This window comes from Pleurodeles waltl, chromosome 3_1 (genome assembly GCF_031143425.1).
Source record: "Pleurodeles waltl isolate 20211129_DDA chromosome 3_1, aPleWal1.hap1.20221129, whole genome shotgun sequence".
In the NCBI taxonomy this organism is placed as follows: Eukaryota; Metazoa; Chordata; class Amphibia; order Caudata; family Salamandridae; genus Pleurodeles; species Pleurodeles waltl.
In genome coordinates this window covers 1,114,115,386-1,115,268,818 of record NC_090440.1, presented here as the reverse complement: position 1 = coordinate 1,115,268,818, position 1,153,433 = coordinate 1,114,115,386, and the positions used below count along the sequence as shown (strand labels likewise).

Sequence of the window (1,153,433 nt, the reverse complement as noted above, 5' to 3'; positions counted from 1 at the left end):
GGGTTTGGCAATATTTAATGAGCCACTATTGAGGATGCGCCAATGTTTGTTGATGATCTTGCTTACTTGATTGGAGGCTATGTTAAATGTTGTGATACATATTGGTCTTTCCTCCTTCTCTTTTTGAGGAGGGTGTACAGAAGGGCTTCTCTGTTGTTATTTTGAACTCACTTCTTGACTCGGTTGATTATTCTTGGGTGATATTTCCTAGCCTCCAGTTTAGATGCTAGACTTTGAGCTTGTTTTTTGCAATCGAACATCTCTGAGCAATTCCTTCTCAATCTGAGGAATTGTCCAAACGGAAGGATCTCTCTCAAGTGTAGGGGGTGAGCACTATCAAACAGAAGTAAACAGTTTTTGGCTGTTGGTTTTCATAGGTGGTTGTTTTAAGAGCACCATTGGTGGCTATAATGTTTAATTGCAGGAAGACCAAATGTTCCTTGCTCATTGTGTGAGTGAAATTCAAGGACTTTTCCTGTCTGTTTAACCACTCTAAAAATGTCACCACTTGTGTCTCATTCCCTGTCCTGATAACCAATATGTCATAAATGTATTGTTTCCACTATACTATGTTGTCTCTGTATGGATTAGTAGGGTTTAGGATTCACTTTTTCTCTAGATGATGGACAAAGAGACCGGCCAGGCTCGGAGCGAAGGTGCTTCCCATGCTAGTCCCATGTTTCTGAAGGTACACATTTTTCTCAAACTTCTGTGGGCCCCTGGACCAGGATTCACCAAATAGAACAACTCCACCTAGCTTGGGTAGCTTGGGTGCAGAGGTGTCCCTGGCTATCCTTGGTGGTGAATGGGAGCTGAGGTTGCTGGTTTTATCACTGAGACAGTGTGGATGAGGAAGCAGATGCAAAAACTTGAACAACCAAGCCACAGGTGATGTTGGATGAAGGTGTTGCAGTGTGCCCTCAAGTTGCAGCATCGAGTAAAGGTGGTGATGACCAGTCTGACCACCAAGGGCCAGATGTATGAATCTGGCCCATTGCGATTCGGTAATTGCGATTTTTAAGAAATCGCAATTACCGACTAGCAAAGGGCCATGTATCACATTTGCGATTCGGTAATTGCGATTTCTTAAAAATCGCAAATGCAATTACCGAATCGCAAATTGTGATACTGGCCCCATTTGCAGCTATGGGCCTGTTGGCCCATAGCTGCAAATTTTTTGCATGTCCTAAATTGCGATTTCTGAAACAGAAATCGCAATTTGGGAAATGCAAAAGGCCAGGGTGCTGGGGGCCTAAGGCCCCCTCTCCTGCACCCCCAATTTTTTTTTTTTACCATGTAAAGTACACACATGACAAAAGGGCATGTGTACTTTACATGTTAAATTTAAAAATGCATTTTTAAATTTTGCACCAGGTTACCACCTGGTTGCAGACAATGGTATTTTGCATGTGCAAAATACCATTCTGCGAAAAATTGCAATTTGCGATTTTTTGCAGAATTGCCTTGCGATCTGGATTTTGCGTATCGCAAATTGCGATTTGCAAAATCCAGGTCGCGACGCAGAAAATCGCAATCTTTGCGATTTTCATTTTGTGGTCTGCGAATGCCTTTGATGCATTGCAGACCACGATTTTGCACTCGCAAACGGCCGATTTCGCAGTTTGCGAGTGCAAAATCATTTGATACTTCTGGCCCCAAGTCTTGGCAGTGGTAAGATGGGGGAGAAGCTATCCCCTGGCAGTCCGGCAGAAAACAGTATCTGGCTGAAATTTGGAGAAGAGCTGGACCACAATTCCGACAATGCACCAGACCACCTACCTTTGGACAATTGCTCAGAGGGCCGGATGACCAGCACTTCTTCGGATCCCATATGTGCTTTTAACCTGTTGTGGGCAGAGGACTAGTGCCACTAGTCTAAGAGAAACTGAATATAGGTACACTGTTCCAAATGATAATATATATAGACAGGATAAACCCGTAGTCTCAGGAGCGAGGACCCTCAAGCATCCATTGGATGACTGGCATCATCATCGGGAATTGCTCCTCACTAGGCTGGCGCTGCAACGCCTAGTGGGCACCCCGAAGTGGGGGCTCTCAGCCAACTTTTGAGACAGTGACTAAAAGAGTTCAACTATGAAGAATAAAGGTGCTATAAGTCACCATCAACAACAGAAAAAGAGGTCTAAAATTGGTTATTCATCCGTTAAACTCCATCATTTAATCAGTCTAAACTCCAAGGATGAAGACCAAGGTTAAAAACATAGTTATGAAAGTGCATAGGAGGATTATGCTCCAAAAGCCTTTCAAAAAGTGTAAGAAAAAAGTAGAGTATTCTAAATACTAAAAAGAACCTCTATAATATGGTCGACATGTTTCGCGTCTGTTGGTCCAGCCGGATCCATTGACGCTTCATCAGGACCTACAAAACTAAATAGCAAACCTCTTTGAAGTAAGTATCTTTGGTAAAGATACAGTAACACCGGCCACTTACTTAAGATGACTGGTACTACAGGTACCCACCCCCTATTTGAGAACAGGTACCATGGGTAGGGCGTCTCGGGGACTCAAGTAGACAAATTTGTGTTACTGGTCCTGAAATGGGACCTACCCTCGGAGACCGCCGCCCGGGAGACCGGGCGGCGGTCTCCGAGGGTAGGTCCGGGCGACCGGGCGGCGGTCTCCGAGGGTAGGTCCCATTTCAGGACCAGTAACACAAATTTGTCTACTTGATTCCCTGAGACGCCCTACCCATGGTACCTGTTCTCAAATAGGGGGTGGGTACCTGTAGTACCAGTCATCTTAAGTAAGTGGCCGGTGTTACTGTATCTTTACCAACGATACTTACTTCAAAGAGGTTTGCTATTTAGTTTTGTAGGTCCTGATGAAGCGTCAATGGATCCGGCTGGACCAACAGACGCGAAACATGTCGACCATATTATAGAGGTTCTTTTTAGTATTTAGAATACTCTACTTTTTTCTTACACTTTTTGAAAGGCTTTTGGAGCATAATCCTCCTATGCACTTTCATAACTATGTTTTTAACCTTGGTCTTCATCCTTGGAGTTTAGACTGATTAAATGATGGAGTTTAACGGATGAATAACCAATTTTAGACCTCTTTTTCTGTTGTTGATGGTGACTTATAGCACCTTTATTCTGCATAGTTGAACTCTTTTAGTCACTGTCTCAAAAGTTGGCTGAGAGCCCCCACTTCGGGGTGCCCACTAGGCGTTGCAGCGCCAGCCTAGTGAGGAGCAATTCCCGATGATGATGCCAGTCATCCAATGGATGCTTGAGGGTCCTCGCTCCTGAGACTACGGGTTTATCCTGTCTATATATATTATCATTTGGAACAGTGTACCTATATTCAGTTACTATTGTTGGGAGACTGTACACTGGACCATCAATACTCCCGGTCCTCTTCCTTGTTGTTAACACTAGTCTAAGAGAGCCTGATCTTGCACAAAGGCTTCCATCTTACTGGGGAAAATCAGTCTTTGGTCAAAGAGGAGCTGCAGTTGAGCAGTTTCAGGAAGGTTGCCACAGGTTAAAATATCACATCTTCTGTTAGTGCAGGCTCCTGTTGTCATCAATGCAGGCCTTCTCTTTCTTTCTTTGCAAGTTGTTGCAGATCTGAGTTTCTGGTACCAGTGAAGCCCCTTAAATCCTAGATTGGGGGTGTGTGTTAGGGATGGGGGTGCAAATTGCCAATGGGCTACTACTTCCAGAGGCTAATCCACTCCTGAGGTGACAACATATAGCAAGTTGTGACACCTTTTCTGACTGCCTACCCTAGAGGTTTGGCCAACCTTTTGGAAGTGCACTCCTCCTGTCTATATAATGTTCACATTTGATGCCAAACATGACCCATTTCAGCAGTACCATAATGGAGCTAGTGACCTTAGATTTCCCACAGTGCCAGCCCTTGTTATCCGATGGAATGTCATTCACCTATAGTATCCTTTAATGGAAAAGGCCACTATAGGAACATATAACCTTGTACTTCTATGTCCACACCTTTAATCCAATGCACCCTGCCTTTTAGGCTCAGGAGGCCTTCCTTCGGAATGACAAATATCTATTTAACACAGTGCTTTTGGCTGTGCCACACATGCGTGGGCACAGTTGAGTTTGAGCAGTTTGCACTGCTCCTGCAGTCTGAAATGGCAGGTCAGTGGACAGTAGTTTACTTGGGTCATTCAGGGTGGCACAAACAGTGCGTCAGACTCTGGTGACCCCTTTAAAACCCTTGCCCTGGGTACCACTGGTACTATATGCTAAAGACTCATAAGAGGGTTAAAGTGCTTGCCAATTGTGGGTGCCAATTTACATATACCAATTTAGGGAGACAGCACTAGTACTGGATCCTGGTTATCAGGTTCCAGTGCACCTTCAGAGTCCTAAACCAGCAGTTAGTACTCTAAATTGGGGCAAAAAGTGGGAGGAAACCTGTTTTCCTACACTTATCCACTGCAGGGTTTATCACTGGGGTGCTGAAGAGAGGCTCAGCCTGGTCCTAATTAGCAGTCTTTTTATGTGTTTTTGACAATAATTTTATTTTTTAATTTTTATTAGCAAAAGCTTCCAGTTTTTGAATGAGGTAGGCCAATTTTGCACTTTGTTACACCAAGATTTTTTTTAGCGCTTAACGTTAAACAGGTATGGTTTGTCTATGGAGCAGATTAGCTTTTTGAGGTGGTGCCTTTGGCCATGACTACAACTTTTGCTTTTTTTCACACAATGTTTTGGCATATCTCGCCCTCTTTGGTTTGGAAGCTGGTGAGTATTTGCTTTAATAAGGGGGTCAGGCATTATTACTTGAACTAACGTGGACTCTCTGCCTGATACATGTAAAATGTGAGGGATGGGACTTTGACAGGTGTAAGGCTCTTACAACAATGTTTAAAACATATTTTACTTTTTTTGTTACAAAAGATGGGATCTAAAATTACCCTTTGTACCTTCTTTGAATAGTGTGTTTTTTATGTAATTGTTTACCTGACTATTGATTTTTTTAATTAAAGGATTGTATTTTTGGTGTCATGTTGATTTTCTTTTGCAGTGAGCACAGCTATGTCTCCAGATTTTCAAACAGTAACTTTACAATCACTGACTATTTGAAACAGTCAAATCTTTTATAGTTTTGAAACTTTTAAAATGCACTTAGATTTTGTCTTTCTGATGGCTGTAAACATCTCTTTAATTTTTGCAGATAACTCATTTTTTAATAGCAGATAAGAGTTACTATGATAAAGTGTTGACTAAATATTGGCTGCAAGCGTAAAGAGCACTGGGCTATTTAACACCTCAGCTAGAACCTCTGGATAGCAATGTGACTAATCATGAACCTGCAGAATAATCTAGGGACTTAGGTGTTGCTAAAGAAGTCAATTGTGTATTTTCGCCCTCAACCATAATAGTTGGTGAATCTCCAACAACAATGCTTGAGCTGTTAAACATTTTGCAGAAACATCTCCATAATCTTAGGGGTTAGATAGGAAATAGGCAAGGGGTCTACTTAAACTTCATGCTTTAATCCAAAAGTCAGAATACTGGGGGTGTAGGCATCATCTTGTGGGGAATTCTCCAGAGGTTGTATTGGTGAGGTGTGTAGTCTTTATACAGTTACAGGCTATGGACAGTCTCCTTAGTTCCTGTTGCTTTGGAGCACTGTGCTTCAATAAATGGTTTGATACTGCTATGCGGGTCTGAGTATGCCTTGCAAAGATGTTGCGTGCCAATTATTTTTTACATTTTATAATTTCCAGACTTCTTGACTAAATGCTGGATTACTGTTGCACAGCCATTTTGCTGTTCAGGAATATTTGAAGAGGGTTTTCAGATTAATGCTCCTGATTCAACGAACTCTTCAGAAGCTATGAACGAAACCAAAAGAAAACAATATGTAATTGTTGCATAAGTACTTGAATAGCTCTAATAGTGCAATAAAACAACAATTTTTAAAATGCATACTTTTCAGACAACTGTTCAAATGGGAATAATTCCTACTAAAGAAGATGAAGAAATGTTAAAAATTGCTGCTTTTTCAAACACTTACTCTGAAAAAATATGTGCTGTAAAGTGTTGCGATGTAAGTTACTTTTTGATGCCCCCCTGCTTCTAACTGTTCCATTTTCTCCATTTTCCTTTTCTTGACAACAGAGACCTCACAATTGCTATCATGTTTTTCTCCAATGTCATTTGCGGACGTGCTGAGATATTTTTCAGCGTAATTGTAATCTTTCAGAGCAATATTCACTGAAACTAAAAGGTTTTACTTTAGTACCTGTAAAGCAGTTCCTTATCCACTACTTTTTTGCCTCTGATACATTTTCCTAATGCACAACCTAGCAAGAAACTGTAAAATACAGAGGCATGTTATCTGTAGTGGCAGAAAATTTTAAAATGTTATTTTTGAAAAGCTGACTGAGTGACATAGGATGTCAGAACTTTGGCAGACTTTCAAAGTTAAACCCTAATGTATTTGGTATACTACAATTAAAACAATGCAGTTTGTCTTTATCTATATTGATACATAAACAAAGGAATAATGATCACATTAACGAAAACAAATTCCTTATTACAACATCTAAAGCAAAACTTAAAGTGATGAATCTGTTTTCTTCAGCCTAGAATTAAAAGCCTGTAGACCCATTACCTGGAGTATTTATTAGCATTCATATATTATTTACAAACATCCTTACCCTTTCTGATAAAATTCACAAACAGAACAACCATAGCATTGTTGCCTGTTTTATGTACTGAAATGTCACATTAAGCTACAAGTTCCTTCTTTAAAATACAATATAGTTCTAATGGCACATGATAGTTTCTCATACAAAATGTACATTAATATACAGTTTAACCTTCTGCATGAGAGTACAGTTCACAGTCAAGTAACATCTGCAATTACATAGAGTACATGTAAACCACACACAATGCTAAATATATTATAAAACAATACTACTGCTACAACACATTGCATAGATCTAGAATATACTTATTAATGATGTGCTGTGGTGAAGTCCAGTCTGAATTCTCTGTCTTGTCACTCTGCTGTGCTGGACTATTTTCCCAGGGTTGCCATAAATTCCAAATGCCTTATATAATGTTCTGCGGAGCGTGTGCTTTGGGAAGTATATGTTTAAGATGCATCTTATCTTACAATAACAGGAGACAGGACGGGTCTTATCTTGAAAAAAACACAGAGGCCACTTAAATGTTCAGAATATGATTTTGTGTTTATCTAAAGCTAATTGGTTTTATTATTTCAGGCTATTTTTGATGCTTTGAAAACAGACTATAAGATTAGGAGTCAGCATTTCCTTAATCTAAACTGAAAGAGAAAGCAGTTTTACTCTTTTCAGCCCTTTTCATGAGGCCTTAAAAAGCAACCGTTTTTGTTATGACCAGGAGTTGTTATTTCCAGGATTATCTAAACATGTGCTAGAAGTAGATGTCCTGTTTTGAGGCAAGCTTAAGAGGCCTCTGTTTTCAGCTGAACCACAAGTCAGTATTTCGTGTCCTTTACCAAAGCAAAAGTCGAAGACATTTTCAGCTGTTTTCATGAGGCCTTAAAATTAGAACCACGAGTCAGCATCTTCTATGTTGAAAAGTTACTGCATTATTTCGTTTTTGTGAGAAATGAACAAATCCAAGGAAGATTCAAGTCCAAAAAACAGAAGGCCGTATTCCTTATTTTGAAATGTTACTGCCTTTTCTCATTTTTGTAAGCAATGAGGTCATCCAAAATAGACTCAAGTCCAATAAAAGTAAAAGCCATGTGCTTATTTTTGAGTTTTGCACAGTTTAGAAAATGCCCTGAACTTTTTTTTCTATTTTTTGCACATTTTGAAAGGGACTTAGGGCCATATGTACGAACACTTTTTCCCATAGACACAGAATGGGTAAAAACCTTTGCTACATCTGGCCCTTATTTCCTATGTACGAAAACAAATTGCACTTGTTCTGCTTCCTGTAGAGTTCAAGAAAAACCCAGAATGTATTTCTATGTATGAAGACTTTTTGTACTTTGTCTTATGTTACATGTATTGCTTCAGAAAGCATCATGGGAGGCTTATTCACGTCACTATGGAAAGAATTTGTTTACAGCGCTGTGCTACCCAGACAGATGCAGACTCACACCCGCATGCACCCTTACAATTATATGCACAAAGAAAAATTCAGTAACACACAAATATACATAAATGTCTACATTGATGCACAAACACACACACACACATATATGCAAAAGCACACAGATATGTGCACACAAAAACACATAAATATGGGCAGGCACAAAACTCCCCCTCCTATTTATGCTCACACACAAATGAAATAAGCACATGAATGCCTGCATGTACACACACACGCATTAAAAAATATTGCTTCATAGTCACATTTCTCCCATTCTAGAAAGGTAATTGGTCACAGTTGCTAAATAGTCCTTTTCATAATACAGGTTGTGCCCAGTTCATAAAGAAATGATCACACTCTTTTATAAAAACAAACATATTGGGGCTGTTTGCGCATCAGACCTTAATAAGTAAATTTACAAGGGGACGCGAATAGGTTGATGAACCTTTTGACTCGTATTAGGAAGTTCTTACCATAGCTCCAGTACATAAATCAATAATCAATACACAATAATCAACAATCATTAGTATTCAATTAAAATCAATAATCAATAGAGTCAATAAATATCACGCACCATGACTTTTCAGCCATGAATAACCACACCTTTAGTAAAAGTTTAGTAAGTTTATTTCCCTTATATTAACAACACTAAAGTCATGTAGGTTAATCTCAAAATCAAAAGAAACACATATATGAACAATACTGGTTATCCAAAGCGGCGGAAGAAACTCAATTTATTCAAAGCTTGAATCATGACACATTCTAGAGTTACAGTGCAGATCAATAGCAGAGTCAGCTGCGACTAAGTTATAACATACATAGAAATCAGCAAAATAACTTGTCAATCATTAATCCCTGTAATTCGTCAGTCAATTTGAGTACCCTTAACTAACGTCAGATTAGCATCAGCATGTTGGGCTTCATGCAAAACAATTTAGAACACATATCTAGAAAAACATCTAGCTACAGATCTGTCAAAACAGCGCAGTTGGTACTTAGAAAGAAAAGGCATAAAAAGCATAGCAGTCACATTTTGTCATATCTACCTATCCACAGTATGGGTCAGCAAGCAGAATCAGTCTTCGTTCTCAGGTCAACAGTTGATCAGCAAAGCATCAGGCTCTCAGTCAGAAAGTATAAGCCCAATGACAGAATAATTCTCGAATCTCTTCTAAAGTCTCTGCTTCGCTCCAAATCACAGTAATTCTCTCTCCTCTAGTCTCTAGTCTGCCTCATGTCTGAGTAATTCTCCTCTGTTGCGTTGTTATATCAAAGTCACCTAAACTATCCCCTAATTTCCTATTGATCAGTTAATCGTACGTTTACACTTTACCCAATAATATCTCTACACCAAATCTATGAATTCTAATATTTCGCTCTTCACATGAAGTTGATTGGTTCAATCTATGATGTCTTCATCATTCGACTCTTCGGGTAGCAATATTGTTGCATCTTCATTTCCAGTCAGTGTCTTCATTGTTCTCGTCCTGGGAAAGTACATCTCACACACATTACACACACTGTATGTTGTTACGCTAGCGGTACATCATCTCCTTGCAGCCGGTTCTTACGAAAAGCTTCTGTTCAGCACTTTTAACAAGACAATGGACATTTCACAGTTTAATTCACTCTGTCAGCATTTTTATTAACTGCCAAGAAATACAGCTTCTGCATGAGGCAGGACTAGGCCAAGACACTCGCTATGTTCAGGCCTACATTTAATAAAACTGAAGAATACTTCATGACCCTTAATATGACATATTACTACATTAGTCTAGTACATTTTCAATATTTCTTAAGTATTAATCATTAATTAGTACATTTCGTGAACACTAGTGGCCATTCTTCGAGGTCACATTTTCAAATGCATGTATATTTTTCTATGGTATTCATTTTCTACATAAACTCATTATTCAAAATATGTAACACTCATTAATAATTTCTAATTATAGATCCTGTGCTAGCAGGGGCATGCATGACCAGTGTAGCTTTGCCTATTTGAATCCTTCTGTTGAAAACCACTAGTTCCCTATAATTCCTACACATGACATGGTGGGATGGGATTAGAAGGTGGACTTGGAGGGGTGAGGTGGTGTGGTGTGGTGGGGTTCTGAATATTGTGAGCTTTTGGGATCCTGAGGCTGGTGGGCACCACTTATTTTCCTTTCCAAGCATTACATTGCAGGTTGATGTTAAAGAGTGATTTAGGTAATTTTGGAATCCTGATGTTCACCAGCTAAGTCACTTATTGCACATTGAATGATGGAGGGTAATGTTAACTCAAGCCTCATAGAAAGTGTAATTTCTGGGGCTGGACTTTGAGGACAGGAGCCATGGGTGATGTCAGCTGGACTTCTGGGACAGAGATCATGGGTGATCACACTTTCTCATCACGTGGAGCAGAAGTGACATCACTACTGGGGTAGTTGGGGATGGCACAGAGGAAACATAATTTCTGGCTCAGGGGCCATTCATGACTTTATTTCCGGGGTGGAACATCTGGAGTAGGGGTTGCAGGTGACATCAATTCCTAGATACCTGGGACAAAAGTGACATCACTTCAGGAAAGGAAGTCCGAGCATAGCCCCGTGTCATATTATGCAAGCCAAATCTACTTTTGAGTTTGGTGAATGGCATCCCACTTAACTATATGTGTCCCATCATAAACACCTTTCTACAACCTGAAGGTGGTGAGTCAGTTAACATGAGTCACTATATAATAGTTAAATGACACATGGAAAATCTACAGAAACACATCTGAAAAAAAAAATATTCTCAGGCAATGCAAGATTAAATAAATGATGTGGAATGTGAACTGGGACTGCATCACTGACTTGAATTACCTTAAGATTTTCACAGCTATAATTGAGAAATCAGTTAGTGTTTTGCCAGTATCATTAAGGACAAGCATATAGGGCCCAGTAGTGACCCATTTCAAAGTCAGGGTTTAATTATTGCCCGGTCTGAAACACAGCAAGCGTGGTCCCATTTAAAGCCCTGACCCAACCAGTGAGTCTGGAAAAACACTTGCAGTTTGTCATGGACCACAATGACACTATGCCAATAATTCACCAACCAATAATCTGACACTAGCCAGAGGAAAATCTGACACTAGTGGATGGCGATATGGGACCTGCTAAAGGAAGACACAGACATACTCAGAGGAATGAGCAGACCTCATATGTCCACTAATACATTCAGACAGTGTACACAAACCCTAACAAGCTCTCTCTTTCTTCTTTCTTTGACATGGAGTCACTGATGTGGACAACACTGAAACAAAAGGCCCCTAAATAGAATTTCAGAACACCCAAACCACCATAAGGAATCTTCAAAAGTTAAAGCTCACAAGCAGGCCAAAGTCTTTGCACCAAAACACTTGACACCAAGAGGCCATGCACATGATGACTGTTTTGCTGGGTTATCCAGTGTGGAAAGCCAGATGGCATCAGTATCTTTCAAAGAAAGAGGGTTGAACTGTTGCTTCACATAAAAACACAGCCAGTTATACATATCAGTCAACGCTGTCTGCTACTGAGGAAACTTGTAGCCCAAATATAATACTTTCTGGGAGGGGTGTGATCTTTATAAATATTTAGGCTGGGTGTAATCAGTCAAAGTATCTGAAATGGTGGATGAAATCATCATTTTACCTCTTGTCCATACATCCACTTACATGTTGTGGTCATCTGCACCAAAGGAATGCGCTCACTGAATGTTTCAAGCTGTGACTAACTTTTCATTTAGCCATTCTGACCAATATATTGTCTACTTTGGTTTCATTATTACTTTAAGGGCCACTGTGTGTGGAACCCAAAAACAGAAGCTCTGGGGCAGATACTGCTAAGTGGATCAGATGGCCCTACATTGCACCAATGTAGTTTAAGTTCAGAGCAACATTTGCTGTGCCTGGGAGTTGGTGCAAAAGTTGTCCTTATCAATCAGGACCTATGTCATTATTACAAGGATTCGCTGCAACACCTGTCGGTTCCCAGTTGAACTGCACACGTCTAAAATATAAGTAATGTTGCCCTAGATTTAAATATAGTTTTAGATTAACCGATTAAAGCAGGGGTGTAACATAGGTCAATGCAGTCTCTGTGGTGCAGTTCAGCCACCATTATGCGGGGGCATCGAACTCTGTAAAAAGTCTGCGTATATTGAAGAGATGGTAGAGATTCAAAGTCAGGGCTGGATTATGCTTCTCTAACTCTACTGACATTTTTTGAGCAGCCAATTAAAATAGTGAAAACATAAAACACCATTTACCATAAATCCCTCAACCATTCAAGGTACATCACTCTTCATATTAGAGCCAACCCAAAGTGACTCCTCCTCTTTCTTTACTGCAGCAGCCAAAGCCTGTCTCGATAGTCTGATGTGTTATCACCATATAACTGTGTTTTCTGCTTTATATACATGTTCATTTTGCCTTATTTTGTTTTACTAGTGTACTTTGACAGCATTTTGCGTTTTGCATTGTGTTCTCCATGATCCAGCACACCTTTCCTCCCACAGCTCGCTGGCCCGGCTGCATTCTGTTTTCTATCCTGCCCCCATGTGGCCTCTAGTAATTTAAGAGTGCTGCACAGAGCCTGCACATAACTTGTGGGATGCCAAGCCTCAAGCTCTGTCTTATTATGTCCTGGTCTTGCTGATCTGTAGAGTCTAGTCTGCATTTCACCACTGTACACCACGTTCCTGGTAGTGGAGGAATATTTGTATGATTATAATTTTCCCTCTGGGGCCTCATTGCCTGGCCTACTTACCAAGCACAGACACTGCTAATTGCATAATTGTTTGGAAACCACATGGTCCTTGCTGTGGAAGAGGTGCTGACCTCAAACGAATGAGCTGCTTAATTGGGGACCTTGTTTCCCCTCCTTGATTATACTTGGTGGAAACCCCCTTTTCTTACCCCTATATTGCATGGGGTGTGTCTGAGCTCCTCTCTCTGCTATTGATCAGTCTGGCTCTGCCCAAGACCAATATGAGGCCTATTCTACAAAGGAGTACAATTTTGGGAAGAACTAGCTGAGCCCTTTACCTCTCCATCCAACAATCAGTTAACAAGAGGCCCTCTCCCTAGCGCTGGAACCCTTCACCCACCAACTGTGACTTATTGCTGAATGAGTCCCTATCCTCCCTGCCCAGGGTCCTGGCAAGGAACCCCACAAGCTGCAAGAGGGCAAGTGACGCTACTCTGACACCTTTGCCTGACTTATTCATGATGGACCATATTTACAGCACCCTCTCTGGGTATGAGCATCTTTTAACCTCTTCGGCTCCCTTCTCTGACCAGCCGGACAACTTTCCCCCTTCTGACCCATTGGTCCACCCTTTCTTTCTCCAGCACTGCTCCTCCAAGAAACAATGGACTGTTTTGAACCCCCCCAAACCCACCCACGCCATGACCCTTCTCAGCAAACCTACTAGCCTTTGACCCTGACAAGATCATCCACCCCAGGTCCAATCACTGGACCCCTCAACCAAAGGTAGCTGAGTACATGGAAAGCAGGCTGCGCAAAGGTTTCGACAAGGGTGTGTGGACATGGCTACGCAAAGAATACCCCCATCCTACCCTTGAAGGCAAGGTAGCCAAAACCCCTGAGGTGGATGCAAATATGAACATGTTTCTCAAATAATTCTTAAAGAACATGAAGACGAGCATTGACAGGGCCTGGCAGTTGTGTCAAGACCATTTGCTTCTAAGAAAATGCACAAAGGATGAGAAGACGGGCAATGACAGTGCCTGGCTGTCATCCCAGACCGTTTGTTAGACATTATTGGGCCCTTGGCTAAAATACTGGACCTAGCAGAGGATGCCAAAATATCTGGCATTCCCATTGGCCCGAAGGTCCCTGCAGGTTGGGCTCAATGTGCCATTTGCCAGGTCTGCAAACGCCTCCACCAAATGCAAGAAATCCATTCTGATGCACATCGACCCAAAATTATGAAAGTTGGCCTCTGCTGAGGCTGGACCCATGGCTAATGGACTGTTGTTTGTTGACCAGATTATAAAAGACCTGGATACATTTGTCAACACCTTCACCAACACCTTCACCATCCCAGTCATTGAATCAATAAATTTAAAAAAAGTTTGCCACATGGACCTTTTTGCTGGGGCCAGACGTTATTGGGGTCAAACGCCTGCCGATGCCTTCATCCAAGCTCTCCTTCGAAGCTTCTATGAGTAATGCCAAACCTCTGGGCAGGACCCATACAAAGGCTCCTTCTTTCTTTCCCACACAGTTTTACAGAACTAAACACAGCAGAAGCAGAGCCATGCTGACACCTACAGTGGATCCTAACTTTCCCTCATAGGTGAGATTGATTTCTATTGTGAAATTTTGGGGTCTTCAAATAGCTTTGATGATGGCTCAATTATTGTTGCTGGCCCAGATGTTCAGGATGACAAACAAGAGTCCAGGAACCTCTGTTATAAAACAACAGTCTCGCTGATACAGATCACAGGAACTGTGTGAGTCTTGGCCGCCTCAATTCAGGCCGTCTTTCAAGGTCATCTTTGTAGGAGGCTGGCCTGGCTTATAGTGGGAACCTGATGGTACTTACACCTTGTGCCAGGTCCAGGTATCCCTTATTAGTAGATTAATAGTGTCCTAGCAGCTTAGGCTGATAGAGGTAGCTGTAGCAGAGCAGCTTCGGCTGAACTAGGAGACATGCAAAGCTCCTACTATACCACTTATATCATATAGCACTATATCATAAGAAACACAATACTCAGCGTTACTAAAAATAAAGGTACTTTATTTTAGTGACAATGTGCCAAAAATATCTCAGAAGATATACTCGCTTAGGGGGTAAGTAAAATACACAAAATATATACACAAACCAAAATCAGGTAAGTAAACAGTTAGGAAAATAGTGCAAACACTGTAGCATACAATAGGATGCAATAGGCCTAGGGGCCACACAAACCATATACTAAGAAAGTGGAATGCAAACCACTTATGGACCCCTGGTGGCCTAGTGTAGTGTGTAGAGGGTCACTGGGAGTGTAAGAAAACACTAATGGTTTCCAAGATACCCCACCCCAAGACCCTGAACAGTAGGAGTAAAGTGATGCTACTTCCCCAGAAACACACTAAAGTTGTGATAGGTGATTCTGCAAAGATCACAACAGACTACAAAGCACTGAAGACGGATTCCTGGTGCCGAAGACCTGTAAAGGAAGGGGACCAAGTCCAAGAGTCGTGAAAGTGTCCAGGTGAGGCAGGAGCCCACTAAACCCCAGATGAAGGTGCAAAATGGATGCACAGAAACTCTGGTGAATTCTTGCAAGTTGTTATCTGAGGAAAAGCCCACAGGAGAGACCCTAAATAGCCCTCAGAGGAGGATTGGCCACCTAGTGAGGTAAGCACCTATCAGAAGGGGTCTCTGATGTCACATGCTGGCACTGACCACTCAGAGGCCTACATTGTGCCAGCACACCTCTGGATTCAAGATGACAGAGGTCTGGGACACAGTGGCGGAGCTCTGGGCACCACCCCTGAGGTGGTGATGGACAGGGGAGTGGTCACTCCCCTTTCCTTTGTCCAGTTTCACAGCAGAGCAGGGGCTGGGGGTTCCCTGAACCGGTGTAGACTGGGTTATGCAAGGAGGGCACCATCTGTGCCCATCAAAGCATTTCCAGAGGCTGGGAGAGGCTACTCCTCCCCAGCCCTTAACACCTATTTCCAAAGGGAGAGGGTGTAACACCCTCTCTCAGAGGACAGGGTGGAGCCCCCGGGGATGCATGGGTTTGGCACCCCAATACCAAATTTGCCATGGGGGGAGAGTTCCATGATCTTAGACGTGTTACATGGCCATATTTGGAGTAACCAGTGTGAAGCTACATATAGGCATTGACCTATATGTAGTGCACGTGTGTAATGGGATCACCGCACTCACAAAGTCTGGGGAAATTGCCCTGAACTATGTGGGGGCACCTTGGCTAGTGCCAGGTTGCCCTCACACTTAGTAACTTTGCACCTAACCTTCACCAAGTGAGGGTCAGACATATAGGTGTCTTATAAGTTACTTAAATGCAGTGTAAAATGGCTGTGAAATAACGTGGATGTTATTTCACTCAGGCTGCAGTGGCAGTCCTGTGTAAGATTTGTTTGAGCTCTCTATTGGTGGCAAAAGAAATGCTGCAGCCCATTGGGATCTCCTGGAACCCCAATATCCTGGGTACCTAGGTACCATATACTAGGGAATTATAAGGGTGTTCCAGTGTGCCAATTAGAATTGGTGAAAATGGTCACTAGCATATAGGGACAATTTTAAAGGTAGAGAGAGCATAAGCACTGAGGTTCTGATTAGCAGAGCCTCAGTGACACAGTTAGTCACTACACAGGGACACACATTCAGGCCACATACTATGAGCACTGGGGTCCTGGCTAGCAGGATCCCAGTGAGACAGGCAAAAACAAACTTACATACATGTGAAAAATGGGGGTAACATGGCAGGCAAGATTCCTGCAATATTCTCTACCTCACTCTTCAATGTCTAAAAATTCATCACCTCTGGAAGGATTTGTCCTAATCAGACCTTATTCCCCTGACCCAGAAGACCAGGGACGAGATGAAATGGTGAAGTCTTACATGGAACTGCAGAACGATCTTTGGATCCTAGCTGGATGTCATCATCAAATTCATGTGAGCAGATGAGGCTGGGGAGCTCATTATGGGTCAGTCTCCATGAGGAGGCTATTGGTTAGAGGAGAAACTTCTCTAAATAACTATCTGGAACTGTGGGCAGGGTCTTTTGCCATCAGAACTCTATCCTCTCAGAACTCCTCCTGTTTCACCCTCCTGCAAATGTGCACTTCAACAAACTGGCTGTAAGAAAACTGGACTCTTTGCACATGCCCCCTCACTCCCTCCCCCATTTTAACTACTAGATGCTGGTTGTCGACTCTGACAGTGTATGGCAACCTGCTAACCAGGGTCCAATGCCAGTGTTCTTTCCCTAATTTGGTGAATAGTAATTGGTGCCCCCAAGAGGTGTTGAGGGATGGCTGACAGGTACCCAGGTGGCACTCTAGAGGGTACCCACCTGATTGCCCCAAATACTTTGTGCTCTGGGTGTGCAGCCTGCACTTTTCATGTGCCTGCTGCCACAAAGACAGAGTTCTGACCTCCTGCCAGGTAGTGTGGGAACTCCCAGGAGTTAGAAACAAAGGATGAGGCAGGAAGAAGGTCACACCTTAAGCCCCCCACCTGGGCTAGTGAATAGGCACTTCAGGGTGGCAAGCTTCATAGTCTTCACTGCCCCTGATAGCCATCTGAGCTGTCCCCCACAGGAGGAAACAACCCTTCCCCTGCTCCCAGGCACATTTGTTCATAGTCAGGCGGGAAATTAAAAATGCATGACAGTGCACACTCCCAGCAGGCTCACCACACCTCTAGGGTGAGCAGCCCATTCTGTGCACTAAATTGTGATTTGTGTCATCTTAGAAGTGGCAGAATAGAAGATTCTGTGTAGCAATAGGTGACCCACCCCACCAGATGTGGTCATCTCAGGGGTGGATTAGTTGTAGGATTTAGCTGTCCATTGGCCACTAGCCTCTACACCCTTAACTCCCACCCTGACACAAGAACCTCAGATCTAATTGACAACTTGAGGAAGGACCAAGTGGAGCACTAACATCCCACTGCAACAAAGCAAAAGAAGGATATTTTGACCCTGATGCAACAGACTGGTAACTACATGAACAAACCCTGTCCTTGGCTAAAACGCAGCACTACTGACCAGAGCAACTCCTGTGGGCGCAAGAAGCATCCTTAGTCTCCTCAGGACTAGTGGATTAGTCCCCTGCAAACTCACAGGATTCAAAGATTCACCAGTCATCAGGCACTCTTTGAGATCGTCCAAATCCAGGTGGTCACGTGTCTTCTGGGAATTGTAGTCTCACCTTCCCTGAAGTTTCAGGCTGCTCTTCACTTCCCTGTACGCTGTGAAGTTCCTAAAGATTTTCTGTACTTTTACTGTTGCCAAGGCTTGTTGGATGCCAGCCTGGTAACTGACTGTGGCACTGCAACTACAGGGTACATCATGCAGCCTGCATCCCACATTGTCAACTCAGCTCCACCTGAGTTTTTGCATCTTGTTTATTGCATTGTCATGCAAGCAGTAAAATCAGAACCAGCGCGAATCCCACACAGCACCATGGACAGCTAGGACAACTCTGACCATGGCCCAGGTAAAACTGAACTGACTGTTGTGGCCTGGTCCTAGGACCCACACAACCTTAACCCTGCAAGGGTTCCTTATAACCCGACCTCTAGGTGGTCTTTTGTCACTAGTGTTTTTTCTCTATTGACTTCAATGCAACATTTAAGTGCCATTTTTGCTGTGATTTAAATTGCTTCAAAAATCGAGAACTCGGGTTATAGTTATGTAATTCTGCTCATTTTAGGGTCTAAATTAAGATAAAAATAAGCTCTATTTTGGTCAATTGGTGTTGGATTTCTTTTGAGTTGTGTCAATTACTTATTGTCCATGTTGGTACTCTGAAAAGCTTAACACTTGTTCCTATAAGTAAAGCCTGGCTGCTCTTTACCACACTACCAGGAATAAACTAAGGATTTATTAGTGTGAATCCAAGGAGCATCTTTGGGATATTGTGAGAGCATTACATGGTGAGGACTATCCCCCACACCACAGAATACTCCATTTTCTAACACTGGGGGGCACCCAGTCTTCCATGTTGGGAGAAATTGCTAAGGACATTTGGCTCTTTTGCCTACAGAGGAAGATTTCATTAATCACGGAACAACTTCCTGGTAACTCCAGTGAGATTGTTGACTGGAACTAAAGGTTCTTGAGGGATGCCAGCAATTGAAACTTCATCCTCCTTAGTTTCAGTGGCTCCAAAGTCTTTGGGATCCTTATCAGGTTGATCTCCTTGCATTGCAGCTCAACGGTCAACATTCACCATTTTTCCAACAGATGCTTTCTTGCAAGATTGGAGTTGAGGCCTAATATACAGCTTTTCCCTCTTTCTAATGATTCCTAGAGTATGGCTCGGGTGAGATCTCTGGGAGCAAACCTGGTCCTTTTAACCCCTCTCTGAAGAATTCAGTCCAGGTTCCTGACTCTGATGGATCTCTCATGAGATTTTCCAGTCCAACTTCTATCTTTCCCAGAACTTCTGATGGACCCGACAGGGGGCCTTCATCCTCTAGCTCTACAGGATTCACTCTATCTCATAATGTGGCATCTTTCAGTTATCACTGGCAATAGTCAGGCCTTCTGCAACAAGCTGAGTTCTTTGTCACCCAATCCTGGTGTGCGAATAATCACAAACGATACGCATCTGTGTGCTTATGATGGGTCAGTTGGTGTAATTCACAACTTCATGGTCCCGTGGCGCAGACTTACCAAATGTAATGCATTTTCTCTGACCCTTAGTCGCAGATGGGCTGGCTTAAAGAATGGTTAACAATGTTCGCTCTGTCATTGGCGCAGGTCATCTTCCTCTTGAAGGCAAGCCTAAAGGTGATCTCCCTTTCGTGTGGCATTACCCATTTTGAAACCCCGTCTTCCTTGCTACTGTCATCTGTAGGATGTTGAAGTGGTGCTTAAATTTATTCATATATGGCTGGAAAATTCTGCCTTGTTCTGTAAACAATTGTCAGTGAAGGTGACTCTGCCTCTCTGCCTCATTTCTTGCTGCAGAGTTTTAGATGTGAGGGCTGTTGACGGTGCAGGTAGAGTTTTTTCTCCGGAAGGTGTTTCTTTCCAAATTACCAGGCTTAAGAAAACTTCATCCAGGTGCATTTCATAGCTCAGTTGTTTGTGATTCACTATGTTAAAGCATATGAATTGGTTACTGAGCATTTTAGGCATGATCCTAGAGGACAGTTGTTGGATGCACTACAAAAGCCTCTTGATCCAGTGGCTTCCGTCACCTTACAAGCTGGGTTAGATGGTTGTTGGTTGAAGATGGAGTCAATGTGAGTGTGTTTAGGGCTGACTCTCAGGGGTGCCGTGGCTTTTAAATCTTTTGCTTTGGGTTCTCGTCTACAGGACATCATGTGAGCTGCAAACTGATCTTCAGAATCCACATTCAAGCATTTCTGTTATGAACTGATAAGAAATGTTGTTTCTGTGGTGATGGATGAGCTTGGAACACGCACAATCTAAGCCTCTGGTCCTGACATAGAATGAAAAAGTTTCAAGCATTTGTGTCATGAATTTTCAATTCTATAAAGGACATGGAGGCAAGGATTATCCCACCCTTATGGTTATAATTGCAATATGTGGCATTGGCTTGATTTCTGTATTATGTTTGTGACCTACCTATGAGAGTTTAAGTGTGTTTATATAGCAGACGTACCTTCTTACTATGTCATGCTGGTTCAGAGCAGAAATATAGCGGAGTGACTTCCAGGCTGAGATCCTAGTTTGTGGTTCCATGATTGGCAGTGTCACTTACAAGTTGTTGCAATGGTGCTACCACCCTATTCAGCATCTGTTGGTTTCAGGTTCCTGTTCCTGTATAGTTGTTGGCCAAGATAGATGTGTTATTTGAGTTTTTGTATTTATTTTATTTGAGAGTTTTCTATAGCGCTGGCAAGACGGAGAGGGTATCAGAGCGCTTTACAACAGTATAGATAATAAACACATGAAAAACTTTAAAGACCGGTTATACAGAAGGGTTTTCATGAACAAAGGGATAGCGATCCGGCAGTGGTGGGGTGGGGGGTGAGAGAATCTTTTTGGCGTGGAGGTTGGTTTAGGAGGTATTCTTTAAGCAACTTCTTGAAAATCTGATGGGAAGGGTTAGATCTGATGTGGATAGGTTGGAGTTCTATATTCTCGGCGCGTTGTGAGAGAAGGAGTATGACAGAGTTTTTTGCTTGTTGGATTTTGGCAGAAGGAAGAGGAAGGAGTTTGTGCTTTTTAGAGATCTTGTTTGACCAGCTTTCAAGAGTTTATTGGCGAGGTATTCTGGTTTCCCAGTGTGAAGGGCTTTGTGTGTTAGGCAGGCAGTGCGGAATGAGGAACGGGCCTCAATCAGGAGCCTAAAAAATAATAATTGTGGCACCCGTTGTTCTAAAGTAAAATTAATTAGAATAAAAAATCAAATTATTTCAAATATACATGATTCTTCGAATATATCAAAACAAGCACTAGCTATAATCTATAATTATTTAATATTTACATCTTAGTAAATTCTTAGTTTGAATTTCCTATTGTTTACGTCATCCAATTAAACAATCAATCCTTAATATATTTCGCAAGTCCCAATTATATCAGTCCATATAATTCCTAGTGCGCTTCATACACTGAGGTTGTTATATTAGTTTCCAAAGTCCATTTAATTCAAAACTGATGTTCCTATGAAATTTATTTTCACCTCCGATTTGAATAAGAATCCACATTGGAATCAAAAATTGTCCAAGTTCCTTGAAACAACCTCTCAGCCAACACGTGTTTCGTCATTTGACTTCCTCAGGGCTGATATATAGTTGCTCCTTATAGTATAATAATCTGGAACCCAAGAGTCATCCCAAACACATTATTTAAACTCTATTTGACTTGAATAAATTTATATATGGATGAATCAATAGCTAGTACCAGCATAAAAACCTATAACCAAGAGTGATTCAAAATGGTGAATAAGTGTCAATATCCAAATCAGACCCCAACTCATTTAGGTTTTAATTTAATTTAAACAGACCACCACAGAGTGGCTGCCTCAACATGCATACCCAACCATAGTGTCACCAGAGTACAAGAGAAAAAGTGTGCAACCCTGTATAAAAAAGTTAATTTAAGAACCAAAGAAAAAGACGTTATCCTTATATAAACATACCCTTATTTGTCACAAAATAAATAGACAATACGTCTTCCTATATAAGCCAATGGTCACCCCAAGAAAAACTCCAATGATAAATATATATATAATAATAAAATACCTTCCAACTTGCCACCAGTATATGCACATTAAGTGTATCAACCAGTTGACTCCCCTGTCATCTGGAAAGTTCTATAGGTCATCTTTCATTTGCCTCGTACATAATTCCAAAAGGAGTAGCCTGTGTGAAAAAGGACATGTACAAATCTTCATTCGCTTTCCACATATTACCGTTCCCCTGATAGTACTACAAGTCTACTCCAATAAACTTGTCAAGTTATATAACCTCCTGCCAGATCTCACCATAAAAACGACCTGTGAATAATTCGTAATACCGAACACATTAGACTCCCCACAGTTGAAATTATCCTAATTATCCGTACCTCTTCTCCAATCTCCAACCGGTTGCCCCAGGGAACGTGGCCTGCCTGCCGACCTCCCCGTAATTCTTCTCCTCGAGTGTCTGTATCTACGACCGCATAGACGCCGTGACACGCATAGAGCAGCTCGTCTAATTTCAAACTATCCCCTACTTAAACGCTGTTTACGGCGTGTTCATAGACCCCTATTACAAGGGTTCTTCCATCAATAACATCAAGGAAGGACTACTTCCCTTCCACATTGATCAACACAAAAGTAGGACTGCTGCTACACACTCATGTAATTTCAACCAAAACCTTGATAAGTTATTAAGACTCAATACAAAGGAAAAGGCCAATAAATATCGATATTGATCACAATATATATCTATAACGCAACCCATATTATTTAATAAATAAACTCATTTATTTCTGTCTGTTTATTTTGTATGTGACAACTAATGGTAGTTAGTAGAGTTAGTATGAAAAAAGGAAGTAAATTATTCAAGAATCCAACACCGGGAAAAAATCATATTTAATTGAATAACACTAAATATGAAAAATAAAAAATATATAAACTATATATTAGAGACATTTTATGAAAATAAAAATAATAATAAAAATAAAAATAAAATCAAAGAGTAAGTGAAAGCAGAGAAAGAAGGAGAAATGTTATAACGAACTCATCCCACATACCTTCAACAAAATCAATCGGGAGCCATTTAAGGCTCTTCAGGGCTGGGGAGATGTGGTCATATTTTTTATTTCCCATCATCAGTCTGGCAGCTGCATGAAGAGTGGACCTCAAAGGGGCAAGTTAGGATTTGGCCGTGCCGGTAAGGATGGAGATCCCATAGTCTAGTCTTGAGTGTACCAGTGCTTGTGTGGCCTGTTTGAGATCATCCTGGGGAATGAAGGATTTGATTTTGTGAAGAAGTTTAAGGCTGAGGAAAGCATTGTTAGCGTTCTTCTTGATGTGGTCCTGCATAGTCAAGTTGGAGTCCAAAGAGATTCCCAGAGATTTGACAGTGCTTGACAGGCTGAGGGTACATTTGAGAGCGTCACTGGATTTTAGCCATTCTTGCAACTGAGGGAGCTGGTTTGATTTCGAAAGGAGGAGTATTTCCATCTTATCTTGGTTTAGTTTGAGATGGTTATGAGAAAGCCAACAGCTGGCTTCTTTAAGGGTGTTGCTCAGACGCTGGATATCTTCTAAAGAGGATATTTCAATACAAAGTTGTGTGTCATCAGCATAGAGATGGAAGGGTATTTTGGCTCGAGCAAGAATTGTGGTAAGAGGGTCCATGTAGATGTTAAAGAGAGAGGGAGAGAGGACAGATCCTTGGGGGACTCCTCTGGTAATTAATGAGGTGGGTGAGGTTGAGTTGAGATGTTTTAATTGTTGTGTTCGGTTTTGTAAGAAGGAGGAAAATGTCAACATCAGGGCAGTGCGTACTCTACGGGTGTCTAAAAAGCAAAAACTCAGCCTTTATGCAAGAGCACAATTCATGCATTGGGTTTATATGCAGTATGTTAACCTTTTGCATTGCAGACTTTAACCTTGAAAAACACTATTAATGATGTTTGCAATAACTGTTCTTTTGCAAGGTATTGCTGCAGACTTACTGAGTGTGTTAGGGTGTGGTCCCTTTCTAGGGCCTTCCAGAAGCTTTCTCTGCAGCATGACTGGGTGTGGTTGTGGGCTGGGCCAGAATCTATATAAGGGAGCTAGCCCAGCTCCACGTGCTCACTATTCAGAGATCCCGGTGCAGAGCAGCAGCATTTTCCTGAGCTCCTGTTCCGGAGGCCTACCTTGGCGTTACAGGCCTGCCCCGCATTCTTTTGGTGATCCTTGAACAGGGTGGTAAGACGGAGGTCGGGCTGGGCCCCCGAACCCGTTCTAAGAGACTCTTGAGTTTTGGGGCCTACTCGTAAAACTTTCTGAGTACACAAATCATTGCTCTGATTCAGATTTTGGTGTTCGGATCGGCAAAGGCTTGCACGATCATTTCATGACATTTGCATATTCTTGTTGAGATCGGCAGTGTGCGCGATTCATTCACGCATTTAAACCTTGATGTTCAGATCGCTTCCAGAGTGCCCGATTATTTCATGGTATTTACATATACTTGTTTGAATCGGCAGTGTGCGCGATTCATTTCCTGCATTTAAATCTAGGTGTTCAGATCGCTTACAGTGTGCGCAATCATTTCATGGCATTTGCATGTACTTGTTGGAATCGGCAGTGTGCTTGATTCATTTCCTGCATTTAAACCTTGATGTTTAGATCGCTTACAGTGTGCGCGATCATTTCATGGCAAATAAAACTTTTGATGTGTAGTGTTTCTTGAAGTGCACACGATTATCCTGAGCCTTTTTAATTTTCTGCAAAGGTGTTAAATTCAAGATGTTACATTCTATGTGCATGTTACGTCCTTAGTACAATTCCTATTGTTTTCCAAAAAAAAATCAGATTACCTTTTGTCTTCATGTAAAGAGGCAATGTTTTTGTTATGAAAACATAATTCTAGAAGGTTCTTATATTCCTAGACAGTATGTGACATTTCATGAAAAGTTCATATGAAACATTGTATTAACCATTCTTGATTTCTTACCAGGTACCCAGACATCTTGAGGTCTAGTTATAGTCCTTTCTTAAGTTATCCATGGTTACAGTATGACAATGCTTAGAAAGATAGTCTGGTGAAAATCAATGTGATAATATCTTGATATTGTGTTGTTTAACCTCTTGCTTCCTGAAGGTCTCCTTCCCAGCTGTTCCCATCCTAATCCTCTTTTCCCCCACTTGGACTCTCTCAGGCTCTGTGATATTTCTATCAGAGTTTTGGTGCTGTCTAGTGGTGGACATGGTGAGAGTGTACGCAGGCCCCGAGGATCTAGTCTCCCTGACAGATTACCAGCGGAGGACTGTACCTTCAATCCCGAATCTCTTCTGGAGAGAGTTCAGGAGGAGTTTGTGGTCGACAGTGTTGAAGGGCGCTGTTAGGTCAAGGAGATTCAGAAGGCAGGGTCGGTCAGAGTCAAGGGAGTTGTGGAGGTCATCTACTGTTTTGAGTATGGCAGAGTCTGTACTACAACCTTTATGGAAGCCTGATTGTAGAGGGTTGAGGAGGCTGTTGTTATCAATGTGGTGAGTTAGTTGTTGGAGAACACATTTCTCTAGAGTTTTGGCAAGGAAGGGAAGGTTAGAGACTGGTCTGTAGTTATGGAGGTTGTTGGGGTCGGCTCCTGGTTTCTTTAGAATCAGTGTGATTTGGCCTGGTTTTAGGCAGTCAGGAATCACACTGGTTTGAAGGGAGCTGTTGATGATCATAGTCCATGTCGGGGGAGGGACTGGTGGAGTTTTTTTGCCAGGGAAGAAGGGAGAGGGTTGGCAAGGTGGTAGGAGGCTTTGGAGGTGGAAATAAGTTTGGAGATGTCCGATACCAGGAGGGGTTGGAAGGATCCCCAGATAGCGGGGTCGACAGCTGCATCTAGTTGGGGAGATAGGTTTCAGTTTTGAGAGGCGGGTTGTCGGAGAGGGATGGAACAGGGATAAAATTGTTAGTGGAGGGAGGGGAGGGCTCTTTGCTAGGAGGGGTATCCAGTACTAGGGAAAGCTCAATCTCTGTGATTTTATTGTTGAAGAAATTAGCTAAATTGACACAAGTGTCTGTGGTTGCAGGTAAGGGGTTGAGAGTAGATTTAGTAGTTTGTTGTTTGATGCTGTTGAAGAGCTCCTTAGGGCGGTTTTTGGCTCTGTCTAGAGCATTCCGGAAGAAGAGTTTTTTTTGTTGTATATGTGTTTTTTGTAGCTTCTCCGTACTCTTCTGAGTTGCTCCAGGTGGGTTGAGGAAGGGTCGGATCTCCAGAGCCTTTTGGCTGCTCTCAGTTGTCTTCTTTCTAAATTGAGATCATTGTTGAACCAGGCTCTGGATGGTGTGTTTCTCAACATTTTCCGTTTCAGTGAGGCTAATTGATCGAGTATGGTAGTTATAGTTGAGTTGTAATGGGTGGTTAACTCCGTTGTTGAGCGGTTGCACGAAGGGGGAGGTAGAAGGGAGGTGATTTTTTCTTCCAAAGTAGATAAAGGGATTTGGCTAATGTTCCTTTTCCATTTAAGTGTCTTTTGGGATTGGGTAGTGTGTTGGGGGGTATAGTTGAGATGGAAAAGGATGATGTGATGATCTGATCAGTAGACAGGAAGGATATCATCAATCGAGAGTGAGTCTTTATGTGCTAATATCGCATCTAGTGTAGCACCTTTGATGTAGGTTTGGCCCTTGCAATGTTGGAAAAGGTCGTTGCTGTGAAGAAGGTCATTTGGGGTTTGGATGAGCGCATTGTTCTCGTCATTCCAGCGGAGGTTGAGGTAGCCCAAGATGATGGAGTTGGGGCAGGAGAGGGAGCAATGCGTTATAGGGTCAGCTAGGTGGTCAGCAAAAGGTTGAGTGTTACCAGGGGGTGGTAGAGAAGGTGGAAGGACACTTTGGAATTGTCACTAGTCGTTATGGAGGCATTAAGGTGTTCACAGGAGTTGTAGTTTAATGAGTCTCTTAACTCTATTTCTATGACATTTTTGCGGATGATGGCAATGCCTCCCCCCGGGCAGTCTTTTCTCTCTTTGCTGGAAATTGAGTAGCCGGGAGGGACGAGGATGTCCATGATCAGTTGTGAGAGTTCTGTCAGCCAGGTTTCTGTGACGAAGGCAAAGTCAATGTTATGAGTGAGGATGGCATCAGCAAGATCCGTAGCGTGTTTGACTGCTGATCTGCAGTTTATGAGCATGCAGTTAGTATTCGGATAGATCTTGGGGTCTGGCCTGGAAGAGATTGAGGGGATATTAACGAGGTGAGCGGGGCGACTGGGTGAGGAAGGCTGTATGTGTCGTCTCCCTAGGCCAGTGATGACCTGTATGTTGGATGGGGAATTCGGGATGGGTAGGAGTGGGTTGTTAGAATGAGCGAGTTTATTAGCTCATTGTGAGACAAAGGAGAGATTGTTCTTCTTGGTCTTGAGGTGTTTAGGTGGAAGGGTCTGGAGGGCCAGAAGAGACTCTGTGGGGTGGTCATGTCCAGGGAAAGTGTGTGTGTCTGGGTCGGGGAGGGGTGCATCAGCGGTTTGAGGATTCTCGCTATCATGTTGATGCCCTGTATGATGAGTTCAAGTTGGGATTCAAGATTGGAGAGCCGTTCATTGATTTTTGAGGAGGAGGTGGGTTTGGAGGTGGGGGAGTGGAAGATGAGGTTCCTCTTTGCTGGGGTCTGAAGCAACTGTTTCTGATGGGTTTTAAGATCCCCGGGTAGTAGGTTATAGGAGGCAGTAGTGGAGTGATTGGGATTGGTATCAGGGAGTGGGTTAGAGGTGGTAGGGAAGGTGGGCTGAATATGAGTATCTCTATGATTCATCGAGTCAAGCCTGTTTGTGGGATGATGGAGAAGGGGGTTGGGAGGGTAGACAGTGTTGGGGGAGTCTTGGAGAGGTTCGGGGTGAAAAGGTATTGTGTGAGAGCATGGTTTTAGGGTATGGGGAGTATGGGGCTTGGTCAGGAGGAGAGGGGTTGAAGGGGATGGGTGAGTCAATCAGGATGTGGCTGGAGACTTTGGGAGCGGAGGGGGAGCAGGGGATGGTGCTGGGGGGGTTGTGGGGGTAGAGTGGAGTGCCGAGGGGCTAAGGAGGGATTAAGGGCATGGAAGGACTGACTTTAAAGAAGGGAATATGGATTCAAAAACATGGAGGTTAGTGTCATTAGCTTGAATCATGATGGTTCCATTTCTGAAGATGGAGATGATGACGTTTCCCTGGAACGAGGGAGAGCTGGAAATTGAGAGTTTGCAGCTGTTTGGGATGTTGGTAGTTTTGGAGGGGAGGAGGTGGCTAGTGAGGAGGGTGTTCCATCTAGCAGTGTTGTAATTTAGCAGTGATTAGATTAAGCATTAGCAGAAGACATCTTGTATTTAGTAACGATTGTGAACATTTTGCGGAATCCATTTTGTATTCATGGCAGCCATTTTCTCTGCTACATGCTGCCATGTGCTCACCATGTGCTCTGTCCTACCTTTCTGTTAACTGCTCTTGAAATCTGCCTAGTGACAAGTTATATTTAGCATCTCTTACTTTCGCACATGCTCAGTAAGGTCTGCAGCTGTTAGTCCTTGGAAACTGTTAGCTCCTCCTACCTGTCGACTGTGCATTTTCCACATGACCTTACATATATACAAGTCTTGTTTCCATAATTGTACCATCTCCTTTTAGCCCCTGTGTGGGTATAAAAGGACCATGCTCTCTCAGTTCAGTGTGCTACTTCAGACATTACCCTAGGGTGCTGTTTGAACTGTAGTACCACCTCATGAGGTTAATAAACTTTTGTCTTTTATTCCAGTTTCTGTGCCAACTTCTTCCTACATGGTCTGAGGACTTTGTGCAGAGAAAGGTGAACCCCTTGCACTAGTAGGCCTTGCTGAGGCTTACTTCAACAAATTGGCGCCCGAACAGGGACTCATCGGCGACTCGGATGCCCAACGGATTGGTCGCGACGAAGGATTGGAATCTCGCTGCGGACGATCAATGCCTGAGGAGACCAGAGTCTTGGCAACCACGGCGTTTTTCCCTTCTTTCTGATTTGACCATCCAGGTGGCGCCGGTCCTCGACTGAGATCCTTTTTGTTCATTCGTCATGCAGTGACCATTTGGTCGATTTTAGAACTTGGCAGTCGGAACCTGGACACCCTGTGATTGGTAAGAGCCGTTTTACGGCACTTGCTGTGGGTTTTGATGCCTGTGTTTGGTAATGTAGTTTAGCACTACTTACTGTGGCTCTCGTGATTTGGGTGACTAGTCAATTTGTATTCTTTGGATTTGATATATAAATTGCAATTTATATAGGCAGGTAATGAGGAGAATTTTCTCCAATTTAATTTTGATTTGAACGGCACCTTAAGTGCTACTTTGATTATAATATTGCATATTCTGCACTATTTTTGGCATGCCTGTTTTTAGCGCACTTCGTAGGATGTGTTGCTTTTGTAATGGTACCAATTTGAGATTGGAAGAATCGCAACCGGCACCCCCAGAGGGGACGCCAAATAGAGATATGTATGTTAAACATGGTCTTTCTTCTATAATGTACAGCACATTATGGAATAAATACACCCGCGCGGATCCTGAGTTACGTTGGCCTCTGCATGGGTCATTTGATTTGCGAAAGATTGAGTATGTGGAACAATGTATGTGTAAGCGAAAGTCTAGGCAAGATATGTCTGACTGTGTACGAATGTGGGAGAAAGAAGCGCGTGGACGAGTGAAGCGTGAGCAAGCCTTGCTTGAGAAAGAGCAGCGGAAGAATGTATATGTGAAAGCATTGGAAATGAGAAAGAAAGAAATAAATGACTTAAAGGAGCTAGAAGAGAAAGAACGTAAGCTACAGGTAACTGGCCAATACACTGTTAGGCAACCTCTCTATCCTATCCTTAATAAACCACATGATGATTTATTCTTACTAGATCGCCCTCCACCTCCGTATGTCGTCCCTTCTGCCCCTCATGAGTTACCTAAAGTCTCCAGTTCGGAGCAACAGAAGATGCGGGACAGTCGCTCTATGCTGCCTGCTGACCGTGCGTCTGAGCTTAGATCTATTGCTCGTAAAACAATTTGTAGCGTTGTTTCTGCTTCTGAACTTTTAGACAACATGAAAGGGTGGACGGAAAAGGAGCAGCTATATTTTACTGAGGCATTTGGCTCAGAAGTTATTGAACTATATCGGAAATATTCTGATGAGTTAGAGCCCGATGATGTAGCAGCTGATCATAAGCAAATGCGTGATGGTCTTTTTGTTTTCTCCCAGGTGGCTGATGCAATCAGGCGTTTAATGAAATTACGTATTGTGGCAGTCCGTTTGCAAGAAGAGAAAAGGGCTGCGGACGCAGTTGCACGAGCATCTCAGACCGAAGGGGCGCAAGCTTCCATCTTTGAAACAGATAAGACTATGATAGTTCACGCGAAACCAATGCGGGAGGCCGCGCCTTTGTATGTTCCTCCTAAAGGATTGGGTACAAATGATGATAAAACTTCTGTTGATGCTAAGGGTTATTTTATTTATAATTGGGTGTATACTCCTTGGAATAGGGCAGATGTAATGGCACTTAAAACAGCATTACCTGACCCGCGGAAAAATCCAGCCGCCTTTTATGAGGAAGTTGAGGGAGCAATTAGTTCTTGTACTATGACTTTGGCTGACATTGATTTATTTTTCGGATTGATATTACCGCCAGATATGTGGAGAACTGTTCGTAAAATTGATGATCGTACAGTTTTTGGGGCATCATGGAAAGAAATAGAACAGATGGACGGGGATAGGGAACCTGCGAAAAAGCCATATCAGTCGATTCTAGATCTTCCTGCAGCCATATTAGTTAAGTTGAAAACGATATTCCCCCTAAAAAGATAGATTGGACTGTTTTAGCGTCTTGTAAACAAAAGGCAGATGAATCGGTCTCTGATTTCTTTACACGCTTTGAAGAAGCATTTCATGATTTTAGCGGTCAGTCATTGTCAGATGATACGGGCAGACATTTGTTCGTCGATAAATATGTTGCAAATCTGTTACCAGGAATAGCTAGTCGTCTAAAAGCTAGTGAAAGTTCATGGACTACCTCTACTCCGGTTTCTCTTTTGACTATGGCTCAGTATTATGAACGACAGGAATTAGAAGCAAAAGGTAGCAAGGACAAAAAGATTAAAGAATTAAAGACGAAGGTTATGTTGGCTCAAGCTTATGGTCTGCCTTTTAGAGGTAGTGAGAGAGGTGGACGTGGATCTTATGGTTCTTCTTACACTCATTCGAATTTGTCTGATGATCAGTGTGCGTATTGTAAGAAATTTGGGCACTGGGCTGCAGATTGTCCAGCACTACGTGTTCAGCAGTGTTCACGTGGTCGGGGACAAATGAGAAATCACTCAGGATATTCAGGACCTAGAAGAAGCACAAATGATCATGCTAGGGTTGATGCTAATACACGAGGGCAGGATGGGTTTAACACTTTTGATAGACGGAACCAATACCAGATTTCTGATCATGTGCAGCCTGATTTCCAAGATTCTGCTTATGCATAGGATTGCCTAGGATGGGGTAAGGAATCAGTTGAAGTTCCAGTAGATCAGAGGGGTCCCTATGTTACAGCACATGTTTTGGGTCTTACTGATCAGTTTCTGGTTGATACAGGAGCTACTCGTAGCGCCTTGTCTAAACAATTGATTCCAAGGGCTCCCCTGTCTGGCTTAACCATTACATCGATAGGTTTCGATGGAACACCTTCCCCTAGCCCATTGTCACAACCACTTGCATTCCATGTTGATACATTTACTGCTCCATGTCCATTTTTGCTTTCTCCAAATACACCAGACAATATTGTGGGTCTTGATATGCTCAAGTATTTCAGGGCTACAATACGATGCTCTCCTGAAGGGGTGCGTGTTATTTGAAATGATAATCATCCTGTGATGGAAAGAGTTTGTCTTGTTAAAGAGGATGTTGCATTAGCTTCACTCCCTAGTACTTTGTGGGCTACTTCAGATACTGATGTGGGACAAATGATTATTCCACCGGTACATATTAGTGTCAAGGAGGGAGCTGTATTGCCACGTTTGCCTCAATACAAAATTTCACAGGAGGGCGAAGAAGCACTCACACAAATTGTGCATGATCTTATTGCAGTTGGAGTTGTCGAGGAAGTTCTGTATAATGTTTGTAACAGTCCGATTCTTCCTATTCTGAAAAAGGATACTGATACTAGGATTTACCGATTCATTATTGATTTACGAGAAGTCAATAAGATTGTGATACCACAATATCCTGTGGTATCTGACATCACGACTCTCCTTACTTTGGTTCCCCCGACAGCAACTACGTTCTCTGTGATAGACTTGAAGAATGCTTTCTTTTCGATCCCTATTCATCCTGACAGACGATATTTGGTTGGTTTTACTTTGAATAAACGATCATATAGATTTTGCAGAGTTCCTCAAGACTATACGGAGAGTCCAAGTATTTATAGTCAGGCGTTAAAACGACAACTTGATTCTTTTGTTTTGCCTGAAGGTGTGGCTCTCATACAATATGTTGAGGATATTTTGTTGGCAGCTGATACCCCGGAGCAATGTGAAAAGTGCACTTTGTCCTTACTTTTTTTTCTTGCTTCACACCATCATAAAGTGTCACGAAAGAAATTGCAATATTGTAGACCAAAGGTAACCTATTTAGGTCACCTTTTGTCTAAGGAGGGCCGTGCACTTACATCAGATCGTATTCAAGCAATTGTAGACACATCAGTACCCTCTACTCAGAAAGATATTCGTGCATTCCTTGGTCTTACTTCTTTTTGTATGCAATGGATATTAGGGTTTTCACACATTGCCAAACCTTTGCTAGCACTTTTGACTAAAGATACTCCAATGCCCCTCCCATGGACAGATGAATGTGAGACTGCTTTCCGGCAGCTGCGACAAGCCCTTTGTTCTGCACCAGTGTTAGGTACTCCAGATTACATGAAGCCTTTTGCACTTTACGTACACGAGAAAGATGGATGTGCATTGTCAGTTTTAGTACAGACACATGGCGATAAGCAGCGTCCCTGTGCATATTTTTCAGCAGTACTTGATCCTGTCGCTCGAGCGTTGCCCGGGTGTTTTCGTTCAGTTGCCGCAACAGCTGTCTCAATACGTCAGAGTGAAGGGATAGTTTTGTCACATAAGCTGTTGGTGCTAGTACCCCATGCCGTTGATACTCTTTTAAATCAAACAAAGACACAACATTTAACTAGCACATTTAACTAGTTGACATTGTTGGCTCCTCACATTACACTGAAGAGATGTGCGACACTAAATCCAGCTACTTTGTTGCCATATCCGGTGACTCAGCCTCAGTCACAAGAAACACATGATTGTATATTCCTTACTGAAGAACAGACAAAGGGTCGTGTTGATTTACAAGATACGCACCTTTTAGATGTAGACGGGCAACTGTGGGTTGATGGGTCTTGTTTGAAGTTGCCAGATGGTACGACCTCAGCTGCATATGCAATCACCACAATACACAGGGTAGTGGAGACAGCTCGTATACCACAGAAGTCAGCTCAAGCAGCTGAACTAATAGCTTTGACACGAGCATGTGAGCTTAGTACTGATTTAAGTGTGAACATTTACACAGACAGCCGCTATGCTTTTGGAGTGGCTCATGATTTTGGTTTGCTTTGGAAGGAAAGAGGTTTTCTCACATCCCACGGGATGCAGATAATGCACGGAGAATTAGTGCATAACCTCTAGACTGCATTGACATATCCAAATAAACTAGCTATTGTGAAATGTAGTGCACATAAGAAAGTGACCGATAAGATAGGGCAAGGTAATGCTCTTGCAGACCGTGTAGCACGTGAGACTGCGATGCAGCGAAGTACTACTTCTATGTATGTAGTGAAGTCACAAGCTGAACGTTGGCATAATACTAGACAAGACGTATTAGATATACAGAAATCTGCTTCTGTGAAAGAACGTGAGCAATGGTCTAAAGATGGAGAATTGGATGATGAGGGCTGTTGGCGGAATAAGCAGATGGATAAATGGAAATTGCCTATAGCTTTTGTACAACCTATGATTCAGATGGCACATGGGCTGGCACATGTTGGAGCTTCAACAATAACGAAGTTGCTTACGCAAGTTTGGGAGCATCCAGAAATTTCCAGTACAGCTAAGAGAGTAGTACAGTCTTGTTTGATCTGCTTACAATACAATCCTGGAAAAGGGACACGTACTCCTGCAGGAGGGTTTGCTCCACCAACTGCACCTTTTGAAGTTCTACAAATGGATTATATTCAGCTTGAACGCTGCAACAATTTAAAGTATGTCTTGGTGGTGGTTTGTGCCTTCAGTAAATGGATAGAGGTGTACCCCACAAAGGATAATACTGCCATTACCACAGCGAAGGTGCTTTTGAAAGAATTTTTCCCTAGGTTTGGTGTTTGCAGACTTTTATGGAGTGATAACGGACCTCATTTTGTTGGGGAAGTTATTAAGTATGTCCTGAAAGGATTAGGGATCAAACAGAAGTTCCATGCGGTTTGCCACCCACAATCAGCAGGGTTGGTGGAAAGGTATAATGCTACATTGAAGCTGAAATTAGCGAAGATACAGGCTTTCACATCCTTAACTTGGCCGGGTGCATTACCATTGGCATTATTGTCTATTAGGTCAGTGCCACACTCCCGACTTGGCCTTAGCCCCTATGAAGTAGTATTTGGGAGACCAATTAATATTTGGGGAGTTCCTAAACCAAAATCTGTATATGATGTACCTTGTGTCCTGATGAATGATTATTTGGCACAGTTAACCGACAATTTGGTTTCTATTTATCAACAGGTTCGTGAAGCACTTCCTGACAGATCTACAGGTGAAGGCCATGAACTCCGACCTGGTGACCAGGTGATGATTAAGGGGGTGATTCTGAGTCTGGCGGGCGGCGGAGGCCGCCCGCCAGACTTCCCCCACCAAAATACCACTCCGCGGTCGAAAGACCGCTGAGGTTATTTTGGGATTTGCCCTGGGCTGGCGGGCGACCGCCAAAAGGCCACCCGCCAACCCAGGGCAAATCAACCTTCCCACGAGGACGCCGGCTCAGAATTGAGCCGGCGGAGTGGGAAGGTGCGACGGGTGCAGTGGCACCCGTCGCGTATTTCAGTGTCTGCAAAGCAGACACTGAAATACAAAGTGGGGCCCTCTTACGGGGGCCCCTGCAGTGCCCATGCCATTGGCATGGGCACTGCAGGGGCCCCCAGGGGCCCCGCGGCACCCACTACCGCCATCCTGTTCCTGGCGGGAGACCCGCCAGGAACAGGATGGCGGTAGGGGGTGTCAGAATCCCCATGGCGGCGGAGCACGCTCCGCCGCCATGGGGGATTCACAAGGGCAGCGGAAAACCGGCGGGAGACCGCCGGTTTTCCGCATCTGACCGTGGCCGAACCGCCGCGGTCAGAATGCCCTGCGGGGCACCGCCGGCCTGTCGGCGGTGCTCCCGCCAACCCTGGCCCCGGCGGTCTCTGACCGCCGGGGTCAGAATGACCCCCTAAGTCGTTTGAAAGATCAAGCAGCTTGGAACCAAGGTGGCGAGGCCCAGAACAGGTGCTCCTTGCGACAAGGACAGCAGCTCAAGTGACGAACCGAAAGAATTGGGTCCATAGTACTCACTGCAAGAGAGTGCTACCTACCTTGGTGGAACCTGCTGTGCTGACCGATCATCGAGAGATTTTGACTACGGAGAAAGGCCGTGCTATATCACCTGACGAATCTGCAGAGGTCTTCCCGGACCATACGACTTCTGGAGTGTCGCGATATAATTTGAGACCAAGGAAAGAATCTGAAAATTGTTTTGAAAAGACTGGTTGAGCTACCGCCCTGGATTAGTGAAACGGAGAGCCAATGTGGCAAGGGGGGTGGATCAGCCGTGCATTAGAGTAGTGACACCCGTCTTGGCCCGTGGTGAAGAAATCAGCGGCTGCCCAGGGATAAGAGCTCCAATGATTGTTTTTAATTCATTTCTGAAAGGGTCAATTATCACTGTTGCTAAAATGAATAACAAATTTATCATTAGTATTATGGGGTTTGTTGTTGTTTTGGTGGTTACAGCAACAATCACCTGGTTTATTGAAAAGAAGTCTCCTGCTCGTGAGTTTTTTGTTGCCACTACTCCAGTACCAGAGGATCACTATTACTTTACGCTTCCCTATCAGGAGCAGAAGCACCGTCAATCGTACTTCAATAATACTTTCATTCAGATGTTGCATCATACTCATAATGCTACAAATACTACTAACTGTTGGGTATGTGGAATGATACCTCCGCATCAAAAGAAAGGAGGAACACCTTTCATTCCTCTTCCTTTTTCACACAATGGTTCTTGTCAAGCTTGGTACATGCTTTTGTTTGCATCTGGAAAACGTACAGAGGGCGGACTTCTTTTTCGCCTTAATAAAGTATGCTACCAAGACAAAGATGGGTATCCCCAAGCTAAAGGAACTAAATGGGAATCGAAAGAGTATCAACCGGACAATGTTTCAATACCATATGTCTTCACAAATATACGAGACTCTGACAAGAAAGAACAATTTGTGATTTCTGTTACAAAAACTAGAGCAGATTTATGTATACGAAGCATTGGACGAATTCCAGTAGGGATAAGCGATTGTACCTTGATTTTAACTATTGAGAGTATAAATAATAGCAGTTTTACAGCTTCACATAATACATATTTTGTTTGTGGTAACTATGGATATTACCAACTACCTGTTGGGTGGTCAGGTGTGTGTTATGTATCTTTTCTATTACCCCCTGTGTTTTTGGCTCCTGCATCATATCACCGAGATTTAAAACTGTTCAATGACATCATTAACAATAGATATAAAAGGGAAATAAGTACAAATGAGGTAGACCAAACGGATACTAGCCTGCAACAATATGTTAATTTTAATTTAGGATTGTTCCCCTTTGTAGGTGTTGCGTTAAACAGTAGGAAAATGAGACAATTGACTAGGGTTGTGGAAGCTGTTACCAATCAGGCAGCTCTGGCACTTGGGAATATTACTGAGGAGCTCCAAGTTGCGAGGATTGTAGCGCTCCAAAATCGTATGGTACTAGATGTGATATTAGCTGATCGAGGTGGTGCATGTCGAATCATCTGTAGTAGTTGTTGTGTTTTTATCCCAGATCACTCACCTTCAGTATATGATGCAATATCTAAATTGCATAAAATTGCTGCAGAAATCCATACAGAGACTGGTACTTGGACTTTTTCTGGATGGTTTTGGGCTCTTGTTTCCGCCTGGGGCTGGAAACTACTGACTATCCTGTGTGTAATAATTGCAATATTTTTTACATGCTGTATCTGTATTCAGTGTGGTCCAATGTTCTGCTCCATGTGTATTACTGCTTGTATGCCTACCAAAAGAAATATTACAGAAATGAAGGCACAACATATGTTAGATAAGGAAATAGCTGAAATGATGAGCATAAATATACAGGATGAATATTTAGATTATCCCCGAAAGACGAATGTCTTCAGCTAATGCTGAAAGGGTCGTCTGTTGTAATTTAGCAGTGATTAGATTAAGCATTAGCAGAAGACATCTTGTATTTAGTAACTATTGTGAACATTTTGCGGAATCCATTTTGTATTCATGGCAGCCATTTTCTCTGCTACATGCTGCCATGTGCTCACCATGTGCTCTGTCCTACCTTTCTGTTAACTGCTCTTGAAATCTGCCTAGTGACAAGTTATATTTAGCATCTCTTACTTTCGCACATGCTCAGTAAGGTCTGCAGCTGTTAGTCCTTGGAAACTGTTAGCTCCTCCTACCTGTCGACTGTGCATTTTCCACATGACCTTACATGTATACAAGTCTTGTTTCCATAATTGTACCATCTCCTTTTAGCCCCTTTGTGGGTATAAAAGGACCATGCTCTCTCAGTTCAGTGTGCTACTTCAGACATTACCCTAGGGTGCTGTTTGAACTGTAGTACCACCTCATGAGGTTAATAAACTTTTGTCTTTTATTCCAGTTTCTGTGCCAACTTCTTCCTACATGGTCTGAGGACTTTGTGCAGAGAAAGGTGAACCCCTTGCACTAGTAGGCCTTGCTGAGGCTTACTTCAACAGCAGGGCGTTTGGTGAAGAAGATAAGATCTTTTCTTTTCGGGCCTTTATGGGCATTGTAATAGGTGTCAGCAATAAGTAGCTCCGGGTGTTGCCTGATAAGTTTGCGCTTAAAGTTTTTCAGCGTACTGTAGGAGAGGTGGTTAGGGGGGATATGGAGAAGGAGTTGGGCCCGTGTGTTTTAAGGAAGGAGGAGATGGGTGAGATTGTTGGTCCTAAGGGGATCGACACCATGTGCTAGTGAAAGGCCAGTGCTCGGTATGGGGTTAAAAGGTCGCTAGTGGGGGTGGAAGGTAGAGGTTGGGGCAAGGTTGGGGGACCGGGGTTGGGACTCTAGACAGGGAGTGGGGGGGTCTTCAGTAGAATGTTCATCCTACCTAAGTAAAGATGCTCGAAAAGGGGTTAAGTAGTCCTACAGATTGCGTTGGGTGTAGGTACTAGAGAGATCCAGATTAAAATGCCAGTGCTGAGTGTGAGGTGGACACGGACGATCTCGTGTGAGAGAGTGGGAGGAGGGTGGGAGGGTAACCACTAGTTAAGCATGAATGAATTGTGGAAGGCTTGCATCTAGCAAGAGCTACACTGGCCCCACCGACATTTGTCCAGGGGAGGAAGATGGCCCCGGGGGGAGGAATGGGGGGGGAAGAAAATGGGGGAGGTTGAGGAGAGCGCGCCAACCAGAGGGGAACTAATCTTCCCTACTCTCTAATAGCTCTGAAACACCTCTGCCGGAGGAAACCCCGGGGACATAACCTGAGCAGCCAGTCCTTTTCCGAGTGGGGAGGGCAAACAGAAAAAATGTACAGTGACTGAGGGTGGTCTGAAAGGGTCAGGCAAGTAGGTTTAAAGAAGGGGGCTAGGCCAGATCAAGATCACTCAACAGTAGGGTTGCAATGCATCAGCCATGAGTATTGGGAAAAGAAAGTCAACAGGTCTCAGACAAGAAAAGGGCAGGGTTTATTCCAGTGAAAGTTTACCTGGATGTGGTTCACCGTGAACTGCTTTCCCCCAGAAAGCAGAGATGGTCAAAAGAAGGTCAAAAGAAGGTCCAAACGGGGAAATAAGGCAGAGTCAGCACGATTATCCCGGTAGAAAACGAGGATAAAGCTAACCGGGGGCTCCAGATCCGGGAGTTCGGTCCTTGGTTAGGTGTCAAGGAGGGTAGGATTCCGGCGTTCAGCAAGTGAGGGCTCTGATAGGGAAAGTGAAACCTCCAGCTCGGAGGGAACGGGGCTCTCGGCTCATGGAGTTGGCACCATGAGTCCGAACAAATGGCTGGCCGCTGTGTGTGGGTCAGCCGACAGGAGCTGGGTGAGACCAGGGCAAAATCCCCCAGGCAGGAGCCAGCCAAAAGTAGGCAGGTTCCTAATCCAGGAGAAAGAAGTGGGGCCCTGTCGAGGACCGGCGCAGTGGACCGGAAACCTGAGGGGTGGGTTAGGCAAGGGACCCGACTCCTGGGATCCACCTGAAACCGGCACCGTGAGTCGGAGGAGCCGCCCCAAATTGGACTGGCGCCGCGGCTGGAGCACGAGACGAGGCACCGGGCGAAATCTAGTCGTCTGTAATCTGCCCGGCTCCGGTGGTAGGAGGAGCAGGCAGTCTCAACGGCGGGCAGGTGTCCCGTCCCGAGCTGGAGCCGGAGTCGAGGCTCTGGCAAAGTGGAGACCTGAGCTTGTGGCGGTCTCAAGCAGGCAGAGAATGGCAGCCTGCCGGCGAGACCAGGGACACAGCTGATCCCCAACAATGGAGACCTAGGCCAGTAGCGGTCTCAAGCAGGCAAAGAAGGCAGCCTGCCTGCGAGACCAGAGAAGCGGTCAACCTCGAAGTAGGCAGAGTCCAGAGAAGAGGCTGATCCTCGGCAGAGTCGGCGTGGCGACTGTCGGAGGGGGCGGCAGAGGGAAAAAGACCGGGATTTTCACAAACTGTGATCCCGTCCCTCAGGAGCTCCGCGAGGTACGTCCGTCTTGGAGTTCATGGACAAGCGGCGATAAAGGAAGTTTGTGTTGCAAAGAAAGAGGAGTCATTCTAGGTTAGATCTAATGTAAGGAGTGGTGTACTCTAATTGGGTGAGGGTTTATGTGAAATGTAGTTTTATGTTTTCACTGTTTTAATGGGCTACTGATAAAACATTTCAGTAAAATTAGAGAAGCATAACCCTCACCTTCCTGTCCTTAATAGAACTGACAATTCTTGACGCAAGTGCTTTAAAATATTTCACTTGTTTCACAACATTTTGCAGTAAGATCTTTCATTTTACATTATGCTTTTGTGAAAAAACGGACTGGTAGAGTGCACAATTTGTTCAATAGACCCTTGGCCACAGCATGTGAAGTACCTAATTAAGAAGCAATTTTGCACCTATTATAAAATAATTTTTTACTATGAAAGGGAATTTTGGAGTGACGTTTACATTAATCACCACTGCAAATACACTGTACTAACCCATGCAAAAACTAATTTTTATGCCAATCGGTCGGTGGAAACGTCAGTTTAAAACTGATGCTGCAAAAATGCATTGCAAATTACGCGCTACCATTTCAAAGTTGCTTGGCAGGTGTGTAATCTAGGTAATATGGCCCACCTTCTGCCTGGCATCATGGCTCTAAGTTGTCTAAATTTATATTATCCGGCAGTTTCATTTTACAGTCTTCAGGTGAAACAACGCTCTTTCAGTTCACCAGTGAGACACGGGCTGGAACAATTGGCATTGATTAACCAACTATACAGCTCTTTGGGTGTCAGAAAATTCGCTGTAAAAGAACATTATGCATTGCAGCTTTCTGTTCTATGACTTCCACTTATGTCCGTTCACCCTTCCTAATTATTCCAAATAACTTTAACTCCTTCCGAGTTATTGGCCAGTAAAAAGAAAAGACTTGTTAAACTGATTTTCATGAGATCCGTTTAGGACAGGTAAGACTATAACTCTGTAACTTACTTGATGAGCTACCAAAAGGATGCAAATAAACTTGATGGGCAGTTTCCGACAGTGTAGATAGTGAGATATTTAAATTCAAGATTCATCGAAGTATATACATTTTCACTCTGTTAAGGATCGTGGTTCTGTTTGCAGTTTAAAGTCCAATTTATTCTGAGAAGAAGAATTTGTTGCGAGTTTGACACGCAAGAATGGCACATCACAAAACTGACCATGATTTTGGAACATTCCAAAGTTACAGGTGTAATTCTCCAAATAGGTTCTTGCAGTGAGATTAACCAGCGGTTTTGGTTCTGTACCCCTGTTATATACTGGCTCTTCTCCTTAAAAATCAACTAGGGACTGTGTCCTGACAATGGCAATGCCATCCAAGTTGGCCAGTCTGTGAACTATGTCAAAACACCATAGTCTGCTTGTGGACAGTATCGGTCTGTACAGCATTACTACTGGAGCTGTACTTCTTTGAGGTGTTCCCCACTATCAGCCACCTTGGCAAGAATTAATAAAGAGGTTGTACTCTCCTTGTGCGGGAATATGTATGCGTGACATGCCTTGTGTGTGTCACATGTGCAATAGATAAATATTTCACAATAACATAAGAAAATATGTGTTCTCCGGCACACTAACATACCAACACTCCATTTATACATGGTTCCGCCCCCAAAGCATGATGGAACCCTAGAGACAGTCACAGTTGTGGATGAGGAGAGGATTTTGGTAGCATTTTTAGCAACCCCAGATTAATTTTCTTTGTTCTCTACTCTCTACTGATGAAGGGCTAAACCCAGAAACACATGTCTAGAGATATACAGCAATGTCTGCACCAACTTTGGTGAAAAACTACAGATAACTTTAAAGTAAGCACTAACTGGAACTGCATTTACCAGGATGAAAAGGGGAGAACTGTGCTGGGATGTGGCAGTGTGCTGCCAATCCCCCTTCTTCCTAAAGTTGTGGATGCAGCCTCCGTCAATTATTAATCCTCATGTTCCCCTTTCAAAGAGAGCACTAGATGGGGCAGTGCTAAATGTCCATTCATTCCGGGATTGGCGACATTCAGCCTTTCTCTCTAATACCTTTTTGACAAAGCATACGCTGTTTTAATGGGAGTGTTCTTATAGATAATGCTGATTGACAGAGGCGACTGATCATTAACATCTTTATTTGTTCTCTTTCAAATCCGGATCGCCCATATTTGAACAGATGTTCATTGTAATATTGGATTCGATATTCCAGAAAGAGCTTTAACATCCCTTCTCCACTATGAATCTCCACCCCCTGAGTTCAACAGATACAAAGAACAGTCTCTTCATGAGGGCATTTCAAGACTAAGGGGCAGATTTGTGCAGGGGTGGCTCCTTGGCAATGGCGAAGGAGCATCACCCCCCTGGCTAAGCCAGGAGCCAAACGATAAAATGATATTTCATTATCGTTTTATCGCTCAACTGCTGTCTCAGCCAGCAGCATGTTCAGTAAGGGGAAGGCTGTGCCTCGGGAGGTGGGAGGAGGAGAGAGTGCACCTAAGTGTACATGTGTTTTTGGCTGGCTGTCTTGGGCCAGCCAAACACGCATGCACATTTAGGTTTCTCTAGCCCAGCTGTGTTTAACAGCCAGGCTGGAGATACTGCACAACCCCAGGACTGGTTCTGAGCAGTAGGCCAAGCCGCCCAGACCACTCCTGATGCTGCTTTCACGCTAAGTTTACCATGAAAGCAGCGCCAGAATTGCTGGGGAGCATCTGCTGGTGTCCCAGTGAATGCTGGGACAGAATATCGAGGGAAGGAAGAGGAACAACGCGGCAGGAAGTGGCAGAGACTTCAGCTAAAGGTATTTTTTAATTTTTTATTTGCTCTACCCCTCTTCTTGAGATTTGTGGCCACTGTCACTGGATTTATGACATTTTTGGCACAGGGCAGTGCAGAAAGTCACATTGCTGCGCTGCCCTGTGTCAAAGGGAAAGGGCAGGAATGAGCCATACTTACAGAATACGGCACATTCCTGTCCTTTCCCACTGTGCAGGAGCACCATTCCTTGCACAATGGTGCAAGGAATCCTGTGTTGCATGCTGGATTGTTTTCATGCAGGAAGGGGCACCATCCTGCACAGAAACAATCCTTGGAGGAATATTTCTCTTTTTATTTGTGCTGTAGAATGCAGCACACAACGAAAAGAGGAAGTAACGAGGAGAAATAGAAATATTTCTCCTCGTTACATCTCCCCTGGGCAGGCATAGAATGTTGGTGTATTCCCAGGTTTGCAAGGTTTGGTAAATCTGGGAAGGCATCAAAAACCATGAGAGTTGCATGGCAACACCCACACAACACCCATGGAGCACCTTCCCAGGAAAAAGTAACGCAATGCACCGCTTTGTGATGTGTTACATTACTCCAGATTTATGAAGCCACTCAGGGTAACACAAAATGGCGTTGCATGGCTTCATAATTCTGACTTAGGGCTTGTGTCACTTTTGCAACATTCAACTCCACGTTGTGTGGGTCAAAATTGACTCAGTGGGGCTCATCATTTTGCCCCTCATTGTGCACAGTGATTCTGTGTGTCCCTCACCCCTCCAGCACTGGTCCAGGTCTTATCAGTATTAGACCAAGAACATTGAACACTATAGACACCTGAATGTTTGTGGAGGCCAGAAGCTGTAGAAATGAACAGGTGGTAATATGCAAGGGAATGTGCTGCCAGACTCTGCAATGTTCAAACTGCAAGATGCGTTAATTCTGTTGTGGATCACCTATTTCCATTCAAGATCTCTGGATTGCTCTTTTTTCATGGAGGAAATTGTGAAAAAAAGAAAGCCATTGCTACCAAAAATAGTTGTTCATTCCCCTTCTCTTCCACTTGTTCCGGACAACCTCCTCCAATTAAGTAATTCCAATTTACCCTGCTCTCGTCAACACACTGGCTGTGTAAGAAATTGGGTTGTTGGTTGAGGTGGGTATGGGCCCTTCTCAAGCAACAGCCACAATCCTTGGCAGAATGAACTAAAAGAAATGAACCTGTGCTAACCCTCTGGTAGCTTGGACCAAACGGTTTTATTACAGATTTGGGGTCAAATGCAGTAGTTAATTTGTGCTTGTTGTTTCTGGTGTGGAGCACCAGCGCTTATTTTTTAGGGCTGGCACTTAATTTTCTGCCTCAAGCATTTATTGTGAGCAAAAGACACATATGGGAAAGACGGAGGAAGGGTAAAACAAAAAAGCGTCACAAGGTGCTGGGAGTGGCTGTAAATGTATTAAAGAGGCCCGAGATGGCTTCAGGATTAGGCTGCCTCAGTATTCCGTCTTCGCACATTTAATTGCAGCTGCCGCGTATTTAAGGGGAGGGCTTTGGTCACTGGCATGTTTTTATTTACAAATTAAGCACTGGTCAAATGTATGTAAATGATTCTCAAAACAAGATTATAAGACATAGAATCAACATGGGTTGACCAAAGAGACAGAAAAGATTCAGGAGAACTACCATCAAAAGAACTAAACACTGTACAATGACAATACAAAACATCAAAAGGATGATCTGATAAATTGAAAACAAGCACTAAGGCAATTTAAAAGTCATCTAGGTTCAGCTAATTAGAGCAAGGGGAATCCCTACATATTAGCAAGTCACAAGTTAACATGTGCTGGGCTTAAACACATGAGGACAAAAGGAAAAAGGAAAAGAACAGAAAAGAAATTGGAAAACCACATCTGGAGCAAAAGGTGACTGACCAAAGTTGACGAAAAGTAGGTAAAAAGGTACAACGTCAGCATATCAGAAGCTCGAGAAGGTCAAGCATCTTCTCCTAGGTTGAGGGGGAAAAATTCTAAGTCAGAGCAAAACATGGAGGGTAAGGGTAGAGAGGTCTGTACCTCTCAAAGTCCAAGCAATACCAAATGGAGAAAGCCAGGGCAAGAGGGCAAACAGAGTGATCAATTGGGATCTGGAGATGCTTTTATCAGCTGTATAACATCAATCAGAAGATTAAACTGTCCAATCGAAGTTCATTGCATGACATTCAACTGCAACATAGGGACAAATTCCCATCACCAACAGGGGAAAGGCATCCATCTTAGCTCATCTGTGTGCATTAAAACCAATATATATAGTCGTCAGTTCCGTGCTGAAGGTTACTTTCTCAGGCTCACTATGTGTAAAACAATAGGACATCTATTTCCAAGCTAGCAACTCATGGGAACGAAGTCTGAAAAAAATCACACATTAACCAGAATGACTAATCTTTTTTCTACAGGCTTATGAACAGGGCCTTGCAGGACTCACTTAGACTAAGTGAAGTGAATTAAAATGATACATTCATTTATGCCAACTAACACACATACAACATTCAAAAGTATATATTCATCATTAATGAGCTTTGTCAGAGTTCATATTAGAGTAGATGTAAAACAAAATGACTCTGTTAATACATTTCATTAGGAATAATGAGGAACTGCATTTTCAACATTTACATGTATCATTTAAAACGCTTCTTCAAAATTCATTATTGTTTTAGTAAATACTATTAGAAACATGTGAAATCAAAATGAATGATTATACTTAAAGTTTTAGGGCTATACCACCTCATCTAAAATTGCTATCCTACAGTGAATGTACATTAATATAGGTTTTTACTGCAACACTTACAGTTCATCTATCAGTGTTTTAAATAACAAAATGCAAGGATTGTCACATATAGATGATCGCTGTGATATCATAAGTAGCAATACAATTTCTTCTACATCAAGCCCCCTCTGATGGCAAATCAAACCATCAAATTAGAGTACAATCTTTCTCATCAATGAGACAGATCAGAATCTTTGAGGGAATTCCAGGAAAGATCTTCTGGACCCCTCACTGCTTAATGTCACTGTCCAAACCACTTTACAACTGCTGAAATAACATTCTCTATTGACTCCCAGGCACTTGTTGTCTCTAATTCCTTCAGGTTCTTTTACAGGTCTGTCATATTCAGGATATACTTTCTCAGCTCCTTATGATAGTCTGGAATGTAAGTGCAAAATTGTTGAACATGCAATATTGTACAAACTCCGTCCTCTTTTGCAAGAAGGATGTCTAACACAAGACGATTTTGTAAAGCCATTGATCTTACGGCAACCATTGCTGTCTCTACTAAGAAGAAGGCACGTGGTGTATATGTAAATAGCTTATCTACAATTGTTGACAACTTCCTTATCTTGTATTCTTTCAGGATCACTCCCACAAATAGAATTATGGCATAAAAAATATCTCCTACTATCTATGATAGTATGCTGCACTGGCACCTCTTTAGACTCGGGTATTTTACTTCTCATCCCAAACAGGATGAATGAAATGTTCAACATGGTAACTCTTTGGAAAGCCCACTCCTAGATAGCATGTTCCATACCATCCTTTAGGTAGTTTATAATAAGCATGTTTCCCACAGATTAAATAAACTCCTGGTATGGCAGGATATGTCCAGCTAACATGAATGTCCAAACTGTCTTAAACAAAAGCACATGTCTACATTCACTAGTCCCTACAAATTTTGTGTCAGCCTTTGCTTTAAGTGCTTAATTTCCTGTTAATAAATGAGTTTCTTCTTCTCTACCCCAACTATGTAGCACTACTCCTTTCTCTACTTTAGCTTGCATTGCTCTTCTTGGGCCAGATGTAGCAAACTTTTGCGAGTCACAAATGGCCCGAATCGCAATTTGCGACCCCGCAAAATCGGAAATGGGATGCCAAAGTCCCATTTCCGACTCGCAAAATGCGACGCGAGCCTTTACCGACTCGCAAAATTTGCGACCCGCAAATAGGAAGTCACAATTTGCGAGTCGCAAACCATATGCAATAGCAACTCGCAAATTGCGACTAGTCGCAAAAAGCCCATTTTGCACTTCCAATTTACCACTAACTCAGAGCAGGTGGTAACCATTACCAAAGTATAAAAGGAGACCCAGAAGGCATCTGGGTTACTCAAGATGGTGGAGATATACCTGATAGCAGTGAGGAGGAGAGCCCACGCCGCCCAGCAGAGGAGGAGGAGGAGCCAGAGACAGGAGAAGATATACAGAACAAGGCAGACACTCTTCCAGCAAACTGAGGAGGAAATATATGAGAAATATAGACTTAGCAGCGCAGCTATACTAGATCTAATAGAATTACTCAAACCACAGCTAGAACGCCAGACTGTGCGCGGCTGCGCCATCCCTACGCATGTGCAAGTGCTATGCTCACTGCACCTCTTGGCCTCGGATAGCTATCAGGGGGTCATTGCTGTGGCAGGTGGGGTATCCCAAAGTACACTCTCACGGTTCTTTAGGGTATTCCTAGACGCCTTACTCACACACATGTCCCGATACATATACCTACCCAGGAATGAGGCAGAAATCAACAGCACCAAGTTGGAATTTTACAGGATTGCCAACTTCCCCCATGTCATAGGGTGTGTAGACGGGACACATATACAAATATGCCCCCCTGGAAACCTGGAATATCTGTTCCGCAATAGGAAGTGTACCCACTCACTCAACATACAGGTGGTATGTGACGCCCATTATGTCATCACTGACATGGCTGCCAAATTTCCAGGGAGTACTCATGACTCCTACATTTTTAGGCACAGTGGGATACACCAATGCCTGGAACGTGGGGAGTTTGGAGACGGATACCGCCTAGGTAGAGCTGAATACACCTTGAAGACATGCACACAGGTCAATGTGCAAACCACCCATGCCTTGCTAACATTGTACATTTTGTGCCAAACAGGTGACAGTGCATATGCACTACGTCCATGGATACTAACTCCGTACTTACCACCCAGCAATGATTCAGAGAGGCGATACAACAGTGCACATAAGAGGACCAGGAACATAATCGAACGTACCTTTGGACTGCTGAAAGCAAGGTTCAGATGCCTCCACCGAAGTGGAGGTGCCCTCCAGTATACCCCAATAACAGCTTTCAAAATAGTTGTTGCATGCGCTATCCTGCACAACATTGCCACCAGACGTGGGCTACCTCTCACCCCTGAAGACCCAGATTCTGAGGACGAAGAGCAAGAGCTACCACATCGCCATCATGGGGATAGGAGCATCGCAAATCAAGGCAGACTGAGATGGGAACACATTGCAAACCAATACTTTGGAAGGTACGTGCTCACTTTTACCATACTCACCAATGTCACACACAAAGAGTCCAGGTGTTAAGTGGAAAGAACAAGTGATTTAATAAGTGCAAATAACAAAACTATGTACAATAGGAACAGTTCAGGGGCTTCAATAGTCCACCTGGCATGGGACACATTGACGTCATGTGCCCCAACCCCAGGAATGTGTGGAGCTCAAACCCTACGGCGGGCTTGGCCAGCCTGGCTGGTACTAGGGGGGTCAGCAGTGCCCTGCCTTGTGCTTTCACTGGTGTCACCGGCAGAGACACTGCTGACAGTGGAGCCCTCCTCACTGTCCTGTGGCGTGTCGCCTGTGCCCCTGGCCACCTGCCGTGCCTCCATGAGGACCATAGCATGGCTGAGTCGGCCCAGTCCCCGTGCCACGTCACCAGCAAAGAGGCCCATGTACACCTGGAGGCTGACTGTGTGCCTAGACAGACCTGTTGTGTTCACAGCCAGCCTTACTATTGAGGAGGACATCCTGTCCAGGCGGTGCAGCAGCTGGCGGTCCCTGCGCCGTGCACTCTCAGTCTGCGTTAGCAGTCCTGCCACTAGTTGGCGCATGGAGAGTGCAAGGTCACCCATGTTGGTACTGATCACCTGCAACTCCAAATGTACCAGCTGCATACTTGATTGCGTTCAAAGCGCTGCAATGCCCCACTAATCCTCCTCAATTCTTGTGTTTGCAGGCGCTGACCCCGTAGAAGTGCGGCCTCTGTTGGTGATGTGAAGGCATGCCCTGACTCTGCCTGCCGCTCTGATGTTGATGTTCCACTTCGCCTGTGAAGCGGTGGAGGCCCTGTGTTGTCTCCCGTGGCACTCTGGCTCGTACCTGGTGCAGGCTCACACACCACTACTGCAACAGGTGTTTCCTGAGGGGACATGGTGTCGGTGGTGCAGGTAGCAGTGGTGGCTGGTCCTGTTCCCTCATGTGCCTGCTGGCTGACCAGTGGCCCTTGGCTGCTTGGGATGGTGGGGGTGTCTTGTGGGAGACCTGTGGGACATAGGGAACACACTGTCAGTATCTACTATCTGTTATCAACTTCCTAATAAACTATTGCCTATGAACTGCCTACTTGACTACATTGCCCATAATGCATCATTCTGGTGTTTGCTACTCTGAAATGGAGCTATTTTGGTTGTGCATTCTCCTTTGTACAAGGTGGGTGGGGGTATGGCATTAATGAGGGTACATGCATGTCACATGGTACTCACCGGTTGATGGTCCTGCCTCAGAGGTGTCCAGATCTCCCATCCCGCTTACAGCCTCAGGCTCTAGGGTCTCTTCTACCCTTTCCTCCAGGGGTGTGGGTGGTGGTACTGTCGATGGTCCCCCTCCTGTGCCTCTCATCTCCCTGAGCCGCTCTGCCACCCTCTCCTTGGTCCGGGAGCGCAGGTCGTACCACCTTTTTTTTTACTCTGCCTGCCACTCTGATGTTGATGTTCCACTTCGCCTGTGAAGCGGTGGAGGCCCTGTGTTGTCTCCCGTGGCACTCTGGCTCGTACCTGGTGCAGGCTCACACACCACTACTGCAACAGGTGTTTCCTGAGGGGACATGGTGTCGGTGGTTCAGGTAGCAGTGGTGGCTGGTCCTGTTCCCTTATGTGCCTGCTGGCTGACCAGTGGCCCCTGGCTGCTTGGGATGGTGGGGGTGTCTTGTGGGAGACCTGTGGGACATAGGGAACACACTGTCAGTATCTACTATCTGTTATCAACTTCCTAATAAACTATTGCCTATGAACTGCCTACTTGACTACATTGCCCATAATGCATCATTCTGGTGTTTGCTACTCTGAAATGGAGCTATTTTGGTTGTGCATGCTCCTTTGTACAAGGTAGGTGGAGGTATGGCATTAATGAGGGTACATGCATGTCACATGGTACTCACCGGTTGATGGTCCTGCCTCAGAGGTGTCCAGATCTCCCATCCCGCTTACAGCCTCAGGCTCTAGGGTCTCTTCTACCCTTTCCTCCAGGGGAGTGGGTGGTGGAATTGTCGATGGTCCCCCTCCTGTGCCTCTCATCTCCCGGATCCGCTCTTCCACCCTCTCCTTGGTCCGGGAGCACAGGTCGTACCACCTTTTTTTTTTATTCTTCCACACTCTGGTGGCTGACCCCCAGGGAGTTGACATTGTTCTGGATCTCCTGCCAGAGTCTTCTCTTCTCTGTCTCTGGCACGGTGAGGGCTGACCTGCCAAACAACTGGTCATGGTGCTGACAGCACTCCTCTGTCAGCACCTCCAATTCTTTTTCAGCAAACTTAAGTTTCCTCTTCCTTGGGTTTTCAGCCATGGTTGCAGGAGCTCTGTTTGTTTGCTGTGCTGAAGTAGAAATGGGTGTGGTCCTCCCTCCTCTCAGGTGTATTTGCAAACTTCCTGGCTGTGATGTCATCATCATGTGCCAGGAAGTGTTTTCCAGAGTGTTCTGCAGCACCTGCATTCAATTTTCGGCACAGTCGCAATTTGCGACACCCAATCGCACATTGCGTGTCTGTTTTTTGCGCGGTCGCAAAAAGCGACCTCGCAAATAGCGGACTCGCTATCTGTGGTGCGACTCCGTGTGCGAGTCACAAAGTGTCCTCACATTTTCTACCTGCATTGCAGTTAGCGAGTCGGAAATTGCGAGTCGCAAAGAATCGCAATTTGCGAGTCGCTAATTTTTCCCTACCTACATCTGGCCCCTTCTGTATTCAACTTGTCCTATACACTCCAGAGCACATTTACAAGGAGCTCGCGCCGCAAGTGTGCCATTTTTGTTTTTTGCAGGGGGACACATTCTGTGCTCCAAATTTACAAAGTGACACATTAGGCATAATGCATCACTTTTGGTGTCCCGAGTACCTTTTTTCTTGCACTACCACCATCAGGTAACATTAAAAATATGCAAGGTAGGCATTCCCCCATAAAATGCAATGCAGAACTAATGCATTGATATTTTTGAGTTATTGGGAAAGTGACACATCATTAGCAAATGACGCGTAGAGTGCAAAATGAATCAACATTCTTCTGCATCGGAAACCCAGGCATAAAAATGATGCATTGGCACTGGTACATAAACAGAACATACCCAGGTCACTTTGTCAAGCTCAATTACACCATGGAGCTACTCATACTGCAGCTATGAGCACTGAGAAGATGACGACCACCACCACCACCATGGAGGTAGCGTAGGAGAAGGGAGCATGCCTACTGTCAGAGGGCTACCCTCATTGACCTCAGGGAGGAGACCATCACCTGTTACAGGCACAGGAGGGACCCAGACATCCAGCTCCTGAATCTGATTCCACCAACGCTGCAGGCAACATCCTAGAGGTGCACCAACATTCCTCCGCAGGCCAAGCTGATGGCAGTTTTCCACATGTTGGCGTCTGGCTCATTCCAAACCACCACGGCCAGAGTGGCAGGAATATCACATCCATCATTTTTAGCATTCCTACCCTCCCTCCTGAATGTCATCATAAGCCTCACACCCCAGTACTCATGTTCCCCAACATACAGCAAGAACAACTGTAAAACAAGCAAAGGGTATGTTTCATTGCTGAATTCCCAAATGTGTTGAGGGCAATGGACTGCACTCATGTTGAACTTGTGCCTCCTGCTGCTAAGTCTCACCTGTACCACAATAGGAAGCGCACATCTACCATCAAGGTGAAAGGAATAGTGGACTTTTTGGGGATGTTCATCAAAGTGCTGGCAATTACACTGGGAGTCCTTATGATATCTACATCTTCAGGCACTGTATCATCTATGAGCGCTTCCAGAATGGGAGATATGGGAATGGCCTACTTGTTAGTACGTAGATCTGAAGCACATGACAGACCTCATGACAGTAAAATATGTATGACCAAATAGCCATCTTTGTGTTGGGTGACTGAGACAGTGCAAATGTGGGACTTGTTGGCCTCATACTTGCACCATACAACATTGCACATGTGCAATACAACCGTGCAAGTCACACATTCCAAGACCTGCTAAGACACTGTGCGTATCTCAAAATGGTAGAAATATCCCAACCAATGCAACACTGTGAAAAATGTTGTGTTGCAACATTGTGTGCTTAGAAGGTCCTCCATGTCTGTGGTCTGTGTCTCCACAGGTAACTCCCATGGTCATGAGGCATGTCATTTATCCAATACTTGTGAAAATGAGAAAGTGTCAAATATTGTGCTCTCTACTGGTCATATGTCCCATGGAAAATAACATTAGTCATCATTTACCCTGTTGCCATCCCATCTGTGGTCTATTGTGTTGCTCAAAGATCTACTTTATCAGTCCCAAAAATGGTTCCGACTCTGCAGCAAGGTATACCCTCATGCACAAAGTACACCTCACAGCAAATGCAGCCACACATACACCATCTTGCTAATGTGCCTGCCTTGGTGCCATGCTGGCTACTGTTCGCCAGTATAGCCTGCAAAAGCAGGACACTGCTGCATGTCCTAAAATATGCCCCACACTTCCCTTACTCAGTGAGGCAATTCAGTTTTCATAGTTTACCAGTTGCACTGTACAGTACAAGACTTTTTTATATCTCTCCACCTGTGTTCTTTCAACATAGTGGACACAGTCTACTGCCATGTCTAGACAATTAAGTCCTACATTGACATGCACTCACAAATTTAGCCATGGCAGTAGATAACGAACAATAGTGACAACTACTGTCACATACAAATATGTGTCAATAAATGAGACCACCTCATCTGCACGGGGGAATATTGCCAATCCAGGTACGTAATGGGTGTTAATAGCTAACTGACTCTCCATATCAGTAAAGCTACACCACGTTCATGGCACTGGCACTCACAAGTATCACACAGGCCAGTATACTTGTATGTGCAATACAGATTCAGTCGTACCAAAAATTAAAGGGTGTGTATGCCACAAAATGTCAGTGCCAGTCCCACACTAGGGGTGATGTGTATGGTTCAATCAGGGCACATAGCAGACAGATACTTGAATGTGGGTTCATCAACCATCATGATCATTAACTGATTGTTCATCTCCTTTTTTTCAACTGACCAAGGATATGGTTTCCCACTGTGGGTCATTAACCCATTTGCACATCCCGAGACGGAGGGCCAGTGGAGCTTTAACCATGCACTTAGCAGGACCCGGTCCATAGTTGAATGGACTTTTGGAGTTCTTAAGTCCTGCTTTTGCTGCCTGGACATTTCAGGAGGGAGATTGCTCTACCCACCCCTATGGTATGTAAAAACATCCTTGTGTGCTGCATATAACACTACATATGTGGAGTGTCCCAATGGGACGAGGGAAATGAGGACCGTGAAGGCCCGGGTGGGGATGATGAGAAAGATGAGGACCAGCTCCAAAATATAGCTACAATTGCGGGGACACAGCAGAGAAACAACATAGTCCAGAATTTCATTGCTGATGCATGAGACAAATTGATGGACCCCAATACATGGACTTTATGAAAAAACTGTCCCAAAATGGCGATACATTTATGAACACTATCATTGTGTAAGCTATCCTAATTCATAGTCAACATCAAAATACTCACATCTCAGCAAATAGTGATTGGCCCATAACGTAATAAAGGTATGTTGCAATGTATAACAAACACTGCAGGACAACATCTTGTGAACAAAATAAAATGTGTGCATGTCAACAACCTGTGCCAAATGAATGTCCATTGTGAAGACAGACATCAAACAAGGGGCCAGATTCACAAAGGTAAATTACACCAAAAGTCTACGTTTAGACCTAAAGTCTAACTTTACTTCCAATAAAGTTAGACTTTTGGTCTACGTTTAGACTTTTGGTCTAAACGTAGACCAAAAGCCTAACCTTACTACCAAAAGTCTAAACTTGCACCAAAAGTCTAACTTTCCTAAAAGTAAAGTTAGACTTTAGGTCTAAACTCAGACCTTTGGTCTAAACTTAGGGCGTCATTACAACCCTTGCGGTCAAAGACCACCAGGGCTGTTTTAGAGATTGTACCGCCAACAGGCTGGTGGTACAATCCTGTGGATTATGACTGCAGTGGAAGCGCAGCGGTCGCACCGCCAGTACCGGCGGTTTACTGCCATGGTTGTCACGGCGGTTTACCGCCATGGTTGTCCCAGCGGTTTTAATCCTCCAGGGCAGTGCTGCTTGCAGCGCTGCCCAGGGGATTACGAGTTCCCTTCCCGCCAGCCTGTCCATGGCGGTCTAAAGGCTGGTGGGAAGGGGAGTCGCAGGGCCCCTGGGGGCCCCTGCACTGCCCATGCACTTGGCATGGGAAGTGCAGAGGCCCCAAAGCACAGCCCCAAAGCATAGCCCCACACTGCTTTTCACTGTCTACAGAGCAGACAGTGAAAAGCGTGACGGGTGCAGCTGGACCCATCGCACGGCTGCAACACCGCCGGCTCCATTAAGGAGCCGGCTCCCATGTTGCGGCCGACATCCCCGCTGGGCCGGAGAGTTTCCTCCCGCCAGCCAGCGGGGATGTCAAAATGGGGCCGGTGGGAGTGCGGATGCATTGGCGGGCGCTCAGCGGTACAACCTTGGCGGGCAGCGGGGGCCGCCCGCCAAGTTTGTAATGAGGGCCTTAGACTTTTGGTGTAAGTTTACCTTTGTGATTTGGGCCCTATGAGAGTAATTTGGCACAGTATGGACATTTTGTGAGCATGTGTGCTGGTGCAGTGTACTGACAGTCTGACATCATACGGCAATCCAAAGGGTGTGCAAATGTAAATAGTGTACAATGCCTACGTGTGTGTGTTGTTCACCTTGCCATTTGTACAGCCTCATACTTGTGGAGGGCAGTAGAGTGAACTCATAGTCTGATGACTGTGAACAGAGGCACATAGGGTGTGCATAGGAACACAGTGCAAGTAACCCACACAGTCTACATATGCTACATCAATGTCTGCAGGCACATAGTAAATTCATTGTGATATCTCACATAACACATATAAATGCATAATTCTCAACTGTGCCCGTACAGGATTGGCTACCTTGGACAAATGCTGCCACATTTGCCCCACTAGGCAAAGATGCAACTAGAACCTGCAAGTATGTATGTTACCATGTTGATGTGTTGCACTCAGATACAAACAATGAGCTCACTCCTAAGGTTACATCTCTATGTATTAACACAAAGAGTTGGAAAATAAAACGTTTGCTCCAAAGCAATGATTATATGCACGGTACATTCTGCCAAGGTATCATACACTGAGGCATTCCAGGTCATAGTGGCACAATGTGTCATTAAATGCCCAGCTGACCATCTTGTGTGAATGCATACCTACATCCTAAGTTCAAGAACTCCCTTAATATAGAAACATAGGGGCACATTTACAAGCCCCCAGCACCACGTTTCGTGATGATCCGGTGGCGCTTACCACTGCTCCATATTTGCAAGGAGATGTAACACCACTTTTTGTGGCTTTATATTTCCTTGTAAATATGGGCCTCTCTGACGCGGTTTTCTGCATCAGAGGGGCATGCAATAGGTGTTGCAGTGGGCATTCCACCGCAACACTAATTGCTTTTGACACAGCTCCAGTTTTACGTGAAAATTTAAATCTGTGGCAACACCAAAAACTAATGCCACCCCACGGGTGGCGTTAGAATGGCAAAACGAGGAGGAATGCTTTTATTCCTCCTTGTTTTTTGCTTTTTCTATGTGTACTGTGTTCTGCAGCACACATAGGAGAAGTGAAATGCCATGGATGATTGTTTATATGCAGGAAGGTGTCCCTTCCTGCACATTAACAATCATTCCAAAATGATGCTTTGGTACTTTGCTACATTTTGCAGCACACATAGAAGTGCCAAATCACTATTATAGATTTTTTTATGCGCAGGAAGGCACACCTTCCTGCACATAAACAATCTGTCCCCTCAACACACACATCCTGGGATCATGGTGCAAGGATGCCTACGTTGGCACAGGCAGCTTAATTCGGTGCAGGGGTAAATGCAGGGGTGCGCCATATTCCTGTAAATATGGCACATCCCTGTGTTTCAAAAGTGGTGCAGCGCGGCACTGGTATTTTTGGCACAGCACCACTCTGCACCACTTTGTCATAAATCTGGGCCATAATGTGATGCAGTCAATAGCAAACATATACCTCCTAATAAATCAGGCTTGTTTTGGCTACCCAAACTGGCCTCATGATCACCAACATCTAGGCAAAGAACTGAGGCAAACATTAATGTGCATTGGCACTGTGCACATGCCACACATATCCTTCCAGACCAAAGCCCATTCTGCAGATTTATGTGTACCATGACATGATATGGTGGTTGTTTGTTATCACTCTAAGGTAACTCTTGGTTTGCACACATTAAAACGTGTCATGTATGCCTAGCCACATCCATTACACTTCTAGACCGCCAATCTAGAGGGTTGTGGACAGAGCCCATGCAAAGGGACTAAATACCCCCCATTGATAGTCTGGAGCTGGGGCTGGGTTGGAAGGGGGTTCTGTACACTTCAGAGAAATATTTTCAAGTCATCCCGCATCAAATGCACTTTTTGGTATAAGTACTGGGTCTCTGACCACCTAAAATCAGACCACTTCTGGACCAGGAAGAACCTCTGCTGGAGTAAAGGCTGCTCTGCTGAAGGGATTGCCCCATTGCTGTGACTGACTACTCCTAGGAACTTCTACCCTGCTTTGCTGCACCTCCCTGATTCCTGTTGACCTCTGCCCTGCCAAGAGGGGCTACAGGTTGCACCCAGAGTGACTCCAGGGGCATGCTGGTTTTCCCTCTGTTCTCCATGTGGTCTCAGGGACTTGAAGACCTGTGCCACACCAGACTTTGTCAACCAAGATCAGCCTCTCTTTCTGCAAATCACAGTGCCAGCCCAGCAGCTGTGGGACTAACCAATCTTACCTGCTGCCTCTGGGGACACCCTGCTCTGTGGTAAGAACTGGCATGCATTCCAGCCCTAGCGCCAGCAGTTGGATTTAGAGAGTGCTAGACAGACTTGCGCTTTTAAGCTCCTGCAGAGTGGTGAACCCTCATCTGCCATACCCCGGGAAGACACCCTCTTGTCTGAAAGCCTCCTTGGAAGTGCCACGCTCTTTTGTACCACAACCAAGAGTTTAGCAGATACGGTGGGCTCGGGGTTGAGCTAGTTCAAAGTAACTCCCCTTTTGTTCACACCAGCGGGCCCCTGCACTCTGCACAGCACCACTCTTCATCGCACTTTTGAAAGTGCATCAGAACGTTTGGTTTTGGCTGCTCCCGCGCCTTTTACAACATCTCTCTCCACCACGCTTGAGAGTTTCTAGAGCCTGCGGGTTACCATCTGCACCCCCAAAACCTCAGCAGCATTCTTCCCTGGTGCACTGGGAGAGGGACTTGACTGGGATCACAACACCTGGCTGCTCTTTAGGGTAATATTACTGTAAACCTTCTAACAGAAATGCACCCATCCTTGAAGGCACCTGCTCTGTTTGAACTTGCAAGTGGCTAAGGAGCACTGCATATGAGTGAATAATTTGACATATACTTAATGGATTTTTGTCATACTGATCTTGAGTTATTCAGATGAATAATGGTCTTGATTTACTCAGATAATAATCCACTGTGTGGTGTCTTTTTGTGGTGTTTTCATTGTGATTGCTGTGGGTGTGTTCCACAAATACTTCACACATTTCCTTCTAAGTTAAGCCTGCCTGCTGTGTGCCAAGCTACCAGAGGGTGAGCACAGGTTAATTTAGGTTGTCTATCTGACTTATCCTAAATAGGATTGTGTTCCCTACTTGCAGGGCACATACCTCTGCCAGCTAGAAACCCAATTTCTAACAGAGGCATTTGGTGAAAATGTGACTCATCCACCCAGGAAATTATGCAATGGGTCCACCATGCTGAAAACCAGTGTGAAGTTGCTTTCACTTTCCCTTACAGTCATTTTGTCTGTGCTGGCTGGTGGAGATGTTTGTTGGTTGTTGGAGGGTGTGGTACTGTTTATTGGTCTTTTTGGTGCCTGTGCTGTCCCTATTGTGTCCGAGAATCTGTTTTGTATATTGCATTTGTAATTTGCATTGTTTAGTCCAGTGAATTTTTGGGTGTCTGTCTTTTCAGGGTTTTGTATTGCCTGGGGTAGTTGGGGGTCTTAGATTGTTTTCTTGTTATTTGGAGGGTTTGTTTTTCGGGGAGGGATATGTCTGGGAGGGGAAGATCGTGCAACACGTCTGAGACGGAGGTTAGGAGGTTTTTGTGGCTGATCACTAACTACCTCCCCAACATGATTGCCAGGGGGTCAGGTAATCCAAGGGTACCCAAACCACGACTGGAACACGCGGTCGTTGAAGGTGCTGCATCAAATGCACTAGATTTTCAAGGTGGACTGCACAATGCATCAGCTGACCCATCACTGGGCAGATGTGGTCAGCTGGGAGGCTGACCTCATTGATCACCTCAGAATTGAAGTGGGGAGAGCTGTTGGTAAGTACACATATGCTGTGAGTTCATAGCTCAGTCTCCTTTGCTAATATATGATATTGCTTTAATGACTCTAACGGTCATATATGTTTTATGGTGAGAATTCTTTGCTTCCACCTAACTATGTTGATAAGAAGAAGCATGCCACAGAGGCATTAGCCCACACAGACCACGTAGTGCATGCCTGCCACAGTGGTGCTTGTTGCCCCACTAGCATTGTGGTAGTGTTGTCACCGGGCATTGCAGGTCATTACTGACTTACAAATAGGTGTGCCAATCTCTATGTATGTGACAGGCTGTTTGGGGCACATTTAAACATGTCCCTTACATGTTAGTGTGCATATGTCCTTAAGTTATATTTGTGCCTGTACAGGTAATGGATGGACAATGTCTATTTACTGTACAGCACTGACATGTATTGAGTTCAGTGAAGGCAAGAAACAAGCATGGCAACTGTCTGATGTGTGTAGCATTGTCATGAACATGTATAGACATGAGAAAGGCACAGATAATGTAATACCTTGCAGAGTGTGGTACATCAAATCATTAGGTTCCCAGACCCATGAAAGGCAGGCAGGTGTGTGCACCTGAATCCTGATTAGGCGCATCATAAATTTGAACACTTCAACATGACTTACCCATGTGTATCATTAAGCCATGTCAACTGTGCTTGTACTTCATGTTCAACATGCAGACTTACATGGGCAATTGCTAATTCAATGTACTGTGCTTCCTATGTCCACAGTGCATGTCTTCTACACTCCCAGTGCAATGGACCATGTTATGTCTTGTAGGAGGTCCCAAACGCCCTGCATCTGAGGGAGGCAGATTCAAGGATCTGAATGCTACCAGTAAGAGTGACGTGAATGGTTACTGTGTGTTGTGCAAGGATTGTGTGTGATGTTTAATGGTTGCAATGACATGTTCAAGGGGCATCATAATTGCAATGGAATAATATGTTCCAGACAAATGAAATAGGTCAAAGTTGCATGTGCACTAGATAGTGATTAATGTCAAGGGGAATATATTGACAATCCATGCAGGACCACATGATAGATGGGGTGACAGAGGAACAATTACCAAAATGCCATAGTTTGTTAAAGTATATGTGAGAAGATTTATTTGTGAACATGGCTTGGGATGGTTAAACTTTCAAGTGCATGTCAGATGCACATTGCTATTGTAGTTGTTCACATTGCATTCTATGTACATTTTGTATGGCATGTACAGACAGGATGTGATGATTCACACCTCAGTGAAGACAGAATAGGTAAGGATAGTTGGCCCAGATGTCAGCATTACTGACATGGAAATGCAGTTAAAGGCCTCACTCATGCCATTGTAGTGAATCCTAGTTTGTTGTAATGGGATACAGGAGTTAGCTTAGCCTGTGGCTTGCAGACTTGTGCCCCCATCACCCAGTGACTTTTACCCTACTTAGCTTGCTCTGTTTTAGCACAGTTATTTAATCAATTCTTTTAAGATGGCTGCTTTGTTTTGACTTAGACCCATGTTTTAATTTTCCTTATCAGTGTCACCGCGCAAAAGCATCAAGATCAGGAGACAAATACAAACAAACTGGAGGTGTTCGCTTTAGGTACTTTCCCTCTTCAAGCTTTCGAGGAAATTGTTTATACTAATTACTGTCCCAAGCACGCCTTGTTATCTATTGTTTGGGAACAAATCTACATCAGGGGTCCAAGCAGATCTGTATATTTACTCCTTATTTTATCAGATAGGGAGAGAGATTCTGACCAGATGCCACCGCTGCTATCGATGCAGCACGTTGCCTTGACACTGACCCATTCTTCGTGTTCCTGCGGAGTCTGAGCTGGAGACCTCATTCCAAGGTAACGAGGGCTGGGGCTCTTTTCATGGACATGGCATTGGCAGATTGAGGTTTAACATACCTAGCTCTCTTCTAGATTAGGGGTTGAACCTACATGCTAGGGTTTTAGGACATATCACACACTCCATCTTATTTCATGATATTGCAAGATGGTGGGGGTCTTTATATTAATTACTCTTGTCTTTACTATTCTGGTTCTTGCATTGTTCATTATCTTAATCATTGCAGCCCATGCAACTTATCGCAGATTGCAGTTTTACTAAAATAAACCTTGTTGAAACTTTACTGCATCTTCTTCATTGCCTGTGTGTGATTGAGGCATGTTGTTAATGTGAGAAAGGGGTAATTTCCGTTTAACCACAACGCTTCCTTAGATGTCACGCTTTTGAGTCCATGCGTAAAGGCTGCCACAAATCACCTTTGACTGTTTTGGGTTTTTGGTGAGGTGCTGCTTGTGAGCCGGAAGGGTTGGGATGACAGTTGCGATTTGTTGTAGGATTGGTATAGTCGCCTACAAACATAAGTACTGTCATCCTTAAACCAGCTGTCTTGCCTGGAGCAAGGGTCCAACTACGACACCATCTAATGCTCCATTTTCCATATTGGATACAGAGTCATACCGTTGTGCTGTCTTATTACTAGAATGCCAAGATGTGTTTGATCGAAGGCATGTCTGCACAGCGTTGTCATCTGACAGTCCATTACACAATCCACCTTCTGGTGGTATTACCCATAGTGGTTTGCAACAAAAATGTCACCCAGGGTTACAGTTTGGCTATCATTTCCTAGTTACATTACAAGATACTTATGCATATGATATGTACAGCATGCATGCACACACCCATCACATGGATATGCTGAGAGGTGATGTGCAGGAAGGTGACATTAATTGCTGACCTGTAGGGACAGACACTAGGCTATGTAGAGGAACACGTGATGAGCCAAGGAATGACCCTCCAGGTTTTTACATTAGTCAATATAGGAGATGTATCCAACATCTCTGTTTGATGTGAGTTAGCTAGCCACCCTCCATCCATGTTTCAAATACCTGGGACATAGTAAGTCTATGTAGCAATGTTTGCAGAGTTCTGACCTTGCCATATCAGGTACATAATGTTGAAACACAATACATGTACTTGCCAGACATTGATCATTATCAGTTACTAGGGAAATGTCCATACCATGTGTACACAAAAGCATTTTTCCTAATCATTCTCTGTGTTGACATGGTTATACCTAGAATCAATTGCAATTGCCGATGTTGGCAACACATTTGTGCTTTGGCCTTGTTACATTAGATGAAGTAAATGTTTCTTTAAATGGATGGTTAATGTATACTTCAAGGTTATTTTGGGATTTTTGGGATGCCACATGTGTTGTTTGAAACTAGTTGAAACATTGTGATGATTGACATAGTTCCTAGTTAAGCTCTGTCTGATACATTTTCCTTCCACTCCAACAGACAACATGACACCTGAGCAGTGGAAGAAACACCTCATCTGGATTGAGTATTACCGGCACCTCCGGAACTTGGCAAAGGCATACCGGCGAGTGGCATGAAAATTCATTGAGGAGAGGGCAGCAGGCACTTGGAGACTCACACCACAGGGGCCACCAATCTGTGATTAGTCAGGCACCAGCCAGGGTGTTGCTGCCATCCAGGGAGGTCTATCATTTGCAGTAGCTGGTACATCATCACCCTGCAGGACCACCACAGCCCCAGGCTGAAACCACTGGACATGGTTCTCAATCAGCTGACCATGAAGTTCCTCTTTGATCTGAAGCTCCATGTGGCAAGTCTAGAGCAAGTCTAGAGCACAAAGTGGATACTTTGATCAGTTTGCTGCAAATGCTGCAGCAGCCTGTGGAACGCATAGCAGAGCAAATATAGGCCACAGGGACCCTTTCTGTCCTTTCCCATGTTTTAAGATTTTTTTTTCTTAGACTGTTTTTATAACACTGTTTAGGCATTTTGAGGATCATTAGGACTTCAGCTGTCTCTTTTAAAGACTACCGAAGCCACTGCAGCAAACAGTCCACCAGTGCTGGTGGTCCAAAGACTGCCATATTTTGAATTAGGATAGATTTCCACCTGAATATGTGTGGAAATTCGACCCAGTCGGCCTGGCCGACAGAGGAAGAGAAGCGGTTCCACCACCAGCACCGCCATGTCAACAAGACTCTGCCCGCCATTATTACGATACATAATATGGCATGGCGAAGTCCTGTCGGCGGTGCAGTTCTGGTAGTGGAAAATGACAGGACCCATCCCTCCCGAGTGACCATCTCGCCAGAAAAGGTAAGTTGATCGTCCGAAAGGCGGAGAATGGGGGGTTCATATGTGTGGTCTGGGTGCATGTATGTGTGCGAATGAGTGTGTCTGAGTGTGGGTATGTGTGCGAATGGGGGTGTCTGGGTGCGTGAATCAATGTTGTGTCTGGATGTGTGCATGAATGTGGAGGGGGAGTGCGTATGCATAAATGCGGAGAGGGGAATGCGTGAATGGATGCGTTGTCTGGGTGTGTGCATGAATGTGCATGAATGTGAAGGGGGGAGTGCGTGTGCATGAATGAGTAGAGGGGGAGTGCGTGAATGGATGCGGTGGGCTGTGCATGATTGCGGAAGAGGGGTATGTCAGTGTGAGTGCGAGTGGGGGTGTGTGTATGGTTGTGTGCAGTTGAGTGGGGAGGGTGCCTGCATGTGGGTGGAAGTGGGGGGAGGGTGTTTGCATGTGCGTGGAAGTGGAGGAAGGGTGCGTGCAAGTGTGTAGACGTGGGAGGTGGGCGCCAGCAAAAAGACTGGAGATTCCTGTCGCCGGGTGCGTTACCACCAGGATTTCCGTGGTGCTGTGACCACCACGGAAAGCCTGGCGGTCTGCTGGGTCATTATACCGCCTGCAGTCTTACGGCTGCTGCCTCCGGAGGTGCTCATCTCTGGCCCGGCTGTCTGACTACCCTAGCGGTACTGGCGGTATTGTGGCAGTGTGACTGCAGCCAAACTGCTTATCTCATAAAGCAACGGTCTTCACCACCGGGTCCACGGCGGGGAGACCGCTGCCCCAAGGCTGGCGGTCTAAAGACCGCCAGCCTCGAAATGACCACCATAATGTAGACCTAGGTTAGGTTTAGTGAATTTGAACTTTTACGTGGGGTTGGTTCTTATTTGGGTATATGGGTGGGTAGGTCATCTAGTGGGTGGGTGGTTGATGCTTAGGATATGTGGTTTATTGAAAAAAAAGGAAAAAAGAAAAAATACAATATATCTTGGTTTAGCTTTGTATGTTTAGGTAGTTTATGTATAGGTATAGTTTATGTTGTTATTGTGTGAAGATATGTATTATGGGGTGGGGAGTTGATCTTTAACATGTCTGTTGTGTCATATGTGTGGAGTAGATAAGTTAAGCTAAGGTACCTTTAACACCTACAAGTCAACTTCATGGTTTACTCTGTAGGAGTTATCAAATCTGCTTAGGTTGTGTTAAGTATATGCAGTAGGATTTGTTAGCATTGTTTGTAGACATGTGTGATTAGGTAAAAGACCTATTGAGAGGAACTTGTCAAGGTTTGCATGGAATCATTTAAGGGATCTACAAGCATATTTGAGCGCTGCTAGTGGCACTCTTGCTGTGAATGAATACATAGGTTGAGACAGGCATTCACCCATTGTTGCACTGTGTGTGAAATTCATGCGACATGCATTGGTTGGATGGTGATGTCAAATGAATGTCAATAATCAAGGATATTGTGGGTCACACACTGATGCCAGCCCCTTACATAGTCCCTCTAAAACTATTTTCTTGTCATAGCAGTCTTGTTTGCTGAATGGTACCCGTGGAGGTTGGACACACCTGTACTTCATTCACCCTTACCACTGATTGAAATTCATTGTTGCACTTCATGCATGTGACCTTGGGGGATACTTGCTAGTTCAGAAGCACATAAGGTTCACATATACTTCTGCCCTTGGCCTGCTCTTCTTTTGCCATAGGTCCTTTACACACTTCATTTTGAACATAAGTTGTGTCTTTAGGGGCAACACATCCACTGTGGTCTACTGTGTTCGATGAAAAGAAATACTACATGCTGGTTCTGGTAAGTGATTTTATTCACACGTGACCCAAGGAGCAAGGGGAAAGTGGCAATCCTTGCAACAAAAAACACACCATTGTAAGTGAAACATAGAATGTCCAGACAGAGTCCATGTGAGATCCATTTCATGGGACATATGGAGGAGAGGAGTGTTTCATTGAGGAAGAGGAGTAGCAAATAGCCAATAGGGATCATAAGCCACATCAACAGTGCCCAAATAGGTGAGATCAACAGGTGGGACAGCAAATTGAGGCCAGTACCAGATGGAAAGTACACTGGCATGGTCATCAGCACTGGACAAAAGAGAAACTGCCCATTTGGCACAGAGAAATGCTACCGGGCAGTTTTCAGAGAAAACATCATCCTTCTCTGATGTGTGTGTGCTTCCTGTGAGGGGGATGTTGTTGGTGCCAGAAGTGACAGAGGCCCACACACATCAGGGGCTGAAGATGTGGACCCCCTGGCCAAAGCAGCAATTCTCTGTTCCAAAAACTGAGGCAGTACTGCACTAAGATGGGCCTCCAGGTTTCCTAGCACAGAACCCACATTGTGGTGGTAGGCACCCATTGTTGATTTGTATGTGTTCTGCTTCCGCTTCAGGGACCCCAGGATGTTGCGGATCACCCCCAGCTGGTTGGCGACTCGCTGGTGCCACTTTGGCAGGGCAGTTTTTCATACCTCTGCCTCATGAAACTAGTGATGTCTGCCAGGGACTGTTTCGAGATCACAAGGCAGAGGGTTGGTGTCTTTCATTGCCACTGAGGTGTCCTTATTGGGACTGAGGTACCTACAGACTGACTATAGGATGCCCACCATGATCTCTACCCCCACCAACACCACATCTAACATCTAGTGCTGGACTCCTACAGCACAATATTGTAATTCACTTTTGGGAGTCCTCGAAGTCCAGGACTGGGGGTGAGCTGGCAAGTGGTGTTTACTGGGTAGTGGGTGGATCCGCTGGAGACCCCGCAATGCCGTCAGCCCTTCCCGTAACTGCAGAAGGTGTGTCAAATGAGATCAGGATTTGCCAGAGGGTGTGTTGGTCTAGGGTTGGCAGGTTGGAATCCTCAGCTGATAGTCATCCTGGACAGGCTTCTGGTCTGGAGGTGTATGTACATCCTCTGAAATAAGATAGAGCTGTTTTAATGGTGTGCTATATTAGATGTTGACATGAACAATGTGATTGACACTCAGACTTGCTTCCATTTGACTTTCAGTACAACATTGATACATAGGATGTCTATTACATGGAGATCTTGAGTCCAAGTTGCACTGTAGTAGCCTTTCAGATGGCAGTACATCAGCGTTGGTCATGCAAACACTGTTTGACAAGGCTGACTTTTTGTGTCATGACATATATTGTAACACAGTCCTCACTGGGCCTTCCATTCCTGCACTTATGGTAAGAGGTCAGGTCCACATCTTCCATGGTGAATTAGAATTATTTTTCATGATGACTATACTAAATGTGTTTGGACATATTGACAGCACTACTGTTCACATCACACTCAATCCCCATGGTGCATGCATTTTCTGTGGTCAGTATTCATCCCCTGGCTCCTGTGCAGGTTATGTGTGTCTGATCATGAATTAGGGCCTGATTTAGACTATGGCGGACAGGTTACTCTGTCAAACATGATGGATATCCCATCCTTCATGTGTCAATTGACATAGGATATCATGGGATTGTGATACAACAGATGGGATATCTATCATGTTTATGATGGGGTAACCCCATCCGCCAAACTCTAATTCTGGCCCTTAGATATGGTACTGTCAAATCGCTTTTACACTATACACTATGGCACTTTGCTTTATTATGCATTCATGTGGCCACCAGGTTGATTTCGTAAAACAACTCCTACACACCAACCAACCTTGGTACACTGCAGGAATTTGTGAGGGCATATACTTACAATGTACTTTCTATTTGTGTATACTCATGTGAGTTCATTGCATACACACTTGGCTTAATAGTTATGGACAGTGGGCCCTGTATGCCAACTCTGAGGGGACGGGCCCAGTCACACTAGGAAGGTTGCTAACACTGACAATCACCAGTGTTGATGATTGCCAGAGTTGGGTATCTGCATAGTTTAACACATCGTTAGACTCAGGCCTGCTAACTTGTGCATGTACATGCCTCCTCTGCCATGCCTCATTTGTTGTCAGAGAATCAACTTAATGCCGCACACTGATGGGACCCAGATCATACATAGACTCTCAAGTGCCTAAAACACCAACAATATGTGTGACCACATCCACTGGACTGACATGACTGGCTATTAATGAGGGCTATGGGTCACGCTGTACCTGACATGGTAGTAATGCTGAAATTGGTGACATCTACCTAACCAGGTTTGCAACATAACTGGACACATCCACCGAGTCTTCCAACATTGCTGACTCCTGCCCTTTGTAGTGGTAGACTATTTTTCCAGGTACATTGACAGATACCTGTTTCACTTCCTCCAGCTGCGACATATGTGACATGGTAATACAATTTTGCTTCTGACTCTCTCCTGACACATGCTGCATCTTCACCCAGGACTACATCACATGTAGGATGTTGTACCCAAATGGGATCTTCTTTGTCCTCCCTTCCCAACTACAACACAAGTGTGACACTCTCAGAAAGTATTGGTTAGGCTACCTTGCAGGACACATATTCATTCTGAGCTCCTTGCTATACAGTGTCTCCCCATACAGACAAAGTGGCAGTTCAACCTAATCAGCCAGGGCTTACGATGCACTGCACAACCAGGGGCCCACCGATGCCACACACCATCTTTGGATTCAATGCACATGGTCCTCTGGTAGGCATCACTTGCATTCACCAGACAAAGTCAGATTTAGTACATGGCAAATGTTCTGGTGGGCCCTACTATGGCAGCTGACACCTGTGCGGTCTCAACTCATATGTCAGGACATCTGAGTGCTATGCAGTGTCATGCAAGTTTATATACAGGTGGCTCTTAGCATGTTCCTATGTGTTGTTACTTCACATGCCCTCCACCTGACTCTCCTCAAGTGAGCTGTTTCTCCTCTGACAAGCCCATTCCCTTTCGTAGCTTTACAGTCCAGATATCTGTGATGGGGCCAAGTAAGACAGAGTTGCATCATGGTGCACGATGTCCTGCATTGTCACCGTCAGTTTGGGCAGTGTTCAAGTGTCCATTAATGATGTTTTGTTCCAGTCCATGTTTTTTACTGTGTGTTGAGGGACTTGTAGTTCTGAAGACCATGTTGCACATTTCACTACACATGCCGGTATTCAAAGGTGGACCTGGACTGGTGCTGCACTTCACACATGAAATGGGTAAGCAGGTCTAAGTTGTTCAACATGTAACTGGGCAGTGAACTGACAGTTTAGTGTCATTTATCAGGACATGAGCAAAACTCTGGCTCTTTGCCCTGAACACAGCGCAGTGGGGCACTGGGACATAGCTAGCTGTACTGCACAACATGACCTTTTTCCCACATTGCCCTTTGTTGATAATTACCATGTGACTCGTTATTCCTCGTGTGCAAAACTCTCCTGCCCTGGTACTCCAGCCACCATTTCATCTTTGATGATGGCTGCCACCCACTCCTCCAAGGCATCCAGCTCCTCCTGGGACGCTGGGCTCTCTCCTCTGGTCTGCATTGCCACCTTCAGGTTGTTGGGTCAGTTTCTCCTTCATCCTGCATTTGTAGTCATGCCAGTGTTTCTTTACATCGGTGAGAGTCCTCTTTGCTTGCCTTGAACTGTTTATCTTCTCCACTATGGACTGCCAAATGGCCTCTTTCCTCCCTAGTGCCAATTTAGAGCAGACAAATAGCAAAATAGCAGATGTTGGTGCTTTGTCATCTCAGTGATCAAACTGTCATTCTCCTACTCCTACTCTCTGACGTTATACTTCCTCTTCCTCTGGGAGTCTGTCTAGGCATCCTGGCTGGTGCAGGGGTTGTTGTGCTTGCTTCTGCTCCCTGCTCCATGTCTGCCTTCTGTTTAGTGTACCTTTTTTAACCACAGTGCATCAGTGTTTGTACTGGTTTGATATACTTTGCACTGAAAGTGATCCAAGGTCAAGTTGCGTTACTTTACGTGCCACAAATCAGCTCTGCGTCACTTTTGCTGGAGAAACATCTGATTTCTTTCTCACTGATGGACACAGATGCTCCAATTTGCTTTGATACATTCTTAGTCCTTATGCCATATTGCACCATACTGTAAATAGGACGCAGCCATGGTGTTGGATTCTGTCATACTGAAGCACAAGTTATTTTGACGCATCGCTGCCACAAAGCAGTGTGCACAATTTCCTCCCACAGTGATAGGGCCTGACTCACAAATGTAAACTAAACCGAAAGTCTAAGTTTAGACCAAAAGTGTTAAAGTAGACAAAAAGTCTTAGCAATGCTAGACTTTTGGTTTGGTCTAAGTTTACACTTTTGGTCTATACGTGGACCAAAGATGTAAACTTAGACCAAAAGTCTAACTTTACCATGAGTAGAGATAGATTATTGGTATAAACTTGCACTTTTGGTCTAAACGTACCTTTGTGATTCAAGCCGTCAATGTTTTTTGCTTTGGCAGTACTGCTCAAATGTTTCATGATTGGGAAAATTGAGAAAACAAGATCATAGTTTGAGTGACAATATTGGAAATACTCTTGCTGATACAAAAAAGTCAGCAACAAACTACAAGATATTCCATAAGACAAGGGAATACTGCGATAAGGAATTCCCTCACTAACTGATGAAGGCAATTGGGTGCAGACATAGCAATCTTTAACTTCCAAGGTATTAAAATACTGAAATAATAATTTATATTATACATTTGTAGACAGATCACCCCTGGAACAATCTGCATGTAAACCTTTTTCATTGAACAAGGACTTTCATTTGCTGTAGGGCTTGTAAAAATTAGGGCACTTATGAATTTAACCTTTCCTGCTGCCTTAGGTGGAGGTAAACTCAGTCCAGTAAGCAACAAGGTGATCATTATAACTGCCACAACTAACACTCCCACTCAAACTACTTAAGCAAACTACTGTTGTTCCTGTTTGTCTCCATGAGTTCTCTAATTCCAGGGCAAAGATATCAAAAATACAAAAATACAAAATACAAAAACGTAAAAATGCTAATAGAGGCAACAAAAATATCAACTGTCTCTTACAGTCCTTTTTTATTTGGGAGCAAAGCAAATCACACAAACTTTCTTCAGTAATGTTCAACATTAATTGCAAAAAATCGCTGTGATCTTCTAAAAAGTTCCCCAAGTTTTCTTCCAAATGTTCAAAAAGCCTCTAATTAATCTGAAAATCAAAAATCACCAATCAGCACATCCAGGATATCATGGCCCTCATTACAAGTCTGGCGTTCGGTGTTATAGCGGCGGTAATACCGCCAACAGGGCGGCGGAAAAAAAATGGGATTACGACCGTGGTGGAAACCGCCAACATACACAGCCAGTTTAACACTCCGACCGCCACGGCGGTACAAACAAACACAGTGTACCGCCCACCCTATCACAACACAGCTATCCGCCACCTTTTCCGGGGCGGAACCAACGTGAATAAAAACACGGCGGAAACAGTACACAGAAGGGAAAACACTCACCTCTCCACACCCCATGAGGAACCAGGACGCCATGGAGCCTGAACTGCAGATTCTGCCGGCGATGGTCTTCCTGCTCCTCTTTCAGGAGCTCCAACGACGGCAGCGACGACCACTGTGAGTACTGCACCTACAACACAGGGGAGGAGGGAGGGAAAAGAGAGTGACACAAACACGCAACACCCCCACCCCCACCCTCACCCACAACACCATACACACAAACACATGCTGCAACATTACACATACACCCTCCACCCCCCTTGAATAAAGCAAGGACAAAAGGAAATGATTGAAACTATTGAAATAAAAAAAATCCATCAGTCAAAACTCAAAATCCATTATTTACAATTATGTACACCAACTACACAAGTCTGGATAGTGCACCAATCATTGTCCATGGACCACTGGGCCCAAAATGCATGGGCGAGGCCCACACTAGATACCTGACTGGAAACGGAGAGAACACTGCTGGGGCATCAGATGGAAAATAAACAGGCACTGCTGCACGAGGGGGCTCCATGCCCATTGATGTATCCTGGGGAGTGCAAAGCCACAGTCTCTCAAGTCTCTCCAGTGGGTGGTTTGCCCACTGCTTTATCCTGGGGAGTGCAAAGCCACAGTCTCTCAAGTGGATAACCGTCTCCACTGGAGGGGGCTTTGTGCCCAGAGTGCTTCATCCTGCCAAGGACTGAGGTAGAGGATGTATCACTCCACTGGTTCTGGAGGGAGCTTTGTGCCCAGAGTGCTCCACGTGCATTGTGGCCTCAACAATACACTCCCCTGGGTGTGTGTGCCACAAGATTGCCGAGGTACAGGTAGGTTGATACGCCATGGAGGCAGAGACATACCCCAAACTGCTGCGTCTTCGCATTCCTTATGCAGGCGACAACTGTGATGACAGTGATGCTTCATGGAAGCTGCCCAGGGTCCTGGAACTCACCACCAGCCTCGGACGACTGACCATTGGGAATGGCAGCCATGTCTGCAGTGGTGCCACTGGCTCAGGATGTCGTGGGCGGTGCCTGCAGCTGTGCTTGCTGTGGGCTCTGTGGCAGCGGTGCTTGCGGCAGGCTCTGTGGCAGCGGTGCTTGCGGCGGGCTCTGTGGCGGCGGTGCTGGCTGCGGGCTCTGTGGTGGGGGTGCTGGCTGCGGGGTCTGTGGCAGCGGTGCTGGTGGCGGGCTCTGTGGTGGCGGTGCTGGCTGCGGGGTCTGTGGCAGCGGTGCTGATGGCGGGGTCTGTGGCAGTGGTGCTGGCGGTAGGCTCTGTGGCAGCGGTGCTGGCGGAGGGCTCTGTGGCGGTGCAGGTGGTGGTGCAGGTGGCGCTGCAGGTGGCAGTCTTCTTCGCCGTACAGGTTGGCGTCGACATGGACAAAAGGTGTGACACTGGTCCCTCAGTCGGTGCCACCATGCCCTATCCTGACCTGCCCTTCAGTTTCTGGCCCTTCCCCACCTTTGATGGCGGCGCAGCTGTCTTGCCACTATCCCCTTTCGTTTTCCCTGACCCCTTGGTGGCAGGTGTTTCCGGATTTTCCCTCTGGGATGTGGGCACCTTTTTCACCTTGGCAGGTGGTGGTGGAATGTCCTTGCCCTCGCTACATGGCACACTTGCAGCCTTGATGGTTGGCGCACTCCATGACCCCGCAGTTGCGTGCACCACTGTGCCTGGGGATGTGGTGGCTGAGGTGCTGGGCTGGGACCTGCAAAGCCTGGCCCTAGGGGAAGGACGGAGGGGAGGTGTAGGGAAGAGGTCAATATAAGCCGGGAAAAGTTTTTTAGACACACTGGGATGGGTAGATGGAGGAGGTTTGGGAGTGGAGGTAGAGGTAGAGGTAGTGGTTGTAGGAGGTGTACATCTGCTGAATTTGGGTGAAGGTGCATGGGCTGGAGGCTGTTGTGAGGTGGATGGCTGTTGGGTGGGTGTGTGCCTGCGTTTGTGTACTTTGGGAGGAGGGCTCACAGACACACTGGGAGAGGACGCTGGGGATGTATGAATGGTAGTGGGGGTGGTGAGTGCACATGAGCGGTGTGTGGTGATGGGCGTGCTGGTGATGGAGGTAGTGGCTGAGGATGTAGAGCATGCAGGTGTGAGTGGAGACGAGACAGGGAGGGAGGAGGGAGACATCGAGGAGGTGGGACACAGTGGAGGAAGTGGATGTTGGAATGTGTGCATGGGTATGATGCTTGTGTGAGCGCCTGTGGGATGTGTGGTGCTTATATTTGCCTGAGCCATCCTTGTGTGTTGAGGTGTGTGCATGTTGGTCTGATGGTGTGCTTGGGATAGGCTGAGGTACAGGGGATTGGGTCTGGGTGGAGGAAGCTGGAGGGGGGAGGCTGGACACAGGGACAATGGCTGCCATCAGTGCTGAGGCCAGAGCCTGAAATGCTCTCTGTTGGGCTGCCTGGCCAGAATGAATGCCCTCCAGGTATGCATTTGTTTGTTGCAAATGCCTCTCAACACCGTGGATGGCATTCAGAATGGTAGACTGCCCAACAGTGAGGGATCTCAGGAGGTCAATAGCCTCCTCACTGAGGGCAGCAGGGCTGACTGGGGCAGGGCCTGAGGTGCCTGGGGTGAAGGAGATGCCTACCCTCCTGGGTGAGCGGGCACCGGACACACGCTGAAGGGCTGCTGGGAGGGCGGTGCTGGTAGGTGGGGTGACAGCTGTACCTGTTGATGCTGGGGCACAGAGGGGCCGGCCACCGCAAGGGAGCTCCCATCAGAGGAGGAGTCGCTGTCACTGCTGTCTGCTCCTGTCCCCGCCTTGAAGCTCCCCTCACCCTCCGTCCCACTGGGGCCTTCAGACTCCGTTGTTTCGCCCTCCAGGGCCAAGTGGGATGCAGCTCCCTCCTGCTCCGGTGCCACTGCTCCTCCGCCTGATGATGCTATTGCACACAAGAACAGGGATACCACAAAAAGAGGGGGGAAAACAGAAGAAAGACATGTTCAGTGCATGTAACACCACTACCGTTGGCGGACACAACAGACACAGCAGCCGTTGGCGGACACAACCTGGAAGTCACAGGAGCCTGACTATGTGTAGATGGCACTACCCACTAGTGGGGTTGGGGTGCCACAGAGCCTGCCTCACACGGGACCTTGCCTACAAAGCTTTGCCTGGCCTAGGGGAAACAACTGCCCACATCCCCCGCCCAGACACTTTGTAATGTGCGCAAAGTCAGCAGAATGATAGTGTACTCACCCCCTTGTGGCTGCTGTGATGCCCTCAAGCGCCCATCCAACTCCGGATAGGCCACCGCCAGGATCCGGAACATCAGGGGGGTCATGGTGCGACGGGCACCCCTCCCACATTGGGAGGCCATCCCCAGCTGTCCACCGCCAGTATCTGGTACATCAGGGGGGTTATGGTGCGACGGGCACCCCTCCCACATTGGGAGGCCATCCCCAGCTGGGCCTCCGTTGTCTTCTTGCTCCAGCGGCGAAGGTTCTCCCATGTTTTCCGGCAGTGGGTGCTCCGTCTGTGGTGGACCCCCAGGGTCCGGACATCCTTGGCGAAGGCACGCCAAATATATATATATTTTTTTTCACTTTGGAACAGACTACTGTGACTGCTTTCAGGAGTGCCCTGGTACCTTTTTCTAAAAATTACACCAAATATCCTTCTTCTGGTGGGTGCTGACCTAGAGGAATAGTACAGGGGAAAAGGAAAATCTTTACCCGTCCGGACCGTCATCCTCTTTGGCCCACGTTCCCACCCTTGCCCTGACGCACATACATTCACCATCCTCACATGCAGGCCTCAGTCCCCACCGCCCCTTTCTCTTCCATCCACACCACTCCAAACAGGCATTGCCCATGCAGCATTCTCACAGTGTACTCACCTGTTTGTCTGGAGGACCGTACAGTTGTGTGTACTGGGGGAGGACCCCATCCACTATTTTCTCCAACTCTTCCGAAGTGAAGGCAGGGGCCCTTTCCCCAGACACATGAGCCATCGTCGCTTCCAGACTGAGGTCATAGCAGCACTTGCAGTGTATGTCCTCTTCTGTTGAAGGTCAGGTATCAACTGAGTGAACAGGGAGAATGTTAACCAATGCAGGATTGCGCCGCAGTCTTCGACCGCCTATCGTGACAGTGTACAACGCCAGCGCAGTTACCTCATATCCCCTTGTCCCATCTTACAGGTCAGACAGCTGCCATTTCAGGGGGCCACATGGCATTAATTGTAACTGGGTCACACCAATGTAGGCCTTGCATACACACAGTAACAGGCACATTGCGGATTAATAAATGTGTGCAAATGACATTTTGTGATACCTCAGTGTTGGCTGACTCTCTGCTCGCTGTTCTCATCCATAGGGCACGTCCGCTGGGGCAGGTGATGAGATGGCGGCATCCTCCCGTGTACAGACTGCTGGTGGACCTGTCGACAATGGGAGAGAGAGACACGTAATAGTCACCTACAGACTTGATCGTGCAACAATCCATGAACTGTGGGCCCAGTTGGAGCCCGACCTGATGTCAGCTATCCGCCATCCCACAGGGATACCCCCTCTGGTGCAGGTCCTGTCAGTACTTCATTTCCTGGCAAGTGGTTCCTTTCAAACAACAGTGGCCATTGCCTCAGGGATGTCCCAGCCAATGTTCTCTGAAGTGTTGTCCAGAGTGTTGTCTGCCCTCCTGAAACACATGCACAGCTACATCGTATTCCCTCAGGTGGAGGATTGCCCACAGTGAAAGGGGACTTCTATGCCCTGGAACATATCCCCAACATCATAGGTGCCATTGATGGGACACATGTGGCCTTGGTACCCCCCGCAGGAGTGAACAGGTGTACAGAAACCAGAAGAGCTACCATTTGATGAATGTGCAGATGGTTTGTTTGGCCGACCAGTACATCTCCCATGTGAATGCCAAATTTCCTGGCTCAGTGCATGACGCTTACATTCTGAGGCATAGCAGCATCCCTTATGTGATGGGGCAACTCCAGAGGCACCGTGTGTGGCTAATAAGTGAGGACACGGACCCTATACAGTGTGAATAGTTGTCTGGGGTTGTCCCTACGGGTTAGTGTGTGTCTAACAGTTGTCCCTCGACATTTGCACGTGACTCTGGTTACCCCAACCTGTCATGGCTACTGACCCCAGTGAGAAATCACAGGACAAGGGCAGAGGAATGCTACAATGATGCACATGGGCGAACTAGGAGGGTGATTGAATGGACCTTCGGCCTCCTAAAGGCCAGGTTCCGGTGCCTCCATATGACAGGTGGTTCTCTCTACTACTCATCAAAGAGGGTGTTCCAGATCATCGTGGCCTGCTGTATGCTGCACAACCTGGCTTTGCGACGGCAGGTGCCTTTTCTGCAGGAGGATGGTCCAGCTGGCGGTCTTGTGGCAGCTGTGGAGCCTGTGGACAGTGAAGAAGAGGAGGCAGAAGAAGAGGATATCGACAACCGAAACAACATTATCCAGCAATACTCCCAGTGAGACACAGGTAAGAAGATGTCACTGCCTCACACATCTGATACTATTGTTGGAGCTAGCATAAGTCTGTCATTTTCACTCAGTGTATGGACCCTGACTTGTCACTTTCCATTTCACAGATGTGGGTCCCACTTTGTGCCCTATATTTCCTCCAGCCCTACAGCTCTGTTTCATCGGTATGTGAACAATTAAATTGACATTGCTATATTCCATAGTTATTGCAATTACACATTTGTGAAAGCACAGACTTACTCAAGATTGTTTTGTGATTGAAGTGTGCTTATTTCTGTGCAAATAAGTGGAGGGCGTTGTAAAATGGGCAAGGGTGATGGTGGTGGAATGTCCATGGCAGAGTCCAGTCTATTTGTTTCACAGGTGCATTGTCCAAAGGGACATAGGAAGTGGAGCAAGGGCTGTTGATGGATGGGCAGGGTGACAAAGTGGGACCGAAGGGTGGCATTCAGGGGGGTCTCATTTCCTGGCGGGGGTCTTGGCAATGTTCTCTGTCTTGTTCCTGGATCTCAGGGACCGTTTGCGGGGTGTCTCTCCATCTACAGGGGGTGGGGTACTGGTGTAGTGGTCCTGTGGTGGTGCCTTCTGTCCACTAGCGGTGGAGGTGAAGGGCTGTTCATCATCCAGGCTAGTGTCGGGGGCCCCTTGTTGTGCCACAGTGTCCCTCCTGGTGTTGACAAAGTCTTGCAGCACCCCTGCAATGGTGACCAGGGTGGTGTTAATGGACTTCAGTTCTTCCCTGATCCCCAGATAGTGTTCCTCCTGCAGCCGCTGGGTCTCCTGAAACTTGGCCAGTACCGTTGCCATCGTCTCCTGGGAATGATGGTACGATCCCATGATGTTGGAGAGGGCCTCATGGAGAGTGGGTTCCCTGGGCATGTCCTCCCCGTCGCACAGCAGTCCTCCCAGTTCCCCTGTTTTCCTGTGCCTCTGTCCCCTGAACCGTGTGCCCACTGCCTCTGCCCCCATGTCCCTGATTGTCTTGGGTTGGTGGGTTTGCCTGGGTTCCCTGTAGTTGTGGACACACTGCTGATTGACATGTCCTGGGGACAGAGGGATGGGCCCGCTGGGTGGGTGCTGTGCTGGTGTTTCCTGAGAAGGGAGGCTTTGTGGTGGCTTGGGCCAGTGTCAAGGGAACCGACAGTGCTGAGGTCCCTGATGGGCTGGGCTGGTCATCTTGATCCAGTTGTGCAGAGCTGCTGTCATCACTGTGGGTCTCTTCTGTGGGGGGACTGGATATGTCTGGTACCTCCTGTCCAGTGACGTTGGGTAGGGGTCCTGCAAGGGTGCAAAGGCATGATTATTGCATCTGTGTGTGCCATCGTGTGCAATGGGTGAGTGACCCTGTACTCCAGTGCTTGCATTCTTGTCTAGGTCCTTGTGTGATAATTGGTTTGGGGTCTGTGTGGGTATCTGTAGTGGACATGCTTGGGTGATGGGTGTCCATGCATTGGTGTTACATGCAGGGCTTGGTTTTGGGATGTGTGGGTTGTGTTGGTGGGGTATCTGTGGGTTGTTGGGGTGATGAGTGTGAGGGTAAGGGTGGGAGTATGTGATGGCATACAGGTGGGGTGGGGGGATAAGGTAGTAAAGCTTTGACTTACCAGAGTCCAGTCCTCCTACTCCTGCGAGGCCCTCAGGATGCAGTATTGCCAAGACTTGCTCGTCCCATGTTGTTAGTTGTGGGGGAGGAGGTGGGGGTCCACCGCCAGTCCTCTAAACAGCAGTCTGGTGTCTGGAGACCACGGAATGCACCTTCCCCCGTAGGTCGTTCCACCTCTTCCGGATATCATCCTTAGTTCTTGGATGCTGTCCCACTGCGTTGACCCTGTCGACGATTCTGCGCCATAGCTCCATCTTCCTAGCAATGGAAGTGTGCTGCACCTGTGATCCGAATAGCTGTGGCTCTACCAGGACGATTTCCTCGACCATGACCCTGAGCTCCTCCTCAGAGAACCTGGGGTGTCTTTGAGGTGCCATGATGTGGTGTGGGTGATGTGTGAGGTGGTGTGTGTTGTGATGTGTGAGTGGATGTGTTGTTGCGTGTTGTTTGAGGTGCGTGGATATTGTGTGAGTGATGATGTTGTGTGTCTGTGGATGCTGCTGTTGTTTAAGGTAGTGTATCTCTCTGGCCTGCTTTCAATTTCTGGTAGTAAGGATTTGTGGGTGATGTGAATGTGTGCTTTATATTGGATTAGGTGTGTGGGTGTGGTGTGTGTATGTGTATCAGGTGTGTGTATTTCGAATTGTCCACTGTGGTTGTGTTTTGTAAATGTGTGTGTATTTTGAGCGCGGCGGTGTGTACCGCCAATGGTTTACCGCGGTTGAAAGACCGCCGCGTGGATTCGTGGGTCGTGATAGAGTGGGCGTATTCCTGTTGGCATGATGGAGGAGGTTGTGGTATCACCAGTTTATCACTGGCCTTTGGTGTGGTGGACTTGTGTGGGTGTCTGGATTATGGAAGATTCAGAGCTGTGGGTCGTAATAGCTGTAGCAGAATTCCACCGCTGCAGCGGTGTGTTGCCGGTCTTCTGCACGGCGGTAAGCGGGGTTTACTGCCAGGGTTGTAATGAGGGCCTATGTCTCAGTTCATCAAGTGGCAACAAAATTTCAAAGTTAATTTCTGCCACAGGAACAAATTAAATAATGTTCAACTGGATACATATTGGGAAAACAAAACATTAGAAATTCCTTCTCCCCGTCATGTGCTGAAAAATATGTCCATTGAGGTGCTGCATACTTTAGAAAGGGAACTCTCTTTTTCATTGATCTCTGAGCTACTTGTCAGTCAGCATCACTGTCGCTCTGACCAGATTCTTCAGTTTCTTCTGAAACACTTGGGGGCACTTGCACTACTGGCACAATTTGTTGCTTTGGCAAATTATCTCCAAGTACAACTCTTTTCACTATTGTGTTAGGTCCTTTGCCAGTCTTTTGCTGAGCTTTGCAGAGCCAGGTTTTTCTTTCTCAATCCCTCAGTACCAACTACTGTTGTTGACTCATTCAGTCCCTCCTTACACTGCAATTGTGCTGTATCAGTTACTTGTACATCCCTGACAGCTGGACTAACTTGATCCCTCCGTCTTACTCTCAGGGACCGGTGCTGTAACATCAAGGGTACCTGGAACTTTGCGAGTATGACTTGCATGTACCCAGTTGGGGAGAAAAGCACACTTCACAGCTGTCATAGTCAGTAGCATGACCTGGTGTGGCCCCCTTCCAACACCGTTCTGAGCAGGACTTCCATATATTCCACTTCACCATGACCTAGTTACCTGGACACGAGTCAAGGCAGAGTTCCTGTTATGGCTGGATGGTAGCTTCTCCAACCTGATGAGACACAAAACCAACCATGTCAGCCAGTCCCTTGCAATAATCTTGTGTGGGGAGAAGCCAGTTTTCCTGTCTCGAGTACTGAGCAAACTCATCAAGACAAGAGACAATGGCCCTCATTCTGACCTTGGCGGGCGGCGGAGGCCGCCCGCCAAAGTCCCGCCGTCAGGTTACCGTTCCGCGGTCGAAAGACCGCGGCGGTAATTCTGACTTTCCCGCTGGGCTGGCGGGCGGTCTCCTTCAGACCGCCAGCCAGCCCAGCGGGAAAGAGGCTTCCACGATGAAGCCGGCTCGGAATCGAGCCGGCGGAGTGGAAGCTGTGCGACGGGTGCAGTTGCACCCGTCGCGTATTTCACTGTCTGCGCAGCAGACAGTGAAATACATGTAGGGGCCCTCTTACGGGGGCCCCTGCAATGCCCATGCCAGTGGCATGGGCACTGCAGGGGCCCCCAGGGGCCCCGCGACCCCCCCTACCGCCATCCGGATCTCGGCGGTCCGACCGCCGGGATCTGGATGGCGGTAGGGGGGGTCGGAATCCCCGCGGCGGTGCAGCAAGCTGCGCCGCCGCGGAGGATTCAATGGGGCCGCGGTACACTGGCGGGACCCCGCCAGTGGTGCCGGTCCGACCGCGGCTTTACCGCCGCGGTCGGAATCCCCATTGGAGCACCGCCGGCTTGTCGGCGGTGCTCCCGCGGTCCTCCGCCCTGGCGGTCAAAGACCGCCAGGGTCAGAATGAGGGCCAATGTGTCAAGCCATTTCACAGAGGAAGAGGCCGACGTTTTCGCCGATTTGGATTTCAGAGTTCCATTACCTTGCTCCACCACTGTAGAAGATTCAGGCCTGTAACTGCTATGTAGACTTTGCTCAACTTGTAATGCCGAACATTGTTTCAAAACTTCACTTTTGAAGTGTGTCCTTCAGTTTGACCCTAGAGACGTCTGGAAGCCAAACCTAGGTATAAACTCCCCTAAGTATCAGCTTTGCTAATGTACAACTGTCATTTCTCTTGATCGGATAAGCCTCGACCCAACAACAGAAAATGAAAACAAAGACCAAAATGTATCTCAGTCCACTGCACACAGGAAGCTCAAGAAAATCAAGCTGCATCCTGTTGAAAGATTACCCTGATCTGTCTATGTGACTCAATGAACTGCTGCATGTTTGCCTACATCCATCTGCTGACATGTAACACATCTATGGCTTAGGGCCTCTGCCATCAATCTAAATCTGGGGTTAAACCATGTCTGTTTGAACGCCCTACCCATAACATCACTACCAACATAAGCCGGACCATGACAACACCTAGCCATTGGTGGTAACAAACTATTAGGCATCACAACTCTTCCATTACTTGAAATCCAAACATCATCTTCATCGTTTTTGACACAACCTACTCTTACCCAACTCTGTCATTTTTCTTCTGACACTTCTTTCTGCATCCTCTTAACTTGCTCCCAGGTATCTGTTTTGACTTGTCTCATCATTTGACTCATTAGAGCACTCACCATTAAAGGCTGTATAGTTCAGGGCACAATATCTTGCCACCTTATTGGCATAGGTGTTGTCAAGAGTTACATAATCAGTGGCTTTGCTGTGTGCAGAGCACTTCACAACCGCAATTTGGACAGGGAACTGTAATGTATTCAAACGATTATACACTTTATCTCCATTTCTTATGGGTGATCCACAAATGGTCATAAACTCTTTCTGGCACCACAACTGTCCGAAGTCATGAACGACACCAAAGCCATATTGACTATCAGTGAAAATAGTCACCTTCAGCTTTTTAGAAACACAGTATGCTCTTGCAAGAGGAACTAATTCAGCTACATGGGCAGGAAAGACTCCTTGAAGCCAGGAGGCTTTAACTACACTTGAAACTGTGCAGACTGCATAACCAGCTCTCTGAGTGCCATCAATGAATCTTAAACAGGAGCCATCAACAAACATCACATACTCATTTTCGGGTTAAAGAATGTCTTGAGTATCTGGTCTTGATTTAGTGCATAGTTCAGTGGCATTTAGACTGTCATGCTCAATTTAATCAGTACAGTTGTTTACATTTTCCTCATTTACAGGCAAGGGCAAAGGATTAGCTTGATTCAAAGTATTACTGCATTTAAGTGAAACTTTCTGGGAGGTATAAGATGAACACTAGTGATATGTTGGGTTTTGGTTTGGTGTTGATTAACAAAATCTCCACAGAGAAAAAACATTCAAAGGATGACCCTAACAATGCTTTATCACTATTCAAGGATGATCCTAGCAGCAGCAATGGCTTTAGGGCAACTGGGCAAAGCATAAACTACAGGATCAAGAGTGGGAGAAACATATGCCACACGTCTGTTGGTATTTCCCTTCATTTGAGTCAAAACTGAGAGAGTGCTTCCTTCCCTCTCACAGCAGTACAAAGTAAAACATTTATTGTAATCATGCATTCCCAGAGATTTTCTCTTACCTCTGTAAAGGCATGTTTGTAGTTGTCATTCAATAGAGCCAGACCAGACACTTTTTTGTGTGTCAGCCTCAATAAAGGCTTGACCAAAAAGGAAACATTTGGAATCCACTGATGAGAGTAGCCAACCATTCCCAAGAACCATTGCAAAGAACATGACTTCTTTCTGATTCTTTGAGGGATTCATTTTCAGAATTGCTGAGATTCTTTTGTGCAATACCTTTCTTGCACTTTCTTCAGTGTGGTGACCTAAGTACAAGACTTCTTTCTTAAAGTACTGCAATTTAGTTGGGGAAACCTAATGTCCATTCTCAGCTAAATGGCTTAACAAGACAATTTTATCTCTCCTACTAGCTTCTTGAGCATTTGATGCCCCTAGTAGGTCATCAATATACTGAAATAAAACTGAATGATAGGGAATGTTAAGGGACTTCAGATTCTTTTTCAAGATCTGGTTAAATTGGAAGGGGTCTCAGTATATCCTTGTGGGACTTTGCACCATGCCAAAGCACAACTGCCAAATAGAAACCTGAAGATAAACTGGCTCTTCTCATGCAATGGTGTGGAGAAGAATGCTTGGCACAAGTCAATCTCTGCTTCACATGGAATTTAAAATGAAATAACCGTTGGATTCAATACCCCGGGACAACATGGAACGACTGTCTCATTCACCTTTCTAAGGTCCTGGACTAATCAGTATTTTGCATTGGGCTTCCACAGTAATACAATAGGGGAATTGCATAGACTTTCAAATATCTCTCTTAGAATTCACTCTTCTATCAATGAATCGATAATTGGGGTCATTCCTGCAATTGCTTCAGGTGTCATGTTATATGGAAGACTTCTTGGGTACACAGCATTAGGTTTCACAGTTATCTTGACAGGCTCAACTCTTTTAATGAGTCTTATCTCTTTCACTGAAAAGTTACAAACATCAGGGGGCACAGTATCTTTTAAATCTTCGGGTAAATTGTTAGAGGTCAACATTGAGGTCAATGTGACACTCAGGGTTTGATTCACAATTTTAAATGCTGCATCTTCATCATTTGTGTGGATGTCAACACCACATGATGTACAGCTGATGGAACAATTCAACTTGCATAGCAAGTCGCGTCCAAGCAGACTTACAGGACTCGAATCACATACCACAAAATGACGCTCTTCTTCAAAGGAGCCTATTTTTATGGGGACAGATTCTTTTACTGGGTTGAACAATTGCTTTTTTCCAACTCCAATACCCTGAATTATCTTCCCTGAAAGTGGCAGGTTTGCTACTTCTGTTCTTGCAGTAGAACATGTAACACCTGTGTTTACTAGAATTGACACATGCTGACCATCTACATCACCATCCATATATGGACCATGCTGATCCACATCTAAGAAAGCACCTATCATGTGTACTTTTTCTTTTTTGGGACATCTTAATTGAAAAATGTCTGAAAAATCATCATCACTTAGATCAATTAAAGGAAACTGTGCTGCAAACTTATTCACATCTACATTTGTAACCTGATTTAAATTTTGTCTGGAAATATTTGTCTTTTGTTGGGACATTGGGGCTTCTGGAACTTGCATCTGCTGTCTCTGGGACACATTTGAATTTTGCATTTGGGGTCTCTGAACTCTCTGCATTTGAACCTGATTATTACCTTGCACTCACATGACTCCATTGCTCCATACTTTCTTATTTGCACCATTTAGGGGGCACTCCATTCTTCTCTGGTTCTACTGGCCACAACCATGACATGCTTTGTTAATTTCAAAGTTAACACAACCACAACTCTATTCTGATCTGAAGGAACACCGTGTCCTCTACCCTTAGGCTGAAAATGATTACTTCTCTGTTGTTGTACTCATTGCATACCAACAGTACTCCCTTCAAACTATTGATTGTGACTAGCTTTTTGTTCAGCTTTTAGCTGCATCACCATCAGCTTCTCCTTCAGCTTTTTCTGCTTTAATTCCAATTAATCGCTACAGTATTTTGCATATGGCAGGATCTGATTCATTGGTTTGTTCTGCCAACAAATCAAATGCTGCTGAATTATGTCTTGGCTTCAATCTCTATACAACTCTAAACACAAAATTACCTTTATCTTTGGCCTCTATGGTCTTAGTACCACTGAAATGCTTGAAAATCTTCAACAATCTCTCATATTAGGAATGTATAGATTACTTCTTGAGTTGTCCTGTCAATCCTCAGCCAAACAGGGTCTTTAGGGGACACAAGGTTTTAAAAAAATAAAAAAATAAATCTGAAACTTTTTCATCACCTCTTCAGGCAGCATATTTGTAACTGGCTCTCTTGGAGGTTCAACGTCAGGCCAATTGATAGCAACCTTACACTCAGTCCATCAATCACTTGGAACCACAATGTCAAACAATGTATTCAGATCTTCCCACAGGCATTTTGAAAGTTTCACAAATCATTCTGTCTGCTTATACAATTCCACTGTTTTCTCTCTCAATTTCAGGTAATCATTTGTGAAGGACAAAATATCACTCCTAGCCCAAGGTACAGGAACCTATCATCCGCCAGGAATTTCTCTCATGGGAAGCATCTTTACATTTTTCTCACACTGAACTACTCCTGTCAAAGGCAAATCTTTCTTGTTTTCTTCTGATTTATTTTCTTTGCCCGTCTTCCTTACCACTTGTCTAAAGCTCCCCCCTTCTGAATGTAACAAATGAATTCTCTAATATGCGATCTCATTCCAGGAGGTGTCAAGTTCAATACATTATATATCTGGGCTAATTCAGCTAGTCTGTCATAGGCTTGCCCTGCATGTTTTGTAATGTTTTTGTACGCAAACCTCAATTTGTCTTCAGTGCAGATATCTAATTGAGCTGAGTCTAATGTTCTCTTCTCATTCAATGTTAATTTTAATCTGGGCACATCCAATGGTCTATACTCTCTGGGGTGTGTTCTGTTCTTACACTGCAACTTGTTCCTCCTGTTGCACCTGTTGGACTCAAATTACTCAGCCAATCATTTATTTGCTGAGCAGTAAAATGTTGCAAACATATTGGAATATTCGACAATGCTTCTGTTCTTGAAGGACCTGCAATTGCTTGATCTGGAGTATTTGCAGTAGACATCTTCTGGAGTGTTAAAGGGCAACCTCCTATTCAGGGTAATCCATCCAATGTTCAAGGTCTGTTCTGGTCTGTGAGCAAAATAGGATGAGGGGCTCTGAGGAAAACTAGCATCTTGAGTAAAACCTGTCTAACTTGTCAATAAAGTCAGATCTGAAACACGTGTAGGTGTTAATGGTCTTGGAAGACATTTAACGTGTGTTGATTATTCACAGTCATGCCTGGAGCATACAAAGGTACAACTGGACCTATTGTCATTGGAAATGTCAATGCATCTGGGTTCATTTAATTCATTGGATTCTGTAGAACTGCCATTCCTACACTCTGTCCTGCCAAAGTAGTACGTAAACCATGCCCTGTCTGATTCAGGGTAAAATTCTGCGCAGGCTGAAGTGAAATGAACCTCTACACATACTGCTTCGAGTTAAAATTCCGTGCTGGCTGATTCATGTTAGAACTCTGCACTGACTGATTTGTGGTAATGCCCTAAAGTGGTTGATATTGTATTAGGAGTCTGTCCTACTGAACTCACATTTGGATCTGGCACTGTTTGATTAGGGATCTGTTCAACTGGTGCAGTAGGTACATGAAAGGACACATTTCTTGCTGCTTTACTTGTCACTCCTATGTGCTCAGAACTGTATAGAGGCGAACAACTTAACAATAATTGATTTATAAAATCATCAACCAAATCAATCTCTTAAGTTTCAGCTTTCTTCTTGTTGTGTGTTGACTGTTCTGATTTTTCTGTCTTTTTCTTACTCCTTAGTGTTTTCTCTGTCAACACTAGTAATAGCTTGAAACAACCTAACTCCTTCAATGATGTCTACTCTCCAAGCTCTTTTGCTGACTATCCCATCTTGCATATGAAACTATCCTTATTGCTTTTTTCCTTCAATTCTTGTACTGATCTTGCTGTTTCTGATGAGCCATATGTTCCCAAATGTTAAGCGCTTCAAATTGTGCGGGTCTTGGAGGTGGTTGTATCTTACAAAGTACTCGCGTAAGATTTTCAATACTTCATAAATTGAATGTTGCATAGCAAGGAAATGCTAATGTATCTTCTTCCTCAGTAATATTATGCCATTGTTCAAGCCACAAACATGCATGAAGACTTTTTCCGGACAAAACATAATTACCTGGAGTACTTTTTTGTGGGGTTCTTTATTCCCTCTCTAACCGGGATGAATACATCCCCTATCAACAGGCGTTTCAATGTTTTAAAGGACTTCATTTTTAATCAAGATCAGCAATTCACAATTTATTTTTCGTTCAAATCAGGAAGTTATCCTGTACCAACAATTCTCTTTCTGATGCTAACAGCCAATAGCAGCACAACACTTTGTGACGTAGTCAACCAATACCAGCACAGCTTCACACTACCCAACCTATACCAGGTGACACACAATGACCTCAATCTTCCTCCTCACACAATAACCTTTCACCCACTCCTAATGCAAAATTTTGCAAGCGAAAACCAGCAACCTGCCTGTTCACTATAGGATATGTAACCAATCACTTCAAAGTAGTACAGTGGTACACTTTCTAACTATGCTTTCACAAATACACAACAAATGAGACTTGACCAGCAGATCTCACTCCGGTTGATACTGTTCCTCCATGTGCACTCCAGATTCACTTAATACCAACCACCCACATTCACTCAAGGAAAACTATTGGCACTGTCAACGACGTCTCATGAAAAACACCTTACTCGGCAGACAATAAATTAACCAAGTGTTTTTTACACTTGTGCATTTTGCCGGGATCTTAGTCCATGGTTGACCGGTGCAAGAGCAACTACAACTTCTTAGCAGAAAGTGCCAAAATCACACAACAACTTTGGAAACTCTACAAAACACTTGACAACATCAGACTTCACCAAAGCAAAAACCCTATTAATATTCACACATCCTCTGCAAATGAACAATGCTGAAATCTCATCAATCTTCGGAACTAACCATGGAACGAAAATGTTTGGGGTGGGCTATTCCCATGGCAAAGATTAGGGATCTCTAACAGTATGCCAAACTACTTCTCCAACCTGTGCCTGATTCTGCGTTTGGTAAAGGTCTTACCTAAATGCCATTCATGGCCTTTTTTAAATAACCTGGAGCTGATATTTTCAGGTGGAACCAATTTATCCCCTTTCATCAACAGTCCATCACCTATCAATCCTTCATCATGAATTTTCCAAAAAGGCTGGCATGTTACAACTTAGGACCCCTTGTTGTATTCACATATGACATAACCAAATTTAAAACTTTGTCTTGATTCAACATTGCTTTCCAGTCATCCCATGATACTGCACACATCTCTTCTAAAGTCATTGAAACAATAAGGCAGCCTTCAGCCACAACCCCACTCTTGTCATCTATATTACCGTCTGCTGCCGCAAGCCTTGACAAATAGTGAGGCCAGACATTCTTGGCCCCTTTGATGTGTTCTATATAAAATACAATTTAGCTGTGATTCTAGAAATTCTAGGGATCTGTTCCAATATTATTTCTCCAGAAAGTAGAGCAACTAATGATTTATGATCAATCATAATCATAAACTTAGTTCCGCAAATGTATGATTTTAACTTTTGTATTACCCACCAACAAGCCAACAGTTCCTTTTCTATTCCTTTTCTATTGTGGAATAATGAGTTTCTGACTATCTTAACACCCACTAAGCACAGCAAATGGTGTTCTCAACCTTGACATCGATTAAGTGAGAAATGCGCCCAACATCAAATTGGATGCATCAACCGTGACTCATCATTTTAACTTCAGGTCAAATGGTCTCAAAACTTTGAACTGGCTAATTGTTTCCTAATCCATTCTAATGACTCATGGCACGCAACATCCCATTTGAAAGTTTCATTTTTCTTCAAAGAATGGTCAAAGGTTTCATATGGGATGCATAATTAGGGATAAAATAAGAGTAACATTTGCACACACCTATGAATAATTTCAGGCCAGTCTTGTCAATCGGAGGATTAGCATTGATGATGGCATTTACTAATCTGGTCTAGGTTCAATGCCATCACCTGAAACCACATGCCACAGATACTCGATTCTGGCCTTTGAGTCTTCAAATTTCACAATTTTGTAGTACAACTCCCTTTTCCACAATACTTGATCTACTATAATATCATATTCCTTCAATGTGTTTGCAAAAATCAACACGCCATCCTGAAAAGCCATTACCCCTTTTATGTCTTAGAGAAGATGAAACATAATTAACTGAAAAATGGATGCTTCAGAAGCCAAAACAAACGGCATCTGGCAGTATTGAAATGTTCAAATAAGTGCAACGAATACTGAAAAATGTCTTGATTCAGGCTCGAAAACTACCTGGTGAAAGGCAGATGCCAGGTCGAGTTTTGAAAACCAACATGCCACTGCCTTCATGGACAGCAGGTCGGAAATCATAGGGAGAGGTGACAGTTGACCTAATGGCACTACTTATGCTCCACAAATCAACACAGACCCTCAATTCACCATTTTTTGAGCCACTACAAGGGGAGAGAACCACAACAATTACTTCATGGGCTTAATTATGCCACTGTCACATAGTTCTATTAGTCCCTTTTCCAAATCTTCCTTTATAGAAAATGGAATACTCTACATCTTGTGATTAGCAGGATTGCATCTTGTATGACTTTACTTTTATATTGGATCCCTTTTATGATCCCAAATTTGCCTGAAAAGAATTACAGACTACAGAAACTTGGGACCACATGTACAAAGCATAAATCGGCCCATTTGCAACTAGAAAAATGCTTTTTGGAATGTACAAAGCCCAAACTGCGATTCGGTAACTTGCTACCAAATCGCAATTTGGGTTTTGCTATTGGGCATAAGGAAGAGGTGCGTTCAGGATGTCTCTTCCTAATACCGAATCTTAAAGGTATGTATGATTGTTTTGTGACAGTGAACACAGTCACAAAACAATCACAGTTAACACCAATTTCAAATTGGTGATAACTCATTTGCAAACGGGAAGGGGTCCCCACGGAACCCATTCCCCCTTGTGAATGGATGCAAAAATATTGTTTCAGAGCAAGCTGTGGTCCCACGGACCATTGCCTACTCTGAAATAATGAAAAGGAAACTTTTCATTTTTAAATGAGTCCCGTTGAAGAAATGGGCTGCATTTTTTTAAAAAAATCTTTATTTGTAAAGCAGTTACAGAGATGGTGGTCTGCTGTCCCCAGCAGACCACCATCCCTGTGAGTGCAACCATTACCAATGGGGTCACAAACTGTGAAATACCGCATGAATATTAATGAGGTATGTCATTTGCGACCCCATTGGGAATCGCAAACAGTGTGCTTGACACTGTTGTACATTTTGTTTTGCGACTTGCAATTTGTGATTCCCAAACGGATTGCAAATTGTGAATCGCAATAGAAACTTTAATACATCTGGCCCTTGGTCTTTTGTGCCAGGTCTCAGGACAGTCCCAAAAGCCGTTAGTGGAACCAACCCAGAACACACAATGGAGATTTTCTTAGTATTAGTGAAAGAAAGTTTTGATTTTCATTAAAGACCCGTAGGCGAGTATTATGCTATTGTTTCTTGCCTTCATTAAAATGGCAGCCAAGAAAAACCCACAACTCTCAGCATACTTAGTAACAGAATTATAGAATGCTGCCATAAAGAGTTAAGAACCAATCATTTCACGATAGCACCATAAATATCTTGACTGGGGGCAACAAGTCCTCTTTTCTTACAGGAGCAGTTCAAGTATCTTGTAACATAGGTAGAGCAATCATGACAATAACAAAGGCCAAACTCAGAGCAAGAAGATTCCTCGTTAGGTTTTCAAACGATGAAATTGTGGGTATTGAAGAATGAAGTCTTTATAATCCATGCTTCCTTTTTTGTGGAGCGAGTTGATAGAAAAAGAAAACAGATTTTATCCAGCCATCAAAGGGAGTAAAATTCCTTTTTAAGCCACATCGATAGTGGTTGAGACTGGCACTATAGAAAAAATATATATGAGTTGGATTAGAAAAACCTATGTGGAGGGATAATACTCCCCTCCGGTCTTTAATAAAATCTTGACATTCATTCACTAAGGCTAAGAAAATTTCCATTTTACTACAAGACGCGGAGGCTCCTATTATGCTAGTTCAAAGCATAGAAACAATACTATTAGCAACATGAGAAACAGTTTGCAGTCGAAATTTCTGAAAGTTGAAACGTTTGACCAATCAGCAGATTTGAGGATGTAATCCAGACCCGCTCCAGCCCAAAAGGCTTTGGATGGCATAGCCTCTCTTGTAGAGTGGCACCAAAAACTAAAGTGACCATATTAACCCATTGTGACCCAATTTACCCAATGGACTAAGGTAGGGGGTGAAACAGGATTATATGGAGATTTAAAGGAATTAAGAAGCTAAGTAACGGATGACTTGTTCAAGTCCTTAATTTTTGCAATATATTCTGTTAAACATGTTCCCACACATAATTTGGGGTGATTAGAGAAAAAAAAGATAAAATACAGACTTTACATTCATTTTTGTTCTTTTATTAACTTGAAAACATGCACCAGAAGGAGAATACTGAATAGATGAAATATCCAGAGCTTTGCCATCAGAAAGATATTTGAAAGAAACTAAACATAAAAGGACAGTCAATTTAGCAGACAAACATTTGAGAGACAAAGAAGAATTTTCAGGTTGATTAAGGAAAAAATAATTATATTTACATCCCACATTGAACTGTACTGGAGGTTTTGAAAATCTTCCTCCCTTTTAAGAGATGACATATCAAAGACCTGAAGTCATCCATGACATCAATGTGAGAGACTGGATGAGGATAAGATTGTGAAGTAAACTTTGAGGATTCTGAAGTAAAGTTGGGAATAATGGAAGCAGAACTGGACAATCTACAGACAATTCTAGAGCTATAGGGAACCAGGGCTGACCCTGCCAGAGTGGAGTGTGTAACAGAACTCTCACTTCTTGACGTAGTTTCTGGGAGGGAAAGGCATAATTCTTCTGATCAGGCCAGTTCTGAAGAAAGGCATCTACTTCTAAATCCTGAGGATCTGGTCTCCAACTGTAACAAGAGAGAAGTTACGTATTTGCAATTCTGGCAACTATTGGCGTAGTTCGTCTTGGTCCTGACAGCTCCTGCTTATCGTTGTCAATGGAAGTTGTGGTATTCAGGACAGCATGGACTTAGGAGTTTAGGAGTTAAACAACAAGTTTACTGAACAATAGGAGCCACCAATAAAGTAGTGTCTACAAAGCTGCATACCCCAACTGACACAGAACCTTCATAACCACTTTGCAGATAACATTCCAAACTCCATTTTCCAATTCACTCAGTCTCCCCTAACATTCTACTATGTGTTCAGGTCACCACAGAAACACTTTGTGATTGTGCGGAGGCAGAGCCTTTGTGATATGCAAGTGTGGTAGATGACAGCTCCTCCCCCCTCATTCTGATAGAAATGGCCCAACCTGCCAACACCTATTCTCCCTTTGTCTCACTGTCATGTGACTCAGAGTGCAGGCTGTAGGGATCAAACGGTTATGGCATGAACATGGCAACTTTCTAAAAGTGTATTTTTCAGAATTGTGACCTAAAATCAAATTTTTGCATCATGGAGGGTTTGGAATCACAATTCTTTAGAGACCAAACTCAACTTTCTTGACTGCTCGCAATTGAAAGTTACTTATTACTTATTAAGTTACTTATCACTTATTAAATGTAGCTAGGTAACCCAATGGTATCCTATAGGTGAGGCAGGCCTGGGAATTGTGAAACCCCATTTAAGGATTTCTCACTACCAGGACATGTAAAAGTTAAAAGTGCATGTCAAACTTTTTAAACACACTGAACACTGCCCTATGGGCTCTTCAGGGCCCACCCTAAGGGTGACATAGGTGTATTAAAACCCATGGGTTAAGCCTGGTAAAAGGTTTATGGTGCCAGGTCAAAATGGCAGCTTACAACTGCACATAGAGGCTGCAATGGCAGGCCTGAGGCATGTTTAAAAGGCTTCTTAAGTGGGTGGCACAATGCGTTCTGCAGGCCCACTAGTAGCATTTGATTTGCAGGCCCTGGGTACATGTAATACTATTTTACTAGGTACATGCAAGTAAACAAAATGCGCCAATTCAATGTACGCCAATTTCACCATGTGTAAAAGAGAGAGCGCAAGCACTTTAGCCCTGGTTAGCAGTGGGAAAGTGCGCAGAGTCTTATGGCTAACAAATTCAGCAAAATTCAGGAGGAGTATGGCAAAAGAATTGGGGGAAAGATGACCCTAAGGCTGAAAGGTCTAATAGGCTGCATGATGCTGCAACCACCACCTTGACCAATGAGGATGACGGGATCCTAGCTGCAATGCATACCTACATCATCTAAGCTTTATAGCAACATTATTCCAGTGATTGGTTCTCCCTCACTCTTAAAAACACCATCTGTGGACACAATGGAACTAGGGAACCATAACCCCAGTATTGGTTTAATTAGAATGCCAACACCATACGGAAAGCTGAACTGTCATGTTTACCACAATTCGTAAATGGCATTTATATGCTGACCACTGCCAATGAGGCTTTCTTTCCATACATGTCTAGGAAATATTTATTCTGGTAGCCTTTCAGATATTCGTCATCTATGTTAATATCAACTCATTCATAATCTTCTAGACATCATTGCCTCTTTTGAATCAATCTGTCAGCATAAACAACACAGAAAAAGGGTGCAAAGTATAAACATTTGAATAATTTAGGCCCTTCCTGAGAGACCAGGTACAGCATTTTAAAATGGGTATATAATTCCCTGAGGATGACACTGTTGCCTGGGAATTCCACAAAGATACTATTTCTCCCATTTCTATGTGATATTTACTATCCCAAACATGACCAGACTCACATACTTTAATACTATTTATTCTATTTATTCTCCAAATCTCAGAACATATTCTGAATGTTGCAGAAGGGGCTGCCAGTAATGTTAATAAAATACATGCAATTTCTGTAAAGTTTTCTGGCCCTGTCATAGCAGTACCTAAGCATGTAAGCGCAAATCAAATAAGAATAGTGACTAGAAGAGCATTTTTCAACTGAGGCAACTCTGATGGACAAGAGCTAGGATATTTGATCAATGAAAAGGGTTCAAAGCCAAACTTGATTATGAAAGTAATCTCAACACCTGCTTTTGAAAGTATCAGCAAAACAACTCAATATGTAATAGTCATCTAGTCAACTAAATTTCCTGAAGGAAAAAAGACTGGGGGCCAAATGTATCAACCCATTGTACATTCACAAGTGGTGTGGATTGCTAAATTTGACCGTTTGCGAATGCAAAATTGCCTTTCCGGATGAATGAAAGGCATTCACAGTCCATATTTTAGGAATAGCTAATTTGGCAATTCCTTAAAATTGTGACACAAAATTATGAATTGCAATTTGCGAGTTGCAAATAGGTAGTTGCAAGAATAATGCATGAACCATTCACAAATTACGAATGGTCGGTAAATGGGATATTGAATGTACAATTTACCACCAACTCAAATCAGGTGGTAACCAGATGCAACCTATAAAAACAGGACCAGAGTGTATCAGCATTTTCCACAATGGCTGCTCTCTACTTCATGGCGAGGAGGATGAGGATCCCAACAGGTTTGCAGAGAAGGAGGAGTAGGCAGGAGCACATTTGCAGAATGCACATTACATTGCTTGACCAGACTGAGTAGGATATCTATGAAAAGTATAGATGAAATTCTGCAATGATTTTAGATTTACTAGCTGAACTATCAGCAACTATTATTTTATTTTTCATCTGCTGGAGCTTGGCTAGGGGGGCGATGCTCCATCACCATAGCGAAGGAGCCACGCCTGCAATAATGCATTGGTGGGTTGCAAAACAAATGTGGCCTGGAGTGGATTTTTTAAATTTTAACTGTGAAATTCTGAATTGGTAATCTTGTTACAAATAACTGTTATATATTTTAATTTGTTCATCTTCCTTTTGCTGCTAGTTGGCATGGCTGTAGTGTCTATGCCTGTGACCCCAACAATGCCTTCTGGATTCAATGTTGCCTCTATCATTTCCTCCAGACGGGTGGATAGTGGCTGGCTGGAAGGTCCTCCGTCAGTTCGTCTTGACTCGGCATGCTTGCTTGCTACTTTCTTTTTGGCCCGTGTCCGTAGACCATAGCAGGACCTTTTGATTTCCTCGACCGAGCGCTGCATGGCATCCACTGTGCTGATCTTTGTATGGATGCCCGTCTATATCTTCCTTTTTTCAAACTCTGGGACATGGAGTGAGCTCTTTCCAAACAGCTTATTATGACTCTTCACACAGTGTTCAATGAGCACCTCCAGTTCCTGCTCATTAAATTTAAGTCTTCTTTTGCGCACTCAGCCTCCTTGCTGTTCTTATCTGAGGCCATGATGTATTTTGGGCACAAAAACACCCCAAACTGGCTCCCAAGTACTCAGCTTCAACAGTCTGCCTCCTCTGCTGGCTCTGGGTCCTGGAAACAGCATGGATTGATACACTTCCTTATTGTGATGTAATCATGCTCCTCCAAAATGCAACATTTGCAATTTACGATTAGCTACTTGCGATTACCTATTTAGGTAATTGCTATTTGGTGATCACAAATCGATTGCGAATCTTAAGGAATCACTAAATCATTCTTGATTCCTATAATACATCTCAAATTGCGATTACCAAATAGCAATTCAGTACTATTCACTATCTGGTAATCACAATTTCCAATTTTGATACATGTAGCCCTAAGGGACATGTTTTTTACCCTTTCATGCAGTGCAGTGCAGCAAGGCATTGCATGAAAGGGAGAGAACAGAAGTGCTCCATATTTACTAACATATGGCGTACTTCTACTCTCTCATAGCACTGGAGTACTTCAAGAAACCTGGTGCCAACATAGGCACCCTTGCAACAGAATTGTGTTTGTGCAAAAATTGTTTTTGTACAAGAAAGGATACCTCTCAGAATGAAATGTAATGCAATGTGACGCAAGCCACTTCATTGTGTTACATTTCTTTACAAAGCTATGCAAATCACCCCTTGTGTGACTTTATCCGTTTCTACTACTATTGTGCAAAAAAAGTGGGATAACACCTTTGCAAAATGTTAGTAAATCTTGCCCTTAACGCCCAGGCTCCTCAAAAACTGTCATATCCTCTCTTTAGGACCACAAATGTTATTAAAAACATCAGCGTCCCCTAGAAATGGACATAGCCGCTGTCAGAGCTTCAGCCAACTACCCCACAGCTTCCCCATATACCTGTTTGCTCTGCCAACCACCTTTTTCTAGGCACACTAATTCTCAACATGTGAGCAGAAAAGACCAACCCTTGCCTCGGACTCTTAAGCAGCAATCCTTCGCATTCGAATCCCTCCCAATTTTCTTCTTGTTTACAAAGACGAATCAATACTCTCCATTTCACCACCCGTTAGATCCAACAACCTATAACTATTACACCTGGCAATGCCAAAAGTTTGCCCAATATGAAATTAAATGAAGATGAAATGAGCAAGCATAGTTGGTCAGTCAGACCATTGCATCCAGAGAATATAATATTATTTTAAAAACATGAATTAATCAGCAAGCTCTTCTTTGGCAGTTGGCATGACATCTCAAACCAAGACACCCGGGATAAGAGCGACACAGAACTTTATAAATACCTAATTAATCAGTTAATAGATCGACCAAAGGCCGATGAGGTATCAAACAGGCATGATACAACAATACATGTTATATAATATTATATAAAAGCCAGCCAACCAAATAATAAATGGGCTTGAATTAATTAATGAGCAGAAATTATGTTCTAAGCCGTAAAGTGACTTCAAAGGGCCTAACTGAGAATAAATCAATGTGGCTCTCAACAAGCCAATTTTGTGCTTTGCCCTCCATTGAGAAGGACAAATTAGCGAGCATCTGGGGTGAAGCCTCAGCTGACTTCGCTGTCAGAAACAGATTCTTTTCCCAGCACAGCGCCATCAGTAAACGAATGGGGCGTACCCTACTAAGGGACTGATTTAAGAGCCCCTAGCACCATACTAATGACTCATTCGCGTAATTTTTTTACGCTAATGTGGCGTTAAATGGACAAAAATGCTATACTATATGTACAGAGTGGCGCAATGCATGCATTGCCCCAATTTGTAACCCTTTGCACTACATTTTACCTGCACCAGGCATAATGTATGCAAAGGGGGCATTCCCACGTTAGGTGGGCTGTTAAAATGACGCAAGGAAATTCAGGAGATTTCCCTGCGCCATTTTTTTCGGCACTTCTAAAATGCGGGCATGCCATTGAATACAATGGGCTCCACTGTACTCTGCAGGAGTAGCTCCAATATTTTGGCGCTACTCCTGCAGAGAACATCGATAGCGTCAAAAATTCTGATGCTATTGCCTCTACCCTGCGCCATGGTGTGCCTTATTTGAAATACAGTGCGCTCATTGTAGTGGCAGGGAGGCACTAGGGGGTGCAAGGAAAGTGGGGCTGCACAGGGTGCAGTGCCACTTTCCTTAAACCAGGACCTTAAAGACTGCCTGGAAAAGCTGGCTGTCCCAGTCAGGGATCCAAAGCTGGACTGGGAAACCAAAGCAGCCCTGGCAATTTTGTCAGACCAGCCCCCGGCGGGGGCAAGGGGTGGGGGGGAAGATAAAGCACTGCTGCTTTTGTTCTATTGTTACTGAGGGACGGTATTGCAGCACTGCTGCAAAATCAGCCCCCAGTAACAAAACCTGACCCCACCGCTGACAAACCGCCCCCTACCCTTCCAGCTTACCAGGAAAATGCCTGATGCCTGCTACGGTCATTCCAGCCCTGCGGAAATCAACCCAAATGACCCACATATACTAGGAGCAATATCCCAGAACATCACTTCAATATGTTTAAAATGTGATAAAAAAAAATGCAAAGGAAACAATTACTATGGGGGAGACTCATTTGTCTCCCCTCTGTCCTCTTCCTGTTCCCAAGCACCCAGCCAATCATGATGCTGCTGTCACCAGCAACAGCAGCTTTGTGATTAGTCTGAGAGGCCTGCTTCGCCGCTCAGACTAGGAATGGGAGCCTGGGCATGTTCTCCACTCGGCTGTGCTGTGTAGCTGGGTAGAGAACATGCAAAGTGCGCATATATTGTTGGCTGGCCCAACCCGGCCGCCCAAACAGACATGTGCGCTTTGTGTGCACATAGCCCTCCTCCCCCACCCTCCTTACAGAGCTGCCCCATTCCGCCCCATCTACCAGGAAAAATGAAATGATAATAACATATTGTTACTATCATTTTCTTTTTCCTTTCCCACAGTCCAGTGGGGCAGCGCTCCACTGTGCTTTAGCGGAGGAGCCGCCCCTGCCAGTTTTAAATACATAGTAATTCCCCCTTCTCACCGTGGAAACAGTATTACCTACCCGCTAGAAGAATTGACTTGGTAGTGTTTCCAAAGTGAGAAACTGCCTGCAGGGAGTACGTGACATTAGAAATAAATTTATTGGTGCTCCTAAGTTGTACAATTAACTTTGTGACTCAGTCAATTAACAAAGCCTCCCACCATGCACTTATAATTTAGCAAGAGTAGCTTAAAATATTATTGTTGCTGTCATTATTTTTATTTTCAGTCCAGGTTACAGCCAAGCACTTTTGGAGAATTAGGTCTAACATTCTTTTGATGCTATTGTGATAGCTGTTGGAAATGGACCTCTGTAGAAACTCACCTCTAAACCTTTTATCTTCCTCCTCCTATTTTTGCTGGAATTTTTCTTGTTGGCCTTAGGACTCTGTGCACTTTACCACTGCTAACCAGTGCTAAAGTGCATGCCCTCACTCCCCTAAAAATAGTTTGATTGGCACACACCTAATTGGCATTTTTATTTTACATGTAAGTCCTTAGTAGAGTGGTATACTATATACCCAGGGCCTGTAAATTAAATGCTACCAGTAGACCTGCAGTACCTATTGTGCCACCCACTTAAGTAGCACTTTAAAATATGTCCCAGACCTGCCTTTGCAGCCTGAAGGCTGTGTCCCAATGTCATGACTTTTTATTTAAAACCCTATTCCAAACCTTAAACTTCCCTTTTATTACATATAACTAACCCTAAGGTAGACCCAAGGCAGCCCACAGGGAAGGGTTCTGTGTAATTAACACGTAGGACATATAGGGCCTGATTCCTAAAGGTAAACTTAGACCAAAGGTCTAAGTTTAGACAAACGTCTGCATTTAGACCTAAAGTCTAACTTTACTACGAGTAAAGTTATACATTTGGTCTAAGTTAGGACTTTGGTGTAAGTGTAGACCAAAAGGCTAAACTTAGACCAAACGTCTAACTTTACTGCAAGTAAGGTTAGACTTTTGGTGTAAGTTTAGACTTTTGGGCTTAACCTACAACAAAAGTCTAGACTTGAACCAAAAGTCTAACTTTAGCTTAATGGCCCCATATTTTTAGTGCAGTCAGCTAGGAACCAGGGCAGCAGAGGCAGGGAATCCTGGAAGTTTAGAGAGCCCATAAGGAAATGTCTCCCAACTTCTAGGAGCAGGGCACCAGGGTATAAAAATAGGGTTCCCAGACCTACTCCTCAGTTCACTACTGGACATGGAGAAGAACTCTCAGAGGACTGCCTGCTGCTATGACCTACTATGCACTCTACCAGACTGCTGCTGTACCTAGAAGGACTGCTTTGTCACCTGGAACCTGCCTTGAATCTTCAGAGGCCAGCCGTGCTGCTGTGAAGCCCTGCATCTTCACCGGCACCCAGTACTTCAGAAGTGTCTCCAAGGGCTAGTTTAGCTAGACTCCTGTTCAGAGCCAAAGACAGGCTCCCACAATCTGGAACCCACACCTATTCCCAGCTTTAGTGAATCTTGAAATCCCAAGTGGTCTCTATCTACTTCTGGATTCTTGGGTGTGTTGCCAAAAGTGTCCAAGTGGCCATTTTCTAAAACTGAGGCCTTGTTATTTTGAACCTTAAACTTAAAAAAAACATAACTCCAGTTCTACTAATTGGATTTTAATGGTTTCGGTTTCAAATAATTTATGAAAATGTACTCTATTTTTCTAAATTAGTTTAGGATATTTATTTTGTTGTATTTGTTTGTTATATTTTCACTTTATTGCTGTTTGTGTACTGCAGAAATACTTAAAACATTGCCTCCAAGTTTAACCTGATTGCTCTTTTGTGCAAGCTATCCAGGGTTCAGCATAGGTTAAATTAGTGACTTTTTGTGGTTCACCCTATAAGTGGTTGTGGCAGTTGCTTGACCAGGACTCATACCTCAGTCAACCAATAACTCAATTTCTCACAATTGCACTTTCTAGATTTCTGTAATCTGTGTAATGTTTGAAAAAACAAAAGGAATATGTTTTCATTGGAAATTATATTTTGCTTTTGCTATTTAAATATTTATAATGGCTCTTATGTCCAAATAATGATGATGATGATGAGAATAATAATAACAATAAAAATAATAATAGTAATATTAATATTAATTGAGTTTAACTGAACTATAAAGGATTATATAATAATAATAATAATAATAATAGCACTATTGTTAACATTATTGTTAGTATTCATAATAATAATAATAATAATAATAATAATAATAATAATAATAATAATAATTGTAATAATGATAATAATAATGATACTAACAGTAACCCTCGGCATATTTACACTTCCTTGTGTGGCTTCATAATGCTCACATCAGTTTTGTGTCTCTCTTCCACCACGTTGCATGGTGCAAGAATAATGCAAACCAGGAAAGGGCACTTGACCACTGCCTTTGGGAAAGAGACATATAAAGAGGGAGACACAAGCACACAGGCAGAGGTATGGTAACATGCTGACAGGTACACCAGGACAAAATACCTCAATCAATAAACTGGAAAATGAAGAGGGAGAAAGAGACTTGTACATAAGGGAAGTGGACATTGAGAAAGAAGACTCAGAGCCATATTAATGGCCTGGTTTGCATCACTTTTGCACAATGCAACATGGTGCAAGAGCAATACAAACTTAAGTGAGATTTATGAAGCAATGCAGGGCCTCCTTGTGTGGCCCTACATGGCTTCATAAATCATGAGTAATGTATTGCAGCCCAAATCAGTGTGTTATATCACTCTGTGCCAGGTAGGCATTTCCATGGGTGTTGCTTGGGTGTATCCACGCAACATCCATAGATTTTGACACATTCACAGATTTACAAAACCTTGTAAACCAGTAAAGGTGCAAAAAAACATGCCTTTCCAGGAGAGGAGTAACAAGGAGAAATATGCTTATTTCTCCTTGTTTGTTCCTCTTTCTATGTGTGCTGCAGAATGCAAGACAAAATATCCCAAGGTTATTTTTGTGCAGGACAGTGTCCCTTCTTGCACAAAAACAATCCAGCATGCAATGTAGGCACCCTTGCAACGTGGTGCAGAATGCCTGCATTGCCATTAGACTGCTAAAAGGGAGCCAGTGCAGGGGGAAAGGACAGGAATGTGCTGTATTGGCTAAATGCAGTGTATTCCTGCTCTTTCCGTCTGACGCAGGGCAGCGTAGCAAGGTGAATTGCTGAGCTGCCCTGCATCAAAAGCCCATACATATGGGCCTCAGAATCTCACAGTGGGACAAGAAGACACAGGCAGGCTCGCAAGCTGACATGAAGGGTTGGATAGAATACCTGGACACCGAGATTGAAAAAAATGATGTAGATACTGACAAGAAGACATAGGGCCTCATTACAAGTTTGGGGGGTGGCAGAGGCCGCCTGCCAACTTCGTTAGGTTGGGAGACCGCCAGTTTGGTCTTCTGCCCAGTGGCCCTATTATGAGTTTTTCCCCTGCCAGCGGGCAGAAACAGAATTTTGGCGGCAGTCCGACTGCCACCGCGAGTCTGGCAGTCCTAGGACCGCCAGACTCATAATGAGGGCGATGGTGACAGCAAAACAGAGGCACAAACACAGGAACAGAAGGTGATAGAGACTCAACCCAAGGGTGATATAGACTTTGAGGCAGGAGGCTTGGGCATTTACAAGGACAAAAAATACAAAAAACAGGCACTGGTGTTGTGTCAGGGAAAGGCAGATAAAGGGACAGGGAGAAATATAAATGGGGACAGGAAAACACCAATAATAGAATGACCCACACCTGGGGACAGGGTGTATTAAATGCAAAAAGAATAAGTGACGGACGGAATGCTGAACAATGTCAAACATTCACCCTCAGTACAGAAATCTGGACCTAAATCCATTGTTTTTTTGCTGCCCATGCCATTCCAGTTTGGACCCAGCCATATGCAAATCAGTCATGACCCTGTTCCCCATGGAAACAGTCCAGCCCGAACTACCAGGCTAGATCTTCCCTGGACTGGAAACAAGCATCCTGGGAGCAGTTTCAGGGTTTCACCCCTCATCAGCCAGACTAGCTCGAATCCAGTGGCATGCGAAGCACGGGATCCACATCTGGGCATACCCTTCCCACTTAGGGCAACAAATGCAAAAAGAATAAGTGACAGACGGAATGCTGAAGAATGTCAAATATTCACCCCCAATACAAAGACCTGGGCCCATATCCATCGTTTTTTTGCTGCCCCTGCCATTCCAGTTTGGACCCAGCCATATGCAAATCAGTCTTGACCCTGTTCCCCATGGGAACAGTCCAGCCCGAACTGCCAGGCCAGGTCTTTCCTGGACTGGAAACAAGCATCCTGGGACCGCTTTCAGGGTTTCACCCCTCATCAGCCAGGCTAGCTTGAATCCAGTGGCATGAGAAGCTCGGGACCCACGTCTGGGCATACCCTTCACACTTAGGGCAACAAATGCAAAAGGAATAAGTGACGGACAGAATGCTGAACAATGTCAAACATTCACCCACAGTACAGAGGTCTGGGCCTAAATCCATCGTTTTTTTGCTGCCCACACCATTCCAGTTTGGACTCAGCCATTTGAAAATCAGTCTTGACCCTGTTTCCCATGGGAACAGTCCAGCCCGAACTGCCAGGCCAGGTCTTCCCTGGACTGGAAACAAGCATCCTGGACCGGTTTCACCCCTCATCAGCCAGGCTAGCTTGAATCCAGTGGCATGGGAAGCACGGGACCCACGCCTGGGCATACCCTTCCTAATTAGGGCAACAAATGCAAAAAGAATAAGCGACGGACGGAATGCTGAACAATGTCAAATATTCACCCCCAATACAGAGATCTGGGCCCAAATCCATCATTTTTTTGCTGCCCATGCCATTCCAGTTTGGACCCAGCCATATGCAAATCAGTCTTGACCATGTTCCCCATGGGAACAGTCCAGCCTGAACTGCCAGACCAGGTCTTCCATGGACTGGAAACAAGCATCCTGGGACCGGTATCGGGGTTTCACCCCTCATCGGCCATGCTAGCTTGAATCCAGTGGCATGGGAAGCACGGGACCCACGTCTGGGCATACCCTTCCCACTTAGGGCAACAAATGCAAAAAGAATAAGTGAAGGACAGAATGCTGAACAATGTCAAACATTCACCCCCAGTAAAGAGATCTGGGCCTAAATACATCGTTTTTTTGCTGCCCATGCCATTCCAGTTTGGACCCAGCCATACGCAAATCAGTATTGACCCTGTTCCCCATGGGAACAGTCCAGCCCGCACTGCCAGGCCAGGTCTTCCCTGAACTGCAAACAACCATCCTGGGACCAGTTTCGGGGTTTCACCCCTCATCAGCCAGACTAGCTTGAATACAGTGGCATGGGAAGCACAGGACCCACGTCTGGGTATACCCTTCCCACTTAGGGCAACAAATGCAAAAAGAATAAGTGACGGATGGAATGCTGAACAATGTCAAACATTCACCCCCAGTACAGAGATCTGGGCCTAAATCCATCGTTTTTTTTGCTCACCATGCCATTCCATTTTGGACCCAGCCATATGCAAATCAGTCTTGACCCTGTTCCCCATGGGAACAGTCCAGGCCGCACTGCCAGACCAGGTCTTCCCTGAACTGGAAACAAGCATCCTGAGACCGGTTTCGGGGTTTCACCCCTCATCAGCCAGGCTAGCTTGAATCCAGTGGCATGGGAAGCACAGGACCCACGTCTGGGCATACCCTTCCCATTTAGGGTGACAAATGCAAAAAGAATAAGTGACGGACAGAATGCTGAACAATGTCAAACATTCACCCACAGTACAGAGATCTGGGCCTAAATCCATTGTTTTTTTGCTGCCCATGCCATTCCAGTTTGGACCCAGCCATACGCAAATCAGTCTTGACCCTGTTCCCCATGGGAACAGTCCAGCCCGCACTGCTAGGCCAGGTCTTCCCTGAACTGGAAACAACCATCCTGGGACCAGTTTCGGGGTTTCACCCCTCATCAGCCAGGCTAGCTTGAATCCAGTGGCATGGGAAGCACGGGACCCAGGATGCTTGTTTCCGGTCCAGGGAGGACCTGGCTTGGCCCCATGCCCTGCACCCTCAGAATGCACACTGTCACTACGCAGACAGTGTGTATTTCGAGGGAACTGCAAGCAACCTCTGTGTGACGACATTGGCCTTGGCTCCATGAGGAACTGAGGCCAATCCTGCTGCATGGGTTCTATTGGCCTGACTGGAGGAAACTTCAGATTTCAGAGGTTTCTGTCGGTCAGCCCAGTGGAAACCTTGTAATCTGCACGGGGGAGACTGCCAGTACCACAGCGGTCTCCTCTCCAGGGGGTTGGTGGCCCAATAGTCGGCCTACCAACCTCATAACGAGTCCCTCAGTCACAAAATATGGACACTGAATTAAGAATATATGAAGAAGGGGACTCATATATTTAAAAAACAAGATAGAGAAACAGCCACTTGAAGACACAGACACTGCCAAAGGAGACTTGAACATTGAGGGCCTCATTCTGGGGCTGGCGGGCGGCGGTAGCCGCCATATGGCCACTCCGCGGTCGAAAGACCGCGGAGGCCATTCTGGCTTTCCCGCTGGGCTGGCGGGCGACCGCCAGAAGGCCGCCCGCCAGCCCAGCGGGAAACCCCCTTCCCACGAGGAAGCCGGCTCCGAATGGAGCCGGCAGAGTGGGAAGGTGCGACGGGTGCAGTTGCACCCGTCGCAAATTTCAGTGTCTGCGAAGCAGACACTGAAATTCTTTGTGGGGCCCTCTTACGGGGGCCCCTGCAGTGCCCATGCCATTGGCATGGGCACTGCAGGGGCCCCCAGGGGCCCCACGACACCCCATACCGCCATCCTGTTCCTGGCGGGCGAACCGCCAGGAACAGGATGGCGGTATGGGGTGTCAGAATCCCCATGGCGGCGCAGCAAGCTGCGCCGCCATGGAGGATTCATGAGGGCAGCGGAAAACCGGCGGGAGACCGCCGGTTTTCCTGTTCTGACCGCGGCCAAACCGCCGCGGTCAGAATGCCCTGCGGGGCACCGCCAGCCTGTTGGCGGTGCTCCCGCCGACCCTGGGGTCAGAATCACCCCCTGAATGTACAAAATATAGATGTAGGGATTGGCACAGAAATGAGACGAAAAAAGAGATCAAAGCTTAAATTCTGAAAGGGAGGGGAACACAGCCTCTAAGACTTAGGGGAGTGGGTAGATGGAGACATAAACACGGCAAGGGAAACAGAGATCAAGGGACCTAGAAATATGGTGCCTGGGACAAAAGCACATGGACATTCAGGCAGGGAAAATGCCACTGGGGAATGGCTACACACCATTGGGAAAGTGAGATATGGACACTGACTGGGAACTAGGATGCTATCTGCAAAACAAGCACTTCAAAGGGAAGACCAATACATAGACAAGTATGTGTGAACAGGCATACAGGGAAATATGGATACTGTCATACTGAGACACAGAAAAATGGGCATGCATAATAGTGGAAGAGGGATACATGAAGTTGGCAGTGCAAGGCTGAGAAAAATACAACTGCAGACTTAGAATTATTATAAAGGAAACATGTAGTTGGGGACGTAGACATGACTACACAGAGACAGAGACTCAGAGACATTAGAACTAACATTAGAATATCGAGACTAGAACCCTGACACTGGGATGTAAAACGAAGAGCTCTGTGACACTTTGACCCTGATAGAAGGGCATGCAATACAGATTCAGAGACAGGGAGACACTGTGGCAGCTCACCTATTAAAGACAAACACTTGAGGAGGGTAGTAAGGCAATCAGAGGGATTGGTATTAAGAATAAGCTGTTTGGCATACCAAGCAACTTGACGACGAGAAAATACTCGGAGTGATTGATTACTTTAAAAAAAAAAAACATTCCATTTTAAATCTCAAGGCTTAGGGGCTTCTGGAAGATTATATAGAGATATATTTGTGAATCTAAATCCTACCCATCACATTTCAAACGTATTCTACCAAAAATAGTCTCAAAAACTTCTTGAAGATTGTTAAAGCCACCACTAACCTACCATCAACTCTCAGAGTATTCGAGCCAGAAAAGTATTGTGAACAATTTAGTCAGGTCTTCCATAACCCAATGAAGGGAATTCAATGGCTTCCAGGAATTCCACACCTAGCCTTATGTCGAAAATTAAGGAATAATTGGTCATGTTCAAGGAGATCTTGCAAACCGAACTTTTAAAGGATGTGGTCGAAGCATGAATACTTTCCATGCTTGAGTACAGGAATGCCCTTCTCTTGGACATTCCTAAAATTCAAATTTGCCATGTTAAAGCTTTCTTTCCTGAAGCAACTCACTGTGTGAAAGGGATATTTGCATGATCACTTCACTCTGGTAATGCAGTATCTAAGCCCTCTCTCTTGATGGGAGATCTGACAAACTTGCTTGTCTAGTGCATACACTTGTAAACTTGGTCACTGTCAATGGCAGGTAAACCATCTGAAGATTGTGGTTGGCACTCATCACAGATCTCAATTCAGACACCCTTTTGTTGGAGGCTGGCCTGGCTTATAGTGGGTACCCTGTGGTACTTACACCCTGTGCCAGGTCCAGTTATCCCTTATTAGTAGAATAGAGGTGTTTCTAGCAGCTTAGGCTGATAGAAGATAGCTATGGCAAAGCAGCTTAGGCTGAACTAGGAGACATGCAAAGGTCCTACCATACCACTTATATCATATGCACAATATCATAAGAGAACACAATACTCAGAGTTGCTAAAAATAAAGGTACTTTATTTGTATGACAATATGCCACAAGTATCTCAGTGAGTACCCTCAGTAAGAAGGTAAGTAATATACACATGTTATATGTACACAGACCAAAACAGGTAAGTAAGAGTCAGAAAAGTAATGCACACAGTGTAGAATTACATTAGATTGCAATAGGCAAGCATAGGTCTAGGGGCAACACAAACCATATACTCCAAAAGTGGAATGCGAATCACGAATGGACCCCAGACCTATGGGAGCTTGTAGAGGGTCACTGGGACTGTAAGAAAACAGTCAGGGTGTCCAAGATACCCCACCCCAAGACCCTGAAAAGTAGGAGTAAAGTACACCTACTACCCCAAAAGGACACAATAGTCGTGATGGGGGATTCTGCAAGAACCACAAACACCAGCAAAGCACTGAAGACGGATTCCTGGACCTGAGGACCTGCAAGGCAAGGGGACAAAGTCCAAGAGTTGCAATAGTGTCCGACGGGGGGGCAGGAGCCCAGGAAACCCCGGATGAAGGTGCAAGGAAGCTGCCTCTGGATGGAAGAAGCTTGGAATTCTGCACTAACGAAGAGGACTAGGAACTTCTCCTTTGGATGGAAGATGTCCCATGTCGCGATGAAGGTTGCAGAAGTGTTCTCACGCAGAAATACCACAAACAAGCCTTGCTAGCTTCAGGGGTTGTGGTAGAGGTTTTTGGGTGCTGCTGGGGACCAGGAAGGACCAGGATGTCACCCTTTGGAGGAGGAGACAGAGGGGGCACTCTGTAACTCAGAGAGCCCCCACAGAAGCAGGCAGTACCCGTAGAAGTAACAGAGCAGGCACTTAGAAGATTTGTGAACCAGAGTCCACGCAGATTCACAAAGGAGGATCCTACGACGTCGGAGGTCAACTCAGAGGGTTGGGCCCTGCAAGACGGAGTGCTGAGGACCCAGGCTAGGCTGTGCACAAAGGAAATCCTGGAAGAGTACACAGGAGCCGGAGCAGCTGCAAATCATGCAGTACACAGGTTTGCAGTCTAGCGTGGGGAGGCAAGGACTTACCTCCACCAAACTTGGACTCAAGGATCACTGGACTGTGGGAGTCACTTGGATAGAGTTCCTGTGTTCCAGCGACCACGCTCGTCAGGATGAGAGGGGACCCAGAGGACTGGTGATGCAGTCTTTTTATGCCTGCGTTAGCAGGGGGAAGATTCCGTCGACCCACGGGAGATTTCTTCTTGGCTTCTAGTGCAAGGTGAAGGCAGATGACCCCAGAGCATGCACCACCAGGAAACAGTCGACAAAGCCGGCAGGATGAGGCGCTACAATGTTGCTGGTAGTCATCTTGCTAGTTTGTTGCGGTTTTGAAGGTGTCCTGGAGCTGTCAGCGGTCGATCCTTGGTAGAAGTTGAAGATGGAAGTGCAGAGGAACTCTGGTGAACTCTTGAATTCGTTATCTGAAGAATACCCCCGAGGAGAGACCCTAAATAGCCAGAAAAGGAGGTTTGGCTACTAAGAAAGGAGGATTGGCTACCAAGAAAGGTAAGAGCCTATCAGAGGGGGTATTTGACGTCACCTGCTGGCACTGGCCACTCAGAGCAGTCCAGTGTGCCCCCAACACCTCTGTTTCCAAGATGGCAGAGGTCCGGGACACACTGGAGGAGCTCTGGGCACCTCCCCTGGGAGGTACTGGTCAGGGGAGTGGTCACTCCCCTTTCCTTTGTCCAGTTTCACGCCAGAGCAGGGCTAGGGGATCCCTGAACCGGTGTAGACTGACTTATGCAGAGATGGGCACCATCTGGGCCCATCAAAGCATTTCCAGAGGCTGGGGGAGGCTACTCCTCCCCAGCCCTTCACACCTATTTTCAAAGGGAGAGGATGTAACACCCTCTCTCAGAGGAAATCTTTGTTCTGGCTTCCTGGGCCAGGGCTGCCTGGACATCAGGAGGGCAGAATCCTGTCTGAGGGGTTGGCAGCAGCAGCAGCTGCAGTAGAAACCCTAGAAAGGCAGTTTGGCAGTACCCGGGTTCTGTGCTAGAGACCCGGGGGATCATGGAATTGTCCCTCCAATACCAGAATGGCATTGGGGTGACAATTCCATGATCTTAGACATGTTACATGGCCATGTTCGGAGTTACCATTGTGACGCTGAACATAGGTAGTAACCTTTGTATAGTGCACGCATGTAATGGTGTGCCCGCACTCACAAAGTTCAGGGAATTTGCCCTGAACGATGTGGGGGCACCTTGGTTAGTGCCAGGGTGCCCAAACACTAAGTAACTTGGCACCCAACCTTCACCAGGTCAAGGTTAGACACATAGGTGACTTATAAGTTACTTATATGCAGTGAAAAATGGCTGTGAAATAACATGGACGTTATTTCACTCAGGCTGCAGTGGTAGGCCTGTGTAAGAATTGTCTGAGCTCCCTATTGGTGGCAAAATAAATGCTGCAGCCCATAGGGATCTCCTGGAACCCCAATACCCTGGGTACCTAAGTACCATATACAAGGGAATTACATGTGTGTACCAGTGTGCCAATGAGAATTGGTAAATTTAGTCACTATCCTACAGTGACAAATTTAGAAAGCAGAGAGCGTAAACACTGAGGTTCTGGTTAGCAGAACCTCAGTGATACAGTTAGGCATCACACAGGGAACACATACAGGGCACATACTATGAGCACTGGGGTCCTGCTTAGCAGGATCTCAATGACACAGGGGCTAAAACATACATACGTACAGTGAAAATGGAGGGTAACATGCCAGGCAAGATGGTACTTTCCTACACCTTGTTCTCTAAATAACTGTTCTAAAAAAATAGTACTTTGAATCACTTCTAATCTACTCCATTGCATTTTTTCTACTTTCAAGACAGCTATATATCTTTACTCCCTAAACACTTTTCCCTTCCTCCCTCCTATAGAGTTTGGCCTTTGCTAAACACTAAGGAATATTGAAATGTTTTATCATAATATACTTGGAATGTGATCATGATAAGTCCAATGTATAAAGGTGCTCTATGCTCTTAGAATGATTATTGTTGGATTGACAACTTACTTTTGGTATATAATTGTTTATGTTTCATTTTAAGTGTTCATTTGCTGTTGAACTTTGGTCTTTGTGTCTGCTTGTCAATACATATTTAATCCTGATCAGTATAGTGTCTGCCCAGCTTCCTTAGAGAACATCTCAGTTCATGTACTCAGGTCATGGGGGAAGCCTCACATTGCCAGGGTGCAGGGTTCTCACAGGATGTGCAGCGAGATAGGTGCAGCACATTATTTCCCTTTTGCAGTAGCCGCTCTCTAGTGCCACAGTCACTGTGTGAACACAGTAACAGAGCGTATTATAAATATTTAAAGTGACCGTTGAATGGGGCAGGCCATGTGCGAATCCATAGAACGAGGGCCCTGGGCATAAAATACAAAATTAGAAGAAATCACAGAGAATAAATATACAAAAATCCACAGTGGACAAGGTTAAAGTACAAATCACAAAAGTTTATTTAAAATTTTAAAATTATTACGGAAGGCAAAAAGACAAATAATTAGTCATTTCCCTTTTTTTTTGCAATTGTAAACAGGTGTAAATTATCATAGGCAATAGAAGCTGAGCACTATTCTATTTACTAGCCAGAAACAAATACTGTCTAGCCCAAGGCAAATAATAAGTTAATGTGCAAACTGTCATTGGGATTGCTCAGTTTTAAAAGCAGGAGAGAATCATGAAACATCTCCATGTACTGAATCAATAAACAAACTAATGTGGAGCCTTTTTTCTAGGAAGAGCCGAGAAGGACCTTGAAACATTCTAAGTACAACATTTTTAAAAAGTACTTCATAAGGACATGCTTGACAGGAGTCCCAGAAAAAATCTTTCATCTCTATAAGTGTAATTAATAGGAAGAGTGAGTCTGCCATAAAAAAAAAAACATGGAAAAGACCTGGTTCACATCCCAAATACAGTGTTATATCCCTTTTCAAATGGAGGAATACATTATAACATCCCACTGAAAAACAGAAAACACATTAAAGAGAAAGCAAATGCTTGTTTAAATCTACATTCATGACCTCTGCTAGCAGTGAAAGTGACCTTGTACAGATACTTTCAAGCTCTGCTTCTTCATCCAGAGACATCAACAACAGAAAATGAAATACATTCTCTGCTGGCAAACTATTTTCCTCCACAGAGGAACTTCCCCTATATCCCCTTTAAAGAATAAGGCCACTCCCGACCTCATCATGAGTACATTTGCAAACATTTTCAGGGTGGAAATCTCATTGAGGATGGTCATACGAATACCTATTAATTAACCTATGAGTTTTTTCTGTTCTCCTATTGTTTGATATACAGCATTCAGGAACACACACAAACCGATCCCTAGCCCGAAATCTGTGACTGTAGAAGTGTAGAAATTCCACCTCAGCGGTAGAATGTCCACATTTACAACTGCCCTTTGATAGATGGAATTTCAGCAACTCTGACAGCTTGAATCAGGATTTGTAAATATAACAATGGAGGTAATAAGCTGTTTCTGCAGGGTGTACTCCTACCCCTTATAGGAAAATTGATTTGTGGATGGGCTGCAGGCACGCCAAAGGCGCATCTAAGGCAAGCCTCTGTGCATTTGACTCGTGCTAGGAGCCAGCTATGCTGTCCAAAGATCTAAAATTATATGTTCCTCACAAGAGCTTCACCTTCTCCAGTCTAAGACTAGCTATAGGTGTAGGTCCCTTGGGAAATTTCATACCTTGCAATTAATGTGCAGCAGGTCTCCCCTGGTCTGACAATGGTGGTGTGAGCCTTCATTTTCGGATATCTTTGAGAAAAAAGGGAGGGGGGAATGTGAAAGTGCAGGTGGCTCGTTTGACTGTGCGGTCAAGCTGAATGTTTTATTTCTAACAGAGTCATGGATGACTGAATCTTCAGTGCCAGATGTTGTGCTTCCCAAATGGGAGGCTACGCTGCACTACACTTAGATAAAGTGGGTCAAAGAGGCTGGGTGTGGCTATCATTTTTAAGAATGATTTCAAATGTGCCACATTTGAGGTGACTGAGCTGCTCTTTGTTTTTTTTGTGTTTTTTTGGCACCAGCTCAAATTTCTCTGGTGTGGCTTTGATTTATTGTCCCCTGGGTTACGCAGGAGAGTTGCCTAACACAGTGGATGATGTTCCTATCTGATACCTTCTCAATTTTCTAATTTTATGGTTCGAGGAGATTTCAACATACAATTAGATAATACAGCAGATTTACAAAGCAGGATGCTATTGTAAAATTTGACATCTTTTAATTTAAAGCAATTTCTTAGTCTCCCCACTCCTTCTTTAATTGTAAGAGTGAATAGAGGGACATTAAAAATCTTGACTGCTCTGATCATTTTATTTTATATTTTACTTGTAGTGTTTGAAATCACTCCACTGGAGATGCTCGAAGAATATGATTTGTTATAGACTTAGTGGTTCCGAGATTGAGTTCTGTTAAGGAACTTCTAAGCCCTGTTTGACTGGGGAGGCACAGAAGGATGCTTCAACAGTTAACTATTGTTTATTGAATATGGCCAAGACACTTGCCTCTGCGAAAAAGCAGAAACCCAACACCCCATCCAGACGATTATTGTCTGCTCCTTCGCTCAATTATGAGCACCGGGAAATGTGTTAAAATTGTAAACAAACTGGAAAGGTGTTGGAGAAGGTTCTATCATACTGATGATAAAGAACTTTATGAAAAGGTCCTGAATAAATACCATGGAATGATTAAGAAAACTCAAGTGGCCATTTTTACTCATCAAATTGTAAGCTTTAATAACTAATCTAAAGTCATTTTTAGGATCGTAAAACAATTTCTTCACCTTGATGCCACTTTATGTGAGAAGCTATGTGATTTCTTCAACGACACGATCGTTGGAATCGTTGTACATCTTAGGTTTGATTCCACTAATATTTATTTGGAAAAGATGTCTGAGATTCCAGCTCGATCTCTGATGAACTACTTTTGAAAGTTTGCTAGTATTTTCCTGAAAGAATTGGAACAGGCTATTCAAGTGTGCACATTTTGCTCACCTGATGACCCGTGTCCCCCATGGATTTTGATTGGTAGAAGGTGTTAAATCTGCTTTTGAACTAATTATTCAACAGTTCAATCCAATCTGCCATTGTATCAACTTGTTCGAAACAGGTTAGACTAATACCACTATTAAAAATCCTTTGGCAGATATAACTGTGCTAAATAATTTTAGGACCATTCTACTGTTACCAGCACTATAGAAGAGTTAAGAGAAACTTATTAATTAGCAATTTTCCAAATATCTAGAACAGGGTCCACTAATGCATCATTCACAGTCATATTTCTGACCACGATTCAGTACTGAATCGGCATTAGGGAAGGTGACATCAATCTGCCTCTGTATCAGGGGAAACAGGCTGCCTTGATACTACTCGATCTATCTGCAGCCTTTGACATAGTCTGCATTCGATCTTTCTCCGCTGACTGGAAGATATCGGAGTCAGAGGTCCTGCTCTGGCGTTGATCGGTTCATTTCTGGCTGATTGTGGCAAATCTGTCTGGATGGCACCATTTGCATCAGACTGTAAAATGATCAGTTTTGGATTCCCTCAAGTTTCTGCCTTCACCCGACCCTTTTTAATGTTTACGTGGCTCCCATGATCTCCTTTGTTGAGACCTTTGGAGTTCATTACTGTCAAATGAAGATGATACATAGCTTCTCCTTCTAAGGAACATAACTCACCTGAGGCGCCTAGGACGTTCAAGAATTGCCTGATGGCTGTCTTTCAGTGGATGCAGGCTACTCATTTACAATGCAACACCAGCAAAACTGAGATCTTGCTGTTTGGCTCACCTCCTCCTACTTAGGATGGGGAGTGCTGGCCAGGATGTGTCACTTCACTTCCCCTTTCCAGGCATGGTAGCATGAAACATAGGATAAATATCAACTGCCAGCTGTCTCTAAGTCCACAGGTGGCGGCTGTGGTTGGATCTTTCTTTGAGCTCTTAAAGGCTGTAAAGAAGTGTTTGTATCTGCTCCCCTTTCAGATTAAAAAAACTGTGATATATGCACTCAGAAGCACATGTCTAGACTATGCTAATTCTCTATACCTGGGTCTCACAGATTATTTGCTGAAAAGGCTACAGAAAGTTAAAAACTGCAGTGGTTGTGATGTTATTAAAATCCTTAAGCAAACTTTTATTCTTACTTATCTTAAGGAGCTATACTGGCTTCCTATTCTGTTCCCTAGTCTGAGAGAATTCTGTTCAAAGTTTTAATCCTGGCCCATTGAACCTTTTAATGTGATGAGCCCTAGATACCTTTCTGCGAGGTTTACTCAATAGCATTCACCTGGAACCCTCCGTCCCTCTGAGGCCAGGTTTCCCTTGTACCCAGAGTTAAGCACAAAAAACAGGGTTGTAATCTATGGTGTGAGGATTTGGTTGAAGGGTCCTTCAGCCCAAGGACCTTCTTTGAGTAGACTGATTGACAATAGTAATAATAATAGCGTACAACTGAATAGAACCGTAAAACTAGTTGAACTAAGAATATTTTACAGAATACTGAAGAATATATTTTAACTCGAGCTACACAGACAAAGAAATGTGAAACCATGTTTTAACTGTGCACAATGCCATGGCCTACCAACATCAACTTAAAAAACTTTGTTAGGCTAAGTACAGTACATGTAGTATTATTTTTGACCCATTCATATTAATTAAGCACATATATTCTGTTAATTTTTCAATTAACTTCTGCATCAGTACGGTTGTCCCAGTGTCACGGCTTAGCCTCACCTGCAAAGGCAGGCTTCCCAGCTTGTCAGGTTCACAGTAGCAAAAGGCCTCCTATTTCGATTAGGCTCACAATGGTGACATGCAGCTATGACCTGCCAGGGTGATCTGTTTCACAGCCACAAATTGAAGTTGCACCCTTCCTGACCGATCAGGGTCACAGTGTCAAGAGTAAGTTGCAGTGTAACAAACCAATTGGGCACACAGCAGTGATGTGCTGTGGCAGCAGCACCATTTCATGGCCTCAGTGGACAAAGGATTCAGACACATCTGTTATGATACAGACTTTAGGGCAGTTCTCAGGTAAGATCTGGACAGAGAAAGGTCACTCCTGGCTGTGCTCTCGGATGCGATTCACTTTTCTGGGTGTTCCACAAACAGGAAAGATACTGATTTTCTTCTCCTTGTAACTCTCTACTACTAAAGGGCAAAGCATACTCCTTCTCTCTCTCAGAAGGCACCAAGCAGATCCTTAGTTCCTCCAGCAGAAATTGCAGACTTTGAGTGATGTCCCTTATCTCTGCAAGATTTGCTGTCAGGCATACACCAGCACTGGTGACTCAGTGATGATGTGCAAAGAAATTCTTTAGTCAGAGGAAGTTGAGACTGGAAGAAAGTGGGGTGGTTCACATCCCACCTTGATACCCACTTTGATGCACAGGGAGTGTAGATCCACTGTTTTAAACTTCAGAACTGAATTGGGATGGTGTCCTTTTCAGGCAGCTCTCCAGACACAGTCATTGTGTAAGGTGATGCTTCTCACAGCACCTGAAGCTTTCTCGAGGAAGGCCCAATGAAGTGTGAGATTCCTGCATCAGCCTTACTAACGCAGTAATCAGGGACAGGTGAAAGGGCAGACCTACTCTAGAAATGTCCTCACCTTGAACAACAGAAGCTGCAGCCAGACTCTTCACTCCTAAGATCCATCAAGTGGTGATGTCAGAAGAACAATTCAGCAAACAGGTCTAAAAAGCTAACTATACACGATTGTACACAGACACAGACGCATACACACACACACATCAATATATATATATTACCTTTAAGCGGTCCCCACTAGGTAGTTATTGTTAGGATCTAGGGGCATATTTATACTTGTTTTGTGCCAAATTTGCATCATTTTTTTGAGCAAATTTGGTGCAAAACTAACTCCATTTTTATACTTTGGGGCTAGACCTGTCTAGCGGCAAATTTATGGAGTTAAAGTCATTTTTTTGGACATGGAAACCTACTTTGCGTCAATGAGATGCAAAGTAGCTGTTCTCGTGCAAAAAATGACTCTATGGCTAAAATCACGCACGGGAGGGAGGAGAAGTCAAAAAATGGTGCAAAGCTTGCTTTGGACCATATTTTAACACAAAGGTCAGGGAATAAGCCCACAGGTGCCCTCCCCAGGCACCAGGGACACCCCCATCCACACCAGAGGGACAGCAGAGGATGGGGGACCCCATTCCAGTAAAGTATAGTTAAGTACAGGTAAGTATTTTCTTTTTTAAAGTGCCATTGGGGGCCTGCAATGGGCCCCCCACATGGCACTGGTTGCTACGGCCATGCCCAGGGAACCCTGGTCCCCTGTGCTGGCCATTGGGGTGGTGGGCATGACTCGGAGCCATGTGGTATGGATGGTTTTGCGTCAGAAAATGACTCTAGGCAGGTTAGAGTCATTTTTTTTTACTCTAACCCACCTAACATCATCTTTTTGGTGCAAAACCCCCTTTTCCATACCGCTACCGCCAGCCCCACCTGATTTACGTCATTTTTTCATGCTAACCTACCCATTGCACCGGCTTGCACAATTCCATAAATATGGTGCCCGGTTGGTGCACAGGTATGGTGCAAGCCGGTGCTAAACATTTTTGTGCAAAACTGGGTTAGTGCAGTTTTGCAACAAAAAGTATAAATCAGGGCCCTAGTTGCTATAGAAAAACATGTTTTACTTGTCTATATCTTTGGTGCCGGTTGACGAATTTTCTGAAAAGTTTCCAAACAAATTTGCTGCTCACTTGAGCTGCTGCCTGAAAAGTTTCGGGGTGATCTGTCAAGCAGGGACCGAGAAAAAAGTTGGGTCTCATAATGCTTTTACCCCATTCATTTTTCCAAAGGGATTTTGAACAGCAATAGGGCCCAAACCACTGGACAGAATTACACCAAATGTGGCAGAAAGGTAGCTGTTGGTACAGAAAGCAACCTTTATTTTAAGGGAGTTGCCCCCCTGAAGCCCTGGGGAACCCACTTCTCCAGGGCTTTAAACCAGTATGATGTGGGGCCACGTTGACCCCTCAGTCCCGGGGACTGTGCCCCCCCACATCATATTGGTTTAAAGACCTTGCCATGCACTGCTAATTGCCCGAACAAATTATGGTACTCATGACATTTTTGATAACATCATTTATCATATCAATGTAATTTTTGACAAAAAACTCTGCATGGCGGGTCTGCGAGTTACAGTTACCTTAGGGCATGAGTAGTAGATACTTGAGATAAGTCTGACACTAACAGGTGAATTTCTATGGTTTGATACATTTAAAATGTGTGCCCAACTATAACAACCCTGTACCATTTATTTTTAAAGTGAATTTAAATGTTTTTTTATTTCTATTTCTTAACTATAACTTCCCTATGACTTTTGTTTTTTCAGTGAAAAAAAATATATATATATCTATATATATATATATATATAGATATATATATATTTTTTTTTTTATCTATTGGTGGTCACCGCTAGGTAGTTATAGTTAGGACCTACTTCCCATAAGAAGAGCGTTTTTTGTTTTGCCTATCACTTTGGCACCGCTTGACGAATCTTTATGAAGTTTTCAAAATGTGTACTGTGCTAAGTTTCGTTTCTGTCTTGAATGTTTTGGGGTGATCTGTCAAGCAGGGGCTGAGGAAAAGGGGGGGTCCCAAAACACTTTTTCCCCATTTATTTTTTTCATAGGACCATAGACATGCCTACAGCCCAAATCGCTGAACGGAATTACACCAAATTTGGCATAAAGTCAGATTCTGTTCCACAGATCACGATTTTTCTGTTTTGGTGTAAATCTTTTCAGTTCAGGACCCACTGTGGGTCGATCTGCTGATCCATGCGCCACAGCAAGAATCTGCTTGCAACCTGGGAGTAATGTTGACGCTACCATTTTTTTGGTTGGTAAACAGTCCCTGGGGCTGAAATGTGGGGGACAGTGGCACACATGAGGTCAAGGTACAGGTTCCGCGGATCCACCCGTTGAGCTCCGCATGGCCCTAGTTAAACTCTGTTGGTGGATCTGTGGAGCTCGTGAAAAGTAAAAAAAAAAATATATATATATATTCTGACAGAGACACTTTCACATCCAGTGTTACACACACAGAGACACTTTTGCACCCATTCTGATATCCAGGTAGACACTGTCACACCCACTCTCACAACTACAGAGATGCTGTTACATCCACTCTCACATCTACACAGACACTCTCACAGTCTCTCTCACACTCAAAGAACTACTCTTATACCCACCCTCACATCCAGGCAGACACTGTCACATTTCCTCTCACATCCAGACAGAGACTCTCATGAATACTCTCACACCAACATAGAAACTCTCACATGTAGTGACAAACCCAGAGACACACTCGGACACTCACTCTCACACCCAGACTTCTATTCTCACACCCAGTCTGACATGCTGACAGAGACTGTCACATCCTATTTCATACCTACAGAGATACTGTTACATCCACTGTCACATCTACACAGACACTCTCACACTCACTCTCACACTCAGTAAGACATTCTCACACCCACCCTCATATGTCGGCAGATACTGTCACACTCCCTCTCACACCCAGACAGAGACTCTCATGCTCACTCTTACATTACCAAAGACAGTGTCAAACACAGAGACACACACTGACACTCACTGTCACACCCAGCTATTCTTACACCCAGTCTGACATGCAAGCGCACACTGTCACACCTACTCTCACACCTAAAGAGATGCTGGTACGTCCACTGTCACATCTATTCAGACACTCTCACACTCACTCTCACACACTAAGAGAAACACTCTCACACCTACCCTCACATCCAGGCAGACACTGTCCCACTCCCTCTCACACCCAGACAGAGACTCTCACAAATACTCTCACACTAACATAGACACTCTCACATGTAGTGTCAAAACCAGACACACACTCTGACACTCACACTCAGACAGTTTCACTCTGAGGGATACTCATAGTCACAGTCTCAGCCAGATAGACACTCTCACAGATATTTACAGACAGAGAGAAACAATCAGTTGTAAAGGGTCTGGGGTAAAACATAGACACTGATACATATACAGGACTTAGGGTAGGAGTTCCCTGGCCACATACATTTATATAAATGTGGCATATTGATGAAAATGTGTTTAGAATGTTTAAAACATTTTTTTTCTTTTATGAAACACACGGATGGATCAGTGGAGCCAATAGACATTTGAAAAAAATAAGTATATAAAAATGTATAATATTTATGGGTAATGGATTGGCTCTGAAAAGAGCCTTTGTGTTTATGATGTGTAGGTCATTACTACACATTCTAGAGGATGCAGTCTCTCAGGTTCTGCAGAAACACCTTGTTGCCTTTCTGTGTTAGGTTAACTCCATAATTTCTGTATACCAAATTGTAAGTTGTTGTGGTATACAGAAACCATGATTTTGTCCCTGAGGAATGCAGAAACAATTTTATTAAAATGTTTCCTGTATTTGTCTATTTGTGGGCAGAATTGAGTTGACCAGTTCCACGTCTGCCTTTGTCAAATGTTTGAAAAAAACAACGCATTGTGTGGGAAGAGTGTCATTAATTTCCCAAATGTATTCTTCATTAGGATTTCCAAACCATTGCTTGTGACTGTACCAAGTTCAATGCAATCACAGTGCACAATCATAAGTCTGGATGTTGGCAATCCTTAACGATATCAACCAAAGGAAGTAACTGATGACACTTTAACCCTCTCTGGCCAATCCAAGTAATATCCACATGAGACAAACCTAGGTCCCTGTCAATAACACTTCTTTTTGCACTCTCTCTGGCCCAAAACACAAAGCTGTGTCCCACAATGAACACTCTGAGCATCTTGGAGGTAATCTAGGGAAGCACATAGGAGAAGGCTGAATGAGATTGGTTTGAAATGAAATTTAGTTAAGATGGAGGGTAGAAGGTACAGTCTGGAAGAACAGATTCAATGGCCTGTTGTAGATATGTTTTTGCGTGAAGGCAGCTAGTGAGGATATGTGAATTGTAAGTGTATGTTGAATTGAAGTAGCTGTGATATGTTAACTGGGAAAGCTTCCTCCACACCTGCTAAAGATGGCTTAAAAGTAAGCATGCTCAAGTCAGAACCTGGTATGAACTTATGAGATGCTGCAGCAGAATGTTGCAGACTGTGTAATCATGGTAACAGAGCTACAGGAGCATGAGGTGGAAGGGAATACAAAAAAGACTAGACTGTACCTTTGTTTTCCAATATGTAGAGGCAACAATTATTTAAAATTAGCATTTAATGTTATGATTTGGTTTTGTGTCATAAAAAAGTGTTTATAAGGATGTGCATTTCTTTATAAGATCAAAAAATATTTTACAAACTTCCTTGTGGATCCACCCGCAAATCTACCGAGCGCCGCAGTGGATCCACGAATACAGCAAAACTCCTACCGTATTGGCTAACTTTTGAGGAGTACTGCAAAGGATTAGCTGTAGAAACCTGTCACAAGTTGTAGAACATTATATTAACATGAAAGGGAGATTGTGATTGGTTTAGCGATTTAGTAACCTTGAAAGCAAAGTTTAATAGGCTGCCATTACTGGTTGCTTGCTTTGAGAGTGGACTTGTTTTTTTATGTGAAAGAAAGTGAGGAGTGGGTTCATAAAATGCTGTAAAAGATAGAAATATTAGATTTGTTATTTATGTAAAGAAATTCAACAAGTAATTCAATGTATAATAAAGGCATTTATCTAACTTGGATAAAGGGTTTCATGATGTTTCAAGTTTCTTTTAGTATGTTAAACTGATCTCTGATGTATGTTGAAGCTACTATGGACAATGCAGTGATGAGTAATTTAATGATTACAAATGTTGTATTGGGTTTTAAAAATGTAATGTTTATGTCTGTAGTGAAATGGGTTTGTAGAAAAGCAGTGTTGAATTAATGCAGTCAGAGATGTAGGGAGAGAAGATAGAGGTTATTTCACTACCAGTTAGACATGGATATGAGTGAAGTATATTACTTGAAATGCTAAGAAAATATTTTCTGAGAACACCTTGAACTGTTTATTTGCTGTACAAAGTGAAGGAGTCAGATATACTGTATGTAGGCTTGGGAGGAGGTTCTGGTGTCTATAGAAGAGAAAAAAAGTGATGTTAAATTTTATTGTCTTAAACCTGAACTTGCTATGTCAAGTTATATATATAGTCTCTGATGTATACTGTTAAGCAGATACAAAATAATACAAATATAAAGGGAGACTGATACTCAGGTAGATACATAAACAACCAGTTGTATATTGATGTGCATATAGAGACTTTAAGTATGTAGGCTTTAATAAGAGATGTATTTGGGATGTTATATGGTGTATGTAATATGTAGTTTTCTATTTTGATAATATATATTATTATTTATATAAATTGTGGTTTAAATATTGTTTAGGCTAATCATTGTGATCTTGGGGACACAGTTTTATTTTTAAGTTCACTTGGTATTAGATTATGGCCCTCATTATGAACCTGATGGACTCATGACTGCCAGGTTTGTGGTGGCAATCGGACTGCCACTAATGTGGTGGTCTGAGCACCATATTACGACTGTGGCAGTTGTGTCGCACTTGGGACACCAGCACAGCCAGGACTAGTTGTCCCAGCAGTCCGACGGTCTGGCAGTCATTACGGTCCTAATCCACAGGAGGAGCACTGCAAGCAGTTCTGCCCTGGGGATTACAACTTCATTCTCTGCCAGCAATTTCATGGCAGTAGCACTGCCATGAAGAGGCTGGCGGGGAACGGGAGCTTCACAGACAGTGAACATTGCGATGGTGCTGGTGCACCCTGCATGCTGCAGCATTGTCCCCAGCTCTATTATGAGCTGGAGACAATGCTGCAGGCTGTTTCCCTTTAGACCAGCGGGTAGAAACTGAGGTTGAGTTCTTGTAATGGGCCCTGCATCCAAAATGGAGGCAACCTCCCCATAGGAATTTCAGTGGACTTGCTTTTCCATCTGCCAAAATCATAAGGAGGTCCTGTGTGCTTATGTAGGTTTATACAGTGTGTTGTGAGAAAACTCATCTTTTAAGTGGGATGGATGTATAGTATAGAATAGAGTGTATTCTTATTAAAAGATAAAACATGTTGTTTTGAGTTTTACTGACTGAGATGAAAGGTTGCAGAGGCCTATACCCAGGTATAAATGCACTCTTTTAAACCATACGGTACTTATACAGCTAATATGAGAAACAAAGAGGCAGTGCCATATCTAGTGAAACAGTGAGAAGGTCACCTGTATAGTCACCAACACACACAGTATCATACCCAGTAATTTAGCAAGGGTCATACTGATAGATTCACTAACAGAATCAGGAACATACTGATGAATACAGTGACACACATAGGCACACACTGATCTGTACACTGACACACCTACGCACGCTGCAATGTATAGATTGACATACCCAGACATGTATTAATCAGTAGAGTGACACACCCCAGTATGTACTGTTGCATGCACCGACATACTCAGGTGCACACTTATGCATTGATTGAGACACCCAGGTACACTGTATTGCATACACTGCAATACCCAGGTGGCAGTGATCCATACACTGGCACATCCAGAGACACACTGATATATACGCTAAGACATTTAGGTATGCTGTAATACATATGGGGGGTGATTCTGACCGCGGCGGACGGCGGTCGCCGCCCGCCAAGCGGTTCCGGCCGAAAGACCGCTCCGCGGTCAAAAGACCGCGGCGGTCATTCTGGCTTTCCCACTGGGCCGGCGGGCGACCGCCGAAAGTCCGCCCGCCAGCCCAGCGGGAAACACCCTTCCCACGAGGACGCCGGCTCAGAATGGAGCCGGCGGAGTGGGAAGGTGCGACGGGTGCAGTTGCACCCGTTGCAAATTTCAGTGCCTGCAAAGCAGACACTGAAATTCTTCGTGGGGCCCCCAGGGGCCCCGCGGCACCCCCTACCGCCATCCTGTTCCTGGCGGGAGAACCGCCAGGAACCGGATGGCGGTAGGGGGTGTCAGAATCCCCATGGCGGCGGAGCGCGCTCCGCCGCCATGGAGGATTCTCAAGGGCAGCGGGAAGTCGGCGGTACACCGCCGACTTTCCGTTTCTGGCCGCGGCTGAACCACCGCGGTCAGAATGCCCAGCGGTGCACCGCCAGCCTGTTGGCGGTGCTACCGCCGACCTCCGCCATGGCGGTAATTACCGACAGGGTCAGAATGACCCCCATGATGAGCACACAGAAATACTATTAGCTACACAGTGACATAACCAGCACACACTGATGTATACAGTGATGTATCCTGACACACTCTCTTATATATACCGAAACACCCAGGAACACAAATATGCATGTACTGACATATCCAGGCACACATTGGTGCATGCACTGACACACCCAGGCTCACACTGATGCATTCACAGAAACATTCAGATGTACACTGATGTATGTACTGAGACACCCAGGTACAGAGAGATGCATAGAGTCACATTCATACACTTAGGAGCACACCGATGCATACTGCACCACACACAGGCACAACCCAATGCATACACTGATACACTTAGGCATATATAGATATATACTGAGACGCTTATGTGCACACTGATATATAGAGGTAGACAGCTAGGTAACACTAATACATACACTGAAATATAGAGGGACATATTGATGCATACACTGAGACAGATAGGTACTCACTAATGGATAGACTGAGAAATCCAGGTATACAGATTTGCACAGACTGACACACCCAGCCACATGCTGATGTACATACTGACCCACCCAGACCTGAATAGTGTCAGACATCTTAAGCGAGATCTATATATACAGTGAGGGAGTAAGCCAGAAGCATATGCATAGAGTGATACATATGGGAGGACATTAATCCATATAGTAAAGCTTTGAAGAAGACAGTAATACATATAGTGACATGAAAAATGTAATACTTCTGAATATTGTGACACAGGAGACACACAGTGTTACATTGACTGGTACATCTAGTAGAAAGTCTTGCATTCACTGATGCACTTATACACAAACTTGGACATAGGCTCTCATTATGACTTCAGTGAGATCACGCTAAGGAAATTCCCTGGCTGGCCTATGTAAGAAATGTTGTTAATGCTTTGGGGCGACCAGACATCTTTAATGCTCCAGAGTGTTTATCCAGAGTGGACAAAAAGTGTGTAAAGGAGAATTTTTTAGAAATGGTAATGGCCAAGAGGGAGGAGATGGAGCTAAGAAAGAAATCAGTAAGGGATTTTATTATGATAAAGATGGGGAAGGACCCTCATCACGCGTTTTCGTTTGGGGGTGATAAGAACTAATCTGTGTTTCCCATTAGGGCAGGTTGATCAGAACACCATAAAACTGAGTTCGTGTGATGGTGTTTCCCTGCAGACCCTAATGCACTTTACTATGTTTTGTGAGCTCTATGCACCTTTTAGGAAATGGTATTTAGTCCTCCTTTTGAGGGACAGGGGTTTTGTGCAATACCGTCCAGCTTTTTTCATTGTTATGTATGACTTTAGAGGTGATGGTGTGGTGAGGGATTGGTTCTTTTCTAAAGGGAGCAAAACCTTGGGGAATAGTGTAAATGTTTAATTATGGTGTAGTGTCTATACAGATTTTTATTGTACACATGGTACCATCAATTTAGAGTTTTAATATGTTGTCATATTTGGGGAGTTGCAAGGTCTAAGAGATTGTTATGTGTTGTGTATTTTTATGTTTTTATGGTTGAGATTTTTTTTTAGCATAATAGAGATTTTAATTTTTGACCTGTCAAATGTGTATAACAAACGAGAAAGAGCCTTATTGTTAAAATTCGGAGTTGGTACTATGGACCTCATTACAACCTTGGCGGTCGCTGTTAAAGCAGCGGTAATACCGCCAACAGGCTGACAGAAAAAAAATGGGATTACGCCCATGGCGGAAACCTCCAACATAGCCACTTTAACACTCCGACCGCCACGGCGGTACAAACAAACAGTGCGGCGGACACCACCAACAGACGGACAATGTACCGCCCACCCTATCATAACACGGCTATCTAACACCTTTTCCGGGGCAGAACCAACGCAAATAAAAACACAGCGGAACAGTACACAGAAGGGAAAACACTCACCTCACCACACCCCACGAGGAACCAGGACTCCATGGAGCCTGCATTGCAGATCCTGCCGGCGATGGTCTTCCTTTTCCTCTATCAGGAGCTCCAACGATGGCTGCGACGACCACGGTGAGTACTGCACCTACAACACAGGGGATGGGGGAGGGAAAAGAGAGTGACACACACATGCAGCACCCCCACCCTCACCCACAACACCATACACACAAATACATGCAGCAACATTACATATACACCCCTCATCCCCCCCTGGAAGAACGCAAGGACAAAAGAAAATGATTGTAACAAGTGTAATCAATAAAAATCCATTAGTCAAAAGTCAAAATCCAGTATATACAAATATGTACACCAACTACACAAGTCAGGATAGTGCACCAATCATTGTCCGTGGACCACTGGGCCCAAAATGCACGGGCGAGGCCCACACTAGATACCCGACTCCAAACGGAGAGAACACAGGAGGGGCATCACTTAGAAAATACACAGGGACCTCGGGGGGAGGGGGGCACCTCAGCCTGATGAATGCACAATGCCATTGCTCCACGAGGGGGCTCCATGCCCATTGATGTATCCTGGGGAGCGCAAAGCCACAGTCTCTCAAGTCTCTCAAGTAGGTAGTTTGCCCACTGATTTATCCTGGGGAGTGCAAAGGCACAGTCTCTCAAGTCTTTTCAGTGGGTGGTTTGCCCACTGCTTTATCCTGGGGAGTGCAAAGCCACAGTCTCTCAAGTCTTTTCAGTGGGTGGTTTGCTCACTGCTTTATCCTGGGGAGTGCAAAGCCACAGTCTCTCAAGTCCTTTCAGTGGGTGGTTTGCCCAATGCTTTATCCTGGGGAGTGCAAAGCCACAGTCTCTCAAGTCTTTTCAGTGGGTGGTTTGCCCACTGCTTCATCCTCGGAAGTGCAAAGCCACAGTCTCTAAAGTGGATACCAGTCTCCACTGGTTCTGGAGGGGGGTTGGTGCCCAGAGGGCTTCATCCTGCCAAGGACTGAGGTAGTGGATGTCATTCTCCACTGGTTCTGGAGGGAGCTTTGTGCCCAGAGTGCTTCATCCTGCCAAGGACTAAGGTAATGGATGTCATTCTCCACTGGTTCTGGAGGGGGCTTGGTGGCCAGAGTGCTTCATCCTGCCAAGGACTGAGGTAGTGGATGCCTTTCTCCACTGGTTCTGGAGGGGGCTTGGTGCCCAGAGTGCTTCATCATGCCAAGGACTGAGGTAGTGGATGTCATTCTCCACTGGTTCTGGAGGGAGCTTTGTGCCCAGAGTGCTTCATCCTGCCAAGGACTGAGGTAGTGGATGTCATTCTCCACTGGTTCTGGAGGGGGCTTGGTGCCCAGAGTGCTTCATCCTGCCAAGGACTGAGGTAGTGGATGCCTTTCTCCACTGGTTTTGGAGGGGGCTTTGTGCCCAGAGTGCTTCATCCTGCCAAGGACTGAGGTAGTGGATGTCATTCTCCACTGGTTCTGGAGGGGGCTTTGTGACCAGAGTGCTTCATCCTGCCAAGGACTGAGGTAGTGGATGTCATTCTCCACTGGTTCTGGAGGGGGCCTGGCACCCAGAGTGCTCCACGTGCAGTGTGGCCGGTACAATTCCCTCACCTGTGTGTGTGTGCCACGAGATTGCCGAGATATAGGTAGCATGATACGCCATGGAGGCAGCGACATACCCCACACTGCTGCGGCTTTGCATTCCATTTGCAGGTGACTACTGTGATAACAGTGATTCTTCATGGAAGCTGCCCAGGGTCCTGGAACTCACCACCAGCCTCGGACGACTGACCACTGTGGATGGTAGCCATGTCTGCGGTGGTGCCGTTGGCTGATGATGTCACGGGGCCACTGGTGGTGCCTGCGACGGTGGCAGTGGCGGCGGTGCTTGCGGCGGTGGCATTCACGGCGGTGCCGGCAGCGGGCTCTGTGGCGGTGGTGCTGGCTGCGGGGTCTGCGGCGGTGCAGGTGGCGGTGTTCTCCGCCGTACAGGTTGGGGTCGACGTGGACAGAAGGTGTGGCACTTGTCCCTCAGTCGGTGTCACCATGCCCTCTCCTGACCTGCCCTTCAGTTTTTGGCCATTCCCCACCTTTGATGGTGGCACAGCTGTCTTGCCACTATCCCCTTTCGTTTTCCCTGACCCCTTGGTGGCAGGTGTTTTCGGCTTCTCCCTCCAGGATGTGGGCACCTTTTTCACCTTGGCAGGTGGTGGAATGTCCTTGCCCTCGCTCCGTGGCACACTGGCAGCCCTGATGGTTGGCGCACTCCATGACCCCGCAGTTGCTGGCACTACTGTGCCTGGGGATGTGGTGGCTGAGGTGCTGGGCTGGGACCTGGAAAGCTGGCCCTAGGGGAAGGACGGGGGTAGGGAGGTGTAGGGAAGAGGTCAATATTAGCCAGGAAAAGTTTTTTAGACACACTGGGACGGGTGGATGGAGGGGATTTGGGAGTGTAGTGGTTGTAAGAAGTGTACGACTGCTGTATTTGGGTGAAGGTGCATGGGCTGGAGGCTGTTGTGAGGTGGATGGCTGTTGGGTGGGTGTGTGCCTGTGTTTGTGTGCTTTGGGAGGAGGGCTCACAGACACACTGGGAGAGGACACTGGGGATGTGTGAATGGTAGTGGGGATAGTGAGTGCACGTGAGCGGTGTGTGGTGATGGGCGTGCTAGTGATGGAGGTAGTGGCTGAGGATGTAGTGCATGCAGGTGTGAGTGGAGATGAGACAGGGATGGAGGAGAGAGATGTGGAGGAGGGGGACACAGTGGATGCAGTGGATGTTGGTATGTGTGCATGGGTATGATGCTAGTGTGAGTGCCTGTGGGATGTGTGGTGCTTATGTTTGCCTGAGCCACTCTTGTGTGTTGATGTGTGTGCATGCTGGTCTGATGGTGTGCTTGGGATAGGTTGAGGTACAGGGGATTGGGTCTGGGTGGAGGAGGATGGAGGGGGGAGGCTGGACACAGGGACAATGGCTGCCATCAGTGCTGAGGCTAGAGCCTGAAATGCTCTCTGTTGGGCTACCTGGGAAGAATGAATGCCCTCCAGGTATGCATTTGTTTGTTGCAAATGCTTCTCAACACCCTGGATGGCATTCTGAATGGTAGACTGCCCAACAGTGAGGGATCTCAGGAGGTCAATAGCCTCCTCACTGAGGGCATCAGGGCTAAATTGGGCAGGGCCTGAGGTGCCTGGGGCGAAGGAGATGCCCACCCTCCTGGGTGAGCGGGCACGGGACACACGCTGCGGGGCTGCTGGGAGGGCGGTGCTGGTAGGGGGGGCGGCTGTACCTGTTGATGCGGGGGGCACAGAGGGGCCCGCCACCGCAAGGGAGCTCCCATCAGAGGAGGAGTTGCTGTCACTGCTGTCTGCTCCTGTCCCCACCGTGGAGCTCCCCTCGCCCTACGTCCCACTGGTGGCTTCAGACTCCGTTGTTTCGCCCTCCAGGGCCAAGTGGGATGCAGCTCCCTCCTGCTCCGGTACCACTGCTCCTCCGCCTGATGATGCTATTGCACACAAGAACAGGGAGACCACAAAAAGGGGGAGAACACAGAAGAAAGACATGTTCAGTGCATGCAACACCACTACCGTTGGCGGACACAACAGACACAGCAGCCCTCTGCACTACTCCATGCACTTTTAGTTCCTATATTTATCACAAGCCCATGGGGTACAAGGCCTAAGCCCGATTGCTGCACATCTGGAGGTCACAGGAGCCTGACTATGTGTAGATAGCACTAACCACTAGTGGGGTTGGGGTGCCACAGAGCCTGCCTCAAAAGGCACCTTGCCTACAAAGCTCGCCCTGGCCTAGGGGAACCCACTGCCCAACTCCCCCAGCCAGACACCATGTAATGCGCGCAACGTCAGCTGAATGACAGTGTACTCACCCCCTTGTGGCTGCTGTGATGCCCTCAAGCGCCCATCCAACTCTGGATTCGCCACTGCCAGGATCCGGAACAGAAGGAGGGTCATGGTGCGACGGGCACCCCTCCCATGTTGGGAGGCCATCAGCAACTGGGCCTCCGCCGTCTTCTTGCTCCAGCGGGGAAGTTCCTCCCATCTTTTCCGGCAGTGGGTGCTCCATCTGTGGTTGACACCCAGGGTCCGGAGGTCCTTAGCGTTGGCACGCCAAATATCCTTCTTCTGGTGGGCACTGACCTAGAGGAATAGTACAGGGGAAAAGGAAAATCTTTACCCGTCTGGACTGTCATCCTCTTTGGCCCATGTTCCCACCCTTGCCCTGACGCACATACACTCACCGTCCGCACATGCAGGCCTCAGTCCCCCCCCTTTTTCTTCCATCCACACCACTCCAAACAGGCATTGCCCATGCAGCATTCTCACAGTGTACTCACCTGTTTGTCTGGAGGACCGTACAGTTGTGTGTACTGGGGGAGGACCCCATCCACTAGTTTCTCCAACTCCTCCGAAGTGAAGGCAGGGGCCCTTTCCCCAGACACATGAGCCATCGTCGCTTCCAGACTGAGGTCACAGCAGCACTTGCAGTGTTGGCCATCTCCTGTTGTAGGTCAGGTATCAAGTGAGTGAACAGAGAGAAAATGGCAGTCACGTCCGCGGCGGTGCGTACCCTCACCGCCGGCGTACATCGTCATTGGCTCTTGGGACCCATAGGGTCCAATGTTAACCAATGCAGGGTTCTGCCGCGGTCTTTGACCGCCTACCACAACGGTGTACAACGCCAGCGCAATTACCTCATATCCCCTTGTCCCACCTTACAGGTCAGGCAGCCCCCATTTCAGGGGGCCACATGGCATTAATTTTAACTGCGTCACACCAATGTGGGCCTTGCATACACACAGTAACAGGCACATTGCGGATTAATAAATGTGTGCAAATGACATTTTGTGATACCTCAGTGTTGGCTGACTCTCTGCTCGCTGTTCTCGTCCATAGGGCACGTCTGCTGGGGCAGGTGATGAGATGGCGGCATCCTCCGGTGTACAGACCGCTGGTGGACCTGTTGACAATGGAAGAGAGACACATATTAGTCCCCTGCAGACTTGATCGTGCAACAATCCATGAACTGTGTACCCAGTTGGAGCCAGACCTGATGTCAGCTATCCGCCATCCCACAGGGATACCCCCTCTGGTGCAGGTCCTGTCAGTCCTCCATTTCCTGGCAAGTGGTTCCTTTCAAACAACAGTGGCATTTGCATCAGGGATGTCCCAGCCAATGTTCTTTAACATGTTGTCCAGAGTGTTGTCTGCCCTGCTGAAACACATGCGCAGCTACATCGTGTTCCCTCAGGTGGAGGATTTGCCCACAGTGAAAGGTGACTTCTATGCCCTGGGACATATCCCCAACATCATAGGTGCCATTGATGGGACACATGTGGCCTTGGTACCCCTCCACAGGAGTGAACAGGGGTACAGAAACCGGAAGAGCTACCATTCGATGAATGTGCAGATGGTGTGTTTCGCTGGCCAGTACATATCCCATGTGAATGCCAAATTTCCTGGCTCAGTGCATGACGCTTACGTTCTGCGGAATAGCAGCATCCCTTATGTGATGGGGCAACTCCAGAGGCATCGTGTGTGGCTAATAGGTGAGGACTAGGACCCTATATAGTATGAATAGTTGTCTGGGTATGGGGTTGTCCCTACGGGTTAGTGTGTGTCTAACAGTTGTCCCTCGACATTTGCAGGTGACTCTGGTTACCCCAACCTGTCATGGCTACTGACCCCAGTGAGAAATCCCACGACAGGTGCAGAGGGATGCTACAATGAGGCACATGGGCGAACTAGGAGGGTGATTGAACAGACCTTCGGCCTCCTGAAGGCCAGGTTCCGGTGCCTCCATATGACAGGTGGTTCTCTCTGCTACTCAGCAAAGAAGGTGTGCCAGATCATCGTGGCCTGCTGTATGTTGCACAACCTCGCTTTGTGACAGCAGGTGCCTTTTCTGCAGGAGGATGGTCCAGCTGGTGGTCTGGTGGCAGCTGTGGAGCCTGTGGACTGTGAAGAAGAGGAGGCAGAAGAAGAGGATATCGACAACAGAAACAACATTATTCAGCAATACTTCCAGTGAGACACAGGTAAGAAAATGTCACTGCCTCACACATCTCATACTATTGTTGGAGCTAGCATAAGTCTGTCATTTGCACTCAGTGTATGGACCCTGACTTGTCACTTTCCATTTAACAGATGTGTGTCCCACTTTGTGCCCTCTGCTATATTTCCTCCAGCCCTACAGCTGTGTTTCATCGGTATGTGAACAATTAAATTGACATAGTTATTGCACTTACACATTTGTGAAAGCACAGACTGACTCCAGATTGTTTTGTGATTGAAGTGTGTTTATTTCTGTGCAAATAAGTGGAGGGAGTTGTAAAATTGGCAGGGGTGATGGTGGAGGAATATCCATGGTAGAGTCCAGTCTATTTGTTTCACAGGTGCATTGTCCAAAGGGGCATAGGAAGTGGAGCAAGGGAAGTTGATGGGTGGACAGGGTGACAAAGTGGGACAGAAGGGTGACATTCAGGGGGGTCTCATTTCCTGGCGGGGTCTTGGCAATGTTCTCTGTCTTGTTCCTGGATCTCAGGGACCGTTTGCGGGGTAGCTCTCCATCTGCTGGGGGTGGGGTGCTGGTGTGTTCCTCTGGCGGTGCCTCCTGTCCACTAGCGGAGGTGGAGGGCTGTTCATCATCCATGCTAGTGTCAGGGGTCCCTTGTTGTGCCACAGTGTCCCTCCTGGTGTTGACAAGGTCTTGCAGCACCCCTGCAATGGTGACCAGGGTGGTGTTAATGGACTTCAGTTCCTCCCTGATCCCCAGATAGTGTTCCTCCTGCAGCCACTGGGTCTCCTGAAACTTGGCCAGTACCATTGCCATCGTCTCCTGGGAATGATGGTACGCTTCCATGATGTTGGAGAGGGCCTTGTGGAGAGTGGGTTCCCTGGGCCTGTCCACCCCCTGTCGCACAGCAGTCCTCCCAGTTCCCCTGTTATCCTGTGCTTCTGTCCCCCGAACCGTGTGCCCACTGCCTCTACCCCCAGGTCCCTGATTGTCTTGGGTTGGTGGGTTTGCCTGGGTTCCCTGTAGTGGTGGACACACTGCTGATTGCTGTGTCCTGCGGACAGAGGGATGGGCCTGCTGGGTGGGTGCTGTGCTGGTGTTTCCTGAGGGGGAGGCTCTTTGGTGGCTTGTGCCAGTGTCCGGGGAATCAACTGTCCCGAGGTCCCTGATGGGCCGGGCTGGTCATCTTGATCCAGTTGTGCAGAGCTGCTGACATCACTGTGGGTCTCTTCTGTGGGGGGCTGGATATGTCTGGTACCTCCTGTCCGGTGATGTTGGATAGGGGTCCTGCAGGGGTGTAAAGGCATGATTATTGCATCTGCATGTGCCATTGTGTGCACTGGGTGAGTGACCCTATACTCCAGTGCTTGCATTCTTGTCTAGGTCCTTGTGTGATAATTGGTTTGGGGTCTGTGTGGGTATCTGTAGTGGACATGCTTGGGTGATGGGTGTCCATGCATTGGTGTTACATGCAGGGCTTGGTTTTGGGATGTGTGGGTTGTGTTGGTGGTATATCTGTCTGTTGTTCGGGTGATGGGTGTGAGGGTAAGAGTGGGAGCATGTGATGGGATGCAGGAGGGATGGGGTGGGGGGATAAGGTAGTAAAGCTTTGACTTACCAGAGTCCTCCTACTCCTGCGAGGCCCTCAGGATGCAGTATTGCCAAGACTTGCTCCTCCCATGTTGTTAGTTGTGGGGGAGGAGGTGGGGGTCCACCGCCAGTCCTCTATACAGCAATCTGGTGTCTAGAGACCACGGAATGCACCTTCCCCCGTAGGTCGTTCCACCTCTTCTGGATGTCATCCCTAGTTCTTGGATGCTGTCCCACTGCGTTGACCCTGTTGACGATTCTGCACCATAGCTCCATCTTCCTAGCAATGGAGGGGTGCTGAACCTGTGATCCGAATAGCTGTGGCTCTACCCGGACGATTTCCTCCACCATGACCCTGAGCTCCTCCTCAGAGAACCTGGGGTGTCGTTGAGGTACCATGATGTGGTGTGGGTGATGTGTGAGGTGGTGTGTGTTGTGATGTGTGAGGGGATGTGTTGTTGTGTGTTGTTTGAAGTGCGTGGATGTTGTGTGAGTGATGATGTTGTGTGTCTGTGGATGCTGCTGTTGTTTAATGTAGTGTATCTCTCTGGCCTCCTTTCAATTTCTGGTAGTAAGGGTTTGTGGGTGATGTGGGTGTGTGCTTTATATTGGATTGGGTGTGTGGGTGTGGTGTGTGTATGTGTATCAGGTGTGTGTATTTCGAATTGTCCAATGTGGTTGTGTTTTGTAAATGTGTGTATTTTGAGCGCGGCAGTGTGTTCCGCCAATGGAAAACTGCAGTTGAAAGACCACCAAGTGGATTCTTGGGTTGTGATAGTGTGTCCGTATTCCTGTTGGCGTGATGGTGTCGGTTTTGTTATCGCCAGTTTATCACTGACCTTTGCTGTGGCTGACTTGTGTGGGTTTCTGGATTATGGCGGATTCCGAGCTGTGGGTTGTAATAGCTGTAGTGGAATTCCGCTGCCGCAGCGGTGTGTTGGCGGTCTTCTGCGCGGTGGTAAGGGGGATTTACCGCCTGGGTTGTAATGAGGGCCAGAGTCTCTGATTACCAACGTAGGTATTATTTATCGCATGTTGTAAGTATTTTGCAATACGAAAGGTGTGATAAGTAAAACCTATTATGAGTTGTGGGAATAAAATGCTGATAATGGTGCTTAACGCACCAAAAACTTCATGGTACATTAAATACCATATGATATACCCCCATTACATTTTGGCAGTTTCAACCTAAGAAAAGTTTATGATTGTTACAGTATTTAATGCATCAGCTAATTATCGTTAGCGTTAAATACCTACCAACTCGTAAATACGACCCAGATGTAAACAGCTGATTATGCATGGGTCGGAATATACTAACCACCTCTTATTCAGGGCCATAATAGGAAAGTAAAAATTCTTGTTCACTGCTTCCTTTCCACTTTGATTAGACACTGTGGCGACAGTGTAACAACAAGAAAGTAGTGAAAAAGTCAATCATTTTTGTCATAAATTACTAGCAAGATGCTCGGCCACTCAAATTCTTGCTACTGACATCTATATGTGAGTTGCAGGTCCTTTATGAATTGTAGGAAATTGTTAACGTTCCAAGCAATTACCAATTCCAGGCGCAGCCCACATTGTAATTATTGTCACGTTGATTCAACATGGCTTGTACAGATCCCAGTTGAATTCCTGTAGAGAAGATATCTGGTATTAGATACTAGTAAATATTGCTAATGTGTAGCCACCTCCTTAGCATGATTGCTCACAATAGAAAAGTGATAATGTTGAGATGTGGAGCTGAATGACAGCTATGTGAGGTGTGTTGTTGTGTTTGACTGCTAGAGAGGGATGAAAAGCTGATTATTGCAGGAAGTTGAACATGCTTGATGTGGAACCTGTTTGCGCATCTGACCGTAATAAGTAAACTTACAAGGGGACACAAATAGGTCGATGAACCTTTTGACTACCAATTATGATGTTCCCACCATAACTCCAGTACATGAAGATCAATAATCAGTAATTAATCAATAACATCAATCATCAACAATAATCAATGACATTAGTAATCAATTGGAGTCAGTAATTGTCACACACCATGACCTTTCAGTCATGAATAACCACGCCTTTAGTAAAAGTTAGAATATTTATTTCCCTATAGTAACAATGTTAATGTCACATAAATTAATCTCAAAATCAAATGATAAACATACAGAAACAACACTGGCTGTCCAAAGTGATGAAAGGAACGCATTCTAATCAAAGCTTGAACTATTACACATTCTAAGGTTACAGTGCAAATCAATAACAAGAACAATTGCACAAACAATATCACAAAATGTTTAATTTAGCAAAGAAAAGACATCAATGTTATTCCCTATGGCAAATTCTCAGTAGTAAGGATTCCTTAACTGACACCAGATTAGCATCAGCATGTTGGGCTTCATGCAAAACAATTTAGTAAACACAAATTTGGAAAACATCTAGCTATGGCTCCATCAAAACAGTGCATCTGGTACCTAGAAAGAAAAAGCAAACATACATAACAAGTCACATTTAGAATGTATATACAGCTCCTCAATTTGGATCGGCAAGCAAAGATAGTCTTCATCAGCAGAACATCAGTTCAGTCAGCAAGGCATCAGGATTCAGCATCAAAGTTCAGAAAATGCAAAGTCTTCAAGCAATAAAGTTAAGCACGTTCCTCATCAAGTCGCAAAAGAAAGTAATGACAATTGCAAAAGGGAAAAGCGCAATGCCTCCTTCTTCTCAGTACAGTCATGTTAAGTTAAATTTCATAAAAACTACTTCCCAAGTCCCTATTGGTCAAGTGATCGCATGTTCACACTTTATTTAATAAAACTAAAACTTCAAATCTATGAATTCTACCACTACTCTGTTCACATGTCTCTGATTGGTTTCTCTTACAATGTTCTCATCATCTGGCTCGTCAGGTAACAATATTGTTGCAGTTTATACTCCAGTCCGTGTCTCCATTGTTCTCCTCCTGAGAAAGTCAGTCTTACACACATTACATTCATAATGTTACATTTAGCAAGAACAGTGTCTTCTAGCAATCGGTTCTATTGAGAAAGACTTTTAGCTACAAGCACATATAGACAGTACAATGGAAAATCACAGTTTAACTCTCTGAACAGCCATTTTGTTAAACGTTACGAAATACAGCTTGACAAGAGGCTGTGCAACTAGGCCAAGACCTCTGCTAAGTTAAACCTACTGTTAATAAAACTATTACATAATGCATAACACTGAATATGTAATATTACTACATTAATCTAACATATACTCAACATTTCATATTAGTAAACCACTAATAAGTATATTTCGTGAACAATGGCGGGCACTCATCGTGATCACATTTTCAAATGCGTGCATTATTTTTCTAACTTATTACATTTTCTGCATTAATCCATTACTCATAGTACAAGAACACTCATTAATAATGTTTATTGAAACACCTGCGCTAGCAAACCCAAACATTTGGGGATCGGTGAGGGCTGCTGTGTGGAATTTGGGGTCCTGAAAAAAACAGGTATAAAACTGTTGTTGATTGTCTGCATGTCTCTATGCTGCTGGCACACAGCTGAAACAAGTTCTACCTAATTTCAGCTTCTTGAATGCTCCATTTTCTTTAAAGTCCTGTACTTACATAACAGACCATTTTTGTTCCTATACGTACAGTTTGAAAAGTACAACCACCTACAAGCTGCTGAAAGAGACTATGGTCCTGGTGACGAGTGAGTTGGTTAATTCTGAACCGTTGTAAAGTCAATACCAAGCAGAATAATGACTTTTGTACAGTTTTAGTCATAACAGCACCACCTGCATAAAACATACTCCTTCTCCCAGTGGGCAGCCGCAACTGCCACTAAACAATACTCTCTTTCCAATGTGGAATGTGGAGTGGAGTGAAGCATGAGAGCTTGCACGAGAGCTTAAATACACAGCACATCTTTCCCCTTTATAACACAAATTTATATTGCGAACACAATAGAAGTTACTATTACAAATGAAATATAACATAGAAGGAATTACACCATGAACCCCAAGTAGGATAACCAACTAAGTCATGGAAAAGAAATGGCATATAGAATAAACCTAAAGAAAAATGAAATTGAACAGTATAATTAGACATCCAGACAGGTTCCCTTCTTATCCTTTCCCTTCATTCAATGACTCTTCACAATTATACAACCCAGGGTTCTCACCCTCCCTTTGCTCAATGTAAACTTCCAAATCTTTCTTTCTTTTCTCTCCTCAACAATGTGAATGAGTGTCACATCCAAAATCATCCACAACATTGGAACGAGTTTTAGAATATACAAATGTTTCTCCCCTTAGAACAGCAAAAGGTTTAAGGTTCCAAACCCTCCCATCACTTAACCTCACAGCATCCTGTAAAACATCCCCAACCTTGGCTTCTTAACCGTAACAGACTTTCCTACCTTAATATTAGTTTCCCCAGCTGTACCTCTTCTACAGTCATAATTGGATTTATAAATGTCGTGAGTGTTTTTTATTCTCTGTCTCACGGTATCCAAATCCATGATCAAAGCATGATTTTCAACCAACCATGAGGGATTCCTTTTAGTCCTAGCTACTTTTCCTCTCATAATTTCAAAAGGAGTGCACCCCATCATTTCATTAAGAGTGGAACAATACATCTATACAATCCTGTGTATTCGTACATCCCACTCATCATTTACTGAATGACCCCCTTGAGCACTCTTATGAAATGCTCAGTCATACCATTCTCACTTGGGTTATACAGGGCCGTAGTGTGATGTTTTATACCTACTCTCTGAAAATAGTTTTTGGCTTTTACTGATCGAAATTGTACACCACTATCTGTGATTACATGAGTAGGGATACCTTTGTCTGTAAAAATACTGTCTAAAAATTGTAGAACAGCTTCTGTGTCTACTTTGTCAACTATTTTAATGGCAGGCCACCTAGAAAAAAACATTAATTGCAGCGATGACATACCGGTCCCATGATGTCCACTGCAATAGTCTCCCATGGATCACTGGGAATACAATGTGTCCCCATGTTAGGCCTTAAAGTTTTCAAAGATTTAGCAGCATTAGTACACTTAGCACAGTTCCTGATCATACAGTCAACAAAAATATCTAAGCCTGGCCACCAAAAACCATTTCTGACAGACTCTTTTTCATTTTTACGGTCCCTCAATGTCCTTCCTGGCACTGCATGGTAACAGATTTTCTTAACTTGACTGGAGGAAGCACCTTATCACTTCTCCATTCACCTTGAATAATTCATTTCTGACTTCCCAGAAACATTTCAACTCTGATCCTCAAAAGCCTTTGACTGCCCATCGATCAATGATGTATTTCAAAACATTCTGTATCACATCAACCTTAATATATTTTTCTTCCCAGGTTTTCTTCTCAATGAAGGGAATTCCTTCATCATGCACCAAAACAATGTGATAGACATTTCTATCACTACATGTGTTTTCCTTAATTTGCAAAGGCATTCTAGATAAAAAATCAACTGACACATTGTCCTTACCAGGCGCAAAGAATATGCTTTTTATGAAATCTTGCAGTCTCATGGACATCCTTGCAATACATGCAGATGCTTTAATCATAGTAGTGAGTAACCTAACTAATGGTTTATGTTTGCTTACTAACTCACACCGCTTGCCCCATACAAAAGCTCTAAAATGCTTTAAGGCCCACATGCAAGCTAAAGTCTCAATAACAGAATACTTTTCCTCCACCACAATAAGAGCCCTAAATGCATAAGCAATGATAGATTAAATTCCTCCTTCCAATTTCTGGGAAAAAACTCCACCAGCCTTTTAGAGCTGGCATCAGTTGTGATGACACTGGTGAAATTGGGTTCAAACCAGACAACTAGGTAGCTTCCGTAATGGTGGATTTAACATCTTCAAATTCTCCTTCACACTCTTTGCACCAGTTAAATGTTCTTTTGTTCTTCAGTGGCTTCCTTATTTGAAATGTTCTACAAGAAATGTTTCTGATATGACTGGCATAGAATTCTGTGAGGCCAAGAAAGGACCTCACATCACCCTTACAAGTGGGTGCAGGTACCAACTATATTGCTTCTACCAGTTCCGGCTTGGGCTTTATGCCATCCACACTCAAAACATGCCCTAAATGCATCACGGATTTTACTGCAAATTTGCATTTGGAACGTTTTACAGCAAAACCCCTTGTGACCAAAATTCTTAATACACATTATAACAATTGATCATATTCAGCTTTGTCTTTCCCATAAATCAAGATGTCGTCCTGAAAACAATGGACATTGGGTTGCATGCCAAATAATGAGTGCATGTCTTTGAAAAAAGGAGACAGCTTACGCCAATTCAAAAGGCATTCTATTATACATTCTATTATACTGGTAGCAGCCCCGAGGAGTGAAAAATGCAGTCTAACTCTTCCAACTCTCCCTTAAAACAATTTGCTGATGGGCTGCTGTAAGGTCTTTAACTGAAGCCAACATTTCTGAGATACAAGGCAATGGAAATCGGCAAACCAAAATATTATTGTTTAGATAACAATACATAAATGGATATTTCCACATGCCCTTCTTGCAATTACAACAAGGGAAACCCATTCAGACAATTCTATTTTGTTTATTATATCTTCAGCCACTAATTTGTACGATTCCTTTTCTACTTCTTTCATGACAGTCATGGAAATATTTCTTGCCTTAAAAACTGTAGGGCCTGCATCATTTGTTAACACAACGTTGTGATCATAATTGTTCAATTTCCCAATCTTGTCAATGGAAACCCTAGGAAATGTTTTAAGCATCACATTGCCTGTACACTCACTATCACTAATGACCATTACTGGTTCGGGCTATTAGAGTCTAGAATCATTTAGATTTTGCTTTGGTCAAACCACTCCAGAACAGAAGATACCTTTCTGGCTATATATATAACTTGCCAACTCACTCTCCCTGTTTTTAAATTAAAATACTAGTTTGCTGAAATCTAACATTTTAATTCTCTCTCCTGAATATCCATCAGGAGAGACAACAGGACTATCCAGTACACTGACTGGTTTCCCAGCAAATTTAGCTTTCCAAACATTCTCATTTATGATAGAATTTGGAGATCCTGAATCAACGTAAATTTGTATATCCACCCCTCTTATGATCATGTCCCACTAAGGTTTCTTCTTGACTACAGCCTTGTCCACATTCAACATTTTGTTTTCACCATCCTTAATATTTAGGATGAATTTGTGATCTTCCTGTGAGTTAAAAGTGCAAGTTTCATCATTACTGGTATCACCAACATCCACACACTTAACTTTTTATTTCTTTCTTTTCCTGCATACTTTAGAGAAATGACCAACTATGCGGCAAATGGAACACTTTTGTTTTAGTGCTGGGCATGACTTACTATTGGCTAAATGTAATGTACTGTTGCCCAAAAAACACTTCAAAACCTCTTTTGACCCTTCTTTTAGTTTCTCCATAAGTTGTTCTTGTTGTTTGTTTTCCAATTTCAGGAACCCACCTTTTTTAGCTTGGGAGCTGTTATGCACCTTACCAATACATTCCTCATGTTTGGTATAAGAATCAGTTTGTACCAGTTTAACACTTCTACCGGACGTTTCCACTTTTCTGACAGTATCTAAAATGTGCTGTATACTAACATCTCCATTTACCCACAATCTCTCTTGTATAGACATATCTTTCACATGCATTACAACTTGATCTTTCATTAGATCCTCTTATAGATACCTAAACGTACAATCCAGAGATAATGTTCTAAGCTACGTAATTATCAATACTCTCATCATTTTCCTGTGTCCTGTGGAAAAATGTGTATCTCACAAAACCAATACAAACCTTAGAGAAACATTCCTGTCAAAATCAGCAATGGCACAGTCAAAAACATTTCAGTCCCCTTTCTACCAGTTTCCTTAGTCATTTGGTCATATGCTTTTAATCCTTCTGAACCCACCCTGCTCATCCACCATTTCAATGTAGTTAAGAAAACGGCTTCCAATTCTGGCCATTTCATACATGGAACACCCTCTCCATGCCAGAAAAATTGTGGAGGAGCCAATGAAAAATTTTAGGCACACATGGTAGAAAGGAGAAGGTTCACCATTATGACTACCAGAGAGAGGGTTTCACCTTAGAAGCAACAACAGAGAGATGCAAGGGACACTCAAGAGCAACCAGTGTAAGTAAGGTGACACATAAAATGTGCCCAAGGGATTAGTTCACTATACCCTAGTGTCCATTCTTCACCCCCCAGGCACTCAATGAATATAAGATGAGAGCAGAAAACTTTCACCTTCGGTTTTGTGTTAATAAACTGTTAATGAAGAAAACTGTAGTTGCCCCCACGGGACTAGTTCACTGTTTAACTTAGTGTCTACTGTTCACCCTTCAAACACTAAAGGGATATTAGAACCAGGGGTGAGCCATACACAATGAAGAAAACATGTGAAAGTGAAGGATAATTACGTTGAAGAAGGTTGGATAGAAATACCTTCGAGAGCTGACTTAACAGTTGCGATATGAGGGGAGCACATGTTGATGCTGGGGATTTTTTTTCTCAATAAACATATACTGAAGCTCCTTAACAGTACATTGTAGACCAATGAAGCTAAATACACCTTTCAATAAAATCCAAGTTGTAGGTACATTATGTGTGAGTGTAGCGTGAAACAACTAGACCAATGAGGATAACTGCAGGTTTCAACTAAATCCAAGATGAAGGCACGTTGTGTACGAGCGTAGCGTGAAACAACTAGCTCAACAACCAGCAAAATAATACGTCTAGAACATAGACTGTACAAGGACGCATGTACTGTGCAGCAGATTAGGTCGTGGAAAAGTTCCTCATGCAGCTGTTGAGAAAGCACATCACGAGGGGCTCCCACTGTTCAAATGCAAAGTTAAAGGGCCCAAATTAAAATTAAGTCCAAAAAGGACAATGAATGTAAAATATCCAGAATTCACGGCCTGGGATGTACAGCTAGACTCTACAGTAGCCCCTGAGTACTTGATCAAGAACTAATTCTTGTAATAGGCCGGAACTGTGAAGGAAGTTCACTAACTGCAAGTCGGGATACTTCCTCGCATGAAGGTTTGTCGGGTGGTGCTGATTCTCGTCGCCTCTTTGTAAAGTCAATACTGTGCAGGTAATACACCGACTACGTAGGTAAGTTATACTTCTTTAATGAGAGCAGGTCATGTAGAATGCTGTCAATTCACCACCAGCAACCGCCTCACCCCATCACATTCTCAAACCCCACATTGCAACTTCACCCATTCTACACCTCGCGCCTACTTTGAGCTGCGCGCTCTATACAACACGTCCCCCTCCTTTACCAAAGAACAAATTAAAAGGAACACAACACAACAAGCATACAGATTTTACCAGCAGGATAGTAAACTAGAGTATGTTTCTCCATAATGCCATTGCTAGATAAGTTTATTTTCCACTTCACTGACATGAATTGTGGTCTGTTGTCACTCAAAATAGATCTAGGTATCCCTTCTCTCAGAACGCACCTGAAACAAACGAAATTAACTCAGCCGAGTAAACATTCTCACATACTTTGTATTACGGCCATTTAGAATAAAGATCCAATAGGAAAATCACATACTTAGAGTCACCAAAAGCATTATCTACCGAATGTGACATAGGACCCAAAATGCTGATAGCTACATCTTCCCATGGACCATCCGGACATTAACTCACACCTAAGGCAGGTCTAAACACCTTCAAGGATTTGTCTGCATTAATACACACCACACAATTCAATACCACTCTTTCAATATCCCCGTCCAAACCTTGCCACCAATACAACATCTTCACTCTTTTTTAGATTTTACAATACCGAGATGGCCCTCATGTGTCAACTCAATAATCTTCTCCCTAAGTACTTCAGGACGTACAATCTTTACCCCTCTAATAATGAAATCATCATCATTGATCATCAATTCATCTCTAAATTCCCACCACTTCATGTAATTCTTGTCCACTTTATTTTTACATGGTGAACCACATCTCACATACTCCATAACCTCAAACAACACATTGTCATTTTTATAAGCATCAATCCATTCTTCCCTTCCTACAACATTATCCTTTCCATAAGTCGTGAATTCTCCATAATCATCCATTATAGCAACATTATATTCATCCCACTCACATTCCCTACTGCCCTGAAAGGGTAGGGGCGATCTGCTTAAATAATCGGCGACTTTATTCATAATGCCTGGAAGATACACCACCTCATAAACATAATCCAACAACTGCAATTACATTTTAGAAATGGGGGGTAGCCTTCATGGCACCTTGTGATGTTAAAACTTTAACCAGTGGTTGATGATCAGTCCTCAACACAAATTTTTAACCCCACAGGTAATGCCTACATTTTTCCATACCCCACGGCAGCCAACATTTCCTTTTTCAATAACTGAGAACCTCTCTTCAGTCCATGATAATGCACGTGAAGCAAAAGCAATTGTGCGTTCTAATCCCCCTTTTGACTCTTGTGTAAGTACTACACCAAGGGCCAGATGTAGCAAACCATTTGCGGCTCGCAAACTGCGAAAATCGCCGTTTGCGAGTCGCAAACGTGGGTTTGCTATGCAGAAATGCATATTGCGAGTCGTTACCGACTCGCAATATGCATTTCCGACTCGCAAATAGGAAGGGGTGTTCCCTTCCTATTTGCGAGTCGCTGTGGGATGCAATACAAGTGGATGGTAACCCACTCGCAAATTGGAAGGGGTCCCCATGGGACCCCTTCCAGTTTGTGACTGGACCCAAAAATATTTTTTCAGGGCAGGGAGTGGTCCAAGGGACCACTCCCTGCCCTGAAAAAATACCGAAACGAAAGGTTTCGTTTTTTTTTTAAGTGCAGCTCGTTTTCCAGTAAGGAAAACGGGCTACACTTAAAAAAAAAAAAACTGCTTTATTGAAAAGCAGGTCACGAACATGGAGGTCTGCTGACGTTAGCAGGCCTCCATGTTAGCGAGTGCCTATACTCGCAATGGGGCCGCAATTTGCGACCCACCACATGAATATTCATAAAGTGGGTCATTGCGACCCCATTGCGAGTCTCAGTCGGTGTCTGAGACACCGTACTGCATAGCAAATTGCGACTTGCAATTTGCGAGTCGGATGGACTCGCAAATTGCAAGTCACAATTTTGCATTTTGCTACATCTGGCCCCAAGATCCTTGTCACTAGCATCTACCTTTAGTATACTCATTTCTTGACTATCAAAACCCTGCAAGGGAATGGTGGAGTACATTTCCTGTTTGATCTGCTCAAAATCCTTATTCAATTTTGCATTCTACTTAAACTCTTGTTTTTCCTTAGCCAGCTGTCTCAATTCATATGTTTTTGACGAAACGTGCTGCACAAATTATGCATAAAATTCTACTAGCCCTAAAAAGGACCTAACTTCTTCTTTAGAATTCAGAGCCAGAGCATCCTTTATAGCAGCCAAAATACTGTCCTTTGGAAGAATACAATGCCTACCTACATAATACCCAAATACATGACTGATTCCTTTGCAAACTTGCATTTATCAAGCTCTGCTGTCAACCCATTTTCAGCAAGCCTCTCCATTACCAGCATTAACTTGGTATCATGCTCCATTCTCTCCTTCCCCATTATGAGTATGTTATCTTGAAAATAAGTGACACCTACAATGTTGCCTAAATTTTAATGCTTGAGCCTTTGGAAAACCGCAGCAGCTGAAGCAAGGCCGAATGGCATACGAACAAACCTATAAGAATCCAAAAGGTGCAATAAAGGATGTCAATTTGTTACTAGATGGATGCAACAGTATATGATGATACGCTGATTTTAAATATACTGTTGAGAACCATTGACATCCGGTAGATTTAGTCAACAACTAGCCAATCTTAAGAAGAGGAAATGTTTCCACCACAATGCTTTTGTTTTAGTTCTCTCCAATCAACAAAGAGCCAAATTTGTCCATTAGCCTTCTTAGCTACAACTAAAGGTGCTAACCATTCGGCCCTTTCAATAGGTTCAATGATGCCCTTATTTTCCAATCTGTCCAATTCGTGCACCACAGCATCTCTCACCTTCAAGGGAATATCCCTTCCTTTGTGACTTACAGGAGTGACACCTTCCTTGACTATAATTTTATGCTTAAACTTAGACACTTTGCCCACTTTACCCGAGAATACCTGGGGAAATTTCTTCAACAACTCAATTTCTAGGATTTTGCCAGGTTCCTCCATAGACAATACCTCTGTGTCACTTCTGGGATTCAATATGATTCCTAATGCTCCTTGATCCTTCCACCTTAATACTGAGGGTCCTCTTTCAGCCACAAAGAGAGCACAAAGTGCTACCCTCCCCTTGAATTCAAACATCAAATTCATAGATCCCACCATTGGAATCTTTTCACCTGTAAATGTATCAGGTTGGATTTTTGAAGGCGATAATTCAACTCTAACTTGTTTAGCAAATTTCTCCTCCCAAATATCTTTGCAAATAATAGTGTAGGGTGATCCCAAATCTGCTAACATTAGTATAGATACTCCCCCTATACTTATATCACATAAAGGTTTCTTGTGGAACCAATTGATGCCCATTACAACATTTTCGATGCTTAAAATGCATTTCCCATTCTCTGATTCAGAGTCTTCCACAGGACACTCTATACCCATGAAAACACACTTAACCATAGAATCACCAACTTTCCTCCTACATACTTTCGCAAAATGTCCTAATACACCACAATATGCACACTTAGATTTAACAGCTGCACAACATTTGTATCTTGCAAAATGTCCTTTGTTGCCCCATCTGTAGCACAAAGTATTCTTTTCTTGCAGAATTTTCCTTATCCCTGGTTTATGCGTAGCTCTCTTAGTATTGACAAATTTCTTCTCCTCCTGTGTTACTTTGCACACTAAATCTTCCTCCTTCCCATTACTCAGGGCAGCCTTGGCACATCATTTTGATAATTCTGCCTTCTATACAATAGCCATCATTTCATTCATGAGAGCATCACCACAAACCCACACTTTTTCTTGCACTCCTGCATTATTTGAATGCATAATGACCTGATCACGAATAAATTCATTATGTAACTAGCCAAATTTGTAAGTTATCGCCAGTTTCCTAAAAGCAGATACATACTCCTCAACAATCTCATCCCTGCCTTGTTTACGTTGGAAGAAATTATACCTGCCCACTGCCGAGCAAACAACAGGTTGATAGTCTGCGTCCAAATCTTCCAAGGTGTGTTTCAAAACATCGGAATCATCGCTGGCTCTAGGTTTCTTTTCCATATGTGTGAAAACTCTTTGTCCCTCCGGACCGAAATTATGCAAAAGGATATGTTTCTTTCTTATACAAGAAATTTCTTCTCCACTCTCCTCTTCAATGGAAGCTATATAATTAAAAAAAATATCCTTCCAATCACCCCATTTCATTTCAGGTTCACGCACTCTAGGAAGGAACGGACCTGGCGGTGTATGCGGAAATACCTGCGCACACATGTTTATAATAACAATTGCACTTCGTATGTTATGAAAACATCCCACTGTAATATTAACAAAAAACACTAAAATTGCACCCACTAGGTGTGCACGTGAATGGAGTGTGCTAGTAACTGAATGATGCAATGTTAATCAAATGGCGCTTAACTTCCGCTGTAATGAAGGGTGTGCACCGGTGTACTCAGTTCCTAGCTAGAAAAGTCAAGGCATGCACATAGGAGTGCACATCACCACTGTAAGGAAAGGTGTGCACCAGTGTACTTGCAAGGTGACAAGAAAGGTCAAAGGATGCATATAGGTGTGCACATCACCGCTGTAAAGAAAGGTGTGCACCAGTGCACTTGCAAGGTGGGCACATGACTGTGCAAATATCCATAACTACTTGCCTAATGAAATCTTCCTTTGATGCTTGTAACTTGAAAGAAAACGCCAGTGCTAAACTTCACTGAAAACTGCAACTCGCGTTTCCTCAGCGTTTTCATGCCAGAACCATGTACAGATTTGACACCCAAAATGGCGGAACTCATGCTTGTATGTCTTACTTCACTAGCGTCACTGGGTGCCCAATGCCTGGCCCTAAAATGGTGGCACACCTCTTAATGACGTCACCACGTCATGTGGTGTTGCTTGTACCCAACAGTCAATGTCTGCTGCCAAACATACAAGGTAGTACAGGGAGTATCCTCGTGTACTCCCAAAATATTGGTGTACGTTCAGAACAACTGACGACTCTCATCGTACACCTCAAAACTGTCAGGAACGCTCCTCGCAGACGCTCACCCATCCAGTGGCTACGCCATGACCTGCTCTCCACATCCGCTGGTGAGATCTTGTCTAACTCCGTTGCTCCACCTTGTCGCCAAATTGTGGAGTTAACACACCGACTATGTAGGTCATGTACTATGCTGTTGATTCACCGCCAGCAACCATCTCACTCCATCACATTCTCGAAAACCACATTCCAACTTCACAAGTCTACACCTCGCGCCTACTTCCAGCCGCGCACCCATACCACAAATAATAAGCAGAATAATTAATTTTGTAGAGTTTTAGTTATAAAAGCACCACCTACATAAACCGTCGTGCTTCTTCCAGTGCACAGCAGCGATTGTCACTAAACAACACTCTCATTTGAACATGGAATGTGGAGTGGAGTGAAGTGCAAGAGCTTGCGCAAGAGCTTAAAGACACAACACTTGTGCATAAACTCTTGTTTAGGCATGTTTCAAAATTACGAGTTTTGTTTTATTTAATACATTTGATTCTGCAGCACACATTGAAGGAAAATGCCTCCATTGATTGTTTTTGTGCAGGAAGAGGTCCGTTCCTGCACAGAAGCAATCATTCCTATAACGTGGACACCCTTGCACCATGGTACAAGGGGCTTGCGTTGGAACATGGCAGCCAATTGTGCACCAGAGAAGTGGAAGAGGACAAGAATGTGCCATATCTCATAGATATGGCACATTCCTACCCTTTTCTTTTGATGCAGAGCAGCACAGCAAGAAGCCTTACGGTGCTGCCCTGCACCAAAATACTGTAAAGGAGCCCCACGGTTCTTAGGCCCATGAGGTAATGGCCCTTAGGCTCATGAAGTAGTGGCCCCCCTCCCTACTTTTCTGACCATAGTACATAGGCTCACAATACTTGTGAGTTAATTCCCCTACGACTTTTCAGAAAACAAGAACTATGTTCGCTGAGTATTCTACTGATCTGTTGTTAAAAGCAAGAACTATGTTCTCACTATTATATGAAGGAGAGAGGAAGAAAACCTTCTATAGAAAGGACGTGTAGAGCTTCAGATAATTTGGTACAATCGTTCTGAGCAACTTGGATCAACAAATGTATACAGGTATGCTTGCTGTTGAACTTAATGGCCATTAGAAAGTTGATAAAAAGAAGTTGGGAGATCTTGTACTTATTATCTTATTTGTTAGCAGATAGCTTCTGAATCACAAACCAACATTTCAGTGGAGAATCTCGCAAGAGGCTTGGAGAGGAAACCCGGTCCTCAAGAGTGTCTTCTCTCTCTCTATCTCTTCCCATTTCCCTTTGCTTTGTGTACAATCACCGGTGTAGTTCCCACCAACTATCACTGAGGGTTGTTCCCAGAAGGAGCGGAGGCAGAGCGGAGGCCCATCTGAACCACCTGGAATTCAGGTGAGTGGCTTCACTGACAGTATTCTGCTATCCTTTTCCAAACTTCAGCAGGTCCCTGGATCTTGTTTTAGGAGAAAATGCCAGACGAGCTGGGGGATGACCCAGACAATTTGGTTAAAGTTGCAGGGAGAGACTGCTTGTGCTAGTCTAATGTTATTAGACGGCCATGTGTGCTATCAAACTTGTTGTGTGTTTTCTTTTACTATGGGACTATTAATACTGGTTTAGGCCTCCTCATCACAGTATATTGCTCATTAGAGCCTGATATTGATCTTGGTGGACAAGTTACTCTGTCACAATGCTGACGGATATCCTATTTGCTGAAATATAAATTCCATTATATCCTATGGGATTCATATTTCGGCGCACAGGATGTCCGCCACCAATGTGATGGAGTAACTCCTCCATCAAGTTCTAACTGACGCCTTAAGTGTCCTACATGACCTTGTGCTTTCATACAGCTGAGGAAAGTCATTCCACTGAAGGTGTGGCAGCTCAGAATGCTCACTTGAATGTTCATATCAATCAGATTAGTAGAGCAGCTACCTGAAGATCAACTCTAACTAAGCACTATTATAAGGTATAATTGTACCATCATTCTGTGACTCAGGCTGGTCAGTGACAGGCATACTGGGATCAGTTTTGGTCCAGCACAGTAGGGGGCAAAATTGCTGTAATTCATATGCAGGAGCGTTGTTTGATGTTGAACTCCCTTTTCAGGTTTGATGGTTTTGGATGCTGTAAGAATGCTGTACTGGTTAAAATGTGCTCCTTCTAGTGGTGGCCCTCCAAAGGTGTGCTGCTGTGGTAAGGACCCACTCTTCCCCTGGAGCAATGGGTCACCTCTCTCCTAGATGTCACCATTGGTGTCTTGTTATCAACTAGTGCATACGTGAATTCAGGGTGAGTGCTGAATGTCTGCAAAATGAACAGTGCATGATTAGACGCTGAGTGGTGCATGAGGGCAGGGTGAGCAGTTTTTGAGGGCAAGATGAACAGTTCATGAGTGTATGTTGAGCGGTGCATTAATGTAGCGAGAGCATTGTGTGTGTGTATAGGGAAAGCAGAATGTTTGTACAGGGTGAGGTGTGTAAGTGCACTGTGTAAGTGCAGAGTGAGTGATGTGAGTGGTCATGAATGCAGGATAAGGGTGTGAGAGCGCTGGGTGAGAGATTTGTGAGTGCAGCATAAATGGAGGTTGGCAGTAGGATGAGCGGTGTCTGAGTGCAAGCTGAGTGCAAAGCAGGCCATGAATGTGTGCAAAGGGAATGGTGTGTATGAAGGGAGAGTGCTGTGACAGGTGTGTGAGTGCAATGTGAGTGGCAAGGGAATGCAAAACTAATAGTGAGTGGGTGTAGGGTAAATTATGAGCAAGAGCAGAGTGGGCCATGGGTGACTGCTGGGTGAAACATGTACCAGTGGTGGGAGAGTGCAGGGTGAGTGGTGTGTGAATGCAGGGTGAGTGGTCTGAGTGCAGGGGAACATGTATATTCATTTAATGTGAAAGGTGTGTGAATCCAGTGAGAACAATGTGAGTGCCAGGTAAAAGGTGCCTAAGCAGTGTGTGAGTGCAGGGAGAATGATGTGAGTGCTATTTGCTAAGGGTGAGTGATGGTTAAAAGGTGTTTAACTACTGGGTGATTGGTGTGTGTTCAGTGAGATAAGTGTGTGTACAAGGTGAACATTGTGTGTACAGTGTGAACAGTAAATATGTAGAGTGAGCAGTGCATGCATGTGCAGGGGTGAGTTGTTGGTGTGTACAAGGCAAGAGGTGTGAGATCAAGGTGAGCGGTTTGAGTTCTTCTGAACAGTGTGGTTGGAGGGTAAGAGGTATGTGAGTGCTGGTTGAGAGATAGGTCAATGTTGTCTGTGTGTAAGTCAGCATTGTATCATGAGTGGTGTCTGTGTAGAATATGCAGTATCTTTGAGCACTGTGATCAGTGTGTGAGTGCTGGGTGAGGGGTATCTGAGCAGATTAAGATATGTCAGTGCAGGATGAGTGACTAGAGTGAGTTGTGGGTGAGTGTGCAGGGATGTCAGATGGAATAGTGAGTGGTGTGTGATTGCTGGGATAGCAGGAAGTGAGTGTGCAATGTAAGTGGTGTGTTAGTATGCAGGAAGAGTAGTATATGAGTAGAATGTGCTTTCTGTGTGCAGAATAAGTGGTGTGTGTACATGGTGAGCAGTGTGTCTGTATTCAGGTAGTGATGAGGATGTGCATGGGATATTGTGGGGAGGTGTAGGAATGGTGTGTGAGAGCTGGGTAAGTGGTTTGTGAGTGCAGGGTTAGTAGATTATGAGTGCAGTGTGATGGTAAGGGAGTGCAGGCTGAATGGATGGTTGGGGTAGGGGAATTATGGGTGGGTGATCGGTAGCAAGTAATGGATGAGAGATATTTGAGTGGTGTGTGATTGCTTGTTGAGTATTATGAGTGCATGAAAGCTGTCTCTGAATTTAGAATGAGTGAATGCAAGATGAAGGTTGTTAGTGTAGGGTGAGCAATGTTTGAGTACAAGGTGATGGTAGCTAAAGAAAAGTGTACAAGGGCAAGACAACAAGATGACAGGTGTTTTATTGCAGGGCGAGTGGTATCTGAGTGCAGAGTGAGTTGTGCCTGCATGCATGGTGGACAGTGTCTGAGAGTAGGAGATAAGGAGTGGAGCTGGCAAAGTGAGAAGTGCATGAGTAGAGGGTAAGTTTACAAGGTGAGCAGATTGTGGGAATAGTGTGAACCGTTCATGTGTGTTTTTAAGCGGTGTGTGAGTGCAGGATGGGTGATGTTAGAATGTGGAAGGTGAGATATGGGAGAGTGAAGATTGAGCGGTCATCATGAAGAGGGTTTTTATGGTTTGTGAGAGGTGTATAAGTAGTAAGTTGTTAAGGATGACTGGTGCTTGTGTGCAGTGTCAGAGCAGAGTGAGTGCAGGGTAAGCAGTGGGTGAGGGCATAGTGTGAGACTGTGAGATCACAAGTGGCATGGTGTGTGACTATAGGGTAAGTGGTGGGTGGATGTAAGGGAATAAGGGCAGGTTGCACAGTTTGAGTGGGTAAGGCAAGAGGAGAGTTGTATGTCTGTGTGACTGCAGAATTGATGGAGTGTCCTTATAAGTGCCAGGTGAAAGTTGTACCCATGTTAATGCAAATTGAGTGACATGCCTTTGTAAGTGCAGGGTACAGCACACTAAAGCCAGACCTATTAGCATTGCCAATACTTGTTAGAGAAATGTTATCCTTCATGATCCATGTATATAGGGTGTATTTATACACATATATCCACCTATGGATATTTGTGTATGCACACATCATATTTAAGTAATGTATAGTTTAGGAATCATCTCTGATTTGCAAAGAACATGTACATCAGATTAAATAGTATAAATGTCATTTTCATCTATGATAGAACAGAAATATTTTTTTCAATATCAAATTAATTAGCCAAACGATAAATATTTAAGTCGTCTAATCATGCACATCATGACTACTTTAGCCAACAAAATATTGTATACGTTCCCCTAAAAAAGTATATCTATTCCGGGTGGACATTGTCTGTGTCCTTTACTCTCTGACAATGTGTGTTTACATTAAATTGTGTGTGATTGCTATCAGGAGTACTGTTAGACCTGACAGCCTTAGGGTGGTCACCCCTAATTTTTTCCTGCCTCCCTCCACTTTTTAGATACTGTTTTAGCTGGTTTTAAGACTCTGCGCACTTTACCATTGCTAACCAGTGGTAAAGTGCTCTCTCCCTTTTAAACATGGTGACATTGGATCCTACCCAATTGGATTATTTAATTTACTTATAAGTCCCTAGTAAAGTGCACTTTATGCTACTAGCAGGCCTGCAGCACTGATTGACCACCCACTTAAGTAGCTCCTTAACCTTGTCTCATGCCTGCCATTGCAAGGCCTGTGTGTGCACTTTTACTACCAATTCGACTTGGCATTTACAAGTTCTTGCCAAGCCTAAAACTCCCCTTTTTCTACATATAAGTCACCCCTAAGGTATTGCCTAGGTAACCCATAGGGTAGGGTGCTGTGTAGGCAAAATGCAGGACATGTACCTATGTAGTTTACCTGTCCTGGTAGTGCAAAACTCCTAAATTTGTTTTTACACTGCTGTGAGGCCTGCTCCCTTCATATGCTAACATTGGGGCTACCCTCATATATTGTTTGAGTGGCAGCTGCTGATCTGAAAGGAGTAGGAAGGTCATATTTAGTATGGCCAGAATGGTGATACAAAATCCTGCTGACTGGTGAAGTTGGATTTAATATTACTATTTTAGAAATGCCACTTTTAGAAAGTGAGCATTTCTCTGCACTTAAATCCTTCGGTGCCTTACAATCCACGTCTGGCTGGGTTTAGTTGACAACTCCCTTGTGCATTCACTCAGACACACCCCAAACACAGGATAGTCACCCTCACTGCATACATCTGCATTTTGAATGGGTCTTCCTGGGCTGGGAGTGTGGAGGGCCTGACACTTACATGTCAAAGGACTGTAGCCTGGCCTCACACAAAGGACTGCCACACCCCCTACTGGGACCCTGGCAGACAGGATTGAACTGAAATGTGACCTTGTGCACTCATAAGCCACTCTTTGAAGTCTCCCCCACTTCAAAGGCACATTTGGGTATTTAAACAGGGCCTCTGCCCCTACCACCTCAGACACTTCTTGGGGTAGAAACTCTACCTCACAGACACTTCCTGGAGAAGAGAACCTGAATCAGAATCTTCATCCTGCCAGGAAAACCTGCCTGGCTGCCCAAAGGACTCACCTGACTGCTTTCTGTGAAGGACTGCTGCCTTGCTGTTGCCCTGCTGCCTTGCTGCTCTCTGGCTATGGTGAAGAAGTGCTTTCCAAGGGCTTGGATAGAGCTTGCCTCCTGTTCCCTGAAGTCTTAGGACCTAAAAGACTTCATCTCTACAAAAAGGACTCCTTGTGCGGCGAAAATCGACACACAGCCTGCCAGAAATGACGCACAGCTTGAACTGCGGTGAAAAATTCACTGCACACCGAACCAGAACAACTCAACAAGAAGATCGACACAGGGCCAGCGTAGTGACCGGAAATTTGACACACGGCCCACTGGATCGACGCACAGCCGTGCTGGAATGGCGCAGCATGACTTTCAGAGAGGAATCGACGTAGCGCCTGCCGTGTGGTAGAAATTTCTATGCTATGCCCACCGGATCTACGCAGCCCCTGTGAATTCGTCCTGTCAGCACCAGAAATCCACGCAACATCCACGAGGCGTCTGAAAACCCAGCAACCCGAAGAGGATCCAGGACCGAACATCGCAAATAGACGCACAGCTGTCCCTGTGTAAAAACTAAACGACTCATCAACGTGTGCGGCCTGAGAAATCAACGCACACCTTCTTTGTTTCCTCCTTTGCGGTTGTTTGCGGAGATTTTGCACACAAACCAGGTACTTTGTGCTTGAAAGAGACATTTATTGCTTTGGAAAGACTAAAGACACTTTATATCACTTTTACAGTGATATCGCAACATATACTTATTGCATTTTAATCGTTTTGACCTGCATCGTATCAGATAAATATTATATATTTTTCTAAACACTGTATAGTGTATTTTTGTGGTGCTATACTGTGTTAGTGCATGATTTATTGCACAAATACTTTACACATTGCCTTCTAACTGCTCAGTGCCAGGCTACCAGAGGGTAGGGACAGGATAATTTGGATTGTGTGTGACTTACCCTGACTAGAGTGAGGGTCTTTGCTTGGACAGGGGGTAATCTGTCTGCCAACCAAAGACCCCATTTCTAAAAAGTACTATATTGAGACCTGAGAAATATACCATTTTATTGCCATCTTAGTATGGTTTCTCAAATGGTTGTAGGATATATAGCTTCTAATGAATCACATGTACATGTATATGCAAGGGTAAAGAACCAATGTACTCCATTTCAGCATCTAAGTACATAGTACATGAAACACAGATAGAAATATGTATGTCTAACTTGCATGTTTAAAGAATTATCTAATGCTCCCTAAACACAGCAAGTACCAAGGACAAAGTGAAATTAACAGAGAAAAGGCAATATGAAATAACACAAACCGTGTAATATTCAGCCTAACAAAACCATTATATTTCACGTGTAAAATATTGGGCTTTCAGTGAAATCTTAAAAGTGTTGGATTAGAACATAAGAGCTATCATTTGCTTATCTGTTGCTGTGTGGTCCAATGGAGTTGGATATACTGGGACAGGACCTCATCAGTTGGAATTTCCAATTCCTTTGGAGTGAAGTTTGATGCCCATTCACCAGTATGTTTCACCATGTCACCAACAGTTCAGGTGGGGCAGCAAACTCAAAGGAGGTCAGAAGTCTACCAAAGCTAGGAAGCAAGTAAGAATCTGTTGGAAAACATGAACGTCACTGAGACACGTACATGTGTCAACAAACGTATTCCAAACCATTGGCCATTTTCAAAGCACTCTGACCAATGGGCGTGATGTACGTTACCAGAGGCAGCATTTAGAAAACTCACAATTTCTGTTTGTCTTCTTGCAGAAGTCAGGCACTAAGGGGCTTATTTACAAACCCCAGTGTGCCACTGGAGCATCACTTTTTAGACGCTCCTGCAGAGCCACTAAAAGACCACATAAAGCCACTCTGCTTGGCTTTCACGGCTTTGTAGATATGGAGGGAGGCAAAGCGCAAGTTGCTGCATTTCTTCACACTGTGATCGGGAGGCTTGCCCTGGGCATCACAGTGAGTATTCCCACAGAACACCCATGGCATTTGACACATTCCCTGATTTACAAGATTTCGTAAACCTGCAAATGTGACCAAAGCCTACGCTTCTCCAGGGAAGGCGTAAGGGAGGTGCAATGACGAGAAATAACTTTATTCTCCTTGTTCTTGTTTTTTCCACTATCTCTGCAGCACACGCAGAAGGAGAAATCACCTTCATTGATTGTTTTTGTTCAGGAAGGTGTCCCTTCCTTCACCAAAGCAATCATGACAACAATGCCGACATCCTTGCACCATAGTGCAAGGGTGCTTGGTTTGGGGCATGCCAGCACATTGTGTGCCAGGGCAGGGGTAAACGACAGGAATGTGCCATGCCTCATAGATATGACACATTCCTGCCCTTTTCTTTTGCCTCAGAGCAGCACAGCAGGATTCCTTGTGGCACGGCCCAGTGCCAAAACCTTGTAAATGATGTCTTCAATATTTAAAGTTGAAGTACTATAAAGCAAAATCCCAACTAAGTAGCAACAAATGAAATTACTATTTTTCTGAAATAAAACACTGTAACATAATTTCACATATATTTCATAGCCATGGACTTTTTATATATGCAATTGTGGCAAGTCGACTGTATACCTATACTTAATGTACAAATTAAACCTCTATTGATGGATCTCAAAAGTTTAATTAAAAAAAGCAAATTTTGTGGAAAAAATTTAAACAAAAATCTTTAAATAATCTGTAGCTTCATGCCACATGTACATTTCCATTTTAAAAATACACATGGAATATGTGAGACTTAGTTGACATACTTTTGGCACTCACAATATAGTGCTAATTAATTTGTTAACAGTCCATTGGGAGAAATGTTTGATGTAGGCTTAACACACATGTAGGTTACAATTGGGTTGACATGTCTGGTCATGAGAGGTAATGCATGTAGGTTATCGTTATGTCTTCTAATGCAGAAATACTACATGTGAATTGTTGTGTTTCTGGTATTGAAAACATTGTCCCTTTATACTTCCATCCACAAGACAACAACCCTCTGAGTTGATGTAGATGCCAATCTAAGATGTTTTGTCCTTTACAAGACCTTGTCACCATGCAAGAGTAAGATATTGTAAAAAAACATGAGAGCTCAACCAACAGCCAACAGAAAATGTATGCCATCAACTTGAACCACAACTTCAGCCACTGAACCAGAATTCATCTTTTGCATCCACTGGATCATTCAAGCACACCATAGGTAATTGCAATGGAATGTTGCAAGCTATGTGTAGTGGAGTGCTATGGGAATATACGAAAGTAATACTGAACCACTGTATTAGCAAGTGATGTGCCTATGTGATGTGTACATCTGTAGTGTCTGTGCACAGCTCCCTGGATCCACCCATGATTTTTTAGTTCTGCGCAATAACAGCATACAACAACAAATGGCACATCTTGGAAATGTGAGGGCGCTGCTTGTTCATAATTTTAATTTTTCAATATATGTGGGAACTCATCAATATAGTTCTGAAAACAATGCAAAATGCCTATAATGTGAAAAATATTTCTAATTTTATGTGTTGTATGAGATTCAGTCTACCCTAGTAGACTATGGTGGTCATTATGACATTGGTGGTAACTGCCACCTACTGCCACAGCAACAGCTGCCAACATACCGTTGCCGTGGCTACCAACCGCCCACCCTCACTTTGACCCTCAACGGAATTCCGCCATAAGGCTGGTTGAATACCGCCGATGGTCATGGCGGCAAACAGCAGTAAGGTGGCGGTGCTGATGATATCAGCGCCACACCAGTAAATCACTGCCTACCGTATCATGAGCAATGATGAGGCCTGGTGGTGTTTTGCTGGCGGACGCTGCTGCTGACAGCAGCGCTGCCTCCCGTCTCCAGCCGGAGGACCCCCTGCAAGCAGGTGAGTTGGGTTCTCTGACAGGAGAGGGGGTGGGGGTGTTGTGTGTGTGGGGGGTGTTGCGTGTGTGGGGGGGTGTCTGTTTATGAATGCGTGCATGCGGGTGTGAGTCACGTTGAATGAGTACGTGAATGCCTGCATTTGTGTGTACGTGTAAGTTGTGTTGTGATTAGGTGTGTGAGACAATGTATGTTGGTGTGTGTTGTGTGTGGGTATGTATGTGTGCATGCGTGGGTGGATGTGGGTATGCGTATGTGTATGAGTGTGTATGTGTGCGTGTGTGGGTGTGTACATGTGCAGGGGGCAGGAGAGGGAGGGGGAGGGTGCGGGATGACTTTGGGGGAGATGAGGGGGTGAGGGAGACCCCTATCAGTGCCAGGGAAAGAATTCCCTTGCACTGATAGTGCCTACCGCCATGGTTTTCGTGGTGGTATGCTTGCCATGAAAACCATGGCGGTAGGTGGGGTCATAATCCCGAGGGTGGGATTGTGACGGCCGCCAGACTGGAGACCAAAGTCTCCAGCCCAGGGGTTGTTACCACCCTGGAGGATGGAGTGGTACATTTGCGGTTTGGTTTGAGCCAAACCACCAATGTCATAATTTGGGAAAAGGTACCGCCATCCTGTTGGCAGTACCTTTACCCAAATTACCGCCGACTGCCAGGGTCGTAATGAGGGCCTATGTCTGTTATCGCCATTGAGAAATCCAACAATGCCAGATTAACCCTGTTTCAGTAAGGCCCATGGTAGAACTCATCATCCTGTGGAGAGAGATTTTCGGATCATGAAAGCAGGATTCTGGTGTCCAGACAAGTCTGGAGAAGCCCTCATTTACTCACCTGAGAAGGTTTGCAAAATCACAGTGCTCTGTTGTATCGTACACAACATTTCCCTGTGGTGAAATATTCCTTTCATCCAAAACGATGACTACAATGAAGATACCCTGGGTGATGTTGAAGCATTTCCAAATGAAAATAACAGTGTTGATTTTAGGGTGTGAGTACAAGTAATAGATATCCTCCCCTGGAATCCATGGGTGATATAGACTGAAATTTAAAGTTGGTAATAACAGACCTTTAGGAAATTGGGTTATTAGTTGTGTGACCTGCACAAGTAATATGTCCACAATTCTCCTTACTGGGAATTAAGCTTTGTATAGTAGTGCTTGACTCTCTCAGGGTAGCTAAGCAGAGCAGTCCAAGGCTTACTCAGTGAAGGAGGTGTGGGATAGTAATCATCGTCCTCTGCCGCACAATAATAAGCTTCAGTAAATAATTGTCCAGTCCATGCTTTTTATTTAGAAAAAGAGAAGTACCTTTATCACCCACACACTACTAAAGACTGCAAAGCCATTTACAAATATATACATTGATGGATGGAAAATATCATTGATGACATGGCATAGAAACCTTTGACCCCACAAAGGGGCCATGAAAACATATAAAGTAAGTCTACTAGTTTGGACAAAGGGTCAAGATCAACAAACCGTTTTAAAGACATCATTTTGTATGTAAATGCAATAATCAATATTGATATTCATGTATAAAGGCAGTTATTACTGTTAATAAAACATATACACTGTGAGCAATAATTATTGTCAACATGTATCTCTTTTACACACTTTCAGGCTACAAAACAATTTAACCATAAATAAAGAGTGCAGCACTCCCAGCTGTAGAACAAAGGTTCCAGCTCGGGGAGTACATACAAAAACTCACTGATAAGATCTTGGAAGGGCCTGAATTCCTTTCCCCCACAGATGTAGGGTCAGGTTCTAGACATTACTACTGTCACTCCTACAGCCTCCACAATACTTTTCTAATTTATTAGTGGGGCCCCTGTCCTCCTGGGACCACCACAAGGCATGAAAAATATGCAAATGATATGCCCCACAGCCCATTATGGGGAGCTCCAATCAGGTTCAAGTAATATAATAGTAGCAACTCTTCTGCTGTGGTGGTAGTGCAGCAGATCTTTTCTTTTCCTTTTCTGATGTGTGGCCTTGCACTGTGTGAGTCTTTTCTCTCTTTTTTTTTTCTGGAGGGGGGTGCCCGGGTTCACCCGGGTACCCCAACTGCTTCTGTTTACCTAGTGGGGCTGGAAGGATCATGAGCTAGCAGATCTCCTCTCAGCTGCCTGCTCTGTGAGGACAGCAAGTGTATGAGGTGGCGGCCCCACTGCTTGCCACAGACATGGTTATGGGGAGCAATGCAGGGCCACCAATATTGGTGGGGCATAACGGCGCTCCTTCTGTACTCTATTGTTGGCCCCTGGGGAGATGGGAGCTAGTGGGGACAAAGGTGAAGATGGGTGGGGCTCTACACACTCCCCCTCTCTGAGAATTGATATAAATAAATCCTACGCCACTGACCCCCAGGCCCTGGCCCACCCCTGGGGTAAGTTCAGAAAAGTGGAAGAACCCCACTCATTTGGCCATCAAAAAGAGGTCCTGGGTCATCATTCTTTAAAATGCCATATCTCATGCTCTATTGGGCCAATTGTGATGGACATGGGCTCATTTTACTCCTGGAGGTGAGCTGTAGATACCAGGGTCTGTTACAGCAGACCTTCTCACCACCTCTAAAGTGGTGTAATTCTCAGGAAGCTTGTTCTCCTGGCTCGCTGCACCATCCTTTCCCCTGGTCTTTGTCTCTGGGGACAGAAGTCCAGAGCTTTCCCCCAACTGGGCCTCAGTGTTTGTGAGGGGACCAGCCTCAATGGACCTTAGGGAAACCCACTGGTCCTGAAGTCAGCTAGGCAGAGCCCTTAGTCCTCTGTAGGAACCAGAGGTTTCTTCCTTCCAGTTGTCCTTGTCAGCACCAGGGTCCAGCAACAAAGCACAGAAAAACACCAGGCAAGAGAGATTCTCTCTCTTGTGCTAGAGTTTGTAAAGGGGAGAGGAATGTTCCAGAAGCCAGGCACACCAAACCTAAGGTGCCATGTCACCTCTTCACCCCAGTACCAACCCTCCAGCACAGCATGCAGGGACAGTTCAAAATGGAGTCATCCAGGAGTCACTAGTCACATCTCCTCTGGGGTCTCTGTTCGGCTGTTCGCTGACATCACTGCCAGGGCCTTCCTCTCTAGGGTCCATATTTAAGACAAGTGGAGCTTCACATTGTGAAGCGCCACTTTTCCTGTGGCACCCTGTGTTCCCTAGTGCCACCATGTGTGTGCCGTATTTAAGATACAGCGCACCATTACAGTATTAGGTACAATAGCATCAACGTTTTTGATGCTATTTTGTTGCTTTGTTCCACTAGCATCAAAAATTCTGACACTAGTGGAGCAAAGTGGAAGGAGGCCCATTGATTCCAAAGGGTGCATCCTTTTAACGCCTGCTTTCAGCAAGCTTTAAAAATGTCACCAAAAATGGTGCAATGAAATCTTGTAGACTTCAGTGCGCTGTTTTTGCGGGCCTCCTTGCACCAGAATGCTCTCTTTGCATATAATATGCATGACTCATGCATAATGTGACACAAAGGGTTGTAAAGTGGCACAATGCATGCATTGTGCCACTTTGTAGATATGGTGCAGATATTTCTGCCACATTAGTGTCAGAAAAATGACACTAATGTGGCATTCGATGGAACAAGGCCATCCTTAAAATTAGGCCCAGATTTTCAAAGAGCAGCCCCCTCCCATGTCGGCTCCAGAGGACTGGGCTATCTCTTTTGTACAGTGAGCTTGTGCAGTCCCATCCCTTGTACAGTGGGACAGCTGACTGATTCAGGTATTTCTACCCCACCCCTTTCCTTCTCAGGAGCTGACTGAAGCACTGTTAATTGATCGATTTGTGTGAGGATCCCTTTGCTTCTTCGACTTTCATGAAATTAAATTAACTTCGCACAACAGTGTGACAAAAGGCCTGTGCTCTGACGTTGAGTCAAGCCTGTAAAATATGATAGTTCAGAATGACTAATAAATTATACAGAATTCTTTTTGGAACTGATGTTCTTGCACAGTGTACATCCCAATTTTATACATCACTGGTCTCGGTAGGCCAAGGGGAAGCAAAACTGCACTCTGTGGCAGTTTTCCTCCTATGTGTATAACAAGTGTCACTACAGACAAGAGAGTAGATCACACTGTCTTTCCCTATTAATCTACACTAACATTATAAGGCTTACCTCAGGTCACTGTCTAATCTTGTAGAGTCCCCACTGCACCAGGCTGTCTGCAGATTACGGGTTGTGCACGTTAGTGGTCTCCCTCACACAGCCGGCACACATGTGCATGTGTACCTGAGTAACCAGCCAAGTGCCTCTTTCCTGTGCTGCATCACAGTGGCCTTATCTTAAAAGACAGACACTGGTGGTAAATACAAGTAGTCCATTTGCCTGTGATTACCGTGAGTGAGACACGTATAGTGAGAAGCACCAACAGTAAAAAGTACACAACTGGGTGATCCAAAAAGCAAAAAATCCAGGCACACTGAATGGGTGAAACCCAATTACAACAAGACCACATACACAATGAAGAATGCCATACTAATAGTTCTGGTGTACAATGTATAAGTAATCCGGCTTTTGCCACTGAGATATTAAGTCTATCATGTATGATTTCTACTAGTAATCCTACAAAGATCACAATAGTTTCATGAATGTGGTAGGAATCATTGGGAACTTCAACTCGATAGATTTGCAAATATATGTGGAACTAGCCCAGGTAGTATGCTTACAAGAGAGGTGGTCTAAGGAGCATCGGAGGTTTTGTTTCAGTAGTCAAATCTGCACCCAGTCAGTGCTGGGTAGAGCAAAAGGTGGCCTTGTAATTTTAGTTTCAACCTTATTTTCTGTTGTCATTTCTAAGCACTTTATAGATTCTCCTTTCCACTAATTTATACTTTTGATAGTAGAGGGCACTCCTGATTTACTGAACATACATTTTTATAATAATATTTTTCATCCCACTCGATCTAAGGTAGTTCTTACTTTGGACAAGGATTGTGGGTGCTGCCTGAATAGTGTTTCTCTGCTTCAACCAGTAACCCAATTTCTAACAATTGGTATCCAAACCAATAAGAGAAATGTTGACCATATATTAAAACAGGTGTCTTGCTGGGGACTAATATGGGGCAGGCCTTTGGGGTTTTGGTGTAAATACAATAATTTAAAGGTAAGAAAGTAAGGGCCTCATTTACAAAAATATGATGCATCTGCACTGATGCGTCTGATTTCTTGTGCTGCCCTGCCCCCCACCAACATCGCCATGGATGCGCAGTATTTATAATACAGAGCTCCATGGTGCACATGGCTCTAAAGTCACGCATTGCTGGACTAGCATCAAAAACATTACGCTGCTACAGCAATGCAAAGGGCGCGTCGAATGTTAAAAATCCCTGCATCACTTTAACCCCTGCTCTGAGCAGGCATTGGAAAATTGATGCTGTGAAGGCACAGAACGATGCAGTGAAATCTTGTATTGTTTCACTTCCCCAGTTCTGCATTTATTTTAATGGAGGAGCATCTACCTTGCATGCATAATATCTGACGTAGGTATAATGTGGCGCAAAGATTTATAAACTGGCACAATGGTCCCACTGCACCAGTCTGTAAATGTGGCACACTGTAGGGGTCTGATTAGCACCACTGCTGTATCAAAAACAAATGATGCAACATTGGTGCTAGAGGCTTGTAAATACGCCCCTCAGTTTATTAGTTGATTATTAGCCTTGCCACAATCAACTTCTGTGCTCTGTATCCATAAGGAGCTGGGAATGTCTCATATTGTTGTTATTATATGTGTGAAACCAGCTGTTTTGGTAGGTAATGTGGTCTAAACCTGATACCTTTTACTAAAAACATCACTAAAGAATGTCTCACCTAGGACCCTGCCTTTGAGATCCCCTGGCTTTATAACATTCAAGCCCTTTTTAAATAAGTTGGACAATTGTGACCTTTTACAAAGCCCGATGGACATAACCCACTACTCAAAAAACAATTCTCAAGTTATTACTATTAAAAGCAGAATCAGGAGAGTGTGTGTTTGGGCAGGAATTTACCATATTTTAAATATCTAGCACCTACTGAATATTCAAAAGGAATCAAACCGTATTAGCTTAATGTTTCAAATTTCCATCATAATTTTTTTTTAATACGGTTTAGACTAGGCTTAGTACAACATATGGTGTCTTTTTCTGAAATTAGACAATGGAAGAAGGAAAAGCTTACTTGCCCCTGAGATGGGACAGCATTACAATCCACAATGCACTTTCTTCTTTTTTAGTTTTAGTTTAGTTTTCTTCAAACACCAAAAAAGCATTTTTTAAACTACTTTTTAAAACTGGAATATTAAAAGTTATAAATCAGAAATGTAACACCTTACTAAATTGAATGAATTATTGGTATGTAACACTGTGGTAAGATATGTATTGCACTCAATGCAAATATTTAACTCACTCGGAGAATACAAATTTTGAATCACTTGACATTTGATATTGATTGTTGTATATGAAAAATAGGTGTACCTCAATGGTGGGGATCAGAACTCTAAATCGTTTGTTTTGTATTGATTATTTTATATGTTTTTTGATATATGCTTTTAATAATGTGTTTTATTGTTCTTTTATGGTTGATTTATTTACAAACCGAACAAACATGAAATTAAATTGGCAGTCATGATGATAAAGGAAATTATTTATGTGAAAATGTCATTGACGACTTTATATCATTAGGGTAAATATTATTTAAAACATGTTTGTTGATGTTACAATCTTAAGCTACAGGTGGCAGACGTCTGCAGTTGCTGTTTTAGATAGAGGTCATGCTCTTGTCAACATGACTTGGGTTCAAATAGTGATGTTTCTTACTGTGATGAGTACATGGCTAAAAATCTTCAAACTGATAATGCCAATGTTTTCAGATTAAAATTACAATATTGTGTGCCAAATATGCTACATTGTGAAAAACACAGTGTACCTAAGTCTTGAAATTAGTTTGCCTATTGTTGGAAATGGCCCTCTCTACAGGGTGCCCTCAAGCTTTTGCAATTCTCCTCCTTTTTTTGCAGAATGTTTGCTTTGGTTTGATTGGCATATACGTGATAAAAATATTTAATTTTCATGTAAGTCGCTTGTACAGTGGTATATCATATACCCAGGGCCTGTAGATTAAATGGTACTAATGGCAATGCAGAACTTATTGTTCCACCCACTTACGTAGCACCTTAAAACTTTTCCCAGGCCTACTATTGCAGCCTGAAGGCAGTGTCCCACTGCCATGTCAATTTGGCATTTAAAACCCTTTGCAAATCCTCAATCTCCCCTTTCATTACACATTTGTCACTCTTAAGGTAGGCCTTAGGTAGCCCTTGGGGCAGGATGCTGTGTTAATAAAAGGTAGGACATGTACCTTTCAGTTTTACATGTCCTAGCAGTGAGAAAGTCCTAAATTAATTTTCTCACTACTGAGAGGCCTACCCCTCCCATAGAGCAACACTGGAGATTCTTTACTAAAATTAATACATTGTAATTCCAAAACCTGAGGTGAAAGTTTGACATGTTTGGCATCTATGAACTTGTAATAATAAACCCTGTTTAATGGGAAAGTCGGATTTATTATTAAAAATTTGAAAATGCCACTTTTAAAAAGTTGGATTCTTCCTGCCCTTAGCTTTCTGTGCCTGTAATCTCCCTTAGGCCACACGACTGGGTCTAACTGACAGTTGGGACGTTGTGAATTCACCCCAGACAGTCACACAATAGGGGTATTAGCAGAACCTGAATGGGCTATTAACTGACTTGATGGGGGGGTGGAGTTGAACACAGCTCCACTTGCATCTGAATAGGCAAGGCTCTACCACCACACAATAGGCTTAACAACTTTGTATTGTCAGTAGAGACATCTAGGAGCCAGGGCAGGGGAGGCAGGACATTCCTGCCTTCAGAGAACCTTTCAGGAAACTTCACCAAACTTCTAGGAGCAGGGCACCAGGGTATAACAATGAGGACCTCAGACCTGCTTCTTAGTTCAACCCTGAACCTGTAGAAGGGCTCTCAGATGACTGCCTGCTGCTGCAACCTACTGTGCACTCTGCTAGACTGCTGCTGTGCCTGAAGGACTGTTTTGCTGCCTGCTTGGAACTTTCAGAGGCCAGCCCTGCTGTGGAGCCCTGCATCACCACCTGTGCCCAGGACTTAAGAAGTGACTCTGAGGGCTAGTTTAGCTGGTCTTCTGTTCAGAGCCACAGGGTGATAACAGGCTCCCACTATCTTAAACCTGGACCAAGCCTAAGTGAGTCTTGCAACCCCAAGAGGTCTCCACCCTATCCTGGACCCTTGGTTGTGGTGCTAAATGTGCCCAGGTGGCCACTTTCTAAAACAGAGGACATGCTATTTTGAACCTCAAACTTTAAAAAAAATCATAATTCCAATTCTACTAATTGGATTTTAATGGTTTTGGTGTCAAATAATGTATTAACATTTTCTCTAGTTTTCTAAAAAAAAATGTGCCAAGCTACCCAGGGTTAAGCACATGGTAAATTAGTGACTTTTTGTGGTTCACCCTGAAAGGGATTACAGCTGTTGCTTGACCAAGGCTCGCACCCCAGTCAACCAACAACCCAAATTCTCACATCTATGAATAGGGTCCTTTTTGTGTGTCCTCTAGTTGAACATCCAATGTCATTTTAGGTATACAAAAGACCAAATAAGTGTGTAAGGTAGCATACTTTTCACATACAAATCTTGTTGTGTTGAAAAGTTTTCTTGATGTCATAGTTTGTTTTCTGTTTGTAACCAAATATTCAGTTAACTGCTACCATTATGTCATTGTTTGTTAGTAGCAATGAGTGATACTCCTGTGTAAGCATATTTAAGTTAAAACCATTTGTATCCACCTACTATGAATTGTCTACATCTACAGTACATAAGAGGAACATCACAGAATAATTGTTTTAACATGTAATAAATTAAGATCTCTTGAATCAACATTCGAGCACATTAAATATTTCTAAATGGTCTATGTGCATGTTGATCTATTGGACTATTCAAGCATAATTATTGACTTAAGACGTTTGATGACTGTCAGCCAGACTTTGAGAGGGCCATTAGATGTTTAATTGTGCAACACATTTTTACAATCCACAAAGGAATATTTAAGAAACCACAAATTACTTGTACAGACTGAAAATAAGAATATTCATAGACACACAGAAATGTGTATTTGAAGTTGGTAAGTGGCTGGCAAAATAAACTGTGTTTTGAGTCAGAAATATGATCTACATTATAGCCAACACAGAATGGCCAATCATGCTCTGTGAGATCTTGAAAGTGAAAGGCTGAATGATTATGAGGAAATATGTAGTTCACTTATACTCCTCGAGTGTGATATTTAATTTTCCCTAAAGGCAGTGTTGCAGCTGTACAAGAGGAAATTACGTGGTAGTGGTTCTGTTGGTATCATCTCTTACTGGCTATGATGATCAGCCCCTCCTCATGGTGACCACAGGCTTAACAGTTGGCGGGTTTCTGGTTATGGCAGTTGGCTACTGTGGTTGTAGGGCCACCTCTCTGTGGAAGGCAGTGATGTCTGGTCCACGGATGCTCTAGATCATCAGAAAGGGTAGTTGTTTCCTATATAGCGCTACATATGTCCCTAAATTCATCCTGTCTGATCCCAGAGAAGGAGCACATCACAGGTGCTCCCTTTCCAGGAGGTCAGTGTGCTCCCTCAGCAACTGCCTGATAGCACCCATAATTATGTTATCTTAGAAGAGCTGTATGATCTGGCTCATCTGCTCTTCGTGCAGGAGGCTGCACTAATGATATTGTGGTCCATAGTTTCCCCAACTTATCGCCATCAGCCGCCTCACTCTGTTGTACTAAAGGGGCTCTGCTTCTATCTACACTCCCCTGTGGCCTTGGACGAGCTGCCATCATCTGACTGAGTCCTGCCTTCCCTGCAATCCTGTATCAGTTCTGCCTGGAAATACAGGAGTCAGGACTGAGGTGCGCCCTGCCAATATGGATGTTGGAGATGGGTGACAGGGAGAAGTGCCTACTAGTGAATATTGCTGAGGGAGAGACAATAATGGGGAAGCAGTAGTAGTGGGCAGAGTGAAACTCATCTTTAGTACCTCCCCAGATACACCAAATGGACCAGGCTGCTCATCATTTACTTAAGGGCCAACAGGTGTAGTGTCCTCAACAAAGGCTTGTGCAGGAGTTGGTACTGTGGTAGGAGTTGCTTCATGAACTTCTGTTGTGGAAGCGGTCCTTCATTATGAAATTACATGATGATTGTTAATACATTTGTGTGTAATAGTATAACATTTAGGCTACATATCTCAGTTGGCCCAATGACTATGCTTACATACAAATTGTAATGTTTGAGCAACACATTGCTATATATATATGTTTTTTATATATAAATATATATAACAGATAGTTGACTATAGCTTTGGTTAGGGCATCAGTGTACAATTATATAACGTGCAACAAAGAGTATCATGTACTTCAATGTTTGCCAATCATCAAAGTTTTCAGTCTGGTATAATCAGTGAAATGCAGTCCTTTCACTTGTGGGCATTACGTTCTCAACCTGATTTTGTAAAGATGATTGTTGCAAAGTGGATTATAAGTAAGGGCAGGTAGATACCTGCACTTAGTATAGGCACCTCACATAAGGTCCAGTCAAGGTCGAAATAAATAAACCCTTGCTCAACCCTTCATAGCATGGCTCACGAGCAGTCAGGATTAACTTAGGAAACAAGTGTGCAACTAAACTGTAAATAAGTAAAACACAATACAGAATAAAAATCCAGCACCAATTTATAAAAATAGGACATATGTTTATCTTTAAAATGACACACAAACAGCAAAATCCAAATTCAGGAAACTAGATATATGAATTTGTAAAGATTAAATGTAAAAATGTGCTTTCTAGTGCCTAAAAGCACCCACAACAGACACCTGGTCATGCTTGACCAGGACAAAGTCAAAGTTTGAAGCCTACTACAATGGAGCTCAAGTCAGATACACTGAGCAGTAGGCCTCAGTCAAAATTTTACTTTCAGACTTACGGCCTGATTTAGAGTTTGGTGGAGTGGGTTACACCCACCCATCGTGTTACGATCCCATTATATCCTATGCTAAACTCTAAATCCAGCCCTTAGTCTTTTCTCTGTAGCTTTTTCTCTTGTCATTGAGCGAGTTCCTGTTCAGCCTGGCTTGCGATGTGACATCATCGGCAACGCCCAGCGCAAGATCCCAGTTAACTCCTGGAAATCTCATCAACGGGAAAAAAATTCAGAGCTTCACCTGGACAAACAGTTGGCTCGCGATTTGACATAGCCAGCTTGACTCTCGGTCACCTTGTGGATATTTTTTACAAAGTTGCTCCAAACTTCTGGATCTTCTTCCAGAAGTCCTTTTTGTGGTCTTGCTGTGTCCATAAACTTGGTCCAAGGTTCCGGAATCTCTGATTTGCTTCTTGAGAGCTGGGACTACAGTTCCCAGAATGCACCGAGTCAGAATCCTCAAAAGTCCACTCGACGCTGGTCAGCTATGCTCTTCTTCCAGGACATGGTGCAAGGGAATCTTGGTAGCTCCTTTGTAACTGTGGCTTATAGGGAGTCCACGCCTGGCCCTTCAGAAGCAAGGCAAAGTCCTTTTTGTGGTGAAGCCCAGAGTGTGCAGCTGCTGCAGTCCTTGCGGGTGCACTCCTGCAGATGCAGACCATGGGTTAAGTAGGGCAGTCCTTCTTCTTCAGTCTTTTTTCCAGTAGGAATCTGAGCAGCTGGGCAGCTCTTCCATATTTATTAATGCTCTGGGGATGGCAACTAGGGGGCAACCCAGACCAATGGGCTCCAGGGTGCCACCCTCTTGGGTGACCGCTTCTGTGAAGTGGGGCAAAAATCAGTCCCAGAAAACCTGTTCTCTAAAAATCCAAGTTGGAGAAAGTCTCTCCTGGGAGGTTATATCTGGTGGATACCACTCACTGGTGTGGCTAAGTTCCTCTAACACACATCTTCCAACCTCTCTAGTAATTCAATTCCAGGGTTCCCATCTGGCTGGAGGTGCAAGAAATGGGGGAGGTCCGGTTTCAGTCCAGTCTTTCCCTCATTTGAAGACCAGTTTGGCCACCCAGCCCCTTTCCTGCTCTGCCATCTGCTACAGGTCCTTCCGTTGTTTCAGCTCAGGCCACTTCTCGCCTCATTAAGGTAGTTTGCCTCAGACTGCTAGAGGCTGATGAATAAGGAAAGGGCACTACAGTTCTAATTTAGGTAACTCTTAGAAACAGTTATAAAACTCTTCCCCTGTAATAGTTATAATAAATCTAATTTTGGAAAGTTGTTGGATTAATTCTATTAACTTGATATCTTACTAGACATATGTAGCTCGAAATTAGACTTTATTATTTTAAAGTAAAGCTTCCAATGTTAGCCTATTGAGTTAATGCACTACAATGGGGAAAAGGAATTTGGCAGTTTTCCCTCACCAGGGCTTATAAACAATATTTTATAATGTTCCTGCTTATATGTGGACTGCACCCAAACCTTTGGGCACCTAGGGCAGACTTTAGGGGCAAATTATATGTTAAAAAGGGTAGTTTAAGACTTTGGAAGAACTTTTAATTCCAAAGTCGAATTTTTAGTTAATTTAATTTGAAAGAAGCCAGCAAGGCAGACCTGCCTTTAAAATGACACCAGACACCACAGCAGCCCTAATTCCACTGGTGTCCATAAACCTACAAGCCGTATCATATACTGGGGACTTACAGGTAGGCTGTCAGAGTCAATATAGTTATGCCTTATTTGCATATACCTTCTTAATCAGAGCACAGGACCTGGTTTGCAGGGCCCAAAGCACAATTAGAGTCTTAAAACAACAGTATCAGTCAAAAACGGGGGTGGGGGCACAAAGTGATGGGGCATCTTCAAAAAGGCCAATTTTCTCACACTGATGCAATAATTTCCTTCATGCAGCAAACTCATTGTAGTTTACAAGCCATGAGACAGAACGTGTACAACAGAGTAGACACCTGTAAATTGTTCTAACTCGTAAACACCCTATAGGCCCACTGGTAGCCACACAGTTTCGGAATATCAAACATTCTGATGGTGACACCACAGAGAAAAGTTACCCAAATTAAAATTGATATATGTTACAGAGTATGCACATGGATTACAGATTCACAGATTTTATTTTATATTTTCAGAGCCCAAGTTCAGATGTTATGAGAGTGAAACATCACATTAATTTATATGCTATTTTTTTAATGCTATTTATTTCAAAGCTCTATGGAGCTTGTAGTAATTGACAGTTAAGGGGGTAGTTGTTGTTGTGTACTGCAACAGTGAATGAACCCATGTATTTTTATTCATAAAATAAATGGTCAGATAACAGTGCATCTGCTGATTGATTACGACGGGGCAGAAACTTGTTTATAGGGCTAATGAAGTGTGTGCCAAATGTAATGCTCCTGGTACACCATTAATACAGGCCATTGAGGCATTCAGGACAAATGCACTGGGTAAATACAAATGACATATTTGTACAAATTGCGTGTGATGTACTTTTACCATATTAAGTGACATAACATACAGACACTGTAGTTTAGAGTAGCAGTGGCAACATTTCCTTTATCCTAAGACCCTACCCATACTAGGTTCTGAGGACAGAATGAAGAAGGTACAACTGAATAGAAGAGTCTTTAAAGAGGTGGGACTACAACAGTTATGTCATGAGTTAAAACATACTTGCACATAAATAGTTATTATTCTGACAATTATGATGTGTAGAAGACATATGAAAAGGGGCTGAGGTGCTTTACGTTATTTTGTGTATCTGAATGTAACATAGCAATACTGTTATTTAGTTTTTTAAACATTACCCATGAACGACACTTTCATGGCAGTTTGGATACATTTCAGAAAAAGGGTTAATTGGTGTAATAACTTAACATTTTAAATATAGTCTGGCCTACACAGGGTGTAAACATTTGATTTACTGTGCATTTTGAGCAAATGTCTATCTTGATTTCATAATATTACATGTTACAAAACATAATTCTAGGTAATTGTTAGAAATGGGGTTTTTGGTTGGCAGTCAGGTTACCCCCGGTCCAAGCAAAAGCCCTCACTCTAGTCAGGGTAAGTCACACACAATCCAAGATTATCCTGTGCCCACCCTCTGGTAGCTTGGCACGAGCAGTTAGGCTTATCTTAGAAGGCAATGTGTAAAGTATTTGTGCAATAAATCATAAAATACCACCATATAGCACCACAAAAATACACCACACAGTGTTTAGAAAAATATATAATATTTATCAGGATAATTGTAGGTCAAAACGAATAAAGTTGCAATGTGAATTTGTAGAGATATCACTGAAAAGTGATATAAAGTGTCTTAAGTCTTTAAAAAGCAAACAAAGTCTCTTTCAAGCACAAAGTACCTGGTTTGGAGTGGAAAGTCTCCTCAGAGGGCCACAGAAGAAGAAATACGTGGGAAAAGGGTGTGTGCGTCGATTTCTCCCCAGCACACACAGACTTGCGTCGTTATTTTTCACGCGGGGAAGTTGTGCGTCATTTTCCGGCGTGCGGACAGTCTCTTTCTGTGGATCGCGGGATTACCAGATGTCCCAGGTCTGTGTGTGGATTCTCCTGCTTGTTTACCGGCTGCACGTCGTTCTGCGGGGCTGTGCGTCGAAGTTTCGCTCTCACGCCAGGCGTCGCGTCGATTTCTCCTCTGGAGGTCGGGCGGCGTTGTCCTTGCGAGGCCGTGCGTCGAAGTTCTGGTTGTCCCGAATGCGTCGCGTCGATCAGTGTCCGTGTGCGGCGTTTTTCTCGCCGTGAAACAAGCTGTGTGTCGAAAATTTCGGCGCACGAAGCATCCAAGTGAAAAAGAGAAGTCTTTTTGGTCCTGAGACTTCAGGGAACAGGAGGCAAGCTCTATCCAAGCCCTTGGAGAGCACTTTTACAGCCAGACAAGAGTTCAGCAAGGCAGCAGGGCAACAGCAAGGCAGCAGTCCTTTGTAGAAAGCAGTCAGGTGAGTCCTTTAGGCAGCCAGGCAGTTCTTCTTGGCAGGATGCAGGTTCTGGTTCAGGTTTCTTCTCCAGCAAGTGTCTGATGAGGTAGGGCAGAGGCCCTGTTTTTTACCCAAATGTGCCTTTGAAGTGGGAGAGACTTCAAAGAGTGGCTAAGAAGTGCACCAGGTCCCCTTTCAGTTCAATCCTGTCTGCCAGGGTCCCAGTAGGGGGTGTGGCAGTCCTTTGTGTGAGAGCAGGCCCTCCACCCTCCCAGCCCAGGAAGACCCATTCAAAATGTAGATGTATGCAAGTGAGGCTGAGTACCCTGTGTTTGGGGGGTGTCTGAGTGAATGCGCAAGGAGCTGTCAACTAAGCCCAGCCAGACGTGGATTGTAAGGCACAGAAAGATTTAAGTGCAAAGAAATGCTCACTTTCTAAAAGTGGTATTTCTAGAATAGTAATATTAAATCCAACTTCACCCGTCAGCAGGATTTTATATTACCATTCTGGCCATACTAAATATGACCTTCCTACTCCTTTCAGATCAGCAGCTACCACTTCAATACTGTATGAGGGGAGCCCCAATGTTAGCATATGAAGGGAGCAGGCCTCACAGTAGTGCAAATACGAATTTAGGAGTTTTACACTACCAGGACATGTAAACTACACAGGTACATGTCCTGCCTTTTACCCACACAGCACCCTGCTCTAGGGGTTACCTAGGGCACACATTAGAGGTGACTTATATGTGGAGAAAGGGGAGGTATAGGCTTGGCAAGTACTTGTAAATGCCAAGTCGAGGTGACAGTGAAACTGCACACACAGGCCTTGCAGTGGTAGGCCTAAGACAAGGAAAAGGGGCTACTTAAGCGGTTGGCACAACCAGTGCTGCAGGCCCACTAGTAGCATTTAATCTACAGGACCTATGCACATAGAGTGCACATTACTAGGGACTTATAAGTAAATTAAACAGTCCAATCAGGTATGATTCAAGGTTACCATGTTTTAAGGGAGAGAGCATATGCACTTTAGCACTGGTTAGCAGTGGTAAAGTGCGCAGAGTCTAAAAGCCAGCAAAAACAGTGTTCAAAAAGTGGAGGGAGGCAGGCAAAAAGTTAGGGGTGACCACCCTAAGGCTGTCAGGTCTAACAGTAATTGCAGAAATATTTTAAATGTAAGTATTTAATTGCTATCTACTTTATTGTGCTTTTAATTACCTGCCTCTACTCCACCTTGCATTCCTGCAAAGGCTGGATCCCATACACCTTTTCCTCCCATTGCAAGAGTGGAAAAAGTTGCATAGACCTGGGAGAACTACTACCAGTCTGCTGGGCAGCTCGGTGTGCTTTGACACAGCATTCACTCTTGAGACTGTTCTGTCCCACATTTGGTTTTTCTGAGTAATAGTTGTAGACTGGACAAGGGATCCAAACAAGTGTGGCACTACCCTAATGATCTCATCCACAATGACTGTCAGTCTGTGTCTGTAAATCTGGGGTTTCTTCTCCCAGCCATGGTCTAAAAATAAAAAGGCAGCTATAACAGGTAAAAAAAACTGAAATATAAGAAGGGTAAATTCAAGGGAAGGTAGCACAAGGAAAACAAAATGATGTGAGCCCAAAACAGATATATGCCTCTTGCTGCTTGTGAGAAATGCAAAGGATCCTAGTGTAGCGTGAGATGTGCTTTATAGAGTGCTCAGGAGATGTGATTACTTAGAGCATAACTTTCAGGTGCGTGACTTGAACATCCATCATTCAGATGCAACACTATACCACATACAAAATGTCCTGCAATGTATTTTCTCCAACAGTGTGCTATGAGCCCAAAACGCTGACTGAGATATATAAATTTGGTGGGTGGATTCCCACCATGCCAACACCAATGAAGTGCTGTCCAACTGCAAGGATTATTTGTTGCACGCATGCTAGTCCCGCTGGATGACGGATCCCCCTACCTACACCATGGATGCTGGTTCTCTTGTTATATCTATAAATTGGACAGTTGGTAGACTGCGAGGCTGGCAGGTGAATTTACACCTCCGATGGATGCGCAAACTGTCAGGCCATATGAGGTCAGGTTCATTTAGTAACTTTTGGCAACTCATGAATAACTAGAACACTGAAACCTCCTGGACTCCTCCTAATCCAGATTCCGAGCAAAAACCAGCACTGAGAAAATCCTAATCGCAGCCACAGATGGCATCAGGGCTCTCCTGGACCGCATCAAAATGGCAGACCTCATTTTCCTTTACTGTCAGCAGCTTTCAACACCATCTCCTATCACATACTGATCAACAACCTACACCACATCGGAATCCAGGAAGACACCCTCAAATGGATCACCTCATACCTCACCGGAAAGACCCAGAGAATCCGTCTCCCGTCATTCACCTCGGAACCCAAGACGATCATCTGCGGCACCCCCCAAAGATCATCCCTCAGTCCCACCCTCTTCAACTCGTACATGACCACCCTGGCCAACACCATTAGATCGCACAAACTCAACACCATCTCCTACAGTGATGACATCCAGCACATCCTCCAGCTGTCAGAAGACCCATCCACCACCAGAATCAACTTCACAGGTGCATGATGAATGTCACAGACTGGATGAAGGACAACTGTCTCAAGCTCAACACAGACATGACAGAAGCCCTCATGTTTGGGTCCAACACCTGAACATGGAACCACGCCTGGTGGCCTGCTGAACTTGGGCCATTCCTAAACCCAACAGACCACTCCGGCTACCTCAGCATCCTCTTTGACAGCAAGCTAGCTATGAAGAAACAGGTAAATGTAGTCTTGTCTATCTGCTTCCATACCCTATGAATGATATGCAAGATTTTCAGGTGGCTCTCAATCAACACCAGAAGGACCATCAAACAGGCCCTCGTCACCAGCAGGATGGACTACAAGAACAAACTCTGCAGGAATCACATCACACCTCCTGAAGAGATTACAGACTCAAAACTCAGCAGCAAGACTTATCCTTTACCTCCGTGGAGAGCCCCGCATCACACCACACCTCAAGAATCTGTACAGGCTTCTAATCTGTAGGAGATACCAGTTCAAAATATTGACCCACGCATACAAAGCCCTGCATAAGGAAGGACCACCATACATCAACAAATGCATGGCCTTTCACCAACCAACTAGACATCTACAATCCGATTCCCTGCTTTTTTCAGACACCCCTCAGATCCACCCAAGCCACAGCGGAGGACACTCCTTCTTACACCTGGCACGTCAAAATTCGGAGCAGCCTTCACCTGCACCTCAGGACTGCCCCATCACTCCGGGAATTTCAGAAATGACTCAAGACCTGGCTGTTCAAATGCACAAATCACTGCAAAGCAGTTAGTTACTCCAATCCCTTTAGACCCTTGCAACTGAATTGCTGCGCTTTATAAATCCCTTTATAAATCTCTGATTGAGATTGATTGAGGGGTTCTCTCTGACTATGCTAGCGTTATTATTCCTTCAGGTAGGCAACTACCCACCCTAAATAATAATCTACTTTCATACACTGTTTGGGTAGATTAATGTCAACCAAGCCATGTAAATCAAGCCATGTTTTTTGGGGATAAAATCTTTGCCTCTTTTAAACTTCATATGTTACGAAGTACAATGAAACGTATTGATTAGAAACCACTATGAACAGTACAATGGGTTGCTTCATTTTCTCTTGAAATTTCCGGGCTTATTTACAAACCCCTGTGCGCCACTGGAATGTCAATTTTTTTATGCTCCTGTGGTGCACACTGCAGCACCACATCTACCATATGTGACTTTTCATGGCCTTGTATATATGGAATGTGGCATGCAGTGCAAGTCGTTGCGCTCCCTCATACTGCGATGACAAAGCGTGCCATGGGCATTATGGTGGGTGTTCCCATGTAACAACCCATGGCAATTGTCACATTCCCTGAATTACAAAATGTGATCAACTGGGAATGTGTCAAAAGCCCTTGCCTCACCAGGGGAGTCATAAGAGAGGTTTTATTTCTCTTAGTTTTTTCCTCATTCTATATGTGCTACAGAATGCAGCACACATAGAAGAAGTAAAACACCTCCATTGGATGTTTTTGTGCAGGAGACATTCCTTTCATTTATCCCTACAACGCGGACACCACTGCACAATGGAGGAAGGGTGCCTGTGTTGGTGCTTGGGAGCCCATTGTATGCCAGGGCAGGGGGAAAGAGCAGGAATGTGCCATATCTCCCAGATACAACACGTTCCTGTCCTTTTCTTTTGATGTTGGCAACCTAGCAGGAATCCTTGAGGCGCAGGCCGGTGTCACAACCTCATAAATTATGTCGTTCCATTTTTTTCTTCCTTTTCTACCTTGGTTGAAGTACTAAAATATTCTAATACATTCTGCATTTCTGCCACTACTTTTTGTAATGCCACACATTGATATAAATGTCTTAAACTAAGGGAAGTTGAGTTTGCGAACAAATCTCGCTTTCCGCAATGGCAGTATGTACTTCTTAGTCCACGGGCACTTTGCTTTCTATCAACAACAGTGTTTCAAAAACAAGAAATAGCTCATCAGCTCCTTAGATTTGTATTTAAATTTAAACTATTCATAATCGGGTTTTATCAACGTGATCCGTCATAAATATAGGAATGATGAAAATCGATCTCAAGTGCGTAGGCTTACAAGAACAAGAATAATTAAATGCATTTACTGTAGAAAAATAGTTAGCTAAATAAAATTTAAAACAGAAAAAATGTATCAGAATTTCACTCAAAAGTATAAAGTTGTGAGATGTGATTCTACTGAATGCTAAGGGCGCTTTGAAACGCCTGTGGTAATCCAAGTCTGGACTGGTGCAATTGGTAAACAGAGCTTCTATAGGGTGCCATGTTTAATGTGTACGGTATTCCCACACTACTCCTTAGAATAAGAGACAATGCAACAATCATGCATGATTTCCGCATTCCGTGGTACGGAACCTCAGAATCGTACATTTTTTCAACTCACAACTACAACCAGGTCTTACCTTGTCAAACACGTGTGGGGAAAAGGGCCGCACTAATGAATGCGCATCTTGGAACTCCTGGCAGCAGATCTCTGTTTGCACCCGAACTGTGATTACCGCAGGTCTTCTGTGTGTCAGGTTAATTTTTAAGAGAATCTGTATTCAAACGGAAAACTCTTGTTAAATGTATAGAATTGCAATGAAAATTTGGCCTGCTGTTAACATTTTGTCATTTGGTTTACTGTTAATAAAATTAAAATTCATCTTAATTTCCCGACTCCCCGGTTGCACCCATGTTAATTGTAGCTTGGCAGCGGTGTTCTGAATGCACTTATCGACCTTTGTGCACTCCATGAATGCTCCATGAAGCTGTACTTAAAATAACATGTGCATGCAGGTACCTTCACGCGGAACGCAGAAGAAGCTTCTCCTTGGGGAGTTCTTCTACTGCTCTCACCACTCCCATTGTGCATCAGGATAAGCATCATTTTCACCCTGCACAAGGGAAATTGAGTCTGGGGACCAGCGATATCCTACATTTAGATATGTGATGTTTCCTCGTTATTAAAAGTTAACAATTCACACGAAACTCCTAATGGTCTCTGCAGGTTAATATTGATTATTTTTTCCCTTTGGAGCAAACACGTATAATTGTTTCGGAGAAGATAGATGTCCTAAAAATGACATTTGTCGACTAGGAAGTTCTGAGAGCCAAATGCTTTTGACTTTCTAGGTGTAATGATGAACAAAGGAAAGATAGTTTAATCCCAGTTTGTTAAAACCTAAATTACCTCAAAATGAGAATCAATTCTGCTATATATGAGACTGAGTCTGGGATGTTTTGTATAGAGTTGGAGAATTTGTTCATTACACATTTTTTAAGACCAGTAGTCACTTTCACTTTAGACAGTGTGACGATTATTTGTTATTATACTGAGGCTGGGATGACAATGCCAAATTTAAGTTAAAAAGTATTATAAATCATGTGTATTTTATTTAAAAAGTAATCGGACACAGTAAACTAAACCTAGAGTTCCCTTTGTATAGTCAGCAAATGTTTTTTTAAATCTTTTTATTGAGACATCCAACCCAATTACAACATGTTCCACTCAAAACACGAATTTCACAGTAACGTACTACTGGCGGATGAAGCAGTCACCTTGCATTCCCCTACATCCCCACCAGCTCGGTGCCCGCATCTTAGACTTCAGTGGCTCATCTCAATTTACCTACACAGCCTTGGAATCCTGTGTCCCATGGTCAAGAGTGCCTGTGTTGCTGGTGACTGTGTGGGCATCTTAGGGAATCTCTCTATATCTCCCTTGCTGTATTTGCAATTGAAGCATATTTTCGATACTCCCCCAAAATAAAGGTCTCCTGTGCCTTCTTGTATGTAACAGATTGCTCCTCTGGATATAAATAACTTAGCCGCCTGCAACTCCCTCTTGCTATCGACGATGGAAATGTGGGAGCCAATAACTTTGAATGGTTTACGCACCCACAGGTCCATGCCCCTGGAGAAGGGTGGCTGCCGCAACAGTCCCATAATTGGGCCATGTGGCACACAAGGAAGGAAAAGTACTCCCCAACATTGAACCCTTCATCAGTAACTCTATCCTTACTGTGTCTCCCGCAGCAGCCGTTTTCACTATTGTCTTCAGATACTCATTTTGACATGAAGACCCTCTCAATACAGAGGTTGTGCACCCCTGCCTTAGCTTAGTTTCACAGCTTTGCCTTATTTAAATTCACAGATGTTTTTATTCATGGTTTAGCAAGACTGATTTAGCAATGGTCTTTTACATATTTTATCAGCTGCTTCATTCTAGGAAGGCAAGGGTTAAACTGCACATTTAATCCACCTTTGCACCACGTATAATCTGTAGTTTTGTTCAAGGTCGTTACATGCATTACATGATATGCTGACTTGTGTTGCCAATCCAGGAGTCAGCGTCTATCTCCAACACACAGCATTACATGAGAACTGTGCTATAAATTGGGCATGGGATATTATTTAAACCTAGGAAGGGTAGAGGGCAATCCAGTCATGATCATCCAAGGATGCGTACTACACGACAGACAGCATTGCTGGTGCTGGCTTCTCTGTAGCCGGATGGAATTGCCACTTACACAACAGGCAAACTTGAAATCTATTCAAGTATGGGGCTGGGCGCAATCCAGGGCTGCCGTCAGGCGGAAGATTACAATCACTATGCTCTCAGATGGAGACATAGGTTTAGGTAGGAATCTGTAGGACATCTAGACCGATGCAACATGGTGTGGTTGTTTATCTTCTTCACTCTGGCCGTGATGTTGGTTACTTTGTTTTGTTTCATCTGCGTAATTATCGCAGCACATGCTTTTCATACTAGAATGGAATTGCTTCAATAAATGTTTTTATAATCTATTTCTCATCTTGTATCTCGTCTTGACATGTGTGAGCACCTAAACGAAAGCTGGAAGCTGGAAGCTTTCACACAGGACATTTGAAAAATAAAAGGGTACACAGGACAGCAGAACAGAGAACAATTGTGAGTGATACAGCTGGACTCACATCAACAATACCAGAAGCAGGTGGACAGAAGCAACAAGGAAAACAAGAGCACGCAGGCTCATGGAAATATGGGGATCCATACCACATCAGAGAATGACATGCTTCAGGAGGGGAATGCCGGGAAGGTAAGCAAAGAGGCTCCAGGCGCATATGGCCCTAAGCACGGAGTGAGGGAAAGCACAGGAGCATCTCGACTGCAGTCTGTGTCAGAAATTTCAGAAGGATCTGAATCAAAACAATCAGAACAAAGGCAAAAAGAGTCTACACAAAGCCAATACCTTCCGACAGCACCACTAGCCTCAGTCTAGATGTCTCAATCGTGGAAGAGATGGTAGAGCTGGCAGAGACTGCTCACAGAGAAGTAATAATACTATGAACACCTGTAATTTAAACATGTCTGTGGGACAGACGGAAGTCATAGAGGTCACAGAGCTCTCCTCATCCACGAACATTGGGGAAACAAGCACAGGATTGGACAGACAAGCTAAAAACAGGATAATTCGGGGGCTCAACCAAAATAAACTTTCCGGTGCCTCCAACACACTGAGGAATGGCCTGTGAGTGGACACCCAGGCTCCAAGCAAGCAAGAAATCATAGTAGATGCAATGATCCTCCAGCCAGGTAATCATCAACATGATATATTTCATGATCCGGCACCTGAGAGGCTGAATCAGAACTGTTCTACCCCCTGGAAAAATCCGGAATGGGGCAATGGCAATCAACTACTGAGCTACCACAAGAGATTGAATGTGATGTTACCCATACAGAAGCAGAAACTAGGGCAGCACCAAGCTTAATATATGCAGAAGACCATTCACCAAAATTTTATTGCAGCAGGCGGGGAAGCACTAACCTTTTCATCTCATCGAGACACAATATGAACCAAGCTGCTTGTTCCCAATTCCACCAAAATGTTGCCTCACACTTAAATACACATGATCAGCACCTCTACGTTCTGGGGGACATGCGAGGGATGAGAGAAGACAAGAGACACTGGATTCGCAGGGCTTGATCCAGATGCCTAGTGATGGTTCTTGAAGAGACAGTCTTTCCTATGATAAATTACACATCAGTCAAATAACTAACATCTCATAACCCATGTTTACCTCACTGTTAAACTATGATGTGCAAGCTAGATGTATCTGTTGGGGTTCTCTTTTTCTGCTTTTGATGGCTCTTCCTCTCTCTAGGAATTTTCGGAAACAATGTGGATTACCTGTAATTAAATAAGAGCCTCAAACCTCCTATACTGTCTATACCTACTCGCACTGTGAACCCAGATAAGTCCCTTGTTACCTCCATTAAGCCTACCTAGATGTTCCTTGACATTCAGTGGATTTCTTGTGTGTTTCACCTTGATGAGATTTCCCAAGATGCTAACTCACTTGACTCAGGGACATTTACCTAGACAACAATAATAAGAACAAAGTCTCAGGGTATTAGATTCCCCAGATAGTCATGGGTTAGTCACTGTACTGTGCCAGTACTGCGAGGAAAGTAATTCAGTGTTTAAATCACACTCAAAGCATATGGTTAATATCAAGGATTACGGTTCACATTCTATTACTATAAAAACATGGTGTTAATCAATAGCATTCAAATTCATGAAAAAGGGGCATGGTCGGGCCACAACAAAAGATGGCCGCCTATCCCGGGAGCTCCGCAACGGAACCAGGGAGGCGGAGGGGCCCCGCGGCCGCTGTAAACGCAACACCATTGACTCCGGAGGCATCCCGAACATGTCGAGCCCCGATCCCTGAAGAGGAGGATCATAGAAAATAGCCGGGAAGCCTGCCGCGTGCCTTGGCAGTAAAGGCCTTGCTGGGGGGCGGAGTCACATCTCTCGAGGCCAGAGTGGATGAGCCCAACAGGGACAGAGACGACGGCGCACGCGCCTCACCATCGAATTGTAGCACTGTGCTACCCACCTGGACGTCGTGCCCCCCCGTACCTCTGTCCGCTGAATCGTATGCCCACTGTCACTGACCCCAGGTCCCTGATTGTCTTGGGTGCGAGGTGTAGCCTGGGGTCCATGTAGTGATGGAAACACTACTGATTGATGTGTCCTGGGGACAGAGGTATGGGCACGCTGGGTGGGTGCTGTGGTGGTGTTTCCTGATGGGGAGGCTCTGTGGTGGTGTGTGACTGGGCCTGGGTAACTGACTGTCCAGAGGTCCCTGATGAGCCAGGTCGGTCATCCAGATGCAGGCGACCAGAGATGCTCTCATCACTGTGGGCCTCTTGTGTTAAAGACTGGATAGTGCTGGCACCTCTTCACCGCTAACATTGGCTGGGGTACCTGTGGGGATGTAAATGCAGTGTTATTGTTTCTGTGTGTGACATATTGTGCATCTGTGGGTTGCCCTGTTTGGTTGTATTTGCCCTGGCAGCTTTCACGTGTGTAAGTTGGTATGTGGTGGGCTAGCTGATTCTCTCTAGTGTGCATGCTTTAGTGATAGGTGTCCATGCAGGTCTGTGAGTGATGTCCATGCATTGGTGTGGCATACAGGGCTTGGCATTAGGATGAGTGAGATGTGATGGTGGCGGGGTGAGGTGGTGGAGTGATGGGAGTGAGGGTAAAGGTGGGGGTATGTGATGGCATGCAGGTAGGGGGGTGATAGTAGTAAAGAGTTGACTTACCAGTGTCCAGTCCACCTGCTACTCCGGCCAGGCCCTCAGGATGCATGAGCCAAGACTTGCTCCTCCCATGTTGTTAGTTGTGGGGGAGGAGGTGGGGGGTCCCAAGTTGGTGTCTTGCTGCAATGAAACGTACCTTCCCCTGTAGGTCGTTCTACCTCTTCCTGACTTCATCCGTAGTTCTTGGGTGTTGTCCCACGGCATTGACCGTGTCCACCATCCTCCGCCATAGCTCCATCTTCCTTGCAATGAATATATGCTTCTCCTGTGCTCCAAATAGCTGTGGCTCTACCCGGATGATTTCCTCCACCATGAATCTTAGCTCCTCCTCTGAGAATCGGGGGTATCTTTGTGGTGCCATGGGTGTTGTGTGAGTTGTGTGGGTGAGGATGTGTAGGGTGATGTGTAGGGGTGTGTGATGTGGGGTGCATGAGTGGTGTATAGGTGCAAGTAGTGTGTGGCTCTAGTTTAGTCTGTGGTCTTGTTGTCTGTCTCGTGCCAATGGTTTGTAGTCGTAAAGGGTTGTGGGTAATGTGGGTGTGTTTTTTATAGTGGTGTTGGTGTGCGGGTGTGGTGTGTGTATGGGTGTCAGGTGTGTGTTGTTTGAATTGTCCAATGTGGTGTTGTTTTATATGTGTATTTTGAGCACAGCGGTATGTACCGCCAATGGTTTACCGCCATTGAATGCTCACCGTGGTGATTCGTGGGTCATAATGTGGTGGGCGTAGTTCTGTTGGCGTAACAGTGTGGGTTTTGATACTGCCAGTTTATCACTGACCTTTGGTGTGGCGGTTTTGTGTGTGTGGCTGGATAGTGACGGATTGGTGTGTGTGTGTCATAATATGGTGAACAGATATCCACGGCGGCAGCAGTATGTTGGCGGCAGTCATCGTGGTGGTAAGTGGGATTTACCGCCAATGTCACAATAAGGGCCAATATTTGCTAAAACTGACCAAGATCCAAGATGCTCAAGATCGTACTAGCTGCACCCTTCATACTGTGGTGAAAACTTTACAGAGCACTCATCTTCTGAAGCAGAACAAGCACACTGACATACGTTAGTACATGGTGAACACAGTCTTCGATGTTAGGTAGAAATTGTCATGCTGACACCATTCTCCCTAATAACTCAAGGCTGCTTACAAAAGTGAGTAGCTACTACACAGAATATTTGTTCTTTGAAAAACAATTTCTGCAGAGCCGGAAAAGTGTTTAGCATAATGAATAAAAGTGAAATGTCACCTGCACACAGAATTACGCTTGAATACAAATTTTTATAACATGTTTAATACCATGTGGTGTTCCATGCATCTTTGCTTGTTGTTTGACCATATGGGCATTTTGTGTAGCCACTCAGTGTGCTTTTGCCCAGACCTGCACATGTTCTTTGTTGTGCATGACTCCATACTTTCTTGTTGTGGCTTGACCATGTTGCTGGCAGTCATTGTGTGTAACCAGTCACTGTGCTTTTGCCATAGGCCTGCATGTGTTCTTCATTGCCCATGCCTCCTTGCTTGCTGGTGTTCTTTGACCATGTTGCCAGTGGTTGTTTTATGTATCCAATCAGTCTAATTTTACCATAAGCCTGCATGGGTTGTTTGTTGTCGAAGCCTCCTTGCTTGCTGTTCATGTTTGACAGCTTGGCCGGAAGCCAGTCAGTGTGCTTTTGCTATAGGCCTCAATGTATTCTTTGTTGTCCATGACTTCTTGCTTCTTGTTGTTTGATCATGTGGCCGGTGGCCATTTTGTGCAGCCAGTCAGTGTGCTTGTGACATATATCTGCATGTGTTCTTTGTTATTCTTGCCTCCTTGCTTGCTATTGAATGACCATGTGGGCGGAATCCATTTTGTGCAGCCAGTCAGTATGCTTTTTCATAAGCCTCCATGTGCCATGCCTGTTTGCTTGTGTTGGTTGCTTTAACAGGTCCAACAGTCATTTTCAGCCAGCCACCTTGTGTAGTAATCCTTTTTTTTCCCCCAATTTCATAGTCATCTTCCTGGGACTTTGATGGAAGAGGGCTATGCCATGTTTTGTTCATTATTTTTTTCCCTGGTTATCAGTTTAATGCATTTTTTTTAATTACATTTTCCCTCCATCCCTTGCCTGCCACAGGTTTTCTTTTCTTAGGCCATGGAATCACATCAGCATCATTTTGTAAGAATTATGTAATTTTCCCTTTCACCCCCTGCCTGTCGTAGGTGTACACTCAGCATTCATTTTTTAAGGACTCCTTTTCCCCTATACCCCCTGCCTGCCATAGGTGCACACCAGCATTCATTTTCTAAGGATTATCCTATTTTGCCTACACCCTCTGTCTGCCATGGGAACACAGCACCATTAATTGTTTAAGGATTATTCCATTTTCCTCTGCCCCCCAATTCCTGTCATAGTTGCAGGCAAACACTCATTTTTTAAGGGTTATGCCATTTACCCCTGCACCCACTGCCTGCCATAGGCACACACCAACATTCATTTTTAGTGTATTATTCCATTTTCCTCTGCACTCCCTTGCCTGCCATATGTGCACACCAGCATTCATTTTGTAAAGGTGATACCATTTTCCCACACCAACTGCCTGCCTTAGTTGTACACAAGGATTAATTTTTTAAGTGTTATTCCATTTTCCCCTGCACCCCTTGCCTGCCATAGGCTCACACCAGCACACATTTGTTAAGGATTATTCCATTTTTCCACACACCCCTGCCTGCCACAGGTGTCTCCCCTTAGATAAAGCAAACAATTACATTTGAATATTGTTATCCTGATTGAAAATGAAATATTATGTTATGATGGTTTGGTTTGACTTTGGAATGGATACAATAACCACACTAAGTTATATTGCCTGGACTATGAATAATTAACTACAAAAAAATGTAATGTTTCAGTAAATGTTTTTCTTGCTTGTTTGCTTTTAGGTGCACAAGAGAATTTACCCACAGAGTACTACCAGACAGAAGCCCAGCACAAATTGACATGACCACAACACGCAGGTCCTTCAGTCTCTTCTGCAAGTGTAGCTAAGAGCCATTGCCAACTGTCAGATCTTGGAGATGGCTCCAAACAATAGTGCTGCCAAGAGAGTGGCCAATGAGGTGAAGAAGAAGATGCAGAATGCTACAACTGGCTTGCCCCCTTCTCCTTTTTCAGACAACTTTGGGTTCCTGCCGCATGATACTCCAGGCAGCAAGTTGGGAGCAGCACTCCTGCATCAAAGACGGCACCACCCCAACTGAAGCCCAAGTCCATGTCTTTCAGTGAGGCAGCTACAGCAATGATGGCAATGAGTAGTGAGTTTGAATTGGATTTTGTCTCAGCCACAAAGTACCCAATTGTTGCAGGAAGTTGAGCAAAGTGGACAGCAGGACCCGCAGCCAGAAATTGTCCTTCCTAAAGGTGAAGCAGAATAGGAGGTTGTGCTTCCTGCTGAGCAAGACGTGGCTCTTCTTGAACCATTGGCTTACTCCATCTACAGCAAGAAAAAGTAAGGGTATTCCAACATGTTCTCCAAGCCCCCACTTCTGATGATCTGACATGGATTGTACCCCAACTGAGTGCAGGACCCACCATGAGATACACGGGAAAAGGAATGTTCCTGAAAGACTTATAATTATGGAAAGGGATGAGCATGAACCAGTGGTTGTCATTATGGCAGTCAGCTCAGAGGACACCGACATTGCTGCTCCTATTCAACCTGCTCCGAGCATGGAGTTCCGAAAAACTCCACACAGATTAGTGGAGTTTTTTCCTCATTCAAGCTCGCCAATGTTAAGTTGGAGAGCACGAGAGAGCAAAATCTTACTCCAGACTACCTCCTAACGAAAGTTCTCAACGCGGCGGTGGCATATGGTTGCTACCGCTCGCGTTGATAAACCTTTCATTAACATTGAGGAAGCTGCCGCTCAAGTATAAAATCTTGAGCTGTGTGTGGTGCCATTCACGCAGATTTTTCAGCTTGGGACAAACACCTGGCGCTAAAAATCAGCACAAACTGAGCAACCTAACACACTCCGCCACTTGCAGAACTCTGCGTAGCACAGCAGAGTTTTTTGGTCACTTCATGGAGTTCCACCATGCAGAACTCCGTGAACTCCATCCTGATTTGTAAAGCCCCCGCTGAGACTTGCATCCACCACTACCTCAGTTGAAGCGTGCCATGCAGCAAGGCAAGCAACATACGCACCTACCTCCAGTTCTTCAGGCATTTGCAGAGGAACACTAAAAAATTGTATCTTCCCCATTTTGGGGCTTCTTTATATTTAGGAAGCAGGATGATAACATAGCAATTTGATTCATTTGCCACTCTAGTGTTCATTGAGGTAAACCTAGTTTACACTATAGTACTGGAGGCCAAACGACCCATATGAAAAACCATTAATCTGGTGGGAGGAGCACTTTAAAAAATATCTGGTGGTACTGGTGGTGATGAGAGAGGGAAAACAGCTCCGATCACGGTAGGCAGTGATAAGAAAAGGGAGACAGCTTTATAGAAAGCAGCCCAGTCCCAAGAAGTTTGACAGCATAACCCACATCAGCAACCTTAAGATGATACAAAACTCGGATAGAGACACCACAGCATACAGTGATTCCTTCAAGACCCACATTGAGTCTAGCACCTTCTGGTTCTCTCTGAATGTTGCCTGTGTCAGTGGGTCCACCAAAGAAAAAAAAAAAAAAAAACTATTCTAGGGGCATGTTTATGCAGGAGGAGCCCTATGAAAGCAACCACCCAATGAAACCTTTGTACAATGGAAAGCTGGCTAAAATGTTAGCACTGGACCTCAGTCCTTTTTCTGTTGTGAAAGGAGTGGGATTTTTAGAATTTGAATGGTTCCCACTCAGTCTTATTTTGCCAGAGTTGCTTTTCCACTGCCTAATCATTATGTGCTACAATTGATTGGATACATTTTGCAGCAGAGTGCTATTCACACTATCCACCTGACAACAGACTTGTCGACCAGTTGTTAAACAACTAATTACATGTGTATCAGTGCACCCAGGATCTCTTTTGCGGGAGATCTGCAACAGCTATCTGGAGGTATCAACACTGAAGAAAAATGTATGGGTGGTTGGGGGCATGCAACAGCAGCAACATTCGCCATGGAGAATTGCCATACAGCTGCAAACATCTTGGAAGACTTTAGTAACAATGTGTTTGAAAGGCTGTAACACAGTCATCTCATAATTAGTTTTTTGGCCACGGACAATGGCAATAATATAGTCAAGCCATGCCAGATAGTTGCTGTTTCATGGTTCTTTGTTTGGCACATTGCATCAACCTGATTGGGCAGGACTTTCTCACAAAAGAAAACATTATTACGATCTTGGTAGTAAAATTCCACGAGATCCACGCTGGCGGTCAATAGAAGACTGCCACCGTGACTACCCCCTCCCCCCCCAGACCCTCCCAGCGGCAATATAATGTTTTCCCAGGTGGCCCGGCAGGGAAAAGGGCTGTAACATTGACAGTGGCTCCAAATGGAGCTGCCGTCAATGTTGGTGTGCGGCGGATGCAACAGCTTCCGTCGTGCAGATCACTGCCCGCAAATCGGGCAGTGACCTGCGCAATGGAGCACTGCATGGGCCCCCAGGGCTGCCCCGGAGCACCCCTGACACCAGCCTTTCTCTGGCGGGGGAACCCGCCAGGGATAGGCTGGTGGCAAAAGGGATCATTATCCAAGGGGCAGCGTTGCTTGCAGCGCTGCCCTGTCAGAAAATGATTCCCTCTACCGTTAGGCTGCCTGTCGGTTGCAGCCTGGTGGTGGGGAGGGCCGCCATAGGCGGCCCTCACTGTGTCCATAATATGGAGGTTCAGACCGCCATGCCGGTGGCTGTCTTTGCCCCCGCCGCCGGCATGGCGGTCTGAACCGACGGGATTCGTAATGACCCCCATTGTCATGAACATACTGGCCACCTCCAGAAGAATCTGCACTCATTTCGGGACTTCTTTTAAAGCCTGGAAGCATTTGAGGATCATTCAGCATGCATACAGTAGGTACCAACACATTGGAAGTCGACCTACTACATGTTTCAGTGTTTGTTTGAGCACCACAGACTGATCACTGATTATGCCCTTCAAAGAAGAGGAGATGCAACTGGGAAAAGGATGACCATGGAGGTAGACAAATGGGGCCTAGTCAAATGCTACTTCTTTTTGAGGTTTTCACATGGGAAGTCAGCAAGGAAGTCAGTAGAATGAGCAAAGCTGTCCAGTTGGTGCATCTGCTACAGGACCCGTTAAAAAACAGGTGTCACAAAGATTCACCTCTGTGATTGAAGAAGCATATGAGTTGGGTGAAAGCTTAATCCTTCGCTTTTCTGTTAATCCAAGGCTGTAAAGAGAGATTGTGTCATCTAAAGAGTACATCTGTGCTACAATACTTGTTCCACAGTTCAAAAAAATACTGCCTACTTTCATTCATTTTTCAGAATCCTATACAAAATGTGGATTGTTTAGCAAGCGAGAGACATGGAAGAAGAATGGGTGGAAGTTAGAGTGCTGGGCAGAAGTTCTGGTGTGCTGCCTTCAACCTCCAGAGAGGTTAGTGGGTAGTGCTGTTGTCTCACAGCAGCCAACACCATCAATAGGAACACCTGCAACAAAAGCAACATAATCTTACCCAACCTTTGCAATGGCTTGATTTCATGTGGCAAGGCTTAAGATAAGTGCAGAGGCAAAGGTAAAAGTGGTTGAGCAAGTGGCAGCACCAATGACCATTCAGAGGATGGTCCAAGATTACCTAGATAACCCAAAAGAGGTCTACGTGGAATAAAACCCAGAAACCTAATCACCTAATCACACATGAGTCATCATAATTGCAGCAGCCTATGCTCCTGCTCTGCCTCTTGATCTATCATGAAGCTTACCTTCTGTCCTTCTCCTTGACTTTACAATATCATCACTGTTTTACAAGGTACAGGTTTTCTCTTCTTGTGCATGAACAGTGAAAGCTCCATAACACTCCTGCTTTCCTTACAGGGCCAGTTCAGCCAGAAACTGAAGATGGATTTTCTGAGAAGAATGCATATGCACCGCCCAATTTGACATTTATGTACACTAGCATTTTTCTTTTTATAAGCATACTTTTCAGAGATGTGTGGGTTTGCCCCTCCATACATTTTATTTTTCAGACCTAGGTGACAGAACAAGTAGCTTGGGTCTCTATGGCTGAAGAACTGTTTGCAATGCATATATGTAAACTGTGTTATACATTTATTTCCTTCTACAACAGATTTAATGTTGATGTGCTGCTTATCACACTAATGAATACTGTTGTTGTGTAGTTTTTGTCTTTGTCGTACCTTCCCTTAACTCCCTGTTCCCATCCTTTCATCAAACCCCTCAGGCTGGGCGATATATTGAGGTGTGACTTATGAATATACACCATAAATGTATTACATACTTGGTGTGACGATGTGAGGAAAGGGACATAACTTACTGCGAGATCGTCGTACTTGATCAATAGCTGGCCTCACTTACCCATCCAGGCATGAAAGGGGTATATAACATCATTCAATTCATCATCATAGTTTAGAGTCAGAACAATGTCTGTTCCAGTGTTCCATGATCGGTAGTAGTACTAGTGTGCTCTATTTAGCCTCATTCACAAAGGTAAATTTGTACTTTTACTGTAAGTTCTCTCTTGGGCTTTGAGTGGACTACCAAAAAAAGTTTACCATTAGAAGTAGTAACCTTATGAGTAGTAACTATCTTTTAAAGTAAGTGGTAGAGGTTACTCACTACTCTCAAATGTACTACTCAAAACGTTACTGATGGAAACAACGCTTGTATTAAACCTACACTGCAAGTGTCAGTAAACTAACACCAAAAGTAAAACATACTTTACATTTCTGAATCAGGCCTTGTGTTGTTTAAATACTTAACCTCCTAAATCCACTCCTGACCTGAAGATTTAGCAAATGTTCAGTTGTAATTGTTTTAATAAATGACATACTAGCTCCCCATTGCTCAGACGTTACTACTGCTAAGTTTGGTAATTTCAGGTCTTTGAGTCATGGTGTTGGTCTGGTCTCAGTAGTTGATAAGTTATGATATTAAATAACCCACTAACTCAGTGCTTTCTTTCAGTCTAGTTGCCTGTGATGGATAATCCTTCTGATTAATCCTAAGGCTGGAGTTCACCTAGGTGGGAATGGGGCTTCACTTGTAATGTGTTCCTTGTTAGCGCTAGTCCGCTACTACTACTACCAGTACCATTAAGAAGAGATCTTCGGAAAACCCCCAGTAAGGTTTTGTAGGGTTGAGCAACTACCACTTCATTTATTCAGGTAACAGAACTGATTGTTTTATGCATATTGTAGGCAATAGGCATGTCCCTCAGTGGTCAATATAGTTACAGAGGGTAGTCATCATCATCATCAAAGAGACTTTATTTCGGCCACATGGACCATAAAAGTGCATAGCAAATACAAAAAAGTAAATAAAAATATATAAGAATAAAATCATTACAATACATTTTGTGTAAAAAGAATAAAAATAAAACCATGAAAACCAGAATACTCCCCATAAGCATTCTCCGGTACATAATGATTTATACTGATGCGTCATGTTAGTGTAGATAACATTTTTGCTCTGAGAATCCGCATCGTTTCAAGAAATTTGGCTACAGCTGTAACCAATGCCAAATGGGTATCTAATCTATGGATTCAAAGAGCAACAAGGGAGCTACGGACTCCCAGCAACCTACAGGCCTGGGTGAGCCATTTCCTGCGAGGGAATGTATAAGCAGGGCAAACAAATAAATCATGAGGCAGATTTTCGTGGGAGCATTACAAGCTGGGCAAGCGGTCTGCCCCTCAGATGACCAACGACTGGTAAATGATCTTAAAGGTAGGGTTTCTACATGAAACTGAAAGTACCACTTCCTGTCTTCTGGAACCAAAATTGTATCCCAAAAAGCCTCATATTTACATATATATCTTTCTGATCAGTAAAATCACGTGGTAATTTGGAAGGAGTTCTCCCCCAGCTCCTCAGAATCTACCGTTCTCCAGGACTGTTTTTTAAGGTAACGTTTCAATGGAAAGTGAGCAATACTCGGAGAAGCCCAAAGCTTACTGAGCCTAAGCATGTGACGTGACTGTTTAATATATCCAAGCCAAGGAATGCTAAGGGAGAGATCAGCTTCCCTTACAGCCTGCAGGGCTACGATGTAGGGGCAAGCTCTGGTGTAGTCCAGAGCCACCTCCAGTACAAAAGAGGGCATAAGCGAGCCTTAAAACCTATGCTCTTAATGCCCAGGTCCTTGTAAAAAGGGAGCAATGGAGTGCTCAAAGTAAGAGAGATGAGCTTTCTTAGGAAGGTATTCTTCAGTAGTTGATATTTCTTGGGCTTTGACATGGCCCCATAGTTCTGTACCATAAACAGCACAGCTCACAGCCTTGGCATCATAGATCTGGAGTACTGGATGAATTGGCTTAGTATAAGACAGGCCAAAATACTTTTTTTAAACCCCCATAGTTTGCTTTTGCTACAATACCTGTTTGCCATGTGTGGCTTCCAAGACATTTTCTCTGAAAGCATTAGGCCAAGATAGCTAAACGAGTTCACCTTCTCAAGTGGAGTACCTCCAAGTGTAACCATTCCTTTATAAGCTATATAGGAATTGAACGCCATCATTTTGGTTTTGGAAGTGTTGATTTCCAATACCTGAGCGGAGCCGAATTCCTCAAAACATGTAAGGGTTTTCCGTAGACCACTCGGAAACTTAGATATCAAAAGGGTGTCATCTGCAAATAGCAAGACCGGAACTTTATGTGTAGCTAGAAATGGTGCATCTGCATGCAAGTTGAGTAAGGAAGAAACAATATCATTAATATATAAGTAGAGTAAAGTTGGAACAAGAACTCCATTTGGTATACTCCCCTCAACACCGCAATTTTATCGGCGAGCTGTCCCTAATCACTCCAACTAACAGATGCATAGTTGTCCTCATGAAGCTGTATTAGCAAGGAAAGAATGTGGGTGGGGATTGCCATCCTAGAAAGAACTTCTCACACTTTTGGTGAGGCATTAAGTTAATTGCTGATTTTAAATCTGACGTACAGATTCCCCTTCCAAATAAAAACTGTCTTCCAGTGTGGAAGCAAAAACCTAAAGGACTGATCCATGGTGGAAATTTTCTTGCGAAAGCCAGCTTGCAATGGGCTAAGGATATCACGCTTCGACATCCATTCCTGAATCTTCCCCAAAAGGCAGTGGCAGAAAACTTTCTGCACACATTACAGTAGGCTCATTGGTCTATAGTTGCAGGGTAGGGCTCTATTGTGAAGTCATAGGTAAATAATGGAAGATGCAAAGGAAAAGCTTTAAGAGGGTTTATTCTGTAACACCTCATCCATAGACAGCTTCTACAACCCGTCAGGCTCCAACTGTATCTTCACCCCCCTGTTTTATATTCCACGTTTTATAAGGATGCATGTGATTCTAAAAGTAGAACCACATGCAGAGAACACCACACATCTCCCTTCTACATTTTAATGCATATAACAGAATATAACAAGTAATTAATTCTGAAAGTCCTGAATAACAAAATACAGAAAAAGACTATAATTTTCCTTTACACCCAATAATTTCAAAACATAAGCCCTCATTACAACCCTGCCAGTCGGTGTTAAAGCGGTGGTAATACCGCCAACAGGCCGGAGGAAAAAAAATTGGAATCACGACCGTGGTGGAAACCGCCAACATAGACAGACACTTTAACACTCCGACCGCCAGGGCGGTACAAACAAATAGCGCAGTGGTCAACAGGCAGGTGGAAGACAATGTACCGCCCACACTATTATGAGAGGCCAATTCACCACCTTTTCCGGGGTGGAACCAACGCAAACAAAACCACGGCGGAATCAGGACTTGGAAGGGAAATCACTCACCTCTCCATACCCCACGAGGAACCAGGACACCATGGAGCCAGAACTCCAAATAATCAATGAGTTGAACGACTGTAATCATGAAAAAAACTGTAGTCAAAACTCGAAATAAAGTATATAAAATTATGTACACCAACTACACAAGTTCGGATAGTGCACCAATATTTGTCCATGGACCACTGAGCCCAAAATGCATGGGCGAGGCCCACACTTGATACCAGACATCAAACGGAGAGAACACTACAGGGGCATCAGATCGAAATGAAACAGGCACCTCAGGGAGAAGGGAGGGGGGCACCTCAGCCGGATGAGCGCACGACGCCACTGCTCCACGAGGGGGCTCCATGCCCACTGCTGTATCCTGGGGAGTGCAAAGCCAAAGTCTCTCAAGTCTCTCCAGTGGGTGGTATGCCCACTGCTTTATCCTGGGGAGTGCAAAGCCACAGTCTCTCAAGTCTCTCCAGTGGGTGGTTTGCCCATTGCTTTATCCTGGGGAGTGCAAAGCCACAATCTCTCAAGTCTTTCAAGTGGGTGGTTTGCCCACTGTTTTATCCTGGGGAGGTCAAAGCCACAGTCTCTCAAGTCTCTCCAGTGTGTGGTTTGCCCACAACTTTATCCTGCGGAGTGCAAAGCCACAGTCTCTCAAGTCTCTTCAGTGGGTGGTTTGCCCACTGCTTCATCCTGGAGAGTGCAAAGCCACAGTCTCTCAAGTGGATAACAGTCTCCACTGGTTCTGGAGGGGGCTTTGTGCCCAGAGTGCTTCATCCTGCCAAGGACAGGGGTAGTGGATGACTTTCTCCATTGGTTCTTGAGGGGGCATAGTGCCCAGAGTACTTAATCCTGCCAAGGACTGAGGTAGTGGATGTGATACTCCACTGGTTCTGGAGGGGGCTTTGTGCCCAGAGTGCTTCATCCTGCCAAGGACATAGGTAGTGGATGCCTTTCTCCGCTGGTTCTGAAGGGGGCTTTGTGCCCAGAGTGCTTCATCCTGCCAAGGACTGAGGTAGTGGATGTGATACGCCACTGGTTCAGGAGGGGGCTTTGTACCCAGAGTGCTTCATCCTGCCAAGGACTGAGGTAGTGGATGATTTTCTCCACTGAAGGTGTTACATCATGGAAGCTGCCCAGGCTCCTGGAACTGACCACCAGGTTCGGTCGACTGACCACTGGGGATGGCAGCCATGTCTGCAGTGGTCCCACTGGCTCAGGATGTCGTGGGACCGCTGGCGGTGCTTGTGGTGGTGCCAGTAGCGGCGGTGCTTGCGGCAACCTCTGTGGCATCGGTGTTGACGGCGGACTCTGTGGCAGCGGTTCTTTCGCCGGCCTCTGTGGCATCGGTGCGGTCGGCGGACTCTGTGGCAGCGGTGCTTGCGGCAGCCTCTGGGGCATTGGTGCTGGCGGCGGGCTCTGTGGCATCGGAGCTGGCGGCGGGCTCTATGGCGGAGGTGCTGGGCTCAGTGGCGGCGATGCTGGTGGCGGGCTCAGTGACTGCGGTGCTGGTGGCGGGCTCAGGGACTTCGGTGCTGGTGGCAGACTCAGGGACAGCGTGCTGGTGGCGGTTCATGTGGCGGTGCAGGTGCAGGTGGCGGTCTTCTCCACCGTACCGGTTGGCGTCGACGTGGACAGAAGGTCTGACACTGGTCCCATAGTCGGTGCCACCATTTCCTCTCCTGACCTGCCCTTGATTTTCTGGCCCTTCCCCACCTTGGATGGTGGCACAGCTGTCTTGCCACTTTCCCCTTTTGTTTTCCCTGAGCCCTTGGTGGCAGGTGTTTTCGCCTTCTCCCTCCAGGATGTGGGCAACTTTTCTACTTTCGCAGGTGGCGGAATGTCCTTGCCCTCGCTCTGTGGCACACTGGCTGCCTTGATGCCTGGCACACTCCAAAAGCCTGCTGTTGCTGGGACCACTGTGCCCGGTGATGTGGTGGCTGAGGTGCTGGGTTGGGACCTGGAAAGCCTGGCCCTAGGGGACGGACGGGGGGGAGGTGTAGGGAAGAGGTCTATGTTAGCCAGGAAACTTTTTTTACACACAATGGGATGGGTAGATGGAGTGGGTTTGGGAGTGGAGGAAGAGGTAGTGTTTGTAGGAGGTGTACGATTGCTGAATTTGGGTGAAGGTGCATGGGCTGGTGGCTGTTGTGAGGTGGATGGCTGTTGGGTTGGTGTGTGCCTGCGTTAGTGTACTTTGGGAGGAGGGCTCACAGACACACTGGTAGTGGACACAGGGGATGTGTGAATGGTAGTGGTGGTGGTGGTGAGTGCATGTGAGCGGTGTGTGGTGATGGGCGTGCTGGTGATGGAGGTAGTGGCTGAAGATGTTGTGCATGCAAATGTGTGTGTAGAGATGAGACAGGGAGGGAGGAGGACGATGTGGAGGAGGGGGACACAGTGGAGGCAGTGGATGTTGGTATGTCTGCATGGGAGTGAGGCTTGCGTGAGAGCCTGTGGGATATGTGGTGCTTATGTTTGCCAGAGCACCCTTGTGTGATGAGGTGTGTGCATGCTGGTCTGATGGTGTGCTTGGGATAGGCTGAGGTACAGGGGATTGGGTCTGGGTGGAGGAAGTTGGAGGGGGGAGGCTTGACACAGGGACAATGGCTGCCATCAGTGCTGAGGCCAGAGCCTGAAATGCTGTCTGTTGGGCTGCCTGGCCAGAATGAATGCCCTCCAGGTATGCATTTGTTTGTTGCAAATGCCTCTCGACACCCTGGATGGCATTCACAATGGAAGATTGCCCAAAAGTGAGGGATCTCAGGAGGTCAATAGCCTCCTCACTGAGGGCAGCAGGGCTGACTGGGGCAGGGCCTGTGGTGCCTGGGGCGAAGGAGATGCCCACCCTCCTGGGTGAGCGGCCACGGGACACACGCTGAGGGGCTGCTGGGAGGGCGGCGCTGGTAGGGGGGCTGGTGGCTGTACCTGTTGATGCAGGGGGCACAGAGGGGCCCACCACTGCAAGGGAGCTCCCATCAGAGGAGGAGTCTCTGTCACTGATGTCACCTCCTGTCCCCGCCGTGGAGCTCCCCTCGCCCTCCATCTCACTGATGGCTTCAGACTCCGTTGTCTCGCCCTCCAGGGTCAAGTGGGATGCAGCTCCCTCCTGCTCCAGTGCCACTGCTACTCCGCCTAATGATGCTATTGCACACTAGAACAGGGAGACCACAAAAAGGGTGGGGAAAAGACAGAAGAAAGATATGTTAAGTGCATGCAATACCCTTACCGTTGACGAACACTACAGACACAGCAGCCCTCTGCACTACGCCATTCACTTAGAGTTCCTAGATTAATCACATGCCCATGGGGTACAAGGCCTTTACCCGATTGCTGCACACATGGAAGTCACAGGAGCCTGACTAGGTGTAGATGGCTCTTACCACTGGTGGGGTTGGGGTGCCACATAGCCTGCCTCACAAAGGGTCCTTGCCTACAAAGCTAGCCCTGGCCTAGGGTAACCCACTGCCCACCTCCCCCACCTAGACACCTCGTAATGTGCGCAGTCAGATGGATGTGATGGTACTCACCCCCTTGTGGCTGCTGTGATGCCCTCAAGCACCCATCCAACTCCAGATACACCACCGGAATGATCCGGAATATCAGGGGGGTCATGGTGTGCCGGGCACCCCCCCCACGTTGGGAGGCCATCCCCACCTCGTCCTCCGCCGTCTTCTTGCTCCAGCGCAAATGTCCTCCCTTCTTTTCCGGCAGTGGGTGCTCCATCTATGGTGGACCCACAGGGTCCGGACGTCCTTGGCGATGGTATGCCAAATATCCTTCTTCTGGTGGCCGCTGACCTAGATGTATAGTACAGGGGAAAAAGAAAAACGTTAACCGTCCGCAACGTCACAGTCATTGGCCCACGTTCCCACCCTTGCCCTGATGCACATACACTCACCGTCTGCACATGCAGGCCTCAGTCCCCACCCCATGTAACTTCCAGCCACACCACTCCAAACAGGCATTGCCCATACAGCATGCTCACAGTGTACTCACCTGTTTGTCTGGAGGACCGTAGAGTAGGGTGTACTGGGGGAGGACCCCATCCACTAACTTCTCCAACTCCTCCGAAGTGAAGGCAGGTGCCCTTTCCCCAGACACATGAGCCATCGTCGCTTCCAGACTGAGGTCACAGCAGCACTTGCAGTGTAGGTCCTCTCCTGTCGAAGGTCAGGTATCAAGTGAGTGAACCGACAGAAAATGGCAGTCACGTCCACGGCGGTGCGTACCGTCACCCCCGGCGTACATCGTCATTGGCTCCTGGGACCCATAGGGTGTGTTAACCAATGCAGGATTGCGCTGTGGTCTTTGACCGCCTACCGCGATGGTGTAGAACGCCAGCGCAGTTACCTCATATCCCCTTGTCCCACCTTACAGGTCAGGCAGCCGCCATTTCAGGGGGACAAATGGCATTAATATTAACTGCGTCACACCTATCTAGGCCTTGCATACACACAGTAACAGGCAGATTGCGGATTTACAAATGTTTGCTAATGACATTTAGTAATACCTCAGTGTTGGCTGACTCTCTGCTCAGTGTTTTCCTCCATAGGGCACGTCAGGTGGTGAGATGGCGCATCCTCCGGTGTACAGACCGCTGGTGGACCTGTCGACAATGGAAGAGAGATATTGCAACAATCCATGAACTGTGTGCCCAGTTGGAGCAAGACCTGATGTCAACAATCCGCCAACCACCAGGAATCCCCCCTTTAGTGCAGGTCCTGTCAGTACTCCATTTCCTGGCAAGTGGGTCTTTTCAAACTACAGTGGCCATTGCATCAGGGATGTCCCAGCCTACGTTCTAAAACATGTTGTCCAGAGTGTTGCCTGCCATGCTTAAACACATGCGCAGCTATATCGTGTTCCCACATGTGGAGGATTTGCCTACAGTGAAAGGTGACTTCTATGCCCTGGGACATATCCCCAACATCATAGGTGCCATTGATGGGACACATGTGGCCTTGGTTCCCCCGCAGGAGTGAACAGGTGTATAGAAACCGGAAGAGTTACCATTCAGTGAATGTGCAGATGGTGTGTTTGGCTGACCAGTACATCTCCCATGTGAATGGCAAGTTTCCAGGATCATTGCATGACGCTTACATTCTGAGGAAAGGCAGCATCCCTTATGTGATGTGGCAACTCCAGAGGCACCGTGTGTGGCTCATAGGTGAGGACAAGGACCCTATACCCTGTGAATAGTTGTGTGGGTCTGGGGTTGTCCTTAAGGGTTAGTGTGTGTCTAACAGTTGTCCCTCAACATTTGCAGGTGACTCTGGGTACCCAAACCTGTCATGGCTACTGACCCCAGTGAGAAATCCCAGGTCAAGGGCAGAGGAACACTACAATGTGGCACATGGGAGAACTAGGAGATTGATCGAAAGGACCTATGGCCTCCTGAAGGCCAGGTTCCGGTGCCTCCATATCACAGGTGGTTCTCTCTACTACTCACCAAAGAAGATGTGCCAGATCATTGTGGCCTTCTGTATGCTGCACAACCTGGCTTTGCGACGACAGGTGCCTTTTCTGCAGGAGGATGGTCCAGATGGAGGTCCTGTGGCAGCTATGGAGCTGTGGACAGTGAAGAAGAGGAGGCAGAAGAAGAGGATATTGACAACAGAAACAACGTTATCTAGCAATACTTCCAGTGAGACACAGGTAAGAAGATGTCACTGCCTCACACCTCTCATACAATTGTTAGACCCATCATATTTCGGTCACTTTCACCCAGTGTATGGACCTTGACTTGTCACTTTGCCTTTCCATTTCACAGATGTGGGTCCCACTGTATGACCTCTGCTATATTACCTCCTAGACTATGTAGGAAAGTACCATCTTGCCTGGCATGTTACCCCCATATTTCACTGTATGTATGTTGTTTTAGGCCTTGTGTCACTGGGATCGTGCCAGGCAAGACCCCAGTGCTCATAGTATGTGCCCTGTACGTGTTCCCTGTGTGGTGCCTAACTGTATCACTGAGGCTCTGCTAACTAGAACCTCAGTGTTTATGCTCTCTCTGCTTTCTAAATTTGTCACTGCAGGCTAGTGACTAAATTTACCAATTCTCATTGGCACACTGGTATACCCATAGCATTCCCTTGTATATGGTACTTAAGTAACCAGGGTATTGGGGTTCCAGGAGATCCCTATGGGCTGCAGCATTTCTTTTGCCACCCATAGGGAGCTCAGACAATTCTTACACAGGCCTGCCACTGCAGCCTGCGTGAAATAACATCCATGTTATCTCACAGCCATTTTACACTGCACATAAGTAACTTATAAGTCACCTATATGTCTAACCTTCACCTGGTGAAGGTTGGGTGCCAAGTTACTTAGTGTGTGGGCACCCTGGCACTAGTCAAGGTGCCCCCACATCGTTCATGGCAAATTCCCCGGACTTTGTGAGTGCGGGGACACCATTACACGTGTGCACTATACATAGGTCACTACCTATGTATAGCGTCACAATGGTAACTCCAAACATGGCCATGTAACATGTCTAAGATCATGGAATTGTCACCCCAGTGACAATTCCATGATCCCCGGGTCTCTAGCACTGAACCCGGGTACTGCCAAACTGCCTTTCTGGGGTTTCTATTGCAGCTGCTGCTGCTGCCAACCCCTCAGACAGGATTCTGCCCTCCTGGGGTCCAGACATCCCTGGCCCAGGAAGGCAGAACAAAGGATTTCCTCTGAGAGAGGGTGTTACACCTTCTCCCTTTGGAAATAGGTGTGAAGGGCTGGGAGGAGTAGCCTCCCTGGGGCTCTGGAAATGCTTTGATGGGCACAGATGGTGCCCATCTCTGCATAAGCCAGTCTACACCGGTTTAGGGATCCCCCAGCCCTGCTCTGGCACGAAACTAGTCAAAGGAAAGGGGAGTGACCACTCCCCTGACCAGTACCTCCCAGGGAGGTGCCCAGAGCTCCTCCAGTGTGTCCCAGACCTCTGCCATCTTGGAAACAGAGGTGTTGGGGGCACACTGGACTGCTCTGAGTGGCCTGTGCCAGCAGGTGACGCCAGAGACCCCCTCTGATAGGCTCTTACCTTTCTTGGTAGCCAATCCTCCTTTCTTTGTAGCCAAACCTCCTTTTCTGGCTATTTAGGGTCTCCCCTCTGGGGAATTCTTCAGATAACGAATGCAAGAGCTCACCAGAGTTCCTCTGCACTTCCCTCTTCGACTTCTGCCAAGGATCGACCGCTGACTGCTCCAGGACACCTGCAAAACCGCAACAAAGTAGCAAGACGACTACCAGCAACATTGTAGCGCCTAATCCTGCCGGCTTTCTCGACTGTTTCCTGCTGGTGCATGCTCTGGGGGTCATCTGCCTTCACCCTGCACTGGAAGCCAAGAAGAAATCTCCTGTGGGTCGACTGAATCTTCCCCCTGCTAACGCAGGCACCAAAAGACTGCATCACTGGTCCTCTGTGTCCCCTCTCATCCTGACGAGTGTGGTCCCTGGAACACAGAAACTCTATCCAAGTGACTCCCACAGTCCAGTGATCCTTCAGTCCAAGTTTGGTGGAGGTAAGTCCTTGCCTCCCCACGTTAGACTGCAGACCTGTGTACTGCGTGATTTGCAGCTGCTCCGGCTTCTGTGCACTCTTCCAGGATTTACTTCATGCACAGCCTAGCCTGGGTCTCCAGCACTCCGTCCTGCAGTGCTCAACACTCTGAGTTGGGCTTTGACGTAGTGGAACCCTCCTTTGTAACTCTGCATGGACTCCGGTTCACAAATCTTCCAAGTGCCTGTTCAGGTTCTTCTGCAGGTGCTGCCTGCTTCTGTGGGGCTTTCTGAGTTGCTGAGTGCCCCCCCTGTCTCCTCCTCCAAGGGGCGACATCCTGGTCCTTCCTGGTCCCCAGCAGCACCCAAAAACCTCTACCACAACCCTTGAAGCTAGCAAGGCTTGTTTGCGGTATTTCTGCGTGGTAACACTTCGGCAACCTTCATTGCGACGTGGGACATCCTCCTTCCAAAGGAGAAGTTCCTAATCCTCTTCGTTGTTGCAGAATTCCAAGCTTCTTCCACCCGGAGGCAGCTTCCTTGCACCTTCATCCGGGGTTTTCTGGGCTCCTGCCCCCCCTGGACACAATCGCGACTCTTGGACTTGGTATCCTTGCCTTGCAGGTCCTCAGGTCCAGGAATCCACCTTCAGTGCCTTGCTGGTGTTTGTTGTTCTTGCAGAATCCCCCTATCACGACTATTGTGTTCTTTTGGGGTAGTAGGTGTACTTTACTCCACTTTTCAGGGTCTTGGGGTGGGGTATCTTAGACACCCTGACTGTTTTCTTACATTCTCAGCGACCCTCTATGAGCTCCCTTAGGTCTGGGGTCCATTCGTGATTCGCATTCCACTTTTGGAGTATATGGTTTGTGTTGCCCTAGACCTATGTCTGCCGATTGCAACCTATTGTAATTCTACACTGTTTGCATTACTTTTCTGACTCTTACTTACCTGTTTTGGGTTTGTGTACATATAACTTGTGTATATTACTTACCTTCTTACTGAGGGTAATCACTGAGATACTTGTGGCATATTGTCATAAAAATAAAGTACCTTTATTTTTAGTAACTCTGTGTATTGTGTTTTCTTATGATATTGTGCATATGATATAAGCGGTATAGTAGGAGCTTCGCATGTTTCCTAGCTCAGCCTAAGTTGCTTTGCCATAGCTACCTTCTATCAGCCTAAGCTGCTAGAAACACCTCTATTCTACTAATAAGTGTTAACTAGACCTGGCACAGGGTGTAATTACCACAGGGTACCTACTATAAGCCAGGCCAGCCTCCTACAGACTAGAGCTGTTTACATCGGTATGTTGACAATACGATCGACATTGCTATATTCCATAGTTATTGCAAATACACATTTGTGAAAATGTGAAATAGTGGAGGGGGTTGTAAAATGGGCAGGGGTGATGGTGGAGGATTGTCCATGGCAGAGTCCAGTCTATTTGTTTCACAGGTACATTGTCCAAAGGGGCATAGGAAGTTGAGCTGGGGCAGTTGATGGATGGGCAGGGTGACGAAGTGGGACAGAAGGATGACATTCAGGGGGGGGTCTCATTTCCTGTCGGGGGTCTTGGCATTGTTCTCTGTCTTTGTCCTGGATCTCAGGGACTGTTTGTGGTGTGGTTTTCCATCTGCAGGGGGTGTGGTGCTGGTGTCGTGGTCCTGTAGTGGTGCCTCCTGTCCACTAGCGCTGGCAGAGGTGGTGGGCTGTTCATCATCCAGGCTAGTGTCAGGGGCCCCTTGTTGTGCCACAGTGTCCATCCTGGTGTTCACAAGGTCCTTCAGCACCCCTACAATGGTGACCAGGGTGGTATTGATGGACTTGAGTTCCTCCCTGATCCCCAGATACTGTTCCTCCTGAAGCCGGTGGGTCTCCTGAAACTAGGCCAGTACCGTTGCTATCGTCTCCTGGTAATGATGGTACGCTCTCATGATGTTGGAGAGGGCCCCTGTCGCACAGCAGTCCTCCCAGTTCCTCTGTTATCCTGTGACTTTATCCCCTAAACCGTGTGCCCACTGCCACTGCCCCCAGGTCCCTGATTTTCTTGGGTTGATGGGTTTGCCTGGCTTCCCTGTAGTGGTGGACACACTGCTGCTTGACGTGTCCTGGGGACAGGGGAATGGGCCTGCTGGGTGGGTGCTGTGCTGGTGTTGCCTGAGGGGGGAGGCACTGTGGTGGCTTGTGCCAGTGTGAGGGGAACCGACTGTCCCGAGGTCCCAGATGGGCCGGGCTGGTCATCTTGATCCCGTTGGAAAGAGCTTCTGTCATCACTGTGGGCCTCTTCTGTGGGGGGAGTGGACATGTCTGGAACCTCCTATCCGGTGACGTTGGGTAGGGGTCTTGCAGGGGTGTAAAGGCATGATTATTGCACCTGTGTGTGCCATTTGGTGCAATAGGTGGGTGACCCTGTACTCCAGTGGTTGCATTCTTGTGTAAGACCTTGTGTGATAATTGGTTTGGGGATCTGTGTGGGTATCTGTAGTGGACATGCTTTGGTGATGGGTGTCCATGCTTTGGTGTTGCATGCAGGGCTTGGTGTTGGGATGTGTGGGTTGTGATAGTGGGACATTTGTGAGGTGTTGGAGTGATGGGGGTGACGGTGAGAGTGGGATATGTGATAGCATGCAGGTAGGGTGGGGGATGTAATAGTTAAGATTTGACTTACCAGAGTCCATTCCTCCTGCTACTCATGCGAGGCCCTCAGGATGTAGTATAGCCAAGACCTGCTCTTCCCATGTTGTTAGTTGTGGGGGAGGAGGTGGGGTCTGCCGCCACTCCTCTGAACTGCAATCTGGTGTCTTGAGACCACGGAACGCACCTTCCCCCGTAGGTCGTTCCACCTCTTCCTGATGTCATCCCTAGTTCTTTGCTGCTGTCCCACTGCCTTGACCCTGTCTACGATTCTGCACCATAGTTCCATCTTCCTAGCTATGGAGGTGTGCTGCACCTGTGATCCGAATGGCTGTTGCTCTACCCGGACGATTTCCTCCACCATGACCCTGAGATCCTCCTCAGAGAACCTGGGGTGTCTTTGCGGTGCCATGGTGTGGTGTGGGTGATGTGTGAGGTGGTGTCGGTTGTGATGTGTGAGGAGATATGTTTGTGTGTGTTGTCTGAGGTGCGTGGATGTTGTGTGAGTGATGGTGTTGTGTGCCTGTGGATGCTAGAGTTGTTGATGGTAGTGTCTCTCTCTGGGCTTCTTTCTCAATTTTTTTCGTAGGGGTTTGTGGGTGTGTGTTTTATATTGTATTGAGTGTGTGGGAGTGGTGTGTGTATGTGTATCAGGTGTGTGTATTTCAATTTGTCCAATGTGGTTGTGTTTTGTAAATGTGTGTGTATTTTGAGCGCGGCGGTGTGTACCGCCAATAGAATACTGCGGTTGAATGACCGCTGCGTGGATTCGTGGGTCGTAATAGCGTGGGCGTATTCCTGTTGACGTGACGGTGTCGGTTTTGTTATCACCAGTTTATCACTGACCTTTGGTGTGGCAGACCTGTGTGGGTGTCTGGATTTTGGCGGATTCCGAGCTGTGGGTCGTAATAGCTGCAGCGGATTTCCGCCACTGCAGCGGTATTTTGGCGGGCTTCTGCACGGTCAGTAAGCAGGATTTACCACCAATGTTGTAATGAGGGCCATAAACTTTAAAATATTCTGGAGTTATTCTTTTCCTGCTACTCCATTCTTCACTCACATCAATACTCTTGTTAAGCTTGAACCTACATTCAGGTCTCATCAATCATTCAACATCAAGGTCTTCACCTCCTCCTAACTCATTTAATTTCTTTCTAACCATCTCTTTCAAAGTTACCACTCTAGTCATATTCCATATCCTACCATCAGCCGTTTTTAAAGCATTTTGAAATAATTTGATAACTTTCAGAGCTTTCGTATATTTTGACCAACTCGCACAACCAAATGGAGCTTTAGGCCCATATTTATACTTTTTGATGCAAAACTGCGCCAATGCAGTTTTGGGTCAAAAATATGACCGCTGACTAATGCCATTTATTTGTGCCGTGCGGGCGTCAAATTTATACTTTGACGCACAGTGGCGCACACCACAGCGTCACGTCATAAAGGAAAACGACGTTAACGCGGAGGAAATGACTGTGAGCTGATTTACGACACCGCAAACCGGATATGTGGTGCTGGTCAAGTAGCTAATGGCAGTAACGTCCCCATGGATCTAAAACACCCAAATTAGAGGGTTCAGGATGACAACGTTAACAATCCCCTGAAACAAGACAAATGTTACAGTCCTGTCAAATGTGAATGTCCATAGTTGCCGCGAACATCAGCAAATGTCAGCAACATTAGGAGATACACAGCACTAATGTCATACCCATGCTGCATATGTCAGGGTCCACCCTGTGCCTGGGTCACAATGCAACATCCCAAATGTCATACTGCTCAGACAACAGCATTGAGGTGGAGGACACACGTAACTGGTCACAGAAATACACCCGCACAGTCAGGAGGAAATAGGACACTGCTATGACTATCATGGCAATCCAATGTACCACACATTCCCCAACATCAGCAGTACACATTACCAATGCTGACTTCCATATTGTGCCATAACAATGCTATACATAGTATATGCTACATTTCAACTACATATAGGTGGATGTGAAAGATCAGAGACTGGGGCAGGTCCAGATCGTTAAGTGTGGTGCTAGTGCCATCAGAGCACCCACAGCCAGTGAAAGGCCTCACCATGAGAATGGACGTAGATGGAGGGTTGTGTAGGACAAGAAGCAATTCACAATTTGGCCAGAACCAACACCTAGAGGATATGATGTTGACAAGTCCACAAACTGACCGCAATACATGTGACATGCAGGTGGGGCATAGGCCTGAGAAAATGCCAATCTGAAAGACAGGAACAATGAACAGGAACCAAGATCACCATGTGAAAATAATCGCAAGGCAGGCATGTCACATTGCAAATGTCACAACACAGACAAACTAATTGTACCGCATTTCATTGCAGAGGACGATGGATCTCCTGCGAATATGCCTGTCCGGGGCTACCCTGATGACATGGATGACGAGCTGACAAACATCAGCTAGCAGACCCTCCAAGAGGTCCTTGAAACCCTCTAGACCCCACCTTGAGTCACAAGGAGAAGCACAGAACTAGCAGCCATCACAGAGGACCCACCCACAACCCCTATTGTACATCATGCCAGCTCCAACACAGCTGAGGACTCAGACAACACTGGCACCAGCTTTGAGAGAACTTTAGTTGGAGTACAGCGGGAGCTGTCCAAGGAGGTGCGGGTGGGGATGCAAACTCTGGCAGCCAGCCGAGAGGGGGTGCATTTGTGCATGATGTCAACTGAAGAACAGGCAGCAGCTATGCAAGGGTGAACAATTTTATTGCACGAAGTAGAAAAAAGGTTGAAGGAAATCAGCACAGCCGTAATACATTTGACCCAACACCTACAACAGCAATCCTGTCAACGCGTGCACAAATGCAACATTGAACCCCTCAGGGCTGACCTAGCTGCCTACCACCGTGATGTGGCTGCTGTTCTTAAGAACCAGCAGATCCTCCTTGCTGCAGTACTGCCCTTAAGACCCCCACAGTTAGCAGCTACCGGGATGTCTGACTCCACGTCTACACACACTGAGATGTGTGTTGCCCCTTCACAACCACCACCACCAGGGGCAGAGGAGGCAACACATACATCAGAAGATGAAGACCAGGAACAGATCACCTTCACACGTAAGAGTACCCGGTAGCACTAGTCCCTGCCACATAGCCACCTATTACCAAGGTCCTGTGCTTTGTAACATGCCAGTCTTGCAACAACTGTATTCAAGCACTGTTCTGCAAGCCACTGTTTATATTGTCAGCCTGCCCTGTGATTGTCTCTCACTAACTCATTGGCAAATCCTGTCCCTCTGCACTGTCTGACACTTCACCCCAGCATGTCCGATGACATGTCCTTTTGCACTTGTGTAGTGTCACAATGGAAGATGTCACTATAATGGACTCACAATCAAGGACAATGTACATATCGCACTACAGCACTTTTCAATAAATAGCACTTACACAACCACTTTGTCTCTGTGTAATGTGACACATCAACCGTGCGGTAGATCAGTGAAGTTTGCCTCCTGTCAATTATTGTAGATTGTCAATACATCTGTCCTGTAATAATGTGGGCTGATACCTATGCACAGTGGCCTGGATTGTACCATCATCTGCCCTTCCTGAGGGCTATTTCTGAGGAAAATAGAAACTATACACCATAATGCTGTGTTGAACAGAATAACGCTTCCTCAAGGGATGTCGTCTAAGCCAGAAAATAGTGCCTTCAATTGTTGCTTCAATGCAAAACTAACGTATGTGACATTTGCCACAAATTTAAGCTAACAGACACCAAACTGCATGAATGGAGGTGTATGAGTTTACATCCAAATAAGTAACCATGCTGAACAGTGTAACAAATGATCTATGTGAGTTATGTACACTATACTACAAGAGTGCATACTACCACTCACTTTGGAAGGATTTCCTTGGACATCAGACTGCAGTCAGACTTAACACAGTGTCCCCAATACGAAATCTGGAAGCACAGTATGTGACATTGAAAACATACGTCATGGAATAACCACACTTTGGGATCCATAGTAACCGTGATTGGTGGTTGCAATGAATGGCCGAATCTTAGCTAAGTTGCTTTGGGGTAGCTGCAAATGTAACAGCTCAGTTGGGATATGGTTGCAGCATAGGACGCAAATTCTAATACAAAAGAGACACTGTTCACTCATGCCAAGGCCCTGATCTACAAGCATTTGACACATGCTGTAAAGGGTTACCTAGATATATATTAAACAGTAAAAACAGAAGTGAAAACCACGTGGAACACCGTACCTAACCTAATCTACTCTAACTACTCATTACCCACAACTGTCCCTAACTAACCTAAGCTAAACTTACCTATCACATTTAACGAAGCGATCTAAACATCAACCCCCCTCCCCCCTTATAAGATGGGACACATGGAGTACAACAGATACCAACCTTAACATATACTATCCTATACTAAACAAACAGCCCATCCTAACCTAACACTAAGCCCCCTAAACCCACTAATTAAAAGAACCAGGAAAGAGGAAGGAGGGGAGTGGTGAATCATGTCCATCTAGATGTCTACAGGTTGGCCCTCCTCAGGGTCTTCTTGATGGAACGCACCCGCCTGTTGACCTCTGCCACCTCCTGCTGCAGTCTGGTCATCTTACGTAGACACGGTCCAAGTTCCTTTGCATCTGAGCAAAGGCAGCAGGGTCAATGGCTGCAGCAGGTGTGGTCTGGGTGCCAGCCGAGGAAGTATGAGCCCGTGTTGTAGCAATGGCTGTAGGCTGCCCTGCAGGTGGTGCTGTGACTGGTCCTGGAGCAGTTGATGGTAGTAGTGATGCTGCTGGTGGTGGCTGTGGTAGACACAGAAGGGCCTCCTTGTGCAAATGCCCTCCAAGCTCCGGAGGCTCGTTCATGGCGACATCTTCGGGCCATGTTGCGGTACCCAGACTCGACATCAAGTATGCAGTGGTATCGCATTGCCCGCTGTTGAAACTCCCTAACCTGGATGGGAGTCATATTTCCAGCTGTTAAGACAAATAGAGAATCAAACATTAGGTACTGCATTGTGTGAAATGGCACAAGAAGTAAATCAGATATTACATCTGATGTACTTGTAACAGCACATATCATAATACAGATTGTTGATTGTCCCTGAGGAAGTACATGGCAAGCAAGCCTACAAAGGTCCTATCACACATAGCACATCCAAACCCTACAAGATGGGTAACAACTGGCATGATTTTGGCAATATAGGTCTGCCAGTTGTCAGCTAAAAATCATGCTGCATATCCTCCACCACTGCCAGGGCAACAAATGTCATTGTACTGGATGGCCACAAGATCTGCGAGTTGTAAATGGACTTGCCAGTATAGAAAGCATGTGCTAATCATGAGTGGGTATCCTAGGTTCAGACAAGTGATTTACTGATTTACATGTCTGTGTACCAAACGTGTATCATCAGTCCTAGGTACACTATTCACAACCCTACGCCTGTGTCTGAGGTGGGGGGGTGGACAATCAACTAATAATTTCTAACAAGAAGCTTAGGAAAGGTGGACATGGGTTTGGCCCAGCACACACACCACAGGTAAGGAGGATCTCCAAATCGGAGCCAGCCAACCCTTGGACAATCCCATCAACACTTATGCTTGGAAATGCAGACTTTTGTCCACATCATTTACTGCCAGTAAGCCATGACTTACAACAAACAGAGAGATGCAAGAACACCTCTGGCCATGATTTGCATGCACACCTAGGCCATTGTACTCAAGTGCCACATACTCGTAGCACCACATGTGGCGCTATATGCTGCTAGGAAGTTTAACATACAGTTCAACATGTTCATTAGTGAATAGGGAAGCAGAAGTCTGTGGGTAAGACTTTGGCATCCCTATTTTTGTAGAATTCGGGTCTGACTGGCTGACTAATTCACTAATCTGGTCCACTGCTACTTTTTCTGAATCAAGTCTTATCCACATGACTCATCCCTATTCACATTGCTGTGCCTACAGGACTGACCGAGAATACCAAAATATGACAATCGGATAAGGATTGGCCAACTCAAAGATGGTGATAAAATGATATTCCACTCATGGAACAAAACAAATTATTGCCAAGTGCATCACACCTTGCTATGTGTCCAACACACAGGAGTCCATCACACATCACCAGCAAACACAACACAAAACAGGTATATGAACACTTACTGGAGATGTCTGGGTCCTCAAATCAAGCCACCTCGCCAACAGTGTAGGGCGCCGGTCCACCTGTAAGGCATGGAAGGGAGAAATGTGCTCAATTTCTGTGCACTATACAATTCAAATGACAAATACTATGTGTGAGATTAAATCAGAAAGTAAAGCCTCTCAAACATGATGATATTGCATCCTACATACCACGGCAAACATGTACAGACCCAGGGACTCCAGTGAGTGATACACACATATCTACACACATGCAGTGGCCCTAACTATCATGTGGTGGCAAACATGCTCCTTCATTAGTGCACAGACAAAGTCATGGAGTGTATTCGTCTCATCATGTGTATCCATGAGAGACATCCAAAGCCAAATTCCGTGAGGACTGCATTACCAGTTAACCAGCCATTGTGACTATGACCAATTTCAGACACACAGGTACAATGTACAGAGGGCCAGGGACAGTTGTTAGCCCTCAATTTGTATCAGTTTCTTCATTTGATGTGGCAGAGCTATGATGAGCTGCACCAACCATAGAGATATGAACCCATATGCATACCTTTTGCCTGCCATCCCTAATTTAAATGTGGAACTACAAACTCCAAATATCAGTCTAAGATGCTAGCTGAGCGCAGCTAGAACTTGTTACGTATGTGTCCAATTCCAGATCAGACATGTATCCGAGAAGAAAGGAGGTGCACAATAAATCCAAATATTTTCAGGATTTCAATGATCGGTTCCTGACACACTCACCGAACACACATGAAACATATGTTTGCGCAACATTGCTATCATCAATTGACGTGAAGCCTGCACTAATTTTCAGTCTCCTGTTTTGTTTATAAAGTTAGTCTAGCTGTTGCATCAACAAATGACGGTAATGTGTCGGACATTTCTATACCTCACAGGCAACTGTGGCCTATATCTATCCATATTTTGCACCAGATTTGTGTTGCTGTTTGACACAAAGGCGGCGCAAACTTACTAAATACAAATGTATTTAGTAAGTTTACAGAGCTCTTGCTTCTAAACAGCTCCCAATTGTGGTGCTAACAAAGTAGAAATATGACCCTGTATGTTTCACTAGCATTCCACATGCTCTACAACATTGCCAGCAGATATTGTAAAAATCTGCAAATGTCACTACAGAGCATTTAAACGTGTACATTAACATGCTTTGTACTCACCAACAGGGCCACCAATCACAATCTCCAGGTGGTCCAGCAGATCTTGCTCCCTGGATACAAGGTCAGCCCAGCGGTGCTTCAGCTTGTGGTCGTTTCGTGGTGTGTTGTATACCCTCTGCAGATGATGCAACACCTTTGCCCACCGGAGCCTCCGTGCCTCAGTGTGATACCCTTGGATCACACGACCACCTGCCTCAATCAGCAGGAGTAGGAAATGGCACACCAGTCAAATGAACCCACCCAGCTCCTCCTCTCCTATCCTGCCAAGACGAGGTCTACCCACCATAATGGTATAAAAAAGAAATAGGGGATAAAGGGGAACAAAGGAGAATAGGGGGAAAGTAGGACAGGAAAAATTCAAAAAACTACAAACACAGCCCAACTATACCAAAACTAACACTACCCACAACAGACTCCCAACACAACAAAGACAATTGTTGAGAACAGAGATGACCACAATAACACTTAGACAGGATAGCACAGACAGTTTTAATACACAAAAAGACAATTAAAAGACCACACTGGAGACAAAATCACTAAATGCACAGAGACAAATCGAGACACAGCCACACAGTCAGGAAATATCACAGACTGCAAAGTGAAAGTGAAAGCACACCCTGTACCTATTCTGTAAACAGGATATCCTATTACATCACTTCCTGCCTAAAATGCAGTTTGTTTTTATTGTCATGCATCAAAATATTATGATGCTTACAGTCTGCGCGTCATTTTTTATTGACGCACAGGAGTAGATTTGACCCTGCATCCATATGTTTCAAAATTGTTTCTAACTTAACCAATTTCCGTGGGTACAGTGTGGAAAATACCGCTCAGGGCCAATGGTTGTTTCAGGGCATTATGCGTCATATTTTGGGCATTATGCGTCATATTTTGGGCATAAGCGTCATTTTTTGACGCGAGTACGCGGCAAAAATTCTTGTATTAACTGGGTTTGGGTCATTTTACAATTTTAATGGTACATTACAGTTGTGACAATACTGAGATAGGCTAATTGCACCCACTTTGGGCATGACGGTGTATGGGCACGTGTGACACATACTACTGCGGACCATGATCCGCTACTTGATGTACAGGATTTTCACTCTTGACTGACGCAATAGATGGCCAAACGAGTGGGCTACATATATGTATTACACAAATTGGGCATGTTTGGCATCAGGAGAGGACAGCAAGATGATGCACATAGGTACATTTACTCAATGCCTATGGGTCAATGTGTGTGCTTTGGCTACTAATATTGTTGTTGACCCACTGTGTGACCATCACAAGATGCATTATAGCAAATATGCTTGTATGCATGTGGAGTCAATGGGCCTCATTCTGACCCTGGCGGTCTATGACCGCCAGGGCGGAGGCCGGCTGAAGCACCGCCAACAGGCTGGCGGTGCTTCAGCCGCGGTCGCCCAGCCGGGTCCGGTGGTTTTCTGCTGGATTTCCCCCGGCTGGGGGAATCCTCCATGGCGGCGCTGCAAGCAGCGCCGCCATGGGGATTCCGACCCCCTTCCCGCCAGCCTGTTTCTGGCGGTTTTCACCGCCAGAAACAGGATGGCGGGAACGGGTGTCGTGGGGCCCCTGGGAGCCCCTGCACTGCCCATGCCACTGACTAACAGGGCCCCAGCAGGATTTTCACTGTCTGCTTTGCAGACAGTGAAAATCGCGACAGGTGCAACTGCACCCGTCGCACCCCTGCAACACCGCCGGCTCCATTCGGAGCCGGCTTCTATGTTGCAGGGCCTTTCCCGCTGGGCCGGTGGGCGCCCTTTTGGCGGTCGCCCGCCGGCCCAGCGGGAAAGTCGAAATGGCCCCCGCGGTCTTTTGACCGCAGAGCGGTCTTTCGACGGGGGTAGTTTGGCGGGCGGCAACCACCGCCCGCCAAACTCAGAATGACCCCCGATGTGTCCAACACCCAGATGCAAGTCAGTGTGGAAATGAGAGAGGACATATGTTAGTCATATATGTAGCAACAACTGCTGTGTGCACTTTCTAGTTTTTGGGTAACAAAGACACCACAAATGACAAAGCATGCACAGGATAGATAGCAGACGGTTGTTCATGCCGTTGTTCCAAAACTTGGCCATCACATGTCCTGGAATGTTGGATACTACTTCTTAGGCACTTGTTTGTGAACCCACCATGAGTCAGGCACGTGTACATACTAAGTGGGTACTGTGTTTGTGACACGGAGAGCCAAAGATAAACCACATTTGTTATGTCACGCCACAGTTGAGGCCATATAACTGAGCCACAACTCTCCTGTGGCAGTGGAGGACCATCAGACCAAGCAACACGTGGCCACATATTTCCAATGATCAAATGCACAGAGGTGTCTGGTTCATGTGTGTGGGCCAATGTTTAGCCTGTATATTTTTAGGTGTCTATGTTGTCACAGTTACGTCCAGGTCTAGTCATGAGTCTGTGGCGGCTATTCCTGTATCTACTAAGTATCCTTCGGAGATCAATGGAAGTAAAGCCAATGAGGAATTGATAACCCACATGGGGATGGTCCTACCCTGTCACTGCAGACGTGGCAACCTTGGTGTGCTGAGTAAGATAATATCTCAGGATTCTTGTACCGGCAGATGTCATCACAACATTTGTACACAGGATGGCCTCTAAAATTCCCACTGCATCTGGGAACATCATAGCCTCTGTGCTGATTATTCTTGCAGCTATTCATGACGCATGGCCCATCAATATGTTGTGAGCAATGTGAATCAGCATGTGGACTGTCAGGGTCCTAACATGTGTGGACATTTCATACACATTATCTGGCGTTGCTGGTTCTGCTGGAGGCACCATAACCAATCCCTGCATACGGCCATGGTACACTGTCAGAATTTGTCACTCATGCATACATGAGACCCAGACAACGGATAGGCCATGATTTAGGTATTTGGAAACAAGTTACCAACAATGGTACAATAAATAAACAGATTATGCAATACAATGTATTTGAGTATGCATTGTAGACCCACCTAACAAAATACCCCAGGAGGAATGTGAGGGTTGGGAAAGCAACTATGATACAAATGTAGCCACAAGGAACCTTTAGGGTAACACACAAACAGGAGCCAGTCAGGCTAACAGAATGCAGGGTCAATCAGGATCCAGACATTTCATAAGGTAAATACTCAATGGTCTGAGTGAGACTGGTCAGAGGAGGAAAAGGACAGTTGAAATGGAAAACTGCATTTGTCCTATGTTATGGAAGGTGACACATTAACCCAAGGGCTGTGTTACACAGTTGAGTTATACAGCAATGCATAATACAATTATCGATAAAATGGCAGCTTCTATGCTGTTCCAAGCATCTGCAAGGGCAGTGCATGTTCAAATGGCTGGTGTGTGCAGCATCAGTCTCTCACAAGTCTTGTAGGTGAGATTCAAGTTCAAATGGCCAACAGTACCTTTCACATGGGAAGCAATCTACAGGTGATAAGAGGGCTTATAGACTACAAGCCAGTGCATTATTTAACCTGATGTCCATGCAGACAGAAGTACAATGACTATGGCATACCATACTAAAGGGGGAAGCACACTGGATTAACATTGTGAGTTTGGGAGTGTGTAGAGGAGGGATTATCTGGGTACACATATTACCATTCCAGGGACCTCTGGAGACGGGTGGGGTGAGGCCGGGAACATGGGTGTATCAGGACTTAGGACATTGTCTGACATGTACATGGGATGTCACGTGCACAATGCTTGTCAAAGCTGTGGCACTTGTGCTATCTATTTGCTGCTTATATGGAATTCTAGTCATACACAGTCCTTGCAAAGATAGGTGATGTAACACTTACTGCTGTCAAGGGTCTGGTCATACATTCCTGTTACTAATGCAATAGCACATCCACTGCCTCATGTATGATGCTTTTTGTTCCATTATTGACTGATGGAGTCTAAGTTGTGTGCCATATGCTGCAATGAACCATGTTGCCAACAAGTATGTGTGAAATAGGTGTGGTCCTCAAATGTGAAATGTACAGGATATGTGTCATTTACAGTGTGTGTGAATGTGACTGTTGAACCTTATGCATCACATTTGCCTTGGAAAGTTCTGTGTCCTGATCGGTATATCAGCAATGATCCATGAGGCTACACTGTTATACTGATAGTTAGAGATAATGTTATGCAAAAATGATTACCCAGACCATGATATGGTGATTATAATAGGTGTTTAATTACATATGTGAAAACAGTGGTGATGGTGAGTTGAGTCAAAAGAAATTGTTGACAATATGTCGGCGCCTATGCAATCCTGCAGCTCTTTTGGTTGGTCCCACTCATGTTGATGGCCAGCATCCTCCTCTTGCTCCTCTTCCGGCATTTGTGGCTCTGGATCTAATAGGGGAATGTTTCTTCGTACACATATGTTGTGCAGGATGGCACAGGTCAAATTGATCTTGCAGACCATCTCCGGTGAGAATAGGAGGCTGCCTCCAGTGATGTTGAGGCACCTGAATCTTGACTTCAGGATGCCAAAGGTCCTCTCGACTATGGTGAATGTCCTCCTATGTGCCTCATTATAAGCACGCTCTGCTGCAGTGCTTGGGTTGGTAAATGGGGTCATAATCCATGGCTGGATCCCATACCCCTTATCAGCTGAAAGAGAAAATGATTGAGAACAGGTTGATGTAGCTTGCCCCATAAATATCACCTTGCATGGCAGTAGTTCTCATGTGTTGTCTCTGGCTTATCTGTGTTTGTGTTATTGTGTTGATTGCTAGGCTTCTAGGATTTACCATCAGCATTGGGTTGTTTCGTTAGCTGAACGAGTGTTTGGCTGCTGACCGGATGTCAGCAGTGTCTTTTGAGAGTTGCAGTACAGTGTGTACTCCCTTGCAATGTGACTTGTGATACAGTTGTGTCCCTGTGTCTTCACTGCGGGTGAAATTATAGTTCCATGCACAGAATCAAATCAACAGTGGTGGTAACACGTTTGCATCTATGTACCCTGGACATCCCATACATTTTGACATATGCAATAGATTAATTTAACCATCAGTGAGACCCTTAGATTTTGCAAGGTGACAATTAGCCAAACTTCTCCGTACCTTGTGATCACTGACGTGTTAACATTTGACTGTACACTAATTTCACATGTGTGACAAGTTCACTGTAGACCTATTTCTCTGCGCTTGCCAAGTTGACTCAGGTTGTTATGTCTACCTCGACTACTGCACATGGTCTAGTTCAGCTGGCTAACTTGGTTATGAGGTTGTCATTTTGAGTTTCAGAATGTCCATATGGCAGTACATCTGTTGTGTGTGTGTTAATTATTTACAATGCGTATGTGTAGGAATGTGCACTTTTCATATTGTTCCATCAAGATGTGTTCTTTGCACAGTCCACTTGCCTCTTGGTAGTGGGCAATGTCAGAGCAGGAGTGATGTGAGGTATTGGAACAGCCTCAATGATTGCACGTGACCTTACCTTTATTGTAGTCATCATAATGCTATGTGTATCATGGTGTTTGACCTGCAGCAACAAACATTCCACACCACTTACACAGTACGTATTGATTTGAAGGGTGTTTGATTGAGTGTTATTGATGTGTTATTGATGTTTAATATTCACAGATGTGATGCCAGTTGGGGCAGTGTTTGTCATTGTGTTGTTTTACATTTTACCTTTGTGTCTGTGGAGTGGCATCAGTTGTTATTTGGAACGGTAACCTAGGTGTGTCTCCCATTGGGTGAGGATATCAAACATGCCTAGCAGTGTCACAACCTCAGTGTGTTCCTGTCCACATGTCGATGTCGTGGTGTATGTGTTGTGTGTCCTAGAGGGTTGCTTTGCAGTGTGTATATAAGTAGCTTTCTGTACTTACCAAGAAGTAGTCCATTTCCATATCGTCCATCCTGGAAGTGTTGATTGATGGTGCAGTGACGGAAGATGAATGAATCATGTACACTCCCAGGATACTTTCCCACGATGTTGGTGATCAATCCCTGGTGATCCACAATGGCCTGCACATTGATGGAGTGTGTGTGCTTCCTGTTGTGGTATAGATGTTCAGTTGCAGCAGGTGGCACAAGGCGTACATGTGTGCAGTCAATGACACCAAGGACGTGTGGGAATCCATTAATGAGGTAAAACCCCTGTTTGGTCTCCTACTGCTTCTGCTGTGTGTTGGGGAAGCAGATGTGGCCGGGTGTGAGTGAGATGATGGCATCCAGTACCTTGGGGAGGGAGGCGGAGAATGATGGCTGTGAGATCCCAGCAACCAGGGCACCAGTGGTTTGAAAGGAGCCACTTGCCAACATGTGTAGTACAGCTAGCAGCTTGGTTTCTGGTGGGGTGGTGTGGGGTGTCTGCAAGCTGGGTGCCAACTGTGGCTCAATGTTGCGCAGCAGCTGCTGAATGGCTTGCCAGTTCAGCCTCTACCTCTGGATGATGTCATGTTCCCTGAGGCCATGAAGGGTTGTCCTGGTGTGGAATATCCTCTCCTGCCTTCTGCGTTGCCTTTGGGGTCCCTGCTGGTGTTGTGGAAGCTGCTGTTGCTGGTCCTGTGCTCTGCGTCTGTGTGCACGCTGGATGAGAAGCACCTCCATGTCTTCCTTTTGGAGCTCTGCTGTTGCTTCTGTGTGTATTCATTAAATACAGGTGTGTTTGCCCCATTTTAATGCCTGCCCTGACCCAGGCGTTAATTTTTTACGCAAATTGGGCTGTGCATCATTTTCCGACTCCACCTCCCGGCTGTGTGGGATTTTTGCGCGGTAGCATATATAAGGCGCACGGCTGTTTGAGTAATTTTTGGGATGGGAACGCCTACCTTGCATGTCATTAACGCAAGGCGGTTTCCCGCATCCAGAAAATGATGCACACAGCAGAATTTTGACATCCGCGGGCGTCAAAGTTTAAATATGGTGCACGGTTTGCACCAAATGTGCATCAAAATTTTTTATGCACATACGGTGCAAACGGAGTATAAATATGCCCCTTAATTTTTACATCACCCACTTTTACTTCTATTTTGGAAGTTTTCTTCCTTTTGTCAAAATCTTGTTTCCTTTTGAGCATTAGTCTTTCTTCCCTCTTCCTCCAGTCAGTCTTAACTACATTAAAAGTTTTTTTTTCTGATCCATCCATCCTGGACACAAATTTGTGTTGGCACTCTTCCTCTAAACAGTTCTAACAGTGACTTACCACTTGTCCTGTGTGGAGAGAGACAGTACACTGTTATCCTTTTTTGAAGTTTTTTTTCCCAATAAAAACAATTTACTCTTGCCACTTATATACTCTCTTTTACACATTTATTGAATCTTTCCACAGCTCCATTAGTTTCAGGGTGATAAACCGCAGATTTTTTGTGTAAAATGCCACAAGCCTCCAAATAGTTCTCTAATTCTCTTGAACAGAACTGTGGTCCGTTATCGGATGAAATACACTTAGGAAAACTTTCTCTCCTGAAAATGCCCTCTATAAATGTTCTCGCACTAAGAGAAGAAATATCTCTTACACTTTTAACTTCCACCCGTCTGGAATATAAATCCATAAACACATTAAGATAAGAAGTGGATTATAGGGACCCACAATATCTATGGCCAACTCATCCCATGATTTGCTTGGTAACTTCCTACAAACCATGGGTACTAGTCGAGTTTTCAATTCCTTGTCACTACACAAACACTGCACACATTCCTGGACTGCCTGTTCCATTTCCAGATCGATCCTTGGCCACCAACAACTGGCCCTCAAATATTCCTTTTTTTTGACAATCCCAAGATGTCCTTCATGAGCTTGTTTTATTATCTTATTCCTTAAGCTCAAGGGTGGAACTAACCAGGTTCCTCTTAACAACAGTTCCCCTTTTATTAAATTCCACACTTTTTCTAAATTGTGAAAATTTCCATGTTCCAGTGCTTCTAAAACCTTCCCCAACTCCTTATCTTCACATAGTGCATCTCTCCACTCTTCTTCAGTTATAGCACCAAAAGTAATTTTGTTCACACTACTATTAACCTCACACACATCCTCCTCCACTTCTTGTTCCTCTTCCTGTCCCTCTCTAGTTTTACTGACATTAACTAACCTTGAAAGACAGTCTGCACTCACATTCAATGTACCAGGTAAATATTCAAACTTAAACTTGAACTCTTGCAGTCCAATTATCCATCTTCTTATCTTGGCAGTAATACAATTTAACCCCTTATTTCCAAAAACGTCCACCAGAGGCTTATGGTCTGAGAACACCACAAAATCAGTTCCCTAAATGAAATGTCTAAACTTCCTGAGAGCCCAGAAAATGGCCAAAGACTCCCTTTCTATTACCGAATAGTTGTTCTCTGCTCCACACAACGTTTTTGAAGCATAGGCAATCAATATTTTTCTTCCTTTATCTTGTACCAGAACAGCTCCCAAACCTTTTGCACTTGCATCACTAATAATAAACGTTTGCCTGCCAGGAATAAACACCTGTAAACACAGTGCTTCTTTCAATTCCTTTTTTATTCCCTGAAATTTGTCCTCACACAACCCATCCCACATGACTCATTAATTCTTTCTTTTGTTTCAATAAGCCTTTCATGTTCACAGATTTTCCTGCCAAATTTCTGATGTACCTTACATAAGATTGAACCATGCCAAGAAACAAACTCACCTCCTCTTTAGACTGAGGTGTCACTAGATTTTTGATTGTGTTAACCAATTCTGGTTTGGGTCTTAGTCCTTCTCCTGAGATCAGATGTCCCAAATACTCAACTTCAGTCATGCCAAACTGACCTTTTTTTATATCTTGAGAGTGAGACCATCCCCACACGACTAACATGCTCCTCTGCTGTGTCACCAAAAATCAAAACGTCATCCTGATAGCATTTCACTTCTTCAAAATCTTTCAGAAACTTGTTCATAACACGTTGAAACAAGCCAAAACAAGACCAAACAGCATTCTTTTAAACTTAAACGCGCCAAAAGGCATTATAAAAGCAATAAGTCCCTGTGAACTCTCATCCAACTCCACCAGATGATAGGCAGATGGCAAATCTAGTGTGGTAAACATTTTTGCCCCTCCTACCATTGACACTATTTCTTCAATATTGGGTAGGGGAAAACTGTCAAACACCACCTCCTTATTCAATGCTCTGAGATCCACACACAATCTAATCTCACCATCACTCTTCTTTGCAATGACTATGGGAGCTAACCATTCAGTCGCTTCTTCTTCAATCACACCTGACATTTCCAGCCTCTTAAGTTCTGCAACCAATGACTCCTATAGTGCCAAAGGAACTTCAAACATCCTTCAATGAAACCTAACATCTGAATAGGTTGATCCCATACCCTCCAGAACACACATACATTGCCTGTCTATTTCTCCCTTTTGTACATACACTATCAAAACTCTGTTAAAAAAATGATGATTAACTGTGAACACAAGTCAAGTCGCATTAACACTTTAACTCCATCCACAATAACATTTTCACTGGGGTGCTTGCTCTTAACTGATTGCATGTCAACTTGAAAAACAATTTCTTGAGCGACTTCCTTAACTTCTTTCATCACATTCATATTCTATTTCTTTCTACCACTACAACACTTTTAAAAATGTCCTTTTTTCCCACACCTGTTGCAAACCACATCCAAAGCTGGACAAGAACTTGCATTCGCCTTATGTCCACTATTACCACACCTAAAACACTCAACTTTGAATTTTCCACATGCATCCTTTTCTTTTTCTTTTTCATTCATCACTCCTTTGTATCTTACCCCACATACTACTTCTTCAATCCTTCCTACTTCACTACCTGTTTTACCTTTAACAGAACTTAACTCCGTGACACATTTCAGCAAGTGCTCTACCCTCTTTGTCACCATCACAACCTCTTCTAAAGGTTGCTCATCCTTCAGCCACAACTCATCTCAAATCTTATCACTACTACACTTTAACACAAACTGATCATGAATCATTTAATCCACTAAAGCCCCAAATTTGCAGGAAGCTGCTAACTTCCTTAAACTTAATATGTACTCCTCTACAGACTCATCCTATCATGGTTCTCTATGCCTGAAGTAATATCTCTCCATAATCATGCTCACTCTTGGTAAATAGTATTTGTCCAGTTTCTGTATACATATTTCAAATTCATTCAAACTCCTCCCTTCCTCACCAGTCAGATCGGGTACATTTTCCAAAACCGCTTGCCCTTTCCCACCAAGGGAATGCATAAATAATGTATGTTTTCTCTCTGCAATCCGGGTGGGACCGCATAATCTTTCATAATGATTAAACATTTTCTTCCATTTGCTCCACAAATATACTAGTTCCCCAGGACTACTTGGAAAAATTTGGGGTGGCGTAAAATTTTGCATTTTTACAATTTGTTAATCTCTGTAGTCACACTACATGTACCGTACAGAACTACTATAACTCCTACTTTTGACACACCTAAAGTCTACATAATTTTGATGTCCCCTTTTTTTTTTAACACCGCACACTCAAAATAACAGGACCGATGACGGGCTGTGGTGTGCCTGTAACCGTTTACTTCCAAATGTAATTCAGGTCTCCTTATATAAATATGTTCAACAGGCTGTGGTGTGCCTATCACCGGGGTATCATCAATCGTCTTCCACACCAGCATAAGGATTGTACCTTCCTTTCTTTCCTCCCTCAATTGTTTGATGATGACTACTGTCGATGAATTTCCTTATCCAAAATGGCTGCCACACTCTTGAAGTCCGGTTTCCACAGCAACCTGTTCTCGAAATTCATCAGCAACGAAATTACATCCAAAATGACGGCCACATTGTGGACATACAGTCTCCATGGGAATTTGGGCTCACGATACACGCTCTCTGTGCTGAGATGCAATGCGTTCCAGTGATGTGAATACTAGCCTTCCAGTAACGATCCCCGACCTGAGTGAGCCCTGATCCCCCGATTCCTGAATCAGCCCAAATGTAACTGCTTCGCCACAGGACGAATCCAAAAGCACACCACGTCATATTTTCAGGGCTACCCTCAAACGGAGACGTCACATCCCTTAATCCGTAAGTGCCAATTCTTTAAATGTATTGCCTTACCACCTCCTGCCATGTTGAGGTGCTACCTATGCATCTCTTGTCGCCAATGTGAAGTCATCTGTAAAATAATGGAATATGCACAGAAGAAGCTTTAAGTGGGTTTATTCTGTAACACCTCATCCATAGACAGCCTCTATAACCCGTCAGGCTCCAACCGTCTCTTCACCCCCCGTTCTACATTCCATGTTCTATAAGGCTGCATGTGATTCTAAGAGTAGAACCACATGCAGAGAACACTGAACTCTTCCATGACTCAGGAAGTGGTGCCCCCGCTGCTATATCATTGGATAGGAAAGCGATGCATCTCAACCACATTTCAGTATCCATTAGGAACACATCTGCTGCAACGCCATCTGGGCACATGCCCTGCTGCGCTTTAAAGTACCTAATGAGTACAACACATCCAAAAGAATAAACATTTTTAGTGATAAAGGGCTTGGAGTTTGGTCAGTAATGGTACTTAAGACCTTATCAGATTCACCTAGGATACTGAGATCATCATCCTAATACATTTGACTAAAGTGGTCTACCCATTCTGCTGCAGGTATGTTTGTTGTCACATTCAATACACTGTTATCAGGGCCAAAGGTGGCCAAAGATCAGAATTTAGGGCAGTTCTTCTCACGCGAAGCATCATTTAGTGCTTCCCACCAATTATCATCTTGCTCGTATTTGGCTTAACAAATAGCAGACTTTTAAGACTTCCTAGCTATATGGATAGCCACTGCATCTTTGGATTTGATGGCTTGAATCAAGATTTTATTTGAAGCTTGACATTCCTTGTTGAACCAATGATGTTCCCTCTAGACCTACCACCATCAGAGTCAGTACCTGCTATGAAGTGAGCCACAATACTCGCAAAACATTGGCCATGCAATCTAATTATTTGCTTACCAGTGATTGCAAGGCACGCCTCTAAATGTGCCAATGATGTCTTCAAAGCAGCATTTTTAGTGCTTATAAATCTGGCCGTGCTGATCCCTTACTCCACTTTTAGTGGCGCTTATCATTAGTCATACTTATAGCCGATGATAATATAGTGGAGATATTCACCATAGACATTTGATTACACAGGGCAGACATTAGGACCAAGAGCGGATTGTGATCACTCTCAGTTCTCTCAATGACTATCATATCTAAAATATAGTTTAAAGGGCTAAAATGATTGCTACAATGAAGGACATCACTATCAACATACAATGGCTTATCTGCCAGTGTTGCTGAAATGTGGATGGTAGCATATCCTCCCCTCCGCTGCCCAATGGGAGCAGAATCCTGTGTCTCACATTTTTTAAACATATCTGGAATTTTCTTGTGATACACACCCAAGCTAGCTTGAGAGCGTGTGCTCTTAGTGCCTCCCAGAACATTGTCAGCGGGAGAGGATAGTATTTCCTCACATTCAACCAGGAGAATGTCAATCCTTTCCATTACACAGTTATTTACTGCATGCTTCTGCTTCTTGTATTTTGTCTTATGTGCCACCCCAGTTCCCCCCTCTGTCGCCTTTCTTTTTCTCATTAGTAGAATTATATTCAATATAAGGGTGGGCCCTTGGTGATCTAATCTTTCAATAATACAGTTCCTGTTATAAATGCAACAGTACAATGGGATCAGAAATAGCATCCACTTAAAAAAAAAAGTAATGTTATGGGGGGTCCAGCCCAGCTTCCTTCAGGCTCCAATGGGGCAGCTCTTGGCCCGGGCTTTGCCTTTGAGCGCTTACTCACATCCCGTGCTGCGGGAGAATGAAAGCGCTCATGAGTGCGAGTCAGTGCCGGCATACCGGTGTGCCTGGGACCACCTTTTGGGGCCCTGGGCATGCTTGGACCTCTAGTTTCCTCACAAGACTGGATCTGCTGCTGTTAGCGTTCCTGAGCTCCCCTACACAAAAGTGCGGCCATAGCTGCTATTAAGGACACCCGTGAAATTAGCAAACCAAACCTCGCTCTGGATGCCTGCAGCAAATGGTTACAGAGGGCAGTAGGGCAAAGGCATAACTATACTATACACTTTGATAAAAGGCTCGCTGTGACTAGTACACCAACAAAATCTAGGAGGCTCAAAACTCTTCTCACGAGTTATTCACTGTGTTATTCACTGCAGTCTCAGCTACGACCACCCCAACAGAGGAAGGATGTAACATTATGGTGCAGTTCTTCCTGGAAAAGGTAGCTAACATATGTGACTCCTTTCCTGCAGAAGCTAGAGATGCCCCATGTTTGAACACGTGATTCAACTGGTCAGAGGATAGCTGTAGTTTGCCCAGTTACAGGCCCATCGAATCTGAAAAGCTGACTGCAATATATATATGTCAGTGAAGTAAGGTTCTCCAATTGATCCAGCTTCCCTGCCATTCTTGAACGAGGCCGGGAGATGACCCACCCCCTTAGGCACATTGATCAACAACTCCCTGAGCTCTGGCCAAGAACCTGACAGAAGGAAGCATTCTGTTGTGGTTCCTCTTCTAAAATAAATGCTGCTGGAATGCTGGCGATTCTGCAACACTCTTGATGTTGGATCTCAGTGCCGAATTCAACACTGTGTCCCATATTTTGTTACATAGACTTTGGAACTGTGGAGTGGGGCATAAAGCACTGCTATATGTTGTTTGTTTCAGCAGGGGCATGCCTTTCAGGTGTTACAGGAGCCCTACCAGTCAAAGGCGCTCCCACTGATGCATGGCACAGCCCTACTGCCCCCAGTTTTTTCATCATTAGTTTCACTGCAAATGTTGCAGTGATATTATCAATGATATCATAGAAAATGTCATGAGTGGCCTAATATGTGGGGTGATTAGCAGTGCATGACAAGGGTGAGAGTTATAGGTACCCTGGGGCACAAGATATAGGTGGTCATTACAACCCTGGTGGTCGGTGTTAAAGCGGCGGTAAGATAGCCAACAGGCCGGCGTAAAAAAAAAATGGAATTATGACCGTGGCGGAAACCGCCAACTTAGACAGCCACTTTAACACTCCGACCGCCACGGCGGTACAAACAAACAGTGCAGCGTTCACCGCCAACAGACAGGCACAGTATCACAACCTGGATTCACCGCAAACAAAAACACAGCGGAAACAGGACTTCAAAGGGAAAAAGCTCACCTCTACACACCCCACGAGGAACCAGGACGCCATGGAACCTGAGCTTCACATTTTCCCAGCTTTCATCTGCTTGCTCCTCTACCAGGAGCACGAACGCCGGTGGCGAAGACCACAGTGAGTACTGCACCTATGACACAGGGGAGGGAAAAAACAGGGACACACACACGCAACACCCCCACCCCCACCCACGACAACACCCACACTTATACATATTGATACATCACGGTGATACCCCCCCCAACCCCCCCGCGGAAGAATGCAAAGACAAAAGGAAATGAGTGTAACCATTGTAATCTATTAAAATCCAGTATGCAAAAATATATATACACTATTAACAAATATATACACCAAGAATAGAAGTCCAGGTATTGCTCCATTTAAGTCCGTGGAACACTGAGCCCACACTGCATGGGCGAGGCCCACACAAGGTACCCGAACATGACGGAGAGAACACTGCAGGGGCATCAGATAGAAATAAAACTGGCACCTCAGGGGGAAGGGAAAGGGGGGGGGGTACCTCAGCTGGATGAGTACACAATGCCAAATCCAGGAGGGGGCCACATGCCCACTGTTCAATCGTGGGGAGTGCAAAGCCACAGTCTCTCAAGTCTCTACAGTGGGTGGTTTGCCCACTGTTCAATCGTGGGGAGTGCAAAACCACAGTCTCTCAAGTCTCTACAGTGGGTGGATTGCCCACTGTTCAATCGTAGGGAGTGCAAAGCCACAGTCTCTTAAGTCTCTACAGTGGGTGGGTTGCCCACTGTTCAATCCTGGGGAGTGCAAAGCCACGGTCTCTCAAGTCTCTAGAGTGAGTGGTTTGCCCACTGTTCAATCCTGGGGAGTGCAAAGCCACAGTCTCTCAAGTCTCTACAGTGGGTGGTTTGCCCACTGTTCAATCCAGGGGAGTGCAAAGCCACAGTCTCTCAAGTGGATAACAGTCTCCACTGGTTCTGGAGGGGACTTTGTGCCCAGAGTGCATCATCCTGCCAAGGACAGAGGTAGTGGATGTATCTCTCCACTGGTTCTGGAGGGGGCTTTGTGCCCAGAGTGCTTCATCCTGCCTAGGAGAGAGGTAGTGGATGTCATTCTCCACTGGTTCTGGAGGGGGCTTTGTGCCCAGAGTGCTTCATCCTGCTCATGGCAGACTCAGTACCGTCAGTGCTTTGGCCGCTCATGGGCCAGCGGTACTTGTGGCGGCGGTGTCCATTGCAGCGGTGCTTGTGGCAGCGGTGTCCTTGGCAGCGGTGCTTGTGGCTGCTGTGTCCATTGAAGCGGTGGTAGTGGCAGCAGTGTCCTTGGCAGCGGAGCTTGTGGCGGCGGTGTCCATTGCAGTGGTGTCCATTACAGCGGTGCTTGTGGCGGCGGTGTCCTTGGCAGCGACTCAGCTGCTTTCGGTCCTGTCTGGGCCTGCGACTTAGCTGCTGGCGGTCCTGTCTGGGCCTGCGGGGCTGGTGCTTGCGGTCCTGTCTGGGCCTGCGGGGCTGGTGCAGGCGGTCCTGTCTGGGCCTGCAGAGCTGGTGCTGGCAGTCCTGTCAGGGTCAGCGGGGCTGGTGCTGGCGGTCCTATCTGGGCCTGCGGGGCTGGTGCTGGCGGTCCTGTCTGGGCCAGCGGGGCTGGCGGTCGCCTCCTGGGCAGCGGGGCTGGAGGCGGTCACCTCCTGGGCAGCGGGGCTGATGGCGGTCTTCTCCGCCGTGCCGATCTTCCCAGACTTGCCGGGTTTCTTGTGCCCCTTCCCCACATTGGAAGGTGTGGGAGCTGACTCCACACTCCCACTTGTACCCCTGGGAGTGGCTTTGGTGGCTGGTGTCTTCCCCCTCTCCTGCCAGGCACTGCCAAACTTTTGATGCTTGACAGGTGGGGGACTGTCCGTGCTGTGGCTCCTTGCCACACTGGCTGCCCTGCTGCCTGGTGCACTCCAGAATCCTGTGCCTACTGGCACCACTGATCCCGCCAATGTTGTGGCTGAGGTGCTAGGTTGGGACCTGGAGAGTCGGGCCCTAGGGGACTGACGGGGTGGGGGAGGTGAGGGAAGAGGTCAAGGGTGGACAGGAAAAGTTTCTTAGGAGCACTGGGACGGGTAGCTGGAGGGGGTTTGGGAGTGGAGGAAGAGGTTTTGGTTGTAGGAGGTGTACGTTTGGTGACTTTGGGTGAAGGTGCATGTGCTGGAGGCTGTCGTGAGGTGGATGGCTGTTGGGTGGGTGTGTGCCTGCGTTTGTGTACCTGGGAGGTGGTGTCACAGACACACTGGGAGGGGACACAGGGGATGTGTGAATGGTAGTGGGAGTGGTGACTGCACGTGAGCGGGGTGTGGTGGTGGTGTGCTGGTGATGGAAGTAGTGGCTGTAGATGTAGTGCATGCAGGTGTGAGTGGAGACAAGACAGGGAGGGAGGCTAGGAGGAGGGGGACACAGTGGAGGCAGTAGATGTTGCTATGTCTGCATGTGTGTGATGTTTGCGTGAGTGCCTGTGGGATGTCTGGTGCTTATGTTTGCCTGAGCTTCCTTTGTGTGTTGGGGTGTGTGCATGCTGGTCTGATGGTGTGCTTTGGGTAGGATGAGGTACAGGGGTGTGGGTCTGGGTAGGGGAAGTTGAAGGGGGGAGGCTAGAGACAGGGACAATGGCTGCCATCAGTGCTGAGACCAGAGTCTGAAAAGCTTGCTGAAGGGCTGCCTGACCAGAATGAATGCCCTCCAGGAATGCATTTGTCTGTTGCAACTGCCTCTCTACACCCTGGATGGCATTCAAAATGGTAGACTGCCCAACAGTGAGGGACCTGAGGAGGTAAATGGCCTCCTCACTGAGGGCAGTAGGGGTGACTGGGGCAGAGGCTGAGGTGCCTGGGGCGAAGGTGATGCCCACCCTCCTGGGTGAGCGGGCATGGGGCAAACGCTGAGGGGCTGCTGGGAGGGCAGTGCTGGAAGGGGGGGTGGCGGCAGTACCTGTAGATGGGGGGGGAGGCACAGATGGGCCCGACACCACAAGGGAGCTCCCATCAGAGGAGGAGTCCGTATCACTGGTCTCAGCTCCTGTCCCTGCCGTGGAGCTCCCCTCACCCTCCGTCCCACTGGTGAAATCCGACTCCACAGTGTCGCCCTCCAGGGCCATGTGGGATGCAGCTCCCTCCTGCTCCGGTGTCACTGCTCCTCCGCCTGAAGATGCTAATGCACACAAGAACAGGGAGAACACAAAAAGGGGGACGACGACAGAAGAAAGACATGTTGATTGCATGCATTACCGCTACCGTTGGCGACACAATAGACACAGAAGCCCCCTGCACTACGCCGCACACTTGGGGTCCACTATTCAATCCCTGGGACATGGCCTACAAGGCAATGGCCGACATCTGCACACATGGATATCACAGGAGCCTGACTAGGTGTAGTTGGCACTGTACCCAGGTGGAGTGGGGTGCCAGAGGGCCTGCCTGAAAAAGGAGACCTAACTAGCACACTGGTCCTGGCCTAGGGGAACCCACAGCCCACCTTTCCCACCCAGACACCTCTGGCGTTGTACACCGTCGCGGTAGACGGTCGAAGACCGCGGCGCAATCCTGTATTGGTTAACATTGGACCCTATGGGTCCCAGGAGCCAGTGACGATGCACGCAGACGTGACCACCATTTTCTCTCTGTTCACTCACTTGATACCTGATCTTCGACAGGAGAGGACCTACACTGCAAGTGCTGCTGTGACCTCAGTCTGGAAGCAACAATGGCTCAAGTGTCTGGGGAAAGGGCCCCTGCCTTCACATCGGAGAAGTTGGACAATCTAGTGGATGGGGTCCTCCCCCTGTACACGCTACTCTATAGTCCTCCAGACAAACAGTTGAGTAAACTGTGAGCATGCTGTATGGGCAATGCCTGTTTGGAGTGGTGTGGATGAGAGATTGGGGGTGGGGAATGAGGCGTGCCTGAAACTACTGTGAGTGTATGTACGTCATGGCAAGGGTAGGAACGTGGGCCAATGACTGTGACGGTCCGGACGGTTATATCTTCTCCTTTTCCCCTGTCCTATTCCTGTAGGTCAGCGCCTACCAGAAGAAGGATATTTGGCGTGCCATCGCCAAGGAAGTCCGGACCCTGGGGGTCCACCACAGACGGAGCACCCACTGCCAGAAAAGATGGGAGGACATTCGCCACTGGAGCAAGAAGACAGGCGGATGGATTCCCAACGTGGGAGGGGTGCTGGGCGCACCATGACCCTACTGATGTTCTGGATCCTGCCGGTGGCGTATGCGAAGTTGGATGGGTGCTTGAGGGCATCACAGCAGCCACAAGGGGGTGAGTACAGTCACATTCATCTGATTCAGCGCACATGGGAGGTGTCTGGGTGGGGGAGGTGGGCTGTGGGTACCCCTAGGCCAGGGCGAGTTTTGTAGGCAAGGTCCCTTCGTAAGGCAGGCAACATGGCACCCCACCCCACCAGTGTTCAGAGCCATCTACCCCTAGTCAGGCTCCTGTGACTTCCATGTGGCAGCAATCGGGCATAGGCCTTGTACCCCATGGCCCTGTGATTTATTAGGGAACTCTAAGTGCAATGCATAGTGCAGAGGGATGCTGTGTCTGTAGTGTCCGCCAACGGTAGCGGTATTGCATGCACTGAACATGTCTTTCTACTTTCTTTCCCTCTCTTTTTGTGGTCCCCCTGTTCTTGTGTGCATTAGCATCATCACGCAGAGGAGCAGTGCCACCGGAGCAGGAGGGAGATGCATCCCACATGGCCCTGGAGGGTGAGACTACGGACTCCGAATTCACCAGTGGGACGGAGGGCGAGGGGAGCTCCACGGCGGGGACAGGAGCTGAGACCAGTGACACCGACTCCTCCTCTGATGGGAGCTCCCTTGCGGTGGTAGGCCCCTCTGTGCCCACCGCATCTACAGGTAGAGCCGCCACCCCCCTACCAGCACCGCCCTCCCAGCAGCCCCTTAGCGTGTGCCCGTGGCCGCTCACCCAGAAGGGTGGGCATCTCCTTCGCCCCAGGCACCTCAGCCCCTGCCCCTGTCAGCCCTGCTGCCCTCAGTGAGGAGGCCATTGAGCTCCTCACATCCCTCACTATCGGGCAGTCTACCATTCTGAATGCCATCCAGGGTGTAGAGAAGCAGTTGCAACAGACAAATGCATACCTGGAGGGCATTCATTCTGGTCAGGCAGCCCAACAGCGAGCTTTTCAAACTCTGGCCTTGGCACTGATGGCAGCCATTGTCCCTGTGTCCAGCCTCCCCCCCTCCAACTTTCTCCACCTAGCCCAAATTCCCAGTACCTCAGCCTATCCCAAGCACACCATCAGACCAGCATGCACACACATCAACACACAAGAGTGGCTCAGGCAAACATAAGCACCACATATCCCACGGGCACTCACACAAGCATCATACCCATGCACATATACCAACATCCACTGCTTCCACTGTGTCCCTTTCCTCCTCGTCTCCCTCCTCCCTTCCTGTCACATCTCCACTCACACCTGCATGCACTACATCTTCAGCCCCTACGTCCATCACCAGCACACCCATCACCATACACCGCTCATGTGCACTCACCACCCCCACTACCATTCACACATCCCCTGTGTCCTTTACCAGTGTGTCTGTGAGCCCACCTCCCAAACTACACAAATGCAGTCACACACCCACCCAACAGCCAATCACCTCACGACAGCCTGCAGCCCATGCACCTTCACCCAAAGTCAGCAAATGAACACCTCCTACAACCACTACCTCTTCATCCACTCCCAAACCCCCTCCATCTACCCGTCCCAGTGTGTCAAAAAAAGTTTCCTCTTAAATGTTGACCTCTTCCCTACATCTCCCCCACCCCTTCCGTCCCCTAGGGCACGCCTTTCCAGGTCCCAACCCAGCACCTCAGCCACCACATCACCGGGAACAGTGGTGCCAGCAGTAACCGGCTTCTGGAGTGCGCCAAGCAGCAGGGCGCCAATGTGCCAAGGAGCCAGGTCAAGGACAGTCCCCCACCTCAGAAACATAAGAAGTTGGCCACAGCCCAGAGGGAGAAGGGCAAAACACCTGCCACCAAGGGCTCTCCCAGGACTACAGTTGGGAGTGGCAAGACAGCTGCGCCACCATCCAAGGTGGGGAAGGGGCAGAGAAAGAAAGGGAAATCGCCGGCAACCTGCACGGCGGACAATACCACCACTGGCACCGCCACATGCACTGCCGCCACCAGCACTACTTCCCAACACCGCCGCCACCAGCAACGCTGCACGGGACACCGCCGCCACCAGCACCGCTGCCCAGGATGCCGCCGCCAGCAGCACGCTCACTGAGCCACCCACCAGCACCGCTGGCCAATGATCGCCGCAAGCACCGCTGCTACTGAGGCCGCCGCAAGCACCTCCAGGGGCCATGCCACATCATGTGCCAGTGGCACCACCACAGACATGGCTGCCATCCCCAGTGGTCAGTCGTACGAAGCTGGTGGTCAGTTCCAGGTGCCTAGACAGCTTCCATGTAGGCCCACCGTCCGTGGAGTGTCACATCCACTACCTCAGTCCTTGGCAGGATGAAGCACTCTGGGCACAAAGCCCCCTCCAGAACCAGTGGAGAAAGGCATCCACTACCTCAGTCCTTGGCAGGATGAAGCACTCTGGGCGCAAAGCTCCCTCCAGAACCAGTGGAGAAAGACATCCACTACCTCAGTCCTTGGCAGGATGAACAACTCTGGGCACAAAGCCCCCTCCAGAAACAGTGGAGTATCACATCCACTACCTCAGTCCTTGGCAGGATGAAGCACTATGAGCACCAAGCCCCCTCCAGAAACAGTGGAGTATCACATCCACTACCTCAGTCCTTGGCAGGATGAAGCACTCTAGGCACAAAGCCCCCTCAAGAACCAGTGGAGAACTATTATCCACTTGAGAGACTGTCAATCAATCAATGAATCACTGCATTTGTAAAGCGCGCTACATACCCGCGAGGGTCTCAAGGCGCTGGGGAGGGGGGGGTGCTACTGGTCGAAGAGCCAGGTCTTGAGGAGTCTTCTGAAGGCCAGCAGGTCCTGGGTCTGTCGTAGGATGGTGGGGAGAGTGTTCCAGGTCTTGGTGGTGAGGTAGGAGAAGGATCTGCCGCCAGCGGTGGTTTTTCGGATGGGGGGGACTATGGCGAGGGCGAGGTTGGCTGAGCGGAGGCTTCGGGTGGGGGTGTGGAAGCTGAGTCGGTTGTTGAGGTAGGTGGGTTCGGTGTTGTGCAGTGCTTTGTGTGCGTGGATCAGGAGCTTGAAGGTGATCCTTTTGTTGACAGGGAGCCAGTGCAGGCCTCTCAGGTGGAGTGTGATGTGGCTGCGGCGGGGGACTTCGAGGATGAGTCGGGCTGAGGCGTTCTGGATGTGTTGGAGTCATCTCAGGAGCTTGTTTGTAATTCCTGAGTAGAGGGCGTTCCCGTAGTCGAGTCTGTTGGTGATGAGGGCCTGGGTAACGGTTTTTCTCGTGTCGAGGGGGGGATCCATTTGAAGATCCTGCGGAGCATACGGAGGGTGTTGAAGCAGGACGCGGAGACGGCGTTGACTTGCCTGGTCATGGAGAGAGTGGAGTCGAGGATGACCCACAGGTTGCGTGCGTGGTCCGTGGGTTCCAAAGCTGTGCCTAGTGACGTGGGCCACCAAGAGTGGTCCCAGGCTGATGGGGTGGGTCCGAGAATGAGGACCTCCGTCTTGTCTGAGTTCAGCTTTAGTCTGCTGTCCTTCATCCAGTTGGCTACGGCCTTCATTCCTCGGTGGAGGTTAGCTTTGGCGGTGTGGGGATCTTCGGTGAGGAATATGATCAGCTGGGTGTCGTCGGCGTAGGAGATGATGTTGAGGTTGTGTTGTCGTGCGACATGGGTGAGGGGGCCCATGTAGATATTGAACAGTGTCGGGCTGAGGGAGGATCCCTGTGGGACGCCGCAGATGATCTCGGTGGTTTTGGAGCGGAAGGGTGGGAGGCGGACGCTCTGGGTTCTGCCGGAGAGGAAGGATGTGGTCCAGGCCAGGGCCTTCTCTTGGATACCGGCGTCATGGAGGCGTGCTGATAGGGTGCGGTGGCAGACCGTGTCAAAGGCTGCTGATAGGTCCAGGAGGATGAGGGCGGCTGTTTCTCCTTTGTCCATCAGTGTCCGGATGTCGTCAGTGGCGGCGATGAGGGCGGTCTCGGTGCTGTGGTTGCTGCGAAAACCGGATTGGGAAGGGTCCAGGATGTTGTTGACTTCGAGGTAGTGGGTCAGCTGTTTGTTGACAATCTTCTCGGTCACTTTTGCCGGGAAAGGGAGCAGGGAGATGGGCCCGAAGTTCTTGAGGTCCTTGGGGTCCGCCTTGGGCTTCTTCAGAAGGGCGTTGATCTCGGCGTGCTTCCAGCTTTCTGGGAAGGTTGCTGTCTCAAAAGAACAGTTGATTGTTTTCCAGAGGTGGGGCGTGATGGCTGCCTTGGCTTTGTTGAAGGCGTGGTGAGGGCAGGGGTCCGATGGGGATCCGGAGTGGATGGAGTTCATGGTTTTGATGGTGTCTTCGTCGCTGACGCTGGACCAGGCGGTCAGGCGACTGGTGCGAGTGGTAGTCGCAGGGGTGGTGGACTCGGTGGTGGGTGCGGGGGGGTCGGGGTTGAAGCTCTCATGGATGTAGGTGATCTTGCGGTGGAAGAAGGTGGCCAGGGAGTTGCACAGGTCTTGAGATGGCGGGATGTCGTTGGTGATGGAGCTGGGGTTGGAGATTTATTTCACGATGCTGAAGAGCTCTTTGGTGTTGTGTGCGTTGTTGTCTAGGTGGTCCTTGAAGGCGGTCTTCTTGGCGGTCCTGATGAGTTGGTGATGTCTGCGGATGGCGCTCTTGAGGGCTGTGTGGTTGTCTGGTGTTCGGTCGTGGAGCCATTTCTTCTCCAGCTTCTGACAAGTGTGCTTGGAGATCCGGAGGTCCTCGGTGAACCAGGCGGCTTTCTTGTTGGTGTGGTTGGTTGTAAAGGTCTTGAGAGGGGCGAGGGTGTTGGCGCAGTCGTTGATCCACTGTGTGAGGTTGGTCGTGGCGGTGTCTGGGTCAGTGGGGTCGGTGGGTGGTCTCAGGGCGAGGGCGGTAGTCAGTTGGTCCTCAGTGACCTTGCCCCAGCAGCGGCGTGGTAGCTGTTGGGTGCGGTGGTGGTTCAGTTTGGTTCCAGTGTGGTTCGGTGGTGTGGGTGAAGGAGACGTGGGGGCTTGCGGAGAAGATGGGGTCGAGCGTGTGTCCAGCGGCGTGAGTGGGTGTCGTTACAAGCTGTTTGAGTCCGAGGTTGGCGAGGTTGTCAATCAGGGCGGTGGAGTTGGCATCGTTGTTGTTCTCAAGGTGGAAGTTCAGGTCCCCGAGGAGGATGTAGTCCGTGGAAGCGAGGGCGTGGGCGCTGATGAGGTCGGCGATGGTGTCACTGAACTGTGGGTGGGGTCCGGGGTGTTTGTAGATGAGAGTTCCTCTGAGGGTGGTGTTGGGGTCGGTGTGGATCTGGAAGTGCATGTGCTCGGCGGTGGTGAGGGTGTCATCGGTGTACGTTGAGATTTTGATGGAGTCTTTGTGGATGATGGCGATTCCTCCTCCCACTCCGTTGGTGCGGTCTCTGCGGGAGATCTTGTAGCCCTGTGGGATGGCTGTGGCGATGTCTGGTGCTGAGGTGGTGTTCAGCCAGGTCTCCATCAGGAAGGCGATGTCGGGGCGGTGGAGTCTAGGAGGTCCCTAAGTTCGATGGCGTGCTTGCGAGCGGAGCGGGTGTTGAGGAGGATGCAGCGGAGGTGGTTGGGTTCTCTGGCTGGTGGTGTGGAGGGTTGGATGCTGGTGAATCTGCAGTTCCGGCAGGTGAAAGGCCCCTGGGTGCGTTTCGGGGTGGCCCGGTAGCAGGGGTGGTCTCGTCTGGTGTTGAGTGCGTGGAGGGTGTTTGCGTCGTAGTGCAGTCTGGCATTGCAGGGGGTGCGGGTTCCAGGGGTTCTGGTGCTGGGTGCGGTCCAGGCACGGACAATCGCAGATGGGCTTGCCTTAGGTGCGGCTTCGGCGCGCCAGCGGCGCACCCGCTTTGCAGCCTCCATATGAGGAAAGAGGGAGGGAGGAGCAGCTGGGAGGTGGGAGCGGGGCGGCCAATGGGAGTGAAGGGGGCGGGGCAGCAGGGGCTCAGCAGCAAGGGAAAAACCCGGGGGAAAACCTGGGGAAAAAACGGCGGGAAAAGATGGCGGGAGAGGGACAACAGAGCACAGGGGTACAGAAAGCAAAACACAGGGGCACAGAATGAAAAAACAAAGTGGCACAGAAGCCAAGCGCATGGGTACAGAAAAAAGGGAGCAAGTAGTCAGGCGGTAAAAGCGGCAACGGAGGTTCAACCCACAGGGGGCTGAGTGGCAGATGGGGGGAGCGACCTGCCTGGTGACAGGGTCAAAGGTCGCTGTGGCTTTGCATTCCCCAGGATGCAGCAGTGGGCAAACCACCCACTGGAGAGACTTGAGAGACTATGGCTTTGCACTCCCCAGAATGCAGAAGTGGGCAAACCACCCACTGGAGAGACTTGAGAGACTGTGGCTTTGCACTCCCCAGGATGCAGCAGTGGGCAAACCACCGACTGGAGAGACTGGAGAGACTGTGGCTTTCAACTCACCAGGATAAAGCAGTGGGCAAACCACCCACTGTGAAGACTTGAGAGACTGTGGCTTTGCACTCCCCAGGACAAAGCAGTGGGCAAACCACCCACTGGAGAGACTTCAAAGACTGTGGCTTTGCACTCCCCAGGATAAAGCAGTGGGCAAACCACCCACTGGAGAGACTTGAGAGACTGTGGCTTTGCACTCCCCAGGATAAAGCAGTGGGCAAACCACCCACTAGAGAGACTTGTGAGACTGTGGCTTTGCACTACCCAGGATACATCAATGGGCATGGTGCCCCCTCGTGGAGCTGGCGTCGTGGATTCATCCCGCTGAGGTGCCCCCCCTTCCATTCCCCCTGAGGTGCCTGTTTTTTTTTTATCTGATGCCCCTACAGTGTTCTCTCCGTTTTGATCGGGTATCTTGTGTGGGCCTCGCCCATGCGTTTTGGGCCCAGTGGTCCAGAGACTATGTAGGTGCAGTACATGGACTTGAATTCTTGGTGTATATATTTGTTAATAGTGTATATATATTTTTGAGTAATAGATTTTTATTGATTACAATCGTTCAACTCATTTCCTTTTGTCCTTGCGTTCTTTCAGGGGGAGCTGGGGGGTGTAAATGTAATGTATCAACATGTATTTGTGTGTGTGTTGTAGTGGGTGAGGGTGGGGGTGGGGGTTTTGCGTGTTGCGTGTGTGTGTCAATCTCTTTTCCCTCCCCCCTTCCCGGTGTCGTAGGTGCAGTACTCGCCGTGGTCGTCGCTGCCGGCGTTCATGCTCCTGGTAGAGGAGCAGGAAGACAATGGCAGGTAGAACTTGGAGTTCCGGCTCCATGGCGTCCTGGTTCCTCGTGGGCTGTGCAGAGGTGAGCGTTTTCCCTTCCAAGTCCTGTTTCCACCCTGTTTTCGTTCATGGTGAATCCGCCCCGGAAAAGGTGGCGGATTGTCCTCTCATGATACTGTGGGTGGTACATTGTCTTCCTCCTGTATGTTGGCGGTGACCGCCACGCTGTTTGTTTGTACCGCCATGGCGGTTGGAGTGTTAAAGTGGCTGCCTATGCCGGCAGTTTCCGCCACAGTCGTGATTCCATTTTCTTTACCGCTGGCCTGTTGCCAGTTTTACTGCCGCTTTAACACCGACCGCCAGGGTTGTAATGAGGGCCATAGTGATAAAAAAGATGTAAATGAGGGGTGGATGGTTTAGATGATGATCAAATTGGGAAGGATTAAAAGAGAGAGAAAAACAGGCCCAGTTGCATGAGGAGATGGAGAAAGCAGGTTAAAAAAATTGCTGTGCCCATGCGCACCATATGGTGATGTTCAAGCTGATTTTCACCATGAAATACACTACTGGCATGAATAAAACAGCGGCCCTATATCAGAGTCCAATGTGTGGCTGAAATCAATAGTGAGAGCAAGGGGAGGTTTTTGTGTACGCTTTTGAAATTAAAATGCAATGTTATCTACATTTTAATTGATTGACGTTTATTTTTAAGACTGTGGCGTAAAATTTTAAATCCACTGTTTTCAAAATATGGGGTCCACATGAGGTATAATGCTATTGATTTGTTATTTAGCATGCAATTTTTTATTGGGTCAATTTCTAAAATCTGTGAAAAAAATGTGGTTAATTTTGATATGATATGGAAGGAATATTTTAGGATGTGTATTGGTCTTATGGGCAATTATCTTATGCACAGCTTGAAATTGGGATCCTCCATTTTGCACACTAATCAGAATTTAACAGCTCTTAATCAGATCAAAGTCAAGATCTGAGATACTCAAAGAAGGGCCTGTGGGCCCCTTGTAGCTCTCCCAGCTTTTACATACGGCCGCTTGGGGTGCTGCTTATCTAATTTAGCACTAACATTCAGAAAGTTGCAACACAGGTAGGCATTTACTTACATGTCAACTGAAGCAGTGGAAAAGAAACAAAAAAGGTGTCTTGTGCCACTTACCTTTAGGAACACCTCCATTTTAAAGACTGTGGCCCTCATTACAACCCTGGCGGTCGGCGTTAATGTGGCATTAATACCGCCAACAGGCCGGCGGAAAACAATGGGATTTTTTTCCTGGCGGTAACCGCCATCAAGGACCGCCACTTTAACACACCAACCGTCAGGGTGGTAATGCCCGCTGGGCTGGAGACTTCAAGAGAATCCCACCCTCGGGATTATGACCCGGCCTACCGCCATGGTTTTCGTGCCAAACTTACTGCCACGAAAACCATGGTGGTAGCCACTATCAGTGCCAGGGAATCCCTTCCCTGGCACTGAAAGGGGTCTCCCCTGCCCCCCTCACCCTGCCCAGAGTTCTCGACCACCCTCCCCCTCCCTCTCCTGCCCCCCTCAGTCATGATACGGTCAGCGGTGGTTTGCTGGTGTGGCGGTGCTGCTGTCCGCAGCGCCGCCTTACCGCCATCCGCCGCCATGACCGTTGGAGGTGTTCCGCCAGCATTTTGGCGTTATATTGTCAGCAGTCATGATACACGTAGACAACTGGTAGCCACGGTGGCGGTATGTCGAAGGCCGTCGCCGTGGCGGTAGGCGGTAGTTACCGCCAATGTTGTAATGAGGGCCTGTGTATCTAATATGTAAAAAAAATGATAAAATCCCCTTGAAATTCTGAAAATTATATGTCTTTAATATGTTGCAGTGCTTCACTCACTTTGGTACATCAGAAAATATTGCTGCACTGTTAGGTGTTTATGAAAATTGGTAGTATTTATACATGAACCTAGAAACAGTTGTGCCTTCCCCACCACCCTGACAGCAATGAAGTTAGCAAATCATTCAGTCAGTCAGTAAATACTTTATTCGGCTGCAACGAGCCATAAAAGTTACATAAAATATAAAATATACTGTATATAAAAAAAGGAAATGTTACATTAAATTGCAAATGAATAAAACTAGTTTTTAAAGTGCTTGGGATAAAATTCAATTTTGACTCACTCATAGTTACATTGCCCAAACCCTATAAATGATCAAAATACTACAAAATGGAGTCTGAAACCGGCTTCTCTCAAAACCGTGATAGCTAAATAGAGTATAAAGATCAACCAATAAAAAATACAATTTGAAAAAGGATGGTATTTAAATTACGACTAAATAGATCAAGTTTTTAAAATACTTATAGAGAAGTTCTATAGTGTCTCAATCACAGTTATATTGCCAAACCTTGTAGATAACCAAATGCAACAGTATGAGATCTAAAACCAGTTTTCCTGAAATGGGGACGCAAGAACTGTTTCCTTTCGTGTAAATAAAATTTACAAAACAAGGTTGTGTGAAGGGTAGATGGAACTGAAGGAGCTTCACAGTGGCAAGGCGGCAAGTCTGAACACCATGTCCCCCTAATAGGAAAGGCCACTAATAAATGTAGTGCGTTGAGATGAAACCTAGTTAAAAGAAACGTGTGCCATTCCCTGTCAAATACTTGTAGATAAAGAGCTGGTTGTTCTGTCCCAGTTCTGATTAAATCTCACCCTCCCTTACTGCCAGCAGTGAGTGAAAGATGTTTAACAGGACCTGAAGACCACTGAATGTATGGGCTAGCAAGACAGCATCATCTGCATAGAGTAATCGTGGTATTTCCTGGAACGTCTGCTCCAGCCTCAATCAAATAACCCTCCAGTCCATTGAAATAAAGCAGGAAAATAAATGGACTGTTGGGAAAATGTCATTGAGATCTCCCTGCCTGGTGTAACGTACTCTAGCTGAAGTATGTGCATGTAGTCTTTCGAGTAGAGCAGTGATAGCACTATCGATGCCCATCTGTGACATTGTACCCCAAAGTTTAGCGCGGTTAACTGAGTCAAACGCACAAGTCAGATCCTTAAACACTAAGTGTAGGCTACCTAACCTAGCCTTGGTATACTTCTGAATTATTAAGGACATATTTCAAGCCTGTTCAACTGTGCCGAGATCTGGGCAGAAACCAAACTGCACATCAGATAACCCATGGTTCTCTACAGCCCAACTTTCCAATTTTGTCAAAAGTACCCTTCCCAAGATCTTTACTGTGACATCCAACAGAGAAATTGTTTGATAGCATTTGGTTTGCCTTTTATTCCCCTTTTTAAAAATTGGGACTCTTTTGGACTTCTCCCACGTTTGTATAAAGGGCCCACAAATTGAGATTCTTAGCACTTTAGTAGCCACCCATCCCCAGAATTCTAAGTTCAGGTTATAGACATCAACCGGGATTTGATCTGGATCTGGTGCCTTCCCGGCGGAGCAGCTATCGATTGCTGTTATAACATCAGTTAAACTAATTGAGGACCATAGGTTTATAGTCACTGAGGGGTCCGAAGTGAGTATGATTTTGTTACTTAGGTCACTCGCTAATGCCTTTGGCCCGAAAATTGATGAAAAGTGGGATCAAATCATTTGAAAAGACATGGGAGCTCAGTATTTGCCAGAACCCCCCTGTGCCTTTGCTCTCACTTGCAAGCCTTAGATACTCCCAGGCCTTTTCTCTTATCTCTACTTTCCTTCTCGATATCACTCCCTGTACATTTTCCTGGCCTGGCCAATAGCCGCCCTGTCTCAAGGGTGTTTCTTTAGAGGCTGCTTTAAAGCTTTAAGGAATTTTCTTTAGGCTCCATTGGACCACCTAGGGCTGGTCCTCTCATTTCTGGATGTTGTAATTAAGTAGGTTGCCATATACTCTTTTAGAGAGGTAAAAGCCAGGATTACATCATGGGGACCGGCATCCTCTTTACGGATACAGTTGATCTCAGTATGTTTTTGTACAAATAAGCTGCCACAGAAAGCTTATTTAGCTATTTTACCCCAACAGATAATTAGCCCCTTATTTTTGTGAAGAGAGATGAGGAGTCACTGAATTTCCCCACTGGCCATAGCTGGAAACAGATTGTGACACCCCAAAATTAGAGGCTTAAGGTAATTTATGCAGGAAATAAGCGTTTTACATTCTAACAAAACTGGTTCCCTTAAAAACAGAACATGATCTATAAAAGTGCCTATTCCTGAACCAGTGTATGAGGGGATCAATGGCCCCTCCCTCTGCCCCAGATCACTTGACAAATGTAATCAGATTAAAGTCTTTCCATAGGGGTGTGGGTTTAAAATGTGTCAGTGAGTTGTCCAAGTCATCACAGATACCACAAATGGTGTTGGTAAATTTCTCACAGGTTCAATATTAAGGACGCCCACACACATAATCAATGCCTCTCTCCTTGAGTCGGTTGCAATCTTGCAAAGGACATCCTCCAGCCCCTCTACTATTTTTGTCACTCACAGGTCAAAGATGTTATAATACAAATTAACCATCATAAGGTCAAAATGTTTGTTAAATGACAGCTGCAAAATCTGGCAATATGAAGAAATTGTCAATTTGCTAACTTTACATTCTGCCAGGCCAACAACAATAAAGGTCACCAGACCGCCTCTAGCACGCCCTGAAGTGGATGGAATTGCTGCCACGTGGTGGGTAAAAAATCTTTCCAGAAATGGGGGATCGGAAAACCAAGTCTCCTGGCAGCAAATGACATAATAGTGGGTCACTAAACCAACCCAGTCTGGGTTCTCTAACTTGGTGCGCTGACCGGCTACATTCCTCAAGATTAATTAAAAAACACCTCCGCCCTGTGAATCTCCTATCACAGCGTAACTGAGTGGACCTTCACGTAGGTGGGGCCTTCTATCAAGGTGTGTAAAGGAATGACTATCATTGGCCCCTGGTTGATCTTCTGTATAAGCTAGTCAATCTAACTCTTCCAAGGGTGCCAGGGATAAAAACCTATTAGAGGCATGGACTGACGCTGTGAAGCAATTTCCTGTTGTAACCTGGGTGGACTCCCTCCTGGAGAGCATAGAAACAACAGAGGTGTGACTCAAAACAGCAGGGGGTAAAAAACATTAAAATTCGCAATTATACAACCCTCCAAAGAAGTTTTAGGTGCGGGCCAATCCAAGGTACCCTGCAAATGGAAATAATTTCTTGGGAGAAGTCTGATCCCTAACCAGACTGCTTTCGCAGCCAGTACTGAACCTTATTTAAGAGAGAAGCATGAGATTTGGAAGGAAACACTGGAAGAGGAGGAGTGTTCTCTAATATAATAACGTAGGGAGTGCACTATGGTGAAATATGCGGCCTCTCACCTGGCCGCTGGCGAATACTGGACACCTGCTCAGCCATGGCCCCCTGAGCCAGTGTGAACTCCTTTGGGTGCCTTGGGCCTCTCGACCTGGGTGCTGGCACCATTACTCAGGGGGAGATAAAGCTGCAGTCAGGCGCCCCTCAGCGCAGGCATTTATGCTAGCAATGGGGGCACTGCTTGCTCCCACTCATCAAATGAGGACCGTAAGGGATCTCACCCGCGGAGGACTATATTATATGTGGGTGATTAGGATTGGCAATTACAGTAGGGGGATGTGACTTGTCTGTGTGTAAATCCCCCTCACTCCGGTCCCTCTTGCACTTGAGCAGATCCTTAAGCTCTAATCCTGTTCTATACAAACGCTCTACTAAAGGCTTTAATTTTAAATCCAGGGCAGAGTTCACCACCTCTTTTATCATGAACCTCATGCTTTCTAGCAATGCGTCGCCTCCCTTATGGGGGATTTTCTGCTTTGGAATTTGTGTCACAATAGCCTTTGAGTGATTAGAGGTCTTGATTGGCTCCTGTCTCTTTCTCTTTCCTCCCACTGATTTTTCTCCGCTCCCCAAATGAGCTATCAGAATCTTTGGGTCGAATGGAATAGAAGACTGGTGGACTTGTGGGAGGCTTGGATTCTTTCTAATGGAATGCTGTTGGCTTTGCGCTCCTTGGGGGAAAGATAGGGGTAAGGAGGCGGACGGAGCACTTATGTCCTTATGAGGGCTGTCTGCTGTGTGATCAGTTAGTCTTGGGGTGAAGGGAGCTGGGTTGAGAGGTGGCATTCAGCCAACTTGATTTCCTCATCTATTATGCTCACTGCACTTGTTAAAAAATTGTCTATACTTGTTCTCGGCAGGGCTGGTGAAGTGCCCAGGGCTATCTTGCGCTTTCTTGTTTGCGATTAGGCATATTGGACAAAGACTAGTTAAAGCAAGAAAAATATAAAGCACTGGCTTGGCACCAAGCAAATGGCAGCTGAAAAACAAAGTTTAAACCTTTTCAATATCTGGCAGCACAATCAAAGGGGGTGGCCCAGCCCAGCCTCCTCGGCTGCGGACGGGCTCAGACGGGCCCACTCTTGGCCCAGACTTTACTCGGCCATGTGCCCAGGTATGTCCCGCACAACAGTAGTTACGCTGAGTTAAATGCGCTTCTGGGCCCATGTGGCCTGATGCAGGCCTCTTGGCCACATTGTGGTCTGGGGCCCGTAGTCAGCCCCAATCTCAGGCTCCCCGGAATCCTTTTTAGCAAAATTATCCTGTGGAGTCACGCTGAGTTAAATGTGCCTCCGGGTGTGCATGATGTGGTGAAGGGGACGGGCCTCCTGGCTATGTTGTAGTCTGGGTCCTGTAGTTGGCCTCGATCTCAGGCTCCCCCGGAGTCCTTGTTAGTAAAAGTATCCCATGCAGCAGGAGTCTTGCGGAGTTAAATGTGCCTCTGGGTGCATGTGGCGTGGTGCAGGGGGTGGGTCTCTTGGCCGTGTTGTGGTCTGGGCCCCATAGTCAGCCCCGATCTCAGGCTGCCCCCCCACTGAGTCCTTGTTAGCAGAAGTATCCCCGTTAGCAAATCAGTATATGACAAAAAAACACAATGGTCTCTGCGACCAATACTTTATACATAAAGAACCAAATAATTAATTTCATTTATTCAAAAATGTTTGTGAAAATCAATTTCAAGTTACACAGCAGCTCGGTGAATATTGGTGAAAAACAAGCATGTTTGGTGCTCTCTTTTGAGGTGATACACTCAAGTGATAAATTGTGATCAACAAGTGTATCAACAAATACAAGAACAGTGTGGCCCCCTTACAGATAATTCTCAACAAACATATAGGGGGTCATTATGACCCCAGCGGTAGGTGATAATGTGGCAGTAGTACCGCCAACAGGCTTGTGGTATATACTGCTACATTATGACATTGGCAGGTTGGCTGCAACCAACCCACCAATTTGCTGGTCCTACCGACATGGCGGTAGCAGCCACCGGAGATAACAATCTCCAGCCCGGCGGCCGCTATTGTACCACTGGCGGCATTTTGAGCCTGTCTACCGCCATGGTTTTCGGGGCGTTCGCAATGCCATAAAAACCATGGCGGTAGGCCCTACCAGTTACAGTAAATTCCTTCCCCCCTGTCACTGGTAGGAGGCTCACCCACCCCCCAAACACACCCAGACGCCCCCCACCTGCCCTCCATCCACACTCTCCCCCTTCCGATCACCCATCCCCATACATGCACACTTGCAGACACACACCACTCGTACACACATTCATTTACACTGGCATACACACATTCATTCATGCATGCATCCATTCATTCTCGCACACATCCGTACACACTTTCATACTGATGTGCAGACACACATTCACATTTCCATTTGTACACGCATTCTCACACATGCATACACCTACACACACAACAGTACACACACAGTCGCATTCACACACACATACATACACAACACCCCCCACCCCTCTCCCCTGTCGGAAGCCCAACTTACCTGCATCCAGGGGGTCTTCCGTCAGGGAACGGGACGGGGCGCTGCACCGCCAGCAGTGCCCGCCAGCAGAACATCGCCAGGTCGTATCATGTGTCATGATGCGACTGGCTGCGGTCTACTGTCGTGGTGCTGCTGGTGGTAGCAGTGCCACCTTACCACCATCTGCCAGTATGGCCACAGCCTGATTTCTGCCCTTTTTGTGGCGGAAATCCAGCTGTGATCATAATTTGGCAAATGGATGGTAGCAGCGGCGGCGGTCTTTTGGCCACCGTCACCGCGGCGGTAGGCGGCTTTTACCGCCAATGTTGAAATGAGGGCCATAGTGTCTGTGTTTTTAAAGTAAACAGTGTTTTGATCACAATACAAATGGCAAGATCATCTTCAGAACTTAAGGGGATACAACAGGCCCAAGAGAGAGCTGAAATAGTAATAGAGAAAGGGTGATCAGAGCAAGGATAGGAAAAAGAAAAGTGAGCCAGTAAGCATAGCCAAAACTCATGACATGATACTTATAATATGAAAGGTAATGCATTTGCTAAAGAAGGGGGTCCCTAGTAGCAAGCCTCTAGAGCAGGGTGGCCAGGAATGGCCTATATAAAAATAAATGGAAAGAGGAGCTACTTAAAACCCTTGTATGGGGAAACTGGTGAAAGATTATGGGAGGCCGTGACCTGAGCTGGAACTATTCTGGATACTCATGGGAGGGCTCCAATGAGTCCACAGTAGTAAGTGTGTGCTTGATCTGGGTCTCAAATATGAGTGCTGGATTCCTCACTCGAATCAGCAAAAAAGGTAAATGAGCTGGCAGCACTGGCTGGCAGCATGGAGTCGGTTCAGGGCAATTAGGGGCAGATTTATGTAAAATGGCGCTGCACCGAGGGCAGCACCACTTTACCGGTGCCCCTTAGCGCCCCCTCTACTGCCACCATGTGTGCGCCGTTTTTAAAATGTGGCGCGCCATGGCGCAGGGTAGGGGGCAATAGCATCATTTTTCATGACGCTATCGATGTACTCTGCAGGAGTAGCTCCTAAATATTGGTGCTACTCCTGCAGAGTACATATGGGCCCATTATAAATAATGGAAGCCCCCCTTTTAACGCTTGTTCTGTGGAGGTGTTAAAAGTGCCGTAAAACATTACGCAAGGAAAAGTTCTTAGATTTCCTTGTGCCATTTTTCGGCCCCCCTAATGGTAGAATGCCCCCTTTGCACACATTATGCCTGGCAGAGGCATAATGTAGCGCAAAGTGTTGCAAAGTGGGGCAATGCATGCATTGCACCACTTTGTAAATATGGCGCTAGGATTTTCGCCTTGTTGGGCCACATTAGCGTCAATAAAAATGACGCTAATGTGGCGCAAGGTGCACTAGAGGCTTATATATATGTCCCTTCTTTTGCATGGAGGAATGTGATAGGGCAGCATGCTGGTTAATGTAGACAATAGAAAGAGAAGGGTGACCAAGAACTAGACCAAGAAACTGAGGACAGACCAGGCTACGAAAGAAAAGTGGGGAGTAGTGGGCACAATTTTGGAATGGTTTAAAAGACACAGACAAACCTAAAATAGCAAAAGTACACTTACACTAAAATACTCAGTACAGTACAATCAAAAAGCAATGTCAGTGTTATAAAAGATATGTACATTGTAAAAAGAACCAAGAATATGAGAGCAACAAGATTTGAGAGTCCATATAGTTTCTGTATGAGGCGAGTTTGTTTTAAATAAAGGATGTCCAATCTTCCTCACAATTTAGACCTGTGCCTAATATATTGTCCAAACACAGAATCCAATGCAACTCCTCCTTGTTTAAAAAGTACTCGATGTTTCCTCCTCTCTCAGGGGTGCAATGGTGCTGTTCACTTTCCACTGTAAGTCATCCTCACAGTGTTCAAACTCTAGAAAATGTGACACTAGTGGGGCAATGAGGACCTTGCATCTAATGTGACTTCTATGCTAGCATATGCAAATTCTTTTTTTGCGCGTTGTTTGTCCAATGCACACTCGGTTAAAATTACATACATTACATTGTCAGTGTTGCAACTTAAGACAAATCTCAAAGAAGCAGTGAAATGCTAATGTGTAAGTTCTTTCATCTCATTGCAAAAAGCACACACACTACATTGTCTGCATTTGTAGTGCCCTTTCATTGGGCATGGGAGCACAGCACTCAGTAATGATGCAAGCTGATCTGGTAGATGATATGGCTGTGCGGACGTGAAGGTGTTTTAACTTCCTTTCCTGTTTGTAAGCAAACATAAGTGGCTCAAGCTCGAGACGCCCAGTGCTAAAATATGCTGTTGTATTTTACTGCTTTTGGAGATTAGGTTTGAACCTGGAGATCAAGTAGTGACTCAGACAAGTCTGTTAGATTCCTGTTTTGCATAAGGAGCTAGTAGGGACTCATCTGGATTCTGTAGATGTTGTTGTTGATCTGGTGATCAAATCTCGTTTAGACATGAGCTGGTAGTGGCTCATCTTCGATTCTTCAGATCCTGTAACCTGTAAGATCCTGAATGTCATTCAGTCTGAATGATGCCTGATGTATGTGTCCAAACCATATGCATGTATTTATATAAACGTATTTCAAAAGTGTCTGTTCGGACCAGTGCACTGGTTATGAGGTAGAACTGTTAGTAAGTCCCTTTTGAATGCCCTTTGGGTGTTTGTGTGCCATTGGCTGTAATTTGTGTGTTTCACTCTCGTGTGTGCACTAGGGCACAAACTCCATGCAACCTACAATGTTACTTACCATGGACATCTCATCCAATAATAGTTTCTGGCTAACCCTCAGGTTGTTAAGGGGTACTATCTTTTTCCACAAGTCACCTTCGAAAATGGAGAATGCCTAGTCACATTTTTCCCCTGGGAGCCTTGGGAACTCCCATAGTCAGGAACACCTGGGTATGCCCCCCTGTAAACCTCTGTCTGGAATAATGAGATCTCAAACCTGTAAGCATTACTTTCTGGCGTTAGGCAGTGGTATATGAAGGCTTCATGAGGTTGAAATTTTAATGATGACATGTTGCTGTCCTTCATTTTGCATTAGTTGAAAACTGTGTGGATACAAAACAATAATAAGTACCACCTCTCAGACCCCTTGGAAGACAGTTGAATATCTTCATCTCAAGTTAGCATGTCAGAAAAATATATATGTCTATGATGTATTGTACTCCACTGGATAAAAAAGTGTTGTGTAAATTCTGAATATTGCTAGTAGTGCTTTATATACCGTTTGCTCTGTAGCACTTTATCTTACATAGGTTAATTAGGGATGACTGGGCCAAAACAAAATTCACATTTTATTTGATGGATTAAATAAACATTTTGTGAATCACAAATGAGCTCCCTACCTACATAGAGGAGGGAGGATACCAGTCAGAAAACTCTGAAAATAGCCTCTGCCATATTCTGAAAACAATATATGTGATGCATTGCAATATGAGCGCTTCCTAGGAGGTAGAATGATATACCAAATAGCCAATAGCTGTTAAAAGATGTATACGCCTCTGAAGCGCGCTCTATGAGTATGTCTCAGAATAGCAGTGGCAATAGCTCAGCCAAGCAGAGGCAATGTTTCTGAACAATGTTTAGCATCAATACATTTGTGGAATATATTTTACAATCAGAATGAATGATGGTTGTTCAGGAATGGTAGGATCAAGACCTGATCCCATGACCATACAATGATAATGCCATCCGTTTTACTTGCATGACATATGCTCTTAGGCCAGAAGCAGTTTGAGGACATAAACTACTATCAGATTAATCTTCTGCTACAGAAATCAAGCGATCTCTTTCTATTTTTGCAAGTTATTTCGTGTGAATCCTAAATATCGGGATCTGATGAGGTCGAATACGATATTATGTTGCTTTCACAGCCTCATAGAATATAACAAAATAAAATATCACAATGAAAACCAATAATATTGAACGGTTACATTTCGATATTTTATTTACAAAACCATTCCAAAAATTAGCAGATATACATTGATTGCTCTGGTCTCAGAAACACTGTCCGAGCGGTTCTGGCTCGGCGCTGACGTTGGAGAGCAGAGGCACAGATTTCCGCTGGTAGATGGGAGGAAGCTGCAGAGACTGTTATGAATTGCGACAGAAAGGCAAATTGTTTTTATTATAGTTGGGTTGTTAAAGAAATTGAAGAGGGAGTGGCGAGAGTGGCAGAACACACCACTTTTTTAAATTGTGGGTCTAGTTGAGGTGATAAATCCAGAAGGTGGTGAGAGCAGGAATTGAGATATTTTGGACAGACATAGCCAGAGAGTTGTGTACGTCATAGGAGGGCCACGACATATACTACTGTGCAGGAGGCTGGGGTAGGTGACGCCAAGTTGTATATCGATCCACCATAACTTCTCTATTCCTACTTAATTGTTGTAAGGAGGGGCAGCTGATTTTGTACGCCATACATGCCATACATTTGTAGGTGTACAATACCAAAAATTGAATGTTTTTCACCTCTGGCTTCTGAGCGACTTCATGGAGAAGTTGAATTTCACTCTCATCTATTTGATATCATTGAGAATCCCTTGGTGAAAAACATCCTCATTATTCACTGTTACACAACAATAATTTCATATGTAAAATCTGGGTGAAATACCTATCCACTGTTGTGAATACGGTTGTCAAAATGTTTGTTTTCAGTGCAATAACACCACAGCAGTGAGAAACAATACTTGTTATCCACTGTGGTGATGTTAGAATACAGAGGTGGCTTTCATAAGTGGTAGGGCGTGGCCACTTGCTCTGAATTACGCAGAGGCTAAATTGAGAGTGGGCTCAGATAGGTTCTGCATTTTATAAAAAAATGAAAAAAGAGGGCAAATGATTCATGTTACATCAAGTCCGCTAAAGAAATTGGTTATATATTCCTTTTTGCGATTTTCTTTTCAACGTGTCTTGCTGGTATGGGGCGAATGCTTTTTTACTTGTCATGTGTTTACTTGTACTGTTAGTGAATATGTGTTTTTAATCAGCGTACATATTTGCCATTATTTTTTTACAGTTTTAAACAGTGCAAACTAAACTCGAAGGTATTGGAGCACTTTACATGGGGACCAGTACATTACAGAAGGGCTCGTTCATTATTTTAGACTCAGGGAGATTTTGGCCCTTATTATGACTGCGGCGGTCTTTTCCCAAGACCTCCGCAGCTGCATCCGCCAGAAGCCCACAGTATTATGACTGCCATCAGATATCCACACTTCCGGTGGTTGGATAGCCAGTGGCATTCACTAAGGCAGTTAGCCTAGGTGGTTCCACTGCCGGCACCGCCACACCAGCAAAGGACCGCCCACAGAATTATGACCAGTAATTCTGTGTGGTGGTCTTTTTCTTGCATGGCTGTGCTGGCAGTGAGAGCAGGGGGTCCCATTAGCTCACAGAGGTGCACCTCGTTGGACGAGGTAAGTGTTGTCCGCAAGGGGAGGGGGGTGGGGTGTGAGTGAGTGTGTGCAGGTGCGTGAATGTTTGTATGTTTATTTGATTGTGTGTGTGGGGGCGCTGAGGTACGATTGGGGGTGGTTTTGTGAAGATGAGTGAGGGGGATAGAGGTTGTGTATGTATGTATGTAGTAGAAGAGAGGGGGCGTAGGGATGGAGAGTTTATGCGTGCATGTGTGATATGTATGAGTATGTACACGTGTGTATGGGGTGAATGTTGTGAGTGAGGGGGCGTGTTTGTGTTTGATTGTTTGTGTGTTGGTGGATGCGCGTGTGTGTGTGGAGGTGTTTGGGGGTATGCCGGCGACAGGAATGCAAGTTCCTGTCGTCGGGATACCTTTCCGCCAGCATATTTGTGGCAGTGAGACTGCCAGGAAAATGCTGGCGGTGTCCCTAGTCAGAATAACCTTGGCAGTTATTCTACTCCCACCGCACTGCAGGTGGAAACCTCCAGCCGGTGGGCTGCGGTAAGGTGGCGGTTTGGCAGTGGCCAAACCGCTGCAGGTGTAATATGGTGGCCTACACCGCTGGTCCCACAGCGGTCCATGGACCGCCAGGGTCATAACGAGGACCTAAGTGATTTGTCCAGAATCACAGGATGTTGAGCTGATGCAGGGATTCCCACTGGTTCCCCAGTTCCAGTGGCTCAGATAGTAAAGCATCAGAAATTCATTTGATAGAGAAGCAGTTTCTCAAAGAATGTTCTGATTTTATTAAATAATTTTCACTGTCAAATTGGGGTTGGTGCACATTTGCACGCTGACTGCTTTGATTAAAAAACATTCCTTTTCTGTGACACGCTGCAGCCTAAGTCAGCAGCGATTAATTATAAACAGCCTTAGAAAAATTCATTACTGCTACTGTGAGAAACTGAGCGCAAAAAGGTCTCATAAGTCTTGGGGAAGTGGTCTGTGAGGTATCAAAGTGGAAGTAAAAATAAAACTTAAGCGTGCCGAGTTTCCTCGTTAAATGAAGTAAACATTTTACAAAAGGATTGCTCTTCATTCTGCAAACTCTGTGCTTTTCAATCAATATAAAATTATACTCTGATCATATATATGTCTGATGGAAATTCTCGGCAAAACATTTCTACTTTGAAATGTAATGCCTAACACCAGGGCTTTCAAGCACGCGCACTGTGCTGGAGGACACGAAAAAGCCAACTGCCTCCTTCAATACCTCCTTCTGTTCAAGCTGTGCGTCTGACTCCACAAACAACAGAAACATGGCCAATCACTGTAAGGTTTAAAAAGAAAGCCATATGGTGATTGGCCATGTAGTACTCCCTCCCTTGTGCTGCACTCTGAGTTCGGGTCAGAGGAGACAGAGAAGCCTAAACTACCCTAAACACAACCAATCGGTGCAGTGCTCTCATGCTGTTTTTAGCTGTAAAGGGCATGAGAGCAATGCAGTGACTGTTGTGTGCAGGTGAACCCAACGCTCCAAATGAGACTGGGGGATATGTGCTGTGTTTCCCTTGGCTCCTTTGCAGTGGGGGCTCCAGATAAACAAAGAGCGCACATCAGGCTGCTCAGAAAAAGAGACCTGTCCAACCTGACAAGCACACTCGATTTAATGTCTGCTTTCTGCCATTCACAGGATTGGCCACGACCTGCCACTGATACCTGACTTCTAAGCAACACAACATGTGCTAAATCAATGTCATTTTTAATTAATGGTAATGAATTTATCGCTCATGGGGTGGGGGGGCAATGCCCCTCTGTCCTAACTAAAGAGCCACCCATGTTAGAATGCTGACTCCTGAAGCTCGGACCTGGGGTTTTTAGTCTATTGTTTGTTTCTTTGTATAAAATGAGGCAAATCGTAAAGGCTCAAAATATTGGACAAGTTTCGTCCCTTTTACATTCTAACATTTCTGATTGATATCTGTGAAAGAATGATATATTTTCTAGGCCGGACTGGCCGTAGCGTGCATCCGGTGTTTTTCCAGGAGGCTGGGAGCTGGTTTTGCAGCAGTGAGGGCCGGTTTTGTGACTGGGGGGCGGTTTTGCAGGGGTCCTCAGTAACAAAAGCAGCAGCAAGCTCGCACTTTCACACCACAACCCCCATCCCCCGACCTGGTGGAGGGTTGGTCCGACAATATTACCAGGGCTGCTTTGGGTTCCCAATCGGGCCCTGGGTATTTTTCACCTCCAGGTTCCGAATTAGAGCTTTGCTCTCGTCTATTTCACATCATTCACAATCCTCCAGTGAAAAACATCCCTGTTATTCCCAAATATTCTTCTGTTATACTTTGAATCTTAAAGCTACCGGACATCTGAAAGAAATTGGCCTGGGTCTAACAGCCATTCAGATGAACAAACTCCCTGATACCAGGCAATCAGCCATTTGAAGGGAAGGAGTCTGTGTGGAGTTTCTATTCTGTGCCAAGGTAATGCCAGTAAATAATACTTAGACAAGAAACTGCCAACGTCAGCTCACAACGTTTAACCTAACTTGCATGCAATTAGATAGGTGTGTGGCCGATCAGTGTGCCTTGGAAAATTACGGCAATCTTGGTTTACATTCGACACAGTACCTACTGCAAACTTTAGATGCAATGTATAATATTATATAAATGGAACAGGAAGTGCTGCCTGTTGATTATGCTCAGGTAATTGGTGGCGCGAGTAATACTTTTAGTGACAAAACCAGGACTTGGGTCTGCAGAGAAAGGTTTCACGCTACTGTTCACACGAGCCAGGCATTCGTTTCCACAGGCCAAGAACGCCACCTGGTTTGTGATAAATGTCCTACTTGCAATTCCAACTTTCCCATCTCAGAATTCAGTTGACTATCTCGCCGAGACCGCATCCTCCTCTGCCCCGCACTTCTTACCCATTAGTGGCTTCTTGTAGTCAAGCATGTCCAAATGAAACTGCTCTGCATGGTACACAATGCCTTCTCTAACGAAAGCCACAATTACCCGCATACAGAGCACCCTAAGTAGCTTCTGTCTTTTATCTCCAAGCTTCTTTATGTTCCACATTATACCAGAGCCAGAACCAGCAAAAGCTCCTTCTTGATCCATCCACTTGCCTTTGGTGCTTCCTCGCTTGCCAATGAGGAACTCTGAGGCGCATCAGATTTTCAAAATGGAGTTTGAGACTTGGATATTTTCTGCTCCGTTTTTGCTCGTCATTGCCTGTATGGCTTTTTTCTTTGTCTTTATTACCATAACCCAAAGTCTTACGTTATTGTCAGTATTTAAACTGTTGTTTTAACCCTCACCACCTATTGATTTGTTCCACGTTTTTCAGAATCCTTAGGTCCACTAAATAATCCTCTTTCATCAGAGAGTTTAGGACCCCCGATCTGTAGGAGTTTTAAGAAGAAGGGAGTACTGCAGCCTCATAGCACACCAGATAGCTGTAATGCCCAATCTGGGATAAGAATATTACCCATCTTTAATGAAGCATAAATGAAATAAACAAATAATACAATAATATAGAGTGAATTTGCTTGTATATGTCTCTGTCAGCAGGTTTAAGTTCACAAGTATTTTAGATGAGTGAAAATAAAGTCATCCAGTAAAAATTGGGCATGCAGGACTTCAGCGCTGCCTTGATACTTGGAATCTCCTTCCTAAAGCTATTGTTTTTATAAGGTCAATTGCATGTATGTTTACCTTCACAAAAGAAAGTTTAACCTCTTTGACACAAAGAGCAGTTTGCAGAGAGGCGTGCCTTTGGCGAGGAGACTGTTCCAAAGGTTGGTGCGCTGGCTTCCAAGTGCAGTAAAAATTCCAACCTCACTTATGTTTTTCAAAATGATCTTTTTCATTTGACAGTGATAGTTTATTTACCCTGATCTCTTGAGCATCTAGGTAGGTCGAGGGATGTGTGCAGCTGGCAGGTTTATAAGAAGTGAGTAATGCCATTTAAGCAGTTTATTCCAGACTGTCTTCCATCTGACCCTGAGCTAAACTGAAAAAGTACCTCAGTGCAGTGAAGGGTGTATCAAGGCTGCGTCGTTAGATTAGAATGTTCAGATACATAGTTAGTAAAGGGGATTTGGGTTAGCATCCATCCAAAGTTGATTACAGATTTTTGGAAAAGAATGTACCACTCTGAAGACATGTGGAAAATGAGCTAAATGACCTCAACCAGCAGCTGCAGGATAGTGAAATCTCGATAAAGCCGTTTCTGCTGCACAGAAACTCTTGTTCAGGGCTGATCTTAGAGCCCAAGAAAGGTAAACCTTTTCTGTGTGCCTCAGAGGACAAGGGGACATGGGAACAGATTTAATGGGAATTAGAGGCGAGCTGTCCAACTTTTGGAAAGGAATAAGGAGCCGACTTCGGATCAGACCACCCCGCTGCTTGGATAAAGAGAAAGTCCACATGCTCCAACAGAAATGGTAAGTGGTGTATTGTTAACCGATATGTTTTCTTGGTGTACAGCTCTGGCTTACTCTGTTGTTCTAGCTGTGAAGTGTTTTACCTGACTTCCTTCTTTAGCTATATATTATTAGTTTCTGTGTCTTTGTTATTTGTTTGCGCTCAGTTCACTTCAGCGGAGATCTTCTTTTTGTTTGTAGTCAGCTATGGGACTCTTGTCTAGCATGCAGTCCTTTGTAATTAGCTTGCAGTACTTTATAAAAAATATTGATTGACAGTATTTGTTTTTGTTGGCATTTCTTCCTTCATAGTATTAGCTTGTACTCGTTTAGTAATAGTTAATGTTATTTGCTAATGCGTTATTTTATTTTTAGCTTGTTCTTCATTATTAGGCACGTCGTATTTGTGTTACTGTCAGTTGTAGCCACATTGTTTTTAGTTTGTGCTTGACAGCTTCTTTCGTACAAGCTTGCACACCTTTGTTATTAGCTTCTACTCATTAGGTCAAGCCTACCAACATCTCCCATAGGCCTGATTTAAGAAACGTGGCGCTACACTCGGTGCAGCGCCACTTTTCTTGTGCCCCTTAGAACCCCCATACGCCACCATGTGTGCGCCGGAACTAAGATATGGCGCATCATGGCGGTAATTAGGGGAACTCTAGTCAACATTTTTGATGCTAGATTGGAGCTTTGCAGGATTAGCATAAAAAATGTTGATGCTAATCCTGCAAAGCCCATTGAAAAAAATGGTGTGCCTCTTTTTAATGCCTGCTTTGAGAAGGCATTAAAAGTGCTGAAAAAAATGACTCAAAGAAATCTCTTATATTTCTTTGTGCCATTTTTTTGACCCACGCTACCGGGGGAACTCCCCCTTTGCATACATTATGAGTGGAGCAGGCATAATGCAACAACAAGGGTTACAAAGTGGCGCAATGCATGCATCACACCACTTTGTAAATTTGGCTCAGCGATTATAGCCTTGCTGGGCGCTGAGGCTCTTAATTCAGCCCTCATGTCTCGTAGCAAAAGACCTTGGGGTATATTTATGAAAAAGTGGCGCATCAGAGCTGATGTGACACTTTTTCTGCGCCCCCTACCGGCACCTAACAACAACATGGCACACGTTAGGGAACTAGCATCGGAAATTTTGACACTAGTTTGCCGCCTTGCAGGAATGACGGCAAAAATGTTGACGCTAATCCTGCAAAGTGAAAGGAGGCCCATTGAAAACAATGGGAGTCTCATTTTAATGCCTGCCTTAGGCAGGTGTTGAAAATGATGCTAAAAACGTTACAGTGGAATATCATAGATTCCACTATACCAATTTCCTGGGCCTCCTAACGCTGGAACACCCCCGTAGCATATATCATGCCTGGCGCAGGCATAATGTGGTGTAAGGGTTTACAAAGTGGTGCAATGCATGCATTGCACCACTTTGTGAATATGACGTGGCCTTTTTGCCGCCCTAAAGCCACATTGGCGTAACACAAGTAACGCTAATGTGGTGCAAGGTGGCGCTACGTCCTTCATAAATATGTCTCCTTGTGTTCTTTCTATTGCTCACTTTTAGGTAACTACTTTTTTCTTAAATATTCCATGAGCGTGCAGGTGTTTTCCAGCTGTCTTCCATGTATTCTTCTCTGTCCCTGGGCTCGGTGTTGCTCTCTCTCGACTTTGTGCTTCTCCTCCCCTCATTCGATATTGGTCCTGTCTGTATTCTTCAAAATTCATCCCTAGGTTGTTACTTCCCTTTTGTGTGTCTCCCCTGCTATCCCTTTTGCACACTCTCTAGTGTGCTTTTCTTTCCCTTACACCCTGTCCACTTCTGTGTTGCTCTCCCTCTACCCTCCCAAGCTGTTGCGCTCTGTCAAAAAAAAATAAAAAAATCTCGTTTTTTTGTTTGAGGGCCATGTTGGCAGCCCTGGCTCCTTTTAAATGAAAGTGCCTTTGCACTACTTCATTTTCATATTTTTGTTATGTACCAATTCATTTTGGATAGCTTATAAAAAATTACATGGGGGCATATTTACAAGCCCCCAGCGCCACCTTGCTCCACATTAGCATAGTTTCTTTTACGCTAATGTGGTGTTAAGGAGGCATTTTTGTTACACCAAGTTTACAAAGTGCCGCAATGCAAGCATTGCACCACTTTGTAATCCCTTTTGCCAAATTATGCCTGCGCCATAGTATTTTACACTGCTTCGTCATAAACTTGCACTCATATGTTCTCTAGTATCACTATTATATTATGTTTCTTTATTATCTTGCACCCCTTTGGATTTTTGTAAAACAGAGGTAGTGACGGAGTAAAGTTCCCACACACTAGGAATCCTTAAAGAAGGGGTGCTAATACAGGTGAGGGGAGGCTGGATCAATGCAGGATTTTCATGATAACCTCTGAATGTGTGCCTAAATGACTCCATGTAGATGCACTTTGTCAGTACTGGTTACTGATTTGATGTTAGTTTGCACACAGTGCTGCAATGAACAATGGCAAAAAAATGGAAAGTGGCTTCCCTAGAAAATAAAGCATTCTTTACTTTTGTATTTTGTGGTATAGACATCTATAATTTGCATTCAAATGCATATGAGAGTATGCATATGAGAGTATTGATGGTGATCTACGACAGAAGAAGAAAGAGGGTCAATTGATGGTACAGGTCCAAATAGTAGAACAAATTCTGGGAAACGGGGGATACCGTCAGCAAAAGGTGATATTTAAAGCGGGCGAGAGGGAAAATATTTACCCCATGTGAGAGAAAAAAATGAAACAAAATCTGAAAAAGCCAAAACTGAATGCTGCTAAAATCAAACATAAAAAAATCCCAATCATAATGTTTTCAGTTTTGGAGTAGAAACATAAAACACCCAAAACGTACGATTTTGTATTAATGCAGGCAGAAATTATTTCCAAAATGGGCCCTACTGTCATCTTTTTCAGAATATCGTCTATCTATGTCCTAAGCTGTGATACCCTTAATTGGGTCATCCCAAAAAAAAAAACAACTGCAAAAATTGCATGTTTTTCTACTGTACCCCAAAGAGAATGTTTCCTTCATAATTCTTCGAAGCTACTCATGTGTTTATTTCATTGGCTTGTGAAGATGGAAACCTGCGAGCTCTATACAGATAATGTCCACAAGTCTTTGGAACTCTTTTTTTGGCTAAGCAAATGACAACCTCACCAAAGCATGCCAAACTTGTTCCTAGATTATCAGAGTTTAGATTTCTGACAAGCTGCATTTTGAATCGTAATTTAATTGCATTACCATCTAGATGCCCGAAGGCGCTCATCTTGCAGCTCCTCGAAGTTGATAGTTATCTCTGTAGCTGACTTCTCGGAATGTGCCTGAGTCACCATCTCACATTGTCACCATGTACATTAAAGTGCATAATTCTTCCTGAACCTCACAGCCATCTGATAGAACAGAGTAGAGCTGTGCAAATTTTGGACTTTGAGGATAGGCCAGGCCTTCTACATAAGAGATAAAGGGGCTGATTTAAGAGACCCTAGCGCCTCCTTCTGCTACATTAGCGTCATTATTTTTATGCCAATGTGGCCCAACGAGGCCAAATTCGCTTGCCCAGATTTGCAAAGTGGTGCTATACATGAATTGCACTCCTTTGTAACCCTGTGTGCCATAATATGGCTGAGGCAGGCATAATATATGCAAAAAGGGTGTTCCCCGTTGGGGGGGAGGGGTTTGAAAAAATGGCACAAAGAAATCTAAGACATTTCTTTGCATCATTTTTTTTCGGCATTTTTAACATCTGCTCAGAGCAGGCGTTAAAAGGAAGCACATCATTGTTTTCAATGGGCCTCAATGGGCTTTGCAGCATTAACGTACAATTTTTTGATGTTAGTCCTGCCAAGCTCCAAACTAGCATCCAAAATTTGGACACATGGGGCCAGATGTAGGTAAGTATGGTTTTGCGAGTTGCAATTTGCGAGTCATAGAGACTCGCAAATTGCAACTCGCAAAACCACATGCAGAAAGGTGTCTCAGACACCTTCTGCGAGTCGGTATGGGGTCGCAATGACCCACCTCATTAATATTAATGAGGTGGGTCGCAAATTGCGGCCCCATACCGACTATGGGCACTCGCAAACATGGAGGCCTGCTGTCCTCAGCAGACCTCCATGTTTGCGACTGCTTTTCAATAAAGCAGGTTTTTTTTTTCAAAGTGCAACTCGTTTTCCTTAAAGGAAAACGAGCTGCACTTTGAAAAATAAACCGAAACCTTTTGTTTCGGTATTTTTCAGGGCAGGTAGTGGTCCATTGGACCACTGTCTGCTCTGAAAAATTATTTTTGTGATCATTCACAAAGGGGAAGGGGTCCCATGGGGACCCCTTCCCGTTTGCGAATGAGTTACCATCCACTTCAAGTGGATGGTAACTGCGAGTTGATTTGTGACCGCTTTTGCGGTCACAAATCAACTTACATCGCGGTGCGAGTTGCAAATAGGAAGGGAACACCCCTTCCTATTTGCAAGTCGGAAACACATTTTGCGAGTCGGTTCCGACTCGCAAAATGTGTTTCTGCATCGCGCACAGGCATTAGCGCCTCGCAAACGGCGTTTTTCGCCGTTTGCGAGGCGCTAATGCCTTGCTACATCTGGCCCTAGTTTCCCTAACTACCGCCATGGTGCACTGTATCTTAGATGCAACGCACATATGATGGCGTTAGGTGGGTGCTAAGAGGCACAAGGAAAGTGAAGCTGCACTCAATTAATCAATCAATCAGTTTTTGTAAAGCATGGCTACTCACCCGTGAGGGTCTCAAGGCGCTGGGGGGGGGGGCTCATCTGAAGAGCCTCATCCGAAGAGCCATGTCTTGAGGTTCTTCCTGAAGATGGTGAGCGATGAGCATTGTCTGAGGTGCAGGGTGAGGTTGTTCCAGCTGTTTGCTGCGATGATGGTAAAGGATCGTCCTCCGGTGGTGGTTTTCTGAATGCAAGGGAGGGTGGTCAGGGCCAGCTGGGGAGAGCGGAGGGGTCTGGCTGGTGTGTGGAAGAAGAGGCAGTGGTTCAGGTAGGCTGGTCCTGTGTTGCGTATGGCCTTGTGTGTGTGGGAAAGAATCTTTGAGGTGATTCATTTCTTGATCAGGAGCCAGTGGAGGGTCCTCAGGTGTTAGGAGATGTGTTCTCGGTGTGAGAGATCCAGGATGAGTCTGGCAGTGATGTTCTGGATGAGTTGTAGTTTTTTGATGTTTCTCAATGAGGTGCTGGTGTAGAGGGAGTTGCTGTACTCGAGCTTGCTAGTGACTGAGACGTGTGTGACTGTCCTGCGGCAGTCTGCTGGGATCCACCTGAAGATTTTCCACAGTCTGCGGAGTGTGTACCAGCAGGTGACTGAGTTTACCTGGCGGGTCATGGGTAGGGAGGAGTTGAGGATGATGCCTAGGTTGCGGGCGTGCTCAGTCACTGCAGGTGGAGACGCTGAGGGATGTGGGCCACCAGGAATCATCCTATGCTGAGGTGGCGTTTCCAAAGATGAGCAGCTCTGCATTGTCAGAGGTAAGCTTGAGGCAGCTTTCTCTCATCCCAGTGTGTGAGAAAGTAGCCTCTTTTTAGCATAGTTACTCCCATTTTGGCCCATTTTTCAGTGTGTTTTGACTCAGTGACTGGGATCCTGCTAGTCAGGACCCCAAGTACTTATGGTTTGTGGCCTACTTGTCAGTATGTTTCACTCTTTTTTGTCAGTATGCTTTACTGTGTCACTGGGATCCTGCTAACCAGGACCCCAGTACTTCTGCTCTCTCTGGTTCCAAATTTGTCCTTACATACTGGTAACCCAGTATTTCACTCCAAATTGGCATACTGGACCCCCCCTTATAAGTCCGTAGTATGTGGTACCTAGGTACCCAAGGCATTGGGGTTCCAGGTGATCCTCATGGGCTGCAGCATTTCTTTTGTCACCCATAAGGAGCCCATACAAAGGTTTCTACAGGACTGCCATTGCAGCCTGTGTGAAATAGTGCATGCACTTTTTCACGTTTGCACTTTTTCACAGCCATTTTCACTACACCAGGTCGCTTATAAGTCACCTATATGTCAGACCTTCAGACCCTGAAGGCTGGGTCCAAAGTACCTGTGTGTGAGGGCACCCCTGCACTAGAAGAGGTGCCCCACATCATCCAGGCCCATTTTCCCGGACTTTGTGAGTGCGGGACGCCATTTTAAGTGTGCACTGCACATAGGTCAATACCTATGTACAGCTTCACAATGGTAACTACAAATATGGCCAAGTAAAGTGTCTAACAATAGGGGATTGTACCCCAATACTGATTCCAGTATTGTTGTACAATCCCATGCACTCTGGGGGCTCCACAGTGGACCCCAAGTACTTCCAAACCAGCCTTCTGAGGTTTTCACTGCAGCCCCAGCTGCTGCCACCTCACAGACAGGCTTCTGCCCTCCTGGGGCTTGAGCAGCTCAATCCTAGGAAGGCAGAACAATGCATTTTCTTTAGGAGAGGAGTGTTACACCCTCTCCCTTTGGAAATAGGTGTTACAGGCATGGGAGGGGTATCCTCCCAGAGCCTCTGGAAATGCTTTGAAGGGCACAGATGGTGCCCTCCCTGCATAATCCAATCTACACCGGTTCAGGGATCCCCATTCCCTGCTCAGGCATGAAACTGGACAAATAAAAGGGGATTGACCACTCTCCTGTCCATCACCACCCCGGGTGTGGTGCCCAGAGCTCCTCCAGAGTGTCCCTAGGTTCTGCCATCTTGTTTTCAGGATGGTCACGGAACTCTGGGAGCATCTGAGTAGCCAGTGCCAGCAGGTGACGTCAGAGATGCCTTCTGATAGGTGCTTACCTGGTTAGGTGACCAATTCCCCTCTCAGGGCTGGTTAGGGTCTCTCCTCTGGCTGTTTCTTCAGATTCGCATTGCAAGACTCCAGCAGGAATCCTCTGGATCCTTTACTTCATCTTCTACCAATGGATCAACCGATGACTGCTCCAGGAACTCTACAAAACTACAACAAAGAAGCCAAGACGACTTCTGCAACATTGTATCTTCAGCTTCTGCCAGCAAAAGTTTCCAGGTCGTGCATCCTCCGAGTACTGCCTGTCTTCAGACTGCACCAGAAGAACCAAAGGAATCTCCCGTGGAGTGATGGCTTATGGCCCCGTTTTTTGGCAAATCTAAAAACAGTCTTGCATGCCTCCCCCATCTTTTGCAAACTTTGGTTTATCCCATGTACCATTTCATCGAACTAAATGACTAGATAGTTAAAAGAGGGGTCTTTATCTATCATAGTTTTCCTAATATGAAAATGTTTAGCCTTTGTACATTCAGGGTGGCAGGTTATTATAAATTAGTTTTGCTGACTTTGAGATTCAAATTTAACATGAAATAGTTGAAGCCATTTAGCAGTTCCTGAATTTCTTTGGCCGTTAGTGCTAAGAGTACTCTATCATCTGCATAAAGCAGAACTGGACAGTGAAAAAGGCCAATTCTAGGTATGTCTTTACAACAAGACCCTAAAAAGGTGTCTAAGGAGTTAGGGGCATTTTTCTATTTGTTTTGCTCCGAATTTGCATAATTGTTTTAATGAAAATTCGGTGCAAAGTTAACTCATTATTAAACCTTTGGCGCTAGACGCGCCAAATTTATGGAGCTAAAGTAATTTTTTGGATGTGGAAACCTACCTTGTGTTAATGAGATGCAAGGAAGGCGTTCCAGTGCAAAAAAATGACTCGATGGCCTTAGCGCCACATCTATCCTCCGTGCTAAAATCAGGCACGGGGGGGTTCAAATAATGGTGCAAAGCTTGCTTTGCAACATTATTTAACTCCTGAGTTAGGGCAGTTGTTAGGGGACCTGTGGGCCTATTTCCATGGTGGAACATCATGGAATAAGCCCTCAGGTGCCCTCCCCAGGCTCCAGAGATACCCCCACCCACACCAGAGGGACAACAGAGGATGGGGGACCCCATCCCAGGTAAGTATAGGTAAGCACAGGTAAGTTTTTTTTTTTTTAAGTGCCATAGGGGACCCTGAAATGGGCCCCCTTACATGGCACTGGGTGCAATGGCCATGCCCAGGGGACCATGGACCCCTGTGCTGGCCATTGGGGTGGTGGGCATGACTCCTGTCTTTTCTAAGACAGGAGTCATTTGGTATGGATGGTTTTGCGTCAGAAAATGACGCTAAGCTGGTGAGAGTCATTTAAAAAAAAACTTTTACTCTAACCTGCCTAATGTCATTTTTTGGTGCAAAACTTCCTTCTCCCGTACCGCCAGCCCCACCCGGCTAATGTCATTTTTTTACGCTTGCCTACCCTTTGCACCGGCTTGCACCATTCCATAAATATGGTGCCCAGCTGGTGCTCAGAAATGGTGCAAGCCGGTGCTAATCTTTTTGGTGCAAAACTGCATTACTGCAGTTTTGCACCAAAAAATATAAATATGTACTTTAATGTAAAATAAAAACAATAATGGAGCTAAAATAGAGCCCTGCCTAACACGACAAGGGACCTTAATTGGTCATGTGAAGTCCCCATAATATGTATAGCGTACTTTAGCTGTAATGTTCCATTGCAACTGCCTAATGACGTCCAATAAAGAAGTATCAATGCACGCCTGCTCCATCAGTTTCCATAACTTGCTTCTATCTACTAAATCAAAAGCACAAGAGAGGCTCATAAAGGCTATGTGTGGGGTGCCTCCCTGGGCTTTGAGGTATTTCCTAAAAATAGGTTGAGTACTTGATCCACTGCCCCTAACCCAGATCAAAATACATATTGCGTAGGTGAAAAAAGGAGTTCGCCTCAGCCCATATCTCCGATTTTCCCAGGATAACCCGCCAAAGGATTTTTGCAGTAGAATCTATTAGGGAGATTGGGCGATAGCATGCCAGATGATTCCGCTCCCCATTTTCAAAATGGGAACTATGATGGCTTCTCTCCAAGAACTGACAAGGTCACCCCTGATTAGTGCTCACAGGACATTTGTAATTAAGGGTGCCCAGAAAGCTATGTTATTTTTAAATAGGCCTATTGCGACCCCATCAGGACCTAGTGCCTTCCCACTGCAGAACTCATAATAGCACGCATCATAGACGCTAAACCTACAGAATGGAATAACCAGCACTCATTAATAAGATGTCGATCTACCACCACATCATCAGGCCCTTCCTTATTTGGATTGAAGATACAAGAAAATTGGTCAATCCATTCCTGCTCTCGGATATGACACTCAATGTTAACCCTTACATTATCTGAAAAGAAGGGGCAGTGCACTATTTCTCAAAAGAAGCTACTATCTTCCAGGCAGGCTGCTCTTTCAAGGTCCTCCCATGCCATGATTCTATCTTACTTTATTTTCTAAATTGCTTGTTTGTAGGTATTTCTCTCTTCCCTAAATTCTACAATATTATTTGGGGGTCATACAAGTAGGGTTTTAAAAGTTTTGAGGGCTGATGTACATTTTGGACCAAACCATGATTGGGAAGGATGCTCTTTTGGCAACTTATTCATTGAGAGGCCCCCGTGAGATGGATCTACAAATTCCTAAAAACTGCTGCAAATATTAACAGGATCAGCATCTTGAGAAAGACAACATACAATGTATTTTGCCACCTCAACAATTAGCTCGTTAAGAAACTTGGTTGGATTAACAAAGCTCCCTTTTAGTGGGCCCCCTTTATTTACGAATTAACTAACTTCAGAGTTGATCTCACCAGACACACCAGAGTAGAGAAAGACTGCACTATATTCTTTGATAAATACACTGATATTAAAACAAAAACAATTGTACTCTCTTTACCTTCACCACCAAAGGTAGGGGGATTTACAACACCCAGTAGCTGAAAGTCTGAGAAGAAGATCAAAATAGGTGTTAGAACCAATTGATTTAAAGCTTCACCACAGGATGAAGGTATAAAAAATCTGATATCTGCTCCCTGGTCATTGGAAACACGGCAAATAAGATTCCCACTGGGGGTACATTTGGTAATGCTAAAATCGCCTGCTCTGAGGATTAAGGGATTATTTCCAGTAATGTTCACATGTTGTGAGATTAAAATCCCTAACTATGGAATTACCCCAACTGGCTGTCCAGAAAAGAAATTAAAATAAAAAAAAAATGAAATCAAATTCAAAGTTTTGAATTGAATATGTAGAAGTTGATAACATGGCCTGGAAGCAAGAACCTTGATTTTCTAATCCCCAATAGTACATGCTGTGGGAAAACAGGGCTGATTGTAGCGGCCCCCTAACTTTTGCCCCCATTTTCCACTTTTTGCTGGTGTTTTCCTGACTCTGATGGTGCCCTGGGTACTGCTAACCAGTCCCAGGGCCTGTGCTCTGTGTAAAATGGATATGCAAATTAGGCTAATTATAATTGGCTAAGTTAACCTACCTATAAGTCTCTAGTATATGGTAGGGCATGTACGTTTAGGGACCATAGCATAGGTGGTGCACCCATAGGTGCACTGCTGAGGTGCCCAGTGTCATTTTAAAGGCAGGCCTGCCTTGCTTGCTGCTTGTAAATTAAAGTTATATGCAAATTCGACTTTGGAATTAAAAGTAGTTCCAAAGTCTTAAAACACCTTATTTTTACATATAAGTCACCCCTAAGGTGTGCGCTATGTGCCCCTAGGGCTGGGTGCCATGTAACTATAAGCATGGACTTTATAAAAATAGTTTTATAAGCCCTGGTGAGGTAAAAACAGCCAAATTCGTTTTTCCCTCATTGTAGTAAATGGCCTTCATAGGCTAGAATGGGGAGACTTTATTTTAATTTTTAAAGTCTCCTTAAATGATGCATACCAATAATTTGGTATCAAATTAATTGTTGTATTAAATCCCACAACTTCCAGTTGTGGGATTTAATATAACTTGTTCAGGTAAAGAGTTTTAAACTTTACCTAAAAAGTTGCCAATTTCAGCCCTGCATTGTTTTTGCTGCTGTGCTCTGATTGGCCAGCCTTTAGCAGCTTGGCCAAGCTGCCTTGATGAGGTGTGAAGTGGCCTGGCTTCACACAAAGGAATATGCCTGTGGGAAGGAATCTCCCCTGAGCAGATGGTGAGGCAGGAAGGGGGAGGGCTGCCAAACTGGTCTTCAAAGGCAGAGAAGGACATTTGGAGCAACCAGCAACACCCCCACATCCTGCAACCCCAGACAACTAGGTGCCCCCTTGATTAGATTAGGAGAGGGCAGGAGAGGGCTGTGTTTATGATTTTTAGCCACACCAGTGGGTGGGCTCAGACAGATGTAACCTCCAAAAATCAGATTCAGCCATGATGGATGTTTAGAGAATGTTGCCTCCTGGGACTGATTTTTGCCAAACTTCCCAGGAAGTGGTCATCACAGGGGGAAGGACCCTGCACCTGATTGGAGAACCAGGACCCCCCTTCTTTTCACCCAGGAGCAAGGATAAAACTGGCAGACCTGCACCCACACCTCAGTTCCCTACCACATCCAACAAGGAAGAACAACAGAAGAAGAAGGACTGCCCTGCTGGACCCCCTGGCCTGCACCTGGAACCTGCACTCAGAAGGACTGCACCAGCTGCACACTTGGGCTTCACCACAAGAAGGACTTTTACTGGCTTCAACTGGTTCAAGGAGGGACTCCCTGTTTGCTACAGGTGAAAAATTGCTATCCAGAGCCCCCTGCACCAACTCCTGAAGAAAAGCGACCAGCTGACCACTGTCCAATGGCCAAAAAGGAGTTTGCGTCAGGTGCACTTTGGGAGTTGTAGTCCACACCCCCCAAGGACCATCTCAGAACTTCTGGACCCTTGGGGTGAGCTGTGGACCCCAAAAGAACCTTAAAAGGACATCTGGGAGAAGCCCCAGAAGTTTGGAGACGTTTGGACAACTTTTGTAAAAAAGCTCCATAGAGGGACCGACCCGCCGTGGCAACTCTAGCCGGCTTGCCTCAACCGCGACCCGGCCTGATTTGCTGGTTCGTCCCGGTAAAGAAAATCTCCAAAAAAGAGACTAAGGGGGTCATTCTGACCCTGGCGGTCGGTGTTAAAGCGGCGGCAAAACAGCCAACAGGCTGGCGGGAAAAAAAATGCAATTCTGACCCTGGCGGAAACCGCCAACAGAGACCGCCACTTCAACACACCGCCCGCCACGGTGGGACAAACAGTGCGGTCACCGCCAACAGACAGGCGGGTGACAATGTATCACCCACCCTATCACAACCCACCAATCCGCCACCTTTTCCGGGGCGGTAGCCCCACCGATAAAAACACAGCGGAAACAGCCATTTCAAATGGAAAACGCTCACCTCCATACACCCCACGAGGAATCTGGACAGCATGGAACCAGAACTCCACATCCTCCCAGCGATTGTCTTCCTGCTCCTCTACCAGGAGCACGAACTCCGGCGCAGAAGACAACGGTGAGTACTGCACCTACGACACAGGGGAGGGGGGAGGCAAAAACATACGGGGACACACATATGCGACACACCCACCCTCACCCTCACCCACTACAACACACACATCAATGCATAGCAACACATCACAGTTACCCCCCAAACCCCCTGTAAGAATGCAAAGACAAAAGGAAATGATTATAAACATTGGAATATATTGTATAACTGGCATTAAAATATATCACACATCTAAAACTTTATATACATAAATTGTCCAGTCCGATATGTGTATCAGGCATTGTTCGTGGGCCACTGGGCCCAAATCACATGGGCAAAGCCCACACGGGATACCTGACTCCAATGGAGAGAACACTGCAGGGGCATCAGATACTAAAACTACAGGCACCTCAGGGGGAAGGGAAGGGGGGGCACCTCAGCCAGATGAGTCCACAACGCCAGATCCACGAGGGGCCTCCATGGCCACTGTTCCATCCTGGGGAGTGCAAAGCCACAGTCTCTCAAGTCCAGACAGTGGGTGGGCTGCCCACTGTTACATCCCGGGGAGTGCAAAGCCACAGTCTCTCAAGTCTCTACAGTGGGTGGGTTGCCCACTGTGCCATCCTGGGGAGTGCAAAGTCACAGTCTCACAAGTCCAGACAGTGGGTGGGCTGCCCACTGTTACATCCTGGGGAGTGCAAAGCCACAGTCTCTCAAGTCTCTACAGTGGGTGGGTTGCCCACTGTGCCATCTTGGGGAGTGCAAAGCCACAGTCTCTCAAGTCTCTACAGTGGGTGGCTTGCCCACTGTGCCATCCTGGGGAGTGCAAAGCCACAGTCTCTCAAGTCAATATCAGTCTCCACTGGTACTGGAGGGGGAGTAGTGCCCAGAGTGCTTCGTGCAGCCCTGCCTGACACAGATGCGGGCCTGCCCCTTCCGCCAATGGGCCAGCGGTGCTTGAGATGAAGGGCCCAGCGCAGCGGTGCTTGAGATGAAGGGCCCAGCGCAGCGGTGCTTGAGACGGCGGTGCCCAGCGCAGCGGTGCTTGAGACGGCGGTGCCCAGCGCTGCGGTGCTTGAGATGAAGGGCCCAGCGCAGCGGTGCTTGAGACGGCGGTGCCCAGCGGAGCAGTGCTTGAGATGAAGGGCCCAGCGGAGCGGTGCTTGAGACGGCGGTGCCCAGCGCTGCGGTGCTTGAGACGGCGGTGCCCAGCGGAGCGGTGCTTGAGATGGCGGTGCCCAGCGCTGCGGTGCTTGAGATTAAGGGCCCAGCGGAGCGGTGCTTGAGACGGCGGTGCCCAGCGCTGCGGTGCTTGAGATGAAGGGCCCAGCGCAGCGGTGCTTGAGACGGCGGTGCCCGGCGGAGCGGTGCTTGAGATGAAGGTCCCAGTGGAGCGGTGCTTGAGACGGCGGTGCCCAGCGCTGCGGTGCTTGAGACGGCGGTGCCCAGTGGAGCGTTGCTTGAGATGAAGGGCCCAGCGCAGCGGTGCTTGAGACGGCGGTGCCCAGCGCTGCGGTGTTTGAGATGAAGGGCCCAGCGCAGCGGTGCTTGAGACGGCGGTGCCCAGCGCTACGGTGCTTGAGATGAAGGGCCCAGCGCAGCGGTGCTTGAGACGGCGGTGCCCAGCGCTGCGGTGCTTGAGATGAAGGGCCCAGCGGAGCGGTGCTTGAGACGGCGGTGCCCAGCGCTGCGGTGCTTGAGATGAAGGGCCCAGCGCTGCGGTGCTTGAGACGGCGGTGCCCAGCGGAGCGGTGCTTGAGACGGCGGTGCCCAGCGCTGCGGTGCTTCGGATGAGTGCCAGTTCAGCGGATCAGCCCATGGCGTGGAGGTCATTCACCACCTGACCTGTGGCTGGCTGCGCCTTCCTGCCCACCTGGGATGGGCCTGGTGGGGCCCTCCTGGGCTGCAGTACCGGGCCTGTTGGTGTCCTCCTGCCCACCTGGGATGGGGCATGCGGGGCCCTCCTGAACAGCTGGGCTGCTGGCGGTCTTGTCGGACGTACTGCCCTTCCCAGCCTTCCCTGGTCACCTGTGGCCCTTCCCCACCTTTGGCGGTGTGCCAGGTGGCACCACACTCCCTGCCGGAGCCATGGTAGGGATTTTTGTCCCAGGTGTTTTAGGCCTTTCGCGCCGGCCACTAACAATCTTTGCATGTTTTTGCGGCGGTGGGCTGCCCGTGCCTTGGCTCTCTACTGAGCTGGCTGCCCTTGAGGGTGGGGGACTCCACAGTCCAAGGCAGACTGTCTTCACAGGGCCCGCTTTTGTGGTGGCTGAGGTGGTGACTGGAGTCTTGTTAGATGGACGGGGTGGGGGAGTTGTTGGAAAGAGGTCAATTTTGGAAAGGAAAATAAGTTTAGGAAGAGAGGGAAGGGTAGGTGTAGTAGGTATGGGAGTGGAGGAAGAGGTTGTGGTTGTAGGAGTTTGAAGTGTGGTGTCTTTGGGTGCAGGTGCTTGGGCTGGAGGCTGTTGTGAGGTGGATGGCTGTTGGGTGGGTGCCTGCCTGCGTTTGTGTAGCTTGGAAGAGGGGGTGACAGACACACTGGGAGAGGACACAGGGGACGTGTGAATGGTAGTGGGGGTGGTGACTGCACGTGTGCGGTGGGTTCTGGTGGGTGTGCTGGTGATGGACGTAGTGGCTGAAGATGTTGTGCATGCAGGTGTGAGTGGAGACGTGACAGGGAGGGAGGAGGGAGACGAGGAGGAGGGTGACACAGTGGAGGCAGTGGGTGTTGGTATGTCTGTATGTGGATGTTGCTTGTGTGAATGCTTGTGTGATGTGTGGTGCTTATGTCTGGATGAGCTTCCCTTGGGTGTTGAGGTGTGTGCAGGCTGGTCTGATGATGTGTCTGGGATAGGCAGAGGTACAGGTGATAGGGTCTGGGTGGAGGAAGTTGGAGGGGGGAGGCTAGAGACAGGGACAATTGCTACCATCAGTGCTGAGGCCAGAGTGTTGAACGATCGCTGATGGGCAGCCTGACCAGAATGAATGCCCTCCAGGTATGCATTACTCTGGTGCACCTTCCTTTCTACACCCTGGATGGCATTCAAAAGGGTAGACTGCCCAACAATGATCGTCCTCAGGAGGCCAATGACCTCACTGAGGGCAGCAGGGATGACAGGGGCAGGGCCTGAAGTGCCTGGGGCGAAGGAGATGCCCACCTTCCTGGGTGAGTGGGCACGGGGCAAATGCTGAGGGGCTGCTGGGAGGGCGGTGCTGGTGCGCTGGGTGGCGGCTGTACCTGTTGTTGCGGGGGGCACGGATGTTGCCGCCACCACAAGGGAGCTCCCTTCAGAGGACGAGTCGCTGTCACTAATGTCTGCACGGGTCCCCGCTGTGGAGCTCCCCTCGCCCTCCGTCCCACTGGTGTATTCGGACTCCATTGCATGGCCGTCCAGGGCCCTGTGGGATGCAGCTCCCTCGTGCTCCGATGCCACTTCTCCTCCGCCTGATGATGCTAATGCACACATGAACAGGAAGACCACAAAAAAGGGGGGGGAGAAATAAAGACATGTTGAGTGCATGCATTGGCGACACCGTTGGCGGAGAGGACAGACACAGAAGCCCCCTGCACTACGCCGCGCACTTGGGGTCCACTACTCAATCCAAGGGACATGGCCTACAAGCCTATGGACGACAACTGCACACATAGATGACACAGGGCCATGAATAGCTGTACTTGGCACCCTAGAGAGGTGGGGGCGGGGGCACAGGGCCATGCCTTACGAAGGGGCCTAGCCTACAGAATTCGCCCTGGCCTAGGGATACCCACAGCCACCCCCACCCAGACACCTCCACTGCGCGTAAAGTCACCAGGATTGGAGTGTACTCACCCCCTTGTGTCTGCTGTGATGTCCTCACGCGCCCATCGAAATCGGGGTAGGCCACCGCCAGGATCCGGGACATCAGGGGGGTCAAAGTACGACTGGCACCCCTCCCACGTTGGGAGTCCATCCCCAGCTGAACCTCCGCTGTCTTCCTGCTCCAGCGTCGGATGTCCTCCCATATCTTCCGGCAGTGGGTGCCCCGTCTGTTGTGGACCCCCAGGGTCTGGACGTCCTTGGCGATGGCACGCCAAATATTGATTTTCTGGTGGGCGCTGACCTATGTGACATGTACAGGGAGAGAAGTATAATCATCAGCTTCTGCATGCTTGATGTGATTGGCCCCCCATCCCCACCCTTGCCATGTGGCACATGCTCTCATCTGTCGTTTGATGCATGCCTCAATCGCTCCCCTCCCCACCGTCTTTCATCCACCCGACTCAACACAGGCATTGCCCCCAAAGCATGGTCCCAGTGTACTTACCTGTTGGTCTGGAGGACCGTAGAGTTGCGCATACTGGGGGAGGACCCCATCCACAAGTTTCTCCAACTCCTCCGCAGTGAAGGCAGGGGCCCTTTCCCCAGTCACATGAGCCATTGTCTCTTCCAGACCGAGGTCACAGCAGCACTTGCAGTATAGGTCCTCTTCTGTGGAAGATCAGGTATCGAGTGATTAAGCAGATAGAAAATGGCGGTCACGCCCGCGGCGGTGCGTACCGCAGCGGTGCGTACCGCGACCGCCGGCGCACATCGTCATTGGCTCCTGAAACCCATAGGGTTCAATGTTAACCAATGCTGCTTTGCGCCGCGGTCTTCGACCGCCTACCGCCACGGTGTGCCACGCCAGCGCATTGACCTCACATCCCATTGTCGCACTTCACAGGTCAGGCAGCCGCCATTTCAAGGGCCCACATGACTTAATTTCTACTGCGTCACACATACCTAGGCCTTGCATCGACACTCATACAAGCCATACAATGCATTGGGAATCGTGTTATGTGCAAGCTGTGGGAACGTACCTGTGGGTTGATTGACTCTGTGCTCGTTGTTGTCCTTCATAGGCACTGTCCGCTGGGACATGCGAGGAGATGGAGGAATCTTCCTGTGTACAGACCGCTGGTGGACCTGTCGACAATGGAAGAAAGACATGTCATACTGACATACAGGCTTGACCGAGCCACTATACAGGAACTGTGTGCCCAGCTGGAGGCAGACCTGATGTCACCAATTCGACAACCCACAGGTATCCCCCCTCTAGTGCAGGTTCTGTCAGGACTCCATTTCTTAGCAAGGGGGTCATTTCAAACAAAAGTGGCCATTTCATCAGGGATGTCTCAGCCTATGTTTTCAAAGGTGTTGTCCAGAGTGTTGTCTGCCCTGCTGAAATACATGCGGAGCTACATTGTTTTCCCTGAGTTGGGGGATTTGCCTACCGTGAAGGGTGATTTCTATGGCCTTGGACATATTCCCACCATCATAGGTGCCATTGATAGGACACATGTTGCTTTGGTCCCCCCCAGCAGGAGTGAACAGGTGTACAGGAACAGGAAAAGTTATCATTCCATGAATGTCCAGATGGTCTGTTTGGCTGACCAGTACATCTCCCATGTTAATGCCAAGTTCCCTGGGTCAGTGCATGACGCGTACATCATGCGGAATAGCAGCATCCCTTACGTGATGGGTCAACTCCAGAGGCACCTTGTGTGGCTAATTGGTGACTCTGGTTACCCCAACCTGTCATGGCTACTGACCCCAGTGAGGAATCCCAGGACAAGGGCAGAGGAACGGTACAATGAGGCCCATGGGCGTACTAGGAGGGTGATCGAGCGGACCTTCAGCCTCCTGAAGGCCAGGTTTAGGTGCCTCCATATGACAGGTGGATCCCTAATGTACTCACCAAAGAAGGTGTGCCAGATCATCGTGGCCTGCTGTATGCTTCACAACCTGGCTTTGCGACGCCAGGTGCCTTTTCTGCAGGACGATGGTCCAGATGGTGGTGTTGTAGCAGCTGTGGAGCCTGTGGAGAGTGAAGAGGAGGAAGGCGAAGAGGACGACATAGACAACAGGAACACAATAATACAGCAGTATTTTCAATGACACACAGGTAAGAATCCACACCGGCATATTACATTTACTTAAAGACTACTACCTCTCTACTGTCTGACCTTTTCCCCCAGTGTATGGTAACTGAGTTGTGACTTTCCATTCCGATTTCAGAGATGTGGGCCCCACTGCGTGACATCTGCTTTGTTTCCCCATGGACTACAGCTGTGTGAGAGTGGTATGTTGTCATCACAATGTAAATGAACAATTTGCCACGGTTATGTCTAATACATTTGTTCAAAATTACAGCCAGACTCCAGATTGTTTTGTGCAATAAGTGTGTTTATTAAAGTGCTTTAAATTGGTAAGTGTTTGCCATTTGGTGAGGGGTGATGGTGGAGGAATGTCCATGGCAGAGTGCAGATTATCAGTCTCACAGGTGCATTGTCCAAATGCCTGTGGAAAGTGGAGCAGGGGCAGTTTAAGGTTGGACAGGGTGACAATGTGGGACAGTGGGATGACAATCAGGGAGGTATCCATTCCTGGCGGGGGTCTTGGCATCTTACTCTGTCTTCTTCTTGGATCTCAGGGCCCGCTTGCGGGGTGGTTCTTCTTCTGCAGGGGGTGCAGTTCTGGTGGGCTGTTGGTCTTGTGTCGGGGCCTCCTGTCCACTAGCGCCGGCGGAGGTGGTAGGCATTTCTTGGTCCATGCTATTGACAGGGGCCCGTTGTGGTGCCACAGTGTCCCGCAATGTGGTGACTACCTGATTCAGAGCCACTACGATGGTGCCCATGGCGGAACTGATGTTTCTTAGTTCCTCCCTGAACCCCATATACTGTTCCTCCTGCAGAAGCTGGATCTCCTGAAACCTGGCCAGGACTGTCGCCATCGTCTCCTGGGAGTGGTGGTATGCTCCCATGATGGTGGATAGGGCCTCGTGGACAGTGGGTTCCCTGGGCCTGTCCCCCCCCTGTCGCACAGCAGCCCTCCCAGTTCCCCTGTTTCCCTGGGCCTCTGTTCCCTGGACCGTGTGCCCACTACCACTGCCCCCAGGTCCCTGTTGTTGTTGGGGTGGAGGGTTAACCTGGGTGCCCTGTAGTGGTGGACACACCGCTGCTTGACGTGTCCTGGGGACAGAGGTATGGGCCCGCTGGGTGGGTGCTGTGCTGGTGTTCCCAGAGGGGGGTAGGTCTGCTGTGGCCTGTGGCTGTCTGAGGGGAACCGACTGTCCCGAGGTCCCCGATGGGCCTGGCTGGTCATCCAGATCCAGGGAGAGAGAGCTGCTGTCATCACTGTGGGCCTCTTCTGGGGGTGGAGTGGACATTTGTGGACCCTCCTGTGCTGTGACGTGGCGTTTCGGGTCCTGCAGGGGTATAAAAGTATGGTTAGTGCTTCTGTGTGTGCCATAGCGTGCAATGGGTGGGTGCCCGTGTACCCCAGTGCTGGCATTCCCTTGTGGGGGCTGTTGTGACGGTGGTTTGGGGGAGGGATGGGTATCTGCAGTGGCCATGCTTAGGTGATGGGTGTCCATGATTTGTGGTCGCATGCAGGGCTTGGTGTTGGGATGGGTGGGTTGTGATGGTGAGACATTTGCAAGGAGGAGGTGTGATGGGGGTCGGGTGAGGGTGGGGGTATGAGTTGGCATGCTGGTGGGTGGGGGGCATGAAGTAGTTAAGATTTGACTTACCAGAGTCCATTCCTCCACCTACTCCTGCGAGGCCCTCAGGATGCAGGATCGCCAAGACCTGCTCCTCCCATATTGTAAATTCTGGGGGATGAGGTGGGGGTCCGCTGCCAGTCCGCTGCACCGCAATGTTGTGCCTGGATACCATGGAACGCACTTTCCCCCGTAGGTCGTTCCACCGCTTCCTGATGTCGTCCCGATTTCTTGGGTGCTGTCCCACAGCATTGACCCTGTCCACTATTCTGCTCCATAGCTCCATCTTCCTGGCAATGGTGGTATGCTGCTGCACCTGTGTCCCGAAGAGCTGTGGCTCTACCCGTACAATTTCCTCCACCATGACCCTGAGTTCAGCGTCAGAAAACCTGGGGTGTCTTTGCGGTGCCATGGGGTGGTGTGGATGAGGTGTGGGGTGGTGTTTGTGGTGATGAGTGTGGTGAGTGTAGTGGTGTGTTGTGTTTTGTGCATGGATGTTGTGTGGGTGATGGTGTGGTGTGCCTCTGTGTGATGGGCTTGTCAATTGCTGTGCTGTCTCTCTCTTGCCTTCTCTCAGAATTTGTGGTCGTAGGGGTTTGTGGGTGATGTGGGTGTGTATTTTATATTGTGTTGGGTGTGTGGGAGTGGTGTTTGTATGTGTATCAGGTGTGTGTATTTGTAATTGTCCAATGTGGCTGTGTTTTGGATGTGTGTGTATTTTGAGCGCGGGTCGTAATGGCATGGGCGTATTTCTGTTGACGTGACGGTGGAGGTTTGGTCATCGCCAGTTTCTCGCTGCCCTTTGGTGTGGCGGACTTTTGTGGGTGTCGGTATTTTGGCGGTTTGCCTGTTGTGGGTCAGAATGACCGTGGCGGTTTACCGCGGCCGCGGTGGTGTTATAGCGGTCTTCTGCACGGCGGTAAGGCCTTTTACCGCCGAGGTTGGAATGACCACCTAAGTCAGGTAAAAAGTTGACCGGGACCTCCCAGCCATTGTATCCGAGGAGGGCTCCATGGACGTCGGATCAAGATCCAGGTTTACCCCGGTCGAAGGATTTCCAACTCGAAAAAACGACTAAGTCCGAAGGTAAAAATCTCCACCGAGGATTCCCGCATCGCGTATCCGGAGAAGGGCTCCAGGAGGTCAGATTGGACTGGCAGGTTCGTCCCGCTGAAGAAAATCTTTGAAAAAGAGACTAAGGGGTGACCGCCGGGGGCCGGGGTCGGCGGGAGCACCGCCAACAGGCTGGCAGTGCTCCGCAGGGCATTCTGACCGCAGCGGTATGGCCGCGGTCAGAACAGGAAAACCGGCGGTGTCCCGCCGGTTTTCCGCTGCCCTGCGGAATCCTCCATGGCGGCGCAGCTTGCTGCGCCGCCATGGGGATTCAGACACCCCATACCGCCATCCTGTTCCTGGCGGTTCGCCCGCCAGGAACAGGATGGCGGTATGGGGTGTCGTGGGGCCCCTGGGGGCCCCTGCAGTGCCCATGCCAATGGCATGGGCACTGCAGGGGCCCCCGTAAGAGGGCCCCACCCTGAATTTCAGTGTCTGCTTAGCAGACACTGAAATTCTCGACGGGTGCAACTGCACCCGTCGCACATCCTCCACTCCGCCGGCTCCATTCGGAGCCGGCATCCTCATGGAGGGATGTTTCCCACTGGGCTGGTGGGCGGCCTTTTGGCGGTCGCCCGCCAGCCCAGTGGGAAACCCAGAATACCCGCGGCGGTCTTTTGACCGCGCAGCGGTATTCTGGCGGTTCCCTCCAGGCGGGTGGCTCCCGCCGCCCGCCGGGGTCTGAATGACCCCCTAAGTGTGAAGGTAAACTTTTAACCGAGGCCTCCCGCGGCCTGTAGCCGAGGAGGGCTCCATCGCGGTCGGCCTAAAACTTTGACTTTGCCCCGGTCGAGGTGCAACCAGATGACCCGATTGGCGCTTTTTGTTTCTAGGCGCTAAAAAATAAATAATTCTTTAAAAATTCATATCTCCTGTTCCCCTTATCCGATTTTATTCGTTTTGGTGTCATTTTAAAGATAAAAATATAATCTATTTTTATAAATTGGTTTTGGATTTTTAAACTGTTTCCTGTGTTTTATTTAATTACTGTTTTGTGATATTTGAATGCTTTACACTCTGTCTCCTAAGTTAAGCCTTGACGCTCGTTGCCAAGCTACCAAGGGTTGAGCTGGGTTTAATTTACTGAGACCTAACTGGACCTTAGTGGAGGTTAGTGGCCTATTGCTAGGTGTAGGTACCTACCTGCCCTTACCAATAACCCATTTTCCAACACATGCACAAAAATGGCCCAACCCATCTCCCCCCTTATTGCCATTGATAGGACTACCAGGGGTTTGATTGGGGAAACATCAATAATAACTCAGTCAATGCAACAATATGCATTGACCACTCTGCCGTTACCATGCTTATGTGTTTACTACGCATGCGTTTACCACGCATATGCATGGTAAAGGTAGAGAGACCAGTCGGGCGAAAGGAAGCAAGCAAGCAGGAAGGAGCAGCGACCAGAGGAGAGAGGTAAGTGGGCCTGGGTTGGGGAGGGAGGGTTGTGGTAGTTTTTAGGACAGGGTGGGGGATCAGGGTAGGTTTTGGGACAGGGCAGGGTATGTTTTAGGATTTGGGACAGGGTGGCCGGTGGGATGGGGTAGTTTTAAGACAGGGGGGGTAGGTTTTATGACAGGATAGGGTAGGTTTTAGGGTTAAGGGTGAAGGGTGAAGGCAGGGGTAGGGTTAGGTTTTAGGGAAGGGTGGGGTAGGTTTTAGGGTGAAGGTGGGCGTCTGTGTACTTTTTAGGACAGGGTGGGGTAGGTTTTAGGACAGGGTAGGTTTTAGGGTTTACAGTGGGGTTCAGGTAGTTTTAGGACAGAGCGGGGTAGCTTTTAGGACAGGGGAAGGGTAGGTTTTAAAGCTTAGGGAGTCAGGGTAGTTTTTAGGACATGGTGGGGTAGGTTTTAGGATTCAGGGTGGGGCGGGGGTTGGGGTAGTTTTTAGGACAGGGTGGGATAGGTTTTAGAGCCGGGTAGCTTTTAGGATTTGGAGTAAGGTTGGGTAGTTTTTAGGACAGAGCGGGGAAGGTTTTAGGACAGGGCAGGGTAGGTTTTAGGGTGGGGGTTAGGTAGTTTTAAGATGGGACAGTGTAGGTTTTAGGGCAGGGGGTGGGGATGTTTTTAGGACTGGACGGGGTAGGTTTTCGGACAGGGTAGGTTTTAGGGTTTGGGCGGGGGTTCAGAATAGTTTTTAAGACAGCGCAGGGTAGGTTTTAGGTCAGGAGTAGGGTAGGTTTTAGGGTGAAGGCGGGGGTCGGTGTAGTTTTTAGGACAGGGTGGGGCAGGTTTTAGAACAGTCTAGGTTTTAGGGTTAAGAGCGGGGGTTGGGTAGTTTTTAAGACAGAGCAGGTTAGATTTTAGGACAGGGGGAAGGGTAGGTTTTAGGGTTTAGGGTGAAGGCAGGGTCAGGGTAGTTTTTAGGACAGGATGGAGTAGGTTTTAGGATTCAGGGTGGGGCGTGGGACGAGGTAGTTTTTAGGATGGGAGTAGGTTTTAGGACAGTATAGGTTTTAGATTTTAGAGCGGGGTTGGGTAGTTTTTAGGACAGAGTGGGATAGGTGTTAGGACAGGGCAGGGTAGTTTGTAGGTTTTAGGATGGGCAGGGGTTGGGGTAGTTCTTATGACAGGACAGTGTAGTTTTTAGGACAGGGCCGGGTAGGTTTTGGGGCAGGGAAAGGTAGCTTTTAGGGTTTAGGGTGAAGGCAGGGGATTGGGGTCGTTTTTAGGACAGGGAAGAGTAGGTTTTAGGGTTCAGGATGGGGGCTTGGGTAGTTTTTAGGAAAGGGTGGGGTAGTTTTTAGGACAGGGTAGGTTTTAGGGGTTACGATGGGGGTGGCAGGGGCCGGTGTAGTTTTTAGGACAGGGTAGGGTAGGTTTTAGGAAAGGGTAGCTTTTAGGGTTTCGGGCGGGAGGGGTGTAGTTTTTAGGACAGGGCATGTTAGGTTTTAGGGTTTAGGGCTGTGGGTCAGGTAGCTTCTAGGACAGGGCGGGGTAGGTTTTAAGACAGGGAAGATTTTAGGGTGTAGAGCAAGGGGTCAGGGTACTTTTTAGGACAGGGTGGGGTAGGTTTTAGGTTTGGGGGCGAGGGAGGGAGTAGTGTTTAGGGCAGGGTAATGCAGGGCAGGAAATGGTAGTTTTTAGGCCACGGTAGGTTTTACAGTTTAGGGCGGGGGTCGGGGTAGTTTTGAGGTCAGGTAGGGTTGTTTTTGGGCCGGGGTAGGTTTTAGGCGTTTAGGGCAGGGTGTGGGTTGGGGATAGATTTCAGGAAAAGTTGGGACAGGTTTTAAGACAGGGCAGGGTAGGACGGGTTTAGGGCTCTGGGCAGGGATTGGAAGGGACAGTTTTAAGGGCTTGGGCAGGTGGAGTATGATGTCAGGTTTAGGGGGCAGGGTGGGGGATAATTTACTATGCATGTTACTTTACCAAACAGGCTTGTACAATTAAATTCCTTGTAAAGGCATGCGTGGTAAAGGCATGCATGGTAAAGACGCAGTTGTTGTAAAAACCGCATTGTAAACGCATTTGTTGTTCCATCAAACATCTGTTTGATTGAAAACCTCAGCCTTGTTACTTTTAGGTGCTGCAGGTGCAACATGCTTGTAAAAGAAGGCTAATGGCTAGCCCTTAATGGGTCCTAATAAGGTAGCCTGTGTAGCTATACACCTATATTCACCTGCATCTCTAATATTAGTTGGCAAATCCTCAATAGGACGGTTTATAAGAGGGTTTATAGGGTCTGACAAAAGGGATGAATTCATAGCTATAGTTTGCTTTGGTTTCCATGAGCTTGAAGGACCCCCATCCCTCAAATTGACCAAATTATTTAAAGAAGCCTCAATAAAAGTAACCCTATCATAGACTGGTCATCATTTGTCATCTAAAAGATTATTAAGGCACCTACAAATAATGTCCCAAATGTCAGCAACCGGTGATGTTGGACACTGTGATGCAGTCTGTCTTTGTGACACCAACAGCTGCTTATGATTGGACAATTTAGGTTTGTGCACTCATTTCCTGCATTTGGCAGCTGGGCCAGACCAGGGGAACAAGTCGTGTTAGCAGTACCGTTTGCCAGATCAATACTATCTGCTGAACGAGTCTTGACAAAACTATTGTTGTTATCATCAGAACATGCCCTAATTAATGCATTTTATGCAGGCACAGAATGGACTGGGGGCAGTAACCATAACATTGGTCAAAGGGCACAAACTGGGTGACGCTGGCATCAACGATTGAGAAGGGGCAAGATCAGCAGATGTGAAAGACGCTGCTCCAACAGTTTTATATTGTTGGCCCTCATCAAAAACTGTCAATAGTAGTGAGTGAATGTGATGGTTGACCCGTAGTATTCATGGAAGTGGCCTTTGTTTTCCCTATAACAATCTCAAAGGATAAAAAAGAACTGTCATGCTCATTTATAGCTGGAGAACAAAGATCAGGTGCACATCAGATGCCGAGAACAACTTGGACCAAGAGGGTGAGCCCAGCCGGGCCCAGCCCGGCCTCTATCTGTCTCTGAAGGGCTAAGACGGGCCCACTCTTGACCCAGTCTGCACACACGTGCAAGCACCCAGGTGCATCCCGTGCTGTGGAAAGCCTCTGGTAGCTTCATGGCACTCTGGCCCCAAGACAGCCCACCACGCGATGGCCCAAAAAGCTGGGGGCTGAAATCCCACTCCAGCGAGTACGGCTGCAAGCTCAAAGTGCTGGATAGTGCTGCGAGGCTCCCGTGCTGCGGGACGCCTCTCGTAGTTTAATGGCACTCGGGCACCCTGACAGCCCACCATGTGATGGCCCGGAAAGCTGGGCGATGAAGTCCCACCCCAGAGAATACCACTGCAGGCTCAAAGTCCTGGCCATGTCGGAAGGCAGTGTTGTAGTCATTTTTGATCCGTTTGAGCTACAATAAGTTTGCCAGGGCTGCAGAATCCCATTATTCCAGAGCTCCTGGTTATGCCCTTTTTCCTGTGGCCAGATCCCAAAATATTGTTGACTGGCACTATGTCACATCCTTGGTGGTAAATTAAGGTATCCATGCTCCACACACCTATTAACACAGTTTTATGATTACAGGATTGCATATTTGTTGTGTGGCATTTTGTTTTGGTGGTGAGTTGTTTTTTGTGATCTTTTGTATTTGTGCTATGCTTTTGTTTTTCTGTTTCACACTTGTTTTGCATTCTGTTTTGGCTGTTTTGCTGCGATGTGCCTTGTTATGTTTTAATTCTGTTGTTATTGCTTTTTGTGTGTTGTTGTGTTAGGTCAACTGGTGTGTTTCAAGCCAAAACACCACCGGGGCCGTAGGTTTGTCAGTAAAACTGAGGAGGTGTGAGCTTCAGATTTGCCAACAATCACACTAGCATATAATGTTAAAATACATTACAGGACAAGTAGGGCACAGGAGCGTGGCTAAGGAGGCACTGGAAAGGGGGACTAATGCAGATTCGAGGTGGTACTAAGAGAGAGAAAACACAATATATTGTAAATTACCCAACATCTTTTCAACATTTTAAAAGCAGAGAGGTAGAGTGTGTGTGTTGTTGTCTGGGTTCATGTACAAAATCATGGTAAAATCCAACAGACACCTTACCACACCCAACTAGAAGCACATCTACCCTGCTTTTTTACCAGAAAATGCATTTATTAAGGGGGTGTAACTCACCAAACACCCCCTGGAGCTACTCCCTCGAGCAGCACATTACTTAAAGTGTTTCTTTGACTAGCAACCAGTTAGCACTGTCTAAGGTGGTAAAACAGCGCTGCTCCTGCTCTTTCACTACTTAAGACAGCAGTCAGCCTAAAACTGTGGCAGAGAGTGTGTCTTAACATAGTGCTCACAGTGCTTGCTTTGGCTCTCATTATGACATTTGCGGTAAATCCCACTTGCTGCCATGCTGACTGCCGCCAACATACCACCGCTGCGGCGGATATCTGTTCACCATATTATGGCACACACACACCAATCCGTCACTATTTATCCACAGACACAAGCCCGCCACATCAAAGGTCAGTGATAAACTAGCGGTATCAAAAACCCACACCGTTACGCCAACAGAACTATGCCCATCACATTATGACCCACGAATCACCACAGCGGACATTCAACAGCGGTAAACCATTGGCGGTACATACCGCTGCGCTCAAAATACAAACACAAACAAAACAGCACCACATTGGACAATTCAAACAACACACACCTGACACCCATAAACACACCACACACACATATCCACACCACTATAAAACACACACCCACACTACCCACCACCCTTTACAAATACAAATAATTGCCACCAGAGAGAGACAGCAAGACCCCTCACACAACCAGAGCCACATAACACCATCACCTATACACCACCCATGCACCTCACAACACACACCCCAACACATCACCCTACACACCCTCACCCACACTACTCACACAACACCCATGGCACCACAATGACACCCCAGATTCCCTGAGGAGGAGCTGAGGGTCGTGGTGGAGGAACTCATCAGGGTAGAGCCACATCTATTTGGAGCACAGGTGCAGCACATATCCATTACTAGGAAGATGGAGCTATGGCAGAGGATCGGGGACAGGGTCATCGCCATGGGACAGCACCCAAGAACCAGGGATGACATCAGGAAGAGGTGGAACAACCTATGGGGGAAGGTACGTTCCATTGCAGCAAGACACCAACTAGCTGTACAGAAGACAGGCGGTAGACCCCCACCTCCTCCCAGAAAAATAACAACATTGGAGGAGCAAGTCTTGGCAGTCAGGCATCCTGAGGGCCTGGCAGGAGTAGCAGGATGACTGGACTCTGGTAAGTGAACTCTCTATTTCTATCACCCCCCCTACCTGCATGCCATCACATACCTCCACTCTCACTCCCATCACTCCACCACTACCCACACACCTTACCATCACAAATCACCCATCCCAATGCCAAGCCCTGCATGCACCACCAATACATGGACACCACTCACAGACCTGCATGGACACCTATCACCAAAACATGCACACTGGAGAGAATCAGCTAGCCCACCACATACCAACTCACACAAGTTAAAGCTTCCAGGGCAAATATAACCTAAGAGGACAACCCACCCATGCACAAAATGTCACACACAGAAACAATAACACTGTATTTACATCCCCACAGGTATCCCAGCCAATGTCACAGAAGAAGAGGTGCCAGCACTAGCCATTCCCCCCACAGAAGAAGCCCACAGTGATGACAACGACTCGGCTCGCCTGGATCTGCATGATCAACCTGGCCCATCAGGGACCTCAGGACAGTCAGTTACCCAGGCACAGTCACACACCACTACAGAGCCTCCCCCATCTGGAAACACCACCACAGCACCCACCCAGTGTACCCACACCTCTGTCCCCAGGACAAATCAATCAACAGTGTGTCCACCACTACAGGGACTCCAGGGCACCCCCATACCCAAGACAATCAGGGACCTGGGGTCAGTGGCAGTAGGCTCATGGTTCAGGGGACAGAGGCACAGGACAACAGGAAAGCTCGGGGGACTGCTGTGCGCCAGGGGAAGGACAGGCCCAGGGAACCGACTCTCAGGAAGCACTCAATGAGATCCTGGGAGCATACCAACATTCCTAGGATACACTGAGCCAGATCCTGGCCATTGTGCAGGAGAACAGGCGGCTGCGGGAGGGACAGTACCAGGGGAATAGGGAGGACTTGCAGGCCCTTAACACCATCCTGGTCTTCATTTCAGGGGTGCTGACAGACATAGCCAACATTATGAGGGTGGCAGCCTCACAACAGCAGGCCCCTGCCACTAGCCAGACCATTGAACAACTTTCCAACTCCGCTGCCGCCAGTGGACAGGAGGCCCCACCACAGGACCAACAGGCCACCAGCACCCCTCCCCCTGCAGAAGGAGCACCACCCTGCAAATGTTTCCTGCGATCCAGGCAGAAGCCAGAGACTACTGCCAAGACCACTGCCAGGAAATAAGACTCTCCTGATTGTCACCCTTGTGTCCCACTCTGTCACCCGGTCCACCTTGAACTGACATTGCTCCCTTTCCTAAGCCTCCTTGGACAATGCACCTGTGCTACAAATAGACTGGAACTGTACCCTGGACTTTCCTCCATCATCACCACAGCCCATTGCACTTCCCCCTTTTCTTCTTAGCACTGCAATAACCACAATTTGAAAAACTACTAGTATGGAGTATACAAAATGATTTAAGTATGTATTTGTTTAACAAGGTTTAAACATTGCAGTTCAACTGTACAGAAATGTGCACATAGGATAGACCTGTAGTTTGCTGCAGTGAACACACCAGGAGTGATAGTTGGGCACCAACATTTGCAAAAAGAGTTACCAAATGGTAAAGTGAGTGGGCATAGAAGTGAGAAATCACAGCCTGCCATTGAAAATCTAAAAAAAAGTAAAATGACAATGAAATGTGAAGCACCACTGTCTTACCTGTGTGCCATTGGAAATGTTGACGAATCACTGCAGTTCTGTTGTCATCATTCTCATCCTGTGCCTCCTCATCTTCACTGTCCACAGGGTCCACTGCTGACACACGGGCATCTCCAGCCTCCTCCTTCTCCTGCAGAAAAGGAACACGGTGTCTCAAGGCAAGGTTATGCAACATGCAACGATTATATGGCAGACCTTCTTAGGTGAGTAGCACACAAATCCACTTGTTAGATGGAGGCACCGAAACCTGGCCTTCAGGAGGCCAAAGGTACATTCAATGATGCTTCTGATTCGCCCATTTGCCTCATTGTAATGTTCCTCTGTCCTTATCCTGGGATTCCTCACAGGGGTCATGAGCCATGATAATTTGGGGTAACCAGAGTCACCTGCAAATAGCGAGGGACAACATTTAACCACACACTATCCCTTATGGCCCACATCATACCCATACACCAACATCCACTGGGTGGGAACCAGGGATCACCAATTAGCCACACACGGTGCCTCTGTAGTTGGGCCATCACATTTGGGATGCTGCTATTCCTCAGGATAAAGTTATCATGAACAGACACAGGATACTTCCCATTGACGTGGGAGATGTACTGTTCCGCCAGGCACACCATCTGCACATTCATTGAATAATTTTTTTTTGATTTCTGTAGACCTGTTCATTTTGCCAGGGGGCACAAATGCAATATGTGTTCCATCAATCGCCCCAATTATGTTGGGGATATGTCCCATTGCAAAGAAGTCAGCCTTCACTGTGGCCAAATCATCCACTTGGGGGAAAACAATGTAGCTGCACATGTGTTTAATCAGGGCAGACAACACTCTGGTCAGCACTATTGAGAACATTGGCTGTGACATTCCTGCTGCCAAGCCCAATGTCACGTGGAAAGAACCAGTTTCCAGGAAATGGAGCACTGATAGGACTTGCACAAGAGAGGGGGGTCCCAGTGGGGTGACAAATGGCAGATATCAGGTCAGGCTCTAGTTGGGCACACAGCTCTGTGACTGTGGCCCTGTCAAGTCTGTAGGTGAGGATAATGAGCCTGTCCTCCATTGTTGTCAAGTCTACCAGGGGTCTGTACACGGGGCTATGTCTCCATCTCCTATTCATCAGCAGCTGTTGCAATCTAGGGCAATGGTTCCCAACCTTTTGACTTCTGTGGACCCCCACTTTATCATTACTGGAACCTGGGGATCCCCACTGAATCATTATTGGAATCTGGGGACCCCCCACTAAATCATCACTGAAAGCTGGTGATCTAATCTATTAATGTTATTTACATTTCTAAGCAGTCGCGGACCCCCAGGGGTCCCCGGACCACAGGTTGGGAACCACTGATCTAGGGGGCAAAAGAGTGAGGAGGCGGTCAAAAACTGTACATTGTAGCCACAACAGCACAATGCATGATGTTATTTTGAAATGTATACGTTGCATTTGTCCATATTGTACAATTGTGAACTGTGACACAGTTTTAATCCAGGGCCTGCCCCCCTCCCCCAAATGGCATCTGCCTGTCCTGTATGGATGGACAGGTGGAAGTGAGGTAATTCCGTTAACGTTGTGTGCCGTTGTGGAAGGCGGACGTGAACCGATACCTCCTCCGATGGAAGCTCCCTGGTGGTGGCCGACACCTCTGTGCCCACCCGAGCTATAGGTACAGCTGCCACCCCCGTTCCAGCACTGCCCTCTAAGCAGCCCCTCAGCAAGGTTCCCTTGTCCGCTCACCCAGGATGGTGGGCATCTCCTTCGCCCCAGGCACCTCAGGTCCTGCCCCAGTGAGCCCTGCTGCCCTGAGTGAGGAGGCTATTGACCTCCTGAGATCCATCTCTGCTGGGCAGTCAACCATTGTGAATGCCATCCAGGGGCTGGCAGGCCAAATGCAACAAACCAATGCATTTCTGGAGGGCATTCACACTGGCTTGGTGGCCCAACAGAGATCAATCCAGGCTCTGGCCTCCCCTCTGATGGCAGAGATTGTCCCTGTTTCCACCCTCCCCCCTCCAACTTCCTCTACCCAATCCCATTCCCCTCAACCCCAACCTATCCCAAGCACACATGCAGAACAGCATGCACACAAGACAACACACATGAGTGGTTCAGGCAAACACAAGCACCAAACTTCATCCCACAGGCACTCACACAACACCACCCAGATGCAGACATCCCAACATCCGCTGCCTCCACTGTGTCCCCCTCCACATCCTCCTCCTCCTCCTCCACCTCCCTCCCAGCTCCGTCTACACTCCTGCATGCACTACATCCGCAGCCATTAAAACCATCACCACCACACCTAGCATAACACACACCTCACTGGCAGACACCACCCGACAGCCGTGCACATGTCCCCTGTGTCCTCTCCCACTGTGTCTGTGCCCCCCCTCCCAAGGTACACAAACGCAAGCACTCAGACACCCAACAGCCATCCACCTTACAACAGCATCCAGCCCATGCACCTGCACCCAAACAGAAGGCAGACATCTCCCACAACCACTCCCTCTTCCTCCACTCCCAAACCTTCTCCCTCTTCCCGCCCCAATGTCCCTAAGACGTTTTCCTCTCCACCATTGACCTCTTCCCTACCCCTCCCCCCATCCTTCAGGTCTGGACAGGGTGGATAAAACCCAGGCAAGCACCTCAGCCAACCAGTCCAGGGGCCCCGTATTGTCCACAGCAACTCGTGGTGGTAAAGAATCCAGGCCATCAGCTAGCCTCACGGAAAGGGTGCCAGCCCCAAGTGCTTTCAGGAAGGGCAAGGAGCCATCCCCAGCTGCTGCCAGGAAGGGCAAGGATCAATTTCCCAGCTGTTGCCAGGAAGGGCAAGGGGCCTGCACCAGCTGCTGCCCTGAAGAGCAAAGAGCCATCCCCAGCTGCTGCCAGGAAGGGTAGGGGGCCTGCACCAGCTGCTGCCCTGAGGAGCAAGGATCCATCCCCAGTTGCTGCCAGGAAGGGCAAGGAGCCATACCCAGCTGCTGCCCGGAAGGGAAAGGGGCCTGCACCAGCAGGCTGGAAGGAGAAGGGCCCTGGTGCAGGGACTCAGTCAGAGCCCCCACCACCAACCATGGTTGTGCAGGTGTCCGAGGCTGAAAGGGATGGGCTGGAGCTTCCCCCCACAACCACCAGCAGCAGCAGCACCGCCATCAGCAGTGGGCAGCCGTCCAAGGCTGCAGGGAATGGGGTGGAGCTTCCCCCCACAACCACCACCAGCAGCACAGTCACCAACAGTGGGCAGCCGTCTGAGGCTGCAGGGGATGGGCTGGAGCTTCCCACCACAACCACCACCAGCAGCACCAGCAGCACCACTGCCACCACTGAGCAGCTGTCACCGCCCACGGACGTTTATTAGACCTGCATCCATGGGCTGCTGTGCGGACTGCCCCCTGCAAATCCAGTGGGTATGACACCCACCTGAGAGACTGTCACCTTGCACTTCCCAGGATCAGAAGCACAGGGCACAATGCCCCCTCCAGAACCAGTGGGCAAGTCACCCACTCGAGAGACTGTGGCCTTGCACTCCCCAGGACCAAGCAAAGGGCATGTTGCCCCCTTCAGGGAACGTGGGCAAATCACCCACTTGAGAGTCTGTGGCCTAACACTCCCCAGGATCAAGCACAGGGCATGTTGCCCCCTGCAGAGAATGTGGAGAAGTCAACCACTTGAGAGACTGTGGCATTGCACTCCCCAGGACAAAGAGAAATGGGCATGTTGTCCCCTCCATGACCAGTGGTGTTGTTTCATCTGGCGGCTGAGGTACCTCTCCCATTCCCCGTCCCCCTGAGTTGCTTGCCTATTTTCAAATTGATGCCCCTGCAGTGTTCTCTCCATGTTGTTGCAGGAGACAACTGGGGCCTTGGACTTTGTGATGTGGCCCTGTGGCCCACGCATATTGACTACTAGGCTTTGCCCCTACCTTTGTACATATGTATATATTTTTAGTTTTGATGTACATATTATTTTATGCATTTATATTATTACACTCACTTTCATCTATTTAAGTTGTCCATGCATTATTCCTGAGGGGTATGGGGTAAATATGTTTTCTTGTGCATCTGATTGTGTGTATGGTGTTCGGTGTGGGGGTGTGTGTGTTGTGCGTGTGTGTGTCACTCTCATTTCCTCCCCCCTCCCCTATGTGCTAGGCGGTTGAACTCACCGTGGTTGTCTTTGCCGTCGTTGGTCTTCGTGGTGAAGCAGGACGTAGAAGATTATTGGGAAGATCTTCAGCTCGGGCTCCAGGGCGGTGTGGTTGTTCTGTTCAGTGTTTCCGTCAGGCTTTTGATGTCGTTACCTTTGAGAAAGTGATTAATTGTACCCACACTGTTTGGGCCAGCCAGTCCTAAATGGAACCCACTCACTGTTCGCCAGGATAAAGTGGAGATTTCTGTAAGTTCTGTGTAGCCAACACAAATCTCACCTAAGACCAATCCCTGTTGAGAAACAATAAAAGAGAAAGGTTTTGCAATTCCAATAGGTTAAGCGTTAATGTGCTGCACTCTTTATTCAACCAGGCACACTACTCACCATTCACTAATGCAGGCACATTGCTCATTCTGCATTCACGCAGCTACTCCCTGCCCTCAAAAAGGCACAAGATTCAAACTGCACTCAACCAGGCACAACTCTTTAGTAAGCACACCCCTCACCCTGGATAACCCAGCCACACTGCTCACCATATAATCATACAGGCACAGCTCACTCTACACTCACCCAGGCATTCCGTTCACTCACTCGTACAGACCGGTGCAGCTCTTCATGTTCTGTGTAATGCTATTGTTTAAACTCAGGTTGGCCGAGTCCTGCACCAGCGTCAGGTTGATAAACTGCTCTTCTTTTCCTGTTCTTCTCCCATTGGGCTGGAAGGAGGCCTGCAGACCAAGAGACCACAAACCATTTACTGGCTTATTCGCTCTCATTTGACCTGATACTTTCCAGCCTTGCCATAGAAAGTAAGTACATCTAAATGAACTCAGAGGGAAACTTCTAGAGCTGCTGCTGTACTGTGTCCCTGGGAGGGAAAACTGGGTTGACTGTCCTCCAGCAGGCCATTGAAGGCTATGAGTTCCAGGGAAAAGGGTCAAATCCAAAATCCAGGGTCACACAGCAAGGCAATTCCATCACTGTAGTCTAGCCATCACCAGCTGTATGTTGCTGTGCCAAGGATTTAGTTCCCATGATGTGTGCTGTCAAAGGTTGGTCTTAGGGATGTTGTGCCCCCAAGAAGCTGGACAACCAAGACCAGGGACGACCAATTATTAGGTGCGCAGACTCACTAATACCTCAGACAAAAGCTGTCATTTGTTAGAAGACAGTGAGGATGAGTGCTGTTGTTATTTTACCAATTATTTTTTTCTGTGCTAAAGTCACATTAATGCAGGAGTCACATAAAGATTCTATGATTTTATAAATATATATATATATATATATATATATATATATATATATATATATATATATATATATGCATGATATGCATGGTATTGCCCATCCCTCTTTCCTCCTTTCTCCCTGCAGTAATAGTTGATTCCATTCAACTGTTGAACGCAACTGTCATTCAAGTGAGAGTGGTTCTGAGGTTGTGACTGATGGTTTGAATAACCCCAGACTCTGCTAGAAGTGGGGACAGTAAGTTTTCAAAACCTTTGAAAGTAACAAAAGTGAGTACAAAAGCACAAATGTGGTCACCTTAGAGGATGGTAGGATCTGGAGTATGGACAGAATTTCTAACTGCAGCTGTTTAGCAACAAGGAACTCCAGCTTAGGTGACTGTCCTATATCTAGTCTTAATCAGTCTGAAACAGAAACAAAGTCACGTTATCGCCATGCCCCTGTTTGGCATAAAAAATTATATTCTTCAGTAACTACAAAGCATTATGGGAAGGAGATGTGGTGTAATTTTACCGTATGAAATATGTATGTGTTTGTGAATGTCGCACTAATGCAGGAGTCATATAAGTTCTTGAATATATATATATATGTGTGTGTATACGTGTATATATATATATATATGTGTATATGTATATATATGATATTGCCCATCTCTCGGACCTCTCTCCCTGCAGTAATAGTTGATTTCATGCAAGTGTTGAGCCCAACTGTCATTTCTGTAAGTGCGGCTCTGAGGCTGTGACTGAAGGTTTGAATAAAGGCTCCTCTACGACGAAGATTCTACTTAGCTTTTATTTCACAATAAGTGCAGAAGCAGATAGATTGGAATGGACTGGTTTGCAGAACTGCAGAGGCTGAGATCAGACCTCACTTTCTCTCCATCCCTCACCACTTTGTTACAGCAGGGCTAATTCTATACGTAAGTTTTATAGTGTTAGCAGCATTCGAGCTGGCACACGTCATTGCATTTCAGCCATTTTAGGTGAGCTGTAATAATTTCTCAACCAATAGTATTGGCAGCTTTATCCACTGCCTCGCCGCTGTGTAATTACATTTTAATGCGGCTGCCAAACTAGGTTAATTTCTCCACAAACCTATAGAAGAGAAATACAAGTACTCTTTTAATGGAAGGGAATAATTTCTCATCTATCGTTTGACGTACTCAGATTAACCAGCATGTAAATTGAGCCAAAGCTCCTCTTTCAGCTGTGCTTCTTAAAATATTTTTTTCTGCTACATAAGGTCTGGCGACTGCAGCGCTTGTCAAGCCAGAACTAATGAGGCCCTGATTCATAAGCGAAGATGTAAGAGACACTATAAATTATGAATAACGCTATTTCTAAGCAAAATCTTTTTGCAATATTTACTAAGCTTGCATGCCAAAAAACAGATCTCATGACATAAAAAGATGGCATTCGGAATTTGGGTATGTGTATGATATTTATTAAACCATACACACTCACACTTTTTATCCTCACACAGGATCCCCATATTTTATTCAAACACATAAAATACACCTGTGTAGGGGGTAGAACATTAGAAACAACATATATATTTCAGATCTTATTTTCTCTTCTTTAAAAATATTTTTTCTAACCTGTTTTTTCCCTCAACCATCTCATTTTTGAAAACTTGAGTGACGTGCTATTTCCGACACTTTCTAAAACACTTAAATATGGACATTTAGGTATAGTCTAACATGACCCTCTATTGTTTCCGTTGATTTTAATAGGGTTCCTCCATAAGTAGCTAATTTCTGTTCTTTATATGAGAAACATGGGAAGAGAAGTATTTATTAAAATCCAATATCCAATACATACAAATTGATATCTTGCCCAATATTTTTTCGTACTTATATAATAGATTCATCTTTTTAAAGTACATCTTTTCAGTCTAACTGATCCTACCCATTTTTCTCAGTCAAAACTCAGACAATGGCATATCTTTACCTTTCCATATTCCCGTAATCACACATTGAGCCATAAGCACTGCAATAAACCGAAATCTGTGTCAAGCTATTGGGTATTCTGAAATGTCATGAATTACCTACTACAACTAAAACAGTGTTGGAAGCCGTTCTTTCCATCTCATATTGTTCATAAAAGCAAATATAGCGTTACATGATGTCTAAAATCTCAGATATGCCATTATCCTATGAATCTATGATGTTTCTCCTGAGCATCTCGGACATTGGTTAGGAATACTCTGATTATGCTTCAAAAACAAATTTGTCATATAATAGATGAGCAATTAGGCAAATAATTGATTTTTTAAATTAGTACCCCCGTAATGCTTTATTACTGTGGTCAGAAACGTTTTTCTAGATCTTCATCTTTATCTGCAATCTATCTGCTCTTTGTCTTTATTTATAATTTCATTACTATTTGTTCTTGTTTATTGTTTATGTGGTGAAGAAAACTGACCAAATAACCAAAGCCAAAATAACTAGATTTTTCTGCAAGTAATGTTTCAACTCCAGTGCATGAGTTTTCAATTAAATTGATTAGTAAATTGCACATTTTATTTTACATTTTCATGTACAAAAAATCAGACCGTCTGACGGGTCTTAACTTTATAAAAAGATTTTGCCTTGTGATAAGACTTCCATCTTTTGTTCCAATTGCCTATTTTCCCAACCCTTGTTGTGCCCAATGATTTATTTCCAGAAGGCCTAAATTAACACAAATACCCCTTGTGAAGTCTTCCCCTGAAAACAAGGAATGTGTGATCTTCATACTAATTGTATATGCCATGGTATTGTACCAATTTTGGGCTGTGTGCAGTTTGCTTAAGAAACACAATTCATGTATTGTTTCTCCTTTTATCCGATCATGGTAATAACTATCATAGAAAGCGTTTTCTGTTAATCTAGCCAGGTTAATTCCATTAGATGTCATGTAATAACGTCTAAAATGGGGAAGGATCAATCCATCCATTTCCTAGGGAAGATATTTCTATATCCCATTTCTTGGTTGTTCATGTCCAAAAAAGAATAGTTTTATAATAGTCTTAATTTTTACAAATAAACATGCAAAAACACATGGTAGAGCTCCAACAAGCAGAGTTGAAGTATGTTCATTTTGATCAAAGCTACATTTCCAATTAATGTAATTAATTAGGTGTTCTATCGGCGCAGCACATTTTGCATCTTCTTCAATAATGGGATATATTTCAGGTTGTAAAGATCTGAATAATTATCTAGATTTCAAACTCCCAGATATTTCTAACGTTGTTTTTATTTTATTTCAAATGGAAGGTTTTGGGAAATACTTCAGCTTTTGTATTTAATGACTGAATATCTGTCCTAGTTATGTTTATTTTATACCCCACTAAGCCAGTAAAATTTGATCTCATGTTAAGAGCCTGCTGAGTATTTGACTCTTGAGCACGTAACAATAAAACCATACCATAGATCTATAACTTTGATCTAGATGCCCCTGGAAAAATAGGTTTTAGTTTTGTGCTAGCTCAGAATGCAGTTGCAAGTGGCTCTATATTTAAGGCAAAAATAAACGGTGACACTGGAGACCCCTGAGCGGTCTCCTAGTGATAATTGTATGTCTTACTGGTTTATTATTTAAAACCAAGTAAGCTGTTTTTTGGGCGAAAAAACAGTTATCCACCTCGTCAGTGGGGTTATAAAACCTATCTGCCTTGCTACATCAAAAAGGGAAGCCAACAGGCGAGATCAAATGCTTCCTCTGCATCTAAGAAAATAAATGCAGCCGAATTTCCAGAAGTCAACAACAAATTGAGTTCTTCAACCACAAAGTGATTATTTATATGTAATTGTAGAGAGGGCACAAATCCATTTTAATCTGTGTACAACAATAAAGATGGATAAGCTAATAATTATGTAGCCAAAATTGTTGTTATTATTTTATAATCACAATTGAATAGTTTAATAGGTCAATAAGAACCTGGGTTTAAAAATGTTTTCCCTTTCTTTAAAAAGCAGGTTCTTATACCTTTGCAGACTGTAGCTGTTATCACTCCAAGATATAGGATGTGATTAAATAATTTCTAGAGCAGGTGTGTTAATTCATGCATAAACATTTTATGAATTTAGCCTCGGAAGCCATCTTCTCCAGCTGCCTCGCAATTCGATAAACTGTAAATATAATTTCTTCCTGGATGAAAGGATGTTTGTCAATTAACCATCTAAAAACAGAACTCTCTGCCAGTAAAGGTCCCATATTAATACTTCTGACCGTGTAAACTGAGAAGCAATTTGGAGAGCAGAAGAATGTGATTTGGAGCATTCAGTTTGTTTAATGTCTTCCCGAGTTTCTTTAGTATTGTCACATTCTGGCTAGAAGCAGGTAAAGTTACCAACAGTGGATTGATTTCGTTGCTTAACAGACTATGGCCCTCATTCTGACCCTGGCGGTCGGTGATAAAGCGGCGGCCAACCCGCCAACAGGCCGGCGGTCCAAAATATGCAATTCTGACCCTGGCGGGAACCGCCAACACAGCCCGCCGCATTAACACTCCGCCCGCCACGGCGGAACAAACAAACAGCGCGGCGGTCCCCGCCAACAGCCAGGCGGCAGACAATGTACCGCCCACCCTATCACGACCCACCAATCCGCCACCTTTTCCGGGGCGGGAGCACCGCCGATAAAAACACGGCGGAAACAGACTACGAACGGGAAAACGCTCACCTCCACATACTCCACGCGAGATTCCGGCAGTATGGAACCCGAGTTGCAGGTCATCCCCGCACTCCTATACCTGCTCCTGTACCAGGAGCACGCCCGGCGGCGCGGAAGACATCGGTGAGTACTGCACCTACGACACAGGGGAGGGAAAAGATTACCGGCACACAACCACCCACCCACACCCACTACAACACACACATCAATGCATTCCCACAGATCACTGTCACAACCCACAAACCCCCCCCTTCCGAAATAATGCAAAGACCAAAAGAAGAGATCTCAAACGGGCAGATATATTGAAAAATGGACAGCAGTAATCCAAATAAATAAATAAACTATGTACAAAATATATACAGCTACTAAATGTAGTCCAACCACTGTCCGTGGACCACAGGGGTCCTGAGCAAAGGGGCAAGGCCCAGTCCCACGACAAGAACTCCACGGAGAGAACACTGCAGGGGCATCAGAAAGAAAAAAGGACAGGCACCTCAGGGGGAAGGGAAGGGGGGGCACCTCAGCCACTTGAGTACACGACGCCAGATCCATGAGGGGACTCCATGACCACTGGGCCATCCTGGGGAGAGCAAAGCCACAGTCCAAACAGTCCATACAGTGGGTGGCCTGCCCACTGGGCCATCCTGGGGAGAGCAAAGCCACAGTCCAAACAGTCCATACAGTGGGTGGCCTGCCCACTGGGCCATCCTGGGGAGAGCAAAGCTACAGTCCAAACAGTCCATACAGTGGGTGGCCTGCCCACTGGCCCATCCTGGGGAGACTCCACTGCCACTGGAGGAGGCATGTTGGCCAGAGGACATCCTGCAGCCCTGCCCGAGACAGATCCTGCCCTGCCACGTCTGCCAAAGGGCCAGCGGTTCCTGCCTGGAAGGGCCCAGTTCAGCGGTTCTTGCCTTGAAGGGCCCAGTTCAGCGGTTCTTGAGACGGCGGTCCCCAGCAGAGCGATGCTGGAGACGGCGGGGCCCAGTTCAGCGGTTCTTGCCTTGAAGGGCCCAGTTCAGCGGTTCTTGCCTTGAAGGGCCCATTTCAGCGGTTCTTGCCTTGAAGGGCCCAGTTCAGCGGTTCTTGAGACGGCGGTCCCCAGCGGAGCGGTGCTGGAGACGGCGGGGCCCAGTTCAGCGGTTCTTGCCTTGAAGGGCCCAGTTCAGCGGTTCTTGAGACGGCGGTCCCCAGCGGAGCGGTGCTGGAGACGGCGGCCATTCTATGGCCAACTGCTCATTGCCTGGTGGTGCCCTCCTGGGCAGCGGGGATGGTGCTCCTTCAATGCCCACCTGGGCTGTGGGTGGTGGGGCCCTCCTGGCCAGCTGGGCTGGGTCCTCCCTGGGCAGCGGCTATGGGGGTGGTGGGCTCTCCCGGGGCAGCTGTGCCGGTTCCTCCCGGGGCAGCGGCTATGGGGGTTGCGGGCTCCTCCTGGGCAGCTGTGACGGGTCCTCCATGGGCAGCAGGCCTGCTGCCTGACTTCTCCGCCTTGCTGCCCTTGCCCTCCTTAGTCGGGAGTCTGTGGCCCTTTCCTCCCTTTGGAGCTGTGGCTGTTGACGGTGGCTGGCTAGTGTCCTGGGGGGATATCGAATCCGGGCTCCGGCGGCGGCCCTTCCGCCTTCTGCTCCTCTTCCCAGGGGGTGGGCTGGCTGTCCCCTTGCTGCTGGGCGAAGATCCAGACCTGCGGGCTGGTGGGCTCCAATACCCCTGCACCCTTGTCAAGGGGGCTGCAGGGCTGGTGGTGGCTGAGGTGCTCTTTTTACCCCGACGAGAAGGAGGGGGGGGCTCAGGGTCAGGAAAGAAGGTAGCAGTAGAGAGATAGATTTTCTTGGGACAATGGAGAGTGGTAGGTACAGTGGGTATGGGAGTGGAGGGAGAGGATGTGGTTGTAGGCGAGACAAGTTTGCTGTCTTTGGGTGCAGGTGCAGGAGCGGGAGGCTGTCGTGAGGTGGATGGCTGTTGGGTGGGTGGGTGGCTGCGTTTGTGTGGTGTTGAAGAGGGGGTGACAGACACAGTGGGAGAGGACACAGGGGACGTGTAAATGGCAGTGGGGGTGGTGACTGCACGTGTGCGGACTGTAGTGGAGGGTATGCTGGTGATGGAAACACTGGCTGATGGTGAGGTGAATGAAGGTGTGAGTGTAGACGTCACAGGGAGGGAGGAGGGAGACGAGGAGGTGGGGGTCACAGAGGTGGTAGTGTCTGTTGGCATGTCTGCATCGGAATGTTGCTTGTGTGAATGTCTGCGTGATCTGTGGTGCTTATGTTTGGATGAGCTGCTCTTGGGTGTTGAGGTGTGTGCAGGCTGGTCTGATGGTGTGGGTGGGACAGGCAGAGGAACAGGAGACTGGGAGGAGGGAGTTAGTAGAGGGAGGCAGGAGACAGGGACAATGGCTGCCGTCAGTGCTGAGGCCAGAGCCTGGAACGATCGCTGATGGGCAGCCTGACCCGAATGAATGCCCTCCAGGTATGCATTGCTGCGATGAACCTCCCTCTCCACCCCCTGGATGGCATTCAAAAGGGTAGTCTGCCCAACAATGAGCGTTCGGAGGAGGTCAATGACCTCCTCACTGAGGGCAGTGGGGGTAACAGGGGCAGGGCCTGAGGTGCCTGGGGCGAAGGAGATGCCCGGCTTCCTGGCAGAGCGGGCACGGGGCGAACGCTGAGGGGCTGCTGGGAGGGTGGAGATGGTGCGCTGGGTGGCGGCTGTACCTGTAATGGCGGGGGGCACGGATGGTGCCACCCCCGCAAGGGAGCTCCCTTCCGAGGACGTGTCCGTGTCGCTGCAGGGTCCAGTCGTCCCCGTTGTGGAGCTCCCCTCGCCCTCCGTCTCACTGGTCCAGTCAGACTCTGTGGCATGGCCCTCCTGGGCCATGTGAGATGCAGCTCCCTCCTGCCCCGATGCCACTTCTCCTCCGCCTGATGATGCTGATGCACACAAGCACAGAAAGACAAACAAAAAGGGGGGGGGGAGAGAGAAATAAAGAGATTTTGAGTACATGGATCACCGGTACAGTTAGCGGACATGACAGACACAGATGCCCCCTGCACTAAGTTGCGCACTTGGGGTCCGCTACGCATTCCGTGGAACATGCCCTACACGCCTAGAGTTGACAACTGCACCCATGGATGACACGGCCCAGGGATGGCTGTACTGACACACTACTGAGGGTGGTGGCTGGGGACACAGGGGCTTACGGGGGTGCCCAGCCTACAGATATCGCCCTGGCCTAGGGGGACCCACAGCCCTCCTCCCCCACCCAGACACCTCCACTGCGCGACAACAGAGTAGATAATGCTTGTACTCACCCCCTTGTGTCTGCTGTGCTGCCCTCACGCGCCCATCCAAATCAGGGTAGGCCACCGCCAGGATCCGGAACATCAGGGGGGTCAGTTGACGGCAGGCACGCCGCCTACTTTGGAAGGCCATCCCCAGCAGAGACTCGGCGGTCTTCTTGGTCCCGCGGCGGATGTCCTCCCACCTCTTGCGGCAGTGGGTGCCCCGTCGATGGTGGACCCCCAGGGTCCGGACTTCCTTGGCGATGGCACGCCAAATCCCGATCTTCTCATGGGCGCGGACCTATGTGAAACGTACAGGGAGGGAGAAATACCACGTTCAAGTTTGTCTGCATTTTCGTTGCCAGTGGCCCAACGCCCCCCATCCCCGCCAGGCCCCCCGCCAGGCCCCCCGCCAGGCCCAACATGCCCCCCATCCCCGCCAGGCCCCCCGCCAGGCCCCCCGCCAGGCCCAACATGCCCCCCATCCCCGCCAGGCCCCCCGCCAGGCCCAACATGCCCCCCATCCCCGCCAGGCCCCCCGCCAGGCCCCCCGCCAGGCCCAACATGCCCCCCATCCCCACCAGGCCCCCCGCCAGGCCCCCCGCCAGGCCCCCCGCCAGCCCCAACATGCCCCCCATCCCCGCCAGGCCCCCCGCCAGGCCCCCAAGCCAGCCAGTGGCCCCAAATCCATATTGAATTAAACTCACTTGTTGGTCTGGAGGACCGTAGAGTAGCCCATACTGGGGGAGGACCCCATCCACAAGTTTCTCCAACTCTTCTCCAGTGAAGGCAGGGGCCCTTTCCCCAGGCGCAGCAGCCATTGTCCCTTCCAGACCGAGGTCACAGCAACACTTGCAGTATAGGTCCTCTCCTGTGAAAGTTCAAGTCGCGAGTGAATAAGTAGATAGAAAATGGCGGTCACGCCCGCGGCGGTGCGTACCGCGGCGGTGCGTACCGCCACCGCCGGCGCGCTTCGCCATTGGCTCCTGAAACCCATAGGCTTCAATGTTAACCAATGCGGCTTCGCGCCGCGGTCTTCGACCGCCGACCGCCGCGGTGTGCCACGCCAGCGCATTGACCTCACATCCCATTGTCACACTTCACAGGTCAGGCAGCCGCCATTTCGAGGGTCCACATGGCTCAATTACAACTGCGTCACACAGGCCTAGGCCTTGCATAGCCACTCAGACACGCCATTCACTGCATAGAGAATCGTTTACTGTGCAAGCTGTGAGTACGTACCTGTGGGTTGCTTGACTCTGTGCTCCATGTTGTCCTTCCTAGGCACCGTCCGCTGGGTTTGGCGAGGAGACGGATGAATCCTCGCGTGTACCGACTGCTGGTGGACCTGTCGACAATGGAAGAACGCCACATTATCCTGACCTACCGGCTTGACCGTGCCACTATACATGAACTGTGTGCCCAGCTGGAGCCCGACCTGATGTCCCCCATCCGCCAACCGACAGGGATTCCCCCTCTGGTGCAGGTCCTGTCAGTACTCCATTTCTTGGCAAGTGGGTCATTTCAGACAACAGTGGGAATTGCTTCTGGGATGTCTCAGCCCATGTTTTCGAAGGTGTTATCCAGAGTGTTGTCTGCCCTGATGAAATACGTGAGGAGCTACATCATTTTCCCTGAGGTGGGCGAATTGGCTACAGTGAAGGGTGATTTCTACGCCCTTGGACATATTCCCAACGTCATTGGTGCCATTGATGGGACGCATGTGGCTTTGGTTCCCCCAAGAGACAGGGAGCAGGTGTACAGGAACAGAAAAAGTTACCATTCCATGAACATCCAGGCGGTGTGTTTGGCTGACCAGTACATCTCGCATGTAAATGCCAAATTCCCAGGGTCAGTGCATGACGCCTACATCCTGAGGAATAGCAGCATCCCCTACGTGATGGAACAGCTAGAGAGACACCGTGTATGGCTATTGGGGGACTCTGGGTACCCCAACCTGTCGTGGCTACTGACCCCAGTAAGGAATCCCCGGACCAGGGCAGAGGAACGGTACAATGAGGCCCATGGGCGTACTAGGAGGGTGATCGAACGCACCTTTGGCCTCCTAAAGGCCAGGTTTAGGTGCCTGCATATGACAGGTGGATCCCTAATGTACTCACCTAAGAAGGTGTGTCACATCATCGTGGCCTGCTGCATGCTTCACAACCTGGCTTTGCGCCGCCAGGTGCCTTTCCTGCAGGAGGATGGTCGAGACGGTGGTGTTGTGGCAGCTGTGGAACCTGTGGAGAGTGACGAGGAGGAAGACGACGGGGCTGAAACAGACAACAGGGACAGAATCATTGAACAGTACTTCCAATAGGACACAGGTAACAATTCAAACATAATTCAGTAAATGTGAACTACTCTCCTGCATCTCTGCTGCCTGTCTATTTGCCCCAGCGTATGATGACTGAGTTGTGGCTTTTCCCTCCCTATTTCAGATCTGGGGTCCCCACTACGAGTCCTGTGCTTCGTTTCCCCATGGACTACAGCTTTGTGGCAGCTGTTTGTTGACTTCACTATGTACAAGGACATATTTGCACTGTCATGTCAATTACAATATTTTGAAATCACAGCCAGACTCCAGATAGTTTTGTGCAAAATAGGTGTTTATTTCAGTGCTCAAAATGGGATGGGTGGTTTCAAGTGGGTGGGGGCTATGGTGAAGGAATGTCCATGGCAGAGTCCAGAGTAACAGTCACACAGGTGCATTGTCCAGAGGCCTGTGGAGAGATGGAGCATGGGCAGTTCAAGGATGGACAGGGTGACAATGTGGGACAGTGGGATGACATCAGGTGGTATCCTTTGCTGGCGGGGGTCTTGACATCCTACTCTGTCTTCTTGCGAGATCTCAGGGCCCTCTTGCGGGGTGGATCTTCTCCTGCAGGAGGTGGGGGTCTGGTGGGCTGCTGTTGTGCGGGGGCCTCCTGTCCACTAGCACCGGCGGAGGTGGTTGGCTGTTCTTGGTCCAGGCTAGTGGCAGGGGCCCTTTGTTGTTGTTGAGTGTCCGTCCTGGTGTTGATGAGGTCCTGCAGCAGCCCTACCATGGTAACCAGGGTGGAGGTGAGGGCTCTGATGTCCTCCCTGTACCCCCGATAGTGTTCCTCCTGCAGTACCTGGATCTCCTGGAACCGGGCCAGTACCGTCGCCATCGTCTCCTGGGAGCGGTTGTATGCTCCCATGATGGTGGTGAGGGCCTCGTGGAGAGTGGGTTCCCTGGGCCCGTCCCCCCCCTGTCGCACAGCTGCCCTCCGAGTTGCCCTGTTTCCCTGGGCCTCTGCCCACTGGCCGGTGTGCCCACTACCACTGCCCCCAGGTCCCTGTTGTTGTTGGGGTGGTGGGTTATCCTAGGTGCCCTGTAGTGGTAGACACACCGCAGATTGACGCGCCCTGGAGACAGAGGCATGGGCCCGCTGGGTGGGAGCTGTGCTGGTGTTCCCAGAGGGGTTTGGGTCTGTAGTGGCCTGTGCCTGTGTGAGGGGAACCGACTGTCCAGAGGTCCCCGATGGTCCGGGCTGGTCATCGGTGTCCAGGTCGACAGAGCTGCTGTCATCGCTGACGGCCTCTTGGGTGGGGGGTGTGGAGAATTCTGGGCCCTCCGTGGCGGTGTGTTGACGGTCGGGTCCTGCAGGGGTATAGAGGTATGGTTATAGTTTCAATGTGTGGCATATGGGTGTATCTGTGGGTTCCTGTGTCCCCAAGTGCTGGCATTCGTGTGTGGGGGCTTTGGTGAGGGTGGCTTGTGGGGGGGATGTGTATATGCATTGGGCATGCTTTGGTGATGGGTGTCCATGCTTAGTGGACGCATGCAGGCCTAGGTTTTGGGATGTGTGGGTTGTGATGGTGAGACATTGGCAGGGAATAGGTGTGCTGGGGGTGGGGGTGAGGATGGTGGTGGGGGTGAGGATGGTGGTGGGGGTGAGGGTGGGGGTGAGGATGGGGGTGGGGGTGAGGGTGGGGTTCGAGGATGGGGGTGAGGGTTGGGGTATGATTTGGCATGCAGGTGGGGGGGAAGCAGTAGTGAAGCTTCAACTTACCAGTATCCATTCCTCCGCCGACTCCTGCGAGGCCGTCAGGATGCAGGATGTTCAAGACTTCCTCCTCCCATGTTGTAAATTGTGGGGGTTGAGGTGGGGGTCCTCCGCCAGTCTTCTGCACGGCGATGTTGTGCCTGGATACCATGGAACGCACCTTCCCCCGTAGGTCGTTCCATCGCTTCCTGATGTCTTCCCGATTTCTGGGGTGCTGTCCCACAGCGTTGACCCTGTCGACAATCCTCTGCCATAGCTCCGTCCTCCGGGCAATGCTGGTGTATTGGACCTGTGTGCCGAAGAGCTGGGGCTCTACCCGAACAATTTCCTCCACCATGACCCTGAGTTCTTCGTCTGAGAAGCGGGGGTGTCTTTGGGGTGCCATGGAGTGGTGTGTATGATGTGTGGGGTGGAGTATGTGTAGTTAAGTGTGTTGAGTGTGGTGGTGTGTGTTGTTTTGTGTGTGGATATTGTGTGGGTGATGGTGTAGTGTGCCTCTGTGTGATGGTATTCTGTGATCGCTGATGTGTCTCTCAGTGCTTCTTTCTGAATTTTTGGTCGTAGGGGTTTGTGGGTGATGTGGGTGTGTGTTTTATATTGTATTGTGTGTGTGGGAGTGGTGTGTGTATGTGTATCAGGTATGTGGAATTCAAATCGTCCAATGTGGCTGAGTTTTGTTCGTTTGTGTGTATTCTGACCGCGGCGGTGTGTACCGCCAATGGAAAACCGCGTTTGAAAGACCGCCGCGTGGATTGGTGGGTCGTAATGGCATGGGCGTATTTCTGTTGGCGTGACGGTGGAGGTTTGGTCACCTCCACTTTTCCGCCGACCGCTGGTCTGGCGGTCTGTTGTGGCTGTCGGATTTTCGGAGGTTTGGCTGCTGCGGGTCAGAATGACCGTGGCGGGTTACCGCGACCGCGGCGGAATTATGGAGGATTTCTGACCGGCGGTAGGCGCCTTTTACCGCCGAGGTCAGAATGACCACCTATGTCTGTCCTCTGTGTCATTAGAATCATGAGTCTTTTTCCTGAAAACTTCAAACCCATTTTTATTGTTCTGTCTAATTCCAGCTCTACTGTCTTTGGAACAGAGGAGGATTTGTAAGGCTGAATTGTAACTTCTGGTTTCACCGCCAAAGGGATACGATGTCGTCCTTGTGAAAAAAAAAAAAAAATTTCCTGTTGGGATGCTTTTTTAGCCCCTTTTGTCCTGTTTGTAAAGACACACTTTTCTGGTTTTGCTCTGGTTGAGGCCCACTGAATCTCCCATCTACAGTCTTAGAAACAATGGACAAGGAAAACCTATCTTGGTGCTCCTTAAACTTGTGCTCTAGAAAGTGTTCTAATGTATTTGGTTGCAAGAAGTATAGCGACCTTAGAGATTCCAGATCAGTATTTATGATCAGGGATTGTGCATTCGTTTTGGCGGTAGTGCTCTACAAATGCTAAACAAAAATTCATGTATTTAGAAAAAGCACAATTTTCAAATAAATATCCCTAACTGTTTGGAGGATGCTTAACTTTCTGCTCCCTTCACCTCTTCTGAAAATACAAATTGCTCTTCTCTGATAGAAAGCAAAATTGCCACCGATAGGAACAGTGTTAGTGATGTCCCTGTTCTGCTGTTACAATTAGATTGATTGAATGAAGGATTAATTTATGTAAAATATTGGTGCAAGCACAGAACAGTCATTTACTAACTTACACATACTTGCTTAGCGATACAAAATAAGTGCTACTATATCAATGTTGGTTGCTGGTGAGAAAGTCATCTGTTGTGCAGTTTGGTAGACATATCAAAAGTTGTGAAGTTAGGTGGGATGACTTACCTATAATTCATTCTAATATTTACAAAAAAACTGCAATTACCAGAGTAACAGTCAGTTCCATTCAGTGCAAAAAAATGCTATTAAAAAATAAAATACTAGAAAATACATTTAATAAAAATAAAGTTGGAGTTTGAGTCCGGAGACATAGAACAGTAATAGAGTTGCCTACATTTGTCTATTGCATCCTACAGAATACTGAAGTGAAAAACTGCTGTATAGGCAGGAAAGACTTTATTAACTGTTTTGATCTGCATTGTCGCATTTATTCTGAAGTGTTTATCATATACCTCACAGAGATGACACCCCATTGTACATTTTCAGTTTATTCACCCAAAGTGTTCTCCTTTTTGTAGGATTTGTGAATCAGAATTATTCCTGGCGGCAAAGGAGAACAACGTCAAAGCCATAAGAAAATTGCTTACATGCAAATCCACTGATGTGTATGCTAGAGGTAAAATATATGGAATCAGTACTGATTGAGACTACATTTCAGATTACCTCTGATGAAAATAACACAAAAGACGAACCTGGACCTTATCTTATTGTGTGTTGTTTGTCTATAGAACCTTTATGTTTTTTATGTATTTTGGCATTTATTTAAGAGAACAACTATGCACATATTCAGAGTTTGCCTGAGAGGTTACAAGCCAGAGATTTCAAAGTTCACACTTCACTGAAGGAGAAAATTGCACACTAGACACTCAACAGATGTGCAGTTTTGTCCTCCCAGGTTTTTGATCTAATTGATGGCCACAATCAGTGGAAAGGTATATGCTGTGTTGGTTCATGGAGGCCGGATACGTGCTGACATTTCAGGGCAATTAAAAAACATGTAAAGATTTCGATTTAGATTCATCTTGTCTAATGTTTTTCAGTGTGATATGCTGAAACCCTGACAGTGATCTGGCCTTGTGGAAAAAAAAACCTGAGACTGCAGATCCTTGGTAACTTTAGGTAATCAGCGACACATGTTAAACATCTGCACACAAAACACAGTCAGCCAACCCAAGACATATCACCTCAGGAATCATTTGAAGTTTGTGGTGAAGAACACTTTCCAGACTGCATAAACCCAGGTGACACAGCCACAATGCCTGTTACCTCTTAATGTGGTGTCTGGGGTAGGAGGCATATCACAGGCCTCCTGGCTCTGTGTCCTGTCGAAAATCCTATTGTGGAAGTAGAAATTGTGGAGAATAGAGTTTAAAAGTTTGGCGTGTCACACCAACTGTGTGCCCAGGGTTGCATAGTCTTAGTAGTTGGAGCAGAATAGGAAACAGGTGATCTGGGGCTATTGCTCATACACAGAGGAAGACCCTACAAAAAAATGGCAGGCTCATTAAATTCACCCACATTAAATAACGTTTTTTACTGACAAACCGAGCCATAAAATGATTGCAGTGGCGGTCACGTCCACCGTGGGTTTGGCAGTCCAACTGCCAATTTAAGAGTTTGGTGGTCACACAGCCAAATGACCTTATTCTCAACTGGGAACAATGTTCCCGACTGGCTGATGGTGGAGCATGTTTGAATCAGCCAGAGTGGCGCTGAAATTATTGCCGCCCTGCTGAAAACGACCTAGTCCTCCACCAGCTTTTTCATGGTGGTCTCACCACCATGAAAAAGCTGGTGGAGAGCAGTTGCAGGGAGCCATGAGTGGCCCTTGCAGTGCAGGGGTCCCCCTGCCTAGCACCCTCATAATGTGCACTGTCGCCTGTGCAGACAGTGAGCATTACGAGTGTACTTGTGCCCCCTGTGGGCAGCAGCATTGCTGTGGGCTCGATTACGAGCCGGCAACAATGCTGATGCCACTTTCCTGCTGGGCTGATGGGCACAAACCTTAGTTACCGCCCATCAGCCCAGCACGAAAGTCGTAATAGGGCTGACGTGGAGGTTGCCAGAAAGGCAACAACCTCCCCGTTGAAAGCTTGGCGGACGGGTCTTCCCGTATGCGAAACTCAACATCAGGTCCTTAATGTGTGTTTGTCCTGCGAGATTGTATTGCAGACAGACTGCTGTCATGTTCCGAAGTTATTTCTGGCGGTTGTCTGAAAGAATCATCTGCTTCAGGAATTTAGAGCACAGAGAACTGCCATGTGCACTCTTCTTGTGCTTCAAATCCTACTTGTTTATTTGTAGTTTTTATCTGATCAGGTCGTTCAAGGAGAGGAGGCCCTGCAAACATCTGTTGTTGTTTCTCTTTCTTGACTTCTTCTCATAGGAAAAAGTTTAATGACACAGGCTCATACTATTGGATTGTGTCAAAATGTACTTTGTGCTGATGTCCTAAGGCTCACATGGTGAAGGTGACATCACAAGGAAATATGTCATGTTTTATAAGGGATCAAAATGTGAAGGGAATTGGTTATTAAGTGGAAAGAAGCAAATTGGGATTTGACTAACATCTTTCAGTAAATACATGACATTGTACGTTACCTTCAGTCATAGGATTTCTCATGCTCTATACTTTAACATTGACATTTCAGAAAGTGGATCATTTGATTACTAGGAGAGTTTTCAGAAGGTGCGACAATATCATTTTCAGGTTCAATTTAAGGAACAAATAATATTTAATGACAAATTATAACTCAAATACTTGATGCTTGTTTTACAAATCCAAGTTTAATATGAGTACAAAATAATTTAAATATTTTCATGAACTGAAAAGTGGGAGTCTTTCATACATACATCTGAAAAGAAAACAATGTCCAGCAAGGATGAAATTATTGCTTGGCAGATTAATTTATCAAATAATTTATCAAATAAAATAAAACAAGTTTCAAGTTTCATGTTTATTTTTATTTTGATGCATAGTTAATAAAAACCAATACACCATACACATTCTTTAACGATACATACAGACAATCTCTAACCATGACTTCCCTAATATCGATGTTACATAAAAAATAATGTTGTTTGAATGTTTTTGCTAAGGGTAACCTCCTATTTAGAGGTGGATACATTTTTACCATACCCTCGTGGGTTTAACTCTAAAAAATACTGTGAGAAATAAGTTCTGATAAATTATCTAAGAATAAAGCTAAAAATATTCTGTAAATACTCTACAGAGGCCTATAAGCCAACCAGTACTTATATTATATTTATATTTATAAGGAGCCCATAATATATATTTTTTTAATATTAAACGTAAAAACTTTGTAAATCTAATGTTCAGAGCAAAGTCAGAGGGTTTGAAGCAGGCCATCACCGCTTGTCTGCAGGACCGTATTCTCATTTGATTTAATGCTGCCTTTAACAGGGATTTACTCTAGTTGCATAGGACATTACAAACACAGATCAGGTGAGTTAGATCTTCCAGTCCCTGGCCTCACAGCCTGCACTGGGGCTCCCATGGGGATAGATGGGCACCCCCAGGAAGAATGCCAAATCGATATTTGATGAAAAGATTCTTGTCCGCTTTTGACCACACAGCCTCCAAATATGGCTGATATTTCAAGAGATTGTATTCATTTAGTACCATTGAGGAGTGCCATCTGGTAGCTAATAGGCTCTTATCCATAATTACAGATCCTTTCTTCATTATTCGGTTTAGGATTTTTTGAAGGCATAATAGGAGAGGTTTGAATCCCATAATTCCCATACTTCCCATACTTCCAAGTCATCTAATGCCTGATCCAAGTACTGTCCAGATTTGGTTTTAGGGTTTAAACTGATCTCCTTCCAGAGAGCCAGGAAAAGCTGATTTTCTTTTGTTAGTTGTAAGTGTTTCCAGGTTTTAATGAAGCCGTCTTTCCTAGCTATACACTGGTTTAGGTAACCAAACTCCGGCCTAATTTGTGCTTGGGAGGTAGCCCTGGTAGCTGGAATAGGGACCTATAAACTTTTCCAAAGATTCTATTTAAGATGATGGCATCTTGTCAGTGCAGGGCTTCACTTCCGTACACTAAAGTCAAAAGTAGCTTTGCTGCAATGACTTGAAGCAAAGGACGGTAGCTAGGGCCATTAAGCAGTTTTTTTCAAAGTGCAAAAGGCAAGCAGTAAAACATTTTCCTTTCTGTATAGATCCTGTTTCTGCGGGAGAAAGGAACTCTGTTTATAAAATAGTACACCCAAGTATCTATAGTGATTTACTTGTTCCAAAGCTCCCCCTTGTGTATACCATTTTTGGCTTTAGAAATTTTTATACTGATTTCCATGACTGTTTTTTTTCTGATTAATTTCTATTCCGTTCTGCTCGGTATATTCAGATAGCTCAACGATGAGCCGCCGTAGCCCTACTTTGGTTTGACTCAGGAGTACTACATCGTCAGCATATAGCAAGTTTGAAATGAGCATATCACCAAGCTTTAGGGACTACGCATTCACCTTATTTAACTTCATGGTCAGGTCTGATAGAAAGCGATTAAAAAGATATGGTGCCAACAAGCAACCCTGTTTCAGACCTTGTATTGTCTCAATTTTCCTTGAGAGGAAGGATCCATCCCCTATCTTAACTCTTAACCATGTATCTGTGTATAACTGTTGAATAGCTTTTAGCAGATTCTCAGGTATTCCCCAGGAGGCTAGTTTCTCCCATAATAGAGATATTTGTACCAAGACAAAGGCTGATTTGAAGTCAACAAAGCACAGATACAAAGGTTGATTTTTTTTGTTTGCATTTGTCAATAACCATGGATAGAGTTAGAATGTTTGTAGCAGTACTGGGGCCCTTTACAAAACCTGTCTGAATGGGGGGAAAAATGCTACTTTCGGTTGCCCACTTGCAAAGATGCTCCAATAATATCCCTGCATAATATTTGGCCTCTACGTTAGTTAATGTAATCAATTGAAAATTCTCAGGATCAGATTTCCTACCTCCTATGAAAATTGGCCCCCTCCAAGATTTTGGAATAATTCCTAGCGCTGTACAGTGATTGTAAGTAGAGGCCAGTTTTTTACCCCAAAAAGCAGGATTAATTTTAAACAGTGCATTAGGGATCCCATTTGGACCCAAGGCACCCCTGCTTCTGCTGTTTTTTTATTAAATTCATAACTTCAGCTGTTGTAAATATTATTTTTCCAGATCCCTTTTGGAGGTTAAGGGACTTTAATTTAACTACTTCTGGGCTTGGCGTATTTGATTCCTTTTCTGGATTTTTGATGGCTCTCTTTTTTCCACCAAAGTGGTAAATTAGGTAATCACACCATTTTCCAGTAACCCAGTGAATTTGATTTAGGGCCTGATTCTAACTTTGGAGGACGGTGTTAAACCGTCCCAAAAGTGGCGGATATACCACCTACCGTATTACGAGTTCCATAGGATATAATGGACTCGTAATACGGTAGGTGGTATATCCGCCACATTTGGGACGGTTTAACACCGTCCTCCAAAGTTAGAATCAGGCCCTTAGTGCTTAGAATAGGGCCTTTGCCCAAAAATCTTGATTTTCCTGATGTTTATATTTCCATATTTGTTTCCGATATGTATTGTTTACATTTTTTAGGTCTGCCTCAATGTAGCGATTTGTTGGGTTTTTGTTGTATAATCTTAAGAGTCTATTCCGTTCTCTTCTTTATTTAATCATGTGTACTGAAAGATATATATTCTTGTTTGTTTTATCACATCACTGGTTTTGATAACTCTTTTGTGATCTATTTGTGAGAAGCCCAGCTGCAAATCTATCCAGGAAAGTTGACCAGATGGTTATTGAGTCCCTGGTTATATCATTATAGCATTGGTCCGTTATTGCCATTGATCGTTCACCAATGGAACCCTTTGACTTTTCAGTCCATCAAAGTTTTTTGTAGTTCGTAGTAGTGATGTCTCTTGGTGCAGTTAGTGCAGGGTTGAATATGGGAAGGCCACATCCTATCTCCAGGCATTGCTGACCATGATCACTCATGTTTGATTTTACGATGTAAAACCTCGTAGTTAGCGTAAGTAAAAATAAGGAGGCCACAGTAAAATCAATTGTCGCTTGAGTTCCAGTGACATAGCAGGTAGTTGCCGGTGGAGTATTTTGTGGATATCTCCCATTTAGGAGTCTAAGCCCAAGAGACTCCAGATCTTTTACTAAGGAGAGTGCCGTTATGCCAGATTTTCCTCATTCTATTACCCCCAGGGACTGTTGTGGTACTTCCCATAGTTGGTCTTGCAGGATGGTTTGGGCATCCCTTTCAAAGGGATTTAGTAGTTTCAGGTTGAAGTCCCCTGCTATTAAGAACTCCAAGGATCCCAAATCCTGATGGGCGGTTAATATTGTATCTATCAGTCTGGAGGATATGTATTTCTTGGATCGTGCATCTGGATGGATGTAAACATTTATTATCAAGAGTGGACTGGAATGTTCTTTATTCCATCCATTTAGCTTCACTAGCAGAAACTCTTTGTTTTCCTCATATAATCTAGTGCACGATATGTTTAATCCTGCTGAAATGAAGATTGCTAATCCCCCCTTTGGATGGCCAAACCTTTTCTCCCTAATTGCTGGGGAGAAAAATCCTATAAATCCATCGATTGAGAAAGGGTTAATAGCCCAGGTCTCCTGAAGAAAAATAATTTGATATTTTTTTAATAAGCTTAACAGGTCTTTTTCTTTTTTTTTTTTTTTGGGTGTTTGATCTAACCCCATTCATATTCCAAGAGCAAACTTGGAGAGGGTTTTCGTATGGAGTTACCGACCTGATGTGTGCCTGACTGTTCGGGAGTCACTGATGTTTTGTTAGACGGATTGTATATGATATCCAATATCCAACCTAAATCTAGCTGCAATGAGGGCTGCGTGTTGGATACCATGCACCCTAAAGGGTGGTCTTAATGTCTTCCGATTGCAAATCTAAGAACTGAAAAAGGTTTGTCTAACTCTTTTGATTTGGTTAGATTAGGCATAATGATTTGATCATCTAGAGGGTCAGGATAACCAGTTTGTTTGTGTATGCTGAATTTACTTCCCCATTGTAGGAAGGAGGTTTTTTCTTCTTTAATAACTCTTGTTACCAAATGTGATGTCCTCCAGGTTACCAGGGTTGGTTCATTGAGTCCTCCTTCATTATTTGACCACTGGTACAAAACTCTATGGGGACAATATCAGTGGACTTTATATCATTTAAAGCAGGAATAGCATGTAATAGTTTTAATATATTTCCTCGATTTAAGATATCCTATCGACCCCTAGATTGATATTGAAGTTCCAGTATTAATTGTTGGCAATCAGTAAACGGAATGAAATTGGGGCTTCCTATAGAGACCACCTGTTCATCCTGTTGGGCTGTCCTTTGATGTTCTATTACCTGTGTCCCTAATGGATGCTTTCTATCTGACCATCCTGAATTTGCACCCTTTTGCCTCCCTGTTGATCCATGTGGGGACTCTTCCTCCTGGAGTGGTCTGAGAATTCTTCCTTTCTTTGACTGATGCTGAACTATTTGGGTCTTGATTTGAGTCTCTTGGTGCTCAGCATATTCAGGATTAGCGTCTGTAATTGTTATGCCCTCTTCTTCCAATGACCTCCTATTTGTTATGGGAGTAGGACTTGTTTCAGCTTGCACTTCCTGTTCCTGGAGTTTGAAGTTCTGTGATTCCTGCTTTGATTGACCTATATCATTGATCCTTGTTTTTAAAGACTCCTCATTGGTGTGTGGTTCACTTTGCCCCCTATGATATTGGGGGATATGGCCCCTCGTACCAGTGTTGAATAGTGGAAACAGTTTATTTGCCATTGAAAACTCTTTGTGTTTATCGCAGGTTCATAGGGTGTTGACATGCCACTTCCTATGTCCTGATTTGAAGAGGGGCTCGACTTTGTAGCCTGGGGGCCGACTAACGCACCCCCTATTTTATTCCTTGCTTTTTGTTGCTTTCTCTTTTGTCTTTTAGTAGGTGGCTTTTCTGACTGTAGTAGCTGCCCTGTTGGTTTGGGGGAAGACAAATGTAGTATGTTTATTTGAGTCCCAGGCTGACATCTTTTCTCCGTCTTCGGAGAGTCTAATGGGCGTACACTTTCCTTAAAAGCTCCTTTCTCACCACGTCCCAGTTCTTCAGGGGATTCAATCTCCATGTCAGTCATTTCCACCAGGCACCAATTTACTCTATTGCCCATATTTTTGTTATACCCAGCTTCCTCCCGATACAAGGGGTGGGGGATTCTTTGGCTACAATTTCATCCTCTCTTTTTGTATTTAAATTTCCTTTGAGGTTTGTTATCAATTAATTTAGGGGCATATTTATACTCCATTTGCACCGATTGTGCGTCAAAAATTTTGACGCACAATCAGCTCAAACGTTGCCCCGTATTTAAACTTTGACGCCCGAGCCCGCGGACGACAAAATGCCGCTGTGTGCGTCATTTTTTGGATGCGGCAACCCGCCCTGCGTTAACGATATGCAGGGTAGGCTTTCCCGTCCAAAAAATGACGCAAACGGCTGTGCGTCGTATTTATGCTTTCGGGCAAAAATGACGCACGGCCGGGAGGCGGAGCCAGAAAATGGCGCACAGCCCGGTTTGCGTCAAAATTTACCGCCTGGGTCAGGGCAGGCGTTAAAATGGGGCAAACACACCTGTATTTAATCAGAACACACAGAAGCAACAGCAGAGCAGCAGAGCAGCAGAGCAGCAAAAGGGAGACATGGAGGTGATTCTTATCCAGCGTGCACGCAGACACAGAGCCCAGCAGCAACAACAGCAGCTACAACAACACCTGCAGGGACCCCAAAGGCAGCGCAGAAGGCAGGAGAGGATATTCAGCCCAAGAACAACCCTTCAGGGCCTCAGGGAACACGACATCATACAGAGGTACCGGTTGAACTGGCAGGCCATTCAGCAGCTGCTGAGAAACATTGAACAGCAGTTGGCCCCCACTTTGGTGACACCCACACCATACCAACAGAAACAAAGCTGCTTGCCGTACTTCACATGCTGGCAAGTGGCTCATTTCAAACAACTAGTGCCCTGGTTGGCGGAATATCACAACCATCATTCTCCGCATTTCTGCCCAAAGTACTGGATGCCATCATTCGCCTGACACCCCGCCACATCTGCTTCCCTAACACACTGCAGAAGCAGCAGGAAACTAAACAAGGGTTCTACGCAATCAGTGGCTTCCCACACGTCCTTGGTGCAATCGACTGCACACATGTACGCCTTGTGCCACCTGCTGCAACTGAACACCTTTACTGCAACAGGAAGCACACACATTCAATCAACGTGCAGGCCATAGTCGATCACCAGGGATTGATCACCAACATCGTGGCTAAATATCCTGGGAGTGTCCATGACTCATTCATCTTCCGTCACTGCACCATCAACCAACACTTCCAGGATGGACGGTATGGCAATGGACTACTTGTTGGTAAGTACAAAAACCTACTTATATACACACTGCACAGCAACCCTCTAGGACACACAACACATACACCACAACAGCAACATCTAGACAGGAACACACTGAGGTCCTGACATCACTAGCCATGTTTCTTAAGTCACCATTGAACCTGTCACACATCGGAATTTACTGTACAGCCTAATGTGAAGACATTAATGAGTGTGGTAGCCGAAATGTCACCTTGCAAATTGTAAGTGTCACAATGACCTTTACATTAATACACTGCCTACGTCTAAAGGTATGGGATGTCCAGGGTACTTTCATATGAACGTGCTAACAACACTTATAAATTAAACTCTACATTGAACTATCTACTCACCCCCAAAGTGAAGACACAAGGAAACCTGTATCACAAGTCACAATGCTAGGGAGGGCACACTGTACTTAAAATCACAAAACATACTGATGACAAACTGTTAGCAGCCAAACACGTGCTCAGCCAAGGAAACCAACACAATGCAGATGGTATAGCCTACAAGTATAGGATGTCACATTAGTACACTAAATAGTCACAGATAACACCAGACAACTGCTGCTATTGAAGGTCTTTTCAATAGTGCAAGCTACATCAACATAATCCCATTCTTTTTCTCTTTCAGCTGATCAGGGGTATGGCATCCAGCCATGGCTAATGACACCATTTGGCAACCCAAGTACTGCTGCAGAGCGGGCATACAACAACGCCCATAAGAGGACACGCAGCATTGTCGAGCAGACTTTCGGCATCCTCAAGTCAAGGTTCCGCTGCCTCGTCATCACTGGTGGTAGCCTCCTATATTCCCCCGAGATGGTCAGTAGGATCATCCTCACATGTGCAATATTGCACAACATTTGTGTCAAAAGGAACATTCCCCTCCTCGAACCAGACCCATACATGCCTGAAGACGAGGAAGAGGAGGATGCTGCCCTGCAACAGGAGGGGGAACAACCAAACACTGCTGCTGGAGTGCGTAGGCGCCAACACATTGTGAACAATTTCTTTCCATAATTATCACCATCACCACTTAATGAACTATTGTAAATAAACATTGATAACAAACACCACATCATGGTCTGGCCTATTCATTTCTGCACACCTTTAGCTCTAAATATCAGAAGAAGAATGTCGTCTCATGGAGCAATAATGATATAACAATCAGGACACAGAAAAATACACTACAAATGTAATGCCAATCATACAACGGTCACATACACACACAATGTAAATGACTGACATCCTGTACAGTTCACCTTTGAAGGGCAATAGCTGAGGACAACACCTATTACACACGTACATGTTGGAAACATGGTTCATCGCAGCAGATGGCACACAACTAAAACACCATCACTCAGCTAGGGGAAAACAGGCCTCATACATCAGGCAGTTGACGTGCTTTTGCTTCAGGAACAGGAATATATTACCAGACTCTTGGCAGCAGTAATTCCAACTACTTACAATCTTTGCAATGACTATCTGTCACTAGAGTTACACATAAGCAGAACATACACAGCACAAGTGCCTCACCTATGACAAGCATCCAGCCCATCCCATCCCATCTACATGTCAGCCCTTTTCTAAAAACCTTACACACCCATGCGGCTGGTCACACCCCACCTGTCTGAAGAGGTCCCTGGAATGCTGATATGTGTACCCTGAGATTCCCTCATCTACATACACACACTCACAAGAGTCATCCAGTGTGCCACACCCTTTCCTATGCCTACCATTGTCATAGTACCATCTCACTGCATGGAACTCAGCTCATATAATACACTGGCTTGGAGTTTTGAAGGCCTGGTATCACCTGTAGATTGATTCTCGTGGGAAAGGTACTGTAGGCCATTTTAAAGCAAATCTCATCTGACAGGACTTGTGAGACACTGATGGAGGCCACACCAGTGATCCCCTCCATGCACACCACCCAAATTTACATGCCCCGTCCCTGCTGATGCCTCCTACAGCATAGATATAGACATTTGGGCAATCACACCATTAAGCATTGCTACTAATGTTGCCGTGTAACACTTTATCAGGGTTCATGTGTCACCTTCAAGACAACACAGGACATACACAGTGTGACATGTCAACTGTCTACTCCTCCCTCTGACCAGTCCTAGTCAGACCACTGATCATGTAATTAGTGAAAGAGCTGGATCCTGATTGACCCAGCATCCTGTCAGCCTGACTGGCACCTGTCCGTGGGTTACCCTAAAGATACCCGGTGTCCACCTATGGACCACACTTGCTGTCCAAAACCTCTCGTACCTCAGAAGCTTATTTGTCATTTGCCTCATCAATGAATACTCAAATACATTGTATTGCATCATCTGACTGTTATTTGTATCATATTTTTGACAGTGCCCTTGAATAGCTAAATCATGGCCCTTCCGTTGTCTGGGCCTCATTAATGCCTAAACTACAAAGTGTGACAGTGTACCTGGCCCATAGCGTTTGATGGTGTACGTGGCCTCCAGCAGAACCAGCAACCTCAGATAATGTCCATGAAAAGTCAACACATATGAGGACCCTGACAGTTCACACGCTGAGTAACATTGTTCAAATAATAGAGATGAGTTGTGTGTGCTGAATACCAGCCATTTACTTCTGCACAGAGGCTATGATGTTTCCTGATGCATTTCCATCCACAGAGGCCAACTTCAGTACAAATGTTGCAATGACACATGCCGGATCCAGACACCTGAGACATTCTCTTACTCAGCACACCACAGTTGCCCAGTTGAAAGTCTCATTACACGTCTTCAGTGACAGGGTGGGACCATCCACGTGTAGGTTACCATGTCCTCTATGACTTTTGTCACATTTAGCTACAAACGATACTCATTAGATACACGATTAGCTGCCAATAACTCATGATGAGACCTGGATGTCACAGTGACAACATACACCGTAACAGTTGATACTGGATCAACATTGGACCACACACATGTATATGTACCATCCAATCAACAAAATGGTTGCAAGCAGCCTGTCACAGTGGTGTCCCAGTTGTAACCTAGCAGGAAGAATGAAACATGGCACTAAACCAGGTAATGCATAAAGGGCCACATACATGACATAAGGAACGTTGAGATTTTGCTATTAAATCAATGCTAAATGGTATGTCAGAATTCTCCAAAGAGGACTTTAATTTAACTACTTCTGGGCTTGGCGCATTTGATTCCTTTTCTGGATTTTTGATGGCTCTCTTTTTTCCGCCAAAGTGGTAAATTAGGTAATCACACCATTTTCCAGAAACCCAGTGAATTTGATTTTGTGCTTAGAATAGGGCCTTTGCCCAAAAATCTTGATTTTCCTGATGTTTATATTCCCATATTTGTTTCCGATATGTATTGTTTACATTTTTTAGGTCTGCCTCAATGTAGCGATTTGTTGGGTTTTTGTTGTATAATCTTAGGAGTCTATTCCGTTCTCTTCTTAATTTAATCATGCGTACTGAAAGATATATATTCTTGTTTGTTTTATCACATCACTGGTTTTGATAACTCTTTTGTGATCTATTTGTGAGAAGCCCAGCTGCAAATCTATCCAGGAAAGTCGACCAGATGGTTATTGAGTCCCTGGTTATATCATTATAGCATTGGTCCGTTATTGCCATTGATCGTTCACCAATGGAACCCTTTGACTTTTCAGTCCATCAAAGTTTTTTGTAGTTCGTAGTAGTGATGTCTCTTGGTGTAGTTAGTGCAGGGTTGAATATGGGAAGGCCACATCCTATCTCCAGGCATTGCTGACCATGATCACTCATGTTTGATTTTACGATGTAAAACCTCGTAGTTAGCGTAAGTAAAAATAAGGAGGCCACAGTAAAATCAATTGTCGCTTGAGTTCCAGTGACATAGCAGGTAGTTGCCGGTGGAGTATTTTGTGGATATCTCCCATTTAGGAGTCTAAGCCCAAGAGCCTCCAGATCTTTTACTAAGGAGAGTGCCGTTTTGCCAGATTTTCCTCATTCTATTACCCCCAGGGACTGTTGTGGTACTTCCCATAGTTGGTCTTGCAGGATGGTTTGGGCATCCCTTTCAAAGGGATTTAGTAGTTTCAGGTTGAAGTCCCCTGCTATTAAGAACTCCAAGGATCCTAAATCCTGATGGGCGGTTAATATTGTATCTATCAGTCTGGAGGATATGTATTTCTTGGATCGTGCATCTGGATGGATGTAAACATTTATTATCAAGAGTGGACTGGAATGTTCTTTATTCCATCCATTTAGCTTCACTAGCAGAAACTCTTTGTTTTCCTCATATAATCTAGTGCACGATATGTTTAATCCTGCTGAAATGAAGATTGCTAATCCCCCCTTTGGATGGCCAAACCTTTTCTCCCTAATTGCTGGGGAGAAAAATCCTATAAATCCATCGATTGAGAAAGGGTTAATAGCCCAGGTCTCCTGAAGAAAAATAATTTGATAATTTTTTAATAAGCTTAACAGGTCTTTTTCTTTTTTTTTTTTTGGGTGTTTGATCTAACCCCATTCATATTCCAAGAGCAAACTTGGAGAGGGTTTTCGTTTGGAGTTACCGACCTGATGTGTGCCTGACTGTTCGGGAGTCACTGATGTTTTGTTAGACGGATTGTATATGATATCCAATATCCAACCTAAATCTAGCTGCAATGAGGGCTGCATGTTGGATACCATGCACCCTAAAGGGTGGTCTTAATTTCTTCCGATTGCAGATCTAAGAACTGAAAAAGGTTTGTCTAACTCTTTTGATTTGGTTAGATTAGGCATAATGATGTGATCCTCTAGAGGGTCAGGATAACCAGTTTGTTTGGGTATGCTGAATTTACTTCCCCATTGTAGGAAGGAGGTTTTTTCTTCTTTAATAACTTTGGTTACCAAATGTGATGTCCTCCAGGTTACCAGGGTTGGTTCATTGAGTCCTCCTTCATTATTTGACCACTGGTAAAAACTCTATGGGGACAATATCAGTGGACTTTATATCATTTAAAGCAGGAATAGCATGTAATAGTTTTAATATATTTCCTCGATTTAAGATATCCTATCGACCCCTAGATTGATATTGAAGTTCCAGTATTAATTGTTGGCAATCAGTAAACGGAATGAAATTGGGGCTTCCTATAGAGACCACCTGTTCATCCTGTTGGGCTGTCCTTTGATGTTCTATTACCTGTGTCCCTAATTGATGCTTTCTATCTGACCATCCTGAATTTGCACCCTTTTGCCTCCCTGTTGATCCATGTGGGGACTCTTCCTCCTGGAGTGGTCTGAGAATTCTTCCTTTCTTTGACTGATGCTGAGCTATTTGGGTCTTGATTTGAGTCTCTTGGTGCTCAGCATATCCAGGATTAGCGTCTGTAATTGTTATGCCCTCTTCTTCCAATGACCTCCTATTTGTTATGGGAGTAGGACTTGTTTCAGCTTGCACTTCCTGTTGCTGGAGTTTGAAGTTCTGTGATTCCTGCTTTGATTGACCTATATCATTGATCCTTGTTTTTAAAGACTCCTCATTGGTGTGTGGTTCACTTTGCCCCCTATGATATTGGGGGATATGGCCCCTCGTACCAGTGTTGAATAGTGGAAACAGTTTATTTGCCATTGAAAACTCTTTGTGTTTATCGCAGGTTCATAGGGTGTTGACATGCCACTTCCTATGTCCTGATTTGAAGAGGGGCTCGACTTTGTAGCCTGGGGGCCCACTAACGCACCCCCTATTTTATTCCTTGCTTTTTGTTGCTTTCTCTTTTGTCTTTTAGTAGGTGGCTTTTCTGACTGTAGTAGCTGCCCTGTTGGTTTGGGGGAAGACAAATGTAGTATGTTTATTTGAGTACCAGGCTGACATCTTTTCTCCGTCTTCGGAGAGTCTAATGGGCGTACACTTTCCTTAAAAGCTCCTTTCTCACCACGTCCCAGTTCTTCAGGGGATTCGATCTCCATGTCAGTCATTTCCACCAGGCACCAATTTACTCTATTGCCCATATTTTTGTTATACCCAGCTTCCTCCCGATACAAGGGGTGGGGGATTCTTTGGCTACAATTTCATCCTCTCTTTTTGTATTTAAATTTCCTTTGAGGTTTGTTATCAATGAATTTAGGGGCATATTTATACTCCGTTTGCACCGATTGTGCGTCAAAAATTATGACGCACAATCAGCGCAAACGTTGCCCTGTATTTAAACTTTGACGCCCGAGCCCGCGGACGACAAAATGCCGCCGTGTGCGTCATTTTTTGGATGCGGTAACCCGCCCTGCGTTAATGATATGCAGGGTAGGCTTTCCCGTCCAAAAAATTACGCAAACGGCTGTGCGTCGTATTTATGTTTTCAGGCAAAAATGACGCACGGCCGGGAGGCGGAGCCAGAAAATGACGCACAGCCCGGTTTGCGTCAAAATTTACCGCCTGGGTCAGGGCAGGCGTTAAAATGGGGCAAACACACCTGTATTTAATCAGAACACACAGAAGCAACAGCAGAGCAGCAGAGCAGCAAAAGGGAGACATGGAGGTGATTCTTATCCAGCGTGCACGCAGACACAGAGCCCAGCAGCAACAACAGCAGCTACAACAACACCTGCAGGGACCCCAAAGGCAGCGCAGAAGGCAGGAGAGGATATTCAGCCCAAGAACAACCCTTCAGGGCCTCAGGGAACACAACATCATACAGAGGTACCGGTTGAACTGGCAGGCCATTCAGCAGCTGCTGAGAAACATTGAACAGCAGTTGGCCCCCACTTTGGTGACACCCCACACCATACCAACAGAAACAAAGCTGCTTGCCGTACTTCACATGCTGGCAAGTGGCTCATTTCAAACAACTGGTGCCCTGGTTGGCGGAATATCACAACCATCCTTCTCCGCATTTCTGCCCAAAGTACTGGATGCCATCATTCGCCTGACACCCCGCCACATCTGCTTCCCTAACACACTGCAGAAGCAGCAGGAAACTAAACAGGGGTTCTACGCAATCAGTGGCTTCCCACACGTCCTTGGTGCAATCGACTGCACACATGTACGCCTTGTGCCACCTGCTGCAACTGAACACCTTTACCGCAACAGGAAGCACACACATTCAATCAACGTGCAGGCCATAGTCGATCACCAGAGGTTGATCACCAACATCGTGGCTAAATATCCTGGGAGTGTCCATGACTCATTCATCTTCCGTCACTGCACCATCAACCAACACTTCCAGGATGGACGGTATGGCAATGGACTACTTGTTGGTAAGTACAAAAACCTACTTATATACACACTGCACAGCAACCCTCTAGGACACACAACACATACACCACAAAGGCAACATCTAGACAGGAACACACTGAGGTCCTGACATCACTAGCCATGTTTCTTAAGTCACCATTGAACCTGTCACACATCAGAATTTACTGTACAGCCTAATGTGAAGACATTAATGAGTGTGGTAGCCGAAATGTCACCTTGCAAATTGTAAGTGTCACAATGACCTTTACATGAATACACTGCCTACGTCTAAAGGTATGGGATGTCCAGGGTACTTTCATATGAACGTGCTAACAACACTTATAAATTAAACTCTACATTGAACTATCTACTCACCCCAAGTAAAGACACAAGGACACCTGTATCACAAGTCACAATGCTAGGGAGGGCACACTGTACTTAAAATCACAAAACATACTGATGGCAAACTGTTAGCAGCCAAACACGTGCTCAGCCAAGGAAACCAACACAATGCAGATGGTATAGCCTACAAATATAGGATGTCACATTAGTACACTAAATAGTCACAGATAACACAAGACAACTGCTGCTATTGAAGGTCTTTTCAATAGTGCAAGCTACATCAACATGATCCCATTCTTTTTCTCTTTCAGCTGATCAGGGGTATGGCATCCAGCCATGGCTAATGACACCATTTGGCAACCCGAGTACTGCTGCAGAGCGGGCATACAACAACGCCCATAAGAGGACACGCAGCATTGTCGAGCGGACCTTCGGCATCCTCAAGTCAAGGTTCCGCTGCCTCGTCATCACTGGTGGTAGCCTCCTATATTCCCCCGAGATGGTCAGTAGGATCATCCTCACATGTGCAATATTGCACAACATTTGTGTCAAAAGGAACATTCCCCTCCTCGAACCAGACCCATACATGCCTGAAGACGAGGAAGAGGAGGATGCTGCCCTGCAACAGGAGGGGGAACAACCAAACACGGCTGCTGGAGTGCGTAGGCGCCAACACATTGTGAACAATTTCTTTCCATAATTATCACCATCACCACTTAATGAACTATTGTAAATAAACACTGATAACAAACACTACATCATGGTCTGGCCTATTCATTTCTGCACACCTTTAGCTCTAAATATCATAAGAAGAATGTCGTCTCATGGAGCAATATTGATATAACAATCAGGACACAGAAAAATACACTACAAATGTAATGCCAATCATACAACGGTCACATAGACACACAATGTAAATGACTGACATCCTGTACAGTTCACCTTTGAAGGGCAATAGCTGAGGACAACACCTATTACACACGTACATGTTGGAAACATGGTTCATCGCAGCAGATGGCACACAACTAAAACACCATCACTCAACTAGGGGAAAACAGGCCTCATACATCAGGCAGTTGACGTGCTTTTGCTTCAGGAACAGGAATGTATCACCAGACTCTTGGCAGCAGTAATTCCAACTACTTACAATCTTTGCAATGACTATCTGTCACTAGAGTTACACATAAGCAGAACATACACAGCACAAGTGCCACACCTATGACAAGCATCCAGCCCATCCCATCCCATCTACATGTCAGCCCTTTTCTAAAAACCTTACACACCCATGCGGCTGGTCACACCCCACCTGTCTGAAGAGGTCCCTGGAATGCTGATATGTGTACCCTGAGATTCCCTCATCTACATACACACACTCACAAGAGTCATCCAGTGTGCCACACCCTTTCCTATGCCTACCATTGTCATAGTACCATCTCACTGCATGGAACTCAGCTCATATAATACACTGGCTTGGAGTTTTGAAGGCCTGGTATCACCTGTAGATTGATTCTCGTGGGAAAGGTACTGTAGGCCATTTTAAAGCAAATCTCATCTGACAGGACTTGTGAGACACTGATGGAGGCCACACCAGTGATCCCCTCCATGCACACCACCCAAATTTACATGCCCCGTCCCTGCTGATGCCTCCTACAGCATAGATATAGACATTTGGGCAATCACACCATTAAGCATTGCTACTAATGTTGCCGTGTAACACTTTATCAGGGTTCATGTGTCACCTTCAAGACAACACAGGACATACACAGTGTGACATTTCAACTGTCTACTCCTCCCTCTGACCAGTCCTAGTCAGACCACTGATCATGTAATTAGTGAAAGAGCTGGATCCTGATTGACCCAGCATCCTGTCAGCCTGACTGGCACCTGTCCGTGGGTTACCCTAAAGATACACGGTGTCCACCTATGGACCACACTTGCTGTCCAAAACCTCTCGTACCTCAGAGGCTTATTTGTCATTTGCCTCATCAATGTATACTCAAATACATTGTATTGCATCATCTGACTGTTATTTGTATCATATTTTTGACAGTGCCCTTGAATAGCTAAATCAATGCCCTTCCGTTGTCTGGGCCTCATTAATGCCTAAACTACAAAGTGTGACAGTGTACCTGGCCCATAGCGTTTGATGGTGTACGTGGCCTCCAGCAGAACCAGCAACCTCAGATAATGTCCATGAAAAGTCAACACATATGAGGACCCTGACAGTTCACACGCTGAGTAACATTGTTCAAATAATAGAGATGAGTTGTGTGTGCTGAATACCAGCCATTTACTTCTGCACAGAGGCTATGATGTTTCCTGATGCATTTCCATCCACAGAGGCCAACTTCAGTACAAATGTTGCAATGACACATGCCGGATCCAGACACCTGAGACATTCTCTTACTCAGCACACCACAGTTGCCCAGTTGAAAGTCTCATTACACGTCTTCAGTGACAGGGTGGGACCATCCATGTGTAGGTTACCATGTCCTCAATGACTTTTGTCACATTTAGCTACAAACGATACTCATTAGATACACGATTAGCTGCCAATAACTCATGATGAGACCTGGATGTCACAGTGACAACATACACCGTAACAGTTGATACTGGATCAACATTGGACCACACACATGTATATGTACCATCCAATCAACAAAATGGTTGCAAGCAGCCTGTCACAGTGGTGTCCCAGTTGTAACCTAGCAGGAAGAATGAAACATGGCACTAAACCAGGTAATGCATAAAGGGCCACATACATGACATAAGGAACGTTGAGATTTTGCTATTAAATCAATGCTAAATGGTATGTCAGAATTCTCCAAAGAGGACTTTAATTTAACTACTTCTGGGCTTGGCGCATTTGATTCCTTTTCTGGATTTTTGATGGCTCTCTTTTTTCCGCCAAAGTGGTAAATTAGGTAATCACACCATTTTCCAGAAACCCAGTGAATTTGATTTTGTGCTTAGAATAGGGCCTTTGCCCAAAAATCTTGATTTTCCTGATGTTTATATTCCCATATTTGTTTCCGATATGTATTGTTTACATTTTTTAGGTCTGCCTCAATGTAGCGATTTGTTGGGTTTTTGTTGTATAATCTTAGGAGTCTATTCCGTTCTCTTCTTAATTTAATCATGCGTACTGAAAGATATATATTCTTGTTTGTTTTATCACATCACTGGTTTTGATAACTCTTTTGTGATCTATTTGTGAGAAGCCCAGCTGCAAATCTATCCAGGAAAGTCGACCAGATGGTTATTGAGTCCCTGGTTATATCATTATAGCATTGGTCCGTTATTGCCATTGATCGTTCACCAATGGAACCCTTTGACTTTTCAGTCCATCAAAGTTTTTTGTAGTTCGTAGTAGTGATGTCTCTTGGTGTAGTTAGTGCAGGGTTGAATATGGGAAGGCCACATCCTATCTCCAGGCATTGCTGACCATGATCACTCATGTTTGATTTTACGATGTAAAACCTCGTAGTTAGCGTAAGTAAAAATAAGGAGGCCACAGTAAAATCAATTGTCGCTTGAGTTCCAGTGACATAGCAGGTAGTTGCCGGTGGAGTATTTTGTGGATATCTCCCATTTAGGAGTCTAAGCCCAAGAGCCTCCAGATCTTTTACTAAGGAGAGTGCCGTTTTGCCAGATTTTCCTCATTCTATTACCCCCAGGGACTGTTGTGGTACTTCCCATAGTTGGTCTTGCAGGATGGTTTGGGCATCCCTTTCAAAGGGATTTAGTAGTTTCAGGTTGAAGTCCCCTGCTATTAAGAACTCCAAGGATCCTAAATCCTGATGGGCGGTTAATATTGTATCTATCAGTCTGGAGGATATGTATTTCTTGGATCGTGCATCTGGATGGATGTAAACATTTATTATCAAGAGTGGACTGGAATGTTCTTTATTCCATCCATTTAGCTTCACTAGCAGAAACTCTTTGTTTTCCTCATATAATCTAGTGCACGATATGTTTAATCCTGCTGAAATGAAGATTGCTAATCCCCCCTTTGGATGGCCAAACCTTTTCTCCCTAATTGCTGGGGAGAAAAATCCTATAAATCCATCGATTGAGAAAGGGTTAATAGCCCAGGTCTCCTGAAGAAAAATAATTTGATAATTTTTTAATAAGCTTAACAGGTCTTTTTCTTTTTTTTTTTTTGGGTGTTTGATCTAACCCCATTCATATTCCAAGAGCAAACTTGGAGAGGGTTTTCGTTTGGAGTTACCGACCTGATGTGTGCCTGACTGTTCGGGAGTCACTGATGTTTTGTTAGACGGATTGTATATGATATCCAATATCCAACCTAAATCTAGCTGCAATGAGGGCTGCATGTTGGATACCATGCACCCTAAAGGGTGGTCTTAATTTCTTCCGATTGCAGATCTAAGAACTGAAAAAGGTTTGTCTAACTCTTTTGATTTGGTTAGATTAGGCATAATGATGTGGTCCTCTAGAGGGTCAGGATAACCAGTTTGTTTGGGTATGCTGAATTTACTTCCCCATTGTAGGAAGGAGGTTTTTTCTTCTTTAATAACTTTGGTTACCAAATGTGATGTCCTCCAGGTTACCAGGGTTGGTTCATTGAGTCCTCCTTCATTATTTGACCACTGGTAAAAACTCTATGGGGACAATATCAGTGGACTTTATATCATTTAAAGCAGGAATAGCATGTAATAGTTTTAATATATTTCCTCGATTTAAGATATCCTATCGACCCCTAGATTGATATTGAAGTTCCAGTATTAATTGTTGGCAATCAGTAAACGGAATGAAATTGGGGCTTCCTATAGAGACCACCTGTTCATCCTGTTGGGCTGTCCTTTGATGTTCTATTACCTGTGTCCCTAATGGATGCTTTCTATCTGACCATCCTGAATTTGCACCCTTTTGCCTCCTGGTTGATCCATGTGGGGACTCTTCCTCCTGGAGTGGTCTGAGAATTCTTCCTTTCTTTGACTGATGCTGAGCTATTTGGGTCTTGATTTGAGTCTCTTGGTGCTCAGCATATCCAGGATTAGCGTCTGTAATTGTTATGCCCTCTTCTTCCAATGACCTCCTATTTGTTATGGGAGTAGGACTTGTTTCAGCTTGCACTTCCTGTTGCTGGAGTTTGAAGTTCTGTGATTCCTGCTTTGATTGACCTATATCATTGATCCTTGTTTTTAAAGACTCCTCATTGGTGTGTGGTTCACTTTGCCCCCTATGATATTGGGGGATATGGCCCCTCGTACCAGTGTTGAATAGTGGAAACAGTTTATTTGCCATTGAAAACTCTTTGTGTTTATCGCAGGTTCATAGGGTGTTGACATGCCACTTCCTATGTCCTGATTTGAAGAGGGGCTCGACTTTGTAGCCTGGGGGCCCACTAACGCACCCCCTATTTTATTCCTTGCTTTTTGTTGCTTTCTCTTTTGTCTTTTAGTAGGTGGCTTTTCTGACTGTAGTAGCTGCCCTGTTGGTTTGGGGGAAGACAAATATAGTATGTTTATTTGAGTACCAGGCTGACATCTTTTCTCTGTCTTCGGAGAGTCTAATGGGCGTACACTTTCCTTAAAAGCTCCTTTCTCACCACGTCCCAGTTCTTCAGGGGATTCGATCTCCATGTCAGTCATTTCCACCAGGCACCAATTTACTCTATTGCCCATATTTTTGTTATACCCAGCTTCCTCCCGATACAAGGGGTGGGGGATTCTTTGGCTACAATTTCATCCTCTCTTTTTGTATTTAAATTTCCTTTGAGGTTTGTTATCAATGAATTTAGGGGCATATTTATACTCCGTTTGCACCGATTGTGCGTCAAAAATTATGACGCACAATCAGCGCAAACGTTGCCCTGTATTTAAACTTTGACGCCTGAGCCCGCGGACGACAAAATGCCGCCGTGTGCGTCATTTTTTGGATGCGGTAACCCGCCCTGCGTTAATGATATGCAGGGTAGGCTTTCCCGTCCAAAAAATGACGCAAACGGCTGTGCGTCGTATTTATGTTTTCAGGCAAAAATTACGCACGGCCGGGAGGCGGAGCCAGAAAATGACGCACAGCCCGGTTTGCGTCAAAATTTACCGCCTGGGTCAGGGCAGGCGTTAAAATGGGGCAAACACACCTGTATTTAATCAGAACACACAGAAGCAACAGCAGAGCAGCAGAGCAGCAAAAGGGAGACATGGAGGTGATTCTTATCCAGCGTGCACGCAGACACAGAGCCCAGCAGCAACAACAGCAGCTACAACAACACCTGCAGGGACCCCAAAGGCAGCGCAGAAGGCAGGAGAGGATATTCAGCCCAAGAACAACCCTTCAGGGCCTCAGGGAACACAACATCATACAGAGGTACCGGTTGAACTGGCAGGCCATTCAGCAGCTGCTGAGAAACATTGAACAGCAGTTGGCCCCCACTTTGGTGACACCCCACACCATACCAACAGAAACAAAGCTGCTTGCCGTACTTCACATGCTGGCAAGTGGCTCATTTCAAACAACTGGTGCCCTGGTTGGCGGAATATCACAACCATCCTTCTCCGCATTTCTGCCCAAAGTACTGGATGCCATCATTCACCTGACACCCCGCCACATCTGCTTCCCTAACACACTGCAGAAGCAGCAGGAAACTAAACAGGGGTTCTACGCAATCAGTGGCTTCCCACACGTCCTTGGTGCAATCGACTGCACACATGTACGCCTTGTGCCACCTGCTGCAACTGAACACCTTTACCGCAACAGGAAGCACACACATTCAATCAACGTGCAGGCCATAGTCGATCACCAGAGGTTGATCACCAACATCGTGGCTAAATATCCTGGGAGTGTCCATGACTCATTCATCTTCCGTCACTGCACCATCAACCAACACTTCCAGGATGGACGGTATGGCAATGGACTACTTGTTGGTAAGTACAAAAACCTACTTATATACACACTGCACAGCAACCCTCTAGGACACACAACACATACACCACAAAGGCAACATCTAGACAGGAACACACTGAGGTCCTGACATCACTAGCCATGTTTCTTAAGTCACCATTGAACCTGTCACACATCAGAATTTACTGTACAGCCTAATGTGAAGACATTAATGAGTGTGGTAGCCGAAATGTCACCTTGCAAATTGTAAGTGTCACAATGACCTTTACATGAATACACTGCCTACGTCTAAAGGTATGGGATGTCCAGGGTACTTTCATATGAACGTGCTAACAACACTTATAAATTAAACTCTACATTGAACTATCTACTCACCCCAAGTAAAGACACAAGGACACCTGTATCACAAGTCACAATGCTAGGGAGGGCACACTGTACTTAAAATCACAAAACATACTGATGACAAACTGTTAGCAGCCAAACACGTGCTCAGCCAAGGAAACCAACACAATGCAGATGGTATAGCCTACAAATATAGGATGTCACATTAGTACACTAAATAGTCACAGATAACACAAGACAACTGCTGCTATTGAAGGTCTTTTCAATAGTGCAAGCTACATCAACATGATCCCATTCTTTTTCTCTTTCAGCTGATCAGGGGTATGGCATCCAGCCATGGCTAATGACACCATTTGGCAACCCGAGTACTGCTGCAGAGCGGGCATACAACAACGCCCATAAGAGGACACGCAGCATTGTCGAGCGGACCTTCGGCATCCTCAAGTCAAGGTTCCGCTGCCTCGTCATCACTGGTGGTAGCCTCCTATATTCCCCCGAGATGGTCAGTAGGATCATCCTCACATGTGCAATATTGCACAACATTTGTGTCAAAAGGAACATTCCCCTCCTCGAACCAGACCCATACATGCCTGAAGACGAGGAAGAGGAGGATGCTGCCCTGCAACAGGAGGGGGAACAACCAAACACGGCTGCTGGAGTGCGTAGGCGCCAACACATTGTGAACAATTTCTTTCCATAATTATCACCATCACCACTTAATGAACTATTGTAAATAAACACTGATAACAAACACTACATCATGGTCTGGCCTATTCATTTCTGCACACCTTTAGCTCTAAATATCATAAGAAGAATGTCGTCTCATGGAGCAATATTGATATAACAATCAGGACACAGAAAAATACACTACAAATGTAATGCCAATCATACAACGGTCACATACACACACAATGTAAATGACTGACATCCTGTACAGTTCACCTTTGAAGGGCAATAGCTGAGGACAACACCTATTACACACGTACATGTTGGAAACATGGTTCATCGCAGCAGATGGCACACAACTAAAACACCATCACTCAACTAGGGGAAAACAGGCCTCATACATCAGGCAGTTGACGTGCTTTTGCTTCAGGAACAGGAATGTATTACCAGACTCTTGGCAGCAGTAATTCCAACTACTTACAATCTTTGCAATGACTATCTGTCACTAGAGTTACACATAAGCAGAACATACACAGCACAAGTGCCACACCTATGACAAGCATCCAGCCCATCCCATCCCATCTACATGTCAGCCCTTTTCTAAAAACCTTACACACCCATGCGGCTGGTCACACCCCACCTGTCTGAAGAGGTCCCTGGAATGCTGATATGTGTACCCTGAGATTCCCTCATCTACATACACACACTCACAAGAGTCATCCAGTGTGCCACACCCTTTCCTATGCCTACCATTGTCATAGTACCATCTCACTGCATGGAACTCAGCTCATATAATACACTGGCTTGGAGTTTTGAAGGCCTGGTATCACCTGTAGATTGATTCTCGTGGGAAAGGTACTGTAGGCCATTTTAAAGCAAATCTCATCTGACAGGACTTGTGAGACACTGATGGAGGCCACACCAGTGATCCCCTCCATGCACACCACCCAAATTTACATGCCCCGTCCCTGCTGATGCCTCCTACAGCATAGATATAGACATTTGGGCAATCACACCATTAAGCATTGCTACTAATGTTGCCGTGTAACACTTTATCAGGGTTCATGTGTCACCTTCAAGACAACACAGGACATACACAGTGTGACATTTCAACTGTCTACTCCTCCCTCTGACCAGTCCTAGTCAGACCACTGATCATATAATTAGTGAAAGAGCTGGATCCTGATTGACCCAGCATCCTGTCAGCCTGACTGGCACCTGTCCGTGGGTTACCCTAAAGATACCCGGTGTCCACCTATGGACCACACTTGCTGTCCAAAACCTCTCGTACCTCAGAGGCTTATTTGTCATTTGCCTCATCAATGTATACTCAAATACATTGTATTGCATCATCTGACTGTTATTTGTATCATATTTTTGACAGTGCCCTTGAATAGCTAAATCATGGCCCTTCCGTTGTCTGGGCCTCATTAATGCCTATAGCATTTGATGGTGTACGTGGCCTCCAGCAGAACCAGCAACCTCAGATAATGTCCATGAAAAGTCAACACATATGAGGACCCTGACAGTTCACACGCTGAATAACATTGTTCAAATAATAGAGATGAGTCGTGTGTGCTGAATACCAGCCATTTACTTCTGCACAGAGGCTATGATGTTTCCTGATGCATTTCCATCCACAGAGGCCAACTTCAGTACAAATGTTGCAATGACACATGCCGGATCCAGACACCTGAGACATTCTCTTACTCAGCACACCACGGTTGCCCAGTTGAAAGTCTCATTACACGTCTTCAGTGACAGGGTGGGACCATCCACGTGTAGGTTACCATGTCCTCAATGACTTTTGTCACATTTAGCTACAAACAATACTCATTAGATACACGATTAGCTGCCAATAACTCATGATGAGACCTGGACGTCACAGTGACAACATACACCGTAACAGTTGATACTGGATCAACATTGGACCACACACATGTATATGTACCATCCAATCAACAAAATGGTTGCAAGCAGCCTGTCACAGTGGTATCCCAGTTGTAACCTAGCAGGAAGAATGAAACATGGCACTAAACCAGGTAATGCATAAAGGGCCACATACATCAACAACCTATTTGCTAACATGACATAAGGAACTTTGAGATTTTGCTATTAAATCAATGCTAAATGGTATGTCAGAATTCTCCAAAGAATCAATAGGGCAAATGTCAAATGAGCAAATGGGATTACAGATTATCAAACAGAGAATCATACTCAATTTGCTTCCATGGGCCTGCTGCCAATGGTTTAGCATTACTGAATTTGGGAAAACCTTGAATAAAGTTGCAAGTCAGGAACAGCAAACCCCAGGGTGCTGCGGACCTAAGTCCCCCTCTGCTGCACCACAAATATAAATGTTTTATGCACATGTGAAGCACACACATGCATAAGGTGCATGTGTGCCCTACATGTCAATAGTGAAACACATTTTAGATACATTAGCTCGTAATTAGGACATGGTTACCCCCAAAAAAGGTTTAGGCGACAATTTCATTACCTAATTGGCCTTTATGCAATTTGGAATAGCTTGATACATGTGCTCACAATTTTGCTAAGGAATACATCCTGGTATCTCTTTCATATTTAGAAATTTGCAATCAGCAATTACCTACATATGTGCACAATTATGAGTAATATCCATTCTGGCCTGTCATTACTATTTCACTGTGAATACCTTCTATACATCCTATAAGGGGCATGTGCTATAGCTAACCCCAAAGTTTATCACTTAGCACCATTTGGTCATGCAAAATTCCATTATTTATTTGGACAAAGGAAATACATATTTGTCATAATGCGTCATATTTTCACGCATACAGCTTGTGCGTCATAATTTTTGACACACAGGAGTGCAAATAATGCAGAGTCAATTTTTTTTTCATAAATAGATATCATATTTGGCTGTGACTTAATTTTCACCTCTAGAACTGTAAATTATGCTGCAAACAAATAGTGATTACCAAATATGATTTTTTTTTGACTCTGCATTATCTGCACTCCTGTGCGTCAAAAAATATGACTCCCAACCTGTATGAGTGAAAATATGACGTATAATGTAAAAAAACAGCGGCCATTTTATGCAGGATGTGATGTAATAGGATATCCTGTTTACAGATTCTGTACAGTGGGTGTACTTTTACTTTCACTTTGCAGTCTCTGATTATTCTAGACTGTGTGGCTGTGTGCAAAGTGTTGTCCTGTGTATTAGTGCTTTTGTGTCCAGTGTGCCATCTTACTTGTTGTTGTGTCATCAAGATATTGTTGTGTCTGAGTCTGTGTTGTATAAATGTGTCCAGTCCAGTGTTGTATATATTGTCTGTGGGAGTCTGTTGTGGGTACTGTGATATAGGGGATAGTTGGGCTCTTCTATTTGTTAAGTTTTCTTTGTATTTCCTCACTCTAACTTTCCCCATTACCCCATTTCTTTTTTTCTACTACTTTTTCACCATTTTCAGTGCTAAAATGTCTGGTAGACCACGGTTTTCAAGGATGGTTGAGGAGGAATTGGGGGGGTTTATATGGCTTGTTTGCCATTTCCTCCCGCTTATGCTGGAGTCTGGGGGTAGGGTGATACAGGGGTATCACACGGAGGCCCGAAAAGTCCGGTGGGGGAAGGTGCGCCATCACTTGGTGCCTCTGTATGGGAGCCAATGGAATGACCATCAATTGAAGCACCACTGGGCTGACCTGATCTCCAGGGAGCAAGATCTGCTGGACCACCTGGGAATCAGAATTGGTGGCCATGTTGGTGAGTACAGATCATGTAAATGTGCACAATTTAAAGCTGTGTAGTGACATGTGATGATTGTTACACAATCTGCTAGATAAGTAGCTGTGTGTAATGCTAGGGAAACATACAGGGTAATTGATGCACTATGTGAAGGGTGACAAATGCTAGCAGTCAGGCAGCTCAGGTTTTCCACATACAGGTTGCTTGTAGCAGGATGTAATGTAGTGCTGCATTTGTGTCAGACAAGCGACACATTAATGACACAATCAGGACTCTACAGGTCACAATTGCCAGTGAAGTATGGATGTAGTAACATCATACCTTCATATGTTGACGCTATAGCTAGACTGAAATTTGAAACCCTACATGATGCTGAAAATGAGTGCTGCCTTCACGTCAATTGAAGTTAGCAATGTGGCCCACACATATGTCACATGTGTGTCTGGTTAGTGTGTAGGGAAAGTGTTCACGGAAGTGCCATGCCTGTCCGTGATAAATGTGCTCCTTCACATTTTATTGATACATGCCAGATCTGAGCATGAACCATATTTGTAAAGGACTCAGGTGCCCTCAGCTAACATCTTAGACAGGTATTTATTGTCACTTGTGCCAAAATCAGAATAGGGATGGCAGTCGAAAGGTATGGACTAGGGTACAAACATCTATGTTTGGTGCCAATCACCATTGTTTGGACACATCAATTTATAAAACTGTAACAACATGAGGTATTGCCAAAGTACCTGGCCCTCTGTACCATGTACCTATCTGTCAGAAATGTGTCATGACCACATAGGCTGTTTGACAGGTCATGAAGTCCTCAAGTAACCAGCTTTTGGATGTCTCTCTTGGATGCACATGATGAGATGAATACGCACCTATATTGTTGCTGCATACTAATGGAGGTGCATGTTTGCCACCACATGACAGTCCGGGCCACTGCATGTGTGTAGAAGTGTGTGTAACTGTAGCAGGAGACCCATCCTATGTAAATGTTGCACTTGAATTATTCCATGCAGTATGAGCATGTGTGAAAGTGTTTCATTACTCATGTCATATTATCACATTGTGTTTGTATTTGAAATTGTTTGTCAGTGCACGGATTCTGAGTATATTCTTCCTTCCATGCTTTACAGGTGGACCTGCACCGTACACAGTGGGAGAGGTGGCTCGTTTTGAGGACCCCGACACCTACAGTGAGTGTTGCATGTGTGGTATGTTTTGTGTTTGCTGGTGATGTGTGATGGACTACTGTATGTTGAACACATTGCAAGGTTTGATGCGCTGCCCAATCATTAGTCTTGTTCCATTAGTGGGATTTCAGTTATCACTTCATTTTGAGTTGACCTATGCTTATCCATTTGTCTGATCTTGGGTCTGTTGGCCATTTCTGTAGGGCCCGCTATGGGAAATGGGGTGAGTCATGTGGAATACACTAGTTAATTTAAGAGTTGCACTGGGACTCGTCTCGGACTGAGTCTGCATGTCAGACTGACATTCTCCCAGATAGCTTCTGCAAATGGCTTGTCTGAAATCTGCTGCTTCCCTAGTAACCGATGTACTGAGTACACTGTAGGTTGGATCTTTCGGGAGCATGTACTTCCACAAGTTGTACTAGAAGTGTGTGGGACTAGAGTGCAACGGCCTTGGGTGTTCTTGCTCCTCTGTGTCTGTAGAAAAATATGCCTCACTGGAAGTATGTGATGTTGGCCTAGGTCAGTACATTTTGACATGTGTGGATCTTGGATAGGACAAGGTTTAGCTGACTCCAATTTGTTGATAGCCCTTACTGGTGGTGTGTGTGTGTGGAGGCAAAAACATGTTGAGCTTTCTATACACTCCTGGGTGTGCATCTATTTTTGGATTGTTTGTTGTTCTTCCCACCCCCCTCAAAGACAGGCATGGGTTTGTGAATAGGGTACCTAGGACTGAAGCAACCAGTATGTTACACATACTTGTGATTATATGAAATATGGTTTTGAACCTAGTGTACACACTCAGTTATGGCACATGAGTTCTATACTAGCAAATCCCATTACAAATTGCAGATCTTGAGGTTTGTGATTGTTATCACATACACTGACATATGTAGTCCAGGCAATAGGCAGAGGAGGTGCAGCATGATTGTTAGCTGCAACTGTAAGTACTTTGATGACAAGTTATTGGCAGTTGTTACCCATCATGTAGATTATTGTATATGCTTTGTGTGAGATGACCTTTGTATGCAGGCTTCCCATGTACTTCCTCTGAGACTTTCAATGATCTATATGGTGATATGAGCTGTTACAAGTACAGTAAATGTCTTGTCAGATTGACCACTTGTGCTATTCCACACAATGCAGTTCCTATGGTAAATAGTTGCCCTTTGTCTTCACAGCTGCAAACATGAGTGCCGCACAGAGGCATGAATTTGAGAGGCGGGCCATGAGGTACCGACACATCCTGCAGGTGCAGTCGGGGTCCGACGGATGGCCTGTAAATACCAGTCGGATCGGGCCTCCGGAGCATGGTGGGCTTCACCACAGGGTGGTCCAACGTTGCCCACTACAGCCACCACCACCACAACCACCGGTTCTCCCCAAGTGGCCACAGCGGGGACAGTTGTCCCTGCCTCTGCAGCACAACCAGGACCCAGCATTATGTCAGCTGCAGGACAGTCCAGTGGGCTAGGCTCAACACCCACACAGAGCACCTCTGCCGGGACCCAAACAGCAGCAGCACCTCCAACTGACCCTGAGGCATTCCAGGCTTTGGAACGCAAAATGGACAAATTTATGAGGAAGGTGGACAAGCTGAGCCAGGATGTGGCCTACATCAAGAAGCGGTCAGGTCTATCAGGCGGACCCTCCGGAGGGCCAACCTCTATGACTGATATGGTCAATGTACATAATTCCCTCCCCTCCCTCCTCTTTCCTTGTTATCATGATTGTTGGGCTTGGGGGATTAGTGTTAGGTTAGTATAGGTTGTTAGCTTAGTTAGTGTTAGGGAGGAGGGTGGGGCGGTCCTGATTCTTTCTACTTTTCATTATTAAGTGTGTGGGCGGGGGTCAATGTTGGGGTTCCTGTGTGTTTAAAAAATAAAGAAAAATAAAAAAAAACAAAAAAAAAATCAACAAAATAACAAAAAAATATATGATTGTTTAGGATAGTATAGTATGTGTGTAGGTTAGTATGTGTTGTCTTGCATGTGTCCTGTCTCATAATGGTGGGTGGGGGGTTGATGTTTAGATCGATTTGTTATATGTGTAGAGTAAGTTTAGCTTAGGTTAGTTAGGGACAGTTGTGGGTATTGAGTAGTCAGGTTAGATTAGTGTAGGTATGACTTTTCCCTTAGTTGCCTCTGGTGTGATTAGTTATGAATAAATATATAGATAACCCTTTGCATTATGTGTTAACTGCTACTTGATCATGGTCAGTGTTGGTGATTGTTGTTCTGTGACATTTGTGTCCTATGCTACAAACCAAAAAAAACTGAGGTTTAAAATGGCAGCTACCCCTGTGCTACCTTGGTAAGTATCCACCATTTGTTAGAACCACCAATTGGAGTTTACATGGATCACAAAGGATTTTTGTCGATGAGTATGTTTTCTAGGTCACAAAGTGTGCTTCCAGACTTGGTATTGTGGGAAAAATTTTAGGTCGGACTGCAGTGTGATGTTCAGGGACATCTTTGAAGATGAGGTCTTGTTAACACTCTTGTCTTCTTGTCTTCATAACTGACATTGATCATCTGTGCTAAAATTCAGCATGATTACCTATTTGGATGTTTACTCAGAAAGGTTGATTGATGCTGTGTTTTGTAGTGTTTGCTTAGATTAGACTGCATAGTTCAATGTGTTAGTATTGCATGGTGACAACATTTATCAGCCACTATTTGTTGGCTTTGATTTCTCTTGATAAAGCATTAGTCTGTCCAACACAGCATGATTGTGTGTGGTTTTTCCCTTCATCAGTTATTCTCCTCAGGATGGGCAGGCTATGATGCAATCCTGGCCACTGCACAGATGTATCTGACTACATGATGTCAGGACAGTTGTATTGACAAGATACATGGTTGTCACACAGGCACATTTGTGTTATCTACTGCACAGTTGATGTGTCAAATCACACAGAGACATATTTGGTGTGCAAGTGCAATTTATTGATAGGTGCTGTAGTGTAATATGTACATTGTCCATGTTTGCTGAGTCCGTTCTATTTCAATCTTACATGGTGATCCTACAGAAGGGGTGTGGATAATGCTCCTGACATGCTGGGGTGATGTTACAGACAGTGCAGAGGGACAGGATTTGCTGATTAGTAGGAGAGAGACATTCACTGGCAATGCTGACAAGTTATACAGTGGTTAGCAGAACAGTCATTGAGTATAGTTGTAGTGAGACTGGCATTTGACAAAACGTAGGACCTTGGTCAAAGTAGGCCATGGTGCAGGGACTAGTGCTTCCGGGTACCCTTCCTTGTGAATGTGATCTGTTCCATGTCTTCTTCTTCTGATGTGTGTGTTGCCTGCTTTGTCCTTGTTGTTGTTGGTTGTGAAGGGGCAACACACACCTCTGTGTTAGAAGACGTGGAGTCAGACATCTCGGTCGCTGCTCCCTGTGATGTTCTTAAGGGCAGTACTGCAGCAAGGAGGGTCTGCTGGTTTTTGAGAATAGCAGCCACATCACGATGGTAGGCAGCCAGGTCGGCCCTGAGGGAGTCATGATTGCATTTGTGCATGCAGTGGAATGTTTGGGGTGCGAGGTGTTGTGGCAACTCCCTTACTGCAGTGGTGAATTCCTTGACAGTTTCTTGTAGTCCTTGCAATATGGATGTTAGGGCTTGCATAGCTGCTGCCTGATCTGCAGATGACATCATGCACTAGTACACCCCCTCAAGGCTGGCTGCCATATTTTGCATCCCCACCCGCACCTCCTTGGCCAGCTCCCGCTGTACTCCAACTACAGTTCTTTCAAAGCTGGTGCCAGTGTTGTCAGAGTCCTCAGCTGTATAGGAGCTGGCAGGTCTTGCAATTGGGGTGGTGGGTGGTTCTTCTGTGATGGCTGCTTGTTCTGTGCTCCTCCTTGTGACTGAAGGTGGGGTCTGGAGGGTTTCTAGGACCTTTTGGATGGTCTCCAGGGGAATGTGTATGGGCTCGTCATCCATGTCATCAGGAAAATCTGGGACAGGCATATCGGCAGGTGATCCATCTTCCTCTGCAATGAAACAGGGTACAATTAGTGTGTCTGTGTTGTGACAATTTTGACGTGACGTGCCTGCCTTCTGATGAATTCACTTTGTGATCTTGTTTGGTATTGGTATCTGCTGTCCTTCAGATGGGCATTGTTATAGGCCTATGGCCCACCTGTGTGTCACATGTATGTTATTGAGTTATCAGACTTGTCTGCCTAATCGCCTCTAGGTGTTGCTTTATACCAAACAGAGAATAGCCACCTTTTTGTCCTACTCGACCCTCCGTGTATATCCATTCTCATGGTGAGACCTTTCACTGGCTGTGGGTGTTCTGATGGTCCTGGCAGCACAATTGACTCTCAGGACCTGCCCCAATCCCTGATCGTTCACATTGACTTAAATGTAATTGACATGTAGCATATCCTATGCATGGCAATGTTATGATGTGATATGGATGTTGATATTGTTAATGTGTCCTGCTGATGTTGGGTAATGTGTGTTACATTGGATTGCCCTGATTATTGTATCAGTTTCCTATTTCCCCCTCTGACTGTGCAGGTGTAATTCAGTGACCAGTTCCATGTGTCCCCTCCTCAATGCTATTGTCTGAGCAGTATGACTTTTGGGATGTTGCCTTGTTTGCCAGGCATGGGAAGGACCCTGACATATGCAGCATGGGTGTGTCCTTAGTGCTGTGTCACTCCTATTGTTGTTTACATTGGTTGATGTTTGTGACACCTATGGGCATTGACATTTGCGTGTACTGGGGCCTTTGTCTTGTTTCAGGAGATTGTTGCAGATGTCATCCTCACCCCCTAATTTAGGTATGTATGTTCCATGGGGAGGTTACTGCCATTGGCTTCTTGAGCTGCACACAGATCAGAGGTGGTAGTGTCAACTGTTGTGGCAGTTACATTGCAGTTGTCGGTATGGCTAGAGGTTGTTAATAGGGCCCTAGTTGATGTAGGAGATATGTTGGCTGACGAGTGCCAGGATGTAAGTTTGACATAGTGGCCTTCCCTCCTATCGAGGCTTTCCCTTTGCTCCATTGTTGGCATGACAGCATGCCCCCAAAGGACTGTTGTTGGTGTAGTGTAATGTTGTGCCCCAGCTTCTGTCTGTGCAGGCCATGCCCCCTGCCATGCCCCTTTACCCATGCCACTCCATGTATATGATGACTTATATGCAATGTGTAGTAGGTATTTCCCCCCCTGCTTACAGTCAACATTATTGTATTATAATTCCCCATGCGACTTACTTATTTTAGAGGACTGATAAGACAGGGCATCCAGCGTTAGCTGCGAGGTTTTAAAAAAGATGTCCCATACAGCATTTTGATCCAGTTGGTTGTGAGTATTTCGTGAATGTACTATGTTCTCATTTGTGTCCTCCTTAAATACAGATTCATTTATTATTTCTTTTGATATGGTGGAGACATTAGAGGAACTGTATTCAAAGGCAGAAGTGTCCATTTTAGTTCCTGGGATTCCAATTTTGTCTTCTTGCCGAAAGACCCCCATATCTTGACAAAAAGATTAATTGGAGGTGTGCGTAGTGGAGCTTAGGTCCACTTTTAGGCAGGAAGGATTTAATTTTGGTGAGTCTGGAGTATTGAGCTTCTCTGAGGTATAAGTAGTTTCTAAGGGGTGATTAATTTTCGTCGCTTTGCCATGCTCTTGTATCCTCCCTGCAATTTGACTTAGAGAGATGTCATTTGCTCCATTAATGATTACATTTACCTCGAATGGAGGTTGAATCCCTAATTGAGGGAAGTCAATTTGACTTTCCAAAGATGGAAATTTAGAAGTGACAGGGGACAGCAATGATGACCGGAGGGTCAATAGTTCTAAGTCACCGATTGAGCCCCAGGATTCTTTTTTGGGATTGTCGTCTGTTAATTTATTGTTGCAAAGGGTAGATTTTTCAGTCAGCCCCTCCTCCTTGTGCCCACTTTTATCACCTTGCTCACATAGCAGGCTACTTCCACTTTTTATCAGGGAAATTGGGTGAGGTAAAGTCAAGGAGCTGTTAGGTAAGGAAAAAATCACATCCACCAGGTCCTTCAAGAAGTCTGTTTTGTGGGGAAGGTTCGCCGATTTTCAAGGTTTGATGTTTTGACTTCATTTTTCCTTCCCATTTTGGTGTTAAAGGTTGAGATGAAGGTTTATTAAGCTTCTTACTTCTTTTTATTTGTGACTGAAGTGCCCTTTTTTCTCTGATCTTATCTTCACCGTCTATTAAGTTTTTCCTTTAGTTATTCCTCCTTGCTTTTCGTCTGCTTTTCGTTTGTTAAAATGCGCCGACTCACCTCAGGTTGAGTTGCAGGAGCACTTGTGGTCCTGTTCAAGTGCTGCCCAAGTTTGCTGCTGGCTCCTATTCCAGTCGCTAGGGGTCTTGGTTCTTTTCTTAGCAGATAGACGCGCCGCCACACCTCTGGGTTGAGGGGCATGAGCATGCATGGTCCTCCTCAGGTACTTCCCAAAAAAGCTGCTGGCGACCATTTGGCGACTGTTTGGGTCGCAAAAGGTCTGGACCTACTGTGATGACCCAGGGAGTCCCGTTGAAGCCGACTGGGTATTCCTCCAGTGATTTCAGAAAACCCTAGGATTTATGAGTGAGACACCACACCTCGGCTGGTTTTAATGTTTGATTTTTTGATGCTTTGGCGCTTTTAACTTAAATCGTATCAGGTTAGCCCCGCAAGCCGCACACAGACCTGCTAGGCCGCTTCTGTGGGGGCCTGGACTCGTCTGACCTTACCTACGCTGCCATGCCGTGTCCGCAGTATGCCAGTAGGCAGTATACCTATAGGTAAATGATGTGACAGGGACAATTTGGCGATGCAGCAAGGTATGGCAGAGAACAGAAACAGGAGGCGCGAGCAAAGCCAATGTTCCTCAGGAGAGGACTGCGGCTGGAACTCGGGCTTAAAGTCAGTAAAGGTCAATAAAAGTTTCTAGGTGCAGCACAGGTGTTTGGCACAGGTGTTTTGCTGATTACTGAGATCCAGATATAACCCCGATAAGGTCGCCACAGCGTATGCGTACCACCTTCCGCAGCTTCCACACACTTCCACACGCTGCTTCCACACAGCTTCCTCACTGCCAATGGTCCGCTGTTGTTTAAGTTTTGCTGGTTTACCAAATTACCAAATTGCCAGTTCCCCATGGCCCCGGAGCTCAGGATTTCCACCGCCTCTAACAGCTGATATTTTGGCTGGGTATCAGCTGAATATCAGTGTAATCCAGCCCGTCTGCCCGTCTGCCTCCTCCGGCTGCTGGCTCCGGCGGACTCCTGACACTTTTTTCCAACTTTTGACCGCCTCTGTCTGCCTCCGTCCTCGGTGCTGGTGCGGAGCCCTGCCTGAAGCTCTGGGGTCTCACCGCTTCGGCCGCCTCTGTCCCCTCTCTGCCCCCGCTCCTTAACACTAGTACAGGGTAGGTGGACCGAGCCGAAAAGATCCCCGGGGTCACCCGGAGTGGAGGTGCTAGCTGAGACTGCTCACCTCCACCTCCTCTCCACAAACGCCAAATGCCGAGTGGGCCAAGCACGTCAGACCGTCAGCACGTCAGAGGTATTGGGGAGTGATGTGTTTTTTTATGAATAGACAATTGTCTTAGGGCGGTAAACTCTAATTGTGCAAATGCTTCAGCTGAAGTTTCATTAAGGGAGTCTCCTGTGCTGTGAGACCGAGGGAAGGGCAAGTAGTTTCACAATAAATAGGCCTTCTTGCCAGGGAGCCTCCTCGCCGGAGGATTGAAACTCATAGCTGTTGCTGTGCTTTGCGAGAGGGTGCAGAAAGAGTATATGTATAACGAAGTTTGATTGCATTTAAGAAAGAAATGAATCACACATAAGAAAAAAAAAATCTAATTTATCACATTACATGAATAGACATTAAGAATACTGTGAATCATAACAATGAACATACTTTTCTTAAAGTTGATGATTTTATTTTTTTGTATTCTCCACCTAAGCACAGACACAAAAGGTGATGGACAAAATGCTTGCAAATAGACTAAGCTGATAACAATCACCATAGGTACATAAACAAGGTGGAGGCAGAACTAGTAAATAAATGAAAAGACCTTCCCCCAAATCGGCCATCGGCCGATTCCGGCTCTTCTGTATGCAGATGATGCTGTTCTTATGTCACGGACTCCATTAGCCCTTCCGAGACTTTTAGCAGCTTTTGTTAGTTACATGCTAAATCTGGGTCTTAGAGTCAATTGCTCAAAATCATGAAATGCGGCAGTAAGATAGCTAAGACCCATGAAATCACAGTGAACGGCAGAAAAAAAGACACCACAACAACCTTTTCATACCTGGGAATACTGTTTGATAAAGAAGGCTCCTGGTCACAGTGAGTAAATGCTAGAAAATTACAGTTTATGAAGACCAATATGACCTTGAAGAATTTCACAAAATGGTCAGGGATGATTTCCCCTAGGGATATGTTAAACAATTACAGAACAAAATGTGTCCCGACAGTTATATACAGGGCAGGTGTTTGGGGATACACCAACTGTAACACACTGCAAATAGTGGAGAATTACTTCCTGAACTTTCTCCTATCTGTCCCAAAAGGTACTTCATCATTTGTTTGCCATGCAGAACTGGGGGGTCACCTGTTTAGCAAACGTAATAATAGTACAGCCAATTCTTTTATGGCAGAAAGTCTGGACATCGGAACATGCAGGTTTAAATCAGACTATCCTATAGGATTGTGCGACTTCTAGAGTCTCTTTGAGAATCTCCTGGCTGAAGTATATTAAGAACTTTTTAATTATTTGGGACATTTGGACTATTATGAGAAGCCAGAATCACTGGCCACATTAAGCAGAAAAAATGTGAGATCTATGTGTCTTTAGCAACTAACGTACCTGAGGTGGTCAATGTAAGTGAAAAATATACTGGTTTGAGGAGTCAGCTTATGTTGACTGTGGATGGTATGCAGCCATATTTAACGTAGGCAATGAAAACAAGGCACTGCTTTGTTCTCACTCATTTAAGACTAGATACGTTTCACAGCCTGGTGAGATTTCCCACCATGAATGACTGGAGTGCGACAGAAACTGCCCCTGCAACTCTGCCTCATGACAAAGCACAATGCACGTTGTTCTATTATGCAAACTCTGTTAGACAGAGAAGGCAAAATATAATGCTATCACATAGATCTTTTTCCATACGCCAATGTCACCCTGCGTATCTATACCTTCAAACGCTCCCGACCATTGAAATATGCTGTGGCCTCGCAAACTACTTATGTTCTGTAATTAATGTTAGAAAGACTTTAAATTAATGTAAGGTGGCCATGTAAGAGACGGAAGTCTTGTGTGCCAAGGTACCAGGAAAAAGGGCTGAATGTTTGCGGATTGAAAGTTGTAATGCCCATCATGCTTTTGTGAAATCTTCATATAAAATAGAGTTATATCCCTGTTCCCCCTTCATATTCGGTCCTACCTTCATTTCAGCCTGTTTTCTTAGTTTAAAGCTGGTTGGCACATATCCTCTGCGCCGCCAGATCGCATATGTGAAATGGTTGCACTGGTCACTTTATATATTGTTTTATTTGTCGTAAATGCATGAGCTCACATCATAAGTTTACACGTCCCTTGCTTGTGCTGAAGAATTGTACATAAGTAAGGTTTGCTTTATTATAACTCAATTTTTACCGAGTTGCAATGTATTTTATCTAGGTGTTCAGAAGGGAGTTCTTATTCTGCCGTATGACATGCTATGTACTGTTTTTAGGCGTTTTTATTTAACTATTTGTATGTGTGTACTTTTATGATATACTGTGTTAAATCAAATAAAGTGATTACTATAGCATGCCATTTCATCATTTTACACCGGCCGTCAAAGTGTAGACAGGTTTTCCTTAGGCAAATCAGTATTGACTGTGCTCCTCATGGGAACAGTTCATCCTGAATTGTCTGCTGATGCCTCCTCCGGGAGGGAAAACAAGGAGCCCCAAACTGGATTCAATCATATTAGGCCTCATTCGTGAGGTAGAGGTGGAACTTGTGGATAGGGTGCGAGGGACCCACATCCGGACATGCCCTTGGTTACTTCGAGCTTTACATCAAACACATTCTTCTTTCAACAAAGTGCAATAGGTCCATCCATGCTGCATGTGATGAGATAACACCATACACAGTCTACACAGTTCTGCTTGCCACTGCTTCTTAATGCTTAAAGCCCACACAGCCACGGAAACGTCCTACCACTGATCTGTCAGACTTGGCCCTCTGACATTGCCAGATTACTCCATAGGATAGTCTAACCCTGGTTGCTAAGTGCCATCATGTCTATTTTCATCTTTTTGCTATGTTTCTAATAATGTCTGCTTTCTCTCGCTGTCTACCGATGATCTGTTTTCTCTTTTCTACTATTTGCTCTCTTTGCCTTTCTTTTGATTAACTTTATGTTTATCTTGGTCTACAGGCGTGGTTGGTGAGACAGTTCTTCATGTTGCTGCACTATACGATAACTTTGAGGCAGCTCATGTCATTCTGGAGGCAGCTCCTAATCTTGTCAACGAGCCTATGATGTCAGAACTCTATGAAGGTAAGAATGATCAGGATGAATTCCTAGAATGAGCAAGGCCTGCTTATGAAACCTAAGATGTTGTCTTTGGAGTGATTGAGTGTCATTAGGAGACAGGTTTCCTTTCAATAATGAAGACGAAAATTACATGTGTGATAATTTCACCTTGTCGGCATCACCGGCCTGCGGAGTGTCTTTTAAAAATGGCATAAGAAATCTGCGCTGATTGTAGGAGTCCATCTTGCTAAAAAAATCGTATCCAGCAGAAAGTGTCACACTTGCTCGTGTTTGAAAGAAAATTACTTTAAACCCCCCTTTCGCGCTTTTGACCTAGCCCTATATACACTGCCAGGCATCACTCGGACGTGCGCACTTCTGCAGAGTAGATTTAGGCTCTTGTCTCATATAATTTGTAGGGCACAGGAAATACTGCGAAATCTTAAAAATCAGGGTTTTGCACAACGTTTGTACTGTTATTTCCCACATTCTGTAATAGCCAAATGTTTTGTTCGAGACAAAAAACAACCTCCACTTGGCTTGAAGAGAAACTCTTCTTCCAGGAGCCTCTCGGAGTGGTCTACAATTTTAAACCTCCTGCATCGGGGGGAACTTTTCAGGGTGCCAGTAGGGTCTCACCAACCTCCCAGGCCTTCCTCACTGAAAACTAATGGATGTCCCCGTCATCTTGCCAAAGATTGACCCTGGGACTCCTTGCACAGATACAGCCTGAAAAGTAATGACATCACAGTCTGTTACATGTCAACACGCCAATGCGACCTGCTTGTTAAGAGGTTATTTAGGCACTCCACAGAAGGGGCATCAGGCCTCCTACAGCATCAGGCAAACCGTCAGAAACTACAAACCCTGTATTTTGTTTAAACCCTTTTGTATTAACGCTTTTTGAATAAATAAATACGCCACACAGATATACACATGAAAAAAGAACTATTAGGTGGTACTAGGGAATAGAAATTATCATAATTGGATTTGTGTGAGCATAAATGAATAATTACATCATTGACTTATTCACAAGTCAACGTACAACAATACATATAAAACAAACAGATATACGATTGCATGGCTGCTAAAGTGCTAAATGTGATGCATAGAGCGAATAAAAAAAAAAAATACATTTCCAGACATGAAAATTTCTCTGGAATTTTATGTCAGACTAGCCCAATAAGGTTGAAGGATAGAAGCTAAGGACAGAATTGAGCATGGTTCATATATATTTGTACTAAGCTGAAAATACAATACCAACGCTATCATCAATTAGTCCCCATCCCTTCTAGATTATAAAAGCAACCAACAATACAAAGTGCAAAGCGTGCTTCGAAGTGCTGGGAGCCAAGGACAGCCATCCCATATTCTGACCCAAATCTTTCCAAAAAAACAAAATCTAAATGAGAGCATCAAGATAGTCATAAAGTATCATGATTGATGGTGCGCCAACTCTAAAAGTGGTCCCCAGAACTTCTTACCCTTCTGCTGGGCCTTATTTCCCCGGCACTCATAGAGTGCTACCTCCATAATAAATATTGAAAAAAAGCACCCCTGCCATTGGGGGAACGTTGGAGGCTGAGAATCAAGCCAAGCTGCAGCAATGCAAATATGTAGAAATGCCATAGCAATAAATGTTAAAGACTCTCCGCCAATAACACAGGTTGCCTCAGCAACACCCAAAAGCATAATCTGAGGGGTAAGACTAGGACTTAATTTAAGAAGTATTACATACATTTGGAGACTTCAAGCTTAAGCGAGTCTAACCTAGGGCATGTAGAAAACGTGTATCAAGTCAGCTGCCCTGGTGTTGCGTAGCCGGCAGCATGATCCCTCTGTGCCACCCCACTCGGCGATTCTTGCCAGAGTAAAATATAAACCAGAGAACGTTTGATAGTGCTGTGCCTGGAGATCGGAGGAGCACAATATAGTGCAACAGAGTTCAAAATAATCATAGAAACAGAGATCCCATGTACCCAATATCTGCTGCCACTTAACAGTGTGCTTCTCAAGGTCAGCAGGCACGTCAGAATTAAGGATTTGATACATCTGACTAACCAACCATTCTCCATGGCGCAGCAGCAGATCAACTAGCTGAGACTTTGAAAATCCAGCAGACACGCTGGTTTTCATATATATAAAAAGTTATGGATTTGCAGGTATTTAAAAAAGTCTCTGCTATTCAAATTAAATCTTTAACGAAGTTCATCAAATGATGCCAAACTAGTCCCCTCATAAAAGTCTGCCATTTTAAACAATCCCTGTCTCCACCATCTTGTAAGTCAGGTATCATGAAAGATATTTGGTAGCTTGGATTCATATAGACTGGAGTATACCAATTAAAGTCTACCCAAACGGGTCTTTTTCTGACGAATGACACAGTTTTTATAGGCTGCCCCAAGCACTTTAAATCGACCTTCTTATAGTAGCTGGGATCAACCACCGTTAACAAACATACCTTAGCTTAGGCTCGATTAAAAGCTGATAAATGCCAGATGTGTGTTCATTGGTTCCGCCCCCTTTAGAGTGTATAAGACGTCTCATATATTGAAGGGCAGCTGACAGCTGATACAACCACCCCTTTCCCTAGGCAATAATAGAAATGTATTTGCTCTTCTTGTTTTCCCATATGTCCATGTGAATCTAGAAATCATGGTATCCCTCGTTTTCAACCAACAGATCTGGAACTCTAGCGGTAAAGCGTGGAAGACATCCCACACTTTCGGGAGAAATAACATTTTAATCAATTTGCAGTGACACATAATAGACGGGTACAAATTATTCCATCTCCCTAGAGCTTGTTTGGCTTTACTGACTATCGAAGCCAAATTCAGTTTCACTATCTGGTCCACATTAGCACAAACTCAGATACCCTGCATACCCAATCACTCGAGCATCTTGAGTATCAACTCGGCAGAGACTTTCCTGAAAACTCACCAAATCCAGCAGCTTCCATTTCTATTGCCTGTGAAGTTGAATCCGGGTTAGTAGTGATGACTGCCACATCGTTGGCATAAGCTACTATTTTCATTTTTCACCCATGTTACTGCACTGGGGATGTAGCTGGATCAGCGTCCAGCTTGCAGAAAAATGGATCAATATATAATACAAAAATCAAGGGGAAGCACAGGCACCCGTGCCAGGTTCCTCTTTCTTTCTGTATAGGCCCTGCCCGTCCTCTCATCATCTGTAGCCTGGCCACTGGTTTGAAATAAATAGCTCCGACAGCCTTGATGAACCACGTTCCTAAGCCGAACAAGCTCATGACCTTCCTTAGATATTGCCAGTTGACCCTGTTGAAAGCTTTCTCTGCATCCAATAAGGCCATAGCCATGGGCTCATTAGCAAACCTCAGCTGCATCGAATAGCATTATGGCCTGGTGAATATGATCTGTAGTGTCCTTGCTGGGAATAAAATCATGTTGATTGGTTGACACTGATTTGTCAATTATACAACTGAGGCCCTCATTACGAGTTTGGTGGTCAGAGGACCGCCGTGGTGGAGATAGCGGTTGCACTGCCGCGGGATGGGCAGTATAGACCGCCGTATTACGTGAACTGGGAAGGCACCTGCAGAACACAGTCAAGTTTCCTTCCAAGCCGCCAATGTGGACGGACCGCTGTTGCCGGCAGAAGGTCTCTTCATGCCAGCAGCCAGACAGTTTCCACCCACCGTATTATGAGGTTGCACACCGCCAGGAGGTACAGGGCAGTCTAACCGCTGCAAAAGCCCTGGCGGAAGCGAACAACAAGGAAGCACCCACCTTCTGTAACACAGGCATGTCCGTAGGCACCATGGCACGCAAATTGCAAGTCTTTCCAATGCTCCTGATGGCCATTGACATCCAGGAGCAGCGACGCTGACACATATACCAGCCGTAAGTACCCCAACCTAGCACACACTGGAGGGAAGGACATTAGTACAACCGCACACGCACAAACGCCCAATCACCATACATACAAATGCAAGGAAAGCCAGGACAAGCTATTTAGCATCGACACCAACGGTGCCGTTGTAGGTAAATATTATTGGAAATATAAAAAAATGTCATGACAACAACTATATACAAAATGCCACAAGGGCCAGTGCTTCATTGTCCAAATGACCCAGGCACACTGGGCATGTGAGAACTGCCCAACTTGACTCCTGACTGCAATGTGCAGACCTCCACAGGGCAGGGGCATCAATGGAGCATGCAGGCACCTCAACGATGGAGGGGTGTGGGTGTGTAATGAGGGTTTGGATGGGGGTCCTTCCTCTTCTCATCAGGCTTCCCCCCTTACTGTCCTGCTTTTGGGGGCACGCCTTAGCCTTGCCCCTCTTTCCTGCCTTCTTAGGTGGGATGGCGGTGGAGGCCACCACAGCAGGGGACCCAGATGGAGTGCTACCAGGGCTGAAGGTGTGAAGGGCAGGTGTGCCGGTTGTGGCAGCACTGCAGACTGCTGACTGCGGGGCATGACTCAGCCCAGAGGAGGACAGGTAGGTGAAAGGCAGGGGTCTGAGAAAGCAGGGCATTTGGGGGGAACAGGGACTGGGCCTGGAGATGGGAACAGGGAAAACTCATGCAGGAATATCTTTGTCTGGGCACCGGGTAGGTCATGGGTTAGGCGTTTGGGTGTGGAGGGAGAGGGGATGGTTAACAGGTGTGTACGTGGATAAGGTTTGGGTGTTGGTGCGTGGGTGTATGAAATGTGTGTGCTGGGTGGATGAGTGTGGGCATAAACGTGTACTGGGAGGAGGAGTGGAAGAGACACAGGGAGATGGCAGGAAAGATGTGTGAGTGAATGTTGGGGTGGTGTGTGCAGGTAGGGTAGATGTGCTGTATGTGGTTGTGTTGACTGTTGTGGTGCATACGGATGTGGTGTATAGGGTGCATGCATGAGGGTCAGCTCTTGTGGTAACGGTGGCAGTGACAGAACATGTGTCTGGACCTGGGACTGATGATGTGTGGGGTCTACATGTGTGAGTGGCGATGTGACTGTGAAGGGGGAATAGGTGGGGGAGTCAGGGTAGGAAGCGTCTGAATGGTCGGTGGGTGCATGGCGGTGGTGGCGTTTGTGGTGCATGTGAATGTCCTTGCGCTCTGGGTCTGTTGGTGGGTATGCATGCTGGTATGAAAGTGTGCTTTGGTTGGGAAATGGGAGGGGATGTGGGAGTGGGAACAGGTAGTTGGAGGGGGGCGGAAGAAGAAGGAACACTGACTGCCCTAAATGAGGAGGCCAGAGCCTGAATTGATCTCTGAAGGGCAGACAGGGCACCATGAATGCCTTCCAGGAATGGATTTGACTATTGCATCTGGGATGCCGGTCCCTGGATGGCATTCACAATGGTTGTCTGCCCAACAGAGATGGACCTCAGGAGGTCAATAGCCTCATCATTGAGGGCAGCAGGGCTGACTGGGGCAGGAGGTGCAGAGTTGCCTGCAGTGAAGGAAATGCCCACACACCTGCGGTGAAGGAAATGCCCACACTCCTGGGTGAGTGGGCACGGGCAAGTGGGTGGGGAGCTACAGGGAGGGAGGTGCTGGTAAGGGGGGTGGCAGACAAGGATGGTGCAGGCATAGGGCCTGAAGGTTCCTCCACCACCGGGGAGTCACCATCAGAGGAAGAATCTGATGATGGTGTAGATGTTCCTGTCTTCCAAGTGGTGCTCCACTCACCCTCCATTCCACTGGTCCCCTCAGCTCTGCTGGTATCAGCCTCCCGAGACAGGGTGGGAGAAGGAGAAACAAGGAGAAAGTGGTCAATGCCAGCACAACAGCCACATCCAAGTCACTACAACATACGCCAGTGCCATGTCATTACATGCCATGCCTTCACACACACATGCCACTGCAATGACAGCCCAGGCGTGCCACCTAAGTCATGCACATGAGTTTCACACATGCTGACGCACATTCATTCCTATAAAGGATGAAAGCCATACCCTCAACACATGCCTGACCGTCCCCATTGGCTCATGGCTCTTTACGATCACTAGACCCAAACTTTTGCCTCTACCGGCGTTTGGAGGCATACTTTCACAGCCACGTAACCCAAGCACAAATAGCTGTATGATGTGAAACCTCAGACTTTGCAGACTACACATACACCACATGCCAGCAGATAGGGATATGGCCCCAGCAACACTTATTGGATAGTTGGGAGTACAATGTGGGTGAACTCCAGAAGCAGGAACATTGTCCACATCTAAGACCCTGCTCATGTACTACACAGTTGCCCTGTCATCAATGCAACTTAGCAGTAAAGTCAACCCCAACTCACATCCTGCAGTGCATATGAACACTTGTATAAAGCACATCCAGCATCAATGTGTCCCAAGCCTAGTCATACAGTAGCTATCTAGCACACATTCCACAGCCTTTACACACTGCACAGGCTGCACCTATCACTCACCACATAATCTAAGTATGAATGTGAACTCACCCCCTTGTGGCTGCTGTGCTGCCCTCAAGCGCCCATCCACCTCAGGGTACGTCACCGCCAAAAAAAAGTTGGACATAAGGGGGGCCAGGGTCCGACGGGCAACCCTCCCTCGTTGGGAGGACATCCCCAGCTGGGCCTCACCAGTCTTCCTCGCCCAGTGTTGCATGTCCTCCTACTGCTTCCTGCAGTGGGTTCTCTGTCAGGTATGGACCCCAAGGGTTCACAGTTGTTTGGCGATGGCAAGCCAGATCCCCTTCTTTGGATGAGCGCTCGCCTGCATGGATAACATGGAGAAAAGGCGACAGCCATGTAGCATGGCATCTTAGGGACTGCATCGTACACAACACATCCCCTGAACATACGCACATTTAAACCTTCCAGTTATCCTCACAGCTCTTAGCCAGGTCCTTCCACAAGTCACTCATCCTGGTCCCAAGGCCCCCATCCACATTCGTAGCACTCACAATCATAGTGCACTCACCTGCTGCCCTGGTGCCCATACAACTGGGCATAGAGGGGTAGGACACCCTCCACAAGCTTCTCAAGTTCCTCCTGTGAGAAGGCTGGGGCCCTATCCCCTGAAGCACGTGGAATCTTGGCTACCAGTGGCGGAAGACACAGCAGCACATGCAGTGGAGGTATACACAGCACTAGGGCCAGGAGTCAAGTGAACATGAGTACATGAAATGGTGGTCACGGACGCTGTGGACATCACAGTAACTGCCGGCGGTGATCTCCATTGGCTCATGTCTCCCATAGGCAACTATGTTAACCAATGAGGAGTTGCACTGCGGTTGCGACCGCCTACCACCATGATGTCTTACACCAGCGGAATTCGCTCACTTCCATCTGTCCTGTGCATGCAGGACAGGCAGCTGCCATTTTACTTCTACAATGTGTACAGAGGGGGTTTATGAGGTGCATCATGGATGTTTAATAGTGACCTCTGCACAGCTCCGCTGTGCCCACACAGTCCTTTATGCACATAATGATTGCTACTCCCTCCTATTCCCAGGTACAGTAGAAGAATGATGGTGAGGAATGCTCCTGTCTACAGGCCCCTGGTTGATCTTGCCACCCTTGAAGAGAGGCACGTCATCCAGTGCTATCGGCTCAACCGTCAGACCATCATGGATTTTGTGAGGCTGTTGGAGCCGGATCTGCGGGCTGGTATTCGTCATCCCAATGCCATCAAACCCACAGTACAGGTGTTGGCAGTCCTCCACTTCCTTGCCTCAAAGTCCTTCCAAATAACAGTGGACTGGGCTGCCAGAATGTCCCAGCCCAGGGTTCTGCAAAGTCGGTCCTGGAGAGACGGGTCCATGCCAGATTATTAGCATATCCACATTTAGAAAAATTTTGAATTCTGAAACATCTTGTTTCTAAATGTGGATATGCTAAAAATCTGGCCTGGACCCGGCTCTCCAGGACCGACTTTGCAGAACCCTGTCCCAGCCCATGTTCAGTAGCATCTTGAAGAATGTCCTATGTACACTACTGAAACATACTGGCAGCTATGTAGCTGTACACATTACTTTAGATGTGGTGCTGTTAACTGTTTTATAGAACTTGTAAATGATTGCTCCCCCTTCTGTCAATGTCACATAAATTGGTAGGTCAATGGTCTTCCTGTTACATATGTGATGGCTGTATATAATGTAGTCATGGTAGATAAAGACGTAGACAGAAACTGTGCTCAAAGGTGTTCAATTGAATAATACAAATAATACAAGTGCAAGGGCTGATGAGTGGGGTCATGGCGAGTGGGATCATCTGAGTACTTATCCCACTTGTGGGGAGCCGTTGTCCAGTATGATGGCCATGTGAAAAAAGTATTATGACAGTGGACAGTCAACAGGGTGTCGCTGTGACACACAAGAGGGTATGTTCTGAAGAGGCTCACTTCCTGGTGGTGGTGTTGGTCTTGGCATCAGTGGAGGCTGGATGTCTGGCTGGACGTCCTCGCTTGTGTGGGGGCTCCTCAGTTACAGGGGAAGGTGCGCTGGTGTCCTATGTGTTCTGTGGCAGGGCCTCCATTCCACTGGTTGCGGCTGATGTGGAGGGCTCAGATGTGATCTGGCTCATGGTAGGGGCCTGCTGGTGGGAGGTGGACTGACACTGGATGCTGGCAGGTTCTGTCAGCACCCTTGCTATGGTGGCCATGGTGGCATTGTGGGTCTGCCACTGCTGCATGGCCTCCTGATGGTTCTCCCTCTGTAGCCTCTGGGTCTCCTGCAGGGTAGTGAGTGTCTGGGCCATGGTGTCCTGGGTTTCATGGTATGCACCCAGGACCTGGTTGCGGGCCTCCTGGCCAGTCTGATGTTGTTGCTTCCCCCTCCCTGGGACCACAGATCCCCTCCCACTAGCTCTGGCACCCTGTGACTGTGCTCCTGGCACAGTGTGCACCAGGGCCTTCATTGTCTGTGGCAGGTGCTCTTGACTCAGACCCCTGTACTGTGGGGAGCACCTCTAATTGAATGGTCCCTGAGGCATAGGTTTGGGGAGGAGGGGCTAGCTGTGATTTTGTAGCCACATAGAAAGGGGAGCCCAGGGTGTCTAGGTTGGGCTGCTGGAGGTGGACTGGCCAGTCGCCCCAGATGCCCCAGGCATTTTGTTGTCCTGCAGACATCCACTGGGGCCCTCATCCTGGGAGGGCTGTCTGACCCTGGCATCCTTTGCTGGATGGCAGTAGCAGGGTTAGCTGTGAATGGAAAGGGTGAGAGTTATTACGTGGAAATGTTGTTGCAGTGTCATGGTGTGCCGCTTGCAGAGGGTGGAATTGTTACCCAGGGATGGCAATGACATTTGCAGCAATGCTGACACTGCATGGTGAATGGCCTTTGTGCCATGCTTGTCATATCAATTGTAGTTGTGAGTTTGCTGTCTGACATTGCTGTAACTGGCATTGGTAGTGAGGTGGTGTTGCCCAGCAGTCTGGGTGGGCTGTGGAATGAATGTCCATGCAGGTGCACCAGTGTGAGGTGTGAGTGTGACTTGGATCAGGCATGTCTAGTGATGGATTGTGGGAGTAGTAGTTGGGAGATAGTGAAGGTTTAGCATGCATTGTGTGGGTAGGTGGGTGTGTGGATGGTGAGATAGGGGTGGTGTGGCATGCAGAGTAGGAAGATGGGATGATAGTGGGGGGTGCATTCTCATGGTCTGTGATATGATGGGGAGTGATAGGTGCTTGGGAGGCATGCAGGACTGGAGTGGTTAGTGCTCAGGAGGGGTGTAGGTTCCTTACCATTATCAATCCCTCCAATGATTCCTGTCAGGCCCTCAGGATGAATGATGTCCAAGACCTTCTCTTTCCAGGTTGTCAGGTCAAGGGGAGGAGGTGGGGGCCCACCGCCAGTCTTGTGGAGGGCGATGTTGTGCCTGGACGCCATGGAACGGACCTTCCCCCAGAGGTCGTTCCACCTTTTTCTGATGTCCTCCCTTGTGCGTGGGTAACTGCTGACTGCATTCACCCTGTCGACGATCCTCTGCCATAGCTCAGTTTTCCTGGCCACTGATGTTTGCTGGACTTTTGCTCCCATCAGTTTTGGCTCGACTCTTATGATCTCGTCCACCATGACCCGCAACTCAGTGTCGGTGAAGCGCAGGTGCTTCTGGCATGACGTGTTGTGGGAGTGCGTGCAACGTGTGAATTATTGCTCAATGTGCAGTGGTTCGTGGGTCATATATCTCTGGCTCGTGGTGATATCCGCAATGCTTTGTGGGAGTGTAAGGGGGTTTGTATTATAGTGCGGTGAACAGGTGAGTGTGGTGTGTGTATATGTTTCAGGTGTGGGGTATTCGGGCTGTCCAATCTGGTGTTGCCTTCTATTGGCAGTGATTTTCTAGCCCGCCGCGGTGAGCACCTCCAATGGTTTATCATTGTGCATGTTCAGCTGTGCTGAATTGTAACTTATATTATGGCAGCCAGAATGGTGTCAGCGTGGCAGGCCCGGTGGACGAACAGTCACTCTTTCGCCATCAATGGCATTGGCAGTGTTTGATTTCAGGCTGTGTTTCGTTGGTTTGGTGTTTGTGACTCGTAATATGGCAGACACTGTAGCGTTAACACTGGCGGGATGGTGGTGGGATTTTGCATGCCGGTCTTGCCCAAAGGCCTCCAAGCTCGTAATGAGGGCCTTAGTCTAGCAGCCAGGATTTTGGAGTAGATCTTTGAATCGCTATTTATTAAAGTTATAGGCAGATACGATCCACGCACAGAGGGATCTCACCTCTTTTACGAAAAACCACAATGTTGGTGTTTGACCAAGACTGAAGAGGCCTTAGGCCCTGCTGCACCTGCATAAAACGTTTGAGCATATCCGGTTGTTAGGAACATACTGAAGGTCTTATGAAATTTTAGCAGGATTTGGTTGGTCCCTGCAGTCTTCACTGAGGACAATTGAATGAGAGCCACTTGTAACTCATCATCGCTAATGTTAGCCCCCAAAAAATGCTGCTCCTCCTGAGTGGTGCCAGCCAAAGCCATTCTACCTAGAAATTCCTCCATAGTCTGTTTCCCCAGTGGAGATTGAGCTTGATAGAGTCCTTCATAATAACTCCTTGTTAGACCTGACAGCCTTAGGGAGGTCATCCCCCAACTTTTTGCCTGTCTCCCTCCACTTTTCTGGAACTGTGTTTGCTGGTTTTAGGACATTGCACACTTTACCACTGCTAACCAGTGCTAAAGTGCATATGCTCTCTCCATTAAACATGGTAACATGGGTTCACTCCCAATCGACATATTTAATTTACTTATCAGTCCCTAGCAAAGTGCACTACATGTGCCCAAGGTCTGTAAATTAAAAGCTACCAGTGAGCCTGCAGCACCGATTGTTCCACCCACATAAATAGCCCCTTAACCATGTCTCAGGACCGCCGTTGCAAGGCCTGTATGTACAGTTTCACTGCCACTTCGACTTGGCATTTAAAAGTACTTGCCAAGCATTAAACACCCCTTTTTCTACATATAAGTCACCCCTAAGGTAGGCCCTAGCTAACACATAGGGCAAGGTGCTATGTAGGTAAAAGCAGGACATGTACATATGGGTTTTATATGCCCTGGTAATGCAAAACTCCTAAATTTGCTTTTCACTACTGTGAGGCCTTCCCCTTTCATAGGCTAGCATTAGGACTACCCTTATATATTTTCTGAGTGGTAGATTCTGATCTGAAAGGGGTAACCAGGTCATATTTAGTATGGGCAGAATGGTAATAGAAAATCCTGCTTATTAGTGAGGTTGGATTTTATATTACTTTTTTAGAAATGCCACTTTCAGAAAGTGAGCATTTCTCTGCACTTATAAACCATTGGTGCCTTACAGTCTGTCTCCAATCAACGTCTGGGCTGAGCTGGTTGACAGCTCCCTTGTGCATTTCACTCAAACAACCACATACATAGTACACTTAGGGCCAGATGTAGGTAAGTATAATTTTGCGACTTGCAATTTGTGAGTCATAGTGACTCGCAAATTGCAACTCGCAAAACCAAATGCAGAAAGGTGTCTCAGACACCTTCTGCGACTCGCTATGGGGTCGCAGAGCGAGTCCATGCACTCACAGGGATGGTGGCCTGCTGGAGACAGCAGCCCTCTATGTCTGTGACTGCTTTCTTTTTTAATAAAGCAGTTTTTTTTTCTTTTTGCAGCCCGTTTTCCTTAAAGGAAAACGAGCTGCAAAAAGAAAAACTTCCGAAACCATTTGGTTTCGGTTTTTTCAGAGTAGGCAGTGGTCAATAAGACCACTGCCTGCTCTGAAAAAACATTTTTATCAACATTCACACCTATGGGACCCCTTCCCTTTTGCAAATGAGTTACCACCCACTTCAAGTGGATGGTAACTGCGAGTTGGTTTGCGACCAAATTCGTGGTCACAAAGCAACTCAGCATGGCGATGCGGTCGCAAATAGGAAAGGAACACCCCTTCCTATTTGCAAGTCTCAGCCTCAAATTGCGAGTCGGTACCGACTCGCAATTTGAGGTTGTGCATCGCGTTAGGCCTTTTGCACATCACAAACTGCGTTTTTCGCAGTTTGCGACGTGCAAAAGGCTTTCTACATCTGGCCCTTTGTCACACTTGCACTCATCTGCATATTGAATGGGTCTTCCTGGGTTGGAAGTGTGGAGGGCCTGACATTTACATTTCAAAAGTGGCCAGCCCTCCCACAGTGGACTGCCAAACCCTCTTCTGGGACCCTGCAGACAGGACTGTATTGAACTGGGAAGTTGTGCACTTCAAAACCACTCTTTGAAGCCTCCCCCACTTCAAAGGCATTTTTGGCTATATAATCTGGGTCTCTGACCCCACCAACTCAGACACCTCTGGGCCAACACCTATATCCTGTCAAGAGTAACTGCCTGGCTGCCCAAAGGACTCATCTGGACTTATTTTCTGAGAAGGACTGCTGCCCTGCTAGCCTGCTGGCCGCTGACTTTGCTGAGAATGACTCTGCCTTCCTCAAAATTGCTTTCGAAGGGCTTGGATTAAGCTTGCCTACTGTTTTCTGAATTCTGAGGGCTAAAAGACTTCATCTCTTCAGAAAACCTCTTGTGCATCAAAATCGATGCACCACCTGCCAGAATCAATGCAAAGTCTTCATTGCGATCCAGAAATCGCCACGCATCTGACCAGAACAACATAGCCAGACTTCCTGAGTGGCAATTCGGCTCAGTGCCTGCCTTGCAATGGAAATTTGATGCATCACCTACCGGAGCGACGCAACACCCATGTCCTCTTCCAGCGCATCAAGGATTTTTCCCTGCATTGTCACTGGGCGTCAAAATACCTCACAACGCAGTGAGGATCCAAGACTGTTCCGCACAAAATGATACAAACCTCTTGCAGTGTGGAAAGAAACAACGCATTGTCTTAGCTGCACTGGAAAATCTGATGCACACCTTATTTTTCCACACATCTCCTCCTCTGAAGTCTCCGGGTGTCGTTATTGTGTGTAACAAAGAGACAACTGTTTATTTTCAAGGATTAAGACTCTTTTAAACACTTTAAAAGTGATATTTCAACTTGTGCTCATTGGATCTTTGTCAGTTTGACCTTATTCTATTCTGATAAATATTATCTAATAAACCTGTGTGGTGTATTTTTGTGGTGTTTTCATTGTGTTACTGTATGATTTATTGTACAAATACTTTACACATTGCCTTCTAAATTAAGCCTGACTGCTCAGTGCCAAGCTACCAGAGCGTGGGCACAGGATAATTTGGATTGTGTGTGACTAGGATTGTGGTCCCTACTTGCACAAAGGTGTATGCCTCTGCCAACTAGACACCCCATTCCTAACGGCCCTAATATTGTCAAGGTCCGAAACCAAGTCACCCCTTGTGTCCTTGACCTTACTAACATAGCCTTCCACAACCTTCTGGTGCATATGAACTGCTAACAGGTGGCCTACTCATTCACTATACTGATAGCACTCCCGTCACAAGGCTAAAAATATTCTGGCTGTTTTTTTTTTCTGGCTTTCTCACAATGATTGTGGCTCTTGCTAGTGCAACTTGTTGTTGCATTGCCTTCCCCAACAGCTGTGACCAGAAGCGCTTCATGCTCACTCAGATCATGATAAAGCTCCTAAGAGAGTATTTGGTTTTGCTTCTGTTGAGTTAAACTGAACCCTAGGGTTTCCCCTTGCACCCCTGCTTTGACAGCATCCTTGATGACATCCAAACATGTACTCCCAAAGCTTAATTTTAAAATTCTGGAATCTAAGCCTTCATTCTCTGGATCTTGGCAGGATTCGATGAAAATCTTCTCTTAAACGACCAGCTCCACCTCCTCTTCATACAACCATCTAAGGATAGTTCTATTACCAGGAGATTGTGGTCTGACATACCTCGGAGGAGACACTCTATCTGCGCCACGATAATAGCTTTGGAGACAGGAAAAAATAGTCCAGCTGAGCTAAAGATCGATATGGGGCAGAATGATAAGTAAATCTGGCATCTGGCGCTTTAAGATTAAGCCAAGCCTTTACTAGACCAATCCCTTTTAGAAAATCACAGAGAGCTCTGTAAACACATGGTTTAAGGTCACTGAATGGTGCTGGTTATGTCCCTCATCGTAAACCTAGATCCATTGGAATGTACATCGTAAACTACTACATATGGTGCGACCAGGTAGCGAGTTCTATAGAAAGAGAATCTAGAACATAAGGTTCATCGAAAATGAAGCTATACAGCGTACATCAAGAAAAAGTCCCAACACCATATCTACATTCTGTTATGGCCCATCTTCCAAACTTGTCAGAGGAACAGCCTCTGAAATCACACAGCAAACCCTGTTCTCAAGGCACAAACACAGGGTTTCAATACAAAATAGACAGGTACGTCGAAGACCTAATGAGGCAAAGATTCCTGTATTTCACCTTTGTGCTTTCTCCCTAGCCAGCTTCATTGTAGTAGGCCACGCTCTTTCACAGTACAATTCCTTATACAACATTCAGTTTGCACCACTGACAGTAGCAGAATTAGATAAGTTACAGTACAGGGAAGGAATAGAATACTCACTCAACCATTATGTGTGCAATGCAGCTCTACCATTATATAATATTATGAGTACGGAAGGCCAACAGCAGCAGTGCAGGGCTCTTCGAGGTGAGTTGGCACTCCAAGGGTTAACTGGAGGTGTTTTTCAAACACACATATCAGGTATTTCATGGTTATTGCATAGAAAATGTCCACCTGGTTGTTTTAACTACATTTCTTTTCTTTGGGTTTCAGGGCAGACAGCACTCCACATCGCTGTGGTAAACCAGAACCTCAGTCTGGTAAAAGCCATGATTGAGAGCGGAGGAAATGTTTCATCGCCTCGGGCCACTGGTACCTTCTTTAAATTTCAGTGCCACAAGTCATTCTATTTTGGTGAGCAGTAAAATGAATGATGCATTCTCTGCTTTTTGCCATCTCATTTTTCTGTCATGTTCATTGTGATTTTGATAATTTCCATAGAAGACAGCAATCAAAACATCAGATGAACAATTTACAATGATCATCTTTATCCACATTTTACCCCAGCCCCTTTCTCTGTTCTCCTGGCAATACATTTAAATACACCCCTGCTTTATGGTTCTATGCCTTAGTGGCAATCGGAATTTGGAACAAGCAAACATAATGTTTTGGTAATTTCATATGTCAATTATTATTAGAAATTTAAATTCACAGTGCTATCCTATCCATACATTTCTCCCAAGAGGCAATTCTTTGATTAAGTGTGCTATGGGTGCCACCATTAATCTTTGATTGATGGAGTGGCATGACATTTTCAAGATTTTCTAGACAGCTTCATAAGATACCTTTATGTAGGGTGAATTTGTATGTGTTTCACATATACTGAAATTGTTATTGTGGCACTTGAAGTCGAGACTAAACTTTTAGAAGCTTGGAAGGATAAAGGTAGGTCTTATAAAACACTACAATATAATGTTTTGCAAGTATAGAAATGCAGAACAGATTTTCGTTTCTTAGACTCATTCACCATTCCCACTGACTAGCAGAGATGAACAATCAACCTATTAAATTTCTATCATTAATTTGGAATGGGGAAGTGCAGACTAAGCTGCATATCGCTTAGAAAAATATTGCTCTAATTGAGCATTTCCAGGATGGACACACTGAAGGTTGATCAAATGAATTTATAGGCATATTAAGTAACTTGTCTTATTATAGATTTGGATATAAAATCACTGACTAACCCATTGTTCTTCCTGGAATTGGTTCAGCAAAAAAGACAATTTCACAAATGCGTATAGCTGTAAAACGATGTGTGGTGTAGCTGGAGCAAGAATCAATACTCAATGAGGTCAACGGATCTTTGGACCCTGCAGAGGATGTGGTACAACAAAACAACAACTTTTCAGTAAAAAAACATTGAAGTGTGGCCATACAAGGAAACCTCCTGTCAGGAATAAGGTTGAGGGTGTTATTACAAACTTAAGCTCAGAATCATACAGGCAGAATCATGTAGATAATTCGCAAGCCAAAGTTATAAAGATACAGAGTCACCAAGGGCTGACCACGGTGACAAAATACATTCAGGTGAATTAATATCAAGAGAACTAGACATTGAACAAAAATAATACTGATCATAAGTAAGGTAACTTGATGAATGGAAAACAAACGCTGCTCAGTTGAAATCATCAAAGTTCAATTTAGCTGAGCATGGAAAAACCCTACAGTTTAGCTAATTAGAGAAGAAAGGCCCTCATTATAAGTTTGGCGGCAAATGCCGCCTACCGCCACGGCAATGGCCACCAACATACTGTCGACGTGGCTGCCGACTGTCCACCAAATTATGACCGTAGACGTAATTCCACCAGAAGGCTGGTGGAATTCCAGCTACGGACATGGCGGTGGATGGCGGTAATGTGGCGCTGCTGCCAGCAGCAGTGCCATGCCAGCAGAACATCGCCGACCATATCATGAGCCATGATACGGCCTGGCGGTGCTTCGCTGGTGGACACTGCTGCTGGCAGCAGCACCGCGACCCGTCTCCTGCCGGAGGACCCCCTGCAAGCAGGTAAGTCAGGTTCTCTGGCAGGAAAGGGGGGTGGGGGATGTTGTGTGCGTGTGTGAGGGGTGTGTGACTGTGTTTGAGTGCGTGCATGTGTGTGTAATGCGTGTGTGCCTGGATGTATGTTAGTGAGTGTTGCTGTGAGGGTGTATGAATGTATGCATGCGTGTGTGAATGTGGGAATGCATGTGTGTATGGGTGTGTATGTGTGTGTATGACGGGGGTTGGGAGGGGGAGGGAGTGGGTGGAGGAGGACTCTGGGGAGGGGGAGGGTGGCGGTTAGAGACCCCTATCAGTGCCAGGGAAGGAATTCCCTGGCACTGATAGTGCCTACCGCCATGGTTTTTGTGGCGGTACAGAAACTGCGGAAACTATGGCGGTGGGCGGGGTCAAAATGCCATGGGCGGCCTAGTGACGGCTGCTGGGCTGGAGACTGTAGTCTCCAGCCTGGCGGTTGTTACCGTCGTGGCAGTCGGTGTGTTAACTTGACGGTTTGGCTTTGGCCAAACCGACAATGTCATAATAGTGGCGGTATGTACCGCCAACTTGTTGGCGGTATTATCACCACTATTACATCGACCGCCAGGTTCGTAATGACCCCCAAAACTTTTGGAGCGGAACACATGCCTGCAAAAGACAAAAAGAACTAAAAGGACAAAAGGATTTTGAAAAAAGGTAATCTCGGGCAACAGGTTACTAACTAAGAAGGGCAAAGAGTAGGTAAAAAGGGAAAGCGTCAGCATATCAGTACCTTGGTCATGAGTCTTCTTCTTTGGACTAGGGAAAACATCTCTAAGTCTCAGCAAGGCATTTCAAAGAGGCAAGGGCAGAGATGAAAATACCTCTCCAAGGGGTTCAGCATTCAAGATACAGGAAGGAAAGGGGTTCTGTTTCTGTCAGCGAGACCGGATCCTCGGGGTTTGCGCCTGTTCCCAAATTTGTCCACCTCTTGGCAGCTCCAAACTCTACTAGCCGTTATAGCACAGAGTTAAAGAATGGCCAAGCGGGGATGGATTTTAGGTTGGGAACAGCGGGGAAGGAGATCTGTGGAAGCAAGAGTTAGGAACACAATAGCAACGTTATTCACATTAATCTTCATAAACTTTGTTAATAAATATCTATACTTTGATAACATGAGAGATCAAAAGCTTTTCAATAAAATGACTTTTTGGTTCTGGATACCTAGAAGCAAAAGAAGGATTACCCAAACTTTCATTTAAGCATTTCCAGAATAACACCTTATGCACCGACCATGGAACTCTCTCAAGTTAGTTCTTGGAATAGTAACTATGGCATGACATGAATAATACTGTAAAGTCACACTCTGTTTTGATTTGAATTTCAGGATTCAATTGCCCAGAAATTACTATGCTTCATATTGCTAAACTGTACATCAAGATTCCAATGCTAGGAAATGATCGCGCACTCTGCCGATCTGAACTGCAAGGGTTAATTGCCAAGAACGAATCATGCACAATGCTGCTGATTCAACCATCAAGATTCAAATGCCAGGAAATTATTGCGTGCTCTGCCGATCTGAAATGCAAGGGTTAAAGGCCAAGAATGAATCGTGCACACTGCTGCTGAATCAACCATCAAGATTCACATGCCAGGAAATGATTGCGCACTCTGCCAATCTGAAATGCAAGGGTTAAAGGCCAAGAATGAATTGCGCACACAGCTGTCGATTCAACCATGAAGATGCAAATGCCAGGAAATGATCGCGCACTCTGCTGATATGAAATGTAAGAGTTAAAGGCCAAGAATGAATCGCGCACACGGCTGCCGATTCAACCATCAAGATTCAAATGCCAAGAAACAATCACACATGCGATTTAATCCAAAGACTAAAACAAAAAAAAATCTCAAGAAACGGAGTCGGGGGCCTAACCCAACCTCTGCCTTACCGCCCTGCTTGAGGATCACCAAGGTAATGAGGACAGGGCCTGGAAATGTCCAAGTAGGCCTCCGGAACAGGAGCCCTGGAAACTGCTGCTGCTTTGCACCAGGAGCTCTGAATAGTGAGCACTTGGAGCTGGGCTGGGTTCCTTAAATAGACCCAGCCCGCCCACTGCCACACCCAGCCACACCTAGTCAGGCTGCAGGAAAGGCTTGAAAATGAACAATACATTGCAAACAGTATTAAAGACATATCAATATAAATACCTGCAATGCAAAAAGTTAATATGCAATATCAGCACACAATGCATGAATTATTACAATGCACAAGTTTTGTTTCTTTGCGTTATGTTGCCCGTAGAGCACGCATTGTCCTGGTGTTGACAGTACTCCCCCCTCCCGAACGTGCTCCAAGGCCTGGTTTGTCTGGGTTTAGGCAGTGAAAACGCTGCACTAGTCTTGGAGCATGAATGTCAGATGCTGAGACCCATGAGTCGTTCTCGGGACCGTACCCTTTCCAGGATATTAGATACCAGAGAGTACGTCCTCTAAATTTTGAATCCAAAACCTGTTTTACTTCGTATTGCAGTTCTCCTTGTACCAGTACTGGATTTGGTTGAGAGTGAGTTTTCTGGAAAGCTCTTTTTAGTAGAGAAGTATGGAACACAGGATGAATACGTAGTGATTTTGGTAACTGTATTTTGTAAGACACTGGATTGATCTGTTGAAGAACTGTGTAAGCACCTATATATTTGGGATTAAACATATATCTTTTGTTGAAGTCAGTGTGACGTGTGGAAAGCCACACTCTCTCTCCTGGATTATATTGTGGTCCCTCACAATGTTTTTTGTCATAATGTTTTTTATACTTTTTATTTGCTTTGTTCAGATGTTGCTGGATTTGTTTCTGGGTTTGATGGAGTTGTCGTGTGGTTTCTGACACCGCTGGTGCCAGTGAACTTTCTTGTGGAATTGTGATTGGCAAAGTTTCTGGGTGATCACCAAATAGGCCAAAAAAGGGTGTCGCTCCAGTAGAAGAATGATACAAGTTATAGTAGGCCAGTTCAGCTAACCAAAGCATTGATATCCATGAATGAAGTGCTTTTTCAGCGTAAGCACGCAAATATTGTTTCAGTGTTTGATTGAGTCTCTCCGTTTGGCCATCTGTTTAAGGATGGTGACTGGTAGATAATGTAGATGTAACTTGTAGTGTTTTGCACCATGTTTTCCAGAAGTTAGAGGCAAATTAAGATCCTTGATTGGAAATAATTATTTTTGGTAATCCATGATAATGGACCACTTGATTTAAAAGTATTGTTGCCAATTCACTGGAGGTAGGCAATTTCCTGCAAGCAATGAAATTTGCATATTTTGTGAGACTATCTACCACTACAAGAATTACGGAGTGATGTTGAACGACTGGCAGTACTGTAATAAATTCAATTGATATGTGTTCCCAAGGTCGGAGCGGAGTTGGGAGAGGATGTAACAATCCTTTTGGTTTTGAATGACTTGTCTTGGTGCGGGCACAAACTTCACAGTTAGTTACCATTTGCTTGACGTCTTTCGTCAAAGTGGGCCACCAAAAATATTGTTAAATTATTTCAAGTGTCTTAGGAATACCTGGATGACCTGCCGTAGGTATAACCGGTAACCAATGAAACACTAATTGTGCAACTTGGTAGTAGGAACAAATAAACATGCATCATGAAAAGGTAAGTCTTGTTTGATTGATCTTTTGGGGTTTGCTTGAGCCCATTTCTGTCATTTTTGGATGGTGAAAGAATTACGAATACTTTCAAAAAAATCTTCAGTCTTGAGGATACAAAGAATTTTGTCTGGAGTAATGATAGCTCGAGGGGGCTGGATTGTAGGTATCATGGTAGAGTCTTGTCTGGACAAGACATCCGCTTTGCAATTATCTTTGCTGGGGCGAAAGGTTACCACAAAATCAAACTCAGCAAAAAACAGCATCCAGCGTAATTGTCGAGGAGTCAAAAGTCTAGCTGAGCTCATGAACTGGAGATTACGATGATCTGTGTATACTGTAATAGTGTATCTGGCACCTAGCAAATAGTGTCTCCACTCTTTTAATGCGTCACGGATTGCTAGGGGTTCTTTCTCAGCAATGACATCATTTTGTTCTGTGTCGTTTAGTTTTCGGGACATGTAAGCTACAGGGTGTAGCTGACCGGTATCTTTGTTACGTTGTGATAACACTGCACCAACTGCCACATCTGAAGCATCTGCTTCTACTATGAATGGACGTTCAGTATCTGGGTGAGTCAAGACTGGGGCGGTGGAGAAGGCTTCCTTTAAGATTGAAAAAGTCTTGTCCGCTTCTGGAGACCATATACATGGTTCTTTCTTTTGTAGTAACTTGGTGATTGGCGCCACTGTCTGTGAGAAGTGGTCTATGAACCTACGATATAAATTTGCAAAACCAAGGAAGCACTGAACATCTCAAACGGTTTTTAGAATTGGCCAATCGGATACTGCTTGCACTTCTCTTTCTGCCATGACCATGCCTTGAGGGGTAAGGATGACCCCTAAAAATTCAACGGTGGTAACATGAAATTCACATTTGCTCAATTTGCAATATAAATGAGGTTTCCGAAGGGCTGTGTGAATGTTGTACATGTTCGACTTCGTTATTAGAATAGATTAAAATATCATCTATATATACTATTGCAAATAGATCTAGATATTCTCTAAGGACATCAATCAGAAAGAATTGGAATGCCGCTGGAGCATTACAAAGTCCAAAGGTCGTTACTGTGTATTCAAATAGACCATATCTAGTTTTAAAGGCGGTTTTCCACTTGTCGCCTTCTCTCATCTGTAACGCCGCGCTCTGACGCGGCGTCTCTTTCTGTCCTCGCGGGTGGACCGTGCTACCGATATTCAGAGCGCCGTTCCCCGCGTGTTTTGACTAAGCTTTCTGGGAAGCATATATTTCGCTCCCGGTCGCGCTACACGTACGTGTAGCCTTTTTTCTTCTTTTCTTGTTGGTGGTGGGTTTTTTGTTGGGCCTTTGCCTGTCTCTATCCATGTTGTGTCCATCTTGTCTTCTTCGTGTTTTTGTTCCAGCATGCTCTGTTTCTCTTTATACTACTTCCTTTTTCCTATACTGATCTATGGGCTTTTCCCAATCCAAGATGGTGTTACTTCCCTTTCCTGTGATGTCACTTCCCTTTTCTCAGTATATAAGTCAGTCAGTCTTGTTCCTCCTTGCGTTGCAAACACTTCCTTCTGGTTGTGCTGTTCGCTCCTGTTCTTTGTTCCTGCTTTTGCCTTGGGAGATTTTTGCCTGTTCTTTGTTCCTCCTTTTTCCTTGGGATATTTTTGCATGTTCCTTTTTTCCTGCCTTGTACCCTGGATATTGCCTATTTTTGTTTCCTGTTGTCAAGTCCTGTTTTTTCTTGTTTTCCTTCTGGAGTTCCTGTTAGAGGTTTTTTCCCCAGTGTTGGTTTTTTTTCCCTCTGGGACTCCTTCTGGAGGGTACGGTCTGCTTTGGCGTAGCCTGTCAAGCGGCACCGTGGCTACTAGAAGGGGTCGCCCTTATCTGGGAGCATCCAGGACCTGTAGAAGACTTGGTGTATTCGCCAATCCGAAATCCAGAGGTGAGAAGTCCAGCGCAGTACGTGACAGATTGCAACGCCAAAAGATTCTGCGTTGCGAGAGCGCCATGGAAGATCCAAAGGGAGAGGTGTCAGAAAATGCTCAAGCTATGTTACAGACTGTCCAACAACAAGCCCAAGAGTTACAACAGTTACGGGCAGAGAACACTGCGCTACGACAGGTCTTGTCTTCCCTATCAATGGACATACCACCCGTATCTGCTACTATTCCTCGATATTCCGGAGATCCTTTAAAGATGAAGGAATTTTTGGACGCCCTGATGGTTTACTTTGCCTTTTGTCCACTCCAGTTTTCTTCGGATAAGACTAAGGTGGGCTATCTGATCAGCCTTGTCTGGTCCAGCGCTTGCTTGGGCGACTCCTCTGGTTTCTGCAGATGACCCAGTCCTGGCTAACTATTCCGCTTTCCTGACTGTTTTCAAACAAATGTTTGAGAGACCTAGGGTAGAAGCAGCAACTGAAGAAGCCTTATGTGACATTCAGCAAGGTAATCAGGATGTACTACAGTATATAACCCGCTTCAAACAGCTGGCAGCTGAAACCTCCTGGGTAGAACGCACCTTCGTAACCCTTTTTCGCCGAGGCCTGCGTGAAGAAATTAAAGATGAGCTTGTACACTCTTCCCCAGCTTGTTCTTTGAAAGAATTAATGGATCAATCTATGAACATCGAGTATAGACTTCGAGAGCGCAAGATGGAAAGACATAGAACTAGAGCTCCATACCAGCCCGGTACCTTCCGTGCTAGCAGTCGGCGAACGGAAGATAGTCCATCTGAAGCCTCTCCACCTCCCCATGAAGAGCCCATGCAGATAGATCTGGTTCGTGGGCCATTGACGGAATCAGAAAGGGAGGAACGACGACGAAGGGGACTTTGCCTATATTGTGGTAAGGCTGGCCACCTGATCCGTAGTTGTCCGGTACGTCCCTCAAGGCCTGCGGGAAACGCCAGCTCCCGTCCCCTGTAAGGAGGAAGGAGACGGGAGGAGCTGAAGTACCATCAATATGTTCCTCCAAGGAAAGCATGTCCACCCTGTTTATCCTCTCGGTCAAGTTACAGAGTTCACAAGATCAAGAAGAACATCTTCTGGCTCTCCTTGATTGTGGAGCCAGTGGACTCTATCTGGATGAGACCTGGGCTACTAGTAAAGGAATTCCCCGCATTCCTAAAGAAACCCCTGAGCAGGTTCACACAGTGGATGGCTCTCCGTTAACCTCAGGACCTGTGGTGGCCTCAACTCCTACTCTTTGTTTGACATTTGGGGGGCATCAAGAACACGTTGCCATCGATCTCATAGCCTCACCAAATCACATCATGATTTTGGGAATTCTCTGGTTAGCTCGACACAACCCCTATATCAATTGGGAAACACAAACTATATCCCTAACGTCTTCATTTTGTCAACAGAATTTTTATTCTACTACTTCTTATTGGACTCCAAAAAGGTCCTGTCAGTCAACTCAGGATAACACTAACTCTATCAATATTATCCAGGGGGTTCCAGATTGTTATCAGGAATATATCAGGATTTTTCAGAAACCCAGTAATCCTATTTTGCCACCTCATCGCAGTTATTACTGTGCTATTCCTTTAATTCCTGATGAAGTTGTTCCCTTCGGTCGAATGTATTCTCTGACAGACCAAGAAAAGAAGGTGTTAAGGGAATATTTAGACGACAACTTACACAACGGTTTGATTGCTCCTTCCACGTCTCCCGCTGGGGCTCCTCTCTTCTTCGTCCCAAAGAAGACTAAGGATCTGCGTCCTTGTGTGGACGTTCGTGAACTTAACAGAATAACGATTAAGGATCGATATCCACTGCCTTTAATCAGAGATATACTGGATGCCATTCAAGAAGCCAAGATATTTAGTAAATTAGATTTACGGGGTGCCTATCATCTCCTTCGGATCAAGGAAGGAGATGAATGGAAGACTCCTTTCCGTACCCATTTTGGGCACTATGAGTATCGTGTTATGCCCTTTGGACTGACCAACGCCCCTTCTGTTTTTCAACGATTTATGGATTCAGTGTTCTCTGATATACTCAATCAATATGTGGTCATTTATTTGGATGATATCTTGATATATTCCCGTGATCCTGAGCACCATGTAGATCATGTTCTGCAAGTCCTGGAAAGACTCAAGAAAAACCAATTGTTTTGTAAACCTGAGAAGTGCGAGTTCCATAAATCTGAAGTAAGGTATCTCGGGTTTTGTATTAATCAACACGGAATATCCATGGATCCTGACAAGGTCAGTGCCATATTAGATTGGCCTTCTCCAACGTCCATTAAAGAAACGCAATGTTTTCTTGGGTTATCAAACTTTTATTGTCAGTTTATTCAGAACTTTGCCCACCTACAAAGTTTCATAACACAAACAATTAAGAAAGAAAACCTGAAGAAGGGTTTCATTTGGACCAAGGAGGCTGAACACGCGTTTCAAGAATTAAAGACAGCCTTTACCCAAGCACCCGTGTTGCGTCATCCTGACAATACCAACAAATTTATCGTCGTGACTGATGCCTCAGACAGAGCTATTGAAGCAGTTTTGCAGCAGAAGCAAGACAATGATGGATTGGAACATCCAATCTTTTATCTGTCGCGTATTCTTTCAGAGGCTGAACGAAATTATTCTGTACTGGAACGAGAGCTACTCGCTCTCAAAGTAGCTTGTAAGGAATGGAGGCATTTCCTGATGGGTTCCAGAGGGCCTTTTGAAGCTAGGACTGATCACCGTAATCTCCAGTGTATTTGGAGCTTTCAGTGTCGCAACAGTCGTCAGGCTCGATGGGCTTTCTTCTTTAGCCAGTACGATTTCGTGATCACTTACATACCTGGTTCCCAGAATTTAGTGGCAGATGCCTTATCCCGCAGATATCCTGACATAGCCCAGAACTCCTCTCCACATCTTATTGAGTCTAGCAGAATCATCTGAGCTACTCAATCTTTTCAAGAACGCATTCAATCCGAGTACCAGTTTCTGTCTGCTTCAGAATGGGATAAAGTGACTCCTTTTTTGCAGAAGAAGGACAACTATTTCTATCATCAACATGCTCTCCTCCTACCTACCAAGAAAGTGCAGACAGAAGCCCTGCAAATGTGCCATGATTCTCCTATAGCCGGTCATCGAGGTATCAGGAAGACCCAGGAACTGCTTCAGCGATCTTTTTGGTGGCCTTCGCTAAAGACAGACACTGAAACCTATGTGTCAGCATGCCCAGTCTGTGCCCAGACTAAGACACCCCGAACTAAGATGGCAGGTTTATTAAGACCTTTACCTGTTCCTTCCGCTCCTTGGTGTACTCTATCCACTGATTTCATATGCTCTCTACCTACTTCCTCTGGTAACCAAGTAATCATGGTAACCGTAGATTCATTCACCAAGATGGCCCATTTTTCAGCCTTGAAGAAACTACCAACGGCCTCAGAAATGAGTCGCATTTTTCTACGAGATATTTTTCGCCTCCATGGTCTTCCTCTTGAGGTCATTTCGGACAGAGGGCCTCAATATGTTTCACGTTTCTGGAGAGCCTTTTGTGCCTTCTTTAACATTGAGATTTCTTTATCCTCGGGTTTCCATCCACAAACGAATGGGCAAACTGAACGAGTGAATCAAGAACTTCAGCAGTATCTGAGATGTTACTGTAATGCCACACAAAGCAATTGGTCAGAATATCTTGCTCTTGCCGAGTTCTCCTATAACAAAACAATACATAGTGCGACCAAGACCACACCCTTTTATTGTACTTATGGATTTCATCCGAGGACTTTCACTACTGTTTCTCGAACATCCTCTTCTGTGCCTGCAGTCACTTCTTTTTCACGACAGATCAGTCGAATCCAGGGCCTACTTCACACTACTCTCCTAGCTTCGAAACAAGCTATGAAGTGAAAGGCGGATCGTTATCGGCAAGCCGCACCTTTGTATCAAGTGGGCCACAAGGTATGGCTTTCTTCCAGATTTCTACCATCCCGGTTTTCCACCAATAAGTTCAAACCACGTTTTCGAATTTCGCACATCCTGAATCCTGTAGTTGTGCGTCTCCGCTTACCTCATACCTGGAGGGTTCATCCTGTTTTCCATGTGTCCCAGTTAAAACCCTTCGTTCCTGATCCTTACCATCGCCAGTTCCAACGTCCACCTCCTCTTTCTATCAACGGACAGCCTGAGTATGAAGTCCAGGAGATCTGTGATTCCAGAATTTTCCGACGCAAACTACAGTTTTTGGTCCACTGGAAAGGATACCCCCTCAGTGACTGTTTGTGGGAAGATGCTTCCTCCATCCATGCTCCCCGTTTGGTTCGCCTGTTTTTTGACAATCATCCTGACAAACCTGGAGCCTCGGGGAGGGGACCTACTGTAACGCCGCGCTCTGACGTGGCGTCTCTTTCTGTCCTCGCGGGCGGAACGTGCTACCGATATTCGGAGCGCCATTCCCCGCGTTTTTTGACTAAGCTTTCTGGGAAGCATATATTTCGCTCCCGGTCGCGCTACACGTACATGTAGCCTTTTTTCTTCTTTTCTTGTTGGTGGTGGCTTTTTTGTTGGGCCTTTGCCTGTCTCTAACCATGTTGTGTCCATCTTGTATTCTTCGTGTTTTTGTTCCAGCATGCTCTGTTTCTCCTTATACTACTTCCTTTTTCCTATACTGATCTATGGGCTTTTCCCAATCCAAGATGGTGTTACTTCCCTTTCCTGTGATGTCACTTCCCTTTTCTCAGTATATAAGTCAGTCAGTCTTGTTCCTCCTTGCGTTGCAAACACTTCCTTCTGGTTGTGCTGTTCGCTCCTGTTCTTTGTTCCTGCTTTTTTGCCTTGGGAGATTTTTGCCTGTTCTTTGTTCCTGCTTTTGCCTTGGGAGATTTTTGCCTGTTCTTTGTTCCTGCTTTTTCCTTGGGATATTTTTGCCTGTTCCTTTTTTCCTGCCTTGTACCCTGGATATTGCCTATTTTTGTTTCCTGTTGTCAAGTCCAGTTTTTTCTTGTTTTCCTTCTGGAGTTCCTGTTAGAGGTTTTTTCCCCAGTGTTGGGGTTTTTTCCCTCTGGGACTCCTTCTGGAGGCTACGGTCTGCTTTGGCGTAGCCTGTCAAGCGGCACCGTGGCTACTAGAAGGGGTCGCCCTTATCTGGGAGCATCCAGGACCTGTAGAAGACTTGGTGTATTCGTCAATCCGAAATCCAGAGGTGAGAAGTCCAGCGCAGTACGCGACATCATCTCGACTAGGTGGCAAGCTCCTCTTAGGTCTAATTTGGTGTAAAGTTTAGCCTTTTTTAATTGATCCAACAGGACAGGGATAAAGGGTAATGGGTATTTATTCTTTGTTGTGATTTTGTTTAACCCTCTATAATCTATTCAAGCTCTAAGATCCCCATTAGCCTTGGGAACAAAAAAAAAGAGGAGATGCTGCAGGAGACATGGAAGGGCGGCTAAATCCATTAGCTAGGAATTGGTCTAAATAGTTCCTCAGGTATTGATTTTCGTGTTCAGACAGGGCATACACACGACAATTAGGGAGTATAGCACCGGGAGTCAGATCAATTTGACAGTCATAAGGTCTGTGTGGAGGCAAGGTTCCTGCTTTGTTTTCATCAAAAACATCAAGGAAAGATGACTACTGCAAAGGCTGCATTACATCTTTTTCAGCGTCTGTGGCTATGCAGGATTTGTGGGAATCTGTGACATTTGACGTTTGGAGACATTTTTCTTTACACCTGAATGAAGAAACTTGATTTTCCTTCCTTGCCAGTTTATTAAAGAGTTAAGATAACTTAACCATGGCATTCCTTGAATAATTCCATACTGAGGAGCATGGATTACATCAAAGATGATTTTCTCTACATGTTTGGTGTCTTGATTACCCCCTTTACAGCTCAAAGACAAGGGGAAGGTCTGTAGAGTCACCGGACCTCCAGCTAGGAGTTTACCATCTACAGCTTGTATTATTTCTGATGTTTTCTTCTTTTTACATGGGATCCCCCATGTTTGAATCAATTGTGCATCGATGAAGTTACCAGTAGCTCCAGAACCTACTAAGGCTTTCTTTAGATAAGTCCTGGACTCGAGTAAAACCTTTTTAGCATCTTGTGAAGGGTCCACGGTTAAACCCAAGAGTAACCCTTCCTAACATTTGGGTGTTCTAGTTTTCCTGAGTGGTCTGTGCATTTACTACAACCTTCTTGGTAGGGATTTGTTTGACTATTGGTTTTGCTGGACATTCTTTAACAAAATGACCCTTTCGACCACAATATAGACATTGTCCATTCTTTCTACGTAGGTCTTTCTCCTCTTTTGGTAAGGGCCACCCGATGGTTCCTATTTCCATTGGTTCATGATTGTGGTCTCTATGAGTTTGTGAGTCTTTATGCTCATGAACATGCCAGGAACTTTTCTCAGTCTTTTTACGTGTTCCATGTCGTTCTGCAAGACAATGGTCTAACCTTAAAACAAGATTTATCAGATCTTGACAATCTGTGGGTTGAGGATCAATCTGTGCAAGGATGTCTTTTAACTCATCTTTGAGTCCTTGATAGAATAGAGCTGATCTCTTTTCCTCAGGCCAGGCCGTTTCTGTTACCAGCCAATTAAAGTTAGCCAAGTAATAGACAAGATCCTTATTTCCTTGTCGTAATTCTAACAGTTCTCGGTCTACGGACAGAGTAACTGTTCTTCGGTCGAAAACACTTTCATATTCTCGGAAAAAGTCTCTCCAGTTATAGAGCAAAGAATTATCTTGACGCACAAGAGGAATTGCTCAGGTGACCGCGTCTCCAGTCAGATAAGAAATCAAGAAGGCCACCCTGGATTGGTCATCAGGGAAGGTGTTTGGTCTACAGGTGAAGTGCAATTCTACTTGAGTCAAAAAGGATTGTACTTTCTGAGGATCACCTGAAAACCTTTCTGGGGGAGCCAAGGGAATGGGTGTGGGAACTGTGAGTGATATGTTAGTTGAAGGATTCCCTCCTGAACCTTGAAGAGAAGGATTAAATCTACCCGCACCCAAAGGACCTTGCTCCGCCTTTCCCACTCTGTCTTGTAATTGATCCACCCTTTCTGCTAGATTGGTTGCTATGTTTTTAGATTCGACTACATCCACTTGAAGCTGCGTAATTACCTTAAGCAACTCGTCCATTGTGGCCATATTGAAAACCTAGCACAAACCAGGAGGATAAAAAATTTGTGGGCTCACTATTCTGTCAGTGAGACCGGATCCTCGGGGTTAGTGCCCGTTGCCAATATGTCCACCTCTTGGCAGCTCCAAACTCTACTAGCCGTTATAGCACAGAGTCAAAGCATGGCCAAGCGGGGATGGGTTTTAGGTTGGGAACAGTGGGGAAGGAGACCTGTGGAAGAAAGAGTTAGGAACACAATAGCAAAGTTATTCACTTTAATCTTCATGAACTAATGTTAATAAATATCTATACTTTGATAACATGAGAGATCAAAAGCTTTTCAATAACATGACTTTTTGGTTCTGGATACCTAGAAGTAAAAGAAGGATTACGCAAACTTTAATTTAAGCATTTCCAGAATAACACCTTATGCACTGACCATGGAACTCTCTCAAGTTAGTTCTTGGAATAGTAACTATGGCATGACAAATGTCAATTAACACATTAATTCCCAAAACATGAACAGCGAAAGATTCATGAATAATACTGTAAAGTCACACTCTGTTTTGATTTGAGTTTCAGGATTCAATTGCCCAGAAATTACTATGTATCTTATTGCTAAACTGTACATCAAGATTCCAATGGCAGGAAATGATCGCGCACTCTGGCGATCTGAACTACAAGGGTTAAATGCCAAGAATGAATCGCGCACACTGCTACCGATTCAACCATCACGATTTAAATGTCAGGAAATGATTGCGCGCTCTGCTGATCTGAACTGCAAGGGTTAAATGCCAAGAATGAATAGGGCACACTGCTGCCGATTCAACCATCAAGATTCAAATGCCAGGAAATGATTGTGCACTCTGCCGATCTGAAATGCAAGGGTTAAAGGCTAAGAATGAATCGCTCACACTCCTGCCGATTCAACCATTGAGATGCAAATGCCAGGAAATGATCAAGCACTCTGCTGATATAAAATGCAAGAGTTAATGGCCAAGAATGAATTGCGCACACTGCTGCGGATTCAACCATCAAGATTCAAATGCCAAGAAACAATCGCACATGCGATTTAATCAAAAGACCAAAACCAAAAAAAATTCAAGAAACAGAGTCGGGGGGCCTAACCCGACCTCCGCCTTACTGCCCTGCTTGAGGATCACCAAGGTAATGAGGACAGGGCCGGACAATGTCCAAGTAGGCCTCCGGAACAGGAGCCCTGGAAACTGCTGCTGCTCTGCATCGGGACCTCTGAATAGTGAGCACTTGGAGCTGGGCTGGGTTCCTTAAATAGACCCAAGCCCCGCCCACTGCCACACCCAGCCACACCTAGTCAGGCTGCAGGAAAGGCTTGAAAATGAACAATACATTGCAAACAGTTTTAAAGACATATCAATATAAATACCTGCAATGCAAAAAGTTAATATGCAATATCAGCACACAATGCATGAATTATTACAATGCACATGTTTCGTTTCTTTGCATTATGTTGCCCATAGAGCGCGCATTGTCCTGGTGTTGATAGTTTCTGATTTTTTGGGTTTCTGTCAGATTTCCTCTGAGTCAAGCTGGGAATCAATATTTTAAAGTTCATAATGTAAGCTGTTTGTCAATGTGGCAGTTTGTTAGACCTGGCATCCTTGGCATGGCCATCCTGTCTTCTTTGCCTCTGCTTCCCGTGCTTTGACTCTGTGCTAGACTCTGTTTTTGCTGTTTTGGTGCTCTGAGCACTTGGACCCCCGTCTTCTTGCCTCTGCTTCCCATTTTTTGGCTCTGTGCTAGACTCTGCTTTTGCTGTGTTGGTACTCTGAGCACTTTACCACTGCTCACCAGTGCTAAAGTGCAAGTGCTCCCTGTGTAAAATGTATGTGTAATTGGCTATTCCATGATTGGCATATTTGATTTACTAGTAAGTCCCCAGTAAGGTGCTGTAGAGGTGCCCAGGGCCTATAAATCAAATGCTCCTAGTGGGTCTGCAGCACTAGTTGTGCCACCCACATAAGGAGCCCTGAAGACATGACTCAGGCCTGCCACTGCAGTCTCTGAGTGTGCAGTTTTAAACTGCCAATTCGACCTGGCAAGTGTAGCCACTTGCCAGGCCCAAACCTTCTCTTTTTTATATATGTAAGGTACCCCTAAGATAGGCCCTAGGTTGCCCCATGGGCAGGGTGCAGAGTATATTAAAGGTGGGACATGTACTGATGTGTTTTACATGTCCTAACAGTAAAATACTGCCAAATTTGGTTTTCACTGTTGCAAGGACTATCTCTCCCATAGGTTAACATGGGGGCTGCCTTTAAATAACGTTTAAGTTCAGTTTCCCTTTCAGAGCAGATTGAGAATGGGGGTTTGGTGTCTCTGAACTCACAATTTAAAAATACATATTTTGGTAAAGTTGTTTTTTAAATTGTCACTTTTAGAAAGTGGGCATTTTCTTGCTTAAACCATTCTGTGACTCTGCCTGTTGTTGGATTCCCTGTCTGGGTCAGACTGACAGTTGGACTGTGTGTGAATCCCCTCTAGACAGTGAGACAAATGGTGCTGGGGTGTCACCTGCATGTCCTGTTAAGCCATCTGAACTAGATTGGAGGGAGGAGTGGTCACTTACACCTGAATGGGGTGTGCCTAATCTCACCCAGTGCCAATCCCCTGGTATGTGTCTGGGGCCAGGCCTAGGCAAGGCAGAATCCTGTGAACAACAGAGACTTTCCTTTGAAGTTTGCATACTTCAAAGGCAGAAAGGGGTATAAGTAGTGGACCTAAAACCCCAGATTTTTAGATTACTTCTGGAATCAAGAGGAACCTCTGACAAGGAGAAGAGCTGAAGTACAGGAGGAGGAGTAATGCCCCTTTGCCTATGATTGTGCTTTGCTGGGTTGGCCTGCAGTTGCTGCGTCTGCCTGAAAGAGGCGAAAGAATGGACTTTGTGGTATTTCCCTGCTTGAGAAGAATCTCCAAGGGCTTGAACTGAGCTTACTTCCTGTTTTAAAGTCTCAGGGCCATCAAAGACTTCCTCTACAAGCGCCTGGACTCTCTGCTCAGACTTTTGCCCTGCCAAATGGTGCCCTGTCCAGTTTCTGGACCCTTGAAAGGTGAAGTTGGCAGAACAAGGACTAAAATCCATGCACAAAATGGATTGCGGGGACATTTTATACACACCATCACCAACGCGGCTAAAAAATGACACTCCAACTGCTTTGCAGCTAAAATCGACGCTCCATCTGCATCGCAACTGGGAGTTCAATGCATCACGGCTGGAGTAACGACGTAACACCCGCTTGCGGCTACTGATAACTACGCAAACCCCACGTAGCGCGGTTATTTACCACTGTGCGCCTGGATTTGTTTTAGGAGTGTAACTCCCTTTCCCTGACTAGAGTGAGGCTCCCTGCTTGGACAGGGTGCAAACGGACTGCCAACCATAGACCCCATTTCTAACAAAGTTCATTTGATGCTGAAGGGGCAACATCCAATAGAAACTGACCATACCAACTTGTATCATCCACATGCTTTCCCAGGTTTGTCATGAGAACTGCGTTCATCAATATACTTCATGTGAAACTGAAAGCCATGTTTAAGTTGTCAGTCCACAATCCAGGATGATCTACATCCAAGGTCAGTTTCCCATAGCTCTATATGTGTAAAATAAAATAATAGACATCTATTACCAAACTTTTCTTCTAATGGAAAATGAAGCATGAAAGGAAGGTACACTTTAGTAAGATGACTTGACATTTTCTGCACAATCACAAAATACAGGACCAAGCAGGCCTCACTTAGGCTAATGCAAATTGATTAAACAACACATTATTATATCCAAATAAAACACATTTTAATACAGAAACTATCAATCCTGCATTAATAGTTATTCATCAGCATTCAAACTACAATAACTTTATACAAAATGACTCTGTTACTACAGTTCAGTCAGTGTGGCACAGAACTGCTTTTCTCTATTTTTGCACACATGTTTTAAAACATTTATTATAAAAAGATCAATATTGTTTCAATACAGACTATTACTTAATACACTAAAATATAAAACAATGACAGTTTAATTTATCAAACATGTAGATTAACCTCAATGCCACCTATGTTTCACTACATAATCTAAGACAAATGCACACTAGCATAACATTTCAGGGCATCATTCTACATTCAAACTATACGTACTTTGATTAACGTAATGCATAAAATATCACATAGAGAAGATCTCTGTGACATTAGGGAGAGTACTAAAGTTTCTCCTACATCGGTGTTGTGCCCTCCAGCTGTCACAGACTCTTGAAAAGGTTGATTGAACATTACAAGCTAATTAGAGGGGAATGAATATGATACATAATAAGAGGTACTGTTGGAGGACCTTAGGTAGTGAAGACAGACCTTCATTTTGGCAAATTTGGACATCAGTTTGTATTTTTTGTTTTCTTAGTTTGTTGCCCAGACATTGGTCCTGCACACACAGTGTCACTGGAAGCAAGTTGTACCCGAATGGTGAGCCATAACTAGAGTGAAACTGGTCCTGGTCCTGGGTTACTTGTGTTATGGATTAGGGAGAACTGGGTCAAGACTGATTTGCATAATGCTGGGTCCAAACTGAGGTGACATGATGTGTGAAATAACGATGGACTGGCATGCGCCCCTGAGCAATTACCAGTCACTGAAATTATTTCAAGGATTCTATTCATCACTTTTTTGTATACTTTAGGCTGCTAATATTAAAGCAGATGAATTATTGGTTTTGCATTTTCAGTCTAGATTTATATGTATCTGGAGAAGAGTAACTTATAAAGTAAACTTTCAAGGGAACAAATATGGCTACCATTGCGGACTGAGATATTCTATTATTTACTTTTATGAACTTACTAAGGCATTACCGCTAATAGTAAACAATGTAAGTACAAATAGTAGATGAACAATGTCCTTAAGGGAAGCTAGTTTTGAAGACTAAGAAGACATTGGCCAGTTTAAGACACCCTAACCACAAATTGGCAACCAGCAGCTTCTAAAGGGTAAGTAGCAGAAAACTTCATTTTACCTCCTAGTCTCTTTTATGGTACCCAGGATATATCACTCGGAAGTATTACTTAGATTTATGAATGAGTTGGACTTTGACATATTTATTTATTCGGTGAATGAAAATTCTCACTATAATTACAAAGAGCTTGCTGGCAATGGAATCCGCTGGTAGTATACCATCATCTTTTTTATCCAAGTGGTGGACAGAAATCAGCTATGTGAAATAATCCAGTAAATGTTATCATTACCACTAAACTCCTAATCAGGTTCATAGATCTGATTTTACGTATGGAGGTCAAACGTCCAAACTCTCTCTATGTAGGAAGCATCCTCTGTGCAGATCTGAAATATTGAGCCCCTAGGGCAGTCTTCCTTATGGTATAGCTGGTTTATGCTGCTAAGTGAGATGGAGGCTAGGGAAGAAAGGCGGAGGGAACTTCAAGTAGTTTTTGGCGGATGTTCCTTTACCAACCTACTCTAAATCAGGCCCATTGTAAACTGGAAAGAATGATGGTAATGTATAATAGTTGGAAAGAAGGTAACCATATTTCTATCATAAATGTAATTTCCACCAACAAATTACATGATCATGCTGGTGGAATTACCTTCAGTGAAGAATCCTCTGGTGGCATTTACACTGCAGGAGTAAAATATACATTTTTGGAGGTTAACGTATTATAACCTTTACCTAAAGTAGGAGGTTAACGTATTATTGCCTTTCTCTAAAGGATTTCTTAGTTGCAATCCTTTTCATTTAGAACACAGATATTATACAGGAAGACAATGAGGCTGAATGAGAAAAATAAATGAAGGGGGCGAAAAGCATGAGGGTGTGATGTGTGGAGTAGAAAGGCTACAGGTGTAAGCTCATGATGAGGAGATATTGCAAATACATCTTTCCGAGGAATATTTGATAACTTTACTGATATTTGATCAATTCCTCACACTGTCATAGCAACGTATCCTTGCACCCTCTCTTTCACTATGCTGTATCACCCCATATTAGCTCCACTGTACCCTGCTTAATGTTTGTGTTTTTCCTCCATTCCTGACAGGTGAACACATTTTATCATTCGCAGCGTGCATAGGGAATAAGAAGATTGTTCAACTACTTCTTGAAAATGGAGCCAATATCAGAGCTCAAGACTGCCTAGGTAAGACATTGGCAAATATACTGGCAATAGCAGGCTTAAAATCCTAAAGGGCTGCATCAGTGAGATAACTAGAGTGGAAACAGTGGCGAAGGCTGCTTAACTGCTGCCAAGACAATTTTCAGTACATGCCTCAATGCATGCAAGATCGTTGTGCATTCACTGTGCAACTGTTCTTTAAAGGACGACATAAACCCTTCTACTTCTTGCGCCCTTTATTGTACACAGCAACTTTAACCTTGCATATTATTTTTTTCTATTTCTAGTTCTTTAAGTAAAAATGCTTCAAAGGCAGCCATTAAGAAGACTGTTGTATATTAAGAGTTTTACTCGGTTTCAGCTTGATTTAGAGAAGGGCCCTAGCAGAGAATTTGCAAGAAAGAAAGTGCTCTCCCTCTCCAAATAAATGCTTTACCCAAGCACTTTAGGGATCCTAATGGCAGTCAGTGAAGATACCTCATGTTCTTCGCTAGGAAAGATAGTGGAGGTTTAGATGTTTTTTCCTCATTGTCAGATTCACGCCCAATTATGATGGAGGGATTCATTGTGAAAGACCATAAATGAAAGGTAGGTGGACTTTCACTAAAAGGTGAGTGTAGAGCCAGTACAATGCCTGAAAAGAAATTGATAATTTCTTCTCAGCAAGTTGGGGATAAAAGATATGTGTAGAGAACCACTCGTGCTCGCCCATACAAGGTTTCCATGTTGTGACAGCGTGAGCATAGCACGCGGTAAGAGGTATAAATAAAATGACAGGAAGTGAGAACACAGCTGTCTGAGCTCGCATGTACTGAGCTATTGTGTCCCCGTCTTAGTGGGTGCAACCTGGGGGCCTGATAATATCACTGAGTACTCAGCGCCCATCTAGCGATCCTGTGCGAGGCTACGAGCCATCGTTACACTATGTAATAATGAACCCTCTTTGGGTGTATGTATCCAGTGGCCATGTTAAGTGCCAGTCATTTCACTTTCAGTGTCTCTGAATATATGAGGATGTCGTCGATGAGGTTGATGTATCCATGTGCAGCATGCGCCGTTGCTTCATCACAAAAAGTGACACACACTTGTATATATACAAACAAGTTTTGAATTACGTTGCTGGTCCAATGTGCGCATAGATGCAGAATTGTTACTATATTTCCTTAAATAACCCCATGGGTTAGGAATTACACCACGAGACCCACAAGCTTTTCTGCGTTCACATAAGCAAAGATCAGGACATTTTTATGCATTTCATGCCATAGTTTCAGGCAGCGTCAATAGCTCAAAAGTGACTGAATTTAAAGTCCATTGATTGGGAAAGCATCTGTCAAAACATTTTGATGCATATAAGAGCGAATATATTTTATATTTATTGAACTGTCCATATACTACTACATAGATTGGGAAAATATCAGATCAATTGAAAATTAGAATCTGATCCAAAAATATAAAATTTCCAACACCAATATATTTTTGGGGTTATTTAGATGCATTCAATAGTGTAAATGTATGGCACAATTGGGATCTCTGGTCACTAGTTTGTTCTATGACAGGATATCGAGAGCCACAATATCAATTTATCAAATATCGTGTCAAGAATGCTGTTTACAAAAATACTGAGTTTCCATAGTTTTCTCGCAAACTACTGAATTGGCATATACCTGATTGGCATATTTAATTTGCATGAAAGTCCCTTGTAGAGTGCTATACCACATTTCCAGGGCCTGTAAATTAAATGCTACCAATGGACGTGCAGCACTTACTGTACCACCCACTCAAGTAGCACATTAAAACTTGTCCCAGGTTTGCCATTGCAGCCTGAATGCAGTGTCTCACTGCCACATTGATATGGCATTTAAAACCCCTTGCCAAGCCTTAAACTCCCCTTTTAATACATCTAAGTCACCCCTAAGGTAGGCCCTAGTTGGCCCATATGACAGGGTATATTTAAATGGTAGGACATGTACTTTTAAGTTTTACATGTCCTAGTCTTGAAAAACTCCCAAATTCATTTTTCACTACTGTGAGGCCTACCCCTCTCATAGGATAGCATTGGAGATTCCTTATTACATTTAAAAGGTTGTAATTCCTAAACCAGAAGAGGTAGCTATATCACATTGGGTACCTATGATCTTGTAATGATAAACCCTCTTTAATGGTAAAGTTGAATTCATTATTACAAGTTTGAAAATGATACTTTTCCTTGCCCTCTGTGCCTGCAACCTGCCTTAGGTCACATGACTGGGTGTAATTGACGGTTGAGGCTTTGTGAATTCACCCCAGTCACACAATACTGGGATTTGCAGAGCCTGACCGGCCTTTTCAGTTGCGGGGGGGAGCGGAGCACATTCCCACTTGTACCTGAATGGGCTGTGCTCTGCCACCACACAGTAGGCTTAACAACCCTGTATTGTCAGTGCAGCCAGCTAGGAGCCAGGGCAGGGGAGACAGGAAACTCCAAAGAACATTTCTAGAAACCTCTCCTACCGTGTAGGAGCAGGGCACCAAGGTATAAAAATAAGGCTCTCAGACCCACTCATCAGTTCACTACTGGACCTGCGGAAGGACTCTTGTCGGACCGCCTGCTGCTGTGCACTTTGCCAGACTGCTGCTGTACAGGGAAGGACTGCTTTGCTGCCTGGAGCCTGCCTTGAGACCTTAGAGGCCAACACTGCTGTTGAGCCCTGCTTCTTCACCTGCACCCAGGACTTCCAGAAGTGACTATGAGGGCTGGCTTGCTGAGCTCCTGTTCAGAGCACAGGAACAAACCACGCTCCCACCATTTTTAAACCCGAACCTGGACCCAGCCTGAGTGAGTCCTGAACTCCTAGGAGAGCTCCATCCACTCCTGGTTGTGGTGCTAAAGTGCCCAGATGGCCAATTCCCTAAGCTGAGGACCCAGACAAAATTTGGCCAAAAAGTACTCTGAGAACCAAGAGGAGACTGGGACCAACCTGCTCGCCTATCCGCCTGAGGTGCATTGTCGGTCAGATTGACTTCACACCTTCTCCCGCTATGTTCTTCTCCGCACCAAAAAAATCATTTTTAGCAGTCCTTTGCGAGAGGGTGTCCGACCTCATGCAACTATCTTCGGGTATAGCCTTCTGCTTCGTCCCGCTGGAGATTTTTGACTTCTATCTCGACGACTAAGTCTGAAGGTAAAAAGCTTCACTGCCACTTTGCTCCATGGCTATCTCATGATGACGTTCCCTCCTTGGACGGTCCTGCAGCCTTGGCCTGCTGAACTTCTACCTTGTTGGAGATTTTTTCTTGTAACATTTTCTATGTCCGATGGTAAGGGCTGACCGGGCCCGACAACGACTTCAAAAACAACTACTGCCTTAAAACGAGGTCGGAACACCGACCTCGTTGCTACTACTAATGATTTTACCACTAATGCCTTAACAACGATATTTTGTTGTAAAGGCATTCCTGATAAAATCATTAGCAATAGGCACCATTCACCTTACATCCCTCACCCAACCCCCCCCAACCCCACCCGAAAACATAAAACCCCCTGACCCCTACCCACTCCCCAAAACAAAAAAAACGCCCCACACCCCAACCCCACCCCAAAACCTAAAACCCCCCACCCACTCCCCAAAACCAAAAACGCCCCACCCCCCCAACCCCACCCCAAAACCTAAAACCCCCTGACCCCTCACCCACTCCCCAAAACCAAAAACGCCCCACCCCCCAACCCCACCCTAAAACCTAAAACCCCATGACCCCCCACCCACTCCCCAAAACCAAAAACCCCCCAACCCCACCCTAAAACCTAAAACCCCCTGACCCCCCACCCACTCCCCAAAACCAAAAACGCCCCATCCCCCCAACCCCACCCTAAAACCTGAAACCCCCTAACCCCCCACCCACTCCCCAAAACCAAAAATGCCCCACCCCCCAACCCCATCCTAAAACCTAAAACCCCCTGACCCCCTACCCACTCCCCAAAACCAAAAAAGCCCCACCCACCCAACCCCACCCTAAAACCCCCTGACCCCCACCCACTCCCCAAAACCAAAAACACCCCAACCCCACCCCAAAACCTAAAACCCCCTGACCCCTCACCCACTCCCCAAAACCAAAAACGCCCCACCCCCCAACCCCACCCTAAAACCTAAAACCCCATGACCCCCCACCCACTCCCCAAAACCAAAAACGCCCCACCCCCCAACCCCACCCTAAAACCCCCTGACCCCCCACCCACTCCCCAAAACCAAAAACGCCCCATCCCCCCAACCCCACCCTAAAACCTGAAACCCCCTAACCCCCCACCCACTCCCCAAAACCAAAAACGCCCCACCCCCCAACCCCACCCTAAAACCTAAAACCCCCTGACCCCCTACCCACTCCCCAAAACCAAAAATGCCCCACCCCCCCAACTCCACCCTAAAACCCCCTGACCCCCCACCCACTCCCCAAAACCAAAAACGCCCCACCCCCCCAACCCCACCCTAAAACCCCCTGACCCCCCACCCCCTCCCCAAAACCTAAACCCACCACCCTTCGCCAACTCCCTTCTTTGTACCTTAACCACGCATGTTCGTTGTTCAGAACATACGTAGTTAAGGCACAAAAAACCGGAGTCGTGGTTAAAAAAAGCATTGTTGCGCTTTCGTTAACCACGACTTTCGGAAAACAACAGTCGTAAAAAAGGATGTTTCCCACCGGGCCCAACCCACTTCATGTATCTGAACTGCGTTCCAATGTGGTCAGCCTTAACTTTTGACTTTGCTCCAGTCTAGCATGACCAGATGTTCATGGTTCATGCTTTTTGATTTTAAGAGCTTTTTTGCACATAAAACTTTAAAATTCATACCTCCGGTTCTACTAATTAGATATTGATGGTTTTGGTGTCAAATAATTTATTTGTATTTTCTAAATTTTTCTAAATTGGTTTGAGATTTTTATTGTGTTGTGTTATTACTGTATTGCTGTTTGTGTGCTGCATACATATTTATCACAGTGCCTTTATGTTTAGCCTGACTACTATTTGTGTCAAGCTAACCAAGGTTAAGTACAGGTTAAACTAGTGACTTTGTGTGGTTTACCCTGCATGCGATTGTGTCTGTTGCTTGACTAAGGCTCATACCCCAGCCAACAACTCAATGTCTCACATATATTCACTAAAATACAAAGGTCAAAGTAATGTTATATTTGGGTGAATATGTCAGTAAAACACAGAAATTCACCAGTTATAGTTAGTTATAGCAGAGCTAACTACAACCTGTGCCCCCACTATGCTCTGCTTATGACCTCACATATTACAAAACTCATGACATGTTCTATGACATTACTGATGACATCTCAAATGACATAATTGAAGACACTGCTGATGATCTGACCAAATCTCTCTTTGAACACATTACTCCATAAGCTAATATTGCATAAAATGCCTGTTAGAAATTGGGTCTCTAGTTGGCAGGGGTATGCACCCTGTCCCACGGACGGACCAAAATCCTAGTCAGGGAAAGTCAGAAATACAAGCTAAATTAACCTGTGCTCACCCTCTGGTAGCTTGGCACAGAGCAGTTGGGCTTAACTTAAGAGGCAACGTGTAAAGTATTTGTGCGGCACTTAAATTACAGTAACACAGTGAAAAACACCACAAAAAACTCTAGCCCTGCTATGAAAAATAGTGAATGTTTATCTGAGTAAAACAAAACCAAAATGACAAAAATCAAATAAGAATTTTAAAAAAATAACTGCAGGGTAGTGCTTAAAAGTCTATCCTGCTGAAAGGTTACATGAGGTCACGCTAGACCAGAGTTAATCGAAAGTTCAGGCTGATCACGATGGAAGACGTCCAGAACAGGAGGCAGGCCATTACGCCCTGAAGTCCATTGGCTCTGCAGAGGATGAAGTGATCAATGTCTAGTCCTTCTCACTCCAAGACAAGAAGCAACAGGCTGACACAGCAATGCAGTTGAGCGAAGTGGCAGTCCCTCCTGGCAGCACAGCAGTCCTTCTTCCTGGCTGAATGTCCTCAGATCCATTAGTGTACTGATTTGGTGGAGCTTGAGTCCAGTAGTTATACCCAGTTGAGCCTTTGAAGTGGGGGAGACTTCAAAGAGATACCTTTAAAGTGTACAAGGTTCTTACCATTTCTTCCCTGGCTCCAGCCACTCTACAAGGGGTTTATGAGGGGGTTTATGCAGCTCTTTGTGTGGGGACAGGCACATCTCTATTCAGGTGTGTCGTCTCATCCCACCATCTAACCCAAGAAGACCCATCAACCTGGTGAAGGGCCATCAGGATGTAAATGTCACTCCTCAGCTCTCTTTGTGTGTGACTGTCTAGAGGGAATGTATAAAGCCCAGCTGCCATCTACCCCAGATGAGCATTCAAAGGAAGACAGAGGCACAGCATGGTTAAAGTAATACAATTCCAACTTACAATTTAAAATCTGCCTTCACCATAAGTTGTGATTTTAAATTGTGAGTTCAGAGACACCAATCTCCAAAGTTCTATCTTTTCCCAGTTGGAAGTTACACTTAAAGGCTACTTGATGGTAAAACCTCAATGTTAAGCTGTGGAGAGATAAGTCTTGCAGTAGAGAAAAATTAATTTAATAGTTGTTCAGTACCAGGACATGTCAAACTTAAAAATAGATGTCTAACTATTTTAAATACACTGCACTCCGCCATTGTGGCTAACTGGGGACTACCTTAGTGGTGACTTATATGTAATAAAAAGGAAGCTTTGGGCTTGACAAGTGTGTGCGCTTGCCAGGTCAAACTAGCTGTTTACAACTGCACACACAGCTTCTGCAGTGGCAGGCTTGAGATATGTTTAAATGGCCACAGTAGTGAATGGCACAATCAGTGCTACAAGCCCACTAGTGGCATTTAATTTACAGGCCTTAGGCACATATAGTGCACTTTACTAGGGACTTAGAAGTACAATAAATATGCCAATGTTGGTTAAGCAAATAATAAAATATTTTAGAGTACAATGCACCCGCACTTTAGCACTGTTATCAGTGGTAAAGTGCACAGAACCCTAAAGCCTGCAAACATTATGTAAAAACAAAGGAGGCCAGAAGGGAAACATTTAGGGGGAACCACTCTGTGGATGCCAGGTTTAACAAAGCCTGAGACTAAGCACAAAATAATAAGTAAAACCAACCCACACAAAATCTGTTCGAGGTAGGGAGGAGTCCTCAGGGCCTGTGTCAAACCTCCCACAGGAAGTCCACCCCACAGTGCACACTGCAGGCCAGGGCCTGTGGCCATTCGACCCAGAGGCAGCCCACCCCACCCACAGTAGGCAGCCAACCTCACTCTATGTGAGGCCTTTCATCGCACGTGGCATGGGGTTGGGCACAGGGCCTGGCTTGGAGCCCAGGTCCTGAGTCTAACTCCCCACAGACAATCGCCTAGAGGCAGCCAAATCTATGCAGCACATAGGCCCTCATTATGAACATGGCGGTCTGTTCCGCACCGCCGGCGGCAGAAACCGCCAACAAAGGAGCAGTCCAGACCGCCAAATAATGAACCAAACGAAACTCACGCATCCCGCGCACCACCCACCGCCAGGAGAGTATTCCCGCTGACGATGACAGAGGCCGCCCACAGGCCGTCGGAAAGGCCCAACCCGCCCTTAAAATTATGAACCACCATTCCGCTGCCAGTTCCGGGGCGGGATCCACCGCCACACAAAGCCAGGCAGAAATGAAACAAATAGAAGGAAACACTCACCGGAGCTCAGCAAAACGTGCAGCGGCAGCCATGGACAGAGAGCTGGAGATCATGCCAGCCTTGCTCCTTGCCATATATATACACGATCGAGACCGCAGACGAAGGCGATGACGGTAAGTACCGCAACCTACAAAACAAGGGAGAAAAGGGAAAAGTTACATACCCACCCACTCCACCCACCCGCAAAGCCCCCCAACCCTACCCAGCAGCAAGTCAGACACCCCACACCAAGAGGGATGTACCTGACCGAAGGCCACTGCAACTTGGTCATAGGACATACAATAGCACCACAGCCATAAATTATTTAAACAAACACCAGGGTGGAACTGCGGGCAGGCCAAACACAGGCCACACCAAAACGTTATATGAAGCTCACTGAGTGAAATGATGAAAACAAGGCCATTGGCCAGTCCATAAAAAGTCCATTTTCCTTGGCCACAACGGGCCACACCTGACTCCCACAGTGGGAGAAGCCAGACAGCTAGTGTGGATGTATGTTGGGTGGGTGTCTGCAAGTCGGGTGAGTGAGCTGCATGCGTCAACTACAGTGTAGGTGGTGAGTGCAGGTGTGGTGTATGGGGTGCATGTATGACTGTCTGCTATTGTGGTGAGTGCAGGAAGAGGAGCAGTAACAGTGAGTGATGGTGCAGTGCATGAGGGTGTGCATGTAGAGGGGACAGACAGGGAGGCAGAAGAGGCAGGCACACTGGGGGAAGTGGATGTTGTTGTGTGTGCAGGTGTATGTTGGCTGTGTGAATGCTTGTGGTGGGAGGTGTGGTGCTTGTGTTTGGAAGTGTGTTTTTTGTGTGTTGAAGTGCTTGACTGCGTGTCTGAATGTGTGACTTGGACGGGTAGAGGGAGTGGGGTGCTGGAAGGGGTAGAGGAGGTTGGAGGGGGGACAGAATGGCCAGGGAAACTGGCTGCCGTCCAAGGTGAGGCCAGAGCCTGAAAAGATCTCTGTAGTGCAGACAAGGCTCCGTGAATGCCATTCAGATAGGCATTAGTCTGCTGCACCTCTGGTGCTAGTCCCTGGATGGCATAGACAAGGGTTGTCTGCCCTACAGAGATGGTTCTCAGGAGGTCAATAGCCTCCTCTGTGAGGGCAGCAGGGCTGACTGGGGCAGGGGAGGAGGTGCCTGGGGTGAAGGAGACGCCCACCTTTCTGGGTGGGCGGGCACGGCCAACTCGGTGGGGAGCAGATAGGCGGGCACTGATGGTATGGGTGGTGGCAGAAGATCTCACGGTCGTGATTTGTCCACTAGTGTCTGCCACCGCCAGAGGACCCCCATCGGAGGAGTTTTCAGAGTCACTACCACCGGGTGTAGTAGCCTCCCCCGTGGAAGTCCCCTCGCCCTCCCACCCACTGTTCAATTGGGCGTCCGTTGTCTCTGCCCCCGAGGATCCGTGGGCCGCTGTCTGCCCACTAGCTGGTGCCTCAGCTCCCTTGCCTGATGTTGATGCTGTACCAGACACACAAAAGAGAACAGGGATGAGGAGACAAAACAGGAGAGACACTTGTAAGCAGCTGAATACTGACACACAATGGCCAGACATACACCTACCCAGCAGACACACCCAACAGGCAGCACTGTGCACTAGGCCCATGACCATGGCCCTGACTATGTGCAGTATATTGACCTACACCCATATCCTGTCATTGCATTGAAGCTGGACACCAGTCAAAACCCTGCTCTAAGCCCCATTTGCCCTATCGCACACACACTCATCCTTCCAGGCTGAAGTATGGGCTCTGAGTACTCACCCCTTTGTGACTGCTGTGCAGCCTTCAAGCGCCCATTCAGGTCTGGGTACGCCACCGCCAGGATCCTTCGCATTAAGGGGGTCAGTGGCTGACGGTCACCTCTACCACATTGGGGGGACTTCTCCAGCTGGGCCTCACTGGTCTTCCGTGCCCAGCGCCGCAGGTCCTCCCACCTCTTCCGACAGTGGGTGCTCCGCCGGTTGTAGACCCCCAGGGTCCGTACTTCCTTGGCGATGGCATGCCAATATGCCCTCTTCTGGTGGGCGCTGACCTAGTAGGGAGACACAGAGAAGAAACACAGAGGTCAGGCACCTGCACGATGGCAATAGCTGGCTGATTGTTAGACATAGGACAGACAGTACTCCAAGACATGCAGGACAGTGGCACGCAGCATTCCATGCACGAAGCCCCATCCTGGCTCACAGGAACGCATATCAGAGCAATCAACTCCATCCATTACACACACAATGCCCCCCAAACCCAGACTCACCTGTACCTCTGGCCGGACGTAGAGTCTGCCGTACAGGTGCAGGACCCCTTCCACCAGTTTCTCCAGTTCTTCCTGGGTGAAGGCCGGGGCCCTTTACACTGCACCACGTGGCACATCCAGAGGCAGGCCACAGCAGTACACGAAGTGGAGGACTTGTCTGCACAAGATCAGGGAGTCAAGTGAGCACACAATGACGAACACGCGTACATTCCGCAGCAAAATGCACCATCACCGCCGCCGGCGATCATGATACGCCAAGATTCCCAAATTGGCATCCATGTTATCCAATGAGGGTGCGAACAGTGGTAAACACCACCGAACACTGTGACGTCAACCACTAGCGGTCTTAGGTCACTTCGACAACGAAGGGGCAGAACTACAGTGGGAAGACATTTTGCCATCACCTACGCATGATATGCGAGTCATGTACCTGTCCAGCATGGTACAGACAGACAACATAAGCATTCCCTTCTTGACTTTTTAGAAACACACTGTACCGGCAGCATGCACAATTTGACAATAAAGTTTATCCCTGCCTGTTGCAACACTACTCCACTTTGTTCAATATTGAAGACAGGAGACAGTGTTACGGGTGAGATATGTTGTTTATTGGTGGAATACAGTGAAATGTGCTATGTACAGTGATGGAAGTCGTTAGGGTTGGTTGTCCTTAAAACCGACTTGGTGGCAGGCCTGTCTGATTTCATAAGTGGGTCCTATTTGTTGTTCAGTACATCATTTAGCCCTCAGCTAAGTGCAGTTTGTGAATGGGTGGGTTGGTTTCTTGGCAATAGCAGCAGTGTCAATTGTTGGTAGGGGGCTTGTTCTTTGATGGGTTTCCAGTGCCATATCTTGGCCTGAGACTACGTTTGGGTACCTGCTGTGAAGCTACTTGGGGTGACAAGGTGGGCCCTTGTGATTCCTGGGAGGGTTTTTCCTGTGCTGTTTCAGCTGCTTGGGACAACTGTTGCTGTATCTAGGGCTGTTGTGGGGCCCTCTTGTCCGGTGTGGGTGTCTGAGGGTTTGTTGACCAACTGCAGTAGTGCTCCAGCAATGGTGGCCATTGTGGCATTGTGTAGTTTCCACTGCTCCATGGCCTGTTGGTAGTGTTCCAGCTGCATCCTCTGACTTTGCTCCAGGGTGGTTACAATCTATGCCAACCTGTCTTGGGTATGTTGGTATGCCCTCAATACCTCTGCAATGACGTCCTGGGCTGCTGCATCCATCCGGTGCCCTACCCCCTGACCCACTGGGGCACTTGACCTTGCCCTGGCCCCTGTGCCTGTGTCCCCTGCACAGGTCTGGACGTGCCACTAGTACTGGGGCCCTCGTCTTCCTGCATGTTGGGGGTGGGAGACTGTGGCCTCTGTGGCTGTGGTCCACCTCTTTGTGCCTTGGTTCCACTGATGTGGGCACACCTCCCCTGGCCTGCTGGTCTTGACTGGGTATTAGGGGTGACAGTGTTTTCCTGGGTGGGGCTGCTGCATGGTGAACATCCAGGGCTGTGTGAGGGGCCTGCCTGCTCATCAGTGTCCAGGGATCCTTCAACAGTGTCCTGTGATGTGCCTCTGTCTCCCTGGAATGCTGTTGCACTCCTTGTCCCCTCCATTAGGGTTGCATGGGTGGTGGTGCCTGTTGGGGGACATAGAAGTGTTTGTTACATATGCATGAGGGTCTGAGGTGGGCAGTACTGTACAATTTAGTGCTGGTGTGCCTTTCAGTGGCCTTCAGGGGTACCTTTATGAGGTGCACATAGCATCTAGTGGCAGTGGTGGTGTTACATTGTGGTGGGGGTTATTATTCCATTGTGGGAACTTGCAGGGGTGGGTGGCTGTGCACAGTGGGAGTGATGTGGGCCTGTTAGTGAGTTGTGGCTGATGCAGGGTGGGGGATGTGGTGGGTAATGGCTGGGAGGGGTGTGGGTCTGGGTGGGTGTGGGTGGGATGGGGTGGTGCATCCATTACAGGTATGGTGTATATGGGGTAAATGTAGACGACTTACCCAAGTCCATTCCTCCAGTGAGTCCAGTGAGTCCCTCTGGGTGCAGGATGACGAGTACCTTCTCCTCCCAGTGGGTGTAGTCGGGTGGTGTTGGTGGCGGCCCTCCCCTAGTCTTCTGCACTGCGATGTGGTGCCTGGATGCCATTGCCCGGCCCTTCCCCCGCAGGTCATTCCATCTCTTGCGGATGTCATCCCTGGTGCGTGGATGGTGTCCCACTGCATTCACCCTGTTGACGATGGTCTGCCACAGCTCCATTTTCCGGGCGATGGGTGTGTGCTGCACCTCGGAGCCAAATATTTGTGGCTCCACTTTTAGGATCTCGTCCACCATGGTCCTTAGCTCCCTTTCTGTGAAGCGTGGATTTTTGGCGGGGACATGGTGAGGGTGGTGGATGGTGTCGGACTGGGGGCGGTGTTTGGGTGCTCCTGTGAGGGTCGCTATGAGTGTCCTGTCTGCTGGCGTTCTCTGTCTGGCTCTGGTGCTCTCCGTCTTCTGGTCCTGGTTTCCTTGCATGGGATTGTCGGGTGTGTCTGGGGGTGTTTTATGATGTTCTAGATGTGTGTCAGGTGTGTGGGTGCTAAGCCTAGCCAATGTGTGCAGTGGTTGCTGTTGGGCCCACTTGCCGCCCGTGGCAGTTGCAGCCGCCAATGGTCGTCCAGCCTCCACTGTCCGCCGAGGTGATTTGTGCATCTTTATTTGGAGGCCGGGATGTGGGTGTGCTTAGCGGTGGCAGGGTGGGGTAAGCCGTGATTCCCGCCTTCAGGGTCCTGGCGGGGAGTGGTGGTGTAGGAATGTTTGGCGGGGGTTGGGTTTTTTGTTCATTATATGGCAGGTTTCCATTCATCGCCGCCAGCAGGATTCTGTTCATCGCCGCCACGGCGGTCGGCGGTCTTGACCGCCTTGTTAAAAATGACCACTATAGCCTTTGCTTGTGCATGGAGTTAGCCATAGGGCATGTGTTGCAGCCGTTTGGCCCCCGTCTCTAACCCTCACAAAGCTCTGGGGACCCCATCCCCCAGAGCCTTATTTATTTTAAAGTAGAGTGGGCTGTGTGGACCCAAGCCTCATTTGGCACTAGGGGCATCCCCCAGGGCCCTATTTTGTTTTAAAGGGGGAGGGCTCACAGAGCCTTGTAAGACCCCAGAGATTTCATCCCTCAGGGCCATCCATTTTTTTAATAAGGGGAGAGGGGCCATCTGGCCCCTCTCCATGAGCCTCGTTAGGCTCAGGAAGTAGGCATTATATATATGCATGTTTCAGGCTAGTGTGCTCATCTAGCCACACACTCCAGCCTTCTTGGGAGCAGGATTGTAAACGAGCAAGACTTTGGATTTATATGGAAAATGCAGAGCCAGCTGCGTCTGTTGGGAAGTTGCTCCAGCAATGAAAGGTTGAAAATATACAACGCGCTGTGGAGGAAGATGTATCAAGACTGACTGCAATTACAGAAATACCACGGGTAAGGTGGCCCCTCGTGTGATTGCAGCTGGTTGTAGTCAAAGCTGGTGGGAACACGCAGCAGACTTTCTGACCAGACTACTGAGCAGAAACTGCCCTCCCTCCCAGGACAGTGTAAGAAACAGAAGTTGATGATTGCAAATCGAAAAGTCATCGAGAATCCACTTGCATTTTACATGCATATATACATTATGAGTTTAAACAATAAGTGGCAAGGGGAACTGCCACAGTTGTGAGTAGGGGCGAAACGTCATCATTTGGTGGAAGTTGAGTGATTGGAGCAATTCACCACAACGTGATGGATCAGACTTTGTAACAAGGGAAGGCTGCTGCACTTGCTTTTTTTGTTAAAGGCCCAAAAAAGGATGGTAATCTACCGGAAGGAGGGGATAGGGATAGGTCAATAAAATATAAACTAAGAAATGTGGAAAAATTACGTAGATCAGAGATTTCTAAGTGGTTGGAAGCCACATCTTTACAGAACTATTTGGATCAAGGAATGGTACCTAGAGGACTAAAGATATATATATCAGACCGGCATATGAATCTCCCAATCCTCAGATGTTGGAAGACTGTGCAGAGAATACAGCCACATGTTCACAAAGAATGCTTGACATACTGATCAAATATGCATGGTTGTACAGAGAGACTCTCCTAAAACAAATAGACAATTTGGAAATAGAACTAAAAATGCTTCCAGAGAAAGATTGTGTCTCTAAGTTTATATCTGATGTGAATGTATGTTTGAAAAAACAGGAGGATGAGATCAAAGCCTGCAAACAAAGTGGCAGAGAGATATTGAAGATTATGAGAGTGGCAGAACTCTGACTTTCAATCATAGATACGATAGTGAATTTGATAATAGTATAGTGAAATCCTCCGATGCAGCATCTACGAGTATGGATCAAATCAACAAGAGTAGAGTGTCAGGGACTGATACTGATAATTCTGTTTCAATAGACAGTATTTGCTGGGGTAATGAAAATCTCAGATCCAAAACTTTTTCAGAACAATATCGGATCCTCAGAAGGAGCAGGCAAAATGCCAAGGAGGCAATGAATTTGATGAGTGGGGGCAAAGGACAAGGGCCCCGTGCCAGAGGAAGAAGAAGAGGTGGCACAAGCAGAGGAAACCAAGGCTATGGTAAAGAAACAAAAAGAAATGGATGAGAGGAATTGGGAAGCATGGGAACCAGAGTGAGTCCGGATGTACAAACATGATGGATCCTGAGATGATAAATAAAACTATTATCAATCTATCGATAGGGTACTAACGGAGACCGAAAAAGGACTATTATATTTTGGATTATCTTTTTGTCCACAGCAAAACTTTGATTACGTAGGAACGAGAGTTGATTTATTTAAGTTCATTAGAAAACTCAAACTGACAAAATGGCATAAGTTAAGAAATAGCCCTGGAACAACAAAATGGAGGAAATGAATAATCCATCAAATTAAATTCAGATAAGTGATTTAGAGACTCTATTGACCCTACATGAATTACAAGGTTCTAAGATAGACTCCAATGATCTTTATGCAGGGCTCAGATCCTTTGGATTGATCTACGATGATTCTTTTCCTAGCAGATGCAAACCTCCCTCTACATTTTTGCCATGTGTGCCTCATGATAATATAGATACATTCCATGAGATGGTTATTAAAGATTTGAAACAACTAAGGAGGACGAAGGGGACAAAGGTTTATCACAACATTACTTTGGAACAACAACAAGTGTTAGAATCCTTAGCGAAAGATACTAGCATCATTGGTATGCACCACAGACAAAGGGGGTAACATTGTTATTCTTAGTCGTGAACAATATCTAGCTAAAGCTAATTAACAATTGAGTGACAGAACATCGTATGCTATATAGGATAGAGAGGCATACATCAGAAGTATAACATCTTTATGGGACAGACTTACGGAAAGGCGTGATAGAGGCATCCTGGAGCGGGAGGGGTACAGTTATCTGAAGAAAGAAAATCCCAAATTGCCAGTTCTGTATATTTTGCCCAAAATTCATAAAAACAACAGTAACCCCCCAGGGAGACCTATAGTGTCATCTAGGGATAGTGCCTTTGAAAATGTATCTTGGTATGTGGATCGAATTCTTCAAGATTTTCTGGTAACTCTTCCCTCTATTGTGAAAGACACAAAGGATTTTCTAGGAAAAAAATAACAGGGATAAATTGAGAAGAGGATTTCCTTTTGGCAACTATGGATGTGAAATCCCTATTTACAATCATAGACCATGAACAGGGAATGCAGGAATGTTATCTCTTCCTGCGAGCTAGACAGATCAGGTTACTGGAGCATATAAACATGATTAGAGATATGATGAAATTCTGCCTAGAAAATAAAAAAAATCTTTTAGATGGTAAGCTATACCGTCAGATCCGCGGAACTGCAATGGGTACTTGTTTCGCTCCCAGCTTTGCAAACTTTTCCTAGGCTGGTGGATGAATAAAACCTGTGAGCTTCTCATTTCTACTACTTTTAACATTTCACACCATATTGAATCATCCCTCTCTTTTTTTGCTAAATGAAGTGTTCCATCATATTCCCGTCTGGCCTCCGTGATGTTGTTTCTATCACCCTCCCTTAATTCCATTTTTCAGTGCGATTTGGCAGTTTTACAATCATCGTTAAACCAAGTAATCGTTCTTTCCCTTGTCGCCTTCCCATGCTTGTCCCTAAAGAATAATTTAAAAAAAAGCATATTATGCACTTATAAAAGGATGTCCCTCATAATGAGAGATAGAATACAAAAAGGTCATATATCTTCGAGTGCAAGTTCCTCTTGGCCACCATGGTGGGCTAGGACAGATAGCGACCATTACTGGCCACCTCGGGCTCAAAGTTCGTTATCTCATGAGTAATGTTAGCTTTCCGTAATGGATCTCCCTTCATCAATAGAAGAAGAGAGTTGTGGTCACTATCCAGGTGACTTTTGACTATTATGTCTCCCAAGAGGCCCCACAGCCTCACGTCTTAGAGGATATAATTGATGACAGTGGATTGTTTACCCCTCTTGAATGTTTTAGCCAACCCAGGATCAGATGTTCTGTGGCCATTGCAGGTTCTAAGGCCCCAATTCGCCATCATTGAAACTATCTTAAGGGCAGAGGCTGAATGATTCTTGTAGGGGTTCCGTGCCATAGGTGGAATAATCCAAAATTTATCTTCTGAGGTAGTAACCTCTTTCAGGAGGGTAGATGGCTCAAATGTTATATTAAAGTCACTGCTACTATAATCTTAGTCCCATTATCCAAATTTTCTAGTGTCTCCTGTAGCAACAATATGGTAGGGGCCTCCTCGCTGCCTTGCCCGTGCCTAACGTAGATGTTAATGAGAGCAACATGTAGTCTGGAAGGAAAGGTTATGATAATGCCCAGAATATCTGATGAGTCTATTTTCATAAGTTTGCCTCGGCTAGATAAATCGTTCTTTACTAGAGTCAGCAGTCCCCGCTAGCTCTTCCAGCATTCTTAGGTGGCTTTGCCTCTTTGCTATAGAAGGTATAGGCATTGATAAATATTTTATCTGTAGCCCAGGTCTCTTGGAACATAAGGATGTCACATTTTTCTATATGTGAAACCCACTCATTATCTCCCAGTGTGTGCCTGATCCCGGCTAGTTCCACAACATTAGTGAAAGCTGATTACTGGGGGCAGTGTCTTTCCTTCAACTAAGCTGCTCTTAGACTTTGCCCGTCCCCCCTCAGGGGGGTTCTGTGGTGTTGCCCCTTGAGGGCCTTGCAGGTGGATCCTAATGGTCCCTCCACCAAGGTGATCCTCTACATCTCCTAAATTATTTTTATATGCTGTCTCACTACTAATTACCATAGGACTAGCAATGGGGGATTCAGCCACTCCCTTATTATATAAGCATGCCTGATCAAATGAGAGCAAGCAGAAATGTATCCCTGCCTCTTCCTCCATATGCAGTGAGTCCACTTTATCAAAGGAACTGAGCTCAGGGGGGTGACCATTTAATCCATGACTGGGCAATTCTTGTTGCATTTGTAACAAGACACCCCTTCCAGAATCCTCCCACTATCCCTCTTTCAGAGGACCCGGTTTCCTACTGATTGTTAATGATGTACATTCCCTTGATCGAACAGTGTGTTGGTCAAAGCCCATCAGGTTATTGACCAGGGTTTTTAGAGATGAATTGAACTACGATGTAGTCATCTAGGGCCTATTTTAATGAATATCTCTTCACATAGATAATGTCTGATCTTAATATATATATAGGCAATTATGTTGGTAACTAAGCCAGAAAGTGACTTTATTAATCAAGGATTCAGTATCCTCATAGGAATCCTTGCTTAATTTAGGCACCCGCGTTAGGCAGATCTGATCCCCACGGTCTGCAAAATTTCTGCCTTGAGTATGGCGATATCTTCCAGCTGGAGTAGGGAATTTCCTACTATGGTGATCATCAATAACAGTATGATGTTTTGAGCTAGAACAAGCTTGAAGAGTTGTTTTTACCTAGCAATCAGGAGTGCTCCTAGGGCTACGGGGCTTAGTGCCCCATTTAATCCTCCCCTCTGGTAGAGTATTTGGCCTCAGGCCAAATGAATTGCTTGCCTCTTCGGAAACCATCGCCAGATTTTTATTATTGCCTGGGTAGGTAACTTTCTGTTTTCTCCTAGGATCTAATACCCTACTTAGGGGGTCTTTCAACTGCCCTGAGAAGAGCAGCAGCACTCTTCCAATTTTACTGTCAAATTGTCCACCATGCTAACTAGTTTAGCCCCCATCATTTTGAGTATGTTTGTTTCCTGGCAAAGGGGATCACGGTTATTGGCTCAGCTATTTCTTCCTGCGGTTTACCTATAATACTAGTAGGCAAGGTGGCGCTCTCGGTTTCTGGCAAGGGAGCAAACCTATTTGTGCAGGGTATGGTCCTATTCATTATTAAAGTTGGTTGAAAGAGGAATGTTTGCCGGGGGTAGGGAAGCTACTAGAACTCCAGCTGTGGCACTCTGACTGTGCGGATTTTTATCGGTGGGCATCGGCGTAGCTTTATCGCCAGTTGGGGAGGTCTTACTATAGCTTTCGATTTAGTGAACATATCGGGGACTTTACTGCATGTTTCCTCCCTTCTCCATGTGGGCGATTTACTTTTTAGCAATAGTTCCACCTCCCTAATAAGATTACAGTGAATGTGAGTACATGGATCATCATTCACCAATAGTCTCCACTTGGTCAGTTGTGTTTGGTTTTTAAGTTTTTTAGTGCTGATGGACAGAGACTCAGTAGCCCCTGCATTGCACTTACTCATTCTTGGTCGTGTCTGGGACTCTCCCAGTTCCCCTAATTTCTGGCCAAATACAGCTTTTTTGAGCCTGGATCTCCTTCCGATCAGAGGGCAAAGGGGGGTAAGCCCAGCCCAGCCTCTTCTGGCCAATGACGGGCGAAGACAGGCCTGCACTTGGCCCGGGTGAGGCCTGCGCCCGTCCCGTGCTGTGGTGTCTGTCCCACACTTTATAGCGCTCCTGGAGTAGAGTCAGCTGCAGTGGATAATGGCCTCCTTGTACAGCCAATGGCAGGCAGGGACTTGCAGTCCCCCTCTGTGCACGCATCCCGTGCTGCGGTGTCTGTCCCCACGTTTTATAGTGCTATTGGAGTAGAGTCAGCTGCGGTGAATAATAGCCGCCTCCTGCGGCCAAGGTTAGGCTGGGTTTGCAGTCCCCTCTGTGCGCCCGTTCCGCGCTGCGGTGTCTGACCCCACGCTTTATAGCGCCACTGGAGTAAGGTCAGCTGCAGTGGATAATGGGCACCTCCTGGGCCAAGGGCAGGCTGGGACTTGCAGTCCCCCTCTGTGCCCACGTCCCCTTGTTATAGTATATTTATGAACACCCCTTTAGGTCCATTAAAATTGTGCATTTCGTAACAAAAGGGGCCCAATGGCCGAGTCCATAAACAATGAATGTAGAGGTTAGATGAACAATTTGTATTTGTTTATGGTGAATAATGTTGTACAGACCCTGGAGAATGTTCAATTGTCTTTTATGTAATGCAGTTTAACATCTGTTAGTTTATTTATGATGGATTAGGAGGTATACAGGAACTTTTTTAGAGATAATAAGTATATAATTCAATGCATTATATTACACGTATTTTATTTACGATTGGATGAGGAATCTTTCAGGAACATTCTGAAAGACAATCGAGTATCAAATGTATTACATTTACTACATGCTAAGATGGCGGCCGCTATCAAATATATTGGTATTGGTAAAAAGGTGCAGTTATGTGAGTCTGTCTTTAATGGTTATGTATGTCCATAGTGTTTATAGGTGATTTACAAAACACAGTAATTATGGGGCTGATTCTAATTCTGGCGGGCGGCGGAGGCCGCCCGCCAGAATTCCGCCCCCATAATACCGCTCCGCGGTCAGAAGACCGCGGAGGGTATTATGACTTTTTCCCTGGGCTGGCGGGCGGTCTCCAAAAGACCGCCCGCCAGCCCAGGGAAAAACTCCCTTCCCACGAGGATGCCGGCTCGTAATCGAGCCGGCGGAGTGGGAAGGTGCGACGGGTGCAGTAGCATCCGTCGCGTATTTCAGTGTCTGCAAGGCAGACACTGAAATACCTTGCGGGGCCCTCTTACAGGGGCCCCGCGACCCCCCCTACCGCCATCCTGTTCATGGCGGCTTTCCCGCCATGAACAGGATGGTGGTAGGGGGGGTCAGAATCCTCATGGCTGCGGAGCGCGCTCCGCAGCCATGGAGGATTCAAACGAGCAGCGGAAAGTCGGCGGGAGACCGCTGACTTTCCGCTTCTGACCGCGGCTGAACCGCCGCGGTCAGAATGCTCGTTGGAGCACCGCCAGCCTGTTGGCGGTGCTCCCGTGGTCGGTGGCCCTGGCGGCCACCGGCCGCCAGGGTCAGAATGACCCCCTATGTGAGCAAGGCTGTTGGTATGGCCGAAACACGTCATGGAGCGTGAATACATTTTGTGATCAACTCTACGCCTGAGAGAGTGCATTTATCTAAATTTTTGGACTATGCATGTTTTGGATCTTTGGACCAGTGTGCTCGTCTGGCCACCCCTCTTGAGAGCAGGACTGTAAACGAGCGAGACTATATATATATATATATATATATATATATATATATATATATATTATATATATATAATATATATATATATATATATATATATATATATATATATATATATATATATATATATATATATGTCACCTTAGTTGGATATTTTTTATATATATATATATATATATATATATATATATATATATATATATATATATATATATATATATATATATATATAATAAAATCCAACTAAGGTGACTTATAAGTTCTTTAGTGCAGTGAAAATGGCTGTGAAATAGTGTGTGCACTATTTCACGCAGGCTGCAGCGGAAGTCCTGAAGAAAGGTTTGTGTGAGTTCCTTATGGGTGGCAAAAGAAATGCTGCAGCCCATAAAGATCTCCTGGAACCCCAATGCCCTGGGTACCTAGGTACATTTATTAGGGACTTATTAGGGGGGTCCAGTGTGCCAATTAGTATTGGAATATTGAGTCACTGAAGTGTAGTGACAAACTTGGTAAGTAGAGAGAGCATAAGCACTTGAGTTCTGGTTAGCAGAACTTCAGTGGCACAGTTAAGCATACTGATCCACACAAAGGCCACAAACTAGGAGCACTGGGGTCCTGGCTAGTAGGATCCCAGTGAGACAGGCAAAACACACTGACAAACAGGCAGAAATTGGGGGTAACATGCCAAGAAAGATGATACTTTCCTACAGATAACCCCTGCTTTCCCCCTTGGTAGCTCGGCAGAAGCAGTCAGACTTATCTCAGAAGCAATGTGTAAAGTATTTGTAGCAACACACATCATAAAACAGTGGAAACACTACAAAATGGACACCACACCAGTTTAGAAAAATAGGTATTATTTATGTAAATCAAACAAGGCCGAAACAACAAAACTCCAACATACACAAGTCAAGATATGAATTTTCAGAAGAATGAGTCGTACTCCATAAAAAACATTGGAAACATTGATTTTACACAAAATACCTGGTTTGCAGCCAAAATAAAGCTGCATGGTGAGCGTGCATTGGAAAAGTCAGCGATGCGTCGGTTCCTTACTCGCAAGTGAGACTGTGCGTCATTTCTTCTCCGGTTGGGTAGGCAATGCATTGTTTTCCTCCCTTGCAAGAGAGTGGTGCCTTGATTTCCGGACAGGGCACCTCGGATTCGCGCTGATTCACGATGACTTTGACACCCAAGTATGATTTGTGAGAAATCAGGTCGCACAGTGTTAGAAAATCACGTTTGCGACATTATCAACAGCCGCAACAGGGTGTTGCATCATTTCTCTAGCTGTGACACATTGATCTTCCAGCCGGGATACAGGCGGAGCGTCAATCATAGCTGCGAAGCGGGTGGCGTGCTGCTTATCAACCGAATTACAGATGGTGTTTTGAAAATTTCCCTGCACGGCGTTCTGTGTGTGGATTTCAGTTCTTGTTCTACCAAATTCAACTTTAAGGGCCCAGGGACTGGATAGGGCACCACTTGGCAGGGCAGGAGTCTCAGCAGAGAGTCCAGGTGCTGGCAGAGGAAGTCTTTGGTGGCCCTGAGACTTCAAAACAAGAGGCAAGCTCAGTTCAGGTCCTTGGAGATTCTTCTTCAAGCAGGACTGCATAACAAAGTCCAGTCTTTGTCCCGATTCACAGGCAGAAGGAACAACTGCAGGATAGTCCAACAAAGCACAGTCATAGTCAGGTGCAGCACTTCTACTCAGCTCTTCAGCTCTTTTACTTGACAGAGGTTCCTCTTGGTTCCAGAAGTGATCTAAAGTCTGGGGTTTTAAGTCAAATCATTAAGTCCAGCCAAAACCTGGTTAACCAACCTCTGAAAGGTGGCAGGGGCATTCTTCTTCCCAAAAGGCATCACCCTAAATTGGAAGTGCCCATCTTGGGTGGAATATACAGACCTCTTCTTAGCCCCCTCCGTCAGAGCAATCTGCCACTATCCAGAGGTCAAGTAAAAAATAATTAGATATTGGGCAGCCCCTAACCGGTCAATGAGCTCATCAGCTTGGGGGATTGGGTGATCATCAGTCTTACTGACCGCATTGAGTCCCTGGTACTGGCCCAAGGGCTACTGGATAACTCAATTACCACAAGGGCTAACATTTTGGATACCTCATCCTTTATGATCGCCCTAACCTTGTCAGTCACTCTATAAACCTTATGTTTAACTGGAGGACTGTCCCCGTTGTCCACATCATTGGCACACAGATGAGTGACCCCTGTGATCAAGGAAAAGAGAGAGGCAACAATTGGCGACAGTCCCTCTGCTGCTCTCGGGTCTGGGAGCGGGAGAGGTTCACACCCTCCACTGAACCATCTTTCTCTTTGGCAGACAGGAGGTGAGGAAGAGGTTTACTCTCTTCCTCCACCCCATCATCTGTTGTCAAGAGCATTGTCACCTCTGTCCGCTTAAAATGAGGCTTGAGGAGATTGACATGCAGTACGCTCAAAGTGTTCTGGGGAGATCCCAAGTTCACCAGATAGGTGACATCACTCTTGTGCTCCACTTCCTCAAATGTTCCAGTCCACTTATCTTGGAAAGCCCGAAGATCCACTGGGGCCACCACCCAAACTTTTTGGCCAGGCTGGAGTGGCATTCTGGTCATACTAGCACTTCATATCTTCCTAGCTTGCTTCTAGGTTTTCTTGGGCGAGCTTCCTCAAGTGGGTTGTCTGGTTCCTAAAAGCCAGAATGTAACTGAATATATCCTGGAGGCTTTCTCCAAGCCTTCCCTAACCAGACTGAAAGGTCTCCTGACAGGGTGGCCATACAGTAACTCAAAAGGGCTAAATTCAAGACTCTTTTGAAACACCTCCTGTAATCGAACAGAAGGCATGGCAAGATGATGTCCCACTTACACCTCAAGAGCTCTGACAGGCCCATAATCATGCCTTTCAAGGTGCGTTGAATCTCTCAACCAGACTGTTACTTTGGGGGTGGTAAGAAGTGCTGAACTTATATGTCACCCCACATTCCTTCCACAGAGACTTTATAAGGGTTGATATGAAGTTGGCACCCCTATCAGATACCAACTCCTTGGGGAACCCCATGCGGGTAAAAACCTCCATCAGTGCTCGTCCCTCCTCAGGGGAGGTGATTGACTGTAGGAAGCTGGCCTGGTTTGTAGTGGGTACCTAAGGTACTAACACCTTATACCAGGTCCACTATCCCTTATTAGTGAAATGTAGACAGTGTCTCTAGGGATAGTGTGGATGAGCAGCCAAGGCCTAACTAAGAGACATGCAAAGCTCAAGCAATACCACTGTAGTCACACAGTACTCACACACAAGAAATAAAATACTCAGTGTTACGAAAATAAAGGTACTTTATTTTGGTGACACAAATGCAAAAAATACCATAGAGACTATTCTCCCTTAGGAGGTAAGAAATACACAAAATATATACACTAGTATGCAGAAATAGATGTAAAAACAGTTGGAAAACAGTGCAAATAGTGAAAATCACAATAGTTAGAAATGGGCTTGTGGGAACACAAACCATATACTAAGAAAGTGAAATGTGAATGTCCGTTTCCCACCTAGGCAAGTGTAGTGTGTACATGGATGCTTGCTAGGAGTATTAGAAAACACCAAAGGTAAGTAATAGAACCCACCCCAAAGCCCAGGAAAGCAGGAGTAAATCCCAGTAACTTTCCTAGAACACACAAGAACATGAGAAAGAAGATATTGCCAGAACCAGAAGAGACTGCAAGACACCTACAATGGATTCCTGGACCTGAAGACCTGTGGAAGAAGGGGACCAAGTCCAAGAGGCACTGAAGAGTCCAGGGAGAACAGGAGCCCCTGCTAACCCGGATGAAGGTGCAAAAGAAGAACCACCTGTGAAGAACAACATTTAGTACTGCACCCAAGAAGATGGATGCGGGTTCCTGGTTCGTGCAGAAGATATCCCACGCCGGATGGATAATTGCAGTCTGATTTGTATTGCTGGATTCTGGCAAGAAGCCTTGGCACACAAAAAGCTTGCGGTTAGCAGAAAATGGCACTGCCTGGGACCAGGAGGGACCTGTTGGACTCTACCCAGGAAGAGGAGTCAGAGGGGGCACTCAGCAACTCAGAGAGCCCTCAGAAGACCAGGCAGCATGCACAGAAGTCCCATCGCATGGGGACAAAGAGTGCAAAAGGACCCCCATGCAGCACTACAACAAAGGATCCCATGCTACTGGAAAACCACGCAGGAAGCTGTGCATCACAGGAAGGAGTGCTGATGGACTGAGCTGCACGGTGCATGAAGAACTTCATGGAAGGATACCAACAAGCCTTGGCAACTGCACAACACACCGTGCACTGGGGTACTGTCTTGAGTGGGCATGCTCTTACCCCTACCAAAGTTGGACTGTTGGACGTCAGGACCGTTGGGACCACTTCAGTCCACCACCTGCGATGCAGGATCCATGCAGCTCATCAGGAGAGGTGTTCCACACAACCGATCATCATTGCAGAGAGGAGCCTGCTGAAGCAGGGGAGTGACTCCTTCACTCCAAAGGTGATTCCTTCGTTCTTCTGGTGCAGGCTGAAGACAGGATGTCCTCTGAGGGTGCACGACCAGGAAACAGTTGCAGTTGCTGGCAGTTGCAGAAGTCTTCTTTGCTTCTTTGTTGCAGTTGTAGAGTTCCTGGAGGGTCCAGATGCAGTTTCTTCAGTAAGAAGGTGAAGTAAGGGATTCAGAAGATTCCTGCTGGAGTCTTGTAATCTGAATCTGAAGAACCACCTGTGAGAAAGTAGCCTCTTTCTAGCATGGTTACCCCCACTTTTGGCCTGTTTGTGAGTGTGTGTCAGTGTGTTTTTACTGTGTCACTGGGATCCTGCCATTGCAGTCTGCGTGAAATAGTGCACACACTATATCACAGCCATTTTCATTGCACTTAAGTAACTTATAAGTCACCTATATGTCTAACCTTCACTTGCTGAAGGTTAGGTGCAAAGTTACTAAGTGTGAGGGCACCCTTGCACTAGCAAAGGTGCCCTCACATAGTTCATGGCCATTTCCCCGGACTTTGTGAGTGCAGCGAAACCATTACACGCGTGCACTACATATAGGTCAATACCTATATGTAGCTTCACAATGGTAACTCCGAATATGGCCATGTAACATGTCTAAGATCATGGAATTGTCCCCCCATTCCAAATCTGGTATTGGGGAGTGAATTCCATTCATCCTGGGGGCTCCACTATGGACCCCCGGTACTGCCAAACCAGCTCTCTGAGGCTTGCACTGTAGCTACAGCTGCTGCCACCTCACAGACAGGGTTCTATCCTCCTGGGGTGTGAGCAGCTCAGTCCCAGGAAGGCAGAACAAAGCATTTCCTCTGAGAGCAGGGTGTTACACCTGCTCCCTTTGGAAATAGGTGTTACAGGCTGGGGAGGGGTAGCCTCCCCCAGCCTCTGGAAATGCTTTGAAGGGCACTGATGGTGCCCTCCTTGCGTAAGCTAGTCTACACTGGTTCAGGGACCCCTTATCCCCTGCTCTGGCGTGAAACTGGACAAAGGAAAGGGGACTTACCACTCCCTTGTCCATCACCACCCATGGAGTGCCCAGTGCCCAGAGCTCCTCCAGTGTGTCCCGGAATTCAGCCATCTTGCTTTGCAAGGTGTGGGGGCACCCAGGAGGACTCTGAGTGGCCAGTGCCAGCAGGTGACATCAGAGACCACGCCCCCACACATCCATACCTGATAAGGTAGCCAATCCCCCTCTCAGGGCTATTTAGGGTCTCTCCAGTGGGTTCTCTTCAGATTCTACTTGCAAGTTTCCAGCAGGAATCCTCTGCAACTACTACTTCATCCTCTGACCTAGGATCAACCACAGCCTGCTCCAGGAACCACTGTAACAGCAACAGAGTATCCACAAGGGATACTTTTCTTCGGCAACTTCAGCTCTAGCCAGCAACTGCAACAGTTTCCATGGTGTGCATGCTCTGAGGACTCCCTCTCTTCATCCTGCACCAGAAGGACCGAAGAAATCTCCAGTGGGGTGATGGAGTCACTCCCCTGCTCAAGCAGGTACCTTCTAAGATGATGACCGGTACCCTTGGACTCTTCTCGCAGTGACCAGCGTGCTCTGAGGAACACAGAGGGTAAACATCATTGACACAGACTGTCCTGAGGTCCTGCTAACGCAATCTGTAGGAGGTAGGACCTTGCCTTCCCTGAGACTGACAGTACCCCTGTGTACTGCGTCTTTCTTCACCTCCTGAGGCCTCTGTGCACTATTTGCAAAATTTTGTCGTGCACAACCTGGCCCAGATCCCCAGCACTCTGTCTTGTGATGCTCAACTCGCTGAGTTGACCTCCGGTGGCGTGGGACCCTTCTTTTTAGTGCTGCACCAACTGCATTTTGTACCTCCTTTTTCCCGTGTCTTGGGACTCCCATGGGTGCTGCCTGGCATCCTGAGGGCTCTCAAAAGTGCTGAGAGCCACCTCTTCCTCCTCACACAGACTTGAGGCCCCCAGGTCCCTTCTGGGCCCAACCAGTGTCATTTTGATGCAAAACACAACTTTGTCGTAACCAAGGCTTGTTGGCGACTTCCAACAAAAAATCACGTCTGCATCCATCTTGACGTCGTGGGACATCTTTTTCATCATGCAGGGACCTGCTGGCATCTTCCTAAGGTGCATTTCTGCAGTCTTCTTCCAACCAGGGACTCTTCTTTTGCACCCTCTTCTGGGTTGGCAGGGGCTCCGGTCTTTCCTGGAACTTCTTTTGACTTCTGGACCTGGTCCCCTTCTTTTGCAGGTCTTCAGGTCCAGGAATCCAGCATTTGTTGTTTGCAGACTTGGTTGGTTACTGCAACATCCCAATCACTAGGTGTAGTGTGTCCTAAGGATACTTGCAGTACTTTACTCCTGCTTTTCCGGGATCTGAGGTGGGGTAATTTACTTACCTTCACTGTATTCTTACTCTTTCAGTGATTCTCTACTCACTACAATTGTCTAGGGGGGAAGTCATGATTCGCATTCCACTTTCTTAGTATATGGTTTGTGTTGCCCCTATACCTATTTTCTCCCTTTACATTGTATAGCATTTCCTATTGTTTGCACTATCCTATGTCTAATTACTTACCTTGTTTTGGCGTCCAGTGTATTTATTGTGTATAATACTTACCTCCAGAAGGAGTATTGCCTCTAAGATATTTTTGGCCTTGTGTCACCCAAATAAACTATATTTATTTTTGGTGACTTTACTTGTGTATAAGTACTCTGTAACTATAAGTGGTATTGCAAGAGCTTTGCAGGTCTCCTAGTTCAGCCTAAGCTGCAATGCTATAGATACCTAGCAGGCTAAGCTGCTAGAACACTACTACATTTCACTAATAAGGGAGAACTGGACCTGGTTTAAGGTGTAAGTACCCAAGGTACCCACTACAAACCAGGCCAGTCTCCTACATTGAAGGTACAGCAGTGGGATAAGTACCTGCAATTGCTTGACCACTTTGTTACTAGTGCTTGTCACAAGAAAAGCTTGCTCCAGTACTTAGAGCTAAACATAATCTATGCCTAGAATTAATTTCTAACTTTCTAAAAAGTTCTTTAAACTTTGCAAAAATGTTACCAAGATGCTGAAAAGGTGTTCTTCTTTTCTCGAAAAAGTTAGCTCTGTTAGCCTACTAACTTTTTATTCACTTCCCTAAACCTTTTCTCTTTCAATATGTCTTCTGAGGAAGCTACCCCTAGAGTTGTGAAAACAGCTTATGAGAATCTTAACTTCAAAAGTTTATAGGATCTCTGTATTGAAAAAAGTTTGGGGATTGGGAAGAACCACAATAAGGAGTTCCTCTTACATCTTCTCCTGAAGGATTACCAGGGACTTAGCACTGGTCAGGATCAGCCAGAGAGGGGAGTAGAGGACGATTCCTTCCAGGCAGGCTCAGAGGAGCACACTGATTATCCTGGGGAGGGTCCTTCCACTGATCTTTCTGTTAACAGGCCCCTTAGTACAACTGGGAGTGGGAAGGGTTCACACACTAGTAGGGCCCCCTTTGCACCTAGAGGCCAGGTCACTAGGGTGGCTCAAGTTAGGGACAGATCAGCCTCTGCAAATTCCAATGTTACTTCTGTCTCAGAATATCCCGCAATTCTAACCCTGAGGACCAGTCCCTAGATAGGGAACTCAGAAAGCTGAGGTTAGAGGATGCCAGACTGAGGCTACAGCAGCAGCAGTTGGCCTTAGATAGGGAATCCCTGGCTGTGGAAAAGGAAAGGCAGGGTTTGGGGTTAGATCCCCATGGTGGCAGCAGCAGTTTCAGGAATTCTAATGTTAGGGAACTCTCGTTTGATTGCAGAAATGTGCATAAAGTTGTCCCTTCTTACAAGGATGGAGATGACATATACAAGTGGTTTGCTGTGCTTGAGAGGGCCTGTAAAGTTCAGAGGGTCCCTCAGGTTCAGTGGGCTGTTATCCTGTGGTTATCTTTCTCTGGCAAGGGGAGAGACAGACTCCTTATTGTCAGAGAAGATGATGCAGATAACTACCACATTCTAAAAAGTGCACTCTTGGATGGTCTGGGCTTAAGCACTGAACAATCAGAGAGACCAGAAAGGAGTCATCAAAGGATTGGACAGATTTTGTAGACTGTTCAGTGAAGGCCCTAGAAGTTTGGTTAAATGGCAGTAAGGTGACTGACTATGAAAGCCTATACAACTTGATTGTGAGAGAGCTAATATTGAATAATTCAGTGTCTGATTTGTTTCATCAGTATCTTCTAGACTCAGATCTGACCTCTCCCCAAGAATTGGGGAAGAAGGTAGACAAAAGGGTTAGAACAAGGGTGAACAGAAAAGTTCACACAGAGGGTGACAAATACAGCAAGAAAAAGGATGGTAAGTCACAAGACAAGGGTGGGGACAAAGACAAAAAATCTTCTGAGTCTTCACCAGGTCCCCAAAATCCTCGGGTGGTGGGCACAAATCCTCTTCTCACAATAATAAAAAGCCATGATGTTATCTCTGTAAAGCCAAAGGTCCTTGGGATAGTGATCTCACTTGTCCAAAAAGAAATACCAAACCTCCCAATACCACAACCCCACTGCTTCCACTAGAGACCCTAGTTAATAGCAGTCATGGTGGGAAGAGCACTACTAATAGCCATTCAAAGGGTATAGCTGGGCTCACCATTGGTAATGTAGTGGGGGTTGGTCTAGTCAGGGAGACCACTGAGGTTGTTTTAGTCTCTGATGGTGGCATTGACCTTGTCACCTTCGTTGCTTGTCCCCTTAATATGGATAAGTACAAGCAACTACCCCTAAAAACTTGTGTTCAGGTTGAGGCCTACAGGGACACAGGTGACAGTGTCACTATGATGATGGAGAAACTGGTTGCCCCTGAGCAGCACCTACTTGGTCATCAGTACCAAGTGACAGACACCCATAGCAACACTGTTAGCCACCCCATGGCTGTTGTGAATCTCAAATGAGGGGGTTACTGGTCAAAAGAAAGATGTGGTAGCCACTGACTTTCCTGTAGAATGTCTGCTTTGGAGACTTCAGCTTGGGCTGAGGTGGAGTTGGAGGCCCATGCAGCAATGCAGGGCATTCCTGGGCATATCATTGCTCTTACTATAGCTTAGGCCAAGAAGCGAAGAAGACAGGGAAACTTGTATCCTGGAACAATGGAGCTAGTGCTCCCAAAAACAAGGGGTAGGAAGGGCAACCCCCTGTACACTATTTCTCCCTCTCCAGATGATTCCCCTTTTGAGGAAGAGGAATCCTCTCCCTTTGCAGAACCTACACCAGAGGAGCTGGATGCTGATACAGCTGAGCTTTTGGGTGCAGGGGGGGCCTGCCAGGGAGGAACTGAGTGTGGCACAGCAGACCTGTCCCACACTAGAGGGTCTCAGACAGCAAGATGTCAAACATCAGAATGGGGATATCAATGACAGCCACGGAGTTTACTGAGAATATAATCTCCTCTATACTGAAGCAAGGGACCCTAAACCTGGTGCCACCAGGCGCCTGGTCATCCCTCTCCAGTATAGGGAATTGCTCCTAACTCTAGCTCATGACATTCCCTTGGCTGGGCATTTAGACCAGAGTAAAACATGGGACAGGCTTGTTCCACATTTTCACTGGCCCCATATGTCAGAAGACACAAAGGAGTTTTGTCACTCCTGTGTCACCTGCCAAGCCAGTGGCAAGACTGGTGGTACCCCAAAGGCCCCCTTAATTCCACTGCCAGTGGTTGGGGTGCCCTTTGAAAGGGTAGGGGTTGATATTGTTGGCCCCCTTGACCCTCAAACAGCTTCTGGCAATAGATTCATCCTTGTGGTGGTGGACCATGCCACAAGGTATCCTGAAGCTATCCCCTTATGGACTACTACAGCACCTGCAGTGGTAAAAGCCCTCCTGGGAATCTTTTCCAGGGTGGGTTTCCCTAAGGAAGCTGTACCAGACAGAGGTAGTAACTTCATGTCTGCATACCCCAAAGCAATGTGGAAGGAATGTGGTGTTATCTACAAGTTCACCACCCCTTATCACCCTCAAACTAATAGATTGGTTGAGAGGTTTAATAAAACTCTCAAATGTATGATCATGGGAGGGTCTCTCTGAGAAACCCAGAAGGAGATGGGATGTCTTATTGCCATGCCACCTTTTCGCCTACAGGGAAGTACCCCAAAAAGGAATGGGCTACAGCCCCTTTGAGCTCCTATTTGGTCACCCTGTTAGGGGGCCCTTGCTCTTGTTAAGGAGGGTTGGGACCAACCTTTAAAACCTTTAAAGCAAGACATTGTGGACTATGTAGTTGGCCTAAGATCTAGAATTGCTGAGTACAAGAAAAGGGCTTCTAAAAACCTTCAGGCCAGCTAAGAGCTCCAAAAGCAATGGCAAGACCAAAAGGCTGTCCTGACAGAGTATCACCCAGGACAGAATGTGTGGGGATTGAAGCCTGTGGCCCCAAGAGCACTCCAGGACAAATGGGATGGACTCCATCTCATTGTGGAGAAGAAAGCTGTGGTCACCTATCTTCTGGACCTGGGCACTGCCAGAAGCCCCCTTAGGGTACTTCATGTCAATCGCTTTAAACCTTACTATGACAGGGCTGACTTAACCCTGCTTATGGCCACAGATGCAGGGCAGGAGGAAGAGAGTTACCCTCTCCCTGACCTCTTCTCCAACACTGAAGCTGATGGCGTAGTGGAAGGCGTGGTTCTTGCAGACTGCCTCACTGCTGAGCAGAGGGAGGTCTGTAAAAATCTCATAGGACAGTTTTCTTACCTCTTCTCTTTCATACCTGGAACAACTACCTGGTTCGAACATTCAATTGATACTGGAGACAGTTTACCTATCAAGAGTAAAATTTACAGGCAGCCTGACCATGTCAGAGATTGCATAAAAACTGAGGTCCAGAAAATGTTAGATCTAGGAATCATTGAGGCTTCTGACAGCCCCTGGGCCAGCCCAGTGGTGTTTGTCCCCAAACTGCATAGCAAAGAAGGAATGTGGTTTTATGTGGACTATATAGGTCTCAATTCTGTAACCAAAACTGATGCTCACCCTACACCCAGGGCAGATGAGCTAATAGATACACTAGCATCTGCCAAGTATCCAAGAACCTTTGATTTGACTTAAGGGTATTGGCAGATCAAATTGTCAGAGGATGCTAAAGCAAAAACAGCATTTTCTACCATAGGTGGGCATTACCAATTCACTGTTATGCCCTTTGGTTTGAAAAATGCACCTACCACTTTTCAGATTCTGGTGAATACAGTCCTCCGAGGTTTGGAAGCTTTCAGTGCAGCATACTTAGATGATATTGCTGTATTTAGCTCCACCTGGGATGACCACCGGGTCCACCTCTGGAAAGTTTTGTAGGCCCTGCAAAAGGCAGGCCCAACTATCAAGTCTTCCAAGTGCCAGATAGGGCAGGAGAAAGTGGTTTATCTGGGCCACCTAGTAGGTGGAGGAAGATTCAGACCATTATGGACTGGGCTCCCCCTACTACACAGACCCAGGTCAGAGCCTTCTTGGGTCTCACTGGGTATTACAGGAGGTTCATTAAGAACTACGGCTCCATTGTTGCCCCTCTTAATGACCTCACTTCAAAGAAAATACCTATAAAGGTATTGTGGACAGCTAGCTGTCAGAAAGCTTTTGAGGAGTTTCAGCATGCTATGTGCTCTGCACCTGTCTTGAAGAGCCCAAACTACTCCAAAAAATTAATTGTCCAAACAGATGCTTCTGAATTAGGGGTAGGGGCTGGACTATCACAACTTAATTCAGAGGGCCAGGATCCACTTGTTGCTTTTATCAGCGGGAGGGTGACTCCTAGCGAAAGGCGTTGGTCTGCCATAGAGATGGAGGCCTTTGCTCTTGGTCTGGGCCTTGAAGAAGCTGAGACCCTACTTGTTTGGGACTGACTTAATTTTTCAAACAGACCACAAACCTCTATTATGGCTTAAACAAATGAAAGGTGAAAACCCTATATTGTTGAGGTGGTCCATTTCCCTACAGGGTATGGCCTTTACAGTGGAACATAGACCTGGGAGTACCCACTCTAATGCAGATGGACTCTCCAGATATTTCCACTTAGACAATGAAGACTCATCTGGGCAAGGCTAGCCTTATTGTCCCTCATTTGGGGGGGGGGGGTGGTGTAGGAAAGTACCATCTTTCTTGGCATGTCACCCTCATTTTTACCTGTATGTCAGTATGTTTTTACCTATCTCACTGGGATCCTGTTGGTCAGCACCCCATGATCATAATTTATGGCCTAATGTGTGTGTGTGTGTCAGTAGTGCTTAACTGTGTCACTGAGGCCCTGCTAACAAGAACCTCAGTGCTTATGCTCTCTCTGCTTTTACATTTGTCACTGTAGACTAGTGACTTCATTTACCAATTTTCAATTGGCACACTGGACCCCCCCCTTATAAGTCCCTATTATATGGTACTCAGGTACCCAGGGCATTGGGATTCCAGGAGATCCGTATGGGTTGTAGCATTTCTATTGCCACCCATAAGGAGCTCAGACAAACCCTTCCATAGGACTGCCATTGCAGCCTGAGTGAAATAATGCACACGCTATTTCACAGCCATTTTCACTGCACTTAAGTAACTTATAAGTCACCTATATAAGTAACCTTCATTTAGTGAAGGTTAGGTGCAAAGTTACTGAGTGTGAGGGCACCCTTGCGCTAGCAAGGGTCCCCCCACACACTTCAGGGCCAATTCCCCGGACCTTGTGAGTGCAGAGACGCCATTACATGCGTGCACTATATGAAACTTCACAATGGTAACTCCGAATATGGCCATGTAGGGTGTCTAAGATTAAGGAATTGTTCCCTCATTCCAAATCTGGTATTGGAGAGCCAACTCCATGCATCCTGTGGGCTCCACCATGGACCCCGAGTACTGCCAAACCAGCTCTCTGAGGCTTACCAATGCATCTACAGCTGCTGCCACCTCACAGACAGGGTTCTGCCCTCCTGGGCCCTGAGCATCTCAGTCCCAGGAAGGCAGAACAAAGCATTTCCTTTGAGAGCAGGGTGTTACACACTCCCCCTTTGGAAATTGGTGTTACAGGCTGGGGAGGGGTAGCCTCCCCCTGCCTCTGGAAATGCTTTGAAGTGCACAAATGGTGCCTTCCTTCCATAAGCCAGTCTACACCAGTTCAGGGACTCCTAGTCCATGTTCTGGCACAAAACTGGACAAAGGAAAGGGGAGTGACCACTATCCTGTCCATCACCACCCCAGGGGTGGTTCCCAGAGCTCCTCCAGTGTGTCCCAGACTTCAGCCATCTTGTTAGGTGTGGGGACACTCTGGAGTACTCTGAGTGGCCAGTGCCAGCAGGTAACGTCAGAGACCTCTCCTGATAGGTCCATACCTGATAAGGTAGCCAATCCCCTCTCAGGACCATTTAGGGTCTCTCTTGTGGGTTTCTCTTCAGATTCTACTTGCAAGTTTCCAGCAGGAATCCTCTGCAACTACTACTTCAACCTCAGATTGACTGCAGAATGCTCCAGGAACCACTGTAACAGCAACAAAGAATCCAGATGGGCTACCTTTCCTGTACAACTTCAGCTCCAGGCAGCAACTGCAACAGTTTCCACGGTGTGCATGCTCTGGGGACTCCCTGTCTTCATCTTGCACCAGAAGGACCGAAGAAATCTCCAGTGGAGTGATGGAGTCACTTCCCTGCTCATGAAGGCACCTTCTAAGTCGACGACCGGTTCTCTTGGCTTCCCACTTGGTGACAAGCGTGCTCCTTGGAACACAGGTGGTGGACCCCTTCGACACTAACTGTCCTGAGGTCCTGCTGTCCCAATTTGGAGAAGGTAAGACCTTGCCTTCCCCTGGTAGGACAGTACCCCTGTGCACCACATCTTCTTCATCTACTGAGGCCTCTGTGCACTATTTGCAAAATTCCTTCATGCAAAGCCTGGTCAACAACCCCAGCACTCTATCCTGTGAAGCTCAACTCGCTGAGTTGACCTCCATTGGTGTGGGACCTTACTTTGTAGTGCTGCACCAACCGCATTTTGCACCTCTTTTGTCCCCGGTGCATTTCTGCAGTCTTGGTCCAACTGGGGACTCTTCTTTTGAACCCTCTTCTGGGTTGGCAGGGGCTCCTGTCCTTCCTGGAACTTCTTCCAACTTCCGGACTTGGTCTCCTTCCTTTGCAGGTCTTCGGGTCCAGGAATCCACCACTTGTTGTTTGCAGTCGTGCTTGGTTCTTGCAATAACTCTAATTACGACTTGTAGTGTGTCCTAAGGAAACTTGCAGTACTTTACTCCTAATTTCTGGGGCAGGGTAATTCACTTACCTTTACTGTATTCCTACTGTCCCAGTGATTCACTATACACTACACTTGTCTATGGGGGAATTTGTGATTCGCATTCCACTTTCTTTGTATATGGGTTGTGTTGCCCCTAGACCTATTTTCTCCTATTGCATTCTATAGCATCTCCTATTGTTTGCACTATCCTATGTCTAATTACTTATCTTATTTTGGTGTCTAATGTACATATTGTGTATAATACTTACCTCCAGAAGGAGTACTGCCTCTAAGATATTTTTGGCCTTGTGTCACCCAAATAAACTACCTTTATTTTTGGTAACACTGAGTAGTGTCTTTACTTGTGTACAAGTACTGTGTAACTATAAGTGGTATTGCAGGAGCTTTGCATGTCTCCTAGTTCCGCCTAAGCGGCTTTGCTATAGCTACTTCTATCAACCTAAGCTGCTAGAACACTACTACATTTCACTTTATAAGGGATAACTGGACCTGGTGTAAGGTGTAAGTACCCAAGGTACCCACTACAAACCAGGCCAGCCTCCTACATTGGTGGTGCAGGAGTGGGATAAGTACTTGCAATTGTCTTCTCACTCTGTCATCTGTGCTTTCCACAGAAAATAATACTCTATACCTAGAGCTATACACATATACTTAGTACAGGGTTCTAGTCTCTTACTTTCCTTTCGAAGAAACTATAGGTTAAGTAGGTTAGGTTCTCCTAAACTGCACTAACACACACTTACATCATGTCTACTGCTAGACCTAGCTCTGAGGTCATGGGCACTCCCTATGAGGGCATGACCTTTAAGGAATTGAATGGGATGTGCTCAGACAGAAGCCTAGATGCAGGGAAGAACCCCAAAAATCATTTTCTGTTGAGCTTTCTCTTTCAGGATTATCAGGAACATGCTGTTAACCAGGAGGAGGAGGCCAGGTGAGATTCTAGCCCCTTAGGATCAGAGAATCATCCTTCAGGTTCAGGGAAGGGCAATATCACTGTAGTCACACAGTACTCACACACATTAAATAAAATATTAGTGTTACAAAAATAAAGGTACTTTATTTGGTAACACAAATGCCAAAAATACCATAGAGACTATACTCCCTTAGGAGGTAAGTAATAAACAAAATATTTACACTAGTATGCAGAAATAGCTGTGAAAACTGTTAGAAAACAGTGCAAATACTGAAAATCACATAGTCTAGGGGGAACACAAACCATATACAGAAAGTGGAATGCGAATGTAGGTTTCCCACCTAGGCAAGTGTAGTGTGTACAGGGGTGCTGGGAGTATTAGAAAACACCAAAGGTAAGTCATAGAACCCCACAGCTGAGGAAAGCAGGAGTAAATCACAGTAACTTTTCTAGAACACACAAGAACATGAGAAAGAAGATATTGCAAGAACCAGAAGAGACTGCAGGACACCCACAATGGATTCTTGACCTGGAGACCTGTGGAAGAAGGGGACAAAGTCCAAGAGGCACTGAAGAGTCCAGGGAGAACAGGAGCCCCTGCTGACCCGGAGGAAGGCACAAAAGAAGAACCATCAGTGCAGAACAACAGTCAGTATTGCACCCAAGAATATGGATGCGGGTTCCTGGTTGGTGCAGAAGATGTCCCACGCCGGATGGATGATTGCAGTCTGGTTTGCATTGCTGCATTCCACCAACAAGCCTTGGCACACGCAACGCTTGTGGTTAGCGGAAAATGGCGCTGCCCGGGGACCAGGAGGGACCTGGTGGCCTCAACCCAGGAGGGGGAATCAGAGGGGGCTCTCAGCAACTCAGAGAGCCCTCAGAAGACCAGGCAGAGCACACAGGAGTCCAACAGCACGGGAACAAAAGGGGTACAAAAGGAGGCCCATGCAGCACCACAACAAAGGATCCCACGCCGCCGGAGAACCACGCAGGAGGCTGTGCGTCGCAGAAAGGAGTGCTGGGGGTCGGAGCTGGATGGTGCACGAAGAACTTTGTGGAAGGATGCCAACAAGCCTTGGTACTTGCAAAACACACTGGGCACTGGGCTACTGTCTTGCGTGGGAAGGCAAGCTCCTACCTCCACCAAAGTTGGACAGCTGGATGTCAGGACCATAGGGACCACTTCAGTCCACCACCTGTGATGCAGGATCCAGGCAGCCCATCAGGAGAGGGGTCCCACACAACTGGTCGTCATTGCAGAGAGGTGTCTGCTGAAGCAGGCGAGTGACTACTTCACTCCAAGGGAGATTCCTTTGTTCTTCTGGTGCAGGCTGAAGACAGGCTGTTTTCTGAGGATGCACAACAGGAAAACAGTTGCTGGCAGGAGCTAAAGATAATGCTGGAGTCTTGCAATTCAAACCTGAAGAACCACCCAAGAGAGAGACCCGAAATAGCCCTGAAAGCTGGATTGGTCAGCTACCCAGGTAAGCACCTATCAGGGGAGTGCTGTGATGTCACCTGCTGGCACTGGCCACTCAGATACTCCCGGAGTGCCCTGCCAACTTGGAATCCAAGAAGGCAAAACCCAGGAACCCTCTGGAGGAGCTCTAATCACCACCCCTGGAGTGGTGATTGACAGGGGGCTGGTCCCTCCCCTTTCCTTTGTCCAGTTTTCGTGCTAGATCAGCACCAGTGTAGACTGGATTATGCAAGGTGTGCACCATCTGTGCCCTTCAAAGCATTTCTAGAGGCTCTGCAAGACTACCCCTCCCAAGCCTGTAACACCTATTACCAAAGGGAGAGGGTGTAAACCCCCTCTCCCTAAGGAAATCCTTTGTTCTGCGTTCCTGGGCTTGAGCTGCTCAAGCAACAGGAAGGCAGACACCTGTCTGAGAGGTGGCAGCAGCTGCGACTGCCTGGAAAACCTCCGAAGGCTGGAATGGCAATACTGGGGGTCCTCTAAGGAGCCCCCAGAGTGCATGGGATCATACAACCATGCAATTGGCATCAATGGTTCCAACATGTTTGATACCAAACATGCCTATGTTTAGAGTTACCATTATGTAGCTGGACATAGGTAGTGACCTATGTCCAGTACAAGAGTAAAATGGCGTCCCCACACTCACAAAGTCCGTGAAAATGGTCCTTGAGGTCATGGAGGCACCTCTGCTAGTGCAGGGGTGCCCTCACACACAGGTACTCTGCACCTTGCCCTCAGGGCTAAATGGCCTGCTATAGGGGTGACTTATAAGTGACCTGGTGCAGTGTAAATGGCAGTGAAAGGGTGCATGCATCTTTTCATGCAAGCTGTAATGGCAGTCCTGCAGAAGCCTTTGCATGGGCTCCCTATGGGAGGCAAAAGAAATGCTGCAGCCGATAGGGATACCCTGGAATCCCAATGACCTGGGTACCTAGTAACCATATACTAGGGACTTATAAGGGGGCACCAGTATACCAATTTCGGGTGAAATACTGGGTTACCAGTATGCAGTGACAAAATTTAGAGGAGAGAGAGCATAATCAATGGGGTCCTGGTTAGCAGGATCCCAGTGAACACAGTCAAACACACTGACATCAGGCAGAAAATGGAAGTAACCATGACAAAAAGAGGGTACTTTCCTACATTGATCACAAAGGAATGGCTTCTGGGTACTGGGTAGCATGGTCCACCAAGACCAGGATGAACCTGTTGCCTATGGCTGTCTTGGGATACAGAAGCCCCACATTTTCAATACCAACACTTTCAAAGAGGGTGCTGACAACAGGAAAAGGGTGGAAGGGAGCCTTACATTCCTTCCCACTCTTGCCGCTTGCCTGACAAGTTTGGCAAGACCTACAGTGTGCGTCTGAGTGCTTGCTCATTTGGGGCCAGTAGAAGTGGGTGGCAAGCTGTTCAAAGGTCTTGTCCTGCCCCAAATGACCAGCTAAAGGCACATCATGAGCCAGATCCAGTAGGAAGGCTCTGAAGCACTGGGGTACCACCAGCACATGGGCTGACCCAGGCTCAGCAACCTTAGGCTCACTATATAGGAGGCCATCCTCCCAGTAAATGAAGTATGATCCATGCTCCCTGTCAGACACCCTGTCGGCAGCCTGCTGCCACAAACCCTCCAGAGTAAGGCATGTCTTCTGTGCTTCACAGAATGCCTCCCTTCTGGGCCCCCCTTCCTGCTGGCAATGAGTCAGCTTAGGGACCTCCCCCAGTTCAGCCACTTGTTCCCATGTAGGCTCCAGGGCATCCCCCTCAGGTGCAGCCTCCTCCAGAACCATGGGAACTTCTGGAGCAGGTTTCCTGCACCCCTTACCCTTCCTCCTTCTGGCAGATACCTTGGACACTCTTTCAGGCTCCAGGGTCTCCTGATCACACTGACGGGCTGCCATAGACCAGGTGGACACACACACACAGGCAGACCCAGAATCTCCAAGTGAGACCTGTGTTCCACTTCCGTCCAAGGGGAATCCTCCAGGTCATTGCCAAGCAGGAAATCTACAGGCATAGTTGAACTCACAGCTACTCTCAAGGCACCTAAGACCCCCCCTATTCAAAGGGAACTGCGCCACATGTGCACAGCCACTCTGAGTTGTCTACTTTAACTACTTGATGAAGTACATGGGGATCTATCTTCTCTTCAGACACCAGGTGACTTCTCACAGTAGTCACACTGGTGCCTGTGTCTCTTAGAGCCTCCCTCCTCTGTCTATTGATGGTCACCCACTGCCTGTACTTTTTAGTGTTCTCAGGTAGAAGGGTTCTCTGGACTATCTCACTGTCCCCTAGTGAGACAAAGGTCATCTCAGCTGGCGCCCACCCACCCGGAACCAACTCTTCCTCAAGCCCTACACTAGCCAAACCCTGTGACTGAGCACCAGTGGGTGCCGGTGCCCACTTGGGACATCTGGGGTCCCCCCTCACATGACCCATCTGGTCACATGCATAATGTTTGCGGGAACCTCCCTCTGCAGGTTTCCCTTTAGAAAACCAACTCTTCTTTCCCACTGGGGGACTGGGAATTCTTACTCTGGGAACTAGGTTGGGGTCCTTTACAGAACTTCCCCTATTTACCCTTACTCCCCTTATTCTCCTGAGAGGGACCCTGCCCACCCTTGGTGTGGTCTTCCCATACCTCCTCCGGACCGTGGTGTTCTACCAACAGTCCACTTCCTGTACAAGCTTCCTGGGGTCAATCAGCTTGCTGTCAATAAGGTGCTGGCACAGCTCTAGAAAACAAAGACTATATAAATGCTCCAAAGCAATCAAATTGTAAAGCCCTTTAAAAGTTGACACCTTACTGCCCTTCACCCAACCATCCAGTGACCTGCAAAAAGAGTCAACACATTCCAACCATGTTTGGGATTTCTTCTTTTTGTAGGACCTAAACTTGTCCTTGTACTGCTCAGGGGTGAGACTATACCTTGTAAGTAAGGCATCCTTCATAATAGATTAGGCAAGTCCCTGAGGATCACCTAAGGATGTCAGAGTGTCCCTCCACTCCACCTCAAAGTCCTTCCACAGAGCTGCCCCAATGAGATTCAGGGACCAGGTTCATAGGGAGAGCAGACTTATACCCCTTGAACCACAGATATATGTCATTCTCCTTCTTGTAACCCTTCCCTAAGTCCTTTGGAATATAATATGTACCCTCCTCTCAGGCTGCACTGAGGTAAGGCTGCCACCATCTCTACTAGACTGGATTCTCTGATCTAATTCCCTTAAACTAAGCTCATGAGACAGCAGTATCTTCATTTCCTCAATGACCAGTCTCCGCTCTTCTATCTCCCTTTGCATTCTAAACTTCTCTAACTCCAACTGCTGAGCCCTCTCTGCCTGTCTGTCCTGCAACTCTTCAGGAGTCAGACCCTTGGATGACACACTGCTGCCTGCCTTGGAGACCCTCCCCCCAGGCATAACAGATACACCCACTACACCACTGTTGAACACTCTGCACTTCCTCATCCTTATCCTCCACCTCTTTGTGCTCTCCAGCCTCCTTGGCTGTCACCCAGGCCCTCAGTGCCTTTTGCAGCTCCTCCATCCTGGTGGAACTCTTAGTGGGACAGGCAAGATCCTTATAGTACTGTTTCAGTTGAGCACCGGTGTAACTCTCCAGTTTCCCTAGCTCAAAAACAGCTCCAGCTGGTGCATCTCCAGATTGAGACATGATGGCAAGTCAATAAGTTCCTGGGCAGAAAAAGAGTTCTCAATGAAAATCAACTAAAAAGATCATCAAAAATATGGAAGCAGGAAAACCAGTCCAAAAAGAGAAAATGCAAAAACAAGTAGTATGTGGTCATGAAATGGTCTGCACTGAAAACAGTAGTGTACATTTAATCACTGTGGCCCTCATTCTGACTTTGGAGGTCAGCTGACTGCCAGGCCAGCGGTGGCGGTAGTACCGCCACGAGGCTGGCAGTGAAGCCCCCTAAATTGCAACAACGGCAATGATCCCTCCCAAATACAGCCAATGCCCCGCCAGAACCACCAGTGCAGTCCGGCCTCCGAATACGTCGTTTGCCATCTTCAGGCCGGCAGAAGAGCATTCACCGCTATAGGAGGCTGGCTTGGCTTATAGTGGGTACCTGATGGTACTTACACCTTGTGCCAGGTCCAGTTATCCATTATTCGTAGATTAGTAGTGTTCTAGCAGCTTTCGCTGATAGAGGTAGCTATAGCAGAGCAGCTTAGGCTGAACTAGGAGACATGCAAAGCTCCTACCATACCATCTATATCATATAGGTACTATATCATAAGAAACACAATACTCAGAGTTACTAAAAATAAAGGAACTTTATTTTAGTGACAATGTGCCAAAAATATCTCAGAGGATATACTCCCTTAGGAGGTAAGTAAAATACACAAAATATACACACAAACCAAAATCAGGTAAGTAAAACAGTTAGAAAGTAGTGCAATCACTGAAGAATGCAATAGGATGCTTAGGCCTAGGGGTAACACAAACCATATTCTAAGAAAGTGGAATGTGAACCACGAGTGGACCCCTAGGCTAGTGTAGTCTGTAGAGGGTCACTGGGAGTGTAAGAAAACACTAAAGGGGTCATTCTGATCCTGGCGGTCATGGACCACCAGGGCCAACGACCGCGGAAGCACCGCCAACAGGCTGGCAGTGCTTCAGGGGCCATTCTGACCGCGGCGGTAAAGCCGCGGTCAGAAAAGGGAAACCGGCGGTTTCCCGCCGGTTTTAGCCTGCCCCAGGGAATCCTCCAAGCCGGCACTGCAAGCAGCGCCGCCATGGGGATTCCGACCCCCTTCCCGCCATCCTGTTTCTGGCGGTTTTCACCGCCAGAAACAGGATGGCGGGAACGGGTGTCGTGGGGCAAAGCAAAGCAGACACTGAAAATCGCGAGGGGTGCAACTGCACCCGTCGCACACCAGCAACTCCGCCGGCTCCATTCGGAGCCGGCTTCATCGTTGCTGGGGCTTTCCCGCTGGGCTGGCGGGCGGCCTTTTGGCGGTCGCCCGCCAGCCCAGCGGGAAAGTCAAAATGACCGCCGCGGTCTTTTGACCGCGGTACGGTCTTCTGGCGGTTGCCGCCAGGCGGGCGGCTTCCGCCGCCCACGGGGGTCAGAATGACCCCCTAAGTGTGTCCAAGATACCCCACCTCAAGACCCTGGAAAGTAGGAGTAAAGTACTATTATTTCCCCAGAAACACACTAAACTTGTGATGGAGGATTTTGCAAAGACTACAACAGACTGTAAAGCTCTGAAGACGGATTCCTGGACCTGAGGACCTGCAAAGGAAGGGGACCAAGTCCAAGAGTCATGAAAGTGTCCAGCGGGGCAGGAGCCCACTAAACCCCAGATGAAGGTGCAAAATGGCAGACTCCGGATGGAAGAAGCTAAAGATTCTGCAACAACGAAAGCTGCTGGGAACTTTTCCTTCATGGAGAAGATGTCCCACGGTGTGCTGGAGGATGCAGAGTTGTTTCTTTGGCAAAAGACCACAAACAAGCCTTACTAGCTGCAGGAGTCACGGTTGAAGAAAAAGGGTGCTGCCTGGGCCCAGGAAGGACCAGGATGTTGCCACTTAGAAGAGGAGACAGAGGGGGCCCTCAGCAACATAGAGAGCCCATGCACAAGAAGGTAATGCCCGCAAAAGTCCTTGAACACGGGTTCAAGAAGACTGAGCATGGCTGTCACCTCAACACTACAAAAGAGGGTCCCACGAAGCTGAAGGTCAACTCAGGGAGTTGAGCAATGCAGGACAGAGTGTTGGGGACCTGGGCTTGGCTGTGCTTGAAGGATTCCTTGGAAAGGTGCACACAAGCCCTAGCAGCTTCAGTTCATGCGGTGCACAGGATTACTGTCTAGAGAGGGAGGCAAGGACTTACCTCCTCCAAATTTGGATAGTTGGACCACTGGAAAGTCCAGGTCACTTGGGTCCACCACCTCTGTTCCAGGGGCCACTCTGGTCAGGATGAGAGGAGTCCCAGAGTACCAGTGACAATGAAGTTTGGTGCCTGCTGGAGCAGGGGTAAGATTCCGTCAACCCACAGGAGATTTATTTGTGGATTCCAGTGCAGGATGAAGGAAGGCAGTCCCGAAGCATGCACCACCAGGAAACAGAGGAGAAAGCTGGCAGGATCACACACTACTCTGGTGATTTCTTGCAAGTCGTTATCTGAGAAGAAGCCCACAGGAGAGACCCTAAATAGCCGTAAGAGGAGGTTTGGCCACCTAGTCAGGTAAGCACCTATGAGGAGGGGTCTCTGATATCACCTGCTGGCACTGGCCACTCAGAGGCCTCCAGAGTGCCCTCACACCTCTGGATCCAAGATGTAAGAGGTCTGGGATGCACTGGAGGAGCTCTGGGCACCACCCCTGGGGCGGTGATGGACAGGGCAGTGGCCACTCCCCTTTCCTTTGTCCAGTTTCGCCAGAGCAGGGAATGGGGGTTCCCTGAACCGGTGTAGACTGGCTTATGCAAGGAGGGCACCATCTGTGCCCTTCAAAGCATTTCCAGAGGCTGGGGAGGCTATTCCTCCCCAGCCCTTAACACCTATTTCCAAAGGGAGAGGGTGTAACACCCTCTCTTAGAGGACATTCTTTGTTCTGCCTTCCTGGGACTGGGCTGCCCAGACCCCAGGAGGGCAGAACCCTGTCTGTGGGTTGGCAGCAGCGGTAGCTGCAGAGAAAACCCCAGAGAGCTGGTTTGGCAGTACCTGGGGTCCATAGTGGAGCCCCGGGGATGCATGGGATTGGCACCCCAATACCAGATTTGGCATGGGGGGACAATTCCATGATCTTAGACATGTTATATGGCCATATTCAGAGTTACGATTGTGAAGCTACATATAGGTATCAACATATATGTAGTGCATGCGTGTAATGGTGCCTCCGCACTCACAACGTCCGGGGAAATGGCCCTGAACTATGTGGGGTCACCTTTGCTAGTGCAAGGGTGCCCTCATACTTAGTAACTTTGCACCTAACCTTCAGCAAGTGAAGGCTAGACATATAGGAGACTTATAAGTTACTTAAGTGCAGTGAAAATGGCTGTGAAATAACGTGTGCATTATTTCACTCAGGCTGAAGTGGCAGTCCTGTGTAAGATTTGTCTGAGCTCCTTATGGGTGGCAAGAGAAATGCCGCAGCCCATAGGGATCTCCTGGAATCCCAATACCATAGGTACCTATGTATCATATACTAGGGAATTATAAGGGTGTTCCAATGTGCCAATTAGAATTGGTAAAAATGGTCACTAGCCTATAGTGACAAAGCAGAGCCTAGTGACACAGTTAGTCACTATATAGGTACACACATTCAGGCCACAAACGATGAGCACTGGGGTCCTGGCTAGCAGGATCCCAGTGAGCCAGGCAAAAACAAACTTACATACATGTAAAAATGGGGGTAACGTGCCAGGCAAGATGGTGCAACCGCCTACCATATTATGATTTCCGGGGCGGGATCACAGCCATGAAAAGCCTGCCAGAAACGAGCCCTATAAAAGGGACACAGAGGAGTCCACGCCCTCCATGGAACCCACACTGGAAGTCTTCCTGATTCTGTACCACGCATTGGAAGTCCAGAAGCAGCATCATCGATGAAGAGGACAACCGTGAGTACAGCCGCCTAGCACACAAGGGAGGGAGGGGAGAGTGACACACCCACACATAACACAGACACCCGCCACGGGCAGCTACACATAAAAACACTCCAAACAAGCACATGTCCCGATACACACACACACACATCCACAAACACCACTACACACAAACTAGAGACACGCACACCCAACACTCACACAACACACACAACACACACCTTACACACATACCATACGCATGGAGAACAATCCACTGTAAAATACAACAGTTACATAAGTCATAAGAAAAGAAAGGCAGGACAAATACCTGATTCAACCACTGTATTGAGGTGGGAATTGCGCTGAAAATAGGCACAAAATAAAACAAAAACTATAAACAAAAGGCCATTGGCCAGTCCAATTGTCCATGCTTACTCACAGGGCATGAATGGCCCGCAAATAGGCCCAACATGACTCCTGACAGCCTAATTGACTCCACTGGGCCGGGACATCCATGTGGAAGGCAGGCACCTCAGGGAGCAGGGGGTGAGGGTGTTGGGGGTTTCTTTTTCAAAGGGGGTTCCTTGTTTTGGTTTGGGAAGGGTGGGGTCTTGGTTTTCTGTTTAGGGGGCAGGGGAGTGGGTCTGGAGCAGGGGATGGCAGTGGCTACCTTGTGCTTCATAGAGGGAGGTTTTTATGCAGGGGGAGGGACATTTGAAACACTAGGGGTGGCATGGGAGGACTGGGAACTGGAGGGACTGGGCTGGGAGAAAGGAACCTGATGTTTAGGGACAACACGGGGTGGGTCAGGAGGAGGGAAGAGGTCAAGGTGGGCAAGGAAAGGTTTTTTAGGTACAGTCGGACTGTGGGAGCAGGTTTGGGAGTAGAGGAATAGGGAGTGGCCGTAGGACATGTAGGTGTGCAGGACTGGATTGTAGGTGCATGCAAAGTTTGCTTGTATGAGGTGAGTGACTGTCTGAGTGGGAGCATTTATGTGTTCTGGGATGAGGGGGAAGAGAGGGAGGGAGAGGACAAACAGCTTGTGTGAATGTATGTTGGAGTGGTGTCTGCAAGTAAGGTTGATGTGCTGCATGTGGTTATGATGGTGGTGGTGGAGACTGCGCATTTGGTGAATGGTGTGCTAGTCTGCGTGTCTGCTGTTGTGGTGACTGTGGGCAAGGCTGAATAGGTGGCAGGATCTCGGACTGAGGATGCAGTGCTTGCAGGTGTGAGTGGTGATGTGACTGTGAGGGAGGAGGTTGCGAGGGAGACAGTGGAGGCAGTGGCTGTTGTTGTGTGTGCTACTGTGTGTTGGCTGTGTGTATGCTGGTAGTGTGATCTGTTGTGCTTGCCTTTGCGAATCTTGTGTGTTATTTTGGGTGTATGCTCGTCTGATTGTGTGCTTGGGATGGGTGGGGGGAGAGGGGTCTGGGACTGTGTACAGGTAGTTGGAGGGGGTGAACTGAAGAACTAGGGACACTGGCTGCCATCAAAGAGGAGGCCAGAGCCTGAAACGATCTCTGTAGGGCAGCCAAGCCAACATGAATGCCCTCCAGGTAGGGATTGCTCCATCTGGGATGCCAGCCCCTGGTGGCATTCACTATGGTTGACTGCCCTACAGAGATGGGCCTCAGGCGTCAACAGTCTCCTCAGTGAGGGCAGCAGGGCTGCCTGGGGCAGGGCCGGAAGTGCCTGCGGCAAAGGAGACGCCCATTCTCCTTGGTGAGCAGGCACGGGCAACTAGGTGGGGGGCTAAGAGAGGGTGTTGCTAGAATGGGGGTGGTGGAAGATGTTGTTGCAGGTGTACTCCCAGAGGGGTCCGCCACCACGAGGGAGCTCCCATCAGAGGAGGAATCTGAGTCAGTTGTAGCAGCTCCTGTCTCCCCCATGGTGCTCCCCTCACCCTCCAACCCACTGGTCCCCTCTGCGTTGGTGGACACTGCCTCCTGGGTCCCATCGGCTAAAGCACCCCCACTCGCCAGTGCCCCTGCTCCTTCTCCAGATGATGCTAATGCACACAAGGACAGAAGAAGAAAAGGAGGGAGGGTAGGGGAGAAAGTCCTATTGCAATACCTCCTACAGTACATTTGCTGTCAGTGCTCCACTTCCTGGCCAGTGGATCATTTCTGGTGACAGTGGGCTTCGCTGCATGTATGTCTCAGCCAATGTTTACTATAGTGCTGAAATGCCTTGCTGAGTCCTGTTCATACCACTATTTTTATGAACCGCTGTGTGGCAGCTATAATGTACCACGGTCTAAGGTGTGCATATTGAAACCTAACACTGTTCCATCAGTGGTTAGTGTTGCCAGTGGTATGAGTATTGGAAGAAAAATCTTATTCTGCCTATACTATGTCTCAGCTGTTTTGCAGTTTCAAATACATGCCCTTGTCAAACTGTGTCCTCATTCCATTCAGTACTTACCATTTGTTGCTGGGAATGTAATGTGAGTTTCAATGTGCTCACGCAACCGCTCTGTGATTTCATTGTCCCTGACAGTTTGACCTGGACTAGGTGTTACAGAGAAGGGATTAGCTTACTGGTAACATGGCATAGCTAAAAGTGTGGTATCTTGTCTAAGGCCCTTACAAAAGTTGTGTCTTGTCACTACTAGTGTTTGGAGTTGACAGCAGTGCATAATAGTGAGTTGATGTGACCAGATGAATGTAGGCTGTTATGTTACAGGGGCTCAGGTTGCTTTGCTTCCCTTTACTTCTAATTTGAATGTCACTAAAGGTTTTCCTTTTTTCAGATGTTGGTGTGGTGACTACTGTGTACTCATTAAATGCCTACAGACTGCTTTCACATAGTTTGGTGGAAGTTGATTTGTGGCAAGCACTTACACTGGTAATGTGTACCCCAAGCTGACTGTACATTAATTGGATGGATGGATGGATTCACACTTTGCATAACATTGGCACAGGAAAATAAAGGTCAAGACATTGCATATACATGCAATAAATGCACAAATCCTTCAGGAGTGTTTAAGTGTGTTTATTTAAATTGCAAAAAGGAAGGGATAGTGCTGAAGAATGTGGTGATTGTAGACAAAGTCTTCAGTGTAGTGGCCCAGTTAGTTTGTAGCACAGGTACAGTATCCATGGGGCCATAGGGAAAAGGAGCAATGGAAGTCCAAAGTGAACAAGGTGTCTCAGTGGCACACAAAGGAAACATGTAGAGCAGTCTCACTTTCTGGCAGGGCTTTTGTTCTTGGCTACAGTCTCTGTAGGAAGTCTGGCTCGCAAGGAACGTTTGCGGGGTGGTTCCTCTGCTACAGAGGGAGGGGTGCTGGTGGTCTGTGAGTCCTGCGGCAGGGCCTCCAGTCCACTAGCTGCAGCATACGTAGAGGACTGGTCAGTACTCTGGCTAGTGGAAGGGTCCTGCTGGTGTGTTGAGAACTGCAATTTCACCCCTGCAATGTAGGCCATGTTGGCACTGCAATTTCACTGAGCACCCCTGCAATGGAGGCCATGTTGGCATTGTGGGCCAGCAACTGCTTCACGACCTCCTGGTGGTGTTCCCTCTATAGCCTCTGGTTCTCCTGCAAGGTGGTGAGTACGTGGACAATCCAGTCCTGGGAGTTCTGGTATGCTATCAAGGCTTGTGACAGTGCCGCCTGGGATGTCGGTTCACTTGGTTGGCCCTCCCCTTGGCACACAGATATCCTCCAACTGGCCCTATCCCCCTGTGTCCCCTGAACTGTGTGCCCACTCCCACTTACACCAGGATCTTCTTTGTCTTGCCTGGGCGGTGTTGACTCCTGTCCCTGTACAGGTGGGCACACTGTAGATTGACGTGTCCTGGGAACAGAGGTTTGGGGACGTTGGGTGGCGGCTGTTGTAGTGGAGTCCGATGTGGGGTGCTCTGGGATGGGCTGAGTGATGCCTGTGGTGTCTGACGGACCAGTGGTTCGAGATGCGCCAGGGAGATCTTCCAGATCCAGAAATCTATAGTAGATGTCATCATTGGTGCCTTCTTCTGGTGGAGGACTGGGTAGACGTGGCATATGCTGCCGGTTGACATTAGCTGGGGTACCTGTGGACATGTATGATAGTTGTTCATCTCATCCTCAGATTTTAATATAGATAAAGCAGGGAATTAGTGCAGGGTGCTTGCTCCAGGTATGGCATTGGCAGTTGACGATGATTGTTTACTGTATTGCTGAAAGCATTTTCATATTAATTTTTTTCTTCAAAAGGTCAAGTATATATGTATTTCGCAGTGTGATGCCGGCGTAGAGGGCGTTACCATAGTCTAGCTTGCTGCTGATGAGTGCGTGGGTGATGGTCTTTCTGGTCTCTAAGGGAATCCATTTGAAGGTTTTTTTCAGCGTGCAGAGAGTGTTGAAACAGGAGGAAGTGACGGCATTGATCTGCTGGGTCATGGAGAGGGAGTGGTCTAGGATGATGCAGAGGTTGCATGCGTGGTTAACAGGGGTAGGAGCGGGGCCTAGGGCGGTGGGCCACCAGGAGTCATCCCATATGGCTTTGTTGGGTCCAAAAATGATTATTTCAGTTTTGTTGGAGTTGAGCTTGAGGTGGTTGGCTGTCATCCAGACGGCGTTGCCGAGGAGTGCAGCGTGGAGGTTGATTTTGGTGGTGGTAGGGTTGCTGGTGAGGGAGATGGTAAGTTGGGTGTTGTCTGCGTAGGAGAGGATGGTGGTTCCCTGCGGTCGGAGGATGTTTGCAAGCGGGGTCATGTAAATGTTGAAAAGGTGTTGATTATGTCGCAAAGCTTGGGGGTGATGGTGGGTCTGAGGGAGGATCCCTGGGGGACACCACAGATGATTTTGGTGGCGGTGGAGTGGAAGGGAGGGAGGCAGACTTTTTGGGTTCTATCGGTGAGGAAGGAAGTGAGCCAGTCTAGGGCTTTGTGTCGAATCCCTGCGTTGTGGAGACGTGTGCGGAGTGTGTGATGGCAGACGGTGTCAAAGGCCGTGGAGAGGTCTAGGAGGATGAGTGCGATGGTCTCACCCTTGTCGACTCTGGTTCTGTTGTCGTCAGTGCATGCGATGAGGGCGGTTTCCGGACTGGAAGGGGGCGAGCGTGTTGTTTTCCTCCAGGAAGTGGGATAGGCGTGTGTTTACTAGTTTTTCGGTGACTTTGGCAGGGAAGAGGAGGAGGGAGATGGGGCGGTAGTTGGCGAGGTCGTCCGGGTCAGCTTTGGGTTCTTTTAGGAGTGCAGTGATTTCTGCTTGTTTCCAGGGGTCTGGGAAGGTGGCAGAGTCAAATGAGGTGTTGATTATGTCACGAAGTTTGGGGGTGATAGTGGGGCTGGCTTTGTTGTAGATGCAGTGGGGGCAGGTGTCGGTGGGCGATCCGGAATGGATGGAGTTCATCGTTGTTTCGGTTTCTTCAACGGTGGTAGGGGCCCAGGTGGTAAGTAGGCTGGGAGAGGTGTAAGGGGGGTCTGTGTGTGTGTGTATGCGGTGTGTGTGTGTGTTATGAAGCTATTGTGTATGTCTAGGATTTTGTGGTGGAAGTGGTTTGAGAGGGAGTCGCAGAGGAATTGTGTGTGTGTGTGTGGGGTCTATGTTGCTGGCTTTGGGTTTGGAGAGCTCTTTGATGATGGCAATGAGTTCTTTGCTGTTGTGGGAGTTTCTATCTATGCGTTCCTTGTAGTATGCTCTTTTAGTGGTTCGTATGAGTTGGTGGTGAGTGCGAATGGTTGTTTTGAGAAGTTAGTGATTGAGTGATCCTGTCACCAGGCTTTCTCAGCTTTGCGGCATTTGCGTTTGGAGTCGTAGAGTTCAATGGTGAACCATGATGTTGCGGGTGGTGATTTTTTTTCTGATGGGGCGAGTGTGTCTGTGCAGGTGGTGATCCAATTTATGAGGTCGTGGGCAGCAGTGTTGGGGTCGTTGGTGTGGGCGGGGGGTTCTGTGCCAATTGGGAGTTCAGGTGTTCTGAGGGGATCTTGTCCCACAAGCGGTAGGGCATGGTGTGTTGTTGGTGGTGTGAGGGTGGTTTGGCGTAGGAGAAGTAGACGCAGTGGTGGTTGTCCAGTGGAGTTCGGTGGTATGGGTGTAGGTAATGTGCTGGCTTGAAGTGAAGATTGTGTCTAGTGTATGTCCTGCTGAGTGGGTGGGTGCTGTGACCAGTTGTTTGAGTCTGAGGTTAGTGAGGTTGTCTAGGAGGGAGGTGGTGTTGTGGTCCTGAGGGTTCTCCAGGTGAAAGTTGAAATCACTGAGGAGGATGTAATCTGTGGAGATGAGTGCACGAGGGCTGATGGTGTCGGCAATGGTGTCGCAGAAGAGGGGTGGTGGTCCTGGGGGTCTGTATATGAGTGTTCCTCTGAGGGTGGTATTATTGTTTATGTGGATTAGGAAGTGCATGTGTTCTGCGCTGTCGAGGGTGTTGTGTGTGTTGGTGGTGACCTTAACGGTGTCTTTGTGCTAGATGGCAATGCCTCCTCCTGGTTTGTTAGGCAGTCTTTGCATTGGAGTTTGTATCCGTCAGGGGTGGCTGTGGCTATGTCGGGCTCAGATAAGTGGTTTGTCCAAGTTTCTTTGAGGAAGACGATGTCAGGTGAGTGTGATGTGATGAGGTCCCAGAGTTCTATGGCGTGTTTGTGTAGGGATCGGGTGTTGAGGAGTAGGCAGTTGAGATGGTTGTGGGGGGTGTTGTTATTGTGTTGTGTGATGGTGTTGGTGTGGGTGCCTGTGGTGTTGTTGTGGGTTTTGGAGGTGCTGTAGTGGAGTGTGTTGGGGTTGTCGGGTGTCTTGAGGTGGTGCCTGTTGGGGTGTGTGGGGGTTGTGCGTGAGTCTGTTGTGTTGTGGTTGTGATGTTTGGTGTGGGGGTGCCTGGGGTGGTGTGTGGCATGTGAGTGTTGGAGGTCTGAGAGGTGGAGCAGGAAAAGCGACAGGCGTTACAGGTGAAGGGTCTTTGTGTGTGTGTGGGGTTGGTTTGGGTGCATGCGTGGCGTGTTCCTGGGTTGAGGAAGTGGAGTGTATTTGTGGAATAGTGTTGTCTGGGGGGGTCTTGGCAGGCGGGGCCAGGGGGACTGGTGTTGGGCATGGTCCGGGGGCGCGGACGGGCACAGACGGGCTTGCTCAGTGGCGCGCCCACTGCGCGCATCCCCACAGCACCCGCCATTAAGAGGGTGGGGTGGGAGGGTGGGGCAGCTGGGAAGAGGGAGGGGGAGGGAGGGTCAATGGGTGTGTGCGGGGGAAGGGCTGCATGGGAGGCAGCGGCAGGGAAAGCGGAGACCGGCCGGAGAAAGTAGAAAACGGATGGGGAGAGAGGTAGAGGAGCAAGCGCTGAGAGCGGGGTGCGGGGTGGCAGAGTGCAAAAAAGCAGCGAACTACAGAAAAACTAGTACATGGCAACTAAAGAGTGCAGAAATGGAAAAACACAGCCCAAATATGTACACAGCAACTAGAGAGTGCAGAAATGGAAAAACACAGCACAAATACGTACACGGCAATGAAGGACTGCAGAAATGGAACAGCACGCACAAATACATACACGGCAATTAAGGAGTGCAGAAATTGAATAGCACGGCACAAATACGTGTACGGCAACTAGAGAGTGCAAAAATGGAAAAACACATCACAAATACGTACACTGCAATTAAAAGTGCAGAAATGGAATAACACAGCACAAATACGTACAGGGCAACCACAAATGTATTGAAATAGAAAACCCAAAGGGTTACCTACATGGTAACCGGAGCTGCCTACCACTAGGCACCAGGGATGAGGCGCAGGCGGGTGCCTGCGGGTGGAGGAGGGCCTCGAACTGCTGTCCAGGCAGCAGTTGGAGGGATCAGGGGCACAGGGGCAGGCTGATGGAGCCAAGTGGACTCCTGGGCAGAACCAGGTTATTCCAGTGAGGCCCTTGGGATGCAGAATAGCCCAGACCTTCTCGTCTCATGTTTTCGACTGTGGGGGAGGAGGTGGGGATCCACCGGCAATCTTCATGACGGCAATGTGCTGCATGGATGCCATGGCACGCACCTTCCCCCGTAGGTCGTTCCACCTCTTCCTTATGTCATCCCCTGTGCATGGATAGGTTCCCACAGAGTTCACCTTGCCTACGATTCTTCACAAAAACCCCATCTTCCTGGCAAAGGATATCTGCTCGACCTGTGCACTGAAAAGCTGTGGCTCCACCCTGGTGATTTAGTTTACCATGACCCGAAACTCATCATCAGTGAAGTGGGGGTGCTACTGTTGGGACATGCGATTGTGTAGTGGGTGTAGTGTGTGTGTTGGGTAGAGGGTAGGGTGTTTGGTGGGAGTGCAGGGTGTGTGACTATCTGGGATGCTGTGAAGTAGTGATTGAGTTCAGTGGTATTGTGTTGTTTGGTGTAGAAGTATGATATGTGGTGTGTGATGGGCGAAGCATGTATACGTGGCTGTGGTTTGTGCGTGCAGTTCTAGGGATATGTGGGTTGACAATGTGGAGCAGAATTTGTGATTTTGCAAGGCATTGTGGGTTGTGTGGGTGTAGGAGGCTGGCCTGGTGTGTGCTGGGTACTTATGGTACTTACACCTTATACCCGGTCCAGGTATACCTTATTAGTGTAGTGTAGTCAGTGTCTAGAAGCCAGGCTCATTAGAGGTAGCTGTTGATGAACAGCCAAGACTTATCTAGGAGACATGCAAAGCTCATGCAATATCACTGTCATCACACTTAGTACTTACACACATGAAAGAAAACACTCAGGGGGTGATTCTGACTATGGCGGACGGCGGAGGCCGTCCGCCATAGTCCCGCCGCCAAATGACCGCACCCTGACCGCGGCGGCCATTCACACATTTCCTCTGGGCCGGCGGGCGCTCTCCAAAAGAGCGCCCGCCGGCCCAGAGGAAATGCCCCTGCAACGAGGACGCCGGCTCAGAATTGAGCCGGCGTAGTTGCAGGGGTGCGACGGGTGCAGTTGCACCCGTCGCGTATTTCAGTGTCTGCAATGCAGACACTGAAATACTTTTTGGGGCCCTCTTATGGGGGCCCCTGCAGTGCCCATGCCATTGGCATGGGCACTGCAGGGGCCCCCAGGGGCCCCACAGCACCCCCTACCGCCATCCTGTTCATGGCGGGTGGGGGTGTCTGAATCCTCATGGCGGCGGAGGATTCCCCCGAGCTGCGGAAAGTCGGCAGGAGACCGCTGACTTTCCGCTTCTGACCGCGGCTGAACCGCTGCGGTCAGAATGCTCGTGGGAGCACCGCCAGCCTGTTGGCGGTGCTCCCGTGGTCAGAATGACCCCCTCAGTGTTGCAAAAAAAAAAGGTACTTTATTTTGGTGACACAAATACCAAAAATACCATAGAGACTATACTCCCTTAGGAGGTAAGTAATACACAAATGATATACACTAGTATGCAGAAATAGGCATAAAAACAGAATACAGTGCAACTAGTGAACATCACAATAGTTAGAAATGGGCACAGGGGGAGCAGAAACCATACATTAAAAACGTGGAATGCGAAAGTCGGTCCCCCACCTAGGAAAGTGTGGTGTGTAGAGGGGAGCTGCGAGTAATAGAAAAGCCCAAAGGTAAGTACCACAAACCACTCCATCAACCAGTAAAACAAGAGTAAATCACAGTAAGTCACACACAGAGAAGTAAAGAAGAATATTGCAAAACCTAGAGGAGACTGTAAGACACAAATAGTGGATTCCTGGATAAGAAGATGTTTGGAAAAAGGGGACCGAGTTCAAGAAGAACAGAAGAGTCCAGGAAGAGCAGGAGCCCCTACCCAGTAGGAAGAACGTGCAAGAAGAGAAACACTTGTGAGGAAGAAGTGTCAGCTCTGCACCCAAGAAGACGAAGTCGGGTTCCTGTAAGGTGAAATTGATGTCCCATGCCGGATGAAGGATTGCAGTCGGGTTTGCATTGTTGGAGTTCACTAACAAGCCTTGGCACAAGCATAGCTTGTGCTTAGCGGAAAATGGAACTGCCAGGGACCAGGAAGGACCAGGTGGACTCTACCCAGGAGGGGGAGTCAGCAGTGGCCCTTAGCAACACAAAGGGCCCACAGAAGACCAGACAGCACACACAGGAGTCCTACAGGACAGTGACATGAAAGATGCAGAAGAGGCCCAGGCAGCACTATGAGAAAGGCTCACACGCCGCCGGAGAACCACTCAGAGAGCTGTGCGTCGCAGGATAGAATGCTGGGGGCTGGAGCTTCAAGATGCACGAAGATCTTGTAGGAAGGATGCCAACAAGCCATGGCAGCTGCAAAAGACGCAGTGCACAGGGGTACTGTCTTTTGTGCGGAGACAAAGTCTTACCTCCACCAAAGTCGGACAGTTAGAAGTGAGGACCATCGGGACCACTTCAGTCTATCACTTGTGATGCAGGATCCATGCAACTCAGCAGGAGAGGAGATCCACACGGTCCTCAGCAATACAGAGAGCCCACGAAAGAACAGGCAGTACTTTGCACTCTGGGGGCTCCTTAGAGGACCCCCAGAATTGCCATTACAGCCTTCTGAGGGCTTCCAGGCAGCCAAAGCTGCTGCCACCTCCCAGACAGGTTTCTGCCCTCCTGTTGCTTGAAAGGTCAAGCCCAGGAAGGTAGAAAAAGGATTTCCCGTGGGAGAGGGGGGTTACACCCTCTCCCTTTGGATCCAGGTTTTCCAGACCTGGGAGGTGTGTCTTCCCAGAGCCTCTGGAAATACTTTGAAGGGCATAGATGGCGCCCATCTTGAATAAACCAGTCTATACAGGTTCAAGGACCCCCAATCCCTGCTCTGGCGTGAACTTGGACAACGGAAAGGGGAAAGGGATCCCTTCACACCTGGAGGCCAGGTTACTAGGGTTACACAAGCCAGGGAAAGATCTGCCTCTGCTCATTCCCATGTCACTTCAGTCTCCGAAGTGTCCCACACATCCAACCCTGAGGACAACTCCCTAGATAGGGAACTCCGAAAGCTGAGGTTAGAGGAGGCCAGATTGAGGCTGCAACAGCAACAGTTGTCCTTAGATAGGGAAGCCCTAGCTGTGGAAAGGGAAAGATAGGGGTCGGGGTTAGTTCCCCATAGTGGCAGCAACAACAGTAGTTTCAGAACTGATGGGCTCAGGGAGGACACCATTGACTCAAGAAATCTACACAAAATGGTTCCCCCATACAAGGTGGGGGATGATATCCAAAAGTGGTTTGCTGTACTTGAGAGGGCCTGTTAAGTTCAGAGGGTCCCTCATAGGCACTGGGTTGCTATTCTATGGTTGTCCCTCTCTGATAAAGGGAGGGACCGACTCCTCACTGTTAGGGAGGAGGACTCAGACAACTATGATATTCTTAAACATGCACTCATTGATGGTTTTGGGCTCACCACAGAGCAATACAGAATTAAGTTCTGGGAAACCAATAAAGAATCTTCATAAGATTGGGTTGACTTTGTGGGCTGTTCTGTGAGAGCTTTAGAGGGTTGTTTACATGGCAGCAAAGTGTTTGACTATGAGGGTCTATATAATCTGTTTTTGAGGGAGAATATACTGAATATTTGTGTGTCTGATTTGTTACACCAGTATTTTGTGGACTCAGATCTGGCCTCTCCCCAAGAAATGGGAAAGAATGCAGACAGATGGGTCAGAACAAGGGTGAAGAGAAAAGCTCATAAGAGGGTGACAGCGAAAAGAAGAAAGATGGTGAAAAGTCTCAGGACAAGCAAGGGGACAAACATAAACATAAAGATTCCTCTTCAGGTCCACAATACTCTTCTTGGGGTGGGGAGAAAAACTCTTCTTCTTCCTCCTCTGCACACAATCAAAAGCCTTGGTGCTATGTGTGCAGAGGTAAAGGCCATAGGCCAGGGGATACGTCCTGCTCAGTGAATGCTCTTGAGCCTACCACCACTAATACACCCACTTCAACCTCTAGTGACCCTAGTAGTAGTAGTAATAGTGGTGGGACTACTGGCAATAGTCAAACTAAAGGTGAAGTTTGGCTCACTTTTGGGTCCATTATAGAAACTGGGGTAGGTGTAGAAACCCCCAAGACAGTTTCAGTCTCACCTGGTGGCGTTGGCCTTGCCACCCTGGCTGCTTGTCCCCTTAACATGGATAGATATAAGCAGTCAATTGAACTAAATGGTGTTAGAGGCCCAGGCCTACAGGGACACATGTGCCTGTATCACACTGGTGACTGAAAACCTGGTGACACCTGCACAACACCTCCTTGGACAGAAGTACCAGGTTACTGATGTCAACAACTCCACTCAGCCTCTCTCCTTAGCTGTAGTGCAACTTAGTTGGGGTGGAGTTACTGGCCCAAAGCAGGTGGTGGTGTCACCTACGTTGCCTATAGACTGTCTCTCAGGTAATGACCTAGAGGCCTCGGGTTGGGCTGAGGTAGAGCTTAGAACCCATGCATCCATGCTGGGTATCCGTGAGGAATTGCTTCCTCTCATTTCAAGTGAAATGAAAAAGCAAAGAAGAGAAGGAGCCCTGAAGCCTCAGGATCCTCCTCGCCCGTAGGTAAAAAGGGTATCAAAGTATCCCTTCCCCACCCTGCCTCTAAGGATACCATTCTTGTAGTGCCAGAGACCTCTCCTGGGGGGTGGAACCTGTAACAAGGGAGTCCACAGCTACCACAGCTAAACTCCCAGAGGTAAAAGTCCCTCTCTGTGACAACACTAAAACATATAAGCAAAAATGCACTATTTTGGTAAACTTGGAGCAACCCTCCAGCCTGCACAGAGAAACTTTAGTGCAGCAGCCCTGCACTACCTCTAAAGGCATAGGACAGCAGCCCTTTCCTTATGTGGAGCCTTTGGGACAGCAGCCCTGTCCTGCTCCAATCCAAGAGAAACAGCAACCCTGTTCTCTCTTAGAGCCACATGGACAAACCTTTTGCCCTGCTTTGGTCTTGCTGAGAGAACACCCCTGTCTAGCATTGCAATCTTTATGACAGTAGCCCTGTCTTGAAATAGGAAAAGAGGGACAATCACACTTCCCCACTTAAAATCTCTTAAAACCTACAAATAAGGAATCTCAGAGTACGCACTTGCACTGTTTTCTAGGTAAAACTCCAAACAGGGCGGTTCACTTTCCCACAGGGAAGTAACCATATAGTGGATGATAGAGGGAGTAATCAATCTATTATAGATCTACTCTCCACTTATCTCCACTTAGACAATAAAGTCTCAGCTGGCCAAGGTTAGCCTTAATGTCCTTCGTTTGGGGGTGGGGGGGGTTATGTGAGGAAGTAGCCTCTTTCCAGCACGGTTACCCCCAATTTTGGCCTGTTTGTCACTGTGTTTTGACAGTGTGACTGGGATCCTGCTAGTCAGGACCCCAGTGCTTATGGTTTGTGGCCTACTTGTCAGTCTGTTTCATTGTTTTTGTCAGTGTGCTTAACTGTGTCACTGGAGTCCCGCTAACCAGAAAACTCCAGTGCTTATGCTCTCTCTGGCTCCAAATTTGTCCTTTCACAGTGGTAATCCAGTAGTTCACTCCAAATTGGCATACTGGATCCCCTTATAAGTCCCTAGTATATGATATATTGGTACTCAGAGAATTGGGGTTCCAGGAGATCCTTATGGGCTGCAGCATTTCTTTTGCCTCCCATAAGGAACCCACACAAAGGCTTCTACAGGACTGCCATTGCAGGCTGTGTGAAATAGTGCATGCACTATTTCACATCCATTTTCACTTCACCAGGTCACTTTTAGGTTACCTATATGTGAGGCCTTCTGACCCTGAAGGATGGGTGCACAGTATCTGTGTGTGAGAGCAACCCTGCACTAGCAGAGGTGCCCCCACATCGTCCAGGCCCATTTTCCCAGACTTCATGAGTGTGGGTCGCCCTTTTAAGTGTGCACCACACATAGGTCAATACCTATGTACAGCTTCACAATGGTAACTCTGAATATGGCCATGTAAGGTGCCTAAAAACTGGGAACTGTACCCCAATACCGATTCCAATATTGTTTTTATAATTCCATGCACCCTGGGGGCTCCACTTTGGACCCCCAGTACTGCCATTCCAGCCTTCTGAGGTTTTCCAGGCAGCCCCAGCTGCTGCCACCTCACAGACAGCCTTCTGCCCTCCTGGGTCTTGAGCATCTCAATCTCAGGAAGGCAGAACAATGCATTTCCTTTAGGAGAAGGGTGCTACACCCTCTCTCTTGGAAATAGGTGTTACAGGCATGGGAGGGGTATCCTTCTTAGAGCCCCTGGAAATGCTTTGAAGGGCACAGATGGTCCCCTCCTTGCACAATCCAGTCTACACAAGTTCAGGGACCCCAGTCCCTGCTCTGGCGCAAAACTGGACAAAGCAAAGGGAAGTGACCACTCCCCTGTTGTGTAGCCATTTTAGCCATAGTTTTATACATGTTATTTTAGCAAACTAAGCCTGCCGCTGTGCACTTTAACCTAGATATGTTTTGTTTTGACTTTTTTATATTATTTTAACAGTAGCCACATTTGCAGTATTGTTTTATTTTCTCTATCTAGCTGTTCTTCGCCTAGGTCAGCACTGCATTCTTAAACAAGACATTTATTTTACTCTGTGCTCTCTCAAGGCTGCAGTGAGATAGGTTGCTGGCAAAAATGGTACTCTTTGTCTCCAATGTTCACAGAAACAGAAACACTCTTACATGGGGATCCTTTCTTGGAACTTCAGCTGTTTTATTATAAAAACACTACTTTGACCCATGTACGTTAGAGGGAGAATCCAGCCAGATGTCCACAACTATATGCTGATTGCTTCACTGTAGCTGTTGTGTAGACTACAGGCCTCTTGCTCAGGTACGAGGGATGATGTCTTCCCAGGGGGGACCTGAAGGGCAGAATTAGAGCTTAACATGCTGTGCTCTAACATAGCCTAGGTAGGAACTACCTTAACAATCTTAGTGACAATATAGTAGCATTTATTTTGTGCTCTAATCTCCTTGTCAGAAATGTAATCTTGTTGTGCTTCATCGTCCTAGCTATTGCAATACATGCCTTCTTCTCTAAGATGCAGTTACTTCAGTAAAACCTTATTGAACTATACTCTGCCTCTGATTGTCCTTGCATACGTGAGACTAATGTAACTGAGAGAAACTGATGAGATCTGAGTGACCACGATTTCCCTGAAGAGTCATTTAAGTCATACGTCCAGTTGTCCAATCATCCCTGCAAAACCCAGATTAGGCTGACAGGTGTCACATGGTGCGGGATCAGACTCAGTCCCCCAATAATACAAGTGATTCTGCCGCCCAAATCCAGTAGTCTCATTAGGATAATGAGAACCTACGCGACACCCCTGCCCATCACCACCCCAGAGGTGGTGCCCAGAGCTTCTCCAGAGAGTATCTGGGTTCTTCCATCTTGTTTTCAAGATGGTCAGGGAACTCTGGGAGCATCTGAGTGGCCAGTGCCAGAAGGTGACATCAGAGACCAATCCTGATAGGTGCTTACCTGGTTAGGTGACCAATCCCCCTCTCAGGGCTATTTAGGGTCTCTCCTCTGGGTGTTTCTTCAGATTCAGATTGCAAGACTCCAGTAGGAATCCTCTGCATCCTTTACTTCATCTTCTACCGATAGATCGACCGCTGATTGCTCCAGGAACTCTACAAAACTGCAACAAAGAAGCAAAGATGAGTTCTGCGACCTAGTAACCAGCCTTGCTGTCCTGCCAGCCACTGCAACAGTTTCCAGGTTCTGTACATTCCGAGGACTGCCTGTCTTCATCCTGCCCCAGAAGAACCAAAGGAATCTCCCGTGGAGTGACAGAGTCCTTCCCTGCTTCAGCAGGCACCTCTCTGTAGTGATGACCAGTGGCTTGGGTCCCTTCTCAAGATGACAGGCGTGGATCCAGAAAAACAGGTGGTGGACTGAAGTGACTCTGACAGTCCCAACGTCCAGCTGTCCAATTTTGGTGGAGGTAAGAGATCGCCTCTCCACGCAAGACAGCACCCCTGTGCACCAGGTGACTTGCAGTGGCTAAGGCTTGTCTGCAACCTTCCAAGAAATTCTTTATGCAAAGCACAGCTTAGGCCCCCAGCACTTTATCCTTTGACACACAGATCTCTGAGTGGTTCTCTGGCGGCATGGAAATCCTTTGTTTTGTGCTGCATGGGCCTCCATGTGCACCTTTTTTGTCCCCATGCAGTGGGACTCCTGCATGCACTGCCTGGCCTTCTGAGGGCTACCTGAGTTGCTGAGAGACCCTCTGTCTCCCCCTCCAGGGTAGAGCCAACCATTTTCCGCGAATTGCAAGCTTTGTGTTTACCAAGGCTTGTTTGCAGAATCTAGTAATGAAAACCAGTCTGCATTCATCCTTCCGGCATGGAACATCTTCTGCATCAACCAGGAACCCGCATCTATCTTCTTTGGTGCAATACTGACTTTGTCTTCTCACCGGTAGTTCTCCTTTTGCATCTTCATCCGTGTTAGCAGCTTGGCACTCACTTCATTGTTGAGACAGACTGCAAACCTCTCTTATTGCTCAAGCAGATGAAAGGAGAAACTCAAAATTGCCCTGATGAGTCTTCCTTGTCTAAGTGGAAATATCTGGAGAGTCCATTTGCATTGGAGTGGTTACTCCCAGGTCTATGTTCCACTGTAAAGTCCATACCCTGTAGGGAAATGGTCTACCTTAACAATTTTGGGTTTCTCCTTTCATCTGCTTGAGCAATAAGAGAGGTTTGCAGTCAGTCTCAACAATGAAGTGAGTGCCAAAGAGGTATGGTCTCAACTTCTCCAAGGCTTTTCTCTGGGGGTCAGCTTTCTCCTAATAAAAGCTACTGGTTGATCCTGGCCCTCTGTATTAAATTGTGAGAGAACTGCCCCAACCCCTACCTCTGAAGCATCAATCTGAGCTATGAACTTCTTGGAGTAGGTTGGACTCTTTAGAACAGGTGAAAAGTACATGGCCTGTTTGAGTTCCTCAAAAGCTTTTTGACAGCTGGCTGACCGCAATACCTTTTTAGGCATTTTCTTGGAGGTGAGGTCATTAGGAGGGACAACAAGGGAGCCATAGTTCTTAATGAATCTTTTGAAAAACCCAGTGTAATTCCCAGATAAACCACTTTCCCCCTGCCCTATCTGACACATTAAAACCTTGATAGTAAGTCCTGCTTTCTACAGAGCCTCCAAAATGTTCCAAAGGTGGACCACGTGGTCATCCCAGGTGGAGCTAAAGGCAGCTATATCATCTAGATATGCTGCACTGAAGGCTTTCAGACTTTGGAGGACTATGTTCACCAACCTCTGAAAAGTGTCAGGTGCATTCTTCTGACCAAAGGGCATTACTGTGAATTGATAGTGTATCAATGAGATCATTTGCCCTAGGGATAGGATGAGCATCTGTTTTGGTTACTGTATTGAACTCCTTATAGTCAACACAAAACCTCATCTCTCTTTTCCCATTTTGAGAGTGTGGCTTTTGGACTAGTACCACTGGGCTAACCCAGGGGCTATCTGAGTGCTCCATTACTCCAGGTCAAACATCGTTTAGACGTCTGCTTTGATGCAGTCCCTTACATGATCAGGTTGCCTGTAGATTTTACTCTTGACAGGCAGACTGTCCCCTGTATCCATGGTGTGTTCACACGATGTGGTTTGACCAGTGTAAGTGAAAATAGTTCTGAGAACTGTCCCAGGAGATTTCTGCAGTCTTCCTTTTGAGGGTGAGAAAGGCAATCTGCTATGACTGTCCCCTCAACTCAACCATCAGCTGCAGAATTTGAAAAAAGGTCAAGGAGAGGGTCAATCTCATCTTCCTGTCCCTCATCAATGGCCATGAGCAGGGTTAAGTCAGCCGTGTCATAGTAGGGCTTTAGGCGGTTCACATGAAGAACTCTGAAAGGACTTCTTGGAGTGCCAAGGTCTACTAAATAAGTGACCTCACCCTTCTTTTCCACTAGGATGTGTGGTCCACTCCATTTGTCTGTGAGTGCTCTTGGTGCCACAGGCTCCAGGACCCACACTTTTTCTGCCCTGGTTGGTTCTCAGTCATGACAGCCTTCTAGTCATGCCATTGCTTTTGCAATTCTTGGCTTGCCTGAAGATTCTTCATGTACTCAGCCATCCTTGATCTGAGGCCAAGTACACAATCCACTATATCTTGTTTAGGGGGCTTCAGGGGTTGTGCCCAACACTTCTTCACAAGTGCAAGTGGACGCCTAACAGGGTGACAAAAGAGGAGTTCAAAGGGGATGTAGCCCACTCCTTTTGGGGGTACCTCCCTGTAGGCAAAGAGGAGGCATGGTAACAGGACATCCCATGTCTTCCTGAGTTTCTCAGAGAGTCCCATAATTATGCCTTTGAGTGTTTCATTAAAATGCTCAACCAACCCATTTGTTTGGGGATGATAAATTGTGGTGAAGTTGTAGATTACACTGCTCTCTTTCCACATTGCTTTCAAGTATGCAGACATGAAGTTGCTTCCTCTGTCTGATGCAACCTCTTTTGGGAAGCCCACCCTGGAAAAGATTCCCAGGAGGGCCTTGGCCACTGCAGGAGCTCTAGTGGTCCTAAGAGGTATGGCTTCTCGATACCTGTGGCATGGTCTATCACTACCAGTATAAACCTGTTTCCAGAAGCTGTTGGAGGATTTAGGGTGCCAACACTGTCAACCCCTACCATTTCAAAGGGTATCCCAGCCACTGGCAGTGGGATTAAGGGGGGCTTTGGAGTGCCACCTGCCTTGCCACTGGCTTGACAGGCGACACAGTAGCGACAATACTCCTTTGTGTCTTCTGACATATGGGGACAGTGAAAGTGAGGGACCAGTCTGTCCCAAGTTTTATTTTGCACCAGTTGACCAGCAAGGGGAATGGCATGTGCTAAAGTCAACAAAAACTCTCTATATTGCAGAGGGATGATCACTCTTCTGATGGCACCAGGTTTGGGTCCCCTAGGCTCTAAATACAGGAGGTTGTTCTCCCAGTACACCTTGTGGGTGCCACTGACATCCCCTGCTTCCTGCTTGACAGCTTGCTGTCTCAAACCCTCAAGTATGGGGCAAGTTTACTGAGCTACACTTAACTCCTCCCTGGCAGCCCCCCCTGCACCTAAGAGTTCAGCTGTATCAGCTTGAAGTTCTTCAGGTGTAGGTTTTGTCAAAGGAGTTGATTTCTCCCCCTCAAAGGGGCAACCATCGGTGGAGGGAGGGATAGGGGATCATTTCTTACCCTTCCTATCCCTGCTTTTGGGAAGCTCTTGGTCCATAGTTTCAGGATCCAAGTTTCCCTGTTCTCTTTGCTTCTCGGCCCAAGCCCTAGTCAAAGCAAATATATGCCCAGGAATGCCCAGCATGGTTGCATGGGCCTCCAATTCTTCTTCAGCTCAAGCTGAAGTCTCCAAGTCGTTCCCTAGTAGACATTCTACAGGTAGGTCTGTGGACACTAAAACTTTTTTAGGACCTGTGAAGCCTACCACCCCCCCCAGTTGAGATCAACAACTACCATTGGATGGCACACAGTATTGTTGTGGGCGTCAGTCACTTGGTACTGGTGATCAAATAGGTGTTGCTCAGCGGCCACCAGTTTTTCAGTCAGCATGGTGACACTGGCACCTGTGTCTCTGTAGGCCTCAGCCTGAACACCATTTATTAGGGGTTGTTGCTTATACTTATCCATATTAAGGGGACAAGCAACATGTGTGGCAAGGTCAATGCCATCAGAGGCTAAAACAGCCCCATTGCATTTCCCAGAGTTAGCCCTGCTACACCCGTGGATTGACTATTGGTAGTATTAGTTTTCCCACCGCCACTGCTATTGCTAGAGGCACTGGTTGCAGCAGTGTGAGTAATGGTGATGGGAGGTTTGGTGCTTTTCTTAGGGCAATAGCTGTCCCCTACCCTATGGCCATTGTTCGTACAATTATAGCACCAAGGCTTTATGTTCTCTTTGTGATGAGAAGAGGATTGAGACCCACCCCGGAAGAGTTTTGTGGGCATGATGAAGACCCTTTTTTATCTTTGTCCCCACCTTTGTCACTAGACTTACCATCCTACTTCTTGTCCTTGTTACCCCCTGTATGAGCTTTTCTGCTCACTCTTGTTGTAACCCATTTGTCTGTCTTTTTAACCAGTTCTTGGGGAGAGGTCAGATCTGAGTCTACCAAGTACTGCTGCAACAAGTCAGAAACACAATTATTCAAAATATGTTCTCTCAGTAATAGATTGTACAAGCCCTCATAGTCAGGCACTTTGCTGCCATGTAACCAGCCTTCTAAAGCATTAACAGAACAGTCCACAAAGTCAATCCAATCCCATGAGGTCTCTTTTCTGGTCTCTCTGAACTTGAGTCCAAATTGCTCAGTTGTGAGACCAAAACCATCTAAGAGTGTTGTTTTGAGTATGTTGTGGTTGTCTGCATCTTCCTCTCTGACAGTGAGAAGTCTATCCCTCCCCTTATCAGAAATGGACCACCAGAGACTAGCAGCACACTGCCTTTCAGAGACCCTCGGAACTTTACAGGCCCTCCCAAGTGCAGCAAACCTCTTGCAAATGCCACCCCCCACCTTGTATGGGGGAACAATTTTGTACATGTTTCTGGAATCCAAGGAGTCCTCCCTGACTCTATAATCCCTGAAACTTGAGCTGTTGCTGTGGCCACCATGGGGTGCTAACCCCAACCCCTGCCTCTCCACTAACAAGCCCTCCCGATCTAGGGCTAGCTGTTGCTGATGCAGCCTCAGCCTGGCCTCCTCCAGTCTCTGTTTCCTGAGCTACCTATCTATAGTGTCACTCCCTGGAGGTGTGCAGTGTGACTCCTCAGTCACTAAAAGGACATGAGAGTGGGCAGAAGTAGATCTTTCCCTAGTCTTAGTGACTGTTCTACCTGTTCTCTATGTGTAAAGGGAGCCCTTCCTGTGTGACTTCTCCTCCCACCACCAGCTACACTAGTTGGTCTACCAGAGACTGCAAGATCCTTTAAGGAACGCTCCCCTGAGCCTAGAATGTCATTCTCTGCCTCAATGGAGTCAGGGTCCTCTCTCTCCACCTCCTCCTGGTCACCAGCTTTATCCTGGTCATCCTGGAGGAGGAGGCCTAACAGCAGACTCTTGTTAGGATTCCTCCCTGTCCAACTTCATCTCTGCACACAGCCCCTTCAATTCATTGCAGGACAGGTTCTCATAAGGAGCCTCCATGACCTCAGAGCTATGCCCAGCTGTAGACATGGTGTTTGTTAGAATAGTGTAGGGTGTACCTAACCTACCTAACTCCTAGTCCCTCAGAAAGAAGTTTAGAGCAAGGGCTATGTCTACACCCTAGCTTGCCTAAACTTTAGTAACTTGATTCCTGCACTAGGTACTATGTATGCTTCTAGGTAAGGAGTGGTCTTTCCTGTGGAAAGCACCAGGTGACAGAGTGATAAGGCAATTGCTAGTACTTATCCAACATCTGCACCACCAATGTAGGAGGCTGGCCTGGTGTTTGGTGGGTACCTATGGTACTTACACCGTATACTAGGTCTAGGTATCCCTTATTAGTGTATTGTAGTCAGTGTCTAGAAGCCTGGCTCTCTTGAGGTAGCTGTGGTTGAGCAGCCAGGGCTTATCTAGAAGACATGCAAAGCTCATGCAATGTCACTGTAGTCATACTTAGTACTTACACACATGAAAGAAAACACTCAGTTTTACAAAAATAAAGATACTTTATTTTGATCACACAAATACCAAAAATACCATAGAGACTATCCTCCTTTAGGAGGTATGTAATGCCAAAATTATATACACTAGTATTCAGAAATAGGCATAAAATATTTAGAAAACAGTGCAATTAGTGAAAATCACAAAAGTTAGACATGGGCCTTGCACAAACCATATACTAAGAAAGCGGAATGCGAAAGTTGGTCCCCCACCTGGGCAAGTATAGTGTGTAGAGGGGAGCTGGGTGTACCAAAAAAACGCCCAAAGGTAAGTACCACAACCCACTGCAGAGACCAGGAAAACAGGAGTAAATCACAGTAATTTTTCCAGAACACGCACACACAGAATTAAAAAGAATATTGCAAAACCCAGAAGAGACTGCAAGACACCAACAGTGGATTCCTGGACAAGAAGACCTGTGGAAAAAGGGGGCCAAGTCTAAGAAGCACAGAAGAGTCCGGGAAGGGCAGGAGCCCCTACCCACCAGATTGAAGGTGCAAGAGAGATTCTCCAGTGAGGAAGAAGTGTCAGAACCTGCACACAAGAAGACGAAGTCGGGTTCCTGGAGTGTGCAACTGATGTCCCATGCCGGATGGAGGATTGCAGTCGGGTTTGCTTTGTTGGAGTCCCCTAACAAGCCTTGACATACGAAAAAACTCAGGGTTAGCGCAAAATGGCGCTGCTGGGAACCAGGAGGACCTGGTGGACTCTGCCCAGGATATGGAGTCAGAGGAGGCCCTCAGCAAAATAGAGAGTCCACAAAAGACCAGGCAGTGCGCACAGGAGTCCCACAGGATGGGGACATGAAAGTTGCAGAAGAGGCCCATGCAGCACTACGAGAAAGGCTTTCACGCTGCCGGAGAACCACTTAGGGAGCTGTGCTTAACAGGATAGAGTGCTAGGGGCTGGAGTTTCAAGATATATGAAGAGCTTGGAGAAAGCATGCAAACAAGCCTTGATAGCTGCAAATGACTTGGTGCATGGGGGTACTGTCTTAGGTGTTACCTCCACCAAAGTTGGACAGTTGGAAGATAGGACCATCAGGACCACTTCAGTCCATTACCCGTGATGCAGGATCCACACAGCTCAGCAGGAGAAGGGATCCATGCAGTCAGTCATTGTTGCAGTTTGTGCCTGCAGAAGCAGGGGAGTGACTCCTTCACTCCAAGGGAGATTCCTTCTTTCTTCTGAAGTAGGCTGAAGATGGGCTGTCCTCAGAGGATGCGAGACCGGGGAAATGTTGCACTTGCTGAAAGGGGCCGGAGATACAATGTTGCAGAGGCGTCTTCCTTCTTTGTTGCGGCTTGTGTGGTCCTGAAGAGTCCAGATCTAGTTTGTTCAGTCAGAAGTTGAAGTGGAGGGTGCAGAGGATTCCTGCTGGAGTCCTGCAATCTGAATCTGAGGAACCAACCAAAGAAGAGACCCTAAATAGCCCTGAAAGAGGGATTGGTCACCGAGCTGGGTGACCACCTATAAGGAGGTGGCTCTGACGTCACCTGTTGGCACTGGCCACTCCGATGCTCTGAGTGTTCCAGGCCAACCTTGAGTCCAAGATGGAAAAACATAGGGACCCTCTGGAGGAGCTCTGAACACCACCACTGGGGTGGTAATGGACAGGGGAGTGGTCCCTCCCCTTTCCTTTGTCCAGTTTTGCACCGGAGCAGGGACTTGGGGTCCCTGAACCTGTGTGAACTGGTTTATGCAAGGATGGCACCAAATGTGCCCTTCAATGCATTTCCTGTGGATTGGTGAGGCTACCCCTCCGAAGCCTGTAACACCTATTTGCAAAGGGAGAGGGTGTAACACCCCTATCCCTAAGGAAATCCTTTGTTCTGCCTTCCTGGACTTGTGCTTTTCAAGCAACGGGAGGGCAGACACCTGTCTGGGAGGTGGCAGCAGCTTGGGCTGCCCAGGAAACCCTCAGAAGGCTGTAATGGCAATACTGGGGGTCCTCTAAGGAGCCACCAGAGTGCATGGAATCATACAACTAATGCTTGCAAAAGCCTGGGGGTATGATTCTGAACATGTTTGATACCAAACATGCCTTTGTTTGGAGTTAACATTATGTAGCTGGAAATAGGTAGTGACCTATGTCCAGTACACGTGTAAAATAGCATCCCTGCACTCATGAAGTCCAGGAAAATGGGTCTGGAGTTTGTGGGGGCACCTCTGCTAGTGCAGGGGTGTCATCACACACAGGTACTTTGCACCCTGTCTTCTGGGCTAGAAGGTTTACCATAGGGGTGACTTATAACTGACTTGTGTAGTGAAAATGGCAGTGAAAGGGTGCTTGCACCTTTTTACGCAATCTGCCTGCAGAAGCCTTTGCATGGGCTCCCTATGGGTGGCAAAATATATGCTGCAGCCCATAGGGATCCCCTGGAACCCCAATGCCTTGGGTACCTAGGTACCATATACGAGGGACTTATAATGGGGCACCAGTGTGCCAATTGTGGATGAACGAGTTTTCCGCCAGAGAGCATAATCACTGGGGTTCTGGTTAGCAGGATCCCAGTGAGCACAGTCAAGCACACTGACATCAGGCAGGAAAAGGGGCTAACCATGCCAAGAAAGAGGGTACTTTTCTACTATGTGGGGTGTGTTTTATAGTGCTGTTGGTGTGTGTGTACGGTGTGAGTATGTGTATCAGGTGTGGGGTTTTCAATTTCTCCAAAGTTGGCTTCTGTTGTTGTGGAGTGTCAAAATCAACCACGGTCCGGACCACCAATGGTTTCTGTCATTGATGTACCGCTGTGGTGATTTGTGAGTCCTAATTTGGCTGCTTGTTGGTGTGGCGGTAAGGGTGGTGGGACCGCCTCTTTCCCTCCGTCGTTGGATCTGGCAGTGTTGATATTGTTGCTGCTTTCTGACAGTTTTGTTTTTGTTTATGCAGGTGGATTACCACCTCTGCTGAGGTCTTTTGGTGGCCGGCACTACAGCGGTCTTCGGAATAGACCGCCAAAGTTGTAATGATGGCCTGTATGTCAAGTACAAATACAAGTCCAGTCCTCAACGCTGATCACCAATGTTAGAAATGAGGTCCCTGGTTGGCAGTCAGTTTGCAGTCTGTCCAAGCAGGGACCCTCGCTCTAGTCAGGGGAATGGAGAAACACACTTAGATAATCCCTGCTCATCCCCTTGGTAGCTTTGCACAAGCAATCAGGCTCATCTCAGGAGCAATGTGTAAATTATGTGTACCAACACACACAGTAATACAGTGAAAACATTAGAAAATGGACACTACACCAGTGCAGAAAAATAGGTAATATTTATCTAAATCAAACAAGACCAAAACAACACAAATCTAACATACACAAGTCAATATATGAATTTTCAAAAGAATAAGAGTCTTACTCCATAGAAAACAATGGAGATGGTTTGCATAAAAAATAAAGCTTCACAGGCGAGTGTGCGCCGGAAAAGTCAGTGATGCATCGATTCCTCACTCGCAAGTGAGGCCATGTGTTGTTTCTTCTCCGGTCGGGTAGGCGATGCATCGTTTTTCTCCCTCGCATGAGAGCGATGTGCCAAATTCCAGACAGGGCACGTTGGATCTGTGCTGATCCATGATGACTTTGATGATCAAGGACGATGCATGAAAAATCCTGTCGCACAATGATAGAAAACCGCACTGCGTGGGGTTTGCGTTATTATCAGCAGCCACAAGCGGGTGTTGTGTCTTTTCTCCAGTCTCGATGCGTCAATCTCCCATCCGCGATGCAGGTGGAGTGTCGATTTTAACTGTGAAGTGGGTGGCGCGTCCTTTTTCAGCTGCATTGCAGATGGTGCGTCGAAAATATCCCGGCATGGTATTCTGTGCGTGGATTTCAGCTCTTTTTTCTGCCAGCTTCACCTTTCAAGGGCCCAGGGACTGGATAGTACACCACTTGGCAGGGCAGAAGTCTTAGAAGAGAGTCCAGGTGCTGGCAGAGGAAGTCTTTGATGGCCCTGAGACTTCAAAACAGGAGGCAAGCTCAGTTCAGGCCCTTGGAGATTCTTCATCAAGTAGGAATGCACAACAACGTCCAGTCTTTGTCTCCTTTTACAGGCAGAATGAGCAACTGCATGATAGCCCAACAAAGCACAGTCACAGGCAGGGGTAGCAGGTCTCCTCAGCTCTTCAGCTCTTCTCCTTGGCAGAGGTTCCTCTTGGTTCCAGAAGTGCTTTAAAGTCTGGGGTTTTGAGTCCAATACTTATACCCCTTTCTGCCTTTGAACTAGGCAAACTTCAAAGGAAAATCCCTGTTGTTTACAGGATTCTGCCTTGCCCAGGCCATTCCCCAGACACATACCAGGGGGTTGGAGACTGCATTGTGTGAGGGCAGACACAGCCCTTTCAGGTGGAAGTGACCACTCCTCCCTCCACTTTAGCTCAGATGGCTCATCAGGATATGCAGGCTACACCCCAGCTCCCTTTGTCTCACTGTCTAGAGGAAAGTCACAAACAGCCCAACTGTCAGTCTGACCCACACAGGGAATTCACAAACAGGTAGAGTCACAGAATGGTTTCAGCAAAAAAAAGCCTACTTTCTAAAAGTGCCATTTTCAAACACACAAATCTAAAAACCAACTTCATTAACAGATGTATTTTTAAGTTGTGAGTTCAGAGACCCCAAACTCCATATTTCAATCTTCTCTCAAAGGGAAACTGCACTTTAAGGATATTTAAAGGCAACCCCCATGTTGACCTAAGAGAGAGATAGGCCTTGCAACATTGAAAACCGAATTTGGCAGTATTTCACTGTCAGGACATGTAAAACACATAACTACATGCCCCACCTTTAACATACACTGCACCCTGCCCATGGTGCTACCTAGGGCCTACTTTAGGGGTGCCTTACATGTATAAAAAGGGAAGGTTTAGACTTGGCAAGTGGGTACACTTGCCAAATCGAATTGGCAGTTTAAAACTGTACACAGAAACACTGCAGTGGCAGGTCTGAGCTATGTTTACAGGGCTACTAATGTGAGTGGCACAACCAGTGCTGCAAGCCCACTAATAGCATTTGATTTACAGGCTCTGGGCATCTCTAGTGCACTTTACTAGGGACTTACTAGTAAATCAAATATGCCAGGCATGGAACAGCCAATAACACATACACTTTACACAGGAGCACTTGCACTATAGCACTGGTCAGCAGTGGTAAAGTGCCCAGAGTACCAAAAACAGCAAAAACAGAGTCCAGCACACAGCCAAAACATGGGAAGCAGAGGCAAAAAAGACAGGGGACACCACGCCAAGGATGCCAGGTCTAACAGTTACCTTAGAGCACGTGTTATGGTTATTTGAGATATCTCAAACTATAACAGGTGAATTTCTATGGTTTTGTATGTTTAAAATGTTAGCCTAACAATAACATCCCTATAACATTTGTTTTTTAAGTGTGTGTATATATATATATATATATACATATATATACCCACAGTCCTGATGCTTTTTGGCTTTATGCCTTGTTCACCCTGACCCTTAGCTCTGTTGGTCGGGTACCCCCAAAGCTAAAAAACACTTTAAAAAGATTTCCAGCGATTTTGCGACAATGTTGCGATTTCGCCGATTTTTCCTTTATAAAGTGCTGGCTCCCATGCTTGTTTTTACAAGTCCCCGGGTGGGCCAGATTATGGGGGCATTCACATTTTCTATGCGGGGGACCCTGTGGTGCCCCCCAGGCCCAGGGACCACACCCTTCCCAGGGCATTTTTCAAATATATCAAAAAACTTACGCTAGGCCTCGGGGGATGTGTTATCGGGCTGAAAATGGCCTGGGGATGGGGCCACGCTGCCCCCTACCCCCAAAATATATTAAATGACTAGACTGGGCTCTGGGGGATGGGTACCCAGAGTGAGATTGGCCTGGGGAGGGAGGCCATGCCCCCCGAAAAAAAAAGGTTTAGGCCAGGCCCTGGGGATGGAATTGGCCAGAGAGGGGTAACGCAGCCCTCCCAACAAAAATTAAATATGCTGGACCCCGGGGGATGGGTCCCTGGGGCTGATATCGGCCTGAGGGGGGCCATGCTGGTTTAGTGGTTATAGGGGTTGACTGGTGAACCCCAGTCACACATGGCCGAAGGACTTTATAGTTAGGAAATAGAATTTTATTTAAACATAGAAATTCACTTAAAAAGCCAAAGGTTTCAGGCGTGTTATAGTTAGCCTTCCATTTTAAATGTACAAAGCCATAGAAATTCACATGTTATAGTTAGAGTAAATGTGACTTGCGCCCTAAGGTAACTATAACTCTCACCCCGCCATGCACAGTAGGCTATAGGTGACACCTTATTGTAATGCGTCTATACATACTTATGACAGTTAGCCCATGCATGTGATTGGAAAGTAACGTGAATGTTCGATTACTAGGAAGGTTCAACAGTCGAAACACTTGTAAATAAACAAACACACTGCCAAGAGATACTAGGATTTGAACCTTCAGCCTACTGAGTGACAGCACAAGACTGTGACCATTAGGCCACAAGTGATTCTGTTCCACTCAGCATCCAAACACAACAATAACATTTGTACAAAACATCTTGCTAGTCTTACTCTGTGAAGTCATTGAATGGAGAGACCATTGCAATGACCATTCTCTCTCCCTCTCTTCCATCCCATTATGGGATGGAATTCTCTCTCCCTCTCTTCCATCCCATTATGGGATGGAAGAGAGGGAGAGAGAAAGAGTTACAGGACTGTGGTGGAAGCCTCAAAGCCCCAGCAGTCCTAGCCGGTCCCAATGTCCTGTGGGAGCCGGCATTGCTGCCACAAGCAGGGAGCTGCTTTAAATAGCATGCAGGGAAACAGATGGAAACTCTGCTTCCTGCCAGTGCGAGATGTTTAACACACACACACACACACACACACATATATATATATACACACACATATATATCTCAAACAATATGTAATAATTTTAACTCTTTCACTGCTAGGTCTTCCCCCACTCCCCGCCCCAGCCCCCCAGTGCTAAGCATTTGTTTGACACTTTTTTCCCCATAAGATATCCACGCCACATTTGTGCTCTTTCAAAAAAAGAATTCCTTGGGATTCTAATGGTGTCCCTGGTTTGTGGATTCCCCTGGAGGGGACTGAGAAAGTACCCTAATTACAGAATTTTTTGTTTTTTGGGGAAAAATGGGAAAAAGTGCTACAGAAGAAAGCCTCTGTTTTTTTTCCTGCAAATGGTATCAACAAAGAGTTTGTGGTGCTAATATCACCATCTTCCCAGCTTTCATGAACAGGCAGACTTGAATCAGAAAACCAAAATGTTCAGTATAGTTTTGGCATTTTACTGGGACAAGGCCCATTTTTACTATTTTTTGTGCTTTCAACCTCCTTCAGTTAGTGATAGAAATGGATGTGAAACCAATGGCGTATCCCAGAAAGTTATACATTTCTGAAAATTAGACAAAAATCTGAATTCAGCAAGGAGTCATTGGTGTAGATCCTTCATTGTTTATAGAAAGTAACAGTAGAAATAAAAACATTGTGAAATTGAGTTGAAAAAAACAACCATTTGTGTCTACGTTCTCATTGTAACTTCTTCCAACTATGACAGATTTTCAAAAGCAATTTACTGGTACGTCTACTACAACCTTTTGGTTGTGGGAATATATAGGGCTTGTAGGTTCACCAAGAACCCTACGTACCCAGAGCCAATAACTGAGCTGCACGTTGTAATGGTTTTTCATTGTGTACCAAGTATACAGGAATTCATTTGGTCAAAAATAGGTATCAAGAAAACCTATGTATTTCTGGAATGGGCACAAAATATGAAGTTTAGAAGCACTGGTCACTTGCACATTTCTGAACTTGGGAATACCCATACGAGCATGTGAATTAGGGTACATTTCTCAAAATGACTTCTTTCTTACACACTGTCTTACATTTCGAAGGCACAAGAGCAGAAAAAGACAATTGGTCCTAACACTTGTTTGACTATTCTGTATTCCCCTAACTTTCCAGATAAAAATGGTACCTCACTTGTGTGAGTAGGCCTAGTGCCCACAACAGGAAGCAGCCCAAAAAGCAACATAGGCACAGCTCATTTTTCCACAAAAAAACGGACCTTTTTTGCAATGTGCCCATCTGTAGATTTTGGACTCTAGTTCAGCAAGCACCTAGGGAAAACCAGCAAAACTGTATATTTTTTAAAAATAGACACCTACAGGAATCCTGGATGGGGTGAATTGTGTGGCTCTCATAGGTTTTGCTACCCAGAATTACTTGCAAACCTCACTATTTGTCTTCAAAAACACCTTTTCCTCCCATTCGGTGATGGAAAGTTCTGGAATCTGAGTGGAGTGTAGGAGGCTGGCTCTCTATGTAGTGTACAAAAATGATATACACTGTGCAAAGAGTCTCAGCAAACCCACTTTGGTATACAGAGGTAAAAAGCAGACCAGCTAATGCTCTGTTGTTGTGGTACTGTGGGCGAGCAGTTAGACTTATCTTGGAGTTCTGCTAAACATTTGCTGTACTCACAGTATCAATAAATGTGGACACACACTCTCACAAGAATATAACTCAAGACCAATTTATAAAAAAAACTCATTTTTTTTTAAATATTTAAAGACCAAGATCACAGTACATTTTAGTTATGATTTTTCAAACTTTAGACAATTATCTGTTTTTGTGAGTAATTATGCACCATAAGAATCAATGGGAAAATGTTTTAAAGGACATGTAAAATCAGGCAATGCTCTCACAATTGTCACTCTCTATTTTTAGGTTGAAGTCATCGAGATGTCCTGTAGGCCAGCTGAAGAAGTTTGTGCGGTTCCGGTACAAGCGGGATCAGCGGCTGAAAGTCTTGGAGCAAGTGCTCAATGGAGAGGGTAACCACTTGGAAACACACTGCACAGGTGGACTTAACAGTAAGCCTGGTGGGTCTCCTTGGAGGTTGCAAGGGGTTGGGGACCCCTAGAGCACAGCTAGTTTGTTGATGCAGGGGCCAAGGAGGCTGGTTGCAGCGCACATAATTCAGCCAAGAGTTGTGTGTCTTTAAGTACTTGGAGCCAGGAGCAGGTCACTTGGAGGGTAGATTGCAGGTCAGCAGGGTCACTCTGGGGGGGGGGATCTTGGATGTCCTGAAGTCCCTCAAGTGGTGCTTGCTTCTGTGTTTTTGAGAGTCCGGAGTGGATTTTTCTTCTGGGTATCTGACGCTGGGGATTTAGAACTTCGGGTAATAGAATTTCGAGACCCTGAAAGTCCCATTGCACACTGGCAGGTTTTGTCCTTTGGGTTTGTCAGATGGATTTTGGTTAGGCATCTGGGCCCAGTCCATTGATCAGCAGCTGGTTAGTGAACTGGACTTCACTGGTTCTTTGACTGCAGGGTGTAGGAGAGTGTTACCTTCAAACTGAGGGAGGTTCTTGGTGATTTTTAGAAGACTGAATGGACTCTGGGGTTTAATAGAGTCCTTGAGGTTTCCATGCAAAACCTCAGTGGCGATTGTCAGGCCTTTGGAGCAACAGGTAGGGTTCGGTGAGCAAGGCATCTTTTCTTGTGCCTAGGGACTTCTTTGTTGCCGGTCTTCTTGTGCCCATTGAATCTGATTTCTTGGTCTAGGGATGCTCACTAAATACTGCATTTAGGGGGGTTTAGGGGGAGTACCTGGTAGTGGCCAATGGGCCACTTTACTTAGGGTGGCTACACCCACTACGTGATCACTTCCTATGGGAAGGGGTCACATCCCTAACCCTGATTGGCTACTCTCCTGCCATCCAAGGTAGAGGAAAATTAATTAGAGTGGTCACCTCGCCTGCTGCACCTGAGGGGTGGTGAAAGGCTGGGGATGGCTACTCCTCCTATCCTTGCTAGTCTTCCTGCCCTAAAGTGGGGCCAAAACCATTAGGCAGCCATCTGCTGATAGCAACAGAGGCAGAGGTCAGATTTCAAAGGTATTGAAGCCTTTGAAGCTGACCGCTGGTGCAGGGTGCCTGCCTAGGGGACGAGGTGTAAAACCACCCAGGAAAGGCTTTGTGTTCTGGTTCCCGAGAGCAAAAGGCTCTCACTCGAGGAGTCCAGAATCATGTCTGGTGGTGGCAGGCTGGTTAAGACCAGTCAGCAACCGTGTCAGGGCTGTTAGGTTTTGCAGGGGGCACCTCTAAGGTGTCCCCGCGGTACATTTTATAAGTAGTCCAACACTGGCATCAGTGTGGGTTTATTATTCTAAGGTGTGTGATACCAAACAACCCTGGGTTCAGAATGTCCATCATGCCCACTTATGTCCTCACATGCATTATAGTTAAGGCTCCCCGTTTTCCGTTTAAACTAATTTTTACATATAAGTACAGACAGAAAAATATTTTTCCTTTGTCTGTATTTATGAGATAGAAACAGGAAGATACTGACAACCTGTGCTGCCCAGCCACGCTCCAGCCAAGGGTTGCAGTGCCAAGGCCCTCTTGCTAATCTACACCACAATGACCTGTTTAAGATGAGCTACTTGAATTGCACATCAGCAAGTGTTGAATATTAAGTAAGTGGGGGACACTGTAAGAAGTGCAAGCACCACCTGGTAGAGTCTCCTGGAGTCAGTGCTAATAAAAAAGCCTGTGAATACCAGTGAGTGACAGCAAGGAGGGATGTTTGCAGGTAGTGGTGTACTTAGTAGCAGATGGCAGGCACTTATTTTAAAAACAAACATACCAGCAGTGTACATATATGATGGTGACTCTATTTCAAGAAAAAATGAAATTATTTTATTTGTTTAACTGCGTGTGGAATTCCAACTGCTTCTGTGCAATTAGCCCTCTCTCTGGAGAGGTGGTGGATTGCAGCCCCTTTCCTTTTTGCTGTTGCCTTTGTAAAGTATATGCACACTTTTTGTTTAAAATAGAACGTTCAGTCTTTCTCTGTTTTCAGTTTTGTTTAGTAACTTTTTAAGTGTGTGCAGTCCTTTTTTTTATTATTCTTTTTATTGAGTTTAACAACAGAGTCAGCCCATCACATAAAATTAATGAAGACTGTCTTATAGACGCCGATCAGATTTGCAGGTAACATTCACAGAAATCTGCACCTCCATATAGCAATCTCATGAATACTTATACCATTGAACCTATCAAAAATGTCCGGTGTCACCCCCAATAGGCGTGCAGAGGTATCAGCAATCCCAAAGACAGAGAGTAAGACTCAAAAAACATCTGTAGGGCTGTATAACATTACCTATACTTAACAGAGAGAAGAGAAAAAGGTGGGACAAGAGGAGACGCAGAAGCAGAGCAGCATCCATTCCAGCAATGCATGTGGCAGGGTGCAGCTCCCCATCTACAATCTCACAGGTTAGTCTCGAAGAAAAGGTATAATGGGGCGCATATATCCTGAGGTCGGGATCCCTCAGGTATCAGCTCCCAGTAAAGCATTAGTTGTTCTTGCCAAAAAGTGGCATCTCGCAACCACTCAGATCCTCGCGGGGATCTCTCACGTCCCCAGCACATCGCAACTTTACATTTAGCCAACAGCAGCAGGAGGCCCACCAGCTTCCTATGGACCAACGTTATCTCCTCCACATATCCAAGCAGCACAAGCTTAGCGGAGCAGGGCAGAACAAGGCCCGTTATCTCTCCTATCATATGCATAACCTCATTCCAGTAAGCGCGCACCACCGCACAACTCCATGCAAGGTGAATAAAATCAGCGTCAGAGGCACCGCATCGTTCACAACAAGAGTCGACCCACAGTCCTGTGTCATGCAAACCACGGGGGTATAGTACAAGTGATGCAAGAATTTGAAATGAATAAGACATAGGCGGTCATTACAACATTGGCGGTAAAAGCCGCTTACTGCCGTGCAGGAGACCGCCAACACACCGCCGCGGAAATCCGCCACAGCTATTATGACCCCCAACACGGAATCCGCCAATATTCAGACACCCACACAAGTCCGCCACACCAAAGGTCAGTGATAAACTGGTGAAAACAAAACCTCCACCGTCACACCAACAGAAATACGCCCACAACATCACGACCCACGAATCCATGCGGCGGTCTTTCAACTGCGGTATTCCATTGGCGGTACACACCGCCGCGCTCAAAATACACACACATCTCCAAAACACAGCCACATTGGACAATTCCAAATACACACACCTGATACACATACACGCACCACTCCCACACACCCAATACAATATAAAACAGACAACCACATCACTCACAAGCCCCTATGACCACAATTGCTGAGAGAAGGCCAGAGAGAGACACCACCATCAACAATACTAGCATCCACAGGCACACAACACCATCACCCACATAACTTCTACGCACCTCACACTACACACCACTACATATCAGCACACTTATCACCCCACACACCACTCCACACATCACCTACACCACCCCATGGCACGGCAAAGACACCCCAGGTTCTCGGAATAGGAGCTCAGGGTCATGGTGGAGGAAATCGTCCGGGTAGAGCCACAGCTATTTGGAGCACAGGTGCAGCACACCTCCATTGCAAGGAAGATGGAGCTATGGCGAAGAATAGTGGACAGGGTCAACACAGTGGGACAGCACCCAAGAAATCAGGAGGACATCAGGAAGAGGTGGAACGACCTACGGGGGAAGGTGCATTCCGTGGTCTCAAGACACTACCTTGCGGTTCAGCGGACTGGCGGCGGACCCCCACCTCCTGCCCCACAACTTACAACATGGGAGGATCAGGTCTTGGTGATTCTGCATCCTGAGGGCCTTGCAGGAGTAGGTGGAGGAATGGACTCTGGTAAGTCCAATCTTAACTATTACATCCCCCACCCTACCTGCATGCCAGCACATACCCCCACCCTCACTCTCACCCCCATCACTCTAACTCCTCACAAATGTCCCAACATCACAAACCACACATCCTAACACCAAGCCCTGCATGCAACAACAAAGCATAGACACCTATAACTAAAGCATGGCCACTGCACATACCCATACACCCCCCAAACCATCATCACACAAGGTCCCACACAGGAATGCAAGCACTGGGGTACACGGTCACCCACCCATTGCAAACCATCGCACACACAGATGTAATAAACATCCTTTTATACCCCTGCAGGACCGGTACCCAACGTCACCCGACAGGAGGGTCCACACATGTCCACACCACCAACAGAAGAGGCCCACAGTGATGACAGCACCTCTGTCCAACTGGATCTAGATGACCAGCCCGGCCCATCAGGGACCACAGGTCAGTCGGTTCCCCTCACACTGGCACAGGCCACCACAGAGCTTCACCCCTCTGAAAACACCAGCACAGCACCCACCCAGCGGGCCCATTCCTCCATCCTCAGGACACATCAATCAGCAGTGTGTCCACCACCACAGAGAACCCAGGCTAACCCACCACCCCAACAACAACAGGGACCTGGGGGCATTGGTAGTGGGCACACGGTCCAGGGGACGGAGGCCCGGGAACAAAGGGGAACTGGGAGGGCTGCTGTGCGGCAGGGGGAGGACAGGCCAAGGGAACCCACTCTCCATGAGGCCCTCTCCAACATTATGGGAGCCTACCACCACTCCCAGGAGACGATGGCAACGGTACTGGCCAAGTTTCAGGAGACCCAGCGCCTGCAGGAGGAATAGTATTTGGGCTTCCAGGAGGGACTCAGAGCCATCAATTCCACCCTGGGCACCATCATAAGGGTGCTGAGGGAAGTACTCAACCCCAGGAGGGACACTGTGGCACTACAAGGGGCCCCTGACACTAGCCTGGAAGATGAACTGCCCACCACCTCCGATGGTGCTGGTGGACAGGAGGCACCGCCACAGGACCACCACACCTGCACCTCACCCTCTGCAGAGGGAGAACCACCTCGCAAACAGTCCCTGAGATCCAGGACAAAGACAGAGAACAATGCCAAGATCCCCGCCAAGAAATGAGACCACCCTGAATGTCATCCTTCTGTCCCACTTTGTCACCCTGTCCATCCTTAAACTGCCCCAGCTCCACTTCCTATGCCCATTTGGGCAATGCACCTGTGAGACTAATAGACTGGACTCTGCCATGGACATTCCTCTGCCATCACCCCTCACCATTTTGCTACCCCCTCCAATATTGAGCACTAAAATAAACACCCGTAAAGCACAAAACAATCTGGAGTCAGTCTGTGATTTTGGAATAGTGTATTAGCAATTACTGGGGCAAAAAGCTCTTTCATTTGTAATGTCAACATACCTATGTCACACAGCTGTAGTCCATGAGGAATCAAAGCAGATGTCACACATTGGGACCCACATCTGTGAAATCATAAGGGAAAGTGACAACTCAGTGACCATACACTGGGTGAATACGACAGACAGTAGAAAGGTGGCAGTGTTTAAGTACATGTAGTAGGCAGGTTTGTAATCTTACCTGTGTTTCACTGGAAATATTGCTGGATCACTGAGTCCCTGTTTTCCATGTCTTCTTCTTCTGCTTCCTCATCTTCACTGTCCACAGGCTCCACAGCTGCAACAACACTGCCATCTGGACCATCCTCCTGCAGAAAAGGCACCTGTCGTCGCAAAGCCAAGTTGTGAAGCATACAGCAGGCCACTATGATCTGGCACACCTTCTTTGGTGAGTAGAATAGGGATCCACCTGTCATATGGAGGCACCTGAACCTGGCCTTCAGGAGGCCGAAGCTCAGTTCGATCACTCTCCTAGTACGCCCATGGGCCTCACTGTAGCGTTCCTCTGCTCTTGTCCTGGGATTCCTCACTGGGGTCAGTAGCCATGACAGGTTGGGGTATCCAGAGTCACCTGCAAATGGCGAGGTACAACTGATAGACACACCCTAACCTGTAGGGATATCCCCAAACAACCATTCCCACTGTCTTGCTTCCAGGTGCTCACCTAATAGCCACACACAGTGCCCCTGGAGTTGACCCATCACATAAGGGATGCTGCTATTCCGCAGGATATAAGCATCATGCACTGAGCCAGGGAACTGGGCATTCACATGGGAGATGTACTGGTCGGCCAAACATGCCATCTGTACATTCATCGAATGATAACTCTTCCGGTTTCTGTACACCTGTTCACTCCTGTGGGGGGGTGGGGGACCAAAGGCACATGTGTCCCATCAATGGCACCTATGATGTTGGGGATATGTCCCAGGGCATAGAAGTCACCTTTCACTGTAGGCAAATCCTCCACCTGAGGGAAAACGATGTAGCTCCGCATGTGTTTCAGCAGGGCAGACAACACTCTGGACAACACATTGGAAAACATAGGCTGGGACATCACTGATGCTATGGCCACTGTTATTTGAAATGACCCACTTGCAAGGAAATGGAGCACTGACGGCACCTGCACTTGAGGGGGGATTCCTGTGGGATGGCGGATAGCTGACATCAGGTCTGGCTCCAGCTGGGTACACAGGTCCTGGATTGTGGCACGGTCAAGATTGTAGGTGATGATCACATGTCTTTCCTCCATTGTCGACAGGTCCACCAAAGGTCGGTACACCGGAGGATGCCGCCATCTCCTCACATGTCCCAGCGGATGGTGCCTATGAAGGACAACAGAGAGCACAGAGTGAACCAACTCAAAGGTACGTACCCACAGCTTACACAGAACACAAATCATAATCCAAAAAGTGGCCTGTATGTGTGTTGAGTCTAGGCCTAGGTATGTGTGACGCAGTTAAAAATGAAGCCATGTGGGCTCCTGAAATGGCGGCTTCCTGACCTGTAAAGTGGGACAATAGGATGTGAGGTAACTGCACTGGCTTTGTACACCGTCGCGGTAGGCGGTCAAAGACCGCAGCCCAATGCTGCATTGGTTAACATTGGACCCTATGGGTCCCAGGAGCCAATGACGATGTACGCCGGCGGTGACGGTACGCACCGCCGCGGACGTGACCGCCATTTTCTATCTGTTCAATCACTCGATACCTGATCTTCGACAGGAGAGGACCTACACTGCAAGTGCTGCTGTGACCTCGTTCTGGAAGAGACAATGGCTCGAGTGTCTGGGGAAAGGGCCCCTGCCTTCACATCGCAGGAGTTGGAGAAACTCGTGGATGGGGTCCTCCCCCAGTACACGCTACTCTAAGGTCCTCCAGACAACCAGGTAAGTACTCTGGGAGCCTGCTGTATCGGCTATGCCCGTGTGGAGAGGGGTGGATGTAAGAAAGAAGGGGGTAGAGTGCGGCGTGCATGAAACAACGGTGAGTGCATGTGCCACATGCCAAGGGTAGGGATGGGGGCCAATGACTGTGACGGTGCAGTTGGTGATAAGTTTCCCTTCCCCCTGTACAAATCTTGTAGGTCAGTGCCCACCAGAAAAAAGATACTTGGCGTGCCATCGCCAAGGACGTCTGGACCATGGGGGTCTACCTGGGGGTCTACCACAGACAGAGCACCCACTGCCGGAAAAGATGGGAGGACATTCACTGCTGGAGCAAGAAGACGGTGGAGGCTCAGCTGGGGATGGCCTTCCAACGTGGGAGGGGTGCACGTTGCACCATGACCCCCCTGATGATCAGGATCCTGGCGGTGGCGTACCCGGAGTGGATGGGCGCTTGAGGGCATCACAGCAGCCACAAGGGGGTGAGTACACTCTCATCCTGCTGATTTAGCGCGCAGTGGAGGTGTCAGGGTGGGGGAGGTGATCTGTGGGTTTCCCTAGGCCAGGGCGAGTTTAGTAGGCAAGGTCCCTCCGTAAGGCAGGCCATGTGGCACCCCACCCCACCTCTGTAGAGTGCCAAGTACACCTAGTCATGCCCCTGTGCCATCCATGTGTGCAGATGTCGTCCATAGCCTAGTAGCCCATTTCCCTGGAATTGATGAGTGGAGCCCAAGAGCGTGGCATAGTACAGGGGGCTTCTGTGTCTGTCGTGTCCGCCAACGGTAGCGGGAATGCATGCACTCAACATGTCTTTCTTCTGTCGCCCCTCCCCCTTTTTGTGGTCTCCCTGTTCTTGTGTGCATTGGCATCATCAGGCGGAGGAGCAGTGGCACCGGAGCATGAGGGAGCTGCATCCCACATCGTCCTGGAGGGCGAAACTACGGACTCGGAGTTCACCAGTGGGACGGAGGGTGAGGGGAGTTCTACGGCGGCGACAGGAGCTGACACCAGCGACACGGACTCGTCCTCTGATGGGAGCTCCCTTGTGGTGGCGGCAACATCTGCGTTTCCCGCATCTACAGGTACAGCCGCCACCCCCCCTACCAGCACCGCCCTCCCAGCAGCCCCTCAGCCTTTGCCCCGTGCCCGCTCACCCAGGAGGGTGGGCATCACCTTCGCCCCAGGCACCTCAGGCCCTGCCCCAGTCACCCCTGCTGCCCTCAGTGAGGAGGCCATTGACCTCCTCAGGTCCCTCACTGTTGGGCAGTCTACCATTTTCAATGCCATCCAGGGTGTAGAAAGGCAGTTGCAACAAACAAATGCATTACTGAAGGGCATTCATTCTGGTCAGGCGGCCCTTCAGCAAGCTTTTCAGACTCTGGCCTCAGCACTGATGGCAGCCATTGTCCCTGTCTCTAGCCTCCCCCCTCCAACTTCCTCCACCCAAACCCGATCCCCTGTACCCCAGCCTATCCCAAGCACACCTTCAGACCAGCATGCACACATGTTAACACACAAGGGAAGCTCAGGCAGACATAAGCACCACACATCCCACAGGCACTCACTCAAGCATCATACACATGCAGATACACCAACATCCACTGCCTCCACTGTGTCCCCCTCCTCCTAGTCTCCCTCCTCCCTCCCAGTCTCGTCTCCACTCACACCAGCATGCACTACATCAACAGCCACTACTGCCATCACCAGCACACACACACCACCACACCCCACTCACGTGCAGTCACCACCCCCACTACCATTCACACATCCCCCGTGTCCTCTCCCAGTGTGTCTGTGACGCCACCTCCCAAGATACACAAACGCAGGCACACACCCACCCAACAGCCATCAACCTCACGACAGCCTCCAGCGCATGCACCATCACCCAAAGTCAGCAAACGAACACCTCCTACAACTACAACCTCTTCCTCCACTCCCAAGCCCCCTCCAGTTACCCGTCCCAGTGTCTCCAAAAGACTTTTCCTATCCAACCTTGACCTCTTTCCCACACCTCCCCCACCCTGTCCGTATCCTAGGTCCCGAACTAGCACCTCAGCCACAATATCTCCGGGACCAGTGCCTGTAGTCACCGGAATATGGAGTGCACCGGCCACCAGGGCAGCCAGTGTGGCACGGAGCCTCAGAACAGACAGTCCCCCACCTGTGAAGCATCAAAGGTTGCCCAGTGCCCGGCGGGAGAGGGGGAAGACTCCAGCCACCAAAACCGCACCCAGGGGTCCCGGTGGGAGTGTGGAGTCAGCTGCGACACCTTCCAAGGTGGGGAAGGGCCACAAGAAACCAGGAAAGTCTGGGAAGAGCAGCACAGCGGAGGAGACCGCCATCATCCCCGCTGCCCAGGAGGCCACAGCCATCATCCCCGCCTCCCAGGAGGCCAGAGTGGACCGCCAGCACAGGCCCCGCTGGGCCAGAAAGGACTGCCAGCACAATCCCCACTGGGCTAGAGAGAACTGCCAGCACAAGTCTCGCTGGGCTAGAGAGGACCGCCAGCAGAAGCCCCGCTGGGCCAGAGAGGACCGCGAGCACAAGCCCCACTGGGCCAGAGAGGACCGCCAGCACAATCCCCGTTGGGCTAGAGAGGACCGCCAGCACAAGCCCCGCTGGGCTAGAGAGGACCACCAGCAGAAGCCCCGCTGGGACAGAGATGACCGCCAGCAGAAGCCCCGCTGGGACAGAGAGGACCGCCAGCACAGGCCCCGCTGGTACAGAAAGGAGCGACAGCACAACCCCCACTGGGCTAGAGAGGACCGCCAGCACAAGCCCCGCTGGGCTAGAGAGGACTGCCAGCACAAGCCCCGCTGGGCTAGAGAGGACCGCCAGCAGCTGAGTCACTGCAAAGGAGCCCGCCGATCCAAGCACCGCTGAACAGGGCACCGCCGCCTCAAGCACTGCTGAACAGGTCACCGCCGCCGCAAGCACCGCTGAACAGGGCACCTCTGCCTCAAGCACCGCTGAACAGGGCAGAGCCGCCTCAAGCACCGCTGGCCCATGAGCGCCAAGGCCACTGACGCTACTGAGTTCGTCACGGACAGGATGAAGCACTCTGGGCACAAAGCCACCTCCAGAACCAGTGGAGAGATACATCCACTACCTCTGTCCTTAGCAGGATGAAGCACTCTGGGCACAAAGCCACCTCCACAACCAGTGGAGAGATACATCCACTACCTCTGTCCTTAGCAGGATGAAGCACTCTGAGCACAATGCCTCCTCCAGAACCAGTGGAGACTGTTATATACTTGAGAGACTGTGGCTTTGCACTCCCCAGGATGGAACAGTGGGCAACCCACCCACTGTAGGGACTTGAGAGACTGTGGCTTTGCACTCCCCAGGATGGAACAGTGGGCAACCCACCCACTGTATAGACTTGAGAGACTGTGGCTTTGCACTCCCCAGGATTGAACAGTGGGCATACCACCCACTGTAGAGACATGAGAGACTGTGGCTTTGCACTCCCCAGGATGGAACAGTGGGCAACCCACCCACTGTAGAGTCTTGAGAGACTGTGGCTTTGCACTCCCCAGGATGGAACAGTGGGCAACCCACCCACTGTAGAGACTTGAGAGACTGTGGCTTTGAACTCCCCAGGATTGAACGATGGGCCCTCTCGTGGATTTGACGTTGTGCACTCAACCGGCTGAGGTGCCCTCCTTTCCCTCCCCCTGAGGTGCCTCTTTTCTTGCTCTCTGATGCCCCTGCAGTGTTCTCTCCGTCATGGTCGGGGATCTTGTGTGGGCCCAGTGTTCCACTGACTTAATTGGAGCACTACCTGGACTACTATGCTTGGTGTATATTTTGTTTATGGTGTATATATATATATTTTTGCCTACTTGATTTTAATATATTACAATGGTTCCACTAATTTCCTTTTGTCTTTGCATTCTTCCGGGGGGGGTTGGGGGGATGTGACTATCATGTATTAATATGTATTAATGTGTATGTTGTAGTGGGTGAGGGTGGGGGTGGGGGTGTTGTGTGTTTTGTGTGTGTGTCCCTGTTTTTTCCCTCCCCCCTTGCCTGTGTCGTAGGTGCAGTACTCACCGTGGTCTCCACCGCCGGCGTTCGTGCTCCTGGTAGAGGAGCAGGAAGACTATTGCAGGGAGAATTTGGAGTTCCGGCACCATGGTGTCCTAGTTCCTCGCGGGTTGTGTAGAGGTGAGTGTTTTTTCCTGCGGAATCCTGTTTCCGCCGTGCTTTTATCCGTGGTAAATCCGCCCGGAAAAGATGGCGGATTGGCCTGTTGTGATACTGTGGGCGGTACTTTGTCTTCCGCCTGTCTGTTGGCGGTGACCGCCATGCTGTTTGTTTGTACCGCTGTGGCGGTCGAAGTGTCTTTGTTGGCGGTTTCCACCACAGTCGTAATTGCACATTTTTTACCGCCGGCCTGTTGGCAGTCTTACCGCCGCTTTAACACCGACCGCCAGGGTTGTAATGACCACCATAGTTTATAATTGGGAGAGAGTGTTGGGTTTAGGTTCTCTCGCTCTTCTGGTTCCTCGCGTTGTGGAACTGACGAGTGAGGAACTCTTGAATGCAGAATGTTGATACGGCGTTGGGTAATGCTGGGGCAGTTGGTGTGAAGATCGGTGGAGGGCGGAAGGGAGTGAGGAGCTGTCTCTTTTATGGATCTTAATAAAGGAACGACTTTTCCACACTCAACTGTGCAGCAGCGATTCTTTTCAGTGGTGACGAGGGTTACCTGCTGAAGAATCTCATCTCCTGCGTTACTTCTGAAGAATTTCTTCTTATCAGGAACCACGTGGAATCAGGAGTTTTTCTATTTTTTTACCTTCTATCTTGCGGACCGTTGTGCGACTCTTCTACTTGGCTGCTTCCGATTGCGCGTCTCGATCTTTCATTTTTTTACTTAACCTGAAAACGTGACGCGGCCGTTTGAACTATGCGTGCTCGTGCTTGACAAGTGTTTCCCTGGAAACTTCACGCCGTAGAAGAGCGCGCCGTCACGCCGAGGAAATTCTATCCGCTTCTGCAGGTGTTTCCAAGGAAAAGGAGACGCCATTCATCGAGAGCGGAGCTCGCTGTCACGCCGAGGATATCTACGTCCCTCCAGCTTGCGTTTCCAAGGAAACGGAGACGCCGGTTCTCAGTTAATTCCTCAAAAGTGGAACGTGCCGTCTTAACTACGGCACGTTTGGGACTTCACTGATTTTCTGATGGCTGATGGTTCTTAATCTACCTGTACGTGAAGACATTTTATGACAGCTTCTGCTTCCGATGAGATATTCTGTTTTGTGTCAAATTATATTATTCTTCCTACGTACTCTGTTGCACTTAATGCATCCTGCGCTGTTATGTCACAGCTTTATTGAACTCGTGAATTTGCACTTACGGTGATGTGTACACCTTCAATTTCATATTAACTTATTTTTTGGGGAAAAAGTAACATTTTTTTTTCTCTTCTATTATTCTGTCATTGTTGTGTTAACAAAATGCAACAATCTATTTCTCCTTCCCCTCCTTTTGTTCCGAATCCAGCTTCCCCTGATGCTGATTGGGAACAATGGGAGGAGGCATTTGAAGCATATTTGGATGCCCTTGAGGGTGAATCTTTAACTCACAAGAGGAAATTTGTGATATTAAGGCATTGTTTGGGCAACGAAGGGCGTAAAATATTAAAATATATTCCTAAGGTGACTGTTGTAACCGCAGTAGGTGAAGGTGATGGCATTGAAGATGAGTACAAGACTGCTATCAAGTCTCTAGACACTAGATTTAAAAGGTGCAGGAATGTTACCTTGGAGAGACATCAATTCTACAAAAGAGCTATGTTGGTGCTTTGAGATTATTGGCAGTTTCGTGTGACTATAAGGAATTTGAAGAAGAAATGATTAGGGACCAACTTGTGGAGAAAACTAATAATAAGAAAGTTCAGGAGGCTCTATTATCTACGCCCAATTTAACTCTGCAGAAAGCGTTGGAGATTGCCACCAGAATTTAAAGTACAGCTTCCTTTATGGAACAAATATCTATTTCCGAACAGAAACTCCTTTCCCCGAAGTCCGATGTATTTGCAGTCAAGACTAGACTTAAAAAAAACAACAAGGGATTTGCACCTCAACCTACAAGTGGAAAATCTGATAAGAAAGTTACTAGGTCGTTAGAGTGTTATAGATGTGGCCGCACTGCACATTTGGGAAATGCTAAGTTCTGTCCAGCTATTGATAAAAATTGTGCCAAATGTTATGAGAGGGGCCATTTTGCAAGAGTGTGTGAAGCTAATAGATCTTACAAATCAGACAAACATGACGCTTGCAAAGTAAACAATGTTGATATGAATGGTTCCCCTTCTTCTAACAGTAGTGAGGAAGAGGAAGTGTTTGTAGTGAGTAATAATATCTCGTTCAATTGTACTAAAAGACCCTTTTGTTTGGTAGAGGTGAACGGAATTCAGATCCAGATGATGGCTGATTCTGGATCTCCCTTTACTCTCTTGAGTGACACTAAGTGGAATGAATTGTTTAGAGGTCGTGAGATAACTTTAAACCAGTCACGTATTCAACCAATTGGTTATGGCGGGAAATCTGTTGATGTTATTGGTGAGTTTCAGGCTAACCTTAAGTTCAGGAACAACACCACTTCAGCCACCATATACGTTGCCAAGGATAATGCTTGTCTGTTGGGGTGGTTTGATCAGGGTAAGTTGGAACTAGTTTTGGACCCCAATAACCCTGAACAAGTTATAACGAGAAGTGAATTCATGCTTGTATCATCTGTAATGTGTGTGGAGTGGGAATCACACTATCCTGAAATTTTTAATGACAAAGTAGGATTGTTCAAGGGATTCTCACACAGAATCAAAATTCATAGTAATGCCCAACCGAAAGTACACAAGGTGCGAAAAGTTCCTTTCACCTTAAGGGGAGATTTTGGAAAAGAATTGGACAAACTGTGTGAACAAGACATAATTGAACCTATTGAATCCTCAGATTGGGTGGCGCCTGTGGTTTTAGCTCGCAAGGCGAATGGAATGTTGAGAATGTGTGTAGATTTACGTGATCTCAATGATTAAAATTGGGTCAATCAATACCCCCACCCAACATTTCAGAACTTTTATCTTCCGTTAAGGGCAGAAAAATATTTTCCTTGCTTGACATGACGTCTGCTTATCACCAGATTAATCTCCATCCAAGTTCCAGACATTACACCGCCTTCATCACTCCTTTTGGGTTGTTTCAATTTAAGCGCATGCCATTTGGGTTAGTTTCTGCTTCTGCGGTCTTCCAGAGGACAGTAGAAAGCATGTTCAGAGGTATGTGTGGTGTGATGGCGTTTCAGGATGACATTCTAGTTTATGGGAAAGATACATGTGAACATAATGAAAGATTGCGTAAGGTACTGGTTGTGTTGAAACTGAAGGGTGTAACTCTCAGCTCGAGTAAGTGTCGTTTTGGAGTATCTACAGTGAATTACCTTGGATTTGAGTTGTCAGCAGATGGCATCAAACCCAAGATGAGTTTGGTGAAAGCTATTCAGGATTTTGTTTGCCCTGAAAACAAAGACCAATTAAGGTCCTTCATGGGTTTAATAGAATTTTATGCTAGGTTTGTACCCAACTGTTCGGAAAAAACGTACCATTTGAGGAATCTACTAAAAAAGAATATTAAATTTGTATGGGATACTGACTGCGACCATGAATTTAGTAATATTAAGAAAGATATTTCTCAAGCTATTCCCTTAAAACCTTTCGATACTAGAGATAACACTATCATTATGACTGATGCTAGCCAAAAAGGTTTAGGAGCTGTTTTGTTGCAAAAAAAGGGTGGTAGGGAGGAAGTTGTTGCGTTTGCCTCAAGGAGTTTGAAAGGGGCCGAAGCAACATATTCTGTGATTGAACGTGAGGTCTTGGCATGCTGGTGGGGTATCAATCATTTTAGACAATTTGTGTGGGGTACAAGGTTAACTGTTAGAACTGATCACAAGCCTTTGGTCCAACTATTTACAACCAAAGGTGCGGAGAAGGCGACTCCCCGGATAGCTAAGTGGCAGTACAAATTACGTGAACACAACTTTAAGTTAAAGTCTGTACCTGGCAAAAAAAATATTTTGGCTGATTGTTTGTCTAGATTGGTGACCACTGAACCATTACAAGATACATCTATGTGGCTCAACTCTAAGGACGAAGATGATGAGGTTGTTGTCTGTGTAATAGATGAGCAGTTGAACGGAGCGTTACTTGAACAAGAATGGAGGGTGGCTTGTGAAGAGGACCAAGATATCAAGTCAATAGTGCAAGGTGTCGTGATGGGGTGGTCACAGTGGTTTCCGAATGGCGATCTCAAGGATAAGTATAAGCATGTTTTTGACGAGTTGTCAGTGATCAATGGTTTATTATTCAGATCTAAATTGTTAGTTGTGCCGAATGGTATGAGGGAAAGAGTTTTGAGTTTGGCGCATGAGGGTCACATTGGTATGCGTGCCATGAAGAGGAGAGTCAGAGAAGGATTCTGGTGGCCTGGAGTAGATAAATGTGTTGAACACTTCGTAAGAGACTGTGTTTATTGCGCAGCCAGTAACAAATCTCAGACCACAATTCCTAGTCCTATAGAAGCCATTAGTGTCCCTGATAAACCCTGGAGCAAGTTGGAAATTGATATAATTGGTCGTGTGAGCTTATCATGTGGTTTCCAGGAATACGGGTTAGTTCTCATTGATTTTTACAGTAGATGGCCAGAAGTGAAATTTGTTAAGGCTTCTGATTCTAATAATGTGATCCGGTGGTTAGAAGGGATCTTTGCTAGGGAAGGTATTCCTGACAAAATTTGACTGACAATGGCCCCCAATTTACTTCTGGGCAATTTGCAAAATTTGTGAATTACTTGGGAATAAAACATTCCAAGTCTTCCTTGTACCATCCTAGGAGCAATGGGTTGGTAGAGAGGTTCAACAGGGTCCTCAAGGACAATATTTAATTGTCTAAAGCGAGTGGTTTGCACTGTAAAAATGAATTGCATAAATTGTTGTGGGCCATACGCACCACTAACAATTCAGATACACAAGTATCACCTTTTGTGTTATTACGAGGGCGAGTTCCATCCTCAAAATTAACCAGGGAATGGATGGGTCATTTTTGTGATCCTTGGCACAAGGTTGATGGTGTTATGGAGAGACGCCTAGTTGCACAACAAAAGTATGTGCAGAGTTCAAAAGTATCTCACCGCCGCAAGTTTGATTGGAAGGTTGGTGATACTGTGAGGGTGAAGTGTCCGAGATCCACTGGTCTGTCCAAATTTTCCAGTGGCAAGAAAATAGTCCAACTAGGTAACAGTGCTGTTAAACTTGATGATGGTAAATGGTGGAATAAGGATAAAATATCTCTTACCAAGTCTGTTGTAGCGAAGTATGTCAAGGATAGGGATGGTGGTGGTGAGTGTGTTGAACGTCCTAGAGCTCAGTCGCCTGATGCAACAGCTCAATCTCCTGATGCCACAGAAATTGTCAGATTTCCTAAAAGAATTGTGAAACCACCAAAGAAATTTGATGACTACAATATGCGTTCTGGTATCCACACCTATAAGACAGTCAATTCACCAATACTTCCTTGCAGACGCTCATCCAGAACTGTTAAACTTCCTAAGAAGTTCAAGGATTACACGTGTTAATGTGATATTCAGAATTTATTAATTTAGTTGCATTTCTTTTGCTACTATTGTGTTAATGTTGTGTATTCATTTTTATTTTGTATGATTTACATTGTTTTCAATTTGTGTTATAACCATTGAAAGGGAAGAGATGTGTTGGGTTTAGGTTCTCTCGCTCTTCTGGTTCCTCGCGTTGTGGAACCGACGAGCGGGGAACTCTAGAATGTAGAATGTTGATACGGCGTTGGGTAATGCTGGGGCAGTTGTTGTGAAGATCGGTGGAGGGCGGACGGGAGCAAGGAGCTGTCTCTTTTATGGATCTTAATAAAGGAACGACTTTTCCACACTCAACTGTGCAGCAGCGATTCTTTTTAAAGAGCACCCGCAAATGCGCGCAACATTTCCCCCACATCTCATCAGATATATCTTCACAATGTCCACTTCCCACCGCAACTTAGCAGTCGACGCCATTCCCTGCTTCTTAATCTGTAAGCAATTATACAACTTTGTAATGAGCCGGCAAGGGGATTGCGCACAATACAACAACTCCAGCACCTGACACAACAATGGGGCCTCAGGAAGGACCAGGAAGCGAGCACGGAGCATCGCGTCAATGCGCAACACATATAGCCGAAGCAACGCACAGTCTCATCCATCCCCCAGTGCTGTCTCCAACAAGATAAACCGCCCCTCCACGAACCAATCTCCCAGAAGGGTTACATTCGATTCAAGGAGGAATGTACGCAGTCGGGCATCCCGGTGCATCCGCTCATCTGCGACATCAAGTACCGGCATCGAAGGGGCGTACAGCTCACACGCACCAGCCCGGTGCAGCAAAGCAGCACAGGCATGGGTCGTACAGGCCACAGTATCCACTCCATGCTGCCTAGGACGAGAAAGGTTCCCGATCATCCGTGACAATCCGCCCGGCCACATCGCATTACTCTCAGGCGCAAGATGCAGTAAAAATCAGATAGGGCGTATTCAGAAATGTGCATAGTCAGCCTGTGCACAGTGATAATAAAGCTCCAATTCCAGAGCAGCAAGACCACCCAAGTCAAACGGGAGTGTCAACTTGTCCCAAGAGACTCTGGACTGTCCACCCGCCCAGGCCAACCGTATCTACGCAGAGCGGAGTCTCTGCAAAGACTAGCCGTAAGAATAAGAGGTAAATTCACAAACAGGTATAAAAATTCGGGAAGCACCACCATTTTAGCAACCGCAATGCGTCCAGTGAGTGAGAGCGGCAACGAACGCCAGGCCTTCACCCTGTCCTCCAGCCACACCACTGCCCTTCCATAGTTAGCAGACCATAGTGTCTCGACCTCTCCACTTAGCCAAATGCCCAGGTATCTCACCAGTCCATCAGCCCACTTAATAGGGTATCTGGAAGAAAAGCGTGGCGCTCCCACAGAAAGAGGCATCGCCACAGATTTAGACCAGTTAACCGTAATCCCAGAGAATGCACCAAACCGTACTATCTCATCAAACAGGATATCAAAATGATCACGCGGCTTGCGCACATACAATGCACTGTCATCAGTGTACATGGATATCAATATAGGGCGCTGGTGAAATACCAGTCCACAATGGTTATGGTGTTCTCTCAGCCTCGCCACGAGGGGCTCCATGGCAATCACGAAAAGCAGCGGAGACAGAGGGCAGCCCTGTCGAGTCCCCTGGGCCACCCGGAAGGGACCGGAAACAATCCCATTCACTCACAGCCGAGCAATAGGCTCCGAGTACAGCAAGCGGATCAATTGCACAAACCTAGTGCTCATCCCCACTCTGGCTAGCAGCGCAAACATATACTGCCACGCCAGAGAATCGAAAGATTTGGTGGCATCTAAAAAAAACGCTGCTGCATTATCCTCAGCCTTAATTGTACTCGCAACAGCAGAAACGTGCAAAGATTATAAGCTGTAGCCCGACCAGGAACAAACCCAGACTGGTCGGGCAAGACCAGCTTCGGGAGCAATGGCTGCAATCTTGCTGCTATCATCTTGGACAAGATTTTGTTATCAATATTAATCATAGAGAGTGGTCGACACAAGTCACAGCTACACAGATCCTTGCCAGGCTTTAGAATTGTGACGATCAGGGCCTCACGCAAAGAGGCAGGGAGAACCCCAGTCTCCATAGATTCCATGTACACCTCCAACAAGTGAGGTGCTAGAATGTCCGCATATTCTTTATGAAAGGACGGGGTGAGACCGTCAAGTCTGGGAGACTTATCCCCTGGCAAACTACGAATCGCCGTTTTGACATCTTCCACAGTGAAGGGGACATCTAGGTGGGATCTATGCAAGTCATCAAACCAAAGGAAGCTGATCTCTGAAACGTAGTCTTGCGTGGCCTCTGCATCCAGACCAGGTGACTCTGCTTACAATTCTGCAAAAAAGTCTGCAAAGCCTTGCAGGACACCATCCGACCCCGCCACACGCCCACCCGATGCGTCGTTCAGCTTGACAATATAGTCACTAGCCCATGGCCTTCGTAACATACTCGCAAGTACGGGTCCTGCCCTCTCATCTTCCCTGTATCTCCTTGCCTTGGCATGTTTCCCCAGAAAGCAGATCTCGCGCAGAGAGGCCTCCTCCTATTGTGTGACAGTTCTTCGCAAAGCTGAGAGTTTATCCCGAAACCAGTCAACAACCAGGCGCCCTTCCAGTTCTACTATCTGTGCCTCCAAATCAGCCAAGTCCAGCCACAGGGACTTCAGCACACCGTGCTGTTTAGAGAGGCATACCCCACGAATTACCACCTTGAATGCCTCCCACAAGGTACCAGCAGAACTCACCGATCCACAATTCTCCACGAAATAGTGAATAATGGACTCTCGAACTTCCTCCCAGAACACCTGATCTCGCAATGCTCGAGGCAGATGCCACGCATACACACGCCACAGCCCTCCCGGCACCGCCAGCACTAACTTGACCGGCGAGTGATCTGACAATGTGTGCGCCATGTGCTCAACCGACCGCGTCCAAAACGCCACATCCCTCATGCTCATTATGAGCATAATTAACGCAGGTGCCCTCTCTAGTATCCCCGTTGCCTCACCCACCATAGATCCACCAGGGACCCCTCAGTCATAACAGACGACAGGGCTTTAGCAGCAGCAACGTGCTGTACTCTAGCCAGGCTCTCGCGGTCCAATCCAGGGTTTTCAAATCCCCTCCCCAAATCAAGGTGCCGCTTCCCAGCGACTCAATCAGCCACCACACTTCTCTGAAAAATTCGGGGTCGTCGGTATTAGGATCATAGACAGAAACAAGCCTGCAATCTCTGTCTAACAGCATTCCACTCATCATGACATATCGGCCATTGGGGTGTACAATCACTTTGTGAGTGCGCCACTGCAGTCCCTTCCGAAGCAGAATAACAACCCCACTAGCATAGCGTGAGAACACCGCTCCGTGATCCTCACCAATTCAGCACGCTTTCAACCGATTTGGAGTCACGGCCACTAAGTGGGTCTCCTGCAGCATGCATATGTCAATCTCCTGCTGCTTCACATAAGCAGACAATAGCCACACCTTGCACCCGTCATTCAAACTGCGTACATTCCAAGTAAGACAGCGCACCAGCGTCACATCCCCATGCACCGTCTCATCTTCCAATCAAATATACCACCCCACCACATCGCCTCATGACTATTGTCCACTGCGTATGTGCAGAAGTATATAGTGCAAGAGAGAAGAACAAGAACAGTAAACCAAAACCAGGCCCCCCCCCTCCACCCTCCCACGCAGATCCCCCAATTGGGTCGAAGCAGAGAACCCCCCCTTCAGAACTAGAATCCCACTAGAATCCCAACCGTGGCAAAAGGACTCATCCAAGGGGCGCGCGCCAGGCCATTCATCCCACCCGCCCACTTAAGATGGGGGAGAGGGGCCAAGGGCCCTTGAATAGATCATATATTAGAGCAGCCAAATGAAGCAATTAACTCAGTATCAGTAACAGGGAGCCCCCATATAGTCACCAGAGTGAGAGCAGCCCCACCATTCTAGTCATTGCCACTTAATGCATCTCTCTCAGCTCCCCCAATGCTGCTTTTTTAGGTACTGTTTTGGCAAACTTGGCTGCCAATTTCGGGTCTGTGAAGAAATGCAATTTACCCCCATGTTGCACTCTCAGCTTTGCGGGGTAGATAAGAGAACATCTTGCATCTGTCTGGCGGAGAGTGGGTTTGATCGGAAGGAAGGCCCTGCGCACAGCCTGCACTCCCGAGGTGTAATCAGGGAAGTTGCTCAATTCAGAGTTTTTGTAAATTATAGGTCGCCGCTCCCTCGCCAGTCGGAGAACTGTGTCTCTGTCATGGTAATTTAACAGTCGAACAATGATAGGCCGCGGAGGGGTGCCAGGCGGCGAACGAGTTCCCACTGACCTGTGGGCCCTCTCCACCACCAGAAACCAGGAGAGTTCACCAGGAAAAAGGTTAGACAGCATGGACTCCACAAAATCTTCCATCCTACCCATCGCAGTGGACTCCGGAAGGCCAACTATGCGAATGTCATTGTGGCGTGCCGCGCCTCCAAGTCCTCATTCTTGCTGCGAATCACTTACAATACACGCTCCATATGCAGCAGATGTTCCCCACCGCCACATTACTGATCCTCCATCTCCGATCAGTGCGCCTCCAGCTGATCAAACCGGGAGTCGTGATCATCCACCCTTGCCCTGATCCGGTCCAGCTGTTCCATCAGATGGTCAAGCTTGACATCAATACCAGCGAGGCTATTGTTTAAGTCGAGAAACATAGCCTTGACCGAGGCGTCCGAAGCCCCCTCCTCTACCGACGTTTCTTCCGAATGGGAACAAGGCCCTCCACCCTTCTTACTACCTCCATCAAAGGTGAGTTTCACCTGTTTCTGCTCCGCCTTGCCCATCCTTGCCGCAATAGAGACCAGCAGTCCGGGGCCCCAATAGAAGACTTCAAGCAGGACGGCAGAAGACAAAGAGGGCGACCAGCCAAGGAATGTCAACAGCTCCCACCAGTGCAGCAGCACAGATCAGCACCACGAAAGGAATGGGAGGCGCACCTGGCCCTGTCACCGCCACTCCACAAATCTCAGCCGTCTCCAGGGAGCCCCGTTTTGCCAGATCAGATCAGCAGTCCCTTAGGAATAAATCTCCCGGTATGCTGGCCCGGTGGAGCTGTTTCCGGGAAACCAGGGACTAGCCCCCGTCCCCAGGCCCCCGTCCAGTAACCGACCTCGCGGCACAGGTCTGGAATCAGCACACAGGGTATGACAGCAGCTTTCACAGCGCCACCAACGGCCTGCGGACCGACCCGACCGCCGAAGGGCCCCCCAGCCAGGGAAGTCAGAGCACCACCTGCCCCGCCGCAGCAGCCGCACCAATCCACCTCCACGTGCGGCAAGGTTCTGTCCAGGAGAGACTCAGGCCCCCATTAGAATCACCATCCGTGGGGATCGGGCACCCACCTCTGCACGTTGCTGCCAGGCACCACTTCCACCGGAGGGGAATGGACCTGCACCTAGGGTCCGAATGGCACCCACGAGGTGCCACCGCTGCCGCCAACCCTCCCACACAGGCCCCTCTTCAGCCGCAAAGGCTGCGGCCGCAGGCACCGGAGTGAAGCACGAGCCCTGCCCCAATCGAGGCCACGCACCTCACGAGGCCGCGGTCTGGCCCGACCCTCGATGTGGCCTCAGGGGGCGAGCAGACGCTCACCCCCTACTGTCTGCAGCCGCTCCGGAGCCGGGACCGCCACCCCTGCGGCCCACCAGGAGAACCAGTGAGGCCCTGGGACAGCGTGATCCACGAGGCCACAGGCGCCTCCCCAAAGAAGGCCCCAGAGAGGCGCCGGAGGAATCGGGCCGGCCCTCTTCCGTCAAGGAGCACCGGGGAAAGCCGCAGCCGTCATCAGCCGAGAAAACGGCATGCTACCTCAGGGGGGTTAACAGGAGGGCTCCCCACTCAAAATAGCATGTAGGAGGGGCCGCTCCAAGGATAAATGTAAGAAATAGGCCCCAAGCCCAGCAGAACCTCACACAGTGACGGCCATCTTGCTGGTGGGCCAAGCCACGCTCCAAGTGTGTGCAGTCTTTAAAATCTCTCCATAACCCCTCTCTCACATGTATGTCATTTGCTTTATAGCACCTACCTTACCAGCGTAGGTTGTTGGAGCACTTCACATTACACACACACACACATACAGAGACAATGAAGTATACATTTTAAATCAGTATATAGAAATGTTTTATAAGACAAAGTGTGTAGGTGCAGGATTCACGTCATCCATACTGGTAGGCATTTTTTAGAAGTGCTTCGTCTGGGAAACATAAACTCAGGATTCAGAACATAACACAGTGGTTAGGGTTGACTTTACTAATAACAATTTATTTCTACTCAAACAAACCCTTTGTAGCAAAATTAGGATAATCAATGACTGACAAAAAACACAGATGAATGCATTGTGTTTACTTAATTTGCCATATATATATATATCTATATCTATATATATATATCTAAACTTATAACAAACTACTGCGAGTGAGCTTTTCATATTTAATTAAATGTGAAAAAATACTAGCTGCAGCATCGTCATTTGCTTGCTACAAAAATAAATGTGGATCAATACAGATAAATGACCAAAAAAATAAATATGGATAAATACAGTCGGAAATGATAAAAAAAGTAAATATCATAAAACCGGGAGCCCTCATTATAGTGCAACCTATTTTTGTGCTGTAAAGCCTGCCAAAGGGGTGACTTACCTATAGTGCATGCAATGTTATTGGACATGGCACTCTTGGTGACTGCCATGTCAAGTTTGCAACTATGGATACACTTGTTATGCATTTGCAATGGCAATGAACATGAGGCTGATGTGGGCCCTCTCAGAGTAGTTGGTGCTGCAGCTCTGAGGGGCCCTCTTCAGTACCCATGCCTTAGGTATCAGGGGCAGCATTTACTAGGGACTTACAAAGGTGGCTGAAGTGCCAAACATAGTACAGCTTTGCGTAAAGAGATCTGGCCCTAGGCACCCATTTAGCGGGCGCCCACGGCACTTACTAATTGAAATGTGCATCATTTTCGAGGCAAAATGTTGGGGCTACCATGTCAAAAGAGGCCCTTTTTCATAGAGAGCCACAAAAATCTCTCCATCCAGCATTCCCCAAAGTCTCTTGATAAAAATGGTACCTCACTTGTGTGGGTAGACCTAGTACCCGAGACAGGAAACGGCCCAAAGTGCAACATAGACACACCACATTTTTTTACCCAAAACTGACCCTTTTTTTGTAACATGCCTAGCTTTGGATTTTAATCCTACCTCATCTGGCACCTAGGGAAACCTAGCATACGTGTACATTTTGGAAAACTAGAGACCCAGAGAAATCCAGGATGGTGTGACTTGTGTGCCTCTCACCAGGTTCTGTTGCCCAGAATCTCATGCAAACCTCAACATTTGTTTAAAAAACACATCTACCTGTGATGGAATGTTCTGAAATCTGAGGGAAGCCACACACTTCCTTCTACTCACTATTCCATCAAATCTCCTGATAAAAATGATATCTCAGATGGGGTGGGGACATAACGATGTCCCTGGTGGTTGGCAGCCCCCACACCTCTATTGTATTTTTATTCCCCGGCATCTAGTGTGATGTCTGCCGCCTTGGGGGGGGGGGGCTGATTGGAGGTAATTACCTCCATATGCCCCCAGGGGGACAGAAATACCTTGTCTCTCATTTATGTATTTGTGAGGGCATGGCTATGCCAGTGGTAGGCAGCCCCACCCCTCTTCTATAAAAAAAATCACGGATGTCTAGTGGGCTTTCTGTCTTCCCTGTGGGGCAGATTGGGACTAATAACCCCAATCTACCCCTCATGGGGTCAGAAAGACTGTGCCTGTTTTTCAGTAGTGAGCATTGCTGTGCCTGTTCTGAGCTGCTGCCAAATTCTAGACTGTTCTAAAACAAATCCATGGTGCCTAGAGGGCTTTCTGCCGCCCCCACCTTCCAGGGCAGATTAAGGATAATAACCCACATCTTCCCCCCGGGGGCAGAAAGAATGTGCCTACTTTTAGGGGTGTGGTGGGGGCATTGCCTTGCCTATTCTGGGCAGCCACCACCCCTCTTTTATTAAAAAAAACCTGTGTTGATAGTAACCCCCACCTCCCCCCCCCAGGGTGGCAGAGGGACTGTGTCTGTTTTGGGGGTGGATTGTGGCATTGCCTTGCCCATTTAAGGCAGATCCACCATTTCCTAAACAAAAAATTTCCCCGGAGGCTAGTGGGCTTTCTGCCACCACAGGGAGGCAGATTAGGAGCTATTACCCCCATCTGCCACCTGGGGGCGGGGCAGAAAGACTGTATTAGTTTAAAACAAATTAAAGAAGATCTAAAGCCCTTGCTCAAGGGGCCCCTCCTCCATCCCTAGTTGCCTAGTGGAGTGGATCCCTGTTTGGGGATCGCCTTCTTGAGGCGATTCCCAAGGAAGGATTTACTAAGGAGAGGTACCTTTGGGTAACTCTTCCATTGAAATTGGTGCTCAGGGGGCTGAGATATGCTGATCTTCATTTCAGGGTGGGATATTTTTAGTCTTGGTTGCTGGGAAAGCTTTTCCCCAGCAACAAAGACAAAAAATATCCAAAGAATATCCCTCTGGTACCTGCACCAGAGGAATTTCCAGTGCCAAAAGCCATCCGACGCACATAAGCACTACAGTGTCGGACGGCTCCCGGTCGTACGACACATAGTACAGATTTAAAATACTTTAATAATATTACCAATGCCTAAAAAAAAGAAAATAAAAAAAAACAGAAATTCACACACACTACATCACAGTTTATTAAATAAATACAATTAACATACAACTGTTTAAAACAAAATAAAAGGTTTTATGTGCAAACAATATAAACATTAAAAAACTATGTACAAAATATTTTTTAAAACAACCAATACAAATTTAAGGTAAAGTAGGAAAAGTCCTAGACTTTGGAAGAGTTACAGTTACGATTCCCACTCTAGTGTAAGCAAATTCAGGTAAAGCATTGGACTTTAGAGGGGTTACAGTTACTATTGCCACCCCAGTCTAATCAACAATAGGGAAAGTGTTGGACTTTGGAGTGGTTACATTTATTATTCTCACTGCAACATAAGCGAAAACATGGGAAGTATTTGGCTTGGGAAGAGTCACATGTCCCATTCTAACTCTTAATTATTTTTAACACAATGTTTAAAAACTTAACAGCACAAAATAATTAAACTTATTCAAGATATAAACATACTATGTCAAGAAATAATATTTCAGTAAATAAAACATTTGGGGGCATATTTATGTTTTTTGATGCAAAACTGTGCTAATGGCTTTCTCCAATCCTGAGCGCCAGCCAGGCACCATATTTATGGAAAGGCGCAAGCCGGTGCAAAGGGTGGGCTAGCGTAAAAAAATGACCTTAGCCGGGTGGGGGTGGCGGTATGGGAGAAGGGGGTTTTGCACCAAAAAATGACGTTAGGTTGGTCATTTTCTGATGCAAACCCATCCATACCACATGACTCCTGTCGTAGAAAAGACAGGAGGCATACCCGCCACCCCAATGGCCAGCCACAAGGGACCAGTGTTCCCTGGGCATTGCCATTGCACCCTGTGCATGCAGGGAGCCCCAAGTTATGCCACGATGACACTTTACTTTTAAAAAAAAAACACTTACCTCTACTAACGCTGCTTACCTGGGATGGGTTCCCCCATCCTCCAGTGTCCCTCTGGTGTGGGTGGGGGTGTTCCTGAGGCTTGAGGAGATCACCTGTGGACCCATTCCATGGTGTTTAACAGTGAGACAGAGGCCAAGAAGACTAGTACTGGCCCTCTCAGTGCCCCATTAAGGGCCTGATTACGACCTTGGCGGAGGGGATTACTCCGTCACAAACATGACAGATATTCCATCCTCCATGTTACAAGTTCCATAGGATATAATGGAACTTGTAATACAGTGGGCGGAATGTCTGTTATGTTTGTGATAGACTCTATCTGGGGGTCGGGACCCCCAGGGGGGTCGTGGAGACCTGGAAAGGGGGTCGCACATTCCCCCAGCTGATCCTTAAAATGCCTCAGGTGAACTTTAATTTGAGTATCCTGTGCTGTGAAAGCCGCACAGACAGCTAAGGAGACTTTCAGCCCAGGGCTTCTGCTTCCTGAATGAAAAGAAAATGTGCTCTATGAGCTGATCTGCAAATGTAAAGGGTGCTTGGGAGCAGCTTTAAATGATCAAATGTGAGAAGGTAGCCTCTTTCTAGCCTTGTTACCCCCACTTTTGGCCTGTTTGTTAGTGTATGTCAGGGTGTTTGTCACTGTTTTCACTGTCTCACTGGGATCCTGATAGCCAGGCCTCAGTGCTCATAGTGAAAACACCATGTTTTCAGTATGGTTGTTATGTGTCACTGGGATCCTGCTGGTCAGGACCCCAGTGCTCATAGGTTTGTGGCCTATATGTATGTGTCACTGGGACCCTGTCACACAGGGCCCCAGTGCTCATAGGTGTGCATGTATATGTTCCCTGTGTGGTGCCTAACTGTCTCACTGAGGCTCTGCTAACCAGAACCTCAGTGGTTATGCTCTCTCATTACTTTTAAATTGTCACTAACAGGCTAGTGACCAATTTTACCAATTCACATTGGCTTACTGGAACACCCTTATAATTCCCTAGTATATGGTACTGAGGTACCCAGGGTATTGGGGTTCCAGGAGATCCCTATGGGCTGCAGCATTTCTTTTGCCACCCATAGGGAGCTCTGACAATTCTTACACAGGCCTGCCACTGCAGCCTGAGTGAAATAACGTCCACGTTATTTCACAGCCATTTTACACTGCACTTAAGTAACTTATAAGTCACCTATATGTCTAACCTTTACCTGGTAAAGGTTAGGTGCAAAGTTACTTAGTGTGAGGGCACCCTGGCACTAGCCAAGGTGCCCCCACATTGTTCAGAGCCAATTCACTGAACTTTGTGAGTGCGGGGACACCATTACACGCGTGCACTACATATAGGTCACTACCTATATGTAGCTTCACCATGGTAACTCCGAATATGGCCATGTAACATGTCTATGATCATGGAATTGCCCCCTCTATGCCATCCTGGCATTGTTGGTACAATTCCATGATCCCAGTGGTCTGTAGCACAGACCCTGGTACTGCCAGACTGCCCTTCCTGGGGTTTCACTGCAGCTGCTGCTGCTGCCAACCCCTCAGACAGGCAGCTGCCCTCCTGGGGTCCAGCCAGGCCTGGCCCAGGATGGCAGAACAAAGAACTTCCTCTGAGAGAGGTGTGACACCCTCTCCCTTTGGAAAATGGTGTGAAGGCAGGGGAGGAGTAGCCTCCCCCAGCCTCTGGAAATGCTTTGTTGGGCACAGATGTGCCCAATTCTGCATAAGCCAGTCTACACCGGTTCAGGGACCCCTTAGCCCCTGCTCTGGCGCGAAACTGGACAAAGGAAAGGGGAGTGACCACTCCCCTGACCTGCACCTCCCCTGGGAGGTGTCCAGAGCTCCTCCAGTGTGCTCCAGACCTCTGCCATCTTGGAAACAGAGGTGCTGCTGGCACACTGGACTGCTCTGAGTGGCCAGTGCCACCAGGTGACGTCAGAGACTCCTGCTGATAGGCTCCTTCAGGTGTTAGTAGCCTTTCCTCTCTCCTAGGTAGCCAAACCCTCTTTTCTGGCTATTTAGGGTCTCTGTCTCTGGGGAAACTTTAGATAACGAATGCATGAGCTCAGCCGAGTTCCTCTGCATCTCTCTCTTCACCTTCTGATAAGGAAACGACCGCTGACCGCGCTGGAAGCCTGCAAACCTGCAACATAGTAGCAAAGACGACTACTGCAACTCTGTAACGCTGATCCTGCCGCCTTCTCGACTGTTTTCCTGCTTGTGCATGCTGTGGGGGTAGCCTGCCTCTTCTCTGCACCAGAAGCTCCGAAGAAATCTCCCGTGGGTCGACGGAATCTTCCCCCTGCAACCGCAGGCACCAAAAAGCTGCATTACCGGTCCCTTGGGTCTCCTCTCAGCACGACGAGCGAGGTCCCTCGAATCCAGCGACTCTGTCCAAGTGACCCCCACAGTCCAGTGACTCTTCAGCCCAAGTTTGGTGGAGGTAAGTCCTTGCCTCACCTCGCTGGGCTGCATTGCTGGGAACCGCGACTTTGCAAGCTACTCCGGCCCCTGTGCACTTCCGGCAGAAATCCTTCGTGCACAGCCAAGCCTGGGTCCACGGCACTCTAACCTGCATTGCACGACTTTCTAAGTTGGTCTCCGGCGACGTGGGACTCCTTTGTGCAACTTCGGCGAGCACCGTTTCACGCATCCTCGTAGTGCCTGTTTCTGGCACTTCTCCGGGTGCTACCTGCTTCAGTGAGGGCTCTTTGTCTTGCTCGACGTCTCCTCTCTCTTCAGGTCCAATTTGCGACCTCCTGGTCCCTCCTGGGCCCCAGCAGCATCCAAAAACGTCAAACGCATGATTTGCGTGTAGCAAGGCTTGTTGGCGTCCTCCGACGGGAAAACACTTCTGCACGACTCTCCAAGGCGAGTGGGATCCGTCCTCCAAAGGGGAAGTCTCTAGCCCTTTTTTTTCCTGCAGAAAACTCAGCTTCTTCTGTCCAGTCGAAGCTTCTTTGCACCCGCAGCTGGCATTTCCTGGGCATCTGCCCATCTCCGACTTGCTTGTGACTTTTGGACTTGGTCCCCTTGTTCCACAGGTACCCTAGATTGGAAATCCACAGTTGTTGCATTGCTGGTTTGTGTCTTTCCTGCATTATTCCTCTAACACGACTACTTTGTCCTTAGGGGAACTTTAGTGCACTTTGCACTCACTTTTCAGGGTCTTGGGGAGGGTTATTTTTCTAACTCTCACTATTTTCTAATAGTCCCAGCGACCCTCTACAAGGTCACATAGGTTTGGGGTCCATTCGTGGTTCGCATTCCACTTTTGGAGTATATGGTTTGTGTTGCCCCTATCCCTATGTTTCCCCATTGCATCCTATTGTAACTATACATTGTTTGCACTGTTTTCTAATACTATACTGCATATTTTTGCTATTGTGTATATATATCTTGTGTATATTTCCTATCCTCTCACTGAGGGTACACTCTAAGATACTTTGGCATATTGTCATAAAAATAAAGTACCTTTATTTTTAGTATAACTGTGTATTGTGTTTTCTTATGATATTGTGCATATGACACTAAGTGGTACTGTGGTAGCTTCACACGTCTCCTAGTTCAGCCTAAGCTGCTCTGCTAAGCTACCATTATCTATCAGCCTAAGCTGCTAGACACCCTATACACTAATAAGGGATAACTGGGCCTGGTGCAAGGTGCAAGTACCCCTTGGTACTCACTACAAGCCAGTCCAGCCTCCTACATCAAAGCTTTGTGAGGACGAACATTTTTTTTTTTTGAGGGGTAGTGCGAAGAGTTAACAACTGAGCTGTAAAGTGCATGCTTTTAATTGTAATTGTATTTACAGACGCTTACTTCACCTGGAGGTGTTGAAGGGACAGCTGTTAAAAAAGAAGGCATTGCTTATGCTCTGATATTACTTAAATCCACATTCTGGAACCACAGTTTTATAATAAATCTTTTTGTAGTGGCCTATATTATACTGCGTGCAATACAAGTATAAAATAATGCCTTTTTATATATTCACAGTGCTTTCTGTCACAGGCTGTGACCTCATGGCACTAAAAATACACAAGTCACTATTCTCAAATGTACTAACAAAGATTTAGTTCTGTTGCGCTCCGGTTAAACACAGACCTCTGCAGTGCATTAACTAATAGAGGTTTCATAATGCACTACAGTGCATTTCCCAATGAGTAACAACTTTATTTTATTTATTTTTCATTTCAGCTGGCTATTATTTTATATGTAGCTACCTGGCGGTGAAAGGCTTAAAAAAATTTAGAGAATATTTTGGGTTTATTTATGAGAGGCTTGCACTGCTGGAGCATCCCTTTTTTTGATGCTCCAGCATCACAAGCCTCTCAATTGTACCTATGAACTGACTCAAAGCCACCCTGAGTGGATTGAATGGCCTTGTAGACATGGAATAAGGCAAGGCAGTGCAAGTCGCTGCATTGCCTTACTTTGCGTCAAGGAGGTGTCCCACTGGCGTAGTGGTGGGTGTTCCTATGCAACACAGATGGATTTTGACGCTGCCCCAGATTTACAAAATCACGTAAACTGTAGCAGTACCAAAACCTTAAGTCTCCCCAGAGCACGCATAATGAGGAGAAATGTTTTAATTTATCCTTGTTTTTTTCTCTTTCCATGTGTGCTGCTATCTGCCACACATGTAGAAAGAGGTACAATGCCTTTCTGGATTGTTTTTGTGCAGGAAGGTGCCCCTTCCTGCACAAATACAATCCTGTCTATGTTGGCACTAGGCAGCAATTGTGCGCCAGCGCAGGAGGAAAGGACAGAAATGTACTGTATTTCATAAATACGGTCCATTCCTGCCCTTTTGTATTGGAGTGTGGCAGTGTAGCAAGAAGACTTGCAGCTCTGCCCCATGTCAATTCCTAATAAATGAGGACCTTTGTTTTTAGCCACACCCTTGACCACGCCCCACACTCACTGATCTTTGATTTGCTAAACACAGTTTAATATTATTTCCTCACAGTAAAAATGATTTGCTGTGTGAAATGGGGATGTTTATTATTGTTGATGATGAGGAGTACCAGGTTCTAGGAATTTTTATCAGGAGGGGGTCCTTACACCAAAAAAAATTTAAGAGGGGGTCCCGGCATCAAAATGTTTGAAGACCTCTGTGATAGAGTGATCCCCTCTGCCAAGGTTGTAGTCAGGCCCTAAGACTCCTTCTCTGGGAGGAGAAGGTCTTGGCCATCCTGCATCCTGAGGGCTTGACAGTAATACCCGGGGAAGTGGAGTCTGGTAAGTCATCATACAAAAAATGTCCCAAAGCTGCAATGTCATGCTTGATCACAGCTCAGCTGTTGCCACTGTCTTGTTCATGTGCCTCATAAAAATGCAATACCCAGAGAATCTGAGTTGTAACACTGTCAATGTGTATTATTGGACCCAACATCACAGCCGCCAAGGCCTATCACATGCCATATGTCCAAAGGGTGCCTGTAAATCTCACAATACCAAAGGCACATTCCAGGATTCATGGTATGTCCCAAAATTGTAAGGGTATGCTCAAATCACCCTGCATACAGATATATAATACCCAACATTTGTCAAGTGTTGGTGAGTAGAGGGAGTGACCTGACTGCAACCCCCAGGAGGCCCTGTTGCTCCACACCAGCCCAGTGGCCATGTGCCCAATTACCCCTGCATCTTCACTCTCAATTGGAGTGTACTCACCTTGGAGAATACCATATTTATAGTGTGTACAGTAGAAGGAGGTATGTGACTGTAACTCCCAGGAGGCCCTGCTTCTCTTACTCCAAACACCAGCCCAATGGTCACTTGTCCAAGTACCTCTGTGTCTTCTCACTCAATTGAAATGTACTCTCCTGGGAGGATACCATATGTATATTTTGTGTAGTAGAGGGAGTTACCTGACTGCAACTTCCAAGAGGCCCTGTTTCTTTAATTCCAAACACTAGCCCAGGAGTCACTTGCCCAATTACTCCTGTGTCTTCACTCTCAATTGAAGTTTACTCACCTGGGAGGATACCATAAGTATAGTGTGTGTAGTAGAGGGTGTGGCCTGACAGCAACTCCCAGGAGGCACTGTTTCTGTGATTCCATCTGCCAGCACAGGGTTCACTTCTCCAAATATCCTTGTTTGTTAACTCTCAAATGAAGATTACTCACCTGAGAGTGACCAAGATATAGTTCATGCTCAACTCAGAGACGTGTCGGTCTACCTAGCTCCATCTTGACCTGCTAACCCAAGATGAAACTATCAAGGACAGGAATGAAACCTTACCCAGTGTGTACAACAAGTATTCTTAAGGCCTCAAGATGTATCACCAGATTGGTACTGGGAGCAGACACATTGACAAAGCACTATGCACATGATAACTCCAGTCACACATACAACAAAGTCCTGTGTTTGACTGCATCCCATTTAACTAGGCATCCAAGTGGTCAAAGCCATACGTTGCCTCTCCACTGTGTTGTCTGCACTGGTGGTAAAATGTCATTTTCTGGCCATCTTACCAAGTGCAACTAATCTGCACATCTCATCAGCTTCTTGAGTCAAATAAGTCTGGCATGCTTCACACATCATGTCAAATCACCCAATACCATGGTAACTTAGCACAGCTGGATTACCTACAACTTAACTATGTCCAAGGTCTCTGCTTTGGAGGTAGATGTCACAATTCAACCCATAACAATGTATGCTTTTCATCAACCAGTGGATCTGCCACTGGGCACAAGGAGGCCACAGAACAGACTACTACTACACCCCTGGATTAAGCTCTCATTGATAATAACACTCCTGGATTTGTGGATGTGGAGGAAGGTCCTGGCCCATCTGGGCAACCTGGTCAGATGGCTTCAGTGAGTCTCACTGTGCCAACAACATCATCTCCCAGCCCTGTTGCTTCTACATCACAGGCACCCATTCGCCCCCGACCTGTGGACCTAGCACAGTGTCCATCATCTTATGCCCCACAGTCCTGGATCCTGAGGTGCAGCACAACACTTCGGACACTGAGGTTCCAGGAACCAGTTAGTGAGGGCACCCTGTGCCAACAGCATAGATTTGTGGGGGTAGGGTGCGTGGGAGGGATGCTGTGGGCTAGCGGAGTGAGGCTACTGGGGCTGTTGTAGCCCAGGACACCATCAGCCACATCTTAGGAGTCTTATCAGGAGTCCCAAGGTGTGATGGGCCAGGTTTTGACTGAGCTCTGGGAAATCAAGCAGCTAAGAAGGACATGTATAGGGACATGTTTCAACAAACGGAGGCCCACAATTCCAACATGGCCTCCCAAACAGGGGTGCTGAGGGACATACACGCAAACCTGAGCAGGGCTTTTCAAAACCAATCTTCCCCTTCTTTTGTCTCATCAACACCAGGCTCATGGACATTGGTGCCTGCCACTGGAAGGGAGGCCCTGCCAGGGGAACAAGCAGCCAAAGGCACCTCTGCCTCTGTAGCAGCTGACCCCCCTCACAAGCGGGGATGTTCAGCAAAGAATCCAGGAGTTGTGGATGGCAAGACACCCCCCACTACCAGCAATGACCCTCTTCCTTAAAGTCCTCCTTTGTGTGTCATACATTTGTTCTGTGGACTGATCCTGAACCACCTTCCATTTCCAGTGGTGCAGCATCTACTCCAATGATTTCATTTCACCATCACTGGCCCCTTCACATATCTATTTTTGTTTAGATGTATCACATATATTTTCTGTTACTCGTAGCTTCACAATAAAATCACCCATTACTGATTCATTGTCTTCTGATTTTGATTTCACATTTAGCCATGTAGATATGTCTGACAATGTGAACCATATGATGATGATCCAAGGTACTTCTTCAAGATGGGTTATGTTGCATGTACACAGTGTCCAGCTCAGGATTACAACCATCCCCCACATATAAATACAAGTGTCTGGTCAAACTAAACATTTTATTACAGTGTTCAGCACATAGGCTGTCAATATGTCTGAATTATTGGAAATCATAAATGATTGACTCATACTGAGTGAAATAACATATTTACAGGTACAGACATCCAGACCATGGAAGGAAGGTGTTTGCCAGACATTGTCCTATAGAATAGGTAAAGATTGAAGTGATTGAAGTCACCAGCTTGAACCTTATCACATAGTACACCAAAGAAATTCAACATCACATAATCCAAGATTCAGACAGATATCAGTATGACAGTTTATGATCACAGGGTCACGAGAACCCAGTGCTCATGCATCTGGTGGTATGACACAGACATATGTCAGTCATTTACAGCTATATGCAGGTCAGACAAAAATGTGTTTAGCCAATGTGAAGGGGAATTGCCTTGATCAAGGGATTGTACTACATATTTTCTGACCACATGATGACACACATGATGCATCAGGCCCATCATAGGACACAAAGCAAGTCCAATGGGCCCTTCTGAATTTCCATCCAAACATTGTACAAGCTGTCTTGGCATAGGTCTCCTACACCTAGACATTACCTGGAACAATCCAAATCCACTCAATAAGTCAGAACAGCATCATATACCTACCAATGTCACAACTTACATGAACATGTCATGGTGAAGGAACCTGTAAAAGAACAAAACAATGAGTATAGGCTTGAAACCATACATATGACACCAGTCACATAGCAAGCATATTGAAAACAAAGTACATTGCAAAAAATCGGACACAAACAAAGCAAAATCATCAAGGTGGGGATGTGTCAAAAGCTCATCAATCAGCCTTTGACTGATTTTTTCAGAGTATCAGCTCCGTAAATGTTTCAAAAAATTAAATTCCACACATTCTCACAGCTACAGTTCATTGTACATTTACACTCATGACATCATATGTCATACTTACACTCATGAGAAGTAGCTGTGGATGAGATCTTCTCGCAAGGCAGCTCCTCTATCTTCACCACTGTCATCTTCGGTTGCCATTTCAGGATTCTTACCCCGTGGCCCACTCACCTGGGATGTACAGGATATTCCTCTGCAGGGTTGTTGTGAAGCATGCAGCATGCCACAGTGATCTGACACACTTTCACAGGTGAGTAGAGGAGGACTCCCCTAGTCCTATCCAGACCGCAAAATCTGGCCTTCAGGAGCCCAAAAGCCTGCTCCACTGTCTGCAAAGTTCTTACATGGGCCTCATTGAAGTGGACTTCCCTTGGCATAATTAGATTCCTTAGCAGTGTCAATGACCAAGGACTGTTTGGATATGCTGAGTCTCCTGTTAAGGACCGGGATAAAAGTGCAACAATGAGTCACTCACTTCATGATTGTAGCACCTGACATTGCTCACACATAATCAGGACAGATGTGACTTACCAACCAATCAGGCCCTCTATGGTTTCACTTGTGACATCAGCTGGGGTATGGTGCTGTTCTGCATTATGAAGGAACCATGTGCTGATCCAGGAAAATTGGCATACATGTTTGAGATGCAGGGATCCACCAAACAGGCAACTTGCACATTGATGGAATGGATATTTTTTCTGTTGTGATTGACTTGCTCAGTGGCCTGTGGTGGCACCAAGGCAACATGTGTGCCATCAATGGCTCCCACTGCATGTGGGAAGCAGGGAAAACCAAAGAAGTCAGCCTTCACATTGGCTAAATCCATACGTCGGGGGAACCTGATGTAGCTGTCAATGTGTTTCAACACTGTAGAGAGGAATTCTCTCAACACCAGACTGAACATAGGGTGAGACAAACCACCAGATAGGGCCACTGTATTTTGGAAGGACCCTGTGGTCAGGAAGTGCAATACTGACATGACTTGAATGATGAGTGGTATGCTTTATGGATTACTGTTAGCTGGCATCAGAGCTGGCTCCAATTGATGGCATAAATCCACTATTGTTTGCCTATTCAGATGGTAGAGCTGGATGATGTGGTGTTCTTCCATGGTCTGAAGGTCTGGCAATGCATGGGAGACAGTAGCTTGTTGCATCATCCATCTCCAGGGGTACCTTTGTGTGAAGAAACATGTTTTGGAACGTTAGTCACTGTGTCCACAGCAACATACATGATGCATACAAACACAATCATGTGCCAAAGCATTTCTGAGTGGAAATGCATTACACCCAGTGCACATCACAGCTGTCAACTACACAAGGGTAAATTCTGACCCCAATGTTTGTAAAGACATGGGTCCACAAAATCATTTTGGGTGACACCCATCTATCTGCTACCCAATTGCCCCTCCAAATGTGGCAGTCTTTTCTGACTACCAAAATTACCATCAGTGGTGGGGGACTGGGCACAGTCATCATATGCCATCTGTGCCAGGCAACACACTACACTGGTGGTTGTATTGTCGGACGTACACAGCAAGACAGATTTAGGATGTTTGTGATGATCCTAAAAATATATTGTTGTAGTGACACACTTAACAGGGCCATATACAGTTTTCAAACTGTCAAAATAGGACATGCCTGACCAACTCCACTGGACATCAGAAACCACCCACATCTATCTGCGAAAGTCACCCGCACAGTGGGCGGTACCAACCGCAGCAGAAACAGCCATAGGCTAATGTTTTTGCCTATGGTGGTCACAGCCCAATGGTTGTGTCTGGTGGTGGTGATGACCCCGTATGTGGTGTATGTGTACACCCTGTTGTGCAAAATCAGTCACTTGACTCCTGACACTGCTGCCAGCAATACCTCCATCACTTCAACAGCTGTGTGCCACCTCTGAGAGCAATGATGCCACGTTCAGCAGGTGAAAGGGCCCCTGCCTTCTCTCCAGAGGAGCTGGAAAGGCTTGTGAACAAGGTCTTTCCCCTGTATGGTCAGCTCTATGGCTCACCAGAGGATCAGCTAATTACCTCAGGGGACCAAATGACTCTGTTCAACACCATCCTTTCCCTCCTCACAGGCTACAATGTGCCCGCCCCTGTGTGCCAGTTAGACTTCTTATGGGCCTGTTGTTGTAGTTTATGTCGCATTACTTGGATGTATATGTGCAGGTATATTGGAGACCAGTACGATATGTTGTGGTCTTCACCATTGTGCTGTGTAACTTTTTGGGGGGCTAGATCCTCCTTGTGTTGGATGCACATAAATAGGCAAGTAGACTTTACTGCCATACAATGACATTTCTTTGTTTAATATGGTTATAAATGTTCAGACAGCGTGCACATGCATGACAGCACTAGCTATGTATGCATCTTGTATGAGTTATTTGAGGATCTTGTAATCAATGTGTATTGTGCCACAGATCTTTCACCCCACATCTGGCCTTGCTAAACCATTGTCCAGAAGGCATATGACAACTCACTCTGCCCTTCAGGTTGCCACACAAGCCACAAGCCACATTGCTGATGGCCACATGATGTACTGTCATGCATGTACTTATTGGCATGTGTGCTTTACACTTGTGGTAGATTGCAAAATTGCCCATTTGGTGACTGGTGTTTCTGAAATGTTTGTCACACAACCATGTGTGCAAAAACTTGTGTTTGTAATGGTTTGATTTGTCTCTTCCATTCATACAGGTCAATGCACATCAGAAGAAGGGGATTTGGAGAGCCATCCCCCGGGGAGGTGTGGTCCTTGGGGGTCTATAGCTGGTGGAGCACCCATTGTCGCAAGAATTGGGAGGACCTGAGACGCTGGGCCAGGAAGATTGTGGAAGTCCAGGTATGGCTGTCCCCCCAACGTGGGCAGGGCGCACGTCAGAGCATGACCCCTCTAATTGCCCTCATTCTGGAGGTGGCCTACCCTGAACTTAATGAGCATTGGAGGGTAGCACAGCAGCCACAAGGGGTGAGTACAGGTCATATTCCTGCTTGTCACATAGCCAAGTTGATGTGTTAAGTTCTGACATCTCCCCCTAACAATTGGGGATGGGCCATGTATGACACACAAGATGAGTAACTGTTTGTGTAAGTATGGAATTTGGTGCATACTAATGTGCCTTATGTGCCTTGCCTATTAGCCCAGGAACCTAGGACACAACTGAGTACACTTCAGAAAAAAGTGGCTCTCCTGGGACAACACATGGTGTACATTGATCAATCAAGTAACGTTTGTTGTAGTGGGTCTACATTTACACGACAGACCACTACTCCTCAGTGTTACAGCCCAAAGAAAAAGGAGTGATTGATCACTGTCCTCAGCCATGTAACTGGTCAAGTGAGTAAATTGGCATCCCTCCCCCGAGGCCACTTGTCTTCAGTGTTTATTGAATGCCTCACTACTATCTGTCATGTGAAGGTGGTCATCATACATGTGACAGAGCATACATTGTTATTTGGGTGCAGCTACAAGTCAATACTTTCCCTTGGTAAGTGGGGAATTTCATGGATATGATTGTTGTGACATCACTGCTGCCAATATTCCATGTGCCTACATGCTAGCATGTGTACCTTTCACTTTTGACAAAATATGTACAGTATACTGCTGTTTCATGCATGGTCTACCTCTGTTCATGGGATCATTTCTGTATTCCCTCACATATATGTGCATGCCAACCTGTGTTTGGAATTTGACATATGTAATGGGTCTACATTTCATGTGGTGCCACAGACAGGAGTGTGTCGCCATTGATTGTTGCCTCAAACAAATCTTTATCAGACATTGCATGTCATTTGGCATGTACAATTGCAGTAGCAATGAGGGACATGACAGATAGGACTACAGTTTTTACACACTATGGGCCTCATTCTGACCCTGGCGGACGGCGGAGGCCGTCCGCCAGGGTACCGCCGCTGAATGACCGCACCGCGGTCAAAAGACCGCGGCGGCCATTCAGACATTTCCTCTGGGCCGGCGGGCGCTCTCCAAAAGAGCGCCCGCCGGCCCAGAGGAAATGCCCCTGCAACGAGGACGCCGGCTCAGAATTGAGCCGGCGTAGTTGCAGGGGTGCGACGGGTGCAGTTGCACCCGTCGCGTATTTCAGTGTCTGCTTAGCAGACACTGAAATACTTTTCGGGGCCCTCTTACGGGGGCCCCTGCCGTGCCCATGCCATTGGCATGGGCACGGCAGGGGCCCCCAGGGGCCCCGCGGCACCCCCTACCGCCATCCTGTTCCTGGCGGGCGAACCGCCAGGAACAGGATGGCGGTAGGGGGTGTCAGAATCCCCCATGGCGGCGCAGCAAGCTGCGCCGCCATGGGGGATTCTAAGGGCAGCGGTAAACCGGCGGGAGACCGCCGGTTTGCCTCTTCTGACCGCGGCCGAACCGCCGCGGTCAGAATGCCCTGCGGGGCACCGCCGGCCTATCGGCGGTGCTCCCGCCGACCCTGGCCCCGGCGGTCTTAGACCGCCGGGGTCAGAATGACCCCCTATGTGTATTTCCATGCCATTGATGTGACATCATGTGGCAAAGTGCTCTGCACATGTGAAATGAGAAAGGTTTGTTTCCTGACTGTTGACATGCATCATGGAGGGACTTGCATTTATGTGGGATTCATAGGTGGTTCAGCACAACCATTCATTCACAGACATCTCGGTTTGCATGACCAAAATGGAGACAGTAATGTAGCTTCCCATTGTACTACATGTTGAGGGCCTTCTACAAGTACTTGGGAAATCCTGGACCTCTCCAAAATACAAAGGACTAATGGCTTCTGCTGATGCCATCAGAGTAAGTCATTGTAGGGCAGACCATGCAGTAGACGTGATTTCCCTGGGGCTGGCTGATTTATTGTGTTACGGATTTCAGAGACATGTCTCTCTCACAATTTTCACAATTTGTCTATAGTGTACATTTTCATGCCAAATGTGTAGCAAATCTGAGCAACATTAGTAATACATACATAACTCCATGAGGACAATTTACAGAAGGTGAAGTGTGCATTGTTGATTTTTTTCCAGTATGACATGGGTATTTCCATGGCACCTTCTTCAGGCTACTGTACTGCTGTCAGCAACATGCCAGGATTTCGGACCATCATTTCTTATTGTTGTATATTGTATGTGACAAATAGATGTATGCATGAATTTGTGTGGGATCTGTTGAAATTAACTTGCCATTTTCCTACTATTGTATGACAACAGGTAACTGAGTTGTGCTCCATCAGGCAAACCATTGAAAGTGATGAGGTCTCCTACTTGTTCAATGGTTACTGTGTTGTACAACTTCACCCAGGCAATTGGAGTTATCTGAGATCCTGATTGTCCTGTGGGCAACTGTTGACAGTTCATGTGGCATGCATGCAGGTGGTGTGGTTCATGTAGGGGCGGCTTTCATGTAGTTTGTTGCTGGGGCACACTTGATGTCATGTTAATGTTTGCTAATCACAGCTTTTGTTTAAGTGTGATTGAGAACATATGGTGACCCTTCTTCTCTTTATATTTGCAGCATCATCCCAGGCAAGCGAAGGAGACAGGGAGGAACCAAGTAGGGAAGCATCTGGCCACGGTACCTCCAGTCATTACACCAGTGACATGGAGAGACCCAGTGGTCTGGAGGGTAAGGGGAGTGCCATGGAGGACATAGGATTAACCTTTTTATCTTCAGATTCTATCTCCTGTTGCCACTCCTTAGTGGTGGCAGACCCCTCAGGACCTGCTCCTGTACCATCTTCGTCCACCCCCCAGTTCTATTGCTACTCTCCTTATTGTTCCCCCCAAAGTTGGTTGTGCCTCTCCTTCACCCCAGGCACCTAAGCCCCAGCCCCTGTTACCCCTGCAGCCCTGAGTGAGGAGGTTATTAACCTCCTGAGGAGTATCTCTGTGGGGCAGAGCGCCTTTGTGAATGCCATCCAGTGGTTGGCAAGCCAACTCCATACATAGAAGGCATTCATAGTGACATGTTTGGCCTACAGAGATCTTTTCAGACTCTGGCCCCCTCACTGACAGCAGCCATTCACCCCCCAGAATCCTCCCCCACCCCCTCACTCTTCCCAGTCCAAATTTCCTATTCCCCTACCTGTCCCATGCACACAGACACCTCTGCATCCACCCACCTAAACACACACAAAAAGCACACATAGACACAAGCACCACAAGACACACCGGTATGCAGGACCTCAACACTTACCCACAGACACCACAACAGCCACCATTTCCACAGACACCGCCACCACCCCCACTGATAAACACACCATAACCACTATACCCACAGACACCATCACACAGCCACCATAAAACCCGGCCAGCACCTCACAAACCATAGACCCACACACCTCAGACACCATATCCCCAGACCCCACCACAACACCCACAGACTCATCCAAAACATCCACCACTGTCACATCACCCAGCACCTCCTGCTCACTGCCCCCGAAGACATGCGAATGCCCACACTCACACCCAAATCTGAGCCCACCCAAGGATGATCCCTGATGTGCCTGTCTGCTCACTGGATGCCCCTTCCTGTGGACGTTCCCTGGCAGTGATTGGAGTCAAGGTTGGGCACACTATTATGCATGGACTCATATGGACTGGCCAATGGCCTTTGTCCTACATCCTTTGGTAATGAAGAACACAGGTTGTTGTTTTGTTGGGTACACATTTGTCCTGCCATTATTTTTCTACCTTTTTTTTGTTCCTGAATAACTTGTGGTGTATGCCTACAGCTCTGTGTGTTTCACTCTGATTGCTGATCCATTTGATTTAATCCTAAAGATTTTATTCAGTTTAGAGAGATTATATTTTTGACACAATATTTGGGTTACATGATAAATTTAAATTGATATCTGTGTCATTCACTGCCTGCTATTCGATGATGACCAACTATGTTCAGTCTTGTGTTTCAAAGGAAGGGTACCACCAGTGTGCCAGAGGTAATGAACCATCTAAACGTGGAGCAAAGTCTGTTTGCACACTTTATTTGCAAATTGTGGCCCAGAATGAAAATGAATTTTATCACATAGGGCCTCATTATGAGTTTGGTGGTCTCAGGACCACCATGTTGGCGGTGGTGGTCGTACTGCTAAGAGACTAGCGGAGAAGACTGCCAAATTATGACATTGGCGGTATTTACAACAGAATACAGCTAAAGCACCGTCGCCACCACCACAGCGGTCTGGCCGCCACAGACGATGGTTGTCACCTGGAAGCCGGCGGAGACAATGTTCTCGCCCGACAGATTATGAGGTTGCACACCACCAAGGTTTCTGGCCCAGACACACTACCATGTAAACCCAGGTGGAAATGAACTGCATAAAAGGAGACACCCACCTTCAGGAAGCCATACTCGTCTGGAGCCACCATGGAACCAGAACTACACGTTTTCTCGCTGCTCCTGCTCACCCAAAGATTTAGTAATCTGCGATGAGAAAAGCAACCATAAGTACATACACTTACCTGTCATTGTTGTATATTGTCAATTTTTGTACACTTACACAGCAAACATTCAGGAAGGGGATGAGAGGACGACTCTCACACGTAACAGCACACTGACATGCACAATCACATACAGCCACACACACACACTTGCACATACACAACAACCACTCTACGGCCAACACATACACACACGCACATACAGGTATGCACGGAAACACTGCAAAGGCCCACCCTCACACTATACCACACAACACATCACAACCACAACACAACCGCACCATATTCAATCTCTTGCCAAGGACACTACCCAGGGACACATTACACATATATCATGATTTAATACCAACAGATAACAAACACATACAATTACACAACCATACTACTTACCGATTGACACACAGAACATCATATCTAACACACCATGCACAAAACATGCACACACACACGCAGTTAAAGCACACAGAGCCACACAATACACCAACAAACACATTTCAACACAAACATCACTCAATACTAACACAACAAAATGTGTCAAACACATTCATGCACATTACATATCACACACCCTAGCACTGTCACACAAAAGCACTTCACACAACTTCACGTACTGGCTAAACAAAACAGGTAGCACAAGCACCACACACACACACACACACAGATACAGACACACAACTGTCAGCCAGGAACAATTCCATACTAGGGAAAGAAATGCATGACAAGGATGTAACCAGGAAATCAACAGCAGTTTGCTTTCAATTATTATCATTATCGAAAAGGTTGGAAAAACACAGGCCATAGGCCAGTCCGTAAAGAACAGTCTAAATGCACACAGTGCACATACGCGTGCCCCGAACTTTACTCCTGACTGCCATGTAACCTCCACAGGCAGGGAAATCTCTGGGGCAGGCAGGCACATCAGGATTATCTGGGGGAGAGTTTAGGTTTTGGAGGGGGCCCTTTGGGATCCCGTTTGGGAGGGGGGTCTTGGCTTTATCCTAGGTTTAGGGGAGGGTTGATTTTTTTTTGAGAGGGGTAGACCTTTTGGCAGGGGCAGGGGCATGGGTACATGCAGAGGGAGACAAGGGAGGACTTGGAGGTGGAAGGGACAGACTTGGAGAGGGACACAGAACATCTAGGGGTATCACAGGTGGAGGAAGAGGGAAAAGGGCAAACTCCGAAAGGAAAGATTTCTTAGACACACGGGGACAGTCATAGCAAAAGAGTTGGGTGTGGAGATAGAGGGAGTGGTTGTCTGAGGTGGTGACAGTAGGTATGGTGGATGTGCTGCGTGTAGGTGTGTGAATGGTTGTTGTGTCTGCAGATGTGGTGACTAGGGTGGATGCCTGAGGGTCTGCTGGGGCGAAGTCTGTGGGAAGAATTGGTGTAGTGGCTAGATCTGTGAATGTTGGTGTGGTGTCTGCAGGTGTGTCAGGTGTGCTGTCTGTGACGCTAGGGGTGGTGGGGGTGTCATGGCAAGTTGTGACTGTTGCTGTGTGTGCATCTGAATGTTGCTTGTGTGCACTGTGGTGGTGTGTCTTAAGATGCTTGTGTTTGTCTGAGCAACCCTTGGATGTTGCGGTAGATGCATGTCTGTCTGTGTGTTTTGGCTGGGTTTGGGAAGAGGGGTTTGGGATTGAGAAGAGGAAGGTGGAGGGGGTACAGGAGGCAAAGGGTGACTGGCTGCCATCAGTGTGGAGGTCAGAGCCTGAAAGGATCTCTGTAGGCCAGTCAGTGCATTGTGAATGCCCTCCAGGAACGCATTGCTCTGTGGATCTGAGCTGTAAGTCCCTGGATGGCATTCACAAAAGTCGACTCTGGGCCACTAGGTCACCCGTTATCAATGGGATCATGACTTCGGGCCGGGGTGACCAGCAGTTTCCCCACTTGTCTGTGCCCTGTATCCTTCGCCTGTCGATAGTGATGCTGAGAAACAGAGAGAGAGGTAGAGTTATCACTTTCTTTACATACCACTTACATTATTCCATGCACTACAGTAACATCATATCCATGAGTTAAACACCCCCTGGAAGAAACCATTTTGGGCCAACATCATGTCCCAACAACATACTTTCTACAACCCTATATGATAACAAAGTCACACCCAACATAAGTCTACTATCTGACCACTACATCACCATCCTTTCAGTACAGCTAAATCACTAACTATTCCTGCACAAGATGATTTGTCAACATATACAGATTGGACCTATACAGAGCATTACTGTGAAACAACAAATCATCAATGGGAATAAGTGTTAACTTTGATTTCCAATTAATACATACCCCAAATCTACACTTGCTCAGTTCATTATCAGATGTCATGTTGCATTGATACTGACTTTCGCACATTGTTTTTGTGGGAAACGTGACACCTGTTCACATTGCGTGTGCATGTGATCACTAAGTGCTTGGGCACCTTATGGCTGTACTGCACATTGATATTCTATATTATGTCAACCTTAGATTTGGGCTTCTAGACTCTTATGTAAGTCCTTTTTCAATATGCTTTTCAATATTTCTAAACACTATAGATACACTTAAAGGTTTCTCAAGTGAAATCTAGGAATTTTTTATTTATTTTAGGTCCCAAAGAAACACGAACTGATCCTTAGGTGACACCATATACCCATGAAACATGTCAACCATCACTGAGGGCTAAGGGATTAATTTTCTCTTCCCCTCTTCCATTTTCCAGTTGAGTGGGGGAACATTATTTCTTTGGTCACTCCCTTTGCTTTTAACCTTGACCTAGCCCCTTTAGGGATAATAAACATCATTTGCCTTAGTGCCCAGAGTAAATTTTAACACACTATCTTCAGTCCTTCACCTTCCTCACATGTAGGTTTGAGCCTACTCCTACATTCAACAACTGCACTCAGCAAAAGATCTCCGGCAAAGAGCCCCCTCGAGGGGCCCCTCGGGCATTGCAGCACCGACCCAATGAGGAGCAGGCTCAATGATGAAGCATGACATCCATTGGGGTGTGCAAGGGCTCCTACTTCTATTGATGGAGGTGACTAGTTAACCTGTGCTAATTACTAGGGCACCATTGAGTTCCCTCAGAACAGTGTCTAGAAGCTCTTTCTAGCTTTGTTACCCCCACTTTTGGCCTGTTTGTGCGTATATGTCAGAGTGTTTTTACTGTCTCACAGGGATCCCTCTAGCCAGGGCCCATTGCTCATAGTGAAAACCCTATGTTGTCAGTGTGTTTGATATGTGTCACTGGGAGCCTGCTAGCCAGGACCCCTGTGCTCATATGTTTGTGGCCTATATGTGTTCCCTGTGTGGTGCCTAACTGTATCACTGAGGCTCTGCTAACCAGAACCTCAATGTTATGCTCTCTCTTTGCTTTAAAATTGTCACTGCAGGCTAGTGACTAATTTTACCAATTCTCATTGGCACACTGGATCACCCTTATAATTCCCTTGTATATGGTACCTAGGTACCCAAGGTATTGGGGTTGCAGGAGATCCCTATGGGCTGCAGCAATTCTTTTGCCACCCATAGGGAACTCAGACAATTCTTACACAGGACTGCCACTGCAGCCTGAGTGAAATAACGTCCACATTATTTCACAGCCATTTTCACTGCAGTTTAGTAACTTATAAGTCACCTATATGTCCAACCCTCACTTGGTGAAGGTTAGGTGCCAAGTTACTTAGTGTGTGGGCACCCTGGCACTAGCCAAGGTACCCGCACATTGTTCAGGGCAAAGTCCCGGACTTTGTGAGTGCGGGGACACCATTACATGCGGGCACTACATGTAGGTCAATACCTATAAGTAACGTCACAATGGTAACTCCGAACATGGCCATGTAACATGTCTAGGATCATGGAATTGTCCCCCCAATACCATTCTGGTATTGGGAGGACAATTCCATGCATCCCCTGGTCTCTAGCACAGAACTCTGGTACTGCCAAACTGCCTTTCCGGGGTCTCCACTGCAGCTGCTGCCAACCCCTCAGACAGGATTCTGCCCCCCTGGGGCCTGGGCAGCCTGGTCCCAGGAAGGCAGAACAAAGGATTTCCTCAGAGAGAGGGTGTTAGACCCTCTCCCTTTGAAAATAGGTGTGAAGGGCTGGGGAGGAGTAGCCTCCCCCAGCCTCTGGAAATGCGTTGATGGGCACAGATGGTGCAGATCTCTGCATAAGCCAGTCTACACTGGATCAGGGATCCCCCAGCCCTGCTCTGGTGTGAAACTGGACAAAGGAAAGGGGAGTGACCACTTCCCTGACCTGCACCTCCCAGGGGAGGTGCCCAGAGCTCTTCCAGTGTGTCCCAGGCCTCTGCCATCTTGGATTCAGAGGTGTTGGGGCACAATGGACAGCTCTGAGTGGCCAGTGCCAGCAGGTGAGTGGCCAGTGCCAGCCATCCTGATAGGTGCTTACCTCTTTCAGTAGCCAAGCCTCCTTTCTTAGTAGCCAAACCTCCTTTTCTGGCTATTTATAGTCTCCCCTCTGGGCTATTCCTCAGATAACGAATGCAAGAGTTCACCAGAGTTCCCACGCACTTCCCTCTTTGACTTCTGCCAAGGATCGACCGCTGACTGCTCCAGGACGCCTGCAAAACCGCAACAAAGTAGCATGAAGACTACCAGCAACTTTGTAGTGCCTCATCCTTCCGGCTTTCTCGACTGTTTCCTGGTGGTGCATGCTCTGAGGGCTGTCTACCTTCCCCCTGCACTGGAAGCCAAGAAGAACTCTCTCGTGGGTCGACGGAATCTTCCCCCTGCCAACGCAGGCACCAAACTTCTTCATCACCGGTCCTCTGAGTCCCCTCTCATCCTGACGAGTGTGGTACCTGGAACACAGGAGCTGGGTCCAAGTGTCTCCCACAGTCCAGTGGCCCTTCTGTCCAAATTTGGTGGAGGTAAGTCCATGCCTCCCCACGCCAGACAGCAAACCTGTGTACTGCGTGATTTGCAGCTGCTCTGGCTTCTGTGCACTTGTCCAGGACTTCCTTTGGGCACAGCCTAGCCTGGGTCCTCAGCACTCCGTCCTGCATTGCCCAACTTGCTGAGTTGAAATCTGACGTTGTGGAACCCCCCTTTGTGACTCTGAGTCGACCCCTCTCCTCAGATCTTCTAAGTGCCTGATCCGGTACTTCTGAGGGTGCTGCCTGCTTCTGCAGGGGTTCTGAGTTGCTGAGTGCCCCCTCTGTCTCCTTGTCCAAGGGGCGACATCCTGGTCCTTCCTGGTCCCCAGCATCACCCAAAATCCTCAACCGTGACTCTTGCAGCTAGCAAGGCTTATTTGTGGTATTTCTGCCTGGAAATACTTCTGCAACCTCCAGCACACCGTGGGACATCTTCCTTCCAAAGGAGAAGTTCCTAGCCCTTTTCGTTGTTGCAGAATCTTTGGCTTCTTCCACCCAGAGGCAGGCCTTTTACACCTTCATCTGGGGTTTAGTGGGCTCCTGCCCCCCCTGGACACTTTCGTGACTCTTGGACTTGGTCCCCTTCCTTTACAGGTCCTCAGGTCCAGGAATCCATCTTCTGTGTTTTGCTGGTGCTTGTGGTTCTAGCACAATCCCTATCACAACTATTCTGTCTTACTGGGGTAGTAGGGTGACTTTACTCCTACTTTTCAGGGTCTTGGGTTGGGGTATCTTGGACACCCTTACTGTTTTCTTACAGTCCAAGCGACCCTCTACAACCTCCTATAGGCAAGGGGTCCATTTGTGATTCGCATTCTACTTTTGGAGTATATGGTTTGTGTTGCCCCTAGGCCTATGTCTACCTATTGCATCCTATTGTGATTCTACATTGTTTGTACTACTTTTCTAACTGTTACTTACCTGTTTTGGGTTTGTGTACATATAATTTGTGTATATTACTTACCTCCTAAGTGAGGGTATCCTCTGAGATACTTTTGGCATATTGTCACTAAACTAAAGTACCTTTATTTTTAGTAACTCTGAGTATTGTGTTTTCTTATGATATTGTGCTAAATTATGTAAGTGGTATAGTAGGAGCTTTGCATGTCTCCTAGTTCAGCCTAAGCTGCTTTGCCATAGCTACCTTCTATCAGCTAAGCTGCTAGAAACACCTCTATTCTACTAATAAGGGATAACTGGACCTGGCACAGGGTGAAAGTACCACAAGGTACCCACTATAAGCCAGGCCAGCCTCCTTCACAGCGTACCTATTTGTTTTGCACAGTCAAATGTGCAATACCACATGCTGTTATAAAATATGGTTAACATAAGTGACTAATTTTTCCCTATACACAATACTGTTTATCAGTGGTGGCAACTGTACTTCTATGTGTTTCTAGGAGACCCTTTACCTTTAGCACTTACCACATTGTTACAGATTAGATACTTACACATCAGAAACTGAACTGGCAGAAGGATTAAGATGTGTGTAGTCAGTACTTAGCCCTTTGTGGCTGCTGTGCTCTCCTCAAACACCCAGCAAACTCAGGGTAGGCCACCACCAATGCGGGGCATTAGGGGGGTCAAGGTCCGACGGGCACCCTTACCACATTGGTAGGACATCCCCAGCTGGGCCTCTGTGGTATTCTGGGCCCAGCGTCTCAGATCCTCCCACCACTTCCTACAGTGGGTGCTCCACCAGCTGTGGACCCCCGGTGTCCACACTTGCTTGCTGATGGCATGCCAGTTTCCCTTTATTTGATAAGCATTGACTTGCATGGATGTCACAGGCAAAAGGAGAATGCTATGTCCACATGCACAGTACAAACACAAGTGGTCAGAACACTTCAGTCACAGCAAGTAGATAAACATTCCCTTCCTCTCAGTCCAAACTCCTTCCCAATTTGCCATCTGCAGTTAGCCCATGTGTGAAGTGGAGTCTCCTATACAGCATGCAAGATCAATACCTGGTATTGACTAGACACATATGACCAGGCCACATGATTGTCCATAACATGGTATGTGTCTATTAACATTTCTCACACCATTATCGTTGTACATGCTGTAATCTATGTTGCGTATTAAGGACGTTAGATTATACACTATCTACCATGTGTTAGAACTCTATGTCTGCCTATGCACATGTACACATTTCCATACACCAAGACATGAGAGCCCAATCCTTCACTACTTCAGATTTCATGTGCACCATCATACACTCCACCTTTCACACATCAGTATACCACGGGACTCACCTGCTCCTCTGGTGCACATTATAGCTGTTCATACAGGGGTAGTAACTCCTCCACAAACTTGCCCAGCTCTTCTGGAGTGAAGGCTGGGGCCCGATCACCTGCAGGACATCGCATGACAGCTCCCAGGAGCAGTACACAGCAGCTAAGGTAGTGGAGGTCTTGCTTGCAGCAGTATCAGGAGTCAAGTGAGCAAGACTGCAGAAGATGGCAGTCACGTCTGCCATGTACATGAACGTCATCACCAGCGGACGTCACCATTTGCCCAAGTCTCCCAAAGACAGCAATGTTTTCCAATTGCAATGTGCACCGCGGTTGTGAACACCTACTGCCATGACAACATCCGCCGGCAGTGTTAGGCCACTTCCTCATGTCCGCTACAGTCGGTCAGGCAGCTGCCATTTTGAGCCAATTGTATATATGGCAAAGTAATGGAAGGTGCAACGCAGAGTATTATGCTTTGGTACACATTCCATATGTGGTTTGAGCCATGGAGGGCATCCATGTAGCCTTGGTTCCCCCCAGTGCCATTGAACAGGTATATAGGAACAGGAAAAACTACCACTCCATCAACGTGCAAGTGGTGTGTTTGGTAGACCAGTACATTTCACAAGTATCTGTAAAGTATCCTGGATCAGTCCATGATTCCTTCATCATGCGGAACAGCAATATCCCACTGCTGCTGACACAACTCTACACAGAGAGGGCCTTGCTGGTTGGTAAGTCACATATGACATGTGTGTCTGCAAATTTTTTCTCCTGCTATCACATATGTACATGTCCAAGATATAGGTTTGTGTTGTTAAACCTAATCCTTACAGGTGACTCTAGCTATCCAAACCCTCCTTTGCTATTGACACCAGTGAGGTACCCAACCATGTCAGGAGAAGTCTGTTTCAAAGAGGCTCATGGAAGGACAAGGCATGTCGTGGAGTGGACTTTTGGGCTCCTGAAGGTAAGATTTTGCAGTCTACACAATTCTGGAGGAGCCCTCCTCTACTCACCTAACAGGGTATGTTGATAATTATTGCCTGCCTCCCCTGAGACGTCAGATATCATTAATACCAGATGAGGGGGAGCCAGTTGAAACCTGTGTGTAGAAATGTAGATTCGCCAAGTGAGGATGATCCAGATGAAGATGAAGCTGAGAAATCAGGGCAGAGCTCATCAATCATTACTTCTGCTGTCTAAAGGTATATGATGTGCTCTCAATAATGACATTCCATTTTGTGATCTACAACTGATGGCTGGCACGTCTCCTACTATTTACCATCATCTGTGAGGTCTTAGATAGCACCAATGCCTATGAGTCAGGTCTGCAGGCAGAATGTTAGTTGGTATTGCGTACTTAACAGTGTGGTATACAGTGTCTTGATTTGCTACTGCATAAGCAAAGTCACACTTGTACAATTGACTTGTCAGAATTGATATATGTTTACAATCATGTCCTATCCTTTAACTTTGACAATCACAGAATTTATGTGTTTCCGTTGGCTCTTCCTCATTGACAAGTCACAGACAGTGTCAGAGGCAGATGGGATTTGCAGGCAGACATGAGAAGTGAACATGGACAAAACCAGGTACCATGGGTTTGTGGAGTGTCACTTATATGGCCTGACTGTCAGGACACTGGGATGGAAGTGTGTTTTCCTACCAAGGAGACCTGTTTGGTTCTGTAGGTGGTCAATTGGTGCCATGTGTGTGTGTCCTATGTGTCTGACACATGTGAGCATGTTGTACCAGAGCCTCTACCATCATAATGGTTTCTGTTGTATGTGACCTACCTTGAACATAGGTGTCAGTGTGTTACTACTTTGCAGACCAATGTGCAGTCTCTGAGGACTGACATAGGTGAGTGGCAAACCAACAGGTACCAGACCATGGTGAGTGAAAGGTTTCAGGTCTGGGGACATCAGTCCTGATCCGTGTCTGCATCATGGGCTATGATTATTAGAAAGCTAAGGTAGGGGTATGTGATAAGACTTAACCTGGTGATACAAAGGACCAATCTGTATGCCTCCTGGCTTGTAGGAAGACTGACATGTCCCTAACGTCAGTATCCTGTGGGTTATTACTGTATGACACCTAAGCTGACATTCTGAAGTCACCATCAGGACTACTCTATCTGTTGATTGCAAATCTACAAATAAATGTGTAGAGATGTACAATACAGCTGTTTTGGCTAATGTCTGTTACAATCCCAATGTAATGAGTCTCCTGGTGGTACAGTACATGTGTGATGTCCATAACAAAGGTTGTACAATACAGAGGGACATATTGGTACAAGAGTTGTCATACATGACAGTTGTACATGATTGATACATGACACTTACACAGGACCTGTTTTTAAGTGGTATTTATTGGGGAATGCAAAACAATATGTGTGAATTGATACTGAAATAACTGAAATTTTACAGTGAATGTGCCAGTCATGGTACATAAAAAAAATCAAGGTAGGTGCTACACTATTTGGAAACACACGTCCAGTGTTCTTACACCATAAGAAAATGGAGATGCTTTTTTAGAACAGTCAACAGGGTGGCACACAAGGGGAATCAATCAGTGGAGGTTCACTTCCTGGCAGTGGGATTGGTCTTGGCATCTGTTCCTCCTGGATGGATGACCATGTTTGTGGGGGGGTCCTCTGCTGTGGGTGCCTCTGGCAGGGCCTCCATTTCACTAGCAGCCGCAGATGTTGAAGGGTCTGAGGAGTCATTACTAGTGGAAGAGGACTTATGTTGTGTGGTAGACCTACTCAGGCTAGTGTTGATGTCCCTCAGCACCCTGCAATGGAAGCTGGATGGAATTTTGTGCCTGCCACTGCTGTATGGCCTCTTGGTGGTTGTCCATCTGCAGCTGTTGGATTTCCCTCATCATGGTGAGTCCGTGGCCCATCATACCTTGGGACTCCCAAGACTTGGGGAATGGTTTCCTGGTCAGAATTGTCCCTTTGAGCCCCCATCCTTTGGCCCACACCATCCCTCCCATGCATCCTACCCCCACATGCCTGTGCTCATGGCACAGTGTGCCCACTCCCAGTGGTGGCAGGCCCATCATTTTCAGGGGTGACAAGAGGAGACTCAGGTACCAGTGCTGGGGGGCACAGAATGGATAAAACAGTCCTGGGGACACAGGTTTGGAGGCAAATAGTGGCCTATGATGTAGATCCAACAGGGCTGGGAGGAGTCAATGTGGTCAGGGTGAGGCTGACAGTTGTAGACTGACCAGGTGTTCCTGATGGGCCAGCTTTGTCATTAGTGTCCAAACATCCAGCTGTGTTATGCTCTCTGGGGCCTTCATCCAGAGCAGCTGTGCCACTCTCTGGTATCCTCTCCATGGTGACAATGGCAAGGTTATCTGGGGAGAAGTGGAGAACACAGTTGCTGTAAGTGATAAAACAACTTATGTTTAAGTTTGGGTATAAGTGATGGGTATTAGTGACTGCCGTAACATGATCCTCAAAATTGACAAGGACAGCTCATAACAATTCTTACTTAGTACAACATGAGACTCTAATATTTCAATACCATACAACATGCTCAAAGATGTTAAATGATGTTGGTAGTTATTTGAATGCTGGTACCCTCTTCTGTTGTCTGACTATTGACATGGGTGATATTTATTTTGCCTAATGAAGTGTATAACGTGTTACAACAGTTGAACAATGCACAATAGTGTCAGAGTAGGGACACATCATGGTAGGGAGCAATTGACATTAACCTCTGTCTGGATGTACTGCATGTGCATCCACTTTGGCAACTAGTTCGCACTGCCAATGTTTTTCTGCCATTGAAGAGCCACTGTCATGATTTGTGGATCATAATCTGATGGGAGGATTTTTGTTGGGATGGAAGTGCTGGTGGTGGGACTGCCTCTTTTCAGTCCTCCAGTGTCCTGGCGGTTTCGGATTTTCGGCTGTTTTTGGGTGGACTTTACAGTGTGACTCATAATAAGGCGGTTGGATTACCACCAACATGGCGGTCTTTTGGCAGCTGCCATCATGGCAGTCTTCCCAAAAGACAGCCAAACTCGTAAACAGGCCCATAGTGTTTCTGAATTTTTTTATGACAAAGTCTAAAACACCATGGGCCAGATGTAGGAAACGTTTAGCGAGTCGCAAACGGCAAAAATTGCCGTTTGCGACTCGCTAAACGCGTTTCCCAATGCAGAAATGCATTTTGCGAGTCGTTACCGACTCGCAAAATGCATTTCAGACTCGCAAATAGGAAGGGGTGTTCCCTTCCTATTTGCGACTCGCAGTGGGATGCAATACCATTTGCGACCGCGTGCGCGGTCGCAAATGGCATCGCAGTTACCATCCACTTCAAGTGGATGGCAACCCACTCGTGACTTTGTGACTGGACCCAAAAATATTTTTTCAGGGCAGGGAGTGGTCCAAGGGACCACTCCCTGCCCTGAAAAAATACCGAAACAAAAGGTTTAGTTTTTTTTTTAAAGTGCAGCTCGTTTTCTTTTCAGGAAAACGGGCTACACTTAAAAAAAAAAAAACTGCTTTATTTAAAAGCAGTCACGAACATGGAGGTCTGCTGACGTCAGCAGGCCTCCATGTTTGCGAGTGCCTATACTCGCTATGGGGCCGCAATTTGCGACCCACCTCATGAATATTGATGAGGTGGGTCATTGCGACCCCATAGCGAGTCGCAGTCGGTGTCTGAGACACCGTACTGCATTGCAAATTGCGACTTGCAATTTGCGAGTCGGATGGACTCGCAAATTGCAAGTCGCAATTTGCAAAAATGCTTCACCTGGCCCCTAATTTGCATAGAACAGACAAACACTGTTATAGTTATCATTCATTGCTGCAAGTAATTCTGAAACATCTGAGGGCTGAAAATTATTAATCTTTATACAATCACCTGTTTTGATTACTGAATTCAGTAGTTTGAATCCCCAATGTTAAAAAAATGGGTTATATGTCGGAACCACGGGTGCTTCTAGCACCCGTGGCTCAACAACGAGGTCAGAACAACGACCTCATTCTAACCACTAATGCCTTTACCACGAATGTGTTTACAGCGATTTTACCGTTGTAAACGCATTCCTCGTAAAGGCATTAGCTATCAGCATGGCGGTTCCAGCATGCTTCCCCTCTCCCCCTAAAACCTAAACACCCCAACTTCCAACCCACCCCTTAAACCTAAACCCTGCCCCCCCTTAAACCCGAATCACCCAGAGCCCCCCATCCTGCCGAAAACAGCCCCAGTCCCAGCCCAACTTACCTCCTCCTTCGCCTTGACTCCGACTCCCTGTTTCTGTACCTTAACCATGCATGTACGTTGTTCAGACATGCGTGGTTAAGGTACCAAAACCAGGAAGTCGTGGAAAATGAAAGCGTTGTTTGTCTTTCATTTTTCCACGACTTCGTGGTTTCGGAGTCGTTGTTCCGGCTGTTTTCCGTTAAAATGCAATGTAATGTAACGTGCTGTTTATTTTGTGTGATATGATATGTAGTGGAGACAATTCAATTCATGAGTAGTTTGGTTTACTGAACTTTTAGGGGAGATCACAGGAAAATGGCTGTATGTATACAGAGAACAGCAAAATCTCATGTTACTCTTATGCATATTCAGACACAAAAAATTGAAATATGTAGCATGTTGGAAGGTGAGCTATTGCATCAAAGAACCTTTAAACTAGAATTTAGTGGTAAATGACATATGAGGTTGAAGACCTGTTGAGGGAGGCTAGATAAAATGTTTCAGTTTCCTTTAGATGATTAAGTACCATTGTGTTACAGTGGCAGATCTGTGCATTTGAAGAAGAGTGTTGGCTTGGAGTGTTTGCAGTAAAGATGGCTCAAGCCAAATTGCACATATTATTCATGTTTAATTGAAGAAAGTTAATGGTGGGGAATAAGCTAATAAATGTTTTTGCAATAAAGGTACATTACATAAAATTCAAACGGGAAATGTAGAGGAACTTTATAATGAGAGAGGTACTGCATAATTATATCAAGTATTCTTCACTTTCTTCGTGGAACAAAATGCAGGTAACAGATTAAAGCAGTAGGTGAAAAGCTAAGTTTTGATTCATTCCTATAACAAATACTTTGATAGAACAATTGCAGGAAGATTCTAGTAAGGAAAATGGAGGATGGTAAATGTTGCATTATATTGTCTCTGTGACAAAAGACCTTTACAGAAATGAATAGCAAAATCACATATCACTTTCAGTGGACCTGGTTTCACCTGTTTCTGTAGTTTAAAATAATATAGATTAAGCTTTAGTAATGATTTGATCAAATCTGTACTTTGTTTTATCAGCAAAACTGTATGCTCATGCTAATCCTTTTATCTGTTTAATGATCTTTGTTGGCACTGTTTGGATAATTCACAGGCAACACCGTGCTACACATCTTAACCCTCCAGCCCAATAAGAATCTTGCCTGCCAGATGTATGACCTAATTGCATCCTATGACAAAAATTACAGTGCCATTCCATCTTTTGAGAAGGCCACAAATAATGTGGGACTTACACCATTCAAAATGGCTGCTGTGGAGGGAAACACAGTGGTGAGTACAGTCACATGATTCCTAAATCCAAAGTTGACATCCAGGAAAAGTGATATACACTGCATGGAATATGCATTAGTAACAAATAATAACAAAATGTTTTACCTAGAGATTCAAAATACCATTTTCCATTTCTTGCTCCCTCTTAAAATAGAAAATGTTTTTCCCCTGATCTCCTAGGTAGCCAGTCATCCTTTTCTTAATTTGTGCTTGAGTCAAATTAGTCACTTATCTGAAGTTTTCCTGTACATTGATGGCAACATTTCTTCCTTTGAATCTGTAGGATGTTTAAAATGAGGATTAATGAGTTCAGCTGGCCTACTATAAGTTAAGATGACATATTATTCAGTAAATTAATTCAATGTATTTTAATACTATATTAATTGTCATTGCTGTATGTGTGTCACCTGGTTTCTATTAAATCTTTATTTTACGGGGATGACATGACCATTTGTATTCTACTCAGATTTCTGATATAAAAGCAATCGAAAACCATATCATAAATCAAGATCTGAATTTTAGATGGTAATCTGCTGCTGTAAAATCTCAAGTCTTATGTAAATCTCTAGCTTGTATAAGTCTCTGCTAGGCCATTCTTATCCATACACATCTCAGTGTCAAACTGTGCCCAAGCAAAGCAGGAATATAGATCATCAAACAATACTTTTATATGATATGAACTTTTGTACAGTCATGACAACATGGAAATCACGACCGAATTGGTGAAGCAGCCAAACTGTTTTGATTAAAACCGCTGAGCTTCTTACATTTTTATGCCTTTTTAGTTATCTTTCAAATTACATTGATGTAGTTTTCCAAATGGTTCAAAATGGGCTAACCTAGATACTATGAAATGGAAATAGCCAAGGTGTGCTTAGACCTTTTTGGCTGGCCATACTGGATTGAGATCTGTCAGTATTAAAACTGAATTTGTTTTAAAACTGCAGCTATGAGTAATCCTGCAGGATTATTCACTGAAGGAGCAACTTTGTACCAGAGAGAGAAAATTAACTTAAGATAATTGTCAGACAATGCCAAACCTGGATTGCTATGAATCAAGAATTTTCTATCAATGTTTTACCATAAAGGGAGTATCCAAATTTCCTAAAAATGTCCTAGCGCCTATTATGTAATCATAAGATTAAATCCATAATATTCAATCTGGCAAGGCTGTATATTTAAATCTTATGGAGACTGTACACTATTGTTATTACTTCTGAAAAGCAGCTTTTATAGATAATCAGGACTATTAGAACAAATGAGTAGTAAATATATAGTTGTACTCTTTAGAGTTTTTTTGTAAAAGAATATAATTTAAATAATACCTAAGATATTTATTTTTGCATATTCAGTTTCTGTCAGTAAGTTAAGCACTGCGTACAGTTTGGTACTGAAATAAAGAACAAACATAATTGACACAATCCACAATTGCACAAGAAAATAAATTTGTCCTTCCTAAGTTTGAGCAATTGAGCAATTAAAATCATTACAATCATAAAATAACTCTTGTGCAAAAATACAACCCATACTCCCTTAGACACTGACTGGGTGCTTGGACCAATGCATAAGATTGTGTACCTTGGGAAATACACCAGGCAATGTAAAACATTAAAAAGACTATTAAAACAATCTGCCATGGTTTTTGCTTTGATTCTGCCATCAAGAGTGCAACTAATAAACATTTAAGCATTAGACAGTGGCCTAGCGTTGCACTCATTATGGTGAGTCACTAAGGGTCTGATTTAGATTTCGGAGGACAGATTACCCCATCACAACAGTGACGGACATCCCATCAACCAAAAAATGAATCCCATAGAAAATAATGAGATTTATATTTCAGTGAATGGGATATCACGTTACCATTGTGACGGAGTAATCCACCTGCCAAAATCAAAATCCGGTCAAACGTCTGGTTAAGTATTGATAACAGTGGTGTAACGAAACTTGAGGGCCCCCCTGCAAAGTACATGGAGGGGCCCCTATCCGGTCTTACTCAGGAGCTGTCAGGCATGGGTATTGTGCTGAGGGGGCAGCCTGGAGCCTAAGGGGGACCCCGCACTGCGGGGGCTGTGGGGGCCTTTGTGATGCCACTGACTGGTAACACCCAAGCTGTCATTGCACATCGAGCATTGCATCTCTATTTTCATTTTCTTTCCTTCGGCCTTATAAAGGCCGATGATGTTCGGACAATTAGATACCATTAAATATTTTGTCGACTATATTTAAAAATGTTGCTGCACACACAAGCTCAGTTATATTACTAGTGTTATTGTCAAATATTAGTGCCTCGGCACGAGTAAAAATGCTATTTTTGAAAAACATGGGTTAGAGAAGTACATACCATTCAGAGTTAAATTAATTGCAACAGTGAAGTAGGTAGAAGTTGTATTAATTCTCGAAATTACAGAATCTGCAAAGCAAGTGAGCATGCGCAAAGTCTTTCCAACTGAATCTGTAATTCTTAATAGGTAGCACCATAAATCATGCTTGCAATACGTTCTGTCTTCAAGTCCGACTGACTGGCTCACTTAAATTATACTGCATCGTGCTTGCTTTATAAGAAGAAGTGATTGACTTGGCATTATCTGATTGTTCAATATTTTGTAAGTCTGTAGGTCTCGATAGAATGAGGTGTTGCCTCTTTAAGTTAGTTTTTAAAGCTGTGTGAGGAGAATATTTGTAAGTGTCTTCTTCTGTAGGTGTGTTTTTTAAGGTATACATTAGCAGAAATTAACTATGTTGACTACAGGTATATTAGTCTTAAACACTTTTTGTAAGACCAACTTCAGGGAGTCTGCTTTGACATACGTGATCAGATGGGGATACCTTTTATGAAAGCGGATTTGCTAGCCAACTGCCAACTGCTGTCTTAGCACCTTGAATTCTAAACGTATCTGGTGCAACGGGTAAGTCGGGATAAATGAAAGATAATTCTATGTACTATACACTGCAGTTTATCTAGAGTTGATAAGAAGAGTGAAGGAAGAGCCTGGTGACCATTTTATATTGTAAGTAAAAACTTAGCTTCTGTGACTCTCTACTATTGGGCTGTAAAGTTGTATGCTCAACTTGCACAGGCCTAAAATTAAACTCCTCACTTTTTTAAAACAAAATTGAGTTAAGTGTGTTTGTGTTTTGTGAATGTCTGATAACGAGACTCCTAGTTAGATATATGTATATGTGCAGCCCAGCCTGACTGAACCTAATCGCAATTGTTTTTTGGCTTTGTTCTTATATTTACTCTAAGAAATTGAGTTACTGGTTGGGGTGGGGGCACATACTCCATCAGCAGCCACAATCCTTATCAGAGTGAGGCACAAGCAACTTAGAGGTATTGTGTAAAGTATTTATGCAGCACTTCAAACAGTGCTAAAGAGAAAACACAAGAAAAATCTCACACCAATTTAGAAAAGTAGTGCAAAATGTAATAAATAAATCAAGACCAAAGTTAAAAATCCAATCAGTAAAACTGGAGATATATAATTCTGGAGATTTCAGTGAGATTTCTATAGAGCACAAAACGCCAACTGTGCATATATGGTAGATGGGCCTCCATATGATCTGCCACAATTGCTGCACTTTTGGCCAGTCTGCAAATTTCTTGAAAAACTCCTATTAAGATCCGTTTAGTGCTCCATGTTTCCTGCAGGTTTTTAAGAACTCTAGAACCCCTTTCTGAGCCAGCAGTTGTTGAAGCCTGTGACATTCTGGGATATACAAGATTGCTTGGAATTACACTGCACCTTTTCTATAGTCTAGGTTGGGTCATGCCAGGAGAAAATGATGTTCTTATTTGAACCAACGGATATGACTAAAAACTCCAATCTGTGTGGTTTTAAGTAGCAGGGGGTGGGGCAAAGAAGGCACCTTGAGCTGTTTTCCCTAACGTGTACGCAAATCTGTTTATTCAAAATTAATAAAGAGTCCAAGGAGCTGATGGTATCTCAAGGAATGCTCTTTGGTATAGAATTAGAAGTTGGCCTTCAGGGGGTCTACTCAGAAAAAATGGGTATTTCAGATTCTCCATGTGTTGGATAGTCGTGCCTCCCTGCACAAATGTGGATTTCTCCTGTAACACTGCCAGTGCTAAAGATTAAGGGTGAGATTTAAATACAACTGGTCACAAAATTAAGGTCACAATTCGAAACCAGTATTTTTGCGACTAGTGTGGTAATTTGCAAAGAAACTTATGTACTAATAGGTCTGAAATTACAGAGCTATAGTGGGTCGCAATTCAACCTACCTGATGAATATTAATGCGTTAGGTTGCAAATTTTGCAAATTGTGACCCTCTAGGAATCGCAGCCATGACCGGGATGGTAGTCAGCTGAGGTCAGCAGACCACCATGTATGTGATTGCTTTTAACCAAAACGGGATCTAGAGGGTGGGAAAGGGATCCAGAGGGTAGAAAATGTTTTGTTAGGAAACTTTAGCTGTCCCTCAGGGGCGTTCAACCATTTTGTGCCACATTGAGCTCTCTATGCCTTACATCGAAGACACAAATTAAATGGCTCCCTTTTTGTTATGGAGAGCAATATGGGTGTGGGAGTCTGCTCGCTTGAACCTTTCACAGGCCTATGAGATTCCCTGACTTGCATAGGTCACACTAAAACTGGATGAGATAGGGTTAGCCGCACTGTTTCTATCTCGTAGCTTGTGCAATAACTACACTAAAGAGTATTTAAAAAAATAAATGTTTAGGGTTGAGTATGGCAAGGAGGGAAAATGTCAATCTATCTAAAATCTCAATGTGTCTCTATAAGCAGATATTTCCCCAGGATGTCCTACAAGCAAATCTGTCAATGGTTCGGAATCATCAGCATTGGTTTGTGCGGACTAGATTCCGTTTGAAATATATTCCATTATTGGTGGGATACCCGACAAGATGCAGTTCTCCTACAGAGCTTCCCCGCTGTCCCTGTGACAGGAAATCTTCTCAGACGTCGATGCATATCATGTTTTTCTGCCCGTTTTATTCAACCCACAGGCGCCTTTTCCTCATCCTATTTCTTAAACAATTCAGTTTTCGCCAATGTAAGCCAGCGCTATTATTGTTGCAGCAGCTTCAGTCCTCCTTGGTGTGCTCTTTGGTAGTGGCCTTTATTTAGCAGATATTTAAAATCAGAAAGACAGCTCTCTGAAGGTGGAAGGGTTTACATGACTTTGTCCCTTTGTGACAAAAGCAAATGTACTAAAAGATTTTAGACTTTTACATTTGGATGTTAAAACTCCTTTTTTGCTCTCAATAACTTTTATATTTGAATGATTTCTTTGTACTGTAATTGATTGTTATTTTATGTACTTTCATGCAGCAGAATTGTTGTGAATAAAGTTATTGATTGATTGATTGAAATAAATAAAAAAAATTCTTTAAATGCAACACGGTTTTCCTAAAGTCACATTCTTCTTCTGTATTAGCAAACTTCACAGGTTCAGCAGTTAAAGCTCTAATTTTTTTCCAGTTTTGTTCATTGTGTCATAACCTGTAAGAATATGTTCCTTGTTAAGAACATTGGGCATCTTTGGGTCAAGTTTCTTGTAAAGAATATGAAGCAGGATTAAGGGGGTGATTTTGAGACTGGCGGGCGGCGCAGGCCGCCCGCCAGTCTTCCCCCGACAAAATACCGCTCCGCGGTCGCAAGACCGCTGAGGGTATTTTGAGATTTGCCCTGGGCTGGCGGGCGGCTGCCAAAAGGCCGCCCGCCAGCCCAGGGCAAATCTACCTTCCCACGAGGACGCCGGCTCCGAATGGAGCCGGCGTAGTGGGAAGGTGCGACGGGTGCAGTTGCACCCGTCGCGTATTTCAGTGTCTGCTTTGCAGACACTGAAATACTTTGTGGGGCCCTCTTACGGGGGCCCCGCGGCACCCCCTACCGCCATCCTGTTCCTGGCGGGAGACCCGCCAGGAACAGGATGGCGGTAGGGGGTGTCAGAATCCCCATGGCGGCGGAGCGCGCTCCGCCGCCATGGAGGATTCTCCCGAGCAGCGAAAAGTCGGCGGGAGACCGCCGACTTTCCGTTTCTGACCGCGGCTGAACCGCCGCGGTCAGAATGCTCGACGGAGCACCGCCAGCCTGTTGGCGGTGCTCCCGTGGTCGGTGACCCTGGCAGTCACCGACCGCCAGGGTCAGAATGACCCCCTAAGTGTCTTTTCTCGCCTGTTCCATAACGTATCCATAACTTTGACAAACCTTGACTTATAAACATTGTAACTAATCTAAGTAGCACAATAATAACATCTGTGTCATTTGATAGTATGGCTCAAATAGAACCACTCAACATGTGGCACAACGTGAAAGTCAGCTTCCTCCAATTTGCTGTTAAGTTATTGAACAATATGGCCTAACCTTTTGATTATATCTCTGCACACACCAACTCCTCATTGATAATCATTCCACTTGCAATAATTGGAAATTCAGGGTTCACTGAAGCATCAGCAATGATTTGGTGAGTTAACATCTCTAAGTTCATCTTGTTCATGTTGATTACCAGAATTTAACAAGTTGCACAGGTATGGGTGTTGAATTTTTAATGCAGGCAATGTCAATTGTTCCACTTGTACACATTTGTTTGGTTCTCTCACAATCTTTGACAGATAGTTCAAGATAGCTGTCAAAGACAATGTGTAGTTCTTGCAAGGTGCACACTGACTTTGATATCTGTAGAACAGGCTGAAAGACCACTCTGAAGTTTTGCATGGGTGAAATCTTGGCCATTATCATTTGTGACATGTAAGCCCTCAGTATGACATTGGCGGTAAATCCCACTTACCACCATGCCGACTGCCGCCAACATACTGCTACGGCGGCGGATATCCGCTACCCATACTAGGACACACACACACACAGCAATCCATCAATATTCAGCCACACACAACAGTCTGCCACACCAAAGCCACACACAACAGTCTGCCACACCAAAGGTCAGTGATAAAGTGATAAAGTGGTGCTATCAAAACCCACACCATTACGCCAACAGAACAACCCCCACAACATTATGACCCACGAATTACCACGGCGGACATTCAATGGCAGTAAACCATTGGTGGTACATACCACTGCGCTCAAAATACACACACTCAAACAAAACTACACCACATTGGTCAATTCAAACTACACACAAACACACACCACACCCACACCACTATAAAACACACACCCACATTACCCATAACCCTTTACAAATACAAACAGTTGCCACAAGAGAGATAGCAAGACCACAGACAAGACCACAGCCATACACCATCATCACCTATACACCAACCACGCACCCCACATCACACACCCCAACACATCACCCTACACAGCCTCATCCACACCACCCACACTACACCCATGGCACCACAACGACACCCCTGGTTCTCTGAGGAGGAGGTAAGGGTCATGGTGGAGGAAATCATCCGGGAAGAGCCACAGTTATTTGGATCACAGGTGCAGCAGATATCCATTGCTAGGAAAATAGAGCTATGTTGGAGCATTGTGGACAGGGTCAATGCCGTGGGACAACACCCCAGAACAAGGGATGACATCAGAAAGAGGTGGAAAGACCTACGGGGGAAGGTGTGTTCCATTGCAGCAAGACACCAACTGGCTGTATAGAGTACTGGGGTGGACCCACACCTCCTCCCCCACAACTAACAACATGGGAGGAGCAAGTCTTGGCAATCATGCATCCTGAGGACCTGGCAGGAGTAGGAGGGGGACTGAACTCTGGTAAGTCAACTCTCCATTACTATCACCCCCCCTACCTGCATGCCATCACATGCCCCCACCCTTATCCTCACACCCATCACTCCACCACCTCCCACACATCCCACCATCACAACCCACTCATCCCAATGTCAAGCCCTGCATGCACCACCAATGCATGAACATCACTCACAGCCCTGCATGGACAACTATCACCACAGCATGCACACTGGAGAGAAACACCTAGCCCACCAAATAACAACTCACACAAGGCAAAGCTGCCAGGGCAATAACAACCATAGAGGGCAACACACCCATGCACATGATGTCACACACAGATAAAACAACACTGTACTTAGATCCCCACAGGTAACCCAGCCAATGTCACCAGCGAAGAGGTGCCAGCAACATCCAGTCCCCCCCAGAGGAGGCCCACAGTGATGACAGAAGCTCTGGTCACCTGGATCTGGATGACCAACCTGGCCCATCAGGGACTTCCGGACAGTCGGTTACCCAGGCACACTTGCACACCACCACAGAGCCTTCCCCCTCAGGAAACACCAGCATAGCATCCACCCAGCGGGCCCATACCTCTGTTCCAAGGACACATCAATCAGCATTGTGTCCACCACTACAGGGACCCCAGGCCACCCCACAAACCCAAGACAATCAGGGACCTGGGGTCAGTGGGCACACAGTTCAGAGGACAGAGGCACAGGACAACAGGGAAGCTGGGAGGACTGCTGTGCGACAGGGGGAGGACAGGCCCAGGGAATCGACCCTCCAGGAGCCACTCACCGTGATCCTGGGAGCATACCAACATTCCCAGGATACGCTGGGCCAGATCCTGGACAAGTTGCAGGAGAACATGCGGGTACAGGAGGGACAGTACCTAGGGATCAGGGAGGACTTGAAGGCCATTAACACCACCCTGGTCTCCATTGCAGGGGTGCTGGCTGACATGGCAAACACTATGAGGGAGGCAGTGGCACAACAGAGGGCCCCTGACACTAGCCACACTACTGAACAGCCCTCCACCTCCCCTGCCGCTAGTGGACAGGAGGCCCTTCCACAGGACCAACAGGCCACCATCATCCCTCCCCCTGCAGAAGGAGAACCACCCCGCAAATGTAACCTGTGATCCAGGCAGAAGCCAGAGACTATTGCCAAGACCCCCACCAGGAAGTAAGACTCTCCTGAATGTCACTCTTGTGTCGCACTCTGTCACCCTGTCCACCTTGAACTGTCATTGCTCCCCTTCCTATGGTCCCTTGGACACTGCACCTGTGTTACAAATAGACTGGACACTAACTTGGACTTTCGTCCATCATAACCCCAGCCCAATGCACATGCCCCCCTACTCCTTAGCACTTAAATAAACACCCTTTGGAAAAATACAAGTATGGTGTATGTCAAATCATTAAAAAATGTCTTCGATTAACAAGGTTCAAACATTGCAATTCAACTGTACAGTAATGTTTACATAGGAAAGACCTGTAGTTGGCTGCACTGAACACACCAGGAGCTATAATGGAGCACCAACATCTGCAAAAAGAGATGCCAAAAGGTACAGTGAGTGGGCATAGAAGTGGAAATTCACAGCCTGCCAGTGACAATGTGAAACCAAAAATTGTTAATGGAAAGTTAAGTTAGACTGTCTTACCTGTGTCTCATTGGAAGTATTGATGAATGACTGCACTTCTGTTGTCCTCATCCTCATTCTCTGCCTCCTCATCTTCACTGTCCACAGGGTCCACTGCTGCCACATGGCCATCTCCATCCTCCTCCTCGTGCATAAAAGGCACATGGCAGCGCAAGGCAAGGTTGTGCAACATACAGCATGCCACAATGATCTGGCAGACCTTCCTGGGTGAGTAGCATAGGGATCCACCTGTTAGATGGAGGCAATGAAACCTGGCCTTCAGGAGGCCGAAGGTCCTTTCTATAATCTGTCTTGTTCTCCCATGTGCCTCTTTGTAACGTTCCTCTGCCCTTGTCCTGGGATTCCTCACAGGGATCAGTAGCCATGAGAGGTTGGGGTAACCAGAGTCACCTGCAAAAATCGAGAGACAACTGTTAGCCACAAACTCATCCTTATGGCCCACAACATACCCATACCCCAACATCCACTAGGTGGGAACCAAGGCTCACCTGCTAGCCACACCCGGTGCTTCTGGAGTTGGGCCATCACATTTGGGATGATGCTATTTCGCAGGATAAAAACATCATGGACAGATCCAGGTTATTTAGCATTGACATGGGAGATGTACAGGTCCGCCAGGCAAACCATCTGGACATTCATGAAGTGAAAACTCTTTTGATTTCTGAACACCTGTTCATTTCACCGGGGGGTGGGGACAAATGCAATATGTGTCCCATCTATTGCCCCAATGATGTTGGGGACATGTCCCATTGCAATGAAGTCAGCTTTCACTGTGGCCAAATCCTCCACCTGGGGGAAAACGATGTAGCTGCACATGTGTTTAATCAGGGCAGACATCACTCTGGTCAGCAGGTTTGAGAACATTGGCTGTGACATTCCTGCTGCCAAGCCCAGAGTCACTTGGAAAGAACCAGTTGCCAGGAAATGGAGCACAGATAGCACTTGCGCAAGAGAGTGGATCCCAGTGGGGTGACGGATAGCAGATATCAGGTCAGGCTCCAGTTGGCCATACAGCTCTGTGACTGTGGCCCTGTCAAGTCTATAGGTGAGGATAATGTGCCTGTCCTCCATTGTTACAAAGTCCACAAGGGGTCTATACATGGGGGGATGTCTCCATCTCTTATTCATCAGCAGCGGTTGCAATCTACGGGGCAAAAGAGTGAGTAGTTGGTCATTATCTGTACATTCTAACCACTACAGTTCAATGCATTTTGTGATTGTTACAATGTTGTGGTGGGATATGTCCATAATGTGTATTTGTGTACTGTGATGCAATTAGGATCCATGGCCTGCTCCCCCCAAAATGGCGTCCGCCTGTCCTGTATGAATGGACATGTGGAAATGAGGTAATTCTACTGACGTTGTGTGCCGTTGCTGGAGGCGGTCGAGAACCGCTGTGCAACTCCTCATTGGTTTATATTGGGCCCTATTGGGTACAGTGGCCAATGGTGATGTACGCTGACGGTGGCGGTACGCACCGCCGCGGACGTGACCGCCATTTTCTATCTGTTCACTCACTGGCTACCTGACCTTCAACAGGAGTGGACCTACACTGCATGTGCTGCTGTGACCTGTGTCTAGAACTGACCATGGCTCGTGTGATTGGGGAAAGGGCCCCTTCCTTCACCTCTGCGGAGTACACTGTGAGTGAGATGCATGGGACGTGAATGGATGGAGTTCTGTGTGTGAAGGCCTCATGTGGGGGGGTGGGTGGATGGGCCCTGGGCAGCGTACAGCATGTATGCTGGGCAATGTCTGTGATAAAGGGGATGGGATGGGGCATGGTAGGCCATGAGTGTAACAGGCAGGACAGTCGGACGAATACCTTTCCCTGTGTATATTTCCTCTGTAGGTCAGGGCCCATCAAAAGAAGGATAGATAGCGTGCCATTGCCAAGCACGTGCAGACCCTGGGGGTCTACGGCAGGCGGAGCACCCACTGTCAGAAATGGTGGGAGGGCCTGAGACGCTGGGCACGGATGGCAGCGGAGGCTCAGCTGGCGATGGCGTCCCATCGAGGAAGGGGTGCTCGTCGAACCCTGACCCCCCTGATGGCCCACATACTGGCGGTGGCCTATCCTGAGCTGGATGGGCGCTTGGGGGCTAACAGAAGCAACAAGGGGGTGAGTACAGTGCCCTTCATTACTACTTACGCCTGGTGTGGTGGTATCTGGGTGGGGGGTGTGGGCCTGTGGGTGCCCCTAGGCCAGGCCTGACATTGCAGAGTAGGTCCCATGTTGGGCAGGGGTCTGATGTGAAAGTCCTCCAAACAAGCTAGTAGGCATCCACTACTGGGCAGGGGACTGTGGGTCTCATGTATGCTGCAATTGGCATTAGGTGTCCCTATCGATGAGCTGGTGACTGGCCTTGTGACTGTAGTGCATTGCCTAATGCGTAGGACTGTTCCCCTATGTGTGTGTGTGTTGTGTACGCCAACGGTGGTGTTGGTGCCCCCATTGACCAAGAGTATCCTTTGTCTCTCCCCCCCTTTTTATTTTGTCACCCTGTCCTTATGTGCATTAGCATCATCTGGCGGAGGAGCAAAGACACAGGTGACAGAGGGACCTGCATCCCACAGGACTCAGGAGGCCGAGTCCACCCACGGTGAGGGCACCAGTGGGACAGAGCGCGAGGGGAGCACCACGGCAGAGACTGGAGAGGACAGTTCGAACACGGATACCTCCTCCAATGGATACACCCTGGTGGTGGCCGACACCTCCATGCCCACCCCAGCTACAGGTACAGCTGCCACCCCCGTACCAGCACCGCCCTTCCAGCAGCCCCTCAGCGAGTTTCCTTTGCCCGCTCACCCAGGAGGGAGGGCATCCCCTTCGCCCAAGGCACCTCAGGCCCTACCCCAGTCAGCCCTGCTGCCCTGAGTGAGGAGGCGATTGACCTCCTGAGATCCATCTCTGTTGGGCAGCCAACCATTGTGAATGCCATCCGGGGGCTGGCAGCCCAAATGCAACAGACCAATGCATTTCTGGAGGGCAGTCACACTGGCTTGGCGGCCCAATAGAGATCAATCCAGGCTCTGGCCTCCTCTCTAATGGCAGCCATTGTCCTTGTTTCCACCCTCCCCCCTCCAACTTCCTCTACCCAGTCCCATTCCCCTCAGCCCCACCCTATCCCAAGCACACAGGCAGACAAGCATGCACACAGGACAACAAACAAGAGTGGACATGGCAAACACAAGCACCACACATCCTCCCACAGGCACTTACACAAACACCATCCAGATGCAGACATACCAACATCCACTGCCTCCACTGTGTCCCCCTCCTCCTCCTCGTCCACCTCCCTCCCAGTAGCGTCTCCACTCACACCTGCATGCACTATATCCTCATCCACTACCACCGTCACCAGCACACCTATCAGAGCACACCCCTCATTGGCAGTCACCACCCCCAAATCTATGCACACGTCCCCTGTGTCCTCACCCACTGTGTCTGTGCCCCCTCCTTCCAAAGGACACAAACGCAAGCACTCAGACACCCAACAGCCATCCACCTCACAACGGCATCCAGCCCATGCACCTGCACCCAAACACAGCAGACCGACACCTCCTACAACCACTTCCTCTTCCTCCACTCCCAAACCTATTTCCTCTTCCCACCCCAATGTCCCTAAGAAGTTTTTCCTCTCCACCATTGACCTCTTCCCTACCCCTCCTTCCCCATCCCTCACGTCAGGCCAGGGTGACGAAAACCCAGGCAAGCACCTCAGCCACTCAGTCCATGGGCACAGTAGTGTCCACAGCTACTCCAGGTGGGAGAGGATCCTGGGCACCAGGCAGCCACATGGAAAGGGTGCCTGCACCAAGTGCTGCAAGGAAGGGCAAGGAGGCAACCCCAGTTGCTGCAAGGAAGGGTAAGGAGGCACCCCCAGCTACTACAGGGAAGGGCAGGGGGCACACCCACCTGCAGCAAGGAAGGGGAAGGAGGCACCCCCAGCTGCTGCAAGGAAGGGCAAGGAGCCATCCCCAGCTGCTGCCAGGAAGGGCAAGGGGCCTGCACCAGTAAGCAGAAAGGACAGGAGGCCTGGTACTGGGACGCAGTCGGAGCCCACACCACCAACCATGGTGGTGCAGCCATCCGAGGCTGCAGGGGATGGGCTGGAGCCTCCCCCCACCACTACCACCACCAGCTCTGCAAGCAGCACCACTGCCTCCAGCACCGCCACCAACTCCGCCACCAGCAGCAGCAGCCCCAGTGGACAGCCGTCCGATGCTGCAGGGGATGGGCTGGAGTCTCCCCCCACCACTGCCAGCACCAGCACCGCCACCAGCAGCAGCAGTCCCCGTGGGCAGCCGTCCGAGGCTGCAGGGAATGGGCTGGAGCCTCCCCCACCACTGCCAGCAGCAGCAGCAGCACCACCACTTCTAGTGCTGAACAGCCATCACCGCCGGCAGACAGTGTGTTGTCCTGTGTCCTTGGGCTGTGTGCAGCCTGGCCCCTGTGAATGGTGTTGGTATGACACCCAGCTGAGAGGCTGTGACCTTGCACTACCCAAGTTCTGCATCACTGGGCATGATGCCCCCTCCGGAACCAGTGGAGAAACCATCCACTCACCCCATCCTAACTGGGCACGATGCCTTGTCCAGAACTAGTGGAGAATACATCCACTCACCCTATCCTCCCCAGGATGAAGCTCACTGGGCACGATGCCCCCTCCAGAACCAGTGGAGAAGACATCCACTCACCCCATCCACCCCGGGATAAAGATCACTGGGCACGATGCCCCCTCCAGAACCAGTGGAGAAGCCATCCACTTGAGAGACTGTGGCCTATCACTTCCCAGGACAGGGCATGTTGCCCCTTCCAGAGCCAGTGAGCAAGTCACCCACTTGAGAGACTGTGGCCTTGCACTTCCCAGGACAGAGCACAGGGCATGTTGCCCCCCTCCAGAACCAGTGGGCAAGTCACCCACATGAGAGACTGTGGCCTTGCACTCCCCAGGACCAAGCACAGGGCATTTTGCCCCCTCCAGAATCAGTGGGAAAGTCACCCACTTGAGAGACTGTGGCCTTGCACTCCCCAGGACCAGGCACAGGGCATGTTGCCCCCTCCAGGACCAGTGGGCAAGTCACCCACTTGAGAGACTGTGGCCTTGCACTCCCTAGGACCAAGCACAGGGCATGTTGCCCCTTCCAGGATCAGTGGGCAAGTCACCCACTTGAGAGACTGTGGCCTTGCATTCCCCAGGACAGAGCACAGGGGATGTTGCCCCCTCCAGGACCAATGGTGTTGTACCATCTTCCAGGCTGAGGGGCCCCCCAGTTCCCCATCCCCCTGAGCTGAGGTGCCTGGCTATTTTTGACCTGATGCCCCTGCAGTGTTCTCTCCGTGTTGTTGCAGGAGTGAGGTGGGGCCTTTGACTTTGTGATGTGGCCCTGTGGCCCACAGACATTGAGGACTGGGCAGTGTCCCTTGCTTTGTAAATATGTATATAGTTTTTGATTTGGAAGCACGTATTTCTACCATATTTATCTTATCACACTCTTTCTGCTCTATAGTAGTTGTCCTTGCATTATTCCTGTGGGGTACGGGGTGGATATGTTATGTAACTGCATCTGCTTGTGTATATGGTGTTGGTGGTGGGGGTGTTGTGTGTTGCGTGTGTGTGTCACTCTCTTTTTCCTCCCCTCTCCCCTGTGTGCTAGGCGGCAGAACTCACCCTGGTCGTCTTCGCCGTCGTGTTCTTAGTGGAGCAGGACGTAAAACAACATTGGGAATATGTGCAGCTCGGGCTCCATGGTGGCGTGGTTGTTCCCTGAGTCTCCAGAGGTGAGCCTTTTCCTTTGTGTGCAGTGTTTCTGCCAGGCTTTTGATGTTGTTGGTACTTCCCCGGAAAAGGTGGCAGATTGGTGTATCATATTACAGTGGGCGGAACTTTGTCTTCCGCCTGGCTGTTGGCGGTTACCGCTGTGGTGCCTGTTGATTCCGCCCTGGCAGTCGGTGCGTTAAAGTGGCTGTCCGTGTGAGCTGTTTCCGCTGTGGTCATAATTCTGCATGTATTACCGCCGGCCTGTTGGTGGTATTAATGCCACTTTATCACCGACCGCCAGGAGTGTAATGAGGACCATAGCCTACAACAACAGCAGTTTTTAATGAGGACACCTTTTCAAAATGAAATTCTGCAGGTGAAAGTTTTTTTTAGCTCTTTTATGAGTTTGTGCTTCACTGGTTTGGTTGCAGCATCTCCATCAAATAATGCATTTGTTGGAGAAAGATCATGTAACAGAAGGTCATTAATAAATTCACCCCTTTCTTTTGCTACATCCATCTCTCTATGTGCTGGCTAACTTTGTGTCTTGCCACCTGTTTTATAGTGACTGCTTGGCCGAAACTCTTACTATGACAATTAAAGTGTGGAAGTTTAGCTTAGTGATTATGTCAAACAGCTTTTTCTCTTTCAATACAAATATCTCCTGCTTCAGTTCTGAGCATAGTTTTGGTCCATTTTCCGAGACATCTAGTAGGCATTTTTATATCGCTATCCACATATTGCTTGGTCACAAAGTTGTGTAGTCGCACCAGCTCAAGCATTTCAAAGGGGTTTCCTTGCTGCTGCATCAAATGAAGAAGGCTGTCAACATGGTTATCAAAACATTCCCTTCTCTTTCCCACAAGTATGTGACGAGGAACAGTTTTACAATGGTCCATTAATTTTGAATCTTGTCATCTCTCTGAAAACATTGCAAGTAGAAAGGACTTCATGGTAAACTAGCTGCCATTGAGTAACATATTCACTTTTCCATGTCTGACCAACAAATCCCTTGGAGCTTTTCTGTGATCCCTGGATTGTCTGTTCCAGTTTCATATCTGAAGCCATAGCATTAAACCTTCCTTCTCTGTCTTTCACCACAAAATGTCTTTAGATTAATTTTCTGTAGAGTTATGGTTTTTCCTCTAGCTTTTCACTCTTTCCAAGTACCAGCATCCATATCTCAAGAACTTTATGCAAGCAAATCCCCGAAACACGGTAATCAGTGAATCTACAGGCTTCACATGAAGCTCCCAATCACCTTCCCGATCAGCATGCACCAATTTTTTCTCTAGACCTATCATATGCAAAACATTTCCCCAGTACTTGCAAAGTTCTGCTTTTTCTTAACATTGTTTGCCAAACTCTACAAACCTGGTTTTCGGGTTTTATGATTTTGAACTGAGTGTATTGAACATTGCCTGGCTTTGCATTCTGTCTTTTGAATGAAGTGTATCCTGTACCTTGTTCACTTCTGAGCTATGATATGCGAAACCTAATTTGTCATTCTAGTTCCAGAAAGCATTCCAGCGCAATGTTTCTAAAGCCTCAGATATGATGAACATAGGTTGTAATGAACAAACATAATGAGTTCCACTCAATACTGACTGGACAGTGTTGCTTCCAAAGATTTCAGTCTCAATAATTGCATTGTCTGTGCCCCATCTGAGATATGAGATAACTTCCAGAACACCGCAATGCAACTTTTGTCATGTAGAAATAGCCACCAGTGGATAGTGATCATCAAATTCTACTGGATTGCTCATACATTTGTCTGCTGCAATACGGAAAACACCTTTATCTTGGAAAATTCCATAGTTGATCTTCAAGCTGAGCATGCACATCTTGGAAATTTGTTTGAGTGGTGTATACTGATGCATAGTTTGTGAATAGAGATGGTATTACTAGTCAAAACCCAACCTTCTTCAGCAGGACGGTATCCTGGGAGATCAGAGCATGAATTCCTGCCCACAGAGGAGCTGGCTTTTATTCATAATTCAGGCTGCACATGAATAAGCAATATGATACATTCAGTTAAATCATCTTTGTTGACCGCAGCATTAGGTAGCAGAAGATTCATGTCCTCAGCAACTTTGAAACTTTTGGGTAGACTGGGATGTGTTGATGGCTTCTAGTGATTTTGCACATGTTGGCAAGGCAGTTGGCTTATAAGTTTGCAGATTCGTTTGTTTATGCCTGCAGCTCGTTTTCCAGCAGCTACTTCATTGGTACAGTCTTGAAAAAGCACCATAGCAGTATAATTTGTGCTGGATGTTACAGACAAGGAAGAGCTGTCTTTAAAATAAAAAATATCAAGAGCAGCAATTGCAAATCCTTTCCTTGTAAAGTGACTTGGAAGTGGTATGTTGGTTTCACAATTTTTTTCAGTATGAGCTGCTAACAAGTTCCTGTTTCGTACTATGTCATTATAACTTGTTAATACACCAATCATATTCATTGAAGGGATTAGCTGTCTACTTTTGAATTTCTCATAGATTGTGTGGGCATTCATCGTGTGGAGAAGAGTTTTCTTTTTGCTGTGATGTAGTTCATAAAACATGATTTGGAAAAGACAATACATTTTCAAAACATAAGTCTGTCGGTTCATGGAAATGTCTTCCACTTCTTCGCTTATGTCTTTAAAGGCATCATCAATGTTGTCAGCTTCGACTCTGACCTCAAGAACTTTAGCTGGTATTAGTTTTGCTTTGCTGATATTCAAAAATTAAGTAAACATGTTTAGACAACATCAGGCATTCTTATTGACTCCCATGATTTGCTGCGTTCTGAGACATCACAAAATCTGTCACTAAGTCCAAAATCTAAATCTTTCAGGACATTTCTTAAAATGGTTCCTGCTAATTTTACTACATCCTGTGATCTTATTTTGGCAGCAAAAACTTCAGGAGTCAAATCAGCTGAGAACACCATACGTGGCTCTTTCCTTTTCTTAGACTGACAAAAATGAATTCAGTTATTGTACATTCCCACCAGAAAAGTCTTAATTTCATTGTTATGGATCAACACAGTTTCATCAGTTGATCATTATTTCTGTGATTTTACTGTGTGTTAACCTGTAGCCAGCACTCAAGAGTGGCTATAAAACTTTACTTGCTTTTTCAAAGAGTGCAAACTTAATTGAAGGCTGGTGGTTACGTTGCTGCTGGAAGCTCATTGTACAGTCATATTTTTGCTTCTGTGCATGCATTCAAGTTGGGTGGGCACATCACACAGATCCACTGCAAACACATTCACTTTGTTGTTTACATCAGCTACTCAGCTGAAAACTTCATCTTGGAAGAAACTAACTGCAGATAAAAACATGTTTGTCTTTGGAGACTCACATACTAGGGGACAGATTTATACTTCATGATGCAAAACTGCGCTAACGCAGTTTTTTGTCGAAAAGGTTAGTGCTGACTAGCCCCATTATTTATACTATGACCCCGGGTGATGCTAAAAATTGGTTAGAGTAATTTTTTCCGACAGTAACCATTGAGCCTTGTCGTAAGGCAAAATGAGATTAACGGAGGAAAATTACTCTAATCCAGTTTACGACATGTAAACACGTCACAAAAAGGAATTGCACCATTTTTGTCCTCAATAGCGTCAAAAACAGACGCTAACGGAGAGAACAGTGCAAAGGAGAGCCAAAATGGAGCCAGGAAGCCAGGAGAGACCCCAGGGAGACCCCTTTCAACCAGGAACCTGCCAAGAGGACACAAAGAAGACCCAGGGGAGGGAGGAGAAAAAGATAAAGTGTTGCTGCCACGCAGAGGAGCATGAAATACTGGTGAGAGAGGTGACGGAGCATCAACAACTCTTTGTCACCTCTAAGTTACCAATTGGAAGGAGAGAGGAAATCTGGCAGCAGATTGTGGATAGGATCAACAGAGTGGCAGAGGTCAGGAGAACTGTAACTGAGTGCAAGAAACGCTGGCATGACTGCAAGCGAAGGACAAAGGAAAAAATGGCATGAAACAGGAAGGCAGCGCTATAAACTAGAGATGAGAGTCCAGCACCACAAGAGGACTTGGACGAGATGAAGGATAGGTTTCAGCGGTCATCCCGGAAGAAATCATCACTGGAGTACAAGAACAGGACAGCTCAGACTACCAGGAAACACCACAAATGCAGGGTAAGTTGCATGGGGGAAATATATGCTAAAATGTCAAGTGCAAGAAGGGGGAGGCACATAGGACTCACACAATGCATGTCAAAGGAGCACAGAGAGACACAATGCACGTTAAGCAAGTTGCACCTTGCCGACATAAGCTACACATGTACCTACACCTTAGTAGTGCCATGCATCATGACACACACAATTTTGAACATTAGGCCTAAATACATATATGTACATATGTAGCACATGGGATGGATGGCATGTATAATCACTGTGCCACTGGATGAGATATCACAATATCCCTTGCATGTAGTCACATCAACACCACCAACATGACCAAGACCTCAGAGACCAGGTAGTCAGTCAACACCATTCCTGAGGTAACGTCATAGTGGTGTCCCTTGCAGTAACACCTGGCAACTGCCTTGCCTCATTGTCCAAACACATGTGTGCTGCTTCTCACAGCACAGTAGTTGTTGCAACTGTCCCAATAGTACCCAGGCTTGTGCCGGCTGCACTACTACACCGCACATAGAAAACACATCCACATGAGGCAGCCCTCCCTACATTATGCAGTCAGGGTGTCCCGTGGGTGCATGGAACAATGAACTGAACAGGTGCTGGGGGAATAGCAGGCTGGACCTGTATCATTGGTAACATGCCACTACCCAGACCAACAAAATTGAAGTAGTGTTGCACCACACATCTTGATGCTGAACTGCAATGTGCCACCACAGAAAATATGTACCACAGATAGCAAACAGTAGGTCACAACAGTCACAGGCTGAGCCCACAACTACTCTGACACAACCATGTGAGACACATGGGAATGGGGAAATGAATACACACATACAACACATGGGGTATGACTTTGAACGTAATGACAGATAATTCCACATCAACGGGCGGGGGGTGGTGCATAGGCAAGTCCGGGGTTGGTAAGACTGCCAGTGCAGTGTACCCTTTGCACTTGGCAGTATGACTCACACATGCGGAATGGCGGCTGAAAATATATCTGCCCATGGTAGCTCTGTAGGGCACTTAGTAAACATTGTTGATGGATCAAATAGAGTCAGTGCCCGTTTTAGGATCCATTGTGAGTAACAAGACATGCCGCATCCAGCCCTGCAAATAAGGCAGTGGAAAGGGCAAAGGGCCAGGGTATGGGACCTCCTGCACTGTCCATGTCAAGTGCATGGGCTGTGCAGGGGCACCCAGGGCCACAACACACCACACCACATCACCAACAACCATTTCATGGGGGTTACACCGCCATGCGAAGGCTGGTGGAAGTGTGGAAACAGACCTGAAGGGTAGTTTTGAATGTAACACTGGTCTGGTGTCGCAGGACAGATGTCATAGCCAGTCTGTAAGCTGCTGGAAACCTGCTATGTTATGGCCATTGGCCCATGGGGCATTCCACATTGAAAACCGTTGCCACTACCACCTGTGCTGTTGGAGGCGGTCAAATACACAATGGCAGTCAGGTGCCCCTTGAACTGATGCACTTGAAATGAGGGACCAGTAAGACTACCTGCAGAATCACCTCTAACTAGCTTCAGGCCCTGTCCTAAGTACAACCCCTGTTAAATGGCTATGTCTTTAGACTCATTTACCATCATGTACCTTCACGTACAGAATGATATACACAGCAGAAATTTCATACCCATACTAGCCATCCCTGGGTTCAACCCTGTGCTTGTGTCAAATGAGCTGTACTGTCACCGTGCTTCACTCATCTATCATAGTGCAAGGAGGACTGCATTGAGGGGGATGACATAGGTGCTTAGTAAGGCAAACACACCTACACAGACAGGAGATGAAACTGAACTCCGCTAGGTCCATGAGTGCCATGCAATGTAGCACACAAACACAAACAACAACATGAGTACCCGTCAATGGCAACAAGAGCATCGTGTCCTGGAAATGCCATCCCTGGGGTGGTGCAATGTCTCAGCACAGCATGGGTGTATGTGAAACATGCAAGACTGTGACAGGTGAAAATTGCCATGTGTGGTGCTGTGGCCTGAGCACAGACCCCCCCATTGCAAGGCCTCACCATGCAAATGGATGCAAAGGGAGGATAGAACATGAAAAGATGGCGACAAGCCACAAAAAGGATAGACAACACACTCAGAAAATATGAGGCAGCCAATTGTGCAACTGGGCTTCCCTTATGTGACATGCAGGTGGGGCATAGGGCTGTAGACTGCAGCTATGATGCACAGGAACAATCCTTTGGAACAAAGGGGAGCATCATAGGCCCCTAGCCCCACAGGAGCTAAGTACTGCGCCATATTGACAAGGTGGTGTTAAGCCACTTTTTGTGGCTTGATGTCAACTTGTAAATACGACCCCTTCCCAACCATCACTGTGCGTAGAAGGTGATGCAATGTGTATTGCTGTGGGAGTGCCACAGCAACACCCATTGCAGTTTGATGCTGCCTCAGATCAATGGATTTTTGTCAACTTGAGGCAGTGCCAAAATCTTACGTCAGCCTCTGGGGTGGCGCTAGCAGGGTGCAATGAGGAAGAATACATTTATACCTCCTCATTTTTTGCTTTCCAATAGGAAGAGCAAAATGCCCGAAATTATTATTTATGTGCATGAAGGTGTCCTTTTTTGTGCATAAACAATCATTTGTAAATTACGCTTTGGCTCTTCTGTGTGTGCTGCATTCTAAAGCTCACACAGAAGTGCCAAAGCGCCATTAGTGATTGTTAATGTGCATGAAGGGACACCTTCACGCACATAAACAATCACACCCCTCAACGCATACATTCGTGCAAGGATGCCTGCATTGGCGCTGGTAGCTGAATTTTGCACCAGCGGGGGGACAACACAGGGGTACGCTTTATTCACTTACATGCAGTACATTCTTGAGTTACTAAAGTGATGCAGCGCGGCGCTGCCAATTTTTGCACAGCACCACACTGCACCACTTTTACATAAATATGGCCCTAAGATGACAAAGAGCCTCAAATATCAAGTCAGTGACATGACATGTCAACTGCCACAACACAGATAGACTGATTTTACACCATCTCATTGCAGAGGATGATGGCTCTCCTGCGGATCTGCCTGTCCTGGAATACCCTGATGACCTGGATAACCAGCTGGCAACTATCAGCCAAGAGACCCTCCAGGGAGTCCTTGTAAACCTCCAGACACAACCTCCAGTCACAAGGAGGAGTATTGGTGTAGCAGACATCCCTCAGGTCCCACTTAACACCCCAAAAGTACAGCCTGCCAGCACCGACACAGCAGAGGACTCCGAGGACCAGCTTTGAGAAGACAGTGGTAGGAGTCCAGCGGGAGCTGGCCAAGGACATATGGGTGGAGATGCAAACTATGGCAGCCAGCCTTGAGGGGATGCGGAGGTGCATGGTTACAGCTACAAAACGGACTGCAGCCAATCGATGCACACACTCCACAATGTGTGGAGTCCAGAAGTGTCTGAGGGACATAGCGGCTGCCATGAGGGAAGGGTCACAACAACTGCCCTCCTAAACTAGCATTAGTGTGCTTGAGGACAAGATGGACTCCATACACTGGAAAATGGTCTCCCTCAGGGCAGACATGGCTGCCTAACACAGGGATGTTGCTATTATACTAAAAAATCAGCAGCTCCTCCTTGCTGCAGTGATGCCATATGTAGTGCAACAGATGGCAGCTTCCAGGAATTGGGAGTCCACATTTCCAACCACTAAAGTGTGTGTGAGTCCTCTCCCTTCCCACTACTACCAACAAGGGTAGAGGAGGCACCACACACATTGGAGGATGAAGATGTGGAACAGATCATCTTCACCCGTAGGAGATCCCGGTAGCACCAGCCCATGCCACATGGGCAGTGTTTTCCTTTGTCCTGTGCTTGACATCATGCCAGTGTTAGCACTATTGCAGATATGCACTCTTCACCAACACACTGTTGAGCTTTCTGCTATGGACTGCAATTGCCTTTAACTTTTCAATTGGCAATGTATGATCCCCTGCACTGAAAGACACTTTACCCAAGAATGTCCCATGACATGTCCCTCAACCCTGGGCTTTTGTTGTGTCACAATTGGATGGATTCCATGAATGGGGTCACAAACCTGGACACTGTAAATATTGCACTATAACACCTGTTATTAAACACCACCTACACAACCAGCATGTTTTTGTGTGTTATGACACATCTACTATGCTTAGGAATTTCGATGTGTTTAACATATTTTAAGTCATAGACTGTCAGTTCAAGAGTGCATGAATATGCGGGCACATATCTATGCACATGGTCTCATCCCCTACAAGCAATTCACTGAGTATGCAAAACAATTTGAACAAATGTATGCTACACCCACTGCATACGGAGGGAATGGCTGTGAAACAGTTCTCTGGCAATATCATCAGCTAGGAGTACCAGTTGAACACATTGGTGTGAAACAGAGGGACTCCACCTCATCTGTAATTGCCAATGGTCAGTTTAGCAAGATAGGAATGAAATGTAGGCTGTTGTCAGATGTCCCACAATGCCCAACATTCCAACACAAAACCCATACAATGACAGCTGAATTACCACACCTACCTGTCCTATCCATTGTCAACATAGTCACCTTGAGTGGTGGGTACACTGGATGACAGATGCACAGACAAGTAGATGTGTTGTAGCTGCCAATGTGACAGTTCAGTTGTAAGAAGGTGATGAACATGTCAATAGAGGGATCTGGAGGCAGGACAGAATCCCTAGAACAACACACAATTTTCACTGTACACCCATGGGAAGACCCTGAAACCCAAGCATATGACACCTGAAGTAAGGGAGTACCCAAAATATTTTAATTAGTTTTTAACAAAACTTAAAAAAAGAAAATAATAACACCAATCCCAACCTAACCTAACCAACAACAGACCCTAACGACTCTATGCTACACTTACCTAACACATTTAACTACACACTCTAAAAATTGGTCCCCCAGCCCCCGTTTATGACAAGACACATGCAGGACAACATATACTAAACTACACATATACTACCTATAACTAAACAAGTATATATTTTTTTAGTATATATTTTCTTTAACACATAAAAGCCCCAGTATCCCCCACTCACCCACATAGTAAAATGTAAAAAGTAGAAAACCCACCCCCCAAACATACTTATCCTATCTAAACCACTAACCTAAACTAACGTACAACTAACCCCCTAATGCCCACTAAAAAACATAAAAACAAATAGGGAGGCAGGAGACTGAACTGGAAATGAGAGACATTATGCCATTCACAGGTTGGCCCTCATGCGTTTAAGCTTTATAAATTTTAGTCTTTTTGTGTTCTTCGCAACCTCCTTCTCAATAGAGTCCAACTTCTTGAGGACCTGTGTGACATCCCTCTGTATTTCCCTGATGGCACTCATGTCCATGGCAGCAGGTGTGGTTGGCTGTGCACTGATGTTGAGGGTGCAGCAGCTGGGTCAATTGTGATGGTGGCAGCTGTGCCCCCCTGCACAGCTGTGGTGCTTGGTCCTCCTTGGGTGAATACCCACCACTCACTAGTGGATCGCTCCATACGATAGTGGCGTGCCATCCTCCTGAACCCAGATTCCACTGCCAGTATGTGTCGATAGCGGACTGCCCTCTTCTGAAAGGCATACAGTTCCTCGTTGTTCATGTTGGCAGCTGTCAAAATGAGACAGGCAACCATCAGTGTCAGTTTTGTGTGGCGTATGTACAGATTATTAGCTTACACGCTACATCGAATTGCACATGCACTCCAACTCACATTCCGGATAATACAATGGCCCTGATAGATAGAATGACAATGCTTCCTTAGCATCATTTACTTGACACCATAGCCACCCACAACAAGATAAGGAAACAAAAAAAATTAGATGTGCATTGATTTTGTGCTATGTGTAACAAGGCAAAGACAGCGTCAACATCATATAGCTCAGAGCCACTATTCCTCATCATCTGTGTAAAATTTCAACCATACATCACCAGTTACCTGAGTCTGATATTGGGAGTATGGGATGCAGTTGGTAACCATAAGGGGTCAGTGTTGATAGGTACACGTGCAAGCCTGATCAAAATGACTGTCACCTATACTGTGAGCATCACATCTACCTACAAATTTGTTGTTCCCACCTCCTATGCCTCAGGGGGGAAGGCCATGCAGATCATCATCTCAACTGTCCAGGTCATCCACAAATGCATGCCTACTCATACATGGAGTCAGGGAGTGGACCATATGTTAGTTGATGACAAAAATGAAACTGGTATCCATAGTTCTGTCACATCTACATTTATGTGTCCAGGTATAGGCACCGATCAATACTTGATCGGCCAATACCATTCCTCCACCATCCATATCCACACGTTTATACTTGACCTGCATGCACACTTCTTACATTCCTTATAAGTGTCATGTAAGTGGAGTACAATATATGTGGCACCATGCTGGGGGACAATTGCCCACCCAGTCATACATGTATATTACAATACAGGGATGGACCAATTTGTCTACAAAATGGTGCATCACTCTGTTGTGAGAATTGCAGTGTATCCCAGTGCCAATATTTTCACAATGGTGCACATCTAAGTCACATATGGGCCTACATGTGGCTTGTCATCATCTTGTTTACAAAATGCTGTCCACTGAGCGCCACAAGCCTCACAAGATATGACCCTCTGCACGTGAATGGGGAACCCTTAAATGTGACACAGTGTCACCATCCAGCCTACTTTGATATCTGATCATTTGACAGCTCATCACTTCCAGCATTGGGAGCATCACACATGACTCACTCACACAAAAGTCTTAATCAATACACAGGACAGACATAATCACACTTACTGGATACATCTGTGGCTTCAAATCTTGCCACTTCACCTATAGTATAGGGGGGAGGTCTACCTGAAAGATATGGATGGAAAACCATGGTTAGTATCATATCACTGTCACTATTAGTGGACAACATATTACAGTGTGTACTATTTCAGAGGAGTGAGCTAAATATCCAGGTTGAGTACAGTGCAACAGACACACCACTGGAAACTCACGATGAGACTGACACTCAGGTGATTACGAGCCACACATCTGCACTCTTACACTGGGCCTGAGACTCATGTAGTGCTACACCCTGCAACAACCATATGTGACCAATCTTTAGAAAGTGGAACTCAATGGAATGAGTGGGAGTTGGATGACAGATACATGACACTACCCTGGTGCTCTGCAAGACAACTGACTTAGGTATTCTAGCTTGTCCTGCAAGGCACACAGAGGCATTTTGTGAAGGACCAGCTGCTCAATTTTTAGTCTGCAATTTTCATGCATCAAGTAATCCATGACTGATGTGTCACAGTTGTCTGATGGTATCAAATGCCCGATTGCAAGTGTCCCCTAAGGAGGGTATGCCCCCTTTTCAAACATAATGGCAGGGATGATGTATGTGAAATTATGACAATGTGGCAGCACACATGGATTGCCCTACTTTGTAATCACAATCCAGTTACATATGGTGTCTTGACCTATCATACATGTTACAATGCTACGGCACAGATGTTGTTATGGACCCTGATATGTGTACCTTAGTGATGGTTGTGCATGACTCACTTAACGTCTCACTTGCATTGGTAAAGTGGTAGGATATGTGAACCCCATGTCTATACTGGTGCAGTGACACTTCATTCTGGTTGCATGCAACCTGTCCACAAGCATTGCATGCAGCACACCAACACATCTGCTACTGTCATTCAAGTGCAGTGAACAGTAAATAGTTTGCCAATGGGAGACTCACCAACAGGGCCACCCACGATTGTAAAAATAAATTAAGTAAAGGAAACTTAACGCCCAAAGATAACAATCCCAACTAACCCAACTTAACAACTAACCCGGACGGACACCCCACAGTACAGGTACAAGGGAAAATACAAATAACACACACATTCACTAACACTGGGACAAAGTACAGTCAAATACTACAGAAAACATATCAGGAGGGACACCACAAGATTCAAAACAGAGCAATAACACACCACCAACTCCAAGACACAACCACACAGTCAAAAGAGGCACAGACTGTAAAGAGAAAGTGAAAGTACACCCACTGTACCATGCCTGCAAACAGGATTTCCTATTACATCACTTCTTGTCCCAGTATATCACGTTTTCTGTAATGGGTGTATTTATTTGACGCATCTGATATTTGCATGAGTATTTCTGACGCATGACTTACGTGCATCTTCTTTATTGACGCTTTACCTTTATGCGTCGATTTAACAGTAAATGAACATTGAGAAGAGTGCAAAGGTGGAAATCACGCTAATGGCCCATGGGTCATATACTTTGCATTTGCGGATGTTTTCAATGCATTTGCGTAATTTTTTTGAACTTTATTCCTGATTGTGTGATTTTGTTCATTGTCAATGGATGCACCCTGGAAAGGACAGCTATGGTAAGGCACAGAAAACGGGATAGTCATCGCAGAGCAACCTTAGTGTGAACAAACAGGGAATGGATCAATAATGAACAAACACACTGGGCTTACCACTAAGGCTGTACACAGGGTGGAGCTCAGAACGTCTGTAAGGAAATGCCTCCTTGGCATGGTTGCCCCCTGACTTTTTGCCTTTGCTGATGCTATGTTTACAATTGAAAGTGTGCTGAGGCCTGCTAACCAGGCCCCAGCACCAGTGTTCTTTCCCTAACCTGTACTTTTGTATCCACAATTGGCAGACCCTGGCATCCAGATAAGTCCCTTGTAACTGGTACTTCTAGTACCAAGGGCCCTGATGCCAAGGAAGGTCTCTAAGGGCTGCAGCATGTCTTATGCCACCCTGGAGACCTCTCACTCAGCACAGACACCCTGCTTGCCAGCTTGTGTGTGCTAGTGAGGACAAAACGAGTAAGTCGACATGGCACTCCCCTCAGGGTGCCATGCCAGCCTCTCACTGCCTATGCAGTATAGGTAAGACACCCCTCTAGCAGGCCTTACAGCCCTAAGGCAGGGTGCACTATACCATAGGTGAGGGTACCAGTGCATGAGCATGGTACCCCTACAGTGTCTAAAACAAAACCTTAGACATTGTAAGTGCAGGGTAGCCATAAGAGTACATGGTCTGGGAGTTTGTCAAACACGAACTCCACAGCACCATAATGGCTACACTGAAAACTGGGAAGTTTGGTATCAAACTTCTCAACACAATAAATGCACACTGATGCCAGTGTACATTTTATTGTAAAATACACCCCAGAGGGCACCTTAGAGGTGCCCCCTGAAACTTAACCGACTATCTGTGTAGGCTGACTAGTTTTAGCAGCCTGCCACAAACCGAGACATGTTGCTGGCCCCATGGGGAGAGTGCCTTTGTCACTCTGAGGCCAGTAACAAAGCCTGCACTGGGTGGAGATGCTAACACCTCCCCCAGGCAGGAATTGTCACACCTGGCGGTGAGCCTCAAAGGCTCACCTCCTTTGTGCCAACCCAGCAGGACACTCCAGCTAGTGGAGTTGCCCGCCCCCTCCGGCCAGGCCCCACTTTTGGCGGCAAGGCCGGAGAAAATAATGCGAAAAACAAGGAGGAGTCACTGGCCAGTCAGGACAGCCCCTAAGGTGTCCTGAGCTGAGGTGACTCTGACTTTTAGAAATCCTCCATCTTGCAGATGGAGGATTCCCCCAATAGGGTTAGGATTGTGACCCCCTCCCCTTGGGAGGAGGCACAAAGAGGGTGTACCCACCCTCAGGGCTAGTAGCCATTGGCTACTAACCCCCCAGACCTAAACACGCCCTTAAATTTAGTATTTAAGGGCTACCCTGAACCCTAGAAAATTAGATTCCTGCAACTACAAGAAGAAGGACTGCCCAGCTGAAAACCCCTGCAGCGGAAGACCAGAAGACGACAACTGCCTTGGCTCCAGAAACTCACCGGCCTGTCTCCTGCCTTCCAAAGATCCTGCTCCAGCGACGCCTTCCAAAGGGACCAGCGACCTCGACATCCTCTGAGGACTGCCCCTGCTTCGAAAAGACAAGAAACTCCCGAGGACAGCGGACCTGCTCCAAGAAAAGCTGCAACTTTGTTTCCAGCAGCTTTAAAGAACCCTGCAAGCTCCCCGCAAGAAGCGTGAGACTTGCAACACTGCACCCGGCGACCCCGACTCGGCTGGTGGAGACCCGACACCTCAGGAGGGACCCCAGGACTACTCTGATACTGTGAGTACCAAAACCTGTCCCCCCTGAGCCCCCACAGCGCCGCCTGCAGAGGGAATCCCGAGGCTTCCCCTGACCGCGACTCTTTGAATCCAAAATCCCGACACCTGGGAGAGACCCTGCACCCGCAGCCCCCAGGACCTGAAGGACCGGACTTTCACTGGAGAAGTGACCCCCAGGAGTCCCTCTCCCTTGCCCAAGTGGAGGTTTCCCCGAGGAACCCCCCCCTTGCCTGCCTGCAGCGCTGAAGAGATCCCGAGATCTCTCATAGACTAACATTGCGAACCCGACGCTTGTTTCTACACTGCACCCGGCCGCCCCCGCGCCGCTGAGGGGGAAATTTCTGTGTGGGCTTGTGTCCCCCCCGGTGCCCTACAAAACCCCCCTGGTCTGCCCTCCGAAGACGCGGGTACTTACCTGCAAGCAGACCGGAACCGGGGCACCCCCTTCTCTCCATTCTAGCCTATGTGTTTTGGGCACCACTTTGAACTCTGCACCTGACCGGCCCTGAGCTGCGGGTGTGGTGACTTTGGGGTTGCTCTGAACCCCCAACGGTGGGCTACCTTGGACCAAGAACTGAACCCTGTAAGTGTCTTACTTACCTGGTAAAACTAACAAAAACTTACCTCCCCCAGGAACTGTGAAAATTGCACTGTGTCCACTTTTAAAACAGCTATTTGTCAATAACTTGTAAAGTATACATGCAATTTTTATGAATTGAAGTTCCTAAAGTACTTACCTGCAATACCTTTCGAATGAGATATTACATGTAGAATTTGAACCTGTGGTTCTTAAAATAAACTAAGAAAAGATATTTTTCTATATAAAAACCTATTGGCTGGATTTGTCTCTGAGTGTGTGTACCTCATTTATTGTCTATGTGTATGTACAACAAATGCTTAACACTACTCCTTGGATAAGCCTACTGCTCGACCACACTACCACAAAATAGAGCATTAGTATTATCTCTTTTTGCCACTATCTTACCTCTAAGGGGAACCCTTGGACTCTGTGCATGCTATTCCTTACTTTGAAATAGCACATACAGAGCCAACTACCTACAACGTCCCATAGCAACAGGGAACGATAATGCCTCTGTGCAGATTACTCTTACAGATAGTCTCCCCGCAAGCCCCATAGAAAGGAGGCAGCCAAAGTGATTCTGTCTCTGGACTCTTAGGGAAAAAACAAGGATTGTACTTACATACACGAGACAATCCCTTGTGGGTCTTGCTGGAAGCACAGTGGCAATTCCTGGAAAACAGCAATAGCACACTGTCACTGTTAGGCACAAAATACTACATACAACACTAGACAAAGGATGGGGGCTGGAATTGCCTCCTGGAAACCAGGAGCCAACCCCATTACAAAGAAAAATACTTATACACAGGTGAGGACTGATAGCACACTAACCAGACATGATAACCCAAGGGGAAACAAAAACAGAAGGAACAAACTAGGAGGCAAAGGCAGGAACAGGGAACAGGCTCAGGCTGAAGCAAAGCCAGGAACAGGACTGGAAAACAGATAGCAGGCTGTGACTGGAACAAGCAAGAACATGACCGTAAAAAAGAGAGCTAGAACAAGCAGGAACAGGGCTGGGAAACAGAGATCAGGTTCAGGCTGAAACAAGGCAGGAACAGGACTGGAAAACAGGGAGTAGACTCTGGCTGAAACAAGCAGGAACAGGGCTGAGAAACAGGGAGCAGACTCTGGCTGAAACAAGCAGGAACAGGGCTGAGAAACAGGGAGCAGGTTCAGGATGAAGCAGGACTGGAACACAATCCAACAAGGGGTCTGGTACACAAAGGAATCAAGCTCTAATGCACTACAATGAGCTTCAGGGAATAGCAGCCTATAAGCAGTTCCAGGCAGCAGCAAACCCAGGATGGAGTCAGATGGCTGGGCTGCACAAGATAGGTCACAGGTGTGTGCAGTTTCAATCTCTCACAAGTCCTGGAGGAGAGAATCCAATATAAAGGAACAACTGGACTTTTCCCATAGGAAGCAATGGACAGAAGATTACAGGTCTTACCGACTACCAGGCATTGCATTATGGGAGCTGAAGTCCATGGGAGCAAATGTAGTTCTTCTATAGCAAGCCATATCAAAAAGGGAAGCAAACAGGAGTCAGAAAGGGACTCTGGGTGAGTGTTAATGATGATTCCCAGGCTACAGATAGTCTGTTTACTGTGCCCCCTAGCGCTGGGACGACAGAGTCGTAGCACATACAAATTGAATGGGCTGGGCTGGAGTGTGGCATTTTGTGTATGGCCACATGTGGTAGTCCATACAACAATGTGATTTGGGTGTGATTGGTCTGTTACACCAAAGTGTGTGTTACAGAATCAAAAGCATGCAAATGTATTAATGTCGTGCATATGTATGTATGTGTAACAACAGTGTACCCACATATGTATGGAAGTCAGTACTATGCAAGAGTAATGGTATGTGATTGTGAATTGTGTTCACTTATGCGCTGTGTGTAGTTGTCTTACAGTGCATCACATTTCAGACAACATACACAGCTTAGGCATTATTGATGATGGCTGATGAATACTATCTAGCAAATGTTACCCGACAACAGTCTCCATTTGTTGATCTTGAGTATATGGTGACTTGTGCATGGACTACACATATGTCTGACGTGTACATATTTGGTACATAATATGATTGACACATTCTGCCTACATTCCAACCATGTCATGTACTGAGCACAATAGTCAGTTCAAAGTCATTACATTTAGCATTGTAATAATAATTTTTGTGTGGTGGACCTGCAGCCCTAGCTGCATATGTTCTCATCCAGTCTGATGTGCATTCCACAGACGTGTCCGTCCAAGGTGTGAGGTCATATAAGGGGACGTTCACCCGCACACATATGTTGTGCAGGATGGCACATGTCAAGATTATCTTGCAGATGATGTGCGGGGCATATAGGAGGCTACCTCCTGTGATGTCCAGGCACCTGAATCTGGACTTCAGGATGCCAAATGACCTCTCCACAATAGTCCGTGTCCTATGATGTCCCTCATTATATGCACACTCTGCTGCTGTACTTTGGTTGGGACCTGGGGTCATTATCCATGGCTGTATGCCATAACCCTGAGCTGCTGCAAAAGATTAAAGAAGTAATTTGTTGTTAGGGCTTGCAACAGGTATGTCATGTGGCATGGCAGTTGATATTTAGAGCAGGTTGTGGCTCATATGCATTTGTGGTATGGTGTGAGTTCCTATCCTTATGTAATGTTTCCACATCACTAAGTTGTTGGACATGACAATCTTGTGTTTGGCTCAAAGACCTGGGACATATCATTTGGATTCCACACTGATGGTCATTATGTATGCACCATGCGTTGTATAGTGCACCTGTGTCTCAGTGTGCTATCACTAGAGGGTACATGACACATCCTCACAAAATAATGGGGTAAAATGTGGTTGCAACATGGTAGCATTACAGAGCCTGGACATCCCATCCCTTTGACATGTGTCATTGCAAGTGATGTGTGACACTTAGGGCCTTTGGAATTGGTAAGTGAAAATGCACAACAAGTCTCCAAAATTGGCTACACTGTCCTGCAACATTTCGACAATGCTAGAATGCCCCATGTGTGACATGTTACTTGGCAACCCTTTGTTGTCCCCTGTGCCAGTTGCTGATGTGCAGCCGTTCACCAACACTACGTACCCTGCACCAAGGTACTTGGATAGCTGCCTTGTGGAGGTGGATGTATCTATGCAGGACAATAGACTGCCCTATACATATGCTGTTTTGATGGCCAATTGGCTCTTTCTGTGTGTGTAGCGGTATGCAACATGCATTGGTGCCACAATCATCTGAGTTCATAGCACAGTATATTTCGTTATTGCAACCTGCATACAGCACCCCTGTGGTGGTGTTTGTTGTTGACACTTCCTCAGGTTTTAGGTGACAGCTACATGTGAGTCAGCATCATCATGTTATGTATCTTGTGGTGACAGACCTGCAGCAACAAACTTTGCACACCCCTTCCACACACAATACATACAGCATGGGAGGCTGGTCAATTTACAATGTGGCTTCAAGTCATTATAAAATGGTCATCTGCCAAGTTGTACATACAATGCAGGCCATGCCAATGCAACTGTGGGCTATTACATAGGTCCCTTGGTGTTCCAGAGTAGCAGCTAATGTTTGTGGCAGCCATGAGATGTCCAAGGGTGTGTATCCCATTGCCACAGGATGATCAACATAACAACCAGTGTCTCTACTATCTTCCAAAACATTAATGTGCATTTATACTGTTGACACATGCACAGTGCAGGCTATGGGATGCAGCTCAGCTACTTAGCAGATGTGTCCCTTGGCACAGTGCATTTGAGGTCAGTGATGTCCTGTTTTCTCCTACTGGGTCCCACTATGACAGCCATGATCTGCACTGTCTGACAGTGACTCCGCCGCATGTTGGACCATTTATTGTATCTGGTACAGACATGATGGTGTTGTGAGTCAGTGAGTGTTGCATGTGAGGTTGCACTACAGTAGGTGCAGTATCACTTCTCACACATCTGGCACATGGTATGTGATGGGCATTGATATTGTATTCCTATGTGTGTGAGCCAATGCATCAGGCAGAAGTCTCTGCACACTACAGGTAAGTTAGGTATGTGTTAATAAGATGCAGTTGATATAGGCGCAAGTTGTGTGGTGTTTGATATTTGTTCTGGCAGTGATTTGCACAGCCTGACTTGAGGCATCTGTGCCTATTTGGAAGTTACATGACATGGTGTATGCCATTGACATGTCTGTGCTATTCTTTGTTTGGTGTAGTGTATGTGAAGTGTATGTAGTAGGCAACCTGTGGGCACTTATAGTGGTCTGTGTAGTTCTGCTGTTAGCAAAGGGTACATGTCTGCACCTGTCCTTCCTGTGGTGTGCCTGTCAAGTTGTGGATGTTTTACGTACATGTGGGTATATGTATTAGTGTTGTACACTGATTGTGCTGTACTGCAGCATGGTGCATATGTGTTATCACCTGCACATGTGTGTTACCCCGGACGTATGTAGCTGTTGTGGTGTATGTCTTGTGTGTCTGACAGGGTTGGGGTGTTGTTTGTATATTTCTAGATTTGTTGACTTACCCACAAGTAGGCCATTTCAAAATTGTCCAACCTGGAATTGTTCATTAATCCTGCTGTGCCGGAATATGTAGGCGTCATGGACACTCTCAGGATACTTGGCCAAAATGTTTATGAATAGTCCCCGGTGGTCCACTACGCCCTGCACATTAATGGACTGCGTGTGCTTGCGATTCCGGTATAAGTGCTCTGTTGCTGCAGGTGGTACGAGATGGACATGGGTGCATTCAGTTGCACCGAGCACATGTGGGAAGTGATGGATTTGATAGAACCCCTGTTTGTTCTCCTGCTGCTTTTGCTGGGTGTTGGGGAAGCTGATGTGGCGGGCAGTCAGGGCGATGATAGCATCTAACAACTTTGGCAGGAATGCAGAGAACGACAGCTGTGAGACACCAGCAACCAATGCACCCATTGTTTGGAAGGAATCACTTGCCAGCATGTGTGGGACAGCAAACAGCTTTGTCATAGTTGGTATGTTGTGTGGGGTCTACAGGCTGGCTGTAATTTGTGGCTCAGTGTCAGCAGGTGTAGTATGGCTTGCCGGTTCAGTCTGAAGGTCCTAATAATGCCCACATCCCTGAGGCCAAGGAGGGTTGTCCTTGTACTGAAGACCCTCTCCTGCCTTCTGCGTTACGTTTGTGGGCCACGTTGTCATGGTGGTGAGTGCAGGAGTTGTTGCTGTCCTCTGCACCATCTAGCAAACTGGATCATTATCACCTCATCTTCTCCTGTGGGTCATAATGTTGCTTCTGTGTGTTCTCCTTAAGTAGTGGTGTGTTTGCCTCATTTTAACACCTGCGATGACCCAGGTGTTAAATTTTGATGTAAATCCGTGTTAACGTCATTTTTTGCACCCGCCTCCCACCCGTGTGTCTTTTTGCCCGGGTGGATGAATATGGCGCTAGGGTGTTTGAGTCATTTTTTTAATGGGAACACCTACCCTGCATCTCATTGACGCAAAGAGGTTTCACGCATCCAAAAATATGACGTTAACATCAACATTTTGATGCTAGACGTGTTTAGCGTCAAAATATAAATGTGGCATTGAGTTTGCACTGAATTAGGGTAAACAAAAATGACGCTTATTCAGTGCAAGCAGAGAATAAATATTCCCCTCGGTACTTTGTTCATTCATCAATACCTTTGGCCCTTGTTCTGGCTAAACCACAGTTAACACATTGAAGATCCTCTGCTTTCAGAGGATGAGTTTAGGTTAATTTAGGAAGTGTATCTGGCTTACCGTGACCAGAACTTTGATCCTTATTTAGACCTGGTGTGTACCACTGCTAACTAGAGATGCAAATTCTAACATTGGTCATCAGCAGTGAGGATTGGACTTTTTTGTGCAATACCTTACTGCAATTTTGTGTGCACTACTATCCACATTTAGACCAAATTGAATCAATTGTCTGTGGCAACTTTTTTCCCCTACTCACTACAATTGCCATTTTTATTTTTAATTTCTCCCTGATTGACATTTTTATTCTAAATCATATATCTGACTGGAGGTCCCATAACTGCAGCCGGACCTGCAAAACTGGAGTTGGAGTTGTCCAAATTGGAGAAGTGCACAGTGCAACAACTCAAGGATTTTTGCAAGGAGTTTGGTGTTTGTACTAAAGGCTTTACCAAGAAGGTGGAGCTGCAAAAGGCACTGAGGACCTACTTGGAATCAAGGCATGTAACACATATGACCCTAGAGGAGGATAGTATGGAGATAGAGGATGACAATGAGCTTTGGAGGACAAAACAATGGCAATAGGAGGAAAGAAATATATGTTAGCTCAGGAACTGAGCTAACGAGAGAGCAGGACATCATGGCCAGGCAGGTAGAGGTCAGAAAGGATGGTGGCAAAAAAAATTCTGTGCCTTCTGTAAGAAGGATTCATATACCCAAGGGTCTGGTGTCTGATTTTGGGGGACAGCATAGACAGATCGTTTGAGCCCTATGAAATTGCTCTAATAATGTATAATGTCCCAGAGGCAGATTGGGGAGCTAGCCTGTGGAGATATAATACCTAGTGAGGAGAGGGTCACACTACTGACCCTAGAAGGAAGTAACAGGATGAGGTATCCCCCATGAAGAAGACCCTAATCAGAAAGTTTGGTTTTACCCCAGAAAAAATATAGACACAAATTCAGGGATAGCCAGAAGATTTCCCCACAGACCTAGGTGGATTGTGTGGATTCCTTTTGCAAGGCACTGGATGGTTGGGTTAAGGGCAGGGATGTTAAAGATTACAAGGGGTTCTATAATTTGTTTGCAACAGAGCACCTGTTTGGTCTTTGCTTTTCAGATCAATGCCAACACCTTGTTCACAGTAGGCTCACTGACCCCAGAGAGCTTTCTTAAGAGCCGTACCACTGGGTTAACACTTGGGTCTCCAAGAAGGTACCTGGGGGGATCACACCAAGGGTGGGCAGGGTCCTCACCAGAAAGAGGTAGGGACAGAAACAGTAAGGAGTTCTCTAAGGAATCGCAAACTACATCTGCAGGACAGGGTTCCCTTCTCCCCTCTGAAGTAAACAAGAAGTGGTTCCCTGAGAACAAGTCTGCAGGGAAGGCTCCTATGAGTGCTATGAGTGTCCACAGGAAGAGCACTGCAAGGGAGATGAGAAGTGTCCCAAGCGGGCACAGCCCCCACTTGTGGGTAAACACCAGGGCTGGCTAGAGTAGCTCATGCAGAGGAGATGTCCCTAGATGGTGCTGGGGAGAGTGTACAGTCAACCCTAGTGTCCCTGGGTAATGGGGAGATGGTAGAGAGAACTCAAATGTCTGACAATATTAGAAAGTACAATCAGTGTGTGTCCATCCCTGGGTAGAGAGTGGAGGTTTTGAGAGACACAGAAGAAAGATGACAACCACCAGGTGTCATCTGGTGTCCTCAGGACAGGTAGCCCATAACACGCTCCACCAAGTTGTTGCTGCTGACAACCATAAGAGCCACTACCCAGTGGCTACTATTCTCTTTGAGTGAGGGGGGTCTCAGGTCTGCTGACGTCCATCCATGCCTGTGGATTGTCTGCTGGGCAATGACCTGGAGCACACCATATGAAAAGAAGTGGAGCTTAGGTCACGTTTGGAGATGATCGGGTTACCTGAGTGGGTATGCCTGGCCACACGGTCCATGGCAGCTCAAATGGGTGGTCAGAGGGACCTGGAGGCTAGAACAATGGCCCTGGGTCCTTCCAAGAAGAGAAAGTGCAAGGGTACCTGCTCTTCAAATCCCACAGTCCAGGAGGAGGCTGAACCTGATGTGGGAAGGCCCCGGTACTTTTAGGAGAAAACAACTGAACTAGGGAGCCTGCCTGAGATGTCCAACTGGTAGCTGGAAGGGGGTCCCACCAGGGAAAAGTTCTGCAAGGTGCAGAAGGAATACCCTACTCTTGTGAGTCTTCTGTAGTGGGCTAAGGCCCAGGCAACTGGTTACACCTCTGGCATGCACCTGATTTACTGGGAAAATGGTCACCTGTATAGTGAGCCTAAGGATTCTGAGTATGGTGCAACCTGTGTGTTGGTGATCCTCCAGTGCTACAGATCCTTCCTATTGGGTCTGGCTCATGATGTGCAACTGGCAGGTTATTTGGGGGCAAGACAAGATCTTTGACAGGCTTGTTACCCACTTTTATCAGTCTCAAATTAGGCAGGCCTCAGCTGCATACCATAGGCCCTGTCATACCTGCCAGGCAAACGGCAAGTCTGGGAAAGTGAAAGGCCCCCCTGCAACACTCACCTGTCATTCGGTTGGGTTGTCATCAACATTGTGGGGCTTCTGGATCCCAAGACAGCCATGGGTAACTAATTGATTCTGGTCTTTGTGGACCATGCTACCAGGTACCCTGGAGCGATACATCTGAGGACAGTGACTGCGCCCGTGCTGGCCAAAGCACTAATGGGAATATTTGCCCAAGTGAGTTTCGCCAAGGAGGTGGTATCTGACCGGGGCACCAACTTCATGTCCAACTGTATGACCCCCAGACCTATGAGTTGGGTGGAGGGTTCAACCATACCCTGAAGGGCATGATTGTGGGTATACCTCATCCCATGAGGCATAAAAGGGACATCCCCCTGCCATGCCTGTTGGTTGCCTACAGGGAGGCACTGCAGAAAGGGGTAGGGTACATCCCCTTTGAACTTCTGTATGGGCACCCTGTGAAAGGGCCTCTCACTCTTGTGATGGAGGGTTGGGAGAAAACTCCTGAGAGGGCCCCCCAAGATGTGGTCGGCTACATGCTGGCTCTTCACAACCAGAGAGAGCTCTTTAGGACACTCATCCAAGAGAACTTAGAAGCCAGCCAGGAGGTCATGAAATGCTGGAATGACCAGAATGCCACTTTGGTGGAGTTTCAGCCTGGCCAAAAACTCATGTGGGTCATGGATCCCATGGAGCACTGCACTGTATAAGACCATTGGTCTGGGCCCTATGAGGTGAAAGACTGTAAGAGTGATGTCACCTACCTGGTGAACTTCAAAACTCTTAGGAACCCCTTGAGGTTCCTACATGTTAATCACCTCAAGCCACACTTTAGGAGGTCTGAGATTACCATGCTCTTGTTAACAGTTGATGGGGTAAAAGAGGGGAGTGAACCACTCCCCGACCTCCTACCTTCCAAATAGCAGGTTGGCTCAGTGGAGGGTGTCAACTTCTCTCCTACACTGACCCTAGATAAACAGAGGGACTGCCATCATCTGCTGAGACAGTTTGCCTCCCTGTTCTCACTAACTCCAGAGCTCACTACATGGTGCACCCATGATATTGACACTGGGAACAGTACACCTGTGAATAATAAAATGTACACGTTGTCAGGCAAAGTGAGGGCTAACATTAAGGAGGAGGTCCCCACAATGTGGGCATTTGGGGATAGTGAGCCCTCCAATAACCCTTGGTCCAGAACCAGTGGTTCTTGTCTCCAAGGATGCCCCTCCAGGTGTCACACCTGAGCTTAGGTTCTGTGTGGGCTACCGTGGGCTCAATGTAGTCACCAGAACTGATGCACACCCCATCCCCACAGCTGATGAGCTCTTAGATCGGCTTCTAGCTGCTAAGTTCCTCAGCACATTTGACCTAACTTCTGGGCGCTGGCAGTTTGCCTTGGACAATGGGACTAAAGAGAGGTCTGCATTCTTTATACCAGAGGGGCACTTTCAGTTCCGGGTCATGCCCGTCAGGTTAAAGAAAGCCCCTGCCACCTTCCAGAGGTTGGTAAATCAGGTCTTAGTTGTACTGGAGAACTTCAGTGCTGCCTACCTTGACAACATTTCAGTCTTCAGTTCTAGTTGGGAGGACCACCTGTACCACTTGAGGTAAGTGCGTCAGGCTCTGCAGAGGGCAGTCCTAACTATCAAGGCCAATAAGTGCCATATAGGGCTGGGTTCTGTGGTTAACTTGGACACCAAGGGGGAGGTGGCAAAGTGCAGCCTCTCCAGGCCAGAATTTAGACCATTCAGGCTTGGGAGGCCCCCAACACTCAAACAGAGATTCATCACGGGGTATGTCACCATTGTTTCCCCTTTGACAGAACTGACTTCCAAGAGGCTGCCGTGTCAGGTGATCTAGACTGAAGCGTAACAGAGAGCTTTTTACACTCTAAAAGAAGCCATGTGCATAGCACCCGTGCTCAAGGCCCCTGATTTCTCTCAAGAAATTGTTGTTCCGAAGGACGCATCAGAGTATGGCATAGGTGCTGTGCCTTCACAGCTAAATGAAGAGGGCCTAGATCAACCTGTAACTTTTATCAGTAGGAGGCTACTTCCCAGGGAACACAGGTGGAGCACCATTGAAAGGGAAGACTTTGCAGTGATCTGGGCACTGAAGAAGCTAAGGCCATACCTGTTTGGCACTTACTTCCAGGTTCAGTCAGACCACATGGTTAATGCAGATGAGGGGTGAGAATCCCAAACTGTTGAAGTGGTCCAGCTCCCTACAGGGAATGGATTTCATTGTAGAACACCACCCTGGAACAGACCACACCAATGCTGATGGTCTGTAGGAAAGTAGCCTCTTTCTAGCATGGTTACCCCCACTTTTGGCCTGTTTGTGAGTGTGTGCCAGTGTGTTTTTACTGTGTCAACGGGATCCTGCTAACCAGGACCCCAGTGCTCATAGATAAAAACCTATATGTCAGTGTGTTTTGCCTGTCTCACTGGGATCCTGCTAGCCAGGACCCCAGTGCTCATAGTTTGTGGCCTAATGTGTATGCCTGTGTAGTGCCTAACTGTGTCACTGAGGCTCTGCTAATCAGAACCTCAGTGCTTATTCTCTCTCTGCTTTTAAATTTGTCACTGTAGGCTAGTGACTTAATTCACCAATTTCAATTGGCACACTGGATCCCCCTTATAAGTCCGCAGTATATAGTAGCTAGGTACCCAGGGCATTGGGGTTCCAGGAGATCCATGGAGGCTGCAGCATTTCTTTTGCCACCCATAAGGAGCTCAGACAAACCCTTACATAGGACTGCCACTGCAGCCTGCATGAAATAACGCACATGTTATTTCACAGCCATTTTCACTGCTCTTAAGTAACTTATAAGTCACCTATATGTCTTACCTTCACTTGCTGAAGGTTAGATGCAAAGTTACTAAGTGTGAAGGCACCTTTGCACTAGCTAAGGTGCCCCCACATAGTACAGGGCCATTTCCCGTCTTTGTGAGGGCAGGGACGCTATTACATGCGTGCACTACATATAGGTCAATACCTATATGTTGCTTCACAATGGTAACTCCGAATATGGCCATGTAACATGTCCAACATGTCTAAGATCATGGAATTGTCCCCCCATTCCAAATCTGGTATTGGGGAGCCAATTCCATGCATCCTGGGAGCTCCACCATGGACACCCAGTACTGCCAAACTAGCTCTCTGTGGAAATAGGTGTTACAGACTGGGGAGGGGCAGCCTCCCCCAGCCTTTGGAAATGCTTTGAAGGGCACAGATGGTGCCCTCCTTGCATAAATCAGTCTACACCGGTTCAGGGACCCCTTCTCCCCTGCTCCGGCGGAAAACTGGACAAAGGAAAGGAGAGTGACCCCTCCCCTGTCCATCCCCACCTCAGGGGTGGTGCCCAGAGCTCCTCCATTGTGTCCCAGACTTCAGCCATCTTGCTTTGCAAGGTGTGGGGGCACTCTGGAGGGCTCTGAGTGGCCAGTGCCAGCAGGTGACATTAGAGACACCTCCTGATTGGTCCATACCTGATAACTTAGCCAATCCCCCTTTCAGGGCTATTTAGGGTCTCTCCAGTGGGTTCTCTTCAGATTCTGCTTGCAAGTATCCTTCAGGAATCCTCTGCAATCACTTCAGACCTCGGATCAACTGCAGCCTGCTCCAAGAAACGCTGTAACTGCAACAAAGTGTCTACAAGAGACACTTTTCTTCAGCAACCTCAGCTCCAGGTCAGCAACTGCAACAGTTTCCATGGTGTGGACGCTCTGGGGACTCCCTGTCTTCATCCTGCACCAGAAGAACTGAAGAAATCTCCAATGGAGTGACGGAATCACTCCCCTGCTCCATGCAGGCACCTTCCAAGGCAAAGACCGGTATCCTGGCACTCCTCTCACAGCAAAGAGCATGCTCCTAAGGACACAGAGGTTCAACATCATCGACATAGACTGTCCTGAGGTCCTGCTGTCGCAATTTGGAGGAGGTAAAACCTTGCCTTTCCCGAGAACGATTATACCCCGTGTATTGTGTCTTCTTCGCCTCCTAAGGCCTCTGTGCACTCTTTGCAAAATTCCGTTGTGCACAACCTGGGCCAGGTCCCCAGCACTCTACCCTGTGATGCTCAGCTCGCTGAGTTGTTCTCCAGCGGCGTGGGACCTTCTTTTGTTGTGCTGCATCAACTCCATTTTGCACCTCCTTTGAACCCGGATCCTGCAGCTTCTGGGGGTGCTGGCTGGAATACTGAAGGCTCTCGAAAGTGCTGAGAGTCCCCTCTTCCTCCACACACAGAGTTGAGGCCCCCAGGTGCCTCCTGGGTCCATCCAGTGCCATTATGATGAAAAATGCACTTTTGCGATAGCCAAGCCTTGTTGGCGTCTTCCAACATGAAATCTCATCTACAACAATCTTCCCATCGTGGCACATCTTTTGCATCATGCAGGAACCCGCTGGCAACTTCCTAGGGTGCATTTCTGCAGTCTTCTATTATCCGGGGACTTTTCTTTTGCACTCTCTTCCGGGTTGGCAGGGGCTCCTGCCCTTCCTGGATCTTCTTTCGACTTCTGGACTTGGTCCCCTTTCTTTGCAGGACTTCAGGTCCAATAATCCCCAAAACGATGTGTAGTGTGTCCTAAGGAAACTTGCAGTACTATACTCCTGCTTTTCTGGGCTCTGGGGTGGGGTAATTTACTTACCTTTACTGTATTCTTACTCTCCCAGCAATTCTGCACACACTACACTTGTCTAGGGGGGAATTTGTGATTCACATTCCACTTTTTTAGTATATAGTTTGTGTTGCCCCTAGACCTATTATCTCCCATTGCATTCTATAGGATTTCCTACTGTTTGCATTGTTCTATGACTATTTACCTGTCTAAATTTGGTGTCTAGTGTATATATTGTGTATAATACTTACCTCCAGAAGGAATATTGTCTCTAAGATATTTATGGTACTGTGTTACCCAAATAAATACCTTTATTTTTGGTAACACCGAGTATTGTCTTTACTTTTTTAGTATATGGTTTGTGTTGCCCCTAGACCTATTTTCTCCCATTGCATTCTATAGGATTTCCTACTGTTTGCATTGTTCTATGACTATTTACCTGTCTAATCTTGGTGTCTAGTGTTTATATTGTGTATAATACTTACCTCCAGAAGGAGTATTGTCTCTAAGATATTTATGGTACTGTGTTACCCAAATAAATACCTTTATTTTTGGTAACACTGAGTATTGTCTTTACTTGTGCATAAGTACTGTGTAACTATAAGAGGTATTGCATGAGCTTTGCATGTCTCCTAGTTCAGCCTAAGCTGCTCTGCTATAGCTACCTCTATCAGCCTAAGCTGATAGAACACTACTACATTCACTAACAAGGGATAACTGGACCTGGTGTAAGGTGTAAGTACCCAAGGTACCCACTACAAGCCAGGCCAGCCTCCTACATGGTCTCTCCTGATTCTTACACCTTAGTTAAGAGACCTTTCAAGGAGCTGCATAGCTCTCACCACTTTCATCTGGGAGGGACACATACTAGACATAGCAACCTTGGTGTGGTTTCACCTAACTTTTTGCCCTCTGACCTCCTGTTTTTCTGACTCATTTTTGCTTCCTTTGAGGATTCTGTGCACTTTACAACTGCAAACCAGTGCTAAAATACAGGTGCTCTGAACTCTAAAAGTAATTGGCATAGTTACTTTACATGTAAGTCCCTAGTAAAGTGCACTATGTGTGCCCGGGGCCTGTAAATTAAATGCTACTGGTGGGACTGCAGTAATGATTGTGCCACCTACTACAGTAGTCTTTCAAGACTGTCCAGACCTGCCATCACAGTGCCTTTGGGTGCAGTTTTATACTGCCATCTTAAACGTGCAAGAGCGCCTAATTGCCAGGCCCACACCTTCCTTTTTATTGCACATAATATGCCCCTAAGGTAGGCCCTAATTAACCTGGAGGGCAGGGTTTAGTGTAATTAAAAAGTTGGACATGCACTTTTTAGTTTAACATGTCCAGGTAGTGAAAAACATGTGATTTTGTTTTTTACTGCTGCACGGCCTATCTCTCTCATGGGTTAATATTGGGATTGCCTTAAAACATCCTTTAAGTGTACAGTCCACATGGGATGAGATAGAAATATGGAGTTTGGTGACTGCCACTTTCAAATCACACCTTCTGGTGAAGTCGGATTCTAAATTGTAGGTCTGAAAATGCCACTTTTGGAAAGTTGAAATGTTCTTACTTTAATCATTCTGCGCCTCTTCCTGTCTCTGAATACACATATGGGGTAGATGACAGTTGGGCTTTGTGCACCCCCCTCTAGACAGTCACACACAAAGGGAGCGTAGGTGTGACATTTGCATCCTGATGGGCCATCACCTGGCTGATGGGTCTTCTTGAGCGAGATTGGAGGGAGGAGCTGGCACCAATACCTTAAAAGGGCTGTACCTCCTCATACAAAGGGCTGCATACCCCTCTGTGGAGTGACTGGAGCCAGGGAAGGAAGGGAAGGACCTTGGGATCTTCAAAGTCCACTTTTGAAGTGCCCCTACTTCAAAGACACTTTTGTATAAGTACTGGAACCCAAACCCCACCATCTCAGATCATTTTTAAGTCCTGAGGAGGCTGCCAAGAGGAGGAATTGTGACGCCAGGAGGGAGTATCAATTTGCTACATGTTCTGGTGTGTTGGCCTCCTACTTGCTGATTGCTGTGCTGCTAGGAGGGACTGACACTTTCCAATGTGCTCTGCTGTGTTGGCCTGCTGCCTCTTGCAGTGAGAAGGACCACTCCTGCTCTTCAACTTCAAAGGACATCTCAAGTTACTCCAAGGGCTTGTTGGCTTGCCCCCTGTTGGAATTCTCAGGGCCATCAAAGATTTCAAATGCGCACTACTACCATGAGACTCTTTTACCCATGTGTCTGGTAGCAGTGCATCTCAATGAGGAAGCGACTGCTCCGAGTGTGCAACATGCTTTCTCTCAAAAGCACACGTCCGGAGCCTCTTCACGCACCAGAGTCAGCATATGTTGAGCCCTTCTTCATTCACCAAAGCCAACGCAAGTAGCGCTTTTTTGTTCACCAAGCTCTGTGTATGTCAAGCAAAGCTCATAATCCTGCACCACTGCGCTGTGTCCAGTCCAGTAACTACGACTGAGGACTTCTTCACACGGCCACCCAGACACCAAAGGCAGCGTGTGTCAAGAACTTTTTAATTCACCAAAGTCAGCGTGTGCTGAGCACTTCTTCATTCACCAAAGCCAACGCAAGTAGCGCTTTTTTGTTCACCAAGCTCTGTGTATGTCAAGCAAAGCTCATAATCCTGCACCACTGCGCTGTGTCCAGTCCAGTAACTACGACTGAGGACTTCTTCACACGGCCACCCAGACACCAACAAGGTACTGTGAGTAAGAGGAGCAGGCTGACTGCTCGGCCTCCATGGGTGCATATCCAGAGAAGCCCTGAACCACAGATCTTGGCCGCCTGAGGTGTGTTTCTGCACCTGCATTGACGTCCAAGCATGATAATCTAGGCAAAAGTAATTGGATTTTCTTTCATTTGGGTCTAAGGTCAACAAGATAAATATTGCCTATTTTTCTAAACTGGTGTCTTTTTGTGGTGTCTTCAACGTGCTACTATAATTCAAGTGTTGCACAAATACTTTGCACATTGCCTCTTAGGTTAAGCCTGACAGCTCTGTGCCAAGCTACCAGAGGGTGAGCACAGGTTAATTGAGGAAGTGTAATTGACTTACCCTGACTCAGATTGTGTTTCCTACACGGACAGGTCAATACCCCTGCCAATTAGAGATGCAAGTTCTAACAATGGGTATTAAAAAATATCCAAGGATTTAAGATAGAGTTTGTAGAAATACCAGTTCAGGAAGAGAATTGAGAATGATACAGGATCAAAAGCTGGTCCATGTAGAAATAGATGCAATGTTCCAGAAAGGTGTTATATGGACAGTGAAAGAACATTTAAAAGTGTCTGGAAGCACTTTATTTTTGGTGGAAATAAGGACAAGGGATGGAGACCTGTGATAAACCTAAGGTTACTGAATTGGTTTCAGGTCTATAGGCATTTCAAGATGTAGGACATCCATCTTTGAAGAGAGATGCTTCTAGAAAAAGATTGGTTAGCAAAATTGAATCTGAAGGATGCTTAATTTACGGTTCTGATGGAGGAAAGAAATTAGAGATACTTTCAATTCAGGTGAAGGACTTAGTTGCACCAATTTTAATGTCTCTCGTTTGGGCTGTCTTTTGGCACCATGATGCTTTACAAAGGTGATGTGGGCTGAGGTAGCTCATTTGAGAGAAAGAGGGTTTTGTATGATTGTTCACTTAGACAACATATTGATAATGTTGAAGAATATGGAGGAGTTAGTAACTCAATTGAAGGAGGTGGAGACTTTTGGAGAGGTTGAGATTTCTGATAAATGAAGAAAAGTCCATTATGTCTCCATCTCAGAAGTTGGAATTCCTGATGTTCCAAATAGATGCAGTGGGAGTAATGTTGTGGTCACCGTAAAAGAGAACAAAGATGATAAAGAAAGAGGATTTACATGTATTGAAGAAGGAGAGCCTAACATTGAGGGACTTGGTGAGAATGATAGGATTGTTTTCATCGTCAATCCAGGTGATTTTTGTAGGACCTTTGCACTATCATGCTTTTCAGAGGGTGAAGGAAGATACATTAAGGAAGGGTTTATCGTATGACAACAAGGTTGTGTTCAGTCAGGAGGCGAAGGAAGAGTTGTGCTGGTGGCTGCACAATCTGGAGACATGGAATGTCCGAGCAATTTTTGGTTGTTTGATAGATTTTGTGCTGGTGACAGATGCCAGTATGAAAATAGATTGGTTTTGGGGTCCTTTAAGAGTCGACCTGTTTGCGAGCAGGTGGATGTTTCAGATAAACAAGTACTTCGGCTGGTTACCAGATGCAGGTGCAGCTGCCGTAGGTGCCTTCCAACAGGATTGGTCGGAGATGAGAGGTTATGCTTTTCCACCTTTTGCAATGATTCTGAGAGTGATTTTGAGGGTGAGGAGAGAGAGAGATGTCTGTTGCTGTTGATAACTCCTTTTTGGGTGTCTTATGCATTGGTTTTTTGAAGTTATGGAGATGGCATGCAAGATTCCATTGTTGATTCAGGCATAGTAAGGTTTGCTGAGAACTTGAGAAGGGAAAGAGCATCTGTTGGTACTGAACAAAGCACTGAACCTTCTTGTTTGGACGGTGTCAGGAAATCTGGACCTTTTCAAGGACTATAGGAAGGGGCTGCTGAGTTGCTTGAGGAATCTTGTCCCCATGAACTAGGTGAAGGTACAAAGGCACTTGGAACATTTGGGTATGTTGGTGCATGGAAAAGAGTTATGATCCTGTGGAGGCTCCTGTGATAGAAGTAGTTATTTTTTAGTAGAGCAATTCAAGGGAGGTCTAAGTACAATGAATTGTTATGGATCAGCAATTTTGGCAGGGCATGTGCCTGTTGGTGGATGGTCAGTAGGAAGTAATATTCTAGTTTGTAGAGTAATGAAGTGCATTAGGCTTTAGGAGACCTCCTAAATCCAGATATGCGGTATTGTGGGATGTAAATCTAGTTCTGAGCTTATTTCAAAATTGGTCAGTGAACAAATACTTACATTTGAAAACATTTGGCACAGATGGTGTATGTTTTGAAATTTGGAAATAACAAAAACAATGACCATCTCAATTTTTTATATGAAGTTTGATGAATGCAGTTGTGGTGGAATGTTCGAAAGAAAATGAGTGCAGAGTTAAGGAGAATAGGAGTGATCGGGCCATATGTACAAAACCTTTTTCCCATAGACACAGAATGGGTGAAATCCTTTGGTACATCTGGCCCATGGTGAGCACCAATTGTTGATATTGTATGAAGCCATTTAGACCAGTAAGTTCCACCACAATTGCAAGGTGGACTAAAGATGTTTTGGGGCATACCTGTATCAATATGGAAAGGTTTAAAACCCATTCTTTAAGGGGAGCTATGGCAAGTAAGGTCTGTATATCTGGTGGAATTTTGGAATGTATTATGAAGGAAGCTGATTGGTCTAATGTAAGTACATTTGCACAGCATCATTTTAGGTTGATTGAGCATGTTAAAGGAAGAGTTGCAGGACTGTCAATGTGCTTAATGGTAGCCTCCAGTCTTGTAATGAAATGGTGATTCTCAGATTAGCATGAATCAGGCTTTCATTAAAGACATGGAAGCCAGCATTATCCTGCCCTCCTCTACCTAAAAAAAAAAAAAGAAATAATGTACTGTGGCAATGAGTTTTAGGTTATTACCATTTTGGTACACTGTCATAAATTTATGCATTGTTTGGTACATATTATTGCATATTTTGGCTCAATTTAGATGTTTCTTGTTCTAGATTCTTAGGGGTCATTCCAACCCTGGCGGTCAATGACCGCCGGGTTGGAGGACCGCGGGAGCACCGCCGACAGGCCGGCGGTGCTCCCAAGGGCATTTCGACCGCGGTCGGACCGGCAACACTGGCGGTCTCCCGCCAGTGTACCGCCGCCCTTTGGAATCCTCCAAGGCGGCGCAGCTAGCTGCGCCGCCGAGGGGATTCCGACCCCCCCTACCGCCATCCAGTTCCCGGCGGTCCGCCCGCCGGGAACCGGATGGCGGTAGGGGGGGTCGCGGGGCCCCCGTAAGAGGGCCCCTACAAGTATTTCACTATCTGCTTGGCAGACAGTGAAATACGCGACGGGTGCAACAGCACCCGTGGCACCTTCCCACTCCGCCGGCTCGATTACGAGCCGGCATCCTCGTGGGAAGGGAGTTTTTCCCTGGGCTGGCGGGCGGTCTTTTGGCCACCGCCCGCCAGCCCAGGGAAAAAACTTAGAATACCCTCCGCGGTCTTTCGACCGCGGAGCGGTATTTCGGAGGGGGGAACTCTGGCGGGCGGCCTCCGCCGCCCGTCAGGGTCAGAATGACCCCCTTAGTCTTGAAGAGGTAAGAAGATGGGTGTTTCTGGTACAGACAAAAGTCAGGAATCAACGTTATTCACAATTTTGCTTTTAAAAGAGGACTAGCTTTCTAGTACAGTGTTATTTATGGATTGTTAATGTTTCAGTTCTGGGTTGTTTAATTGTTGTGGATAAATGTTCTTTAAAGGTGCTGCAGGAATGTCAGTTAAAAGGTTTATGCATAATACTAGCCTCCATGTCTTTAATTAAATCCTGATTCTCTATTCATGCTAAACTAAGAATCGCCATACTTCTAGCAACCTAATGAGCTTTTAGCTAGAACAATATAATTATCCTCACAGGAGCTATGGCATTATTTTGTTTTCTGCTGGAACTGGATTTTGCATTGACGACATGGACTTAATTTCCTTTTGCTATCTGGGAACGACGAAACCCTCCAGGCGAAGCAACAGTTTTTGCATGTGCAAGTAGAGAACTTTTGTGTTGTACTCTGCAGTTTCTGCATTAGTGGGTTGCACCCTTGCAAAAGGCTCGTATTGCTTTGCTTTTAGGAGGCAATGGAGTTAATATGCTTTTTCATTTCCCTGTAGTTTTTTCGTCACCTGTGGCTGTCCCTATTATGACTTGTTTCCACGGAGAGATTTACAGGATGCAAGTGACACAGCGTCTTATTGACACTGCTATGCCTGGCTCTGAGTGGAATGGAGGTACATACGTGGGACTAGAATTCCCATAATGGTGGAAGAGTGGCATTTATGAAACAAAAACATCTTATGCCCCATCTAGAGAAGGTGGGAGATCTGGCTGCAGGGATTAGAGAGTCTTAACTACACCACTTGGTCAAATTTGAGTGGATTTGTGCTTTTCTATGAAGGATGTAAAGGTACAAAATTACCCAAGTACAAGCTGGGACACTGATTTCAATATTGCAGCAGGTATAGCGGCACCAATGCCCAGGAGTTTCAAGGGCCCTATGCACCTAAATATTGCTATATTTTGCCACTAAATTATGACTGGGGAGAAGGGGGCATTTACCTTGCTTGCCTGAGGACCCATGACACCCTTGCTATGCCACTGACTATAATAGTGTGTTAACACTGAATTTTACTAATCAATATTCATGTATTCCTAGTGTTGAATTTGCATAGAAAATTAATTTAACTTAGAGAGAAATAATGCATGCATTTGAAGTTGCGCCTACCTGTGTGGCTGCCAAAGTTCACGAAGTAAACTTATTAATAACTCATTAATGTAAGATACTGAGCTTTTGTTTGATTAAAGTAGTAATATGTCATGTTATGGGTTATGTATTATGTATTAGCTTTATTAACTAACTTAGCGAGGTCTTGGGTCTAGTTGCACGACCTCATGTCAAGCTGCATTCCTGAGGCGACTTATAAAATGGCTGCTTAGAGAATTAAATTGTGATTTTCCACTGCACTGACCAAGTGCGCATAGCTGAAATCCGTTCTCATGAGAACTGCTTGCTGGAAGATGCTGTACTAGCTAAAGATATATTGTTTAATGTAGTATGTGTAAGACTGACCTTCCCAGGAGAAGATAATGGATGCACTGACTGGAGTATAAGCTGCAACACTATTGATACCTGACAGGCCAAATGACGAGAACAGGAGAAAAGGAGCCAATCATTGACATGTGAACTGTGTATTTGTAAATGTTTAGATTCTGAGTTTTATTTTCATTGGAATAAAAGCAAACGTGATTATTTGACCAATAGGGATGTGGGAATTAGTTTTAGGAAATCTAACTTAGACAGGCTGCACCGAGAGAAGATACGCCATTAGCTTTATTCTTTCGAACTGTCTCGAGGGGCCATTCTCCCCATTCTTCTTGAGAATTTAGCTATTCTTTTCTAAACTGCTTGAAGAGACTTTGCTTTTCTGAACTCTAATTCTGAATCCTGATGTCTTCCTGACTGAACTGATGTCCTATTGACGAAGTCTTTCACAGCTTGTTGAGCCATACTGTGGCCAGGTATAAGATGATGTTACAGATTGCTATGCCTATTTGCTTTTGTTTCTAAGTACCAACCGCTACTTTTGATAGAGCCATAGTTAGATGTTTTTCCAAATTTGTGTGACTAAATTTTTTGCATAAGTCCGAATATGCTATTCTAATCCAATGTTAGTTAGGATTTTCACTGATGAGGTCAAGTACCTGTAATAAAAACTGATGTCTTCTCTCTGCTGAATCTAAATGTATGCTATTTCCTTTGCGCAGTTATTCTTGATATTGATTTGCACTGTAACCTTAGAATGTGTAGTGGCCCAAGCTTTGAATAGATTGTGATTCTTTCGAAGATTTGGGTGGCCAGTATTGTTTCTGTATGTTTATCATTTGATTTTGATACTACGTTACATGACATTAGCTTTGTTAATCAAGGGAAATAAACATTCTATCTTTTACATAAACGTGGTTATTCATGGCCGCGAGGTCATGGTGTGTGGAAATTACTGACTCCTATTTGATTATTGATGTCATTGATTGCTATTGCTATTGATTTGTATTGATACGGGGTTGCATGGTGGGAACTACTCGAAGCGCAATCAAAAGGTCCATCGGCCATAATGCGTCTCCTTGTAAGTTTGCTTAATAAGTTCCGACACGCTAACACGTGCACAAAATTGTCCTCACTTCCTTATCCCACTGCGCCTATTCATTTGCTCAATATTTTCTTTTTTTGCCAACCCTGATCTCCTTTCACACTGTTTATTTTGAATGTGAACATCTTGCTACACCATCTGTTCTCCCCATTGCTTAGTTTCAAAATAAAAGGGTAAAAAATAAGTGTAGCAGGCCAAAGTTTTTTCTTAACAGTTCTCTTACTGTCTGCAATGCTGAATTTCAAAGTTCCATAAAACCAATGGTGCCTATTCTTGATTCCTGCTCATACCTCTTTCTTCCACCACTCTGTACTTCATATCCCTTTATTTCACTCCTCTTCACTGTTATCGAACCTTTCTTTTCACCCCTTTTCTCCCTGTTATACCTTTCTCTCTTTGCTCCACGTCAAAGTCCGATGATGGAAAGTAAGACCAGTTTACTACAATGAGTGTCAGAAACGTAACAGTTGTAGTCAGAAGTGCAAATGAAGCACTGCTGCTCACACTGTAATCTGTCCACACCGACTCTAGAATTTTATTTTTTACCTATTTTCTCTGTTTTCTCTGTTTTATTTCAGTGTATTTTATTTATGTTTAATAATATACCAGTCAGGCAAACAAACACAGAAACATAGCTGAATATGGTGTTATCCTTACAAAGAAGCATGAATACACATATTGTAATCATATTCCTATTTATCATCCCAAGTATCTTAATTTTAAAAATAACAAACAAACTCCATTACATATTTAACCTCCCATTTAATATTTTATACACATTCTATCATCGTTCTAAAACCACACCCGACCATGATCGAAATCACTCAGCTGTTCCAATAGTGGAAGCAGCATGTGATAAATAAAGTGCTATGTGTTCTCGATAAACGTACAAATGCTTTTAAGTGCCTAAGTTGGTGCTCCTTCAGCGTCAAGGCGCAGCTACGCTAGACAGTATGGGAAAGTTATAACCTGAGAAATAGTGTTATATTTGTACTGAAAAGCACTGTTTAAAACTCGACTATACTTAGTGATCAGTAACGGCATCACGAGATAACCTTAATACTTTAAAGGGTATTGTAAAGCGCAAAATGAGTTACGGTGCCATAATTATTTCACTAGTTTTCACGATAGTCCTTCCTCAATTGATCTCTTTTTCTTGCCGAATCTCTCCTTAGATGTTCCAGCATATGCTCCAGAAGATGAAACACGTACAGTGGTCTTTTGGCCCTGTGTCATCCACTTTGTATGACCTTTCAGAAATAGATTCATGGGGTGAAGACCCCTCGGTGCTGGAGCTTGTTGTCTCTGCCAAGAAAAGAGAGGTAGGAATGGAGTCTCTTGCTCTCTCTGTGCATTAATGTTCATCAAGTTATCAGTAGACTTTTTGGTTGAACAATGTCCTAAATGTTTAAGCAGAGGCTTGCATGACAAGAGAGGCTGAGTGCATGGTTATGAAAAATTATAGTTTTTCTGGTGACGTTTTGAAAAAAGGGTCACATTGGAAAACGTCACGTCAGTCACGTCACGTCACGTCAGTTTGTTGATTTTGCAGAACTTCGACAGAGGCTGAAAATCCATGAATTCTCCTAACAAAATAGGATTTTGCCCATAATCTTTACAGCAAATGCTACTTTTGGACGAGATTTTCCTGCATTTTTGAAAAGTTCGCAACGTTTGTTAACTTCAAAAAGATTAGAAAGTTTCAAAAACGTATAACTTAGTTTGCAAAGAAAGGATTTACAACATCATACATGCTAAGTGTATACCAGTGATTAGAGTAAATTCCTTAGGGGTGGCCTATCGATTCCGACAGAAACTATTAAATCAGTAGTTTCTGCAGATCTCACTTTCACACAGAGATGTTGGTTGCTTGAAGGAACTGAAATGTCTGTGCAAACATTTGGGGTAAATGATGAATAAATGGGGGAAATAGACACAGAATTACGGATCCCCTGGGAACACCGTATTTATAAGGGGACCCTAATGGTCCAACGTGTAATTGCCTGGACTTTCCACTCACCCTAGTTAAAGATCCCCTCTGCGTCAGTAACTCCGAGGGTGGGGAAAATACGGACCACTTTTTGGGGAACTAGTAACGAGGTCGTTAATTTGCTCATCACTCAATCACTCTAAAACGTATCTACCTAAAAGGCTTTCTCTCGATGCAAACACTTAAACAGGTTCACCAGAAATCAGAACACTGGTACAATTGATGGTACTTGAAGGGGAACAAAATGAATGCAGAGGTGAACTGGACCGCAGAGAAATATGACAATAGGAGATCCCCACAGATGTTGACAGGAAATTACTGACTGGATGATACCTGTTTGGCACTGGATCTGCCAATGGCCTGATTTGAGTCTGGTGGAGCAAAATACCGCCTGGATTTCCGTTCTGCCTGATTCTGAGTAACACAATTTTTCTGTACCTAATTTACTGAGGTTTTGAAACACCGTACCCAGTTTTACTGGCAGTAATTCTGCCCAGGAAAACTGCATGAGGCTTTGACTTCAGCAAAAACCCAGACTATCTTTTTTCTGACAAGGGGAGCTCACATTGCTTCAGATGCCAAAACTTAGAGGCTTATTTACAATCCCCTTGCGCCGGTGTAGCATCCCTTTTCTGTGATGCCTGCACCTGTGCAAGCAGTCCCCTAAACTGTGCCACATTTACAAACTGGAACAATGGGACCTTTTTGCCAGTTTGTAAAGCCCTGCACCAATTATACTTGTGCCAGGTATAGAGTATGCAGGGTGGGTATTCCCACATCAAAAGCCAAGCAGAACTGGTTAAATTTAGTATATTTTAAAAAACAAAATGTGCAATAGTCTGCGCGAAGATTTTGTCATAGTCACAGGGACCAAGAGAAACATTGGTGGCACAGCCCTTAGGAAAACCAATTAGTTGCGCAAAAAGATTCAGTCTAAACCTAGTTAGACGTTGACAATGATACACATTAGTCACCCATGTCAAATATGGCTCAGTGGAAAATACAGTTTTGATCAGGCAATGAGCAAAGGCCGCAGGTTTCTGCAGTTCATTATCTTCCCTCACGGCAACAGTATAAGTTAAAAAGTTCTGCTTCACCCAGATATAATCAGCCTTGTTTATTCTATCAGGATATAAAAACAGGTTTGGATGACCCAAAATGGTGAATTTGGACATAATATGGCTCAACCAGGAGATCGCTCTAAAATGATCCAGATGAAGGCAATTCTGGAGCCAATTCTGTTCAATGTTGGCTCGTTCTTATGACATATTGAGATCCACAGTAACAATGGCATTAATTTACTTTTGGTGTCCGAAATATATTTGAGGCCCAACTCCTCATGGGTGACATAAGCAAAAGGTTCCTAGCCCCCCTAGTCTGTAACCCCAATTTCTTGGTGCCAGCCTTGCAATCACACTCTTTCCAGCATTGGAGAGAGGGTAAATGCCGAACCCTTAGATACCCTTTTGCAGGCAAATCCATCAAAACCTTTGACTAATGCTGAAAAGATTTTCACCTCCAAGAATTCACCAGACTAGAATACATCCAACTATGACACTGGGCTCTCTATCCTCCCAGTGCTCAGGGAATGACCCGCTCACTTACCTCCTTTGAAACTCTGGTCCACTCTTTTAATGAGACTCGTGGGCTCATATCCCGCACATACTTAGGCCCAGATTTACAAGAATCTGGCTCATCTGTACTGATGCACCAGATTTCTTGCAACCCCCCCCCCACCGCCACCTAATGACACCATGGGTGCACCGTATTAACAATACAGCACACCATGGCACGTGTTAAGCCAACAGCGTCAACATTTTTGATGCTACTGTGTCACTTTGCTGCACTAGCGTCAAAACATTTGGCACTAGTGCATGCAAAGTGCAAGGGGGGCAATTGATTTCAATGGCATCATTGTTTCAATGACTGCTTTGAGCAGGTGTTAAAAATGATGACAAAAATGGCACAATGAAATCTTGTAGATTTTTTTTTGCCATTTTTGCGGGCCTCCTAACTCCGGAACGCCCCCTTGCATACATTATGACTGGCGCAGGCATAATGTTGCATAAGAGGTTGCAAAGTGGCGCAATGTAAACATGGCGCCACAATTTTTGCCTCATTGAGCCACATTAACGTACAAAAAGATTGCACTAATGTGGTGCAAGAGGTGCTAGGGCCTTGTAAATCTGGCCCTAAGTTCTCCAACACTCTACCTGACCCCACACCCTTATCAAACACAGTGGCATGCATACACCAACAAGAATATCCCCCAAAACAATAGGAACAATTATGGAGTGACACTCCCTTGAGCTACAAAAGTATAACACAGAGTGAGACAGCGTACAAGGTAAGGACACACTGGTATCTCACATGAGCTTGCCTACAGTTGATTTTCCCTACTGCACCTCAGCGCCAGGAGATTTCATTCATATATGGTGGTCTTGCACACACATCACAATTGTTTGAAAAGAAACTCTCAGCTATATCAAGGGGACCTTGGGTTTTCCACTTCCTGAGGCCTATTCGACTCTGATCCTCAGCATCTGACCCCCATATATGAAAGCAATGGCACACTCAAAATGGTGCTTAATGAACAATATGTTAGGATCAGCCAAGCAGCTAATCATCTTGCACTGGAAATTCCCCTCCACCCCTCCGATAGCCCAATGGTACACTCACATCTGACAGGCTCTAGCTATGGAGCTCCTCACCCATAGGGTAACTGACACGGAAGGTAAATTCACACGTCTGTCAACCTCTCAAACTCTACTTCAAATGCATTGAGCACACATGCTTTAAGCCCCTAGGCTTGTAGCACTCCGATTTTTTGATTGAAATATATCTATGTTACACAACCTTGGAGAACATCCTTTCTCCCTGCCCCCTTTTTTTCCACCTGTGTCCTATGACCGCCCAGCCAAGACAAATGCACCATTGTTGTTTGATATTTATTTTTATTTGTTCTTTGTTGTTATGTTGGAAAATGTAGGAGTGCTCATGAGCCATTGCCGTCAATACTTATCTGCTTCATCTGTATGCTGAAAAAATGTTAATAAAAACTTTCTGAGGAAAAAAAAAAGGCTCCTAGCAAACCTGTTCTCCTCAAGCTGAATAGCGCTACAATCTTGAAACCCCCAAATGTCACTGCCATAATTTGTGGCAGATGCATTTGGCACTGTAAACATGAAGGAGGGTCCTTATTTGCTTTCTACCCTCCCTGGCACTAGAGTACAAGACTGGCCTCCTGGAGTGTGCCAACATGAGTCTTTTTGAGGCAAGCAGCGAACCCCATGTATTTCTATCATCTAACAAAATACCCAGATAATTAAAAGTGAAGGAAGTAGTTCCCAGGCATTAATGTGTCTGTTAAATTTGTAAAGAACACAATTTACCAAAGGCATCCTGCACTGGCTTTAAGACAAGAAGAAGAAGAAGAAAGACCTTCAATGGGAGACAGTTCCAAAGAGCCACCAGGTTAAAAGAAGAGATCCGTTCACCTGGACACAGGTTTTTAATTTTAGGTACATGAAGCAAGGAGGCCTGTGATGATCTAAAGGGATGGGCAGGAATACACAGACAAGCACTGATCAAATGTTGGGCCTACTGCAGCCATATACATGTCAAAGTATTTTTTTTAACTTACTGTGACATGTCTATGTCAGGAACACAAGTGTGTCAGACACGGATGGGGACACACTGGTAAACAACACATATCGCACACATACACATATGCCATTATGGTGGCAGTTGAATGCTAGCACCACAATAACATCACAATCGCTCTTGTCAACTATGTCCATGTATGCACATTGCAAGGGGACATGTAAGTGTAACGCTGTACTACACGTTGTTTATGTGTGTCAATACGTGTGTGTGTGACTGGACTGACTGGTGGAGGGAGATGGTTTATTCAGATTGTGTGCCACTTGCATGTGGGTCTGCTGTTGCTGTGTGTGTGTGTTGTGTTACTGTGTGTGGCATTCAAGTGAGTTTGGTGGTCATTGTTGTGATGTGTGTTGTTGTGATATTGTGTGTGTGTGTGTGTGTGTGTGTGTGTAGATGAGTGTGTAGTGGTGTTGATTGTTGTGGTTGTGTCATGTGTGGTTGTAGTATCGATCGTGTGAGTAGGTTGTGTCATGGATGGATGGATTTATCTAGGGACTAGATATATAAAAAGAGCATGGTACTGCCCTAGGAAGATGCTTCTGACCCTTAAGGAAAACCAAATTACTAGGGGACTAGTGTGCATTATCACATTTACACTCCTTTCCAATAAAGTAAAAAAAAAAAAAAAGATCCTATGCCATTAGCGCATCATAATTGCAGGCGAGTTAGCTTTCGAGCACCCCATTTTAGCCTTTCGGAAGTGTGAGAGTATTAAACACCATTTGGTATGAGCAAGTTTACCTCCTGGAACTGACACTCAGACATTGTTTGACAAATGGGGACTAACTCCTCTGAGTGGCCACAGAAAATGTGGCAATTGCAGTGTTTGTGAGTTTACCGTAGAGACCAAGGATTTTGTTTATAAAATTGTATTAAATAAGTTTTCTAATTTCAACACTGCCAATGTTATCTACCTGATTACTTGTCCTTGTGGCCTTGTCTATATGGGCCACACCACACAGAAAGTGAGAATACATGTTTGTCAACACAGGAGCCGTCTCCATTGTAAAGTTGACAACGCACCCCTAGTGGATCACGTTGGACAGTTCAACCATACTATAAATGACTGTGGTGGCAGGTGATCAAAGTGGTCAAAGTACCTGAATGAGGTAGAAACATCACCACAGTTCTGAATAAAGAAGAGTTTAAAACTGACAGTCTTCTCAGTGGACTGAACCAAGTAGAGGACTGGATGTCATTAATCTGAACTCCATTAGTGTGCTTCCAGCATGACACATTTCTGCAATATACGTTTATTCTTGGAACTTGTGTGTTTTACTGCTTCTCCTATTTTTTTGGAATGCTCTGATTCTGAGTTTTTTTACACCATAGGACGTTGTTTATTCAGGGATTCTATGGCTTACTACTGCTTTTTGTGATATGATATGGCAGTCCCTTTATATATGGCTATAGGAAAGTACTCTCTTTTTGGTATGTTACCCCCAGTTTCTGTCTGTCAGTTTGTTTGACTGTGTCACTGGGATCCTGCTAATCAGGACCCCAGTGCTTATGCTGTCTCTCCTCTAAATTCTGTCACTGCATACTGGTAACCCAGTATTCCACCCAAAATTGGCATACTGGTCACCCCTTATAAGTCCCTAGTATATGGTACTTAGGCTTCTAGGGCATTGGGGTTCCAGGGGATCCCTATGGGCTGCAGCATTTCTATTGCCACCCATAGGGAGCCCATGCAAAGGTTTCTACAGGACTGCCATTGCAGCCTGTGTCAAATGGTGCATGCACCCTTTCACTGCCATTTCCACTGCACCAGGGGCCAGATGTAAGAAACAGTTTGCACGTCGGAAACAGGGAATTTCGCTGTTTGCGATGTGCAAACTGCACTTTGCAATGCACAAAACCCCTTTTGCAATTCAGTAACCTAGTTACCGAATCGCAAAATGGGTTTGCGAGTCGCAATTAGGAAGGGGAGTCCCCTTCCTGATTGTGAGTCGCACGGCAATGCCAGATTGCTTTGTGACCGCAAACACGGTCGCAAAGCAATCGCAGTTTGCACCCATTTTAAATGGGTGGTAACTCATTCACAAAAGGGAAAGGGTCCCTATGGGACCCCTTCCCCTTTGTGAATGGAACTGCAAACATTTTTTCAGAGCAGGCTGTGGTCCTATGGACCACTGCCTGCTCTGAAAAAATGAAACCAAAACGTTTAATTTTTCGTTTTTGCAATGCATCTCGTTTTCCTTTAAGGAAAACGGGCTGCATTACAAAAAAAAAAAAAAAAAAACCTGCTTTATGAAAAAGCAGTCACAGACATGGCGGTCTGCTGTCCACAGCTGGCCACCATCCCTGTGAATGACACCACTCGCAAGGGGGTCGCAAATTGTGACCCACCTCATTAATATTAATGAGGTGGGCCTTTGCGACCCCCTTTTGAGTCGCAGATGATGTCAGGGACACCATCCTACATTCCAATTTGCGACTCGCAAATTACGAGTCGCTCTGACTCACAATTTGCAAGTCGCAAATTGGAATCTACGTACATCTGGCCCTATGTCACTTATAAGTCACCCATATACCAGGCCTTCCAACCCTGAAGGTTGGGTGCCAAGTACCTGTGTGTAACAGCAACCCTGCGCTAGCAGAGTTGGCCCCATGTCATCCAGGACCATTTTCCCGGACTTCGTAAGTGCGGAGACGCCATTTTACACGTGCACTGCACATACGGCACTACCTATGTACAGCTTCACATTGGTAACTCGGAATATGGCCATGTTTGTTATCAAACATGTTGTAAATATACTCCAAGGCTTTTGCAAGCATTGGTTGTATGATTCTGTGAACTCTGGGGGCTCCTTAGAGGACCCCCATACTGCCATTCCAGCCTTCTGAGGATTTCCATTCAGCCCCAGCAGCTGCCACCTCACAGACAGGTTTATGCCATCTGTTGCTCAAGCAGCACGAGCCCAGGAAGACAGAACAAAGCATTTCCTTTGGGAGAGGGGTACTACATCCTCTCCCTTTGGAAATAGGTGTTATAGGCATGGAGTGGTAGCCTCCCAGAGCCTCTGGAAATACTTTGAAAGGCACAGTTGGTGCAGTCCCTGCTCTGGCGCGAAACTGGACCACTCCACTGTCCATCACAACCCCAGGGTGGTACCCAGAGCTCCTCCAGAGTGTCCCTGGGTTTTGCCATCTTGGACTCCAAGGTGACAGGGCAGTCTGGGAGTATCTGAGTGGCCAGTGCCAGCAGGTGACGTCAGAGACCTCCCCTGATAGGTGCTTACATGTGTAGGTGACCAATCCCCCTTTCAGGTCTATTTAGGGTCTCTCTCTTGGGTGGTTTTTCAGATTCAGATTGCAAGACTCCAGCAGGAATCCTCTGCATCATTTACTTTACCTTCTTACTGAAGAAACTGCATCTGGACCCTCCAGGAACTCTACAACTGCAACAAAGAAGCAGAGACGACTTGTGCAACATTGTATCTTCAGCTCCGACCAGCAACTGTTTCCCGGTCATGCATCCTCAGAGGACAGCCAGTCTTCAGTCTGCACCAGAAGAGCAAAGGAATCTCCCTTAAAGTGAAGGAGTCACTTCCCTGCTTCAGCAGGCACCCCGCTGCACCGATGACTGGTGGCTTGGGTCTCCTCTCCTGAAGAGGTGCGTGGATCCAGCAACATGGGTGGTAGACTGAAGTGGTCCCGACGGGCCTGACGTCCAGCTGTCCAAATTTGGTGGAGGTAAGAGCTTAACTCCCTACGCAAGACAGTACCGTGTGTTTTGCAGTTTCCCAGGCTTGTTGGAATCCTTCCACAAAGTTCGTCATACACCGTGGAGCTCCGGCCCCCAGCACTCCTTTCTGCGACGCACAGCCTCCTGCGTGGTTCTCTGGAAGCGTGGGATCCCTTTGTGTAGTGCTGCGTGGGCCTCCTTTTGCACCTTCTTTGTCCCTGTGCTGTAGGACCCCTGTGAGCACTGCCTGGTCTTCTGAGGGCTCTCTGAGTTGCTGAGAGTCCCCACTGTCTCCCTCTCCTGGGTAGAGTCCACCAGGTCCCTCATGATCACGGGCAGCACTATTTTCCGCTAACCATGAGCTTTGTGTGTGCCAAGGCTTGTTGGTGGAATCCAGTGATGCGAACCAGACTGCAATCATCCATCCGGCATCGGACATCATCCGCACCAAACAGGAACCCACATCCATCTTCTTGGGTATACTACTGACTGTTCTTCTTCACCGGTGGTTCTTCTTTTGCACCTTCATCCGGCTTAGCAGGGGCTCCTGTTCTCCCTGGACCCTTCAGAGCTTCTTCGACTTGGTCCCCTTCTTCCACAGGTCTTCAGGTCCTGGAATCCATTGTTGGTGTCTTGAAGTCTCTTCTGGTTCTTGGAAAATCTTCTATCACTTGTTCTAGTGTGTTCTAGGAATGTTACTGTGGTTTACTCCTGCTTTCCTGGGCTCTGGGGTGGGTTCTATTACTTACCTTTGGTGTTTTCTAATACTCTAAGCGCCCCTCTACACACTACACTTGCCTAGGTGGGAAACCGACTTTCGCATTTCACTATTTTAGTATATGGTTTGTGTTCCCCCTAGGCCTATATAACTATTGTGATTTTCACTATTTGCACTGTTTTCTAACTGTTTTCACAGCTAATTCTGCATTCTTGTGTATATATGGTGAATATTACTTACCTCCTAAGGGAGTATAATCTCTAAGGTATTTCTGGCATTTGTGTCACCGAAATAAAGTACCTTTATTTTTGTAACACTGAGTATTTTCTTTCATGTGTGTGAGTGCTGTGTGACTACAGTGGTATTGCATGAGCTTTTCATGTCTCCTAGTTAGGCCTTGGTTGCTCATCCACACTACCCGTAGAGAGCCTTGCTTCAAGACACTGGCTACTTTTCACTAATAAGGGATAACTGCATCTGGTATAAGGTGTAAGTACCTTTGGTACCCACTACAAACCAGGCCAGCTTCCTACAACCACCAGTTGTTCTCCCCTGGTCTGCAATCACTGTTTTATGTACTAATTACCATAGTGATGAAGCCTTTCTTACAGGGTATGGTTGAGTGTATGCACTATTTATCAGTTACTGTTAGAAATGGGGTCTTTGGTTGACAGTCAGGTTAGCCCCTGTCCAAGCAAGGACCCTCACTCTAGTCAGGGCAAAGGAGAAACTCTCCTGTTTAACCCCTGCTGACCCTCTTGGTAGCTTGGCACAAGCAGGCAGGCTTAACTCAGAAGCAATGTATAACATATTTGTAACAACACACACAGTAATACAGTGAAATAACTACAAAATGGACACCCCACCAGTTTAGAAAAATAGGTAATATTTATCTAAATCAAAGAAGTCTAAAATGACAAAAATCCAACATACACAAGTCAAGACATGAATTTTCAAAATAATAAGACTCTTACTCCATAGAAAATAATGAAAACGTTGCTGTTATACAAAGTACCTGGTTTGCATCAAAAATGATGCCACACAGGCCAGCGTGCATTGAAAAAGTTAGTGATGCGTCGATTTCTCACTCACAAGTGAGACCGTTCGTTGTTTTTTTCTCCGGTCGGATAGGCACTGCATTGTTTTTCTCTCCTGCAAGAGAGCAATGCGTTGATTTCCAGATGGGTGCCTCGGATCCGCGCAGGCTTGCGTTGACTTTTGATGCCGATCGATGATGCGTGTGAAATCAAGCCGCATGGTGACCGAAAACAGCACCTCTTGGGGTTGCAGCATTAACAGCAGCTGCAAGTGGGTGTTTGTTTCCTCAGCTGTGATGTGTTGATCTCCCAGCCGCGATGCAGGTGGAGCGTAAATTTTTGCCTCGAAGCGGGTGGTTCTTTGTTTTTCAGCCGCTTTGCAGGTAGTGAGTCCAAAGTTCCCCGCTCAGTGTTCTGTGCATGGATTTCAGTCCTTGTTCTGCCAACTTTACCTCTCAAGGGCTTAGGGACTGGATAGGACACCAGTTGGCAGGGAAGGAGTCTCAGCAAAGAGTCCAGGTGCAGGCAGAGGAAGTCTTTGATGGTCCTGAGACTTCAAAACAGGAGGCAAGCTCAGTTCAAGCCCTTGGAGATTCTTCTCAAGCAGGAATGCGCAACAAAGTCCAGTTTTTGTCCCCTTTCACAGGCAGAGGCAGCAACTGCAGGATAGACCAACAAAGCACAGTCAGCAGCAGGGGCAGCACTTCTCATCAGCTTTTCAGCTTTTCTCCTTGGCAGAGGTTCCTCTTGATCCCAAAAGTAATCTAAAAGCCTGGGGTTTTGGGTCCACTACTTATACCCGTTTCTGCCTTTGAAGTAGACAAACTTAAAAGGAAAATCTCTGTTGTTCACAAGATCCTGCCTTGCCCAGGCCAGGCCCCAGACACACACCAGGGGTTGGAGACTGCATTGTTTGAGGGCAGACACAGCCCATTCAGGTATAAGTGACCACTCCTCCCTCCACTCTAACTCAGATGGCCCATCAATATATGCAGGCTTCTACCCAGCTCCCTTTGTCTCAACCTTCTAGAGGGGATTCACAAACAGCCTAACTGTCAGTCTGACCTAGACAGGGAATCCACAAACAGACAGAGTCACAGAATGGTTTAAGCAGGAAAATGCACACTTTCCAAAAGTGGCATTTTCACCCTAACAATTTAAAAACCAACTTTACCAAAATATGTATTTTTAAATTGTGAGTTCAGAGACACCAAACTCCAAATTTCTATCTGCTCCCAAGGGGAATCTACACTTAAATGTTATTTAAAGGCAGCCCCCATGTTAACCTATGAGGGAGATAGGCCTTGCAACAGTAAAAACCACATTTGGCCGAATTTCACTGTTAGGACATGTAAAACACATCAGTACATGTCCTACTTTTAATATACACTACACCCTGCCCATGAGGCTACCTAGGGCCTACCTTAGCGGTGCCTTACATGTATAAAAAGGGAAGGTTTGGGCCTGGCAATTGTGTGCACTTTCCAGGTTGAATTGGCAGTTTAAAACTGCCTACACAGACACTGTAGTGGCAGGTCTGAACAATGTTTACAGGGCTACTCATGTGGATGGCGTAACCAATGCTGCAGGTCCCCCCTGGTAGCATTCGATTTACAGGCCCTGGGCACCTCTACTGTACTTTACTAGGGACTTACTAGTAAATCAGATATGCTAATCATGGATAAACCAATCACACATACATTTTTCACAGGGAGCACTTGCACTTTACCACTGGTCAGCAGTGGTAAAGTGCCCAGAGTACCAAAAAACAGCAAAAACAGAGTCCAGCACACAGTCAAAACCTGGGAAGCAGGGGCAAAAAAAGACAGGAGAGACCAAGCCAAGGATTCTAGGTCTAACATGTGTCTTCTCCCAGATGGAAGTGGGGCGAACTACCCAACCTCATGGGAGTACTCATCACTACGGCGGAAGAATCTGGACAGACCATCAGCATTGGCGTCTTCTGTTCCAGGGCGGTGTTCCACCGGAAAGTCCATTCCATGTGGGAAGATGGACCACCTCAACAGTTTTGGATTTTCACCCCTCATCTGCATCAACCATCTGAGGGACCTGTGGTCTGTCTGAACCCGGAAATGAGTCCCAAACAAGTAGGGTCTTAGCCACTTCAGTGTCCAGACCATAGCAAAAGCTTCACGCTCAATTTCACTCCACCTACGTTCCTGGGGAAGTAACCTCCTACTAATGAAGGCTACAGGCTGGTCTAGGCCCTCTTCATTTAACTGTGAGAACACTGCTCCCACACCATGCTCTGAAGCAACAGTCTCCACAACAAATTCTTTAGAGAAGTCAGGTTCCTTCAGTACGGGTGCCGTGCACATGGCTGCCTTCAGGGCATCTAAAGCTGTCTGGCAAGCCTCAGTCCAGATCACTTTTCTGGGCTGCTTTTTTAACTTTAACTCAGTCAAGGGAGCATCAATAGTGCCATACCCCTTGACAAACCTCCTGTAGAATCCTGTGAGACCTAGAAAGGTCCTCACGCCAGTCTGGGTCTTGGGAGGCTCCCAAGCCAGAATGGTATCAATTTTTGCTTGTAGGGATGCCACCTGGCCACTCCCCATCTAGTGTCCCAAGTACACCACAGAACCCTGCCCTATTTGGCACTTACTCGCCTTAATAGTGAGGCCTGCCTCCTGCAGGGCCTCCACCACTTTGTAGAGGTGCTGCAAGTGTTCCTCCCAGCAGGAGTTGAACACAGCAATGTCATCCAGGTAGGCATCACTCAAGTCCTCCGCCCAGCCAAAACCTGGTTAACCAACATCTGAAAGGTGGCAGGGGCGTTCTTCATCCCAAAGGGTGTCACCTTAAACTGGTAATGCCCATCTGGGGTGGAGAATGCAGACCTCTCCATGCCCCCTCAGTCAGAGCAATCTGCCAATACCCAGACGTTAAGTCAAATGTGCTGAGGTATTTGGCAGCCACTTACCGATCAATGAGCTCATCAGCTCAGGGGGTGGGGTACGAGTCAGTCTTCGTGACCGCATTGACCCAGCAGTAGTCCACACAGAACCTGAGTTCTGGAGTGGCACCGGGAGCAGCAGCCTTTGAGACCAAGACCACAGGACAGGCCCAAGGCTACTGGAAAACTCAATAACCCCTAATGATAACATCTTGGACACCTCATCCGTGATGTTAGCCCTGACCTTGTCAGTTACCCTGCAAATCTTGTGTTTTACAGGCGGACTGTCCTGAGTGTCCACATCATGCGTGCACAAATGAGTGACCACTGGGACCAAAGAAAATAATGAGGCAAGCTGTCCCAACACCTGGCGACAGTCCTTCTGCTGCTCTGGGGTCAGAGAGGGTGAGAGGTTCACACCCTCCACAGACCCATCTTTTTCCTTCGCGGACAGGAGGTCAGGAAGAGCTCACTCTCTTCCTCTACCCTGTCATCTGTTGCTAGGAGCATTGTTAACTCAGACCTCTCAAAGTGAGGTTTGAGGCGGTTCACGTGCAGGACCTTCAAAGGGTTACTGGGAGTCCGCAAGTTCACTAGATAGGTGACATCGCTTCTGCGTTCCACCACCTCAAAAGGCCCAGTCCACTTGTCCTGGAGCACCCTAGGCTCCACTGGGACCAGCACCCACTCTTTTTGGCTAGGCTGAAACTCAACCATAGTGACATTCTGGTCTCACCAGCGTTTCATGTCTTCCTGGCTTGCTTTCAGGTTCTCCTGAGCAAGCTTCCTGAAGCGGGCTGTCTAGTTCCTAAAAGCCATCATGTAGCTAAATACATCCTGGGGGTGCTTAATGGAGGCCTTCTCCAAGCCTTCCCTAGCCAGACTCAGTGGTCCTCTCACAGGGTGTCCATACAACAATTCAAAGGGGCTAAAACATAGTCTCTTTTGCGGCACCTTCCTATAAGCAAACAGAAGGCATGGCAAGAGGACGTCCCACTTATGCCTCAAGGACTCTGACAGGCCCACAAGCATGCCTTTCATGGTGCGGTTGAACCTTTGAACCAGACCATTTCCTTGGAGTTGGCAAGGAGTGATGAATTTTTATGTCACCCCACAATCCTTCCACAGAGACTTCATATAACTAGATATGAAGTTGGTACCCCTATCAGATACCACTTCCTTGGAGAACCCCATGCTGCTAAAAAATACATCAATGTCCTTCCCACCACCAGGGCTGAGACTGATATAGCTTCTGGGTACCGGGTGGCATGGTCCACCAAGACCAGGATAAACCTATTACCCATGGCTGTCTTGGGATCCAGAGGCCCCCCAATGTCATACCCATCCTTTCAAAGGGTGTGCTGACAACAGGAAGAGGTTGGAGTGGAGCCTTACATTTCACCCACTCTTGCCACTTGCCTGACAAGTTTGGCAGGACCGGCAATATTAATCAGAGTGCTTGCACATTTGGGGCCAGTAAAAGTGGGTGACAAGCCTCTCAAAGGTCTTGTCCTGCCCTAAATGTCCCACCGAAGGCACATCATGAGCCAGACCCAGTAGGAAGGCACTAAAGCACTGCAGTACCACCAGCACACAGGCTGCCCAGACTCAGCAAACTTAGGGTCGCTGTAGAGAGGGCCATCCTCCCAAAAATCAGATGTAACCCAGACTCCTTACCAAACGCCTGGTCTGCATCCTGCTGCCGCAAACCCTCCAGAGTAGGGCATGTGTTCTGTGTCTCCCAGAACGCCTCCCTGGTGCGTCCCCCTTCTTGCTGCCACTATGTCAGCTCAGGGACCTCCATCAGCTCAGTCACCTGTTCCCCTGTGGCTCTAGGGCATACCTCTCAGGTTCAGCCTCCTCCTGGACCGTGGTAACTTCTGGGGCCGATTTCCCACACCCCTTGCCCTTCCTCCTTCTGGCAGACACCTGGGCCACTCTTTCAGGCTCCAGGGTCTCCTGATCACCCTGACAGGCTGCCATTGAACGGGTGGACACACCCACCCAGGCAAACCCAACATCTCCAAGTGAGACCTATGTTCCACCTCCTTCCAAGTGGAATCCTCCAGGTCATTGCCAAGCAGACAATCCACAGGCATGGTTGGACTCACAGCTACCCTCAAGGAACCTGAAACCGACCCCCCAATCAAAGTTAACCTGCGCCACTCTGCACAGGCGCTCAGAGTTGTCTACTGCAACTAATTGGTGAAGTACATGGGGATCTTCTGCTCTTCAGACACCAAGTGACTTCTCACTGTAGTCACACTGGCTCTTGTGTCTCTCAGAGCCTCCATCCTCTGTCTACTGATGGTCACCCACTGCTTGTATTTCTTAGTGTACTGAGGCACGAGGGTCCTCTGGACCATCTCACTGTCCCATAGGGAGACAAGGGTCATCTCAGCTGGCTCCCACCCACCTGGAACCAACTCTTTCCCAATAGCTACACTGGCCACACCATGTGACTGAGCACCAGTGGGTGTCTGTGTCCCCTTGGGACATTTGGGATCCCCCCTTATGTGACCTACCTGACCTCATGCAAAGCACTTGAGGGGACCCTTCTCTGCAGGTTTCCCTGTAGAGCCCCATGGTTTCTTTTCTGCTGGGTCTGGGAATCCTTACCCTGAGAACTAGGTTGGGGCCCTTTAGAGAACTCCCACTGTTTACCCTTACCCCCCACCTCTTCAGATGGGGATCCTGCCCACCCTTGGCATGGTCTCCCCCATACCTCTTCTGGACCAAGGTGCTCTCTCAACGGTCCACTTCCTGCGCAAGCTTTCTGGGGTTAGTCAGCTTGCTGTCAATTAGGTGCTGGGGCAGCTCTGAAAATCAAAGACTGGACAAATGCTCCCAAGCAATCAAATTGTACAGCTCCTTATAAGTTGTCACCTTGCTGTCCTTCACCCAACCATCCAGTGACCTGCAAAAGGAGTCAGCACATACCAACCAAGTTTGAGATTCCTTCTTTTTGTAGGACCTAATCTTATCCCTGTACTGCTCAGGGGTGAGACCATATTTTGTGAGTAGGGCATCCTCCATGATAGAATAGGTGAGCCCCTGAGGATCCCCTAAGGATGTCAGAGTGTCCCTCCCCTCAACCTTAAAGTACTTCCACAGACCGACCCCCCAATGTGCTTCAGGGACCATGTTCATGTGAAGAGCTGACTCATACCCCCCCTTAAACCACAGATAGATGTCATACACACTCCTATAACCCTTTACCAAGTCCTTTGGAACGTGTACCCTCCTTTCAGGCTGCACTGAGGTACTGCTGCCACCATCTCTGCTACACTGGCTCCTCTGATCCAGCTCCTCTGAACTGAGCTCATGAGCCAATAGCATCTTTTTCTCCTCTATGGCCAACCTTCTCTCTCGCATTTCCATTTTAAGCTTCTCTAATTGCAACTTGTGTTACCTCTCTGCCTATCTGTCCTGCGACTCCTCAGGAGTCAGCCGTTTGGATGACACACTGCTACCTGCCCTGGAGACCCTTCCCCCAGCAGGACAGGCACACCCACTACCACATTACTCTGTACCTCCTCATCATCATCCTTCTCCTATGTGTGCTTCCCAGCCACCCAGGCCCTCAGTGCCTTTTGCAGCTCCTCCTTCCTGGTGGAGCTCTTGATTGGGCAGGCGGGATCCTTACAAAATTGATTAAGTTGAGCCACTGTGTACTCCTCCAGTTTCTCCAACTCAAAAACAGCTTTTGTAAACACACCTGGTGCATCCCCAGATTGAGACATGTTGTTAAGGTTCACTCAAAAGTGGAAAGTTACAAAAAGAACAGAGAGTTCCCAAGAGAAGTAAAATAAAACACCAAAAATATGGGAGCAGGAGAAAGTCCAAAAAGAGAAAAAGCAAAAACACAAAGACAAGTACTATGTAGTCACATAATGGCCTGCACTGAAAACAGTAGTTTACACTTAATCACTGTATGTCAAGTACAAATTCAAGTTAGATCCTCACCACTGATCACCAATGTTAGAAATGGGGTCTTTTGCTGGCAGTCAGGTTTCCCCCGTCCAAGCAAGGACCTTCACTCTTGTCAAGGCAAAGGAGAAACACACCTGGTTAAACCCCACTCACCCCCTTGGTAACTTGGCACAATCAAGCAGACTTAACTCAGAAGCAATGTGTAATGTATTTGTACCAACACACACAGTAATACAGTGACAGTCCTACAAAATCAAACAAGACCAAAATGACAAAAATCCAACATACACAAGTCAAGATATGAATTAATTTTCAAAAGAATAAGAGTCTTACTCCATAGAAGACAATGGAAACATTGCTGTTACACAAAGAACCTGATTTGGTCGAAAATAAAGCTACACGGCGAGCATGTCGAAAAAGTCAGCAATGCGTCAATTTCTCACTCGCGAGCAAGCAGGTTGTTTTCTTCTCCCGTCATGAAGGCGCTGCATTGTTTTTCTCTCCCACAAGAGAGTGATGAGTCGATTTCCGGACAGGCATCTTGGATCTTGCGTTGACTTTTGACGTCCAGCGATGATGTGTGTGAAATCCTACCGCACGGTGATGGAAAACTGCGCTACGTGGGGTTTGCGTCGTTAACAACAGCCACAAGGGAGTGTTGCATCGTTTCCCCAGCCACGATGCAGGTGGAGCGTCGATTTTTGCCCTGAAGCAGGTGGCACGTCGTTTTTCAGCCATGTGGCTGGTGGTGCATCAAAACTTTCCCCGCATGGTGTTCTGTGTGTGGATTTCAGTCCTTTTCCTGACAACTTTACCTCTCAAGGGCCCAGGGACTGGATAGGACACCACTTGGTGGGGCAGGAGTCTCAGCAGAGAGTCCAGGTGTTGGCAGAGGCAGTCTTTGATAGCCCTGAGACTTAAAACAGGAGGCGAGCTCAGTTCAAGCCCTCGGAGATTCTTCCCAAGCAAGAATGCACAACAAAGTCCAGTCTTTGTCCCGTTTCACAGGCAGAAGCAGCAACTGCAGGATAGCCCAACAAAGCACAGTCACAGGCAGGGGCAGCTAGTCTCCTCAGCTCTTCAGCTCTTCTCCTTGGCAGAGGTTCCTCTTGATTCTAGAAGTAATCTAAAAGCCTGGGGTTTTGGGGCCACTAGTTATAAACCTTTCTGCCTTTGAAGTAGGCAAACTTCAAAAGAAAGTCTATGTAGTTCACAAGATCCTGCCTTGCCCAGGCCAGGCCCCAGACACACTTGGATAAACCAATCACACATACATTTTACACAAGGAGCACTTGCATTTTAGCACTGGTCAGCAGTGGTAAAGTGCCCAGAGTACCAAAAAACAGCAAAAATAGAGTCCAGCACACAGTCAAAATCTGGGAAGCAGAGGCAAAAAAGACAGGGGAGATCAGACGAAGGATGCCAGGTCTAACAATTATTCTTTATGTGAAGACCATTATACACATCTCAGAATGTTTCTGTGCTCCATATTCCATGAGGAATAGTCAATTTACAATATTTTGGAATTATAATTACCCCAATAGAAGCACACGTTCAACTTTCCTACTAGGGCTACCCAATTTATAATGCCATACGTTCAGTTTTAACAATTTTTCTGTCACATTTTTCGGATTTATAATTTATAATCATTGGCACGCTTTTGACCTTTTCACTAAGGCTACCCAGTTTTCAACATCATATGTTCTGTTGTATCATTTTTCTGCCACATTTCTTTGGATTTAAAATTATCCTATAATTGCTGTGCTTTTGACTCCCCACTATGGTTACCGGATTTTCAATGTTATATTTTCTGTTTTATAATTTTTTTCCTGTCTCTAATATGTTTTTTTCACTGTCACTACAGTTTGTCTGACATTTTTCCTAATTGTATGTATCTCTTTCTTGCTGTCTTTCCTTCTAGGCCACTCTTTCTAATTATGGCTGCCATCTATTCTTATTTGCTGAGGCAGACGTCAGTCCTCTATCGCGTTTTTCTTTCTTGGTCTCTCATTTCAGTGTTCTCTAATTATCTTTTCCCGTTTACTAATTATACTCCACTTTCCAACACATTCTCCTTCCCATTAGGGTATCGTTCTTTTGGTCATTCCAATATGACCACCATTTACTTCTACTATTTAAGGCACACATTAGTTTTCCACCTGCTTTCTTTGTGCACATGCACCTTACTGTTTGTTCATTCAAATATGGCCACCATTTATTTCTACTATTTAAGGCATGCATCAGCCCTTCATCACTTTCTTCTTGCACATGCTGTTTGGCGCAGGCGGGTTTCACAGCATGATTTTTTTGGTAAGTTCAGGGCCTGCTCATTAGTGTTTCCACTCACAATTATTGTATGAGGGGGTCATGTATCTATGTTTCATTTCCTTTATAGATGTCTAGGCGTTCCCACGCTGTAAACAGGTACCCTTGATGCTGGTTATTATTGATACTAGCATTCCTGGTGATTTTGTGCACTTATGTTGAGTATCAATTAGGTATGGTTTTCGTTCTAATTCTTGTCATACAGTTGGGCAATCTTGTCTATTTCCACATTATTTACGTATTTTTGCTTTCGCTTACAGTTCTCTCATGGCACCTATTTAAGGGCCATTTAGGGCCAGATGTAGCAAGGTCACAATTTGCGATTCTGAAATTGTGAGTCGGTGTGACTCGCAATTTCAGAATTGCAAATCCTGATGTCTCAGACACCGTCTGCGACTTGCTATGGGGTCGCAAAAACCCACCTCATAAATATTAATGAGGTGGGTCGCATTTTGCGACCCCATAGCGAGTCCCTCCACTCACAGGGATGGTGGCCTGCTGAAGTCAGCAGACCTCCATGTCTGTGACTGCTTTTTCAATAAAGCAATTTTTATTTTTATTTTTCAGCCCGTTTTCCTTAAAGGAAAACGAGTTGAAAAATAAAAAAAATAACGAAAGCGTTTGGTTTAGTTTTTTCAGTGTACCACTGCCTGCTCTGAAAAAACCTTTTTGGCAACATTCACAAAGGGGAAGGGGTCCCCGAGGGACCCCTTCCCTTTTGCGAATGAGTTACCACCAGTGTGACACTGGTGGTAACTGCAAATTGCTTTGCGACCGCATTTGTGGTCACAAAGCAATTCTGCATTGCGATGCGAGTCGCAAATAGGAAGGGAACACCCCTTCCTATTTGCGAGTCGCATTCACAATTTTCGAGTCGGCACCATGCAAACGGCTTCCTACATCTGGCCCTTAGTCTGCTATTTGTTGCTCTTATCACTTATGGAGGGTTTGTTCTATGTTATTTGACATGTAGATGAATTACATTGGTTGCTTAAGATGTATATAGACCACACTTTTTTGTGTGTCCACGCACTATAGTTTAAAAGTGAGCATGAATTGCCCTTGACACTGAGACCCCAGCATGAAGGTCTTCCTGCTTGTTTCACATACTGGTGGCACTTATCACTTCTTATTTTCTTCCTATTTTTTTCTCATTTGTTTCTTAATAATCTCTTTATTGATTATAATGTTTTTATCCTCCTACCCCTTCCTTTCACTCTTTTTGGTTCTTTTGTTATTTCATGGGTTTTGGTTGAATTACATACCTTCATCACAGGCAAGGTTTCCTGATGATGATCCTTTTATTACATAGGACTGAAACGTTGTCGGCTATAAGCAAGCTGACACCAGATTTTGTAATCTGACAAAGGGTAGAGCAGTGTTTATTAAACTGGGACTTGCAATTGTTTATTGTGTCACTCAGTTTTCTGCCTGTTTCTGTTTTCATGCATGTTTCATTTGCCCTACAGGGGATTTCACCTGAACATCCATTCTGGATTTGATATTGTATAATAAATGTGATTTTAACTGAATTTAAGATCACCTGGGCATTATTTTTTTGTCCCCGGTGTATATTCGATTTCATTGTCAGTTAGGGACCTCTGTTCCCTTAAAAGTGAAAAAAATGTGTCATGGATTTACGGCAATGTATGTTTTCAGTATGTATGTGTTGTGTTGTGGTGGAATGGCCATGGATAGCAGTGTGTATGTGGTGTTGTGTGTAGTGTGTAGTGTAGGGAGCACATATAACTAAGGTACAATGTGTGTGTGACTTACCTCTATTCCACAGCCACTGCTATTGGTCAATGCCCATTGGATTCCATGAAGTCCCCCCTCCATCAGCAATCCACCGCCAGTACACCACCTGTAGAACTGTAACTTCTAAATATGGGCGGCGGGAAGACACCAGCCTGACGGCTAAGAAGAGTACTTCGTCATGGCGGTCGGTGACTCAAGCGCAATACATCTAAATAGGGCAGATGGACTGCAGTCAACTTGATGGAGTAGTCGGGCCTTCCTCCGTGGAGGATTGGCGGTAAAACCATCACGATTTAAATCAGTCCCATAGCTTCTTAAGCATAGCAAGTTTTGAACAGGGAGCAAATGTAAGCTTTTGTTTTTAGATAACTCAATATGGAAGCTGTGAGGGGAAGCTTAAGGAAGAGCCTTGCTACAGCTTTCTGCACCACCTGAAGAGGATGAGTTGCAGCAGCTGGAAATCCCAAAAAAAGAGCATAATCAAGTCTAATGTCTACGATGGGTAGAACTGCATTAAAGTGAGAGTGCTGTGGGACAAAAGGAAACACTTTTGCTAGGGTTTTAAGTAGGAAAAAACAAGTGGCAGCCAAAGAAAGGGGGCTTATCATCAATTAAGACTTCCAAGTTTTTTGCTGCTGCAGAAGGTGGTGGGCACTATCCCAAAAACTTTTGTCACCAGACAGACGACCAAAACCTAGTAAGGGTGCACATGATGACTAACTTTATTTTGTCTGTTTTGAATTTAAAGCAATTGTTTATCCTTGAGGCTACAACTAAGACACCACAAAGCTGTCATCTAGCCATAGACACATTTGCTTCCAGTGGTCTGATTGATCACCTACTGGAAATGGGAGCACAAGGGGAAGTCAAAGTGATTAGGACTTTTTACCATAAATCCCAACCATTGAGGAATTCCCATGTGTAAAGCTTCTCTATCCTGGACATCACAGCTGGGTGGTAAATTGTATTTGCTTAAGAATAACATGTGCAGACATCTTTGTGTAATGGAACTTTTCCTCTCTTGCGTTCTCTTCTCCCTCTCTCTCTTACTCCCTCTCTTCTTTGCCCTTTTCCGCTCTCTCTCCTTCACTCTCTTAGGTGTACGTCAGACCTGGCATCCTTGTTGTGGGTCCCCCCAACTTTTTGCCTTCAGACCTCCTGTTTTTGCTGCCTTCATTTTTGCTGGTGTTAGGATTCTACAAACTTTACCACTGCTAACCAGTGCTAAAGTGCTTAAGCTCTTTTGCTAAAGGATGGTAACATTGGCATATACCAAATTGGCATATTTAATTTACTTATAAGTCCTTAGCAAGGTGCACTACCTGAGTCTCGGGCCTGTAAATTAAATACTGCAAGTGGGACTGCAGCACTGATTGTGGCACCCACTTAAGTAGCCTTTTAGATATGTCTCAAGCATGCCACTGCAGAGCCTGTCTGTGCAGTTTTGAACTACCATTTCAACCTGGCAAAATAAACCTTTTGCCAGGCCCAAATCATCCTTTTTAATGCACCCCTAAGGTAGGCCCTGGACACTCCAGAGGGCAGGTGCACTGTATTTAAAAAGTAGGACATGTATGTTTTAGTTGCACATGTCCTGGTAGTAAAAAAAACTCTTAATTTACTTTTTCACCACTGCAAGGTCTATTTCTCTCATAGGTTAACATTGTAATTACCTTATTACACTTTATAAGTGTAATTTCCAAATGGAAAGATATAATACCTTCAGGTTCTGTGCACAATTTAAAATTAAAATCCCAACTGCCCTATCAAAGAAATAGAGACAAAAATGCACTATCATAGAAGTAGACATACCATCATGTGAAGTGATGTTGTTCTCTTTAGAACTCACCCATAGCTTCACAGTAAATAATACTCTAATTTACAGACCTCAGAGATATGCTGGACACTGGTGTTTGTCACTCCCAGATATACTTTCCCCAGAGATTCTTAGAGACCCAAGTGTTATGTTACATTTGGCGGATAATATGTGTGGCATAGGGTAATTGATGAATGAGGAACTTAAAGTTATGAACTTGGACCTGATGAATGAGGGACCCACGCATGAAGCGGGACATCTTTTAGACCTTATTTTTGCAAATATACAGTCATTAGAAACTAGTCGTGCTATCCCGCTAGGATGGTCAGATCACTATGTAATACCTTTTTAATATGATCAGGAAAGGAAGGTGCCAAAGTAATAGACAGGGTCCAGCAACCATCAAGGAAATGGTCTCAATTAGATATTTTTAATTTAAACAACCAGTTAAGAAAATCTAGACTCAGAATAGGCCAAGGGTTTGTGTTGGTCCAACTCAGAGGAGACACTAGGCTGTGGGATGCTTTAAATATTGTGCTACTAATAAAAAACACTCACCAAATCAGATGTCATCCACCAGCCCCGTGGTTTAGAGAGGCACTGAAGACAGAGAAAGCCAGATGCAAAAAATGTAAGAGAGAGTGGAGGTGGGAATATGATGATATCAAAAGTAAATATAAACGTGCTCTAAAAAATATCACAGGAACTGCAAAACAACCCTTATTATTTGGAACACATCATTGCAGCTAAAATGCTCTAAACCCCTTTTTAAGGTGGTAAACAAACTTTCTGATACTAGTAATAACCCCACAAGACCAGAGCTGTCCCAATTTAAATGATAAGAAATACCCTGAAACAAGGAGAGGAAAATAATTTTCCATTAAAAAGTAAATTTGGGAAATCAGGGTTCAATGATCAGATAGACTAAGACTTTATAAAAGAAGAGGAAAACTGAGGTCTTGGGATACATTGAACCTGACAACATCTATGTCACTATTATTATCAATTAAGTCTGGATCACCTGAAGACTCGTTCCCTGCAAACAGGATGAATGTCCTAGGCTTTGATATTTTTGCAGCTATTAGTGGAGCTCATGAAGTCCTCGTTAAAACAGGGAACGGTTCCAAAAGCATGGAAACATACTATGGTCCGGCCTTTACTAAAGAAATCTAACTTATACACTGAAAACTGGGCTAACTATAGACCAGTGTCTCTGCTTCCCATAATGCCTAAGATAATAGAGAAGCATATCTATGGTCAAGTATATAGCTTCTTGGAGACACAAGAGGGCCTTCGTACATCTCAGTCAGGATTCAGGAAAGGACATAGTATCGAGTCAGCCCTGCTAGGAGTTATTGAACCACTTAGGGGGCTCTTAGACTGAGGTGAGACAGCAGTGCTGATACTAAATGATCTCAGCACTGCCTTTGATACCGTGTCACATACAGCTGTCCTGAAAAAACTGATGGAGATAGAATTGGAGGCAATAGCCCTCACATGGATGGCTCCTTTTCTACAAGACCGGTCACTTCAAGTGTTCTCAACAGTGGCTGTGTCCAAGCAACACCCCCTGCTTTAGGAGTTCCTCGAAGATCATCCCTAAGTCTGGTACTATTTAAGATATATTTATGCCCATTAGCAGACTTAGAGGAAAGTTGTGGTCTCATATTATTCTCTTATATAGATGACACCCAAATCATCTTATCATTGTCATCTGCACAGAGACACAACTCAGAGACCTTGAACTCCAGATTAAAATTGATTGCGGACTGATAGTCAGGCACTCACTTAAGCTTAATGGAGGAAAGACAGACGTTCTTCAGTTAGGCAAGAACCCCTCCCTCTGGGGTCCCCAACACTGGCCGGAATGTTTGGGTCCTCTTCAGGGACCTGTGTCCAAGGCAAAAAATCTGGGGTTCATCGCAGACAAAAAGCTGTCAATGAAACCAGAGGTGACAAAATTAGTGGTCACATGCTTTTCCACTTTAAAATGGCTTTGAAAAATTACTTGGCAGCAACCAATGTATGCCCATAGAACAGTGATTCAGCCACTAGTAATATCTAGGCTGGACTATGAGAACTTTCTACATCTTGGAGCAGATAATCTACCACTAAATGACTGCAAGTTGTCCAGAACTCGGCAGCGAGGGTGTTGTTTGGCCGGCCAAAAAAAACCTCTGCATCAGGTATTCTACTGGAACTACAGAGAAAATAATTCAATTAAAGACTCTTTACTATGTGCATAAAGCTAGAGCAGAGAAGGACCCAAAGTACATACAAGACTTGATAAAAGCTTATCAACCTTCTCAAATGCTACTGTCCACTGAACAATCTCTATTCGCTGTTCCTTTAGTGAAACGTGTAAGCATGGGAGGCCGATCCTTCACATTTCAAGGGACAAAACTATGGAATGGGCTCCCAGATTCCCTCAGAAACTGTTCATCGTTAAGTATATTTCATAAGAAGCTCAAAAACACAGCTGTTTTAAAGTAGAACCAAGAGAAGATACCTATTTTGTTGCAGCACTGGGAAACCCCTATAGGGTATCAAAGCACATTAGAAAGTACTATAATAATAATAATAATACTAATAACAATAATTATTATAACTTATGGTGAAGTTGGATTTTAAATTGACATTTTGAAAATGCCACTTTTAGAAGTTGGCATTTACTTGCCTTAGCCATTTGGTGCCTGCAACTTGTCACTGTCACATGGTCGGGTGTAGTTGGCAGCTGGGCTCTTGGTATTCCTCCAAACAGCCACACAGATTGAGAGCTTAGATGTGACTTGATGGGCCATCCTGGGCAGGATGGCAGAGAAGAGCTGGGCACAGCCTCACTTACACCTGAACAGGCTGTGTCCTGTCCCTCACACAGGGCTGCATAACCCCTGTAGTTGGTCTAGAGCCAGGGGGGATAGGGCAGGACATTTGTGCACTTCAAAGGAATAACTTTGAAGCCTCCACTACATCAAAAGCACCACTGGGAATCAGAACTGAACCACAGACACCACCACTTCAGTACTCTTCTGGACCTGTGGATACTCTGCCAGGATGAAGGGCTGCTGTGTTGTGGAAGGACTGCCACTCTGACATATTACACTCATTCGGACTCCTGCTTTGCTGTGCTGACCTTTTGCCTGCTGCATTTTGTCAGCCGAGAACTAAGAGTGACTCCAAGGGCTAGTTGGCTGGACTCCTTATTTGAAGTCTCAGGTACACAAAAGACTTCTAACCATGCTGCTCCTTCACTGGGCCATCTGTGAGCCTACCCTGCCAAATGGTGCCTCCCTAGTGCTAGAGCATTGGAAGTGGGCCAAAGGTTTTTCCCGTGGAAACCGATGCTTCCTCTCTGCTGAGTGGCGCTTCCCCTGAGCAGAACCAGTGCATCTCCTTGGCTGAGTGAGGCGTCCTTGAACCGATGCATCGCCACTGCTGTGTGGATTGGACCCGGCACAGAAGACTTGCATCACAAACACATCCCGCATCTTTGGTTTGATTCATTGCCTTCGGAACCTCTGTTGTGCGACGCTTCCCCAGAGCAGGTCCTCGCATTCCTCACTGACAGTAGCCTCAACAATGATCCCAAAACTCTCCATGGCAGCTTCAGTGTTCATCAGAACCGATGCATCGCCTTGGCACCACAACGCATCCCCGACACCGGCATTTGCATCACAAGCCGTGTCAACATTGACGCAACAGTCCTCGCACTGCAGCTCACCAGTTCTCAGAACGAACGCAATGCATCAGCTGTGTGACACATCTCCGACTCAGGTCTACACAATGCTCTACAACAAGTATTTAAGGTACTTGGTTCAGTCAGCCTAAGTGGGTCCCTGTGGCTGGCCCACTTTTTATCATGGTCGGCATGAACTTTTTGACTTTGTCCCGGTCAGGACTGACCACATATCCCCAGTTAGCCCTTTTTGCTTTAATGAGCTATAGGACAGTTTATTCTTTAAAAAAATCATAACTCAAGTTCTACTGACTGCCCCCCATAGGAGGTGAAAAAAAATCTCAGAGACCTCCTGGGCGATGCCCTCAACACCTCCAACTCTGCTACTGCCACCAGTCTCGTACAGGGACTGAAAAACTTCAATGCCTGGTTCATGAATTGCACCAATAGCATTGTCCCCATCAAGAACAACATCCAGACAAAATCCATTAAAAAAATCCAGCTGGTATATCCAAGAAATCAGAACAGCAAAATAAGACAGCAAACAGCTGGAGAGGAGATGGTGGGCCAGCAAGGACACCACAGACAGAGCAGCCTTCAAGACCTCCCTCAATCTCTTTCACAGCCTGCTGAGAGCAACAAAGAACACAGCCATCAACACATGCATCGAAACCAGCGCCAGCAACACCAAGGAACTTTTCAACATCGTCAAGGTATTCTCCAACCCGGCTGCAGCGAAAACAACATCACACCCTCACAGGAGCTGAGAAACAACCTTGCCCACTTCTTACACAACAAGATGACAATCATATACAGAAACTTCGAACTCCAACCCGCACCTATGGACTTTCTCGACAGATGCACCGCCATCGTAGTCAATACAAACCACATACTGACCACCTGGAACATCCTCTTCACCCAGGATATCACCTCCACCATAAAATCCATCCACTCGAGAGCTCCCACAGACCTGTGCCTGCATCACATCTTCAACCTTGGAAGCCTAAGGATCGGCCAGGAACTCACCGCCTTGCTCAACACCTCTATCACTACCACAACATTTTGCAAAGCCTGGAAACATGTCAAAGTCAGACCACTACCTAAATCTTACTGGCCAATCACCATGCTCCCATTCCCAGTGAAGGTACTGGAAAAGATGATCAACAAGCAACTCATGACATACCTGGAGCAGAACCAACTACTCGATGCCTCCCAATCTGGCTTCTGAAGCAATCACAGCACCAAAACCACCCTGATCGCAGCCACAGACGACATCCGAACCCTCCTCGACCGAGGAGAAACAGCAGCATTGATCCTTCTCGACCTCTGGCAGCCTTCAACCCCATACTCCACCACTTGCTGATCGAAAGACTCCACCACATCGGCATCCAAGGAGACGTGCTCAGATGGATCACCTCCTTCCTCAATGGAAGAACCCCGAAGGTCTACCTCACACCTTTCACCTCTGAACCCAAGGAGATCACTTGTGGAGTCCCCCAGGGCTCATCCCTCAGCCCCGTGCTCTTCAATGCATATATGACCCCACTGGCCAACATCGTCAGATCCTACAGTCCCATCATAATTTCCTACGCAGATGACACCCAACTCATCCTCTCACTCACTGACGACCCCTCCACCACCAGAATCAGCTTCCACACATGCATGACAAGTGTCGCTGACTAGATGAAGAACAACTGCCTGCAGCTGAACACAGACAAAATGGAAGTACTGAACTTTGGCAACAGCAGCAACACATGGAATGACTCTTGGTGGCCATCAGACCTAAGACCCACACTCACTCCTTCCGACCATGCGAGAAACCTCAGAATCATCATTGACAACGAGCTCACCATAAATTCATAGATCAACGCCTTCTCTTCCGCCTGCTTCCTCACTTTGCACATGCTATGTAGGATCTTCAAGTGGTGAACCCTACACACGAAACACACCATGACATAGGCCCTCATCAACAGCTGACTGGACTACGGCAATACCCTCTAAGTAGGAATCACCAAGCAATTCTACAGAGGCTTCAGACCACACAGAACGCTGCAGCCAGACTCATCCTCAGCCTTCCCTGACAAACCTAAATCACAACTCACCTCAGGCAACTTCACTGGTTCCCCATACAGAAGAGATGCCAATTCAAGCTGCTCACCCACACACACAAGGCTCTACACAACCAAGGACCAACATACATTAACTACCAGCTGACCTCCTACCAACCGTTCAGAATACTGCAGTCTGCCTCCCTTTCACTTGCCCATGCCCCCGCATCTACCGAAGCAAAAGTGGCGGAATTTCCTTTTCTCATGTCACAGCAAAAACCTAGAACAGCCAACCCACGCACCTCTGGACCATCACCTCACTTCCGGAATTTCAAAGGGCCCTCAAGACCTGGCTGTTCGAATAAGCCTCTGGGACCTGCAAGCACCTGGGTACTTTATTGGGTGATTAGCTGTGCTTTATAAATCCTCATTGATTGATTGACTGATTGGAATTTTGTCATTTTGTCTTGTTTTATTTATTAAAATCAACTCTATTTACCTAACCTGGTGATCCTTTTTGTGTGGTGTTTTCACTGTTTTCCTGTTTGAAGTGTTGCACAAATACTTTACAGATTGCCTTCAAGTTAAGCCTGTGCTCTGTGCCAGCCCACCAGAGGGCGAGCACGGGTTAATTTAGAGTTTGTTTGTGCCTTACCATAGCAATAGCTTTAGTTGCTGCTTGACCAGGGCTCACACCTCATTCAACCAACAAGTTGAGGAGGAGTCTAAAGTGAATTTTGAAAAACAACTGTCTTCGATAATATTTCTCTAATCTGGACATCCTACCCAGATCCACATGTAACCTACTCTACCTCCCTCAATGAACCACTAGATGAGAGGATGTGGAAAAAAACAAATAATGGTTGAAAAAAGCAGCCCTCACATCTATCCACGTTCACACAGACTTACACACACACAAATATATACACATGCACACAGAAACAAAGTTCTGTTTCTGCTGATCCCATTTTGTCATCATTGTGCTCCTTTTTGTTGTCTATTGACAACATTTTAATTCATTTGAACCCCACTCCTTTGTTGACCTCTGTTGACTGTCATCTACTTTTTGTAGGCTCGTCAGATTCTGGACCTGACACCAATAAAGGAGTTAGTGAGTCTGAAATGGCAACATTATGGACGGCCATATTTCTGCTTCTTGGCAGTTCTCTACGTGCTCTACATGATTTGTGTTACTGCATCCTGTGTATACCGACCTCTGAAAAGAATACCGAATATCACAGACATCGGCGCCCCAAACATGCACGTAGCTGTTGAGAACAACCTGCAGGTGAGTTTCAAAAAAAGACTTAGAGAGGGGGAGACTGGAAAAAGATAATAGAAATATATGACGAGTGAATGTATTTGCACGAGCGAGGTAAGAGCGCCAGAAATGGATTAAAGAAACAAGTTAGAATGGAAGATCAATATAAAATGTTAATATAGAGAAATCAAAGGCTTAGTCTGACCAGCCTTGATGGGTGTAATAGAGAGTTCGAAATGGGAGTTAAAGAAGTGTAATCAAGGTTGGTAACAACGAAGAATGGAACAAGAGACAAATTTATGATAAAGATATGTGAAGGATCTGGGGATGTGAGAGTGATTGAGTGAGTGAGTGAAGGTCATCATTTAAATAGTGCATGCCATAAAGAAACCAAACATGCAGCATACTGTATAGAGGAGGGTGAGGGGGAGAGGAGTAACCTATGAAATCTCTTGTTCTTGTAAACAACACAAATCTGCAAAAGAGACCAAAAAGCCCTTAATAGCCATAAAGTGATAACTGCGGAACTTAGCAGAAGTAAATGATGTTAAAAGGCAGTATGTAATTTACGTAGGTACCAGGACATGTATATATATTAGGGAAACGAGGATTGAAGTGACCTTCCGTCACAAGGGCAAACCGCTGGATTTTGAAACCATATACATGGCATGGGAAAGGCCACAAAGAAATAAATCCTATTCCCCCCAAAACAGGTGAGATCAAATATGTCCTTTGAGTCCTTAACCATATTAGGTATGGCTCCATACCCATGGTGGTAGATATAGGTGCATATAATTTAATTGATCATCAGGGTTGTCAAAATAGCTATTCAGCCCCAGAGCATACAGTGACTCTTTAATGTACTTAATCCAGAGGATAGCTAGCACTTTGGACTGCGCAAGACAATCTTTATTAATACAACGAGTGAAATGTAGTTTCTCAGAGCTCCAAATTTTTATCCACATCAGATGTGGAGCTGGCCCAACCTTATCTTCTACGCAGTCCACCTCCAATTCATTGTGGGTAATAGAACTTGGTGAATTCCTTGAATTACCCAAGAGTCTATTTAGGAAATTATTTTCTGTTTGCTGACGTAATGCTACTGTTATATGGCCCCATATTCGTGCATCATAACTGCCTACACTAAGAACTTTACTTTTATATAAGGTGATAATTCTGGCCAACTGTTTATGTCCAAGTTTCCTAGCAAAACTGAAGATGGACTCACTGGGGGCTTCCACCCCGTCTTCTCTGAAGAAGTAAACTTTCCCATTGCAAATTGTCACTAAACATGAAAACCAGATAGTTAAAATGTTGCATCTTAGGAATCTCTATTCCTCCTATTAAAAATCTTCTAGACCATGTATTTCTAAGGCCACAAGTTATAACATAGGACTTTGTGCCATTACTTTGATTTTACTGCTTTCCATAAAGTTATTGAACCCATCCAAGAGGAGCTGTAACCCATTAGGCGTGCAAGCAATCAGCACAGCATCGTCCTCATATAATAAAACATGGGACAGGCTGGGAGGAAATCCTGAGGAAATCACAGTTAAGAGATATTAAAAATGATTCCAATGCAGTGATGTATAATAAAAGAGCTAAGATACAACCCTGTTTTACACCTTTGTCCACAGAGATAAGCGATGTACAATTCCCCCTTTGGGTATATCAGATTTCCGTCTGTGTGTTCTGGTGCAAACGTCTAACAACATTTATAAGAACAGACTCTATCCCCCCCACTACCATAATGCCCCATAAAACATCTTGTTTCAGCGAATCAAAGGCACAGAAGAGATCCATGAGGGCCAAATGTATGGCCCCGTCTCCTGGCCTTAACATATTTACTGAGTATCAGAGATACATTTTTTGTCGGTTCCCAGGTACTTAACCCTGGGCGGAATCCATACTGGATTTCAGTAAAAAAAAAACCAATGTTTCTTATGCCCAGGCTTCTAACTTAGCCAACACTACTCCAATAACGATTTTTCCAGAGGCATCCAGCAGTGAAATTGTCCTGTAATTAGATGGAATACTTCTTACTCCCTTTTTGAAAATGGGGATTGTCATTGATTCCCTCTAGGTCTTGATCGGGCTTCCCTTCATGATGGCTCTAAAAACATTTGTCAGTAGTGGGGCCCAAAAGTCGAGATTAAATTTAAGCAAATCAGCTGGGACCCCATCTGAACCTGGAGCAATCCCTGTTGCAGAAGAAGTAATTGCCTTATGCACTTCTGCTACAGAAATTGAATCACTAAAAGTGTCTAAAGAACTCTTCCTTATAGACTGTGAAAAGTCAGTGCCAAATCCTTCCAAAGGATTTCTTCCAGCTAGGAAAATGGGAAATCTAGCGTTGCAAATGTCTTTCCATTCATGCTCTAAAATTGATCAGGTATCCCTATGAAGAGGCAAAGAATCAAACCTGCAGAACCATAAAACCCAACAAGCATTTTCAAAGCTAATAGATTGCATCTTTGTTTTTTTCTTAATCTAACTGGCTCAAAAATATTTGAAAAATGATGTAATAATGTTTGCTTTATATTTTTTACAACAAATATTATTGTAACATTTTTCTAATACATCTAAGCCAGTTAGATAGAAGAAAAGACAACAGCAACACCTTTTGGCCAGAAAACGGCAGACGGGACAGAAAACAAGACAGGAGTGAAGACGAAGGGAACAAAGACAGAAGATGGAGCGAAGACGACAGGAGCGAAGACAGAAGATGGCAGTGAAGACCGAAGTAGGCATGCGATAAATAAGTAAGAAGACGCCGAAGACAGAAGACGGCATGCAGAAAGAAAAAAAGAAGACGTCCGGCAATGAAGAAAGCAAACATCAAAGAAAAAAGACGTCAGAGAAGTAAGACGACGGCATGCAGGAAGAAAAAATAAGACAATAACGAGGAAAGAAGACAGAGAAGATGGCAGTGAAGCAAGAAGATGTCTGTGAAAAAAGAAGACGGCATGCAGGAAGAAATAAGAAGTACCTTGAACCTTGTAGCCAGCAGGAAGGACACTGGCCAGTGTCAAATAGGAAGTGACCTGACAGAGTACTGGGTCCCCAGGCAACTCAATGGCACGCTTGGTGAAGAAGATGGAGACGACGACAGGAAGTGATGTGAAGATGACGTCCTGGACAATTTGAAGCGTAAAACAGAGCAATGTTGGAGTAAGCCAATGGTAAGTTCAGGTAAGTAAGGGGCTTGTTCCAAACCCCTTTTAAGTTTTTTTTAATAAAAGATTTTACAAGCACGTGTGCGGGCGAAACCTAAAAATTAACCAATATCTGCGAAAGACTGGCTCCTCAAATCACCACATGACATAAATATGCAAATACATTCTAGAAACTGATCCGCCAGCACCAATTTCCCTCTTTGAGTGGAGTGAATGCCAAAACCCAGGGTGGCTGTTCAGAAAAGGAAGAAGAAAAACAACGCGCAGGTCTCATCCAAGTCATTTCTACCCTCCTTCACAGTTAGGGTGAAGAGAACGATTTTTAGGTCTGGGCCCTAAAGCACTCGCTCACTGTGTGTCTGGTAATGCTCTATTCGCAATTTAATGTTTTTGTTCCTAGATTCTTAGTTTGCTCTTTATTTCTTGGCAGGGCGCTTACTTAACGATTGGCGATCAAGTTCGATTAGTGGGAGAGCTGATCAGTGTCACTGGTGCTGTTGCTATATTGCTGCTGGAGGTGAAGCAACCACATACATGTTTGTGATAAGATGAATTATGTTGTTACAGCATCAGCATTCGCTGTTCCCGACTGAATACTGATATTATTAACAAATACATTCTGTTAGATTCCAGATATTCTACGAGTCGGAGCTGCCAAACACTTTGGGAACACGGTGCTGGGAGGTCCTTTTCACGTTATTATGTAAGACTCTTTTTTTCTTCTAAAATAATGTTGTTTTACACGAACCATAAAAGGTCTTCCCATGGTATTTCATTAGACGAATACGGTGTTCTAATTTCAACACCTATCACTCTATTGGACCATATGAAGTAATATCCAGCAAACGTTTCTGGATATCCACAATGAATATATAATATGAACATTGTATAGACACCTAATCTCAAGATCGATTGTTTGCATTTTTTTTAGTCATTATAAAAATACAAGGCATCAGCAAAGTCTTTATTTCATGCAGTACCTAAGCTGATTAGGAGACAAACTGAATAGGAAGGTCCAACAAAAACATTGAGGGAACTTCATTGACATTCCTTACTCTTGTTAAATTCAAACTGTAGTTCATTTGGGGCACGAATGCCTCCGTGTGGGAGGCATTATGGTAGTGAAAACAGTTTTGGTCAAGAGTGGAGAGGTTAGGATTTGGTCCTGGTCCATTAATGCTCTGGCCATCTGTTGTCTTAAACTGCTGAAGAGTAAAACTTAAGAGTACCAGAGGGACATGTGGATTTCAAAATGGTCCAGTGTACATCCTCCCTGAGTTAAGTTCAAATAAATAAGGTACACTGTTCCACAGAGAACTACAGGTAGAAAGGGCACTCTTTAAAGTAGAAGCGAGGGCCTTTACATACCCAATGAATGTCTTGCTTCATCTTAGGGCCTGCTTATCATCAGGCTGGTGCTGCAATGTCCAACGGGCCCCTCAAGGGGGCTCTTTGCCAGAGATCTTTTTGAATGTGTGCCGTGGTTGAGCATAGGGGTAGATTCAGACCTACGAGGAGAAGGGAAGAGCTGGAGAGTGTGAATTAGAATTGGCTCTAGACCCTACCAACTGTGTGTTTATTCACACGAAGGATCTAAGTCAAGGTTAAAAACGAGGGGGCGTGAAGAAGGAAATAATGTTCCTCCACTCTACCAAAATGAAAATAGGAAAAAGGATGATTAATCCTGCAACCCTAGGTACTGGTCGACATGTTTTTTGCCTTTATTGCCCCTGCGGATCAGGTGGCGTTTCTTCAGGACTAAGGACAAAAATCTCGTAAGCTACACAAGTGAGTATGAGGAATGTGAAGAGAATGTAACTTACATAAAGAGCCATGCAAAAAAACCTAAATAGTAATGGACCGTCCTATATTAGGGAAAGGGCCCCTTGGGAAAATGTGAGCCGAGGGACTACCTTTGCCATAAAGAGCTACGCAGAAAAAACTGAATTAAAACTGAAACCACTGTTAGTCCTCATCCCAACCTGGTAAACACTGGCACAGGTGAAACAAATTCCTCAGACAAGAGCATTGCTATGATGTAATGGTATTTCCAAATGGTTGGTCTAGCACTAAATAATCTTGATTTGTTGTTAGAGACTGTGATTCTTTAACCCACAGTTCAGAGATGCTCTAAAATATGTACATTTTAAGGCAAATCCTGCGACATGAGGAATAACTGTTCTTTTTTCAGAAGATTCACTTCTAGTGCATTTCTCAATATATAGCTAAGGTAGTTTTACTTGCGGTTTTGATTGTATGATTGCAGAATCACCTTTGCCTGCATGGTTCTTGTAACATTGGTTATGCGTCTGACCAGCACCAAGGGAGAGGTTGTACCAATGTCCTTCGCTGTTGTCCTGGGATGGTGTTATGTCATGTATTTCACACGTGGATTTCAGATGCTTGGACCATTCACCATCATGATCCAAAAGGTAAGGTTAAACAATCTAAGTCTGTATAGCATGTTTGTACTACCTCACTGAGCCAATGAAGGCGGTTCTGCTATACAAGGGACAAGTTGGTGAACTCAAAATGAATGCTCTGGTGCAGTAGTTTATAACCTTTTGACATCTGTGGACCCCTCCTGAATTTAATGTAAGCAGGGGACCTCCACCTAAGCAATCTCTGTGACATAACCTTCAAAATAATACAAGAAGTATACATCAAACAAGTGCATGAATTATTTACTATTTAATTTCACAAAAAAAAGTATGCAACATCGAAATTTAATGGGAAGCCTTGGATCTTTTCAAAATGTAGTTTTATTTCTGAAGGATGAAGCAATATGCTAGACTTTAGCATATCATGTTATCCTTTAAGCTCCAAGACCTGCGCCACGCACAGCTGAAGGGATTTGGAGTTTCAAAGGTGGCAACCTTGGATATATATAATTATGGGGGCCATAGAGGCCCCCTGGGACCCGGGGATCACCACCTCCCCTGGGTTACATTAAAAAAAAACAGTTGGGGGGCAATGTGGATCCCCCTACCCCGATCAGGGGACCACTATTTCCCTGGGACAACATCAAAAAAATATATGGGGGCTGCATGGGCCCATCTGGGCCCCGTGGACCATCACCTCCCCAGGGCTACATAATAGAAAAACTTAGGGGGGACTTGTAGGAGGCTGGACTGGCTTGTAGTGAGTACCAAGGGGTACTTGCACCTTGCACCAGGCCCAGTTATCCCTTATTAGTGTATAGGGTGTCTAGCAGCTTAGGCTGATAGATAATGGTAGCTTAGCAGAGCAGCTTAGGCTGAACTAGGAGACGTGTGAAGCTACTACAGTACCACTTAGTGTCATATGCACAATATCATAAGAAAACACAATACACAGTTATACTAAAAATAAAGGTACTTTATTTTTATGACAATATGCCAAAGTATCTTAGAGTGTACCCTCAGTGAGAGGATAGGAAATATACACAAGATATATATACACAATAGCAAAAATATGCAGTATAGTCTTAGAAAACAGTGCAAACAATGTATAGTTACAATAGGATGCAATGGGGAAACATAGGGATAGGGGCAACACAAACCATATACTCCAAAAGTGGAATGCGAACCACGAATGGACCCCAAACCTATGTGACCTTGTAGAGGGTCGCTGGGACTATTAGAAAATAGTGAGAGTTAGAAAAATAACCCTCCCCAAGACCCTGAAAAGTGAGTGCAAAGTGCACTAAAGTTCCCCTAAGGACAAAGAAGTCGTGTTAGAGGAATAATGCAGGAAAGACACAAACCAACAATGCAACAACTGTGGATTTCCAATCTAGGGTACCTGTGGAACAAGGGGACCAAGTCCAAAAGTCACAAGCAAGTCGGAGATGGGCAAATGCCCAGGAAATGCCAGCTGCGGGTGCAAAGAAGCTTCTACTGGTCAGAAGAAGCTGAGGTTTCTGCAGGAACGAAAAGGGCTAGAGACTTCCCCTTTGGTGGACGGATCCCTCTCGCCGTGGAGAGTCGTGAAGAAGTGTTTTCCCGCCGAAAGAACACCAACAAGCCTTGCTAGCTGCAAATCGTGCGGTTAGAGTTTTTGGACGCTGCTGAGGCCCAGGAGGGACCAGGAGGTCGCAAATTGGACCAGCAGAGAGAGGGGACGTCGAGCAAGACAAGGAACCCTCTCTGAAGCTGGTAGCACCCGGAGAAGTGCCAGAAACAGGCACTACAAGGATGCGTGAAACGGTGCTCGCCAAAGTTGCACAAAGGAGTCCCACGTCGCCGGAGACCAACTTAGAAAGTCGTGCAATGCAGGTTAGAGTGCCGTGGACCCAGGCTTGGCTGTGCACAAAGGATTTCCGCCGGAAGTGCACAGGGGCCGGAGTAGCTGCAAAGTCGCGGTTCCCAGCAATGCAGCCCAGCGAGGTGAGGCAAGGACTTACCTCCACCAAACTTGGACTGAAGAGTCACTAGACTGTGGGGGTCACTTGGACAGAGTCGCTGGATTCGAGGGACCTCGCTCGTCGTGCTGAGAGGAGACCCAAGGGACCGATAATGCAGCTTTTTGGTGCCTGCGGTTGCAGGGGGAAGATTCCGTCGACCCACAGGAGATTTCTTCGGAGCTTCTGGTGCAGAGAGGAGGCAGACTACCCCCACAGCATGCACAAGCAGGAAAACAGTCGAGAAGGCGGCAGGATCAGCGTTACAGAGTTGCAGTAGTCGTCTTTGCTACTATGTTGCAGGTTTGCAGGCTTCCAGCGCGGTCAGCAGTCGATTCCTTGGCAGAAGGTGAAGAGAGAGATGCAGAGGAACTCGGATGAGCTCTTGCATTCGTTATCTAAAGTTTCCCCAGAGACAGAGACCCTAAATAGCCAGAAAAGAGGGTTTGGCTACCTAGGAGAGAGGATAGGCTACTAACACCTGAAGGAGCCTATCAGAAGGAGTCTCTGACGTCACCTGGTGGCACTGGCCACTCAGAGCAGTCCAGTGTGCCAGCAGCACCTCTGTTTCCAAGATGGCAGAGGTCTGGAGCACACTGGAGGAGCTCTGGACACCTCCCAGGGGAGGTGCAGGTCAGGGGAGTGGTCACTCCCCTTTCCTTTGTCCAGTTTCGCGCCAGAGCAGCGCTAAGGGGTCCCCTGAACCGGTGTAGACTGGCTTATGCAGAATTGGGCACATCTGTGCCCAACAAAGCATTTCCAGAGGCTGGGGGAGGCTACTCCTCCCCTGCCTTCACACCATTTTCCAAAGGGAGAGGGTGTCACACCCTCTCTCAGAGGAAGTTCTTTGTTCTGCCATCCTGGGCCAGGCCTGGCTGGACCCCAGGAGGGCAGATGCCTGTCTGAGGGGTTGGCAGCAGCAGCAGCTGCAGTGAAACCCCAGGAAGGGCAGTTTGGCAGTACCAGGGTCTGTGCTACAGACCACTGGGATCATGGGATTGTGCCAACTATGCCAGGATGGCATAGAGGGGGCAATTCCATGATCATAGACATGTTACATGGCTATATTCGGAGTTACCATTGTGAAGCTACATATAGGTAGTGACCTATATGTAGTGCACGCGTGTAATGGTGTCCCCGCACTCACAAAGTTCAGGGAATTGGCTCTGAACAATGTGGGGGCACCTTGGCTAGTGCCAGGGTGCCCTCACACTAAGTAACTTTGCACCTAACCTTTACCAGGTAAAGGTTAGACATATAGGTGACTTATAAGTTACTTAAGTGCAGTGTAAAATGGCTGTGAAATAACGTGGACGTTATTTCACTCAGGCTGCAGTGGCAGGCCTGTGTAAGAATTGTCAGAGCTCCCTATGGGTGGCAAAAGAAATGCTGCAGCCCATAGGGATCTCCTGGAACCCCAATACCCTGGGTACCTCAGTACCATATACTAGGGAATTATAAGGGTGTTCCAGTAAGCCAATGTAAATTGGTAAAAATGGTCACTAGCCTGTCAGTGACAATTTGGAAAGAAATGAGAGAGCATAACCACTGAGGTTCTGATTAGCAGAGCCTCAGTGAGACAGTTAGTCACTACCCAGGTAACACATTCAGGCACACTTATGAGCACTGGGGCCCTGGGTTACCAGGGTCCCAGTGACACATACAACTAAAACAACATATATACAGTGAAAAATGGGGGTAACATGCCAGGCAAGATGGTACTTTCCTACACAACCCCCCCGCAAACGAAGGACAATAAGACTAGCCATGACCTGATGAGTCTTCATTGGCTAAGTGGAAATATCTGGAGAGTCCATCTGCATTGGAGTGGCTACTCCCAGGTCTATGTTCCACTGTATAGTCCATTCCCTGTAGGGATATGGACCACCTCAACAATTTAGGATTTTCACCTTTCATTTGTTTTAGCCAAAGTAGAGGTTTGTGGTCTGTCTGAACAATGAAGTGAGTGCCAAACAGGTATGGCCTCAACTTCTTCAGAGCCCAGACCACAGCAAAGGCCTCCCTCTCAATGGCAGACCAACGCTTTTCTCTAGGGGTCAACCTCCTACTAATAAAAGCAACAGGTTGATCCTGACCCTCAGAATTAAGTTGTGATAGGACTGCCCCTACTCCTAATTCAGATGCATAAGTTTGGACATAGAATTTTTTAGAGTAACAAGGGCTTTTCAGGACAGGTGCAGAGCACATGGCCTGCTTCAGCTCCTCAAAAGCTTTCTGACAGTTTGCTGTCCATAATACCTTTTTAGGCATTTTCTTGGATGTGAGGTCATTAAGAGGGGCTGCAATGGAGCCATAGTTCTTAATGAACCTCCTGTAATACCCAGTGAGGCCTAGGAAGGCTCTCACCTGGGTCTGAGTGGTAGGGGGAACCCAATCAATAATTGTTTGGATTTTCCCCTGAAGTGGTGCAATCTGTTCCCCACCAACAAGGTGTCCCAGATAAACCACCTTACCCTGCCCTATCTGGCACTTTGAAGCCTTGATAGTGAGGCCTGCCTTTTGCAGGGCCTCCAAAACTTTCCATAGGTGGACCAGGTGATCATCCCAGCTGGAGCTAAAGACAGCTATATCGTCCAAATATGCTGCACTGAAAGCTTCCAGCCCTTGCAGGACTGTGTTCACCAACCTCTGAAAAGTGGCAGGTGCATTTTTCAAACCAAAAGGCATTACAGTAAACTGGTAATGTCCTCCAATGGTAGAAAATGCAGTCTTAGGTTTAGCATCTTCTGACAATTTGATCTGCCAATACCCTGCAGTCAAATCAAAAGTGCTTAGATACTTGGCAGATGCCAGTGTATCTATGAGCTCATCTGCCCTGGGTATAGGGTGAGCATCAGTTTTGGTTACCAAGTTGAGACCTCTATAGTCTACACAAAACCGCATTTCCTTCTTTCCATCTTTGGAATGGGGTTTTGGTACCAGTACCACAGGAGAAGCCCATGGACTGTCAGAGTGCTCAACCACTCCTAGTTCTAACATTTTCTGGACCTCTTGCTTTATGCAGTCCCTGACATGGTCAGGCTGCCTATAGATCTTACTTTTGACAGGCAAGCTGTCTCCAGTATCTATAGTGTGCTCACACCAAGAAGTGGTACCTGGCACAGTAGAGAAGAGTTCAGAGAATTGATCTAGGAGATTTATGCAATTATCTTTCTGCTCAGCAGTAAGACAATCAGCCAAAACTACACCTTCCACAAGAGCATCTTGTTCTGTGGAAGAGAAGAGATCAGGTAGAGGATCACTGTCTTCTTCCTGTCCCTCATCAGTTGCCATGAGCAGGGTGAGATCAGCCCTGTCATAGTAGGGTTTCAGGCGGTTGACATGGAGCACCCTAAGGGGACTCCTGGCAGTGCCTAAGTCAACTAAATAGGTGACTTCTCCCTTCTTTTCAACAATTGTGTGGGGACCACTCCATTTATCTTGGAGTGCTCTTGGGGCCACAGGCTCCAAGACCCACACTTTCTGCCCTGGTTGGTACTGAACCAAAACAGCCTTCTGATCATGCCATTGCTTCTGGAGCTCTTGGCTGGCCTGAAGGTTTTTACTGGCCTTTTTCATGTACTCAGCCATTCTTGATCTGAGGCCAAGTACATAATCCACAATGTCCTGCTTAGGAGCTTTTAAAGGTTGTTCCCAACCCTCCTTTACAAGTGTGAGTGGACCCCTAACAGGGTGTCCAAAAAGAAGTTCAAAGGGGCTGAAGCCCACTCCTTTCTGGGGTACCTCCCTGTAGGCAAAAAGGAGGCATGGTAGAAGGATATCCCATCTCCTGCGGAGTTTTTCAGGGAGACCCATAATCATGCCTTTGAGAGTTTTATTAAATCTCTCCACCAGTCCATTTGTTTGTGGATGATAGGGTGTTGTGAACTTGTACGTTACACCACACTCCTTCCACATGGCCTTTAAGTATGCAGACATGAAATTGCTTCCCCTGTCTGATACCACTTCCTTTGGGAAGCCCACCCTGGAAAATATTCCCAGGAGGGCCTTTGCCACTATAGGTGCTGTAGTGGTCCTTAAAGGAAAAGCTTCAGGATATCTTGTGGCATGGTCCACTACCACCAAGATAAACCTATTGCCTGAAGCAGTAGGAGGGTCAAGGGGGCCAACTATGCCAACCCCTACCCTTTCAAAGGGAACCCCAACCACAGGCAGTGGGATAAGGGGTGCCTTTGGGGTGCCACCTGTCTTGCCACTGGCTTGACAGGTTTCACAGGACTTACAAAATTCCTTTGTGTCCTCAGACATCCTAGGCCAATGAAACAATGGAACCAGTCTGTCCCAAGTTTTCATTTGACCCAGGTGCCCAGCTAGGGGAATGTCATGTGCCAGGGTTAGGAGGAACTTTCTGTACTCCTGAGGAATCACTAATCTCCTGGCAGCTCCAGGTTTAGGATCCCTATGCTCAGTGTACAAGAGGTTGTCCTCCCAGTAAACTCTGTGAGAGTCACTGACATCCCCATTAGCCTGTTTGACAGCTTGCTGTCTGAGACCCTCTAATGTGGGACAGGTTTGCTGTGCCACACTCAGCTCCTCTCTGGCAGGCCCCCCTTCACCCAAAAGCTCAGCAGTGTCTGCTTCCAGCTCCTCTGGTGTAGGTTCTGCACAGGGAGGGAATTCTTCTTCCTCAGAAGTTGAATCCACTGTAGAGGGAGGGATAGTAGGAAGTGGTTTGCTTCTACTAGCCCTAGCTTTAGGGAGCACTTGGTCCATTGTTCCAGGATCCAAGCTTCCCTGTCCTTTTTGCTTTTTGGCCTGAGCCCTTGTCAAAGCAAAAATATGCCCTGGGATGCCCAGCATTGCTGCATGGGCCTCCAACTCCACATCTGACCAAGCTGATGTCTCCAAATCATTTCCTAGTAGACAGTCTACAGGTAAATCTGTGGCTACCACAACTTTCTTTGGACCAGTAACCCCCCCCCCCCAGTTGAGATTAACAACAGCCATGGGGTGGCTAAGTGTGTTGTTGTGAGCATCGGTTACTTGGTACTGGTGACCAAGTAGGTGTTGTTCAGGGTGGACCAGTTTCTCTATGACCATAGTCACACTGGCACCAGTGTCCCTGTAGGCCTGAACCTCAACACCATTTATTAGGGGTAGCTGCTTGTACTTATCCATATTAAGGGGACAAGCAACTAAGGTGGCTAAATCAATAGCCCCCTCAGAGACTAACACAGCCTCTGTGGCCTCCCTAACAAGGCCAACCCCAACTAAGTTACCAATAGTGAGCCCAGCTACTCCCTTGGATTGGCTATTAGTAGGTTTGCTCCCACCACCACTGCTATTAGTAGGGACACTAGGGGTAGCAGTAGGGGTTGTAGTGGTAGGAGCATTGGTGCTTTTCTTTGGACAACTGGGATCTGTTGTCCAATGGCCTTTTATTTTACATAAATAGCACCATGGTTTCTTTTCCTTGTTCTGATTAAAAGAGGATTTGGGCCCACCACCCCCACCAGAGTGTTTTTGTGGGCCTGATGAAGACTCATTTTTAGATTTGTCCGCACCCTTGTCAGAAGACTTACCATCCTTCTTTTTGTTGCCATCTTTGTCACCCCCTGTATGAACTTTTCTGTTCACCCTTGTTCTGACCCATTTGTCTGCCTTCTTTCCCAATTCTTGTGGAGAGGTCAGATCAGAGTCCACCAAGTACTGGTGCAACAAATCAGACACACAATTATTAAGAATATGCTCTCTCAGGATCAAGTTATACAGGCTGTCATAATCAGTAACTTTACTGCCATGTAACCACCCCTCCAAGGCCTTCACTGAATGGTCAATGAAATCAACCCAGTCTTGTGAAGACTCCTTTTTGGTCTCTCTGAACTTTATCCTGTATTGTTCAGTGGTTAAGCCATAACCATCCAGGAGTGCATTCTTAAGAACTTGGAAATTATTAGCATCATTTTCTTTCACAGTAAGGAGCCTATCCCTACCTTTTCCACTAAATGATAGCCGTAGGATAGCAGCCCACTGCCTTTGAGGGACATCCTGTACAACACAGGCCCTCTCAAGTGCAGCAAACCACTTGTTAATGTCATCCCCCTCCTTGTAAGGGGGAACTATCTTGTGCAGATTCCTGGAATCATGCTCTTTTGCAGGATGACTATGGGGAATACTGCTGCTGCCACCATGGGTTTCTAAACCCAGTTTCTGTCTCTCCTTCTCTACTTCTAAAGTCTGTCTATCCAAATCCAGCTGTTGCTTCTTGAGCTTCAGTCTGGTTTGTTCCACTCTCAATCTATTGAGCTCCCTTTCTAACAATCTGTCATCAGGGTGGGTGGGAGGGACATGCTTTGAAACAGAAGTATGGTGAGAATGGATAGAAGGAGACCTGTCCCTTACAGAAGCCACCCTAACAGCTTGGCTAACAGAAACATCACTACCAGTATGGTGAGAATAAATGCTTTTGCTATGATGTGAGACAACACTATTTATATGGTGTGGCTCATCATCATTACCAACTATGCTAGACTGTCTAGTAATGGGCAGGCTAAGAAGTTTCTTTCCTGAATCTTTTCCTGGGCGAGTCCCTGGATCTGATTGAGAACCATTAGCTACTTTTTCAACAGATTGGGCACTTATGGCCTTATCCTGTACTCTAAGCATGTTAATTAACAGTTCTAAGGAAGGATTCTTCCCTACACTCAAACCTCTCTCTATGCAGAGATTCCTTGCTCCTTTCCAGCTAAGGTGATCATATGCAAGTTTGGACAGATCAACATTTTGGCCTGTGCCAGACATTTTTTAGAGAGAGTTAAAGTGATGGTAAAAGATAAAAAGTTTGTCAGAGCTTTTAGAAAGACAGAGAAAAAAACTTTAAAAACTTTTTAGAACTTTTTAGAAAGTTAGAAGTACTTTTCAGCACTTAGAAAAGAGTGAAAAGAGGAAATGCAAAACTTTTTGGCTATGTGTATATACACTGACCTTGTTTTGTATATTTTTCTCTTATGAAAAGTACAATGACAAGAGTGGTAAGTAGTCTCAAAGCACTTATCCCACCGCTGCACAACCAATGTAGGAGGCTGGACTGGCTTGTAGTGAGTACCAAGGGGTACTTGCACCTTGCACCAGGCCCAGTTATCCCTTATTAGTGTATAGGGTGTCTAGCAGCTTAGGCTGATAGATAATGGTAGCTTAGCAGAGCAGCTTAGGCTGAACTAGGAGACGTGTGAAGCTACTACAGTACCACTCAGTGTCATATGCACAATATCATAAGAAAACACAATACACAGTTATACTAAAAATAAAGGTACTTTATTTTTATGACAATATGCCAAAGTATCTTAGAGTGTACCCTCAGTGAGAGGATAGGAAATATACACAAGATATATATACACAATAGCAAAAATATGCAGTATAGTCTTAGAAAACAGTGCAAACAATGTATAGTTACAATAGGATGCAATGGGGAAACATAGGGATAGGGGCAACACAAACCATATACTCCAAAAGTGGAATGCGAACCACGAATGGACCCCAAACCTATGTGACCTTGTAGAGGGTCGCTGGGACTATTAGAAAATAGTGAGAGTTAGAAAAATAACCCTCCCCAAGACCCTGAAAAGTGAGTGCAAAGTGCACTAAAGTTCCCCTAAGGACAAAGAAGTCGTGTTAGAGGAATAATGCAGGAAAGACACAAACCAACAATGCAACAACTGTGGATTTCCAATCTAGGGTACCTGTGGAACAAGGGGACCAAGTCCAAAAGTCACAAGCAAGTCGGAGATGGGCAAATGCCCAGGAAATGCCAGCTGCGGGTGCAAAGAAGCTTCTACTGGTCAGAAGAAGCTGAGGTTTCTGCAGGAACGAAAAGGGCTAGAGACTTCCCCTTTGGTGGACGGATCCCTCTCGCCGTGGAGAGTCGTACAGAAGTATTTTCCCGCCGAAAGAACACCAACAAGCCTTGCTAGCTGCAAATCGTGCGGTTAGCGTTTTTGGACGCTGCTGAGGCCCAGGAAGAACCAGGAGGTCGCAAATTGGACCAGCAGAGAGAGGGGACGTCGAGCAAGACAAGGAGCCCTCTCTGAAGCCGGTAGCACCCAGAGAAGTGCCAGAAACAGGCACTACAAGGATGTGTGAAACGGTGCTCGCCGAAGTTGCACAAAGGAGTCCCACGTCGCCGGAGACCAACTTAGAAAGTCGTGCAATGCAGGTTAGAGTGCCGTGGACTCAGGCTTGGCTGTGCACAAAGGATTTCTGCCGGAAGTGCACAGGGGCCGGAGTAGCTGCAAAGTCGCGGTTCCCAGCAATGCAGCCCAGCGAGGTGAGGCAAGGACTTACCTCCACCAAACTTGGACTGAAGAGTCACTGGACTGTGTGGGTCACTTGGACAGAGTCGCTGGATTCGAGGGACCTCGCTCGTCTTGCTGAGAGGAGACCCAAGGGACCGGTAATGTAGCTTTTTGGTGCCTGCGGTTGCAGGGGGAAGATTCCGTCGACCCACGGGAGATTTCTTCGGAGCTTCATGTGCAGAGAGGAGGCAGACTACCCCCACAGCATGCACAAGCAGGAAAACAGTCGAGAAGGCGGCAGGATCAGCGTTACAGAGTTGCAGTAGTCGTCTTTGCTACTATGTTGCAGGTTTGCAGGCTTCCAGCGCAGTCAGCAGTCGATTCCTTGGCAGAAGGTGAAGAGAGAGATGCAGAGGAACTCGGATGAGCTCTTGCATTCATTATCTAAAGTTTCCCCAGAGACAGAGACCCTAAATAGCCAGAAAAGAGGGTTTGGCTACCTAGGAGAGAGGATAGGCTACTAACACCTGAAGGAGCCTATCAGAAGGAGTCTCTGACGTCACCTGGTGGCACTGGCCACTCAGAGCAGTCCAGTGTGCCAGCAGCACCTCTGTTTCCAAGATGGCAGAGGTCTGGAGCACACTGGAGGAGCTCTGGACATCTCCCAGGGGAGGTGCAGGTCAGGGGAGTGGTCACTCCCCTTTCCTTTGTCCAGTTTCGCGCCAGAGCAGGGCTAAGGGGTCCCCTGAACCGGTGTAGACTGGCTTATGCAGAATTGGGCACATCTGTGCCCAACAAAGCATTTCCAGAGGCTGGGGGAGGCTACTCCTCCCCTGCCTTCACACCATTTTCCAAAGGGAGAGGGTGTCACACCCTCTCTCAGAGGAAGTTCTTTGTTCTGCCATCCTGGGCCAGGCCTGGCTGGACCCCAGGAGGGCAGATGCCTGTCTGAGGGGTTGGCAGCAGCAGCAGCTGCAGTGAAACCCCAGGAAAGGCAGTTTGGCAGTACCAGGGTCTGTGCTACAGACCACTGGGATCATGGGATTGTGCCAACTATGCCAGGATGGCATAGAGGGGGCAATTCCATGATCATAGACATGTTACATGGCCATATTCGGAGTTACCATTGTGAAGCTACATATAGGTAGTGACCTATATGTAGTGCACGCGTGTAATGGTGTCCCCGCACTCACAAAGTTCAGGGAATTGGCTCTGAACAATGTGGGGGCACCTTGGCTAGTGCCAGGGTGCCCTCACACTAAGTAACTTTGCACCTAACCTTTACCAGGTAAAGGTTAGACATATAGGTGACTTATAAGTTACTTAAGTGCAGTGTAAAATGGCTGTGAAATAACGTGGACGTTATTTCACTCAGGCTGCAGTGGCAGGCCTGTGTAAGAATTGTCAGAGCTCCCTATGGGTGGCAAAAGAAATGCTGCAGCCCATAGGGATCTCCTGGAACCCCAATACCCTGGGTACCTCAGTACCATATACTAGGGAATTATAAGGGTGTTCCAGTAAGCCAATGTAAATTGGTAAAAATGGTCACTAGCCTGTCAGTGACAATTCGGAAAGAAATGAGAGAGCATAACCACTGAGGTTCTGATTAGCAGAGCCTCAGTGAGACAGTTAGTCACTACACAGGTAACACATTCAGGCACACTTATGAGCACTGGGGCCCTGGGTTACCAGGGTCCCAGTGACACATACAACTAAAACAACATATATACAGTGAAAAATGGGGGTAACATGCCAGGCAAGATGGTACTTTCCTACAGGACTGCGCAGACCCCCTAGGTCCCGGGTACCAACACCTCCCCGGGGCAACATTAAAATAATATATTGGGGGCTGCATGCCCCACGGGCCCTGGGGACCACCACCTCCACAGGGCTATATTTTAAAACCATGTGGGGGTTCCCATGTGGACCACCTGGGCCCTGGGGACCACCACCTCCCTGGGGCTATTTTTAAAATATTTATAGGGGGTGCCTCAAGGGGACCCCATAGCCCCAGAGGCCACCACCTCCCTGGGGCCAACATTTTTTTTTTTTTAAAGGGAGGAGGCCATGTGCCCCTTGACCGGAGGCCTATTTTAACCACGGGAACTCCATCCCCAGGGGCCTGGCCACATGTTCCTGGGTATCCAGGGTACCCAGTATAAACGTATGGAGAGGGAGGGGGGAGCCTGAGTTGCCCCACGGTCCCAGCTGACATTGCTCCTGCACAAAGGGAACTACTGCAAATAGCATTTCCCTGTATGCGGGAGCAATGTTTTCATCTATTTCCCTGCCCACATGTTAGCAGGCAGGGAAAGAGATTAAGGCCCTCATTACAACCCTGGCGGTAAATCCCGCTTACCGCCGTGCAGGAGACTGCCAACATACCGCTGCTGCCATGGAATTCCGCTCCAGGTATTATGACCCACAGCCCGGAATCCGCCACAATACAGACACCCACACAAGTACGCCACACCAAAGGTCAGTGATAAAATGGTGATAACAAAACCGAGACCGTCATGCCAACAGGAATACGCCCACATTATTACGACCCACAAATCAACGCATCGGTCTTTCAACCGCGGTAATTCATTGGCGGTACACACCGCTGCTCTCAAAATACACACACACTTACAAAACACAACCACATTGGAAAATTCGAAATACACACACCTGATACACATACACACACCACACCCACACACCCAATCCAATACAAAGCACACACCCACATCACCCACAAATCCTTACTACCAGAATTTTGAAAGCTCGCCAGAGAGAGCCACTAACTAAAACAACACCAGCATCCACAGACACACACCACCATCACTCACACATCATCCACGGACCTCAAACAACACACACCAACACACCCCCTCACACATCACAACAGACACCACCTCACACATGACCCACACCACATCATGGCACCTCAACAACACCCCGGTTTTTCTGAGGAGGAGCTCAGGGTCATGGTGGAGAAAATCGTCCGGGTAGAGCCACAGCTATTCGGATCACAGGTGCAGCAGACCTCCATTGCAAGGAAGATGGAGCTATGGCGCAGAATTGTCGACAGGGTCAACGCAGTGGGACATCATCCAAGAACTAGGGATGACATCAGAAAGAGGTGGCACGACCTACGGGGGAAGGTGCGTTCCGTGGTCTCCAGATACCAGATTGCCGTACAGAGGACTGGCGGTGGACCCCTACCTCCTCCCCCACAACTAACAACATGGGAGGAGCAAGTCTTGGCAATAATGCATCCTGAGGGCCTCGCAGGAGTAGCAGGAGGACTGGACTCTGGTAAGGCAAATCTTTACTACCTTATCCCCCCACCCCATCTGCAAGCCATCACATACTCCCACCCTTACCCTCACACCCATCACCCCAACAACCCACAGATACCCCACCAACACAACCTACACATCCCAAAACCAAGCCCTGCATGTAAAACCAATGCATGGACACCCATCACCCAAGCATGTCCACTACAGAGCCCCAAAATCACCAATCACACAAGGACCAAGCCAATAATGCAAGCACTGGAGTAGAGGGTTGATCGCACACGATGGCACACACAGATAAATTATGAATTTACACCCCAACAGGACTCCTACCCAACGTCACCGGACAGGAGGTGCCAGACATATCCAGTCCCCCCACAGAAGAGGCCCACAGTGATGACAGCAGCTCTGCACAACTGGATCAAGATGACCAACCCGGCCTATCTGGGACCTCGGGACAGTCGGTTCCCCTGACACTGTCACAAGCCAACACAGAGCCTCCCCCCTCAGGAAACACTAGCACAGCACCCACCCAGTGGGCCCCTCCCTCTGTCCCCAGGACACGTCAATCAGCAGTGTGTCCACCACTACAGGGAACCCAGGCAAACCCACCAACCCAAGAAAATCAGGGACCTGGGGGCAGTGGCAGTGGGCACATGGTTCAGGGGACAGAGGCACAGGATAACAGGGAAACTGGGACGACTGCTGTGCGACAGGGGGAGGACAGGCCCAGGGAACCCACTCTCCATGAGGCACTCTCCAACATCATGGGAGCTTACCAGCATTCCCAGGAGACGATGGCAACAGTACTGGCCAAGTTTCAGGAGACCCAGCCGCTGCAGGAGGAACACTACCTTGGGATCAGGGAGGACTTGAAGTCCATTAACACCACCCTGGTCAACATTGCAGGGGTGCTGGCAGACTTTGTCAACACCAGGAGGGACACAGTGGCACAACAAGGGGCCCCTGACACTAGCCAGGACGATGAACAGCCCTACACCTCCGTCGGCGCTAGTGGACAGGAGGCACTGCCACAGGAACATCAGGCCACCAACACCCCACCCCCTGCAGATAGAGAACCACCTCGCAAACGGTCCCTGAGATCCAGGAACAAGACAGGGAACATTGCCTAGTCCCCCGCCAGAAAATGAGACCCCCTGAATGTCACCCTTCTGTCCCACCATGTCATCCTGTCCATCCTTAAACTGCCATTGCTCCACTTCCTATGCCCCTTTGGACAATGCACCTGTGAAACAAATAGACTGGACTCTGCCATGGACATTCCTCCACCATCCCCCAGCTCATTTAACAACCGCCTCCACTTATTAGCACAGGAATAAACACAATTCGATCACAAAACAATCTGGAGTCAGTCTGTGCTATCACAAATGTGTAATTGCAATAACTATGGACTATAGCAATGTCAATTTACGTGTTCACATACCAATGTAACACACCTGCAGGCCAGCAGTAAACATACCAGATGGCACAAAGTGGAACCCACATCTGTGAAATGGAAAGTCAAAGTGACAAGTCAGGGTCCATACACTAAATGAAAATGACACACTTATGCTAGTTCCAACAATAGAATGAGATGTGGGAAGCAGTGGCATTTTATTACCTGTGTCTCACTGGAAGTATTTCATGATGATGCTGTTTTGGTTGTCGATATCCTCTTCTTCTGCCTCCTCTTCTTCACTGTCCACAGGCTCCACAGCTGCCACAAGACCACCATCTGGCCCATACTCCTGCAGAAAAGGCACCTGGCGTCGCAAAGCCAGGTTGTGCAGCATACAGCAGGCCACGATTATCTGGCACACCTTCTTTGGTGAGTAGTATAGGGAACCACCTGTCAGATGGAGGCACTGGAATCTGGCCTTCAGGAGGCCGAAGTTGTGTTTGATCATCCTCCTAGTTCGCCCATGTGCTTCATTGTAGCATACCTCTGCCCTTGTCCTGGGATTCCTCACTGGGGTCAGTAGCCATGACAGGTTTGGGTAACCAGAGTCACCTGCAAATGTCGAGGGACAACTGTTACACACACACGAACCCTTAGGGACAGCCCCATACCCAGACACCTAAGTCAACTGTATTGGGACCTTGGCCTCACCTATTAGCCACACACGGTGCCTCTGGAGTTGGCCCATCACATAAGGGATGCTGCTATTCCTCAAAATGTGTGTGTCATGCACAGACCCAGGATACTTGGCATTCACATGGGAGATGTACTGGTCTGCCAAACACACCATCTGACCATTCATAGAATGGTAGCTCTTCCGGTTTCTGTACACCTGTTCATTTCTGCGGGGGTGGGTACAAATGCCACATGTGTACCATCAATGGCACCAATGATGTTGGGGATATGTCCCAGGGCATGGAAGTCACCTTTCACTGTGGGAAAATCCTCCACCTGAGGGAAAACGATGTAGATGCGCATGTGTTTCAGCAGGGCAGACAACACTCTGGACAACACCTTAGGGAAAATTGGCTGGGACATCCCTGATGCCATGGCCACTGTTGTTTGAAAAGACCCACTGGCCAGAAAATGGAGTACACACAGGACATGCACTAGAGGGGGGATTCCTGTGGGATGGCCGATAGCTGACATCAGGTCCAGCTCCAACTGGGCACACAGTTCCTGGATTGCTGCACGATCAAGTCTGTATGTGACTAGGATGTGTCTCTTTTCCACAGGTCCACCAGGGATCTGAACACCGGAGGATGCCGCCATCTCATCACCTGCCGCTGCGGACATGCCCTATGGAGGAGAACAGTGAGCAGAGAGTCATCCAACACTGAGGTATCACAATGTCTTATTTTCAGAAACATTATTAATCCGCAATGTGCTGGTATCTGTCTATATTCCCAGGCCTAGATAGGTGTGACGCAGTTAACATCAATCCCATGTGGCCTCCTGAAATGGCAGCTGCTTGACCTGTAAGGTGGGACAAGGGGATATGAGGTAACTGTGCTGGCGTTATACACCGTCGCGGTGGGCGGTCGAAGACCCTGGCGCAATTCTGCATTGGTTAACATTGGGCCCTATGGATCCCAGGAGCCAATGACGGTGACGGTACGCACCGCTGCGGACGTGACCGCCATTTTCTGTCTGTTCACTCACTTGATACCTGTCCTTCAACAGGAGAGGACCTACACTGCAAGTGCTCCTGTGATCTCAGTCTGGAAGCGACAATGGCTCATGTGTCTGGGGAAAGGGCCCCTGCCTTCACTTCGGAGGAGTTGGAGAAACTAGTGGATGGGGTCCTCCCCCAGTACACACAACTGTATGGTCCTCCAGGCAAACAGGTGAGTACACAGTGAGCATGCTGCATGGGCAATGCCTGTTTTGAGTGGTGTGGATGGAAGATACATGGGGGGGGGGTGAGGCCTGCATGTGCGGATGGTGAGTGTATGTGCATCAGGGCAAGGGTGGGAACTGGAGGGCAATGAGTATGAAGGTCCGGATGGGTAAGTAATTTCCTTTCCCCCTGTACCATTCCTCTAGGTCAGCGCCCACCAGAAGAAGGGTATTTGGCGTGCCATCGCCAAGGACGTCCGGACTCTGGGGTTCTACCACAGACGGAGCACCCACTGCCGTAAAAGATGGGAGGACCTGCGCCGTTGGAGCAAGAAGATGGCGGAGGCCCAGCTGGGGATGGCCTCCCAACGTGGGAGGGGTGCCCGTCGCACCAGGACCCCCCTGATGTTCCGGATCCTGGCGGTGGCCTATCCAGAGTTGGATAGGCGCTTGAGGGCATCACAGCAGCCACAAGGGGGTGAGTACACTCTCATTCAGCTGACTCTGTGCGCATAACGAGGTGTCTGGTTGGGGGAGATGGGCAGTGGGTTCCCCTAGGCCTGGGCGAAGTTGGTAGGCAAGGTCCCTTGTGAGGCAGGCTATGTGGCACCCCAACCCCACCAGTGTAAGAGCCATCTACACCTAGTCAGGCTCCTGTGACTTCCAGGTGTCCAGCAATTGGTCTTAGGCCTCGTACCCCATGGTCAGCAGAAATTTCTAGGAACTGTTACTGCTGGCGTAGTGGCGAGGGCTGCTCCCTGTGTGTTGTGTCCGCCAACAGTAGTGGTGTTGCATGCACCGAACATGTCTTTCTTCTGCCTTCCGCCCCCCTTTTTGTGGTCTCCCTGTTCTTGTGTGCAATAGCATCATCAGGCAGAGGAGCACTGGCACCGGAGCAGGAGGGAGCTGCAACCCACTTGGCCCTGGAGGGTGAAACAACGGAGTCTGAAGCCACCAGTGGGACGGAGGGCGAGGGGAGGTCCACGGCAGGGAGAGGAGCAGACTGCAGTGACAGCGACTCCTCCTCTGATGGGAGCTCCCTTGCGGTGGCGGACACCTCTATGCACATCCCATCAACAGGTACAGCCCCCCTACCAGCACCGCCCTCCCATCAGCCCCTCAGCATGTGTCCCGTGCCCGCTCACCCAGGAGGCTGGGCATCTCCTTCGCCCCAGGCACCTCAGGCCCTGTCCCAGTCAGCCCTGCTGCCCTCAGTGAGGAGGCTTTTGACCTCATGAGATCCCACACTGTTGGGCAATCTACCATTGTGAATGCCATCCAGGGTGTAGAGAGGCATTTGCAACAAGCAAATGCATACTTGGAGGGCATTCATTCTGGGCAGGCAGCCCAACAGAGAGCATTTCAAGCTCTGGCTTCAGCCCTGATGGCAGCCATTGTCCCTGTGTCCAGCCTCCCCCCTCCAACTTCCTCCACCCAGACCCAATCCCCTGTACCTCAGCCTATCCCAAGCACACCATCAGACCAACATGCACACTCATCAACACACAAGAGTGGCTCAGGCAAACATAAGCACCACACATCCCACAGGCACTCACACAAGCACCATCCCCCCCATGCAGACATAGCAACATCTACTGCCTCCTCCTCCACGTCCTCCTCCTCCCTCCCTGTCTCGTCCCCAATCACACCTGCATGAAATACATCCTCAGCCACTACCTCCAACACCAGCACGCCCATGACCACACACCGCTCACATGCAATCACCACCCCCACTACCATTCACACATCCCCAGTGTCCTCTCCCAGTGTGTCAGTGAGCCCTCCTCCCAAAGTACACAAACTCAGGCACACACCCACCCAACAGCCATCCACCTCCCAACAGCCTCCGGCCCATGCACCTTCACCCAAATTCAGCAGACGTACACTTCCTACAACCACTACCTCTACCTCTACTCCCAAACCCCCTCCATCTTCCCATCCCAGTGTGTCTAAAAATTCTTCCTGGCTAACATTGACCCCTTCCCTTCACCTCCCCCCGTCCTTCCCCTAGGGCCAGGCTTTCCAGGTCCCAGCCCAGCACCTCAGCCACCAAATCCCCAGCCACAGTGATGCCAGCAACTGCAGGGTCATCGAGTGCGCCACACATCAGGGCTGCCAGTGTGCCACGTAGTGAGGGCAAGAACATTCCACCACCTGCCAAGGTGAAAAAGGTGCCCACATCCAAGAGGGAGAAGCCGAAAGTACCTGCCATCAAGGGCTCAGCAATAACCAAAGGGGATAGTGGCAAGGCAACTGCGGCACCATCAAACGTGGGGAAGGGCCAAAAGCTGAGGAGCAGGTCAGAAGAGGGCATGGTGGCACCGTCTGAGGGACTAATGTCATACTTTCTGTCCACGACCACGCCAACCAATACGGCGGCGAACACCGCTAGCTGCCCTGCCACCACACCCGCCACCTGCACCGCCACCTGCACCGCCCCGGCACGTCTATAGCCTCAGCGACAGTCCCCAGCCTCTTCCCCAGTGCGCAGCCATCCGAGGCTGCAGGAAACATCCTGCTGTGTCACTCTGCAGGTGCTGACCCATGCACCGCCGCCAGCACCGCCGCCAGCACCGCCACAACAGACACCGCTGCAAGCACAGCTACGACAGACACCGCCGCATGCACCGCCACCTGCACCGCCCCTGGCACGTCTACAGCCTCAGCGACAGTCCCCAGTCTCTTCCCCAGTGGGCAGCCATCTGAGGCTGCAGGAAACTTCCTGCTTTGTCCCTCTGCAGGTGCTGACCTATGCACCGCCGCCAGCACCGCCGCAACAGACACCGCCGCAAGCTACGCCACTAGCCCTGCAGTGTACTCGGACACTGGCACCACCGCTGACATGGCTACCATCCCCAGTAGTCAGTCGTCTGAGGCTGGAGGAGAGTTCCTGGACCCTGGGCAGCTTCCATGAGGCATTTCTTCCATCACTGTTTACACCTGCAGGTGGAAGGCGCAGCCGCAGCAGCGTGGGGTCTGTCGCTGCCTCCATGGCGTATCATGCTTTCTGAACCTCACAAATCTCGTAGCACGCACACCCAGGTGAGGGAATTGTACTAGCCACACTGCATGTGGAGCACTCTGGGCACCAGGCCCCCTCCAGAACCAGTGGAGACTGTTATCCACTTGAGAGACTGTGGCATTGCACTCCCCAGGATAAAGCAGTGGGCAAACCATCCACTTGTGAGACTTGAGAGATTGTGGCTTTGCACTCCCCAGGATAAAGCAGTGGGCAAACCACCCACTGGAGAGACTGTGGCTTTGCACTCCCCAGGATAAAGCAGTGGGCAAACCACCCACTGGAGAGACTTTAGAGACTGTGGCTTTGCACTCCCCAGGAATCATCAATGGGCATGGAGCCCACTCATGCAGCAGTGGCGTGGTGCGTTCATCAGGCTGAGGTGCCCCCCCACCCCCTGAGGTGCATGTATATTTTCGATCTGATGCCCCAGCAGTGTTCTCTCCGTTTCCAGTCAGATATCATGTCTGGGCCTCGCCCGTGCATTTTGGGCCCAGTGGTCCACGGACAATGATTGGAACACTATCCGGACTTGTGTAGTTGGTGTACATATTTGTATATACTGAATTTGGAGTTGACTAATGGATTTTTCATGATTACAATCATTCCAATCATTTCCTTTTGTCCTTGTGTTCTTCCAGGGGGTGGGGGTGTATATGTAATGTTGCTGCATGTATTTGTGTGTATGTTGTGTGTGAGGGTGAGGGTGGGTGTGTTGCGTGTTGCGTGTGTGGGTCACTCTCTTTCCTCCCTCCTCCCCTCTGTTGTAGGTCCAGTACTCACCATGGTCGCTGCTGCCGCCGTTCGTACTCCTGGTAGAAGAGGAGGTAAACCAACATGGGCAGTACGTGTAGTTCGGGCTCCATGGCGTCCTGGTTCCTCGTTGGGTTTCGAGAGGTGAGTGTTTTCCCTTCTGTGTACTGTTTCCACCATGCTTTAGATGTTGTTGGTTCCGCCCCAGAAAAGGTGGCGGATAGGCCTCTTGTAATACAGTGGGCGGTACTTTGTCTCCCTCCTGTCTGTTGGCGGTGTCCGCCGCGCTGTTTGTTTCTACCGCCGTGGCGGTCGGAGTGTTAATGTGGCTGTCTATGTTGGCGGTTTCAGCCATGGTCGTAATCCCATTTTTAACACCGACTGCCAGGGTTGTAATGAGGGCCCAAATCTTTGCTTCTAGCAAGCGGGAGCATTTTCAACGCTCCCACTTGCTGGAAGCAAAGTGTTTGCTTTTGCTAGGTGGGAGCTGTCACCTCCCACTAAGCAAATGCAAACCGCTACCTCCTGAGTGTGGGTACCTCGGGAGGTAGCAGGAGCCAGCCTTGGAGGGTTTTCAGGGCCATGTAGGACTCCAGGATGGGGCTGCATGGCTCCACTCCTTCTTCTTTATTTGGCCCCGTGGAGGGGATGGTCCCTGGGACCAAGGATCCGCATGGACCCTCTTCCTATATCTTTTTGTAGCCCCAGGGAGGTGGTGGGCCCCTAGTCCCGGGTGGAGTCCGCATGACCCCGCAATTATTTTTTTAATATGTTGCCGTGGGAAGGTAGTGGTTCCCATGGTTTTGGGGGCCCATGCAGCCCCCCTCATAGATGTTAGACATAGCCCCAGGGAGGTGGTGGTGCCTGGGGCATGAGGGGGTCTGCAGGACCCCCCTATTATTTTTTTACATTTAGCTCCAGGGAGGTATTGGACCCCAGGGTGTGGAGGGCATCCAATGGGGCCAACTGCATATTTGAAGGGTGAGGGGACACATGCCCCCCCAAGCCCGGGCTTATTTTAGGATTATTCCAGGCTTATTTTGGCCCCTCCTGGGGCCCGTCACAAGCTTTAATGGGATGGGGGCCATGCAGTCCCCCTCTCCTTGAGCCATTAATGTCCCTGGGGATCCCATTCCCCAGTGCCGGCACACAGGCTATGTCCTAGGGAGCCCACAGCGGAACATAGTGTTGTTTCCTTGCCTGCACTGGCACAGGCAGGGAAACCTGTGCTTGCTCTTGCTGGATGGAAACCTTTTTAAATCTCCTGCCAAGTGGGAGCAAACATGAAGTTGGCTCTCAATGGACCGGAGCTTGAAAAATGCTCCCATCCACTGGGAGTCGACTTCAGATCTGTTTTCCTGCCCATAGTGATGGGGCCAGAGAAACTGATCTAAATATTTTGCTCCCACCCGCAGGGGGTAGCATTATTAGCTGCTACCTGTGGGCAAGAGCAGTATCGGCTCCCGCTGGATCCAGGGAGCCAGCTGAGGTTACGGGGCCTTGGTGCTCCTCCTCCATCCTGCAATGATAGCGTGGTGGGTGCCCTGGGTGGACACTAGGGCACCCGCTCTTTGTTGGCTGGGACCTAGGGGATGGTGACCCCGGGGTCAAAATTGGCCCAGAGAGGGCAGGGCATGTGCCAATTCCTTCCTAAATATGCTGTCGAGCCCCAGGCGGTCCCTCTCCACTTAATTTCAAATAGTGGTCTTGGGGAATGAGGTCTCCAGGGCCATAATAGGTTTGGGTCGGTGGGCCCCCTCCTCTTTGAAAAAAAAGACCCTGTGAAACCAAGGGCCAGACCCTGTCGTCAACCCCCACTGCACATGGCAGAAGGCTGTGTGCGGCGTGGAGTTGGTGTCCTTGGGGTGTAGCCACAGGCATTGAGGCCAACCCCCCACTGTACACAGCCAAAGGCTACGTGGAGTGTTGGGTTGACTGCATGCAGGTGTTGGCCACAGGCCAGGACTTTTGGTTAACCCCCCCATTTCACAAGGCCGTGCACATCGTGAGGTTGGCTGCATTTGGGGGATTGGTCGCAGGGCCTAGCTATGGACCAGTCCCTGTGTGCCAAAACCTGCCATGCACAACTGAATGACCTGCACAGTGTGGGGTTGGCTGCATGTGGGAGACTGCACTTAGGGCCTGTCCACAGGGCAGGCCCTTCAGTCAACCACCTTCCATTCACAGCCGGAGGAAGTACGCAACAGGAGCTGGATTATGGTAATTAAATAATATTACTTTATTTTAAATAAAAACCCTAGAAATTCACTAAAAATCCAAAGGAAAAGTATGTTAGGTGAAATGCTCAACAATAATAATTTAAGCTCTAAATATCACTGGAATTCACCAGTCATTGTTATAGTTAATTATAATTCTTGCCTGAAGGTAACTATAACTTGTGTCCCGGCAATGCACAGTGATATAATCAATGATGTCAAAGAAGATGTCATGAGTGATACAATATGTAGGGTAATTAGCAGTGCATGGTGAGGGCACAAATTGTGTTATGTTGTTCCTTAACATTTACCTAACTGTAACGTTACTTTAACCTTTGCTTCTTTCTGTGAATTTCGAGTTTTTTTTTTTCAGGGTTTTTTTTCAACATCTGTAGCTATGTCCAAATTTCCTATGGGAAAATGAATGGGAAAAACAAATTTTGGGACCTCCTTTTTTTCTTTGCCCCCTACTTGATAGATCACCCCGAAACTTTCAATAGGGAAACTAGTCACAACAGTGCCCTTTTTTAGTATGTTGATGACAAAGTTATTAGCAACACAAAAAAATGCGTTTCCTATAGAATCATGGTTCTAACTATAACTACACAGTGAGTGAAATATGTAGATTGGTTTTGCTGGCTTTGGAACTCTGTGTCCTTTACCCCTGCTAGCCAGTAGCTAAGTGCCTGTGCTCTCCCTTCAAACATGTTAAAATTGTGTTATCCCTGACTGCCACATTCTAGTTGCTCATAGGTATCTAGTATATGGTGTAAAAAGTGCACCCAGGGCCTGGAAGTTACAGTGCTCACTTGTGGACTGTAGCAGTTTGCAGACTGTAGCCTGCCCTCTGTAGCTTGACTGGTGCAGTATATAAACTGCAGTGCAACCTGTGAAAATAACTTTTTTGACAGGCGAAAATCTTCAATTCAGACACCACAATCTAGGCCTTGTACTCCACAAAACAGGGAGTATGGTATTTAAAATTAAGACATGTAGAAATGTAAAGTTAGCATGCCCTCACAGTAACAAGCACTCAAAAGCTATATTTACTGTAAGAAGACTCTGGCTGGTCCAAAGAGATACACTGGGAGGCTGTAATAAATAATAATTCTGCTATCACTGGTAAGAAAAATGATTCAACAACTGTTTTTTAATAGTTATTAAAAGCACAATTAAATAATGAGTTTGAATTTTTCATAAGTATTAAGGAACAGTAACTGGTAGAAAGTTACTTTGTTCCCTGCATGAAGCCCCTGGAGGCTAATTTTCATTAGCTCTCCAGTAGTGTTCTAACCCGCGATTAGCATGGCAGAAACAGGAATTAACCCTGATGAGGTGTGAGGTGTGAAAACGTCTCCCAGAGCAGAGACAACTACTTGCTTGTGGGGAGGTGCTTTTCTCTTCCCCTGGCAAGAGGACCAGTGGAGCAGGTCCAAGACAGTATTTTATGTTAAAGGGGCTCCCTGTCACAAGCAAATATTAGGTGACAGCTTAAAAGCCCCTGCATTTGTCTTTCCAGTCACACTGGCAACACACCCAGTAGAGGAAAAGCTGCTCTCAGAAGTGATTTAGAGTGAACACAGAGGAAGGGACTGCTCAGTTTCCTAGCCACACCTATGTGTAGGTGCAAAGTCTTTCCACAAAGGGAGAAGCGTTTCTCTATCTTTGATGTGGAGAGTAAAGGGAACTGTGGGATTGCTTGCAGTAGGACAAACAGAAACTGCTTCAATGTTTACTATATTGTTAAGGAAGAAACTAGGCACTGGCTGATGTAATGCATAAATGTAGTGCCTCAAGGCCCCCGCACAAGAACATTTTGCAAACCTTTGGAAGAAACGAAGAGGACCAAACCTGCCGCCTGTGACCTGAGAGGATCTGAACGTGTTTCTTCTTGTACCCAGGACAAAGAAGGAAACTCCACTGGTCCGTTAGCTGACCTACACTGTAGCTACAGGGACACAACAAGCTGCAAGAACCTCTTTTCTGAAGCAGCCAGCTGACCAGTACCAACTGGACCTGACATGCATCCTGTAGGTGGCCTCTGCTGAAGTCAGTCTTGACCCCAAGTGCTATCAGTAAGGTCCTGGGACTCCTGGCTGTGTCTTACTGGATTTCGTTTACCTCTTCTCAAAAAGTAGGACTTAGAACCTTTTTAAAATGCCAGACCTCCATAGGACCAGGACAAACCACCTTAGCCTATCTGTCTAAGGAACAACATTTCTGGGCTAAGAAAAACGGTTTCTCCCACTCACAGCTTCTCTGCAGCAGTACGTATAATTCAACAGACCCTGTGTGAGAAAATATCCAGCCTGGTGAAAGCCATACGCATATGTTGCCTGCAACCTTGCCTGCTGGAGGATTCTGTGCTCCAAAAAACGATACCGAGCCTGAAAGTAAAGCTCTTGACTGGGTGAAAGTAGTAAAAGTATTCAGCCAGTCAGAAGACTCCACTTAGTTCCAAATTTGTTTTTTTTCCACTCTGGATTTGTATGCCAATGGATTCAGCTGGGCCTTGATCAGGGTCTGTTCAACATTGTGAAGAAGTCTTCAGATGGAGCCTTTGCCCATGTCGGGTGGAAGTCTTTTTACTTTAATTTTGAGACCAAGGACAGATTTATCAAGCATATTTGCATATGTAAATGGTCTGATTCACAGAATCGGGCCATTTGTGAATGCAAAAAGGCATTTTGGTCTGTAGTAATCCCAATTTGCAATTTGTTAACCCCTAACCGAATCGCTTTTCGTGATTGTGAATACATACCAATTCAGTATTTGGAAGGAGCATGTTTAGGGTGTACCATCCAAATACCAAATTGAGATGGTATGTATTATTGTACTGGATTCTGGTTGCAAAACATTAATGCTTTACCAACTGCAGAAGCGCTAATTATGAGTGGGCATAATTGGCGTAATTCTCTCCTAATTATGTGTAATTATGTAGAAGCTTAATCTAGCATGTAGTGCCATTTTGGAGTGCAAAATGTTTCCCTTGCATCCAAAATGGGCCAGAGAATGGATGTTGGACTAAGAAAATAGCACTACATGCTACAGGACATAAACAGCAGTAGCAAGCAGCCACTCCTATGCTCCTGCTGTAGGATTTTGCCCCTAAATTACTCTTAATTACTAAAGGTGGCATCATCTCATAATTGTAGTAATTTTGCATCACATGTGTAATTAATGAGATTACTCTGATTACTCCGGTCTACTTCAAATTTTGCCCAGGCCTAATGGTAATGCATCTGCAAACCGCAAAGGGTCCCTAAGAGACCTCTACCCCTTTGTGAATGTAAAAACAATGTTTGTTTTAGAGGAGGCATGGCCCCATGGGGCCACTGCCTCTTTTCAAGCAAACTAAAAAAGAAAAAGAAACATTTTTTCAAAGCATGAAAAAGGTCTGTTTTATTAAAAAGCAGTCACAGACACAGTGGGCTGCTGACCCCTGTGATGGCTACAATTCCTAGTGGGTCACGAATTCTGAACTACCTCATTAGTATTCATGAGGTAGGTTGATCTGCAACCCACTAGGAATCGCTGTTTTAAAAATAAAACTGTCATTCATTAGGAATTGTGATTTCCAAAGTGCCCTTCAGTAAGATCGCAATTTGGGAATCACAATTCCTAAAGATGATACATCTGGCCCTAAGTCTAAAGATAAAACTTGTCACTCAGTTGAACTCAGCTGGTGTATCCGGCTGCGATCATTGACTACCACTAGCCCTTTGTTGTTTCTGGTGCTATTTTCCCTTAACTTTTTAAAATGTTTTCCCCTCAGTTCCCCTTGCATGATTTGTATGATTTTGGTGTCATTTTATTTCTTAAATGTGTCTTTATTTTTCTAATTCATTTTGGGAGTTTTATTGCTGGATGTTTCACTTTACTGCTGTGTTAGTACTGCATAAATACGGTATGCATTACCCTAGGTTAAGCCTTTCTGCTCTATTCCATAGCTGTAAGGGTGTTAGAGCTGACACCATTTTTGTCTTTCCTACTCCTGTATTCTGAATGCTATTTTTGCTGGCATTAGGACTCTGTGCACTTTGCCACCGCTACCAAGTGCTAAAATGATTGCACTGTCTCCCTAGAACATGGTAAAATTGGCTTACACCTGATAGGGGCATACTGAATGTACTTATATACGTTCCTAGTACAAAGTGCTGGGGGAACCTAGAGCCTGTAAATTAAATGCTGCTCGTGTGCCTGAAGTACCATTGTGCCGTGCACTGAAGAAGCAATTAAAACATGTCCCGGGTCTGCTATTGCAGCCTGCAGTAAGTTCAAACAGATAATACGACTTGGCAAAATAAACACATGTCACTCCTCAGGTAGGCCTTAAACAGCCCACAGTGTAAGGTACATTGTGTTTAAAAAGTAGGATATGTGCTTTTAAGTTTGCACATCTGGGTAGTTAAAAACTCCAAATTTGTTTTTCACTTCTATGTCTACCCATCCCATAGGATAATATTGGGTTTGTTTATTAGATGTAATAAGCGTTAACCTTTGATTTGGAACAGGAATACATTTCATGTTTTGACTCAAATGAATTGTAATTTAAATACTGTTTAATGGTAAAGTCGGATTTTTTATGTCACAGTTCTAAAAAAGCGACTTTTAGAAATTTGGCATTTCTTTTTGTCCTATCCCTTTGATGCTTGCTATGAGGTATCCACCTGCACTCCATCGTGGTCAGCCTGAACTTGTGACTTTACCACAGTCTAGCACAACCAGATGACCACGGGTGGCACTTTGTACTTTTAGGCACTATGGCCCTCATTACAACCCTGGCGGTCAGTGTTAAAGCGGCGGTAAGACTGCCAACAGGCCGGCGGTAAAAAAAATAGAATCACAACCATGGCGGAAACTGCCAACATGGACAGCCACTTTAACACTCCGACCGCCACAGCAGTACAAACAAACAGCATGGCGGTCACCGCCAACAGCCACGCCGAAGACAATGTACCACCCACACTATTATGAGAGGCCAATCCGCCACCTTTTCTGGGGCGGATTCAACGCGAACAAAAACACAGCAGAAACAGGACATGGAAGGGGAAACACTCACCTCTACACAACCCACGCGGAACCAGGACGCCATGGAGCCAGAACTCCAAATCCCCCCCTGCAGTAGTTTTCCTAATCCTCTACCAGGAGCACGAACGATGGCGGCGACGAGCTACAGTGAGTACTGCACCTACAACACAGGGGAGGGAGGAGGTAAAACAGAGTGACAAACACACGCAACACCCCCACCCCCACCCTCACCCACAACAACACACACACACCAATATATGCTGCAACAATAGATTTACACCCCCCAAGCCCCCCTGGAAGAACGCAATGACAAATGGAAATGATTGTAACGATTGTAATCAATAAAAATCCATTAGTCAAAACTTTAAATAGAGTATAAACAATTATGTACACCAACTATACAAGTCCGGATAGTGCACCATTCAAAGTCCGTGGACCACTGGGCCCAAAAAGCATGGGCGAGGCCCACACTCGATACCAGACTGCAAATGGAGAGAACACTGCTGGGGCATCAGATCGAAATGAAACAGGCACCTCAGGGAGAAGGGAAGGGGGGGGCACCTCAGCCTGATGAGTGCACGACGCCACTGCTGCACGAGTGGGCTCCATGCCCATTGATGTATCCTGGGGAGTGTAAAGCCACAGTCTCTTAAGTCCTTTCAGTGGGTGGGTTGCCCACTGCTCTATCCTGGGGAGTGCAAAGCCACAGTCTCTCAAGTCTATTCAGTGGGTGGTTTGCCCACTGCTTTATCCTGGGGAGTACAAAGCCATAGTCTCTCAAGTCTATTCAGTGGGGGGGGTTGCCCACTGCTCTATCCTAGGGAGTGCAAAGCCACAGTCTCTCATGTCTATTCAGTGGGTGGTTTGCCCACTGCTTTATCCTGGGGAGTGCAAAGCCACAGTCTCTCAAGTCTTTTCAGTGGGTGGGTTGCTCACTGCAGTATCCTGAGAAGTGCAAAGCCACAGTCTCTCAAGTGGATGCCTTTCTCCACTGGTTCTGGAGGGGGCTTCGTGCCCAGAGTGCTTCATCCTGCCAAGGACTGAGGTAGTGGATGCCTTTCTCCACTGGTTCTGGAGGGGGCTTTGTGGCATCGGTGCTGGCTGCAGGCTCTGTGGCAACATGCAAGCTGGCCAGGCTCCTGGACCTGACCACCAGCCTCGTACGACTGACCACTGGGGATGGCAGCCATGTCTGCGGGGGTGCCACTGGCTCAAGATGTCACGGGGCCGATGGTGGTGCTGGCGGCAGTGTCAGTAGCGGCGTAGCTGGTGGCGGTGTCAGTAGCGGCGGTGCTTGCGGCGGACTCTGTGGCATCGGTGCTGGCAGCGGGCTATGTGGCATCGGTGCTGGCTGCAGGCTCTGTGGAAACAGTGCTGTCGGCGGTCAAAGTGGCGGCGGTGCTGGTGGCGGGCTCACTGACAGCGGTGCTGGTGCCAGGCTCACTGACTGCGGTGCTGGTGGCGGGCTCACTGACTGCAGTGCTGGTGAAGGGCTCAGTGTCTGCGGTGCTGGCAGCGGTGCTGGTGGCGGGCTCACTGACTGCGGTGCTGGTGGCGGGCTCACTGACTGCGGTGCTGGTGGCGTGCTCACTGACAGCAGTGCTGGCGGCGGCGGGGCAGGCGGCGGTACTGGTGGCGGTCTTGTCCGCCGTGCAGGTTGACGTCGACGTGGATCTGCCTTTTGTTTTTTTGGCCCTTCCCCACCTTGGATGGTGGCGCAGCTGTCTTGCCACTTTCCACTTTTGTTTTGCATGGGCCCTTGGTGGCAGGTGTTTTCTTCTTCTCCCTCCAGGATGTGGGCAACTTTTTCTGTTTTGGAGGTGGGGGAATGTCCTTGCCCTCGCTCCTTGGGACACTGGCAGCCCTGTTGCTTGGCGCACTCCAGAATCCCACTATTGCTGGCACCACTGTGCCCGGTGATGTGGTGGCTGAGGTGCTGGGTTGGGACCTGGAAAGGCGGGCCATAGGGGACGGACGGGGGAGAGGTGTAGGGAAGAAGTGAACATTTGATAGGAAGAGATTTTTAGACACAATGGGACGGGTAGATGGAGGGGGTTTGGGAGTGGAGGAAGACGTAGTGGCTGTAGGAGTTGTACGTTTGCTGACTTTGGGTGAAGGTGCATGGGCTGGAGGCTGTTGTGAGGTGGATGGCTGTTGGGTGGGTGTGTGACTGTGTTTGTTTACTTTAGGAGGAGGGCTCACAGACACACTGGGAGAGGACACAGGGGATGTGTGAATGGTAGTGCGGGTGATGAGTGCATGTGAGCGGTGTGTGGTGATGGGCGTGCTGGTGATGGAGGTAGTGGCTGAAGATGTAGTGCATGCAGGTGTGAGTGGAGACGAGACAGGGAGGGAGGAGGGAGACGTGGAGGAGGATGACACAGTGGAGGCAGTGGATGTTGATATGTCTGCATGAGTATGGTGCTTGTGTGAGTGCCTGTGGGATGTGTGGTGCTTCAATTCACATATAGCTTTATTCGGTTACCATCAACCATAAAATCAAAGCCATCATTCGAATACAAAAGTTTTAATAAAAAGAAAAAAAGACATAAATATCACAAATTCAACATATATAAAAATATATAATTTTTTTTAAAAGGAAGATAAAACATGGGTACTTTAAATCATAAGGATACTTTCCTTTAAGGTGTACTTGACCCCTTAGACCCTATCATTTGGCCCAAAAGGCAGTCACTAAGATCCCGAGATCTTGTTTCAGTCTTAAATGAATAATTAAAGCTAAAGACTAAAACAAATCATTGAAATTTGCCATTTTTTTAAAAAGCAATTACGTATATGCCATGCGGCTGCAATATACTTGCTGACCGCACAGAATAGAGACATGGAAGTATCCATCATCATAATCCTTAAGGCAGCCATACAATGTCTCATCCCCATAATTTTGCACACTGGTCTTAGCCACTTCCGTCGAGCAATCTTATATGCTGGGCATATAAACATGAAATGTATAGTGGATTATGGAGTACAATTGCAGCTGGGACATGGATCACTACTTGGGGCAGAATTCCGAGTACTACCATAGGATTTGAGAGGTAAGCAGACATATCTAAACTGGATATACAAACTTTTGCTTAGTGGATCAAGAATCAGATCCATAATTGGTTCACAGTATGGATACCACTTAAAATCTAAAAATTGAGAGGTCAATCTGCCATGTGATAAACACAGCAGATAGTTTTCCCTGACATACGTCCAATAAACAGTTTTCAAATGTTTTTTCTGATCTTTCCTTAAACTGTCAGGATGGCTCAAAAAATTACTGAGACCCAAGCTAAGGAACCATTTTGAGATGTGCTTAAACCAAGGAATGGTGAGTACGTTTGGTCTGTCAAAGATGCCTTGGATAGACTCCTTGTATGAAATTAATTCAGTGGTGGTCCACACACAAACCCAGAAGAGCAAAGGTCGTAGGGCAATTACATCTGAGATACATGAGAGACCGAGGTCCCAGAACATTGGCAGCAGTGGGGTATTTCGCGGACATGCCAAGAGTGACCTTACAAAGTTGTTTTCCCCCACTACAAGCTTGCCAACATTCGAGGACCCCCAGATTTCTGCCCGTAGACCGCAGCTCTCTGTGCCTTCGCCCGATAGATTTTAATGGCTGGGGTGACCACTCTCTCAGAAGTAGACTTGTGGAAGCGTAGAGTAGCCCCAGATCTGCAAACCAGGAGAGCTAGGCTTTAGTCAATCTGGCCCCCCCAATTGAAGTTATTACTGATTCTTACCCCCAGGTAGTCGATGGAACATACCTTACTTAGGGGGGTCCCCTTATAGACAAGGAATATCTTTTGGTAGGGCCACATCCCAAGGTCATAAGTTTGGTTTTATTATGGTTGAGCTCCACTCCAAAATCATCACAAAACGAGCTAAACCTATCCACTAATACCTGTAAGCCCATAGGTGTCCTAGAAATCAGAATGGAATCATCGGCAAATGGCAAAATTGGAATCTTTTGATTATTCAGGTAAGGTGCGTCATTTTGGCAATCGGTGACAACATGCACCACCTTGTTAATAAACAAAATGAATAGGGTCGGGGCAAGGACACAGCCCTGACGCACTTCTCTCCTGATATCTATTTTGTCGGTGAGTTCCCCCTGATTACCCCATCTTAGTTGTGCAAATGTGTTCTCGTGTAACCTTTGGATTAAATGCACTAGATTCCCTTGAATACCAATTTTGTTTAGTACTCCACAGTTTCTCTCTTGGAACAAGATCAAAAGCAGATCTTACATCTGCCAAAGCAACGTATAATTTTTGCTTGGCTAGTGTGACATCCAAAATAATAAAGACAGCCTAAATACTTGGTCCATAGTATTGGGTTTAGGACGAAAACCTGCCTGAAGAGGGGATAAAATCTGATCGTCTTGGACCCATTCGCTAAGCCTGTCTAAGACTTGCTGAGCGAAGATCTTTTGAAGGATGTCTATGAGGCTAATTGGTCAATAATTTGCTGGTGAGCCTACATCACCTTTTTTATATATAGGGATTATTTCTGCGCTGCGCCACGAGTCAGGAATTGGACTACCGGCTGCTATGGCATTAGACTGTAGATTTATATACCATGCCCATATATTGGGTTCAGATTTGAACAAGTCCCCTGGAATCTTGTCAGAACCAGGGGCTTTCTCTGGTCTCAGAGAGTTAATAGCAGCTGTTGTTTCAGCTAATGTGAAAACAATATTCTCAGCAGGGCCCTGCAGTTGGCATATCCAATGATCTCCTGGGCTTGCGGTACAGAGTAGACACAAATTCCAGAAAAATAGGACACCCATTTTTCAGGCTGGATGTACATGCCAATAACATCATTGCCCCCTTTCGAACTGCAGGCCAACAGCCTCCAAAAGGAGCGGTCATCTTGATTTTTAACTGCCTCTTACAGCTTCTGCCAAGTCTCATAATCCCAGTCTTTTTTTGCTTGTTTCAAGGCCCTAGCGTACTTATGTCTGGCGTCCCTAATATCCTCTTGAATAGAGTTTTTTAGGGCTTCATTTAGATAGATCTTGCACACGCACAATCCTCATTGTACCAATCCCTACGTAGGGTAACATCATATGTCTGCTTGAGAGGAGTTTCCTTGCAGAAAACACCCTGTAGGGAAGTTACCATTTTTGAGTGAATAGCCATAATAGGAATGTCAGGGGCCTCTTGTTCCTCAAAATCAGAAAAGAGTTTTAAAAACTAATAAATAAATTTCCCTGATCAGATACGGGTTGGATTCTACCTTTGGCCAACTGACACAAGAACGTCTATGATTCAAACAAGGGATTGGAACGTTAGTGGTCTTTGTGTGCTGGACTCTTGCAAATGCATGGTAAGTCAATGCAACACAAAGGATTATGGTCACTATCATGGCGAGGTATTATTTCCATGTCCAATGAACTAGACCAAAGCCTAGTGTCCACCAGAATATAATCAATAGTGCTAGAGGAAAACCCTTGCTTAAAAGTGACAGCTTGATTTGGGTCAGATCTAGTGCGACCATTGCATTCACTCAAACCAAATTTCAGACAACGGGAGGACAACTGAGTTGCAGCACAAGAAGGAGTAAGGGGAACGATTTCCTTAGGTTGGGGAATACCCCAAGACTCGTCCTCCTCAATAGTCAGGCTGCTAATGATGTTGTCCGATGCAAAGGAGCAATTAAAATCACCTGCTATATTCAGGTGATCTGATGAATCTAAAAGCTCTATGTAGTCAGTCAGCTGGGTAAGAACAATTGATTCAGTCCCACGTGGAACAGATCTTGCATAAACATTTAGTACTATTATCCTAAAAACCAGGTTGAAATGTGAGTTGTACACCCAGCAGATCATGGGAATCAAACTTTATCAGTGAGTGGTCGCTTTCAAGCCTGTTATTCAGCAAAATCATTAACTCTCCAATCCGTCTTCCAGAGCCGCCAGAAGCAGATTGGGCCGCAGAGAAATAGGTTGGGAAACCTTGTAAGTAATTCAATTCTGCAGACCAAGATTCCTGAAAAAGACAGATGTCTTGTTTATTTACAAAGCTTACCCATTCAGGGTCACCCAGCTTTGACCTTATTCCTGCTAGGTTCCAAGATAAAATATTAACTTTTGGGGGTGAAGATATCAATTGGGTTCTAATTGAGGGAGCAATTGTTAAATTCCCTGTGCATTGTGTCTGACACTCTTCAAATGCTATTTTAGGAGTTTCTGTGTAAGAGACAGTTAGTCTAATTCAGAGAGCGAAGGGGAGAGATTCTCAGTCTTAGAGGATGAAAAATTCTCAAGAGGGAAAGTAACCCCATCTGCAGTAATTCCAGATGTACAACATCCTCTACGTGTCTGCACCCCAGGAGGATATCTACTAAGTCTAAGGTTCGTTTCCCTGCCTGTGCTTAATGAGCCAGTCCGTGTATCAAAGAAAAGAAGGTCATTTACTAGACTGTTATCATTGAATAGAATTGAAATAAAATCGAGTTTTGATGCCAACTGATTGTGTCTACGGACCTCACGAAAATCAGACCGGATAACAGAGAGGCAATTCCTCTTCATACGTATCCAGTGAGTAACTTTGTTAATGAGAGAGTCATTCGACTCTCTATTACCCTGAGACAACTTGGGCACCCCAGGCAGGTATATATAGGCATCTTCCCTCCTCCATCCATGCCTTCCCTTGATATCATGAATCTGTGTATGTGTTAAGTAATCAAAGTGCAGTGCTTAAGATGAACTAGCAGGAGGACTTGCAACAGATGGCACTCCTCCAAGATCTAAGTTGGGGGTTATTTGACAAAGAGTACCTGACTTCCCCTGCCCGTAGGTGTGTCCAGTATTTTCTTTACATAATTTAGAGGCTCGCTCAATGGTAGTTGGTGCAATCTGGCAAGCAGACCTGCCATTCCTTGGTATGTTTCCATTAATTTCCCTAGTCACAATAAAAGTAGGAGGGGGGTTCATTTTGTCACCTAGGGTGGAGAGACCTGATTTTTTAGGCCTCAACAACGGGTCAGAAGAGAAGGCAGCCTCTCAAGACACATTACAATTGCAACCAGGCTTTTGATCATAAAGTCCAGAACTTTTGTTCATAAATGTTGCCAGCAAACACTTAATATTGTCTAATTTATGGGAGATACTTGCTAGCTGGGAAACTTCATTACTGCCCATCTTCTTGTCGCAAATGCCCTTATCAATCCCTTCTGTATTTAATGTTTGAGGGTGTTCGGGACTTGCAGTACTAGGGGACAAAACCGAAAACCTATTTGAGCAGGGAATACTGTAGTAATAAAAGGCGGAGACTTGCACCTCAGAGAAGACACAACCTCCGCAGGAGAGCATCCATCCATTTCCACCAGCAGTGATGGTCTCTTCAAAGGTGAAGGAATAGCATCCTGAGAGTTAGGGGGAGGATGCATACCCACCTTAACCTCTAGCCTGGGCGTCTGTGGTTTTTTCTTAAAAAGTTCAGGGATGTTCTTAGGGAGAATGGTATCCGTATTGGAAAGGCCAGTGACGGAAGGGCTCCTCAATATGGCCTCAACCTCTTCAAACAGTGAGTCAATTGTTTTAAATTGGTGTAAGTTTGTATTAGGACGACCATCTGCTTTCCCAACGGGTCGTTTTTTGAGTTTTTTTAACCCGGGATTGGGTCACTGGTATGTCATCAGCCTTCCGCTTCCCCATATTGTATTCCAATAACCAGTCAAAAAAAGGGAAATAATAACAAGTAATCCCTGCAGAGCTATATCCACCTATAAGTCTCCTTACCTCAGTGATTCCAGACACATCCATGTCTGCATGGGTATGGTGCTTGTGTGAGTGCCTGTGGGATGTGTGGTGCTTATGTTTGCCTGAGCCACCCTTGTGTGTTGAGGTGTGTGCATGCTGGTCTGATGGTGTGCTTGGGATAGGCTGAGGTACAGGGGATTGGGTCTAGGTGGAGGAGGTTGGAGGGGAGAGGCTGGACACAGGGACAATGGCTGCCATCAGTGCTGAGGCCAGAGCCTGAAATGCTCGCTGTTGGCCTGCCTGGCCAGAATGAATGCCCTCCACGTATGCATTTGTTCGTTGCAAATGCCTCTCTACACCCTGGATGGTATTCAGAATGGTGGACTGCCCAGGGATCTCAGGAGGTTAATAGCCTCCTCACTGAGGGCAGCAGGGCTGACTGGGGCAGGGGCTGAGGTGCCTGGGGCGAAGGAGATGCCCACCCTCCTGGGTGAGCGGCCACGGGACACACGCTGAGGGGCTGCTGGGAGGGCGGTACTGGGGGCGGCTGTACCTGTAGATGCGGTGGGGACAGAGTGGCCCGCCACTGCAAGGGAGCTCCCATCAGAGGAGGAGTTGGTGTTGCTGGTCTCTGCTCCTGTCCCCGCTGTGGAGCTCCCCTCGCCTTCCGTCCCACTGGTGACTTCAGACTCCGTTGTCTCGCCCTCCAGGGCCATGTGGGATGCAGCTTCCTCCTGCTCCGGTGGCACTGCTCCTCTGCCTGATGATGCTAATGCACACAAGAACAGGGAGACCACAAAAAGGGTGGGGGGGAAGAAAGACATGTTCAGTGCATGCAATACCGCTACCGTTGGCGGACACTACAGACACAGCAGCCCTCTGCACTATGCCATGCACTTAGAGTTCCCTAATTAATCACAGGGACATGGGGTACAAGGCCTATGCCCGATTGCTGCACACATGGAAGTCACAGCAGCCTGACTAGGTGTAGATGGCTTTTCCACTGGTGGGGTTGGGGTGCCACATAGCCTGCCTCACAAAGGTTCCTTGCCTACAAAGCTCGCCCTGGCCTAGGGTAACCCACTGCCCTATCCCCCACCCAGACACCTCCTAATGCGCCCAGAGTCAGATGGATGGGACGGTACTCACCCGCTTGTGGCTGCTGTGATGCCCTCGAGTGCCCATCCAACTCCAGATATGCCACCACCAGGATCCAGAACATAAGGGGGGTCATGGTGCGACGGGCACCACTCCCACGTTGGGAGGCCTTCCCCAGCTGGGCCTCCGCCGTCTTCTTGCTCCAGCAATGAATGTCCTCCCATCTTTTCGAGCAGTGGGTGCTCTATCTGTGGTGGACTCCCAGGGTCCAGAAGTCCTTGCCGATGGCATGCCAAATATCCTTCTTCAGGTGGGCGCTGACCTAGAGGAATAGTACAGGGGAAAAGGAAAAAACTTTAACCGTCCGGACCGCCACAGTCATTGGCCCACGTTCCCACCCTTGCCCTGACGCACATGCACTCACCGTTCGCTCATGCATGCCTCAGTCCTCCCCCCAGTATATTCCATCCACACCACTCCAAACAGGCATTGCCCATACAGCATGCTCACAGTGTATTCACCTGTTTGTCGGGAGGACCGTAGAGTAGCGTGTACTGGGGGAGGACCCCATCCACTAACTTCTCCAACTCATCCGAAGTGAAGGCAGGGGGGCTTTCCCCAGACACATGAGAGATCGTCGCTTCCAGACACAGGTCACAGCAGCACTTGCAGTGTAGGTCCTCTCCTGTCGAAGGTCAGGTATCAAGTGAGTGAACAGACAGAAAATGGCGGTCACGTCCGCGGCGGTGCGTACCGTCACCGCCGCCGTACATCGTCATTGGCTTCTCGAACCCATAGGGCCCAATGTTAACCAATGCAGGATTGCGCCGCGGTCTTCGACCGCCTACCGCGACGTGTACAATGCCAGCGCAGTTACCTCATATCCCCTTGTACCACATTACAGGTCGGGCAGCCGCCATTTCAGGTGGCCACATGGCATTATTTTTAAATGCGTCACACATATCTAGGCCTTGCATACACACAGTGACAAGCACATATCGGATTGAGAAACGTGTGCAATAAATTCTTTTTTTACTACCTCAGTGTTGGATGACTCTGTGCTCGCTGTTCTCGTCCATAGGGCACGTCCGCTGGGGCAGTTGAGGAGATGGTGGCATCCTCCAGTGTACAGAACGCTGGTGGAACTGTCGATAATGGAAGAGAGACACATCATTATCACTTACAGACTTGATCGTGCCACAATTCAGGAACTGTGTGCCCAGTTGGAGCCAGATCTGATTTCAGCTATCCGCCATCCCACAGGAATCCCCCCTCTAGTGCAGGTCCTGTCAGTATTCCATTTCCTGGCAAGTGGGACTTTTCAGACAACAGTGGCCATTGCATCAGGGATGTCCCAACCTATGTTCTCAAACGTGTTGTCCAGAGTGTTGTCTGCCCTGCTAAAACACATGGGCAGCTACATCGTTTTCCCTCAGGTGGAGGATTTGCCCACAGTGAAAGGTGACTTCTATGCCCTGGGACATATCCCCAATATCATAGGTTCCATTGATGGGACACATGAGGCCTTGGTACCCCCCGCAGGAGTGAACAGGTGTACAGAAACAGGAAGAGCTACCATTCAATGAATGTGCAGATGGTGTGTTTGGCCGACCAGTACATCTCCCATGTGAACGCCAAGTTTCCAGGCTCAGTGCATGACGCTTACCTTTTGAGAAATAGCAGCATCCTTTATGTGATGGGGCAACTCCAGAGGCACTGTGTGTGGCTAGTAGGTGGGGCCAAGGACCCTATACCCTGTGAATAGTTGTCTGGGTCTGGGGTTGTTCCTGAGGGTTAGTGTGTGTCTAACAGTTGTCCCTCAACATTTGCAGGTGACTCTGGGTACCCCAACCTGTCATGGCTAATGACCCCAGTGCGAAATCCCAGGACCAGGGCAGAGGAACGCTACAATGGGGCACATGGGTGAACTAGGAGAGTGATAGAAAGGACCTTCGGCCTCCTGAAGGCCAGGTTCCGGTGCCTCCATATGACAGGTGGTTCTCTCTACTACTCACCAAAGAAGGTGTGCCAGATCATTGTGGCCTGCTGTATGCTGCACAATTTGGCTTTGCGACGACAGGTGCCTTTTCTGCAGGAGGATAGTCCAAAAGGAGGTCATATGGCAGCTGTGGAGCCTGTGGACAGTGAAGAAGAGGAGGCAATACTTCCAGTGAGACACAGGTAAGAAGACATCACTGCCTCCTACAGCTCATACAATTGTTAGACCTATCATATGTCTGTCACTTTCACCCAGTGTATGGACCCTGACCTGTTACTTTGCCTTTCCATTTCACAGATGTGGGTCCAACTGTGTGACCTCTGCTATGTTACCTCATGGACTATGTAGGAGGCTGGCCTGGCTTATAGTGGGTACCTTGTGGTACTTACACCCTGTGTCAGGTCCAGTTATCCCTTATTAGTAGAATAGAGTTGTTTCTAGCAGCTTAGGCTGATAGAAGGTAGCTATGGCAAAACAGCTTAGGCTGAACCAGGAGTCATGCAAAGCTCCTACTATACCACTTATATCATATGCACAATATCATAAGAAAACACAATACTCAGAGTTACTAAAAATAAAGGTACTTTATTTTTAAGACAATATGCCAAAAGTATCTCAGTGAGTACCCTCAGGTAGAAGGTAAGTCATATACACAAGTTATATGTTCACAAACCTAAAACAGGTAAGTAATAGTAAGAAAATGAATGCAAACAGTGTAGAATTACAATAGGATGCAATAGGTGAACATAGGTCTAGGGGCAACACAAACCATATACTCCAAAAGTGGAATGCGAATCATGAATGGACCCCAGACCTATGGAAGCTTTTAGAGGGCCGCTGGGACTGTAAGAAAACAGTCAGGGTGTCCAAGATACCCCACCCCAAGACCCTGAAAAGTAGGAGTAAAGTACCCCTACTACCCCAAAAGGACACAATAGTCGTGATAGGGGGATTCTGCAAGAACCACAAACACCAGCAAAGCACTGAAGACGGATTCCTGGACCTGAGGACCTGCAAGGCAAGGGGACCAAGTCCAAGAGTCACGATAGTGTCCAGGGGGGGCAGGAGCCCAGGAAACCCCGGATTAAGGTGCAAGAAGGCTGCCTCCAGATGGAAGAAGCTTGGATTCTGCAACAACGAAGAGAGATAGAACTTCTCCTTTAGAAGGAAGATGTGCCACGGCGTGCTCGAGGTTGCAAAAGCGTTTCCATGCAGAAATACCACAAACAAGCCTTGCTAGCTGCAAGGGTCGTGGTAGAGGTTTTTGGGTGCTGCTGGGGACCAGGAAGGACCAGGATGTCGGCACTTGGAGGAGGAGACAGAGGGGGCACTCAGCAACTCAGAGAGCCCCCAAAGAAGCAGGCAGCACCCACTGAAGTACCAGAGCAGGCACTTAGAAGATCGATGTAACCAGAGTCACAAAAGGAGGGTCCCACCAAGTCGGAGTCCAACTCAGAGGGTTGAGCACTGCAGAACAGAGTGCTGGCAACCTAGGCTAGACTGTGCACAAAGGAATCCTTGGAGAAGTGCACAGAAGCTGGAGCAGCTGCAAATCACGCAGCACACAGGTTTGCAGTCTAGCGTGAGGAGGCAGGGACTTTCCTCCACCAAACTTGGACTGAAGGATCACTGGACTGTGGGAGACACTTAGATAGAGTTCCTGTGTTCCAGGGACCACACTCGTCAGGATGAGAGGGGACTCAGAGGACCGGTGATGCAGTCTTTTGGTGCCTGCGTTAGCAGGGGGAAGATTCCGTCGACCCACGGGAGATTTCTTCTTGGCTTCCAGTGCAGGGTGAAGGCAGACAGCCCCCAGAGCATACACCACCAGGAAACAGTCGAGAAAGCCAGCAGGATGAGGTGCTACAATGTTGCTGGTAGTCGTCTTGCTACTTTGTTGCGGTTTTGCAGGCTTCCTGGGGCAGTCAGCGGTCGATCCTTGGCAGAAGTCGAAGAGGGAAGTGCAGAGGAACTCTGGAGAGCTCTTGCATTCGTTATCTGAAGAATACCCCAGAGGAGAGACCCTAAATAGCCAGAAAAGGAGGTTTGACCACCAAGAATGGAGGATTAGCTACCAAGAAAGGTAAGAGCCTATCAGAGGGGGTCTCTGACGTCACCTGCTGCCACTGGCCACTCAGAGGAGTCCAGTGTGCCCCCAACACCTCTGAATCCAAGATGGCAGAGGTCTGGGACACACTGGAAGAGCTCCTGGCACCACCCCTGGGAGATACTGGTCAGGGGAGTGGTCACTCCCCTTTCCTTTGTCCAGTTTCACGCCAGAGCAGGGTTGGGGGATCCCTGAACCGATGTAGACTGGCTTTTGCAGAGATGGGCACCATCTGGGCCCATCAAAGCATTTCCAGAGGCTGGGGGAGGCTACTCCTCCCCAGCCCTTCACACCTAATTCCAAAGGGAGAGGGTGTAACACCCTCTCTCAGAGGAAATCCTTTGTTCTGCCTTCCTGGGCTGGGGCTGCCCAGACCCCAGGAGGGCAGAATCCTGTCTGAGGGGTTGGCAGCAGCAGCAGCTGCAGTGGAAACCCCGGAAAGGCAGTTTGGCAGCAACCAGGTTATGTGCTAGAGACCCGGGGAATCATGGAATTGTCCCCCTAATACGAGAATGGTATTGGGGTGACAATTCCATGATCTTAGACATGTTACATGGCCATGTTCGGAGTTACCATTGTGAAGCTATACATAGGTAGTGACCTATGTATAGTGCACACGTGTAATGGTGTCCCCGCACTCACAAAGATCGGGGAATTTGCGCTGAACAATGTGGGGGCACCTTGGCTAGTGCCAGGGTGCCCACACACTAATTAACTTTGCACCCAACTTTCACTAAGTGAGGGTTAGACATATAGGTGACTTATAAGTTACTTATGTGCAGTGAAAAATGGCTGTGAAATAACGTGGATGTTTTTTCACTCAGGCTGCAGTGGCAGGCCTGTGTAAGAATTCTCTGAGCTCCCTATGGGTGGCAAAAGTAATGCTGCAGCCCATAGGGATCTCCTGGAACTCCAGTACCCTTGGTACCTAAGAACCATATACAGGGGGATTATATGGGTGTACCAGTGTGCCAATGAGAATTGATAAATTTAGTCACTAGCCTGCAGTGAAAAATGTAGAAAGCAGAGAGAGCATAAACACTGAGGTTCTGGTTAGCAGAGCCTCAGTGATACAGTTAGGCACCACACAGGGAACACATACAGGGCACATACTATGAGCACTGGGGTCCTGCCTGGCAGGATCCCAGTGACACAAGGGCTAAAACAAACATACAAACAGTGAAAATGGGGGTAACATGCCAGGCAAAATGGTACTTTCCTACAGACTAGAGCTGTGTGACATAGGTATGTTGACAATACAATGGACATTGTTATGTTCCTTAGTTATAGCAAATACACATTTGTGAAAGCACAGACTGACTCCAGATTGTTTTGTGATTCAAGGGTGTTTATTTGAGTGCAAATTAGTGGAGGGGGTTAGAAAATGGTCAGGGGTGATGGTGGAGGAATGGCCATGGCAGAGTCCAGTTATTTGTCTCACAGGTGCATTGTCCAAAGGGGCATAGGAAGTGGAGCTAGGGCAGTTTAAGGATGGACAGAGTGACGAAGTGGGACAAAAGGATGACATTCAGAGTGGTCTCATTTCTTGGCGGGGGTCTTGGCATTGTTCTCTTTCTTTGTCCTAGATCTCAGGGTCCGTTTGCGGGATGGCTCTCCATCTGCAGGGGGTGGGGTGCTGGTGTCGTGGTCCTGTGGCGGTGCCTCCTGTCCACTAGCGCCGGCGGAGGTGGTGGACAGTTCATCATCGAGGCTAGTGTCAGGGGCCCCTTGTTGTGCAACAGTGTCCCTCCTGGTGTTCACAAGGTCCTCCAGCACCCCTACAAGGGTGGTGTTGATGGACTTGAGTTCCTCCCTGATCCCCAAATACTGTTCCTCCTGCAGCCGCTGGGTCTCCTGAAACTTGGCCAGTACCGTTGCCATCATCTCCTGGGAATAATGGTACGCTCCCATGATGTTGGAGAGGGCCTCATGGAGAGTGGGTTCGCTGGGCCTGTCCTCCCCCTGTCGCACAGCAGTCCTCCCAGTTCCCCTGTTTTACTGTTCCTCTGTCCCCTGAACCATGTGCCCACTGCCACTGCCCCCAGGTCCCTGATGTTCTTGGGTTTGTGGATTTGCCTGGGTTCCCTGTAGTGGTGGAAACACTGCTGCTTGACGTGTCATGGAGACAGAGGGGTGGGCCCGCTGGGTGGGTGCTGTGCTGGTGTTTCCTGAGTGGGGAGGCTCTGTGGTGGCATGTGCCAGTGTGAGGGGAACCGACTGTCCCGAGGTCCCAGATGGGCCGGGCTAGTCATCTAGATCCAGTTGGACAGAGCTGCTGTCATCACTGTGGGGGGGTGACCATGTCTGGAACCTCCTGTCCGGTGACGTTGGGTAGGGGTCCTGCAGTGGTGTAAAGGCATGATTATTGCATCTGTGTGTGCCATGGTGTGCAATGGTTGGGTGACCCTGTACCCCAGTGCTTACATTCTTGTCTAGGACCTTGTGTGATATTTGGTTTGGGGATCTGTGTGGGTATCTGTAGTGGACCTGCTTTGTTAATGGGTGTCCATGCTTTGGTGTTGCATGCAGGGCTTGGTGTTAGGATGGGTGGGTTGTGATAGTGGGACATTTCTGAGGTGTTGGAGTGATGGGGGTGAGGGTGAGGTTGGGGTATGTGATAGCATGCAGGTAGGGTGGGGGATGTAATAGTTACGATCTGACTTACCAGAGTCCATTCCTCTTGCTACTCCTGCGAGGCCCTCAGGATGCAGTATAGCCAGGACTGGCTCCTCCCATGTTGTTAGTTGTGGGGGATGAGAGGGGGTCTGCCGCCAGTCCTCTGAACTGCAATGTGGTGTCTTGAGACCACGGAACGCACCTTCCCCCGTAGGTCGTTCCACCTCTTCCTGATGTCATCCCGTGTTCTTGGGTGCTGTCCCACTGTGTTGACCCTGTCTACGATTCTGCGCCATAGCTCCATCTTCCTAGCAATGGAGGTGTGCTGCACCTGTGATCCGAATAGCTGTGGCTCTCCCCAGACGATTTCCTCCACCATGACCCTGAGCTCCTCCTCAGAGAACCTGGGGTGCCCTTGCGGTGCCATGGTGTGGTGTGGGTGATGTGTGAGGTGGTGTATGTTGTGATGTGTGAGGGGATGTGTTTGTGTGTGTTGTGTGAGGTGTGTGGATGTTGTGTGAGTGATGGTGTTGTGTGCTTGTGGATGCTAGTTTGTTGATGGTGGTGTCTCTCTCTGTGCTTCGTTCTCAATTTTTGTCGTGGGGGTTTGTGGGTGATGTGGGTGTGTGTTTTATATTGTATTGGGTGTGTGGGAGTGGTGTGTGTATGTATATCAGTTGTGTGTATTTCAATTTGTCCAATGTGGTTGAGTTTTGGAAATGTGTGTGTATTTTGAGCATGGCGGTGTGGACCGCCAATGGAATACCACGGATGAAAGACCGCTGCATGGATTCATGGGTCGTGATAGTGTAGGCGTATTCCTGTTGGCGTGATGGTGGAGGTTTTGTTATTGCCAGTTTATCACTGACCTTTGGTGTGGCGGACTTCTGTGGGTGTCTAGATTTTGGCAGATTCTGGCCTGTGGGTCGTAATAGCTGTAGCCGACATCCGCGGCCGCAGCGGTGTGTTGGTGGTCTTCTGCACGGTGGTAAGCGGCATTTACCGCCAATGTTGTAATGAGGGCCAATGTCCCACATTACAAGCCTGGCGGTCGGTGATAAAGCGGCGGTAATACAGCCAACAGGCCGGCAGTAATAAATATGAAATTATGACCACAACTGAAACCGCTCAGACAGACAGCCACTTTAACACACCGACCGCCAGGGCGAAACCAACAGGCACCACCACGGTAACTGCCAACAGCCAGGCGGAAAACAATGTACCGCCCACAGTAATATGACACACATATCCGCCACCTTTTCGGGGGCGGTACCAACGGCATCAAAAGCCTTGCAGAAGCACTGCACAGAAGGGAAACGACTCACCTCTGGAGACTCAGGGAAGAACGCCGCCGCCATGGAGCCCGTGTTGCAGGTATTTCCCATGCTCTTCTACCTTCTGCTCCATTACAGACACCAACGTCAGCAAATATGACCACTGTGAGTACAGCCGCCTAGCACACAGGGGAGGGGGGAGGAAAAAGAGAGTGACACACACGTAACACACCACACCCCCACCCCAACACCACACACACAACCAGATGCAGTAACATAACATATACACGCCATATCCCTCAGGAATAATGCAAGGACAACTACCATAGTGTAAAAAGGCTGTAATCACATAAATATAGGTGAAATTTGTGCATTCAAATCAAAAAGTATATATACATATTTACAATGCAAGGGACACTGCCCAGTCCTCAATGTCTGTGGGCCACAGGGCCACATCACAAAGTCCAAGGCCCAACCTCACTCCTGTGACAACACGGAGAGAACACTGCAGGGGCATCAGGTCGAAAATAGGCACCTCAGGGGGACAGGGAATGGGGGGCCACCTCAGCCGGAAAATGGTACAACGCCACTGGTCCTGGAAGGGGCAACATGCCCATCACTCTGTCCTGGGGAGTGCAAGGCCACAGTCTCTCAAGTGAGTGATTTGCCCACTGGTTCTGGAGGGGGCATTGTGCCCAGTGATCTTCATCCTGTGAAGGATGGGGTAAGTGGATGGCTTCTCCACTGGTTCTGGAGGGGGCATTGTGCCCAGTGATCTTCATCCCTGTGATGCAGATCTTGGGGAGTGCCAGGTCACAGTCTCTCACATGGGTGTCAGAACCACAGGATTTGCTGGGGCCAGTACGCACAACAGCCCATAGACGCAGGACTACACACTGTCCGCCAGCGGTGACGGCTGCTCAGTGGTGGCCGTAACAGTGCAGGTGGCGGTGCTGGAAGTGGTGGGGGGAGGTTCCAGCCGATCCCCTGCAGCATCGGTTGGCTGCCCACTGGGGCTGCTGCTGCTGGCAATGCTGCTGGTGGTGGTGCTGGCAGTGGTGGTGGAAGGCTACAGCCCTTCCCCTGCAGCCTTGGTGGGCTTCCCACTGGGGCTGCTGCTGCTGGCAGTGGTGCCGGTGGCAGTGCTGGCAGTGGTGGGGGGAGGCTCCAGCCCATCCCCTGCAGCCTCGGACGGCTGAACCACCATGGTTGGTGGTGTGGGCTCTGACTGAGTCCCAGCACCAGGCCTCTTGTCCATTTTTGCCTGCAGGTGCAGGCCCCTTGTCCTTCCTGCCAGCAGTTGGGGATGGCTCCTTGCTCCTTTTGGCGGCAGCTGGGGACTGCTCCTTGCCCTTCCTCTCATCAGTCAGGGATTTCTCCTTGCCCTTCCTTTTACCAGCTGGGGGTGCCCCTTTACCCTTCCTCGCAGCAGCTGGGGGTGTCTCCTTGCCGTTCCTTGCAGCACTTGGAGCAGGCACCCTATCAGTGTGCCTGCCTGGTGCCCGGGATCCTCTCCCACCTGGTGTAGCTGTGGACACTAATGTGCCCCTGGACTAGGTGACTGAGGTGCTTGGCTAGGTTCTGACCACCCTGGCCTGACGTGGGGAAGAGGTCAATGTTGGCAAGGAGAAGCTTATTAGTGACATTAGGGAGGGAAGAGGGAGATGGTTTGGGAGTGGAGGAAGAGGGAGTGGTTGTAGGAGGTGTCTGCTTGTTATGTTTGGGTGCAGGTGCATGGGCTGGATGCTGTTGTGAGGTTGATGGCTGTTGGGTTTCTGAGTGCTTGCGTTTGTGTACTTTGGGAGGAAGGGGCACAGACACAGTGGACGTGTGCATGGAAGTGGGGGTGGTGACTGCCAGTGAGGGGTGTGTGCTGATAGGTGTGCTGGTGATGGAGGTAGTGGATGAGGATGTAGTGCATGCAGGTGTGAATGTAGACTCAACTGGGAGGGAGGTGGAGGACGAGGAGGAAGGCGCCACAGTGGAGGTAGTGGATGTTGGTATGTCTGCATCTGGTTGGTATTTGTGTGAGTGCCTCTAGAATGAAGTGTGGTGCTTGTGTTTTCCATGTCCACTCTTGTGTGTTGTCCTGGGTGCATGCTCGTCTGCCTGTGTGCTTGGGAGAGGTTGGGGTTGCAGGAAATGGGATTGGGTAGAGGAAGTTGGAGGGGGGAGGCTAGAAACAGGAACAATGGCTGCCATTAGAGAGGAGGCCAGAGCCTGGATTGATCTATGTTGGGCCGCCATACCAGTGTGAATGCCCTCCTGGAATGCATTTGTCTGTTGCATTTGGGCTGCCAGCTCCTGGATGGCATTCACAATGTTTGACTGCCCAACAGAGATGGATCGCAGGAGGTCAATAGCTTCCCCACTCAGGGCAGCAGGGCTCACTGAGGCAGGGCCTGAGGTGCCTGGGGCGAAGGAGATGCCCACCCTCTTGGGTGAGCGGGTCCAGGAAACTCGCTGAGGGGCTGCTGGTAGGGCATTGCTGGTACGCAGGGTGGTGGCTGTACCTGTAGCTGGGCACAGAGGTGTCGGCCACTACCAGGCAGTTTCCCTCACTGTCGGCGGATTCGGCCTCATGGGCCCTGTGGGATGCAGCTCCCTCCGTCGCCGGTGCCTCAGCTCCTCCGCCAGATGATGCTAATGCACATAATGACAGGGTGACAAAACAAGAAGGGAGGGGAAGAGACAAAGGATACACTTGCTCAATGGCAGCAACAACACCACTGTTGCCGTACACGACACACACACACAGGGAACAGCCCTACGCATTAAGCAATGCACTACCAGTTACAATGCTAGTCACCAGGCCATGGATAGGGACACCTAATGCCAAATGCAGCATACCTGAGACCCACAGACCCCTGGCCAGTAGTGGATGCCTACTAGCTTGGTTGGAGGTATTTTACATCAGAACCCTGCCCAACATGGGACCTACTCTGCAATGTCAGGCCTGGCCTATGGGCACCCACAGGCCCACATCCCCCACCCAAATACCACCCCACCAGGCACAAGTTGTATATTGGGGCACTGTACTCAGCCCCTTGTGGCTGCTGGGATGCCCCCAAGTGTCCATCCAGCTATGGATAGGCCACCGCCAGTATGCAGGCCATCAGGGGGGTCAGGGTTCGACGAGCACCCCTTCCTCGTTGGGTGGCCCTCCGCCGTCTTCAGTGCCCAGCTTCTCAGGTACTCCCACCGTTTGTGACAGTGGGTGCTCCACCTGCTGTAGACCCCCAGGGTCCGCACGTCTTTGGCAATGGCATGCCATATACCCTTTTTCTGATGGGCGCTGACCTGCAGGGAAATGGACACAGGGAAAGATATTAGTCCGACTGTCCTGCCTGTTATACTCATGGCCCACCATGCCCCTTCCCATCCCTATTAGCACAGACATGGCCCACCATACATGCAGCACGCTGCCCAGGGCCCATTCACCACACACCCACTACATGAGGCCTTCACACACAGCACTCAATGCATTAATGCCCCATGCATCGTACTCACAGTGTACTCACCTGTTAGTCTGGAGGCCTATAAAGCATTCGGTACTGGGGAAGGACCCCATCCACCAGTCGCTCCAACTCCTCTGAGGTGAAGGCAGGGGCCCTTACCCCAGTGACACGAACCATAGTCAGTTCCAAATAAAGGTCACAGCAGCACTTGCAGTGTAGGTCCTCTCCTGTTGAAGGTCAGATGGCAAGTGAGTGAACAAATAGAAAATGGCGGTGACGTCCACGGCGGTGCATACCGTCACTGCTTTCGTACATCACCATTGGCCACTGTACCCCATAGGGCCCAATGTTAACCAATGAGGAGTTGCACAGCGGTTTTCGACCGCCTTCCGCAACTGCTCACAACGGCAGCTAAATTATCTCATTTCCACCTGTCCCTCCAAACAGGACAGGCAGATGCCATTTCGGGGGGGGGGGGGGGGTCAGGCCATGGCTCCTAACTGCGTCACAGTACACATATGCACCATTTGGACCTCTCTAACAAAATACTGTTACAATCACAACATGCATTGAAGTGTAGTGGTTGGAAATAAGAGATACTGACCACTGCTCACCATTTTGCTTCATAGATTGCAACCGCTGCGGATGAATAGGAGATGGAGACATACCCCCGTGTACAGACCCCTGGTGGACTTGGCAAGAATGGAGGACAGGCACATTATCCTCACCTATAGACTGGACAGGTCCACAATCATAGAGCTGTGTGCCCAATTGGAGCCTGACCTAATCTCTGCTATCCGTCACCCCTCCGGGATCCCCCTCTTGTGCAAGTGCAATCAGTGCTCTATTTCCTGGCAACTGGCTCCTTCCAAGTGACAGTGGGCTTGGCAGCAGGAATGTCTCAGCCAATGTTCTCAATAGTGCTGACCAGAGTGTTGTCTGCCCTCATTAAATACATGCGCAGCTACAACTTTTTTCCCCAGGTAGATGATTTGGCCACAGTGAAAGCTGATTTCTATGCAATGGGACATATCCCCTACATTATCGGGGTAATTGATGGTACACATATTGCATTTGCCCCCCCCCCGGCGAAATGAACAGATGTTCAGAAATCGAAAGAGCTTTCACTCCATGAATGTGCAGATGGTGTGCCTGGCGGACCAGTACATCTCCCACGTCAATGCAAAATACCCTGGGTCTGTGTATAATGCCTTTATCCTAAGGAATAGCAGCATCCCATATGCGATGGCTCAACTCCAGAGGCACAGGGTGTGGCTAATAGGTGAGCCCTGGTTCCCACCCAGTATATGTTGGTGTATGGGTATTTTGTGGGCCCTAAGGGTTGGTGTGTGGTTAACAGTTGTCCCTCGAGTTTTGCAGGTGACTCTGGTTACCCCAACCTCTCATGGCTACTGACCCCTGGGAGGAATCCCAGGATAAGGGCAGAGGAACGCTACAATGAGGCACATGGGCAAACAAGAAGAATTATAGAGAGGACCTTTGGCCTCCTGACGGCCAGGTTTAGTTGCCTCCATCTAACAGGTGGATCCCTGTACTACTTACCCATGAAGGTGTGCCAGATCATTGTGGCATGCTGTATGTTGCACAACCTTGCCTTACGTCACCAGGTGCCTTTTCTGCAGGAGGATGAGGCTGGAGATGGCCATATGACAGCAGTGAACCCTGTGGACAGTGAAGGTGAGGAGGCAGAGGATGAGGATGAGGACAACAGAAGTGCAGTCATTCATCTATACTTCCAATGACACACAGGTAAGACAGTGTAACTTACATTTAATTGACATTTTTGTGTTTGACATTTTCACTGGCAGGCTGATCTTCCCACTTCTATGGCCACTCACTGTGGCCTTTGGCATCTCTATTTGCAGATATTTGTGCCCCACTATCGCTCGTGGTGTGTTGACTGCAGCCAACTACAGGTCATTTCTATATATACATTTCTGTACAGTTGATTTTTAATGTTTAAACCTTGTTAAACGAATACATAGTTAAATCATTTGACATACTCCGTACTTGTATTTTTCAAAGGGTGTTAATTTAAGTGCTAAGAGGTAGAGGGGGATGTGCAATGGGCTGGGTTGATGGTGGAGGAAAGTCCAGGTTAGAGTCCAGTCTATTTATATCACAGGTGCATTGTCCAAGGGGGCATAGGAAGGGGAGCAATGGCAGTTCAAGGTGGACAGGGTGACAGAGTGCGACACAGGGGTGACAATCAGGAGAGTCTCATTTCCTGGCGGGGTTCTTGGCAATAGTCTCTGGCTTCTGCCTGGATCGTAGGGAACATTGCGGGGTGGTTCACCTTCTGCAGGGGAGGGGTGCTGGTGACCTGTTGGTCCTGTGACAGGGCCTCATGTCCACTAGCGGCAGAGGAGGTGGATGGCTGTTTATCGGTTTCGCTAGTGGCAGAGGCCTGGTGGGGTGCCACTGCCTCCCTCATCGTGTTGGCCATGTCTGCCAGCACCCCTGCAATGGAGACGAGGGTGGTGTTGATGTCCTTCAAATCCTCCCTGATCCCCAAGTACTGTTCCCTCTTGCAGCCGCATGTTCTCCTGCAACTTGTCCATGATCTGGCCCAGGGTGTCCTGGGAATGTTGGTATGCTCCCAGGATCGCGGTGAGTGCCTCCTGGAGGGTCGGTTCCCTGGGCCTATCCTCCCCCTGTCACACATCAGTCCTCCCAGATTCCCTGTTGTCTTGTGCCTCTGTCCCCTAAACCGTGTGTCCACTGCCACTGACCACAGGTCCCTGATCGTCCTGCGTTTGTGGGGTAGCCTGGGGTCCATGTAGTGGTGGACACACTGCTGATTGACGTGTCATGGGGACAGAGGTATGGGCCCGCTGGGTGGGTGCTGTGGTGGTGTATCCTGAGGGGGGAGGCCTCTGTGGTGGTGTGAGAGTGTGCTTGGGTAACCGACTGTCCGGTGATCCCTGGCCAGGTTGGACATCCAGATCCAGCCGAGCAGAGCTGCTGTCATCACTGTGGGCCTCTTCTGGGGAGGGACTGTATGTTGCTGGCACCTCTTCTGCGGTGACATTGGCTGAGGGACTGTGGGGATGTAAATGCAGTGTTATTGTATCTGCGTGTGACAACATGTGCCTGGGTGTGTTGCCCTCTATGGTTGTTGTTGCCCTGGCAGATTTGCCTTTGAGTGAGTAGCTATTTTGTGGGCTAGGTGATTCTCTCCAGTGTGCATGCAGTAGTGATAGGTGTCCATACAGGTCTGTGTGGAGTGTCCATTCATTGGTGTTACATGCAGGGCTTGGTATTGGGATGAGTGGGTTGTGATGGTGGGTTATGTGGGAGGTGGTGAAGTGATGGGAGTGAGGGAAAGGGTGGGGGTTTGTGATGGCATGCAGGTAGGGGGGGTGATAGTAATAGAGATTTGACTTACCAGAGTCCAGTCCTCCTCCTACTCCAATGTTGTTAGTTGTGGGGGAGGAGGTGAGGTCCACCGCCAGTCCTCTGTACAGCTAGTTGGTGTCTTGCTGCTGTGAAACGTACCTTCCCCCGTAGATCATTCCACCTCTTCCTGATGTAGTCCCTTGTTCTGTGGTGCTGTCCCACGACATTGACCCTGTCCACGATTATCCGCCATAGCTCCATCTTCCTAGCAATGGATGTCTGCTGCACCTGATGATTTCCTCCACCTTGACCCTCAGCTCCTCCTCTGAGAATCTGGAGTGTCATTGTGGTGCCATGGGTGTAGTGTGAGTGGTAGTGTGAGTGGTGTGGGTGAGCGTGTGTGGGGTGATGTGTTGGGGTGTGTGATGTAAGATGCGTGGATAGTGTATAGGTGATGTTAGGTGACTCTGGTTGTGTGGGTGCTCTTGCTGTCTCTCTCTGGTGCAATTCTTTCTAGTCGTAAAGGTTTTTGTGTAATGTTGGTTCGTGTTTTATATTGGTGTGGGCGTGGTGTGTGTATGTTTGTCAGGAGAGTGTAGTTTGAGTTGTTCAATGTGGTGTGGTTTTGTTTGAGTGTGTGTATTTTGAGCGCAGTGGTATGTACCGCCAATGGTTTACCGCCATTTAATGTCCGCTGCGGTGATTCATGGGTCATAATGCTATGCGCGTAGTTCTGTTGGCGTAACGGTGTGGGTTTGGATTCCGCCAGTTTATCACTGACATTTGGGCTGGTGGACTTGTGTGTGGCTGTAGAGTGACGGATTGGTATGTGTGTGTCATAATATGCTTGCAGGTTATCCACCGCGGCGACGTTATGTTGGCGGCAATCGGCATGGCGGTAAGCGGGATTTACCGCCAATGTCATAAGGAGAGCCTATATCTACTTAAAATGTTTAAATTGCATGTATCTGGTTCTACTAATTTTTTTTTTTTTTTACTTCCTGGTATAATTTTATTTATTAAAATTCATACTATTTTTCTAAATGTGTTTGGGATTTTTCTTATATTGTGTTTTCACTTTATTACTGTCATGAGGTTTTTCTTACCATTTACAGGAGCCCATTATTTAGCCCTGGGTCTGAGGCTGGTGCTCTCTCACCTAGTTACTTTTCGCTTTTATACTTTTTATTACTTTAGCAAAGCTTAATTTATTGGAGATGTTTTTATTCCTCTTGTCAGTTGTCCTTCGATGCAGAATCTGTTATTTATTTCTTTGCATGACATTTTCAATTTGTGCTCAACTCAAGGCTTTACATTATGTTTAGCGGGTATTGCCGGTCCAAAGGGTACATTGTCTACCCTACACAAAAAAATACATTTTGTCACATCAGGGCAGTTCTTAGAACAACAGATATGCTATTATAAAACATCACACTGCCCATACCATCCTAGAGGGGACATTCTAGACAGCTTGCCATATCATGCTGCACTTAGTCGCAGTTTCTGTTGAAACCCTTTGGTTCCTCTTTGTCTACGTGAGAGGACTCCCAGCAGACTAATAGACCTCTTCTTTACCTCTGAAAACAGGTATGAGGTTTGGGCTTCCTTCCCTGGACCAGAAGGGTGGGTTAGGGTTAGCACTGCTACTTGCTCTCATGTAGAAAATTAGTTGTTTAGATAGAGATGTTAGACAATCTATTGTGATAACATGGTGGGATTCTTCTTTTGTCTCATTCGCCTGTTTATTGCCGTAATAACAATGTGTTTCATTATCCTCATAATCACAATTCATGCATTTCAACAAAGAACACAGTTGCTTCAGTGAAATCTATTGAACCAAGATCCGTCTTTTATTTGTCTCTGCAAGTATGAGACCTGTATAACTGAGAGAAAAGGGTGCGATCTGTTCCACCACAACTTCCTTGAGGAGTCTGAGTGTCATACTATAGAATGCCACAGATCACTCTTACCTTTGGTATTGGTGATTTGCTGCTAGCTAGCTGGAAGTGTTATGCCGACAACTGTCCCATGGTGTGGGATCAGACTCAGTCCCCCATACTTGATGGTGCTGCCAGCCAAAATCCAGCAGTCTCGTTACTACAACAGGAGTCTATTTTTGTGCTGCATAAATACTTGACAGTTCCTCCTGGCTGCTTTTGTGCCAAGCAACCAGAGGATTAAATACAGGTTAATTTAGTGACTTTTCACCCTGACAAGGATTGTAGTTGCTGCTTGAGTAGGGTTTAACCCCCTCAACTAACAACCCAATGTCTTCAACAAGTTGTTGAGCTTAGGTTAATTTAGTGACTTTGAGGGTTCACCCTGACAAAGTTTGTGATTATTCTTTGAAGTTGGCATTCACCCACTCCAAATAATAATCTACTTTCTTACGGATATCATTCCCTTCATAGGGTCATGATCCCTGGAAGATGCCACTATTGAATACATAACCAAATTATTATAATAATCTTATTAATTTCCAAGTTCTGATTTATTCCTCCAATCAAAGCAGAAGACAAAAGAATGAGGTTCTCTGTTAATATTTTGAGAAATCTACTCCCTCAATCTACCATAGGATAGTACTGACCAGTGGACTATTTATGGAATGATTGGATTATTGTGCCTTATGCTTAATCTGGCAAAAACATAAACGCAGAAGCTCAACATTTTCTAAAGAGCCTACTGCTGATGCTGCCTAATGCCACTGTTGCCAGTATCAAAGCTGCTTATGCCTAATCTCACCTCATGCCTTTCTTCTCACCTCTACATCCACCTCTCTCTCTTGCATTGTTTTCATCCATGCTTTCTATCTTTGCCAAGCTTTCCCTATCAATTTCTCTTCCATCTCTCCTCTTCTATTTTTGACTTTTTTCTCTTGATCCAGGTAAAAGAATGATGATAAAAAATAAGTTTATGTCCCCAAACAATAATGTTGGTGCCTATCACCTTCAAGTACACTAATATAAGGCACTGATTTTACCATAGTATGCACTGGCATATTCTCAAATGAACTGGTAAACTTTAGGAATTGTAAAATCTGGAATTTAGCCTGTGCCATAACTAGAAAAGACATGACCACTGAAAATAAATTGAGAACATTTTCTACTAACTTGCTGTGCAACACGGTACAAAATATAGGTGGTCATTACAACCCTGGCGGTCGGTGTTAAAGCGGCGGTAAGGCCGCCAACAGGCCGTCGAAAAAAAATAATGGAATTATGACTGTGGCGGAAACCGCCAACAAAGACAGCCACTTTAATACTCCGACCGCCACGGCGGTACAAACAAACAGCTTGGCGGTCACCGCCAACAGACAGGCGGAGGACAATGTTCCGCCCACAGTATCACAACCTACCAATCTGCCACCTTTTCCGGGGCGGATTCACGCGAACAAAAACACGGCGGAAACAGGACTTTGAAGGGAAAACGCTCACCTCTACACACCCCACGAGGAATCCGGATGCCAAGCAACCCGAACTCCACATCCTGCCAGCCCTTATCTTCTTGCTCCTCTACCAGGAGCACGAATGCCGGTGGTGAAGACCATGGTGAGTACTGCACCTACAACACAGAGGAAGGGGGAGGGAAAAAACAGGGACACACACACATGCAACACCCCCACCCCCACCCTCACCCACGACAACACATACACTAATACAGCATGATACACAACAGTTACACCCCCAACCCCCCCGGGAAGAATGCAATGACAAAAGGAAATGAGTGTAAACATTGTAATATAATAAAATCCAGTACACAAAAGTATATATATACACTATAAACAAAATATACACCAAGATTAGTAGTCCAGGTAGTGCTCCATTGAAGTCCGTGAAACACTGGGCCCACACGGTATGGGCGAGGCCCACACTCAATCCCCGAAATGACGGAGAGAACACTGCAGGGGCATCAGATAGCAATAAAACAGGCACCTCCGGGGGAAGGGAAAGGGGGGCACCTCAGCTGGTTGAGTGCACGACGCCAAATCCACGAGGGGGCCACATGCCCACTGTCCAATCCTGGGGAGTGCAAAGCCACAGTCTCTCAAGTCTCTACAGTGGGTGGGCTGCCCACTGTTCAATCCTGGGGAGTGCAAAGCCACAGTCTCTCAATTCTCTACAGTGGGTGGGTTGCCCACTGCCATATCCTGGGGAGTGCAAAGCCACAGTGTCTCAAGTCTCTACAGTGGGTGGTTTGTCCACTGTTCTATCCTGGGGAGTGCAAAGCCACAGTCTCTCAAGTCTCTACAGTGGGTGGGTTGCCCACTGCCATATCCTGGGGAGTGCAAAGCTGCAGTCTCTCAAGTCTCTACAGTGGCTGGTTTACCCACTGTTCAACCCTAGGGAGTGCAAAGCCACAGTCTCTCAAGTCTCTACAGTGGGTGGGTTGCCCACTGCCATATCCTGGGGAGTGCAAAGCCACAGTCTCTCAAGTCTCTACAGTGTGTGGGTTGCACACTGTTCAATCCTGGGGAGTGCAAAGCCACAGTATCTCAAGTCTCTACAGTGGGTGGTTTGCCCACTGTTCAATCCTGGGGAGTGCAACGCCACAGTCTCTCAAGTCTCTACAGTGGGTGGGTTGCCCACTGCCATATCCTGGGGAGTGCAAAGCCACAGTCTCTCAAGTCTCTACAGTGGGTGGTTTGTCCACTGTTCAATCCTGGGGAGTGCAAAGCCACAGTCTCTCAAGTCTCTACAGTCGGTGGGACTCAGTAGCGTCAGTGCCCTTGGAGCTCATGGGCCAGCGGTGCTTGTGGTGGCGGTGCCCTGTTCAGCGGTGCTTGTGGCGGAGGGGTCCTTTGCAGTGACTCAGCTGCTGGCGGTCCTTCATGGCCCAGCGGGGCTCGTGCTGGTGGTCCTTCTTGGCCCAGCGGGGCTGGTGCTGGTGGTCCTGTCCTGGGCAGCAGGGCTGGTTCTGGCGGTCCTGTCCTGGGCAGCTGGGCTGGTGCTGGCGGTCCTTGTCCTGGGCAGCTGGGCTGGTGCTGGCGGTCCTGTCCTGGGCAGCTGGGCTGGTGCTAGTGGTGGCCTCCTGGGCAGCTGGGCTGGTGTTAACGGTGGCCTCCTGGGCAGCAGGGCTGGTGCTGGCGGTGGCCACCTGGGCAGCAGGGCTGGTGCTGGCGATGGCCTCCTGGGCAGCAGGGCTTGTGCTGGCGGTGGCCTCCTGGGCAGAAGGGCTGGTGCTGGCGATGGCCTCCCGGGCAGCAGGGCTGGTGCTGGCGGTGGCCTCCTGGGCAGCTGGGCTGGTGCTGGCGGTGGCCACCTGGGCGTCTGGGTGGGTGGCGGTGGCCTCCTGGCCAGCGGGGATGATGGCGGTGGCCTCCTGGGCAGCAGGGATGATGGCGGTCTTCTCCGCCGTGCTGCTCTTCCCAGACTTGCTCACTTTCTTGTGGCCCTTCCCCACCTTGGAAGGTGTTGCAGCTGACTCCACACTCCAACCTGTACCCCTGGGAGTGGCTTTGGTGGCTGGAGTCTTCCCCTTCTCCCGCCGGGCTCTGGCCAACTTCTGATGCTTGACAGGTGGGGGACTGTCCGTGCTGTGGGTCCGTGCCACATTGGCTGCCCTGCTGCCCGGTGCACTCCAGATTCCGGTGACTACAGTTACCACTGGTCCCGGAGATGTTGTGGCTGAGGTGCTAGGTTGGGACCTGGAGAGTCGGGCCCTAGGAGACGGACGGGGTGGGGGAGGTGAGGGAAAGAGGTCAAGGTTGGACAGGAAAAGTTTCTTGGTAACACTGGGACGGGTAGCTGGAGGGGGTTTGGGAGTGGAGGTGGAGGTTGTGGTTGTAGGAGGTGTTTGTTTGGTGACTTTGGGTGAAGGTGCATGGGCTGGAGGCTGTCGTTAGGTGGATGGCTGTTGGGTGGGTGTGTGCCTGCGTTTGTGTATCTTGGGACGTGGCGTCACAGACACACTGGGAGAGGACACAGGGGACGTGTGAATGGCAGTGGGGGTGGTGACTGCACGTGAGCGGGGTGTGGAGGTGTGTGTGCTGATGATGGAAGTAGTGGCTGTAGATGTAGTGCATACAGGTGTGAGTGTAAACGAGACTGGGAGGGAGGAGGGAGACGAGGAGGAGGGGGACACAGTGGAGGCAGTGGATGTTGGTGTGTCTGCATGTGTGTGATGCTTGAGTGAGTGCCTGTGGGATGTGTGGTGCTTATGTTTGGCTGAGCTTCCCTTGTGTGTTGAGGTGTGTGCATGCTGGTCTGAATGTGTGCTTGGGATAGGCTGAGGTAGAGGGGATTGGGTCTGGGTGGAGGAAGTTGGAGGGGGGAGGCTAGAGACAGGGACAATGGCTGCCATCAGTGCTGAGGCCAGAGTCTGAAAAGCTCGCTGAAGGGCCGCCTGACCAGAATGAATGCCCTCCAGGAATGTATTTGTTTATTGCAACTGCCTTTCTACACCCTGGATGGCATTCAAAATGGTAGACTTCCCAACAGTGAGGGACCTGAGGAGGTCAATGGCCTCCTCACTGAGAGCAGCAGGGGTGACTGGGGCAGGGGCTGAGGTGCCTGGGGCGAAGGTGATGCCCACCCTCCTGGGTGAGTGGGCACGGGGCAAAGGCTGAGGGGCTGCTGGGAAGGGCTGTGCTGGTAGGGGGGGTGGTGGCTGTACCTGTAGATGCGGGGGCACAGATGTTGCCGCCACCACAAGGGAGCTCCCATCAGAGGACGAGCTTGTGTCACTGGTGTCAGCTCTTGTCCCTGCCATTGAGCTCCCCTCGCCCTCCGTCCCACTGGTGAACTCCGAGTCTGTTGTCTCGCCCTCCAGGGCCATGTGGGGTGCAGCTCCCTCCTGCTCCGGTGCCACTGCTCCTCCGCCTGATGATGCTAATGCACACAAGAACAGGGAGACCACAAAAAGGGGGGGGGCGACAGAAGAAAGACATGTTGAGTGCATGCATTATCGCTACCGTTGGTGGACACGACAGACACAGAAGTCCCCTGCACTACGCCACGCACTTGGGCTCCACTGTACAATCCCTGGGACATGGCCTACAAGGCTATGGCCGACATCTGCACACATGGATGACACAGGAGCCTGACTAGGTGTAGTTGGCGCAGTACACAGGTGGGGTGGGGTGCCACAGGGTCTGCCAGAACAAGGGGACCTAACTAGCTCACTCGCCCTGGCCTAGGGAAAGCCACAGCCCACCTCCCCCACCCAGACACCTCCACTGCACGCAAAATCAGCAGAATGAGTGTGTACGCACCCACTTGTGGCTGCTGTGATGCCCTCAAGCGCCCATCCAACTCCGGGTACGCCACCGCCAGGATCCTGAACATCAGGGGGTCATGGTGCGACAGGCACCCCTGCCACGTTGGGAGGCCATCCCCAGCTGGGCCTCCACCGTCTTCTTGCTCCAGCGGCAAATGTCCTCCCATCTCTTACGGCAGTGGGTGCTCCGTCTGTGGTAGACCACCAGGGTCCAGATGTCCTTGGCGATGGCACGTCAAATATCCTTTTTCTGGTGGGGGCTCACCTACATGAATTGTACAGGGGGAAAAGAAAAGTTATTACCAACTGCACCATCACAGTCATTGGCCCCCATCCCTATCCTTGCCATGTGGCACATGCACTCACCGTCGTTTCATGCATGCCTCATTCTCCCCCCCCATCTTTCATCCACCCCACTCCACACAGGCATAGCCCATACAGCTTGCTCCCAGTGTACTTACCTGTTTGTCTGGAGGACCGTAGAGTAGCGTGTACTGGGGGAGGACCCCATCCACGAGTTTCTCCAACTCCTCTGATGTGAAGGCAGAGGCCCCTTCCCCAGACGCACAAGCCATTGTCTCTTCCAGACCGAGGTCACAGCAGCACTTGCAGTGAAGGTCCTCCCCTGTCGAAGATCAGGTATCGAGTGATTGAACAGATAGAAAATGGCGGTCAAGTCCGCAGTGGTGCGTGCCGTCATAGCCGGCGTACATCGTCATTGGTTCCTGGGACTCATAGGGTCCAATGTTAACCAATGCAGAATTGCACCGCGGTCTTCGACCGCCTACCGTGACGGTGTACGACGCCAGCGCAGTTACCTCACATCCCATTGTCCCACTTTACACGTCAGGCAGCCGCCATTTCAGGGGCCCACATGGCTTCATTTTTAACTGCGTCACACATACCTAGGCCTGCCTCAACACTCAGACAGGCCAAATTTCAGATTATGATTCGTGTTCTGTGTAACCTGTGGGTACGTACCTCTGAGTTGGTTGACTCTGTGCTCGCTGTTGTCCTTCATAGGCACCGTCTACCGGGACATGTGAGGAGATGGCGGCATCCTCCAGTGTACAGACCGCTGGTGGACCTGTCGACAATGGAGGAAAGACATGTGATCATCACCTACAGGCTTGATCGTGCCACAATCCTGGAACTGTGTGCCCAGTTGTATCCAGACCTGATGTCAGCTATCCGCCATCCCACAGGAATCCCCCCTCAAGTGCAGGTGCTGTCAGTACTCCATTTGCTTGCAAGTGGGTCATTTCAAACAACGGTGGCCATTTCATCAGGGATGTCCCAGCCTATGTTTTCCAACGTGTTGTCCAGAGTGTTGTCTGCCCTGCTGAAACACATGCGGAGCTACATCGTTTTCCCTCTGGTGGAGGATTTGCCTACAGTGAAAGGTTATTTCTATACCCTGGGACATATCCTCAACATCATAGGTGTCATTGATGGGACACATGTGGCTTTGGTACCCCCGGCATGAGTGAACAGGTGTACAGAAACCGGAAGAGTCATCATTCCATGAATGTGCAGATCGTGTGTTTGGCAGACCAGTACATCTCCCATGTGAATGCCAAATTCTCTGGCTCAGTGCATGACACTTTCATCCTGCGGAATAGCAGCATCTCTTATGTAATGGGTCAACTCCAGAGGCACCATGTGTGGCTATTAGGTGAGCATCTGGAAGCAGTCAGTGGGAATGGTTCTCTGGGTCTGGGAATATCCCTACAGGTTAGTGTGTGTCTAACAGTTGTCCCTCGCCATTTGCAGGTGACTCTGGTTACCCCAACCTGTCATAGCTACTGACCCCAGTGAGGAACCCCAGGACAAGGGCAGAGGAACGCTACAATGAGGCCCATGGGCGAACTCGGCGGATAATAGAGTGGACAGGTTCAGGTGCCTCCATATGACAGGTGGATCCCTATTCTACTCACCAAAGAAGGTGTGCCAGATCATCGTGGCCTGCTGTATGCTTCACAACTTAGCTTTGCAACGACAGGTGCCTTTTCTGCAGGAGGATGGTCCAGATGGCGGTGTTGTTGCAGCTGTGGACCCTGTGGACAGTCAAGACGAGGAAGCAGAAATGAGGACATCGATAACAGGAACTCGGTGATCCTGCAATATTTCCAGTGAGACACAGGTAAGAATACAAACCTACCTACTACATGTACTTTAACACTACTACTTCTCTACTGTCTGTCGTTTTCACCCAGTGTATGGTCACTGGGTTGTCACTTTCCCTTACGATTTCACAGATGTGGGTCCCACTGTGTGACATCTGCTTTGTTTCCTCATGGACTACAGCTGTGTGACATAGGTATGTTGACATTACATTTGAAGGAGCATTTTGACACTGTAATTGCTAATACACTATTTCGAAATCACAGAGTGACTCCAGATTGTTTTGAGCTTCAAGGGTGTTTATTTAAGTGCTCAATATTGGAGGGGGTTGTAAAATGGTGAGGGGTGATGGTGGAGGAATGTCCATGGCAGAGTCCAGTCTATTAGTCTCACAGGTGCATTGCCCAAATGGGCATAGGAAGTGGAGCTGGGGCAGTTTGAGGATGGACAGGGTGACAAAGTGGGACAGAAAGAAGACATTCAGGGTGGTCTCACTTCTTGGCGGGGGTCTTGGCATTGTTCTCTGTCTTTGTCCTGGATCTCAGGGACCGTTTGCGGGGTGGATCTCCCTCTGCAGGGGGTGGGGTGCTGGTGAGGTGGTCCTGTGGCGGTGCCTCCCGTCCACTAGCGCCGGCGGAGGTGGTGGGCAGTTCATCATCCAGGCTAGTGTCAGGGGCGCCTTGTTGTGCCACAGTGTCCCTCCTGGTGTTGAGTACTTCCTTCAGCACCCCTACGATGGTGTCCAGGGTGGAATTGATGGATCTGAGTTCCTCCCTGAAGCCCAAATACTGTTCCTCCTGCAGGCGCTGGGTCTCCTGAAACTTGTCCAGTACCATTGCCATCACCTCCTGGGAGTGGTGGTAGGCTCCCATGATGTTGGAGAGGGCCTCGTGGAGAGTGGGTTCCCTTGGCCTGTCCTCCCCTGTCGCACAGCAGCCCACCCAGTTCCCCTGTGTTCCTGGGCCTCCGTCCTCTGGACCCTGTGCCCACTTCCACTGCCCCCAGGTCCCTGTTGTTGTTGGGGTGGTGGGTTAGCCTGGGTTCCCTGTAGTGGTGGACACACTGCTGATTGACGTGTCCTGGGGACAGAGGTATGGGCCCGCTGGGTGGGTGCTGTGCTGGTGTTTCCAGAGGGGGGGAGGCTCTGTGGTGGCCTGTGACTCTGTCAGGGGAGCCGACTGTCCAGAGGTCCCCGATGAGCCGGGCTGGTCATCTAGAGCTAGTTGGACAGAGCTGCTGTCATCAGTGTGGGCCTCTTCTGTTGGTGGTGTAGACATGTGTGGACCCCCCTGTCCGGTGACGTTGGGTAGGGGTCCTGCAGGGGTATAAAAGGATGTTTATTACATCTGTGTGTGCTATGGTGTGCAATAGGTGGGTGACCTTGTACCCTAGTGCTTGCATTCCTGTGTGGGACCTTGTGTGATGGTGGTTTAGGTGGGTGTATGGGTATGTGCAGTGGCCATGCTTTGGTGATGGGTGTCCATGCTTTGTTGTTGCATGCAGGGCTTAGTGTTGGGATTTGTTGTTTGTGATGTTGGGACATTTGTGAGGAGTTGGTGTGATGGGCGTGAGGGTGAGGGCGGGGGTATGTGATAGCATGCAAGTAGGGTGGGGGATGTAATAGTTAAGATTTGACTTACCAGAGTCCATTCCTCCATCTACTCCTGCGAGGCCCTCAGGATGCAGAATCGCCAAGACTTGCTCCACCCATGTTGTTAGTTGTGGGGGAGGAGGTGGGGGCCCGCTGCCAGTCCTCTGAACCGCAAGGTGGTGTCTTGAGACCACGGAAGGCACCTTCCCCCGTAGGTCGTTCCACCTCTTCCTGATGTCATCCCTATTTCTTGGGTGCTGTCCCACTGCGTTGACCCAGTCAACTATTCTTGGCCATAGCTCCATCTTCCTAGCTATGGAGGTGTGCTGCACCTGTGATCCGAATAGCTGTGGCTCTACCCGGACGATTTCCTGCACCATGACCCTTAGCTCCTCCTCAGAGAACCTGGGGTGTCTTTGCCGTGCCATGGGGTGGTGTGGGTGATGTGTGGGGTGGGGTGTGTAGTGATAAGTGGGGTGATATTTATTGGTGTGTTTTGTGAGGTGCATGGAAGTTCTGTGGGTGATGGTATTGTGTGCCTGTAGATGCTTGGTAGTTGTTTGTGGTGTCTCTCTCTGGCCTTCTCTCAGTAATTTTGGTCGTAGGGGATTGTGGGTGATGTGGGTGTGTGTTTTATATTGCAATGGGTGTGTGTGAGTGGTGTGTGTATCAGGTGTGTGTATTTTTAATTGTCCAATGTGGTAGTGTTTTGTATATGTGTGTGTATTTTGAGCGCGGCGGTGTGTACCGCCAATGGAATACCGCGGTTTAAAGACCGCCACCTGGTTTCGTGTGTCGTGATAGTGTGGGTGTATTTCTGTTGGCGTGACGGTGGAGGATTTGTTTTTGCCAGTTTATCACTGACCTTTGGTGTGGCGGACTTGTGTGGGTGTCTGAATTTTGGCGGATTCCGAGCTGTGGGTCATAATAGCTGTGGCGGATTTCCACGGCCGCAGTGGTGTGTTGGCGGTCTTCTGCACGCCGGTAAGCAGCTTTTACTGCCAATGTTGTAATGACCGCCATAGACTCTGATTTGTGGACATTCCAGAGGGTTCAGTTGTGAAATTCAGTGAACACCCACACATCTTGAAGGTTGTGGGTGTAGGAGGCTGGCCTGGTTTGCAGTGGGTACCTAAAATACTTACACCCTATACCAGGCCCAGTTATCCCTTATTAGTGAAATGTAGGCAGTGTTCTAGCAGCTTTGGCTGTCTAGAGGTAGCTGTAGCAGAGCAGCTTAGGCTGAACTTGGAGACATGCAAAGCTCCTGCAATACTACTATAGTTACACAGTACTTATACACAATAAAAGACAATACTCAGTGTTACCAAAAATAAAGGTACTTTAGTTTAGTGACACAAGGCCAAAAGTATCTCAGAGGCAATACTCCTTCTGGAGGCAAGTATTATACACAATATATACACTAGTAACCAAAATCATGTAAGTAAACAGGCATGGAATAGTGCAAACAGTAGAAAATGCAATAGAATGCAATAGGCCTAGGGGCAACACAAACCATATACTAAAAAAGTGGAATGCAAATCACAATTCCCCCCTAGGCAAGTGTAGTGTGTAGAGGGGTGCTGGGAGTGTAAGAGAACACCAACGGTAAGTAAAATACCCCACCCCAGAGCTCAGGAAAGTAGGAATAATGTACGGCAGGTTTCCTCAGGACACACTACAAGTTGTGATAAGAGTTATTGCAAGAACCAAGCAAGACTTCAAGCAACAAAATGTGGATTCCTGGACCTGAAGACCTGTGAAGAGAGGAAACCAAGTCCAGAAGTTGCAGAAGATTCCAGGAAGGACAGGAGCCCCTGCCAACCAAGAAGATGGTGCAAAAGAGGATTCTCCAGTTAGAAGAAGTCTGCAAAAGAACACCAAAGAAGATGGCTGCAGGTTTCTGCATGGTGCTGGAGATGCCCACGTCGAGAGGTTGGATGCAGGCTGTTTGTGTCGTTGGATTCGTCCAACAAGCCTTGGGTCAAGCAAGGTCGCGGTTTGCGTCAAAATGTTGTTGTCTGGACCCAGGAGGGGCTTGGGGGCCTCAACTCGGACTGAGGAGGCAGAGGGGACTCCCAACACTGGAGAGAGCCTACAAATGGCTAGGCAGCACCCACGTGAGTTCCAGGACACGGAGACAAAGAGGATGCGAAATGTGGTTGGTGCAGCACAACAAAAGAAGGTCCCATGCCACCGGAGAACAACTCAGCGAGTTGTGCGTCGCAGGATGGAGTGGTGAGGACCTGAGCTTCTGTGCACAAAGGATTCTTGGAAGAAGTGCACAGAAGCCCAAGGAGCTGGAGATGACGCGGTGCATGGGGGTACTGTACCAAACTTGGACAGCTGGACCTTAGGACAGTCTGGGTCGTGTTGGTCCACCACCTGTGTTCCAGGGAGCACGCTCGTTGTCAGGAGAGGGGTCCCAGAGAACCGGTCGTCATCTTGGAAGGTGCCTGCAGGAGCAGGGAAGTGACTCTGTCACTCCACGGGAGATTCCTTTGGTTCTTCTGGTGCAGGGTGAAGTCAGGGAGTCCTCAGAGCATGCACACCTAGGAAACTGTTGCAAATGCTGGCTGTATCTGAAGTTGCAGGTCATAGGATTTGTCCTGGATACTTTATTGCAGTTACAGTGGTTCCTAGAGCAGTCTGCGGTTGATCCGACGGTCAGAATCTGAAGCAGAGGCTGAGAGGATTCATGGAGGAGTCTTGCAAGCTGAATCTGAAGAGCAAGCCAGAGGAGAGATCCTAAATAGTCGAGGGGGGATAGGCTAACTACCCAGGTATGCACCTATCAGGAGAGGTCTCTGACGTCACCTGCTGGCACTGGCCACTCAGAGATCTCCAGAGTGTCCCCACACCTTGAAAAACTAGATTGATAATGCCAGGGACACACTGAAGGAGCTCTGGGCACCACCCCTGTGGTGGTGATGGACAGGGGAGTGGTCACTCCCCTTTCCTTTGTCCAGTTTCACACCAGAGCAGGGACTGGGGGTCCCTGAACTGGTGTAGACTGGTTTATGCAAGGAGGGCACCATATGTGCTCTTCAAAGCAATTCCAGAGGCTCTGGGAAGCAACCCCTCCCAAGCCTGCAACACCTATTTCCAAAGGAAATGCATTGTTTTGCCTTCCTGGGACTGAGCTGCTCAGACCCCAGGAGGGCAGAACCCTGTCTGTGAGGTGGCAGTAGCTGTAGCTGCAGTGCAAGCATCAGAGAGCTGGTTTGGCAGTACTAGGGGTCCATGGTGGAGCCCACAGGATGCATGGGATTGGCCCCCAATACCAGATTTGGAATGGGGGGACAATTCCATGATCTTAGACACCTCACATGGCCATATTCGGAGCTACCATTGTGAAGCTACATATAGGTATTGACGTATACGTAGTGCACATGTGTAATGGTATCCCTGCACTCAGTCCGGGGAATTGGCCCTGGACAGCGTGGGGTCACCTTTGCTAGTGCAAGGGTACCCTCACACTTAGTAACTTTGCAGGTAGCCTTCAGTAAATGAAGGTTAGACATATAAGTGACTTATAAGTTACTTAAGTGCATTGAAAATGGCTGTGATATAGTGTGTGTACTATTTCACTCAGGCTGCAATGGCAGTCCTGAAGGAAGCTTTGTCTGAGCTCCTTATGGGTGGCAAAAGAAATCCTGCAGCCCATAAGGATCTCCTGGAACCCCAATGCCCTGGGTACCTGGGTACCATATACTAGGGACTTTTAAGGGGGGTCCAGTGTGCCAATTGGAATTGGAATGTGAAGTCACTAAACTATAGTGACTAATTTGGAAGCAGAGAGAGCATAAGCACTATAGCTCTGGTTAGCAGACCTTAAGTGACACAGTTAAGCACTATTGACAACACACACATTAGGCCACAAACTATGAGCACTTGGGTCCAGGTTAGCAGAATCCCAGTGAGACAGGCAAAACATACTGACAAATAGCGTTTTGACTATGAGCACTGGGGTCCTGGCTAGCAGGATCCCAGTGAGACAGTAAAAACACACTGACACACACTCACAAACAGGCCAAAAGTGGGGGTAACCATGATAGAAAGATGCTACTTTCTCACAGTGGGGATTCACAAACTCTTTACAGGTGATTTATTACACTGAACACCTTCACAAACTTACTTTGATCAAGTGCAGGATAAGCAGCGTTTTCAAAGCGTGAATGGTTAGGAACGCCATTAAAACTGACAGGTCTATAGAAAAAGTAGGTTCTTCATGTCAAATATATTCTCACAATGTGAAACAAAATATTAAAGGGCAAATGCATGTTAGCGTTGCGTTTCAATCACTCCCCATAAAAGTAAACGATCACAATCAATGGACTGCTTTAACTGCTGGTGTTACATGTTGCTTCCTAGTGGTATTTGTATTCTGGGAATATGCACTAAATCACATGTTTTTGTATGCCCATTACCTCTAGCAATATTTACACCAGGTCATTATTTCATAAAATCAGTTTTACAAAATATCTGCAACAGCATCAGGTTTACAACTTATGGGGATGCTAATCGCTTCAGGGGAGTGGTTATTTACTACCTGTGGTTGCCTTCATAACAAACATTTTGGGCCATATTTATACTCCGTTTGCGCCGAAATTGCGTCGTTTTTTTTGACGCAATTTCGACGCAAAACTAACGCCAACTAACGCCATATTTATACTATGGCGTTAGAGGCGAATAGCGCCAAAGTTCCCGGAATGTGCGTCATTTTTTAGCGTGAACCCCTTCCTTGCGTTAATGATATGCAAGGGAGGCGTTCCCGTCTAAAAAATGACTCCCAGGACTTTACGTGGTATTTATACTCCCGGGCAAAAGAGACGCCCGGGAGTTGGCGTGGCTAAAAACGGCGCATTTGCGCCACTTTTTAACGCCTGCTCAGGGCAGGCGTTAAGGGGCCTGTGGGCTCAAAATGAGCCCACAGGTGCCCTCCCATGCCCCCAGGGACCCCCCCTGCCACCCTTGCCCACCCCAGGAGGACCCCCAAGGATGGAGGGACCCACCCCAGGGACATTCAGGTAAGTTCAGGTAAGTTTTATTTTTTATTTTTTATATTTTATTTTGGTGGCATAGGGGGGCCTTATTTGTGCCCCCCTACATGCCACTATGCCCAATGACCATGCCCAGGGGACAGAAGTCCCCTGGGCATGGCCATTGGGCAAGGGGGCATGACTCCTATCTTTACAATGATAGGAGTCATGTTGATGGGGGAAGGGCGTCGTTAAAAAATGGCGCAAGTCGGGTTAAGACGATTTTTTCGACGTAACCTGACTTGCCCCATTTTAAGACGCCCATGCGCCATTTTCCCCCTACGCCGGCGCTGTCTGGTCTACGTGGTTTCTTCCCACGCAAACCAGGCAGCGCCGGTCTGATTGCGCCGTCTAACGCCATTCCATAAATACGGCGCCCGCATGGCGCTTCAGAATGGCGTTAGACGGCGCAAAACTTTTTGACGCTAAACTGCGTTAGCGCAGTTTAGCGTCAAAAAGTATAAATATGGGCCTTTACCTCTTCTTCTTTGAAAATAATCCAGATGCAGATGATGTGCATCCCCTACCATATTTCCCCGTTTTTTCATTTGGCATTTTTAATAGGATTTCAAACAAGGGAGTGAATATTATGAATTATGCAGCGACTTTTAGCGTCACCTCCTAAATATCTTCTAATTCCTTTAGTGCGCTTACTATAACTGTATTATAATTTCATCTCCACTGAAAAGGTTTATAATTTTCCTTTTTTTCAAATATTTTCTACACTCCATGGCTAAGAGTAGGGAGTCAACTGTGTGTTGTCAACATGATGTCAAAGTACACCTGATGTTTTTTCCACTTCTCCTGGTGTTTGGGTGCCTCAAAACCCTTGCTTACATGTAGGTAAGATAAGAATATCTCAAATTCTGAAGAAAAAACAGCTCAAATATTAACTAGGGTCTATGCAAAAAAAATGAGTATGAAGAGATCATGGTTCAGTGGTTTAAAACTAGCTGATATCTGGAGGGCTTGAATATGATAGTCTACGTGACCTCAATTTTATGAAAGTTTGAGGTTTTATTTTACAATCATATGATAGGCTAAGCAATATTTCTCATATAATACATGGGATTCTACAACGCCTGTATACACAACAGTGTCTAATTTATTTATATTTGGCGACTTCTGGCGCACACAGTCACAGATTATAAAGTAATGATGCAGAACTCAACTGTAATAACATAACAGTTGTGTTCTGGCATCACAGTGCCCAATCCCAGAGCCAGAAGCTGAGGGGAAATGCAGGTCAGATCACAGAACATAACTAAAGTAGCTACTTAAAACAAAAAAAACATTGCCTTTCTTTCTTCTGCTCTATTTTCCTAGCAGTAGCAGGACAAGCAAAAAGGAGATATTTATGGCAACATGTTTATTTTTTCACTCCTTAGTAATTGTAGGAAAGTACCCTCTTGCTTGGCATAGTTACCCCATTTTTCTTCTTGACTGTCTTCACTGGGATCCTGCTAACCAGGGCCCCAGTGATTATGCTCTCTCTCCCAAAACTCTGTATTTCATTCCTCAATTGGCATACTGGTGCCCCCATGTAAGCCTCTATTATGGTACCCAGGTACTCAGGGCATTGGGGTTCCAGGGGATCCCTATGAACTGCAGCAGTTATTCTGCCACCCATAGGGAGCCCATGCAAAGGCTTCTGCAGGTCTGCTATTGCAGACTGCGTGAACCGGGTGTATGCACCCATTTTCAATACACGTCACTGCGCCAGGTCACTAGAAGTCACCGCTATGGTAGGCCCTCACAGCCCAGAGAGCAGGCTGCAGGTACAATTGTGAGGGTACCCCTGCACTGGCAGAGGTGCCCCCACAAACTCCAGATCCATTTTACTTGACTTTGTGAGTGCGGGGACATCATTTTACGTGTGTACACATATAGGGGGTGATTCTGAGTTTGGCTGGCGGCGGGCGCCGCCTGCCAAACGGGAACCGCCAGAAGACCGTACCGCGGTTAAAAGACCGCGGCGCTCATTCTGAGTTGCCCGCTGGGCTGGCGGGCGACCGCCAGAAGGCCGCCCGCCCGCCCAGCGGGAAACCCCCTTCCACGAGGATGCCGGCTCCGAATGGAGCCGGCGGAGTGGAAAGGGTGCGACGGGTGCAGTTGCACCCGTCGCAATTTTCAGTGTCTGCTATGCAGACACTGAAAATCTTTGTGGGGCCCTGTTAGGGGGCCCCTGCAGTGCCCATGCCAGTGGCATGGGCACTGCAGGGGCCCCCAGGGGCCCCACAACACCCATTATCGCCAGCCAGGTTCTGCCGGTCAAAACCGCCAGAACCAGGCTGGCGGTATGGGGGTCGGAATCCCCATGGCAGCGCCGCCATGGAGGATTCTGCAGGCCAGGGGAAAACTGGCGGGAAACCGCCGGTTTCCCTTTTCTGACCGCGGCTTTACCGCCGCGGTCAGAATTGGCCTGGATGCACCTCCAGCCTGTTGGCGGTGCATCCGCGGTCCCCGGTCCTGGCGGTCCATGACCGCCAGGGTCGGAATGACCCCCATAGTCACTGCCTATGTCCAGCTACATAATGTAACTTCGAACCTGGGTATGTTTGGTATCAAACATGTTGGAATCATACCCCAATACTTTTGCAAGTATTGGTTGCATGATTCCAGCCTTCTGAGGTTTTCCAGGCAGCCCAAACTGTTGCCACCTCACAGACAGGTTTCTGCCCTCCTGTTGCTTGAGCAGCTCAAGCCCAGGAAGGCAGAACAAAGGATTCCTTTTGGGAGAGGGGTGTTACACCCTCACCCTTTGAAAATAGGAGTTACTGGACATGGGAGGGGTAGCTTCCGCAAGCCATTGGTATGCTTTGAAGGGCTTATTTGGTGCCCTCCATGCATAAACCAGTCTACACCAGTTCAGGGACCTCCAGTCCCTGCTCTGGCATGAAACTGCACAATGGAAAGGGAAGTGACCACTTCCCTGTCCATAACCACCCCAGGGATGGTGCCCAGAGCTCCTCCAGAGGTTCCCTGGGTTCTGCCATCTTGATTTCAAGGATGGCAGGGAACTCTGAGAGCATCTGAGTGGCCAGGCCAGGCAGGTGACTTTAAATCCCCCTCCTGATAGGTGGTCACCCAGCTAGATGACCAATCCACCTTTAAGGGCTAGTTAGGGTCTCTCTTTTGGGTGGTTCCTCAGATTTGGCTTGCAAGATTCCAGCAGGATTCCTCTGCAACCTCCACCTCGACTTCTGACTGAAGAAACTGCATCTGGACTTAACTACCTGCACAAAGACAAAGACTTCGCCTGCAACATTATTTACGTGGCTCCTTCCAGCTTCTGCAACTTTTCCCCAGTTGTGCATCCTCTGAGGACAGCCCGTCTTCAGTCTGCACATTAAAGGAGAAGGAATCTCCCTTGGAGTGAAGGAGTCACTTCCCTGCATCTGCAGGCACCAACAACAATGACGACCAGCTGCATGGATCCCCTCTCCTGCTGAGCTGCGTGGACCCCGCATCATGGGTGGTAGTCGGAAGTGGTCCCATTGGTCCTCTCTACCAGCTGTGCTACTTTGGTGGAGGTAATCCCTTGCCTTCCCATGGAGGACAGTACCCCCATGCACATCATCTTTTGCAGCTGACAAAGCCTGTTGGCAGTTCGTCAGAGGGGTCTTTAGGCATTGTATATCCCCCACCCCCAGCATTCCTTCCTCTGACACTCAGCTCCCTGAGTGGCTCTCCTGTGACATGGAACTCCTTTTTTATAGTGCTGCATGGGCTCTGTTTGCAACGTCTGTGTCCCCATCCTGTGGGACTCCTGTGAGTGCTGCCTGTGCTTCTGTGGGCTCTTTGCAATGCCGAGGCCCCCCTCTGACTCCTCCTCCTGGGTTAAGTCCTCTTGAGCCTTCCTGGTCCCCAGATGCACCACTTTCTGCCAACGGTGAGTTTTGCCTGTGCCAAGGCTTGGTGGTGGAATCGTGCCATTTAAACCCAACTGCAATCTTCCTTCCGGGGTGGGACATCACCTGCATCCTCCAGGAACTCTACTCCAACTCCAGGGCTGCAGTGCTGACTTTCCTCACCGTCGATCAACTCCTGCATACTCAGCTTGATGGGTAGGAGTCCTGCCCCCACTGGACTCTGCTTTGTCTTATGGACTTGGTACCCTCCTTCCACTTGTCTTCCTCTTCAGAAATCCACTGTTGGTTTCTTGCAGTAGCCTCTAGGTTTTGCAATTCTCTTCTTTTCTTCTTAGTGTGTGTTTTGGGGGGAGTGATAGTGATTTACTCCTGCTTTCCTCCTCGCCGGGGGGGGGGGTGTTGTGGTACTTATCTTTGTGCTTTCCTGGTACCCCCAGTGCCCCTCTACAAACTCCACTTATCTAGGTGGGGGTACAACTCTTGCATTCTATTTTTTATCATATGGTTTGCGCTCCCACTAGGGTAATTATTCTCTATTGTGTTTTGCACTGCTTTGCATTGTTTTCTAACTGTTCGTATGCCTATTTCTGACTACTAGTGCATATATCTTGTGTATTACTTACCTCCTAAGGGAGTATTGTCTCTATAGTATTTTTGGTACCTTGTTACCATAATAAAGTACCTTTTTTTTGTAAAACTGAGTGCATTCTTTTTTATGTGTTTAAGTTCTGTGTGACTACAGTGGTATTGCATGAGGTTTGAATGTCTCCTAGATAAGCCTTGGCTGCTCATCCACAGTTACCGCTAGAGAGCCTGGCTTCTAGACACTACCTACACTACACTAATAGGGGATACCTGGACCTGGTATAAGGCATAAGTACCTTAGGAACTCACCACACACCAGGTCAGATTCCTACAGTAATTATAGAAATGTTAGAATCATTCAACATGTGTCTACACAGTTCCAGCTATTGCACAGTCTTTTTTTTTTTTTAATGACTTGTTTTAAATTGGTTCTAACATCTTTTTGCGACAAATAACATCTTCTTTGATGTGTATACTTTTGTACTATTTCTATTCTTCATGTTTGTAAACATGTTATCGCTTTCATATAAAAGAGGTATGCACTAAGGATTTCAGTGGTTTGTGGGAACTGTGATGATGTGACAATGTATTATACGGAATAAAGTACCCCCGCCATATATGATAAGGATATTGCAAGTCACATTGGAGTTTCAGACCCTATAAAGGAACTCTGCCCTCAGCCTTCTTTCTCCATATGGTCATAGAACTCATTAGTGACGTGTAAAGCCCTATAGTATACTGAATGGGGTACTTTAGCCCATATATATTATTTGAATATATTAATCAACTCCTAATGTTTACTGATTGAGAGGTATATTCTACTGAATCACAGTTGATTCACCGAATAAACTAGTTTCCTATGACTGGGACTTAACTGCTTTTTCTTTGTATGACTATTTTGGTTATATTGTGAATTCATGCCAGGAAACTTCCTCTGTTTACTTAAAACACTGATTCCTTTCATTTCTAGATGATATTTGGCGACCTTCTGAAGTTCTGCTGGCTCATGGCGGTGGTCATTCTAGGGTTCTCTTCAGGTAAGTGATCAAAGAGACATCTTTATATCTGCCTTGACCAGATATGTTTTCTATTGAATACCAAAGTAGCAGGTAGCCTTTCATGATATTAGACTGTATGTGCAACATGAAGTATCTTACCGGCTGTGTATTTGCACGATACCTATAAACTTATAAGCAGATTCCTAATACTGAGTTGTATTTTTAGATAAATGGCATTTCTTCTGCTGCTTACTGGTTAATTGCTCCACAGGGTATTGCTTCCGATTAATATGTTTCTGGGTAACAATGTACTTCAGAACTTGCTAAATGCTTAGTTCTGTGATCAGGTCCATATTTTTCAGTGTTATTTAACTGCACCTGTTGTATTAAACAAGTACCATGATGCCATTCTCTAACAACTTGTCAATGGAGTGTCTGTCAAGTGTATGTCTGTCTTACCGGGCATGGCTGTAATAATCTTTCTGTTTGTATGATCGTACTTATCTCTGGTCAACTACTATACTTTTCAACTCATCTGCTATATTCAAATTGATCAACTCGCAGTATGAGTAGCTTTTTGTTTCTTGTCCGGCCGCATTTTGGTCATTGTAGTGAGCATTGTCAATCTCGTTTAAATTAAATGCAACTCATTTTAGTATTTCTTAAGAAGAAAAGTCTGATATACTTTTCCTAATTTTTTAGCTCAAAAGAGGATTGTAGAAATACCATTTTAAAAGCAGTTTAAACATTTACAAAGCTTTAAGACAATATCTGCTGGTTTTATCCCTGGAAGTGCTCTGGCATATCACTTTGTTCCCAGAGTACACAGAAATTGCATATAAAAGAAATACTGTGTGATGATACTCCAACACATCATATTCCAATGTTCCTGAGGTGTTTCTTACAGTAGAAAGATGTAAAAGCCTATGTTAACTTCTCTTTTTTTTTTTTTTTTTAAGTTGAAGGATAGAGAATGTTGTTTTATAGTTGCACAACTTAGACTAATCCCTTTTCAAAGGCACGGGGGCTAGGGTTCAGCCAGACCAATACAAACGCTTTCCCCCTGAATTTGTTGTTAAAATACAGTCTTCGCTACATGGATGCTTAATAATCAACCTAAGAACAACAGATATAACTTTGGTATCAAAAGTAACCAGTTATGCTCCAATACAACATTTAGACTCTCATAAATATTTAATAAAATACACAGAAAATACTACTGGCATTTGTTAATATAATTAATCGTCCTTTGGACTAGAAACAGCATTCAAAATGTTTAGTCCAAAAATTACATACAAAAGAACTGTATACAAAGTACTTGCTGTGTCAAGTAGTGTTTCAGTGGCTTCTTGCCCTTTAGGCCACCTTTTTCAGGACCAATAACTGAACTAAAACCATTAAAACGTTCTTTACTTCATATCATGTATATTAAAGGGGCCATGTTTTTATTGTCCTTCACCTATAATAATACAAGCAGTCTGTTTGTTTCCCAATGAGGTAAAAAAATATTTGAGAAGGTGTTCTTTTAAAACACACAGCTTGAAATTCACGTGGGTAAACCAACTTTAGCAATACTATTGTTTGTTTCCTGCTCCAAGTAAGACTGCCGCTCTGATAATCCAAATCTCAGCCTGCTATAAATTGCTCTGACAATGGTTTATGTTCCTGTTTGGCCCTGACTTCAATGAGAAACACTGGGCAATATATTGGCAGCCTGCAAGGCCTTTATCGGTTCACAAACCAGCAGATATAATAAGCTGCATGAACTGCACCAAATAGACCAACATTGAAAATACCACTTTAGGGAACAATCTCTCCGAAGGAGACAAAAGGGCTCTCATGCAAAGGGATTTGGGGCCCAGTTATGTGGTGGGGGACCAAAGTGGTTGTCTGTTTATGAAGTTACACAGAGGGTTCACAAGGTTCCTGAGGACCACTGGGGGGGTTCTGTAGACTCCTTGAGGAGTATTGTCAAAGATTCAGGGCAGCTAGAATCTACCCAACTTATCCTGGGTAGATTTTGTGGACTGCTCCAATAAGGCACTGAATGGCTGAGTGTGGGGCAACAAAGTTAATGATTATATTGGATTGTCCAATATAATCATGAGAGATCACATGCTCAGTATCTGATTTTAAGAATTGCATCAGCACCTAGTTGACAGTAGGCTGATTGACCCCAGGAGGTTGTCCAAGAAAGTATCTGGGGGGACTCCCACAAAGGTGGTCAAGGTTCCCATCAGAAGGAAGGGGAGGGACTTAAAAATAAGGAGTTCTCAAAAGGCCCTCAAACTATTTCTCGAGGGAGTAACAATAACCAATCCCAGTTTGACTCTAAAAAGAAGGTGTTATTTGACAAGCAGATAGGGAGGCTTGTACCTCAATGTATGGAGTGACTCAAGTATGGCCACTCCAAGGGCGATTCCAAAAGTCCCTAGAGGGCACAGTCCCCCCACCTGTGTTGGTGAGTGTAGAGTTCGGGGATGATATAGTTTCAGTTAGCTTTGGAGAACAGATAGGCGTAACCCTATTGTCCCTGGTGAATAAGGAAATGGCGCCAAAGGCCCATGTGCCTGCAGATACTTCCAAGTAAAGGCAGTGGGTCACCATTAATGGGCAATGAGTGGAGGCTCTGCAAGACACAGGAGCCAGCATATAAAGTGCTAGCTGGTGTCTGGAGAACGAATCACACCGAACACATTCACCAAGTCATATTCGCTGACAATCCCAAGAGCCATCTCCTGGTGGCTGTGGTTCCCTTTGAGTGGGGACCGGGGTTCTTTGAGAGTAGCTGAGTGGCCTGCCATGGCTGTTTGCTAGACAAGGAGTACTGCCTGGAGGGAGGTAGAACTCAGATCACATTTGGAAATGTTGACTTTGCCTGAGTGCCTAAAAGCTGCCATTGAGTGAGGCAAGGGCCATGGGAAACAATATCCTGAAGTTTCCACAATTAAGGCTGATGGGGTACCCTGAGAAGGATGCCCCTGAGCCTACCAGGGAGGACAATGCCACCATATGTGACCTACCTGAGCTTGCTGGCGGGCAAGTTGAGGTTGAGCCAACCAGGGAGGAATTCTGCAAAGTGCAGAAGTAGTGCCCTTCTCTTGAAGGCTTGAGGCGGCAGGCCTCTGCCCATGCAGCAGGTGAAGCCTCTGGTGATCACTTAATCTACAGGGAGAATGATCTCCTATATAGTGAGCCTATAGCTCCTGGTTCTGCGGCAGCCAATGTGCTGCTGCCCCCCCCCCCCCCAGTGTTATAGGACCTTCCTACTGGGTTTGGCTTACAACATTCCCTTGGCAGGACATGTGGGGCAAGACAAGACCTTCAGCAGACTTGCCTACCACTTCTATTGGCTCTGAAAGAGGACAGCCTCAGATGCATTCTGCAGGCCATGTCCTACGTGCCAGGCTAGTTGGAAGACAGTGAAAAATCAAAAAGTTCCCTTTCACCCCTTACCCATTGTTCTATGAGTATTGACATCATTGGACCCTTGGATCTTAAGATAGCCTTTGGCAACAGTTTTATCCTGTTCATGGTGGACCATGCCACCGGCTATCCAGAGGCAATCTCTCTGAGGTCAGTGACTGCACCTATGGTGGCAAGAGCTCTGATTGGGCTCTTTACCAGTGTAGAGTTCCTAAAGGAGGTAGTGCCTGACAGAGGCACTAACCTCATGTCCATGTAGAATAGGGTGAAGTTGACCACCCCCAATTACCCCCAAACCAATGGTCCTGTGGAGGGATTCAATAAAACCATGGCAAGCATGATTAAAGGTCAAAATGTACCCATGAGGTGTAAGTAGGATGTCTTCTTGCCATGAGTTCTCTTCACCTACAAGGAGGTATAGAGTTCAGTCTCTTTGAACTCCTCCATGGCTGTCCTGTTAGGAGATCTTTGAGCCCTGTCAAGGAGGGGTGGGAGCAAGCCCTCAGGAAACCTCTGAAACCCTTCAGGAAACCCCTGAAAGGATGTAGTGCTACATACATACTCTCCACAACCAGATACACCACTTCTGGAAGAAGGCTAAAAGTAACCTCGAGGCCAGCCAAGAGGCCATTAAACTCTGATATGACCAGAAGGCCACTCTGATGGAGTTTCAGCCTAGGGAGTGACCCTTATGGGCTGGCCTATATGAAGCAAAGGAATGGAAGGGGGAGTCCACCTACTTGGTGGATCTCCAGACCCCGGGGAAGCCCTTAAAGGTGCTCCATGTCAACAGATTGAAGCCTCAACTTGAAAGGTCCAAAGTTAGCATTCTCCTCATGACAGATGAGGGAGTGGAAGGGGAGGGTGAACCAATCCCCTTCCTCCTCTCTGCACAGGAACACAGTGGGTCAGTGGAGGGTATCACCCTCTCTGCCTCCCTGACCCCAGAGCAGAAGATCGACTTTACCAGCTACTTGAACAGTTTGCCGCTCAGCTTCTCTCACCGGACATTGACCCGGAAGACAGACCCCTTTAAAAGAACAACATTTACAGGTTATTCAACAAGGTGAGGTCCAGGATCATGTAGGTCAGCTCCAAGATGCTGATGTTAGGGGTGATTAAGCCCTCCAGTAGTCCCTGGTCTAGCCCTGGTGTTGGCACCAGAAGCTGACGCACTGGCTGCTAAATCAGAACTCAGGTTCTGTGTGGATTACTGAGTGCTCAATTCTGTCACCAAGAAAGATGTACACTGCATCCCCCAAGCTGATGAGTTCATTGATAGACTGGGTGCCGCCAAATTCCTCAGTACTTTTGGTTTGGCTTCAGGGTACTGGCAGAATGCTCTGACGGAGGAGCTAAAAAGAGGTCACAATTTTCAAACCCAGATGGCCACTTCTAGTTTCGGGTGATACCCTTTGGTTTGAAGAGTAACCCTGACACCTTCTAGAAGTTAGTGAACATGACCCTGCCTAGAAAGGAGGCCTTTTGTGTCACCTACCTAGACAATACTGCTGTCTACAGTTGCAGCTGGGATAAACACCTGCAACACCTCAGTGAGATGCTTTAGGCGCAGAACCAGGCAGGCTTGACCATCAAGGCCAGTAAGTGGTTATACAGTACCAGATTGGGCAGTGATTGGTGGTGTACATGGGTCACCTGGTGGGTAGGGGAAAGGTGCAGCCCCTCCAGGCCATGATTGAGACTATCATGGCCCTTCTTGGGCCTCACTGGGTACTACAGGAGATTTGTTAAGGGATATTGCACTATGATGGCCCCTTTTACTGAGATGACTTTGAAGAAGCATCCCAAATTGGTGATCTGGTCAGAGGCTTGCCAGAAAGCCTTTGATACCGTCAAGGAGGCTATCTGTAGAGCACCTGTACTCAAGGCTCCTGACTATTCCACTGAATTATTTGTACAGATGGACGCTTCATAGCATGGCATAGGGGTGGTCTTAGCACAGTTGAATGAAGAGGGCCTGGACCAACCGATTGCCTTCATTAGCAGGAGGCTACTTCCATGGGAACAGAGGTGGAGTGTGATTGAGAGAGAAGCGTTTGCTGTGCTCTGTGCACAGAAGAAGCTGAGACTATACCTGTTTGTGACTCACTTCCAAGTTCAGACAGACAGCGGGCCCCTCAGATTCCTCATACAGATGAGTGGAGAAAATCCTCAACTGTTTAGGTGGTCCATCTCTCTACATGGAATGAACTTTAGGGAGGAGCACCGCCTGGGATCAGACCATGCTCTGCAGGTTCTTCTGCCTTAGTAAAGAGAACTCCCAAGGGGCTGGGTAGCCCTCCCCACTTTCAGATGTGGGAGGCACATGTTTGACCTGACAGCCTTAGGGTCATCTTCTCCCCACTTTTGCCTACCTCCTCCACTTTTCTGAGCTCATGTTTGCCGGCTTTACAACTGCTAAAGTGCTTGTACTATCTCCCAATTGGCATATTTAATTTACTTATAAGCCCCTAGTAAAATGCACTACATGTGCCCAGGGCCTGTAAATTAAAAGCTACATGTGGGCCTGATTGTGCTACCCACTTAAGTAGCCCTTTAACCATGTCTCAGGCCTGCCATTGCAGAGCCTGTGTGAATAGGTTTACACTGCTGTGTTGACCTGGCAAAGTAACCCTTTTGCCATGCCCAAGCCATCCCTTTTTATACATATAAGTCACCCATAAGGTAGGCTCTTGATAATCCAGAGGGCAGGGTGCAATGTATTTAAAAGGCAGGACATGTACTTTTACATTTTACATATCCTGGTAGTGAAAAACTCCCAAAGTCATTTTTCACTGCAGCAGGGTTGATCTCTTCCATAGGGTAGCATTGGGATTACCTTAATACATTTTAAAAGTGTAATTCACAATCTGAAAGAGATACATTTTTCAAGTTTGGGGTCTCTGAAATCACAATTCAAAATCACAACTTATGGTGAAGTTGTATTTTCCATTGTAATTCTGAAAATTCCACTTTTAGAAAGTTGGCATTTTCTTACTTTAGCAATTTGGTGCCTGCTGCCTCTCTCTGATCACATGCCTGGGGTGGGGTGACTGCTGGGCTTTGTGTGTTCCTCCTAGACAGCCACACAAAATGGGAGCTTAGATGTGACCTGATGGGCTATCCACATCTTAATGGGCCACCCTTAGCAGCAGGAGGGAGGAGCTTTGGACAGCCTCACACTTACACCTGAATATGCTATGTTCTGTCCCCGCACAAGGGGCTGCATAACCCCCTGTAGTGAGTCTGGAGCCAGGGCAGGAAAGGCAGGGCCTCAATGCACTTCAAAGGCCTGCCTTTGAGGTCTCCCCTACTGAAAAGGACGAACTGGGTATAAGTACTGGACCTCTGACATCAACTCAGTACACCTGTGGATATTGTGCCAGGAAGAAGGACTGCTGTGCTGCTGCAAGGACTGCCACTCTGCTGGACTACTACTCTGCAGGGCCTGCTTTGCTGTATTGCCCTGCTGCCTGCTGCCCTTTTGCCTGGGAGTGAGAAGGACTGGACCTGCATCTCTCCAACCCTGAACCCAGAGTGACTCCAAGGGCTAGCTGACAAGTTTCTTGATTGAAGTTTCAGGGGCATAAAGGACTCCCAATCCACCTACATCTACACCTTAACTCTGCCATCTGTGAGTCTACCCTCACAAGCGGGCAACACCCGTTCTGGACCCTTGGAAGTAAACTTAAGGTATTTGCTTTGGCTGAAACAAGAAATTACTGCTGATGCGCAGCTCGGACATGGCACATTGCCCTTGCTGGGAACTGGTGATTCAGCCTCCTTGCATGGATCGGAGTCAACACATCACCTCTCCAATGTGGTCTGACCTCAGATCTTTACCTTCAAAACCACTGCATCTCAGACCCGACGCATCACTGCTGTTGCGTGTGGAAAATCAACACATCTTCGCTCCTGCGTGGGTAAGACTGATGCATCGTGCCACTGTGGGGATCCTACACAATGCTTCACTTCAGCCTGCTTACAGCATCTTCGATGTCGACTCAATCAGGATTAAGGTACTTTTGTTCAGGGGACCCAATGGGGTACCATTAGCTGGCCCACGCTCGATAGCGGTCAGCCTGAACGTTTGGCTTTAACCCTGTCTGCACAACCAGAATTCCTCGGTTGGCACTTCTTGTTTCTAAGTCCTATCTTATAGTTTATTCTTTAGGCATTCATATCTCAAGTTCTACTCATTGGATTTTTGTTTTTTGGCCTTGCTTTATTTAACCCCTTCGCTGCCAGACCTTTTCCCCCTCAGGTGCCAGGCCTTTTTTTGGCTATTTGGGGCAGTTCGCGCTTAGGCCCTCATAACTTTTTGTGCACATAAGCTAACCACGCCAAATTTGCATCCTTTTTTTCAAACATGCTAGGGATTCTAGAGGTTCCCCTTAAGGAGACCAAGAAATTAGCCAAAATACAGCTAAAATGTTGTTTTTAAAAAAAAAAATGGGGAAAAAGAAGAAGGCTTGTGTTTTTTTCCCTAAAAATGGCATCAACAAAGGGTTTTTCGGTGGTAAAATCTCCATCTTCCCAGCTTTCAGGAACAGGCAGACTTGAATCAGAAAACCACATTTTTCAACACAGTTTTGGCATTTTACTGAGACATACCCCATTTTTACTATTTTTTGCACTTTCAGCCTCCTTCCAGTTAGTGACAGAAATGGATCCCAGAAAGCTAAACATTTCTGAAAAGTAGACAAAATTCTGAGTTCAGCAAGGAGTCATTTGTGTAGATCCTACAAGGGTTTCCTACAGAAAATAACAGCTGAAATAAAAACATATTGAAATTGAGGTGAAAAAAACAGCCATTTTTCTCCACGTTTTACTTTTTCCTCCAATGCCATATTTTTTAAAACAATATACCGTTACGTCTGCTGGACTCTTCTGGTTGCGGTGATGTATAGGGCTTGTAGGTTCATCAAGATCTCTATGTACTCAGAGCCAATAAATGATCTGCATCTTGCAATGGGTTTTCATTCTATACCGGGTATACAGCCATTTATTTGCTGAAATATAAAGAATGAAAAATAGGTATCAAGAAAACCTTTGTATTTCTAAAATGGGCACAAGATAAGGTGTTGAGAAGCAGTGGGTATTTGCACATCTCTGAATTCCGGGGTGCCCATACTAGCATGTGAATTACAGGGCATTTCTCAAATAGATGTCTTTTTTACACACTGTCTTACAATTTGAAGGAAAAAATGTAGAGAGAGACAAGGGGCAATAACACTTGTTCTGCTATTCTGTGTTCCCCCAAGTCTCCCAATAAAAATGTTACCTCACTTGCGAGGGTAGTCCTAATGCCTGCGACAGGAAACACAACATGTACACATCACATTTTTACATTGAAATCTGACGTGTTTTTTGCAAAGTGCCTAGCTGTAGATTTTGGCCTCTAGCTCAGCCGGCACCTAGGGAAACCTACCAAACCTGCGAATATTTGAACACTAGACACCTAGGGGAATTCAAGATGGGGTGACCTGTGGGGCTCTCAGAAACCTTTGCAAACCTCAAAATTTGGCCCAAAAAACACTTTTCCTCACATTTCAGTGACAGACAGTTCTGGAATCTGAGAGGAGCCACAAATTTCCTTCCACCCAGCATTCCCCCAAGTCTCCCGATAAAAATGGCACCTCACTTGTGTGGGTAGGCCTAGCGCCCGCAACAGGAAATACCCCAAAATACAACATGGGCACATCACATTTTTACATTGAAAACTGATGTGTTTTTTGCAAAGTGCCTAGCTGTAGATTTTGGCCTCTAGCTCAGCCGGCACCTAGGGAAACCTACCAAACCTGCGCATTTTTGAAAACTAGACACCTAGGGGAATTCAAGATGGGGTGACCTGTGGGGCTCTCAGAAACCTTTGCAAACCTCAAAATTTGGCCCAAAAAACACTTTTCCTCACATTTCAGTGACAGACAGTTCTGGAATCTGAGAGGAGCCACAAATTTCCTTCCACCCAGCATTCCCCCAAGTCTCCCGATAAAAATGGCACCTCACTTGTGAGGGTAGGCCTAGCGCCCGCAACAGGAAATACCCCAAAATACAACATGGGCACATCACATTTTTACATTGAAAACTGATGTGTTTTTTGCAAAGTGCCTAGCTGTAGATTTTGGCCTCTAGCTCAGCCGGCACCTAGGGAAACCTACCAAACCTGCACATTTTTTAAAACTAGACACCTAGGGGAATCCAAGATGGGGTGACTTGTGGGGCTTTCACCAGGTTCTGTTATCCAGAATCCATTGCAAACCTCAAAGTTTGGCCAAAAAAAACACTTTTTCCTCACATTTCGGTGACAGAAAGTTCTGGAATCTGAGAGGAGCCACAAATTTCCTTCCCCCCAGCGTTCCCCCAAGTCTCCCGATAAGAATGGTACCTCACTTGTGTGGGTAGGCCTGGTACCCGTGAAAGGAAATGCCCCAAAACACTATCTGGACACATCAAAATTATCAAATACAAGACTACCTGTTTTTGCGGGGGGCACCTGCGTTTTTGGTCCTGGGCTCAGCAGCCATACAGGGAAACCTACCAAACCCAGACATTTCTGATAAATAGACACCCGAGGGAGTCCAGGGAGGTGTGACTTGCCTGGATACCCCAGTGTTTTGTTATCCAGAATCCTCAGCAAACCTTAAATTTAGCTAAAAAATCACATTTTTCCCACATTTCTATGTGGGTTCACCGCACTGGGACAAATTTCCTACCACCCAACGTTTCCCTCAGTCTCCCGGTAAAAATAACACCTCACTTGTGTAGTTGGGCCAAGTATCTGTGACAGGGAAGAGCCAAAAACATGTCAAAATTAAGGGGGAACCAAAGCAGGTCCAAAAGGGCAGTTTGGAAAAAACATTTTTAGGCTGACAAGTGGGGCAGAATTTCTATCAGTATAGATGAGACAATGCAGGGTGGTAGGAATTTTGTGGATTCCTGCAGATTCCGGTAGGTTCCATCACAAAAATGTGGGAAACGTGATTTCCAGCAAAGTTGGTGGTTTTCAGGGCATTGTGGGTAAGAAAATGGTGCGGGCTGCATGTGAAGCACACCACCCTGGACTCACCCATATGTTTAGTTTTCAGATGTGTCTAGGTCTTGTGGATTTTTATACATGGCAGCGTCCCAAAGCCAAAAACGTGCAGCCCTCACCATTCCAAGTGGGACGATTTTGAGAGTTATCAAGCTCTCATGGCCCAAATGTAAAACCAAAACCCAAAATATTAAAACGTCCTCTTGCTTGATGTGTAATAAGATGTTTTAGTGTGTGGGGGAGAGCTGAAAGACTGATACCCCCCTTCAGTTGGGGTGGGGGCAGAACCAGGCCCATACTGGTTGGTAGTCACCACCCCACTATTTTATTTTGTATTTTTTATTTCATGGCATCTAGTAGACTTTCTGCCCCCTGGGGTGTGGATCGGGCTAATTGCCCCTTCTGCCCACTAATGGGCAGAACAACTTTGGCCCCATTTATTTGGGGCGGGGTTATGGCCACAACCCCACTCTCATATTTTAAAAACAAAATCTTCCCCGGTCTCTGGCGATCTTTCTCCCCCCCTTGGGGGCAGATGGGCCTTCCAAAAGTAGGTCAATCTTTCCCCAGCGGGGGCAGATATGGCCAACAGTAATGTGTCCCCATGGAGAGCGACCCTTGCCAAAGGGGCTGCCCCCCCCAAACAAAACACACACATACACACACTCCAATCCCTGGTGTCTAGTGGTTTCTGCCCCCCTTGGGGGCAGATTGGCCTAACAAAAATAGGCCAATCTGCCCCAAGGGGGGCATAAATGGCCTAAATACAATTTGCCCCCCAGGGGAGTGACCGTTGCCTAAGGGGTCGCTCCCCATACATAAAAACATAAAGTTAATAAAAATACATATATATCCCTGGTGTCTAGAGGTTTCTGCCATCCCTGGAGGCAGATCGGCCTAATTATATTAGGCAGATCTGCCTCCAAGGGGGGCAGAAATGGCCTAAAAATAATATTGCCCCCTAGGGAGAAACCCTTGCCCAAGGGGCCGCTCCCTTTATTAGAAAACACACCAAAAAAAACCCTGGTGTCTAGTAGACATTTCTGCCCCCGGGGGGGTGGGGCAGAAATGGCCTAAACACAATTTAGCCCCCAGGGAGCGGCCCTTGCCTAAGGGGTCACTCCCTGCACATAAAAGAAAAAACGATTCCCTGGTGTCTAGTGGGCATTTCTGCCCCCCCTGGGGGAGGATCAGCCTAATTATATTAGGCCGATCTGCACCCAGGGGCGGCAGAAAAGACCTAAAAATGATTTGGCCCCCTAGGGAGCAACCCTTGCCCAAGGGGCCGCTCCCCTCATGTAAATTTCAACAAATACAAAAATCCCTGGTGTCTAGTGGCCATTTCTGTCCCCCCGGGGGCAGATCGGCCTAATTATATTAGGCCGATCTGCCCCCGGGGGGGGGCGAAATGGCCTAAACACAATTTGGCCCCCAGGGAGCAACCCTTGCCTAAGGGGCCGCTCCCTGCACATAAACAAAAAAAAAAAAAAAATCACTGGTGTCTAGTGGGCATTTCTGCCCCCCCCCCGGGGGCAGAAATGACTTAAAAATGATTTGGCCCCCTAGGGAGTGACCCTTGCCCAAGGGGCTGCTCCCCTCATGTAAATTTCAACAAATACAAAAGTCCCTGGTGTCTAGTGGGCATTTCTGCCCCCCGGGGGAAGATCGGCCTAATTATATAAGGCCTATCTGCCCCCAAGGGGGCAGAAATGGCCTAAACACAATTTGGCCCCCAGGGAGCGACCCTTGCCTAAGGGGTCGCTCCCTGCACATAAAAGAAAAAAAAAAATCCAACCCCTGGGGGCAGAAATGACCTAAAAATGATTTGGCTCCCTAGGGAGCGACCCTTGCCCAAGGGGCAGCTCCCCTCATGTAAATAAAAAAAAAAACTAAATTCCCTGGTGTCTAGTGGGCATTTCTACTGCCCGATCGCGCAGCAGAAATGCTCAGAATGACATTGAAAGAAAGGAAAAGCCTTTCCTTTCTTCTGATGTCTCTCCCGCCCCCCTCCTCCCGAATGGAAGAGAAATGCTAAGCGTTTCTCTTCCGCATCGTGCTGGAAGCATGCTTCCAGCGCAACGGGAGGCAACCTCTGATGAGGTCTGCACGCGATTGCGTGTTGACGTCATCAGAAGTCACTGGGGGGAGATCGGGGGTCGGGGGTGAAAGGGGAAGCGATTCCCCTTTTATCCCTGACGGGGCGTGTGGGTGGGGGGCCCATGGGGGGAGCTCTAGCACTTCCCCCGTGGGCCCGGTGCAGGACGAGGTGGTCTCGTCCCAGGCACACGGGAGCCGTGTGCTGGGACGAGACCACCTCGTCCTAGGCACCGTAGGGGTTAATAAAATAAGTTCTATGTTTCTCACCAGATGTGGAATATTTTTGTGTGGTGTTTTCACTGTTTTACTGTCTGAAGTGTTGCACAAATAATTTACACATTGCCTCTTAAGTTACACGTAACTGCTCTGTGAGAAACTACCAGGGGGTAAACACAGTTTATTTTGGAGTGTATTTGTGACTTAGACCCTGACTAGGATTGTGATTCCTCCTTGATCAGGGTGCATACCTTTGTCAACCAGAAACCCAATTCGAACACTGCCACACACTCATTTCCAGACTGATCCAAGGGGCATAATACCCCTTACGTCTTGGCACATTAAAGTTTGCCTTCACAGTGTTTTCCGACTTTATTGGGCATCATGGCTGAGAACATTTTTCTTTGCCCTGTTGCCCTGCAGCCAGGGCTTAATTTATAAAGAATTCATGATGGAGCCCTATGTTTTGCTCCAAAGCCTGCTGCTGGCACTATGGAAGGTCAGGGTGTCAATACAAAAGGCTGTGGCAGCTTGATTCCAACTCACACCTTGTTAATCCCCAAAAGAGAGTCTCTCTCTCTCTCTCTCACAGGGTTTGGCGTGAATAATTATAACACTGTATGGTGTCTGAGGTGTCACAGCGCCCCACGGATCATATTAAGGGACAAGGAATTGCTCAGGAGGGGTATAAGCCCCCGCCGGTACCTGCCCACTGTTTAGTCAGCAACCCTGGTGAGGGTACCCACCCAAGCGTTGCTTGTCAGAGAGAGAATAACGTTTGGTTTCCCAGCGTATTAACAAGTAAGCAACAATCCCAACTTTCTCCGCCTGCTCCCTGACTAGTTGCTCCAATGGCTCAAGATTAATACCCTCAACATGGCACCAAGAGAATACTAGGAGACTATGATGGTAAGGATCTTCAAATAGACGCCGAACACTGTCACACACCCTACGTGTGGCCTTAACTCTGCCCAGGAGTAGTTGCCTTGAAACCCGCACACCTCTGCAATGAAATGAAAACATGGAACCTGCTGGGTATCCCCTGGTAGTTAACTGATGAAAGATGGGACTCTCACACTTCTCCTTTATCATAATAACATCACTCCATGAGGCAACTGTCCCTATGGGAAACCACTCTTGCTTGCGGTCCTCTCTGGGGTCACTTGACAGACACCACCACCACTAACCTGATTCTCAATCTCAATGATTGCATGCCAATTCCCATATACTGGGCAGTACCTTCTGGACCCAAGTGCCAGCAGCTACAAGTTCCTCAGCAGGTACGCCGCAATAGTAATTGATTGATAACAGACATGCAGCAGAAATCCCTATTTAAGCTTACCAGTCTAAAATCCAAGCTAACAATGCAATATTCAGACATTACCCCACCCCACAAAATGTTCCTGGACTTGTAAAGCTATCCCTATACCTAAAATGGGCAGCACTAAAACCATGAAACAAGAACTGAGCATGGGCTCGCAAGTGCCCTCCCCCCCTTCAGAATGTTCTTTCTTAGTGGCAATGTGGGACTATGTCCCGCCAGCACTGTTGGACCCACCTGTGGATAAACTAGACATAATCCTTCAGAAAATATGTGACTCTCGTAAATTCATTGAGCAACAGCTGGGGATCCTCACTATTGACTTGTCAATTCTTAAAGATGACCACCATAAGTTAGGCACTAAGGTCAAGACAAACAAACTGGCTCTTACCTCCCTGACCGCATGGCAAAAGGAACACGGGGCGTAGCCCTCCTAGAGCGTCAAGTAGAAATTCTGCAGGAAAGAACTGAAGATGCAGAACGGCGATCCTCATGCAACAACATTTGCAATATAGGTCTACTGGAGGGAAGGGAGGGGCTCTGACCCGACGCAATACATTAAAAAACGGCTGCAGACGCAGGTGACCCCTGAGGGTCTCTTGGCACTGTTCATGGTCGAAAAAGCTAACTGAGTGCCGAGAAGAAGATGGGCCCCCAGAACCCCCCCAAGACTGATAGTAGCTGGATCCTGAATTTCTGGGGCAGAGACATGATTCTTCAACAAGCAAGAGTAAGATCTCCGATATTACTAGACAATGCCCAGATATCTGTATTCCCAGACTATATGCTTCAAGTTCAGCACAGCAAAGCATCATTTCAAGAGGTCAAACAACAACTTAGGGTGCACAGCCTCACTTACGCCCTCATGTTTCCAGCGAGACGTAAGGTGATCCATGAACAAAAAACGTACTCCTTCAACACCCCAGAGGGTACATGGGAGTGGATGGAGCAACAAATCCCCAGATCCAGTGAGGGACGATTGCAGCAACCACAGTCAACGGTAAAGAAGAGAAACAAGTCAGGGGAACGGAACCAGCAGGGACAACACATGAGACATCAGCTAGCACCTTTTCCACAGCAACCCCTTAAGGGACAATAGAATACACTACTTTTAGCCGCCTCATTCCGATCTAACAGACGTGAGATCAGTCCCAGCTCTTTTCCCAATAGTGTGGTGGACTTAGACTCGGGGGACAGCTCAGTACTTTTTCCCATCATTACCCCACAGATGACTCATGACCAAGTGGGGTAAAGACACAGTAAGTATAATAACACATGGGGCCTCAGGAAGTTCATGATACCATATAGCCCACCACCACCATAGACGTGGCTACACATGTACAAAAGAGTGACTTAGGGGTTATAAATACCGCTAGGTACATAACTACTGCTAATCACTGAGACAGGTAAAATGGGCTTTAAACCCCAGCTGCTCTGGGGCCTAGGTTGGTTGTGCACACACCTGAAACTACAGTAAACTAAGAGCTGCCAGTGGTCCTTAAACTGCATTCCTGCTGTGTAGTGCTTGGGAAGCGGCCAACAAACAGAAACTGCCCTACTATGACACTGACTGGGCATAAAGAAGCCTTAGATCTCACAGGCGAATGCACATACTGCTATGTTAAGTTTTGCTTCTGTTCATATTTTTGGTCCAACAAAATTCTACTGCTGGATCTGGTATTGAAATGGGACAAGAGTTTTTTGTTAGTTACTGTTACATATGTACCATTACCCCAGCTGACTCCTGACATCACATTTACAAACTACTGGAATAGTTGCTACAAACATAGGCCCATATTTATACTTTTTTGCACCACATTTGCGTAATTTTTTGACTCAAAAGCGGTGCACCTCATACCCACGGAGGTTCACAATGACTTTGATGCCCAGGGACGATGCATAAGAAATCCGGTCGCACAGTGTTAGAAAACAGTGCTGCATGGGGTTTCCGTCGTTATTAGCAGCCGCAAGCAGATGTTGCATCGTTTCTCCAGCCATAATGTGTCGATTTCAGCCACAAAGCGGGCGGCGCATCATTTATCAGTCGCGTTGCAGATGGTGCATTCAAAAAATTCCCAGCACTGCACTCTATGTGTGGATTTCAGCTCTTGTTCTGCCAACTTCACCTTTCAAGGCCCAGGGACTGGATAGGGCACCACTTAGCAGGGCAGGATTCTCAGCAGATAGTCCAAGTGCTGGCAGAGGAAGTCTTTGATGACCATAAGACTTCAAAACAGGAGGCAAGCTCAGCTCAAGCCCTTGGAGATTCTTCTTCAAGCAGAAATACACAACAAAGTCCAGTCTTTGTCCCCTTTCACAGGCAGAAGCAGCAACTTCAGGATAGCCCAACAAAACACAGCCACAGACAGGGGCAGCACTTCTCCTCAGCTCTTCTCCTTGGCAGAGGTTCCTCTTGGTTCCAGAAGTGATCTAAAAATCTGGGGTTTTGGGTCTACTACTTATACCCCTTTCTACCTTTGAAGTAGGGAAACATCAAAGGAAAGTCTCTGCTGTTCAAAATATCCTGCCTTGCCCAGGCCTGGCTCCAGACTCACACCAGGGGTTTGGATGCTGCATTGTGTGACAGCAGGCACAGTCCATTCAGGTGTAAGTGACCACTCCTCCCTCCACTCTAGCCCAGATAACTCATCAGGATATGAAGGCTACACCCTAGCTCCCTTTGTGTCACTGTCTATAGGGGAGTCACAAACAGCCCAACTGTCAGTCTGACCCAGACAGAAAATACACAAGCAGGCAGAGTCAGAGAATGGTGTAAGCAAGAAAATGCCCACTTTCTAAAAGTGGCATTTTCAAACTGACAATTTAAAAAACAACTTTATCAAATTATGTATTTTTAAATTGTGAGTTTAGAGACACCAAACACCAGATTCCTATCTGCTCTCAAAGGGAAACTTCACTTTAAGGATATTTAAAGGCAGCCCCCATTTTAACCTATGAGAGAGATGGGCCTTGCAACAGTGGAAACCGAATTTGGCAGTATTTCACTATTAGGACATATAAAACATATCAGTACATGTCCCACCTTTAACATACACTGCACTCTGCCCATGGGGCTACCTAGGGCCTACCTTACGGGTGCCTTACATGTATAAAAAGTGAAGGTTTGGGGCTGGCAACTTTTCCCACTTGCCAGGTTGAATTGGCAATTTAAAACTGCGCAGACACTGCAGTGGCAGGTCTGAGCCATGCTTACAGGGCTACTAATGTGGGTGGTACAACCAGTGCTGCAGGCCCACTAGTAGCATTTGATTTACATGCCCTGGGTACCTCTACTGCACTTTACTAGGGACCTACTAGTAAATCAAATAAGCCAATCATGGATAAACCAACACAATTTACACAGAGAACATATGCACTGTAGCACTGATTAACAGTGGTAACGTACCCAGAGTCCTAAAGCCAACAAAAACTGGTCAAACAATTAGGAGGATGGAGGCAAATGTTTAGGGATGACCCTGCAAAATGTGCCAGGTCCAACACAACCCCCCACCATCCTTAAGCCCAGGGAGATCAATCAATCCTTGATGGATTTCCCTGACTGGGGCGATAGAGCAGGGACCCTGGCCCACAACAGCAGGGGCATGTTCCAGTTCTACATCTTCCTGACTCCAGTTGGATCCATCTGTCCCTACTCTCAGGGCCCACTAAGCTAACCCAGGGGGACCCTTCCTCCTCACCTGCAGATACCATCTGTGTAGCACCTGATCTTAGTTTGCTTACAGATATATCCCAGTAGGCAGACAGTACCACCATGGCCAACACAGTGGTGTGGCCCACTCCACACCGGGGTGTGACTCCTGCCCCCCCCCACACCCCTAGGAACACCTCTGTCCACCTGGACAGCAAGCCACAGTGGCCACTGACAGCTGTCAGGGATGGGCGCCAGGCCCCAGGCCTTTCGAGGCTCTCCAACAACTGTGACTGTGGAGAGTGGCACCAGATGCCTGGCACCCTTTGACCACTTTCCCTTCCACCAGGTCAGGAATGACAGCCTGACACTGGTTCTCCCGTCGGGGGCTCTGTACCCTCCATCTATAAGCGGCACCCCCAGAGTCCAGAATTGTCAGGTTGTTTGTAGAAACAGTCCTGCACAATTCTCCCACAAGGGTAGGGATGTTAACTTGCAACTGGTCTCCCAACCTGGGGCCTGTACCTTCAGGTTGGACCAGAGTCAGGGGTGAGACTTCCCTCTCCCCATCCCTCCTTCTGGGGTCCTGCACCCTCCCTACTAGGAGTGATCCCCCCCAGAATCCAGAATTGTCAGAGTGCTTAAGGAAGCATTCCTGCACAATTCTCCCACCAGTGCAGGGATGTTACCCTGCAACTGGTCTTCCAACCTTGGGTCTGTACCTTCAGGTTGGACCAGGGCCAGGGATGAGGCTTCCCTCCCCTGCCCTTCCTTCTGGGGTCCTGCACCCCACTACTAGGAGTGACCCCTCCAGAATCCAGAATTTTCAGGGTGCTTAAGGAATCAGTCCTGCACAATTCTCCCACCAGTGCAGATCTGGTACCCTGCAACTGGTCTTCCAACCTGGGGTCTGTAGCTTCTGGTTGGGCCAGGGGCAAGGCTTCCCTCCCCCTGCCCTTCCTTCTGGGGTCCTGCACCCCCCTACTAGGAGTGACCCCCCCCCCAAGAATCCAGAATTGTCAGGGTGCTTAAGGAAGCAGTCCTGCACAATTCTCCTACACGTGCAGGGATGTGAACCTGCAACTGGTCTTCCAACCTGGGGTCTGTACCTTCAGGATGGACTAGGGCCATGGACAAGGCTTCTCTCCCCCTGCTCTCCCTTCTGGGGTCCTGCACCCCCCCCCCCCACACTAGGAGTGCCCCCTTCCAGAATCCAACATGGTAGGGGCACTGATAGCAGTTGCCCCTCTCTCCAGGTCAGGGGGGACACCCTGAACCTGACCCTTCAACCAGGGTCTGCACCCTTGGATTGAACTGGGGTCAGGGGGTGAGTTTACCCTCCCCTGCCTCTACTCCCAGGGTTCTGCACCCCCCACCATGGAGAGTACCCCAGGAAGTCACACGGGGGAGTGATTGGGTAAACCACCCCCCATCAGGTCAGGGTTTACCCAGTGAACCCGACCCTCCAGCCTATGGTCTGTACCGTCAGAATGGACCACTGCCTGGCAATCCAGGTCTTCCTGGGGTGACACCTACCTCCCCATCAGGTCAGAGCTTACCCCCTAACCCTGACTTCCAACCCAGAGCTATCACCCTCAGAATGGACCACTGCCTGGCAATGCAGGACTTCCTGAGAGCACACCTACCCCCCACAAGGAAAATGCCTTCCCTAAGGGCTGCATGAGACTCTGTCTGGCACTGGTTCCCTGAAATCTGCCCACCGGGCAGAGCCTGGTTCCCCCCCAGCCCAGAAATGGTATCACCAAGGTCATTCCTGGGGGGCTATGACTTCAGAGCTGACAACTGACCCTCCAGGTTCTCCACTGTGGCCCACAACCCCCTCATACCCCTCTGTCTGGACTTCTGCACCCCCTTACTAGGAGTGGTACTGCCAGACACCAGAACTGGTGGGACGTTCGCTACAGCCACCTCCCCAAGTTCTCCTGACACTATGGAGTCTCCCTCAGTGCATAGCCCTATGGTACAGGCTAGGCTCCCCTCCTGGCGTTCATTCATCGAACTCTCCAGGTTCTGGGACTGGATCTCGGGCTCCCTGGGACTCAGCCCACCCCCATTCCCTCTCCTCTGAGAAAAGACATTGGATCCCTCACCCATCTCACTGCACTGGTGCCTACCTAGGACACTGCAAGCCTTTCCGGCCTCACCTGGTTGGGAAATACCTTGACCACTCCCATCAGGAGAACCCCACATGCCTCTTCAGACCCTCTGGTACTCACCCAGATGTCTGCCTCCAGTGTAAGTACCCTGGGGTCAGAGAACTCACACTGGTGTTGGCATATCTCTGGAAAAGAAGGACTGGACATATGCTCTCCAGCAATTACAACACACAGCCCCTCACATGTATTAACCAAAATACCCTTCACCCAACCATCTAGTGTTTCAGCCTTGAAAAAGTACCCCACATCACCCTCCTGAGACTGGTGAGACAACACCTGACTGTCCCTGACACTTAACTCACACTCTTCTGGGGTGTCTCCACACTCCACAACCAGGACGTCTACCTGGGGGGTACCCCTCTCCCTGTTACTCTCATCTAGAGCCAGTTGAGTGTCCCTCCCAGTACAAGGAATATGACTCCCCATGCCAGTTCCCCAATCCACCTCAGGGACCCTGCACACCACTGGAGCTACCTCATACCCCTGAACCTCCTGGTGTATGTTAACCTCCTCCATTAAGTTGGGCACCAAGTCTCTGCGCATGTGAACTTTTTCATCAGTATGGGATGCAACACTTTTGCTGCCACCATCTGAACTGGACTGAGCCCCTGTGGCTTCCAACTTCAGCTCTTCACAGCTCAGCTCATGAGCTACAAACACTTCTTTTTCCCGGGCTAAGGCTCTCTCAGCCTCAGCCCTCTCAAGCTCTTCATCTAGCTCTCTCAGCCTCTACTCACAAGCTAGGAGCCATTCCTCTTTTACTTGGTCCCTTTCAGGACCACTGCCCTCTTCATCAGAGTAGTCCTCCTCCTCAGAATTATCTGGTATGGATGCCTCCCAGCGTTTCAACTCATTGTATAGATCTCAAGGTGCCGGAAGTTGACTTCCATTCTGCAAAGGCGTCACAGGTGCAACTAAAAACCAGAGTCTAAAAAGTCACAAAAGCTCCAGGAGGACAGCAGAGAACGTAAGAGGTAAAACAGTATGTGGCTGCGTAATGTTCTTCACTGAAACAGTAGTGTAAACATAATAACTGTATGTCAAGTGCAAATACAAGTCCAAACATCACCGTTGATCACCAGTGTTAGAAATGGGGTCTCTGGATGGCAGTCAGTTTTCACTCTGTCCAAGTAGGGACCCTCACTCTAGTCAGGGCAATGGAGAAACACACTTAGATAACCCCTGCTTACCTCCTTGGTAACTTGGCACAAGCAGTCAGGCTTATCTCAGAAGCAATGTGTAAAGTATTTGTACCCCCACACACAGTAATACAGTGAAAACACTACAAAATGGACACCACACCAGTTTAGAAAAATAGGTCATATTTATCTAAATCAAACAAGACAAAAATGACAAAAAACAACTTACGCAGGTCAAGATATGGATGTTCAAAAGAATAAGAGGATTACTCCATAGAAAACGACGGAAACATTGATTTTACACAAAGTACCTGGTTTGCGTCAAAAATAAAGCCTGATGGGTGAGAAAAGTCAGTGATGCTTGATTCCTTACTCGCAAGTGAGGCTGTGCGTCATTTCTTCTCCGGTCGGGTAGGCGATGCATTGTTTTTCTCCCTCACAAGAGAGCAAAGCGTCAATTTCCAGATAGGGCACCTCGGATCCACGCAGGTTCACAATGACTTTGACACCCAGGGACGATGCATGGAAATCCGGCCGCACATTGTTAGAAAACCACACTGCGTGGGGTTTGCATCATTATTAGATGCCGCAAACGTGTGTTGCAACATTTTTCCAGCCGTGATGCGCTGATTTCCTGCTGCAAAGCGGGCCACGCGTCGTTTATCAGCTGTGATGCAGATGGTGCATCTAAAATTTTCCCGCACAGCGTTCTGTGCATGGATGGAGTTCAGCTCTTTTTCTGCCAACTTCATCTTTCAAGGGCCCACGGACTGGATAGATAAAAACCTGGCAGAGCATGAGTCTCAGCAGAGAGTCCAGGTCCTGGCAGAGGAAGTCTTTGATGGCTCTTAGATTTCAAAACAGGAGGCAAGCTTAGTTCCAGCCCTTGGAGATTATTCTTCAAACAGGAATGCACAACAAAGTCCAGTCTTTGTCCCCTTTCACAGGCAGAAGCAGCAAACAGCAACTACAGGATAGCCCAAAAAAGCACAGTCACAGGCAGCACTTCTCAGCTCTTTAGATCTTCTCCTTGGCAGAGGTTCCTCTTGGTTCTAGAAGTGATCTAAAAATCTGGGGTTTTGAGTCCACTACTTATACCCCTTTCTGCCTTTGAAGTAGGCAAACTTCAAAGGAAAGTCTGTTGTTTCAAGATCCTGCTTTGCCTTGGCCTGGCACCAGACTTACAACAGGGGGTTGGAGGCTGCAATGTGTGAGGGCAGGCACAGCCCATTCAGGTGTATGTGGCCACTCCTCCCTCTACTCTGGCCCAGATGACACTTCAGGATATGCAGGCTACACACCAGCTCCCTTTATGTCACTGTCTATAGGGAATTCACAAATAGCCCAACTGTCAGTCTGACCCAGACAGGGAATATGCAAGCAGGCAGAGTCAGAGAATGGTTTTAGCAAGAAAATGCCCACTTTCTAAAAGTGGCATTTTCAAACTGACAATTTAAAAACCAACCTTAACACAAGATGTATTTTTAAATTGTGAGTTCGGCAACACCAAACTCCTCATTTCTATCTGCTCTCAAACTGCTCTTTAAGGATATTTAAAGGCATCCCCTTTGTTAACCTATGAGAGAGATAGGCATTGCGACAGTGAAAAACGAATTTGGCAGTAGTTCACTGTTAGGACATGTAAAACACATCAGTACATGTCCCACCTTTAACATACACTGAACCCTGACCATGGGGCTTCCTAGGACCTACCATAGAGGAGCCTTACATGTATAAAAAGTGAAGGTTTGGGCCTGGCAAGTGGGTACAGTTGCCAGGTTGAAATGGTAATTTAAAACTGCACACACAGACACTGCAGTGGCAAATCTGAGCCATGTTTACAGGGCTACTCATGTGGGTGGCACAACCAGTGCCACAGGCCCACTAGTAGCATTTGATTTACTTGCCCTGGGTACCTCTACTGCACTTTACTAGGTACTTACTAGTAAATCAAATATGCCAATCATGGATAAACCAATCACCAACACAATTTACACAGAGTACATATGCACTTTAGCACTGATTAGCAGTGGTAACATGCCCAGAGTCCTAAAGCCAACAAAAACTGGTCAGAAAAATTAGGAGGAAGGAGGCAAAAAGTTTAGGGATGACTCTGCAAAAAGCTCCAGGTCTAACAGTGTGCATCCAAGAAAAACACCTGATAACTAGCAAAACCCACAAAATTTGTACTTTTACACCTCATATTCTGTCTTGTTTAGAGGGAGCAGCAATATGGACTAGAGCTGGAGTGCCCTTCCAGGTCTTGGAAGCAAAAAGTGATATACAGGGATGTTATGTCCTCTACAAGGCACACTTGATGGTGCACCGGTGGGCCTTGGAAGTATATACGCCCCAACCTGAAACAACACTTTTTTTGTCACACTTACCTGTGACCCTAGCGGACTGGGTGCAATACCCCTGGATACTTGGTGGGGACTATAATGTGGTATTAGATATTCCTGTAGGAAGATCACAACTCTCCTTCCTAATGCAGCCTCATTGAGACAAGCTGTCTGAAAATGTGTCCCTCGTAAATGCCTGGCATTTTCACAATGCTAATTTGGTGGAATACTCATATTATTCCCAAAACCACCTCCTCCACACACAAATAGACAGAATAATGTGTACTTCCTCACTGCACACTCATGTTGCCCACACAACATACTTGGAAAAAACACTGTCAGATTATAACCCATTATAGGTTATATTCACATGGGGTCACATTCTAACTCCTATCCCCACATGGTGCATGACACCGCAACTACTAGAATATGCTGTTTTCCGTAACACAATGGAGCCTTAAATAGATAACTATTTCAACGAAAATACTAATACTGCTTCCTCAACATTACAAGAATGGGAAGGTAGTTATAAGAGGGATGACTATAGTGGGAGCACAGCAGACAGTATTTAAGTCCCTCTCACAGGTGGAGGGGAACCTTGGTCCCATGGAAAGAGCAGCAGTCGCTAATGAGATACACAATCACTACAATACACCAGGGTGGAATACGCAGAACTGCTAGAATGGCTGCACTTTTTTTATCACAAATTGTACCTCAAAAAACTCGTTCAGAAGTGGAAAAATCCAGAGCACTACTGATCCACTTGATCCACCCAATGCCCACACCCACATCAATCCTCATGATCACCCCATTACAGCACATGCAAGCTAATACTCGACTAGGAATAAATACTGTGTTCCATGACTTCTGTTTGCAACTTTATGCTGCCCCCCCCACCAACAACCCCTGAGGCAATTTCTGACTTTCTTGACAGTTGCCACTACCTAAGGCAATAACTGCAGAATGTGACATATTGAAGGCACATATAACAACAACATAGATCCGGTGTGCAATAAAATAATTATCTAAATATAAAACACTATAAGCAGATGGCTTACCCTCTGACTTTTATGCCATATTCGCCACTCGGCTTGCCTACAGTATATAATGCCTCATGAACTGCTGGTAAAATACCTCCGGAAACAGCATAAGCACTGGTTGTCACATTACTAAAACCTAATAAATCTCCCTAAGATATTGTAGTATTGCCGCGTCCTCGTGACTCCTGTTCTACGTCTCGAGCTCGTGTTAGAGAGAGCTCGAGACACTCGGAGTCAAGAGGACGGTTGAGGCGGTAGCTGCGACATCGCAACGGTCTATTTACAGATTAAAAGATATTTACTTTACCTACGCTTGTAGTCTTGATCACTACAAGTATTTCTGGCGACGAGGAGACCGCTGCATCGGACCCATTTTCCTCGTCAAAACAAAGCAGGAAGTACAGCTAATAATAACGTCAATCTAGGTTCATGATTGGTTATTTATTTTCTGTTTTCACGAAGAACTGAAGCAGTTAGTTTGAATTTTTGGTCCAACTCTGCCGTCTCATGGATTTAAGAGGTACTGCACTTTGATTTTATGAAGGAAATTAATTTTGACAGTTCGTTTTTTTGTTTGCTGCTTATATTACAAGGAAACTTCAGCGTTTTTTTTTTAACTGTGATCTGCTGTGGATCTTATATTGATATTGGCGTAAAAGTAAAGGAGGTTAAGTAAAAATTCTGACTGGGTTTCTTCAGCTTTCATTGTCCTCTGCGTCACACACCCTGTGATATTACTTACCTTCTGCACTTGTACTGTTTTAAGAATGCAGTCTGTGAATCCACCTCCATTTTTTTGGGAAACACCGGGTAACCCTCCAATTCCATGGAAAAATTGGTATGATGCATTTGAGATGTACTTAGGAGCAATTGGTGCAGCACGCTTCCGTCCTGAAAGAAAAAAAAATCTTTTACTCCATTCCCTGGGATTTGAAGGGAGATCTGTTTTTAAATATCTTCCTGCCTTGGTATTGGAAGAAGGAGAAGAGATTGATGAGTATGCCGAAACAGTAAAAAAATTGGAACTGAGGTTTGACATACAACCCAGTTTAGTCGTTATTAGGCACAAGTTTTTCAAAAGAGAACAAAATCCTGGTGAAGACGTGGATACCTTTGTATCAGCACTGAGAAAACTTGCAGCTGATTGCCAATTTCAGGCGTTTAGTGACCAACTGGTCAGAGACCAATTTATTGCTAAATGCACGGACAAGACTATCCAACAAAAACTTCTTTCTTTGAGCAATCCGTCACTGGATGAGACATTACGATTGGCAAAGAGTATTGAGACGTCTAAAGTGTCTGTGAAGGAACTGGAATCCAGAACGACAGAAAATATAGGATTAGTGAATTCTCAGGATGGAAAATTTTTAAAATCAACTAAGACTTTTTCCAAACCATTTTTTAAGCAAAGCAACATCTGTTTTCGGTGTGGTAATCAGAACCATATTAAGAGTGGCAGAGGATGTCCTGCTAAGAATGCCACATGCAGGAAGTGCAACAAAGTTGGACACTTTGCCAAAGTGTGTCAGAGTGGCACAATGAGTGTTGGTTATCAACAGGGTTCAGGGAGGTTTTCAAATAGTTCAGGGGTGGCGTATGTTACAGAAGTAGATGATAATGATGTAGATAGAATCCAAGAAGAATTCAGAGACATGGTGATGATTGTCACAGAGGATCACATAGTAACTGGAGATCCTACTAGGTGTGTGGATCCTTATGTTGAAATTGGTGTTGGTGACAAAGTGATCAAACTTTTGGTGGATTCTGGAGCTCGGATCACAATGATTACTCAAGAGCTGTGCAAGGAGGTTTGGGGAGAGAGAACTCTCTGTGCACCTGACAGAGCACCTGTCTCTTATGAAGGGAGAAAGATTGAATTGGCTGGTTATTTCGAAGATGTACTTGAGTTCAAGGGAAGAAGAATTTTTGGCAAGGTTTATGTGGCGATAAAGGGACTAAACATTTTAGGTTGGTTCCATCAAGGTTTATTCCAAATGGTTTTGAGGCCAGGCACTAAGGAACAGGTATCTGTTGTAGAATCAGACTTTTATGCATCCAGTCTGATAAAGGATTTTCCTTTGGTGTTTTCTGAAACGTTGGGCACCATTGAAGGATTTGCTCATGTGATAAAAGTAAAAGAGGGAGCCATTCCAGTGAAACACAAATTTAGGAGTGTACCATTCAGTGTGAGGGACAAATTGGAAAAGGAGTTGAAGGACTTGTGTATGAAAGGTATCATTGAACCTATAGATTCCTCTTTGTGGTTGTCTCCCTTGGTTATTGCAAGGAAGAAAAATGGCGATTTGAGGGTATGTGTGGATTTGCGCAGTTTGAATAAACATATTTGGGTAGACTCGCATCCTTTACCTAATATTACAGAAATGCTGGCTACTATTGGTGAATCAAGATGGTTTTCCAAGTTGGATCTAGCTACAGCATATCATCAGATTGTTCTAGACCCGGCCTCAAGGCATCTTACTGCTTTTGTTTCACCTTTAGGCACATTTCAGTATTGCAGGATGCCTTTTGGGTTAGCCTCAGCAGCAGCCGTTTTTCAGCGAGTAATGTCTCAGATGTTAAAGGACATAAAAGGGTTAGCTGTATTTCAAGATGATGTGTTGATCCATGCAGCGTCCAAAGAGGAACATGATCACATTGTAAGGAAAGTGTTAAGAATCATGCAGGAGAAAGGAGTGGTCCTAAAAAGTGATAAATGCCCATTTTTGCGTAATAGAGTTGAATATTTAGGACATGTTGTTTCTGAACAAGGGATTGAACCCAAACCAGGGTTGGTCAAAGCGATTATGAATGCTTCTCCACCATCAGACAAAACAGGATTGAAGTCTTTTATTGGTTTGTGTGAATTTTATTCACGGTTCATGAGTGATTACGCTACTAAAACTAAACCCTTAACGAATTTGTTAAAGAAAAATGTTGTTTTTGTTTGGAGTAAGGATTGTCTGGAAGCGTTTGAGTGGATTAAGTCGCAACTAGTTGGGCCTAAAATCCTGAAACCTTTTGATCCAGACGTGCAGTGTATCATAACTGTTGATGCAAGCAGTTTCGGTGTGGGTGCTGTGTTGACTCAGGTGAAAGAAGGTATGGAAAAAACTTTGGGATATGCCTCAAGAGTTTTGAGAGGGTCTGAATTAAACTTTTCTGTTATTGAGAAAGAATTGTTGGCATGTTGGTGGGCTATAAGGAAGTTTAATCCGTATGTCTGGGGAAACAAGTTTGTGTTGTGCACAGATCATAGTCCTCTTGTTCCTATTCTGACTGGAGACAAAATCAGAGAATCAACACCTCACATTTGTAGATTGGTCACAAAATTATTGCAATATGATTTTGAAGTCCGTTATGTTCCAGGTAACAAGAATGTTAGAGCGGATTTTCTATCCAGATTTCCTCTGGTTGAGGGTGCGGGTGTTGGTGAGGATGAAGATGAAGATGATGTTGATAATTGTTTTATAGCAGCTGTTGACCTGGAAGATATGTGCGCAATAAGTGAATGTGAGTGGAAAAGGGAATTGGCGAAAGACTTGGTGTTGGCTCAAATTGTGAAATTTATAAAAGAAGGGTGGCCCAGAGAAAGAAATGTACCTATTCAATTTCAAACTTTTGTCAAGGTGTCAGGTGAAATGTCAGTTGAGGATGGCGTTCTGATGAGGGGTGAGAGATTTGTTCCCCCGGAGAGCCTGAGGAAAAGAATAGTTGCTGCTGCGCATGAGGGACACTTGGGTAGGACACTTACCAAGCGCAGATTACGTGAAACGTTTTGGTGGCCTGGAATGGACCAATGTGTTGATGTCTGTGTGGATGAATGTGCGATTTGCAACAGTTGTGAAAAGGGGCTCAAGGTGAGGACTCCACCGTTACAACCTATTGAACTACCCGCTAGGCCGTGGGAAAAGCTGGGAATTGATCTTATTGGTCCTTTCTATGCTTTGCGAAGTCCATGTAGATTTGCTGTAATCTTAATTGACTACTATTCTAAGTGGCCTGAAATCAAGTTTATAGGTGAACCTTCATCAAAAAATGTGATTGAATTCTTGAGAGATGTATTTCTACTGGAGGGGTTCCCTTCGGCCATTGTTTCTGACAATGGTGTGCAATTTGTTAGTCAGGAATTTAAAGAATTTTTACTAGAAGGTGATGTTAAACACATAAGGAGTTCACTCTATCATCCTCAAACCAATGGCCTTGTAGAGTGCATGAATCGAGTGTTGGGAAATTGTGTACAATGGGTTATTGCTAACAAGTCAAATGTTCAAATTTCTGTACGTACTATGCTTTGGTTTTATCGCACAACCCCCCATTCTTCTACAGGTGTTTCTCCATTTGAACTGTTGCGTGGAAAGAAACCATCTTCAAGGATCTGTCCCGGTTGGATGTCTAAGTGGGTGAAACAAAGTGATTGGAGTGTAATTGATGATACTGTCAGAAATAATGTCCGGAGGGCACAAACTAAGCAGAAGGAATACTTTGACTTATCAAAGAGGGTCTACTCCCATGAATTTGAAGTAGGGGACAAGATTAGAATCAAACTTCCTGTTCACAGGAAGAAAGGAGAAAAGAGATTTTCAGAACCCTTGATAATTGACAAAGTATGTGGTAATGCTGTTAGGGTTAATTTGCGGAATTGGTGGAATGTTGACAGGGTAGTTAAAGTTAAGGAAATTCCTAACAAAATGTGTAAGTCTGATCTTTCTATGGAATGTCTCAACAAACCTTCTCACAGTGAACCAGTTACTGATGAAATGAATCCTAAGGATGTTGATAAAGTTGTTTTTTAACATTATGTACGCAGGAGTGGCAGACAAAGAGTGAAACCTTTGAGATACCGTTAATTCTGTGACATGTATTTGAGTTATGAATTTGATTTTTAATCTTTCTTCATAATTTGTATCTTTAAATTTATTTTTATTTGTTTTGTTGTTATTGTTTTTCTGTAGACTGTTGTCTTATTGAGTAATGGTTAAATTGTTATTTCCTCGTTTGTAAGGGAAGAAGATAATGTAGTATTGCCGTGTCCTCTTGACTCCTGTTCTACGTCTCGAGCTCGTGTTAGAGAGAGCTCGAGACACTCGGAGTCAAGAGGACGGTTGAGGCAGTAGCTGCGACATCGCAGCGGTCTATTTACAGATTAAAAGATATTTACTTTACCTACGCTTGTAGTCTTGATCACTACAGATATGTCTTCTTACAGGCCGTTATCATTACTTAACACTGAATATAAAATATTCAGCAAAGTATTGGCCAGCTGCCTGCTTTTTTACACACTGACCAGTGCGGATTTGTCCCCAACCATAAAACATCACTTGATATACAACGCCTTTATCATTTCATTGATGCTACAAAGGATCAACTCCAACAGGCAGGTTTTTTATCACTAGATCTATGCCAGGCATTTGATACTAGATCGTGGGGCTTTATGTTTGCAGTCTTGGAGTGCTTTATTATCCCTTTTGAGTTTACCAGATGGTTGAGATTGCTATATTCTGGCCCTACAGCACAAACATGCATGGGCCCACTCATCTCAGAAGCCTATAGGATACATCTCAGAACTAGACAATACCGTCAGCTATCACCACTGCTGTTTGTCCTAGTCCTGGAGATTATGGGGCAGCGGCTGCACTTGGCACCAGGGATTGGGGCATCCCAGTAGATACCACAGTACTCAGACTGTCTTTATACGTAGACGGGACCTCACAAGTATAGCCGGCCTTTTCACTACATTTGAGTTCATCTCAGGACTACAGAACAATACCAATAAATAATATGCCTTCTCTTTTAGAGGATGTTATGATTTACCACATGTGCCCTTTGGAGCCGAGGCTATTCAAGTGGAACCACACACATTTCGCTACCTCGGCATCAAAATATACTGTGAGGTGCCAGACATATTTGACAGTAATCTTTTGAAAACCATAAAGAGTCCCAAATCCCAGAAGGCCTTCTGAAAGACCCTGTCACTTTCGGTAGCAGTTAGAGTGGCCCTCGCCAAAATGGTTATGCTACTGCAACTACTTTATCACTTTGTCAACATCCCTGTGGTTGTCTTAGCACGCATCTTCAAACTACTCAACACTATAATAATTGACTTGATTTGGGCAAATGGGTATTGCAGGGTTGGGTTAACTAAAATCCAACTTCCTCCAGACAAGGAGGGGATGGGAGCCCTGGACTTTAAATCCCATTGCATTGTCAGCCAACTGCAATGGTTCTTCTACTGGCTAACAGGCCGTAACCTCTCAGAGATTGACTATACACAGGGCATGCAAAACCTCAGGAGGCAACATAACCTACTCTGCCCAAGATCTAAGTCCCCTGCTGATAGTCCTCTCCTACTGCGAACTGCACTGTCTTATTGGAGGATGGCAATCCGATATACCAACCATCACCTACCTTATGCCCTGTATATACCTATAATGGGCCTCCCCCTCCCATCAGGGATATTAACTACAAAAAGATTACAACTGTGGCTCAATTCCCTAATCCTTACCCATGTTGGGATTATCAATTATATAAGAAGTCATTGGGCATCTGACAACATAGAAACCACCACTCACGAACTGCTACAAACAATATATACTATGGGACTTGGGCCCATATTTATACTTTTTTACGCAAAACTGCACAAACACAGTTTTGCGTCAAAAAGCTTAGCGCTCGCTAGAGCCATTTATTAGTGTCATATGAGCGTTATATCTATAACATGCCACAAGACGGCACTAAAAATGGTTAGAGTCAAATTTTTTGATGTTAATCATTGCGCCTTGACGTACGGAAAAATGGCATTAATGCCGCATAAATTACTCTGGCCTGTTATACTGCTCATAAATTTGTCGCAAAACTGATAGGAACTATTTTTAACTGCATTAGCGTAAACTTCAGATGCTAATGCAGAAAACAATGCAAAGGAGAGGCAAAATGGACCCAGAAAGCCAGGAGAGACCCTATTCAACCAGGAATCAGCCAGGAGGACACACACAAGTCCCAGAGGAGGGAGAAATAAAATAGAAAGTGTTGTCTTAGTGTGGAGGAGCATGAAATACTTGTGAGAGAGGTGACGGAGCACCAACATCAACTCTTTGTCAGCTCCAAATTGCCAATTGGCAGGAGAGAGGCAATCTGGCAGCAAATAGTTGACAAGATTAACAGTATGGCAGAGGTGAGGAGAGCCGTAACCGGGTGCAAGAAACACTGGCATGATTGCAAGCGAAGGACAAAGGAAAAAATGGCATGGAACAGGAAGGCTGCACTGCAAACTGGAGGTGGTAGTACGGCACCACAAGAGGACCTGGACGAGATGGAGGAGGTGGTTACAGCAGTCATCCCGGAGGAACTGTTCACTGGAATCACAGGGCAGGACAGCGCAGACTACCAGGAAACACCACAAATGCAGGGTAAGTTGTATGGGGGAAATTAATGCTCAATTGTCAAGTGCAAGAAGGAGGAGGCATATAGCAGACACTCCATGCATGTCAAAAGAGCGCAGAGGGACATATTGCACATGAAGCAAGTAGCACCATGCAGACGTAAGCTACACATGTACCTACACCTTGGTAGTACCATGCACCACAACACCTACACAACCTTGATATACGTCAATCACCAGGGCTGAACACCTACATGTACATATGCAGCTCATAGGCTGGAAGGCATGTCTAATGACTGTGCCTCTGGTTGTGTCATCACAACATCCTTTGCATATAGTCAAATAAACCCTACCAACAAGACCAATACATCAGAGACTAGAAAGTCAGTCAATACCATTCCTGGGGTTATGTCATGGTGGTGTCCCTTGCAGTAACACCTTGCAACTGCCTTGCCTCATTGCTCAAACACGTGTGCTGCATCTTACAGCACACAATACATTGCAACCGTTCCCAACAGGACCCAGACATGTCCCGGTAGCACCACCACCCCGCACATTAACGACACATCCACATAAGGCTGCTACCACATATAGTAAGGATGCACCCTGGGTGCAGGGAAAAATAATGTGGGCAGGCACTGGGGGAAGAACAGGGTGATCCTGTATAACTGAAAACATGCCCCTACCCAAAACAACTAAAGTGGTGTGGTGTAGAGCCACACCTTTCGATGCTGATTGGAACTGTGCCACTACAGAAAATATGTACCACAGATTGCAAACTGTAGGTCACAACAAATACAGACCGAGCCCACAACTACTCTGACACAGCCATGTGAGACACATAGGAATGGGGAGAGAACCACGCACAGACAACACATGGTGTTTGACTGTGAACATAATGGTGTACAATTTCACATTGACGGGCGGGCGATGGTGCATGGGTAAGTCTGGTTTTGGTAAGACTGCCAGTGCACTGTACCCTTTGCGGTTAGTAGTATGAGTCACAAGTTGGGATTACTGGTGGAAATCTGTCTGCGCATGGTAGCTCTGTGGGGCACTTAGCACAACATTGTTGATGGCTCAAATAGAGACAGTGCCAGTCTTGGGGTGCATTGGGTGTGACAGGACATGCTGCTCTTGGCCCTGCAAATCAGGCTGTGGAAAGGGCACAGGGACAGGGCATGGGTCTCCCTGCCCATGCCAGGAACATGGTCTGTGCAGGGGCACGCAAGGGCACCCCGAACCATATCACCACCAACCTTTGCATGGGGGTTTCACCGCCATGCAAAGGCTGATGGAAAAGTAGGAGCATACCTGGAGGGTAGCGCTGATTGTAATACTGGTCTGGTGTCACGAGACAGGTGGCATTGCCAGTCTGTATGCTGCCAGAAATCTGCCAGTGCCAGGCCATTGGACATGGGGCATTCCCCATGAACAACATGTGCCACTATCTCCTGCGCTGTTGGGGGTGTTCATATAGACAATGGCCGTCAGGTGGTCATAGGACTGCCGGACTTGTAATGAGGGTCCATGTATGCACCAGTATGACTACCTGCAAAATCACCATCAAACTAGCTCAAGTCCTTGACCTAAGTTCAACTCCAGTTATGTCCATAAACTAATTTACCATCAGGCACTGTCATATAGAAAATGATATGCACAGCAACAAATGATACCCATGCTGGCCATCCCTGGGTCTACTCCTGTGCCTGTGTCAATTTAGCTGCACTGCCACTATGCTCAATCTCTTGCATCATAGTGCAAGGATGGCTGCATTGAGGGGGAGATCATAGTTGTGTAGGAAGGAGCACCTTCCAGCACAGACAGAAGATGGAATGGAAATCACCTAGGTGCATGTGTGCTATGCAATGTAGCAGACATGCACATACATCAACATGAGGAGCTATCAAAGAAAACAACAGCTTAGAAACTTGGCAATGCCATCCCTGGGGTGTTGTAAGGTATCAGTACCACCTGAGTGTATGTGAAACCTGTAAGACTGGGGCAGGGGAATATTTCAATGTGTGTTGCTGTGGCTTGTCCACTGTAACACCCATTGCAAGGCCCTAACATGCAAATGGATGCAAAGGGAGGGTCAGGCCACTAAAAGGATTTACATCACACCTAGTAGATATGACGCAGCCTATTGCGCCACCTGCGCTTCCCCTCATGTAACACTCAGGTGGGGCAAAGGGCTGATAGACTGCAACCATGATGTACCGGAAACAATGCTTGGGAAGTAAGATGAGGATGAGCCGCCAATACCAAGTCAGTGACGTGACATGTCAACTGTCACAACACAGAAAGATTGATTTTACCCCATCTCATTGTAGAGGATGGTGGCTCTCCTGCTAATCTGCCTGTCCTGGAGTACCCTAATGACCTGGATGACCAGCTGGCAACCATCAGACCACCAAGAAGTCCTTGTATCCCTCCAGACACCACCTCCAGTCGCAAGGAGGACAAATAATGTAGCAGCCATCCCAGATGCCCCACAAAACACCCCAGTAGTACGACCTGCCAGCACTAAAACAGCTGAAGACTCCGAGGACCCAGGGACCAGCTTTGAGAGGATAGTGGTAGGAGTCCAGTGGGACCTGGCAAAGCAGGTGCGGGTGGGGATGGAGACTGTGGTAAACAGCCTAGAGGTATTGCGCACGTGCCTCGTTATGGCCAATTAACATACCGCAGCCAAATGAGGTACACACTCCCCACTGCATGGAGTCCAGAAGTGTCTGAGGGACATAGCTGCTGCTATGAGGGAGAAGCCACAATAACTGCCCTCCCAAACTGGCAGCAGCATGCTTGAGAACAAGATAGACTCCATTCAGCGGGAACTGGCCTCCCTCAGGGCAGATATGGCTGCCTACCACCGGGATGTTGTTGCTATCCTGAAAAATCAGCAGCTCCTCCTTGCTGCAGTGATGCCATATGTTGTTCCACAAATGGCAGCTGCCAGGAATTGGGATTCCACATCTCTAACCACTGAAGTGTGTGTGGTCCCCTCTACCTCCACACCACCACCATCAAGGTAGAGGAGACCCCACACACATCAGAGGACGAAGATGTGGAACAGATCATCTACACTCGTAAGAGTTCCCGGTAGCACCAGCACATGCCACACATGCAGTGTTCTCATTTGTCTTTTGCTTGAGATCATGCAAGTGCGAGCACAGTTGGATATCTTCACCCACACACTGTTGACCTGTCTGCTATGGACTGTCATTGTGTCAAATTTCAGTGGTTTAAGATGTGGAATCCCACTTCCCGGCAGCTGTCTCAAAATTTACCAATTGGCAATTATTGTTCCTTCGCACCTAACCACACTTCACCCAAGCATGTTCCATGACATGTCCCTCAACCCTGGACTTCTGTTGTGTCTCACTTGTATGGATTTTACAAATGGGGTCACTGACCTGGACATTGTAAATATCGCACTATGACACTTGTAAATAAACACTTCCTACACAAACAGCATGTTTTTGTGTATTGTGATCCATCTACTATGCTTAGTAATTGTGATGTGTGTAACCATGTCATTAGTCATAGAGTGTCAGTACAAGAGTGCAGGACTGTGGGGGCACATACCTGCACACAAGGTTCCAACACGACAAATGTTAATGCTGGTCTCATGCCTTACAAGCAATTCAGTGAGTGTGTCACAAATGAAGAACACATGTATGCTCCACTCACTACACATGGCAGGAATGGCTGTGATACAATTCTAGGGAAATATTGTCAGCTGGGACTACACATTAGTGTGATACAGAGGTACCTAACCTCATTAGTGATTGCCACTGGTCAGTTTTGCAGGATAGAATTCAAATTTAGGCTGTTGTCAGATGTGCCACAGTTCCCGCAAAGGACCTCAACACTGACAGCTGAAGTACCACACCTACCTGTCCAATAAAAAGTAAACATAGTCACCTTGAGTGGTGACTACACTGGATGGCAGATGCATGGACAAGTAAATGTGTTGTTGATGCCAATGTAACAGGTCAGTTGTCAATCAGTGATGCACATGTCAAGAGAGGTATTCGGAGGCAGGACGGAATCCCTAGGCCAACACACAATTTGCATTGTGCACTTATGGGAAGACCCTGAGACACAAGCATATAGCACAAAATGTAAAGGAGTAAGCCAACATTTTCATTAAAAATGTAACTAAATTAACAACATTAATAAAACCTACCCTATCCTAAACTATACTATTCTACCCTATGCTAAACTTAACTAACACATTTAACACCATACTCTAAACATTGCCCCCCACTCCCTTAAGTTACAAGACACATGCAGGACAACATGCACTAGTACTACACATATACTAACTAAATCTAAACAAATATATATATATATTTTGTATTATTTTACATTTTTTATTTTAATTTACATTTTTTACATGTTTTTATTATAGAAAACACATGGATACCCCAACATGCCCCCCTACCCACCTGCCAATTAACACGTAATAAGCAAACAAAACACCCCCCCCAAATCCACTTACCCTATCTAAACTACATACCTACACTAACCCCCTAAAACTCACAATAAAACATAATTTAAAATCAGAAGGGAGGGGACAGAACTTGGAGGTGGCAGATCACAAATAACTCTAAGTTTGGCCTTCTTTAGTTTTTTCTTTATGAATTTTTGCCTCTTGGTGTTAGCTGCCACCTCCTTCTCCAAGCTGTTCACACGTTTTAGTACCAGGGAAATGTCCCTCTGCAGATCCTGCAGCAATTGAGTGTCCGTGGCAGCAGATGGTGTGGGCTGTTGCACTGACGTTGTTGCAGTTGCAGCTGATGTTGTTGTGGTGCAAGCTGTGCCCCCCTGCACTGCTGAGGAGCTAAGTGTCTGCTGTGCCTTCTTAGCGAGTATGGGGATCCCTTGTGGGAATGCCCGCCATTTCCTTGTTGTCCTCTCTGCACGGTAGCGGCAAACCATTCTTCTGAAACCATACTCCACTGCCAGGATATTGCGGTATCTCACTGCCCTCTTCTGAAACGCACGTAGCTCATCATTGGTCATGTTGCCAGCTCTTAAATGGAGACAGGCAACCATCAGTGTCAGCATTGTGTGGAGTCTGTATAGACTAGTAGCTTGCACTGCTAAATCGAATTACACATGCACTCCAACTCACATTCCAGAAAAGACAATGGCCCTGATAAATGTAAATACAACGCTGCCTTAGCATCATATTTTTTACACCAAAGCGACGCAAACCAAGAAAATGAACCAAACATTTGGAAGTGTGCATTGCTTTTGTGTAAAAAAGAATAATGCAAAGACAGCACTAACTTTACATAGATCAGGCACAAACTTCCTCATCATCTGTGTCTATTTCCAACCATACATCACCAGTAACTTGGACATGCCATTGGAAGGATGGGATGCTGTTGGTAACCATGAGGGGTCAGAGCTGATAGATACACATGCAAGCCTCATCAATATGACTGTCACCTACACTGTGAGCATCACATCTACCTACAAATTTGGTATTCCTTTCCCCCCTGAGACTAAAGGGGGATGGCCATGCAATCCATTATCTCAACTGTCCTGGTCATCCACCAAGGCCCGCCCACTCATACAAGGAGTCAAGGAGTGGACCGTATGTTAGGAGGGCTGACAAATAGGAAGCTGGTATCCATAGGTCTATCACATCTACATTCATGCGTCCAGGTATAGACAGCCATCAATACAAGATCTTCCACTGCTATTCCTTTCACACCCATTTCCATGCCAGCACATATTTGGCCTTGACCTGCATGCAAGCCAATTACATTCCACGTAAGTGTAACATACATGGAGTGCAAAAGACAGAGTGCCACGCGGGAGACAATTGCCAGCCCAGTCCTCCATCTTCATGACAATATAGGGATGCACCAAATTGGGTTCAATATAGTGCATCCCTGTGTTGTGAGAATGATGGAGTGCGCCACTGCCAATATTCTCACAGAGTTGCACTCTGTCATTCTTAATCACATATGGCCCTACATGTGGCTTGTCACCAACTTGTGTACACAATGCTGGCCACTGTGCACCACGAGCCTCATAAAATTTGACCCTCTGGTGGTGCATGGGGATCCTTTAATGGGCCATAATGTCACCACCCAGCCTACTTTGATATCTGATCATTGGACAGCTTATCACATCTGGCATTGTATTCAACACACATGACTCACTCACACCAAACCCTGGATTACTTCACAGGACACAAATTATCACACTTACTGGATACATCTGGGTCCTCAAATTGCACCACTTCACCAATCATGTAGGGGCAGGTCTACTTGTAAGACATGAATGATAAACCATACTTAGTGTCAAATCATAGTCACTGCGAGTGGACAACAAATTCTAGTGTGATATAGTTGAGAGAAGTGAGCTAGTTATCCTAGTGAAACAGACACACCACTACGATCACACAATGACACAGACACTCAGGTGAGTTAGAGCCACACATCTGAACACTAACTCTGGGCCAGAGACTCATGTAGTGCTACACCCTGCAAAATCCACATGTGGGCTGTTTAAGACAGAGCATCATGGTATAAGGGGGAGTTGTGTAAAAAAACATGACACTACCCTGGCGCTTTTCAAGACGTATAACCCAGATACTTAAGCTTGTCCTGCAAGGCACCCAGAGGCTCTTTGTGATAGACATGCTGCTCAATTTTAAGTCTGCAATGATCATGTGTTGATTAAGCCATGACTGATGTGGCAAAGTTGTCTAATGGTACCAAATGCCCCATATTCATTGCCCCCTAAAGCGGATAAACCCCCTTTGCTAACATAATGGCTGGGGCAGGGGTCATGTGCGTGAAATGTTGACAAATATGGTAGGCTGCCGGTGCCTTGGCATTTCATACATGACACTATGCCAGGACACAAGTGTCCCTATTGCCTCTGAAATGTGTGCCTTCATGATGGTTGTGCAGGACTCATCAAACATCTGACCTGCATTAGTATCAATGTTGGACATGTGAATTCCAGGCCTAGACTGGGGCAGATACACTTCATTCTGTTTGCATACAACCTGTCCACAAGCATTGCATGCAGCACTCCAACTCATCTGCTACTGTCATTCAAGAGAAGTGAACAGTCAATAGTATGACAATGGGAGACCCACCAACAGGGCCTCCAATCTCAATCCATAGGTGATCGAGCAGATCCTGCTCCCTGGCCACCAGATCTGCCCAGCGATGCTTTAGCTGGTGCTCATTCCTCCAGCCCTGTATATTCACTTTACGTGGTGGAGCACCTTGCCCCACCGCAGCCACCTGGCCTCGTCTGGTATCCGAGGATGACTTGGGCACCCATCTCAAGCATCATTGGCAGGTAGTGGGATACCAGCCACATAGATCCACCAAGCTCATCCTCTGACATCCTGGTCATCCTCCCCCTTCCACACATGTCGAATTATTGTCAAAGTTGACCCCAAATACAAGGAAAGAAAAAATAAATGGAAACTTAACCCCACTAACCTATCCGAGCTATCCCAAATGAGAAACAACCCAGGACAGACACCCCACAGTACAAAGACAAATCTAGACAAAAACAGCACAAAACCACAACTACTGGGACAAAATGCACACAATATATACCAGGACACGACAGGAGGTACACCACAAACTTCAAGACACAACCACACAGTCTCAAAGGCACAGACTGTAAAGAGAAAGTGAAACTGAACCTACTGTACCATGCTTGTAGACAGGATTTCTTATTACATCACTTCCAGTGCATCATGTTTTTCAGTTGTGCGTGTATTAATTTGACACATTGACATTGCATAGGTTTTTTTAGACACATAACGCACGTGCATTGTTTACAATAATGCATGATGGTCATGCGTCGATTCCACTGAAGGCAGCATTGAGAGGAGTGCGTAGATAGACTTCACGCTAAAGGCCCAAATGTAATTTTCTTTCCGTTTGCGGATGTTTCAGACGCATTTGCGTCATATTTTTTGACACATTTCCCGATTGTGTGTTTTTTTGCATTGTCCTTAGATGCACCCTGAATCAACATACATACGACATGGGCTGTGCTGCAGTGTCGCATATTGGGTATGGCCACATGTGGTAGTCCATGCAACAATGTGGTAAGGGTGTGATTTGTCTGTTCCACCAATGTGTGTGTTACGAAGTCAACAGCATGCAAATTGTTGCATGTTGTGCATATATATGCATGTGTGACAACAGTGTATCCACATATGTTTGGCATTAAGTACAATGCAATAGTTCTGATTTGTGATTGTGTATTGTGTTTTTGTATGCGATGTGTGATGTCATACAGAGCATAATATTTAAAGCTACATACACAGGTCAGGCATTGTTGATGATGGGTGAACCATTGCTATCTAGGACATATGACCCAACATCTGTCTCTGTATTTAGATTTGGAGTTTATGGAGACCTGTGTGAAGCCTGCATATTTGTCTGACATGTGTACACCGTTGGTACATAGTGTGTATGACACACTCTGCCTACATTCCACCCAGAATATCTTTTGATCACAAGAGTTTGATTAAACTTGTTGCATCTACCAGTGGTTGTTGGTTTTGTGTGGTGGACCTGCAGCCCTAGCTGTATATGTTCTCACCCATACTGAAGTGCATTCCACAGACGTGTACATGCAATGTGTGAGGTCATGGGTACCCTTTGTCAAGATTGTGCCCCATGACAGTGGCAGGACAGAGTACCATGGATAGACTGCGCAGGCCCAACTTCTTCCATTGGTTGTTATACCTGGGCAAATCATGATGACCATAGTTACCAATGATGTCCCCCATGTCACACATGTTCTATGCAGCCATTGCAACTCTCACACTGAGTTGTGACAGTGTTCAGTTCCAACATGACTTAGGCTCTCTTTACAACCCTGGCGGTCGGTGTTAAAGCAGCAGTAATACCGCCAACGGGCTGGCGGTTAAGAAAATGGAATCACGACCATGGCGGAAACCGCCATCATAGACAGCGGTAGAAACAAACTCTGCGGCGGTAACCTTCAACAGACAAGTGGAAGGCAATGGAAGGCAATGTACCGCCCACTGTATTACAACAGGCCTATCCGCCACCTTTTCCGGGGCGGTACCAACGCCATCAAAAGCACAGCAGTAACAGTACTTGGAACGGAAACCACTCACCTCTCGACACCCAACGAGGAACCAGGACGCCATGGAGTCCGAGTTACAGGTCCTGCCCATGTTGGTTTACCTCCTCTTCTACCAGGAACAGCAAAGACGGCGGTGACGACCACGGTGAGTACTGCACCTAGCACACGGGGGGAGGAAAGAGAACGTGTCACACACACACGCAACACACAACACCCCCACCCTCACCCACAACAACATACACACAAATACATGCAGCAACATTACATTTACACCCCGTCACCCCCTGGAAGAACGCAAGGACAAAATGAAATTATTGTAACAAGTGTAATCATCGAAAAATCAGATAGTCTAAGACAACTTTACATAATCAGTATGTACAAGTATGTACAGCAAACTACACAAGTCCGGATAGTGTTCCAATCATTGTCCATGGACCAGTGGTCCCAAAATGCATGGGCGAAGCCCACACATGATACCTGACTCGAAATGGAGAGAAAACTGCTGGGGCATCAGTTCAAAAATAAACAGGCACCTCAGGGAGAGGGGGAGGGGGGGCACCTCAGCCGGATGAACGGACGACGCCACTGCTCCACGAGGGGGCTCCATGCCCACAGTTTGGTCCTGGGGAGTGCAAAGCCACAGTCTCACAAGTCTCTCAAGTGGGTGGTTTGCCCACTGCTTTATCTTGGGGAGTGCTAAGCCACAGTCTCACAAGTCTCTCAAGTGGGTGGTTTGCCCACTGCTTTATCCTGGAGAGTGCAAAGCCACAGTCTCACAAGTCTCTCAAGTGGGTGGGTTGCCCGCTGCTTTATCCTGGTTCATGTCTCAAGTTGGTGACATGTTCCACTGGTTCTGGAGGGGGCTTAGTGCCCAGAGTGCTTCATCCTGCCAAGGACTGGGTGAGTGGGTATTTTTCTCGACTGGTTCTGGAGGGGGCTTAGTGCCCAGAGTGCTTCATCCTGCCAAGGATAAGGTGAGTGGATGTTTTTTCCACTGGTTCTGGAGGGGGCTTAGTGCCCAGAGTGCTTCATCCTGTAAAGGACTGGGTGAGTGGATGTTTTTCTCCACTGATTCTGGAGGGGGCTTAGTGCCCAGAGTGCTTCATCCTGCCAAGGATAAGGTGAGTGGATGTTTTTCTCCAATGGTTCTGGAAGGGGCATAGTGCCCAGAGTGCTTCATCCTGCCATGGACTGGGTGAGTGGATGTTTTTCTCCACTGGATCTGGAGGGGGCTTAGTGCCCAGAGTGCTTCATCCTGCCAAGGACTGTGTGAGGGATGTCTTTCTCCACTGGTTCTGGAGGGGGCTTGGTGCCCAGAGTGCTTCATATGCAGTGTGGCAGGTCCCATTCCCTCACCTGGGAGAGTGTGCCACGAGATTGCCTGGGAACAGTTAGTATGATACTCCATGGAGGCAAAGACACACTCCACCCTGCTGTGACTTTGCCTGCCACTTGCTGGTTCAAACAGTGCTGGGCGTCATGCCTCATGTACGCTGTGCAGGGTCCAGGACATCTCCTGCAGCCTCGGACGGCTGTCCACTGGAAAGGTTTGCCATGTCAGCTGTGGTGGCACTGTCTGAGCACGTTGCGGGGCTGGTGGCGGTGGTTGCGGCGGTGTCTGTGGCCGAGATGCGGCCGGTGGTGAATGTGTCAGCACCTGTGGAGGGAGACAGCAGGACGTCTCCTGAGCCTCGGACGGCTACCCACGGGGGATGATGCTGGGGACTGTTGTAGAGGCAGCAGATGTGCAAATGGCGGTGCAGGTGGCGGTGTCCACCGCCATACAGGTTGCTGTTATGGTTGCCAGAAGGGGTGACTCTAGTCCCTCAGCGGGAGGCTCCGTGCCCTGTCCTGACTTCCCCTTAGCCCTGTGCCCCTTCCCCACCTTGGATGTCGCTGCTGGTCCCTTGGACTGTCCCCTTTTGGCTTGGAAGAGGCCTTGCTGGGTGGTTGGTGTGGCTTTTCCCTACAGCATGTGGGCACCTTCTTAACCTTGGCAGGTGGCGGAATGGGCTGATACTTGGGCTCGCTAGGTGGCAGACTGGCAGCCCTGATGGGTGCCGCCCGCGATGTGACCGGACTTGCTGAGACCACAGTGCTGGAGGATTTGGTGGCTGAGGTGCTGGGCTGGGACCTGGACATCCTGGCCCTAGGGGAAGGACGGAGCGGGGAGGTGTAGGGAAGAGGTCAATGTTAGCCAAGAAAAGTTTTTTAGACACACTGGGACGAGAAGATGCAGGGGGTTTGGGAGTGGAGGAAGAGGTAGTGGTTGTAGGAGGTGTACATCTGCTGAATTTGGGTGAAGGTGCATGGGCCGGAGACTGTTGTGAGGTGGATGGCTGTTGAGTGGGTGTGTGCCTGCGTTTGTGTACTTTGGGAGGAGGGCTCACAGACACACTGGGAGAGGACACAGGGGACGTGTGCATAGTAGTGGGGGTGGTGAGTGCACGTGAGCGGTGTGTGGTGATTGGCGTGCTGGTGATGGAGGTAGTGGCTGAAGATGTAGTGCATGCATGCAGGTGTGAGTGGAGATGAGGTAGGGAGGGAGGAGGAAGACGTGGAGGAGGGGAACACAGTGCAGGCAGTGGATGTTGGTGTGTCTGTATGGGGATGGTGCTTGTGTGAGTGCCTGTGGGATGTGTGGTGCTTATGTTTGCCATGTCCACTCTTGTGTGTTGATGAGTGTGCATGCTGGTCTGAAGGTGTGCTTGAGATAGGCTGAGGTACAGGGAATTGGGTCTGGGTAGTGGATTTTGGAGGGGGGAGGCTGGACACAGGGACAATGGCTGCCATCAGTGCTGAGGCCAGAGCCTGAAATGCTCTCTGTTGGGATGCCACGCCAGAATGAATGCCCTCCAGGTATGCATTTGTTTGCTGCAAATGCCTCTCGACACCCTGATTGGCATTCAAAATGGTTGATTGTCCAACATTGAGGGATCTCAGGAGGTCAATAGCCTCATCACTGAGGGCAGCAGGACTGACTGGGGCAGTGCCTGAGGTGCCTGGGGAGAAGGAGATGCCCACCCTCCTGGGTGAGCGGGCACGGGAAACTCGATGAGGGGCTGCTGGGAGGAGGGTGCTGCTGGGGGGGGTGGCGGCTGTACCTGTTGTTGCGGTGGGCACAGAGGTGCCCGCCACCGCAAGGGAGCTCCCATCAGAGGAGGAGTCGCTGTCGCTGATGTCTCCTCCTGTCCCCGTCGTGGAGCTCCCCTCGCCCTCCATCCCACTGGTGTCTTCAGACTCCGTCAATTCACCCTCCAGGACCATGTGGGTTGCAGCTCCCGCCTGATCCGGTGCCAATGCCCCTTCACCAGATGATGCTAATGCACACAAGGACAGGGTGACAAAACAAAAAGGGTGGGAAAGACAGAAGAGACACATGGTCAATGCCTGCAACACCACTACTGTTGACGGACACAACACACAGGGAGCAGCCCTATGCACTAGCCCATGCACTTCAGGGCAAAAGCACATGCCCATGGGGGACTCTGCCTAGACCCATTTGATGCACAGCTGGAACCCACAGGGGCCTGAATAGGTGTAGAGGGCCACTACCACTTGAGCCTGAAAAACAATGGATCTACTTTGGCGCATCTGCCCTGGCCTAGGGGAACCCACAGCCCCCCTCTCGCAACCCAGACACCTCATCAAGCATGCAGAGTCAGCTGAATGAGACTGTACTCACTCCCTTGTGGCTGCTGTGATGCCCTCAAGCGCCCATCCAACACAGAATATGCCACTGCCAGGATCCGGTTCATCAGGGGGGTCATGGTGCGACGGGCACCCCTTCCACGTTGGGAGGCCATCCCCAGCTGGGCCTCTGCCGTCTTCTTGCTCCAGCGGCGCAGGTCCTCCCATCTTTTCGGGCAGTGGGTGCTCCCTCTATGGTAGACCCCAGGGTTCGCCCTTCCTTGGCGATGGCACGCCAAATACCCTTCTTCTGGTGGGCGCTGACCCTGAGGAGTATTGAAGGAAAAACGGATGTTACTCCCCCGTCTAGTTCTTCTCGCTCTTTGGCCACAAACCTCCCACCCTGGGCCAGAAAACATACACTCACCATCCTCACATGCTGGCTTGTGCCCCCCAGCCATCTCTTCCATCCATGACACTCCATACAATCATGTGCCATCCACCATGCACACAGCGTACTCGCCTGTTTGTCTGGAGGACCATAGAGTAGCGTGTAGTGGGGGAGGACCCCATCCACCAGTTTGTCCAACTCCTCTGCAGTGAAGGCAGGGGCCCTTTCCCCAGACACTGTAGCCATTGTCGCTTCCAGACGCATGTCACACCAATGTGGTGTATGACCCTCTGCTCACTGTTCTCCTCCATAGGGCACGTCCTCTGGGGCAGGTGATGAGATGGCGGCATCCTCCGGTGTACAGACCCCTGGTGGACCTGTCGACAATGGAAGACAGACACATCATAATCACTTAAAGACTTGATCGTGCCACAATCCAGGAACTGTGTGCCTAGTTGGAGCCAGACCTGATGTCAGCTATCCACCATCCCACAGGAATACCCCTTCTAGTGCAGGTCCTGTCAGTGCTCTATTTCCTGGCCAGTGGGTCCTTTCAAACAACAGTGGCCATGGCATCAGGGTTGTCACAGCCAATGTTCTCTAACGTGTTGTCCAGAGTGTTTTCTGCCCTGCTGAAACACATGCGCAGCTACATCGTGTTCCCTCAGGTGGAGAATTTGCCCACAGTGAAAGGTAACTTCTATGCCCTGGGACATATCCCCAACATTATTGGTGCCATTGATGTTACACATGTGTCTTTTGTTCCCCCACGCAGGAATGAACAGATGTACAGAAACCGCAAAAGCTACCATTCTATGAATGTGCAGATGGTGTGTTTGGCAGACAAAGTACATCTCCCATGTGAATGCCAAGTATCCTGGCTCTGTGCATGACGCTTACATTTTGAGGAATAGCAGCATCCCTTATGTGATGGGACAACTCCAGAAGCACCGGGTGTGGCTAATAGGTGAGCCCAAGGTCCCCACACAGTTTAAATAGGTGTCTGGGTATGGGAGAGTCACTAATGGTTGGAGTATGTCTAACAGTTGTCCCTCGATATTTGCAGGTAACTCTGGTTACCCCAACCTGTCATGGCTACTGACCCCAGTGAGGAATCCCAGGAAAAGGGCAGAGGAATGCTACAATGAGGCACATGGGCGAACTAGGAGGATAATCGAGCGCACCTTCGGCCTTCTGAATGCCAGATTCCGGTGCCTCCATCTGACAGGTGGCTCCCTATACTACTCACCGAAGAAGGTGTGCCAGATCATCGTGGCATGCTGTATGTTGTACAACCTGGCTTTGCGACGCCAGGTGCCTTTTCTGCAGGAGAATGGGCCTGATGCTGGTCTTGTGGCAGATGTGGAGCCTGTAGACAGTGAAGAAGAGGAGGTAGAATAAGAAGATAAAGACAAACAAAACAACATCATCATGCAATACTTCCAGTGAGACACAGGTAAGAGGATGGCACTGCTTCTCACATATCATACCACTGTAGAACATAGCATATATCTGCCTTTTTACCTCTGTGTATGGACCCTGACACGTCACTTTGCCTTTCCATCTCACAGATCAGGGTCCCACTTTGTCCCTTCTGCTAGGTTTACTGTTGCCCAACAACTGTGTAACATTGGTATGTGAACATGAACATTGGCGTTGCTATATTTCCGAAAGGTTGCAATTACACATTTGTAAAAGTACAGACTGACTCCCGATTGATTTGTGATTCAAGGGTGTTTATTTCTGTGCTAATAAGTGGAGGGTGTGTGCAATGGGCTGGGGTGATGGTAGAGGAATGACCCTGGTAGAGTTCAGTCTCTTGGTCTCACAGGTGCATTGTCCAAGGGGGCACAGGAAGGGGAGCAATGGCAGTTTAAGGTGGCCAGGGTGACAAAGTGGGACAGAAGGGTGACAATCAGGAGAGTGTTATTTACTGGTGTGGGTCTTGGCAATGTTCTCTGCCTTGCTCCTGGATCTCAGGGACCGTTTGCGGGGTGGTTTTCCTTCTACAGGGAGTGGGGTGCTGGTGGACTGTTGTTAATTGTGGCGGGGCCTCCCGTCCACTAGCGCCGGCGGAGGTGGAGGGCTGTTCATCGTTCAGGCTAGTGTCAGGGGCCCATTTGTGTGCCACTGTGTCCCTCATGGTGTTGGCCAGGTCTGCCAGCACCCCTGCAATGGTGACTAGGGTGGTGTTGATGGACTTCAAGTCCTCCCTGATCCCCAGGTAGTGTTCCTCCTGCAGCTGCTAGGTCTCCTGAAACTTGGCCAGTACTATGCCCATGGTCTCCTGGGAATGATGGTATGCTCCCATGATGTTGGAGAGTGCCTCGTGGAGAGTGGGTTCCCTGGGCCTGTCCTCCCCCTGTCGCACAGCAGTCCTCCCAGCTTCCCTTTTATCCTGTGCCTCTGTCCCCTGAACCGTGTGCCCACTGCCACTGACGCCAGGTCCCTGATTGTCCTGGGTTGGTGGGTTTGCCTGGAGTCCCCGTAGTGGTGGACACACTGCTGAGTGACTTGTCCTGGGGACAGAGGTATGGGCCCGGTGGGTGGGTGCTGCGGTGGTGTCTCCTGAGGGGGGAGGCTCTGTGTTGGCTTGTGACTGTGGCAGGGGAACCGACTGTCCAGAGGTCCCTGATGGGCCGGGCTGGTCATCCAGATCCAGGCGTGCAGAGCTGTTGTCGTCACTGTGGGCCTCTTCTGGGGGGGGGGGGGGGAATGGATATGTCTGGCACCTCCTGTCCGGTGACGTTGGGTAGGGGTCCTGTTGGGGTGTAAATGCATAGTTTTAGTATCTGTGTGTGCCATCTTGTGCATTGGGTGAGTTACCCTGTACTCCTGTGCCTGCCTTGTTGTGTTTGCCATTGTGTGATTAGTGTTTTGGGGTCTGTGTGGGTGTCTGTACTGGACATGCTTTGGCAATGGGTGTCCATGCTTTGGTGTTGCATGCAGGGCTTGGTATTGGGATGGCTGGGTTGTGATTGTGGGGCATATGTGAGGTGTTGGAGTGATGGGGTGAGGGTGAGGGTGTGGGTATGTGATGGCAAGCAGGATGGGGGATATGGTAATTAAGATTTGACTTACCAGAGTCCAGTGCTCCTGCTACTCCTGCGAGGCCCTCAGGATGCAGTATTGCCAAGACTTGCTCCTCCCATGTTGTGAGTTGTAGGGGAGGAGGTGGGGTCCACCGCCAGTCCTCTGTACAGCAATCTGGTGTCTGTATACCACAGAACACACCTTCCACAGTAGGTCGTTCCACCTCTTCCTGATGTCATCCCGTGTTCTTGGATGCTGCCCCACTGTGTTGACCCTGTTGACGATTCTCCGCCATAGCTCCATCTTCCTAGCAAAGGAGGTGTGCTGCACCTGTGATCCGAAAAGCTGTGGCTCGACCCAGATGATTTCCTCCACCATGACCCTGACCTCCTCCTCAGAAAACCTGGGGTGTCTTTGGGGTGCCATGATGTGGTGTGGGTGATGTGTGAGGTGATGTTTGTTGTGCTGTGTGAAACGTTTTTGTTGGGCTGTGTTGTTTGAGGTGCGTGGTTGTTGTATGAGTGATGGTGTGGTGTGCTTGTGGATGCTGGTGTAGAGTTAGCTATTCTCTCTCTGTGCTTCTTCACAAAACTGTTGTTGTAAGGGGTTGTGGGTAATGTGGGTGTGTGTTTTATAGTTGTGTCAGTGTGTGGTGTGTGTATGTGTATCAGGTGTGTGCATTTTGATTTGTCCAATGTGGTTGTGTTTTGTAAATGTGTGTGTATTTTGAGAGCGGCGGTGTGTACCACCAATGGATTACCGCGGTTGAAAGACCGCCACGTTGATTAGTGGGTTGTGATAGTGTGGGCGTATTCTTGTTGGCGTGACAGTGTGGGTTTTGGTATCGCCAATTTATCAGTGACCTTTGGTGTGGCGGACTTGTTTGAGTGTCTGTATCGTGGCAGATTACGAAATGTGGGTTGTAATACCTGTAGCGGATTTCCGCCACGGTATGTTGGCAGCCTTCAGGACGACGGTAAGCGGGATTTACCGCCAGTGTTGTAATGAGGGCCTTAATTTCAATTTTTTTACATCCACTACCTCATGTGTGGGCCCCTTGCATACATCCTATTTGGACATGATGTAGTTGTGTGTGATGAGCTATTGATTAACAAGTTGGGAACCTGGATGTACAAAATATGTTGTAGTCCATGGATTGTGTCCTTCAGTTGTCACATACCAGAGAAGAGGCTATTAGAGAGATGTGTGATGATGGTGGCAAAACAATCTTACACATCACATATGATGTCGCAACAGTACTTGTCAGATTTGTATTCGTAACATGCTCCCTGAGGTTAGACTCACATTCCTATGGTATTTGTAGTGGAGAAGTGGAGCAGGATTGGTTGTATATGTGAAGCGTTTATTTACAAAATTAACAAGGTGAATTCAGTGGAAGTTGTCAACTATGTGCTGTCTCCGGCGTACCCGGCTCAGCTGTGTTGTGCTGTTCCCCCTCCACATTGTCACCACCATCCTCCTTCTCCTCCTCCTCATGCAGGTCATCAACCTAGTCATACATAGGAACATTCATCAGCACACATATGTTGTGCAGGATAGCACATGTCAGGATGATTTTGCACACAATGAGTGGGGCATATAGGAGGCTGCCTCCTGTTAGGTCCAGACACTTGAATCTGGATTTCAGTATGCCAAATGTCCTATCCACGATATTGCACGTGGTACAGTGTCCCTGGTTGAATGTACGCTCTGCTGCTGTGTTTGGGTCTGCAAATGGGATCATCATCCATGGCTGCATGTCATACTCTGATCCACTGCAAAAGATTAAAGGTGTAAGTTGTTGTTAAGGCTTGCAAAAGGTTTGTTATGTAGCATGGCAGTTGTTATTTGGAGTTGGTTGTGACTAATACATGTTTTTCGTATGGTCTGAGTTCCTGGCCTTGTGCTAAGTTTTATTAGCACTGTGATGTTGAACATGATAATCTTGGGTATTGGCTCAAGGACCTGGGACATTTAATTTGGAAACCTAACTGATGCTCAGTATGTATGTACCATATGTTGTATAGTGCACCTTTGTATCAGTGTGCTATCACTAGAGGGGACATGTCACATCCTCACAACACAATGGGGTCAGATGTTGTGACAACATGGTAACCCTACAGAGCCTGAACATCCCAGCCATTTTGACATATGCCATTACAGATGAAGTGCAACACTTAGGTCCATTTTAATGAGTAAATAAATGACAATGGAAACCACAGTTCCGACATTGGCAGTGCTGTGCTGCATCATTTTCACTATGCAGGAATTCACCATATGTGACAAGTTACTAGGCAACCTTTTGTCGTCCCCTGAGCCGGCGCCTAATATGCAGCCATGCACCAACAATGCCCTGTGGAGGTAGATGTATCTGTGCAGGAAGGGGCATCTTCCTATACCTATTCTGTTTTGATGGACAATTAGCTCTTTCTGTGAGTGCAGCAGTATGCAGCATGCATAGGTGGCACATTCATATGAGGTAAAATCACAGTCTATTTGCTTATTGCAACCTGCAAACAGCACATCTGGGCTGGTGTTTAATGTTGGCAATGCCTCAGGGTTTGGATGACACCTACATCTGAGTCAGCGTCATCATGCTGTGTATCTTGGGGTGACAGACCTACAGCAAAACACATTGCACGCCCCTTCCATGCTAAGCGCTGCATTGGAGGGTGCCCAATTTACAATGTGACTTCAAGTCACAAAAGAGTGGTCATCCGCCAACTTGTACATACAGTGCAGGCTATGACAATGTCACTGGGGGCTCTTACATAGGTCCCTTAGTGATCGATCTTGAGTGGCAGCTGATGTTTGTGCCAACCATCAGGTGTCCAAGGGTGTGTACCCCATTGTTTCAGGATGATCAACATTACTACCAGTGTCTCTCCTGTCTTCCAATGCATATATCAGCATTTATACTGTCAACACATGCACAGTTCAGGTTATGGGATGGAGTCCAGCTCCTTGGCAAATGTGTCTCTTAGCACAGTGCATGTAAGGTCAGTGATGCCCTCTAAACTCTTACTGGGCCCTACCATTGCATCCATGATCTTCACTGTCTAACAGTGACTCTGCCCCATGGTGAGCCATTTATTGTTTACGTTACAGACATGATGGTGTTGTGAGTCAGTAAGGGGTGCATGTAAGGTGGCACTACAGTAGGTGTGGTGCCACTTCTCACAAATCTGGCAAATGGTGCGTGATGGCCGTTGATGTTGTATTCCTATGTGTGTGACCCAATGCATCAGGCAGATGTTTATGCACACTACAGGTAAGTCAGGGATGTGTTGATGAGATGTAGCTGGTATTGACACCAGTTGTCTGGCATTTGATGTTTGTTCTGGCAGAGACTTGCAAGGCGTGATTTTAGGTGTGTCTTACATGACTTGAGCATGGTACATGCTATTGACATTGCTGTGCTATTCTTTGTTTGGTGTACTGTGTGTGAAGTGTGTGTAGTAGGCAACCTGTGGGCACGTGTAGTGGTTTTTGTCCATCATCTGTTAGCAAAGGGTACATATCTGCACCTGTCCTTCACGTGGTGTGTCTGTCAAGTTGTGGGTGTGTTATGTACATGTGGGTGTAGGTGTTTGTGCTGTGCACTGATTGTGCTGTACTGCAACATGGTGCATATGTGTTGTTACCTGCACATCTCCGTTACCCTGGCCATGTGTTTTTGGAGTGGTGTATGACATGAGTCTACAGGATTGGTGTGTTGTATGTATATTGTTAGGTTTGTTGACTTACCCACAAGTAGGCCATTTCCATATTGGCCATCCTGGAAGTGTTTGTTGATCCTGCTGTGCCTGAATATGTAGGCATCATGGATGCTCCCAGGATACTTGGCCAAAATGTTTGTAAATAGTCCATGGTGGTCCACTATGGCCTGCACATTTATGGAATGCGTGTGTTTGTGATTCCTGTATAAATGCTCTGTTGCTGCAAGTGGAAAAAGTCAGACATGGGTGCAGTCCATTCCACCGAGCACATGCGGAAAGCCAGCAAATTGGTAGAACCCCTGTTTTATCTCCTGCTGCATTTGCTGGGTGTTGGGGAGTTGATGTGGTGGGGTGTCAGAAAGATAATTGTGTCTAACCCCTAGAAGGATGGCTGTTACACGCCAGCAACCAGGGCACCCGTTGTCTGAAATGAGCCACTTGCCAGCATGTGCAGGACAGCCAACAGCTTTGTCACAGGTGGTATGTTATGTGGGGTCTGCAGGCTGGCTGTGATCTGTGGCCCAAATGTTGTGCAGCAGGTTTAGAAAGGCTTGCAGTTGAGTCTGTATGTCCTAATGATGTCTTGTGCTGCAGTGTTGGTAGTGGTTGCTGTTGTTGTTACTGCCCTCTGTGGCATCTCCCAAGCTGGCGTAGTAGCATTACCGTCTTGTCCTGTGGGTTGGTAATGTTGCTTCTGTGTGTTTTCCTTACATAGTGGTGTGTGGGCCTCATTTTAATGCCTGGTCTGACCCAGGCAAAAAAATTTGATGCAAATCAGACTTATTAGGTTATTTGGGTCCACCTCGCACCCATGCTTCATTTTTATAAATATGGCGCAAGGGGCTTAGATTTTTTGGATGGGAACACCTACCTTGCATCTCATTGATGCAAGGGGGTTTTATGCATCAAAACAATGACTTTAAATCCAATATTTTGACGCTAGAAGGGTCTAGCATCAAAATATAAAGATGGAATTAAGTTTGTGCTGAATTGACGTTAAATAAAAATGACGCTAATTCATCTCCAAGCAAGTATAAAATGGACCTTGGTTAGATGGCTCTACAGTGGTATCCAAACACCCCTGTTAACCTACCTAACCTGATTGAGAACCAAGTGAGAAACTGATATATCTAGAACACTCCAAGACAAAGAATGGGATTTCTTACTTGAATACCTCCACAACTTGTTTAGAAACTCTTGTTTCAAATGTATACAATTCTCTATGCTACATTGAGCCTATCTCACCCCACATAGGCTACATACCATGTGCCTCACGGTCTCTTCAACATGCCCCGCTGTCACACACCAAAGGCCAAATTACTACACATACTATGGGAATGCAATAGGCTGAACTACTACTGGACGAAAATCACTGGGGTGCTTACATAACTTACCAACAATACCCAATGGAACACATGGGAGTGCTGCATACAGAACTTATTCCCCAGGCCAAAAGCCAATACAATCACAAAGCATTTCTTTGATTTGGCAGTGATTCTAGTGAAGCACATTATAACTAGATGATGGAAACCCTGTACAGTACCAACACTATTAACGTGGAAGGAGGAATTCAAGAAATGCAGACTCTACGCTGGGAGGAATATAGAGGACTCGGAAAGAGCTCTATAGCGATGAAACGGGATGCCCTACTAGAATTCTTTAAAACACTAGGGGCTACATGTACCAACGTTTGGTTTTGCGACTCGCAAATTGCCAGTCAGAGCGACTCGCAATTTGTGAGTTGCAAAACCTTATGTTGCATAGTGTCAATTACACTATTTGAGATTCGCAAGGGGTTCGCAAATGCCCACCTCATCATTTTTCATGAGGTAGGTCACAATTTGCGACCTCCTTGGGAATGGCGGCCCTCACAGGGATGGTGACCTGCTGGAGACAGCAAACCACCCTGTTTGTGACTGCTTTTAAATAAAGCAGTGTTTTTTTAAAAGTAGCCTGTTTTCCTTAAAGGAAAACAAGCTGCATTTCAAAAACTAAAAATTAAACATTTTCGTTTCATTTTTTCAGAGCAGGCAGTGGTCCATAGGACCACTGCCCGCTCTGAAAAAATGTTTTTATTGACATTCACAAATGAGAAGGGGTCCCATGGGGTCCCCTTCCCGTTTTTGCATGGTTTAGCACCCGTGTGACACTGGTGCTAACTGCAATTGTTTTGCGACCGCATTCACAGTCACAAAACAATCATACATGGGACTGCGAGTCGCAATTAGGAAGGGAATATCCCTTCCCAATTGCGAGTCACAATCCCTTTTTGCGATTCGGTAAATAGTTTACCGAATCGCAAAAATGGTTTGGTACATGGGAAAGTGCATTTTGCATGTCGCAAATGGCACGATTCGCAGTTTGCGACGTGCAAAAGGTTATGTACATGTGGCCATAGATCCATTTGATACTAATACAACCCCGTAAGGCCTTCAATATGGTGTAGCTTCTAATGTTACAAACATTCACCCTTAACCCCCTGAACATATGGCCACTCTCCCTGTCAAGCACGACCAAAACAGGCATACCACCAACACATAAAAGTAAATATCAGTTTGATGTAGGGACACACCGACATCCAGTTTCTAGGACAGGTCTAAAACACATAAGGGCGATGGTACAATGGGAAAGGCTGGCTAGGAAGTGTTCTTTGCTGTTACTTTGCAGTTGCACTCATAGTAGACACCATAACATTATTAGAACTATATTAGTTGTTCCACAATGTATCATAACATTGGAGATGTTAATATGCAAACGTTTCCTTATTACGTCCCTTTTATTGTATGATGTTCTTCAGATGTAAACCAAAGATAGCAAATTGATAATGCTATGTGAAAAGCAATAAAGTTTGTCTAAAAGAAAAAAAGAGTCTCTCTTCCTCTTAGCTCACTCCTGCAGGTACGTTTTCATCCCTGTTATCTCCAAATCTTGTTTTTTTTACATTTCTCTACCTCCTTTTGTGTTTATATCTCTCTCACGCTGTAAGAATGTCTGTTGAGGAAAGGTAAGTGCAGGTTTCCAGACATGAGTGCTGGTGGGTCCCACCTGCAAAAACTAGCATAAATTAAGCAATGCCTGTGGTCACTTAATTGGTTCATTCCAGTTTTACTGTGATCAAAGACACAAAAAATTACATGCAAAACAAATAATGTGTCTTGGCAAAAACAGAATGTCAGAGTCTCCTAGGTAGAGGCCTCTGCAAGCAAATGTATTAGTACTTCCTTTTGTCTTTCTGACTTCCATCAAATTGTGCCTATTGGAGTTTGTCAATCAACTTGTCTGTTAGGCCACATTTGGATCACTTGCTGGGCTTTATAGTTTGCAGCTGATCCTCACAACTAACTGACTTTGGCTTTGCACTGTAGAGACATAGGCCCTCATTATGACATTGGGGGTAAATCCCGCTTACCGCCATGCTGACTGCCGCTAACATGCCGCCGGCGCAGCAGATTACTGCTACCCATATTATGACACACACATACCAATCCATCACTGTACAGCCGCACACACAAGTCCGCCAGCCCAGAGGTCAGTGATAAACTGTCTGTAGTAAAACCCACACCGTTATGCCAACAGAACTACGCCCACAGCATTATGACCCACGAATTACCGCAGTGGACATTCAATGGCGCTAAACCATTGGCGGTACATACCGCTGTGCTCAAAATACACATACTCAAACAAAACAACACTACATTGGACAATTGAAACTACACACACCTAACACACATACACACACCACACCCACACACCCACACCACTATGAAACACACACACACACACTACCCACAACCCTTTACGACGAAAAAAAAATGCCAACTGAGAGAGAGAGACACCAAGAGCATCCATAGAACCAAAGCCATATAACACCATCACCCATACACCATCCATGCACCTTACAGCACACACCCCAACACATCACCCCACACACCCTCACACACACCAATCACACTACACCCATAGCACCACAAAGACACTCCAGGTTCTCAGAGGAGCAGCTAAGGGTCATGGTGGAGGAAATCATTTGGGTAGAGCCACAGCTATTCGGATCATAGGTGCAGCAGACATCCATTGCTAGGAAGATGGAGCTATGGCGGAGAATCGTGGACAGGGTCAACGCCGTGGGACAGCACCCATGAACAAGGGATGACATCAGAAAGAGGTGGAACGACTTACGGGGAAGGTGCGTTCCGTGGTAGCAATACACCAGATAGCAATAAAGAGGACTGGCAGTGGACCCCCACCTCCTCCCCTACAACTAACAACATGGGAGGAGCAAGTCTTGGCAATGCATCCTGAGGGCCTTGCAGGAGTAGCAGGTGGACTAGACTCTGGTAAGTCAATTCTTTACTACTTTCACCCCCCTTACCTGCATGCCATCACATACCCACCCATCTCAATACCAAGGCCTGCACGTAACATCATTGCACGGACCCCCATCACAGACCTGCATGGACACCCATCACTAAAGCATGCACACTAGAGACAATCACCTAGCCCACAAAATTACTACTCACACAAGGCAAAGCCGACAGGGCAATCACAACCATAGAGGACAACACACCCATGCACAAGATGCCACACACAGAAACAATAACACTGAATTTACATCCCCACTGGTCCCCCACCCAATGTCATTGTAGAGGAAGTGCCAGCAACATCAAGTCCCCCCACAGAAGAGGCCCACAGTGAGGACAGCAACTCTGGATGCCTGGATCAGGATGACCAACCTGGCCCATCAGGGATCTCCGAACAGTCGGTTACCCAGGCACAGTCCCATACCACCACAGAGCCTCCCCCTCAGGAAACACCAGCGCAACACCCATCCAGCGGGCCCATACTGCTGTCCCCAGGACACGTCAATCAGCAGTGTGTCCACCACTACAGGGACCCCAGGACAACCCACAAACAGAGGATGATCAGGAACCTGGGGTCAGTGGCAGTGGGCACACGGCTCAGGGGACAGAGGCACCGGACAACAGGGAAGCTTGGAGGACTGCTGTGCGACAGGGGGAGGACAGACCCAGGGAACCCACTCTCCAGGAGGCACTCACCAACATCTTGGGAGCATACCACCATTCCCAGGGGACGATGGGCCAGGTACTGGACAAGTTACAGGAGACCCAGCGGCTGCAGGAGGGACAGTACCTGGGGATCAGGGAGGACCTGAAGGACATCAACACCACCCTGGTCCCCATTGCAGGGGTGCTGGCAGAGATGGCCAACACCATGAGGGAGGCAGTGGCACACCACTGGGCCCCTGACACTAGCCACACCGATGAACAGCCCTCCACCTCCGCTGGCGCTAGTGGACAGGAGGCCCTGACACAGGAACAACAGGCCACAAGCACCCCTCCCCCTGCAGAAGGAGAACCACCCGCAAACGGTCCCTGTGATCCAGGCAGAAGCCAGAGAACATTGCCAAGACCCCCGCCAGGAAATAGAACTCCCCCGATTGTCACCCTTGTGTCCCACTCTGTCACCCTGTCCACCTTGAACTGCCATTGCTCCACCTCCTATGCCCCCTTGGACAATGCACCTGTGATATATATAGACTGGACTCTATCCTGAACTTTCCTCCAACATCACCCCATCCCATTGCACATACCCCTCTACTTATTGGCACTTAAATAAACACAATTTAAAAAATACAAGTATGGAGTCTGGCAAATGATTGAACTATGTATTTGTTTAACAAGCTTTAAACACTGCAATACAACTGTACAGGAAGGTATACATAGCAATGACCTGTAGTAGGCTGCAGTCAACATACCAGGTGCCAGAGTGGGGCACAGATATCTGAAAATAGATATGTCAAAGGGTACAGTAAGTGGCCATAGAATTGGGTGAATCTGCCTGCTATGTACAATGTCCAACACAAAACTGGCAATGTAAAGTGAAGTTATAGTGTCTTACCTGTGTGTCACTGGAAGTACTGTCGTATTATTGCTATTCTGTTGTCCTCATCCTCATCCTCTGCCTCCTCATCTTCATTGTCCACAGGGTCCAATGCTGCCACACTCCCATATCCAGCCTCATTCTTCTGCAGAAAAGGCACCTGGCATCTCAAGGCAAGGTTATGTAACATGCAGCATGCCAGGATTATCTAGCACACCTTCTTCGGTGACTAGTACAGGGATCCACCAGTTAGATGGAGGCAATGAAACCTGGCCAAAGGTCCTCTCGATAATCCTTCTTGTCCGCCCATGTGCCTCATTGTAGCATTCCTCTGCCCTTGTCCTGGCATTCCTCATTGGGGTCAGTAGCCATGAGAGGTTGGGGAAACCAGATTCACCTGCAAATATAAAGGGACAACTGTTAGCCACACACTCACCCTTAGGGCCTACACCATACCCATACACCAACATCCACTGAGTGGGAACCAGGGCACACCTATTAGCCACACCCTGTGCCTCTGGAGTTGAGCCATCACATATGGGATGCTGCTATTCCACAGGATAAAAGCATCATGCACAGACCCAGACTACTTTGCATTGACATGGGAGATGTACTGGTCCGCCAGGCACACAATGTGCACTTTCATGGAGTGAAAGCTCTTTCGATTTCTGAACACCTGTTCATTTTTTCCTGGGGGGGGACAAATGGAATATGTGTACCATCAATAGCCCCAATAATGTTGGGGATATGTCCCATTGCATAGAAGTCAGCTTTCACTGTGGCCAAATCCTCCACTTGGGGGAAAACGATGTAGCTGCGCATGTGTTTAATCAGGGCAGACAACACTCCTGTCAGCACTATTGAGAACATTGGCTGTGACATTCCTGCTGCCAAGCCCACTGTCACTTGGAAGGAGCCAGTTGCCAAGAAATGGAGCACAGATAGGCCTTGCACAAGAGGGGGGATCCCGGTGGGGTGACGGATAGCTGATATCAGATCAGGCTCCATTGGGGACACAGCTCTGTGATTGTGGCCCTGTCCAGTCTATAGGTGAGGATAACGTGCCTGTCCTCCATTGTTGCCAAGTCCTCCAGGGGTCTGTACACGGGGGATGTCTCCATCTCCTATTCATCCGCAGTGGTTGAAAACTAGGGGGCAAAACGGGGAGCAGCTAGTCAGTATTCCACATTTCCAAACACTACATTGCATTGCATGTTGTGACTGCAATTCAATATTGTTGGATAGGCCCAAATAGAGCATATGTGTACTGTGATGCAGTTAGGTGACATGGCCTGCCCTCCACCCCCCGAAATGGCATCTGCCTTTCCTGTGTGGATGGACATGTGGAAATGAGGTAATTTGCTGACGTTGTGCGCCGTTGCAGGAGGCGGTCGAGTACTGCCATGCAACTCCTCATTGGTTGTCGTTGGGCCCTATGGGTTACAGTGGCCAATGTTGATGTACGCCGGCGGTGATGGTAGGCACCGCAGCGGATGTGACCACCATTTTCTATCTGTTCACTCACTTGCTGCCTGACCTTCAACAGGAGAGGACCTACACTGTGAGTGCTGCTGTGACCTGTGTCTGGAACCAACCATAGCTTGTGTCACTGGGGAATGGGCCCCTGCCTTCACAGCGGCAGAATTGGAGAGACTGGTGGATGGGGTCCTACCCCAGTACCGAATGCTGTACGGGCTCCAGACCAACAGGTGAGTACACTGTGAGCACGATGCATGTGGCATGAATGCATGGAGTGCTGTGTGCGAGGGCCTCATGTGGGGGGGGGTTGGTGGAAGGGTCCTGGGCAGCGTGCTGCATGTATGTTGAACAATGTATGTGCGTAAGGGGATGTGAGGGCTATGGTGGGCCATGAGAGTAACAGGCCGGGCGGTCTGACTCAGACCTTTTTCTATGTGTATTTTTCTGCAGGCCTGCGCTCATCAGAAAAAGGGTATATGGTGTGCCATCGCCAAGGACGTGCGGACCCTGGGTGTCTACAGCAAGCAGAGCACCCACTGTCGCAAACTGTGGGAGGACCTGAGATACTGGGCACAGAAGATGGCGGAGGCCCAGCTGGGGATTGCCTCCCAACAAGGAAGGGGTGCCCGTTGAACCCTGACCCCCCTGATGGCCCGCATACTGGCGGTGGCCTATCTGTAGCAGGATGGGCACTTGAGGGCATCACAGCAGCCACAAGGGTGTGAGTACAGTTTCCCAATATACTACCTTTCCGTGGTGGGGTGGTCTCCGGGTGGGGGATGTTGGCCGGACATTGCAGAGTAGGTCCCATGTTGGGCAGGGTATGATGTACACCACCTCTTACCAAGCTAGTAGGCATCCACTACTGGGCAGGGGTCTGTGGGTCTCAGGTATGCTGCTATTGGCATTAGGTATTCCTGTCCATGGCCAGGTAACTAGCATTGTGAATGGTAGTGCATTGCCGAGTGTGTAAGGCTGTTCCCTGTGTGTGTGTGTTGTGTACACCAACTGTGGTGTTGGAGCAGCCATTGACCAAGTGTATCCTTTGTCTCCCCCCCCCTTTTTGTTTTGTCACCCTGTCCTTATGTGCATTAGCATCATCTGGCGGAGGAGCAGAGGCACCGGCGACGGAGGGAGCTGCATCCCACAGGGCCCATGAGTCTGAATCCACTGATGGTGAGGGCACCAGTGGGATGGAGGGCGAGGGGAGCACCACGGCAGAGACAGGAGGGGACAGTTCTGACAGTGATGCCTCCTCTGATGGAAGCTCCCTGGTGGTGGCGGACAACTCTGTGGCCACCCCAACTACAGATACAGCTGCCACCCCCATACCAGCACTGCCCTCCCGGCAGCCCCTCAGCGTGTTTCCCGTGCCCGCTCACCCAGGAGGGTGGGCATCTCCTTTGCCCCAGGCACCTCAGGCCCTGCCCCAGTTAGCCCTCCTGCCCTGAGTGAGGAGGCTATGGACCTCCTGCGATCCATTTCTGTTGGGGAGTCAACCATTGTGAATGCCATCCAGGGGCTGGCAGCCTATTTGCAACAAACAAATGCATTTCTGGAGGGCATTCACTCTGGCATGGCGGCCCAACAGAGATCAATCCAGGCTCTGGCCTCCTCTCTGATGGCAGCCATTGTCCCTGTTACTACCCTCCTCCCTCCAACTTCCTCTGCCCAGTCTCATTTCCCTCAACCTCAACCCATCCCAAGCACACAGGCAGACTAGCATGCACACAAGACAACACACAGGAGTGGCTGAGGCAAACACAAGCACAACACATCATCCCACAGGCACTCACACAAACACCATCTATATGCAGACATACCAACATCCACTGCCTCCACTGTGGCCCCCTCCTCCTCATCCGCCACCTCCCTCCCAGTAGCGTCTCCACTCACACCAGCATGCACTACATCCTCATCCACTATCTCCATCACCATCACGCCTATCACTACACACCCCTCACTGGCAGTCACCACCCACACATCCATGCACACATCCCCTGTGTCCTCTCCCACTATGTCTGTGCCCCATCCTCCCAAAGTACACAAACGCAAGCACTCAGACACCCAACAGCCATCCACCTCACAACAGCATCCATCCCATGCACCTGCACCCAAACACAGAAGACAGACACCGTCTACAACCACTTCCTCTTCCTCCACTCCCAAACTTTCACCCTCTTCCCGCCCCAATGTCCCTAAGGAGCTTTTCCTCTCTACCAGTGACCTCTTCCCTACCCCTCCCCGTCCTTCATATCGGGCAAGGGTGGTCAGAACCCAGGCAAGCACGTCAGCCACCCAGTCCATGGCCACAGCAGTGATGACAGCTACTGCAGGTAGGAGAGGCTCCAGGGAACCAGGCAGCAGCACTGAAAGGTGCACAGGTGCACCAAGGAAGGGCAAGGAGGCACCCCCAGCTGCAAAAGGGAAGGGCAAGGAGGCACCACCAGCTGCCAGAGGAAAGTGCAAGGAGGCACCACCAGCTGTGAAAGGGAAGGGCAAGGAGGCACCACCGGCTGCGAAAGGGAAGGGCAAGGAGGCACCACCAGCTGCGAAAGGGAAGGGCAAGGGGCTTGCACCAGCAGGCAGGAAGGACAGGAGGCCTGGTGGTGGGGCTCATTCGGAGCCCCCAAAACCAACCATGGTGGTTCGGCCATCCAAGGCAGAAGGGGAAGGGCTGGAGCCTTCTCCACCACTGCCAGCACCGCCACCAGCACCACTGCCAGCAGCAGCAGCCCCAGTAGGCAGTCGTCCCAGGCTGCAGGGGAAGGGCTGGAGCCTCCGACCACCACTGCCAGCACTACCACCAGCACCGCCACCAGCACCACTGCCAGCAGCAGCACCCCCAGTGGGCAGCCATCCGAGGCAGCAGGGGAAGGGCTGGAGCCTCCCCCCACCACTGCCAGCACCGCCACCAGCACCACTGCCAGCAGCAGCAGCCCCAGTGGGCAGTCCTCCGAGGCTGCAGGGGATGGGCTGGAGCATCCACCCACCACTGCCAGAAACGCCACCAGCACCACTGCCAGCAGCAGCAGCCCCAGTGGGCAGCCATCCGAGGTTGCAGGGGAAGGGCTGGAGCCTCCCACCACCACTGTCAGCACCACCACCAGCACAACTGCCAGCAGCAGCAACCCCAGTGGGCAGCCGTCCGAGGCTGCAGGGGATGGGCTGGAGCCTCCCCCCACCACTGCCAGCCCCAACACCAGCCCCGCTACTGCCACCACTGAGTAGCCGTCACCACCGGCGGGCAATGTGTAGTCCTGCCTCCATGGGCTGTAGTGCATCCTGGTCCCTGCAAATCCTGTAGGTGTGACACCCAGGTGAGAGACTGTGACCTTGCACTCCCCAAGATCTGCATCACAGGGCACATCCACTCACCCCATCCTCCACAGGATCAAGCTCACTGGGCACAATGCCTCCTCCAGAACCAGTGGAAGAAGCCATCCACTCACCCTATCCTCCATAGAATGACACTCACTGGGTACAATGCCCCCTCCAGAACCAGAGGAAGAAGCCATCCACTCACCCCATCCTCCACAGGATGACGCACCCTAGGCACAATGCCCCCTCCAGAACCAGTGGAAAAAGCCATCCACTCACCCCATCCTCCACAGGATGAAGCACACTGGGCACAATGCCCCCTCCAGAGTCAGTGGAAGAAGCCAACCACTCACCCCATCCTTCCCAGGATAAAGCACACTGGGCACAATGCCCTCTCCAGAACCAGTGGAAGAAGCCATCCACTCACCCCATCCTCCACAGGATGAAGCACACTGGGCACAAGGCTCTCTCCAGAACCAGTGGAAGAAGCCATCCACTAGAAAGACTGTGGCCTTGCACTCCCCAGAACCAAGCAGTGGGCAAACCACCCACTAGAGAGACTGTGGCCCTGCACTCCCCAGGACCAAGCAGTGGGCAAACCACCCACTAGAGAGACTGTAGCCTTTCACTTCTCAGGACCAAGCAGTGGGCAAACCACCCACTAGAGAGTCTGTGGCTTTGCACTCCCCAGGACATCGCACAGGGCATGTAGCCCCCTCCAGGACCAGTGGCGTGGTACCATCTTCCGGCTGAGGTGCCCCCCCATTCTCCATCCCCCTGAGGTACGGGTGTATTTTCGACCTGATGCCCCTGCAGTGTTCTCTCCGTGTTGTTGCAGAAGTGAGGTGGCCCACGGACATTGAGGACTGGGCAGTGCCCCTCCATTTGTAAATATGTATATACTTTTTGATTTTGAAGCACGTATTTATTCTATTTTATCTTATTACACTCAATTTCTTCCAATCATTGTGTCCTTGTATTATTCCTGAGGGGCACAGGATGTATATGTAATTTTAGTGCATCTGGTTGTGTGTATGGTGTTGGGGGTGGGGGTGTTGCATATTGCGTGTGTGTGTCACTCTCTTTTTCCTCCCCCCTCCCTTGTGTGCTAGGCAGCAGCACTCAACGTGGTCGTCTTCGCCGGCGTTGCTGTTCGCAATGCAGGAAAAGGTAGAGAAGCATGGAGAAGATTTGCAACTCGGCTCCATGACATCGTGGTTGTTCCCTGAGTCTCGAGAGGTGAGTCCTTTGATTTCTGTGTTCTGTTTCTGCGTGCTTTTGATGTCATTGGTACCGTCCCGGAAAAGGTGGCTAACAGGCCTGTCTTAATATAGTGGGCGGTACATTGTCTTCCGCCTGGCTGTTGGCGGTTACGGCCAGGGTGCTTGTTGCTACCGCCCTGGTGATCGGTGTGTTAAAGTGTCTGTCTGTCTGAGCGGTTTCCGCCGTGGTCATCATTCCATTTTTGTTACTGCCGGCCTGTTGGTGGTATTACTGCCACTTTATCACCAACCGCCAGGGTTGTAATGAGGGCCTTAATGCCAGCCATGCCCAACCTGATGTCAGCAGCCTACCCATTTAGGGACAGTCCTACTGCAATGTAAAGCAGGCTTTGTTTGTAGGGCACGACCTACGGTCAGATGTTGTGCTCAACCCTTTGGGGTTGTCCGACCTCTACTGCTAGAAGTCAGTCCCTGCACCAAACCCTGCAAGGTCTTGCAAATCCAGCAGAACATGGCCAAAGGATATGTGCAAAGGGGTTTGGCCTCACAGCATGGCCACTGTTGTTGGCTAAGACACATTGTGCATGGCTTTGGCCACAGGCAGAAGGGTTTGAGCAGAGCCGGACTGGCTGAGCCCTGTACCCCAGCCTCCTTTGTTGAGCAACCCCAGCTGCACACGGCCTTTGGTTGTGCGCAGGAGGATGAATACATGGGCTGGCTTGAGGACAGGCTCTGCACCCAACCCGCTATGATCAGCCTTTCTTGGCTATGCACAGTCTACGTACGGTCCAAATCCAAAATTATTGATTGTAATATGAGTGCAGTATTAATTACGTTTAATAATACATTTAATATCACTGACATCAATTCATTGAATCCAGTAGGCAAAGATTTGTGCTACATTAAATAGTGTGATATTTCAAATATATTGGATTGTGTCCACTACGTTATGGTGATATCAGGAATAGTGCACTTAAGGCCTGATTTAGATCCCGGCGGATGGAATACTCCACCCCAAACATTACAGATATCCTGTCTGCCGAATTCTGCCAAAATCTAAATCATGCCCTTAGTCTGTCATTCGTGTTTAAATAAGTGATATGAATTCTTTAAAATAGTGGCTGGTTATTTTGGGGCTATTTGAGAAGAGCCATTCAGGCCAAAATGCATTATTGTTGACCGCTGCACTATGATGATTCAAGTCCAAAACCAGTTTCCTAGAGTTTTGGGGGATTACCTTTTGTCAGTTAGGGTTCTCTCTCTCTCTTTATCCAAACAGATATATATATATATATATATATATATATATATATATATATATATATATATATATATATATATATATATGTGTATTTATGTAATGTATGCGTATATAAATGAAAAACTAAGGTTAAGGCGACGTTAGTGTAAGGTAGGGCAATAATATCTTACTTTGTATGAAAAAACCCCATATATTTCCCTGAATAAAACAAAGGTTACAGTGATGTTATAGTTAGTTGAAATTGTCAGTTTAAATGTAACTTTGTAAACTAAAAAAACACTGAAATTTAACAGTTACAGTTTCAATAACTATACTGCCTTCCCCCACTCCATGCACCATGGGTCTAACATTTGTAAACATAGCAATCTCATTATGAATTTTTGTGTACATTACTTAAAGAGTGCTCAGGTGACAGTTGATGATATGTAACATGTTAACCTAAGTATAGCGCTGCAGTAACCAATAAATCAAAGGTGAAAGTGACATTATAGTTAGGTGAATATGTCAGTGACAACATTAACGTTTGAACTAAAGAAAAATACAGAAATTCACCAGTTATAATTAGCAGAGCTAAATATAATTTGCACCCCTATCATGCACTGCTTATGACCTCACATATTACATCACTCATCAATCAATCAATCAGGATTTGTAAACCGCAACTAATCACCGGATAGGGTTTCCAGGCCCTCACAGGTCCCAGAAAAAGCAATGAGAACAAGGGAAAAGCAAGGAAAAAGAAGGCACACAAAAAATGGGGAAAAAGTAAGGAGAAAGCAGTGAAAATGAGGGAAAAGCAAGGAGAAGGAACACTAAAAAATGGGGAAAAGGCAAGGAGAGAGCAGTGAAAACTAGGTAAAGGCAAGGAGAAGGCACACAAAAATGGGAGAAGAAGCAAGGAGAAAGCAGTGAAAGAGTGGAAAAAACAAGTATAGGGCACACAAAAAAAGCATGGGAAAAAGCAAGGAGAAAGCAGTGAGAATGAGAGAAAAGCAAGGAGAATGCACTCAGAAAATGGGGGAAAAGCGAGGACAAGACAGGAGCAAGAACAATGCAGCAGCCCGGATTCAACTGGACCTGGGACTCATGACATGTTCTATGACATAATTTATGACATCACTCAGGACACCTCAAATGACATCATTGATGGCATCACTGACATGAAATCACCTAAGCTTCTTTTCTACACATTACTCTATAAAATAGATAAACATTAGAGGCCTGAAAGCATGCACAAAATAGCTACAAACAACATGAAGCATTATTTTAATTTTCTAAAAAAGTGTAAAGTTCGATCTTGCTGTGCATGGAAAGTTTCGGGATGATCCATTTAGTGGAGGATAAGAAAAAGGGGAGATTCAAAAAAGTGTGTTTTCTATGGTGAGTCCCATACGGATTTTAGAAACGACTGCCCCCTGAACCGCTGGATGGAATTATACCAAATTTTTCTTATTTGGTATAAATTAATTCAGTAATTTTCAAGAGGTGTAAAATCCAAATTTGTGTATCTAGGGTTATAACTAATTCACAAATAGACCCGATTTTGTGCAGGATCTCAACCAGGAAGTGTTGGCAGCCATTTTGGGACTCGGCTTCAGCCGACTCCCAAAAAATGAAAAGGGCCAGGATTTAAATACCCTACCACCCCAGCCCCCAGCCATGGTCCTGGGGTCCACCTGGGACCATGTCAGAGCAAAAAAGCATTTTTTTAATTCACTGCGAAATTTGTGATTATTCCTGTGAACTAGCTGTCTCTGGCACTGGTTAGAATTGTAGCCCCTGGATGGGCCAGACCCCGGGGGCATGTGGATTTTTTTTTTTTAAATAGAGGGGCGCACAGGCCCCGCCCCTCCAAGGGATTAATAATGCCCGGGGGACCAGCAACACACCAGGACTAATGCTAAAATGAAGACGTGGTGCGCGGACCCACCCTGGGCCTGGCATCACCACCTCCCTGGGGCTAAAGATAAAACAATATCTGGGGGACTGTGCTGAGTCCCCTGGCCCTGGGGACCACCACCTCCCTGGGGCAATTAATTTCTTAAAAGAAGGAGGGGGCCAGGCTGCCCCTCTCCTGTGCCATCTACGGCCCCAGTTACCACCATCTTCCTGGGGCCTGCCTGTGTAGAAAGAAGGAGGGGGGCTGCATGGCCCCCCTCTTGGAGCCATTTATGGCCCTGGAGAAAGGAAACCCCAGGGCTGGCTCCTGCTCTCTCTTGAGCTACCCGCCATCAGGTGATAGTTGATAGCCAACCCCCCAGAAGCCAAGCAAAAGCAAGAATTCCTCTTCCAGGAAGCGGGAGCTGTGAAAATATTCCCACTTGCTGGCAGATGAGTTTTCATCTCATTCCCTGCCTGCAGCCGCAGACAAGCAGGCAGAGAAAAAGATGAAAGTATTGCTCCTGCACGCAGGGAGCTGTATTTCCAGACTTGAGGCTCCCCCATGGTCCCCGAAATTTATTTAGAAAAATGATTCCTGCCCAATGTATTTATCTTATCTATATATGAAGGGCAGGGTTAATTCTGACACATTTCTCATTTCACAGAAATGAAACCTCAATGGGAAGCACTTACTGATATAAACAAAGTAGGTGCCTAAGTTAAAACTTCACTTTTGGTAGTACTAAGCATCCTAATTTCTTACGCATGGTGAAGGCAGAGCAAGTGTGTTTTCTCTGCATTCCCACATGAAAAGTTATCTGTAATTCTTGATGGAGGTCTTTGCACCCTTGTTTTTTTCAAGCACAATATCATATGTAGTGATTGCAATGAGTGGATTTTTCTTGTCATCTCCTGCTGAGACCAGAGACTGTGTTATCCTTTTTAAAAACCACAAATATGTGAAATGGCCTAGAACTCCTACCTGTTTGCCCCCGCATAAACATTAGCGGTGTACAATGTTTTCCCACCCTGTGGGCGTCTGTGAATGGGAACATGAGTGTCTGAGTGGGTGTGTGAGTAGGTGGATAAGTGTCTGAGTGGGTCTGTGAGATTGTGAAAGAGTCTCTGAGTGGGTCTGTCAGTGGGTGCATGAGTGTGTGAGTGGATCTGTGAGAGGTTGCAGAAGTGTATGAGTGGGTCTGTCAGTGGATTCACAGTAACAACAGTAGGAGGGCACACAGGAGGAGGTCCTTATGCCAGCTACCTCTGTGACTGTCCTCCTGTCCAGCTTGTCCGCAGTCCGATACCCTCTGCTGCCTTCAGTTTTGTGCCTCACCTGCTAGTTTTTTGCCTCTTCTCCGCTTGCTTCTGTCCTCTATTTTGATTCTTTCTGCTCATTCTGCCCATTATTTTACCTCTTTCTGCTCGCTTTTGACCTTTATTCTGCCTCTTGCTATTTGTTTCTGAGCTTTATTTTGCCTCTTTCTGCTCATTTTGCCTGTTATTTGGCCACTTTCTGCTCGATCCTGACCTTTATTTTGCCTCTTTCTGCTTGTTTTTAACCTTTATTCTGCCTCATGCTGCTGGTTTCAGACCTCTATTTTACCTCTTTCTGCTCATTTCTGACCTGTATTCTGCCTCTTTCTGCTCCCTTAAGACTTTTTTTTACAGTTTTCGCCCTTTATTCTGCCTCTTGCTGCTCGATTCTGACCTTTATTCCTCCTCTTTCTGCTTGTTTCCTTCCTCTATTCTTCCTCTTTCTGCGTGTTTCTGACCTTTAATCTGCCTCTTTCTGCTTGTTTCTCACCTCTATTTTGACCCTTTCTGCTCGTTTCTGACCTCCGTTTTTCTCTTTCTGCTTGTTTTTTTTACCTTTGTTCGGCCACTTTCTGCTTGTTTCTCACCTTTATTTTGCCTCTTTCTGCTCTTTGCTGACCTTTATTTTGCCTCTTTCTGCTTGCTCCTAACCGTTATTTGGCCTCTCTCAGCTCATTTTTCACCTTTATTCTGCTTCTTTTGGCTCGTTTCTCACCTTTATCATGCCTCTTTCTGCTTGTTTCTGACCTTTATTCTGCCTCTTGCTGCTCATTTCTCACCTCTAGTTTGACTCTTTCTGCTCGTTTCTGACCTCTATTTTTCTCTTTCTGCTAGTTTCTGACCTTTAATTGGCCTCTTTCTGCTCATTTCTCACCTTTATTTTGCCTCTTTCTGCTTATTGCTGACCTTTATTCTTCCTCTTTTGATTTGTTTCTCACTTTTATCATGCCTCTTTGTGCTTGTTTCTGACCTTAATTCTGCCTCCTTCTGCTCCCAGCAGGACCACTGAGGAGCCTAAAGATCCCCAAGTCAGAGCTGGCACCCTACCTCCTGCGGGAGCCGGCTTTGCTAATGCACGCAGGGAGCTGCTGGAAATGCAGCATGGTCCCCCTCCCTCACCTTTTGAAAATATAATTGGCCCCGGTAGGTGATGGTCCCTGGGGCTGTGTGGGAAGGGGGTGTCTGTGTTGCCCCCTAAGTTTTTTTTCTAATTTTGGCCCCAGGGATGTGGTCCACCAGGCCCCCATGCATAATTTTTACATTGTGCCTCCTGGGGAGATTGTGGTTCCTGGGGCCCAGGTGATCTGCGAGGCCCCCAAGTATACAAACATAATTAACCAGAGCCCCAGTGAGGTGGCGGTCCCTGGGGCATAAAAATGCCCATAGAGGGGGGTCATGTGTGCCCCTTCCTTTAATTAAAAAAGGACAGGAGACCACATTTGTATTTTTTTCATTTTTTCTGGAAAGTTTGAGAATTCTGGGGCCCCAATACCAAGACTTGGGAGTCAAGGTATTCCTACCTTGCCCCCTTTTCTTTTTTGTCACTTTGTTTGGGGACCCAGCTAACGCAGAGTCCAAAGATGGCTGCCAATACTTCCTGGTTAAACTGTTGGCAGCCAATGAGAGCTCTGCAGATCACTGCACGAGTTTGTCATTATTCACAAATTTGTCACGACCACAGATATACACATTTGGATTTTCTGACATTTCTCAACAGATTTACACCAAATACTAAATTCACTATCTGTCAAACAAAATCTACTTTTTTGCCAAATTTGGTTTAATTCCATCCAGCGGTTCTGGCTGTAGTCATGTTCAAAGCCCCAATGGGAAACACACCCTTTTTGACACCCTCTTTGTCTCAGCCCCTGCTTGATGGATTGCCTTAAAATTTTCATGCACAACAAGAACCATCAGCACACTTAGAAAAAACAACAATTACAGAGATTACAGGGATGTTATTGTTAGCCTCACATTTTAAATGTACAAAATCATAGAAATTCAGCTGTTATAGTTAGTTATCTCAAGTAACCATAACTCATGCCCTAAGGTAATTATAACTTGCAACTTCCCAGTAAGGAAGCAGACACTGGACCATGTAGCTTTATGAAAGTGCTCTTGTTTGTGCTTCCGACTTGATGCATTTTGGTTGTATTCACAGCCTTGCTCACAACAGAGAAGTGCCATTTTCCAAACCTATTTAAAGTGCCAAGGGTGTCCACAGTGCCTTTCCATATTACAAATATATCAATGATGAATCTACACCAAACGATGACAATATGGGACCATTCAGCCTGATGTTCTCTTTGAAGCAGCTGCTCCTCCCACCAACCCATATGCAAAATCACATACCTGGGGGCAAAGCAAGTACCCCTAATGTGCCTGAACAACTCATTATTAAAGAGGAAAATGTTGTTCTATAAACATCTTCTTGTCATTGTAAGTAACATCCTAGTATGTTCAACAGCATTAATGATCTAATGCTCATTTACATAGATCTTAATAGATCTTAATCCATCTTCATGGTTAATGCTATTATTCAGTGTCATTACATCTATTGTCATTAATGCATAATCTTCTTCACACGAGAATTCAAATACCTTTCTTAGGAAGTCCCCTGTATCGTTTATATATGATGGCAAACTACTCACAGAATCTCTAAGGAAGTAATCTACCTATTTCAATGTATTTTCAAATGCACTCCCTATAGCTGAAATAATTGGGCAACCTTGAGGGTTAACTATATGGTGTTCTTGCATGTTCGATTTTCAAAAATAGAGCCCCTTCATAACTTAACAACCTTTGATTAAGCCACTCATTCAATTCATCATTGTATTGCTGCTTAATTCTCTTTAATGTATCAGTCAACACTTTCAGAAGATGATAGATTATTCAATTGTTCATGTGCTTTAGTCAAATACTTGTACAACAGCCACAAAACAATGTTTACCCCTTTATCAGATTTCCTTATTATACATTCATTCTGACCAGACAATCTCTTTATCAACTGCCAGTATTCCTTGTGTTGGGTATTCTCCCCTCGTCAGTTCTTTTTAGTTGTACTGTCCAAGTTCTTTAATTCTTATGTAACCAGTTCACTAAATAAATCTAGACAATCTCTGGGGAGGGATGGGGTAAATTTTGTTAAAGATTCATCAAACACTTCCAGTTCTTCTCTCTCCATAATCTCTTCCTCTGTTACTTCATACCCAAGACCCAAATTCTTATTTTCCATTTCAAATAAATCTTTTGTTATTTGTAGGTCCTCCACTTGCAAATGCACATGCTCCTCTTTGCTCACTGCTTTTCCTACTATTTATTTTGATTTTTTTCATTTGTTGCATTTTAAAATATTTCTTTAATTTCAGGGACCTTACAAATTTATACAAATCCATCCATGTCTAGGTATTGTTCATATCCTCGTCTGCACAAAATGACTGGCCCAAGGCTAAAATATTGTCTTCCCTCTCGGTAAGTGCTAGTGTTGATAGATTTATGACAGTATTGGCATTTTTTACCTCTGTTTGTTGGCTCCACTGGCTTGTCTGATTCTAGTTAGCTTTTTTAGTGCCTCTCCCTGCCCATCTTTTCCTCCTCTTCCTCTTTGAGCTCTTTGACTCACTTGTTGTTCCCTGAAGCGGAGGTTGGCTAATCTGTCTTTGCATAAAAATGCAACTCATCCAATACTGTGGGGACTTCATTCATCACAACTTGAGTTGTATCGTCCTCTAGGTCATTGTCCACTTCAAACCTAGGCAGACTGCTTCCCCTATTATGCCTGCTTCTGGCTAGCCACTGCATATCTCCATTAACCTTATCTGCACATGTTTTCTATTTTTTTTGCAAAGGTATATATTTGACTTCTATCATATTAGATTTTATGTCTTTTAAATTTCTGGCCCTTTATTTTCTCCTCATGCTTTTTAACCTTTCCTTTATTTCATTTCTATTTTTTTCACTACTTCCTGACCTGTATTTTGTTTTACTTTATTTTCCAATTATATATTCTCCTCCACAATTTGTTGTATGTCTTTCTGCACATAGTTAACTAATATCTTCATCATCCTCTTTAAAGGCTCTGCATTATTCTCCACCCACTGCTGCAGCATATCTGGATATGGATTCTCACAGCTAGGTACTATTAATAGTCTCAGACCTCTTGGGGCTCACCCTGCCATAAGGTAACTCTGGAGAGACCTACTCTCCCACCATTTTGAAAGTTCATTTTTACGAAGATTTTCCAAGCACCTCAATTTGCTTAATATCTACTCATTTTGACTCTCTTCAGTTGTACTACTTCCTTCTCCAGCAGTTTCTGCAATGCACTGCTCAAATAGCGTTGACACAACTTTCTCCCTCTCCTTAAGTTTGGTAGCTGACATCCTTACCATATCATCTCTCAGGCAGCTTCTGCTGTTTTATATTCATACATCAGGTTCCCTTTACTCCAACAGCTCTCCCTCTTCCCGCTGCCTCCAAACCTCATGCTTGAACAGACTTACTCAGTAGTTTCTGTCTTAGGAATCTGTGAGTCCGATGACTCACCTCTTCCCTGGGTACCCCTCCTATGATGCGTTTATGTTTTACAGAATATTGTTCTCCGACATCACGCAGGGGCTTAGCGGCTCAAATTCACTTGTACTCCACCGCGCTCCCGACCAGAGGGTGTATTGGCACATATGCGGAGTCAGCACTCTCCACTTTCCGTCAATCATAACCCTTGTTTACCTCCCAGCAAGGGTAGGGACACACTGAACCCTTTGCTCTGGTACTCACTCCCCACAGGGACCCCGCCGGGGCAAAAAAGCATTTAATAAAAATGTATAAAAAAGGAGAGAGGCACATAGTCCCCCTCCCGGAGACTCTATGAGCCCCAGGTACCACAACCTTCCGGTGCTAAATAACCAGTTTTGGGGGGCTGCATAGACCCCTCCTGAGCCCCGGGGACCACCCCATCCCTGGAGTTAAGTAAAGTGTAATGGGGACCCCGTGGCTCCTCCCAGGCCCTGGGGACTACCAACTGTCTGGGGTCAAATGCTTTTAAAACAATGGGAGAGGGACTGTGCGGCCCCCCCTCCTGGGCTACATATGGCCCTGGGGACCACCACCTCCCGGGGCTGGCCCTGAAAAGTAAAGGAGGGGGGCAGCTTGGACCCCCTCCAGGAGCCATTAATGGCCCTGGGGATCGCCACCCCCTGGGTGTGGGTACTTATAGCAGGTTGGCCGCAAGGCCTGGCCCCATGACAGACCATGCAGTCAACCCCCAGCAGGTACAACTAAAATTTATTGAAAAAAACTAAAGTTTCAGGAATGTTAGAGTTAAGAAATAGAATTTAAAATAAATAGAAATTCACTTAAAAAAATAAAGGTCACTGAGGCTTTATAGTTAGATTCTGAATTTACTTGCACAAAACCATAGAAATTCAGCAGTTATAGTTACGGTTAGCTCAGTAACTATAACTCATGCCCTAACATAACTATAACTCTCATACTTCTGTGTGCATGTAAAATCTGAATCTAACTATAATGACCCTATAACCTTTGTTTTTTCAGTGAATTTCTAAGGTTTTGTAATTCTATCTACTAACCATAACGTTCCTGTAACCTTTGTTGTTTTCAGTAAAGTTATAGGGTTCCTTTAGTATAATTTGTACTACAATTTCATCTACAAGTTAAATTTAGTAATACTATTTTTTATGACTATAGGAAATTATTTTATTCTTTTACTTATTGTTAATATACATTTTAAAAATATAAAATCACAATTCAAGGTAAACTAATTTATGTAATGTTTTTCTGAAATGCAATAAAACCAGTTTTTTAAAGAAATTACTTTATGGATCTGCGGATCTTCCACTTATCCAAAAAAAGGCGCCACTGCCTTTTGGTTTCAAAAACCAAATTATGGTTTCAAAATTCTGTGATGTCATCAGAACGAGTGCGTGAATCTGGATCTGTGGATTCGTTAAAACGTGTAAAAATGTAAATAACATATATAAGTCCCTCAGATTTCATTAATGGTATCAGAGGAAGCATAATCAGATATAGATATATAGAAGCCAGTAGGTATTTATAGTTAAAACCTAGTTTCTATAGACAAAGGCCCTGATTTAGAAGGGCCTAGCGCCACTTTGGCACCGTCTTAGCATCATTTTTTTATGCAAAGGCAGCGCTAAGGTGGCCTTTTCCCCTCGCCCCCATGCATTGTGCCACTTTTTAACCCTTTGTGCTACATTATGCCTGCACCTGGCATAATGTATTTAACGGGATCGTTCCCCCGTTAGCAGGGATGAAAAAATTGCACAAAGAAATCCAAGAGATTTCTTTGCATCATTTTTGGGCAGTTTTAATGCCTGCTCAGAGAAGGTGTTGAAATGGGGAACACCATTGTTTACAATGGGTCCTTATGTTCTTTTCAGGGTTAGCGCCAACATTTTGGCACTAACCCTAAACAGGACATCAATAGCGTCAAACCTTTTGATGCTATTGCCTCCTACCTTGCGCCATGGTGCGCCATATCTTAGATATGGCGCGCACATGGTGGCAGTATGGAAGCGCTAAGGGGCACAAGGAAAGTGGCACTGCACTGGGTGAAACGCTATTTTCCTTAAATCTGCCTCAAAATGTTTTTTTGTCACGCTAATAACTTTAGAGCCGTAGGATGAATCTTCACAACATTTTCAAACTAGCAGGCTGCTCACTTCAGCTGCTCTTTTGAAAGTTTCAGGCTGATCCGTATGAGAAAAGGGGCCTCAAAACTTGTTTTCCGCATACAATTTCGCATAGGGATTTTGAACACGACTAAAGCTCGAACTGCTGAACAGAAACACATTTGACAGAAAAGTAGATCTTGGTCCAGAGAGATCTGTATTTGTTATTTGGTGCAAATCTGCACAGTAATTTGTGAGCAATTAATGAAAAAACAAATATAGAGATCCAGAGATGTGGATCCATCACCAAAAGTATGACTCTCATTGGCTGGCCGCAACCTGACAGGCAAGTTGCGACTGTCATTTTATGTATCGGGACACAGTTCTAAGGAGTCAAAATTTAAGTGGAAGCTAATAGAAGGGGACAGGGTAGAGGTACCCTGATTCCATGGATGTGATAGAAGGGGGTCACATACGGACCAGTGACTTGCAAGAAATTGCCCTAAAATGCTTTTCTTTTTCTATGTGTCCAGATCTGCAATTCCACTTTAGCACTCAGCGCAGCCCCACGTGAATTCTCGATGGATCCACAGGATCCAGCCCCAATTGGAAAAAAATACAAACACTTATAAAAAGAGATCGTCACCGACAGACTTACACAATCTCTTATACCCCACTTTACTACTCCCCATACAGCCACTCACAGACCTACAAAATCACTCACACACCCACTCACAGACCCATATAGCTACTCACACACCTACTCAGATACCCATGCAGCCATTCACACACTCATTTACAGACCCATGCAGTCTCTAACACACCCACTCACAGACCCATACAGCCACTCACACACCCACAAAGCCACTCACACATCCACTCACAGACCCACAAAACCAATCACAGATCCATATAGCCACTCACACACACACACACAAAACTACTCACACACCCACTCGCAGACCCATACAGCCACTCACACCCCCACTCGCCCACCCATACAGCCACTCATACACCTTATTACACACCCACTAAACCACTCATACAGCCTTCACAGACCTGTACAGTCACTCACATACCCACTCACACATCCATAAAACCACTCGCCCATTCAGTGACCCGTACAGCCACTCACATACCCATACAGCCACTCACACAGTAGTCGTAGTTTGACTGTTGCTCTAAGCAAGACTGCTGGTTTGAAGATGAGAATACTTATGTTTGTAGGCAACTATGCCAGTCCTACAAGAAGTCGCAACTGTGGTCCCATCCCTCCAAGCTCACAAGTAGCACCTCACCAAAAACCCAAACAGTAAAAGGTGATTTGTGGCAGCCTTTACGCATGGACTCAAGAGTGCGACATCTTAGGGAGTGTCGTGGTTAAACAGAGTTACCCCTTTCTCACATGAACAACATGTCTCAATTAAACACAGGCAATGAAGGAGATGCAGTAAAGTTTTCAATAAGTTTTATTAACAAAACTGCAATCTACGATAAGTTGCATGGGCTGCAATGATTAGGATAATGAACAGTGCAAGGAACAGAACTGGGAAAATGAGAGCCATTAATACAAAGACCCCCACCATCTTGCAATAACATAAAATGACATGAAGTGTGAAATATGTCCTAATACCCTAGTATGATGAACCTAATCTCTAACCTAAAGAGGGTTAGGTGTGTTAAACCTAATCTGCCAATGCCATGTCCATAAGAAGAGCCCCCCCAACCCATGTTACCTTGGAATGAGGTCTCTAGCTCATACTCCATAGGGACACGAAGACTTGATCAGTATCAAGGCGACATGCAGCATCGATAGTAGTGATGGCATCTAGTCGGAATCCCTCTGACTATCTGTCTAAGTGAGGTGCATTTATACATATCTGGTCGGACACCTGACGTAGGTCTGTTCCCAAACAATAGATAACAAGACAGGCTTGGGATGGCAATTTATGTAAACAATTCCCTCGAAGGCGTGAAGAGTGAATACCTACAGTTTGTTTATCTTTGTCGCTTGATATTGATGCCTTAGCGTGGTGGCACTGATAACTTGAAAATAAAACATTGGCCTAACTAGAAACAATGCAGCCATCTTGGAAACATATAATTAAATAATTATGCTAAAACAGAGCAAGCTAAGTAGGGTAAAAGTCACTAGGTGACGGGGGCACAGGTCCGTAAGCCAGAAGGCTAAGCTAACTCCTGTTTCCTATTAAAACAAGATAGGATTCACTACAAAGTCACTCACACACCCACTTACAGGCCCATACAGCCACTCACACTCTCATTCACACCCACAATCCCACTGACAAAGCCATACAGTCATTTACACACCAATCTAGAGACCCACACACTCTCTAAAACCTCTAGTCACAGACCCACACAGCCACTCACACATCCACAAACCCACTCACACATCCACTCACAGACCCACCCAGCCACTCATTTGCCCACTCATAGACCGATGCAGCCACTCATATACCCACTCACACACCCATACAGACACTCAATCAGCCACTCACATACTTACAAAGCCACTGACACACCTACTGACAGACCCATACTACCACTCACACACCCATTCACACACACTCAAAAACCCATGCACACACCCACTCAGATACACATACTCCCTCACCCACTCACATGCCCACGAACCCCTCACATGCCTACTCACTGACCTATACTGCCACTCACACATTCACTCACACCCAATCGTCCACGCACATACCCATACAGATACTCACACCCATGCTCACAACCACACAGGCACTTACACACCCACTCAAACACCTACACATGTACTTCCACACCCACTCACAGATCTACACAAGCACTCACACACCTACACAGATAACCACACAGCCACTCACATACTGGTTCACAGACACAGACAACTACTTACACACCTACACACTCACTCACAAAACCACATAGGCACAAAGATGCCCACTGTATTAAATGTGTGTTGTTTTAATTGAGTGCTTTTAGTTGGAAACGCGTCTGTGGATCCATCGTGGAGGAAAAACATGTTGCTGTTCTATACTCAATGAATGCTTTTGGTTTGGAATCCATGACAGATCCACCGATCCAAGTGAGACAATGAAAAAAGGAGTCTGAAAAGAAAATTAACTAGTGTTTGGGAAAAATGTTGGCTCTGAAAAGAGTCTTTGTGTTTATGATGTGTGGATGATTATTACACATAGAACAGGATGACGTCTTTCAAGTTGTTGAGGGACAACTTTTTGCCTTTCTCTGTAAAATGAACTCATTCACTTTTATATATTTCATCTGTATCAAAGCAAAAATTATTGTGATGCATAGAGCCCATGTCATGGCCTCTGAGGAATGCAGAAACAGTTTTACTGACATGTTTCCTTAGATTTGTTTATCTGTGGACAAAATTTGTTTGACCACTTCCAATTCTGGCGTTGGCAAATGTTGGAGAACATTGAAGCAGTATGTTGGAAAAGTGCCATTAATTTACCAAAGGTATCCGTCATTAGGATTCCCAGCCCAACCCCACTAATTGGGCCTAGGTCACTGTCACCACAGTGCACACTCATGAAGTCTGCTTGTTGGCAATGCACAATCCTTTCAACCAAAGGCAGCAACTGATGCCAATTTAACCCTATAGCCAACCCAAGTAATGTCTCAATTAGGTAAACCTAAGTCTCTGTCAATGTCAGTCTTTCTAGTACTCTCTCTGGCTCAAAATACAAAACTATGGCCCACAATCCACATTCTGACCATTTTGAAGGCAAACAAGAGTAGCACACAGGAGAAAGCTGAAATTGAATAAGGTAGCTTTGAACATTAAAGACAGTTAATATGGAGAACAGCACCTAAAATTGCAAAGAGCATATTTGATAGGATGGTGGAGATGTGCAGGGAAGTAAATTTAGGTAGTGTTCCAAATATGGTTGCTATGGGGAGAAGGGAACCAGAAAAACAATACTATAAAAGTTAAAAGGATAGTGGTGCAGACGCATTGCTTATCAAGTGAGTGTTTGCCTTCTAATTTAGTAGTTTTTTACAAAGTGAAATATAGATGCAAAGTATTAACGGTACAATGTGAAATGATTTTACAGGCTTCTGTACGAATTCCTGGACACACTGCAAATTTACACGGGCCCGTGCAGAGAGCCAGGATGGATCTGTGGATCTGCCAATAAAAACTACCAAGCTGGCCTTCTTCAGAAGCATTTTACACAGGGTTAAAATACTAACCATTCAGAAGTGGTGCAACAAAAATAAATGATGAAAAGAAGGTTGTGATTTGCTAAGTAAAGTAGTAACAGTGGAAGCACAGTGGGAAGGGTAGACATTTCTGGTACTTTTGTACTGAGAGTGGAAAGTCATTGCTATTAATTTGATTTGAGATTTGCACTAAAAAGAGATATTAACTGACATTGAGAAAAGATTTGGGGAACAGCAGTTGAAGAACAGCAAATACATTTGACTGGTATATAAATTACAATGTACTGCGAAAAACTGTATATAACATTTTTTAAATGCATATTAGGTGTGAGAAATGCGTACTTTACAGTAAAAACCAAAATAAAAGGGAGATTAGATGAAGACATTAGGTTAAAACATAATGACTAGGAAAGGAGAAAGAGGATTTGACATACTAAAGTATAGTTATTTTATTAAGGCAGTATAAATGAATTTATTGAAATTATATGTGGGTACTTGCTCATAATATGCAATTTAAAAGTATGTAATTTTCGCCCAGTGACTCAGTCACAAAGGCACTTACACACTCAGTTATACTTCTACAAAAGCACTTTTTTTAGCCACCAGTCATACAGAGATACAATGATTGACACAGTACACACCCATAAAACCATTGACACACTCATTTACTAACCTTTATATCTAGATACATAGTCACTCACCCTTACATAGAGGTATTGCTAGAGCCACTCAAACATGTATATTGTTATTTATGTACAAATGACTCAGACGGTGAGTCACACATCCACTTATATTCCCATACATCCAGTTATACACTCAGTCACCCACTCATACAGCCACTCACAAATCTATTTACAAATCAATACACCCACTCACACACCCAGTCGGACAGTGACAGAGGTACTTACACATACCTCCATATATACAGATAGTAGTTATGTATCCACCACTACTAGAGCCACTTATACACACAGTTACATACCCAAACACCCACTAACATAGCCATTTACCAATACATAAAGCCCTTTCTTTACCCATTTAGACACCCATACTCACTTACACTCCCAATTCTATGCCCACAGAGCTTACTCACATATGTACTCACATATGTACTCAACAACTCACACTCAGATTCACCCACCCGTACAAGCACTGATATAACTCAACAAAATATGTGTATTTGTAAAGTGCATGTTTGTCCAGGAGGTTATGTTGGCGATGCATAACAGATGTTTATTGTTACCCAACTGAATGTTACTGATTTGTTTAGACCTTGGAAGGATGAAAGGCAGAGTGGATGTGCTGGGATTCAAAATGCAACCATGAGATGAAACATAGGCCCCAACAGTGTCCAAATTAGTGTACTAGCCAACCAGACCTAGGATACTTGTCTATACGGATATAGCCACAAACATACACAGGCTCTTTCACACTGACAAATACACTTATGTAGATACTCACTTGCTTATACATAGTCAGTCAGTGACTGATACATGCAGTTACACTCCCAGAGAAGCAGTTATGTACCCACTGCTTATATAAGTAGACAGTGACTCTCACTGATAAACACAGTAATGAAAGCACTCACATATGAATGTACTTACCTATAGATCTACATATGAAGTCATTGAGAGATCTATACAGGCAATATTATATCTTCTCATTTAGCCATAGAGCCATTCATATACCCAGCACCCACACAGTTAGGTAAAAAGACACTTGCACACACATTTACCCAGTTATACACCCAGTCACCTACACACATAAGCACTCATATACCTGTTTACAAAACCAGTCACTTAAACACCCAGTGACACAGTGATGGAGGTAATTGCACATCCATTCACACACTCAAATAGAAGTTATGCATGTACCACTAACACAGTCAGTACTAAACACAGTCATTTTTCTAAAGACGGACTAACATAGACAATTACCACTAAATAGAGGTACTTACATACCCATTTATACACCCATACAATCAGTAACAAAGACACAGATATACCCAAACAGCTACTTACATCTAGTGACACATGCACACTGATACAGTTACTAGTAACACACCTAGACACCCACCCATAGAGGAACCTAAAGACAGCATTATACACTTATAGTTATAGAGTTAGAGAGCCTGTTATAAACTGAGATAAACATTTATATTTGTATTCATTTGCTTTTAGTATGTAATGAAATAGTATTTAATATAAAGTTACGTGTATTTTATAATTGCTTTTCAGATATGTACCTGTGTTAAAAAAAGAAGATTTAGAATGCTGAGTAACACAGAAGGGAGAAAAAAGTACTATCTGCTTGAAGCTGAGAGGTAAACATCACATGATGTGTTGAATGTATTGAGAAAAAAAGAGTTGCTGGTAAGAGAACTGAGGAGTTTGTTAAAACAACATATAGGAAAATGCAAAATGTGGAAAAAGTTTCACATAAAAAGCAAGGTTTACAATGGAGAAGGAGTAAGTCATCAAACAAATGTAAAAAAATCAAATCCTAGTTTGACAAGGATACAGAAACAATTTAAAGAAATATGAGTGAGAATGATTGGAAGTAGAGTAATACAGGATTTATTACAAAATATTACAAAATATGAGGGAGAGTAGGAGAAGGACAATATTGAAGCAAAAAGAAAATATTGAGAGTGTGTTTCATAAAGCATTTGCCTTGAAGAGGAAGCTATTTATCTTGATACTAAATAGGATGAGAACATTGGATTAAACAGTGTTGTGTATGAAAAGAAATGGCCAATAAAAGGATTATTAATAAAACACATTTTTACTAGCTACTTACAAGAGAACACATTAGTACATGCAGTTGAAACAACTGGCTGATGCTGGGAGATCAAGGATGGCACTACCATTGCAAAAGAAGAGATGGTTCCTAGAAATGTTGAGGAAGAGACAGCTGAAGAAGTACAAAGAAGGGGTAGACATGCCAATGTGTATACATGGGATTGCAAATGTATTTGTAGTGTTTGGCAGGAATTAATTGTTGTATTAAGAACTTTTTTATGTGAATTTCCTTACAAAAGTGTGAAACTGAAAATTGCAATCTTGCAAGGTTTAGATGCATAAAAAGTGAGGAAAAAACTATTTTACAAGGACACTCATTAGCATGTTTATCCAAGAAAGTGTGTATAAGAACCTTTCATCATTTTTGAATTTTGGCTTTTCATCATTCAATACTGTGAAATATAGTTAGAAGACTTAGGTGGTCATTACAACATTGGCGGTAAAAGCCGCTTACCGCCGTGTAGAAGACTGCCAACACACCGCCGCAACCGCGGAATCCCGCAACAGCTATTATGACCCAAATATCGGAATCCGCCGAAATTCAGACACCCACACAACTCCGCCACACCAAAGGTCAGTGATAAACTGGCGAAAACAATTCCTCCACCGTCACGCCAACAGAAACACGCCCATGCTATCACGACCCACGAATCCACGCGGCGGTCTTTCAACCGCGGTATTTCATTGGCGGTACACACCACTGCGCTCAAAATACACACACATCTCCAAAACACCGCCACATGGGACAATTCAAAATACACACACACCTGATACACATACACACACCACTCCCACACACCCAATACAATATAAAACACACACCCACATCACCCACAAACCCCTACGACCAAAATATCTGAAAGAAGGCCAGAGAGAGACAACAGCAATAGACAACCCCACCACACAGAGGTACACAACACCATCACCCATACAACATCCACGCTCAAAACACCCCACACCACCACACATCACCACACTCATCAACACATACACCACCCCACACATCACCTACACCACCCCATGTCACGCCAAAGACACCCCAGGTTTTCCGAGGAGGAGCTCAGGGTTATGGTGGAGGAAATCCTACGGGTAGAGCCACAGCTATTTGGAGCACAGGTGCAGCACACCTCCATAGCCAGGAAGATGGAGCTATGGTGAAGAATTGTCGACAGGGTCAACGCTGTGGGACAGCATCCAAGAAATCGGGAGGACATCCGGAAGAGGTGGAACGACCTACGGGGGAAGGTGCGTTGCGTGATATCCAGGCACAACATCGCGATTCAGCGGACTGGCGGCAGACCCCCACCTCCTCCCCACAACTAACAACATGGGAGGAGCAGGTCTTGACCATCATGCATCCTGAGGGCCTCGGAGGAGTCGGTGGAGGATGGGACACTGGTAAGTCAAATCTTAACTATCATACCCCCCACCCTACCTTCATGCTATCTCACACCCCCACCCTCACCCCCTCCTCTATCACGCCAAATCCTCACTAATGTACTCAATACACAAACCACACATCCCAACACCAAGCCGTGCATGCAACACCAAAGCATGGTCACCCCTCACTAAAGCATGCCCACAGCACATACCCTTAACACCCCCCCAACCATCATCACACAAGCCCCCACACTGGAATGCTAGCACTGGGGTACACGCTCACCCACCCATTGCACACAATGACACACACACATGCAATAATCATGCTTTTATACCCCTGCTGGACCACTACCCAACGTCACCAGACAGGAGGGTCCGGACATCTCTACCCCACCCACAGAAGAGGCCCACAGTGATGACAGCCGCTCTGGCCAACTGGATCCAGATGACCAGCCCGGGCCATTGTGGGCCTCGGGACAGTCGGTTCCCCTCACACAGGCACTGGCCACCACAGACCTACCCCCCTCTGGTAACACCGGCACAGCACCCACCCAGCGGGCCCTTACCTCCGTACCCAGGACACGTCAATCAGCGGTGTGTCCACCACTACAGGGAACCCAGGGTAACCCACCACCCCAACAACAACAGGGACCTGGGGGCAGTGGTAGTGGGCACACGGTCCAGGGGACGGAGGCCCAGGAACACAGGGGAACTGGGAGTACTGCTGTGCGACAGGGGGCGGACAGGCCAAGGGAACCCACTCTCCACGAGGCCCTCTCCTCCATCATGGGAGCATACCACTCCCAGAAGACAATGGCAACGGTCCTGGCCAAGTTTCAGGAGACCCAGCGCCTACAGGATGAATAGTATTTGGGGTTCAGGGAGGAGCTCAGAACCATCAGCTCCGCCCTGGGCACCATCGTAGGGGTGCTGAAGGTCATACAAAGGACCATGAGGGACACTGTGGCACTCCAAGGGGCCCCTGACACTAGCATGGACGATGAACTGCCCACCACCTCTGCCAGAGCTAGTGGACAGGACGCCCCGCCACAGGACCACCACACCAGCACCCCACCCCCTGTAGACGGAGAACCACCCCGCAAGCGGTCCCTGAGATCCAGGAACAGGACAGAGCAAGATGGCAAGACCCCGCCAGGAAATGAGACCACCCTGATTGTCCTCCCACTGTCCCACTTTGTTACCCTGTCCAGATTGGAACTGCCCCAGCTCCACTTCCTATGCCCATATGGGCAATGCACCTGTGTGACTAATAGACTGGACTCTGCCATGGACATTCCTCCACCATCACCCATCACAATTTTGCCACCCACTGCAATAATTAGCACTTCAATAAACACCCTTGAAACCACAAAACAATCTGGAGTCAGTCGGTGATTATGAAAATGTGTATTAACTATGACAATGGCAAAATCCGTTCGAAAATGTAATGTCAACTACCTATGTCACACATCACAAGTCCATGAAGGATGCAAGCAGATGGCACACGTTGGTAACCACACCTATGAAACCGTAATGGAAATGTACAACTCAGTAACCATATACTGCTACTAATTGACAGACAGGATAGAGGTAGAAGTGTGAAAGTGAATGTGATAGTTCAAAAATTGTTTTCACCTGTGTGTCATTGGAAATATTGTTGTATGACTGACTCCCTGTTGTCTATGTCTTCTTCCTCAGCTTCATCCTCATCACTGTCCACAGGCTCCACAGGCTCCACAGCTGCCACAACACCGTCATCTGGACCATCCTCCTACAGAAAAGGCTCCTGGCGTCGCAAAGCAAGATTGTGAAGCATGGAGCAGGCGATGATGATCTGGCACACCTTCCTTGGTGAGTAGAATAGGGAACCACCTGTCATATGGAGGCACCTGAACCTGGCCTTCAGGAGGCCGAAGGTGCATTCGATCACCCTCCTAGTCCACCCATGGGCCTCATTGTAGCGTTCCTCTACCCTGGTCCTGGGATTCCTCACTGGGGTCAATAGCCATAACAGGTTGGGGTAACCAGAGTCCCCTAATAGCCACACACGGTGCCTCTGGAGTTGACCCATCACATACGGGATGCTGCTATTCTGCAGGATGTAGGCGTCATGCACTGAGCCAGGGAACATAGCATTCACCAGGGAGATGTACTGGTCTGCCAAACACATCATCTGTACATTCATGGAATGATAACTCTTCCGGTTCCTCTACACCTGTTCACTCCTGCGTGGGGCGACAAGAGCTACATGGGTGCCATCAATAGCACCTATGATGTTGGGGATATGTCCCAGGGCATAGAAGTCACCCTTCACTGTAGCCAAATCCTCCACCTGAGGGAAAACGATGTAGCTCCTTACGTGTTTCAGCAGGGCAGACAACACTCTGGACAGCACGTTGGAAAACATAGGCTGGGACATCCCTGATGCCATGGCCACTGTTGTTTGTAATTATCCACTTGCAAGGAAATGGAGCACTGATAGCACCTGCACGTCAGGGGGTGTTCCTGTGGGATGGCGAATTGGTGAGATCAGGTCTGGCTCCAACTGGGTATACAGTTCCTGGATTGTGGCACGGTCAAACCTGTAGGTGATGATCAAATGTCGCTCCTCCATTGTTAACAGGTCCACCAGCGGTCGGTACACCGGAGGATTCCGCCATCTCCTCAAATGTCCCAGCTGACGGTGCCTAAGAAGGACAACAGCGACCACAGAGTCAACAAAATCCCAGGTATGTACCCACAGCTACACAGAACACGACACCAAATAAAAAACTCATCCTGTATGTGTGTTGAGTGTAGGCCTAGGTATGTGTGAGGCAGTAATAAATGAAGCCATGTGGGCCCCTGAAATGGCGGCTGCCTGACCTCTAAAGTGGGACAATGGGGTATGAGGTGTCTGCGCTGGCGTTGTACACCGTCGCGGTAGGCGGTCGTAGACCGCGGCACAAAGCTGCATTGGTTAACATTGGACCCTATGGGTCCCAGGAGCCAATGACGAAGTGCGCCGGCGGTGATGATACGCACCGCAGCGGACGTGACCGCCATTTTCTATCTGTTCAATAACTTGATACGGATCTTCGACAGGAGAGGACCTATACTGCAAGTGCTGCTGTGACCTCGGTCTGGAAGAGACAATGGCTGCTGCGTCTGTGGAAAGGGCCCCTGCCTTCACTGCTCAGGAGTTGGAGAAGCTAGTCGACGGGGTCCTCCCCTAGTACACGCTACTCTACGGTCCTCCGTACCAACAGGTAAGTACACAGGGAGCACGTTGTCTGGGCTATCCTGGGTGGAAAGGGCTGGATGTCAGTAGCAAGGGGGCAGAGTTAAGCGACCAATAAGGACTGTGAATGCATGTGCCACTTGGCAAGGGTAGGGATGGGGGCCACTCACTTCGACGGTGCACTTGTTAATGACTTCTCTTCTTCCCCTGTACATGTCATGTAGGTCAGCGCCCACCAGAAGAAGGACATTTGGCATGCCATCGCCAAGGACATCCGGACCCTGGGGGTCCACCAGAGACAGGGCACCCGCTACCGTAAAATATGGAAGGACATTTGCCGCTGGAGCAAGAAGACGGCGGAGGCTCAGCTGGGGATGGCCTCCCAACGTGGGAGGGGTGCCCGTTGCACCATGACCCCCCTGATGTTCAGGATCCTGACGGTGGCCTACCCTGAGTTGGATGGGCGCTTGAGGGCATCACAGCAGACACAAGGGGGTGAGTACACTCTCATTCAGGGGACTTTGCGCGCAGTGTAGGGGTCTGGGTGGGGGAGGAGGGCTGTGGGTTCCCCTAGGCCAGGGCGAGTTAGGTAGGCTAGGCCCCTCCGTAATGCATGCCATGTGGCACTCCACCCCACCTCTGTAGAGTGCCAAGTACAGGTTTACATGCCCCTCTGTCATCTATGTGTGCAGAACTCCACTATAGCCATGTAGGCCAGATCCCAGAAATTGCATCTGTAGAGGCCAAGAGCACGGCACAGTGCAGGGGGCTGCTGTGTCTGTATTGTCCGCCAACGGTAGCGGTAAGCCATGCACACAACCTGTCTTTCTTCTGTCGTCCCCCCCCCTTTTTGTGCTCTCCCTGTTCTTTTGTGCATCAGCATCATCAGGCGGAGGTACAGTGGCACCGGAGCACGAGGGAGCTGCATCCCACATGGCCATGGAGGGCCACACCACAGACTCTGAATACACCAGTGGGACGGAGTGCGACGGGAGCTTCACGTCGGTCACCGGATCACCAAACTGCGACACGGACTCGTCCGCCGATGGGAGCTCCCTTGTGGTGGTGGCACCATCTTTGCCCCCCACTTCTACAGGTACAGCCGCCACCCCCTACCAGCACCGCCCTCCCAGCAGCCCCTCAGCCTTCGCTCCGTGCCCGCTCACCCAGGAGGGTGGGCATCACCTTCGCCCCAGGCACCTCAGCCCCTGCCCCTGTCACCCCTGCTGCCCTCAGTGAGGAGGCCATTGACCTCCACAGGTCCCTCACTGTTGGGCAGTCTACCATTGTGAATGCCATTCAGGGTGTAGAAAGGGAGTTGCAACACGGTAATGCATTCCTGGAGGGCATTCATTCTGGTCAGGCTGCCCTTCATCGAACCCTGCAATCTCTGGCCTCAGCACTGATGGCAGCCATTGTCCCTGTGTCTAGCCTCCCCCCTCCAACTTCCTCCACCCAGACCCAATCCCCTGTACCCCAGACTATCCCAAGGACACCATCAGACAAGCATGCACACACCCCAACACACAAAAGTAGCTCAGGCAAACATAAGCACCACACAACCCACAGGCACTCACACAAGCATCACCCACATACAGACACAGCAACATTCACTGCCTACATTGTGTCCCACTCCTCGTCGTCTCCCTCCTCCCTCCCAGTGCCGTCTACACTCTCACCTGCATGCACTACATCTACAGGCACTAGGACGCGCACCAGAACACCCAGCACCACACCCCGCTCACCTGCACTCACCGCCCCCACTACCATTTACATGTCCCCTGTGTCCACTCCCAGTGTGTCTGTGACGCCCCCTCCCAAAGTACACAAACGCGGGCACCCACACACCCAACATCCATCCACCTCACAACAGCCTCCAGTACCTGCACCCAAATCACCTAAAGTGACACCTCCTACTACCACCTCCTCTTCCTCCACTCCCAGACCCCCTTCAGCTACCCATCCCAGTGTTCGTCAGAAACTCTTCCTCAGCGACGTTGACCTCTTTCCCCCCACCCCCACCCCTCCAATTCATAGGTCCCTTAGTAGCACCTAAACCAAAAAAGTCCGGTACCAGTGGTGCGTGTTAAAGGTGTGTGGAGTGCACCGGCCACCAGGGCAGCCAGTGTGACACGGAGCCAAAGCACTGCCAGTCCACCCCCTGTAAAGAACCTTAAGTTGGAAAGTGGCCGACGGGAGAGGGTGAAGACTCCCAGTGGAAAAACAGCTCACAAGGGTCCCAGGGGAAGTGCTGAGTCTTCTGTGACTTCTCCCAAGGTGTTGAAGGGGCAGAAGAAGTCTCCAAAGTCTGGGAAGAGCAGCACGGGGGAGAAGGCCGCCATCCTCCCTGCAGGCCGGGACCCCACCGCCAGCAGTATCGTCACAGGTCCGGAGACCACCGCCGGAGTCTGTGCCCTGTAGAGCACCAGTATCGTCACAGGTCAGGAAACCACCGCTGGAGTCAGTGCCCTGGAGGGCACCAGTATCTTCACAGGTCAGGAGACCACCGCAAGAGTCAGTGACCTGAAGGGCCCCGGCAGCCACAGCCCTGCTGAGCACTGAGGGACTGTAATGCCACACACCGCTGCACAGGTCAGAGACAGCAAAGGCATGCACCGCTGAACAGGCCAAAGACCGCCATGGTGAAGACCGCTGAACAGGGCAAAGCACCGCCATGGCAAAGCACCACTGAACAGGCCAAAGACCGACATGGTGAAAACTGCTGAACAGGGCAAAGACCGCCATGGTGAAGACCGCTGAACAGGGCAAAGCACCACCATGGCAAAGCACCGACATGGCAAAGCACCGCTGAACAGGGCAAAGACCTCCATGGCAAAGCACAGCTGAACAGGCCAAATACCGACATGGTGAAGACCGCTGAACAGGGCAAAGACCGCCATGGTGAAGACCGCTGAACAGGGCAAAGCACCGCCATGGCAAAGCACCGCTGAACAGGGCATAGACCGCCATGGCAAAGCACCGCTGAACAGGCCAAAGACCGACATGGTGAAGACCGCTGAACAGGGCAAAGACCGCCATGGTGAAGACCGCTGAACAGGGCAAAGCACCGCCAAATCAAGCATTGTTAGCCCATGTGCAGCTGGGACAGTGACAGAACAGGGCCCGTCACGGGGAGCGTGATGCACTCTGGGCACCAGTCCCCCCCCAGAACCAGTGGAGACCTGCATCCACTCTGTCTGTCCTTCACACGATGAAGCACTCTGGGCACCAGTCCCCCTCCAGAACCAGTGGAGACTGTTATCCACTTGAGAGGCTGTGGCTTTGCACTCCCCAGGATGGTACAGTGGGCAAGCCACCCACTGTAGAGACTTGAGAGACTGTGGCTTTGCACTCCCCAGGATTGAACAGTGGGCAAACCACCCACTGTAGAGACTTGAGAGACTGTGGCTTTGCACTCCCCAGGATGGTACAGTGGGCAAGCCACCCACTGTAGAGACTTGAGAAACTGTGGCTTTGCACTCCCCAGGATTGAACAGTTGGCAAACCACCCACTGTAGAGACTTGAGAGACTGTGGCTTTGCACTCCCCAGGATGGTACAGTGGGCAAACCACCCACTGTAGAGACTTGAGAGACTGTGGCTTTGCACTCCCCAGGATGGTACAGTGGGCAAACCACCCACTGTAGAGACTTGAGAGACTGTGGCTTTGCACTCCCCAGGATACATCAATGGGCATGGAGCCCCGTTGTGGATCTGGCGTGGTGCTGTAATCCGGCTGAGGTGCCCCCCCTTCCCTTCCCTCTGAGGTGCCTGTTGTATTTCTATCTGATGCCCCTGCAGTGTTCTCTCCGTTTGTGGACAGGTATCTAGTGTGGGCCTCGCCCATGCATTTTGGGCCCAGTGGCCACGGACATTGAAATGTGCATACCTTCACTACTAATCGTGATGTATATATTTGGAAAGTGTATATCCATCCGTATATAGTAGGTTACTGTATTTTGATACATACCAATGTTTGAACTGATTTCGTTTTGTCTTTGCATTCTTCCGGAGGGGTTGTGGGTTGTTACTGTGCTGTTTGGAACTGCATTGGTGTGTGTGTTGTAGTGTGTGAGGGTCGGGTTGGGGTGGGGGTGTTGCGTGTGTGTCCCTCTGACTTTTGCCTCCCCCCTCCCCTATGTCGTAGGTGCAGTACTCACCGTTGTCTTCGGCGCCTACGTTGCTAGTGATCGTACAGGAGCAGGAAGACAAGCGCAGGGAGTATTTGTAGTTCGGGCTCCATGGTAGCCTCCTTCTGTCGTGGAGTGTGTTCAGGTGAGCGTTTTCCCATTGCAAAAGCTGTTTCCACCGTGTTTTTATCCACGGTGAATCCGCCCCGGAAAAGGTGGCGGATTGGCGGGTTGTGATACTGTGGGCGGTGTCTCCCGCCTGTCTGTTGGCGGTGACCGCCGTGCTGCTTGTCTGTACCGCCGTGGCGGTCGGAGTGTTAAAGTGGCTGTCTATGTTGGCGGTTTCCGCCAAGGTCATAATTCCCTTTTTTTGTCCAGCGGCCTGTTTGCGGTATTACCGCAGCTTTAACACCGTCCGCCAGGGTTGTAATGACCACCTAAATCTCATAAAAAGTCCTGCATTGTATTTAGGAGAAATAAACAAAGCACTATTGTATGATACAATATCAGAGGCGGATAATGTTTGTGAAGATAGTGAGCTATGTTTCTTTGGTCCTGAAGTGGAGTCTGGGCAAAATGAAGAGTTGGTATGTTCATGTGTAAAGAAGCATTAAACTGTATCAAATGAAACAACCAAAACGGTCTCCAAATAGGGTGTGGGAGAAAGGTTTAGAGACTCAATGTTTTCCACAACTATTTCCAAATGGAGTAGGTGGATGGTATGATGACTGCCCTGTGTAAATACCCTGTGTAAATACCTGCAGCTGAGTATAGGCCAACACAATTATATTCAGAGGACCCTAGATTTCTACAAAGTACTCCATATATATTCAATCTTTTATTTGAAAGTGATTCATCTGGACTGTCATATGTTGTGAACTATATTCTTAAGACAGGAGTTAATCTACAAAATAGGTCTGCAAAAGACGTTGTTAACAAAATTCAAGGAAAAATCTGAACTTGGAGCACAATTTAATAAATTTGATGGCATGGCAATATGGGACCAATTAGTATTGGTATCATTGTCATGGTGAACTGAATTGTATGTTACGCAATTTAGGTGTACCAACTTGGTTTGTGACCCTGAGTTGTGCAGGGTATGTATGGGATGACGCACATTACTTTTTGATAGATGCAAATTCTAGCATTAAGGGCATCACTTTGAAGACACCAGGAGAACTTTGCTCTTTGGATCCTGCAACTGTTTGTAAATATTTTAACCACAGATTTCAAGCCAAGCTCTTCTTTGTCTGCAACCAAAAAAAAATCCACCTCTTGGAGATGTTACTGATTTCTTTCGGCATACAGAGTACCAAGCAAGAGGTGCTCCTCATATTCATATGCTATTGTGGATAAAAGATGCACCAAAATTTGCAACAGCCATAGATGTGTTTGTGTTTTCTTTCTTAGAACATCATGTTACATGTAGCATCCCAAAAGACGCTGAGGAAAAAGGACTAAAACAACAAGTTCTGGGTTTTCAATCACATAGAAGTGGGAAGTACTGTTGGTGGAAATACAGAGCAAAATAAACATTTTATACAAAGAGTCATCAGTTTTTTGCCTACGGTGAAATATACATTTACTTGAAAAACTGAGTCAAACAAAAGCTTTGAAATATATTAATGACTATAATCCGGTCATTCTGAAAGTTTGGAATGCCAATTATAATATTCAATTTGCAGTGAAAAAATCTATAGCTGTTGCTTGTTATGTAACTTAATACATAACAACATCTGAGAAGACAGAGATGTAAGATATGTGGAAAGAGATTTCTGCTGAAAAGTCTTTAACAAAGAAATGGTACAGCTTCAGTTTGAAGATGCTTTCAGAATGCTCTGATCATTTGAGTTCAGCTAGTTTATGCTCCAAGTCAAGAGAAATTGTTTGGGTGAGTCTAGGCCTATCATACATGTGAAATATAGTGCTCAAGTCTTTTCCAGAAATTCAATACCTTGCAGAACATACAAAATTATAAAAACAAACATGTTGGAAACTAACTATCCCAAAGGATGTGTACATCTTGAAAATGTTTGTCTATATGAAATCCTTCAAAACTACAGATATTGAAACAATGTGACAGAAAATGTAGATAAAGGTAAATTTGCAGTAGCTACAGTGGTTGTTTAGTTTGACACAGCAAAGGCAATCTAATTAACCAAAGAAACATTAGTTGCCAGAATTCTGTTAAAAAAAGCCTTTCTATTTGGCACTTTAGCAGCTGTTTAAACCTTGGCGATCTGAATCAGAATTTCTAGTAGAGTTTGACTGCTCTGAAGGCTCTTTTAATACTGCAAAGGATAGCATTGGCTGTTCAGTATTTCCTAACTACTTGAAAATGTTAAAAGATTAAATTGAACAGGAAGAAACAGTTGCTACAGAGCTAGCTAAGGAGAGTTCACAAAGCAGCCATAGTTCAGGTCCTCAAAGTCAAGATGCACTTGGACAGCCAACAATTGAAAATGAAACTGCTATTGCAGTCAATGAGGTGGAGACTGCAATGGAACAAGCAAGATGGAACAATTGATTTGGCAGACTTAGTTTCACTACTAAATGACGAGCAAAAGGAATGTACATGGAGATGAAAGCCATGGTTGAGCGTAAATTGCTCCAGGCAAGAAAGAGTGTATCTGCTCAACATTTAAGCATATACTGTATATGTCAGTGGTCAAACTGGAACTGGTACAGCTTCTTAATACAGGTTCTCACTTCTTTCCTACAGAAGACTACAGACTGTAATTTGTCACGTGTAGTTACAGCACCCACTGGATTAGCTGCACACAATAATGAAGGAATTACTTTACAACGACTTTTGATGCTGCCTGTGGAACATGACATCAAAATGGAATACCAAAAGTTAACCAGAAATGCCTGCCATGAAGTGTCAAGAGTGCTAAAATATTAAAACTGTTAGTCACTGATGAGGTGAGCATGGTCTCAAAGTTAATGCTTGCCGTTGTACATTTGAGAATGTAACAGATTCTGAGAACAGATTGCAATGTCTTATTTGGAGGAAAGCATTTAATTTCAGCATTTCCTAACTACTTGAAAATGTTAAAAGCTGAAATTGAACAGGAAGAAACAATTGCTACGGAGCTAGCTAAGGAGAGTTCACAAAGCAGCCAAAGTTCAGGTCCTCAAAGTCAAGATGCACTTGGACAGCCAACAATTGAAAATGAAGCTGCTATTGCAATCAATGAGGTGGAGACTGCAATGGAACAAGCAAGATGGAACACTTGATTTGGCAGACTTAGTTTCACAACTAAATGACAAGCAAAAGGAATGTATATGGAGATAAAAGCCACAGTTGAGCGTAAATTGCTCCAGTCAAGAAAGAGTGTGTCTGCTCAACATTTAAGCCTATACTGTATGTGTCAGTGGTCAAACTGGTACCCGGAACAGCTTCTTGATACAGGTTCTCACTTCTTTCCTACAGAAGACTACAGACTGTAATTTGTCATGTGTAGTTACAGCACCCGCTGGATTAGCTGCACACAATAATAAAGGAATTACTTTACAACGACTTTTAATGCTGCCTGTGGAAAATGACATCAAAATGGAATACCAAAAGTTAACCAGAAATGCCTGCCATGAAGTGTCAAGAATGCTAAAATATTAAAACTGTTAATCATCGATGAGGTGAACATGATCTCAAAGTTAATGCTAACCTTTGTACATTTGAGAATGTAACAGATTCTGAGAATAGGTTACAATGTCCTATTTGGAGGAAAGCATGTGATTGTTTTCAGAGATCAACTGCAACTTGCACCTGGGAAAGGACAGCCTGAGTTCAAAACACTGCTTCATGATGAAACTCTGAATTCTTTGGGAAGCATTGTAAATGTGAATATTTGGTTAAACTTCCAATACAAAGAATGACTTAGAAATATGCGACAAGCATCTGACATTGAATTGGGAATATTCTGAAGGTATTAGAGTAGGTGTTCTTTCAAAAGAGGGAAGGTGTGTACTAGAAAGTTGTCTTCTTAAAAACTGTTTCCAACTAACAACACAGCACCAGAACTAATGTTCACTTTCATACAAGAAGAAAAACCTATTTTGTACCTAATGCCCACATTGGATAACTGTGGGGGTCATTCCGACCCTGGCGGTAAAATCCGCCAGGGCCGGGGACCGCGGATGCACCGCCAACAGGCTGGCGGTGCATCCCTGGGCCTTCTGACCGCGGCGGTACAGCCGCGGTCAGAAACGGGAAACTGGCGGTGTACCGCCGGTTTCCCGCTGCCCTGGGGAATCCTCCACGGCGGCGCAGCTTGCTGCTCCGCCATGGGGATTCCGACCCCCATTACCGCCATCCTGTTCCTGGCGGTTTTGGCCGCCAGGAACAGGATGGCGGTAAGGGGTGTCGTGGGGCCCCTGGGAGCCCCTGCAGTGCCCATGCCAATGGCATGGGCACTGCAGGGGCCCCCGTAACAGGGCCCCACCAAGATTTTCAGTGTCTGCCATGCAGACACAGAAAATCCCGACGGGTGCAACTGCACCCGTCGCACCCTTTCCACTCCGCCTGCTCCATTCGGAGCCGGCATCCTCGTGGAAGGGGGTTTCCCAGCGGCGGCCTTCTGGTGGTCGCCCGCCCGCCCAGCGGGAAACCCAGAATACCCGCGGTGGTCTTTTGACCGCGCAGCGGTATTCTGGAGGTTCCAGCCAGGCTGGAGGCTTCCGCCGCCGGCCGGGGTCAGAATAACCCCCTGTGTCTCTTTCAACAAAGAATTACTGGAATCGGAGAAAGAAGACATTTTGGAACAGACTGTATTTGACAAAATGGAACACCAGGGCATCACAGTATTGCTAAATGAAAAGTGACAAGCAAAATTAGATTAATTGGAAAAATATGTTTCACAAACTGCAGGATTAGAGAAATGATTAGCAGTAGAGTCATTTTGCGTTGAAATGTAAATGTTGAAGAAGGATTAGTCAATGTTGCAATGGGTAAAGTTATGAATTAATGAGTTTTCCTAATAGGAATGAGGTGGAATAACGAGTGATTACATTTGACCAGATTGATAGCACAACGCAGATTGTACAATTTTCGCTTGTGAAAGATTTATATGTTCAAAAGAAACAGTTTCCAGTTTTTCTAGCATACACTGTTACTATTCATACATCTCGAGGTTTAAGTGTAGATGCAGCATTTATTAATATTGATAGGAAAGTGTTTAAGGTAGTTATGTCATAAGTAGCCTTGTCTCAAGTTAGGTCCTGTTTGTATCTTCCTGCATTTAATGACAACAAAGTAAATGTAGGTCCAAGTTGTGTAAAATAATACAACCAATTAAGAAGTCTTTATGCTCCTCATTTAAGACAGTATCTTACTCATGAAAAATGTTCCATCTGTCGAAAGCGATAACTTTCAAAGGAGTATAGTCATGTTATTGGAAAGAAGGAAATGGAAGACATCAAGGATGTTAATGGAATGGAATAAGACCGAAGGGTATCTATGCGCTATGCCAGAACCAGAGCTCAAACAAAGCAGGCCTTGGAAATTAGAAGCTGACAGTGCAATGCAATGCCTGATCATGGATGTGCATTGTGCAAAAACAACAGTAAACACATTTAAGTTAAGCAGTGGTGGCCAGTGCTGCAATAGTATAGTTGTGCAAGAGGAGGAGGCGTGGTCCTCCTCTCGAAATGTAGATAATGTGATCTTGTAGTTGATCATAGGGCTGACCTAATTTAAGGTGCTTATGTCAGGATGGACAAAAGCTTAGGTGAGTCCAATCTGACATGAGTACTTTAAAGACCTCTGATCCTCACTGTTATAGAGCCTCGGGTGCAGAGACAGCAGGTTCCATTCTTTGATGGAGTGCTGGGTTCCCCCCCTCAAGCCAAACCCAACAATACTCTCAATGAAAGTGTAATACTCTGTATTTTAAAGAGCAGCATTGGCATTGGCTGTGCTGTGCTTGGTCGATGTCAGCAAACTTAACCTAACTGAATGAGTGCAGCTGGCAACAAAACATCCAGCTCTCAGAGGGAGAAAAATGACGCAGGAGCCCTTTCAACCATTTCAGATCGAAATCTTCTTGATAAAGGTCAGTAATATTAAGCCAGACTGCTAAATTATCTAGGCATTCCTTCTGCGCTACTCCAAGAATGAACAGAATGCAAACTATTATCACCTCTCCCTGCATTATTAAAATATGTGAATTGACCGAAAAGGAAACATACACAAATTTCAATAATGCAGCGAGGGGCGATAATAGTTTGCATTCCATTCATTCTTGGAGTGACAGAAAAGGAAAATGCAGCCCCACCACTTTTAAATGACACCAGCCACCACTGTTTTCGAAACTTGGGAATACTGACTTTCCTACCCGAAGAGGATCCGAGTGGTCTGCAAGGGATGTACTATAAAAAAGGGCCAAGAGATCTTTCAACCATCTATGATGAAGGGCTCGGAAGAATAGGCAAATGGCCTTCCAGAAGATGTGCCTCCTGGCAGGAAGCAAATGCAGCACTTTAATGCCCTGTCTAAGAGATGCATGCTTATGGATATCAAGAATAAGGCATACAGCCACATTGTAAACCACATGCAGCTTGTTCAGTGAGGAGGCCTTGATATTCAAATAAAGGGCACTGCAGTAGTCATCAAGACAAAGTCTAGACTAAAGCAATGCCTCCACATGGTGCAGTTCAACAGGAATAAAAGGAAAGATCTTCCTAAGAGTTCTGATTATATGGAAACAGGTATTAGTAATGCAATTGACCTGCATCTCAAAATTCAAAAGGTATCAAAAACCACCCCAAGATTTTTAGCCAATTTCACTGGAGTAGGTACTTGGCCGCATTTCTCTGACCACCAGTTGCCAGACCAGATACATTCATGTCTACCAAACACCAGCTCAGCGGTTTTCTCCATGTTCAGTTTAAGGGAATTTTCTATCATCTAGATGTTTATTGTCATGCAGAGATTAAGGCCCTCATTATGACATTGGCGATAAGTCCCGCTTACCCCCATGCCGACTGTCGCCAGCATACCGCGACTGCGGCAGTATACCGCTACCCACATTATGACACACACATAGCAATCCGTGACTATACGGACACAAACACAAGTCCGCCAGCCCAAAGGTCAGTGATAAAATGGCAGTAGCAAAACCCACACCATTACGCCAACAGAACTACGCCAACAGCGTTATGACCCACAAATCTCTGCGGAGGACATTCAACAACGGTAAACCATTAGCGGTACATACCGCCACGCTCAAAATACACATACGCATACAAGACAACACCCCATTGGACAATTCAAACTACACACACCTGACACTCATCCCAGTACCCAGCACTGCATGCACCACCAATGCATGGACACCACTCACAGACCTGCATGGACACCCATCACCACAGCATGCATACTAGAGAGAGTCACCTAGCCCACAAAATACCTAATCACGCAAGGCAAAGCTCACAGGGCACTCACAACCATGCACAAGATGTCACACACAGAAACAATAACACTGCATTTACATTCCCACAGGTCCCCCACCCAACATCACTGGAGAGGAGGTGCCAGCATCATCCAGTCCCCCCACAGAAGAGGCCCACAGTGATGACAGCAGCTCTGGACGCCTGGATCAGGATGACCAACCTGGCCCATCAGGGACCTCTGGTCAGTCGGTTACCCTGGCACAGTCCCATACCAACACAGAGCCTCCCCCCTCAGGAAACACCAGCACAGCACCCCAGGACAAGTCAATCACCAGTGTGTCCACCACCACAGGGACCCCAGGCAAACTCACAAACACAGGATGATCAGGGACCTGGGGCCAGTGGTCACACGGTTCAGGGGACAGAAGCACAGGACAACAGGGAAGCTGAGAGGACTGCTGTGCGACAGGGGGAGGACAGGCCCAGGGAACCGACTCTCCACGAGGCACTCACCAACATCCTGGGAGCATACCACCATTCCAAGGAGACGATGGGCCAGATACTTGCCAAGCTGCAGGAGACGCAGCAGCTGCAGGAGGGACAGTACCTGGGGATCAGGGAGGATCTGAGGGACATCCACACCACCCTGGTCACCATTGCGGGGGTGCTGGCAGACATGGCTCACACCATGAGAAAGGCAGTGGCACCCCAAAAGGGCCTCTGACACTAGCCACACCAATGAACAGCCCTCCACCTCTGCTAATGCTAGTGGACAGGAGGCCCCGCCACAGGAACAATAGGCCACCAGCACCCTTCCCCCTGCAGAAGGAGAACCACCCTGCAAACGGTCCCTGCAATCCAGGCAGAAGCCAAAGAACATTGCCAAGACCCACACCAGGAAATAAGACTCTCCTGATTGTCACCTTTGTGTCCCACTCTGTTACCCTGTCCACCGTAAACTGCCATTGCTGCACTTCCTATGCCCCCTTGGACAATGCACCTGTGATCCACATAGAATGGACTATATCCTGGACATTCCTCCACCATCACCCCAGCCCATTGCACATCCCCATTATAGTTTCAGCAAGTAAATAAACACCACTTTAAAAAATACAAGTATGTAGTATGTCAAATGATTTAAGTATGTATCCCTTTTACAATCTGTAGACATTGCAAGTAGACTGTACAGTAATGTATACATAGGTATGACCTGTATTGTGCTGCAGTCAATACACCAGGAGCCAGAGTAGTACACAAATATCTGTAAATAAACATGTCAAAGGGCACAGTAAGTGGCCATAGTGGTGGGAACAGCAGCCTTACAGTGACAATTTACAACACAAAACTGCAATGGAAGATGAAGTTACAGTGTCTTACCTGTGTGTCACTGGAAGTACTGCCAAATGATAGATGTTCTATTGTCCACATCCTTATCCTCTGCCTCCTCTTTGTCACTGTCCACAAGCTCCACCGCTGCCACACGCCCGTCTCCAGACTCATCCTTCTGCAGAAAAGGCACCTGGCATCTCAAGGCAAGGTTGTGCAACATGCAACATGCCACGATGATCTGGCACACCTTCTTGGGTGAGTTAGATGGAGTCACCGAAACCTGGCCTTCAGGTCTTGTTCGCCCATGTGCTTCATTGTAACGTTCCTTTGCCCTTGTTATGGGATTCCTCACTGGGGTCAGTAGCCATGAGAGGTTGGGGTAACCAGAGTCACCTGTAAATATTGAGGGATACTGATTAGCCAGACACTCACCCTTAGGGCCAACCCCACACCCATAGACCAACATACACTGGGTGTGGACCATGGGCTCACCTATTAGCCACAGCCTGTGCCTCTGGAGTTGAGCCATCACATATGGGATGCTGCTATTCCTTAGGATATAGGCATCATGCACAGACCCAGGATACTTTGCATTCACATGGGAGATGGACTGGTCCGCCAGGCACACTATCTGCACATTCATAGAGTGAAAGCTCTTTCTTATTTCTGAACACCTGTTCATTTCTCTGTGGGGGCACAAAGGCAATATGAGTACCATCAATTGCCCCAATAATGTTGGGGATATGTCCCATTGCATAGAAGTCAGCTTTCACTGTGGGTAAATCCTCCACCTGGGGGAAAACAATATAGCTGTGCATGTGTTTCATCAGGGCAGACAACACTTTGGTCAGCACGTTTGAGAACATTGGCTGGGACATTCCTGCTGCCATGGCCACTGTCACTTAGAAGGAGCCACTCGCCAAGAAATGGAGAACAGATAGGACTTGCACAAGAGGGGGGATCCCAGTGGGCTGAAGGATAGCTGAGATCAGCTTGGCACCAATTGGGCACACAGCTGTTGGATTGTGGCCCTATCAAGTCTATAGGTGAACATAATGTGCCTGTCCTCCATTGTTGCCAAGTCCACCAGGGGCCTGTACATGGGGGATGTTTCCATCTCCTATTCATCCTCAGCGGTTATACTCTAGGGGGCAAAACAATGAGCATCTGGTCAGTTCTTAACATTTCCTCAATCCTGGGGGTCTACGGCAGGCGGAGCACCCACTGTCGGAAACAGTGGGAGGATCTGAGATGCTGGGCAAGGAAGACGGTGGAGGCCCAGCTGGGAATGGCCTCCCAACGAGGAAGGGGTGCCCATCGAACCTTGAGCCCCCCTGATGTTCTGTATACTGGCGGTGGCCTATCCGGAGCTGGATGGGCGTTTGAGGGCATCAGAGCAGCCACAAGGGGGTGAGTACAGTTTCAAAATCTGTAAATTGCGGGTGGTGGGGTGGTCTCTGGGTCAGGGATGTGGGCCTGTTGGTGCCCCTAAGCCATGCCGGACATTGCAGGATAGGTTCCATGTTGGGCAGGGGCTGATGCACTCCACCCCCAAACATGCTAGTGGGCATCTACTACTGGGCAGGGATCTGTGGGTCTCAGGTATGCTGCTACTGGCGTTAGGTGTTACTGTCCATGGCCTGGTGACTAGCATTGTGAGTGGTAGTGCATCGCCTAGCACATAAGGGCTGTCCCCTGTGTGTTGTGTACGCCAACGGTGGCGTTGTTGCTGGCACTGACCAAGTGTATACTCTGTCTCTCCCCCCTTTTTGTTTTGTCACCCTGTCCTTCTGTGCATTAGCATCATCTGGCGGAGGAGCTGAGGCACCAGCGACGGAAGGAACTGCATCCCACATGGCCCTGGAGGTCGACTCCACCGACTGTGAGGGCACAAGTGGGACAGAGGACGAGGGGAGCACCACGGTGGAGACAGGAGGGGACAGTTCTGACAGTGATACCTCCTCTGCTGGTGGCGGACTGCTCTGTGGCCACCCCAACTACAGGTATAGCCGCCACCCTCATATAGCAGCCCCTCAGTGAGTTTCCCGTGCCCGCTCACCCAGGAGGGTAGGCATCTCCTTCACCACAGGCACCTCAGGCCCTGCCCCAGTTAGCCCTCCTGCCCTGAGTTAGGAGGCTACTGACCTCCTGTGATCCATTTCTGTTGGGTAGTCAACCATAGTGAATGCCATCCAGGGTCTGGCGGGGCATTTGCAACATACAAATGCATTCCTGGAGGGCATTCACTTTGGTGTGGCGGCCCAACATAGATCATTTCAGGCTCTGGCCTCCTCCCTGATGGAAGCCATTGTCCCTGTCTCTAGCCTATCTCCTCCAACTTCCTCTACCCAGTCTCAGTCCCATTCCCCTGAACCCTAACCTATCCCAAGCACACAATCAGATCAGCATGCAGCCAAGACAACACACAAGAGTGGCTCAGGCAAACACAAGCACCACACATCATCCCACAGGTACTCACACAAACACCATCCAGAAGCAGACACACCAACATCCACTGCCTCCACTGTGTCCCCCTTCTCCTCCTCGTCCACCTCCCTCCCAGTAGCGTCTCCACTCACACCTGCATGCACTACATCCTCATCCACTACCTCCATCACCATCACGGCTATCACTACACACCCCTCACTGGCAGTCACAACCCCCACATCCATGCACACAACCCCTGTGTCCTCTCCTACCGTGTCTGTGCTCCCTCCTCCCAAAGTACACAAACGCAAGCACTCAGATGCCCAACAGCCATCCACTTCACAACAACATCGAGCCCATGCACCTGCACCCACACACAGCAGACAGACACCACCTACAACCACTCCCTCTTTCTACACTCCCAAACCTTCACCCTCTTCCTACCCCAGTGTCCCTAAGAGGCTTTTCCTCTCCACCCTTGAACTCTTCCCCCCACCCTTCACTTCAGGCCAGGGTGGACAGAACCCAGGCCAGCACCTCAGCAACCCAGTCCACGGCCACTATAGTTTTGGCAGCTACTGCAGGTGTGAGTCAGCACTGGCAGTGTGCCTGCACCAGCTGCCAAGGAACAACCACCAGCTGCCAAGGGCAAGAAGGGACCACCAGCTGCCAAGGCCAAGGATGCACCACCAGTTGCCAAGGGCAAGGCGGCACCACCAGCTGCCAAGGCCAAGGATGCACCACCAGTTGCCATGGGCAAGAAGGCACCACCAGCTGCCAAGGGCAAGGGCAAAGGGCCTGCGCTGCAGGCAGGAGGGACAGGAGGCCTGGTGCTGCGACAGGATCTGAGCCCCCACCACCAACCATGCCTCTTCAGCCATCCACAGATGCAGGGGAAGGGCTGGAGCCTCCCCCCACCACTGGCAGCACCGCCACCAGCACCGCCACCTGCACCACTGGCATCAGCAGCAACCTCAGTGGGCAGCCTTCCGAGACTGCAGGGGAAGGGCTGGAGCCTCCCCCCATCACTGACAGCACCAATACCAGCACCGCCACCAGCACCGCCAAAAGCAACGCCAGCTGCATCGCCACCAGCACTGCCACCAGCACCACTGGCAGCAGCAGCAACCCCAGTGGGCAGCCGTCCAAGGCTGGAACGGAAGGGCTTGAGCCTACCCCAACCACTGGCAGCACCAACACCAGCACCGGCACTGCCACCACTGTGCAGCGGTCCCCGTTGGCAGATGGACTGTAGTCCTGCCTCCATGGAGTGTCATGCATCCTGCCCACAGCAAATCTCGTGAATCTGACATCCAGGTGAGAGACTGTGAGCTTGCACTCCCCGTGTGCTGCATCACAGGGCACAAAACCCCCTCCTAAACCAGTGGAAGAAGGCATCCACTCATCCCCTCCTTGCCAGGATGAAGCACCTTGGGCACGGAGCCCCCTCCAGAACCAGTGGAAGAAGATATCCACTCACCCCCTTCTTGTCAGGATGAAGCACACTGGGCACAGAATCCCCTCCAGAACCAGTGGAGAAGCCATCCAAGAGAGACTGTTGCCTTGCACTCCCCAGGACCAAGCAGTGGGCAAACCACCCACTTGAGAGACTGTGGATTTGCACTCCCCAGGACCAGGCAGTGGGCAAACCACCCACTTGAGAGATTGTGGCTTTGCACTCCCCAGAACCAAGCAGTGAGCAAACCACCCAATTGGGAGACTGTGGCTTTGCACTCCCCAGGACATCACAGAGGGCATGTAGCCCCCTCCAGGAGCAGTGGTGTTGTACCATCTTCCGGCTGAGGTTCCCCCCTTTCCCCCTGAGGTGCCTGTGTATTTTTGACCTCATGCCCCAGCAGTGTTCTCTACATATTGAGGCAGGAGTCAAGTGGGGCCTTGGCCTATGTGATATGGCCTTGTGGCCCACAGACATGGACTGGGCAGTGTCCCTTCATTTGTATATTTGTAAATACTGTTTTGATTTTTGAGGACGTATTTCTAGTATTTTATATTATTACACTCACTTTCTTCCAATCATTTTGTCCTTGCATTATTCCTGAGGGGTGGGGGGTGAATATGTAATGTTATTGCATCTGTTTGTGTTTATGGTGTTGGGGTGGAGGTGGGGGTGTTGCGTGTGTGTGTCACTCTCTTTTTCCTCCCCCCTCCCTTGTGTGCCGGCGGCAGTACTCACTGTGGTCGTCGTCGCCGGCGTTGGTATTCCTGGTGTAGGAGGCGGTAGACCAGCATAGGGAACACCTGTAGTTCAGGCTCCATGACGTCGTGGTTCTTCCTTGAGTCTCCAGAGGTGAATCCTGTGCCTTCTGTGTACTGTTTCTGTCGTGCTTTTGATGGCGTTGGTACATCCCCAGAAAAGGTGGTGGATTAGTGTGTCATAATACAGTGGGCAGAACCTTGTCTTCCGCCTGGCTGTTGGCAGTTAATGCCGCAGTGCTTGTTGCTATCGCCGTGGCAGTCAGTGTGTTAAAGTGGCTGTCTGTGTTGCCGGTTTCCTCCATGGTCATAATTCAATTTTTTTATCGCCGGCCTGTTGGCGGTATTACTGCCGCTTTATCTCCGACCGCCAGGGTTGTAATGAGGGCCAAAATCTCTTGCCGACTAGGGCCACATCATTAAAGATTGATGCTACAATCAGCATGTCCTCAGCACAAGAAAGTGCTTGGAAACTGCATGAACAAATAAGCTTGGTTAGAGAGGCAACATACAGATTGAAAAGAGTGGGGATTAGAGAGGACCCCTGAGGGACCCTGCAAGGAAGACTAAAGGCCTTATCTTTGAAGCCACTGCAACTAACCAGTTGTACCCTGTTAATGAGCAAGGAGTGGAAAAGATTAAGGGCTTTCTTCTTGAAACCTGCCTAATGAAGATGCTGTACCAGGGTAAGGATGAGACAGTGTCCAAAGCCGCTGACAAATCCAGCAGCAAAAGAACAGTTGCCTCACCCTGGTCCACTTAGCACCTGATGCCATGAGTAGTGGCCACAAGCACTGTTTCAGTGCTATAGCAACTCCTGAAGCCATCCTGAAAGGGATCAAGTATGTCACAGGTATCAGTAAGCGTTACTATTTCCTGATTAAGATATTTTCCAGGAATTTTGCAGATCTGGACAAGAGCCAGATGGGACACAAATTCCTCATATCCTTAGGGTCACCATTAGGTTTCTTTCGAAGAGGAACTACAGTGGCTTCCTTCCAGAGTTGAGGGAAAATTGCTGAATCAAGGGTGTGACACCCTGGAGATTTTAGCAATACACTCTGGGGCCAACTGCAAAATATTAGGAAGACAAAGGTCTCCAGGGGATCATGATTTGAGACCCATAAGGAGTACCTTAGTTTTCTGCCCAGATATCTGAAGAAAGACAGAGAGCTTGGATGACTCAATTAGGGCCCAAAATGGAAGGCTGAGACAGCTCTAAAAAGTTCCTTAGATGAATTGCCTGCCATTCTAACTTTATCTGTGTAGAAAATGGATTTGGCCTGATTGATGGCCCATTTATATTGTTGCAAAAGAGCTTTATAACACATGTTCTCCATAGGGTCTAGAAGCAGTTGCCATTTACGTTTCTTGTTGCTGACACACCTACTGCACCTTTATGAGGTCCTTTGTGAACCAGAGTGCTGAACGTTTAGATCTAATATCGCACTTGCTTGATAAAAGAGCAACAATGTCAAGAGCACCCCAATCCATTTTTTTAATTCTTTAGCAGAGAGAACAGGTAAAGTGCCTGCTTAGTTCTGCATCGATCAAACTGAATGTTCATGACCTTCTGAGGAGATTCTACTCTATTTCCTCTCTAAAACATTCTGAGCCTTCGACAGCCCTAGATCCACTCTCTCGTCATCATTACTTGGCAACTTGAATTAAGAGTGGCTACGTGGTTATCCATCCAGCTGAGGGGAGTAACAACATTAAACGTCAGGGAGGGAGAGTTTGTGAAGATAACATCTAAGGTGTGCCCACTATGTAGGTGGGAGTATTCGCCACCTGGGAGGAAATTAGTGCAGGAGCCCAGAGGGTGGTAAAGAAGAGTATATGTAGCTAAACGTTTAGCCACCCTACTCAACCTTGAAAGAGCCACCTCTGTGACTCCTAATGCCTGCAGCTTAACAGCTTCAAAAGAACAGTTGAATGAGTCCTTATAAATAGTTGCCAACCCACATCCTCTCTGTCCAAGCCGATCTTGCCTGGATGAAGCATAGCCAGATGGAACACCGGTCAAAATATCCGTGCCTGAGGCCTACAAGACCTAAGAGTCAGTCACAAAAAGACAGTCAAGAAGAAGAGATAAAATTAGCTCATGAATTTCAGTGTAGCGTTTCTAGCGTTTCTAGCGTTTCTACAATGAACACGCATTAAGTAATGCAAGGTAACTTAGGAACAGATAGTAGGTTTAACTTTCATTTTTCTAGTGCTCCCTATTTTACAGGGCCAAGTAGCGCTGCCTATCCAGTAGTTAAAATTACAGCAGGGGCAGCAGAAGCACATGTACTTAAATTGGCCTTCTCACATTCAGTGTCCTTCCCTCAAGGACAGAGCTCAAGGAGCTGCAACCAAAAGTAGCTCACCAAAGTCAATTTGGGATAATCTGGCTTGGATCGTGCATTATTTCTGACCCCTGGCACTGTCCAGGTGTGGATGGGCTTTCCTGAGGCATGCCTTTGGGGTGCTAGTGCACATCCGCGCTAACATGAATTAAAATAGGCTATGCCGGCCAAGGTCTGGGCCTGTCAATCTCCCAAGATGGCGCCCAAACCATGGGTAAACAGGAAGTGAGGACAGTAGCTGTGAAACTATAAGCCCTTTCTGCACAAACAGCAGAGCTGCAGCGGACCAATGGGCAGGACATGCCAAAAAGCAGTGCAAGAAAAAAGAAGCCCCCCCCCCAATACAGTCCCCATAATTAAAATGCAGCATGAGTTAAAATATAGTGCGGCAAACCTGAGTCAGCAGTATGTATCCGGACAAAAATTGAAATTGAGGGAGATATTGCTGGTTACCAGTTGTCAAACCCCTCTCGGTGTCAACTGTGATGCTAATGTTGTTCTAAATGTATTGTTTGCCTTACCTTGTGTTGTATATGAATTTGAACAGAACAACAGAAAGCATTGTCTTCTGAATGGTGGGCCTCATATACAAGCCCGCTGCTCCATCTTAACAACTGACAAATTGAGCCCAATGCATCAGTTTGCAAAGCCCTAATCACATTATACCAGCACCAGGTATAATGTATGCAGGGTAGTCGTTCCCACTGGAAAAACTGCACAGAACTGACAGAGTGAAATTTACAACTTTTCACTGCATCATTCTCAGCTTCACTGGGTCAAAGTTTTACCACCTGCTCAGAGCAGGTGTAACATTGATACATGTTTTTTTCGTATGGGAGACTCCCCGCCTTGCTGGAGTTGCATCTATTTATCAATGCTACTCCAGGAATGCGTACGTTTAGCACCAACAGATGCGTCAGAATTTCTGATGCATATGTGAAAGCGTGTGCCAAATACAGCGTATCCATAGCATCACAAACTACTCAAAAGGATGCACAGTAGTTTTTAATGGTTATTGTTTGCTGCTTTTAGAAGACAAGGAAATACCTACAAAGGAGTTATTTGGACTTAGTTACTCATGGAACCATGAGTGTGAAGATTGGTCATACACATCAAGTACAGAAATAGACTCAGAGCGTTTTATTTATTTACCTTTACCTGACTGCAAAACTGTGACTTTTGACAGATTGTTCAAACAAGCTGTGCAAAACAATAGATGCCCAAGTTGTTGAACAGATCTTGTGTCAACATTATGTGTAGGGAGAAGTGGCAATTATGTTGTTTTAATGCTACAACTATGTAGAGCAGATGGAAGTAAGTTGGAAACTGAGATTGCAAACTTTAACCCAGAACAAATATCTATTTCTGAAAAACATATAGTACTACTGCTGTCATATTTCATGAAGGAGTTAATGTTACACCTTAGCAGAACGTACTGACAGAAGTCTAAAATTCAAGCTGAGATTGCCTTATAAGCTACCAAATTTATATCTTTTGTTTCTGGAACCAAAGTTCTATGGAGGATTACAGTTGTAAAAGTGGAATAATGTAGTAGTAGTAGTAGATGCATTATCAGTATTTATGACATCATATGCCCTACCAAGGGTGAAGTCTTTATGAGGTTTTCCATATCCTGTTGTGCTTTATATATCCATTAGTACTACTGTAGTACCTCCAATAATGAAGGTTGTATTTCTTTACATTACTAGAGCAAGTATAGGTAAAATGATCTATTACGAAATTGTAGTGAGTGCAATACACAGTGTTGCTTCATTACAGTGACAATGTTTATGATTGTTTTTTCCCCACTGTTCAGGATGATTCTTTGTAAAGTACATCATGTATGGTGTATTTTAGTATAAAAGCATAGAACAGTAAAAAAAGGAAAACAAAATGCTTATTTTTATTATATAGCATTACAGCCTGAGAAATGTATACTGATGTGTTCCTATTATTAAGTAATACATTGTTGAAATTTCTAAGTTTAATTTATACTTTTATAAATTGCAATGCTAATTCATATTGGTTTTCTTTTTCTTTTTATACAGATGAATGGTGCCATCTATCTGAATAATGTAGCTTACTAATTAGTTCTTTCAGTATTACTCCATAAAATTATATTGTAAGGGTGTTAAAAATATACACCAACCTTCAAAGTCACAGTGACACACTGATAAGGCCACTCACACACCCACTCACACACTGATACAGCCACTCACACAGCCACCCACACATGATACAGCAACTCACACACCAAGCCATAAACCCATCCAGTCACTCACACACCCACTCACACACTGGTACAGCCACTCACAGATCCACTCACACACTCATACAGCCACTGACACACCCACTCACACACTGATACAATCATTTGCACCCCCACTCACATACCAATACAACCACCCACATATCCAGCCACAGACCAACACAGCCACTCACACACTCAGCTACACACTGATACAGCCACTCATACACTGATAGTCACTTACACACCCAGCTATACACTGATACAGCCACTCACACAGCCACACACACACAGATGATACACCCACTCACACACCGAGCCATACACCAATACAGCCACTCACATAACCAGCAACACACTGACATTGCCACTCACACAACCATTCACACACTAGTAAAGATACTCGCACACACACACATACTGATACTGCCACTCACTCACACATCCACAGACTGACACAGCCACTAATACACCCACGCTCACAGATATAGCAACTCACACAACCAGCCACACTGATACAGCTAGTGACACAGCCAGCCACACACCCATGCAGCCACTCACACATCAAGCCACACACTGATAGAGCCACTGACATACTCACTTATACATCCTTACACTCACTTGCATATTCATTTCTGTTTTAGTATTCTAGATGACATGGCAAAACATTTGATAGTGTCTTCCACAATACCTTATAGGTTTATTTTCATTTTGTGAAAATTAAAGTAGTCATATGTACTATTTTAATTTCACTTATATGGGGTGTATGGCATATACACATATAAGAAACACTTAAACAGACAATTGTTCAAAAATATAAAACACGTAGTTACTTCTTTCTTTGACCAGATGTAGTGGTTCTAAAAAAACATTTTTTAAAAATTTTTAGAATGATTTTTTTGTTTTTGGTATTTGTGTTTTGGGTTACAAAAAAACAGGGTTGTGAAACGGTGTAAGGGAAGGCAATTAGAATAAAGCCACTGGCTTCAAACTTTCAAAAACATGAAGGTTAATTTGTTAGCATAAATAAAAGTAACATATGTGACTCTGCACTGCATCCAGGTTTGCAGCCATGGACGAGATCTTAACAGCCATGGCATCAGGCATTTTGCACAGTGAGCTGCCATGTCATATAAATTGTCACAGACATCTGGTACAATTATTTGTTGCGCTCTTGGTGGCTCTCCCCAGGCTTCTGCAGGTGGTGACTATACTCCTCCTTTAGTTGCCTTCTCCTGCACCATGCAATTGTATGTCCATTTGTGGATTGTTTTTAGATGCTTCCACATGGATACTTTTTCCCAGTATCTCATGATAACTGATTTGTGCAGACGTTGCACTGTAGAAATTTGGCCGAAACTTTTTTTACACCAGATGGAACTGTGAAAAATCTCCAAACATCACTCTCCTCCTTTGGAGGTAGCGTCTCTTCCTACTGATCTGACACAGGTACAGGCTGTGCTGGTTCTTGTGCAGACATAGCTAAAGAAGCTGAGATAGTTCTCTGCAAATGGAAAGAAAAGACACAGAAACACTGTTCTCAATATTCTCTATGCAGCGGTAAAAACCAAATGAGAGATTTAGGATGTAGTTTACCTTGTAGATGAGGGGGGTCTTATTGTAGCCAATCAGAAGTTGGGTTTTGGGTGTGTTTCGAGTGGATCTGCGAATCCAGTGTGGACTTATAGGTGTGCCTAACTTGTGAAATGAATCACTATCTTTTAAAAACACACATAGGCTTCCACACATCTCTTTATGAATATAATTCCTCTGATAGCATTATTAAAATCCGAGGGACCTATATATGTATATTATTTACGTTTTTACACATTTTGAGAAATCTGTGGATCTGGATTCGCTGACTCATTCTGATGACATCACAGGAATTTGAAACCATAGAGTACCCATAGTGGCACCTTTTTTCAGATACCAGATTCAAAAAATATTTTCTTTTTAAAACTTGTTTTATTGCAGTTAGAAAACAGTACATAAATTAGATTACTTTAAATTGTGATTTGTTTAAATTTTAAAAAGTATATTAACAATAAATATAAGACTAAAATGAATTTCTATAGTTGTAAAAAATAGTATTATTAAATTCAACTTGTAGATGAAATTGTAGTATACTAAAGAAGTCCTAGAAATTCAATGAAAAAACAAAAGTTACAGGGACATTACACTTAGTAAATAGAATTAAAACAAACCTTAGAAATTCACTGAAAGAACAAAGGTTGCTGGGAAGTTATAGGTAGGTTCAGAATTTAAAACACAAAACTATAGAAATTCAGCAGTTTTTTTTAAAACACTCAGACCAGATGATGTCATTAGTGATGTCATTTGAGTTGTCATCATTGATGTCACTAGTGGTGTCACTGACCATGTTGTGAGTGGTGTAAAATCTGAGGTCATAAGCTGTGCATTACAGGGGCATAAGTTATCGTTAGTTCAGGTACCTATAACTGCTGAATTTCTGTGGTTTTGTGTGTGTAAAATCTGAACCTAACTGTAACATGTGTGTGTGAATGACTCTGTGGGTCTGTGAGTGGGTGTATGAGTTGTTTTGTGGGTCTTTAAGGGAGTGTGAGAGTGGCTGTAAATGTGTGTGAGTGGGTGTGTGAGTGGTTGTGTCGGCATGTAAGTGAGTGTGTGAGTGAGTGTGTGAGCAGATGTGTGGGTCTTTAAGTGATAGCATGTGTTTTTTAAATTGGGGCCTGAATCCTTGGTTCCGCTCTGGAGCAAAAATGAGGGTGCAGTGAGTGCCGTGACAGATCCGTGGAGCTTTGCATGATAAAAAAAAATGTTTTGGACCATCAGTCCCACGGGATCAGGGTACCTCTACCCTGACCCATCGTATCACCTTCAAAAAAAAATGTGTCCCCTGAGAACGGAGTCCCAATCCACAAAATGGTGGTCCGACTTTCCTCTCAGTTTGCGACCAGACAATCATGGCATTCTCTTAGCGTGTGGATCTAGATGTACATTAAAGTTTTACTTTGATAACTCCAAAATTACTGAGCAGATTTACACCAAATGTTCAAAAAGAGCTCTTTCTGGACCAGGATAAAGCTTACTACCAAATTTGGTGCAATTCTGTTCAGTGGATTGGGCTTTGGTCATGTCTAAAATCCCTATGGGAAATTGCATGGGGAAAAACACATTTTGGGACCCATCTTATTCCCACCCTCCCCCCCCCACTTGACAGATTACCCCAAAACCTTCCAGGTAGTAGCTGAATTGACTGGCAAACTAATGTTGCAAGTTTTGTGGAGATTAATCAAACTACGCCAAAGTTGTTAGCAAAACAAAAAATGCAAACTACCTACTGTCTACTGCTAGCAGATTATATATATATACATTACCTAGTGGTGATTGCCACTAGGTAGTTAAAGTTAGGACCTGGTTTCCATAGATATAGCATTTTTTGTTTTGCCAATAAATTTGGTGCTGCTTGATGATTTTTCCAAATTTTTAAAACTTATACTTTAGTCAGTTGAAAGTTTCGGGGTCATACATCAAGCAGGGACAGAGAAAAATTCATATTTCTATAGGGTCTTTAAACACTCCTACAGCCCAAAACTGCTGAACAGAATGACACTAAATCTGGCAGAAAAGTAGATGTTGTTGCACAGATTGTGCTTTTTGTAATTTGGTGTAATCTGTTTAGTAGTTTATGAGAAATTAAAGATAAAAAAAATATAGATATCTAGGGACGCTGATCCTCTGAGGATCTGTCTGTCCCTGTGCAGATATTTGATTGGCTGACAACACTTCAACAAGTATGTGTTGGCAGCCATCTTCGAACTCGGCTTCAGCTGAGCCCCAAGAAAAAAAATGTGCCACTTAGCTCTGGTACTGGAGACCCCCCCCCCCCACCAACAGGGCTTAACAGCATTATTTTTGAAAATTTCAGAAAAATCTGTGCATCGTGCATTGCAGATTTCCTGCCATTTAAAAAAATAGCTTTTTGTGAAGCTCCCGTGTGGGCAAAGTCCTGCTGGCATGAGAAAAAAAGTTGGGAGGGGTGCACAGCACCCCCTCCTGGGCTTTCCACAGCCCTGGGGACTACCACCTCCCTGGAGCTTGAATCAAATGTGATGTGGGGGGGCCACTCAGCCCCCTCAACTCGTGGGACCACAACCTCCCCGGGGTATTAAAGAAATACAATGAGGGTGCCACGCAGCCCCCCCCCCACAGCACCGGGGACCACCACCTCCCCAGGGCACTGCTTGTTGGAAGGGGGCAATGCAGCCCCCCGGAGGAGCCAATGATGGCTCTGGGGAACACCAAAATCCCAGGGTCGGCTCCTGCTTTGTTCTGGGATACCAGCCCATGGGACATAGCTGTTTGCTTTTGCTTGCAAGCAAAAGTAAACAAAGTCCGCTTTCTGACCGACGCAGCTGTCAAACAGCTCCCGCTGGCAGAAAGTGGAGTTTTCATCTGTTTCCCTGCATTCAAATATGTGTGCAGGGAAATGGATGAAAACATTGCTCTCACAAGCAGGGAGCTGCTATTTAAAGCAGCTCCCTGCTCGTAGGAGCAATGCCTGCTTCTATAGGATGTGTGGGAGATGGCTAGGATGATGGGGGCCTTCAGGCTCCCACCACAGTCCTGTCACTCTCTATCTTCAATCCCATAGTGGAATGGTCGCTCCATGCAATGACTTTGTCGTGTCTGGCTGTCATTATACTATGTGAGACTGCTGGAATTGGGCGACACAACCACCAGGCTGTGGAGAACTGAGTCCAATTCTACACAGTGTGACAACTGTCAGCCTTCCGGTTGGCTAGCAGTACCTCACCAGCACCTAAAAAGTGGTGCTGATTCATGGCAGCCATGCGCATGACATTTTGATTTATGAGGGAAATCGTAGTGCAACAGATTTAATCATTTTCTCTCAGTTACATTCATCTCACACATGCCACAGACAAACAGAAGCAGACATCAGTTCAATATATTTTATTTAATCAACTGGGTTCTAGATAACATAGCATGTACTACAATGATCAGGATGATAAAACAGAATAATATCAATGCGGTGGCAAGGAAAGTGAAACACAAGAAAAGTCCAACAATAGTGTCAGATACTAAGGGGGTCATTCTGACCTTGGCGGTCTTTTCGCAAGACCGCCGAGTTACCGCCACGGTGAAGACCGCCGACCACGGCGGTATGCCGCTGTGCGCATTCTGACCGCTGGGAGCGTTCCGCCGGAAAACCGCCAGCAGCCACACTGGCGGTCGGCGGGAAAGTGGAGACTGGTCAACCTCCACCGCCACGCCAGCAGAACACCGCCCACAGAATTACGACCCACATTTCTGTGTGGCGGTCTTCTGTTGGCGGTCACCTCCTCATGGCTCCTGTCACCTCCCGGAGGACCAACGCACAAGGTAAGTTGATCGTCCGTGAGGGGAGGGGGTGGGGGGGTGTTGTGTGATGTGTGCGTGCATGGGGGTGTGCGTGTGAGTGTGTAGAGGGGGTGTGTGAGTGCGTGCATGCGGGCGGGGAGTGCTGCTGTGCCTATGGGCAATGTGTGTAGTTCGGCGGGTGCGCATGTCGGCATGTATGTGTGCGGGTATGTGTCCCCGTTGTGTATGTGTGTGTGTAGGGGGTGTGTATATGTGCATGTTGGGGGTGTGTGCATGTCGGGGTGCGTGTATGTGCATGTCGGGGTGGGGGTGGGGAGGGGGTTCGTACCACCTCTGGGGGGTGGCAGGGGGGTGGAGGGTGTGGGGGGAGGACTCGGGGGGGCAGTGGGGGTGGGGGAGACCCCTATCAGTGCCAGGGAAGGAATTCCCTGGCCCCGATAGTGCCTACCGCCATGGTTCGCATGGCGGTTCCCGACCGCCAGAAACCGCGGCGGTAAGCAGGGTCATGATACCGTTGGCGGTCTTGGGTCGACCGCCGGACCGGAGTGCGCAGACTCCAGCCCGTCGGTCATGACCGCCGTGGCTGTCGGAGTGGGGAAGTAGCGGTCGGTCGCGCCGGTGACCGCCGCGGTCAGAATGCCATTTTTTATACTGCCGGTCTGTTCGCGGTCCGACCGCCGCCTCTCCGCCGACCGCCAAGGTCAGAATGAGGGCCTAAGTGTCAGGATTCCTACCTATGCCACGAAGCTACTACTAGAGCACAGCAGTGTAAGCCCTAATCTGTCATTCAGGTTCCCTAGAGAGACACCATCCCCCATACCTGAATATGATAGTAGTGAAAAGGGCTGTTGGTCTACTTAGAGCCCTCTCTCATGTGAATCGAAAGACAGCAAATATCAGCAGCAGCTGCAGTGAAACGACAAAATGCAGTGGCAATTTTCTAGCTGGAACTCTCCCCTTAAAATATAGGGCTGTTTTGTAAGAAACCTGCCCTAAAGAAAGAACATGTATGTTTCTTGTGACGTGACAAAGGTTGCAGTGCTCCACTTTGTACTGACAACATATTGGAGACAGCCTTGAGCAAAGCACATGACAAGAATGTCCAAGTAAAAAGAAAGGAAAGAGTTTCTGTGCTACAAGTGTATAAGATAAAGGAAAATAACACATCACCACAGAAGAGATCTTCTGCTCAGAAAAAAAATGAATTGATACTAGGCTAAATGGCACAAGCTGTAGGCCTATGGCTAAAATAACATGCTCATAAAAGCTACTAAAATAACCTCACGGCACCCTCCCTTTGTCAGTTCAAAGTGTTAGAGGAAAACCCAATCTAAACTACATTAAAATGAATTAATATATAATATATATAGTTAAAATATAATAATGTCATTGTTGAAAGCCGAATCTCATCTTTAAAGGTCATTGTCATTTTTAAAAGTGCCAATTATATCCAGGACAATCGGATCAAGGAACAATACCACTTCAGCAGTTGTTAAAGCAACCAAAGCTATGCCAAAGAAAACCAAACAGCACTCGTGTTACAAAACCTTGGCTCCAGCCAAGACGGCAGTAGTCCGTGCAGTGCCAGATGTTGAAGTGCCCAGAGCCACTTGATCCACAAAGGGTGGCTCATAGGAGGCTTCCTGTAGCAAACGCACCCTCAACGTGCATTTCTGGTAATAAGCCCTCATCGAGAACATCAACAGATCAGCATCCAGTGAAAGAAAGCACCCCATAGAAGGACACAGTTGTAGTGCAGATTTGAAAAGGTAACAAAACACGGGCTGCACACAGTTCAGTACCGGTCTGAATGACAGAGACCAGGTGCACTCCAGTTCCTCAAGCAGTGGTGCTCTGATATACTGCATCATGCATTCACAACACAGTTGGGCTGGTGGAAGTTCTCTTTGTTGATGTGGGGCAGCCATAGCGAACGAAAAACAGCAATTCCAAAATTCCACCAATTAAGACCAAAGTAATTGGGAATCTATGAACTATCCAGAGAGCAGATGCTATTTCTGACAAAGAAAAGGGCAGTTTTTCCAATTTTTTGATGTTTAGCAAAATATAAGTAGCATTTTTCTTAGCCATTTTGTGTTGTCTTATCAAATTAAATGCAGAAACAGGTCCTTATCCTTGACATAATGCCATAGAATGTGCCCATTTTGCAATGTTTGTGGTATTCAATGTAACTGCATAATGGACCTAAGTTGAATCAGCATAATGTCAGTTGTAGAAGAAAAGATGTTTAGAGTGTAGATGCGGTCAGACAAGGTGTTAATCCCATTATCTACAATGGCTAATGCTTTCTGTAAGTTTTCTTGATCTATTTGCCTTAACCAGGCAGCGGCTTCTTATTGTGAAAGTTTCAAAATAGAATTGTGAATTGCATATAAGAAGAGCTTTTTACATTGTCATCTGGGGCCTAACAGAAAGTCTTGTAAGTCTGTGTTATTAGACAGGAGCCTGAGGTGTTCTATCACAGCATCTAGTAAGGAACTTAACCATTGCTGGCGTAATTTTCCCACACTGCATGTTGTCTCAATACCAGAATGTTTTGATGACACATAACCACCCACCAGGATGTGAAAGGTTTGTGTTGAAAGTTCCATTTTGGACCCACTCATCAAGCTGTTCTTCTGTTGCATTAATATATTATTGCCATTTGTAATATTTGGCAGGAGTGGGGATACTGTGCGCATTTACTTCTTCAATGTTTGCCAAGCCTAAACAACTTGTCTGCTGCACTGTGTCATTTAAAATATCATTTGCATAGGTATGAGGCATGCTCTAAATAAAACTTTCCTTCCCTGTATTTGCCAATGTTTAGTTCTCCAAACACTCTTTCGGTCAATCGTCTTCATCCAATATTTATAACCTTTCTATAGCCAACCGGGAAACAAAGGAATGAAAATAAATCAATTGTGTATCAGTCAACAATACATTGTGCATTTTCATTGAGGGTAATGTAAAGTAATAGGATGCAGCATCTCAAACATTATGCCCAGAGAAATATGTAAACTTATCCATATATGTTTTAGAACTCAACTTTGCCGGGGTAGGACAATGTTCTAATTGTGTATAATTAAAAATAGTCTATCTGGTACTTGCTCTATGAATTAAACGATGTCCATAATAACTGTAACAGAACATATCACCATGATTTTCTTTTGTTTGGTAAATGTCTTCACTTTTAAATACAGTAAACTACTCTAATTCAGATAACAAAGAATCAACAGTTTTTACATCCTAGTCATCAGAAACAACCCAAGGTATTATTTCATATTTTAAAGAAAGTTTTCAAACATAAGATACTTGCAGAACTTCTGTCAGACCAAATATATCAAAAGATACTTTATCCCAAACAATCCCTTCAGGAATTGGTATAGCTGAAATGTTCACTTGGGGCAAGTCTCTACGGACCTTATGAGAGGAAATATTGGGTTTTAGGATCTCATCCACCAGTTCGACTGCAGAGTGTTCAGGAAGGTAATGACCATTTATCAGTAAGAAAAAGATGATGACAAACCCAATCCAAAGAAGAAAAGCAAGTACAGTTAATAAAAGCCACAGATAGTTCCATGGATGATTGAGATAGTTAACCTTAAACCAATTTATCAGCTTACATACTCTTGACAATGGTGTCGCTGAAGAAGTGGATGAGTCAAAGGAAGAATCATCTTGATCGGCAAAATATCCAAAGCAGTTAGTGCAAAAGCTGGAGCCATGTTAGGAAGTAGAGAACTAACAGAAGTCTCCCTCTGTGGTTCGTAGTAGACTATGCCATCCATTTGAGTTGAGTTGCATTTGAGTAGTAGTGCTCATTATCCTGGATGTTTCTTGTCACAGATGAAGATAGTGGTACTAATGAAAGATCATTTTCCATCTTCCCCAAGAGCGGGGAAGTGTCAGCATTGTTGCTCAAAATCTGTAGAGAAACATCCTGGTCGGTAGTGAGAGGGATTTGGGAACTACCCAGGAGTCTACTAGGTCTGCGGTGGAGGATTGGCCATATGGTGTAGATTGACATTATCAATTTAGACAAAGAGATTTTCTTTTGATCCAGGCACCTGTGGTAGAACGGAACTGGTGTGGGATATGCTGTACCAAACTCCGTTTTCACAGCAATCATTTCTCAAACTGGATCCCCAACTTTTGGAATCCAGCTGGTAGATGTTATTGGGGCATCACTTAGTCCCAAGGAGGCGGCACAGGCAGATACGTTTTCGTCACTGAACTGTTGTGTTTCCTGCAAGACATTGACACGTTAATTTATGTCAAAGGGTGTGTCTGCCACCGATGCACCAGAGTCATCAAGATCTGGAACATACATTTGCGCCCCAAACAGCACCTCATATGGACCTCTGAGCAGATTATTAAGTGCTGTCTGGAGTTCATACAGGTGATCAGGCCAACTACGGCCTGTGCCTAATACTCTTGCTGTTAAGGATTGCTTTAAGAGTTGATTATTCCTCTCCACTGCACTGTTACCCTCAGGATGGTAGGGGGACGAGAAATGTAGTTGGACCCCTAATGAAGCCATGGTGTCCCTGAATGCCCTTGAGGCCAACGCAGGGCCCTGGTCTGAGTGGAAAGCCACGACTGCATATGTACCGATAAAGACTTGCAAATCTTTAATAACAGTTTGAGTGTCAGCTGATCTTTGTGGCCATACCCATTGAATTCTGAAGTCGACAGCGACTAGAATATATTTGGGTGCACCATCAGGTTTCAGGGGACTGCAATGGTTGAGGTATTTACATTGTAGTAGTTTGTTTGAAATTAGAAGGTGTGTCTTCAGTGGGCGTTTTATGGTGGACTCTTTCATTAGCTGAGAAATGTCACAGCAAAGTACATATTGTTTTGTCTGTTGTATAGACCTGGCCACCATTAGCGTTTTTGAAGTAAAGAAATAGTAGCTGCCACATCTGCATGGGTAGAGGCAACTGCCTTATGTGCTGCTTTTATCAACTCAGATATTAGATCTTGGTTGGTGACCATACGATCACCCACCCCTGGTATTGTTACTAGGACAGTGTTTATGCTAGGAATGCAGTAGGAATATTTGGCAGTACATGCCTTTGGTAACGGCTTGCCATCAGCTGAAGCTTTCACAATAGCAATTGTTTCATCATCCAGCCTCGTCCATGAACAAGTTATTACAGCAACAGAAGCCATAGCTACTGCTGAGTTGGCTGCTTCATCCGCCGAGGTATTGCCTGTAATGTGTACTCCTACACATTGATGTTCCAATGTGTGTACTACATGGGCATTGGGTAGCATTTCCTTCAGGTCCCCTAATTTCCCTCACAGTAACCTATATTTATGGTGTTGCCTTTTAAATCTCTGAACCCATTCTGACACCAGTAATGCAGGCACTCATTAAAGGACTGAACACAGTAATATGAATCACAGACTATCAGTGTTAGTTGTTCTGGAGCCGTATGTTCCAGTGCCATGAAAAGAGTCTTGATCTCTGCTAGATGTGCAGTGCAGTCCTCTAAGGTCTGCGTATAAGTGTTTTGTGGACGGAATTCACCATCTTTCATGCATCCACTCACAGCCATGTTTGCAGTGGAGTATTGATGTTTAGTCCCTATAGCTGGTTGGACTGATCCATCAGTGTAAATAAATGTTTGATATTGATCAATTGGCAAAGTGTTTGCCAGTATTGGATATTCCATTTTGTATTGAAGCAATTCTTGAGTTTGCAATTTTGGGTCGAAAATATAGGGCCTGATTCTAACTTTGGAGGACGGTGTTAAACCGTCCCAAAAGTGGCGGATATACCACCTACCGTATTACGAGTTCCATAGGATATAATGGACTCGTAATACGGTAGGTGGTATATCCGCCACTTTTGGGACGGTTTAACACCGTCCTCCAAAGTTAGAATCAGGCCCTTAGTCTACATCAGTGGTAGTCGGAGACATTGCCCACTGAATCCAACGTGGATGTAATGCTTTTGCGTTAGGAATGCTAGCCTTTGTGACAGCCTAGAGGGCTGAGATCAGAGAGACAAAAATAATGTGTTTATCCTGAGACATACACCTCTCTTTATTGATAGCCATCTGAACAACAGTCAGAATCTTTTCTGTGGAAGCAAAGTGTTGTTATGCTGTGGAGTACAGATGTGATTTGTATGCAATAGGTACGGTATCACCCCCATTAAATGTTACATAGGTGAAACCGAGGCCACCAGCAATTACTCAGATGGCCAAATGTGTTTTTTGTCCCTTGTGTGTAAATGATTTGCTGCAATCATGTCTTAATGTAATGCTCTGAGAATGCATGTGTGTTCAGCTGTCCAATATTTGCTTGAAAAGGTGGGGTCTATTAAATCATATAATGGTTTAATGTGTTGTGCATAATCTGGAATGTAAGTTCTGCTAAAGTTTGAAGAAAAAAAAATAAAGACTGGAGGTTTTTATGGTATTTAGTGTGCACTTTTCTAGAAAGAGAGGCGATAGACTCTTGCCTTCATTTGACAACTCACATCCCAAAAATAGGGCACTGAAAAAAGGCAATTTTTGTATTCCTAAAACTGAATTTGCAGCCAAATTCAGGAAATCCCACAACATTACAGGCCACCTATTGCACGTCGAGAATGAGATACACCCTATTGAGGGGGGGTATGCTCATGTCTGCAGTTTCGACTTTGAGGAAATCATCAGTTGCTTCCACCTCCAAATGCTCTAAAAGATTCCGGCAAACTATTATGACTCCTGCTGCTGCCTAGCAGAGCCAGTGCCCAGTTCAAGTTCTTCAACAAAACTCTAATCTTGCGTGGCCTTTTGTGCAGAAATAGTTGCTACCTTCTTCTTTTTGAATTGGGTTTTTTGCTGTGGAAGTTTCTCTTCTTTTTTAACTGAAACTTCTGCTGAGCGATGTGAATCTTTTCTTGGCTCCACATACTCTGTGCATTGTTCTGATCACCCACCTCTTCTGCTACGTTTATCCGGTGAGTCCTGAAAGGAAAGAGATCGGCGTGTATCAGTATATTGATATCTATCAGGAGTTTTTATATTATCCCCATTTCTTAAATTGTAACGTTTCTCTGGGATCTCCATTTGCAGAGATTCTCCCCTGTTTTTTTTAAATGATACTTTTTGTTTATCCCAGCATTTTTTAGAACCCTCAATCGCTTGCTTGGTAGAATCCTTATTGGATTTATCTTGTAAGTTTGGTTTACTTGGCCTGGCTCTCAAACTATCCCTACCTATTCTCGAATAGATTTCAGCAATAACTTTAGGCAGCACGCATTCTTGATCCTGTACTGGCACATCCTGGAGCAGTATGAACACTGCTAGTGCTACTGCTTTCCCTTTAAGTTTAATTAATATTATTGAGGACACCATAGCAAAATTACCTTTTAATTGCAACCCCAAGTCCAGGGCCGGGACAGCCCCGTATTCATCGTGAATTTGTCTTAACACTTCGGGAAGATTGGCAAGTGCTGCTGAACTGTGTGCGGTATTGTATAGCGTGGCTAATACCGTGCCTGAAGTGTTGCAGTTATCCACTGCAAAAAACATTCCAAATGCCAAGTACATAGGGAGAATTATGTGTTTATCTTGAGGTCCTGTGTGGGGAAACACAGCTTCCAGCACTTTAATTTTTTGAGCTAACCAAAATGGAATTTCTTCACATTTGGTGGGTATTTTACCCATACCTGAATGCACCGTCGCAAGGTTAATGCCTGGTGTGACTGCGTGCTGTTGTGCTGGAGTAGCACCTGCTGGGCTAGTATTTAATGTCTGCATTACAAACTGTACTAAGAGTTTATATATTGGTACAATCTCAATGTATAAGTGGTGAACCTCGGCTACTGCCAAAGTGCCTGCTTCAGGGTGAGGTGTATATGTGGCTAATTGAGACCAGGTAGGACTATCATTACTCAGAGGGCTTAGCCTAACATATAGGGGGTCATTTTGACCTCGGCGGTCTTTTGTGAAGACCACCGAGGGACCGCCGTGCGGAAGAACGCCAGTGGTGGCGGTTTGCCGCTCAGCTTATTATGACTGTTGACAGCTCTCCGTCCTTTTTCGGACGGAGAGCCGCCAACAGCCATACTGGCGGGCGGCGGGGAAGTGGAGGTTGCTCCACCGCCACGCCAACAGGACACCGCTCACCGAATCACGTCCTGTGATTCGGCGTGGCGGTGTCCTGTTGACGGCGTGGTGTAGGTGGAGCAGCCCCAATGGCTCCCGTCCCCTCCTGGAGGATCGTCGAACCAGGTAAGTCGATCGTCCGTGAGGGGAGGGGGGCGGGGGGTGTTGTGTGTTGTGTGCATGCAAGGGGGTGTGCGTGGGTGTATGTTGTGGGGATATCTGAGTGCCTGTATGCTTGCGGGGGTGTCGTGAGAATGGGAATGAGTGCGTGTATGTCTGTGGGTATCTCTGTATGGATGTGTGCGTGTATGTTTGAATGTGGGTGTGCGTGTCTGACTGTGTGTGTGGATGGTGGCATGTATGTCGGTGTGTGTGCGTGTATGTGTGTTGGTGGTGCCTGCGTGCATGTCGTGTGTGAGTGAGTGATGTGATGTTGGGGTCAGGGTGGGGAGGCGGGCCCTGCCACCTTTGGGGGGTGGTAGGGGTGGTGGGGGGTGTAGGGGAGGGAGTCGGGGTGGGGGGAGTGGGGTGGGGGAGACCCCTACCAGTTCCAGGGAAGGAATTCCCTGGCACTGATAGTGCTTACAGCCATGGATTTCATGGCGGTTTCAAACCGAATGAAATCCATGGTGGTGAGCAGGGTCCAAATACCGCCAGCGGTATAGTGACGGCTGCCGGGCTGGAGACCAGGGTCTCCAGCCCGGCGGGCAGAACGGAGAACCGGCAGATGACCATGGCGGTAACCGCCATGGTCATAATAAAAAAAAAAGACCGCCAGCCTGTTGGCGGTCTTACCACCGCTTCTCCGCCTTCCGCCAGGGTCATAATGACCCCCATAGTATTGTATCAGGTAGAGTGCCATCAAGCCAGTTTTGGTGGTCTTGAAAAGATAGAGGTATCTCTATTTATGCATATGCTCTGTATTGTACATGAGCATTAGCATGTGTATAATAATGAAATGTATTAGTGTTCCCATCAACTGCTGGAATTGACCCAAAATTTGAAAATGTCTGTTATGAAAGCTGGATGAGCATCAACCACAAATGTAACAGCACCCCACAGCTGTTAGGCCATTGTTTACTAAATGATTGTAAGGGGGGCCTTACCACCCCCTGCAGGTTTGCCATAATGAATGAAGTGGTATTCAGAGATAAGAACACTAAATGGGGATTCATACTTTTAAGGTTCAAGCTTGAACAATCTTCATTCTGAAATAGGGGCTACCTTCCTACCCAAAGAGGAAATTTTCAACACCATCTCTGTATATAATATAGAGGTGCCTTTAGCACATAGCGAGGCAAAGATACTCAGGAAGATCCGTAGTTCAGTGCCTGACCAAACGTTGGTGGCGGTATGTCGTTTTTGCTCCCATTATACTAAATGAGACTGCTAGATTTGGGCAGCAGCACCACTAGGCTGTGGGGAATTGAGTCCAATTCCACACAGTGTGAGAACTGTTCGCCTAACCCTTCCAGCCAGCAAGCAGTACCTCACCAGCACCTAAAAGTGGTGGTGATTTGTGGCAGCTGTGCGCGTGACATTCTGATTTCTCATGGAAATTGTGGTGCAGCAAATCTCATTCTTTTCTCTCAGTTACATTTGTCTCACACATTCAAAGACAAACAGAAGCAGAAATTGGTTCAATATATTTTATTTAATCAACTGGATTCTAGATAAAATAGCATGCACTGCAATGATTAGGATGATAAAACTGAATAATAGCAATGCGGTGACAAGAAAAGTCCCACCATTGTGTCAGAGTGCTAAGAGTCAGGATTCCTACCTACACCACTAATGTACTACTAGAGCACAGAAGTATTATCCCTAATCCGCCCTTCAGGTTCCCTAGGAAGACACCAGCCTCCATACCTGAATATGACAATACTGAAGAGGGCTGTAGGTCTACTGAGGGTCGTCTCTCATGTAAATGGAAAGACGCCAAGTTTCAGCAGACAGCTGCAGTGGCAATTTCCTTTCTGGAACTCTAACGTATAGGGACAGAGGGATGTTTTATAAAAAACAGCTGGTTTTCTGAGAAACGTGCCCTAATCTAAGAACACGTATGTTTCTCGTGAAGTGACAAAGATTGTAGTGTTCCACTTTGTACTGACAACATATTGGAGACAGCCTTGAGCAAAGCACCGAATGAGAATGTCGGAGTAAAAGGAAATAAACCAGTTACTGTGCTGAAAGCTTATGAGTTAAATGAAAATAAAACATTACCACAGAAGAGAGCTTCTGCTAAGAAAATTAAATTAATTGCTACTTTGCTAAAGGGCACAAGCTGCAGGCCTATGGCAAAATAACGTGGGCATAAAAGCAACCAAAATGACCTTGCGACAACTTCAAAGCATCAAACTAGCAAGGTGTTTGGTACAAACATTATAATTACGTTTAAATACAGCACAGAGCAGGGACTTTTCTGGCCTAGTGGTCAAGGTCTTGTGCTTTCACCTATTAGGCTGAAGGTTCAAACCCAAGTATAGCTTGGAAGTGTGTTTGTTTATTTACTAGTGTTTTGACTGTTAAACCTTCTTAGTGATGAAATATTAACTTTTCTTTCCAATCACATGCGTGGGTTCACTGTCATAGGCATGTCTGGATTCATCATACTAAGGAGTCACCTATGGCCTAAAGATTAAGGTCACAGACCCTCACACTGAAAGTTGAGGGTTCTACTCTAGGTGTGTCCCTGGTCATTTTCCTTCTTTAATTTCTTCTAAACTTCAAAAGTTTAAAAAGTTAATACTGAAAGGTGATCTCACTCTTTCTAATTGACAAATACATCTTTCTCAATTTGTCCAGAAATATCTTATTCTAAGTATAGCATTCATCAAAGCCTGAAAAACTCTCTATCTTGTTCCTGCTCCCTCTCTTTCTCTCTCTCTCTCTCTCTCTCTCTCTCTCTCTCTCTCAATTTCTCTTTTTCAATCTCTTTCTCCCATCCACTCAGACCCTTATGCACCCACTCACAGACCCACTCACTCACGCACCCACTCGCAGACCCACTCAGACCCTTGTGTACCCACTCACAGACCCACTGAGACACTCACACTCCCACTCACAGACCCACTCAGACACTCACTCACCCACTCACAGACCCACTCAGACCCTCACACACCCGCCCACAGACCCACTGAAACCCTCATGTATCCACTCACAGGCCCATATTGACGCTGACCCACCAACTAAGACACTGATGCTCCCACTCTCATACCCAGACACTCTCACCACCAGATACATCCTCTCACACCTATTCTCACACCCAGAGAGATAGGCCACGGCAAACTCCTGCTGTTCACAGCCAAAGAGCTGTGAACAGCATGGGGTTGGGTGGTTAGGGCAGCTGGACACAGGGTCTGGCCACAGCCCTGACCTTGCAGCCAACCGCTGCCACGCACAGCCAAAGGCTGTGTACAGCACAAGGTGGGTGATTATAGGGGGTTGGCCTGAGGGGTCCTGCAGTCCAACTGCAGCCATGCGTGGAGGTAGTTGGACTAACGTACAGTAATGAAAATTACTATACGTTAAGAAAAACATAGAAATTTACAGAAGAAAACAAAGGTTACAGGGATATTATAGTTAGGAAATAGAATTTTTTTTAAACATAGAAATTCACTTAAAAAAACCAAAGGTTACAGGGATGTTATAGCTAGACTCACATTTTAAATACATAAAACCATAGAAATTCACCTGTTATAGTTAGTGTTATATCAAGTAACTGTAAATTGTGCTCTAAGGTAAGTATAACTTGTGCCCTTGTGCCTTCTCATGCACTGCTAATTACCCCACAGATAACAGCGCTCAAAACACCTTTGACAACATAATTGATAATATCAATGTAATATATGCAGTAAAAGTTTTGATAAAAAAACTGTGCATGGCGGGGTGCGAGTTATTGTTACCTCAGGGCATGAGTTATAGCTACTTGACTTAACTCTAACATAACTCTAACATGTTAACTTCTATGGTTTTGTACTTTTAAAATGTGCGCCTACCTATAACATCCCTGTAACCTTTGTTTTTTTAAGTGAATTTCTATGTTTTAAAAAAAGAAATCTATTTCCTACCTATAACATCCCTGTAACCTTTGTTTTTTTGTGAATATATATATATATATATATATATATATATATATATATATATAGTATATAATATATATATATATATTATATATATATATATATATATATATATATATATAGTTTCTTCAGATGAGTATAACTCTAAGTGATGAATTTCTATGGTTTTGTGTGGGTAAAACATGAACCTAACTATAATCTCCCTGTAACCTTTGGCTTTTTCAGTGAATGTCTATGTTTTTTCTAACATAAAGTAATATATACATACTGTACATTAATACTACCACTGCTGTGCTCTTCTGCCAACCCCCTGCATGCATCCAACCCTACACTGCCCACGGATGTGTGCTCAGGGGATATGGTATGTGAGAGGGTGAATTTTCTTGAACATTGGGCTTTAGATCAGCGGATAAATCATGGATTTACGCTGGGGGTATGCAAATTAGCCACAAAAAAAATGGACAATGTATTACCCATGAGGGGTCCCTTAGAGATGTGTCTAGTTGTCCTATGAAGTTAGGATACCTCTATGCTGACCCCTTATGTGTATTTTTATATACGTTTTCTCAGCGGGGTCCCAGCTAGCAAAGAAACTAAATGTCAGCTATAACTGTCCTTTTAGGTTGTGACCAGCCAATCAGGGACTTGCTTTTTGCTGGGATCCTTAGGTACCCAGGAATCCTCGAAGAATCAACATCCCTAGATATCTATATTTTTTCCCTTTAACAACTCTAATACTACTGAACAGATTTACAATAAATCACAAAAAGGATGATCTGAGGACCAAGATCGAGCTTCCTGCCAAACTAGGTGTAATTCCATTCAGGTGTTCGGATTGAAGCCGAGTCTAAAGACTGCAAAATCCCCATAGACATCAAATGGGGGAGAAGATTTTTTTTATCCCCTTCTTTTTCTTGGCTCACGCTTGAAGAATCACTCTAAAAATTTTCAGACAGCAGCTGAACTAACTTGCGTACTAGTTTGGAAGATTTTGTGAAGATTTGTTAAAAGGCGCCAAAGTTATTAGCAAAACAAAAGACAATTTGTCTTTGGGAAAAGTTGATCCTAGCTATAACTACCTACTGGATATATATATATATATAAGTTCACTTAAATAACCAAAGGCAACAGGGATGTTATAGTTAAATTCTTAATTTACTCTCTCAAAACCATAGAAATTCAGCAGTTATAGTTAGGGTTATTTCAAGTAACTGTAACTTGTGTCTTAAGGTAACTATAGCTCACGCCGTTGCCATGCAGTTTTTTTAAATTTTAATTAACGCTATAAAAGTTGTCACAAGTGCAGTAATATCTAGGGTAATTAGCAGTGCATGCTGAGGGACCCTATACCTTGGGACCCACTCCAATTTCATGGGGGGCATGAAGTCCACCTCCCTGGGCCGATCTCGGCCATGGGGACCCCATCCCCCCGGAACTGACCTTCAATTAATAGAAGAGAGTCTGCTTTCAACAAGCAAGAGCTGTTTGACAGTGTTGGAGTGTTTGGAGTTTTTGCTCTGACTTGGCTGGAGCTGTCAAAGCTTCCGCCAAGTCAGAGCAAACAGCCATGTCACTGGAGTGGGCACCCCAGGACATAGCGGGAGCCACCCTGGGTGGTGGCAGTCCAAAGGGGCCATCTATGGCTCCATGAGGGGGGCCGCACGGCCCACCTCCAACGCTGTTTTGCCCTAGGGAGGTAGTAGTCCCCAGGGCAGGGGTCCGCAACAGTCCCACTTTATTCTTTAAATTAAGTCCCAGGGAGGTGGCAGTGCCTGGGGCTGAGGGGGGCTGTGTGGCCCTCCTGCATTCATTTAGCCTTCAGGAGGTGGCAACCCCTATGACATAAATAAGCCCAGGAGAGGGACCCCGTGTGCCCCTCCTTTATTTTTAACATGTCCCCTAGAACAGACCGCCCGGGGGCTTTATTAAAACTAGTGGAGGAGACTGTGCTTTGTTTTCTTTTTTTAATTTTTACCGCAGGTTTGGGACCCCGTCATGAGTTCCTGGTTATTTTTTTTTTAATGTACTTTTTTTCTGGGACTCGGCTGAAGCTGAAACCCAAGATGGCTGCCAACACTTCCTTGGTGGCAGCCAATCAGATCTCAACACCTAATTGGGTGGGTTAGCGGAGCCTTCGTGTCCCTATATATACAAATGTATTTTTCATTTAATATTTCACAAACTACTGAACAGGTTTACACCAAATAACCCCAAGATCACTTTCTGGACCAAGAGCTAGCTTGCTGCCACCATTGGGTTTAAATGTGTCCAGTGGTTCAGCCCCTATTCCTGTTCAAAATCCCTAAAAAATTAACATGGAAAAAACACAGTTTGGGACCCTCCTTTTTCTTCATCAACCGGCGCCAAAGACATAGGCAAGTAAAAAATGCTTTTGCTATAGAAACTGGGTCCTAGCTATAACTACCTAGTGGTGACCCCTGGAATAAAGTGATTGATTTGATACCAAGAAAGAAGTAAACTTGGAAAGATTAAGGGGCAGATTTAAGAAAGGTGGCCCTGCACCAATTGCAGCGCCACTTCCCTTGCACCCCTTAGTGCCCCACTACCACCACCATATGTGCGTGGTTTTTAAAATATGGTGCACCATGTCACAGGGTATGGGGTAATAGTGTCAGAATTTCTAACGCTATTGATGTACTGTTCAGGGTTAGCGCCTACATTTTGGCACTAACCCTGAACAGTACATAGGGGCCCATTGAAAACAAACGCATGTCCCCTTTTAACGCCTGCTCTGAAAAAATGGCAAAAAAAATTATGCAAAGGAATAATTTTTTACGGCTCCCTTTCATACATTATGCCTGGTGCATGCATAATGTGGCGTGGCTCTTTTGGTCTTGTTGGGCCACATTAACGTAAAAAAATTACGCTAATGTGGCACAAGAAGAATCTAGGGGCTCTTAAATATGCCCCTATATTATGACATGTTGTCATTAATAGCGTATGTTGTATTATGAGTATAATCATATTGATGGTTAAGCATTTTAGTGTGTGTGATAGCGTAAGACTATATTATGATTGGATGGTGAGGAGTGTATAGCCCATTTACATACTTGCAATGCTGGCGAGCGTATTGCTGAACAATTCGAATGAATTATAATTTTTGTTCATGCTGCTCTTTTTTGATAATCACAACTATTATGTGATTAGCCAAGATGTCTGTCTACAAAAATTGTTTTTAGTTTACACTTAATTGCACTTGCATGACGTAGTTTCCCTTTTTGATTGAATAAAACACACACTGTACCACAGAGTGCCGGCCTTCCTTTAGTTGTGGGGGCAACGTGTGGCTATATTGGTGCCAGGTAGTTACAGGTAGGACCATGTTTCCATGGAAAAAGTGTTTTTGACTTGATTATATCTTTGGAACCGTTTGACGAATCATCATGAAATTTTCCCAAAAAAGAGTTTGCGGTGACTCTTGTTGCTCATGGAAAGTTTTGGGGTGATCTGTCAAGCGGGGCTGAAAAAGAGGGGGGTGAAAATAAGTTGCGTTTCTCATGATAATTCCCATAGGACCTTTAGACATGTCTACAACACCGAACCACTGGACGGAATAACACTAAATTCGGCAGAAAGCTAGCTTTTGGTACGTAGATCACGCTTTAGCTTATTTGGTGTGAATCAGTTCAGTAGTTTTTGAGATATTGAAGTGAAAATAAATTTGTGTAGCTCTGGCCACGATTACTTAGAAAATACTTTGCTAATAACTTCATGCAGAAAGAAGCGCTGCAATTAGCTGTCCGCAACCTGACTAGATATTTATGCTACCACTTTATTTCGCAGAATACAGTCCTCGGGGTGAAAATCCAAATTGAAAGTGGCATAAAGGGTCAGGGTGAAGGTACCTTGGACCCAGGGGTGTGAAAGAGGTGTGTTTTAGGGGCAAAATATAGGTTTCAAATAAGGTTTCGTCACCATGCCTGGTATAGTTATCCTCAAGATATTCACAAATGTGAAAACATTTGAAAGAAAAAACACTGACTCATTTATACACTAATTCATTCACTCGTACTTGCACACACTCAGACACTCATGCACCCACTCAGACCCACCCAGAGACTCACACACCAACTTTCAGACCCACTCAGACACTCATGCACCCAATCACATAGCCACTGACAGAGACAGGTCCTGCAGCCAACTTGTGCTGCGCACGGCCAAAGGCTATGCGTGGCGCGGGGTTGGGTGTTTGTAAGTGCTTGGCTGCAAGGCCTGGTCGTAGGCCAGGACTTGCGACCAACCCCCGCCGAGCACGGCCAAAGGGGTTGGAATACCGTATAATAGCTAAAATTACTTTATGTTAAAAAAACATAGAAATTCACTGAAAAAAACAAAGGTTACAGGGATGTTATAGTTAGGTTCTCAATTTACTTGCACAAAACCATAGAAATTTAGCAGTTATAGTTAGAGTTCCTTCAAGTAACTATAGCTCACAACCTAAGGTAACTATAACTTGCACCTTCGCCATGCACAGCTTATTGCTCCGTATGTTACATCATAGATGAGATCTTGTATGGCATCTTTCATATTATCACTGCAAGATTTGCAATAAAATTATTGAGAAGAAAACTGTGCATGGGACGAAAAAGGGGAACTCCTAAAACACCTTTTCCCAGCGCAATTTTTGAAAAAAGAGAGTCAAAGAACCACTTTCATTTGAAAAGCTTTGGTCTTTCTTACAACTTACTTCATTTGTATTATGAGCATTGCCATCTGGTCGGTCGTAGAATGCCTTCAAAATATATGGAAAAAAATATAGTGCCACTGCACTGAAATTCCACTTTAATTAAAGATGAGATTTTGCGATGTGTCTGCTCTGTGTTCAGTCACGTTAATGGAACAGATAATAAGACAGTGCCATTTTTCAGAATTTGCAAATGTCATACATGTGGATTTGTTCCTTCACCCTTTCATTCATAGTCTTCAATGTGCATCTTCAAAAATGGACATCAAAATAGATGTAGGCTGCTTTTCCATCTCACTCAAATTCCAATAATTGTTGGCAACTTGAAGTCTCGTGTGCATTCCTGTGAATAAATCATGATGATGCAATTTTTTTAAAGTACTGTACAATCCTACAGCGATTCAATTGTTCCCACATTCTTTTTTTTCAGCCTTTTACATCGTTTTTCAAACAGAGGACCCTGGCAAGCTAGGGCAGTTTGCGAGTTACCCCATGGCCCTCCTCAGTACCTTTGAGCTGTTTCTGAGTCTCATTGATGGACCAGCAAACTACAGTGTTAACCTCCCCTTCATGTTCAGCCTCGTGTACTGTGCCTTCGCAGTCATCGCAACACTACTCATGCTCAACCTACTCATCGCCATGATGGGGGATACTCACTGGCGCGTATCTAATGAGAGAGATGAGCTTTGGAGGACACAAGTAAGCGAAATTGGAAGCTTTCATTCCACTTTTCTTCCACTGCCACAATTCATAACAGTTTGCCGGATTAGAATGTGTCTGACATCTCAAAGAATCCTTCACAACTTTTCCAAAACAAAGATGTTGTCGGAGACTTGCAAAGCAAGTGTATTTTTGGTAGCAATTTACAGGCTAATTATGGGTTTTACTTTAACCAGGGTTTCTCTTCAGTAAACACACATTTATCAGCATTTTTCCCGATTTTCCTTGGTTTCAGTATCACAAAGTTCATGAACTTGGCAAAGTTTATAATGGTCTTTAAATTAAAACTGCGCGAAACTTGATAAAATTAAGGCCTGCAATTTAGCCCACCCGTGATTTTAAACGAGGCTGCAGCCTGGTCGCTCTTAATTAAGCCAGTGCCTATGTGAAAAGCTCAGCCTACCTTGCTAGCCTATATCCACTGATTCCACAGAAGCACATCTCTGGTGCTTAACTTCATTTATGATCTAGCGGAGCTCTGATGTACTCTGGGACTCATTTATTAGAAAATGGCGTAGCTCGGTGCAGCAAGCAATTTTGCTGCGCCGAACTGCGTCATTTCCAGAACACAGTGATGAGCCGTATTTACTAGAATATGGTAATATGGTGAAACCGTGTTCCCCCCTGCACTGGTGCTAAAATAGCTGCTTAGCGCCAACTCAGGCACCCTTGCAGCATAGTGCAAGGGAGCCTGTGTTGCAGGGAATGATTGTTTATGTGCAGGAAGGTGTCCCTTCCTATACATCAACAATCAATAATGGCGATTTGTTACTTCTATGTGTGCTACATCATGCAGCACAGATAGAAAAAGCAAATGGTCATTATTTAATGATTGTTTATGTTCAGGAAGGGACACCTTCCTGCACATAATCAGTCATTATTGGTGTTTTGCTTTTTCTATGTGTGCTGCAGAATGCAGCTCACATAGAAAAAGCAAAAACAAGGAAAAATAAAAGTATTTCTCCTCTTTGCGCCACTCTACCCCCAACCCTGGGGTGGTGTTAGTTTTTGGCGCTGCCTCAGCTTTACGATTTCTCTTAAATCTGGGGCAGTATCAAAATGCAATGGATGCTGCAGTGGAAAACCCACAGCAACACCCATTCCACGCCCCTTTTATGCAAAGTGATGCGTGCAAACGGCCCATATTTAGAAGGCGGCATTAATCCACAAAAAGTGGCTAAACGCTGCCTTGTAAATATGAAAAGGGCACTTCGACACAGGAGCGTCATTGAAAGTGAAGCTCCGGTCATGTTGTAAATGACCCCTATGCGTGCAATAAATATCTATTCAGTACAGGATACATTTCAAAGAGGTCAACGGGTCCTATTCCTGAGCTGATTCAATTGACAGTTGTGCTGTCTGTTCAGTAGCAATGCAATAGTCAGGAAACACAGCATTAGGGAAAAAAATAATTACTGCTCACTTTGCAGTGGTTTTGTCAATGGTGCGTTTGTGTTATTTACACTTACATATACTAGCGCCTTGCTGTTGTAGACAAGGATCTAATTTCAACACTCAGGTGTATAATTCTAGGCGTCAAATTTAGACGATTTCATAAAATCCACTTAAAATATTTTGTGCTAATGCTAGAGAAGGGAAAACACATATGGAAGGCGCACAGATGTTGATATTGAAATTTCCAAGTGCCAAAAGCCTATAATATAAATTTATTTTTTTGAAAAGATATACCATTTTTGAAATTTTTGTCCTTATTTAACTATTGTTGGTAATATTTGGTAATTGTGAATCCTCTGTAACTGTCCATGTAACGGTATATATCTACTGTAAGACTCTCTTGAACCTTTTGTTAATGTGTGCTCTATATAAAAATGAATAAATACATACATACAAATAAATACATAAAATTCCAAAAGTGCAGTAGGTGAAGGAGAAATGTGCCAAGTGTAGAGACATGCGCTTTTCTCTGTAGAAGAGGGACACACGCAGATCTGTCTATTAAGCATGCCTAGACTTGGCTTCAGTCGCAGATTTTTTGAATTTGGATTGAATACATGGGGTGCAAAGAGATTCTCCTATTTGTTGCAAGCACGGTTATCTTTTGTGAATTTCCCCAAGTGCAAAATGCACGGAAAAACTTTGTAAATCCAGCCTAAAGATAAAGCGTTCTTTATGCAACACTTTTATTTATTCATTGTATTTAATTATAACGTCCTGGATTCTACAGTTTTGAGGACTATCAAGAGAATGTCTTGGATCTAAAGAAATATTTAACATTTTGCACTTATCAAGTGCGAGCCATCTGCTGCAGAGAGTAAATTGTGGATGTGGGCTTGTTGGGTTCAAATGGTTATTATGTGACATGCAGAAACTTCAAAGATTTGTTTGCCACTGGATAACACAAGTGAGTGTAAGAGGTGTAAGTGTAGGTCAATTAGAAGGGGTGTAACAGGGTTATTTTACTTTAATTCGGTGATTATACATGACACTTCGTGGAAAACTCCCTTTGAGTGGTGTAGTGGTGAGTTATCCTAGTGAGTGGAATGTTACTCCCTTTCCATTGCACAAGGACAAAAGCATAACCTAATTGCATGGTCAAAACCCTCCAGGAAATAGTGGGCCTGGAAGATTTAATCTCCTCTATCAGGTTATTATTATATTATTATTTGAGGTTTTGGTAGAGGCAGCTACTAAACAGAGTGTCACAGCACCATGATTTGAAACAAAAAACACTGGTCAGAGAAAGTTATTTTAAAGCAAGGATTGAAAAGCCAAGTTTTAAGGCATTGTTTAACCTCAGCCCTAGTGGCCCTCATGTGAGGAACAAGAGCATTTCACCTAGAGGTGGCAGGAACCGTTTCTTCATTTTGTTTTTGGCACAAAAGCCAGCAGAGCATCGGAGGACTGCAACACTCTCACTGGATCATAGTGTGCTAGTCTGTTGGGCAGGTAGAGAGGACCTGACTTATAAAAGGCTCTTCTGGGCCAGCACAAGCACCTTAAACGTGACTCTTCCGGATAAGTAACCAGTGCAATTCCGTTAGATGTATACCAATGTGATTGTGTTTCCTGAGCCCCCCAAAAAGTCAGGCTGCCACGTTCTGTACTACCTGGAGTCCCTTAAGTTGGAACTCTGGGAGACCGCAGTACAGAGCATTGGCGTAACCCAGCCGAGATGTTATGAGTGTGTGAATTGCAGTCTTCTGGCAGTGTGAAGGGAGCAAAAATAAAAACTTTTTAAAGATCTAAGAAGGCCAACGCATGTTCTTACTACAGTTGAAGTTTAAATCAAGCATTTTTTGGTACTTTTATCCCTCATTTGAGATTGTGGCAATGGTAAAGCCAAAGGATTTGCCTGACACCCCTAGAGTAGGAGATGTTTGTAGTGGTTTTATTGATCCAACCAATATTCAATATTTAAATACTGTGTTAAAGAATTTGGCTTTCTCTGGGTTTAACCTAAAAGATGAGGTTGGCTTCTGGGATTCTGATTGGCAGAGGACATTTCCAGTCGATTCACGCTAATATGTAGGTACACACATGCGTGGACCCAATTTCTCGAATTACCGCTGCTTTTTCTGAAATTAACTGAAAATCTATGGATCAGCTCCATACAAACGTCTAATACTCCTTATCGACATGTCTATTCAATTCAATTCAAAGGAGCTTTATTACGGCTACAGGAGCCAAAAAAGCGCAAGCAGTAATAAATACAAACAAATACACAAAATGATAATTACAAATAAATATAATGATAAAAGGGAGTAAAAGATAAGATAAAATGGAAAAAGTGGAATAAAAATGGAATAAAATGCGCTCGCACCGGGCGATGGGACGGTCTTAGTTGGAGTCTTTATACAGAAGGGTTTTCCCTCTAACAAGCCAGCTAGCTCCGAGGAATTTGGCGACGGCGATCACTAGCATTGGCCTAGTGTCTGATCTGAGGATTCTCAGGGCTAGCGCAGAGCTGCGGACTCCCAGTAGTCTGCATGCCGGGGCCAGCCATTTCCTGCGGGGGCGATGTACGCGGGGCAGGCAAAAAGGACGTGAGGGAGATTCTTGACAGGGGCTTTGCAAGCTGGGCATACGGTTGATTCATTGTGTGACCAGATGCTGGTGAGAGACCTTAATGGGAGTGTTCCAATGTGGAGCTGGAAGTACAGTTTCCTTTCCCTCGGGACCGTGATTAGGTCCCAAAAAGCTTTGTACTTGCATGACTCTTTTAGGTTGGCAAAGTCACAAGATAGTGTAGTGTGGAGTGCAGCCCTTGTGTCTTCGTAATTTGCCATTTGCCAATATGGTTTCTTTAGTTTGTTTAATGTGGGGAAATTGGACATGGTTGGCGAGTTCCAGAGATCATCGACCCCAAGTGAGTACAGTGAACCCTTGATGTGTCGTAGCCAGGGGATTCTGTGAAGATGGTCTACTTTTAGAATGACCTGTAGAGCTTCAGTGAAGATGTCGAGCTCTGGGGTGGTCCAGAGACGCCGCCAGTACAGCAGTGGTCGCAGGCGGGCTTTGTGTCCAATGCGTTTGATACCGAGGTCCTCGAAAAGGGGGAACAGTGGGGTGCTTTGCGGAAGGGACACAAGGTTTCTCAGGAAGTTGTTTTCAGCGGTGGTTAAGTCTTGGGTTTTTTGTATAGCCCCATAGTTCAGCCCCGTAAAGCGCTGAGGAGACGGCCTGGGCTTCGTATAACTGTAATGCTGGGCGAATTGGTTTTGTGTGTGAGAGGTGAAAGTTTTTTAGTAGTACCCCGGTTGTCAGTGAATGTTATACCCAGGTAGCTGAAGATGCCCACCTTCTCAAGTGTGGAGCCCTCTAAAGTAAACTTCCCTTTAAAAGATCTGTGGGGATTGAGGGTCATTAGTTTTGTTTTCGAGGCGTTGATTTCGAGTCCCTGTGATGAGCAGAATTTCTCGAAGCACGCAAGGAGTTTCCTTAGACCGCTAGGGGTCTTGGATATCAGAAGAGTGTCATCGGCGAAGAGTAAGACTGGGATTTTTTGGGTGCCAAGTGAAGGTGCTTCAGCCTGAAGTCTGAGGAGAGAGGGGACGATCTCATTGATATACAGGGAAAAGAGGGTCGGGGCAAGGACGCAACCTTGCCGCACACCCCGGGAAACGTGGATTCTATCAGTGAGTTGGCCCCTGTTGCCCCACCTGACTTGTGCGTAGTTGTCCTCGTGGAGTCGTATCAGTATAGCAAGAATGTGCTCTGGGATTCCCATCTGAGAGAGAGTGTCCCATAGTTTGTTGCGAGGTACTAGGTCAAAAGCAGATTTGAGGTCCACAAAAGCTACGTAAAGGCTGCCTTTACCAATGAGCACTGTTTTCCAATATAATAATAGGAATCTGAGGGCTTGATCAGTGGTGGAAATTTTCTTCCGGAAACCGGCTTGGAGGGGGCTAAGGATATCGCGTTCAGTCATCCATTCTTCGATCGTTCCTAGGAGGCAGTGGCAGAAGACTTTTTGGACACAGTCAATTAGGCTGATAGGTCTATAGTTGCAAGGAAGTGATCTATTGCCCTTTTTGAAGATTGGGATAACAATAGCCACTTTCCAGGACTCGGGAATTGGGGCCACAGATGCTATTGCATTTGCTATAATGGTGAGGTATCTTGACCAGGATGCTAGGTCTGTTGAGAACAGGTCTGCTGGGACGCAGTCTGATCCAGGGGCCCTGCCGCGTTTTAAGGTGCTTAGGGAATAGGTTATGTCACTTTGGGAAAACAACAGGGGTGCTGCGGTGGTGGGTGCTAATGAGGGATTTGGGTGGGGGCCCGTGCAAACAGGGATGGGGCTATCATGGTCAGGGGAGTACAGGCTACTAGAGTGAGCTACCCAGTCTTTCGGGGCAATATTGGTTGTGATGTCCAAACCACTGGTTTCAGGGCCTCGCGCTGCCAGAGACCAGAACAGACTATGGTTCCTCTTGTGCACAGCGTCATTGAGTGCTGCCCACCATTTATTCTCTTGGTCACGCTTGCCGTTGCGTATTGCAGATTTATAGGACTTCCTAGCTACGCGGATGGCGGTGGGGTCCTTGGATTTAATGGCTTGAACTAAGCGCTTGTTTAGGGACCGACACGTTTTGTTGAACCAGCGGTGCCTACCTATGGGTCGTTTGTCGTCATGGGCTGGTGGTGCTGAGAAGTGGGCTGCGATATCCCTGAAACAGGAGGTGTCATGTCTATTGAATTCAGGATGGTTATTCATTTTAAGGACAGTATTTTTTTTTTACTTTAGGTGCATCATATCCTTTGTAGGGAACGGAACTCAACCATGTATTCAAGTGCACACATCCATTAAAAACTCTAACTCCAGGACCTGTATTTGAAAAGGGCAAATTAACGCAGAACGCTTAGCAGCTATAAGATCATATAATTTGCTGTCCTAGCTACAGTAGAACATGATGTTGAAGTGGACTTCAATAAACTTCTGGAAACGTTGCCCCCTTTTTCCTGCTTCATTTGTTCTTCCTTCTGTTAAAAAAAATCTATATACTAAATCATGTAGTTTATTGAAAAACTCTGGAGGACTTTAATTGAAACAATCTTTGGCAAAGCCAATTGGTCTAGCATTTCTTGTTTCCTTTGAATTATTTTAGTAAAGTTAGAATAACCAATACAAGTTGGCTGACAGTACATATGCATGAGGGAGACATTGGCTTTCTAGCCTTAGCATTGAAATAGACTCTTATTCTGACAGCTGTGCGTATAGAAGAATGGCTAAAAAGGGTTGTCTGAAAGCCCCTTTATGTATGTATGAATATAGATACATGCATACAAAGAGAGACTTTCAGTCAGCTCTCTCCATACATTGGTCTATTGTATTATCAGCATGGGACAATGGGACAGCCCACGTCATCCACTGCCTACGGGCATCGTGAGTGACTACATTTTGCATATGCACAGCAAGATAGTGGTAAATCCAGAATTATGTGGTAAATCCTGAAACTGAGGAAGGAATGTGTGGTGAAATGATTATTCAGTTGCCCAATAAACCAGTTAAAGAAATTATGATACTGTATGACATAAAGCAAATAAGACAGTCATCACCAATAATGCCAGTATAGAGCCAGCGGTATTGAACCAAAGATTTATGCTATTGTACCCTAATTGCTGTTTTTCATTCTAGAAAGCAAATATTCACCCAAAGGTAGAGCATTTAACGATGGAATGTGTAGAAGGCTACTTGATTCTGTCATAACTCACTGTGCAGATGAGCGTGATATTCAAAGCTACGCCGGGTCGGTGGGGGGAGGGGGGAACAGCATGAGTGATATCTGGTTCAGTCTACGGATAATGATAATACACATGGGACATGTGCTTACACCTGTGTTTTGATCATCCATTGACATTACGGGTAGTGTGGATAGATACTCTATGCCTGATATGCTTGTGTGATGTATAATGTCAATTGGGCAAAGCTTGGTGGGAGGGGTTGGTTAGGGTTGGTTGTGGGAGAGTTCATCATAAGTGTATAATTGGCCAGAGTTACTGGCCTCCTATTCTCCTTTATTAGTGTACAGTATGTAGTGCTTTGAAAAGGCCAATAAAAAGATTATTTGAAAAAAGAGAAGAATCATTGATTTCTTCTGAGTTCCTCCTTTCTTTTCTTTCCAGGTGGTTGCCACAACAGTAATGTTGGAACAGAAACTACCACGCTGCCTTTGGCCCCGTTCAGGGTTTAACGGAATGGAATATGGGATGGGGAACAGATGGTACATTCGGTAAATACATTGCTTCTATGATTAAAACATGAAATGTTAATTATTCTATTGATCTAGAAAATTAATTATTCAAGTATTACAATGAATTACTTATTTCAACCATGCACAATTATGGCCAAATCTGTACTGCTTTTATCCTTTGTAATTTTGTATTTATTGTTATATTTTCCCCCACTGGTAAATGCGGGACCAAACGTGTCTGAATGCTAAGAGCAGCACAGATCAGAGGGGTATCTGAGGCCTAACAGGGGACAGTTTAATATTTCGGCAAGTCAGTAACGATAGTGCATATGTCTGTGTGTATTATTGTCTTTTTTTCTTTATTTGTGAAGTAGCAAACATCTCAAAAATATACATCAACATTAGGCTGAAAAAATAGAAAATCATAAAAGCCCTTCTAAAGAAACCCCATACTTTTATCATCAAGTGTGTAGAGATCTAAGATTAAGCTCTTTCAAATATGTTCACATATCAGAGATCTCGAACGCCTATAGAATCTCATGAGGGTAGCTGGGTAAACGAAAAGTCAGCTTTCTCCTAAACGGTAACCATAATTTACTCAACTTGCAACGATTGGGATTTGTCTTTCTAATAATTGACTTCAGGCCATACAACAATATAAACTCCTGCCACCAAGCCTTAGAATCCGAAGGATCTCTTTTAAGCCAGGTCCGGGTGATGCTCAGCCTGGTCACCGTGAGAGCAAAAAAATAAATACCCCAAGTATTAAGAGGTATGTTATAAGAGTGTCCAAGCAAAATCGATTTGAGGTCATAACGGACATCAAGATCCATCAAAGTTTTTAATTGACCAAATATCACAGACAAGAAGGAACACAGTGAGGGACAAGTAGAAAAAACGTGCGGTGCCCACATCCGATCCCTGACATCAGAAACAACTGGAAGGCGTCCGGCATCCCTTTTTGTGCGGTACGGTGTAAAGTACGCATTTTAAACGAACAAACTCTGAGTCGACTTGAGACAGATTGAGAGCTTCCTGAGCCAATGAGTTCGACAAACTAATATTTTCAGAGGAAACTGACACGGTTGAACGTTTGGCCCACTTATCAGCCAGTTGGCCAAAATAATGTGCTTTTGAGTGTTACTCAGCAATATGAGGTAAAAAGTAGCAATCCAACCTCGCTTAAATCCATTGCCAAAAGCACATAAGAATGGATTTTGATAGATGCAGACTGCTGAGGCGGACGGATGACAAAGATACTCAGGGACCTCAAGGTAGCGTATAAATGCCCGTTTGCTTCTGTAGTTCTTCAAAAGAAAGAAAAGTGCCCTAAAAAATAGAAATGGCCCAGCTGTTCAATGCAAGCGAACCTCCAGATCTGAATATACCCTTTATGAATAATAGGTGGTAGTGTAATAGTTGTGTAATAATTGTGCCTGGAGCTTTTACAGCGACTAAATATATATCAATAGACTTTGTCAAATACGCAAGGGTCTTGAATCTGGTATGTTTAAAATACATAGGACCTCATTTACGAGGAATAGGCGCAGTGCGGCGCTGTGCCAAAATTGGCAGTGTCACACTGCATCACTTCAGAAATGCAGGGATGCACGCTATTAACAAAAATACGACACACCCCTAGTTTCCCCTAGCAATGGCTCTAAATTTAGCAGCCTGCATTGAAGGGAGAAATTGTGTCCCTTCCTGCACATAAACAATTATTCATTGCATTTTGCTCTTACATAGAAAAAGCAAAAACAAGGAGAAATTAAAGCATTTCTCCTCGTTGTTCCATGCTAATGCCACACCTGGGGTAGCGTTAGTTTTTGGTGCTGCCTCAGGTTTATGAATTCTCATATATCTGGGGCAGACTCAAAAGCAAAAGCGATGGCTGTTGCGATGGAACGCCTACAGCAACAGCCATTGTACGACCCTCTGCTGCAGAACACTGCATTGGAGGGGCCCATATTTTAAAGGCAATGTTAAGCCACAAAAAGTGGCTTAGCGCTGCCTTGTATATATAGCAATGGGCACAGCGCCACCAGGGTGTCGCTGAAAGTGGTGCTATTGTAGCGCTAGGGGCTCGTAAATGAGCCCCATAGTATTGACAACCTCCTTTGCAAGTTCATTTTACAAGCTGAGAATACAAATTGGATAGAGATCTTCCAGCTGCCTATTCCCGGACCACATTACAACAGGGAGTCCCAACATGAAAGAGGAAAGAAAATACAATCAAAGTCATGGTAGTGCCATGCTGCCCATCTCCAGAGGGAGCTTCAGTAGTGCCATGCTTCCCATCTCCCGAGGGAGCTTCAGGTAGTGAATAGCACACTGTGGCTTCTTACATTGCCAAATAAAGATTTGCCAACTGGCATCCATCTGCCTAAGAAAGGTTTTAGGTAAGAGAAGCAAAATTGTGTGAAATAGATATAAAAAGTGCAACAAAATTTTCATTTTAATTAGGTTACATCTATATATATTAGGGAGAGCCTTAGATGGAGAAGAAGTCATTAAGTCAATATTTTCTGCATATGGTAATACCTTGGAGCAAAACTCATTAATCTTCAAAGCTGGAATGGACCCGGCTGCTTTGAGCTTTTCAATGAATGGTTCGAGTTAGAGGGAAAAAATCAAAGAGGATATTGTACATCCCTGTCTAGTGACGTGATCGATACTCACCTTGTCAGACATCTGTCCCAACAGGACAATTTGAGACGATGAATGATATTGGGACTTAACAGGAGATATAAAGCTTGCACCCGTGCCCATTCGACACACAACCACCCATAGAAAATTCTCAGGAGACCCTGTTCAGCATGTTTTCTGCGTCCAACAGGATCATCGTGACAGGTTTGCATCGTTCTTGCTCAACCTTCAGGGCTCAAATGGCAAGATTGATATGAGCTAAGGTAGCCCGTGCAGGGATGAAGCTATGCTGCACCTGATCAACCACAGAGGTGATGATGGATGAAAGTCTGTTGGCCAGAATCCATGTATATAGGGGCAGATTTAAAAGTCCCTAGCCCCATAATGTCGTCAAATTAGCATCATTTTTTAAATGAAAATGCTGCCCCAGATGATAAAGTGGCCCAATGCATGCACTGCACCACTTTGTAACCCTTTGAGCCACATTATGCCTTTGCCTGGCATAATGTATGCAAGGGTGGCATTCCTCTGTGGGGGGGGTGGTTGAAAAAATGATGCAAAGAAATCGAAAAGAGGTGTAATTTTTTTGTCACTGGGAACAGCGCCACTTTTCTTAAATCTGCCCCATAGTTTGGTATCAGAGTTCATCAATGAAATGGGTAGATAAAAGTCACAACTAAGAGAGTCTTTCTCCTTTTTTAACCCCTCGGGTGCACCGGACGTAACAGTTACGTCCTGGACAGTACTGCTGAGGTGCCCAGGATGTAACCGTTACGGCTAGATAGGGGCCCTCGGGGAAAGCGCTAGCGCTCCCCGTGTGCCTTGCACTGCCCTCCCCTGGGCAGGGATGGAAGGGGAATTGCTTCCCCACCCTCACACCCCTAACCCCTCGTGGTATCTGATGACGTGAGCGCGATCGCGCACTGACCTCATCAGAGGCCTAACCCTCCGCGCTGGAAGATCAGAAGAGAAATTTTAAAGCATTTCTCCTCCGATCACATGGCAGAGGTGAGAGAGGCATGAAAGGAGAGGAAAGGCCTTTCATGTCTCATTCACCATTTTTGCTGCCTGATCACAATGCGATCGGGCAGCAGAAATGCCACTAGACACCAGGAAGTTTGTTATTTTTTTTAATTGTTGAATAAGGGGAGCAGCCCCTTGGGCAAGGGCCGCTCCCTAGGGGGAGGGCAATTTATTATTAGGCCATTTCTGCCCCTCCTGGGGGCAGATGGGCCTATTATAATTAGGCGATCCCATTAGACTCCAGGGATCATTTTTTTTTTTTTTTCTTTTCTTTTATATGTGGGGTGCGACCCCTTAGGCAAGGTCGCTCCCCTGGGGGGAAAATTCTCTTTAGGACATTTCTTCCCCCCTTGGGGGCATATCGGCCTATTTTTATTATGCCAATCTGCCTCTAAGGCCTCGACACCTGAGATATTTATTTTTTGCATTAATTTCACGCAAGGGGAGTGAACCCTTAGGCAAGGGTCATTCCAATGGGGGAAAAGTTATTTTAGGTCATTCCTACCCCCGTAGGGGGCAGATCGGCCTGTTTTTATTAGGCCCGGGTATTTTTTTTTGCACCAATTTCACGCAATTTCACGCAAGGGGAGCGACCCCTTAGACAAGGGTCGCTCCCCTGGGGGGGGGAAATTATTTTAGGCTATTTCTGCTCCCCTGGGGGGCAGATAGGCCTAGTTCTATTAGGCTGAAACCACTTAGGCACCAGGGATTGGTGTGTGTGTGTATGTGTGTGTTTTGTTTGGGGGGGCAGCCCCTTGGGCACAGGTGGCTCCCCACGGGGGCACATTACTGTTGGCCATATCGATAGGCCTATTTTTGGAAGGCCCATTTGCCCCAAGGGGGGCAGAAAGCCCACCAGAGACCGGGGAAGATTTTATTTTCAAAATAAGAGGATAGGGGTATGGCCATACCCCCACCCCCAAATAAATGGGCTAAAGTTGTCTGCCCACCAGTGAGCAGATGGGGCAATTGCCCCTGATCCACACCCCGGGGGGGCAGAAAGTCTACTAGATGCTAGGGAATTTTAAAAAACAGAAAATAGTGGGGTGGTGGCTACCAACCAGTATGGGCATAGTTATGCCCCTACCTTAATAGTCTTCCAGCTCTCCCCCGACACACTAAAACATCTTATCCCACAGCAAGCAAGAGGACATTTGATTATTTTTTGTTTTGGTTTTATGTTTGGGCCATGAGAGCTTGGCTAACTCTCACAATCGTCCCACTTGGAATGGTGAGGGCTTCACTTTTTGGACTTTGGGACGCTTCCAGGTAGAAAAATCCACAAGACCTAGACACATCTGAAAACTAAACATCTGGGTGAGTCCAGGGTGGTGTGCTTCACATGCGCACCATTTTCTTATCCACAATGCCCTGCAAACCTCCAACTTTGCTCGAAATCACAAATTTTTTCCACATTTTTGTGATGGAACTTTCCGGAATCTGCAGGAATCCACAAGATTCCTACAACCCAGCATTGTCTCATCTATACGGAGAACAATTCTGCCCCACTTGTCAGCCTAGAAGTTTTTTTTCCAAACTGCCCTTTTGGACCCGCTTTGGTTCCCCCTCAATTTCAACATGTTTTTGGCTCTTCCCTGTCACAGGCACTTGACCCACCTACACAAGTGAGGTATCATTTTTACTGGGAGACTGAGGGGAACATCGGGTCATAGAAAATTTGGCCAGGTGCGGTGATTCCACACAGAAATATGGGAAACATTTTATTTTTTAGCTAAATTTGAGGTTTGCTGAGGATTCTGGGTAAGAAAGCACTGGGGGATCCATGCAAGTCACACTTCCCTGGACTCCCTCGGGTATCTAGTTTTCCCTGTATGGCTGCTGAGCGCACGCCCAAAAACGCAGGTGCCCCCTCCCCCCAAAAAAAGGTAGTTTTGTGTTTGATAATTTTGAAGTGTCCAGATAGTGTTTTGGGGCATTTCATTTCGCGAGCACTAGGCCTACCCACACAAGTGAGGTACCATTTTTATCAGGAGACTTGGGGGATCACTGGGTAGAAGGAAATTTGTTGTTCCTCTCAGAGTCCAGAACTTTCTGTCACTGAAATGTGAGTAAAAAGTTTTTTTTGGGCCAAATTGTGAGGTTTGCAAATGATTCTGGGTAACAGAACCTGGTGAGAGCCCCACAAGTCACCGTAAAGTCCCCTAGGTGTTTAGTTTAAAAAAATGCACAGGTTTGGGATGTTTCCTTAGGTGCCGACTGAGCTACAGGCAAAAACCCACAGCTAGACACTTTCCAAAAAACCCGTCAGTTTTCTTTGGCAAAACGTGATGTGTCCACGTTGTGTTTTGGGGCATTTCCTGTCATGGGCACTAGACCTACCCACACAAGTGAGCTACCATTTTTATCTGGAGCCTTGGGGAAACGCTGGGTGGCAGGAAGTTTGTGGCTCCATTCAGATTCCAGATCTTTCTGTCACCAAAATGTGAGGAAAAAGTGTTTTCTTTGGCCAACTTTTAAGGTTTGTAAAGGATTTTTCGTGACATAACCTGGTGAGAGCCCCACAAGTCACCCCATCTTGGGTTGCCCTAGGTGTCTAGTTTTCAAAAATGCTCAGGTTCGGTAGGTTTCCCTAGGTGCCGGCTGAGCTAGAGATCAAAATCCGCAGCTAGACACCTTCCAAAAAACAAGTCCGTTTTCAAGGTAAAAATGTGATGTGTCCATGTTGCGTTTTCTGTTGTGGGCGTTAGGCCTACCCACACAAGTGAGGTACCATTTTTATCAGGAGACTTGGGGGAACACAAAATAGTAGAACAAGTGTTCTTGCCACTTGTCTTTCTCTACATTTTTTCCTTCCAAATGTAAGACAGTGTGTAAAAAAGACGTCTATTTGAGAAATGCCCTGTAATTCACATGCTATTATGGGGATCCCAGAATTCAGAGATGTACAAATAACCACTGCTTCTCAACAACTTATCTGGTTGCCATTTTGGAAATACAAAGGTTTTCTTGATTCCTATTTTTCACTCTTTATATTTCACCGAATGAATTGCTGTAAACCCGGTATACAATTAAAACCCATTGCAAGGTGCAGCTCATTTATTGGCTCTGGGTACCTAGGATTCTTGATAAACCTACAAGCCCTATATATCCCTGCAACCGGAGGAGTCCAGCAGACGTAACAGTATATTGGTTTTACAAATCCGACATCGCAGGAAAAAGTTAGAGTAAACTGTGGAGAAAAATGGCTGTTTTGTTCAGCTCAATTTCAATATTTTTTTAATTTCAACTGTTATTTTCTGTAGGAAAACCTTGTAGGATCTACAAAAATGACTCTTGCTGAATTAGGAATTTTGTCTACTTTTTATAAATGTTATAAATGTTTTGCTCTCCGGGATCCAGCATTGGTTTCATACCCATTTCCGTCACTAACTGGAAGGAGGCTAAAAGCACAAAAAATAGTAAAAATGGGGTATGTCCAAGTAAAATGCCAAAATTGTGTTGAAGAATGTGGTTTTCTGATTAAAATCTGCCTGTTCCTGAAAGCTAGGAAGATGGTGATTTGAGCACCACAAACCCTTTGTTGATGTCATTTTCAGGGAAAAAATCACAAGCCTTCTTCTGAAGCCCTTTCATCCCATTATTTATTTTTTTTTTTAATGAAATTTTCCCTGTATTTTGATTAATTTCTTTGTCTCTTTCAGAGGAACCCCTTGTTGTTTCATTTATTGCTGATGAGATGAGATATAAACTTATAGTGTTTACTGCTAACATTTCTGTCTTCCCTGCCTATCCCAATCATACTTTCCCACTTGTATAAAGAATCACTTTGAAGTTTGGCCAACCATCTGTCAATAACCTCAGCATAGAGGAAAGTATGTTAGACATCATCCCACAATCAATCACTTCTTAATTGCATTTCTAAGGGTGAAACTTTGGGGAAAATGTATTGTTTACTAATTGCAAAATACTGCTTTCAATTTGCAACAGTATTTTTGCAAGCAGTTAATTTTTTAATGAAATGATCTCAGTAATATTATATTAGGTAGGTCGCAAATAGTGACTATATCTGATTGGCCACAATCACAGTGGTGCTGTTAATTGAGGGATCAGCAGGACACCATGTCTGTGATTGATTGTAAATAAGTTAAACTTTTTTTTAATGGAGTTTATTTTCCCTAAAAGAAACTGGGTGCAGTTTAAAAATGTTTTTTCTCAAAGTTAGGCCCCTTCCCTTTTGCAAATGGGTTACCATCTCTTTTAAGGTGTTGATAAATTTCCAATGTTTGTGACTGTATTCTGATTGCAAAACATTGATATGTAAGGTTCTGACTTACTATTAGGAGTGTGTGTCTACAACACGCTCATCCCAAAAACAGAATTGGTATTCATTGATTTTATGGACTTGTTGTAGGGGACCCTTCCAAATAACAAGCTGGTATCTTATTACCAAAAGCTCATGTTAGAAATGGTGTCATTGGTATGGGCTTTCCTAACTTCTTGCCTCTACTTCCCAGGTTGTTTCTGTGTGCTGGACTCTGTTTTTGCTGTTTTTGTTTGATCCATGATTGACATATTTGATTTACTAGTAAGTCCCTAGTAAAGTACAGTAGAGGTGCCCAGGGCCTGTAAATCAAATTCTAATAGTGGGCCTGCAGCACTAGTTGTGCCACCCACATTAGTAGCCCTGTAAACAGGACTTAGACCTGCCACTGCAGTGTCTGTGTGTGCGGTTTTAAACTGCCCATTCAACTTGCCAGGCCTAAACCTTTCCTTTTTATAGATATAAGGCACCCCTATGGTAGGCCCTAGATAGCCCCATGGGCAGGGTGCAGTGTATGTTAAAGGTTGGACATGTACTTATGTATTTTACATGTCCTGACAGTGAAATACTGCCAAATTCTGTTTTCACTGTTGCAAGGCCTATTTCTCTCATAGGGTAACATGGGGGCTGCCTTTAAATATTATTAAAGCGTAGATTCCCTTTGGGAGCAGATAGACATGTACAGTTTGGGGTCTCTGAAATCACAATTTAAAAATACATCTTTTAGTGAAGTTAATTTTTAGATTGTGTGGTGGATAATGCCACTTTTAGAAAGTATGCATTTTCTTGCTTAAACCATTCTGTGACTCTCCTTGTATGTGGATTCCCTGTCTCGGTCAGGTTGACAGTTGGGCTGTTTGCACCTTTCCTCTAGACAGTGACACAAAGGGAGCTGGGGTGTAGCCTGCATATCCTGATGGGCCATCTGGGCTTAGGGGAGGGAAGGAGTGGTCACTTACACCTGAAAGTGCTATGCCTGCCCTCATACAATGCAGTCTCCAACCCACTGGCGTGTGTCTGGGGCCTGGCCTGGGAATAGCAGGATCTTGAAAACAACAGAGACTTCTCTTTGAAGTAGGCCTAACTTCAAAGGCAGAAACGGATATAAGAAGAGCACATAAAACCCATGAAAATCAAATTACTTCTGGAACCAAGAGGAACCTATGCCAAGAAGAAGAGCTGGAAGCTAGAGGAGGAGTACTGCCCCTTTACCTATGACTGTGCTTTGCTGGGTTGGCCTGCAGTAGCTGCTTCTGCCTGAGAGAGGACAAAGACTGACTCTTGTGTGACTGTCCACTGGTGAAGAATCTCCAAGGGCTTGAACTGAGCTTGCCTCCTGTTGTGGAAGTCTCAGGTACATCAAAGACTTCTCTCTGCCAGCACCTGGGCTTTCTGCTGAGAGTCCTGCCTGCCACATGGTGCCCTAACCTGTCTTTGGGCCCTGGAAAGGTGAAGCTGGTGGAAAAGACAGTAATCCACGCAAAGACCACCGCGTGGGAACACTTTCGACGCACCACCCGCCTTAAGGCTGATAAACGACACGCTGCTAGCCTCACGGCTAAAATCGACGATCTACCTGCATCGCGGCTGGAAGATCGAAGCAACGCAGCTGGAGAAACGATGCGCAACACCCGCAGCGGCTGCTGTTAACGACGCAAGCCCCCATGCAGTGCAGATTCTTGACACCGTGCAACCGGATTTCAACGCAGCATCGCTAGGTGTCGAAAATCAACGCAAACCCTGCCCGAACGCGAGGTGCCCGTCCAGATCGATGCATTGCTCTCTTGCAGGAGAGAAGAAATGACGCACACTGACCCAACCGGAGGAGGAAGGACCCACATCGCGCTTGTGAGTGAGAAATCGATGCATCGTTGGCCTTTCTTGACGCACACTTGCCTGTGCAGCTTTATTTTGACGCTACCCTGGTACTTTTGTGCAATAACAGCATTCTCACTGTTTTCTACGGATTGAGAATCTTATTCCTTTTAAAATTCATATCTTGACTTGCGTATGTTGGATTTTTGTCATTTTGGTCTTGTTTTGTTTAGATGAACATTATCTATTTTTTCTAAACCTGTGTTGTGTCATTTTGTAGTGTTCTCACTGAGTTACTGTGTGTTTTGATACAAATACTTTACACCTTGCTTCTGAAGTTAAGCCTGCCTGCTTGTGCCAAGCTACCAAGTGGGTGAGCGGGAGTTAACTAAGGGTGATTCTCCTTTACCCTGACTAGAGTGAGAGTCCTCGCTTGGGCAGGAGGTAATCTGACTGCCAACCAAAGACCCCATTTCAACAGCTCAACAGAAAGGCACTGAAGAAAAGAAACATTTTACCTCTACCTTTCAAGCAAATACCTTAATCAGCGCAAGTTTCCAATTATACATAAGCACCCAGTTGGCTATCACCTGTGTCTGCTCAGATATTTGCATAGACATTTGCATTCCTTTCTTATGATATAGTATCCTTCTTGGAATAACGTTTTTTAGGTAAAACTATTTCAGATGTGTTTAGAAAACTGTTGGATGCTTGCTGAATAAGACACATTCAGAAAATGAGACCTGGATCAATTTTAATTCTTTTTCTGATTTTGATAAAATGTAATATTACCTTTTCAAAATTCCACAGCAAACACCTCTGTGTAAGGTACTGCAGTAAATGAGCAACATGGCCTTAACTTGTTCAAAAAACTTTGCTGATGCCATATGCACTGTCTTGCAACTGCCATAATGAGGAAAATCTAGTTATGATTGTGATCCAAGAGTCTGATATATGTCTTTATTGCCTTTTGCAGAGTGGAAGACTACAAAACCCAAACACCACAGAAAATTAAACGGTATGCAGCTGCTTTCCAAGTTTCAGGAGCAGATGATATGAAGGACACAGCCAGCTTTGGGGATGCAGGAAGTTGTCTACATAGTGATTTGCTCGGATCCTCTTGTAGAACATCACCATCTCTCTCAAGGAATGGTTCAGAAAGAAGATCTTGCAATGGATGGAGCATCCTGAGAAGTACCACTTTAGGTCAACCTCAAGAAAGGGACGGTAGTGTCAAAGATCATGTGGAAGAGATCTTCGAGGTGTGAATCACTTTGACCCGGATATACCAACAAAGCACCACTAACTCTTGCCATAGTTGCTGACCCCTAAACAATTTAGCACAACAATCATAGATAGGTATATTGAGTGGATTGTTTTCAGTGTGAGATAGAGATCCCGTCTGTCCTATTCTCTCCATGTATTTATCACTAAAGGTTTTCTTGGCTATTAACATCAACAATACCTGGATCCCTCAGACACTTATTTGTCATTTGCACATTAAAGGCTCAGTTCTCTGTCATAGAGTCCTCACTGTAGGAAAACTGAAAACCATATGTACGACCCCCGTGCGCTGCTGGAGTGTCACTTTTTAGACGCTTCGGCGGTGCAGCCTGAAGAGCCATATCTATGAGGCCAAGCAAAGCCACTTTGCGTGGCTTTGCATGGCCTCCTAGATATGGAGTAAGGCAGAGCAGTGCAAGTTGCTGCGTTGCCTTACTCTGCGCCAGGGAGGAATTACGTGGGTATTGCAGTGAGTTTTCCCATGCAACACCCATGGACTTTGACGCAGCCCCAGATTTACAAAATCACATAAACCTGGGGTAGCGCCAAAACCTTACACCTCCTTAGGTGAGGCGTAAAGAAGAGAAATATTTTTATTTCTCCTCGTTTTTTCCACTTTCAATGTGTGCTGCATCAGAAAGCTGAAAATAACCTCTCAGGATTGTTTTTGTGTAGCAAGTTTCCCCTTCCTGCAAAAAAACAATCCTGAATGGAACGGAGCCACCCTTGCACCATAGTGCAAGGGTGCCTGTGTTGGCGTTATACTGCTGAAACAGTGGAAGCACCGGGTGAAAGGATGAAAATGCACTGTTTCATAAATACTGTGCATTTCAGCCCTTCACATTCGCATAGGGCAGCACAGCAAGAAGACATGCGGCGCTACCCTACGCCAATTCCCCATAAATATGGCCCAACAATCTAACAACAACCATTCACATTCTGCTTCTTAGCATGTTGCATTGTTCATCATTATGTCATGTAAAGTGAGTGTCACTCTAAAAGATCACAAAAGCAATTGATGAAAATGACTATTTAATAATTAATCGACAGGCAGGCATGCAAGGAAGAGCTGCATGCACAGCTAAATATGAATCTCTGTGGTTTTTTTTTTATACGAGTGCACTAAATACATGAAAAACTATTTCCATGCCCCAGGTTTAACTTCGACAACTGTGAAATAAAGACATATGTTGCCACTTGGATTGGACTAAGCTAAATCTTTTAATAGAAATAGTTCATCTTTTACCAACCAACTGCTTTCTCTCACCACAGCCCACACCCAAATCTCTTGTGCCTTTCCATAGCACATATAATGTTGCCCTATGAAATGTAAAAAGTTATGTATACAGTTGTGTTCAGCTTATAGCTTGGGAGCGCACACTACTGCAATACGATCTTTAGAAAAATACCCTAAAATCCTACCATGTGCTCACGCTTCTTCCGGTTTTCTATATACCAAAAGACATGAGTCCAAACAAAGAACGTCTTTTTCAATGTGCCTAGTGACCCACTTTCTGATAGTAATGAAGGGGCCCATCATGCAAGGACATGCAGCCATTTATGTGCAAAAGCACGAAGTCTTCTGATTATCCAAGAAAATGGATGCAGTTGTTTACTACTCCAACCATGATGGAGACCCTTAGAGCATCTTTTGAAAAACAATTGGTACTACTGCACGCCATGACACAGTGATGTCCAGATCGTTTCTCTATTATTGTTTTGCCCAGTATACCAAAATGGTTTTGAACTACCTAGTACTGCACTGAATGGTGGAGAGCCCTTGGAGATTTAATGTGTACCTGATGTACCTTTATTTTCTGCACAATGTATATAATACAATCTACGACGTTTAAAATATATATATTATTTGCATAAATAAACAAACTATTATTATACTAGAGGAGAAAATGATGGGGCTATCCAACAAAGCTGAAGGAAATTTCCATGTCAACAGAGGAGCACCACCCTGGAAGCTCCTTTGATGAAATTACAAGATTGCTAAACATGTTTCATATGACTTCTCAGTAAGCATTTTTGCTTTACAAAAACTAAATGGCAAGGGCCTCAAACCCCTGAATATTTTCTCTAAGACTGTGGTAAAAATCTTTTGTTTTTTTCTGTTTAGGACTGCCACACCATTCCTGGCAGTCGCAAACCAAAAAGGGCACATTAGAATGCTCACCCTAAATAGTGCATACAGTCTCAGATACTTACACCAATTGCCCATGCCTGCTGGAAAGGAAGCATTCTCCGTTGTGCAGAATCCCGTCAAAAGACTGGTCATAATTTTCTATGGCGGCACAAGTCAAGCTCTTCTTCATTCAAGATCCTTTCATAAATGGTAGCCATAAGAACCTATTAGGTGACAGGAGTTATACGTTCTTTGCAGATTTTCCGCTTCCCTTTTGATGTTTGGGCAGTACTGATTATCCTTTAGGTAAACGTGACCCTTAAATGGGCCATCAATTATAAGAAAATCACTGTTTTCTTGATTCGTTTTTACATTGTTAACAATCACCAGCAATAGGAATTCCAGAAGGTTCTTTGGATTAATTATGTCTTTTTGGATTTTCGGACCTACTGTAACATCATTCACTAAATGTCCCTCTTAACACAGCAAAGGGCTTCTAAGGATGTAGATACCCAAACAACCATTTAGTTCTCTCCTCCCGTCAAAATTAGTATAGAAGACGTGGACATCATGCATGAATAATTGCCACTCCTTACAGATGCAACCGGCAACTGTGCCATGTGGTTCACCTGTAATTTGTATTATACAATGAAGGGATATAAACTTAGATATGTGGCCTCCTTCCATCAATATAATAGCATCCACCTGCAGAGTACCAATCACAAAATAAAGTAAAGGTGAGGAGTCCAAAACTTGTATGGTGCAATTCTTCCTCGACCATCAAACAGTTGGCATTTTAGAATGTAGTGGATTGGGAAGTTTGGAGGATAGCAGCAGTTGGATTGCAAGGGACCCTCACGCTTTGAGGTAGCAGGAGAACCATTGAATCCCCTTTCTGAAGATCTTGGAACCACGGAGTTTCATGCCTAGCATAGGTGCACAACAACTCACCCAAAAGCTGAATTCTAGAATAGACTTGCCAGCATGCAATGTACTTAAAAGAGAATCCCGGGCATTCCATTTTTGGTGTGTACAGGAGATTGCACAATACAGGCCAGGATGGTTGCACTAAACTGAATGAAGGTGGAGCCCATCCTCAAGTAGTATCTGCCTGTTCTCCGTTTCACCAGGTGGGTTTGAAAAGGGACATCAGCATTGAGGAGCCCCGAGTGTTCATCTCAATCTATACTGGTCTGAATAGGGACCTTATTAATTGATTCCATGTTAATTGTTCTAAGATTCGTTGACAGTATAATACATTTCATGATAAGAATCAAACGTTAATTTAATTCATATATAGGTGACATTACAAAACAATTATAACACTGCTGAAAATCTAATCCTTTAATAAACCTTTTTCCAATAAGTTTCCAATCGCCTTTTTATTCAGGAGCTATTGGTGAAGGTCTATGAAATTTTAAGAATACTATATTGTAGAAGAATCGTTTTTAAATCAAATATAAAAGAGGCCTCTCACAATCGACTTACTTAAATGCGACTAGTTGATGATGATCATATGAAGGATACAACCATAGATAGCTTTCATACTTCAAATGTATCAGAAGTTTATTGTTTCATTTTCCTCCTACAATATTTTTAAGAAGATTTTTAGAAGATTGGGAAAGAGCTCCACCATATATATACTTTAGTAATGAACTTAATTTCCATGTAACTAAATTAACACTGACTCGCAAAACGTTCAATATAATAGAACCTTTTCAATTATAACAAAGATTGACTGGACAATGAGGGAAAAGAAGATAACACTTTAACAATAAGGGATCAAATTAGCAACGCAAATATATCAACACCTGCATCTCAATGTTTAATTTAAACTTTGTGATTTTACCTCTGATAAATACAATATTCTCCAGGGCAATAGCAAATATTTTATTATTTGCCTATTTTTTTAACCAGATATATACCTATAAACTAATCTTCTGTTATGGTAACGTTCTTATAGGAAAAAAATGAATCTTCATTGGAGGCTGTTAATGGTTGGCCATCTAGAAGGACCACACTTCGCTTGAATAATTGGAAAACATAATACTCCAGGCATGCATTCAACACTTCTCTCTATTCGAAATTTTCTCCATAATTTATTTATGTCCCAGATGATGTATTTCACAACAGGAGAAGGTGAGAAGTTTAGTAGACACCCTTTTGTAGTTTGTCTTGCTTGAACACCCATTTCATCATATGGTAGCAGCATGGTCCAATTACTGGGAACAATTAACATTCTCTTAAAGATATGAACCTTTGATGGACTATCAAGGCAAAATCCCTATCTTTATAGGCACACTGAGGTGTGTATATTAGTGTGCCTTTACAGGAATGTAATTTTGTTTTCATTATTTTAACTCTTTCTAATGTGAAAGTTATTTGCCATCCTACTTTTCTTTCCATCACTGTGTATTTTTCCTTTCTGTCTACATTATTTTTTCACCAGAAGTTCATCATTACCAATTTGTATGATGCCTTGTAAGGACCTTTGGTTTTGTGAATAAATTCCATCAAACCTGCCTTCTTTCAGAGGTTATAGTGGTGATGATGGTTGTGGGAAGAGTGAATTTGTTTGTGTCTTCAACCGTTTCTACCATTAATCATGTACAGGATGCAGTCAACCTCATGTACCGCATACATCTATCTTGGAGCACGTCTAAAAAGAAGAAAACAAATGTAACATTGTTTACAGTATGACCTGTGACATCATCTATGATATCACCAGTGACATTATGTAGAGTATTACACATATGACATTACCTATCAAAGGAAAAATGACATGATCATTGACAACACAGTTGATCTGGAATTATATCATCTATACCATGTAGTGTCATGCCAGTATTTTGCTGCAAAGATGCTTCATCAATATGTCAAAAACTACAGTATAAGCAATCTCAGTATTAACATTAGTGATGTTGGAAAATTGTAGAATAAGAAACCAAAGAGCAACCGACTTTTTATCCTACTTTTAATGAAATTATAGGGAAATTAGTTTAATTCCACACTATAAATTATGTGTAGCATCCAAACAGCAGCATATAGAATCATGATTCATAAAGAACATTAAGCTTTATGTTTTTAGGTTTAGCCTGCACAGCACTTGTACTGTGCTTGGAAAGTCTTATGATAGTAAATAACATTCTTTAAAGTGACTTAGAAACCGCCTCTACTTCACCTCTTACTTACCTGAACTTCCCGTTTGTTCATTCAAACGTCGCATGAATTTATTTGCTTTTTTTGGCTAGCAGGTAACTTCCTGCTCTTCTGCTTTCTGTTCTGCTTTTGCAGTTGCGTGTAGCATGGCCAAAGCACACCTTCCATTTTTGGGTGATTGGTTACCTGTTAGTATTTGAACGTAAAAAGAAGAACTGAACACAAGTCAATTTGTGATGAAAAGGGTGTAAACATGTCACCCATCTTGTAATGGAGTACTGGGTGCAGATGTAAAGCAAGCAGCAATTGCGCTCATTATGTTTTGTTTTTCATTATCTAACAATACATTTCTGATGAATAACAGCTGTAAATATTTAAACTATTTGTGTGCTTGTTTCTAAAATTATCACTCACTCATGTTTATCCCCTTCACTGCCAGGCCTTTTCCCCCTCATGTGCCATGCCTTTTTTGGGCTATTTGGGGCAGTTCAAACTTAGGCCCTCATAACTTTTTGTCCATATAAGTAATCCACGCCAAATTTGTGTCCTTCTTTTCCAACATCCTAGGGATTCCAGAGGTACCCAGAGTTTGTGGGTTCCCCTGAAGGACACCAAGAAATTAGACAAAATACAGCAAACATTTTGATTTTTTTTTTAAACTTGAAAAAATCACTACAGAAGAAGGCTTGTGGTTTTTCGCCTGAAAATGGCATCAACAAAGGGTTTACGGTGCTAAAATCACCATCTTCCCAGCTGTTAGGAACAGGCATACTTGAATCAGAAAACCACATTTTTCAACACAATTTTGGCATTTTACAGGGACATAGCCCTTTGTACTATTTGTTGTGCTTTAAGCCTCCTTCCAGTTAGTGACAGAAATGGGTGTGAAACCAGTGCTGGATTCCGGACAGCTAAACATTTCTAAAAAGTAGACAAATTTCTGAATTCAGCAAGGGGTCTTTTGTGTAGATCCTACAAGGTTTTCCTACAGAAAATAACAGCTGAAATTAAAACATATTACAGCCATTTTTCCATGTTTTACTCTGTAAATTTTTCCTGCAATGTCAGATTTCCAAAAGTAGTATATTGTTACGTCTGGTGGACTCTTCTTTTTGCGGGGATATATAGAGCTTGTAGGTTCATTAAGACCCCCTAGGTACCCAGAGCCAATAGGGATCTGCACCTTGCAATGGGTTTTCATTGTATACCGGGTATACAGCAATTCATTTGGTGAAATATAAAGAGTGAAAAATAGGTATCAAGGAAACCTTTGTATTTCCAAAATGGGCAGAACATAAGGTGTTGAGAAGCAGTGGTTATTTTCACATCTCTGAATTCCGGGGTTCCTTTACTAGCATGTGAATTACAGGTTTTTTCTCAAATAGACGTCTTTTTTACACACTGTATTACATTTGGAAGGAAAAAATGTAGAGAAAGACAAGGGGCAATAACACTTGTTTTGCTATTCTTCATTCCCCCAAATCTCCCGATAAAAATGATACCTCACTTGTGTGGGTAGGACTAATGCCGGTGACAGGAAACGCAACATGGACACATCACATTTTCAAATTGAAATCTGACGTGTTTTTTGGAAAGTGCTTAGTTGTGGATTTTGGCCTCTTGCTCAGCCAGCACCTAGAGAAACCTACCAAACCTGTGCAGTTTTCAAAACAAGACACCTGGAGGAATCCAGGATGGGGTGAATTGTAGGGCCTTGCGCAAGTTCTGTTACCCAGAATTCTTTGCAAACCTCAACTTTTGGCAAAATAAATCTTCTCCTCACATTTTGGTGCTAGAAAATTCAGGAATCTCAGAGGAGCCACAAATTTCCTTCCACCCAGCATTCGCCCAAGTCTCTCAATAAAAATGGTACCTCACTTATGTGGGTAGGCCTAGTGCTTGCAACTGGAAATGCCCCAAAACACAATGTAGACACATCACATTTTCCCAAAGAAAACTGACCTGTTTTTGGCAAAGTGCATAGCTGTAAATTTTGGCATCTAGCTCAGCCGACACCTAGGGAAACCTAGCAAACCTATACATTGTTGAAAACTAGACACATAGGGGAATTCAGAATGGAATGACTTGTGGGGATCTCACAAGGTTCTGTTACCCAGAATCCTTTGCAAACCTCAAAATTTGGCAAAAAAACACTTTTTCTCCTAATTTCTGTGACAGACATTTCTGGAATCTGAGAGAAGCCACAAATTTCCTTCCACCCCACATTTCCCCAAGTCCCCTGGAAAAAATGGTACCTCACTTGTGTGGGTAGGCCTAGTCCCCATGACAGGAAGTCCCCCAAAAACGCAACGTTGACACATCACATTCTCCCAAAGAAAACCGACCTGTTTGTTGCAAAGTGCCTAGCTGTTGATTTTGACCTCTAGCTCATCCAGCACCAAGAAAAACCGAGCAAACCTGGACATTTCTGAAAACTAGACACCTAGAGGAACCCAAGATGGGGTAACTTGTGACGCTCTCACCAGGTTCTGTTACTCAGAATCCTTAGCAAACCTCAAAATGTGGCAAAAAACACTTTTTCCTCCATTTTGGTGACAGAAAGTTCTGGAATCTGAGAGGACCCACAAATTGTCTTCCACGCAGCATTCCCACAAGTCTCCAGATAAAAATGGTGCCTCACTTGTGTGGGTAGGCGTAGTGCCCGTGACAGGAAATGCCCCAAAACACAACGTTGACACATCACATTTTCCCAAAGAAAACTGACCTGTTTTTTGCAAAGTGCCCAGCTGTGGATTTTGGCCTGTAGCTCAGCTGACACCTAGGAAAACGAAGCAAACCTGGACATTTCTGAAAACTAGACACCCAGGGGAACCCAGGATGGGGTCACTTGTGGTACTTTCACCAGGTTCTGTTACCCAGAATCCTTAGATAACCTCAAAATGTGGCACAAAAAAACAAACACTTTTTCCTCACATTATGGTGCTGCAAAGTTCTGGAATCTGAGGTGAGCCACAAACTTCTATCTACTCAGCATTCCCCCGTGTCTTACAATAACAATGGTACATCACTGATGTGGGTAGGCCTAGTGCCGCGACAGGAATTTCCCCAAAACACTATGTGGACACATCAAAATTCTGAAATACAAAACTACATATTTTTGCGGGTGGGGGCACCTGCGTTTTTGGTCCTGGGCTCAGCAGCCATCTAGGGAAACCTAGACACCCGAGGGAGTCCAGGGAGGTATGACTTGGGTAGATTCCCCAGTGTTTTCTTACCCAGAATCCTCAGCAAACCAAATTTAGCTAAAAAATTACATTTTTCCCACATTTCTGTGTGGCATCACTGCACTGGCATGAATTTCCTACCATCCAACGTTCCCCTGGGTCTCCCGGTAAAAATGATAGCTCACTTGTGTAGGTGGTCCAAGTGCCTGTGACAGGGAAGAGACAAAAACATGTTGAAAATGAGGGGGAACCAAAGCGAGCCCAAAAGGGCAGTTTGAAAAAAAAAAACGTTTTTAGCCTGACAAGTGGGGCAGAATTCTGGGTGGTAGGAATTTTGTGGATTCCTGCAGATTCCGGAAGGTTCCATCACAAAAATGTGGGAAAAATGCTTGATTTCAAGTAAAGTTTGAGGTTTGCAGGGCATTGTGGGTATGAAAATGGTGCGGGTGCATGTGAAGTACACCACCCTGGACTCACCCAGATGTTTAGTTTACAGATGTGTCTAGGTCTCGTTGATTTTTATAGATGCAGCGTCCCAAAGTCCAAAAAGTTCAGCCCTCACTATTCCAAGTGAGAGTTAGAGAAGCTCTCACGGCCCAAATGTAAAACCAAAACCCAAAATAATATAATGTCCTCTTGCTTGCCGTGAGATAAGATGTTTTAGTGTGCGGGGGAGAGCTGAAAGATTTTTACCCCCTTCAGTTGGGGGAGGGCCATAACCATGCCCATACTGGTTGGTAGCCACCACCCCACTATTTTTTTTTTTTATTCCCTTTCATCTAGTAGGCTTTCTGCCCCCCTAGGGATTGGATCAGGGGTAATTGCCCCATCTGCCCACCGGTGAGCAGAACAGCTTTGTCCTCATTTATTTGGGGTTGGGGCATGGCTATACTCCCACTCTCCTTTTTTTTTTGTTTTTAAATCTTCCTTGGTCTCTGGTGGGCTTTCTGCCCTCTAGTGGGGGAAGATGGACCATACCAAAAATAGGCCGATCTGCACCCAAGTGGGGCAGAAATGGCCAACAGTAATGTGCACCCATTTGGAGCGACCCTTGCCCAAGGGGCTGCCTCCCCAAACAAAACACAGACACACCAATCCTTGGTGCCTAAGTGGTTTCCACCCCCCTGGGCCTAATAAAAATTGTCTGATCTGCCCCCAAGGGGCAGAAATGGGCTAAAATAAATTTGCCCTCCACAGGAGCGACCCTTGCTTAAGGAGTCACTCCCCATCCATATAAAAATTAAAAAATAAATCCCTGGTGCCTAGTGGTGTTTGTCTCTTTTAGGGGAGATCAGCCTAATAAATATAGGCTGCTCTGCCCCAAAGGGGGGCCGAAATGGCCTAAAATAAATTTGCCCCAAAGGGGAGCAACCCTTGCCTAAGGGGTCGCTCCCCTTGAGTGAAATTGACCTAAAAAAATATCCCTGGTGTCTAGTGCTAACAAAAATAGACCAATCTGCCCGAAAGACAATTTGCCCCCCAGTGGAGCAACCCTTGGCAAAGGTGTCGCTCCCCACGTGTAAAAAAGTAAAGAAACAAAAAACATGATCCCTAGCATCTAGAGGTTTCTGCCCCGGGGGGCAGAAAAGGCCTTAAAAGAATGTCCCCCAAGGGAGAGACCCTTGCCAAAGGGATCACTCCCCTTCACTCCCCTTTATTGTAAACATAAAATAAACACAAATCCCTGGTGTCTAGTGAGTATTTCTGCAGCCCGATTACTTCATGATCGAGCTGCAGAAATACTTAGAGAGACATTATTGGAAAATGGGTTATTGGTAAGGGCAGGTAAGTACCTACAATTAGTAATAGGTCATTAATCCCTCCTAGGTTCAATTAGGTCTCAATAAATTAACCCCAGCTCAACCCTTGGTAGCTTGGCAACGAACAACAAGGCTTAACTTAGGAGACAAAGCGTAAAGCATTCAAGTAACACCAAACAGTAATTAAATAAAACACAAGAAACAGTAAAAAAATCCAAAACCAATTTATAAAAGTAGGAATTATTTTTAGCTTCAACATGACACCAAAACTAATAAAATCGGATAAAGGGAATTTTTTTAAAGAAATAATGCTTTTCAGTGCTTAGAAATGAATAGCGCCAATCTGGTCATCTGGTCACACCTCGACCAGGGCAAAGTCAAAGTTTAAGGCAGACCGCGATGAGGCCCTGTGCGGCATCAGCCCGCGGGAGGCCTTAGTGAAAAGTTTAGCCTTCGGACTTAGGGCCAGATGTAGGAAAGGATTTGCGCCTCACAAACGGCGAAAAACGCCGTTTACGAGGCGCAAAAGCCTCTCCGCGATGCAGAAATGCTTTTTGCGAGTTGGATCCGACTCGCAAAATGCATTTCCGGCTTGCAAATAGGAAGGGGTGTTCCCTTCCTATTTGCGACTCGAAACGCTATGCAATTTCATTTGCGACCGCAAAAGCGGTCGCAAATGAAATCGCAGTTAACATCGACTTGAAGTGGATGGTAACCCAGTCGCAAACGGGAAGGGGTCCCCATGGGACCGCTTCCCCTTTGTGAATGAAAACAAAAATAATTTTTCAGGGCAGGTAGTGGTCCTATGGACCACTGCATGCTCTGAAAAATTCCAAAACAAAAGGTTTCGTTTTTTTTTCTAAGTGCAGCTCGTTTTCCTTTAAGGAAAACGGGCTGCAGATAGAAAAAAAAAGAAACTGCTTTATTAAAAAGCAGTCACGGACATGGTGGTCTGCTGTCTCCAGCAGGCCACCATCCCCGTGAGTGCCCATACTCGCAATGGAGTCGCAAACTGCGACCCACCTCATTAATATTAATGAGGTGGGTCTTCGTGACCCCATTGCGGGTTGCAGAAGGTGTCTGAGACACCTTTCTGCATACCAAATTGCGACTTGCAATTTGCGAGTCGCACGGACTCGCAAATTGCAAGTCGCAATTTTCTACCTACCTACATCTGGCCCTTAGTCATTTTCTTGAAGATTTTGTTCAGCGAGACCAAGTCGCCAGTCCAGTCCGATCTCCTGGAACTCTTCCTTGGATACGTGTCGCAGGAGCCCTCAGTGAAGATTTCCACGTTCGGACTTAGACAAGTTTTTGAGATAAACATCCTTCGACCAGAGCAAACCTGAATCTTGATCCAACGTTCTTTGAGCCGTCTTCGGATACACTGTCTGGGAGGTCCCGGTAAACTTTCTACGGTCAGACGTAGTCACTTTTTCTGAGATTTTCTTCACTTGGACGAAACTGCAAGTCAGGCCGGGTCACGGTTGAGGCAAGCCAGCTAGAGTTGCTGCGGCAGGTTGGTCCCTTTATGGAGCTTTTTTCCAAAAGGTATCCAAACTTCTCCAAACTCCTGAATCTTCTCTCAGATCTTCCTTTAAGGTTCTTTTGAGGTCCACAGCTCACCCCAAGGTTCCAGATGCTCTGAGTTGCTCCTTGAGGGTGCGACTACAACTCCCAGAATGCACCTGGTGCAAACTCCAAATTGGCCACTGGACAGTAGTCAGTTCCTTCAGGAGTTGTTGCAGGGGACTCTGGTTAGCACATTTTCACTAGTAGCAAACAGGGAGTCCCTGCTTGAGCCAGTTGAAGCCAGGCAACGTCCTTCTTGTTGTGAAGCCCAACTGTGGAGCTTGTGTAGTCCTCTAGGGTGCAGTCTCCAGGTGCAGGTCAGAGGTCCAGCAGGGCAGTCCTTCTTCTCCTGTAGTTCTTCCTTGTAGGGATCTGAGGTCTGGGTGCAGGTCTGCCAGTTTCATCCTTGTGCCTGGGTGAAAAACAGGGGGGTCCTGGTTCTCATATCAGGTGTATGGTCCTTCCCCCTGTAATGACCACTTCCTGGGAAGTGTGGCAAAAATCAATCCCAAAGAGCAACATTCCTCAAAAATCCATCATGGCTGAAACTGATTTTTGGAGGTTACATCTGGCTGAGCCTACCCACTGGTGTGGCTAAAAATCTTAAACACACCCCTCTCCTGCCCTCTACTTAATCAAGGAGGCACATAACTGTCTGGGTTTGCAGGATGTGAGGGAGGTGCTGGGTTGTTCCAAATGTCCTTCCTTGCCTTTGAAGACCAGTTTGGCAGCCCTCCCACTTCCTGCTTCTCCATCTGCTGAGGGAAATTCTCCTCCCCAAGGCCCATCTCTTTTTGTGCAGCCCAGGCCACTTCACACCTCATCAAGGCAGCCTGGCCAGGCTGCCAGAGGCTGGCCAATCAGAGAAGGGCACTGAAGGGCTGAAGTTGTCAACATTTTAGGTAGAGTTTAAAACTCTTCATCTGAACAAGTTATATTAAATCCCACAATTGTAAATTGTGGGATTTATTATAATAACTAATTCAATACGAAACTTGAGTTATCTGACACTTAAGGGGACTTAATATATTAAAATAAAGTCTCCCCATTCAAGCCTATGGAGGCCATTCACTACAATGGCTGTTTTACCTCATCAGGGCTTATAAAACTATTTTTAGAAGTTCCCTGCTTATAGTTACATGGCGCCCAACCCTAGGGGCACATAGGACACACCTTAGGGGTGACCTATATGTAAAAATAAGGTAGTTTAAGACTTTGGAAGTACTTTTAATTCCAAAGTTGAATTTGCATATAACTTTAGTTTAAAAGCAGCTGGCAAGGCAGGCCTGCCCTTAAAATGACACTGGGCACCTCAAAAGTGCACCTGGGCCCCTAAACCTACATGCCCTACCACATACTAGGGACCTATAGGTAGGTTAATATTGCCAATTATAATTAGCCTAATTTGCATATCCACTTTACACAGAGCACTGGCCCTGGGATTGATAAGCAGTACCCAGGGCACAGCCAAGAGTCAGTAACCACCAGTATCTGCCCAAAAAGTTTAGGGGTGACCGTGGCTAAAAGGAGGACTTTCCTACAGATATCAAATGAAAGGAAAGACCTTTCCTGGAGGTATTTCCTTTCCTTTGATGCCTCTCCCTCCCCCCAACCCATGAACGGAAGAGAAATGCTTTTGCTCAGCTCAGCCTCCAGCACTGTGCGGGCGGCCTCTGATGAGGGGCGTTCGAGGGGCAGGGGTGGAAGGGTAAGCGATTCCCCTTCCATCCCTGCCCATGGGAGGGGGGTGCGAGGCCCTCTGGGGGTGCGCTAGCGCTTCCCCCGAGGACCTATACCTGGATAAGGTGGTTAGTCCCCGGCGCCTGAGTGCTACAGCAGCGGACGTAACCACCTCGTCCAGGGCACCCGAGGGGTTAAAGAAAACTCATTTGTATATTTAGGTAACATTTTATTTTGAATTGTTATTCTCTTAGTGACTTATTAACAGGCAGTTACAAGTGTAGTTATCTTGCAGGCACTAGGGTCATGATATGAATGGTGTAGCGGATGCAGGGATAGCAGTGCTAAAATTTGTCAAAACTCCTCTAAACACCAGATATTGCTATATTTTACTACTAAATAGACAGTCACAAGTGCAGTTGCCTTGCAGGCACTAGGTTCATGATTTGAATTGTGCAGTGGGTACAGTGGCAAATGGGCCACATGGTGTCAGAACCCCTCTAAACACAAATTATTGCTAAATGTTACTACTAAACGGGCAGTCACAAGTGCAGTTATTTTGCAGGCACTAGGGACATGGTTTGAATGGTGCAGCAGGCGCAGTGGCACAACGGCCAAAAGTTGTTAGAATTCCTTTAAACAACAAACATTGCTATATTTTACTACTAAACAGGCAGCATAAGTGCATTTATCTTGCAGGCACCAAGGCCATAGTTTTAATGGTGCAGGAGGTGCAGTGGCACTAGTGCCACAAGGTGTCAGAAACCCTCTAAACACAGATTATTCCTCAATTTCTCTGTTAAACATGCAGTCACAAGTGCAGTTACCATACATACACTAGGGTCATGATTTTAATGTTGTATCATGTGCAATGGCACCGTGCCCAAAAGCTGTAGAAACCCCAATACTTCTAAACAGGCAGTCATAATTGAAGTTATCTTGCAGGCATTAAGGTCAAGATTTGAATGGTACAGCAGTTGCACTGGCACCTGTGCCAAAAGTTGTCATAGCTCCTTTAAACACCAAATATTGCTATATTTTACTACTGAAGTGGCAATCACAATTGCGACTACCTTGCAGTTGAAAGGGGCATGATTTGAAAGGTACAGAAGGTGCAGCAGCACTTTACTAACTACATATTACTATAATATAATGCTGTATTGTATAAAGTTCAAATTACAAGTGTGGAACCATGGGATATTATTTCAACATATATCACAACATAAACAACTATAATTTAAATTTAAAAATTTAAAACTAACATTATTATAACCTTTTTTTCTAATATTTATAATCCATTTAGTAAGATAAAATCTTTGCCATTGCAGTTTTGTCTTTTTCACTAGCAATATCAAGCGACCCTGTATAGCAGAATTTCACTGCACTCCTGTGGCTTTGGTGCCCTCTAGTGACAAAGTAGTATACATGCAGCTCACATTCCAACTTAATGAACATTTCTATGATGGATGAACCTGCGATGACTCATTCAGACCATAACAAGCCAATTAATATGACTTTGTGAACATTTGCTACATTTCTGGTCCCACCACTCTGGCTTCCACCTTCATTTTGAAACCCTGGATCACTTCATATAGCTTTAGACTTCTGTTCTCTGCACATTGCTTTCTGGTGACCATCCAGTTTGCAGCTGGCTTCCAAACTTGTCTAGGTTCAGGGCAAGTAGCACCAACATATTACCATCCTTCTTTACCAACAGTGGGCTGGAGCTTTGCCTTCTAAAAAAATCAGAAAGATTGTATCAACAAAGGTCACTTTGCATGCAGACACCACCAGAAACAATGTCCACCCATTAAATTATTGTAGAAAGGGGGTAAATATTTGGGTCAGATATGAGTCCTTTCTAAGCAATAAATCTAAACTCTTGTTAGATCAAACACACAGCTTCAGGAATTTAACCTGTGTATAAAACCTGGCAGCTAATGCTAAGGGCAGTTTGGCCAAATGTGTGGAAAATGTGTTAAGTAGTTAGCAGTAACAAAATAGTTTAAATTCAAAATCTAACACAATGCAGATCCCAAACCTAACCTAGAAGAATCCAGAAAAAAACATGTTAGAAATGGGGTCTCTGGTTGGCAGTCAGTTTGCACTCTGTCCTAGCAGGGACACTCACTCTAGTCAGGGTAAGGGAGATACACACCTAAAATAACCTCTTCCCATGCCCTTGGTAGCTTGGCACAAGCAGTCAGGCTTATCTCAGAGGCAATGTGTTAAGAATTTGTACACACACAGTGAAAACACCACAAAAGCAAAAATAGCCAATGTTTATCTGAGTAAAATGAGACCAAAATGGCAAAAATCCAACATACACAAGCAAAGATAAGAATTTTCAAAGGTTAAATGTCAATATAGTGCTTAGGAACAAAAAAGCTCAATTTGATGGTATCACGGCCTCGTGACAGAGTCGTTCCCAACAATCTTATGCCAATGGTGCTGGTCACTGTGTCGCACGGACCCCCAGGTACAGTACTTTTGGTAAAGAGGAAACAAGCCGGTGCACAGAGTCAGGGAGGTGAGGCATCACTGGATCTGGTGTGGCATTGCTTCATTACTGCAGAGCGAGAGAGATGATGCGATGTTGGTGCAAAGCATCGGTTCCTTATGCTCCGGCAGAGTTAATGAAACCGGCGGGTGAAGATGCAGTGGAGTGACCTCTCAGGGTCATGGTCATGCCAGGGGGCTGCAGGCGCTGCGGCAGAGTCGGGTGTCTCAAACGTCGGTGACATGGCACTCAGGACTCACAAAGTCACAGAACGTCAGTGCGGTGGCGTCGGGCCTGCTGAGTCAGTCACGGTTATTGCACTCCAGTAGGGACCACAGCTTCGGGTGCAGGCTGCGACGTGGAGTCAGGCAGCGGTTTGGGTCCTGGAGTCATCCGGAGTAAGTTCACCTGTTCTTCTTGTTTTTCAGCCAGATTTCACTCCCAAGGGACCAGAAACTGGAGCAGACACCACCTGGCTAGTTAGGATCCACTGAATGAACCTAGAGGCTGGTAGGTGAAGTATTTGATGTCCCTGAGGCTTCTTAACAGGAGTCAAGCTCAGTCCAAGCCTTTGGAGAAACTTCACAAGCAGGATACACATCATAGTCCAGTCTTTGTCCAATTTAAGGCAGAAGCAGCAACTGCAGGCCAACCAAGCAAAGCACACACAGCAAAAGGGCAGTACTCCTCCAGCTCTTCAGCTCTTCTCCATGGCAGAGGGTTGTCTTGATAAAGAAGTGTTCTAAAAGTCTGGGGTTTTGGTCCAATTCCTTATACCCATTTATGTCTTTGAATTAGGAACATTTCAAAGGAAAGTCTCTGTTGTGCACAAGATCCTGCCAGTCCAGGACTGGCCCCAGACACACACCGGAGAGTTGGAGACTGCATTGTGTGAGAACAGGCACAGCCCTTTAAGGTACAGGTGTCATCTCCCTCCTCCCCACTCTAGCCAGGGAGACTCATCGTAATATGGAGGACACTCCTCAGCTCCCTTTGTGTCACTGTCTAGAAGAAATCCACAAACAGCCCAACTGTCGTGGATTCCACAAGCATGCACAGGCATAGAATGGTTAAGCAAGAAACTGCCCACTTTCTAAAAGTGGCATTTTTAAACTGATAATCTTAAAACCAACTTTACCAGAAGATGTATTTTTCAGTTGTGAGTTCAGAGATCCCAAACTCCAATCTCTACCTTCTCCGAATGAGAAACTGCACTTAAAAATATATGTAAAAGCAGTCCTCATGTTAACCTATGGGAGAGAAAGGTCTTGCAATAGTGAAAAACGAATTTGGCAGGATTTCACTATCAGGACATGTAAAACATACCAATACATGTCCTACCTTTTAAATACACTGCACCCTGGCCATGGGGCTACTGAGGGTCTACCTTAGGGGTGACTTACATGCAGTAAAAGGGAAGATTTGGGCCTGGAAAGTGGGTACACTTGCCAGGTTGAATTTGCAGTGCAAGACTGCACACACAGACACTGCAGTGGCAAGTCTGAGACTTTTTTTGTTGTTTAAAAAAAAAAATGTATGTATTATTTTTAAATATGCAGGAAACAAACAAACAGCAATGCAGTTCAATCATGGAAGTGATATCACAGAGAGGGAAAGTTAATCACCAGTAAATGTCATACATATCAATGTCATTTACAAAATCGCGTACAAACCGGGCACGCAGACATAAGTACATTAACCTTTACACAAAGTGAATAGCATGAGCAGGGTGGGCTCAACCTTGACTGGCATCAACAGGCACCTGGGACGTTGGAGGGGAAGTGGTAAGTGCAAGCAAGTAGTTTCTCAATGGTTGCCAGATATTCTTAGGTCTGGAACTCACATGTTGCAAAGTAGCATAAAATTCACTGTTTGTATCACAATATGTGAGACTGGCCAGCCAAGAATGGGTATTGGGCATATTTTTGGATCCCCATCTGAGCGTTATCTCTCATTTAGCCAACAGGAGTGAAAGTGCAGTGAGGATTCTAATGCACTTGGGTAGTTCGCCTGTGTATTTAAGAAGAGCCATGAGTGGATCGGGTCTCAGAGGCCAGTCGACATTGGCCAACAATTTGTCATACCCCTCCACCAGAAAGAACTGATCCCCAGACAGGTCCAGGTCATGTGAAAAAAATTGGCAGTTGAAGCATTGCATTTGGGGCAAGCAGAGGAGAGGTTAAAGTTAATACGAGCAATATCTTTTGGCGTGATGTATATTATCCTAAGGAATTTAAAGTGGACTAATTTATGACACTGACTGGATGAGACAAACCTGGTCTGTGTGCAGCATGCGTCCCACACCTTCTGTGACATTGGATGACCTAGATCCCGCTACCAGGATTTCCTGAGTTGAGTGTCCAGTATCGGAAGAGCTTTAATACAAGGTAGATAAAGTTTGGATACCAAGCTTGCTCCTGTGTCCGCAGTAGCCACCAAGGTAAGAGGAGTGAACTCTACAGGAGCCAAAGGATGCGTGGCATAGCATGCCACACAGCGTGCTGCAGCCGGCAGAGTAGGAAATGTAAGTGCATGGCATCAATGAATCGAATATCTGTGGTGTGTGAGAATATGTGGTCATCCAGGAAAACACCCCCAAAGGTATCTAGGTGAAAAGTGCATAGTGCGTGCTGGACAAGTGTCTCTTGAGTGATAGGTATAAATGGATTATTAATGAATGCTGAGGCAGGAGAATATAGCGTGTTGCAGTGAAGCACACGAGCGAGCTTGCGCCATGCCCAGCAGGTGGTAGAGAGTGTCTGAATATCTCTGCTATGCAATGGGACACCCCCAGGAAGGAGGGCATTCAGCGGAACAGGGGCCGAAAGGTCTCTCTTTGGTTTCTCTCAGGGATAGAGTACAGGGGATGAGCATCTGAATGATACCAATGATATGTCTAGTGGCACTGTGCCACAAGGTAACAGAGCTGGAAGTGCGGAACACCAAATCCACCATGCTCATACAGGAGAGTCAAGACCTCCCAATGAATGCGTGGATGGCGATCAGCCCACACCAGATGGGTAGTCAGTCTACAGAGCATTGCAATAAAGGAATTGGTAAGCAGGATCTGTAGTAGGCTGGCCTGATTTGTAGGGGGTACCTAAGGTACTTACACCTTATACCAGGTCCAGTTTTCCCTTATTAATGAAATGTAGGCAGTGTCTAGCAGCTTAGGCTGTCTAGGGGTAGCTGTAGCAGAGCAGCCAACGCTGAGACATGCAAAGCTCCTGCAATACCACTATAGTCACACAGTACTTATACACAATAAAAAACAATACTCGGTGTTACCAAAAATAAAGGTACTTTATTTTAGTGACACAAGGCCAAAAATATCTTAGAGGCAATACTCCTTCTGGAGGTAAGTATTATACACAATACATACACTAGTAACCAAAATCAGGTAAGTACACAATCATAAAATAGTGCAAATAGTGTAAAACACAATGGATTGCAGTGGGCCTAGGGGCAACACAAACCATATACTAAAATAGTGGAATGCGAAAGTCCGATCCCCCACTAGGCAAGTGTAGAGGGGCACTGGGAGTGTAAGAAAACACCAAAGGTAAGTAAAGTACCCCATCCCAGTGCCCAGGGAAACAGGAGTAAAGTACAGCAAGTTTCCTCTGAACACACTAGAAGTCGTGATAGAAGATAATGCAAGAACCAAGCAAAACTGCAAGAAACTAATGATGGATTCCTGGACCTGAAGACCTATGGAGAGAGGAGACCAAGGCCCTCATTATGAATATGGCGGTAAACGCTGCACCGCCGGTGATGGCGGTAACAATCTCCAACAGACGTGCGGTCCGAACCGCCAAATAATGAACCAACTTAACACAGTCATCCTGAAAATCACTCACTGCCAGCAGAGGAGTGCCGTCAATGACAGCAGAGCCCGCCCACAGGCCGATGGAAAGGCCCTACTCGCCCATCAAATAATGAAGCACTAGACCGCCCTCAGTTCTGGGGTGTGAACCACCGCCACGCAAAGCCAGGCGGAAATTAACCAAATATAAGGAAACACTCACCGGAGGTTCACACAACATGCCGAAGCAGACATGGAGAGATAGTTGCAGACCATGCCAGCCCTGCTCCTTGCCATATACCTCCATGACTGAGACCGCCGACGAAGACGATGACGGTAAGTACCGCAACCTACTAAAAAAGGGAAGAAAGGGCACAGTTACATACCCACCCACTCCACCCTCCCTGCAACGCACAAGCCATACACCCCACAGCAAGAAGCTTACCCGACACAAGGCAAATCCAACCTGCCCATAGTACACACATGTGCCCAACACCCCCAAACAATGACACAAGAGACCATGGATCCAGAGTGTGCCTTAAACAACACAGGCCACACATTAACCTTTATTCTGCTCAATGAGCAATATAAGTGCATATAAGGCCAATGGCCAGTCCGGAGTAAAAGAAGTATGATGGGCCACAATGGCCCCAACTTGACTTCCGTAAGTGCAGCGGTACTCCACCTCATAGGGGCAACAATGGGGCATCCAGGCACCTCAGGGAACAGGGGCAGGAGGTGGTGGGGGTGGGGACTTACGACTGGGAGGGGGGGCTTAGACTTACGTTTAGGTGGTTGAGGGGTTTGGGTTTTGTGACAGCAGCTGGTGGAGCGGACTTGGCCTGGGGTGCGGCAGATGTTCCTGGGCCAGCACAGGGGTCTCTTCCTCACAGGGGAGGTAGCACAGGAATGGGAAGGGCAGACAGGGACGGGCTGTGACGTGGGAGGAGTGGACAGGGCAAGGAGGTGGACACATTTAGGGACGAGACGGGGTGGGCCAGTGGGTTCATATAGGTCTACACAGGTTAGGAAAAGTTTCTTAGGTGCAATTGGGGTGGACCTGGAGGAAGGCGTGGGAGTGGAGGTAGAGGGAGTGGCTGTAAGAGGTGTAGGTGTGCGTGACATGGGTACAGGTGACTGGGCAGTATGCTGAGGTGTGGTGGATGTGTGATGGGCGGTTGATTTGGTGCATTTGAGTGTCTTGGGGGGAGGAGGAGGGTGGACACAGTAGGACAAGACAGGCTGCCAGTGTACATATATGTTGTCTGGGTGTCTGCAAGACTGGTGAGTGTGCTGCATGTGTCAACTAAAGTCGTTGTGGTGAATGCAGGTGTGGTGTCTGGGGTGCATGAATGGATGTTTTCTATTGTGGTGACTGCAAGAATAGGTTCATCAAGATTGAATGAGGGTGCAGTGCCTGTGGGTGTGCATGTACAGGGGACAGGCAGGGAGGCAGAAGAGGTGGACACACTGGGGGAAGTGGATGTTGGTGTGTGTGCATGTGTATGTTGGCTGTGTGTATGCCTGTGGTGGGAGGTGTGGTGCTTGTTTTTTGAAGTGTGCTTCTTGTGTGGTGAGGTGTGTGCCCGCATGTCAGAATGTGTGCTTTGGACGGATGAAGTGAGTGGGGTGCTGGACTGGGGAAGAGGTGGTTGGAGGGGGGACGGAATGACCAGGGACACTGGCTGCTGTCAAAGAGGAGGCCAGAGTCTGAAAAGATCTCTGTTGGCCAGACGCTGCACCATGTATGCCATCCACATAGGCATTGGTCTGCTGCACCTCTGATGCTAGCCCCTGGATGGCAGTGACGATGGTTGTGTGCCCTACAGAGATGGTTCTCAGGAGGTCAATAGCCTCCTCTGTGAGGGCAGCAGAGCTGACTGGGGCAGGGGATGAAGTGCCTGGGGCAAAGGAGACTCCCACCCTTCTGGGTGAGCGGGCACGGGCAACTCGGTGGGGAGCAACTGGGAGGGCGGTGATGGTATGGGGGATGGCGAAGGATGACACAGTAGGGGTCGGCCCACTAGGGTCCGCCACCACCAGGGAGCTCCCATCGGAGGAGGTATCGGAGTCACTACCTCCAGTGGTAGTTGCCTCCCCCGTGGTACTCCCCTCGCCCTACAACCCCCTGGTCCTCTTGGCGTCAGACGACTCTGCCTCCGGGGATCTGTGGGTGGCTGCATCTCCACTCGCCAGTGCCTCAGCTCTCTCGCCAGATGATGCTGATGTACACAGACAATACAAGAGAACAGGGATAGGGGACAAAACGGGAGAGACACTTGTAAATAGCTGAATGGAGGTACAGAACTGGTTCACACATTCACCCACCCTGAAAATATTTCACCAGGCAGCACCTACCACTATACACATAGCTATGCCACTGACTAGAGGCCAGAACCCTGCTCTACAGCCATTCCCCACAACACTGAAGGACCTGAAGTACTGCAGACTTGACCTTTACACCACTACTCCCCACAGGGGCCATTATGTAGATGGACATCAGTCAGAGTCCCTGCCACTAGACAGTATAAATACGAACGCACACACACACACATCCATCAAGGAGCCAAAATATGGTATTTGTACTCACCCCCTTGTGACTGCTGTGCAGTCTTCAAGCGCCCATCCAGGTCCAGGTACGCCACCACCAGAATGCGTTGCATAGGGTGAATCAGTACCCGACGGACACCCCTTCCTCTTTGGGAGGACTTCCCCAGCTGGGCCTCACAGATCTTCTTCGTCCAGCGCTGCAGGTCCTTCCTGCAGTGGGTGCTCCACCGCTTGTAGACCCCCAGGGTCCGCACCACCCTGGCAATGGCATGCCAATTTCCCCTCTTCTGATGGGTGCTTACCTTTAAGGGACACACAGAAAAAGTCACACTGAGGTCAGACAATGGCCAATAATATACAGCTGTCTATACGTCCACTATGGGATGGACATTTCAAACAGCCTAACAGCACACACGCAGCATGTCAGGAACCCTGGACTATACAGTGTCACACGTGCACACATGTATGCAGCCATCTACCACCATTACACACATCCATGCCCCTCAATCCGACTACTCACCTGTACCTCTGGCCGACCCTAGAGCTTGGCGTACAGGGGCAAGACCCCGTCCATGAGCGTCTCCAATTCCTCGTTGGTGAAGGCCGGGGCCCTTTCCCCTGCAACACGTGCCATTTCCATGACCAGAGGCAGGACACAGCAGTACACTCAGTGGAGTACCTGCATGCACGAGACCCGGGAGTCAAGTGAAGTTGGGATGACGAGTTTGCGTATGCACTGCGGCGGTGTGCACCGTCACTGCCAGTGGCGATCATGATGCGCTAAGAATGCCCATTGACAACCATGTTAACCAATGAATTTTCGCACAGCAGTAAACATCGCCTTACGTTTTTACGTCAACTGCTAGCAGTATGACGTCACTTCCACCACGACATTTCTGGTTACAGCGGGCAGACATTTTGGCCTTAACTACGCAGTTGTAAAACCCTCATCAGCACAATGCAGGCCCTATTGTCCCCTAAACACTCATAGGCATGAAACAATATACATTACCTCACCTGAACAGTCCTCAAATATCATTGTGGTCATGTTGCTGTAGTGTCACACATACTAAGCATTTGTGTAGTCGACAATCATGCCAGCAGTGCTGAATGAGAACCAATGTGTGCAGATGTATGTTTGTTCCTCACATGTGTTTTCAACTCCTCCTAGGTACAGACCCTTGTGGCGAGGGAGGGCCCCATCGGTGTACAGACCACGTGTTAATTTGTGGACCATGGTGGAGCGTCACATCATTATCAATTACAGACTCACTCGTGCTCCTATTCATGAACTTTGGGCATTACTGGATCGAGCACTGAGACTGGCTAATCGGAATCAGCATGATATCCCTACTGAAGTACAGGTGCTCTCTGCACTCGATTTCCTGGCCACTGGCTCATTTCAAGTGACAGTGGGCATGGGTGCAGGTTTTTCAAAGTCAATGTTTAGCATTATACTGTCCAGATTCCTGAATGCATTTGTACGACACCTGCAGTCCTACGTGAGGTTTCCCCAAAGTGTTGACCTCCCTGCCATCAAGTCGGTCTTCTACGCCTTTGCCAACATACCCCATGTGATAGGTGCCATCAATGGCACCCAGATAACTATCATCCCCCCAAGAGTCAGTGAACAGGTGTACAGAAACAGGAAGAACTTTCATTCCATGAACATTTAACTGGTGTGTACTGCAGACCAGTACATCTCACATGTGAATGCCATGTTCCCTGGATCAGTCCATGATTCCTTTGTGATAAGGAACAACAGTGTGCCACACAAGACAGAACAACAACAAGGGGACAGAGGATGGATCATAGGTAGGTGTTTCTGACACGTATTGCCACATAGCAGACAGCCAGGCTGTATGCCACTGAGGGTTGTCATTGACAGTCCTGTTTTGCCCCCTTTTCTAGGTGATTCTGGCTACCACAATATGCGTTGGCTACTGACACCAGTGAGGAATCCTGGAACAGATGCAGAGAGGAATTACAATGAGGCCCATAAACAAACTAGGAGAGTGATAGAGCACGCAATAGGTCTCCTGAAGGCTAGATTTTGTTGCCTACATATCTCTGGTGGTTCCCTGGCCTATGGGCCTGAAAAGGTATGTAGAATAGTGGTGGCCTGCTGCATGCTGCACAGTGTGCCTGTGAGGAATTATATCCCCTTCTTGGAGGAGGAGGAGGGTGCTGTATATCCAGACCTGCTTCCTCAGAGAGAGGAAGAGAGTGATGGTGATGATGAGGAGGGGGAAGATGTACATTCCAAGACATAGCTGATACAACTCTACTTCCAGTAACTATGTGGGACTAATCAATGAGATTGCTCTCTGTGCAGCATAATGTCAGTGTGCCTTTTCATCTAGGGGGGTGTTGGGTCAATAGTCATTGCCACTGTGACCAGGTACGCATCGGACAGGTAACATTATAGTATAACAGTTCGACACATCTATAGGCACAACAAAATGTTATGCGTGTGGTGCATTTCCTGCTACTCAGATAATAATAAATGATTTATAATACAGTTGCATCCATACTTCACTTTGTTTAAACATAATGACATTGTAATAGGTGAACTGGTGTTTTATTTAGTACAGGGATTACATCATGCAGATTACAGTGATGGGAGTGGACTACTGGTGGTTGTGCAATATGGCAGCATGGTTGCAGCATTTGTTGGCAGTAGTGGTATGTCCATCTATGTTTTCAAGTCTTTGTTGTTGTTTTTACACGGTTTGGTTGTTGGTTTAGTGGGACACTTGGAGGACAGTTCTTGCCAGAGTCACTTCTTTGAGGGGGCCTTGGTCTTGGCAGGTGTTCCAGTGCCATATCTGGGCCTGAGGGACCATTAGGGTGCCTGGTGTTGGCCTGTACGGGTTGAGATGCATGTCTCCTGTGTGTCCTGAGAGGGTGGAACATGTCCAGTTGCTGTTGATGCTGTTTTTGTCCGGTCTGTAGCTTGTCCTGTAGTAGGGGCTTCCTGGTCTGTGTGAGCCTCAGGCTGAGTTCGGACAAGGTACAGGAGCGCACCTGCTATGGTGGCCATTGTGGCATTGTGCAGTTTCCACTGCTCCATAGCCTCTTGGTGGTGTGCTACCTGCATCCTTTGGCTCTGCTCCAGGGTGGATACTTTCTGGGCCAATCTGTCCTGGGTATGGTGATATGCACCCAGGACCTCAGGGATCACGTCCTGGGCTGCAGCATCAATCCTGTGGCTTCCCCCCTGGGCCACTGATGCCCTCCCACTGGGCCCAGCCCCCCTGCCTTTGTTCCCTGCACAGGTTTGGTGGTACCACTTGTACTGGGGCCATCATCTTCCTGCCTGTTGGTACGGGGTGACTGTGGCCTCTGTCCATGTGTTCCACCAGTCTGTGGCCTGGATACACAGGTGTGGGGATGATTGCCCTGGGCAGATGTTGCTGGCTGGGCAGTAGGGGGTGTCAGTGGTGTCCTGGGTGGGGCTGCTGGATGATGACAGTCCAGGACTGTGTGAGGGGCCAGGGTGATCGTCAATGTCTAGGGTTCCAACCCAGTGTCCTGGGAGGTGCCTCTGTCTCCCTGTGGGGCACTGCCGCTCCTTGTCCTGTCCGTCAGGGCGGCATGGGTGGTGGTGCCTGTTGGGGGGAAAGGACATGTCCGTTACAATTGCATGATCGGATGGGGTGCACAGGACTGGGCTGTTTTGTGCAGGTTTTCACACTTTGGGGCCATGCAGGGTGATTTTGTGAGGTTTGAATTGCATTTTGCTTTGGATGTGGAGGTGCATTGTGGGTGGTGTAGTGCAATTGTGATTCCTTGCAGGGGCAGGTGGCTGTGCACAGGGGGAGGGATGTGGGCCTGTTAGTGGGTTTGTGGGCATGCTGTGGGACTGGATGTAGTGATTGTGGCCTGAGTGGGGTAGTGGTCCTGGCAGATGTTAGAGGTGTGGGTTGGTGCATGCATTACAGGTTTGATGGATATGGGGTAAATGTAGACAACTTACCCAAGTCCATTCCTCCAGTGAGTCCCTCAGAGTGCAGGATGGCCAGTACCTTTTCCTCCCTGTAGGAAAGTACCATCATGCCTGGCATGTTACCCCCATTTTTTACTTTTGTGTATGTTTGTTTTTGCCTGTGTCACTGGGATCCTGCTAGCCAGGACCCAAGTGCTCATAAAGTGTGCCCTGTATGTGTTCCCTGTGTGGAGCCTAACAGTATCACTGAGGCTCTGCTAACCAGAACCTCAGTGTTTATGCTCTCTCTGCTTTTAAAATTGTCAATGCAGGTTAGTGACTAATTTTATCAATTCTGATTGGCACACTGGAACACCCTTATAATTCCCTGTTATATGGTACCTAGATACCCAGGGTATTGGGGTTCCAGGAGATCCCTATGGGCTGCAGCATTTATTTTGCCACCCATACGGAGCTCAGACAATTCTTACACAGGACTGCCACTGCAGACTGAGTGAAATAATGTCCACGTTACTTCACAGCCATTTTACACTGCACTTAAGTAGCTTATAAGTCACCTATATGTCTAACCCTCACTTAGTGAAGGTTAGGTGCAAAGTTACTAAGTGTGAGGGCACCCTGGCACTAGCCAAGGTGCCCTCACATTGTTCAGGGCAATTTCCCACGACTTTGTGAGTGTGGGGACACCATTACACGCGTGAACTACATATAGGTCAATTCCTATGTGTAGCTTCACAATGGTAACTCCGAACATGGCCATGTAACATGTCTAAGATAATAGAATTGTCCCCCCAAGCCAAATCTGGTATTGGGGTGCCAATCCCAAGCATCTCTGGGGCTCCAGCATGGACCCCGGGTACTGCCAAACTAATTCTCTGGGGTTTAATCTGCAGCTACCGCTGCTGCCAACCCTCAGACAGGTTTTTGACCCCAATGGGCCTGGGCAGCAAAGTCCCAGGAAGGCAGAACCAAGGATTTCCTCTGAGAGAGGGTGTTACACCATCTCCCTTTGGAAATAGTTGTTAAGGGCCTGAGAGGAGTAGCCTCTCCTGGCCTCTGGGAATGCTTTGAAGAGCACAGATCGTGCCCTCCTTGCATAAGCCAGTCTACACCGGTTCAGGGAGCACCTAGCCCCTGCTCTGGTGTGAAACGGAAAAAGGAAAGGGGAGTGATCTCTCCCCTGTCCATCACCACCCCAGGGGTGGTTCCTAGAGCTCCGCCAGTGTGTCCCAGACCTCTGCCATCTTGATTGCAGAGGTGTAAGGGCACAATGGAGACCTCTGAGTGGCCAGTGCCAGCAGGTGACGTCAGAGAGCCCTCCTGATAGGCTCTCACCTGGTTAGGTAGCCAATCCTCCTCTGAGGGCTATTTAGGGTCTCTCCTGTGTGTTCCTCTTCAGATAACAAATGCAAGAGCTCACCAGAGTTCCTCTGCATTTCCCTCTTCGACTTCTGCCAAGGATCGACTGCTGACTTCGCCAGGACACCTGCAAAACCGCAACAAAGTAGCAAGAAGACTACCAGCAACATTGTAGCGCCTAGTCCAGCCGGCTTTCGTGAGTGTTTCCTGGTGGTGCAAGCTTTGAGGGCTGTCTGCCTTCACCCTGCACTGGAAGCCAAGAAGAAATCTCCGTGGGTCGACGGAATCTTCCCCACTGCCAACACAGGCACCAAACTTCTGCATCACCAGTCCTCTGGGTCCCCTCTCATCTCGACGAGCGTGGTCCCTGGAACACAGGTGCTGGATCCAAGTGACCCCGACAGTCCAATGGTCCTTCTGTCCAAATTTGGTGGAGGTAAGTCCTTGCCTCCCCATGCCAAACAGTAATTCTGTGTACTGTGTGATCTGCAGCTGCTAGGGCTTCAGTGCACTTTTGCAAGAATTCCTTCATGCACAGCACAGCCCAGGTCCCCAGCACTCCGTCCTGCATTGCCCAACTCGCTGAGACCCTCGCTGGGACCCTCTTTTGTTGTGCTGAGATGACCGCCGTGCTCAGATTTTCTGACTGCATGTTCAGGTAGTTCTGTGGGTGCTGCCTGCTTCTGCGTGGGCTCTCTCTGTTGCTGAGCGGTCCTCTGTTTCCTCCTGCAAGTTGCGACCTCCTGGTCCTTCCTGGGCCCTGGCAGCACCCAAAATCTTCAACCGTGACTCTTGCAGCTAGGAAGGCTTGTTTGCGGTCTTTCTGCGTGGAAACAACTTTGCATCCTCCAACACACTGTGGGACATCTTCTGACGGAAGTAGAAGTTCCTGGCACCTTCCGTTGTTGCAGAATCTTCAGCTTCTTCCACCCGGAGGCAGCCCTTTTGCACCTTCATCCGGGGTTTAGTGGGCTCCTGCCCCTCCCAGACACTTGCGTGACTCTTGGACTTGGTCCAGGAATCCGTCTTCAGTGCTTTGCAGTCAGTTGTTGTCTTTGCAGAATCCCCTATCTCAACTTTACTGTCTTTCTGGGGTAGTAGGGTACGTTTACTCCTACTTTTCATGGTCTTGGGGTGGGGTATCTTGGACACTCTTAGTGTTTCTTACACTCCCAGCGACCCTCTACACACTACACTAGGCCTGGGGTCCATTTGTGGTTCGCATTCCACTTTTAAAGTATATGGTTTGTTTTGCCCCTAGGCCTATTTTTTCCTATTGCATTCTGTTGTGTTCTACATTGTTTGCACTACTTTTCTAAGTGTTTTACTTACCTTATTTTGGTCTGTGTGTATATTTTGTGTATTTTACTTACCTCCTAAGGGAGTATATCCTCTGAGATACTTTTGGCATATTGTCTCTAAAATAAAGCACCTTTATTTTTAGTAACTCTGAGTATTGTGTTTTCTTATGATATAGTGCTATATGATATAAGTGGTATAGTAGGAGCTTTGCATGTCTCCTAGTTCAGCCTAAGCTGCTCTGCTATGGCTACCTCTATCAGCCTAAGCTGCTAGAACACTACTAATCTACTAATAAGGGATAACTGGACCTGGCACAACGTGTAAGTACCACAAGGTACCCACTATAAGCCAGGCCAGCCTCCTACACTCCCAGTCAGTGTAGTCAGGTGGTGTTGGTGAACGTCCTCCTCCAGTCTTCTGGACTGCAATATGGTGACTGGATGCCATGGACCTGACCTTCCCACGCAGGTTGTTCCATCTCTTGCGGATGTTGTCCCTAGTGCGTGGATGGTGGCCCACTGCATTGACCTTGTTGACTATTGTCTGCCATAGCTCCATCTTCCTGGCGATGGAAATGTGCTGAACCGGTGCCCCAAATCATTGTGGCTAAACCTTCAGTATCTCGTCCACCATGGTCGTTAGCTCCCTTTGTGTGAAGTGTGGGTGTTTGGGGGTGGTTCCATGGTGTCTGTTGTGAATGGTGTCTTGTGTGGGTCTAGGTGAGGGTGTTCTTGTTTGGTTGGGCGTGTGAGTCGTGTGATGTGGCGTTCAGGGTCTGCCTGTACTGTTGTCCGTCTGACTTCTCTTATTGGTGATGCAAAGGATTGTGGGGTGTGTCTGTGAGTGTTTTATAGTGTTGAGGATGTGTGTCAGGTGTGTGGGTTTCAAACTTGCCAATGTATGCATTTCTTACTGTTGGGTCCACTTGCCACCTGTGGCGCTCTGTACCGCCAATGGTCGTTCAGCTTCCAATGACCACGCAGTGATTTGTGCTTCATTATTTGGAGGGTGGGGTGTTTGTGTGCTTGGCGGTGGCGGGGTGGGAGGTCCAGCATTTCTGCCGACATGTCCTGGCGGTGACTGGTGGCAGGGAGATTTTTGTTGGTTTCTGATTTTTCCATCATTATATGGCGGGTTTCTGGTCACCACCAATGGCGGTCTTCTGTTCGCCGTCACCACTGCGGTCGACAGTGTTTACCGCCGTGTTCATAATGAGGGCCCAAGTCTAGAAGACGAATAAGAGTCCAGGAAGAACAGGAGCCCCTGCCAACCTAGAAGAGGGTGCAAAAGTGGATTCTCCGGTTGGAGGAAAAGTACAGAAATGCATCAAAGAAGATAGCTACGGGTTCCTCCTTGGTGCAAGAGACAGGTTGAGTCATTGGATGCAGGCAGTTTGCGTCACTGGATTCCACCAACAAGCCTTGGTTCACACAAATACACATTTTGCAGCAGGGAGGACCTGCTTGGGCCCAGGAGGGACCTGGGGGTCTCAACTCAGACTGAGGAGACAGAGAGGGATCTCAGCACTTTAGAGAGCCCTCAGAAGACCAGGCAGCACCCACAGGAGTCCCATGACACATGGACAAAGGAGTCGGCAATTGTGGTTGTTGCAGAACTACACAGAAGGGTCCCTCGTCACTGGAGAACAACTCAGGGAGCTGAGCGTCGCAGGATAGAGTGCTGGGGACCTGAGCTGAGCTGTGCACGAAGAACTTTTGGAAGGAGTTCACAGAAGCCCAAGGAGCTGCAGAAGATGCAATGCATAAGGGTACGGAGGGGCAAGCTCTTACCTCCACCAAACTTGGACAGCTGGACCTTTGGACAGTCAGGATCACTTTGGTCTGCCACCTATGTTCCAGGGATCATGCTCATCTACAGGAGATGAGTCCCAGAGTACCGGTTGTCGGCGCAGAGAAGTTCCTGCTGAAGCAGGGAAGTGACTTGTCATTCCACAGGAGATTCCTTCAGTTCTTTTGGTGCAGGATGAAGACAGGCAGTCCTCAGAGCGTGTACACCTTAGAAACTGTTGCTGTTGTTGGCTGGAGCTTAAGTTGCAGGTCACAGGAATTTTCCTGGAAACTTTGTTGCAGTTACAGCGGTTCCTGTAGCAGTTTGCGGTTGATCTAACTGTCAGAAGCTGAAGCAGAGGTTGCGGAGGAGTCCTGGAGGAATCTTGCAAACAGAATCTGAGGAAACACCCAAAGGAGGGACCCTAAATAGCCCTGAGAGGGGAATTGACCACCTACCCAGGTATGCACCTAACAGGAGGGGTCTCTGACATCACCTGCTGGCTCTGGCCACTGAGATGCTCCCAGAGGGTCCCCATTCCTTGGAATCCTTGGATTCCTAGGACTCCAACACCAGGGTCACTCTGGAGGAGCTCTGGGCACCACCCCTAGGGTGGTGATGGACAGGGGAGTGGTCACTCCCCTTTCCTTTATCCAGTTTCACACCAGAGCAGGGACTGGGGGTCCCTGAACCAGTGTAGACTGAATTATGCAAGGAGGGCACCGTTTCCAATGTAACACCCCTCTCCTAAAGGAAATGCATTGTTCTGCCTTCCTGGGATTGAGCTGCTCAATTCCCAGGAAGGCATATACCTGTCTGTGAGGTGGCAGCAGCTGGGGCTGCAATTGAAACCACTGAAAGCTGGTTTGCAGTACTGTGGGTCCATGGTGAAACCTCCAGGGTGCTTGGAATTGGCCCCCAATATCAGATTTGGATTGGGAGTTCAATTTCACAATCTTAGACACTTCACATGGCCATATTCGGAGTTACCATTGTAAAGCTAGATAAATGCAGTGCCTGCTTACAATGGTGTCCAAACACTCACGAAGTCTGGGGAATTGGCCCTGGACAACATGGGGGCACCTTTGCCAGTGCAAGGGTGCCCTCACACACAGTAAATTTGCATTTAGCCTTCAGTAAATGAAGGTTAGACATACAGGTGACTTATAAGTTACCTGGTGCAGTGAAAAATGGCTGTGAAATAGTGTGTGCACTATTTCACTCAGGCTGCAGTGGCAGTCCTGAAGAAAGGTTTGTATGAGCTCCTTATGGGTGACAAAAGGAATGCTGCAGCCCATAAGGATCTCCTGGAAGCCCAATGCCCTGGGTATCTCGGTACCATATACTAGGGACTTATAAGGGGGATCCAGTGTGCCAATTATAATTGTAATATGGAGTCACTAAACTATTTTGACAAATTTGGTAAGTAGAGAGTGCATAAGCACTGGAGTTCTGGTTAGCAGAACTTCAGTGACACAGTGGAGCATACTGACAACATATATAGACCATAAATCATGAGCACTGGGGTCCTGACTAGCAGGATCCCACTGAGACACTAAAAACACACTGATAATCAGATAGAAATTGGGGGTAACGTGCCAAGAAAGATGGTACTTTCCTACAGGATCGGAATGTTTAACAAATATATAAAAATTGTGGGAGAACCACCATTTTAAGGAGTGTTATTTGGACCCCCATGGATATTGGTAGCTTTACCCATCTGACTACCTGGGCAATAAGTCTCTCCACCACAGGCCCATAATTGAGCCGCAGTACCTGCTCCCTGTCTCTGTGTAAGTGAATACCAAAGTATTTCGCCTTGTCAGGGCACAAGGAGAATCCCATCTCAGGCTGTTGGGTAGCATCAGTCAATGGGAAAAGCTCTGATTTAGCCCTGAGAAGGCACCAAAACGAGTCACCTCTTCCAATATTGGTGCAAGGTTGATCTCAAGATGATGGCAGAACAGCCAGATATCATCCACGTATGACAACAGCAACAGCAGTCCTGTAGTCCATTGCAGCCCTCTATGCATATGACCTTCGCACAAGTGGCGCACTAATGGGTCCATAGCCAGAATGAAAAGCAAGGGGGTTGGGGGAAACCCTGCAGTGTGCCTTGTGTTACAGGGAAAAATGGAGGTAACTCGCCATTAAGCCATATCGCTGCCGTGGGCTGTGAATAGAGCAGGGAGATCAATTTGATATAGCCCCAGGGGAACTCGAGCTTTTGGAGGACTGCATGCAGAAAAGGCCATGCGAGCGAGTCGAAAGCCTTTTCAGCATCTAGTAACGCAACCGCAGCCAGAACCTCAGCGGACACTCTTTTTACCTCTGCAAATATAGTGCGTAGGTTAATGGAATTGGAGCGTTGCTGGATAAAGCCAAACTGAGCGGGGCAGATGATTGTCTCCAGCAAAAGGGATAGATGTGTGGCTAACATCTTTGCTAAAATCTTGTTGTCAAAATTAGTCAGGGAGAGAGGGTGGTAGGACCCACAATTTAGAGGGTCTTTACCAGGTTTCGCCAGCAGAGCTATGACTGCCTCTCTCATTGGTTCCGGCAGGGCCCAAATCTCAAAGGCCTCGGCGTACACCAAGAGGAGGTAAGGGATAAGAATATCCTTAAAGTGCTTGTAGTACACTCCGGTGAATCCATCTAATCCCGGGGCGTGCATCCCAGCCAAAGAATCTATCGCTTTTGATATCTCTTCAACACAGATGGGCTCACTAAGGAATTGCTGTTGGGCAGATGACAACCAGACCACAGCGATATCTTCAAGATAGTCCTGTAGCCCTGAACCCAAAGGTTCAGTTCTCACAGTATAAAAACTGGAGTAATATTTATAAAACTCTGCCAGAACCTCAATGGTGCCAGCAGCAATACTGCTGTCAGGTCTTTGAATTTCGGGTATATGGGATACGGGACAAGATGGTCGGATCAATCTGGCAAGTAGCCTCCTGGGTCTGTCTCCGTCCCCATATCTACAGGCCTTAGTATACTTGCTAATGTATTGCACCTCTCGCTCTGCCAGGTCGTTAAACTCGTCAAGCAGAAGCCTACGAGGACCCAGATGGGACGCAGCATCGACATCAGTGGATTCATGGTCGAAGTCAGCGAGCTGTGCCTCGACCCATGCAAGACAATTATGGACGTCACGTAGAACACCAGCGTGTGTTGAAATGCAAATACCTCTGATATATGCCTTGAAGGCATCCCACAACACTGCCCGTGTCCACCTATCCCTCATTCATTTAAAAAGAATTGAGCACTGATTTGCGCAAAGATGAACAGAACGACGCGTCCAACAATGCCATGTATGGGAACCACCAAAATTTCCTGCCGCAGCAGACCATAGGTATTGAAAGAGTTACCAATACCGGGGAGTGGTCAGATAGGGTCCCCAGGAGATGCTGAACCGCCGTGGCCCACTGTGCAGTAGCAACTGCGAGAAACCAATAATCTATGCAGGACCAGGCCGTGGGGAGCAGAGCGGAAAGTATATGACAATGCACCAGAGCCGTGCAGTCGCCAAGGGTCATGATAAGAAAAAGCGGAGCAGAGATCCTTCAATGCCCTAAGGGAGGGGAGCTTATATGACAGAGCATGAGAAGTGGTATCCAACGGTGGATCTATTTCCAAATTAAGGTCACCACCCATTAGGATATGATCTACGTCAAAGCGATCAATATGGGAGTGAATGTTTTGAAAAAATGTACGGGCATCAGTATTGGGTGCATACACATTGACTAGCAGGGTCCTGCTCTTTTCCAGCAGCCCCGCAACCATTACATATTTGCCTGCGAATCCACCTGGGTCAACAGTGCATTTACGGGGATTGTTTAAACCGCATACGTTCCAGGACATGAAAGTAAGTCCCAAAGGATTTGTGTGTGAGGAGGCTGCCATTCCTCAGTGCGAATCATGTGGTCATCTGCGTAAACTGCGTGAAGGGGAACAGACTGCATTGCAAAACAAAACAACATTACAGTGTATAAACTGAGAACAGAATACACCCCTCCCACCACCCATACCCGGGCTACAATTACCACTCGAAACCCACAGGACCCTAAACAAAGAACATTAAGACTAAGACTAAGAAAAGGGATTGTGGTATAAACCATGGGGGCATGGCAACACAACCACAGGAATCTCCCACAATGCAAGTAAAATTGACAGTGCAATAGGGGTGAAAGCAGCCTAAACTAAACATGGTAATGAACCAGTGAGAAGTCCTAAGCAGTGGTGGGTTATGACAATCAAAGGATAGATAGATTGGTCATGAAACTGGAGGCAGCGTGTGTTCAAATAGACTCATCTAGTCAGACGGGAAGAGCTCCATGCGTGAGGCGGGTCCCACATCTGGATCATTACTGCCATGTGGAGATTCATGGGGCAAGCCGGTCAGCTGAGGATGTTGCTTAAAAAACATCATGGTCTCTTTGAGGTTATCAAAGTACTGCGTTTTACTGTTGACCTCAACCCTCAACCCTCAACCTTCAACCGGGCTGGATAGATCATGCCATAACATACACCAGTTTTACGAAGCAAAGCTTCCTGCACCGCAGGTGTAAAATCGGGAAAAAGGGACACTGTGGCACCCTGATATTGTGAAGGAGCTTTCTCTCTGACAAGTCGGAGGGCAGTGTCTCAGTCCCTGAAATTCAGCAGATGGCCTATTATCAAGCAGGCAGGAGCCCCGGGGGACGGTTTGGGGCCCAAGGTACGGTATTCTCTTTCCAACACAAAAGTTGAGATGAAGCCTTGGTGCCCTCATAGATCCGTCAGGAACTTCTCTACAAATAGGTCCAGCTGGCTGGTATTAGTAGATTCGGAAATTCTGGCAATGCACAAGTTGTTGCGGCACTCCCTGGCCTCCAAATCTTCGTTCTTTATGGTCACAGCCTTCAGCTTCCCCTCCGCCTTCTCAAGACGCTTTCATAGTGGCGCTGTGTCATCCTCAGTGGCAGAAATTCGACCCTCTGCACCCTGCAGGTGTGATTGTTTTTTATCCAGGCGGACCACTCATGCTTCCGAGTCTGGTGGTCAGGGAGTCAAATCTGTTGTTGATGGCATGAAACCCCGCACCTCAACTCCGTCAATATGGCCTCTGCTCCCAAAGATTGGTCAGAAACCTAACCACTCTGGGCCTACTCCGGTTCTCACATCGGAGCTGCGACCATGTCTGTTTGCTGTTTTTTCTCAAATGGGAGTCTCCATTGTTTTGGGAAGCCACGGCACATGGCCACCAGTTGTCCCCCCAACAGCGCACCACAGCTCCGGTGATGCTCCATGCAGTAGTCGGCGGTATCTCCAAAAGGCGGTTAATGCAATTATCACCACAGCGGCAGGACACCACCAAATCAATGGATAAATTACTCAGTGATTCCTCATATATGAAGGCGCCTCAACAGTACAATGCAAAGGAAGCGCAAGGTGCAGGCCGTCTGCTCTACTCGAGTCTGTATTTATAAAACCTCATGCCAGTCCATTAAAATGCACATAGGCCCCAGTACAAACCGGGGCGTAACCACCGCAGGAGGACCGCAGTGTGCCATTGGAGAGGAGAGGGGAAGCCGGGCCAGGTACACAGGTCAGCTCTCCTGGGGGAGGAGGGTAAATTAGCCAGTCTTGAGGGAGGCCGCAACAGGCCGCAACATCATGTCGACCCTCTCAGCCGAGAGTCGGAACAGCCGGAATCTCCTTATAAGTGTGGCATTGTTTTTGGGGGGGGGGGAGATGGGACTGCAGCTGGTCATCCCCCCGGCAGTATCGCACCCCTGGGCGGCCCAGCCACCTCAGGCTGACCCGAAGCCCCAGTTGCCTCTGGGCCTCGTAAGTGTGTAGACTGACGGACGCGGGCCACAACAAATAACACGGCCGCGCCCCTTGTATGTGCTGCCACAGCCTCCACCTAGTGCTCCCTGCTCCTCACCACATATCGAGCATCATCTGCCCGATCTGAGGACACGGGTGTCTTCAATCTCTGATGTTAGGGGATCCTCTGCCGGAGCTTCAGAGCCGCACGGCCATTATGGTCAGCGGCTTGGCCACGCCCCCAAGTCTGAGACATGTTTAAAGAGCTACTCATGGGGGTGGCACAATCAGTGCTGCAGGCCCACTAGTAGCATTTGATTTACAGGTCTTGGGCACCTCAAGTACACTTTACTAGGGACTTACTAGTAAATCAAATATGCCAATCAGAAAAAATCAATCACAATCACAATTTACAAAGGAGCACTTGCACTTTAGCACTGGTCAGCAGTGGTAAAGTGTCCAGAGTACCTAAAACCAGCAAAACAAAGTCCAGCACATAGTAAAAACTACAGGAAGCAGAGGCAAAAAGACAGGGGAAACCATGCCAAAGATGCTAGGTCTAACAAAAATCATTATGAAAAATAACACAAAAAGTATTCAAATTCATTCTGTAACTAGAGATACATTTTTCAATTATTTTTACGTTAAATGGCTCAAAGGTACAGCACAGCGGCTAAGGCACATTTGACTGGGACTTAGGCATAAGCTGAGGCTGAACACAATGTACTGTAGGTCAGATAAAGCTACTGTATTGACCGGGTCAAATTTTACCCTTGCACTTATGATCAGATTTAGAGTTTGACAGTGGGACTATTGTTTCTCCATCACGGCAGAAGAGATTGGTTAGTCTGGTGGCTAAATCCCCACCATCTTTTGATATTTTGATGATGAACTGCTATTGTCAGACAACTCTCCGTTCCTCTTGGTATGGTGGATACATCATATTTGGTCTTGTCCATTGTTAGATTAGGACCCAGGGATGCAGGCCAAGGAGGACAGAAATGGCAGACGGTGTTTCTGAAGGCAGACCATCTGTCCACATTGACGGACATGTTCATCAAACATCTACTCATAATCAATTCAGAAACAACATGTGCCGCTCACACTACAAACAGACTCTTATTACTACACAAACCATCTACCACTCACATTGTTACTGCAACATTGCTGGAAGTAGAAAACCCTGGTTCTCAAAAAATTAGCCAGTTATTAAAATGGATGAGATAATTAGGAAATGAGCCCTAGTAATCTGGGCACCGGATCTGACAATAGCCATGAGCTAGAGAAGGCAATGTGGTCCAGAATCATGGATAAGGTAAATGCTGTTTCCAATACCAGATGCTCAAGGGAAGACATACACAGGTGATGGAATGAACTGTGGGGGAGAGTCTGTTTCCTCACTTCCAGGGCACACCAAGGTGCCCTAGCAACTGGTGGTGGGTCTTTTAAGTCCCTCAGCATCAGGGAGGGAAAGTCATTTTCAAACATCCACACTGAAGGGGCTGTCAGAATTCCAGTAAGAGTGGACACAGGCAAGTACAAACTCTATCTCTCTGACTAACAACTTTACCCTCTCAGCACTTTGGCATCCCTATTTCCCAGTGAAAAATGCTGAACATGTGCCAACCTAGTGACACAGTTATGCTATCTGATGTTTGTCATAATTCATAAAGATCCCATTATAATCACGATCTTCCAAGTAATTGTTGTGTCACACCTTTCAGCACAATTCACTTAAAGAAGTAATTCAAACAGATGTAGCATCACATTCATCACTTTTGCACCACAACCCACACCCTAGGCACCATCTATCAATTTACTCCTCCACCACGTGTTGCACCTGCTCGTTTCACAATAAGATATCACAAACTAACCCCTAGGAGTAATACAGTGATCTATTTAAAATGGCAAGTAGTCCCAAGCTGATCAGATAAATCCACACAACCATAACAAAATGATTCCAGTTCTGAGTTTTGCTTTAATGCATCAGTGCATTCTGTTAAAGTCCATTTATCCACCCTAACCTCCCTGAGAAGAATATGATTGTTCACCATTGCAACCACAGATATCCAAGAGCTGCACGGATTGGACTTGACTCAGTAGTGCTATGACATTGTAGGATGGAATATGGCACAGGAAGGGCAAACAACCCTAGCCCTCATGGATGAGGCCTAGTAGCCCAGACCTGCCCGGTGGACTCAAAAATTGGATATCACAATGGGTAACAAAACAAGCTGTGATTTTTCTGAAATCTTGGTCACCTCACACAAGCTTCATAAAACATACAAATATAGAGTATGATTTATTTGACAAAGGCATGCCACTCATAACTGCACACTTACAACACGATCACCCAACAAGAAATGTCCCAGAATACTAGAAATTATATGAAATTTATATGTAGATGAAATTGCCTCAATAAAATCATATGTGGAAGGTACCTACGGAATAGTCAGATATATACTTTATATAACACAATACATACCTGGCTGAGCAAATGGAAGGAGCACAATAAGCCACAGATACTGTGCTATTATATGTGCAACAGCAATGTGGTATAATCCAACATTGGAAATTTACACGACAGAAGAAAAATTCACTATCATGACAAAACCCATCATAAGTACTAGATGTAAACTCTGATTTATGTGTTTTGAATGCCCTTTAAAATGTTGTTTTTGCATAATATTGTCTGTGGAAGATGTAACACTTAAATAAAAATTCCTCATTCACAACCAAGGTATCCCTTTATTAGAGGGGTTGATGGGAATGATTACAAATTAACTCTAAAGGACCATTAAGAATATTATGGTCCTATGACCCTTTATTTCGCCAACATGTTTTTTTCCAGAGAAAGAGCAAAAAACGGGGAGAAACACAAGTATTTCTCCTTGTTGTGCCATTCTAATGCCACCCTGGGGAGGTGTTAATTATTGGCACTGCCTCAGGTTTATGATTTCTCATAAATCTGGAGCACGGGCAAAAAGCAATCAGTGTTATGTGGGTACACCCACAGCAACACCCATTGCATGACCCTTTGCCACAGAAAACTGTGTGGGATGGTCGATATATGCAAGGCAGCATTTAGACACAAAAAGCGGCTTAACATCACCTTGTAAATGTGGAACAGGCACAGTGCCACTCGAACATCGCTAAAAGTGACTCTGCAGTGGCGCAAGGGTGTCATAAATGAGGCCCAAAGTGTACCCTGAGCCTGTAAGTTCAATGTCACTATTGGACTACAGTAGTTATTGTGCCATGCAATATAGTGACAGTGGAGATTGTGGCTTCAGGCCTAGAAGGATGGCCTGACTGTAGCAATGTACAAACTGCAGTTCAACCAACCAAAATAAACCCTTTTGATAGGTTAACACCTCTTTTTAAGTATTAATAAGTCACCTGTGTGTAGGCCTTATAGTCCATATGAGTGCATGGTATTTAAAAGAAGGAGATGTAGAAATTTACTGTTAACATGTTCTTAAACTGACTAACATTCAAATGCTATTTTTCACCCTAGTAGGACTAATTGCCCTATGTATCCTCCTTCTGTATGTCAGATATGAGTTAACTAGAAAACTATTTAAAAAAATATTTTTAGCATTTATTAAAATCCAATTTAATGGTGAGGTCATATTTTTAATATATATTAGGAAACTAACTTTTAGAAGGTTATGTTTTCCATACCTGAAATTCCTGTATAGTAAATTTGTATTTGCTCTCCAATGTCTGCCAGATAGCAACGAGTATTTGACTAGACGTGAAAGAGATGAAAGTGTTTCCCTGGTGCAAATAATAAGCTGATCTGAATGGGCCCAAATAACTCCTCTAAACCTGACAAAATAAGCAGTGGGGGTTTGTGAGCATTCTTCTGATGGGCGCTGACCTGCATGGGACACACAGAGTGAAGAAACAGACGTCAGTGTGGGTGCCCTATACACAAATGCAATGCCCGTTCATACTGACATGGCCCATGGAGACTTGCAAACAAATAACAAATAACAAGCAGAAAGTGCCGGACACACTACGTCTGTGCATTCACAGAGCGAACAAAAAACACATACAGGCATCCGCCACAATCACACACATCTAAGGAGGACAGATAGCAACTCACCTGCATCTCTGGTTGCCCATACAACTTCGCAGACAAGGGTAGGACCCAGTCCCCTAGCTTCTGAAGCTCCTCTGTGGTGAAGGCCGGGGCCCGTTCCCCTGTCACACACACCATCTCAGGGACCAGAGTTTGGACACTGCAGCACACGCAGTGGTGTTCTACCCTTCACGTAATGCAGGTGTCAAGTGTCTGTCAAAATGGCAGTAGATACCGCGGTGGAGTGCACTGTCACCGCTGACGATGATCATGATTGGCCCAGGTTCCCCATTGACAACCATGTAATCCAATGATCAGGTGCACGGTGGTGAACACCACCTACTGCCATGACGGCTAACTCCAGCGGAATAAAGTCACTTCCATACTACAATACCTGGATGGCAGTAGGCTGCCATTTTGCTTTCACCACGTCTCCATGGCCTGGCCGGAGGCCCCATCCATGACCCCTTTTCTCTCTCCCCTTCCTCGATTACTGACATGATTCTTTGATCCCCACATGTACTCATGGTTGGAAGTATGTCTACACAGAGATGTCATTATGACTGAGAAACCTCAGTACATATTAGCCTGACAGTGTACCTTATTCTCTCTGTTTGTATGTGTACCTATGTGTAGCATTGTAGAAAAATATGGTGACACCATGTGATGCAAGTGTATGTCGAAACTCAAAATGTGTTCCTTCATCACCCATAGGTACAGACCCATGTGGCGAGGGAGGGCCCCATCTGTTACAGACCCCTGGTAGATCTGGCCACCATGGAGGAATGTCACATCGTCATTACCTATCGACTTGATCGAGCTACAATCCTTGACCTCTGTGCAGTAATGGATCCTGTTCTGAAGCCAGACAATCGGAATCCGCATGCCATACTTACAACTGTGCAGGTGCTATCTGTGCTCCATTGTTTGGCCACAGGCTCATTTTAGGTAACAGTGGGCATGGCTGCAGGTGTGTCTCAGCCAATGTTAAGCCACATCTTGTCCAATTTCCTGGATGCATTCGTTCTATACTTGAAAACTTATGTCCAGTTTCCCCAAATGGCTGATCCCACCACCATCAAATCTGGATTCTGTGCTTTTGTCAATATCCCCTATGTGATAGGTACCATTGATGGAACCCACATAGCCCTCATACCCACAAGAGTGAATGAACAGGTGTATAAGAATCGTAAGAACTATCACTCCATGAATGTCCAATTGGTGCATTCTGCTGATCAATACATGTTTCATTTGTCCTGAGAAACAGCAGTGTGCCACACATGATGGGACAACTACAGAGGGAGAGAGCTTGGCTCATTGGTGAGTGTGTATGACACGGGACAGTTACATAGCTGACAGGCAGGCTGTGTGCAAGTAAGATGTGTGCTTTCAAGTCTTCTTTCACCCAGTTTTGCTGGTGATCCTGGCTACCCCAACATGCAATGGCTCTTGACACCTGTGAGGAATCCAAGGACCAATGCAGAGAGGAATTATACTGAGGCCAATGGTCATACTAAGATGGTGATAGAGAGCACTTTAGGACTCCTGAATGCAAGATTTTGTTGCCTCCCTCTCTGTGGAGGACTCCTGTGCTATGTTCCTGAAAGGTGTGTAAGATAGTGGTGGCCTGCTGCATGCTGCACAACTTGGCTGTGAGGAAAGCTATCCCACTTCTGGAAGAGGAGGGTGCTGTCCAACCAGCCCTGCAACCTCAGAGGAGGGATGAGTGTGACAGTGAAGAACAAGAGGGGGGAGATATCAACTCCAGGACGCAGCTAATCAGGCTATATTTCCAGTGACTCTCAGGTACTGTTCTATGATGCTGATGTTTACACTGCATTGTTTCTGTCTGACTCATGTAATAAGTACTGTTGTGTCATTTGTCAGTGACAATGCTAAATCTTGACTGAAGTGGAAGATGCCAGTGCACGCAATGGTATTTACAGTGTGACATACTTCAGACACTAAAGTGTGTTGGATCCCCTCTTGCAATAAAAGTGGCATAATGATAGTAATTGGCGAATGCATTCACATTCATAATTGATCTCTTATATTGAGTAAGGACATATATTTTGAGTGCACAGGTACAGTTATTCAATGTCAAAATAGACATGAGTTTTGGAACAGTGAAAGGGAGTGGGCACATGATAAACAACATACTCAGGTACACATGATTCGCTGTTGGTTGCACAGGGGTATCATCCATGGGGCCATTGGAAGATGGCGAGATGGCAGTGGCATGTCTACGAGGTAGCTCAGTGGCACACTAGGGAGACAGTTCAGGGCAGTCACTTCCTGGTTCTGGGCTTGATCTTGGCTGGTGTTTCAGTGGTATGTCTGGGTCTAAGCGCACATTTGCAAAGGTGCAGCTGGGATGCATGGGTAGGGGTGCTGATGTCCTGTGAGTCCTCTGGCAGTGCCACCAGTCCAGTGGATGCTGCAGATGTAGATGGCAGGGCAGTGTCCTGGCTAGTGGTAGGGACCGGCAGGTGGGTGGAGAACTCAGGCTGGCTGTGGTAAGGGTGCTGCAGCAGCTCTGCAATGGAGGCCATGGTGGCACTGAACTGTTTCCATTGCTCCCTGGCCTCCTGGGGGTGTGCTATCTGCAGCCTCCGATTCTGCTCCAAGATGGCCAGGATCTGGCCCATCCTGTCCTGGGACTGGTGGTATGCTCCCAGAACCTCAGATACCACCTCCTGGGCTGCTGCATCCATCCTTTGGCCACCCCCCTAGGCCACTGATGCCCTCCCACTTGCCCTAGCCCCCTGGGCCTGTGTCCCCTGCATAGGTCTGCCAGTCTCACTTGCTGTTGGCCCATGATTACCGCCAAGTTCATAATGAGGGCCACAGACTCATTTGTACACTAATTCACTCATACATACACTCAGAGACTCATGCATCCGCTGACACATTCACTCAGACACTCATGCACCCCCTCTCACCCACTCAGACTCACACACCCACTTTCAGACCCACTCAAACACTCACGCACCCATTCACTGATCCACTGACATGGACAGGCTCTGTGGCCGGCCTGTGCTGCTCACTGCCAAAGGACATGCGTGGCGTGGTGTTGGGTAGTTATAAGGGCTTCACTCCAAGGCCTGGTGGCCATGCGTGGCTAGGGTTTGAATGATGTATAGTAATTAAAATTGCTTTTTAGTAAAAAAAAACATTGAAATTCACTGAATAAGAAGTGATAGTTACCATAGAAATTCAGCAGTTAAAATTATTTTAAGTCACTATACCTCATGCCCTAAGGTAACGCACACCTTCGCCATGCACAGCTAATAATTCCACATACTATATCATTAATGAGATATTTTATGGTATCTTTGATATTATCACTGCAACATTTGCAATAAAATTATTGATAAGAAAACTGTGTTTGTCAAGGGCGCAGGTTATAGTTACTTAAAAGAACTCTAACTATAATAGATGAATTTCTATGGGTTTGTAACCTTTGTTTTTTTCAGTGAACATATATAGATATATCTCGATATAAATACATACAGATACATATAGATTTATTACCTAGTGGCGGTCAAAATACTTTTGACTTGCCTATATTTTTGGTGCCGCTTGCCGAATCTTCATGAAATTTTCCCAAAGAATTTGACAGTCACGCCAGCTGCTGTCTGGACAATTTTGGGGGAAATCTGTTCAGTGTTTTTGAGGAAATAAAGAAAATCTAAATTTGCATATATGGGGACACGAAGGTTCCGCGAACCCTTGCGATCTTGTGCTGAGATCTGATTGGCTGACAACACTTCAACAAGGAAGTTTTGGCAGCCATGTTGGGACTCAACTTCAGTTGAGTTTCAGAAAAAAATAAGAAATGGGGCCAGGGTAGAGTCACCCTGACTCTTTAGCTCTAGTGGTGTGTCCCAGAGGGACCCCTCATTTTTTTTTTTTTTTGGTGTGGACCTGCAAATCCACTAAATAAAAAAAATAAAAAAACAAGTGTGGGCACCCATGCTTGTTTTGTAAACAGCCCCTGGGTGGGCCCGGTCCCAGGGGCAACTAAATTTTGCAAGGGTGACGCCTGCCCCCCTAAAGCCTTGGGGACTGCCACCCCTGGGTCTTTAACCAAATATAAGGCAGGGACCGAACAGACCCGGGGACCGCCACATCCTCGAGGCTTTAAAGTAATATGATGTGAAGGGGCTGCATGGCCACCTCACAGCCCTGGGGAGTTCCACCTCCCCAGGGCTACAATAAAAGAGTAAAGGGAGTCAATTGTGGGATCTCTGGAGGGAGGTCTTGTGCCCCCCCTCGTGCAGCCAGTAATGGCCCTGTGGACCACCCCCCCCCCCAGTGTCTGCTCCTGATATGCCTTGGAGTGCCCACTCCAGGACATAGCTGTTTGCTTTGGGAAAGTTGACAGTCCTCACCAAGCAAAAGAAAACAAAGTCCGCTTTCTAATAGTGGGAGCTGTCAAACAGCTCCTGCTGGCAGAATATTGAGTTTTCACCTGTTTCCGTGCACACAAATATGCGTGCAGGGAAACAGATGAAAACATTGTTCCCACAAGCTTGTGGGACCAATGCCGGCTCCCACTGTATGAGGGGAAGCGGCTGGGGCCACGGGGGTCCTGAGGCTTCCACTGCGGTTCTGTCACTCTCGCCCTCTCTCTCTCTCTCTCTGAGCATCACTAAGGAGTCACTTATGGCCTAAAAGTTAAGGTCACAGACTTCTGCACAGAAAGTTGAGGATTCTACTCCAGGTGTGCCTGTGGTCAATTTCCGTATTTAATTTCTTTGAAATTTTAAAGGTTTAAGGTTCAAACTGAATGGTGATCTTACTCTTTTTAATTGACAAATACATTTTTCTTTTCAATTTATTTAGAAATATCTCATTCTAAGTATATAATTAATCAAAGCCTAAAATACTCTCTGTCTCTCGCCCTCTCACTGTCTTTCTCTTTCTCTCAGTTTCTCTTTTTCAATCTATTTCTCCCACTCACACATCCACTCAGACCCTTACGCACCCACTCACAGTCTCACTCAGACACTCATGCACCCAATCACAGACCATGACTTTCCCACAACTACTCACAGACCAACTGAAACCCTCATTCACCCACTCACAGACCGATACAGAAACGGGCGCACCCACTAAGACACTGATGCACCCACACTCACACCAAGAGATTCTCACAGCCGCTCTCACCCTCAGGTACACCCTCTTGCACCTATTCTCACACTAAGAGAGACAGACCATGGCCGACTTCTGCTGAACATGGCCAATACCATCTTGCCTGGCATGTTACCCCCATATTTCACTGTATATATGTTGTTTTAGTCTATGTGTCACTGGGACCCTGCCAGGCCAAGTATGTGCCCTGTATGTGTTCCCTGTGTGATGCCTAACTGTCTCACTGAGGCTCTGCTAACCAGAACCTCAGTGGTTATGCTCTCTCTGCTTTCCAAATTTGTCACTAACAGGCTAGTGACTAAATTTACCAATTCACATTGGCATACTGGTGCACCCATATAATCCCCTAGTATATGGTGCTGAGGTACCCAGGGTATTGGGGTTCCAGGCGATCCCTATGGGCTCCAGCATTTCTTTTGCCACCCATAGGGAGCTCTGTCAATTCTTACACAGGCCTGCCACTGCAGCCTGAGTGAAATAACATCCACGTTATTTCACAGCCATTTACCACTGCACATAAGTAACTTATAAGTAACCTTTATGTCAAACCCTCACTTAGTGAAGGTTGGGTGCCAAGTTACTTAGTGTGTGAGCACCCTGGCACTAGCCAAGGAGCCCCCACATCATTCAGGGCAAATTCCCCGGACTTTGTGAGTGCGGGGACACCATTACACGTGTGCACTATACATAGGTCACTACCTATGTTTCGCGTCACAATGGTAACTCCGAACATGGCCATGTAACATGTCCAAGATCATGGAATTGTCACCCCAATACCATTCTGGTATTGGTGGGACAATTCCATGCATCCCCCGGGTCTCTAGCACAGAACCCGGGTACTGCCAAACTGCCTTTTTGGGGTCTCCACTGCAGCTGCTGCTGCGGCCAACTCCTCAGACAGGTTTCTGCCCTCCTGGGGTCCAGGCAGCCCTGGCCCAGGAAGGCAGAACAAAGGATTTCCTCTCCCTTTGGAAATAGGTGTGAAGGGCTGAGGAGGAGGAGCCTCCCCCAGCCTCTGGAAATGCTTTGATGGGCACAGATGGTGTCCATCTATGCATAAGCCAGTCTACACCAGTTCAGGGATCCCCCAGCCCTGCTCTGGCACGAAACTGGACAAAGGAGAGGGGAGTGACCACTCCCCTGACCAGTACCTCCCAGGGAGGTGCCCAGAGCTCCTCCAGTGTGTCCCAGACCGCTGCCATCTTGGAAACAGAGGTGTTGGGGGCACAATGGACTGCTCTGAGTGGCCAGTGCTAGCAGGTGATGTCAGAGGCTCCTTCTGATAGGCTCTTCCCTCTCTTGGTAGCCAATCCACCTTCTTTGGTAGCCAAACCTCCTTTTCTGGCTATTTAGGGTCTCTGCTTTGGGCAACTCTTCAGATAACAAATGCAAGAGCTCACCAGAGTTCCTCTGCATCTCCCTCTTCACCTTCTACCAAAGGGTCGACCGCTGACTGCTCCAGGATGTCTGCAAAACCGCAACAAAGTAGCAAGATGACCACCAGCAACATTGTAGCGCCTAATCCTGCCGGCTTTCTCGACTGTTTCCTGGTGGTGCATGCTCTGGGGGTCGCCTGCCTTCACCCTGCACCAGAAGCTCCGAAGAAATCTCCTGTGGGTCGACGGAATCTTCCCCCTGCTAACGCAGGCACCAAAAGACTGCAACACTGGTCCTCTGGGTCCCCTCTCATCCTGACGAGCATGGTCCCTGGAACACAGCAACTCTGTCCAAGTGACTCCCACAGTCCAGTGACTCTTCGGTCCAAGTTTGGTGGAGGTAAGTCTTTGCCTCCCCACGCTAGACTGCAAAGCTGTGTACCGCGTGATTTGCAGCTGCTCGGCTCCTGTGCACTCTTCCAGGATTTCCTTTGTGCACAGCCAAGGCTGGGTCCCGGACACTCCATCCTGCAGTGCACAACCTTCTGAGTTGTCCTCCGGTGTTGTGGGACTCCCTTTTGTGACTTCACATGGACTCCAGTTCACTTTTCTTCTAAGTGCCTGTTGGGGTACTTCTGCGGGTGCTGCCTGCTTCTGTGAGGACTCCCTGAGTTGCTGGGTGCCCCCTCTGTCTTCTCCTCCAAAAGGCGACATCCTTATCCCGCCTGGCCCACAGCAGCACCCAAAAACCTCCACCGCAATCCTTGAAGCTAGCAAGGCTTGTTTCCGGTCTTTCTGCGTGGGAACACCTCTGCAAGCCTCATTGCGACGTGGAACATCCGTCTTCCAAAGGAGAAGTCCCTAGTCCTCTTCTTTCTTGCAGAACTCCAAGCTTCTTCCAACTGGTGCCAGCTTCCTTGAATCTTCAGCTGGCATTTCCTGGGCTCCTGCCCACTCTCGACACTGTTGCGACTATTGGACTTGGTCCCCTTGTCTTACAGGTACTCAGGTCCGGAAATCCACTGTTGTTGCATTGCTGGTGTTTGTTCTTCCTGCATAATCCCCCTATCACGACTTCTGTGCTCTATGGAGGTAGTAGGTGTACTTTACTCCCACTTTTCAGGGTCTTGGGGTGGGGTATTTTTCTAACCCTCACTGTTTTTTTACAGTCCCAGCGATCCTCTACAAGCTCACATAGGTCTGGGGTCCATTTGTGGTTCGCATTCCACTTTTGGAGTATATGGTTTGTGTTGCCCCTATACCTATGTGCTCCTATTGCAACCTATTGTAATTCTACACTGTTTGTATTACTGTTCTTGCTCTACCTTACCTAATTTTGGTTTGTGTACATATAACTTGTGTATAGTACTTACCTTTTTACTGAGGATACTCACTGAGTTACTTTTGGCATATTGTCATAAAAATAAAGTACCTTTATTTTTAGTAACTCTGTGTATTGTGTTTTCTTATGATATTGTACATATGATATAAGTGGTATAGTAGGAGCTTTACTTGTCTCCTAGTTCAGCCTAAGGTGCTTTGCCATAGCTACCTTCTATCAGTCTAAGCTGCTAGAAACACCTCTTCTACACTAATAAGGGATAACTGGACCTGGCACAAGGTATAAGTACCTCTCGGACCCAATACAAGCCAGGCGAGCCTCCTACATTGGTTGCGCAGCGGTGGAATAGGTACTTGTAACTACTTACCACATTGTCATTGTGTGCTTTTCATAAGAGAATCATATACAAAACAGTTCAGTGTATGTACACTTAAACAAAAAGTTTTGCTTTTCTCCTATAAAACTTTTTACAAAGTTCTGAAAAGTTTTTTAAAACTTCTAAAGGTTTTCTAAAAGTTAGAATTTTTTTTTTTCTTTAAAAAGTTTTGAAACTTTTTCTTCCTTCTCACTATCTCTAAACCTTTTGCTATCATGTCTTTGGTAGATTCAGCTCTTAAAACTGTCAACACAACTTATGACAATTTGAATTACAAGAGCCTAAGGAGTCTCTGCTTAAATAGAGGTTTAGTGATAGGAAAGAACCCTACAAAAGAGTTTCTGTTTAACATGATTATGGTAAATGATGAGTCCTAAGCAGGCCCATCAGATGAAAGGTTAATAGAAGGGTCCCATTCTGACTCAGGGGAACACCTTGAGGAAGGTGGGGAGGGTTCTGAACAGGATCTGCCCCCTAGCAGGACACCCAGTAATGTTGGTAGTAATGGTGGTTCCCATCACAGTAGGGCATCCTTTATTGCTAGAGGCCAAGTTACCAGGGTCCAGACAGTTGGGGACAGATCCCGCTCTGTAATTTCCAACTTGTCTTCTGTGTCAAAGCATTCCCAACCCACCCACCCTGAGGATAACTTTTTAGAAGGGGAACTCAAAAAGTTGAGGGTTGAAGAGACCAGACTGAAGCTTAAAAAGGAACAGCTGGCCTTAGATAGGGAATCACTAGACATTGAGAAGGAGAGACAGAGGTTGGGGTTAGGACCCCATGGTGACAGCAGCAGTATTCCTGATGGTAATCCTGTTAGAGAGCATGATTCCAGGAATCTGCACAACATAGCCCACCCTTACAAGGAGGGGATGACATCAACAAGTGGTTTGCTGCACTTGAGTGGGCCTGTATGGTACAGGGGGTCCCTGAAAGGCAGAGGACTGCTATTTTGTGGCTATCTTTCACTGGAAAGGGTAGGGATAGGCTCCTTACTGTTAGAGAAAGTGAAGCTAACAATTTTACAATTTTGAAGGATGCACTCTTGGATGGGTTTGGCTTAACCACTGAACAATACAGGATTAAGTTCAGAGACACCAGAAAAGAGTCCTCTCAAGACTGGACAGACTTTGTGGACTGTTCAGTGAAGGCCTTGGAAGGGTGGTTACATGGCAGTAAGGTGTCTGACTATGGAAGCCTGTATAATCTTATTCTGAGAGAGCATATTCTGAATAACTGTGTGTCTGACTTGTTGCACCAATACCTAGTGGACTCGGATCTGACCTCTCCCCAAGAATTGGGAAAGAAGGCAGACAAGTGGGTCAGAACAAGGGTGAACAGAAAAGTTCATAAAGGGGGTGACAAGGATGGCAAGAAGAAGGATGGTAAGTCTTCTGACAAGGGTGGGGACAAAAATAAAACTGAGACTTCATCAGGCCCACAAAAATCCTCTGGTGGGGGTGGTGGGTCCAAATCCACTTCCAATAATCAACCTAAAAAGCCTTGTTGTTATTTGTGTAAAGTCAAAGGCCATTGGGCAACTGATTCCAGTTGTCCAAAGAAAAACACCAAACCTCCCACTACTACAACCCCTGCTGCAAATTCTAGTGCCCCTAGTAATAGCAGTGGTGGTGGGAGCAAACCTACAAATAGCCAATCCAAGGGTGTAGCTGGGCTCACTATTGGCAATGTTGTTGGGGTTGGTCTTGTTAGGGAGACCACAGAGGCTGTTTTAGTCTCTGAAGGTGCCATTGATTTGGCCACCTTAGTTGATTGTCCGCTTAATATGGATAAGTACAAGCAACTTCCCCTAATAAATGGTGTTGAGGTTCAGGCCTACAGGGACCCAGGAGCCAGTGTTACTATGGTGACAGAGAAACTGGTCCACCCTGAACAATACCTACTTGGTCAGCAGTACCAAGTAACAGGCGCTCATAACAACACTCTTAGCCACCTCATGGCTGTTGTGAATCTCAACTTTACTGATCCAAAGAAAGTTGTGGTTGCCACAGATTTACCTGTGGACTGTCTACTAGGGAATGATTTAGAGACATCAGCTTGGGCAGAAGTGGAGTTGGAGGCTCCTGCAGCAATGCTGGGCATTCCTGGGCATATTTTTGCTTTGACAAGGGCTCAGACAAGAGCTCAGGCCAAAAAGCGATCCTCCGATGCGACCCATAGTCTCTACAATAGGGGCCTTGACAGAACCTCTATCTAAATACGTAGAGAAATTCTTGAACCCTAGGGTAGCACAACTTCCAGCATACATTCGAGATACCAGCCACATCATCGCCAAATTGAAAGGTACTCCCTTCAATCCGAATACCCAGCTACTAGTCAAGATAGACATTGAAGCACTTTATACCAATATTCCCCAGAAAGAAGCCTGGCATGCAGTAGCCCAGCTATTCGAAAAGGAAGGCATGACAGAACACTCTGCCTTCATTCTACAGTGTTTGGACATCGTGTTACGAGAAAACTTTTCTGAATTTGACGGGCAGATATACCAATAAAAGAAAGGAGTCAGCATGGGGGCCGCTTGTGCTCCTAGTGTTGCTAACATCTATGTAGGCTCCTTCGAGGAAATTCACATCTATAATGAGATGGCGCCATTCTTTGAAAATATTCATTTCAGGTCACGATTTATAGATGACATCTTCTTTATCTGGACAGGTGAAGAAGAATTTCTTCTAGAATTCAGCCAGTGGATCAACTTATGTGATCCCAACCTTAAACTTACCATTCATACTAGCAGAAACAAAGTTGAATTTCTAGACATCTGGATCGGCAACAATAGTTTTCAACTTGAGATGTCGCTATTCACCAAACCGACAGCTAGAAACACCATACTTCATTTTGACAGTTTGCACCCTATCAGTCAAAAGCAAGGGATACCTTTCAGTCAGTTCCTACGTGTCCGTAGAAACTGCTCTAGCTTACATGATTTTGAATATCATGCCTACATCTTACAACAGAAATCTCTTCTACGAGGATATCCTAAAAAACTTGTGTGAGATTCCTATAAAAGAGCCAAGTATTACAACAGGACCAGTATGTTTGAGAAACAAAACAAAAAGCCTACATCCTCTATGGTCTGTGTAATCCAACATTCAAACTTGAACGAAAAAATCTGAAAAATAATTCTCTCTAATTGGAACATCCTCAACAGCAACCCCAATCAAGCCCCATTGGAAGCCCTCTCTTATCTTTCAGGAAAAAACAAAATATTTCCAACAAACTAGTGAGAGCCTCTTTACCCAAAAATGACAACTTTTGTCAGAAATCGATATGTGGAAGTCAACCGATCAAAGGCAACCATAGATGTGGTAACTGTAAAGCCTGCCCTAGAGCAATTGTGGGCGACTCCTTCTCATGGAAACGCAGCATTTACCAACTTGCTGATATGACCAACTGTAAAACAGCTAATTGTATCTACTTGATTAATTGCCCTTGCCCTTTACTATATGTTGGCGAAACAGGGAGAGAAGTCAAAATAAGAATATAGGAACATATGTCTAATATTCGTAATGGCAAAGAGAGTGCCCCATTAGTCCTACATTGGAAACAACATGGACACAAAGTGGATGACCTCTCTTGGACAGTTCTGGAAAGAATCAAGAAATCTGGACAGATAGAAGATCATAAAATCTGGAAAAAACAAGAAGTCTTTTGGATCTTCACCTTAGACAGTTGTGAAAAAGGATTGAATGAATATACTCCTTGGGAAAATGCTATTATTTAACTAGTGTTAATTATCTTTTAATCACACATAGTGAAACACAATGTTTCTGCATTTATCTATTTGTGTATAGGGGAAGCACGTTGGCGCAGGTGGAGGCGGCGTCCCGTATTTTCAGGGCAGGAGCCCTTTAAACTGAACTTGCGCTCCCGCTACCGCAGGAAGCGCGTTGGCGCAGGTGGAGGCTGCGTCCCGTATTTTCAGGGCAGGAGCCCTTTAAACTGAACTCGCGCTCCCGCTACCGCGGGAAGCGCGTTGGCGCAGGTGGAGGTGGCGTCCCGTATTTTCAGGGCAGGAGCCCTTTATATTGAACTCACGCTCCGGCTACCGCGGGAAGCGCGTTGGCGCAGGTGGAGGTGGTGTCCCGTATTTTCAGGGCAGGAGCCCTTTAAACTGAACTCGCACTCCCGCTACCGCGGGAAGCACGTTGGCGCAGGTGGAGGAGGCGTCCCGTATTTTCAGGGCAGGAGCCCTTTATATTGAACTCACGCTCCGGCTACCGCGGGAAGCGCGTTGGCGCAGGTGGAGGTGGCGTCCCGTATTTACAGGGCAGGAGCCCTTTAAACTGAACTCGCACTCCCGCTACCGCGGAAAGCACGTTGGCGCAGGTGGAGGCGTTGTCCCGTATTTTCAGGGCAGGAGCCCTTTAAACTGAACTCGTGCTCCCGCTACCGCGGGAAGTGCGTTGGCGCAGGTGGAGGCGGCGTCCCATATTTTCAGGGCAGGAGCCCTTTATATTGAACTTGCGCTCCCGCTACCACGGGACGCGCGCGGGCGGCGACCGGGCTAAGCCCGGGCCAAGGGCAGGCCCGTCTTGTGCCCGTCATCGCCCATCAGAGGCTGGGCTGGGCCACCCCTCTTTCATCTTCAGTGGAAGGTGACTAAATCCACTAATATTTGGAGTATATTTTGGAGTACTTTAGTGGGTTTTTTAATAGTTTTAATCTCTTATTTATTAGTCTGTTTTGTTTGCTGTTTTATTGCTGAAAACTTTTATAAATGGGCAAGAAAAGAGGCCCGATAACTGGTCCATTGGGGGGTGGTGGGGGTGGTAGTAGACAGGGAAGTGGCACCACTACATTGGATTCCTTCCTCGCAAGAGCTGTCGGGGTTGTAATGAAGGAAATTGATCTGGCAGAGAGGAGGTTATCTATGGAACTGGAGGACTGGCGTCAGGCCCCAATAGATAGTGGTCCCCATGAGGTCATGGATGTGGAGGTGGCTTATCCGGGGGGGACGGGACCAAGGTGCTGTTATGGCTGCTGCTGAGCCTGCCCAGACTGAGCCAACAGAGATAATAGAGGGTTCTGGTGGCCAAGGCCCCTCCAGAAGAAGTAAAAGACTTTTATTATCCTCTCCCCAGGCCTGCTCAATGGATAAATGTAGCCCTCCCCGAGGAAAAAAAGGCCTTAAAGAAATTGAGGCCCAAAACGAAAACACCTCTCTTGGGACTCCCTAAGGGTACGAGCAGTGACCCTGCACCTTGCCAGCATCTGGGTTGTGATGTTACTATTTTATTGTCAAAACTTTGCGAAATGATCCAGGAGATTGTATCCCCCGTTGTGGCAAAACTATCGGCAATAGAAAAAGCAGTTTCCCTGTTATCTGTGCAAGGTAGTCAAGGGAGGCACTGTGTAGGTGGATATGTGGCCCGACCAGGCAATCCCATCCCAGTGAGGAGTTGCTCTAGCCGGAGGAAGCTGCGGGGCCGCTGGGGACTCTGGGGAAAACTTATCAGTCATTGGTTAATCCTGCAAATTCTGGTAATTCTGGGGGCGGGGCAATCGTGTTGAGATTGCTCCGGCTGCACCAACTCCCCTATCAAGGGTAGATAGGACTGCCTATAGGCCTAGTTGTAGTAGGCAGCCTGATCCTGATTCTGTGGCAGCTGGGGGGGTCGGCCAACAGCTGGTTGGGAACGACAATCTGAATCCGTCAACGTCAACGACCAGGCCTTCATTGGCCTGTTTAGATCTCCCCCAAGCCTGTGCCCCTTACGTGGTGGTGCTGACGAATGTACCTGCTCTTGCTTCCGGGGCAACCGAGTCTACGGCCCAACTCATAAATTAGGCTGAATATTGGTTGAGTAAGAACTGTGATTTTCCATGTAAGGATTTCAAGGATATTCTGTTTGCAGAAGAATTGGCTGGGTCGGGCCCAAAAATAAGGTGGGGAATGAAGATTGTATTATCATAAATGTTAGATATCCTGCCCTGGCTCAAAGGCTCCTCTCTACTTATCGCCCTGCTGTTCTTAGAGTTGGTACAATAGGTGTGGTCCCTCTGGGTTATTTTTATGACCACATGCGACTGAGTGCCGGGGTGTCTCTTGGCTTTGGTAGGAATCCCCCCCTGGGTCAAAATAGCCTGCAGGCAACTAGGAGAAGAACTGTTACCAAAAGTCATTTATCCTTGGAAGGGGTGGACTGTCTATGCGCTGAGACCCTGACGTTACGGGAAGAGGTGCCCCCACAGTGTAATCTTATTTCATGGAATATTGCAGGCTATGATGCTAAGTTATTTGATCAGGCGTGGGTTAGGTGTGTGGTTAACTATGATGTCATCATGCTTCAGGAAACCTGGTCAGAGGGGTTGTCTGTGTGGGACGGGTACGACAGATTTGCGATTCCAGCTGTGCAGTCTCTTGGTGGCCACTCGAAAGGTGGCCTGGTTACCCTAATTCGCCTCTCTAAGATAGTGGGTGCTTTTCAAATTAATTGCAACCACCAAGGTATATTACTGGTATGGGTGATTATTTCTAATAATTTCAATATTTGGCTGGTAAACTTCTATAACGCTGTCTGGGCTGAGGGGTGCCAAATTGGGGCCCTGTTCTCCGTTCTTCAGGTTCTGAAATATAGAATGGAGGAGGTGGGGCTAGAATTCTGTGCTATTGTCTATGGAGATTTTAATGCTAAATTGGGAAGGCTCAGTACTGTGGTTAATCCCTTTATCTGGGGCTGCGAGGATTATTTAGAGGATGGTCTGCAGGACTCCAGAGGCAGGGTTCTAATTAAGGAACTCAGGAAGATGGGCCTTCTGAATTTTTGTGATATAGAAGCAGTAGGCACTCATCAACTTCCAACCTATGTGGGAAGAGGATTTAGATCCACTATTGATTATATTTTTGTGTCTCCACTTATGAAAGACCTGGTGATAGGGGGTGAGGTGCTAGGGGATTGTTATCATAATCCCCTTATAGTGTCCTTTAAACTCCTGGGGCTCTACATAAATTAGGACGAGGTAGGCCTGTAGCAGTGGAGATAAAGGCCAGGGTAGGCGGCTTGGGTGGAAGCAAGTGGATCCCCAAAAAGTTGTAGGAAGGGTGGTGGGGGAAAAGTTACATTTATTTATGGATATATTCTTGACAGAGGCCCCTAATCCTAAAGCTGTTATGGATGCAATAACAATAGTAAATGCAGCAGTGAGAGACTGCCTTCTTTCAATAGGCAGCCACCCCAGTAAACGTAAATGTGGCTGGTATGATAAGGCCTGCTATGATGCAAGGGCAAACCTAAAGATGGTCACTAAGAAACATCCTAGAGATTGGGTCCTCGTAAATGAAGCTAGAATGAAGTACAAAAGGGTCCTGAGGGATAGCTAGCTAAAACAAAAAGATAAAGCTTGGGAAGAGTTACAGCGTACCACAGCTCTGAAGGATCCTGGTCGGTTCTGGAAGGTGGTGAATAGAGGTGCCTTTGGAACAGTAACTTCTGAGGGCCTTGGCTGTAACATCGCCCCGGAGGCATGGGTAACTCACTTTTGTAGAATTTTTGAGGGTACTCCCCTAAGAAATAACCGGGAGAACGAGTATAATATGGCTCAGAATCTAGCAATTAGGTTTTCGCTCCAAGAGGTCATGGATGCGATACAGAGTAGTGAGAGTAGTAAAGCTCCAGGCCCGGATTAGATCCCTATGGATCTGTATAAATCTAACCCCCAGTTATGGGCACCTAGGGCCTGATTCTGACTATGGCGGGCGGCCGAGGCCGCCCGCCAAAGTCCCGCCGACAAATGACCGCACCGCGGTCAAAAGACCGCGGCGGCCATTCTTACATTTCCGCTGGGCCGGCGGGCGCTCTCCAAAAGAGCGCCCGCCGGCCCAGCGGAAATGCCCCTGCAACGAGGATGCCGGCTCCGAATGGAGCCGGCGGAGTTGCAGGGGTGCGACGGGTGCAGTGGCACCCGTCGCGTATTTCAGTGTCTGCATGGCAGACACTGAAATACTTTGTGGGGCCCTCTTACGGGGGCCCCTGCAGTGCCCATGCCATGGGCCCCCAGGGGCCCCGCGGCACCCCCTACCGCCATCCTGTTCCTGGCGGGAGACCCGCCAGGAACAGGATGGCGGTAGGGGGTGTCAGAATCCCCATGGCGGCGGAGCGCGCTCCGCCGCCATGGGGGATTCTGCAGGGCAGCGGGAAACCGGCGGGAGACCGCCGGTTTCCCGCATCTGACCGCGGCCGAACCGCCACGGTCAGAATGCCCTGCGGGGCACCGCCGGTCTGTCGGCGCGGCTCCCGCCGACCCTGGCCCCGGCGGTCTCAGACCGCCGGGGTCAGAATGACCCCCCTATTCTCTTAAATGTCCTCAATGCAGCAGTTACTGTGGGCATTCCTGCTTCTTGGAGACTGGCATGTATTGTCCCAGTGTTTAAAAAGGGCGACCGAAATGATCCTAAGTCTTATCGCCCTATTTCTCTCCTGGACTCTTCTGCGAAGATTTTGGGACGGATTATTTTAAGGCATCTGGAGGCCTGGATGATAGGAAATGATATTCTAAGCCAGGCCAGTATGGGTTTAGGGAAGGCCTCAGTACGCGAGAACAATGTCTCAACCTATTAATGATGATTGGTAAATATACGCAGGCCAGGAAAGGTACCCTCTATCTTGCTTTTATGGACCTTAGCTGTGCCTTTCATAAGGTGAACCGGTCCATTCTATGGGAGAGGTTAAATCAGTTAGGGTTGGATCCTAATATTGTAGAGCTGCTCTGATATCTCCATTCTGGGACGATTGCAAATGTGAGGGTGGGGCCAAATGGGGAATGCTAAGAGGCTTTTAAGATTTCAAGGGGTGTTCGCCAGGGGTGTGTTCTGGCTCCTACTTTGTTCCTCCTATATACAAATGGACTGTCTGGATTTTTGATGGAACATTGTAGGGATGTCCCAAAGGTGAATGGTATTGATATCTCTATGCTGACGTATGCTGATGATGCGGTCCTCATGGCCCGCACTATGAATGGTCTCCGGGAAATAGAGTTTATGCCTCCTTTATGTCAGCTTTGGGGTTAGAGGTCAATTTTAAGAAATCACATTTTATGGTTTGTGGAAGACCCTTAAGCAGGGTGGGGGAGCTAAGGGTGGAGGATCAAATTATTAGCAGTGTCCATGAGTTTCCATACTTAGGAGTCATTTTTGATGAGAAAGGATCTTGGAAACCCTGTATTGCCAGAAGGGGGGTGCTTTTTCATGCAACAGTTGGTGCGACTTTTGACTTTGCTGTAAGGGTAGGTAGTAAACCTATCAAGCCTTTCCTTGAAATCTATAGGCGGAAATGCCTCCCTGTCCTGCTGTATGGTGCGGCACTGTGGGGGCATAGGGATACCCGAGCCCTTACGGTGGAAGAAAATCGGTTCTGTAGAAGGCTTTTGGGAGTTGGACAAAAAATCCCTGGTTTTTGCCTTCATCTGGAACTGGATCTAGAGGGTGTGCAGGACACTATCCAGTTGGCTCCCCTTCTGCTATGGATCTCAAGCTGGAGTAAGGAACATGCCACTCTTAATAGGGATATCTTAAGGGATGGTCGTTTGGCTTGCGATAATGCAAAGAATATTCCCTGGTTGTCGCATATAAGGAAGATGGCTCATGATCTGGGGCGGCTTGATTTGTTTGACTACCCTGAGGGCCTGACTAGTTGTGATAAGAAATGGGCTAAGGACAATTTTTTGAGAATCCAGGAGACCAAGAGGGAGGGGGAGGCTTTAGGGAAAAAATCGATCAGGGATTTTATCATGTTGAAGATGTGGGTGGGTCCTGAGCGCTATCTCTTAGAGATAAAGGATGTGAGGGAAAGGTCTCTTATAACTCGATTCTGTTTGGGGATCATTAGAAGTAATCTGTGCTTCCCACTAGGTCAGTATGGGGAAAAATCTATGAGACCTTGCCCCTGTGATGGGGTGTCCCAACAGACCCTGTCCCGTTTTACATTGTTTTGTGTTTTTTATGCACAGTTTAGAACTCAATTTCTATTACCTCTCCTAAGGTCCAAGGGTTTCGTGCAATATCGTCCTGCTTTTATGTGGTTGCAAATGGCCTCTGATGTTTTGGTGTGGAAGGGCCTGGGATCATTCCTGAAGGGAGCTATTACTTGGTGTAACAGTGTAGAGTGTTTACAATGATTTTACTGTTTTCTATGAATGAGGCTTTATATGTTTATATTTTTTATGGATGTTTTTACATTATATGGTTTTACTGTTAAATTAACAATTGTATTGGTGTTTATTTGTTATAATGGATGAATTTTTTTCATACCGAATAAAAGTCTTCTTCTTGTGTATAGTTTTCTTATGAGATATCCCTAATTTTCCCCTTCGTTTCTTCTATTTCCCTGTTAGTCCCTCTTGAAGACCTATGAACTACCATGAGGTAGACGTTTAGAACATTGTTTATTCCAATTAACCGGAATATATTCCCTGATGCTCATTGCCCAACTTGGCAGTATTGATAAAAATGTAATTTAGCCTCTATTCGATGTCATTAGTCAGCTGAGTCTCTTTTGTTATCTTACAAAAACGTTCCCATCTAATTAACATTTTAGCATTTAGTTCGTTCCAATATGGCGACCTCTTGATTTTCTCTAGCTTCTCCTTACACGTAGTTTACAGCTATTATGTACATTTTACAATTACCTATTTAATTTGATCCATGTGTCTAATAGATATTGCTTTTGATTCATACATCTGGTGTCAATATATGGCCCATCTTTTATAATTGTTTTCTTTAAGTTTATTGTTATTATCTTGTTTATTTAGTGTAGGTCCGTTTATCCCTACAATCCCAACATGGCGACCGCTTTCGATCGCCACAGTACACTCTATGCGCGCGGTCCAGCACCGCACGGAATTCACTAATTTGCCTGCTTATAAAACTGAATGCGACCGGCGGCCGCCGAGTCTAATTATCACACGCGAGGTTAACCAGAGTATCGGTAAGCGGTTTTAGAACAGCTCTTATTTCACTTTGTTTATTTGATCAGCTCGCATTAGTATGAAAGCCTTATGACATACTAGCGGACCATTTAAATAACTTATTTTTCATTTCTATCTAGTTGCTTCTTCATTTATATATAGTTTGGACTTGACCTTGGATCTACGTGAATCTGAGGATCGATAAAAATTATAAAACGGAGCCTATTAGTACGTTCTACCTTATCCAACTCCAGGTGACTATCAGTCCCCATAGATATAAAAACCATGCACTTACTAATTAACTGTACTATTGGTCACTATAGTGCATTACTATTTAGATACTATGCCATCCAGTCTCTCTATTTTGTGATCACAGTATTTATTTATTTACTTATTTATTATTTTTTGCCCTTCAGCCAGCTTACCTCCTTTTATAACAACAGGCATCCCCATGCCTCATTGTGAGAATGAAACAGCCATTTGTCAGCCACATTGTTCAGACTGACATAAAAGATATCACAAGTAAGAACATAAATATTAATTTATTACAACTAATCTCACAACACACTGGGTTGCATGCCCTCACAGAATGGAGACAAAGAGCAGAAACAGCACATTATAAGGTACCCATTAATCAGAACATACTAACTATCTAACTCTCTTGTGCTACTCTAAATTAACTATCTTAATTACTTTGTCAGTTTTTATCTCATATCTTTTTATTTTTAACCTTTCTACTAATTCTACAGCTTAATCACCATGTTGACCTTTACGGGATCTATCTTAACATAACAATATGTTCTTTTGTCACTTTTTTCCTTAGTTTTACAAAAAACCAAAACCGGTGACTCTCGGGATGCTAGTAGTATAGTATTATATCCCTATATAATTTTATTTCTCTTTATTAGATATCGTGACTACATTATCCATGTATATCCAGAACCTATTATTTATTGAACAAGAAGTTCGGCTGCTGAGATTAGATTATCACTGAACTGTACCATTGGGAACGGCCCTGAGAAGGTGACCTTTATTAATTAGGAACACCAAAACGCGCGTAGGCCTTGGGTCCCTACGGTACCTCTCTGACAGAGCAACGTCATTGATGTTTTCTTTTTAGTATAGATTATTTTTGTAACAGAACATTGAACATTTGTGCATTTCTTTTTCATCACGTTTTCCTACTGTATTGCTTTGTTATCATAGGATTCTTCATTTTATTTGTATTATTAGGTTAATTTCAGCACATTCAGTGCAGATTTTCACCTGTGTATTTCTTCTATTGTTCTCTTTATTTAGTCTGAGTGCGGTTTGTCTGAGTTAGGTATCTTGTTCTTTATTGACCCATCTTGTTATATGTTGTCTATGTTTTTTAATGTTTGTAAAATTATTTCACCTGTTCTGTGCCCAGGACGTAATGGTTACGTCCTGAGGCACAGTGCTGCTGTGCCCAGGACGTAACCATTACGTCCTGGTCACAGAGCCCCCTCCACCCCCCCAAGTCAGGGATGGAAGGGGAAGCCCTTCCCCTTCCACCCGACCCCCCAACCCCCCCCTGTGACGTCAACGCGCGAGCGCTCGCTGATTTGTCACAGGGTCTTCCCCATCTTCCAGCGCGATTGAAAGAGAAATGCTCAGCATTTCTCTTTCAATCCCATGGGGGAGGCCCGGAGAGGCTTCAAAGGGAAGGAAATGTATTTCCTTCCCTTTGAAGTCGCTCCCAGGGTTTCAAAAGCCGGATTGCTTGCAATCCGGCTTTTGAAACCCCACTAGACACCAGGGATTTTTTTTTTTTTGTCTGAAACTGACAAAAGGGACCGACCCCTTGGGCAAGGGTCGCTCCCAGGGGGGGCATTTTTTTGGGAAGGCCTTTTCTGCCCCCCCCAGGGGCAGATCGGCCTATTATTAGGCCGATCTGCCCCCGGGGGGGCAGAAACCTCTAGGCACCAGGGATCCTTTTTTTCTTTTTGCTATGTTTTCTTTTTTTTTTTAGGTGGGGAGCGACCCCTTAGGCAAGGGTCGCTCCCCTAGGGGGCAAATTATATTTAGGCCATTTCTGCCCCCCTTGGAAGCAGATTGGCCTATTTTGATGAGGCCAATCTGCCCCAAGGGTGGCAGAAACCATTAGACACTCGGGAGTTTTTTTTTTTGCGTGAATTTCACTTCAGGCAAGGGTCGCTCCCTGGGGGGGTAATTATTTTAGCCCATTTCTGCCCCCCTGGGGGGTAGATCAGCCTATTTTGATCAGGCTGATCTGCCCCCAAGGGGGCAGAAACCACTAGGCACCAGGGATTTTTTTTTTTTTTTTTTAACAGATGGGGAGCAACCCCTTGGACAAGGGTCGCTCCCCTGGAGGGGCAAATTGTATTTAGGCCATTTCTGCCCACTTTGGGGGCAGATCGGCCGATTTGAGGTCAGTCTGCCCCCAAGGGGGGCAGAAACCACTAGGCACCAGGGATCTTTTTTTTGCGCCGTCACGCAAGGGGAGCAACCTTGTAGGCAGGGTCGCTCCCCGGGGGGGGGGTGTGGGGCAAATTTATTGTTGCCCATTTCTGCCCCCCCGGGGGCAGATCGGCCTACTGGTATTAGGCCGATCTGCCCCCGGGGAGGCAGAAACTTCTAGGCGCCAGGGCAAATGTTTTTTTTGTGTTTTTTTTTTGTTTTTTTTTTTAGAGATGGGGAACGAACCATTAGTCAAGGGACGCTCCCCTGGGGGGCAAATTGTATTTAGACCATTTCTGCCACCCTTGGGGGCAGATAGGCCGATTTTAGGTAGGCACCGGGGATTTTTTTTTTACGCCAATGTCACGCAGGGGGGGGGCGACCCCGTAGGCAAAGGTCGCTCCCGGGGCGGGTTGGGCGGGTGGAGGGATGTTGGGGTGGAATTTATTTTAGGCCATTTCTGCCCCCCCGGGGGCAGATCGATCTATTGTTATTAGGCCGATCTGCCCCCGGGGGGGAGAAACCTCTAGGCGCCAGGGCAAATTGTTTTTTTGTGTTTTGTTTTTTTTAGAGATGGGGAGCGACCCATTAGGCAAGGGTTGCTCCCCTGGGGGGGCAAATTGTATTTAGACTATTTCTGCCCCCCTTGGGGGCAGATTGGCCGATTGTAGGTCAATCAACCACTAGGCACCGGGATTTTGTTTTTTGGTGCCAATGTCACACAGGGGGAGCGACCCAGTAGGCAAGGGTCGCTCCTGGGGGGGGGATTGGGGGAGGTGGGGGGGCTAAATTTCTTTTATGCCATTTCTGCCCCCCTTGGGGGCAGATCGGCCTATTGGTATTAGGCCGATCTGCACCCGGGGGGGGGGGCAGAAACCTCTAGGCGCCAGGGCAATTTTTTTTTTTTGTGTTTCTTTTTTGTTTTTTTGTTTTTTTAGAGATGGGGAGCGAACCATTAGGCAAGGGTCGCTCCCCTGGGGGGCAAATTGTATTTTGACCATTTCTGCCCCCCTTGGGGGCAGATTGGCTGATTTTAGGTCAATCTGCCCCCAAGGGGGCAGAAACCACTAGGCACCGGGGATTATTTTTTTTGGCGCCAATGTCACGCAGGGGGAGCGATCCCACAGGCAAGGGTCGCTCCCGGGGGGGGTTGGGGGACAAATTTATTTTAGGCCATTTCTGCCCCCCCCGGGGCCAGCTGAGCTAGAGGCCAAAATCCACAGGTAGGCACTGTTTTCTATAAAAAAAATTGATGTGTCCATGTTGTGTTTTGGGCCATTTCCTGTTGCGGGCGCTAGGCCTAACCACACAAGTGAGGTATCATTTTTATCAGGAGACTTGGAGGAACGCTGGGTCAAAGGAAATGTGTGGCTCCTCTCAGATTCCAGAACTTTCTGTCACCGAAATGTGAGGAAAATATATTTTTTAGCCAAATTCTGAGGTTTGCAAAGGATTCTGGGTAACAGAACCTGGTCAGAGCCCCACAAGTCACCCCATCTTGGATTCCCCTAGGTCTCTAGTTTTCATAAATGCACAGGTTTGGTAGCTTTCCCTAGGTGCTGGCTGAGCTAGAGGCCAAAATCTACAGGTAGGCACTTTGCAAAAAACAGCTCTGTTTTCTGTCAAAAATTGGGATGTGCCCACTTTGTGTTTTGGGACATTTCCTGTTGCGGGCGCTAGGACTACCCACACAAGTGAGGTATCATTTTTATTGGGAGACTTGGGGGAACGCTGGGTGGAAGGAAATTTGTGGCTCCTCTCAGATTCCAGAACTTTCTGTCACCAAAATGTGAGGAAAATGTGTTTTTTTAGCCAAATTTTGAGATTTGCAAAGGATGCTGGGTAACAGAACCTGGTCAGAGGCCCACAAGTCACCCCATCTTGGATTCCCCTAGGTCTCTAGTTTTCAAAAATGCACAGGTTTGGTAGCTTTCCCCAGGTGCTGGCTGAGCTAGAGGCCAAAATCTACAGGTAGGCACTTTGCAAAAAACAGCTCTGTTTTCTGTGATGTGTCCACGTTGTGTTTTGGGGCATATCCTGTCCCGGGCGCTAGGTCTACCCACACAACTGAGGTATCAATTGTATCAGAAGGCTTGGGGGAACATAGCATAGCAAAACAAGTGTTATTGCCCCTTGTCTTTCTCTACATTTTTCCCTTCCAAATGAAAGACAGTGTTTAAAAAAGACGTCTATTTGAGAAATGCCCTGTAATTCACATGCTAGTAAGGGCACCCCGGAATTCAGAGATGTGAAAATAACCACTGCTTCTCAACACCGTATCTTGTGCCCATTTTGGAAATACAAAGGTTTTCTTGATAGATATTTTTTACTCTTTATATTTCAGCAAATTAATTGCTGTATACCCGGTTTAGAATGAAAACCCACTGCAGGGTGCAGGTCATTTATTGGCTCTGGGTACCTAGAGTTCTTGATGAACCTACAAGCCCTATGTATCCCCGCAACCAGAAGAGTCCAGCAGACGTAACGGTATATTGCTTTAAAAAAATCTGACATTGCAGGAAAAAGTTACAGAGTAAAACGTAGAGAAAAATTTATGTTTTTTTCACCTCAATTTCAATATTTTTCTTTTTCAGTTGTTATTTTCTGTAGGAAACCCTTGTAGGATCTACACAAATTACCCCTTGCTGAATTCAGAATTTGGCTACTTTTCAGAAATGTTGCGGTTTCTGGGATCCAGCGTTGGTTTCATGCCCATTTCTGTCACTGACTGGAAGGAGGCTGAAAGCACAAAAAATCGTAAAAATGGGGTATGTCCCAGTAAAATGCCCAAATTGTGTTGAAAAATTGGGTTTTCTGATTCAAGTCTGCCTGTTCCTGAAAGCTGGGAAGCTGGTGATTTTAGCACCGCAAACCCTTTGTTGATGCCCTTTTCAGGGAAAATACCACAAGTCTTCTTCTGCAGCCCCTTTTTCCCATTTTTTTGAAAAAAATGAAATTTTCACTTTATTTTGGCTAATTTCTTGGCCTCCTTCTGGGGAACCCACAAAGTTTGGGTACCTCTAGAATCCCTAGGATGTTGGAAAAAAGGACGTAAATTTAGCGTGGGTAGCTTATGTGAACAAAAAGTTATGAGGGCCTAAGCACGAACTGCCCCAAATAGTTAAAAAAAGGCTCGGCACAGGAGGGGGAAAAGGCCTGGCAGCGAAGGGGTTAATAAAAGTGTATGATTTTGTGATAGAATAATTTCATCTGTCATTATTTATCTATGTTCAGCAGCTCAGCATCATGTGTCATTAGTAGGTTCTAGTTCATTATTTTGTAATTATTTGTATTTATAGTGATTTATTCCTGATGATTATTATATCTTTAGGTCTATTATTGTAGTTTGTTTAGTAGTGTTTCCTACATCAAAAAGCAAAAAGGACAGGGTAACCTGGATCCTGGAAGAATGGACCAAGTGCTCCCTAAAGCTAGGGGTAGCAAGGGTAAATCCCTACCCACTATCCCTCCCTCTACAGATGATTCTCCGTCTGAGGAAGAAGAATTTTCTCCCTGTGCAGAACCTTCACCAGATGAGCTGGCAGGAGACACTGCCAAGCTTTTGGGTGGACGGGGGGCTGCCAAGGAAAAACTGAGTGTGGCACAGCAAACCTGTCCCACATTAGAGGGTCTCAGACAGCAAGCTGTCAAGCAGCAAAATGGGTATGTCAGTGACTCACATAGAGTTTACTGGGAGGACAACCTCTTGTACACAGAGGCAAGGGACCCAAAACCTGGAGCAGCCATTCCCCTGCAGTACAGAGAGTTCCTCCTAACTCTTGCACATGACATTCCTTTGGCTGGGCATTTGGGCCAGATCAAAACATGGGGGAGAATTGTCCCCCTGTTTCACTGGCCTAGAATGTCAGAGGACAATAAAGATTTTTTCAAGTCTTGTGTGACCTGCCAAGCCAGTGGCAAGACTGGTGGCACTCCAAAGGCTCCCCTTATTCCACTGCCTGTGGTTGGGGTGCCCTTTGAAAGGGTAGGGGTTGACATAGTTGGTCCCCTTGACCCTCCTACTTGGTCCCAGGATGCTTGTTTCCGGTCCAGGGATGACCTGGCTTGGCAGTTCGGGCTGGACTGTTCCCATGAGGGAACAAGGTCAAGACTGATTTACATATGGCTGGGTCGAAACTGGGGTGGCATGGTGAGCAAAAGAACAATGGATTAAACCCAGATCTTTGACTGGGGGTGAGTGTTTGCATTGTTCACCACTCCGTCCATCATCCTTTTGTGTTGCTAAAGTTGCCCTAAGTGGGAAGGGTGTGCCCAGACGTGGGTCCCTTGCTCACTGTGCCACTGGATTCAAGTTAGCCTGGCTGATGAAGGGTGAAACCCTGAAACAGGTCCCAGGATGCTTGTTTCCGGTCCAGGGAAGACCTGGCTTGGCAGTTCTGGCTGGTCTGTTCTCATGAGGGAACAGGGTTAAGACTGATTTGCATATGGCTGGGTCCAAACTGGGGTGGCATGGTGAGCAATAGAATGATGGATTAAACCAAGATCTGTGAGTGTTTGCATTGTTCAGCACTCCGTCCATCATCCTTTTGTGTTGCTCTTTTCAATTGTGCCAGGTACAACATCCTGGTGTGAACACACAATTGATACTGGTGACAGCCTGCCTGTCAAGAGTAAGATTTATAGGCAGCCTGACCATGTCAGGGACTGCATAAAACAAAACGTACAGAAAATGCTTGATCTGGGAGTGATTGAACCTTCCGAAAGCCCATGGGTGAGTCCTGTGGTGCTTGTACCAAAGCCTCACTCAAAAGATGGAAAAAGGGAGATGAGGTTTTGTGTAGACTACAGAGGTCTCAATCAGGTAACAAAAACTGATGCTCACCCTATACCCAGGGCAGATGAGCTCATTGATACACTGGCATCTGCCAAGTATCTTAGCACCTTTGATTTGACTGCAGGGTATAGGCAGATCAAATTGGCTGATGATGCTAAACCAAAGACTGCATTTTCAACTATAGGAGGGCACTACCAATTTACAGTGATGCCCTTTGGTTTGAAAAATGCACCTGCCACTTTTCAGAGATTGGTGAACACAGTCCTGCAAGGGTTGGAGGCTTTTAGTGCAACATATCTAGATGATATTGCTGTCTTTAGATCCACCTGGGATGAGCACCTGGTCCACCTTTGGAAAGATTTGGAGGCCCTGCAAAAGGAAGGCCTCACTATCAAGGCCTCAAAGTGCCAGATAGGGCAGGGTAAGGTGGTTTATCTGGGACACCTGGTAGGTGGAGAACAGATTGCACCACTTCAGGGGAAAATCCAGACAATCATGGATTGGGTTCCCCCTACGACTCAGTCACAGGTGAGAGCCTTCTTAGGCCTCACAGGGTATTACAGGAGATTCATGCAGATGGACTCTCCAGATATTTCCACTTAGGCAATGAAGACCCATCATGTCATGGCTAGTCTTATTCTCCTTCATTTGGGGGGGGGGGTTGTGTAGGAAAGTACCATCTCATAAGTATTTGCCCTGTATGTGTTCCCTGTGTGATGCCTAACTGTCTCACTGAGGCTCTGCTAACCAGAACCTCAGTGGTTATGCTCTCTCTGCTTTCCAAATTTGTCACTAACAGGCTAGTGACTAAATATACCAATTCACATTGGCATATTGGTACACCCATATAATCCCCTAGTGTATGGTACTGAGGTACCCAGGGTATTGGGGTTCCTGGAGATCCCTATGGGCTGCAGCATTTCTTTTGCCACCCATAGGGAGCTCTGACAATTCTTACACAGGTCTGCCACTGCAGCCTGAGTGAAATAACGTCCACATTATTTCATAGCCATTTACCACTGCACATAAGTAACTTATAAGTCACCTATATGTCAAACCCTTACTTAGTTACTTAGTGTGTGGGCACCCTGGCACTAGCCAAGGTGCCCCCACATCGTTCAGGCAAATTCCCCGGACTTTGTGAGTGCGGGGACACCTTTACACGCGTGCACTATACATAGGTCACTACCTATGTATAGCGTCACAGTGGTAACTCCTAACATGGCCATGTAACATGTCTAAGATCATGGAATTGTCACCACAATACCATTCTGGTATTGGGGTGACAATTCCATGATCCCCCGGGTCTCTAGCACAGAACCCGGGTACTGCCAAACTGCCTTTTTGGGGTCTCCACTGTAGCTGCTGCTGCTGCCAACCGCTCAGACAGGTTTCTGCCCTCCTGGGGTCCAGGCAGCCCAGGCCCAGGAAGGCAGAACAAAGCATTTCCTCTGAGAGAGGGTTTTACACCCTCTCCCTTTGGAAATAGGTGTGAAAGGCTGAGGAGGAGTAGCCTCCCCCAGTCTCTGGAAATGCTTTGATGGGCACAGATGGTGTCCATCTCTGCATAAGCCAGACTACACCGGTTCAGCGATCCCCCAGCCCTGCTCTGGCATGAAACTGGACAAAGGAAAGTGGAGTGACCACTCCCCTGACCAGTACCTCCCAGGGGAAGTGTGTCCCAGACCTCTGCCATCTTGGAAACAGAGGTGTTGGGGGGCACACTGGACTGCTCTGAGTGGCCAGTGCCAGCAGGTGACGTCAGAGGCTCCTTCTGATAGGCTCTTACCTCTCTTGGTAGCCAATCCTCCTTCCTTGGTAGCGAAACCTCCTTTTCTGGCTATTTAGGGTCTCTGCTTTGGGGAATTCTTCAGATAACGAATGCAAGAGCTCACCAGAGTTCCTCTACATCTCCCTCTTCACCTTCTACCAAAGGATCGACCGCTGACTGCTCCAGGATTCCTGAAAAACCGCAACAAAGTAGCAAGACGACTGCCAGCAACATTGTAGCGCCTAATGCTGCCATCTTTCTCGACTGTTTCCTGGTAGTGCATGCTCTGGGGGTCGCCTGCCTTCACCCTGCACGAGAAGTTCTGAAGAAATCTCCAGTGGATCGACGGAATCTTCCCCCTGCTAACGCAGGCACCAAATGACTGCATCACTGGTCCTCTGGGTCCCCTCTCATCCTGACGAGCGTGGTCCCTGGAACACAGCAACTCTGTCCAAGTGACTCCCATAGTCCAGTGACTCTTCGGTCCAAGTTTGGTGGAGATAAGTCCTTGCCTCCCCACGCTGGACTGCAAAGCTGTGTACCGCGTGATTTGCAGCTGCTCTGGCTCCTATGCACTCTTCCAGGATTTTCTTTGTGCACAGCCAAACCTGGGTCCCGACACTCTATCCTGCAGTGCACAACCTTCTGAGTTGTCCTCCTGGTCGTGGGACTCCCTTTTGTGACTTTGCATGGACTCCGGTTCACTTTTCTTATAAGTGCCTGTTGGGGGTACTTCTGCAGATGCTCCTGCTTCTGTAAGGGCTCCCTGAGTTGCTGGGCACACCCTCTGTCTCCTCCTCCAAAAGGCGACATCCTGGTCCCTCCTGGGCCACAGCAGCACCCAAAAACCTCTACCGCAACCCTTGCAGCTAGCAAGGCTTAGTTGCAGTCTTTCTGCGTGGGAAAACCTCTGCAAGCTTCATCGTGCCGTGGGACATCCGTCTTCCAAAGGAGAAGTCCCAAGTCCTCTTCTTTCTTGCAGAACTCCAAGCTTCTTCTAACCGGTGGCCGCTTCCTTGCATCTTCAGCTGGCATTTCCTGGGCTCCTGCCCACTCTCGACACTGTCGCGACTATTGGTCTTGGTCCCCTTGTCTTACAGGTACTCAGGTCCGGAAATCCACAGTTGTTGCATTGCTGGTGTTATAATCCCCCTATCACGACTTCTGTGCTCTATGGGGGTAGTAGGTGTACTTTACTCCTACTTTTCAGGGTCTTGGGGTGGGGTATTTTTCGAACCCTCACTGTTTTCTTACAGTCCCAGCGACCCTCTACAAGCTCACATAGGTCTGGGGTCCATTCGTGATTCGCATTCCACTTTTGGAGTATATGGTTTGTGTTGCCCCTATGTGCTCCTATTGCAACCTATTGTAATGCTACACTGTTTGCATTACTTTTCTTGCTCTTACTTATCTAATTTTGGTTTGGTACTCACTGAGATACTTTTGGCATATTGGGGGTGATTCTGACCTCGGCGGTAAAAGGCCCTTACCGCCGGTCAGAAGTCCGCCATTCTACCGCCGCGGCCGTGGTAAACCGCCACGGTCATTCTGACCACCAACTGTGAAACCGCCAAAAACCCGACATCCACAGAAGGCTGCCTCATCAGCGGGCAGCGATAAACTGGAGATTACCAAACCTCCACCGCCACGCCAACACAAACACGCCCATGCCATTCTGACCCACGAATCCACGCGGCGGTCTTTCAACTGCGGTATTCCATTGGCGGTACACACCGCCGCGCTCAAAATACACACACCCATACAAAACACAGCCACATTGGACAATTTGAAATACACACACCTGATACACATACACACAACACTCCCACACACCCAATTAACTATAAAACACACACCCACTTCACCCACAAACCCCTACAACCACAATTACTGAGAGAAGGCGCAATACACTGAGAGAGAGCACAGGGAACGCAAAGCACAACACACACAGGATCACAACATCATCACCCACACCTCATCTACGCACACATCACCACACATCACCACGCACATCACCACAAACACCACCCCACACCTCATCCACACCACCCCATGGCACCCCAAAGACACCCCAGGTTCTCCGACCAGGAACTCAGGGTCATGGTGGAGGAAATTATAAGGGTAGAGCCCCAGCTCTTCAGCACACAGGTGCAGCACACCACTATAGCAAGGAAGGCTGAGCTATGGCAAAGGATCGTAGACAGGGTCAACGCTGTGGGACAGCATCCCAGAAATCGGGAAGACATCCGAAAGCGATGGAACGACCTACGGGGGAAGGTGTGCTCGATGGTGTCAAGGCACAACATCGCTGTGCAGAAGACTGGCGGCGGACCCCCACCCACTCCACCCCAATTCACAGCATGGGAGCAAGAGGTAGTAAACATCCTGCATCCAGATGGCCTCGCTGGAGTACACGGAGGAATGGACTCTGGTAAGTCGAATCTCAACTACCTCCCCCCCCCCAAACACCAGCATGCCAACCCACACCCCCACCCTCACCCCCAACCCCCCAGCACACATCCTCCCTGCCAATGTCTCACCAGCACAACCCACCCAACCCAAAACCAATCCCTGAATGCCAACACACACCATAGACAGCCATCACCAAAGCATGACCATTGCACATACCCATACACCCCCCCCCAACCACCCTCACAACACCTCCCACAAGGGAATGCGAGCACTGGGGGACAAGGGCACTCAAAATGCACGCCATGGCACACACAAAAACAATAACCACACTGTTTTACCCCTGCAGGGACCGAACGCCAACACACCGCCACGCATGCCAAATCATACCCCCACCCTCACCCCCACCCCCATCACACCAACTCCTTGCAAATGGCACACCATCACAACCCACCCATCCCAACACCTAGCCCTGCATGCGTCCACAAAGCATGGACACCCATCACCTAAGCATGCCCACTGCACATACCCATCTCCCCCACAAGCCACTGTCACAACAGCCCCCACAAGGGAATGCCAGCACTGGGGTACACGGGCACCCACCCATTGCACGATATGGCACACACAGAAACAATAACCATACTCTTATACCCCTGCAGGACCCGAACGCCACCACACCGCCCAGGAGGGTCCAGATTTGTCCATCCCACCCCCAGAACAGGCCCCCAGTGAGGACAGCAGCTCTGTCGACCTAGAACCTGATGACCAGCCCGGACCATCAGGGACCTCTGGACAGTGGGTTCCCCACACACAGATACAGGCTACAGCAGACCCAACCCCCTCTGGGAACACCAGCACAGCTCCCACCCAGCGGGCCCATGCCTCTGTCTCCAGGACGCGTCAATCAGCGGTGTGTCCGCCACTACAGGGCACCCAGGCTGACCCAACACCCCAACAACAACAGGGACCTGGGGGCAGTGGTAGTGGGCACACCGTCCAGGGGACAGAGGCCCGGGGAAACAGGGCAACTGGGAGGGCTGCTGTGCGACAGGGGGGGGGAGGACAGGCCCAGGGAACCCACTCTCCAAGAGACCCTCACCACCATCATGGGAGCCTACCACCACTCCCAAGAGACGATAGCGAGGGTACTGGCCAGGTTCACGAGATCCAGGCACAGCAGGAGGAATGCTACATGGGGTTCAGCAATGAACTCCAGAACATCGGCAACGCTATGGGGAACATAGTCCAGGCCCTCAACCGGATAGAAAACACATTGCGGGACCATGTGGCAACACAAAGGGCCCCTGTCACAAGCCAGGATCAGGAACAGCCTACCACCTCCGCCGGCGCTAGTGGACAGGAGGCCCCACCACAACGACAGGCCACCAGAACCCCACCTCCTGCTGAAGAACAACCACCCCGCAAGAGGAACCTGAGATCTCACAGGAAGACAGAGTAGGATGCCAAGACACCCGCCAGCATAACATACCCCCTGATGTCATCCCACTGTCCCACATTGTCACCCTGTCCAACCTTGAACTGCCCCTGCTCCATCCTTCCACAGGCATATGGACAATGCACCTGTGAAACTTAGAACTGGACTTTGCCATGGACATTACTCCACCCTCACCCATCACCGTTTTAATATCATGGACCAATATCTAGCACTAAAAATAAATCACTCATTGCACTGAAATCATTCAGGAGTCAGCCTGTATTATTTACAAATGTATAACACATTACTGATCAATAATGTTCAGTTAACTTTGTGATGAAAACATACCGATGTCAATAAGCATTGGTCCATGTGCTAACCAAGCAGAAGTCACGCAGTGGGTCATACAGCACTGAAAAGGGAAGGGAAAATCAAACATCAGTTAAAAAGAACTGGGGGGAAATACACAATGTAAAGATGCAGGAGGCTTTCAGGAAATGTTAAATGGCGTGGGTGAGTCTTACCTGTGTGCTACTGAAAATACTGTTGGATAACTGTGTACCTGTTGTCTGTCTCGTCGCCGTCGTCTTCCTCCTCTTCACTCTCCACAGGCTCCACAGCTGCTTCAACACCACCATCTGGACCATCCTCCTGCAGGAAAGGCACCTGACGTCGCAATGCCAGATTGTGAAGCATACAGCAGGCCACGATGATCTGGCACACCTTCTTTGGTGAGTATATCAGGAATCCACCAGTCATATGCAGGCACCTAAACCTGGCCTTCAGGAGCCCAAAGGTTCTTTCTATGATCCTCCTAGTTCGCCCATGGGCCTCATTGTACCGTTCCTCTGCCCTGGTCCGGGGATTTCTCATTGGGGTCAATAGCCAAGGCAGGTTGGGGTAACCAGAGTCACCTATTAGTCACACACGATGTCTCTGTAGCTGTTCCATCACATAAGGGATGCTGCTATTTCGCATAACATACGCGTCATGCACTGACCCAGGGAACTTGGCATTTACATGGGAGATGTACTGGTCAGCCAAACAGACCACCTGGACATTCATAGAATGGTAATTTTTCCTGTTTCTGTACACCTGCTCATCGTCTTTTGGGGGTACTAAGGCCACATGGGTCCCATCAATGGCACCAATGATGTTGGGGATATGTCCAAGGGCATAGAAATCACCCTTCACAGTGGCCAAATCATCCTCCTCAGGGAAAACAATGTAGCTCTGCATGTGTTTCAGCAGGGCAGACAACACTCTGGACAAAACCTTAGAAAACATAGGCTGAGACATCCCTGATGACATGGCCACTGTTGTCTGAAAAGACCCACTTGCCAAAAAATGGAGGACTGACAAAACCTGCACCAGAGGGGGAATTCCTGTGGGTTGGCGGATGGGGGACATCAGGGCTGGCTCCAGCTGGGCACACAGTTCATGTATAGTGGCTCGGCCAAGTCGGTATCGTAGTATAATATGGCGTTCTTCCATTGTCGACAGGTCCACCAGCGGTTGGTACACGCGAGGATTCATCCTTCTCCTTGCAAGTCCCAGCGGACGGTGCCTAGGAAGGACAACATGGAGTATGGAGTCAAGCAAATCACAGGTACATTCACCACAGCTTGCATAGCACACGGTTATCTATGTATTGAAAGGCATGTATGTGTGGCAATGCAAGGCCTAGGCCTGTGTGACGCAGTTTAAATTAAGCCATGTGGGCCCTTGAAATGGCGGCTGCCTGACCTGTGAAGTGTGACAATGGGATGTGAGGTCAATGCGCTGGCGTGGCACACCGTGGCGGTAGGCGGTCGAAGACCGCTGTACGAAGCCGCATTGGTTAACATTGAACCCTATGGGTTTCAGGAGCCAATGAGGATGTGCGCCGGCGGTCGCGGTACGCACCGCCGCGGGCGTGACCGCCATTTTCTACATGATTAATCACTCGAGACCTGATCTTTCACAGGAGAGGACCTATACTGCAAGTGCTGCTGTGACCTCGGTCTGGAAGTGACAATGGCTGCTGCGACTGGGGAAAGGGCCCCTGCCTTCACGTCTGAAGAGTTGGAGAAACTTGTGGATGGGGTCCTCCCCCAGTATGCGCTACTCTACGGTCCTCCAGACCAACAGGTAAGTACACTGGGTGCACGTTGAATGGGCCATGCCTGTGTTGATTGGGGTGGATGAAAGTTGGTGGGGTGGGGAGCGAATGAGGAATGCAACGCACGACAGATGAGAGCATGTGACACATGGCAAAGTTGGGGAGGGGGGGGCATTCACATCTAACATGCAGAAGAATGATGGAATTTCATTTCCCACCCTGTACATGTCAACTAGGTCAGCGCCCATCAGAAAGTCGACATTTGGCGTGCCATCGCCAAGGAAGTCCGGTCCCTGGGGGTCCACATCAGACGGGGCACCCACTGCCGCAAGAGGTGGGAGGACATCCGCAGCGGAACCAGGAAGACCGCCGAGTCACTGCTGGGGATGGCCTCCCAACCTAGGAGGGGTGCCAGTCGTACCCTGACCCTCCTGATGTCCCGGATCCTGGCGGTGGCCTACCCTGATTTGGATGGGCGCTTGAGGACATCACAGCAGACACAAGGGGGTGAGTATCAGCACATTCTGCTATCTTCATGCGCAGTGGAGGCGTCTGGGTGGGGGAGGAGGGTTGTGGGTGTCATTAGGCCAGGGAGCTTTCTGTAGTGTAGCCCTCTCCTTTAGGCATGGCCCTGTGCCCCCGCCCCCCACCTCTGTAGGGTGCCAAGTACAGCTATCCATGGTCCTGCATCACCTATGTGCGCGTTTGTTGTCCCTATACCTGTTGGCCTAGTCAGAAGTACTGACTAGTGTACCCCGATTGCGCGGCTTAGTGCATGAGGCTCCTGTGTCTGTCCTCTCCGCCAACGGTGTTGACAATGCATGCACTCAACCTGTTTTTATTTCTCCCCCCACCCTTTTTATTTTTCTTCTTGTGCATGTGTGCATTAGCATCATCAGGCGGAGGAGATTTGGCATCGGAGCAAGAGGGAGCTGCAAGTCACAAGGCCCCGGTGGGCCATGGTACACACACCGAGGGCACCAGTGATCCGGAGGGCGAGGGGAGCACCACAACGGGGACTGGTGGTGACACCAGCGACACCGACACGTCCTCGGATGGGAGCTCCCTAGCGGTGGAGGCAACATCCGGGCCCCCCGCCTCAACAGGTACAGCCGCCACCCAGCGCACCAGCCCCGCCCTCCCAGCAGCCCCTCAGCCTAAGCTCCGTGCCCGCTCGCCCAGGAAGGCGGGCGTCTCCTTCGCCCCAGGCACCTCAGCCCCTGCCCCTGTCACCCCTGCTGCCCTCAGTGAGGAGGTCATTGACCTCCTTCAGACCATCATTGTTGGGTAGACTACCCTTTTGAATGCCATCCAGGGGGGAGAAAGGGAGGTGCATCGGAGCAATGCCTACCTGGAGGGCATTCATTCGGGTCAGGCTGCCCATCAACGATCGTTCAATGCTCTGGCCTCAGCACTGACGGCAGCCATTGTCCCTGTTTCCAGCCTCCCTCTTCTAACTGCCTCCACCCTGTCTCTGTCTCCTGTTCCTCAGCCTATCCCATCCACACCATCAGACCAGCCTGCACACACGTCAACACCCAAGGGCAGCTCATCCAGACACAAGCACCACAGATCCCACAAACAGTCACCCAAGCAACACCCAGATGCAGGCATACCAACAGTCACTACCACCTCTGTGTCCCCCTCCTCCTCGTCTCCCTCCTCCCTCCCTGTGAAGTCTACACTCACACCTGCATGCACACCACCATCAGCCAGTGCTTCCATCACCAGCACACCCTCCAGTACAGTCCGCACACGTGCAGTCACCACCCCCACTGCCATTTACACGTCCCCTGTGTCCTCTCCCACTGTGTCTGTCACCCCCTCTTCCAAGACACACAAACGCAGGCAGCCACCCACCCAACAGCCATCCACTTCACGACAGCCTACGTCACAATCACCTGCACCCAAAGACAGCACACCTGACTCACCTACAACCACATCCTCTTCCTCCACTCCCATCACCACTACTCCCACCCTTTACCTTGGTCCAAAAAAGGCTTACCTCTCCAATCTTAACCTCTTTCCCTCCCCTGACCCACCCCCTTCATCTGCAAAGAGTCCCAAGAGCACCTCAGCCACCACCAGCCCAGCTTCGAGTGTCACTGTGGTGCATGGGTTCTGGAGTCCACCCTTTGGCAGCAGTGACACTTCCATCAGCAGCAAGGACACATCCAGCCCCCCCCCCAGGCAAGAGGACCCGGAAAGTCAAGGGCCGCCGTGAGAGGACTGACACGGCTGCCCCCAAGGACCAAAGTACGGCCACTTCACCTGCCACAACATCCAGGGGAGGCAAGGGCCAGAGAGCGTCTTCTAAGGAGCGAAAGGGCAGCAGGGCGGAGAAGTCAGCCAGCAGGAGCGCGGAGCAGGAGGGCCCCACAAGCCCCATCCCGGCTGTAAGGGAGGACACCAAAGGGCCCAGGACTCCGTCACCGAAGGGTCCTGCAACTGCACGGTCGGAGGGCGACTGAGCAGGGAGTCCAGGCCAGGTCTGGCTCCCTTGAATGACTGGACAAGCACCGCTGAAGAGGGCCCCGCCGTGCAGAAGAGCACCGCTGAACAGGGCCCCGCCGTGCAGAAGAGCACCGCTGAACAGGGCCCCGCCGTGAAGATAGGCACCGCTGAACAGGGCCCCGCCGTGCAGAAGAGCACCGCTGAACAGGGCCCCGCCGTGCAGAAGAGCACCGCTGAACAGGGCCCCGCCGTGAAGATAGGCACCGCTGAACAGGGCCCCGCCGTGCAGAAGAGCACCGCTGAACAGGGCCCCACCGTGCAGAAGAGCACCGCTGAACAGGGCCCCGCCGTGCAGATAGGCACCGCTGAACAGGGCCCCGCCGTGCAGAAGAGCACCGCTGAACAGGGCCCCGCCGTGAAGATAGGCACCGCTGAACAGGGCCCGCCGTCTCAAGCACCACTCCGCTGGGCCCTTCCTGTCAAGCACCGCTCAGCTGGGCCCTTCCTGTCATGCACCGCTCCGCTGGGCCCTTCCTGTCAAGCACCGCTCCGCTGGGCCCTTCATCTCAAGCACCACTCTGCTGGGCCCTTCATCTCAAGCACCGCTCCGCTGGGCACCGCCGTCTCAAGCACCGCTCCGCTGGGCCCCGCCGTCTCAAACACCGCTCCGCTGGGCCCTTCCTGTCAAGCACCGCTCCACTGGGCACCGCCGTCTCAAGCACCGCTCCGCTGGGCCCTTCCTGTCAAGCACCGCTCCGCTGGGCCCCGCCGTCTCAAGCACCGCTCCGCTGGGCCCTTCATCTCAAGCACCGCTCCGCTGGGCACCGCCGTCTCAAGCACCGCTCCGCTGGGCCCTTCCTGTCAAGCACCGCTCCGCTGGGCACCGCCGTCTCAAGCACCGCTACGCTGGGCACCGCCGTCTCAAGCACCGCTCCGGTGGGCCCTTCCTGTCAAGCACCGCTCCGCTGGGCCCTTCCTGTCAAGCACCGCTCCGCTGGGCCCTTCCTGTCAAGCACCACTGGCACAATGACAGTGCCGGATCTGTGTCGAGCTACTGTTCACGGTTCACTGTGCCCACCATGCCTCCTCCTTGACCAGTGGAGACTGTTATCCACCTGATGGACTGTGGCTTTGCACTCCCCAGGATGGCACGGTGGGCAAGCCACCCACTGTAGAGACATTGAGAGACTGTGGCTTTGCACTCCCCAGGATGGCACGGTGGGCAAGCCACCCACTGCAGAGACATTGAGAGACTGTGGCTTTGCACTCCCCAGGATGGCACGGTGGGCAAGCCGCCCACTGTAGAGACATTGAGAGACTGTGGCTTTGCACTCCCCAGGATGGCACGGTGGGCATGGTGGCCCCTTCGTGGATCTGGCGTCGTGGACTCATGTGGCTGTGGTGCCCCCCCCTTCCCTTCCCCCTGAGGTGCCTGTAGTTTTGTCATCAGATGCCCCTGCAGTGTTCTCTCCAAAGGACTCAGGTCTCCTGTGTGGGCTTTGCCCTTGTGATGATACACTTTGGCCCACGGACACTTAAAATGTCATTAACTGTGCAGGACTAATTGCCTCGGTTTCTCGATTGATGAGATTATTTATTTGATTTTATTAATATTTTTATTGCTATTTGACCATGACTTATCAGAGGCTATTTTTACATAAATTTTGATTCTCAATTTAATTATGTCTTGGCATTTTTCACGGGGGTTTGGGTGGTGTCACTCTGACTTGTTGCTCTGCATTGGTGTGTACATAGTTTGGGGGAGGGTGGGGGTCGCATATGTGTGGGCCCATAAGCTTTCCTCCTCCCCCCTCCCCTGTGTCGTAGGTGCAGTACTCACCGTTGTCGTCTGCGCCGGAGTTCGTAGATGAGCAGGTAGACGAGAGCAGGTAGGATGTTTAATTCGGGCTCCATGCTGTCCTCCGTCCTCGTGGAGTGCGTAGAGGTGAACGTTTTCCCGTTCGTAGTCTGTTTCTGCCGTGTTTTTATCGGCGGTGCTCCCGCCCCGGAAAAGGTGGCGGATTGGTGAGTTGTGATAGGGTGGGCGGTACATTGTCTGCCGCCTGTCTGTTGGCGGTGACCGCCGCGCTGTTTGTCTCTACCGCCGTGGCGGTCTGAGTGTTAATGTGGCGGTTGCTGTTGGCGGTTCCCGCCAGGGTCAGAATTCAATTTTTTGGACCGCCGGCCTGTTGGCGGCTTGGCCGCCGCTTTATCACCGACCGCCAGGGTTAGAATCACCCCCATTGTCATAAAAATAAAGTACCTTTACTTTTAGTAACTCTGTGTATTGTGTTTTCTTATGATATTGTACATATGACACCAGTGGTATAGTAGGAGCTTTACATGTCTCCTAGTTCAGCCTAAGCAGCTTTTCCATAGCTACCTTCTATCAGTCTAAGCTGCTAGAAACACCTCTTCTACACTAATAAAGGATAACTTGACCTGGCACAAGGTGTGAGTACCTCTGGTACCCACTACAAACCAGGCCAGCCTCCTACAGGTTGGCCGCAGGGTCTGGCTGCAGGCCAGATCTTGCGGGCAACTCCTGCTGCACATGGCCGAAGACCATGGATGGCGCAGGGTTGTGTGCTTATAGCTGTTCGCCTCAGGGCCTGGACAACCGACGCTGTCCAAGGCTGCAGGCCATTAGCGTCAGTGGTTGTGTTCTATAGCTATTTTTGTTAAGGTTTAGGCACGTCGTTTTAGCTAACTAGGCCTGCCACTGTGCACTTTCACCCTATTATGTTTTACACAGCATTGCTTTGTTTTTGTAGCAATAGCTTCATTTGCAGTGCTGTTTTATTTCTCTCTATTTTATTGTCCTTTCACATAGGAAAGCAGTGTGTTGTTAGTAGGACATGTAGTTTACTTTGTGCTTTCTCCAAGGCTACAGTCAAATAGGGTTGCCGACAAACGTGGTATGCTGTGTCTCGTGCATTCACAGAAACACACACACTCATACGTGGGGACCTTTTCTTAAAACGTCAGCTGTTTTATTATTCCTTTTTTTATTATTATTATTTCATTTGATATTTTATTATTTTAAATACCTAGTATGTTATTATTACCTGTTAGTCCCAGACACATGAGAGGGAGATTCCAGCCAGATGACTGTGAATGTATGCTGACTGCTGCCAGCTTCGGTACAGCTATTTGTTTGGAAGGCCAAGCCCTGAACTGGATGTGGACGGTGTCTCTCTAGACTGGAGACCTCTTCTTCAGGTACGAGGGATGATGTGCTCCAAAGGGGAAACCCGAAGGGCAGATTAGGCTTGGTATGGTGTGGTCATACTTAGCATTGGGGAGGGGCTATAGATCCACTCCCCTGTTTAGACTGCATGGTAGGACTGTTCTTGTGTTTTACATTTTTAGTCGCATGCCTGCTCCTACTGTGTATCATTATCCTTGTTATTGCTATGCACCTGCCTTTATCTAAGATGCAGATATTTTAATAAAAGCTTATTTAAATATATTCTGCTTCTGTTGTCTTTGCCTGAGTGAGATCTTGGTAACTGAGAGAACGGGATGCGATTTGATGTACCACGATTCCCTGGGGAGTCTATCCTACCATGAGCTTGGTTGCCACAATCATCTCGGTCAGAGATGGGGTGCTGCTATTTAGCTGGAAACCCCGGATTAGGCCGACAGGCATCACCAGGTGTAGGACTGTACTCAGTACACACTACCTAGGCAATCCTACAGCCCCAAATCCAGTAGCCTCATTACCCTAATGAGAACTTACACGACAGTTGGATTGACATACAGTAGTAAAAGTTATTATACTTGAAAAAAATTTTAAACATAGAAATTCACTGAAAAAAACAAAGGTTACATGGATGTTATAGATAGAAATTCAGTTAAAATACCAAAGGTTACGTGGCGTTACAGTTAACCTCACATTTTATACATACAAAACCATAGTAATTCACCTGTTATAGTTATAAGTATCTCAAGTAACTATAACTCGTGGCCTAAGGTAACTGTAACTCGCTCCCTCACGATGTACTGATAGGTACCCCAGAAATTACGGCACTCATGACATCTTTGATAACATTATTGATAATATCAATTAAATATTTTTTGATGAAAAAACTGCGCATAGCGGGGCATGAGATATAGTTACCGTAGGGCTCAAGCCCCAATAACACAGCTGTAGGTGTTTTTTCCTCAGAAAAACATGAATCAAATGGCAAATGCAAATGTGAATCAGAAGGCATCACCATTTACCTTAATTGACCTGAGTGATGATAGATTTGCAGAAATATTCCACACTGGCAGCTCTGATAATGAGGATTGCATGTTAGATGCATCTTTAGAAGTAGAGCAACGGGGTCATGTTATGGGACACAATGTGTCATTCTTAGTCAGCACCAGAGCTACAGGTACCACTGTCAGAACCACAGAAGCGTCAAATCTGCCCTTGCGAGGAAAAATAATTCAGGTGGTAGGAGTAGCAAATAAGCAATTGACAAATCCTGTTACACAACATATCCCAGTAAAAATAGGTTCATTTGAGGACAAGCACCAATTTGTGGTTTGCGACTCAAGTCCTGTAAGACTGTTAGGACGTGTTTTATTGTGCAAGCTAAATTGATCCAGTAGCTGCATACCCCAAGGAATAGAGATTCAAACAAATGAGGAAGATGATGTGCCCTGTCAAACAAAACACCAGTACTTGCTTGTTTCGTTTTATTCAGTGATGACAAGTAATGATTTATTCAAAGAATTAGAAGAAACTGTACTTCCTGAGGTTTGGATTTTTCAGGAAAAGAGATAGGACTCACAAAGGATTTTAGCTTGTTTAAACAACAGTGAAGTCAATTGAAGTGTATCTGAGGATACTACCGTACAATATGACTAAAGAAATAATTGGAGGGATAACTCCTTTAATTGATAATCTGATTGAGCAAGGTGTCTTAAAAGAGATTTAAGTAAACCCTTGTAATTCCCTTATTTTAGGATTGAGAAAGACCAGTAGAAAACCTGAGAATAGTGAACTAGATTGTTGTTTCTTGTTGTCCAGTGGTGTCAAATTCTGCAGTGATTTTGTTGTAGATCCCTTGTAAAGTGGAGTGGTTTACAGTCATTGACCTGTGCCAAGACTTTTTCTCCATTCCCCTCCATGAGAAAAGTCAGTATCTCTTTGCCTTTATATTCCGAAGTCGTGTTTTTGCATGGTGTCGTATGCAACAAGGGTATACGAAATCATCATCCATCTTTCATCAGATTTTGTGAAAAGAATTTGGAGTTTGTTAAAACGTTTTTTCATTCAGTTTTAGTGAAATACATTGATGATTTAATGGATGCATCAAATACATGTAAAGCATGCAGGAGAGATACAGTAGCACGTTTGAATCATTTAAGAGAAAATTAATATAAAGTTTCCCCAACAAAGTTACAGTATTGTAAAAAGGAAGTCAAATATTTAGGTCACCACATTGAAAAAGGTGCAAGGAAGGTGTCCCAAGAAAGAATTCAGCAATCATGCTAATGAGTCCACCAGTTACTTAGAGAGATGTCAGAATGTTTTGTGGAATGATTGGCTACTGCTACCAATGGATTCAGGATTGTTCCCTTGTGTCCAAGCCCTTACAGAGGCTGATACACAAGGATGTGTCTGATCTGGTACCATTTAATGACAAATGCATGTGTGCCTTCGCGCAGCTGAGAGGAAGCCTGTGCTAAGCCCCAACTCTGGGAATACCTGACTGCAACAAATGTTTTCCTTTGTTTTGCTGTGAAACAGATGGATGTGCTCTTTCAGTTTTGACACAGTTGTACAGAAATGCAAACAAGCCAGTAGCTTATTTTTCAGGTACACTTGATTCTTTGGCCCGCTGCATTGCCTGGTTGTTTAAAGGCTGTGGAGGCCCTGAGCTTCAACATACAACAGTTTGAAGGCATTGTTATGAACCATCTACTGAAGGTTGTTGTCCCCCATTCCGTGAAAATGTTGTTAACCCGTACCAAGACCCCGTATCTGACCAATGCACATTCGACCCGTTATGAACAGATCATTCTCAGTGCCCAAAATGTTAATTTATTGAGATGAAATGGTTTATAAATCTGGCTATACTCTTGTCAAAAAGATAGGAATTGTGAGGATGAGGTTGAACATGACTGTCTCAATGTGACTGTGCACCAAACCAAGACCTGATATCCAAGATGCCCACTTAGACAAAAAGTATTATGTCATATATGTTTATGACTCATTTTAAGAGATACTTAAGGAAACTTGAGAGCTGGTTATGCATTTTGCACAGTCTCTGGTGTGACAGAGGCTCCATGGCTTCAAGGGGTCTTTTCTGCCCAAGTAACTGAATTGATTGCTCCTACCAGATCATGCTGTGTTCTTGAACAACTTAAAGTCACCATTTTCACTGACAGCCAGTATGGGTTTTGTGTTGTTCATGACTTTGGACAGCTATGGTCCTAGGGAGATTTTATGAACTGTTATGGATCACCTATCCAAGATGGTGACAACATTTATCAATTGTTGAAAGCATTACAGTTACCTGTGAAAAGTGCAATTGTTAAATGTGAAGCATATCAAAGGTCAAAAGATTACATATCCTTGAGCAATTCCTATGCAGACAACACAGCTAGGTATTGTGTCTTATAAGGCACTTACTTTATTAAGGAATGGAGCTATGGAAGCAATGATGAGATAAGTCAAAAGTTCTTTATGACAGCCATTGGTGCTTAGGAAGAAGTGAGAAGATTGCAGGAAGAAGTGTCAAAGGAAGAATGGCAGGTTTGGGTTAGAGCAGGTTGTATTCAGAGAGATGAGGATGATGTCTGGGTGTCAAGTGATGGGAAAGCAGTGTTGCCAAATAGCTTACTGTCCTCAATGGCAAGATACTAACATAGACAGGTGAATATAGGTAGAGATTCAGGCAAACATAGCACAACCCAGATTCAGATTTCAGAGATGTGTAACGTGTCAACAAATGAATAAAGGGAAATACACTGTTGTTAACCTGAGTCACATAGGTAGGAGACTTGATTTCATTGAAATGCTATTGTGCAATGGGCTGAAATACGTTTTGGTTGTGGTGTGTCTGTTCTCCAATTGGGTAGAAGCTTACCTAACTCACAGGAATAATAGCCCTGCCTTTGCAAAGTTGCTATTGAGGGAGTTGATACTTGGATTCAGCTTTCAGACTTCTCTGAAATCAGACTGAGGAACTCATTTAAATAGTGAAATTCTTAAATTAGTGTGTGTGGCTTTACAAATTGAGCAAAGTTTGCACTTCAGTTGCAGACCAGATGTTTCAGGACAGGTAGAACAGATCAATTAAACTTTTAAAGCCAGATTGGCTAAAGTATGTGCATCAGCAACTCTGAAATTGCCAGACACTTTGCCTCTTGTCCTGATGAGTATGTGCAGTATGTCTGACAGGAAGAGGGGCTTGTTGTCACATGAGATCATGATGGGGCGCTTTGTAATTGCCAGCAGTGCCCGAAAATGCTCCTGTGGACATTACAGATGACTTGGTGCTGGATTGTTGTAAAGGACTGTGAGATGTGGTTTGTTCTTTGTCTCAAGCAACTGCTCAACTTCAACAGGAACCTTGTCACAACCTGAGTCGTGGAACTTGGGTGATGGAGAAAAAGCATGTAAGGAAGTAATTCTTGGTGCTGTGTTGGAAAAAACCCTACCAGATTGTTCTGGTAACAATATCAACTGTGAAGTGTGCTGGTGTTATGAACTGGATTCTTGTGAGCCACACTCGCAAAGTTCCAAGTCACCTTGATGAAACAGTGTCTGTTCCCGAAGGGTCACTTACAGTAAGAAAGAGGGTCCGGATTCAGTTACAGTAACAGAGAGGATCCAGATCAGCCAAGCTGTAAGGACTGGACAAGTGGCTAGTGCAGAGCATGCATAGCATGGTCTGGTGAAATTCTGAGCAAGTCAGTAGCAGTAACAGTACAGGAGGGTCGAAACAGAGTCAGGTGACTCCTGCTAGCCCAGTGAACATTGAAACCCCGGTCGAACCAGAGAAAAGAGTTGTGACCCCAGACCAATGGCCTGAGAAAAATCCAGAGCCAGTGATAAAACTACCTTCTACTAATGCTGAATTGACTGAAACAAGGAGGTCAAAAAGAAAAAGAGTGCCAAGTTGAAGACATTTGGCTCTTGAAAGGATCTATTTCACAGCCAATGATTGAGAAAAGGAGTTTGTTGCCTTTTGTGCTAACAATCCAATTTCAGTTGACTATTTTGGAGATTGGAATTGCACTGGAACTGAACTTTTAAATCTTATTGCCGCTTGATGTACAAAGACATTATTTGCTGAAAGTGCATATTAGTGGTTATCAGTCTTTATATCATTAGAGACATTCAAAATGTATTAGTGATTTTTGAACTTTTGCAAGTAGAGAAACTCTTGATGAACTTTCTAGAAGATCAAGAATTTGTGATTTTTACGTTGCTATATTTAGAATTTTTGATTTTTGTAACCTTGAGTTATAACGTGGTTTGAGTCTTGAAACCCAGTCAAAGTAAGATGAGTAATTGTAAGTATGTGTGCATAGTTTTAGCTGTAGTGTGTGATTGTGAGTATTTCAGTGGTCATTGGACTAAGTTTGCCAGTGGAAAATGAACTTGAGATAAATACAACCACAAGTTCCCCAACTTTAGGAGATTCACTCACAGAACGAGATCCCCCTGTATGTGGATGGAAGATTGTTACGCATTGATGGTTCTAAGGGAGATTTGACTTTGAATGTGTATTACAAATTATTATATGAGTATGTTTACACTATGGAAATTAGCAACTGTTACATGTGAACATAGATTCCATCATCAGTGCAGGAAGGAACCACTTATCACAGCTTGGCACTAACCTATGGAAATTCTTGTAGTTTGTTTCTCTGTTATATCCGCAGGAGTGTTTTCAATGCTTCTATTCCAATTATGATTTAGGGCTGGATTACAAGTTGGGCCGTTGAGCCGCCACAGCCCCAATACAGTGGTGGTGAGGCAGTCCTAAAGCTGGAACCCCGACCACAATCATAGTAGATGTTTCCACCAGGTTGACAGGCAGAGCAGCGTATCACAATGTTTCTGCCATCTGCCCAGTGGTAATAGTGTGGAGTAATTGGCCCCGGCTCCCTTAGGTAGCTGAGCCAATGCTGTCGCACACAACACCTTCGCAATGCGCACTGTCTGCAATAGCAGACAGTGTAATTCCGAGGGTGCTGGCAGGGGGGCCCCAGCACTGCAGATAATATGGTCGTGGGCAATGCAGGGCTCCTGTGGCCCCAGCACTGCCTTTCCAGCAGCATTTTCGTGGCGGGGACCCCACCATGAAAATGCTGGCAAACTCGGCACCACTGGAGCTGACCATGACTTTGGCCGCTGGCAACCTATCAGGATCCCTGATCCTGGCAGAGGCCATGGTCTCCTGGCGGTCTGACCACCTGGTCAGACCATCAGGAGTGTGGCGGTCCGACCACCACCCCAAGTTTGGTGGTCCATGGGCCTCCAAACTCCTAATGAGACCCTTAGTGTTTTCTTTTGTGCCCATTATGAAGCATTTGAGTAGTATTGCTAAAGTGAAAAAACATTGACACTGTGGGAAGATTTTTGAACATAACCTGATCTTTGGAACAGTATATGCCCATAAAAATAATTTGACCTGCATTTTTACCCGAGTAGAATAAGAGTTTATTGGACAAGCAGAAGAAAGAAGGAGAACAATGAAAGCCAAAATAAAACACGCATTTGCAATGCAATGGGTCTTGCATGTGCTAGAGTAAGAGCTATTAGCGCTATAAATTCCTAATTGGACTTTTCTTGCCATTTAAATTGAAAATGAAAAATAAAACAGTTGAAATGGCTGCCATGAGTATGAGCGTGAATGAGACACAAAAAGAAAATGTTTGCTCGCAGTCAAACGTATCGGTCATCTGTCTATTATCCATGTAGCTCGGGGAGTCTGCAAAGCGGTAACAAAATCGACCCAAGTAGGGACAAACGCTTTTAATGTGGTTAAAAGCCAACAACCCTTGTAACAGGTCAAAACACCTGTGCTCTTGACCTAAAAAAGAATTACTATGAAAGGATACATTTACTACCAAATTCTTTGAATCTGGACGAGTGATAGCTTACGCAAGCCCACCAAGCGGAGCTAAATAAGGCAAGAGTGAAAGCATAAGAAATATTTAGATCTCACTTAAAGAGAGAGAACTGCAGGATAACTAGACAGACGGGCAAGCCCTTGCAATTACACTGGGAAATATCAGAAGCTTTACTGTCAATGCAATAGGCAGCAGAGATGAATACTTATCTGAGTCCTGTAATTGATCCATGAAATCTGGTAATGAAGGGCTGACAGTTATAAAAGTGGGCACTCTTGAGGCAATCTGATTCCCAGTGGATCAAAGAACCAAATTCAAGGTCCAGTGCAGAGTCCTCAAAGGGTATCAAAATGTGTCCAAAATACATCCAAAAGCTGGCGTTACACTTCTTGCCAGGTCCTGAAATGCAAACCTGGTCCAAATTCAGCCTCATGAAATTCAGACCCACCAAAGCACATAGACCCTGGAACAACTTCAGTCCCCACTTAAGCCTGACAGCATTTAAAAGATCTGAGGACTCTCTATTTAATTAGTCTTTTACCAGCATCACCGGTAGAGATAGAAGCACCTCTCCTCACAGCACACATAGGACCCAGCTTAATCATAAACACCAAAGACAACTAGCTTGAGTCCAAGATTCCAACTCTAACTGGGAGGTTCCCAAGGAGCTCCATCACCTCAATTTATATGTGGTATGAAGCCTCGGTACAATGACAAAAATGAAGTAATACAAAACACCTAATAAATAGACTAGCAAGTCTTTACCAGCAGTGGACATGGGTGCATATCCACATATTGCTTAAGCTACATAAAGAAAGCATGCGTACATAATTTTTTATAACAAATGTGGCATGGCTGGATCAACATTCTTAAAGGATGTAGCTGAACAGCTTTCACACTTAGGGGGTCATTCCAACCCTGGCGGTCGGTGTTAAAGCGGCGGCCAACCCGCCAACAGGCAGGCGGTCAAAAAAATGGAATTCTGACCCTGGCGGAAACCACCAACAGAGACCGCCACTTTAACACTCCGACCGCCACGGCGGGACAAACAAACAGCACGGCGGTCACCGCCAACAGACAGGCGGGAGCCAATGTACCGCCCACCCTATCACAACTCACCAATCCACCACCTTTTCTGGGGCGGGAGCCCCGCTGATAAAAACACGGCGAAAACAGACTACAAACGGGAAAACGCTCACCTCTACACACTCCACGAGGAATCTGGACAGCATGGAACCAGAACTACACATCCTACCAGCCATTGTCTACCTGCTCCTCTACCAAGAGCACGAACGCCGGCGCAGAAGACAACGGTGAGTACTGCACCTACGACACAGGGGAGGGGGGAGGAGAAAAGATTACGGGCACACACATACGCGACACACCCACCCTCACCCACAACTACCTACACATCAATGCAGAGCAACAACTCAGAGTGACACCCCCCAGACCCCCCGGAAGAATGCCAAGACAAAATAAAATGATCATGAAATTTAAATATATTTTTAGGCTAAGTAAAAAATTATTTCCAACACCTATAACTATAAACACATAGGTAAAATGTCCAGTCCAAATTGGCTTTCAGTCATTGTACGTGGGCCAATGGGCCTCAACACATGGGCAAAGCCCACACAGGAGACCCAAATCCATTGGAGAGAACACTGAAGGGGCATCAGATAGAAAAACTACAGGCACCTCAGGGGGAAGGGAAGGGGAGGCACCTCAGCCACATGAGTCCACGACGCCAGATCCACGAGGGGCCTCCATGGCCACTGTGCCATCCTGGAGAGTGCAAAACCACAGTCTCTCAAGTCTCTACAGTGGGTGGCTTGCCCACTGTGCCATCCTGGGGAGTGCAAAGCCACAGTCTCTCAAGTCTCTACAGTGGGTGGCTTGCCCACTGTGCCATCCTGGGGAGTGCAAAGCCACAGTCTCTCAAGTGGATTACAGACTCCACTGGTACTGGGGGAGGCATGGTGCTAAAGTGCATCGTGCAGCCCTGCCCGACACAGATCCGGGCCTGCCCCTTCTGCCAATGGGCCAGAGCTGCTTGACTTGAAGGGCCCAGCGGAGCGGTGCTTGAGACGGTTGCGCCCAGCGGAGCGGTGCTTGAGAGGAAGGGCCCAGCGGAGCGGTACAGAGACGGCAGTGCCCAGCGGAGCGGTGCTTGAGATGAAGGGCCCAGCGGAGCTGTGCTTGAGAGGAAGGGCCCAGCGGAGCGGTGCTTGAGAGGAAGGGCCCAGCGGAGCGGTGCAGAGTCGGCGGTGCCTAGCGGAGCGGTGCTTGAGATGAAGGGCCCAGCGGAGTGGTGCTTGAGATGAAGGGCCCACCGGAGCGGTGCTTGACATGAAGGGCCCAGCGGAGCGGTGCAGAGACGGCGGTGCCCAGCGGAACGGTGCTTGAGAGGAAGGGCCCATCGGAGTGGTGCTTGAGAGGAAGGGCCCATCGGAGCGGTGCTTGAGAGGAAGGGCCCAGCGGAGCGGTGCTTGAGAGGAAGGGCCCAGCGGAGCGGTGCTTGAGAGGAAGGGCCCAGCGGAGCGGTGCAGAGACGGCGGTGCCCAGCGGAGCGGTGCTTGAGATGAAGGGCCCAGCGGAGCGGTGCTTGACATGAAGGGCCCAGCGGAGCGGTGCAGAGACGGCGGTGCCCAGCGGAGCGGTGCTTGAGATAAAGGGCCCAGCGGAGCGGTGCTTGAGATGAAGGGCCAAGCGGAGCGGTGCAGAGTCGGCGGTGCCCAACGGAGCGGTGCTTGAGATGAAGGGCCCAGCGGAGCGGTGCAGAGACGGCGGTGCCTAGCGGAGCGGTGCTTGTCTTGAAGGGCCCTGTTCAGCGGTTCTTGTCTTGAAGGGCCCTGTTCAGCGGTTCTTGTCTTGAAGGGCCATGTTCAGCGGTTCTTGTCTTGAAGGGCCCTGTTCAGCGGTTCTTGTCTTGAAGGGCCCTGTTCAGCGGTGCTTGTCTTGAAGGGCCCTGTTCAGCAGTGCTTGTCTTGAAGGTTCTTGTCTTGAAGGGCCCTGTTCAGCAGTGCTTGTCTTGAAGGGCCCTGTTCAGCGGTGCTTGTCTTGAAGGGCCCTGTTCAGCGGTTCTTGTCTTGAAGGGCCCTGTTCAGCGGTGCTTGTCTTGAAGGGCCCTGTTCAGCGGTTCTTGTCTTGAAGGGCCCTGTTCAGCGGTTCTTGTCTTGAAGGGCCCTGTTCAGCGGTTCTTGTCTTGAAGGGCCCTGTTCAGCGGTGCTTGTCTTGAAGGGCCCTGTTCAGCGGTGCTTGAGATGTGTCTCCAGGGCACCATATCCGGCCAATGTATGGAGTTCACTCGCCATCCGACTTCTCGCTTGCGGGGCCCTCCTGTGCTGGAGTCCCGGGCCCGTGGGTGTCCTCCTTCACACCCAGAATGGGGCAGGTGGGGCCCTCCTGGGCAGCTCGCCTGCTGCCGGACTTGTCTGCCGTGCTGCCCTTGCCATCCTTCCGTGATTCTCTGTGGCCCTTGCCTCCCTTTGTAGATGTGCCAGGTGGCACCTCACTTCCTGACGGTGCCAGGGTAGTGCCTTTGGAGGCTGCCGTCTCTGGCCTCTCGCGCCGGGCCTTGCCTTTCTTTGATTTTTTCCCAGGGGGTGGGCTGGCTGTCCCTTTACTGCTGGCCGATGTAGCTGCCCTTGAAGGTGGTGGACTCCAATATCCATGGACTATGGTCCTTGTAGGTCCAGGGGTTGTGGTGGCTGAGGTGCTGATTGGACTCTTACGAGATGGAGGGGGTGGGTCAGGTGATGGAAAGAGGTTAATTTTGGACAGGAAAAACTTTTTAGGAGCAGTGGGAAGGGTAGGTGCAGTGGGTATGGGAGTGGAGGAAGAGGATGTGGTTGTAGGAGAGTCAAGTGTGGTGTCTTTGGGTGCAGGTGCTTGTGACGGAGGCTGTCGTGAGGTGGATGGCTGTTGGGTGGGTGGCTGCCTACGTTTGTGTGGTTTGGAAGAGGGGGTGACAGACACACTGGGAGAGGACACAGGGGACGTGTAAATGGCAGTGGGGGTGGTGACTGCACATGTGGGGAGTGTTCTGGTGGGTGTGCTGGTGATGGACGTAGTGGCTGATGATGTTGTGCATGCAAGTGTGAGTGGAGACGTCACAGGGAGGGAGGAGGGAGACGAGGAGGAGGGGGACACAGAGGAGGCAGTGGCTGTTGGTATGTCTGCATGTAGCTGTTGCTTGTGTGAATGCTTGTGTGATGTGTAGTGCTTATGTCTGGATGAGCTGCCCTTGGGTGTTGAGGTGTGTGCAGGCTGGTCTGTAGGTGTGTCTGGGATAGGCAGAGGAACAGGGGAGTGGGACTGGGTGGAGGAAGTTGGAGGAGGGAGGCAGGAGACAGGGACAATGGCTGCCGTCAGTGCTGAGGCCAGAGCGTTGAACGATCACTGATGGGCAGCCTGACCCGAATGAATGCCCTCCAGGCATGCATTGCTCCGGTGCACCTCCCTTTCTACCCCCTGGATGGCATTCAAAAGGGTAGACTGCCCAACAATGAGCGTGAAGGGCAGCAGGGGTAACTGGGGCAGGGCCTGAGGTGCCTGGGGCGAAGGAGATGCCCGCCTTCTTGTGCGAGCGGGCACGGGGCGAACGCTGAGGGGCTGCTGGGAGGGCGGAGCTGGTGCGCTGGGTGGCGGCTGTACCTGTTGTTGCGGTGGGCACGGATGTTGCCGCCACCACAAGGGAGCTCCCTTCCGAGGACGTGTCTGTGTCCCTGATGTCTCCACGTGTCTCCGTTGTGGAGCTCCCCTCGCCCTCCGTCTCACTGGTGAACTCCGAGTCGGTTGCATGGCCCTCCAGGGCCATGTGAGATGCAGCTCCCTCGTGCTCCGATGCCACTTCTCCTCCGCCTGATGATGCTAATGCACACATGAACAGGAAGACCAACAAAAAAGGGGGGGGGGGAATAAAGACATGTTGAGTGCATGCATTGGCAACACAGTTGGCGGAGAGGACAGACACAGAAGCCCCCTGCACTACGCCGCGCACTTGGGGTACACTACTCAATCATTGGGACTTGGCCTACAAGCCTATGGACGACAACTGCACACATAGGTGACACAGGGCCATGGATAGCTGTACTTGGCACCCTACAGAGGTGGGGGGTGGGGGCACAGGGCCATGCCTTACGGAGGGGCCTAGCCTACAGAAATTGCCCTGGCCTAGGGATACCCACAGCACTCCTCCCCCACCCAGACACCTCCACTGCGCGCTAATATAGCAGAATGTGCTGGTACTCACCCACTTGTGTCTGCTGTGATGTCCTCACGCGCCCATCCAAATCTGGGTAGGCCACCGCCAGGATCCGAGACATCAGGGGGGTCAATTGACGAGTGGCACCCCTCCTACGTTGGGAGGCCATCCCCAGCAGAGCCTCCGCGGTCTTCCTGCTCCCGCGGCGGATGTCCTCCCACCTCTTGCGGCAGTGGGTGCCCCGTCTGGTGTGGACCCCCAGGGTCTGGACGTCCTTGGCGATGGCACGCCATATGTCGATTTTCTGATGGGCGCTGACCTATGTGACATGTACGGGGGAGAAAATAAAATATCATCACCTTCTGCATGCTTGATGTGAGTGGCCCCCCATCCCCACCCTTGCCATGTGGCACATGCTCTCATCTGTCGTTTGATGCATGCCTCAATCGCTCCCCTCCCCACCATCGTTCATTCAACCCACTCAACCCAGGCATTGGCCATAAAGCATGGTCCCAGTGTACTTACCTGTTGGTCTGGAGGACCGTAGAGTAGCGCATACTGGGGGAGGACCCCATCCACGAGTTTCTCCAATTCTTCAGAAGTGAAGGCAGGGGCCCTTTCCCCAGTCGCAGCAGCCATTGTCTCTTCCAGACCGAGGTCACAGCAGCACTTGCAGTATAGGTCCTCTCCTGTGGATGATCAGGTCTCGAGTGATTAAGCTGATAGAAAATGGCGGTCACGCCCGCGGCGGTGCGTACCGCGGCGGTGTGTACCGCGACCGCCGGCGCACATCGTCATTGGCTCCTGAAACCCATAGGGTTCAATGTTAACCAATGCAGCTTTGCACCGCGGTCTTCGACCGCCTACCGCCACGGTGTGCCACGCCAGCGCATTGACCTCACATCCCATTGTCACACTTCACAGGTCAGGCAGCCGCCATTTCAAGGGCCCACATGGCTTAAATTATACTGCGTCACACATGCCTAGGCCTTGCATCGCCACTCATACAAGCCATTCAATGCATAGAGAATCGTGTACTGTGCAAGCTGTGGGAACGTACCTGTGGGTTGATTGACTCTGTGCTCGCTGTTGTCTTTCCTAGGCACCGTCAGCTGGGACTTGCGAGGAGATGGAGGAATGTTCCCGTGTACAGACCGCTGGTAGACCTGTCGACAATGGAAGAAAGACATGTCATATTAACATACAGGCTTGACCGAGCCCCTATACAGGAACTGTGTGCCCAGCTGGAGCCAGTCCTGATGTCACCCATCCGCCAACCCACAGGGATTCCCCCTCTAGTGCAGGTTCTGTCAGTACTCCATTTTTTGGCAAGTGGGTCATTTCAATCAACAGTGGCCATGTCATCAGGGATGTCTCAGCCTATGTTTTCAAATGTGTTGTCCAGAGTGTTGTCTGCCCTGATGAAACACATGCGGAGCTACATTGTTTTCCCTGAGGTGGGCGATTTGGCTACAGTGAAGGGTGATTTCTATGCCCTTGGACATATTCCCAACATCATTGGTGCCATTGATGGGACCCATGTGGCTTTGGTACCCCCCAGAGAAAGTGAACAGGTGTACAGGAACAGAAAAAGTTATCATTCGATGAATGTCCAGGTGGTCTGTTTGGCTGACCAGTACATCTCCCATGTAAATGCCAAGTTCCCTGGGTCAGTGCATGACGCGTACATCATGCAAAATAGCAGCATCCCTTACGTGATGGAACTACTTCAGAGACACCGTGTGTGGCTAATTGGTGACTCTGGTTACCCCAACCTGTCATGGCTGCTGGCCCCAGTGAGGAATCCCAGGACCAGGGCCGAGGAACGGTACAATGAGGCCCATGGGCGTACTAGGAGGGTGATCGAGCGGACCTTCGGCCTCCTGAAGGCCAGCTTTAGGTGCCTGCGTATGACAGGTGTGTCCCTAATGTACTCACCAAAGAAGGTGTGCCAGATCATCGTGGCCTGCTGTGTGCTTCACAACCTGGCTTTGCGACGCCAGGTGCCTTTCCTGCAGGAGGATGATCCAGATGGTGGTGTTGTGGCAGCTGTGGAGCCTGTAGAGAGTGAAGAGGAGGAATACGACGAGGACGACACAGACAACAGGGACACAGTGATACAACAGTATTTTCAATAACACACAGGTAAGAATCAACACTGTCATTTTACATTTACTTACAGTCTCCTGCCTCTCTACTGTCTGAGTTTCCCCCCAGTGTATGTTAACTGAGTTGTGACTTTCCCTTCCAATTTCAGAGATGTGGGCCCCACTGCGAGACCTCGGCTTTGTTTCCCCATGGACTACAGCTGTGTGACAGTGGTATGTTGTCATCACAATGTAACTGGACATTTTGGCACGGTTATGTCTAATACATTTGTTCAAAATACAGGCAGACTCCAGATTATTTTTGTGCAATAAGTGATTTTATTAAAGTGCTCAATTTAGGGACATGGTTGAAAATCGGTGATGGGTGATGGTGGAGGAATGTCCATGGCAGAGTCTAGATTTTCAGTCTCACAGGTGCATTGTCCATATGCCTGTGGAAGGATGGAGCAGGGGCAGTTTTAGGTTGGACAGGGTGACAATGTGGGACAGTGGGATGACATCAGGGGGTATCCTTTGCTGGTGGGGGTCTTGGCATCCTACTCTGTCTTCTTCCGAGATCTCAGGCCCCGCTTGTGGGGTGGTTCTCCTTCTGCAGGGGGTGGGGTTCTGGTGGCCTGTTGTTGTGTCGGGGCCTCCTGTCCACTAGCGCCGGCAGAGGTGGTAGCTTGTTCCTGGTCCATGCTAGTGACAGGGGCCCTTTGTGGTGCCACATGGTCCCTCAATGTGGTGACAATCTGGTTGAGAGCCACAACGATGGTCCCCATTGCGGAACTAATGCTTCGGAGTTCTTCCCTGAACCCCATAAACTGTTCCTCCTGCAGTACCTGGATCTCCTGGAACCTGGCCAGTACCGTAGCCATCGTCTCCTGGGAGTGGTGGTATGCTCCCATGATGGAGGAGAGGGCCTCATGGAGAGTGGGTTCCCTAGGCCTGTTCCCCCCCCTGTCGCACAGCAGCCCTCCCAGTTCCCCTGTGTTCCTGTGCCTCCGTCCCCTGGACCGTGCGCCCACTACCACTGCCCCCAGGTCCCTGTTGTTGTTGGGGTGGTGGGTTAACCTAGGTGCCCTGTAGTGGTGGACACACCGCTGATTGGCGTGTCCTGGAGACAGAGGCATGGGCCCGCTGGGTGGGAGCTGTGCTGGTGTTCCCAGAGGGGGTAAGGTCTGCTGTGGCCTGTGGCTGTGTGAGGGGAACCGACTGTCCCGAGGTCCCCGATGGGCCGGGCTGGTCATCTGGGTCCAGGGAGACAGAGCTGCTGTCATCACTGGGGGCCTCTTCTGGGGGTGGGATGGACATTTCTGGACACTCCTGGGCGGTGTGTTGGCGTTCGGGTCCTGCAGGGGTATAAGAGTATGGTTATTGTTTCTGTGTGTGCCATATCGTGCAATGGGTGGGTGCCCGTGTACCCCAGTGCTGGCATTCCCTTGTGGGGGCTGTTGTGACAGTGGCTTGTGGGGGAGATGGGTATGTGCAGTGGGCATGCTTAGGTGATGGGTGTCCATGCTTTGTGGATGCATGCAGGGCTAGGTGTTGGGATGGGTGGGTTGTGATGATGTGCCATTTGCAAGGAGTTGGTGTGATGGGGGTGGGGGTGAGGGTGGGGGTATGATTTGGCATGCAGGTGGGGTGAGGGGGATGAAGTTGTGAAGATGAGACTTACCAGAGTCCATTCCTCCAGCTACTCCTGTGAGGGCCTCAGGATGCAGGATGTTCAAGACTTGCTCCTCCCATGCTGTAAATTCTGGGGGAGTAGGTGGGGGTCCGCCGCCAGTCTTCTGCACCGCGATGTTGTGCCTTGATACCATGGAACGCACCTTCCCCCGTAGGTCGTTCCACCGCTTCCTGATGTCGTCCCGATTTCGTGGATGCTGTCCCACAGCGTTGACCCTGTCCACTATTCTTTGCCATAGCTCCATCTTCCTGGCAATGGTGGTGTGCTGCACCTGTGTCCCGAAGAGCTGGGGCTCTACCCGAACTATTTCCTCCACCATGACCCTGAGTTCTGCGTCTGAAAACCTGTGGTGTCTTTGGGGTGCCATGGGGTGGTGTGGATGAGGTGTGGGGTGGTGTATGTGTTGATGAGTGTGGTGAGTGTGGTGGTGTGTGGTGTTTTGTGCATGGATATTGTGTGGGTGATGGTGTAGTGTGCCTCTGTGTGATGGTGTTCTCTATTCTGTGCTGTCTCTCTCTGGCCTTCTGTCGGATTCTTTGGTCGTAGGGGTTTGTGGGTGATGTGGGTGTGTGTTTTATATTGTATTGGGTGTGTGGGAGTGTTGTGTGTATGTGTCTCAGGTGTGTGTATTTTGAATTGACCAATGTGGTTGTGTTTTGTAAAGGTGTGTGTATTTTGACCTCAGCAGTGTGTACCGCCAATAGAATACCGCGGTTGAAAGACCGCCGCATGGATTCGTGGTTCGGAATGGCATGGGTGTATTTCTGTTGGCATGACGGTGGAGGTTTGGTCATCGCCAGTTTTTCGCTGGCCGTTGGTGTGGCGGACTTTTGTGGATGTCGGATTTTTGGCGGTTTGCCAGTTGTGGGTCATAATGACCGTGGCGGTTTACCACAACCGCGGCGGTGTTATGGCAGGCTTTTGACTGGCGGTAAGCGCCTTTTACCGCCGAGGTCAGAATGACCCCCTTAGTGTGCCGTTGAATCATTTTAGCATTACAACTCAGAAGAGTGCACAAAGAACTTACACTAAGTTGTAGTGCAGATAATCCCTGTGAGTGCCACCAATACACATCCAGGACTACTCAGGGAGACATCCTTAAAATATGGGCGGACAACAAAGAAAAAAGTGTTCTGCTGAACTACCCCAGTTTTTTTCATACCTTTACCCTCGGAATGTTACTTCTTTTATATGCAGGGTCTGTGGTGTGCAGAACGAAGAGTACAGTCTCCTAGAGAATTATACCTGTGCCTAGCAAGCACTTGAGTCAGCAAAGGTGGGGAGGTTAAGCTAGCGCTTGCACAGAGCATGCAGCAGATGTGGGTCAATAAACATTGGAATCGTGCCGCACGACTATAAGATAGAGAATTGCCTTTCCAACAGGGTACTCCGCTCCATATGTCAAATACTTATATAATTAAATTTGAGGAGAGGAAGAGTGCAACAAATTCCAATCCTATAAAGAACTGATGTCAGATAAAGTTCCAGGAGGGTCAGATCCGTGCCAGATGCTCAGGCTATCAATACAAGATAACTTTAATTACAATGAACCCAAATGGAACTTGTTTGGATAGTTATGGTTGTTCTGAAAGCCTTGCATTAATTCGGCTCCACATGACCTACACTAGTCACCCCTACTCTACAGGGTGCAGAGGGGTGGAGAGATTGAGGATGGAGCCAGGACTCAGTCACCGGAGCAAGATAAGTTAAATCTACGGGTAGAAAATATGAAGCAGACAGATATAGGTGCATATAAAATGATATTGATGTTATTGCACACACTTGCATACAGAAATGGCTACAAATATTGGGGGTCATTTTGACCTCAGCGGTCCTTTTTACAGACCGCCGAGGGACCGCCATGTGGAAGACCGCCAGTGTAGGCGGTTTGCCGCTCGGCTGATTATGACCGTTGGCAGCTCTCCGTCCCTTTACGGACGGAGAGCCGCCAACAGCCATACTGGTGGGCGGCGGGGAAGTGGAGGTTGCTCCACTTCCACCGCCACGCCAACAGAACACCGCCCACCGAATCACGTCCTGTGATTCGCCGTGGCGGTGTTCTGTTGGCGGTGTGGTGTCGGCGGAGCTGCCCCCATGGCTCCCGTCCCCTCCCGGAGGATCGACGGACCAGGTAAGTCAATCGTCCGTTAGGGGAGGGGGTGGGGGGGGGGTGTTGTGTTGTGTGCGTGCATGGGGGTGTGCATCTGAGTATGTAGAGGGGGTGTGTGAGTGTGTGGGGGTGATGCATGTTTGGGAATGAGTGCATGTATGTCTGTGGGTATGTCTGTATGGATGTGTGCGTGAATGTTTGAATGTGGGTGTGCGTGTCTGACTGTGTGTGTGGATGTTGGCATGTATGTCGGGGTGTGTGCATGTGTGTGTTGGTGGTGCCTGCATGGTGTCAGGTGTGTGTGAGTTATGTGATGTTGGGGGTCGGGGTGGGGAGGGGGGCCCTGCTACCTTTGAGGGGGTGGCAGGGGTGGTGGGGGTGTGGGTGAGGGAGTCTGGGTGGGGGTGTGGGGTGGGAGAGACCCCTATCAGTGCCAGGGAAGGAATTCCCTGGCACTGATAGTGCTTACCGCCATGGATTTCCAGGTCTCCAGCCCCGTGGGCGGAACGGAGAACCGGCGGATGACCATGGTGGTAACCACCATGGTCATAATTCCGCAAGGTAAGACCGCCAGCCTGTTGGCGGTCTTACCGCCGGTTCTCCGCCTTCCGCCAGGGTTGTAATGACCCCCATAATGTTTATGACAAAAAGTAGCAGCTTTGTTGAGGTTACTGCCCCCCCCGGTTGGTACCAAAGAAATCAAATGTGTGAGGGGTTGTGGACACTATGCATACCTTGTAGAACCCGACCCAGTGGTGGCTGGCCCAGGAGTTCAAGCACGTTTAGACCTATCATGATCATAACACAGGGTGCTATTTCAAACTCAGTACAGATGGCATCCTCCACACACTACAGGAAACATCAGTGAAAGGCTGTCAGATAGGGTTACTGGGTAGCCTTGAAATAGCAATATCACAGCTAACCCTGGCAGGTCTCGCTGGCCCCATTCTGTAAGCCAGACATTTTTACACATTAATTCTTTCGGGCAAAGTTTTTCCATTCCAGTGGGGGAGCTGGAAAATAATTTTACAATTACATAGCATCAATGGCAATTTATCAAGAATTTCTGAGGAGCTGTAGACAGGGGTGGCTGTCGACTGCAGCTGAAAATGAGTTAGAGCTATTAGTGTTGTGAATTCCTTACTGGACTTTTCTTACCGTGTACATCAAAAATGAAAAATAAAACAGTTGACATAAACAAGCCGATTCAAAGCGCATGGCTGTCATGAGAGTGCGCGCGAAGGAGACACACAAAAGGAAAAATAAGTTCACTTGCAGTCAAACATATCGGCAATCGTGCAATTATCCATGTAACAGGGTCGGTCCATTTATGTTTTATGATTAACAGCTTAATGGAAACGCTGCACTGACATGCATATAAAATTTGAAATTGCTTGTATTTCATAGTTGAACATAGGTGCCTTTTGCATTAAATTTCATGTTAGAGGGATAAAAGTGATGTTAAAGTATGATTTAGACGTCAGACTAGCTGTGCATATAGAAACAATATTAAGGCAGTCATTACAACATTGGCGGTAAAAGGCACTTACCGCCGTACAGAAGAACGCCAACACACCGCCGCGGCGGCAGAATTCCGCCACAGCTATTATGACCCACATCTCGGAATCCGCCAAAAGTCAGACACCCACACAAGTCCACCACACCAAAGGTCAGTGATAAACTGGCGAAAACAAATCCTCCACCATCACGCCAACAGAAATACGCCCACACTATCACGACACACGAATCCACGCGGCGGTCTTTCAACCGTGGTATTCCATTGGCGGTACACACCGCCATGCTCAAAATACACACACTCTTACAAAACACAGCCACATTGGACAATTCAAAATACACACACCTGATACACATACACACACCACTCCCACACACCCATTACAATATAAAACACACACCCACATCACCCACAAACGCCTACGAGCAAAAATTCCAAAAGAAGGCCAGAGAGAGACAGCACCAGCAAGAACAGCATCCACAGGCACAAAACACCATCACCCACACAACTTCCACGCACCTCACACAACACACCACTACATATCAACACACTTATCACCACACACTCCACCCCACACATCACCTACACCACCCCATGGCACGGCAAAGACCCCCTAGGTTCTCGGAGAAGGAGCTCAGGGTCATGGTGGAGGAAATTGTCTGGGTAGAGCCACAGCTATTCGGAGCACAGGTGCAGCACACCTCCATAGCTAGGAAGATGGAGCTATGGCAAAGAATAGTGGACAGGGTCAACGCAGTGGGACAACACCCAAGAAATCGGGAGGACATCAGGAAGAGGTGGAACGACCTACGTGGGAAGGTGCGTTCCGTGGTCTCAAGACACCACCTGGCGGTTCAGCGGACTGGCGGCGGACCCCCACCTCCTCCCCCACAACTAACAACATGGGAGGAGCATGTCTTGGTGATTCTGCGTCCTGAGGGCCTCGCAGGACTAGGTGGAGGAATGCACTCTGGTAAGTCAAAGCTTTACTATTACATCCCCCACCCTACCAGCATGCTATCACATACCCCCACCCTCGCGCTCACCCCCATCACTCCTGCTCCTCACAAATGTCCCAACATCACAAACGACACATCCCAACACCAAGCCCTGCATGCAACACCAAAGCATGGACACCCATCACCAATGAATGGCCACTGCACATACCCATTCACCCCCCTAAAACATCATCACACAAGGTCCCACACAGTAATGATAGCACTGGGGTACACGGTCACCCACCCATTGCACACCATTACACACACAGATTTAATAAACATCCTTTTATACCCCTGCAGGACCCCTACCCAACGTCACCGGACAGGATGGTCCACACATGTCCACACCACCAACAGAAGAGGCCCACAGTGATGACAGCACCTCTGTCCAACTGGATCTAGATGACCAGCCCGGACCATCGGGGACCTCTGGACAGTCGGTTCCCCTCACACAGGCACAGGCCACCACAGACTTTCCCCCCTCTGGAAACACCAGCACAGCACCCACCCAGCAGGCCCATACCTCTGTCCCTAGGACACGTCAATCAGCTGTGTGTCCACCACTACAGGGAACCCAGGATAACCCACCACCCCAACAACAACAGGGAACTGGGGCAGTGGTAGTGGGCGCACAGTCCAGGGGACGGAGGCCCAGGAACACAGGGGAACTGGGAGGGCTGCTGTGCGACAGGGGGCGGACAGGACAAGGGAACCCACTCTCCACGAGGCCCTCTCATCCATCATGGGAGCCTACCACCAATCCCAGGAGACGATGGCAACGGTACTGGCCAAGTTTCAGGAGACCAAGCGCATGCAGGAGGAATAGTATATGGGCTTCAGGCAGGAACTCAGAACCATCAGCTCCACCTTGGGCACCATCGTAGGGGTGCTGAAGAAAGTACTCAACACCAGAAGGGACACTGTGGCACTACAAGGGGCCCCTGACACTAGAATGGACGATGAACTGCCCACCACCTCCGCTGGCGCTAGTGGACAGGACGTCCCGCCACAGGACCACCACACCAGCACCCCACCCCCTGCAGAGGGAGAACCACCCCGCAAACGGTCCCTGAGATCCAGAACAAAGACAGAGCACGATGCCGAGACCCCCGCCAAGAAATGAGACCACCCTGTTTGTCATCCTACAGTCCCACTTTGTCACCCTGTCCATAATTAAACTGCCCCAGCTCCACTTCCTATGCCCATATGGGCAATGCACCTGTGAGACTAAATAGACTGGACTCTGCCATGGACACTCCTCCACCATCACCCCTCACCATTTCACTACCCCCTCCAATATTGAGCATTTAAATAAACACACCTAAAGCACAAAAAGATCTGGAGCCTGTCTGTGATTTCGAAATAATGTATTAGCAATTACAGTGACAAAATGTTTTTTAAATAGTAATGTCAACATACCTGCTTCCTCCTCATCACTGTTCACAGGCTCCACTGCTGCAACAACACCACCATCTGGCCCATCCTCCTGCAGAAAAGGCACCTGGTGTCGCAAAGCCAAGTTGTGAAGCATACAGCAGGCCACGATAATCTGGCACACCTTCTTTGGTGAGTAGAATAGGGATCCACCTGTCATATGGAGGCACCTGCACCTCGCCTTCAGGAGGCCGAAGGTCCACTCGATCACCCTCCTACTTCGCCCATGGCCCTTAATTGTAGCGTTCCTCTTCCCTTGTCCTGGGATTCCTCACTGGGGTCAGTAGCCATGACAGGTTGGGGTAACCAGAGTCACCTGCAAATGGCGAGGGACAACTGTTAGTCACACACACTAACCTGTAGGGATATCCCCAGACCCAGAAAACCATTCCCACTGACTTGCTTCCAAGTGCTCACCTAATAGCGACACACGGTGCCTCTGGAGTTGACCCATCACATAAGGGATGCTCCTATTCCGCAGGATGTAGGCGTCATGCACTGAGCCAGGGAACATGGTATTCACATGGGAGATGTACTGGTCTGCCAAATATACCATCTGTACATTCATAGAATGATAACTCTTCCAGTTTCTGTACACCTGTTCACTCCTGTGGGGGGGGGGACCAAAGCCTCATGGGTCCCATCAATGGCACCTATGATGTTGGGGATATGTCCCTTGGCATAGAAATCACCTTTCACTGTAGGCAAATCCTCCACCTGAGGGAAAACGATGTAGCTCCGCATGTGTTTCAGAAGGGCAGACAACACTCGTTGTCAATACGTTGGAAAACATAGGCTGGGACATCCCTGATGCCATGGCCACAGTTGTTTGAAATGACCCACTTGCAGAGAAATGGAGCACTGACAGCACCTGCACTTGAGGGGGGATTCCTGTGGGATGGCGGATTGCTGACATCAGGTCCGGCTCCAACTGGGTACACAGTTCCTGGATTGTGGTACGGTCAGGCCTTAAGGTGATTATCAAATGTCGCTCCTCCATTGTCGACAGGTCCACCAACGGTCGGTACACCGGAGGATGCCGCAATCTCCTCACATGTCCCAGCAGATGGTGCCTATGAAGGACAACAGCGAGCACAGAGTCAAACAACTCCGAGGTACGCACCCACAGTTTACCCAGAACACCAATCATACACAAAAGGTGGCCTGTATGTGTGTTGAGTCTAGGCCTAGGTATTTGTGACGCAGTTGAAAATTAAGCCATGTGGGCCCCTGAAATGGCGGCTGCATGACCTCTAAAGTGGGACAATGGGATGTGAGGTAACTGTGCTGGCGTTGTACACCGTCGCGGTAGGCGGTTGAAGACCGCGGCTCAATGCTGCAGTGGTTAACATTTGACCCTATGGGTCCCAGGAGCCAATTACGATGTACGCCGGCGGTGACGGTACGCACCGCCATGGACGTGACCGCCATTTTCTATCTGTGCAATCACTCAATACCTGATCTTTGAAAGGAGAGGACCTACACTGCAAGTGCTGCTGTGACCTCGGTCTGGAAGAGACAGTGGCTTGTGCGTCTGGGGAAAGATCTCCTGCCTTCACATCGGAGGAGTTGGAGAAGCTCGTGGATGGGGTCCTCCCCGAGTACACGCTACTCTACGGTCCTCCGTACAAACAGGTAAGTACACAGGGAGCATGTTGTATGGGCTATGCCTGTGTGGAGAGGGCTGGATGTAAGAAGGAAGGGGGCAGAGTGCTACGTGCATGAAAGACGGTGAATACATGTGCCACATGGCAAGGGTAGGGATGGGGGCCAATCACTTTGACAGTGCAGTTGGTAATGACTTCTCTTCTTCCCCTGTACATTTCATGTAGGTCAGCGCCCACCAGAAGAAAGATATTTGGCGTGCCATCGCCAAGGACGTCCGGACCCTGGGGGTCTACCTCAGACGGAGCACCCACTACCGGAAAAGATGGGAGGACTGGAGCAAGAAGATGGCGGAGGCTCAGCTGGGAATGGCCTCCCAACGTGGGAGGGGTGCCCGTCGCACCATGACCCCCCTGATGTTCAGGATCCTGGCGGTGGCCTACCCGGAGTTGGATGGGCGCTTGAGGGCATCACAGCAGACACAAGGGGGTGAGTCCACTCTCATTCTGCTTACTTTGCGCGCAGTGGAGGGGTCTGGGTGGGGGAGGTGGGCTGTGGGTTTCCCTAGGCCAGGGTGAGTTCCGTAGGCAAGGCCCCCCGGTAAGGCAGGCCATGTGGCACCCCAGCCCACCTCTGTAGAGTGCCAAGTACAGCTATTCATGCCCCTGTGTCATCTATGTGTGCAGATGTCGTCCATAGCCTTGTAGGCCATTTCCCAGGAATTGAACAGTGGAGCGCAAGAGCGCGGCGTAGTGCAGGGGGCTTCTGTGTCTATCGTGTCTGCCAGCGGTAGCAATAATCCATGCACTCAACATGTCTTTCTTCTGTCGTCCCCCCCCCTTTTGTGGTCTCCCTGTTCTTGTGTTCATTAGCATAATCAGGCGGAGGAGCAGTGGCACCGGAGCAGGAGGGAGCTGTATCCCACATGGCCCTGGAGGATGAGACTACGGACTCGGAATTCACCAGTGGGACGGAGGGCGAGGGGAGCTCCACGGCGGGGACAGGAGCTGACACCAGAGACACAGACTCGTCCTCTGATGGGAGCTCCCTTGTGGTGGCGGCAACATCTGTGCCCCCTGTATCTACAGGTACAGTGGCCCCCCCTACCAGCACCGCCCTCCCACCAGCCCCTCAGCCTTCGCCCCGTGCCCGCTCACCCGGGAGGGTGGGCATCACCTTCGCCCCAGGCACCTCAGTCCCTGCCCCAGTCACCCCTGCTGCCCTCAGTGAGGAGGCCATTGACCTCCTCAGGTCCCTCACTGTTGGGCAGTCTACCATTTTGAATGCCATCCAGGGTGTAGAAAGGCAGTTGCAACAAACTAATGCATTCCTGGAGGGCATTCATTCTGGTCAGGCGGCCCTTCACCGAGCTTTTCAAACTCTGGCCTCAGCACTGATGGCAGCCATTGTCCCCGTCTCTAGCCTCCCCCCTCCAACTTACTCCACCCAGACACAATCCACTGTACCTCTGCCTATCCCAAGCACACCATCAGACCAGCCTGCACACACCTCAACACACAAGGGAAGCTCAGGCAAACATAAGCACCACACAGCCCACAGGCACTCACGCAAGCAACACACACATGCAGACACACCAACATCCACTGCCTCCACTGTGTCCCCCTCCTCATCATCTCCCTCCTCCCTCCCCGTCTCGTCTACACTCACACCTGCATGCACTACCTCTACAGCCACTACGTCCCTCTCAGCACACCCACCACCACACCCCGCTCACGTGCAGTCACCAACCCCACTACCATTCACACGTCCCCTGTGTCCTCTCCCAGTGTGTCTGTGACGCCCCCTCCCAAGATACACAAACGCAGGCACACACCCACCCAACAGCCATCCACCTCATGACAGCCTCCAGCGCATGCACCTTCACCCAAAGTCAGCAAACGAACACCTCCTACAACCACCACCTCTTCCTCCACTCCCAAACCCCCTCCAGCTACCCATCCCAGTGTGTCCCAAAAACTTTTCCTGTCCACACTTGACCTTTTTCCTACACCTCCCCCACCCCGTCCATCTCATAGGTCCTGAAGTAGCACCTCAGCCAAAACATCTCCGGGACCAGTGGTGCCTGTAGTCACCGGTATGTGGAGTGCACCAGCCACCAGGACAGCCAGTGTGGCACGGAGGCACAGCACTGACAGTCCCCTACCTGTGAAGCATCAGAAGTTGGTCAGTGCCCGGGGCAGAGGGGGAAGACTCCAGCCACCAAAGCCGCTCCCAGGGGTCCCGTTGGGAGTGTGGAGTCAGCTGTGACACCTTCCAAGGTGGGGAAAGGCCACAAGAAACCCGGCAAGTCTGGGAAGAGCTGCACAGCAGAGAAGACCGCCATCATCCTCGCTGCCCAGGAGACCACCGCCAGCCACAGCCCAGCTGCCCAGGAGGCCACCTCCAGCCCCAGCCCGCTGCCCAGGAGGCCACCTCCAGCCCCAGCCCGCTGCCCAGGAGGCCACCTCCAGCCCCAGCTGCCCAGGAGGCCACCTCCAGCCCCAGCCCAGCTGCCCAGAAGGCCACCGCCAGCCCCAGCCCAGCTGCCCAGGAGGCCACCGCCAGCCCCAGCACAGCTGCCCAGGAGGCCACCGCCAGCCCCAGCACAGCTGCCCAGGAGGCCACTGCCAGCACCAGCACAGCTGCCCAGGAGGCCACTGCGGGCACCAGCACAGCTGCCTAGGAAGCCAGCACCAGCACAGCTGGCCAGGAGGCCACTGCCAGCACCAGCTGTCTCAAGCACAGCTGAACAGGGCACCGCCGTCTCAAGCACCGCTGAACAGGGCACCGCCAACTCAAGCACCTCTGAACAGGGCACCGCCAACTCAAGCACCGCTAGCCCATGAGCGGCAGGGGCACTGACGCAACTGGGTCCGTCACGGGGTGAGTGATGCACTCTGGGCACCAGTCCCCCTCCAGAACCAGTGGAGACATCCATCCACTACCTCTGTCCTACACAGGATGGAGCACTCTGGGCACCAGTCCCCTCCAGAACCAGTGGAGACATCCATCCACTACCTCTGTCCTTCACAGGCCCCTCCAGAACCAGTGGAGACATCCATCCACTACCTCTGTCCTTCACAGGATAAAGCACTCTGGGCACCAGTCCCCCTCAAGAACCAGTGGAGACATCAATCCACTACCTCTGTCCTAAACTGGATGAAGCACTCTGGGCACCATGTCCCCTCCAGAACCAGTGGAGACTGTTATCCACTTGAGAGACTGTGGCTTTGCACTCCCCAGGATTGAACAGTGGGCAAACCACCCACTTGGGAGACTTGTGAGACTGTGGCTTTGCACTCCCCAGGATGTAACAGTGGGCATGTGGCCCCCTCGTGGTTTTGGCATTGTGCACTCAACCGGCTGAGGTGCCCCCCTTCCCACCCCCGAGGTGCCTGTTTTCTTGCTGTCTGATGCCCCTGCAGTGTTCTCTCCATCATGGTCGGGGACCTTGTGTGGGCCTCGCCCATACCGTGTGGACCCAGTGTTCCACGGACTTTCATTGTGCAGTACCTGGACTACTATGCCTGGTATTTATTTTGTACACTGTGTATATATATATTTCTGCCTACTTGTTTTTAATATATTCCGATGGTTACACTCATTTTCTTTGGTCTTTGCATTCTTCCGGGGGGGCTTGGGGGGTGTAACTGTGATGTATTGATATGCATTAGTGTGTGTGTTGTAGTGGGTGAGGGTGGGGGTGTTGCGTGTGTGTGTCCCTGTTTTTTGCCTCCCCCCTCCCCTGTGTCGTAGGTGCAGTACTCACTGTGGTCTTCGCCGCCGGTGTTTGTGCTCCTGGTAGAGGAGCAGGAAGACTATCGCAGGTAGGATTTGGAGTTCCGGTTCCTCATGGAGTGTGTAGAGGTGAGCGTTTTCCCTTCAAAATTCCTGTTTCTGCCGTGTTTTTCTCCGTGGTAAATCCGCCCCGGAAAAGGTGGTGGATTGGCCTGTCATAATAGTGTGGGCGGTACATTGTCTCCCGCCTGTCTGTTGGCGGTGTCCGCCGCGCTGTTTGTTTGTACCACCATGGTGGTCGGAGTGTTAAAGTGGCTGTCTTTGTTGGCGATTTCCGCCACGGTTGTAATTGCTATTTTTTTACCGACGGCCTGTTGGCGGTCTTACCGCCGCTTTAACACCAACCGCCAGGCTTGTAATGACCACCTAAATTTATAATGATTAAGGAGTGATTAACGAGTTTTAAATGTGTGTAGAAATCAAAAATGCAGTTCTCTGTTATACTTAATAAAATACAGTGACAAAGCTTTTCGTTTATCATGAAATGTATTATTCATAATAACAAGGCCATACTAATGTTACATGTATTAGTTTATATTTTATATATGTTTTATTAAAATATATTAATTGAATATAATAGTATCACTTTTTGTGAGGAGAAGCAAACCCATTTTTTAACATTGTTCATTGTTCAACTGTGGAAAGATTAATTCTTTTGTCCTTGAAATTATGGTGTGACAGGAACATGGACTGATTTTGCATACAGATGTTTCAAACTTACGTGGAGTCACACAGAGGGAAGATGTTCCGATGACAGACTTAGGAAATGTTTGAATTGTTGTGACCTGGAGTCTTGTGATGAATTATACTTTAATGATGCCTTTTCAAAGTGACATGAACTGATGTCAACTGACACATCAGATTGCTTTGTGCATTTTGAAATATCAATTGTCTTTTGGACTTTAGTCAGTCTTCAGATGCTTTCCTGATGCTGGCAGAATTCTTATTGACCAGATGCTTTGCTGATGAAACATTCCTGGCTGTACCCTTGCAGAGGTATTTCCATCTCTGCTATTGCCCTTGAAATGCTCTTTTAGGTTTAAAATCTCCACTATGCTGATGCTTTTAATTGTATTTACATTTTGTGACCTGTTGCCCGAGTTATTGTTTTTCAAATTATTTTGATCTCTTTTTGTGCTTTGTATTTTCCTGCATGTGTTACTCCTCACACATGTATTTTTCCCAGTTTGGTTAGCGGTAGGGTTGACTGTGCCCAACCAAAATGAATGACTCTGTTTAATTTGAATTGAACCAATGATTACCTATTCTGGACAATGAAGAATCTCAGTAACCCAGATATTTTCATTGATATTCTTCTTAAAAGCTTAGTTGTGTTAATGTTAATTTGTTCACATTTATTTCACTGTATTTGGCAGCCTTTGGTACTAATGTAGTTTTATAAATTTCGTTTTGCACATTGTCTACATGACTTTAAGCTTGTGTTTGTAATAAATGCCTTAATTGTATCCAGGATTGGAGTTTTCCTTCTGTGTCCTTTTGCTCATAGGGTCTAAATTATTGGGAATGTATTGAAATGTTTTAGATCTTGATCCAGAGAAGTATGAAAAAGTGCTCCAGCATTCCCACAGAGGTTGTGAAGGAACTCCAGAAGCTAAAATGAGAATATATTTTCTCTAAATTCACACTGCCTTTATCAGCCATATGAGAATATCTAGGGTAATCAGAGGTACATAGCGATGGCGCAAGTTATAGTTACCTTAGGGCATGAGTTATAGCTACTTGAAATAACTCTAACTGCTGAATTTCTATGGTTTTGTACGAGTTAATTCAGAATCTTACTATAATATTCCCTCAATTTATAAGTGAATTACTCTCTGTCTTTCTCTCTCTCTCTCTCTCACGCTCTCTCTCTCTCTCTCTATATATATATATATATGTATATATATCAAATTCAAAGACAGATATTCATTTTGTAGGAACTAGTAAATGTAGACATGTTTTTGTATTTGAAAGCAGTTGGACTTTTTTGTTGAATGGACAGGATGCCGCCATACCAGATGTTTATTTCATATGTGGAAGAAACTCCTACTACAAGCTGTTGAAAGGCTAAAACATGTTAACTGGGAGTAGTGTTTCCGAAAATGTATGATTTGGACAATTTTAATAGGCAGACTGGAGTGAGAAATCAAATTCTAGAAGCAAAAGAGTAGCAAGAGCTTCAGAGATGACGTCGATATTTTTGGTGCTATAATTCCATCAGTGGAAGTGACCTTGAATGATCTCAAGATTATGAAGTTGAAAACTGTACTATATACATTTTCTACAGATATTGCAGGTGCGATGTTGGTAATATATAATGGATATGGAAATGGTTGCAGTGAGATCAGTGTTTTTGCAAAATCACCTTTCATTAGAATTATTACTCGCAAAGAAAGGTGGAATCTGGAAAAAGTTACATGAGTAACATATACACATAGTAGTTATAGTTAGGGCCTAGTATCTATATAAAAAGTTTTTTTATTTTTTATTTGCCTATATCTTTGATGCTGCTTGACGAATCTTCACAAAACTTTCCAAAAACAATTGCCAGTGATGTCAGCTGTTGTCTGGAAAGTTTCAGGGTGATCCATCCAGGGAGGGCTGAGAAAAAGGGGGCGTCCCAAAACACGTTTTCTTCAAAGAGAAGGGCTGGAAGATGAGGAGGAAACTTTGTTTTATTGTATGTGTAAATACTGGGACACACAAACTGTTAATTTGCATTCTGAGGGAGTTATGATTAAGTTTTCAACCTAATGGTGGCACTGTGCTACGTGAATAACAATCTGATTGGCACTCTGCTGAATAGATTCAACTATTAAGGCACTCTGAATCTCAGAATGCAATGTTGATGTATAAAAGTCAAGTATAAACAACAGTTGTGAAAACAGACACACCCCTTTGACAAAAAACAGAGGTCAAAACGCATTGTGGAGTCTGCTGATATACCATTAAATTGCCTCAACATAATCCCAGAGTGCTGCATTGTCTTTTTGTGTTCAATTAAAGAAGGGTTTGGCCTGAAACCCTACACTGGCACCAGTAGTCGAGTGCATGGCTCCAATATTACCCACTGGCATTTGCCGGTAGTTATAGTTTGGATCTAGTTTCCAAAGGGTAGACCGTTTTTTGTTTTGCTAATAACTTTGGCGTTGTTTGATGAATCTTCATGAAATCTTCAAAACGTATACTTCAGTTGGTTCAGCTGCTATCTCAAAAGTTTTTAGGTGATCTGTCAAGTGGGGGCGAAGAAGAAAGGGGGGGGTCTCAAACACATTTTCTCCATTCATTTTTCTATAGTGTCTTTAGACATGCCTACAGCCCAAACCGCTCAAAGGAATTACACCAAATTTGACAGGAAGCTAGATCTTGGTGCACAGAATTGTGCTTTTTGTGTTTTGTTGCAAATCAGTTCAATAGTTTTGAAGTTATTTAAGGTTCCAAAAATTGATATCTAGGAAAGCAGATCCACTGCAGATCGATACGCAGATCCACACGCCACAGCAAGAATCTCATTTGCTGGCAGCAACCTAACAGGGAAGTTGCAGCCGCCATTTTGCTTGATCTGGGAAATGGTCCGTGGGGCTCAAATGTTGGCTGCAATGTGGATGAAGGGGTAGGTTAGAGACTCCCAGATTCTGATCCCATAGGGGTAATATAAGTGGGGTAAAAACATAAATTGTGCTGTTAAAATGCATGAGATTTTGGGAAATGTTAATAAATATATATATATCTATATATATATATATATATATATAGACATATCTATATTCATACACCCATTCAAAGACCCTGACAAACACTCTCATACCCAGAGACACCCTCTCACGCTCATTCTCACACCCATACACCCTCATACCCACTCTCACACCCAGAGACACCTTTTCCACTTACTATCATACCCAAACACTCTCACACCCACTCTTGTACCCAGATAGCACTCTCACACCCCGTTTCACACCCAGGTACACACTCTCACACCCACGGTCACTCCCAAATACTCTCACACCCACTCTCACAGCCACATAGGTTCTATCAGCCCCACTCTCCCTGTCAGACAGACACACTGACACTCACATCATGACACCCTCTGACACCCACTCTCACAGCCAGACACTCTCATACCCACTCTCACACTCAGACCAACACTCTCCCACCCACTCACACACCCAGGCAGATACTCTGATAGCCACTCTCATATCCAGTCACACACTCTCATGCACACTCTTACACAGATACTGATACAGTCTTGGGTGGCTATGACCTCAGAGGCAGAGTTGTGGCTGCCACTTTGTTCTAACGGGAAAGGTTCACAGGGCTAAAATGTGAGCAGTAATGCATGTGAAGAAGTCAGAGTATAAGTTGCCGGACCACAGGGGTTTACATAAATATGCCACATTAGAAATAAATGGGTAGAGAATGCCAAAACATTATTTTTGTTGTTTTTGAGATCTGCAGATGGATCCGTGGATCCAAAACAATTAAGCATTTAAATATAAATAAATATGTGTATGATAAAAGGACTTGCTCTGAAACTAGCCTTTGTGTTTATGATGTGCATGGGATCAATACACATGAAACAGGATGCAATCTCTCAAGTTCTGCCAGAATACCCTGTTGCCTTTGTCTGTTAGTTGAACTCCATCATTTCTGTATATACTATCCAGATCAAATTGTAATTTTATGTGTTATATGGAGCCCATATCATGGTCTCTGAGGAATGCAGGAACAGATTTATTAACATATTTCCTGGGTTTGTCTATTTGTGGACAGAATTCAGTTGGCCAGTTGTACTTCTGCCTTTGACAAATGTTAGAAAAAACAAGGGCAGTGTGTGGGAAAAGTATTAATAATTTTTCAAAGGTATCTTTCATTAGGATTTCAAAACTTGCACATGTACCTGTGCCCAGGTCATTGCCACCAGAGTGCACAATCATTAGGTCTGGATGTTGACAATCCTTAATAGTTTCAATCAAAGGGAGCAATTGATGCCACCTTAGCCCTCTCTGGTCAACCCAAGTAATATACACATTAGATAAACCCAAGTCTCTAGCAATGCCACTTTTTCTTGCACTTTCTCTGGCCCAAAACACAAAGCTGTGCCCCATAATCCATACACTTAGCATTTTGGAGTGAATCCGGAGTACCACACTGGAAAAGGCTGCTGGTGAATGAGGCAGATTTGAAAGGAAATGAAGGAAAAATGGAGGCTACTAGCTAGAACTTAAAAGAACGTATTAGATTGGTTGATCTACATATGTTTGCTCATAAACTGGGTTTGGATATTGTGTGAAAAGTAAGGAAATGTTAGATTGGTTTTAGAGAAATTGCAAAACAGTATTAGTGTCTGTGATATGTTTATTGTTTCAAAAATTAAACCACAAGCTACTCAACTTTAAAAGTAAGCATGGTGCACTCAGAAACTGTTATGAACTCGTGACCTTCTGCTGCAGTGGAATGTTGCAGACTGTGTTACCACAGTAGTATAAATAGCTGTCAAAATATTTGTTGATACAAACAGGTGTATATATGAGATTTTGTTGGGATAGAATCAAAAACAAATGTTGTACTACGGCATGAATCCATCCATCCACCGCAAAGTTATACGGGGCCACGTTAAATGCTGCAGAAGATCCACAGATCCGGGGAAAACCCCTTTTGAACTAGGATATCTTTTGAGGAGTATTGTAAAGGGTTAACTATTGAAACCAGTCATACGTGGTATAACATATGTTTAATATAAAAGGGAGATTGTGATTGTTTTTTCTAATTGAGTAACCTTAAAAGCAAAGCTGAAAAAGTTTCCATTAATGGTTTTCCTGTATGAAAGTGGTGTGCCATTCTTTTGCTTGGTTTTTGCACATTTTACAGTGAAAAGAAACTCTAACTGATACTGAAAGATAAACATACACTCCAACAAGCACACTTAACAGGCATGTGTAGTAGAATGCAGTTTATTTTAAAATGTATTTGTAAATGAATGAGTATATATAAGATAAATTAAAGTGAGCAGCATGTTATTAAAATGCAGAAAAGGAATACAAGAAGGTTTGTGAATAATATAAAGAAATTAGAAAACTCACAAAAGAAATAACTAAAGAATTTAGTTGGAATTAGAAAATTATAAATTAGAATTAGAGTTATAAAAAACTGACCCCAGAGCTATTTTGTAGCTTGGACTGAGGGTACAGTGATTAGTGATTAAAAGACTATGGTGCATACCTATTATGCCCCTAGTACCGCCGTACGCCGCATACTCCACATTTACATCATTTTTTATGAAATGTGGCTTTAATGTGCATTTCCCACATGCTATATTTATAAAGTTTCACAATGTAAGCATTGCGCCACTTTTTAAACTCTTGCGCCACATTATGCCCATGCAAAGCATAATCTATGCAAGGGGGGCGTTCCCAAGTAGGGAGGCCCAGAAAAATGGCCCAGTGAAATTTGATAGATTTCACTGCTTCATTTTAGTATCAATATTAATGCCTGTCTAAGGCAGGCGTAAAGATGACGCTCCTATTAAAAACAATAGGCCTCCCTGTGCTTTGCTGCATTGATGCCATAATTAATGGTGCTAATCCAGCAAAAGCACCACATCAGTGTCATAAACTATGATGCTAATGTGGGCATAACCACCATGGTGCACAGTATTTTAAATACAGTGCACCCATGGTGTCATTAGGGGGATGCAATGGGGTGCTTGAAAAGTGGAGCATCATGAACAATGCACCACTTTTCCATAAATATGCCCTTAAACATGTTCGACTAAGATTTACAACCTTAGATGCATATGTCCAAACTGATATAGCTAGTTATTTATGAAATGTTCAACTCATAGTCAAAGTCACATATGTATTTTGGAAAGGACAGAGGTTCTCTCACACACAATCAGAAACAGAAACAACCAGTTACATATTGATGCACACACCAGTTAGCAGGTATTTATGGAGCAGTGTCAAAAGTAGTTGGGTAGTGATACAGTCTGTACAATATACTGTGAAATACTTACAGAATCTGTTTTCTGATTGGCATAGGTAGTCTTTAAACATGGTTTTGGTGTAGTTGTTAAATAGTGATACAACTAATTTATCCATACAGAGACGTAACATTTTAAACATGACTGAGGCCTTCTACCGGAAAGCCTAAGTGTGAAGGTTTACTGTCAGCTTCAGTTGTCAGTAGGAAACCTGCTTAAGAAGACTCAAACTATCCTTTTGCTACAGAAAACTCAGCGCTCATCTAGGCTCTAGATAGGTCATAGAGGAGCAGCTGTGTGCTTAAAAGATAAATCGTCCTTCTTAGTTTCACTGACTTAAACATGCAGTTGCAGACCCCTATGATGAGTTATTTATGCAGTCTCCCAACCATACTGTCAGTCATGTACCTATTTACAAAAGCACAAAGCCACACACAGTTAGACACACAAAGAGCTACTTATACATTTATGTACACATGTAGACAGTGGCCCTCATTCTGACCTTGGCGGTCGGCGGAGAGGCGGCGGTCGGACCGCGAACAGACCGGCGGTATAAAAAATGGCATTCTGACCGCGGCGGTCACCGCCGCGACCGACCGCCACTTCCCCACTCCGACAGCCACGGCGGTCATGACCGACGGTCTGGAGTCTGCGCACTCCGGTCCGGCGGTCGACCCAAGACCGCCAACGGTATCATGACCCTGCTTACCGCCGCGGTTTCTGGCGGTCGGGAACCGCCATGCGAACCATGGCGGTCGGCACTATCAGGGCCAGGGAATTCCTTCCCTGGCACTGATAGGGGTCTCCCCCACCCCCCACTGCCCCCCCGAGTCCTCCCCCCACACCCTCCACCCCCCTGCCACCCCCCAGAGGTGGTACGAACCCCCTCCCCACCCCCACCCCGACATGCACATACACGCACCCTGACATGCACACACCCCCAACATGCACATATACACACCCCCTACACACACACATACACAACGGGGACACATACCCGCACACATACATGCCGACATGCGCACCCGCCGAACTACACACAGTGCCCATAGGCACAGCAGCACTCCCCGCCCGCATGCACGCACTCACACACCCCCTCTACACACTCACACGCACACCCCCATGCACGCACACATCACACAACACCCCCCCCACCCCCTCCCCTCACGGACGATCAACTTACCTTGTGCGTTGGTCCTCCGGGAGGTGACAGGAGCCATGGGGAGGTGACCGCCAACAGAAGACCGCCAACAGAAGACCGCCACACAGAAATGTGGGTCGTAATTCTGTGGGCGGTGTTCTGCTGGCGTGGCGGTGGAGGTTGACCAGTCTCCACTTTCCCGCCGACCGCCAGTGTGGCTGCTGGCGGTTTTCCGGCGGAACGCTCCCAGCGGTCAGAATGCGCACAGCGGCATACCGCCGCGGTCGGTGGTCTTCACCGCGGCGGTAAATCGGCGGTCTTGCGAAAAGACCGCCAAGGTCAGAATGACCCCCAGTATCTATATATGCTGCAGTATGAGACCTGGTTGACAAATGATTCAGTCACTGCAATATGTCGTCAACTATTCTCATAACATAGTTGCTTATTCAGATAAATAGTCCTTTATATATGGTTTGGCCTGCAAATGGTGAGCTTGAGTGTATAGTTTTACTGTTGATTTACCATTAGAAAAGTTGCTTCACAACCTTTACACAACCCTTTTATCACACAAACCTCTACCCTTAGGTGGACTGTAGGTAGGCCATAGAGAAGAGTTCTTTGTGATTAAAAGGTGAACCTTGTCCTTATGAGATTAGCTGACTTAGATCTCAAGTTAGAGATTCCTATGTAGCCTAGAAATTCATACACTTAATTACAAAAGAATAGTTATTCACAACCTTGTCAGATACTGAGACAGCTACTTACACACTAAAGTAGACACCAGGTAGCAGTTATGTATCTAGCAGTGTTGGAGTCAGTTGCACACATCATTGGATACCCTTGTACTCATCAATACAACTAACAAACAATGTATATAATCACTTACTTGCACATTTAGAGGCCTATATACTTACTAAAAGAGCCAGAATAGTATTAAAATATCTAGTGCTTACCCATTGAGGGACTGATACACTAACTCAAACATGTAGGTGATTACTGACACAGGCTAGTTACCTATCTAGAGATGCAGTCCTCTAAACAAGGCTTGGGCCTACTAGTGGACTTCCTGAGTGATACCTATTTAGAAAAGGATAAAGCCACTCACACAGCCAGTCAGATACAGAAAGAGACACATACATTCATGCACACATCCAGACAGCAAGTATGCATGCTGCTGTATGAAACCTAGTTGGCAACTAATACAGTCACTCAAGTATAGAGTCAAGTACTCTCATAACCTGGTTTTCCATTCAGAGAAGTGGTCCTTTAAATATGGTTTCCATCTACTAACGATAAGCCTGATAATAAATACACTGACACAACAAGCCACATACTCACACATATACTAACACACCCAGACACACACTGATGCATATGCTGACACACCTACGTTATTCATATACTCATATATATATATATATATATATATATATATATATATATATATATATATATACACCCATAGAGTTACTAAAAGAGCCAGTTATTTATTGGTATACTCACTTAAACATCTAGTGACACTCCTATAAAAGGACTGATACAGTCATTTAAATATGTAGAAGAGTACTAACATAAACTGGTCACCCATCCAGAGAGGAACTACTTTAGAGATGGCTCAGGCCTACTACTATATAGCATGAGTGTGCAGTTTTACTGCCAACTCAACTTGGTACTAGAAAACCCGCTTTATATGTTTTCTTCTGCAGAGTTAAATATATTGTTTATTTGTTTTCCCGATATCTACTTGCAATTAAATATGAAGATTCACAATGCCTAACAAAACATAAAGAAAGAAAACAGAAACAACAGTACTACTTGGTTAAAATTGACAGTGAAAAAGAAGATAAGGTAGAAAATGTGCAGAGAAAGACAACAGTCACTGGTGGGAATACTAAGGATTTTTTAAAACAAATATGCTATCAAATGCAAAACAAGTTAAAGACGTCAATTAAAAAGAGAAGCTTGAAATGTACTAAGAAAGAGAAAGTAGTGCATGTTGTTAAAACTAGGAAATCTAATAAGAAAACAGATACTTGGAGACAGAAACAGTTTAAGGAATTAAGAGCAAAAATGTTACGAAACAGAATAGTTTAAAATGTGTGGAAGAATATGAAGAAGTATAAGAGGATAAATGCTGCTCTAAAGCAAAAGCAATATATTGAAAGTATACTTTAGACAGCTTGTGCTGTGAAGAGGACATTTCTTATCGCAATAATGAACAGAATGAAGACACTAGGTAAAACAGTGACATGCAAGAGGAAAACAGCATTAAGAAAAAGACTTAACAAAACACACTTTTGAATTTTTTTTCAAGGTGAATGGATGCACCTAGTACTGAACCTTTTTTTAATGAGGAGAGTTATTTACAAAAGAATACATTAGTGCATGCAGTAGATAGCACTGGTCTTTGCTATAAAGTAGAAGACAATACTCCCATAGAAAAAGAAGAGATAGTTCCAAGGAATGTAGAACAAGTGATAGCTGAAGAAGTACAAGGAAGACCTAAACATGCTCCTGCATACAAGTGGAAGTGTAGCAGTAGTTGTACTGTCTGCCAGGAATCAATTGATAAATTGAAAATTTTCCTATGAGAATTTTCATGGACACGTCTGAAAAAGAAAATTAGAATGCTTCAAGGATTAGGTCCATGCAAGGTTAGAAAATACACTAACTTACAAGATCATTCACTGCCATGTCTTTAGAAGAAAGTATGTAAATTTACTTTTTATCACTATGGAATGTTAGCTGTGCATCATTATAAAATACCATATTTAGTAAGGCGACTTCATTATGTAAAAAACACCAGCTTTATGTTCAGGAGATATGAATAGAGCTCTATTACATTGTTATGTGGCAGAGGTTGAGAAAGTTTGTGAAGACATTCAGTTTCGTTTGTTTGGTCCTGAAGAAGAGAATAGGGAAAAGAGGAGGTAGTGACTGGAGGTGCAAAGCAACAGGACACGGAGATTAGTATTGAAAAATTTGGAAAATTGATAGGCAAGTTCAATGCAGGATCTTCAGAGAAACCTTGGTATGTTTGTATTTGTTGTTGCCTCACTCACTATAAAACCCAAATTTGTAATGTAGTTTTACTCTCTAAAACTGAGCAAGATAACAGAGGTGAATGGCAGGAGTTTGGTGCATATCTAGTTGTAGAAGAATGTTATGATTTAGCCACAAAGCAAACAATATCTAAGTATTGCAATGATAAATTAGAGGAGGGAAAAGCCAGCTAGAGAAATTAATAATAGATTAAAATAGGCATCAATACTTGACGAACGTGAGCAATTAAATGTATATGAATCAACTCTAATACAAGTTGTCCATCCATTTCAAGCAACAGTTTGAATGGAGCAAAGACAGGGAAACCGCAGCCAAAAGAACTACAAAAAGGATTTATTGGAAGAGTAGTCTATTTACCTTTAGGTTTTAAAACACATGTTGACACTGTGAGTGTTGAGAAAGATGCAGATGAACCATTCATTATTCTAGTAAATGGAGTTCCCACCAAAAGTAAAACAATATGGCAAGATTTAGTTGATGTCAATAAAGTAAAAAAAAAAGCCATATTATACTTGAAGGAAAACAATGTTGTTTACAAAAATGCTGATATTATTGGAAATGTAAGTTGTATCAACTATGAAGCACTACAATCAAGTGGATAAACTGAAAAAGTGGACCATCAGAAAAACATATATGAACACTACAGTATCCATCCACTTCATTCAAAGGAAGTTATAGGGGATGCAATTGATCTGTTTCAAATGAAACAAGCTAGAGGAGCTCCAATGAGTATATGGGAAAAATGTTTAGAAACTCGGTGCTATCCACATCTATTTCCCACAGGAGTAGGTAGCCAGTACGATGACCGACCTATACAAATACCAGCAGCTGAATACAGGTCAACAAGACTATATTCAGGGGACCCCAGGTTTCTCCAGGGTAGTCCCTATATATTTGAGCGTGACTTGTCAGGGATGTCTTATGCTGTGAGCCATATCCTAAAGACAGGAGTTAATATGCAAAATTGTTCTACAAGACAGTTTGTTGATGGAAATCTTGATTACAACTTAATTAATTTGGTGGCATATCAACATGGAACTAATAAATACCGGTATCCTCGTAATGGAGAACTTGAATGTATGATCTGGAACTTAGGTACACCTACTTGGTTTGTGCCACTTAGTTGTGCACAAGTTGCATGGGATGATTTATTAGAATTTCTAAGAGAAGCAAACTCTAACATTACATGCACCATTCAAGATGAGAATAATAACAAAACATCACTACAACAAGTTCTATGCTTAGGAACACATAGATGTGGAAAGTATTGTTGCCAAAGATACAGATGTAATAGAAAATGTTATACAATATGTCGTTTTGGATTTCCAAGGCCTGCCATTTCCAAAGGAAGAGTGAACAGCTTTTTGTCTGCAGTCAGGCATACACCAACAAGAAAGTCACCAAAAACACATATACTCTGAGAAGAACAGAGGCCTGTTAATGGTTATAATTCTGTTATTCAGAAATTATAGAATGTAAATATGAACATACAGTTGTTGCAGACAACTCCATTGGTGTTGCTCTATCACTTCATACATCACAAAATCAGGGAAAACAGAGATTGAAGGAAACCTGAGAGGAATTTTCTGCAGGGAAGTCTCTAGCCAAGAAATTGTACAGTTTCAGCTTGAAAATGCTTTCGCATAGGGAGATAAGTTCATTTGAGTGGTATGACAGGTTGAGTTCAGCTAGCTTATACTCAAAGTCTAGGGGAATTGTTTGGGTTAGTCTAGGCCTTGGCAACATGGAAGACCAAGCCTTGAAGTCTTTCCCAGAAATTCAGGGCCTCATTTACATGTACAACTTTTTGTGACACACCAGTGGAGCAGGCTGCTGACCCATATCTACAAGGCTATGCAAAGGCACTTTGCGAGGATTTAAATGGGCATGTAGCTATGGAGTAAGGCAACACAGCGCAAGTCGCTAGGTTGCCTGACTTTGCTTCAGGGAGGCGTTCCATGGGAGCTGCAGTGGGTATTCCCACACAACACCCATGGCTTCCGAGGCATTCCAATATTTACAAGATTTTCTAACCTGGGAATTCGTCAAAAGCCTACTTCTCCCCAGAGAGGGCGAAAGGGTGGCACAATACGGAAAAATAACATTATTTCTTCCTGTTTTTCCTCTTTCTATGTGTGCTGCACTGTGCAGGACACATAGAAAAAGGACAATGTCTCTTCTGATTGTTTTTGTGCAGGAAGGACTCCCTTCCTGCACACAATCTATCATCCATGCAACAATGGCATCCTTGCAACATGGTGCAAGGGTGCCAGCAATTTGTGCACCAGTGCAGTGGACAAGGACAGAAATACTCTGTACCTTGTAGATATGGACCATTCATGCCTGTTAGAAATGGGGTATCTGGTTGGCAGTCAGTTTGCACTCTGTCCAAGCAGGGACCCTCACTATAGTCAGGGTAGTGGAGATACAAACCTAGGATAACTCCTGCTCACTGCCTTGGTAGCTTGTTTCAGAAGCAATGTGTAAAGTATTTGGAGAAACACACACAGTAACACAGTGAAAATACCACAAAAGCTATTGTAGAAAAATAGCCAATAGTTATCTATATCAAACAAGACCAAAATAACAAACATCCAACATACATAGGCAAAGATATGAATTTGTAAAGTAAAAAAAGTCTTAATCCATAGAAATCAATGGATGCGTTGTTTGAGCACAAAGTACCTGGTATGCATCAAAAATAGAGCTGCACGGGCGAGCGTGCATTGGAAAAGCAAGTGATGTGTTGATTCCTTACTCGTAAGTGAAGCAGAGCATCAATTCTTTCTCCAACGGGCAAGCAATGCATCGATTCTTTCCTCGCAGGGAAGGGATGCGTCGATTTCCAGACAAGCAGCCTCAGGTCTTTGCGGTGATGTTGCAGGTTTTGACATCCAGGGAGGATACTTAGAAAATCCGTGCACATGGAAGAGATGAATCTAAGCTGAGTTGGCGATGCGTCGTTTTCACCTGTGCTGCATCAATTTTTCAGCCGTGATGCAGGCGCTGTGTTGATTTTTCTGCTGCTTGGCTCCGATGCACACATTTTCATCTTGGGTTCACCAGCTTCTCCTTTAAGGGCCCAAGGACTGTACTTGGCACCACTTTGCAGGGTAGGGGTCTCAGCAAGAGAGCACAAGTGCTGTCAGATAAAGTCTTTAATGGCCTTGAGACTTCAGAAAAGGGGGCAAGCTCAGTCCAAGTCCATGGAGAATCTTCATAAGCAGGATACACAGCAACGTCTAGTTTTTGTCCTCTTTAATGCAGAAGCAGAAGCTGCAGGCCAACCCAGAAAAGTACACACTGCAAAGGGACAGTTTTCCTCCTACAGCTCTTCAGATATGCTCCTTTGCAGCGGTACCTCTTGATCCACAAGTGTTCTAAAAAACTGGGATTCTGGATCCACTCCGTATACTCATTTTTGCCTTTGAAGTAGACAAACTTCAAAGGAAAGTCTCTGTTGTCCACAAGATTCTGCCTTGCCCAGGCTTGCTCCAGACACACACCAGTGGGTTAGAGACTGCAGTGTGTGAGGACAGGAACAGCCCATTCAGGTGCAGGTGATAGCTCCTCCCTCTCAGTCTAGCTCTGAAAGACTCATTAGGATATATAGGACACGTCAGCTCCCTTTGTCAGAGGGAAGTCACAAACAGCCCAACCGTCAGTCTGACCTTGAAATGGATTCTACATGTAGGCAGAGACACAGAATGGTTAAGCAAAACAATACCCACTTTCTAAAAGTGGAATTTTCAAACCGACAATCGAAAGAACAACTCTACCAAAATATGTAATTTTAAATGGTGAGTTTGGATACCCCAAACTCCAATCTCTATCTGCTCCCAATCAGAAACTGCACTTAAAATATATTAAAAGGCAGTCCCCATGGTAACCTATGGTACAGAGAGTCCTTGCAATAGTGAAAACCGAATTTGGCAGTATTTCACTATCAGGACATGTAAACACACCAGCACATGTCCTCCCTTTTAAATACACTACACCCTACCCATGGGGCTACCTAGGGCCTACCCTAGGGGTGACTTACATGTGGTGAAAGGGAAGGTTTGGGCATGGCAAGTGGCTATACTTGCCAGGTCAAATTGGCAGAGCAAGACTGCATACGAAGACACTCCAGTGGCAGGTCTAAGACATTGTACAGGGCTACATATGTGGGTGGCACAATCAGTGCTGCAGACCCACTAGTAGCATTTGATTTATAGGCACTGTGCACCTCTAGTGCACTTTGCTAGGGTTTTACTAGTAAATCAAATATTCTCATCATGGATAAACCAATCACCAACACAACTTAGACAGAAAGCATATGCACTTTAGCACTGGTTTGCAGTAGTAAGGTGCACAGAGTCCTAAAGCCAACAAAAACTGGTCAGAACAAATAGGAGGAAGAAGGCAAACATTTTAGGGATGACCCTGCGAAAAGAACCAGGTCCAGCACAACCCCACCAGCCTAAAGCCAGGGGAGAGCAATCAATACATTTATGGACTTCCCTGATTGGGGCATGTTTCAGTTCTGCACATTCCTAAACCCGGTTGGATCCATCCGTTCATACTCTCAGGTCCCACTAAGCAAACCCATGGGGGACCCCTCTCCTCATCTGTGGATACCATATGTACAGCGCCTAACCTTACTTTGCTCACAGATGTAGCCCAGTGGGCAGACAGTACCACCATACCAAAACAGTGGTGTGGCCCACTCCACCCCTGGGGTGTGACTTCTGCCCCCCCCAGGGGCAACTCTGTCGACCAGGACAGCAAGCCACAGTGACCACTGGCAGCTGTCAGGGATGAGAGCCAGGCCCAAGGCCTTTCAGGGCTCTCTAACCACTGTGAAGTTAGAGAATGGGGGGTGGTAGCCTCAGGTTCCTGGCACCTTTTGTCCATTCTCCATTCTACCAGGTCAGGTATGGCAGCCTGATACTGGTCCTCCCCTCTGGGGCTCTGTACCCTCCCCTGAGGAGCGGCACCCCCAGGGTCCAGAAGGGTGATTGTGGAAGCAGACCTGCATAATTCTCCCTCCAGTGTAGGAATGTTAACCTGCAACTGGTCTACCAACCTAGGGCCTGTACCCTCAGGTTTGACCGGGGTCAGGGACAAGGCTTCCCTCCCCATATCCCTCCTTCTGGGGTTATGCACCCCTCCACCAGGAGTGCCCCCCCCATAAATCAGAACAGTCAGGGTGCTTAAGGAAGTTGTCTTGAACAATTTTCCCACCAGTGCAGGAATGGCACTCTGATACTGGTCCCCCAGCCCAGGGTCTATAACCTGAGGCTGGACCAGGTACAGAGGTGAGTCTCTCCCTTCCCTGCCCACACTTCCAGAGTACCACACCACCGCACCACCGCACCACGGAGAGTAACCCTAAAAGTCACACCAGGAGGATGATTGGGCAAACAGCTACCTAGGGCTTATCCTAGGGGTAACTTACATGTGGTAAAAGGGAAGGTTTGGGCCTGGCAAGTGGCTATACTTGCCAGGTCCAATTGGCAGTGCACGACTGCACACACAGACATTGCAGTGGCAGGTCTAAGACATTTTACAGGGCTACTCATGTGGGTGACACAATTAGTGCTGCAGGCCCACTAGAAGCATTTGATTTACAGGCCCTGGGCACCTCTAGTGCACTTGACTAGGGACTTAATAGTAAATCAAATATGCCCATTATAGATAAACCAATAGCCAATACAATTTAAACAGGGAGCATATGCACTTTATTACTGGCTAGTAGTGGTAAAGTGCCAAGAGTCCTAAAGCCAACAAAAACTGGTAAAAAAAATAGGAGGAAGGGCGCAAACTGTTTGTGGATTACCCTGCACTGCCCTTTTTGTTTTGATACAGGGCAGCAGATCAAAAAGTCTTGCTGCATTCCCCTGTGGCAAACTTTGTAAATGAGGCCCTCAGTACCCAGCAGAGTTTGATCAGTAGAGCGCAGCCAAAGTAAAAACAAATATGTTGGATATCTACTATCCAAGAAGAATTCTTTACAAAATTCTGCAACATTATAGGTACAGAATCAATGTGTTGGAAAACATAGATGAAGGCAAATATGCTGTAGTTGGTTGGGACAGTTGTTTTGTTTGGCATGTAAAAGGTAACTTCATAAACCATAGAAAACTTACTTGTTAAACACATAGAATAACACCTGCACAAAATGTAACTCAGATCTTGTAGCAACTTTGAATATTTGAATATAAGAAGAACTGGCAAGCATATCATACTAATGCTGCAGCAATACACTGCAGATGGAAGTAAATTGGAAACACAAATTACACATTTTAAAGATGGGCAAATCTTTATTTCTGGTAAAACATATACCTTTATAGCCATTATTTTTCACGAAGGAGTGCTACATCTGGACACTACACCATCTAAAAGAAAACACAACTGGATGGATAGAGTGTAATGCTAGCAACATTGCATTCAAGCTGAGATTATCCAATAAACTACCTCTTTATTGACCCAAAGTTCTAAGGAGGATTTCTACTGAAAAATGGAATAGTACACTTCTGGGACTTCTAATACAACAAGTTAAGACATCATACAGCCTACCAGGGGTGATGTTTTTTAAGGGACTCCAGATCTTGAAATGTACTTACTCTTGCAAGAAAACAGAGATAGCACTAAATTAGAAACATAGATCACAAACTACAAACAAGGACACAAATCATCTGAAGAGAAAAAGGGATACTGCTAAACATGTTTGAAGAACAACTTAAAAACTATCAAATTAATTGACCACTGAGGTATTTTACTCCTGTTAAATGGATTACCAGATTTTATGACATCATGCAGCCTATCAAGGGTGATGTCTCTATATGCATTTTCACCAACCACTATCATTCATACACATTAGTTGTATAATAAAACTATTATATACATCATAATATTTAACAAGCATAGGTAAAAGAGTTAGGTAAATATTTGTACTGAGTGTGATGCATAGTAATATAAATTTAAAAAAATGTGCTATGTACGTATGTTTTTTTTTTACAGTTTGTATTACTGTTTTTGTCCCCCCACTGTTTGGTGATGGGGATCTATATACACTTCATTTATAGTGTAAAAAGTGTATAACAGTGAAAGAAGGGAGTACAAGATGATTAAATAATATCTATAATTTCTATACAATGACATACATTTCTTGTGTTTTTATATGAATAATAGTTTTTTTATTACAAATTATGAACCTTTCATAGAGAAATTTAAACTATGAAAATTTAACTTCTATTCATTATTCCTCTCTTTATGCACAGATTAAAGTACCTGTTTTTTTGCAGTAATGTAGGTAACTAATTACATATTTCTTCATTCATACACCATTCATACATATACCTTGTACACATAGTTAATTATACTAAAACAGCAATACGCACTAATGAAAACACACCATGGCAGACACATATGCATACATTGACACAGCCAGAGACACACTCATGCATACACTAGCACACCCAGACATACACGCATGCATACATTAAAACACACATACACATACTGATGCATTGATTAACACATCCAGGCACACACTCATTCACACACTGAGACAATCAAGCACCCACTGATAGATACACTGACAAACCCATACACACACTGATGTATACACTGACACACCCACTGATACATACACCAACACACCCAATTAAACTCTGAACCATACACTGAAGCATACACTGACACACCAATGCATACACTGACACACTCAGGAACACACTGATTCATATACAGACATAACAAGGCATACACTAATGTATACACTGACACACCCATGCACACACTGATGTATACACTGACACACCAAGCCCAACACTGATGCATACACTAACATACCCAAGTACAAACTGAACGGTACACTGACACACACTAATGCATACATGAGACTTCCAGGCACACACTGAGACACACACTGACAGATCCAGGCACATACTCATGCACACACTGATATACCCAGCCACACACTTATGTATACACTGAAGCGTCCAGGTACGCACTGATGCATACACTGAGAGACCCAGACACACACTGATCCATACAGTAAAACACCCAGATACGCCACTTATGTACAGACTAGCACACCCAGGCACACACTGAAGCATACACTCAAACATAAGCACACTCCCACAGCACATGACACACTCATACCCATACTCACACAGCCAAGAAAATACACTAATGAATTCACTGAGTAACTCAGACACTTACTCCTACATAACCTAAAACACCGCAGGAACCACTCATACATATAATGCGAACACTCAAGCACACACTGATGCATTTACTGTCCCACTCGGATACTCACTCATTCATACACTCAGACACCCTGGGGCACACTGATACATGCACTAACACACCCATGTATATACTGATACATTCACTGACACACTGACACACTCACTTATACTGTACATACACTCAGACACCCTGGGACATACTGCTGCATACACTGACATACCTATGGACACAATGATACACTCCCTGACACACTCACACACTCCCATATACATATGCTCAGACAACCTGGGACACACTGATGGATAGACTGACATACCCATGGACACAATGGTGCATTCACTGATACACTCACTCATACATATCCTCAGGCATCCTGGGGTAAACTAATTCATACACTGACACAGCGATCCAAACACCAAACAATTCACAAATACACTTACTCATACACACACTGAGACACTTTAGGACTCACTGATATACACACTGACACACCCATGGGAACACTGATGCATTAACTGACACACTTACACACTCACTCATATACGGACTGACACACCCTGGGACTCACTGATACAGTGACACACCATGCACATACAAATCCATTCACTAACACACCCACACACATACTCATACATACACTGAGACACTCTGCAGCCCACTGACACATACACTGATTCACCCATGATCACACTGATGCATTTACTGATACACTCACACACTCACTCAAATATACACTGAGACACCCTGGGACTCCCTGATACATACACTAACACACACATAGACACACTTATTCATACATCTATCAACATACAGACAATAAATACACCAAAATAATAAAGAGTGAGGTGCTCATTCTGAGTTTGCCGGTCATTACCGAAGACTGCCGTGGAAACAGCAGCCGATACACCGCCAGCGATGGTGGAGTGAAGACTGCCGCATTTTGAGTGTCCCACACAACCCTGCCAAAAATAGACTGAAAAAACAACACCGTTGGCCCAAACAATGGTATGAAGGAGGCGGCTGCACCACCACAGTCACGCCAAGAAAATTCCACCCGCCAAATTCCGAGTCATAAATCAGCATTGTAGAAACCAATACAGCAGTAATCCATTGGCAGTCAAAACCACTACAGGAAATAAATAGCCACCACAGCATCAACACTGCACCAAATGGGATAAAACCAATAGCAACACCTGAAGCACATACACACACCTATCCACAGCACTACAAAACACCCCCCCCCACACCTACCCAGAACTCTTTGTAAATAGAAACCCTGACAGAGCAAGAGAAGAGCACACTGAAAGGAGGCTCTGCACCTAGATACCACAGGCACCATCAAACTAAGCACACATCACACAACACACCACTGCACACAAACACCACAGAGCACACGTACATACCCTTACACATATTCACAACTACAAACAGCACACTCAGAATCCCTTCACACCATACACCCCCAACTACAACACAACCACCATGGCACCACTAAAAAAAAACAAATTCACAGAAGAGGAGCTTAGGGTAATGGTTGAAGAAATTGTCAAAGTGGACCTGTGACTGTTTGGAGCACTGGTCCAGCAGACATCCATAGCCTGGAAAAATGACTTATGGAAGAGGAAAGTCAACAGGGTGAATGTAGTGGGGAACCGTCCACGCACAAGGGAGGACATTAGGAAGAGGTGGAACGACCTTAGGGAGAAGGTACGGGCCATGGCTTTGAGGCACCAAGGAGCTGTCATGAGGGCTGGTGGAGGACCCCCACCACCTCCCCAAGAAATGACACAGTGGGAGGAGATGGTCCTGGCCATACTACATCAGGAAGGGCTGACGGGAATTGCTACTGGACTCACTGGCCACCATGTCCCTGTGCACAGCATGTACCCCACCACCTTCTCACCCCCTCAAACCACCGAACGTGCACAAACCCACTATTGGCCCTATGCCCACCCATGTATGCCACAGCCACCCACTGACGCCATTCCCTCACAGCCCCACCTAGTGCATGTATGCCTCACACAGCAGTAAGTACCACAACTACCACAATGCAACACTCCCTACCCTTTCCTGACCGTCCATATCACATCTCTGCAATTGCACATTAAACCATGTCACACCCCATCACCAATATGTGGTAGGAATGCACATCAGTGCATGGCAATGACAGTAGTAAGACAAATGTAAACTGTACTCCTAAATAGGGCCATTGCAACCTTCAAATTATGGGAACAGAAGCAGGGGACTGGAAACTGTCAATGCCAATACTGCCCTGCAAATACAGTGAATGAGAGAATACAATCATTTGTGTCACCGCTACAATATCATTATCTGACACAATACCACTCATTCCACAGATCTCCTAAGTACTGACACACAGCAGAGGAACCCAGTGCCAGGAAGCCCAGGCCTGGAAGCAGCACCAATAGGGGAGGATTCACTTGCAAGTCTGAATTCGGACAACGACCCTGGCCCATCAGGCATGAGTGGTCAGTCCACCACCACCAGTCTCACCCTGCCCACAGCTCAAACCACCTCCCCTGTGGCAGCCAGTGCACAGCAGAGCCCACCTTCCCATGTCTGTGTCCCAAGGTCACATCATCATCAGTGAGCCACACAGGACAGCGGCAAGAGTCAACGGTGCAAACCCAAGACAATGACGGTCCTGGTATCAGTTGGTGGGGGGCACACTGCATCAGGGGTACAGGCACAAGGGGCAAGGGTCAGTGGAAGGCCAATCGTGGGACATGGGATGAGGCAGGCACAGGACACGACTGGCCAGGAGGCCGTCTCCAGGGTCCTTGGAGCTTACCAGCAAACCCAGGACCAGTTGGGCCAGATTGCAGGACACACAAAGGCTGCAGGAGGAATAGTACCAGGAGGCCAGGCAGCAATGGCAGGCACACAATGCCACCATGGCCTCCATATTAGGGGAGTTCAAGGAACTCAACTGCATCCTGCGGACATTCTCCACCCAACAGCAGGCACCATCCAGTAGTCAGTCAACACCACTGTCCTCAACATCAGCACCTGCTACTGTAATGGAGGCATAGCAAGAGGACCCACAAGACACCAGCACCTCTACTCCTGCAGCAGAGGAACCCCCGTAAAAGAGGTCGCCCATCCAGACATCCTGCAGGACCTCAGGCCAAGACCAATCCTCCCACCAGGAAGTGATCCCTCTTCGGAAATGACGCGCTTGTGTGCCACTGTTACACCCTGTTGGCTGTCCAATACCAAGGTCACATCATTCTGAGGTAAATGGAAACAGGACCTATTAACCTAACAGCTGGACCACCCACTCTGATCATCACCTAGAGCACTACTCCACTCCTCTGGACTGTGAAATTCTGCACTGAATAAACACCTATTATCACAAGTCATGGTGCATTTCTCTTTATTGTTTGTATTGCCAAATCTGTTACAGAACAACAAAAGAATATGCATGTCTACACAACAATAATGCCAAAGTTACTGATCTAGTGGTATACTCCAGTAGGTGTGTAAGTAAATCCATATTGTTTTAAGATCCACTGTCAACTATGGGAACAGGCAAATCAGCAAGCAGACTGCAAACAGATATGTCACCTGAAGAGGGATAAATAAATGGAATGAGGTACACTGTTGTAAGGAATGGAATCCACAGTCATCCATCAATAGCAGTTGAACACAAACACAGGATGAGTGTCCCAGCAGCTATGTTACACCATATGTAAGGGTCTGCATTGGCATTCACACATGTGTGGGACAGAAAAGATGAAACATAGGTAACATCCTCAATTGCACAACTCCCTGAGTAGTCAGGAACAGGTACTTGCCACATAGCAGATGACAATGCATGACATGCCTATGCAGCAGGATGAGACTGATAAGTCCCCCTAACAGATCCGCAAACATGCTGCCTGAGGACCCTAAACCTTTAGTACAACTAGAAGGGTGTACCGCAATGGGGCCAGCATTCCACAAATAAACATAGCAGCTGTGCAGTTCCACTACCTCTCATGGTGAGTCACCTACTCATCAAGGTCATTAACCAATATGTAAGGCTCTAGTCCCCACGCATACCTTGATGCATGCAAATACTGGCTACAGATTGGCTACAGCAATACATCTCCCATGCGCAGATGATATGTAATGCAGACATACCTGTACATCAAGGAAAGAAGTGATGAATCATGTCTGTCCTGTTGTCATGTGCCTCATCATCGTCAGCCTCCCCCTCAGCATTAGAGTCACCAGTCACAAACACTGCTCCAGCATTAATGTCCCCCTCCTCCAACAGTGAGATGTGCCTTCTGAGAGCAAGATTATGGAGCATGCAGCATGCAACAATGATCTTGCAGACTTTCCCTGGATTGTACTGTAGGGCACCACAAGAAACAATTAGACAACTAAATCTGGCTTTCAAGAGACCGAAAGTTCGTTCAATCACACGCCTTGTCTGGCCATGTGCCTCATTGTACCTGTACTCCCGTAATGTAGTTGGATGTCTCACAGGTGAAAGGAGCCATGGCAGTTTGGGGTATCTGGAATCATCTGTGTGGAAAAGGAAACATGGCCATAGGTGACATGCCTAGGGGGACTGCTGACTGTGTCACGAGGGGTTTAAACGTCAGACATGGAGAGCAGTACACATACCTATGAGCCAGGCCCTTTCTCCCTGTAGCTGTGACATCATTGCAGGGACACTGCTGTTCCTCAGGATGTATGAATCATGTACGGAACCAGGGAATTTAGTGTTCACATGTGTAATGTATTGGCCTGCAAGACACACCACTTGTACATTGAGTGAATATGTACTTTTCCTGTTTCTGTAGACCTGTTCATTGATCCTCTGAGGTACCAGGGCAATGTGAGTCCCATCAATGGCCCCAATTTCATATGGGACATTTGAGATGTTGTAGAAGGCTGCTTTCACAGTGGGAAAATCTGGAGATAGTGGGAACCTAATGTACCTGTGCACATACTTGAGTAGGGCATCTAGCACATCCTGCAACATCTTACAGAACATGGGCTGCAAAAACCCTGCAGCCAGTCCCACTGTGACCTGAAAAGAGCCATTCGCCAGGAAATGCAGGACTGACAACACCTGGACTGTTGGAGGGATGGCATGGGGATTCCTCAAATCCAGCAGGAGGTCTGGCTTCAACTGGGAGACCAGTTTCTTGATGCACAAAAGGTTTAATCAATAGGTCATGATGGTGTGGCGCTCTTCTATGGTTTCTAGATCTACGTGGCCAGTAAATTGGTGCATTCATCATCACTTCATTGTGGCAAAATCTGGGCGGGGACACAAACAACAATCTTGGAATCTCTCACAATGTAGGCTATTCAGTATGACACACAACAGTCATTATGTAATTGTCATGCAAGTTGCATGTCATGTTGTGGGAGTACACATTAGTCCACCCTCCGTACTTAACCAGACGATGGCACATAATTCCTGTGGGAATGGACGTATACAGGACATATACACCTACACCTTCCCTGTGTTCTACTATACTGATCACATATGCTGACAACCGTTGTGACAAGTGTTGAAATGTCACTAGACATGCATTACATGTGTCTATATTCACCATGTTAGACCTGAAGTATGTACTTGCGACGACATGCAGGTAGTTACGCTGTGTAAACTCAGGACAGTAATGTCACAGACTTAAATGGCATGCATTGGACTGCTGGAAGTGACCTTGTTCTGCCGGCAGAAGTCGTCATGGTGAAGTGCGGTACGAACCGCTGTGCAACTCCTCATTGGTTAACATTGATGTCAATGGGAGACTGTGACTAATGACGATCACCGCCGGAGATGACGGTCATGACTGCTGCGGTCGTAATTGCAATTTTGTGTGGGACAGCTCACTTGACTCCTGGCAATCGGGATAGACAGACCTCCACTTTGTGTGCTGCTGTGTCCTATCTCTTGGAACAACAATGGCACGAACTGCAGGGGAAAAGGCCCCAGCCTTCTCAACAGAGGAGCTAGAGAGACCTACACCTTTATGGGCGGTTTTACGCAGCTCCAGGACAACAGGTCAGTACAGCGTCCTTTGTCCCACATGTTGAGTGGTGTTTGACAATGTAAGTGTGTGCACATTGACATGTCATGACTGATCAGGTGAGTAGCATGCACATGATATATGTGGGATATTGCCAGTGTGCATGAGCAGTGTTCGTTGTGTGTCACCAAAGCTTACAGCTGGATTGGTATAATTTACATCATGTCCCCCCTTTTTCTCACTGTTTCCCATTCAGGTCAGCGCCCACCAGAAGAAAGGGTTGTGGCGAGCCATCGCCAAGGAAGTGCGGACCCTGGGGGACCATGACCGGCAGAGCACCCACTGCAGGAAGCAGTGGGAGGACCTGCAACACTGGGCCCGGAAGACCGCAGAGGCCCAGCTGGGGACAGCCTCCCAATGTGGGAGGGGTGCACATTGGACCCTGACCCCCCTAATGGCCTGCATACTGGCGGTTGCGGACCCTGAGTTGGATGGAGGCTTGAAGGCAGCACAGCAGCCACAAGGGGGTAAGTGTTGACTGTCAGGTGACTACTGCATGGTTGTGCTCTGTCACCCTCCTTGGACTTGGAATGAATGTAGTCAGATGTGATATAGGGAATGTACAGTCCTGGTTGCCACACCCATCAAGTAGGAGTGTGTGACGGTCACTATGTTCAGCAATGTAGGATAAGAAGTGGTTGTACTGTGACACATGTTCAGCTGTAGATATGGGTCTCTTAAGTCTGCAATCATGTCAATAGCTGCATCCTCCATCTCCGTGTGTACTGTAGTAATACGAAGTGGTCATGATAGCACTGTATATGGGTAATGACAGGCATGTTACATGAAGGTTGCAGTTGCATCACTTCCTACATCAATGGATCCTCTGTACCACATGTACTCCTCACATTCCTTTCAGTTAGTTAGTGTCCTGAGTCCCTCTCAGCTTAGATTAGTATGATCCTGTAATGGATGACATGTGGTTGGGTATAGTCCTGGGCTTGATTCTAGGGGTAGTCATTTTGGCATTAATGGACATGTGCTTGTCTTCATGCAGGAGTTTGGTCTGCAGGGTTGAGATGGGTTTGGACACAGCTTGCATGACTCTATTTGGGATTAATTGCTAATTGGTCTATAGTTTAGCAGGCAGGGACTGTTATCTGCATTGTTTGTATGTAAAGTAGATGTGTGGGTTCTAATATGTTCCTCCCTTTCTGTTTCTGCCACCCTCCTTTTCTCTCTCCTCCTCTGTCTATGTGGCATTAGCATCATCTGATGAGGGAGGGAGGGCACCGGCGAGTGGGGATGCAGCAGCCCACGGGACCCAGAAGGCGGGCAGCAGTGAAGCTGAGACGACCAGAAGGACGTAGGGCGAGGGGAGCACCACGGGGGAGACTGGAGCTACCTCAACATCTGATTCAGATACCTGCTCCGATGGCAGACCCTTCTGGTATCACATCAACACCATTGTTGTCTGCCACCCCCCTTACCAGCACTGCCCTCCCTGTTGCATCCCACCCAGTTGTCCGTGCCCGCTCACCTAGGAGGGTGTCGTCTCCTTTGCCGCAGGCACCTCGGCCCCTGCCCCAGTCAGCCCTTCTGCCCTTAAAAAGGAGGCTATTGACCTCCTGAGGTCCATCTCTGTGGGGCAGGCCACGATTGTGAATGCCATCCAGGGACTGGAATCCCAGATGCAGCAGAAAAATGCGTTCCCGGAAGGCATTCACTGTGTGTTGTCTGGCCTACAGAGATCGTTACAGGCTCTGGCCTCCTCGTTGATGGAAGCCAGTGTCCCTTCATCTTCTGTCCCCCCTCCAGCTACCTGTTCCCCTTCCACAAGCCATCTCCCTACACCTGTCCATGGCACACCTACAGACATGCATACACCCACTACAACAGACAAGGTGCGCAAGGACAGACATGGGCATCACAGAAATTCACACAGGCATGCATAAACACAACACCCATCTGCAGAAACAACAACAGACAATTCTCCCCCACCTCCTTCCGTACAGTCACATCTCCACTCAACCTGCCAATACTGCATCGTCACACACTGGCCCTGCTGTCATTCCTGTCATCCCCTCAATCACCACAACAGCAGACTCACAGTCACACATCACACACTACATCCACACTCACCACGACTACCGTCTCTGCCACCTGCCACCTGCAGCTCCTCCACCTCACTTGCACACACCACCACAACATTCACTCACACATCACCCATTCCCTCTCCCTGCATCTCTGCCCGCTCCCAAGAAATGCATTTGTACCCACTCACCCACCCAAAATTCAGCCACCACACACATACAGACACTGCACACACCAGCATCCACGTACAGCACACAGACACGTCAGATGAGCAGTCCCTCTACTTCCACTCCCAACCCTCAATCATGTGACTGCCTGGTGTACCTAAGAGAGTTTTCCTTGCTGCCCTTGACCTCTTCTCTACTCCTCTTCTACCCCGTAAACAGCATGTCCCCCTGCCCCACTCAGGCCCTTCCACCTCCCATTCCTTGGGTACCCCCTCTGGTGTTTCCCCTGCTCCTCCACCCTGCAAAAAATCCACCAGTCCCCGTGCCAAGGTTACCCCTCCCAAGCCCAAGCCGAAACGTGCCCCTTCCACATCCAAGCCTCGCCCACCATCCCCCCAATCCTGATGTGCCTGCCTGTCCCATTGCTGCCCCTATGAAATGGAGGACCATTTTCAACCAAGAGTCAAGTTGGGCCCATATTAATGGGCAATGTTTCCTGCTGAAGGGGACATTGGACTTGCCATTGGCACATTTTGTATATAATTTATTTATTGTTTGAATACAACTGCCCACATTGCTGTGGTTGGCAAGATAAGATGCTTGTCCTGGTTTCCTTCTACATGGTGGTGTGACATCTGTGTGCAAAGGTGTGTGAGGTCTATGTGTGGATTGTGTCTGTGTTGTTGCATGCACTTGGTAGATGGTTTGGGCCATGGGGATGTTGTGATGTGTGTGTCTGCTTGCTTGTGTGTTTGTATGGGGTATTGTGTGCGTCTGTGTGTCTAGTGCTGTATGTGTGTATTTCCTTGATTGTTGGTTGTACGTGTTGTGTCACCTGTATGAATGTTTGGATGTGTGTTCACAGCTATTAATTGTGTGTCATTGCTACATGGAGTTCATAGTGTGTGAGTATGTGTGGTGTTGCACAACGTGCCCGTCTATGCCATCATTGAGATGTTTGTGGGGTAGTTGTTGTTGTGTGGTTATGGGGTGTGTTGCTGGTGTTAGTGTGCATTGTGCTGTATGTTTGGCACATATGTGCATGGCTTTGTGTGTGTATTGGTTATTTGGCATTGACGTATGTTGTGTATGCGTGTATGTGGGGTATGTGTGTTCTGTGTGGGAGTGTATCACTGCCATTTCCCTCCCCTCTGTGCTAGGTATACTTACGGTTGTCGTCTTCGTTAGTGGTCCTGAAGGTGTATGGCGAGATACAACGCTAGGAAGACTAGAAGTTAATTTGTCATGGCGGCCGCGGCGCCATATCTGTGCCTGGAGGTGGGAGCTTCCTTTTGTACTTTCTGTTTCTGCTAGGTTTTTCATGGCGGTAAGGCCCCACTGGATATCCTGGTAGAGTGGTTTCTCAGAATATGGAGGGAGGGACGTTGGCTGCTGCCTGTCTGAAGTTGCCTTCCGCTGGCGGATGCTGCTCGTCGGCGTGGCGGTTGGGTTACTGCCAAACTCAGAATGAGCACCTGAGTCCTTTGTTTGATTCAGTGGTGGTTCTAAAAGGACTATTTTTTGGTTATGTTTATGAAAAGATTTTTTTTTTGTTTTTTGGCTGTTTTTTTCTTTCCTTCAAAAAGTTTGAAATGAACTTTAGTGAAAACTAAGGGGGTCATTATGAACTCAGTGGGAAAAACACGAGTTCGGCGCTGGCGGTCAACAAGAGACCGCCAGCGTGCAAAAGCCCCCGCCAGCCACATAATGTACATTCAGCTAGGCAAGCGGGCGGAAACAGTGTTTCTGCCAGCTGACCCAGCTGAATGCAGGGCCTCAACATTGACTCCGGCTCCATATGGAGCCACCAGCAATGTAGCAGTGCGGCGGGTGCAAATCAGGCAGTGAAATGTGCGACGGGGCTGTGCACCAGGCCCCTTCACTGCCCATGCCAAGTGCATAGCCAGTGCAGAGTCCCCCATTCCACCAGGCTAGTGGAAACTGGAACATAATCCGGCGGGCAGAGCTGCTTGCAGTGCTGCCCTGTCGGATCTGTAACTCCGCCATCGCCAGGCTGCCTGGTGGCGGAAGCCTGGCAGTGGCAGAGTTACAGAAGTGGTGGTTCTGCCATGTATATTATATGGCGGTCTGGACCGCCATGCCAGTGGCGGTAATTACCACCACTGCACGGCATGGCGGCCCAGACCGCTATGTTCATAATGAGGGCCTAAATGTAGAAGCTTTGCATTTCCAAATCACAATGGTGCAGTAGAACAGCTATATGAAAATAAATAAATAAATAGGGATGCTTTTTCACCTCTACAAAATTAATCGGTGACATCGCTCACCTTTGCAACCACAACAAACTTGTAACAGGTGGCACAGTGGGTAACCATACATCCCAATTCTGCACAGGAAGCTGGTAGTGTGATCTCTTCAATAGTGGCAAGGGCAGTCAATGAAGATCCAGCTTTGGCATCTGCGATTCTTCCTTCCTTCTCCCTGATCATCCATAAATATGTCTGCTCAAGAATTGTGTGCAAATGTTTCCACATGCTTCAAGTTCGGTGACTATGGGCTTCATTACAAATCTGGCAGTCCATGGACCTTAAGATTTGTGGTGACAGTTGGACCACCTCACGCCTGGTGGTCCAACTGCCACATTACAATCCAGATGTGTGGATCTGCCAGGGGACCACCGTCATTGCCAGGAATGTGGTTCCCAACTAGTAGACAGCAGTCTGTGTTGTGCACAGCCACGGCAGCGCTGAACTCAGTGTCACCATGATGATTACAACTCCAGCTTTCCACCAACCTATCCATGCTGCTCACCCTGCCATGGAGAGGTTGGCAGAAAGCCAGTGCCGGGGGCCAAAGGGGGCCCCCACACTACCCATACCAATGGCATGGGCAGTGCGGGCCACCTGCCCCAGCACCATCAGAATGCACACTGTCTGCTTTGCAGACAGTGGGCATTCAAAGGGTGCTGTGGTGCACCTTAACACTGTAGCACTGTAGCACTGTTCCCGCCGTGCTGACCGGTGGGAATATAGTAATACATTGTTCCCGCTGGGCTGACGGACTGGAACATTGTAATTTGACTGGGGGGACACTGCTGGCATGACGGTGGTGTCCTCCCCGCTGCACTGGTGGTCCTGTGGTGGGACGGCCAATGTCGTAATGAGACCCTAAATTGTTTTGCTGTGCCACAAGACAATTCTTTTCCACATAGGTTGGATTTCACAAATCTTGCAGAGACTGTTTTTTCACCATTGGGTATGGTGAAAAACAGTCATACCTCACTCTCCTTGTGTGAAGATTAAGGCAGCTCTTCATGTTCTTCTTAATGTGAAATTACCACAGGTTCTGCAAATGGTGGTCCAACACTCCCTTCAGCCATTGTGAAAGCCGTATTTCTGGGAGATTTCCCAACAATGTCTCTCCCACAGTAGGTAGAGGAATAATAAATGTTTTAGGTAGTGGGCCTACTCAAAAATAGGTGGGGTCCAATATTAACCAATGAAATAGCAGAATGTTTCTTTGACATTGAAGGGAATTGTGGGTCAAGACTCGCAGATTCACAATTTCCCATAAACTATAAAAACACTTATTTACTAAAACCTAAATTATCAGTATGAATTCCCAGCATGCGAATATGTCTAACCTTATATATAAAAACACTTATTTACTAAAACCTAAATTATCAATATGAGTTCCCAGCATGCTAAAATGTCTAGCCTTATCCTATCTCTACAATCAGTGACTCCTACATACTTGAAATAATTTAAAAAATTTGACGTAACCTCAGATCAGAACTGCAGGTTTATTACAATCAAGTGATCGGAACAAAACCTTACAGTTTTGCCCGTTTATACTTGCGGTGCCGCAGAGGATCTGCGGTTCTAAAAAAATGCTTAAATCATTTATTTTAGTCACTTAAATTATTAGTCACCTCTCATCACAATTTATACAGTACTGCAGACACTAGGGAGCATATGCACCTTCCATATCTTCATCAACAAATTAACTGAGCACATTTACACAAATACAAATCCACTGATTGCTGCAGCAATTGCATTTGCATAAGGAAGTCCTCATTTTCCAAGCATTGCCCCTAGTAAATTTGTGAGTGGAATAAAAGTACCACTTTTGTTCATTGCCCGGGGCAATAAAGTAGCACAAATGGTTAATGCAACTGCTGCAAAGAATGTATACCACACATATTATGTGATTGGCTCAGTAGGTTACTGCTGTAAAGAGACTGGAGGTTTGAGCACTGAGAGTTTTGACTCATCTTAAACTATCACATAAATCGTGTTATGGCTGCAAGAAAAAAAATGCACCATCATATCACAGAATTGTATTTAATGTGGGTAAGTCAGTACGTTACTGCTTTTATCACAGGACAGGAGATTACTGTCCTTACATTAAAGCTGTTTCTTACAGTTTGATGATGCTCAAATGTCTATAATATTTTAAAAGTATCTATTAGCATTGACTTCATTCCTTCAACTTTCCTGACAAGAAACTGTAAGTGTCACCAATTTGGTCTTGAATATAACCTATAAATACAGTGAGACCATGACTAAATCACATATAAGTAATTTGATACCATGACACCTATGCCACTAAAACAAGTATACAGTTACTGTTGCATTCACTCACACACCCACACAGCCACTCACCCACTCATACATCCACTCAATCAATCACTCATACAGCCACGGACTGTCCTATACAGTTACTCACACACACTCAAGCATCCAAATAAATACTCAGGGCCATATTTATACTTTTTGACGCACAACTGCGCCAACGCAGTTGTGCGTCAAAAATGTTAACGCCAACTAACGCCATTCCAAAGCGCCATGCGGGCGCATTATTTATGGAATGACGTTAACCGGCGGAGCTGACTGGTGTGCGTCAAAAAAAATGACCCACACCAGGCAGCGCCGGCGTAGGGGAAAATGGAGCTTGGGCGTCAAAAAATGGGGCAAGTCGGTCTGAGGCAAACAATCTGCCTCAACCCGATTTGCGACATTTTTTTTGACCCCACCCTCCATTGACATGACTCCTGTCTTAGCAAAGACAGGAGTCATGCCCCCTTGCCCAATGGCCATGCCCAGGGGACTTATGTCCCCTGGGCATGGTCATTGGGCATAGTGGCATGTAGGGGGGCACAAATGAGGCCCCCCTATGCCACAAAAAAAAAATATATATATACTTACCTGAACTTACCTTAAGTTCCCTGGGATGGGTCCCTCCATCCTTGGGCGTCCTCCTGGGGTGGGCAAAGGTGGCAGGGGGTGTCCCTGGGGGCATGGTAGGGTACCTCTGGGCTCCTTCCGAGCCCACAGGTCCCTTAACGCCTGCCCTGACCAGGCGTTAAAAAATGTCGCAAAAGCGGCTGGACGTCATTTTTTTTGACCCGCCCACTCCCGTGCGTCATTTTTGCACGGGAGTTTAAATAAGGCGCACATGCCTTGGAGTCATTTTTTGGACGGGAACGCCTACCTTGCATATCATTAACGCAAGGTAGGTGTCCACGCTAAAAAATGACGCAAACTCCAAGATCTTTGGCGCTAGACGGGTCTAACGCCAAAGTATAAATATGGAGTTAGCTTTGCGTCGGATTTGCGTTAAAAAAAACGACGCAATTCCGGCGCTCAGACTCCCAGTCACAAACTCATAGATTCACTGAAACAGAAAGTCGTCATCCTACACAACCACTAACACACCCACTTTCAAAGTTTTGTAGTTAGTGTTAGGAAAAAGAATTTAAAAAATCTTAGAAATTTACTTGTAAAACCAAAGATTAGAGGGGCATTATAGTTAGGAAATAGGATTAAAAAAATATTTGAAATTAACTGAAAAAACTAAGGTCCTGATTTAAGAAAAGTGGCGCTGCACCAAGTGCAGCACCACTTTTCTTGCACCACTTAGCGCCCCCCTAACGCCACCATATGTGCCCTGTATCTAAGATACGGTGCACCATGACTGTAGTTAGGGAACTAGCGTCATTTTTTTTTACACTAGCTCAGAGCTTTGCAGGATTGCAGAAATTGCAAAAATTTTAAAAAGTTGTGGCTTCATTGGGTCACATTAGCGTGAAAAAGAATTATGATAATGTGTCACAAGGAGGTTCTTAAATCTGCCCCTAAAGGTTACAGGGATGCTATAGTTAGGGAATAGAATTAAAAAATCCTTAGAAATTCATTGAAAAAAACAAAGGTTACAGGGAGATTATAGATAGGAAATAGAATTAAAAAGCAATATAAATTCACTTAAAAAAGACAAAGGTTACAAAGGCATTATTATAGTAAGGCTCACATTTCACTCATACAAAACCAGTGAAATTCAACAGTTATAGTTACCTGAACTAACTATAACTTACACCCCTGCAATGCACTGATTATGACCTCACATATTACATCTCTCATGACATGGTCAGTGACATTACTGATATGCCAGGGGTGTGTCTATGTGTAAGTAATTGGAGGAGGGCCGGTGGACTCTCTTCTTTAGACTTCTAGGAGCCCCTGGGACCACCACCTCTCTGGGGCATTGCTCAGATTGTGTGTGGGTGGCTGCATGGGAATTGGAGGAGGGCTGGGTGGATCCTCTTCCTGAGAATTCTACGAGCCCCCAGGGACCGCCACCTCCCTGGAGCTTTTCTCAAATTTCTCAAATTGTACGGGGGCCGAAGCAGCCACCCTTCGCAGACCTGCTGTCCACCATACCCCAGGGCATTTCTCAAATTGTATGGGTTTTGTGTTTTGGGACCCCACCTTTTCTCAGCCCCCGCTTGACAGAACACCCTGAAACTTTTAAGATGGAAGCTGAACTTAGCCAAAGTTATAGGCACAACAATAAATGTTCTTTCTATAGAAACTAGGTCCTAACTATAACTGGCAGTCACCAGTAAGTAATAAATATATATATATTCTTAGTGTCCTTGTTTTGGGATACATTTTTCTTCCACCCATTGTAGCATACTGCATGAAGCCATGAGTCACAAGCATGATGTCCCCACATACATTAGGACTCTGCAGCTTTAGGGGCTACCATGGCAATGTGTGCTTCTTGAAACCAAACACAGACTTTTGCTTTTAGGCAATTTGTTTATACTGGCAAGGGCCAAACGGCTCCCTCAACAATAAAGTTTTACAAAACCCATGACAAAACCAAAGGCACTGACAAAGCCAAAAGGCTGGCATGCAATGCCAGACCTGCTGGCTTTGCCAATGGTTGTTTAGCTACATCGTTTGCTAACAGAGAACACTCCTATTGGGGTGTCCAATTCTCTGTCTGTCCCTGACTGACTGTGATCAAGCGTTATTTTAGCTGTTGTGATAAAAGCACAATAGGGCCCCTTAGTGCCTCTATTTTAAAATGCACATTTTTTACTTAGCATTTCTTTTCTGATAGTGACCTTCTACATGGCTTTTCACTCATGTGGTAATGTACTGAGAAATCACTATACAAGCAGCTTGTTTTTTGTGAGAGAAGATGCTATCTAGTCTGCACACTCCATCCAAGGGTGTCCCTAGAGACAGATCCGCACTTGCAGGCATACCACAGCATTAAGCCTGAACCTCTGACACAGTTTGACACAAATGATGCTTGTATTATAAAAACGGCCAATGTGCCACATTCAGCAGGGGAGCACTTCCTCTGGGATTATCCTGAAACGTGATACACTGTGCCCGAAATGCAGCTCTGATGCCGATTCTTACCTTTGCCCTGCACAGGACAATAGTCTGCACCACACAAGACCAGCTTTCTGGATTCTGGGGGGGGTCGGACAATCCCAACTGATCACTCGATAGTGTAGGTAGGAGTGCATCAACATAACGCTACCAAGGTTGAACTGTTTTTTTTTTTCATCATTTTAGAAATTCTGGTTACCATACTTTGTCTCATTTGCCTAATAATCGCAGCTCATGTTTTGTATGCAAGAAAATGATTGTTGCACTAAATGCTTTACCAGACACTTCTGTATCTTTCTAGCGCTGCATCTTGAGTACACTGAGGGTAGAATTATTTCCAAAAACCATCTGGTACCCTGGTGTATTTGGGTTTACAAATGGGGCACTGTGAGGTAGCTAGCAAACATGTCAAAATTTCTTGATGGTATATTATTGAGTCCCTATACACTGACATTTGTGTTTACCAGATACACAGTCCCACTTGATTCATAGGATTCGTATAACATTGTCTGCCAACCGGAAATGATCTCTGCTGCAATGTGGATTAATGATGAAAAAAATGTGTCTGTTTTTCATAATCTCTCTTTCCAGTTTGAAAATGTTGGCCTTTATGGTATTATAGTTTAATCTATACAGAACTACTCCTGGTGATGTGTTGAAATACTTTATGGCAAGCAACACAAACCCAAGACAGTAAATAATTAAGTTGGTATTGTTGGTTGTTGGGACTTGTCTTATGCTCTTACAGCAAACAGTAATTGTTTTTAAAAATGAATCCTGATGATTTTACCTTAATTCTTTTTATCTACCAGCTTTTAGAACAGTAAAACATTAATAAACAGCCAGTTTTATATTTTTAGAAGAAAGGTGGTATTGTCTTGAATACCAAATAAATGAACAATGGCTGGGGTGGGCTCGCCCTTCGTCCCTTGAAGTATTGTGTATTGTGTATGTGGCAAGTTAAAGAAATAGTTTCCTCTTTTTTGTATTTTTTAGCATCTTTGCAGAAGTTGTTTGGATCGCAGTATTGTAAGATGCTGGCCTGGTTTGTAGTGGGTACCTTGGGTACTTACACCTTATACCAGGTCCAGTTATCCCTTATTAGTGAAGTAATAGTGTTCTAGCAGCTTAGGCTGATAGAGGTTGCTATAGCAGAGCAGCTTAGGCTGAACTAAGAGACATGCAAAGCTCATGCAATACCACTTATAGTTACACAGTACTTATACACAAGTAAAGACAATACTCAGTGTTACCAAAAATAAAGGTATTTATTTGGGTGACACAGTACCAAAAATATCTTAGAGACAATACTCCTTCTGGAGGTAAGTATTATACACAATATACACACTAGACACCAACATTAGACAAGTAAATAGACATAGAGCAAGGCAAACAGTAGGAAATCTTATAGAATGCAATGGGAGAAAATAGATCTAGGGACAACACAAACCATATAATAAAAAAGTGCAATGTGAATCACAAATTCCCCCTAGACAAGTTGTTTTGCTTTCACTAATGACCGAGCTGACAAAAATCTCTGGAATGCACTTCTTAGATTAAAGAAGACATTTATTATTACTTCACCACGAGGTTCCTAAAAAGAGATTAGTAGGTCGAAAGCACATGTTGAAAAATAGTCACAGCCATGAAAGGAAAATATATCAAAGTGATTCTCAACTGCAATGTACACAGCAAATATATGTGATTATATTATAGCATAAATGCAAAACAAAGGATAAAGTCTAAATTCTACACCGTAGGGCCTGTCAAGTCTCTTCATCTTTCTCACGCCAGCAAGTTGATGACCCCTGTTCAACTGAGAGAAAGAGATATCCACCCTCACGGGACAAGTGTCTGTTTCAATCATTTGACGTCCAATCCTGACCAAGGTCTCAGAAATTCCCCTAGCTACTGACCAGAGCCACCTTTTTATATCCGAAACAATCACGAAAAAAGCCTTCTGAAAGGCCCTTCCCTCTCAGATATAAATATTCAAAACATGCTGGCTACTGTAGGTCAGAGTTGGAATTAAAAACGTTGAAAATTGGCCAACATTTCAAGGCTTCCTCCTCCAAGGCCAAACTGTTCCCTGCACTGAAGAAAAACAAAAAATATATGCTTTCTCATCATGAACTGTTCGTGTTCGATGAGAGAAATACGAAGAAACAAGCTTTGTTTACCATGTGGAAAAACCCATCTGCAATGTCTCAACTGCAATGTCTAACGCCACGATAAAGCCAATAGGCAGCTAAACTGAATACAAAATGTAATCTGCAACTAGTGATCATTGAACAACTAATATGAACAGTGGTGAAACGCAAAGTCAGTGGTCAAACCTACCTATTTTCACTACATCTCCACCCTCTGACCAATGACTTTGTGAATTTTTTTCTTATTAAAAGAAAACAACATAAGCAAATTAGGTGTGCATTGTATACAGCAACATAATGCAATGATAAAAGCAATCACTGTAAAGCAATGGAAGTGGATTAACGTATTGATCTTATAAACTTTCAAATCAGACACACCTACAATGAAAAGACTGAAGCTTATATGTTCTGATTGGGATAATAACTGATTGAATAGTGTCTCTTGGATTGCAAGTTGGTGTAGAATTAGATGAAAACATCATGTAAAGGTACATGGTCCACCTGAAAGGTTTGCGGGAATGTAAGTGAAAGTCAGGTTTTCACATGAAAAACAGCCAGCCAACTGGCAATTTTGCTTAATGAGACTGGCAGCAGTCATCAGATGATAACAAGCCATGAGTTAGTTCCAGTGGAAGAATGTAATCAAACAAGTTGACAGAACATCCATGGTACTCTGTATTGTTCCCATGTAGATCTGGAATGAAGGATGCAATTTGCGCAAAATGTATCCATAGGTTTTTGTACTTTAAAAGCAGTGGGAGCGTTGCACAAAAGTTATCAATCAGGTTCAGGTTGGGGGTGCGGTCCCTCCCCCGACCCCACACGCAAACGCCCGAAGGGAGACCACACAGCACACTCATGGTGAGTGGCAAGTCGTAGTAGGAGCTGCAAAAGGAACAAGTATGACTTTTCTTGCAAATAACATTTATCATCTGAAATGTGCTCTCCTTTTTCCTTTCCTTGTTTCATAATCAGAAATATGTTATTGGGGCCCTTTGCTATAATTTCTGCAGGTTCTGGGGGGCCATTTGGGGATTCAACCCACACCTTAGCACTGAGGTTTTTATCTGCTGCACCACAGCTTCCCTTTCCTAGCACTGTCGGAAAGGCTGGGGCAGACTCCTTCCTTACCAAACCTCCATTCACTGCACTTATGACAAGTTGGGCAATTCTGTCTCAAATCTGTGTAAATTAATCAGATTCCCTACTATTTAACAGAATAACTTTGATTTCTCCTTGGTAATCAGCACCAATCACTACCCCTAAAACCTGAATACCTTTAAGGGCCAACTCAAATCTGGAAGCAATCAATCCAAAATGCTCTGGGGGAATCTGTATTCCAACACTTGTTTCACCCAACTCTATGCTTAGGGGTTTTAGTCGGTAAGCTTGTGAAGCATGTAAGTCAAGACCTGCAGATTTCGGTGTGGCTCTGTAAGGAGCTAACGCTCCAGGTTTTATTTCCCAATATGTGATGGTATTGGTGGCCACATGTGGTTGTATTTGCAAAGCTGGAGTTAACATTTGCATCAAAGGTATTTCAGCATTTGTTACTGGTCTATTGTTCAGAATCTGGAGGGTCTTCATTTAAGCACTCTCTCCAGTTTTTCAAAGTTTCATCAGATAATTTTCGCAATTGAGCTTTCAGTAAACCATTAATTCTCTCAATCAGTCCTGAGGCCTGTGGATAATAAGGAATTTGATATATCCACTCAATATTGTGCTGAGAACAGAAGTCCTGTACCAAATTGCCTTTGAAGTGTGACTTAGTGTCACTCTGGATCTGGAGTGGCACTCCAAAGTAAAACATTAGCAAGTCCAGAGTTCTAATAGTGTTGTGCTGAGTAAGACGTTTGCAAGGGACAGCAATCAAGAATCCAGAATAAGTGTCCACTATGGTGGAGGCGTATTGACACCCGCTACTAATTGGTAGTGGTTCAATGTAATCAATTTGCCATATCTGTCCTGATAACTTTCCCCTCCCCAATTGACCTTTGACTGTTTGTGGGACAGATCTCTGTTGTGTGTGCTGACAAATAGGACATTGCAAAATCACAGTTTTTATCAAATCTAGGGGAATGTGCATCCCTCTAATCTCTGCCCACCTGTAAGTGGCTTTCTCTCCCAGGTGTCCACATTTCTGGTGTGCCCACTTAGTCATCCGCCCCAAGTCAGAATTCTGGGTTAACACTTCTGCCTCTGAACCTTTGTCTTTGATGTCTGCAAGGGAACTGAACCAGTGTTCTAATGAGTCAATCGGACAATGAGCATCTATGACTTTACTCGGTTCTAACATTTCCCAAATTTCCTGCCACAACTCTTTACTCCACACCTCCTTTGAATGAATGAACCAGTTATGTACAAGCCACATGAAAAGCCAAATGGCTAATCCATTGGCAGTGAATCAAGAATCAGTGTAAAAATGACCAGGTTCAAGCAGCTCTTGCTTTAGAGTCTCACACACATTGTACAACTCTGTATATTGGCTACTTTTTCTTCTCCTGTGGTAGACAATGACTTTTCAGTAACTGGATTGTATAACACTGCTTTCCAATGTCTTTTAATACCCACGTATTTCAATGAATCATTAGTGAACCAAACATGTTCTCTATCCTCAGGGGACAAGATTTCAAATGATGCATTCCATTTCACTGGTGACTCTTTTTACTTGTGGTACCTCCTGCACTCTCTCCTCATCCTGTACAGGTGCTTGTGACACCTGTTCATGTAGGGCTGCAATGCCTGTCCGTCCTACTCCAGCCCTGTCTTGTATGTACCAGATCCAATGTATGACACTAGTCTCTTGTGCATGTCCTATACAGTAAGATTTAGATGAACTCATCACCCACTGCATGATTGATATTTCAGGTTTCGGAATTACACTATAACTTAATGTAATTTGCTCAGTATTCACTAGAGCCCAATAACAAGTCAAAAGCTGTTTTTCAAAAGGAGTACAGCGCTCCTTAGTGTCAGGTCATTTTCTAATCCAAAGCCCCAGGGGCGCCCTTGACCTTCCCTGTTTCTGCCACATACTCAAGTTCGCATATTGTCCCTGAACATTTCCATGTAAGTCAATGTTTCACTCTTGCACTACGCACAAGTCTGAAGTCTGTTGAATTATTTCATTTGCCAAATCAAAAGCACACATCTGCTCTTCACTCCGTTCAAACTCATGTTTCTTTCTAGTTACTTTGTACCAAAGGGTTAAGATTTTGCTCAGATGAGGGCTATACTGTTTCCAAAAATCAAACAATTTCATGAAACTCGGTGTCTCTTAGTTAGCGCAAATAATAGCAAATTCCAAAATCTTTTGTTTTACCTGTAACAACATCTCTCCATGTTCTGGATTCCACTGAATTCCCAGAAACTGCACATTTTGCGACAAAACCTGTGTCTTGTCTGAATTAATTATACACATCGTACTCTGCAAAAGTGGTCTGAATATACCGGTAACATTGTCAACTTCTTGCTCAGTCTAATCTTTTAAAGAATGCATTTCAACACCTGCAAACACGGTGGGCTGCTCTCCGCACAAAGAACTACGCTCTTCTCATGAGGCTCACACTGGCCCCCACCTTTTTTACCTCCTCACTACTGGAATGTGAAAAGTCAGATTCTCCTGTAAAAGCTTTGTAAATTTCAGTTTTATCTCGCAATAATTTGGTCTGGCTAATTTGCTCACGTAAATTCTTATTTTTATGTTCTAACTGTTTACATCTATGATGTATTTTTTTGTAAGCAGACAAAAGTATCCAAACCCTCCTGTCAAGAACAAAAGGGACATCATTCCATTCAAAAAGCACCTTTTTTAAAGATGAAGACACTTTAGTTTTATCCAAGCGCCCATCCCAAAACATAGAAAGTCCTGATAAATTAGAAAACATGTTTCTCACAACACCAGAAGGCAGTTTAACTATTAAAATGCATTTTCAAACATGGTTTGCAGTGCTTCCTTTAATTCTCTAAAACAAACAAAACAAACAAAAAAAAAAGAATTACACTTTTAAATCGTGCACCTCCATTTTCCAACTCCTCTTTCAGACTGACAATCTACGCCAAAATGTTTTGCTTTCAATACTGACCGAGCTGCCAAAAATCTCTAGAATGCACTTCGTAGTTTAAAGAAGACATTCATTATTACTTCACCACGAGGTTTCCAAAAAGGGATTAGTAGGTCGAAAGAACACGTTTCAAAATAGTACAGCCATGAAAGGAAAATATATCAAAGTGATTCTCAACTGCAATATACACAGCAAATATATGTGATTATATTATAGCATAAATGCAAAACAAAGGATAAAGTCAAAATTCATCACCGTAGGGCCTGCCACGGCTCTTCATCTTTCTCATGCCAGCAAGTTGATGACCCCTGTTCAACTGCGAGAAAGAGATATCCTTCCTCAAGGGACAAGTATCTGTGTCAGGCATCTGACGTCCAATCCTGACCAAGGTCTCGGAAATTCCCCTCGCTACTGACCAGGGCCACCTTTTTATATCCTAAACAATCATGGAAAAAGCTTGTGTTCGATGAGAGAAATACGAAGAAACAAGCTTTGTTTACGATGTGGAAAAACACAGCTCATCTACAATGTCTCAACTGCAATGTCTGACACCAGGATAAAGCCAATAGGCAGCGAAACTGAATATAAAATGTAATCTGCAACTAGTGAACATTGAACAACTAATATGCACAGTGATGAAACACAAAGTCAGTGGTCAAAACCTACCTATTTTCACTATACAAGTGTAATGTGTGCAGAATTGTTGGGAGAGTAAGAATAAAGTAAGGGTAAGTAAATTACCCCACCCCAGGGCCCAGAAAAACTGGAATAAAGTACTGCAAGTTTCCTTAGGACGCACTACACCTCATTTTGTGGATTTTGCAGCAGCCAACCAAGTCTGCAAAGAACAGCTGCTGGATTATTGGACCTAAAGACCTGCAAAGGAAGGGGACCAAGTCCAGAAGTTGAAAAAAGTTCCAGAAAGGACAGGAGCCCCTGCCAACCCAGAAGAGGGTGCAAAAGAAGAGACCCCGGTTAGTAGAAGACTGCAGAAATGCATCCTCGGAAGATGCCAGCAAGTTTCTGCATGATGCAAAAGATGTCCCATGGCGTGAAGATTGTTGCAGATGAGATTTCGTGTTGGAAGTCATCAACAAGCCTTGGCTACGACAAACGTGTTTTCCATCAAAATGGTGATGGATGGACCCAGGAGGGACCTCGGGGCCGCCACTCTGTGTGTGGAGAAAGAGGGGGCTCTCAGCACTTTAGAGAGCCCTCAGGATCCCAGCCAGCAGCCCCAGGAGCAGCAGGACCTGGGTTCAAAGGAGGTGCAAAACGCACTTCATGCAGCACAACAAAAGAAGGTCCCACGCCACCAGAGAACAACTCAGTGACTTGAGCATTGCAGGATGGAGTGCTGGGGACCTGGGCCATGCTGTACAGGAAAGAATTTTGCAAAGACTGCACAGAGGCCCCAGGAGGCCTCAGGAGGTGAAGAAGACACAGTACAAAGGGTATTACTTCCTCCAAATTGTGTCAGCAGGACCTCAGGACAGTCTATGTCGATGATGTTCACCCTATGTGTCCTTAGGAGCACGCTCATCGTTGTGAGAGGAGTCTCAGGGTACAGGTCGTCATCTTGGAATGTGCCTTCTTGAAGCAGGGGAGTGACTCCATCACTCCACTTGAGATTTCTTCGGCTCTTCTGGTGCAGGATGAAGACAGGGAGTTCCCGGAGCGTGCACACCGTGGAAACTGTTGCACCTGCTGACTTGGAGCTAATGTTCCTGAAGAAAATTGTCTCTTGTAGACACTTTGTTGCAGTTACAGCGTTTTTTGGAGCAGGCTGCAGTTTATCCGAGGTCAGAACAGTCTGAAGTTGTTGCAGAGGATTCCTGAAGGAAACTTGAAAGCAGAATCTGAAGAGAACCCACAGGAGGGACCCTAAATAGCCCAGAGAGGGGGATTGGCTACTTTATCAGGTATGGACCTATCAGGAGGGGTCACTGACGTCACCTGGTGGCACTGGCCACTCCGAACCCTCCAGAGTGCAAAGCAAAATGGCTAAAGTCTGGGACACACTGGAGGAACTCTTGGCACCACCCATGGGGTGGTGATGGACGAGGGAGTGGTCACTCCCCTTTCCTTTGTCTAGTTTGCTGCCAGAGCAGGGGAGAAGGGGTCCCTGAACTGGTGTAGACTGGTTTATGAAAGGAGGGCACCATCTGTGCCCTTCAAAGCATTTCCAGAGGCTGCGGGAGGCTACCCCTCCCCAGCCTGTAGCACCCATTTCCAAAGGAAGAGGGTGTAACACCCTGCTCTCAGAGGAAATGCTTTTTTCTGCCTTCCTGGGACTGGGCTACCCAGACCACAGGAGGGCAGACCCCATCTCTGAGGTGGCAACAACTGTACCTGCAGTGCAAGCCTCAGAGAGCTGGTTTGGCAATACTGGGGGTTCATGGTGGAGCCCCCAGGTTGCATGGAAATGGCTCCCCAATACTAGATTTGGAATGGGGGGGACAATTCCATGATCTTAGACATGTTACATGGCAATATTCGGAGTTACCATTGTGAAGCTACATAAAGGTATTGACCTATATGTAGTGCACACGTGTAATGGTGTCCCCACACTTACAAAGTACGGGGAAATGGCCCTGAACTATGTGGGGGCACCTTTCTTAGTGCAAAGGTGCTCTCACACTTAGTAACTTTGCACTTAACCTTCAGCAAGTGAAGGTTAGACATATAGGTGACTTATAAGTTACTTAAGTGCAGTGAAAATGGCTGTGAAATAGTGTGTGCAATTGCAGTCCTGTGTAAGGGTTTGTCTGAGCTGCTTAAGGGTGGCAAAAGAAATGCTGCAGCCCATATGGCTCTCCTGGAACCCCAATGCCCTGGGTACCTATATACCATATACTAGGGACTTCTAAGGGGGTCCAGTGTGCCAAATGAAATTGGTAAATGAAGTCACTAGCCTACAATGGCAAATTTAAAAGCAGAGAGAGCATAAGCACTGAGGTTCTGGTTAGCAGAGCCTCAGTGACACAGTCAAGCACTACTGACAACACATACATTAGGCCACAAACTATGAGCACTAGGGTCCTGGCTAGCAGGATCCCAGTGAGGCAGGCAAAACACATTAACATATAGGTTTTTATCTATGAGCACTGGGGTCCTGGCTAGCAGGATCCCAGTGACAAAGTAAAAACACACTGACACACACTCAGAAATAGGCCAAAAGTGGGGGTAACCATGCTAGAAAGAGGCTACTTTCTCACAGGAGTGACCACTCCCCCTGTTCATCACCACCCCAGGGGTGGTGCCCAGAGTTCCTCCAGAGTGTCCCTGGTTTTTGCCATCTTGGATTCCAAGGTGGTGGGGCACTCTAGGAGCATCTGAGTGGCTAGTGCCAACAGGTGATGTCAGAGACCCCTCCTGATAGGTGCTTACCTGGTTAGGTGACCAATCCCCCTTTCAGGGCTATTTAAGGTCTCTCCTCTAGGTGTTTCTTCAGATTCAGATTGCAAGACTCCAGCAGGAATCCTTTGCATCCTTTACTTCATCTTCTACTGACGGATAACCGCTGCCTGCTCCAGGAACTCTACAAAACTGCAACAAAGAAGCTAAGACGACTTCTGCAACATTGTAACTTCAGCTCCTGCCAGCAACTGCAACAGTTTCCAGGTCGTGCAACCTCTGAGGACTGCCTGTCTTCCACCTGCACCAGAAGAACCGAAGGAATCTCCCGTTGAGTGATGAAGTCATTTCCCTGCTTCAGCAGGCACCTTTCTGCAGCTATGACCGGTAGCTTGGGTCCCCTCTCCAGACGACGGGCGTGGATCCAGCAACACAGGTGGTGAACTAAAGTGACCAAGACAGTACCCCTGGGCACAGCGTGACTTGCAGTTGTCAAGGCTTGTGTGCAACCTTCCAAGGAGTTCTTTATGCACAACACAGCTTAGGCCCCAGCAGTCCATCCTGCAAAGCACAGCTTCCTGAGTGGTTCTCCGACGGCGTGGGAATCCTTTGAGTCATGCTGCAGGGGCCTCCATTTGCACCTCCTTTGTCCCCATGCTGTGGGACTCCTATGCATGCTGCCTGGTCTTCTGAGGGCTCTCTGAGTTGCTGAGAGCCCCTTCTGTCTCCCGCTCCTGGGTAGAGGCCACCAGGTCCCTCCTGGTCCCAGGCAGCACAATTTTCTGCCAACTGCGTGTTTTGCATTAGCCATGGCTTGTTGGCAGAATCCAGTGATGCAAACCAGACTACATTCATCCATCCGATGTGGGGAATCTTCTGCACCAACCAGGAACCCGCATCCATCTTCTTTGGTGCAGTACTACCGGTGGTTCTTTTGCACCTTCATCCAGGTTAGAAGGGGCTCCTGTTCTCCCTGGACTCTTCAGTGCTTCTTGGACTTTGTCCCCTTCTTCCACAGGTCTTCAGGTCCAGGAATCAATTGTTGCTGTCTTGCAGTCTCTTCTGGTTCTTGCATTATCTTCTATCACAACTTCTAGTGTGTTTCAGGAAATGTGCTGTGTATTACTCCTGCTTTCCTGGGCTCTGGGGTGCGGTATTTCTCTTACCTTTGGTGTTTTCTTACACTCCCATCACCCCTCTACACACTACTCTTGCCTAGGTGAGAAACCGACTTTCGCATTCCACTATTTTAGTATATGGTTTGTGTTCCTCCAGGCCCATTGCAGCCTATTGTGATTTTCACAATTTGTACTGTTTTCCTACTGTGTTTTTGTTACTAGTATATATATGGTGTAATGTACTTACCTCCTAAAGCAGTATAGTCTCCAAAGTAGTTTTGGCATTGTGTGGCTAAAATAAAGTACCTTTATAATTGTAACACTGAGCATTGTCTTTCATGTGTGTGAGTACTGTGTGACTACAGTGGTAATGCAAGAGCTTTGCCTGTCTCCTAGTTCCGCCTTGGATGCTCTGTCTACAGCTATCTCTAGACAGCCTGGCTTCTAGACACTGACTACATTTCACTAATAAGGGATAACTGGGCCTGGTATAAGGAGTAAGTACCTTTGGTAGGCACTACAAACCAGGCCAGCCTCCTACGTTGGTGGCCCCCATTACCCCCATTTTTTACTTATTTGTATGTTTGTTTTTGCCTGTGTCACTGGGATCCTGCCAGCCAGGACCCCAGTGCTCATTAAGTGTGCCCTAGATGTGTTCCCTGTGTGGTGCCTAACCGTATCACTGAGGCTCTGCTAACCAGAAACTCACTGTTCATGCTCTCTCTGCTTTTAAAATTGTCACTGCAGGCTAGTGACTTTATTTACCAATTTCAATTGGCACACTGGATCCCCCTTATAAGTCCCTAGTAAATAGTACCTAGGTACTCAGGGCATTGAGGTTCCAGGAGATCTATATGGGCTGCAGCATTTTGTTTGCCAATCCATAGGGAGCTCAGACAAACCCTTGCACAGACCTGCCATTGCAGCCTGAGTGAAATATGCACGTTATTTCACAGCCATTTTCACTGCACTTAAGTAACTTATAAGTCACCTATTTGTCTAACCTTCACTTGCTGAAGTTTAGGTGCAAAGTTACTAAGTGTGAGGGCACCCTTGCACTAGCAGAGGTGCCCCACCATAGTTCAGGGCCATTTCCCGGGACTTTGTGAGTGCGGGGACACCATTACATGCGTGCACTACATATAGGTCAATACCTATATGTAGTTTCACAATGGTAACTCCGACTATGGAAGCCAATTCCATGCATCCTGGGCTCTCCATCATGGACCCCCAGTACTGCCAAACTAGCTCTCTGAGGCTTGCACTGCAGCTACAGCTTCTCCCACCTCACAGACAGGGTTCTGCCCTCCTGGGGTCTGGGCAGCCCAGTCTCAGGAAGGCAGAAAAAAGCATTTCCTCTGAGAGCTGGGTGTTACACCCTCTCCTTTTGGAAATAGGAGTTACAGGCTGGAGAGGGAAAGCCTCCCCCAGCCTCTGGAAATGTTTTGAAGGGTACAGATGGTGCCCTCCTTACATAAGCCAATCTACACCAGTTCAGGGACCCCTTCTTCCCTGCTCTGGTGCAAAACTGGCCAAAGGAAAGGGGAGTGACCACTCCACCGTCCATCACCACCCTAGGGGTGGTGCCCAGAGCTCCTCCAGCATGTCCCAGACTACAGCCATCTTGCTTTGCAAGGGGTGGGGGTACTCTGGAGGGCTCTGAGTGGCCAGTGCCAGCAGGTGACGTCAGAGACCCCTTCTGATAGGCCCATACCAGTAAAGGTAGCCAATCCCCCTCTCCGGGCTATTTAGGGTCTCTCCTGTGGGCTCTCTTCAGATTCTGCTTGCAAGTTTCCTTCAGGAATCCTCTGCAACTACTTCAGCGTCCTCTGACCTCGGATCAACCGCAGCCTCCTCCAAGAAATGCTGTAACTGCAACAAAGTATCCACAAGAGATACTTTTCTTCTGCAACCTCAGCTCCAAGTCAGCAACTACAACAGTTTCCATGGTGTGTACGCTCTGGGGAATTCCTGTCTTCATCCTGCACCAGAAGGACCGAAGAAATCTCCCATGGAGTGACAGAGTCACTCCCCTGCTCCAGTAGGCACCTTCCAAGACGACGACCGGTACCCTTGGACTCCTTTCACAGTGACGAGTTTGCTTCTAAGGACACAGAGTGTGGACATCATTGACATAGACTGTCCTGAGGTCCTGCTGACTCAATTTTGAGGAGGTAAGACCTTGCCTTCCCTGAGAGTGACGGTACCCCTGTGTACTGTGTCTTCTTCACCTCCTGAGGCCTCTGTGCACTATTTGCACAATTACTTCGTGCACAGCCTGGCCCAGGTCCCCAGCACTCCATCCTGTGATGCTCAACTCGCTGAGTTGTTCGCCGGCTGCATGGGACCTTCTTTTGTTGTACTCCATCAACTGCGTTTTGCACTTTTTTTGTCCCCGGATCCTGCAACTCCTGGGGGTGCTGGCTGGCATCCTGAGGGCTCTCTAAAGTGCTGAGAGCCCCCACTTCCTTCTCAGACAGAGTTGAGGCCCCCAGGTCCATCCACCGCCATTTTGATGCAAAATGCACTTTTATCACAGCCAAGGCTTGTTGGCGACTTCCAACAAGAAATCATGTCTGCAACGATCTTCACGTCGTGGGACATCATTTGCATCATGCAGGGACCCGCTGACATTTTCCTAGGGTGCAGATCTGCAGTCTTCGACTAACCAGGGACTCTTCTTTTGCACCCTCTTCTGGGTTGGCAGGGGCTCCTGTCCTTCCTGGAACTTCTTTCGACTTCTGGACTCTGTCCCCTTCCTTTGCAGGTCATCAGATCCCAGAATCCAGCAGTTGTTCTTTGCAGACTTGGTTGGTTGCTGCAAAATCCCAATCACAAGGTATAGTGTGTCCTAAGGAAACTTGCAGTACTTTACTCCTGCTTTTCTGGGCTCTGGGGTAGGGTAATTTACTTACCTTTACTGTATTCTTACTCTCCCAGTGATTCTGCACACACTACACTTGTCTAGGGGGGAATTTGTGATTCACATTCCACTTTCTTAGTATATAATTTGTGTTGCGCCTAGACCCATTTTCCCCCTTTGCGTTCTATAGCATTTCCCATTGTTTGCATTGTTCTATGACTATATACTTGTATAATGTTGTTGTCTAGTTGTTGAAATTATATCTTGTGTATAATACTTACCTCCATAAGGAGTATTGCCTCTAACATATTTTTGGTACTGTGTCGCCCAAATAAATACCTTTATTTTTTGTAACACTGAGTATTGTCTTTACTTGTGTACAAGTACTGTGTAACTATAAGTGGTATTGCATGAGCTTTGCAGGTCTCCTAGTTCAGCCTAAGCTGCTCGGCTATAGCTACCTCTATCAGCCTAAGATGCTAGAACACCACTACTTCACTAATAAGGGATAACTGGACCTGGTATAAGGAGTAAGTACCCAAGGTACCCACTACAAACCAGGCCAGCTCCTACGTTGGTGGTGCAGCAGTGGGATAAGTACTTGCAATTGCTTTACAACTTTGTTACATGTGCTTTTCACAAGAAAAACTTGCTCCAATACTTAGAGCATATATAATATATAATATATACCTAGAAACAATTTTCTAACTTTCTTAAAAGTTCTTTAAACTTTGCAAAAGTTTTTACAAAGTTCTGAAACATTGTTTTCTTTTCTCTAAAACGTTAGCTTTGTTATTCTACTAACTTTTCACTCACTTTCCTAAACTTTTTTTATTTCAATATGCCTTCTGTAGAAGCTACCCCTAGAGTTGTCAAGACTATCTATGAGAATCTAAACTTTAAAAATGTGAGGGGTCTCTGTATTGAAAGAAGTTTAGGGATTGGGAAGAACCCCAATAAGGAGTTCCTCTTAAATCTTCTCCTCCAAGATGACCAGGGACTCAGCACTGGTCCAGATCAGACAGGGGAAGAGGTAGAGGATGACTCCAAGCAGGAATGCTCAGAGGAGCAAGCTGACAATCCTGGGGAAGGTCCTTCCTCATACCTATCTGTCAACAAGCCCCCCCTAGTACAACTGGTAGTGGGAAAGGTTCAGACACAAGTAGGGCTCCCCTCACCCCTCGATGCCAGGTGACTAGAGTGGCCCTTGTTAGAGATAGGTCCGCCTCTGCACACTCTCATCTTACCTCTGTTTCAGAGGCTTCTCATAATTCTAAACCTGTGGACCAGTCCCCAGATAGGGAACTCAGAAAGCTCAGGTTAAAGGAGGCCAGACTGAAGCTAATGCAGCAACAGTTAGCCCTAGACAGATAATCCCTGGCTGTGGAGAAAGAGAGGCAGGGTTTGGGGTTAGTTCCCCATGGTGGCAGCAGCAGTTTTAGAAAGACAAATGTTAGGGAACCTTCATTTAATTCTAGCAATCTGCACAAAGGTGTCCCTCCCTACAAGGATGGTGATGACATCAACAAGTGGTTTGCTGCTCTTGAGAGGGCCTGTAAAGTTTAGAGGGTCCCTCATGTACAGTTGGCTGCTATCCTTTGGTTATCCTTCTCTGGCAAGGGGAGAGCCAGACTTCTTATTATCAGAGAGGATGATGCAGATAATTACCAAATTCTTAAAGGTGCACTCAATTCAATTCATAAAGCTTTATTCGGCACATATAAATGACCATAAAAGCATAAACAAAGAAGAGAAGAAAAGAAAAAAAAGACAACAGTACATATTTACAAAGACATTGCAATTAAAACTTACAGTTATTAATTATAGTTAATGGCTCAATGAGTAATACATATGGGCATTCATAAATATATAGAATGAATAATAAAATACATTAAAAACTCATACTTTTCCTGGAATTGATGCACTGATTTAAAAAGGTGGCAGTATAAAAACAAATATCTGCCGATTGCAGATTAAAAATTAAAGCCATGGCATGTTTAACTGTACGTGTTCCGTATTTAACAAACAGAGGTTTCAAAAATACTATACGAAAACATGTATACAGTTTACAGAACAGCAGAAGGTGCACAGTGCTCTGTGTAGATACATTATCGCACCTACATGGCCCAATCGGGTGTTTCTTAATGTTTGGATGGGCTACTAAACAATGTGCCATCCCAAATCTTAGTCTGGTTAGCACAAATTTATGTGAATTCCTAGTCACCATAGTTAGGTAAGATGGAAAACCCTCCATTAGATTGTATCTATTATAAAAAATGACGGAGGACAATGATCCGGCTATAGTTGCTCGTTTCCTTTCTGCATAAGTTAGAAATATACTTTTCATTTCTGATTTGGAGATCGTGGTTGCTGCACTAGGATTATTTAAAATATTCAGATTAAAAATGTCTGAAAAACAGACAACAACATATTTAACCCAGGGAATATCTCGATATTTATCCAAACGTAGGCAATCCTCAACAATAGTTCTGTTAAGTAGCTTCTCATCGCCAAGCCAAAAAGACCGCCAGATCATCAATGGTTTAAGTGATATCAAATCAGTTAAATAATTAATGGCTAATTCGCGATGGCTTAATTCAGTTGAGGCAGAGATGGGCAAAAACAGAAGCTTTTTTAAAAACATATTTTCCTCCAACTGCAAGTTGTTGGTACAGCTATATCCCCATACTCCTGCCCCATACAGAGCAATAGTCACACATCTAGCTTGGTAAATCTTGAGCATATCCCTGGTTCGACGATCCCCAACTTTTGCAGCAAATCTATAAATACCATAAGCATTTTTTGCCATTTTATTCCGGATGTTATTAAATTCATTGTTCCATTTCCTGTCGTTAGAGAAGGTAATACCTAGGTAACAAAATTTATCCACCTGTTGCACCTTTTCGCCGTCTATAAAAAAGGCATTTAACGTTTTGGCTTTAGCTCCGCAGGTCATGGTATGCGTTTTTCCCTTATTAATTACTAGTTTTCTATCTTTAATAAAGGAGGAAAAACTATCCATTAGTCGTTGTAATCCGACAGGTGTTCGAGAGAGTAAAACAGCATCGTCGGCATATAGTAACACCGGCACCGGAACACCGTTGATCTGAGGAGCATCAGCATTAACCTTTTTTAAAATATCAACAATTCCATTAATAAATAAAATAAATAAAAGAGGTGCCAAAACACAGCCCTGTCTAATTCCTCGTGTAACACAGATTTTTGGAGTACATTCTCCTCTGGTTCCAAAACGTAAGTTGGTTTTCAATTTCTCGTATAACCTAGCGAGGAAAAAGATTATGCCTTCTGGGGCTCCTAAATTTAACAGAGTTGGCCATAAAATGGAATGATCTACCATATCGAATGCGCTGCTCAGGTCAGCAAAACAAAGATACAGGGAACCGGGTTTCGCTTCAGTATACTTCCCGATCAGTAGATCAAGATTGATGCACTGGTCGAGCGTACCTCGTCCCTTCCTAAAACCATACTGGCTATCAGCCAGTATGCTATCCTGCTCAGCCCATTCCTCTAATCTTACTAACATCACTCTACTCATAACCTTGACTGAAGAGTCAAGGAGAGAGATCGGGCTGTAATTCTTAGCATCAGATCTACTTCCCTTTTTATGAATTGGCACAATGATTGATTCACCCCAAGTTACAGGGGCCTCGGCACACACGGCAACATTAAAAACAATGGTTAAAAGGGGGCCCCAGACATCTGGCGCAGCTTTATAAACGTCTATAGGCACCCCGTCCGGGCCCTGAGCTTTCCCTCCTTTGCTAGCCCGTATACCATATTTGACCTCACTAACGGATATATCCAAAGGCAGAGTAGGCCACTTATTGGGACTAGGATCATTGTCTTTATCAGAGTCAAAAATGCTGGAGAAATGTGCAATCCAACCCTCACTAGAAACATTAGAAGTCAACTGTGGTGTTTTTTCATCCCTTAGAAAAGGCGAGTTGACCGTGGCCCAAAATAATGTACAATTTGATAATTCAGCAGCTTGCTTGAGGGAATCCCAAGCCTGTTGCTGCAGTTCACCCTTCCTCTGTTTGAGTGCACATTTATATTCCATTCTTAATTTATTTACCAGTTTTTTGTCCCTGGGCCTCGCTGCTAAAGCCTGCTTGAGGCCAGTTAGTGCGGAAGTGCAAAGGTGATTAAACCATCTCGGTCCGTTCCTACTTTGCCTACTATTGCGACTGATAAACTTGGCATCAATAGCTTTATTAATTTGGTTAAAACAATATAAAACCCTCTCAGAGTCAGAACTATTTTTTAAAATAGAAGCAATGTCCAGCAGGCTCTCATTAATTATGGAGCTAGTTAAATCATCGGCTCTTTCACCAATCCATCTTAGCCTTACACCGTTAGTCCTATGTGGTTCTACATTAGAAATAATAATTCCAACATCCACCGAACTACTGGCCCAAAGGGTAGTGTCCAGAATAATACGGTTGTGGTCACTTAGGGTAGTTACTTCAATTCTTGGTGGATCACAGTAAGAACTAATATTAGAAGATGTGATCACATGGTCAATGACCGAGCTGGTGTGCCAATTTTTAAAAGTGAGAATGGGTAAACCATTAACATCTTTACAGCACTCCACTATTTCCAGGTCATAGCAGCCCATGAACTTATGCAGTGCTTCCCCTAACTATTATGTCCAAAATGCGGGACATCCCAGCCGGCACTGTTAGTAACCCCACAAACCCTTTGTGTAGACAAATCGCACAAAGTAGTATTGAAGTCCCCTACCCAGATGAAGTCAAATACAACATTCTGTTCCAGATATAGATTTTCGACAGCGCCGGCTAAGTCTGTTACTACTTTGACCCGGGTAACATCAAAAATGTTATTATAATAGTTAATCAATAAAACATTATGGTCTTTGTCATCCACAAGCCAGAGGATCTGCACAAGGTCCCCTACAGGTATATACTTTTTAACCACAATAGGACGACAGATCGTTACAAGTATAAGGAGACCGCCTTTCGCTCTGCCTATACCACCTCCCAACGCCGGTAAATTGTAGGAAACGAATCCCTCATAGTTAACTTCATCTTTACACCATGTTTCTTGAAGACATAAAATGTCATGGGCATTAACAAACGTTAACCATCCTGGATCCCTCTCCTTCGATTTCAGCCCTGCCACATTCCAACAAACAATAGTAATAGTATCCTTACCCCTAACACAATTACTATCAGGCACCATACCATTGTTTCGTCCCCAATTCGCATTCTGATTTAAATTGCTTATGTCCCCACAATCGGGCGGTGCCCTTATATCCACCGCCAATTCAATTTCTGTGTTGTTGGGCATCTCTTGGGCCATGGTATTGTCTATATCAATATCCACACAGGGAGTAATAATCACCTGGGGTAAGAACTGCCCTCCCTCATTAAGTCAATCATTTGCATCCAGAGATCTTAGGGGTTGAAACCGGTTTTGCATTGAGATATCAGGGTATAGCCTGCGTGTAGCAGGGCATAACATACTTCCTCTACTCCCATAAGGGGCATTATTATGATGGCTGTAAAAGAAAGCAAGCGAGCGGGCACACACATTATTATCAGTAATTGGTAATGAGGCAGCTCTTAATAATACAGTGGCAGCATGTTGAGGGTGTTTAAAGTTTATAATGACACAGTCACCACTAAAACTTTTCTTAGAGCTCCCTATCCAATTTACCCTTCTGGTAGTCAGAACTTGATCTGAGAGTTCAGTTGGGAATCCACAATGCCTGTGCATCCAGGAAACAATTTTATTTTTTAAAGACTCGTGGGTTTCCTGATGATTCCCCTTTACAACAGGGGGAACATTAGCTAAAACTACCACATATGGTGCGCAGTCAGGAGGGAGATTAATGGCGCGCCTTCGCCTTACCTCAGTCCAATCCTCTTTTCTATCAGGTATTAAAACAACCTGGCTATCATTACAGGCTAAGGACTGTGCTGTCGGGTAGTTCTGTACAACACTCCTACTAATATCTAAACCTGTAACATCACCGGGAGGAGCAACCTGAGTATCATGATTGCTTATTGTTATTGGGGCTGACACACTATCTGCTTCCACCGGTGTTTTTTTGAGGAGATCGCCTAATCTATTAACCTCCGCGGTTAGCTGATCAATTTTTACCATAAGAGGTTTGACAATACCCTTAATCTTTAAGTCAATAATACTTACTAAGTTTTTTTTTTTTTCTGCATCTAGTTTAACGTCGTCGATATTTGCCGTATTATCCTCATCCTTATCTGGATTCTTGAGGGGGCTAACTAATCTTTTTTTTGCGGGCCGAGCAACCCCACGTTTAGTCTGGATCTTTCTACATGCTCTAACCACTCTAGGTAGTGGGGTAGGTGGATGTTGCACTATGGGATCAGTAGAAACCTCTAGATCGGCTAAGGTAGAAGTATTCTGCATAATCATTTCCCTATCAGGAACACCGGAATTAGTGCAGACACTACTACTGTCATCCAGAGCCAATGGAGCAGGTGAAAGTTGCACACTAGATAATGGGGGGGGGCTGCTAAGCCCTAGGGATTGTCTCCTCTCGCAATTAATTTTACTAACAATCTTCACTAAATAATTATCCAATGTCTGGGGTATAGAGGGGACTTTTTGCTTTGACATGCTTAACAGTCACAAATTATCACTTTAAAATCGAATAAGGCTTTCCAAATTACACACGAATAATAAGATAATAAGGGCTGCTTGAAAACAAAATGTGTTATACACAACCTACATACAGTCCCCAAAAAAAACACCTCGTCACTGTCTCACTTCCCCTGCTCGGAGCCCGCGATCCTCGCAGCCGGCGTCGTGTAAATCAAAGTCTGAGTTCGCAACTCTCTTATCCTAAGGTAGGGCTCAGTTGACGGTGCTAGTAAACACGAATTGCGGCAATAGAATCCGTGGTATCAGAAGTATAGCTGCGTGAGTGTGAATTCAAAGAAAGTTCCGCTCTTACTACGTGTGTGTGAGCACTGCAGAGTTGAACCCAAAGAACCCAAAGACTTTGTATGCTTCACTCCTTCTAGAGCAGGTAAGACTTCTTTCAGCCCGAGGGAGGCTCGCTTCTGTAGCCTCTTGAGAAATGTACTGCTAGGTGAGCTTTTCCTGGATGTAGCCCGTGAATCTGGAATAATCCAATACTGTCACACACAGGGATGCCGGCTGTTTTCAGCCACTGAACTCTGAAGTATATGTACTCAGTTGTCCTTTAGAATGGGAAACCCCTAGACTATTCCCTCACTGTGCACTGAAAACAGCTAGGACGGAGACGAGAAACAGTAATGGAGCGCTGCACGGTAATCCAGCTGGTGCAAATGAGGAGAATGACACAAACGTGTAGATGAAGAGAAGCGGCCGCACACGTTACCGTGGGGGAAAAGTCTGTTTGTTTCCAGGTTGTTGCCGCTGGAGAACTGTCCGTCTTGTTTGTCCTTGGTTGTTTCGGTCCTGTCTCTGTGCCCCCGGGTACCCAGCGGGGCAGCTCCGAGGCTGCGCTCTCCCCTCCCCGCCCGGCCCCGTCAGAGTGTGACTGGGATAACGCGTCGCTTCTGCGCTCTCCGGGCAGCTCGTGGCCGCCGCGGCCCTGGAAGAGCAATGACGCGTAACGTCTCCAGGAGAACCGTAACCGCGAGGGTACCGGGCAGCAATCCGGGAGGAGGAGCAGTGTTTTGCGGTCCGGGGCCCGGTGCCCGCGCTGGAGCGGAACCGCCCGGGGACAGAGCAGCTGAGAGGGAAAACGCGGCTCAGCTCCCGCGCATGCGCCGTAGAGGTGCACTCTTAGATGGTCTAAGCTTAACCACTGAACAGGACAGACCTGAGTTCAGAGAGACGAGAAAGGAGTCCTCACAGGACTGGACAAACTTTGTAGACTGTTCTGTAAAGGACCTAGAAGGTTGGTTACATGGCAGTAAGATGACTAATTATGAAATTCTATGTAACTTGATTCTGAGAGAGCATATCTTGAATAATTGTGTGTCTAGCTTATTGCATCAGTATCTTGTGGACTCAGATCTGACGCCTCCACAAGAATTTGGAAAGAAGGCAGACAAATGGGTCAGGACAAGGGTGAGCAGAAAAGCCCATACAGCGGGTGACAAGGATGGCAATGAAGAAGGATGGTAAGTCACATGACAAGGGTGGGGACAAAGATAAAAAAAATCATCAGAATCTTCATCAGGCCTATAAAAATCCTCTAGGGGTGGTGGATACAAATCCTCTTCTCACAAAGTTAAGAAACCTTGGTGTTATATGTGTAAAGCCAAAGGCCATTGGGCAACTGATCCTCACTGTCCAAAAAGAAACACCAAACCTCCCACCACCACAACCCCAACCGCAACCACTAGTGCCCCTAGTAATAGCAGTGGTGGTAGGCAGAGCACTACTAATAGCCAATCTAAGGGTGTAGTTTGGCTCACCATTGGTAATGTAGTTGGGGATGGGCTAGTAAGGGAGATTACTGAGGCTGTTTTAGTCTCTGATGGTGGCATTGACCTAGCCACTTTAGTTGCTTGTCCCCTTAATATGGATAAGTACAAGCAGCTACCCCTGATTAATGGTGTTCAGGTTGAGGCCTACAGGGATACAGGTGTGAGTGTCACTGTGGGAGGCTAGACTGGCTTGTAGTGAGTACCAAGGGGTACTTACACCTTGCACCAGGCCCAGGTATCCCTTATTAGTATAGAGGGGTGTCTAGCAGCTTAGGCTGATAGAAAAGGTAGCTTAGCAGAGCAGCTTAGGCTGAACTAGGAGACGAGTGAAGCTCCTACAGTACCACAAGTGTCATATGAACAATATCATAAGAAAACACAATACACAGATATACTAAAAATAAAGGTACTTTATTTTTATGACAATATGCCAAAAGTATCTCAGTGAGTACCCTCAGTATGAGGATAGCAAATATACACAAGATATATGTACACAATACCAAAATATGCAGTAATAGTAATAGAAAACAGTGCAAACAATGTATAGTCACAATATAATGCAATGGGGGCACATAGGGACAGGGGCAACACAAACCATATACTCTAGAAGTGTAATGTGAACCACAAATGGACCCCAAACCTATGTGACCTTGTAGAGGGTCGCTGGGACTGTAAGAAAACAGTGAGGGTTTGAAAAATAGCCCACCCCAAGGCCCTGAAAAGTGGGTGCAAAGTGCACCTAAGTTCCCCAAAGAGCACAGAAGTCGTGATAGGGGAATTCTGCAGGAAAGACCAACACCAGCAATGCAACAACGATGGATTTCCAGACGAGAGTACCTGTGGAACAAGGGGACCAAGTCCAAAAGTCACGATCAAGTCAGGAGTGGGCAGATGCCCAGGAAATGCCAGCTGTGGATGCAAAGAAGCTGCCACTGGATGGTAGAAGCTGAGGATTCTGCAAGAACGACAAGGGCTAGAAACTTTCCCTTTAGAGGATGGATGTCCCACGTCGTGAAGAGTTGTGCAGAAGTGTTTTTCCGCAGAAAGACCGCAAACAAGCCTTGCTAGCTGCAAAGTTTGCGGTTAGGGTTTTTGGATGCTGCTGTGGCCCAGGAAGGACCAGGATGTCACCAATTGTGTGAGGGGACAGAGGAGGCATCCAGCAAGATAGGGAGCCCTCTCAGAAGCAAGCAGCACCCGCAGAAGTGCCGGAACAGGCACTACAAAGTGGAGTAAAACGGTGCTCACCCGAAGTTGCACAAGAGAGTCCCACGCCGCCGGAGGACAACTCAGGAGGTCGTGCAATGCAGGTTAGAGTGCGGGGACCCAGGCTTGGCTGTGCACAAAGGAAATCCTCGGTGAGTGCACAGGAGCCGGAGTAGCTGCAAAACACGTGGTTCCCAGCAATGCAGTCTAGCGTGGGGAGGCAAGGACTTACCGCACCAAACTTGGACTGGAGAGTCACTGGACTGTGAGAGTCACTTGGACAGAGTTGCTGAGTTCAAGGGACCTCGCTCGTCATGCTGAGAGGAGACCCAGAGGACCGGTGAAGCAGTTCTTTGGTGCCTGCGGTTGCAGGGGGAAGATTCCGTCGACCCACTGGAGATTTCTTCGGAGCTTCTAGTGCAGAGAGGAGGCAGAATACCCCCACAGCATGCACCACCAGGAAAACAGTCGAGAAGGCGGCAGGATCAGCCTTACAATGTCGCAGTAGTCGTCTTTGCTACTTTGTTGCAGTTTTGCAGGCTTCCAGCGCGGTCAGCAGTCGATTCCTTGGCAGAAGGTGAAGAGAGAGATGCAGAGGAACTCTGATGAGCTCTTGCATTCGTTATCTAAGGAATTCCCCAAAGCAGAGACCTCAAATAGCCAGAAAAGGAGGTTTGGCTACTTAGGAGAGAGGATAGGCTAGCAACACCTGAAGGAGCCTATCAGAAGGAGTCTCTGACGTCACCTGCTGGCCCTGGCCACTCAGAGCAGTCCAGTGTGCCAGCAGCACCTCTGTTTCCAAGATGGCAGAGGTCTGGAACACACTGGAGGAGCTCTGGGCACCTCCCAGGGGAGGTGCAGGTCAGGAGAGTGGTCACTCCCCTTTCCTTTGTCCAGTTTCGCGCCAGAGCAGGGCTGAGGGGTCCCTGAACCGGTGTAGACTGGCTTATGCAGAAATGGGCACCATCTGTGCCCATGAAAGCATTTCCAGAGGCTGGGGGAGGCTACTCCTCCCCTGCCTTAACACCTTTTTCCAAAGGGAGAGGGTGTAACACCCTCTCTCTGAGGAAGTCCTTTGTTCGGCCTTCCTGGGCCAAGCCTGGCTGGACCCCAGGAGGGCAGAAACCTGTCTGAGGGGTTGGCAGCAGCAGCAGCTGCAGTGAAACCCCTGAAAAGGCAGTTTGGCAGTACCCGGGTCTGTGCTAGAGACCCAGGGAATCATGGGATTGTCTCCCCAATACCAGGATGGCATTGGTGGGGCAATTCCATGATCTTAGACATGTTACATGGCCATATTCGGAGTTACCATTGTGAGGCTACACATAGGTAGTGACCTATGTGTAGTGCACGCGTGTAATGGTGTCCCCGCACTCACAAAGTCCGGGGAATTTGCCCTGAACAATGTGGAAGCACCTTGGCTAGTGCCAGGGTGCCCACACACTAAGAAACTTAGCACCCAACCTTTACCAGGTAAAGGTTAGACATATAGGTGACTTATAAGTTACTTAAGTGCAGTGTAAAATGGCTGTGACATAACGTGGACGTTATTTTACTCAGGCTGCAGTGGCAGGCCTTTGTAAGAATTGTCAGAGCTCCCTATGTGTGGCAAAAGAAATGCTGCAGCCCATAGGGATCTCCTGGAACCCCAATATCCTGGGTACCTCAGTACCATATACTAGGGAATTATAAGGGCGTTCCAGTATGCCAATGTAAATTGGTGAAATTGGTCACTAGCCTGTTAGTGACAACTTGGAAAGAAATGAGAGAGCATAACCACTGAGGTTCTGATTAGCAGAGCCTCAGTGAGACAGTTAGTCATAACACAGGTAACACATACAGGGCACACTTATGAGCACTGGGGCCCTGGCTGGCAGGGTCCCAGTGACACATACAACTAAAACAACATATATACAGTGAAATATGGGGGTAACATGCCAGGCAAGATGGTACCCACGCCGCCGGAGGACAACTCAGGAGGTCGTGCAATGCAGGTTAGAGTGCCGGGGACCCAGGCTTGGCTGTGCACAAAGGAAATCCTCGGTGAGTGCACAGGAGCCGGAGTAGCTGCAAAACACGCGGTTCCCAGCAATGCAGTCTAGCGTGGGGAGGCAAGGACTTACCTCCACCAAACTTGGACTGGAGAGTCACTGGACTGTGAGAGTCACTTGGACAGAGTTGATGAGTTCAAGGGACCTCGCTCGTCATGCTGAGAGAAGACCCAGAGGACCGGTGATGCAGTTCTTTGGTGCCTGCGGTTGCAGGGGGAAGATTCCGTCGACCCACTGGAGATTTCTTTGGAGCTTCTAGTGCAGAGAGGAGGCAGAATACCCCCACAGCATGCACCACCAGGAAAACAGTCGAGAAGGCGGCAGGATCAGCGTTACAATGTCGCAGTAGTCGTCTTTGCTACTTTGTTGCAGTTTTGCAGGCTTCCAGCGCGGTCAGCAGTCGATTCCTTGGCAGAAGGTGAAGAGAGAGATGCAGAGGAACTCTGATGAGCTCTTGCATTCGATATCTAAGGAATTCCCCAAAGCAGAGACCCTAAATAGCCAGAAAAGAGGTTTGGCTACTTAGGAGAGAGGATAGGCTAGCAACACCTGAAGGAGCCTATCAGAAGGAGTCTCTGACGTCACCTGCTGGCCCTGGCCACTCAGAGCAGTCCAGTGTGCCAGCAGCACCTTTGTTTCCAAGATGGCAGAGGTCTGGAGCACACTGGAGGAGCTCTGGGCACCTCCCAGGGGAGGTGCAGGTCAGGGGAGTGGCCTTTTTCAAAAGGGAGAGGGTGTAACACCCTCTCTCTGAGGAAGTCCTTTGTTCGGCCTTCCTGGGCCAAGCCTGGCTGGACCCCAGGAGGGCAGAAACCTGTCTGAGGGGTTGGCAGAAGCAGCAGCTGCAGTGAAACCCCTGAAAAGGCAGTTTGGCAGTACCCGGGTCTGTGCTAGAGACCCAGGGAATCATGGGATTGTCTCCCCAATACCAGGATGGCATTGGTGGGGCAATTCCATGATCTTAGACATGTTACATGGCCATATTCGGAGTTACCATTGTGAAGCTACACATAGGTAGTGACCTATGTGTAGTGCACGCGTGTAAAGGTGTCCCCGCACTCACAAAGTCCGGGGAATTTGCCCTGAACAATGTGGGAGCACCTTGGCTAGTGCCAGGGTGCCCACACACTAAGTAACTTAGCACCCAACCTTTACCAGGTAAAGGATAGACATATAGGTGACTTATAAGTTACTTAAGTGCAGTGTAAAATGGCTGTGACATAACGTGGACGTTATTTTACTCAGGCTGCAGGGGCAGGCCTTTGTAAGAATTGTCAGAGCTCCCTATGTGTGGCAAAAGAAATGCTGCAGCCCATAGGGATCTCCTGGAACCCCAATATCCTGGGTACCTCAGTACCATATACTAGGGAATTATAAGGGCGTTCCAGTATGCCAATGTAAATTGGTGAAATTGGTCTCTAGCCTGTTAGTGACAACTTGGAAAGAAATGAGAGAGCATAACCACTGAGGTTCTGATTAGCAGAGCCTCAGTGAGACAGTTAGTCATAACACAGGTAACACATACAGGGCACACTTATGAGCACTGGGGCCCTGGCTGGCAGGGTCCCAGTGACACATACAACTAAAACAACATATATACAGTGAAATATGGGGGTAACATGCCAGGCAAGATGGTACCCACGCCGCCGGAGGACAACTCAGGAGGTCGTGCAATGCATGTTAGAGTGCCGGGGACCCAGGCTTGGCTGTGCACAAAGGAAATCCTCGGTGAGTGCACAGGAGCCGGAGTAGCTGCAAAACACGCGGTTCCCAGCAATGCAGTCTAGCGTGGGGAGGCAAGGACTTACCTCCACCAAACTTGGACTGGAGAGTCACTGGACTGTGAGAGTCACTTGGACAGAGTTGCTGAGTTCAAGGGACCTCGCTCGTCATGCTGAGAGGAGACCCAGAGGACCGGTGATGCAGTTCTTTGGTGCCTGCGGTTGCAGGGGGAAGATTCCGTCGACCCACTGGAGATTTCTTCGGAGCTTCTAGTGCAGAGAGGGGGCAGAATACCCCCACAGCATGCACCACCAGGAACACAGTCGAGAAGGCGGCAGGATCAGCGTTACAATGTTGCAGTAGTCGTCTTTGCTACTTTGTTGCAGTTTTGCAGGCTTCCAGCGCGGTCAGCAGTCGATTCCTTGGCAGAAGGTGAAGAGAGAGATGCAGAGGAACTCTGATGAGCTCTTGCATTCGTTATCTAAGGAATTCCCCAAAGCAGAGACCCTAAATAGCCAGAAAAGGAGGTTTGGCTACTTAGGAGAGAGGATAGGCTAGCAACACCTGAAGGAGCCTATCAGAAGGAGTCTCTGATGTCACCTGCTGGCCCTGGCCACTCAGAGCAGTCCAGTGTGCCAGCAGCACCTCTGTTTCCAAGATGGCAGAGGTCTGGAGCACACTGGAGGAGCTCTGGGCACCTCCCAGGGGAGTGGTCACTCCCCTTTCCTTTGTCCAGTTTCGCGCCAGAGCAGGGCTGAGGGGTCCCTGAACTGGTGTAGACTGGCTTATGCAGAAATGGGCACCATCTGTGCCCATGAAAGCATTTCCAGAGGCTGGGGGAGGCTACTCCTCCCCTGCCTTAACACCTTTTTCCAAAGGGAGAGGGTGTAACACCCTCTCTCTGAGGAAGTCCTTTGTTCGGCCTTCCTGGGCCAAGCCTGGCTGGACCCCAGGAGGGCAGAAACCTGTCTGAGGGGTTGGCAGCAGCAGCAGCTGCAGTGAAACCCCTGAAAAGGCAGTTTGGCAGTACCTGGGTCTGTGCTAGAGACCCAGGGAATCATGGGATTGTCTCCCAATACCAGGATGGCATTGGTGGGGCAATTCCATGATCTTAGACATGTTACATGGCCATATTCGGAGTTACCATTGTGAAGCTACACATAGGTAGTGACCTATGTGTAGTGCACGCGTGTAATGGTGTCCCCGAACTCACAAAGTCTGGGGAATTTGCCCTGAACAATGTGGGAGCACCTTGGCTAGTGCCAGGGTGCCCACACACTAAGTAACTTAGCACCCAACCTTTACCAGGTAAAGGTTAGACATATAGGTGACTTATAAGTTACTTAAGTGCAGTGTAAAATGGCTGTGACATAACGTGGACGTTATTTTACTCAGGCTGCAGTGGCAGGCCTTTGTAAGAATTGTCAGAGCTCCCTATGTGTGGCAAAAGAAATGCTGCAGTCCATAGGGATCTCCTGGAACTCCAATATCCTGGGTACCTCAGTACCATATACTAGGGAATTATAAGGGCGTTCCAGTATGCCAATGTAAATTGGTGAAATTGGTCACTAGCCTGTTAGTGACAACTTGGAAAGAAATGAGAGAGCATAACCACTGAGGTTCTGATTAGCAGAGCCTCAGTGAGACAGTTAGTCATAACACAGGTAACACATACAGGGCACACTTATGAGCACTGGGGCCCTGGCTGGCAGGGTCCCAGTGACACATACAACTAAAACAACATATATACAGTGAAATATGGGGGTAACATGCCAGGCAAGATGGTACTTTCCTACACAACCCCCTCAAACGAAGGACAATAAGACTAGCCATGACCTGATGAGTCTTCATTGTCTAAGTGGAAATATCTGGAGAGTCCATCTGCATTGGAGTGGGTACTCCCAGGTCTATGTTCCACTGTATAGTCCATTCCCTGTAGGGATATGGACCACCTCAACAATTTAGGGTTTTCACCTTTCATTTGTTTTAGCCAAAGTAGAGGTTTGTGGTCTGTCTGAACAATGAAGTGAGTGCCAAACAGGTATGGCCTCAACTTCTTTAGTGCCCAGACCACAGCAAAGGCCTCCCTCTCTATGCAGACCAACGCTTTTCTCTAGGGGTCAACCTCCTGCTGATAAAAGCAACAGATTGATCCTGGCCCTCAGAATTAAGTTGTGATAAGACTGCCCCTACCCCTAATTCAGATGCATCAGTTTAGACAATGAATTTTTTGGAGTAACAGGGGCTTTTCAGGACAGGTGCAGAGCATATGGCCTGTTTCAGCTCCTCAAAAGCTTTCTGACAGTTTGCTGTCCATAATACCTTCTTAGGCATTTTTTTAGATGTGAGGTCATTAAGAGGGGCTGCAATGGAGCCATAGTTCTTTATGAACCTCCTATAGTACCCAGTGAGGCCTAAAAAGGCTCTCACCTGAGTCTGAGTTGTAGGGGGAACCCAATCTATAATAGTTTGGATTTTCCCCTGAAGTGGTGCAATCTGTTCTCCACCTACCAGGTGTCCCAGATAAACCACTTTCCCCTGCCCTATCTGGCACTTTGAAGCCTTGATAGTGAGGCCTGCCTTTTGCAGGGCCTCCAAAACTTTCCATAGGTGGACCAGGTGATCATCCCAGCTGGAGCTAAAGACAGCTATATCATCTAGATATGCTGCACTAAAAGCTTCCAGCCCTTGCAGGACTGTGTTCACCAACCTTTGAAAAGTGGCAGGTGCATTTTTCAATCCAAAAGGCATTACTGTGAATTGGTAATGGCCTCCAATGGTTGAAAATGCAGTTTTTGCTTTTGCATCTTCTGATCTGCCAATACCCTGCAGTCAAATAAAAAATGCTTAGATACTTGCCAGATGCCAGTGTATCTATTAGCTCATCTGCCCTGGGTATAGGGTGAGCAACAGTTTTGGTTACCTGGTTGAGACCTCTATAGTCTACACAAAACCGCATTTCCTTCTTTCCATCCTTGGAATGAGGTTTTGGTACAAGTACCACAGGAGAGGCCCATGGACTTTCAGAGCGCTCAACCACTCCCAGTTCAAGCTTTTTCTGTACTTCTTGCTTTATGCAGTCTCTGACATGGTCAGGCTGCCTATAGATCTTACTTTTGACAGGCAAGCTGTCTCCAGTATCTATAGTGTGCTCACACCAAGAAGTGGTGCCTGGCACAGTAGAGAAGAGTTCAGAAAAATGACCCAGGAGATTTATGCAGTGGTCTTTCTGCTCAGCAGTAAACAATCTGCCAAAACTACACCTTCCACTAGAGCATCTTGTTCTGTGGAAGAGAAGAGATCAGGGAGAGGGTCACTCTCTTCTTCCTGTCCCTCATCTGTTGCCATGAGCAGGGTGAGATCAGCCCTGTCATAGTAGGGTTTCAGGCGATTGACATGGAGCACCCTAAGGGGACTCCTGGCAGTGCCTAAGTCAACTAAGTAGATGACTTCACCCTTCTTTTCAACAATTATGTGGGGTCCACTCCATTTGTCTTGGAGTGCTCTTGGGGCCACAGGCTCCAAGACCCACACTTTCTGCCCTGGTTGGTACTGAACCAAAACAGCCTTCTGGTCATGCCATTGCTTTTGGAGCTCTTGGCTGGCCTGAAGGTTTTTACTGGCCTTTTTCATGTACTCAGCCATCCTAGATCTGAGGCCAAGTACATAGTCCACTATGTCTTGCTTTAGAGCTTTTAAAGGTTGTTCCCAACCCTCCTTAACAAGTGTTAGTGGACCTCTCACAGGGTGTCCAAATAGGAGTTCAAAGGGGCTGAAGCCCACTCCTTTTTGGGGTACCTCCCTGTAAGCAAATAGAAGGCAAGGTAACAGGATATCCCATCTCCTGCGGAGTTTTTCAGGGAGTCCCATAATCATGCCTTTGAGAGTTTTGTTAAATCTCTCCACCAGTCCATTTGTTTGTGGATGATAGGGTGTGGTGAACTTGTATGTCACACCACATTCCTTCCACATGGCCTTTAAGTAAGCAGACATGAAATTGCTTCCCCTGTCTGATACCACCTCTTTTGGGAAGCCCACCCTGGAAAAGATTCCCAGGAGGGCCTTTGCCACTGCAGGAGCTGTAGTGGTCCTTACAGGAATTGCTTCAGGATATCTGGTGGCATGGTCCACTACCACCAAGATAAAACTATTGCCTGAAGCAGTAGGAGGGTCAAGGGGGCCAACTATGTCAACCCCTACCCTTTCAAAGGGAACCCCAACCACAGGCAGTGGAATAAGGGGTGCCTTTAAAGTGCCACCTGTCTTGCCACTGGCTTGAGAGGTTTCACAGGACTTACAAAATGTATTTGTGTCTTCTGACATTCTAGGCCAATGAAACAAGGGAACAAGCCTGTCCCAAGTTTTCTTCTGCCCCAAATGGCCAGCTAAGGGAATGTCGTGGGCTAGAGTTAGGAGGAACTTTCTGTACTCCTGAGGAATCACCAATCTCCTGGCAGCTCCAGGTTTTGGATCCCTTGCTTCAGTGTACAAGAGGCTGTCCTCCCAGTAAACTCTGTGAGAGTCACTGACATCCCCATTTGCTTGTTTGACAGCTTGCTGCCTTAGACCCTCTACTGTGGGACAGGTATGCTGTGCCACACTCAGCTCCTCCCTGGCAGGCCCGCTTTCACCCAAAAGCTCAGCAGTGTCTGCTTCCAGCTCCTCTGGTGTAGGTTCTGCACAGGGTGGAAATTCTTCTTCCTCAGAAGTTGAATCCACTGTAGGGGAGGGATAGTAGGTAGTGATTTACCTTTACTAACCCTAGCTTTAGGGAGCACTTGGTCCATTCTTCCAGGATCCAAGTCACCCTGTCCTTTTTGCTTTTTGGCCTGAGCCCTGGTCAAAGCAAAAATATGCCCTGTAATGCCCAGCATTGCTGCATGAGCCTCCAACTCCACTTCTGTCCAAGCTGATGTCTCTAAATCATTCCCTAATAAACAGTCTACAGGTAAATCTGAGGCAACCACAACTTTCTTTGGATCAGTAACCCCCCCCCCCAGTTGAGATTCACAACAGCCATGGGGTGGCTAAGAATGTTGTTATGAGCATCGGTTACTTGGTACTGGTGACCAAGTAGGTGTTGTTCAGGGTGGACCAGTTTCTCTATTACCATGGTAACACTGGCACCTGTGTCCCTGTAGGCCTGAACCTCAACACCATTTATTAGGGGTAGTTGCTTGTACTTATCCATGTTAAGGGGACAAGCAACCAAGGTGGCTAAATCAATAGTCCCCTCAGAGACTAACACAGCCTCTGTGGTCTCCCTAATTAGACCAACCCCAACTAAGTTACCAAAAGTAAGCCCAGCTACTCCCTTGGATTGGCTATTAGTAGGTTTGCTCCCACCACCACTGCTATTACTAGGGGCACTAGGTGTAGCAGCAGGGGTTGTAGTGGTAGGAGGCTTGGTGCTTTTCTTTGAACAACTGGGATCTGTTGTCCAATGGCCTTTTATTTTACATAAATAGCACCATGGTTTATTTTCTTTGTTTTGATTTGAAGAGGATTTGGGCCCACCACCCCCACCAGAGTGTTTTTGTGGGCCTGATGAAGACTCATTTTTAGATTTGTCCCCACCCTTGTCAGAAGACTTACCATCCTTCTTCTTGCCACCTTTGTCACCACCTGTATGAACTTTTCTGTTCACTCTTGTTCTGACCCATTTGTCTGCCTTCTTTCCCAATTCTTGGGGAGAGGTCAGATCAGAGTCTACCAGGTACTGGTGTAACAAATCAGACACACAATTATTAAGAATATGCTCTCTCGGGATTAAGTTATACATGCTTTCATAGTCAGCAACTTTACTGCCATGTAACCACCCCTCCAAGGCCTTCACTGAATGGTCAACAAAGTCTACCCAGTCTTGTGAAGACTCCATTTTGGTTTCTCTGAACTTCATCCTGTACTGTTCAGTGGTTAAGCCATAACCATCTAGGAGTGCATTCTTAAGAACTTTAAAATTATTGGCATCACTTTCTTTAACAGTAAGGAGCCTATCCCTACCCTTTCCACTGAAAGATAGCCATAGGATAGCAGCCCACTGCCTTTGAGGGACCTCCTGTACAACACAGGCCCTCTCAAGTGCAACAAACCACTTGTTAATGTCATCCCCCTCCTTGTAAGGGGGAACTATCTTGTGCAGATTCCTAGAATCATGCTCTTTTGCAGGATGACTATTTGGAATACTGCTGCTGCCACCATGGGTTTCTAAACCCAATTTCTGTCTTTCTCTTTCTATTTCCAAGGACTGCCTATTTAAATCCAGCTGTTGCTTCTTGAGCTTCAGCCTGGATTGTTCCACTCTCAATCTATTGAGCTCCCTTTCTAACACTCTGTCATCAGGGTGGGTGGGTAGGGCATGTCTTGAAACAGAGGAATGGTGAGAATGAACAGAAGGAGACCTGGCCCTAACAGATGGCACACTAACATTCTGGCCTACAGAAGTGACACTTCTACTGTGATGAGAAACAACACTATTACTGTGATGTGAAGCAACACTCTTACTGTGATGGGAATACACATCAGTACCAGCTATGCTAGGTGGCCTGCTAAGGGGCAGGTTGGAAAGATTCCCTCCCAAATCGTTTGCTAGGGGTGCCCCAGAATCAGAATGGGAACCATCAGCTAATTTCTCACCAGAAGTGCCAACAAAAGTCTTGTCTTGTTCAACTAGCATGTTAACTAATAGTTCTCTAGAGGGATTCTTCCCTACCCCTAAACCTCTTTCTACACAGAGACTCCTTGCTGCTTTCCAGCTAAGGTGGTCATAAGCAGTCTTGAACAGATCAACAGTTTGGCCTGTGCCAGACATTTTAGAAAGTGTTTAGGGGATAGAAAAAGAAAGAAAAAGATTTTGGAACTTTTTAAAGAACAGAAAACATTTTTTAAAACTTTTTAAGAACTTTTTAGAAAGTTTAGAGGTACATTTCAGCACTTAGCAAAGAAGTGAGAGAAGAAAAGCAAAACTTTTTGGTTAGGTGTACATACACTGAACTAGTTTTGTATATTTTTCTCTTATGAAAAGTACAATGTCAAAAAGTGGTAAGTAGTTGCAAAGTACTTATCACACCGCTGCACAACCAATGTAGGAGGCTGGACTGGCTTTTAGTGAGTACCAAGGGGTACTTACACCTTGCACCAGGCCCAGGTATCCCTTATTAGTGTAGAGGGGTGTCTAGCAGCTTAGGCTGATAGAAAAGGTAGTTTAGCAGAGCAGCTTAGGCTGAACTAGGAGACTAGTGAAGCTCCTACAGTACCACAAGTGTCATATGCACAATATCATAAGAAAACACAATACACAGATATACTAAAAATAAAGGTACTTTATTTTTATGACAATATGGCAAAAGTATCTCAGTGAGTACCCTCAGTATGAGGATAGCAAAAATACACAAGATATATGTAAACAATACCAAAATATGCAGTAATAGTAATAGAAAACAGTGCAAACAATGTATAGTCACAATAGAATGCAATGGGGGCAGGACAGGGGCAACACAAACCATATACTCTAGAAGTGGAATGTGAACCACGAATAGACCCCAAACCTATGTGACGTTGTAGAGGGTCGCTGGGACTGTAAGAAAACAGTGAGGGTTAGAAAAATAGCCTACCCCAAGACCCTGAAAAGTGGGTGCAAAGTGCACCTAAGTTCCCCAAAGAGCACAGAAGTCGTGAGAGGGGAATTCTGCAGGAAAGACCAACACCAGCAATGCAACAACGATGGATTTCCAGACGAGAGTACCTGTGGAACAAGGGGACCAAGTCCAAAAGTCACGATCAAGTCGGGAGTGGGCAGATGCCCAGGAAATGCCAGCTGTGGATGCAAAGAAGCTGCCACCGGATGGTAGAAGCTGAGGATTCTGCAAGAACGACAAGGGCTAGAAACTTTCCCTTCATGTCGTGAAGAGTTGTGCAGAAGTGTTTTCCAGCAGAAAGACCACAAACAAGCCTTGCAAGCTGCAAAGCTCGCGGTTAGGGTTTTTGGATGCTGCTGTGGCCCAGGAGGGACCAGGATGTCACCAATTGCGTGAGGGGGCAGAGGGGGCGTCCATCAAGACAGGGAGCCCTCTCAGAAGCAAGCAGCACCCGCAGAAGTGCCGGAACAGGCACTACAAAGTGGAGTGAATCGGTGCTCACCCGAAGTTGCACAAGAGAGTCCCACACCGCCGGAGGACAACTCAGGAGGTCGTGCAATGCAGGTTAGAGTGCTGGGGACCCAGGCTTGGCTGTGCACGAAGGAAATCCTCGGTGAGTGCACAGGAGCCGGAGTAGCTGCAAAACACGCAGTTCCCTGCAATGCAGTCTAGCGTGGGGAGGCAAGGACTTACCTCCACCAAACTTGGACTGGAGAGTCACTGGACTGTGGGAGTCACTTGGACAGAGTTGCTGAGTTCAACGGACCTCGCTCGTTGTGCTGAGAGGAGACCCAGAGGACCGGTGATGCAGTTTTTTGGTGCCTGAGGTTGCAGGGGGAAGATTCCGTCGACCCACGGGAGATTTCTTCGGAGCTTCTAGTGCAGAGAGGAGGCAGACAACCCCCACAGCATGCACCACCAGGAAAACAGTCGAGAAGGTGGCAGGATCAGCGTTACAATGTTGCAGTAGTCGTCTTTGCTACTTTGTTGCAGTTTTGCAGGCTTCCAGCGCGGTCAGCAGTCGATTCCTTGGCAGAAGGTGAAGAGAGAGATGCAGAGGAACTCTGATGAGCTCTTGCATTCGTTATCTAAGGAATTCCCCAAAGCAGAGACCCTAAATAGCCAGAAAAGGAGGTTTGGCTACTTAGGAGAGAGGATAGGCTAGCAACACCTGAAGGAGCCTATCAGAAGGAGTCTCTGACGTCACCTGCTGGCCCTGGCCACTCAGAGCAGTCCAGTGTGCCAGCAGCACCTCTGTTTCCAAGATGGCAGAGGTCTGGAGCACACTGGAGGAGCTCTGGGCAGCTCCCAGGGGAGGTGCAGGTCAGGGGAGTGGTCACTCCCCTTTCATTTGTCCAGTTTCGCACCAGAGCAGGGCTGAGGAGTCCCTGAACTGGCGTAGACTGGCTTATGCAGAAATGGGCACCATCTGTGCCCATGAAAGCATTTCCAGAGGCTGGGGGAGGCTACTCCTCCCCTGCCTTAACACCTTTTTCCAAAGGGAGAGGGTGTAACACCCTCTCTCGGAGGAATTCCTTTGTTCTGCCTTCCTGGGCCAAGCCTGGCTGGACCCCAGGAGGGCAGAAACCTGTCTGAGGGGTTGGCAGCAGCAGCAGCTGCAGTGAAACCCCTGAAAAGGCAGTTTAGCAGTACCCGGCTCTGTGCTAGAGACCCGGGGAATCATGGGATTGTCTCCCCAATACCAGGATGGCATTGGTGGGGCAATTCCATGATCATAGACATGTTACATGGCCATATTCGGAGTTACCATTGTGAAGCTACACATAGGTAGTGACCTATGTGTAGTGCACGCGTGTAATGGTGTCCCCGCACTCACAAAGTCCGGGGAATTTGCCCTGAACAATGTGGGAGCACCTTGGCTAGTGCCAGGGTGCTCACACACTAAGTAACTTAGCACCCAACCTTTACCAGGTAAAGGTTAGACATATAGGTGACTTATAAGTTACTTAAGTGCAGTGTAAAATGGCTGTGAAATAACGTGGACGTTATTTCACTCAGTCTGCAGTGGCAGGCCTGTGTAGGAATTGTCAGAGATCCCTATGTGTGGCAAAAGAAATGCTGCAGCCCATAGGGATCTCCTGGAACCCCAATACCCTGGGTACCTCAGTACCATATACTAGGGAATTATAAGGGTGTTCCAGTATGCCAATGTAAATTGGTGAAATTGGTCACTAGCCTGTTAGTGACAATTTGGAAAGAAATGAGAGAGCATAACCACTGAGGTTCTGATTAGCAGAGCCTCAGTGAGACAGTTAGTCATAACACAGGTAACACATACAGGGCACACTTATGAGCACTGGGGCCCTGGCTGGCAGGGTCCCAGTGACACATACAACTAAAACAACATATATACAGTGAAATAAGGGGGTAACATGCCAGGCAAGATGGTACTTTCCTACAGTCACCATGGTGATGGACAAACTGGTTGCCTCTGAGCAACACCTACTTGGTCACCAGTACTAAGTGACAGACGTCCATAGCAACACTGTAAGCCACTCCATGGCTGTTGTGAATCTCAACTCAGGGGGGTTACTGGCCCAAAGAAAGTTGTGGTAGCCACTGACTTACCTGTAGAATGTCTGCTAGGCAATGATTTGGAGACTTCAGCTTGGGCTGAAGTGGAGTTGTAGGCCCATGCAGCAATGCTGGACATCCCTGGGCATATCTTTGCTCTTACCAGGGCTCAGGCCAAGAAGCAAAGAGGACAGGGAAACTTGGATACTGGAACAATGGACAAAGTGCTCCCGAAAACTAGGGGTAGGAAGGGCAAACCCTTGTCCACTATCCCTCTCTCAACAGATGATTCCCCTTTTGAGGAAGAGGAATTCTCTCCCTGTGCAGAACCTACACCAGAGGAGCTGGAAGCTGATACAGCTGAGCTGTTGGGTGCAGGAAGGCCTGCTAGGGAAGAGCTGAGTGTGGCACAGCAAACCTGTCCCACATTGGAGGGCCTCAGACAGCAACCTGTCAAGCAGCAAAATGGTGATGTCACTGACCCCACAGAGTTTACTGGGAGAATAAACTCCTTTATACTGAAGCAAGGGACCCTAAACCTGGTACTACCAGAAGATTGGTCATCCCACTTCAGTACAGGGAATTCCTACTAACTCTGGCTCATGAAATCCCTTTAGCTGGTCATTTAGGCCAGAGTAAAACATGGGACAGACTTGTTCCACATTTTCACTGGCCCCATATGTCTGAAGACACAAAGGAGTTTTGTCGCTCCTGTGTCACCTGCCAAGCCAGTGGCAAGACTGGTGGCACCCCAACGATCCCCTTAATGCCACTACCATTGGTTGGGGTGCCCTTTAAAAGGGTAGAGGTTGCTATTGTTGGCCCCCTTGACCCTCAAACATCTTCTGGCAATAGATTTATCCTTGTGGTGGTGGACCATGCCACAAGGTACCCAGAAGCTATCCTCTTAAGGACCACTACAGCTCCTGCAGTGGCAAAGGGGCTCCTGGGAATCTTTTCCAGGTTGGGCTTCCCTAAGGAAGTGGTGTCAGACAGAGGTAGTAACTTCATGTCTGCATACTTAAAAGCAATGTGGAAGGAGTGTGGTGTTACTTATAAGTTCACCACCACTTATCACCCACAGACTCATGGACTTGTTGAGAGGTTTAATAAAACTCTCAAAGGTATGATTATGGGACTCTCTGAAAAACTGAGAAGGAGATGGGATGTCCTATTACCGTGCCTCCTTTTCGCCTACAGGGAGGTACCCCAAATCGGAGTGGGCTACAGCCCCTTTGAACTCCTAGTTGGTCACCCTGTTAGGGGGCCCCTTGCTCTTGTTAAGGAGGGTTGGGAACAACCTTTAAAAGCTCCAAAACAGGACAAAGTGGACTAGGTACTTGGCCTGAGAAGGAGAATGGCTGAGTACATGAAAAAGGCCAGCAAAAACCTTCAGGCCAGCCAAGAGCTCCAAAAGCGATGGTGTAACCAGAAGGCTGTTCTGACAGAGTACCACCCATGACAAAAGGTGTGGGGTTTGGAGCCTGTGCCCCCAAGAGCACTCCAGGACAAATGGAGTGGATCCCATCTAATTGTAGAGAAAAAAGGTGAGGTCACCTACCTGGTAGACCTGGGCACTGCCAGAAGCCCCCTTAAAGTCCTTCATGTCAATTGCGTAAAGCCTTACTATGACAGGGCTGACTTAACCCAGCTCATGGCTACAGATGAGGGACAGGAAGAAGAGAGTGACCCTCTCCCTGATCTCCTCTCCACCACTGAAACTGATGGTTTAGTGGAGGGAGTGGTTCTGGCAGACTGCCTTACTGCTGAGCAGAAGGAAGACTGTGAAAATCTCCTTGATCAGTTTTCGGAACTCTTCTCACTCACACCTGGTACAACTACTTGGTGTGAACATATAATTGACACTGGAGACAGTTTACCTGTCAAAAGTAACATTTTCAGGCAACCTGACCATGTCAGAGATTGCATAAAAGCTGAAGTTAAGAAAATGTTAGACCTTGGAGTTATTGAGCCTTCTGATAGCCCCTGGGCCAGCCCAGTGGTGCTTGTCCCCAAACCGCATAGCAAAGAAGGAAAGAGAGAAATGAGGTTTTATGTGGACTATAGGGGTCTTAATACAGTAACCAAAACAGATGCTCACCCTATACCCAGGGCAGATGAGCTAATAGATACACTGGCATCTGCCAAGTATCTAAGCACTTTTGACTTGCCTGCAGGGTATTGGTAGATCAAGATGTCAGAAGATGCTAAGGCAAAAACTGCATTTTCTACCATAGGAGGGAATTATCACTTCAAAGTGATGCCCTTTGGTTTGAAAAATGCACCTGCCACTTTTCAGATGCTGGTGAATACAGTCCTCCAAGGTTTGGAAGCTTTTAGTGCAGCATATTTGGACGATATTGCTGTCTTTAGCTCCACCTGGGAGGATCCTCCTCTGGAAAGTTTTGGAGGCCCTGCAAAAGACAGGTCTAACTATCTAGGCTTCAAAGTGCCAGATAGAGCAGGGAAAAGTGGTTTATCTGGGCCACCAGGTAGGTGGGGAGCTGATTGCCCCACTTCAGGGGAAGATTCAGAACATTATGGACTGGTCTCCCCCTACAACTCAGACCCAGGTCAGAGACTTCTTAGGTCTCACTGGGTATTACAAGAGGTTAATTAAGGACTATGGCTCCATTGCAGCACCTCCTAATGACCTCACCAGTAAGAAAATTCCTAAAACGGTAATGTGGACAGCTAGCTGTCAGAAAGCAGCTTTTGAGGAGCTTATGCAGGCAATGTGCTCTGCACCTGTCTTAACGAGCCCAAACTACTCAAAACAATGAATTGTTCATACTGATGCTTCTGAATTAGGGGTAGGGGCTGTTCTATCACATCTAAACTCTGAGGGCCAGGATCAACCTGTTGCTTTCATTAGCAGGAGGTTGACCCCTAGAGAAAAGCATTGGTCTGCCATAGAGAGGGAGGTCTTTGCTGTGGTCTGGGCACTGAAGAATCTGAGACCGTACTTGTTTGGGACTCACTTCATTGTTCAGACAGACCACAAACCTCTATTATGGCTTAAACAAATGAAAGGTGAAATCTCTAAATTGTTGAGGTGGCCCATTTCCCTTCAGGGAACGGACTACACAGTGGAACATAGACTTGAGAGTACCCACTCCAATGCAGATGGACTCTCCAGATATTTCCACTTAGACAATGAAGATTCATCTGGGCAAGGTTAGCCTTATGGTCCCTCGTTTGGGGGGAGTTGTGTAACAAAGTACCATCTTCCTTGGCATGTTATCCCATTTTTACATGTATGTCAGTATGTTTTGCCTTTCTCACTGGGATCCTGCTGGTCAGGACCCCAGTGCTCATAGTTTATGGCCTAATGTGCGTGTCTGTGTAGTGCTTAACTGTGTCACTGAGACTCTGCTAATCAGAACCTCAGTGTTTATGCTCTTTCTGCATTTAAATTTGTCACTATTGGCTAGTGACTTCATTGACCAATTTTAATTGGCACACTGGACCCCCCACCCCCCTTATAAGTCCCTAGTATATGGTACCTAGGTACGCAGGGCATTGGGGTTCCAGGAGATCCATATGGGCTGCAGCATTTCTTTTGCCACCCGTAGGGAGCTCAGACAAACCCTTGCACAGGCCTGCCATTGCAGCCGGAGTGATATAAAGCACACGTTATTTCACAGCCATTTTCACTGCACTTAAGTAACTTATAAGTCACCTATATGTCTAACCTTCACTTGCTGATGGTTAGGTGCAAAGTTACTAAGTGTAAGGGCACCCTTGCACTAGCAAAGGTGCCCCCACATAGTTCAGAGCCATTCCCAGCACTTTGTGAGTGCGGGGACACCATTACAAGGGTGCACTGCATATAGGTCAATACCTATATGTAGCATCACAATGGTAACTCCGAATTTGGCCATGAAACATGTCTAAGATCATGAAATTGCCCCCCTATTCCAAATCTGGTACTGAGGAGACAATTCCATGCATCCTGGGGGCTCCACCATGGACCCCCAGTACTGCCAAACCAGCTCTGTGAGGCTTGCACTGCAGCTACAGCTGGTGCCACCTCACAGACAGGGTTCTGCCCTCCTGGGGTCTGGGCAGCCCAGTCCCAGGAAGGCAGAACAAAGCATTTTCTATGAGAGCAGGGTGTTACACCCTCTCCCTTTGGAAATAGGTGTTACAGGCTGGGGGGTATCCTCTCCAGCCTCTGGAAATGCTTTGAAGGGCACAGATGGTGCCCTCCTTCCATAAGCCAGTCTACACCAGTTCCACTCCCCTGTCCATCACCACCCTAGGGGTGGTGCCCAGAGCTCCTCCAGTGTGTCCCAGACTTCGGCCATCTTGCTTTGCAAGGTGTGGGGGCACTCTGGAGGGCTCTGAGTGGCCAGTGCCTGCAGGTGACATCAGAGACCCCTCCTGATAGGTCCATACCTGATAAGGTAGCCAATCCCCCTATCAGGGCTACTTAGGGTCTCTCCTGTGGGTTCTCTTCAGATTCTGCTTGCAAGTTTCCTTCAGGAATCCTTTGAAACTACTTCAGCGTCCTCTGACCTCAGATCAACCGCAGCCTGCTTGAAGAAACACTATAACTGCAACAAAGTATCCACAAGAGATACTTTTCTTCTGCAACCTCAGCTCCAAGTCAGCAACTACAACAGTTTCCATGGTGTGCACACTCTGGGGACTCCCTGTCTTAATCCTGCACCAGAAGGACCGAAGAAATCTCCCGTGGAATGACAGAGTCACTCCCTTGCTCCAGCAGGCACCTTCCAAGACGACAACCAATACCCTTGGACTCCTCTCACAGTGACGAGCGTGCTCCTAAGGACACAGAGGGTGGACATCATCGACATAGACTGTCCTGAGGTCCTGCTGATGCAATTTGGAGTAGGGAAGACCTTGCCTTCTCTGAGAGCGACGGTACCCCTGCGTACTGCGTCTTCATCACCTGCAGAGGCCTCTGTGCACTATTTGCAAAATTCCTTAGTGCACAGCCTGGCCCATGTCCCCAGCACTCCATCCTGTGATGCTCAACTTGCTAAGTTGTTCGCCGGCGGCGTGGGACCTTATTTTGTTGTGCGGCATCAACTGCGTTTTGCACGTCCCTTGTCCCCAGATCCTGTGACTCCTGTGGGCTCTGGCTGGCATCCTGAGGGCTTTTTGAAGTGCTGAGACCCCCTCTTCCTCCTCACACACAGTTGAGTCCCTCAGGTCCCTCCTGGGTCCATCCAGCTCCATTTTGCCGCAAAACACACTTTTGTCGTAGCCAAGGCTTGTTGGTGACTTCCAACACGAAATCACATCTGCAACAATCTTCACGTTGTGGGACATCCTTTGCATCATGCAGCAACCTGCTGGCCTCTTCCTAGGGTGCATTCCTGCAGTCTTCGTCTAACCGGGGACTCTTCTTTAGCACCCTCTTCTGGGTTGGCCGGGGCTCCTGTCCTTCCTGGAACTTCTTTCAACTTCTGGACTTGGTCCTCTTCCTTTGCACGTCATCAGGTCCCAGAATCCAGCAGTTGTTCTTTGCAGACTTAGTTGGTTGCTGCAAAATCCTAATCACTAGGTGTAGTGTGTCCTAAGGAAACTTGCAGTACTTTACTCCTGCTTTACTTGGCTCTTCAAGGCAGTTCAAGGTGGACAAGGTGACAGAGTGGGACACAAGGGGGACAATCAGGAGAATCTCTTTTCCTGGTGGTGGTCTTGTCGATTGTCTCTGGCTTCTGTCTGGGTCACAGGGAACGTTTGCAAGGTGGTTCACCTTCTGCAGGGGGAGGGATGCTTGTGGCCTGTGGGTACTGTGTTGGGGCCTCCTGGCCACTAGCAGCAGTGGAAGTGGAGGGCTGGTCATTTGACTGGCTAGTGGTAGGGGCCCATTGGTGTGACACTGCCTCCCTTATGATGTTGGCCATGTCTGCCAGTACCCCTGCTATGGAGTTCAGGGTGGTGTTAATGGCCTGCAAGTTCTCCCTGAACCCATGATACTTTCCCTCCTGCAGCTGCCTTTTCTCCTGCACGTTGTCAAGGGTCTGGCTCATCGTGTCCTGGGATTGTTGGTAGGCTCCCAGGATCTCGGAGAGTACCTCCAGGAGAGTCGGTTCCCTGCTACTGTCCTCCCCCTGGCGCTCAGCAGTCCTACCAGTGTCCATGTTGGCCTTTGCCTCTGTCCCCTGAACGGTGTGCCCACTGCCATTGACTCCACGTCCCTGATTGTCTTGTGGGCAAGGTGTGGCCTGGGGTCCCTGTACCGGTGGACACACTGCTGATTGATGTGTTCTGGGGACAGAGGTGTGGGTATCCTGGGTGGGTGCTGTGGTGTTGGTTCCTGACGGGGGAGGCTCTGTGGTGGTCTGTGAGTCGGCTTGGGTGATCTGAATGTCCAGTGGTCCCTGATGGGCCAGGTAGGTCCTCCAGATGCAGAAGTCCAGATTTACTGTCATCACTGGGGGCCTCTTCTATTGGGGGACTGGATAGTGGTGGCACCTCCTCTCCACTGACATTGGCTAGGGTTCCTGTGGTGATGTAAATGATTTATTATGCTTCAACTGTATGACACTTGTACTTCCGTAGCTTCCCCTCTATGGTTGGTGTTGCCCTGAAAGCTTTTGCTTGTGTATGGTGATGTATTGTGGTAATGTTAGTTTCACTATGCTGTGCATGCTTTAGTGATGGGTGTCCATGCAGCGCTGGGAGGGCTGTCCATGCAATGGTATTGCATGCAGAGCTTGGCATTGTGGTTAGTCATTTGTGTGGGTGCAGTGTGTGGGATGGTGTGGAGTGATGGGAGTGAGGGTGAGGGGGGTGTTATGGCATGCACGTATGGGGTGATAAGTAGTAAATGTTGACTTACCAGTGTCCAGTCCTCCGGCTACTCCAGCGAGTCCGTCAGGATGCACTATTGCAAGTACCTGCTCCTCCCATGCTGTGAGCTGTGGGGGAGGAGGTGAGGGTCCACCGCCAGTCCTTTGAATGGCGAGCTGGTGTCTAGCTGCTATGGAACGTACCTTCCCCCGTAGGTCATTTCACCTCTTCCTGATGTCGTCCCTTGTTCTTGGGTGCTGTCCCACAGCGTTGACCCTGTCCACGATTCTCCTCCATAGCTCCATGTTTCTTGCCATAGATATATGCTGTACCAGTGCTCCAAAGAGATGTGGTACTACCCTGACAATTTCCTTCACCATGACCCTTAACTCCTCCTCAGTGAAACAGTGGTGCCTTTGTGGTGCCATGGGTGTTGTGTGATGTGTGTTGGTGAGGGTGGGTTGGGTAATGTGGTGGGGTGTGCGATGTGGAATGCGTGACGGGTATATGGGTGTATGTGATGTGTGTGTCTAGTTATCCCTGTGCTCTTTTTCTCAGTCTCCTGGCAGTAACTGTTGTTTGTAAAGGGTTGTGGGTATTGTGGGCATTGTGGGTGTATGTTTTATAGTGCTGTGGGTGAGTGGGTGTGGTGTGCGCATGGTTGTGAGGTGTGTATTTTTCATATTGGCCAATGTTGTGTTGTTTTGTATGTGGGTGTCCATTTTGAGTGCGGTGGTATGTACTGTCCGCTGTGGTGATTCGTGGGTCATAATGTGGTGGGCATTGTTTTGCTGACGTAACAGTATGGGCTTTGGGACTGTCACTTTTGCACTGACCTTTGGTCTGTCAGATTTGTGTATGTGGCTGAATTCTGTCGGACTGGTGTGTGTGTGTCATAATATGGTGAACGGATATCCGCCACCGCATCGGTAAGTTGGCGGCCATCAGCGTGGATTTACCGCCAGTGTCATAATGAGGGCCTTAATGTTTTGTGATTTTTAAATGCTTTACACACCTGTCTCCCAAATTAAGCCTATCTGCTCGTTGACAAGCTACCAAGGGATGAGCTGGGATTAAGTTACTGAGACCTGACTGGATCTAGTAGGGATTTGTGGCCTATTGCTAAGTGTAGGTATTTACCTGCCCTTACCACTAATCTACTTTCCAACATTTGTTATCCTGTCTATGTTTATTGAAATCACAACCACCGGAGGGGATCTAACGACAATAAAGGACATTAAAGAGAATTGCTTGTAAACAGCTAATCTGCATCCACATCTGCATCTGCATCTGAACCTCACTGGGAGCCCACCAAGTGCAGGAGTTATGTGCGGTGTATGCAACATTGAGGCTTTCACAGCCTATATATTTATGGTCCACCTGTAGGAGGAGACTGTATTTAGTGGTCCAACTCCTTAACTCAGCCTCTGTCATAGAGATTTGGGGTGCAATCATCTGTTCACTGAAGGAGACAACATTCAAATCATAATACTCATTAACCATTTCATGGAATGGCTCCTCACTCTCACGTCCATTGCAGTATTATAGGCTACATTTTTACCACCATACAAGGTTGATTACTTAGTTCTTCATATCGGCTGCCACAGTAGAGTAGTCAACTAAGTAAATTCTATGATGCTGATATAACTTTTTATGAAGGGGAAAAGGATATGGTTCTTGTACACAGTAATTGGAGGAACTAAATATGTGGTGGAAAGGGACGCGATTAAGGTGAATTGATAAAATGTGGTTAATATTAACAATGCCATTTCTTCTAGTAGAGGACGAAGTTATCAGGAAAAATGATAAGGAAGAGGGTTATTACAATGAAGTGTGGGTGAAGAGAAATGTAATACTTATTTTTGGCCTTAGTTCATCATAAAATACTGTGCTGATATCTGATACAAAATAGTAGTGAAAAATGTCATCACCAGGTGATCGAAACGTGCCAGAGGGCATGAAGTAAAAAAATTGGGTTGTCATCCACCACACAGGGGTGACTCCTCCGTTGGGGCGGAGGAGCGTCACCCCCTCGCCAGCAGCAGAAGCTGCAAAACTTTCACAACAAGGGGATAATAAGCTATGTTTATTATCCCCTTGTTGTGAAAGGGATGGGGCATCTGGGATGAGGAGTTGTGAGGGAGAGTGTTCAACACTCCTCCTCACTGTGCATGTATGTTTGGCCGGCCAGTATGTATGTTTGCGCGGTAGGCTCTCTCCAGCCCGGCAACACGGTTGCCGGGCTGGAGAGAGCCTGAACAGGCTCCCTGTCTGCCTGGGAGTGCCCAGCCAGGGTGCTCCTAGCCAATCCTGATGCAGAGCAGCATCAGCACTGGCCGCAGGGCAGGCTGGGATCCTGTGCTTGCATGCAGCCAGCAGGGAAGAGGAACGATTCGCAGGACCGCGGCAAAAAGGTAAGTGATTTTTTTTTATTTCATTTTTATAAAGTTTTTGGTTCCCCCGGCCACACCCTCCCCGCGTGTCGCACCCACCTCACTCCTTTCGAGCGAAGCGGGCCACGACTGTCACTACAAGCAGCAGGAAAAGCGAAATAAAGAGACAATGTTATTGAGTCTGAGGGTGCAGAAAGAGAACTGAAAGGACCACGATTAGAAGGTTGGGTATATTCAGAGAAAAGCATCTTTATATTGAGTTGGAGTAAATGCCTTGGTACTGGGTAAACAATTGCAGCTCCTAGCCAATAATGTCAAATGTATACACGGTTGTTGCAGTCATGTTTTAGTCTACTTTCCCTTCATGTCCACGGAAAAATCAAGAATTATGCATTGTCAGCCCCCAGTCACTATAATCTAATTTATGATTTAGCTTATTGGTGGTTACATATTTGACACGTTTACGCAATAACTTTTTTAAGTAATGAGAGGGAATATAGAACTGCATTTTAGTCTGAAGGCCTCAAATAATTGCTCACAGAGATTTGTAAAGAATACCAAGGGAAATGATCCAGGGAAATGACAGCAAAGAACCAAATTAGCTACTCTTTGCAGCATCCAATTGTGGCCAATTATGATATTGTGAACTTTCTTACTGGGTATTATGTTTAGCAGTTGTGGGAATCTCCAATGGAACAACTCTACCCACAGCAAACTACCTAGAGTGGAAATTAGTAGGTCACAGAGCTGTATCTCTTAAGTCCCTGGGGCAAGCTAATGAACATCCTCTAAGTGTCTCCTAAATGTTAGGATGTTTTACTTGTTTAGATTATTTCCCTTCTCGAAGTAGCATACCGACATCTAACCCAAAAAGTGCAATCTGTAAACTATCACCTTATCACAATTAAGGTCCTCATAAGAAATTTCCTGTGGTACACGGTTTCGGGCACCTACAAGTTTTCAATGTTTCTGGGTCTGGATTTATCAGGTCCCCAAAATTGAGAACTAATAATTATGGATTGTTAGACCTGGCATCCGTGGTGTGGTTTCCCCTAACATTTTGCCCTCTGACCTCCAGTTTTTCTGACCTATATTTTGCTCTTTTTAGGATTCTGTGTACTTTACCACTGTTCACCAGTGCTAAGTGCAGGTGCTCTCTACCCTAAACATAGTGATATTGGCTTACCCACAATTGACATATTTACTTCACTTGTAAGTCCCTAGTAAGGTGCACTATATGTGCCTTGGGCTTGTAAGACACATGCTACCAGTGGCCCTGTAGCACTGATTGTGCCCCCACTACAGAAGCCCTGTAAACATGTCACAGGACTGCCACTGCAGAGCCTGTGTGTGCAGTTTTACAGTGCCCTGTGACCTGGCAAGTGTATTCACTCAGCAGGCCCAAACCTTCAAGTCCAGTGTGTTTAAAAAAGTAACCCCATAGGTTGGCCCTGATTAGTCCCAAGGGTAGAGTCCAGAGCATTAAAAACATTGGGTATTTATTAAGTTTAACATGTGTGTGTAGTGAAACACTCTTACATTTGTTTTTTACTACTGCAAGGTCTATCTCAAGGTCTATCTGTCCCATGGATTCACATTGGGATTGCCTTAAAACATCTTTTAAGCACAATTTCCAATTTGGACAAGAAAGAAATATGGAGTCTGATGTCTATGGACTCACAATTTAAAATACCAACTTATGGAGAAGTCAAATTTTAAATTGTAAGTTTGAAAATGTCTGAAAGTTGGCATTTTCTTAGTTTTCCATTCTGTGCCACTGCCTGTCTCTGAATATATGTCTGGGGTAGATGACAGCTGGACTTTGTGCATTATCTCTAGACAGACACATACAAAGGGAGCTTGGCTGTAACATTTGTATCCTGATGGCCCATTTCCAGGCTGATGGGGGTTTCAGGGCTAGATGAGAAGAGAGGAGCTGACACTTACACCTGAATAGGGATGTCACTATCCTCACACAAATGGCTACATAACCCCTGTAGAGTGACTGGATCCAGGGAAGGAAGGTCAGGGCCCTTGTGATCTTCATTGGTCTCTTTACAGTCTGCCCCTCTTCAAAAACACATTTTGCTAAAAGTACTTGACCCCAATCTCCACCACATCAGTTCACTTGTGGGTCCTGAGGAGACTCTGCCAAGAAGAGGAGCTGCGCTGCCAGGAGGGACTGCCACTTTGCCATTTGATTTGCTGTGTTGGCCTGCTGACTGCTGTGCTGCCAGGAGAGACTGTCACTTTGTAACTTGTTCTGTTGTGTTAGTCTGCTGCCTGCTACCTTTGCAGTGAGGGAGAAATTGTAACTAACTTCTACAACTTCCCCATTTAACTCCAAGGGCTTGTTGGCTTTCCCCCTTTGTAGAAGTCTCTGGGCTATCAAAGACTTCTGTGTGCTCAGAACAAGCACATCCTACAGTCCCACATCTGCTGCTGTGTTTGCATCTACCTTGTGCCCCAAGATGCACTTCCTACAACCCAGCTGTGTCTTGCCATGAGCTGCGTTCTCTGCTGCTCGAGAGCACCCGCTGTTGCAGAGAGAAAAAACACTGTGGAGTCCAGAGAAATGGCCGTGCCCCATTGTTGGATCTTCCTGCTGTGTGCCCAGGAGAAAAACACTGTGGAACCCCGAGTGACGGCACTGCACCATTTTCGAACTTTCTCATCGTGTGCCCTAGAGTGAACCAGCATCTACCCCCTAAGGGGATCAGAGCAACGGAGTCCCCAGCGGAGATCATTGCCAGCTGGCCGCCCGTATTGTTTTCAAGAGCAGTCAGGTACTGTACCGAAGGACCCGAGAGGTCCCAGCAACTTTCCTGCCCTCTCGCTCAAGGGCAGTCACATTCTTTGGGTGCACCAGTCCTGACGAGGCACCATACTCCTATTGCTTGTAAGGATCTCATAGAACTTTGCTGAGTCCCCCAGTTGGACCATAATTACCTGAGTAGAAACGCCCTCACATTTCGGATGTTGCACTAAGCTATATAAATTGACCTCTTGAGGACATTACAATTATTTATTGGATTTTTGTCATTTTGGTCAAATTTTTTTACTAGATACAGAATATCTATTTTTCTAATACTATAGTGGAGTAATTTTATGGTGTTTTCACTGCATTTCTGTAATTGCTGCATTGCACAAGTACTTTACACATTGCCTCTTTTGTTAAGCGTGACTGCTCTGTGCCAAGCTACCAGAGGGTGTGCACAGGTTAATTTAGGGTGTTTATCTGACTTGCCCTGACAAGAGTGGTGGATTCTGGGTCCATATCCTAGCCAACCAGAAACCTCATTTCTAAAATTGGTGATCAGCAGTAAGGGTAGAACTTGTTCTTGTGTTGTGCCTTACAGTAATTTTGTGTATACCGCTACTCACACCTAAACCAATTTGAAACAAATGTCTCTGATCCCCATTGGCAATTCTTTTGTCCTACTCTCGTCCATTGGCAGCTTTAACTTTTTAATTCCCTCTCATTAGAATTGTAATTTTTTTACTTTAAATCATGTCTCTTGTGGAGGGTTCTGCATCTCTGCGTGCAAGGATGGAGTTTGAGCTGACCACGATTGAGGATTACAATGTAGCCCAGCTCAAGCATTTCTGTAAGGAGTAAATTGGTGGAACTGCATCAAGCACTGAGAGACTAACCGTAGCCCATGATGTAGTAAGTGAGACCTCAGAGGAGACCAAAAAGAGGTAGAAGTGGAGGATGATTTTAAGCAGTGTCTGAGAGAAGGCATTGGGCTGCTGTCTGCAGGGGAGGTGAGCATCTTACTACCAGGAATGAGGGCCCTTTCCAGGGTAGGTGGCAGCATGTCATCCAAGTGCCTGTCCCAGGAGAAACTGGAGGAGAGGCGGGGGAGAGAAAGTTAAAACGGGAATTGGTTAAATTAGGAACAGCGATGGAGGCAAAAAGATTGACCAAGGAAGATAAAAAGATGATGTTGGCTCAGGAGCTGAGCCTGAGACTGCCGGGCATCAAGGCCAGACAGGTGGATTCCAGCAGTGATGGCGGCATCAATGTTTCTGTGCCCTCTAACAGGAGGGACCACTTACCAAAGGGTCTGGTGTCTGACTTAGTGGTGAAAGACAACATTAAGAAATGGTTTGAGGCCTATGAGATTTCTCTACAGATGCACAGGGTCCTTGAGGAGGATTGGGGAGCTAGTCTGTGGAGGCACATTCCTAGTGAGGGGAGGGACACTCCACTGGCCCAAGAAGGGAGAGACAGGATGAATGAGGTATCCCCCCCATGCAGGAGGCCCTAATCAGGAAGTTTGGTCTGTCCCCAGAGAAGTACAGACAGAAGTTCAGTGATAGCCAGAAGCTTTCCCAACAGACCTGGGTGGATTGTGTAAATTGCTTTGGCAAGGCACTGTATGGTTAGGTAAAGGGCAGTGAGGTAAACGATTACCTGGGGATGTGCAATATCTTTGCAATAGAGCACCTGTTCAGTCTTTGTTATGCAGATCATCACAAACATCTTGTGGATAGTAGGATCACTGGCCCTAGAGAACCTGCTAAAGTGGCATACCCCTGGCTTACCACCAGAAGGAGTCGGGACAAAAAGAGTAAGGTGTTCTCTACAGAACCTCAAACTAGTTCTGTGTGATAGGGATCCCCTTCCCCTTTGGGAAAATAAAGAAGTGGTGGGCTGAGAGCAAATCTGCAGAGAAGACTCCCATGAAAGGCTATGCGTGCCAGCAGGAAGGGCACTACAATGGATGCCAAGTGTCCTAGTGGGCACAGCCCCTCCACCGGTGGGCAATCAGTGGAGCTGGCTAGTATACAACTTGGTTAGATGTTCCTAGGTAGTGCTGGGGAGAGTGTGCAATTAACCCTCGTGTCCCTGGGTGATGAAGAGATGGTACAGAGAACCCACATGCCTGACAATACTAAAAAGTACAGTCAGTGGTTGTCCATCATTGGGAAGAGCATGGAGATTCTGAGAGACCCAGAAGCCAGCATGACAACCATCAGGTGTCATCTGGTGTCTTCAGAGCAGGTAGTCTCTAACATGTTCCACCAAGTTACTGCTTCTGATAACTGTGAGAGTCACTACCCAATGGCCATGGTTCCCTTTGAGTGGGGATAGCCTCAGGTCTACTGAAGGTAGCTGTGAGTCTCTCCATGGCTGTGGATTGTCTGCTGGGCAATGACCTACAGCACACCATCTGGAAAGATATGGAGTTTAGGTCACACTTGGAGAAGATGGGGTTACCTGATAGGGTGTGTGTAGGAGGCTGGCCTGGCTTATAGTGGGTACCTTGTGGTACTTTCACTTTGTGCCAGGTCCAGTTATCCCTTATTAGTAGATTACTAGTGTTCTAGCAGCTAAGGCTGATAGAGGTAGCTATAGCAGAGCAGCTTAGGCTGAACTAGGAGACATGCAAAGCTCCTACTATACCACTTATATCATTTAGCACTATATCATAAGAAACACAATGCTCAGAGTTAATAAAAATAAAGGTACTTTATTTTAGTGACAATATGCCAAAAGTATCTCAGAGGATATACCACCTTAGGAGGTAAGTAAAATACACAAAATATATACACAGACCAAAATCAGGTAAGTAAAACACTTAGAAAAGTAGTGCAAACACTGTAGAACACAATAGAATGCAATAGGCCCAGGGGCAACACAAACCATATACTCCAAAAGTGTAATGCGAACCACGAATGGACCCCAGGCCTAGTGTAGTGTGTAGAGGGTCACTGGGAGTGTAAGAAAACACTAAGGGTGTCTAAGATACCCCACCCCAAGACCTTGAAAAGTAGGAGTAAAGTTACCCTACTTTCCCAGAAAGGCAGTAAAGTCGAGATTGGGGATTCTGCAAAGACAACAACTGACTGCAAAGCACTGAAGACGGATTCCTGGACCTTAGGACGTGCAAAGGAAGGGGACCAATTCCAAGTGTCACGCAAGTGTCCGGGGGGGGGGCAGGAGCCCCCTAAACCCCGGATGAAGGTGCAAAAGGGCTGCCTCCGGGTGGAAGAAGATGAAGATTCTGCAACAATGGAAGGTGCCAGGAACTTCTCCTTTGGTCAGAAGATGTCCCACGGCGTGCTGGAGGATGCAGAGTTGGTTCATGCAGATATACTGCAAACAAGCCTTGCTAGCTGCCAGGGCCCAGGAAGGACCAGGATGTCGCCCCTTGGAGGAGGAGACAGAGAGGGCGCTCAGCAACACGGAGAGCTCATGCAGAAGCCGGCAGCACCCACAGAAGCACCTGAACAGGCATTCAGAAGATCTGAGTACAACGGTCGACTCAGCACAACAAAAGGGAGTCCCACAAAATCAGAGTCCAACTCAGCGAGTTGGACAATGTAGGACGGAGTGCTGGGGACCTGGGCTAGGCTTTGCATGAAGGAATCCTTGCAAAAGTGCACAGAAGCCCTAGCAGCTGCAATTCACACAGTACACAGGATTACTGTCTGGCGTGGGGAGGCAAGGACTTACCTCCACCAAATTTGGACAGAAGGGACACTGGACTGTCTGGGAATTTGGATCAAGCTCTTGTGTTCCAGGGACCACGCACGTCAAGATGAGAGGGGACCCAGAGGACCAATCATGCAGAAGTTTGGTGCCTGTGGTAGCAGGGGGAAGATTCCGTCGACCCACGGGAGATTTCTTCTTGGTTTCCAGTGCAGGGTGAAGGCAGACAGCCCTCAGAGCATGCACCACCAGGAAACAGTAGAGAAAGCCGGCAGGATTAGGCGCTACAATGTTGCTGGTAGTCTTCTTGCTACTTTGTTGTGGTTTTGCAGGTGTCCTGGAGCAGTCAGCGGTCGATCCTTCGCAGATGTTGAAGAGGGAAGTGCAGAGGAACTCTGGTGAGCTCTTGCATTCATTATCTCACGAGAAACCCACAGGAGAGACCCTAAATAGCCCTCAGAGGAGTACTGGCTACAGAGAGAGGTAAGCACCTATCAGGAGGGGTCTCTGACGTCATCTGCTGGAACTGGCCACTCAGAGGTCTCCACTGTGCCCTCACACCTCTGCATTCAAGATGGCAGAGGTATGGGACACACTGGAGGAGCTCTGGGCACCTCCCCTGGGGAAGTGCTGATCAGGGGAGTGGTCACTCCCCTTTCCTTTGTCCAGTTTCGCACCAGAGCAGGGCTGGGGGCATCCCTGAACCGGTGTAGACTGGCTTATGCAAGGAGGGCACCATCTGTGCCCTTCAAAGCATTTCCAGAGGCCGGGAAAGGCTACTCCTCTCAGGCCCTTAACACCTATTTCCAAAGGGAGAGGGTGTAACACCCTCTCTCAGAGGAAATCCTTTATTCTGCCTTCCTGGGACTGTGCTTCCCAGGCCCTGGGGGGCAGAAACCTCTCTGAGGGTTGGCAGCAGCGGTAGCTGCAGAGAAAACCCCAGAGAGTTCGTTTGGCAGTACCCGGGCTCTATGCTGGAGCCCCCGGGATGCATGCAATTGTCACCCTAATACCAAGATGGTATTGGGGTGACAATTCTACGATCCTAGACATGTAACATGGCCATGTTCGGAGTTACCATTGTGACGCTACATATAGGTATTGACCTATATGTCGTGCACGCGTGTAATGGTGTCCCCGCACTCACAAAGTCCGGGGAAATTGCCCTGAACAATGTGGGGGCACCTTGGCTAGTGCCAGGGTGCCCTCACACTAAGTAGCTTTTCATCTAACCTTAACTAAATGAGGGTTAGACATATAGGTGACTTATAAGTTGCTTAAGTGCAGTGTAAAATGGCTGTGAAATAACGTGGACGCAGTGGCAGTCCTGTGTATGAATTGTCTGAGCTCCCTATGGGTGGCAAAAGAAATGCTGCCACCCATAGGGATCTCCTGGAACTCCAAAACCCTGGGTACCTAGGTACCATATACTAGGGAATTATAAGGGTGTTCCAGTATGCCAATTAGAATTAGTAAAATTAGTCACTAGCCTGCAGTGGCAATTTTAAAAGCAGAGAGAGCATAAACACTGAGGTTCTGGTTAGCAGAGCCTCAGTGATACGGGTAGGCACCACACAGTGAACATATATAGGCTACAAACATATGAGCACTGGGGTCCTGGCTAGAAGGATCCCAGTGACACATATGAAACACACTGACAACATAGGGTTTTCACTATGAGCACTGGGCCCTGGCTAGCAGGATCCCAGTGAGACAGTGAAAACACCCTGACATATACTCACAAACAGGCCAAAAGTGGGGGTAACAAGGCTAGAAATGGGCTACCTTCCTACAGTGTGTCATAATGAAATGGTCTATGGCAGCTCATGAGGGTGATCAGAGAGACCTGGAGCATGGAATAGTGCCCCAGGGTCCCGCCAAGAAGTTGAAGGGCAAGGGGCGCAGGAGCCCAGTGGAGGAGGCTGGACTGGCTTGTAGTGAGTACCAAGGAGTACTTACACCTTGCACCAGGCCCAGGTATCCCTTATTAGTGTATAGGGTGTCTAGCAGTTTAGGCTGATAGATAATGGTAGCTTAGCAGAGCAGCTTAGGCTGAACTAGGAGACGAGTGAAGCTCCTACAGTACCACTAGTGTCACTTGCACAATATCATAAGAAACCACAATACACAGATATACTAAAAATAAAGGTACTTTATTTTTATGACAATATGCCAAAGTATCTCAGTGAGTACCCTCAGTATGAGGATAGCAAATATACACAAGATATATGTACACAATACCAAACATAAGCAGTATAGCAATAGAAAACAGTGCTAACAATGTATAGTTACAATAGGATGCAATGGGGGCACATAGGGATAGGGGCAACACAAACCATATACTCCAAAAGTGGAATGCGAACCACAAATGGACCCCAAACCTATGTGACCTTGTAGACGGTCACTGGGACTGTAAGAAAACAGTGAGGGTTAGAAAAATAGCCCACCCCAAGACCCTGAAAAGTGAGTGCAAAGTGCACTAAAGTTCCCCAAAGAGCACAGAAGTCATGATAGGGGAATTCTGCAGGAAAGACCAAAACCAGCAATGCAACAACAATAGATTTCCAGACGAGAGTACCTGTGGAACAAGGGGACCAAGTCCAAAAGTCACGATCAAGTCGAGAGTGGGCAGATGCCCAGGAAATGCCAGCTGTGGGTGCAAAGAAGCTGCCACTGGACAGTAGAAGCTGAGGATTCTGCAAGAACGACGAGGGCTAGAAACTTCCCCTTTCGAGGATGGATGTCCCACGTCGTGAAGAGTGGTGCAGAAGTGGTTTCCTGCAGAAAGACCGCAAACAAGCCTTGCTAGCTGCAAAGCTCACGTTTAAGGTTTTTGGATGCTGCTGTGGCCCAGGAGGGACCAGCATGTCACCAATTGCGTGAGGGGACAGAGGGGGTGTCCATCAAGACAAAGAGCCCTCTTAGAAGCAAGCAGCACCCAGAAAGGTGCCAGAACAGGCACTACGAAGTGGAGTGAAACGGTGCTCACCCGAAGTTGCACAAGAGAGTCCCACGCAGCCGGAGGACAACTTAGGAGGTCGTGCAATGCAGGTTAGAGTGCCATGGACCCAGGCTTGGCTGTGCACAAAGGAAATCCTGGAAAAGTGCACAGGAGCCGGAGCAGCTGCAAAACACATGGTTCCCAGCAATGCAGTCTGGCGTGGGGAGGCAAGGACTTACCTCCACCAAACTTGGACTGAAGAGTCACTGGACTGTGGAGTCACTTGGACAGAGTTGCTGAGTTCAAGGGAACTCGCTCGTCGTGCTGAGAGGGGACCCAGAGGACCGGTGATGCAGTTCTTTGGTGCCTGCGGTTACAGGGGGACGATCCCGTCGACACACGGGAGATTTCTTCGAAGCTTCTAGTGCAGAGAGGAGGCAGACTACCCCCACAGCATGCACCACCAGGAAAACAGTTGAGAAGGCAGCAGGATCAGCGTTACAGTGTTGCAGTAGTCGTCTTCGCTACTTTGTTGCAGTTTTGCAGGTTTCCAGCGCAGTCAGCAGTCAATTCCTTGGCAGAAGGTGAAGAGAGAGATGCAGAGGAACTCTGATGAGCTCTTGCATTCGTTATCTAAGGAATTCCCCAAAGCAGAGACCCTAAATAGCCAGAAAAGAGGGTTTGGCTACTTAGGAGAGAGGATAGGCTAGCAACACCTGAAGGAGCCTATCAGAAGGAGTCTCTGACGTCACCTGCTGGCCCTGGCCACTCAGAGCAGTCCAGTGTGCCAGCAGCACCTCTGTTTCCAAGATGGCAGAGGTCTGGAGCACACTGGAGGAGCTCTGGGCACCTCCCAGGGGAGGTGCAGGTCAGGGGAGTGGTCACTCCCCTTTCCTTTGTCCAGTTTCGCGCCAGAGCAGGGCTGAGGGGTCCCTGAACCGGTGTAGACTGGCTTATGCAGAAATGGGCACCATCTGTGCCCATGAAAGCATTTCCAGGGGCTGGGGGAGACTACTCCTCCCCTGCCTTAACACCTTTTTCCAAAGGGAGAGGATGTAGCACCCTCTCTCTGAGGAAGTCCTTTGTTCTGCCTTCCTGGGCCAAGCCTGGCTGGACCCCAGGAGGGCAGAAACCTGTCTGAGGGGTTGGCAGCAGCAGCAGCTGCAGTGAAACCCCTGAAAAGGCAGTTTGGCAGTACCCGGGTCTGTGCTAGAGACCCGTGGGATCATGGGATTGTGCCAACAATGCTAGGATGGCATAGAGGGGGTAATTCCATGATCATAGACATGTTACATGGCCATATTTGGAGTTACCATTGTGAAGCTACACATAGGTAGTGACCTATGTGTAGTGCACACGTGTAATGGTGTCCCCGCACTCACAAAGTCCAGGGAATTTGCCCTGAACAATGTGGGGGCACCTTGGCTAGTGCAAGGGTGCCCACACACTAAGTAACTTAGCACCCAACCTTTACAAGGTGAAGGTTAGACATATAGGTGACTTATAAGTTACTTAAGTGCAGTGGTAAATGGCTGTGAAATAACGTGGACGTTATTTCACTCAGGCTGCAGTGGCAGGCCTGTGTAAGAATTGTCAGAGCTCCCTATGGGTGGCAAAAGAAATGCTGCAGCCCATAGGGATCTCCTGGAACCCCAATACCCTGGGTACCTCAGTACCATATACTAGGGAATTCTAAGGGTGTTCCAGTATGCCAATGTGAATTGGTGAAATTGGTCACTAGCCTGTTAGTGACAATTTGGAAAGAAATGAGAGAGCATAACCACTGAGGTTCTGGATAGCAGAGCCTCAGTGAGACAGTTAGTCATAACACAGGTAACACATTCAGGGCACACTTATGAGCACTGGGGCCCTGGCTGGTATTGTCCCAGTGACACATACAACTAAAACAACATATATACAGTGAAAAATTGGGGTAACACGCCAGGCAAGATGGTACTTTCCTACACAATCCCCCCCCCCCCCCAAACGAAGGACAATAAGACTAGTCATTACCTGATGGGTCTTCATTGTCTAAGTGGAAATATCTGGAGAGTCCATCTGCATTGGAGAGGGTACTCCCAGGTCTATGTTCTACTGTATAGTCCATTCCCTGTAGGGATATGGACCACCTCAACAATTTAGGATTTTCACCTTTCATTTGTTTTAGCCAAAGTAGAGTTTTGTGGTCTGTCTGAACAATGAAGTGAGTGCCAAACAGGTATGGCCTCAACTTCTTCAGTGCCCAGAACACAGCAAAGGCCTCCCTCTCTATGGCAGACCAACACTTTTCTCTAGGGGTCAACCTTCTGTTGATAAAAGCAACAGGTTGATCCTTGCCCTCAGAATTAAGTTGTGATAAGACTGCCCCTACCCCTAATTCAGATGCATCAGTTTGGACAATGAATTTCTTGGAGTAACAGGGGCTTTTCAGGACAGGTGCAGAGCACATGGCCTGCTTCAGCTCCTCAAAAGCTTTCTGACAGTTTGCTGTCCATAATACCTTCTTAGGCATTTTCTTTGAAGTGAGGTCATTAAGAGGGGCTGCAATGGAGCCATAGGTCTTTAAGAACCTCCTATAGTACCCAGTGAGGCCTAAAACAGGCTCTCACCTGAGTCTGAGTAGTAGGGGGAACCCAATCTATAATAGTTTGGATTTTCCCCTGAAGTGGTGCAATCTGTTCTCCACCAACCAGGTGTCCCAGATAAACCACCTTCCCCTGCCCTATCTGGCACTTTGAAGCCTTGATAGGGAGGCCTGCCTTTTGCAGGGCCTCCAAAACTTTCCATAGGTGGACCAGGTGATCATCCCAGCTGGAGCTAAAGACAGCTATATCATCTAGATATGCTGCACTAAAAGCTTCCAGCCCTTGCAGGACTGTGTTGACCAACCTCTGAAAAGTGGCAGGTGCATTTTTCAATCCAAAAGGCATTACTGTGAATTGGTAATGGCCTCCAATTGTTGAAAATGCAGTTTTTGCTTTGGCATCTTCTGATAATTTGATCTGCCAATACCCTGCAGTCAAATCAAAAGTGCTTAGATACTTGGCAGATGCCAGTGTATCTATGAGCTCATCTGCCCTGGGTATAGGGTGAGTGTGAGAAGGTAGCCTCTTTCTAGCCTTGTTACCCCCACTTTTGGCCTGTTTGTGAGTGTATGTCAGGGTGTTTGTCACTGTTTTCACTGTCTCACTGGGATCCTGATAGCCAGGCCTCAGTGCTCATAGTGAAAACACCATGTTTTCAGTATGGTTGTTATGTGTCACTGGGATCCTGCTGGTCAGGACCCCAGTGCTCATAGGTTTGTGGCCTATATGTATGTGTCACTGGGACCCTGTCACACAGGGCCCCAGTGCTCATAGGTGTGCATGTGTATGTTCCCTGTGTGGTGCCTAACTGTCTCACTGAGGCTCTGCTAACCAGAACCTCAGTGGTTATGCTCTCTCATTACTTTCAAATTGTCACTGACAGGCTAGTGACCATTTTTACCAATTTACATTGGCTTACTGGAACACCCTTATAATTCCCTAGTATATGGTACTGAGGTACCCAGGGTATTGGGGTTCCAGGAGATCCCTATGGGCTGCAGCATTTCTTTTGCCACCCATAGGGAGCTCTGACAATTCTTACACAGGCCTGCCATTGCAGCCTGAGTGAAATAACGTCCACGTTATTTCACAGCCATTTTACACTGCACTTAAGTAACTTATAAGTCACCTATATGTCTAACCTTTACCTGGTAAAGGTTAGGTGCAAAGTTACTTAGTGTGAGGGCACCCTGGCACTAGCCAAGGTGCCCCCACATTGTTCAGAGCCAATTCACTGAACTTTGTGAGTGCGGGGACACCATTACACGCGTGCACTACATATAGGTCACTACCTATATGTAGCTTCACCATGGTAACTCCGAATATGGCCATGTAACATGTCTATGATCATGGAATTGCCCCCTCTATGCCATCCTGGCATTGTTGGTACAATTCCATGATCCCAGTGGTCTGTAGCACAGACCCTGGCACTGCCAGACTGCCCTTCCTGGGGTTTCACTGCAGCTGCTGCTGCTGCCAACCCCTCAGACAGGCAGCTGCCCTCCTGGGGTCCAGCCAGGCCTGGCCCAGGATGGCAGAACAAAGAACTTCCTCTGAGAGAGGGTGTGACACCCTCTCCCTTTGGAAAATGGTGTGAAGGCAGGGGAGGAGTAGCCTCCCCCAGCCTCTGGAAATGCTTTGTTGGGCACAGATGTGCCCAATTCTGCATAAGCCAGTCTACACCGGTTCAGGGACCCCTTAGCCCCTGCTCTGGCGCGAAACTGGACAAAGGAAAGGGGAGTGACCACTCCCCTGACCTGCACCTCCCCTGGGAGGTGTCCAGAGCTCCTCCAGTGTGCTCCAGACCTCTGCCATCTTGGAAACAGAGGTGCTGCTGGCACACTGGACTGCTCTGAGTGGCCAGTGCCACCAGGTGACGTCAGAGACTCCTGCTGATAGGCTCCTTCAGGTGTTAGTAGCCTTTCCTCTCTCCTAGGTAGCCAAACCCTCTTTTCTGGCTATTTAGGGTCTCTGTCTCTGGGGAAACTTTAGATAACGAATGCATGAGCTCAGCCGAGTTCCTCTGCATCTCCCTCTTCACCTTCTGATAAGGAATCGACCGCTGACCGCGCTGGAAGCCTGCAAACCTGCAACATAGTAGCAAAGACGACTACTGCAACTCTGTAACGCTGATCCTGCCGCCTTCTCGACTGTTTTCCTGCTTGTGCATGCTGTGGGGGTAGTCTGCCTCCTCTCTGCACCAGAAGCTCCGAAGAAATCTCCCGTGGGTCGACGGAATCTTCCCCCTGCAACCGCAGGCACCAAAAAGCTGCATTACCGGTCCCTTGGGTCTCCTCTCAGCACGACGAGCGAGGTCCCTCGAATCCAGCGACACCGTCCAAGTGACCCCCACAGTCCAGTGACTCTTCAGCCCAAGTTTGGTGGAGGTAAGTCCTTGCCTCACCTCGCTGGGCTGCATTGCTGGGAACCGCGACTTTGCAAGCTACTCCGGCCCCTGTGCACTTCCGGCGGAAATCCTTCGTGCACAGCCAAGCCTGGGTCCACGGCACTCTAACCTGCATTGCACGACTTTCTAAGTTGGTCTCCGGCGACGTGGGACTCCTTTGTGCAACTTCGGCGAGCACCGTTTCACGCATCCTCGTAGTGCCTGTTTCTGGCATTTCTCCGGGTGCTACCTGCTTCAGTGAGGGCTCTTTGTCTTGCTCGACGTCCCCTCTCTCTGCAGGTCCAATTTGCGACCTCCTGGTCCCTCCTGGGCCCCAGTAGCGTCCAAAAACGCCAAACGCACGATTTGCGTGTAGCAAGGCTTGTTGGCGTCCATCCGGCGGGAAAACACTTCTTCACGACTCTCCAAGGCGTGGGGGATCCATCCTCCAAAGGGGAAGTCTCTAGCCCTTGTCGTTCCTGCAGTATTTACAGTTCTTCAGCCTAGTAAGAGCTTCTTTGCACCAACCGCTGGCATTTCTTGGGCATCTGCCCATCTCCGAGTTGCTTGTGACTTTTGGACTTGGTCCCCTTGTTCCACAGGTACCCTCAGTCAGGAATCCATCGTTGTTGCATTGCTGATTTGTGTTTTCCTTGCATTTTCCCTCTAACACGACTATTTTGTCCTTAGGGGAACTTTGGTGCACTTTGCACTCACTTTTCAGGGTCTTGGGGAGGGTTATTTTTCTAACTCTCACTATTTTCTAATAGTCCCAGCGACCCTCTACAAGGTCACATAGGTTTGGGGTCCATTCGTGGTTCGCATTCCACTTTTGGAGTATATGGTTTGTGTTGCCCCTATCCCTATGTTTCCCCATTGCATCCTATTGTAACTATACATTGTTTGCACTGTTTTCTAAGACTATACTGCATATTTTTGCTATTGTGTATATATATCTTGTGTATATTTCCTATCCTCTCACTGAGGGTACACTCTAAGATACTTTGGCATATTGTCATAAAAATAAAGTACCTTTATTTTTAGTATAACTGTGTATTGTGTTTTCTTATGATATTGTGCATATGACACTAAGTGGTACTGTAGTAGCTTCACACGTCTCCTAGTTCAGCCTGAGCTGCTCTGCTAAGCTACCATTATCTATCAGCCTAAGCTGCTAGACACCCTATACACTAATAAGGGATAACTGGGCCTGGTGCAAGGTGCAAGTACCCCTTGGTACTCACTACAAGCCAGTCCAGCCTCCTACATTGGTTGTGCAGTGGTGGGATAAGTGCTTGAGACTACTTACCACTCTTGTCATTGTACTTTTCATAAGAGAAAAATATACAAAACAAGGTCAGTGTATATACACATAGCCAAAAAGTTTTGCATTTCCTCTTTTCACTCTTTTCTAAGTGCTGAAAAGTACTTCTAAACTTTCAAAAAATTCTTAAAAGTTAAAAAAGTTTTTTCTGTCTTTCCAAAAAGTTCTGAAAACTTTTTTTTCTTTTTCTATCACTTTAACTCTCTCAAAAAAATGTCTGGCACAGGCCAAAATGTTGAACTGTCCAAACTTGCATATGATCACCTTAGCTGGAAAGGAGCAAGGAGTCTCTGCATAGAGAGAGGTTTGAGTGTAGGGAAGAATCCTTCCTTAGAACTGTTAATTAATATGCTTAGAGTACAGGATAAGGCCATAAGTGCCCAATCTGTAGAAAAAGTAGCCAATGGTTCTCAATCTGATCCAGGGACTCCCCCAGGAAAAGGTTCAGGAAAGAAACTTCTCAGCCTGCCCATTACTAGACAGTCTAGCATAGTTGGTACAGAGGTTGAATCACACCATACTAATGGTGTGCTCTCACATTATACTGGTAGCCAAGCTGTTAGGGTGCCCTCTGTAAGGGACAGGTCCCCTTCTGTTCATTCCCATCATACCTCTGTATCTAGAAATGTCCCTCCCACCCACCCTGATGACAGATTGTTAGAAAGGGAGCTCAATAGATTGAGAGTGGAACAAACCAGACTGAAGCTCAAGAAGCAACAGCTGGATTTGGATAGACAGTCTTTAGAAGTAGAGAGGGAAAGACAGAAGTTGGGTTTAGAAACCCATGGTGGCAGCAGCAGTATTCCCCATAGTCATCCTGCAAAAGAGTATGATTCCAGGAATCTGCACAAGATAGTTCCCCCTTATAAGGAGGGGGATGACATTAACAAGTGGTTTGCTGCACTTGAGAGGGCCTGTGCTGTACAGGATGTCCCTCAAAAGCAGTGGGCTGCTATCCTATGGCTATCATTTACTGGAAAAGGTAGGGATAGGCTCCTTACTGTAAAAGAAAATGATGCTAATAATTTCCAAGTTCTTAAGAATGCACTCCTGGATGGTTATGGCTTAACCACTGAACAGTACAGGATAAAGTTCAGAGAGACCAAAAAGGAGTCTTCACAAGACTGGGTTGATTTCATTGACCATTCAGTGAAGGCCTTGGAGGGGTGGTTACATGGCAGTAAAGTTACTGATTATGAAAGCCTGTATAACACAATCCTGAGAGAGCATATACTTAATAATTGTGTGTCTGATTTGTTGCACCAGTACCTGGTAGACTCTGATCTGACCTCTCCCCAAGAATTGGGAAAGAAGGCAGACAAATGGGTCAGAACAAGGGTGAACAGAAAAGTTCATACAGGGGGTGACAAAGATGGCAATAAGAAGAAAGATGGTGAAAAATCTCAAGATAAGCATGGGGATAAGGGTAAAACCAAAGATCCCACTTCAAATCTTAAACACTCTTCAGAGGGTGGGGATAAAACAAATTCTTCCTCTTCTTCCCAACCTGCACACATTAAAAAGCCTTGGTGCTTTGTGTGTAAAAACAGAGGCCATAGGCCAGGGGATAAGTCCTGTCCAGGTAAACCCCCTGAGCCTACCAACACTAATACATCAAGCTCTAGTGCCCCTAGCAGTAGTGGTACTAGTGGTGGGACTGCTGGCAACAGTCAAGCAAAGGGTGTAGTTGGGTTCACTTATGGGTCCATAGTGGAAACTGATGTAATCAGTCCCAAGACAGTTTCTGTCACACCTAGTGGCATTGGCCTTGCCACACTGGCTGCTTGTCCCCTTACAATGGATAAGTACAGGCAGACAGTTTCAATAAATGGTGTTGAGGCCTTGGCCTACAGGGACACAGGTGCCAGTTTCACTTTGGTGACTGAAAACCTAGTGCCTCCTGAACAACACATCATTGGACAACAGTATAAGATTATTGATGTCCATAACTCCACTAAGTTTCTTCCCTTAGCTATAATTCAGTTTAGTTGGGGTGGAGTTACTGGCCCTAAGCAGGTGGTGGTATCACCTAGCTTACCTGTAGACTGTCTCTTAGGTAATGACCTAGAGGCCTCAGGTTGGGCTGATGTAGAGTTTTATGCCCATGCAGCCATGCTGGGCATCCCTGAGGAATTGTTCCCTCTCATTTCAAGTGAAATGAAAAAGCAAAGGAGAGAAGGCCTGAAAACTCAGGATCCCTCTCCATCAACAGGTAAAAAGGGTATCACAGTATCCCCTAACCACCCTACCATTCAGGATACTATTCCTGTGGTGGGAGAAACCTCTCCTGGGGTGGCACCTGTTCCAAGGGAATCATCAGCTGGCAAAGCTGGACTCCCTGAGGTGGAAGTACCTCTCTGTGGGATAACTAACATTGGTGAGAAAAACAGCACCATTTTAGTTAACATGGAGCATCCCTCCAACCCTCCCAGAGAAACTTTAGTGCAGAAACCCTGCACTACCTCACAACACTTAGGACAGCATCCCTGCCCTAGTGTGGAGCTCATAGGACAGCATCCCTGCCCTGCTCCAACTCAAGAGAAACAGCATCCCTGTTCTCTCTTCCAGCCAGATGGACAAAGTTTTTGCCCAGCTATGGCTTTTCTGAGACAGCATCCCTGTCTGGCATTTCCATCACTACAAATAGGTTCAGTGGACAATTCCCACTGCTCTAACCTAAAACTTACTGATAGAAACTCTGAAAATACATCTTCACATTGTTGCTTAGCTAAAAAACTTCAAACAGGGTGGTTTACATCCCCACAGGGAAGTAACCATATAGTGGATGATAAAGGGAGTAACCAGTCTATTGCAGAGCTACTCTCTACTTATCACCACTTAGACAATAAAGTCTCAACTGGCCAAGGTTAGCCTTATTGTCCTTCGTTTGGGGGGGGGTTGTGTGAGAAGGTAGCCTCTTTCTAGCCTTGTTACCCCCACTTTTGGCCTGTTTGTGAGTGTATGTCAGGGTGTTTGTCACTGTTTTCACTGTCTCACTGGGATCCTGATAGCCAGGCCTCAGTGCTCATAGTGAAAACACCATGTTTTCAGTATGGTTGTTATGTGTCACTGGGATCCTGCTGGTCAGGACCCCAGTGCTCATAGGTTTGTGGCCTATATGTATGTGTCACTGGGACCCTGTCACACAGGGCCCCAGTGCTCATAGGTGTGCATGTGTATGTTCCCTGTGTGGTGCCTAACTGTCTCACTGAGGCTCTGCTAACCAGAACCTCAGTGGTTATGCTCTCTCATTACTTTCAAATTGTCACTGACAGGCTAGTGACCATTTTTACCAATTTACATTGGCTTACTGGAACACCCTTATAATTCCCTAGTATATGGTACTGAGGTACCCAGGGTATTGGGGTTCCAGGAGATCCCTATGGGCTGCAGCATTTCTTTTGCCACCCATAGGGAGCTCTGACAATTCTTACACAGGCCTGCCACTGCAGCCTGAGTGAAATAACGTCCACGTTATTTCACAGCCATTTTACACTGCACTTAAGTAACTTATAAGTCACCTATATGTCTAACCTTTACCTGGTAAAGGTTAGGTGCAAAGTTACTTAGTGTGAGGGCACCCTGGCACTAGCCAAGGTGCCCCCACATTGTTCAGAGCCAATTCACTGAACTTTGTGAGTGCGGGGACACCATTACACGCGTGCACTACATATAGGTCACTACCTATATGTAGCTTCACCATGGTAACTCCGAATATGGCCATGTAACATGTCTATGATCATGGAATTGCCCCCTCTATGCCATCCTGGCATTGTTGGTACAATTCCATGATCCCAGTGGTCTGTAGCACAGACCCTGGTACTGCCAGACTGCCCTTCCTGGGGTTTCACTGCAGCTGCTGCTGCTGCCAACCCCTCAGACAGGCAGCTGCCCTCCTGGGGTCCAGCCAGGCCTGGCCCAGGATGGCAGAACAAAGAACTTCCTCTGAGAGAGGGTGTGACACCCTCTCCCTTTGGAAAATGGTGTGAAGGCAGGGGAGGAGTAGCCTCCCCCAGCCTCTGGAAATGCTTTGTTGGGCACAGATGTGCCCAATTCTGCATAAGCCAGTCTACACCGGTTCAGGGACCCCTTAGCCCCTGCTCTGGCGCAAAACTGGACAAAGGAAAGGGGAGTGACCACTCCCCTGACCTGCACCTCCCCTGGGAGGTGTCCAGAGCTCCTCCAGTGTGCTCCAGACCTCTGCCATCTTGGAAACAGAGGTGCTGCTGGCACACTGGACTGCTCTGAGTGGCCAGTGCCACCAGGTGACGTCAGAGACTCCTGCTGATAGGCTCCTTCAGGTGTTAGTAGCCTTTCCTCTCTCCTAGGTAGCCAAACCCTCTTTTCTGGCTATTTAGGGTCTCTGTCTCTGGGGAAACTTTAGATAACGAATGCATGAGCTCAGCCGAGTTCCTCTGCATCTCCCTCTTCACCTTCTGATAAGGAATCGACCGCTGACCGCGCTGGAAGCCTGCAAACCTGCAACATAGTAGCAAAGACGACTACTGCAACTCTGTAACGCTGATCCTGCCGCCTTCTCGACTGTTTTCCTGCTTGTGCATGCTGTGGGGGTAGTCTGCCTCCTCTCTGCACCAGAAGCTCCGAAGAAATCTCCCGTGGGTCGACGGAATCTTCCCCCTGCAACCGCAGGCACCAAAAAGCTGCATTACCGGTCCCTTGGGTCTCCTCTCAGCACGACGAGCGAGGTCCCTCGAATCCAGCGACACCGTCCAAGTGACCCCCACAGTCCAGTGACTCTTCAGCCCAAGTTTGGTGGAGGTAAGTCCTTGCCTCACCTCGCTGGGCTGCATTGCTGGGAACCGCGACTTTGCAAGCTACTCCGGCCCCTGTGCACTTGCGGCGGAAATCCTTCATGCACAGCCAAGCCTGGGTCCACGGCACTCTAACCTGCATTGCACGACTTTCTAAGTTGGTCTCCGGCGACGTGGGACTCCTTTGTGCAACTTCGGCAAGCACCGTTTCACGCATCCTCGTCGTGCCTGTTTCTGGCACTTCTCCGGGTGCTACCTGCTTCAGTGAGGGCTCTTTGTCTTGCTCGACGTCCCCTCTCTCTGCAGGTCCAATTTGCGACCTCCTGGTCCCTCCTGGGCCCCAGCAGCGTCCAAAAACGCCAAACGCACGATTTGCGTGTAGCAAGGCTTGTTGGCGTTCATCCGGCGGGAAAACACTTCTGCACGACTCTCCAAGGCGTGAGGGATCCATCCTCCAAAGGGGAAGTCTCTAGCCCTTGTCGTTCCTGCAGTATTCACAGTTCTTCAGCCTAGTAAGAGCTTCTTTGCACCAACCGCTGGCATTTCTTGGGCATCTGCCCATCTCCGAGTTCCTTGTGACTTTTGGACTTGGTCCCCTTGTTCCACAGGTACCCTCAGTCAGGAATCCATCGTTGTTGCATTGCTGATTTGTGTTTTCCTTGCATTTTCCCTCTAACACGACTATTTTGTCCTTAGGGGAACTTTGGTGCACTTTGCACTCACTTTTCAGGGTCTTGGGGAGGGTTATTTTTCTAACTCTCACTATTTTCTAATAGTCCCAGCGACCCTCTACAAGGTCACATAGGTTTGGGGTCCATTCGTGGTTCGCATTCCACTTTTGGAGTATATGGTTTGTGTTGCCCCTATCCCTATGTTTCCCCATTGCATCCTATTGTAACTATACATTGTTTGCACTGTTTTCTAAGACTATACTGCATATTTTTGCTATTGTGTATATATATCTTGTGTATATTTCCTATCCTCTCACTGAGGGTACACTCTAAGATACTTTGGCATATTGTCATAAAAATAAAGTACCTTTATTTTTAGTATAACTGTGTATTGTGTTTTCTTATGATATTGTGCATATGACACTAAGTGGTACTGTAGTAGCTTCACACGTCTCCTAGTTCAGCCTGAGCTGCTCTGCTAAGCTACCATTATCTATCAGCCTAAGCTGCTAGACACCCTATACACTAATAAGGGATAACTGGGCCTGGTGCAAGGTGCAAGTACCCCTTGGTACTCACTACAAGCCAGTCCAGCCTCCTACAGTGAGCATCAGTTTTGGTTACCTGGTTGAGACCTCTGTAGTCAACACAAAACCACATTTCCTTCTTTCCATCTTTGGAATGAGGTTTTGGTACAAGTACCACAGGAGAGGCCCATGGACTTTCAGAGTGATCAACCACTCCCAGTTCAAGCATTTTCTGCACCTCTTGCTTTATGCAGTCTCTGACATGGTCAGGCTGCCTATAGATCTTACTTTTGACAGGCAAGCTGTCTCCAGTATCTATAGTGTGCTCACACCAAGAAGTGGTGCCTGGCACAGTAGAGAAGAGTTCAGAAAACTGACTCAGGAGATTTATGCAGTGGTCTTTCTGCTCAGCAGTAAGACAATCTGCCAAAACTACACCTTCCACTAGAGCATCTTGTTCTGTGGAAGAGAAGAGATCAGGGAGAGGGTCACTCTCTTCTTCCTTCCCCTCATCAGTTGCCATGAGCAGGGTGAGATCAGCCCTTTCATAGTAGGGTTTCAGGCGATTGGCATGGAGCACCCTAAGGGGACTCCTGGCAGTGCCTAAGTCAACTAAGTAGGTGACTTCACCCTTCTTTTCAACAATGATGTGGGGTCCACTCCATTTGTCTTGGAGTGCTCGTGGGGCTACAGGCTCCAAGACCCACACTTTCTGCCCTGGTTGGTACTGAACCAAAACAGCCTTCTGGTCATGCCATTGCTTCTGGAGCTCTTGGCTGGCCTGAAGGTTTTTACTGGCCTTTTTCATGTACTCAGCCATCCTTGATCTGAGGCCAAGTACATAGTCCACTATGTCTTGCTTTGGAGCTTTTAAAGGTTGTTCCCAACCCTCCTTAACAAGTGTTAGGGGACCTCTCACAGGGTGACCAAATAGGAGTTCAAAGGGGCTGAAGCCCACTCCTTTTTGGGGTACCTCCCTGTAAGAAAAAAGGAGGCAAGGTAACAGGATATCCCATCTCCTGCGGAGTTTTTCAGGGAGTCCCATAATCATGCCTCTGAGAGTTTTGTTAAATCTCTCCACCAGTCCATTTGTTTGTGGATGATAGGGTGTGGTGAATTTGTATGTAACACCACACTCCTTCCACATGGCCTTTAAGTAAGCAGACATGAAATTGCTTCCTCTGTCTGATACCACCTCTTTTGGGAAGCCCACCCTGGAAAAGATTCCCAGGAGGGCCTTTGCCACTGCAGGAGCTGTAGTGGTCCTTAGAGGAATTGCTTCAGGATATCTGGTGGCATGGTCCACTACCACCAAGATAAACCTATTGCCTGAAGCAGTAGGAGGGTCAAGGGGGCCAACTATGTCAACCCCTACCCTTTCAAAGGGAACCCCAACCACAGGCAGTGGAATAAGGGGTGCCTTTAAAGTGCCACCTGTTTTGCCACTGGCTTGGCAGGCTTCACAGGACTTACAAAATTCCTTTGTGTCCTCTGACATTCTAGGCCAATGAAACAAGGGAACAAGCCTGTCTCAAGTTTTCATTTGCCCCAAATGTCCAGCTAAGGGAATGTCGTGGGCTGGAGTTAGGAGGAACTTTCTGTACTCCTGAGGAATCACCAATCTCCTGGCAGCTCCAGGTTTTGGATCCCTTGCTTCAGTGTACAAGAGGTTGTCCTCCCAGTAAACTCTGTGAGAGTCACTGACATCCCCATTTGCTTGTTTGATAGCTTGCTGCCTTAGACCCTCTAGTGTGGGACAGGTATGCTGTGCCACACTCAGCTCCTCCCTGGCAGGCCCCCCTTCACCCAAAAGCTCAGCAGTGTCTGCTTCCAGCTCATCTGGTGTAGGTTCTGCACAGGGTGGAAATTCTTCTTCCTCAGAATTAGAATCCACTGTAGAGGGAGGGATAGTAGGTAGTGTTTTAATGTTACTAACCCTAGCTTTAGGGAGCACTTAGTCCATTCTTCCAGGATCCAAGTCACCCTGTCCTTTTTGCTTTTTGGCCTGAGCCCTGGTCAAAGCAAAATATACCCTGGAATGCCCAGCATTGTTGCATGAGCCTCCAACTCCACTTCTGCCCAAGCTGATGTCTCTAAATCATTTCCTAATAGACAGTCTACAGGTAAATCTGAGGCAACCACAACTTTCTTTGGGCCAGTAACCCCCCCCCCCAGTTGAGATTCACAACAGCCATGGGGTAGCTAAGGGTGTTGTTATGAGCATCGGTTACTTGGTACTGGTGACCAAGTAGGTGTTGTTCAGGGTGGACCAGTTTCTCTTTACCATTGTAACTCTGGCACCTGTGTCCCTGTAGGCGTGAACCTCAACACCATTTATTAGGGGTAGTTGCTTGTACTTATCCATGTTAAGGGGACATGCAACCAAGGTGGCTAAATTAATAGCCCCCTCAGAGACTAACACAGCCTCTGTGGTCTCCCCAATCAGACCAACCCCAACTAAGTTACCAATAGTGAGCCCAGCTACTCCCTTGGATTGGCTATTAGTAGGTTTGCTCCCACCACCACTGCTATTACTAGGGGCACTAGGTGTAGCAGCAGGGGTTGTAGTGGTAGGAGGCTTGGTGCTTTTCTTTGGACAACTGTGATCTGTTGTCCAATGGCCTTTTATTTTACATAAATAGCACCATGGTTTATTTTCTTTGTTTTGATTTGAAGAGGATTTGGGCCCACCACCCCCACCAGAGTGTTTTTGTGGGCCTGATGAAGACCCATTTTTAGATTTGTCCCCACCCTTGTCAGAAGACTTACCATCCTTCTTCTTGCCATCTTTGTCACCCCCTGTATGAACTTTTCTTTTCACCCTTGTTCTGGCCCATTTGTCTGCCTTCTTTCCCAATTATTGGGGAGAGGTCAGATCAGAGTCCACCAGGTACTGGTGCAACAAATCAGACACACAATTATTAAGAATATGCTCTCTCAGGATTAAGTTATACAGGCTTTCATAATCAGTAACTTTACTGCCATGTAACCACCCCTCCAAGGCCTTCACTGAATGGTCAACAAAGTCTACCCAGTCTTGTGAAGACTCCTTTTTGGTTTCTCTGAACTTCATCCTGTACTGTTCCGTGGTTAAGCCATAACCATCTAGGAGTGCATTCTTAAGAACTTTGAAATCATTGGCATCACTTTCTTTCACAGTAAGGAGCCTATCCCTACCTTTTCCACTAAATGATAGCCATAGGATAGCAGCCCACTGCCTTTGAGGGACATCCTGTACAACACAGGCCCTCTCAAGTGCAGGAAACCACTTGTTAATGTCATCCCCCTCCTTATAAGGGGGAACTATCTTGTGCAGATTCCTAGAATCATGCTCTATTGCAGGATGACTATGGGGAATACTGCTGCTGCCACCATGGGTTTCCAACCCAATTTTCTGTCTTTCTCTTTCTATTTCTAAGGACTGCCTATCTAAATCCAGCTGTTGCTTCTTGAGCTTCAGTCTGGATTGTTCCACTCTCAATCTATTGAGCTCCCTTTCTAACACTCTGTAATCAGGGTGGGTGGGTGGGGCATGCCTTGAAACAGAAGTATGGTGAGAATGAACAGAAGGAGACCTGTCCCTAACAGATGGCACCCTAACAGCCTGGCTAACAGAAACAAAACTTCTACTATGATGAGAAGGAATACTCTTACTGTGATGTGAGACAACACTATTACTGTGATGTGACTCTACATCAGTACCAGCTATGCTAGGCTGTCTGCTAATGGGCAGGCTAGGAAGTTTGCCTTCTAAATCTTTTGCCAGGGGTGCCCCAGGGTCAGATTGGGAACCATCAGCTAATTTCTCAACAGAAGTGCCACCTCTGGCCTTATCTTGTTCAACAAGCATATTAACCAACAGTTCTCTAGAGGGATTCTTCCCTACACTTAAACCTCTTTCTATGCAGAGACTCCTTGCTCCTTTCCAGCTAAGGTGATCATAAGCAAGTTTGGACAGATCAACAGTTTGACCTGTGCCAGACATTTTAGAAAGTGTTTAAGGGATAGAAAAAGTGAAAAAAGGTTTTTCAGAACTTTTTGAAAGACAGAAAAAAACTTTTAAATCTTTTTAAGAACTTTTTAGAAAGTTTAGAGGTACTTTTCAGCACTTAGCAAAAGAAGTGAAAGGAGAAAAGCAAAACTTTTTGGTTAGGTGTACATACACTGAACTTGTTTTGTATATTTTTCTCTTATGAAAAGTACAATGACAAAAGTGGTAAGTAGTTGCAAAGTACTTATCCCACCGCTGCACAACCAATGTAGGAGGCTGGACTGGCTTGTAGTGAGTACGAAGGGGTACTTACACCTTGCACCAGGCCCAGGTATCCCTTATTAGTGTATAGGGTGTCTAGCAGCTTAGGCTGATAGATAATGGTAGCTTAGCAGAGCAGCTTAGGCTGAACTAGGAGACGAGTGAAGCTCCTACAGTACCACTAGTGTCACTTGCACAATATCATAAGAAAACACAATACACAGATATACTAAAAATAAAGGTACTTTATTTTTATGACAATATGCCAAAGTATCTCAGTGAGTACCCTCAGTATGAGGATAGCAAATATACACAAGATATATGTACACAATACCAAAAATGTGCAGTATAGCAATAGAAAACAGTGCAAACAATGTATAGTTACAATAGGATGCAATGGGAGCACATAGGGATAGGGGCAACACAAACCATATACTCCAAAAGTGGAATGCGAACCACGAATGGACCCCAAACCTATGAGACCTTGTAGAGGGTCACTGGGACTGTAAGAAAACAGTGAGGGTTAGAAAAATAGCCCACCCCAAGACCCTGAAAAGTGAGTGCAAAGTGCACTAAAGTTCCCCAAAGAGCACAGAAGTCGTGATAGGTGAATTCTGCAGGAAAGACCAAAACCAGCAATGCAACAACGATGGATTTCCAGACAAGAGTACCTGTGGAGCAAGGGGACCAAGTCCAAAAGTCACGATCAAGTCGAGAGTGGGCAGATGCCCAGGAAATGCCAGCTGTGGGTGCAAAGAAGCTGCCACTGGACAGTAGAAGCTGAGGATTCTGCAAGAACAACGAGGGCTAGAAACTTCCCCTTTGGAGGATGGATGTCCCACGTCGTGAAGAGTCGAGCAGAAGTGTTTTCCTGCAGAAAGACCACAAACAAGCCTTGCTAGCTGCAAAGCTCACGTTTGAGGTTTTTGGATGCTGCTGTGGCCCAGGAGGGACCAGGATGTCACCAATTGCGTGAGGGGACAGAGGGAGCGTCCAGCAAGACAAGGAGCCCTCTTAAAAGCAAGCAGCACCCGGAGAAGTGCCGGAACAGGCACTACGAAGTGGAGTGAAACGGTGCTCACCCGAAGTTGCACAAGAGAGTCCCACGCCGCCGGAGGACAACTCAGGAGGTCGAGCAATGCAGGTTAGAGTGCCGTGGACCCAGGCTTGGCTGTGCACAAAGGAAATCCTGGAAAAGTGCACAGCAGCCGGAGCAGCTGCAAAACACGCGGTTTCCAGCAATGCAGTCTGGCGTGCGGAGACAAGGACTTACCTCCACCAATCTTGGAATGAAGAGTCACTGGACTGTGGAGTCACTTGGACAGAGTTGCTGAGTTCAAGGGACCTCGCTCGTCGTGCTGAGAGGAGACCCAGAGGACCGGTGATGCAGTTCTTTGGTGCCTGCGGTAGCAGGGGGACGATTCCGTCGACCCACGGGAGATTTCTTCGGAGCTTCTAGTGCAGAGAGGAGGCAGACTACCCCCACAGCATGCACCACCAGGAAAACAGTCGAGAAGGCGGCAGAATCAGCGTTACAGTGTTGCAGTAATTGTCTTCGCTACTTTGTTGCAGTTTTGCAGGCTTCCAGCGCAGTCAGCAGTCGATTCCTTGGCAGAAGGTGAAGAGAGAGATGCAGAGGAACTCTGATGAGCTCTTGCATTCGTTATCTAAGGAATTCCCCAAAGCACAGACCCTAAATAGCCAGAAAAGAGGGTTTGGCTACTTAGGAGAGAGGATAGGCTAGCAACACCTGAAGGAGCCTATCAGAAGGAGTCTCTGACATCACCTGCTGGCCCTGGCCACTCAGAGCAGTCCAGTGTGCCAGCAGCACCTCTGTTTCCAAGATGGCAGAGGTCTGGAGCACACTGGAGGAGCTCTTGGCACCTCCCAGGAGAGGTGCAGGTCAGGGGAGTGGTCACTCCCCTTTCCTTTGTCCAGTTTCATGCCAGAGCAGGGCTGTGGGGTCCCTGAACCAATGTAGACTGGCTTATGCAGAAATGGGCACCATCTGTACCCATGAAAGCATTTCCAGGGACTGGGGGAGGCTACTCCTCCCCTGCCTTAACACCTTTTTCCAAAGGGAGAGGGTGTAGCACCCTCTCTCTGAGGAAGTCCTTTGTTCTGCCTTCCTGGGCCAAGCCTGGCTGGACCCCAGGAGGGCAGAAACCTGTCTGAGGGGTTGGCAGCAGCAGCAGCTGCAGTGAAACCCCTAAAAAGGCAGTTTGGCAGTACCCGGGTCTGTGCTAGAGACCCGTGGGATCATGGGATTGTGCCAACAATGCTAGGATGGCATAGAGGGGGTAATTCCATGATCATAGGCATGTTACATGGCCATATTCGGAGTTACCATTGTGAAGCTACACATAGGTAGTGACCTATGTGTAGTGCACGCGTGTAATGGTGTCCCTGCACTCACAAAGTCCGGGGAATTTGCCCTGAACAATGTGGGGGCACCTTGGCTAGTGCCAGGGTGCCCACACACTAAGTAACTTAGCACCCAACCTTTCCCAGGTAAAGGTTAGACATATAGGTGACTTATAAGTTACTTAAGTGCAGTGGTAAATGGCTGTGAAATAACGTGGACGTTATTTCTTTTGCCACACATAGGGAGCTCTGACAATTCCTACACAGGCCTGCCACTGCAGCCTGAGTGAAATAACGTCCACGTTTTTTCACAGCCATTTTACACTGCACTTAAGTAACTTATAAGTCACTTATATGTCTAACCTTTACCTGGTAAAGGTTGGGTGCTAAGTTACTTAGTGTGTGGGCACCCTGGCACTAGCCAAGGTGCTCCCACATTGTTCAGGGCAAATTCCCCGGACTTTGTGAGTGCGGGGACACCATTACACGCGTGCACTACACATGTGTAGCTTCACAATGGTAACTCCTAATATGGCCATGTAACATGTCTATGATCATGGAATTGCCCCCTCAATGCCATCCTGGCATTGTTGGAACAATCCCATGATCCCTGGGTCTCTAGCACAGACCCGGGTACTGCCAAACTGCCTTTTCAGGGGTTTCACTGCAGCTCCTGCTGCTGCCAACCCCTCAGACAAGTTTCTACCCTCATGGGGTCCAGCCAGGCTTGGCCCTGGAAGGCAGAACAAAGGACTTCCTCAGAGAGAGGGTGTTACACCCTCTCCCTTTGGAAAAAGGTGTTAAGGCAGGGGAGGAGTAGCCTCCCCCAGCCTCTGGAAATGCTTTCATGGGCACAGATGGTGCACATTTCTGCATAAGCCAGTCTACACCGGTTCAGGGACCCCTTAGCCCTGCTCTGGCGCGAAACTGGACAAAGGAAAGGGGAGTGACCACTCCCCTGACCTGCACCTCCCCTGGGAGGTGCCCAGAGCTCCTCCAGTGTGCTCCAGACCTCTGCCATCTTGGAAACAGAGGTGCTGCTGGCACACTGGACTGCCCTGAGTGGCCAGGGCCAGCAGGTAATGTCAGAGACTCCTTCTGATAGGCTCCTTCAGGTGTTGCTAGCCTATCCTCTCTCCTAAGTAGCCAGACCCTCTTTTCTGGCTATTTAGGGTCTCTGCTTTGGGGAATTCCTTAGATAATGAATGCAAGAGCTCATCAGAGTTCCTCTGCATCTCTCTCTTCACTTTCTGCCAAGGAATCAACTGCTGACCGCGTTGGAAGCCTGCAAAACTGCAACAAAGTAGCAAAGACGTCTACTGCGACACTGTAACGTTGATCCAGCCGCCTTCTCGACTGTTTTCCTGGTGGTGCATGCTGTGGGGGTAGTCTGCCTCCTCTCTGCACTAGAAGCTCAGAAGAAATCTCCCGTGGGTCGACGGAATCTTCCCCCTGCAACCGCAGGCACCGAAGAACTGCATAACCGGTCCTCTGGGTCTCCTCTCAGCCCAACGAGCGAGGTCCCTTGAACTCAGCAACTCTGTCCAAGTGACTCCCACAGTCCAGTGACTCTTCAGTCCAAGTTTGGGGGAGGTAAGTCCTTGCCTCCCCACGCCAGACTGCTTTGCTGGGAACCACGTGTTTTGCAGCTACTCTGGCTCCTGTGCACTTTTCCAGGATTTCCTTTGTGCACAGCCAAGCCTGGGTCCATGGCACTCTAACCTGCATTGCATGACCTCCTGAGTTGTCCTCCGGCGGCGTGGGACTCTCTTGTGCAACTTCGGGTGAGCACCGTTTCACTCCACTTTGTAGTGCCTGTTCTAGCACTTCTGTGGGTGCTGCTTGCTTCTGAGAGGGCTCGTTGTCTTGCTGGACGCCCCCTCTGTCCCCTCACGGAATTGGTGACATCCTGGTCCCTCCTGGGCCACAGCAGCATCAAAAAACCTTAACAAGAGCTTTGCAGCTAGCAAGGCTTGTTGGCGGTCTTTCTGCAGGAAAACACTTCTGCTTGACTCTTCACGAAGTCCGACATCCATCCTCCAAAGGAGAAGTTTCTAGCCCTTGTCGTTCGTGCAGAATCCTCAGCTTCTACTGTCCAGTGGCAGCTTATTTGCATCCACAGCTGGCATTTCCTGGGCATCTGCCCACTCTCGACTTGATCGTGACTTTTGGACTTGGTCCCCTTGCTCCACAGGTACTCTTGTCTGGAAATCCATCGTTGTTGCATTGCTGGTTTTGGTCTTTCCTGCAGAATTCACCTATCACGACTTCTGTGCTCTTTGGGGAACTTTAGTGCACTTTGCACTCACTTTTCAGGGTCTTGGGGTGGGCTATTTTTCTAACCCTCACTGTTTTCTTACAGTCCCAGCGACCCTCTACAAGGTCACATAGGTTTAGGGTCCATTCGTGGTTCGCATTCCACTTTTGGAGTATATGGTTTGTGTTGCCCCTATCCCTATGTGCCCCCATTGCATCCTATTGTAACTATACATTATTTGCACTGTTTTCTATTGCTATACTGCATATTTTTGGTATTGTGTACATATATCTTGTGTATATTTACTATCCTCATACTGAGGGTACTCACTGAGATACTTTGGCATATTGTCATAAAAATAAAGTACCTTTATTTTTAGTATATCTGTGTATTGTGTTTTCTTATGATATTGTGCAAGTGACACTAGTGGTACTGTAGGAGCTTCACTCGTCTCCTAGTTCAGCCTAAGCTGCTCTGCTAAGCTACCTTTTCTATCAGCCTAAGCTGCTAGACACCCCTATACACTAATAAGGGATACCTGGGCCTGGTGCAAGGTGTAAGTACCCCTTGGTACTCACTACAAGCCAGTCCAGCCTCCTACACATAGTGCACCCATTATATTGACACTGGGGAAAGTCCACCTGTAACGCATACAGTTTGCATGTTGTCTGACAAGGCGAGGGCTAACATTAAGAGGGGGTCTCCAAGATGTTGGCACTTGGGATTATTGAGCATTCCAACAGCCCTTGGTCCAACCCAGTGGTGCTGGTCCCCAAGGCTGCCCCTCCAGGTGCCACACCTGAACTCCAGTTCTGTGTGGACTACCAAGGTCTCAATGCAGTCACCAGGACTGTCGCACAGCCCACCCCCAGAGCTGATGAGCTCATAGATTATCTTGGAGCTGCTAAGTTCGTCAGCATGTTGGACCTAATGTCTGGTTACTAACAGATCGCCTTGACCGATGGGTTCAAGGAGAAGTCTGCCTTCTCCTTACAGGAACGGCACTTCCAGTTCCAGGTTATGCCCTTCAAGTTGAGGAATGCCCCTGCAACCTTCCAGAGGTTGGTACATCAGGTCCTAGCTGTACTGGAGAACTTCAGTGCCGAATATATGGGCAACACTGTGGTCTTCAGTTTTAGCTGGGAGGACCACCAGTGCCACCTGGGGGAAGTGCTTCAGGCTCTGCAGAGGGCAGGCCTGACTATCAATGCCAGTCAGTGCCAGTCAGGACAGGGTTCTGTGGCCTACGTTGGGCACCATGTAGGGGGTGGGAAGGTGCATCCCTTGCAACCCAGGATTGACACCATTCTGGTTTAAAAACACCACAAGACCCATACTGAAGTGAGAGCTTTCCTAGGCCTCACTGGTTACACAGGAGATTCACTAATGGTTTGGCACCTTGGCTGCCCCTTTGACAGAGCTTACTTCCAAGAAGCAGCCATGTCAGGCGATCTGGACAGAGGGGGACAAAGGTAGAGTGCAATTGGGAAGGATGCCTTTGCTGTGTTCTTGGTGCTGAAGAAGCGAAGGCCATACTTGTTTGGCACTCACTTCAGGGTCAGACCACAGACCCCATGGATGGGTAATGCAGACAAGGGTAAGGATCCTAAACTGTTGAAGTGGTCCATCTCCCTACAGGGAATGGACTTTATGGTGGAACACCATCCTGGAACAGACCACACCAATGCTGATGGGTTCTCCAGGTTCTTTCACCTTAGTAGAGAGAACTTCCAAAGGGTTCCCCTTACTTTTCGCCCTCTGACCTCCTGTTTTTCTGACTCACTTTTGCTGGCTTTAGGATTCTGTGCACTTTATCACTGCCGACCAGTGCTGAACTGCAGGTGCTGTGCACCCTAAACATGGAAACATTGTCTTATCCACATATTTAATTTACTTGTGAGTCTCTAGTAATGTGCATTATATGCGGTGGAGGGAACGGTAAGTCTTTTTAAAAAAATTGCATTATTTTTCCGCCCCCCTACCCCCTTCCTTAATAATTGCAGCCACCGCCGCTGCATTTAGGTCATGAAAAGCGCTGAGCTAGAAAGTAAAGTAGCCCTGGAAACTGCTTTAATACCAGCCCCATATCCCACAGTGCATATGTCGGAAGTGAATTAAACTAGTTACTATGCAAAGAGCTTCGGGATCACCATGTAAGAATTTAGTGAAGAAACATTTATTTAGGAGATAGAATACCATTGTTTTTTTCAAGCACTTCTTAGGGAAGCTCATTAAATATTCCACAACTGCAGTGTCTGCAATTCATGTACAGGGAGTGCAGAATTATTAGGCAAGTTGTATTTTTGAGGATTAATTTTATTATTGAACAACAACCATGTTCTCAATGAACCCAAAAAACTCATTAATATCAAAGCTGAATATTTTTGGAAGTAGTTTTTAGTTTGTTTTTAGTTTTAGCTATGTTAGGGGGATATCTGTGTGTGCAGGTGACTATTACTGTGCATAATTATTAGGCAACTTAAAAAAAAAAAAATATATACCCATTTCAATTATTTATTATTACCAGTGAAACCAATATAACATCTCAACATTCACAAATATACATTTCTGACATTCAAAAACAAAACAAAAACAAATCAGTGACCAATATAGCCACCTTTCTTTGCAAGGACACTCAAAAGCCTGCCATCCATGGATTCTGTCAGTGTTTTGATCTGTTCACCATCAACAATGCGTGCAGCAGCAACCACAGCCTCCCAGACACTGTTCAGAGAGGTGTACTGTTTTCCCTCCTTGTAAATCTCACATTTGATGATGGACCACAGGTTCTCAATGGGGTTCAGAGCAGGTGAACAAGGAGGCCATGTCATTAGATTTCCTTCTTTTATACCCTTTCTTGCCAGCCACGCTGTGGAGTACTTGGACGCGTGTGATGGAGCATTGCCCTGCATGAAAATCATGTTTTTCTTGAAGGATGCAGACTTCTTCCTGTACCACTGCTTGAAGAAGGTGTCTTCCAGGAACTGGCAGTAGGACTGGGAGTTGAGCTTGACTCCATCCTCAACCCGAAAAAGGCCCCACAAGCTCATCTTTGATGATACCAGCCCAAACCAGTACTCCACCTCCACCTTGCTGGCGTCTGAGTCGGACTGGAGCTCTCTGCCCTTTACCAATCCAGCCACGGGCCCATCCATCTGGCCCATCAAGACTCACTCTCATTTCATCAGTCCATAAAACCTTAGAAAAATCAGTCTTGAGATATTTCTTGACCCAGTCTTGACGTTTCAGCTTGTGTGTCTTGTTCAGTGGTGGTCGTCTTTCAGCCTTTCTTACCTTGGCCATGTCTCTGAGTATTGCACACCTTGTGCTTTTGGGCACTCCAGTGATGTTGCAGCTCTGAAATATGGCCAAACTGGTGGCAAGTGGCATCGTGGCAGCTGCACGCTTGACTTTTCTCAGTTCATGGGCAGTTATTTTGCGCCTTGGTTTTTCCACACGCTTCTTGCGACCCTGTTGACTATTTTGAATGAAACGCTTGATTGTTCGATGATCACGCTTCAGAAGCTTTGCAATTTTAAGAGTGCTGCATCCCTCTGCAAGATATCTCACTATTTTTGACTTTTCTGAGCCTGTCAAGTCCTTCTTTTGACCCATTTTGCCAAAGGAAAGGAAGTTGCCTAATAATTATGCACACCTGATATAGGGTGTTGATGTCATTAGACCACACCCCTTCTCATTACAGAGATGCACATCACCTAATATGCTTAATTGGTAGTAGGCTTTCGAGCCTATACAGCTTGGAGTAAGACAACATGCATAAAGAGGATGATGTGGTCAAAATACTAATTTGCCTAATAATTCTGCACTCCCTGTATATGGATATGAGGAAAGTGTGTCTTGCTTTCTTAGGACTGTTTTCTAAGCTCAAAAACATGAGGTTTTCTCAGTCAATTCAGATGTGTCCCTTGACCCCCAGCTATTTGAGCTTTTAACCAAGCCCTGTATGTCCTTTTCATGCCAGGCCTAAGCAAAAACTGTTTGTATGTGCTATATGTGCAGAAAATATACACATATGTCTTTGTTGATTCTTTACATATTTCCTTTCAAACCACATAACTTGTCTGTCTGTGACTCACTAATAATAGTACACCACACAATTTGTTGCATATTGGATTCTTTGCCTTTATTTTCTTTTATACTGTTGCCATTAACGCTATTAATTTCAACAAATGCCATTTTGGGTACGTGTATGAATAAAGCTTACATGCCCATGATCAGGGTTATCTCAAGGCAATTCCGTCTAATACTGGCCATCTATTTCTGTTCTTCTACTGTTGGTGAGAGCCAATGAATCTCTAAGCTGATTGAGCAAATGGAGTAACCTTTTAAGGCAGGAGCAATTGTCACCAAGGAAAATGTAAGAATTCTGACCATGCCCTCTGTTTATAGTGAGAACAGTCAACCTGACCATCATACTGTTCCTGCTAAGACTTATCATTGTGATACTTTTTAATGTCAGCTTTGGGACCTGCAACAGTCAGTGTGGGAACTGAAGGATGCATGCCCTTTATACAAACAATGTGTGGTGGACAACGTCAATATTCTTTCTGTGGATAAAAAAGTCTGGTCTATGTCTCTACTGTGTGAGAGAGTGTTTACACTTTGGACTTGGTGAATGTGTGCCTGTCAATACTCCTCACCTTAGACAGCCTCACTTGAAGCTCCCCTGTCTTGGAAATTTGGTTAAAGGTTGAGGGGGTTGAAACCCTGGTCAGGTAGTAGCCACAATTTCTATCCGGGTGAGGTCAAAAGCAACTGCAAACTGGTGCCAATGGTGGTTTGTCAGAAAAGCAGTCAGGCTTAAAATAGAGGGAATATGGAAAGTATATTATGCAGCATTTCAAATAGTAATAAAGTGAAAACACAACACAAGAAAAATTCCATACCACTTTAGAATAATGTAGCAAAATTTATTAAAGTATTTGTGATCAAAACAGCAAAAACCAAATGAGTAGAACCGGAGATATGCTGTTTTAAATACAAGTGAAAATACCACCTAAAAGCACAATGCGCCAACTGTGGTGATCTGGTCATGCTGGACTAGGACAAAGTCATAAATTCAGGCCAAACGCGATGAAGCAAGAGACATATTCAGGGACCAAGTTAGTGCCCACAGAACAAAGTGCCTTAAATCCTGGTGTACGGTCTGCATGGCAATGGTTTGTGAGGCTTTGCATTGTTCATCGGCGGTTCTGATGAAGCTGTGCGACAAGGCTTTGTGGAGCTTTGCATCACTTTGCATTGGTTCCAGTGAGCTGTGCGATGTGGCTTGCGGGGGGTGCTTAGCTTCGCTTTTCATCGGTTCTGATGGAGCTAGCAGCTGTGCAAAGAAACTTTGTCACTGGCTGTCAATTATGATGAGCCTGGCAGCTGAGGGACTCTGTGTCGCTTTGAGTTGGCTCCATTGGAAACCACAGCTGGGCTGGCAGAGTGCCTTCAGGCCCGCTTCCAAGGATGCGGTGACACCACTTAGGGCAGGGCTCACAGAAGGCAGAGTACAGGAGCATGGTTCAAGATTGTTGAATCTTGTCATGTCCCTGAGTCTTCTGACCCATGGAGTCACTCTGGTAGTACTGGGTTCAAGATGCAGGTCCAGCCCTCCCCAGTCAGGGAGGAGGGCAGCAGGGTAATAGGCAGCACAGTAGGGCAGTAGAGTTTCAGTTCTTCTTAGAACAAAACAGCTCAGCAGACCTTCTTCTAAGTCTTCCACATATCTAGATGTACACTAAAGAGATGGGTTTGATGATCCATTATTTATATCTGGTGCCCACTTTGAAGTAGGAGAGTTTTGTGGAGGTTTACACCCCCAAAGAATTAACCAATTTCCTGCCTCCCTCCTCTAGCTCCAGCTTGTCTGGGCTCACAAAACCCTTTGTGAATGAGCTAAGACAGAGCCTTTGTGTTATGGAAGTGTGGTAGGTGACAGTTCCTTCACCTCATTAAGTCAGAGTGACCCATCCTACCAACACCTAGCTTCCCTTTGTCCCACTGTCCAGGAGCAATACACAAAGACCAATTGCCAGTTACACCTAGTCATGTGATCCAGAAACAAGGTGCAAGCACCAAATCGTTAGGACAAGAAAATACAAAAAGAGTAATTATCAGAATTGTGACCAGAAATTCAACTTTATCACTAAAGAAGGCTTTTAATCACATTTCCATAGACAAAAAGCTTGACCTATGTACTTTCTCACAATTGAAAGTTATTATTTAATAAATGTAATAACCTAATGTTATTGTACGGGACAGGTAGGCCTCACAGTAGTGGAAAACAAATTTAAAGATTTTTTTAACCAACAGGACATGTAAAACTTAAAAGTACATCTCCAACCTATTCAATAGACTGCACCCCACCCTCTGGGTTGTGTAGGACCTACCCTAAGTGTGATATATATGTACTAAAAATTGAGGTATGGGCCTAGCAAAAGATTTATTTGTCAAGGTAAGAATTGCAGTTTGCAACTGCACACAGAAGCTGAAATGGCAGGCCTGAAACATGGTTAAAAAGGATACTTAAGTGGGTGGCACAATACGTGCTGCAGGCCCATTATTAGCACTTTATTTACAGGCCATGTGTAGCCATGGTCCTACTTTACTAGGAACTTTAAGGAAACTAAGGCCCTCATTATGATATTGGTAGTAAATCCCACTTACCGCCACGCTGACTGCCGCCAACATACCGCTGCCGCTGTGGATATCCGTTCACCCTATTATGACACACACACACCAATCTGTCACTATTTCTGCCACACCAAAGGTCAGTGATAAACTGGCGGTATCCAAACCTGTACTGTTACGCCAACAGAACAATGCCCATCACATTATGACCCACAAATCACCAAGGCGGACATTCAACGGTGGTAAACCATTGGCAGTACACACCTCCACGCTCAAAATACACACACATACCAAAACAACACCACATTGGACAATTCAAACAACACACACCTGACACACATACACACACACCACACCCACACACTCACACCACTATAAAACACACACCCACATTACCCACAACCTTTTACCATTACAAACCATTGGCACAAGACAGACACCACAACTACAGACAAAACAAGAGCCACACATCACCTACACCTATACACCACCCGCGCACCCCACATCACACACCCCACCACACACCCTCACCTAGACACCTCACACAACAACCATGGCACTGAAAACACACCCCAGATTCTCAGAGGAGGAGCTAAGGGTCATGGTGGAGGAAATCATCAGGGCAGAGTCACAGCTATTTGGAGCACAGGTGCAGCAGATATTCATTCCTAGGAAGATGAAGCTATGGCGGAGAATCGTGGACAGGGTCAATGCAATAGGACAGCATCCCAGAACAAGGGACAACATCAGGAAGAGGTGGAACGACCTACAGGGGAAGGTGCGTTCCATAGCAGCAAGACACCAACTCGCTGTGTAGAGAACTGGTGGTGGACCCCCACCTCCTCCCCCACAACTAACAACATGGGAGGAACAAGTCTTGGCAATCATGCATCCTGAGGGCCTGGCCGGAGAAGCAGGAGGAATGGATTCTGGTAAGTCTACTCAATACTACTACTACCCCCCTAGCTGCATGCCATCACATACTCCCACCCTCACCCTCACTTCCATCACTCCACTACTTCCCACACACCCCACCATCACATCCCACCCATCCCATTGGCAATCCCTGCATGCACCACCAATCCATGGACATCACCCACAGCCCTGCATGGACACCTATCACCAAAGCATGCACACTAGAGAGAATCAGCTAGCCCACCATATGCCAACTTACACAAGTCAAAGCTGCCAGGGCAAATACAACCAAATTGGGCAACCCACTGATGCACAATATGTCACACACAGAAACAATAACACAGCATTTAGAATCCCCACAGGTGTCCCAGCCATTGTCAGCAGAGAAGAGTTACCAGCATTATCCAGTCCCCCAACTGAAGAGGCCTACAGTGAGGACAGCAACTCTGGTCGCCTGGATCTGGATGACCAACCTGGCCTATCAGGGACCTCTGGACAGTCGGTTACCCAGGCCAGTCACACACCACCACAGAGCCTCCCCATGTGGAAACATCACAACAGGACCCACCCAGCATACCCATACCTCTGTCCCCAGGACATGTCAATCAGCAATGTGTCCCCACTACAGGGACCCCAGGGCACACCTCATACCCAAGAAAATCAGGGACCTGGGGTCAGTGGCAGTGGGCACACGGTTCAGGGGACAGAGGCACAGGACAACAGGGAAACAGGGAGGACTGCTGTGCGCCAGGGGGAGGACAGGACCAGGGAACCAACTCTCCAGGAGGCACTGACCGAGATCCTGGGAGCCTACCAACATTCCCAGGATACGCTGGGCCAGATCCTGGACAACGTGCAGGAGAACAGGTGGCTGCAGGAGGGACAGTACCAGGGGATCAGGGAGGACTTGCAGGCCATCAACACCACCCTGGTCTCCATAGCAGGGGTGCTGGCAGACATGGCCAACATCATGAGGGAGGCAGTCTCACAACAGCGGGCCCCTGCCACTAGCCAGACACCTGAACTGCCTTCCACCTCCGCTGCCGCTAATGGACAGGAGGCCCCACCACAGGACTCACAAGCCACCAGCACCCTTCTCCCTGCAGAAGGAGAACCACCCCGCAAACGTTCCCTGCGATCCCGGCAGAAGCCAGAGACCATTGCCAAGACCCCCATCAGGAAATGAGACTCTTCTGATTGTCACCCTTGTGTCCCACTCTGTCACCTTGTACACCTTGAACTGCTATTGCTCCCCTTCCTATGTCCCCTTGGTATATGCACCTGTGCTACAAACAGACTTGAACTATACCGTGGACTTTCCTCCATCATCACCTCATCCCCTTGCACTTCCCCCTCAATATCTTGCACCTCAATAAACACCTCTGGAAAAAATACAAGTATGGACTATTTTAGTATGTATTAGTTTAACCAGGTTCAAACATTGTAATTCAACTGTACAGTATTATTCACATAGGAAAGACCTGTAGTGTCCTGCAGTGATCACAGCAGGAGGATAGTGGGGCACCAACATCTAAAAAAATGAATTTTCAAAGGGTACAGTGAGTGGGCATAGAAGTGGGAAATAACAGCATGCCAGTGCCCACGATAATCTAAATAATGACAATGAAATGTGAAGTAACACTTTCTCACCTGTGTGTCATTGGAAATATTGTTGTATCACTGCTGTTCTGTTGTCCTCATCCTCATCCTCATTGTCCACAGGTTGCACTGCTGTCACACGGTCATCTCCAGCCTCTTCCTCCTGCAGAAAAGGCACATGGCGTCTCACGGCAAGGTTGTGTAACATGCAGCATGCCACGATTATATGGCAGACCTTCTTGGGTGAGTAGCACAGGGATCCACCAGTTAGATGGAGGCACGAAACCTGGCCTTTAGGAGGCCAAAGGTACATTCGATTATCATTCTTGTTCGCCCATGTGCCTCATTCGAACGTTCTTCTGCCCTTGTCCTGGCATTCCTCACAGGGGTCCATGATAGGCTGGGGTAACCTGAGTCACCTGCAAATATCGAGGGACAACATTTAGCCACACACTATCCTATATGGCCCACACCATACCCATACACCAACATATGCTGGGTGGGGACCAGGGCTCACCTATTGGCCACACCCGGTGCCTCTGTAGTTGGGCCATCACATTTGGGATCCTGCTATTCCTCAGGATAAAGGCATCATGCACAGACCCAGGGTACTTAGCATTAACATGGGAGATGTACTGGTCCGCCAAGCACACCATCTGTACATTCATGGAGTAAAAACTGTTACGATTTCTGTACACCTGTTCATTTTGCCAGAGGGGGGCAAATGCAATATGAGTTCCATCAATCGCCCGAATAATGTTAGGGATATGTCCAATTGCATAGAAGTCAGCTTTCACTGTGGCCAAATCCTCCACTTGGGGGAAAACAATGTAGCTGCACATGTGTTTAATCAGGGCAGACAACACTCTGGTCAGCTCTATTGAGAACATTGGCTGTGACATTCCTGCTGCCAAGCCCATTGCCGCTTGGAAAGAGCAAAGAAATGGAGCACAGATAGGATTTGAATCCCAGTGGGGTGACGGATAGCAGATATCAGGTCAGGCTCCAGTTGGGCACATAACTCTGTGATTGTGGCCCTGTCTAGTCTGTAGGTGAGAATAATGTGCCTGTCCTCCATTGTTGCCAAGTCCACCAGGGGTCTGTACATGGGGGTATGTCTCCATCACCTATTCATCTGCAGCGGTTGCAGTCTAAGGGACAAAAGAATGAGGAGCTGGTCACAAACTGAACACTGGAGACACAACAGTAACATGCATGATGTTAACTAGTAATGGGTAAGTGGGAATGGCGTCTGCCTGTCCTGTGTGGATGGGCAGGTGGAAGTGAAGTAATTCGGCTGACGTTGTGCGCCGTTGCTATAGGCGGTCAGGAACCAACGTGCAACTCCTCATTGGCTAACATTGGGCCCTATAGGGTACAGTGGCCAATGGTGATGTACGCCGGCAGTGACTGTATGCACATCCGCGGACGTGACTGCTATTTTCTTTCTGATTCCTCACTTGCTACCTGACCTTCAAAAGGAGAGGACGTACAATGCATGTGCTGCTGTGACCTGTGTCTGGAACCTACCATGACCCGTGTGACTGGGGACAAGGCCCCTGCCTTCACCTTGGCGGAGCTGGAAAGACTAGTGGATGGGGTCCTACCCCAGTACGGACTGTTGTATGGGCCTCCAGACCAACAGGTGAGTACACTGTAGGTATGATCCATGTGGCATGAATGCATGGAGTGGTGTGTGTGAAGGCCTCGTGTAGGGGGGTTGTGTGGATGTCCCCTGGGCGGCGTATAGCTTGTGTGCTGGGCCATGTGTGTATAAATGGCGAGGGAAACGGGTATGGTAGGCCATAAGCGTAACAGGCTGGACTGTCTGACTGATACCATTTCATGTGTGTATTTCCTCTGCAGGTCAGTGCCCATCAAAAGAAGGGTATATGGCATGCCATCGCTAAGGACAAGCGCACCCTGGGGGTCTATGGCAGGCGGAGCACCCACTGTCGGAAACGGTGGAAGGAACTGAGACGCTGTTCACGGAAGACATCGCAGGCCCAGCTGGGGATGGTCTCCCAACGAGGAACGGGTGCCCGTCAAACCCTGACCACCCTGTTGGCCCGCTTTCTGGTGGTGACCTATCCGGAGATGGATTGGCACTTGGGGGCATCACAGCAGCCACGGGGGGTGAGTACAGTGCCCATCATCACAACTTATGCATGGTAGGGTGGTATCTGGGTGGGGGATGTGTGTCAGTGGGTGCTCCTATGCAAGGCATGACATTGCAGAGTAGACCCCATGTTGGCCAGGGTTCTGAAGGGATAATTCTGCTACCTATTTCGTAGGCATCCACAACTGGTCAGGGCTGTCTGGGTCCCAGGTGTGCTGCATTTGGCACTTTGTGCCCCTCCCCATGCCTTAGTTGCTAGCATTATAACTGGTAGTGGAATGCATAGTGCATAGGGCTGTTCCCTGTGTGTGGGTGTGCTGTGTATGCCAATGGTGGTGTTGGTGCAGCCATTGACCCAGTGTATCCTTTGGCTCTTCCCCCCACTTTTTGTTTTGTCACCCTGTCCTTATGTGCATTAGCATCATCTGGAGGAGGAGCAGAGGCACTGGTGATGGAGGGAGCTGCATCCCACAGGACCCAGGAGGCAGAGTCCACCGACGGTGAGGGCACCAGTGGGATGGAGGGCGAGGGGAGCACGACGACAGAGACTGGAGGGAACAGCTCGGACACAGATACCTCCTCCGATGGAAGTTCCCTGGTAGTAGCGGACACCTCTGTGCCCACCCCAGCTACAGGTACAGCCGCCACCCCGTACCAGCACTGCCCTCCCAGCACCCCCTCATCGAGTTGCCTGTGCCCGCTCACCCAGGAGGGTGGGCATCTCCTTCACCCCAGGCACCTCAGGCCCTGTCCCAGTTAGCCCTGCTGCCCTGAGTGAGGAGGCTATTGACCTCCTGCGATCCATCTCTGTAGGGCAGTCAACCATTGTGAATGCCACCCAGGGGCTGGCAGCCAAGATGCAACTGACTAATGCATTCCTGGAGGGCATTCACACTGGCTTGGCGGCCCAACAGAGATCAATCCAGGCTCTTGCCTCCTCTCTGATGGTGGCCATTGTCCCTCTGTCCACCCTCCCCACTCCAACTTCCTCTTCCCAATCCTATTCCCCTCAACACCAACCTATCCCAAGCACACAGGCAGATGAGCATGCACACAAGACAACACACAAAAGTGGCACAGGCAAACACAAGCACCACACATCATCCCACAGGCACTCACACAAACACCATCCAGATGCAGACATACAAACATCCACTATTTCCACTGTGTCCCCCTCCTCCCCCTCCTCCACCTCCCTCCCAGCTGCATCTACACTCGCACCTGCATGCACTACATCCTCAACCCCTAACAGCATCATACCAACACCTAGCAGAACACACACCTCACTGGCAGATACCTACCCAACAGCCATGCACAAGTCCCCAGTGTCCTCTCCCACTGTGTCTGTTCCCCCCTCCCAAGGGACACAAACACAAGCAATCAGACACCCAACAGCCATCCACCTCACAACAGCATCCAGCCCATGCACCTGCACCCAAACACAGCAGACAGGTACCACCTACAACCACTCCCTCTTCTACCACTCCCAAACCTTCTCCCTCTTCCCACCCAAATGTCCCTAAGAAGCTTTTCCTCTCTACCATTGACATTTTCCCTACCCCTCTCGCCCCCATCCTTCATGTCTGGCCAGGGTGGCAATAAAGCAGGCAAGCACCTCAGCCACCCAATCCATGGGCCCAGTAGTCTCCGCACCCACTCGTGGTGGGAAAGGATCCAGGGCACCTGTGCAGAGATTGAAGGAGCCTGCAACAGGCCACCTCAAGGAAAAGGTGCCAGTCCCAGCTGCCGGCCGCAAGACCAAGGAGCCAGCTCCAGCTGCCAGCCGGAAGACCAAGGAGCCAGCCACAGCTGCTGCCAGGAAAGGCAAGGAGCCAGCCACAGCTGGTGCAGGGACTCAGACGGAGCCCCCACCACCAACCATGGTTATGCAGCCATCGAGGCTGCAGGATATTGGCTGGAGCCTCCCCACACCACCACCAGCCGCAGAAACAGCAGCAGCAGCACCACCACCACCACCAGTGGGCAGCCGTCCGAGGCTGCAGGGGATGGTCTGGAGCCTCCCCCTCCCCAGCAGCAGCAGCACCACCACCACCAGTGGGCAGCCATCTGAGGCTGCAGGGGATGTGCTGGACCCTCCCCCCCACCAGCACCAACAGCAGCAGCAGCAGCACCACTACCACCAATGAGCAGCCGTCACCGCCGGCAGAGGGTATGTAGTCATGCCTCCATGGGCTCCTGTGCTGCCTGCCCCCTGCAAATCCAGTGAGTATGACACCCACCTGTGAGACTGTGACCTTGCACTCCGCAAGATGATGGTCACAGGGCATGATGCCCCCTCCAGAACCAGTGGGTATGACACCCACCAACCCCAGCCTCCCCAGGATGAAGAGCACAGGGCACAATACCCCTCCAGAACCAGTGGGGAAGAAACCCACCAACCCCAGCCTCCCCAGGATGAAGAGCACAGGGCACAATGCCCCCTCCAGAACCAGTGGGCAAGTCACCCACTTGAGAGACTGTGGCCTTGCACTCCCCAGGACAAAGCATTGTGCAAATTACCCACTTGAGAGACTGCTGCCTTGCTCTCCCCAGGACCAAGCAGTGGTCAAATAACCCACTTGAGAGACTGTGGCCTTGCACTCCCCAGGACCACGCAGTGGGCAAGTCACCCATTTGAGAGACTGTGGCCTTGCACTCCCCAGGATCAAGCACGTGGCATGTCGCCCCCCCCAGAACCAGTGGTCTTCTGTCATCTGCCGGCTGAGGTTCCCCCCCGTTCCCCGTCTCCCTGAGGTGCCTGCCTATTTTCGAATTGATGCCCCTGCAGTGTTCTCTCCGTGTTGATGCAGGTGTCAAGTGGGGCCTTGGACTTTGGCATGTGGCCCTCTGGCCCATGCACAATGAGGACTGGGCAGTGTCCCTTGAACTGTACATATGTATATATCAGTTGCATAGCATTTTCGTTTTTCTACTGTGTTGATCTTATTACACTCACTTTATCACATTCCTGTTGTCCTTGCATTATTCCTTAGGGGTACGGGGTAAATATGTTTTATTCCTGCAGCTGAGTGTGTGTATGGTGTTGGGAGTGGGGGGGGGTGTTGAGCGTGTGTGTGTCACTCTCTTTTTCCTCCCCCTTCCCTTGTGTGCTAGGCGGCGGTACTCACTGTGGTCGTCTTCGCCGTCATTGGTGTTCGTGGTGGAGCAGGATGTAGAAGATCATTGGAAATTTCTGCAGCTCGGGCTCCATGGCGGCGTGGTTGTTCCCTGTGTCTCCAAAGGTGAGTCCTTTGACTGCTGAACTCTGTTTCTGCCAGGATTTTGATGTCATTGGTACCGCCCGGAAAAGGTGGCGGTTTCCAGGGTCATAATATGGTGGGCGGAACATTGACTTTCACCTGGCAGTAGGTGGCTACCGCCATAGTGGCTGTTGTTTCTGCCCTGGCGGTCGGTGTGGTAAAGTGGCTGTCTGAGTTCTCACCGTCATGGTCATAATTTGGCAGTACTTACTGCCAACCTGCTGACGGTATTACCGCCACTTTATCACCGACCGCCAGGGTCGTAATGAGGTCCTAAATGTGTCTGTTGGGTGTAAGCCAGTTTTACTTGGTTTAAAGGAGAGAGCAAAAATACTTAAGCAGTGGCTAGCAATGGTAAAGTGCACATAGTCATAAGCCCAACAAAGCAAATTCAGCAAAAATGGAAAGCTTAAAGGCAAAACATTTGGTGGTCGACCCTGCAAAAACGCCCAAGTGCAACACGTTGTCTTAAAGGGAGAAGGTTTCTGAAAATTTGCTATTAGCCATGATTCATGAATGTTAAAGTTGGGCTCCAGAGAGTCATTCTTAGACACATATCCTTTCCAGGAAATTAGAAACCACAAGCATCCTCTTGAGTGAAGTGAATGAAAGATATGACTCACCTCATGTCTAAATTATCCTTGAATAAGTATAGGAGTAGTCGGTAGTTGAGGTCAGGCCTTCGCTCTGACTGACTCTAGGAGGTATGTGTGGAATACATGGTGCATTTCCATAGAAACAGAGTGTTGCAAACAGTGGGACACTTAATTCACCTTCTTAGTTAGAAAAAAATGACAAATAAAATAGAATGGAACTGGATCTGATGTTTGAGAGGCAGGTCCCTGCTAGACAGCCAGTAGGCTCTGTAGGTGAGCCCAATGCCTTGTTGTTGATTTAATTCAGCCCTAGAATATAGCACATTGGCAATTAATTTATTTGCTAAAGAAACATGTTGCATTTAGTTGTGTACAGAGGGCACTTCAGTGATGACACTTTACCATACTATAAGAAGAAAATAATAATGATAATGTAACACTAATGATGAGAACTCAGAGGATTCATACAGAGCATTGTTATATACAAGAAAGAATGAATGACCCCAAGAGTACTGATAAAAGAGTAAGGAATATAAAAATGGGTTCAATGTCTGATTGATTAATTTACTCTGGCCCTCAGTTTGTGGGTTGTGACTGGAGAACAGGACTGAGGACAAAGGATTGGCATAACAACCTTGAATCTTGGGTGCCAAAATTTTAGTTAATGGTGCTATGCTTCCCACAAACTAAAACAATAGATGAACCATTTGAGGCACAGTGGACAATTTATTTCATTACAAAAAATGAACTGCTTTAACTGTTAATGACCACCAACACCGTGGTCATATCATGGTCAAAAGGCAGTCTGTGATGATGTGGATTATCATGGCCTAGTGTGTCTTGAAATGGTTTGCAGGCACCATTTGGGTCTATTGGAGTCAACACTGGCTCAGAAGCACATATTGCAAGCAAGAATTTAGTGCCTGATTCAGAGTTTGGTGGATGCTGATGGGTCACAAAAAAAACTCTGTTTACCTGTCTGCTGCCATGGAGTACCACTTATCCTATTTAGAGTATATCCTTTGACCGATGAAAGCCTGTCATCCATCAACTGCATCTGACACCTTTTTCTTACTCTGTTGATGGCTTTATACCATAACACAACAGAAGGAGTCAATAGTTTATTTGCCATATGTAGACCCAAATTTTGTAAGATTTTGTGCTAGGTTTGCATATTTTTTTGCATAGCCCCAACACAAAATCTATTTTGGGATTTAGAAAGCCACACACATCCCAATTCGTGTGGTATTGCATTACCCTGCATCAGGTAGAAGTTGTATGGGTGTTTCATGGGTGTTGCAGTGCATTCACCCATGTATTTTGACGCAAACCCATAATTAGAAAGACTTGTACACATGGGTTTGTGCCAAAATTGTGCCCATGGAGAAATATGTGTATTTCTCCTAATTTTTCCCTCTTTGCATGTGTGCTGCATTTTGCACGTGCATTATTCTCTGTAACTGAACCAACCCCTTTTCAGACCGTTGGGTTTATTAGCAAGATACACAGAACAGGTAAAGCACTGCTCCTCAGTTCTCACATAGTATCTTTGGCAGTATCTTTCCTACAGAATGAGAGACTTTGGGCATCAGCTGGCAAGGGTGTCCCATATACATCCAATCTGTTGTTTGCAGAGGTATGCTGTGCCACAGTTGAGTGAGACATCTGAACCACTCTGGTCAACAGATATGGGCCACTTTGTAGTGTTCCTAAATAACTTATAATTACATATCACAAGGCATCATGAACCTCCTGCTTTGTCAGCATTAGCAGGGTAGGGATTGTTGCTTAGCTGACGGCATTCCAGTGCATTGGGCAAAAAACCGACCTGTACTCTCTTGCCAGAGTTTGTGCTGACAGAGAACACCAGCATGGTGTGCTTGTAACAGTTACTCAGGTCACCGCTGCATTATGGGGCATGTAGTTGCAAGGCCTATAATCTTGCTGGTGACTTGCCTCTTGAGGATTACAAACTCCAGAGGGCTTTCCCAAGGTTCGTTTCATAAACATGTGATGCTGGGTGCAGAGTCATATACCAGACTCATATTAGCAGCAGTAACAGTCAGAGATGTAAGGAAAAAACGCCTGCTACGTGTGACCATCTGTCACTATGACTGTTTCTTTGTGCTAAGGATACAATGCCTACACTTGTTTGCTGTTCACACTCTTTCCCAAATGAAAGGTCACCTAGGTCTTGTAGTCTGTGCTCTGGAGGAACTATTTTTAGTTCTGCCTTGATACCTAAGTAATCCTGATACATATTCATGTTCAAAACCCTTTAGGGGCTTGCCCCATGGTGGTGACTTCATCAAAAACATGTACCAGGCATCCTACGTAGTTTGATGTCAGGGTGTGGACGCATTACTCAACTTAATATGCTGTGAAATGATAAGTACTTTATTACTCCCACCAACTAGGCATGTTATTTTAGTGCACACTGCACACACAATAGCAGGACATTACCAATTGTTAGTGAATGGTACCATCATATATTTTCCTATTTCCGTCTCTTTTTACCTGTCTCGAGTCCAGCCTATTTTCTCTCTTTTTTCTTTAACTGCCTCCAGACACATATTCAGTGTAGATAAGCCGATGGATGAATGCTGTTTTTTAAAATAAAACTGAGTATGCCTACCAATTTTGAAGGCCCAAACTACTCAATGTTATGAGTGAGGGTAATGTATGTTACAGTAGTGTGTTACTTAGTTAAAGAAGTGAATTAATGTCACTGTGATACCACATTTTCATTCCTTGGCTCCTATGTACCATTTGAATCAATATGTTAGTTCTATAGTCCAAATACAATAACAAAATGAAATTCCAACAACACAGTGATATGGTAAGTGATAACCCAGAATGGGAAAATTTTGGCCCTCATTATAACATTGGCGGTAAAAGCCACCTATCGCCGCGGCGACGGCAGCCAAAACACTGTCACCATGGCTACCAGCCACCTGCCAAATTATGACCGTAGCTGGAATTCCGCCAAAAGGATGGCAGAATTCCGGCTGGGGCCATGGCGGTGAATGGCTGTAAGGTGGCGCTGCTGCCAGCAGCAGCGCCACACCAGTAGACCATCGCAAACCGTATCATGACACATGATACAGCCTGGCGGTGTTCTGCTGGTGGACGCTGCTGCTGGCAGCAGCGCCCCGTCCCGTCTCCTGTCGGAGGACCCCCTGAAATCAGGTAAGTCGGGTGCTCTGACAGGGAAGGGTGGTGGGAGGTGTTATGTGTGTGTGTGAATGTTTGTGTGTGCATGAATGCAGGTGTGTGTTGCATGTTGTATGTGTGTGCATATATAGATGTGTGAGTGCGTGTAGTGTAGTGTGAATGCATGTGTGGCTGTATGTATGTCAGTGTGTGTGAATGGATGTATGCATGCGTTGGTGAATGTAGTTATGTGTGTGTATATGAGTGTGTACGATGGTGCGTGAAGGTGAGTGTATTTTAGGGGGTGGGTCTGGAGTGGGGGGGAAACCTGGGGAGCAGGAGAGGGGCGGAGAAGACCCCTATCAGTGACAGGGAAGGGATTCCCTGTCACTGATAGTGCCTACTACCATGGTTTTCGTGGTAGTAAGGCAGCCACAAAAACCATGGAGGTAGTTGGGTTCATAATCCCGCGGGTGGGCTACTGACAGCCACCTGGCTGGAGACTGAAGTCTTCAGCCCAGTGGCTGTTACCGCTGTGGCGGACAGAGTGGTACATTGGCGGTTTGGCTTGACCCAAACCGCCAATGTCATATTATGGGGAAAAGTACTGCCAGCCTGTTGGCAGTATTCTTTTTCTCCATTTTACCGCTGTCCGCCAGGGTTGTAATGAGGGCCTTTGTCTCTTAGTAACATATATTTATCAGTTACAACTTGTACTCATGGCAGTTTTTGATATGATAATGCAGTGGCTCAAGAAAGTTATGAGGTATGTGATACGAGTGGGTGGAGCTTAGAGTTTTATGAATAACTTGATAGATGTTGTTACATGGGGTGGTGTTTATGGTCCAAATGTCATGTTATAGCTGTTTGAGTGTGTTTCTAAAATTAGTTCTATTAAGGAGAAATGAGTGTCAATAAATGGTAGATTTTAACTACATAGAGAATGGGGTGACTTGTGAGAGCCACCAAATAGAGTACTTGTGTGAATAGGCTATCATTAATGGAAAGATTGCTACATATGAGCTTATGTTTGATTAATGTAGTAATACATCATATTAAGGGTTGTGTATTATGCAGTAGCTTTATTAATTATAGGCCTTAACTTAGCAGAGGTCTTGGCCTAGTTGCACAGCCTCATGTCAAGCTGCATTTCTTAAGCGTTTAATAAAATGTCTGCTTAGAGAATTAAATTGTGATATTCCACTGTGCTGGCCTAATGTGCTCTTAGCTAAAAGTCTTTCTCATGAGAACTGCTTGCTAGAAGATGCTGTACTTGCTAATACAACATTGTTAATGTGGTGTGTGTAAGACTGACTTTCCCAGGAGAGTACAATGAAGACACTGACTGGAGTATAAGCTGCAACAATATTGTTACCCGACGAGAGGATGAATGATAACAATACATAAGGAGCCAATCATTGACATGTGACCCGTGTACCAGTAAAATTTGTAGATTTAAAGTTTTAGTTTTATTGGACAAAGTGTGAACATGCGATCCCTTGACCAAAAGGGACTTGGGAAGTAGTTTTTGGAAATCTAACTTAGCCAGACTGCACAGAGGGAAGATACCATCATTACTTTCTTGAGCTTCTTGACAAAAGACCTGCTTAACTTTACTGCTTAAAGACTTTTCCTTTTCTGAACTTTGATGCTGACTTCTGATGCCATGTTGTAGTGAAAATAAGTATGTTTGACCACTAACTTTGTGTTTCACCACTGTGCATATTAGTTGTTCAATGTTCACCAGTTGCAGATTACATTTTGTATTCAGTTTGGCTGCCTATTGGCTTTATCGTGGCATTAGACATTACATTTTGTATTCAGTTTAGCTGCCTATTGGCTTTATCATGGCGTTAGACATTGCAGTTGAGACATTGCAGATGAGCTGTGTTTTTCCACATGATAAACAAAGCTTGTTTTTCTCGTATTTTCTCTTATCGAACACGATACCATGATAGGGAAGCTCATATTTTGTGTTTTTCTTTAGTGCACAAAACAGATTGACCTTGAAAGGCTTGTCTCGAAACGATGGCCAGCTTTCAAAACATTCCTGTCAAGATTCACCTAAACAAGCCAGCATTTTTTAATAATTCACATCTGAGAGGGAAGGGCCTTTCAGAAGGCTTTTTCCCATGATTATTTAACCTATAAAAGGTGTCCCTGGGCAGCAGCAAGGGGATTTTTTTTGAGATTTCAGTCAAGATTGGACATCTCATGCCTGACACAGACACTTGTCCCGTGAGGGTGGGAAACTCTTTCTTGCAGTTAAAGAGGGGTCATCAACTTGCTGGCATGAGAAAGATGAAGAGCATTGGTAGGCCCTTTGGTGATGAATTTTGACTTTATTCTTTGCTTTACAATTATGCTATAATATGATCACATATATTTGCTGTGTACATTGCAGTTGAGAATCACTTTGAAATATTTTCCTTTCATTGCTGTGACTATTTTTAAACGTGTGCCTCCAACCTACTAATCTCCTTTCTCAGGAACCTCGTGGTGAAGTAATAATAAATGTCTTCTTTAAACTAAGAGATTTTTGCTATTAGCCATGATTCATGAATGTTAAAGTTGGGCTCCAGAGAGTCATTCTTAGACACATATCCTTTCCAGGAAATTAGAAACCACAAGCATCCTCTTGAGTGAAGTGAATGAAAGATATGACTCACCTCATGTCTAAATTATCCTTGAATAAGTATAGGAGTAGTCGGTAGTTGAGGTCAGGCCTTCGCTCTGACTGACTCTAGGAGGTATGTGTGGAATACATGGTGCATTTCCATAGAAACAGAGTGTTGCAAACAGTAGGACACTTAATTCACCTTCTTAGTTAGAAAAAAATGACAAATAAAATAGAATGGAACTGGCTCTGATGTTTGAGAGGCAGGTCCCTGCTAGACAGCCAGTAGGCTCTGTAGGTGAGCCCAATGCCTTGTTGTTGATTTAATTCAGCCCTAGAATATAGCACATTGGCAATTAATTTATTTGCTAAAGAAACATGTTGCATTTAGTTGTGTACAGAGGGCACTTCAGTGATGACACTTTACCATACTATAAGAAGAAAATAATAATGATAATGTAACACTAATGATGAGAACTCAGAGGATTCATACAGAGCATTGTTATATACAAGTAAGAATGAATGACCCCAAGGGTACTGATAAAAGAGTAAGGAATATAAAAATGGGTTCAATGTCTGATTGATTAATTTACTCTGGCCCTCAGTTTGTGGGTTGTGACTGGAGAACAGGACTGAGGACAAAGGATTGGCATAACAACCTTGAATCTTGGGTGCCAAAATTTTAGTTAATGGTGCTATGCTTCCCACAAACTAAAACAATAGATGAACCATTTGAGGCACAGTGGACAATTTATTTCATTACAAAAAATGAACTGCTTTAACTGTTAATGACCACCAACACCGTGGTCATATCATGGTCAAAAGGCAGTCTGTGATGATGTGGATTATCATGGCCTAGTGTGTCTTGAAATGGTTTGCAGGCACCATTTGGGTCTATTGGAGTCAACACTGGCTCAGAAGCACATATTGCAAGCAAGAATTTAGTGCCTGATTCAGAGTTTGGTGGATGCTGATGGGTCACAAAAAAAACTCTGTTTACCTGTCTGCTGCCATGGAGTACCACTTATCCTATTTAGAGTATATCCTTTGACCGATGAAAGCCTGTCATCCATCAACTGCATCTGACACCTTTTTCTTACTCTGTTGATGGCTTTATACCATAACACAACAGAAGGAGTCAATAGTTTATTTGCCATATGTAGACCCAAATTTTGTAAGATTTTGTGCTAGGTTTGCATATTTTTTTGCATAGCCCCAACACAAAATCTATTTTGGGATTTAGAAAGCCACACACATCCCAATTCGTGTGGTATTGCATTACCCTGCATCAGGTAGAAGTTGTATGGGTGTTTCATGGGTGTTGCAGTGCATTCACCCATGTATTTTGACGCAAACCCATAATTAGAAAGACTTGTACACATGGGTTTGTGCCAAAATTGTGCCCATGGAGAAATATGTGTATTTCTCCTAATTTTTCCCTCTTTGCATGTGTGCTGCATTTTGCACGTGCATTATTCTCTGTAACTGAACCAACCCCTTTTCAGACCGTTGGGTTTATTAGCAAGATACACAGAACAGGTAAAGCACTGCTCCTCAGTTCTCACATAGTATCTTTGGCAGTATCTTTCCTACAGAATGAGAGACTTTGGGAATCAGCTGGCAAGGGTGTCCCATATACATCCAATCTGTTGTTTGCAGAGGTATGCTGTGCCACAGTTGAGTGAGACATCTGAACCACTCTGGTCAACAGATATGGGCCACTTTGTAGTGTTCCTAAATAACTTATAATTACATATCACAAGGCATCATGAACCTCCTGCTTTGTCAGCATTAGCAGGGTAGGGATTGTTGCTTAGCTGACGGCATTCCAGTGCATTGGGCAAAAAAACGACCTGTACTCTCTTGCCAGAGTTTGTGCTGACAGAGAACACCAGCATGGTGTGCTTGTAACAGTTACTCAGGTCACCGCTGCATTATGGGGCATGTAGTTGCAAGGCCTATAATCTTGCTGGTGACTTGCCTCTTGAGGATTACAAACTCCAGAGGGCTTTCCCAAGGTTCGTTTCATAAACATGTGATGCTGGGTGCAGAGTCATATACCAGACTCATATTAGCAGCAGTAACAGTCAGAGATGTAAGGAAAAAACGCCTGCTACGTGTGACCATCTGTCACTATGACTGTTTCTTTGTGCTAAGGATACAATGCCTACACTTGTTTGCTGTTCACACTCTTTTCCCAAATGAAAGGTCACCTAGGTCTTGTAGTCTGTGCTCTGGAGGAACTATTTTTAGTTCTGCCTTGATACCTAAGTAATCCTGATACATATTCATGTTCAAAACCCATTAGGGGCTTGCCCCATGGTGGTGACTTCATCAAAAACATGTACCAGGCATCCTACGTAGTTTGATGTCAGGGTGTGGACGCATTACTCAACTTAATATGCTATGTAATGATAAGTACTTTATTACTCCCACCAACTAGGCATGTTATTTTAGTGCACACTGCACACACAATAGCAGGACATTACCAATTGTTAGTGAATGGTACCATCATATATTTTCCTATTTCCGTCTCTTTTTACCTGTCTCGAGTCCAGCCTATTTTCTCTCTTTTTTCTTTAACTGCCTCCAGACACATATTCAGTGTAGATAAGCCGATGGATGAATGCTGTTTTTTAAAATAAAACTGAGTATGCCTACCAATTTTGAAGGCCCAAACTACTCAATGTTATGAGTGAGGGTAATGTATGTTACAGTAGTGTGTTACTTAGTTAAAGAAGTGAATTAATGTCACTGTGATACCACATTTTCATTCCTTGGCTCCTATGTACCATTTGAATCAATATGTTAGTTCTATAGTCCAAATACAATAACAAAATGAAATTCCAACAACACAGTGATATGGTAAGTGATAACCCAGAATGGGAAAATTTTGGCCCTCATTATAACATTGGCGGTAAAAGCCACCTATCGCCGCGGCGACGGCAGCCAAAACACTGTCGCCATGGCTACCAGCCACCTGCCAAATTATGACCGTAGCTGGAATTCCGCCAAAAGGATGGCAGAATTCCAGCTGGGGCCATGGCGGTGAATGGCTGTAAGGTGGCGCTGCTGCCAGCAGCAGCGCCACACCAGTAGACCATCGCAAACCGTATCATGACACATGATACAGCCTGGCGGTGTTCTGCTGGTGGACGCTGCTGCTGGCAGCAGCGCCCCGTCCCGTCTCCTGTCGGAGGACCCCCTGAAATCAGGTAAGTCGGGTGCTCTGACAGGGAAGGGTGGTGGGAGGTGTTATGTGTGTGTGTGAATGTTTGTGTGTGCATGAATGCAGGTGTGTGTTGCATGTTGTATGTGTGTGCATATATAGATGTGTGAGTGCGTGTAGTGTAGTGTGAATGCATGTGTGGCTGTATGTATGTCAGTGTGTGTGAATGGATGTATGCATGCGTTGGTGAATGTAGTTATGTGTGTGTATATGAGTGTGTACGATGGTGCGTGAAGGTGAGTGTATTTTAGGGGGTGGGTCTGGAGTGGGGGGGAAACCTGGGGAGCAGGAGAGGGGCGGAGAAGACCCCTATCAGTGACAGGGAAGGGATTCCCTGTCACTGATAGTGCCTACTACCATGGTTTTCGTGGTAGTAAGGCAGCCACAAAAACCATGGAGGTAGTTGGGTTCATAATCCCGCGGGTGGGCTACTGACAGCCACCTGGCTGGAGACTGAAGTCTTCAGCCCAGTGGCTGTTACCGCTGTGGCGGACAGAGTGGTACATTGGCGGTTTGGCTTGACCCAAACCGCCAATGTCATATTATGGGGAAAAGTACTGCCAGCCTGTTGGCAGTATTCTTTTTCTCCATTTTACCGCTGTCCGCCAGGGTTGTAATGAGGGCCTTTGTCTCTTAGTAACATATATTTATCAGTTACAACTTGTACTCATGGCAGTTTTTGATATGATAATGCAGTGGCTCAAGAAAGTTATGAGGTATGTGATACGAGTGGGTGGAGCTTAGAGTTTTATGAATAACTTGATAGATGTTGTTACATGGGGTGGTGCTTATGGTCCAAATGTCATGTTATAGCTGTTTGAGTGTGTTTCTAAAATTAGTTCTATTAAGGAGAAATGAGTGTCAATAAATGGTAGATTTTAACTACATAGAGAATGGGGTGACTTGTGAGAGCCACCAAATAGAGTACTTGTGTGAATAGGCTATCATTAATGGAAAGATTGCTACATATGAGCTTATGTTTGATTAATGTAGTAATACATCATATTAAGGGTTGTGTATTATGCAGTAGCTTTATTAATTATAGGCCTTAACTTAGCAGAGGTCTTGGCCTAGTTGCACAGCCTCATGTCAAGCTGCATTTCTTAAGCGTTTAATAAAATGTCTGCTTAGAGAATTAAATTGTGATATTCCACTGTGCTGGCCTAATGTGCTCTTAGCTAAAAGTCTTTCTCATGAGAACTGCTTGCTAGAAGATGCTGTACTTGCTAATACAACATTGTTAATGTGGTGTGTGTAAGACTGACTTTCCCAGGAGAGTACAATGAAGACACTGACTGGAGTATAAGCTGCAACAATATTGTTACCCGACGAGAGGATGAATGATAACAATACATAAGGAGCCAATCATTGACATGTGACCCGTGTACTAGTAAAATTTGTAGATTTAAAGTTTTAGTTTTATTGGACAAAGTGTGAACATGCGATCCCTTGACCAATAGGGACTTGGGAAGTAGTTTTTGGAAATCTAACTTAGCCAGACTGCACAGAGGGAAGATACCATCATTACTTTCTTGAGCTTCTTGACAAAAGACCTGCTTAACTTTACTGCTTAAAGACTTTTCCTTTTCTGAACTTTGATGCTGACTTCTGATGCCATGTTGTAGTGAAAATAAGTATGTTTGACCACTAACTTTGTGTTTCACCACTGTGCATATTAGTTGTTCAAGGTTCACCAGTTGCAGATTACATTTTGTATTCAGTTTGGCTGCCTATTGGCTTTATCGTGGCATTAGACATTACATTTTGTATTCAGTTTAGCTGCCTATTGGCTTTATCATGGCGTTAGACATTGCAGTTGTGACATTGCAGATGAGCTGTGTTTTTCCACATGATAAACAAAGCTTGTTTTTCTCGTATTTTCTCTTATCGAACACGATACCATGATAGGGAAGCTCATATTTTGTGTTTTTCTTTAGTGCACAAAACAGATTGACCTTGAAAGGCTTGTCTCGAAACGATGGCCAGCTTTCAAAACATTCCCGTCAAGATTCACCTAAACAAGCCAGCATTTTTTAATAATTCACATCTGAGAGGGAAGGGCCTTTCAGAAGGCTTTTTCCCATGATTATTTAACCTATAAAAGGTGTCCCTGGGCAGCAGCAAGGGGATTTTTTTTTTAGATTTCAGTCAAGATTGGACATCTCATGCCTGACACAGACACTTGTCCCGTGAGGGTGGGAAACTCTTTCTCGCAGTTAAAGAGGGGTCATCAACTTGCTGGCATGAGAAAGATGAAGAGCATTGGTAGGCCCTTTGGTGATGAATTTTGACTTTATTCTTTGCTTTACAATTATGCTATAATATGATCACATATATTTGCTGTGTACATTGCAGTTGAGAATCACTTTGATATATTTTCCTTTCATTGCTGTGACTATTTTTAAACGTGTGCCTCCAACCTACTAATCTTCTTTCTCAGGAACCTCGTGGTGAAGTAATAATAAATGTCTTCTTTAAACTAAGAGATTTTTGTCAGCTCGGTCATTAGTGAAAGCAAAACACATGCTGACCAGACTAATCTCCTGATGACGAAGACGGTCACAGCTTGCTGATCCAAACCGAGGATAGGTTTATTGTCTGTGATGTTGCTTGCTATATCTATTTGCTTTTGTTTCTAGGTACCAACCGCTATTTTGATAGAGACATAGTTAGATGTTTTTCCAAATTTATGTTGACTAAATTGTTTTGCATGAAGCCCAAACATGCTTTTCTAATCTGGTGTTAGTTAGGAAACTCACTGATGAAGTCCATTATAAGTGACAACAGTTGATGTCTTTTCCTTGCTGAATCTAAATGTATGTAATATCATTTGCGCAGTTATTCTTGCTATTAATTTGCACTGTAACTATAGAATGTGTAGTAGCTCAAGCTTTGATTAGATTGCGATTCTTTCGCCACTTTGGTCAGCCAGTGTTGTTTTTGTATGTTAATCATTTGATTTTGAGATTATCTTATGTAACATAAGCATTGTTAATATAGGGAAATAAATATTCAAACGTTCACACAAAGGTGTGGTTATTCATGACTGCCAAGTCATGGTGTGTGACCTTTACTGACTCTTACTGATTACTAATGTTATTGATTGTCATTGATTATTGATCTGCACATAATGGATATATGGTGGGAACATCTTAAGTGAGTCAAAAGGTTCATCGGTCTATTCGCGTCCCCTTGTAAGTTTACTTATTAAGGTCAGACGCGCCAACAGACCTGGCAGCAGAGATTGATGGTTTATCTCCTTAAGAGCCCATCATATGGTCCCAGAAATAGCAGGTTTCCTCAGAGGTGGCAGTAGCTTGATGGTCTTGTGTCTTGAGAGCCCATCACCACTGATATTTGGATTTATTTTTTCAATGATACAAATTGGAGAGAAAATGTGCCCCTAAGTCCTTAAGATGACTTCCGCAGAATCTTGGAGCTTGCCAATGGTTGTTTGAGGATGTTCTTGGCGTTCTAGTGATAGCGTGAATGAAGTAGGTTTTGCGCTTGCCCAGCTTATGCAAATAGCAGGTGAATTGTGATGCTTGTGAGGGTTTAGAGAGTTTGTGTACTCCAAATGGAGTTGAAGAAGGAGTGTGCGTACTCCGAAGTGTGAGAGTAGGGAAGTCGTCGAACTTCACATGTGTGGTGCTTTGGGCTCAAAAGTTGTCCACGTGGTTCTTGATGTACGAACCCTGCATGGTCTAAGACTCCAGAATATATTGAAAAAGTGTATGAGACACTTGGATTTTGTTGTAATTTGTCTGGTTGCGTGGTAGACAAGTCAGAGTGTGAGTCAAAGTGAGTAAAATAATTTCTCAACTGAGATCTGTCAAGTCCTATGTGCACCAGGACAGACCCACTGATCAATTGAAAGTGAAATTTGCGTGTTAAATTTTGCTTGAGAATCAGGGAGCCTGACAAAGAAGGAGTTGCTGTTAGAGCAAAATGCCGTCAGTGAAAATTCTGTAAAGTTTCTGAGGCGATTGTGTTACCCAACCTGTAGTAAACCGGCATATTGGGTTTTGAATTTGTTTAGTGCTCACAATATTTTGCAATAGTTTCATGTGAATCTGAGTTTGGGAGGACAAGCCACAAGCCTTTGTCAGCTGCATTACGTGTGAGTGTGATGTCATAGGAGCCGCATTGGGATAGGTTGGTTAGTGAGAAGGGTCACACACAGATTGGCAGCCGTCTGTGAGGCGCAATTAGTTGAGAAGGTGGATGAAGAGAATTCTGGGATTGAAGTTGCTTCCTGATTTGATTTAGAATAAAATAAAGGTCGCAAAAATGAAATTTTTCAAAGCTTTAAAGAGTGCTTTGAGGGGAGATACATACATTACAACAAGTATAGGTGATATAGCACCCCCAGAAGGTACACCAGCTTACACTGTATTTGAAGAAAAGGGCGCTGCGCCATGTCTTTGGTTGAAGCAATGGTGCAAAGTGGCAGGGAAGGATGGGAGTTTAGCGTTACCTGCTAATGGAACATTTAATTTGAGGAGCTTAGAGAATCTGAGGAGGGTGTTGTATGATCTGAAACCCACCTCCGAGACCAGCACAGTTTGAGGCATTAGCAATCTGGGATTTAGTAGCCAGACAGCAACAGCAACAGAACATTGAGAGGAGAATGAGGAAGGCAGAGAAGGCACTAGCAGAGGCTAGATGGGACCATTCTCAGAAATTTGGGAGAACCTAGACTTTACAGGGGATTAAGTTGTTTCCTGCAGTTACACAGGAGAGCAAGAGAGAAGAGAGGAAAGCTACTAGAAAGACTAACAAAAGCCCTTCTTTGCCATATGAGGAAGAGTCAGACGATGGTGAGTTTATTTTACATTTACTTAGAAATTGTCCACCACCATATGCAGCACATGAGAGTGGTCCGAGTACCAGTGCTGATCCTTCAGCTCCGACGCAGGTTAATGTAACAATGGGTCTGGTGCAGGTTAATGCTAGCCCGACAATGAGTATGATGAAGAGCAGTCTTAACGCACCTACTACTCCAGTAGTACAAACTCAGATGCCATAGCCAAATGTCCAGAGAATTTACCCTGATGTGCCCATTGTGGAAACTGCCACAAAACCAATAGTGCATGCGGAACAGGTTTTCTCAAAACCGACGCTGGTTCAGACAGAGCCAACTCCAATTTTACTACCGCAAGTGCAGCCACAAGTAATGCCAAGATACGCTCTGAAGACAGGGAACCAGACAGATATGTCTGTACTGATGAGCCAAAATATGGGAGCTACGCAACCACAGAACCTAGGTGCTAGAGCTAGCCCAGATGCTGTATCTGTACCTGTTACTATTGGTCCGACTGTGCCTTTGTTTGCACAGTGCAAGCGGACAGGGAGTCCTAAGTCAGAATCCAACAAGGGGAGGATTTATTGAAAATGTCTGAATAGCCTCTCCTGTGGGGCAGACCTTTGATGGATCCAGAACCTTGCTAGACCTTAGTCCATTCGGAGTTCCTCCGGATACCCTGATACGGTATAACGTTACTGAGGGCTTGAAATTGTTTACACCGCAAACCCCAAAGACAATTGTGCAACAGGTACCACCTGCCAGGCCAATAACATTTTGTTGTAAGGTTTGACCGCCCAGCAATTGATTGAATGGTTAGACAAGCTGAATACCCCGCAGAGTGCTCCCAGGGAAAAGGAGTACTTGAACTACACTAGACTAAGCATGGAAGCAGGTGAGCTCATTGGGGGAACTATGGGTGTGAACAGGATTAGAGTCCTCCATAGAAACAGAATTGAGATATCTGTGCCCGAAGATTATGAGGGAAGTGAGCAATGTGCATCAAAAGCTAGCAGACCTGGAAGAGAAATATGGCATAGAAATAGAGAAAACAAAGCATTTGAAAAGGTGTTACAGGTTAGATTTTGAAGCTAAAGATTGTGAACACATGAGATCTGCCGGAATAAAGGCACACCTTAGGGAGTTACTTCAAAGTGCCCAGACAGGGGGAGCGGTAGATAAATGGGAAGGCAGATTGGTAAAAAAATGGATAGGAAGAAGAGGGATTCTGCGGAGCCAACTGCAAATGTGCAGCAGGACAAGGATCCAGTAAAAATGTTACCAATGAGGGAGATTCCCAGAGGGAATTTTGTTCATGTCCCTTGGAGCATTATGTTGTTTACAAATGATTATCCCAGATTGAGAGAGAAGCCAGTAGAATGGTACCAGCAGACAGATAGGTTTGTGAAACTAACAAAGTTAGAGATAGTGGTTCCAGCTGATCTGTGGATGGAGTGTAAGAGGAGTATAGATTGGCCGACAAAAGAACCAGAGAGAGATCAGTTTACAGGTTGCCGTCTCCTAAATTAATGAAATACTACTACCAGGTGATTGAATTCCTGAAGACGAGAATTTCGCCCAAAAACATTGACTGGCAGAGAATTGATAGGACAGCTCAGGTAGGAAAAGAGTTGATACATGCACATAATGAGATATTGTTGCAGGTATTCAAGCATTACAGTGGTACTGGAACAATTGAGCCGAGAGACATGATTAATTTTGTGTTCAGGTTTGAGGAAGGATTGACACCTGAAATTAGCCAAATGATTAAGACTCACTTGATTTGCTGGCAAGCAAAGCCGATTGATGACGTGTTGCAGTATGCAAAGTGATGTAGTGACGAGATTGAATTGAAGCAGAGAAAGTTGAAGGAAAAGGCGATGGTGATGCAGATTAAAGCAGCACAGACAGGGTTCCAGGGAAATTTTCCACAATAGCTACCATAGCACCAGCAGGGGAACATGGTATTTCAAAATCAGATGAGAGGTAGAGGTCGCGGAGGTAATGTAAACCGTGGCCCAGACATGAGTACTGTAGTAGTTAAGAATGATGTGCAGGGAATGAAGAAATTGTTGCCTTTTCACACTTGCGGAGCGGTCGAGGTCCTAATCCGAATTTCCAAAATAATGTGAATCAAATGCAGAATTTTCAACCCATGCAGCAGATGCAAATGCTACGTGTACAAATGACACAGTTGAAGCCAATGTAACAGCAGGTTGCCATGGTACATATACAGCAAATCCAAATACCTCAAGCCCCTATGGAACAGCAGCAGGTGATGCTTCCTCAACAGGTCACAGGTCCAACCAAAGTAATAACACAGTACACCAATTCCCATTTCGCAGTGAGAATGGAATAAACGATGATTGGGTGAGCGAGAGTTCGGATGAGGAGAAATGTGTGCCTGCAGCTTCCTTCTCAGTCATTTCCAAGCCTTTGCAGAAGCTGACCCATAAGGAGGTCACCGATCCTATAGTATTTGACCAGGCTTGCATGACAGGCATTTTCTGAATATAGAGAGTCTGTGCGAAGCTCCGGCTTTGGGTATACCTGACTACAATAAATCTTTCACACAGTTTTGTCATGAGCATGATGCACGCTCTTTGTCTGTCTTGACGCAGATCCATAGAGGTGTAAACCGCTGAGTAGCATATTTTTCAGCTACCTTGGACCTAGTGGCAGCAGCCTTACCAGGTTGTGTGCGTGCGGTTGCAGCGGCTGGACAGAGCCTCACACAGTGTGAAGGCATTGTGATGGGACACCCCTTAACTATCATGGTCCCTCACTTCATTGAAATCCTACTTACAAAGACGAAGACCCAATACCTAACAGGTGCAAGGTTGACCAGATATGAGGTGAGTATTTAAGGGACACCAAATGTGTCTTTGAAAAGATGTACAGTGCTGAACCCGGCAATCTTACTTCCAAATGAATGTGCACAAAACTGAGACCTGCTATCAGAGACACCCAATTGGAAGAGAATGGCCAAATTATCTTTGTTGATGGGTCCGGTCTAAGAGACAATACAGGGACTCTGAGAGCAGGGTATGCCGTGTGCACAATTACTGGAATTCCTGAAGCGTCTTGGCTTTGGGGAGTGAATTCTGCTCAAGTAGCAGAACTGAAAGCCCTTACTAGAGCATGCCATGTTTCTGCTCAGCTGAAAGTATACAGATTTGGAATAGTCCATTATTTTGGCCTCTTCTGGTTCTGGTTCTGGAGAAATGGTGAGAGAATTGAAGAATTGTTGCATTCTATCCAAATGCCTGAAAAGATTGCAGTTGTGAAATGCAGTGCACATCTGAAATCAGAAGATTTTGGTGGTCATTATAACCCTGGAGGACGGTGTTAAAGCGGCGGTAAGACCTCCAACAGGCCGGCGGTAAAAAGTTTGCAATTACCACCGTGGCGGAAACCACCAACAAAGACAGCCACTTTAACACTCCGACCACCTCGGCGGTGCAGACAAACAGCGCGGCGGTCACCGCCAACAGACAGGCGGAGGACAATGAACCGCCCACACTATTACAACCCACCAATCCGCCACCTTTTCTGGGGGCGGATTCACCGCGGATAAAAACACGACCGGAACTCCAAATTCTCCCTGCGATAGTCTTCCTGCTCCTCTACCAGGAGCACGAACGCCGGCGGCGAATACCACGGTGAGTACTGCACCTACGACACAGGGGAGGGAGGAGGGAAAAAACAGGGACACACACACGCAACACGCAACACCCCACCCCCACCCTCACCCACTACAACACACTAATGCATATTGATACATCACAGTTACACCCCCCGGTAGAATGCAAAGACAATAGAAAATGAGTGTAACCATTGTAATATATTAAAATCAAGTAGGCAAAAATATATATATACACCATGTACAAAATATATACCAAGCATAGTAGTCCAGGTAGTGCTCCAGTTAAGTCCGTGGAACACTGGGCCCACACGGTATGGGCGAGGCCCACACAAGATCCCCGACCATGACAGAAAGAACACTGCAGGGGCATCAGAGAGCAACAAAACAGGCACCTTAGGGGGAGGGAAAAAAGGGACACCTCAGCTGCTTGAGTGCACTACACCAAATCCACGAGGGGGCCACATGCCCACTGTTCCATCCTAGGGAGTGCAAAGCCACAGTCTCTCAAGTCTATACAGTGGGTGGTTTGCCCACTGTTAAATCCTGGGGAGTGCAAAGCCACAGTCTCTCAAGTGGATTACAGTCTCCACTGGTTCTGGAGGGGACATTGTGCCCAGAGTGCTTCATCCTGCTAAGGACAGAGGTAGTAGATGCATCTCTCCACTGGTTCTGGAGGGGGCACTGTGCCCAGAGTGCTTCATCCTGCTAAGGACAGAGGTAGTGGATAGATCTCTCCACTGGTTCTGGAGGTGGCTTTCGCTATTTTGATAGAGACATAGTTAGATGTTTTTCCAAATTTATGTTGACTAAATTGTTTTGCATGAAGCCCAAACATGCTATTCTAATCTGGTGTTAGTTAGGGAACTCACTGACAAAGTCCATTATATGTGACAACAGTTGATGTCTTTTCCTTGCTGAATCTAAATATATGTAATATCATTTGTGCAGCTATTCTTGCTATTAATATTGACTGAAACTTTAGAATGTGTAGTAGCTCAAGCTTTGATTAGATTGCGATTCTTTCGCTGCAGCGGTCAGCCAATGTTGTTTCTGTATGTTTATCATTTGATTTTGAGATTATCTTATGTGACATTAGCATTGTTAATATATCGAAATAAATATTGAAACTTTTACACCAAGGTGTGGTTATTCATGACTGCAAGTTCATGGTGTGTGACATTTACTGACTCTTATTGATTACTAATGTTATTGATTGTCATTGATTATTGATCTGTACATACTGGATATCTGTTGGGGACACCTTAAGCGAGTCAAAAGTTTCATCAGCCTATTCACGTCCCCTTGTAAGTTTACTCTGAGAAAGTAGCCTCTTTCTAGCATGGTTACCCCATTTATGGACTGCTTGTCAGTTTTGTTTGACTGTGTCACTGGGATCCTGCTAGTCAGGACCCCAGTGCTTATGGTTTGTGGTCTACTTGTCAGTATGTTTCACTGTTTGTGTCTTATGATTGACTGTGTCACTGTGATCCTGCTAATCAGGACCCCAGTGGTTATGCTCCAAATTTGTCCTTACATACTGGTAACGCAATATTTCATCCCAAAATGGCATACTGGACTCCCCTTATAAGTCCCTAGTATATGGTACCTAGGTTCCCAGGGCATTGGTGTTCTAGGAGATCCTTATGGGCTGCAGCATTTCTTTTGCCACTCATAGGGAGCCCATACAAAGGCTTCTGCAGGAGTGCCATTGCAGCCTGTGTGAAATAGTGCATGCATGTTTTCACAGCCATTTTCACTGCACAAGGTCACTTACAAGTCATCTATATGTCAGGCCTTCAGACCCTGAAGGCTGGGTGCAAAGTACCTGTGTGTGAGGGCACCCCTGTACTGTCAGAGGAACCCCCACATTGTCCAGGCCCATTTCCCCAGAATTCGTGAGTGCAGGGACGCCATTTCAAGTGTGCACTGCACATAGGTCAATACCTACGTGCAGCTTCACAATGGCAACTCTGAATATAGCCAAGTAAGGTGTCTATCAACAGGGATTTGTACCCCAATACTGATTCCAGTATTGTTTGCACAATCCCATGCACTCTGGGGGCTCCACAGTGGGCCCCCAGTACTGCCATACCAGCCTTCTGAGGTTTTCACTCCAGCCCCAGCTGCTGCCACCTCACAGACAGGCTTCTGCCCTCCTGAGGGTGGAGCAGCTCAATCCCAGGAAGGCCGAACAATGCATTTCCCTTAAGAGAGGGGTGTTACACCCTCTCCCTTTAGAAAAAGATATTACAGGCATGGGAGTGGTATCCTCCCAGAGCCTCTGGAATACTTTGAAGGGCACAGATGGTGCCCTCCTTGCATAATCCAGTCTACACTGGTTGAGGGACCCCCAATCCCTGCTCTGGCACAAAACTGGACAAAGGAAAGGAGAGTGACCACTCCCCTGACCATCACCACCCCTGCTCCTCGAGAGTGTCCCTGGGTTCTGCCATTGTGGATTCCAAGGTGGTGGGGCACTCTGGGAGCATCTGAGTGGCCAGTGCCAGCAGGTGATGTCAGAGACCCCTCTTGATAGGTGCTTACCTGGTTAGGTGACCATTCCCCCTCCCAGGGCTATTTAGGGTCTCTCCTCTGGGTGTTTCTTCAGATTCAGATTGCAAAACTCCAGCAGGAATCCTCTGCATCTTTTACTTCATCTTCTACCGATGGATCAACCACTGACAGCTCCAGGAACTCTGCAAAACTGCAACAAAGAAGCAAAGGCTACTTCTGCAACATTGTAACTTCAGCTCCTGCCAGAAACTGCAACAGTTTCCAGGTCGTGCATCATCTGAGGACTGCCTATCTTCAGCTTGCACCAGAATAACTGAAGGGTCTCCTGTGGAGTGACTGAGTCACTTCCCTTCTTCAGCAGGCACCTACTTCAGCGACGACCGGTGGCTTGGGTCCCTTCTCTGAATGGCAGGTGTGGATACTGTGACATGGGTGGGGGACTGAAGTGACTCTGACAGCCCAAACATCCAGCTGTCCAAATTTACTGGTGGTAAGAGCTTGTCTCCCCACACAAGACAGTACCCCCATGCAATTCATGACTTGCAGGTGCCAAAGCTTGTGTGCAACCTTCCAAGACATTCTTCGTGCACAGCACAGCTTGGGCCCCCAGCACTCCATCCTGCAACGCACAGCTTCCAGAGTGGTTCTCCGGTGGCATGGGAATCCTTTGTGTAGTGCTGCGTGGGCCTTCATTTGCACCTCCTTTGCCCTTGTGCTGTGTGACTCCTGTGCGTGCTGCCTGGTCTTTTGGTGGCTCGCTGAGTTGCTGAAAGCCCCCTCTGCCCCCCCTCCTGTGTAGAGGCCACCAGGTCCCGGGCAGTGCCATTATCCGGCAACCGTGTGTTTTGCATGAGCCAAGGCTTGTTGGCGGAATCCAGTGACGCAAACCAGACTGCATTCATCCACCCGGCGTGGGACATCTTCTGCACCAATCAGGAACCCGTACCTGTCTTGTTTGGTGCAATACTGACTTTATCTTCTCGCTGGTGATACTTTTTTTGCACCTTTATCCAGATTAGCAGGGGCTCCTGTTCTCCCTGGACTCTTCAGTGCTTCTTGGACTTGGTCCTCTTCTTCCACAGGTCTTCAGGTCCAGGAATCCATTGTTGGTGTCTTGCAGTCTCTTCTGGTTCTTGCATTATCTTCTATTACGACTTCTAGTGTTTTAGGAAACTTGCTGTGTTTTACTCCTGCTTTCCTGTGCTCTGGGGTGGGGTATTTTACTTACCTACTGTGTTTTCTTACACTCCCAGAACCACTCTCCACACTACAGTGGTGGGAAACCAACTTTCGCATTCCACTATTTTAGTGTATGGTTTGTGTTTCCCCTAGGCCCATTGCAACCTATTGTGATTTTCACTGTTTGCACTTTTTTCAGACTATTTACTTACCAGTTTTTGGTTACTAGTGTATGTATTGTGTAATTTACTTACCTCCTGAGGGAGTATAGTCTCCAAAGTATTTTTGGCATTGTGTCACTAAATTAAAGAACACTTATTTTTGGTAACACTGAGTATTGTCTTTCATGTGTGTGAGTATTGTGTGACTACAGTGGTATTGCAAGAACTTTGCATGTCTCCTAGTTCAGCCTTGGCTGCTATGCCTACAGCTACCTCTAGACTTCCTGGCGTCTAGACACTGACTGCATTTCACTAATAGGTGGACCTGGCATAAGGTGTAAGTACCTTTGGTACCCACTACAAACCAGGCCAGCCGCCTAACATTTACTTATTAAGGTCAGATGCCCCAACAATATCAACATTGATGGAATGGTGTCCGATGACGAAGAATGTGGGGTGGGTACCAGTGACGGCAGAATGAAGGCCAGACAAAATTCTTTCTTCTGTTATGACAGTTGGCAGTCCATCATTCCAAATCCTATGTACTAAGGCAGATAACTTCCCCCGATAGACAAATCAGATATGTGATGACGGTCCGTCCCCAGACTAGAGATCCGGCCCCTAGTTTGTTATATCTTTCCTCATCACAGACCACCAGGGTCTTCTAAACAAGTTCACAGTAGCTGTAGGAGTAACATGACACCATAGGAACAACATACATTGTAAGTCTGTATTTGTTAGAAACAGCTGTTTTTTCTAGAATGATAAACTTGCTTTATGTGTCTTTCCCAGTCTTTTGGCTTCCATTCCTTACACTACTGTTGCACAAGAACATACTACATCGAGGACGAAAGGGGTGTTAGTTATGTTTCCTAAGTTTTGCGCTTCAATGACTGGTCGTAGTAGCCATGTCCCTAGTGTTGTTTCAATCTTGGTGATTAAGCTTTTCATCTCTGATCCATACATAATCATAAAATAAAAGTCAGAAAAAAATCCATCACAATATTTGGGTAGTCAGTGCACAATGCGCGAACGGTACCTTCGGAGATCAGTGACTATGGTTACTTTCTGTTTTTATCCCAGTTAAAAACGACTTAATTCTTTGAAGCAACATAACTTACAAGAAGTTATTTTATATATTTACTAAATATATATCACAAATGAACCTCTGGATGTAACTGACCAGTTTTTTTCACATCGCTGCGATAAACTCACCCCCGAGTCATATGTGAGAGAGCTGTCTCGGCTATAATTTAATTGACAATTGAGTATTTGGATGCGCATAGACCATTTTGAGATACATGAATGAATATTTTTCTTCTTCAACCATTGGAAAGTGACTGTTTCATATCATTCAGATGATTAGTGCACAATCTGCACTGTATATCCTTTACACGCTAGAGAGTTGGTCAGCTTAGTAACAATTGTACATTATAGTTCATCTTTTACAAACTGGCACCAGGAGGGTAGCTGCAGAGGGGTTTTTCAGGACGTTGACCTCCCCATATAAAAGCATTTTCTGAAGAACAGTTGGGTACCGTTGATTTCAGTCGGGTATGGTGAGGTGTCTGTCGGATTTCACCTGGTGTTTATGCACTCATATACTGACAAAAACTCACTCATTCTCTCTAGTCTCTGCTTTAAAAAACAGAAAATGTTTTCATTATTTTACAGAATATTTCTATCACTTAGTTCTCCTGCCAATATGCATACCTCTCCCTTTCCACTACCTCTTCAGCCCCTCGCATGCACCCTCTTGTCAAATAATGTATTTTAACATTATATGCCAGCCTGATTGTCAGGAAATCTGAAGGTCACACTCCCCCCAGCCGCCTCCCCAGTCTTACTGTCGAAGCTACGCCCCTGGCTGGCAGGAGTGATCATGAAGATTAGCAATTCTATCTCTATCACATGAAATTCCCATTTTGCTAATTTGCATAGATGTGCTTTTGCCAGAAGGCCATCAAAACTATTGAAACATGATACACACAAGCAGTTTCATCAACTGATCAACTGATAAGAATATTGTCTAGTAAACAATATCAAACCTGCCCCAAAAACACAAAGCAAATCAGTGCTGAAATATAGGAAAAAGGCCGTGGGGTTAACTAAGCGAAAAGGCATGACGCAATACTCAAATAACCCATACAATTTAAACACTGTTTACCATTCAACTTCATTACCAAGATAGTAAGCAGGAAATAGATGGAGCTTGTTGAGCATCGCAGCAGACCTGAGCTAGTTAAGGAGAGCACGTGTGGGGGCAAAGGATACCTGCTCCTCACTCCGATCTTTTTTAAAGTCAAGTACTCCATGAATGTGAGTAGTTCACTGTGGCCTCAGGAATGAAGAACAGAGGTGATGTGACTGGTGATTCAGGTCTAACGCAGTTTATTTTCACTTCCTCTTATATCATAAATCCGACTACACGGATTTGTTTGCTCTGGGCAGTAGATTGATCTGGCATAGAAGTCACAAGGTTTGTGTGGTGGTAAGAACCTTGCTCCCCCTGAGTTAAAAATGTCTTACAAGCCTGAGTCCTGATTAGGCACAGTAAAGTCTTTTTCTACAGCAACAGGTCGTACATGTTATACGCCAGGGCCAAAAACAAACACATTGTACGACTCCCGCCGGTTTCCCGCTGCCCCAAAGGAATCCTCCAAGCCGGCGCAGCATGCTGCGCCGGCATGGGGATTCCGACTCCCCCTCCCGCCATCCAGTTCCTGGCGGTTCTCCCGCCGGCATGGCATGGGCACGGCAGGGGCCCCCGTAAGAGGGCCCCTAAAAGTATTTCAGTGTCTGCAAAGCAGACACTGAAATACGCGACGGGTGCAACTGCACCCGTCGCACCTTCCCACTCCGCCGGCTCTATTACGAGCCGGCGTCATCGTGGGAAGGGAGTTTTCCCCTGGGCTGGCGGGCGGTCTTGTGAAGACCGCCCGCCAGCCCAGGGGAAAACTCGGAATACCCTCCGCGGTCTTACGACCGCGGAGCGGTATTTCGGAGGGGGGAAGCCTGGCGGGCGGCCTCCGCCGCCCGCCAGGCTCGGAATGAGGGCCAATATGTTTTGAAACAAAACCCGATGTACTAAGAAAATGTTTCCCTTCACCAAAACATGCAATGCATGTGTGCTGAAGTGCACAGAACACATCCAGTACACGGGAGCCTTCTGAAACGTGCTCAGGCATTGGAGCACGTATTAAAAGGGTACATTGCTAATACAAATCTTAATACAAATCCTATCCTTAATACCGTACACTCAATTCTTCACCATGGTGTAAGGCTGTGCATTGCATAGGATAGCGTAATTAGAGTGCAGGTGCAGGGGGTGACAAATGTAGAAGAACAATGTTGGTAGATATGGTTCTGCGCTTTGTTTTCCCTCTTGAGAATGAAGTGTAGGGAATATGTTTTTTGCAACACGTTGTGTGAGCAATTTGTACATCTGTCCCTGAGGTCCACAATGAGCATTTTAGGGGCGGAGGGGTGGGGTTAATGTTTTTACCAAAAAGAAGTGGCAAAATGACTGCCCTCTTGTTGAAAATGATTTGCAAAAGTTGGGCAAGTTATACAACTTGAGATTGCTGTACACCAGGAAACGCTTTGGAGCAACAAACAAAAAAAAACCTCAGCTGAATCAAGTATGCTTGTATTTTGGCAGGGTCCCCTGAAAATTATCTGAAAGGAATACTGCACTCGTAGCTTTTTGTGGTGCTTTTTGTAGTGTGAAAGCATGGGTAGTCTGCAGGAACTGAGAGACATCTAAACTGTTGGGTAAGTCGCCAAGTGCTTGCGCTGGCAGTGGGGTCATTGTAACGTGAAGGTGTGCAACTCTGTCAACTACATCCGTTATTTCTTCTCTAGGTGGAGCTAGATATTCATGTACCACCTTTTAACACATCCCACAAAGTGGCCAAAATGAAAGGTGAAGCTCAAAAGCAAAATAGGTTGTCGGGTGATTTTTCTGGAAGATCCAGAATTCCTTAGGGGTAGCATGCATTCCATGAGAGGCCAATGTGGCAACTGTGTATTGCAAGCTCGGATTTGTAGTCACGATCCCATATAACTCCTGTCTTGGGTCCTGCAGTGATGCGAGAGAGCACACGAACCTGTATGCCCATTACAGTAACAATGAATGTCATTAGCAGAGAGCACACCCACCAATTTGGCCTTCCTCCTTGATTGTACCAAGGCTACTCCTATGAACAAAAAACCCTTGTCCATAGCAACGCTGCCTGTTGAGCATGAGGGAGTATGAACACAGTGGGCAAAGAAACTGTGGACATGATATTAGTATCCTCAAATTAATCAGGTAGCTATATCAATTCTGCTCTTTGCAAAAGGTAAAGTATTACCTTAATTGATTGAAATGGTATTCCACATTTATGTCGACTGCAATATATTGTTGTACCAGAATATAGTGTAAAAATATTTAAATATCAATGCAAACCACATTCAAGTGGTTTTAACTGCCTCAAAAAGGGTCCCCTAATGTTATTATTATGTAGATGGTGCATACAGATTATAGGCAAAGTTCTTCGTATGTGGGCTTCTTTTGCCTTCATCCTCCTAAAAATAGCACAATTGAAAACTCTTGGCAAAATTTTGGGACACACTTTGGTGGCAAAATGAGGTTACATTCATCTCGCACAGAAAGAACATTAATGCCCTAACCAGAATTAATCTAAATAAGGAATACAACAGACTGACCTGGCACTAGGGGTCAGCGAGCTAAGGCAATACCCTGCTGAGTTTTGTGGAAAAGAACAATGGGCGAGATTTACAAAAATCTGGCACATCAGTACTGATGCGCCAGATTTCTTGTGCCCCTCCCACTGCCACCTAACGATACCATGGGTGTGCCATATTAGCAATATGCCACACCATGGTGCACGTTAGGCCAATAACGTCAAAATCTTTGACACTATCGTGGCGCTTTGCTCCACTAGCAATTTTGATGCTCGTAGGGCAAAGTGCAAGGAGGCCACTGGGTTATTATTGGTGCGTCCTTTTAACGCCTGCTTTGAGCCAGTGTTAAAAATGACACCAAAAATGGCACAATGAAATCTTGTAGATTTCATTGCGGCATCTTTACGGTCCTCATAATGCTGGAAAGCCCCACTTGGATATGTTATGCCTGGCGCATGCATAATGTGGTGCAAGGGGTCACAAAGTGGTGCAATGCATGCATTACGCCACTTTGTAAATATGGCATGGCAGTTTTTTTCCTCCTTGTGCCACATTAGTTTTTTTTTTTATTTACTAATGTGGTGCAAGGAGGCGCTAGGCCCTTGTAAATCTGGCCAATGCTTTAAGAAGCATGTTTAATCTGGGCCTTGGAACTTCATTAAAAGCACTAAGATTCGAGCTATGGATGGGTATCATATATTATAAAATCAAGATCGCACCCCTTCAGTTCTTTTGGGAAAATCATTTTGGATTCCTCCAGTTCCACAAATGTAATAGCCAAATAGGAGGAAAATAAACTAGTGCAGGTTTGAGATCATTCTTGACTTTCCCAAGTAGGGGAGCTCCGTGGAATGTAAATGTTGAAAAGTGCGTTAGAAGTACCCAAAAACGGCTTACACCCTGTCCTGTGAAATGAGGATTTCATAAACCCAAATTTGAGTGGGCAGGTTATTGTTTTTACTTCATGTTGGGTACGTTCCAAGAATAGAGAATATCTGGGTGTTTTTATTTGTGGCCGCCCCACAGAGTAAGCTGTTTATGACTTTTCTCGTCATAGAAGCAGTGGAAGAGAAAGTTGCTTAAACTTCCATTCCATTGGCCTGATTCACAAAAATGTGTAAAAGTATGTGTGGGGATTTACAACTTGGCTTGAATGTACTTTCACACTTTTTTCTTTGCAAATTACAAACTTTCCCAGTGGTATGTCCATGAAGTAGCACCAGCTGTACATTTTGTGTAGGAAAGGTTCTTTTTGCATCTCTAATAACTGTGCTATTCCACAAACAATTTTCACTAAACACAAATCACAATTTGTGTTGGACTGTAACTGAAAATAAGTCAATACAGCACAATGTGCTGCCTAGCATTACTTTGTTTCGAGGCATTCCATGCGTGGTCCATGGGCTTTCCTGTGCATTTACTACTGTATTTTTATGCAAATTCACATTTCAAAGACTTGTAGACCTGGATTTGTGCCACAATCCTGTCTTTCTGAGGCTGGTGTAACCAAGAGAGATCATTTTGGGCCAGATGTATGACCTTTTGTTTTGCGACTCGCAATTTGTGATCCGTTTGGGAATCGCAAATTGCGAGTCGTAAAATAAAATGTGCAAAAGTGTTAAATTTACTGTTTGAGATTCCCAATGGGGTCACAAATGACCTACTTCATCAATATTCATGAGGCAGGTGGCAATTTGCGATTCCATTGGGAATGGCCGCAATCAAAGGGCTGGTGGCCTGCTGGGGACAGCAAACCACCATGTCTGTTACTGCTTATTAAGTAAAGCAGTTTTTTTTTTTAAATGCAGTCCGTTTTCCTTAAAGGAAAATGGGATGCATTTCAAAAAGAAAAATGAAAAGTTTTCTTTAAATTTTTTCAGAGTTGGCAATGGACCATTCAGAAAGGGAAGGTGTCTCTTGGAGACCCTATCTCATTTGTGAATGGGTTAACACCAATTTAAAATTGGTGTTACCTGTGATTGTTTTGCGACCAAATTCACAGTCTCAAAACAATCATACATACCAATTCAGATTTGGTTTTAGGAGGGGATCCCCTGAACACACCCCCACCTAATACCAAATTGCAAAACCCAAATTGCGATTCAGTAACAAGTTACTAATTCACAATTTGAGCTTTGTACATCCCAAAAAGCAAATTCCAAGTCGCAAATGGGCTCATTCATAGAATCAGCCCATTTGCGACTAGAAAAATACTTTGTACATGTGGCCCCTTATTTCTTCTCATTGTTTCCTCTTCGCATGTGTGCTACATTCTCTACCACATATGCAGTGAGGAAAATGCCTTTGAGCATAGATTTTGTGCAAGAAGGGACCCCTTCATGCAAAAAAGCTATGCTGGCTACAAAGCAGACATCTTTGCACTATCATGCTTAAAGTGCACCAATGCCAGGAGGAAAGAGGACAGCACCACATCTTTATAGATATGAGGCTGTATTGCTCCCTCCTGCTCACACAATACAACACAGCAATTTCACTTGTGCATATTAATTGTCCTACATGTCAAACCCCTTCCAAACATCAGCTGAAATGGGAACCATTTACATGTCCAAACATAAGTAAACCCATTTATGCCAAGCACATCCATATGACACCTACAACTCCTTAAGGAGCTTTTAGGCCCCTCTTGAAAGCCCTGGCACCACTCAAACTCGCTAGAAGTCTTCTATTCAGATCCACAAGATCCTTTGACTGTGGACTCCCAACTATCTTCAATTTTCTTATGCTGAGATTCTGTCCGTAATACAAAAATTATTGATTAAAAGCAAAAACACCCAGTCACCAGTTGTAGTTTACTGGGATAATTATAACTTATGCCCCAATGCACTTATTATGACCTCACATATTACATCACTCATGGCATGTTAAAGCCCATCATTGTTAAGCAACTGAGAAGATGGGTAGGTTGAGGAAACAGATGTGAAAAGGAGATACTATACTTATGCAGACATCTTCCTCTTGAGCCATTTTGTAGCCCTTTCAAAAATATAGTATGTCTCAAATAGCTAAAAACCCATACCTCCTCTCACATTTTTAACGATCTGGTTCCATGCATTTCCCAACATCTCTCTATTAATTTTCTTCAGCAGGCTTTTCATGAAAGTCTTTATATTCAACACCTCCTATTCCAAAAAAGGAATCTATTATTTCCTAACCCTTGTCTTGACTAAAAATTTTTAGCACTTTTGTTGTTCATTCTAACTCTCAGGTGATGCTGCAGTTCATTAATACGGATTTTACTGGCAGACTGTTGCTACTGTTGGAAGCATATGTTTCTCTCTACAGATCAGAATGTATTACTGAAATGGATGAGGAAGATATTTGAGAACTCATAGAAAATGTGTCCTTATTTTAGCTTTGTAGAGCACTAACCATAATTCTTAAGACCCCTCATTTTGTTTATTAACTGCTGTATTCTCTGTAGGTTTGATTCCATCAAGCTTCGATTCCATCAAGATGGCATTCAGGTGTTCCACACTTTCGTCATAAATTCTGAATGTTAGCACTCTAGTTGTGTATTTGTTGCCCAGAGGATTTGTATAACAGGGGATTGGTGTAGGGACTGGCCGAAGACAGTAGAGTTGCCTGAATGTGATCAAACAAACCCAGAATCTCATTTGGGAAAAACACAAAGTTTAAAGTTACCTCATAATTAGGTATGGTAATAAGATATTACCTTACTTGATAAAAACAAAGCAGAAATTCAATGAAAAAAAATAGGTTAAAGTAACGTAGTAGATACATATGGTAATATTATCTCACTTTACATTCGAAAAAAATTCATTAAAAAAGCAAAGGTTACAGTGCTGGTATAGTTAGATGTCTGAAAAACAAAAGACCACTGAAGTACACCACTTTCAGTTTACTGAGACAACTATAACCCATGCCACCACCATGCACTGCTTACAGACCCACAATTTACATCACTGGTGACATTAAATTACATCATAAAGAAATCAGTTGTGACATGAAAATACATTATAGATGGCATCATTGACAACATCTAAGTCATTTACAGCATAGAGTTACTAATTGAACATGTATGGTTCCAAAGCAGGGATTTTTATGAGTAATTCGGCTCATGCATATTGGCCACTGTAATTTGTCCACTCCATTAGATGTTATTATTTCTGCAGATATACTTGTGTTTACAGCTTTATATGGTGCAGATTTTGAGCAAGGATTTTACAGAACTTTACAAGCGCACCAAGTCACATTGCAAGGTTTAACTTTTATGAGGTGCAGTAAGATTAAGTGATTTGCATTGAATCAAGAGATGTTTAGCAAAGACCGAGATTGAAACCTGGTTTCCCAATTCAAGCGTCAACAGCTTTAGCCACTAACTGATATCTCCTCCAGATGACTAATACATCTCGATTGTAAGGGATGAATGGGTGCAATTATCTTTGAACAGAACATCATTTCATGAACAATTAAATGTCTATCTGCGGTGACAAAGATATGTTGTTAACGAGGTGTGAAAAGTTGCATCCGTATTTTACTCATTGTATTCCCTTGATCAATGTTTTAAAAGGAGATATGACTGCAACCCACCTGAGAGAATGCAGTGATTGCCATCACGTTTCCTCGTCTTCTTCTTTACCTCTAAATTATACCCACTGCAATTTTTCATAATTAGCCACACCGTGATCTTCTATATTAATGTGTGGAATGCACTACCCAGGGATGGTGTTGCAGCACATATTGAGGTACCGGTGATCCTGTCATGCGACTTTGCAAGGTTTGAGCAAAACATCAATTCAGCCTGAGTGGTCCACTTTACAAGCACGATTTACTTTCATCCACATTGGCTAGCAAGGTATTTTAGCCTCATTTTGTGATGCATATGTTTAGGTATCTGTCATGTCACAAGAATGGTTGTCACTTTCTTCTAATGAGTCTACCTACGATAGCCTGTATTCATTCTTTGTGTTTGCTCATAAAAAATTAAATGTCCAATCACATGTAGTAAAAAGCAGAAATTACATTCATGTATTTGTTTTTGCTAATTTGAAAAGCGCCAGATGCGATCTTAAGGCTTCTAGCAACATCTTCTAAACCAGTCGATTGCAAAAACATAAACAAAACATTTCTGGTATAATATCCCAAACCCTGATAATATTAACATTAAAAAAACTGACGGTGAATAAGTATAATTTATCGTGTGGTAAATAAACATTCTAATATAAACATGTTATGCATTATGCAATATTTACAAAAATAATCTGAAAGGGTCACTTCTTAAAAACTTTACATTAAAAATACATTTTCTTTGTTTGATTAAACTGGTTTGTGTATGTGCACGATAATATTCAAGAAACAGAAGGAAAATGAACAGTAATTTAGCTGCTAGTAGCCATAATCCATATAGTTTAAAAATGCCTTTTAATTGCGTGTGCGAACCACTCAGACTCTGATCTTATCTGACCTCGTTTGGGCTGAATAGCTTGTCCTCAGATGTTGTTAGATCCGTTAATCAGATTCATTTATCACCATCAAGTCATAAGTAAGCGTTGCTGGCGACCTGATCCTTCTTTTGGAAAAAAAAGCTTCTTTGCAGATTATTTCCAAGCTTTTGATTATTGTTTGCATAGATATTACACCCCACGGGCCATTGACGTTTAAAGTAGCCAATGCTTTATACAAATATACTAGCCACGAGTTTGAGTTTTTTGGTCTCATGCTTTCAGCCCGTACATGGGTGCTTTAAATATTTTTTGGTGCGTCCCTGAATTTTTTGCAAGTTTTCATTAAGGCCCCTTATTGGACTGTTTGCTGTTTTACAAGACAACCCCGAAGGTAGATCTGTGGCTATGAGGTTCTTTTTAAACCTGAAAATACTGCCTGCAGATAATTGCTTATAAGGCGTCCAGCGTCGTTGCATCGTTCACCTGCATAATTTTGAAACTATAGGAAAGTGTAGGGGTTGAGCGCTTGAGAAGCTACACAGTTTGTTGTGGAATGATTTAAAAGCAAATAGTAAATACTTTGTTTTTGCATTTATTGTTTGTAAGTGAACCTTAAAGTTATTTCGGTTATCAATGGCCACTTCTAGATTTGTATATGTTGTAGTGTTGATAAGCTTCTCCTCTAAAAATTAATAATAATAGTAGGATTTGTATAGCGCGACTAATTACCCGGGAGGGTATCCAGGCGCTGTCCACAGGCAGGGGAAGATTAAGTGATATGCCCAGAGCCACAGGACCTTGAGCCGAACCTCGATCCCCAGGTCCTAAGTCGGCAGCTCTGGCTTTTATGCCACACCCTCTCTATAACAAGCATTTACAATGCAACGGGTCTCGCGTTTGCTCATGTTAGAGCTGATCGCGATGTAAACTCCTTACCCGACTTTTCACCTATCGGGCAAAAGTGCATTTATGTACGTAACCCGAAAAAGTGAAATTAACTATGTAAAGCGCTCGACTTCTGCCAAGCGAGATCGCGGTCGTAAATTAGAGAAAAAGAAGTCCATGAGCCCGATGGAAAACAGCGAGCCTCGCATGTTTTCTGTACTTGGTCGCTGCGCTCGAGGAGGGCTAGCTACCGAAAAAAGAATGAGTTATGCCTGCCTTCGACTAATGAAAGCAAGCAGATTTTATTAGGGAAGCCCACGAACCAATAGAAAACACTGAAGTGAAGTTGACAGGGCTCCGAGCCCTTTTCTAAATACAAAAGAGTCTCGCTGCGATACGCATGCGCGAGTGCATGCAACGCAGGCTCAACCCTAAAAAACAGCTGTATTTTTTTAAGGAACTCTGTGCAAAAAGGGCAGTACTTTTGTCTTGTAATGTTTATTTCCTTTCTTTTTTACCTAGACTGAAAAGCTGTGATTAGTCACTGTAAGCCAATGGGAGTTTTACTTAGGAGGATAATACCGTCCGTATCCTGTAAATTTGCTACTTACTGGCTTGAAATCCCAATGAGGAGATTTGGAATTTGTTCCATTCAATGACTGATTTAGGTCAGAAATATATAAATTAACTAATAGAGTGGCCAAGATGCAATCTTCGTTTAAACCTTTTTCTGTAGGTATTTTCTTTGTAGTTTTAGTTCCTTCACTCAATTTTACACTCAGGAAAGGTACTGGAGTAAAGTAGTTTGATTGCACATAAAAGTGTTGGCAGTATTCCCCAGCAACTCAAATTCCATCACAAATGTGTTGAAAGCAGACGTTTTTCGCATTTGTTACTCTGAACATGCGCTGTTTACATCAATATATTGCAGTATTGTTGTGCAGCCTAGTCTGGCCAAGGTGACATGTGCAGCAATATATGCATATAGTAATGAAAAGAGAAATTAAACCCTGTGGAAACCACAAACATCTGAACCATGAAACAAAATGAGAAGGAAACAAAGACCAAAGAGACAACTAACTCTAGTCGCCTCTCACAACACCCCACTCCCTCCCTCAATCTCAAGGAGCATAAAAGCAATATTGTTCAAGCAGTCTGTCGCAGCAACTTAAGGGCAGCAAGGCTGGGTATCATGGCTGGGCCTTGGCAATCTGCTCAGAAGGAGTAAGTATAGCTCTTAATCTAGTCAAATGATCGTTCCACTGTTCCATAAGGTTACATCCCCCATCTAGCATCTGCCTGAACCAAATGTTTTGCGGATGCCCAAAGGACCATGTCCTTCTGCCAGAGTGGCAGTCATCGCCTTCCAGGACATGACAATAAGCCCTTTTGCTAACACAAGTTCTAGACCATGAAACACCCTTTATTGTTTCGTTTGTTTGGTTATGATGAAGCAGAAAATGAAGGTTTTGATTTATTAATGCATAAACGTAGTGTGAAATAATCATGTGTGACATTAACCGAACTAATAAAGATTGTACGGGGACAAAATGTGCCCTCAGAGTAGTTTGCCAACATTTATAAGCGTGCTTTATGTAACGTGGTGTATTAGAATTGCACTAATCCGACATAATCATAAACGTGTGCTACGATTTGCTTGTTTGAAATGCTTTAGCTTAGCATTACTTTAGCGGAGGCTTTGGCCTAGTGGCCTGGTCTCACGGTTTAGATGTTCGTATTTTTCCAATGTGCTATTAAACGTGTATTTCTGCTTGAAGCTGTACTTTTCCACAGAAACTGTTCACATGCTTATCTTAAAGTTTCGTGCCAGCATGGCATATTTTCTCTTTAATTCAAGGTCGACTTGCAGGTGCGGACAATGGAGGCTCTGAAAGTGAGCTAATTGGTAGACAATGTTGCGATTTGCGTACCCATCTCCAAGGATAATGTATGCTTAAGTAAAAGCTTGAGAACTGTCGTTTTTGATTGGACAATTTGAAGCTAACCTATGAACCCTCCAATGGAGACCCTACTGGATTCGAACTGTTGTCTATAAAACCCAGGTGCACGAGAAGATGGTAGCCATCACCAGCTCGATACCCGCTATTTTGCAGACTTCGTAGCTATTATGGCCCACTTTGCTGCGACGCCATTTTGAGAGACTTTGATGCTTTCTCTAATCGAGAGAAAGAGACTTAAATGATTCTTGCCCTAGAGACTTTAACTTTGATTTGTCCCTTTGCATGAAGTAGTAGTCTTAACTTGCCGCCGTGAAGCGATTGCCCCGTTCACCCCTGCCCCTTTGTCCCGTCCCATGCTGATCGAGAAACGGTACCGGTGAGACGAAGGCGTCCTTGTATGCTGATCGTAATTGGTAAATATGAAAGGAAATTGTAAAATTGCATTGTGTTCCTTTTAGGTAACCAACTGCTGATTTTGATAAGATCCCTAGCTAGGAGTTTTCTAAATTTACGTTGCTAAATTGTTTTTGCATGAAGTCCCACATGCCGATGCTAATTTAAGGTTAGATGAGGATTCCACATGTTGCACGATGCAATTTGAGATCTTGTTATGCTGACTAAATGTACGCAATTAGTTCATTACAGATTATCGTATTAGTGCTTTGCATTGCTATTATCGAATGCCTTGTGATTCAAATGCTACATAGATTGCACTTGTTTAGACGTTATGGACAGCTATTAATGTTCATTTATGTTTATCATTTGGTGTTGAGACACATCTATATCGTGCTAGCTTTGTTAATATAGGGAAATAAATTCACTAACTTTGCAATAAACTGGTGTGGTTATTCCTGACTGAAAGGTCAGGGTTCGCCGAAATGTATTCTGGATTAATCATCAAGTGTTATGTTGATCAAGGTATTGCTTATGTACGTTATTGATTATTGATCAGATGCGACGGATCGATTAAGAGTACAGAGAGTTCCCACTTAGTCAAAAAGATTCATCGGCCTAAAGAGCGTCCGAACACAGGTAAATTGTTACTACGGTTCGCTCTATCAGTAGATGGTAGCAGAGGATGGTTTCGTCTTTTGGGACCCTGTACTCTTAAAGTACATGGTGTTGAATTAACGGTTACGCCCTTTGAGACCCCATTCGAGAAGTTGAATTAGATTTTTCTTGGGTAAAATAGATTGACAGAATGATGATGGGCTAGGTCCACCGCGACTTTCCCGGGATCTCGGAGCTTGCGAATGAAGAGAATGGAGGTGTGGAAACAGCGTTGGCGGTACTAGTGATGGTATGAGTGAAGTTAGGGTTTTGCGCTTGCACAGCTTATTGCCGCAGGGTGTGCGAAAAGGTTGCGAGGATTTTTTTTTTTCTTTCTTTCTTTTAAAGGATAGCGGAGGTGCGACTCCGAGTGTAGAAGTAGAGAAGTCGTCGAACTTCATAGAAATAGCGGAGGTGCGACTCCGGGTGTGAGAGTAGGGAAGTCGTCGAACTTCATGTGCGTGTGGCGCTTTGTGCATAAAAAGGTCCACGTGGTTGTTGTTGTTGAGACGGGCCCTGCGAGGTCAAGAGACTCCGGAGTATGTTGATTTATGTTGTGGTCTGGGCGGTTTAGTAGGTTGATCGGGCGTGGTCAACGAGTCGGTACGTGTGTTAAGGGAGTGAAAGGAACTTCGACTTCGGGCTTTGACAAGATTCTAAGTGCACTAGAATAGATCATTGACAAGTTGAGAGTAGGTCTGCGGGTCAGATTTGCTTGCGAACGTGGGGACCGAGAAAGACGGAATAGCGGCCGAGGCTAGTGAAAAGTCCCTAAGGTCCTGAAGCGACTGTGTTACCCTTCCTGTAGTAAACCGACAGATCTGTTTTATTTTTGGTAGCTCGCGATACATGCAAGAAGTTGTTACGAGAGGAGCTGAGTGAAGGAGGACTAGCCGCGAGGCTTTGTCAGCCGCAGTGTGTGAGTGTGACGTCACTAAGAGCCGCGCTGGGATAGGTTGGTTGGAGAGAAGGGTCGCGCACGGATTGGACGCAGTCCGTGGGGCTCGTTTAGAAGGGGAAAGGCAAGCGAAGAGTATTCCGGGAATTAAAGTCACCTATTGATTACAAACTTTGTGGAATAAAAGTGACCTATTGATTATAAACTTTGTGAAATAAAAGACGAGAAAATGAAATTCCTTAAAGCATTTAGGAGCGCGATGAAGGGGGAGTCTTACATCAAAGCGAGCGTAGGAGAGGAGACGCCGCCCGAGGGCACACCAGCTTACATTGTAATGGAGGAAAAAGGGGTAGCTCCGTGTCTGTGGCTAAAGCAATGGCACAAACTGACAGAGAAACATGGGAGCGTAGCATTCCCGATACATGGGACATTCAATATAAGGATCCTAGAGAATCTGAGATTCACGATGTATGACATGAAGGTGCCTCCAAGGCCAGCCCAGTTTGAGGCTCTAGCAATCTGGAAATTAATGGCTAGACAGCAACAGAAGAACAAGTTTGAAACAAGGATGAGGAAGGTAGAAAAGACACTAGCGGATGCTAGGTGGGATAATGCGCAGAAGGTGTGGAGGTCAGATGTATTGCAGGGAATAAAATTGTTTCCCGCAATTACTAAGGAGGAAGAGGAGACAGGTAAGAAAGCTACCTGTAAGACAGACAGGAAGTGTTCCAAGGATAGAGAGGACGAGGAAAAATTGAGAAGAGAAGAGGAGTTAGAGGATGAGGAGTTAATAATGCAATTGCTGAACGACCGTCCACCACCTTATGCAGAAAATGGACAAGGTCCAAGTACCAGTTCTGCCCCTCCGGCATCGGTACAGAACAGTGAAACCCAGAGTTCAGGAGCGCCATCGGGATCTAAGGACCCGAGTTTACTGTTCACCCCGCAAATACCGCAGGTTAGGAGAATATATCCAGATGTGCCCATAATGAAACCAGCAGAAAATTATCAACCGCAGATGCCATGGTACTACAGCGGTGACAATAGTGGAGGAATGGTTCTAGAACAAACAGTAAGGGGAGTACAGAATGGTCACAATCCAACCATGACACAGGCTGAATCAACTCAGTTTATGATGCCTCAAAAGCAGATGCAGGGAGGAAACGCTCATGCTCAGATGACGGGGAGTCAGATGGGCATGCCGGCGATGATGACCCATAGTATGGGGATGAACATGCCTCAGAACATGGGATATGGACAGAACCCAGACGCGATATCACTACCCATTACTGTAGGTCCACCGGTACCTCTGTATAGCCAGCCTAACTTAGGCATGAACAGTCAGGGATCAATGCTGCAGAATGGGACAGAGAGGAGGTGCATAGAGAACACTCCAGGGATGACTCCTATAGCGGCTCAGCCAAGTGGATCTGGATCCTTGATGGAGTTTAGTCCCATATGTGCTCAGTCTACACTGGTGAGGTCGAGCCCCCCACTGATAATACCTTTAACATCGAATACTGAAAAGTTGCCTCAACCATCAATGGCAGTCGACGTGAATGCCACGCTGATGGGGGTGAATGCGCAACAGCTGACACAGTGGTTCAACAGCTTGAATTCCACACAAAGTTCAGACAGTGGGAAAGGAGAAGAGTACCTGAATAGGATGAGGCTGAACATGGAAGCACAAGAATTGGTGGAAGGGAATATGGGTGTGAACAGGTTAGAGTCCTACACGGAAGAGGAGCTGAGGTATCTATGTCCAAAGATCACGAAAGAAGTGAACAAGGTACATAAAAGTTTGCAGGAAGTGGCGGACAGAAACGGGATTGACATAGGCAAGACGAAACACTTGAGCAGGAGCTATAGGTTGGATTTTGGGACCACAGATTTTGAACACATGAGGTCAGCAGGCATGAAGGCACACCTTAGAGAATTGTTGCAGAGTGCACAAGTGTGGAGGTGCTTAGACAAGTGGGAAAGCAGGTGGGTAAAGAGGAAGGATAAGAGGAGGGACAGTGCTACAGAGCACAACTAGAAAAGACCGCAGAGCAGCGAGACAGTAACCATGTTACCAATGAGGGAGACAGCAGGGGGAAAATTAATACATGTACCGTGGCACAGAAGCGACATTCAGTCATTTACGGATGATTTTCCCAAACTGAGAGAGAAGCCGATTGAATGGTATCAACAGACTGATAGGTTTGTCAAGCTTGCAAAATGTCTCTGGGAAGACTTGAATACTCTATTTGAGATTGTGGTTCCGGCAGATTTGTGGGAGGATTGCAAAAGAGCTGTAGGTTGGCCGACAAGCGAACCAGAGAGAGACAGGGAGACGGGTGCACCATCACCTATGGTGATGAGTTTGTACTATAAGGTGATTGAGTATTTGAAGACGAAGGTTGCCGCGAAAAATGTGGATTGGCAGAAGATTGATCGAACTGCCCAAGAGGCTAAAGAATCGATTCATAGTTACTATGAGAGGTTGTTGAAGGCGTTCAAGAATTACAGTGGCACGGAAACAATTGAGGCAAAGGATATGCTTCATTTTGTGTTTAGATTTGTGGAAGGGTTGAGACCAGAGATAAGTCAGATGATAAAGTCGCATTTGATTTGCTGGCAGTCGAAACCGATTGATGAGGTCTTGACTTATGCGAAATATTGTAGCGACGAGATTGAAGTGAAACAGAAAAAGCTGAAAGAGAAGGTGATGATGATGCAACTTAAAGCAGCTCAGACAGGTCTGCAAGGTTTGCAAGGGATGCAAGGGTTCCAACAGCAGGTACCGCAACCGCAGCCGCAGTTGCAGGGAAACATGGCGTTTCAGCCACAGGCGAGAGGCAGAGGCAGAGGAGGTTTTGTGAATAATGGCCCGGATTTAAACACTGTTGTAACGGGTGTGCAGGCAATGAAGAAAGTGATGCGTGTCACGCGTGCGGAATTGTAGGTCATTGGAAACGCGAGTGCCCGATGGTGGTGCAGGAAGGTGCAGGTGCAGGTGCAGGTGTTGGTCAGCAAAACAATGATGTCAATGCATTTCAGACAATGAGGGGACCGAAATTGGGAGGTCCAAACCCAAATTTTCAGACCATAAATCAATTGCAGGGATTACAACCTATGCAGCCACAGCAAATGCAGATGCCTCGTATGCAGATGACGCAAATGCAGCCGATGCAACAGCAGTTACCCATGGTACCTAATCAGCAAATGCAAATACCTTTGGCACCAATGAGTCAGCAGCAAGTGATGGTTCCTCCACAGGTCTCGGGTCAGGTAATGAGTACAAATGGCACCGTACAACAGTTCCCATTACACAGTGAGAGTGGAATAAACAATGTATGGGAGAGTGAGAGCTCAGAAGAGGAAGGAGATTGTGTGCTTGCAGCATCCTTAGAAGTTGATCAAAAGGGTCCGTACGTAGAGGGAAGAGTAATGGGTCATCGTGTTTCATTCTTGATGGACACGGGAGCCACATGTTCAACTGTTAAGAGTAGTGAAGTACCAAATTTGCCACTCTCAGGGAGGACAGTTCAAGTGGTGGGAGTAGCAAACAGGCACCTGACGAACCCAATAACGGATCCGGTACCAGTCAGCATTGGTAACTATCAAGGGGTACATCAGTTTGTGATATGTGACTCAAGCCCAATAGCACTGTTAGGGAGAGACCTATTGTGCAAGCTGGGATGTTCGATCATGTGTTCGAACGAAGGAATAACAATCCAGACAAACAGTGATGGGGAAGAAGAGGACAGTGTAGAGGGGAATGAAATGGAAACGGTAGATGAAGAGTATCCTCTGATTTGCCTTTTTCCGATGATAACTGAAGAAGATATTCCAGCCGAATTACGGGAAACAGTCGGAAAAGAAGTGTGGGACATGACAGGGAAAGAGGTGGGATTGATGAAAGGAGTGGAACCAGTGAAAGTGACGGTAAAGCCCAATGCGATCTTTCCCCAGACCCCACAATACCACATGCCACAAGATACCCTCATGAAAGTTGCCCAACTCATTGACGAATTTGTGAAACAGGGGGTACTGAAAGAAGTGTTAAGCAGTCCCTGTAACTCACCGATAATGGGACTAATAAAGCCAAGTGGAAAGGTCCGACTTGTGCAAGACTTGAGGAAAATAAATGACATCATAGTCAAATGCTGCCCTGTTGTACCGAATCCAGCTGTGATAATGTTTCAGATCCCTTGCGATGCTGAGTGGTTCTCAGTCATCGATTTGTCACAAGCATTCTTTTCTGTGCCTCTTCATGAGGACAGCCAATTTCTCTTTTGTTTCAAATTCCTAGACAGAGTGTACAGTTGGTGTCGAATTCCTCAAGGGTTTTCTGAGTCACCGTCAATCTTCAATCAGATTCTAAAGACAGACTTGGAAGAGTTAGAATTGCCATTCGAATCAACCCTAGTACAGTATATTGACGACTTACTGGTTGCATCAAAGATAGAAAGTGGCTGCACAGCCGATACCATTGCTCTGTTGAACCATTTGGGAAGGAATGGACACAAAGTGTCTCCTTCCAAATTACAGTTCTGTCAGAAGAAAGTGAAATACTTGGGTCACCAGATAGAGAAGGGATCACGGAGAATAATGAAGGAAAGAATAACAAGTGTACTTCAAATGAGTCCGCCTAAGACGAGAAAGGAGGTGAGGAAGTTTTTGGGAATGGTGGGCTACTGTCGCCAGTGGATTCCCAACTTCTCGACTCTAGCGAAGCCTCTACTGAAATTGACCCAGAAGGATGCTTTGGATGAAATTGAGCTGAAAGGAAATGAGATGGATGCTTTTGTCGAATTGAAAGAATGCATGTGTAGGGCTCCAGCATTAGGTATGCCTGATTACACGAAGCCTTTCACATTGTTTTGCCATGAACGTGATGCATGTTCTTTGTCTGTCTTGACTCAAGCCCATGGTGGCGTAAACAGACCAGTAGCATATTTTTCAGCTACTTTGGATCAGGTCGCAGCAGCACTCCCAGGGTGTTTGCGCGCCGTAGCAGCAGTTGGTATCAGCCTCACTCAGAGTGAAGGAATAGTGATGGGACACCCAGTAACAGTCATGGTCCCTCACTCAGTTGAGATACTTTTGACCCGCTCCCGAACGCAACACATGACCGGAGCAAGACTCACAAGGTATGAAACGATTATTCTGGGCTCACCGAACGTGCAGCTGAAAAGGTGCACTACGTTGAATCCAGCTACCTTGCTTCCTGGAGAAAATGCTGAAATTGAGAACGCTGAAGACGTCGAGCAGGACTGCCTTCAGGTGACTGAATTTTGCACAAAACCTCGACCGGACATTAAGGATACGAAGCTTGATGAAAATGACCAAATTCTTTTTGTTGATGGTTCATGTCTAAGAGACGGGATGGGGATTTTGAAAGCAGGATACGCTGTATGCACTGTAACAGGTGTCTTGGAAGCGGGATGGCTCCAAGGAGTCTATTCTGCACAAGTAGCAGAACTTGTAGCCCTTACCAGAGCATGTCAACTGTCTGCATTGATGAAAGTCACCATTTACACTGATAGCCAATATGGGTTTGGGATTGTGCATGATTTTGGACAACTATGGTCACAGAGAGGTTTCCTGACTTCTTCAGGATCCCCAGTGAAAAACGGGGAGAGAATAAGGGAATTGTTACATGCCATTCAAGTGCCAGCTGAAGTTGCAGTGGTAAAGTGCAGTGCTCACACGAAAGGACAGGACTATGTTTCTCTGGGAAATGCATATGCGGATCAAGTCGCAAGATTTTGTGCCTTGAACTGTATATTACTCAGAGATGAATGGAATTCAATAAGTGAGCCAGAACTCGAACCAGCTGAAGCATTTGCCTTGAAGGTCGTAGATACAATAGAGGAACTAAAAGCATTACAAAATAATGTCAGGGAGGATGAAAGAGATTCCTGGATCAAATCACAATGTATAAAGAGACAAGACGAGTTATGGGTTTCACATGAGGGAAAATTCGTTTTGCCAAATAGTCTCTTATCACAGCTTGCGCGGTTCTATCATGGGCAAGCTCACCTAGGGAGAGATGCCATGATAAGATTGTTCAAAACTGATTGGTTTAACCCCAGATTTCGTCAAGCTGCAGAAGCAGTTTGCCATCGATGTGTCACTTGCCAGCAGATGAACCCAGGAAAGGGAACAGTTGTGAACGCGAGTCACATTGGTAGGGCAAGCGGACCATTTAGTCGTATGCAGATGGACTTCATTGAGATGCCTGTGCATGGAGGTCTGAAATATGTGTTGGTGATTGTGTGCATTTTTAGTCACTGGATTGAGGCATACCCAACACGTAGAAATGACAGCCTTACAGTTGCAAAGCTATTGTTGAGGGAGTTGATACCACGTTTCGGATTCCCGATCTCTTTAGAATCAGATAGGGGAAGTCACTTCAATAACGAGGTGATAAAGTTACTTTGCGAAGCACTGAACAATGAGCAGAAACTGCATTGTAGCTATCGCCCTGAAGCATCAGGACTGGTGGAGCAGATGAATGGTACACTGAAATCAAGAATGGCGAAAATATGTGCATCAACAAATTTGAAATGGCCTGACGCATTGCCCTTAGTGCTAATGTCAATGAGAAACACTCCTGATAGAAAAACTGGATTGTCTCCGCACGAAATTCTCATGGGCAGGGCTATGAGACTTCCTGCAGTTCCCGCAAATGCGCTTTTGAATATTACAGATGATATGGTGTTAGACTACTGCAAAGGACTGGCTGACGTGGTTCGCTCTTTCTCTCACCAGGTGGAAGCAACCACCTTGCCACCGATCCATGGTCCAGGACACACACTGAAAGCAGGTGACTGGGTCGTGGTGAAGAAGCACGTGAGGAAGTCGTGCCTGGAACCCCGTTGGAAAGGCCCTTTCCAAGTGATCCTGACGACAACTACCGCTGTGAAGTGTGCGGGGGTTCCCAACTGGATTCACGCCAGTCACACAAAGAAGGTGCTGTGTCCCACAGATGAGGAAGTTGAAGCGCTGAAATTGCCAGTGCCTGATAAAACAGTGCCGAGTGCTGAGACAGAACAAAAGCAAACTGAAAGCGAACAAGCAGCAGCAGGAGAAAAGGAGATATTATTGGAGAACGAAGAGTCCGACTCACTTGGGGAAGACCAAGGAGAAAGTTCAGACAGCGACGAAGAAGCTGCAGGTGACAAAGAGCCTGAAGCAGCTGAGGGTAGCAAAAAGCCTGAAGCAGCTGAAGGTGACAAAGAACCTGAAGCAGCTGAAAGTGATACAGAGCCTGACGAAAGTAACGGTGACGAAGGGCTCGAAAAAGGTGAAAAAGCAGGAGAGCCTGATCAGAGGAGGGCTTTCCCAGAAACAGACGATACAGAAAAAGAAAATGAGAACGTGATCGATTCCCCTGAAGGAGGGGACAAGGCAGAGCAGAACGAAAAAGTTCAAACCTCTACAGAAAAGGTCGCAGGTCCATCAAATGGACATGGTGCAAAGAGGAGACTAAGGGGGTGATTCTAACCTTGGCGGACGGCGGAGGCCGTCCGCCAAGGTACCGCCGTGAAATGACCGCACCGCGGTCAAAAGACCGCGGCGGCCATTTAAACATTTCCTCTGGGCCGGCGGGCGCTCTCCGAAAGAGCGCCCGCCGGCCCAGAGGAAATGCCCCTGCAACGAGGACGCCGGCTCAGAATTGAGCCGGCGTAGTTGCAGGGGTGCGACGGGTGCAGTTGCACCCGTCGCGTATTTCAGTGTCTGCAAGGCAGACACTGAAATACTTTGCGGGGCCCTCTTACGGGGGCCCCTGCCGTGCCCATGCCATTGGCATGGGCACGGCAGGGGCCCCCAGGGGCCCCGCGGCACCCCCTACCGCCATCCTGTTCATGGCGGGTTTCCCGCCATGAACAGGATGGCGGTAGGGGCTGTCAGAATCCTCATGGCGGCGGAGCGCGCTCCGCCGCCATGAAGGATTCCCCCGAGCAGCGGTAAGTCGGCGGGAGCCCGCCGACTTGCCGCTTCTGACCGCGGCTGAACCGCCGCGGTCAGAATGCTCGTGGGAGCACCGCCAGCCTGCCGCCACCAGCCGCCAGGGTCAGAATGACCCCCTAAGTATATCACCAGTAAAACAAAGGTCCGGAGAAGGTTTGAACGACGGAGAAAGGCCAAAAGTAAAAGAGAAAAGAAAAGAAGTGTCTGTCGTGATACCAACCTCGAGTGAAGAAAAAGACTTGACAAAAGAGGAAAGTACCAGCGAGGCAGAATCGAAAAGAGAAGCAAAATTGAAAAGGAAAAGGATACCGAACAGAATGTATTCCGGTCCAGAATGGGCATATGCAGTCAATGACGATTGGACTGACGAGTTTGTATCTCTAAGCATCGAGAACGAAGAAGAGGAAGAGATACCAATAGAAAAGAAAAGTTTTATGGACAGTGTTGATTGAAAGGGTGATAAATGACATTGCTTGCTACAATCTGACGTGAAATAAACAACCAGCTGAGATATTGCTAAACCGGATGAAACATTTGCTAAACCAATATAGACTGAGTTATTGCCGAATTGAGACAAATGCTGCTAACCGATAAGTGACTGGCCTCTTGAAGAAGACGGTGTGAACATTGCGCTCGCTCAGCTTTGTAACTGAATTGCTAAACTCGTATCATTTATAAGTGCTTCTAACTCTCTGATTCTATACAGATCATGACGCAAACCAATAGAAAGAAATATTGTAAATATGTGTGTATAGGCTTGGTAGTTACATGTGTACTAATAATAATGGCGATTGCTTTTGGAATACATGGAAAGGGTGAAAATGAGACTATTGCTGCTTCTACTTTTGCTCCTGTTACTGTCACTGAACTAACCGCATTGAAAAGGCTAGCAATGGATGAGAGACTCTTGCATGAAAGGAAAGAGCTTTCGTATAATGTTTTCTATCGCTTACTAACAGAATATGTTGAGACAATGGATGCGAAAGATTGTTATGTGTGTACCCAGATACCGACATCAGTGAAGGAAGGGGTGACATATCACCACATGCCTCTTACATATGGGATTACATGTAGTATAGTAATGTCTAGGTTTTATGGTCAAACTAACATACAGTATTTTTACTCAAATTATGATGTTACCTTTGCTTATGTTCCTATAATAGCGCAGCTAAGCCAGACTGCAAAAGATTGGGATGCTAAAATTATGAGGGAATTTTTCGAGCCAATGCTACCTTTTGAAACGGCTCACGCTCATAGGGAAAATCTTACCTGTTCACTCTCTGCAGTAGAAATAAGCTTTTTAGATCGCACAGATGATAGAAGGGCTCAAATGAAGGCGAAATTAGAAAAGGAGTTACATAAGAGGACTTCAGTAGATAATTATGATTTTGCTGCAATAAAAACACAAGGGAAAATTGCTTTAGATGCTTGGCATGTAGGGAAGTTTTGTATATATCGAGGTGAATCTTATTATGACAACATTTTTGTAGGAGCGAGTGAGTGTAAACATACGTTTATCTTTAAGGCCAAATGGACATTCATGATGGACGGACTTGACCCTGTCATTCCAGGTGTATATTACATTTGTGGGTATAATGCCTATTATCGTCTTCCAAAGGGTTGGTGGGGGAGATGTTATTTGGGTATAGTGTTCCCAAAGGTTTATCATCTGGATGACGTATCGATTATTCAAAAGACATCTGGATCCCATCGTATCCAGAAAAGAGAGACCGCAGCTGCTGTGGTAGGTGATATATTTGGAGCCATGATTCCTTCATTGGGAGTTGTGCTGAATTCCATCAAAATAAGAAAGTTGTCTACTATAGTGGATAACATGTTGACAAAGTTTTCAGGTGCTATAATCCTGATGGATGCTGAACTTGCAGCGGAAAGAGCTATGACTCTTCAAAATAGACTTGCTTTAGACATTCTTTTAGCAAAGGATGGAGGTGTTTGCAAAATGCTTGGTGCAAGACACTGTTGTACCTATATACCCGACAATAGTGTGAACATTAAAACTATGCTTGCTAATCTAACAAAAGAAAGTGCAGATTTGAAGGAACTGAAAGAACCAGGAGTGTGGGAGAAGGTTGGAAAAGGACTTGCTTCAGTGGGACATTGGATTGGGGGAATTTGGAATGGAATATTATTAAAAATAATAGAGGGAATTTTAATAGTGATAATTTGTATATTTGGAATTTGGGGAATAAAAAGAGGAATAATAATGATTATGGAAAGAATTAAAAGAAGAAAGGAGGAGAAAATTATGAAAAGAATGGCAGAAGAATACAAAGCGCAAACTAGGGGAACTAAAAGGAAAAGGGAACTGACAGAATTTTAATGGAATAAAATTTGTGGGCTAAATTTGTGTGATGACAAGTAGTCATCAGAGGAGGGATTGATGAAGCAGAAAATGAAGGTTTTGATTTATTAATGCATAAACGTAGTGTGAAATAATCATGTGTGACATTAACCGAACTAATAAAGATTGTACGGGGACAAAATGTGCCCTCAGAGTAGTTTGCCAACATTTATAAGCGTGCTTTATGTAACGTGGTGTATTAGAATTGCACTAATCCGACATAATCATAAACGTGTGCTACGATTTGCTTGTTTGAAATGCTTTAGCTTAGCATTACTTTAGCGGAGGCTTTGGCCTAGTGGCCTGGTCTCACGGTTTAGATGTTCGTATTTTTCCAATGTGCTATTAAACGTGTATTTCTGCTTGAAGCTGTACTTTTCCACAGAAACTGTTCACATGCTTATCTTAAAGTTTCGTGCCAGCATGGCATATTTTCTCTTTAATTCAAGGTCGACTTGCAGGTGCGGACAATGGAGGCTCTGAAAGTGAGCTAATTGGTAGACAATGTTGCGATTTGCGTACCCATCTCCAAGGATAATGTATGCTTAAGTAAAAGCTTGAGAACTGTCGTTTTTGATTGGACAATTTGAAGCTAACCTATGAACCCTCCAATGGAGACCCTACTGGATTCGAACTGTTGTCTATAAAACCCAGGTGCACGAGAAGAAGGTAGCCATCACCAGCTCGATACCCGCTATTTTGCAGACTTCGTAGCTATTATGGCCCACTTTGCTGCGACGCCATTTTGAGAGACTTTGATGCTTTCTCTAATCGAGAGAAAGAGACTTAAATGATTCTTGCCCTAGAGACTTTAACTTTGATTTGTCCCTTTGCATGAAGTAGTAGTCTTAACTTGCCGCCGTGAGGCGATTGCCCCGTTCACCCCTGCCCCTTTGTCCCGTCCCATGCTGATCGAGAAACGGTACCGGTGAGACGAAGGCGTCCTTGTATGCTGATCGTAATTGGTAAATATGAAAGGAAATTGTAAAATTGCATTGTGTTCCTTTTAGGTAACCAACTGCTGATTTTGATAAGATCCCTAGCTAGGAGTTTTCTAAATTTACGTTGCTAAATTGTTTTTGCATGAAGTCCCACATGCCGATGCTAATTTGGGGTTAGATGAGGATTCCACATGTTGCACGATGCAATTTGAGATCTTGTTATGCTGACTAAATGTACGCAATTAGTTCATTACAGATTATCGTATTAGTGCTTTGCATTGCTATTATCGAATGCCTTGTGATTCAAATGCTACATAGATTGCACTTGTTTAGACGTTATGGACAGCTATTAATGTTCATTTATGTTTATCATTTGGTGTTGAGACACATCTATATCGTGCTAGCTTTGTTAATATAGGGACATAAATTCACTAACTTTGCAATAAACTGGTGTGGTTATTCCTGACTGAAAGGTCAGGGTTCGCCGAAATGTATTCTGGATTAATCATCAAGTGTTATGTTGATCAAGGTATTGCTTATGTACGTTATTGATTATTGATCGGATGCGACGGATCGATTAAGAGTACAGAGAGTTCCCACTTAGTCAAAAGATTCATCGGCCTAAAGAGCGTCCGAACACAGGTAAATTGTTACTACGGTTCGCTCTATCAGTTACTACCCAAGAATGAAGCCTGCAGTGCACAGGGTCACATGGCAAAATGGAGGCAGTGACATCTGATATACAGGTGGTTACAGTTTGCCAGAAGTCCAATATTAAAGAGCAAAGCCACACCATATGAAGAAAATCTGCATCAACGTGCCGACAACTGGGGCATGTCACCCTGGCACCTGGCTATATTTATGCTGTTTTATCAGGGGAAATGTATGTGTGGTGTAAATAAATAAGATGGGTAAAACCTAAACTGGGCATTTCATGTAATCATTCTAACGGACCTCAAGCACATCCGCCATGCGGTATCCTGTAGTTCCACTGACAGTTTCTCCTCCCACCAACCCCTGAAAGCCAGGAGCCCAATACCTGCAACAACGTCTCACAAATAAATGTGAGAAATAGCATGCCCTGACCCTGTTAAGGTTATCAATTCTAATAAGCCACCAAGCTGTGCAGGGTCCCTATCGAAATTCCATAATTTCCCCGCCACTCCTCAAAAGCAGAGTATAGGAGAAACTGACCCGGGTCCAAGTTGCCCCTCTCCATCAGATCTGCAAAGGTGTAAAGTTTGCCCTTCACTACTATGGCCCCCCATGTCCTGTATCCAGCTGTGACCCAGGCATCATCTTGATAAATCTCTCTCAGCTGTCTGTTGTTTGAGGACACCCAAAGAGGGAGGCTAGGTATATAGGGCGTCACCCTTTTACCACAGTGTATGTATTTCTTCCAACACCAGGTCACCACCTTCAAAAAAGGTTCTGGGGATAATACGGTATGAGGGGAAATCCAAAACTCACTCCAATAATGGAGTCTTCCAGAAGTTGAAACCCAACAGCTCTCTCTATGGGTTGGAGGTATCGAGCAGCCATAGAAACCGGCCACTACAGTTGAGCAACATAGTTATGCCCATAAAAGGGAGCATCCACCCCCCATTCTCCAAAATAGCATATAAAGTATCCAATTCACCTCTGCGCCTTTTAGCCCAAATCAGTCGTCCAAGTATGCATTGTAAGTCTAGAAAGAATGACTTCTTCAGTATCACCAGCAGTGCTGTAAAAAACATGAAAGTGTGGAAGAAGCAACATTTTTGCAATAGACACTCTCCCTATGGATGACAAGGTTAGCTTTGTCCAAAAGGGCTGCGACTGTCGAATCAAGGTTAGGGCCTTCCCCAGATTCTCCTCCACAAGATTATGCTCTGAGTGGTATATTTGGACTCCTAAGGATTTGAATGTGTCATTACAGTAGGGGGTTGTTCTCACTGGAGTGGCTTAAGGGTTCAGTCATCCATAACAAAGGAAATAAATATGAATTCTCCCAATCTGCAGCCCAGAGATGTGGCCAAAAGCGTTTAAAGCAGATGTGACATCTAGTATTAGTGTAGAGGCCTGCTTGAAGATAAATCAAAGTAACATCGGCATCCATGGAAATTATATCAGGGTGGTCTCCCACTATATAGCCCGAACATTGAAGGCAGACTTTAAGCCCAAAAAACATGTATGTAGTGATTTTTCTTGGCTGAGATGATCCCTTGATTAAAAGTGATAGTGCTAAGAAATTTGTAATTGGGCCTCCTGTTGGGTAAACGCCCATCTAATTTAATACAACCAGGCTGAGTTGTTCATCAAATGATACCAGATCCTTTAATACTAGACGCTATACCAATTTCTACATATATAGGTAAATCAGCCTCTAATCCACAGGGTTCACCGGGCACCATTTCTGAAATTGAGTGGAGCATAGTACATCTTCAAACTTCTGGAATACAGTTTGAAGCCAGGCAATAGATGAACAATGGTGTTAGTAACTTAGACCAAAATTCAGTCTCAGATTTGCTTAATTCTATAGGTACACCACTCAGACCTGGCGCACCATCAGACTTGGACTTAATTTATTAACCAACACAAATGATTACAGTTATAGCTAAAGAGAGTTGAGGTAAATAGTAGGGTATTTGACTCTTGCTGTGCGTTTAGTTGGGGTGTAGTGCCAAATAGCTGTGTTAAACATTCAGTCGAGACTTTATCACCAATATTCACATTGTCTGCCATTGCGTGTCTAAATGATAGTTGATTTATGAATCTCCAGAAACATTTTGCGTTGTTAATTTTGCAGATTTGAAACATGTAGGCCCACTTCTGGTTTTGACTATTTGATTTTGCTCTCCAGACTGCTTTTTGTAGGTGTATCTCAAATGTTGCACTATTTGACATTGGGCTGCTTTCAACGTAACCTTGGATTTTTTTTTTAATTCTCAGTTCTCTACTTAGTTTTTTTTTTTCCTGGACTAAGGATTTATCTTTTTGGTGGCGCACCAAGATTTCTGCCCCTCTTACTGGATGAAGACTTGGATACTGTTATGAATTCTGTCCATTTCAAGACACAGCTTGGTTGTATTGCCCATTTATCACCGTCTCAACTGGTCCCCCAGAAGTGGAGAGCCCAAGATGATAACTGGTTAATCTGTCCTAGGTTTGGTCCATTTCATTTTCACCTTTTTAGATTAGATGTGTCTGGCTGCGTCATTATACTTCTTCCCTTAGATTTAAATTCTTATCATTTTCAAGGTTGATAATCTGGGGAAACCACTCTTCAGAAGTAGTTCTATTTTTAAATTGTTTACCTCATGGAACATATAGAAAGTTGTTAGGAAATGTTGATTTAGATGCAGGAGTAAGACGGGCCGGAGCAGTAGGTTTTTCTCCTTTGAAAGCATCCACTGAGGACCCTCAGGTCAGCAGAGTGAAATAACACAATAAAATATTTATCAGCATGCCACTTTTTTAGAAGTCTTTTCTTGAGATGGTAGTGCTGATTTTGAAGCCTAATTATTTCTTACCCTTCTACAACCATGGTTAAATTCCTACTATATTTGCAGCTTAATATCCAGGGGTGCCTCTAGGTAGGTCACAACTATTATCTAACATTTTTAATATGGCCTTGTTTAGTAGTGATGTCTAACAATACTCAACAAATTGTGTTATAATAAAAGGTGCATCTGTGCCTGAAAACGTAACTTATAAATAGAGTCCCGATCTAAACATTCATCTCAACCCAACTTGTGGAAGATTTTGTAATCCAAAGACATAACAAAACAAGAAGAAACTGACTAGATCTAGCTTGCTTCGGCATTTGTTAAAAGAAACTGGGGCAGACCAATGAGCCCCTATCAAAACTCATTAGGAAAATTCCAGAATTGCTCGAGATTTGGCACACATGTCACAAGATGAAGATGTGCCAAGATTTTTACATTTTGCTGTTCGAATTTCACTCATCAGCAAAAGGCAATTTGGGTAAGGCCACCTTATTGAAGGATTAGCTATTTACGTAGCATCAAGCCTGACATTTGACATCATCTACTTGAATCTAGATGTGCCATTGACGATTGGCATAATAATACAAAACTAAACCCCAACCATTTCCCTCAGTGGCTTCACCAGCAGGAATGAAGTTAAGTCATGGAAAAGTGGAGGTAAGAAGATCTTTGGATATGGGGGATTCGGCTCTCCTGTAATATTTATCATTTCATTGGCAAAAACGTGCTTTCTTCAATAAAAACGTTGCTTTTCACATGTCCCACATTATTAAAGTTGCTTCATTCTCTTGTTGTGTTCAGGGCTGGAACTTTTTAGCTGTTATATGAGCCAAGGTTTGGTGTGACAGCCCCTTGATTGATCCCAGGAGTTTGAGTGTGTTACCTCTATTTAACATGTTCAAGGTTCGTTTTGATTTATATATAGGATAAAATAGTAGTTTTTTGGAAATAATGGGTCTATGGACCAAATTGTCTGAGTCCTTTATAAACTGGCTTTAATTGGATTTAAGGCTGGGTATTTATGTTTTGCTTGTAAGTCGTTTAAGGTTGACTCCTGGTTTTGTTGCATAATCCTGTAAGGCGTGCATTTACCTCTGTGAGACTGTATTAACAAGGCTTATTTGTTTACAAGTATTACATTGTTTTTTGTGAAACATTGTTGCCCATTTTTTTATATGCCATCATTGAGATGTTTTTGGTCTTTTGGTTATTTTATAAGTTTGCCTATTTTTTTCTTGCATGATCCTGTGAGAATTGATGACTGGCAGTTAACGGGTGAAAGGAGTTCGCAGAATTTTTGCAATTTCTTCAGTTTGCATTGTGTTACCCAAAGTGTTACAATTAGATAGTTCTTGTTTGCTATTTTGCGGGATTGTCGGCACTTTTCCCATTGATGAATCTTTTTTTACAGTAGGGGTGAAATTCGGAAATATTTTGCTGGGCATATTTTTATGGCAGTAGTTGGGAAGGGAATTATCTAACTTCTATTCAAGACCCGTTCTAATGCCTTTTCGTTCCCCTTTTGAAAGTAGTTTGGTAGAAACCATCTGAGGGTTTTGTCCTAAAGGATGTGGCATGTCCATACTTTCAATTAATTTTTCTCTAGGGATTTTATGAGAGTAATCTCCTTTGTCTCAGAGATTCTCCACCAAAGCAGTATGTTTGCCAGCAATATATGTTACTTTGTTTGCTTGTGCTTACTTTCCAACTTTAATGAGGAATGGCATTTTTACTTCCTGTGGTGGAGCTTCCGGATTTCATAGAGTATTTATTACTGGCTGATTCTCTATTGCACTATAACGGGTATTTGAAGACTTTGATTCCTGCACTAGAACACATAAAACCTTTGGAAGGCTTTCTAGTTTATTTATAATACGAGAGGATTTGCTGTTCTTCAAAGGAGGAGTTGTTTTTGTCTTGGACAAATGAATCATTTCATTTAAATTCTCAAGCTTGGTGTCAGTGTCAGCTACACTGGTGGCAAGCGTGTGTAGTAAGTCAATTCACACTCTTAGTTTGCCTAACTGGAAAATTATAGCTTTTACTGAAGCATCGAGTTGTCAAGGGCTGCAGTACATCACGGGCCACTTGTCTTAGTTCCTGGTGAGTCAGAGTAACCTTTGATTGGTGAACTGTGATTTTTGTTTTTCTTAGTGCCCGCTTTGACCTCTGAATCTGGTTGAATAGCAGATTGATCCAGTAGGGCTAACAGAAGACAGTCATCTGACATTTGGGCCCTATAAGTAACTGGGTGGCTACTGTGATCATCGTTGAGAGAGGTAGTCTGAAAAGGTTCTTGAACTAAATTGTGTCCAGTCAAATAGTCAGCCTGAACGTAATTCAGCATAGATGGTTTCAAATTCATAGGGTCACTTAGTTTCTGTATGTCCAAATCCAAATTTATATGATTTTGTTCATGAGCATTTCACCAAAATACCAAAGGTAGCTGAAATGCCATCATAAAACTTAACTTTTACCCAATGACCTCACAGGACGTTACATTATATGATCTGTCACTGAATCCTCCCGTAAAATGATCTCACATGACCTTAATCCTGATTACATCACAATATCTCAAAATGTTGATATTAAGATACTCATAAGTGAATAATTATTTAATAACACTATTAAATACCACAGAGAAATGTCCATTTTATTTACCACTTACATTTTAAATAACACACTGACATAATTGGACCATTACACATTTCTATCTTTGTTTTGCACAAAAATATGTGTTTGTTGGAAGGTCTGGAAAGTATAGTGCCACTAAAACACAAACTAATACTGGGAAGTCATTCCTCAATTCCTGATTTAATAGTTTCCTTAGTATATGCCATAAGCTTAAAATGTATTGAAAAGTTATAAAAGGAAGCACCAAAATATTCAAAACACATTATTTTTTTCCACCTGAACTTCTTTACATAGACCAATGTGAACAATGTTATTTACATAAATTCTTCCTTAGCATTGTTAATGCATTTTGGTTACTTGAAAGGCATTGTATTCACTATAATATGAGTGAGGCTTTTATTTAAACACATACGTGTCTGTTTATTCACAGTAATAAAAATATGCAACATTTTGTTTCAAAACGTACATATTTTATTTTATGTTTTGAACTTTTGTTCAGCAGAGAATGCATTGCACTGCTGTATACTTATTTGTTTGAAACTGAATGCCTTATTTTACAAATGGAGCCGCAGAAAGTAAACAGTGAACAAAACGACAATGTTTACCTTCTGTTCTGTTCTTGGCATTGCCTTTGCCACCTCCGAGGCCAGATGTCACAAAGGCAGTAGTACAGGTCCCATCGAGCAAGCCAAGGCTCATAACAGCGACCCATAAAGGACCTCCATGATTTTGTTTCATCTCTCTAGTGTGGCTTGATTACATTGAAACTGAAGCAGCTACTTATTTTACTGTCTGAATTATTTTGTCTAACTGTAACATTTGTTAGTAGGTTGGGGTACTTAAATTATTTTGTTCATAATTTTGCTGATGATTATCAAATTAATGAACATTTGATTCTAAAGAGGCTTGCAATTCTAGGCTTTGTCTGCGTTATCAGTTGTTCACTATTTTTGCTCCTGTAGTAGCAGGAACACTTATTTACCATAAATAATCATAATGTACCAGGGGCTGGGCAGTACTGACTGGTTTTGGTTTGAGTGTTATTTAGCAACCTTGGCTTCAGAAAAGTCTGGCGGCGCCTAATTGCTTATTGTTACCTTATCTGAAATTAGTAATATTTCAAGCGAATATGGGAGAGTCGAAACAGTCCGTGGAGATGTAAAATTAAGATAAGATCGAGGAGTATCAACTTCCTCTTATAGTTGGCCTCCAATAATCTTATTTTGTGCAGATCTCCTGTAGTGGTAGGGGTGAGTTTGACACGTATCCTCCAAGGCTCGCTGTCTGTCAGTGAGGTTGCATGTTACGAGAGTCGGGGCTGACTACTGCTAGGTTAGCCCCCCATGGTGATTCCACTGAGTCACTGCCCTGGGACGTTCATAAGGACACGTCCTCCTCATCCATGCCGACGTCACAGAAGTGAGGATGCCTGAAATGTGACCTGTTCAGGTACCCAACATCAGAAAATAGAGTTATAGGAAAGTCAGTCTCAGACGTTAACTCAGGGGCCCAGTGCAAGAGGGTGCAAGAGTGCCCAGTTATGGTGGTGAGGGCAAGGCCGGCTTTAGCACTGATAGCCCCTGGTGCAACAATTTGTTTTTCACCCCATCCACCCCATGATCTTCTGCGCGGATTCCATCACTACCACTGCGCAAAAGTATCCCTCATTTCTCTATGGCCCCTCTCTCACATACATTTCGGCCCAGACTTAAGAAGGCCTAGCGCCACATTAGCGTATTTTTTTAATGCCAATGTGGCATTTGGTTTGCAAAATAGCTGCGCATATTTCCAAAGTGGCACAATGCATGCACTGCGCCACTTTGAAACTCCTTGCGCCGAATTATGCCGCCGTCAGGCACAATGTATGCAAGGGGGGAGTTCCCCATTAAGGGGGCCGAAAAAAATGCTCAAAGTAATCTAAAAGATTTCTTTGTGGCATTTTTGTGGCATTTTTAACTCCTGCACAGAGCAGGCATTAAAAGGAGGCACACCATTATTTAAAATGGGCCTCAATGTTCTTTGCAGGATTAGCTTCAACATTTTTTACCCTAATCCTGCCTAGCACCAAACTAGCATCAAACATTTTGATGCTAGTTCCCTAACTACAGCCATGGTGCGTCGTATGTTAAATGTGGCACACACATGGTGGCATTAGGGGGGGTGCTAAAGGGTGCAAGAAAAGTGGTGCTGCATTGTATGCTACAACACTTTTCTTAAATCAGGCCCTTAATTTGTTTTTTACTGTACTGGTAAATGCTGGCTTTACTAATAAGACTGTATATCTACCCAAACAAACTCTTTTTAGCGACATTAGGAATAGATAGTTAAAGTCTGGGGAAGAAAACATAACATCCTCTGCTAATCTATGCAGTTTGCATGCAGCTCTTTCTTGACAGTTCACAACAGTCACTGCTCTAAATTAGGGTCTTATATTATGAACTATGGCAACAAATGGATCTCTGTGACAAAAGCAGTAACTTACTGAGCTATGCAAATAAAAATATGGATCCGTGATCTGCACGGTACACATTTTTTGCAGCAGGCATATTAACTCTCAGCCCTACTTTATGGCTAGACAACACTGTAATTAGACAATAGTCAGATTTCTCTACCCAGCAGGCCCATTAGTCACAAGAGTTATTGTGACATTTTTATTGCTGCCTAAAAGCTGGATGCACAAGAAACTCTGTAGAAGGTGTATTTAAATTGTAAGTAATTGCTAAACACAGACCCCCTCTCCCTGCCTGAGCTCAGTGCCCCCTCCCCAGGTTAGCACCCGGTGCGGCCACACCAATCGCACTGCCCTAAGGCTGGGCCTGGGTGAGGGGAAGGTGAGCGGCAATTTCGCACTTGTTTGAGCAATGTGCTCGATTGAGCATCCTGTGTATCCATCCAGGTTCACTGTCCAATATTATAGAAAAGTATCTAATTTTACACTTTAATTTAAACTATGTTTCTAAATGGCGAATGCGTTGGTAGTTAATAGTTAAAAGAGAAAATTGTCAGGTAAACAGCTTTTGAAAGTGTGAAAAAAGCAAAAAAAAGCACAATGCCGAAATGAACAATTATGTAACGTGTTACTAAAAGAAATGATGAATGTAACAGTTATTGCTATATTTCAAAACATTGTTAAACAATTAATGTAAAGGGCAGATCAAGTCAAAAGGTTGTCACCTAATTTTTAAAATGTCATTGCTGCACCACCCTGCACTACCGGTAAGGGCAAAAATGCAATGTATCTATAAGATATAGCACATTTCTGTCATGTCTGTCCTTTCCCCCTGCACTGCACACAAATTGCTGCCTAGTGCCAAAGAAGGCACCCTTGCACCATTGGTGCCTGCCTTGTGGGGATGATTGATTTTGTGCAGAAAGGGACACCTTCCCGCACAAAAATAATCACAAGAGGTGTTTTCCTCTTTCTATATGTGCTGCAAAATGAAAGAGGAAAAACCGGGGAGAAACAAAGATATTTCTCCCTGTTTCGTCATTGTTATACCACCCGAGGCGTCATAGGAATCTGACACATTCACAGATTTGTAAACTTTGGAATGTGTCAGATTCCTTGGGGTTCCATGGGTGTTGCGTGGTGATAAAGTCTTTTTACTAATTCTGAGGTCCAATGAATATTTGCTCCTCAGTTCTGAGGGGTGAAGCGTAACAGTTATCAATTTCATTAAACGGTTTCTGTACAACCCAAATGTCACATAAAAACATTCTGAGTCAATTCATAGAGTTAAAAGGGTTTTATCACAGACTCAAAGTCAATGTTACATATATGAATCTCTAAACCATAGTGTAAATATATAAAATCACCAAAGGAGAATTAAAGTGTTGCACGATGTTAAACCTAGTTAGCATATGCATGACTAAAACTTCTATGGTAACAATGCAAAAGATCAGAAAAGCACATGATTCAATGTCACTGGAAGCAAGTTCTCCTGACTAACCATTTCGAATACTAGGGGAATAATTGAGAAAATTCTGCACACAGAAATTCAGTAGAATATTCTGTTAAGATAGGTGTGGTGGCATAAAGCCATATAAAAGTATGAGGTCTATAACTCAGAAGGGTCTGTACAGCTCTAAAGAAAAGAAAGGGTCAGAATCTTTCACTAATTAAACCCTCCTTTAATCATATTTTCCTAAAACGATGACATCACAATCTAAGCTTCTCAAATGAAACCTTAATTAAAATTAATTGGAAGTTACAATTTCCAAACCCTGCCACATCCCATCTTGATACACTTTGGTCTCAGCAAATTCAAAAGGCTTATGATTGCCAAACTTTTCAAACACTCCACTCTTTGTCATTGCATAGTTTGCCTCAGGCTTCCTTATCGCTCATGCACAATAAGCTTCTTGTTGATTCTGTCTCCGCTCCTAACACCTGCATCTTGAAAGAAACATTTAAAAAAAAAACTTCACACTGAATGTTAACTGTAAAAAGAAAATTAAACGTGTAGACCTTCCTTCCAGCCAAGTTAACAAAACATGAATATACTTTCAAATTAAATGAGCACTACATTTAAGAATATACAAGATGAGTATGCAATAATACTTTTAAAATGTTAGCCTTGAATAAATATTCATAAAACTTTGATTATATGTCATATGCAAAGGTGCACTTCACTCATATGCTTTGCATTGCAGACATTCTATGAATTATGTTATACAAAATGTGACCACCAAATTGCGACCACCCGAAAACTATCACCCTTTCACATTCTTTCCCCAGAGTTGTAGTGCCACAGCCTAGCTACGATCTTTCAAGGGGAATACCCCAAGCAACACCCATGGAATGCCCCTTTCACACAGTGTTATGCGTGAAAGGGGTATATATTTACAAGGCCATGGCTTTATGTGGCCTTGTATACATGGGCCGGCACACTGCACCACCGGAGCATAAAAGAAAATCATGCTCTGGTGGTGCAGTGTGTAGGAAGGTAGCCTCTTTCTAGCCTTGTTACCCCCACTTTTGTCCTGTTTGTGAGTATATGTCAGTGTGTTTTTACTGTCTCACTGGGATCCTGCTAGCCAGGACCCCAGTGCTCATAGTGAAAACCCTACTTGTCAGTGTGTTTTATATATGTCACTGGGATCCTGCTAGCCAGGGCCCCAGTGCTCATAGTTTGTGGCCTGAATGTGTTCCCTGTGTGGTGCATAACTGTGTCACTGAGGCTCTGCTAATCAGAACCTAAGTGCTTATGCTCTCTCTGTCTTTAAAATTGTCACTGCAGGCTAGTGACCATTTTTACCAATTCTGATTGGCACACTGGAACATCCTTATAATTCCTTAGTATATGGTGCCTAGGTACCCAGGGTATTGGCGATCCAGGAGATCCCTATGGGCTGCAGCATTTCTTTCACTACCCATAGGGAGCTCAGACAATTCTTACACAAGACAGCCACTGCAGCCTGAGTGAAATAATGTCCATGTTATTTCACAGCCATTTCACACTGCACTTAAGTAACTTATAAGTCACCTATATGTCTAACCCTCACTCAGTGAAGGTTAGGTGCAAAGTTACTAAGTGTGAGGGCACCCTGGCACTAGCAAAGGTGCCCCCACATAGTTCAGGGCAATTTCCCTGGACTTTGTGAGTGCGGGGACACCATTACACGTGTGCACTACATATAGGTCAATGCCAATATGTAGCTATTTTCACTGCATCCACTGCTGCTGCCAACCCACAGACAGGTTTCTGCCCTCCTGGGGTCCCAGGAAGGCAAAACAAATGATTTCCTCTAAGAGAGGGTGTTACACCCTTTCCCTTTGGAAATAGGTGTTAAGGGCTGGGGAGGAGTAGCCTCCCCCAGCCTCTGGAAATGCTTTGAAGGGCACAGATGGTGCCCTCCTCGCATAAGCCAGTCTATACCGGTTCAGGGATCCCCCAGCCCCTGCTCTGGTGCGAAACTGGACAAAGGAAAGGGGAGTGGTCTGTCCATCACCACCCCAGGGGTGGTGCCCAGAACTCCTCCAGTGTGTCCCAGACCTCTGCAATCTTGAATGCAGAGGTGTGAGGGCACAATGAGGCCTCTGAGTGGCCAGTGCCAGCAGGTGACGTGAAAGACCCCTCCTGATAGGTGCTTACCTGACTAAGGGGCCAATCCTCCTCTGAGGGCTATTTAGGGTCTCTCCTCTGGGCTTCTCTTCAGATAACGAATGCAAGAGCTCACCAGAGTTCCTCTGAATTTCCCTCTTCGACTTCTGCCACGGATCGACCGCTGACTGCTCCAGGATGCCTGCAAAACTGCAACAAAGTAGCAAATAAGACTACCAGCGACCTTGTAGCGCCTAATCCTGCCGGCTTTCTTGACTGTTTCCTGGTGGTGCATGCTCTGGGAGCTGTCTGCCTTCTCCCTGCAATGGAAGCCAAGAAGAAATATCCTGTGGGTCGACGGAATCTTCCATCTGCTAACACTGGTACCAAACTTCTGCTTCACCGGTCCTCTGGGTCCCCTCTCATCTTGACGAGCGTGGTCTATGGAACACAGGAGCTGGATCCAAGTGACCCCGACAGTCCAGTGGTCCATCTGTCCAAATTTGGTGGAAGTAAGTCCTTGCCTCCCCACGCCAGACAGTTATCCTTTGCAGCTAGCAAGGCTTGTTTGTGGTCTTTCTGCGTGAAAACAACTCTGCATCCTCCAGCACGCCGTGGGACATCCTCTGTGTAAAGGAGAAGTTCCTGGCATCATTCCTTGTTGCAGAATCTTCAGCTTCTTCCACCCGGAGGCAGCCATTTTGCACCTTCATTCGGGGTTTAGTGGGCTCCTGCCCCCATGGACACTTTTGTGACTCTTGGACTTGGTCCCCTTCCTTTACAGGTCCTCAGGTCCAGAATCCGACTTCAGTGCTTTACAGTCAGTTGTGGTCTTTGCAGAATCTCCTATCACGACTTTAGTGTGTTTCTGGGGAAGTAGGGTCACTTTACTCCTACTTTTCAGGGTCTTGGGGTGGGGTATCTTGGACACCCTTAGTGTTTCTTCCAGTTCCAGCAACCCTCTACACACTACACTAGGCCAGGGGTCCCTAAGTGGTTTGTATTTCACTTTCTTTGTATGTGGTTTGTGTTGCCCCTAGGTCTATTGCATAACATTCACAAAAAGGGGAGTACCCTGTAACCCCAACCTGCTTAGGGTACTATCCTAAACATAATCACAAAAATTAGCAGGCAGGGACAAATCTACTTGTTATTTTAATAACCAAATATTCACTATTGGTTACAAGGGTGAATTGCTTTCCCATATTTATTAAATGTATTCACAGGCTGCAGTATACACCTCATCATGGCAACACATATTGTTCAATCACTATGACACAAATCTATATACATCAAATTTACATCTCATTCATTAATTACATTTACTCATAAAAAACATATACTCATAAAATAATAACACACATAACATAAGTGAGGGTTATGCTCAACAATATAACTTGTTAAGGTCACTGTAGCACAATTAGCAATGTGATCCTATATCCTATAGGTGAACAAGGGATTAGCACCCAGCTGAAAAATACCTAACTATTTTTTCAAAGGTATTATGTAGTGCTCTAACAATTTTGTCTATCAATTAATTGGTTTCAAAAACCCTTGATCCCACTAAGCTGGTGTCGACGCGTTTCGGCCTCAAAACTCGTGGCCTCTTCAGAACTGTCAAAGGGCACTGGCACCTCTACAAAAAGTAACATATTAAAAACAAGCCATTACACTGCATTTATTCACTATACACCTTCAAATGTGCAGAGTATCAGAGTCTGAATTTTTTATAATAGAGGGTGTGGTTATTCCCTTAAGCGGCAAAAATCTAAATTGGGTCTCACCCAACACACCGTTTAAACCCAGTCGCAATGAGGGTGCATGCAGACCCTCACTAAACACCACGTGTCTCAGTATATTACTTGCACATGCCCAATAGTCACACAGCCTACTCAGTGAATATCACTGCAAAGCATACCTTTCTTTCCGTTGCAGAAACAAATCTCAGATTAATCCACAGGGTTCGTATACTTGTTGTCAATTAGTGCTATCTTAGAACTACGAGGGGAGAAGAACTGGCTGTGAGCCAATATTTAATAAACTCCACAGCACCACAAGTGTCCATTTCCTAAGTCTGGTGGTCTTAATGTCACAGTTATTACCTATTTGAATTAACCCCAAAGTCTTACTGAACAAAACTCGAACCACGCCACATTTTCCCTGCAAAAATGCATATCAAGAAGAGAGAAAATAGCTAAGCTTAAGGGCTAATCATTCGATTGCTCGTACCAAATACATTGAAGCTGATGCGAGTGGTCGCATTAACCGGCACCACTTACTTGTCAGGGCTTTACAATCCATCACGTCTTACTCACGGCATTCTAATACCTGCACAGACAGCTAGAACTTGTTTTTTAACCTCGCGTAAACCAAAGGAACGTCGTCTCACGTAACACGGCCATTAGAATTGTTGGCCGGGCGTATGCTAGTCAGAAACTGTTTCTAACCGGTATCAAACAGTGAGGGCCATATTGGGGGAACTCCGCCCCTCCCTTGCTATTATCTAAACTTTACCTACGCGCTCTTCAAGACCTAATCAAGAGCTTGTTGTATTTCCTGAGGTGCGTACACAACCCCAGCTACCCATGGCGCTTAAACATCATTGGGTATTAAAGATCACTCATACCCCGTTTTTTCACATCTACAGTCATTTAAAAAAATGGAGCTTGCATTTTGTCTCGGTCGGATGGCCATTTAAAGACTATTTCTTGTCCGTTTCTACCAGAGCTATTATCAAGATAACAGATATCAACGCAGTCTCTTATTGCTGCTTAAGTCCACATTCATCTGAACCCGATTGGTGATTACTATTAACAACATCTTTTCATTGCATTTTTCAAGATATTACCTCAGTTTTAATTTACAAATTTAGGCATTTTGAGACAAACTTCCTAAGGATTAGAAGAAACTGTACAGATAAAGATGACTATTTCTATAATTCTGAAGAATTGAAGAAAAAACTAATAACTAGACGGTACCCAAAAAAGTTAGTCAAAGCGGTTGCTAAAAGAGCATGGTTTACCCCAAGGGAAACACTCCTCACGCCTAAAAAACAAACAAAGGAGATTCCTTTAACGTGTGTATTGAAATTCAGTCCAAAGGCCAATAAAATTCGTAAGATTATAGAAAAGAATTGGCGTATTATAAAAGATCTAAACATTGAGAAGCCATTGTTCTCTTTTAAGAAAGCGCACAGTTTAAATGACCAGTGGGTACAAGCTGCAGTGAAAAAAACAGATAAGAAAGACCTGAGGACAATGTTGCAGCTCCCAACAGTACAGGGGCATTTTAGATGTTGTAAATGCATAGCATGCCAATTCACGCAAGACTCGAAAGAGGTAACGATAAATGGAAGAAACCATGTACAATATGATTTCTCAAATTGTAATACTAAAAATGTGATCTACTGTATATTGTGCCCGTGTAATAAAGCCTATATCGGGCAGACTTCACAAGCAGTGAAAAGCCGCATTCTGCAGCATCGGTCAAGACTGAAATGTGCTATAAAAGGAGCACCGCTGGTTGAACATTTCTTGGAATTTGACCATAAAGCAGATGACATCAGATGGACAGTGTTAGCTGTCGTACAACCTAAAGCGGATGGGCCTACAATGACGACTAGCTACTTAAATTGGAAGCAAGATTGATTGAGAAATTTCAGACAGTCAAAAGTGGACTAAATGATTGCGACGAGGTCTGGTCTCTCATTGGCAGATGACATTGTAGAATGCCTTTCTTGATTATGTTTAGCTTCAATCAGAGTGGATGAATATATTTGTCAATGCAAATATATTTGCTGTTCGTCTCCCGCAGTTTGTCTCAAAATGTCTAAATTTGTAAATTAAAACTGAGGTAATATCTTGAAATATGCAATGAAAAGATGTTGTTAATAGTAATCACCAATCGGGTTCAGATGAATGTGGACTTAAGCAGCAATAAGAGACTGCGTTGATATCTGTTATCTTGATAATAGCTCTGGTAGAAACGGACAAGAAATAATCTTTAGATGGCCTTCCGACCAAGACAAAATGCAAGCTCCATTTTTTTAAATGACTGTAGACGTGAAAAAATGGGGTATGAGTGATCTTTAATACCCAATGATGTTTAAGCGCCAAGGGTAGCTGGGGTTGTGTACGCACCTCAGGAGAATACAACAAGCTCTTGATCAGGTCTTGAAGAGCGCGTAGGTAAAGTTTAGATAATAGCAAGGGAGGGGTGGAGTTCCCCCAATATGGCGCTCACTGTTTGATACCGGTTAGAAACAGTTTCGGACTAGCAAACGCCCGGCCAACAATTCTAATGGCCGTCTTACGTGAGACGACGTTCCTTTGGTTTACGCGAGGTTAAACAAACAAGTTCTAGCTGTCTGTGCAGGTATTAGAATGCCGTGAGTAAGACATGATGGATTGTAAAGCCCTGACAAGTAAGTGGTGCCGGTTAATGTGACCGCTCGCATCAGCGTCAATGTATTTGGTACGAGCAATCGAATGATTAGCCCTTAAGCTTAGCTATTTTCTCTCTTCTTGATATGCATTTTTGCAGGGAAAATGTGGCGTGGTTCGAGTTTTGTTCAGTAAGACTTTGAGGTTAATTCAAATAGGTAAGAACTGTGACATTAAGACCACCAGACTTAGGAAATGGACACTTGTGGTGCTGTGGAGTTCATTAAATATTGGCTCACTGCCGGTTCTTCTCCCCTCGTAGTTCTAAAATAGCACTAATTGACAACAAGTATACGAACCCTGTGGATTAATCTGAGATTTTTTTCTGCAACGGAAAGAAAGGTATGCTTTGCAGTGATATTCACTGGGTAGGCTGTGTGACTATTGGGCATGTGCAAGTAATATACTGAGACACGTGGTGTTTAGTGAGGGTCTGCACGCACCCTCATTGCGACTGGGTTTAAACTGTGTGTTGGGTGAGACCCAGTTTAGATTTTTGCCCCTTAAGGGAATAACCACACTCTCTATTATAAAAAAATCAGACTCTGATACTCTGCACATTTGAAGGTGTATAGTGAATAAATGCAGTGTAATGGCTTGTTTTTAATATGTGTGTTACTTTTTGTAGAGGTGCCAGTGCCCTTTGACAGTCCTGAAGAGGCCACGAGTTTTGAGGCCGAAACGCGTCGACACCAGCTTAGTGGGATCAAGGGTTTTTTAAACCAATTAATTGATAGACAAAATTGTTAGAGCACTACATAATACCTTTGAAAAAATAGTTAGGTATTTTTCAGCTGGGTGCTAATCCCTAGTTCACCTATAGGATATAGGATCACATTGCTAATTGTGCTACAGTGACCTTAAGAAGTTATATTGTTGGGCATAACCCTCACTTATGTCATGTGTGTTATTATTTTATGAGTATATGTTTTTTATGAGTAAAAGTAATTAATGAATGAGATGTAAATTTGATGTATATAGATTTGTGTCATAGTGATTGAACAATATGTGTTGCCATGATGAGGTGTATACTGCAGCCTGTGAATAAATTTAATAAATATGGGAAAGCAATTCACCCTTGTAAACAATAGTGAATATTTGGTTATTAAAATAACAAGTAGATTTGTCCATTCCTAGGTCTATTGCATCCTATTGTATTCTACAGTGTTTGCACTACTTTTCTAACTGTTTACTTACCAGATTTTGGTTTGTGTGTATATTTTAGTATTTTATTTACCCCCTAAGGGAGTACATCTTCTGAGATATTTTTTGGCACATTGTCACTAAAATAAAGTACCTTTATTTTTAGTAACTCTGAGTATTGTGATTCTTATGATATAGGGCTATGTGAAATAAGTGGTATAGTAGGAGCATTGCATGTCTCCTAGTTCAGCCTAAGCTGCTCTGCTATAGCTACCCCCATCAGCCTAAGCTGCTAGAACACTACTAATCTACTAAGAAGGGATAACTGGACCTGGCACAGTGTGTAAGTACCATCAGGTACCAACTATAAGCCAAGCCAGTCTCCTACAACGGTGGCAGCGGTGGGATAAGTACTTGTAACTGCTTTACCACTTTGTCATTGGTGTTTTTCCTAAGAAAAACATATACCAAATACTTAAAAATATACACAGTTAACCTTAACAGTTTAACTCTCTGTCTAAAAACTTTCTACAAAGTTCCTAAAAAGTTTTGAAAAGTTTGAAAAGTTTTTCTCCTTCCTTTAAAAGTTTCTAAAACGTTTTTCTCTCTGTCCTAAACCTTTTCCACCAACTTTGGCCCTCATTTCAACCCTGGTGGTAAATCCCGCTTTTCGCCGTGCTGAAGACCGCCAACATACCGTTGCAGTGGCAGAATTTCACTATAGGTATTACACCCACATCTCGGAATCCGCCACAGTACAGACACCCACACAAGTCTGCCACACCAAAGGTCAGTGATAAACTGGTGAAAGCAAAACCTACACTGTCACGCCAACAAGAATACACCCACACTATTATGACCCATGAATCAATGCAGCGGTCTTTCAACCATGGTAATTCATTGGCGGTACACACCGCTGCGCTCAAAATACACACACACTTACAAAACACAACTACCATTGGACAATTCAAAATACACACACCTGATACACATACACATACCACACCCACAACACTATAAAACACACACCCACATTACCCCCAAACCTTTACAATGATTTTTTTAGAAGAAGCACAGAGAGATTAGCAAACACAACACCAGCATCCACAGACACACAACACCATCCCCCATACAACATCCACGCACCTCAAACAACACACACCAACACATCCCCCCACACATTGCAACAGACAGCACCTCACACATCATACATACCACATCATGGCACCTCAAAGACACCCCAGATTTTCAGAGGAGGAGGATCACAGGTGCAGCACACCTCCATTGCTAGGAAGATGGAGCTATGGCAGAAAATCGTCAACAGGGTCAACACAGTGGGACAGCATCCAAGAACACGGGATGACATCAGGAAGAGGTCGAACAATCTACGGGGGAAGGTGCGTTCTGTGGTTTCAAGACACCAGATTGCTGTACAGAGGACTGGCGGTGGACCCCCACCTCCTCCCCCACAACTAACAACATGGGAGGAGCAATTCTTGGCAATACTGCATCCTGAGAGCCTTGCAGGAGTAGCAGGAGGATTGGACTCTGGTAAGTCATATCTTTATTACCATGTCCCCCACACCCCACCTGCATGCCATCACATACCCCCACCATTACCCTCACTCCCATCACTCCATCATCTCACATATGTCCCACTATCACAACCCACACATCTCAATACCAAGGCCCTGCATGCAACACCTGTGAATGGACCACCATCACCAAAGCATGTCCAGTACAGATTCCCACACAGACCTGAAACCAACTACCACAAAAGGGCAAATACAATGAGTCAAGCTCAGGAGTAGAGGGTACCCCACCTAATGCACAAGATGACACACACAGATACTAAAACTATGCATTTACACCACCAACAGGACCCATACCTAACGTCACCAGACAGGAGGTGCAAGACATATCCAATCCCCCCACAGAAGAGGCCCACAGTGATGACAGCAGCTCTGCACGCCTGGATCAAGATGACAAGCCAGGCCCATCAGGAACCCCTGGACAGTCGCTTCCACTGCCACTGTCACTAGCCACCACAGACCCTCCCCCTCAGGAAACACCAGCACAACACCCACCCAGCGGGCCCATCCGTCTGTCCCCAGGGCACGTCAATCAGCAGTGTGTCCACCACTACAGGGAACCCAGGCAAACCCACCAACCCAAGAAAATCAGGGACCTGGGGTCAGTGGCAGTGGGCACACAGTTCAGGGGCCAGAGGCACAGGATAACAGGGAAGCTGGGAGGACTGCTGTGCCACAGGGGGAGGACAGGACCAGGGAACCAACACTCCACGAGGCACTCTCCAACATCATGGGAGCATACCACCATTCCCAGAAGACCAGGGCACGGTACTAGCCAAGTTTCAGGAGACCCAGTGGCTGCAAGAGCAACAGTACCTGGGGATCAGGGAGGACTTGAAGTCCATTAACACCACCCTGGTCACCATTGCAGGTGTGCTGGCAGATCTTGTCAACACCATGAGGGACACAGTGGGACACAAACAGGCCCCTGACACTAGCCTGAATGATGATAAGCCCTTCACCTCCGCCAGCACTAGTGGACAGGAGGCACCGCCACAGGACCAATAGGCCACCAGCACCCCACCCCCTGCAGAAGGAGAACCATCCCGCAAACGGTCCCTGAGATCCAAAAACAAGACAGAGAACACTGCCAAGACCCCCGCCAGAAAGTAAGACCCTCCTGAATGTCACCCTGTCCCACCTTGTCACCCTGTCCACCTTAAACTGCCATTGCTCCCCTTCCTATGTCCCATTGGACAATGCACCTGTGAGACCAAGAAACTGAACTCTGCCACGGACATTCCTCCACCATCAACCCAGCCCATTTCACACCCCCTCCACTTATTAGCACAGAAATAAACACCCTTGAATCACCAAACAATCTGGAGTCAGTCTGTGCTTTCAGAAATGTGTAATTGCAACATCTCTGAAATATAGCAATGTCAATGTACTTGTTCACATACCAATGTTACACAGCTGTAGGCCAGGAGTAAACATAGCAGAGGGCACAAATTGGGACCCAGATCTGTGAAATGGAAAGCCAAAGTAACAAGTCAGGGTCGTAAACAGAGTTAAAAAGGCAGACTTATGCTAAGTCCTACAATAATATGAGATGTGGGAAGCAGTTCCATCCTCTTACCTGTCTCTCACTGGAAGTATTGCATGATGATGTTGTTTCGGTTGTCTACATCTTCTTCTTCTGCCTCCTCTTCTTCACTGTCCACAGGCTCCACAGCTGCCACAAGACCACCATTGGGCCCATCCTCCTGCAGAAAAGGCACCTGGTGTCGCAAAGCCAGGTTGTGCAACATACAGCAGGCCACGATGATCTGGCACACCTTCTTTGGTGAGTAGTATAGGGAGCCACCTTTCAGATAGAGGCACCGGAATCTGGCCTTCAGGAGGCCGAAGGTGCGCTCTATTATCCTCCTAGTTCACTCATGTGCCTCATTGTAGCGTTCCTCTGCCCTTGTCCTGGGAATCTTCACTGGGGTCAGTAGCCATAACAGGTTGGGGTAACCAGAGTCACCTGCAAATATTGAGGGACAACAGTTAGACATCCTCCAAACATTAGGGAATCTTCCACACTCAGACAGCAAATTAAACTGTGTGGGGACTTTAGGCTCACCTATTAGCCACACACAATGCCTCTGGAGTTGCCCCGTCACGTAAGGGATGCTGCTATTCCTCATAATGTAAGTGTCATGCACTGAGCCTGGATACTTGGCATTCGCATGGGAGATGTACTGGTCTGCCAAAACACAATCTGCACATTCATAGAAAGGTAGTTTTTCTGGTTTCTGTACACTTGTTCATCCCTGCGGGGGGACAAATGCCACATGTGTGCCATAAATGGCACCAATGGTGTTGGGGATATGTCCCAGTGTATAGAAGTCACCTTTCACTGTGGGCAAATCCTCCACCTGAGGGAAAACAATGTGGCTGCGCATGTTTTTCAGCAGGGCAGATAACACTCTGGACAACACGTTAGAGAACATTGGCTGGGACATCCCTGATGCCATGGCTATTGTTGTTTGAAAAGACCCATTGGACAGGAAATGTAGTACAGACAGGACCTGCACTAGAGGGGGTATTCCTGTGGGATGGCGGATAGCTGACATCTGGTCAGGCTCCAACTGAGCACACAGTTCCTGGATTGTTGCACGATCAAGTCTGTAAGTGATAATTATGTGTCTGTATCCATTGTCGACAGGTCCACTAGGGGTCTGTAAACCGGAGGATGCCGCCATCTCATCATCTGCCCCAGCGGACGTGCCCTATGGAGGAGAACAGTGAGCAGAGGGTCATACAACTCTTAGGTTTCACGAGGCTGTTTAGCACAAACATTAACATTTCTCTATGTGCCTTTGTCTGTCCGTATTCCTGTCCTAAATAGGTGTGACGCAGTTATTTGGCCTGCCATGTGGCCCCCTGAAATGGCAGCTGCCTGACCTGTAAGGTGGGACAAGGGGAAATGAGGTAACTGCGCTGGCGTTGTACACTGTCGCGGTAGGCGGTTGAAGACCGCGGCGCAATTCAGCATTGGTTATCATTGGGCCCTCTAGGTTCCAGGAGCCAATGACGATGTACGCCTGCGGTGACGGTACTCACCGATGCGGACGTGACCGCCAGTTTCCTCACTTGATACCTGACCTTCAACAGGAGAGGACCTACACTGCAAGTGCTGCTGTGACCTGTGTCTGGAAGCGACAATGGCTACAGTGTCTGGGTAAAGGGCCCCTGCCTTCACTGCGGAGGAGTTGGAGAAACTGGTGGATGGGGTCCTCCCCCAGTACACGCCACTATATGGTCGTCCAGACAAACAGGTGAGTCAATTGTGTGCATGGTGGATGGCACATGATTGTATGGAGTGTCGTGGATGGAAGAGACGGGGGGAAGGCCAGCATGTGAGAATGGTGTGTGTATGTATGTCTGGGCCAGTGTGGGAGGTTTGTGGGCAATGTGTGAGAAGAACTGTACGGGAGAGTAATATCCATTATAACTTCACTTTTCCTCTAGGTCAGCGCCCACCAGAAGAAGGGGATTTCGCCAAGGAAGTGGGGACCCTGGGGGTCTACCATAGACAGAGCACCCACTGCCAGAAAAGATGGGAGGACCTGCGCCGCTGGAGCAAGAAGACGGTAGGGGTCCAACTGGGGATGGCCTCCCAACTCAGAAGGGGTGCCCGTCGCACCATGACCCCCCTGATGTACTGGATCCTGGCGGTGGCATATCCGGAGTTGGATGGGCGCTTGAGGGCATGACAGCAGCCACAAGGGGGTGAGCACACTCTCATTCAGCTGACTTTGTGTGCATTACGAGGTGTCTGGGTGGGGGAGGTGGGCTGTGGGTTCCCCTAGGCCAGGGCAGAGGGGCAAAGGTAGATCCATTAATTTGCAGCCTCATTCCCTGTCCAACTTCAAAGGTGGTATTTGCCCTCAACACCTAGTCATGCTCCTATGGCTTCCAGCTGTGCATAATATGGTTCTCGACAGAGTCCCCCAATAGGCATGTGCTATTCCCCTGCCCTGTCAGTGCATGGCTTAGTGCATAGGGCTTCTCCCTGCGTGTTGTTTCCGCCAACGGTAGTGGTGTTGCATGCATTGACCATGTGTCTCCTCTGTCTTCCCCCCCTTTTGTTTTGTCACCCTGTCCTTGCATGCATTAGCATCATCTGGCGGAGGAGCAGTGGCACCGGAGCAGGAGGGAGCTGCATCCCTCATGGCCCTGGAGGGTGAAGTAATGGAGTCAGACGGCACCAGTGGGACGGAGGGCGAGGGGAGCTCCACGACGGGGACAGGAGCAGACACCAGCGACAGCAAATCCTCTTCTGATCGGAGCTCCCTTGCGGTGGCGGGCACCTCTGTGCCCACCGCGTCAACAGGTACAGCCGCCACCCCCCCACCAGCTCCGCCCTCCCAGCAGCCCCTTGTCGAGTTTCCTGTGCCCGTTCACCCTGGAGGGTGGGCATCTCCTTCGCCCCAGGCACCTCAGCGCTTGCCCCAGTCAGCCCTGCTGCCCTCAGTAAGGATGCTATTGACCTCCTGAGATCCCTCACTGTTGGGCAATCTACCATTTTGAATGCCATCCAGGTTGTTGAGAGGCATTTGCAGCAAACAAATGCATACCTGGAGGGCATTCATTCTGGCCAGGCAGCCCAACAGAGAACATTTCAGGCTCTGGCCTCAGCACTGATGGCAACCATCGTCCCTGTGTCCAGCCTCCCCCCTCCAACTTCCTCCACCCAGACCCATTCCCCTGTACCTCAGCCTACCCCAAGCACACCATCTGACCAGCATGCACACTCATCAACACACAAGAGTGGACATGGCAAACATAAGCACCACACATCCCACAGGCACTCACACAAGCACCATCCCCATGCAGACACACCAACATCCATTGCCTCCACTGTGTCCCCCTCCTCCACGTCCTCCTCCTCCCTCCCTGTCTCATCTCCACTCACACCTGCATGCACTACATCTTCATCCACTATCTCCATCACCAGCACGCCCATCACCACACACCGCTCACGTGCACTCACCACCTCCACTACCATTCACACATCCCCTGTGTCCTCTCCCAGTGTGTCTGTGAGCCCTCCTCCCAAACTACACAAACGCAGGCACAAACCCATCCAACAGCCATCCACCTCACAACAGCCTCCGGCCCATGCACCTTCATCCAAATTCAGCAAACGTACACCTCCTACAACCACTACCTCTTCCTCCACTCTCAAACCCCCTCCACCTTCCTGTCCCAGTCTGTCTAAGAAACTTTTCCTGGCTAACATTGACCTCTTCCCTACACCTCCCCCCCGTTCTTCCCCTAGGGCCAGGCTGTCCAGGTCCCAGCCCAGCACCTCAGCCACAAAATCCTCCAGCACATTGGTTTCAGCAAGTCCGGTCACATCGCAGGCGCCACCCATCAGGGCTGCCAGTGTGCCACCTGGCGAGGCCAAGGAGCAGGCCATTCCACCACCTGCCAAGGTGAAGTAGGTGCCCACATGCCAGAGGGAGAAGCCGCACCTACCAGCAAGCAAGGGCTCCGCCAAGCCAAAAGGGGACAGTGGCAAGCACCAGCAGCGACATCAAAGGTGGGGAAGGGACACAAGCTGAAGAGCAGGTCATGACAGGGCACCGAGGCTCCGGCTGAGGGACCAGAGTCACCCCTTCTGTCAACCACAACACCAACCTGTACGGCGGTGGACACCTCCCCCTGCACTGCCACCAGCACCGCCACCTGCACGTCTGCTGCCTCACCAACAGTCCCCAGCATCATCCCCAGTGGGCAGCCATCCCTCAACAGGTGCAGACACATGCACCACCACCAGCACCTCCGCCACAGACACCACCGCAACCACCGCCACCAGCCCGCGATGTGCTCAGGTAGTGCCACCACAGCTGACATGGCAATCATCCCCAGTGGGCAGCCGTCTGAGGCTGCAGGAGACGTCCTGGACCCTGACCAGCGTACATGAGGCATGACTCCCAGCACTGTTTGTATCAGCAGGTGCCAGGCAAAATCGCAGCAGGGTCGAGTGTGTCTCTGCCTCCATGGGATATCATGCTACCTGTTCCCAGGCAGTCTCATGGCACACACACCCAGGGGAGGGAATGGGACCTGCCACACTGCATGTGAAGCACTCTGGGCACAAAGCCCCCTCCAGAACCAGTGGAGATTCACATCCACTACCTCAGTCCTTGGCAGGATGAAGCACTCTGGGCACAAAGCCCCCTCCAGAACCAGTGGAGATTGATATCCACTTGAGAGACTGTGGCTTTGCACTCCCCAGGATAAAGCAGTGGGCAAACCACCCACTGGAGAGACTTGAGAGACTGTGGCTTTGCACTTCCCTGGATAAAGCAGTGGGCAACCCACCCACTGGAGAGGCTTGAGAGACTGTGGCTTTGCACTCCCCAGGATAAAGCAGTGGGCAAACCACCCACTGGAGAGACTTGAGAGACTGTGGCTTTGCACTCCCCAGGATAAAGCAGTGGGCATACCACTCCTGGAGAGACTTGAGAGACTGTGGCTTTGTACTCCCCAGGATAAAGCAGTGGGCAAACCACGCACTGGAGAGACTTGTGAGACTGTGGCTTTACACTCCCCAGGAAAAATCAGTGGGCATGGAGCCCCCTCGTGGAGCAGTGGCGTCGTCCGTTCATCCGGTTGAGGTGCCCCCCTCCCCCTGCCCCTCCCCCTGACGTACCTGTTTATTTTCCATCTGATGCTCCTGCAGTGTTCTCTTCGTTTCGAGTCAGGTACCTTGTGTGGGGCTCGCCCATGCATTTTGGGGCAATGATCCACGGACAATGATTTCATTAATATCCAGACCTGTGTAGTTGGTGTACATATTTGTATATACTGAATTTTGAATTTGGCCTATCTGATATTTAATTGATTAAACTTGTTACAATTATTTCCTTTTGTCCTTGTGTTCTTCCAGGGGGTGACGGGGTGTATATGTAATGTTGCTGTATGTATTTGTGTGTATGGTGTTGTGGGTGAGGGTAGGGGTGTTGCATGTGTGTGTCACTCTCTTTTCCCTCCCCCCTCCCCTGTGTGCTAGGTGCAGTACTCACCGTTGTCGTCGCCGGCGTCTTTGCTGCTCCTGATACAAGAGGAGGTGGACCAGCATGGGCAGGACCTGTAGTTCGTAACTTAGACAATAAAGACTCAACTGGCCAAGGTTAGCCTTATTGTCCTTCATTTGTGGGGGGTTGTGTAGGAAGGTAGCCTCTTTCTAGCCTTGTTACCCCCACTTTTAGCCTGTTTGTGAGTATATGTAAGGGTGTTTTTACTGTCTCACTGGGATCCTGCTAGCCAGGACCCCAGTGCTCATAGTGAAAACCCTATTTGTCAGTGTGTTTTATATGTGTCACTGGGACCCTGCTAGCCAGGGCCCCAGTGCTCATACTTTGTGGCCTGAATGTGTTCCCTGTGTGGTGCCTAACTGTGTCACTGAGGCTCTGCTAATCAGAACCTCAGTGCTTATGCTCTCTCTGTCTTTAAAATTGTCACTACAGGCTAGTGACTATTTTTACCAATTCTGATTGGCACACTGGATGACCCTTATAATTCCCTAGCATATGGTACCTAGGTACCCAGGGTATTGGGGTTCCAGGAGATCTCTATGGGCTGCAGCATTTCTTTTGCCACCCATAGGGAGCTCAGACAATTCTTACACAGGACTGCCACTGCAGTCTGAGTGAAATAACGTCCACGTTATTTCACAGCCATTTTACACTGCACTTAAGTAACTTATAAGTCACCTATATGTGTAACCCTCACTTAGTGAAAGTTAGGTGCGAAGTTTCTAAGTGTGAGAGCACCCTGGCACTAGCCAAGGTGCCCCCACATAGTTCAGGGCAATTTCCCCGGACTTTGTGAGTGCAGGGACACCATTACACGTGCGTACAACATATAGGTCAATACTTTTTGTAGCTTCACAATGGTAACTCCTAATATGGCCATGTAACATGTCTAAGATGATGGAATTGTCCCCATGCCAAATTTGGTTTTGGGGTGCCAATCCCATGCATCCCTGGGGCTCCAGCATGGACCCCGTGTACTGCCAAACTAGCTCTTTAGGGTTTTCACTGCAGCTACCGCTGCTGCCAACCCACCAACAGGCTTCTGCCCTCCTGGGGTCGGGGCAGCCCAGTCCCAGGAAGGCAGAACAAAGAGTTTCCACTGAGAGAGGGTGTTACACCCTCTCCCTTTGGAAATAGGTGTCAAGGGCTGGGGAGGCGTAGCTTCCCCCAACTTCTGGAAATGCTTTGAAGGGCACAGATGGTGCCCTCCTCGCATAAGTCAGTCTACACCGGTTCAGGGATCCCCTAGCCCCTGCTCTGATGCAAAACTGGACAAAGGAAAGGGGAGTGACCACTCCCCTGTCCATCACCATCCCAGGGGTGGTGCCCAGACCTCCTCCAGTGTGTCCCAGACCTCTGCCGTCTTGAATGCAGAGGTGTGAGGGCACAATGGAGGCCTCTGAGTGGCCAGTGCCAGAAGGTGACGTCAAAGACCCCTCCTGATAGGTGCTTACCTGACTAGGTGGCCAATCCTTCTCTGAGGGCTATTTAGGGTCTGTCCTGTGGGCTTCTCTTCAGATAACGAATGCAAGAGCTCACCACAGTTCCTCTGCATATCCCTCTTCGACGTCTGTGAAAGAATTGACTGCTGACTGCTCCAGAACGCCTGCAAAACTGCAACAAAGTAGCAATAAGACTACCAGCAACATTGTAGCACCTAATCTCTCCGGCTTTCTTGACTGTTTCATGCTGGTGCATGCTCTGGGGGCTGTCTGCCTTCACCCTGCACTGGAAGCCAGGGAGAAATCTCCTGTGGATCAACGGAATCTTCCCCCTGCTAACGTAGGCACCAAACTTCTGCTTCACCAGTCCTCTGGGTCCCCTCTCATCTTGACGAGCATGGTCCCTGGAACACAGGAGCTGGATCCAAGTGACCCCGACAGTCCAGTGGTCCATCTGTCCAAATTTGGTGGAGGTAAGTCCTTGCGTCCCCATGCCAGACATAATCCTGTGTACTGCATGAACTGCAGCTGCTAGGGCTTCTTTGCACTTTTGCAAGAAATCATTTGTGCACTGCATAGCCCTCGTACCCAGCACTCTGTCCTGCATGGCTCAACTCACTGAGTTGACCACAAGCTTCGTGGGACCCTCCTCAGTGTTGAGATGACCGCCATGCTCAGTTTTCTTAAACCCATGTTCAAGTGCTTCTGCGGGTGCTGCATGCTTCTGCATAGGCTCTCTGGATTGCTGAGTGCCCCCTCTGTCTCCTCCTCCAAGGGGTGACCTCCTGGTCCTTCCTGGGCCCGGGCAGCACCCATTTTTTTCAACAGCAACCTTTGCAGCTAGCTAAGCTTGTTTGTTGTCTTTCTGCATGGAAACAACTCTGCATCCTCCAGCATGCCATGGTACATCTTCTGTGTAAAGCAGAAGTTCCTGGCATCTTCTGTTGTTGCAGAAACTTCAGCTTCTTCCACCCGGTGGCAGCCATTTTGCACCTTCATCCAGGGTTTAGTGGACTCCTGCCCCCCTGGACACCTTCGTGACTCTTGGACTTGGTCCCCTTCCTTTCCAGGTCCTCAGGTCCAGGAATCCAACTTCAGTGCTTTCAGTCAGTTGTGGTCTTTGCAGAATCTCCTATCACGACTTTAATGTGTTTCTGGGGAAGTAGGGTCACTTTACCCCTACTTTTCAGGGTCTTGGGGTGGGGTATCTTGGACACCCTTAGTGTTTTCTTACACTCCCAGCGACTCTCTACACACTACATTAGGCCATGGGTCCCTAAGTGGTTCACATTCCAATTTCTTAGTATATGGTTTGTGTTGCCCCTAGGCCTATTGCATCCTATTGTATTCTACAGTGTTTGCACTACTTTTCTAACTGTGTACTTACCTGATTTTGATTTAAGTGTATATTTTGTGTATTTTATTTACCTCCTATGGGAGTATATCTTCTGATATATTTTTGGCACATTGTCACTAAAATAAAGTACCTTTATTTTTAGTAACTTTGAGTATTGTGATTCTTATGATATAGTGCTATATGATATCAGTGGTATAGTAGGAGCTTTGTATATCTTCTTGTTCAGCCTAAGCTGCTCTGCTATAGCTACCCCTATCAGCATAAGCTGCTAGAACACTACTAATCTACTAAGAAGGGATAGCTGGACCTGGCACAGGGTGTAAGTACCATCAGGTATCCACTATAAGCCAGGCCAGCCTCCTACACAGTGTGCCTACTAGGGCCTCGTAAATGAGGCCCTTTATTTGTACTTAAACCAGTTTGACGTTTAGTGCATCTGAATTAGACTAGCATTAAGAAGGGGGTTCGCCACTACCGAAAAAAAAGGACTTCTCCAGTTTTGCATTAGTAGAGTGGACAAATAAAACAGTCATAGAGTCCCTCATATTTTAATTATTACAAATGTAATCTTCATTTATTTTACATTTTTATACAGTGCCATCGAGTCAGCTAAGTGTCAGGCATGTCACTGGAACAATAATAGAGATTTAGATATTATTACAGTCCCAACACATGAGGACAGAAAGAAGTTGTCAGAAAATGATTTGGTAAAAATGTAACAGTGTAATCTTCATTTCACGTTGAGATCGATATTTGCAGTAATTGTCATAAAACAAACAGTTAACATTTAAATCCAACAAAGACCACAGTAAAGCAATATAAACCTATCTTCCGCCCTAAAATGAGCACAGTTAAAACCCATCTATTTTTCTCATGTTAATATCTCCAAAGTCACATTTAACATACGAACTGGTAGTCAGCAAACTTTCCACCTCATTTATACTGACTGGAGTTGCAGTCATATTCTTACCATATACACAGTGGCAATAAAAAGGTGGTGAACTGAGCCCTTAAAATGTGGCGATAGTGAGGAAAAGGTGCGAATTTTCTTTTTTTTTTTTACATCACTGTTTCTTCGAACTCTTTCCTGCCTGCTTCTAGCTAGTGGTTTATAAAGGAAACATTGGGTTCATCTGACATCAGTCCGGATAACAACCTCAACCTATGATTCAAGCCCTTGACGGGCGAACAACAAACGCTTTCTGCAAAGACAACCTGCTGAAGTCTTGAAATTGAGTATGGTAATAAAAAGCTCACACTTTTCAACTATGACATAAAAGTGTAAAAAACATACCTCTCATTCAGTAAAACAAAGTAGCAATCACAGTTTCCCACAATGATGTTTTGATTTCTAAACGTCTGGATATTGAAAACATCAGGGAATTGAAAACACCTTGCTAAGCCCCTCAGCCTCTAATAGCAATGCATGTACTGAGTTGTTGCCCTAGTAGGAGATTTCATTATAAAAGTAAACAAACTGTTACAGCTCAATGCCGTTTCAAATTTATACACGAAAAACACATAAGTAATGCCCTGTCCTTGAACACTGAAGGTGCGGCTGCCTTCCTCGTCAGATAAGCATCTTTGGAAAAACGTGGTTTTCTATAAATAATGCATTTATGCATTATCCACTCAAGCAGAATTGGAAATACGGCATGAGTGAATAATGTTTGAATAACTAGCAGACCAGGTGTAACTGAAGGTGTCTGTGTTTACTCTCATGTCCTCCCCAGCCCGTTAGCATATACAAGAAACATCACACACAGAGCTCGTAGTTAACATCTTTACTCAGGAGCGTACAACATTTAACTGAACTCTAAATATCGCAATAACCGTTAAAGACCAGACCTTGACACCTCCCTGATCATTTGAGTAATTTTCTCCTTAAGTCTGCCCCTAGTCACTTGGTTTTAGCGCTTACACTAATACACGATGGGGGTCATTATGACCCCGGCGGTAGGTGATAATGTGGCGGTAGTACCACCAACAGGCTGGCGGTACATACCGCCACATTATGACATTGGCGGGTTGGCTGCAGCAAACAGGCCAATTTACCGTTCCTACCGCCATGGAGGTAGCAGTCTCCGGGCCAGAGATAACAATCTCCAGCCCGGCAGTTGCTATTGTACCGCCAGCGGCATTTTGAGCCTTCCTACCACCATGGTTTTTGTGGCATTCGCAATGCCACGAAAACCATGGCGGAAGGCCATACCAATGACAAGGAATTCCTTCCCTGTCACTGGTAGGAGGCTCACCCACCCCCCAAACACTCCCCAGGCGCCCCCCACTCTCCATCCATGCTCCCCCTTCCTATCCCCAAACCCCCATACACGCACACTCACAGACACGCACCACACATACACACACTCACTCACACTGGCATACATGCATTCATTAATGCATGCATCCATTCATTCACGCACACATCCGTACACACATTCACACTGATATGCAGACACACATTTCCATTTGTACACGCATTCTCACACATGCATTCACCCACGCACACAACACTACACACACAGTCGCATTCACGCACACACTCACACATATATGCACACAACCCCACACACATAAACACCACCTCCCTCCCGTGTCAGAAGCCCAACTTTCCTACATCCAGGGGATCTTCCCGCAGGGAACTGGACGGGGCGCTGCTACCGCCAGCAGCGCCCGCCAGCAGAACACCACCTGGCCGTACCATGTGTCATCATACATCTGGCGGTGGTCTACTGGTGTGGCACTGCTGGTGGTAGCAGCACCACCTTACCACCATCCATCAGTATGGCCACAGCCGGATTTCCGCACTTCTTGTGGCAGAAATCCAGCTGTGGTCATAATTTGGCGAACCAATGGTAGCCGCGGCGACAGTCTGTTGGTAGCCGTTGCTGGGGCAGTAGGTGGCTTTTACTGCCAATGTTGAAATGAGGACCTATATCTCCTCCCTTGTTAAATAAAAAGACATAAACAAAAGGTCTTAACAAATAGGTGCATTACATTTCTTCAGTCAGACATCTAGGTGCTGGTACAGTTTGGACAGATTGTGTTGTATGAGATATTTCAGCTGTACCCTGGGTGGACCTCAATGGTACAGGGTCTAATGTCAGATCAGAATCTTCAGGTGTGGCAGTTTCCTCTGAAACTGTAGAGACTAATGATCAACAAGACAGATGTCTGAAGTGGGATGAGTCCCTTGTGATGGATTTAACGGAACGATGTGCCGTTATCCCATGTCCCTTTCATGTCACAACTTTTAAAGGTTCAACATCAAATGGAGGGTGTGTCTTTTGCTTTTGTTTGATGAGAACCAAGTCACCCTGATCGAACACTCTCTTGAGTTTGAGAATGTCAATCATCATACATCTTCATCCGATGCCTCAGAGCAGCATCAGTGGCACAAACTACATGATCATGTAAGATTCGCTCAGGGGTTCAGTGTGGTAGTTTGGTTCTCATGGCTTTCCCAAACATCAGAGTAGCAGGACTCTCATCTGTAGTAAAATGAGGAGTTGACCGTTAAGCACGGAGGGCTTGGCATAACACCTGACTCATAGGTAGTCCCTCTATCAGTGCACTTTGAACCACCCATGTCAGGTCCCGATAAATCCTTCATTACATTGTTGACTTGAGGCCACAAAGATTTGCTTTTCATCTGCTCAATAACTTTGTCGAGGGTTGTGGATGGCATGTCGTCTTCCAGAGAAAACTGGAAATGCTTGTCAGTGATCACCAAAAAGTGACATCCATTGGCAAGAGGACTAAAGAAATCAACAGCAATTCTTTTTCACGCATGCACAGGGATATCAGACGTTGTAGGGGGATGGTGGGTCATCTTCAGAGACAGGCAGTTGTATAGATGGTACTCCTTTAGTTGTCTTTTCACGTTAATGTCCAAGTGAGTGAACCTCACACAATCCCTCAATGCCCTCTTGGTGGCCACACTGTCACAATGGGGTTCATGGGCGAGTTCAATAACTTGATGTCTCAAACTCAGAGATATGACAATCTAGGATCCTCTTAGCACAATCCCTTCTTTAGCAGCAGATAATTCACCATGTACATAGCGATATTTTTGAAATTCCACATCGTCACTTAAATGTCGAACACTCTGTCTCCAGGACTGGGCTTCAATAATGTTTTAAGGGCACACATGTCCTTATCAGCATTGGTAGTGGCAATACGCTGCTCAATGGACAGAGCTTCAGGCATGTTGGACTTTACAATGAAGTTGATGTACTCCTCTGAAGTTTTCAACGTTGAACTGTGCCACTATAGTGGTACTCATAAGAATTATTCTGGAGGGTTTTGATTCTTACCTCGCTTGTGCACAATTGTATGGTGTTACTCTTGTAAGTGCAAGCCCCACCTCTCGATGCGAGGTGGCATCTTGGCTTTCAGATTGCTGAAAATGGTGAGTAACACTTGGTGGTCAGTGACGATCATGAAATGCTTTTCATACAGAAACTAATGAAAATGTTCACAAGCTAATACCACAGCAAGACTCTACTTCTCCATCTGAGAATAGGCACACTCTATGTCAGACAAACTTCGATTGGCATATGCCACAATGTATCTCTGAGTATTTGGATGTCCACCATGCTGAGCAAGGATTGTTCCCAACCCCACTGGGCTTGCATAAATAGTAATATCTGTGTGCAATCTAGGATTAAAGTAAGCTATTTCAGATGCATTTTCAATTGTATTTTTTATATTTTTAAAACTGCGGTCACATTCAGTGGACCATTGGAACTGGGCATTTCCTTTTGTCAGGACTTGCAAACGGACACTCACTGTGGCAAAGTCACAAATGTACATTGAACAATAGAGCCCTGCCAGAACAAGGAGAATGCTAAAGTCTCAGATCAAGGAATAGAAAAGACTTACCACGTTTGACTGGAGCCAGAGCAACTTCTGTCATCAGGATGCTGACCTGCCGAGAGCTGCATGTGTGAACAAGAGCAGTCTGACTTTGTCGATCTCAGCCAGAAGTGCACTGTACCACTGCCAAGTTTTGTGCCACTGGAATGGTTAAGCTGAGAAGTGGGCCTACCATGCCCCAGGGGTATATTGCCTCTGTTTCTTTGCAACCCTACTTGACTCTAAGTGACTACAGCTTATTGACTGAGTCAGAGGGAGGGATACCCATTAAACAGGGCCTAGTAACTTACTTTCCCTGGATGTTTCTGCATGTGAATGGGGAATAATAACACACCTGTTATATGGGAACTAAGTAGTCTGGGGTGACTTGACAAACACTAGTGTGCCTACTTCAAAGATACTGTGTTATTGTTTTTTGAATGCTATTTACATTTTCATGTGTAGAATAGAATTAAAATACTTCTTTTATACAAAATAAGTATTTGAGTGGACATTGATTTTTTGTGTGCACTGCTTGCACATTGGGTTATGAGTCGCGTTCACTAAATTGTATCCTGCACTTCCCTCTGAGAGAGCCTTGACTTCTAGTGCTATGCTACTAACTGAGTTTCAGGTGCAGAAGGAGGTGCTTGGCCCAGTTGAGCAGGATATATAGTAGTCTGGGCTCCGAAACATCAAGAGTAAAAGACCTCAACCACCTCAGTTGGGCCCAATAACTCCTGCTTGGCCGGTGGCCCCCTGAATGGGGATCTGACAGTCACCTTATTCAATTCAATAAGTAATCTTTTAGAAAAGATCTCTAAAGCTTTCTTCAAGTTGAGAAGGGTTAGTGTACAAATCGTTTTGTGACATGTTGATCAACCTACACATTTAACAGGGAAGGTTGTAACATCAATTATTTGAAGAAAAATAATTACTTGCTACTCTGCTAATTTGGAAAAATATGCAATGTCAGTGAGTATATCATGTCAGTGTGTGAAAAAATGTCAGCCACAAACTACACTATAGATGGTAATATCTTTGGAAACAGGCAGAATTGGATCTGGTAATCCAGACTCTGCATGTTATTCCCCTTTTGAGGGAAACAAACTGCAATCCCCGTGATCTCGTGGGGAGATATGGCCCAAAATCGCAACCGGTACTGGTATATCCTAGTAGAGATAACAGGTAACTCATAATAGAGTCCCCCTTCAAGCAAAATCTTTATCCGGCATGCTAATTAATGTTCAGTCAGCAGTGAAACATTTCCCAAACATTCACAACACTTTTCAGAAGATGCCCCGACTAATGAATGGTTGACTGAGACATGGCTAACTCAGGATCTTGTTGATATTTTCTAGTGCCACCAGGGTATGCCATTGTATCATATTTTCATAATGGTAAATTGGGTGGAAAGTTTTCACTTATTCATAAATCAATTCTTTTGTGTGCATTTGGACATCCCCTTTTATTAGGCTCTCACAATATTTAGAAGCTCCTTTTTCCATTTCTGACTGTAATGCTGCTCACTGTGGTGACCACACTCTAGATATACTAAATGGCAATGCAGATCGATGAAAATGCCTTTCCCCATTTCCCATACCTTGTTTTGACCACTATGCAGTCCCTTTTAACTGGTGTGTTCAACCTCTTACTTGAGGCGAATGGTTAGTCATTGGTTAAAAGTTTGTGCTGATGGATAGGGTGGTGGAGTCTGATAAGGCAGCAAGTAATCCTTCCCATGGCACCTGTGAAATCTATGAATGAAAACAGTTTAATTTATAAGTCATGGTCTTTGCTTATAATCTAACTGCACACAGCGTTAGATCCTAAGAGCTTTTGCAGTCATACAATGAAAATCTGACTATGATTTCAGATGATCAGTCATGTTCCAGACTATTTGTTGTAATATAGCCAGACATTGCAATCCTGTTTTTTAGATGCTGCTGCTTTGCACATCAGGATTTTGATTCATTGTTTGTAATTTGTTAATAATTGCAACATCCACACTGCAAATCAAAATGTTAGAACTGCAAATCAAAATATTAGAACATCAAGCCTTACGTTTCAGGTTTTTACTCAATGTCTGCACATTGTCATGAACGTCAAATCACTAAAACACCAGGGATAGCGAAAGTGACCTCACAACTCATTGACATCACAGGAAGTGACATCATATGTCCTTTGAACCTTGAATCCTAGGAAATAATGCCACAAGACCCTAACCCCCATTGACATCATAATAATTGACATCACTGAAGCCCAATATAAGTGGAAAGGTATTGCTAGTTCACACTGAGATGCAGGTCAGGCCCACTAGTCTTAATTCATAAGACTACATATTGTATATGAACTATGCGGAATGTTCTGTTCAAAAACATTTTATCAAGTTTCCATATTAATGGACCATGAGAACAATTTTATAAAATTAGAGTTTTTTGTGCACTTACTGTTTTTTTAATGGTTTAATTTTATTTGATATATCAATAGGGTACATTACACTTTTGAATTGACATTTTTCCAACTTAATAATAATCTCCCATTGGGATCTGCAGAGGATAAACACTGTTCGTCAGAAAAGTGTTTACCTTCTGTGCATGACACTGCTTTTGCCACAGCTGAGGCCAGGGGTTCGCAGAAGCAGCGCTAGACGTCCAAGAAGCAATTCTTGGGTAGCAGCTCCAACCCCTGGCGAGCCCTAAATGATGTCCATGCACATTTTGTGTGCTTTGTGGTTCCAGCACCGAAGCTGTCTCATTTGCCAGAACCCAGCATTGGGCATTGAGTTTAAACATATCAGTGAAAGCAACCTCTACCTGATTGTGGGAAGCGCTAACCTGTTACCTCAAAACCATTTGGGCAGGGGGCGCGCACCAAGGCATAACGCACCCCCAGATCAGGTGCAGGCCGGATCGGCCCAACTGTGGCCGCTGCACACATTTTTTAAAATCGCGCTCACCCCGAGGGGTGAGCCGATTGGCTGAAGGGGGTGTGGTGGGGACTCCCAGGCGACCGACAGGGGCAGCCTGAACTAGTTTAAAAGGGGGACTCAAGTCCCTCGAGGGTTAGGTTGTTTTCTTGACCCTGGGCTGCCCCTGACGATCAACACACACCTCCAGAGGACTGGAGGAATTCTTTCCTGCCCACCCATCCCCAAAGAATAGCAGGATTAGGAAGATTTTAGGAGGGAAGGAGTCATGTTTGGGCACAAAGCAGGTGTAGAACCTTGGCATCAAGAATACTTGTAGTAGGTGAACTTAAGACGGTATCTGAAGATTTTTGGCTCAAACCAGGGTGGCGGTGCTGTGGGTGTAGGAAAGGGGCTCAGAACGACCGCTACCGCGAATGTCCATAGCTCCCCTCACGGTATTCCATTACATGGCCCTGGAATTTTTTAATTTGGGGGGATAAGACTGCGCCAGGGGACCAAGGTATGGCCCGGTTGCCCAGTATGATCCCCATCGGATGCCAGGGGGATCCCTTGCTTAGGGTTGGCTCTGGCATGGTTGGATAGGGGGACAGTTTTCATGCTGGCCCGCACCCCCTCTATCTTGAGGGGGCAGATGAGTCTCGCCTTGTGAAGCGTAATAGGTTTTGGGAGGGATCACGGCCCCCAGTTTACAGACGATACCACAGGTGCCTGGTGGGTGGACAACCATGACTCCTTTTAAAGAACCTAAACTATTTGAGATGCATATTGTAAATAAGTATGGAAATTTGAGGATGAAAGGAAATACTGTAAATATGATGATGTTTTTTATGTCGTGTTTATGTGGTTGTGAATAAATACGGCCTGAGAATTGTTATATTCTCTATCGCAGGAAGGTTTCAGTCTGCTTTGTTTACTGTGAACATTAAGTACGCTCCTCCAAAGAGTGGATCATGGAGGGACACCAGTGTGAACTATTTGGCTATTTGGTTGTAGGTATCGATGCGGTCCCTCACCTGCGGCATGTTCTACTTCAAACTCTTGTCCAGCAACCATACCTCACTTTAAACCTTATTTCCAACGTAAAATCACATTTATGTCCACCAATATAATTTTAAGCACTACTTCTTTATGGGGGGGGTCAATGGAATTTTCCTACGTATTGGTTACGATTGCTGCACCGTTTGGTGCCTTCCAGAGTGATTTTGTTGGATATACTTAAATCCAAATACTACTGAGCAGATTTCCCACGTGTCTATAGAAAAACGGAAATGCCTCATGGGTCTGTGCCAGTGCTTGAGGCAATTTTATTCTGATAAATCTGTGTGAATTTTGCTGAATACCTTGATCTCTTATCTTACTCGATGTGCGCATTTTCAATGCAAAATATTTTATTTTTTTATTATTTACCTTTATTAATGTTTTAGAATTATCATCCTGAAAATTCAAAGCCCTTTATAGACAGTGGCCATGCAGGTCATCTGGTGTCTTAGCCAATATTTGGGTCCGTTTCTAAATAAGCGAGTCGTGCATCCATTCTGATTATTGGCCTAACCACAAATCAGCAGTGGCAGCTTTTCCGCTATGGCGAGGAGCGCCAACCCCCCCCCACCAACAGCAGCAGCAGCTGCAAACGTTTAAAAAACAAACAATAATAAACATTGTTTATTATCGTTTTATTTCTAAAGGGGCTGGGCTATGGGGGGAAGACAGCCCTGGAGGAGAGCTCACAGCACTCCCCTCATGTGTGCATGTATTTTGGCCGGCCTTCTCAGGCCGGCATTACACCAGTGCTTAATTTGTGCTTGTTGTTTCCGGTGCTGAGCACCTGCACTTATTTTTGAGGGCCGGGGCTGAATCTTCTGCCTCAAGCATGTGCTGCGACCAAAAGACACAAATGAGAAAGACGGAGGATGGGAAAAATGAAAAAGCGTCACAAAGGGAGGAAGTAGAAAGCTGCAAGAGTGAGCTGAAGGGGCAGGCAGTAGCTTTATATGGATTAAAGAGGCCTGAGATGTCTTGAGGATTACACCGCCTCAGTATTTCATTTTCAAACATTTAATTGCAGCAGCCGCATGTTTAAGAGGAGGGCTTTGGGCACCAGAACCTTTTTATTTACAAATTAAGCACTGCCTTACACACATGCAGAGACTTTCACTTTGCCTCGGACCACCCAACCAGGGTGCTCCAGCCAATTGTAACGTTGCTCGGAGCAGCGTCAGGATTGGCCGCAGGACAGGCTGGGAGCTTGTGCCTGCAGTGCAGCAGAGAGTGGCAGTGCAGCTTTGTGGTCAAGGTACGTTGTTTTAATGCATTTTTTTAGTTTTATTTTTTTCCCCTCCCCACCACCACTTTGACCAGTTTTGTGCTTTTCCTATATTTACACGCTGGTGTACTTTTTTCCACAAAAACAGATATTTTTTCTTGAGTGCTAGTTGAAGCTGAAAATGAATGCGCCATTCCCTGGCAATTAACTTTATAACTGTTTTGCTAGAGACTTTCAAACTATATGGATCTGAGTGATTGTCCTCATCAAATGGACTTCGAAGGGTCACGAAAGTCGCAATTTTCAAATGAAAATAAACATGTAGTAAACTTTGTAAAGATTAGTTAGTATTCATAGTATCAGAAGAATGATCAGAGGTTTTCAAGAGAAAAGTCACAACTTTGCACAACACGAGTCAGCATCAGTGCATTGTCAACTTAGGGTGGGAAGCTTCACGACATAACTCTTCCTCCATTGGTCTACTAACAGCATTAGCGATTGATTAAAGAGAGGGGACATAGGCATATCTTGCTCTCACTACACCTCACTATGCTGAAGTGTTTTCATTTTAACTCCTTACCACCAGATTTTAGGCTGGTCACATTACGATCTTGAAGTGTAACAAGACACCTTTAAAGGTGGGCGTCTGCCTATTTCAGTGATTTTTGCCCACAACGATTTGTTATTTCCACTTTGAACGTAGTCTTCGGGCACACAAATTTAAAACATCGCTTTTGCCTATTGATAAATAGGGTTGATGATGCAAGACGTCCTAGCAAATGGTAGGGTCTCTTGTATTCTTACTTGCCAAGATGCTGACTCACTTCTTAAGACGTTACTAGGGATTTTTTCTTGCTTTCATAGGAACAATTTCCCCCAAGCAATTAATTGTGCATGTTGTGCATAGGAGCAACGATAGTGGCCAATACCATGAGGTATTTTATAATTTTCTTTCGTTCGGATTGTAAAATCTTCTGCCCTAATGCCTGAATATTGAATTTTAAAACGAATGTAAAATGTCAGGTTTGGTGACAAAATTCATGTTCACGATTGACTGGACCTTTATTTAAGGAATCAATATGCCGTATTCCCAGATCATTCCTACTGTGACTCAATATCCGTATATAGGCTAATTGAGAGAAGTACGCATCAACATTATAACTGAGTTCTCCTCGTTCTGTGGCTTGGAACTTCACTTTCCAATAATTTGGTAAGGGTTGCATGAGATTTTTGCTGCTTCTATAAAATAAAATTTATAGTAAAATTAGCTTTATGACAGGTTAAAAAAAACGAATTGTGTTTGCTTATGTCTTTAAAATCTCCATTACATTTACTTACTGGAGTTAGGGATTGCTGCTGTAGACAGGGGCTGCAGAGAACATCCTCAGGTCAGGACAAAGTGCTTTGAGGTGATCATTCTGTGAGGAATTACCTGTTGTTTTGATCTAATATTCTGCATTGCTACAAACTTCCAAATTTTGTAGTAATACCAAAGTGAAGCTCTTCCAATGGCCCTCCAGCACAACATAATTTTAAGACTGCCACCTGGTTTTATTTGTGAATGCAGATAAATGGTTAAAACGAGCTTCCAAAATTAACACCAAATGGAATGGTTTTCACTTAAAAGTTTAGGATTCATCAGTTTGACATTGTCAGTAGATGTGAAGTGGTAGCATAAACTCAGGTTAATACATTAAGTAATTTGTAGCATAAAAAATTAAGGGAAGAGGACCCGTATTCAAGATGGCAGTGACTCTGTTGAAGCTCCTCCTGTGACTCATTTTTCCACCTGTGGGCTGCTCTCCTGGAGCCTTGGAATGGTCTGTTCAGGGACTGCTGGATGGGAGCTACCACTTTCTCAGATGGTGCGTACTTTGAGTGAGCTCTTGCAATGATGATGCTGAACTTTCCTTGTTCCCACTTGCCCAGCTTGGAAGCACAGTTCAAAACAACCTAGCAGTGTGAGGTCTTAACAGCAACAGTGGACACATCAGAGGACAATTTCAGAGATGAGAGACCTAGTAGACTGGGGAGCACAGAGTGATTATGTATGCTGGACAGGGAGTGTCGGAGTGGCTGAATAATGGAGATGCAGTTTAACCAGGGCTGCGGCATTACAAAGGTTGTACCTGGGGAGTGTTGCAGGTAGGCATTCCAGCTAGGAGGAAAGTTGTATTAACTGCTGTGGGTCTGACAATAATCATTATCTCACCAGAAACATTTGGGAGGAGGAAACCCAATTACCTCTAAAAGTTTGCTGTTCTGTTATTCCTGAGAAAACGAGCTGTTCGTTGCTTGAAAAGGACTGAAAAGGTGATGCCCCTGTATGGTGTTTTCATGCCCACTGATTTCAGAGCTCATTGACCCCAATGCTGGCAGATAGTGCTAAAAAGAACGATTTGCTGGATAATATTGTGAAAAGCAAAGACAAAGAAGCATTGTCCTCACAGGCTAGAGTTGAACAGCAGCAGAGATATCTGTCTTATTCACAGTAATTGGTATCTTTCCATAGATAACTGAAAGGTTGGACAATATAGAGAGATTGGTAAAGGCAGCTGTGGATAAGCTTCAGGTATCTACTAAAAGAGTGTCAGGGGTTGAAAGAAGAGTGGGTTGAGTTGTGATGCAAAATTCAGACCTTTTAAGTACAAGGGGAAGAGTTGACTGGTGCTGTTAAAAGCTTTTGGGCTATGAAATCTCTATGACATCTACAGTGGTGGAGAGCGTCATTAAGAGTGTAACTCTGTACAATTCTGGGAGGGATGTTGGATATAGTGCTTCACTCAGGTGCGTCACTCAGTTTTGAAGGGTGCTTTAAAGTTACCACAGAAGTATTGATGCAACAACAGTGACCAATGAAGTGCAGTTATCACCACACTACTCAGCACCAGTTTCGATACATATATTACACCATTATGAAGAAACCAAGACCAAAACAACAAAAAATCAAGAAATAGAAGTCAATATATACATTTTTATGGAATAAATGAAATTGTAGTGTTTAAAAGCATAAAGCACCCACGAGGTCTATCTGGTTGCGCTAGACCAGGACATAGTCAAGAGTTCAGGCCAACTGCAAAGGATTGCGGACTGGCAACTTGGATCATACAAGGCCTGTTGAACAAATGTATATACCTTGATCCTGGGGCCAACAGCGAGATACGGGTTGAAGCCAAGAGAAGCGTTGGTGTTGATCCCGCAGTTGAGGTGATGTATTGATGTTCTCCATGCAACAGTGTCAATGAATCCATTCCGAAGATGAAACACCAGTTACGAGATGTGTTGGTTCCGAGGCTGATTTGTCAGGTTTCTCTATGCAGTCACGGGGATGCCTTGGTCATCTCTCTGAAGTGGGGACCATGCGGTGGGTCCTATGCGGCGGTTCCGATGGCAATGCACTGGTTCTGAATGCAATTCGCTGGGTCTGCCGCCCTGCAACGAAGAGAATGTGCTGATTCTGATGCAGATAAAGGCGAAGATGCACCGGTTTAGATGAAGATACATCGGTTCTGGTAGTTGAGGTACTTTATGTTCACTTCCAAGTCCAGGACTGGATTGACATCACTTGGCAGGGTAAGACTTGCAGCAAGCAAAGTCCAGGTGCTGGCGATGATGGTGAGTCAAAGCCTTTGGTGTCTTTGAGAGTTCAGAAGAACAAAATGCAAGTCAGAAAGCCCTTTAAGTTACTATGGGTTCAAGTGAGATGGGTCCAGTCCTTCCTCAGCAGGGCAGAGGGCAGCAGTTATCAGGGTAACTCATCAGAAAAGCAGTTCTTCATGAGCAGCAGTCTAGAGTGGATGTCCTTGTAGCAGGACAGCAGTCCTTCTTCCTGGCAGAGTTCTTCCCAGGTCCAGCAGAGAAATTAGTTGTTAGGGTCAGAGGTTCAGTACCTATACCCAGTTGTGTCTTTGAAGAAGAGGTGACTTCTAAGAAGGGTCATTGAAGTTCACAGAGGTCCTTTCTTCCTGCCCTGGCTTCAGACTCACAAGGGTGGGTGGGGGGTATGCAGCCCTTTGTGTTGAAGAAGGAACTGCCTACTCAGGTGTAACTGTCAGCTCCTCCCACCCATCCTGCCCAGGATATCCCATCAAGATGTTGATGACCCATCTGTCACATGTAAGAGTCCTTCCTATGTGGTTGCCTACAGGGAATGTACAATCCCGGCTGTGACCCCAGCCCAGGCGCGTATTAAGGGCAGGCTACAGGAACACAGGGCTAAGAGAAGGATAATGCCAACTTTCTAAAAGTGGCATTTTCAAAATTGTAACAATAAATCTGACTCTACCAATAAAAATGATTTATTATTACAATTCCATAGGTACTAAACATGACATATATACTCAATTAGGAATTATATCTAAGAAGAAGACATAGTAGGGTTGAGGAAGCCTCATAAAGATATTTGTAAATATGTTAATCACATATCATCTTGAACTCGGTTTTGCCGTTTGCACAAGTAGAAATATATGGAGCTTATTAAATGTAATAAGGAATCATCAGTGTTAACCTATGAGTGGATATGCCTCACAGTAGTGAAAAACGAATTTGCAATTTTTTCACTACTAGGATATGTAATGGTTAAAAGTACATGTCCTAGTTTTAATTTCATAGTATCCTGCCTTAGTGGCCACATAGGGCCTACTTCAGGCATAACATATATGTAATAAAATGGGAGTTTAAGGCTTGGCAAGAGGTTTTAAATGCCAAGTCAACATGACATTGTAAACTGCACATAAAGGCTGTGCAGTGGCAGGCCTAAGTCATTCTTGAGGGCTACTTGAGTGGGTGGCACAAGCAGTGCCCTTTACTAGAGATTTAAAAGTAAGCTAAATATGCCATTTATGGATGTACCACTCAAACCATGTTTAGTGGAGAGTGCATGCACATTAGCACTGGTCAGCAGTAGTAAAGTGTTCAGAGTCCTAAGGCCAACAAAAAGAAATCAGCAAAAAAGTGAGGCAAACAGGCAACAGTTTGGGGGAAGACCCCCTTTAGGCTGACAGGTCTAACACTGTCATTGGCCAAAAGGTATGGCCAGTCAGGGGCCTAATACCCCTGACAAGGTATCCAGGCTCTTTTCAACCTTCTCAGTGCAGGTTGTTCTTTCACACTGCCACCTGAATCGAATACTTCAATTTCATCTGTGACAGTACGCAGATGTGTTCAGCAGGAAAGCTTGGTCTCTCCCCCTCCTGCCTAGCCACCCATTCATTGCTGGCTCGAGCTCAGCTGGTCATACCACTGGGCCATTTGCCAGGTTCAAGGTTGGCTCTCACTTGTGCTAAAGGACAAAGACTCTCTTTCTGTCTCAACTCCAAACACCAACACATCCAGATCCCTCTCGGGCCAGGGGTGTGCTACTGTAGGTTCTTTGATGTTACTGAACTCTGATTCTTTCATCAGCTTTATGCGCCTTCTTCAGTTTCTTCCTAGTGCCTTTCAGTTGCTGTTTGCACTTCTGAAAGTGGCGCGGCTCATCATCAAGGGGGCAGTCCACTCTCTGGGTGTGGGCAGCATACACCCAGTTGGGGAGACCTCTTCATTTTTGGCAGTGTTTGTTACAAGGATGCCCTGATAAGGCCCCTCCAATGAGGTTCTAATCATGATGTTTTCTGAACATGATTTTTTACCAAGACCCAGTCTCTGGGACTAAGGTCATGGCACTGCTCCTGGTGTGCAAGGGCAGTGGCAGCTTCAACTTGGTGAAGCATAGAATGCACCATATCATGCAGTTGCTTGCAATAATCGAGAATCATGTCATCTATAATATTTTCAAGCAGATTTACATGCACTGCAGGGAGACTCGTTGCTCAACCCATGATAATTTCATGAGGAGACAGTCCTGTCCTCTGACCAGGATTACTGTGATGACTCATCAACACTAAAGGCAAAGCATCTGACCACTTTTGAAATATCAATGGACAAACTCTTGTTAGCCAGGATTTTAGCATACCATTGACCTTTCTACAATTTCAGAAGCTTCTGGCTGATACCTATAATGAAGTCTCTGTTCCACTTGCAATGCAGTGCACAATATTCTTAGGATGTTATTATCAAAATGAGTTTTGCGATCTGACTCCAGCACAGTCATGAACCCAAATCTGGGGATCAGTTCCTGCAACAATAACTTAGCAACAGTGAGTCTGACATTTCTCAGAGTCAGGTTAAGTTTCAACCTAACACGAGAAAATACACACAATCACCAGAATATAACTCATCCCTTTACACACAGGCTTCTTGATAAAGTCCAATCGCATTCTGTTAAAATGTCCTCCTGATCTACCTATGTGAGTCAACGTCGCTTGTGTTTTTCTTCCTACAGTCATTTGTTGTCACACAACTTATCTGTGATACAAACTATCAGATATCAACATAAACAGGGCGTTGAACCAATTCTGTCGAAACAACCTAACCATAGCATTCCTCCCAACATGTGCGGGACCATGAAATACATAGCCACTGAGGACAGCAAGCTACCTACTAACAAGGGTCTTCCATCTGTTGATTCCCAAATTTAATCACCCTTGTGACACAACTTGTTCTGACTCAAACCTGATCTTCTGCTTCTGGTACTTGTTCCTACACTGTCTTGACCTCTACCCAAGTATCAGCCACTGCCAATAAAAGATTGTACTTGGTCTCATTTTCAGACCCATTTATATATTCACCATTAAATGTTATGGATGAATGGGCTCAGTACTGTGCAGCCTCGTCAGCATTAAGGTTGCAGACTGTTACGTAATCATTTACACTCCTATGTGCCAAACACTTTAAACTGCAAATTCCTTAGGCAACTGCAATGCTTCCAACATTTTCACAACACGTTCCCCATTATGAATGAGAGAATATGATAATGTCATAAATCCCATTTAACACTGTAACTGTCCAAAATCATGGACCATATCAAAGCCGTACTAATAGTAAAACTAGTCACTCTCAATTGTTCTGAAACACACCAGGAACTAGTAAGAGCAATCACTTCAGTCACTAGTGCAGAGGCTATGCCTCAAATCTAGAAGGCTTACACTACCCCCTCAAATGCACACGCTGCATATGCAGCTCTTAGGGTTCTAAGGAAGTATTGGGAATCCACTAGCAACATTAGCCATTCTCTAAAAAATCCTGACTTCTCTTTGGGTGGCTAGTGGATTCATTTTTAGAATCACATCAGTTCTTTCTTGTGACAACTTCCTCGCACCCTTCTCAATGTGGTGTCATAGATACAAGACTTCTGTTTGACAGTATTGTAACCTGCAGGGGGACACCTTATGCCAATTTCTTAGCTAAGTGGTTCAGTAATACAATAGGGTCTTGTTTACAAACTTCCAGAATATCCAGCACGACTAACTGGTTGTTGATATATTGGACAAGGACAGAGTTACTGTCATTACCAAGGACTCAAGATTGTTTTTGAGGAATTGATTAAAAATCATAGGACTGTAGAACCATTTGGGGCTTGGCAAAATGCAAAAACATGGTTTTTGAACCAGAAGGTGAAAAAGTACTGACAGAGAAGTAAGCCTGACACAGATCAATCACAGTGAACCACTCAGCCTCACCTGGAATCTGAAACAGTATCACAGCTGGATTCGGTACCACAGAACAGCAACAGACAACAATGTTGTTAATCTTTCCAAGATCCTCCACAATGCAGTATTCACCACTTCATTTCTGCAGACCCCTAAAGGGTAAATTACATGGACTTCCCATTATCTCTCTTAAAAAGCATTGGTGTGTCATTGACTCAATTACCTTTCTAAGATATCATTTCAGGCATTAGATTGAACTCAGTAGTCCAAGGGTACTCAGCATTCGTCTTGGCATTTATACGGACAGACTCTATTCCTTCTATGAGGTCTTGCCCTTTCCTGAAAAGTACTAGGCTTCAGGCTTTATCTTATCCTTAGGATCTGGTGGTAGATCATAGCTAGTCTTCAAAGGGTGAAATTCAGCAGTCTCACCTTGACTTGCTTACTTGAAATCACCTTCTTCATTCTAGGTCTGAAACTCCACATTCTTCAGTGTGCAATATATTCTGCAGTTCAATTTACATAGTATGCAGCATCCTAAAAGATTTACGGGACTGGAATCACACACCACAAACTGGTGTCTCTCTTCAAATGACCCTATTTTAAATGGAACTTCCTTTGTGACAGGGTTTTCCATTTTTTGTATTATTGGCAACTCCTACAACTTGGATTCTTTTTCCTGAGAGGGGTGGGTTTGGAACGTCCATTGTTCTAACAGTGGAAAGAGTAGTCCCTGTGTTAATCAGGAATGACACAGGGTGACCATTCACCTCCCTTTTCTCAAATGGGCCACTCTGCTCTACATCTAAGATTGTGCCAAGTATGCAATCCCCATTCCTCCCCCCCGTCCATCTTTTTAACAAGTCAGAGCCATAGCTCTCAAAAGTATCAAACATGGGAAACTGTTAGATTGGTTTTGATTCTGGAACGAAGTCTGAGTTAATTTTGGGACATGCTTAGTATTAGACCTGGGACCATTGAGGTTCTGCTGAGGCATTGGAGCAAGGGGAATTTGCATTACTGAAACAAGTGGCATGTTAGAACTTTGCACTCTCAGAATGAGCCCATTTTGTAACTGCGTTAGAACAACATTTGGCATCTGTACAAACCTTGAATTATGACCTTGATTCTTGTTTGTTCACCTATTCGAGTTTAAAGGCACTCCTGCTTCCAATACCCCAACCTGTTACAATATTGGCAATGATTAGGTCTCTTCAGTGTTGTAATATCGATCCCAATATTTGGGCCAATCAGAACACCACAACCTCTTCCCAGTGTAACACCATTTCCACCGTGCATCAGGTCAGTGATTATTGTACACTCTTACCTGGAGAGAAGAGCAGCACCAAAGACGTTGCGGAGACGATAGGGACCCACCTCCTAACTCCTTACCTAGTCCTCAGAATTATATGTGAGCTCCCAAGTGGTAGGTAAGATTCAGGAAGGAGGGCCTTCCAGGAAGATATCCTCTCAGCTTGATTCCGATCAACTACCTTTTAGAGGAAATTACAAAAAGGGGATTTAGGTGTAGGTCAAGTTTAATAATTATTCACCCTAGTACCACTCCCAGCCCTTATCATACTAAACTCTCCCTAAAACCCAACAAAGATGTATGTACTTGCGTACGATTGGAAGGCCGCAGTGTGGCTACCTTCACATTTAATTCTCACTGGCAGGAAGTGTGTTGGAGGTTGGGATCATGGATGACATCTAAAACAATAATAAATCAAATATTTAAATTGCCAACTCACAAATCATACATGACTTCACATGTTTTGCTTTTTTTTTGGTACATTAAGTCATATTACGTGCTGACACATACAGCTTCCTGATTGTCTTTTTATAACTGCAAGAAGTTGAATTCGCTTCTGTAAACTTGTTTCCTGGTTTCCTCTGAAATTATGTAAAACTTAACTTGGATACAAAAAGTACAGCAACATGAAACATTTCAACACGATATTCATAAAGGCAAACGTTCTATACATTTTTCTTTTTTGCACAAGTGGTTAAGGAACTATTTGAAATATTCCTTGAGGGTTAATCTTACTTAAGTTCTGTTATCAGCATTCAATCTCTTTTAGGTCTTTTTTTGTATTACCTTTTAAGCTTGTCTTCTTTCCTTTCAGGCATGTTTCATTCCCTGGGTCAAGGTCAGCTGAAGTCTGGAAGGCTTAATCCTGTAAGTAAATATTTAAGCTCCGATGATTATGATTAAATCCAAATGCTTCGGTGAGGAGAGAAAACCCTTGAAGAAGGAACACAAAACAAAGTTTGTTGACTGGGGTGGGTTTTTATAGTTGGTCTCTTGCTGCAGTGTGATGAGTCATACACTTGTCTCATGCGGCAGCTGTCTTTGCAGATGAATCATCAAGCATGTTGTTTATTGTCACGTGCTAATGCAATGAAAGTATGTACATTGCCTTGACTTCCCTCTTCCCTTTTGGTAAAAAAATGGACATATATCCTAATGCAAACACAGAGGCAAGTAATGAAACCAAATACAAATATGTAATTACCATATTTTTTTCCTAAAGTGTACTGATGTTTTTATATACAACCACAATTTGATGTGAATGTTTTACATGTTTACTTATTTGCACACAATTACTGACTAGTTTTGGCATGATCCTTGACTAGTACCCCCCCCCCCCCCTTAGAAGTGTTCCCAGAACTGTTATGATGGGTTTTGGTTTATCCAGATTAGTGTGATGGAAGGCACAAACTATACAAGAAGCATGGGTTATGTTAGAAACTGGTTCCCATGATCTATTTTCCAGACCAAAACCTTTCCAATCAACTAAATAATGCAATTTCCCACGGATACGTTTAGAGTCCATAATCAATCGTACTTCGTACTCAGGATGACCCTCTATGAGAAGTGGTTGTGGAGATGTGATTGTTCTAGTGGTAGGACACCAGGGTTTTATTAGAGATGAATGAAATACTGGATGTACCCTCAGATTTGGGGAAAGGACTAACTTCATCGCTACTGGAACTATAACTTGGCTAATGGGGAAAGGACTAATATACTTGGGCAACAATTTCTTTGTTCCAATCAGGGGTAGATTTTTGGTAGACAACCAGACTTTGGGGGTCATTACAACATTGGCGGTAAAAGCCGCTTACCGCCGTGCAGAAGACTGCCAATACACCGCTGCGACCACGGAAAACCGCCACAGCTATTATGACCCACATCTCGGAATCCGCCAAAATTCAGACACCCACACAACTCTGCCACACCAAAGGTCAGTGATAAACTGCCGAAAACAAAACCTCCACCATCACGCCAACAGAAACACGCCCATGCTATCACGACCCACGAATCCACGCGGCGGTCTTTCAACCGCGGTATTCCATTGGCGGCACACACCGCCGCGCTGAAAATACAAACACATATCCAAAACACCGCCACATTGGACAATTCCAAATTCACACACCTGATACATATACAAACACCACTCCCACACACCCAACACTATATAAAACACACACCCACATCACCCACAAACCCCTACGACCAAAAATTTCGATGAAGGACAGAGAGAGAGCACAGCATAGACAACCCCACCACACAGAGGCACACAACACCATCACCCACACAACATCCACGCACAAAACACCACACACCACTATACATCACCACACTCATCACCACATACACCACCCCACACATCACCTACACTACCCCATGCCACGGCAAAGACACCCCAGGTTCTCCGAGGAGGAGCTCAGGGTCATGGTGGAGGAAATCGTACGGGTAGAGCCACAGCTATTTGGCTCACAGGTGCAGCACACCTCCATAGCTAGGAAGATAGTCGACAGGGTCAACGCAGTGGGACAGCACCCAAGAAATAGGGACGACATCAGGAAGAGGTGGAATGACCTATGGGGGAAGGTGCGTTCCGTGATATCCAGGCACAACATCGCGTTACAGCGGACTGGTGGCGGACCTCCACCTCCTCCCCTACAACTAACAACATGGGAGGAGCAGGTCTTGACCATCATGCATCCTGAGGGCCTCGGAGGAGTCGGTGGAGGAATGGACACTGGTAAGTAAAATTTTAACTATCATATCCCCCACCCTACCTGCATGCTATCACACACCCCCACCCTCACCTCCTCCCCTATCACTCCAACTCCTCACTAATGTACTAATAACACAACCCACACATCCCAACACCAAGCACTGCATGACACAACAAAGCATGGTCATCCCTCACTAAAGCATGCCCACAGCACATACCCATAACACCCCCCCAACCATCATCACACAAACCCCCACACAGGAATGCTAGCACTGGTGTACACGCTCACTCATCCATTGCACACCATGACACACACAGATGCAATAATCATGCTTTTATACCCCTGCAGGACCCC

At 46.4% G+C, this 1,153,433-nt stretch overlaps 1 protein-coding gene across 1 annotated transcript; it reads left to right on the top strand.

Moving 5' to 3' along the window:
- Window positions 1-340,407: 340,407 nt before the first annotated feature.
- LOC138283554 (transient receptor potential cation channel subfamily V member 5-like) lies at window positions 340,408-819,749 on the top strand. Its single transcript, XM_069221494.1, has 14 exons — window positions 340,408-340,459; window positions 340,797-340,919; window positions 356,054-356,194; window positions 376,567-376,665; window positions 508,400-508,575; window positions 561,529-561,675; window positions 590,998-591,213; window positions 594,793-594,879; window positions 594,989-595,065; window positions 596,629-596,794; window positions 669,619-669,685; window positions 800,771-801,039; window positions 808,648-808,754; window positions 819,458-819,749. The coding sequence occupies exons 1-14, from the start codon at window positions 340,408-340,410 to the stop codon at window positions 819,747-819,749; spliced, it is 2,019 nt and encodes a 672-aa protein (XP_069077595.1).
- Window positions 819,750-1,153,433: the final 333,684 nt, after the last annotated feature.

Coding starts and splice junctions, on each gene's coding strand:
- LOC138283554 (XM_069221494.1), top strand. CDS start 340,408: ATGCCCTTGGTTACTTCGAGCTTTACATCAAACACATTCTTCTTTCAA. Junction 508,576..561,528: donor CTGTGGAGGGAAACACAGTG/GTGAGTACAGTC, acceptor ATCTCTCCTTAG/ATGTTCCAGCATATGCTCCA. Junction 596,795..669,618: donor TCACCATCATGATCCAAAAG/GTAAGGTTAAAC, acceptor TTTCATTTCTAG/ATGATATTTGGCGACCTTCT.